The 1,153,433-nt window shown below is 37.0% G+C and overlaps 2 protein-coding genes, 1 non-coding gene and 2 pseudogenes across 4 annotated transcripts; 2 read left to right on the top strand and 3 right to left on the bottom strand.

The window, feature by feature from the left end:
* Positions 1-215,298: 215,298 nt before the first annotated feature.
* Positions 215,299-1,120,901, bottom strand: IMMP2L (inner mitochondrial membrane peptidase subunit 2). Of its 2 annotated transcripts, none has more exons than XM_056118041.1 (7): positions 1,120,839-1,120,901; positions 1,120,196-1,120,268; positions 1,075,122-1,075,258; positions 1,050,043-1,050,146; positions 534,002-534,067; positions 441,111-441,213; positions 215,299-215,933 (listed from the first exon to the last, which is right to left on the bottom strand). In XM_056118041.1, the coding sequence occupies exons 3-7, from the start codon at positions 1,075,254-1,075,256 to the stop codon at positions 215,811-215,813; spliced, it is 531 nt and encodes a 176-aa protein (XP_055974016.1). In that variant the 5' UTR covers positions 1,075,257-1,075,258; positions 1,120,196-1,120,268; positions 1,120,839-1,120,901; the 3' UTR covers positions 215,299-215,810. The 2 variants fall into 2 exon arrangements, with proteins under 2 accessions (XP_055974016.1, XP_055974017.1); XM_056118042.1 differs by lacking the exon at positions 1,120,839-1,120,901 and adding an exon at positions 1,120,621-1,120,640.
* Positions 560,279-605,943, bottom strand: LOC130027580 (60S ribosomal protein L17-like; annotated as a pseudogene).
* Positions 682,717-716,511, top strand: LRRN3 (leucine rich repeat neuronal 3). The gene is made up of 3 exons (XM_056118039.1): positions 682,717-683,301; positions 711,253-711,334; positions 713,514-716,511. Exon 3 carries the CDS (start codon positions 713,876-713,878, stop codon positions 715,997-715,999), a length of 2,124 nt encoding a protein of 707 aa, XP_055974014.1. The 5' UTR covers positions 682,717-683,301; positions 711,253-711,334; positions 713,514-713,875; the 3' UTR covers positions 716,000-716,511.
* LOC130027828 (U6 spliceosomal RNA) lies at positions 854,357-854,463 on the top strand. The gene has a single exon (XR_008793055.1). It is a non-coding gene; the product is annotated as a U6 spliceosomal RNA (small nuclear RNA).
* Positions 951,814-951,914, bottom strand: LOC130027849 (uncharacterized; annotated as a pseudogene).
* Positions 1,120,902-1,153,433: the final 32,532 nt, after the last annotated feature.

The raw sequence follows: 1,153,433 nt of genomic DNA, 5'->3' as shown, positions 1-1,153,433 counted from the left end.
ACATCTTACAGAAGTGCAATGGAGAAGATTATCCATGACTTCTACTCAGATCTCTTCGATAGCCATGTCTACCTGACAAAATACCAAATTCCTCAGGATGGATATGTCGTTCCCAATTTCTTCCTTCCAAAACCTGACACGTCATTTTGTCGGTTAAGAAACAAACAGCACCTGGCCCAGACAAGGTCAGACCTGAACACCTGAAGAACTTGCTGTCAGCACTCATCAATATGCTGGCTTGGCTTTTCACATGCTACCTGTCTGAATGCAAGGTTCCATCCCAATGGAAAACCAGCAGGACTGCACTACTGTACAAGATGGGAGACATCCACGACATTGGCAACAATCGCCCAATCTGCCTATTGTCTGTCATCTACAAACTGTTCACTCGAGTCATCCTAAATAGGATTGGCAGAACAGTAGATGAAGGACAACAATGCGAGCAAGCCAGGTTTTGCAACGGATTCAGCACCATCGACCATATCCGCATGATAACAAAGCTCATTGAGGTTTCTCAGGGTTCAAGATGCTGCTCTGTCTAACGTTCATTGATTTAAACAAGGCCATTGATTCTGTTGAGACGGAAACGGTCATTGAAGCCCTAGCCAATCGGGGCATTCAAACTCAATACATCAGGATTCTCTGTGAGCTGTATTACGGATTCACTACCAGGATCTCACCATTCTACAAAGAAGTGATCATCAATGTCAAGAGAGGGGTTCTGCAGGGTGATACCATTTCAGCAAAACTCTTCAGTGCCACCCTCAAGAACATCATGCAACGACTAGAATGGGAAGGAATGGGAGTGAAGATAGATGGTTGGCAACTACACTACCTCTGCTTTGCTGATGACATCTTTCTAATAACACCAAACATTAGCCAAGCAGCACAAATGCTGTCCAGCTTCGACCGTGAGTGTGGAAAGGTTGGACTACAGCTGAATCTCACGAAGACAATGATTATGAGAAACAGCTTTGTTCCTGACGCTCCATTCGCTCTCAATGGAATGACCATCTCAGAATGCAACAGTTATGTGTACCTAGGTCGAGAAGTCAACATGACAAATGACCTGGCACCTGAGTTGCGCAGGAGGAAGAGAGCAGCTTGGAACGCCTTCAAGAGCGTCGAAGAAATAGCTAAGAGGATGAAGAACCTCTGGCTCTGGGCACATCTCTTTAATTCTACTGTTCTCCCTGCATTAACACACACTCCAGAGACCTGGGCCCTAAGCAAACAGAATGAAAATGCTATTCAGGACTGCCAAAGAGGAATTGAAAGAGCTATGCTTGGAGTATCACGTTTCACTCAAATGAGAGAAAGAATCCAGAGTTCTGACCTCTATCCACAATCAAGAATCAGGGACGCTGTCTCATTTATCAAAGCATCAAAAATCAGATGGGCTTGACACGTAATGAGATTTGGAGATGACTTCTGGACTAGAGCCATTACTGACTGGATTCCACAGGATGTCAAAAGACCACGTGCCCGCCCACCTACCAGATGGTCAGACTTCTTCATCAATATCCTGAACGATGAGTTTGAGGCTCTTTGTGTTCCTAAAACGAACAGATGCCATTGGGCTACACTAGCACGCAACAGGGACAAATGGAGACATTACTGCTACCCGCTCAAGCAAATCAATGATTAACGAGAAGTCAAGTGATCAAGTGATCAAGTAATGAGTACCATTAGCCAAATAAATAAATACAAAGGTGTAAAAATGGTCCTACATCAAAATAAGAAGCTTCTGCACTGCAAAGAATCTTTACATGCTTTTAATCTCTTATGTAAGGGCTTAAAATGCTCCAGGATGAAATATAACAATCTTCACACACTTTCCTCTTATGGTGGTGGGAAGTTGTATGGTGGTGGGATTGGTGTTTGAATATTAACTGTAATGAACCTTTGTGAACAACTGCAATATCACAGTGTGTAGGGCATTTCCCTTTCACAAGGTCTCTTGGAGAGCCCGGCAAGCTACCCAGAATATCTCACCCGCACAGCAAAGCCTGGCAAGCTCCCCGTGATGTATTTGATATGCCAAAAACAGTAACAACAAGTCTCACAATGGAGACATTACTGGTGCCCACTCGAGCAAATCAATGAACAATGGAAGGACAGTGCTACAGTGCTACATTAAACCCTCTTTATAAAAATAAAATAAAACAATTTTTTAAAAAACCTCATTGTGGTTAACTAAGGTATAAATATCCTTCCAATAAAAATTACATTTTTGTGTAAAAAAAATAAAACCTGCCCACAGACTGAGAGAGAATATTCTCCCACCATTCATCTGACAGGGAATTAACATCTAAGACATACACTGGTAGAAATTTATAAGAAAAAAAAAACAATTTCTTCCAACAATGACAGGAAGAGATAAATATAAACTTCTTCAAAGAGAACAAATAAATGGCCTATATATATACATATATATTATATATACATATATTATATATAAATATAATGCTCTGTATCACTTAGAGAGGAAATGCAAATCACAATAACAATGAGTATCATCTCTGGCAAGTGAGAATAGTACACCCTTACAAAAACAACCAATATTTGTGGGATGTGGAGAAAAGGGGCTCCTCACTCACTTTTGGTTCAGAAGTTGACTGGTTCAAACTTTTTGGACACTTAACAAAAAAAAATAGAAATTGATCATCCTTATGGTTCAGCAATTCTGCTTCTTGGCACATAATCCAATGGTTCCAAAACAATATTTGGAAAAGACATCCTCATTCCTATATCCATTATAACATTATTCACAATAGTCAAAATTTGGAAACAACCCAAGTGTGCAAGAACAGATGACTGGGTAAGGAAACTGCGATCCATAAACACAATGTAATACTACTCAGATATAAGAAAAGATGAAACCATGGCATTCACTGCCATGTGAATGATTCTGGAGAGTATTATGGTGGGTGAAGTCAGAAAGAAAGGAAGAGACACCGGATATTTTTTATATCTGGGATATAAAGAAGTATAGTATGGAAGCAACAACTGTCTAGAGGCAACAGAAACTGAGCACCAGTCTTCAGGAGGAAGTATATCACCATAAGAGGGATGGTAGGAGAGGGGATAAGGATTAGGGAAGACAGTGGGATATTGGTAGATGGAAACAGACACTGGTGGAGAGTGCAGTGCTGGAATATTTTATGCATGAGATACTACAATAAATAATATTGCAAATCAGTGCCAAAATAGTTTTTTAATTTGAATAGTAAATATGTATTATTTTAGCTGGTAACAATAAAGCTGTATTTCATTTAAAATATATCAGGCACTGTGTATTTCTAAGAGAAGCATCTGCACAGGAACTTTTCATCTAACTCCCCCTGTGTTGTAAAAAGTTTCGACATATTTAGTCCTTACAGAGTTTTCTATTTTTGCCTACTTGTCATTTGCCTTCTGAATCTGTTTAATCACATCTACCTACTTTCCCTAAATAGTTTTCCCCCTTGGTTTATATTGACACAGTTGTGGAATGAAACTATTTTTCTTGGATTCATTTATCATATTCTGTACACTTTTTAGTATGTTAATATCATTCAACTCCTGTTTTTCATTTAGATAATATTTGATGATGACAGCTGTTGCAGTATAAATTTTAAACAAGGTAGTTTGGAATGCATTTTGATCACTGCTCCTTAAATACAAGGCAGGGCAGTAAGCCTTGTCCATCTTTTCTCAAATCTTCCTCCCCCTGGGCTGAAGGGGTTACTGTTTCAACTTCTTGTCATTTATAAAATGAAATAAAGACTAAACAAAGCAATAAGTAACCAATGGCCATTTCTTGAAATGTCATCTCTTTAAAACTATGGGATGATGCTATTAACAATAATTATCATGCTTCTTTATCTGAGTCTGGAAGGTGAGAGAGGAATTTAGAACTTTGACATGATTCCTCCATCAGCATCTTACAACTCCTTCAGGCTTATTAGAGATGAGTCACAAGTTGAAATCTAGGATGAAAATAATTAGATAAATGAATGAATGAATGAATGAATAAAACACAGATGTATGGAATTTTGAATCCAAATTTCTTTGAGGGACTTCTGGCCCTATTGAGTTGATAACTAGTAGTTTTGAAGTTTGATTTCTCTCTCATCTACATTGTTTCCTAAGGCATTTTAAAAATGCATTTTTGTTTCAGAATGAAAAATTCTGGTGAAGAAGCCTCTGAATCTGCATTTTAGCCATTGATCTGAGAAACAGTGAAGTAGATCCATGGGGGAAAACAGAAACCACACACGTACACACACACACACACACACACACACACACACACACACACACACACACACACACAATTTAGAAAGAGCTCGTAGACATACTTTTAACTTCTTTTCACAACTCTGTTACTAAACACAGTGGACCAATCAAAAATGTCCTTAAAGGTGGGACTTCTGGATATATAAAATGATTGCGCCGCTATTTTGTGACATGTGCAAAAAGATCAAATAACTTTTAGAAAATTGCAATTTATTTAGGTTTTTAGACTACTGGTTTCATTCCTCTCAAAGAAAATAGCAATATCAAAAGCTTGGAATCAGTGCTGTCAAGAATATAGTGAAAGGGGACTGGAGCAATAGCACAGTGGGTAGGGCATTTGTCTTGCACAGGGCTGACCCAGGTTTAATTCCAGTATCCCATATGGTCCCCTGAGCACTGCCAGGAGTAATTCCTGAGTATATGAGCCAGGAGTAACTCCTGTGTATCTCTGGATGTGACCCAAAAGAAAAAAATAAAATAATATAGTGAAACAGGAATTGTAATTTACTCTTGGTGGGAATATAATCTAATTTAACCTCCATGGAAAAGTGTGTGGCTATTTCTCAATAATCTAGGCATAGAGTTTACATATGATTCAGCAATTTCATGTATTAAAATCCCAAACACAATAAATATTTATTTGAAAAGGTATATGTCAACTGTGTTCATTGTAACACTTAGCCATATAGTCAGGATATGGAAACAAGTGTTCAATAACAGATTACTGGATAAAAGGTTTATGGTATACTATATTAATACAATCAAATAATAATGCTAGGTGTGCTTTTTTTAATTTTTTAATTTTATATGGTAGTTCACAATATTTAGTTACATTTAATATTCAAACACCAAGCCCACCACCATTACACCTTCCAACAATCATATTTAGGATGTTTCCATTCCAAGCCCCAATCCCTGTTGTGAAGCACAGCCAAAATAATATATTTTGTATTGTTTCTTATGAAAAACTGCTGAAAATGCTATAAAAAAGTATCTATAGAGGAAACAGTGTGAAGATTGCTTAATTTTGGCAGGTGCCACTAAGACCTTCTTTAGGACATGACTAACATGTTGTTAAAGCTTGAATGATGTGGACTTTTGTATGTATATATATATATATATGAAAATATATATGTATATATATTTATTTCCCTCTATAATTGGTTGCCTACTATTTGAACCCCATCAAATGCGGTGTGGGTAGGGAGTGTCTTATGATGCATTTGCAGCCGTGTGGTCCAGGAATACATTCACTGGTACATGAGGCTTGGCCCGAACATGTGGAGAGTGACCTTGAGCATGACGACAGTTGAGTAGTGAAGGTGTTTGGCTGCCAGGGCTGGGTCTCTTGGAGCAGGGAGGACTCTCACCCACCCCCCTCTGGGGAGCCCCGAGTGAAACAGTCTGGCGTGGGGTCCAGTGGCATGGCTATGCTGGGCGTCATGTTGCTCCCTTCTGCTTAGAAAGAACTTAAATTCCTTGAATGATTCATATTATCAAAATTAAAATAATAATAGATGGAAAATATAAATAGTCACATATATGCAAAGCTGAAAGTAAAGCTAAAATCTTTCCACAGGAAAACTTCAGGCCAGTCAATAACTTACTACTCTAAAATATTTTTTTTGCTTGTTTTTTTTGGGGGGCCCATAGGTATCTAGGCTCAGGCTTTATTCCTGTCACTCTACACAGGGACACTCCTGGTGGGCTTGAGGTTTCAGGGATGGAACCCATGTTGGAAACATGCAAGGTAAGTACTCAAGTTGCTGTCCTATTGCTCTGGCCTCCAATATCCTCATTTTGCTGGCCCTTGTCTAGTTTTGTTTTCTGATTCTAGATTAGACGGCACACGAAGAGTAGTTGCTGAGGAAGTTTATTTGCCTCTTAGTAAACAGTGGAGGGGCTATCTAGCAGCAATTTTGTTCTTTTCATTGAATAACAATTTAACTAATCCTATATGTGGCTATTTATATTTTCCATCTATTCCTATTTTAATTTTAATAATATGAATCATTCGAGGAATTTAAGTTCTTTCTAAGCAGAGAAGTCATTTAAATTAACCTTTTCTGTGGGCTCTATGACTTATTTTCTTCCTTCTATAGGTCATTGGTACTTTCCTACTTTGTTTTTGGTTTAATATTTTTTAGAATTTAGTCTATTTAAATTATCTTTCCTTAAAATATTATCTTGGGGGATGCAACCATGTGGGATTAAAATGCATGGAGCTCTGCTAATGACCTGCACCCAGGTTAGAAAGGTGAAAGTTATACTCCCCATAAGATCCATTTCCAAAGAGACTCTGCATAGCCACAAAGGAATGTCAAAAAGAAAGGGAATATCATAAATGAGAAAAAGAAGAGATCACCACCTCAGACTTCTACAGGCACTATAGGAAAACAGCACCATACTGGAATCCGAGGAGAAGGGGAAGATTGGAGACTTGAAGCATCAATAGGGAGTCCTACACAAAAAATCACTCTGATAAAGGGTTCAGAGACAAAATGGTGAGGATGTTCAATGGGCTCAAAGAAACTGGGAACAGATATCCAATAAAACAGCGAAACATAAGAGCAATAGCGGAATGAACAGCCAATAATCTACAGGAGGAAATGAGAACATAAATAAAAAAACTGCAAACAGAAGTGTCATTAACAAAAAGTTTGGTAGAAGAAATGAAAAACTCAATGGGTTTCCTCAGCAGTAGAATTACAGCAACTATATTCAGAATCAGAATCAATGAACTTGAAGATGAACTGCAGAAAACATCCACGTAACAACAGGAGATGGAAAAAGACCTCAAAATAGCTCAAGGGCCATCAAGAGAACTATGGAATGGATTCAAGATGAATTCAACATAGGAATTATTAAGTCCCAAAGGGACTGTGAGGCAACTTCAATGAGGTAGTAACAGTTAAAGACATTGTCATTGAAAAGTTCCCAGAGCTGTGTGTGTAGGTATGCAGATCCAAGAAACCTGAAGGGTACCATCTAAAAGTACCCCCAATAAAAAGACCCCAATACATATCCTAATTAAAATATTGAGTATCATAGATAGAGATACAATACTAAAGTAACAAGATTAAAGAAGGAAATTACATACAAAGGGGCATCCATTAGATTTACAGCAGACTTATCCTTTAAAACTCTCTAGGCTTGAGGCCAATTGTGGGAAATAGTTCTAAAAAAAAAAAAACTTAATGAAAGTCTCACAAAGAATACTTTATCCAGTTAGACTGTCACTCAGATATGAAGAAATGATACACAATTTTATGGGTAAACAGCAACTCAGGAACTTCATAGATTCAAAACCAACTTTAAAAGGATGAAACATGATACTGTAAGGCAATACAAACCCCACAAATAACAAATTTCTACGGAAAATGGCATAAAACCCCATAACAATAATCTACCTCAATGTCAATGGACTAAATGAACCAATTAAGAGACAGAGTGGCAAATGGATTAAAAAACTGAATCCAAAATTCTGCTGCCTACAGGAAATATGTTTAAATAGTTAGAGCAAATATAGACTCAAAGTCAAAGGCTAAAAAACAATTCTTCAAGCAAATAACTCCTTCAAAAAGAGCGGGGTGACCAACCTAGTATCTGATGACAGGTTTCAAGCTGAAAAAGGTTAAAGGAACAGTGAGACCAGTTATTAATAATCAAGGGATATGTGCATCAGGAAGACATTCCATTCCTAAATATATACACCCTCAATGATGGGAGCAAAATATTAAAACAACTGCTAATAGACTTAAGTGAAGACACTGGAAGCAACACAATTGTAGTTGAAGACTTCAACACCACCTTATTACCTCTTGATAGATCATGAGACTAAAACTTAGCAAAGAAATATTGACTTTAAGGGAAGAAATAGAAGAGAAAGAGCTAGTAGATAAATACAGGGCTTTTAATCACCAAAAAGCCAAATATACATTCTTCAAGTACACATGGGACATTCTCTGAAGTAGACCACATGCTTGATCACAGACAAGATTGGGTGCATTCAGGGTGGGAGCAGGAGCGATAACACAGTGGGTAGGGCATTTGCCTTGTATGTGGCCAACACAGTTTCGGTTTCTCTGTCCCCTCAGAGATCCCGGCAAGCTACTAAGAGTATCTCGCCTTCACGTCAGAGCCTGGCAAGCTGTGGCATATTCTATATGCCAACAAGTCTCACAATGGAGATGTTACTCAAGTAAATCAATGAACAATGGGATGACGGTGCTACAGTGCTGCAGTGCTTGACCACAATACACACATCCATAAAGTCAAGAAGATAGATGATATCACCTATCTTTTCAGACCACGGTGCAGTTAAAATAGAAGCTAATCACACACAGAAGCAGACAATTAAATCAAACAGCTAGAAATTAAACAGATCACTACTGAACAACCAGTGGGTTAGAGAGAAAGAAGAAATCAAAGATTCCTGGAAAGAAACGAGAATGAGGACACGAGCTACCAGAACTTGTGGGACACAGCAAAAGCAGTGTTAAGAAGAAAGTTTATAGCTTTGAAAGTGTTCATTAGGAAGGAAGAAAGGGCGCACATAAATAACTTGACTTCACAGCTTAAGACTTAGAAAACGACCAACAAAAGGAACTGAGATCAAGCAGGAGGAAAGAAATAATAAAACTTAGAGCAGAAATTAATGAGCTGGAATCTAAAAGAATAACCAAAAGATCAGTGAAACCAAGAGTGGTTCTTTGAAAAAATAAATAAGATTGATGTCACTAGCATGACAGGGAGAGAGAGAGAGAGAGAGAGAAGTACCCACCATAGAGGCAGACAGATGGGGGGAAGGTGGGCAAAGGAAAGGGGGAAACTGGGAACATTGGTGGTGGGAAATGCACCTTGGTTAAGGGACGGGTTTTGGAACATTGCATGACAGAAACCCAATTATGAATAACTTGTTAACTGTATGTCTCACTGTGATTCAATTAAAAAATAAATTTAAAAAATTTTACTGTATCACTGTCATCCTGTTGTTAATCGATTTCCTCGAGCAGGCACCAGTAACATCTCCTTCATCCTAGCCCTGAGATTTTAGAAAGTGCCACATTCGAGGCTCTTTCAGGGTCAGGGGAATGAGACCCATCACTGTTACTGGATTTTGGCATATTGAATACGTCATGGGAAGTTTGCCAGACTCTGCTGTGAGGGCAGGATACTTTCGGTAGCCTGCCGGGTTCTCCAAAGTAAGAACTAGATAATAAGATGTCGCGCAGCCACATTTGCAGCCGCACACTTCCAGGAGCTGGGTTTTATAGTCTGTGGGTCTTGGCTGTTGATGGGATTACACGGTGCCAGGGGCAGTTGGTGGGTGTAACGCCTACCAAGATGCGGGATCTGGGTGGAGGAGGCCCAGTCCCGATGAGAGCAGGCTTGGAGATCTCAGCCCCGGGTCCTGCTTGCCTGGGTTTCTCTGCTGGTTCCTTCATGTGTGAGGCTCATTCGAACATGTGGAGAGTGGTCTCAGCATGGCTGTGGCTGGTTCCAGAGGTCTTTGGCTGCTGGGGCTCTGCTTGGGGCGGGGAGGGAAACTCAACTCGCCACCCTCCAAGGGGCCCTGGTGAGGACAGCCAGGTGCCAGGGCAGGAGACTCTGCGCTGTTCTCTTCCGAGAGCTGGGTTTTATAGTTTCTGGATCTTGGCCATTGATGGGGTTACCCGGCGCCCGGGGCAATTGGTGGGTATAATGCTTACTTAGTGGAAGATGGGGGATCTGGTGGAGGAGGCCCAGTCCTGATCCAAGCAGGCTTGGAGATCTCAGCCCCAGGTCTCGTGCCTGGATTCTGACAGAGGAACCCAGGAAAAAAATTTAAATTCAATAAAACATTTAAAAAAATATCTTTAGGGTCCAGAGAAATAGTACAGCAAGTAAGACATTTGCTTTGCATATGATCAACATGTATTTGATCCCCAGCACCCCACATGGTTTCCCTGAAATTCACCAGGAATGACCCTTTGAGCATGGAGCCAGGAGTAAGTCCTGAACATTTCTGGGTGTAGTCCTAACTCCAAAATTAATTATTTTGATATGTAGCATGTTTCTAATTTTCATTTGTTTCTAATGTTATTAATATCTTTGTTCTACACGAACTTATTTTTTCTTTTGTAAGGTTTTTAAGACTAAAGCTTAAATGGTTTTAGACTTGTCCTATTTCTTGCTTTTTTGGGTGTGGGGGCATACTTGGTGGTGCTCAGGGCTTACTCCTGACTCTTCACTCAGGGATCCCACCTGGTGGGAATATGGGAACCATAGGTAGTGCTGGGAATCAAACCTGGGTCTGCCACCTGCAATGAAAGCACCCTACCAACTGTGCCATTACTGCGGCCCCTAAACTAATTTTATTGCTAATGTAACAAACACTGGAGATTTTCCTCTGTATGCCACTCAATTTCTATCCTACCATTTTCCATGTTTTCTTTCATTATCATTTGTTCAAATTATTTTCTAATATTCTTTGACTCCTTATTTGTTCTGTAGGTTATTAAGGAGACTTTTGTTAATTTTCAAAGTGTTTTGAAATATTCCACAAACCTCTAAAATTATTTCTAATTTAATTATGTTGTAATTAGAGAATCTAATCTCTTCAAGCTCAGCATTTTAATACTTTGAACTTGCTTTTATGGCCTTGCAGATGAGCAATATATTTTGGTGAATGTTTAATGAGCACTTAAACTATAGTTGGAGAAGGCTATCCTATGAACATCAGCTAGTTGATTGTGTGATTAACTTCTTTCAGAAGTAATTATATTAATTATTTTTAAATAATTTAATTAATTTTAAGTTAGAATTTTCCAATTTTTTAGTGAAGAATATTGAAGCCATGATTTAAAAAATGGCATAAACATATTGCTATTGTTATCTCTTAATAAATTTAAGTTAATTTCTAAAAGAATTCTATCTATACTTGGTAAATGTTTTGTATTGAAATAATCTACTTTGACTGATATATTTAACTTATTTATAATTAGTTTATTTTCAGGGGTGGTACAACTGGCAATGCTTAGTACACTCTGAAGTGCAATTGTATTGAATATAGGATTCTTACATGCAAAGCCTGCCTCTAACCCACTAAACTATTTCCCTAGACCCTGACTAGTTCCTATTATACTCCCTAGACCCTGACTAGTTCCTACTATATTTATTCATTATTTTACATTTAATTGTTATCTTTGTATTTAAGGAGTATTCCTTACAAACAGATTGCTTTTTATGTGGTATAAAATATGACATGATCACGATCACGACCATCCTGTTGTTTGTCGATTGCCTCAAGCAGGCCCCAGTAACGTCTCCTTCATCCTACATCTGAGAATTTTTTAAAAAGTGCCATATTCAAGGCTCTTTCAGGGTTAGGAGAATGAGACCCATCATTGTTACTGGTATATGGCATATTGGGTATGCCACGGGGAGTTTTCCAGACTCTGCTGTGTGGGCAGGTTACATTTGGTACCCTGCTGGTTTGTCCAAAGTAAGAGTGAGATAATAAGATGTCACACAGCTGCAAATGCGGCCGCGCACTTCCAGGAGCTGGGTTTTATAGTCTTTGGGTCTTGGCCGTCGATGGGATTACACAGAGCCAGGGGGCAGAGTCTCCTGTCCCTGTGCCTGGCTGTCCTCTCCGGGGCCCCTTGGAGGGGAGCGGGTTGAGTTTTCCTCCCCACCCCGACCAGGGCTCCGGCAACCGAAGACCTCCAGAACCAGCCACCACCATACTGAGACCACTCTCCATACGCATGAAGGTACCGGCAGAGGAACAAAGGCATGTGGGTCCCAGGGCTGAGATCTCCAAGCCTGCTCGGATCGGGACTGAGCATCCTTCACCCAGATCCTCCATATTCCATATTCCAAAATATGATATGGCTGAGTTTAAATATAAAATAATATTTTTTCTATTTATAAAATGTTTCTTTTTATTGTCTATTATTCTTATGTTATAAAACAAAATTTACCAATTACTTTTAGTATTCCTTTCTTTTTCCCACTTTATTTAAATACCATGGTTTACAAAGTTGTTCATGATGGTTTGTTATAGGCATTCCAATACCAATCCTACCACCACTGTAACCTTCCCTTGGCACTGTCACCATTTTCCCAAGCACCCTTTAAGCTTACCCCTGTAGCAGCCCTCAATAGTTTATTTCGTATTGTTTGTTGAGCCCGGCAAGCTACCGAGAGTATTCGATATGCCAGACACAGTAACAACAAAGTCTCCAATGGAGACGTTACTGGGCCCGCTCGAGCAAATCGACGATCTAAGGGAGGGCCTTTATTGTTACCACTAACTGGTTAATGGCATGAGTAAAAATATTTCAGTAAGAGAGAATTTGTGAAAATTGTTGTATCTCACCATGGGAACATTAAATACTTGTCTGGGGGGTTACTAAACTGTTGTTGCTAGCTAAGCCTTCTTTGTTAGTATTTTTGTTAGTCTAGGTTAATCAACTACTATGTTACATCCATCCAATCTGCTGTACTCCTACTGAGACATTAAGATTGTAGAGTTTGGAGACGTTGCACTCCAGTAAATTCAAAATATTTAACTGGAAAGTTTGACCCGAGGCACGGAAGTGACCATTGGAGTGTGGCTGTCAGGGCTTTGATACAGCAGGAAGTTGACCCATCCCACTCCTTGGAATGCCCGAGAGGTTTTAGTGGAGATTAAGGTAAAGGTAAAGGTAAAGGCCCTCCCGTTGATTGTCGATTTGCTCGAGCGGGCCCAGTAACGTCTCCATTGGAGACTTTGTTGTTACTGTGTCTGGCATATCGAATACTCTTGGTAGCTTGCCGGGAGGGGCGGAGGAATCGAACTCCGGTCGGCCATGTTGGCCGCTTGTAAGGCAAACGCCCTACCCGCTGTGCTATCGCTCCAGCGTGGAGATTGAGTATTCAAAAAATTTTTTCAACTTGTTAATCTCTTTTGAAATTTATTTATGAGTCTCTGGAACAAGGCCAGTAGATGTTGGGGCTATGGGACTTTGGTCTACTCTTCAATTCTTCTTCATCACTTTTTTCCCCTTCCTTCTCTTGCATTGTGCTTCTTTTACATGTTTTACATTGATAAATATGCTACAGCTCTTGTTTTTCTTGTATTGATTTTTTTAGAGTTTACAATAAGCTTCTTTATCCTATTAAAGCATTTCTCAAAATATGACACACTTCACATATACTCAAAGAATCATAGAGTTTAATTATCCCATCCCCTTTTCTATTGTTACAATAGATTTTATTTCTACACAAGTTGTAGTAAACTAATGTTATCTTATTCTTCCATCTCTTATCTTTAAAAGAGATTTCTAAATGTGAATAAATGTCATTACACACAATTGCCACTTCAGAAGTTATTCTTGCTTTCTGCAATCAGTTTCCATTACCATCTTTCTTCCTGAAAAAAATTTTCTTTGTCATTCCTTATAATTCATATATTCTGGAAAACATTTTAAAATTTTTGTCTGATAGTGATTTCTTTCTTTCTTTCTTTCTTTCTTTCTTTCTTTCTTTCTTTCTTTCTTTCTTTTCCCTAAGTGTAAATTTTCATGATTACAATTTTTAGCACTTAAACTATTTTCTAGTAACTACCATAGACTTAAAGTTTTTTGCCATTGTTATCTTTTTCATGTGTATTCCATGTACTTTTATGGTTGCAGTTAAGATTTTCTTTTTTTGATTATGTCTAGTTTTGGTTTAATTCATTTTCTTCTTGTATTTAAGACACTGAGTTCCTTCTATCTAGAGTGCAGAATTTCATTAAATTTGGAAAAGACTTTTCTTTAGATTTTTCTTCCTGCTTTATTCCCTCTTTGTTTACACATATTTAATTTACACTTTAGGCCATTTCAAATTACTTCTTAAATCACTAGAACTTTCTTCATTTTTCTTAGGCGTTTTCTCTGCACTTCAGTCTGAAAGCTGTCTATTGCAATGCAATTGTTATTTGTATATTTTCAGCAGTATCTGACCTCTCTCTTAATTTTTATGTACGTCCAGTGCACTCTGCACCTATGTTTGCCTTACTTTAAGATGAAAACCTAACACTTTAATGTCTGTCTGCTTATTTAGCAAGATCAGTCCTCCCTAACTGAAATGTGAATATCTCCAGTCCAGTTAGATCTTTGAATTTGTCATCTAGTGGGTCCCCATTAGCTCTTTGCATGGTCTTTAAAATTTAATCTTAGACTTAATAGCTTAGTATTCAAAATCAGACTTTAGAAAACCCATCATGAAGGTTTCTGATGTTCTTGCTCATCATAAGCTGTCTCTGTGTATATTTCATGAAAAATTTCAGCAGAAACAAGAGGCTTCTTTTAATGTCTGAATGAGCCATCACTGCTATGTGAAAAGGGCTTTCAAAAATGTGTTTGTGAATGGGCACTGGTGGAGAGATGAGTGCTTGATCATTGTATAACTGAAATGCAAGCACAAAAGTTTTTTAGTCTACAACTCTACCTCATGGTGTTTCACTAATGAAAAAAAAAGGTATTTGTGAATAAAGGAGGAAAAAATAAAGAATTTAATGTATATAATCTCTCCATACTCAAGAGTGTTTCTTATACTCTGAATTCAGGTGAGAATTCTTTCTAGAAATACATGTTTGAGTTGTACTCTGAAACAATTTCAGCAGTAACCGTTAGATTGGTCACTCTGATGTTTTTTTAAAATTCAGGGAAGATCAACATCCAGATTCTTGGTTTATAAGAGAGGAATTTGCTTCCTCATATTCTATTTATTTTCATGATGAGTTGTATGTGGTATATTTCATTATTTATGTCACTTCTGCCAAGTTTCACAAAGTCGGCTTGGCTATCTGGTCACACGTTGATGTTCTTTTAACCTCTCTTACACTTTGAATCCCACAAAGTTATTATTTCAGGGGATTGGTAGTGGGATCAATAAAACCACTGAGAAATTTAGAATATTGCTTTTCTGTGAACTATTTCTCCCGGGACCACAGAATCAATCAAAATAAAAAATTCCTCACCACATTTATCTAAACACAATGTGCTGAGTTGGAATAAATCTTGGGATAACATAACTTTGACAATCTGTGATTTTTGGACTCTAAATTTCGTGTCTATGATATCTGTATTTCTCCCTTTTTGTTCATTTTAATTATTGCTTAGGACCCAGATAATGTCTGTTTATCTACTAGGTATGTCCTGAACCACTTCAGTGCACATTGGTATCTTTACTCTCTGAAATTTATGGTGAGGATAAATTCTAAGCAATACCTGGCAATGCATAGATGCTATCCCTGATCAGTATATAGGGATCACCACAGGAGATGTTCAATGGGCTATGAGGTGCAAGGCATTGATACCATGTCTTCCTCAAGCCAAACGTGAATTTCAGTCCTTTCATCTATATCCTTTGCCCCTGCCTTCTACATTCTAAATGAATTTTATGGCATAATGACACTTGTTCAGCTTGCTTCATATTTTACATATTACTTAATGAGTGCAGTGTTCTCCATTCTAGCTTCCTGGATATAGGGTAATCTCTAATCACTTGCTTAAGCACTGTTCTCAGAGATTATATAGATTGAATAAATAGATACGGTCTTCTATCTCATGAAGTTAGCATGTAGACGTATGCACCAAGAAAATTATAAGCATATATAAAAACAATTATTATAAATGTATTGAGAGAAAGAAGCTAACTCTATAAAAGAATACTTTAAGTAAGAGCTAAGGGAGTAGTTAGGGGAAATCTCTCTATGAAAAAGATACTTGAGATATGAAGACTAAAAAATAGGTAAATGTTCACGCGATCACATGACATCCCCTTACTCATTATTTGCTCTAGTGTGTGCCAACAACATCTCCATTTGTCCCTGTCATGTGCTAGTATACCCAAATGGTGTCTGCTCATTCTAGAAACATGAACAGCCTCAAACCAATCACTCAGGGTCTTTACAAAGAAGTCTGACAATCTCATATGTGGTTGGCCACACGATCTTTTGACATCCCGTGGAATCCAGTCAGTAATGGCTCTAGTCCAGCGGTCATCTCCAAATCTTATTATGTGTCCAGCCCATCTGATTTTCGACACCTTGGCAAATGAGACAGCATCCCTGATTCTTGATCGTGGACAGAGGTCGGAACTCTGGGTTCTTTATCTCATTAGTGTGAAGCATGATACTCCAAGCATAGCTCTTTCAATTCCTCTTTGGGAGACCCGAATAGCATTCTCATCCTGTTTTCATAGGGCCCAGGTCTCTGAGGCATATGTTAATGCAGGAAGAACAATGGAATCGAAGAGATGTTCCCAGAGCCAGAGGTTCTTCATCCTCTTAGCTATTTCTTCCACGCTCTTGAAGGCGTTCCAAGCTGCTCTCTTCCTCCTGCGCAACTCAGGTGCCAGGTCATTCGTCATGCAGACTTCTCGACCTAGGTATACATAACTGTTGCATTCAGAGATGTTCACCCCATTGAGAGCAAATGGAAAGTCAGGAACGAGACCGTTTCTCATAAACATTGTCTTCGTGAGATTCAGCTGTAGTCCGACCTTTCCACACTCACAGTCGAAGTCGGTCAGCATTTGTGCTGCTTGGCTGATGTATGGTGTTATTAGAATGATGTCATCAGGGAAGCAGAGGTGGTTAGTTGCCTACTCTCTATAGTCACTCCCATTCTTTCCCAATCCAGTCATCACATGATGTTCTTGAGGGTGGCACTGAAGAGTTTTGGTGAAATGCTATCACCCTGCTGAACCCCTCTCTTGACATCAATGATTACTTCTTTGTAGAATGGTGAGATCCTAGTAGTGAATCCTTAATACAGCTTACAGAGGATCCTGATGTATTGAGTTTGAATACCCTGATTGTCTAGGGCTTCAATGACGACTTCCATCTCAACAGAATCAAAGGCCTTCTTTAAATCAATGAATGTTAAACAGAGCAGCATCTTGGACTCCCGAGAAACCTCAAAGAGCTTGGTTATCATGTCAACCATTCATGGTAACTCACAGTTCCAGAAGGCAGAATCTAAACGATGGACATGGGAGTCTCCCGGTGGACGATTCCACAACGAAATAGACCACATCATATTCAATCGACAGTTTTGCCTGACCGATGTCACTATTGTCCCAAATTTTCGAACGGGATCGGACCTCTGTCTCCTTCGTGCAAAATTCTACTTCACAGAGCGGGGAGAACGGGCTAAAAAGTTTAAAAAGAGAACTGCCAGAATGACCACCAACTGGGAACTCTTTGGTATTATTGTAGCAACATGGGAAGATGCCATTGTTGACAACATTGACAAGGAATACGATCGACTGGTTCAGCACCTCCATGAATGTGCGAGGAATGCCAAGAGAGAGATAGCCACAAAAAATCGCCCATCTTCGAAAACTCTTGAGCTAATTCGCCAGCGTGGTTTGGCGCATTCCTCAGGCAACCGCAAGCTAACGTCTGAGCTCGCAAAGTAGTGCAGAGATGCGATCAAGGAAGATCTCAAAGAGAGAAGAGCAGAAGTACTGGTAGATGCGGCAGAAGCCGGGAAAAGTATTCGTAACGCCTGCCTGTCCTTCGCCAACTACAAGACCAAGATGACTGCCCTCCGACGTCCTGATGGATCCATCAAATCCTTCAGAACGGCAATGGAGAAGATTATCCATGACTTCTACTCAAATCTCTTCGATAGCCATGTCCACTTGCCGACATACCAAATTCCACAGGATGGGTATGTAGTCCCCAATGTTCTCCCTTCCGAAATCCGACACGCCATTTCGTCGGTAAAGAAACAAACAGCACCCGGCCCAGACAAGGTCAGACCTGAACACCTGAAGAACCTGCCGTCAGTACTCATCAATACACTGGCTCGGCTCTTCACTCACTACCTGTCTGAATGCAAGGTTCCGTCCCAATGGAAAACCAGCAGGACCGTACTACTGTTCAAGAAGGGAGACATCCATGACATTGGCAACTATCGCCCGATCTGCCTATTGTCTGTCATCTACAAGTTGTTCACTCGAGTCATCCTAAATAGGATTGGCAGAACACTAGATAAAGGACAACCATGCGAGCAAGCCGGGTTCCACAAAGGATTCAGCACCATTGACCATATCCACAGGATAACCAAGCTCATTGAGGTTTCTCAGGAGTTCAAGATGCCGCTCTGTTTAACGTTCATTGATTTAAAGAAGGCCTTTGATTCTGTTGAGATGGAAGCGGTCATTGAAGCCCTAGCCAATCAGGGCATTCAAGCCCAATACATCAGGATCCTCCGTGAGCTGTATTGCGGATTCACTACCAGGATCTCACCATTCTACAAAGAAGTGATCGTTTATGTCAAGAGAGGGGTGCGACAGGGTGATACCATTTTACCGAAACTCTTCAGTGTCACCCTCGAGAACATCATGCGATGACTAGAATGGGAAAACATGGGAGTGAAGATAGATGGTCGGCAACTACACCACCTCCGCTTTGCTGATGACATTGTTTTAATAACACCAAACATCAGCCAAGCGGCACAAATGCTGGCCGACTTTGACCGTGAGTGTGGAAAGGTAGGACTACAGCTGAATCTTACGAAGACAATGTTTATGAGAAACAGCCTCGTTCCTGACGCCCCATTTGCTCTCAATGGAACGACCATCTCCGAATGCAACAGCCATGTATACCTAGGTCGAGAGGTCAACATGACAAATGACCTGGCACCTGAGCTGCGCAGGAGGAAGAGAGCGGCTTGGAAAGCCTTCAAGAACGTCGAAGAAATAGCTAAGAGGACGAAGAACCTCCGGCTCTGGGCACATCTCTTTGATTCCACTGTTCTTCCTGCATTGACATATGCCTCAGAGACCTGGGCCCTACGCAAACAAGATGAGAACGCTATTCAGGTCTCCCAAAGAAGAATAGAAAGAGCTATGCTTGGAATATCACGTTTCACTCAAATGAGAGAAAGAATCTGGAGTTCTGACATCCGTCGATGATCAAGAATCAGGGACGCTGTCTCATTTGCCAAGGTGTCGAAAATCAGATGGGCTGGTCACGTAATGAGATTTAAAGACGACCACTGGACTAGAGGTGTTACCGACTGGATTCCATGGGACGTCAAAAGACTGCAAGGCCTTCCACCTACCAGATAGTCAGACTTCTTCGTCAAGATCATGAACGATCGGTTTGAAGCCCTTCATGTTCCCGTAGTGAACAGATGCCATTGGGCTACACTAGCACGTGACAGGGACAAATGGAGATGTTACTGGCACCCGCTCGAGCAAATCGATGACTAACGGGAAGTTAAGTGATTTAAGTGTGATTTTATCATGTGGATTTGGTCAATCTTGCTGAATCCTTTTTGAAATCCAGCTTGCTTACATAGGTGTCCTTCATTTAGTGTTCTGCCAATCCTATTCAGGATGACTCGAGTGAACAGCTTGTAGACAACAAACAACAAGCAGATTGGCCAATAGTTGCCAATATTGTGAATATCTACCTTCTTGTACTGTAGTACAGTCCAGTTGGTTTTCCATTGGGATGAAATCTTGCATTCAGACAGGTAGCGTGTGAAGAGCTGAGCAATTGTATTGATGATGGCAGGTTCTTCAGGTGTTCGAGTTTGACTTTGTCTGGGCCAGGTGCTGTCTGCTTCTTTACCGACAAAATGGCATGTCAGATTTCAGAAGGGAGAACTTCAGGAACGACATATCCATCCTGTTGAATTTGGCATGTGGACATGCTATCGAATAGATACTAGTAGAAGTCATGGATAATTATCTCCATTGCCCTTCTAGAAGATATAATAGATCCATCAGGATGAGAGAGGGCAGTTATCTTCGTCTTGTAGTTGGTGAATGACAGGCAGGCATTGAGAATGTTTTTCTCAGCTTCTGCCACATCTGCCAGCACTGCTACTCTTCTCTCTTTGAGGTCTTCCTTTATCGCTTCTCTGCCCTGCTTTGCGAGCATGGATGTTCACTTGCAGATGCCTGAGGCTTGCACCAAGTCACGCTGGTGAATGAGCTCGAGAGTTTTCGAAGACAAACATCTTTTTGTGGCCATCTCTCTCTCAGTATTCTTTGTACAATCGTGGCAGTGCTGAAACATTTGATCATATTCTTCATCAATGTTGTCAATAACGGCATCTTCCCATATTGAGGCAATAGTGCCAAAAGCTTCCAATTGGTGGTCGTTCCGGGAGTTCTCTTCTTAAACTTTGCAGCCCTTTCTCCCCGCTTTATGAAGTAGAATTTTGCATGAAGGAGATGGTGGTCTAATCCCATTTGGAATTTGGGGACAACAGTAACATCGGTCAGGAAAACCGTGATTGAATATGATGTGGTCAATTTTGTTGTGGAACCGTCCATCAGGAGATTCCCATGTCCAACATTTAGATTTGTCCTGGAATTGTGAATTACCATGGATGGTCTTGGTCAACATGATGAACTCAGGCAGTCTCTCACCTTGTTCATTCCATTCTACACCATGGGTTCCTATGTGGAGTTCTTTGGCTGATCTTAGTCCTATCTTGGCATTAAAATCACCGACAATGATCTTGTAGAAGGTGTGGTCTTTTTTATAGAACTTCTCTAGCTTCATGTAGAACTTCTCAATTTCTCTTTAACCATAATTGGATGTTGGTGCATAGAAAACAACGACAGAAAACTGCCAGCAGTGAGCCACATCTATTCAAGTGTAATCATCTGATTCAGGTTGTTAGGCATTAGAATGAATCAATGTTTATGGCCAAGTTTGTGTTGACAAGGACACTGACCCCTCCAATGCCTCTTTTGGCGCTTGTTTCGAAGAACAGTTCTTCTCCAGTGTCGAAAACAGTGTGATGTGATTGATGCCTTCTCATATCGGTCAGACCGATGATGCGTACTTGGTCTTTCATGCTTGCACCATCAAGTCCTCAATAGATGCATTCAATGCTAGCATATGTGCATTGAAAGTACAAACAGTCATTTTTGTCTTTCTTTGTTTTGGCAGCCTAGTTCAGCCCTGAGATTTTCTCAGCCTCTCCTTCCTCATCCTTCTTAACGCTGCCATATTGATGGCTCTTTCAGGGTCAGGAGAATGAGACCCGTTGTATTTACTGGTTTTGGCATATTATATATGCCATGGATAACTTGCCAGGCTCTGCCATGAGGGCAGAACATTCTCAGTAGCTTGCCAATCTCTCCGAAAGTGATAGAGCCTTTTAGGGCAACCTCTAATCGTCCTTGCAGGTGTTCCCATGGTTCAAACTTATCTGAACCCCATCAAACATGGTGCAGTAATCTTGTATTAAGTGTTTTATGATGTGTCTGGAAAGTGTCCTGGAGCCTGGCAGCAACTGGGTAGTGGAGGTTGCAGGGGTAGTGGAGGCCCCAGTGTTGCTGGAAGCAGGCAGAGGATCCCTGCTCCTGAATCTGCCAAGCCCGGAGTCCAAGGTCAGAATGTTCTGCCTTCCTGGTTCTGCAGGGCTTCACCCATGGGTGAGCCTCACCCGAGGGTCTGTAAAGCCCCCCTAAGTGTGACGTTGGCTGGGCAGCGGAGGCAGTGGAGGCAGTGGAGGTCCGCGGGGAAGCTGGAAGCAGACAGAAGATCTCGGCCCCCAGGTCCACTGTACCCGGAGTCCAAGGCCAGAGTGCTCTGCCCTCCTGGCTCTGCAGGGCTTCCCTCAGGTTGATGTAGGCACGTAGACAGAGAAGGCCCCCTCCAGAAGCAATGACAAAAGCCAGCCCTGCAGAAAATAGGAAAACAGAAACTAAGACTTAATAAGACCCTCACCTGGCTCCAGCAACAGACCCAAAGAAGCTTGGCAGGAACAAAAGGCCAGGAAAGGAATTTCAAAGAAGACCATGACCACACCCATCCTCCCAGGTAACCTCCTTAGCAACGGATTTTTACCTGGGAAGAAGCCCCACGTGGGGGCAGGTTGGAGAAACCCTATAAAGGCCACCTTGAACAAAGGAAGGGCGCACATATGCTGCCCGAGCCCATGTGCTGCTTGCGCCCACATGGCCGAGCACATGTGGTGCCCGAGCACATGTGTCACCCGCATCTCCTCTCTTGAGATGTGTACTTTCATGCTTTTGTGTCTAATGCTAGGATGTGTCTAGGGGCTCTCTCTGATGTCGGTGGGCCCCACGGGTGACTTATGTGAAGTGGGGAGGAGAAAGACGGTCACTTTCTCCCCACCCGCCCCTGCCACCCAGGACCCTGGGTAGGCTAGGACCGGTAAAGTCTTCAGTGAGCACCTGCTCGGCACAGGCCTAAGCCCCGCCAGCCCCACAAGGTGGCCGTCAAGCCACACCTGAAGTCTGCTTGATCTTCTCGGCACGGGAGTTAATCCCCGCCACCTGATTGCTCGGGGAGCCACGTACTCAAGCTGGGGCGAGAATTTGCTCTTTGCAGGAAAGGAGAGACCAGTCCCAAGCCTTACCCGAGGTTTCTGGGGTTCTTGTCTCGCTCGCAGAAAAGAATTTCAGGAGTAGATGAGCAGTGAAGTAACAGTTTATTTGGAGGCTTTTGGAGAGTGAGAGAAAGGGATAAGCAGATAAACGGGGGAATGGAGAGTAAGAGAGAGAGAGAGTAACGCGTCCAGAGGAAACGCGGGCTTCTCCGAGGGTGGAAAGAGCGCCAAGTGGACTCTCGAGCTGATTCTTATAGATCCTTCTGACTCGGAATGTTCTGGAATCTCCTTGGGGCTTGGTCACTGGAGTTAACCGGATTGAAAGGGGGTTCGAGAATCATCTGACTTGGAATGTCCTGGAATCTCCTTGGGGCTGGGTCGCTGGAGTCAACCGGATTGAAAGGGGGTTCGAGAATCATCTGACTTGGAATGTCCTGGAATCACCTTGGGGCTGGGTCGCTGGAGTCAACCGGATTGAAAGGGGGGTTCTCAGAAAGGAGGAATTTCATGGGGAGGAGGCCCATATCTTCAGGGTCTGGGGATGGTCTTATCAAGTCCTTATTCTCTGTCTCCACAGGGTGGGTCGGTCCTAGAATTCTTCTTCTATGAGACTTTGTTTCATTGCAGAGAGCCTTTCCCTATCTACCTGCCTACATCACCTCCACCCGTGTTCTCTCTTGAGTACGTTACTCTCTCACTCTCTCTCCCTCCATACCTAAAAATCCTCCAAATAAAATCTATTTATTTCACTGCTTGTCCACTCCTGAAATTCCTTTCTGCAAAATGAGACAAGAACCCAGTAACCCTGGGTCCCAGGTGGCAGAGGCGGTTGGGGAGAAAGTGACTGTCTTTCTCCTCCTTGCTTCACATAAGTCACCTGTGGGGCCCACAGACATCAAGGTAAATAATGCAGTAAAGAATTTTCTAAAATTATGAATAGAGTGAAATAAAACCATGGATTAAAAAAATAACAAGTATTGAGATAAACCTTGAAACTATCATGAAAATGGAAGACATATCATAGGCAGAGCTGGCAATAGTAAGAAAATGGCTCATAAGGTACAGCAGACATTGAATCTGTAGGTGCTCTAGCCTCATTGTGATAGAATTTTGTTCTTCTATTCAAGGAAGTTCAATAATAGTAATATTCTAAAGGAAAATAAACCCAGTAGGAAAAAAAAATATTTATAAAGGTGAAGTGACCTAAATCCACAAGAATATAAGGCAAGGATAATGGTGTGCAACAAACAATATCTCTCAAATTTATTTAATCAGAATGAAGACTTAGAGGTCTCATCTTCAAAAATTTCGAGTAATATTTTCTGCATCTTAGAAACATTAAGTTATTCTGATATAGGTGACTTGATTCTATTCTGCCCAATAGAATCAAAATAGAGGTCTATTTTGTATTTTATTATATGCTCTAAATATTTTATGCTTAACATTGGTTTGCCATTTCCCCTCTGGCCTTTCTCCTCCACAGTAAAGAGCTTAGATTACTGAGTAATACACATCACAATGCTCCAGAAGCACTCCCATTTCCTCAGTATTCATCTTTAACTTCTCCTTTATTCTGCTTCCCTGTCTGCTAATCACTCATTTCCCTTAGCAGTTACTTGTAAAGTGACTTGTAAAGCCAAATTCCTCAGAAATCTGTGATTTTGTATTTGTAAGTGAAATATTGCTTTTCTCCTTCCCTTATGTTCTTTGCGTAGTTTATTTCAGAACTATGTCCTTTTTGGTTTTTTTTTCTTTTTAATTTTTATTAGTGAAACACCATGAGACACAGTTGTAGACGTACAAATTTTTATGCTTGGGTTTCAGTTATATTGAGTTCCCATCCCTCTACCAGTGCCCATTCTCCACTAGTAAATTCTTAATTAAAGTTCACTTCAAAAGAGACCATGCCTGTACTTTACTGAAACACTAGGTAAATCTGAATGGAGAGTAAGAAAAAAATCTAATCACAGAAAAAAAATAAAATTAAAAAATTTTAAAGCTGAAAACTGGACAGAGCCTCTTCTGACCTGCTAGGTGGGCCATCTGTAAGAACTTCCTCTAGAAATAGGAAGGTGAAATGTCTTGGAAGCTGTCTGTCTCCTATTATTGTTGTTATTAATGCTAAATAGCTTTGGACTATTCATCATATTAGTGGAAAGAGGTAGTTTTGGAATTAAAGATAAGAAAATACTTTTTGCATAGATACAGGAAGACAGTTAATGCTATGCTTTTGTAACTTGTGAGTTAATTGAGTCCTAATAATATCCACTCCTGTGCATCTGTTTACCAGACTTAAGCCTCAGTTTACTTAGTTTCTAGCATCCCAAAAGTAGGGTCCTGATGAGGGACTGGATAGACCCAGGGCAAGCTGTGAGCTACCCTGGCATCAAAATGGGATAGGCCAAGCACCATGATACTTAACTATAAGTTAAGGGCACAGTCATGGACAAATTCTTTCATGATCCAAAAAGTAACAACTGGATTATAACCCTGCTAGTGTTATCATAAACTAAACTGACCTGAACACTGTAGTCTGAGACCTATAGTGAGATGTCTCCAGGAGAGTCACCCTACAAGCTTAATGTATCTCTTGCTGTATCTAACAAAATTACTAATATCATAGCATGATGATATGCATTGTAGCACTGTTCTCCAGTTGTTCATCAATTTGCTCAAGCGGGCCCAGTAACATAGCCATTGTGATACTTGTTGATACTGTGTTTGGCATATCGAATACGTCACGGATAGCCTGCGAGGCTTTGCAGTGCAGGTGAGATACTCTCGGTAGCTTGCCGGGCTCTCTGAGAGTGGTGGAGGAATTGAACCCGGTTTGGCCGGGCCGGCACGCATAAGGCAAACACTCTATCGCTGTGCTATCACTCCAGCCCTACTAATATTAAGAAGTAGAATTAAGATGAATGTTTAAATGGTTGTTGGAAAGGAGAAACACACTCTTAGACAGTATGAGGCCCTTGAACAGATCTCCTGCCTGCAGGAAATCTTTGTCTTATCTTAAAAAGAGCTTCCCCAGAAATAAGGACCTTTACACATGTTGTTTGTGCCAATTCACATGTGTAATTGCTATCCCCAACCCTTGGAGAAGGAAAATAATTAGGCTTGGGGAGTGGGATGAGGTAGAGAATATGGGCAGTGAGTGAGACTGGAAGGAGGTGGTGGAAGAATAAAGGGCAATTGATCACCAACCAGTCTGGCTCCTGTTTTATCTTTCTTTCATCCATGACTGTTGGCCATCTGGGGTGTGAAAACGGCCTAACCAATGAACACACGTGAAGAGAGAGAGCACATACCCCCTTTTTATTTTGCAACTACACAGTTATATTCTTATATTCTGTAAAATATAAGTAGTCACATCTTTTTTCTTCTGGTGATAATTAAGCTCACTGACTGTATGAGAAAGAGGTAAACAACTAAATAAAATAAAGTTTAAAAATTAAGTCTGCACTTATAATAATTTGTGGCACAAATGATTGTGGACAGGGTTGTGAAACATTTAAAGATTGTTATTAATCTCTAAGTTAACAAAGTTCCCAACTTAATTTATCAACAATAAGGAACAGGTAGTGGTATGAGTTCCTTTGAAAAGAGTAGCAATGCCTTATAGAACTTTTCATCCTGCACAGTGTTTGTCATAGAGATGATTCATAAATGTTAAATGTGTGAATGAATGCATTTATGAATATTTTCCTGATACCACTTATATAGCTCTAATTTTTGCCCACACACTTATCTTCTCTTACACAGTATGAGAGAGAAACAGGGTTCTGATAGTTCGAATAGTCTATATATTGCTCTTGATATAACTTAAATAACAATCTGTGAAAGGGAACAATGATTAACCCAAAGAAAATGATTATCAATCTCTAGCCTAATAATGCTTCATAAGTTTTTCTATTATGTACATATAGAAGAAATTACCTTAATATAACATATATTAGGGTTTTGTTCTATTTGGACTATTATGACCTCAAGAGAATAGACAATAAATTCTTTGTCTTTATTAGGCAGAGTTACTTACTGTGTCTTCTGTGGGTGGGATTCAGAGAATTTACATTGTACCAAATTATAATGACGATAGTACAAAAATTTTGGCAACTGTACTATGAGAATTATTGAAATAAAGAAATGTAATTATTTTTGTGGACTGTAGGGATAGTACAGAGGTTAATTTGCTTGCACTGCATGTTACCTATCTCAGCTCCAACCCCAGCATTAAATATGGTACTCCAGATACTGCTAGGATAGATCTTTGAGTGAAAGCCAAGAGTTATATCTGAGTACTTCTAGGTGTGCCCATCCCAGCCAAAGAAGACAAAAAAAGAAAATCTTAATACTTATCAATTTTTTTATTTTCACAATGTTTTAAGGTCACAGAAATTGATTACAGAAGCATAATTAATAGGGAAAAGCAATTCTCCTGAACTCTTAGATTAAGATTTGGGTAAGAAACAGAGTTGACCATAGGTGAAGGCATTGTTTGAGTGGCCTGAAGTCTAACGGAGCATCCATATGCTCTCGTGCTAAAGATATTTTTTTTTTGTATTTTTCTTAACAAATTGGTGCAACAGCAATCCAGTACTAGATAACGATAGTCATTTAAGTGAAGGAAAGGAAACAGGAAAACAGATTAGGTACAGGGCAATAGAAGTAGTTCAGGGGGTAGCGTGCTTGGCTTGCATGTGACTGACCCAAATTCAAATCCTGCATCTCATATAATCCCCCGAGCAACTACAAGACTGATACCTGAGTGCAGAGCCAGGAGTATCCCTTGAGCATTGCCAGATGTGGCCCCAAAACTTAAAAAACAAACAGAAAATGGGGAGAAAGGAGAGGAGAAGAGGGGAGGGGAGGGGCATACAAAGAGAAGGGGAGTGAAGAAGGAGAGGAAAGAAAAAGAAAAGAAAAAAGAAAGGGAAAGAAAAGAAAAGAAAAAAATGAAAAGAAGACATACTTGGTAAATAACGATCTCAAAACTGAGCTGGGGATGGGGATGTAGGTCAGTGATAGAGCACCATGGAAATATAGCAATACGTATATATATTATGGCAATGTCTGTTAATATCATTTGACCAGGGTTTGAGACTGAACAACACCAGAAGTTATATATAACAGAATATAGTTCAGATTAGCAGATGAAGGATCCTTTTTAGTAGGGAGACCGAGATTTGTATTTGAATATCAGGACAATGAGTAGAACATTTAAAAAATTAAATAGGCAAATTAAGAAATTCATTTTTATTTAAAAATAAAGATAGACAAATTAAGGCAGAAATTATGTCAGAAGAATGTTCAGCAAAACTTCTCATTAATCTGGATTCCTCTAGGCATTTGGATGGCTAAAGAATGTGCCTCAAGAGTTCACTTAAACTATACTTAATTTGATCATGCTATAAGGCTGACCTCACTTGTTTTGTTAAGGAGAGACACATCAGGGCCACCCACGATTCCTCTGTTCTCTGCAGAGCTCTCTCAGTTTAAAGAAACCAGTAAGTAGAAGCAGTATTAAGTTGCGTGGTTAAAAAAATAGTTACACTGAACAGTATTATTTACAGAAAAGTTTCCCTCTCTTTTCTAATAGCACTGAACCTTATTGACGAAGAGCATTTCCTGGTCTCTTTAAGAGTATCTTCAATGGATGTATTTGTGTGAGCTGGCGCTTGGCTCTTCATCAGCTTCTTTCTAAATTTAATTTTCCTGTTTCCTTTCCTTGCTCTACTGAGCCTTTCCTTAATTATCAGATTACAGTGTTCAGCATGGTTCCTGGAATTGTTCATTTTGTAGACCAGAGAGAAAACAGTTCATTGATATATGTAAGACTGTACCTTCTCGTTTAACGATCCTCCAATTAGTGTTCCAGTCAATCTCATGAACTGCATCTAAAATAACCAGTGAGGTAAATTTCCTTCTTTGCTGCTCCTTAATCTCTACTAGTACTGGCTTTATCTCCAAATTGTAAAGAAGTATTTTGGTGAGCTTGTCAGTCATATACTGTCAAAGTGCTTAGCTCTCTTAATTGATGAATCTATCCCAATTTCTTTCTGTGTAGAACCTGGTGTGTATGTTCCTCTTGTTCTGACAAATCTTAGTTTCATTAATTAGATAGTCATTATAGACTGCTGAGTGCACTAGAAATACTTTGACCAAAGAAATCCAAGCAGTATGTCAGGAATAGATCCATGAATGCACAATCTGGATACCACAGAGATTCTATGATCAGAAATAACTCTGATTTTTAACTTACAAACACTACTTTTGTTTTTTGTTTTGCGGGGGGGCACACCATGCAATACACAGGGACTACTCCTGGATTTGCATTCAGGAATTATTACTAGTAGTGTCTGGGGAATCATACGGGATGCCAGGGAATGAACCAGGGTAGTCTGTATGCAAGGCAAATGCTTTACCTGTTGTACTATTTTCCTGATCACACAAACACTCTTATTTGTTTACAATTTTGAGGTTCTTAAAAACAGTCTCTCTGGATTTGTGATTCCTGAGTGAAGTTTAATGGGAGGTAGAACACATATGAGCAGAGGAGATTAGCCCATCTTTCTGTCACTGTCACTGTCCTCTCGTTGTTTATGGATTTGCTCAAGTGGGCCCAGTAACATTGTGAGACTTGTTACTGTGTTTGGCATGTCAAATGTGTTACAGGTAGTTTGCCAGGCTTTGCCGTGCAGGCAAGATACTTTTGGAAGCTTGCCGGGCTCTCTGAGAGGGGCGGAGGAATCGAACTCAGGTCAGCCATGTAGGCCGCATGCAAGGCAAATTCCCTACCTGTTGTGCTATTGCTCCAGCCTGCCCATCTTTCTATTTATCTAAAATATTGTTTGTGATACCCCCATAAACCCAGAATTCTGGTAGGCATACATTAATTGGATGTATTCTGCAGGAATAGGAAGCACAGGGTACATAGTTTACATACACAACTGAGTAAATAAATAAATTGGTAGCCTTAAAGTGCCAAGCTCTCTATTCAAATTAGAATTTGCTTCAAATGAAGAAAGCAGGCATCAGTGTTCCAAAACAGTCTATCTAAGCCTTTTTTATGATTCTACTTCCTTTTTCACCTTGTTTCCTTTCTGTGCCATCTTCTTATCCTCTTCTACTCATTAGTGTATGAGTCTCATACATGGCTTGGCATTCTGAGGAGACCACACACACACACACACACACACACACACACACACACACACATATATATATATATATATATATATATATATATATATATATACTGGGGGTCCACAAGGGGATAATATGGTCCCTGCATAAGAAATGCTGTTCTAATAGATGTGAATGACTATTACATAAACAAAACTAAACAAGAATCCCACAATAAACAGGTCTCAATTTCCAGCACGTATCTCCTAAAATCCCTTTGATTTTATAGCACACTAGAAATATCTTTTGTTAGGATTTTTGATCTTTGATCCTTGTCCCTGATATATGATTATTTGAAATATCCTAAATTATTTGTAATTTCCTGAATGATTAGAATGATTTGTTCTGAGAGTCTCTTCATGGGATCCTGGCATCAATTATCGTATGTCCAACTGGTGTTAAAGAATTCTACACACATATATTTCATTCATTTGGTGACCAGAAACTTCAGGATAAGGATAGTCACCGAAAGCTGAATCTCTCCTTATACTCCAGGAACAGAAAATTGGTGGAAAATTGCATTAAGGATCTGCTATGATCAGAAATAACTCTGATTTTAATTAACAAACACTACTTGTTTTGTTTTGTTTTGTTTTGTTTTGTTTTGTTTTGTTTTGTTTGGGGAAGCACACCCAGCAATACTCAGGAACTGCTCCTAGCTTTGCATTTAGGAATTATTACTAGTAGTGCCTAGGGGATCATATGGGATGCCAGGGATTGAACCAGGGTGGTCTGTGTGCAAGGCAGACATGCATATATTGTGAAAGTTCCATTAAAATTCTAAGTAGGTACTTAGAGAACTTTCAAGTTAATGGACATATCCAAGTACCAAGAAGGTAGTTATTTCCTATACCTCAGTGGCAGAAATTCCTTCCTTAGGTTCTTTCCAGGTTTTGCTTACTCATCTATTTGGATAGTCATTAGTATCCTTTATCATACTTTTATAATAGACTAATAAACTGACTTCAATAAGTTCTATGAACCATTCTAATTACCAAATGAAAAGGAGCTCCAATTTAAGTAGATCAGAAACACTTATTAACAACCTGGGACTTTTGATTAGTATCCTATTGGAGGGGTGGGTAGTGATGGAACTAAGGCTTTAACCTATGAGATACTCAGGTATATACTATCAGAGTTCACATAAATTATAGTATGTCCAACTGGTGTTAGAGAATTCTACACACATATATTTCATTCATTTGGTGACCAGAAACTTCAGAAGCATTCTTAGTAAAAAGACAATCATGATCACGACCATCCTGTTGTTCGTTGATTGCCTCGAGCAGGTCCCAGTAATGTCTCCTTCATCATAGCCCTGAGATTTTTTTAAAAAGTGCCATATTAAAAGCTCTTCCAGGGTTAGGAGAATGAGACCCATCATTAGTTACTGGTATTTGGCATATTGGGTACACCACAGGGAGTTTGCCAGACTCACAAACAAAAAGAATCAAGTTACTTTCCTTTACAATATCCAAGGGATAATCTCTCCTTTCTTATTCATGTTATTTCACTGTACTAACCAACTACATATTCTAAAATATAATGACAGAATAAAAGGGAAATAGAGAAACCATAGTTACTTTTCCTTTTATCCTTTCTATATACTTATCCTGAAGCTTATAATAAGAGTTGGCAAAATGTATTCATATTAGGAATTTTATTTAGCTTTTTAATATTTTTTTTCACTTCTGATAAGAACAATATGCATATGTATGTAAAGGCTACAAAAGAATTGTGTGATTGTGGTGACTCTCCACTTAAGGAAACACTTTCACATTTGCATTTGAAACAAACATTGCACAAATAAGCAGGAAGGATATACTTCATAGCAATAATCAAAAATTTAAATTTTTCCTTAGAATTATATTCAATAGCAATTTAAAAAGTAGAAAGACTAGTAAGAAAGGGAAAAAAACAGTATGCAGTAGAACTTTTAATGGATTGTATTTTGTTACTGCTTCTTGGAGAAGAAGCCCCACTTTACAACAGGCCCTGCAAACCTTGTAACCAACTCTGCACAATACTCTCAAGGTCACTTCTATTTTCTATTTCTTCATCACGAGGAAGCATGGGAAACGCCTCATTCGCTATGTCTCATTAGAATCCCTCATTAATCTTTTCCTTAATTCACAATCTACCTAATCCACAACACAGTGACTGCCAGAAGTTTTAGAGTGAAAAATAGAAAGGATTTTTTGTTTGCTTCAAATGATGCATCAATTCTAGATTACTAGCATCTAAGAACACATAGTTGGAGTTTGATGGTGATTGTCTGGCACAGCTTGAGTTTAAGATGTGTAGAATGACTTGCTCTCTCAATACACTGCTCTCCCTGAATAGGTGAGGCTCACTTGCTCTTTTCATTCTTGAGAAATTCATTTGTGTTTTGTCTTAAATATATATTCTTCTTGTTCTATCCCCTCACGTCTTTCTAAGTAAATTTCATTCAATCAAAAACAATTTTGCTTCACTTAAAAAAAATAGGACTAGCAAATGGGCTTATGGCAGTTGGGATGGGGTGGGGGATGGAGACAGGGAGATTCAGTGCATAGTTAAGTAGTACAGAAATATCATGGGTGATACTATCTTTATTTCCTCCAGTTCCCTCTATAACTATCCTACTCAGACTCAGAGAAATTTCTGGAAATGATTTTCTGCATTTGGAATTTGTAGAATATATATTCTAACTTTTAAAAAGTTGACATATTCTGATTTTAGAGTATCAAGATTACTTTGGAAAGCAGAAAAATATATGATTTTTTAAGTTTATAATTTTATTATTCAATTAACTAGAAATAACATTTTACTGTTTTTCACTTCATCTCAATGTCTTTTCTTCCTATCTGGTCCTCTATTTTGTTGTCCCTTTTCCCATAAGTATGCATATATATCCCACTTAGCAAAGTGTGATTATACTTTTTATATAGGTTGTCACTTGCCCTTTTCCTTCACCTTACATGAGCACTTGTGCTATCATTAACTTGTCTCTGAAAATATTCCTTTAAAAATTGCGTCTGAACAGCACTTATATAGATGTGCTATAACAAGCAAAACAGTCTCAATAGTTCTAAATGTAGGTAATTTACAAAGTAATCTTTTAAGGTTGCATATGTAAAATGCCTACCTCTATTGTTTAAAAAAATTTAGAAAATATCACAGAGATTAGGTATATCTGTAATATTCATTGAATTGAATAATGACAACGTGGTACTGTTTGCAGTTGTAAGATTTAAATTACAGTATAGTCAACTCCATCAATTTCGTGGTGACTGAGAATTTAAAATGACCAAAAATAGAATCAATTCCGTCAATTTGATATCCCTGAAACTGCTTCAGTCATCACAAGATTAATCAGTAAGGTGTTAACATAAACCAATAAAATAGAAAGACTTCAGATTAAAAACTTTATATCATTTAAAGTCTCACCCCATTATCCTTTCTATGCAAGTACCCTCAGGCTTTCGAATTAATTGCATGTGGTTTAAGAAGATTTAAGATGAGGGCAATACACTCAGCAGAGAGCAAACTTGACCATTGCTATCTTACTTTAATTAATCTCTTTATTCTCTATCTCTCCATATAACACCTGAATTCAAAAAATAAAAAAAAGTAAATCTATGTTCTTTTGAGTTGAGGAAACAATTTGAGTTACAAAGTAATCTGATATAGAGAGGATCAAGGGCTGTAAAACTTAGAATTCCTAACAAGTGGACCTGAATTGAAAGTCCTTTTACACCAGTTTTTCATGCTTCAGTGGCAGACTTTTCTTCCAGGTTCCCTGGATTGTGCCCTTACTCTCATGGGGTTTATGAACATAAAGCTTTCTCCCTTTGACTTACAGCCTAGGCTAGCATTCTAAAAATGATCAGATTCAAAAAGCTACTCCTTTTTTAAACTCTGTTAGAACTTAAGTTTCCTTTAGAAACCAAAATCCTCTGGCGACAACTAAAAAAGTGCTCTCTTTTTCCATAGCAACCCTTTCATTGCCTGTTGGAAACTCAGATTATGAATACTTTATGCATGGACTCATTCAGATCCATTTATCCCTAAGAACATTTATTAGTTGCGTACTATATGCCCAGCATCATATTAGAGGACTAAAAACTACAGCTTCTTTCATCTGGGGAGAGGCAGACACTGGTCAGATGCTCAGAGTGGAATTAGAGATATGAAATGTGTTGGAAGGTATTTGGATGGTGCCGTAAATGTCTGTAATTTGAGGCTATTAGTAACAAAGAGCAGGGGAGTCCTATGGAATATCGAAAGGTAAATATAGTTGTGCTTTGGGAATGAAACAGGGAAGGAAAGAACATTTCAGAAAAAGACACTTCACCAGCAAAGGCTCTGAGGAGAAGCTATATGACTGTGTAAGGATTTGTGAATTTATCAAGTTCACATTTACAAAAGTTCTTGCTGGCTATAGTGAGCAAAAGGAAGCTATGAATTTCTCCGGGTTGGTGTGAAGTTCTTGCTATAAAAGAGTCCCAGAGGGGACATGGAAAATCATATTAAAATGTTCTTAAATCTCTCCCATAGTATACTGTATTATTTATAATTCATTTTGCTCAAAGCATGTGAAAAGAATATCAAGAGAAGAATGATTATTAAAGACCCTACGGGACAAGCCACCTCTAACAGAGAAATACCTTATGAAATTTAGTGAGAAAAGACAAAACATAGAGGCTTCAAAAATGTTCCACTCAGCCACAGAATATGTTGGATTAGATGGCAGTAGTGAACGAGTTATGAGGGACACTGCTCTCAACACTAAAGACACAGTGAGCTAAGAGTGTCCCTCCAAGGAATTCACAGACCAGTTGGAATGTAACCATGTGATCAAAGTCCCTATAGCACATTGTGATTGTTTTAAGATAAGTGGGAGTGCAGAATATAGGAAAAGGAACCCACAAAACAATTAACCCATGGCATGGGCCATTAGCAAGATGCTAACTCTAAAAGCTATAGAGGGACTGAGACTCTGAGAGGCGAATGATAGGAAGAAAAAGCAACACAAGAAACTGCAAAAGGTCAGGGCAAGTTAAGACATGTTATTCTTTGGGTAATTTAACCTGAAAGAACATTGTTATTGTTGTTGTTTTTGTTTTCTTGTTTGTTTGTAAGTACTTAATATTTTTCTTCTTAGAATCAATTTGACCTACCCAGTCTTTGTTTTATGGGTAATGTGTGGCAATTCACTGCTCTGGCAATTACTAAAAATTGAATTAGTCAAGTTGCTCTTGGCTTTGGGCATTTGTTTTCTTATTAAACTTCAAGGATCAAAACATTCTTATATCGGTTTATTTTTGTTGTTACTGTTTCTGTAAGTTACTTTTGATGTTTGGCTTCTCTCTTTTTTTTTTTATTTTTATTAGTGAGACACCATGATGTACAGTTGTAGACTTACAAATTTTGTGCTTGGGTTTCAATTATACAATGATCAAATACCCATCCCTCCACCAGTGCCCATTTCCCACCACCACGGATTCCAGTATCCCTCCCACCCCCCATACCCCTCATCCCACCCTGCCTCTGTGGCAGGGCATTCCCCTTTGTTCGCTCTCTCCTTTTGGGTGTTGTGGTTTGCAAAAGAGGCATTGAGTGCTGGAGTGATAGCACAGCGGGTAGGGCGTTCGCCTTATAAGCGGCCAACATGGTCGACCCGAGTTCGATTCCTCCGCCCCTCTCGGAGAGCCCGGCAAGCTACCGAGAGTATTCGATATGCCAAACACAGTAACAACAAAGTCTCCAATGGAGACGTTACTGGGCCCGCTCGAGCAAATGGACCATCAACGGGAAGGCCTTTACCTTACCTTTACCATGTTTTCTCTTTTATACTTGTAAAGTGTATTTATATAGACAAGTGAATGAAATATTTTTAACTTAATTAAGCTTCATGATAAACAAAGAAAAAGAAAGTTCTTTCATATTTTTGGTTCTTGGGAAGAAACCTAAATGATAAAGAATACTAAATTTCATAATTCTATGTACTCTGATTAAGTACATAGAAAAAAAATTGAACATCAATGTCTAATGGAAGAAATAAATGTACCCAAATAACAAAACAAAATTTTTAATCATTAAAAAAATGAATGTAAGAGATAATAAAAGTAGAGTAATTAGTTATTCAATAAATTTTAATTTTTATGAGTTACAGTAGAAAACATTAAGATAGAGTCTAAGAAAGACTTTTTATTTACATTTCCTTTCAGAACATTTTGATCCAAGGATGTTTACAGGATTTTAATTATTCTCTTGAGCCTGATATCTGCCAAAAAGCTCACTACTTTAAATGTGGTCAAACTCCCTGTGGAGTCTGTGCCACTCTTGACCTCCATTTTATTGGATGGAAGGATTTTTTTCTACTTCTTAACTACTGCTCTAATTAATATGTGCAAGTCAAAACAATTGATTTGCCTTACCTGGAGTTCATAAAAAAAAAAATAGGAACCAAGAAATTATGAACTAAATGCTTTATACAACTTAACAGTAAGAAGTTCAACAATGTATACTGAAAGTGAATTTATCATTCAGCCAGACTTCTGGCTCAAGCAATTCCACTGGCAGAATGCAAAGTTGTGTTTTCTCTCATCAGAAGGCTCTGCTGAAAAGAAAGCTCAACAAAATGGAAAGGTCTGAATGAAGACTAGGTGAAAAGAAATGCAACTTCTATTTTTGTAGAAAATGACTTCAAAAATCCAACATTCTTTATAGACAGGCAATAACTCTGGCATTATTTTGTATTTTTCTCTCTCATAAATAAATAGTGGGAGAATGACTGATTACTCATTTCTTAAAATTATCTTTAGAGTAACAGTATCCAAAACTAGATATTCCCACATACCCAAACCACAGTTTGTGTACCACAAATAAAATAGGTTTAAAATATTCTACAGTTTTTAAAATGTGACCTTAATTTTATATTTTTAGATCAGGGCAACATTTGCAAATAAAATTTAAAAAATACAAAGACAATAAATAAAACATGTGGTCACTTAATGAAGTTGAGGCATGTGTATTTTAAGAAACATCATTTCTTGGGGCTGGAGCTGTAATACAGCAGGTAGGGCATTTGCCTTGCACGCAGCCTTCCACACTCCACACATTCGGACAAGCCTCACTCATGAAGGACCCAGCAGAGGAACCCAGGTGTGTGGGACCCAGGGTGTAGATCTTCAAGCCTGTTCGGATTGGGACTGGGCCTCCTCCACCCAGATCCTCCATCTTCCTGTATGTAGGCATTACACCCACCAACTGCCCCCTGTGTCGTTGTGGGAAGCTGGCCCTTTAACTGACCAAGGCCTAAGTGCCTGTATGGTCATCCTGACCTATGACCCCACGACACGCAAAACCAGTGCTATGTATGGTTATCTTGATGTATGGTTATCCTGAGAGAACATCTGTCATGGCTGTCAGTAAACAGGAAGTAACTATCTCGTGTCTGGTATGTGATGCATGTAAATTTTATAAATCATATGGACATGGCCCTTTGTGTAATCACCTCCTGTCTGTTACCAGATACACATAAACCTTGTAATGCATGATAGGTGAAAACAAACCTTCCTAACCATATATGGGCACGACCTTTTGTGTAGCTGCCTCACTAATGGATATATACCCTGATTGCCCCCAATAAAGTCCTGTCCCTTTTTCTCTCTGTTTCTGAGCTGCATTCTGTCTCTTGTGTCTCGTGTTCATTCGGTCGGTCCTTCCCAGCACCTACGGATCCTAGGGCCACCTCCGCAGGCCGGAGAGTGGTCTGGCGGGGCCCCCCGCATGTCGTGTAATCCCATCAACTGCCAAGACCCAGAGACTATAAAACTCAGGTCCTGGAAGAGAACAGCACAGAGTCTCCTGCCTCCGCACCTGGCTGTCCTCACCAGGGCCCCTTGGAGAAGGTGGGTTGAGTTTCCCTCTCCGACTCAAGCAGAGCCCCGGCAGCTAAAGATCTATGGTTCCAGTCACAGCCATGCTTAAGACCACTCTCCACTCATCTGGACGAGCTTCACGCATGAAGGAATCGGCAGAGGAACCCAGGTGTGTGGGACCCGTGGCTTAGATCTCCGACCCTGCTTGAATTGGGACTGGGCCTCCTCCACCCAGATCCCTCATCTTCCAGTAGGTAGGCATTACACCCACCAACTGTCCTGGCGCCATGTAATCCCATTAACGGTCAAGACCCAGAGACTCTAAAACCCAGCTCCCAGTAGCACAGCTGCATTTGCGGCCCCGCAACATCTTGTCATCTAGTTCTTACTCTGGAGAACCTGGCAAGCTACCAAGAGTATCCGGCCCACACAGCAGAGTCTGGCAAACTCCCCATGGCCTATTCATTATGCCAAACACCAGTAACAATGATGGTTCTCATTCTGCTGACTCTGAAAGAGCCTCGAATGTGTCACTTTCTAAAATCTCAGGGCTAGGATGAAGGAGATGTTACTGATGCCTGCTAGAGAAAATCTATGAACAACAGGATGACAGTGATACAGTGGTTCCACATGGTTCCCTGAGCACTACCAGGAGTGATTCCTGAATGCAGAGCCAGGAGTAACCCTTGTGCAATTCTGGGTGTGACCCCAAAAAAGCAAAAATATAAAAAGAAACTTCATTTCTTATATGACATGAATATAATTTTTCGGTGTATATCTGAGAATTGCTATATTTAAAATAATTTTAAATTATTTTTAAAGTCTTCCATCCTCATTTGGTAATCTGTAAAAAAATCAGATCAGTATCTACTTCGATTAACTTTATATTAACTTTATATTTAACTTTATTTCTTTAGTCTACATGGAAATTTTTGAAAAATTTGTATGAAAAACATATTTTAAAAAATTTAGCACCTGTAAGTGCTCTGGGCTTATTCTTGGCTCTGTCCTTAGATACCACTCCTGATGGGGCTCGAGGGACCAAATGTGATGTCAGGAACCTAATCCACATGCAGGACAAGCACTTTATCGTCTGTACTATCTCTCAGGCTCTGAAAAACACATTTGACTTTTGACTTTGTCTATAAAGAAATAATTCAAATTTCTGAGGTTTATTTATATGTACAGAAAACTTGAATTTTTCCTCAATGAGTGAAAAAATAAAACAACATAAATCAGAATCTTCCAAATGCTGCATAATACTAGTAATTAAGAGGAAACTGGGAAGATAAAGGGTAAATCATGAAGAAAAGTCAACTGAAGTAGAATTATCTGAGTATAGGCAGAGAGATAGTGAGCTTCAAACAATGGAGAAGAACCTTTAGTGCCTGGAATATAAGACTTTGAGGGGCAGAGATAGAAGATAAAACTGAAGAAATTGACTGGAGTCAAATCTCAGATAAATTGGAATAACATTGTGATAATTTGCTTGCAAAATTTCCTGAGAAAAGTGGCCTGAGCAAAGCCATGTTTATGGAAAATTAATCTGAAACATGGAGTAGGGTGGATAAAGTATGTTGGAGGAAGAGGGAAAAACTAGGAAATCAGTGTTTCCAAAGACAATAAGGAGGACCTTAGGTTGGGAATAATGGCTTGGTGAATAGTAGAATAATAGATTATGTTTTTGCAGAAGTTAGTATAGCTTTATGGGCCTGACAATCAGTTTAAAATGTTATTTGGAAACTAGAAATTATGATTTTCATGCTACAGAAAAAAATTTTAAAAGGTTTAAATTTTAAAAGGTTTAAATTTTTCAAAAATTTTTTACTCTTTTTTTAGATAATTTTTTAAATTCTCATTTTCTAATAGTCTATTTATACCAGAAATAAAGCCCAATGTGTTTTTCTGACTTTTTTCTTTTTTTCGCTTTTTTGTGTCACACCCGGCGATGCACAGGGGTTACTCCTGGTTCATCCAATGTGTTTTTAAGTATTCAAAAGTATAATAGCTCATGATAAAAGTATATGCCTTTTACTATTTATATAGATTTATCTATTTCTACTCAGAGCATGAAGCACTCTTATGATCACATCTTGTCTTTGCAAAAGAAGTCTTTTTTTTGTTCTCTCCTAGGGCTGATTATAGTATTTGAGATTTATTTTACACAGTACTACTCAGTGAAAATCATATGCTACTGGGAGTCCAAGTACAGCAATTCAAGTGACATTGATTGATTTGCTACAGGTTACTATAAGAAAAATACTTTTCTAAACTCAGTTGTTCTGCTAATATTGATCTAAATGCAGAAATTTACTATCTTCATAATTCATATGCAAATGAAACATCCCAAGATTTTATTGTATGATATAATTAACATTATATCATACATTATAAATATTACAAAAGATGACTTATCTTAAATATTTTCATATTTGTATGTAGATATCATTGAACTAACTACATTTCTACTATTAAGTGTGACAGTCTTATCATTACTTAGAAGTCTCTGCTAGAAAACTGTAAGTAGACTGTTAGGTTTTGACTCAAGGGCATAATAACCCTAACATCGACATAATTTAATCATCAACATAAGTTAATGGAAAATTAAGTTTTATATTCAATATATTGTAATTTGTACCTCATACATTTTATGCCTATAGATTTTCTAAAATGGTTAATTTAATGTAGTAAAATGTCAAACTAGACATAAAAAGTCTTTTGTATTCTTTTAAAACTTTATTATTTGGGATTATCTAATTTTTCTCTAATTGGTAAATGATTTTTTACTATTTGAAGGTAATACTTTCTTGAAGCATAATTTGTTTTTATGAATGAACATAAAAATATTCTTTAACAACAAAAAATTTGGGAAACGGAATGTCTCTCCTTTATAGAGCACAGTATTTTACTTAATTGTAAATGGGATTGAATGATATCCTTCAAAATCATGTCTACCTAGATCTCTGACTGATATATTATTTGGAAATAGAGTTTTGCATATTTAATCAAGTTCAGATTAGCTTGGTTTATATAAGCGTGATCCCTTAGTACAACACAATATCTGATTAGAAGGAAACCCAGAAACTCAGGAATAAAATGCCGTTTGGTGATGGAGGCAGTGGTCGGGAAAGCCTATACATTAAAAAATGCCAAGGTTTGTCAGAAGTTCCTACAGGTCAGCAAAAGGAGGGAAAATGCCATGTGATGTCAGAGGCAGTGACTGGGGTAACGTCTGTATATTAAGGAATGACAAGAATTGTCAGAAACTGCTAAAGGCTGGGAAGAGGAGGGGGAAGATTATCTCCCAGAGCTTTCAGAGAAGATATTATGCTGCCAAAATTTTGATTTACTATTTCCAGTCTTCAGAACTGTGAAAGAATGAATTTCTGTGTTTTAAAGCCAGCAAGTTTGTGGTCATTTGTTATGACGGCCTTAGGAAACTATGAAGACATGACTTTTACCTGCATCTGTTGAAAAAGCATCTTTGAACAAAATGGGTATTTATGATTGCCAGTGTATGAGTTTCTTGTAATTCTCATTGTCACCTGCAAAGCTTATATGCATAGTTATATTTTTTTTAAATAAGGAAACAAGGCATAACAATTTCAAGAGCATCCACCAGAGTCAAGTACCTTTTTAGTTCAAAGTCTTGAATTCTTTACCTTTCTTCAAGCCGCCTTGTAAAAGTCAAAACTCTAGACAGAAGAAGTTCCAGCCACATCTGGGTACATCTCTGTAGGGAGTTGCTGTGTGAAAGATTCATGTGTGAGATGAGACGTCCAGTAAAATGACGTCCAAGATTTACTTCTAAGTCTGTTCTAAATCTGAGGCGTAATAAAGATCTATAGGTCACACAGAATTCTAGCAAACAGCTAGATTTTGGAGTCTTCTAGAATAAACAGGCAGGTAGTGGTGAGGACAGTTATATAATACATTAAATGGAGGCTATTTACATATACCAATCATGACATGGAAAGGAATCACTTACTGGAAGCACTTAATCATTTACAATTCGCTGAAGCACAAATACACTGCTATACAGACACAACAAAGGGTCTTGGTCACATTTCCGATATCTAGGTAATGATTTCAAAAGGTCTAAGTCTCTAGTGGGTTTTCTAATGTAAATCCTTCTTTATTATGTGTAACCAATGTCAAAACTTTTATCTGTATAATATTAAAAACGCAACATAGGACTATGAGTCAGAGACATATATTCTAATTTTGGATTTACTCTAAATTAACAAATGATGTAATCTCTTTACTCTGGGAGTCATATTTATAACATAGGAGAGGAAAAGATCATTACTCACTTATTTAGAAAATAATCATTGAGCTTTAATATGAACCAGGTGCTGGGAAGTTTTTGTTTTCTTAATGGCATGGAACAGGACTAACAAATTATCTTTTTTTTCCCCTTTACTGAGATGACCAAAGGTCTCACACACACAAACACACACACACACACACACAAACACTTGGTTTGGGCATGTGCACACTTGGTGCTCAATTGGAATCTCATACTTTAATTGAGGTACTCACACACATTTTTATAGTACTCATGGGACAACATTGCCCCACTCACTCTTATTATGCATTCCCCAGAGGGTCACATTTTTAGTTGTGAAGCTTGCTGGAAGTCACACACTCTGCTGCAGTGCTTGTGCATGTCTGTTATGATGTCACAGATGCCACATTTTACTAAGGTGCCCAGGACATCAGACAAAAAACTGCCAGGTTCGCCCAAGGCTCAGGACTCACTTGGGAGGTAAATGGGCAAACCCATGCCTCTGCTCCCAATGCTTCCAAGTCAGGAGCTTTTGCCACTGAGTCATCCCCTGATAAGAATTCTTAATCACACAGGATTAGGCATGTTTCCAGAGTAAAAGAAGAAATCATAAAATTTTGAGTTGGTAATTCAGGTTCCATTGACCAAACTGAAGAAGTGTAACTACTGTCTAAAATAATGATCCTTCCTGCTAGTTGTTAGGTTGTTAGCATGTGAAGAGTTTGAATGTCCTGTGCCTTGGAGGCAATGCAGGCTAGGTCTAGAATGAGAAGGAACATTCAAAAACTTTTATTGAGTTTAAATGATCATAGAAAATTGTCTAAAGCTCCTAGTGGATTTGAAACTTTCTTAATATTTGCCACATTAAAAAGCTGCAAGTAGTCACAAAGTATACTGTGTCTATTTGTCTCTTTTCAGATTAAAAGAAGTAATCTATTTTCTGTCCATTGGTCTTGTGAGATGTGAGAAACCTTTGTTTAATAACTTTTCACCTACCTATATTTATCTGTTGAGAGTTATATTTTTGGCAGGAAATTCAAAGAACTCTTTGATAATTATTTCCCATTATAACTAATTTGTTATTTCATTCATCATTCCATTTTTAATTCATTTTATTAAACTAATGATTTATAACTTTATCTGTAATAATGCATCCAGAACATGACATTTGTATTTAGATACTTTTAATATTAATGTGACATGGATGGGGCCAGAGCAATAGCATAGCGGGTAGGGCGTTCGCCTTGCACGGGGCCAACTGGGTTCAATTCCTCCGCCCCTCTCAGAGAGCCCAGCAAGCTACTGAGAGTATTCCGCCTGCATGACAAAGCCTGGCAAGCTACCCGTGATGTATTCAATATGCCAAAAACAGTAACAAGCTCACAATGGAGACGTTACCAGTGCCCACTTGAGAAAATCACTGAACAACTGGAGGACAGTGACAGTGACATGGACTGTGAGGTATTATTATTTAAACATAAAATGCTTAATATTATATATTTATTCTTTTTGTCTTTTTTATTAACAGCTGTATCTGCATTGAACTCCTCAAATTTCTAAATAGATACGTAGCAAATGAGATCATTAACATTTTGTAGAGCTTCTTAAAAGTTTATTTTTCCAAAAATAATGAGTTTATTGATAGTCAAGTACTATATACCAGGCCAGTTATAAAAATACTGATCCACTAAAAAAGTACTTTGGAAGGTAATAATTTATGAAAATGCCATCTTTCACAGTGGTAGGGCATTTGCCTTGTGCGCACCTGCGCGGCCTACTTGGCCAGGCCAGGTTCAGTTCCTCCACCCCTCTCAGAGAGCCCGGCAAGCTACCGAGAGTATCTCGCCAGCCGGGCAAAGCCTGGCAAGCTACCCATGACATATTTGATATGCCAAACACAGTAACAAGTCTCACAATGGAGATGTACTGGGCCTACTCGAGCAAATCGATGAACAATGGGAGGACAGTGCTGCAGTGCCATCTTTATGTGTTAGACACTTGTTAGACTGCAAATACTATTAAAATCAAACCATAATATGAAAACTTGTCACAATTCATATCTGGAAAGACTAAGATGTTCTCTGAAAAGTCATAATCAGGGGCTGGAGTGATAGCACAGTGGGTAGGGCATTTGCCTTGCACGTGGCTGACCCGGGTTCAATTCCCAGAATCCCATATGGTCCCCTGAGCAGCAACAGGAGTAATTCCTGAGTGCAAAAGCAAAAAACAAACAAACAAACAAACAAACATACAAAAAAAAAAGCATAATCAGCACTGAGAATGGAACTTAAGTGATATAGCACATATCCCTTGCATATATAACATAATGCATAAGGTTCTAAGTTTAGACGCCCCCCTTTTTTCTAGAGTGGTCTTGTGATACACTCTGCAGTGCTTAGAGACTATTCTTGGCTCCCTACTCAAGGGTTAGGAATGATACCTAGTTATACTTGGGGAATCATATGTTGCATATATGTTGCCCCAGAGATTTAAACCAGGGTCAGCTACATGCAAGACAAAGTTCTTACTTCATTTCAGGGTCTTATTCTCAAACACTTCTACTATTTTAAGGCCCAGGGTTTAATCCCTGACACTGTGTGGTGTTCTGAGCAGGCTCAGAGCACCACCAGGAGCCGTAAGAAAACACAAAAGGAAAATGTATACTCATTAACATTAAATCACATTTGCTCTGAAAAAAAGCTATTTATCTATTGGTTTTCTAGAGGAAGTCATTGAAAATAAATTTCTTAATTTAGTGGGGATCCATAGAAAAATTTGATTTTGATGTAAAGGAAATATACCCCCAAAATGTGAAAATCTCTTAGTTTATGAAAATGTAATGCTGATTACAAATAATTATAGATTTAAAAATTATTGTAATGTCTTTCTTTTAGTTAATAGTTACAGAACTAACATTTTAAAAAAAATCTTGATGTACACTGTGCCATAATCTTAAAAGGACAACTTTATAATTGTAATATAAGTACTCTGTTTTGTATACTAAGTCTTGACACCTCCAAAGTAGTTAGTCTGATTCGAGTCTTCTTTTTTTCTCTTGTTCTCTCTAAAAAGAGTTAGATTGATTCAAGTTTTTTCCTCTCATCCTCTCTTCCCTACACTCCCTCTTTTTCATGTTTCTCATTGCATTGATTCAACTGTTGTATATATTTCAATGCCTCTTGCTTCTTATTCCATATTCATTTATGGCAATTTATATCTACTACTTTAGAAAGAAAAAAGGTATAAGAAAACTATGATATTGTCTTCTTGCCTGTTAAATGAAATTAAAATATTAGAAAGTAATATTCTATTTTAAGACATTTTTCTCCATGAGATAGAGCAAAAAGATTCAAATGACTCAGTAGCTAAAAGCGTATTTTCTTTTTTTTTTCCCTTTATTTTATTTTATTTTTTTTAATGTTGTAGATTTACAATTTTTTTTGTGCTTTGGTTTCAATTATACAATGATCAGATACCCATCCCTCCACCAGTGCCCATTTTCTACCACCATGGATAATATCCCTCCCACCCCCATCCCCCCATCCCCCCTGTCTCTGTGGCAGGGCAATCCCCTGTGTTCTCTCTCTCCTTTTGGGTGTTGTGGTCTGCAAAAGAGGCATTGAGTGGCAAACATGTTCAGTCCATAGTCTACTTTCGACATGCATCTCCCCTCCTGGGAGGATCCTCCAAACACCCTTTATTTGGTGCTCCCTTCTCTATCTGAACTGCCCTTTCCTCTAGGATACCCGGCTGGCCTCTAAGTTATGGAGTAATCCTCCTGGTGCTGATCTCAGCTATTCTTGGGTATTAATCTCATACTTTGTTACTTTATATCCCCCAGATGAATGCAATCTTTCTATGTCTATCCCTCTCTTTCTGACTCATTTCGCTTAGCATGATACTTTCCATATTGTACCACTTGTATGTAAATTTCATGACTTCATCTTTTCTAACAGCTACATAGTACTCCATTGTGTAGATGTACCAAAGTTTCTTTAACCAGTCATCTGTTCTTGGGCATTCAGGTTTCTTCCAGTTTCTGGCTATTGTAAAGAGTGCTGCAATGAACAAACAAGTGCAGATGTCACTTCGACTATACATTTTTGCCTCTCTGGGATATATTCCCAGGAGTGGTATTGCTGGGTCAAATGGGAGCTCAATTTCTAATTTTTTGAGACTCGTCCATACTGTTTTCCAGAAGGGCTGAACCAGTGGACATTCCCACCAACAGTGAAGGAGTGTCCCTTTCTCGCCACATCCATGCCAGCATCGGTTGCTTTTGTTCTTTTGAATGTGGGCCAGTCTCTGAGGTGTGAGATGGTATCTCATTGTGGTTTTGATCTGCATCTCCCTGATGATTAATGATGTAGAGCATTTTCTCATGTGTAAAAGCATATTTTCAAATTCATTTGAATATACTTTATAAACCAATATCAAGATATCATGTACAGATAAAAATCTAATTATGATGAGCAGTGTGAGATATATCCAAAGGCTCATATTGACTAAAGGCTTACACATATATGCAGGTAAGCTATTATGTTACCAATAAAATGATTTTTACTTGTTTCTCTCTAAAATAGCCTGAATTAAATTGACTAAAAGATTATTTTTACTTAAAGTCACACTTCAAAGAAACTTGATCTGGTCAAATCATTTTAGATACAGTATTGTATAGGGAAGTATTCCGAATTTTAATATTACAATAAAGAATACTACTAGTATTTTTTTTATAATTTATTTATTTATTGAATCACTGTGGGAAAAGTTACAGAGCTTTCGGGTTTAGGTCTCAGTCATGTAGATACCAAACACATTTCCCTTTACCAATACTCATTTTTAACCCCGAACCCCCATAGACCCCCACCTCCCACCCCTCCCAATTCTTGTGAGGCAGATGAGTTCTAGTTAATACTCTATCTACTTTGACTAGATAGATTATTTCGATAGAAGATGCACAATTATTGTTTAGAGTTTACGACCCACCCCCCACAATCAGACATGCTGAAACAGCGTTGTGAAATGATTTGCTTTCTGCAACTTGGTTCGCGCGGTTTTGAATTTCTGCTATTTTACTTATTGACCCTGGAAGAATTTCTATTAAAAGTTAGCTAGTTAAGAGATTGGTTTCTGTGCCCTGGAGTCGTGGCCGTGCCGGAGAGCCGCTCGTGGGGGGCAGCTGGCGACCTCGGTGGGGCGTGGGGGACGGCCCACAAAGCCCCCCTTCCCATGAGGTCCCTGCCGCTCCCACCAGCCCCGGCTCAAACCTGCTTTCCACAAGGCTCCCGTGCGGCCGCCACCTTTCTTTCCAGAGAGGAGTGGGCGGGCCGGTCAACGCCCTTTCCCCTCCGGGCAGGCTTGGTGGCACGGTTTAACACAAGTCCATTTGCTTTTCTGCTCCAAGCGGCTGGTTCTCTGTGCTAAGTCCTTGTGCCTCCGGGGCCGTGGCCGTGCCGGAGAGCCGCTCGTGGGGGGCAGCTGGCGACCTCGGTGGGGCGTGGGGGACGGCCCACAAAGCCCCCCTTCCCATGAGGTCCCTGCCGCTCCCGCCAGCCCCGGCTCAAACCTGCTTTCCACAAGGCTCCCGTGCGGCCGCCATCTTTCTTTCCAGAGACAAGAATACTACTAGTATTTTAAAACAATTTTCAAGATGATTTTTTTAATGTAAACGTACCTAGATAGTCACAACTATGTGGGAAATCATTCTTAACTAACCTTTAAATATATTTTAATTAAATAAGTATGTTTTTAAAATATAATAATATATATTTCATATCAGTATAAAATATCAATAATAAAACATCTTTTTCTTTTATGTTTTAGAATAGCAGGAGTACTGCTATTTATTCTAAAACATCTTTTTCATGATGAATTTTTCTAATTTAGATTATTATAAAGTTAACCTTAATAAACTAGTAATATATGAGTTAGAATATAAAATTTATAGCCAACTAAAACTTATTGAAATTAATATTTTAGCCCTCCCATTCTCTGTTAGACAAATCCTTCTGCTTGTACTGCTTTATTTCCTAGTTCTGCAAAAATATTTTTTAAATCATATTCTCATATTGTGGGGGTATTTGGGATTATTGTGATCTCTAACATCAAGTAGATTCTTAAAAGTAAATATTAAGAGTTATTTATGACAAGGTATAGTTTTTAAAAGTATCACTGTATCACTGTCATCCCATTGTTCATCGATTTACTCAAGAGAGGGGCCAAAAACGCCTCTATTCGTCCCAGCCCTGAGGTTTTAGCAGCCTCTCCTTACTCATCTTTCGCAACGATTGAAGGCTCTTTCAGGGTCAGGGGAATGAGACCTGTTATACAGTTTTTGGCATATCAGATACGCCACGGAAAGCTTTCCAGGCTCTGCCTGTGCGGGTGGGATGCTCTTAATACCTTGCCGGGCTCTCCAAGAGGCACATATACATTTCTGAGTTTTTAAAAGTATGTAAAAAAATCCACTCAAGTATTTATATGATTGTTTTTTGTTTTTAAAGTATTGAGTTGGATATATGGTTCCTTAAGATAGGCTCTTTTGAGTACATTTTCTCTTGAGTTCATATTAATTCTGTGATGGTGATCCCTAAAAGAGGCACTTTATGCTCATGTTCCCACACAGTTCCAGAGAACACCTGCTTTCATTCCATTTTCATTTGGAGTCAAATGTTTAGGTATAGATTTCAGTGATTTATAGTCGAGGTTAATATATGTGCTTAAAAGAGGCAATTAAAAATACCTTTAGCTTCAATGTCGTGAAAGGTTTTGCCGATCATGTCTTCAATGTACCTGATGGACTCTGATCTGATGTTGAGGTCTTTAATCCATTTTGATCTGACTTTTGTGCATGGTGTTAGGTAGAGGTCTGAGCCCATTTTTTTTTTTTTTGTATGTAGCTATCCAGTTTTGCCAGCACCATTTGCTAAAGAGGATTTCCTTACTCCACTTCACATTTCTTGCTCCCTTATCAAAGATTAGATGATCATATATTTGAGGTTGTGTCTGAGGATATTCCACCCTGTTCCATTGCTCTGCAGCTCAGCCTTAATTTCAATACCATACTATATTAATTATAACCGCTTTGTAGTAGAGTTTAAGGTTGGGAAAGGTGATGCCTCCCATCTTCATTTTCTCAAGAATTGCCTTAGTGGTTTGTAGAGGTTTGTTATTCCATATAAATTGCAGGAGTGTTTGATCCATTTCTTTGAAGAATCATGGGTATCCTTATAGGAATCGCATTGAATCTGTATAATGCTTTGGGGAGTATTGCCATTTTGACAATGTCAGTTCTCCCAATCAATGAGTAAGGGATATCTTTCCATTTCCTCATATCCTCTTTTATTTTTTGTAGTAGCATTTTGTATTTTTCTTTGCACAGGTCCTTTACCTCCTTAGTTAAGCTGATTCTGAGGTACTTGATTTTCTGAGGCATGATTGTGAACGGGATTGCTTTTTCATGTCACTTTTTCCTCTCTCATTACTTGCGTATAGGAAAGCCATGGACTTCTGGCATTGATTTTACTTGCTACTTTACTATACAAGTCTGTTGTTTCTAGGAGTTTTTGGTAGAGGCACTAGAATATGCTTTATTCTAAGCATAGTATCATATCTTCTGCGACTAATAAGAACTTGATTATTTCCTTTCCTATTTGGATGCCCTTAATATTTTTTTCTTGCCTAATTGCCATTGAAAGGACTTCCAGTACTATACTGAACAGAAATGGTGAGAGTGGGCATCCTTGTCTTGTTCGTTATCTTAGAGGTAAGTCTCTTAGTTTTTCCCCATTGAAGATAATGCATACCATGGATTTATGGTAGATGGCTTTGTCTATATTGAGGAAAGTTCCTTCAAAACCCATTTTGGTGAGAGTTTCCGTTTATGAAAGGGCACTGGATCTTGTCAAATGCTTTCTCTGCATCTACTGATATTATCATATAATTTTTTCTTTTCTTTTGTTGATATGACGGATTATATTGATTTATTTATGAATGTTAAAACATACTCGCATCCCCGGGATGAATCCCACTTGGTCATGGTGTATGATCCTTTTGATGAGTTCTTGGATTCTATTCACTAATATTTTGTTGAGGATATTTGCGTCCATGTTCATCAGGGATATGAACCTGTAGGTCTCTTTTTTTGTGGTGTCTTTGTTTGATTTTGGTATTAGGGAGATATGTGCTTCATAGAAACTGGGAGAGTTTCTGTGTCTTCAGTCTTTAAAGAGGACACTCCACTGGCTAAGCATATGGAAGCAGAGATAAACTAATGAGACTACTTTAAACTGAGAAGCCACTGCACCTCAAAAGACACAGTGAACACAATTCAAAGATAACCTACAGAATGATGAAGGATATTCACCCAATACCCATCTGATAACGTGTTGATATCAAGGATTTACAAGGCACTGGTTGAACTCTACAAAAGGAAAACATCAAACTCCATCACAAAATGGGGCAATGAAATGAACAGAAACTTTCTAAAAAAAAGAAATCCAAATGGCCAAAAACACACATAAAAAATGCTCTTCATCACTAATCATTAGGAAGATGCAGATAAAGACAACAATGAGATATCACCACACACCACAGAGATTGGCCCACATCTAAAAGAACAAAAGCAACCTGTGTTGGCATGGATGTGGCGAGAAAGGGACCCTCCTTCACTGCTGGTGGGAATGCCAACTGGTTCAGCCCTTTTGGAAAATAATATGGACAATTCTCATAAAATTAGAAATTGAACTCCCATTTGACCCAGCAATATCACTTCTGGGAATATATCATGGAGATGCAAAAAAGTATAGTAGAAATGACATCTGCACTTCTATGTTCATTGCAGCACTGTTTACAATAGCCAGATCTTAAAAAAAAAACAGATGACTGGCTAGAGAAACTTTGGTACATGTATACAATGGAATATTATGCAGCTGTTAGAAAAGATGAAGTCAGGAAATTTACGTATAGATGGATCAACATGGAAAGTATCATGTTAAGAGAAATGAGTCAGAAAGAGAGGGGCAAACATAGAAATATTGCACTCATTTGTGGAATATAGAGCAACAGAATGGGAAACTAACACCCAAGAATAGTATAGGTAAGTACGAGGAGGATTACTCCACAGCTTAGAAGTCAGCCTCACTTGCTGGGGGAAAAGACAGCTCAGATTGAGAAGGGATCACCAAGTAAAGGGTGCTAGGAGGATCTGCTCAGGATGGGAGACGCATGCAGAAAGTAGACTATAGACCGAACATGATGGCCACTTAATATCTCTATTGTAAACCACAACACCCAAAACGAGTGAGAGATCAAAAGGGAATGCCCTGCCACAGATGTGGGGTGGGGTGGGAGAGGACAAGGTGGAGGTGGTGGGAGGGATACTGGGACCATTGGTGGTGGAAAATGAGCACTTGTGTGATAGCTACTCGATCATTGTATGACTGAAATGCAAGCAAGGAAGTTTGTAAATCTGTAACTGTACCTCAGGATTATTCACTAATAAAAAAATAAGAGGCAATTAAGTGGGACTGGAGGATAGTATGGCTGGAATGGCGTTTGCCTTGTATGCAACAACCTGGGTTCAATCTTTGGCATACCATATAATCCCACAAGCCAGTCAGGAATGATTTCTGAGCAAAGAACTAGGAGTAAGCTCTGAGGAACACTAGTGTCCCAGCCCTACCCCACCTCTAAAAAGAGGCAATTAAGCCTTTGACTTTTGCGATCTTTTTGCACAGTTATATTCCCTCATGCTCATTTATTCCAGACTCATAAATCAACAATTGAAGAATCTAAGATTTGCCTTATTTGAAAACACAACAGCCTTCTCAGTTTTCATGGCTAATGGCATAAGATGACTCCTGATTCATAAGCCAAATACTATTAGTAACAACACAGCAGTCTCTATGAGTTTTATGGTTGGTTCCCTTGTCCCTAAGTTCTCTGAGTATTATGTAAAGGTCCAGATTTATTATGTACACAGTGGAGTTATGTTACAATTGAGAAATCTCTAACTTATATAAGGGATTGCAGACAAATCAGCTTAACTATTTCCCCTAGAGAGACATTATCTTTCAAGGATATTTACTATGCAAGCATCATTGAAAAGATAGCGTGAAAAACAGTAGCAACAGCTGTAGGAGTGTGCAGACTCAAAAGATGTGTAGAAATATAAATCACATAGAGAATTGTATCATGAGAGGAATTTAAAGGCATTCCCCAGATTTTGTTTCCAAATACTTCAACACTGAAGACATTTTTCATATGACTATATTGCCACAATGAGTTCTAAGAAAATTAGCAATGGTAGTGAACATGTTATTTATTATTGGTTCCTCTCTCTCATGCTAGAATCTTAGTTTCTTCAATACCAATACATGTAGATACACATGTTTACATGTATATGTAACGACTTACTACTGAATACTGTCTGGAATTTTTTAGTATGGTGATCATTATATATACATTTAAGATCTCTGTTTTATCCTATGAATTCAGAAGAAAGACTTTGACCATGAGTGTGGAAAGGTCAGACTGCAGCTGAATCTCACCAAGACAATGTTCATGAAAAATGAACTAGTCCCTGATGTTTCATTTGCTCTCAATGGAACGAACATCTTCGAGTGCAGCTACTAAGTGTACCTGGGTCAAGAACACAACATGAGGAACTACTTGGTGCCAGAACTGCGCATGAGAAAGATAGTGAAGAGGAATGCCTTCAAGAGTGTAGAAGAAGTTGTTAAGAGGATGAAGAACCTCTGAGTCTGGGCATATCTTTTCTACTCTACCATTCTTCCTGCACTAACATACTCCTCAGAGACCTGGGCCCTACAAAAACAGGATGATAATGCTATTCGGATCACCCAAAGAGGAATCGAAAGAGCTATGCTTGGAGTATCATGCTTCACTCAAGTGAGAGAAGGAATCCGGAGTTCCAACGTTCACTAATGATTGAAGATCAGGGACGCTGCCGTATTTGTCAAGGTGTCAAAAATCAGATGGGTCAAACAATACGATTTGGAGATGACAGCTGGACTAGAGCCATTACCAACTGGATTCCATGGGACGTCAAAAGAACACCTGGAAGCCCACCTATGAGATGGTCGGACTTACTCATCAAGACACTGAACAAATATTTTGATGCTCTTTGTGTTCCTGGAGTGAGCATATGCCATTGGGCTACATTAGCACGCAACAGGTTCGAATGGAGATGTTACTGGTGCCCGCTCTAGCAAGTTGACAAACAACGGGATGAGAAGTGACACAAGTGATATACAAGGCACTATGCCAGGATTTTACAATATTACTTTAGCTTATTCTAAGTAGCAATACCTTGAACTTTCCATAGATACAGAAATTGAGAAGTATTTTAAGGCAGAAGCAAGATTTGAGCCATCGCCTGCATAATTCTACAACTATTCTCTCAACTACTCTTTGATATTACAACATTCACCCTATGCAGGCAATGTTTATGTGTGTGATTTTGCTCTGTGAGTACAAATAATTTCTGCCTAGCTATTTTCTCTTTGGAGATGAGCCTATATATCTCTTTGCTTAGTAATTTTGCATCACAATGTGCAGTATTTTAATGAGAGATGCCAAACTATTTCAGAAGAAACTGTCAAAATCATTATAATCCCAAGCCTAGAGTCAGACCTAACAAAATTCAAAGTGGAGCTTATCACTTAACTCTGTGGAAAGATAAATTGGCTTCTACATGAATATTATTCATAAAATATGTGTCAGCAGTACTTTTGGCCTAATACAAAGTGCACAATCAATATATATATTGTTGATAATTCTTCACTTAACACATCCATCTAATGAATCCATACACCACCTTCTGTGGTTGAGTGAAAAGTAAAACAGTCAGAACAATCTAAGTCAAAAGCAATAACACATTAACAGATATCTTAATTCTAGTTTTAGATCTCAGGAAAAATGCATATATACAAGTTTCCAGAAGAGTGAAGGTCATGGTTAGCCAGTCCTGTTCCCCCTGGGCAGTGCTAAAAACAAGAGAAAAACATGGAAATGAACCAAAATTATTTTTTGACTAAACCTCCTAAATGAACTGAGTAGGCAAATCAACTAGAACCACTTCTGAGATCACTGACTTGAGTATTTCTCCTTCATTACAAGATACATTTTCCATGTTGGACAGCTTTGATATGCTCTCTCCATCCCACCTCCAGAGTCAAATTTGGTGTAGTGAATCCAGTCACAAATGGCATTGTCTTTAATTACTCTTCACTTTATTTGTTTGACAATTGCCTCCTAATACCTCAGTCATAACATTTGTGGGAAGATGGAGGGTCACTTCCTTCTGTTTAGCATAACTGAGATTGGGTCATGTGCAGTATAACTCCAATCTGAGAGTGCAATCAAACTCTGTCCACGTTCTGGGTTTTTGTAATTGATGAATTCCGTCTAATTCCAAATTGGTGGCATTAAAGGAAGGTGGAGGATTTCAGTATGATATAGCTAATATATAAAATAGCTTTTCTGAAGACTTTCATGGATGTGATTCAAATCTTGAAGCAACAGAAGATTTTAGGAAGTGCTTCCTTGGAGAATAATGAAATAATCTCTAAATGTTTGACTTCTACTCAAACATTTTTGACTTTTGCTTTTACTACTTGACTTTTAGGGAATGTTACAAAGAGTAGCTTCAAATTTGGGATCACTCATGCCTCCTCTTAATTCAAACACCTTTTAATATTTCTAAAAATCAGGTCAAGAAGTCTCTCCCAGAAGAGCAGATTCTGGTATTCTGTGACCTAAGTATGTTGTATTACAAAAAATGTGTTCCACAAGATTCTAGCACACATTATATAAATAAAATATAGCATACTCACATGTCTAATGCCAGTTAGGTTGGCAATTTTGGCCCCTATTCAGCAGGTATAAATAGCAGAAAATGAGAAAAACACACACATAAGGAAATAGGCAAATGTACATGAACTGTCCAAGCCTTAATATCACTTGGGCTTCTATCACTGGTCTCACAGGCAGATCGTTTGCTCAGCATATGTAACTCCCCTACCCTTGGGCTCTTAAGAGGTGAGTCATTCTTGACAAAAAAAAACAGAAACAAAAACAAAAAAAAACATTAAGGGCGATTAGTAAGCACATCAACATTCAAGCTGTACAGGAGGATCAAAGACTGCTGTATTTTACATAGCTTTCAGAAAGCACCACTTGAAAGTATAGAATAACGTCTTGACAGTTTACTGTTCTGTTTTTGCCCATGTTGTCACTACACCTAAAAGACCCCAAACAGTTTTATTCTATACTTCCCCAGCACATTTTTGCAGCTGGCAGTAATTTGTTGTCTAGTCTCTATTCTCTTCTTTCCAACTATGTTATTCTTTCCTGGGTGCACTTTTGCAAACCTTTAGCATTTCAATACCTATACTATCTAGCCTAAGGTCATGTCCCATCCTTTTAGTAAGGGGACAAATTTCCACCCCCATGAAATCAGTTTCCCACAGAAACTTCAGTTATGTATTTATCATTTTTTTTCTAGTTCACATTTCTTTTTTTTTCCCTTTATTTTATTTTATTTTTTTTTAAGTTGTAGATTTACAATTCTTTGTGCTTTGGTTTCAATTATACAATGATCAGATACCCATCCCTCCACCAGTGCCCATTTTCCACCACCATGGATAATATCCCTCCCACCCCCCTCCCGCCATCCCCCGTGTCTCTGTGGCAGGGCAATCCCCAGTGTTCTCTCTCTCCTTTTGGGTGTTGTGGTCTGCAAAAGAGGCGTTCAGTGACAAACATGTTCAGTCCATAGTCCACTTTCGACATGCATCTCCCCTCCTGGGAGGATCCTCCAAACACCCTTTATTTGGTGTTCCCTTCTCTATCTGAGCTGCCCTTTCCTCTAGAATGCCCGACTGGCCACTAAGCTATGGAGTAATCCTCCTGGTGCTGATCTCAGCTATTCTTGGGTATTAATCTCATATTTTGTTACTTTATATCCCCCAGATGAATGCAATCTTTCTATGTCTATCCCTCTCTTTCTGACTCATTTTGCTTTTTAGCATGATACTTTCCATATTGTACCACTTGTACATAAATTTCATGACTTCATCTTTTCTAACAGCTACATAGTACTCCATTGTGTAGATGTACCAAAGTTTCTTTAACCAGTCATCTGTTCTTGGGCATTCAGGTTTCTTCCAGTTTCTGGCTATTGTAAAGAGTGCTGCAATGAACAAACAAGTGCAGATGTCACTTCGACTATACATTTTTGCCTCTCTGGGATATATTCCCAGGAGTGGTATTGCTGGGTCAAATGGGAGCTCAATTTCTAATTTTTTGAGAATCGTCCATACTGTTTTCCAGAAGGGCTGAACCAGTGGACATTCCCACCAACAGTGAAGGAGTGTCCCTTTCTCGCCACATCCACGCCAGCATCGGTTGCTTTTGTTCTTTTGAATGTGGGCCAGTCTCTGAGGTGTGAGATGGTATCTCATTGTGGTTTTGATCTGCATCTCCCTGATGATTAATGATGTAGAGCATTTTCTCATGTGCGTTTTTGCCATTCGGATTTCTTCTTTGAGAAAGTTTCTGTTCATTTCATTGCCCCATTTTTGGATGGGGTTGGATGTTTTCTTCCTGTGGAGTTTAACCAGTATTTTGTATATCCTGGATATCAACCCCTTGTCAGATGTGTATTCGGTGAATATCCTTTCCCATTCTGTAGACTGTCTTTGTATTTTGGTCACTGTTTCTTTGGAGGTGCAGAAGCTTCTTAGTTTAAGATAGTCCCATTTATCTATCTCTGTTTTCACTTGCTCGGCCAGTGGCGTGGCATCTTTGAAGATACCATTAGCTTCAATGTCATGGAGGGTTTTGCCAACTTTATCTTCAATGTACCTTATGGTTTCTGGTCTGATGTTGAGGTCTTTAATCCATTTTGATCTTACTTTTGTACATGGTGTTAGGCAGAGTTCTGAGCCTATTTTTTTGCATGTAGCCATCCAGTGATGCCAACACAATTTATTAAAGAGGCTTTCCTTACTCCACTTCACATTACTTGCACCTTTATCAAAGATTAGATGAGCATATGATTGAGGGGAGATGTCAGTGTATTCAACCCTGTTCCATTGGTCTGCAGTTCTGCCTTTGTTCCAGTACCATGCTGTTTTAATTATTACTGCTTTGTAGTACAGTTTGAAGTTCGGGAGGTTGATTCCTCCCATTTTCTTTTTCCCAAGAATTGCTTTAGCTATTCGTGGGGGCTTATTGTTCCATATTAATTTCAGGAGTGTTTGCTCCATTTCTTTGAAGAATGTCATGGCTATCCTTATAGGGATTGCATTGAATTTATACAATGCTTTCGGTAGTATTGCCATTTTGACAATGTTAAGTCTCCCGACCCATGAGCAGGGGATATCTTTCCATTTCCTCATGTCCTCTTTTATTTCCTGAAGTAGCGTTTTGTAGTTTTCTTTGTACAGGTCCTTTACTTCTTAGTTAAGCTGATTCCTAGGTACTTGATTTTCTGGGGCACAATTGTGAACGGGATTGTTTTTTTCATGTTGCTTTCTTCTCTCTCACTGTTTGTGTATAGGAAAGCCATGGACTTTTGGGTATTGATTTTATAACCTGCAACTTTACTATACGAGTCTATTGTTTCTAGGAGTTTTTTGGTGGATGTTATTGGGTTCTCTAAGTAGAGTATCATATCATCTGCGAATAGTGAGAGCTTGATTTCTTCCTTTCCTACCTGAATGCCCTTAATATCTTTTTCCTGCCTAATCGCTATTGCAAGTACTTCCAGTACTATATTGAACAGCAGTGGAGAGAGTGGGCATCCCTGTCTCGTCCCTGATCTTAGAGGGAAGGCTCTCAGTTTTTCCCCATTGAGGATGATGCTTGCTGTAGGCTTGTGGTAGATGGCTTTAATTATGTTGAGGAAGGTCCCCTCTATACCCATTTTGGCTAGGGTTTTCATCATAAAGGGGTGCTGGATCTTATCAAATGCTTTCTCTGCATCTATTGATATGATCATATGCTTTTTATCTTTTCTTTTGTTGATATGGTGGATTATGTTGATTGATTTCCGAATGTTAAACCATCCTTGCATCCCTGGGATGAATCCTACTTGGTCATGGTGTATGATCTTTTTGATGATTCTATTTGCTAGTAGTTTGTTGAGGATCTTTGCATCTGTGTTCATCAGGGATATCGGCCTGTAATTCTCTTTCTTTGTGGTATCTCTGTCTGCTTTTGGTATCAGTGTGATATTTGCTTCGTAGAAACTGTTCGGAAGTGTTTTTGATATTTCAATTTCGTGGAAAAGCTTAGAGAGCATCGGGAGTAAGTCCTCTTTAAAGATTTGGAAGAATTCACTAGTGAATCCATCCGGGCCAGGACTTTTGTGCTTGGGGAGACTTTTTATTACCATTTCAATTTCCTTGATGGTGATAGGTCTGTTCAGGTATTCCAGGTCTTCTTGGTTCAGCCTTGGGAGTCTGTAGGAGTCTAGGAATTTATTCATTTCCTCGAGGTTTTGATGTTCCGTGGCATAAAGCTTCTCAAAGTACTCCCTGAGGATCCTCTGAATTTCTGTGGTTTCTGTTGTAATGACCCCCTTTTCATTTCTTATTCGGTTTATTAGGGTTTTCTCTCTCCCTTTCTTTGTGAGTTTTGCTAGAGGCTTATCGACCTTGTTAATTTTCTCGAAGAACCAGCTTTTGGTTTCATTGATCTTTCGGATTGTTTTTTGGGTTTGCATCTCATTAATCTCTGCTCTGAGTTTTATTATTTCCTTTCTCCTGTTTGGGTTGTGCTCCTTTTTTTGGTCCTTCTCCAAGCTCTTAAGCTGTGAGGTTAGGTTACTTATGTGTGCTCGCTCCTCCTTCCTGAGAAATGCTTGTAGAGCTATAAACTTTCCTCTTAACACAGCCTTTGCTGTGTCCCATAAGTTTTGGTAACTCGTGTTCTCATTTTCATTCGTTTCTAGGAATCTTTTGATTTCCTCTTTGATTTCCTGTCTAATCCACTCATTGTTCAATAGTGCACTGTTTAATTTCCAGGTGTTTGATTTAGTTTTCTGTTTTTGTGTGTGATTTACTTTTAATTTCAGCGCATTATGGTCTGAGAAGTTTGTTGATACAATCTCTACCTTCTTAATTTTATGGAGGCATGTTTTGTGGCTCAGCATGTGGTCTATCTTGGAGAATGTTCCATGTACGCTTGAGAAGAATGTGTATTACCTTTTTGTGGATGAAGTGTCCTGTACATATCTTCTAAGTCCCTTTCTTCCATTGTTTCCCTCAAATGAAGTATGTCCTTGCTAAGCTTGAGTCTGGTTGATCTATCAAGAGGTGACAAAGCAGTGTTGAAGTCTCCCACTAGTATTGTGTTGCTATTGATGTCTTTTTCCAAATCTATGAGTAGTTGTTTTAAGTACTTTGCTGGTCTCTCATTAGGTGCATATACATTTATTATTGTAAGTTCTTCCTGTTGTACAGATCCTCTGATCAATAAGAAATGGCCTTCACTGTCTCTTATGACCTTCCTCACTCTGAAATCGATGTGGTCTGATATAAGGATGGCTACCCCAGCTTTTTTATGGGAGCTGTTTGCCTGTAGGATTGTTTTCCAGCCTTTGACTCTGAGTCTGTGTTTGCTTTGACTATTGAGATGTGTTTCTTGCAGGCAGCAGAATGTTGGGTTCAGTTTTCTAATCCATCCAGCCACTCTATGTCTTTTAATTGGTGCGTTTAGCCCATTGACATTGAGAGAGATTATTGTTATGGGATTTTGTCCCATTGTTATGTTAAAATTTGGTGTATTTGAGGGGCCTTTCTTGCCTTAAAGTAGCCCATTTAGTTGTTCTTGTAACCATGGTTTTGAGTCTATGAAGTTCCTGAGCTGTTGTTTGTCTGTGAAACTGTGTGTTGTTCCTTCTATTATGAATGAGAGTCTTGCTGGGAAAAGTATTTTTGGGGAGGCATTTATTTCATTGAGTTTTTTTACTATGTCCCACCACTGTTTTCGGGCCATGAGGGTTTCATCAGAAAAATCAGCTGTGAATTTTAAGGATGCTCCTTTGTAAGAGATTTCTTTCTTCGATCTTGCTGCTTTCAGAATTTTGTCTCTGTCTAAGGTTTTGGTCATTTTGATCAGAATGTGTCTTGGGGTATTTTTATTCGGGTTTCTTCTAGCTGGTACCCTTCGGGCCTCCTGAATGTGGTCACAAGTTTTCTTCAACTCCTGAAATGTTGTAGCAATGATTTCTTTGACAGTTTCTTCTTCATCGAGGTTTTCTTCCTGTACCTCTGGGACTCCAATAATTCTTATGTTACCCCTCTTGGCTTCATCACGATCTTCTCTTGCCATCTGTTCCCGAATTGTGAGTCTCTTTTCCATTTTCTGCTGTTTTCTGGAGAGTCTCTGAACTTCATCTTCGAGCTCACTGATTCTGTTCTCAGCCGCTCTTACTCTGCTGCTGAGGCCTTCCACTGAGCTTTTCAATTCGCCTACGAGATTTTTCAGGTCTGACATTTCTGATTGCATTTTCCTCATTTCTGCCTTCAGATCCTCTTGTCTTCTATTGGCATTGCTTTCCATTGTTTCTTTTAATTCCCTAAGCATCCTAAGTAGCTCCCTTCTGAAGTCCTTGTCAGAGAGGTTGTCTAACACTACAGTACTGTTGGTGTCATCTGGGCTAGACTCTTCAATATGAAAGTTTGGTGGGCTTTTGCGTTGCTTTACCATTGTGAGAGGTGTGGTTTAGTCCTTCACGTTCACTGTTACTATTCTGCTTGATATGCAGTGTGAGTTAAGATAGGCTTATGAGTTATTGGCTACTGTGTTTCTAGTGGGTGAGCTAAAATAGAGAAGTTTCCATCGAAGAAGGTAGCTTATGGTTCCTATGGCATACGTAGTGGGAAAATATTTTGCAGCCGCATTAGCGGCCGCGGCTCCGGAAAAGTCCCTGGCACTGGGCGAGGAGTTGGGAACGTCTCTTGTTTGGAATTGGAGCCGTTCAGCTTTGTTGCCCAGAGCTGGGCCTCTGTGCCCATCCCACGCAGATCAGGGGTTGAAAACCGGCTTTCTAGGGGCTGTTTCTAGCTGCGCGTGCCCAGAGAGGGACCCAGGCCCTTGGGGGCGGGCTGTACCTGTTGGAATTGGAGCCGTTCAGCTTTGTTGCCCAGAGCTGGGCCTCTGTGCCCGTCCCACGCAGATCAGGGGTTGAAAACCGGCTTTCTAGGGGCTGTTTCTAGCTGCGCGTGCCCAGAGAGGGACCCAGGCCCTTGGGGGCGGGCTGTACCTGTTGGAATTGGAGCCGTTCAGCTTTGTTACCCAGAGCTGGGCCTCTGTGCCCGTCCCACACAGATCAGGGGTTGAAAACCGGCTTTCTAGGGGCTGTTTCTAGCTGCGCGTGCCCAGAGAGGGACCCAGGCCCTTGGGGGCGGGCTGTACCTGTTGGAATTGGAGCCGTTCAGCTTTGTTGCCCAGAGCTGGGCCTCTGTGCCCGTCCCACGCAGATCAGGGGTTGAAAACCGGCTTTCTAGGGGCTGTTTCTAGCTGCGCGTGCCCAGAGAGGGACCCAGGCCCTTGGGGGCGGGCTGTACCTGTTGGAATTGGAGCCGTTCAGCTTTGTTGCCCAGAGCTGGGCCTCTGTGCCCGTCCCACGCAGATCAGGGGTTGAAAACCGGCTTTCTAGGGGCTGTTTCTAGCTGCGCATGCCCAGAGAGTATTTATCATTTTTTATGCTTTTTTGGGTCACACCTGGCTTACTCCTGTCTCTGCATTCAGGAATTACCCCTGGTGGTGCTCGGGGGACCATATGGGAAGCTGGGAATCAAACCCGGGTCAGCACTGAGAAGGCAAACACCCTATCTGCTGTGCTATCACTCCAACCCCAAATATTGGGCATATTTTTGATGACTAAAACTGCTTTGAGCTTTTTAGAGGAAAGAAAAAAATAGTAATATAAATTCAAAAGTAATATTATGACCACCATCAATTTTAGATATTTTTTAGCCCTACATTCCTCTTTTCACCACAATATATTATGAGATTGTTCAACAGGAAAAAAATTAAAACGTGATTAATATAGGCCTAAGAAGATCATGCTAAGTGAGATAACTAACAAATAAATGGAAGTAAAAGGTTTCACTCATTTGAATAATAAAAAAATTAAAGCAACTTATATAGCAAAAAAAATTTCCTCCGAACAAAATTCAACTGACAGACTTGGGAAAAAATCACTAGAGAAACAAAATTGACATAGAATCTAATTGACTGATAGTGAAACTGGATTTGGGTCTATGCTGGTCTTATACTCAACCCACTATTTACTAAAAAGGTTTGAGATAGAATTAATCTCAGAACTTACCTACAAAATGGTGAACATATTTGATTCAGGGTGTTCCAGATATTCTGTGATAACATACACACTATGCTAAATATGATACCCAGCGCATGGTAGCTATTTGAAGACTTTGATTTTACTTCTTTCCTGCTCATGTAAACCATATTGGTGAAAGAACACATTTTAGGCATATTGTCACTAAAGGAGAGACTTCTTTCTAAAATTAGTATATTTAAGGTGCTTTTGCTTCAAAATTCACCACTCGTGCAATTTGGGTCAAAGTTTAAATTCTTTAAAAGGCATAACCTTCTGTAATTGATACTAACACTGCAGAAAAGCTGTTTTACAGTTAAAGTCTTTCACCTACCCTCTAAACTTGGTTGTTAAATAAAAGTCTTCTACGTAATTTTTACAGTGGTTTCCCTTATAATTTTAGAGTTATTTAAATTCAGGAGCAGAGGTGATCCACAATAAAAGGAAATGGTAATTGATAAACAAATTTAACACTGTTGTCCAGAGTTATTTAACTATAAAAGTTTACATTTTTCCATTTTAGGAAAATTGCAATGTATTTTAATCATGTCTGAAATAGATTAAATAGTTGAATCGACACAACTGAAACAACAGTTTGATGTAAAAGTGTATGTTTCAGAAAGGAACATCAGCCTTTTCAGTCATTCTAAATTTATTTCCATGAATGAAGATAAAATTCCAAGAATCTTCCCTTTTTCTCTTGAGAGAAAAGATGAGTGATATGTAGCTATCACTACTTTTTGTGTTTTTAATGATTGACTGATAAATATTTCTCTTTTTTGCTGTTATGCTTTTCTTCAGTTCCCATAAACTGGAAATAGATATTGAAACATTCCCATGGGTATATAATAATTGTTTTCTGCCAACCTTTGTCTTCAGGTTTCTCTGCATGTACTTATTAAGTAAATATCTGTAGGAGGCACTTTATCATTCTGATTTTTTACTGTGACTTTACTGGATAGATTCTTCATCATTCATTATCATCTACTAAACATGCCTCAAGACCTTTGTTTGAGGAGCTGGAGCAATTGTACAGCAGGTAGGGTGTTTGCCTTACACACGGCTGACCCAGGTTTGATGCCCAGTATCCCATATGGTACCTGTAGCACCACCAGGAATAATTCCTGAGTGCAAAGCCAGGAATAACCCCTGTGCATTGCCTGGTGTGACCCAAAAAGCCAAAATAATAATAATAATAATAATAATAATAATAATTTTGTTTGAATTTCATGGTGGTGCTTGGTCAGGGGGGGAAATAAAAGAACCTAAGGGAAGCTTTAAAGGGATTTAGTTTTATTTGGTGAATGATTATTCTTTGTGTTTTTCAAGAGGAAGTAACAACCTGTTCAAGAGGGAATTGCCAGCTAGATTCTAATTTTCACTTCTTTCCCAGAGTGCCTGAAAATTCACACATCCTCACCCAAGTTTTTTTTAGTGATAGACTGTCTTTAAAATTTCTTTGCTCGCATTTTCTTTTTGCTTCTATTGTTTCACCCAAATGACACAGAACAATATCTTAAGTGCCTATACTACCAAGTTCATTTCACAATGAAATACTTTTAGTATCCAATCCAATGCCATTTCAGAATTTCTATTATATTGATCTGCAATTTTGTATTATGGACAAAAGCACTGAGTTCACTCCATCTTATTCTGGGAAAATTAATTCTTTAATATAAGGGGTAACAAAATGTCTGTTCATGGTAAATACATGTTTTATAAATAGTTCATTAACAGTCAAAGTAGAGTGACAAAAATTTTCTGATGAAAACATTTTCTATTTATCACAGAAAATTCCCTCACTCCTTTATATTTCCACTGGGGATTGTTCTGACCTGGATTAATTTATTTCTTATCAGATACTTCTCATAGCTAAATCGTGAGCTAGATTAAATTTCAGATTTCAAGACTCTTTGAGAACTCTGTCCAAGAAGCAATTGGTTAGTTCTTCATGCAGTTTTCTTTTCTAAGTTTTATGGTGCATCTCAAAATGTAGATAAAAGCCAACCATGATATTCATTTAATAAATAAACCTAAGAAAAATGAAAATAAAACCATTTAGATTTCTATTTGTTTAATATATCATTCTACAGTTTATTAATTTTGAAGATGAGATAATTTTCTATGATATGGTGAACATTTTTAATTATCTGTGGACTAGGAATTTATTTTAATGTTTCTCTTTGTTCCTGTAATGGAAACAAATGTTGATATAATATCTATGATTACCTTTGGGACTTTATACTAATATGATGTGGACTGAAAGAACACTAGGAGGATGAAATATACATTAACATAATTATATTTCTATATCATGCACTAATTATGTGACGTGCATAATAGACTAGGCATTATATTAAGTGCTAGAAGAATAGAGGTGGACAAGACAATTTCTGACTTTAGGGATTTCTCAACACAAAGTAGATCACAAGTAAGTTAACAATGGTCTAATAGAGGACATAGTGTTCTGTAAGGAATAGAAATTGTTTATCTGAATTTATCTGAGGAACCATTGTAGTCTACCCTTATCCACTTTCAATATTATAATGCTATTAGTTAACGTGCATTGTTTCTCAAGTATTCATAAGTTACAAGAGCAAGGAAGTGGGTTAAAAGTTTAAATATGTAGAGGAATTGAACATTAAAGGAATTGTGGTTATAGCATGTTATTTACATTTCTCTGATGAATAATGAGATTGAACACCTTTTCAGGTACTTCTAACTATATCATTTTTGTGAAATGTCTAAACTATTTTGCACTTTTTTATGGAATTAAATGAATGTAGTTGCTTGCCAGACAATCATTTATTAAATTACAGGAGTTCAAAATGAAATAACACACATTTAAAGAGTGAGACAATATTTTGCTTTGTGTTTTCTCACTGAAACTATGGTGGACCTTGCACATAATGAATAGTGAAAGTACTTGTTAAGAGTAACTAGAGCGAGGTCGAAGTGATACCACAGAGGGTAGGGCGTTTGCCTTGCATGCTACCGGCCCAGGTTTGATTCCCAGCATTCTGTATGGTCCCCCGAGCACCGCCAGGAGTAATTCCTGAGTGCAAAGCCAGGAGTAATCCCTGTGCATCGCTGGGTGTGACCCAAAAAGCAAAAAAAAAAAAAAAGAGTAACTAGAGCTAGAGATAATTTTAATTTTAAGTAGGTTCTCTAAATAAATAAACATAATTTGTAACTTCAAACTTTGAAAAATGCTTCAATAAATACTATGTCCATAATATAGCATCACCTGCTCTCTAAAAGTAAAATACTTAATTGACTAACTCTCTTCTAGCTTGATAGAATTTTTTCTTTGCTATTGTTTATCACTTTTGTGTAAGAGAACACATGGGAAATAGAAGCAGCTTTTTATGTCTTGGAATGGACTATGCCAGAGGTTGTAATTCCAGTGTCACTATTAAAACCTAGGAAGGGAGAAATGTTTTACACTCAAGTCCCCACAGCCTTCAGAGTACTGCTAGAGTTGTTCTAAATCAGACAAAACTCTGGTAGTTCTTTGTGACAAAGACATAGTAAGACAAAAAGGTTTTGTTTTAAATAGCGTTTGCTAATCTTGACATACTGTTTAATTATAACAGGAATAAGCAATGTTATATGCAGGACACAGTGTAGGGGCAGAGTTTGGCTTAGTTGCATGAATCATGGATATTAATTCAATAGTGGCAACTTTTGAATAGAGTGAATAGAGTGTCTATTTGTTGTCTGACATTTTCTCTTGGCTTTTGGAAGCCTGAAGGACCAACTATGACATGATGTTTGGTAGTAGTGATGACACTGAGCCTGAGGCAGCACAGCATGAAGGATTGCTACCAATTTACAGTGATGGATCCTGGTTCTGCCACTTACTGGTTCATTCGTCTTTGAGAAGTCACTGAATCTTTCAGACCCTCAGCTTCTAAAGATAGAGATGATTATATTGCTCGTATTAAAGTGCGAGAATTACTGAAATGACACACATAAAGAAACTGCTATACAAATCAACACTATAAAGTAGTAGCTATGATTATTAATTTTACTATTTATTATAGTAAAAACCGTGGGAGCAATAATGGTAACAATGTGAATATTACAATATTAGAGGGTATATAAACCCCTAGGCTTTTGAGAAATAACGTTGGCATGCGACAAAAAAAAAGGTTATATTTCTCCTTCATTTTTCTTTAGTTAAAGACATACTAGCTCATTTGTATCTTTTCTTCTTTCTCCACTCTCCAAATTAGTTGCCATGGCCACATTTTCTTTCTTATCACAATTATAATTCCTAGACCTCCTCTATCTTCCTACCTTCTGAAAAATCAGCCCTCTGGTCAACAACTTGCAATGTCAGCACTTTTTCACCCCTGAGGATTATAAAACCTAAGGGAATAGAAAAATTGAACCTTATCAGAAAAAAAAATGCAGAAGTTTCTGTCAGAATACTCCCTTTTAGGTTTGCAATTAAATCTGGCTTGAGGGAAAAGGGATATTTCATAAGAATCAGGGACATGTTTCCCTAGACAGGTCTATGGTTCTCTTATGCTTCTTTAAAGCAGAACAAAAGAGCATAGTGGAATTGTTTTGAGTGGACCAAACAGCTGTTTCAGTCCTCACTTTTGGCCTTCTGGTGCTACAGCCTTAAGATAAAATGTTATTGGGACTGGAGTGATAGCATAGTGGGTAGGGAGTTTGCCTTGCACGCGGCTGACCTGGGTTCGATTCCCAGCATCACATAGGTCTTGCCAGCACTGCCAGGAGTAATTACTGAGTGCAGAGCCAGGAGTAACTCCTTTGTGTCTCCGGGTGTGACCCAAAAATAAAAAAAAAGAGAGATAAAATGTTATTGAACTCACTTCTGATGAACTGACTATATAGCTATCTTACTTAAATTAATTAAACTTAAATTCTAAGGAGTAAACTCTGATACCCTCATGTTTGTCCTGAGTTTGGTTCAGTAAGAGATTCAGTAGCCAGGATAGACATGATAGACTTTTACTGCTTCTCTTCCCCTGGGGTCAATAATCAACTGTACTATTTTTTTCCTCTCTGATTTTTCTTGATTCTGAAAAAGATTTTCTATTACCTAGCAAACTTCTAATAAATCAACTGAAAAATATTGTGGCCAAAGAAAAAGTAAATTTGAATAAAACTCTTCCTATAAATAAAATTTCTGGTGCTAATAAGATTGTGGGTTTTTTGATTTTATCTTCTAAATATATTAGAATTTTCTTCTTAACATCTAATTATGTTCCATAGGATTAAGAGCAAGGAATCTGCCCTTTCATTTATGAACCCAGACTTTATTATGTTATATCCCATTACAGGATAAGAGTGGTTAAAAGAAAAGACATTACTATCAAATGAAGAAGACAAGAGTAAATTACATGTTAATTTGACCCTATGCTCTCAAAAGCTTTGCCTGAAGGATTTTGGAGCTTAAGATAAAACAATAATTCAGTCTTTAATCTAGTTTCCCTCTTTCCCATGATAATATAAGATGTAAAAGTGATAAAGCTAAATTCAAAATTAAAGTATTTGATAAATAATGATGCAGTTAGAATGTCAGTAGCCTAGAAAATAATTATATTTTCAAAATAATAATTAAGGAAGTAATGCCTTTGAAATTAAAGTGATAAAATTTTTACTTGAACTTAGTGAACATTTTCTGTGCTACAGTAGTATATTATCAAGGAGAGGACCTTGGGTTATGAAACCATAATACACTATGGTCTGAGGGCATGATCAAGTTCTATAAAAATAATATATTAATGACTTTCTTTGTGAAGAGGGTACTAGAGGCTCTGGGTGGCCTGAGTCATTTATTTGTAGGCACTTTGAAGGAGTTGGAATTGAGACTGAATCATAGGTAGACTCAGAGAAGTATTGTGTTCTTAGATTTTTGTAACCTCGGGTATCCCTTTAGGAGAATCATCTTAGAGTTTAGAGATATTCAACAGATCTCAAGGATATAAAGGGAATGAATTGCAATAACAGTTATTTCTTTTCAACAAATGGGGATTCTAAACAGTTCTATCTATCATGTTTATATTTTGCTGTTCAGAAAATATTAACCTTTAAATGTACAGTGATCATTGTGATCACCACTGCTTTTTATGCTAAGGATTAAGCAGAAAACTGACCAATATTCAGTATACTTTAGAATAGTTACTGATATATCCATAACATTATTGCTTGCTTGTTTATTTTGGAGGATGCTCGATCCCAATCCAAGTAGGCTTGGAGATCTTGGCCCCGGAACCCGCGTGGCTTTGTCCCTCTGCCAGTACCTTCATGTGTGCGGAGAGTGGTCTCAGCATGGTGGTGGCTGGTCCTGGAGGTCTTCAGCTGCCGGAGCCCTGGTCGGGGCGGGGAGGAAAGCTCAACCCGCTCCCCTCCAAGGGGCTCCGGCGAGGACAGCCAAGCGCAGGGGCAGGAGACTGCACTGTTCTCTTCCGGGAGCTGGTTTTTATAGTCTCTGAGTCTTGGTCGTTGATGGGATTACACGGCACCAGGGGGCCAGTTGGTGGGTGTGACCCCCGCCTACAGGACATCTTATTATGACATCTTGTTATCTCATTCCTACTTTGGACAAACTGGCAGGCTACTGTATGTAGCCTGCCCACACGGCAGAGTCTGGCAAACTCCCCGTGGCGTACCCAATATGCCAAATACCAGTAACAATAATGGGTCTCATTCTCCTAAAGAGCCTTGAATATAATCTCAGGGCTAGGATGAAGGAGACATTACTGGGGCCTGCTCGAGGCAATCGATGAATAACAGGATTTTTTTTTGAATAATAGAACTTTATTCTGACATTTAAAGTTTATTGTAGTCCTTTGGTTCTCTGAGTGGGATCACAAAGGTCAGCAAAAGCAAACACCTTGCAGAAGGTTCAGAAAAGGAGTCATTGTACAAAATAGTTGATTCATTTTCTAAAACAGATGGATATGATGTAAAATAACAAACAATGTTTTAATATAATAAATACTAATTCTAATCACAAGAACTTAAGGAACTGAAATTGCTTTGAATGGCCTTAAGGACTTGTATATTTAAATAATCTTCAAAATGATTACATTGCACTTAGGAAATTTAAGCAATTTGTTAAATTAAGAATTTCACCAGCTGGGGCTGGAAAGATAGCACAGCGGGTAGGGCGTTTGTCTTGCATGTGGCCCACCTGGGTTCAATTCCCAGCATCCCATAGGGTCCCCTGAGCACTGCCAGGAGTAACTCCTGAGTGCAGAGCCAGGAGTAACCCCTGTGCATCAAAAAAAAAAAAAAAAAGAATTTCACCAGCAAGAAAATGTGCTCCATGGTCAAAAATGGCAGAGTGTGACTGAAGCTCATCTTGATGGCAAGACTACAGATGGTTATTTACTTTGTCTGGTCTATGTTGGGCTAATTTCGCTTGGAAATGCAACCATCAGATTCAGAAGACCTCAGAACCAGAATATTCACCAGATTTGGAAAAGATTATAGAAATCATGATCGAAGTAGTTCAAACAAATGACTTGAAAGAGGCAGTCAGTAATTTGTTCCAGAGAGCTTTGGGAAAGACATAGAAAATGACTGTCAGTCTATTTACCCATTCATGTGATTGTTGTTACTACTGATTACCACTGTCCTTCCATTGTTCATCAATTTGCTCAAGTGGGCCCAGTAACATCTCCATTGTGAGACTTGTTGTTACTGTGTTTGGCATATCGAATATGTCATGAGTAGCTGGCCAGGCTTTGCAGTGCGGGCAAAATACTCTTGGTAGCTTGCTGGACTCTCCCAAAGGGGCAGAGGAATCTAATCCAAGTCGGCCGTGTGCAAGGCCCTCCCGCTGTGTTACAAATGTAAATTTGCTGAAGAAGCCCCAGTTAGAATTGGGAAAACCCATAGTGTCCTGGTGAAATTAGTTGTGGAAATGCCACTGGGAATAAGACAAGTACTAAAGCTGAATGAACTGAGTGCAAGGATATTGGGGCTGGACTGAGCCATCAGAATGAAACAATGTAGACTGCACTGCACACAGGCAGGAATATAGGGACTCATGAAAATGGGTGAGATTTCTCATGTGTCCTGACTGGTTTGGATGAAGCTGAACATCTTTTCCTTTAAGCTATACTGCAGTAAATAATTTCATAAATTTTAGTTTATCAAAAGGGTCAGTTTTGCATCTCCCCTCAAACATATGATCATTTAATCTTTGATAAAGGAGCAAGAAATGTGAAGTGGAGTAAGGAAAGCCATTTTAAACAAATGGTGCTGGCAAAACTGGATGACTACATGCAAAAAACTGGGCTCAGGTCTCTGCATAACACCATGTACAAAAGTAAGATCAAAATGGATTAAGACCTCAACATCAGAATCCATAAGGTACATTGAAGACAAAGTTGGCAAAACCTTCCATGACATTGAAGCTAATGGTATCTTCAAAGATGTCACACCACTGGCCAAGCAAGTGAAAACAGATATAGACAAATGGGACTATCTTAAACTAAGAAGCTTCTGCACCTCAAAAGAAACAGTGGCCAAAATACAAAGACAGTCTACAGAATGGGAAAGGATATTCGCCAAATACATATCCGACAAGGGGTTGATATCAAGGATATACAAAGCACTGGTTGAACTCCACAAGAAGAAAACATCCAACCCCATCACAAAATGGGGCAAAGAAATGAACAGAAACTTTCTCAAAGAAGAAATCCGAATGGCTAAAAGGCACATGAGAAAATGCTCTATATCATTAATCATCAGGGAGATGCAGATCAAAACAACAATGAGGTATCATTTCACACCACAGAGACTGGCCCACATCCAAAAGAACAAAAGTAACCTGTGTTGGCGCGGATGTGGTGAGAAAGGGACCCTCCTTCACTGCTGGTGGGAATGCCGACTGGTTCAGCCCTTTTGGAAAACAGTATGAATGATTCTCAAAAAACTAGAAATTGAGCTCCCATTTGACCCAGCAATAACACTCCTGGGAATATTCCCAGAAGAGGCAAAAAAGTATAGTCGAAGTGACATCTGCACTTGTTTGTTCATTGAAGCACTGTTTACAAAGCTAGAATATGGAAAAAACCTGAGTGCCTGAGAACAGATGACTGGTTAAAGAAACTTTGGTAAATCTACACAATAGAGTACTATGTAGCTGTTAGAAAAAATGAAGTCATGAAATTTACATACAAATGGTACTACATCGAAAATATCATGCTAAGTGAAATGAGTCAGAAAGAGAGGGATAGACATAAAAATATTGCATTCATCTGGGGAACATAAAGTAACAAAATAGGAGACTAACACCCAAGAATAGCTGTAATAAATACCAGGAGGTTCACTCCATGGCTTGGTGACCAGCTGCACACTCTAGGGGTAAAGGCAACTCAGATAGAGAAGGGAGCTTCAAATAAAGGGTATTGGGAAGATCCGCCCAGGATGGGAGATGCATGCTTAAAGTTGACTATAGACCCAACATGATTGCCACCCAATGTCTATTTTGCAAACCACAGCACCCAAAAGGAGAGAGAGAGCAGAAGGGAAATCCCTGCCACCGAGGCAGGGTGGGATGGGGAATGGGGGAGAGAGGGATACTGGGACTGGTGGGGGTGGAGAATGGGCACTGGTGGAGAGATGGGTACTTGATCATTGTATGACTGAAACCCAAGCACAAAAATTTGTAAGTCTACAAATGTACCTCATAGTGTTTCACTAAGAAAAAAAAGGAAACCCCCCCAAAAAACTATGTTACCTCAATAATAACGAATTAAAATATTTTCCTACTTGAAAAAAAATAAAGGGTCAGTTTTCCTTTTCTCACAGAAGCCTGGCTGATCTTTGACATGCAAATTTCAGCCTGATCTTTGACATAGAGATTCCAGGTAGGAGCCCAGCCTAGTCTTTAGGATGTAGATTCCAGATGCTTACCCAGCTTGTATTTGAGATGCAAACCCAGATGCTTGTAGCCCAGGAAAGGTTTCCGTTTTGGTTTTGTATCTTTTCCGAAGGCATAAATCCACTGACCTGCAGACACAAGGAAACAATATATGCCCAGCTGCCCAAAATTCTTTCTGTAACTTCTTTTGAGAATGTCACTGTATTGAGCACTTTAGAGGTAGGATGATTAATAAAAGGAGATTTCAGAATCCTCTGCCTTTTGTCACAGGATCTGAGTGAATCTGAGTCCTCCATAAAATATAATTTCTCTTGCGTTTTTTTCTCAGTGCCTCCGACTGAACGAACATTCACGCAACACAAGGATCTGCTTAAAATGCTGACTTTCAGTAGTGACAAATAAAATGTTTTATTTGAAAAAAAAAGTCGATTATAGAACTTAGAAAAGATACAGAACCATAAAGAATTCTAACAATAAATTCTCAGATTACATGAAAAGTCCTACTTAATATTCTTTACATATGTGTGTAAATAATGTGTAAAGTTTATATATGTACAAATGACTTGAAGATAATATTTGAAAGCATGGTAATGTAATTTTAATTTTGCCATCTTAATCCTTGCTCTTTTTAAGTGAGCTCAAGGCATCCTTCTGCCCATCTTGGTATTTTATGTCAGGTGGTGGTAGAACAAAATGTTCTACCAAGAATTCAATGAGAACATTTCAGTTTCTGACTGCCCAAACAGAATTTACCACCAAACACCATGCTTGAGAGACAGGTGTTAAACTTGGTAGGATATTTATGGACCAGTGCCAGCCTCAGGTATATAAAAGTTGAAAAACACTTTTCTAAATTCATCATATTAACAGTAAAGTTATAAGGAATCAGATTATAAGTGATTTTCATAGTGTAGCAGTCTATGGTGGCCAGCACGTGAAAGAATATGACATAGAGGAATAATCAAATTAAGAGAACTTCCAATTATATGAGAATGCAGACACTATTGCTTATAAAATTGGGAGAAAAGCAGAGAAAAGGGATAAAGTGTATGAATACCAATCCTTTCTCTGAATTTTCATGTGGAATGTCATTTAAATTTTAAATAAGTGGGTATATCACATGTTCTGAGGATCAATTCTGAGACGGAAGCAGTCATTGAAGCCCTAGCCAATCAGGGCGTTCAAGCTCAATACATCAAGATCCTCCGTGAGCTGTATTACGGATTCACTACCAGGATCTCACCATTCTACAAAGAAGTAATCATCGATGTCAAGAGAGGGATTCGGTAGGGTGATACCATTTCACCGAAACTCTTCAGTGCCACCCTCGAGAACATTATGCGACAACTGGAATGGGAAGGAATGGGAGTGAAGATAGACGGTTGGCAACTACACCACCTCTGCTTTGCTGATGACATTGTTTTAATAACACCAAACATCAGCCAAGCGGCACAAATGCTGGCCAACTTCGACCGTGAGTGTGGAAAGGTCGGGCTACAGCTGCATCGGACGAAGACAATGTTTATGAGAAACAGCCTTGTTCCTGATGCCCCATTCTCTCTCAACGAAACGACCATCTCCGAATGCAACAGCTATGTGTACCTAGGTCGAGAGGTCAACATGACAAATGACCTGGCACCCGATCTGCGCAGGAGGAAGAGAGTGGCTTGCAACGCCTTCAAGAACATCGAAGAAATAGCTAAGAGGACGAAGAACCTCTGGCTTCTGGCACATCTCTTTGATTCCATTGTTCTTCCTGCATTAACATATGCCTCAGAGACCTGGGCCCTATGCAAACAGGATGAGAACGCTATTCAGGTCTCCCAAAGAGGAATTGAAAGAACTACGCTTGGAATATCACGTTTCACTCAAATGAGAGGAAGAATCCGGAATTCCGACATCCATGGAGGATCAAGAATCAGGGAAGCTGTCTTGTTTGCGAAGGTGTCAAAAATCAGATGCGCTGGTCACGTAATGAGATTTAAAGATGACCGCTGGACTAGCGCTGTTACCGACTGGATTCCAAGGGATGTCAAAAGACCGCTTGGCCGCCCACCTACCAGATGGTCAGACTTTTTCATCAAGATCATGAATGATCGGTTTGAGGCTCTTCATGTTCCTAAAGCTAACAGACGCCATTGGGCTACACTAGCACGCGACAGGGACAAATGGAGACGTTACTGGGTCCCGCTGGAGCAAATCGACGATTAACGGGAAGTCAAGTGATCAAGTGGGTATATATAGTTTTTATCCCAAATGATGTTCAAATAGTTCCTCAAACAGTAACTCAGGGGAAGGGGGTGACTACATGAAAGTAAATTTAATAGTACAATGTCAATAAGTAGTGCAATGAGATTAGAACAATGAGATAAGATCGGTAGTTTTGAAATTTGAGACGTTCAAATTTGAGTTTCAATGTCTCAAATTCTCAGGAGACTTTGATAATAACAGAGCAATTGAGTTGCAGAAGATTCTATGGCATACATAGAAATAGGGAGATGAGAGAGAGGAAAAGAACATAGACATTTTCTACTCCCTTTTTAGGACCAAAAAGCACTGATGTAACATCACTGTACTAGGGAGAAAATCAATCTTAATCAAATTAAGGGAGAAAAGACCTTGAATTCACACAAGACATGTAGTAGAATGCTGACTATCAGGAATAATACCAACTAAGGCCACTGTAAATATCTAAAATTCCCTCCCCACAATCCCCTTAGCTTCTTGGAGAACATAATTTGTTTTATGTGTGCCAGATATCATTATGAGCAAGAGGAGATTGAGAGAATAATTGAAACCACTAGACACATATCTAGAAGGCTGAGTTTAATCATCTCTTTATAAAGAGATGATTAAAATTAGGGCACTAGACTTAAGATCTAGGACTTTTCCTTTCTAGTTTTTTTTTTTCCTTCCATACTGAGCATTGTTCAGAGACTATGCCTGGTTTGGTGCTTGGCAGACTGTGTGGCACCGGGGTTCAAATCTGGACTATTTCTAGAATTTTATAGTTATAACTGATTTGAGTGTATTTTAGAAGGTGGACTTGTAAATTTCAATATTTTTGATATTTTAATTAAAATGTGATTAAATAAGGCCAGAAAGTTGATAGCTCAGTGGGCCTTGCATAAAGGAGGACTAGATATAACCATCCCAAGCACAGAACCTAGCTTAGCCCCTGATCACTGGTAGGTATAGCCCAATAGCCAAAAATAAAATAAAACGTGAAAAAAGTAAATTAAAATATATTTGTCTTTCATTATAATTAAAATCTATATTTGAAAATGTTCTACAAATAAATAATATATACATATATTTTTCAGACAGTATGTTTTAAAGGTATATTTTAGAAATAGAATTCCCCAGACAAATATTATGTATACTTTTAAGTTATATATAGTTTACCAAATTACTTACCACACTACAACTAACTTTTCCTATTTATAACATATATGAAAAGGTCTACTTTCCCACAGACTTCTCGGCAACATCAAATAAAACTGGAGATTCTTTTAATCCAGACTTAATCAAAAACCCAACTTTTTGATAACTGAGAAATTGTTTGTCATAATACTAGAACACATCAATAATAAGAACTGGTTTTTATATTGGAAGTCATTTTACTGTTTAATAATTGGATATAAACAAAATATCATCCAAAAGTACTGAGTAGAAAGGTAAAACATTCGAATAATAAACCAAAATTACTGGGTATAAAGGTAAAATGTTCAAATAATTGGATATTTATAAAAAGCAGATGGAAGGCAATATTAATAGATTTCTTAAACAGAATAGATTATTCAAAAATGCATTAAATAAAATCATTTTACTTTTATATATATTAATATATACATTTACTTAAAAGATAGAAAGCTATAATAACTAGTCACTAATTAATAACAGCAAACTGAGAGCAACTCCCGAGCATAGAATTAGAAGTAGTCCCAGAACCCCTAGGTTTAGACCCAACCCCCATCACAAAATGCTAACAGAGGTTGTATTTAGTTGGGAAGGGGATTACCTTCAAACAAGAATTTTACTTTATGACAGGGGTGAAGAACCGGCATGTCCTTCTTGCTCTGCCGAGACCATGAGTTGCCCCCCCACGAGCGGCTCTCGGGCACGGCCATGGCCCCAGAGGCACACAGACCTAATTCAGAACCCAGCAGCTTCTGGCAGAAATGTGAATGGAGTATGCATTAAGCTAAGGTGCCGTGCCCCGCCCCCCCCCCCCCCCCCCCGAGGGAAAGGGTGTCTGTTTCTTCTGCCTCCCTCCTCCCCCCGGTGGTATGGTGGCCGCCGCCTCAGAGATTATTGGACAGCCATATATGAACCAGCAGTGACGGGGCAACTGCAGCCTCATGGGATGGGAGGCAGAACCGACATGTCCTTCTTGCCCTGCCGAGACCATGAGTTGACCCCACACGAGCAGCTCTCCGGCATGGCCATGGACACAGAGGCACATAAACCAATCTCATAACTATGAGGCTTTTGGCAGAAATTTCTCCAGACTTAATTAGTAAAGTATCAGAAATCCAAAATCATATGGTCTTCATAACTAGCAATAGAAAAAAAATTATTTCATGATGCCTTTTCAGCAGGGTTGATTGTTGGGGGAAAATTCCAAAAATGGTGCACCTTTTGTCAAAATAATGAATTTAATCAAAGTAGAGAGAGAGTTCATTGGAAATTATCTGTCTCACAGGCATCGGGAGGGGTGGGATGTGGATATATTAGGGTTCTTGGTGGTGAAAAATTTGCACTGGTGAAGAGATGGGTGTTTGATCATTGTATGACCAAGACTTAAACCTGAAGCCTTTATAACTGTTCTCACTGTGATTCAATAAATAAATTTAAAAAATAAAAAATAAAAAAATAAAATAGATTAAAAAACATTTTACTTTATGACAATTTGAATCCTTTATTACCATTTATCTTTAATAAGACAACAAGATTGGCCTGAATCAATTATGTAGCACTGTAACACTGTAGCACATCCCATAATCGATTTGCTCAAGTGGGCACCAGTAACATCTCCATTGTGAGACTTGTTACTGTTTTTGGCATATGGAATATGCTGCAGGTGCTTGCCAGGCTCTGCAGTGCAGGTACTTTCAGTAGCTTGCTGGGCTCTTGGAGAGGAACGGAGGAATCAAATCCTGGTCGGCGGTGTGCAAAGCAAGTGCCCTACCTGCTGTGCTATCGCTCCAGCTCAATTATGTAGAAAAGATATAAAAATATTGATTGCTTCTGCATTTTATTTTCTTTAAAAGAGAAATCTATGTCATTAGCTCATTATGTCTTGACCCAATGGAACCTAGGTTTCAAACCTGTTTATTTTATAAATGTTGCACACATAGTAGCACTGTACTGTAGTACTGTCCTTTCCTTGTTCATGGATTTGCTCAAGCTGGCACCAGTAACATCTCACAACAAATTTTGAGACTTGTTACTGGTTTTGGCATATTGAATACATCATGGGTAGCTGCACACATAGTAACATGTTGCTATTTTTCTACATTATAATCATTAAATCTTATGAAGTTATAACTCTAACAGCAATCTGTTCTTCTTGATTGCTCCATTTTCTTGGACTCTTTCTTTGCCCAAGTGAAATTCAGAAAATAACAAGTTGAAAATAACTCATCATTTTTAAGCATTAAATAAATCTTCAGTTTCTGTCTCCTTTGCATTCTTAAAGTAACAATGATGATGCATGTTTGCATAATAGAAAGTCAAGTTCTCACTATTGATCAATGGACTAAGTGGAATACTCTTTTTTTAAGTCTCTAGCCAACCAAATCAGTTCTAGACTGAAAAGCAAAATATTAAAACTTGTATAATGGTAATGGTGTTGGAGAGATAGTAGAGGAAGTATGGTGTTTCCTTCCTCATTGTTTACTCAAGTTCAATCTCTGGCACTACATAGGATTCCCTGCCAGGAGTGAGGCCTAAGCACCAAGCGAGCCCAGCAAGTTGTTTCTCATCTCCAAAAATAATAATAATAATAATAATAATTAATAATAATAAAATGGCTATGGACTTTGACATTTATGTTGCATGTGCAAAATTTCTGTTTGGGGGTATAAAATTTAACAAATTGTCAAATGTTCATTCTGTCCGTTACATATGACAAAAACTGTGTTCTAAGTACATTGTTGGAGTTGGTGTGTTGTACCTGGGTTTTCAGATCTAGGCATGAATGGACGGAGTCAGAGAGACAGTAATGCAAGAGCAAAGGAATCTTATCCTAGGTATCTGGGGTCAACTATCTCACCCACAAAGTGGTCTCTTGATAGCGAAGCCAACCTCCAAGTGCAAGCAGTTTATATAGGTTCCAAGATTGAGCACGCACTATAATGGTGACGAAGCAACAATTGTCAGTGATTAGTCAATATTTGATAACAGTAAGTCAGTTTCTGGTTGTTCCAAAAAATGGACATAGTGACCTCTCATGACCAGTCAGATGATCTAGCAGTTTCTTACTAGAAATTGCAAGTTAAATTTCTGGGAAACAGAAACTTCAGCCTAGTCAAAACCTACCGTTAGCTGTGGCCTATCATGGCTGCAGTCTGGCTCTAAGTCTAGCTTTTGGGTACCTAACAGGTGACAGTTCTATCCAGAAATAAAACAGATAATGAGTACATGTATAATCTAAAATATGGAAGAGAGAGCTAATAATACCAAAATGATAGCTCAGCTGATAGGTTCCTCAACTTCACTGGCAATATTTAGTGAGTTCCTTATTTAAATGGAAGGAAGTTAGATTGGTAAGATACACAGAAAATAATGCATTATTATATTCATTCTTTAAAGGAAAGAGTATGGATTGCAGAAATACAGCAAATCTGCCATTTAATTTATCTAAGTATTATTCATTTTTGAATGAAGAGTTTTACAATTATTCATTTTAAATTTCTGACTTTTTTTTATATCATTGTATTTGTCTGAGGGAAGGGAACAATAATTCTAAGTAAGTTAATTCTTCTAAATTAATCATACATGCCCAAATTAATAGGAGCATTTTTGTCTTTCATTAAAATATGTCATATAACTCTCATGTAATCATTAATTATATTAACATAAATTTAAAACAATACTAATATAATCTAAAAAATTTATTTTAACTATTGACATAGCAGTATATAATTCCTATATTAATTATTCCTCTGTTGATAGGAATTTATGTTATTTTGTTTTATTGCTGCCATATAAACTATAATAAAAGTGTATTTTTATTCTTATTATAATTTTTGTTTTGTTTTTGAGCTATGCCTGTTGTTGCTCAGGTCTTATTTCTAACTCAGGATCACATCCAGTAGTACTCAAGAGACCATATGTGATACTGGAAATCAAGCTCTGGTCTGTCACAAGGCGAGCACCAGAACTGCTGTACTATCTCTTTGGCCTCTATAATTTCCAATTTTTTTAGATCTATGCAGTGTATAGCCAAAACATAATTTTAAATTTATATATTTTTAAATATTCTATGTGTACAGTTCTTTATGATATTTTAGTGTTTACTTTGTGTTTACAAAATCTCACACAATTTACATTTCTATCACCAACAGTTGATATTGTCAGTTTGCATATTTAGTGCAGACTTTTGATAGCATTTAACTGTGTCATTTTTAATGTGTTTGCTGTTTACTTTTATTTGATGCGCTATGGTTTATAATATTGCTCGCCATAGAGTTTCATGCATCAAGGTTCCAATGCCACAACCTCCACCTGAATATATGCGTCACAGCACCATTGACTCAGAGTCCTGTCCCTCCGCAAACCTTTGGAATGTTCAACTCTCTGGACCAGTTTTCAGATTCCGTTGCTGTTGATCATTTGTTTTCCACTTACTTTACTTCTTTATTTCCCATATATAAGAGCTTGTTCTGTGTCTGTTGTTCTTCTGCTGACACCCTGCAGTTCTAACCATGGAGCAGAAAGCTGCATGGTTTCATCATTTCTTATAGCCAAGTTGTATTCCACTGTGTACATATACCTCGGTTTCTTTATTTATCTGTTCTTTATCTACTTCTTTATCTGTTCCTAGATGCTCTGATTTTTTCCCAGATTTGGGCTATTGTGAATACTGTTGCAATGAGTATAGAATGGCAAATATCTTTTCACGATAGTGTCTTTGTGTCCTTGAGGTAGATGCTGAGGAGAATTACTGTTTTAAGTTCAATTCTTAGATTTTGTTGTTTGTTTTTGAGTGTGTTTATATTTTCCAAAGAGTATGAACCAGTCTCTTGGCAAACCCACCCACTACAAATGAGGATTTACTTTTTCTTTTTTCTTTTTTTTTCTTTTTTTCTTTTTGGGTCACACTCAGCGATGCTCAGGGCTTATTCCTTGGCTCTGCACTCAGGAATCACTCCTGGTAGTGCTCAGGGGAACATATAGAATGCTGAGAATCAAACCCAGGTTGGTTGTGTGCAAGGCAAATGTCCTACCTGCTATGTTATCGCTCCAGCCCCTGAGGATTTCTATTTTTTTTTTTAGGTAGGAGTACTGCTATTTATTCAGCCACTGATTAGCTGATTGAATTGGGCATGAACTCCACCTTACTTTTTTTTCATTTTTTTATAATTTTATTATTGAATCACCATGAGAGCAGTTACAAAGCTTTCGAGTTTAAATCTCAGTCAAACAATGAAACACCCGTACCTTCACAAGTGCCCATTCTCCACCACCAAAAACTCCAGTATATCCCCATCCCACACCCTCCCCCTACCTGTTGGGCAGATGATTTCCATGTTACTCTCACTCTACTTTGATCATATTCAATATTTTGATACCAGACCCACCATTATTATTTGGGATTTTACCCCAACACTCAGATCTGCTGAAAAGGCAACAGTAAACATCTTTTTTTCTATTGCTGGTTAAGAATAACATACGATGTTGCGTGGCTGCAATGGTTGCCACATGATTTTGAAATTCTGAAATTTTAACAATTAAATCTGGAGAGATTTCTGGCAAAAGCTGCTGGGTTCCGAGATTTGTTCCTGAATCTCTGGGATCATGGCCATTAAGAAGCTTGATCAGGAGCCAGAAAGGCCGTTCGTGGCCGGCAACTCAAGGTCCCGTTGGGACAGGGAGGAAAGGGCCAGCTCCACCCCCACCCCGTGAGGCCCTGAGTGTCTCATCACTGCGAGCCCAAACCTGACTGTCCAAGCTTCTGGTGGATGGCGGTCACTGAGCCACCAAGGGGGAGCAGGTAGAGAGACAGAACCTTTTCCCCCTTGGTGGACCGGCAACAGTAACCTACAATCAGGATTGGGCCCACAGTGATGAGACACGTGGGACCTCACGAATGGGGGTGGATCTGGCCCTTCCTTCCCCATCCCAATGAGACCCCAAGTCGCCGCCCACAAACGGACTCTCTGGTTCCTGCTCAAGCTACTTAACGGCTATGATCCCAGACTCAGAAACAAATCTCAAAACCCAGTGGCTTTTGGCAGAAATGCGTCCGGACCTGCAGTAGGTTACTGTCGCTGGGCCACACCAGGGGTGAAAGTGTGCTGTTCCTCTGCCTGCTACCCCTAGGTGTCTCCGTGGCTGCCATCCTCCATAGGCCATTGGACAGTCAGGTTTGGGCCCTCAGTGACGAGACACATGGGGCCTCACGGGTGGGGGTGGAGCCGGCCCTTTCCTCCCCACCCCAACGAGACCACTAACGGCCTCTCTGACTCCTGATCATGCTGCTTAACGGCCATGATGCCAGAGACTCAGAAATAAATCTCAGAATCCAGTGGCTTTTGACAGAAATGCATCCGCAGGAGGATTTCTTTTACCAACACACATGCTAGCACTGACTGTTTTTCTTCTTTGTGATATGTGCCAATCTTCCTGGTATGTGGTGCTATTTTATTGTATAGGTTTCTCTGATAGTAAGTTACGTAGAGAAATTTTTTTGTAAGTGTGTTGGCCATCTGAATGTCTTCTTCAGGGAAGTTTCTATTCATCTCTTGTCTCTACTTTTAATGGGGTTGTTTTAACTGAAATATGATCTTATTTGTCATTTGTCTGACTACCTCTGGTGTTTGTTTAGTATTATTTCACAGAGAAATTTGGAGTTCTTTTTCTGTAATTTGTCTTTATTTCTTGTTCCTTGATCATTTTTAAATAAATCAGTAGTTCTTTGCATATTGAGGATGTATATGTGTTGAAATACAAATATTTTCTTTCATCAAGCCTAAATTTCCAGTAGTGTTTATTCAGACAATTATTTTATCATTTAATTATTTTTATTCACTCTGAGTCCTGTTATATTTAAATATATCTAATATTTATATTTATTTATCAAATATCATGCTAACATAAATTATTTTCTAAGAAGAAAAATTTACTTACACTAATACTGACTGTTACAAAAGTAGGTTAACATTTCACCTGAAGAGAGTTAATATTTCGTCTTTTACTCCCCTCCCTGTCCATCTCTTTTCTCTTCATAAATGTCTAAAATTATATGACCCTGGTATTTAATTTTATTTAAATTCTATTCAAATCCTCAGGTAATATCATTCTCACAAGTTAAATTCTCCACTTCACTAAAAGCAGTGATTCCCAAACTAAAAATTATCAGAATTACCCAGAAAAGTTCATTTAAAGACAATCTGCTGGCTGAACAACAGGAGTTTCTGACCAGGGTCAGATAACTTGCTTTCTAAATGATCAGATGTTGGCAATGTTGCTGTTTGAGGAATCACACTTTGAGAAACCTTAGCTTAGAAAAGTGGTCCTTAACTCAAGTCACCTAGAAAGCTATTAAATGATTTGGACATCTTAGTCTTACCCTAGATCAATTAATTTAGCATCTAATTTAGATTAATGCTTTCTTGGCTTTATTGCAACAATGAAATTCACAGTCAGCACTTAGTATAATAATGATGGGAGTGGCTTGAGTCTCTTCATTTCTGGTTAGTTATTTCAAAAACAAATACCTTTTTACTATTTTTTATAGATTATATTTCTAAGTTCACAGTTTTTAGCAACGCATTTGTAGTAAGAGTTCACACACATAATGTTGATACTCTTCTGAACTCCTAGAATGTAGTTCTTTGCTCTGATTTCAGCATCAATCTGAGTTCAGCTGTTTTTTTGTTTTAATGACTGCTTATTATTAATATTTGAGGCTTGTAAAATTATAATTAAATATGCAAAATAATAAAGTTTAAGGAATCAGTACCATGATTATTATCACCTTACAAATAAATTGGTTGATTCTCCAAAGAAGATACTGTGTTTGCTCAGGACCTCCCAAACAGTTGATTATGAATCCAGACAGTATGACCCCAGAAGGACTCATTGAACTGTCCCATCAAACCTGGAGTCAACAGTTTGGTTAAACTGGGAAATTGATTTCTTACTCATGTGTGAATTTACTTACTATGTAATGGATCTCTAAACTGGAAAATGACCACTTTGATTCTAAGAGGGGGTTCCCTTTGGACATTTTTGCACAATGAGGTTCAAAAGAGGTAAATAACCTCAGAATGAACACAGGTGGATTTATGAGACAGAGAAGCCCACTTTGTCTATCATCAAAATTCTGTTTTGATGATACCTTTCTTAGATTCATAGCATAATTACAAAATTATACTGCAGTGTTTTCTGTCACTTTGTGATATGCTTGGATGGAGCAGGTAAGTTTGTGCTCCTAAAAGGACAAAGCTCTGAGTTTCTAGCTGTAATTTTTAAATAATTATTTTCGTCACATTAGGCCTTATTTATTTATTTTGAAAAATTAATAGTAGATTTAAGCAGATCATTTTAAAAATTCACTTATTATTCATGAACAGCTTATTTGGTTTATTTCACAGTGATTCAATAAAAAGGTTTTTAAAAAATGAGAAAAACACATTATTTTGATATTATAGAATGGAATTATAGACCTCCAGTTAAGACAAGTGAACTCTTGGGGGACTGGAGCAATAGCACAGCAGGTAGGGAGTTTGATTGCTTGCGGTCAACCTGGGTTCCATTCCCAGCATCCCATATGGTCCCCTGAGCGCCGCCAGGAGTGATTCCTGAGTGCAGAGCCAGGAGTAACCTCTGTGCATCTCTGGGTGTGACCCAAAAAGGAAAAAAAAAAAAGTCAAGTGAACTCTTTAGCAACAGTGAACTGTTTACACATCATTATTTTCTGATTATTTATGTGTCTCATTACAGTAATTTATTTGGGTTACGCAATATTTTTCCGGCTCTAAAAGAATAATCTGTTTACCTTACTTTTTAATAAAAACATTAGAAAAAAGAATTTTTTCCTAACACAAAAGCAAAATAAGAGACAGAGGAAAAGAAAATGACAGAGAGAGATCTTCTGATCTTAATATACTGTTAGTCAAATAAATGAGAAAAAGAATTTCAGCTCACTATATATCAATTTTACTTGAATTCATAAATGCATATATAAAATATTTTGTGGTACATATTTAAATTGTTGTAACTACATCATATTTTATCAGGGTTACAGCTATTACCAGAATACATTATGTTATCTTCTTCTTGTCTGTTTCATGGGAGATGAACTGACAGTGACATACAGATGTCTCTAATGACAGGCAATGTTTCATAGTGTTTAGTAAACCTTGTGGAAAATCCCTAGTAAAGTGATCGCTTCTAAGCATTAGTGACTACTAATATATACAACCTATGGTACATGACTTGACTAATATATATAATATCATAGGTATACACATAATTTTCATTGCATTAACGGATGAGTCGTTGAAGAACTGAGAGAACAATTTAGAATAAAACTGTCTTAAACTTCCTCCAAGTTATATACATGGTTAAAAATGATACAAATCTGAATTCTAGGTAAATCCACCTATCTTTTCAATTTTGCATATATGTTTTCTGAAAAAAAAAAAATGGAACTCTGTGACCTTGGACTCTAGGCCCAACGGACCCAGGAACAGAGATTCTCTGCCTACTCCCAGCAGCCCGGCAGACCTCCACCACCTCCACTACCTCCACTACCTGCCACGCTCCAGGACACTTTCTGGACTGCTAGGCCGCACATCATAAAACACTTAATACAAGATTACCACACCATATTTGATGGGGTTCAAATATGGTTTGAACCATGGGAACACCTGCAAGGATGATTAGAGGCCAACCTAAAAGCCTCTATCCTTCTCGGAGAGCCTGACAAGGCTACCAAGAGTGTCTTGGCCACACAGTAGAGCCTGGCAAGCTATCCTTGGTGTATTCCATATGCCAAATCCAGTAAATGCAATGGGTCCCATTCTCCTGACCCTGAAAGAGCCAACAAAATGGCAGCATTAAGAAGGATGAGGAAGGAGAGGCTGATAAAACCTCAGGGCTGAACTAGGCTGCCAAAATGAAGAAGGACAAAAACGACTGTCTGTATTTTCAATGCATGTACGCTGGCATTGTATGCATCCATCAAGGACCTGATGGTGCAAGCACAAAACATCAAGCACAACATCATTGGTCTGACCGAGACAAGAAGGCATCTATCACATCACGCCATTTTCAATATTGGAGAAAAACTGTTCCTCAGAACATGCGACAAAAGAGGTGTTGGTGCTGTCAGTGTCCTTGTCAACACAAACTTGCCATAAATATTGATTGATTTGATTTCCTAACAACCCAAATTGAACAATTACACTTGAATAAATGTGGCTCACTGCAGGCGGTTTTTATCTTTGTTGTCTAAGCACCAACATCCAACTATGATGAAGAAGAAATTGAGAATTTCTACATGGAACTGGAAAAGTTCTATAAAGAAGACCACACCTTCTACAAAATCATTGTCGGTGATTTTAATGCCAAGATAGGAATGGAAAGATCAGCTGGAGAACTCCACATCCGGACCTGTGGCCTAGAATGGAACGAATAGGATGAGAGAGTGTCTGAGTTCATCATGTTAACCAAGACCATCCATGGTAACTCACAATTTCAGAAGGCCGAATCTAAATGTTGGACATGGGAGTCTCCCAGTGAACGTTTCCACAATGAAATTGACCACATCATATTCAATTGATGGTCTTGCCTGACTGATGTTGTTGTCCCAAAATTCCAAACAGGATCAGACCACCATCTCCTTCATGCAAAATTCTACTTCACAGAGCGGGGAGAAAGGGCTGCAAAATTTAAGAAGCAAACTCCCAGAACGACCACCAACTGGGAGCTCTTTGGCAGCATTGTGGCAACGTGGGTTGATGCCATCATTGACAACATTGATGAGGAATACGATTGACTGGTTCAGTACCTCTATGATTGTGTGAAGAACGCAGAGAGAGAGAGAGAGAGAGAGAGAGAGAGAGAGAGAGAGAGAGAGAATCACAAAAAGATGCCTGTCTTCGAAAACTCTCAAGTTCATTCTCCAATGTGGCTTGGCGCAAGCCTCAGGCAACCGCAGCAAACGTCTGAGCTCTCAAAGCAGTGCAGAGAAGTGATCAAGGAAGACCTCAAAGAGAGAAGAGTAGCAGTGCTGGCAGATGCGGCAGAAGCTGGGAAAAGCATTCGAAACGTCCTCCTGTCCTTAGCCAACTACAAGAACAAGATGACTGCCCTCTGACGTCCTGATGGATCTATCACATCTTCCAAAAGGGCAGTGGAGAAGATTATCCATGACTTCCACTTGGATCTCTTCGATAGCCATGTCCACCTGCCCACATACCAAATTCCCCAGGATGGATACATCATTCCCAACGTTCTCTCTTTTGAAATCCAACATGCCATTTCATCAGTAAAGAAGCGAAGAGCACCCGGCCCAGACAAAATCAGATCCGAACACCTGAAAAAACTACCATCAATACTCATCAATACACTGGCTCGGCTCTTCACATGCTACCTGTCTGAATGCAAGTTTTTGTCCCAATGGAAAACCAGCAGGACTGTACTACTGTACAAGAAGGGAGACATCCGCTGCTCAGTCTAACGTTCATTGATTTAAAGAAGGCCTTTGATTCTGTTGGGACTGAAGTGGTCATCAAAGCCCTAGACAAACAGGGCATTCAAACTCAATACATCAGGATCCTCTGTGAGCTGTATTGCAGATTCACTACCAGGATCTAACCATTCTAGAGGGAAGTGATCATTGACCTCAAGAGAGGGGTTCAACATTTCACTGAAACTCTTCAGTGCCGATGACTGGAATGGGAAGGAATGGGAGTGAAGATAGACGGTTGGCAACTGCACCACCTCGCTTCGCTGATGACATCATTCTAATAACACCAAACATCAGCCAAGTGGCACAAATACTGGCCGACTTCAACCGTGAGTGAGGAAAAATCAGACTACAGATAAATCTCACCAAGACAATGTTTATGAGAAATGGTCTCATTCCTGATGTTTCATTCGGTCTCAAAGGAACAAACATCTCTGAATGCAACAGTTATGTGTACCTAGGTCGAGAAGTCAACATGACGAATGACCTAGCACCTGAGTTGTGCAGGAGGAAGAGAGTGGCTTGGAACGCCTTCAAGAGTGCTGAAGAAATAGCTAAGAGGACGAAGAACCACTGGCTCCAGGCACATCTCTTCGATTCCTCTGTTCCTCCTGCATTAGCATATGCCTCAGAGACCTGGGCCCTATAAAAACAGGATGAGAACACTACTCAGGTCTTCCAAAGAGGAATCAAAAGAGCTATGCTTGGAGTATCTTGCTTCACTCAAATGAGAGAAAGAATTTGGAGTTCCGACCTGCATCAATGATCAAAATTCAATGACACTATCTCATTAGCCAAGATGTCGAAAATCAGATGGGCTGGACAAGTAATGAGATTTGGAGACGACTACTAAACTAGAGCCATTACCGAATGTATTCCACGGGACATCAAAAGATCACGTGGCTGTGCAGTTATGAGATGCTCAAACTTCTTCATCAAGACCCTGAACTACTATTTTAAGGCTGTTTGTGTTCCTAGAATGAGCAGATGCTATTGGGCTACACTAGCACGCTACAGGGATGAATGGAGACATTACTGGTGCCCACTCGAGCAAATCGAGTGGGCATGTCAAGGTATCAAGTGATATGTGCTTTCTGTAGAGTAGAGAATATTCATTTTCTCTTGAAGTTAGTTGTATATTTTAAGCCTTTCTTCTTTTTTAATTTTAATTTTTTCTTTGCATGGGACAAAGTAAAAATAGTAGTAGTTCTCTAGTAGTTCTCTGAGGCTACTTACAGCTTGAGCCGACTTCTGTGGAGTCTCTCCTTGGGGTGCTCATGGGACCAAAAAGTGCCATATATTTAACCTACACCTCCCATGTTCAAAGTATGCACATCAATTCAAGCAATTTGAGCCTCTTTACCAGTCCTAAAAGTTTTTGTTTGTTTGTTTGTTTGTTTCCTTAAGGTATTCAGTGGATTGATGTCATAAACAATTTGGAGAGTAGACTGTGATTAAAATTAAAAATGGTGTTAGATAACATTCTACTCTTCAGTGTGTATTCTTTCCATTTTTTCTTCCCTTCTTCCTTCCCTTCACACCCCTTCCCTTCCTTTCCATTCTTTTCCTTCCTCTTCTTTCCTTTTTGCTTTTGGATAGCTGAAGCTTGGAGTCTATAACTTCAATATTTTATTTCATTGAACAGTTAAATAAGGTCATGCCATTTTAGTTTGAGAACCTGGAAGATAAACACATGAAGAAATTTGCATAAAGTTTATTGTATGAGTGTTCCTGAGGACACTACCTGTAAGGAAGTAGGAAAGGTAGGAGAATGTGTAGAGAAAGAAGTTAAGCTGAGACATATTTACATCATATCTTTTGCTAAGTCTCTAAGGAGTGCTGGGTTTAGAATACCCCTTTAAGTACTGTGAAACAAGACAAGAGATGGGCAAGCTTTGGATCTGAGGTGTACCCTGGAATAAAATAAAAGGTATATAAGTAGCTTACTTCTAAAAAGGTGACTTCAAAATGAAGAGCTGAGAATATTTCAATTAGGACAAAATAATAATATTCTATGACAGGCGTGGCATAGGAAAAATAGTGTTATAATAATTTCACAAAAAAAGTGAATGTCACTAGAGAACTGTAACAGAGAATATGAGTATTTGATGTCAATGGTGGATTTCCTTTTTGTATTTTAATTAGGTATAAATAATTATTCTGGACTGCTGAGATGACTGAAAGGGATAAAGCATGCAATGTGCCTCGTTGGCTACCCAGCACCACATGGACTCTGAGAACTGTAGGTGTTACCTTGGTGACACCAAGGTACCTGTAGGTGTTACCCAGCACCATCATGCTCTAGCAGTAGTGCTTTACCAAAACTGTGCATAGAATCATCAGGTACACATCACCAGGCCAGATAAATCATAAAGTAGAATATCTATCTATCTATCTATCTATCTATCTATCTACCTATCATCTATCTATCCAAGGGAGACCTAGAGATAGTTTAATCCATAGGGCATTTTCCTTACATGCAACCAATCAAGATATTATCACATATTGTCCTCTGAGATGCATCAAGAGTGAGTTCTGAACAAAGAGCCAGGAGTAAGCTCTAAGAACTGTCAGGTATGACTCCCAAATCAATACATATATATATATATATATATATATATATATATATATACATATATATGTGTGTAAATAGATTATGTTTTTCTAAGGAAGCTAAAGCATAAAACATCTAATTTGTTTGGTTCAATGTATACAAATAAGTATAGGGAATGAATATGAATTTCTGTAGATATTTTCACTACATGTGTTTGCAGAGGGCCTCAAATAATCTCTGTACTCTGTATTTTCTTATAGTTGTTAGCTTGGTTGAGTATTAAGTTTCACTAACACTGGTACAGTATATCCAGAATTCAACCCTGCCCCCAAATTTCTACTTTCTTAGACAAAACTCATTATTTTTTCACTGGAGAGATTCCTTAAGTAGCCTCTGTCTTCAAATATAGTTTCATTTCTGCATAGCAGAGTATGCGATATTTTTCATTTTTTGTTGATTTATTACTAGTGGGGGCATACCCAGTGGTGCTCAGAGGCCACTGCTGGCTCTGTGACCAGGGTATGCTCTTGGCTCTATGGTCAGAGACTGTATCTGGCAGTGGTCAGGGAAATATATCTGGTGGTAAGATTTAACCAATATTGTGGCCACAGTCTTCTTTTTTTTTAAATTTTATTGAATCACTGTGAGATATAGTTACAAGCTTTCATGCTTGAGTTACAATCACACAGTGATCAAACACCCATCCCTCCACCAATGCACATTCCACCAGCAATATCCCCGGTATACCCCCTTCCCCGCCTTCCCACTGCCTCCATGGCAGACAATATTCCCCATACTCTCTCCTACTTTTAGGCATTATGGTTTTCAGTGCAGGTATTGAGAAGTTATCATGCTTGCTCCTTTATCTACTTTCAGCAAACATATCTCATCCCAACCAATTTCTCCAAATATCATTTTCATGACTTCATCTCTCCTAACAGCTGCATAGTATTCCACTGTGTAGATGTACCAAAGTTTCTTTAACCAGTCGTCTGTTCTTATATAAATCTACGAGTGTCTTGTATATTCTGTGGTCACAGTCTTACGTAAGGCGCATGCCCAAATCTTTGTGTTCTCTCTGTTCTATGCAACATATCCTAAACGCAAGTTCCTATCACTATGTTATTTAAAAATCTTTCCTGATATCCCATCTCACTTGGGATAAAGGCAGAAGTTTTTACCGTGTCATCCAGGACACTTCCTCATCTGGCTACTTACTCTCTTCCTGCCCTGCCATTTATGCTCTGTGTTCCATCCCACAGGTGATGCTGCCGTTTACTGAACATGCCCTGCCTCCAAGACTTCTCACTTATCATTTTCTCTGGTGTCTTCTTTCTCCAAGCTTGCTTGCTTCCTTGAATCTTTTTCCCCTTTATTTTTTTCTTTTTTTTTTCTTTTTGGGTTACACCCGGCGATGCCCAGGGGTTACTCCTGGCTCATGCACTCAGGAATTACACCTGGCACTGCTCGGGGGACCATATGGGATGCCGGGAATCGAACCCGGTCGGCCATGTGCAAGGCAAACGCCCTACCCACTGTGCTATTGCTCCAGCCCCAGGATCTTTTTCCCCTTTAGTTATTTATTTAAAAAATGTTTTTTCAGTGATTCTTTCAGGATATTCTACCTGAAATTTCACACCTCTATCCTCTCCCAACATGCATGATTTGTTCTTCTCCTAAGCACATCATTATTTAGGAAATTATATAATTTAGGGTGTTTTTTTTTGCTTATTATCTCTAGAATTAAAATAAGCAAAAATAATTAATTAATTAGTTAATTAAATAAATTCCACCAGGGGCTAAGTTTTATCATCTCTTCCCTTGACTCCTTTAGCCATGGTGCCAGTAACTAATGCTTGGCACATACTGGTTTCTCAATACATTTTTACTGAATAAAATCAGATTTATATGAGAAACATGGATATAGAGTTAGTGCTTTTACACAGTTGGTTCCTCGGTGTTAGGTTGCTGTACAACAAAGCTAACACTAGAAGGAAAAATAAAATGATGTCTCTGGAGACTATCTCCTTTGCTCTTCTTAGAGAGTATGAGTTTCCAGAAGTAGAAGAGACCTTCCCTAATTAGTGTTAATTACAATCTGGGCCTCCCTACATTGTTGACAAGGATGCTTGAATGAGAGGGGTCTCCCTGGAATCACACAAGCTCATTTGTGTCCAACAATGGATCTATGAGACAACACTGCTGTCCTATGGGTTTCATGAAAAAACAGGGCTAGTGAAAACAATAAAAATGTCATAGTGGTTATTAAGAAACTATGTCTTATTTTTTATTTCTTTCCAAACTAACCATTCCCTAGTCTCTGTTTAAAATAGGATAAGAGACTTCAAATCAATTTAATGCTTCTCCCTCCTCTGGAGAAGTCTGTACTCTCTCTTGAACACTTATCTCTCTCTCTCTCCTCTCATATTTCTCTGCTAAGTAGATTTCTTTAAATAAAACAATTGCACTTCAAAAATCAATTTAAGAGATTTTTTCTCAATCAAATCCAAAGTCTGATTTTTATGAGTTACTCTGAATATCAACATATGATTCAGTATCATTTACAGCATAAATGTAGCAAATGAGATTTGAATGAAGATGCTTGCCGTCTTTTTTTTTTTTAAAGAATGCTGAAATTTGGCTATTAGTTTTTGTTAGAAGTTACTTTTTTAGAACTCTTGGGTTTGAAATGCAAAGAAGCTTGCTTTTTAGATGTGATATCTGTCAGTTTTCTAAATATCATAGTATCTGTGCTGCCAGGTGTCATGTTCCCTTTTCAGGCTTCTAGGACCAATACAACATTAGAAAAATGCTATCTGGCTGTTGGTAGGTCATCTTAAAGTGCAGTACAAGAATTGATTTGGAACACAGATACTGTGTTCGCTGACTATATAAGGCATATGCAAGGCACCTTCTCCATGTGTTCTCTGTTACACATCATAGTTACAATCACCACAAGGCTCCTAACAATGAGAAACTCTGCGACAACTGTCAAGAACACCGCAGGCAGGAAACAGTCTGTGGCCTCTTACTTCAAGATCACTTTGGATGTGATTTTAAAGCTATCCCATAGAGTGAGGTTCCCCTGCAGTCTGTGTGGACAGTGAAGCATAAGAGATCACTTACAGTGTACTTCTTGGTCCTGAATACTAAAGACAGAGCATGCTGCTTCTCCCCTTTGCTCTCAGCAAAGCCGCAGAAAAACTAGAATAGCTATGGCCTATTAAGATGCAGGTGGTGCAGGATGCTAAGCACCTCTTCATTGTGGCTAAGTACCCAGGAGCAACATCATGATTTATACATTTTTCAGTTTTCTTTTAACAGCAGAATTGTGAAGTTGGGGGTGGGTTGGGGGCAGTGTGCTCAGCCTGGATTGGATTTGGATAAGAACAAATGCGAACACAGTATTCAGATGCCTCCTAATGTTCACAATTTCATGGCTGGTCCTTTGTATTCTGTCAGGAAAGGTTCATGAGAGGCGCGAGCCCCTGCCCAACTAGCCACTGCTCCTCTCAACAGGTCTGTGCCTACTTCTGCGCGCCCCCTCCCCACCCAGACCCGCGCCCCTCAACACCAGCCGCCAGGACCCAGGCCTGGGGCCACCTGCCTTTACTACAGCGCCCCAGCCCAGGCCAACTAGCCTTAGCCCCACTCAACAGGCCCGTGGACCAACATTCAGACAGGCTGGGGGTGTGGCCTTCACTGTGGGGGGGCATGGCCTCCTCAAAGTGGGCGTGGTGGCAGGCACTCAGGCTGTTATATTTCCCACTCCTAGCACTGTTGACTCGCATCCCAGCCTTCATCACCTAACTCTTTGGAAAACGCCCTGGCCACGTCAAACACAATATGACAATAATCCACTGGCCTACTCCAATTCCAACAAAAGACCAGTGTATGCAAGAAGCTGTAGAAGTCCAATTTAAAAGGAAGGGTTCATGAGAAAGTCATTATGTTACTTTGTTTTTATTTTTTTTTTATTTTTTTATTAGTGAAAAACCATGAGGTACAGTTATAGGCTTACAAATTTTGTGCTTGGGTTTCAGTTATACAATGATCAAGTCCCCATCCCTCCACTGTTGGGATCGGGAGTTCCCTGGCCCTGGGAGGCGCGGAGAGACCAGATAGACACAATTCCTGCAGGAGTAAAAACGGGGTTTATTTAGACCAGCATGCTGGGGCTCCGCAGCATACCCCAAAAATGGGCAGTGGCTGAGAGCCCCGAACTTCTTCAAAGGGGATCTTATATAGGCCTTCACTGGCCGTTACAGCAAAGCCCGCGCATTTCATAGCCAATAGATTTGTAACAACATATACTTTCTTAACCAATCCATTTAAAAGTACCTCACTCCTTAGCCTATAGATTCAAAGATCAGCATTTACGTACATCGATTGTCAGCACAAGCAAGGTTATAGCTGGAATCATTAAGCCTTAGGTAATCTCCCTTGACCATCCTCGTTTTGTGTTACCCAAGTCTGCAGGGTGCTTTAGTGAGACAATACATTCCAGGAAAGGGCAATTTCCCCCAACCACCAGCATCCTGAGTTAGCCTTTACCCAAATCTGCAGGGTGCTTTACTGAGACAATACATTTCAGGGACAGTAAATACACCTGAATCTTGTAGAAAGAAGTTATGCCCTGTTCACTTTGCAAGTCCCCTCTCCCCCAGGTGCAAAGCAGCCAAGCAGTTTTACAGAAAGCAATGTTGCAAGTTAGCTAAAGTACACAAAAATTTGATGCCCTAATATGGATTCTTTCATTCCCCACTTCTTTTCATGAGCATCTCTAATCCTAGAGATTGTGGGGGGGGGGGGGGTCGGGGCCTAATTCGAGGACCCATGGTTAAGAGTAGCTTTCCTCAGTGGGTAGAGTCCGGTATTGTTGCCCAGAATTAGGAGGATCTTCAAGACTCAAACCAATTCTCCCAGGCTTCTCAGACGTCGTTCAAGGCCTTCCCGTAGCTTGGCTATAGAGTCTCTGACAACCTCAGTGTGGTCTGCGTAGAAACAGCATCCCTCCACCAGATCAGAGCAAAGCGCTCTGTTCTTGAGGAACAACAGGTCGAAGGTCGAGTCCTCTCAGGTTTTGGGAGACTATCTCGAACAGGGATGTGAGAGATTTCTCGATGAGGTCTTAAAAAGAGTTAAAGCAACAGAAACCAAAGCAACATAATGCCATACCCATCTCTATCATTAAAACAATGAAAAGGATTAACTCTACAAACAGGTTTGGTTGATAATATAACTTCCTGTGTTCAGATTTTTCTAATGGTCACAGAAACACCAAGCTATTCTCTGGCTTTCTCAGTACAGATTGGAAAAGCTTCTGCCCATATACTGAAGCTATCAATGAGAACCAACATATATTTATACCTTGAACATATGAACATTTGATCATTTGTATAAGGTCAAGCTGCCGATTCACCTCTAAGTTCCTTGATGCTGAACAGGTGTTAGGAGAGGAGGCTCAGGATTTCCACTAGGTTCATTAATGGCACAGAAAGCACAGTTCTGAATTACTTCTATCTTACTTGCTGTTCAGTTCCTCCCCATGGAAGATGGTTCTCACTAGTGTTAAAACATAACCCTTTAATAATATTCCATTGCATTGGTTCAGGAGTTGTTAATCCCATGATGCAACAGAAATTAAGAGCTGATAATATTCTTGTTCTCTCCAAATGACTGTTCACAGAAAATGAGATGCAATAAAGTATAGAAAGAAAATTCACAGTATTTTAGAACTAGATATTAATCTACTCTAATTTAACCAGTTTAGATGCCTTTCTCGACACTTTGGCCAATTCAGACCGGGGGAAAGCAATTCTGCACTTTGAGATGAGCTTCACCCTAGTAAAGCTCTGGCTTTCAATGCTCGTATCAGACTAGTGACAGCATGTATAATATTGAGTTCCCTTTACAGATTAGGCTGTTTTACCTACAGACAGTAAACTAAGTTTTATCTAAATTTCCCCAAAGGGGGTACCTTTTAGATCAAGATTAGAATACATTTATTCAATCACCTCTGTAGAATTAGAATCTGATTCTTACAAAAAGCAAGTTACAGAAACATGGTTTTCTCTCCACCTTCATTTTAAAACGTTGCAAGATAGTTTAACAAACCTGGCTTGTTCTTTTGCATAAACACAGTAAGATTAGAGAACTCTCCATTTGGGATACCCAATTATTTACTGAGAAGTTCTGGGGATCAGCTAAAGACAGGAGACACAACAATAGTGGCATTAATCTTCATTAATCTTATCTGGCACGTCAGAGCTACCCAGGCCTGGCCAGAAGATGTCCCGCGATGTCTCGAGCCCTTGGGTTGTGGCTTTGGTCCTCGTTTTCCACAGAGATGTCCTGGCAGAAAGGAATCCATCCCATCCCTTCTTCAGGGCTGGGAGAAATCCTGGTTTCCAGGTTTTTCCTTGACGCTGAGAGTAGGCCCAGACTGAGTTAGTCATTGCAGAGTCCTAGATTCCTCATTCTCCATAGCAGTGATGGTTTCCAGTCTTTTCTCGAGCCAGCCTGCCTCTAGGGTCGCTCTGAGGTTTGTAGGGTTCTTGAAACAGTACCTGTTAAATCCCTGCTCCTGTCATTTAGACAGATCCCCTGACTGTTTCCCTGGAAGAGGGCTTTGGGGTCCCATGGCTGGTTTTTCCTGTCTGCATGAGGGGTAGACCCTATTACAGAGAGGAAAGACTTATCTGGATTTATGCAAACCAACATAGTGCCATGAAACATCAAAAAACATACTGAAGGTACAAAAGAAGAGAAAAGCAAGTATTTCACTTTACTCACAGAGATGTAATACACCTGTTTGCTGTGGGTCCTAGTCAGAGAAGCTAAAATCTGTAGAGATAAAGCATACCGTTTAACACGTTTTCAATCCCATGTCAAAACCCTTGATTTCCTGCAACTTTTGAAAAATTCAATGATCTTAAGAGCACTGTAACAGGAGTCCAGATAATCCATCAATCATCTTTTCCATAGATCTTACCACAAAGGTGCTAGAAGAATTCTGCATGTGATTTAAAGCATTTCTTATAACAGTTTGACCAATTCCTTTTCTTTAGAACAACCTCAAACCTTCTACACTTTCCTTTACATACATTCTGTAACTTTCATTCATTTAAAAATCAACTTCATTTTAACAGAATTCCTTTCCTTTCTTCCCACTGACGATATCTCCATCCATTATCTTTCTGACTTACGACATACATCCATATTAGTGCAACATGATCTCCCAAGTTTAGACACAGCTTCCAATAATCTCACTTAACATGACAAAACTGTACTCTGCAGTACTATTTCAAAAGCATTAGATCAGTTCCATAGATATTCAAAATGCTTAAAAATGCTCACAATTAAAGCTTTTACAAGGTATATCCACTGGGCAAAAGATCACTTTACATTAGAAATTAACCAGGAGACATCTTAAAATTCTGATTTACAGGAAAACACAAAATACAAAAAGATTAAAACACTCATATATTACCATGAAACAGAAAGCATCTCAGGTCAGGGCTAGGTTGATACCTGGAGACAAAGCTTGGCATAAAATAAAATTATCAAAATAATAGCATGCACTTTCAAGCACTAGACAAGCAATGCTATGGCTTCAAATTGTCAGGCTGACATCTGAGACTAATTCAATACAACTTATTACTAAGTAGCCCTAGAAATTTTAGTTACCAAGAGTCTCAGAGATCAGATAGAGCACTGGTAGGACAAACTTTGTAACCAATTTTATAACTCTAGAAACTCATGATTAAACTAAACCATTACTTTTAAACCAGTTTTAATGTGTCATAGTTATTTTAACTCTTTCTAGGTCAAATATTTTAAAACATGATAAAACCTTCTTTGGCTTAATTTCAATAGTTCTTGTACCTTAATTATTTAAAATCATGAGCTTTCTACACCAGATACTTTTTAACAATTCCACAAAAATACAAACATGCTTTCAGACACAGAAAAAGCCCTTTGGATTTTTTTTTTTAACCAAACTTTGATATCAGCATAAGAAAATATTTGAATTGTTGTGTGAGCACAAAAAGGATGGCAACAATCTATCTTTCCCACCGCCAGCATTCTGTAGTTTCCCCCACTCCAGGGAGGTAAATGGAGATGGGCAGGAAAAGGAAGGAAACCTTATGGCCAGGCTGCTTGATCTTAGTTGCAGTTTATTCCAATCCTCTCTCCACTCTCGTACCAAAGACTAGCCTGCCTAGAGCTGGGAATCTGCAACCCAAAGATCAGGCCTGGCTAGCACCTGAGATCTCCGTATCTAAGACCTGCTAGGTTCTGTGAGAAAAGGGAAACTGCCTCTTACAAATTTTTCATAAAAGTTAGCTGAGGCTTGTAAGACAAGTTCTTGCTTTCTCTGAACTCTTATTTCACTTTAGTTTCAGGCTCTAGTTCCATAGCTCTTCTAGACAGTACAAGATTCTTAAGTTCAAAAAGGATTTCAACTGTTAATAATATAATCATCAATGTTCTTCTAACAAGAAATTTAGATTGAGAATTCTGCTTTCTCTGTAGGCTCAACCTTCTGATAAGGATTAACCCTTGTCTAACAGGTTCCTAAAACAACTGCATTTCTTAAATCACTGGGTTGCATGTCACTAACTTCTCTAAAATTTCTAGTTCTGATTTCAGCCTGGTTCCAACACTCAAGTGTTCCACACAGACACACAGACAGACAGACAGTCAGACACAGACAGACGGACACAGACAGACAGACAGTGAACTGACGAAAACACCACACGTACATGTGCACATATCTGTAGTTGATCGATCAATCTGACCCTTCAAAAAAATGGCAGGGAGAAACTGATGGACTGAGAAAGGAAGGGACAGCTCCCAGGGCGGCTGATTGGGAACTCTGCTCCTCATTTCCCAGCCTAACTAGTCAGTCTCCCACTTGTTAAAAATGGGTCAAGAAAGCGCTTTTGTTGATATAAGCCGGCAAAATAAACTATGACAAAGATGTTACCATATTTTCGCCAAGGCTAATTCTGAGGCAGGGAACTAGTACCTTCCTATCAGACATGGGGATAGGCTTCTTTGTTTCCGATGTCAAACAGTTAATCATAAGATCTCGCATTTTCCTGCCTCCTCTGCTTTGATACTCTCCTATTTCTTTTGTTACCTGAAAAGATCTGACTGCAAAATGATCTGGTAATGCAAACTGCCATTCACTGGCTATCTTTCCCCAATATACTCAGGCCACATGGTGTTACAGAGGTCAATAAGATCTCCTTATCTAAAACTACCTAGTTAGAAGCTCCTCAGATGATTTCCTAATTGCAAGCAAGAATCTATGAAAAGGGATGGTTCCTTGGCAAAACTTTTCTCCAGGTCTATCACTTTTGCCTCTCCTAAGGGGACTCTAACCTCCCTTAAATTGGCCTTTATTCAGAGGCTCATCTCCACCTGGGTGGGCCTGGCTTTGGGCAGACCCACAGCTGTGTGCCTGAGCCAAACTTAGTGCTGTGGTCTTAAAAACTCTGCTCCTTAAAAAAAAAAAAAGTTCTGCCTTCTCTCAGCTTGCTACATCTTCCCTGCTTTTGCTGGCTTGCTGCTTTTCTTAGGCTTCTTACCTGCCTTTTACCCCTTTTTTTTTTCTTTCTGCCTTACATCTGGACTGCCTTCATTAGCATTTGAATTGACCTCTAGCTGAGACTGGGTGGGGAAAAGGATTTTCTGCCTGTAAATTGATCTGCCTTAGTTTCCCAGAATCTTCTCACTAGTGGGCTTTCCTCCCATCCCCCCAATAGTGGATGGTGAAGCAAGACAGACAAAGGAGGGGTGCCTCTTTGCAGAGACTATTCAGATGCTTGCCTGGAGGAGAACTTCACAGCAGATCTTCCACAGATTACCTCCTTTATCTGAGCCACAAGGTTTGGAGAGAAGGAACCTCGTGGGGGCCAATCCACACCGAAGGAAGGTCATTCTGATGAACAATAAGTGTCAAATTTACCTTTCTTGATCATCAAGCCCAGATCCTGAGCTTTCCTGTGGATCTCAGAGAAGTGATCAATTCTGACCCGTATTAAACAATCTTAATAAACAGAATTAGGAGAAAGATAATAAATACACACACTATGGATACACGCACAGCTCACACCTAGGCACTCGCTCGGACCGGTCCACTCTTTCACACGGGTGTGCACCACACTCACCAGTCACCCTGGGACTCCCAAATATGCCCAAAGGGCATGCACATGATTTTTCACCTCCAGAGGGTTTAGTTCTTCCAAGTGAAGAGATCGGAAGTAGGGAAAGGCCAGTGCTGGCCCGGGAGTGGCAATAGAGAGTTCGGGGTTCAGGGGCAGAGGAGGAGCAGAGTAAGTGGGGGCCCCTTCTCCCCCCGGCCTGGCACTCCTGCCTAAGGCTCCTGGTCCGGGTACCCCCGGGGAGCAGGCTGGTAGATGACTCCCTTGACCTGGAAGATAAGCGGCGAGTGGAACGATCCCTCCGGAGGCCAACCAATCTGGACCGTCGGCCATCCTGCAGAGCAAAAGGTCTGCCATTTAGGCTTTTTAACAATCAGAAAAGGATTCTGAGCACGAGAGCAGACCTCTGACCAGTGGGAGAGAGTGAGTGAGAGGAGTGGACGGAGATTGTCCCATGGTTCCAAAGACGGTGTCTCGGTAGAGAAAAAGGACGAGCGTGATCCAACCTACAAAAAAAGAATGACGCAAGCGCAAGGCCTTTTGGAGAGGAAAGAAGAATAGAGAAGTAATAGAGCGGCCGATGATTCCTGACACACCAGATGTAGCCTCTCCGAGGCTACCACCAAAGAGGCCTCCAGGCGTCCCTGGCCCTCATCCACCTCCGGGGCGTCCCCCAGGGCTGCGGCCCGTGTCTATTCCCGACACGTCTGTCAGACACAAGGCTCGCACACACAACAGTGTGCTGCACACCACTGTCACTGTGCTGCACACCACTGTGCTTGTGTCACCGATCGGTAACTAGAGTAAAACGGTACCGGAGAAACAAAGAGAGAGAAAGAGGCGCCTTAACTTACCCCGCGGCTCAATCCTGCGTCCCTGGGGCAGGGTCCTCGGTGATCTCGGTGGGACCTCCAAATGTTGGGATCGGGAGTTCCCTGGCCCTGGGAGGCGCGGAGAGACCAGATAGACACAATTCCTGCAGGAGTAAAAACGGGGTTTATTTAGACCAGCATGCTGGGGCTCCGCAGCATACCCCAAAAATGGGCAGTGGCTGAGAGCCCCGAACTTCTTCAAAGGGGATCTTATATAGGCCTTCACTGGCCGTTACAGCAAAGCCCGCGCATTTCATAGCCAATAGATTTGTAACAACATATACTTTCTTAACCAATCCATTTAAAAGTACCTCACTCCTTAGCCTATAGATTCAAAGATCAGCATTTACGTACATCGATTGTCAGCACAAGCAAGGTTATAGCTGGAATCATTAAGCCTTAGGTAATCTCCCTTGACCATCCTCGTTTTGTGTTACCCAAGTCTGCAGGGTGCTTTAGTGAGACAATACATTCCAGGAAAGGGCAATTTCCCCCAACCACCAGCATCCTGAGTTAGCCTTTACCCAAATCTGCAGGGTGCTTTACTGAGACAATACATTTCAGGGACAGTAAATACACCTGAATCTTGTAGAAAGAAGTTATGCCCTGTTCACTTTGCAAGTCCCCTCTCCCCCAGGTGCAAAGCAGCCAAGCAGTTTTACAGAAAGCAATGTTGCAAGTTAGCTAAAGTACACAAAAATTTGATGCCCTAATATGGATTCTTTCACCACCAGTGCCCGTCATCCATCCCCATGGGTCCTAGCATCCCCCCCACCCTCATCCCCCCCCCCGTCCCATCCTGCCTCTGTGGCAGGGTGTTCCCCCCTGTTCTCTCTCTCTTCTTTTGGGTACTGTGTTTTGCAAGAGAGGCTTTGAGTGGCAATCATGTTTGGTCTATCGACTACCTTCAGCATGCTTCTCCCACCCTGGGAGGGCCCTCACAACACCCTTCATTTGGTACTCTCTTCTCTATCTGAGCTTCCTTTTCACCTAGAGTCTGTGGCTGGCCTTCCATTCATGGAGCAAAATTCCTGGTACTAATCTCAGCCATTCCTGTGTGTCACTCTCCCTTTTTGTTGCTTTATGTTCCCCAGATGAATGCAATCTTTCTGTGTCTATCCCACTCTTTCTGACTCATTTCGCTTAACATGATACTTTCCATGTAGTACCACTTGTATGTAAATTTCATAACTTCATCTTTTCTAACAGCTACATAGTACTCCATTATGTAAATGTACCAAAGTTTCTTTAACCAGTCATCTGTTCTTGGGCACTCAGTTTTTTTCCAGATTCTGGCTATTGTAAAGAGTGCTGCAATGAACAAACAATTGCAGATGTCACTTCGACTATACCTTTTTGCCTCTCTGGGATATATTCCCAGGAGTGCTATAGCTGGGTCAAATGGCAGATCAAATTCTAATTTTTTGAGAGTCGTCCATACTGTTTTCCAAAAGGGTTGGACCAGCCGGCATTCCCACCAGCAGTGAAGGAGGGTCCCTTTCTCGCCACATCCGCGCCAGCACCGGTTGCTTTTGTTCTTGTGGATGTGGGCCAGTCTCTGTGGTGTGAAATGATATCTCATTGTGGTTTTGATCTGCATCTCTCTGATGATTAGTGATGTAGAGCATTTTCTCATGTGCCTTTTTGCCATTCGAATTTCTTCTTTGCGAAAGTTTCTGTTCATTTCCTCACCCCATTTTTTGATGGGGTTGGGTGATTTCTTCTTGTGGAGTTTAACCAGTACCTTGTATATCCTTGATATCAACCCCTTGTCGGATGTGTACTTGGTGAATATCCTTTCCCATTCTGTAGGCTGTCTTTGTATTTTGGTCACTGTTTCTTTTGAGGTGCAGAAGCTTCTTAGTTTAAGATAGTCCCATTTGTCTATCTCTGTTTTCACTTGCTCGGCCAGTGGCGTGACATCTTTGAAGATACCATTAGCTTCAATATCATGGAGAGTTTTGCCGACTTTGTCTTCAATAAACATTATGGATTCTGGTCTGATGTTGAGGTCATAAATCCATTTTGATCTTACTTTTGTGCATGGTGTTAGGCAGAGATCTGAGCCCACTTTTTTGCATGTAGCCGTCCAATTTTGCCAGCACAGTTTGTTGAAGAGGCTTTCCCTGCTCCATTTCACTTTTCTTGCCCCCTTATCAAAAATTAGATGATTATATGTTTGGGAGGAAATGTCAGTATATTCAACTCTGTTCCATTGGTCTGCAGCTCTGCTTTTGTTCCAGTACCATGCTGTTTTAATTATTACTGCCTTGTAGTAGAGTTTGAAGTTAGGGAGGTTGATTCCTCCCATTTTCTTTTTCCCAAGAATTGCTTTAGCTATTCGTGGGGGCTTATTGTTCCATATAAATTTCAGGAGTGTTTGCTCCATTTCTTTGAAGAATGTCATGGGTATCCTTATAGGGATTGCATTGAATTTGTACAGTGCTTTGGGAAGTATTGCCATTTTGATGATGTTGATTCTCCCCATCCATGAACAGGGGATATTTTTCCATTTCCTCGTGTCCTCTTTTATTTCCTGAAGTAGCGTTTTGTAGTTTTCCTTGTACAGGTCCTTTACTTCCTTAGTTAAGCTGATTCCTAGATACTTGATTTTCTGGGGCACAATTGTGAATGGGATTGTTTTCTTGATGTCACTTGCTTCTCTTTCACTATTTGCGTATAGGAATGCCATGGATTTTTGGGTATTGATTTTATAGCTTGCCACTTTACTATACAAGCCTATTGTTTCTAGGAGTTTCTTGGTAGAGGTTTTAGGGTTCTCTAAGTATAGTATCATGTCATCTGCGAATAGTGAGAGCTTAATTTCTTCTTTCCCTATCTGGATGCCCTTAATATCTTTTTCTTGAACCACACACACACACACACACACACACACACACACACACACAAATCTCTAGAAAACTCTCTGACTTGATTTTCCAAATGGGGTTTCAGGGCTCACAGGTGGCATTTAGAGTATGATGTCATTGGTTTATCTCTGAACACAGCCTGGTCTAAAAACACTGCTGTAGCACCCACCCTAGCAGCTGGTGAAGCTGGGGGTGTTAGTGCTTGAAAGGAGAAATGGTGCCCACTATGCCTACTTGGCTTCATGTGGCCTTCTAAGCTTAAAAGAATCACAGGTACACGTTTACCTCAGAAGCTAAAGAAGGTAAATGCTTTCATTTTTGCACAGTCAACAGGAGGATTACAACTTCCCTGTGGGAGTCCAGCATATCCCAGAGGAAATTAAAGGTTTTACTCCATTTCAGATCATTTTATCAAAATAACTCCCAAATCCTAGCGTTTAAGTTGGTTTGTTGGCATTTGTCTTATTTTACTGAATGTTACTCCACCCCTCAGACAGTTGAAATGCAAAAACAGAAACAAAAATAAAAAAATAAAACCCAGGTGCCAATTTTAAGCATTTCAATAATAAGAAGGAGTTGACAGGGAATCTGTTTTCCCCATACCATATCATCTCTCTGTTCTCCAAGGAGCCCTAAATTCTATGAAAGGAGACACTCTTCTTTGTTTCCTCCTTTATCTTGAAACATCATAGTTTATTGCATACCTTCACTATCCCTAGTCACAGTACGTTAGGTATTTGATAATTAGCTGCTGCCTTAGTAGCACAGGGAAATAAATGAGGCATGGGATACCTGACAACATAGATCTACCAAGGGTTCTACACATTTTGCATGCTTTTTATTTTATAGGTGCCTAGGATTAACACCATTCTGTGTGGTTAGGCCCTAATGGGAAGAATACTGTTGAAAAAAACAGGGACACACAAGGTATTAGAAAGAATTAAAACAAAACCTGGCTAGAAGATTCTGCTAGCCATGTGACTCTGAAATATGAGGATCTTCTTTGATAAAAGATATGAGCTTCTAAGATGAAAAGGTGTCAAACAGTATCTTTCTAAAAGACAAACACTGAGGCTGAAGAGATAGCACAGTGGATAGGGTATTTGCCTTGCACACGGCCGACCTGGGTTCAATTCCCAGCATCCCATATGGTTCCCTGAGCACCGCCAGGAGTAACTCCTGAGTGCAGAGCCAAGAGTAACCCCTGTGCATTGCTGGGTGTGACCCAAAAACCAAAATAAATAAATAAATAAATAATAAAAGACAAACTTCTTTTTCTTTTTCATAGGCCATTTGATTGCACTTTCACCTACAGATTCAATTGAAGTGGTGCAAGAATCTTTCATCTGCATAAAAAAATAAAGAGTAATTTCTCCAGGTTTTGTTTTTCAATTATACCCCCACCTTCCTCTTCTGTTACGCCACAGGTCTCTTATTTGCCATCCATACCATAATGAAAGGGCTCAGCTATGATCTAACTTCTATATTTAATATATTATTATAGTAGCTGGTCAAGTCTTCTGTAAAGGACATGAAGATAAGCTCATGAGAATAGAAAGAAGTTACTCCGAGTTTTCCTATCTCAATCAAAGGCAGAGACATATTACACTTGGTCCTGACTTTAGATTGTAGCCTCTTAAAGGTCCCAAACTAAAAGTTGTATCTGTATATGTGTAACATGGGAATGTTCCTTGCATTGAAGCATCATTTGACAAGGAGATAACAAGCTGCATCATGAAAGTGAGAGCATCTCTGAGAAGACTGGCAGGAATGGTAATGGAGCAATGTGCTGTGCAGATGAAAATCAACACTTCAAAGTGAAAATGGTGTTGAATTCTCTTTGGAGACAGGGAGAAATTCTGGGTAAATTGTAACTGCATTAGATTTGCATTTTTTGGTACAAATTCAAATTGTGGAACAGAGTAACTGACAGAAGGTACTAGACTATTGTTGAGTCATAGAGCAAAGTGGAAACTTTCTCTCCTAGACATATGCCATGCACATTCCCAGATCCCGAACTTTGTTGATCTGGTTTCCTTTTCCAAAATTCTTTTCTAGCCCAGCCTCTCATGTAAATATCATACATCTTTCTCAGTATAAGAAAATGGTGGGTAGAAAAACAGTGTATTCTCTGTTCCTACTGCTAAACTCATTTTGTATGTATATATATTTTCACATATGTGTTTATAATTTATCTTAATCATGATCACAGTTCTGTAAGAAAAATGTTATTATTATCAATATTAAAATAACTAAATTAGGGGACCAAGAAGTCCAGTAACTTGTCCAAGATCATTCAGTTAGTGATTAGAGAAATTAAAATTTGTATTTAGTAATATATGCTATATTATTTCTATAATAAGTCAAATACCCATGCTTTATAGAGCCTTCACTATCAATTCCTGCTCAGAACTGTATAATTTCTTTTTATGCTAGTTGCAGACTTTACTTGCAACATTCATGCCAGTATCCAACATTTTAGTATTCTAGATAATTATCTAGAATGTTTATTTTTTCATCTGATTACATATTTTTAAAATAAAATATATTTTAAACATGTCAGTGAACTATATACACTATGATGATACATATGACTGATTGTTCATACTTTACTAACCTGACAGTAAATATAAAGCTATACCTAATATTGATCTAAATAAGTTAGTTAGTTATATTAAAATTATAAAGATAAAAATACTTGTTATTTATTCTAACAGCTATTTTTTTTATTACTGACTCTTGACCATGAACATTTTTGCCACATCTATATGATTACCCCTTTGACGTGTCCCATTGATCAGAATACTGCAGAAATCCAGTTCTATTGTGCAGGCAGAGCAAGTGAGTACATTCCTGAACAACAATTCAATAGTGAATAGGTCAGAGAGCTGTCAAGTAAGACACTAAAGTGATGTGCAGAAAACAAGCCAGAAGCAATGCAAAAATCAATAAAGACATCTGAGAAATAGCTGGGGTTGACCAGACCTTCTGGGCAGGTCTTTCCAGGAAGATGTGATCTTACTTATCCATAAACCAACCAGTATTACATAGACCAAACAAAAGAGATGAGGTGAAATAAGACACCCTTTATTAAAACTCTGGAGATAGGTCACAAGTTAAACACGTATGTATAGTTGACATTTCTGAGTATGGGGGTCACCACTAAACCTAAAAGCTAATTGTGAGGCAATTTATGAGCAAGTTGTCTCACAATTAGCGACACTGGCTAATTACTACACTAGCTAATAACTATAATAGCAAGTGACAGGGATGAATGGAGACATTACTGGCACCTGCTCGAGCAAAACGATGAGCAACAGGATGACAAGTGATACAAGTGATACTATTATGAAGTTGCTCTATACTCTTGTGATTTCAAAGGGTTCTAATATGAGACTGCTTGGTTGTACAATTTTTTCTCCTTTGTAAGTGATCAAGTTCATTTCATTTCATTTCATCATCCTGTTATTCGTCGATTGCCTCGAGCAGGCCCCAGTAACGTCTCTTTCATCCTAGCCCTGAGATTATATTCAAGGTTATTTAGGAGAATGAGACCCATCCTTGTTACAGGTATTTGGCATATTTGGTACGCCACGGGGAGTTTGCCAGACTCTGCCCTGTGGGCAGGCTACATTCGATAGCCTGCAAGTTTGTCCAAAGTAGGAATAAGACAATAAGATGTTATAAAAAAAAGTTCTGTTAAGATGCCCTGGTTGGGGCGGGGAGGAAAGCTCAACCCGCTCCCCTCCAAGGGACTCCGGGAAGGAACACCCAGGCGCGGGGGCAGAGACTGCACTGTTCTCGTCCGGGATCTGGATTTTATAGTCTCTGAGTCTTGGCCGCTGATGGGATTACACGGCGCCAGGGGGCCAGGTGGTGGGTGTGACCCCCGCCTACTGGAATTTGGAGGATCTGGGTGGAAGATGCTCGACTCCAATTCGAGTAGGCTTGGAGGTCTCGGCCCCGGAACCCGCGTGGCTTTGTCCCTCTGCCAGTACCTTCATGTGTGCGGAGAGTGGTCTCAGCATGGTGGTGGCTGGTCCTGGAGGTCTTCGGCTGCCGTAGCCCTGGTCGGGGCGGGGAGGAAAGCTCAACCCGCTCCCCTCCAAGGGACTCCGGGAAGGAACACCCAGGCGCGGGGGCAGAGACTGCAGTCTCTGATCAAGTTATCCAATTTTATTTTGTCTGCAAATTAGCACATAAGAAAAATAAGTAATATTATCATTTTTAAAAAGCTGATGAAAAAATATTATCTGATGCATCTATATGCTTGTGCATTTCTTAGTATAGTAGCTGGCTCTGACAAGTGTGCTCAGTAATGAAAAAAATGTTAAGAGAGAAGTATTATGTAGCAGTTGTGGACAATAATAAGATATAGAATCATTAATTTATTCAATGAATATGTATTTAGAATTCACTCTGATGGATGCTGGGTACAGATTTTCTAAATAAAATCAACCAGAGTTACATTTATAGAAAGCATACAATCTAGTGAAAGAAATATATTATAAACAAATAAACATGTAAATAAACTTATTTCACCTGAGAAAAATGTTATAAAGTAAATTTAGGAGTTATTTTATGAAATAGAACCTATCTTAAGTTGAGTGTCAGGGACAACTTCTTTTTGGGAATTTATATTGAAACTGAAATATAAAAGACTTAATCACTTAATCACTTAACTTCCCGTTAGTTGTCTATTTCCTCGAGCGGGCGCCAGTAACATCTCCATTTGTCCCTGTCGCGTGCTAGTGTAGCCCAATGGCATGTGTTCGCTCCGGAAACATGAAGGGCCTCAAACCGATCATTCATGATCTTGACGAAGAAGTCTGACCATCTGGAAGGTGGGCGGCCACGCGGTCTTTTGACATCCCGTGCAATCCAGTCGGTAACAGCTTTAGTCCAGCGATCATCTTTAAATCTCATTACGTGACCAGCGCATCTGATTTTCGACACCTTGGCAAATGAGACAGTGTCCCTGATTCTTGATCATCGACGGATGTCAGAACTCTGGATTCTTTCTCTCATTTGAGTGAAATGTGATATTCCAAGCATAGCTCTTTCTATTCTTCTTTGGGAGACCTGAATAGCGTTCTCATCTTGTTTGCATAGGGCCCAGGTCTCTGAGGCATATGTTAATGCAGGAAGAACAGTGGAATCAAAGAGATGTGCCCGGAGCCGGAGGTTCTTCGTCCTCTTAGCTATTTCTTCGACGTTCTTGAAGGCGTTGCAAGCCACTCTCTTCCTCCTGCGCAGCTCGGGTGCCAGGTCATTTGTCATGTTGACCTCTCGACCTCGGTACACATAGCTGTTGCATTCGGAGATGGTCGTTCCATTGAGAGCGAATGGGGCATCAGGAACGAGGCTGTTTCTCATAAACATTGTCTTCGTAAGATTCAGCTGTAGCCCGACCTTTCCACACTCATGGTCGAAGTTGGCCAGCATTTGTGCCGCTTGGCTGATGTTTGGTGTTATTAAAACAATGTCATCAGCAAAGCGGAGGTGGTGTAGTTGCCGACCATCTATCTTCACTCCCATTCCTTCCCATTCTAGTCGTCGCATGATGTTCTCGAGGGTGACACTGAAGAGTTCGGTGAAATGGTATCACCCTGCCGCACCCCTCTCTTGACATCAACGATCACTTCTCTGTAGAATGGTGAGATCCTGGTAGTGAATCCACAATACAGCTCACGGAGGATCCTGATGTATTGGGCTTGAATGCCCTGATTGGCTAGGGCTTCAATGACCGCTTCCATCTCAACAGAATCAAAGGCCTTCTTTAAATCAATGAACATCAAACAGAGCGGCATCTTGAACTCCCAAGAAACCTCAATGAGCTTGGTTATCATGTGGATATGGTCGATGGTGCTGAATCCTTTGCGGAACCCGGCTTGCTCGCATGGTTGTCCTTCATCTAGTGTTCTGCCAATCCTATTTAGGATGACTTGAGTGAACAACTTGTAGATGACAGACAATAGGCAGATCGGGCGATAGTTGCCAATGTCATGGATGTCTCCCTTCTTGAACAGTAGTACGATCCTGCTGGTTTTCCACTGGGACGGAACCTTGCATTCAGACAGGTAGCGAGTGAAGAGCCGAGCCAGTGTATTGATGAGTACTGACGGCAAGTTCTTCAGGTGTTCATGTCTGACCTTGTCTGGACTGGGTGCTGTTTGTTTGACATCGAGAATATAATGACGATAATGAGGTTGAGTGGAAAAGCTTTCCAGGAAGAAGGAATACTATGGTTAAACATCCCAAGGAAGGAACAATTTTGACTTGATATATCAACTGAAATAAGACAAAAATGATGGAGTAGATGGAGAAAATAAATCAAGATAGAGAGCAGTTGTAGGTTTATTCAGTGCTTTGTAGTATATTTGAAGAGCTTAGATTTAATTGCAGGAATAATTGGAGCCACAGCCATGCTTAAGACCACTCTCCACACGTTCGGATAAGCCTCATGCATGAAGGGACCAGCAGAGGAACCCGGGTGTGTGGGACCCGGGGCGTACATCTCCACGTTTGCTCGGATTGGGACTGGGGCCTCCCCCACCCAGATCCCCCACCTTCCAGGCATTACACCCACCAACTGCCCCCAGTGTCGTGTAATCTCATCAACGACCAAGACCCAGAGACTATAAAACCCTGTTCCCGGAAGAAACATCTTATCATCTAGTTCTTACTCTGGAGAACCTGGTAGGCTACCAAAAGTATCCTGCCCACACGGCAGTCTGGCAAACTCCCCGTGGCATATTCAATATGCCAAAAACCAGTAACAATGATGGGTCTCATTCTCCTGACCCTGAAAGAGCCTCGAATGTGGCACTTTTTAAAAATCTCAGGGCTAGGACGGAGACGTTACTGGGGCCTGCTCGAAGCAATTGATGACCAACAGGATGACAGTGATACAGTGAATTGGAGATAACTGAAAATAGGCTGGAGCTATAGCACAGTGGGTAGGGCATTTGCCTTGCATGCAGCCAACATGGCCAACCCAAGTTTGATTCCTCCGCCTCTCTCAGAGAGCCCAGCAAGCTACCGAGAATATCTCGACTGAATGGCAAAGCCTTGCAAGCTACTCGTGACATATTTGATATGCCAAACACAGTAACAACAAATCTCACAATGTTACTCGGCCCACTCAAGCAAAATCAATGAACAACAGGAGGTCAGTGACAGTGACTGAAAATATCCAGTTTAGGTTGTCTGCTTTATAGCAAATAGGATTTTAGAGCAAGAATGGTAACAGGTTGACCAGTTAGGAAACAATTTTAATAGCCTAAGCTAGAAATGATTGTGGATTATGGTTTGGGCATGAGTAGAAGCACTGACAATAGGAAGAGAGGAAGAAAAATTAACATTAATTTTAGAGAGAGCATCAATAGAGCATATATATATAGGACCACCTTTATATTTGATATGAAAAAGATATATACTGATGATCCCAAATAATAAATGTTACATTTTTAAATAGATTAATATGAAGAACATGTAACTCATTTTAGCTATACCACTCTTATTGAAAGGTTCTATGTATTCTTATTTGTGTTTTTATAACATCATTCCCTGAAATTAGGATTATTTTCTCATTGAAAACTGATTAAAGAAAATGGTATATCTGTTCTTGTTTTCTTTTTTAACATCATGAGAAGTTCCCAGGTTTTAAATCTAAGCCATTTTTGCCCATATGTTATTTTAAATTTAACCAGTGAAAGCTTTTTCAAAGACATCTTCAGTCTCAAGCTGAATAGAACCCTAAAGCTGTGAAATTCAGAGAGTCTGACATCAAAGCACACTATAGGGCACAACAAAAAATGTTGTACACCAAGTGTTTCTGCTGTAAATTAATTCCCATCAGCTGAGAAAGCAAGATAGAACTGACAAAAATTGTAGTGCAGTTCATAAACTCATGGTGTTATTTATTTCTTGCTTGAAAATTATTCAGCATGGAGTACATTTTCAAAGCATTTATGGGAATTGGACAACAGATTCCCTTGTGAAGTTTTGAAATTTTATCCACAAGAGTATCACTACATTTATAATAACTTTGTAATTATTTTCTGTCTGACTTCAACCCATATTTTTAACTATCAGAAATACTGTATTTGATACCAAGATTAACAATGTCCCATAACATTATCTAGTTAATATAACTAGTCCCATAACTCATTAATTCTGGAGATATAAATCTCATCCTTTGCTATACCATAGATAGCACAGGTTTTCTGAGTTCTTGTGGAGTTTTCTAGATCTATGTCTGGGAACATCCATCCACACAACGTATCTAATAACTTAGTATCCTGTGCCAGCAGAGCAGTGGCATGCAGCTGAGTTGCTCCAGCTGACAGATCCATCCGGCATGTAGCCATCATAGATAGAGAGCTCTTTTTAAGCAAATGGACCATGGAATCCAAGTGGCAATGAGTTGGAGTGGCAATCCAGAGCCCACCACATATATAGTTTGAATAAGCAGCTGTCCCTTCACTGGAACTTGAAATAAAAAGCCTACCTCCTTGTCTGGGCTCTCTAGAATCTTTCTTTACATATTTATATTGCTTTTCTGTGTTATGTTACTAAAGATTCCATTAAAATTCGTGTTTCTCATGTAACAAGGGAGACTTGTTACTGAGTTTGTAAGACCTTCTTTCAAAAAATCAACCTAACAGTAAAATGTCTGACATCCTCGAATAGTCCATATGTACTTTTCTGAATTCTTCTCTAAAATGAATTGTTCTCTTTTTCTGTAAGTTTGTTTTTGTTTCTTGTTTGCATTTGTGGATTGTTTGTTTGTATTTGTGTATTTTGGGGGGAGGTGTGGGACTGGGGGACAGGGTTGGGTCACACTGAAACTGTAAAAAGACCTTTCGCATCTAGATGTACTTATAACCCCTGAGTGCAGAACCAAGAGTAGGTATGCTGGGGGTGTCTACCAAACCAATATATATTGTGTGTATATATATACATATAGTTGTATATATACTTATATATGTATATATGCATATTTATATATATTTAGTTTACCAAAGTATTTTAGCAGCACTCTAAAATAAACCATGTGATTATTTCTTCTTACTATTAAAATTCTTTGTATAAGCTTTGTTTTAAAATTTCTGATGCAAAATATCAAATGAAGGCAAGTTACCAAGAGTATCCCACCCACACAGCAAAGCCTGGAAAGCTTCCCATGACGTATTCGATATGCCAAAAACAGTAACAACAAATCTCACAATGGAGATATTACTGGTGCCAGCTCGAGAAAATTGATGAACAACGGGAGGACAGTGCTACAGTGCTACCTCTGAAGACTAAAATATATAAAAATAAATATTAACAAAAAATACAGGAAGAGATAACACACATGCATGGGTTAGCTGCATCATTAACACTGGTGGACAAGGATTCATATTTTAAGTAATATTCATGATTATTTTGATATTTTAGGCTTATTGTCAGATCTGGTAATGCAGAAATGATTTTGGGAAATTAAATATGCAATAGATTCCCAGTCTCTAGTTTCAAATGCTAACAATTCTGTAGTTAAATCGATCACATTAAAATTTATAGTATCATTGCTTCAGTTTTAATATTCTAATATCTCTGGAGCGATAGCACAGTGGTAGGGCATTTGCCTTGCACGCCACCAACATGGCCGACCCGAGTTCGATTCCTCCGCCCCTCTCGGAGAGCCCGGCAAGCTACCGAGAGTATCTCGCCCGCACGGCAGAGCCTGGCAAGCTCCCCGTGACGTATTCAATATGGCAAACACAGTAACAACAAAGTCTCCAATGGAGACGTTACTGGGCCCGCTCGAGCAAATCGATGATCAATGGGAGGGCCTTTCTTTTCTTTTCAATATCTCTGGAATATAAGCATTTTTACATTTAATGTGTTTTTCTATACCCTATGTAGTGTTACAAGGGTGGCTGAAGCATAAGTGTTTTAGGTTTCTTTCAGTTTATTGAATTCTCAAGAGACCTCCCTGTTCACTTAGAAATTATCACTGCCTCTAACACTTAACCCTTCTCACCTCAGACATCATGATTAGTAATATAAGGTGAATAGTTATGATTTTCTTTTCCATAGACCAAAAGCATTATGGTCCATAAGATCTGGATTTTCCTCTAAACCTCACATTATCTGTGAACATGACAATCATGACCTATGTGAATCACAGTGATTCAAATATTTATGTAATCCTTTTTCCTTGTACTTTTTAGGACAAGAAACTAGTGACATGCTTCTAATTTGGTTTAAAAACACAAAGATAATGGGATGCAATATCTGAAAATTAATATATTTTGTGAAAGTAGAATATCCCCTCCTCTGCACCTTCCCTTTACTGAACAATAATTTTTATTGGGGCGAGGGGTTTGAGACTTGGGAATCTTCAAGCTTTTTTCCACATAGGTTAACTGTTAAGTCATTACCAAATGCTCCAAAATAACCTAACAAATTAAACCAAGTTAAGAACACTCTGCTTTCAGATCATAAGGAAAGAGTGTATGACTTTAATAGAAGACTGATGAAGTGAAGTAGTAACTCAGGAGAGAGCTATATGACAAGAAACTCTGTGGTTTTAGGAGTTCAGAACACTGGACAGGAGCCGCAAAGAGAGAGTTTTTACAAACCATATGAAGAACCTTTGAAACATTTTTTCCTCAGAAAATCCTCTGTAAGAAAATCCTATTTTCCTATAGAGATCAAGCCCTGTCTCATTTTGATGGCATCATTTCCCAGCTTCTATTTATAGAAACTGTGAGATAGTAAATATAAAAGAAATATCTGAAGATGCTACATTTTAATTTATTTGTTTATTTTAGTTTTTAGGCTACAACAGGAGCTTATTCTTGGCTCTGTGATCAGGGTTAACTCCTGGCTGGCTGAGAGGACCATATGGGGTGCCAGGGACCCAATCCAATTTGGCCACATGCAAGGCAAATTCCCCACCCATTGTCCTATCTCTCCAGTCCCAAGGTGCTACATTTTTTTGTAATTCATTAGATAACAAAGAGGAAAAAACAAAGAGAAAATAAAGAATAACAGTAAGTAAGTTCTAGAATAACATTGTAATTCATGATGATTTAAATTTTTTAAAAAAGTAGCTGAGTTCATTCTTTATTAACATCTATAAACCTGTTTTCCATAAGTAATATTTTGTTGTTGTTGTTAAAGGACATCACTGGCAATGCTCAGGACTTACTCCTGGTTCTGCACTCAAGGATTACTCCTAGCAGGCTTGGAGGGGACCAGACCATATGAGGTGCCTGGCCTCCAACCTGCATAAGTCATGTGGTAGGCAAGAACTCTGCCTGATGAACTATGACTCTGACCCTCAATAAGTAGTCTTAATTGTGAAATAAGATGGCAATTGTTAAACGTTTTCTAAGTGCTTGCCAACATTTAATAAAACTGTGCGGTGTTCAGTGAATGATGCTATTCCCCTCATTTTTATTAAAGAGAGGAACCCCTTTTATTTTATGCAATCATTCTAGAAAGCATACACTTAGAAAATTCCTCAGAGTTTTCAAATCTTTAAAGTAAAGAATATTATATTGGTAAATTTGGAGGTAGTTTAATTCATGTCATTTTTATTTTATTGTTAGTTTAGCCAATTGCCCCTATAATAGCCTAAAGCAGGAAATTTCCTATTTCAAAACTTTTGTTTAGTCATGGCTACAATAGTAACAAAAGGTGCACCTTTTATTTTCTTAGTTGCTGGTGAGAAGAGATTTTGAGTAGATAACTGTGGAATAAGAGAAAATCTAAAAGTGACACCTGTGTTTCTTGTGGGATAGAGGCTGGTTTGTTGGGATGGAGTGGTGGGGGTGGAAGGAATGACATATTCTGCATAATCAGGGGGGAAAACAAAGAGTGTATAAGTGATGTACTTCATCACACAGATCGGAAGAGGAGGTGAGTCAAAGGAAGTTATATGTGGGAGCCAATTCCTCTCTTTCCTCAATAACACTATTATGAAAGTTTAATTATAACTTGATTATTCTTCAGTATGTGTGCCTATTTTTCTGGAAATCAAGTAAGTGCTAATCTCTGTCTTAAGGATTATGAGAAAACAGGTAGGTTGGAAGACAATACATTTGATTTCTAGTATCAATATCTTAAGAATATTTGTGAGTTAATTTATTGAGTTTAACTGCTTAACATAGTTGTTGATAAATATGCCTGCAATAAATTATCATGTCTGCTATATTATCAGTTCGTATTGTAGGAAAATGCCAACCCCTGTGCAATGATAATTGAAATTTCCCTTTAAATATACAATGATGAAAAAGTGCCAATGATATCTAATAGTAATAATGTAAAAATAGGAGCAAAGTAATATATACTGTAACATGTTTAAGTGCAGCAAGCTTTTTGGTAATGAAACGTAAAATGAAAGAATAGGAATTTGTAATAAAAGAAAGATCAAACAATCTTCAAGATTATGTACAAAGGAACAAAGATATATTAACAATTGAGTAGAACAATATGCATTGTCAGTGAACATAATTTTAATAATCTGCATCATAATAAAGTTGAGTTATTGATAGCTAAGTTTTTTTTCTAGCTGTTGAATGATTTACTATTTATCACATCAGTATTTTAAAAGAAGCTTCTCAATGATAAAGTATGTCACAGCTGGTTGAAAAATGCCTCCATCTGGCATCATAGTTGGATCTCTTTTTGGTGCTATGAACATGACGAAGAAGAGTTTGCTGAGTTGCCTGAACATGATATAGGTATACTAAGAAGAGTCACCAGGAAGACAGCAAATTTTACATGACAGCTCTAAGTTTGATTAATTTTGAAAAACATTATGGTAATTTGGTGGATATGATAGATTCAAGTTGAATACATGTGGAAACTATGACCCAGCAGTTCTACAGTTGGCTTAATGACAAACAGATGTGCATATACATGACTCCAAGAGACTGCATAAGTTTATTATTAAAATAAAATCTGAAAACAGTAAGATTTATTGAAAGTAGAATAGATAATTAAATTGTGTTATATTTGTATAATAAAATACTAAATAGAAATAAAAATACCTGAAATTAGTTCTACAATTATTTGAATTATGTTACTCTAACAGTAGGGAGAAAAAAAGGATAGATAATTTAATTTCAATTACATAAATTTCCAGAAACCACAAAGGTGATCTATATTCTAAAATTAAAATAGTCATTGGTTAGTTTTAGGGAGAAAGAAGATCTGTATGATTAGGGAAACATATTCATTACTCATGGCATAAGTAAGAAGGATTTCTATGGGAGAATTTAGTTTTTATTTACTGAGCAATATATTTATGATTTGACTTTTTCCAAATGTATATTACACTTCATTAAATACCTTCCATAAAGAATGAAGGTTGAAAAATAAAATGAATAGTAATAGTCTTAAAACAGGCATAACAAATGCCAGTTATTGTTTTCAGTAATATAATTACATAAATGTATAAAATTCAATCCCTAGAGTAATACAGTGAGATGATAGTATCCCTATTTTACAGAGGAAAATATCAGAGACACAGAATTAGCCCAATTTAACATTTAGCCCAATTCTCTAAAACTAGTAAATCAAGAGTTTAGCTAATAATTTTGGCACATGAATCTGTATTTCTAGCTTAATAGGTATATAATGTTTCACAGGAAATACTGTGCACTAAGAACTCTGTTAGGTCCTTTCACATATATTATAAATACCCAAATATAGATATTATGTAGTTCTATATGCAGGAGAGAGTCACATCTTATATCAGGGAAGAGTCTAAGTCAAAGTATAAAAACAATACTGCCTACACTTAATTGTTAAAAACTGTTTAACTTCCTATATTAACTATCACACTTAAACTTGAGGTAAGAAATTTGTTCTATCTTCTTTGTAAATGGGTCATTGTTTCTTCAGTTGAGCACAAAAGTACTGGGATTGTACTACGTGCCATTATTGTACAAAGACTGTATGCCATGAAAAATTAGATTTAATTCTGCATGAAGAAAGATCTAACTATGAAAAGCATGTAAGAACTGTGGGTAACTAAGGGAACAAGCAATTCAGTCCTCAGGTGCATGCAGAACACATCTATATGATTTGCATTTTTATATCCTCTTTTCTTCCTTCCTCTGAGGTCAGATGTTTGCATTAGCATACATTAAATGTGCTAGGAATCCCTTTTATGATTCCAGAAAAAAAGGAACTTTAAGACATGGTACTTGGAATTTCAACACCATTGGAATATCTTTGAAACTAAGATTAGGAAGATGATGCCAGAGGAGACAGAATGACTAAATGTACCTGAAAGCTGTTAGGAAACTCAGGGATTTGTATACGGGCAGACAAAGGTGAGTGAGGATAATAATCTTACTCAGTTAATAAGTCAGGAGGAATAATTCTTATTCTTTGGTCCTTCGGAAAATTGCTATAAATATCAAGAATCTTATTGGGCTATAACTCTGAATTCTGCTTTACAGGAATTTTTTGGATGTGCTGAAAACTACCTCACCACTGTTCATCAAATTCATATGTTGCATTCCTAAACCCCTACTACCTCATAAAGTGAGTGGATTTAAAGATTGGGCCTTTAAATAGGTAATTATTTTAAAACAGGGTCTTCATATGGGTGATTCAGTATAACTGGTATTGAATAAGAGGTTATTACCCCCAGACACATGAACACACAGAGAGATAAGCGTGTGAATAGGTGAGAAAGTGCCTATCTGCAATATCAGAATGGAGGTATCAGAATAAACCAATTGGCTGACACTTTGATTTTACCCTCTGGCATATCACACCTGAGAAAATAATTTCTGTTGTTTAAGAACTGCACTTGTAGTAATTTGCTATGGCAGCCTAATAGACTGATACCATCAACAAAGGTGATTCTGTAACAGCTGCTAGAAATGTGAGGTTTTCCTTTTCTTTTTCCACAGCGAGTTCCTCACTGCTGTACAGTCACCCATAATTATATGAGAAAGTGGAATCTGAGCATGCAAATATAGAATACATAATAGTGGTTTGTCATCAACAACATAAGTTATACAGTTGATTCCCTTAAAATTTAGAACTCTAAAATATTTAAAAATTAAATGCCTACAAGTATTAAGGTCTTAAACTCTTGATACTAGAAAAAAAACCCTAATGATCTATGAAGACTTTTGGGGGGTCTAGGATAAAAAAGTATATACAATAATCCTGTTATTTCTAAATATAAATTTGTAAACATTGTAAGACAGAGGAGAGGGAGTAATTGTGGAGTAGTTACGAGTCACAATTGTAAAAGAAGAAGCATCTCTATGCATTCACTGAGGTTTATAAAGAGCCTGCAAATGTTGGGAGAAAGCCTTTCCCTGTCCATCCAGAGGCAAAACACTATAAAATAGTTAAAATTCCTGTTATGACCAAAATAAGAAATAAAGGATGCCCCAGTATCTAGAAACTACATCAGGTATTTTCATAGCATTCAAGCACTTCCTTAATCTCTAGCATGTCATTATGGACTGAATCATAACCATAGAATCAGGGCTTACCCATGAATATGAGAAAATAATTGGTGATGAAGGCTGTTATGTGTAAATCTCATTGTTGTGGATATATTCTATGCAACTGATATATGAGCATGCCGGGAAGTGAATTATCAATGATCACAAATATATAATGATGAATCTACACAAGGACAAAAAAAGGAAGGAACAAAGCAAACATATATTTGTAAATAGTTCTGTCCAAACATAGAATCAGTTATTTTGTGAAGAATAATTAAAAATTAATGCCAAAATGTTTGTAGCAAAATATAGGAGGCTAAGATCAATCATCAACATGGCAATCCTACCCAAGGCAAGATGCAGATTAAATACAGTTCTTTTAAGAATACCAATGATATATAAAAGATGTAGTTTAAAAGCTGTTGAAATTAACTTGGAATAATAATGCCCATGCCAAACAGCCATAGAAATTCATAGGAAAAATAAAAGAAGAACATGGAATGCTTCTTCCCCAACTTAATATTATACTATGAAGCTATAGTAGTCAATGCAGCGCGGTAAGAATGACAGTATTTCATATCAAAGGTACACAACTGAAAGTCCAGAGACAAATCCTCAAGTTTATGGACAGCTAACCTTTACAAAGGAGCAAAGAATATGAAGTGGAACAAGGATTATTTAATAATGGTATTGTAAACCTGAGTGATGACCTGTAAAAAACAAATAAATAAATTCAGTCCCTTTTCTCACACCATGCACAAATTATGAATCCAAAATGGATTACAGATCTCAATAGCACACCTGAATCAATAAATTATACTGAGAAAACATGGTCATAATACTTTATTGCAATGAATACAAAGTGACCTTCAATGATTTGATCCAACTGGTCAAATAAACAGAATTAAAAGATGAACATATTGGACAATATCAAACTTACACAAACTTAGTGCAGATTTGGACTATATCTGCACTTCAAAATAATTGACGACCGGAATAAAGAGATTCAACATACTGAAAAAAATTGATCCACAACTTATCTGAAAGAGGGTCAATTTCCAAGATATATAAATCACTTATAAAACTTTACAAGAAAAAAAACAATATTATCAAAAATGGGGAGAAGAGATGAACAAAAATTTTACTGAAGAATACATACAGATGGCCAACAGATGTATGAAAAAATGTTCTACATCATTTTTCATTGGGAAAATTCACATCATAACAATGAGTTGTCACCTTACACAAGTGGGATTGACATACATCACAAAGACCAAAATTATGTAGGGTTGCCTGGAAATGGACAAAAAAGGAACCCTCACCTTTTGGTGATAAGTTTCCCCAACATCTCATCCATTGCTGATGGGAATTTGACCGATTCAGCCTTTCTGGATAACAATATGGACAAGTCTCAGAAACGTAGAATTAATTGATCTTTCATTTGAACCAGCAATTCAGCTTCTTGGCGTCTATCCAAGGGCCCTAAATTTCTGTTCCAAAAAGACATCTGGTCTCCTATGTTCATTGCAGCACTATTCACAATAGCCCGAATCTGGAAACAACCCAAATGTTTCAAGAACATATGACTGGGTAAAGAAACTGAGGCATGGTCAATACAATTAAGATTTTTTTTAAAAAAAGAAACTGGTGTTTATTCACCATGGACTATTTGGCTATAATAAAAGATAAAAGCATGCAATCTGCTTCCATCAGAGTGGATTGGAGAATATCATGCTGGTGAAGTAAATAAGGAGAGGGGCAGATCCGGAATGGTCTTTCGCATATGTGGAATATAAAGAATCATAGTAAGTAAAAAAAGGACTGTGGGCTGGGGGAGGGGGAAACTGGGGCAATGGTGAAGAGAAGTAGACACTATGGTGGAGGATTTTTAGAACATTATATGCGTTAAATCTCACCATAAACAGTATTATAAATCCTTGTGCCTAAAATGTGTGTGTGTGTGTGTGTGTGTGTGTGTGTGTGTGTGTGTGTGTTTAGAAGACTACTTAGACTTTCTTTGCTCTGAAATTCTGCTGCCTATGAATGGAGAGATGTTCAGAATGTTCTAACAGTCTGAACTGTTTGGGCATTCAGGAACTAGTGAGAGATGCAATATCTAAAGGGCAATAATTTAACAGTGTTATAGTATAATGAAACAGGCAATAAATATGGGTTATGCAGAGTTACTGGGAAATGGAATCTATGGTCAGGATGGCTAGAGAGAAGTGAGGATCAAGTAAAGCTTACTGAAATAAGAGATATAAGTTGATTCCTAGTTTCTCTCTTGCAGCCCTTTTTGTAAATACTTCTGAAGCATTTACAAGAGTGATATTGACACAAAAGTAAACTGAATAAATAAAAATGCCCTCTATACCACATTACTACACATCTCTGCCCTCAAATCTGTATTATGATATTTTTATTGAGATGGGAATATGTCATTTTTAAGTTGAGCATACAAAGGTTGAAATAATGGCAATTTAATTGTCAGTAGCAATATCTGGAAGCAGTACATTTACTTTCTAAAACTCTAAATCATAATTTAAAATTGAATAAAAATTTGTGACTTTACAAATATATTACTATTTTATAGTATCAGAAAAACTAATCTATTTTTCATTTTTATAAAGTAGTCTCTAACCACTTATTGAATCTAAAAATGAGATATTCCCAACTCAATAAAAATACCATAAGCTGTTTGATATCCCTTATCTCATTTTTATTTATACATATTTGTGGAAGGATGAGGATTTTCCAATATTTACACAGGCAATTGGAGTTATTATTACAGTAAATTTCAAAACAAGTGAAATATGTGATCTTTTTAAATTTATGGCACTAGTTATGGGACTACTTGTAGTATTTTTAATTGACCAAGTGCAAAACACGGCCCTCATCTCTAAACCATAGTAACATGCTATTATGTCCTTTAAGCACATTTGATCAGACTTGTAATTTGATTTATCTCTTAATACCAACAATACTACATTTACTGGAAACTATAATAAAGTAAATAATTTTGTTCAAATAATTGTGTCAGTTTTTATAAAATCTGGTAACATCTTATTTACATTTATTTTTCTCCAATAATACTAATTGTTTTTATTCTCACCTCACTAAATTAGAGCCAAGAAAAAATAGATTTATTCAGACATATGGGTGATAATTTATGACATATGATATGCAATTGAGTTTTGTTCTTTTGTGGTTTAGCAAAAGCAGTATACTGCTAGCCACTGTTGCTATTTAAACAACTTCTTAACTTGAATAAAAATACATACCAGATCCTTTTTAAATACCTTCTTATTTCATTGCACATATCCAGAATTTAATCCACATACTTATGGGGATAAAAACATTTCTAAAGGTAAACTATAGTTGGGCATAGTAACTTCTTCATATTCAGGTTAGAAATCTGGTTCTCCAGAACCTCGGGAACCTCTGGAACTGTCCTCACAAAAGAGATGGCATCATTTCAATAAGATAACAATGTAATCATTGCCTTATTTCTTATGCAATAAATCAGAAATCCAAGATTTTAGTGGACTGTAAGAGTAAAAGTCATAAATTTCTATCTGCATGGAGCAGATCCTATTTTAAATAGCATCTTCATATTAAGGACTGAAGGATGAAATCATCTTGACTTAATTTGAGATTTAGAATTCAGTAACTGACAAACTTGTAAGAAGAGGAAAGAGACACAATGAAGAAATTTTACTTAATGTTGAACGGATCATGCATCTTTATATGCATGAACACCTCAAGATAGCAGAGAATGATAAGGTAAAGGAAATTCATTCCTAGAAATTTTGAGGCACTGTGACAATATCAAGACCTTGAGTTAGGAATTCTGGCACCCAGAAGTATGAGAGGTGCTACTTCTGTTGTTTCAAGCCATCAAGTTTGTGACAATTTGAATAGTTTGAACGGTCGTATATAAATAGCTAATAGAGGTTCTGATTCCGTGAAGTAGGGAGGGGGCTACAAGAATAAATGTCTAAAAAAAGTACTTCTTGTTTTTGAGTTAAATGAATAGAGGCTGAAGTTTTTTCAGTGTGAGAGGTAGAAAATGCCCAGAATACTCAAAGGAACTATTTAGCAAAATTATAGTACAAGCACGCGACAGGGACAAATGGAGACGTTACTGGCGCCCGCTCGAGCAAATCGACGACTAACGGGAAGTTAAGTGATTTAAGTGATAGTACAAGCAGTCTTTTGGTCAAACAGTTTAGAAAGTAAAGAATGTGATAGAAAAACTATTGTTTTAACTATCTCATTTTTTGTTAAGAACAGATGATAGAAATAAGAATATTAAAAGTACTTCTAATGATAAATGTTGTTAGAAACTGGAGGAAAATAATTCTTATTATAAACAAAAACTTGCTAAATGGGAGAGATAGTATTGTGAGTAGGGCATTTGCTTTGCACACAGAAGAACTTGGTTTGATTTCTGGCATCCCATATGGTCCCCTGAACAGAGGCAGGAGTGATGCTTGAGTGAACAATCAGGAGTACTCCCTGAGCACCAGTTGGTGTGGGCCCAAATAAAAGAAGAAAACGGGTGGGGGAAGAAAATCTTGCTACTGAATTGTAACCTCTTCCTGAAAAGACAAAAAAAATTATAAATGATAATTTTGAATACTTTGCTTAGGAGATTTTTAAGCATAGTTGCTATTCATGGTCCTATTTCTTTTTGTTCTTCATAATACAATTCAAAAGGAAAAGAGAAATTGATGAATTCAAAACAAAATGGAAGCAACATTTGATGAATTGAGGGAAGTTTTTACATACCTAAGTGCAAAGGATGTTAAAATTAGTGAATTCATTTTTGGGAATACATACTCTAATCATTTGAATTTAACATATAAGAAAAAGCATAGTGCAAATGTTTTGCCTAAAGGCCTATTTCTCTCAGCAGAGCCTTTGATAAGTTTTGACTTGATGATAAATAATGCAGCTGATGTATACATAAATTTTTTTTCATTGTGAAAATTGACAGCACAGCGGTAGGGCGTTTGCCTTGCACTCAGCCAACATGGCCAACCCCCTCCCCACCCCCGAGTTCGATTCCTCCACCCTTTCGGAGAGCCCGGCAAGCTACCGAGAGTATCTCGCCCGCACGGCAGAGCCTGGCAAGCTCCCCGTGATGTATTCGATATGCCAGACACAGTAACAACAAGTCTCACAATGGAGACGTTACTGGGCCCGCTTGAACAAATCGATGATCAACGGGAGGGACTTTACTTTTACTTTTTATTACTAATGTATGTAACTTAAGGAGAAAATGCTCAAGTTGTGTTTAACATAAGCTGGTGGTTATTTTATGATATAAGACAATTAAATAGATTATAAGAACTTTATCTAAAATCCATGGGTGGAATGAGGCTGACCCAAGAGGGCAATTCATTATCTCTGGAAGGCCAAGAAAACTTCTAGGTAATGCTTTAAAAATATTTGTACATTGAGTTCCCTTAAATTTGTAAGAAAGGAAAAGTGTTTTATAACTCAAAGCAATGAAAGACCAATGTGTTTAATGCTATTAATTTGTTAGTTTAGAAAGGTAACCTGAGACTCTTATCTTTTAAAACAATGAATATGGACACATTAGAAGGAAACCTCCCCCCCCCAAAGTTCTTTAAAATTATTGTTTGTTTATAAGATCATAAAAGTACTGAAAATTTAGCTGACTTGATACTTGAAAAATCATTTCTATTAATAGAAACTTGCTTCAAGAACAGTTCTGATTAATGCATTTTAATGATTTTCCTTACTTAATGACCTAAATGAAATACTTTTCTACTCCCTCTCTATCTAACAATGGAAATATTGGCTGTCTATTATTAAAGAAAATGATAAAATAATTAGATGTAACCAATATTACTTATGCAAATGATTTTATTTTTATATAAATAATATATCATAATTACATTAAAATTAATGTCCTTATTCTCACCCCTAAGAGTGAAAAAATTTAATGATTTATCACCAAAAGGTGACCACCGACTTTGTTTTAAAAGAAAAAAACATTAATGTCGAGAATAAAGGGCTCCTTCACCACCAATTCTTTAGTATTCTATATCATCCCCACATTTGGTGCCACTGCCATCTGAACCTCTATGCCCTACAGTCTATCGTTTTGCTTTTCATTTATAAAATATATATGCTTAATGCTTTCACAACTTCTCTCTTCCCTGGGCAAAATCAAGAAGTGGAGAAAACAAAGGCATACTTCCAAATAAATTCTTCCACAAATGGACAAAAAGTTTGGACAAAGAGTCTGAACAAAGAGTTCTCTGTCCATTCTTTAAAATCCAGATCTAGAACTGCACTGTAGCACTGTCTTCTCGTTGTTCATTGATTTGTTCGAGCAGGCACCAGTAACGTCTCCATTGTGAGATTTGTTGTTACTGTGTTTGGCATATCAATTACGTCATGGGTAGCTTGCCAGGCTTTGCTGTGTGGACGAGATACTTTCAGTAGCTTGCCAGTGCTCTCTGAGAGGGGTGGAGGAATCGAACCCGGGTTGGCCGCATGCAAGGCAAACGCCCTACTACTGTGCTATCACTTCAGCCCAGATCTAGAACTATGTCTATATTATCTCATAATCTTCTATGGTATACAGAAATATCATGCTAGTATATTTGGGAAACAAGCTATGCCTGTCTCTTCTTATGTGCATATGCATAAATAAGTTATGTCTACATAGTGAATATAATTTATTTTTAAATAATGTATATACGTGTAGACATGCTTCAGAAGTAGGTATCACTTTTTGATACTATATTTAAGCATTTCCCCCTGCAAACTGCACAGTGAAATATGCATATGCACACTCTTTCACTTAAATACACATATAAACACACTTTCTTGCACAAGTATACCCAATCCCCTCAACACATAAACCCATACATAACTATGTTTCCTCCATTCACCTATCATATTCCAAAGATGTAGGAATAAAGGAATGAACAATAAGATGTTTGACTATGATACCTGCAAAGCTTCAAATTCAATAGGTGTTCATTATCTAAGTTATGTGCTATAGTGCTAATTCTTCATTCCTTTATTACACATGTCACTAGTAAAAAGTAATAAAGTGCTCTTAGCTACTTGAAGTGTTCTCATAACCTATAGGAGCATCATTTGTCTTGGTGGCAGCTGGGAAAGGAGCAAAGAACAATTTGTCCTTTTTTGACTCATATTTCCACTTAAGTGTACAGAGATAAAAAGCAAGAGACAGCTTGTACTAATTAGGAGGAGAAAATTTAAGAGAATATTGCTCTTGGCAGTGTTCAAAACACCAAGGTCAAACATGTACATCTTGAAACTCTGGTTCTCAATAGAACAGTGTACCGGGTAAAAGGATTTCATAAAGCTTCTTTATGGATTCTATAACAAGAGCCTAGTGACCTATAGTCAATAGATTGTGCGCCAATTTCTTAGTCACTGGGAAATCATTTGATCCTGTTTACTCACTATACATGGTCTTAAAAACATTTAGCCAATAAGATTAATACATTTTGGTCTACAGGTCTCTTGAGGTGCTGGTTTCTCTATCTCTTAATAATGGTTTAAACAATTAGGTTCAAGGTATGTTTCTACTTCAGCTTCCTTACACATGGAAAGTTTAACAACATAATTATTTTTGACTGACTTGTGGCTCAATTGCTTTGAATAACCAGTTGCCAATTGTTTAATTTCTTGTCTCTACAGAAACCAGGTTGCTTAATGTCTTTTGGTCACATATTGATAGGTTGAGAAAGAGTAGAGTCTGGAAAAAGAAATGATTCTTACTTCGATAATCTGAAAACCCAGGTATTTCCATAAAATTGCTCACCAGGGCTATTTATTAAGAGATTAATTTTCAAAAATGTTCTATAAAATAACTAAGATGATACTATGAAAAATTATTGTAATTAATTGAATTTAATTGAAGTTGACAAAATAAATGACTAAAATATATCGTTAAAAGCTGTTTCTATGATTTTTACTGTACATGTTCATTGAATTTCTAATTTTATACATTTTGGTAACCCATAGTGGATCTCTTTGGGTCTCATTTCTAATTGTCAAAGTTCCTGAGGACATTGTTAAATCCTAAGTAGAAGTAAACATAAGTGTGCTTTTCATTTTAAATTAATTTAATCTGTTCATTCTTTTGTACAGCAGGGAATTTCATTCAGTTCCCTAGTAAATTTTTTTAGTTTGCATTGCAAAATAATTTCAATTACTTTGATTCAATTACACCAAATCAAAACTGTTTCTTTTTTATCACTAATTTAGTTAGATAGGCATCTCTACAGAATTATGGAAGCAGGTAGAGTCCCACAAAGAGGGAGAAATCCAACAAGTATATGGTATTTTTCTAAAAAATTATTCTTTATTCTACCAGAGTACATGCTCCTGGAGGAATTTACTTGGAAAATACGTAGACTACACAATATTGCTTATTTCCATGCTTTATATAACTGTTCAGTAAAGATTATTGGATAATTTATTAGTGATAACTATTAGTGAAATAATATCTTATTTCATTAAAAGTACCAAAATTCTTAAAGAAATAAAAACATTTGGCCTTTTGTGGTTTATACAAATACCTGATTCCTGTTATTTTTATATTTAAAACCACAGCATTAAGCTTATATATAAAGCAAACTTGAAACTATGTTTTGCATTCTGTCACAATTCACTTAATCCCACATATGAGAGGTTGTATTTTTAAAAATATAAATCAAGAGTAAAAGAACACTTCACTTCGTGAATGATATTCCTTTCTCTCTTCAATTGGAAAACTAAGATAAATCCTATTTCAGTGAACCAACAAGAAAAAGAGATTACTTCATAACTGAGAGCAATTTCTTTCCTTTACCTCTATATTACACTTGGATTTGTCCATTTGAGGTACATTGGAATTTTCCCATTTTTATGGCTTTTATTCAGGTCCTTAACTCTATATCTGGTGTGTTGTCTAACAGGCTGTCATTTGGCTTTTCTTTAGGAAAGCAACTTTTGAGAATACCATAGACTCTAGCTTTTCATGCTATATTTAGAAGATAATTTGCTGCACTTCTTGGATCGATCTTGCCATCTCAGTTACTTTGTGAGAAATAATTGACATTCTTTGTGCTATGACAACTATATGTGATGGATTAGTTCTAGTGGTTGACAATGGTTACCTTCATATCAATCTCAGAATTCCATGAGTAACTAGATTAAAGTTCTATGCAAGGATTTCCAGGAATTCAGCCAGCCTGAAATTTGGTAAAAGACCATACACATTCTCTGTTTAAAGAGGTTTCCAAATTTCTATTCAGGAAAACTGTTAAAGTTCCATAGACTATTAGTGAAATAATATCTAATAGTCAGCACTATTATAAGTTAAAATAATGTATATATGCATATATATATATATAAATTATAGGGCCAAAGTGATAGTACAGCAGGTAGGATGCTTGCTTTGCACACAGCCAATCTGGGTTCAGTCTCTGGCATCCCATCCCATATGGTCTCCCAGGCCTGCCAAAAGTAACTTCTGAGTGCAGAGCCAAGAGTAATCTCTGAGCACCAACAAGTGTGGCCAAAACCCAAAACCATAGCCAAGCAAAAACATTGTGATAGCGTTTGTGAGCCACACCTTACTGTGTTCAGGGTTTACTACCAGAGCACTTCTGGTGATTTGCAAGGGACTATATGCAGTGTCAGGGATTGAACATGGGTTGGCTCTATGCAAGGCAAGTGTTCTCCCTACATTCTGTACTATCTCACTGGCCTAATTGTAACACTTCAATTTCAGAACATTAAAGTCATAAATATTGTGTATATACATTGTATATTACAGATAAATTTTGTGGATTAACTGAACTATAATTCAATATGTTAAAATTACTTCCAAAATGATGAATTAAGAACAAAATTACATTGTTTATGATGAAGGCTGTGCATGATGGGTATATATTCTGGAAATAGCTTATTATAAATTCTGATTGAGATTCTGGTGGAAATTGTAATATTTGTTAAAATATTCAATGACATAGCCAAAAAAGTTAGTCTAAGTATTTTTGTGATCATTTATCTATTTGTTTATGTCTTTACATTTTATACTTCAAATACTTGCTTTTCTTTAGCACTCCAAGTTTAAATACAATTTAAAGACAATCTCTATCATCTTAAAAATATTATTCATTGACGCTTCACGCCCTACCAAGGCCACAAGTTGCCTCCCACGAGTGACTCTCCGGCAAGGCCATGGCACCAGAGGCACGTGGACCTAATCCAGAGCCCGGCAGCTTGCAGCAGAAATGTGAATGGACTATGAGTTAAACTATGTTTCCATGCCCCCCCCCCCGGGAGGAGAAGGCTACCTATCTCTTCCACCTTTTTTGCCCCCTGGTAGCATGGTGTCCGCTGCCTCAGAGCTTATTGGAAAGCCAGGTATGAGCCAGTGGTGATGGGGCAACTGCAGCCTCATGGGATGGGGGTGCGGAACCGGCTCGTCCTTCACACCCTACCGAGGCCACGAGTTGCCCCCCAACAAGTGGCTCTCTGGCACGGCCATGGCACCAGACGCACAGAAACCAATCTCATAATTATCCGGCTCTTGGCAGAAATCCTTCCAGACTTAATTAGTAAAATACCAGAAATCCAAAATGTGCGGCTGTGAAAGTGGTCACATGATATCATATGGTTTTCATAACCAGCAATAGAAAACAAATTATTTCACAATGCCTTTTCGGCAGTTCTGATTGATGGGGGGAAATTCCAAACAATAATGGTGCATATTTTATCAAAATAATGAATGTAATCAAAGTAGAGAGAGAGTTAAGTAGAAATCATCTGCCTCCCAGGCATTGAGAGGGGTGGGAGGGGGGTATTTTGGGGTTCTTGATGGTGAAAAATAATTACTGGTGAAGGGAAGGATGTTTGACCATTGCATGACCAAGACTTAAACTTGAAAGCTTTGTAACTTTTCTCATGGTGATTCAATAAATAAATTTAACAAAACAAAAAAATATTATTCATTGCCTTGCACTTCAGTGGTTTAATAATATTTCCTAATTCTTCTATGATTATCTGATATTGCTCTATTTAAGCTCACATTGTCTTTCTGACGAAAAACTGATTGTACTGAATAACATTATCTGCATTTTAGTGACAGAAGAGGAATGTCTTAAGCTTTAACTAAAGTCAACTCCAAGTCAAAATATCCCATTTTAAAGCACAATTTTAAAAAGTCATCCCAGATAGTCCAAACAATAGAGACTCACTTGCTAATACACAGATTAATTCTTGAAATGGATCAATGCTACTTATCGATTTTTTATTCTGTTTCACTTCCAAGTTGGACAGATGATTCATCCTCGCAAACCTTCATAACCATCTTTCTGTACTTTTCCTCTGTAAAATTTCTCAAATTTTATGGGTCTGGCTGTTTCCTGAGTGTTTCTTTGGCCACCAATCATATTGTTTTTTACTTATCCACTTGTCTGACTAAGGAAACCTAATCACTTTAAAAGATTTTCCATATTTTCAGTATGTTCATATGGTTTCTGGTGGTCCTCAGCATTGACTCCTATTTCTGTACTCAGGGGTCACTTTTGGCAGTGCACAGGGCACCATATGTGGTGTTCGGGGTTCTAACCAGGACAAGAAACTTCACCTTTGTATAATCTCTCTGACCTCATTTAATATTTTAAAGCATAAACTCTCCTCTTCCTTTTAAAGGTTAAGTATCTCATTTCTTCCTTTCTTTTATATTACCTTTTTCATTCTTTCCATTATTCCAAGAGTTCAGTGAGAAATATATATATATTCCATTCATGATGTTGGTATGAGGAAATTTACCAATAGCTTTGGTAGACAAAGAGGGTAGTTTTATATTAGATATTATTGTTATGTTTCTTTAGCAAGATTAGCCAGATAGTGAAAAGAAAAATTTATGAGGCATCTTCGCTGAATAATACCAGCAATTCATAATTTTAGGTCCAGAATATTTCTCTTACTAACAATTCTTTGAGGAAAACTAGTGCATGATAAAAATAAATTGTAATTACATAGAGTAAACACAATTTGAAATTTTTACTACTTATTTGAACTTTTACATTACTATAAATTTTTTTTATATTCTTGAAATCTGAAAGTGCATTTACACTATACAAAAGTGTGATGGGGCAAATAGAGTCAAAAAAGAACATTTCTGAGAGTACCCCAAGCACTGACATAAAGAATGCATATAAACTGAAGCAAACATGAATCTCACCAGGGACTTCAGTGAGAAAATCCACTGGAGAGCACAGCCATCATCTCAGGGAGATTCGACACTCTGGTACACAGAACTGTGAATAACTTCAGAGCTAATGAGCATTTTCCCCTGGCTCAGAGCAGGGGAGAAGCACAGACTAAAAGAGAAAAAGGGACCAACAGCTGATATTGCACTTTAAAATGCCAACCCAAGTGTGAGGAATCTGAGCATAAAGTTTTTACAGAAATTCAGCTTTGTACCTGCATTCACTGAGTTGAAAACTTCTTAGGTCTTGTTGAACCCAATGATGTTAGCTGCTGCCCTGAGTAAGGACTAGAAGTAGCAATTTTGAGGTAAACCCCACCCAGCAGAGTCGCAGCCTCCTTTCCACCCAGCAGGGTTATAATATCAGTTCCATCCAAACAGACTATTGCTGGAGGCAGACACATAGATGAGATCCTTGACAGGTTCAATTCACACTAGATGCTGAGCATGAAAGTTCTTACAAAGGTTCAGTTTTTCACTCTCACTCACTAGGTTGTAAAGAATCTGGGATTTGTTAAAGCCAACAGATGGGGTAGCCGCATCTGACCCAGGTTGGGAGAAACCATTCCTGAGGAGAACCCCACCCAACAAGGTATCAAACTTGGCTCTACCCCCAAGAGGGTCAAACCTGACAGTCTCATGGCTGCTGCACAAAATGACAGGTTTGTAGCCTGCATCTGGCTCAAAATTAAATGAAATTTCCCCCACCATAGAAGAATCAGATAAAATCTCCTACCAATGGCAGAGAACACCAAGCTCAGAGACTCCACAAGTGACTGCACCTGCTGTGTCAGAAAAAAGACCAGGAACTGGCAGTGCCATCACAAAGAGTATATAAATGTCTTCAAGCCACAGCTGGGAGCAGCCATCCCTGAGGCCACACATGTGAGCAGTCATCCCTGAAGCTGTAACAGGGAGCAGACATTCCAGAAGTGATTCCTAGACATCAGGTTATGGTTCAAAAAGGTGATCTTCAAACTGTTACTGGGAAATGCAGGTATAAAGATTGTCTTGCTCAGCAGCAGTTATGAGTTTATTATGACTGCAAATGTCGGTCACTGCCCAAACTAGTCAGACTATGATGCTACCATCTGTGAAACCTGGGCCCAAACACAGACCATCTAGAGTTGGTGTTATAACCTCTACGATATGGGTGATAGCTGGTGATAACTGGTGATTATTTGCCACATACCAGGTTTGCAAAACTGAAGAGTTGCAGTGACCTGTCTGAATTTGCAATCATTTATGAAATGATTTCATGGGATCTGTGCATGTGAGAAATACGTAGAGTCAAAGGTACCAGTCTAATATTGTGAATAGGAGCACAAGATAATTCCTAGAGCCAGAAAGAATATGGAGCTCCACCATTTGATCCCATGTAGCACCAGGAATAATGGTATGTGTAGAGGGGGAGAATTCAGACACATCACACATGAGGACAGAGCCCAGGAGCATACTAAACTATATCAGAACTTTGTAAACTGCTCTAGGATAATTTCAGCACAACAATCCTCACAGTGTTACTAAAATAATCAATTGACAAAGTAAAACAACATATCCAAGTATAAATGAAGGGGTTAAGTAAAGAGTAGTAGACTTTGGCAGTAGAATGGAAGAAGTAAAACATTAATTTGAAATTATATTAGAACGCTATAGTAATCAAGTGATGTGCCAACATAATAAAGACTAACTTTCAGAGTAATAGATTAGAATAACCCATAATTAAACTCTCAAATATATATACAGTATATATAACATATGTCATATATAACATATGACAATGGAGCTGAGTTCATGAAGTGGAACAATGAAATTCTTCTCAACAAAAACTGAAAAAATTGGATTTCCATACTGGGAGAAAAGAAATTGGGCCCATAATTTACCTCATATGAATACATTATTTTTAATTGAATTAATACCTCAAGATTAGACAAAAATCTATAAATTAATTGAGGAAAATATGTTTAACTCCCCCAGGATATTGAGCTCAGTGGTGTCTTTATTGATTTGACGCCATTCTCAAAGATAACAAAGCCAGAAATAAAGAAGTGGAAGTACCCCAAACTAAAATTCTTCCATGCAGAGACATTTTTGACAAAAGAAAATCTCAAAATAAATTAAACAGCCTATTTGAAAGGAAGAAAATATTTGCACATCATAAATCAGATAAAGGACTAATATCTCAGATATAAAAGCAACACCAAGCCTCAGATCACAAAACTGGGGAGAGGAAATAAATAGATGCTTACTGAAATAATTCATACAGATGTCCAGGGTAAGAGATATATTACAAAAGTAAGTCTTAAGCCTTGCATTAAGCATACCTGGCATCCCATATGGTTTCCCAAGCAACTACCAAGAGTGATCCATAAGCAAGGTCAGAAGTAATCCCTGCTAGATTGCTAGATGGACCCCCCCAAAAAACAACAAAAAGACATAAAGATGGACATCTGGCATGTTAAAAAGTTATCATCACCACACATTAATCAGAAAAATGCAAACCCAAACAACTATGAGATATCATCTCACACCAATGGGAATGGCATATATCAAAAAGTGTAGAAACAACCTATAATGGCAGGAAATGTGATGAAAAGGCATCCTCACTTTTGGTTAGATTACCTTATTCAGTCTCTGTAGAAAACATACAGAGACCTCAAGAAAGTAAGAAAAGAGCTTCCATATGATCCAGTTTCTTGATTTTTAACAACAAAACCAAACTATGACTTAAAAAATAAATGCACATCTGCGTAGTGCAGTGCTGAGTACAATAGGCAAGGGATTGGGGGAAGGATGCATAGATCAAATTCAGATTTCCAACAACAGATCTGAATGGATAAAGAAGTTGTGGGATACTTCTATTCAATGGAATACTACATAGCTATAGTTAAAAAAAGACCTTGCCATTTGTTGAGACTTGATTGAAACTAGAAGACATAATTTTTAGTGTAGTTAAGTCACAAAGGAAAAATTCTGGATGATATCATCATAATAGAGATAAAACACAGCTATAAATGGTATTCATTGATAACAAATTTTGAACTTTGACTACAAAACTAAGGTTACCAAGCCAGGGAGAAAGATTTATTCGGGGAGTAGAGAGAAAGAATGAAGAGGACTAGAAGTGACACAAGAACAGTGGTGGAAGGTCTTGAACACCTTAATAGTGCTGAAAGTATAGTTAATTTGTACACCAAAACCATAAACTTTAACACTATTGTAACCCTGTAGACTACACTACCATAGTTTTAAAAAAAAACACTGAACTTATGTATGGATAATATAGAGAGTAAGAGGCCTGTGTTGTATGTGGCCAGCCCTGGTTTAATCTCTGGTGCTGCATATGGCCCCTCAAGCACCGCCAGGAGTGAGCCCTGAGTACAGAGCTGAAAGTGCCTGAGCACTGCTGGTTATGCCGCCTCAAAACAAAACAAAAAATAAACTATATTTTAAAAGAATAAATTGTGCTTCATGATCCCATATGGGGTCACCTAAATCTATGTGGGAGTCACACAAATTTTTGTTTTAACATAAGTGTATAATTTCTCAGGAGAGGGAGGGATGGTATTCCGCTTACTGTGGAATAAAAAATAAAAACTGAAAAATTTAGAAGCCTAGAACATACATTCCATTATAGAGATTCAGGATATGCTCTTTCTTTTTCTATCTTCTATTCATCTTTGAGAGCTTGTTTGGAGGTTCTTGGCAGAATCTCCTGCCCCCACGCCTGGCTGTCCTCGCCAGGGCCCCTTGGAGAGGGGCGGGTTGAATTTCCCTCCCTGCCCCAAGCAGAGCTCTGGCAGCTGAAGACCTCCAGAACCAGCCACAATCATGCTGAGACCACTCTCCACAAGCATGAAGGAACCGGCAGAGGAACACAGGCATGCGGGTCCCGGGGCTGAGATCTCCAAGCCTGCTCAGATTGGGGCTGAGCATCCTCCACCCAGATCCTCCATCTTCCAGTAGGCAGTGGTCACACCCACCAAGTGCCCCCCATGCCAGGTAATCCCATCAACAGCCAAGACCCAGAGACTATAAAACCCAGCTCCCGGAAGTGCACGGCTGCGACATCTTATTATCTCTTTCTTACTTTGGACAACCTGGCAGGCTACCGAATGTAACCTGCCCACACAGCAGAGTCTGGCAAACTCCCCGTGGCGTACCCAATATGCCACATGCCAGTAACAAAGATGGGTCTCATTCTCCTAACCCTGAAAGAGCCTTGAATATGGCACTTTTTAAAATCTCAGGGCTAGGACGAAGGAGACGTTACTGGTGCCTGCTCAAGACAATCGATGAACAACAGGATGATCGTGATCATCAATCATAGTGATCATTCATCCTTGAAACAAACAACTTTTTTTTTGTAGCGGAAAATGAGTTTTTCTGAGGCACTCTTGCTTTTTAACTGCTTCTGTTGAAATTGCACCTTCCCGGCCCAAAAACTCCACCTGTGCCCTAAAGTATCTCGATGATTTTTGTTGCTATTTACTCTTTTTCATGAAGACATCATGATTTGAGCTGTACATCATCACTGTAATGTAAATCAGAATCTTTTTTTAAAGTCAAAGCTCTGGTAATCTCATTTGATCTGAAATGTCTCAGCAGCAACCTCTACCTGGATTGTAAAAGCTTACTCAGCATGAAAGCCTGTTTCTCCCACTTAGCCCAAGTGACCATTCTCTGTTCTAAATGGAACATTCAATTACTCATAACCTCTATTTTTTAACCTTTGCCCATTGTGATTTCTTCAATTGAATAAAAAGTCCAATGTTCCAAAGAGGGAATAATGAGTCAGAAACATATCCATCAGAGTATAAAGTAGTTGCCTGACCAGCTGTAGGCAGAGAAAATGAACAACTTTATGCTGCGCACTTTGGTCTGATGAAAGAGTTACTGACAACTTTTGCACTTTCCTTCATTGAGGTTTATTTCCTTCTCTCCCTCCACAGTATTTCTAAGAGTCACTGCTTCAAAGACAGAAAAGGGGGAGAAAAAAGATGTGTAAAATATGATCACAAATTGCATTTTGACATCTATCTATATTAATAATTAAGACAGTTTTCATGACCTCGAGCAAGGTGCAGTTTTAGAGGTAGCACAGTGGTAGGGCGTTTGCCTTGCACGCAGCCAACATGGCCGACCCGAGTTCGATTCCTCCGCCCCTCTTGGAGAGCCCTGGCAGGCTACCGAGAGTATCTCGCCCGCACGGCAGAGCCTGGCAAGCCACCCGTGACATGTTTGATATGCCAAACACAGTAACAACAAAGTCTCCAATGGAGACATTACTGGGCCCGCTCGAGCAAATCGATGAATAACGGGAGGGCCTTTACCTTTACCATATATATATATATATATATATATATATATATATATATATAAAAGCCTGAGACTTTTACTATAACCAGGGGGATCTTACCCAATTACTTTCAAGCATCAAGACTGCAGCCTTTGCAGATCAGAGAAATAGTATGGCAGGTAAGACACTTGTTTTGCTCACAGCTGATACTGATTTAGTTGCTGGCACAGAAAATGGTGTCATAAGCCTCACCAGGAGTGATCCCTAAAAGCAGTAAGCCCCAACTACACTCAGGTTGTAGTCCCCAACATACACAAATGACCAAATTGCAGGCTTTTCTATCCAATCTCAATCATCTATTACTTGGAGGCAATTTTCACACGTCATCCTCTCTTCTAGAATATATTCTAGACTTTTATGCTTTCTTTCTACTCATGTTTTGGGTCTTCGTCTTCCTTGGCCCTCAGACTTTAAAAGGTGCCTACCTTTTCTATTCTTCCATATTTTCTTTCTGATATATTTTTACATGATTGTAAATAGAACTAGACAGGTCTTCCTTGTGAGACTGGAAATTCTGACATAGCTTGGGAGACTGGAAAAGTGCCTCAATTATGTCTCATATCATAGGTCTGTGAGTGCATAATGTTTATTGTAGAAAAGGATGAGGTTTTCTACATATTCTGAGATCCATGGCTAAGGTGAACAAAGAGGCCTTAGTCTACCATAAATGAGAGAAAAGTTGACAAGGTGAGGTGCACTGAGAGAATAACTTTGTGGACTCCTCAAAGAAATGGAATACAGGGGATTTCTTGCCCATAAAAAATAGCGAGCAGTCCTCAGCCATACTACCAGAATGCGCACAAACTCCTCTGATCTGGACAAACACTGAGTTACTTTGCGAAACATTTTCCCCTTCCTGGCTTTGACTTGGATGCTATTAGTAATGGAAAATGGTAAACGCGGGATAGGAAACTGAACTGTAGCCTGATGCAAACAAAGAGAATTAGGATAAGTTTAATTTAGGACAAGAGTAAATACTGACAGAAAATACTTCAGTTTAAATACTGCAGAATTAGGGTAGGTTTAAATACTAAGAGAAGAACCTCAAGCTTTCAAGAAGCCTGAAGGAGTATAAGGTTAACAGGACTGAAATCTTGAATCTTATTTTACATTTTCATTCCCAGGCCCAATTTCTAAAAATGTCTTTGATCCTGACTTTCCTCCCTCCTTCCTTCCTTTTTCTACACCGCTCCCCTTTCTTTTCACCTTCCTTCCATACACACAGAATATAGAATATGTCAAATACACATGTTTAGGATACAGTAGTGATGAAGTAAAGGTAAAGGTAAAGGTAAAGGTAAAGACCCTCCCGTTGATCGTCGATTTGCTTGAGCGGGCCCAGTAACGTCTCCATTGGAGACTTTGTCTGGCATATCGAATACTCTCCGTAGCTTGCCGGGCTCTCCGAGAGGGGCGGAGGAATCGAACTCGGGTCGGCCATGTTGGCCACTTGTAAGGCAAACGCCCTACCGCTGTGCTATAAGCATTGGTGGTTCAGTGGTAGAATTCTCGCCTGCCACGCGGGAGTGATGAAGTAAGAACAAAAAAAGCAACAGATTCATGGACCTCATAGTTTAGAACTAAGACTAGTAAATATACATGTTAAGCGTTACTGTGGCAGTAGAAGGTGGGGTTCCAGGTAAATCAGTTAATTAAATTGATCACTTTAATTCTCACCTAAGAAAGATGTATCCAGTCAAAATAATGGGATGACTGGGAGTAGGAGATTATAGGCAGAAACTTATAAAAGGAAGCCCCCAGCCTCTCTTTGCGCTCTCTCTTTCTCCCCTCACCTTTTTCCAGATTGACAGCAGGACAGTAGACTCATCTGCACCCATTTGCACATGACAAGAGACAAAGGAATGTCAGGGGACAGAGAGCCACTGGATTTCAGTTCTAGAGAAGCAAAGCAACAAATTAGAGAGCATCAAATCCCAGCATGGAGACACACACAGATTACAGGGTGCCCACTGCAGAATTCAGATTAGTAAAACATGCACTGGACAGAGAATGACAGAGAGACAAAAGAAGACCATTGTACACTGGATAGGAGCAAGGAACAGGACCAGAACATCATAATCTGTACTGGTCATTAAGAGAAAGGATGAGTGATATTGAATACTGGGAGGAATCTATTTCCATCTACTTAAACTGCACAGTAAACATTAGCATCTTAAGCATAGAAGTTTTGTGCACAAATATTTCACAGAATTCTCAAGAAGTTAAGAGCTCAAGAATAAATCCACTTTTTCAGTAACATTTAACATAACATAATCATCATAAAATATAACACACTGTCTTTCAGTCTCTGTGGGAGGATAGGAGCCTAACTTTGTAAAGGAAAATTAGCAACCACCTATAAAAATTTCCTATATGGGCTTTATGTTTGTGTGTATGAGTGTGTATGTGTGAGAGAGAGAGAGAGAGAGAGAAAGAGAGAGAGAGAGAGAACTGAGAGAAAAGTATAAAAAGTGACTTGTTCAGAGTGTTTGAGAGTAGTATAAATAGCTCTGTAGATCTTGGGATAGCATCTGAAAGGATGTCAGAAAAAGATTTGCCATAATCTAGCAGACACAGGAATCTTCATTCAAGTCTAGTGAAACATTTTTAGAAGACCGATCAAAGTGGCAGAGAGATAGCATGCAAGGTAAGGCACTTGCTTTGCGTGCAGCTGTTATGACACTGACTCTGACTCAGTTCTTTGGCATTTGGTATCGAGCACTACCATAGCCAATTCTGAGTACAATGTTCAAAGAAACCCCTAAACCCTGCCGTGTACGACCCTGTACTCTACTTTTCTCCCAAATAAAGTAACTGAAGACAATGGAAATCTTCTATAGAGAAGAATTTTAAGTACCGACATAAGCTGTCGCCAAAGTATTAGGGAATACTTGGTGTAGGAGGTCAAGTAATTTGGCCATCTGTATTTGCTAATTTTCCCTTAAAAAGTTAGGATCCTATATTCCCAATGAGATTCAGAGATAGTGGTGTTCTCTTACTTGATGATTCCATATCAAACAGATGGTTTCTATGTTCTTGAGAAGCACATTTCTGGACTGTAAAACTGGCAAGAGGTTAGAAGAAGATTTAGATCTCAAATGGGTCAGAGAAAGAATTCACAACTACAAGTTTTCTGAAGTAAATAGGAAAAGAGGACATAAAGCTTATTTATGGCTGAAAGGAAGCTATCTCAAGTTCAGACAAGCTTAGGAGAGCAGTGAGACTGTTGGAGTCAACAGTAAAATTGGGCAGACTCAGGAAGAGTAAGAGAGGGAGTCCCACAGATATTACAAACACAAGTATTGTATTCTGAAGCAAGTGCAAATGCAGAGGCCAACTATAAAGCTAATCCTGGAGAGGGTAAAAGGATAATTTTATAATCTACATTTGGGGGTGGGGGCTGGAGCGATAGCACAGAGGGTAGGGCATTTGCCTTGCATGTGGCCGACCCGAGTTTTATTCCTCCACCCCTCTCGGAAAGTCTGACAAGGTACCGAGAGTATGGCAAAGCCTGGCAAGCTACCGTGACGTATTCAATATGCCAAACACAGTAACAACAGGTCTCACAATGTTACTGGGCCCGCTAGAGCAAATCAATGAACAACAGGAAGACAGTGTCAGTGACATTTAGGCGAACCTCTTGGACTGTGGTGTGGTAAGTGAGTTATAGGATCACTGTCACCGTCCTCCCATTGTTCATTGATTTTTGCTTCAGCAGGCCCAGTAACATCTCCATTGTGAAAACAAGAAGACTCATAAAAGGTTGCTTTAATAATTCATGCATGAATCTTGGAGTAAGGTTTTAATAACAGATCCTGAAGTATTAACATAAATGAAGGCAAATATTTTTAGCTGAACAAATGCACTGTAGCACTGCACTGTCCTCCCATTGTTCATCAATTTTCTCGAGCAGACCCAGTAACGTCTCCTTTGTGAAACTTGTTGTTACCGTGTTTGGCATATGAATATGTCACGAGGGAGCTTGCCAGGCTTTAACGTGCAAGCGAGATACTCTCGGTAGCTTGCCGGGCTCTCAGAGAGGGGCGGAGGAATAGAACTCGAATGGGCTGCGTGGGCTGCGTGCAAGGTAAATGCCCTACCCATTGTGCTATTGCTGTAGCCCTGAACAAATGCATAGAAGACAAATGAAAGTCATGAGATACTATTTTAAAATTGACGCAATACTTATTTCCATGACTAAATTTTTTAGGGGCATAATATAATGCTGTTTCAAAGTTTATATATATATATATATATATATATATATATATATATATATGTGTGTGTATATATTACTATACAACTATCACCAGTGTACCAATATTCCTATAAGACAATTCATTGAACATTTTCCTGCTTCCATTCTTCCTACCACAGTTTTTCACTTAATCTCAGCTCCATAGCCTGAATTCACAGGATCCTTTCTGTTGATTTTATTTGTTCTTATGTTTTTCTTCTCTAGATTGTAAGTAGAAGCAAGTAAATCAATTTTTTTGTCCTGCATTACTTCATTCAGCATGATAGCATGCTGAATGTTGCAAAAGAAAGTTAAAATTTCATTTTTGTGACAACCCAGAGATAGTACAAACTTTAAGATGCTTGCTTTGCATGTAGCCGACTCTAGTTTGATCCCAGAACCACATATGGTCACCCGGACACATTAAGAAGTGACACTGCTCCCCTCTCCAGTAGAGAGCCAGGAATAAACCTAGTAAACCACTAGGCGTGCACTCCCATGAAAACATTGCCCCCCAAATAATTTTCTTCTTTCTTACTATATTCACATATATATCATATATATCACATTTTCTTTATACAATCATCTTTTACCAATTACCAGATATGTGGACTTTTTTACCCCAGATGTCAACTATAGTAAACAGTAATATGAACAGCAAAGAATATATAATATATGTGTGTGTATGTGTGTGTGTGTTCTTGCTTTTGGAGATGAGATATCAAAGAGTATAATTGCGGAACCATATGATAGATCCATTTTTAGTATTTTGAGATTTCCTATAGTCTTTTCTTTGAGGTTGAGCTAATTCATATTCCCTCCAATGGTGCATGAGTGTTCCTATTTTTTTCACATTCCTGTCAATACTCATTGTTTCTGACTTTTTTGATAGAGGCCAGTCTAAATTGTGTGAAGTGTTATATCATTTTAAGTTTTATTTGTTTTTCTAAATAATAATTGATTAAGTGATAGTAATCACTTTGTTCAGATTTGGTTTGGGGGCCACACCTGTTTGAACTTGTTTGGTTTTTCTTTTCTGATGAGCCAATTTCTAGTCTTTGGAAAAATATTTTTTCTATTTATTTACCCATTTTTATGGAATTATATTCTTGTTCTTGAGTTTTTTTAATTTCTTATTTTCTTGGATATTAACATCTTTCAGATGTATACAAATATTTTCTCCAATTTAGTTAGATCTATCTGTTTAGTGATAATTTTTTTCGTGTAAGAGAAGCTTTTTATTTAATGTATTTCCATTTGCCGTTTTTGTTTTTGTTCAAAATATTTGGCCTAAGTAGTGAGGTGAATATTGGTGCTGCAATGGAATGAAAAGGACAATGTAGAGGAGCAGGTTTGGAGACTTCTGTGTAATATAAAGTTTTGGGTGAGCTAAACTTAAACTGTAGCACTGTAGCACTATCCTCCCCTTGTTCATAGATTTCCTCGAGTGGGCATTTAGTAAGGTCTCCATTGTGATATTCATTGTTACCGTTTTTAGCATATGAGTATACCACGGGGAGCTTGCCAGGCTCTGCCCTGCCGGCAGGATACTCTCGGTAGCTTGCCAGGCTCTCTGAGAGGGACAGAGAAATCAAACCCAGGTCAGCCATTTGCAAGGCAAACACCCTACCCGCTATTCTATCGCTTCAGCACACATAAAACTATCACTATCACTATCACTATCACTATCACTATCACTATCGTCCCGTTGTTCATCAATTTGCTTGAGCAGGCCCAGTAACATCTCCATTTGTCCCTGTCACGTGCTAGTGTAACCTGATGACATATTGGGGGCTCTTTCAGGGTCAGGAGAATGAGGACCATCATTGTTACTATTTTTGGCATATCGAGTACGCCACAGGGAGCTTGCCAGGCTCTGCCGTGTGGGCAGGATACTTCTGTAGCTTGCCAGGCTCTCCAAGAGGAATGGAGGCTTTGGGGGCAGCCTCTAATCACCTTTACAGGTGTTCTCAGACAGGCCGGGTTTTCTGGAAGCAAGAATTAGAGAATAAGAAGTCTTCTGGGAGCTTGGTTTTATAGTCTCTGGATCCTGGCCGTTGATGGGGTTACACGGCAGTTGGTGGGTGTAACTGTCTATCTACTGGAAGGTGGGGGATCTGGGTGGATGAGGCCCAGTCCTGATCTGAGCAGGCTCGGAGATTTCAGCCCTGGGACCCACACACCTGGGTTCCTCTGACGGTTCCTTCATGTGTGAGGCTCGTCCAAGTGTGTGGAGAGTGGTCTCAGCATGGTTTCGTCTGGGTCCCAGAGGTCTTCAGCTGCCGGGGCTCTGCTCAGGGCGGAGAGGGAAACTCAACCCTCCCTCCTCCAAGGGGCCTCGGTCAGGATAGCCAGGCGCGAGGGCAGGAGACTCGGCCTTGTTCTCTTCCGGGAGCTTGGTTTTATAGTCTCTGGATCCTGGCCAGTGATGTGGTTACATAATAATAATAATAATTAATAATAATAATAAATATAATATAAAACAGAAACACTGTCCTCCCATTGTTCATCGATTTGCTTGAGCAAGCCCAATAACTTCTCCATTGTGAGACTTCTTGTCACTGCGTTTGGCATATTGAATATGTCACGGGGAGCTTGCCAGGCTTTGCCATGTGGGCGAGATACCCTCAGTAGCTTGCAGGGCTCTCCAAGAGGGGCAGAGGAATCGAACCCGGCTCCGCTGGGCTGGCTGCACACAAGGTAAACACCATATCACTGTGCTATCGCTCCAGCCCTATATAATATAATATAATAACAATAATAATCAGTCTCATTAAAATTAAACAAACAAACAAATAAATAAATAAATAAAAGAAGTACATTTCCCTGGTTACATTGGGAAAGGGTGCAGAAAAGCCCTGTGGGGACAGGTGTCAGCACTCTGGGGGTGCAAGATTAGGGAAGGGGCTAGGACTTTGCAAACAGAGGACCCTTCTTCCTTAGGGCTCATGCAGCCTCTCCCATTCTGAAACGGTTCAGCCACTGCTACACCAGCACGTTCTTCATGCACCTCCTGCTCCATGTCCCACGGAGCTCTCCCACTTCTCTGTCCATTCTCACTGGGTCATAAAACTAAATATGTATAAATGTATATGTACATATAGACATACCCACTTCATTCACTCTTGCTACTAGTCCTTAATTATGAACTTTAAGATGTGAAATTCTATGAAAGTCTAAGAAAATCTGTCCCAACCCCACAAGAATATTTGACCAGCTCTCACTCCAGCAGCCCATCTACATCCTTCCAGCCTTCACTTTGGCAGAATGTAAAAAATATACTCACAAGGAGGGGTGATATGATGGTGTGTTTGTGGGCTCTCCAGGCAGCTCTCTCTCGCCACCCGGGTTCGGTGCTATTGAGCCGCTGTGTATGGACTGAATCTGGATGGCTGTTGATGATGGGCAGGCGAAGGAAGGAATGAGGACCAGGCCGGTTGGTTCAATTGCAGTTTGTTCCAACCTCCTCTCAATTCTTCTCTGATTCCTCTTCTGCTTCTCCTGGAAACTCCTTGCCTGCTTCTTGCTCCAATGATTCCCTGACTCTCTTTTTCTGCCTCCGACTCTGACCACTGATTCTCACTCTTTCTGCAGAAACTTAAACATTCAACTAAATTTGTCACGTAGGCAGTTGAATATATTTTTTGTTAACTCAAGGAACAAAGAGAGTTTTTTAGGAATTATAGATGTATAATAGTACGTAGAGTTAGACTAGATCTCCTACAGAGAGTAAAAATGAAGGAGGGGGGAAACGACAGCATTTGTTTTTCAAATATACTCTCTTCTCTTTTTTTAAAAAAAAACCTTCATACTCCTTTTTCTTTATTTTATTTTATTATTTTTAGTTTGTATTAGTGAAACACCAGTTGTAGACTTACAAGCTTTTGTGTTTGGGTTTCAGTTATACAGTGATCGAATACCCATCACTCCATCAGTGCCCATTCTCCACCAGGACTGATACCAGTACCCCTCCCACTCCCTACCCCACCTCTGTGGCAGGGCATTCCCTTTTGTTCTCTCTCTCCTTTTGGGTGTTTTGGTTTGCAAAAGAGGCATTGAGTGGCAGCCATGTTTGGTCTATAGTCTACTTTGAGCATGCTTCTCCCATCCTAGGAGGATCCTCCCAACACTCTTTACTTGGTATTCCCTTCTCTATCTGAGCTGCCTTTTCCCCTAGCATATGTGTCTGGCCTTCAAGCCATGGAGTGAACTTCCTGATACTTATCTCGACTATTCTTGGATGTTAGTCTCCTATTTTGTTACTTTATATTCCCAGATGAATGCAGTCTTTCTATGTCTGTCCCTCTCTTTCTGACTCATTTCACTTAGCATGATACTTTCCATGTAGTACCAAATATACTCTCTTCTTTTTTCTTTTTTGGGTCACACCTGGCAATGCAAAGGGTTACTCCTGGCTCATGGACTCAGGAATTACTCCTGGCGATGCTCAGGGGACCATATGTGATGCTGGGAATCGAACCCGGGTCGGCTGCATGCAAGGCAAACACCTTACCCACTGTGCTATTGCTCCAGCCCCCACCAAATATACTCTCTTCTGACACAACGACACAACTCTATTTACTGAGTCTTCCACTGTTTAAAAAAACTTTTTGATTACTAGCCACTTCCTTTTATTTTAGCAAACAGATCTGATGTATCTAAGGTTAAATTACAAAATAAGCAGTGCTTTATCTAATGAGCAGTGATTAAATCAAAATCAAATTCAGAATTCTCAGGCTTAGGTAATAACAAAGTAGCATGAACTAGATAACTGAAAACAACAGAACTTTACTTCTTATCCTTCTGGAGGCTAGAAGTTCAACCATGCAGGCTGAGTTCTATTAAGAGCTTTCTTTCCAAATAAGACCATTGACTCCTTAGTGGAAGGCAGAAACAGGAAGCCAGCTCCTTTGACTCTGATAAGGGCACTAACTCCATTCATTGTGACTCTGTTTTTATGACATTTTCTAGCCCTAATTTGATTCCAAAGACCCTACCTCCTGCGGTATCATATTACAGGATAGGATTTCAATATGTGATTTGCAGGGGAAAGGAACCACAGAATTAAATCTATGCAAACAAGAGTACATAATATTTTTTGTTAAATATATTTGAAGGCCAGAGAGATAATACAACAGGTAGGGCTCTTGCTTGACCAACCTGGGTTTAATCCCTGGCACAAAAAAATAATTTCTCAGCAATACCAGGAGTAATCCCTGAATTTAGAGCCAGGAGTAAGCCCTGAAACTCACCAGGTATGGCCCCAAAACAAAAACAAAAGAAGCAAAAAAAAAAAAAGAAAAGAAAAAGAAAAAACCTAATATATTTAATGTGAGTCATTATTGCTGGAGCGATAGCACAGTGGTAGGGCGTTTGCCTTGCACGCAGCCAACTCGGCCGACCCAGAATCGATTCCTCTGCCCCTCTCAGAGAGCCTGGCAAGTTACCAAGAGTATCTCGCCTGCACAGCAAAGCCTGGCATGCTACCTGTGATGTATTCGATATGCCAAACACTGTAACAACAAGTTTCACAATGAAGACATTACTGGGCCCACTCGAGCAAATCAATGAACAACGGGAGGACAGTACTACAATATATTTAATAGTCAAAGATTTATATAAAATATGAAAGTTTCTTATCTTTTTAACCTCATTGTACAACTTAGAATTTTTTTTAAATATGTGTATGCATGGAGTAGAAGGCACTATGTTAGTTCAGCCAGTTAATTTTTTAATATATTTTTCATCACTCTTTAGCATTATATAAAGCAAAATAGACTATGCATAAATGAATAATGATAGTCTGTATTAACTGGTGGAGCTTTAAGTACTTTATTAACTTTAGTCAGTGGGGGATGAAACACAAGGGATTTTAAAATTCAAGTAAACCAGATGAGCTTCACAAAGAGAACATTTCCATGTAACACTCTATTATTTTGTCCTTAGATATTTTCTTTTTTGCTTCAATTATTGGGGTTATGAAATACATGATTAGACAGGGATGTGTCTAATCCATTATGTGTCTGACCTGATTCTAAGTGCTGGTATTACAACCATTTATACAATATATAAAATTATTTGATCTTATTTACTTCTTAAAATAGAATTTTATTGAATCAACTGTATATCAATACACATTTCAAATATATAGATTTTTATTTGGCACTCCCATATACCACATCATAATCAAATTAAAATTCTAGATTTAATGCATTACCATAAAATTGATTCCCCCCCTTTTTTTTCCACTCCTCCCTCAACCCTATTTCCTTCTCTATCTATTATGTTCTCTCTAATAATTTTCATCTTTTGGTTCTTTGCTATCCAGTTTTATAGTTTAATAATATTATAGTTTAACATAACTGAAGTCACCTATAGTAGTTGACTTTCTTCACTTAACCTATTTCACTTAATATTCTAGGTTTATCTATATTGTGAAATATTGCAGGATTTAACTCTTTTTTTTCTTTTTGTTTGGGGCTATACCCAAAGTACTCAGGTGCTACTTCCAGTTTGGTGCTTGGAGTCACTTCTGAAAGTGACCAGAGGACCATCCTGAACATGGGATCTAACATGGAGCTTCTGTGTGAAAAGTATGTGTTATAATCTTTTGAGTTATATCTCCAGCCTTAAACATTTTATTTTTTTATTGAATCACCACAAGATAGAGCATTACATAATTATTCATGATTGTGCTTCAGTCACACAAATGTTCCAACACCCATCCCTCCACCAGTGTAATTTCCCAGCACCAATGTCCCCAGTTTCCCTCCCACCCCTTCAAACCACTCCCCAACCCTGCCTGCCTCTATGTCAGGCAACTCTCTTTTCCCTCTCTCTCATCCTTTTTCTCACTCTTATTTTTGGCATGACGGTTTGCTATACAGATTCTGAAAAGTTATCCTCTATATCCCATTACCTTGGTTCAAAACTTAGTTCTTGTCCAGAGTGATTAATTCCAACTAGTGTTGTCATAATGGATCCTCCTCTATCTTAACTACCCTTGCACACCATTGACCAACCATTTACCAGTCCTCCTGGACCATTTTTCCTGTGTGTGCTCATAATCATATATTATTGGGGAAATGCAAACTAAAATAATAACAGTACATAACCACATCTATTATAATGACTCATAAAAAAGGCAAGGGATAAGTGAATGCAAACTTTATAATGTTAGTAGAAACTGAAAGGAATATGGCCTTTATCAAGTGCAATAAGAAGTTTGTTCCCTGACAAGTTAAGAATAGGAATGCCATGTGATCAAGCTATTTCATTTCTAGTTTGTATCTGAAGTACATGAAAATAGGTATTCAGAAAGAGGGTGCTGTGTTTAGAGTAGAATTATTTCAGTAACCTAGGTGTAGAAACAACCTGTACCTATCACTGGATAAAATATTAACGGTGTGGTATTTCCCCTTACTGAAGAAAATAGTTGATATATAAAATAATAAGTAAAATGTGTGTGCCAAATAGTAATAAATACTATTGACATAGAAATGTGTGAAATATGATGATGAGGAAAGGGATCACTGAAAACATCTGAAAAAAAATTTGAAGGAAATGGGAGAGAAAGATATGTAAACATGCCTAAAAAGAGATTGCAGGTATAGGAAATAGGTAGATCAGAAATAGTAAGGCTCCCGTTGCTACTAATTCTAGCACAATATGGTTATTTTTTATTTTAAGAATGTTTAAATGGAGAGGCTGTAGCGATAGCACAGCAGTTAGTATGTTTTGCCTTGCACGCAGCCGGCCCTGGTTTGATTCCCAGCATCCCATATGGTCCCTCAAGCACTGCCAGGGGTAATTCCTGAGTGCATGAGCCAGGAGTAACCCCTGTGCATCGTCGGGTGTAACCCAAAAAGAAAAAAAAAGCTTAAAAGGAATAGCTTTACACAGGACTTAAAATATTTTATAGATGTAATAATTTTTTTCTAAATAAAATGAACTATTTAAAATAACAAGAAAGGTCACTTTTCCAAAAGAACATGATACCACCGAATCTTCCGAGCTAGATTGGTTTGAACTGAGAACTCTGGGGCCTTCTTGGAATGGAGAGGCAGATTCCCCTTTCAGCCTTAAGGCCCAGCAGCCCACAGCCACACTGAACACCCTCTTATTGAGAAATCATCCAGCTCCACAACTGAACCTCATCAAACTACCAAGCCACCAATTTTTTTCCAGATCTATCGCTCCTGGATTAAGCAGCCATAACACCTCAAAATTTCAGAGTACTGAAAGCCCTGCAGGATCACAGCAAACATGATTTAAAAAGTTATATAGAAGACCACCAAGCTTAACAAACCTAAATAATAACACAAAAGACTCAACTAGCACTCACCAGCACAGTAGATCCTCAATGACTGAAGTAACATCATTGTGAGATATAACAAGTATCACAATTTGACTCCATTTATAGATGTAGAGAATTATCACTACAAAATTATAATTCAATTTGCCTTTGTGTTGCAACAAACAATATAAAGTAAACTTATTTGTGCCTGCAAAGGCATAGGCTGAGGTAGTGGGTGGGAAACTGGCGACATCCTTAGAGGCAAGGGCACACTGGTGGTAGAGTTGATGGTGGGATTGGTGTTGGGAAATGTAATGCCTGAAACAACTGTTTGATTCACTGCTTGATATGCCATGATATTATAATTAAAAATTTAAATAATGATAGATACAAAACTGAACTATACACAGGCATTAAAAACCACATATGGAACTTTAAAACAATATCCTTAATGTTTTAATGCCATTATCATTTTAAGTCGTCCAGAAAATGAAGTTAAAGTGCAAAATATTATAATCCAGGTTCCTTTTTCTAACCTGAGTGAATATATGATTTGTTCATTATATGATTAAAATCTAAAATAGATGAGTCTTAATCATTCTTTTATCATCCTTATCATCCTTTAAATGTTTTAAATGGTCCCTCTGGAAATCTCTCAATCTCTTTACTCTTCCTTTTGTTCCCTCCCCTGTCCTCCACAAGTTCCTCATTTCTTTTTAGTCCATAAGCTGGCACTGAAGCACTGTCCTCCCATTGTTCATCAATTTGCCCAGGCGGGTCCAGTAACGTCTCCATTGTGAGACTTATTGTTACTGTGTTTGGCATATCGAATACGTCATGGTTAGCTTGCCAGGCTTTGCCATGCGGGCGAGATACTCTCGGTAGCTTGCTGAGCTCTCCGAGAGGGGAGAAGAAATTGAACCCGGCTCAGCCAGGCCGGCTGTGTGCAAGGCAAACACCCTACCGCTGTGCTATCACTCCAGCCTTCTATAAGCTGGAAATTCTATTATGTTTATTTTAAACTAATACAACTTTGATATCGCTCCAGCCCATAGCACAGTGGGTAGGGCATTTGCCTCGCACACAGCCGTCCTCGGTTTGATTCCTCTGCCCCTCTCGGAGAGCCCGGCAAGCTACCGAGAGTGTCCCAGCTGCATGACAGAGCCTGGCAAGCTCCCCATGGCATATTCAATGTGCTAAAAACAGTAACAACAAGTATCTCAATGGAGACATTACTGGTGCCTGCTAGAGCAAATCGATGAACAATGGGAGAACAGTACTACAATGCTACAATTTTTATAGCTTATAAAACAGACTTAAGTTTTCCTTAATTTACCACACTCACCACCAAATCAAATCCAATTTCATATTTGTAGCAATTTAGTGTTATCCTCAAAGATTTACATACACACCTGGGTGTATGTGAGATTGCGACATGAATGGGTTTGCAGAAAGATTGGTCTTGAACCCATTTGTATTTTGTGGACCAGGACCTAATAACCACCATCTGTTAAGCAGGTGTTGAGTATGGAGACCAGCAAGACATTTGTGTAAACCAACACTGGTTTGCAACCTGTGTTTAAAAACTACAGCTCTGAAGAATGGCTGAACTATCAGTAAGTCTTTTTACTTTACTAAGCAATCAAATCACCCACTACTTTGAGATTTATTGACGCTTTTAAACCTAAAGACTGAAATAAATGACTTAATTTTCATTAGTAAGCACATACATAACAAATAACTTGATTGATCTTAGTAGACTGGACTACATATTGGGGCTGATTCATAAAAGTGTTCTGTAAGCATTCAGTTATGCTCAGGGATCTCCCATTAAAACAAATCAAATGGATTCGAACAAACTAAACTATGATTCAGACTGGCTGTTACTCTTTTTTTCCCCCTCCAGAGCCATCATGTCTTCCCATGTCTGTAGGAACAGCTGTCCTCAACAAAGATCTCCCTGACTTCTCAGATTTCATGAGAACACTTCTATTGTGTCTCTCTTATTTTGTCCAAAAACATATAACTAAACTCTTTTCCTTTAATTTCCAGGCATTTTTCTCTTTGTTTTGTTCTTCTGCTTACCTCTTTTCTATTCTTAGGCTATCCCCTAATTTTCTCTTTAGATATATGCTCAGAATTCCTCTTGACTCATCAGAATGACTTTGGAAGATCTGACAACAGGTCAGGCAAAGACATGAGCATTTTAAAACTTTTAATGAAAGTAAATTTTAACATATTTAAAGGGCAAATGATTGATAAGTGAAGAAGGCATAGATCAGAGGAAGCTAAGCATGTGGTGGAGGCATAAACCGGGATGATAGGTTATAACAATGTGAAATTAATCATATACTTGGCAGTCAGTGGCTTACACTATGGGACCCTACCCCTTAAATTTTATGACCCATAATACAATAGCTTTTAAATATTATTGTTCCAGAAATTGTCCTTAACAGAAATTATATTTGTTGATAATAGTTTAATAATAATTGTTTGATATTGTTTTCTTAATAGATATCAATCAGTCATGAACATATATAGAACTAAGAATAGAAATGTTTAAGAAAAACAAAAAACAGTATATTTCCTTATGTTTATAAGTTATATATTATTCCATTTTATATACTTGCACCATTGAAGAAAATTTGTCATATGAATTATAGACTAATCTTAAAATGAGTTTTCTAAATATATTATTTTTTAATTTTGTTAAAATGCACAGCATAAGTTGCATTTGGATAATTGACTGTTCATTCTAAATGTGTTCTATAGTATGAAAGGTCACTGTCACTGTCCTCCCATTGTTCATCAATTTTTGCTCCAGGGAGCCCAGTAACATTGTGAGACTTGTTACAGTGTTTTGCATATCAAATATGTCACAAGTAGCTTGCCAGGCTTTTGCCCTGAGGGCGAGATACTCTCGGTAGCTTGCTGGGCTCTCTGAGAGGGGAGGAAGAATCAAACTCGGGTTGGCCATGTAGACCGCATGCAAGGCAGACACCCTACCCACTGTGCTATCGCTCCAGCCTAGTATGAAAGGTAGCAAACTAAAAATTACATTTTCCAGATTCCCTTGCAGCTATAGTTTGCATGTGTAAATTAGATGCACTTGAGCAAGACTTGGATTAATAACTGAATAAACTTGGTTAAGGGGCATCTATTGTTTGAATTTCAGAATGTGGCAGATTACAACATGATTCTGGAACTGATAGCTAAAGAAATCATTTCTTGATTCAGCAGGTGGTAGCTTTCTAATTAAGCATCTTCCTTGTGATGTTGTTCCTTTCCTTCAGGAGAAAAAATTTCTTCCTTTCCTACCTGAATGCCCTTAATATCTTTTTCCTGCCTAATTGCTATTGCAAGTACTTCCAGTACTATATTGAACAGCAGTGGAGAGAGTGGGCATCCCTGTCTCGTCCCTGATCTTAGAGGGAAGGCTCTCAGTTTTTCCCCATTGAGGATGATGCTTGCTGTAGGCTTGTGGTAGATGGCTTTAATTATGTTGAGGAAGGTCCCCTCTATACCCATTTTGGCTAGGGTTTTCATCATAAAGGGGTGCTGGATCTTATCAAATGCTTTCTCTGCATCTATTGATATGATCATATGCTTTTTAAAATGTATAGTCGAAGTGACATCTGCACTTGTTTGTTCATTGCAGCACTCTTTACAATAGCCAGAAACTGGAAGAAACCTGAATGCCCAAGAACAGATGACTGGTTAAAGAAACTTTGGTACATCTACACAATGGAGTACTATGTAGCTCTTAGAAAAGATGAAGTCATGAAATTTACATACAAGTGGTACAATATGGAAAGTATCATGCTAAGCGAAATGAGTCAGAAATAGAGGGATAGACATAGAAAGATTGCATTCATCTGGGGGATATAAAGTAACAAAGTATGAGATTAATACCCAAAAATAGCTGAGATCAGCACCAGGAGGATTACTCCATAACTTAGAGGCCAGCCGGGTATCCTAGAGGAAAGGGCTGTTCAGATAGAGAAGGGAGCACCAAATAAAGGATGTTTGGAGGATCCTCCCAGGAGGGGAGATGCATGTCGAAAGTAGACTATGGACTGAACATGTTTGCCACTCAATGCCTCTTTTGCAGACCGCAACACCCAAAAGGAGAGAGAGAACACAGGGGATTTCCCTGCCACAGAGACAGGGGGGATGGGGGGATGGGGGTGGGAGGGATATTATCCATGGTGGTGGAAAATGGGCACTGGTGGAGGGATGGGTATCTGATCATTGTATAATTGAAACCAAAGCACAAAAAATTGTAAATCTACAACTTTAAAAAAAATAAAATAAAATAAAGGGAAAAAAAAAATTCTCAAAAAAAAAAAAACCAAAAAAAAAAAAAAAAAGAAAAAATTTCTTTCTTAATTCTTCACTAAAAATCTACAACAGAAACAAGAGTAGTCCATATTTTTTCCCCAACCTTTGAGGACCTTTTCCTTTACTTTTCTGCCCAAACCACATAAACATTACTTTCCAGACTCAATTGATGCATTAGGTCACGAATGCTTTCCTCACAACCCCCACTGGCAAACCTGTTGTCCTGTTAGGTCACACTCTCAAGTTTTCTTTCATAGAACTCATTTACTGCAATAAGTGATGGATATTCTCCATTATACTTATTGGTTTATTTGTCTAGGTATTTACTGTACACTAAGAGTTCTGTGGACAGAAACTCTTTTATTTTTCTCTCTTGTTTTGGCTATTCCAAACATGATATTTGGCACATAGTAGGTACTCTAAACACAAATGAATAAATGAGAAAATGGATATTGGAAATACAGTTAAAGAATTCAAATGACAATTTGACCTTTCCATTAAAATAACTAATTCTAAATACACATGTGAAAATATTCCCCAAAGAGAAACATAATTATTCTGTAATTCAAATGAAGTAGCAATCTAATTCACTTTTATGTATAACTTTCACGAATATCAGGTCCATAAAGCATCATAAATTCCATAATTCTTTCTTTTTTTTGATAAGAGCCCATTAACTTAACTGAAATGAGGGCTTGCTGCCAAACTCTATTTGGGGTGAGACAAATACTTTTCTACTGATTTTTTAAGAGTATAGCAAAATTAAAAGGTAAGGCATATTGGTTTCTTTAATTGTCTTTGCTGCTGTAATTTTCCTGTCTTGTTTGTTCAGTTATGGCCAAAGCAAGACACAATATAGACTCTGGTGTTTAGAAAGAAAGTCTTAAAATGTTAAATTCAGAATATAGACTTTCAAAATTGTAGTACACCAATGAAAGAAAAATTTTTGTAGTGTATCTACATTATTTTGACAGTGATTATAGTTTTTGACATATCTACACATATACATATATATATATATATATCAACACGATTGTCACAGGGGAAGCATAAAATTTTAATACAAATGAATATTTGGTAGCTTTCTATTCTGATGCTAATATCTGGTAAACTAAGTCTAAACTGACTGATTAATTAAATCTGAAATAAGGGCCAGAGTGACAGTATGATAGGTAGGGTGCATGTATTGCATGCAAGCAACCTGGGTTTGACCCCAGGCACCACCTCTGCTCCCCAAGCACCACATGGAGTCACCTCTGAGCGCTGAGTATACAGCTAAAAGTAAGCTCGGGCACTACTGTGTGTAGGTCAAAACAAAAATTAAATAAATAAAATAAAATTTTGTTTATGTATTTCAAAGATCAAACATATGTAAGCATAACTTGAACCCTTTTCTAATGAAATAGGAAGAATGCATATGCAAAATTTTTCATTTTTTTTCATTTCATCATCCTGTTATTCGTCGATTGCCTCGAGCAGGCCCCAGTAACGTCTCTTTCATCCTAACCCTGAGATTATATTCAAGGCTCTTTAGGAGAATGAGACCCATATGCAAAATTATAGATCATTATGGGAAAATAAGCTTGAGAGCAAGAAATTACTATCCCATATAAGCACTGTAGCACTGTAGCACTGTCATCCTGTTCATCGATTTTCTCAAGTGGGCACCAGTAACATCTCCATTGTGAAACTTGTTGTTACTGTTTTTGGCATATGGAATACATCATGGGTAGCTTACCAGACTTTGCCATGTGGGCAAGATACTCTCAATAGCTTGCCGAGCTCTTCAAGAGGGGCGGAGGAATCGAACCCAGGTCAGCCGAGTACAAGGCAAACGCCCTATCCATTATGTTATCACTTATTTCACCTAATAGAGTATGAAAATAAGCAAATATATGTAGAAATCATCTTTTTTGTTTCTCAACTGGTTTATATTGACTCTGCTCTCTGTTTGCAAAATGCAGAACTCTTGTTTCCCCTAGTGTCTCGGCGTAGTCACAAATCCTCTGGATGTACTTTCATCTAATGGGTACAGGTTGCTCTAAAATTGCTCTGCGTACCCTTTCATTCACTTGTTCCTTCATTTGTTCAATACATATGAACATTTGTGACTCATGTGTACCGATAACTTTTGAAAATACAGAAGGGTCAGTGGTAAACACAAATATCCACACACACACACACAGAGTACATATACTAATCTTTTTTCAAATTTACTCTGCTGGCTAAAAACTTGATGTATACAGTTATTTTATAACAAAACTAGTTACTGGTGAATGCCATGGGAAGAGATTAGAAAGGGATCTAGGTGAGCTTAGTAGATGGCGGAATTCTGACTGAGCTCTCAGATCAAAGCATCCTGAGCAGTGCTAGGACTCTCCCGAGACTGCTCCCCAAATTCACCCTGTGAAGTTGACAGAGTTCCTACACAGATTTCAATGGTGCTAAAGACTCCTCACCTCCTGTTAGATTTATAGTAGAAATGATCATCTGCTTCCCATATGCAAATATCCTCCAAATGTCCTTCCCTCTTAGAGGACTTTCCATATATTAAAATAATTCTTTTTTTGTTTGTTTGTTTTGCTTTTTGGGTCACACCTGGCGATGCTTAGGGGTTACTCCTGACTTTGCACTCAGGAATTGTTCCTGTCAGTTTTCAGGGGATCATGTGGGATGCTGGGAATCGAACCCCGGTCGGCCGCATGCAAGGTAAATGCCCTATCCACTGTGCTATCACTCCAGCCCCTAAAATAATACTCTAATTAGAAGTGTTTGCATTGGGGACACATTAATTGTCTATACTTTTATGCAAATAGATGTGGATATTTACCCAGCTATTATGAGACTAAAGAGTCTCTATGGTAGTATCACTTCGAGAAAGTAAGTTGTTCTGCATCAAAATACGCTGTTTATTTATATGGACAAAAATAAGAAACAAGATAAAATTGATATTTGGAAAAATTTTTAGAACATCATTAGCAGTTTTATGTGGTCATTTAATTATAAGAAAATGGATAGTATTCTGGGTTTTTCTCAAGTAAATGAGTTCAAATACAGGCACTGCTATTCGCCATATTTCCTGTATGATATTGGTGCAAATTATGTTTTTGACATTTTGGTTTATCTCTCACAAACCTAAATAGAAATAACTGTTCACCCTCACTCACAGTTGGTTGTGGAGTTCAAATGGATGCATGTCATGGAATTATATGTTAATACATCCACTAAATTTAAACAAAATATTAATTAAAATGGTATTTCTAATAACAATATATTTACAACCATGTGCCAAGTATTACCCATATGTGCACTGTAGGCAGGATTGTGTTGTTATGCTACAGACACAGAAAGCAACAGATATGGTAACAATTTTTATCCAGAATCACATTGGTAACCTTACTGGAATAATAAATTAAGTCATTTTATATGATGCCCTACTCCTTTCTCTCTTCAACCAAATAGAAATTTTAGTAATGTGATTTATTCCATATATTCTGAGACTGGAAAGACATTCAGAAAAAATTTTTTTCTTTTCCACCCAAACAGTCATCATTTCACCTGATTTATGTACTTTGTTCTTACAATTATTTTAAATTAAAAATTTTTAGATTATCATAGTTGAGTAAATAAATACATGAATGCCTTTATTTAAACTATTATATATTTGGCAAAATGATTTGAGATAATCTATTAAAAGGATAAAATCCTACATCCTTTTGTAGCATAATGGGTGTTTCTAGAGGGTAGTATGTTTCATGAAATCAGTCACACAGAGAATTACAACACTGTATGCTGTCACTTGACTGTAGAAAATAATCCAAAGGAATTTGGAGCTGAAAAGATAGTACAGCAGGTAAGGTGCTTGCCTTGCACATGGGTGACCCAGGCTCAATTCCCAATATTCTTTCTGTTCCCCTGATCACCACCAGGAGTAATTCCTGAGTGCACAATAAGGAATAATCCCTGATCATTGCTGAGTGTGTCCCCAAAACCAAACCAAATCCCCCAAAGCATAAACACACTCTGAGACAATAAGCAAATTGGTGGTTACCAAAAGGGAAGGGGAAAAAGGACAGAATGTATATTGGAGAAGGGGTCAATTGTATAGTGATATGGAAACAACACTTTGGGTAGTTACCATAATATAAAGATGCTGATTATATACGTGAAAGCTACATACGTGAAAGCCATATGTCATATAACAATATTACTTCATTTTAAAAAATACTTGAGAGCCAGCCAATGTTTTCTCTCATAAGGAAAGCTGCATAGATTCATCTGATAATTTTCTAAAACATTTGGAAAAATACCCAAACAAAGGCGTAAGAGTGTTGGTTTATACGGTATTGTCTCCAAGGAAACTCTCTCCTTTTTTTTCCCCTGTATCTGGAGAATTACTGTGTAGGAGGAAGCCTGTGAAAGGACCCGTTAAATTATGTTAAATATTCATTTGCTAATTTCAACATCTGGATAAAGACTTTTTTATACTTTGCAAGATACATATCCAAAAGCAACTTTAATTGACTTGGTGAACTATCTTTCTCCCAACAAAAAGGAAAAATAAACTGAAACTATATATTCTCTCATATTGTACAATCATAAAAATACCATAAAGGGAAATCAAAGTGGTAATGGATTGGTAGAATTACTGAGATGGTTGCAATATTTTTTCAACACTTTAGCATAGCTATATTGATTTTTCTATACATATGTATGCAGAAATACACAGGTGCTTACAATCTTGATATAGTTTTTAATGAATTTTAAAGGTGTTACAAACAACAGCAACAACCCATGAATGATTAACATTTCAAATCAAGGTGAATAGAAGGTATGAAGAAATAGAAAATTATACTTTTTAATAAGTGCATTGTTCTGCTGAAAGAGATTATTGTATTCACTGACAGCCAATTCTGTGGTGATGAATTATTGTTTAAGAGCCTTTTCCTATGATATTTTTGGTATGCAGTTAACAAATAACTATTCAGCTAATTTTTATGTATGTATTTATAAATCTTTGATTTTGTTCAATTTTACACTAGGATAAATGTTTTTGATAGTTTGTATACCTTTCCCACATAGCCTCTCTTTTATATTTTCCAAAATAGCGTATTCTTCTCAACCATGTTAATAATATATATAAAGAGATGGCAAGGTGGGGGCATAATATTGGCATTTTTTTACTTGCTACCCTTTTTGAAAAAAAAAGCATTTATAATTCCACCAATAACCATGTCCTCAAACATCTGTCTTGATTCCTCAAACTGTGATTAACCCAAGGCCAAATTTATACTTTACTTTTACTTCTTTCTAACTTCAGGGTTTTTTTAAAGGTGAATGCCTGTATTTCTCAATATTTTTATATTCCTATTGATAATTTAACATAAAAGAAAAGTTTTCTGATTTTTCTTAATATTGGAACAAATTAGTGTACTTGTTATTGAAGTTTTACATCATTTTCCTCTTGTTTTGCTTTAACCATCTTGGGCTTGTGTATGTTATTGATCAAAGGTTTAGGAATAATCAATCATATAAGCTATTTTTTGTTAAAATATTAACTAATTTCTGGATCATGCAATTATTATTAAGATTTAAAGTGTACTTGTCATTCTAGGACCTGAAAGATAAACATTAGGTATTTCATTTTGTTTTTCCTTTTAAAGTTTTTGAGTCAATAGTAAGCTCTGAGCAAAGTGTGTAGATTGAATCAGTTTGCACCAAACTAATTCTTCCTTTGGGGAACTTTAAACAGCAAACATATAGGTAGAAGTTCATTTATTTTTTCCCAAAGATTCTAAGACAAGATGTTTCAAATGTTCTACAAAGTGTCTACTCATCATAGTTAAAAGGCACAGACCACGAATAGATAAGACGTGAGAAAAGAGAAAGAGTTTGCTTTGATGTGACTGATCAGTTAGTAGCTTATGATTGATAGAAGGAGCACTTGATAGAAAGAGTAAGGAGACCGAGGAAAAGAGCTATCAGGATAACTAGTGCTAGGGACCTATAAGAAGAGAAAATTGGGAAAGACAAATGCAGTCTCGTATTATGCAAACTTTAGAAGAGTAAAGATTTTGAAATTAAAGAATAAAAGAAATAGGGGTTGGAGCAATAGCACAGCAGGTAGGGTGTTTGCCTTGCACGCGACCGATCTAAATTCAATTCCCAGCATCCCATATGGTCCCCTGACCAAAATGAGAGAATATTGAAGTGATGAAAGAAGGTACACAAAACTAAACTGTCCATCAGATTTAATATTTCTTTAACTTTGATGGCGAGAGACACTTTTATTCAGACTGAATTTTGTAAACAGTCTTTTCCCCCTCTCATATAGTGATCATGAGAAATATCTTGGTTCTTGGAGTAAAGACTTCACAGAATTTGAATGCAATACTTTAAAATAGAAGAAAAAATTCTAGATTAGCCCAAAGCATTAATACAGTGAATAGGGTATTTGCACTACCTATAGCTGATACAGCTTCAGTCCCCTGCATTATATTTGGTTACTAAATCCCTGCTAATAGTGAACTCTGAACACAGAGCTATAAGTAAGCACTGAGCACCACAGGGTGTGGCACCAAAATAAAAAATAAATATTTTAAAATTATAACAAAGATTAAAATTAAATACATCCCACAATTGCTAAATCTCTGCCAGGAGCAAACCCTAAACACAGAGCTATAAGTAAACACTGAACACCACTGGGTGTGGCCCCCAAATTAAAAATAAATATTTTAAAATTACAACAAAAATTTAAATTAAATACATCCCACAAAACTATCAACTCAAGAGATCCAATAACATAGTAATTTTTCTTTCACGTGCATTTTCAAGTAGAAACTATTGCTTGAGGGGTTACTACAGAAGTTTTTCATTAAACATCAGATAGAATTAGATTAATTGACCTCTTCGATTTTTTCTACTCTTTAAATCTCTCTTTAAAACAAGTGAATTTTAAAAGCAAATTGGTTGATTTTATAACCCCATATTATAACTCTATTTCTGAAATAGTTAAAAAAAATTTAAATGAGCATAATAAAACCCAAATGAGTTTTGATACTTTATAGTCATACATTATGTTTCACATTCTTAAAATTAGTGAATTTTACCTTTTGGAAATTTTCCAAGTTCATTAAGTAAATTTGTTACAGAGGAAGCCACCTATGGGTTCACAGGATATGCCAAGGGTCACTGGTGAATGTTGTTTAAATTGCAGGGCCGAGGGCCAGAGAGATAGTGTAGTAGGTAAGGTGTTTGCCTTGAACAAATCAGGGTTCAAACCCTGGCATCCAACATGGTCCCCCTAGCACTTCCAGGAGTGATTCCAGAGTGCAGAGCCAGGAGTAATCCCTGAGCGTTATAGGGTATGGCCCCAAAACTAATAACCAAAATATAGGGCCGGAGAGATAGTACAGTGAGTAGGGCATTTGCCTTAAACGAGGCCTACCCAGATGCAGTCCCTGGCTTCTCATATAGTTCTCCAAGCACCACCAGGAGTAATTCCTGAGTACAGAGTAAGGAGTAACCCGTGAGCATTGTTGGGGCTGGATATTACTCAAAAAGCAAACAAACAAACAAACAAAAACCCAACCAAAATATAAAATATATTGGGGGTCCACACCAAAAAACTAAATTGTGAACTGGTAGGACCAGGGCCAAAAGAAGAAAACAAAGTTGGGGAAAAAGGGAATACAGTAGAAAAAAAATTAAGAAACACTGGTCTAGAGATTTACAAGAAAATGACAGTCTGAAGAAAATTATGTTTTACTTTTGGAAGTAAATCTTAAGTATTGTTGTTAGGTAAAATATACTATTAAAAGACCTACATTTCCAACCTAGCATTCTCTCTTGAAAACTATCTCTATTTCTCTTCTCTGCTTTTTCTACTCTGGAAAATCCCAAGGTCTTCCATTAACACATAGTTCTCTCTTCCAATCTCTCTACCTTTAAATTGTTTTGAATAAAAACAATTTTGCTTCACCAGTTCGCCTCCTCCTTAAATTATTTTCTATGAGGAATGGCATTGGGCCTGGAGGCCTGTGCCAGTGTGAGAACTGATTTTTCCTTTATTGCAACAAGCAATTCCTCATTCCCCTAAGTCTATGGCTCCCTCCAAAAGAAGGATAGTAGGGACTACTTCCTACACCATGCAGAACAAGTGGGACAGCAGGCCCAGCTTGATGGCTGTCTTGTGGGGCTGGGAGAACATGAACATCTGTGCTATCAATGCTGACCCATGCTGGGCATTTCTCCAGGTGATGGAGGAGAGTCAAGCAAAAAAGTACAAGCACTCTTTTCTCAAGTTTCCCTCCTTAGTGTCCCACTTTACCAAGGCACCTGCAACATTAATTGGTGAGCAAGATAGAAGAGGAATGAAAAAACTCCAGGAAAAAACTGAAGGATATGAGGAAGTCACTTGCAACATTAAGTGGCATCTACAGCAGGATTTAGCGAAGAACTTCAAGATTACCAGAGAGATAGTGCAGTGGGTAGAACAGTTGCATGTGAGGCCAACCCAGATTTGACCTCCCACACTCCATACAGTATCTGGAGTCAAGTGGGAGTGATCTTTCAGCTCAGAGTTAAGAGCAAGCCTTGAGTGTCGCGCCCTAAACCAATAGTAATACTATTAATTATTTCAAAACAAATGAGTCTCTGGTACAAGTGATTAGTAAATGCAAACACTAATTTCTGTTTATCAGCATACAAAGGAAAGGAACAAAAGCTTATGCTTTTGCGTGTTGAAGAAAAGAAAGAAAGCACCCTTGTAGAGCACAAGTGTCCCCCAGCACCACAAAATAAAAGCATTTGAGTGTTATATTTCTTTATGAGTGCTGAGTATGAGATGATGTCTAATGATATATCTCAAATGTAAGAATTCAGAAGATTAAAATTCAGCTGGTAAATATAAAGTACTTATTAAATTATCAATTAAAGGTCTCTACTAATGAGATTAGCTACACGGTTCAGAAAAGTTGAATATAGTAATATAAGAAAATATATGGTCCCCCAAAATATATATAAAAAAGGCATGGCTGAATAAGTGGAAAAACTGAAACTCTTATACACTGCTGGTGCAAATGTGAAATACAAATACCCTTAAAACAACGCTGCTGTAAAGTCTAACTTCTTAAATTGTGGTTCATGACCCCATAGGGAATAGCAGAGTTGAATATGGTAACAGTAGATTAAGGTTTCTAAATGTGCTATCACCAACAATCAATTCAAAATTAACTACGTCATGAATGTTAGCTGTTTCTGGCATAACTTGCCTGTGCAACCTTTCTCAGGAAAAAAAAGGGGCTCCAAGTGGAGAAGTTAAAAAAGTCCTCTCTAAAGACCCTAGCATCCTAAGAGCATGTATGCAGAATAATGAGAAACTCTCAAAGACTCTACTTATGTGTAGTTAGAATACATACCATTGTAGAATAATTAGAATAATCTCTCTCTACAGATGCAGCTCTTGTGTAAAGTGATCTTTGCAAAATGGCCTTAGAAATTGACAGATCATTTCAGGAAAGCAGACCAAGAATTTGAGTTTTCCCATTCTTGAAAATTACAATTCCAGTTGCTTGATGTATTTGAATTATTTTTCTGGTTATATTAGAAAATATAAGCAAATCTTTTTAATTTTTAAATTGTATCATTTTTTATGTAATGAATCATCGTGCACTCAGGAATTACTCCTGGAGTTGCTCAGGGGACCATATGGGATGCTGGGAATCAAACCCAGGTAGGCAGGATGCAAGGCAAACGCCCTGCCTACTGTACTATCACTCCAGCCCAGGTCAGCCACTCAACAAATCATAAGACACTCCCTATTCATTTGCCATAATTACCACACCATATTTGATGGGATTCAGACAGTAGGCAACAAATCATAGAGGGAAATATACATATATACCTCTTGGAGAGCCCAGCAAGCTACCAAGCGTATCCCGCCCGTCCACCAGAGCCTGGCAAGCTACCCATGGCATATTCAATATGCCAAAAACAGCAACAATAATGGATCTCATTCCCCTGACCCTGAAAGGGTCTCCAATACAGCAGTGTTGGGGAAGACGAGTAAGGAGAAGCTGCCAAAATCTCAGGGCTGTGACTAATGGAGACATTACTGGCACCCGATCTAGTAAATGGATGAACAACAGGATGACAATGATACAGTGATTAATTGTTTTAAAAAATCTAAAATGACACACAGTAAAATTTTTTGCTTGCTTTATACAACTGAATTTATTAAATAGTTCAAAGAGGTGAAGTAAAATAGCTGTAAGAACTTCACACTACTCGAGAGAGAGAGAGAGAGGAATAACATTGGAAATCCAAAGAGATTCTGAATTTCTCCAACTAGAGATCTTTTAAGAACTATGTTTACTGCCAATTCCTGTAGGGGAAATGAAACCATTAGGCAGGATAAGAGAAATTCAAATCAGGGGTTAATATTTATCCTTATAAAGCCCCAACCAGCACGAATTCCTTTCTTTCTCTGCACCAAAACCGCTGGTTTTATTGAGTATAACTGACACAAATAAATATATTTTAAGATATAAAATTGGTATGTTGGTATAAAATTACATTGTAAATGGATAAGAATCAAACCATAGCATACTTATCTCATTTTTTAAATAGAATGAAAAAAGTATCATCACTCGGAAAATTTCAAATATGCAAATGATATTGATAATGATATTGTCACATAGCTGCATTAATTACTCATTCTGAAAAAGTGATACATTATCTAAGACGAATTTTTAGAAAACCTAAAGGGAACAGGAATTCAAACTAACTGATTTTAGTGAGACATGAATTAAAAGTCTCACTTGGATAGCTTACTCCCAATATAGTAGGCATTTATGGGAGACAGTTTTCATTTGTATGGATTAGATCAGAGAATGCATTTTAAGCTCTGAATGTGGCAAATATTATGCTCAAAGTAAAGGCCTTGATAAATGTTTACTACGGGCTTGAGGTGACAGTGATGATTAAGATAATGGTGAAGGGTCAGATCGATAATACAAGAGTAAGGTACTTGCCTTGTATGCTATTAATCCAGTTCAGTCCCCAGAAAAAAATATAGTCCCCTATGATGTCCCCCAAGCACTGTCATTAGTGACCCCTTAACACTGCCTGCTTTGGCCCAAAAATCAAAACGAAGAAGATAATGACTATGGTATCATAGTCTGAAGTAAGTTTTGCTAGCCAAGAAGCTAAATACTTGCATCACTGTTCAGATTTCACTCAGAGCAAAATTTCTGTTTGGTTCAAGTCAATGTGTAATTTGTATTTAACTTACCTTCACTGAGTTAATAACTAATACCTGAAAAGAAAAAAAGAAAGTATATGGGGAGAAATGAAATGAGATTTTTATGTTTGGTTGATAATTCTCCTAAATTTTCCAATTTTGATCTTTCCACATGGAAGAAGCATGTTATATTAATATTTAATCATTGTATTATAACAATAATAATTCTCATTATTTTTTCAATTTAGAATAATTCTTAAAATACTCAATAAAATCTCATTTTCTCAGTTTTAAGTCGCTTTTTTTAATTCTTTTTGGAATCTACAATATTCATATTGTGGGAAAAACAACTTAATCAAATGTCATTTCTAGTATACACTCATGAGGAGGGGCCTTGACAGACAATTCAGGTTAAGTAACTTATTTCCTACTAATATTTTTGAATAGACTTAATTTTGTTAAAAAAATATTTGATCAAGTTTTGTGACTCATCTCTTGTTTCTTAAAGATGCCTTTTCCATTATAAAATACCTTTTATCTACTGCATTCAGCATGGTGCCATGCAAATAGTAGGTGCTTCATAACTGATAGTAGCAAGAAGGTAGATGGAAAAATATAAGGAACAAAGGAAGAAAAGCTTTAACAGAGTATGTGTTTATATTTTGGAAGCTATAGTAAAGTTATAACTTCTCTATAATCTTTAAAATTGTCACTATACCTATTTTTACTTAAATTGATTTTGGGGGCCACACCCAGTGATTCCCAGGGATTATTCCTAGCTCTTCACTCAGAGATCAGAGATGCTCAGGGGACCACATGGGAAACTGGGTATCAAACCCACTTTCACTATGTGTAATGCAAGCTGTACAATGTCTCCAACTCTAGTATATTTATTTTAAATTTTATATAGTATTCTTTGAAAAGCAACTATAATGAGTATTTATTTCTTAGTAAGTTGATGCTTCATGAGAATGTATTTTTCTCTTTTAGAAAAATATTATTCTAGTGTCAATACACCTATTTCTATAAAATTATTTTGATGTCATTTATAAATTTGGGAATGATGACAATATAATGATACAGTCTAATGATTTACATGCGCACAATTCTTGGCAGACAATTAGTATGTCAGCAATTAGAAGATTTTGCAGGAAAAGAAACACTGATTAGCTTCGACGCTACACAGATAAAAGTCCTTTTGGCTATATTTTCAGGCAACAGAAAATAAGTTCTTGCATCTGGATGACTTTACCCAATGATGATCCTCTACTCTGCTTTCCACTTCTGGCAATTTGTAAATCCAAAGCACTGCTTCTGTCCACATTGCACTACACCTATGTATCAGAATTCCTACATCACTGGTGTGTCTATGTGTGTGCATGCAAATGTGTGTGCAGCGTCCCTCACGGCTTAGTTGAACAGGGTCCCTGAAGCGAAGGGAGAAGGGCAACGGGGTAGGGAGGGCTAGTCAAGCAATGCTTATGCATCTTCTTTATTGAAAAGCAACAGACTTTTATATGTCTCTAGAAGGAAGCACACATTGAAAAAATATTCAAGAATGTTCAGGATACGTAAGTTTAGAATGTACTGGGCTTCTAGACTTCAATGATGTTTTTCTATAATTACATAGTTTCCATGATATTTTCCTTGGTTACATATTGATGAATGGGAGCGATAGCATAGCGGGTACCTGAGTTGCTCAGGAGGAAGAGAGCGGCTTGGAACACCTTCAAGAGCGTCGAAGAAATAGCTAAGAGGACGAAGAACCTCTGGCTCCGGGCACATCTCTTGGATTCCACTGTTCTTCCTGCATTAACATACGCCTCAGAGACCTGGGCCCTACACAAACAGGATGAGAACGCTATTTGGGTTTCCCAAAGAGGAATTGAAAGAGCTATGCTTGGAATATCACGTTTCACTCAAATGAGAGAAAGAATCCGGAGTTCTGACCTCCATCAATGATCAAGAATCAGGGACGCTGTCTCGTTTGCCAAGGCGTCAAAAATCAGATGGGCTGGTCATGTAATGAGATTTAGAGACGACTGCTGGACTAGAGCCATTACCAACTGGATTCCATGGGATGTCAAAAGACCACATGGCCACCCACCTACCAGATGGTCAGACTTCTTCATCAAGATCATGAACGATCAGTTCGAGGCTCTTCATGTTCCTAGAACGAACAGACGCCATTGGGCTACACTAGCACACAACAGGGACAAATGGAGATGTTACTGGCGCCCACTCGAGCAAATCGACGATTAGCGGGAAGTCAAGTGATCAAGTGATGCCCCAGCAAACCAAGTAAATAAGTAAATGCACAGTACTGAAATTTTAGTAGGGGATTTTGAGATGATATTTGGAGGGGCAGAGGTGGGAGAGACAAGTACTAAAGTTAGAGATATACAGAAAATGGGATTTTTTTCAAATTTAAAGAAACTTTGGTACATTTACACAATGGAGTACTATGTAGCTGTTAGAAAAGATGAAGTTATGAAATTTACATACAAGTGGTACTACATGGAAAGTATCATGTTAAGCGAAATGAGTCAGAAAGAGCGGGATAGACACAGAAAGATTGCATTCATCTGGGGAACATAAAGCAACAAAACGGGAGACTAACACCCAGGAATGGCTGAGATTAGTACCAGGAATTTTGCTCCATGACTTGAAGGCCAGCCACATGTGCTTGGTGAAAAGGAAGCTCAGATAGAGAAGAGAGCACCAAATAAAGGGTGTTGTGAAGACCCTCCCAGGGTCGGAGAGACATGCTAAAAGTAGTCTATAGACCAAACATGATTGCCACTCAATGCCTCTCTTGCAAAACACAGTACCCAAAAGAAGAGAGAGAGAACAAGGGGGAATGCCCTGCCACAGCGGCAGGATGGGACGGGGTGGGGGGGGATGGGGGTGGGAAGGATGCTAGGACCCGTGGTGGGGGAGGATGGGCACTGGTGGAGGGATAGGTACTTGATCATTGTATAACTGAAACCCAAGCACAAAAATTTATAAGTCTATAAATGTACTTCATGGTGTTTCACTAATAAAAAAATGATTAAATAAAAAAAAAAATAAAAAATAAAAAATAAAAAAAATAAAGTGTCTCGACAGGTCTAAGTGCAAAAGGTTCCTGACTTGCCAGAGGGGAATTATAGGTTTGATACCCAGTGCCACCCACGTACACCCAGTGCAGACTAGACCTCTGATGCTACGACCTCTGTGCCTTAGAACACCACAACCAGGGATATGTGAGCACCACAACTTAAAGAGCATGACCCAAAACAATAACAACTAAAGTGTGTGAGCCCTGGGAAGTACCATGGCCAAACGTATGAGCACTGAGACTAGTCTAAAAATGATCTTTTTTTAAACTTTTTAAAGAAATTTTATTAGTGAAACACCATGAAGTACAGTTGTAGACTTACAAGTCTTTGTGCTTGGGTTTCAGTTCTACAATGATCGAGTGCCCATCCCTCCACCAATGCCCATTCTCCACCACCAATGATCCCAGTATCCCTCCCACCCCCATCTCCCCATCCCCCCCTGCCTCTGTGGCAGGGCATTCCCTTTTGTTCTCTCCCTCCTTTTGGGTGCTGTGGTTTGCAAAAGAGGCATTGAGTAGCAATCATGTTCAGTCTATAGTCTACTTTCAGCATGCATCTCCCATCCTGGGAGGATCCTCCCAACCCCCTTTACTTGATGCTCCCTTCTCTATCTGAGCTGCCTTTTCCCCTAGCATGTGCGTCTGGCCTCCAAGCCATGGTGTAAACCTCCTGGTACTTATCTCGGATATTCTTTACTTTATATTCCCCAGATGAATGCAATCTTTCTATGCCTGTCCCTCTCTTTCTGACTCATCTCACTTAGCATGATACTTTCCATGTAGTACCACTTGTATGTAAATTTCATGAGTGGAGGGTTTTGCCAACCTTGTCTTCAATATACCTTGTGGATTTTGACCTTATGGATGTTGAGATCTTAAATCCATTTTGAGAGACCAGATAGATATTTGACCCCTGGGAAGTACTACAACCAAAATGTGCAAGTTATAGTTAAGCATGAGAGTGACATTTAGTCACTGCAACAGAGGCAGCAAAAGGAAATGTGGAAAATTTTAAAAGAATCAAAGGAGAGAATATTAGGAGGAAGGGAGTGAGAAAAGTAGGGAAGAAAATTTCAAGGAAGGAAAAAGAAGAAGGAGCGGGAAGGAAGAAAGAAAGGAAATGCATTAGAATCTGTTCAAGATCTTGTTACAATGTGGTTCTATTTTCTGAAAGGACCCCATATTTTACTATTTTTCAAACCTCAGATGATGCTTGCTACTAGTCCAGGGATGGTAGTTTTAGTAGCAAGAACATGGAGACCGTGGAGTAGTTTTAAAGAGCATATACTATGGCTGAGTCATTAAGAAGTACATTATTTTCTCAGATTGGCATGTGTTTTGTTCTGACTCAAAAATAAAGTACAATAATTACAAAAAGCTGTGCAGCAATAGCACAGCAGTAGGGCATTCGCCTTACAAGTGGCCAACATGGCCGACCCGAGTTCGATTCCTCCGCCCCTCTCGGAGAGCCCGGCAAGCTACCGAGAGTATTCGAAATGCCAAACACAGTAACAACAAAGTCTCCAATGGAGACATTACTGGGCCCGCTCAAGCAAATCGACAATCAACAGGAGGGCCTTTACCTTTTTACCTTTACCTTAATTACAAAAAAAGCTTTCTGAAAATAATCAAAAGTGAAAAATAGGCATTAGCTCACTCTCCACATTCCTTTTATTTTTTTTTTTCACACAAGCACTGGGAGGCTAAGCTTATCAATTGGTTGTTAAAATATTAATACTCAGAAAGAGGTTCTTTTATCTTCTGTTAAAAACAGTTTAAGTTATAACCTCCAAATGTCTCCTGAGCTAATGAAAGAGGCAGGAAAGATAACCAGGTCCAATCACTTTTATTGACTAAACAAAGTGAGTTCCCTGCTTTTCTGTTAGCACTTGACATTTCACTTTACTTGTCTGGTTTCACAATAACTATGATGTGATTTTGATGACCTTCAGCAAGTCTAAAGGATTCCAGAGTGTATTGTCAGCTTGTGCAAGCATTATAGAAACAAAGGCAGACATACAAAAGTTTTAAAAGCAAATTTCTTCTGTAAATTAAATATTTAAACCACCTAAAGATATTTCATGGATATACGGTTGTATTAAATAAGATCCACTCTGGATGAATAGTAATAGGAATTTTCTAAGGGATTTTAGTCATCTACATTTGTTTTTATAAATATTTTCTTTATCCAGATCACATGAAAACTTTGGAAGGCTATAATAGCCTCATTTCAACAGAGGAAGGAACCGAAGTTTAGAGAAGGGAATTAAGTCAGTGTCACACAGCTAGTGAGTGTTATGCCAAGATTCAAACCTGGACTTGCTTAAATCCAAAATCTATGTTCTTAATCACTAAATTCCCAATCCATATGGAGACTCTAAAATTCAGATAGAAATTCTTTTAATTTATACATTATAACAAACAAAAAGAAAATGAAAATCTCTGGCACTCAGCCCTTCCTTTCTGGCAGTTACCTAATTCATTTTTGAAAGTAAATTGCATGTAAATTCCAAATAAACAAAAACTTTAAATGCCTTTTGCTTGTTTCAAAGACTTCTTTTGTATCCTTTATTATTAATTTTTTTAAAGGAAAAGCACCATTGACCTGTGACCCTTAAATTCAGGACCTATGTACTAAATATTCTTGACACTCTCTGGCCTGTGATTCTTAAAGTGTTTCTGAGAAAATGACACTAGTTTGAAATAGCTGGTTTGAAAAGGGGTGTTTTTTATAATCTATGTCTTTGGTTCGATAGCACAGCGGGTAGGGCGTTTGCCTTACAAGCGGCCAACATGGCCGACACGAGTTCGATTCCTCCGCCCCTCTCGGAGAGCCCGGCAAGCTACCGAGAGTATTCGATATGCCAGACACAGTAACAACAAAGTCTCCAATGGAGACGTTACTGGGCCCGCTCGAGCAAATCGACGATCAACGGGAGGGCCTTTAATTTATAATTAATTAATTAATGTCTTTGGTTTATATTACTTAATATACTTTTGGAAAATTAAATGATTGTTTAAGTATAATCTGCCAGTTATGTTGGTTTAAGCACAATTATACCCAGCTTATTAATGTTTCAAGGTGATAAAAGAAAGTTTCACAAGGATTAAAAAAAGGTCAACTTTGCAGTACATAAAGAGATCAAAATTTAAGTTCAGAATACTTTAGAAATGCCTTCCTACAGTGATAGAACTTACTGTTTACATCAAGAACTGCTGGTGAAGTACAGAAGAAGCAGATATGGAGACATTTCATCTTGAATTAAATCAATCTAGTAAAGATGAATTCTGGGAGGGAAAAAAAATCAAAAGTCAATGCACGCAGGAATCAAGATCTGGAAGCAGCAGGCACAGGTACAAAGTTGTAAAGGATTTTCTGTCAGTGACACTCCTAGAGAATTAGCTTTACTAGAGTCTTACTAGGGTTATTATTATTTTTGTTAGTTCTCTGATCACAGAGTTGTAAGACTGTCTGATTTCTGTTTTGCCACAAATCCCGATACTTTCGGGGCTCAATTCTGCAAAATTTGAGATTATTGAAGACAAGTCTGGAGTATGTGAAACTAGCTGAGGCAAACAATGAACATCTTTTAGAATTATATAATTTTTTCTTTACTTGGGCTGGAGCGATAGCACAGCGGGTAGGGCGTTCGCCTTACAAGCAGCCAACATGGCCGACCCAAGTTCGATTCCTCCGCCCCTCTCGGAGAGCCCGGCAAGCTACCGAGAGTATTCGATATGCCAAACACAGTAACAACAAAGTCTCCAATGAAGACGTTACTGGGCCCGCTCGAGCAAATCGACGATCAACGGGAGGACCTTTACCTTTACTAAATACTTGGAATCTATTGTTGCCTTTCTATGAAGCAATCAATGATTTAAGCATTTGTTTGAACATCTTGTTAATAATAAACTTCTAATGTTTTAGGGGAAAGTCCTCATACTATTCATTTTGATATCAAATTAAAATATTTACATTTAACGGACTTAAGATATAGTTCCGCAGTAGAGCCTTTCCCTTTTAATGTGTGACATCTTGGGATGGCATACTTGGCATCTCAGTCACGGTCACAGTCACGGTCCTCCCGTTGTTCATCGATTTGCTCGAGCGGGCCCAGTAACGTCTCCATCATGAGACTTCTTGTTACTGTGTTTGGCATATCGAATAGGTCATGGGTAGCTTGACAGGCTCTGCCGTGTGGGCGAGATACTCTCGGTAGCTTGCCGGGCTCTCCGAGAGGGGCGGCGGAATCGAACTCGGGTCGGCCATGTTGGCCGCTTGTAAGGCAAACGCCCTACCGCTGTGCTATTGCTCCAGCCCATTTGGCATCTCAGGAAAAAAAAAAAAAGCCCTCTCGTTGATCATCAATTTGCTTGAGCGGGCCCAGTGACATCTCCATTGGAAACTTTGTTGTTACTGTGTTTGGCATATCGAATACGTCACGGGGAGCTTACCAGGCTCTGCCGTGCGGGCGAGATACTCTCGGTAGCTTGCCGGGCTCTCCGAGAGGGGCGGAGGAATCGAACTCGGGTCGACCATGTTGGCTGCGTGCAAGGCAAACGCCCTACCACTGTGCTATCGCTCCAGCCCCGAAAGATGGTGAACTATGCCTGGGCAGGGCGAAGCCAGAGGAAACTCTGGTGGAGGTTCGTAGCGGTCCTGATGTGCAAATCGGTCGTCCGACCTGGGTATAGGGGCAAAAGACTAATCGAACCATCTAGTAGCTGGTTCCCTCCGAAGTTTCCCTCAGGATAGCTGGCGCTCTTGCACGACCACCCACGCAGTTTTATCCGGTAAAGCGAATGATTAGAGGTCTTGGGGCCGAAACGATCTCAACCTCAGGAAAAAAAATTAATTTAAAATTTAAAAATTGTAGGGACCAGGAATGGGATGTGGATCATTAGTATAATATTTACCTTGAATATGTGAGGCCCTATGTTCAATTTCCAGCACTGCCAAAAATAAATAAGAATTTTTAAAAAATCTTTATCTATATTCTATTTTCCCAGAGAGATTCATTGGATTACATATGTATGTAACAAAATGAAAAAAACTATATAAGAAAGGACCTGCACTAAAAGTTTTATTTTTTTAATTCCTAAATTAGAATTAACAATGAATGCATTGACCAATTTTGTAAACTAGCAAGCTCCCTGGAACTGAAAATATTCTAACAGAAACTGAATAAATTTCAATCAGAAACATCAAAGCAGGCACCAACAAGATAGTGGGTGAGATAAATAACAGTTTTCTAAGATATCACTAGCATTTATTGAATGTTAATAAGATATCAAGTCCACCACTGAAGTTTTAAAGCCATTTTTTAGATAGATGGAAAATGTTTTTGTTATTTTTAATCAGGAAAAGGAAGCATCGAGAATTTAGATAACTACTCTTGAGTAGTAACTATCACAGCCAGGATATGAATTTATACCAGTAGTACTTCAAATATACTATGGTGCCTTCCTACTTAATCATTCTTTATGGTCTAGATAATTGATTTGATCTCTTGTATACTGAACTTCCTATAAATAATCATTTCAGATTCTGAAGTGAGCTATGAATATTCTATGAATATTCTATTCATATCACCCACTACAAGAAATTTAAATATTAGACACAGTATGGTTGATATTAACTTTATTTAAAATCAGTAAAGGAGAGAAAAGGAACATAATACAAATAATAAATATATTTAAAAAAATAAAAGGAGAAAGGAGTAGCTTGTGCAGGTGTTTTTATCCCAATTCAATCCTGATATGGAGCACCACCAGTCTATATCCCCTCTGTCCCTGCAGGTCCTTGGCACTACAGGGGCTGAGCAACACTTAGCCTTGACTCCTGACATTCAATCTTCTTTCCTGGTTGACTTAAATTGCTGGGACTGATCTCTGGGCTGCCACAGAACTTGGCATCTCCCACAAAGATATAAGGATAAAAAAACAAATATATGACTATAAATACTATTGAGTGAATAAATAAATTTGTAGAATTTTTTGCTTACTGTTTAAAAGCTTCCTAATTCTCAATATTTATTATTCCAAAGAAAGTTGTACTTACCCATAAATTTTATTCAGTATTCTATTTCTTGCCAAATAACTAATTCATCTTGTAGTTTGGTTTCTGACTGTGACATATATTACAAAGGTCTTAGAGTCTTATCATTTCTAGAGAAATCACTTTGACCTTTTATTCTTAGTTTTTTTGTGTTTCCCCCATATTGTATTAACTTTTGCCTGCTTATATTTGGTTCAATTTTCTGGTAAATCCTTAACACATAAGTGCTCTGTTAAACTCAAGAAAAAATGTTGAGCTATAACATTAGCTTAGAATAAAAATGATCATTGATGTCAAGTTTATTGCCTTAGGACTATAATTGATTTTATTACAGTTTGTTCAAAGAATGAGAAGTATATAAACAATCCAGGAACTTCTTGGGGTATGTAAATATTGTGTCACATATACATCAATTTCCATCCTGAACATCAATATTTATGATGAAAAAAGGAGCTAAGTAGAATTGGAAATTTTCCTAGAACATCTGAATCAAGCACACAGATTAATCAAATTTACTGCATCATTTGGTTTGAAGCTGTTAAGTTACTTATTCATATTAATATAACTTGCAGGCTATCGAATGTAGCCTGCCCACAGGGCAGAGTCTGGCAAACTCCCCGTGGCGTACCAAATATGCCAAATACCAGTAACAATGATGGGTCTCATTCTCCTAAAGAGCATTGAATATAATCTCAGGGCTAGGATGAAAGAGACGTTACTGGGGCCTGCTCGAGGCAATCGACGAATAACAGGATGATGAAATGAAAATGAAATGAAATATAAGTAAAAAACTTAAACTTGTAATTGATATGTAAGAGTGCATAGCCTTCACATTCAGAATTCTGAAACCTTTTTTTTTTTAATTCGGATTTTTGTTAGTGAAACACCATGAGGTACAGTTGTGGATTTACATTTTGTGCTTGGGTTTCAGTTATACAATGATCGAATATCCATCCCTCCACCAGTGCCCATTCTCCACCACCACTGATCCCAGTATCCCTCCCACCCCCCATGCCCATCATCCCACCCTGCCGCTGTGGCAGGGCATTCCCCCTTGTTCTCTCTCTCTCCTTTTAGGTGCTGTGGTTTGCAAAAGAGGCATTGAATGGCAATCATGTTTGGTCTATAGTCTACTTTCAGCATGCTTCTCCCATCCTGGGAGGATCTTCCCACCACCCTTTATTTGGTCCTCCCTTCTCTATCTGAGCTGCCGTCCCCCCCAGCGTGTGCAACTGGCCTCCAAGCCATGGAGTAAACCTCCTGGTACTTAAAACCTGGTACTCTGCTATTCTTGGGTGTTAATCTCCTATTTTGTTGTTTTATGTTCCCCAGATGAATGCAATCTTTCTATGTCTGTCCCTCTCTTTCTGACTCATTTCACTTAGCATGACACTTTCCATGTAGTACCACTTGTAACTCACAGTCACTCAAAAAAGAAATATCTTACCAATCTAGGAAACTGAAAGTGAATATAGAGAGAGAAATGTTTGTCAAATGTATTATATCTTCTGCTTTTTTTCCCCCCAGCTCCTGGCAGTATACCTGGTTCTAGTCAAGGGGTTTGTCTCCTGCTTCTCAAACTTTTATCTGGATATCTTAAAATGCAGACATTAACTTGGTTCTGTTGGTTCTGTTGGGTGATGGGAAGCGGGGCTGAGGTTCTATTTTCCCTAAAAGGTTCATTATAATGTGGATAATGCTAATATAAAGACTATACTTTGAGCAGGAGGATTAAATAAAACACTCTTGGGATCATAGAACCTTTTCCATTGAAAGACCCTCAATATATCTAGAATAGAGCCTTACCTTGGGCTTATAGTGTGAACATATTGCAAAAAAGGACTATCAAAACTATAGAAACAAGAAACAAACTCATTATAGCAATTTAAGCATTAAAAATGTGAACAATTTCTGTCAAGTGTACCCTTCCATAAAAAGGAATGTTTCTAGCTTATGTATTTATAAATTATAAAAAAATAAATGCTCAAATGTTTTAATAATAAGAAACTACAGGCAGAGATGCTAATGATATGCGGGTGAGGTGGAAAGTGCATTCACTGTCCACATGCAGCTGGATGAGATCTTATTCAGGAATTCTTTACTTTCAATTCTATTTTTATGGAAACATACACTAGAAGCTGCTGTAAAACAAATTTTAATGGGGTTCTCCTTGAGTGGTCAGTGGCCAAGGGCAACTCCCAGAAATGCTCACCAATGGTATCACTTCTTCACTTAATCACTTAATCCCCGTTATTCATCGATTTATTCGAGCGGGTGCCAGTAACGTCTCCATTCGTCCCGGTTGCGTGCTAGCGTAGCCCAATGGTATCTGTTCGTTTTAGGAACATGTAGAGCCTCAAACCGATCATTTAGGGTCTTGACGAAGAAGTCTGACCATCTTATAGGTGGGCGTCCACGTGATCTTTTGATGTCTCGTGGAATCCAATCAGTAATGGCTCTAGTCCAGCGGTTGTCTGTAAACCTCATTACATGTCCAGCCCATCTGATTTTTGATGTCTTGGCAAATGAGACAGCGTCTCTGATTCTTGAGCGTTGACGAAGATCAGAACTCCGGATTCTATCTCTCATTTGAGTGAATCGTGATATTCCAAGCATAGTTCTTTCGATTCCTCTTTGAGAGACCCGAATAGTGTTCTCATCCTGTTTTCGTAGGGTCCAGGTCTCTGAGGCATATGTTAATGCAGGAAGAATAGTGGAATCAAAGAGATGTGCTCGTAGTTGGAGGTTCTTTGTCCTTTTAGTTATTTCTTCAATGCTCTTGAAGGCATTCCAAGCCGCTCTCTTCCTCCTGCGTAACTCAGGTGCCAGGTCATTCATCATGTTGATTTCTCGACCTAAGTATATATAACTGTTGCATTCGGAGATGGTGGTTCCGTTGAGAGCGAATGGAGCGTCAGGAACAAGGCTGTTTCTCATAAACATTGTCTTCGTAAGATTCAGCTGTAGTCCGACCTTTCCACACTCACGGTCAAAGTCCGCAAGCATTTGTGCCGCTTGGCTGATGTTTGGTGTTATTAGAACGATATCATCAGCAAAGCGGAGGTGGTGTAGTTGCCGACCATCTATCTTCACTCCCATGTTTTCCCATTCCAGTCGTCGCATGATGTTCTCGAGGGTGGCACTGAAGAGTTTTGGTGAAATGGTATCACCCTGCCGAACCCCTCTCTTGATATGGATGATTACTTCTTTGTAGAATGGTGAGATCTTGGTAGTGAATCCGCAATAGAGCTCACGAAGGATCCTGATGTATTGAGTTTGTACACCCTGATTGGCTAGGGCTTCCATGACCGCTTCCGTCTCAACAGAATCAAAGGCCTTCTTTAAATCAATGAACGTTAGACAGAGCGGCATCTTGAACTCCCGAGATACCTCAATGAGCTTGGTTATTGTGTGGATATGGTCGATGGTACTGAATCCTTTTCGGAATCCAGCTTGTTCACATGGTTGTCCTTCATCTAGTGTTCTGCTAATCCTATTCAGGATGACTCGAGTGAATAGTTTGTAGATGACAGACAATAGGCAGATTGGGCGATAGTTGCCAATGTCGTGGATGTCTCCTTTCTTGTATAGTAGTACAGTCTTGCTGGTTTTCCATTGGGATGGAACCTTGCATTCAGACAGGTAGCGTGTGAAGAGTCGAGCTAATGTATTGATGAGTACTGATGGTAAGTTCTTCAGGTGTTCAGGTCTGATCTTGTCTGGGCCAGGTGCTTTTTGTTTCTTTACCGACGAGATGGCATGTTGGATTTCAGAAGGGAGAACATTGGGAACGACATATCCATCATGTGGTATGTGGTATGTGGGCAAGTGGATGTGGCTATTAAAGAGATCTGAGTAGAATTCATGAATAATCTTCTCCATTGCCCTTCTGGAAGATGTGATAGATCCATCATGATGTCGGAGGGCAGTCATCTTGGTTTTGTAGTTGGTGAAGGACAGGCGGGCATTACGAATGTTTTTCCCAGCTTCTGCTGCATCTACCAGTACTGCTGCTCTCCTGTTTTTGAGGTCATCCTTGATGGCTTCTCTGCACTGTTTTGCCAGTTCGGACGTTTGCTTGTGGTTGCCTGAGACACGTGCCACGCCACGTTGGCGAATAAGTTCAAGAGTGTTCGAAGAAAGACGGTTTTTTGTGGTTATCTCTCTCTTGGCATTCCTTGCACAATCATGGAGGTGCTGAATCATTCGATCGTATTCCTCATCAATGTTGTCAATGACGGCATCTTCCCATGTTGCTGCAACAGAGCCAAAGAGTTCCCAGTTGGTGGTTGTTCTGGGAGTCTTCTTCTTAAACCTTGCATTCTTTTCTCCTCGTTCTGTGAGGTAGAATTTTGCACGAAGAAGACGGTGGTCTGATCCCGTTTGGAATTTTGGGACAACAGCAACATCGGTTAGGCAAAATGGTATAAGCCAATGGTATAAGCCTGGCAATTCTATGCTTGGCCCTATAGCTCAATGCTTGGTAGATGTGATGGTAGGAGTGCCCACATAGTGTCAGGGATCAAACTCAGGGAAGTCTCCTTATTCAAACATTAATATGCTTATATTAATGAGCGAAAGGGGGACAGGAGCGCCTCGAGTACAGGGTCCGCGCCCCGGAAACGAAACTTTGGAGAACCCGGCCGGCTACTGAAAGTATCCTGCCTGCACGGCAGGGTCTGGCAAACTTCCCGTGTTGTACTCAATATGCCAAATACCAGTGACAATGATAGATCTCATTCTCCTAGCCCTGAAAAAGCATTACAGATGGCTCTTTTAAAATCTCAGGGCTAGGAAGAAGGAGACATTACTGGTGCCTGCTCAAGGCAATCGATGAACAATGGGATAATCATGATTGTGAATATACTTATAAATAAATATGTATATATTATAAAATTTGGAGTAGGTGGGAGGAAAACTGGGGACACTGGTGCTGGAAAACGTACACTGATGGAGGTATGGGTGTTGGAATATTGTATGACTGAAACCCAATCATGAACAGCTTTATAGTGTTCTATCACATAGTGATTTAATTTATTAAAAATGTTTAAATAAATAAAAATTTAAACAAAATATTATATATATTAAAATTTTGTCCTAGGGACTGATTCAAAGAACATATTTTTTACTTTTTTGCTTTTTGGGTCATACCCAGCAATGCACAGGAGTTACTCCTGACTCAGGAATTACTCCTGGCAGTGCTCGGGGGACCATATGGAATGCTGGGAATGAAACGTGCATTGACTCTGCTCAAGGCAAATGCCCTTCCTGCTGTGTTATCACTCCAACCTCAAATAACAGGATTTAATGTTCTACTCCACGTGGTCCTCTGAGCAGCATAGTGAAGTGACCCCCATCCCCCAGTACCAATGCCAATGGGATAGCTATCCAAGCACTCTGCTGGGTGTGTGACTCTGCCCATCCTTGCCCCAAAAGTAAAACCTCCTGATTTATCTTTTCTCTACTCCAAAGAATAGTAAAAATCACACTAATTTAAGAATGGAATCAAAGAGAGGCAAGTTCTATGAGTATGGTTGCTAAATAAGGCAATAAACTGAGATAATTTTTTAATGAGATACAAATTTTGTTGTATGCTAAATATATTATATTTCTTAGGCCTATGATGTGCTGGAGTGATAGTCCAGCAGGTAGGGCATTTGCCTTGCTTGTGGCAGACATGACCGACCTGGCCGACCTGAGTTCAACACCTCCGCCCCTCTCGGAGAGCCCGGCAAGCTACTGAAAGTATCTCACCAGCACTGTAAAGGCAGGCAAGCTACCTGTGATGTATTTGAGATGCCAAACACAGTAATAAGTCTTGCAATGGATATGTTACTGGGCCTGCTCCAGCAAATCGATGAACAACTGGAGGACAGTGCTACAGTGCTACAGGGCTATGATACTTCATGTCTCTTCATACATGATAAGATTTATGTAACTCTCCTTTCATGATGGTGTTTCCCCAAATCGCTGTTGTATCCCACGCTCTGGGGTTAGGATTGAATAACACACAGAAAAGAGGGCATTAATAGCCTCAGGTACTGGGGGGTGGATGAGGCAGGGACCTTCTGCTTGTTCACTTAAAGGTAGTTTTTCTTGATTGGGGATTTGATGAGGGCACTGAGCAATATTTTTCTGAAAAAGATAAGTGAGGCTAGTCAAATAATATCTGTAATATTTGAGAATATCTGTAAATATTTCATTGTATGTTACTCTTGGTTGTCACTCTCCTCCCCTTGTTCATCAATTTTCTCCAGCGGGCCCAGTAATGTCTCCATTGGAGACTTTATTGTTACTGTGTTTGGCATATCGAATACATCACGGGGAGCTTGCCAGGCTCTGACGTGCGGGCACTCTCGGTAGCTTGCCGGGCTCTCCGAGAGGGGTGGAGGAGTCGAACTCGGGTCAGCCATGTTGGCTGCGTGCAAGGCAAACGCCTTACCTGCTGTGCTATCACTCCAGCCCTCATTTCTTTGTATAAGAATAATTAACTTCCTGCAAAACAACGCAAAAGTTAAGTACAGAAAATATTTTATGAATGTGAAAGATTCATTTGAATTAATTTGTTGTGTACATGCAGATTCTTTCAATCCATGAATAGGGCATATGTTTTCATTTTCTGTGTCTTCTTTTTTTATTTAAAGGTGGCATAGCTTTTTTTATAATAATTTTTATTCCCCTTTAAGTTGTTTATTCCTGGGCACTTGCTTTTATGAGAAATAGCATAATTATGAATTTTATTTTTCTGTATCTTCTATTTTATGGTTTGCATAAAGAAATTACATGTATTTCTGCATGTTTAATTTATAATCTGTCACTGTACTGTACAAGTTATTATTTCTAGTTCTTTTCATAGTCTTTGGTGTTTTCTGACTTCAGTATCTTGTCATCTATCAATAGTGATAGTTTGAATTCTTCTTTTCCAATATGAATCCACTTAATCTATTCTCAATTGTCTGATTGCTACAAGAACTTCCAACACAATATTTAATAGTGGTGGCAAAAGTCGCTATTTTTGACTTGTGCCTGGCCTTTGAGGAAGGGCCTTCCTAACATTGATAAAATGGCCATTCTACCCAAAGAACTATACAGATTCAATGCAATCCCATAAAAATCCCAATGTTATTTTTAGGAATATGTACAAAATGCTGTTAAAATTTATGTAGAGTAAAAAGTATACCTCAAATAGTCAAAATAAAGTTCTGGGTGAGGGGGGAGGAAGGTTTTATACTCATCATCTTTAAATTATATTATAAAGTAATAGTAATCAATATGATATGATGATACTATAATAAAGGCAATGGAGTAGAAACACGAGCCCAAAGACAGACTCTTGGTTATGTGGATAGCTGAAGCTAAACAGTGGTCCTAGGTATATGAAGTAGAACAAGAAAAGCCTCTTAATGTGTGCTGAAAGATAAAGGACCAAATGTGATAACCTCTCAGTATCTGTATTATAAACCATAATGCCCAAAAGTAGAGAGATAGTATGGGGAAATTGTCTGCCATGGAGGCAGGATGAGGGTTGGAATGGGGGGGGGGGGTGTAGTATGCTGGGACATTGGTGGTGGAGAATGTGCACTGGTGGAGGGATGGGTGTTTGATCATTGTATGATTGAAACTCAAACATGAAAGCTTTGTAACTGTATTCTCACGGTGATTCAATAAAAAATAAATTAAAAAATAAAATTAGTAAAAAAGGAAATCCTCTTAAATAAGTGGTACTGAAAAAAGTCCTTATCCACATGGAAAGAAATGAACTCAATCCCTATATTACATCAAATTAAAAAGTTAATTGAAAATGAATTAAAGATCTTGATGTTCAACTGAATACCTACATTACTTTGAGAAAATCATAGGCAGAATACTTCATGATATTGATTCTAGAGGCATCTCTGGTGACAGTGATTCAGTGTCATTTGGTAAGGAAGCAGAAGGAAAAAAATCACACAAATGAGATTACAGAAAATAAGTTCTGCACTTCTAAATAAATGTCTATTAAAACTTCTCTTCATCAGTTATCATCAAATAAATGCAATAATGAGATATCACCTAACATCAGGAGATTGACACATATTAACCAAAGTAGTAATAACCAATGCTGGTGGAGATATGAATGAAAGTAACCCTCAACGACTGTTACCTAATTCAGTTGCTAAAAAAAAAAAAAACCAGTATGGAGGCTTCTCAAAATCTAAAAATTGAGTCACCATACGATTCAGCAACTCCACATATGACATCTTCCCAACAGCCCAAAAACACTATTGTAAAGCAAAACATTTGCATGCATGGGTATATTGCAGCATGTTTATTGCAGCAGTCTTTATAGTACCAAGATTTGGAAATAATCAAAGTCTCCAAGAACAAATGAAACTGTGATATATGTACACAGTGGAAAAATTCTCAGCTATAAGATGAAATTGTACAATTTGCTGCTACCTGCATGGAACTGGAAGGTATCATACTGAGCTAAGTCAGTCCGAAGTAGAAAGACAAATACAGAATCATTCCTCATATGTGGAATACAAAGAATCAGAGTAAGTGGATAACAAGTGGCCATTGGCAACAGACCCTGAACATCAGTAAATGGATTTACTAAGAGGGGTGAAATGGGGTGAGTGTGCACTGCACTGAGCACTTGGATTAACTTGTGTTTTTTTTTTTTTTTTGAAGCTGGTACTGTTGTGTTAGTATCACAATTCTACTTTGTTCCTATGGCAATGATTAGGAAGGAGTAGGAGGAAATTGAAAACCAAGGTCTTGAGAGTGAGAATTGGTGGCAAGAATACCAGAAGTAAACCTTGCTGCTCTTGCTGTGTGGTCACTCATGATCTCTATTCATATGCAAAAATCTGCATAAAAGTTCTCACTTTTGGACTATGACTCATTCATGAGATATTCCCTGCAGAAGGGACAAAGGGAGGGTGTCGAGGTCATGATGTGATCAAAACAGTCATGGACTGGTTAGCAGAGCCTAACAGTGTTCCCAGGGAACTTAAACTATGTGCAAGCATGAGTCTCAGTGTCTGCAATCTTGGAAAATCACCCACAGCACACATACTCCCTGTGTTTCCTTTGAAAAGCAACACTAATATTTTCTTACACATTAATCCTAGGAATTGTTTTTATTTTCACTCTTTTTCTGTCCCTGCACATAGCCCCTTCCCTTTAGTATGTAGCCATCTTTGTCCTTGCTCAATAAATGTTCGTTTGGCCAAGGAGCAGTAGCTCACACAAAAGAGTGCTGTTCTTCAGCTACCCAATTTGCTGAAATTAATGTGTGCTGTGCTGATTGAGCTGCAGAAAGAGGGAATTCAGCCCAGCTAGGGCCATTAACCTAAAACACCAGGAATTTGGGTTTGTTCATTTAGTTGCTCCTAGAACTTACTTTCTGTCTAGAAAGTCACGAATATTATAGACTATTATGTCCACAGTCTTGATCCTTCCTCAACAGGGTAAGGTCTGTCAACCACTGTAACAACCTTATACATTGTGAAGTAAATCCCTTCACTGATCAATCTCCCTCCTGCAAACTGTATCCTAGTCATCTATCTTCAGGCATAGAGATGCATCTGTCTCTAAAGCAAACCTAGCTGTGACCTGGTAGGGTTTTTCCTGTGGTTTGTAATTGAGTTTTAGATGTGTTTCAGCTATAAGATTTGCTTGCTAACATCATTTACACCGTATCTTTGAAAACTTCCTCTATAGAATATATTTATTGCACTGATCTAACTACAAAATAAGGGGGTTTGTTTTTTGTTTCTACTTAACTGCCAAGAATCTTATTATTAATATTTACCACAGTGTGAAGGGGCAGCAGTGGTTGATGCTGGCACATACCACTGGTGGCTCACATTTGGGTGTGACTTAACACAAATTGTAGCACCAACATCAACATGTTAAATTTTACAAAAGAAAGAAATTAAAACAACTGCCAAGTTTTGAAAACATGTAATATTGAAACTTCAGATATTTTCCCTTGGAAAAAAAATTCCTTGAGGGATCAAAGAGAGAGTAAGGTAGATAAGGCACTTGGCCTTACGCGTGGTCGAGCAGGGTTGGATACTCAGCACCTCATATTGATCTCTTAAGCCCTACCATAAGTAATCCCTGAGTGCAGAGCCAGGAGAGTCTGGCTGAAGACTGCCAGGTATGGCACCAAAACAAAGATATCCCTTGATGCTTCTTTCCATTTTACTGAAATTTTAATGTATATTTTAACTTCAATATGGAATATTGAGTAAAATGACAGCAATATATATGACATAGAATTTTGGGAATAATGCGATAGGCATTGTCATAAACAAATTGGAAATTATGTCCAGTTCCTTTAAGATGCTTCACCAAATTAGTGTTAATACTGAAAAAGAGCCAGGCAAGCTACCGAGAGTATCCCTCCCCCATGGCAAAGCCTGGCAAGGTACCCGTGACGTACTCGAAATGCCAAAAACAGTAACAAGAAGTCTTATAATGGAGACATTACTGGTGCCCACTTGAGCAAATCGATAAACAATGGGAGGACAGTGCCACAGTGCTAATAAAAAACATATGTGAATTGGGCTAATGAGATAGCACAAGAAGTAAATGACTTTGCATGCAGTCACTACAGTTTGAATACCAGCACCATATATGGATCCTTGAGCACCATTAGAAATCAATCCTGAACTTGGGACCAGATCGATAGCATAGTGGGAAGGGCATTTGCCTTGCACGCGGCTGACCCGGGTTTGATTCCCAGCATCCCATATGGTCCACCAAGTACCGCCGGGAGCAATGCCTTAGTGCAGAGCCAGAAAGAACCCCTGAGCATCACTTGGTGTGACGCAAAAAAAAAAAAGCAAAAAAAAAAAAATCAATCCTGAACAGACTCAGTAATAGTCCATAAGCATTCACTGCCATGTGTGGCATGCCCCAAATAACACATTAATCCTGTATTCTACCCTACAACATAACTTTTATGGCTTAATGTAAATGCACATTTAAAATCTTTTGCAAAAGAGTTGGTATTCTCAAAGTATATATCATTGTATGTCTTTTCTTTCCAGGAGACCAAAAGTACACTTCAGTTTGAGAAATGTCCAACTAGATCAAGATAATTATTTCATATGCAATAAATGTTCATTATTGACTTACAAATTGTTTTTAGATATAGTCTGTTTCTTTGTTCCAGCCTTAAGAATACACATCCTGGGACTATAGTGATAGCACAGTGGGTAGGGCATTTGCCTTGCACACGGCCAACCCAGGTTCGATTTCCAGCATCCCATATGGTCCCCTGAGCACCGCCAGGAGTGATTCCTGAGTGCAGAGCCAGGAGTAACCCCTGTGCATTGCCAGTGTGACCCAAAAAGCCAAAAAAAAAAAAAAGAATACACATCCTGCCTTTCTTTTTCCCTTTTGTATTCCCATTTTTTCTGAAGGATGCTTTGACAATAGATTACTCCTTTTCCATATAATTTTACAATGTTGTTTTTATAAAATAATTGTCTGCCATGGCACATTAAAAAATCTGTAACTGTAATATATTTGAATGAGGCCATTTTTTTGTTTTACACCTGTCCATTCTTGACTCTATGCTGTAGTTAGTTTTTCTGTTCTTCTGGAGAATTCATTGATAACTAAGTTTAACTTCGCTGCTTCATTACTAATCAGCCCCTAGAATGCTAGGCTTGCCTTCTACCTTTTAGTGGCATTGTGATGCCCTTGGTGGACACTCTCTAAGACATTTTCCTCTTTACTGTAGTACCATACAGTTGAAACTGAGTGGTCTTGAGTATAATAGATGATAATAAAAGGTAAAAAATCCTGGGGAGAATTTTCAGGGTAATAAAAAGAACACCCTCCAAAAACTCTTCTAATGTTGACTACATAAAACCTCCTATGTGGTCTAAAGGGAATAAATTAAACTCATCAAAAGTTTTTCTCATAGAGCCATGAGTGTTTTATTTCTCTCAAATTCTACATAGTTTCCTACTTACATAATTCCCTATGTTCAAACAAGGAGAAAATTGCAAGAATAGTATTATTATTTTGCATTTTAAAAAATCTGTGCTTTTGTCTGACTCAATAGAAGACAGCTGGATATTCATATCTACAGTTTTCAACATATTGCAATATCACATGTCATGTTGCTCTGGTAAACACTGAATACTCAGAGAATAAAAAATGAAAAGATAAAATAATATATTAGTATTGTGAAAAGAGATAAGGACATACAAATCTGTTAAGGGTAAATTAAAGATTTTCATCAAGATATACTTTGTCACACTTTGAGAACTGATGACAGAGTATTGAAAGTAATGCCTGTCACAGAATTAATCTAATTGTAAATTAGTTATTATAGTTCATTTTAAAGATCATTGGAATAGCAGCATAAATCAGTTCATATTTTCAGTAGTTATGCCTTGTATTTCTTTTGCTTCCCTAAATTCTCTACCTTAATTTATCCACCTTCATTTATTTCTTTGTTTGCATTTCTGGTCTAGTTTTTCAAAACTGGAGACTTCCACTTCCCTTTAAGCATTATTGCTTGAACTTTTGTTTCCCTTTGAACATAGCATTTGTTATCTCTTCACTCATAAATATATGTAGGAGACACCTGGCTTTTCACTCGATCATCCTATGCCTGGGTACTTAGATAGGCTTATTTCTCACTTGGTTTTCCAGACAGGGTAGGAAACTCTAGCCAAGAAGTGGGTATGAATAGGCAACTGACATGAAAGAACAAAAGCACAGATTAGAAACAATAGAGACTCTAAATTGAGACCTTTATGAATTAGACCCACAAGACAAGCACTTAGTCCAGGATTGATATACTACATCAAGGATGTATTAGAAAGACTGAAATGAGACCAGGTGGTTATAAAATGCAGGAAGTTATACAAAAAGGAAAAGTAGTTAAGAGAAATGAAAATATATATAAAATGGATAGAGCAATCAGAAATCAATTAAAAATCCATTTTGATGATATAGGGTTAGGTAAAAATGTATCAAATATGATACCAAATGTATGGTCCATAAACATCAAAAAATAGGTAGAGTTTACTAAAAAAAATTGTATATATATGGGGGGAGCAGGGGGTGTTAGACCACACACAACCCTGCTCGCATCTTACTCCTGGCTTTGTCCTCATGAATCATTCTGAGGAGATTTGGGGGGTCGTATATGGTATTTGGAGATTGAACCTATGTTAGCTTCATGTAATGCAAGCACCTTATACACTTTACAACGTCTCGAGACCTCATAAACAATTTTTAAAACAACGGCCCTCCACACGATTCAATTACGAAGATGAAAAGGCAAAGATGATGTTTCTCAGAAACTGGTAGAAAATTTTTGCAAATCATATATCCTGTAAATTGCTTGCTTACAGAATATATTAGGAGCGCTCTAAACTCAATAGTATAAAATTTTTTTAAAAAATCCATTTAGAAAATGGACAAAATACTTGAACAGACACTTCTGCAAATAAGATATATGGATGACAAATAAACACTTAAAAAACATGTTCAGCATTGCTTGCCTTTAGAAAATGAAAATCAAAATCAGTATAAGCTATGATAATACACCCATCAGAATGGCAAACTGAAAAAAAGCTACTGACAAAGTGCAGAAAAATTGAATTTTTCTTACATGACTGGTAAAATGCAAAATAATACACCTATGCTAGAAAAGTGTAAGATAGTCCATTAAAGTTAGATGTATACTTACTGTTAAACTTAGAATTACCATTTTTTCCTTCTCACTTTTTCCATCTCCTTTTTTCCCTTTTTTTCTTTTCTTCTTCCTCACTACCTCTTTTGTCTTCTTTCCTTTCTTCTCCAGATTTCGCTCCCTTCCTTTCTAATAAAAAAATTCATTTATTGGGGTTATATCTTATCTTGTGTAAATAATTATCAAATACTCTAATATGGTCACGGTCCTCCCGTTGTTCATTGATTTGCTCTAGCGGGCCCAGTAACATTGTGAGACTTGTTACTGTGTTTGGCATATTGAATATGTCACGGGTAACTTGCCAGGCTTTACCATGCGGGCTAGATACTCTTGGTAGCTTGCAGGGCTCTCAGAGAGGGGCGGAGGAATTGAACTCAGGTCTGCCATGTTGGCTATGTGTAAGGCAAACGCCCTACCTGTTGTGCTATCGCTCCAGCCCCAAATACTCTAATACATACTAAAATTTTAAATTACATTGTGTTACAATTTTTAGTCATCTTACGTTGGCACCTGTTCTATATTTTTCAGAGTCATGTTTACTTCAGTTTATAGGATTGTTTACTCTTGCAAATATAGAAATAAATGGCAACAAGTTTCTGGGGCAGCAAAAGTTCTGTAGGTTTAGTGTCATTTCTTGGTAATCCTTTTGTTGTGATTTAGCTATTTCTCACTGGCTTTACAAACATATATCATGATCTGAAAGGAGGAGAATGACTGCTTAAGTGAAGTCTCATAAGAGTGACAACCATCCTCTTAAAAAAAAGTGTAAACCTTTATTTTGTTCTCTCAATGTTCTGGAATGATTTATATGACCATTTCAAAATCAATCCCTGTATACAGAAAAATTCTAAACTCCAAGCTTGTGCATTCTTAGACCAAATGCTGTATCAAAGCCCATGAGGTTATTCGGTCTGCCTTCATTTATCACAGCTTATCTTTGGAGCTAGGGTCAATCCTCAGAACTGCATATTTATGACAGTGGACACAGATGAATAGATGTAAAGAAAACCACAAATGTTTTCTGTATAAATGTAAATCTTGTACATATTTTCAATGGAAGCAAAATCATTAAAATCAATCATACAAGCTATACATTAGAAGAAGACAAAACTATTTAAACTTGTCCTATAAGTTGATATTAGCTTCAATAAAAATATTAGAATTCTTGTATCAAGCCAAGAAAATTTGAATAATAAATGGAGCATGGAGCACTCATTTGTTTGAAAATTTAGTAGTATCTATGCTATCCACCTTGGTAGCATTTAATGTTTTTGACAATTGAGATGTCATCTTTATGATAATACATTAAAATGATTTTCTGCAAGAAGTATAATTTTCTGGCTGAGATATTCATCTAGAGTCATTATTGAATAATGATAAAAATAAGATTTCTTTGTAATAATAGGCTCATTGCCAATTCATTGGTTTCTCTTTTTCTGGAGTCATAATAAATGTGCTCAGAGACATTTATACGTAGGGCCAAATTTTGCCTAGATTTTAGCTCTGGCATAAAGTTTGCCTAAAGACATTTTCTTTTTCATTGATTAACCTTACTTAGTGACCCAAGCCTACCTTGCTTTGTGATTCAATGTCAAGACATAGATTTCCCATTGGGTGAGATAACAAATCAAACAAAAGTAGACTTTGGACAGCGAGCTGGGTGAACAAACCTGTCTTCACTGCAGTACCTTCTGAAGATTAACTACCTGCCTTATCTTTTCAGTCTGCCTACTCTCCCCTGGATTGAGGCCAGTTTGAGTCGTTTAATATTCTCTTTGTTACAGTGCCTGGAACTAGTGACAAAAGCCCTGCTCTCTAAAGATCCTTGCCATATTTGTGCATTTACACACAGAGAATACATATTGAGTGAAATTTATATAAGAATACATTTAAAGAAGTCTTAGTGGTCTTGGAGCTGCTCCAGGGGAATCATGGAAAAGAAAAAAGATTCTTCTTCAACTGATTGTCAACACTTCCAGCATGGTCATCTCACCTCCCTGTTACCATCTGTTCCTTACCTGCCAGTGACCAGATTTCCCACTTTGTCATTACTTCACCAGTTTCCCAATTCTGTAAAAGAGGAGATCATAAATTCAAGAGAAGCACATTATTTACAAGTTCCAGTACTATCTGCTACCGTATGATTCATTCTATAAAATATTTATTGAGTGCATCTATGTGCAAAGCTCGAGTAAGATATTTAGAAGATACACAATGACACAAAACTTGAGAAATTAAACTTGGGAAAACTGATTTCAAGAGTTTAAAGCACACTCGCATATGTTAATTATAGATAAAGCAATGTGGCAGCTAAGAAGACAGAATGAACATTTAAGTAAGTAGACAACGGTGTCAAAATTTATCCAGTGTGTGGCCGAGCAAGTGAAAACAGAGATAGACAAATGGGACTATCTTAAACTAAGAAGCTTCTGCACCTCAAAAGAAACAGTGACCAAAATACAAAGACAGCCTACAGAATGGGAAAGGATATTCACCAAATACACATCCGACAAGGGGTTCATATCAAGGATATACAAGTTACTGGTTAAACTCCACAAGAAGAAATCACCCAACCCTATCAAAAAATGGGGTAAGGAAATGAACAGAAACTTTCGCAAAGAAGAAATCTGAATGGCAAAAAGGCACATGAGAAAATGCTCTACATCACTAATCATCAGAGAGATGCAGATCAAAACCACAATGAGATATCATTTCACACCCCAGAGACTAGCCCACATCCACAAGAACAAAAGCAACCAATGCTGGTGCAGATGTGGCGAGAAAGGGACCCTCCTTCACTGCTGGTGGGAATGCCGGCTGGTCCAACCCTTTTGGAAAACAGTATGGACGATTCTCAAAAAATTAGAATTTGATCTGCCATTTGACCCAGCTATAGCACTCCTGGGAATATCTCCCAGAGAGGCAAAAAGGTATAGTCGAAGTGACATCTGCAATTGTTTGTTCATTGCAGCACTCTTTACAATAGCCAGAATTTGGAAAAAACCTGAGTGCCCAAGAGCAGATGACTGGTTAAAGAAACTTTGGTACATTTACACAATGGAGTACTATGTAGCTGTTAGAAAAGATGAAGTTATGAAATTTACATACAAGTGGTACTACATGGAAAGTATCATGTTAAGCGAAATGAGTCAGAAAGAGCGGGATAGACACAGAAAGATTGCATTCATCTGGGGAACATAAAGCAACAAAAAGGGAGACTAACACCCAGGAATGGCTGAGATTAGTACCAGGAATTTTGCTCCATGACTTGAAGGCCAGCCACATGTGCTAGGTGAAAAGGAAGCTCAGATAGAGAAGAGAGCACCAAATAAAGGGTGTTGTGAGGACCCTCCCAGGGTGGGAGAAGTATGCTAAAAGTAGTCTATAGACCAAACATGATTGCCACTCAATGCCTCTCTTGCAAAACACAGTACCCAAAAGAAGAGAGAGAGAACAAGGGGGAATACCCTGCCACAGAGGCAGGGTGGGACGGGGGGGATGGGGGATGGGGGGGATGCTGGGACCTGTGGTGGTAGATGATGGCCACTGGTGGAGGGATGGGTACTTGATCATTGTATAACTGAAACCCAAGCACAAAATTTGTAAGTCTATAACTGTACCTCATGGTGTTTCACTAATAAAAAAAGAATAGAAAAAACTCCAACTAAAAAAAAAAAATTATCCAGTGTGGTCTAATGTATGTAAAAAGAAGCTCTTGTTCCAGGTTATTTTTTCCATCTTGTGTTTGATCCTTAATGTATGTTATATCATACAATTTTTACTCCTTAATTACAAGTTTGATCTTTTTTAAACTACTTAACACAATTTTTTCTAACTTAGAGCAAACCGTGGGTAAGCATATTTAAGCACACTTCTAAAATTCTTATCTCTAGCTGTGGACAAGCAAAAGCCTTGAAACTTGTCCCTCAATTCCTGCTTTAGGATTCGCTTCAACTAAGTTGCTGTTTCTTCCTTTTCTATTTCGTGTCATTCTACATGATTATTTTGTATAGAGTAATAATTTACTGTCATAAATTTTTATGCATTAATCTTTCTCATTAAGTGATGGATTCTTAAAGCGAGGGATTGGATCCTAAGCATATTTAATTTATCCACAGTCACAAGTTGTCTGAAAAATAGGATGCACAAAATGTATGTTAAATGAATGAGTGAATAAACAGATTAGTAAGTGAACTTGACTCCTTATTGGATACTGTGACCTGGACTTCAAAGTACAGAGATTTTTATAGTACCTTGACAATTGTATAAAAACAGCTGGGGGGTGGCTTTCTAGTGCTTAGATAATTCCAATAGACTGATAAGGAAAAGTATCTCATCACCTCAGGCCTTTCTGGTAGGCATAAATGTCTCTAAAATCTCACACCTAAGAATGATGAGTGGTGGAAGAAAGACTTTACACTGTTCCAACTTCCCAATTAGCACAGTTTTCTTGTGTTTCTGGTGATATTTACAGGACCTTAATCTGTTAAGAATTTTTTTTTTTCACAAATTGGAAATCAAAAAACAGAAACTAACGTAGATGCATTTGAAAGCCTTAGAGATGCTTTCTAAGTTTTATGAAGTGAGGGGAAACAATGCATGATAACCAAAAGTTTAACTGCTAAGATCTGTTGAGGACAAATTTGTATAATTTGAATTCATGTTAAGACGGACTTAACAGGGTCAAAATGATAGTACAATGGATAAGTGCTTGCCTTGCACAGAGCTAACCAAGGTTTAATCCCTGACACCTCATATGGTCTCCAGAGCCCTGCTAGGAATGATCCCTAAATTTAGAGCCAGTAATAATCCCTGAGCACTGTCAGGTGTGGGACAAAAATGGGAGTGCTAGAGGCAGGGAGAGATAAAGATTTACTCAGAATCCCTAGGACTTCCTTTTGAGGTTGCATATTTTCTTGGAGGATGTGTCACAGAAAACTTCTTCATAATTAGTTTAGAATTATGAATTATGTACTCGTCTAAGGTGACTGTACTGGTCTGTATAATCCATCCTAGACCTCTGTATAATGAGCTACCATTGTTGCTGACTAATGTTGCTCCATAAGAACACGAGAAAAGGGTTCAAATATGACAATGATTGCTGTGAATGATCATGCTGGACAAGAACTGTGTTAAAAGTGGGGGAAAGGAAATTCTGTATTGTAAGCCACAATGAGAGAGAGAGAGAGAGAGAGAGAGACAGAGACAGAGACAGAGACAGAGACAGAGACAGAGACAGAGAGAAGAAAAAGGTTTATTATAGAAGCAGTCGGGGGGGAGGGGTAAGGGGTGAAGGGAGGGAAACTGGTGCTGGCAAATGTACAATGTGGAAGGAGGGTGTTGGAACACTGTATGACTGAGACCTTACCATGAACAACTTTGTAAGGGTCTATTTCACAATGATTCAGTAAGAAAAAAAGATAAAGAAAGAAAATAAAAGTAAGGAAAAGAAAAAAGAAAAGAAAAGAAAAGAAAAGAAAAGAAAAGAAAAGAAAAGAAAAGGAAAGAAAAGGGGTAATTATGGCCACAGCATTAAGAGTATTTCACTGTGTTAAATTCAGAGATTGTTATTCTTTATCTACGATGATCCGGGCTTAGTGTCTTATTTTTGTTTCACATGATATTGAGAGTGAGACATCTTTTTACCATGTTCTGCATGGACTCACTATCATAATAACTAATAGCATGAAAGGATAAAAGAGTTATAAAAAGGCGGCTCTCCGGCATGGCATGGCTCCAGAAGCACAAGGACTTAATGCAGAGCCCAGCAACTTGCAGCAGAAAAGTGAATGGACTATGCATTAATCCACGGCATCATGCCTGCCTAGGAGGGAAAGGGTGTTGCTCCCTTCCATATTTTTCCCCCTAGACAGCAAGATGGCGGCCGCCTCAGAACTTTTTGGAAAACCAGGTATGAGCCGGTGTTGACGGGGCAATTAAAACCTCATGGGAAGGGGGCTGTTCCTGGCTCATCCTTCACGCCCTACCGAGGTCACAAGTTGCCCCCCACGAGTGGCTTTCCGGCACGGCCATGGCTCCAGAGCCACAGAAACAATCTCATAATTATCTGGCTCTTGGCAGAAATACTTCCAGGCTTAATAAGTAAAATATCAGAAATCCAAAATCGTGTGGCCGTGATAGTGGCCACGAGACATCATTTGGTTCTTCTAACCAGCTGTAGAAAACAAATTATTTCACAATGCCTTTTCAGCAGTTCTGGTGTAAACTCTAAACAATAATGGTGCATCTTTTGTCAAAACAATGAATCTAATCAAAGTAGATAGAGTGTTAATTAGAATTCATCTGCCTCACAGGCATTGGGAGGGGCAGGAGGGGGGTATATTGGGGTTCTTGGTGGTGAAAAATAAGTGCTGGTGAAGGAAAAGGTGTTTGATCATTGCATGACCGAGACTTAAATCTGAAAGCTTTGTAACTTTTCCCACAGTGATTCAATAAATAAATAAATAAATAAATAAAAAGAGTTATAAATAATAAAAACAATCTATGCTAAAAATACAAATAAGAGTAGTAAGAAGAAAATAGAAGAGCAAACCAAAGAGCAAACACAACATATTTAACTAATGTGAGATATCTGCTTTTTGAGAAGAAAATGAGTGAGAAAACATTCATACTTTGTGGTCTGGAAAGTGAATAAGGCAGTTACCTGCATGCATCAGACCCAGGTTTGATCTCTGGCATCAAAGAAGATCCTCTGAGCTCCACCAGAAGTGATTTCTGAGCATAGAGCCAGGAGTAATTAATCTCTGAATATAGGAGAAATCTCCAGCCATACCAAAAAAAATCAGCCATACAAGTACAACATGTTATACATAGTGTACTAAAACTTTTAATTTGCAGTTAGGAAAAATGGGTTTTAGACTTTGTTTTTAAATAATTATAAGAAAACTTGACACAACAGCGAGTCCTGGAAGGCACCACAGCACTGGAGATTTTTCTGGGCCCCATATCAAGCCCTCACCAGGGTGACCCAGATGGAGCAGGTGCAGTCTCAGTCTCCCCACCTACTCCAGGTGGAATCCCTGCGACCAAGACCTAACACATGCAAGGCCCAGATGTGCAGGATCCAGAACTAAGTCTCCAAGCCATATGGCAGCAGTGGAGACAGACATTCTCTCTTCGGCTCCCTGTTTCTTCTTGATTCCATCTGTCATGCCCACAACCCACCTCCAGGCACCATCTTGGCACACCAACAGCCCAGGACCAGAAACTCCCAATTGAATCCCAAAATGGATTAGCTCCCTACAGAGATGTCTCTGAAACCCAATCATTTACAAACTTAGAATTCCAAAAGTGTGCAGCCACTTTTGTGGTTGCACAACCTCTCATGATATGCAAAATGAACAATGGAAAATAAATGATCTAGCATCTGGCCCTGGCAGGCAGGCTTGAATGGTGGTGGGAAAATTCAAGCAAAATATAATACCCAAAAGTAGAGAGAGTATCGTGAAAATTGTCTCGCATAGAGGCAGGATGAAGACTGGGATGGGTGTGGGGCACGGGGAGATAATGGGGACATTGGTGGTGGAAAATTTGCACTGGTGGAGGGATGGATGTTTGATCATTGTATGGCTGAATCTCAAACATGAAAGCTTTGTAACTGTATTTCATGGTGCTTCAATTAAAAAACTTAAAAAAATACATAAGAAACAAGTGGCAGAGGGTGGTATGTCTATATATCAAAACTACAGCATCAGTAACTCTAACTCTGAAAGAATGAGATCCATACTACAACAACCAAACTTAAAAATGTGCCTGTTGACCCCCGTAGTTCTCCAGGAGTGATCCTAGAGCTGAGCCAGAAGTAAGCCCTAGGCACAGCTAGGGATAACACCACAGCAAAGCAAAATAAAGTGAACCTGTCAATCAGGCAGACTGAGCGATGGGCTAGAAGCTGGGGACATTGTGAGAGGGACGATGATACTGGTGGTGAGATTGATGCTGGAACACTGAGTCTGAAAGAAACTCAACTCTAAGTAATTTTGTAAATCACAGTGCCTTAATAAAAAGATTTAAAAAAAAATAAAAGTGAAAGTTTTCCACCACCTATTTTAGAAACTTATTCCTTTGTAATTCTTAAGGAGTCTTTGTTGTTTGTTTTTTGGCCACACCAACCGATGCTCAGAGGTTACTCTGGCACTCAGGAATGATTCCTGAAGGTGCTCCTTACCAGGTCATCAGGGTGCAGGGCAAATACCCCACCCACTGTACTATCTTTTTGGCCCCTCCTCATAGTTTTTATGGTCATTTATAAAAGTGTGATATGTTTCTGGGGTCAGAGTGATATTATAGCAGATAAGGCACTTGCCTCGCACACAGCAAAACTGTGTTCTATCATCTGCATCCCCAAGCTCTACCAGGAGTGATTCCTAAGTGCAGAGCCAGGAGTAATCTTGTAACCCCTGAGCTTCACTGGATGTGTCCTGAAGACAAAACAAACAAACAAAAAATCTGTTACATTTCTTCAGTACTTTTTTTCTCTTCAGTACTTTTTTTCTCTTTTTATGCATGCATTTTTGTATACAGAGATACAAATTCCAGTCTGGAGTGATAGTACAGCAGGTAGGGTGCTTGCCTAGCCCATAATTGACACAGTTTCTACCCCCAGTAGCACATATGGTCCCCCAAGTCTTCCCAGTAATGAACCATGAACACAGAGCCAGAAATACTCTGAGTACCAGGAGTGTAGCATAGCACTGTAGCTCTGTCCTCCCATTGTTCATCAATTTGCTCGAGGGGGCACCAGTAACGTCTCCATTGTGAGACTTGTTACTTTTTTGGCATATTGAATACACCACAGGGGTGGGGGAGGCTTGCTAGGCTCTGCTGTGTGGGCGGGATACTCTTGGTACCTTCTTGGGTTCTCTGAGAGGGATGGAGGAATCAAACCCGGGTCGACCATGTGCAAGGCAAATGCCCTACCCCCATGTGCTATTGCTAAAAAACCCCAAATTTTCTGGCTTAAAAAAATCTATCTTGATATATATTTAATATACTACACCAAGGAGTGTAACATAAAAATCAAATTCACACACACACAGAATCCAGTCTTCACCAAAAATATATCTAAATATTGAGGTTTATTCTTATTAAAATGAGTTAGTTAATGATACAAAAGTAGGTGTGATGAGAATCTTTAAAATGAGAAAAAGTAATCACAGGAAAAGTTTTAAAACTAGGAATTGCCACAAAAATATCAAAAAATTTAAGAAAAATAATAAAATATTAGTATTACCTTCTGACAAACCCCTTTGATACATGTTACTATTCTCTTTGATGGTTTTTTAATATAATAAAAATTCATAGAATTTCTTTCTATGATGATAATGGGAAGAAGATCAAATGCTTAACATGATGATTTTTCTTTTTAACTTGATTTCTGTTAAAATTGTTTCCCTATTATACAACTATCCTAATACGTTTTCTTTCTAACTCCCCAATATTTTCTACTGCTATTGTAACATGACATTACACTATTTCTGTGTTTTTGGTGTAAACTTTTTAAATGACCACAAGAAAAAATCTGATTAAACAAAGTGTCTATAGATATACATCAGTAAGGAAGAATATCACTGTGCCAGCATTTGAGCCATAATATATTAAGCTGGAAAAATTAGAAAAGTGTATTCAAATGGATTTAGACCCTGGAATGTCTCTTTTTCAGATGAGTATAAAGCATGAAATTCTTGAAACTAACGTTCATGAAATAATAGCTTTGGATTAGTTCACAAAGCAAAGTGCATACCCACGTTCATCTTTGCTATCCAGTTGGTTTGTTTAGTTATTACTTCCATAACAGTTATTGCAAGAACTTATTTTTCCTCTTAGTCTCAGCTTCCTTAAACACAGAAATGGGTACACAAATCTGCTCTCACTATTCTTTAAACCAGGGACAGGAAATCCGGCAGGTCATTACTTCTCACTATTCACAATTTTTTAAAATCATACTATGAACTTTTTTCCACTGCCATCATCTTCTTTTTCCTCTAACAACCTCTAATCAAATTGCATTCTCAAGAACTATTCAACTCTTTCTGTTCACACCTTTATTGTACCCTTTCCTCAGGAGCACAAAAACAATTTGGGACAGAAAGAGCTCTTATGACAGATGCAACTATATCTTGTCTCAGAAAAGGAAGACTTAACAGTCCTTCCTATAAATTGCCAGCTACAACAAATCATCAAATTTATTCATTTTCCCTCTGTCTGAACTTATTAATCTTTTAGTATTCTCTGATGTATTCTATTTTCTCCTTTCCTACTTTAATTCACTGCTATATTCTTTAAGTATGGATTCTATTGCACCCATCTGTTTCAATCCACCCATAAACAAAATATAAATAAGATTAGAAAGTAAATATTGATTCTAAATAATTATAAATAGCAAGCATTCCTGGGGAAAAATCATTTTTCTCTTCATGGAGAGCTGTTTTCTTATTCCTATCTTGAAATGTCTTGGAATATAGTCAGGAAGGTCTTCTTGTTAAAGTAAGTAAAGTAAAGGCCCTCCCATTGATCATCGATTTGCTCGAGCGGGCCCAGTAACGTCTCCATTGGAGTCTTTGTTGTTACTGTGTCTGGCATATCAAATACTCTCGGTAGCTTGCCAGGCAAAAAATAAATGTCAAAAATATTTAATCACTTAAAAGAACACTGGAATAGATTGTAATATCATTGTTATAATAGTAGTTATTTTCCACCTCTTTCATAATGTCTTAAGGGAAAGCATCAAACATCAAATGGGGAACTACAACTTTATCATTTGGGTATGAAGTCCTATTTCCCACTCCTAACTTTCAATTTGTGAAAATTTTTAAACCCCTAGGAAAATAGAAGGACTGATTCAATAGTCAACTATATGCCCCTACTTATATTGAATAACAGTTTTGTAGAGCAATTTAACCATAAAAAATTCAGCACATATTTCTTAAAGATAATGAAATCCTCCCACAAAACCACATGTGTTTATAGCCATTAATGTTCAATTGATGACTGCTGGGGGTGGTTATAAAATTTGACTCATTTTCTATCTAATGTAAGGTACCCTGTGAATAAAGTAATTGATGTTCTGTAGATAATTAAATTCAATTCTAAAAGTGACAAAAAAATTTTGAGTTTCTTAATTCAAATAGCACTGTAGCACTGTCCTCCTGTTCATCGATTTGCTTGAGTGGGTCCACTAACATCTCCATTGTGAGACTTGTTGTTACTCTGTTTGGCATATGGAATATGTCACAGGTAGCTTACCAGGCTTTGCCATGCGGGAGAGATACTCTCAGTAGCTTGCCGGCTCTCCTGGAGGAGCGGAGAAATCGAACTCTGCTTGGCCAGGTACGAGCAGAGTTGGCTGCGTGTAAGGCAAATGCCCTACCCGCTGTGCTATCACTCCAGCCCCAATTGAAATAATATTTTGGAAATATTTTAGAAGTAAACTTAGAGAATATTTTTTGATATTTGGTTACTTTTATTTTGAAGTTCAAAATCTATATTTTGAATTTTGGGTGGAGGCAAAAATCCCAAAGGCACTCAGGAAACTCTCCTGATGAGCTTGGGTCATCATATGTAATGCTGGGGCTGAAGCCCTGGTCAGCCCTGTGCCTCAGCACGCCAGCCACTGTACTATCACTCAGGATCCCTCTCCATTCTTTTCGAAGTATGATTAACAAATAAAAATTGTATATATGAAAGTTATAAAATGAGATGACTTTGAACTAAATGATTTTACACAGGAAAGAGAATAATCAACTAACAAACAACAATGCATTTAATGGAATACGAGACAGTATTTGAAATGCATTTTTCCCCTCAGTTATAATTTTAGGTTGGTATTCATGAGTATCCTCTGAAGAAACTTTCTCTCCTTTCAAAATAAGGTATCAACACTGGAGTGAGTGCAGCTAGAAAAGTGAGGTTGAAAGATCTTTACAAGTTGAAAACATGAGAAGGAAATTACCAAGGCTACTGTACAGGAGAGTTAGTGTGGAATGGGGACATCAAGAACTGGTCACTTTCCAGAAAGTGCAAGTGAATAAAATATCTAAGGAATCAAGAAAATCGATAAAGGAAGACCTTAAAGAGAGAAGAGAAGCAGTGCTGGCATAAGCTGGAAAAGGCATTCACAAGGCTCGCCTGCCCTTCACTAACTACAAGACCAAGATGACTGCCCTCCAACGTCCTGGTGGATCTATCACACCTTCCAGAAGTGCAATGGAGAAGATTATCCATGACTTCTACTCTGATCTCTTCGATAGCCACGATTACCTGTCCACATACCAAATTGCACAGAATGAATATGTTGCTCCCAACGTTCTCCCTTCCGAAATCTGACATGCCATTTCGTCGGTAAAGAGGCAAACAGCACCTGGCCCAGACAAGGTCAGACCCGAACACCTGAAGAACCTGCCGTCAATACTCATCAATACCCTGGCTCAGCTCTTCACATGCTACCTGACTGAATGCAAGTTTCCGTTCCAATGGAAAACCAGCAGGACCGTTCTACTCTACAAGAAGGGAAACATCCAAGACATTGGAAACTATCGCCTGATCTGCTTGTTATCTATCGTCTACAAACTGTTCATGTGAGTCATCCTGAATAGGATTGACAGAAGATGAAGAACAACCATGAGAGCAATCCAGTTTCTGAAAAGTATTCAGCACTATCGATCGTATCCACACAATAATCAAGCTCATTGAGGTTTCTCAGGAGTTCAAGTTGCCACTCTGTCTAACGTTCATTGATTTAAAGAAGGCCTTTGATTCTGTTGAGATGGAAGCTGTCATCAAGGCCCTACCCAAACATGGTGTTCAAACTCAATACATCAGGATCCTCTGTGAGCTGTATTACAGATTCACCACCAGGATCTCACCATTCTACAAGGAAGTGATCATCGACGTCAAGAGAGGAGTTCATCAGGGTGAAACCATTTCACTGAAACTCTTCAGTGCCACCCTCAAGAACGTCATGCGATGGCTGGAATGGGAAGGAATGGGAGTGAAGATAGACGGTCGGCAACTATACCGCCTCCACTTTGCTGATGACATTGTTTGAACAATACCAAACATTAGCCAAGCGGCACAAATGCTGGCCAAATTTGGCCATGAGTGTGGGAAGGTTGGACTGCAGCTGAATCTCACCAAGACAATGTTCATGAGAAACGGACTTGTTCCTGATGTTCCATTCACTCTCAATGGAATGAACATCTCTGAAAGCAGCAGTTATATGTACCTAGTTCGAGAAGTCAACATGATGAATGACTTGGCACCTGGCACCTGGCACCTGGCAGGAGGAAGAGAGTGGCTTGGAACGCCTTCAAGAACGTCAAAAAAATAGCTAAAAGGATGAAGAACCTCCAGCTCTGGGCACATCTCTTAGATTCCACTGTTCTTCCTGCATTAACATTTACTTCAGAGACCTGGGCCCTACGAAAACAGGATGAGAACGCTATTCGGGTCTCCCAAAGAGTAATTGAAAGAGCTATGCTTGGAGTATCACGCTTCACCCAAGTGAGAGAAGGAATCCAGAATTCCTATCTCTATTGACAATTGAGAACCAGGGAAGCTGTCTCATTTGCCAAGTCATTGAAAATCAGATGGGCTGGACACGTAATGCGATTTGGATATGACCACTGGACTAGAGCAGTTACCGACTGGATTCCACAGGACGTCAAAAGATCATGTGGCTGCCCACCTAAGAGATGGTCAGATTTCTTTGTCAAGACCCTGAAAGAACCGTTTGAGTCTCTTCGTGTTCCTAGAGCGAGCAGATGCCTTTGGGGTACACTAGCACATGACAGGGACGAATGGAGATGTTACTGGTGCCCGCTCTAGCAAATTGATAAGTAATGGGATGTCAAGTGAACAAGTGATCAAGGAACCAAGTAAAACTCACTATCAAAATATAGTTGAAAGGTCAAGTAAAATGAGGGCAGATAATTTTGACATTTTGGTGATCTTTTGTGATAAAGACTTGAATGGATTTGATTCCAAAAGAAATGAACTTATTCACTGTATTATATCCAGACTCCACCAAGGCCTATTTTTAAAAAGTTAAACACATTCCCAAACACTGATACACCACTTTTTCTTCTCCTTATGTACATTACAGAAGACATGAATAAAATAAAAGAAATCTAAACATGAAATCACAAAAAACGTAATGTGTACAAAGAACAATTTCAATGAACTTGACTAAGACAAATTACACTGGTTGTGTTCAGGGACTACAAAGTGTGAATCTGGGATTTAAATTTTGAATTCTATAGAGAGTGTAGGACTGTCACAAACTTAATTTTAATTATCTTAATGAAATGTTAATCTATATCTTTATTGTGAATTCTTATATTTATGTATTTCTCTTTGCAATGTACTATGTTGGATAATATATCTATATCTATAGAGGGAGAATTATTTGAGCATTTCTTTTGTATTTTGCTTTTTTACACAGAGATAAGTAAAGCTAAGCATACAAGCTCTGACATTGTTTTGTGTTCAAAGAAAATCACTAATTCTGTAGTACTTTCCCATCTATTAAATAAAAACATTTGAATATTTATTGTCTGAACCAGATGTCAAATTATATTTCTGTATACCTGTCAAAATGCATGCTAGGCATTTCAGAGAAAAAATTTTACATTTTTTTGTTTTAACTTCCTAATTTAATTGTTTAAACCCTGAAGTCTGAAATATGTTTAAGAAACAGTCTGTCTCCAAATTAAACTATAAAAGCCAAAAAAAATAAAGGGAGAGAGAGAGAGAAATGACAGAAGGGAAATAAGGCAGACGAGGTAGCTCTATTGATGAGATGTTACAGGGATAGAATAGAATAGATCCAGGGCTGGGGAGACAGAGGTATATGTGCATGCCTTGAATAAAGCCAATACCCTCAGTCTCCAGCACTTTATATGGTACCTTGGGAATGAAGTAGGACTAATTCCTTAGAAAGCCAGGAGTATGCTTTAAAGACCAGTGGGTGTGTTCCCCCCAAACCAAACCAAATCAAACCAAAATAATTAATTAAAAGACAAAACACTAAATATAATAAGCAAAAAACCAATTAAAGAATATGGGTCAGGAGAAAAAGATGTTAATTGGGAGAATGTACAGCATTTTTATATACTGATGTGAATGAGTGAGATAAAATTGATGAGAAAATAAGAGTCAGTGACTGAATGATTACTTGTACTGACTGAAACTTTTGTTCTGGTGCATGGGTAAATATAAAAATTTGGGGGTATATACTTTTCAAGTACTTTTTCATTTTCAAGTTATTTTCTCAGCCATGAATTCAGTTTTCGAAAATGAAAAGGTACATTTTAATTAGTTTAACAAAAGATCGCATTAAGGTACCTGCAGAGGAACAAAGGCATGCGGGTCCCAGGGCTGAGATCTCCAAGCCTGCTCCAATCGGGGCTGAGCATCCTCCACCCAGATCCTCCATCTTCCAGTAGGCAGGGGTCACACCCTCCAACTGACCCCCTGGCGCTGTGTAATCCCATCAACGGCTAAGACACAGAGACTACAAAACCCAGCTCCCGGAAGCGTGTGGCCACATTCACGGCCACAAGACATCTTATTATCTCATTCTTACTTTGGACAACCTGACAGGCTACTGAATGTAACCTGCCCACATGGCAGAGTCTGACAAACTCCCCGTGGTGTACCCAATATGCCAAATACCAGTAACAATGATGGGTCTCATTCTCCTAACTCTGAAAGAGTCTTGAATATGGTACTTTAAAATCTCAGGGCTAGGACGAAGGAGATGTTACTGGTGCCTGCTCGAGGCAATCGACGAACAACAGGATGATCATGACTGTGATTGTGAACAAAAGATCTGGCAGTAAGCTGAATAGTTGGAAATAAGTACAGATTGGCTATTAGACATGGTTGAGGCTGATGGTCTAAACCCTCTTTTTATGATAGATTCTCATTTAATTGTTAACAAAGTAATTTATTGAGGGTGCACATAAGGACAAGATGTATACAGACTGTTAAGGAAGAAGATAAGAATTCATCTTCTGATTAATCAGAGATGGATAAAAATGTGCTATGGTCTAATCTTGGCAGCACTTTTATTTGTGACATCTCTCCATAGAGAGTAAATCCCCTTATACATAATGCAGAAATTGTAGCAATGATAACATTGGTGAGAATTTTGCTTTTGCAGAAAGGCGGAGGGAAGTCAAGGGGGAGATATCTGATGGGAAAGTGCACAAGCTAATGGCTTCCATTCTTTCCTATGATCTTAGAAAAGTATTTATGAATAATAGAGGATGTAAGTATTACGAGAAGATTGAATTGGAGAATCATAGGGGAATCTGAGTTATTGCCAGCCTTGGATGTTATGTTTAAAAAAAAAAACTTTTGGAATGGCCTTTCGGTTCATTGTATATACTTTCAGCTTATAATCAGTGAGTTTGGAATCTTTGCAACTTGACATTAGATAGCATCTTTTAGGCTCTTAATACTGGTGGTAAAATCTTGTGGTAAAGGCTATGGAAAGTTATGATAAAAAAATGATTGTAGTTCCAAAATAAGTGTCAGTGAAATGAAATTAATATAAAAGTTCAAATTGGATGTCTAGTATTACTAATATAGGCTATAGACTAAAATAATAGGGGCTGGAGCAATAGTACAATGGGTAGGGCATTTGTCTTACACACAGTGGACCCGAGTTCAATCTGAAGCATCCCATATAGTCCCCTGAGCCCTGCTAGGAGTGAATTCTGAGCACAGGATCAGAAGGAAGACTTGAGCACAGCTGGTGTGGCCCAAAAATAAAAATAAAAGAAGAATAGAATTGTATTTCTCATAAATTTGTTCTATCATCAATGGTGACTCTGATGCACTTCCAAGTTTGCTCTGCAGCAAGAATGTTTCCATTTTTACAAATTTTCTGATTGTCTCTAATTCAAAATGGTTTATCATGATCTCTTAGGTATTTGAAAATTAAAGATGAATAACCCAACAGATTTTTGTCGGTTTAAACTGAAAAATTTTTATACAATCCAGGCTGAAAAAAGGCATGTGACTCTATTTTGGGACATGGCACATAATTTAAGAGGTTAGCCTGGGAATATAGCTCAAAAGGATGGAGAGCATGCTTTGTACATACAAGAGGCCTGATTTGACTTTTGGCATCCCATCTTTTCCTAAGTATCAGGGTATGGCCCCAACAAAACAACAGAAAAACAGGAAAAAAAAACCCCAAACCTGTTTTTACTGTTTCAACTCGTTTTCTCATAATGTTTTTTGCCTTTGGGGGGAACGGGGGCATAGCTAGGATCACACTCCATGGTGCTTAGGGCTTACTTTTGGTTCTGAGCTCAAGGATCACACCTGGTAGGCTTGGGGAGGATAATAAGTGGTGTCGGGATCACACCTAGATTAACTATGAGCAAGGCAAATGCCCTACCTGCTGGACTGTATCTACAGCCCCTAGTTCTCTTTTTCTTTCTGTTGCTCTGATTGGGAGATCCACTGATCTGTTTTTAGTTCAGTTTATTTATTTATTTATTTATTTTACTTTTGGTTTGCTGGGCTTTTTGTTATTGTTGTTTTGTTTCTTTTTTCTTTCTTTCTTTTTTTTTTTTTTTGGCTTTGGTTTACATTTGTTTTATTTGTTTTTGTTTGGGGATCCACTGGCTATGCTCAGGGCATACACCTGTGTCTTCACTCTGGGATCACTTCTGGTGGTGTCAGGGGACAATATGTTGTACTGGAAATCAAACCTAGGTCCACTATATACAAATCAAGCACTCTACTTACTGGATAGACAGATGTCTTCATTCCCCCACTGATTCTTTAATCTGTTGTAAATAGCTTGCCACTGAATCTGTCTGGGCTATTTTCAATTCAGCTATTATCATCTTCACTTGGATTGCTGTTTGGTCTTTTTATAATTTCATCAAGACCCTTTTCTACCAGGTTGTATCTTCTTACTTTGCTTGAAAAAAATTTTTTTAAATTTCCCTTCAGTTTTTGTGTTGATATTTATGCCATTGATAAAGCAGCCATCTCTCCCAATCTTCAAGGAATTACATAATGTAGAAGATAATATCTTCCTGTGTTTACACCTCCTCTAGCTTTTGATATTTTCTTATATGTTTGCAATTGTCCAGGTGTTTATTTGGAATGGCTCAGAGTCATTGAGGATGATATTTCCTGAAACTATCACTGTAGTTTCCTAGATATGCCCCAAACTAGAAGCCTTCTGTTAAAACCAAAGTGCCAAATCAAACAAATAGTCCTTTTCTCTTTCTCCCTTCCTCTCTGCTCCCTTGCTTCCTCTCTCGCTCCCTCCTCTCTTCCTGCCTTCCTGCCTTCCTGCCTTCCTTCCATCACATCCAGCAATGCTCTTGGCTTTGCAATCAGTAATAACTCCTAGCAGTGCTTAGAGGACCATATGGGATTCCAGGTTGATTCCAACTGAATCTAGGTTGATTGCACGAAAGACAAGCACCTTACCCTCTGTACTATTACTCTTGGTCCTCTTTCTCCTTCTCCTCCTCCTTCCTTTTTCCCTTCTTTCTTAATATTCACCCATTATTGTTTATTTTGGGAATTCTTGTTTGTTTTGTTTGGGGGCCACACCCAGTGGTGCTCAGGGCTTACTCCTGGTTCTGCACTCCTGAGTACAATCTTTCCAGTCCCCAAATAAAAGGAAGACTTGAATAGTGTTTCAGTCAGCTGTCTGTATTGTAACCTGTGAGTGCTAGACTGCTCTAACTTCAACAATCTCTGTCTCACAGAAGATAGAGAGCCCCTGGTAATGAATGCTGGAGAAAAAAACGGTCAGTGAAATTTGGACCAGCCCGAAAGGATCAAGGCCTTGGAGGCTAAGGACCTACCTCAGGAGTCCCAAAATCAGTGAGATGCAGAATTCCAGGCCAAGTGCCAGGGGAATGCCTGAGATGAGAGGCGGGTGTGATAGATGAGAGTGGGACGTTTGCTTTGCATGCACCTGTCTCAGGTTCAATCCCTGGCATATGGTCCCCCAGTCCCACCAGAAGTGATCTCTGAGCACTGAGTCAGGACTAAGCCCAAATCACTGCCAGGTTTGCCTCACAACTCCCCCTCCCCCTCCCCCCCCACCCTCAGCCCCGTATACATGAAATGCATGTGTGAGGTACTGCAAGGGGCGGCCTCCAGACTCCCAAATGCTCTGAGGGAGCCTCCTGCCCCACATCCAAAGAAGGGGGACATTTGTTTGTTTCTGAAGCTTTCTGGTGTCTTGAGTGTAAGTTCTGTTGGTTTTAAAACACCTTAGATCTTTGGGGGTTCATTTCTAAGGTAAGGTCTTAGAAGTTGGAATGCCTGGTGTGGGCTTGAAACCCTTCAATATTCAAAGAAAATTTGGGGCTTTTAGTTCCTTTTGTGGGTCACTGTAACATGGACTTCCCGATATATTGTCTCTCAGCATCTCCTACTCTTTGTTGTGTCTCTTTCCCTCCACTCCCCACCCCCACCTTGTTTGTCCAATTTGCAGGAACTGCTTAGTTAGTTTTGGAAATTTTTTTTTGGGGGGGGGGTTACACCTAGCGATGCACAGGAGTTACTCCTGGCTCATGCACTCGGGAATTATTCCTGGTGGTGCTTGCGGGACGATATGGGATGCTGGGAATCGAACCTGGGTCATTCGTGTGCAAGGCAAATGCCCTGCCCGCTGTAATCCTGCCCCAGTTTTTGGAATTTTTAAGAGGTAATTTTTCCATGGGGAACAATAGACTAGGTGTGTATACAATAGAAAGATAGGTTTAGGATTTTCCTATTGTCATACTGAATGAGAATCTGGAATTTATCACTTAAATTGCTTCTCTCTCTCCCTCTCTTTCTCCCTCTCTCTTTCTCTCTCTGTCTCTCTCTCTCTCTGTATCTCTCTCTGCATAGAAACAGAATCAATGATACTATTACTCCACTTTTCAATTGGTAATTTCATTATCGTAGGCAAGAAGAATACTGAAAAATCACCAGGATGGAGGGGAATGGAGCGATAGCACAGCGGTTAGGGCGTTCGCCTTACGAAGCGGCCAACATGGCCGACCCGAGTTCGATTCCTCCACCCCTCTCGGAGAGCCCGGCAAGCTACCGAGAGTATTCGATATGCCAGACACAGTAACAACAAAGTCTCCAATGGAGACGTTACTAGGCCCGCTCGAGCAAATCGACGATCAACGGGAGGGCCTTTACCTTTACCTTTACCTTAATTTCATTATCGTAGGCAAGAAGAATACTGAAAAATCATCAGGATGGAGGGGAATCAAACAAGTTTGATTTAGCCTGAAGCATTTTTTTCTCCATCATTCTACTTCACTGACAGTGACCATATACTGATAAATTGAATAACTCATTACTGTGAATAGGCGTAATATTACTTACATTTTGAATTAAAAGGAACTGTCATGAAAGGTATGATTATGTGGAAGTTTTGATGACATTTGTTTGGGGAGGACTGGAGAGATAGAAAGTAAAGGGGAAAAAAAGCAGCGACCTGATCCTTTACAAAATGCAATCACAAAAGGGAAATCACCTGGTGTGGAAGGTCTCAAGGGACTCCTAAGTGTTGCCTGATAACCCGGATGACTGAGGCACTGCTGGATCCCCATAGCAGATGACAATCATCCCAGCATCCTCTCCCCTGTTTAATGCCCCACATTTTTAGAGCATAATGAAGAAAATGCTCACCTCCCCACCATTGTTAAAATGATAATAAAGAGGAAGGTATATAATATGCCTGCCAAGTGGGCAGGCAGGCTGGGGATGGCCGGTACCCCAGAGTCACTGGTGGTGGGATGCCTGAATAATACTGCTATGAACAGCATTGTAAATCGTGGTGTCTCAAAAATAAAATTGAGGGGCAAGGGCATTTGCCTTGCACGCAGCCAACCCGGGTTTGACTCCCAGCATCCCATATGGTCCCCCAAGCACTTCCAGGAGTGATTCCTGAGTGCAGAGCCAGGAGGAACCCCTGAGCATCACCGGGTGTGACCCAAAAAAGCAAAAGTAAATAAACGAAATTGGAAAAAAAAATAAGATTAAAAAAAGAAGAGGGAGGACTTCAGCCTTTCTTTTGGAATCCTCCCATAATCTGAGAGTTTTCCTACTTTACTACTTCTACTTTACTTCTATTTTAAAACTTTCTGTTTTCCTAAGCAAGGTCTTGACTTTGGCCATTTGCTTCTCGGGTATTATTTGCTTTCTAATTTGACTGCTTTAATACTAGAACCTAAACATCTGCAGCTGCTACAACATTTGGTGAGAAGCAGCCAGGAGTTTGCCATCTTTGTCATCAGTATCCACCAGTGTAACTCGCTGAATTCAGTCTCTCTTCTCTCTCAGCCCTTTCTCTTTCTCTCTGGCCTTCCCACCCACACAGCAGGCAGCAGCAGCTCATCCTATGCACTATGCACACTGATCATCTGCTTTCTCAGTCTGCTGACCATCTGTCAGATGGTTGCGATAAAGGGGTAGCCAGAGTATTGACTGTCTTACCCAAGGTTACTCTTTGGGAAATCAGAAGCTGCCTCTCCCTAAGCCCTGTCTGGGGCACTTAGTCTCAGGCAAAAAAAAAAAAAAAATGTTGTTTCACTCTCCTCCCTCTGAGAAAGTTTCCTCTACATCTTCCTTTCAGACTCCCCAGGAGTGAAATGCAGGTTTCCAGAAGGACAATGGAAGGGTGCTGAGGAATCCCTCAGGCATTCCTGAAGGCCCCTGGGGACTTCATGAGAAATCTCAACCCCAGAATGAGTGGAGATTCTTCTTGGCCCCCTCTGTCTTTTCTTCAGCCTGAGTTATTTTCTGACGCCTATAGGTGTGGCCACTCAGGGGCCACTGGGAATTCTGGCCACCTCTGACAATCTTTTTCTCTTTCCCACTATCTTTTCAGGCTTCACTTTATAGCAGGCACTCCTCTGTGACAAAATTGGGACTATCTCTACAAAATCAGCCATTTGTCAGCCAGCTAAGAACCATAAGGGTGGCTTCAGGTCTTTAGGTGCGTTAGACTTGGCGGAGTCCAGAGAATGCCTGAAAAACTTGACCTTTGGGGTGTTACAGGAATGTTGTCTAGAGGGGCCTTCCTGAGTTCTTGTCCTCTCTCTTCTCTCCTTGCTCCACCCTCTGGGGTTAGGCCACACTACCACACTCCAGGTGACTGGCACTCAGATCTGCCCTCCACCACATCAAAGTCAGGAAAAGGAGACTGGAAACATTGATAGAGAAGGTTGTTGGGAGAGTAAAACAGATCAGCTCTGGAAAGGCAGTGAGGCAGGGCTAGCCCAAAGGGACTGACTGCCCCGTGCCAATTTAGGCCAACCCCATTAGACTCTATTGGGAGGTGCTCCCGGGAAGGTATATGCACCAGGGGACAGCTTTCTAGACTGGGTCTAAAGAGACCACACCTCAGGATCCCTGAGGGGAGTGTGGTCACAGCAGGAAGCTCACCCTTAAATAAGACTTTGGAACTCACCTCCCTGCCTCTCCCCTGGCTAAAGATTAGGCTTACTCAAAGGCTTTTGAAACTAAATTTCTGTCTCTCACCCTGTCCTTTATATCTGGCAGGAGGAAGAACCACAATCCTCAGGGTCCCTTGATAAAGGCAGGTAGACAGGGAAGTTCCCCTCCCAAGGCAATGACAAAAGCCAACCTTGCAGAAAACAGGAAAAACAGGATAAGAAGCTCTTGCAGAAATAAAAGGCCAGGAAAGGAACTTCAAAGGAGACCATCACATTCCCACCCCCCCACCTTTGACTTAGGTAGAAGCCCACTTAATGAGAGCAGATTGGAGAAACCCTATAAAGGCCACCTTGAACAAAGCCCCTGCCCGAGCCCATGTGCTGCTTGTACCCACGTGGCCAAGCACATGTTGTGCCCGAGCACATGTTGTGCCCGAGCACATTTTACCTATAATATAATAATGCCATTCCTACAATAAAGGTCACATCATCTGTGTGCCCTTGGTTAAATAGCTAAAAAAAAAAGGGATCTCTGCTCCCCACCCCCCTCACCCCCAGCCCCAGAATTTGACTAGCCTTCGTCCTCTAGAAAATTCTCAAGGGCAGAATTTTTGCCGTATATTTTGTAGCCTTCAAGTCCTGCCCACTTTACAGGAGCAGGTCTCCCTCAGATGTTGTTCCCCTGGTGGAGAGGAGTACTTCCCTTCAGGCGGAGGGCCTCTAAGGAATGTATCAGTAGGAGGAGGGACAGGCTGTCCGAGCTAGCGTGGCTAGTCAGTCACTTGATCTCCTTGGAGAAGCACCTAACCCAAGGGAACGAGGAGTTATACTGGTCAGTGAAGGGTGCTTTGAGCCGGTGACTAAGCATGAGGAGACCCTAAAAATGAGAAATGTCACTCTCTGTCCTCAGAATATAAGGTCAGGGACACCTACTGTCCTTTCTTGATTAGATAGATTTCTGTTTCCTTTCTTCTGCTAGATGGAAAATGGTACAGCGATCTCTAAGGACTCACCCCTTGACTGCATCTTGAAGAACTGGGATAAGTTTAACTAACAAAATCTCCAAAGGAAATTGTTTGCTTTCATCTGTGCTGAGGCCTGGCCAGAACATAAGTTAGAGAATGGAGAGACTTGGCCAAAGGGGAGTTGGGAGTGGGGTTGGGGGAAGCTTTTGTGATCTGTCAATCAGTTTTATCTCTTTTGTAAATAATCTAGGAAGGAGGTGGAGATACCTTAAGTATGTCACTGTCACTGTCCTCCCATTGTTCATCGATTTGCTCAGCGGGCCCAGTAACATTATGACAATTGTTACTGTGTTTGGCATATCGAATATGTCACGGGGGAGTTTGCCAGGCTTTGCCATGCGGACAAGATACTCCCGGTAGCTTGCTGGGCTCTCTGAGAGGGGTGGAGGAATTGAACATTGAACTCCGGTGGGCCATGTTCGCAGCTTGCAAGGCAAACGCCCTACCCGCTGTGCTATCGCTCCAGCCCACTTTAAGTATAACTGGTTTTTTTTTTTTTGAAAAAATTTTTTGCTTCTTTTGTTTTATTGTTTTTGGTTTTGGGGCCACACCTGACAGTACTCAGAGGTTCTCTTGGCTCTGCTCTCAGGAACCACTCCTAGCATGCTTAGGGCTATGGGGGAATGAAACCTGGGTCAAGTGCCCTATCTGCTATACTATCACTATGTAACACTATAATTTACCAAGTTTGTGCAACTAATTTTCACTCTACATTACAATGATAGCTTATGACATAGCTCTTGCCTTTCCCAACTTCTAGCTACAGAGATTAAGCAAAGAGAGGCACCATAAAAATCAGGAAGAGAACTTAACTGTCAAAATTAGTGCAATTTCTTCCATTTATCACTATCAGGAGTAGGAGAGACATCAAAGGATAGCTAGAGAAAAAAATAAAAAAGGCAAAGGAAGAAAAAGGCACCATCAGCTTATGGCAATTCTTAAGTCTTACCAGCCAAGCTTCAAGATGGGAGTATGTTGGTACAAATGTTATGTCTTTTTTTTTTTTCTTTTTCAGTTTTGAGTCACACCCAGCAATGCTCAGGGGTTTTTTGTTGTTGTTGATGTTCGTTTTTTTTTTTTTTTTAAGTTTTGGGTCACATCTAGCAATGCTCAGGGTTTTTATTGTTGTTGATGTTTGTTTGGGTGTTTTTTTAGTTTTGGGTCTCACCCAGCAACGCTCTTTTTTCTTTTTTTTTTTTGGCTTTTTGGGTCACACCCGGCGATGCACAGTGGTTACTCCTGGCTCATGCACTCAGGAATTACCCCTGGTGGTGCCTGGGGGACCATACGAGATGCTGGGAATCAAACCAGGGTCGGCCACGTGGAAGGCAAACACCCTACGACAGTGATATCACTCCAGCCCTCTCAGGGATTACTTCTGGCTATAAAATGCTGGAGATCAAACCTCAGGAGCCACATACAAGACAAACACCCTACCACTGTACTATCACTCCAACACCAACCAGTCTTAAAAAGACAGTTGCCAGCCAGAAAATTAATAATAATAATAATAATAATAATAATGGTGCATCTTTCTCTCAAAGACCTATAAGGACTCTTAATGTTTAGATGAAGTAACATTTAAAAAGTAAGATAAATGTTCCCAGGGAGAACCCACCTTGCTCTAATTTAGTAAATCTAAAGCGGCAAGACATTTTAAAGTTACCTAGAGTTAACCAGCTCTTACTGTGCCTATACAAATCAATTGCCACTTTAATTAAGGACAAATAATATGTTATGTAAATTAGAAAGGTGGAAAGAAAACCATACTTCATTTCAGAGACATGCCTCTTTGTGTAAAAACTGTATTCTTGTCCCATAGAAGGATAATAAAATTTCTCGTTAAAATCCAATGTAAAATCAGCCATGGCCTTTTAAAGTATGCAGTAGGTTTGGCTCTGGCTACTTAGGTTCTGTCAGTTTCCAAAATTACAGTCTTTCTGATCTCTAATTGCCTTATTGGAAAGGATCCCCTCTAAAAGTCAAAGAATAATGTCTAATAGCATCCAATCTCTTGTGTGTCTCCCCTTTTATCCTTACCCTGCTCTCTCTTGAACCCCTAAGCTTAAACCACACTATAGCAGGGCTGGATAATTTGAAATACTGGGTCTGAACTTTCCAATTGGAATTAAACAAAGAACTACGTCAAGAATGGAGGACTAGGGCTGGAGTGATAGCACAGCAGGTCAGGTGTTTACCTTGCACGCACCAAGCTGGGTTCGATTCCCAGCATCCCATATGGCCCCCCAAGCACCACCAGGAGTAATTCCTGAGTGCAGAGCCAGGAGTAACCCTTGTGAATTGCTGGGTGTAGCCCAAAAAGAATAAAAAAAAAGAAAAAGAAGACTAGTAATAAGTAATATTTTGGGTCTTTCTTATGGCAGAGTCTCCTGCCCCTGCGCCTGGCTGTCCTCACCGGGGCCCCTTGGAGGGGAGCGGGTTGAGCTTTCCTCCCCGCCCCAACCAGGGCTCCGGCAGCTGAAGGCCTCCAGAACCAGCCACCACCATGCTGAGACCACTCTCTGCACACATGAAGGTACTGGCAGAGGAACAAAGGCTTGCAGGTCCCGGGACTGAGATCTCCAAGCCTACTCGGATCACGGCTGAGTATCCTCCACCCAGATTCTCCAAATTCCAGTAGGGGTGGGGGTGTCACACCCACCAACTGGACCCCTGGTGCCGTGTAATCCCATCAAATGGCCAAGACTCAGAGACGATAACACCCAGCTCCCGGAAGCACGTGCCCCAGGCGACATCTTATTGTGACATCTTATTATCTCATTCCTACTTTGGACAAACTGGTAGGCTACCAAATGTAACTTGCCCACACGGCAGAGTCTGGCAAACTCCCCATGGCGTACCCAATGTGCCAAATACCAGTAACAATGATGGGTGTCATTCTCCTAACACTGAAAGAACCTTGAATATCCTCAGGGCTAGGACTAAAGAGACATTACTGGGGCCTGCTCGAGGCAATCGATGAATAACAGGATGGTTGTGATCGTGATCGTCTTTCTTACATTTGGCCCATAAATACCTTAATAAAAAATTGTTTCTGTTCAAGATCCCTTAAGTTATAGATGCTGCTGTAGCACAGATTGGACATTCCCTCTGACTTCCACAGAAGGCCCAGGGACAAATTCCTTTTTTTGTTTTTTGGAGGCTCCACTTGCACCCTGAAACTTCACTTTGAGTAGAAAACAGCCAGATAATTTTTTGGTCCCTATTCCCATGTTGCAAGACTAGAGTCCTGGCCCATACAAAATGGAATCACCAGTTGTGAAAGTTCAAGAGGAGGCATCAGTGATACCTGATAAAATGGAAGACTGAGTTCCTGGTAGATCGATCCCAACTGTAGCACTGTAGCACTGTCCTCCGTTGTTCATTTATTTGCTTGAGCGGGCACCAGCAACATTTCCATTGTGAGACTTGTTACTATTTTTGTCATATCGAATATATCACAGGTAGCTTGCCAGATAGCTTGCCAGGCTCTCTGAGAGGGGCAGAGGAATCGAACCTGGGTTGGCTGCGTGCAAGGCAAACGCCCTACCTGCTATGCTATCGCTCTGGCCTATAGATCCCAACAACAAAAAATAATCATGTAAGCATCTTCTTCCCTGTTTTAATGCCCCACACTCTTGAAGCATAATAAAGAATGCTCACCCATCTGACCTTGTTAAAAAGGTATAAAAGAGAAGATCTTCAGTCTTTCTTCTGAATTCTACTCTAGGAGGCCCCTTACATAATTTGGGAGTTTCCCTGCCTTCCTCTCTCTCATTAAATTTGACCATTTGTTTTTTTGGTAACTTGCTTTTAATTTGTACTACTTAAGGACAAGAACCTAAAAGTCTATGCCCATACAACAATAGTACAGTGGGTAGGGCACTCATAGAGATAGTGCAATGGGTTGGCTGACTGGGCCTCAATCCTTGGCATCCTGTATGGTCTCCATGTGATCCTGTCAGGAGTGATCCCCAAGTGCAGAGCCAGAAGTAAACCTGGAATACCACTAAGTGTGGCTCAAAATACTAAGCCAAACTAAATGAAACAAACACACACAAAAAGACCCCTCAAAACATTGTTTTTTTAATTACTTTTAAAAAAGAATGGTATTGTCCTCATTTATAACTAGTTTTCATGATACTTTGGAGACTGTCAATTACCATGTAATTTTGAACACTGTGTATAACATGTTTCATTTGAACAAGAAGTGACAAATTAATTACCTTAATCAGATATTAATTTTGAAATTATTTCAGCAGCAAGCATCCAAGTCAAAACAATCAAACTGTATAACAAATCATCTCAAATTTGCTGATTTCAAGATATAGGGGAATAAAATTTTTATGTTTCCAAAGGCTTTCAATTGTTTTTTCATTACACAGTAGGATATTAAATTTTAACACAAAATTATGGGCCTTGAACCCTTTATTTTTAAACTTTTTTTTTCAATAATACAGTTTATTCTAATGTGATAGAAATGTTTCTTGCATCATCTCCTTGGAAGTCTTGGCGTTTAGAAGGTTTTTCTCCATTCTTCATCCTCAAATTGGTGGTGGCATTTCAATGCTAGCTGTTCAGGGAGATTCATGCAGTCTTTTCACTCTGAACTGGCAAGCGCTCTGGAGGAAGCACAGATTCTAGTTTCCTCCAGCGCTCCGGAGGCCACAGGATATGCGTAGCGTGGGCATGCAGAAGTCCTAAGGAGACCTGATCCAGGAAAAACATGAAGCAAGAAAAGAGTCATTTGACAAGGACCACCATTAGTAACAGGAATTTAATCCTTGCCTGACATTCCATGATAGATGAGAATTATTAAAATTAGTAAAAACCTACAATGGTACTTTATATGAAAAAGTCTTTATACTCCACAATGATTTAAAGTACGGAATGATATTATCTCTACTTTGTGTATAACAAAATTAAGTCTCAACAGGTACTTGATTGCTATAAATCACACATAGTTACCAAGCAATAGTCTGGCTGTCTAACTCCAGATTCAGTATCCTTAATTGCCTAAAAATCCTACAAATCCAGAAAGCTTCAATCTGGTTTATGGCCTCAGAATTTCCAGGTTTCCCAATAACTCAAAATTTCATTGTGAAAAGGCCTATGGATATGAAAAAAAAGTTAAAAGATAAACAAACTCATTTTGTTCCCTGGGCCTGAAGAGCAAGAAGAATCTGGTGGAAGAGTAGAGGAATTGCCTCCCTGACAAACGCATTGAGTAACTAAGAACTAGCACTTTTGGAAAGAACTAGAATACCAGGTATCCCCCTTGAAACTAAGACCTTTTCCTACATGAACACAATGCCATTGCTATAAACAGAAAATTATTGGGACAAGAAAAAAAAACCCTTAATGTACAGTTCCCATTCACAATTTCCATTTATCTTTTATAGCTCTTTTACTTCTAACAAGGAAAATAAATTGCATCATGTTTGTCATTATTTTGCTTTAGCTTACATAACAAGTCTCACAATGGAGACATTACCAGTGCCCGCTTGAGCAAACTGATGAACAATGGGAGGATAGTGCTACAGTGCAGCTTACATTTAATTCATCTGAAATACAAGCAACTTATGTGGTAAAATGTCCTATACCTCTATTTTTTCCAATTTCCCCCTCCTGATTTGAATTTCTGTTGATGAGATATTTTTCTGCTATTTGCTTGTTTGTTTTTTTGCTGCGTGTGAAGGGTCAGGGAATATCAGCTATGCTCAGGGATCAGTCCTAATGCTGTTTGGGGGATCAAGCCACAGATCAAACCAGGATCTCCCCAGTGCACAGCAAGAGTGTTGCCTTGCACTATTTCTCAAGCAAGCCCTGATTCAAGTTATTTGCCTGTGTCATTTGACTATCAGCGTATTTTCACTGGAGAAGTGTTAACCTAACCAAAATGGGCAGAAGATTGATTTAATTTGCGAGTTGTCAATTTGAGGTGTATGTGGTACAGTGTACAAAACAATTATCATCCAGTGAAATCAAAATCTAAGAAAGTATTCAAAGCCCTATCAAAGAAGGTGTGCAATGATTACAAAGAATTCCTACTGGCAAAACTGAGAACACTCAAACAGCAATAAAATATAAACAAAAAAAAAACAAACCACATTTTGACTTAAAGATTTTTGATACCACTAGATATTTATTCTTTGTACCTAATCAACCTAAAATTGGACATGTCTTTTAAAACTCTTGATTCCAATTATCAAGGAAATGCTATTTCACAGGATAAACAAACAAAAAGCAAAAACACAGCAATCCTATCTTTCCATATTTTAGTCTCCCTTCTTTCATAGAAAACACTGGTTCTCAACCACAGTAAAACATTTATACCATCATAAAAATGCAAATTAGTTTCAAGCTCATTACATCATAAGTATAAACAACATCAAATTTAGAGTAAAGGTCATGATTTCTTTGCACTTATTTTGTCATTAAAATCATTCTAACAGTAAAATGGCAGGGTCTTGTGTTAAAATTCATTATCTGAATATATGATTTTCCCTTCCCACTTTAGTACTGTTATTGTTTAATATAGTTAGGCTCATTTATTTCTATTTTCATTGCGTTACAGAGTTTGCATTTGTTGTCATTTTAATTGAGATTTGAATATTTGCATGGGTCAGAAGACAAAATTATAGTTTAAAGGTGTGGGAGGCAGAATAATACCCTCCCCCCATCCCCACAGTCATGCTGTAAAAATGTTAAAACTTGATTTGCAGAAAGTGTGAATATGTAATATTATAGTGCAATTAACGGGGATTATGGTTACAGTTCAGTTAACCTAAAATGCAATCTTGTATTATGCCACAGGCCCACGTGTAATCATAAAGGTTCATAAGGATATAGCGATAAGCAGAAGGGTCAGATAGAGCAAGAGATCTGAAGAGAAAGGGCCCCAAGAGAAGGAATATAGGTGGCTTCTGAACTGACAAGAAAACAATTGTCCCGTAGAGATTTTGAAATAAATGTAGCCCTGCTGATACCTTAATTCTAGTCTGGCAAGACCCATAGTAGACTTCTGACCTTCACAAATGAATAATAACTCATGTTGTTTCAAGTCAATAAATTTGTAGTAATTTAATACAGGAGCATTAGGAAACAAATACTGAAAAATGCAGAGACATTCTATTCCATTCACAACCTGATCTCCAACAGAGCAGTTATTTCTGGTTTACTCTTTCTTTTCTTTTCTTTTCTTTTTTTTTTTTCTGAAAGAAAGGGCAAATATACATTCCTAATATCCTTTCTATCTTATACCAAAGGTAAGATACTTTTGGTATAAGATAGAAAGGATAGTCTTGAAAACCATTCCTTGAAGTTCCAAAGCAATGGAACTCAAGTTTTTCATTGTTTTGTTTGTTTTTATTTTGCAAAGTCCCTATCCAATCAGAAAGGGCTTCTGCTGATTAGAACTACTCAAAAGTCAAGATGTGTATTTTTCCTTTTGCTTCAAGCCCAGAAAAGGTGCATCTAACCAATGTAAAAAAACTTTTTAAACGCATTTTAGACATCCTAAGGGATAGAGCTAAATGGTGGTAACCATTCCAAATCCTAATCAGTCTTACTGCAGCTTTTTACTATTTTTGTTCTTTTCTGGATTCCATTCAACTAGGAAACAGTTTCTCTCTGTTCTCTTAATTACCCTTAAAAAAATTTAATCACCACTATTCAGTTGTTCCTCAAGCCTTTATTAGCTTTTCCAAGTTGCTTAACTTTTTTTCATAAGGTTTATTTGTCAATATTTTAACTTAGCTAAATTTTTGGCAATACATTGGCTTGTTTTCCTAGTTTAGGGCATAAGTGATTTAGGTTTTGCTGTTGCTGTTGTTTTTAAAGCAACACTTATTTTGCCAAAAAGCTATGAGTCTTTAATTCTAAATCTTTGCTGCAGTCAGATAGTTAGAGGGGCCCCAGTAATAAAGACCTTTTTGAGAATAATGAACTACCTAGCAGAAGAAACTACCTAACCCCAAAGTAGCCCAAAGGCAAGAGAAACACTTCCTATTGAGATGCAAATGTTAAGGTCTTTGGAAGTGGAAAATTTCTGGAAAATCTGAGGTCCCACAGATGCAAAAACTGAGGCACCAGCCACAAAAGGGTGATCTCTTCAGAAAAGAAGCCACAAGAGAATCCGAAAATTGTGATAAAAATTTAAAAAGACCATCAAAAGTGTAAAGTTTTCCTTGTGACTAAGCAAAGCCTAGATTAGCTTTCATGTATGCAGAGAACTCCAGGCCAAGACTATTTAGAAAAACTCTATATAACTTTCTTCCAAAAGCCATTCACTGTTTTTTTTTTTTTTTTGGCCCGGGTTTTTTCCTGAACCATATATTCTTCTCATCCATTCCCTTCACATTTGTCTAAGTAAGTTTCTTTCAATAAAAACTATGTGGCTTCAGGACTTCACTTCCTCTTGAAATTCTTTTCTTGGAGGGAAGGCAATGGACTTGGAACGCCACAGCAGAGGTTAGGACTGACTTGCCTGCAAAGAACAATTCCTCGATCCAGATCCAGCCGGAGTCTAAAGCTCCCTGAGAACTCAGGTATGGGCAGCTGTTCCCACACTGTCAGACATGGCCTAATGGCTGCCTTGAGATGCTGGCAGGCTCTGCGGGTCCCTGCTGTGTCGGTGCTGAGAGCAGACTTTACAAGTTCTGACCCATGCCAGGCTTTCCCCAGGTGGCTGAGGATGGCAACTAGAGTGGTGGAAGCTCTCTTCTCCCGAGACTACCTCCCCACTTTACCAAGCTACCTGCAACACCTTTATGGGAAGAACAAAATCTCTAATCTGTATCATTATGAATATTATGGAAAATTTTCTGTCAGATGACTAGGAACATTAAAAAATTTGTTATAGACACTTGTTTCTTTTACTTTTTACTGATATTTTCTTCCCTGCACTGTCATATATATATATATATATATATATATACATATACATATACATATATTTTATATGTTTTAAATTCAAAAGTATCAAAAGTTATGCTTCAGGGGCTTGAGCAATAGCACAGTGGTTAGGGCATTTGCCTTGCAAGCGGTTGACCCAGTTTTGATTGCCAGCATCCCAGATGGTCCCCTGAGCACCACCGGGGTAATCCCTGCGTGCAGAGCCAGGAGTAACCCCTGTGCATCACTGGGTGGACCCAAAAAGCCAAAAGACCAAAAAGAAAAAAAAAGTTATGCTTCAGGTACAGTTTTGGTTTCCACACATTTTTTTTTGGGGGGGTCACACCTGGCGATGCACAGGGGGTTACTCCTGGCTCTGCACGCAGGGATTACCCCGGTGGTGCTCAGGGGACCATCTGGGATGCTGGCAATCAAACCAGGTTGGCCGTGTGCAAGGCAAATGCCCTGCCCACTATGCTATTGTTCCAGCCCCTCCACACATTAATTTTAAGAGATTTGCTGACGCAATTGTGTAGGCCTTTTAAGTTTGAAATCTTGATAGTAAGATTTCAGTAAGCTTGGAACTTAGAAAGGAGCTGAATTTTATGTGAAACTGGTTTGCTGTATTCTTGTTTGAGTGAGATGAATCTTTTGTTCAGCTCAAATGATTGGAAGAAGCCAACCTATATTATGAGGAACAATCTTTTTCACTTAGTGTTCACTGATCTAAATATGATTTTTACACAAAATTTTTTTAAACAAAATGAATAAATACACCCCCCCTATTTCTTCACAAAAACATTACAAATAACTGAACAAATAATTTGACACTGTGGTTCAATTTAACTGATATGTAAAATTAGCACTGTCTTCCCGTTTTTCATCAATTTGCTCGAGTGGGCCCAGTAACGTCTCCATTTTGAGACTTGCTGTTACTGTGTTTGGCATATCGAACAAGTCAGGGGTAGCTTGCCAGGCTTTGCTGTGCAGGTGAGATTGTCTCAGATAGCTTGCCGGGCTCCAAGAGGGGCGGATGAATTGAACCTGGCTCTGCCTAGCAGGCGGCTTCCAAGGCAAATGCCCTACCACTGTGCTATCTCTCTTAAGCATCACATTGACAAGGGCTTTCTAAAATACTGGGGCTGGAGATGTGGATCAGGGGAGTGTGTTTTGCATGGGATAGGATAGTTTGGCCCCTATACCATGCGGCCCCTAAGCATGGCTAATGAGGCTGACTTCCCTTCCAAACACTATGGGCAGGGCAATGTTTTGAGTGAATTATGTATGCATACTACCTCTAATTCTCTGTGAGATAAGTCACTATTACCTGTTCTTCAAGGTTGAAGAGTACTGGAGGCAACACCATGATTCTGGAGCTGAGATCTGAATTACTGGCACTCTGGTTCAAGAACCTCTATCTCAGTCTCACCACACACTTATTCAAATAAGACATTTATTCTAATGAGACATTTGGCAAAGAGGAAAGATTTTAAATTAAGTCAGGACATTAAGAAAAAAATAGGTCTATTCTGGATGTAATCAAGGTATCATCACTCTAATCACACTATTTATTGGCGTGCAGGATATATTTTTCTGGTTACAACTAAAGTAATCAAAAGAAAAAGCACATTGCTCTGGGCTGACCATAACAATGGGACTGTATTTGCAAATATAAATATGAGAGCATAAGTATAAATAAGACTTTAGATATCATTAGGATACTGTTCTCACAAAGAAAGATAAGCATGCACAGACACCAGGGCAGAGGCAGAGGGGGCTGCATATAAAACTCTGACCAATCACACTAATAACATCTTCTTTTGATTTGTTCTTGTGTTTGGGCCACACACAGTGATGCTCAGGGGTTACTCCTGGCTGTGCATTCAGAGATCAATCCTGGTGGTTCTCAGGGAAACCCTATGGGATCCTGGGGATTGAGCCCAAATTTGCCACTTGCAAGACAAGCCCCTTACTCCATTGTACTATCACTCTGGGCCCCAAACTAACAACATCTTCAGTCTCAATTCACTCCTCTTATCTGTGCCCCATGAGTAACTATCTTCTTCAGTAGAGTCACATTATTCCTCAGGGACAATGGATCCAGCAAATTTTAAGACACAGCAACAAAAATTTATTAAATATTTGCATTATCTACTAAATGAGAAGATAGGACTATCCCTCTGGATGAGTAGATTTAATGGAGCTTTTTAAATAGACCTTTCATAATAAGTGTATTGTTCCCAGAGGGGAGTAGGAAGACTCTGGGCACAATTATGGGGAATCAATGATCTAGAAGAACACTCATATTAGGACTCAAATAATAAGATATTTGACAGGGAAGGGAACTGTTAATAATTATGCTGGGATGACAGGCACAAAGTGTTTTTTGATTATATATGCCATCAGAAAAAATACTTAAGAATTCTTATCTCTCCATCTTTCTATTTAGCAAAATATACCACAAAGCCAAGACCCTTTTTTTTTTTTGTAAATACTGGAGAGTACTGTACATACCCTCTGGACATTTTTGCCCTTCCATTAGGAACCTTTATTCTAGAAAACATCAAAATTACTGACTGGAAAGTGATCAGTGTTATCAGTCATCTCATTTATTTGGTCCATACAATGCCAAGGAACCACATGGACAGAATTTACACTGAATTGCCTGTCTTTGATTGAATTGGCTGCATTGAAAAGTTATTTTGGCATCTGGGAGGCATAGTTTTCATGAGTCCAAGCTTTCCTTCAGGTGCCAGGGACACAGGTGTCTATTACCCTGTTTTCTTCTTCTCCCTTTTCTTAGTTCTGCACTGTTGGCTTTAAAGTACCCTTTCTTCTAAAATGAAATTTGCAAAGATGAGGACAAGTAATAGGATCCAGTCATAGAATAGAGGGAATAATGTAGAAAAGAATTTAAGAAGGAAAAAAAAAGTCAGTGGAATAAAACACCTTTAAAATCATTTCAACATTCTACCTATTTTATACCCCACCTGCTTTAAACTCAATGAAAAATGCTCTTTTGTTAAAAAGATATAAAAGGGGAAAGGCTCTTGCCTCTCTCTGTATTCCTTCTTCAGGAGGCCCCTCCCATAATCTGAATGCTTCCTTGCCTTCCTTTCCTTTAATATTTTTTCCCTACTTTTTTTTTTTGCGGGGTGGGGGGTAGGATTTAGGGGCCAGGAAAATAACACAACTGATTGGAGAATACGGCATGTTTGCATGAGTTGGCCCTGAGTTCAATCACTGGCACCACAGAGTCCCCTGAGTGCACTATTTGGAAAGTCATAAGATGACCCATGTGAGAAGTAAAATGAAACACAGGTCTCCAAGTTCATTTGATTAAAAAGTTTTTTATAGGGGTAGAATGATAGTACAATGAGTTGGAGCTATGTATGCAGGAGGCTGAGATTTGATCCCTGACACCAACTCTGAGAATTACACACTGCTGGGTGTGGTACCCAAACAAACAAAACAAAACAAAATATAGGTTTTCTACTAAGGAAAAACAAATACATTTCATATGCATTATTAGCAAATAAAGTTTGCCTTTGGTGAATTTACTTAGCACATAAGACTGTGAAGCTTCCACATAAATAAAAGATTAATAGATAATATTTGTTCTACAATATAAAATTACATATGATTATTTTTTAATTTAAAACCAAAATGAAACTATACCCCAACTTTGAAGAAATCAACTTTAGACTCTGATATCCAAGTCTTTTTAAAAAATCACATCTTTCCAAAATTCTATTCTCAGTTTCTCCATTGTGTACCCATTAAGGCATACAATCCTCCTTGTTTGGAATTTTCTTCCTAGTACTCCTGGGACTTCTGTAGAACTCACTGTAGTCAAACTTTTCTTTTGAGTCTTACCCAACTGTCCCAACTCAGCCATTAGAACCCATTAGAATGAGTAAAAGCCAGATAGTGGACCTGTCCAACAACTAGTTTCCTAAGGAAAATGAAAACAAAACAAAACAAAAAAAACTGAAAGAAAAGAAATTTAAAAAAAAAGAGAAAAGAAATGAAATGAAAAGAAAAAAGGACCAATATGATATAGCAATGCATACAGTCACCCTTCTTATCAACTTTTGGACCCAGGATATTATAGAGCCATAAAACAGTTGCTTTATCTTAGAATATACAGGGTTGTGAGGGAATACTAGGTACTGATCCTATTTGTAGCATGACATTTCTGCCTAGCTTTGCCACATTCAGATACTTGTTCAATAGTGGGACTGATCCCAGCCCCTGGTATCTTATGCAGATATACACAGTGGTCACATTCTTTACTGTGTTCAATTCTCTCCTAGTTTATCTCCAGCAACATACTCATGATTCATCAAAATGCTTTCTGAACTGGGATACTACCAAGAGAGATGATGACTTGTTAGCCACTGTGAAGGTCAAGAACAGAAGTGGTACATTGAAAAGCAGGTCACCGAGGAGAAAAATAAGGCTTCACTCACACTTTCAGTTCCACACATTCAACAGGCGGCTACAAGTACATAGTTTCAGGCAGAATTTGTTTGAAAGCATTTATTTCCAAGCTTGAGGGAGTACCAAACTGTGCAAAAGTTACCAATTTTGAGGAGAAAGTCATCTCCACTGAAGACAGCAAAGATCATAAAAATGCCAGTCTCCAGAAATAGGTATTCAAACACGTCTGCTTGCTTTATTGTGTTGTCAGAGTGAATAAGAAAAACAATGAAGTCAAATACTGGAACTCAAATAGAAAACAGACAGCAAGCTCATCTTCAACATTGGGGTTTGGTGGTTCTCTACTCCACAAAGGGGGATGCCCTTGCAATACTAGGTATGGGTCTTTCAGGACTTGAATTAACTTTTTGTTTATGTCAACAGTAGATATAACAGTATGTTTATGTCAACAGTAGACATCAACACAGAAGGCATGTCTTTAAGAACAACCCGAGAGACTAAGAAGCACAGAGACTGTGAGGTGAGGAAAACAAAATAACTCCTTTAGCAGCATAAAAGTGAGCTTCCAGGTAAATACTGACAAAAATAGATGCATGGTCTAAGTAAATCAAACAGATTTTAGAAATACACACAGGCATAAACAAGTATCACATAGAAAAATAAGCAATGACACTGTTCAAAAAATATTAAAAGATCTCAAAGATAGAAGACTAGACTGAGACTAGAAATGATGGTACCTTCTTTATTTTTATAGAGCACATGCCAGCAATGTTTCACTCAGTGTTTGAGTCTTGATGGTTCTGGAGTCATAAGATCACACGTGGCAGTTCCAGGTAAGGGGATAGGCATGTGGTGGTTAGGATCAAACGCAAGGCCTTGCACATGCTAGGCATTCACTGTGCCACTGAGTCATATCACTAGCCCTACCTTTATTATTTAAAAAAATTATTTAATATGCAGAATTGAATTTTTCATACAAGTTTTGATACACTTAGTAGCATTTCATTTGAACATGCATTCCAAGGTACTTTGTCTACATCCATTGAGCAGATACACACTAGTCTTTAGTATAAACAGATGCATACTAATAAGAGCAGAGCTTTCGTTGCTGAGGACCATGAGGGTCTGCCAAATTATTTTGTATAAATCCAAAAAAGGTATCAGAACTAAAGACCAAAACTGGTAAGAAATATACATGGGAATAGGGAAGGGAAGTGAGATACTCTAGGACATGAATGGCTAGGTTAGAAAGCAGGTCAAACTATAAAACATATTAGTAATGGGTACACAAAGGGAAAGTTTTCTTTTTGGGGAATGAGCCACCTCCAGTGCTCATTATATCCCTACAAGAGTGTTAGTTACATGTATGTGAACCATCCGAAAAAGACAACTGTTTTCTTCTTTCCTCAAGAAATTGAAAAGATTACAGATCTTTGTCATGATGGTTATTTCCCTTAGATAATAACTCCTTTCCTCCAGAAAGAGGCAGGGAGACTCGAGTTCCATATCTTCAGTGGCAAAATCCAAAAAGTTCCAAAAATATTAAAAGTTTTTGACATTCTGCTTGCAAAACTGACCTGATTTAAGCTGTTATGATAGCTCTTTTAAAAAATTCCATGCAGTTTACCAATTCAATTTTTTTGCTGCAGAAATATTAATATGCTTCATTACAGAAGTTGACCCAGACTCTGCTGGAAGTATTATATTACCTATGGTTTAGATGCTGTTTGCAGACACCATTTATAGCTGATAGGGCCTTCTTAATATCTGCAACTGTGAACATTTAGCATAGAGGGTAAGTGTAATAAGCTACAAAATTAGTTCTAGATGTGAAGAGCACTCTCCTCAATAAGTATATAGATATATGAGGATGGTAATAAACATGATCCTTGTTATTGCAGACTTTGGGACATGACAGGAAAGACATGCTTAAAAAACATAAAAACATAACCCCATCTGGTAGACGTACAAAGGAAACTAGTGAACTCAGAGCAGAGTCTGTGGCCAAATTTGGAGGAAAGTTCCATTAAGTGAATATAAGACATGGCTTTTTCTCCCAGAAGGGAGCAATATGCCACCTACCATAGTCATGCCACCAGACTCCACGCCAGGCTGTTTCACTGGGGGTGCCCCAGAGGGTGGTGGGTGAGGGCATCCCCACCCCAAGAGACCCAATCCTGGCAGCCGAAAACCTCCATAACCCAAACAGCACCACAGTTAAGGCCACTCCCCACACGCCCACTCCAGCCAAGCCTCATGCATGAGTGAAGTCCTACAAAACCCAGATAGTGTGGAACTTTGTGATGTTGGACTCTGGACTCAACGGGACCAGCATTCTCGGCCACGAGACACATCATAAAACACTCCCTACCCATTCTCCATAAGTACTACACCAAAATCGATGGGGTAACAAATCATAGATGGATATATATATATACATATACATATATATATATGCATGCATATAAACATATTCTCAGATATAGATACAAAAAACTCACATCAGTCAACCTTCAACACATGTCAATGATATCCTAAAGAATGTCTTTATTGTCCCTGCCAAAATAGAACAATCTTCACACTGTTTCCTCTATAGATTTTTTTTGTAGCATTTTCAGCAATTTTTTATAACAGATAATACAAAATATATTATTTTCCTTGTGCTTTGGGACAGGGATTGGGGTTTGGGATGAAAACATCCCAAATATGGTGGTGGGAAGGTTTAATGGTGGTGGGTTTGGTGTTTGAATATGAAATATAATCAAATATTGTGAACTACACTATAAAATAATAATAATAAGTGAATATAAGAGATGAGCTCCTTAGCCTTTCTTATTTTCCTGCTTTCCCTCTACTGAATTTCAAACTTGACACAATCTGATAGGTTGATATCATCCAATATTTTGCAATCCAGAGAAGGATGCCATATGCTTTACAGAAGATTCATAAAAAGGCTGTCTCTTTGAAAGACCTCATTCTAAGACAAGTGTTTTCCTTCATTACCAACAATTTTAACTTTAATCATTTCAAAGCAATTTTCCTGTTCAAGACTTAGCTTTAATCAGAATGCATTTTCAGGTCACTTCATGGCCTCTTCATGTTTCTCTCTACATAACTACAGACTCATGCATAATCATTCTCGTCCCCACAAGATACCTTCAGTATGTAGTTAGTTCAACATTTTATGCAAAAATAGATACAAAACAGGCCTCTAGGGGTATCTTCAGCTAATTTTCATGAATTAATTTCCCAGAATTAATGTTTATGCACCAGTCTCTTTACCACATAATCAAATCACTGGAGTTGAAGTGGTCTAAGTCCTTATTTTGCAGCTTGATTAAGCAGGTGATGAAATACTTGAATATAATTTGGATAGTTAGTAACTTGCAGTATCCACAATAATCCACAATGTACGGGTGACATTATTGACTGATATCTCATTGTTAACTTATCTAGTAGCTGGTTTCCCAAATATTATTTTTATATAAAAACCAAGACATGATAGTTCTTACCAATACATGAAGGGAAAGGTATAAGCATCTTTACTGTTGTTTTTACAGTTTTATACCATAATTGGACCACTAGGCAGGTAGTACTGAGGAGGATTATATTGCCACTGGTGAGAGGGTTTGAGATAACAGGTATCTACTGGACATCCACATAGATATCCACGGTAGCCCAGCTACGACACACCCTCTCCTCTAATATGTCACCTCTGTTCAATTGAGGAACCATCTGGCATTAAATCTATAAATATCTATCCACAGTTACATGCCTTCTCCCTTTTATTTTTGTCAACAAAAGAAAGTGAGGAAGTTTACCAAATAAATCACCGGAAGCAAAAGAAGATGAATAAAAGTGACAGTTACAAAGACCATGACAGTTGATGTGGAGTACCACACTTGGGACTTAGTGAGAATGAGAATATGCTAAGTTACACCACTCTTGATGGAGAAGAGAAAAATGTCTCATTTTAAAATAGAAGATAGACTTTATTTCCTTTTATTTTTATTTATTTGATGCAAGATATTTTTCATATAGGACCTAAGAAAGTATTCTGAAGTATAAGTACATGAACACTGTCTACCACAATTGGTTTCTCCCAAAAAGTGGGTTTAGACTTCAGCTTGTCAGCAATCTGGGGAACGTCGTTCTGCAAAATGAAAGCAATGTAGGATCATCTGTAATCGAGAGATCTAATTCTAATAATACATTCGATTACCCAGAGGTAATTATCCAGAGGCCTGGATAGATAAAGGATTCCTTAAATAGTCTTTTATAAATATCATTTTTCTGAACTGTGCTATTGACATACAATATCTGTTCTGTGCTGTTGTGACTGGAGAGAATTGTTGACCCCAATCTATTTGGTCTATATATTCAAACTAATGGTAAATTGGAATTAATGATCCACTGCACTCTGGATCCTCCCCTTATGATAACTCTGTGATCAGAACTGTCACTGCAGTTCTTAGGAATCTATTAGATGCTCATCAAAATTCAGGATAATTGACTTACAGCAGACATATAAAATATAATAAAAAATATTGAAAGTTTGGGTAAAATGTGAGTAAAATTGACTTCTCTTGAAAAAAAAAATGTCTACCAAGTGCTCGAGATGAACATGGTAGGGCAGAATTTGGTGACAAGAGATAATTGAGCATGCATATGAAGGCACCGCCAGTTTTAATAACCCTTGCCTGTCCATATGAGTCTTGGTGAAAGGCTATGATGTGTACTGCTACTTATTCAGTTAAGTATACAGGACAGTTCAAATAGTCATTCTTTTCACTACCAAGTAGGAAAAAGGCATATGATCTGGACTTAGCTGGATATACAGATCAAGGACTATGAATTGGTAGGGACTGATGTAAAGACAGAAAAAAAAAAACCAGATTATTAGCAGAGATAGGAATTTCAACAAGTGCCCAAAACACCAGTTGCCAACCTCATCATTCAGTCCTAGCCTGTGTGTGAGGTACAGTTATCCTCTTGGACTGCCAAATTCACAAGACTGATTTGCATCTCATCCTATCAGTGAACTATCTAGCATCTTCCAATGAAGTATTTTATGCCTACCCAGGCAGAAAGTGACCAAATCAGCATGTATTGGTGCCTTTTGCAGCTAAGGGACTGCTATTTTCCAATTTCAATACTGGTGGAAGAATAATGCTTGAGAAATTATTGATTAGTAAGAATCAGATTAATTCCTGATCCAACATATAAGAAAATCAGGCACAGCAATGCAGCCCTCACTCCCTCCTGGTTAGAGATGGGACACATAACATATTCTAGTACTTGCTCCTAGTTCAAAGCCATTTTCACTAAATCTTTCACTGAAATGCAGTGTAGAATCCTGGAAATTGTAGTGCTTGGCAAGAGGCCCTGCATCAGTGCTTTCTAAACTTGCTCTTACCCCAGGGACACATGGGACCTTTCATTTTCTGCAGGAAAAAAAAAACTAATAACATTACACATTAAGGTTTGTACACATCCTTGCCACTGTGTTTGGGAACTGTTGATGATTGGTAGCAGCAGGGCATGTTACAAGCCACTGGGCTGTAAGCAACGCTTGCTGGCAGTGACAAGAAAGCTAGTGCATATTACAATAATGTGGTGGTGTTGTTGTGCATAAAAGAAGATACTCTGGAAAATGAAGAAACGTGGAAAAATTCTGCAGTGTAATCTTTCACTTGATAAAACAGATATACAAAAGCCTGTATGTACAAAATACAGGGCATTCTAAATCCACTTAGGTGTATGAGCCTTTGATTTTGGCCTTAAGGAACTCATGGCTGAAGAGAGAGGGACAAGGACTGGAGCAACCATATAGCAGTTAGGGTACCAGTACTTGCTTTGTACATAGCCAATCAGGTTCAATCTCTGGTACCCCATATGGTTCCCTGAGTGCCACCAGGAGTGATCCCTGAGCACAATCAGAAGTTAGCTGGAGCTGGAGGTGTCATACTCTTACCTCATCCAAATTAAAAGATAGAAAGGCATGGGCTGTAGCAATAGCACAGCGGGTAGGGCGTTTGCCTAGCACACGGCCAACCCAGGTTCAATTCCCAGCATCCCATATGGTCCCCTGAGCACTGCCAGGGGTGATTTCTCAGTGCAGAGCCAGGAATAACCTCTGTGCATTGCTGGGTGTGACCCAAAAAGCAAAAAAAAAAAAAAAAAAAGGCAGCTGTCACAAGCTTGATTCATGAGTTGTAGCAGACAGAAGCAGAAGTTGTAAGAAATGAGAATAACCTTCTGAGTAATACATCCATTGAAAGAGGGGGGGTGGTTTCTAAACTAAATAGGAAAAGCCACCTAGACTAAAATCTGAAGAAACAATGAAACAACAGGAGTAAGGAGTAGAAGAGTCAGAAGATTTTTTTTTTTTAATGGCGCTGACAAGAGATCTGATTGTGTATAAGGAAAGAGGAAGGAAAATGTTTCTGCAAAGGAAATGAGTTCAGAGAGATAGCTCAAAGTCTGAGCACATACTTTGTTGTGCAGAGGACATGAGTAAAGTCCCTGGCCCCACAGGGTTCCCTGGGCAATGCCAAGAGTAGCAACCAAGTACTGCTAGATATGGACTCCTCAGAACCCACCAACTCCCTCAGAAAATATAAAATAAAATCCAACTTTTCTAGAAGTCTATATGAATCTTCATAAATGTATCTCTGCTTTATTTCTCAGCCCTCAAAGTACCCTAAATCATCACTCTTGCACAATTTTGAAAGGCCTTACTCTGTAACACCTCTACACATTCACCACAAAACTTCTTTTTCTGACTCCTGAAAGGATTTCTTCTGTTCTAGGTCTTATAAACTCCTCTTCATCCTTCCAGATATGTTATATGTCACCTTTCCCTAGACAGCTACTGCACTCTCATTCCACTCTAACCACTCTGTGCTTAATTATGGTGATGAATAATTATTATAAAACACAGGGATGGTCTACATAACATGTTCTCTCTTAGGGAACATGAGCTTCTTGAAGTGGGCACTGTCCGCTCTTCTAAATTCTTGGTACAAAAATAGAAGATCACAAACATTGATCTAGAGTTGGTGAAAGTAGAGATGCCAATGGTTTAAATGGGATAAGATCAGGCCATTTAAGGACACGGAGCTAAGATAAGGTCTGGAGATGACTACTGTTTCCCACTTGCCTGGTTAGATCATTATTTATGACAGGAGGAGCTTATGGGAAGTGATGAGTTCAGTCTTGGATTATTCCATCTGGAATTCCCATTCAATGTCACGATAGACAGTCTGCATGCAACACATTTAGGCAAGTGTATGAAGTTGAATTTAGAGATTTAGATGCTTCAATTGTGTCCCTTGAATAAAAGTGCTCACTTAGATAAGAAGAAAATAGAGTTCCAAGGGCAGAAGCCTGGGGGGACAGAGAATTTCAAAGGAAGTTCTAGAAAGCTATTAGCTAAATGCAACAATCAATAATCTTTCTTGAGCAGTAACACAATCCACCCTTAGCCCATAGTTTATGATGTATCCATGCAAGTAGAGACACAGAGCTGAGATTCTAAATAGGTAAACACTGACATTAGGCACAGCAACATAGAACAAGGACTAGGGGAAGAAATGACTGTACTTTGTTTTGAAAACTGCAACTGTCAGCCTTTTTGACTGAACCTACAGAGCATATTTAAGAGTCAGATAATTCTTATTAAAGTCCCCCATTTATATTCACAATCACGATCACGTTCACGATCATCCTGTTGTTCGTAAATTGCCTTGAGCAGGCACCAGTAACATCTCCTTCTTCCTAGCCCTGAGATTTTAAAAGAGCCATATTCAATGCTCTTTCAGGGTTAGGAAAATGAGACCCATCATTGTTACTGGTATTTGGCATATTGAGTACAACATGGGAAGTTTGCCATACTCTGCCATGCACGCAGGATACTTTCGGTAGCTTGCCGGGTTCTCCAAAGGAAAAATGAGATAATAAGATGTCGCGCGGCCACATGTGCTTCCAGGAGCTGGGTTTTATAGTCTCTGTGTCTTGGCCATTGATGGTACCAACCTGGCGCTGGCGGCAGCTGGTGGGTGTAATGCCTACCTATTGGAAGATGGGGGATCTGGATGGAGAAGGCAAAGCCCCAATCCAAGCAGGCTTGGACATCTCAGCCCCAGGACCCGCATGCCTGGGTTCCTCTGCCAGTTCCTTCATACATGAGGCTTGTACGGACGTGTGGAAAGTGGTATCAGCATGGCTGTGGCTGGTTCTGGAGGTCTTTGGCTGCTGGGGCTCTGCTGGGGGGAGGGGAGGGAAACTCAACCTGCCTCCCCCAAGGGGCCCCAGTGAGGACAGCCAGGCGCAGGGGCAGGAGACTCTATATATTCCATGGGAATATACATGTGACTCATCCGGACTAATTATACAACATAAAAACAAAAAAGTGCTCAAAACATCTCCTTCAATAAAAAGAAATATTTACTTTTAAACAGTTTGCTTTCAGAAGGGTAAAGGAAATGCTTTCTAAAACTTGTATTGAATTTTAAGTGAATTTTACAGCTTTTAATATACTTTGGTCAAAAATAAGCTGTGTGAAACAAAAATGACACTTAAATGGCTAAATTATTTATAAAGCTATGGTTTATATGATATATAAAATATACATAATATATGAGCTTTATATTATTTATAATAGAACTTGTATCATTTATGAGGGATAGTTAAAAATTATTTCATTAAAATTATGATTCATTGACTTTATATCATGTTATATTCATTTACTTTATACTTAAGTGAATAAAAAAAGAAATATAAACTACTGAATAGATATTTGTTACTTTTATTATTTGCAAGGGACCTTGCTGACTTCTTGAGAGTTCATCTTGTTAGTAAAGCATAGTTTAATGGCTGGATTTTGAACCAAGTTCAGTCATATGCAAGGCACGAGCCTTAAACCTCATATTTCTCTCCAACCCCAAGTGTTAATTATTTTGATAATCACTGCACACTATGTATGCATGTTAAATCATCATATTGGATATCTTAAGTATAGCAGTTATGTTTGTCAATGCTTTTTTAATAAAGTTGCAGGTGAATCATACTTGTCCAATGCTATTCTAAACATTGAAATCAATTTGCTGATTATCCAGGCCTCCTTGTATATTAGAGAGAATTAAATTAACTGTCATTTAAGTCTTTAGAGCTTTCGATTGACATCTTCTTTGTTGTTGTTTTTGAAAGTTTGAGTTCCTAAAATTAGCAGTAGTCCTTTTGTACTCTGATTACAGTACTTAATTCAGAGAAATCAGTAAAAGGTTATTCATTATTCAATCAATATACATGCTAGCACAATGTCTGTGACTGGAATGCTGTGTATTCATTCATAATTTCAATATATGGAATTTTCTAAGAGTAAATAACATTTAGTATTTTGAGTATGAATATGAACAGTGATTATCTGAAAGTTAATGATAATATGTGACATTTGAAATAACTGAAAAGCCTTGTGTGGTTTATGTACAGAGCATTTCTATAGTCCAAACTGCCATTTGCTAAATTAGATAGAATAATCCATAATCACCTCTTTTCACTCTATGTTTTTTTAATGTAGGAGTATTGCTATTTAACCAGCCATTGATTAGGCTTATTGAATTGGGCATGAACTCCACCTTTTTTTTAATGTAAGCGCTTCCTTTGGGGGGTGGGGGGCGGAGGGTTGTACCCGGCAATGTACAGAGCTTACTTCTGGCTCTGCACTCAGGAATTACCCCTGGCGTTGCTCAGGGGACCATATGGGATGCTGGGAATCGAACCTGGGTTGGTTGCGTGCAAGGCAAATTCCCTACCTACTGTACTATCGCTCCAGCCCCTATTTCTCTATATTTAATATAAACACACGTATATAATTCATTTGGGGCCAGTTACAAACATATACATTATACACACACATATAATGTATATGTTTGGTTTGGGGCCACACCCAGCAGTGTTCGTGGCTTTTTCCTGGCTCTGTGCTCAGGAATCACTCCTGAAAGGACTTGAGGGACCATGTGTGGTGTAGGGAACCAAAACCAGGTCAGTTTGTGTACAAGGGCCAGTGCCTTTGTGTTATTTCTTCAGTTCTAATACCAATATAAATTATTATATATATGTAAATATGTTCACGCCTAGTAAAATGTTGAAAACTTTATAAAAACTGAGGAAAATAAGAGAAAATGTTGAGATAATGTCTGTTCAGTTGGAAAATATAATCTTTAGATTATCCAGTTATTATCATGACTTTATACTTCTGACTCTGATCATTAAATGCTGGTGGTGCTAATTTATAAATTATCCTAATTTTTTACTAAACAAATTTGTTGTATGATATATAAGTTAATTTTGACAATGTAATAGGTTGTGATTTACTATTAAAATTCTTGATGTTCATGGTGTTTCACTAATAAAAAAAATTTTTAAAAAAATTCTTGATGTTTTATAAATCCAAAAATAAGGCTGGAGAGACAGAACAGCAGATAAGAAATTACAACTCATGGTGGGTGTGTATATCTCATTCCAAACTAATCATAGATAGTATCCTTGTTAATCATAAAAAAACCCTTCTGAATTCAGCACCAGTAACACATTCCCATGGGTCTTAATATTATGATATACAGATGCTTCAAAAAAAGAGAAATAGAATATAAGTTGTAGAGGATGGCAATCATAAGCTTTTGAATTATATACTGTTTAGGATCTGGTATGAAAAAATGAATAGCTATGCTACTTATTAAAATTTAGTTACTTTTATCATTGTTGAAATGGAAGCAACAATATAAACTCACCAAGGATGAAGAGTTGCAAAATTGACAAAGCACAGTACTCTGTTACATACTAACTGCTATGGTAGCCCTTAAGTACAATTGGTACAGATGACATCTAAGCTACCATAATGAAAAAAATATTTTTTAAAGTGTTGAAAATAACATTTAATTGTATCCTATTATCAACTATGAATTATGTACAATGGAAGTTATATATCTGAGAAATATAACTGGCAAGCTTGCAATAGTGGTTTACAAGCATATCAAAGATCACAAGAAATCTTGTACCAATGAGTTTCCTGCCTAGAATGTTTCTTAAAATGGAAATAAAACATGGCTGCAGTTGTTTCTTTTTTTTTTTTTCCTTTAAAGCTGAACTTTGAAGGAGCTTTTCTACCCACCAAGAAGAGCTCAATAAAAACAAAATTCTTTGAATTAAGGTAACATGCCTAAGAGACCTCTGCCTCTGGTAAAGGCATTTGCAGTAATGAACAGAAGAGAAATGGACGACTCTATTGTCACTTTACATTACTTCAATGACAGATCACAAAGAAATAGCTTTTAGGTAAATGAGCAGTATTTTCTTGATTTTCTACTAGCTTTCAATGCCAGTTAAAAGGTTCATTGGATGTATGAATTTTCTAGCAAAATAATCTTACATTATAAATGGTGCCAGTTACTGACCATTGACTCATTCCTTAACCCGTGCTGGCTTGCTTATGTTTTCACTATTCTATGGAAATATGAGTTTACTTATTTATTTTTATGTTTCATGAAACAACATCTGACAGTATTTGGGTCAGTCCTAGAAGTGCTTAGGGGATCATATGTAGCTCACATGCTCCAGTCAACTGAGTTATCTTTCCAGCCCGGAAATGTGTTCTTAAAGACCCAGACCAATGTTTTCTTGGCCCGTCTTTTGTCTGTTTTCTCTTCAAATAATCAATTCTACTGATACTCCTTCTAAAAAGTTACCCTGTAAAGAATAATTATTTCTTTGTGGTATCATGAAAAGTAAAGTTTTATAGATTTTCACCATCTGGTTTCTGAATATAGGTATTCCCTGGAATATAAATTAACCAATTTTCCCCCTTTCTTGATTTTTCCCTTGTTGAACTATTTCATTAAGTCTTGTTCAACTTTCATCATTCTGCCAATAATCCTTAAATCTATATTTTCAGTTTTTCTATGCTCCTAACCTACAGACCCAATTCTCTATGGGCTTTAATGTATCCCAAAGGGTGTCTTCCTCATCAGAAAACCATGATGCATGTAAAACACTAGTTCATTATCAATTCTAAGCAAATAAATTATCCTGATTTTTTTTATTTAAGGGTCTTTCCCATTTTCCAGATACATCTGTAATTACAGAGTGATAATTAATTTCAGTCTTTTATTCACTACATTCATATAATATTAGTTGCTGGATTCTTCTTTACTTGAATACTTATGCTCCTTCATTTTTTCACTGCCAACATCCAGGGACTACAAATTCTGATCTTCTCTTCCCTAGATAAACACAACAATCCTTTTTTTAAAAAATTCTTTCTATCAACTCCTATTTATACTGATACCATATTAATTTTCTAATGTTTAACTTCATTAAGGCTATTACTATGATTAACACATTTTAGTAGTTTTTCGGTATCCACTAACAAATAAAATACACAGATTGATATTTAAGACCTATCACATTAGTAATGGATGTGACTTAGCAAGTAGAGTGTGTGTCTTGCATGTATCAGAACTGAGTCAATCCCTAGCACCAAACATACGCGCAAAATCACAATATTATGCTCACTTACCTATATCTCCAACCTTTACTCTCACTATTTTGGAAGCATGTACCCTATATATCCTCCATACATATTTTTCAGAGTGAACTCAGCATTCACCAAAGATAAGAGCTAATGCTCTAAACTATAACTGACAAGCAATAACCAGAATTATTGCTTTGTTACTTATTAATTATACCTTCATTTCTGCTATTCTTCTAAGTCATCCTCAATACCACCCCATGTCCTCATTTTTTCTGTCCTTTAGTATCCAGAAAAATTTCCCATGAATCTTTGCTAAAGTTCCTCTCTTCTAATCCAATTCTATCGGTGTGACTCTTAATTTCCTTGTTTACAATTATGAAGCCTGCTCCATCTTCTTTGGATTAATATAAAAACCTCTAAGACAGATCCTTATTACTTAGCAATAATATATGATAGGCACTCAACAACACATTTTTTTCAGGTGCGGATGGGATGTGGTGGGGGGAGAGTGCACAGTTGTGATGATCAAAGGTTTCTCCTGACTCTACACTCAGAAATTACTACTGGCAGTGCTCAGGAGAACATACTGAATGCTGAAATCTAACCCAGCTAAGCAGAGTGCGAGCCATACCTGCTTTCCTATACTTTCTTGCATAACAGAATGTCAAAAATATAACATTGTCTTAGATAAGATTAGTTAAAGGGAACTTATTATTATTATTTTTTGGCTTTTTGTGTCAAACTTGGTGATGCTTAGGTGTTACTCCTGGCAGTGCTCATGGACCATATGGGATGCGGGAGATAAAACCTGGGTCAACCGCATGCAAGGTAAACATACTATCCAGTGTCCTTTTGCTCCAGTCCCTAAGAGGGAACTTCCAAATAAGCATGATTGATAAGATGCACCTGTTAACTTTAAACTTATATTTTTTACTGATCATATAGTATCTTTTCAAAAGAATTATATTTAAAAAATCTGTACCATTGATGGATAGTAAAAAAATATAAATAGTTCCACTTATTTCTTTGTGTCAAAGATGACTTTAAAAAATGCCTTCCACCTCAAATGCTTTTAAGTTATGAAATCTTTCCACACCCACACCATTTTCAAGAGGTACAATTTATTTCTTCATCTGCTTGAATCTTGTTAGTGGTGACTGCTATTACATTTTTTTTGCCTTTTTTTGTCTTTTTGAAACTAACCATTATGTCAGAGGTGTAACTCTGTAAGATTGCCATACTGTGAAATGCCCAAGCTACACTGATAAGAGGCTATTGAGAATAAAATGTCACATGGAAAGAGAGAAAAATGCAAGAGTTCCAAAAATCCAAGTAAATAAGATATATGCTCCAACCCTGGCCAATCCAATTAATGAATGTGAGTCAAACATAAACCACCCAGCTAGGCCCTTCTCAAATTTCTGGCATACCACATTCTGAGCAAAATAAAACGCTTGTTTATGCCATTAGATTTTGAGGTAGGTTTTTATATAGTGATTACCTTTCCGAGTTCTCCAAGAGGGATGGAGGAATTGAACCCAGGTCAGCTGCGTGCAAGGTAAATGCCCTATCACCTGTGCTATCGCTCCAGCCCGAATTTAGTAATGTTCCTTTAATTCTTTCCCTAGTTCATACTATAGAAAGTGACACTATGTTCTCTACTTGGATTAAGTGTCCTAAATATAGGAGATTGCAATTGTCACAGTTTCTGCTCTCTAGAGCTATGATAAAATCATAAAATATAGAACCATTTTCATAGGGACTGGGTGATAGTTTAGTGGTTATGTCATGACTTATGCCTAGTATTCTTCTGACCAAGGTTTAATCTCATGGTCCCATGATGCTTCTGGATATAGTCCTGGAGAAATCAGGGCACTGGAGGAGCATTGGAGGTGTCCTGGTTCCAAAGGTTCTGAATCACACGGAACCAAGGGTCCATTAGCCAAGAATTGTCAATGGGGCTCCAAGGCTTTGGTATACATAAGGATGATAATGTTCTTTATTTCCCTGTATAAACTTTGGCATTTGAGAAAAAGGACAGATTATGTATAAGTGAATAGCTAACTATCCATTTTTTTTCTTAAAGTACATGAACCAGAACTTGTTTTAACTGAATGGTGATGAGGAAGAAAATATTTGGCAGCCTTTCCCACTGGATTAAGAGCTTGCAAATTCAAGTAAAATTACATACTAAAGAAAACAACAAAAATATTGGAAAAAAACCAGTGGGGGTAGAGTCTATGAAGTCTCAGAAAGATTAAGGGGGATGAAAATGAAATCTTCTATATAGATCCTTAACTACTTTTAAATCAGAGCTTTAAGTTCTAACAGAAATAAATGTGATCTCTTGGATATAATTAAGTCTTTGTGAGAAAGGCAACTAGGACATAATACACACTTAAATAAAAAAAGGGACTGATTGGTGGTTTCTCAAAAAGTTAAACATAGAATTACCACCTGACCCATAATTATACTCTCTTATATTTAAAAGAACTAAAAACAGGTACTCAAATAAGTATTCATCTTGAACATTCAAAGCAGCCGTATCCACAGTAGCTAAAAGTAGAAATATCCTTGAGCTGGTCAGTGGATCTGTGGGTGACCAAAATGTGGTGAGTACAACTGTGGGATATTATTCAGCTCTAGAAAGCAAATGAATATGTGAACATGGATGAGTTTAGGAAGCACTGGGTCAAGTGAGGGAAGCCAGACACAAAATATCATATACTGCGTGGGCATAATTGTATGAGATGTAACTATTTGATCTAGAGAAGGAGAAAGCAAATTGGTCACTTTTGGTGACTGGATGAAGATGAAATTGGGGGCAGGGAATGATTACTTCATGTGTTGAGTCCAGCACTGCAATTTGTGTTTAAGATAGTTTTTACTTCTTTTGGTTGGGGTGGGGGGGACAGACTCAGCAATGCTCAGGGTTTACTCTTGGCTCTGTACTCAGGAATTACTCCTGGAGGTCCACAGAGGACCATATGGGATGATGGCGGTTGAAACCAGGGATGGTTGTATGCAAGGCAACTGACGTACCTGCTGTTCTAGCACTCTAGTCACCATAAAAATAGGTCATTTAAAAAAACAAAAAACATAAGTGGAGCTGCAGTACCTAATAGAAAAAGATCTTCTCATATAACATTGCCCAAACTGAAGAGGAGCAGCATAACACAGGTGCTGAACAAGACTAATTGTGAGGAAAGTCACAGAAGCAACAGAGTTATGAGAGGAAGACAGACAACCTAATGAGACGCATCATTCAGAACAATACCTTCCAATGAGAGATAAATGTGTCTACTACAGATGACATGTACTCTGGAAACTGCCAAGGTTTCTTTCTCCCAAAGCTAACGTTCTAATATAACTTTGGTTTTAAGTGACATGATCATCAAGATTATTCAGAGGAAGAAACGCATTACTTTCAAAGAAAGAGGAGAGGGAGAGAGTGCAAATGGTAAAACACATATCTAGAATGTTTAATTTCTAATATGTTCATGGCCTCTAAAGACTACGGAGTGTGGTCCTAGTGACATCCAGGAATGAGTGTAGGAGAAAACCCCTCAGGTCCAGAGCCAGAGTCAATGAGAGAAGCTCTACCCTCATCCTATATTATATTAAAAAAACTGAGCAGCAAAAGTTGCATACACATCTGCCTTGTCCCTACTGAATGACCAGAGATAGGGATAGACATGGAGAAGAGTGAACAAGCACATGGGGCAGGTCGTGTACCCAGAAGGCATCATAAGCAATGAAGCTGGCAGAGAGCTGTATTCAGGCGAGGGTCTGAGTGCCAGGCTAAAAACTCTGGATCTTATTCATTAGTTAATGGGGAGCCATGGAGATTCCTAAGTAGTGAATGACATAAACTCTGCTTCAGGAAAATTAATCTGGCAAGTATGTGTAGGGTTGATTAGAGAGAGAGGAAAAAAAGACTACTGGCACAGAGCAGTAAGAAGTAGACTCTAATAGTCCAGAGAAGAGGAAATTGCACCTGCATTGATATAATGACCGTGGGACCAGACAAAAGAGACATATAAAACAAATATTAGAAAGCTGATTGTCAGTAGGAGACAAAGGGAACACTTCAGAGCTGGGGAGATTGGGAGGGTAATTGTGTCATTAGGTAGAAGAGGCAGTACTGTGAGTAATTAGACAGAAGGTAGATATGACAAATATGAGTTCCATTTTGCTTGTATTGCATTTAAAATGCTCGAGGAATGAATACTCAGGTGCAAATGCAGTCCATAGCAACAAAGCCTAAAGGAGGAGATTAGCAGCTAGGAGACATGCTTGTAATGGCGTAGAATTTAAATTTGGAAGTTTGTTATGCAGATAGTTGGTGAGCACTTGGGGTGGGGAAACAAAAAGCAAAGACATATATATATGTTATATATATATTACATATATTATATGAAGACGATAGTAAAATAATAGATCATAAATACAGCATTCCTTAGCCTCCCTGGCTAGCAAGGTTGGCCAGTGCAGTAAAAATAGAAATTAATGGCACAAAGCCATTTTAAAAAATGGACTGAAAGTAACTGTTAACCCTCAATGTCTGCCTCTTTCATCCTTCTAGAATTCAGAAGTGATGATGTGCATCAGAAGCCAAGTGATCATATAAACTGACATAAAAACTTTAGTTGCTCTTAGAATGAAAAGTCAAGGTCTAAGGATGTCAGGAAGAGAAGACAGGAGAAGCCCTGGACTTTGTAAGAGAGGGAATTAAAGTGGATGGGTTTTCTAGAATACAATATTGTTACACACTTTTCTATATAATACACATTATGTATAGTTTTCTGCCCCACCAAACACCTTTTGCCATAAAATGACACCTAATTTAAAGCTGTGTCTATGATACATTCAACTTTTTTAACAAATAATTGAAATACAAAGATACCAGCATATTCCTGGTGAGTCTATGTTCATTGAGCTTCTCTGAGAAAATACTTAAAATTAGCATTTTAAGTAAATGCTAATGACATGGTAATTGTTTTTTATAGATTTCCAATGAAGGATGAAATGCTTTGACAGCTGTCAACACAATGTCAGATAGAATGGCAGGAAAAGAGAGGGGATTTAAAAGCCCTTATTTTTGGTGGCCTTAATTTAGTCTGATATCAAGATGCAGAAAATTGTTATCCATTGAAGAAAGAGTGGCTAACCTATTCCCATAGTTCTTTCACCTCCATTATTTCTCTCAACCTCAGATTTTCCAAGTGTCTGTTATTGATGAACCCAGTTTCAGAGACAATTTTTCTACTCATTCTGCCATTTGAATCCAGAAGCACCTTTCCTTGCCAATATGCCATTTAACTCAGTCTAGAATAACATATATTAATGTGTATGTGTAACACATATAAAATATATATGATACGCATAGTGTGCATACCATGCATATTACATATATTTAAACAATGATGACTGTCATTTGCATGATGATATTATTCATATCAGCCTCCATCTTAGCACAATTTAGAGCTAAGTTTTAATGACAGATCTATGCTATTATAAAGAGTTATAGTTAAAAAATATGTTTTCACACTTCAAGTTTTAGATGTCCATAGTAGAAAACTCAATCTGTGCATTTACTACACTATCACTAAAAGTTCAGCTTTTTTCTTCACTATACAATGATGCTTTTGTAAATGTTAAAAATTTTAATTTTCAATTTTTCATTCCTAGTATACAGAAATAACAGGTTTTACTATATTGACTTGTATTCTTCAATCTTAATTCTTCAGCCTTACTTAAAACTAACAATGGTCCAAAGACAACCTTTGTACACTCCTACCATTTTCGTCAATCACATGATTTTTAATAATTTTAACATTTTAGTGTTTGCTTTTATTTTTCTTTCTTTTTATGTTATGCTCAGTGGGCTGCAGCAATAGCACAGTGGTAGGGCATTTGCCTTGTGCACAGCCGGCCCGGCCGAGCTGGGTTCGATTCCTCCACCCATTTCGGGGGGCCCGGGAAGAGCTACTGAGGGATCTCGCCTGCACAGCAAAGTTTGCAAGTTACCTGTGATGTATTTGATATGCCAAACACAGTAACAACAGGTCTCACAATGGAGACATTACTGGGCCCCCTCCAGCAAATAGATGAACAGCGGGAGGACAGTGACATTGACAGAGATTATGCTCAGTACTCCACTATAATAGCAAATGGAAGTGGAGACATGAGCTATCCATGCTTTGTTTACTGTTTTGGAGTCCATTCTGATGCTTTATGATGAAAACTCCTTGATATATGAAAGCACTGTAAGTAATGTAATATAGTTTTTTATAGACAATTACTACCAAAAAAAGATGTGATCTTCTATTTCTAATTTTCTCATTATTTTTATGAATAGATATTGATTTAATCAAATTTCTTTTCTATCTCAACATATTTAGTTTTGTTCATTAAATTAACATGAAATTTACATTGTTTGACTTTTGGAAGTTCAACAACACTGCATTCCTGATATAATATCTACTTGGTCCTTTTCCTTCATATATTTTGAATTAAATCTGATATTTTAATAAGTGCTTTTGTGTCTCTGTTTATAGGAATATTGAGCCATAATTTTCAAAGTCTAGTTCTAATATTAATTCCTATCTTTTCAAATTAGATAGGAAGAATTCTCCTTTTGGGATATAGTTATGGTTAAAAACAAAATAATGTTCCAGATAATTCATTACTTCTATTAACATAATTTCAGCTTTATTTCTTATACATTGTCTCTCAGAGATAATTCTTTTGTGGATGAGAAGGACTCTGAGTAGTGCTCAGGAGGCACACAGACCCATACCAGTTATGTTTAGACAACCTAATGTGATATTCAATGTGAGAATCTGTGGATGAGGTGCTGCCAGTGCTTTGTGGTGCTCAGGGGCCTCTGGGTTTGCAATGAGCAGTTCTCCAGGGGCCTTGTGGTATTAGGAATTGAACCCTAGATAGTTACATGCAAGGCCTATAATTTAGCTTCTATATTTTAGAGAGATTTCAAAATCTCCTTAGGTAGCCTATGTAAATAGGTCAATAAACAAAAAAAAATCAGTACACGTTTTAGAAATAATATTGTAGGAGTATGAGTTATGAGAAGCAATGCAGTGCAAAGAAATTCAAATTATCAGAAATGGAATGCTGTGTTTAGAAAATAAATACTTTGGTGTCTTCAACTAATTTTGATGATAACTAACTTCGCATATGATGATTAGATTTCAAAATAAAATAGGTGAATCAGTAAATATCTTGTTGAATGTATATAATAAAGAATATTTTTCTAATCGTGCTTAAGATTTTTTTCCTAAGGTATTAGAAATTACTTTCTTATCATTACTCATAATGTTAACTAATTTTATAATTTAAGAAAGCAGTCATAAGAAACCGTATTTGTTAACTATGCATAGCAGGGGAAAAGTTACCAATGTAATGTGTTAATAGCAATCTTCAGAATGCTGAAGAAAATCAAGCTTAAATAATTTCAGATTGAGTAATTTCCTTTAGGATTGTCACTCCTTCCCAACATTTCCAATTAACAGTGCAATATTAAACAGTGCAATATTTCAATGCAATGTGTAACTGTAAACCATTCTCAGCAATGTTTATGGTTCTCTTACCTTTAGTGCTAAGAGATTCTATTCTAAGCTTTTTGATATATAGTGATTTCAAGATCATGGAAAACCACTCCTGTTACAGTACTCCCTCTGTAACTGTCTCTAGAAGAACTCAGAAAACAACATGGAGCAGTAGAACACATGGTAGACTATTAATTAGACTATTTTGTCTGACCCAGTCTATCTAGTTTTTGTGTTCTAAATGTCAGTTTATATTCACTTGATTTCTTTTCACTGGTTTTGCTGGAATAAATTCTCCTTTTCAAGTAACAAAATGGGAAGTAAGGTTATTAGAAAAAATAAACTCAGAAGTCTCTTGTGAAAAAAGTTAAGCACTGGCGAGAATCATCTTTCAGTTAATTAACCAGTTTGGGAGGTTATTGAATTTTTTTTTTAAATCCTGTTTGCCTAATACTGCCCCCTTTGGCCTGGATTTTATACTTGGTTACTAACTACTTTTTCCCTGATTCCATGGGATATGCCCAAAATGGAAACTTTCCAGTAAAGCATTTGTTTAGGCCAGATCAAATCACTTCCTTACAAAACAAACTTTTTTTTAACCCTAATGATTAAAAAAAAATTCTGCTGTAACATTTACATATTATCGGCTTATTATTTCTACCAGGAATAAAAAGAACTAAAAGGAGATAGAGCTAGATACAAATTAGCTGTTCTCTATTGGCAGATATCATTATGAATTTAGTAACATAAAATTATAGCTACTGGTTAAAAATATACCTCGCAGTTATCTTTAAGTGTCTTTCACCCATGTTGATCATGATCAAGGAGAGTCAAGAGTTGGCTCAAACACCTTATCAAACATTATTTTCAACAGTTGGTTGGGTTATAGAAAAGAGACTTATATGGTTTCTAGTAATGTTTCAAGTGAACATAAAGTAAGTGTCTGATTATATTGGACTGAGAAAAAAAGAATAATTTTAAACTTGATGGTATTTTTATTATTTACTATAAAATGACGTACTTGCTTGTTGTTAACCAATTTGTCCAAGTTCTAAAAGATATTTCCCCAGGTAATAAATGTTGCTAACTTGCATTAAAACAATGCAAAGGGTGAAGGAAAGTCAAAACATTTTATTTCCACATTTTCAGTTTTATGTTAAGTCACTTTTGAAATTCTAATATATCCGCTATAAACATTATTCAAAGAAAAGTAACTTTAAAAAAAGACAATATTTTTAGAAATTTTAAGTATGAAGGATATGAAGAATTTACTGTTTTAATGTGATCAAAATGAAGTTAGCAGTGGGGGAAGAGTAAAATTTAAGCTCCATATTTCTAGTATGATTGTGAATAGAAAATCCAGGAGAAGAATAAAAACATCTATCTAATATTAATTAAATGCATAGCTATCTACATAGGTAGCTATGCATTTAATTATCATGATATACTGCTGGAGTGAAGAAATATTTGAGAGTCCTAAGATGTGAAAAATAAAGTAAAAAACTGATTAAGATTGTCTGATGACACTTGAGATTAAAAAGCAGGTGATGGAACATACAAACCATCAACTTCAGGGTTAATTTATAAGTTGAAGAGGCATGCATGTAGACTAGAAAAGCACGGTCTAAAATATAAATGACGCACAGTATAAATGCTCAAAAGTCAGCTTTTGTCTCTATGCTTGCATATATATATATATATATATATATATTCTTGGTAGCTTGAAAACATAAATAAACTTTACAGGTGTTCCTATTCAGGCATATGTGCTGGTATGATACTCTTGGTAGCCTGCCAGTTTCTCTGAGAGCGAGAATTAGAGAATAAGAAGTCGCTTGGCTGCAAATGTGGCCGCGCACTTCTGGGAGCTTGGTGTTATAATCCTCGGTTCTACTGTTCTTCCTGCATTAACATATGCCTCAGAGACCTGGGCCCTATGAAAACAGGATGAGGATACTATTCGGATCTCTCAAAAGGAATAGAAAGAGCTATGCTTGGAGTATCACGCTTCACTAAAATGAGAGATAGAATCCGGAGTTCAATGTTCAAGAATCAGGGACACTATCTCGTTTGCCAAGGCATCGAAAATCAGATGGGCTGGCCATGTAATGAGATTTAGAGATGACCACTGGACTAGAGCCATTACCAACTGGATTCCATGGGACGTCAAAAGATTGCGTAAACGTCCACCTACTAGATGGTCAGACTTCTTTGTCAAGATCCTGAACGATTGGTTTGAGGCTCTTCATGTTCCTAGAACAAATAGATGCCACTGGGCTACTCTAGCATGCAACAGGGATGAATGGAGATGTTACTGGCGCCTTCTTGAGCAAATGATGAGTAACGGGATATCAAGTGATCAAGTGCTATATATAAATAAAATCAAGGTATTTACTACACTACTTTGGAGTGCTACATAAACATTTGTAAAGAAAATGAGCAACAAACCAAAACAGTGATATTAAAAAAACCAAATACACAGGACTTTTCAAGGAAGAAATAATTTACTGTTGTAATAAGATATGATGGATTAAACAATTTAAAAATCTCATCAAACAATCTTTGTGCAGGTTTGATAGTAGAGCTCAAATAAGAACGTATGGAGGAGCAAATCATGAAGTGTGGAGATGCTGAAGACAGAGTTTTCTTTCAAGCAGTAGAAAAGAACAGAATAATAAATAAAATATGGGAAAGATCTGAGCAGGCTTGTGTGCTGGGAAGGAAGCCAAAGGGAGAGAGAAGTTGAAAAGGCAATGACGAGCATAATTAGTAAAATATGGTCCCTGGGACATGGAGGGAGTGATATCTAAAGCAGAGATAGAGGAATCAGTCAAAGTATACATAAAGGAAAGATATCTCTATATAGATCTTATTAAACATGAAGAGTAGTAGCGAGGAAGGCACCAAGGAGTTTACGCCTCTCCTAAAGGTAGAATTTTAAATCAATCAACCTGGAGCTTCCTGATCTAAAAGGGAAGGTGGCTTTGCCTGAAATAATTTTGCCTTTTGATTATAACCTTTTAACTATAAAAACTTTCTATGTTGTGAAATCCATGTAGAGCCTTTTTACTTGCTGTGTGCAATACTATCCCATCATGAGTTGTATAATAAAGTCAAATAGTGTTTAGGGCTTTCTTCTGGTTCTGCATTCAGGGATCACTCCTGGCAGTGCTCAGAAGACCATATCATAATCCCTATAACCAGACCATAATACTCAGGACTGGGGATTGAACCCAGGACCACTGGGTAATGGTCTCTGATCAGAAAATTTAATAAAGACATAGAGAAAGGGCAGTCACTGCCCCCTTGGAGGAAATGATAAATTTTAGTTGGTTGTACCAATATACTTTGATGGTTTGGATTTTCTTAATGGCATTTAGCATTCCTAGAGTAGGAATCATAAGATAAACAGTCGTTTTAATCAAAGGAGCAAAAGTTGGCAGAGTTGATATGCTTCTTTAGGGAAGTCATGATGTACATTAATGATGTTAAAATTCCTTGAATACATTGGCATAAAGGATTGAGACTGCCTGAAGCTGTAGATGACTGGATTAAGAATATCAGACATCCTAATTCATTGGCTGTCACTATACCAGAGCACACTGATTAGGACAATTTAGCCAGAAGAAATATTTAAGGACAAAATAAGCAAAATCAAATGACTAATGTCCTAGCTCAAAAAGTCAATAATTAGTGGTTCAAATCACAGAACTGGACACCGGAAAAGATCAATGACAGGAGTAAAGGAAGGGTCTAGTGGTCTTTGTGTCATCTGGCAGGGGCCTTATGGTACATGGATGAGTCAGCAAGGAAATGAAGCAAACACGAAGGTGACATTTAGAATCCATAATTTCAGAAATGGGTGATAAGAAGTAACATTTCTTTCCACTAATTTTAATTACCCATACAATACAAGATTGACTCCCATGGGCAATTAGTTATTTTTTGAAACAGGTAATTTAAAAGCTTCAGAGACTTTACAGATAAAGGAATAGTGCTTTAGTGGGAAAAGCCATTAAGTTATACAGCATTTTCTTCTCAAGATATATCAGAATAGTTTTCTGTTTGACAATATTGCACAACTAGGAAGTTCCTTTAAGTTTGGGGGTGCTTATAAGAATAACCTCTGTATGTGTCAGTAGAATGCAAGATGCTTTATTCTGCATGAGCATCTTTGAAGGAATGATCAAAAAAGCAGAATGTCATTTGTATTCAAATGACCTTGCTCTGTGATCTTCATGGAAAACAAACAGCTTTCTATGAGAAGAAGCTGTTAATTCGGTCATATTACAATAACAAGAGTTCATCATATGCTCCATCCTGTGGTTCTGAATTACAGCACTCTTATGTAGTTACACTGTAAATCACTACCCACTATTTATGGCATTTCTGCAGTTCTAGCCAAAATATCAAGTAAATCAAATTGGAGATGAAATATTTTTGGCTTAAACCAATTCAATATGTTCTTGCTCCTGACAGCTGTAAAACTCGAGAGTTATTTTACATCTCAGTGTTTGAAGTCTAAATATCACAATTTTGGATGACCCGATGCACTGCAACTAAAATCCTGGAAATTGCATGATGTCTGGGAAATTAGCTTAGAGGGGCATGAGCAAATCAGAGTTACTGTAGATCATGGAGACACAGTAAGAGGCCATTAATATAGAAGCCAAAAGTAGAAGATTATGAACAACAAAATTTTAAGAGATACTCTAATGGAACTAAGGTATACTGTTAATAGGATGATAAAAAAGAAATATACTCTTTAATTCTAGAAAGACAGATAATGATAGAGTTAAAGCACCCAGTTGAGTCTGATAATTATTTTAACAAAACATTTATGTAGAAAGTAATCACTAGTCTTCAAGGTTGTTGTAACAATTAGTAAAAGAAATAAAAGAGGTATAAAAGTATTGAGTTAAAGCAAGAATATAAACAGCAATGGAGTAATTCACTAAGGAGGAATATTGTCATAATTGTTTGAGAGTCCTAAGTAAAAATGACTGTTAGTACTTTAATCTGAAAAATAATTCAGTCACAGGATGATTCATGCATATGTCCTAAAATGATTAAACTATTTGTCAAATAAGATGTAATCTAGTCTTCACCAATAATGACTTAAGGATATAGAATTGGTCAGCAGAGAAACAGGTACTGTCTCTAGTTATGGATATGATTTTTTGAAACTTATTTGTTTGTTTGTGGGCCATGAATAATGGTGCACAGGGCTTACTCCTATTTCTGTGATCAGGGATCACTCCTTTTGAAGGACCATAAGCAGTATCAGGGATCAAACCTAGATCAGTTATATACTTGTAATACAAGTACCTTACCATTTTGCTATCTCCTTGGACCCTTTGGGGAACTTAAAGTATCTCTGAATCTCAGAATGTCTAGGATTGGTGCAAAGACTAAACTACATGGCCTATTGTGAAGTTCTTGAACAGTACCTTGTAAGTAGCACTGTAGCACTGTCCTCCCATTGTTCATCAATTTGCTTGAGCGGGCCCAGTAATGTCTCCATTGTGAGACTTGTTATTGTGTTTGGCATATCGAATACTTCACGCGTAGCTTGCCAGACTTTGCCATGCAGGAGGAATGCTCTCGGTAATTTGCCGGACTCTCCGAGAGGGGCGGAGGAATCAAACCCGGCGTGGCTGGGCTGGCAGTGTGCAAGGCAAACGCACTACCCGCTGTGCTATCGCTCCAGCCCCTTGTAAGTAAAAAGTGCTAAATTAAAGTCAGCCATTTTAAATATCATGATAGGTGTTATTATTGTTTACTGCAATCTTCCTTTATAAATAGTTTTTTCAATTTTTCAACTGTTAGTGCAATGAAGAGTAAAAGGAAATAAACATATCAAAAAATTTCTTTCTTTTGTTACTAAGAAGTAATATAGCATAAAGGTACTAACTTGTTTTGAAGATTTAATTTTGTGAGAAATCATAGAACCATCAGTTATTCAGAGGGGAACTAATAATCAATAAATGAAGTTTTCTAATGAAGTTCTATTTAGTAAGAATTTTGTCCATGTTTTGTCCATATTTTATTATCTCTTTTGATTTATGTCAAGGGAAAAGATATTTATATGTGCTAACCTTCATGGGTAAATTAGCAGCATGACTTATTTCACCATTGATTTTAGCCTTTAGGCAAGTTTTTTAAAAAAGAATTTTTATGTGTTCTATGTTCCCCTAAAGTTCTTATGTTGACGCTCTAACATGATAACTTATAATGTGATTGTATTTGGATAAAGGATCTTTACAGACCTGATTAATTTAAAATGAGATCCTTGGTGAGCTCTAATTCAATCTGACTGGTGTTCTTTTATGAAGGAAAAATTAATACAGAGAGGGGCTGGAACTATAGCACAGTGGATAGAGCATTTGCCTTGCCCACGGCCAACCCAGGTTCGAATCCCAGCATCCCATATGGTTCCCTGAGCACCGCCAGGAGTAATTCCTGAGTGCAGAGCCAGGAGTAGCCCCTGTGCATTGCCGGGTGTGACTCAAAGAGAAAAAAAAAAGATTAATACAGAGAGGCACCAGGTTGCTTATGTATGAAGGGACAATTGTGTGAAGAAGCAGCAAGAGAGTGGCAGCCACAATCATTGAAAAGTTTCAGAGGACACGAACCCTTCCAGAACCTTATTCTTGAGCTGCTTCTAAATGTCCAGATGTATAAAAAATATATAACCTGTTAAAATCCTAGGTTCTCAAATGGTGTATTGTGATCCCATGGTGAAAATGAACCACAGGGTACTACTGAAATAAAATTGGTAACAAGTAAAAGGTTTCTGAACATTCAAGCCCCCCAAATTAACTCTAAATCAACCATGTAGTTAAACCAAGGTGCTTGGGGTACAGCTCACCTGTAAATCATTTCTCAGGTGAAAAGGGATCATGAACAGTAAAAATTTATGAAGTCCTATTTAAACCACGAAGTCTGTAGTAGTTCTTCTTTAAGGGTATCCATAGTAATCTAATATGCCATATGTGGTTAAACAGATAGTGAAAGAGAATGAAATGACAAAGAAAAAATACAATCCTAAAACAAGTTGAATTTGATTAGAGAACATTTCAGTCTTATACTGCCTCAGAGATGTCTGAATGACTATCAATTTTCATTTTACTAGCAAAGAATGGAAATCCTTTTATTAGAGAATTCTGTATAACAACCTAATTCTACAAGTATTGATTGAATTGTGATGATGTAGAAATGCCTTGTGCTCATTAGTGAGAATTGTATGTAGAAGGGGAAGATAAAAATCAAGAAGTATTTCACAGAATGACCTTTCTCATATTTGAAATACAAAAAAATGTAATAAGGAAATTAGAATTAAACAATGTTAACAGACTCTGAGAATCAAGATTACAGAACTGTATCTTCCAAGAGATGGGATGAGGTGGGATGGATGGGAGAGGACCCTGAGATATTGATGGAAAGATGCTGACACTCTGATGGTGGGTGTGGTATTGGAACATCATATACCTGTTGGGAACTATTATTAATAGCAATATAAATCACAGGGTCTAAATAAAAATTATGAAAAAAAAGTATTTCTAATACCTAACACAATGGCAGAGAGTTGCAAACATCTGTAAGAATGAATTAAAGTGAAATGAATATTGAATCTGAAAACGTAGTAATATGAAGGAAGCTGTTGGAGGATTGATTTTAACTGGGAACACAGATGAAGATTTACTAAAAAGATGCATTTGAGCTGGCACTCAAAAGATGAATAAGATTTCAATAGGTGAGAAAGAAAATAACATTTCAAGATGAATAACAAAATAAATATACTGAGAAATATCTATACTAGATAGGTAAGGGCAATAATCAAGTACACAGAATAGAGTAGGGAATGAACCAATGAAAAGCGTGAAGGGCTCTGAGATAACAAATGTTAATAGAAATAGTAGTGGGAGCCCCAGTAGGAATTATGTTAGTAATATGGGGATGGTTAAATAGCAAATGCTTATTCAGTACTCATTATGTGATAGGCACTTAATACTGCATTATGTTTTTGATCTCACTAAGTATTTTCAAAAATCACAGCAAGGATGGCATTTGCCTTGCACATGGCCAACCAGTGTTCAATCCCCAGAACTCTGCCAGAAGCGATCGTTGAGCAAAACAAACCCAAGTGTGCTCCCAAAACTAACAAAACCACTCTTTAAGGTGAGCATAGATTCTGTATTAAAAAAAAAAAAACGCCTAGAAACCAGGTTCAAGAGCGCTAAGAAATTTGATTTGCCCCCAAATCATATAGGTAATTAGGTCTCAATGAGATTGAAAGAAATCTAATTGACCCAAGAACCCATTTATTCCATTCACATGAATATTTTAACTTTAAATTTGGAACCTTAAGGAATCATCTCATCCATCTTCTGCATATTGTTGAATTCTGGCAAGAAAGTAAAGTCTTCTAGACTCTTTCCACCTCACTCAGCTGACTTGTTCCATATGTACCAGTTAGGACAGCTGAAGTGTAAAAGGACTAGAGGAATACAGCAGGGCTGAAAAGCAGAGAAATATTTGGTCAAAACATGATTTTGAAAATAACATCACTCTCAGGCCACAAAGAGCTATAAATTTGTACGTGGCTAGGAATTCAAGTTGGTGAACGCACAACTACAGCAATCTTCTCCAAGTACCCTTCAACTCAGCGACCTAATCACCAAGTCTTCCGTAAAAAAGTAGATCTCTTTGTACTGAGGAAATGGCAGAGCACTTTCTAAACTAAGCACGCCAAGTATATGGCTAACAAAATGCTTTCTTGGAGTAGAGAAAGAAGAGCAAAACGGCTCCTACTCTACAGCTGACACTTTGTCATTGAACTATAAATGCAGATGCCACACTGTATTATCGTGAGGGTTTTTTGACTTGTTCACCAATAGGGACAGAAGTTATGCATGTGTGTAAACATTTCCCTCCAAGCAAGGGAGACAGCTGGAGTCACTGTGGCATCAACTAATGAAATTAACTGCCACCAGTCTGATGCAAAACCCTGTCAAAGTTTTTGATTCTAAAGTTGGGTGGCATCTGCAACAGGGTAATCCTGCTTATACACAAACTTAAATCCACATATGTGGGGGTATTTGATTTCAATTTTTTTACATTCACATTTTCACTCACCAGAGGAAATCAAAGGCAACCAACTCATAGTGAGTCATTTTATGGGGCTGATTTTTCTATTCTTATATAGTTAATAAATCACTGACCTGCAATTGTAGCAGTTCTAAAAAGGATAAATGACACATTTCATATGTCTGGCAATGTGTTTATATAAAATGCTTTTGGTAGAAAATAAATTAGAACAACCACAGTATTGAGAGCTAATTACTGGAAACTTTACTTTTATAGCTACTAGTTATAGTTGCAGAGATAGAAAAGAAAGTAATTATAGATTTCTGTCATATAGCTACATTCTCAAATGATTTTCATAGCTAAGAATAGATTTTTGTGAATAAGTAATGGTAACAAATATAGAATGGTAGTATTAGGGAAATATTATAGAAACATATCTGTAAATGCTTAGAATGTTTTATAAATATTGAATATAAAATATAATATTATTTGTTATGTTTATGCTTAATTTAGATATCTTATTGACCAGTATAATTTCTACCTATTTTTTATCCTTATGTAATTCTTAATAAGTATCTCCTCCAAAATGTTGTTGAAAAAATATTTCAGGTATTTGAACCGATCATGACTGTGTGTTAAAATATTTTCTATTAAAGGGTCCCCCAGCACTGCCAGGAGTGATTCCTGAGTGCAAAGCCAGGTATAACCCCTGAGCATCACCAGGTGTGACCCAAAAAGCAAAAAAAAAAAAAATTCTATCAAAGAACATGGGGGTCAAGAGGGTGAGGGTGGGGCTGAGCTCACTGCCCACTCCCTGGTATGAGGAGGTCAAATTCAAGTCCAGCAGGTCTTCAACCTCTCACCTCTGATCCTTACTATGCTGGGCAGACACTCCAAAGTACCAGAGTCTGAGGCATGTGCAGGGACCCCCAAGGAACGGAGAAAGGAATGGTAAAGTCTTCCCACCTTTCAATAAAGTTGTTGATAAGTGGGGCTGGGGAATATAAAAGCAAATAAAATAGGTGTTTAGTATTGCTTTCCATCTAAAACAGAATTTAGCATTAAATGACTTGGAGATATCTATTAGCAAGATCCCACACCACCTCATTTCTCTCGAAGTAAGTCTGCAGGGGAAAAATACAAACAAAATGTCTGAGTTAAAGCCCTAACTTCTAAACTGGAGTCTATCATGTAAAGTATTCTTATTAAAAGAAATGTGACTGTGCACATTTAGAACATTATGGAAACAAAGTGTTGGTGTGTAAACAGAATAGGAAAACAATAGTGAGATATAGTGTTATAGCTTCTTTCATGGTGGGATGGGGAAAGGTGGGAGCAGGTGGGTGGGGGAGGATGAGAGGTGGGGAAAGAGAGAGGAAGAGGAGAGAGAGGATGGAGAGGAGGCCAGATTAGAGGTTTGTAACCATCCTGCAACTTTTGGCTTATTAGACCAGAGGTTCAAGTCTATGTAGCCTGAGTTCTGCAGGCTGGAGGTTACCAGGGCCACCCTGGGGGTGGCGCTGCATCTGGTGATGATACACTGGGAACCTAGTGAACTAGGGGTAAACCATGCAAAGCATATGCACTGCAATCTCTCTCTCTCCCTCTTTCTCTCTCTCTCTCTCTCTCTCTCTGACTTTTGCAATGTCTTTCAAAGAAATGTTGCAAGTTTCTAACACAGGAGGTGAACTGAAGGATGCTAGGATGAGGAAATATCTTCAGCTTTGTGTGCATGTATTAGGAAAAGAAATTCTTCTTTTTTAATATATATATGTACATATATATACATATATATATATATATATAGAAATTGAATCACCGGGAGAGAGTTATAAAGCTATTCATGAACAGGTGTCAGTCAGGCAATGTTCCAACATCCATCCCTCACATTTCCCACTGCCATTGTCTCCAGTTTCCCTCCCAATCCCACCCCCAGTCTACCTCTATGGCAGGTACTTCTCTCTATGTATCTCTGTCTGTCTGTCTGTCTGTCTGTCTGTTTCTCTCTTTCTCTCTCCCCCTCTCTCTCCCATCCCTACCTTTGGGCATTATAGTTTGCAATACAGATACTGAGAGGTTATCATGTTTGTTCCTTTACCTACTTTCAGCATGAAGTTCTTATCCAGAGTGATCAATTCGAACTATCACTGAGGAAAAGACATTTTTAAAAGGATATTAAGTGAGGCCCATGAGATAGTCAAAATGTTGGAGCACATGCCCACCCCCCCAAACCTGCAGTTGTGACCCAAACACCCCCAGCACTGCTAGTCCCAGTATCTCAGCCAAATATCTCAGGAATGATTCCAAAGCCTCTGAACAAACTAGGGCAGTGCTCCCCGACTTGAACCACTTCCCCCACCCCAAATGCAAACTAGACTAAGAAGAAAAACCTCTCAATAACTCCAATCATTTTAGAACTGTGTTGTCCTATGTGTGGTTTTCAGCCCTCAGGTGTATTTTAATGACTCAAATTTTAAAAGAAATCATCCAGTCTCCTTCCCATCCACAATCACCTGATCCCTCCACTTCACAGGGAGTGAATAACATTAACGACATCATATACCTGCCTGTGGCTTATCAAGACTCCATGTGAGATGTTAAAACCCTTCACGACCTTGACTAAAGTAAAAGTGTTTCCAAGCACAATTCATTTAACTACACCATTATACTGGATGACAGGTCTGAGACCGAGGGAGTATAAGAATAGTAAAGCACCAAGTCCCTTGGGGTAGACAGATAAAATGAGGCAGAACCTGTCTAAGCAACACATTTGTTATAACCATTTGTGGCGATTTCAGAGTCTTTGCTCTGGAAACTAGACTGATTTTGCCTGAACTCACCTTATTGATGCTGCCACAGAGCTACTTGAGACATGGGTCAGACTTGCCCATCTGTATTTGACATAAAGGAAACCAAAAATGACAATATATCCATATTGTCATGTGTAGGACAAATCCAGGCTCACAATTTTCATTAAAACATACTCAGTTACTATAGAAATTCTTGTTCTAAATGTTTTACTTTTTGACTCTTAAAGAAATCATGTTGGTAAAGTTGACTTTTGCTACTATCTTCATGAAACAGACTTTCTTTGTTATCACTTGTGAGATACTGCAGACTTTATTAATAATCACAAATGTGCTTTTAGTTGTCTTTGGAGGAGCACGGCTGGCAATATTCAGAGGCAAATTCTAATACCATGCTCAGGAGATTGCTCTTGACAGCAGCAACTTCTCCATAGTTACTGGAGAACTCTGCAGTGCTGGGGATAGAACCCCTGGACCCATCATGCAAAGCATGTGTTCTGGCCCTTTGAGCTATAGCTCTCGTCTATTTTCTTCTGATAAAATAAATATGCTCTCAGTTTAACTAGCATTTGTCTTCTACACAAATTTTGAGTATTTTAAAATTTTTATTTTATATTTTTATTTTACATTTTCTAAGTGTCATAATGTTTCATCCTTGAAGAAAGACACTATCACTTGCTGAGCATATCACCATTTTAAAACACTGTACCCAGCAAGAAACACAACGACTCTGAAATGACCACTTACTAGTGGAAAACGTATTACAGTAATACAAAACCATGACAAGGGTGATGGCAGCAAGGCAAAGAACGTGCTGTGCAACCACAAAATGAGTTTGTTTGTATTAGCTGGTATGAGCCCCCAATTTTTTTGAGCAGGTAATACTTTACCTGAGCCTTCAAGGGTAATAATAGTGGCTGTGGTGGCGATCGTCATAGTTACAATAGCTATTACTACAACTGTTAATTCTCAGATAGCAAGGATTATTTCTCCACCTTCTACAGAAAAGGAAATGGAAGCTTGTGGAGATTAAATCATTTGCCTAAAAAACATACAACTAAGTTATATAAAGGGGCTGTATTTCATCCAGTTGTATAGTCCCAGAGTCTGTATTCATAACTTCTATATTCAACTTAAGCTCAAGAATAAAAAATCATCAGAGAGAAGAAGCCTCAAGGCTAAATCAAACGCATAGCAAGAATCATGAGATAGATGATCATGTGTTCTTCAATCATTTGGCTCCTTGGACACCTGTTTTGCCATCTGAAATATACTGTACTCCATTATTCCTCCTACTGTATCCCTCCGATGAAGGTGATGAAAGGAAATGAAGAAAAGTAGATTAAGGAAATATATATATATACACACAAAGAAATCAAGTTTATGTGGTAGTAATGATATACATAATGAAATATTGAAGCTGAGGTTTTGGCTGAAGTATCAAGACAATAATTAACACATTCCAAAGGAGGTGTTAGACCATATGCTATATTCCCAAAGGAGGATTCTGAGAACCAGTTACACAATTCTTAAATGCCACACAGAGTTCTAGAGTTGGAATCTACAAGAATTTATCCTGATAAAATTATTGATATGCTGGAAATCTGACTTGGAAGACTGGGAGATGTTTGTCTTTCACCTCGCCTGAGGAAAAGGATGTTTGAAGAGAATCTCTTAGAGAACTTCATATGTGTCACCTGCAATGTAAGGAACAGGTGGACCGATGTCTGCTTGATAATCAAGTCTTAGAAACTGGCTAAGGTGTAACAAAATGGAAACTGACAATTTGGAAATCAACAAATTTCCAGAGTATACTGTGGTTCATAATGCTGTGCTTTCTTCTGATGAAGGTGTTTTGTAAGAAAGAATCAAATGTCACCACCATGTATTCACTGAGTCACCTGAAGGGGGACTTCCTTAGCTAGAACAGAGATGTTTTTCCCTATGAAGACAACTGCAGAAGGAATAATCTACCTAGAACCAACATAAGCACTCATGAGAAGATTAGCTGTAGCATCCTAAGAGAGAAGCAAATCTAGGCTCCCATTATGGTATGGGTCAGAAAATAACTTTCCCATCTCTCCCTTTCCCTCATTTTCCCCACATTTCAAATTCTGTGGATTCAGAAAATGATTTCTGAGGCTAGAGAAACAGAGAGAAAGATACTTAGTATTCCTTTCCCCACAGGTTTCCTGCTGCCAGGAGTTCTGAGCTTAGAGATATGTGAGAAGCTATAACCTACTACAAAGTTTAGAATATTAAGTATTACTTAATACTTAATAATGTGTATTTATTGTATATTTAAAGTACTAGATAGAATCTGGATTCAGGGCCTGGTATTATAGGACACATTATCCAAGATTGTCAAGAAAAGTCATGAGGCCTGCTTATAAACTTACATGAAGGAATGTGAAAGAATTTGCTTCATGGAGAGTGTTTAAAAAGAATTAAAGTAAATTAGCTTTATAATTACATCAACAAAAGGCAGTATATCAACATACAACTACATGAATGACTATCTTTGAATGGATACCTGGTGCATGTAATTCTGCTGAGTATTCTATTCCTAACATTTATTTATTTATTTTTTTGATTTTATTTTTTTTCAAAATTTTTATTAGTGAAACACCATGAGGTACAGTTGTACACTTACAAATTTTTGTGTTTGGGTTTCAATTATACAATGATCAAGTAACCATCCCTCCACCAGTGCCCATTTTCCACCACCACGGGTCCCAGTATCCCTCCCAACCCCATCCCCCCATCCCACCCTGCCTCTATGGCAGGGCATTCCCTTTTGTTCTCTCTCTCCTTTGGTTTGCAAAAGAGTCATTGAGTGGCAATCATGTTTGGTCTATAGTCTACTTTCAGCATGCTTTTCCCATCCTGGGAGGATCCTCCCAACACCCTCTACTTGGTTCTCCCTTCTCTATCTGAGCTCCCTTTTCCCCTAGCATGTATGGTTGGCCTCCAAGCCATGAAGCAAACCTGCTAGTACTAATCTCTGGCACTCTTGGGTGTTAGTCTCCTATTTTGTTACTTTATGTTCCCCAGATGAATGAAATCTTTCTATGTCTATCCCTCTCTTTCTGACTCATTTCGCTTAGCATAACACTTAAGGTAATAAAGGAGGTTCAGAGTTTATGCTAGATCACTCTACCTAAGTGTGGTTTTGGTTTTTTAAAATCTGTGAAAAAGGAAAAATAACAGCACAAACCATAGTGTTAATGAGAATATTAAATGAAGCAATATGTGGAACCAATATATTAATAAAGTTCTTTTCATATAGTAAACACCTTATAAGTATCACCAAGTTGCTGTTGACATAATTATTTAGTATATTAAAAGTTCTTTTTTAACTAATTTATCTGAATAGAGCCACAGAATGAAGCATATAACTATAATTCCTTTTTGATCTAATTATTTTGCTCCTATCTGGAACAACAGACTCAAATATTGCTACTAATTCTCCTCCTATGCAATAGATACTAATAAATTTAGTCTTAAAATAAAAACAAATAAAAAAATATGGTCCTTGGATAAGAGTAGGATTTTGAAACGTTAAGGACTTTATCATAGTAACATGACTACTATGTAGAAGAGCCGTAAAAACTGTATCAATATTTTAGCAATTTATAACAAAAATTGCTTTATTAAAATAAACTTTTTTATTTGGGGTAAATTATTTAAATTTCACATCATAGAAATATTACTGAAGGCCATTTTCAACTTATAATAAATAAATATGTTTTGTTTTCTTTTTCTTTTTGGGTCATATCCAGCGATGCACGGGGGTTACTCCTGGCTCATGCACTCAGGAATTCCTCCTGGAGGACCATATGGGACGCTGGGAATTGAACTCAGGCCGCTCGCAAGGCAAACGCCCTACCCATTGTGCTGTCGCTCCAGCCCCAATAAATATGTCTTTAATGAAGAATCAAATTTTCGTTAGGTTGGTTTGTGTGTTTTCAGACTACAATGAGCATCATAAGGTAAAAATCAAAGAAATTACCTTTTAATTTCAAGTGAAATATTTTCATGTTAGAGCATATACAAAACCAAATGCTAATTAAACACATATTGTAACTGATAATCTCACTTTTATATGAGTGTGAATAGAAACAGTAGCAATTTAGAGCATGGAATTCAATCAAGTGAACTCTTCCAAAAGAGCATTTTTGTGCTATATGCTTTCTTTTAACTTTTCTCAGTCTAATATCTCTTATACCTAAAGTGAAGATTTGTCATTAAAATGAAAAAAAATCATGTACACATGAAAAAACTTCTTTTTGACAGTAAAAGATCATAAAGTGTTATGTTTCTTTTGACCTATTACTATATAATAACATGATATCAGAAATATAAATATTTATTACTCAGGTGTACCTAGTATTTGACATACAGAAAGAGCTCAATAAATGTTAAAGTAAATGTGAATGTCTCAGTCTTCTTATTAATAGCAAGACTATTTCTATAATTCAGAAATGAGGTATTTTGTCACTGCTTTAATGAACTCTTTTTAGAGTAGTATAGGGGAGGCAAAAGAGAGGGAATTTTCCAAAAACAGTCTATGTAATGGTCTTGAGCCATTCAAACTCTTGTCATTGTTTTTATAGCTCTCCCTTAATTACTTAGGCCAATATGCAAATAAAGCATGAAAAGTTACATTAAAATAATATCACCTGGGGACTGGAGCCATACTTCCATGGGTAGGGTGATGCCTTGCTGCAGGTGAACCCCCTCAAGTTCAATCACCAGCATCCCATATGGGGTCCTGAGTCCACCAGCAATGATACTTGAGCAGAGCCAGGAGTAAGCCTTGAGCATGGCAGGGTGTTGCTAAAACCCCCAAAATAAAAAATAATAAAGAACAATAATAACCATTAAATTGCTGTTTTGTTTGTGCACGTGATGTGATTTCCCTCCATTCTCTATCTACAGTGTCATTTTATCCTAGTCACTGCTTCTTCTGCAGTGCAGAAGCTTCCTAATTTGACATAGTCCTATTTATTTATTTATTTATTTATACATACATACTTTGCTTTTCTTGGCCAATGGCATTGAGTTGTTCAAGATGTCTCTAGATTCAATATCAGGAACGGTTCTGCCTTTATTTTCCTCAATATAATTTATGGATTGAGGTCAAATATCAAGATCTTTAATTAAGTTTGAATTGACTTTTGTTAAAGCTGAGATAGGGGTCTGAGTTCATTTCTTTTCACATGTGGCTGACCAGTTTTCCCTGCACCTTTTGTCAAAGAGGCTTTTCTTGCTTCACTTCACACTCTTAACTCCTCTGCTGAAGATTAGCTGACTCTATAACTGAGTGTCTGTCTCTGGACTCTTGTCTCTGTTTCATTGGTCTGAGCATATTCCAGTACTGCACAGCCTTGATTACTATGGCTTTATAATATAATTTAAATTTTATTCTTTTAAGGAAAGGAAAGGCTTCCATTTTCTATTTTCATAGGATTCTTTTGATCATTCATGGGGTTCTATTAATCTACATAAACTTTAGCAGCATTTGGTCAACGTCCATCCAAAATTGTCACATGGGGTTTCCTAGGATCTGCATTGAGTATGTATAGCATTTTGGGAAGAAACTTCATGCCACATTCAACTGACAAATGGATAACGTCAATGATAAATAAAGCACTTGTAAAACTAAACAACAATAACCAAAAAAATCAAACAACTTCATCAAAAAAACTGAGCATAAGAGATAAACAGGCATTTCCTTAAAGAAAAAATACAGACTGCTAGTTGGTTTATGAAGAAATGTTCTTCGTCACTTATCATAGGGGAGCTGAAAATCAAAACAATGAGATATTACCTCATACTAATGAGATTGACAGCCAGGCGTGGGGGCAGGAGACTCTGCACGGGTTGAGTTTCCCTCCCCGCCCCAACCAGGGCTCCAGCCACCGAAGACCTCCAGAACCAGCCACCACCATGCTGAGCCCACTCTCCACATGCATGAAGGTACCGGCAGAGGAACATAGGCATGCGGGTCCCAAGGCTGAGATCTCCAAGCCTGCTCGGATCAGGGCTGAGCATCCTCCACCCAGATCCTCCATATTCCAGTAGGCAGGGGTCACACCACCAACCGGCCCCCTGGCGCTATGTAATCCCATCAATGACCAAGACCCAAAGACTATAAAACCCAGCTCCCGGAAGCATCTTATCATCTCATTCTTACTTTGAACATCCTGGCAGTCTACCGAATGTAACCTGCCCACACGGCATGTCTGGCAAACCTCCCGTGGTGTACCCAATATGCCAAATACCAGTAACAACGATGGGTCTCTTTCTTCTAACCCTGAAAGAGCCTTGAATATGGCACTTTTTAAAAAATCTCGTGATCGTGAATGAGACTGACACAAAAGAACAAAAATAATCAGTGAAGGTGTGGATGTGGTGCAAAAGGAAGCCTCACCTACTATTGGTGGGAATGTCATCTGGCAGGAAAATAAAATGGATACTTCAAAAAAAACTGAGAATTAAGTTTCTTTTCAGCCCAACACTCTCATTTCTTGGCAGCCATCTACCCTAACCAAGAACCCAAAAGCACTATTTCAGAAAGACTTTTGTGTCCTTATGTTCATTTCAAGCACTATTACAGTAGCCAAGAACTAAAAACAATTTATGCATCCAAGAACAGATGAATAAAATAACTGTGGCATGGTCCACAATGGAATACTACCCTGCCATAAGAAAAGGTGAAATCACGTATTTTGCCTCTAGATGGATCAATCGAGAGAGTATCATGCTGAGTGAAATCAGTCAGAAGGGGAGAGACATATACAGGATGGGATCTCTCATATAAGGAAAATAAATATACATAGTAAGGGAGAAACAAGTGGTCAAAGCAACACAACTGGTGAGTTGGTCTACAGAACTGAGATCACCTTGCATGGGGTTGGTGGTGAGTGTGATTTTTGGAACTATGGTAACAGTATTATAAATCATGGAGACCCAATAAAAATGAGGAAAAAAAAGTCTTGGGAACAACACAGCTGGTGCATAGATCAGTGGTACAATACTCTCTTTTCATGTGTGAGGTAAGTAAAGTAAGTAAAGGCCCTCCCGTTGTTCATCGATTTGCTCGAGCGGGCCCAGTAACGTCTCCATTGGAGACTTTGTTGTTACTGTGTTTGGCATATCGAATATGTCACGGGGAGCTTGCCAGGCCCTGCCGTGCGGGCGAGATACTCTCGGTAGCTTGCTGGGCTCTCTGAGAGGGGTGGAGGAATCGAACTCGGGTCAGCCATGTTGGCTGCATGCAAAGCAAACGCCCTACCACTGTGCTATGCTCCCCAGCATTACAAAAAAATACATTTTAAATAAAATTTACATAAACTTTCATTTTTTTCTTCTTTCTATCCCCACACACACATTCCAGCATATGTTACAAAGATAAAAGTTTCAAAGTTATCACTTCCAAAATTTAAATGTATTTAAGGGCAGTGGCTTTTTCAGTTACTGGTCAGTGGACAGTACTTGTCCACAGGAATAAGAAAAAGAAAAAGATAGGAAAGTCACTGTTATAGGGAATTACATCAGCAATGATTTTGACTCTTCTGTATTTTTGACTCTTCTGTATTTTTACCAAGAGTATTCGATATGCCAAACACAGTAACAACAAAATCTCCAATGGAGATGTTACTGGGCCCGCTCGAGCAAATCGACGATCAACGGGAGGGCCTTTACCTTTACCTGTATTTTTAAAATTCACTAGCACAAAGTCATTTTGTTTAAATCTAAATATTACTGGCAATCTTATAGAAAATTATCTTGACTTAAGTTATAAGCATGCAAATGCAAAGAACTATTCTGTTTATAGTGTTAGGCAACAGAGGGATACAGAATCTCATAGTCTCAGAATGTGTTGTTTTGAAAGACTTTATCTGATCAGTTCTACTTCATGCAACAAGAAATTCCTAAAAGCACTTAAATAATAGTAATCAGGCATTATAAATAATGCGTTTTACTTTGTGCATATTTCATCTGTATTTAGGGATAACTTTGTGTTAAATATATTAAGGGACAACTTAGTGCTATCAATCAAAATTAAGTATGTTATTTATTTAAATTGTTACAGAAAAAATTGACATGTTAAATTTCAGAACAAATCATTGGGAGCTCACAATCAATTTTTGAAAGTAATGGTTTGCTGCAGAAAAACTCTCAGGACACCTTAAATATGCCATTAATATAAAAACATCCCAATAGACAAGTACTACAAGGATTACTTGGTTTAAGTTTCCAAGTGCAAATGCAATCCGAAACAATATTGCCAGAAACCTCTGTCCTAAAGGATTAAAAAAAAAAACACCTCTAAAGAGAATGCACAGTTATAACTTCTACTTACTGATCTGGGACTTCAGAAATACATCAATACATTTTGTACATAAGAACCAACTGTAAGAGATTTTTTGGTCAATACAAAGCAAGGTCACTACATTAAAGGAAGCCTCAGAAATGTTTGTTTCAGTTCCAGAAAAGGATTGTTCAAGGACAAATTCTAACGGAATTATTCTGAGGCCACTGAAACCCCTATGTATCTTGGGATATTCTGAATTACACTGGAATTATATCGGAAACAGAAGCAAAGAAAGTATATACATCTTAAATGTATACAAACATATCATATATTTTAAATTAAATTAAATCCTTATTTCATAGCTTTGAAAACAAGAATAAATACAAAAATCTAATAATTCATTCTGGATAATTTAAAATAAGAAATGAAAAAGAAATAATACAACCAAATGTGGATGAAAATTTTAATCCAAATTAAGAAGGATTCATTTCATGCTAGATACTATGCTGGTTGGTGAGATTAACTGATAATTTACCACAAATACTGCACATTCTCACACAGACATTGATAATGTGGAAAAGTGGTTGGCGATACAGTACAGGAATAAGGCACTTGTTTTGCAAAAAGCCAACCCAGCTCATTCTCTGGCACCCCATATCCTTCCCATAAGCGATCTCTGATCATAGAGCCTTGATTAAACCCTGAGCACACCTGGACATGCCCCCACTCCAAAAAAAAAAAAACACAGAAAGAAAAGGACAAAGCCCTAAACACCCCTAGGTATGGCCTCATCTCCACCTCTGTCTTCCTTGCAAAATAAAATAATATGAATAAAGGCCCAGTGAGAGCGGGGTTATTGATTTCTAGCATCACATGTAAGGGGGCATTTTAAAATCTTCCTTAATAAAGACAGACAATACCTTTATAAATCATTTTCCAAATAAAATTCAAAAACCTGTAATAAAAATGTAAAAGTTTATTGATAGGATATTTTTCAGAAAGCAAGTATAAAATAATACTTGGTTTGAGCAGCAGTAACAAAAATTTTTTTCAAGTTAAAAAGGAAATGTTTTTAGAATAAGAAATAAGCTAATTTTATAGGACATATTATTTTTAATATCTTAGGAATTTCTGTATGCTCTCTAGAGAGTAACCTGACAAAATATCATAAAGAATATTTCCATTCTTGGTCCTAAGAGACTTAAAGCAAAACATGCTTAATGCATAGGTCAGAAGGAAGTTATCATGAAAAAATAATGCGCTATATTTAAAAAAACTACTCTCTTTATGTGATGGATGGCTAGGATAGGAAAAAAAATAAAGGAATCATTGTATTTCTTGTTTAGAAACATTTAATATTTGGCTAACCTCTTTTCTTTCACAGTCTAGGCATTTCCATTTATTTCCTCAAGTCTTTAACAAATATTCTTTAGAAAGCCAACACTCAAGCAACTCTAAGAGACCTTGAGGAAATAAGATGAAACATTCAAAAGAAACAAAGCAAGAGCATTGAAGAGATAAAAGAATAACCCTGGTAACCAGTGAGTGATCCAAGAAATTTTCTTTGAAACATTAAAGCAAAATCTAGCTGGCACATAATAAATTCTAATAAGATAAGGAACTTAACCTTATGATGTGATACAGCAAATTAAAAACCAGAAAACTCTGATAATTAATGAACCAATAACAAGTATGTTTAAAACCTTATTATATTTTATGGATGAAAATAGCAGCCACCAAATTATTAATTCATTGAGTAAATGTCATATTGAATTCATGTACAATAAAATTTCAAAAAGTTTTAAAATTAATACTATACTTGCTAAGTGAATATGTGCATATGACTTTAGGAGAGTAGTTGACAAAAAAATGGATTAACTTCTGAAGGACTCTATTCCATTTTAGATTATTTTCTGATAAAGTGTCATCCTTTTGGTGAAGGCAGATTATTAAAAATGTTGATTCTTAAGCCACACAACAAATTTTCTAAATCAATACTAGAAGGCAGGAGGTCAAGGAGGTAAGGAAATCCTATTTAAAACCAATCATAAGGAAAATCCTATGTGGAAAGTATGTGAGAAAGAAAAGATAACACAGCTTGTTTAAAGAAGAGGATGAGACTGCATCTTGTTCCATTGGTGGTAAATAGAAAGAGTGAAATAGCAGTAAATCAAACATAAATTACAGAATGTTGTAGCTAGAGTAGATTTGAGGGAATCTATAAATATAGGTATTGTTTTTTCAATGAGTAAGTAAAAGTAGAGAGAGGTTAAGAAAATTGCTAGGGAGAACCCCAGCAGCTGCAAACCTGCAGAACCCAATCACCACCATGTTCACAGTAGACCTTCACAGGCTCGGGATGAGCCTCCCAAATATGAGAATGAATTCCCTGAAAAATCCAGGTACATGGGTTTTGTGACTGAAAACTCAGGCTCACACGGAGTAGGGAATGGGCACCTTCCCCCCATCTCCCTGTGTTTCTTGGCCCCTGGCAGTCATACCCATGAACTGTCTCTGGATGCCACTTAAGCTCATTAACAGCCAAGATGCAGTTACTGACAAATAAATCTTGGAAGAGATCAACAGGCTGCAGAGATGCTTTTGAACCCAAAAATCACCATCTAGTTAAAAATATAACTCCAACTGTAGCACCTTATTTAAAATTTTAGAATTCCAGGAGTGACATTTCATACTTTATGCCCCTGATATACCAAGAGTAGACACCACATATGATGGGTGTAAGGTAGAAGACACCTAACTGATATTGATAATAATAATAATATATATATATATTTTTTTTAGCACACAAGCAAGGCTCAACCTATAACAACATGTTAGTTAGTGATCTCTTATACATTGGTTTAAGGGCTCCTGATGAGATACAACAATTTTCACAACTTTCCTCTAAGGAAATCTTTTTGGATCATTTTTAGTCAATTATTCATAACAGGCAATAAAAAATAAATTATTTAGCATCTGCCTTTGGGGCAGGCTTGGGTGGTGGTGGAAAAATTTGAAATAATGGTGGTGGGAAGGTGCAATGATGGTGGGATTGGTGTTGAAATATTGAATGTAATAAATTATTGTGAACAACTTTATAAAAATAAAATTAAAAAAAAGAAAATTGCTAGGCCCTTTAAAAAGCAAGATAATATGACTAATCATTTTTATTAATGTCCATGAAGTTTCTTTAGCCCATACTGAGATGAATAATCCTTTCTTTCATAGTAGTGATACCATATAGGAAATGCCTGATTTGTCTTGAGAAAGACAAAAGTAATTGGAGTAGAAGAAATGATTTTAAATATTCATAAACGTATATGTTCTCATAAAACATCAGTTACTTTTTAAATGTCTAATCTTGATACCACAAATAGTCTAGTTAGGGATTTGACCTTTCAAACTGTCTATTTAAATAGAATATTGTAATCACAAAGTTCTAAAATATTAGAAAAAAGGAATATTGGGAAATATCATTCACTTCAGTGGTTCATTTCTCTTTTCTTTTTATTTTTTTATAGGGGCCAATTTTTGCCTGGCAAGCTCCTCGTGGAGCATTCGATAGACAAAAGCAGTAACGAGTCTCACAATGGAGATGTTACTGGTGCCCGGTCGAGCAAATCCGTGAACAACGGGAGGACAGTGCTACAGTGCAGTGTTTGGGGATCATCAGAACCAAATTCAATGGTGCTGGGGTGAGGGTGGGGAAAAGGTGGGTTGAAACACAGGACACTGTACATGCTAACTTGAGTTATCTTACTGGTGCTGAACATTTTTTCATTTTCTAATTGAAAATCAAAACACTGATATTTGATTTTTTTTCATTACTGACTCCTTTGCAAAGGGGCATATGCCTCCTAACACTTTGTTCATGACAAAATTCCACAAAATGCTCTAAGGAAGGTATCTATAAAAATAGCCTGGGTTTCATGGAAAGGTTGAATCTTAAACTATCAGAAGAGCATCAAGATACTTACATTTTCTAAACACCAGCATAAGAGGAAATCACAATCCACACAATGACTTTAATATTAGTGCAGATTAGGGATATGTGATGAGACATCCTGATTTACTTTCAATGTAAAACAATGGAAGTGGAACAGCTAGAGAGTTAAAAGGGGACGGGGAGAGTGGATGTGTGAGAAGGAGAGAGAGAGAGAGAGAATATGTATGCACTTGGTGGGAAAAGGAGAGAGACAGATAGAAAAAATGTTTGTGAAGTGGAGGGAAAAATATGTCTAGATGTACCTACAAAGCAGTTTCCTTTAACCATTTGACACCTGTGCACCACTGTCTGTGCTGCACATTGGTCCATGGTATAACCAAGGCAAGAGGCTAATAGTTCTTCAACCTTTCTACACTTGCCAACCAGTGGAACAAGGGTTGAAGACTATTGCTATAGAGTTGATTTCTAATTTCAGATCATTTTAGTCACTATTATGGATATGGAGTTTTTAAAAAATTGAGGCCCATTATCTTTACTTTCATGAAGGTTTTGTGGTGCCATACAAGCTACCAAGTAGAAGTTTTAAAATTTTATTGTGACAAAACCTAGAAAGAAGCTAAAAAATCAAATTTATTTCAGCATAGAAAAATTATTCTGGCTAGCATTCATCCAACCTTTTCTTGAAACTTATACATCCTCCATCAAATTTCTTTTTTTTCAAACTCCATTCTTAAAATGAAGTCAAAGGGTAAAACATATCAACATTCAGTTCATAACACAGGAGCAGGACAAAGCACCATTATCATTTTTTAGCTCTCTTAAAATATGATACTGTTATTTTGAAAGTAATTATCATTCCCATTAATTGTAATAAGAAAACACTGTTATTTTAATACTGATGCTATTCTAAGATGAATAATAGCTTATCTCAAAGATAAGGGTTAGCTAGGTTGTCTTTGTTCATGTATTGGTTTAATGCCAGGTAGATGCAGACTACACCTTTTCTATCTATGCAACTGTACTTTTTGTAGAAATCTGTCAGCTCTATTCAGAAGTTATCTCTACTCAAAGGCATATCTGCTCTGGATTAAATGTCAGTCCTCTCTTCTCTTCCTGCTTTTTTCTATGAGTACAAAAATAGTTTATGTAATAGTCAAAGTTATTTTAGAATCTAGAGATATTAGCTTGGATTCAGAATTTTTGAAATCTAACATACGATTTTCTAAGTGTATTTATCTGCTTACAGATTATCATAAAGCTAACAGTAATCAAGTTCATAAAATTATATTAAAACTAATATGCCAAAGGAAATTTTGTGGTACCATAACATATTTACAATAAGAGTCCTTTGCTTGGTAATTGGAAGATTCGGCTTCACTTCACTGTTTAATCACCCACAAAACTGTTTATTACCCTATATATTCTTCCAACAAGAACATTATCCTTTTAATATGCCCCTCAGAAAATGAAGGAAAATGGCATAGCTAAGAGCATGATACTTGCTTCACATGTTATAGACAAATTTTAATCTGATCATTAGGCTTTGACAATGCACTCTGAAATTAGTTGTGTACTTAAACAGAAAGGAGATGTTATTATTTGATGTAGAATGATGTAGGTATGTGATAAAGTCATAAATGAAAATTGCAACATAAACTATGTGTATAAAATATAACTTGTAATTGAGCCTTTGTTTAGACTATATAGTTGGTCTTCTGTAATCATGGTTTTCTTTTTTTTTTTAATTTTTACTAGTGAAACACCATGTGGTACAGTTGTAGACTTACAAATTTGTGTGCTTGGGTTTCAGTTTTACAATGATTGAGTACCCCTCCCTCCACCAGTGCCCATTCCCCACTTTCAATGCTTCCAGCATCCCTCCCACTCTCCCCCCACCCTCCCATCCCACTCAATTCCTGTGGCAGGGCATTTCCTTTTGTTCTCTCTCTCCTTTTGGGTGCTGTGGTTTGCAAAAGAGGCATTGAGTGGCAATCCAGTTCGGTCTATAGTCTACTTTCAGCATGCTTCTCCCATCCTGGGAGGATACTCCCAACATCCTTTACTTGGTGCTCCCCTCTCTATCTGAGCTGCCTTCTCCCCCAGCATGGCGGCTGACCTCCAAGCCATGGAGCAAACCTCCTGGTACTTATCTCGGCTATTCTTGGGTGTTAGTCTCCCAATTTCTTACTTTACATTCCCCAGATAAATGCAATCTTTTTATGTCTGTCCCTCTATTTCTGACTCATTTCACTTAGCATGATACTTTCCATGTAGTACCACTTGTATGCAAATTTCATGACTTCATCTTTTCTAACAGCTTCATAGTACTCCATTGTGTAGATGAAAAAGTTTCTTTAACCAGTCATCTGTTCTCGGGCACTTGGGTTTATTCCAGATTTTGGTTATTGTGAATAGTGCATCAATGAACATAGAAGGGCAGATGTCATTTCGACTGTACTTTTTTACCTCTCTGGGATATATTCCCAGGAGTGGTACTGCTGGGTCAAATGGGAGCTCAATTTCTAGTTTTTTGAGAATCATCCATACTGTTTTCCAACAGGGCTGAACCAGTTGGCATTCCCACCAGCAGTGAAGAAGAGTCCCTTTCTCGCCACATCCGCGCCAACACCAGTTGCTTTTGTTCTTTTGGATGTGGCCAGTCTCTGTGGTGTGAGATGACATCTCATTATTGTTTTGATCTGCATCTCCCTCATGATTAGTGATGTAGAGCATTTTTTCATGTGCCTTTTAGCCATTCCTATTTCTTTTTTGGGAAAGTTTCTGTTCATTTCATCACCCCATTTTTTTATGGGGTTAGATGTTTTCTTGTAGAGTTCAACTAGTGCTTTGTATATCCTTGATATCAACCCTTTATCAGATGGGTATTGGGTAAATATCCTTTCCCATTCTGTAAATTGTCTTTGTATTCTGATTACAGCAGAAGCTTCTTAATTTAAGATAGTCCCATATGTTTATCTCTGTTTCCACTTGGTTGGTCAGTGGAGTGTCGTCTTTGAAGATATCGTTAGCCTCAATATCGTGGAGGGTTTTTCCGACATTGTCTTCAATGTATCTTATGGATTTTGGCCTGATGTTGAGATTTTTAATCCATTTTTATCTGACTTTTGTGCATAGTGTTAGGTTGAGGTCTAAAGACAAGGATGCTCACTATCACCACTTATGTTTAACATAGTACTGGAAGTACTTCCAAAGGCAATTAGGCAAGAAAAATACATTAAAGGCATCCAGATAGGAAAGGAAGAAATCAAGCTCTCACTATTAGCAGATGATATGATACAATATCTCGAGAATCCTAAATCCTCTACCAAGAAACCCCTAAAAACAATAGTCTTGTACAGTAAAGTCTTAAGCTATAAAATCAATGCCCAAAAATCCATGACCTTCCTATGCGCAAATAATGAGAGAGAGGAAAGTGACATGGAAAAAATAATCCCGTTCACAATTGTGCCCCAGAAAATAAAATACCTTGGAATCAGCCTAACTAAAGAGGTAAAGGAACTCTACAATGAAAACTACAAAACGCTATTCCTTGAAATAAAAGAGGACACAAGGAAATGGAAACATATCCCCTGCTCATGGATAGGAAGAATCAACATTGTCAAAATGGCAATACTCCCCAAAGCATTATACAGATTCAGTGTGATCCCTATAAGGATACCCATGAAATTCTTCAAAGAAATAGATCACGCACTTCTGAAATTCATATGGAACAATAAATGCTCACGAATAGCTAAAGCAAATCTTAGGAAAGAGACATGGGGAGGCATTACCCTCCCCAACCTCAAACTACAAAGCGGTATTAATTAAAAGAGCATGGTACTGGAACAAAGCCAGGGCCACAGACCAATGAAACAGGGTGGAATATCTGTACACACAACCCCAAATGTATGAATATCTAATCTTTGATAAGGGAGCAAGAAATGAGAAGTGGAACAAGGAAAGCCTCTTCAACAAATAGTGCTAGCATAACTGGACAACCACTTGTAATCATGGTTTTCATATTCACAGATTCAACCCACCACAGATCAGATCAAAAATACATAACATATAGTTAGGACTATAATATTATACCTATAATTAACATGTATAGAATTTTTCCTGATATTCTTCCTTAAATAATAAAGCCTAATAACTATTGATATAGCATTTATGTTGCATCTGTTATTATAATTAATCTAGAAATTATTTTTAGTGTATGGTAGGACACATACAAATACTACAAATACCATTTCATATACAGGTCTTGAAAGTCTGAGGATTTTATATCTGTGGGATCTGAAACGTAATTCTATACAGACACATTGTTTATTATACAAGATAATTTGTAAGTTTTAAATTCAAACCTAAAATATTTTGTTCATAAGTGCTGCATACTTCTATATAGTAATTTAAAGAGATATATTTAGCTTATTCTATTCTTCACAAGTACATTTGAAAATTATAAACTGCTGTGCTAAACATTAACTCTTTGACATTAAAATATAACTTTGTTTAGTAACTTTCAGACAAAAATAGAGAGAAATTAGGTGAGAAAACTTATTCTCTAAAAGATTACAAAAAAACTAAGTATTTGAAATTGAGATTCTGTCCCACTAAACCTGTAGTTTGAACTTATACAAAGCTATGGATATCATGTAACATCAAAAAATCTACTTGCAAAATTTTGTTACTTTTATGGAGCATCTACTATGTTCTGGTCACTGTGCTAGGCATGGGAATACAAAGATATAAAAGGCATCTCTTCTTTTTAGGGTCTATGTGTTTAGTGGCGAGAACAAGGTGTCCAGGAGAGTGACATAGTGTGCTCCAAAGGGTGTGATCATGCAAGATATAGTTGAAAATGGTGAGGGGTAGAAAAAATTGTTTAGAAAGAAAGCAGAAGTTTGCTGGCTTGGTAAATTGAAGAAAACAGTCTGTGAAGAAGATCATTAAGTGTGCAGGCAGAAAGAGGCACTAAAGACAATGAAAAGGTTGAATGAGTATAAGTAGTTGGTAAGTAGCATAAATTGAAAAGACACAGAGAACAATAATACCTTGGAGGATTTTATTTGCCATGTAAGGGAATTAGGGTTTGATATGATAGGTGAAGGAGCGCCACAGAGCAAAAATTACATGAAAGAAACAAGTAAGAAGATCCCATTAACAGCTTTGTGGATGAGGGATTTAACAGCATAGGAAAAGACAAGAGGACTACTTAGGAGACTATTGTCAAAACAAATCACGACAACCAAGAAGGAAGAAGCATATAGGAAAGATGATAAACAATAGGTTGTGGACTATGTAGACAGCAAATGAAGAAAAGGGAGCAGTGACTTCTAAATTTCTGGTGTGGTTGTGGATGACGAAAATGCTTTCCTCAGGGACAACAAAACAAGAGTAGGCGGGTGGCTATAGAAGCAGAGGATTTACTCCATTCTGAGTGGAATTTTAATCCCGAGGGGAATTAAGCATCATGGTATACAGCAGGCAAATGGATTATAGCGTATTTTAAGTCCATGTGAAAGATGGTGTTGGAGCTACAACAGCTTCAAGTATTGTTTTGATCCTATGGCGACAGATGAGTTTCTTCCAGAACATGCATAGCAAAAAAGAAGTAGACCAAGCACTGAACTTGAGACGTGAGTAGACCACAAAGAATTTTAACAAATTTCATGTCAGGGAAGTAATCCTTTGATAACTTAAAAATTATATTCATGCACACATTTTTATTCTAAACACCAGCCATTAATTTACGTTAAAGGTCTTGTTTTGATCACTGCCTTTAAATATGAAATTATTAAGACTTATTTTGAACTAGGAATTTTTTTAAAATTACACCCTTGAATAGGAAAGTCTGGACGTCACTTATCTTTGAGTCATGGCTAATAATGAGAAGGGGAAAAAGCACAGAAAGGAAAACAAGATCAATCAATCTATGGAGACTTTCTTCTCTCCTTTTTTAGAATAGATTATTCATTTAAATTATCTTTACACATGTTTATCAATTTATCATGTGCCATGGAATGTTTGATATACACTCTATATTTGAGGTAGCATTACCAAAAAGATTCAGAAGTTCCTATGCTAGCCACTGATACTCAAGTGAAGTTGAGAGAAAATATATAATACTTAATTGCACTACGGATTCTGAGGGAAACAGGCGCAATGGAAAAAATGTAAGCAGGGGAGAGGAGTAGGAATTAAGTGTTGGCATACGGGTTGACATCAGGGTTGACTTCATGGGTCCAGCCCATGCAGTCACACAACGACTCATGATAATAAGAACTTTTTATCTAATATAATGGTCCACTGCCACCATCTTAAATTTCCAAACAATTTTTTAAACAAGGAACTGCTCAAATGAGGTGATTTGATCTACCTCTCAAATGAAGTATACCATTCTGCTTGTAAAGGTAGGTAAAGGCCCTCCTGTTGATCGTCTATTTGCTCGAGCGGGCCCAGTAAAGTCTCCATTGGAGACTTTGTTGTTACTGTGTCTGGCATATCGAATACTCTCGGTAGCTTGCCGGGCTCTCCGAGAGGGGCGGAGGAATCGAACTCGGGTCGGCCATGTTGGCCGCTTGTAAGGCGAATGCCCTACACGCTGTGCTATCGATTCTGCTTGTAATTATGTTTTTTTTTGGGGGGGGGGGCCACACCAGGCACTTACTAGAGGACAATATGGATGCCAGGGATCAAACCTGGGTCATCCCGTTGCAAGGAAGTGCATACATAACCCCTCAGTTGACCCCTAAGTTTATAATTTTTGACTACAGCTAAAAAGGAAGCCTACTGTGTGTGTGTAATCTTTCATTTGCTTTACCAGATACAACTTCCACCTTCCTCTAAACTCTTCTGTCCTGGGAACCTGACTCCATGCAGAGTACTGCTGATCTCCTTTGCCCTCTGGCTTCAGAACTGCCTCAAAAAATCAAAAGCACAAACAGGAAACAGAATAGCCATTGCTTCTCCCAGGACCCCTATCTACCTCCTTATCCTATTACATATTGCGTATCTGTACGCACTCCTCATCTAAGGCCCATCGAAGGCGTTGTTTCCTTTACCAGCATGACCTTTTCATCCTGGTCTCCTCACTCCCTGTTCATCAGTAAGTTATGCCTTTACTTTTTTTCTAATTCAAGTTTCTCATCTATGTTCTGGGGCTGGGGGAGGGTAAAGGGAATATGTCAATGTGTGTGATATGTTTTTAATCAATAAGGGAAAATAATCAATAAGGGAAAAGTTTATGCAGACTTAAAGAAGAAAAGTCCAGGCATTTGGAAACAGGGGTTTTGAAGCAGGGGTTTTCCTCATGAATTGTAAAAAAAAAATCTGCAAACCCCAGTAGGGCAAATTCAGTCTGCAGCCTGTTATTGGCAATAATATTTGCTTGGGAAACAGCCATATCCAGTCATTCATGTATACATTTTCTATGGTTATTTTTATGTGACAACACCAGATTTCAGTAGTTGTAACAGAAACTACATACCCTCAAGCTTAAATTATGTACTATCTTCCCCTTTATAGAAAATGTTTGCTAAGCCCTGAATTAGGGAGATAGAAAGGAAGAAGGAGAGTCTAGTTTCATGGGTGAAGGGGAAAGTAATAAAAGACAATGTTGCAGAGATAATAGGAGGACAGATGATTTAGGGCCTTATGAGCCATTGCAATGGGAAATTGTAGAGTTTTGAGGAGAGGACTTAGAATTTACCAGGATAAATGTAGTAGTTGCCCTAAAAATTGTTTTTAAGAAAGGACAGAAGCAGAGAGATCATATATCTACTATTGATATAGTTATAAATGAAATGATAACTTAGAACAATGTGCTACTTAGATGATGATTCAAAGTAGTTAGAGTATGAATGAATTGGGCCAGTAGAATTAAATGATTTTCAGATGGGCTGAATATGAAGAGTGAGAGAAAGATAATTAATTTTCTATGTGAGTGAGCTGGTCACGTAATGAGATTTAAAGACGACCGTTGGACTAGAGCTGTTACTGATTGGATTCCACGGGATGTCAAGAGACCGCGTGGCCGCCCACCTACCAGATGGTCAGACTTCTTCCTGAAGATCATGAACGATCGGTTTGAGGCCCTTCATGTTCCCGGAGTGAACAGATGCCATTGGGCTACACTAGCACGCGACAGGGACAAATGGAGACGTTACTGGCGCCCGCTCGAGCAAATCGACGACTAACGGGAAGTTAAGTGTTAAGTGATTAAGTGATGTGAGTGAGCCAAAGATGGAGTTGCTACTACTGACTTTGGGAAGTTGATAGAAGAAACAACGATATTGGTACAGGAGTAGGGGTTCCTTGTGTGGTTCAGTTTTATGCAGTAGGAGTCTTAATTTTTAAATTAAATATCCAGGTGTCAATTAAATATCCAATTTATTACAGGAAAACAAATTGTGAAAGAGTTAAGGAATAAAATATTTCACAAAAGAAGAAAAAGTTAATCTCCTGTGTCAATACAACTGAAAGATGAAATAAATTTGATTGGAGAATGAAACATTGAAGTGAACAACTTGAAGTTTACTGATGACCATAAGAACAGTTTTCTGTAGAGTGGTATGAATACCAACTGAGGCCAGCCTGAGGGAGAACATAAGAGAAGGAAATACAGACCATGAGCATCTACAAATCTGAGTTTGTCATTGAATAAAAGCAAAGAAAAGTAGGTTCTCAGAGGTATAAGATGAATAGAGATATTTTCTTCAACTATGGAACTGCTTAAATTTTTAAACGTTAGTATTCTGTTAAAAATATCTCAAACAGGAAATTAGTGATAATGTCAGGGAGACAATAAGTATTGCAGACTGATGACCTTTTAGGTGAAAGGGGATAGAATCATTTAAGTGCCAGCCTCAGCTACAAACAGGAAGAGTCTCAGGGCATGTGACACTGAGCTATTTAGGTAAATAATAAATCAAACAATATTGACTTTCAATCCTCCCACAATAAAGTCTCCTAAAACACTGTGAACAGTTAGGGCGTTAGTATATAATCATCATGATCTAGATGTTTGATTCACTATTTTGCCACTGATCAGCTCTAAGAACTCACAAAACATCTAGTCTTTTAATGACTTAGTTTGCCTTTGGAAATGAAAGATAGTATGTACTGGTCTACATATGATAGTATGTAGTACTTAGAAAAATAATAATTTGCATAAAACAACCTTTCCAGGCAACAAAGCACTGGTACTAGCTGCCAGAGAATGATACTGAGAATAAAGTGCCAGGCAGATCCAGATTTCCATCTTGCAATAGTTATTATGTCATCTAGGACTTTCACATAGCATTAGTCCTATTTGTGGACCTCTCTAAATTTCCTCCAAATGAAATTTATTCATTCTATCTATAACTTTTACAACTAAATTTTACTTCGGTGAATATCTTCTTTTCCCCCATGAAACAGAAAAAATTTAATGTTCTAGTTTCCATCTTTCATTAAAATCTTGCATGTGAAGCTTGACTACAGATTCCAAATCCAATATATTCCTACTTAGAGAGATAACTCATTAGACAGTGAGAGGCAATTGAAGGACCCCACGGAGAGAAGATCTCTTTCTATGTTCCCACTGCATCCTGTTCAGACACGAGCCATGTGCTGATGGACTTCTTTGGAGAGATCTGTTTACATTTCTGTCTCTTTCACCTGACTATGTATGAACACCTTATCTTTTATTTATTTATATTTTTTTGCTTTTTGGTTCACACCCAGCGATGCTCAGTCAGGGTTTATTCCTGGCTCTGCACTCAGGAATTATTCCTAGTGGTGCTTGGGGGACCTTATGGGATGCCGGGGATCGAAGCCAGGTTGGCCGGGTGCAAGGCAAACACCCTACCCACTGTGCTATTGCTCCGGCTCCCTGAAAACCTTATCTTACTCCCCCATGAGTCCTCAGTGACTTATATAATGTATATACTAATAAATACTTGCCAAAGTTCATATATTTAAATGTGAAATTTTCAGAATGGAGGCTGATCAAAAATAAATTATCTTGCATTATATACATGAAAATAAATTGATTAATATGTACTATGCAGGTTCATGTAAATGTCCATGAGAAAGGGAAGCTCATAGTCTATTATATTAACAACTCTGATATATATGATTATATATCATCTTATATATTCATATATATAAGGTTCATAATGCCATATAATTGGATAGAAATCATTAATTATTTCTCAAATTACTGTAAATTTTTGCTATAATAGATTTATCAGTTGCTCTTTTGTACTAGGAACTTACTATGTGTAAATGTAAAGCTAAATTTCATTTATCAGTTAATTTAGTCATTATAACTACCTTATAAGGTAAATACAATTTTGAATCAATTTCTGAATGTTTTATTAAAAAGACTAGTTTTTAAGGACAGACTTGGAAATGAGAGTCAAGGAATTTCTCTTGAGTAACATTAAAAATAGATTTTTAAGCTATACTGCTTTGATCACGATCACGACCATCTTGTTGTTCGTTGATTGCCTCGAGTAGGCCCCAGTAATGTCTCCTTCGTCCTAGCCCTGAGATTTTTTAAAAAGTGCCATATTCAAGGCTCTTTCAGGGTTAGGAGAATGAGACCCATCATTGTTACTGGTATTTGGCATATTGGGTACGCCATGGGGAGTTTGCCAGACTCTGCCGTGTGGGCAGGTTACATTCGGTAGCCTGCCAGTTTGTCCAAATTAAGAATGAGATAATAAGATGTCACTTGGCTGCAAATGCGGCTGTGCACTTCTGGGAGCTGGGTTTTATAGCCTCTGGGTCTTGGCCGTTGATGGGATTACATTGCGCTAGGGGGCCAGTTGGTGCGTGTGACCCCTGCCTACTGGAATATGGAGGATCTGGGTGGAGGATGCTCAGCCCCGATCTGAGCAGGCTTGGAGATCTCAGCCCCGGGACCCGCAAGCCTTTGTTCCTCTGCTGGTACTTTCATGTGTGTGGAGAGTGGTCTCAGCATGGTGATGGCTGGTTCTGGAGGTCTTCGGCTGCTGAAGCCCTTGTCAGGGCAGGGAGGGAAACTCAACCTGCTCCCCTCCAAGGGGCCCCAGAGAGGACAGCCAGGCGCAGGGGCAGGAGACTCTGCGCTGATCCCTTCCAGGAGCTGGGTTTTATAGTCTCTGGGTCTTGGCCGTTGATGGGATTACACAGTGCCAGGGAGCCAGTTGGTGGGTGTGACTCCTGCCTACTGGAATATGGAGGATCTGGGTGGAGGATGCTCAGCCCTGATCCGAGCAGGCTTGGAAATCTCAGTCCCGGGACCTGCATGCCTTTGTTCCTCTGCCGGTACCTTCATGCGTGTGGAGAGTGATAACATATATATTATATCAAATTAAGGGCTAAGTAGTTTCCTTGCGGGCATAAATACTTTTGTTCAACTTTCATTTTAGGAGAATACCAACAGTAATAAACTATTAAAGTTATGTCTCTAACATTGGAATGGATATAAATGAATTGGATTCGTTTAGCCATTATCGTTCCTAGCACAAGTAAAGTTGTTTATTGCTATTAGATTCACTCTTCCCCACCCAGTTACTCTCCCCTGCTGTGAGGTCTCTGTCTGTGAGTCTGTGAATCACTATTAAGCTTTTTAATAGACAATCTGCTTCAGCACTTTCTGAGAAAAATAAATAAATAACTTTCTTTCCCCCCATAAGGGCAGTGAAACCTCCATTTAATACAAAATCAAGAGGAGTCATCTATGCTTTGTCATCAAAAAGAAAACAGGTTTATTTCCCCCCTAATTATTATCAACTTATCATCTATAGCATAAGAATTGACTTCCTTTTGTGCCACTTTGAGAATTCAATGCAAATTCTTCAAGGCTGGACATAAGATAGAATCATTTCCTTTCTGTAATTTTTATGTGCATCTGCCTTGGAAAAATTTTATATATCCAATATAGACCACCCTTCACATTAAGTTAAAATTGGAAACTTTTTTTCATAAAATGAAGATAATCTGAATCCAATTTATTTTGAGGAAACAATAATTCGGCAATGGATGAAAATATTTCAGAACTGTGATGGGTTTTGAAGCTGATGTTTTCCATTATCACTTGCTTATGTCGGTAAATATACTAAAGGTCAGAAATAAAATGCCCCCACTAATCACTTAGAAGCTGGAAATGTTCATCTGCTTTAAATTACTTTTTAAAAATGGTTTTGTACACTGATGGAGGGATGGGTTTTGGAAGACTATATATGAATGCTCATCATGAACAGATTTGTAAGGGATTATCTCACAGTGATTCCATTTAAAAAATTAAAATATTAAAAAACCCACAAAAACTGTTTTGGAGTTGCTAGTTTCCAGGACAGCAACTAATGTGGAAAAATGCTGTGCTTTAAGACCCCAGGCTACACTGAGAGAGGAAACCAAGAATAGGTAGTTTTTCTTCAAACACCACAGACTTGGGTTTTGTGTGTTTGTACTTGATTTCTGTTCTACAGTACATTTATTTAAAAATTCCTCTTAGCACTTCAGTATCTGGGAAATATTAAAATCTTTATTATTCAATTTATTTAAAATTTTTACAGTTTGTTGGCTATTATAACTACTTTGACTAGCACCCAGTCCTTACTACAACTTAGTCTGCCACGCAGGACAGTCACAGTCAGTGGAACTCACAGGGAAAATTAAGAGGCAACCTGACAAACCAAAGAAGACCTTAAGTCAAATCAGACTTCTAAATTATGTGAATGGGTTCCCTGGAGTGGAGAAAGAGAAAATACTGTGCTGCAACAATGGCAAGGGAAATGGTGAATTAAGAACATTTGCTCACAAATATAGGACTGCTGGTGAGTCAGGGATGATGGTGAGAGTTGATTACATCAGCTCAGCTCTTGCCCTATACTGTTGAGAAGAGTCTTTACAAATACATCTAACATAACAATATCCTATATGTCATTGTTAAGCAGTCTGTTGAATATTAGCCCACCACCAGAGGTAGAACAATGAACAGCTACAGATGACATCTTCAAAATGCAGGTGGTTAAAACAAAACAAAACATATCTAGTCTCTTTATCTACTTCACATCTAATCCCGATATTATGCAGAGAGTATAAGACTTTCAGATTATCAATGATATTATTCCCATGACACAAAATTTTTGAGCCATTTGCCTAGATAGAGACATGCATTAGGATAAATAGATCCATATATATGCTCATTTTAAGAAATAAAATAAAAACAGTACAAACTAAGAATCCTTCCAAATCTCAAAATTTCAACATGGTTCACAGGAAGATTCACAATGCCATACAAATAAAGTAGATAACAACCATTAATTACTTCTCAAGTTACTGTAAATTTTTGCCATAATAGACTCATCAGTTGCTCCTTTGTGCTAGGAACTTACTATGTGTAAATGGCAGAGCTAAATTTCATTCATTGGCTAATTTAGTCATTACAGCTACCTTATTGGCTAATTTAGTCATTACAACTACCTTATGAGGTAAATACAATTTTGAATCCAATTTCACAGATGAGAAATCTGAGGCTTTAAGAGTTTAAACAAACACCTAGTTTTTAATAGGCATCGTGAGCCTCTTAACCTCCATGCCATTCTGACTGTAAGTTACAGCCTGCTTATTTCTCCAACTCTGACCCCTGGCAATTGTTAGCTCTATCTAACACATCTCAAGTGTACCATTTACACCAGAGCTTGATACTACAAACATAGCTTTCTGGCCCAACCCTAGCATAATCCTGAATTTCTAACTAGACTGAAGACTATAAGACTTATAAGCAGAAATAGCTTTAAATTCTTTCTTCAACAAGTCATTATTCTTTGCCTTCCAAAGAATCAGAAATTTGACAATCATAAATTTTCTTAAAAGTTATTTTAAGCAATTTAAACGAGATTTAATTATTACTCATCTCATTTGACTCCTAACATAGTTCTAATGTTTATTTCTCCTAGGATTAACATTAACTTTTAATCATTTTTATTAGGAAGTGACCTTTGGTAAATAGGTGGAATCTTCTCATCAGTACTATGCTTTAGAGTTGATGGTGGGAATGTTACTGGCTGGTTTTGTATATCACAGACTTTTATTTTGAAGAGGGTACCACATGCCTCTACATCAACTCTTTTCCAGTCCTGCCTAAGTGCCATTAGCTTCACTTTCTCACCTATGTCTCAATATTACATATTTATTCTTTTGTGTCCTTTTTGATTTCCCATGAGCATCAAATAGTATACTTTCTTTAAGTAGATTTGTCTGGGAAGGCATAAATGAGAGCTAGTTTGGAATAGACCAGTGAACTTCCCCAGAAGTCACTAAAGAAATCTGATCTGCAGAACTGAGTTTGTGTCCTTTTGTATTTTGGGGACATACCCAGAGGTAAATGGGCACAAGCCACGCAATCACCCAAAACAAAAAGCAAAATATAAAGGGTAATGTTCAGAAAGCATGTACAGCCATAAGAATGCATAGTATTCTAACATATATATGACTTAGGAAACATTTCCTCACTTCTGTTATTAATCATATTAAATTAAAATTGTGTTTAATTTTAATCATCCTCTCACCCTGTAACTCTAATGCAATAAAACCATCTTTTGACTGGGGAATAGCTCCATGGTAACAGATTCTCAAACATCAGTTCAGGATGGAGCTTTCAGTGTGTGATCACAGTTCAGAAAAGAAAGAGGAAATGATGAAATTCTACTTTGGGTTTCTTTCCTTCCTCGGGATAACATCCTGAGAAGGAAATATACAATCTTGTGAGATAAATGGGGGTGGGGAAGGAATGGAGTCAAGTGACAGACCAAGCTTAAAATGTTAATAAGTTTGTCATGGAATTTCAAGGTCTGAAATAAATTCTTTTAGCTCTCTAGAGATGAAAAATGCATTTTCTATTCAATAGAGCAGAAAAGAACTCTCTACCCTAATGTCACACTTTCTAGCACATTCTGAAATAGGTTCATTCATTCACTCAAAATTCATTAGGTGTCAACTATTTGCAAGCAAAACACTGTGGAAGGTAGTGTAGTCATATCAAGTGTTGTAGGGCTTTATATGATAAATTTCTATGAAAAATTATGGTACAATATATCCAAACAATTTGAATATCATTAAACTCTTTAAAATGGGCTATGAAACCATGAAAGGACATGGAAAAATTCTGAATGTACATTACTAAGTTAAAAGAGTCCACCTGAAAAGGCTACAAATTGTATGATAACAGCTAGATGGTATTCTGGAAAAGGCAAAGCTACAGAGGCAATAAACAAAATTAGCAGTTGCTAGGGCAAGGGAGCGAGTTAAATATGTAAAGCACAAAAGATTGTCTAAGTTTTAATGTTAACTTAATTTTATTTGACAGGGAAAGCCCAAGCAGTGCTTAGGAGATCCTGGGGTTATTTATTCTTGGCCATACTTGGTCAACCAGAAGAACACTTTAGCAACAGGGCCTGAGGATGTGAAGCTGGAACACCAAACCCACGAGGTGATGCACAGGGACCCTCCTGGAATACCCCGATCAATGCTGGTGAGGTCATGTGGTCCAGGGATCAAACCCAGAAGCACAACTGCTATACTATCTCCCTGTCCCAGTACAAAGAATTTTTAGGCCAGTCAGAGTACTCTGTCTGAAATTATGATGTATATATATCATCAAAAATTTGTGAAAACTCATAGAATGAATTGCTATCAAGAGTAAACACTAAGCTAAGTGGTAGTTTTAGAGGCAATATGTTTCAATATCAGCTCATCTTTGGTTGAACAAAAAGAAAAAAAAGGGACCATTCTGGTGAGTGATGATAATGGGGGAGGCTGAAGGCTATTCGTATGTGGTATCAGGGAGTAGATGTAAATCTCTCTATCCTCCTAATTTTATTGTAAACTTAAAACTGACCCTGAAAATGAATGACCCTGAAAATGAAAATAAAATCATTTGAAGTATTGGACATATTTAAAATAGCTGATTATTCAAGATGCTGAACAGCAACGTTCCACCTGAACACTAACAATTAAGACAGATTTTTCCACTTTCAGATTACTATGTAATGCTGACAAGCAATCTAGTCTTTACAGAAACTTTGTCTTTTTTTTTTCCCCCCAAGTTCAGCCAAGACTTGTTAACTTGCAGAACTGGACTTGTGGTAATAGTGAATTAGGGAAATATTTCAAGGAGAGATACTTTAAAACTGCCATCATTGCTGCTGGACAGAATTCTTGCTTTTTAAGACTCTGGGTACAATTTGATTTTTGAGTCGAGATAGTTTTTTAGGTATATGAATGCTCCTAAAAGTGCTTTTGGGTATTTAATACCATTTGCTCTCCCAATCTTGTTTGCACTATTAATTTGGTTAATGGTTAGTATTCTTTGCTTTGTATGTATCAGGAAAATAAACATCAAACCAGCATTTTCTAAATTGTTACAGCCTCTGAACAAATCTAGTTCAGATAAATGAGTTTTTTCCTCTCAAAGCTTTAAATTCACAGAAGCTTTAAATGAAGTCACTCATCCTTGTTTCTATTTAATGAAACTTACAACCAAGAGATATATTTGAGGCCTAGAGATAGCCTGAGTTCCTGAGCTTATACCTTACATGCGTGAGGCCCTGTGTTAAAACCCTAGCATTGAATGTTTCCCACAGCATCACTGGCTATACTCCTGTGGCCTCTGAGTACCGCTGGCATGGTCCTGGAGGCTGTCAGAAGCACCAACTAAGGGACTGAGCATGTACTATCTGACCGTGTTGCTGAGTATTGCTGGGTAGCCCTTGGTACCCTCAGCATTTTTGTTTGTTTTGGATGACACCCCGAGTGCTTTGGGCTTACTCCTGGATCTGTGCTCAGAGATCACTCCAAGCGGGGCTTGGGAGACCACATGTGATCCAGGGGATCAAACCAGGGTCAGTTATGTGTATCCTATACTATTCTCTAACATACCCCTCAGCATTACTTGGCATCCCAACACACAAACGTACAAAGAGAAATGAAACGTGAATTTGTAGTGAATTACAGGTAACAAAACTGGATGACTACTTGTCAACATTGATGTTACCTTCAAAGCATTTCTCATAATCAAATGAGAGCTCTGACTCATAAACAATGGCAACTACACAGCCATTTTATGTATGAACAGAAAGTCACATCTGCTCTTCTAAGTTGAAGTGTCAAAATATCACAGAAATATATACAATCTTACCACATATTAATGAAACAGAGGTTTTGAATTTTTACATTTTAATTCATTATAAGAGTATCCCACCTCCAAAGTGCCAAATATTTCTTTTTATTTCACCCAAAAGAATATGAATAAATGAAAATAATTATCAAAAATATTTTTACCAAATCAGCACATCATGCTCAAGCTTTAAATAACTCCTTGGTACTGAATCGGTATAAGGTGCAATTAATTTCATTTCACAAAATTTGTGTTAAAAATTGTAAACTTGCCAAACCAACAAACAACTATTTTCAAAATGACTGCTTATAAAGTTACACTTAATTACAATAATAAAGAATTTCAATGTAGGAGAAATGAGTATGCCAATGAAAAAGAGTTATGACCCAGAAAGGGAAAATAAGTACCTAGTTTCTTTTCTATGATACTAAATTACTTGGGGAGAAAATGTTAGTATTTAAATATAGCATCACTGCCCCTGAATAACAATATTCTTAAATCCATCTAGCTCAAAATAAATGCCACTTAAAAAATTCTAAGCTTTTGGCCAAGATATTATTTTTATTATAAAATACTTAACAGTAGTTTCTTTGCAGGATCTTATGTTGGTCCAAGGCAACGAAGGGTCAAACAACTAAATACTCTAGTAACAGAGGTTAATGGAGATACAGATTCAAACTTAAGTTTCAAGACTGAATTTTTTCATCTGTAAAATGAATTAATTCTGCATACTTAGTCTAGGCACATTCTTGGATATCTGAAAGGGAAAAACCTAATTTTAGCACTAAAGTGAAATATCAAGGTACAAGGCAGTATGTATATCTGAAAGATACATAACTGCTTTGAAAAACTGGGTAGAATTGATTTTAAAATATAAAAATTATGAAAATATAAAACTTCATTTTCATAAAATATTATATGCTTAGAACAAATCAAATTCCTAAGGCTAATGAGGAATAGAAGTTGCAAATTACAAACATTATCAGCGGAAATTAGATTTTTCTAAAGGAGAGTGATAGACATTTATATCTCAGGAAAGAAAACATTCCTATTACTGAGATACTGAGTTTGCAAAACTTGTGGGTGAATACATGCCCACGAACAATGATAGAGTGGGGGAGTATGGACAGAGGAAAATACTCAATATTTTTTCAAATGAATTTTTCAGTATAACATTATTGAAGTGATTTTATATTTAAATATTTAAGTACATAGTATTTTGCCTGTAAGTAAAATGTACTACCACTTACGCAGTAAATGTGAGGTCATAGAAACTGGGGATAAAATTCATTCATTCAAAAGAAACATGAAAGTAACTACTAACACCTATATTTACATTAACAGAGTTCAATTTTACTTTATGGCCATTCTCAGTGGTGCTTGGAGTTTATTTCTGGCTCTGTGCTCAGGAATTACTCCTGGGATACTTTAGGAACCATATTCTAACTCTCCAGTATGCAACATTCAGGTTTTTTTTGCGGTGTAGTTGGGTGGAGCAACAGCACAGCAGGTAGGGCATTTGCCTTGCATGTGGCCAATGTGGTAGACCTGAGTTTGATTCCTCCGCCTTCAATTCCTCTGCACCCCTTGAAGAGATGACAAGCTACCGAGAGTATCTTGCCCTCATGGCAAAGCCTGGTAAGCTACCCGTGATGTATTCGATATGCTAAACACAGTAACAAGTGTCACAATGTTACTGGGCCCGCTCGAGCAAATCAATGGACAATGACAGTGACAGCGACAGTGGGGTGGGATACTCAGGAGGTCTGGGGTTCCCACTAGAGATTCTCAAGCAACCAGTCAATAGTTCAACGCAATATGATGCAATGCTGTTTGGGTCCTGCTGTGCGGGGGATACCTGGGAGGGCATGGGTAGCAACTGAATGACGAGTATGCGCCCTAACAAGTTTACTATATGTCCCAGTTCCTAAATTTCACTTTAAAATTAATATTTACTCGATAACTAACCTGTAAAACCACAAGTTGTATAATTCTTGAGGCTAAGTAAAAATCCAAATATTGAGTTCACTTTCCTTTAAAGTGAAGTATGTGAAAAGAAGGACAAATGGCAGAGGATCACACTTATCTGAAGTACATAGAAGAGGACAAGAAAATGCAAGGGATCAAGGAGGAATACCAAGAGTACCCTTAGCCACAGACTATAGATATAAGAAGGAAAGAAATCAAGAAAGCCAGAAGAGGTGGAAGTAAGGAAACAGGAGCAGCAGAGGACTTGGGGGACTTCTTGGTGGGAAGCACTGCGGGATAGGTATGTATTGAAACCATAAAGCAGACAAGACTTAAAGCAGAAGACAGGAACTACAACAACCAAACTTAAAGTGATAATCAAGGAGGCAGGGGGGATGAAGGGAATCTGGGCATTGGGAGAGGGAAGCTGACACAGGAGTGGGACCTTAACATTGTATGTCTGAACACTATTATGAGGAACTTTGTAAAAGATGGTGCCTTGGTTAAACAAACGAACAAACAAAAATAACAAACACTCTGAAGAAAAAATTGAATCCAACCATTGTTATGCATTAGTCAGAATTTAACAGCCACCTTGCTATGTTTGGGGAGGGAGAGAAGGAGAGGGGGCTGAGACTGCACTTCCAAGAGAGAACCCTGACTAGAGAGCCTGGAGTAGGCCCTGGGCACAGCAGGGTGACAGGGTGTGGCCACCAAACAAAACAAAACAAACAAAAAACCTCTGAAAAAAAGATCAGTAGACATTTCTATTTTCATATTAAATAAGGTACTTGCATGTGCATTAATACACACACACACACACATATTTTGGGGCCATGTACAGTGATGCTCAGTGGTTACTACTAGCTCTGCACTTAGGAATTACTTCTCCAGGAAACCATATAGGGTACTGGGGATCAAACCTGGATTGATTATGTGCAAGGCAAGCACTCTATCCACTGAACTATACTCCAGCACCACATTCAATTTTTTATTGTCATATTTTCACACATCTAGTTGTACTGTCATAGATGTTTTTTGGAACTTCATTTCCAATATTTTCAGAAACAGAACTCATAAGGGAGTTTTTACATTTTTATTTCTGAATTTTTTCTCTTGCTACAAAGTTCATCGAAGAGCAATTATAAAAGTGTACAGTAAAACTTTATGATATTAATTGGCAGAGAGGAATATCCAGTCAGTATACTGAACTTTCATCACTGTCACTGTCACTGTCCTCCCATTGTTCTTCGATTTGCTTGAGCGGACCCAGTAACGTCTCCATTGGAGACTTTGTTGTTACTGTGTCTGGCATATCGAATACATTATGGGGAGCTTGCTAGGCTCTGCTGTGCGGGCGAGATACTCTTGGTGCTTGCCGGGCTCTCCGAGAGGGGCGGAGGAAACCGAACTTTCATAAATGAGGAAAAAAAATACCCAGGATTACTTATTAAGTTCTTTTGGGGTAGACTTGGGAAAATGGCAATGTTATAAATCTGAAGAGAGTTAAATTTATAACAAAAAGGAAAGGGTAGCCATTAAACTCACAAATATTTTCTTAATTGTTCTAACTAACTACAAAGAACATTCCACAAGGACCCCTCTTTTTATTTTCACATATTTTTTTTTAAGAAAAGTTGACACAAGACTCACCAGAATACTTTTTTGGCTGGGAAAGGACTTTGTAAAGAAAAACTGATTTTAAGCTGAGAAAATAAACAAGGCAATATGGAGGTCTGAGTGCTCGAGGGGGGTTGATTTACTCCATTAGAGAGCACTTTCTGGACATCAGCTACAGTGGGAAGCATTTCTCCCATACTGACTTTTCTTTAACTTATGAAACAACATAGGACACAGCTCATGCCATTAGTTTTATTTTACAGAAGCCATGTATTTTTCTCATTTTTCAGGAAAAAAAATGCCAGATTACAAAACACCAGATACAAGATACTAAAACAAACTAACAAATAAATGCAAAAAACAACAAAAACCCAAACCTAAACTAGAGTAAAAAAAGATTTGCAATCAGGCATTTTGTCTCTGAGATGATATTGTTCATCTCTTAGAAGAAATCAAAATTATAATCTCTGGGGTAAGAACTTCTGTAAAATGTAGTTGTATTTTACATACCAATGTGGACAGGAGGAATTGTAACTATGAAGTGGACAACGAGGTGGTGGTGGAGGAAGTGTTCATGTGGTGAACTGCCTTGGCATGTGTGATGTTCTGTGCTTGACCCCCGAGCACTTCTGGGCCTGAACACTGCACTGCTAGGCCTAGTACCACAAAGAGCAGACTCTATTCCCCTTGCCCTCTTCTTTACACAGCTGGATGTTACCCTTCAAAAAAAAAAAAGCGTGGGGGGGGGGAACAGGTAGACAGAGACTTACTGAGGATGGAATAAAATACATCTGATGCAGATAGAGCAAAGAAATAAGTAAACTGAAAACCAAAATTCCCAGTCCAAGAAAGAACCAGGAGAAAGACCCAGGGTCAGCTCATCAAAACTCAGAAACATCGAAAACAACTTGTTAAATGAGAAATACTCCTCCTGCTTTTATAGAGAAAAGCAGAAAATCACGGGTGTGGCATTGTTTCATACAGAATTTTCTAACACCTTCCCTAGGACAATTATGGAACTGTGTCTGATCCCCAACCTTCTCTTCCTATCTGTGGACTCGGGTTTTCCACGTGCATGGTCTGTCACCGAAAACACAAGAATGTATGCTTGCTCATTTTGTTTATTCCCACACACAGGTTCATATTATCTGTATTGTTTCATAACTCAATGGCCATGTTTCCTTCTTTCTATCTCTTCCCACATGGTATGTTCAATTTTTCTTCAACAGTAAGTCTCATATTTACTATAGTTCTCACCTATTAACTAAGTAGGAATTTAATCTTTAAACTGAATTTGTATATTTATTTTCTTAATATGCTTTTATTAAGAAGGACATTTATCCAAAATGTCACGCTCTGCCAAAGTGTGACATTTTGGAGTGGTGTATCTCAAGCCCTTTATTCCACTTATACTCAGCTATGTTTAGTCTGTAGTTTTGTAGATTGTGGACTTTTTCAGGATTACATGGCCCATGTTACAGCAGAAATTCTGTATCATATGGGCTATAATTTGCTTGCTCTGTCATTCTTACTCTAATAATTTTCTTAAATACTAAAATTTGCTGTGACTACTGATTTAATACAGTTTAATACAGATAAATAGTTATTTTATGAAAATGAAATAAAGCAATTCTTTCTAAATATCACAAGAGAAAGAAAAAGCACTCACATAGGTCAATTGATGAAACAATCTATAGATAACCTCTTTATCATTCTTTTCTGGCTTTTTTTTTTTTTTTGCTTTTTGGGTCATACCTGGTGATGCTCAGGGGTTACTACTGGCTCCGTACTCAGGAATTACTCCTGGGGGTGCTCGGGGAACCGTATGGGATGCTGGGAATTAAATCCGAGTTGGTCGTGTGCAAGGAAAATGCCCTACCCGCTGTGCTATTGCTCCAGCCCACTTTTAAACTCTATGAAGAGTTTTAGCTTTCTAATTATCAGTGGAACAAAATAAGTGTATAGGACATGGACAATTATTCTTTCACTTCTTATTTGAGAATAAGAAGTTTTCACGGTGGGGTTGGGGTTTTAGAGTGGAAACACATTAATGTATCATTTTAAATCCCTTTTGCACTATATTTACTTCATGAAAAATGATAATTCAAGTCTGTTCTAACTTTTTATTTCTTCCAGTGAAAATATTTAACAGTGTGCCTTCTAGTCTCCTGTAAAGAAAAAAGAATCATAACTAATTTGAAATTCTGATGAACTCAGAGAAGTTATAATCAGAAACTTCAGGCAATTAATTATTCAGAGGATAGGGTGTTTGAATTCTGGTACTTCTGATGAAATTTCTGGCAGTTTTCATGATTAATTGGGCCATTGGATCTTGCCTCGAGAAAATGAGGCCCTGCTTATTTGGTATTTGTTTGTTTGCTTTGTTTTATTGATGCTAAGGATCAAACCCAGGGCCTCATAGATGCAAGACATGCAATTTACCACTGAGTTATATCCAAACCTTATTTGGTATTTTAAAAGTCTTGATTAATGATTACCTGGGAGCATTAAACCACAACAACGTTATTAGTATTATAATATTTTCATGTGCTAATATTTATTTTGAAAGATGCAAAACTGACATTTTAGTGTGTCATCTAACATGTTTATCCTATTGAGTCATACTGCTTTTGCTTATGAGCCAGGAGGGCTTGCTAAGATTTGTAGAAAAAGAAAGCATCGATGCACTGTTCGGAAGAATGTAAATTCATACAGACATCACAGAAAACAGTATGAAGTTTACTAGAAAAAAAAAACTAATACACTATTTGTAGGTATTTTAGACTGACTATGCATTCAAACAAGATGAAATAATTATATGAAAGAGATATCACAACCTTATGATTACTTCTGCATTGACAGGAGCCAAGACATGAAGATAATCTATGTATCTATTAGTAGATAAACATACCAAATGTGTAATTATATAATAAGAAATATAGTTGTATATATAAATTATATATATAAATTATAGATACATATATAATGGAATATTAGTCAATCACAAGATAGAAAATCTTGATATTTGTGACAACACAGATTTGTATTGAGGACAAATGCTAAGTTAAAAACATATGCTCTCACTTATACAAGGCACCTAAAGCATCTCAGTTAGAAACGGATAATGACAATGATCCATGGACCGTGAGTAGGGAAACTGGGGAGATTGGTAAAAGTGTACTTTCAGTTTTAAGATAAATTCCAAGCACAGAAGAGCAGAATGGTGAGTAGACTGAACAATATGGTACTACATGCTTGAAAGTTGCTATGTGAATAGATCTTTATTGTTTCTAACTGAGATTCTATGGATTACAATGCTATTATTGATGGTTCCTCATGGACTTAATTCCAACACCATGCCCATCATCAGTGTATGCCCCTTCCTTTCCGAAGAATCCTAGGACCCCTCCCTCCCAAACACCTCTATCCAATTCAAATGTATGCAACAGTCTTCCCATTATTGCCTTTGGACCTTTGTTGCTACTTTGCTGTGTATTCTCAAGATCTACATATGAGAAAGATCATAATGAATCTATCCCTTTCCTTCTGATTAACTCCATATGATCTAGAGATACCACTTCTTGGCATCTATCCACCAATTACAAAAACATTAATTTGAAATGATATATATTAGTAGATCTTCAATGTTCTAACCATGACAAAAAAAATGCAAAATCAGTGGTGATTGTGTAAGGTTAGGTATGTACTAGCTATAGCATTATGAGCATTTCATAACATTTATCTGCATCAAGTTATCCACCATATATACCTGAATTTATACATTATAGGTTAATATAATCTAAATAAAACTGGAAAAGTAGCTTTTAATTTTAAGTTCCCTTCCACTTTCTCCATTTCATTCTCTCTCATGCTTTTCTATAGCCATATCATCTGCTTTTGTTTCACAAAGCTCTGTGCAGTCTCCAGATTGTCAATGTTTTCCCTGACAGAAGATGTTTAAGAACATATCCTCCTTCCATCTTCCACTTATCCTGCCACATCACAATACAGACATTCTTATCTGGAGGAAGCCATTCTTTCTCCCTGACTAAGATACGCATCCTTTCTTTCTGCTTTACAGCTTCACTATCACACGCTTGTTGTAACCTGTTGTGATTGCTTCACTCTCCTTCTGGATCATCAACTTCTTTTTTTTTTTAAATTTTTATTAGTGAAACACCAGGAGGTACAGTTGTAGACTTACAAATTTTTGTGCTTGGGTTTCAGTTATACAATGATTGAGTACTCATCCCTCCACCGGTGCCCATTCCCCACCTCCAATGCTCCCAGTATCCATCCCACCCCCTCTCACCTCCCCATTCACCTACCCCTGTGGCAGGGCATTCTCTTTTGTTCTCTCTCTTCTTTTGGGGGATCATCAACTTCTTGAACAGACATAATGCCCGCTAAATTTCTGTCTATCTTGATTTAGTGCACAGCCCTAATGTATAGTTGACATTCAAAAGATGTTTTCTTAATGAATAAAAGAGAGGTCATTTTTATTATTATAGTGACTATTGAGTGTTTTTAGGGTAGAAAGAGTACTGTGGAGACAAAAATAGAAATAAAAATCTTTAAAATTGTTCAAAGAGAAACAGTATGCTTCTAACATCCTTGTAAATGTCCTGGTAATTCTCTGATAGCACAATTTCATAAGTATCGCAATGCCATCAATATTTTGACTGCATTTTCATAGCACACATCTCTAAAGTAAACTGTATTTTTCTATGTTGTTTTTCTAAATTGTTCTTTCTTGGTTGTCAATACTTTTTTTTCTTATTTACTTATTTATTTAATATTCCTGGAGCATACTTTGCTCCTTTCTGGTTGCAATTATATCCTGTTTAGCCTCTCAAGTTTATGAATTTCTACATTCAATTCTGCCCCATCTCTCCCATGGATTGGGGAATGGGAGACCTCCCCCTGTCTCCCTTTCTTTTTGGCATTCACTCCCATGAATGCCTCTGGTGTCATATAAACTCATTAATAATCATAATCCAGAGACCCACAAATCTTGAAAGAGATCAACAAGCTGCAGCGATGCCTCCGGACCCCAATGATACCACACAGTTAAAAATTTAACTGCAGTCATATTACCCTATTTAAAATTTTAGAATTTCTGGAGGGACATCTCATATGATACACTACTGATGTACCAAAAAAAAGCACATCACATTGGATGCAGCATAAAGTAGAAGGCAACAAAACTCTCTCTCTCTCTTTCTCTCTCTCTCTCTCTCTCTCTCTCTCTCTCTCTCTCTCTCTCTTTCTCTATCTATCTATTTATCTTAGCATATAAGGCTCAACCTGTAACAATTTTAGTAATCTCTTAAACAAGGGCTTAATGACTCCAGGGTGAGATACAACAATCTTCACACACTTTTGTCTAAGAAAACTTTCTTTGATCATTTTTTGTGGATCAATCTTAACAAGCAATACAAAATAAGTTATTTAGGGCCTGCTTTTGGGGCAGGCTTGGGTGGTGGCTGGAAAATTCTACATAACGGTGGTGGGAAGGTATGATGGTGGTGGGGTTGGTGTTAGAATACTGAATGCCATAAACTACTGGGAACAACATTATAAAAATAATTTTAAAAGTTTTTAATTAAAAAAATTACAAATGCTTTATATTTCTGAATCAACTCTATTCTGAACAACTTTGTAGGTCATGCTATCTTAATGAATTAAAAAATAAAATAAAATTATTCTTTTTTTAATTTTTATTAGTGAGACACCATGAGGTACAGTTGTACGCTTACAAATAAATAAAATTATTCTTATTTTAAAAAATATGCCCCATCTGGTATCTGCCAAATTCAATGGCAGTGACTGCTTGTACAGAGAACACACACGTTGCTCTGTGCCACCAGTCATTTGCATACAGGCTGGTAATTTTTTACTCAGCTAATTCCTAGTCATTCTGGGATTGATTGTCCATTGAACGATTACTTAGGCCATTTCTTTCAAATTCCCACTGTGCATCTTTTAGCCACAGTGGGATTTTTTTTTGTTTGCTTGTTTGTTTTTGTATTTTCAACTAGATAGCCTACAGAGGTATTAGAGGAAGTGAGATGAAAATTAATCCACTTTGATTATTTTAAGCAACTCTTAAAAACATCAGATGGAAGGTAGAAATTGTAGGCTCAATTGAGACATAAAAATGTCCATGGATGGCATTAAATCATGCTATTTCTGATCACCATTTAATTCAGATAATCGGAATGAAAATGGACAGAAGGAGGAAAGTAAGTGCTGTGATATGGGTTTGTTTTTTGTTTTTATTTTTTTGCTTTTTGGGTCACACCCGGCGATGCACAGGGGTTATTCCTGGCTCATGCACTCAGGAATTACTCCTGGCGATGCTCGGGGGACCATATGGGATGCTGGGAATCAAACCCGGGTCGGCTGCGTGCAAGGCAAACGCCCTACCCGCTGTGCTATCACTCCAGTCCCAAGTGCTGTGATAAATGAAAAGGAAAGCATAAGCGAGAGGTGAGATGGAAGTTCTATGTTTCAACCAAACATTGAAGAGAGGCAGGACTAGACTGGAAACAGTTTCCTGTTCCCTGGTGGTAAAGCGGTACATACATATGTGGACAGATAAACATGTTGATTATAAACTTACTACAGATAGAAAACCCACAGGCTGTCTCTCTGAGCTGCTCAACTTTATAACGGTCTTCTTTGTGCAAGTAGATACAAGTCAGTGAAACATTCTCAGTTCCCATATGCTTACACACATAGACCTACATATAAAACTGCACTGTTAAATGCCATATAGTTAGCGCTTTCCCGCTCCCCAAGAACCTAGAGGGCTGCATTCCTTCATAAAAGGCTATAAGAAAAGAAAATGCTGCTGTAAAATTGCTGGCACTCAAGAAAAGGAATTCTGACTACTTTCTGTGAAGAACTCAGGGGATGGACATTCTCATTCTAATTCCCTGATAGCTGATGTGAAGCCATCTCCATTTATGCAGGGTCATTTCAGCAGAAATGTAATCCTCAGTGTACAATGTGTTCCTCAATATAATAGCAGTCATTAGCGAATATACAAACACTTCTGTGAATATATTAAAAGGTTTAAGAGAAATTAGCCTTTGTTTATAATTAGAAAACATCAGTGAAAAATACATTTTATTCCATGGGCTTTTCTTACTACAATAAAATCAACAACAAGGTAACTTTCATCTCTCTCCCAGTAGAACTGAAGTACAAATCCTTATGTTGTCATGCATTGTCTTGACCCTCGCAAGATGTTTTTAATGTATTTGATGGAGTTAGTCTCTCCAGAACCACACACACACACAAACACACAGACACACACATACAGACACACACACAGATGTCCCTTTTGAGCCACTGTGATTCTTCAGGGAAAGGCACTGAAAGTTGTACTTGTGGGTAATAAGGTAAGAAATATACAGAAAAGGGTAATTATTCTGTAAAAAGGTTAACAGAAGGCACTGTATTACAAGGTAGGGTTAGCATATGAATTACTGACTTTCTAAAACATATTCCAGGAAGATTTAGAAATACTGGGTAGCATTTGAAAGTTTATGGTGAGAGAAACATCATTTACGCCAAAACATCAAATAACCTTTGCTCACAATAAACTAATTTGTCCTGGTGGGATTTACATAGCATTAGCTTCATGGTTCTGTGTTGTATTCCTGGGTCCAACTGGAATGCTTAGTGACTGAAGTCTTATGCAAGAGATAGAAACTCTGCCCATATTCATAATGGTGCCTGATATATCTCTATCTCTAACTTTATCTATCTTATCTATCTTTAATGATATTTAAGTACAAGTGGCTAAAGTTAGCTGAAGAATTTATTGAAGATTTTAATTTGCACTTCCCAGGAACTAAAACTACAGTTTAGAACACACACACACACATACACACAAACACACACTCACTCATATGTATGCATACATATATGTGTGTTGTGTAGTATACTACATACTCCTTATAATTCTAATGATTATATTAGAATTATATTGCTCAGTGTAAAGCAGTCTTATCATTTGTGTATATATGAAGAACTTGAGACCGAGGAAATTGAGAAACCTGGAGAACCATGGTATGGACTCAGGCACTGGATTAAATAATCTGAAATAAGGGGCTGGAGCAATAGTACAGCAGGGAGAGTGTTTGCCTTGCACATGGCCAACCCGGGTTCAATTCCCAGCATCTCATATGGTCCCCCTGAGGACTGCCATGAGTAATTCCTGAGTGCAAAGCTATAAGTAACCCCTATGCATCGCCGGGTGTGACCAAAAAAGCAAAAACAAAACAAAAACCAAAAAACAAAAAACTGATATAAGAGCCAATATGAGTCATTCTCTCTACTACTAAGCATTCTTAGCTACAATATTTTGATTTCTATGTGTTATAACTCTTGAATAATTAAGACATTTTAGTAATATATAAGCCTTTAATAAAGCTGTCTGGTCACTCTGAATAATTATGCTTTTATCATCATAGTGAAAGGGAGGGGGGCAGGTGTCTTTGGCTTTTGAATCACTGAGATGCCAGAAAATGAAACAAACAGTCCCATACCCTGAGGTGATGTTCTGCTTTGAGATTTGTTTAAATCTACATCTAAACAAAGGTGATTTCTGTGCATGTCATGAACCTGTGGGCTCTATGGCAGTTGTGTTCAACCTTTTTATACCTCTAGACTGGCACTCATGCATGGGTAAGTGGCACTTGTGCATGGCTAAGTTTCAACCACTGATCCATAGCATACATGGTTCCCACATCTTCTCATACTCAAGGTTCTACTTTGGTGTCTAATCAGATGATTCAATTACTAAATGGCTAGACTGCTAAAAAGACTAACACAGAAAACACAGAATACCCTAAAATCTTAACCCACATTGGTCTACAGCTCAATTTCCAAGACTCATCCCTACAATGGCTATGATAATCTAGGATGAGAGCCTCTTGAATGAATTCAATGCTGAGGTGTTAGCAGATTCTCTCAAAGAAATGCAGCAGCTCTAATAGTTGTGAGTAACACTAGCAGGGGCATCTTCAGTATTGATGGCTTTGAATAACATTTACCATGTTCAGTTCTATTCAATAGCACAGCCTCTTTTATGTATTTATTTGTTATAGATAACTTGAAGAAAGAACTGATAAATCTATACTCTTAACAGGTTAAAGAAATAGTACAGTAGGTAAGACCCTTATCTTGCACACAGCCAACATTTGTTACATTCATGGAACCCCATATGGTCTCCCCAAACTAGTCAGGAGTGATCACTGAGAAGAGTCAGGATAAGCCATGAGTATTTCCAAATGTGGCCCCAAACCATAAACAAATTAAAAAACAACAAACAAATCTTGATTCTTAGAGTCAAATCATTCATGAAACATGGCTTATAGAACACTAGATAAAAGGGTAACAAACTTCTGATCTTCATGTTATTATTGGCAAGAGGCCTCAGGCTCTGAATTTTAGGGACTAATTGCTATAAATTAACCCGTGAGTTGAACTGTATAGAGGGAGATCCCAATTAGAACTATCTGCAATTCTCAGCTTTCTCTTTTGTCCTTTCAAATGTGTACTACTCTTAATGTGTACTACCAACATGGATTTTTGGAAAGGAAATAATTCTAAACATACACACACAAACACACACACACATACACATACACACACATTTCCCCAAAACAACATATACGTTCCAGATAACAAGACCTCAAAAAATGTTTATTTCATATTTAGAAGAAGCTTTCCTAAAATACTTTAGAAAATAAGCTATTGTTAATTTAGAGAAGCAAGAATTTTCATTAGAATAGACAATAAAATGTGGAAACTTTCAGTATTTCAAGATCTCTATACTGACAAGTTATTCACAAACTGCCTGTGGCTATATTTTTCAATTCCTTTAAGCAAAGAATACAAAATCTACTTTCTAATTGACTGAGATATAAAAGTTCAGCTATCTCATAGATCAGTAAAAAATGACTCAGTAGGTCACTCTTCACATCCAAAAGCAGCATCTCAACCTCATGTTATAGAACATGTTATGCCAGGAGTCCTGTGTATAAGCTTTAAAAAAAATCAGTCATTAAGTGTCATGTAGAGAGCCATCAGATTTGAAACTCTGGAGAAATACTGTCTTCCAATGGATAGTTGTAAAAACAAGTTTTCTCAGATTATACCATGCTAAAAGTAAAACTACTATTTTAAAGTCTCAGCTATGCTACCCAGTCACCACCTAGTTTGGTTTTACAGAAATGGATCCAGGCTTGGCAGATAGTACAGAAGTTAAGGTACTTGCCTTGCAAGTGGCTGGCCTTGGGTTCAATCCATACTACCACAAATGTTTCTCTAAGCACTGCTATGGGCCACTCTAGAACACAGAGTCAGGAATAAACCCAGAACAATGATAGGTGTGGTCAAAATCTCTTGCCCCCCAAAATAAATAGATCCAGAAACTTGGCCATTTTAACTAAGTGTTGGAGGTGCGATGCAAAAGCAAAATTAAATCTTCTCTTTTGCCTAAGTACTCACTGTTCTGGAGAATAAGTAGAAGCATGCTTTCTGACTCTGAAAATTCTGCTCTTAAGGTGCTTTTTAAAACACTTTCAAGTCTTGTGCTCTATACACTATTTTCTGCCAGACTTCCAAATTATATCATAGAATCAAATATTCAAAATTGTATCATAGTTATATATGATATGACATTATAAATAGACAACTTTATATTTGAATATTTAGAAATGAGATCACTTTTTTATCTTTGATACAGGATACTATTTGAAATAATATGCATTTGCAATACTTTGAGGAAAAGGCAGGTTGAAAATAGTGTGCGTGACATAAATAATATTGTCTAGTGATTTGTAATTTCACTGAGTTTAAAAAGAATCTAAGGGCTGAAGAAATAGTATAGTGCATAAGACCTCGGCCTTGCATGGACTAACTCTGACTCGATCCCTAAGTACCAGCCCAAAGTGACCCCTGAGCAGAGTCAGGAGTCAACCATGAATGCCAAATCTTGCCCTTCAAACACACACACACACCAAACACTAGTCTATAGAACAAATGGAAAATATTCTACTAGAAATAAATGGAATTAATGATTGGTAATCTCCCAGTTACCCAAAATTTCATTATAGTTTTTACTTATTCGATGATAATTGAAACTACTCTTCAGGGCTGGAGCGATAGCACAGTGGTAGGGCGCTTGCCTTACATGCAGACGACCAGGTAGGCCCAGGTTCGATTTTCCACCCCTCTCCGAGACCCACTCAAGCAAATAGATGAACAATGGGAGGATAGTGCTACAGTGCTACTCTTCAGGGATGCAAATTTCACCAGTTAAGTATAGAAATGTCAAGTTTCTTGTGCATAAATGTAATCAAGTTAATATCTCCAGCTGCTTTTACAGACGTCCGAGCAAGATATCATATATAAAAATATCATTTATGTGTAAGAATAATATTCCTTCTAGATAGATGTAAACAAAAAATCTGCTGCATTATGAAATAATGTATGTTTAAAAATAATGCATTAAAATCATATATATATATATATATATATATATATATATATATATGCTGGAGCAATAGGACAGCAGGTCGGGCATTTGCCTTGCATGCAGCTGACCCAGGTTTGATTCCTCCGCCCCTCTTGGAGAGCCCGGCAAGCTACCAAGAGGAGAGTATCCTGCCCGCACAGCAAAGCCTGGCAAGCTACCCATGATGTATTTGATATTGCCAAAAACAGTAACAACAAGTCTCACAATGGAGACATTACTGGTACCCGCTTGAGTAAATTGATGAACAACGGGATGACAGTGCTATAGTGCTATAGAATATATTATATATATGTGTGTATATGTGTGTAAATGTATATATAGGTATATATACATAGACATTAACAAATTAAAAATTACATAATTTGTGAAAGTGTTCAAAATAATACAATGAAGCAAATCATGATAAATCTGTCTGATGGAATACTATACAGCCAATAAAAATCATTATTTCAATGCTAGTGATATGGGAAGGTAAATTAAATATGTAAGACTTTATTTGCTATACTTCAATTTTAAATAATGCATGCATAGGAAAATAGTGGCAGGAAACAAAATATTATTAAGCATCTCTCATTAGTTATTATATTCTCATACTTTCTTCATTTATGAAATTCTTTATAAATCAATCATAACATGTGTGGTTCTGATCTAACATTAGCCTGTATTTGTAGACAAAAGTGTCAACAGCTTCAAAAACAGACAATTGACAGTGTTGGATTGGTTGCTATGGGCAATGTTACCTGAAATAGAAGTATTCTATTTAAGTTCCAAGAAATATCTAATAATCTTGAACTAAAAAGAGGAAGTCTGTTGTTGTATAAAATATTTTTTAGACCTATTCAGAGAGATAACACCATGGTTGAACAGAGGGCCAGGCCAGGCTTATCTGGAATTCCACATATAAAAAAGTATATTCAATGGTTTCCACTTTCAAACAAATACATTTATCTTTAGTTCAAAACCTTTCTTAAAGGAATTTTCAAATTCTTTTTATCTTGTTAAAGAGCTATTATTTAATAATTTAAAGCACTGAATAAGCAAAAGTTTTGCTGCATCTAGTGCTACTCTTCTTTTGAAAAACAAAGTATTAAATGTAAACTTACTGTAGAGCAAAAGGTAAGGCAGCAACAGGAGACAAATAAATGTCCATCTTCATAACAGAAACAACAACTACAACAACAACAGCATGAGAGCTGCCCCAAGAAAATGTTTCTCTCTTAGTAAACCATGTTCACACACCACTACTGGCTCTGGAAGCATAGAGGTCAATTAGTTACTAGGGGAAAAAAAGCAAAAACAAAATTCATAATTTCAAAAATACCATAGAAAAATAATTTCTTTAAAATAGCATGCAAACTCTTAAAGAATTAAAAGTCATACCTTAGCCAACAACGATTATGTCATTTGAAAAATGTATTTTATAACATGCAATAGCTGTGTGTATATAAATACACCTAGCATAAGTTTAATGAACATCTAAAAACTCATATTGGAAATAGACTATTCAGAGATCCAGGTTTTTGATAATAATTATACCATGAGTCCACAGTCCTGACTGGCTGTGTTCTATCTATCTATCTATCTGTCTGTCTGTCTGTCTGTCTATCTAGGTAAGAAGTGAGAGGAAGAGAGATCTAGCTATGTATCAGGTTTAACATAGTAATTTAATTGGATTAAGAAATACTAAAATTTTATTCTTTTGTAAAATAGTGGTATTTAATTCCATGAAGATTACATATTTGTCCACCTTTCCCACATACAAAATATAAGAATTAGAAATTCTAGGGCCGGGGCGATACTACAGCAGGTAGGGCTTTTGCCTCACACACAGCCAACTAGGGTTCAATCTTCAGCATCCCGTATGGTCCCCCCAGTACTGCCAGGAGTAATTCTTGAGTGCAGAAGCAGGAGTAACCCTGAACATTGATAGGTGTGACCCGAAAAGAAATAACAAACAAAACAAAAGATTAAAAAAAAAGAATCAGAAATTTCAGTTGACAAATAGCTTTGAAGGATAGAATTTATTTTGCTTGTGAACAATCATCAGTGAAAGACAATATGACCTGAGAAACCAAAAGGCTTTTTTACCATGTCATCATAGTATCATTGACTCTCACTGACTGGAGGAAGCTTCCATTAAGTGACAGTAGAAGCAGTAGAGCATTTTCCTTGCATGTGGCCAACCCGGGTTAAGTTCCCAGCATCCCATTTGGTCCCCAGAGCACTGCACAATAATTCCTGAGTGCAGAGCCAGGAGTTACCCTTGAGTATCACTGGGTGTGATCCCAAAACTAAAACCAAAACCAAAAGCTAATTATTATGAATTCCTGAACGGGGTAGAGTTGACTATTTGTTTAAAACAGTATGACAAGATTTACTAAGACATGATTTTATTTTAATAAGGTTAAAAAAATACCACTCATTTTGTCTCTAGTAACAAAACTATTGGTATTTAATATGGACATATAACAACCGTTAAAGTCAGTTTCATCTCTTGGCAAACCATTCCCTTTTTCCTACAAATAGAAAATACCATATCTTTCTGCTGCACTTTCCACTGTATATGGTAATATGATGATTCTATCATACAGCATAATTTTGAGTTTTAGAGAGGAATGTTGATTTTTTCCCATTGATTGCTATTTTTTAAAAAATTACTTCAGAGTTTAGAGGACAGACCAAGTTAACTCTAATCCATAACTTTTCAGAATTGTTCTTGTTATTGTCTGTAGCTAGATATTTGATAGCAACTTTTTATTATTTGGGTTGAATATAAAAGGACTGAAAACTTCTCATCACTGAAAATCCATGGACCTTCTTTTCACTGCACACCACACACTGCTGAGAATATCTTAGATAAGACTTTGCATGTGTGTTGCAACTGTCACTGGATCCCATCTCTATATGGGGCTGACAAATACCACATTAGGACACATTTGAAAGATATGACTATAAGAAACCAATGAATGCAACTCTCTTGAGGTAAGATGTTCCCACATGCAGTTTTGTCCCATTGAGTTTGTAACAATATTCAAAAGCAAGACACAATAATTTGAGACAATTTGAGAGTAATCAATCCTGCCATTCAGACACATTTCCCACACTACATTTTCCCAATAAGAAAAGTAATTTTAATCTTGCTGCTTCAATAGTCTTCATAAATTGAATAGTTCTTTAGCCCATTAATTTAATATGAACGCTCAATTCCAAAAATAATATTAAGGAATACTGCTGAGAAAGCTGCAGAACTAGAGAATGAACACAGCTTCTATAATAGGATGTCTCATGTTATATAAGCTTTAGTCTATAAATACGTTTGGCAGAAGTGTCATTCTGCCTTATTTTTGCTACAGTAGGTGTTATTCCGAGGATCTGTTAGAGTGGTGACTTGCAGATCCATATACTAAAACTTCCATATTGACAGTTATAAGACATTAAATAATCTTAATTCCAAACAAACTGTCAAAAAGGTAAAGTTTGATGATTATAGATGATATCTTTTATTTCAAAGCAAATTAATGAATGGCTTTAATTTTTATCTGCCCAAAACGATTTTTTTCCTGTTCTAAGACTGATCTGTTTTCATTTATTGTTCCACAACTCTAAGAAAGGAAACCAAACAACTTCTAATTGTTGGGCAGCAGTAGCATTCCTTTTTACTGAAACACCTACACGTAAAACTTCTTGACAGTTTTAGAGGTATGCTAGATTAGAAAAGGGTATGATATGTCAACCCTACCAAGATGAACATTTGGCATCTGGAGCCACCAAACAAATAAGACATTAAAATTTGAAAAATATTTTGTTATATAAAAGTTCTTCAGTGGAGAACTATGAATGGACAGAGTATTTGAAGTTTTTGAGGATAAAAAAGAAAACAGTGAGATGTGGTGGGTGTTTTCACATGTGTGAGTAAATATGGATCTTAAAGAAAAGTATGTTTTAAACAAAATACAGCAAATAGAAGACATCAAACCATTCAAAATGTTGTCTTCAATTCAAGAAACATTTATTTAGCGTCTCTACCATATATTGGAAAAAGCACTGGGAAAAATAAAGATGAATATTATCTCTAGCACACATATAAATGTATATATGTATATACATAATTTGTGTGTATGCTAGTAAATGATTTTCATTTAATTTTTAACATCATTATTAGAAATGACAATTTTCAATAAAAGTTCATTAAAAGAAACAAGCAAAACCTTATATCCTCCATAATTTAGAAAGTTCCATTGTAGGATAACATTGTTTTATCCTTCCTGCATAGCTTCAGGTAGTTTGAGTTTATTGGGTTGCTCCCATCACAGTGCTTTCTTTCCTCTGTGTTTTCTTGTAACTTCTTTCTTTGTGCTCCACTGACTTGTAAATACTGTTTTTCTCTTCTCCTTAAGTCCTTTGTATAGTTTATTCAGAGCAATGTCCTTTTTGTGTGGGCACAGGAAGACAGTAGTAAATGCTATGTTTTTGTTATGTGGGAGCCATTTGATTCTAGATGATATTTTCTCCTGGGCATCTGTTCTCTCGACCTAAGTCTCAGTTGCCCTTACTTCCCAGCACCTACAAAAGCAGCATCCTGCAGAGGGACTGGAATGGACCCAGGGCAAGTGGTGACCCAGTAATGTCTCCATTGTGAGATTTGTTATTGTTTTTGGCATGTCAAATATGTCACGGGTAGCTTGATAGGCTTTACCATGAGGGTGAGATACTCTTGGTAGCTTGCCAGGCTCTCCGAGAGGGGCGGAGGAATCGAACCTGGGTCTGCCACGTGCAAGGCACGCTACCTCTACCCACTGTGCTATTGCTCCACACCTTAAGAGGCATTTTGCCTGTGGGTCATTAGGAAGGGCTTCCTTATGTTGTTTTTGATCCCATACTGGGTGGAGCATGGGCCCGGAGGGCAAGGTGGAGAGAGATAAATAGGGGTGGAAAGAGAAGGGGGGATCAGAATCAAGAGAGGAGAGGGAGAGCCCAGGCTGTGAGATGCAGCATGCAGAGAGATGAAAGGGGATCAAGGAATGAGGGGCAAGGAAGGAAGAATGCGTGAAGTTGGAGAGACAAGAGGAGAGATTGATTAAATGGTAACTAATCAGAAACCAGCCTGATTTTTGTTCTTCCTTTGCCTGCCCATCATAGTAAATTATTTTTCTTTTAATTTGTAACATCATTATTAGAACTGACAATTTTCAATAAAAAGTTAATTAAAAGAAACAAGCAAAACCTTATATCCTCCATAATTTAGAAAGTTCCATGAAAATGGTTTTTAAATTTTAGTGACAAAATAACTTATTTGGTACCTAGGAATCACCTTAACTAAGGACGTAAAGGACCTGTACAAAGAAAACTACAAAACTCTACTTCAGGAAATAAAAGAGGATACGAGGAAATGGAAAAATATCCCCTGTTCATGGATCGGGAGAATTAACATTGTCAAAATGGCAATACTTCCCAAAGCATTGTACAAATTGAATGTGAATCCTATAATGACACCCATGACATTCTTCAAAGAAAAGGAGCAAACACTCCAGAAATTCATATGGAACAATAAGCCCCCACGAATAGCTAAAGCAATTCTTAGGAAAAAGAAAATGGGAGGAATCAACCTCCCTAACTTCAAACTCTACTACAAGGCAGTAATAATTAAAACAGCATGGTACTGGAACAAAGGCAGAGCTGTAGACCAATGGAACAGGGTTGAATATACTGACGTCCTCCCCCAAGCATACGAGCATCTAATCTTCGATAAGGGGGCAAGAAAAGTGAAGTGGAGCAGGGAAAGCCTCTTTATCAAATTATGCTGGCAAAACCGGATGGCTATATGCAAAAAAATGGGTTCAGATCTCTGCCTAACTCCATGTACAAAAGTAAGATCTAAGTGGATTAAAGACCTCAACATCAGACCGGAATCTATAAGATACATTGAGGAAAATGGTGGCAAAACCCTTCATGACATAGAAGCTAATAGTGTCTTCAAAGATGTCACACCGCTGGCCAAGCAAGTGAAAACAGAGATAGATAAATGGGACTATCTTAAACTAAGAAGCTTCTGCACCTCAAAAGAAACAGTGACCAAAATACAAAGACAGTCAACAGAATGGGAAAGGATATTCACCAACTACACATCTGATAAGGGGTTAATTTCAAGGATATACAAAATACTGGTTCAACTCCACAAAAAGAAAACATTCAACCCCATCAAAAAATGGGGAGATGAAATGAATAGAAACTTTGACAAAGAAGAAATCCGAATGGCTAAAAGACACATGAGAAAATGTTCCACATCATTAATCATCAGGGAGATGCAGATCAAAACCACAATGAGATATCACCTCACACCGCAGAGACTGGCCCATATCCACAAGAACAAAAGCAACCGGTGCTGGCGCGGATGTGGTGAGAAAGGGACACTCCTTCACTGTTGGTGGGAATGCTGACTGGTTCAGCCCTTCTGGAAAACAGTATGGATGATTCTCAAAAAAACTAGAAATTGAGCTCCCATTTGACCCAGCAATACCACTCCTGGGAATATATCCCAGAGAGGCAAAAAAGTATAGCCGAAGTGACATCTGCAATTGTCTGTTTATTGCAGCACTCTTTACAATAGCCAGAATCTGGAAAAAGCCTGAGTGCCCGAGAACAGATGACTGGTTGAAGAAACTCTGGCACATTTACACAATGGAGTACTATGTAGCTGTTAGAAAAGACGAAGTCATGAAGTTTACATACAAGTGGTACTACATGGAAAGTATCATGTTAAGCGAAATGACTCAGAAAGAAAGGGATAGACATAGAAAGATTGCATTCATCTGGGGAACATAAAGTAACAAAATAGGAAACTAACACCCAAGTATGGCAGGGATTAGTACCAGGAATTTGACTCAATGACCCCACACATGTTAGGGGAAAAGGGAGCTCAGAAAGAGAAGGGATCACCAAATAAAGGGTGTTGGGAGGATCCGTCCACGATGGGAGAGCATGCTGAGGGTAGACTGTCGACCAAGCATGATTGCCACTCAATGCCTCTTTTGCAGACCACAGTACTCAAAAGGAGAGAGAGGGAAATACCCTGCCACAGAGGCAGGGTGGGATGGGGGCTGGGGGGGGAGGGGATGCTGGGATCCGTGGTGGTGGGAAATGCGCACTGGTGGAGGGATGGGTGTTTGATCACTGTATAATTGAAACCCAAGCATAAAAATGTGTAAGTCTACAACTGTACCTCATGGTGCCTCACTATTAAAAAATAAATAAATAAAAAAAGTTTTATAAGTGCTTTATTAAAAAAAACTTATTTGGGCAAAAGACTTCATTTAAAGATGTGGGTGAAGTGGCGGTGGTAGGGAAGGATCAATGAAAGTCTTAAAAGTATGTCTTCAATTAAGCCCAGAAGAAGATTTAAATAATGATTCTTTAGGAACAACCTCTTAATAGGTGCTTGCCCCAAGACTGTTGCTACACTTAATTATAAACTTATGTTTTTTTGTTTTGGGGTCCCACCCATCAATACTCAGGAGTTACTACTGGCTTTACACTCAGGAATTAATTCTGGAGTCAGACACTAGCTCTACCTTTGCATAACGCAAGAATTAATTCTGGCGGTCCTTGGGGTACCAGATGGGATATGGAGGCTTGAACCTGGATCTGCCAAGTACAAGGCAAGTGCCTTACCCGGTGTACTATTGCTCTGGCCCCTGCAGTTAATTATTTTCTTCAATAAATTCAGTTATAAGTAATGTGCTGGTAAGTGAACGTTCAGAAACTGGTTTGAACGGGGTGCGATGTGGCTAATTGCAGTGAAATCTATTACTACAGTGTAAAAGCTCTCACCATGACAATTTTAAGCTATCAACATGAATCCACTGAACCTGGAGTTAGGAAGAAATATTTAGTAGCATGCTTTATATGAACCACATAGAATTTTTAAAAAGACAAACAATTAGAAAGTTAAATCTTGGGGCTGGAGAGATAGCACAGCGGGTAGGGTGTTTGCCTTGCATGCAGCCAACCCGGGTTCGATTCCCAGCATCCCATATGGTCCCCTGAGCACCGCCAGGAGTAACTCCTGAGTGCAGAGCCAGGAGTAACCCATATGCATCGCCAGGTGTGACCCAAAAAGAAAAAAAAAAGTTAAATCTTAGATTTGGGGATATTGGGCTGGGTACTTGGACTATACTCACAGTGCTCAAGGACTACTCCTAATTACATGCTCAGGGATTGCTCCTGGTGGTACATGAAGAATTGTCATGTGATGATGACTGAATCCAGGGTTCCTGCATGTAAAGAATGTGCTCCAGCCTCCTTTACCATCTTCCCAGTTTCAGGGATTCCTTAAGTTTTTTTTTTTTTTTACCTATACCTAATGTTAAGTTTATAAAATGTCAATCATTCACTTAAAACCAGTTTAATTCAAAGTGGTTTATAAGAATAATTTTATTTTGCCTTCTTTTCATACTTTGTATACAATAATGTATACAGGTAAGATTCTACAATTTAATCTTGTTGATGTTGCCATGTGTTATTAAAACTGACTTACTGCTTCTATATGTGATGACTTTAAATTTCTCCATATTCAAAAGACAGTAAGTTACCCCAAGTACATAATGGTGGAAACAAAACAAGTTGAGGTCACTAGGTCCTTACTAAACCTGAATATTGGAGAGTTATTCTCTGAGAAGAACAAGACTTGGAATAGGATATGGCATGCATAGTATCAATTTCTGATGTGTGCATATTTTTGTGCATGTACTAATTAATGTATGCTCTTTGTTCTTAACAAATCAGCACATGCAGTACATGCATCCAGTCAGTACATGCAGCAAGAAAGCTACACACAATGGCATTTCTATAAAAAATCTTGTCAAAACATCTAGGACTTTCAAATTTTTACTTTTAAGAAGGTAAAAATTCTTAAAATGGGGGCTGGAGCGATAGCACAGCAGGTAGGGCTTTTGCCTTGCACAAGGCCGACCTGGGTTCAATCCCCAACATCCCATATGGTCCCCTGAGCATGACCAGGAGTAATTCCTGAGTGCAGAGCCAGGAATAACCCCAGTGCATTGCCAGTTGTGACCCAAAAAGAAAAAAAAATCCTTAAAAAAGAGTCTTATCACTGTTCAGCAGTTTATGATAACATATATTATTCTACTTGAGACTAAATGTTACTTAAGTTAATGTTTCTAAGGAAAAAAGTTCTGTTTCTTCTTTTCCTCACAAAATTATTTTAATTAGTTATCCCTGAATGATAGTAATGGCTAGAGAAAGTGGGACATGCAAGTTGATTGTTGTTTCAAACTATAAGTTGACAATAGAGGGAAAAAAGTAAGCATATATTTCCTTTGATTTGCTTGGATTTTGTTTTCTAGTATGACTACCAAAAATAACATTCTCTAATGCTTAAGTTAAATCAGTAGGATCATATATTTTAGTTTTTGTACTATCGTTAAAGTCACCTTTGACACATAAGTTACTCATTTGGAAAGCTTAAGTAAGAATCCCTTGAGAAAGTGCTGAAATCTTTTTAGGTTTTTTCTACTTCATTTCAATGTGAGTGCCTTGCATCACGCTTCACAGAAAAAGTTGGTTCATATAGGTATATAAGTAATTAATTGTGCTATTGAATTCCTTTAATTAAACTAAAAGTGGACCTCTGGGTTATTTATAGACTATATAGAAAAGGATGCTATGTTAAAAAAATGAAACATTGCTTACAATGGTGATGAAAAGTGAACTGAAATTCATCATTCGTAGAAGAAAAATATTACCTTAGAAAAATATTTTTCCACTGCCTAGCTTTACAAAGATAGACTTAATTTTGTTGTAGACTTAATTCCATGTTACACCAGAGGTCAACTTTTTCATATTCAGAGGTCACTTTTCATCGTTTATGATGCTATTGTTCCAGACTTCCTTTTCCCTTCCCCCTCATGTCACCACTCACCAAAGAGATATCTCTGCCCTCCATTTCTCATTGTCTCCTCTGTTGTCCTTCTCTTTCTCCGAATTGCCAACTCTACTCTTATTATTTCCACTGTGGTTTGTCCTTATTAGAAGGGGTCAGATATTTCTGGAAAAGTGTCATCTGACTTAAAACAAAGCCTTGAAGACCTATATTAAAATATACTCACATTTAAATAAGAGATTCTTACTCCCCAACTTTAAAACTTAACGCCATGTTTAGAGAAAAGGAGAACCTTCAGTAAATCCCTCTACTTCTTTATATGTCATCTGCTAATGGGAACATTTGAAATGGGACATTTTCTGTATGCAATTCTAGTTGACTTTATAAAATAATATGTACCATATTTGATATAACAAGGAAAAAATCAAAAAGTATGTACATTTTCCTCAGGAATTGTATTTGATCTGGTAGTACAAAACCATCTATTTATTAAATTTGTTGTGGAAGAAATGTATCCCTTTTGTTCTATTGGTAAAGGAAAATATTTATAAGTCACTACATTGAGTAAAGTTTCTCAGTATACTATATGGTTTGACTTATATATTGCAATTTCAAGTTCTGTACATTATTTGATTTTTCAGGACCAGCGAAATTGCACAGTGGGTGGTTAGAGGATTTGCCTTGCATATGGCTAATGTGGGTTCAATTCCCAGCACCACTATAAAATCCCTCAGCACTACCAGAAGAGATTTCCGAACACAGAACCAGGAGTAGATCTTGAGCGCTGAAGATCTGGCCCAAAAACAAGATCAAAAACAAACAAACAAACAAACAAACAAAAAAACCTTTTTTTGACTTGTTAGCTAACTTTAAGTGTACTGAATTAATTGATTTTCCCTTAATATCTAGCTTCAAAATGCAAAAAAAAAACTTCTAATTTGCCTTTATTGTATTAGTTATCAATAATATAAGTTTAAAATATAATTTCTCAGATGAAGATATTTCATAATTTATTCCAAGAAAATCATGCATATGTTCCTAAAATAAGCTAAAATATTCATTTCCACATTCAAATATAATTTAGGCAAGATATAAATGGAACCTATCTGACAACATCTTACAGTTTGTCAAAAAATATTCATCCAAAATAAAACAAGCCCACATAAAACATTAACAATAGCCTGTACCTGAACTAAAACTTTAAAGAGATAATTATAATTAGAAAGGAAGTCAGTCTACCTAATACACTTATTTTAATAACAAAAAGTACATAATATTATATGTCTAAGGTGATGTGCTATATAGTCCTTAAGCCTTTATCTTTGAAAAATAATAAACAATAGAAATCAAATTTTCATTACAAATAAAGGGACATATAATCACATTATTCAAGAATGCAAAATCTCCTTTGAATCTAAAGTAGCATTGCACTGTAGCACCGTCCTCCCCTTGTTCATTGATTGGCTCGAGTGGGCCAAGTAACGTCTCCATTGTGAGACTTGTTACTGTATTTGGCATATTGAACAAGTCATGGGTAGCTTGCCAGGCTTTGCCATGTGGGCGAGATACTCTTGGTAGCTAGTACTGGGCTCTCTGAGAGGGAGAAGGAATCTAACCGTGGTTGGCTGGGCCAGCCAGGTGCAAGGCAAATGCCTTACCGCTGCACTATTGGAAGAGGCAGGTCATAAAATTCTTTGTCATTGGTAGTCCCATCTGAATCCTTAAAAACTAATCTCCTTCCTCCCCACCCCAATCCTGACCCCACAGGATACTGGACCATATTGAAGGTGTGTTTGTGGGGCTGGGATGATGTGGGAGCTGAGAGCAGGGCAGAAACTGGGGAATCGAGTTGATTCAAGCAGTAGCTCCAACATGGGGAAAAAATAAATTGTTTTTCAGTTTCTTTCTGATTTAGTGGTGGGTGGAAAAGATGAGACCTGAAGATGAAGCTAGCCATTGGCACAGATAGCCCTGTGTGTGCCCAGATGGTGGACTGCTCATTACAGAATAGGAAGGGGCCAGCTTCCTGCAATATTATTTCAATAGGATTCCTTGGTCTTTTCTAATCTTTAAATCAGGACATTTATGAATAAATAGACTGAGACATTTGCTGAATTTATAATTTATGAGTATACATATATTTTAAGTCTAAAGTATAGGGTACAATTCCAATCCTTAGGAAAAGTGCATTATTCAAGAAAGTTAATAGAAATAACTACTTAAAATAGAATTGACAGTAAAAAACTGGGGGGGGGGGTGGAGAAAAACCCAGGCTACACCTCTAACCTTCCATGTGATTCTGACAGTTTTAGGAGACTTTATGCTAGCATTTCCAATTTGACAGCTTTCTTTTCTGACAATATGCTGTTTGTTACAATGTGTTAATGCAGCTTAGTTGGAAGAGGAGGACACAGATGGAAAGGCACCTGTATGAAACCATTTAAACTATTTTAAAACAGATAATAAAACATATAGATATAAACTATATATAGACATATCTATGCATACACACACACACACATATATATGAATTTTTGTTTATATATAAACCCAAGCTGGAGCTACTAACAGGTCATTTCTGTGTGCTATACACTCGGTTGGATATTTGTGTGTCTGCATATGAATTTGTTTCAGAGCACTATATTCCCCCAGAAAATGTTGCCTTAAAGTTATGTATAAAACTGCAAAACTTTTTCTCTGTCCAAGACAGAGAAAAAGGTCTGGTGGTATTTTCATGAGTATACGAAGTTAATTGTTTCTTTAGGTTAAAAAGAATAAAGTTCAAATGGCAGTGTTAGAGAAAGAACAGAACAGACTGAAAATATAGTCTCAGAAAGAATCATGACACGTCAAGTCTACTGCAGATAATAAAATAAATTTCAAAGTGTAAGTGCAAGTAATAGATGAGGGATAAATAAAGGATAATCATTATTATCCTTTACATAGGAGAAGAGCTTGAGATGGGGCAGTTGAGTGCACTGGAGACACAACAGCAAGAGTAAAGATAACTCTTTGATGGCAGTTTCCTTGTCCTCCACTTTGGGCATAATTAGCTTAAATTCTGCCTTTTGAAGGGTACTGAACAATGAAAAGCATACATGATGTAATTCCGGAACAAATGAAGTATTTTCTTCAAAGGGCTCTTAATTTAACCCAACAATAAAAATAATCACTCTTTAATTGAACTTTTCCTTGGATATCTTAATTTTAAGGAGATAAACAAGTAAGGAATGTTACAATTACAATTACAAAGGAATGTTACAATGTTTAGGGTTACAATTCTTTAATCCTTTCTGTTTTAGAGTCAGCAAGTTAAAAACTTGATAGGAAAAACTTTGGGCTTCTTCTGTAATGGGAAAATGTTATTTTACATTTTTAAAAAATGTATAGACATGCAGGTTCAAAACCCATGACACAAACACTTTGATGTTTAAACTTAAAAAAAAAAAACATATCATGTAACTGTTGCAGTTTCTTGTAGCAGCCTCCATCACACTCAACAAGAATGTATCTTTCTTGCTCTACACCCTCTAAGTAACTCTTGATTCCATTTCCTGTTACTATGTAGTAAATCATTACACCAGAACTGGGCTGCCTAGCCACCAGAAGTATCCAGCAGAATATCCTTTATTTTGCTTTAATCTATTAATGTGATTTCATAAATGATCTTTAAGAAATGTTACAAATCCCTGAGACCCAGCCTGCAGAACTGAGTTTGCCAAGGAAGTAGGATGCTATGGGTGGGTGGGGGTTGGGAGGGGGGCTGGGAGAGGAGAGAACCTAGGGACATTGACCAAGGGAAGTCTGAAGTCTAGTTGGGGTGTGGTGTTGAAACTTTGTATGTCTAAAATACCGTTATTAGTACTATTAATCACTCTTCATAAATAAAAATTGGAAGAACTCTCAAAAAATATTCAGGTTTAAAATTCTTTGAAGGTTTGTTATTGTTTGAAGATAAAAGCAACCCACTCCCACCCAACATAGCCTCTAATTCATACAATGGTCCTCTTATTGGTTAGATATTGAAATCCTTGGAATGATCTCAAAAACAAAAACAAACAACAAAAAACAAACAACTCTCTAATGCCACCCACCTCAAACCCTGCACACTGCATCCTCACTGACATACTGGTTCTTAGAAATTGGACTATAAGCTAAAGGATATATTAAAAAACAAACAAACAAACAAACAAAAGTATCCTCAAGTAATGGAATGAATCAAATAACAAAATGGCATTATTTGAGGACATGTTATAAACAGGACCAGAGAGATAGCTATTCAAAAGACTGAGGCACATGTTCAGCATTCACAAGACCCAGGTTTGATTCCCACCACTGAATTTTCCTGAACACTGAACTGGGAGTAGCCCTAGAACACCAGTGAATATGGCTGTGAAAGGAAGGAACAAAGGAGTATGGATATCATTTGATATTGAATGCACATTCGAGTGATAATATTTCTATAATATTTAATCAAATAAAACAATATGAAAACTTTGCTTCTTTTGATTTTTAAATGTGACCAACAGAAATATTTTAGCTCTTTGGCTTGCATTATATTCCCCTCAAACAGTACTACCACAGAACCTCACCCATACCACAATCCCTTTTCTACTAATTTGTCTCTTGCCTTTTCCACACACCTGAACATCACCCCACACTGCCAGGTCTTTGCTTTCTGTGTGGGCTATGTTGTGTTTTTTCAGTCTGTTTTTGCTAACTCCTAGTCATCCTTTAGACTTCATCCAAAGTAGTAAAAAACTGGAAAGCCTTTAAGCAGGTAAAACACACACACACACACACACACACACACACACACACACACACACACCACACACTACACACGCACATTTCAGAATCTATATTCACTTCTATTAGCATGCTCATGAAACCAAATTTTGTATCTATTTTGGTATAAATAATCTATTTCTATCATCAAAAGTACAGAATCTATAGTAGATGAAATACTGAATATAACCACTTTCAACAACTTTGTAACTGTGTCTCATGGTGATTCTATTTTATTTTTTAATTTTTATTTATTTTAATTAATTAATTTATTTTTTTGCTTTTTGGGTCACACCCAGCGATGCTCACGGGTTATTTCTGGCTCTGACTCTGCACTCAGAAATTATTCCTGGCGGTGCTTGGGGGACCATATGGGATGCCGGGGATTGAACCCAGGTCGGCCGCATGCAAGGCAAAGGCCCTACCCGCTGTGCTATCACTCCGGCCCCATGGTGATTCTATTTTTTTAAAAAAAGAAAAAATGGTATTATGTATCTTTTTTTTTTTTTAGAAAACTGAGGCTAGAAATGAGAAGGAATTCTTTTAATGTAATATAGGTATAAAAAGCAGAGACTAGGGGCTGGAGCAATAGCACAGAGGGTAGGGCATTTGCTTTGCATGTGGCCAACCAGGGTTTGATTCCCAGCATCCTATATGCCCCCCAAGCACCGCCAGGAGTAATTCCTGGGTGCAGAACGAGGAGTAACAGAACGAGGAGTAATCCCTGAGCATTGCTGGATGTGACCCAAAAAGAAAAAAAAAAAGCAGAGACTAGAAGTTAAACACAGTTATAATTTCAATCTAAATATTTATGGTATGCATTTTTTTCTACAAGATCACTGTTATGACTTAAATTTGTAATTTTAATTCCTGTTTAACAAAATCAACTTATTTTAAATAAGACATAAGAAACAGGGGCTGGACCAATAGTACAGCGGGTAGGGTGTTTGCCTTGCATGCTGCCAACCCGGGTTTGATCCCTCGCATCCCATCTGGTCCCCCAGCACTGTCAGGAGTGAGTCCTGAGAGCAGAGCCAGGAATAACCCCTGAGCATCCCTAGGTGACCCAAAAAGCAAAAATAAATAAATAAATAAATAAATAAATAAAAAAGAAACATATTTGTAACATATTTTCAAAAACATACATATTTTAATCAAAATAAATTATAATTTTTTATTAGGTAATTTTTTGAGGAAATGTTCTTTTTAGAAGACAGAATTGTCAAAGTTTTAACAAGTAGTTAGAAATTAGACTCTTCAATTTTGCTCGAATGTTTTTTTATCACAAGCTATTGGTTCAGAGTAGGCAATAGGTGCCCAGAGTGGTAGTACATCTGGTAGGCACTTGCCTTGCACAAGTGTTTCACCCAGTTTTGTTTCAATTTTCAGCATCCCATATGGTCCCCTGGGAACCACCAGGAGTCATTCCTGGGTGCAAAGCCATGAGTAACCCCTGAGCATTGCTGGAGTTGGCCCCAAGACAAAAGAAAAGAATAGGTAAGAGACTGGAGAGCTAGTACAGGGGGTAAGGCATTATATGCAACTACAGCAGTCACAATCCTGGTTCAAATACCAGATACCAGATTTAGTTCCCTGAGTACTGCCAGGAGTCATTTCTGATTAGAGTCAGAAATAGCCCCACACAGACCACCACAGGATATAGTCCCAAAGCCAAAAAGATGTATAAATAAAACACACAACAAACAAAAGTGTGTTTTAATAAAAAAAAATCCATGATGTTTACATTATTTCAAATATTTGCATCAATTTTCACTTAACACTTTTTGATATTTTTCTATAGAACATCCTACCAATTATTTCTAATTCTGTTAGTGATAACTCTCACAGTGCAGCTGTGCTTAGGAATGGTTCCAATAAATTTGAAAAACTGATGTTATCATACTCCCCTACAGTGGTATAAGAGTCTGAGGGATATTGTTCAGTATTAAGGCTTTTCAGGGAGGCACGAGTGATAGTACAGTGGATAGGATGCGGCCTTGCATGCAGCTAACTCTGCAGCATTCTATATGGTCCACAGAGTCTTCCCTAAGCACCAAGACAGGAGTAAGTCCCAAGCACCACCAAATATGACCCCAAAACAAAACAAAACAAAATTTCCAATGACTGGAAGAATAAAACTGGACCCCTAGAGATCTTTTTAAGCTAGCATCTTTAGTGAGCAATCGGAATGCATACTTAAAATCAAATAGTACTTATTTTACTGTGAGATTTTTAGTTTGTTTTTTCCTTTGAGGTTACATCTGGCAGTGTTCAGGGCTTACTCCTGGCTTTATGATCAGGGATAACTCCTGACAGGGCTGAGGGACCATATGTGGCACCAGAGATTAAACCCAGGCTGATTGTATACTCTCAACTGCCTTACTTGCTGTACAATCTCTCCAGTCAAACTATGAGATGTTTTATATTCTTTGTATGGTAATTCTCCATCAATTTTGAAAAATATTTAGTGTCAGGATTGCACAGGGGGTAGAGGTACAGATTTTTCGTATACCAAATTTGGGTTCAGCACACTATACAAGACTAGTAGGGGATCATTGGCTGAAGTTCTAAAAGCCCTGAACATTGCCAGGTATGTCTTAGTTGGACTCAAAGAATCACATATCCTAGTGGTCCCTTGTACCACAGGGTCCAGGCAGTAACCCCATTCTTCAGCCCCCTGCATTGAAAAAAATGAATGATGTTCAGGGCCCCTGTGTACTGCTTGGGAGACCACCAAACTCCCCAGTAGAAAGGCCAACAGATTTTAGTCACTAAAACTAACAAAACAAAAACTTTTTCTGATTTTTAATAACAGATTTTTATACATAATTCCAACAGTGAGTATTTCCCTCTATTTCCATTTGTATCTAGTTTTTAAGAGATCCTTCAGTTCTCTTGAAATAGAGAAAATACAATGTTTTCCACAATTTGGCATAGAGTAGATGCACTATAATTATTTTATAAATGAAAATAAAGTCAGAAAAATTTGGCATAGAGTAGATGTACTATAATTATTTTATAAATGAAAATAAAGTCAGAAAAAGTATAATTAGTGATTGCCATATTTTTGTACACTAATTACAAATTGTTTTTAATTAGGTTTTTATCTTTACTCAAATATCCTAGGATAGAGATAGCCACACAAAGGAGGAAGAGCTATTTCTAATTTTCCCAGACTTTTTGCATAAATGGTCTACATGCATTTTTTCCCTCACATATATTTGTGTTTATTATATATACTTGTTCTTTCCATAAAACAGATTAGGTGAATTTTTCAGAAACCCTTTGACATTTAATGAAATTTAAATGCTAGCAAAACATTGTAATTTGCAGGAGTATTATGCTTCTGGAAACATGAGCGTTCCAATAGAATCTGTTTCATCTTTTTACAGAGTGAAGATACTAAAAATAGTGTGGGCCTAACCGAGGCTACACTTTTGTGAAATTGTTATCACTTCACTGGAAAATGGAGGAAATGAAACTGGTCTATTTTTTTAATATTTTTTTTTCTGGGCTGCAGTCGGCCAGGAGACGATGGAGTGACACTCATACACAACTCTTTAGTGTTGTTATTGCAAAGGTTTTTTACAGTTTAAAACTAAATTTAACACTCAGTATAATCTAACTATATGACACCTCGTTGTACTTGTATTACAGTATGCAAATACAAATAAAGTTACCACAAATTGGTGAACAATTAATGAGATGCATTGCAAGGATTTTTCATAACCGAATGCTGTTTTCCTGCCAACTGAGACATGATGTATTTAATTCTAAATGACACCACCTGCTCCCACCTCTAAGTGAAATGAAAAAGCTGCCAAAGGGCATGTTGGGAATTAACTTGTAGGCTTCCTTTTAATCAGGCATTTCGCCATAATATTGAAAGCCAAAAACATAAAATAATGAAAACAAACATAGCTTTGTAAGTTAATAGTTGAATTTGAAGTTCTTGTCAAATAAAAGAAATTTAGTCTATATAGCATGATATTCTGCCACAATAGTATTCTTTCTTGCTGTGAAATTACTTTCTTACTCTAAGACAGAAATAAGAAAAAATATGTGTGAGAAAATACAATATTTTCTGACATAACAAATCAATAGGAAGTGACATATAAGAGAGGAAAGTGAAGCGAATGTTTTCATTTGCCATAGTTACCGTGATTAATGACACTCTGAACTTAAAATGTCTTTTATCTGAGGATCTGAACGTACCCTCCTAAAATTAATTCACAATGTTCCAGTAGAGTCCTACTGAAGTATTCATATATTATCATGCACACTTTCCTAGTAGGTAAGATGAACCAGAGTATGGAAAAAGTTCTTTTCAAGAAACTTGTCATTCTTTCCTTACAGCTATCCTATAATTTTAGTTCTCACTCTCGGCAATGGACCTGCTGTTCAGGATGAATTTGGAAGGGAGAGGAGATGTTATACATTTACATTATATAAGTTTATTGTCAGGTATAATTTGTCAAATGAAGATCTCTTCTGAGATGTTATCAAGCTGCTCAGGCTGACCTCATTATTATGCAATATAAAACCCAAATTTTCTCCACTAAATGCTATCTTCATTTCTAGAAGTTTTAAAATAGTGGCCAAATTATAAAAGTGTTATCAAAATCTTAAGAAGTTTTGTTTGTGCCCGCCAAAAAGAAAGGCACTAAGCCAAAACATAAAGGTTATATTCGTTGAGAAATATGCACTCATTCACTTACTTAGCATTCACTTCCTAAGTCCATCTTGAGACACCAGGATCTACACGGTGAGAGTAGGTCAATAAACAAGACAGGCAAAATCTCTGACCTCTGAACAATCTCATATTCTGATGTGAAGTCAGATGACAAACATCTAATAATGGAAGGATCTCACAAAGAGTAATGAAGGAAGTTAAGGGTGTTGGGTAGCAACTTTCATGTAGTAGTTAGAAAAGGATTTTCCAAGTAAGGGAATTAGAATGAGCTAAGGAAGGGAAACAAACAAATACCTACTATACGACATGACTTCTCTTGCCAGCGTAAGGCCTTTGTTCCTGCAAATATTTCCATTATGTTTTTGTTTCATTTTCTACTTTTTTCCCCACTAGCAAAAACTATATCCTCTGACATATTCCATTCTAAAAATGTGAAAACAAAATTACACAATATTTCATACTTGAATTCACGTTTCCCTCTAAAAATAATACATTCACTCATATATTTCTCTCAAGGTCCACCTCTTTGAAATAGATGCCCATACGCTGACTTCTTTTTGTCCCATTTGTTCTTGTATATAAATGAACTGGGTTTGACTTTACAACTGAAGAACATTGTCCTTTTAGTCAGTTTCCACGAATACATGGACCCCAGACTTTCAGTTTTTCCAATAAAGACTTCACATATGGTAGATCAGAAACAAGTGCTTTATCTATGTCTTATTTGAAATCCTGTCCTACTGAACTTGTAAAATAGTGTGGCCATTTTAGAACACTAAGCTTATTATAACAATAATAACTGGATAGAATTTATCAGTTACTTAGACAAAGCTCTTGAAGTCATCTTCAGTGTCTCTTATCTCATATCACCATTAACCTTGTGAAATCTAGTTCTTCAGAATCAACAGGTGCCAACAGAAGTGTAGAGAAAAAAGCGTGTCTATTCTCTATCAGAGGGAATCTAAGTTGGCTCACATGCTATGAAAAAAATATAGATATTTAACAAAAAATTAGGGCTGGAGCTATAGCACAGTGGGTAGGGCATTTGCCTTGCACATGACCGACCCGGGGACCTGAGTTCGATTCTTCCATACCTCTCAGAGAGCCTGGCAAGCTACCGAGAGTATCACACCCACACAGCAAAGCCTGGCAAGCTACTCATGATGTATTCAATATGCCAAAAACAGTAGCAACAAGTCTTACAATGGAGATGTTACTGGTGTCCACTCAAGCAAAATCAATGAACAATGGGAGGACAGTGCTACAGTGCTACAGTGTTACAAAAAATTAAAATTTATTATATACGACTTGGCAAAAACTTCTAGATATTATATTTGAAGAACATTAAGAACTCTTAATTTGAAACATATATGTACTTTTTTTGGTTGCAAAACTATTAAAATAACCAAGATCTGGAAACAGCCCAAGCGTCCTACAGCAGATAAGTGCATTAAGAAGGTGCTATTTTTTATATATATATACACATATATATATATACACACACACACAACAAAATACTACTTGGTTACAAGAAAAGAAAATGCTTTACCTTTTCTTACAACATAAATGGAAATAAAGACATTACGCTAAGCAAAATTTTAAAAAATGGCAGAATTCTGACCATAGGATACAATACTTCAGAGGATTTATATTACTCTGGGGGCAGGCAGGATAGCACACTAAAATCCCCAAACAAAGGCTAAACAACTACTACCACTCATATAAAGAATTGAGTTCTTAAATGTCTTTCTCCCAACTTGCACATTAAAGGAAACAAGTTTGTTAGACACATGATGACCATAGCTAAAAATGAATATAAAATATTGAAACACCATAAGAAACAAAATATCTGTAGGGAGCAGCCATTAAAATGGTATTCACTGACATGGTGCTATCCATACATAAAAAATAAAGCAAGTTTACCTGCACATTTCTTCCTTAAGTTAATAACTCCTTTAACATATGTGTCAGTTTTATTAAAATATTTTGGCAGCAATTCTACTTACTTTCTCTTCCAGAAGTAGAAATGAAAACTATTTTTGTACTACCATCAATGAAAATTATTCTAAAATTTTAAGGTATTGATCATTTGAACTTTCTTTTTTGACTATTTTTGCAATTTGTGGTGGCCTTCTTAACTGAAATTCTCCTTGTTTGGAACTGATAGATGAATGATAATATCAAATGTCAGCTTTATTAGTGATAATGCTAATAAAAAACGTGTCTTAAAGATGCAATCAACAGTGAGCCTTTTACTGATTTCTAATCCCCATAGTTAAACATTGCCAGTTATTCTTATGGAGGAGGCTCTGTTATAAAAGCTTATTAACTAAGGTGGAGACAATGTCTGTCTTGCAGATAGAAGCCAAAAAAAGTGATGGGGTGCTTGATCACCTGATCATTTCCTTTTTTTATCAAACTACAAAGAGAAGGAGCAAATAATGAGGTGGAATGTTGGATAAATTGGGTTTGCCCTTGCTCCTCCCGCAGGGAGCTTAAGGTTTATTAAATTACTCCATAACAGTGCCCCTGAGGCACATCCAGTTCCATCAAGCACTAATAATCCTATATTGCTTTTTTCTTTCCTTTATGTCATTTGCATGGTTTATTTAGCAATGTCCTTTATGTATAGACATAGGAAGATAGTTGATGCTATGCTTTTGAAACATGGGAGTTAATTGACTCCAAAATAATATTTACTACAGGGCATCCACACTAACTTGACTTTAAGCCTTATTTAGTTTGATTTGTTTATAAACAAATACTTAGCTTGTAGCTCTCCAAGAGCAAGGTCCTTACGAAGGAACTGGATGGACCCAGGGCAAGCAGTAAACTACCCTGGCATCAAAAGGAGACAAACTAAGCACCATAAGTATAATAAATTAAGAGAGCACAGTCATGGGACAAACTCTGTCATGATCTAAAAAGAAGTAATTGAATAAGGACCCTGCTGGGGTTAGGAAAGACTAAACTGGCCTGAGATTAGGGTCTGGAATATATAGCAAGATGTCCCCAGGGAGACAAAACCTTTAAGCTTAATATATCTCTTACTGTGCTCATAGAAAATGACTAGAAATATTATGAGAAATTAATTTACTATGATTGTTTAAATGGATTACTAACTGAGGAAAGGAGAAGGCAATGCACCCTGGATAGAATCCCACCTTTGAGCAGATCTCCTAGTAACCTGGAGTGTTGAACCCTCAGATGAGATTTTGTCCTTGAGTTAATTTCCTGAAGGAGTGACTTTACATCTGTTGTTGTTATTATAATGTTCAACCCCATATTTGTATATCCCTACCCTTCATGATTTCTATATAACTATGCTGTAAGGGGTAAGAGGGACTAGAAAGTCAACAACTAGGCGAATGAGAACTGAGACTTTGGAGAATTGGGCCTTTGAGACTTTGGGTCTGTGATAACTAAAAGGATGGCCACTCAATACCTCTATTGCAAACTGCAACACCCTAAAGGAAAGAGGGGGCAAATGGAATGCCCTGCCACAGAGGCGAGGCAGGGTGGGGGGATGGGTGGTGGGAGGGCTACTGAGATCATTGGTGGTGGAGAATGGGCACGAGTGGAGGGATGGGTATTCAATCACTGTATAACTGAAACCCAAGCACGAAAGTCTATAAGTCTATAACTGAAACACCTGAAACACCTCATGGTGTTTCAGTAATAAAAAAATAAATAAAAATAAGTAAAAGGAGGACTAGATGACAATGATGACTGGAAGTAGAGTAGTATGAGACTATGATGAGACAAAAACTATGACCACCACATTTTTCTTTTGGAAACTCAGAGTGGAGAGAAACATCCAACAGAGAAACATACAACTTTCTCAAATGATTTCTTTTGGGAGAAAGAGAGTATAAATTACATTTATATGAATTGTCTAAATATATCTCCCCTTTTCATTATTCTTAACATGAATTAGACTAACTGGTGAATATAAAGGCAGGCAGATTCAAAACCTGTATTCATCCCACCTCTAAATTATAGAATTTAGTAAATAGCTTAGCTGAATCCAGTTAAGCTGGGTTTTAAAATTGGTTACACTACTTCTTACAGCTTTGTGGGAATTAACTGGAACTGAATTTAAAAGGTTTAGTATACAATTGCTAAATTAATGTCCTTTACTTCCCTTCCCTTAGTATGACTGAGAATTAGTTTAGGATTTGAAATCTACATTGAATCACAGTCCAAGTAAACTTTATTCTAGACTCTGGTACTTAGTTGATTCTTTGATAGTTAATGGGACTAACCCTTAAGCAAGATGACCTTTATCCTAGTGCCAGGATTATTTCTGTTAAGATATTAAAGACATTTTTAAAAAACAAAGCAAAGCAATAAAACACTGACCAAACTTAGCTATGCTCAGAATCCCAATAACTCTACTATAGTTCATGACTATTATCATTGTCAACTTGGGACTAAATGGCTAGTTTAGTTTAGCTAATTGGACACGTATAAAGCATAAACATGTTTTAATTCTAAAATGAAGAAGCTATGACATATGTCCAGAGATATGGCAGAAATTATAGATGCCAGAAAGGAACACCGCCCCCCTCTAATAAACAACCAGAAATCAATTCTGAATAAAGTGAAACCTAACCACCTCACAATGTGGCATGCCTGAGAAAGTCATAAATCCATATATTGGAAGGTGTGTGATTATGGCACATTAAAGTTAGAGGAATAGGGATCAAAAAAGGGATATACGCTGTGAAATGCACCTGATGCCATTGCAATTGGTAGACTTCACGCTGCTAAGAAAACAGAATTGGACATTACAATTCAGAGGGCCAGAGAAATAGTATAGGGGGTAAGATGTTTCCCTTGCAAGTGCCAGTCCGGGTTTACTTTCTGGCAACCAACATGGCTGGAAGAGCTGCCACCCATTCTCCAAACCTGTAACACTAGTGAAATTTCACATAGGATTTGTTAAACGTAATAGTGCAAGAAAAAAAATGACCTTTGAGAAAAAAAGATATATTTTTTTCCAGTCTATTGGCAGTTAGGCAGAATGAGTCTCTCATGTAGCCCAATTTTCGCCATTCTGAAAGAAACTGAATAAGTCAGAGATCTCTCTACGATACAGAGGCCAAGAACTATTCTGGATGTAGGCACACACAGCCATCAGGGGTAAGGCATTTGTCTTGTACACAGAAGACCCAGATTCGATCCCCAGCATTCCACATGGCCCCTCAATCCCACCAGTAGTGATTCCTGAGCTCAGAGCCAGGAGTAAGCCCTGAGCACAGCCAATTGTACCTGCCACCCAGCATCCCCAGCCCCCAAAATGAATACTCTGAAAACTACTGCTCAAATAAGCCAGAAAGCAAAAAATGTCTTTTCAAACAAAGACTAATAGAATTTACCACCACCATAAGTGTCCAATAATATATATTAGAATTTCTTTTACATTAAAACAAAATAAAAATAAATGAAAATTCTTCACCAGGTTATTAATAGTAATAGGAAGCAGAAAACAAAAACAAAATCTGAAGAGACAGTAACAAAACAAGAAAGGGGAAAAATAACAAAGACTAGTTGAATTATGAATCAATATTACCACAATAATAATATATTTTTAAATGTAGTACAGTTGATGTACCTCTGGTAACAAGACAGCAAAAACCTGTATTAGACTGAAATAAGAACCAAAAACTAAGCAAACAACAATAAAAAGAACAAACAGAATCAATAGGTAATACTAGTAGCATGAAAAGGAAGATAGAAATAAATGGGAAAAGAGAATGTGTGTGTGTGTGTGTGTGTGTGTGTGTGTGTGTGTGTGTGTGTATTTGGATATATGATGGTAAAGAAAAATAACAGTTAAAAAGTCTTTAAATGACTTTCATGAAGTCACACGATTTGTTTACAGGGGGCTTGAGGGTCCTTACTCCTGATTTTGTGCTCTTTACTCTAGAGGAAGCATCGGGGCAGGATATGCAGTTGAGACAGGGCAGGCATGCATCATCTCAAACAGTTTTTGAGACATAAGAACAGGATGCACAGAGAATGTAACTGAGATACCATCAAGACAAAAGTTGTTCACTCTGCACTGGATTTCCATCCTAAATGTGTTTTATGATTCTGGTTGTATTCCTAAATTTGCTGTTTGTCACCTAGACCCTCTTCCAGGCCTAGTCGAAGAGACAAGCAAATTTCCTGGCTATTGATTCAGCATTTGTCCTGTGGATCCAAATCTCCTATTCAGTGATCAGGAATATAAAGCAAACATACCATTTTTAAACATCAGGATTCCATTATGTTTAAATGTGAGATACTCAGCAACTAGACTAGAAATAAGCATAGATTTTATTTCCCATTTCAGAACTGGTGGCAAATATTACCATCAAATTTACTCCTGAGGACAAGATAGAATGTCTGAATTTTTATTTTTTCTCCTTCTTTTTTTTTTACCTTAACATCCCTGACAATCAACTGAATCATCAGCTACACAGTCATAGACAAATATCTGCTGAACCTGAAATATGGTGACATATGAAACTTGTAGCCAAAAGAGAAGCAATAGATGGAAATATAATCATTTTGGTGAGTTTTGTTTTGTTTTCTAGTGACATCTAGCAATGCTCAGGGATTACTCCTGAATTCATAGTCAGGAATCATTCCTGGTGGGCTCAAGGGACCATAAGGGGAGCAAAGAATCAAATACAGGTCAGCCCTGTGCGAGGCAAGCACCCTAACCCACCGTGATGTCTTTCTATCTATTGATAGTGTTTAATTTTCTCTCCCTCTTAGTAGTAAATAACTCCTCTGTAAATGTTAAGATTCAACAACCTAGAGTTTTACTTCTCAATTTACAAAACAAAGAACAAGTTAATCTTTTATGATCCCATTATTCTGGGAATAAGTTCTGTCTTTGCTTTTTTCTTAATACATACACAAGTTTTTGCAATGAAACTTAAAATATCATTACCTTATTTCAACAAACTGAAAAATCTTAGAAAAAATTAAAAATGGAATATCACACTATTTTAAACCAAAATTTCATTACATGTTTTATATCACATACCAAATGCAGTTTTGGGGGATAATACTATAAGTTTTAAGAGGTTCTTTTTATTTTATCTTCCCTTGTCTTCGCTATACTAAGTTCAACAGGTAAAAGTCATCATATTTCAAACATCCAAATGAGTTAAGCCTAAAAAATAGTTAAGTAACACTCAGACCCATTTTTATTGTAAAAGAACAAGCTCATGCTTAAAAGTTTAAGTACATTAGGTATTAATATAAGAATATCAACTGTTCCACACACCTACATTATACATCAGGAACGATTAATCTATTCAACTGGTTGTAATTAATTATCCTACTATGGGGAGCATAGTTTTGTATATCCAATGAGAGACTCAAGAAATTACAAAAGAATCTCTGACATCCTAAAGATGAAGAAAAAGAGAAGAAAAACATATACAGAAATGATTATAGGAGATGCTGCATAAAATCAGGTTCATGTCAGAATGATGAAGTGCCAAAAATCACCTAACAGAGGTTATTTTTTTAAAACTGAATCCCTGCATTTGTTTATGAAAAATTAAATAATGAATCATTGCATATATGGGCAGTTAATTTACAAAAAAAAGCCCAGAGCATGAAATGAAGAAAAAAAATTCTCTTTTGATAAATGGTATAGAGAAAACTGGATAGCCATGTGTGAAGAATGAAACTGTATTACTATCTCTCACTAAAATGTTTTAAAAACTTGGCTATTAGACCCAAATCCATAAAATACATGAATTAACACATAGGAAAGTATAATATTGGCTTGATCATGTCTTCAGTAATTCTGATTCAATAGTATGGAAAACAAAATAAAAATTAAATGGATTATATCAATATAAAGAAATTCCACAGGGCAAAAGAAATTTCATTATAATGAACAGTCATTATTTTGAATGGAACAAAATATTCACATATACCACTTCTCATAAATGGCTGAATGAAACTGAGAACAGAAAGAACTCACAAAACTCAACATCATCAACAAAAACAATTTTGTCAAAATTTAGGGAAACGGGGGCAGAAAGATAGTACAGGCTTAAAGGCACTTATCTTGTATAGGGCTTACCCATAGTCAATCCCCTACACCACTTGTATTCCTCAAGCTCTGCCAGGAGTGATCTCTGAGTACTGCTGGGTATGGCCCAAGAACAATTATACACTTTACTAAAAGAAGATATACATGTGGCAACAGGCACAGAACAAAAATGCTCTTCATTACATTATAAAAGAAATGCACATTATAAGAAAAAAAAACACCCAACTCCATCAAAAAAATGGGGAAAGAAAGGAACAGAATCTTGCTCAAATAAGAAATTCAAATGGTCAAAAGACATATGAAAAAGTGCTATACACTACTAATCATCAGGGAGATGCAAATTAAAAAAAATGAGATATCATCTCATATCACAGAGACAGGCAAACATCCAAAATAACAAGAACAACCAGTGCTGATGCAGATGCATGAAGAAAGGGACTTTCATTGTTGGTGGGAATGCTGACTGGTCCAGCTTTTTTAGTAAACAATAAAGACATTCTTCAAAAAACTAGAAATACAGCTCCCATTTGACCTAGCAATACTACTTCTGGGAATACAGCCTGGGGGCCCAATAACACACACTACTGTATTATTTGCAGCACTATTCAAAATAGGCAGAATCTGAAAACAACCTGAGTACCCCAAAACAGATGACAGCATAAAGAAACTATGGTGCATCTACACAGTGGAATACTATATATCTATTAGAAAAAATGAAGTGATGAAATTAGCTTATAAATGGAGGGACATGGAGAGTATTATGCTGAGTAAAATGAGTCAGAAGGAGAGGGACATAGAATGACTGCATTCATTTGTGGGATGTTAAAAAATATATATAGTATGAGACTAATATCTATAGCCGGGTAAAAAAGGGGCCAGAAGAATTGGTCAAGGGTGAATCTTGCCGCCAGTGTGTGTGGGATAAAGGGCAGTTAGGATAGAGAAGGGACCAGAATGACAAATTGGAAATGATCACTCTGAACAAGAACTGAGCGTTAAAAGTATGTAAAGGGATATACATGATAACCTTTCCGAATCTATACTGCAAACTACAATGCCAAAAGGGGGGAGGGGAGAGAAAGAGAGAGAGAAAGAGAGAGAGAGAGGAGAGAGCGAGAAAGGGAGAGAGAGAGAGAGAGAGAGAGAGAGAGAGAGAGAGAGAGAAGAAAACTGCCTGCCATAAATGCAGGCAGCGGAAGGGGTGGAAGGGAAACGGGGACATTGGTGGTGGGAAATGTACACTGATGAAAGAGTGGGTGCTGGAACATTATATAATTGAAACTCAATCATGAACAACCTTGTAACTGTATCTTACTGTGATTCAATAAAAAAATTAATTAAATAAAAGAAATGAAAATAAATGTGATAAATATGAGTTATCACCTCACACCTCTGAGACTGGCTTAATCAGAACATCTAGAAACAGAAAGTGCTGACAGGATGTAAAGGAAAAGTAATCTTCATTCACTGTTAGTAGGAATATAAATTAGTGAAGCTTCTATAGGAAAAGACCGGGAGACTTCTGAAAATATTAAAAACGAATTTATCACACGTGATTCAGCAACTGTCCTGGTATCTATCTAAAGAAAACAAAACAGTAATTGAAAAAGGTATATGCACGCCTATGTCAGCATAATGCTATTATAAGCACCAGGATCTGGAAACAACCCAAGTGCCCAAGGACAAATAAGAATAAACAATCTGTAGTATATAGGCACACTAAAGTATATTACTCAATAATAAAAAACACATAATTTTTTTTGAGATGGGGGACACACCTAGTGCTACTTGTGGGGTATATTCTGGCTTTGCACTTCAGGGCAGTCATTCTCAGTTGTAATCAGGTCAACCATGAGGTGCTGCAAATCAAACACGTGCTGTAAAACACATCCTTCTCTCTCCTTCCTCCCTCCCACCCCCCGCCCCCCAAGAAAAGATTGCTACAACATGTGTGGAACTACAAGAAATCTTATTAAGAGAAACAAGTTAAAGGGGAAAAAAAAGTAAATAATCTTACATGTTCAGATATAAAGAAACAAGGTCAAAGAACAGACAGAACAGAAACAACAACAAATCCATTAACGCCTAGACTCTGAAGTGACAAAATGAAATGGGTGTGGGGAGGTGGGGTTGAAAGGATAAATAGGTCAAATGGATTGTGCTGGACAGACTCTAGCGGTAGACATGATGTGGTAGCACACAACGATGTGAAATTAGACTCACACAACTTATACAATCTTGAAAGTCATTTAGCTCATCAAAAATCTTAAAAATAAAAAATAGGACAATTTAAATAATAAGGAAACTAGATTTAAAAATTCACCTAAGAATGATAGAAGACCAAATATAGGCTATTCAAGACAGAAAAAAATACCAAAGTATAAGATCAAGTATGCCTTGTAATTAATCTCAAAATCATAAGACCTATTTAGAAGTTGTAAGAATTGATACCTACTTTTATAACCAAAACATAAATCACAATGCCCTTTGTGATTCTAGCTATCCTAGGTATTACAGAAAAAATATATATATATGCATTTCATTTATTTATTTAAAAAATTGAGTTACCCTGAAATTACAAATTTATCCATGACCATTTCATTGTACAAGTATTTTAAGTACATACATGTATAAACATATATAAAAGCTGGCTATAATTATTTCAGGTATGTAAAATTCATTTTATTTTGAAAGAATGAATGTAGTCTGAAAAATAATGTCCAAGATCATTAGTTGAACACATACCTGCTGAAAATTCAGAATACTGGTATTTGTGAGGTATGAAAAAAGAATTGGAAGGGAAGCTCCTTGAGGGTAGGAGAGGCATATCAAACTTCTATTCACAGTAGTCTATGAACTGCACATCCCACAGGACTTGATACTATGAAATGCATTTAGAGGAAAGAATGACAAAATAAATGACAATCCCTAATCCTAGCCACATATACTGGTAAGTTGCTTTCACTTATTTCCAGAAAGCAAAAGTTAATAATCTTTAAAAGGAAACATAAGGTTTATGCTAAAGAAATGTGACTGGAAATCAAATGTCTCTGGATAAGGGAAAATACTAGGAACTGAGGAAGGATGGTTAAATCAATTCAACATTGCGGCTATTTCTGAGTTGCCTAGCAGTCAGAAAAAAAGGAAGCAATTAATGTTGAAGTTCTTATTGTGTGATTAAAGGAGAACACATTTACAGAAAAAGACATTTTCTTGGAACTATATGAGAAATTATTCACACAGAGACTTACATATAAGTAATTTATATATAAGAAACTCTGGGTAAGTTGCTCATTAGCCATGATGTCAATAGCCCCTTTCAGAAGATATAAAAGGCTTTTCCAGTGATCCTTTAACAGACTTTATATAAAAACTAAAGGATGATAATACATTCAAATAAGGCACTTTTATTGGCAGCTAAGCTTGCTGCTTACTAGTGATCTTTGAAATATATATATATATATATATATATGTAAAGGTTGGGGAAAATAGAGGAATAAGTTTTGAATACAACCAATCTGAAATGCCAGTTGTCTCCCTTTGTTAATACTATTGGCAGGCTGGCTAGTAATCAATTCAAGGTTAAGGTCTTTGCAAAGAATACTCCAAGTATAGATTGTCTGTGTTAATTAGATGCTTACCACATGTATGTCTAGAAGTTTAGAATTAGGAAGTAAAAGCCTGAATTTGAGGATTCTAAAACCAGTTTTTAAAACAGGGACTTCCATATAAACCAATGAAAAGTAATTTTGAAGATAACTTTTAAACAAACAAAAAAAATAAAGCACTCATTTACTTCTCCTCCTGAAAATTAGACCAAAACAATTTTAAGAAAAAATTACTGAGAAATTTATAAAATCCATCCAGATTATAAAATAAAATTATTTTCTTTTTTATGTGATCAAACTTATTTTGGAAGCATTTCATGTAAAGTAGAACTTAAGGCCTCCAGTGAATTACCTGCACAGTTGCTGAAAATTTTAGTAAAAGGAATATACTAGATTCATATTTATTCAAGGAACTTGAATAGATGATTTTTAGGAGAAAAGGTCACAGGCATAATTAACCATTTTTCTTTACTCATTTTTCAATATAGAGAAATAATTTCATTTCTCTATACTGAAAACAGAAAATACTTGATAGTAACATCTACAAACAAACATAAGACATAGAAATACAGACCAAACCAAACTTCTAATAATCACGTTAGCATAGATATTGACTAGTTCAATTCTGTTGTTAATCAACCTATGACAAGAGGGTGGGCTCTGAAACTCATTTTTGTAAAAGCTCTCTGAAGTTGAGAAGTAAATTATTTTAGTACAAAATTGACCTTAGAAGTTTGCATAAAGAATATATTCATAATGTTTAAAATATTAATTTATTTATTCAAAAATCATATCTGGTTAAAAAATAGAGCACTGTAGCACTGTCCTTCCATTGTTCATCGATTTGCTCGAGTGGGCCCAGTAATGTCTCCATTGTGAGATTCGTTGTTACTGTGTTTGGTATATCGAATACTTCATGGGTAGCTTGCCAGGCTTTGCCTTGCTGGTGAGATACTCTTGGTAGCTTGCCGGGCTCTCTGAGAGGGGCGGAGGAATCATGGGAGAATCGAACCCGGCTTGGCCAGGCTGGCTGTGCGCAAGGCAAACGCCCAACCGCTGTACTATCGCTCCAGCCCATATGTAACAAAGTCTAAGCAAAATGTCCCAATAAAACTTACTGAAAACATCTGAGCACCTAAGGAAGTCTTTAAGGTAAACAAATCCGCAATGTCACACCCTTCCTGCTACACTATCTTTGTGACCCCTAAAGAGAAGTTTAAAGTCAAGAAAAATAAATTTCTTAACGCTGACTTATTTAAATAAAAGCAAATGATCTGTTCATATTTTTTGTGTGTGTTTGGGTCATATGCAATGCTGGAGATTGGACATGGGTCAGCTATTAGGTTGGCATGTGCTATCTTTTTTGTCCCACTGCCCATTTTAATTTCTGGACCACACCCAGCTGTTCTCAAGGCTTACTGTCTGACTCTGTACTCAGGGATCACTCCTGGCAGTGCTCAGGGGACTCTATGTGGTGCTGGGGGTACCTGGGTTAGCCATGTGAAAGGCAAGCACCTTACCCACTGTACTATCTTTCATGCCCCATTGGTTAATCTTATTAAGGTCAATGGACAAATTTCTAGAAATAACTGTTAAATGAGAATAAAAACTAATGGCTCCATCAATGGGATTTTAAATATAGAACTGATCAGGGCCGTAGAGATAGTATAGCAGGCAGTGCACTTGTTTTAAGCTGAGCCCTACCAGGTGTGGCTGAAAACTAAAATCAAAACTATAACTAAAACCAAGAACAGAACAAGACAAAACACCCAGTGAAATAGGACTGGAAGACTAGGGCAGGGAATAAGGAGAGCGCCTTGAGCACTGCTGCGTGTCCCTGAATATAGCTGGCAACCCCCAGCATCAGCAGGGTGGCCTGGGTAATTCCCAGTACCACAGTGCCCCAGCTGATCTTTACCCTTAGATATTGCATTCTGGCCAGTTAGCCAAGAATCACAGGGAGGGGCCGAGGCCTCACTTCAAAAGCAATCCCTTCACAAAAAAATAACACTAATTATAAAATTAAAACTATTTTATCAGAATTTAGGAATTTCTTGTAAATCATATGTGTTGAAGGAAATAAAAAATAAAGCAATATAAACCTACTTGAACACTGCACAATAAATTAGGAGCATACCTATGCTTTTGAACATCTGAATTCAACCCTTAACTCTAAGACCCAGACTGAGGCAGATTAAATGAGATCCAGCCACCATGAAACCAGGCACAGCACTGATGATGCAAAATAGAGCATACTTAAAAAATATCTGATTGCTTTTCTCCTTGTTTCTATTTTCTCATCATTTACATGTTTCTAATTTGTTGTGTCATGTCACAAACAAAGTATCTAATTAATAAAGAACATCGGGAAATTTGAAGAGTCATCAAACAAAAAAGTCTAAAAAAATAGATTACTGGGATATTTGATGCAATGAAAATAAATTAGCACAGTCTGTAGCACCGTCCTCCCATTGTTCATTGATTTGCTTGAGCAAGCACCAGTAACATCTCCATTGTGAGACGTTACCATTTTTGGCATATCGAATACGCCACGGGGAACTTGCCAGGTTCTGCCATATGGGGCAGGATACTCTTGGTAGCTTGCTGGGCTCTCCGAGAGGGATGGAGGAATTGAACCAGGGTTGGCCACGTGCAAGGCAAACAAACGCCCTACCCGCTGTGTTATCACTCCAGTCCTATAGGGAACATAGGTTAAAATATTTATAAAATAACACACACATGTCATATCAAAACCCACAATTTATAGCAGATGGTTTTGTAGATCTTCACATAGAGATGGTAGCATGCTATTAACTGTGATTTGCTCTAGACCCATTTACTTTTTATATACAGTTGAAAATAACACTAGTTCTAGCACTTTCTATCAGTTTTCAAAATCTAGCTGGAAAATAAAAACTACACATATTCTCTAACACATAGCTCACATGTGTCATCTGCTATTTACACAGCTGGCGTAGTTGCCCTGTTAGGGGTATGCTGTTTGAATCTAATATTGTGCTCAGATTGAGTCTTCCAATATACCATTTGCCTGACCTTTATTGGGATCTACCCAAACTAGAAATGAATATATGTTCTGTACACCTGGGTCTCAATACTGGAATCAAATGTGTACTTGACATACACTTTGTTGTTCTCACGAGGACTAACTCAGTTGAATGAAACTCTGAATAATTCAGATGAAGAAAGTATACATAAACAATGATGTCCTTTATCATATCCTAGACTGTGGTTTAGAAAATGGTGGACATTCTTCTCTCTATGCTAGTGAAAATTTTAGCTACAACTATGATTTAAATATCAGTTAAAGAAAAAAATTAAAAAACAACAACAACAATAACAACAACAACAACAACTTTACTGTCCAAAACTTTCAGTTGTGAACCCTCTGATACAAGAAAGAGGAATTAGGTCATTTATATCCAAAGAATGTAAACTTGCATGGAAACTACCTAAAACCTGGATACACTCACTGACAAGGGAAAAATTTCTCAGTACTGACATAGCACATGGCACAACTGGATCATCAAAACCTGGAACACTGGCAAACAGGCACTGGGCGAGGGAACATAGATTGCTGAGCAGTAAAATTATTGCCCAGTAAGCCTTTCTCTCAACATTTACAGGCTCAGTAGGATGAAAGGCTGCAATCCCATAGTTTTAGAATCTTCTTAGTTGGCAGAGATGTTTCATTCTAAGTTGCAGCCAAGATCACTGAGCCTCAGGGGGCTTCACTAAAGGCAAAGAACACAGAGAAGTACCCACAGACATCAGTTTCTTTGCTATGTTGGAGTGAACCAGAGTAAAATCGAACCAGAACAAATGTCAAGTCACTGAGCTGGCCCATCTTTTACAAGACTAGTCCTCTAACCCCTGCACTATATGGCCTCACTGGCCCATCTTTTAATCTAGAAAGGACTCTTTGCCCTAGTGCATCATCATTAAAAAGTATGATTTATAAATAAGATGGAAAGACATTTGTATTGTTGAAAATTCTATTCTGCATTTTCATGAAAGTAGAAACTTGCTGTAAGATTATTGATGTGGAGCTTTTGTCAGGTAGGCGTAATATCATACTATTATAATTTTTCCACACAGACATCATTCTGTAGCTTACTTCAAATATCATAAAGATTTATAATTGTATTTATAAATTCTTCATAAAGCTTCAGATCATAAAGAGTTCATCATTATACGATACAAAAAAAAAAACCCAGCCAGACACAGAGAAATATATAACAAAATTGCAAGATGTGATCTTCTATTCAGAATGTATATTTTTAGCATTCTCTTTGTTATGGACCATAAAAGTCACTAACTATACAAGGTCACTTCATTCAGCAAGTATTTATGGAACATCTGCATCTTTCAAAGCATAGCACTAAGAGCTCTGAGAACATAAAGTACAAAAAAATCCCAAACAAACAAAGTCCTATCCTACCGGAATCTATATAAAGACTGACTTGCCAGTATACGTAGGGAAAGACAATGGGAAAATTATAAGGCATCACAGGCACATTACCAAGCACAGAGAAATTGTTCAACACCTATTTCTAAGTCAGTTTTCTGCTCAAGGCCAAAGGGTGATTCTTGCCATTAGATAATTTCTAGCCTTGAAGGATAAGCAAAGATGAATATTTTAAACACATCATTTGATAACGTGCATAAGTGTAATTACTAGAAGAATGCTGAAATAATGCCATAGTGGTTTTATATATAAGACTTCTTAAAATAGTTGAACTTTGATTTCAGATTTGGTGATACGTAGGATTGGGACAGGTGGAAAGAATTTTTGGATAGTGCCAACAAAAAAACAAAATCCCAGGAAGAGACAAAGAATTGTGCAGGGATAGCGAGAGGCAGGGGGTTTCGTAAGCAGCTGTGCTACTGAATTTAGGAAGAACCAATGGTCAACCTTGAATATCAGATTTCTGATCCTGAAATCAATTTTACCTGTAAGAAAGAGATATCTGGTACCAGAAGCAAAGGCTATCCACATTCTTTGATGTCTAGAAGAGTAATGCTTCAACTGTCCCTCATGAGATAATTTTTTTCATCTAATGGCAAATTTCTTTAAAAAAAAGTTTCCTGGAGTTTTATTAGAAAAAATCCTTGGCATCTACACCTAGGTAGGGAGGAGGGAGCATAATGAGCCTCAAGAAGTCTGCTAACTCTCTATCAAGAGTTGGAATGTAATGACCAGGTGTTGGGAAATATTTTGCAGTAGCATTAGAGGGCATTTGGGAACAGATGTGGCTTAGATAAGGTAGCTCTTTACTATCAAGGCAATCCTGAATGGGGCTGTCAAACTGTCCCTAAAAACACTTTCAAAAGATGAAAGAAGACATAAAGAAAATCTCGTAAATTATAGACACTAATATTTTGGATTAGGCAAATTTACATATTAGCTTACATAAAATACAAACTGAAGTTTTAGAACAATTTGTAATATGATGTTCGGAAAGATGAGGATAGTGGAGTTCTCAATAGTTTCTCAAAGCTCCACACCTTACTTCTTTCTTTTTTTTCTTTTTGGGTCATACCCGGCGATGCACAGGAGTTGCTCCTGGATCTGCACTCAGGAATTACCCCTGGAAGTGCTCAGGGGATCATATGGGATGCTGGTAATTGAACCTGGGCCGGTTGCGTGCAAGGCAAACGCCCTACTCACTGTGCTATTGATCCAGCCCCTATACCTAACTTCTTAAATCTATATGTAGACTTTGAAATTAGTGAGAGAGGAGAAAAACATTCAGTGTTATTATTCACATGTTAGTAGATTTAAATATCTGGATATGGATGAAAACATTCACTTTATGATTATTTTTTGAAATTTTAATATTAAAATTATAGATGTAGCACCCCTTTATGATGAAAACCATAGCCAAAATGGGTATAGAGGGGACCTTCCTCAACATAATTAAAGCCATCTACCACAAGCCTACAGCAAGCATCATCCTCAATGGGGAAAAACTGAGAGACTTCCCTCTAAGATCAGGGACGAGACAGGGATGCCCACTCTCTCCACTTCTGTTCAATATAGTACTGGAAGTACTTGCAATAGTGATTAGGCAAGAAAAAGATATTAAGGGCATTCAGGTAGGAAAGGAAGAAATCAAGCTCTCACTATTCGCAGATGATATGATACTCTACTTAGAGAACCCAATAACCTCCACCAAAAAACTCCTAGAAACAATAGACTCGTATAGTAAAGTTGCAGGTTATAAAATCAATACCCAAAAGTCCATGGCTTTCCTATACGCAAACAGTGAGAGAGAAGAAAGCAACATGAAAAAAACAATCCCGTTCACAATTGTGCCCCAGAAAATCAAGTACCTAGGAATCAGCTTAACTAAGGAAGTAAAGGACCTGTACAAAGAAAACTACAAAACGCTACTTCAGGAAATAAAAGAGGACATGAGGAAATGGAAAGATATCCCCTGCTCATGGGTCGGGAGACTTAACATTGTCAAAATGGCAATACTACCGAAAGCATTGTATAAATTCAATGCAATCCCTATAAGGATACCCATGACATTCTTCAAAGAAATGGAGCAAACACTCATGAAATTTACATGGAACAATAAGCCCCCACGAATAGCTAAAGCAATTCTTGGGAAAAAGAAAATGGGAGGAATCAACCTCCCGAACTTCAAACTGTACTATAAAGCAGTAATAATTAAAACAGCATGGTACTGGAACAAAGGCAGAACTGCAGACCAATGGAACAGGGTTGAATACACTGACATCTCCCCTCAATCATATGATCATCTAATCTTTGATAAAGGTGCAAGTAATGTGAAGTGGAGTAAGGAAAGCCTCTTTAATAAATTGTGTTGGCATCACTGGACGGCTACATGCAAAAACATAGGCTCAGAACTCTGCCTAACACCATGTACAAAAGTAAGATCAAAATGGATTAAAGACCTCAACATCAGACCAGAAACCATAAGGTACATTGAAGATAAAGTTGGCAAAACCCTCCATGACATTGAAGCTAATGGTATCTTCAAAGATGCCACGCCACTGGCCGAGCAAGTGAAAACAGAGATAGATAAATGGGACTATCTTAAACTAAGAAGCTTCTGCACCTCCAAAGAAACAGTGACCAAAATACAAAGACAGTCTACAGAATGGGAAAGGATATTCACCGAATACACATCTGACAAGGGGTTGATATCCAGGATATACAAAATACTGGTTAAACTCCACAAGAAGAAAACATCCAACCCCATCCAAAAATGGGGCCATGAAATGAACAGAAACTTTCTCAAAGAAGAAATCCGAATGGCAAAAAAGCACATGAGAAAATGCTCTACATCATTAATCATCAGGGAGATGCAGATCAAAACCACAATGAGATACCATCTCACACCTCAGAGACTGGCCCACATTCAAAAGAACAAAAGCAACCGATGCTGGCGTGGATGTGGTGAGAAAGGGACACTCCTTCACTGTTGGTGGGAATGTCGACTGGTTCAGCCCTTCTGGAAAACAGTATGGACAATTCTCAAAAAATTAGAAATTGAGCTCCCATTTGACCCAGCAATACCACTCCTGGGAATATATCCCAGAGAGGCAAAAATGTATAGTCGAAGTGACATCTGCACTTGTTTGTTCATTGCAGCACTCTTTACAATAGCCAGAAACTGGAAGAAACCTGAATGCCCAAGAACAGATGACTGGTTAAAGAAACTTTCGTACATCTACACAATGGAGTACTATGTAGCTGTTAGAAAAGATGAAGTCATGAAATTTACATACAAGTGGTACAATATGGAAAGTATCATGCTAAGCAAAATGAGTCAGAAAGAGAGGGATAGACATAGAAAGATTGCATTCACCTGGGGGATATAAAGTAACAAAGTATGAGATTAATACCCAAGAATAGCTGAGATCAACACCAGGAGGATTACTCCATAACTTAGAGGCCAGCCGGGTATCCTAGAGGAAAGAGCAGTTCAGATAGAGAAGGGAGCACCAAATAAAGGGTGTTTGGAGGATCCTACCAGGAGGGGAGATGCATGTCGAAAGTAGACTATGGACTGAACATGTTTGCCACTCAATGCCTCTTTTGCAGACCACAACACCCAGAAGGAGAGAGAGAACACAGGGGATTGCCCTGCCACAGAGACAGGGGGGATGGGGGGATGGGGGTGGGAGGGATATTATCCATGGTGGTGGAAAATGGGCACTGGTGGAGGGATGGGTATCTGATCATTGTATAATCGAAACCCAAGCACAAAAAATTGTAAATCTACAACTGTAAAAAAAAAGAACCAAAAAAAATAAATAAAAAAATAAAATTATAGATGCCCCTTTATGCCCCATTTATTATATTCAGATGAAAAGCAAAACTAAATCAATCCATGCAGCATGCTTAAAAAGCCTTCTAAGTACTGGGTTTTTGCATGGCAAAGTTCATAGCACATCAGTTCTTTCATAGTAGCCTCTCATTCTGGTCCTTGGAGCAAAAACCAAAACTACAGGAAATCTGTTCAGGAGAGTAATGTTCACGGATCATTTTGTGTGGAATTGTCTAAAGCCAAGGTACAGGTCTCTGGAACTTCAATTTCTAATGTGTACTGAGTTCTGTGGAATACTACTAGTTATCCTCCAGCACTTTTTTTTCTGTTCTCCTGTTCTTCCTGTTCTGGTTCTTGGGTACATCATAATTCAGCTAGAGTCTAAATTACTCAGCCTTTCTTGTAGTGTGGTATGCTTATATAAATTTGGGTCAAGAGGATATGAGAACTGAATGATGCACTCCTTTGTTATTTTCAACTTAAAGACAATAAGCTTTCCTCAGGCTTCCTCTTCAATCTACTCATACCAGTGACTGCAGTGCATGTCTGCAATAATCTATCATGAATAACGCAGACTTAGATGATTTAAAGGATGCAAGAACAGCATGTACGGAGCTTAGGTTTCGAGAAGTAGTAACTCTGCAGAAAAATACTAGCCATCTCAGACATAATGTTTTGTAAATGAAACAACTCTTTGTTAGTTTTGTTCAGTGATATAACTTCTAACCAAACTTGTATATTTTAAGCCAGTTGTGTTGAAAGAAAACATATGAAAGTTAATATGAACACAAGATCACTGTTGTCCTCTGTGCTCCTGAACTGCCTTGCAAAGAAATTTACTTTAATTGTAAATATTATCACACATGTTATGTTGAAGTATTTCCTAATCTTGAGCAAAATACAATCAATTGCATTTATTTCAAAAAACAAGCAAGTTATGCAGGTGAGTATTCTGATATCCTGTTGATAAATAACAAAGATATTTCAGAAAGATATTATCTATTACAAATATAACATATTAAAGTTTAATAGAAACTCAAATTCATAAGGGGAAGTTTTACCAGTATATCTGGTAACTTTTTAATCAATCATACAAATCACTATTAGAACTATTAATTCTAAGAGGGTAGTAATGACTTATTTACTAAATCAACACGACCTACAAGAACCTGGAACAAAATATGCAATGTATAAGAATGCATGGCAAAGGGGGTATGGTGTCACCAGCAGGTCAATCTGTACCTGTGAGGCAAGTGCTCAGCAGCCTGATGGTGCCTTCATACTTCCAGATACCCCAAAATTGCTGCTGTGCCTTTGGCCAGACCCCAAAAACTTGTTTACTAAGTTTACCAAGTTTATTAATAAAGTAAATGGCCAAAAGTTAGGTATGTGGGAGACACACCCACAAACCACCTCTGGCTCAGCTATATAACTGGAGGCATGGCCTCTCTGGTTCCTGATCAAACTGCCTAATGGCCGTGATCCCAGAAATGCAGTCTTGAAACCCAAGGGCTTTTGACAGAAATGTGTCCAGTCCCTGCAGTAGGCTACTGGTGCCGGGTGGGAATAGATTTTGTGCCTTGACCTGTTCCCCCTGGCAGCCCGGTGAACATCATCCCCCAGAGGCCACCGGACAGTCAGGTTTGGGCCCGCAATGATGAGACATGTGGGGCTTCACGGGATGGGGGTAGAGCGGGTCCTTTCCTTCCGGGCTCAACGAGACCCCGAGTCGCCGCCCATGATTGGCCTCTCTGGCTCCTCATCAAGCTGCTTAACAGCCATGATCCCAGAGACTCAGAAACGAATCTCGAAACCCAGTGGCCTTTGGCAGAAATGCATCCGGATGGCACAGTAGGTTACTCTCGTCGGGCCACCCCAGGGGAGAAAGGGTGCTGTCCCTCCGCCTGCTACCCCTAGGGCAGCTTGGTGGCCGCCATCTGCCAGAGGCCATTGGACAGTCCAGTTTCGGCCTGCAGTGTCAAGACATGTGGGGCCTCATGGGATGGGGGTGGGGCCGGCCCTTTCCTCCCCATCCCAAGGAGAACTTGAGTCGCCACCCACAAATGGCCTCTCTGGCTCCTGATCAAACTGCTTAATGGCCATGATCCCAGAGACTCAGGAACAAATCTCAGAACCCAGCAAGTTTTGGCAAGAAATCCCTCTAGATATAATTGTTAAAATTTCAGAATTTCAAAATTGCACGGCCACTATTGTAGCCACACGGCATCATGTTATTCATAACCAGCAATAGAAAACAAATCGTCTACTGTTGCCTTTTCAGCAGATCTGAGTGTTGGGGTAAAATCCCAAATAATAACAGTGTGTCTGGTGTCAAAATATTGAACTTAATCGAAGTAGAGAGAGAGTAATGTGGAAATTATCTGCTCCACAGGTAGGGGGAGGTGTGGGATAGGGGTACACTGGGGTTTTTGGTGGTGGAGAATGGGCACTGGTGAAGGTATGGGTGTTTCATTGTATGACTGAGACTTAAACCCAAAAGCTTTGTAACTGCTCTCATGGGGATTCAATAAATAAAATTATAAAAAATGGGAAAAATAAGTAAGGTGGAGTTCATGCAAAATTCAATCAACCTAATCAGTGGCTGAAAAAATAGCAGTACTCCTACATAAAAAAAAAGAATGCAGAAAATATGAATTAGATTCCTTTCATGGATCAATGTCTATGAATAATAAAGACAAATACAGAGATAGTAGTATTAATATATTCCTACCTATACTAAAATATATAAAACTTTTCTTTCTCAAAGTAAACTACTAGTTACTTTTTAAATTTGCCCCAAGGCCCCCAGTCCCATTATTAGCAACCTTTCTGCTACTGAACTTACGAATTAAACACAACACATAGAAGCAAGTTTTCAATAGGAAAAGATACGTCCTAGAACTAATAGGAGAAATATTATAACTATTAAATAAGAGACACAATATAAAACAGTGTTTGGTTTGATCAAATAAACATCGTTAATTAATAACAATAGAAAAACACCGGTCTTATAATCCTGGCTTTTACAAAACATGACTTTTACAGTATATAGTTGTTTCAGAGACAAAATGTAGAAACTTAATGAAATGATATAATGCTAAACCTAGAATATGTATCAATTAAAATACTAAAAAAAAATAAGGCTTTTTATGTTTGGCATTATCTAGTTTTTTTCATGGTTTCAGGTCAACTCCTTTGAGTGAGATCAAACCCTAGTAAGGAAAACACTATTCAATAAATCAGTAAGGGTATCAATTATCTTTATTGCCAATTAAAAACAAAGACTGTATCCTTAACTAAGGATGTTTGCCATTATTGACCACTCAATAGTCTTTATGAGTAATTATATAGTACCTATATATTTTTAAAAAACTAGAAAACCCATGCAAAGTCTGCTGCATATATTTAAGGTAATGACTTCAAATGTCAGTGGAAGTTTTAAAATGTTGGTATAAGTTCTAATTCTCAATACCTTTTATGTATGTCAGTAACTCATTTTTTTACCTCCCTGCCATTTTGACATAATCAATGCAAATATTTTCCATTTATGTATGGATAGAAACATTAGTAAGAAAGTGTATTAGGATAGAAACTCAAAAGAAATATATAGTCTGGGTCTATATAAGACAGCATTAAACCTATTTTATTACTAGAAAAGATGTACTGTAGTTTTCAAAAGTATATTCTATGTCACATTGCTTACCTTGGGTGCTTAAGTAAATAATCCTTTTCTGTTTAAAATCAAGAATTACTAACAAATCCAAAAAATTAAAAATAAATGACTGTCCTCAACAATGATTCAGTTAAGGCTAGACTATAAACTAAACTAGCAATTATGAAAATGAAATATTTCTTTGCTAATATCTATGCCAAATATTTGGTTAGCTTTCAAATAAATTATATGATACAAATAATCAAATTCCAGTACTTATTTTTACCTCTTCACATCATATTTTCAGAAATAAGCAGAGATTTGTAATGTCAAAATTAAAAACAAAAACAAACAAAAAAACAGAGAACTCTGTTGCCAAAATTACCAAGGAATATTAGAAAATAAAGGCATTTGAAAAATATTTTCTTAGATGAATTGATTCCACAAACAGTCCCTAACTTTGTATAGTCTTTTGTTTACTATCTTTTGGTTATTATTACAGAAGTCATATTATAATTTTCACTCTTAAGATGTTGCTACGAAATACATTAAAACCAATAATACACTGGAGTATATACTTTGCAGAAACTTAACTTGTTTTTCTCTTTAAAGCTTTATACTTTTGGAGCTGATTTCTCTCATCCTCCTGGAGATATGTTGCATTTTAAACCTAATAGCACCACAATGTCAAATACAGCAAATCTTCACTTGGCTTTATTGATAGGTTCTTTGGAAGTGCAGTTTTACATAATACAACTTAGAAGGAAACCAGTTATCCTAATAATATCTTTTCCTTCAACATAAACTGAGAGCCTTATTTATCATTATCATTTTAACAAAATAATGTTGAATGAGTCAAAATCATTCAAGGACTTTTTATACAGAATCCTCTTTCTTCTTCTCTGTCCAAGAAGACATTTCTGTTTTTGTACATATAATAAAATTTTGCTTAAAGATGGGTCATATTTTTAAATGTACATTTGAAAAAATCTCATTGTGTTTATTTTATCCACTTACAATTAAACCAAAATGAACAAGGATTTCCACTTCTTCCTAAAAGCGTTTTTTAATTAGTGGCACCTTCCTTCTTGTGGTCATTTGGTTATCACTCTCCTCATATTCTCTAAATAAAACGGTTTCACTTCATTATTTGTCTACTTCTGAGATACTTTTCTGTGAGGGAAAGCAATGTACCTGCAAAGAACATTATTTTCCTTTCCCTGAAAAGAGAAGTCCTTCACCCCAGCTTGAGTTCTCTAGGTCCCTGAGAATTTAGGTGACAGATTCCTGTCATGTGGATCTGCTAGGATGCAAACACACTCTGACAATTGTCGTGGAACTAGTATAATGGAAGTATCCACACTGAGTAGGTTTCATGACAGAATTTTCGAGTCTAGACTGACCAATGCGCTTTCCAGGGTGAATGAGGAGGTAGAAAGGAAAGCAGTAAACTCTGCTTTTGAGGTTACTCCCTCTGTTCTCCCCACTTCACATAAGTTACCTGCTACAAAACTACTGTGTGCAGAAATTTTTGAAATTATTTAATAGGGCCTCAATTTTATAGCTTTTGAAGATTTCATCTTACGTAAGAAGAAGGAAAAATGAACTCTGTAAACAGGTCCTATCAACTTCACAAAAATTGACTTGCACGTCCCCAGCTAAACCACTGACATATGCCAGAGCTTTCAAACTGACATCTGGAGAAATCGGTATAACTTTTGCTCTGGTTGACATGAGCGATAGCCCAGCAGGTAGGCATTTGCCTTGCACGGGGCTCATGCGGCCGACCCGGGTTTGATTCCTCCGCCCCTCTCGGAGAGCCCGGCCCGGCAAGCTACCAAGAGTATCTCGCCCGCATGGCAAAGCCTGGCAAGCTTCCCGTGGTGTATTCGATATGCCAAACACAGTAACAACAAGTCTCATAATGGAGATGTTACTGGGCCCGCTTGAGCAAATCGATGAACAATGGGAGGACAGTGCTACAGTGCTACAGTGTTATGATTACAATAGTTTCTAGAGCTTCCATTGGCCTAGAGGTCTTACTTAAGAAAAAGTTCTAAGTGAGCTTGTCAAACTTTTGAAATGTTTAATTTACCTTAAAAATTGGCGAAGAGGGGCTGGAGCGACAGCACAGCATGTAGGGCATTTGCCTTGCATGCGGACAACCTGAGTTCGAATCCCAGCATCCCATAGAGTCCCCTGAGTACCGCCAGGAGTAATTTCTGACTGTAGAGCCAGGAGTGACTCCTGTGCATATCCAGGTGTGACCCAAAAAGAAAAAAAATGCTAACGATACTGCATTGTAAAATAATGAATTTTCACTACAATAATTACATTTCACTATGTGATCCCCAAAGTCTGTCCAATATACAAATTTTGATAAAGGGGAAGAGCCCATCTTCTAGCATGGTAAAGACTAAAATTTCAACTAAGTGTCTAAAATAATTTTTCTTTTTGTACCTGTATCCCACTATACACCTAAGACGGTTCACATAGTGATAGTAGGCTTACAGAATAGAGTATCTGCCATGGGCTCATACCCTCGGTATATGTGCTGTCATCCTATATTTCAAATCTAAATTCTGCAGTTAATAGGGTCAGAAAACAAAGAGTTTATTATTTTAGGCAGTCCTCTGTGAATGAAGTCAGTGACTGAACAACTAATTGTATCTTCTGAGCTATTAATTGACTTAGCTCCAGGAGGGCTGTATAAAACATATGGTGCAAGATTCAAGCAACTGTCCAGGACTGTGCACAAGGGGCATTTGGCTTCTTTCTGAAAAGAACTACTGAAGGTAATCCCTTTGCAGCTGCAGTGCAGATGGTTTTCTTTACACCATTTCACTGAATACTAAACAGAAACTGGAAAAAGTTTGAAAACATAATAAACAAACAGCTGAGTGTTAGCTTAAATGCTCTCTGCATCTATGACAGAAAAGCATTCAGAATCTCTGGATGTTTATCAGATAGTTGAAAAGGAAAACAGAGACATGAAAATGGAATGAAATGATTTTGAAATTGTACCTAAATATGGTTCTGTGTGGTTTTCTACAAAGTAACAATATAATTAAATTGCTCTGAGACTTCAATTATGGATGTCATGATTTATAATGCTCAACATCATCAGAAGTTTAGATTTCCCTGAAAATATGCTAAGATAGGTAAAGATGAAATCACCTTTTTTTCTAAGAAGTTGTTTGGAAATCACTTAGATATCTGATACCTTTGTTTTTCCTTCTTGGTATGGCAAATTCATATACTACCATCCTTACAAATAAAAATTCATAAATAGTAAAATGAATTACCATTTCAACTTCATATCACTTTTCTTCCCTGGTAGAGAAAAAATAATAACTAAAGTACAAGGGGAAAAATAGAATTATATAAATTAACAGCTTTGGGATGTTAATATTTTAGCTGTTCATAATAAGTTAAATCCAATGAAGAGCAGTAGTGTATTAATAATAAATCAGTTTATATAAGTATCTGTTGGACACTCTTCTAGGAATTAAGTTACACCAGTAACAAATAAAATAACTAGCACTCATATTAATAGCAAGCACACTATTTCATATACAAAGGTATTGGGAGTACCAAAATACACACTCATTTGTTTCTGATTAAGGATAACACTAATAGGATTGTAGCTAATATTTATAGATTCTTTTCTTAAGTCAATTTTGGTACAATGCTTGCAGAGTTACCTAAAATAAACATATTATTTTATAATAAAATACTGCTTATTTATTTATATGTTACTACAAGAACAGGTCCCAACCAAAAGGTGATATTACTTTACATAAAGAAATGCAATAGATAAATATGATTTTTCAACATTCTCAAACCAACAAAATATTAAAGATGATCCAAACTAGAAAGAAACAATTATTGCATTTCCCTAACCATGGAAAATTTGAGCTTGTCAGTAGGACAGTTTGTGAGTGGTAAATAGGAAAACAATTGAGTCAAAATATGATCTGAAGGCCTGCTATTCAAAGCATCCAACCCAAAATAAACTAAGTGGAAATAAAAATGCCTCTATTTCTCACAGCTCTCCTCATCCCCATATTTGAGTTCCATAAGTTTTTCACACTTTGGAAAATAGCAGTAGCCTTGAACTATGAAAATAGAAAAAAAAAAAGCAAGTCAAACCCAGCCAATGCCAGTTCTAAGTGGCTGGTAGCTGATGTGACGTGTCTGCCATCTGCAGCGAGCGTCCTGGCTGCTCAGCCTTGCCAGAATTCAGCTCTTTTCCAATTCTCAGCTGAAAATGTTTTGCTTATCCCTTGTTTAGTGTTCTTAATTTTTTTCTTCTCGCTTGCCTTCCACTTAATTTGGTAAAACACTGCAATGCCAGCATTTAATTCACTTATTCAGCTGTAAAAGACCACCTGATATTTACATATGGCAGTGGTTATCATTTGACTGCATCAAAAGATGATTTCAAACCCTTCAGAGAGAAAAGTTCAACAAGGAGGAGATAATTGGTTAACATGTGACTGTTTTTCATTGTTAAGATTTTTAATAAGTTAAATTTATTTTTTTTCCCTTTTTTGACGGGGTCACACCCAGCGATGCTCAGGGCCCACTCCTGGCTCTGCACTCAAGAATCACCCCTGGCAGTGCTAAGGGGAACATATGGGATGCTGGGAATCGAACTTGGGTTGGCCGGGTGCAAGGCAAATGCCCTACCTGCTGTGCTATCGCTCTAGCCCTTAAGTTAAATTTATTTTAAGGGTACAATTTATATTTCTTCAAAAGGCATGTTAACATCCCACACTTACAATGTACCAGTCTCCCTTCACCACAGTCCATTGGATTCCCTGCTTTCTTAGACCTCACTCATTTTAATGACTTCAGTTCGGTGGTTCGAGTCCAATCATTTTCCTTTCCTTTGTCTATTCCCTAGGCTCCTTCTCTGTTTTCTATTACATGGTGAGACCATGAGCTGTCTTTCTCTCTGACTTACTTCAATTATCATGACCCACAGAGGTTTTGTTCATATTACCGCAATAGGCAAGATACCATTTTTTCTTTTCTTTCATTCTTTTTGGAGTGAATGAGTTTGGGACACACCCAGCAGTGCTCAAGGCTTATTCCTGGTTCTGCATTAAGGGTTCATTCCAAACTACTATCTCTCTGTCCACTAATCTTTCATAAGTCTCAGAAGCAGTTCTTTGTGGATGTACACAACAACTTCTTACCCATTCACAGGTTTCCAGATCTTGTATGTCATAAACAGCAGTGCAATGAACATCAGTGTGCATCCTCCTTTGAATTAATAATGTGTGCCCTTCATATAGATAGATATGTAGGAGTGTGATAGTTTTAATATGTTGAGAAGTCTCTACCCTGTTTTTCGTGGAGGCTGATCTAATTAACATTCCCACCAGCAGCACGTGTATATTCCATTTTCCTGATATCCCCACCCACACTAGTTCCTGGTCATTTGGATTCAGGTCACTCCCATAGGTGTGAGAGAGCAGATATCTCAATGTCATTTTGATTTGTATTTCCCTCAGTGATAATGAGCAATTTTTCATGTGCCTATTAGCCACAGTGTGTCTAAAGTAGCTAACTCTTTCCTCCCACCTACAGCTTCAAGTACTGTTAGACTTACGACTTTCTTTCAAATAGGTGAGTTATTAAGCATCATAGGAAGAAATGCTTGATTGTTGACATGAAGAGCATGTCATGTCAATACATCAAGCAGCAATACACAGCTGCTGCTTGCAGTGCTGGGAACACGATAATAAGAGTTTTTGTAGGCCTAAAATTCCACAGGATATTAGTGCTGAAAGGCAAGAGCCTGAAGCTACTGAAGAAATAACTGATGTTCTAAATTGATCTGACTACAGGTTAGTCATAATGAAAGATACCTGCACTCATATAGTACTGGAAATTGAGTCTCACATATGTAATTTTCTTCAAAATAATTTAATTAATCTCTCTGAAACTTCAAACATGACTCATCAGTAACGTTTTAGGTTTCTCAGAATATGTGCTTATATGTTAAAGCTGACATAACATCTGTCTATTAGGTCTGTACCCCAGAGGAGAGGGACCATTTCTAGGAGAGGCTGGGTGATGACAGAGAAGATGGGGGAAGATGAATCCCCAGATTGATGTTTGATGAGACCAAACCCATAAAGTGAGATGTTTTTGACTCCTTTGAAAGGTAATTGATTTGGAGGGAAATAAAACCAGAAAAATGTGTGTTTTATTCTTTGATTGTGAGTTAATTTTCTTTCGGAAAAAAAATTTTTTTCTTTTTAAAAGTTTTCTCTTTTTAAAAGTTATTTTCTTTATTTTAAAACATTGCTAAATTCATTAATTTTACATTGGGGATCCAAAAACACCATAAGGTTTAATAAAAAAAACCTTTTATTTTACCAATTCTAGAATGAACTTACTAATAAAAAAGACACCACAGACAATTCTAAAATTGCCATCTACATGGCCTTAATGCCAGACATTAGTCTACTGAAAAATAGGATAAAGGGTAATATATTCACAAATAAATATATGGTGGAAATTTATTATAAATAGCCTTCTTATTTATCAAAGTGTCTTATAGGTGAAGCGAAAACATACAAATAATTTCTCTCTATTGTTTATTTTTATCCTCGTGATTTAGAGCATGAGTATTATTTCAAATTCTGTAACAATTTAATTAATGAAACTCCTCTGTGTATTCTTTCATTTTTAAGGCCTACAACATGTAATATTTTAATCATGAAAACAGGACACAAATGTAAACAAATCAAGAAATCCACGGGGGCTATAGTTATTATTATAATATTATTATGCTATTTTTCTGTCCATCATGCATTCCCTCTGGCACCCACACCCTAGTTTCCTTTGGAAAAATCCACACTTCATGTGGTTTGGTTGAGACCAAATACACTTCCTTGTTTTAATGGAATGTCAACCTAATAATATAATTTTAAACCTCTGGCCACAGGGAATGTCTCAGCGTCAGTAAATGGCTTAAGTCATCTGCCTAAGCTTTAAATTTAGAACTTTGCTACTACCTCTGCCTATATTTCCAGTTCCTAGAGATAATCAATGATATTAGTAGTCTGATATGCTTCTTGCAGATTTTTCACATTTGCTAATATATAACCCATATGTACAAAAACACTTCAGTATCTATCTATCTATCTATCTATCTATCATCTATCTATCTATCTTTCTATCTATCTATCTATCTATCAAAACATTATGAATAGTTGCATAACCCCTAACACTTATAGGTTATATGTATTAATTCTGATTCCGTGGAGCACACATAATTTTATTTGCTTAATCTCCGCATAATACTCTAGTATGTATAGATTACAATTTATGGTATGTTCTGCAGAATATTCTATTCTAGAGTAGGCCACACAGGAGAAAAACACTTGGCAAAAGCAGCACCCTTATCTCTCAATTAGCCTCTTCTAATTGGCACCTCAGTAGTACTATAAAAGTGTAAAGGACCCATTGCTAAAGGGAGATAGTCTTGTGGAAGAAGTTGGACTTGAGGAAAATTGAAATGAACTTCAGTCAACACAGAAGAGAAATGACGTTATCGGAACCAAGTCTCACTGGTGTTTTCCTCAGATTCTCATCTGGAAGAATAGTCTCTAGCAAAAGCAGCTTTCTCTGTTGAGTAGGATGGCATACTCAGATGGTGGGAGAAGCAAAAGCAGGGTAAAGGTGGACTTTGAAGTTTAGTCACAATGTCTGGAACTGGATTGCCAGGGTTTTATTTTTTTTTCTTTACCACACAGAAGTGGAAGAATGAAGAAATGCACTGTAGCACTGTAGCACCGTCCTTCCGTTATTCATTGATTTGCTTGAACGAGCTCTAGTAATGTCTCCATTTTGAGAGTTATTGTTACTATTTTTGGCGTATTGAATACATAACGGGGAGCTTGCCAGGCTTTGCTGTGCAGGCAGGATACTCTCGGTAGCTTGCTGGACTCTCTGAGAGGGGTGGAGGAATTGAACCCCGTCAGCTGAGTCAGCCACATTCAAGGCAAATGCCCTACCCACTGTGCTATTGTTCCAGCCTGAAGAAATGCAGGTAGCAAAAAAAAAAAATAGCAATAAATTGAAGACTGAGACAGAACCAGGAAGGCTATTCTGTGTCCACAGGTTTGTAGTGTAAAATACATGCATGAGTAGGCATTACCCAAGCTTGACAGTGTGTCCTCCCGTTGTTCATTGATTTGCTCGAGCGGGCCCAGTAACGTCTCCATTTGAGACTTCCTGTTACTGTATTTGGCATACTGAATACATCACGGGTAGCTTGCCAGGCTTTATGTGTGGGCGAGATACTCCTGGTAGCTTGCCCAGCAATGTGTATATCCATCTAATTGTTCATTTTTACAGAAGATCTTCTTATGGGAGATGAAACATCCAGTGTGTCTAAAGTTTCAATTACTTAAGTCAGAAAATGTATTAACTCAACATTATGCACACAAATTTTATGTCCACATTATATTATATAAAATGTAGCACTGTAGTACTGTCCTCTAATTGTTCATTGATTTGCTCGAGCGGGCCCAGTAATGTCTCCATTGTGAGACTTGTTGTTACTGTGTTTGGCATATGGAATACCTCACGGCTTTGTTGTGCTGTGAGGGCAAGATACTCTTGGTAGCTTGCCGGGCTCTCTCAGAGGGGCAGAGGAATCGAACCTGGGCTGAGCTGGTCAACCACGTGCATGGCAAATGCCCTACCTGATGTGCTATTGCTCCAGCCCTATATAAAATGTAAGAAATGAAAATTTGTATCTGTTATCCTTTAATTCTTTATACATATTGAGAATTTAGTTATATGCACAATGATTTGATTATAATCTTGTTTGATTTTTCCTTAAGGAAAGGGACAATATCTGTTTTATTGAACAATGTATAGCAGGTGCATATGTCATTGACCAATACATAGCCAGTATATTTTGCTTAATGTACATATGAGCAGAGACAAATGGAAGAAAGGAGAAGCAATGTGGAAAAACAGAAGAAGCTAAAGAAAGAAGATATGTAGATAAAATTTAAGAAAAAACTAATTTGAAAATACTGTGAACATTAATTCATCATAGTATTCCATAAAGATGGATATTATATTTTTAGAAAGGGCAGATTTTTAAAATGAGGCAATTTTTTCTTTTATTTACTCCAAATATCCCATATAAAAATTGTACTATTTTGTATATTTCTCCTGCCTTTAAAAGAAGACCAGACAAGCAAAAAAAACCCCTATTTTTATTATATCAGAATACATGTATACTTATACAAATGGCATTTTAAAATATTCTACTTTTTATACTCCAGCTAGTTTGCTCAATGAATTCCTCAAAAAAACCAAAAAGCAATATGAATCTGAATAAAATGATAAATCAGTTGAAAGTAAGCACTATCCTTTTTTTCTAGAATTTTTAAGTATATTTTGCAAAATGTCATGAAAATCAAAGTATTTGGGGTGAACAAAGTACATGAAGAATTTTTCTTTCAAATCATCTTATTTTTATGCCACAATCCAAACACCCCATTCTAAACTGAAATCTTACACAAGCAAAATGTGGTAAAACTACCTTGATTTCTTTTTGATTATATCATCTTAGTGGAAAAATAAATTACCATTTGGTAACATTTCTTTAGGTGTGCTCTAAATATCACAAATTTCTATTGACTATGAATTATTTAAAAAACTGAAAAAGTTTGCAAAAGGATTTTTAGGGTTGGGATGTAGCTCATGCTAGCAAACATAAATAAGGCCCTAGGTTCAATCCTAAATACCTCGTGGCCCACAAATTCCTTTTGGAGCCCTGGTAACCCCCACACAATGCCAGGTACATCTCTCCCCTAAAAAAAAACCCCAAAACCCCCACTTTTTTAAATTAAAGAAAGAAAACAGTTTCAAATCAAAGTGATGTTACCAAGAGAAATGGGAGAAAAATCTATTAGTTGGTTAAGTATAGACCTGACAAAAGTTGCTAGAAATGTGAATTTTGTATAGGAAGATCAGGAATTATATATATATATATATATATATATATAATTTTTGTATACACTGCATCATCTAAATTTAATGTTTATTATTAAATAAATATTACATCTCTATAATAAATTATTATTTGGGCACTTTTAAATTTTATTTTTTTAAAAAGAGGAACAAGTTAAAAATCATACCCAATGGAAAGATATTTTATTTTGTTATTTCTTCAGATAAAATAATTTTATCTAAACTAACTTTCTAGTCCATTAATGTATTATGCTTTGGAACGTAGATTAACTAAAGTCATCAATCTCTGGTGAAAGAATCAACATTCTTGATTTGATTGGTGAGATTTAGAGGGATTGGGTTCTCCGTACTTATAAAATTAACCAGGATATTGCTACATTTCAATTTCACTTTATTCCCTTCAAGAGCTTCTCTAAAATGAATAGTCTAACAATATTATAAATCCCATTCCTGTATTTTTCTTTAGGGAAATTTTTCTGTACTACAAAAATGATGTATAAGATTTTAAATATGCAGCTGCCTCTTTTTTTGATAGAAAAATCAAGTTATCAAATCAGATCTGCTTGAATTTTATATATGTCAAGAGTTTTGTATATTTTGACATTTAGATTTATATTAGTACTAAATAAAAACTGAAAAATATGATTTTAATCCTCTGTAAAGACAAAACACCTATGACCTTGAAAAAATATTAAACAATACTAAAAAATGAAAATTATCAGTGTGTATTAATCATAGACTAAGAATTAGAAGAATGCTACGTCTAAAAGTACCAGCAAAACCCAGTAAATTATTTGTAATATAGTCCCTATGTTAATTAAGACAATCTGATTTACTTTTCAACAACAACAAAAGCTGTCTTGCATTGAGGTAAATATAATTAAAGCTCATTTTTTTAAAAGCATTAGTACTAATTGATTGCTCTGGAGAAAAATGTGCTATCTATAAATGGGTATTATATACATAAAATGAACTTTTTAAAGACAAAATGCAGTCACAGTACTTGTTAACAGGTATTTATTATGTTTAATCTATGCCCTCCTCATTGTACTAGGTACGATGCAGGTTACAAAATTAAACATATAATCTTTTTTCTTTTGGTGCTATAAAGGTAAAGGTAAAGGTAAAGGCCCTCCCGTTGATCGTCGATTTTGCTCGAGCGGGCCCAGTAACGTCTCCATTGGAGACTTTGTTGTTACTGTGTCTGGCATATCGAATACTCTCGGTAGCTTGCCGGGCTCTCCGAGAGGGGCGGAGGAATCGAACTCGGGTCGGCCATGTTGGCCGCTTGTAAGGCGAACGCCCTACCCGCTGTGCTATCGCTCCAGCCCTATATTGTGCTATAATTCAGATTATAATTCAGACTATAGCAAGTCTTGTAGCTTGCTATTCTCTGAATAGCTGCTTGACTATGAGAAGCCAAGGCTTTGGTTTTGGTGTACAGTATAATAAATTAGTGTGGACCAGAGGAGTCCTCAAATAATTGGTGAAAAATAAATTGATTTGCACAGGACCTTGATGGAAGCAGGATATGGAAGGGTTAAGGGAAAAGAGCTTAGTGTTTGTTTGGGGAAGAGTACAATTTTGTGTGAAATGAGTCTGAGTTGGGGCCCAGAAAGGTCTTAATTGAAGCAGAATGTGAGAGAAAGATTACATGGCAAATGTGATAACATGATTTGGCAGAAAGGTGCCCAGTTTAAGAGAGGTAAACAGTTCTCAGGGGTCAGTAAAAATAAGGTAAAGGTCTTTATAGAAAAGGGATTCCATAAATGTGTTATAAATGTGTTAATGATTTGTGCTTTCATTCACTTTTTTGATCCGTGTGAACACACCTAGATTACAAAATAATGAAAGTAGTAACCATAGTAGTGTGCTATCAATAGATATTCACTATAGACTTCTTAAACCACACACACTCTCTCTATATATATTAGTATACATATAATATATATACATATATATATATATTAGTAGAATGGATCCTAATGATTCTACTAAAAATGTCTCAAGCCAAAAAATAAAATCAAGTGCATTTTAGGACAAATAGAGCCCAAATGGGAACAATTAATAACCCAAATTGAAAGGTGAAACTACTACTTAAGTAATTGATCACAAACCACATTGAAGGCTACTCACTTTCATATACCTATAAACATCCACTCACAAATGTTTTATTTTGCAACACGTATAGTAGGGTAAATAATAAAAACAAATTCTCATTTTTCATCACCCCTACCTATGTTTTAAAGTCTACAACCTATGAATCCAGTAAGAATTCAAATCTACTTATCTTCGGGGTACAATATAAAATCCACCTATTTATTCATGTCTTTGATTAACAACATCTATATGCCTTGGGCTACTTAGCTAAAAATATTTTATATGAAACTTGAGTATTGTTAAATAATATTCTGTGATACTATCAGAGTTTATTTTGTTCATATTTTCAAATGCTCAAACAAACCTCAGACAGAAGTCTAATATTTTAAGTTTGTAAAACCTACAAAGTAATGAAATATCTTTTTAAAGTATGTTTAAATTATGTAGCACATCAAAAAATATAAGATTGGAGGTATCAAGAAAATATCTTTGGTTTCTTATGTTTTGTTTCCTAGAGAATACTCTGAATAATGAAAAGTCTGCAAGCTACTACTCAGCCAATATTAAATTTTGTTTGAACATACGTATTTTATTTATAATAACAATAATATCAAACTCACATATTCACCCATTATAGTTCATACTCAACTTCAATATTCATTAAGAAATCTCTGACCATTGTGAAACTAATTTATTAAGTAACACATTTCTAATTCTTTTGTATTGTTTATGCAACATACTAATCATCAACTAAAATTATACATTTGCTAAACCTAGTCATAAGAACACAGGGTGTTACTTCAACAAAAGGTGTCAAGAATATATTAAGCTAAGCATTATTTAATTTCCATCCAACTCTTTGCTGGATATTCATGTTTGAATATATATTGTTTCTGGATTTCTTGTCCTAAACATATTAGTTCAAAAATATAGAAGGTAAGGCTCTTGTCTTGTATGCACTAACTCTGCTTTAAATATTCAGCAACACATGATCACCCTATTTAGCCCTGTAAGGGAATGGCTCCTGAGAACAGAGCCAGAAATAACACCTGAGACCACTAACTGTGGCCTCAAATAACAGTAAAATTAAAAAAAAAAACTGGTATGATAGTCTCCCAACATCACCCCCACCCTCCCTGGCTACATTAAAATCCTTCAATGTAATGATAATAAATTATTATGCTGTTGCTATGGACACTTATGAGAGTGAAAACATACACCAAGGCCTTAATTATAAATCAGCCTTTATCCTATTTACTCTATAAACACTCTTTTGTCACAACATATGAGTTAGATGCTCTGATAATTTTCAGTGTAGAAAAGAGATTGAATAACTTTCCCAACAAAAACAACAACAGCAGTATCTGATATTCCAATTTAGGTAATTTGTAACTAGCTAGTAGTAATAACACTCTATTGTAGGACTTTCAGTAACAGACTCTGCTTTACAACATAAGAAATCATGAACAGAGTCCTTATAAAATTAGTTTACTAATAGCTCCATTTCTTCTGACATTGGCATATTGGGGAAGGCATGTAGCAACATTGTCTCACACTTAAATGTGATTTAACTAGTCCAGACTGACATGCTGGAATCACCAGGTTAATCTAATTTAAACCTGTATTTCTAATATTTGTAACTCTCAGGTTGGATATGTAATATTTTAAGGGAATTTCAGTTATAACCTGAAAGACACTGAGTGATATTTTTTTAAAGAAATTCCATTTTGTTTATGAGAGCTAAGATCAGGCATTTATGAGACTTCCTAATTATATTTAACCTGTTTTAAATGTAGAACAAGGAATGGAGAAACTCACTAGTCATAAAGCAAATGAATTACAAATATTAGGTACTTGGAATTTCCAAGTTCTCATCTAAATGAGAACTAGTACTCTCAAATATTTTCTCTAACCCAGATATCTCTCTTGCATAAGGAACTGACAAATCTGATTTAATAAAATGAAAAAAAGCTATTTTTTCTCCCCAAATTTTTCTTAGTTTTTCAACTTTTTCATAGTTTTCTCTTAAGTACTTTCTCCTAATTAGTGATATTAAACTACTATCTATGGAACTGTCTTTCTCTCCATGAATCTCATATTATTACTCAATTTCATAAGTCCAAGCTCAAAATACTACTTACATATATTTATCTTATTCTTGTTTGTAAAAATTTTAAATCTCCTGCTGATATCAAGGTCCATTAGGTATTAATTTACCATCTTTGTTTAATTATTCTGTAACCTAGAATGTGGTATTACAGTTTCAAGATTTCTCTCCATGGACTTCTCTTTATAAACACCTCCTTTAAGCTTCTCTATAACTTCTCTTTACCTATCTTCTCATAATGAATCTATTATTATTATTATTATTATTATTATTATTATTATTATTATTTGGGCTGGAGCAATAGCACAGTGAGTAGGACGTCTGCCTTTTACACGGTCGACCCAAGTTCAATTCCTCCACCCCTCTCAGAGAGCCCAGTAAGCTACTGAGAGAATCTTGCCCGCACTGCAGAGCCTGGCAAGCTCCCTGTGACATATTCAATATGCCAAAAACAAGAAACAAGTCTCACAATAGAGATGTTACTGGTGCTCGCTTGAGCATATTGATGAATAATGGGAGGACAGTGCTACAATGCTATTATTATTATTTTTGAGTCACCAAGAGATACAGTTACAAAGCTTTTATGATTGAGTTTCTGTCATAAGATGATCGAACACCCATCCCTCCACCAGCGTACATTTTTCACCACCAATGTCCCCAATATCCTTCCAGCCACCAATATCCAAACCCAACCCCTGCCTCTATGCCAGATAGTTTCCTTCTTACTCTCTCTCAACTTTTGGACATTATGGTTTGCAGTACAGATACTGAGAGGCCATTATGTTTGGTCCTTTATCTACTTTCAGCACACATCTTCCATCCAGAGCCATCCCTGTAACCATCATTGACTTAGTGTCAAAATGAATCACTTTATAACTCATGCTCATGTTGCATTTTAATGGGAACAAGTATATTTAAGTAAGATTTAAGTTACAGGTTTTGTGCTTCAAATAATTTTTATTTTATCCACAAAAGTCATGCAATGGAAATATTCTTCTTTTACAGATGAAATACCTGAATTAGAGAGATTAGATGGTAATCTAATTCAGAAGTGAGAAAGCCAAGACTTAAAAATTGCTGATATCTAGGGCCAGATACACTAGGGCTAGGCTGAATGCAGTAGGAATGGTGCGTGTCTTGGATGTGGTTGACCTGAGTTTAATCTCTGGCATCCCATATGGTCTCCTGAGCCCTCCAAGAGTGATCCTTGAGTGAAGAGGCAGGAGTAAGACCTGAAACTACTGCTGGGTGTGGCCCCCAAACAAAATGAATATATAAAATAAAATGACATTTACTGATTACAAAACTGCAATCCATTTATATTTTATAATGGCACCTTACATTAGTGCTTTCTGAATTGTTTACATGACAGTTCCGTTGGCCAAACTTAAATTGGAATAAGTACATCTTATTCAATGTTAAGTCTTCAGTATCTGGTACAGAGTTTGGTGTCCACCAGATATCTTACAGGTAAATGAATGAACCCCTAAATTCATTGGCTCACAAAATAATATTTTATATTATTAACTAGCATTTAAATTGAAATGATATTTTTATGCATGTGACTGATGGGAAATGAAAATTTGAACAATGCTTATGAGTTTCTAATGTAATATTTATTGAATTATTTGTAACATAACTCATCAATAAAAAACATGAAGAATAGTACTGGTGTGCTTTATCTCCCAACATTATTCAAATACACTTTTTTTCCTTTCAATAAGATGCTTGCAATAAATTAATTTTTGTTCTTCCAGAAAGGTCGATCCATTTTTCATACAATGACCTAATTCTCATCTGTGTTGTAAAAACTTATTTGCATACGCAGTCTGTGTATATTTGTACAATCATGTTATGACTCTTCAAAAAGTAGTGGAAATAAATAATTTTTAAGAAATTCAATGAGAAGTATTATTTTCTTTATTTTTAGCAAGGAAAATGATGTGATTTTTTCCTTACCTACATTGTTCTTCCTTTAGATAAACTTATCATATGAATAGAGGCATTCTAGTAAATAATAAATTCCAAGTTATGGAATGAGCAATTGTGAGACAAACAGACTAAACTCATCAAAGATTATAAAAAGATAAAGTGCTTCCTGCCATGGCATAATAAAAATCAATGTGGTTATTGGCCTTAGCCCCTCTATATACTTCGAAAACAAAATTGAAGAGGGAAGTGAAGGCTATAAATATTAAAAGGATGGGGAAATTTTCTGAAGATTTTTTAAAACAAAAAGTTCAAATGGTTCTTTGTGAATAGATATTTACACAAGGGAAAGTCAGTGGAGGATTCTGTTTGCTGTACCACCCTTTAAAAATGATGTATCCAGAACTCATAAATACATCTTGAAAGACATCACAAAATTTTTTCAGATACTCCTTTCAGGCTGAGACCTCCTGGGCAACCTTGGAGGGGCATGGGCCACCTCCTAACCAAAAAAAGCACCAGAAGCCACTCCCACACCCCAAAACTACCACCTCAGGACTTAGTGCCATAGAAATTAGAATCTGCTGAAAACTCCAGGTACACAGGTCTTTGTGACTGAAAACTCCAGGCCTTCTTGGATTGAGGTTGGAGATTTCCCCCCACCTCCCTGTACTACCAGAAGACCCAGAAGTCATGCCCTGTTAAATATTTAACTGCCCAGTTAACTACCCTTTAAATATTTTGGATTTTCTGACAAACAATGGAAAATGACATGTCCAAACTCTATACTTACTGACATCCCAGTAGTAGCACACCAGATTGGATAGGATATAATGCACCAATGTCAACTAACAAAAGCATCAACACAGAAAGGCTTAACTTGCAACAACAACTTAAAGCAACCTTAGGCAATAATTTAATATTCCCATGGTGAGATATAAAAATTTCCAAATTTTCTTCCACGTAAATGTATTTTGATCAATCCATTAGCCACTTAATGGTAACAAGCAATATAAAATTAATTATTGTAGGCCTGCTATGAAGACAGGCTTGAGGGGTATTTGGGAAAATGGAGACAATGGTGGAAAAAAAGGTAACAGTGATGGTGGGATTGGTGTTGGAATATTGAATGCCCGTAACAAGCCATCATGAACAATTTTGTAAACCATGGTATTTAAAGTGGGAAAACAAAACAAAACCCCCAAATGATGCATACGCTAGAATGTGGGAACAGTGTTACAAATGGACACACTACTTTCTCTCTCCTTCTAAACGCTTAAAATTAAATTATTCACCCGCAGAACTGAAATTGTTGTGTGGTATGGGAGAATGCAGATAGGAGGCATAAGTATTAACAGGAACTTCTAGGAACCACACAGAAAAATGGCATTTGTGGCAAAATGTAATACATTCTCTAATCCAGAGCTTCTCAATATTTTCCCACTGTGCCCCACTCCTGACACGATTTCTTTCTGTGCCCCTTAATCTACTGGTTGCCCCCCTAGCTCATATTGTGTTTCTACTTTTATGCAATTTTCAACTGTGGCTTCTTTGGAATAACCTGGACACCCAAAGGGAATTATCTGGATCCTGCTTGAGAAATGCTCTCTAATCTATAATACAGTTCTCTGCTGCTTGATGAACATGATTCTGTGGTTATTCTGTTTAACCTTGTTTTTCTATCTTCTGAAAAAAAATTGCAGCTCTTTTAAATTGCTCAGAGAGAAATTTTTAATGGAAGATATGGTGGTATCAAATTTTCAATATATCATGGCTATTTTTCCATAAGTAGTATGATCAAAAGAGTATCATAATTCAATTTTAAGTGATGTGTTAAATTTCTCAGAGGCAGAACTCTTATCTCTGACATTTCTGTCAGCTATCCTTCAGTCATTGCTTGGAGGAGGGCCTGATGATGGCACTATAAAATTACATAAAGAAAATCATTTACTTGTTCAACCAATCTTGCTGAATATTTATGAAAGAATAAGAAATTTAATAAGACCCTAATTATTTTTCATTAACAACTTTAAGTATGATTGCCTCGATTTTTAAATTAAAAAATTGAATGTAGTAAGGATAGAGTAATGAATGAAATAAAAACCTTCCATTCTTCTTGAAGCCCTAACAGTTTTACACCAATATAACATTGATCCTATTTCTTTTTCTATAAACACAGACATGTTGATTTATACAATAGAATCATATTTAAAATGAACTTGCATATTAAATAATTCTATAAGTTTCATAAAACAATACTTTGAAATTATTTTCATTGTTATATAGTAATGTCTACTTCACTGTGGATTATTTTCATCACAATTTTATGTACTTTAAGACGCATTTTATTATTTTTGTAGTGTAACCAACATTATATTTCTGAATCAGTCTACTGGTAGATTTTTTAAATACAGATTACCAAATTATTTCAAAGAGTTAGTATTAATTTATACCTCAAAAGTAAATGAGCATATCTGTTTCCCCAAACCTTGTCAGTATCTTTTCTTACTTTTTGAAAAAGAAAAATTCAAATATTTTATATTATGTATACTTTATCAATATTTATCATATTAGAAATTGAAGATGAGAAATTTTAACACATTTTTCTATTAAAAATACATGCTAACTAATACACAGTATCACTTAATGATAATTCTAATCTGCACCCTGAATTAATTTCTACCTTAATTTCTACCTTAGAGTGAGAAATGTTTTGTTTTGCACATATGTAAAACAACATGTTTTGCAAATACGTTATATTTACATTAAAAATTATACATTTTTAATATAAAATAATTTAGATTGTTTATATATAGATCTGTATTCAATCTGTTGCTTTGCATAAAGTATATAAAGAAAACTGGCTTCACCTAAATATACAAACATCTGGAAAAGAATCATTTTTTGATAGTTGTCACATTATTGCACATATTCTTTGATACCACATCAGAATTCAGTAATGGTAATTTCTTAAAAAATAATTAAAGAACTGCAATATAAGATCTAAAAATTAGCAGAACTAATTATAACTCTACTACATTAAACTACTTTGGTTGTTAGGCATATCAATGTGGATTTTTTATATGCAAGATTTTGTAACATCATGCGTTAGTCATTTGCTGATTACTAGTTTATTAAATTATGAAGGTCATCGAAGTAACTAGTCTTATTATACAATGTTTAAACTTTCATTTAAATTTGACTGGTCACTTAAATTTCTCTTCAATCCAAGTTCACTATGGATGATAAGTTTTTTATAATTATAAATATTTAAGAGTTTAATTCTGTAACTGTAAACACTCTCTATAATTTGTTTCCCTTGAAGTGACATAATATTTCATTCGCTTTGAAGATGGTTAATAAATGCCAATGTTTGAATAACTATAGTTTGTCAGTGATTATTTCAATTAATGTCAGTGCTGGTGTTTTCTAATAAGTGGCTAGTTCAGCTAGCAATTCAAAAGTAGAAGTACTTTTTCTCATGATTAGACTTCAAAAAGTAGCAGACACTGATTTATCCTTCTCATTTTATCACACAAAATATCAAAAGGATATTGTACCCAGAGTTAGAAAATTAGAATTTTTATTCTTTCAGCAAGACCATTCTTAAGGTCATATATAAAAGCGGCATGCATTTTTTTCTTGTCCTGTACTAGGGAAGAGACAGTTACAACTAGTTCAACTTAATTTTTTCTATAGGTTCAACAGTTTGCACACTTTGCTTTTGCACCATCAGTGAAACTGAGTGAAAATAGGAAATAATGACTTAAATCTTCTTTTATAAATAGTTTTGAATTCACATCTTTTATTATTGTCTACATAAATGTCTACAAATCATACATAGGAAAATTCTGCCTATCTTATCTCCATTTCAAAAGGTGAGATAGCAAAATTTCAGAGAATAAGTAATCTTACCCAATTAGAAATAGCATAGCTAAAATGTAGCACTGTAGCACTGTCCTCCCATTGTTCATAGATTTGCTCGAGTGGGTACAGTAATGTCTCACAACAAATTGTGTGACTTGTTGTTACTGTTTTTGGCATATCGAATACCTCACAGGTAGCTTGCTAGGCTTTACAGTGCGGGCAAGAGACTCTTGGTAGCTTGCCAGGCTCTCCAAGAGGGGCGGAGGAATGGAACCCGGATTGGCCGCATGCAAGGCAAATGCCTTACCCGCTGTACTATAGCTAAAATGTAAACCCAGGAATTGTAACCTCAACTATTCTCTACGAAACACTGCTTTGGTCATCTTTCTTTTGGATGACAGTACCCTGTCATAAAACTCTCCTGAGATTTTACAGAGATCCTTGCAATGTCCTTTGAGATTATAATATAAATCCATTTATCAAGTATTCAGATTGCTTATACTATAAGCCAAAGACTGAGACTCACATGGAGATGCCAAAATAAATAAGATATTGTCCTCACTTTCAAGGATTTCACAATCGACTGGGAGACAAATGTGCAAACAACCACCTATAGTTCAATGTGATAAATGATCTAACAGTACTCTGTACAAAAATTTTTGGAAGCACGGAAAAAATGGTGATTAATTTTGTTCAAAGAGGAAAGAGGATCAAAGGCTTAACAGTAAAAGTAGATTCAAGTTGAACCTGAAGGACAAATATATCTAATTCTTCTATTCACATAATATACCTTCAAATGCTTGAATACACTTACTGTGTGTGTTGCATAAGTTTATACTACTTTGAATTAAATATCCCCTATTGCCTTTAAAAATATATTATGAGTATAAATACAGGGAAAAAAACCCCTACATAATGAGAAACACTAAATCTTCTGAAAATATGTGCTGATTCTTTTTTTGCAAGCATATATTCATATTTGCTAATACCAACCTATAATTAATCTTAGAATCATATAATTTTTGAACAGCAAGATAGCATATGCTAAAGGATAATAGGAACAAAATGTAAACTCTAGAGATTACAGAAAATATTTATGTTTATTAAATCACCTTTCTTCTCCAGCAAAGTCAGGAAAACTTATTCTATAATGGACCAGACGATAAATATTATAACTTTGTAGGGTTTGTGCTTTGCCGGCCTTTTTATCTCTGACACAACTATTTAGTTCTGGAAACAGCTAACTAAACAAATAAATTATAAATGCAGGAGCATGTGATCTCTCTAATAAACTGTAGACAAATAGGGTCATAGTGCCTGGTCTAAAGTCTGTTCACACCCATTCCAAGTAGCATTTCTCATTATATACTCTTCCTCTTCACTGCATGGTAGAAGAAACATTTGATTTGAAAAATCAAGAGAAGTTGCTGTAATTCCAGTTTAATAATAAACATCTATATAATCTTAGGAAAACTGATTTGTTGTTCTGGTACCTGTTTTTATTACAAAATCAAGATCTTTACATTATATGATCAATAATAATCCCTTACTAAATTCTAAAGAATCTCTCCAAGTAAATACTCCCCCTACTACACTATGCAGAAGAAAGCAACCAAGGAACTTTAATATTCTTTAAAAAATTAGTAAATATCATATGCTTGAAAGAACTAGGAAAAGAATGGAAAGCAGAAATATTATGGGAATAATATTACTTTCAGATGCTTTAGATTTAAACTAAGATTAGAACCTCAATAAATATTCTAGGTCTGAATGATAATCTGAGTTCCAAGTTCTAACCTTTGTGTCCTTTGAAAATTTAGAGTACTTCATTATGTAAAATTACTGCTAGAAACAATAAGCTTTGTGTGTTCTGCCTCTTTAGAGTGTTTTATTCCATAAAATTACTACTAATAACAGTGCTGAAGAAACAAAACTCATATCTTATACCTATTTAGGATTTATTTTCTGTATATTATATTACTCAAGCTTTCTGGCCCTATGAAACTGGCAAAATTGAATACTATTGGCTTTAACAAATAATGAAGCAAAAATTCAGGAAGATTATTCACCGTAAAGATTATTGACTTAATGTCATATAAAAAGGGGTGGGCACTAAAATTAAGCTCTCAAATAAGCTTTAAAAATGGACTGTACATTGAAAATAGACTTTACCAAATATTTCGTGGCACATCATCTTCTTTATATTCTAGGAAGAAGGCGAGCTTGGGGAGTGGAACGTAACAGCTTAACAGTTTCAAAGTACTTTAAATTTGGAAACAGTTGCTTAGCATTTTACTTTAGCTGCTAGTGTTCAATTTACCTAGTTTTTCTGTCTAAATGATTCAACCCAATGCAAATGCTTTATGATTGCTGCTCATAAGATGTACAGGGTGAGAGAATGTTCTATATTAAAAGAGCCTCAGTTGGAAAGGATTCAGAATGCAAAGGCTATTTCTTTCAATTTGATTGGTTTCATAGATAAAAGCTGCATGTGTTTTTATAAAAATAAAATATAAGCTACTGTGAATAATTCACATCACTAAATGACATGAATGAATTAATACTTTAAGCTTACAGTTGCCTTTTATCCATATGTAACTTTGAACATAATAAACTTGGTTTTAGAACTGAAATTCTGAAAATTCTTAGTTTTTTTTTTTAAACACACAGCTATAATTAAACTTCTCTTTGAAGGCTCCTGAAGGTTGCAGAGGGCAGAATAAATGTATTTTTATGAAGATGTATTATACTGTGGAGGCTTCCATAGTTTCCTAGACCGACAACTACAAAGGGATTAGAGAAAACAGTAATGCTAAGGCTATCCAAAGAGGAAGGCTAATATGAATGAAGAAATTCCTGGGTATAGAAGACATCAAAGGGGGAACAACTACGGGGTAAATGGCATGTACGAATGATGGGCATATAACCTGCCATGTCTATTTGTCTCTTTTCCTCCTCCTTCATTCATAATATATTAAATCACATCATACATCATTCAAATCCCAGACTAACTTGTATCAGGAAAAGGTTTGTATTTTTTAAAAGGAAAATCTATGGTGTCTTTGGTAACATTGGAAAAGAGAAACGTACATTATATTCTTATTTTTTTCCAAACATTTTTTTTATTAAAAAAATTTTTAATAGTGAGACATCATGAGGTACAGTTGCAGACTGACACATTTTTGTGCTTGGGTTTCAATTATACAATGATCAAGTACCCATCCCTCCACCAGTACCCATTTCCCACCACCACAGATCCCAGTATCCCTCCCACCCCCCATCTCCCCCATCCGAGTGCTACTAAATTTTTTAATTTTTTTTTTTTACAGTTGTAGATTTCCAATTTTTTGTGCTTGGGTTTCGATTATACAATGATCAGATACCCATCCCTCCACCAGTGCCCATTTTCCACCACCATGGATAATATCCCCCCCCCCAGCACCCCCCACCCCCGCCTCTGTGGCAGGGCAATCCCCTGTGTTCTCTCTCTCCTTTTGGGTGTTGTGGTCTGCAAAAGAGGCATTGAGTGGCAAACATGTTCAGTCCATAGTCTACTTTCGACATGCATCTCCCCTCCTGGGAGGATCCTCCAAACACCCTTTATTTGGTGCTCCCTCCTCTATCTGAACTGCCCTTTCCTCTAGGATACCCGGCTGGCCTCTAAGTTATGGAGTAATCCTCCTGGTGCTGATCTCAGCTATTCTTGGGTATTAATCTCATACTTTGTTACTTTATATCCCCCAGATGAATGCAATCTTTCTATGTCTATCCCTCTCTTTCTGACTCATTTCGCTTAGCATGATACTTTCCATATTGTACCACTTGTATGTAAATTTCATGACTTCATCTTTTCTAACAGCTACATAGTACTCCATTGTGTAGATGTACCAAAGTTTCTTTAACCAGTCATCTGTTCTTGGGCATTCAGGTAAGAAACGTACATTATATTCTTGAATGAAAAGAACTAAGCGAAAGTCATTGTGGATATAAGTTGCATGACTTTTCAGCATCAAAGCGTGAGGCTGTTTTATGTTTCTGTAAGCTGCTTTTTTCTAAAATAGCACACAGGAAGTTTGTCCAGGAAGTTTGTCCAGAACATAGAAAGTTTGTCCTATAGCTGAGAGAGGCAGCATGCAGGATCAAGGTGTTACTGAATGGAATTTTGTTTCTAAATGAATCTCTAAGGCAAAACAAAACAACCATGATTCAAAATACCACTGAATTCCCAATATTTCTCTTTTATCACTGTAAGTATGTTTTTGCATATATGATCCTATAATCATACATAAATATTATGTGGTCTATATGATAGTATACAGTCTGGGGGATGGCAATATAGGGTTTAGTGTACTTGCTTTGCATGTGGAAGAATGCTGGTTCAGTCCCTGATATATTACCTATATAGTCCCAAGAGTACCATTAGGAGTGACCCCCCTGAATGCAGAGCCAGGAGTAACCCCTGAGAATAACTGGGTGTGATCACACACACACACATACACACACAAATGCATACACACATACGGATACAATTCATAGTAATTTCATCATGCACAAAATTATACTCAATTATTTAAACCTTACAATTCACATAGTCCTATGAGAAACTAATTATATTACAACGCAACAGAATGTCAGTCAGAATCATAGCATCAAGAGGACACAGGCTAAATTTCCCCCACACTTTTTAATGCTAGATCCCTCTTCTTGCTTTCCCTGATTCCAACTCTCTGTTCTTGGATTTATCCATATTTCTTTCTGACTTGCACCAAACTTAGGTAGCCCTGGATACTAAAGTACTCACAGGCAAACATTCTGAGTATTACCTATTAGTTTTCTAATACTACCATAACAAGGAGTCACAAAATTAAGGCAACATAAATTAGACATAGGCTTAAGATAATGCATATCAATTATCTCATGGTCCCATAGGTCTGAAGCCACTCTATGTTCTCTGATCTTGGTATCCTGATATACAAAATTGGCATATTGATTTCTAGGGAGGGATTCCACCTGCAAGTGGAATTGCTGGTTTCAGTGCCACATGGCTGGAACTCGATAGTCCTATATCATTGCTGGTTTCAGGTAGGGTAGAGAATCCTCTTCAGTCTCTAGGGTTCACCTGCATTTGGGGTATCCTGAAACCCTTTCTCTATCTTTAAAATAGCAATAGTGTGTTGAGATGGGCTCATGTTTCAAATGCACTTCTGTATCCATCTTCAATCTCCTCTCTATAACTAAACCCAATTCTTTTTTTTCCCTTTACTTCTTTTCAAAAATTATTTTATTGGAATAATCTGAGAAACCCAGGCCCTCTATGCCTATTCTAGGCTCTCAAGAAAAAAAAAAGTATATAAGTAAAATGTTTACTAATTAATCATAAATTTATTTAAGTCAAATTGTCTATGACACCCCATATTAAGCTACACAACCTTGTCCAGGTCCACTGTATAAAGTCATTTGGTATCTTTTTCATCTGGGATCGTACTGCCATAAGAATTTTCCAGACAACAATAAGTGCATAGGGCTCAGAGACAGTGGGTAAGGTGCCTACCTTGAACTCAGATAATCTGAGTTCAAGCTCCTGTTACAGTATATGGTCCTTCTGAGCACAGAATCAGTAGTAAACCCTGAGTACTTCCAATGTGGTAAAAAATAAACAAAAACAAAAAGAATAAGTATGTTAAACAGGTAACTAAATCACTTCTAGTTCTTAGAGTAAGGGAAAAAAAACTTTGCTTCATTAAAGGGAGAACACAAATGAAAACTCAAATCTTTAATGAAAAAAATTTAAAAGATATTATTACCTTACAAGCTCATTTTAAGAGGTTATGTGAAAAGGCATACCTACAAAGGGGAATGTTTTCATTATAAACGGAAAAAAATTTAAATATGAGCAGTTATTACCTGAAAACAAATGTCTTCTCTCCCTACAAATAAGATCACAGAACTCTTTATAGATCAAATTACCAGATTCTTAGAAAGCTGTCAAAAAATATCACTAATTAATCAACATGCTTTCAACAAACAGCCAGAAACCCTGGGGAATAAGAACAGTCAGAAGCACAATACAAATAAGGATAGTAAAGTTAGGAAAATTAAGCTATTTGGCTGTAAATTTCAAATCATTTCTCTAAAACACATACTTGCCTTTGTTCCTAAAAGCAATCTGGTACTAAATTTAGTTTTTGTTTCTCTCTACATAATTTTTGCTTTAACTTATGAATTTGAATGGGAAGAAATGAAAGCTATCAATTTTATATAAAAAACTGTATCAATAAATGCTAAAATAGCAAATTAAAAATCTGTAAATCCTGTTTATTATTTGCAATGGCTGGGGTCTCATTCTTCTTTATTTCACTAATATTTCTTAATGTGTACTGAGGGCCAGGAATTACTATATACCCTAATGGGTCACTGGCTTTGTAGAGTATGGCATATGCTCAACTGCACATTGTAATTACATTTAGACTATGGTAACACCCAATTGTTTGCTCTCATTTGTAGTGAAATCACCTTAAAATGACATATATTAATGAATTACAGATTCTGTGCTGAGTTAATAGGATAACAAATCTCAATGAGAATTGCATAAAATAGGGTGGGAAGAACCTGAGTTATTTGTAAACATGATCTGGTGAAATGAAATTCCTTTAGAAGCAGTAAAAAAAAATAGTAAGGTTGAGTTAATATCATTTCCTGCATTCTCATTGCTCTGTTAACTTAGTCGAGTCATACATTCCAGTTGGCTGTTTTCCAGAATTTCACTGAGGCTAAGACCTGAATTTATAAATATTGTGGTAATTTGGGGAAAGGGAGTACTCTCATGATTCATAAATTATTAAAGATTCCCTCAAAAATCCCCATAGCCCTAGCCTGTCTGTTTATTGTCCTTTTGGCTCGGGTGGTGGATATAGGATAATGAAACATAAAGCATTAATGCAATTCAATTTTATTTTTACCTATCAAACTGTAGAAGATGCAAAAGATTGATAATACACTGTATCAGTAAGGATGTCTAGGGAGGCTGAAAAACTCTTATTCACTGATAATGCCATGTTCGTTGACACCACCTTTCTGAAAGGTTATATGGTAATATATGTTACAATTTAAAGGTATCTTTTGAATCAGCAATCTCTCTCAGATTGACGGATTTTATCATACATATTTAAAAGTATATACATAAGAATTTATATAAAATTTGTTTATTGCATTATTGTAAGTGCTGGAATAAAACTAAGCAACCCAATCATCAACAGGGGAAAAGATTAAGCTATAATATAGCCATATTATAAAATATTTTAACTGCACTGTAGCAATGTCCTCCCGTTGCTCATCGATTTCCTCAAGCGGGCCCAGTAACGTCTCCATTGTGACACTTATTGTTACTGTGTTTGGCGTATTGAATATGTCATGGGTAGTTTGCCAGGCTTTGCTGAGCGGGCGAGATACTCTCGGTAGCTTGCTGGGCTCTCTGAGAGGGGCGGAGGAATTGAACCTGGCTCAGCCAGGCCGGCCGTGTGCAAGGCAAATGCCCTACCACTGTGCTATCACTCAAAATATTTTAACATACTTTTAAAAATCAATTAGACCTATGGAAATGCATGGGAAAATGTCTGTGATACATCGAATAAAATGTTACAAATACATGTACAATATGAATCCAGTTTAGCGAAAGAAGGGAGAAGGGGTAGAGAGTGAAGAAGATGGATTAGAAGTGGAAGAGAAAAAAAAGGGGTAAATAGAGAGAAAGTGGAGGAAATGCTGAGAAAAACAGAAGGAAGGGGAGAAGCAAAAGGACAAGAAAAGGAAGAGGAGAGAAGGGAATGACAGGGAAGAGAAGGGTACAGAAAAGAAAAATGAAAACACGTGATTTGTGTGTTTCTATCTTTCTATAAGCTGAGAGAAATAATGGAAACTGAAAATAAATATAGGTAATTCAGAGAGCTGAGAGTGTAGAAGGCAAGGTGAAGTTTTGTTATACAGCTCCATATAATTTTTTTTTTGTCCAAAGGGCATGACTACATGCTGGTGTCAAGTACTCTAATAGGCGTATATGTGTGTGTGTGTATATATTCTTTAGATCTATGCTTTTTCAGGTCCAAATGATTTATGTATTTAATCCATTTATATATTCCATTAGAAACACTGAACAGTTAGATTATTTTAGAAAAATATGTCACTAAGAAAAATCTTTCCCACTCAGTTGTGGATCTTAAAGTATTAAATATTTAGAGTGATTTTATTTCCCATGAAGAATGATTCTCAATGATTTAGATCTTTCAAACATCCTTAATAATGTGACCAAAAAAAACCCCAACAAAACCAATTTAGCTGCATTCTTTAGAGATCACATTTACTTTAGTTCAACAATTCATTTGAATGCTGTTATTTGATCCTTAACTTCTTTGATTTAACTTATTTTAATATGTGAAAATCCATACTCAAAAAAGATAAATTAGAAGATAAGGATACACCTACTTAAAAGATTTTTTTAGTTAATAAAGGACAGATATTGGAATGTCTTTAATTTCATTTATTTTCTTCTCTAATGTCTATTAACTATAGACAGGTATCATCAAATGAATAAAACTATATATATTCAAACTTGTAAACTGACTAATAAAAAAAAAGTCTATCTGACTAAAACAGACTCAAAGACTAAGTCATGTTCAAATCCAAGTAGTATAAATGCCACAATCTCTTGTAATAGTTAGAAAACTACCAGAAATAACAGTTATGACAAAAATAGATTAGTCCTTACATGAAAATATATATTATGTCTCCCCCAAATCCTGCCTTTTATTTATTCTGAATATCTATCTCTTTATCTCTCTATCTACCTACCTACCAATCTACATACAACCATATTAATGTTTTGAGAGACTGAATGAAGCTTATTAATCCTTTATGTCTATAGGATGACACTGCTTTGTCCTTTCTCCCTTTCTCCACAAGGAGCTTAGGTTTATCAGGTTACACCCATCACAGTGCTCCCAAGTCACTCCCATTCCTTCATTTATCTGTAACCACTTCTCTATGCTCTCTTCCCAACCAGTTAATCAGCTTCTCCCCCTAATCAGAATCTGTTAATTTGTAAGGTCAGATCCTTCTAGGACACTGAAATTGTATTGTAAGTTAATATTGACTTTCTCCTCTCCTTATGTCTTATGAATAGTTTACTTTAAAGCAATGTCCTTTTTGTATAGATACAGGAAGACCTTAGGATTTAATTGGCTTTGAATATTATTCACTCCCGGACATCTGCTTTCTAGACTTAAGCCTCAGTTGCCCTTGGTTCCTAACACCCCAAAAGCAGGGTCCCGACGAGGGAATGAATGGACCCAGGGCAAGCGGTGAGGTACCCTGCCATCAAAATGGGCCAGGCCAATGTGCCACAATTCTTTTTTTTTCTTTTTTTTTATTAGTGAGACATTATGAGGTATAGTTGTAGACTTACAAATTTTTGTGCTTGGGTTTCAATTATACAATGATCAATTACCCATCCCTCCACCAGTACCCATTTCCCACCACCACGGATCCCAGTATCCCTCCCACCCCCATTCCCCCCCCCATCCCACCCTGCCTCTGCGGAAGGGCATTCCCTTTTGCTCGCTCTCTCTCTCATTGGGTGTTTTGGTTTGCAAAAGAGGCAATGGGTGACAATCATGTTTGGTCTATAGTCTACTTTCAGCATGCTTCTCCCATCCTGGGAGGATCCTCCCAACACCTTTATTTGGTGTTCCCTTCTCTATCTGAGCTCCCTTTTCCCCTAGCATGTGTGGTTGGCCTCCAAGCCATGGAGTAAAATTCCTGGCACTAATCTCGGCCATTCTTGGGTGTTAGTCTCCTATTTTGTTACTTTATGTTCCCCAGATGAATGCAATCTTTCTATGTCTATCCCTTTCTTTCTGAGTCATTTCACTTAACATGATACTTTCCATGTAGTACCACTTGTATGTAAATTTCATGACTTCATCTTTTCTAACAGCTACATAGTACTCCATTGTGTAAATGTACCAAAGTTTCTTTAACCAGTCATCTGTTCTCGAGTGCCACGATTCTTAACTATAAGAGCTTGATCACAGACAAATGCTGTCATGATCCAAAAGTAACGATGAGACTAGGATCCTGCTAGGGATAGGAAAGCCTATTTCGCCTGAGCACTGTAGTCTGAGATTGAGATGTCCCTAGGAGAGCAATTCTATAAGTTTAAGGTATTTCTTACTGTATCCATACAAAATGATTTATATTATGAATGCTTATATGTTTATTGAACAAGGAGAGAAGAAACACACCCATGGGTTTCAGCTCTAGGGTGGGTTGTCCTGCTGAGAGAATATCTGTCCTAGAAACGGCTTTCCCAGAGGGGAAAGCATGCTGAAAGTAGACTATAGACCAAACATTATTGCCACTCAATGCCTCTTTTGTAGGCCACAGCACCCAAAAGGGGAGAGAGAACAAAAGGGAATGCCCTGCCACAGAGACAGGGTGGGGTGAGGGGGATGGGGGGTGGGAGGGATACTGGGACCTGTGGTAGTGGGAAATGGGCACTGGTGGAGGGATGGGTATTTGATTATTGTATAATTGAAATCCAAGCACAAAAATTTGTAAGTCTACAACTGTACCTCATGGTGTTTCACTAATAAAAATTAAAAAAAAAGAAAAGAGAAAAAAAAAGAATTCTATCGCTATTGATTGTGACCACACCTATGTGTAATTGTTAACCTAAACCCTCATGCTTTGGGATTTAACTAGACTGTAAGAGTAGGCTGGGGGATCAGAATTAGGATTCCAGATTGAGGAGGAGAATGAAGTAGCATGGGGGATGATGAAGCAGGAGGGCAGGCAGAGAGAGACAGGAATAAATGGAGAGAGGATTGGAATAAACTGCAACTAAGACCAACCAGCCTGGTCCTCGTTCCCTCCTTCGCCTGCCCATCACCATCGACCTCCCTGGGGTAGGGGAAGTGGAGTAAGACCACAAAATGCGGATGGCGGGAGAGTCAGAGCCATTGCCGCTGCTGTCCTTTTTCGAGCTTACACAATGTCCTTATATTGTTAATCAGAATTAAGCGAATGTTTCAAATTTATTAAGTGCAAGCACTTAAAGATTTGATCATTGTCTACTTATTAACTGGACATCAACTACCCTAGTACATATATCAACAACTACCTGCTTACATATATCCCTCCTTTCCTGCATCCAACTACTTTTACCTTTCTCCATCTTTCTGTGTGCCCACAGATGCAGTCTTTGTATTTGGTATGACATACAGCAATGCTCAGGGCTTACTCCTGGCTCTGCACTTGGGGACCAAACCTGGTAGGGTTGAGGAAACATGTGTATTGTGGGGGACAGAACACGAGTGAGCTGTATGTAAGGAATTTAGCTTGTCTTTTGTACTATCTCTCTGGTTCTTAAGATATATACCGATGAACTTCTCCTGTCAGTGATTTTTGTTTGTATATAGCTAAAGATAGACCATCCCCCCACTTCAAAAGAACAGGTGAGGCATTAGAAAATAAAATTTCTAAGGGGCTTTAGTTTTTCATTAGTCTAAAGGTCATTTTTGTTATCAGTGCCAGCAGTCCTTTCTTAGAGCTAGAATCTCATAGGTAACTCTTTACAGGTCTGCATTATCTTTCTATGCCTATGGCCCTACTAATTGCGAGGGCCAATAACAGCTCCCTGCTACTGCAAACTCAAAAACACTTTATAATTCTCACCATTCATCCTTAACCCTATTCATACCTTTATAAACACTCCCTTATTAGACACTACACAAATATACCCATTAAGTGTGTCATCTATTTCCTTAAGGAGCCTGATGCATACATTTGTATGCAAATAACCCATTAAGAAGTATACAATGCATAAATCCAAATTAGAAGTTGAATCTGCTCTTAGGTAGCTTATAATTTGGTATAGGAGATAACTGTTGTTCATGTGATATCATTGGTTAAGATCCGTTTAGAGAAAGTTATGCAATTGTCACATTGATTCACAGGGGAAACAAGTAGAAATCCCATGAGATGACTTATCATGACTTATATGGCATGAACTAATTTAAACTAACAAAAGATAAGCTAAAATCATATTTAGTTATTTTAATAATAAAATATCTATCTTTGAAGTTGTAGAAATGAAACGTGGTATTTAATATTACAACTAAAAAATTTTATGCCTTGCCTTGGCCTGGAGCGATAGCACAGCGGTAGGGCGTTTGCCTTGCATGCAGCCAATTAGGCAGATCCGAGTTTGATTCCTCCGCCCCTCTCAGAGAGCCCGGTAAGCTATCGAGAGTATCTGGCCCGCACAGCAAAGCCTGGCAAGCTACCCGTGACGTATTTGATATGCCAAACACAGTAACATCAAGTCTCACGATGGAGACGTTACTGGGCCCGCTTGAGCAAATTGATGAACAATGGGAGGACTGTGACTGTGACTGTGATGCCGTGCCTTGATGAGATTACATAATATGTTATGTAACTTATGTAACATGTTATGAAAGTCTTGTTTCTTCTACAAGCATTTTAAAGCTTCTTGCTCCAGGAAAATATTTAAAACTGTCATGTGTTGGGACAGAGAGATTGTGTGGGGATTAAGGAACTTGCCTTGCACACGGCTGAACCAGTTTGATCCCCATAAGGCATATGGTTCCCGCGAGTATTGCCAGGAGTGATCTCTCAGAAAAGAATGAGTGAGCTTTGGAGCACTGTCGGGTATACCCCCGACCTACATCAAGCTATTATGCTACATATACCATTTAGAATTTTGGCAAAAAAATAATCATTTTGACAATAATTTAATTGTAACGGGAAAAATGACGGTGTCATAGGTAATACTAAGGTTGGAGGTAAAAGGGGCATGGCTTAATGTTATTTATTTATTTCATGGTTCATTCAATAAACTGAAAACTTTACATAGACAATCAACTTTTTAATTATTTTTTTTTAAATTTTGGGCCACACCTAGATGTGTTTGGGTCTTACTCCTGGCTCTGAAGTCTGAGGTCACTTCTGGTTGAGGCTTTGGGGATCATATGTGGTACTAGCTGGGGATCAAACCCTGATCATCTGCATACAAGGCATGCCTTCTACCCACTGTCCTATTTCACTGACCCCCAGTGAAATAAACTTCAAAATAGCTTATTTTAAAGTCCAGTTGTAATGGAGATGAATTAATAGAATTCTCAATAGAAAATATACTTGTAAATTTTATTTTATTTTTTATGTTTTGCTTCTAAAATTTAAAGTGACATTGATATTCTGTCATTAAATACACCAAGAATAAGATTCTAAAAATAGATCACACTAATTCTTTAAATTTATAATGAAAAGTATATAAGTGTATAATATAAAAATTCATGATAGATTAGGAAGTGGGATTTATTTTCAGATCATCAATTAGACTAATGTAGAATATCTTTTAAACTTAGAGTTTAGACAAATATTCCCACATGAATATGTTCATACTTGCTTTATAAATTAACTTTCTTTTATGACAATACACATATCTGTACTTCAATTAGATAAATGCATAACATCAAACTATGTCCTTTTCTACCTGCTAGTGTCTCCTATGAAAGAGTCAATTGTTTGTTTTAATTATTGTCAAATTATTGTCAAAATTGAAATTTCCACTAGGTATTTTATATAATTAACATATATTGAAATGTTTTTACTCGAACTTCTATAAGAATTGAGTCATTCTAGGGAAATTAATTTTTAGGAAAAAGCTACTGAGCACAAATTGGATCTAAAATGGATTTGGAAAACAAAAGGTGCTTAAGCATTTGCAGCAATAAATGTAAAGAACAATGGGTGCGTCATTAAACTAAGAACAAATGTATGATTTCAAAATTTGCCTCTTTCCTAGTGGCCTGTTTTTTTTTAAAAGGGTGCAAACATGAACACGCCTTAGTTAAAATAAGCATTCGGTCAATAAATCTCAAATTCGTAAGATACGCTCATAGCTTTGAACTGTACAGCATCAAGTAACATTTCAGCAGAGCAGACATACATTTAGGCACTTATCATGAAAAATCATCCACTATAAAAATGAGACAGAAGTGCATTAAATATTCTTATCAATCACAAGTCCTAAAGGATTACAATTTAGAACATATGCAGGATCAGTTATGCAAAATGGGCTCAACAGCATCTTCACTAATTTTCTCACTGTTTGGGAATTTTTTTTCCCTGTTACTTTCTGAATCTGCTGAACAGGGGGAACAGAGAGAAAATATTTCAATAATTTATTTTTGTTTATTTGGCTAGAATAGCAAATCATGAAACACTCACTGAACATAATTAGCTCCTCTACACTGTAATTCCAAATCTCTTTGGATGTAGGGCCAGCTGACCAGATGGTGCACGGTAGCATAATGCCTTTGAAATAGAGGCTTGAGTTCAGGTCCACAGACCACAGGACAACAGAGGCAGATTGCAACGTGGAAGCGATATATTCAAGTAGGAAGGCCTGGGGCTGGCAAGTGCTGCTATATTCTGCAGCCAAAGGGCACACCAAATGCCATCTTCCTCATACCCCTACCTCTCTCTTGGCATGTGTTCTCTTACTATGTTTTAACCTTTGTGGGGAGGGGATGGGCAGGAGATTTTGAGAGGTCAGAGTGACAACAGAAGTCAGGAAGAAAAGAAGAGAAAATTCCGAACTACCTGCTATGCAATGAAAACTTATCTGAGCATTTGCAACAAGATAGGTCATTCCTCTAATTTACCTTGTATACAAAAGGATATTCATTGAAGTCACCCTTAGCTCTTATTAGTGACACTAATTGGTTAGCAGTTTGCCATATGACTAAGTCTGACAGCATAATGGACGGGAAGATGAATTGCAGAAAAGCAAAGGAAGAAATTTATTAGAGAAGTCTTGAAATCTGAAAATTATGGGTAATGCAGGCTACCCAAATGGAAATTGAGCAATTTAAGATATCTTAATTAGGTTTAAAACCAGAGCTTAGAAAAACTAAATTAGTTCTATCAAATCAGATTAAAAAAATATGAGATAAAATGCATGGTCATTACTGGATTACCCAAGATAGTCTGTATGGTATTGTGTTAGTGATTCAAAAAGTCAGTTTTTATGAGGAGTAATAACAATGAAAAGACAAAAAGAGAATGAACAGGAACTTTAAATAAATTTTACACCTATTTTTATCATATAGTTGTAGCACTGTAGCACTGTCCTCCTGTTGTTCATCGATTTGCAAGAGTGGGAACCAGTAATGTCTCCATTGTGAGACATTGTTACTGTTTTTGGCATATTGGATACACCAGGGAGAGCTTGCCAAGCCCTGCCGTGTGGGCGGAATACTCTCAGTAGCTTGTCAGGCTCTCTGAGAGGGATGAAGGAATTGAACCTGTGTCTTCCACATGCAAGGCAAATGCTCTATCCACTGTGCTATGCTTTAAAATGTTTCTTTCAATTTTTTTCCTGCTTCTTTGCTGCCGCAGAAGTATTGGGGACAGCAGAATTATGCCTGGTGGTGATGGAGAGACCATGAGGGGCTGGAGGCCACACTTGGGGCTTTGCACATGCCAAATGTGATCCAGCCTCTGAGCTATCTCTCTGGCCCTTCTGATATTTTAATAACTAACCCCTACTAAGGTATCTTAAAGAAAATTGAAAATGTAATAAAGAAAAGCTTATTCAATTTAATAGATACAAACTAAAAATAAAATCGGAGCAAACAGATACTCTATTCATTTGATAGCTAGAAGTTTACACAAAACCATCATGATAGAAAGGTAGTATAGGTATAGAATGCCCAAACAATCAACACAACATCTAAATATGCTACATTAAGTTTAAAGAGAAAGGGAGATTACAGGATGAGAAAAAGATCGACAGAACCTACAATCTTAAAGCTTATTACTCATTCACTTGTATTTATTGAACTAACAAGTTGGAGTCATCATGCTGGGAATATATTTTAGAATAAAATCTAAAATAGAGAATAAACTCCAGTGAACAGGAGAGAATTCAACAAATGTAACAAGGATAAATGTAAATTGCCCATTAAAATAAATACTGTAAAATTTATAAAGCTACCAAAGGTAAGAGAATAGGGAGATGTACTTGGATGAGGACCTTGAAGAGGAAGTGAGACAGGGCTGATGTTGGGGAAATAACTAACTAGTAGCTGAGGGAGCAGCAACCTTGGGGAGACTCCTTGCATCTGAAGTAGAACAAGTGTCCTGGGTGGTAGAAATATTCTGCTGGAGGCTAAGCTAAGGAAATATGAGCTTAATGAAATAGAAGCAGGCTTCCGGCCAGTAATGATTGCTGATTTCAACCCTAGACTAGGACCTAAATAAAGCATAAAATCTTTGGAAGAGCTTAAACAGAAAAGTGACATGAGTAGTTCTGCAGTTGTGAAAAATCATTGTCACTGTTGCTTCAACCATGTGGCAAAAGAGAGATCTCTGAATTCTCAGAGAATGCTAGCTAGTATGCTCCTTAAAATAATTACCAGAGAAACATTTTTCGACATCTATACTTTTTTTATTTCACTAAATAAAAGAGAAATGCAAAGATCAATAAGACTTAGATTTTGCTTTGAAGAACATTATTAAATATGTATGATTTATTATAGGTAAATGTATATATAGCTAGGCACAACATTCTAAGAGAGACTAGGGAAAAACATCAATTATTTTTCCTATTGAATTGAGTTTAGCAAGGTGTTAAGAAGGGAGGTGGGGGAGTAGTTCAAATTGTTCAAGTAGCAAGCACAAAAGGGTGTGGAATGCAGACAAAGGGAGTTCAGCCATGCTGACCCCAAAGAGAAGTGGAGATGAGGAGGGCCTAAAACATTACATGTGAAAAATAGGGTATTGAAGGTGCTACGGAACTTAAGCTTTAATTGATGTCAATGAGACAACTATTGGATGAATTTTATAAATTTTAAACTTCAATGCTTATTGTTGATCAGAAGTTTTACCAATAACATAAATGTTTAATAAAGAGTTTGTTTTTACTATTTATTAGTGGATCGTCATTAAGGTCTTCATCCTCATTATCTTCAGTTTAAATAGGCATGGAGAAGGAGGGAGGTTGGCCTTGCTATTTCAAGGGTAAGAGAGGAAGAAGATGGGGAAGAGGTGGAAAAAGTGGAAGAGGAGGCAGAACAGGCAGTCACTGTAACAAATAATAACTTCTGTAGAAATAATAACTTCATTGCAAGTTATATTTACAGAACAGTAAACATTTCACAAGCTATTTCTCAAGGTCAATGTGCATATACTGACAACCTTATTATCCAGATGACCAATTGAACTCTGAATATGTCTAAGAGAAATCTTTGAATTTGTGGGTGTTGAAATTTCGCACAAAATTAAATATGGAAACAAAAGAAGAAGAAAACTTTAAAATAGGGAAGAAAATTTAAGTTTTCCTGCCTGTGTCATTGCTAGTTAACCCCATAATAAAACATGCTTCTTATCTTAGAAGTTGGCACCAGTTATTGGCATCTATGTGAATCTGTAAGGGCTTGCCCAGTAATAGAAATATAGCAAAATTTTTGACTATTGCTGTTTCATTTTTCTAAAAATATTCATATACATTACTAAAACTTCCATCATTTGCTTTACTTCAGTGCCTATTCCATACAAGGGTTTTTGTCATGAAAGGAACTGAGCATGGCGTCTATTAGCTTTGGTATTTCTCCAAGATTCTTGTATCTTGAAACCCTTCCATCCTGTGTCCCATACTTCCAATATCTTTAATGATATCCTTCACTTATGGCGTATTCAATATGCCAAAAATCAGTAACAATGATGGGTCTCATTCTCCTGACCCTGAAAGAGCCTTGAATGTGGCACTTTTTAAAATCTCAGGGCTAGGACAAAGGAGATATTACTGGGGCCTGATCAAGGCAATCGATGACCAACAGGATGATAGTGATACAGTGATATACACATGGCTAGACCATAAATCCTATGAAGTCAAGCACAACACCTTCATACATTTTCTCCAGCAGAATTCTGGGCTTGATGGTGTTTCAAGTCAATTAATTGTCTTTTCTACAATAATGGCATCTTTAGTTGTGTAATACTTCCAAACTACCATTAAACTCTCCCTATTGAGTTCTTTTCAATGGCACTGACAATTCTTTTCACATGATGCCATTTATAAGGAGCTTTAACAATATTTGTGTCTCATGATCACAGACTGAATTATAGGAACTGTGCTTGAGGGAATGGAGATCACTACCATGGCTGATGCTGAACTCATGGGTGGCTATGGACATTGGCCAGTAGGAAGAGTTTTCAGAGACAGTTCTCTTACTGGTTAGGTTCTTTCTTACTCCAGAAACAAAGTGCAAGAGAAACAACCAGAAAAAGGGTTTTCTGTCAAGAACGTTATGTTGTGCTATCAAAAGACAGGAAAAAGTAGTAAGATTTTTCCCTTCAAGGGTTAGCAGCTTTTGCATTTTGCACAACACTATAGTGTTCAATAGCCCTTCTTGACATAAATCCTATGCCCACTCATTTCTCTTCCTTTTTTTTAATTCATAATAGGATATTTAGTAGGGCAGCATTACAAACCTGTTCAGGCAACTACCCCGTCTCCTCACGACATTTTATTAATATAATAATATTACTATTATATTATAATTATTATAATTATACAATATATCATATTATTATAATATTAGTATAACATTATTAATATTACGGAATGATAGCACAGTGGGTAGAGCGTTTGTCTTGCATGCGGCCAACCAGGCCGACATGAGTTCGATTCCTCACCCCTCTTGGAGAGCCCAGCAAGCTGCAGAGAGTATCTCACCCACACAGCAAAGCCTGGCAAGCTACCTATGACATATTATGCCAAACACAATAACAACAAGTCTCACAATGGAGACATTACTGATACCCGCTTCAGCAAATCGATGAACAACGGGAGGGCATTGCTATAGTGCTACATTATTAATTATTGATATTAATGACATTTATAACTCATCTAAGGTTTCTTGGTCATATCTTTTGTTACACTGTTATTCTTGGTAGAGGGCTGATAATCCCAGAGACACTTAACCAACTGGACTGTCAGTTCAAATCTGAGACCTGAAAATGAGATGCTAATCAGTTCACATGGTGTTGCTGCTACCTGGTCTACTACAGCAGTTCCCTCAGGACCACATCTGGAAACCCTTAGGGAAACACACCATGCCAGGGATCAAACCAGGGCCAGCATCATGCAAAGCATTTGCCTTATCCTTATCTTATCTTTCTGGCCCCTCTCTTGATATTTTAAAAGTCAAACCTCTTTGTAAAATTATCAAACCATCCTTTGCTGGTTTGGCAATTAAGTTATCCAGCTTTAAATTCTTTCATATAATGACTTTGCCTTCTCTTAAATTATATTACTTTATAGGTCTGCTTTATAAGAGTTTTGTACTCACATAAAAGCCAGATTTTCAATATAAGATAAAAAGATATTTTGTAAAAAATACAAGGTATTTGTACCTGCTGATGTACTACAGCAAAGGTTTCATAGGTTTCCTTTTCATGTAGTGGTCTTTATATTGAATTTTCATAAAATCTTGAGGTCGGTTACAGACCTCAATCTGTGGTGCATATCAGTTACTCTAATTTTTCTTGTGATACTACAACTTTTCTCTGCTTCTTGGGAATACTTTGAGCATAATTAGTGGCATTTGGTAAGGGTTCTATATTGTTATTCAAGGTTTATAGTTTGACACTGAATATAAATTAAAAATAATAAGAATGGCAAGAGATGAGTTTTACTTGCTTCATGCAATTTACTGGAGAAACAAACTTCATGCTGAGATGATTAGCATCACACAGTGTTTTAAGCAGATACTCACAATACTTTATGATGTGTCACGCGGCCGCAAGCCTGGGTAGGCTTGGTCTGGGTAGGGTGGGTCTCCTGTGCGCAATTCGATCCCTGGGTGGTTGATGGAAGGAGACAGGGCAGGGTAGGGTGGGGCTCCTGATTAGAATCCCTTTGTCACCTGTGGTGGTGGGAGCAAGCAGAGAAGCTCTGTCCCTGGGTCTGTTGAGCCTGGAGTCCAAGGTCTCAGAGAGTTCCGCTTATCTTGTTCTGTGGGTCTTCAGTCGTGCGTGGGTCTCGGCCGGAGCTGCCTCGTGGGTCCGGAAAGCGTCCTGGAGTGTGGCGACGGCTGGGTTGAGCGGCAGAGCATTTTCTTTGCATTTTCTTCGACCTTCTCTTGCTGGCCGACTTTGACCGTGAGTGTGGAAAGGTAGGACTACAGCTGAATCTTACGAAGACAATGTTTATGAGAAACAGCCTTGTTCCTGACGCCCCATTCGCTCTCAATGGAACGACCATCTCCGAATGCAACAGCTATGTGTACCTAGGTCGAGAGGTCAACATGACAAATGACCTGGCACCCGAGCTGCGCAGGAGGAAGAGAGCGGCTTGGAACGCCTTCAAGAACGTCGAAGAAATAGCTAAGAGGACGAAGAACCTCCGGCTCCGGGCACATCTCTTTGATTCCACTGTTCTTCCTGCATTAACATATGCCTCAGAGACCTGGGCCCTACGCAAACAAGATGAGAACGCCATTCAGGTCTCCCAAAGAAGAATAGAAAGAGCTATGCTTGGAATATCACGTTTCACTCAAATGAGAGAACAAATCCGGAGTTCTGACATCCGTCGACGATCAAGGATCAGGGACGCTGTCTCATTTGCCAAGGTGTCGAAAATCAGATGGGCTGGTCACGTAATGAGATTTAAAGACGACCGTTGGACTAGAGCTGTTACTGATTGGATTCCACGGGATGTCAAGAGACCGCGTGGCCGCCCACCTACCAGATGGTCAGACTTCTTTGTCAAGATCATGAACGATCGGTTTGAGGCCCTCCATGTTCCCGGAGCGAAGAGATGCCATTGGGCTACACTAGCACGTGACAGGGACAAATGGAGACGTTACTGGCGCCCGCTCGAGCAAATCGACGACTAACGGGAAGTTAAGTGATTAAGTGATTAAGTGACTCACAATACTTGAACTCATCAAAATAAGAACATGTGATGGCTACAAAATTCTTACAGTAAAAGTGTTTACAACAGTTAATTTTACATGTTCATTATTAAATATTCATTTTTACATTTGTTGATATTTTACTTGAATATGAATAGCACTAAATATAATATGTTTGTAGGTTTGTTTTGATAAATTTTAACTGACTTTCCAAAAAATATTTGTGTATATTCTATACTAGTAAATGACAAAACAATTATGATCTACATTTCATACACTCACGACATAGCTGTTCCTTAATTTTTAAGTGTTTCTAGATTTATAGTTTATTCAAATTGTTGTAAATATAAAAAATAATTCCCGTTTTTATGGTTTTATTCCAAATATAAGTAGGATTACACAGTTCAAATCCCTTTTATTCAAGGATCAGCTGGGATTAGGATTCTGATAAACACATTGATACAGATACTGCAATTTGTGTTATTAAACCACATTCAAGTATGAGCCACTGGTAGTATGTGCCAGTGTCAATGTAATAAATTCAGATTCTAGCCCAGGGATGTAGCTCAGTGGCAAAACAACCATCCTGCATGCATAAAGACTCCAAATTTAATCCCAGGTACTATCCTCTATCACCTCTGAGACTATAAAAACCAGCTTCTGGAACTGCGCGAATGACACTATTATATTATGACATCTCATTCCTACTTTGACAAACTGGCAGGCTACCGAATGTAGCCTGCCCACAAGGCAGAGTCTGGCAAACTCCCCATGGCGTACCCAATATGCCAAGTACCAGTAACAATGATGGGTCTCTTTCTCCTAAAGAGCCTTGTATATAACCTCAGGGCCAGGATGAAGGAGACATTACTGGGGCCTGCTCGAGGCAATCGACGAATAACAGGATGATTTGTGATTTTGTGATCCTCTATTACCACAGCATTTCCAGATGTGATCACTTGTGAAACAAAAAGTGAAATTTAGATAAAAATCAAAGATCCTATTTGTTTATCATCAATGAAAAAAAACAAAATTCTCTAATATTTCTCATATAATCTATTTGTTTCAAATATATGTATTCTAATAATCTATAAGAACATAAACCTATCATAAATTTAGAGAAAAAAACACAACCTAATTTTTCACATAGCACATTTATATTTTCCTTTTTTATTTGTTCTGTTTTTTTTTTGTTTTGGTAATACCAGGCAGTGTTTAGCACTTTCTCCTGGCCCTGTTCTCAGGAATCACTCCTGGCAGGTTTGGCGGGCCATTTGGGGTATTTGGGATTGAGCTTGGTCAGTTCATGGGCAAGGCAAATGCCCTACCTGCTATATTATTTCTGCAGCCCCTCATATTTTCCTTTTAAAAACAATTGTGACAATTATCATACATTTCCAAGAAGAACAAACAATGAATTTATTATTACAACCAGTATGATATATTCTGAAACAAATCTTGGGAAATATCAAAAGTAAAGACATAATTATTCTAAATAATTTTGGAAAATGTACAGCTATAGTTGTTGTTACTAACATAAAATATTAGTCTTTAAAGATGTTCTTTTTAAAAGATTCATTCTGTCCAAAAATAATTACTTTTGTTCTACATCTACACCTCTCTGAGAGCCTGGCAAGCTAACGAGAGTATCTCACCCACCCGGCAAAGCCTGGCAAGCCACCTATGATGTATTTGATATGCCAAAAACAGTAACAACAAGCCTCACAATTTGTTGTGAGACGTTACTGGTGCCTGCTCCAGCAAATCAACAAGGGGAGGACAGTGACAGTGACAGTGACAGTTCTACATCTTAATATTAGTTTGAAACAAACACTTATAAATAAATTGCCTTATTAAAAGACCTTGAATACAGTAAAAAAAACATGGCTCATCTTGCCTAATACTAATAGTAACAAAAGAATTTATGTGAACATTCTGAGTTTTCAAGATTATCAATTTTAAAAAATGTATTGCTGGAGAGATAATACAGCAGGTAAGAAGTTGCCTTACACACTGATGACCAGGTTAATACCTAGCACAACAGATGGAAATGCAAGCCCTGCCATGAGTGATTCCTGAGCTCAGAGCCATGAGCAAACTCTGAGCTCCCCAAGTATGGCTAAGTGTAGTATGTTTAGGTGTTTTCCAAAAAGTAAAACAAAACTTAAATGAAAGAACTTACCTAGGTTATGTAAAGTCTGAAGACAAGTACAGTTAATAATCATATTTTCATAATACAGTTTCATGTTTTTCTTTTTTGTTGTATGCTTTTTGAGTCACACCCACTGATTTTCAGGGTTACTCATGGCACTGCACTCAGGGAGTTACTCCTGGCTCTGCAGTCAGGAATTACTTCAGCAACACTAATGGGATCATATGGGATGCCAGAGATCCAAGATCCAACCTAGGTTGGCTGCATGCAAGACAGATGCCCTACTATTATTGACCCTATTATTGCTTCAGCACTTATACAAATTTTATCATAAATAATAATATAATCTAGTTCACTGTCACTGTCCTCCCGTTTTTCATCAATTTGCTCGAGCGGGCCCAGTAACATCTCTATCGTGAGACTCGTTGTTACTGTGTTTGGCATACTGAATATGCCACGGGGAGCTTGCCAGGCTTTGCCGTGTGGGCAAGATACTCTCAGCAGCTTGCCAGGCTCTCCGAGAGGGGCAGAAGAATCGAACTTAGGTCCCATGTTGACTGCGTGCAAGGCAAACACCCTACCCGCTGTGCTATTGCTCCAGCCCTTTAATCTAGTTAAATATTTTTATTAATCAGTGTTTTGAATTCAAATTTCCCATCATATTTTTAGGGGAAAAAAGATTCAGTTTATTAAATTCTTACTATAGTATGTCCACTACCAGAATTTAACATTATATTCCTCTTTTTTATTCTTTTTTGGTTTTTGATACATTCGGAGATCAAATGAAGGGCCTTAAAAAAAAAAGAAAAAATAATAAATAAAGAACTGAAAAGGTACTTAAAAAAAATGAAGAGCCTTAACCATGCGAGTCATGTGGTCTATTATAGACCCACAACACTGGCCCACCACAATGTAATGTTCCATAACTGAATTGCTGTTCATTTTTAGTTTTGTATTATCATTACTCAGACTATGGCTGAATGCAGCAAATGTAAAACAAACATTTATTCCTGAAGAGAAATAAAATGAGCTTTCTAAAATTACAATCTTTTTTTCCTAAATATTTGTGATCTATTGTCAAATCTATATAAACAATAAAACCATGACTGATAGTTATACATATTGTTAAGGTCAGTTCTATCATAATTTAGAAAAATAAGCCAAAATGAGAATGGTCTAAAAATATTTTAATTAATATCTAATTAGAACATTCAATTTAAGAATATTCCCTAAGAAAATAATAGTCAAATCATACTAGTATGGTGAAGAATTGAGGTCAATTATAATTTAGAAAGAAATTTATCTTAAGTAACTATTAAAATTTTTACCCAAGAGAAAAATATCTATCTAGTAAAAGAAAATAAATAAGTAAAGAGTAAGTGAAGTTACCTAACCTAAAGTTATATATATGCTAGACAACCCTGCCTTCTCTGTATAGCATTCAAATACCTAAGGGCAGAATACTGGTGTTACTTTCAATAGTAAACTCAGCACTGAAAATTGGCACACTGGGTTAATATCTACCACTGATAGTTGTTTGACACTGAGAAAATCAACTTACTCTTAAGGATTTTATTTCAATATGGTGTAGTTTTGGTGGTGAATCAGACAATTTTCAAATATGTTTGATAATATGCCAAGAACCATTTGAGGCAGAAGCAGAGATAGTAAGAAGGAGGTAACTGTTTATGATTCTAAATAGAGAATTTAGGGTTCCCTACAGCCTTGACTATTAGGCAATTTATTGGCATTGCTCTTTTTTTCAATCCAAAGTTGCCCCCCTTTCTTTTAGACTTCTGTCAAAACTCATCTTCCCTTAAGTTCCTTGTCAAATATCTCATGATTTTTGATTACCTCAATAAGTAGTTATACATGAGGCCCCTTAAAGTTAAAATTAAATATCTACTAGTTTGATGTCTATCTTTATTTATTTATAAGTACTATCTGGCACCTTGAAATCGTATATTTATAATTTATTTATAAATCAGCCTTAACACAAGAAAGTAATTCATCAACTCAATCATCATAAAATGTCATAGACCAAACAATGGGAAAACTATACTTATAGAAAGATGTGTTTATTAAGTTTTGAAAATATGCAAAATCTCAATTGATTTTCTCCTACAGAGCTTAAAAGGTTTATACTGATCAAGTACTGTATAGCTATGATTTATTGAACGACCCAAACCACCCTATTTTAAAACTTCTAGTAAAATTAAATAAGAAAAAAATTGAGACCTCCAGTTAAAAAAAAAACAGATCACCAAGTATGGTAAAGTGAGATTATATGAAACAGGAAGTTTAGATTTAATTTTTTTCACTCAAGATGTCTTCTATTGTCAAACTTTTTCATTAAAAGTCTTTATCTAAAGGTATGCATCCACTTTTTTAAAGACTCTTGATTAACTATAATTGGTTAAACACAGAGAGATGTCATTGCCAAAATATGTAAAACCAACAAAACAATGCTTTAAAAAAATTAACTAGCTGGAATATACCACTTAGAAATGGAAACAAGATTGAAGCAGCTGTCAGTAAGGTGATGATACATGGTAGAAATAAAATTATTTTATCTGATAAAAATCATGATAAGGGAAAACTTAGCTTATGTTCTCTACAAAAGACAAAAAAATTAGATGTCTTGTTAAAGATCATACATGCCAAGCTTCTTTTTTCCAAAGAGACTGATTTGAAAGAGAGAATATTCATTCAGTCTCACATTCTGGTACAAAGAACAATAGTATTTTTTGATGAACATTTACAATAAAATATGCTTGGAATGTTACCAATTAATCAGTGGTGTCTGGGACCAGTGGCCTTTAATTAATAGGAAATAAAAGCCTGGAAATTCAGGCCTCCTAAATTCTGATGAAATGGCTTGGTATTCATTAAACTAGAGGGGACTCAAGAGACAAGACGTTCTGGGACCTAGCAGCTGTTTGGAAGAATGCCTCATTATTAACCTTGAAACAAAAATCACTGCCTCTAGTAGACATTTCTTGACATGCATCTGATCGATATTTAGTAGCACTATATACCAGGTCAATGTGTCTAGGTGACTGGGGATAATTTAGTAGTTCACACCCTAGTAATCTTCAGTGGAAATCTGAACAGGGTCATTATTAGATTCTCTGGAGTGACACTTTTCCCAAAAATCTCAAAACTAAAACTATCTCTGACTTGTTCTAAGTTGACATTTGAGTACATCAATGATTCAAGTACAAGAACAAATTCAAAATCTTTGCGAAAAATCAAACTTTGACCAAAGAGAATCAATGGGTAATTTGATCTTTTGAGTGGCCTTGGTTGGGACCTCCCCTGCTGGTATAATTTTTGTAATAGAATGAAGATACCTCATTTGTGTGATATCATTAGATCTGCACTTAATTAGCACTACAGAACACACAGGTTAACTTTGGACAGCATAACATTGAGCAATTTGTTTCAAAGTCATATAAAAATACAAACAAAATATTATAGCAGAGTGATGTCAAATGCTACATACACGAGTTGCAGTCAAATCAACAGGTACCTAACTAAGAATAGAGATTCCTGAATCCCATTTCAAATGAACTGATCAAATATTCCTAGAATAGAAGCCAAGAGTCTGTATTTTTAATAAGGAACATTTTCCTATGAGTTAATCAAATTAAAAACCACCAGTTAGAGGGACCAGGATTGTTACTCGGTGGTAGAGCACATGCTTTGCATGTGTGTAGTCCTTGGCTCAATTAATGACACTGGAAGAACAGATAAACAAAAGCACTCGTCACAGAAATTCAAAAAGCAGTGAATCCATAGAGCATTAGAGGTGCCTTTTTTTCTTTGGATTGTATAAATATGTCTACAGAGACCATTTAAAAATTACCTATGGAATATTATAATTTTAAAATATTTCAAATTCAAAATATCTATAATTTTTTAAATCATTATCATAAATGGCTATGTGATTTCTGCTTGAGTCTTTGCCCTAAAAATTTTAAGAAGGGTACTGCTAGTACATTATTCAGTATGAACTCTCTCTGGTAAATGCTAGAAATTGTCTTTCTGATTATAAGAACCATTTTATTCATAGTATTTCTCTTTACCTCTGAACTACTAGGAAGCTTAAAACAAACTATCATCCAATTATAGAACTCAATCATATTCATTTTACACCCAGCATATTTGTTTCCTCTATTTTCTATGATTTCTATTTAAGGGACACTGTTACTAATCATTTTCCATAAATTTAAAAATAATTCAAAAGGTTTCTTTGAAAAGGGAAGAGTATAGTGATTTCTATACTTTTATCCATTTTGATTTAGAATATTCATTAAAATCTACCTGGGAAAGGGTGTGGTCTTTTTCTCTCCCATTCTTTTACTTCCCTTTGGACAGAAACGTAATAGTTTAATTTAGTCATTAATCATCTTAAGAGATTGAACATTTAAGACTAAAGTTTTCCGCAATATTCTAAACATAAAATTTTTCTGAATTCCATAGGATTCTTTGAAATTGCTAGTGATTATTGATTCTCTCTAGAGAATAAAAACTAACTCTGGAACCTATAATTCACTAATAACCTGAATTCATGACTGAATAGTATATTAGAAATAAGTGGAACTCACAGAATTGGTTGAAATTGGTCTACTGAAGGATTATTCTGATTAAAAAATAATAAATCCATTCTGCTTTCTGACCAAATATTTCTAAGATCATTTAATCAACCAATTTGCTGCATAGATAGCCAAAATAATTGGTTGTCGTTCTTTTCCTCCATTGCTTCTTTTCCCTTTAGATGAAAATGACTAGTTGATTAGCTGTTTTGATTTTATAAAAGATGGATTCTGAATTCTATAGGCTAAACTGACAATTTGGTGATGAAAGTGAGAGTTCTCATCAAAATTTTCTTTCAATATCACTTTAAAACCTTTTGACGATGAGAACTATATTATTAGAGAATTAGAGCTTTTGAATTTTTTTCAATCTTTAACTATGACAGTCTGATATCTTTGCCATGCAGAAAATCCTAAATACAAAAATGTTAGAAACTCAGATGAAAAAATGTATTTGAAAGTATTTTAGGCAATGAGATTAAAGGATTTAGTCAACAGGGTAATTTTTTCTAAAATATTTTTTGATATGTGGTACTGGTAAAACTGGATGTCTATAAGCAAAACAAAATAAAACATAAAAAACTAGACATATAACTTATTACCTTCACAAAATTAATTTAAAATGTATCAACGGTGGACAAAAATACAATACAGGAGTTACAGAGCTTGCCTAGTATGCAAATGAGCCCAGTTTGATCCCAGACACCACCAGGGGTGATCTCCGACCACAGAGCCAGGAGTAAGCCTTGAGCACTGCTGTGTGTATTTCAAAAACAAACAAAAATGCATCATAGAGTTTCATGGTCATGCCAACCAAACACAGACAGTTTCAGAGAAAGATCCCCTTAAAACACAGCTGAACGAGAGGAGGGTTCATTCATGACAAGAGTAATTAGAAACAATCACTCTGGACAAGGACTGAGTGTGGAAAGTCGGTAAAGGGATATACATGATAACCTTTCAGCATCTGTATTGCAAACCACAATGCGTAAAATGAGAGAGAGAGAAAGAGAAAGATAGAGAGAGAAGAGCAGTGCTTGCCAGGCTTGTGGGGTGGGGGGATTGGGGGGGGCGAAATTTGTAAGGGGTGGGAGGGAAACTAGAGATATTGATGCTGGCAAATTACACTGGTGGAGGGATGGCTGTTAGATCATTGTATGACTGAAACCTAATCATTAACAGCTTTGTAATGCTCTATCTCATGGTGATTCAACAAAAATAATAATTAATATTACAATGAACAAATATAAGTGTAAACCACTATATATCTCACATTACTCATGTCTGTTAAACACCAATGATTATCTGATCAATCCACATACTTCAATTAAATTTCTAGATTTAAGAAGATGTACATCAGGAATTATCAAAAGTCAATGAGAAATGAAGAATACCAAAGGTTCTAGGGAAAAGAATACATAACACACAAATGTATCCTCACCAGGCTATCACCAGAATTACAGAGGTTAGAAGAGTGAAATGACATATTCACTAATCTACAAGGTCAAAATTTGCAGTCAAGTATACTGTACTTTGAAAAATTATTAGCCAACTATTATGGAGAAACAAGACTTTTTTACAAAAACAAAAGCAAATGGTTTAGCCATCATTAAAACCTGCATGGTAAGAAATGTTGAAAGGAATTCTTTTACAGGAAGAGAACAAAGAAAAACCTGAATTAGGTGGTAAATAGCAATTAAAAATCAAAATCATAAGCAAAATAAAGGGAGTCAATAAGAATTCAAACTAAAGAGCAAGTAGGACAAAATGTGTTCAGACTAAAGAGAGTGAGTTACTAAAAATTTTATATATATATATATATATACTATTTTCAACACAGAAAAACTGATCTAACCTCATAGTAATCAAATAAAATTTGAGTTAAAATAAATAGGAATCATAGAAATATATGTAAATCATAAAATTAAAAGATTTCTAGTTTCTCCAGGAGAAAACCTAAATGGTTGGGTATAAATATTATTTTTAAATACAATCATAATGGTATAATTCATGAAAGAGATGATAAATATGTACAGAACTTCATTAAAAGTAAAATTTCTGTCCTGTGAAAAATGTCACAAGAACACAAATCACAAAATGGAATTAATATATGCAGATACATGTTATAAAATGTATCTTATTTAAACTACTCAGAAACCAACAAAAAGGGAAAATTATGAAAAAAATAAGGGAAAAAGACTCTAACTAACACTTTCCATGAAGATACCTAAATAGCAAATAAGCATATGAAAAGATATTCCAGATCGTATCTCATCAAATCAAAAAGAGATACCACTTTCGGAGGCAGAGAGATAGTATAGCCTATAGGAAACTTGTCTTGCGTTGAAGCAGACTGAGTTCAATCCCTGGCATCCCAAATGGTCTTCAGAGTACTGCCAAGATTAATTTCTGGGTGCAGAGCAAGAAGTAACCCTGTGACTTCTTATTGTCTTGTTCTTGCTCTAGGAGATCCCAGCAGGCTACTGAGAGTATCCTGCCCACACAGCAGAGCCTGACAAGCTCCCCGTGGTGTATTTGATATGCCAAAAACAGTAATAAGTCTCACAATGGAGATGTTACTGGTGCTCGCTCGAGAAAATCGATGAATTAATGGGAGGACAGTGCAGTGCATTGCTAACCAAGGTGAGTAGCTGTCATTATATATTTGTGTAAACCCTTATAATATGCAACACCAAGAGTGAACCTTAATGTAAACTAAGGAGTCAAGGTGTTAATGAGTCAGTTCAAGTTGAATAATAATAAATGTTTTACTCTGGTGGGAAATTTTGATAGAGTGGGATGTGGCTTGTTTGGGGGCCAAACCCAGCAGTGCTCAGGGCTTATGCCTGATTCTGTGCTCAGGGCTCAGTCCTGGAAGGCTCGGGTGACCATATTGGATGTTGGAATGGACCCTGGATCACCTGCATGCAAAGCAAGCTCCCAACCTGCTGTACTATCGCTCTGGCCCTCATTTACTGCACTTTCTTGATAAAACTTTTACTTCTCTAAAAATAAAACCAATTATAGTATGTATTTTGAGAGTTATCTTATCATCTCATTCCTAATTTGGTCAAACTGGCAGGCTACCAAATGTAACATGCCCACACGGCAGAGTCTGGCAAACTCCCCGTGGTATACCCAATATGCCAAATACCAGTAACAATGATGGGTCTCATTCTCCTAACCCTGAAAAAAAAAAAGCCTTGAATATGGCACTTTAAAAAAAAAAAATCTCAGGGCTAGGACGAAGAAGACGTTACTGGCACCTGCTCGAGGCAATCGACGAACAACAGGGTGGTCGTGATCGTGGTCGTGATCGTAATTTTGAGAGTTAAATGCCACAATAATAAAATATTAAATAATTATGTCAAGGCAATAATCTTTCAGTTCTAAACTTAAATTAAGCAGAGTTAGAGACTATCTTTTACAATCATAGTTTAAATTATATTACTTTATCTTATAAATTCTTGACTAAAATGACCGCTCTATTTTCAGCCTAAAATTGTAATAATATTAGGAATTCATGAACAAATCTGCAAAATGTATCACTATTTCTGCCATTGTTTTAAAAAAGTAACTAATAGATTATACCTGCTGAAGTCTTATTCTGAATGGATTAAGTAGAGATCAATATTAGTATTCATGTTGGTCAAAATAAATAATTAATTTCTGGGTAGCATTTTGTAGAAAAGGCAAAAAAATAATTAGGAAAAATGGCAAATAGTATAAAGTTCAAACAGCTAAACTACAAATGATATATTTTCTTTTATACTTCTAATACATTCTAGCTGGGCTGCAGCGATAGCAGAGCGGTAGGGCGTTTGCCTTGCGCACAGCCAGCCTGGTTGAGCCAGGTTCGATTCCTCCGCCCCTCTCGGAGAGCTTGGCAAGCTACCGAGAGTATCTTGCCCTCACGGCAAAGCCTGGCAAGCTACCCATGACGTATTCAATATGCCAAACACAGTAACAACAAGTCTCAAAATGGAGATGTTACTGGGCCCACTCGAGCAAAAAATCGATGAACAACAGGAGGACAGTGACAGTGGCATTTTAGCTATTTGAATATGCTATGACTAGGATAATAAATGAATAGCAAACACTACTTTAAATAGAGAGGAATTGTATTATAGAATATAATTGGGGGCTGCTTTTTAAAAGAAAAGAGCAACGTAAGTGTGAAAGTAATAGTTATTGGCCAATACGCTGATGATAGGCACACTAATAGACAAAAAATACACTTTTCTGAAAGTCAAAAAACAGTTTCTGACTCCTTTCCACATGTTTTTAAGTACTATATAGATGTATCATAAAACAATTACCAAAACATAGATATGTGCATGTAATTATATAAAGATATAAGAATTTGAAATTCATAACTGGGTTACTCCCACTATTATTTTCAACACAAATGGAGGGGAGATATACTTTCATTGACACTACAACTATTCTGACAGCTCACTAGTATAAAATTTAAATTTACAACAGCTTCATTTACATATGTCATCAACATATCCAAATCATAATGTGCTCTCTTCCAATCTTACTTTACAAGTGAACACACCTACTTCCTTTGCATTTCTCAAAGCCATTAAAATTAAATGAAAACTAAAGAAAACTAAAATAGTGATTAAATTTCTTTGTCCATTAAACCATAGAATCACAACAAAAATTTCAGTCTTGAAAGCTCAGTCATACATCACTGTCACTGTCACTGTCCTCCCGTTGTTCATCAATTTGCTCAAGGGATACTAGTAACATTGTGAGACTTGTTACTGTGTTTGGCATATACAATACGTCATGGGGAGCTTGCCAGGCTTTGCTGGGCAGGTGAGATACTCTCAGTAGCTTGCCAGGCTCTCCGAGAGGGGCGAAGGAATCGAACCTTGCTCGGCAGGGCTGGCTGCACACAAGGCAAATGCCCTACCTCTGTGCTATTGCTCCAGCTACAGTCATACATAGATGTTATTATTTTAAATTATTATGGTATAAAAGTTTAAGCTATGAGCCAAAGAGACAATGAAAAATGACTAATTTTTGTATCAGAAACATTTTAGAAGTCGTATCAAAAGATCTGCTTTATTTCAGAGCCAAGAGGTACAAGAACTCTCATCAGAATTTGATCTAGGCTGACATTTAAAATTTAAATTTAACTTTAGGGTTATTATTTAGAGTTTGTTTTATAATCTGAAAATAAAACTCAGAAATCCCCAAATACCTGTGAATTAACCATAGGTCATAAAGAAAAATTAATAAATGTGCACTTACTTCTCAACTGTAGTACATGCATGCACTATTCAACTGTGGTAAAAGAGGGGCAGAGCGATAATTGTAAAATGCTTGAACATTTGCATGCAATTAAAACAGTGGCACAAGGTTAAAATATAAAAAATTATTATAGTATACAAATTTCTACAGGACATTCAGAAGATATTGAAAATGGTTATTAATTTGAGTTATTAAATAATAATTAACATTATTATATTGCAATAATATAAACAATGTCTACATAATCACCATGATTTATTTCTATAATATATATTTGTGATAAGTAAGCTATAACCTTATACTCTAGAAATTTTTATGTCTCTAGTATATGTGTCTTCTTAAATTGTGTATATGTGTGTCATATATTCATTATATACTAATTTTGACTTTTTATGTACCCACACTCCCCAGTGAGGATGAGAAATTTCTTTAGAGAAGTAAACTATAAATGTGAAATTCAGGAGGTAAAGAAACTCTTTTGGAATAACTACACCTTGCTCATTATCCAGTGCCTTTAAAGACCTCTATTTTCTGGACACATTAATTTATTTTAGATAAATAGCCTTTCTTTGAACAAAAAGCAACAATTCAATTTTATAAATGTGTTGAATAATAATGTAAAATAATGGCAAACACCTATTCTTTGCCATGAGACCATCACAATTTTGAACATATTTCTAAATTGACTAATGTTATAGTTTGTTCTGCATGACTGCTCTTTTGCATTAAGCAAAAAAATATCTATGGAAGTGAGACAACTTTCAGGCTGCAAAAAAAAAAAAACCCACCAGAGTACGGAAAAAAGAGATTTGATTTGTATCTTTTGAAACAGTGAAAGGGAGGAAAATAGTCCTGGTAGCTCTTTAAAAAGGACAGTGCGAACTATTGATCATCCATTCACTTTGATCTGTCTTGTAGGTTCATTTCTATTACCTATTTATAGAGCTTCTCCTATTTGCACTTTAGAATGGAAGTACCTTGAAAATGGAAATACTTCTCAATGCTCAACACATATTTGTTGACACAATACTATTCAAAAAATATAACTCTGCCTTATGGTTTAAAGTTAAAATTACGGGGCTGGAGCACAGTGGGTAGGATGTTTGCCTTGCATGTGACCTACCCGGGTTCAATTCCCAACTTCCCATATGTTCCCACGAGCAATGCTGGGAGTAATTCCTGAGTGCAAAGCCAGGAATAACCCCTGTGCTTCTCTGGGTATAACCCAAAAAAGCAAAAATAAATAAAATAAAGTTAAAATTACTTGGAAAACCTAAATTTCCCTGAACTGCAGACAAATTATGAAATTCTCTTAAATTGATAATTTGATGGGTTACATATTTTGGTGGGGAAAAAAAATCCAGTTAGGCAGGCTTAGTCCTAGGGCACACATCTGTGGATGAGACATTAGGTTTGGACACACACATACATATAGAAGTCCGTGTATTACCTAACGCATATTTGCTGCATCTGATACTTTTAACTAGAGTTAACTTTTAACTCTAGTCAGTTGGGTATTACATAAAGCAAATGCTACCTTTTGTCTATCACCCAGTATATATATAAATATATATGAATTATATATATATTTATATATATATTCATATATATATGAATAAATAAATGAACTAAATAAATCTACATATAGAAGTAAAATAAAATTGCCCCAAAGATACCAAGGTCCAATTTACTTTTATTATAATGTCCTTCTGTGTTCCAATATACAAGTTCTCAAAAGAAGGTCAGAGAGCTAGCTTAACAGGTTGAGCACATGCTCTGCATTTGGATGCCTGGAAGACATAGATAACATTTATCTCCCCTGAAAAAGAGTAGATCTTATATACTTTGAAGCCTAGGTTGCTCTACTTTACTTCCCCTTACAAAATATTCGAACTTCCTAAACTCAGGATTTCTCTTTCTTAATGCATTCCATAATGCATTGGTTGTCTCTTGGCCCACTTTGACATCACATTGTGCTAACTGAAGCTCAGGAATATAAAACAATCTCTGATACTCTTACTAGTGACACCATGGTGAGTACTAAACAATCCTTTGTCTCTAGCCGATCGTCTCAGATCCTCTGCCAGCATCCACAAACCTATGGAGAGCAAATTTATTACTTTGTAAATGCACTGTAGCACTGCCCTCCCATTGTTTATCGATTTGCTAGAGTTTGACCAGTAACATCTCCATTGTGAGACTTGTTGTTACTGTTTTTGGCATATTGAATACGACACAGGGAGCGGGCCAGGCTCTGCCATGTGGGCAGGATACTCTCGGTAGCTTGCCGGGCTCTCCAAGAGGGACGGAGGAATCGAACCTGGGTCAGCCACATGCAAGGCAAACGCCCTACCTGCTCTGCTATCGCTCCAGCTAAAAAATAAAAATAAGAAAAAAAAAAAAAACACTGACTTAGGTGTCAGGGTGATAGAATGAAATCGTCTTCTGTCCACAAACTAGTAGCTTAAATAATGCCTCTAATATTCAGTTCTACTCTGCAAATAGGGTAAAAATATTAGGGAGGGATCATAACATCCTTTTATTTTCTTTTTTAAGCTATACCTGGTGGTGCTAAGAGCTTACCCTGGATTTGCACCCCAGGATCATTCCTGGAAGCTCAGGGGATCATATGGGATGCTGAGTATTGGGTTGGATGTGTGCAACTATTCAAAAAAGTGCTGGGTGCACTGTACTATCTCTCCAGTCTCTTTTGTTCCCCATGCTCTCACCTTTCTAATATTTTTCTCACTTTGTAAGTTGATAATATGTCACTATAGCTCAAGCTGAACACTCTTCCTCTTTTCTACTCCCCCATAAAATCAAGTGTTTTCATAATGCAGAGAAAAGAAATGCAGAGACCAAATACTGGATTTGAAAATGTTTGAAATGAAGAGATAATGCAGGGAACATATGCTAGCCTTGAAAAAGACTAACCTTGGTTAGGTCCCCAGCACAACATATGCCCTCCCATTCCCACCCCTCACACATACACATCACACACACACACACACACACACACACACACACACACACAATGTGAAATTGTGCACCTTTGGGAGTGATCCCTAAGCACAGAGTCAGGTGTAAGCTCTGAGCATGCTTGGGTGCATGCCAATGAACACCCCTCACCATGAAAAAATAAAATGTTTCCTTTTGGCTATAGCATGTATCACTACCACTTATTCTCTATTGCCCAGAACAAGCTGTGTTGATAAGTTGAAATGGTTAAGTTGGACAGTAAACTGATCTCACAAAAGGAATTAAGAATTATCATCCCATGAGGAGAAAGGAAGTGAATCATTACCCTCTACAAGCACTGTAGCACTGTCCTCCCAATGTTCATTGATTTGCTCAACCAGTACTGTTTTTGGCATATCGAATATGCCACAGGAGCTTGCCAGGCAGGATACTCTCATTAGCTTGCAGGTCTCTCAGAGAGGGGCGGAGGAATCTAACCCAGGCAGCCCACGTGCAAGGCAAATGCCCTAACTACTGTGCTATCACCCCAGCCCTCTCATAAGAAGAAAACAATAATTCTCTTAGATAGTACTTTTTTTTCATGCACAGCACAAACTCAAAACAAAAGAGAGTTTTTGTGAACGTTTTTTGAGGGGTGTTCTTTATTTTGTTTTGAGGGCCACACCCTGAAGAAACACTCAAGACTTATTCTTGAGTCTCTGCTCAAGGATCACTCCTGGAAGTGATCACAGAACCAGGTGTGGTGCCAGGGATTGAACCAGGGTCAGTTACATGCAAACATGCAAAGCAACTTGCTCTACCTGTTGGACTATTGCTCTAGCCCCAAACAGGAGATTTTTAAGCTTAGGTATGACAAAATATTAGCACACATACATGGTTTAAAAAACTTTTTATGCTTCAATATTGTTCAAATTATTTTATATTACAATTAGGCTAGTAAATAATATAGTAAAAAGTAAAAGTAAAGGCCCTCCCGTTGATCATCGATTTGCTCGAGCGGGCCCAGTAACGTCTCCATTGGAGACTTTGTTGTTACTGTGTCTGGCATATTGAATACTCTCGGTAGCTTGCCGGGCTCTCCAAGAGGGGTGGAGGAATCGAACTCGGGTCGGCCATGTTGGCTGCGTGCAAGGCAGATGCCTACCCGCTGTGCTATCGCTCCAGCCCAGTAAATAATATAATAAACTACAATGATTATTATATTAAAACTTGATCTCTCTAAGATAATATATAAATTAGAATAAATGTGGAATACTTAGCATGCATGTATTCAAATGTGCACAGGGACACAGAAGCATGAATAATGCATTTTTAAGAGTAATAAATAGATACAAATCTTGCTTCTATTAATGTACCAAATACACAGGTCATTTGGTTTGAACCAAATCATCATGTAATAATCACAACCAAATATACTATAGGAATGTTTTCACAAGTGTGCTTAGCATCTCATGTTCATTTTTAAAATTTCCTATTATTTTACTCGAAGTCACTTCCAAGAAACATAAAATTGATAAACATTTATGATGATGCCTCTCTATTGTTTTAAATTTAATTACATAAGACACATATCATCTTTTCATCAAATACCTGTGCAATGTCAGATATTATAATCTAGCTTGGAATGAATCAGACGTATTTTATTTTGAGGCCAGTAATCAAGTAAAAATTATTTACCTATGCTATATCCCTCATTTCAAAAGAGAAGTCCTAAATTTTGGATTCTAGGGAATACATGAATCAATACTATAAAAACAAATATTCTGACCTTGAATTTCTTTCCCCATAAGTCTGGATTCCTGTGTCTCGATTCCTTTACCACATCCATTTTTCTTTAATGTAATTTATGTTCCATTTAAAAAATATTTACTAAGATATCTAAAGGCTCATTTAATTTATTTAAAATTTAAATAATTATCTACTGCCATGTTATTTTCTAACATTATTTGGAGCACTTTATTATTTACTTATTCTTAACCACTTTTAGTATAAGTGCTTTTACCTAATGTTTGAAATTTTTATATTTAAAGATCTATTTTAGGTGAATATCCTTTCAAATTCTGTAGATTGTCTTTGTATTTTGGTCACTGTATCTTTTGCGGTGCAGAGGCTTCTTAGTTTAATACAGTCCCATTTGTTTAACCATGTTTCCACTTGGTTGGTCAGTGGCATGTCATTTTTTGAAGGAATCATTAGCCTCAATATCGTGGAGGGTTTTGCCGACCTTGTCTTCAATGTACCTTATGGATTCTGGTCTGATGTTGAGGTCTTTAATCCATTTTGATCTGACTTATATGCATGGTGTTATGTCGAGGTCTTCACCCAATACCCATCCAATAAGGGGTTGATATCAAGGATATACAAAGCACTGGTTGAACTCCACAAGAAGAAAACATCCAACCCCATTAAAAAATGGGGTGACAAAATGAACAGAAACTTTCTGATTGCATTCATCTGGGCAACATTGTTTAAAATGTTTTAAATGTAATTACATAAGACATTTAACAAAATAGGAGACCAACACCCAAGAATGGCTGAGATTAGTACCAGGAATTTTACTCCATGGCTTGGAGGCCAACCACACATGCTAGGGGGAAAGGGAGCTCAGATAGAGAAGGGAACACCAAATAAAGGATGTTGGGAGGATCCTCCCAGGATGGGAGAAGCATGCTGAAAGTAGACTATAGACCAAACATGATTGTCACCCATTGCCTCTTTTGCAAACCACAACACCCAATAAGAGAGAGAGAACAAAAGGGAATGCCCTGCCACAGAGGCAGGGTGGGATGGGGGCACTGGGGTGTGAGAGGGATACTGGGATCCGTAGTGGTGAGAAATGGGCTCTGGTGGAGGGATGGGTAATTGATCATTGTATAATTGAAACCCAAGCACAAAAATTTGTAAGTCTACAACTGTACCTCATGATGTCTCACTAATAAAAACTAAAAAAATTAATTAATTAATTAAATGTCAATGTGAAATAAAAAATAAATGAACAGAAACTTTCTCAAAGAAGAAATCCGAATGGCTAAAAGGCACATGAGAAAATGCTCTACATCACTAATCATGACGGAGATGTAGATCAAAACAACAATGAGGTATCATCTCACACCAAAGAGACTGGCCCACATCCAAAAGAACAAAACAACTGATATTGGCATAGATGTGGCGAGAAAGGGACCCTCCTTCACTGCTGGTGGGAATGCTGACTGGTTCAGCCCTTCTGGAAAACAGTATGGTCAATTCTCAAAAAATTAGAAATTGAGCTCCCATTTGACCCAGCAATACCATTCCTGGGAATATATCCCAGAGAGGCAAAAAAGTATAGTCAAAATAACATCTGCACTTGTTTGTTCACTGCAGCACTCTTTACAATAGCCAGAATCTGGAAAAAAACCTGAGTGCCCGAGAACAGATGACTGATAAAAGAAACTTTGGTAAATCTACACAATGGAATACTACGCAGCAGTTAGAAAGGAAAGAGTCATGAAATTTGCAAACAAGTGGTTCTACATAGAAAGTATCATGCTAAGTTAAATGAGTCAGAAAGAGAGGGACAGACATAGAAAGACTGCACTCATCTGGGGAATATAAAGTAACAGAATGGGAGATGAACACCCAAGAATAGATAAGTACCAGGAGATCTGCTCCAGGGTTTGGAAGCCGAAAGCACATGCTGGAGGAAAACGCAGCTCAGATAGAGAAGGGAACAACAAGTAAAGGGTGTTTGGAGGACTCGCTCGGGATGCAAGATGCGTGCTGAAAGTAGACTACAGACTGGACACGATGATCACTCAATACTTCTATAGCAAACCACAACACCCTAAAGAAAAGTGAGAGCAAAAAAGAATGCCCTGCCATAGAGGTGGGGTGGGGATGGGGGGGGCTAGTGGGGGAGGGCTTCTGGGCTCATTGGTGGTGGAGAATGGGCACTGGTGGAGGGATGGGTACTTGATCATTGTATAACCGAAACCCAAACACAAAAATATGTAATTCTACAACTGTACCTCATGGTTTTTCAATAATAAAAAAAATGAAAATGATGTCATTCTAAGACGCAAAAAATAAAATATTCATTTTAATAAACAATACATTTTAGTTGGGCTGGAGTGATAACATAGTGGGTAGGGCATTTGCCTTGCATGCAGCCAGCCTAGCCAAGCCAGGTTGGATTCCTCCGCCCCTCTGAGAGAGCCTGGCAAGCTACTGAGAGTATCTCGCCCGCATGGCAAAGCCTGACCAGCTACCTGTGCTGTATTCAATATGCCAAACACAGTAACAACAAATCTCACGATGGAGATGTTATTGGGTCCGCTAGAGCAAATCAATGAACAATGGAAGGACAGGACAGTGACATTTTAGTTATTTCTCTATTAGTTATACAAGAATTAGGTGTGAAGAAGTGCAATATATATGGAGACATATTCTTCTTCATTCACTATTGAGTCTAATGGGTATTAACTGAATAAGAAGGCAAGTTGGGACAAACATTACATTTTTACCACACTCTTAAAGTAAAACTTCACAATCAGACTTTTCAAAAAGAAATGCAAATATGCTTCCTGTTTGTCCCTAGACATTTTCATATCTTGTCTCAACTCTCCAGTGTCATCCTTTATTTCGTCCTTAACAACTCCATTCAATCAGCACTTACTCTGACTTCTATTTCTTAATTATAAACAATTGTTTGAAATTCTGACTATGGCTGATGTATTTTTACCTTACAAACGCTATTCTCTTGAACTTCCTGCTGGAATAATGTTAGTAACAGATGGTGGAGCTTCTTGAGATATAAAATGAGACTTTGCATATCAATGAAAATCTGACAAGTGACTTAATCACAAAAGACACTCTCCTTCAAGAAACAATCCGCTAGGCAGTATTGATGAACCCAAAGAAAAAAGTCATCTTAGATATAGACTTTTCTGTATTTCACTTTGTTAATTAAGCAGGTTAGCAGTTAAGGCCGCATTCGATTTATAGCAGTTAACCTGTTTTAATCTCCATTTCTAATGCAAAATAAAATAAGAGCCCTGAATTTATTCCCCTTATTAATTTGTTTTAAGTGGAACATGAGCAGGAGCACACTTAAGTATAGATTAAATATTACAAACAGAATCACGGGCTGGTGCAATAGCACAGCGGGTAGGGCGTTTGCCTTGCACGCTGCGGACCCAGGTTCGATTCCCAGCATCCCATAAGGTCCCCCGAGCACCGCTAGGAGTGATTCCTGAGTGCATGAACCAGGAGTAACTCCTGTGCATCACCGGCTGTGACCCAAAAAGCAAATAAATAAATAAATAAATAAAAACAGAATCACACCAAAATCATGTAGGCATGTCAGTGCATCTGCATATTGGGAGCTACAGGGATAGGGAGTAGATGGAAGGAAAAGTATTTCTGAAAAAAAAGAAAATGGAAGGATCTGGTCTGGCAGAGAGATTTCTTTGACCTCTGGATAAAAGTTTAAGAGCATCACTGACATGCTTTAAAAATGGTTTTATCGACAGCAAAGCACTGTCACAAATCTGTAATTCATCAATATCAAAGGTATATGTAGTTTCATTCCCTTTGCAGCCTCTTTTGTTGCTCTCACTGTACTTTTCACTGGGCAATTTCTCACTGGGAAAAAGGAAAGCAATCAGCAAGAAGCCTAAGTGACAGAAAGAGAAGTGGAGAGATACACAATTTAAGAGTCAAATAAACTTCTAGTAATAGTTACAGAATGGGAGCAAGGATTAAAATAGCAGTCACTTGAGACTGTTCAGATTATAGGGGAAAGACAAAGAAAAGAAAAGATTTTTGAAGCACAGAGCAGGACTGAAAATCCCCTGTTGGCAAAGTCCTGGTAATCAGCTCCACTTAGCTCTCCCTGCACCACCAGTGTTTTTCCTTGGGGGCACTCTTGTTCTCCAGGGCAGGCCGTGATTCATCCTTCTCAGTGAGGAACCTCCCTATTCTTATTTCAAGTTTTAACTCTCCTTCTAAACTAATAGTTTGGGATGTGTGTGTGTGTGTGTGTGTGTGTGTGTGTGTGTGTGTGTGTGTGTCGGGGGTGGGGTGTATCTTTGGGGGCTATACCCAGTAGTACTCGGGGTTACTCCTGGCTCTTTCCTCAGGAAATAGTCCTGATGGTTCCTAGGGACCATATGGATTGCCAAGGATCTAATCTGCGTTGGCCAGGTGCAAGGCAATCACCCTACCTACTGTAATATCACTCTGGCCCCAATAGTTTGATATTCTTTTTTTTTTTTTAAATTCTGTCCCCATCACCATTGTAGTTATTTATTTATTTTTTTATTTATTCATTTGGCTTTTTGGGTCACACCCAGTGATGTTCAGGGGTTAGTCTTGGCTCTGCACTCAGGAAACACTCCTGGTGGTTCTCAGGGGACCATATGAGATAGTACAGCCCTACCCTCTGTACTATCACTCTGGCCCCTAGTTCGATATTCTTAAAGATTACTCCATGTTAAGAAAACTGGTAGTGCTAAGTTTCACACTGTTGTTATTTAAGAATTTTACCAGGAATTTCTCAAAGACACAAAGCCCAAATCCTACACGAATGAAACTGAATTGAGAGAATTTCATATTGTTGGGTAACATTGCTTTGTCCTTCAAGAAGCTTAGGTTTTATCTGGTTACACCCATTAATCTGGTTACACCCATCAATCTGGTTACACCCATCACAGTGCTCCAGAGGCACTTCCACTTCCATTGTGTTTACATGTAAACATGTAAACAGTCTTCCCTATGCTCTCCTTCCCACCCAGTTAATCAGCTTTCCCCTTAATCAGACTTTGTTAATTTGTAAGATCAGTTTCCCAGAAATCTATGATTTTATATATATGAGTGAAATATTGCCTTTCTCCTCTCCTTATGCCTAATGAACAGTTTACCTTAAAGTAATATCCTTTTTGTATAGATACAGAAAGACTGTTAACATTATGCTTTGTAATTTAGGATTTGATTGGCCTTGAATATTATTCACTCCTGGGCATCTGCTTTCTCGACTTAAGCCTCAGTTGCCCTTAGTTCCTAACACCCCAAAAGCAGGGTCCCGACGAGGGACTGAATGGACCCAGGGCAAGCGGTGAGCTACCCTGGCAGCGAAATGGGCCAGGCCAAAGTGCCACGATTCTTAACTATAAGTTAAGAGTTTGATCATAGACAAATGCTGTCATGATCCAAAGGTAACGACATGACTAGGATCCTGCTAGGGGTGGGAAAGACTATCTGGCCTGAGCACCGTAGTCTGAGATCAAGATGGCCCTAGGAGAGCAATTCTATAAGTTTAAGATATTTCTTACTGTATCCATACAAAATGATTCATATTATATTTTATATGCTTGTCGGACAAGGAGAGGAGAGGCACGCCCATGGGATTCTGCTCTAGGGTGGGTCCTCCTGCTGAGGAAGGATCTGTCCTAGGAGCGGTCTTCCCTGAGGCTAAGATTTCTACCCCTGTTGATCTCCACCCCTATTGATTGTGACCGCACCTATGTGTATTTGTTCCCCCAATTCCTCATGGAGAGAGGATTTAACTGTACTGTAGGAGTGGGGCAGGGGGCAGAAGGAAGAAGAGAGTTCAGAGAGGATCAGATGAAGAGGAGGATGAAGGGGGATGGAGAAGGAGAATGAAGTAGCTGGGGGAGGAAGAATGGGGGCAGAGACAGAAGGAGAGATGAGGAGAGAATCAGAATAAACTACGACTAATACCTACCAGCCTGGCCCTCGTTCCTTCCTCTGCCTGACCATCACCATCGACCTCTCCGGGGTGGGAGAAGGGTGAGACTACCGAACGCGGGCGGCGGGAGAGATAGAGCCACCCCCGCTGAGTTGGGTGCCGTGCCCTCTATCTTGTGTGAGTTTACACACATATCTGTTGTAGTACTTGGGTGATTCTAATATTTCCTGAATCAAACCATATACATTATATATGTACACTATTCTGGCACCCACAAGCCTTGGCTGTATTTTATAGGATGTTCAAAGAACCCCAAATGAATGAAGAGTCATAATACGCATTTACCAACTGTAAGTACAATGGGAAGTATTCATATACATATCACATATTAGTCTGCTTAGTCTCTTCTGGAGGCCTAAACAAAATAGCATAATAAGGGTGACTTCAACAGAAATTCATTTTCACAAAGTTTTGGAAGCTGGAACTCAAAGATCAGGGTGCTAGCCTTGTCAGGACTGTAGGGGGTGATTGTTGGCCCTGGATGAGAAGGGTTGTTTCCATGTTCTTTCTCATCCTTACATGACAGAGCAAAAGAGCTCTGGTATCTCTTCCTTTTTTTGTAAGAGCACATATTTCACACCATAAAGTCCACATTCTCAGAAGCTTCTCGAAACCCTGATTGCCTCAGAAGGACTCCTGAAACTAGTTAAAAGTCTTCTTTCACACACACTAGGCAAAGTGTGTGTGACCTCTTGCTAGCAATGAACCATGGGTCTTCCAACCTCACTAAGGCAGCCATTAAGTGACACCTGACTTGATCTTGATCTATTGGCCTAGGGAATTAATCTCAGGTATGCTCTATTCAGGAAAAGGGAAATAAGAATAGTCAGCCCCAACTTCTACTTGGGACTCTTGCTTTCATTTCAGGAGAGAGTTTAAGGAGAAGATACACAGTAATGCAGAATAAAGTTTTATTGAAGATGTATTATACACTATGAGGCACACTCAAAGACCCATTCAAGAGAAATGAGATCTAGGTACTTTAATGGGCTTTTCTAAGTGTGGGAATGAATATTCATGAAAAGGTAGAACTTTCCCCTGTGGATGGAGATTTCCTGGCACTAGGACCTCCCCTCTTTTGTTTTTTAAATAATATGCCTGGTATTTTTGGAACTATCAAGACATCCATGCCTGATGGGGGTGGGGAGTAGTATTTTTATTTCATTAAGATCATAGTACAGCATAGTTTAAAAAAAACAGTTCACATTGCTGAAGAGTTCAGTTCCTTGTGATCTTTGATCTTCAATTCCAATCACTTCATCCACAGAAGTGATGTGGTTCTTGTTGTTAATTTTATTCTATCAGAAAAAATGGACAACAGATGATGTCACAGTGGAACACTATGCAGCTTCAAGGAAGAAGGAAGTTATGCAATCTGCTGCAACTTGGATGGAACTGATGATAAGTGAAGTCAGAAGAAGAAAGGCGAAAATATGATCTCACTTATCTGTGTAATATAGGATAACAAGACAAAGGAATATAAGGTATCAAAGGGTACCTAGATTCCATGGTCCAAAGATTATTTAAACGAGTATACCGAAGAAATGAAATTGGGGTGTATGAAAAATGGATGCAGAGGCAAGAGGCAGGGGACTTGGACACTTGGCAAAGTAGAGCTGAGGTATATTTATATATCGGAATCAAAAGACCAACAAAACAGAAGGTATGAAATTCAAACTACAATGAGCAAGTTTTTTAAAATGTGCCTTTCAAAGAGACAGGCTTAGGGGATTGGAAGTCACCTTGAGACATTGGTGGAGGAAACCTGACAGTGGTGATGGGATAGGTCTTGAAACTTTGAATGCCTGAAACTCAACTGTGAATAGCTTAGTAAATCACAGTGCCTTAATAAAAAAAAATAAAGTATTCTCATCTGACCCAGATAGAAGTTTGCAGTGCTTATTAATCAGCCTTCACCCTATCTCCATATATTATCACACTGTGAACTAGGGCTTCAACACAACACAGGAATTTTGAGATGATAAAGTTCACTGTCACAGTTACAGCAATAACAAAAACTCCTAAAATATTTCTATAATAGGATGTACAGAATAAAATAATGTATTGGCATGTGGGGAGATAACACAATTATTAATAAAATGTTTTCTCATATATTATTTTTAAAATGAGGTTTCTGTTAATATATTTGTTTGGTCTTTGGGGGGAGTCACACCCAGAGGTGCTCAGGGCCTATTTCTGTACTCAGGGATCACTTGTGGGGGGTTCAAGAGATCATATGGGGTGCCGGGGATCAAACCTGACACTCCCAAAAGCAAGGCAAGAGCCTTGCCTACTGTATTGCCTCTCTCATTCCTGTTTCTGAGAATTTAAATGTATCTTGCTGTATTTTCTTTGTCTTTAGCTCTAGACTTCACTTTTCTTTTTCTTTTTGACTTTTGGGCCACATTCCAGCAGCATTCAGGACCTATGTTTCTGGTTCTATGATCAGACCATATGTGGTATTGGGGGTTTGAATCAGGGTTGGCAGTATGCTAGGCAAGTTCTTAACTCCTGTGCTATTTTCCTGGTCCCTAAATTTCATTTTAGATCAAACTACATGTTAATGCTATTCCCTTGCTTGTGAAAATAAAATCTGAGTATAGTTTCCCAGGCTTTTATCTGAAAGTGCCTTATTTCAGTAGTTGAGACTCAAGCTGTTATATTTCAGAAATAAGCAGAACTACATTTAAGTGTCATTTTCTGAAGTTGGTTGTTTCTGAAATGCCTGCACTCATACTCTTCAAGGTAAGGTTCTTGAGGTTGACATTTCTCAGCTCTTCAGGCGCATTGCTCAGTCAAGAGGCTGTCACCTTAGCAGCTTCCCATCAGTCTTTAGGGCTCCAGATAAAAGTAATCAACACACAGAACAGGAAAACAGAGCAATTAACTAAAGGTAGCTGATCATCAAAGAGATGCAAACTCATGTCTTTGAAGATTGAAAAGTTTCTATGCGAAATACTTTGTATTTTGAAAATAAGGTTCTTGGAGATCCCCCACCCCCAAGTGTAACCAACTTTAAAATTTAATGAGAAACAAGCATGAGTTATTGAATGAGCAAGACTTAACTCAATCAATCTGAAAAAGAAAAGAAAAGAAAGAAAAGAACGTCTGGTGTGCATTATTTTGACTAAGTATTTCTATTTTTCTTAATCTCCCCCACCCTGTCCACTATTCTGTTTAAAGTGAAAGATGTATGAAATTTAATGATTACTTAATTTCAGCAATAGTAGCTATGTTAGATCAAGAAAACTCTCAAGCTAGTTTAGCCACAAGAAACAAAGTCAATCTCCCAATGTGAAAAAGTAGAACACTGTTCATATTATTATTCTGATCTAGGATCGGGGTAATGGGGTACAACTCCTAGTATATTTACTGCATATTGTATTTCACGACCCAGTTGACTGGAGATAGATTCCTCTGCCCCTCTCGGAGAGCCCGGCAAGCTACCTAGAGTATCTTGCCCACACGGCAAAGCCTGGCAAGTTCCCTGTGAGGTATTCAATATGCCAATCACAGTAACAACAAGTCTCACAATGGAGACGTTACTGGGCCTGCTCTAGCAAATTGAAGAACAATGGGAAGACAGTGACAGGGACAGTGACAGTGACAGTGATTGTATTCCAAACTGCTCTAACCTAATATAGCCATTCATTAAAACTTTGAGTGCTAGGCATTAACCTTGGCAAAGAGAATAGATACAAAGATATCATGACATTTTCTATATCGAGAAAATCTCTAACAGAAGAATATGAGAGATGGGCATTGAATAGGTACAGCTCTGTTTACACAGCCTTTAAATGATTAATTGTAAGGCACAGAATCCCCCACTAGGCATTTAATATCTTTTACACATACAATTTTCCTTAAATCAACTAGCCCTATCTCCATTATTCTTTGTACAACCCAATCAATTTCTTGTTCTGGGAAATAGCCAAGTTTTAACAATCCCTGAACTGAATATAGGAGACAGTTCTAACAAAGAAACAAATTTTGCCCCAGAAAATTTGAGAGAAAAAAACAAAGTAAGGAAGACTCCAATTATTTTCATATTTTCTTGAAATAGGAAACTCTTTTAAGTTTTTCCAGGACAAGACCTTCTCTCTAAGGCATGTAGCCATTTGTTATACAGCAGCCTTTTCCAATTAGAATTTCTTCAGGTTTTTTTTTTTTTGCTTGTTGTTGTTGCTTTATTTGGCCATACATATAACACTTAAGTAATTAATATAGTAGTGAAATTATAGATTCCAGTGTTCAGGAAAATAATTTGTGTAGAAACAGTTGTATGTCAGAATCACTAAAGACTCTAAAAAGGAAAAAAATATATTTAATAACATACTCTTTCATTTGTCTATTTTCTTAATTAAAATCAAATTCACTGTCACTGTCACTGTCCTCCCATTGTTCATCGATTTGCTCTAGCGGGCCCAGTAATGTCTCCATCTTGAGACTTGTTGTTACTGTGTTTGACATATCAAATACATCACGGGTAGCATGCCAGGCTTTGTCATGAAGGCGAGATAGTCTCGGTAGCTTGCCAGGCTCTCCGAGAGGAGCAGAGAAATCGAATCCGGCTTGGCCAGGCTGGCTGCACACAAGGCAAACGCCTTACCATTGTGCTATCGCTCCAGCCCCAAAATCAAATTATTAAAATTAATTGTAAATTATCTAGGACTATTACAGTTTTCAAAATTTAAATAAAAATAGTAAAGGCAGAGCATGCATGGATATCTTAAAAGTATAGTGTCTAATCTTTAGAATAAAATGTTTCTGGGATTCCTCTATGTCCATATAACCAATACCAGTAAAGAAAATTTTAGCATTCAAAACAGTACTGACTCTGTTAAATGTGATGTGCAAATGATAAAGCTATGGGATCCAATAAACTGGGGTTTATTAAGGTTTCACTTGAACTTGTATTAGACCTACCTTAGTTTGAAATGGGGAAAATTTGCTAAACATTAGCTTCTCAATTTCTATACAGTTCCTATACTAAATCAGGATTTTAAGAAGGACATAAATCTTAATTTTAAATAATCAAGCACCCTGGGTGATTTGGGGGTGCACACTAAACTTTGAAAAAACATAGATATTAGATTTTAACCAAGGATAACAAGAGTTTTGATGAAGAGCTCCAAAATAGCGCCGCAAGTATTATTTCTATCCTTTCTTTCTTCCTAATAATTTTTTAACCTCAGATTTTAAGTCATCCTGTACTTTATCTTTTAATAACCTTTACCTTTTTAATGGGCTGGAGCGATAGCACAGCAGGTAGGGCGTTTGCCTTGCATGCAGCTGACCTGGGTTTGATTCCTCCGTCCCTCTCTGAGAGCCCTCCAAGCTACTGAAAGTATCCCATCTGCACGGCAGAGCCTGGCAAGCTCCCTGTGATGTATTCGATATGCCAAAACAGTAACAAGTCTCACAATGGAGATGTTACTGGTGCCCGCTGGAGCAAATCAATGAACAACGGGAGGACAGTACTTTAGTGCTATCTTTTTAATGCTATCTTGATTGTAATAATGACTTACAGCCCCTACAGTGGGTCTCTAAATTGAGAAGGCATTTTCTTTGGTATCTCAAAGATTCATATGTTCCCATTTCCACTCTGTCTTCCCCACGTGGTATGCTTACCTATCATAGAAGCTCTGTGTTCTTCCTCAAAGGAGTTTTTCCTGACCTTGTTTTTCCTTGTGCTGCTTTAATTGACTGAACCACCATATTTAAAAATATATATATATATATCTGAGATAAGCCTTAGTTTATTATTAGTATCAGAGCATAAATGCTTCAGAGAAGTGATTTAGACCACTACCAGTAGGAAGAAATTTCCTGCTGGTCTGCAAAAAAGTTATTGCCAGTTAAGTGTTAAGCCCTGTGAATGATAAAATACAAACAGAGAAACCAAATGCATATCAACCAGTGCCTTTTCTCTCTGAAATAATGCTGCAGCCATGATTATTAAATATTTTGGCAAAGAATCAGCAGCAGATTTTATACTAACATTAGTTGAATTAGCTACTGCCTTCTCAAAACTTCCTATGGTTCTATTATTAGGATTATTTTGTTTACTGCTTTCTTCCTCCATATTTAAAAATTATCTGTAGAATCATAATTTTATCATAATGTATATAAAAACAAATATACTAAATATGATTATGAAATTTTAATTTTTGTCTTATTGGCAAGTTTATGAAATATTTCTTCTATCACTGTTTAGAACAATGACAAACTTAATTGAGCTTTATTTTATTTTGCCCGTTATATTTTGATTTTAAAAGTCATTTTCATTCTTAGTAGAGTAAAACTGCCAGATAAAATTGTAATACATATAAAGCACACAATATTTGATATATATATGCTTTGATAAAGGATTTACATTTAGTTAATTAACATATAAATGTTCATATATGTGACAGAAAAATATGTTCTATATATATAAGATTCAATCTTTCAATTCTATTGCCTTTCCAAATTTCAATCATACAACACAATGTTATACATCAGAATCTCAGAATTTCTTAATGCTGTTAAAAGTTTGTATCCTTTAATAATTTCTTCATATTCGCTGCACACACCAAGCTCTGGAAACTTTTTCTGCTCTCAGTTTCTATGAATATAGTTTTCTTTAAGATTCCACATATGAGTAAAATTATGCAGTATTTATTGTAGTTTCACTGGGTAGTTTTTCTTAGCATATACCTTCAAGGTCCAACACTTTGTGGCAAACAGTACCATTTCCTTCCCCCCGCCCCCCCCCCCGGACTTAACAATCTTTCTTTTGTATTTATGTTTTGTGTTTTTATTCATCAACTGAGAGACAATGAAGTTGCTTCCATATCTTTACTATTGTAACTAATAATGCAAAAAAGATGAGAGTATGATACCTCTCTGAGAGCCTGTTTTAATTTCCTTTGGCTCTATACACAGAATGGGACGGATTGCTGAATCAGTACTAAAGTTCTTTCTTTATTGAATTTCAGAGGCAACACCTGCTGGTGCTCAGGACTTACTCCTGGCTTTGCATTTGGGAATCACTAGTGTTAAGCTTGGGGACCATATGGAATAAAACCAAGTCAGATGACTACATGCAAGGCATTTGTGTACCACCCGTATTCTATTATTCTGACCCCATTTCTAACAGTTTAATGTGGATTCCATCTTATTCTGTTGAGTCATCAAAGCACTGTAGCACTGTCCTGTTCATCGATTTGCTCGAGCGGGCACCAGTAACGTCTCCATTGTGAGACTTGTTACTGCTTTTGGCATATTGAATACACCACGGGGAGCTTGCCAGGCTCTGCTGTGAGGGCGGGATGCTCTCGGTAGCTTGCCTGGCTCTCCGAGAGGGACAGAAGAATTGAATCTGGGTCGGTCACATGCAAGGCAAACGCCCTAACCACTGTGCTATTGCTCCAGCCCAAACTTCTTATATATACATACTAAATTATATCAGTGTGTAATGTTACTGTTATTTAGAATTTTTTAATTTATTTATTATTTTGCTTTTTGGGTCACACCTGGCAATGCACAGAGGTTACTCCTGGCTCATGCACTCACAAATTACTCCTGGCGGTGCTCCGGGGACCATATGGGATGCTGGGAATCGAACCTGCATCGGTCGTGTGCAAGGCAAATGCCCTACCTAATGTGCTATTGCTCCAGCCCAAACTTTTTATACATAGATAATGAATTATATCAGTGTGAAATGTTATTGCTATTTAGAATTTTTAGCATAAGAACACAAAAAAATTGAAGCAAAATGCAAAAACTCTATGGAAATTTATTACTTAAGTATTGTTAAAATTTTCCATAAATTAAAAATAAATTAAAAATAAATAAATAAAATGTATGTCCAGATATGACCCTATAAATATATTTAAGAATGCTTTGTGTAGATGTACCAAAGTTTCTTTAACCAGTCATCTGTTCTTGGGCATTCAGGTTTCTTCCAGTTTCTGGCTATTGTAAAGAGTGCTGCAATGAACAAACAAGTGCAGATGTCACTTCGACTATACATTTTTGCCTCTCTGGGATATATTCCCAGGAGTGGTATTGCTGGGTCAAATGGGAGCTCAATTTCTAATTTTTTGAGAATCGTCCATACTGTTTTCCAGAAGGGCTGAACCAGTGGACATTCCCACCAACAGTGAAGGAGTGTCCCTTTCTCGCCACATCCACGCCAGCATTGGTTGCTTTTGTTCTTTTGAATGTGGGCCAATCTCTGAGGTGTGAGATGGTATCTCATTGTGGTTTTGATCTGCATCTCCCTGATGATTAATGATGTAGAGCATTTTCTCATGTGCTTTTTTGCCATTCGGATTTCTTCTTTGAGAAAGTTTCTGTTCATTTCATTGCCCCATTTTTGGATGGGGTTGGATGTTTTCTTCTTGTGGAGTTTAACCAGTATTTTGTATATCCTGGATATCAACCCCTTGTCAGATGTGTATTCGGCGAATATCCTTTCCCATTCTGTAGACTGTCTTTGTATTTTGGTCACTGTTTCTTTGGAGGTGCAGAAGCTTCTTAGTTTAAGATAGTCCCATTTATCTATCTCTGTTTTCACTTGCTCGACCAGTGGCGTGGCATCTTTGAAGATACCATTAGCTTCAATGTCATGGAGGGTTTTGCCAACTTTATCTTCAATGTACCTTATGGTTTCTGGTCTGATGTTGAGGTCTTTAATCCATTTTGATCTTACTTTTGTACATGGTGTTAGGCAGAGTTCTGAGCCTATTTTTTTGCATGTAGCCGTCCAGTGATGCCAACACAATTTATTAAAGAGGCTTTCCTTACTCCACTTCACATTACTTGCACCTTTATCAAAGATTAGATGAGCATATGATTGAGGAGAGATGTCAGTGTATTCAACCCTGTTCCATTGGTCTGCAGTTCTGCCTTTGTTCCAGTACCAAGCTGTTTTAATTATTACTGCTTTGTAGTACAGTTTGAAGTTTGGGAGGTTGATTCCTCCCATTTTCTTTTTCCCAAGAATTGCTTTAGCTATTCGTGGGGGCTTATTGTTCCATATAAATACAAGTGGTACAATATGGAAAGTATCATGCTAAGCGAAATGAGTCAGAAAGAGAGGGATAGACATAGAAAGATTGCATTCATCTGGGGGATATAAAGTAACAAAGTATGAGATTAATACCCAAGAATAGCTGAGATCAGCACCAGGAGGATTACTCCATAACTTAGAGGCCAGCCGGGTATCCTAGAGGAAAGGGCTGTTCAGATAGAGAAGGGAGCACCAAATAAAAGATGTTTGGAGGATCCTCCCAGGAGGGGAGATGCATGTCGAAAGTAGACTATGGACTGAACATGTTTGCCACTCAATGCCTCTTTTGCAGACCACAACACCCAAAAGGAGAGAGAAAACACAGGGGATTGCCCTGCCACAGAGACAGGGGGGATGGGGGGATGGGGGTGGGAGGGATATTATCCATGGTGGTGGAAAATGGGCACTGGTGGAGGGATGGGTATCTGATCATTGTATAATTGAAACCAAAGCACAAAAAATTGTAAATCTACAACTTTAAAAAAAAATAAAATAAAATAAAGGGGAAAAAAAAAAGAAAAAGAAAAAAGGAACCCTCTTCCACAAAAAAAAAAAAGAATGCTTTGCTCTCGATTCTTATAAGCATAATTTTAGCATAACTTGCAATAGTCTTTACATACTACTAATAAATAATTTAGACAATGTAAAAAAAAACTGCACGTATATCATCCAGAGATAACATAGGGGCAGACCAGATAACTATAACAAAGACAATTACATATCAGAGAGTATCATATAGTGTCTACCTGTGTCTCTTTCACACAGAGAGCAAAGCCAGACACAGGAAAAGTTTGGAGACATGTCTTTCACTTAAAAATCAAAACAACAATAACTAAAAATAAAAAAACTCCCTTTTCCATAGAAGTTAACCTAAAATTAAAACTAGTAAAATGTACACAATGTGCTGAAAGTCACAAAGAGCAACCTACTGGACATAGATGGTGGCTGAAATCCAATCATTCTTTTGGGCAAATCATTGAACCATGCTAAACTTGAGTTTTTTTTCACTCTGAGGGGATAACAGATGTCTACCCACAGTTGATGTCTACCCACAGCTGAGTCATTGTAGCAATGAAAGCAGCTCCAACATAAGAATGATGTTGAAAGCTTTAAAAAAAAAAGTCAAAACAGGAAGCTTTCCTTGCATACAGTCCCAGGTTAAAGACCAGTAACCCGTATGGTTTCCTGAGCACTGACAGGAGTGATCCCTGAGTTCAGAGAATGGAGTTAGCCCTGAGAATCATGGGATGTGACCCTCCCTACCAAAATTATAAAAAAAAAAAAGAAAATTTAACTTTTTAAAAGTCAAAACAGCTGAAGTATTTGTTCTCTCTGCCCTAAAAATACTTCTGCACTGCACTGTAAGACTGCACTGTCCTCCTGTTGTTCATTGATTTGCTCAAGCGGGCCCAGTAACGTCTCCATTGTGAGACTTGTTATTACTGTGTTTGGCATATCAAATACGTCACGGGTAGCTTGCCAGGCTTTGCTGTGTGGGTGAGATACTCTTGGTAGCTTCCTGGGCTCTCGGAGAGCAGTGGAGGAATCAAACCTGGCTTGGCCGGCTGCGTGCAAGGCAAATGCCCTACCACTGTGCTATCGCTCCAGCCAGTAAAATAAACATGACTTCTGCATAGCACATGACTTTCGAGGTAAATACTATAAACACACCAACTTTTACTTAAGATCTAAAGTCACACTCACAACTCCTGTGTAACAGTGTAGTCCAACCACATGAGTCATCAAAGGCTTTCCGAAAAATATATTGCCCTAAAGCATTCTACCCTAAAGTTGGCCAATGGCCTCTAGATACAAGCATTACCTCCCTCCCCCCACTGCCAAAAATGTCCTTTTTATGTATTTTCCACTAATTTCTAGTTTATGAAACAAAAGCATCACTAGAACTACGCCAATTCACAGAAAATAAATTCACTTAACCATTAAAAACAAACAAAAAACATTAAATGCTTATTATGATGTAGATACTGTGATACATCAGTGAATCAAAAAAATAAGATCCTTGACCTCATGAAGCATAATAGTCATTGGGGCATATTAAAAACAAACAAGTTAAATAATTTCATATATTATTATGAAAAGTCATAAAGTAAATAAATCAGTAATAACAGTTATGCCAGAGGTGTTTGTCTATAAGTACGTGTGAGCATGTGCTCACAAAAAAATAATCTTCAGCGCATAGTAAAATAAAATTATTTTGCTATAAATGAAAAAACTACGCAAAGCAAAGATTATCTCCTAAAGGGAGATAATTCAAAGAGGATTAGATACCAGAGTTCTTTACCTATTTCTCCTAGTCTGGCCCTAAACAGGGAGAAAGCCAAAGACCTAGGCCATCAAAGACCTTGAGGTTCAATAGTGGGAAGCCTCAAGAACTCAAATGCAGTTTTCCCCAAGCTCTCCTTGAATTGGAAAAGAAATTGAACCTCTCAAAATTCAGTCGAAAAAACAGAACATCATAGTATCAAGGGAAACTGAAGTAGTGGGTGATAGGAAGACAATGATCATCTTTGTCCCTATTGTTTACTTCATCTTTCCAGAAAATGTACTCCCCAATAGTATGTTGATTGGAGAAAAGGTGCAGTGGGGAAGCATGCTGTGCTTTTTACTCAGAGGAGAATTTTGCCTAAACCAATTTTGGGGGGGAAAAAAAAGCAAAAAAAAAGCATACAAAAAAAATAAACAAAAGCATCCTAGAAGCCACCCTCTGACAGCTATGAGCAATACAGTTACCAGGGACCTGGTCTTCCCTAGTGAAATTGTGCACAAGAGAATCCACGTGAAAGAGGGCAGCCTCTCTTTAAAGGTTCACTGGGATAAAGTACAGCAAGACAATGTGAAACATCAATTTGAAATCTTTTCTGACCTCTCAAAGAAGCTGGCAGGCAAGAATGTTAATCTTGAATTCACAAAAGATTCAGTGTAAACAAAAATGACTAAATATTATGCACAGTAGAAAACAAAAAGATCTTTGCCTCCTGTTGAAGGAACCAAAATAAAATGGGAGTGGTATTAACGGAGACAGGAGAGAAATGCGGAGGCACGTGGTGTGCATCCAGTCAAGTCAGTTAGAGAAAACTTCATGAGGAGCATCTAGTTCTGATAGCAAAAGGAAGCTACTGAAATGAAAGAGAAGGGCCTGGTTTAATTAGAAGAAAATGCTCTGCTATTACCTAAATGAGAGAAGAGTAAGAGGGAAAGTGAGAAGTCTATTAGGGTGGGACATGCTGGTGATCTGAATTGAAGTGATAGCAACAGAGACAGAAGAAAGTGGATGAATTTAGGAATCTGTGGTGGTGATAGAATTAGTAGTTGTCCGTGACAGGTTGTTGAGAGTGATGAAAAGTGAGATAGCAAGAATGTCTCAGACCTTCTGGATGGGTTAAATAGGTAGGTCATGGTAATGCCCATCCCCAGAAATGGATGGAAAGTGAGGAAAGAAGGGAGTGGAAAGAAGGGACTAAGGGACTAGTTTCATTTCAGACATCTTATGTTTTAGTGGCTAAATACCCAAGTATAGGATGGGTCAATGGTTGGAACTAACCACAAGTGTGTGTGGTACTGAGGGTAGGTAAGATAGAGAAGAGACCTGTATGACTGTAATAGCTGGGAATGATCACACTGGACAAGATCTGAGGGTTAAAAGTATGTAAGGGCTATTCTTGATAACCTTTCAGTATCAAAATGTGAACCACAATGTCCAAAATAGAGAGAGATAGAGAGAGAGAAAGGAGAGAGAAAAGGAGAGAGAGAGAAAGAGAGCGAGAGAGAAGAAAAGCACCTTCCATAAAGGCAGGCAGGGGTGGTGGGTGGGGGATGATGGGAAGGAACCTGGGGACACTGGTGCTGGGAAATGTACACTGGTGGAGGGATGGGTGTTGAAGTACCATATGACTGAAATATAATCATGAACATCATTGTAATGGTCTATCTCACAGTGATTCCATTAAAAAGTTAATAAATATGTAAATAAATATCCAAGTAAGTATGAGAGGATCTGAAAAAGCATGTCAGAGCACTAATACATTAAAAAACAAACAAACAAATGAACAACAACAACAAAAACTCCTTAAAGACAAGGGGCCAATTTTCTCTGGGAGAGCTTCAAATTTATCTTGTTGGGTTTTTGTTTGTTTGCTTTGTTTTGTTTTGAGGCCACTTCTGGCCACTGCTCAGGAATTATTCCTAGCTGAACTGAACTGAGGAATCACTCCTGGAATTGTTCAGGGCACCATAAGTAATGCTGGAGATAGAACTTGGGTCAGCCCTAAGGCAAGTGTCCTACCCATTCAACTATCTCTCTGGCCCCAGGAAGAGCTTTAAACAGAGATGAAAGTTTGGCATAGAATTCAGAATTCAGGGCATGCCAAATTTAGAGGTTTGACAGAGAAAGATAAAAATATAAACAAGACCTAGAGGGGAAAAAAAGAAAAGTCTATACAGGTTCAAGAAGCTAAAAGAAGATTTTCAAGTGTTTTCAAAAAGGAAGTGGTCAACCATATCGAATGCTACTGAAAGGCAGAGTAAGATGAATACACCGAAAAGATCACTAGTTTTGGCAACATCAAAGTAGCCCTCACAAACCGGAGCCAAATGAATGAATCATCTCTTCAAAGCCTAGACATCTAGCTGAGTTGCAAGAGTAAAATTATAGTAGAAAGATAAAGTGGTCAAAAGGAAAAGGAAGAGGATTCAAAGAAATTGCACCACAGTTTCACAACTTTAGTGACTTTTAAGCTTAGATAAACTACACTGAGACACATATGTCACAGCAGAACAACTAACAAGCATATTTTAAAAGAATTTTAATATAGGAACTAGTGCATCTATGAAATAAGTCTAAATATGACTATAGAATTAATAAGCACAAATAACCATTTTATTGCTCTTGATTCAGAAGTAAGGGGATTGTAAAATAGACTTATAATTAATTATTTAAGGAAGAATAGCCAAGGAAAGTCTGACAATACACTGCTCCTACATACTTCTTACTATTCATTCTTTCCTCTCTCCAGAGCAAAACTGCCAAAAACCTAATAATTAATACCAATCTCCCATTTGCTAAACAGCCCCAATATCCTTTGTCATTTAAATTACACTGAATTTGAATCTGCATAGATTGCAAGCAGAGAGGAAATCTTGAAACCACACAAGATAATCACACTTAGTGTTAAAACAGAATACATTAATCTCTTTTGGCATGGCTCTCCCACTGAAACCACAGGGCGCAATGCTATTCTTTCAGTGAGTCATGCTATAAAATTTCCAGTTGACTTAGCCACAGAGAGATGGCACCACATGGAACAGAGCCCACGTAAATTTTGGGAGAAAAAAAGTGAGCCTTCATGTCTGATCTTCTGCTATGGCACAAACACAGGACCTGGGGATGTCGCTCCATGGCTGGGTGCCTGCCTTGTAGGCAAGAGGCCACAGTGGCTGCTGGATGGATCCTGGCACACTGAAACTAGTTGGGCAGCAAGCACTGCAACCAAGTGCATGCAACCTGAGTCACTGCAACAATTTAGGGAAGGAAATAGAAGAATGGATAAATTATTGTGTTTTTTTTCAAAGATAGACCATACACCAAGATCAGGGCTATGTTCCAAAGTTCCCAAAGCTAGGCAAGTTACAAGGGTGAACAAAGTGTGTTTCCAAACTTGATCATTCCGTTTCTCCTAATTCTAAAGAGCAATATTTCTAAAAGTTAGTCCTTGGGCCATACTCACTTGCTTCTTTAAAAAAAAATCCCACTTACACCGATATACCAGCATATTTTTATTTATTTATTTTTGCTTTTTGGATCACACCCAGCGATGCTCAGGGCTCTGCACTCAGGAATTAGTAGTGCTTGAGGGACCATATGAAATGCCGGGGATAGAACTCAGGCTGACAGCATGAAAGGCAAATGTCCTACCTGCTGTACTATTGCTCTGGTCTCTACACCAACATCTTTGAGGGCTAGGCATGGGCATCTACATTTTCTCTTGGTATTTTATTTTTTGGGTTACACTTTTTGATGCTCAGGGATTATTCTTGGCTCTGCATTCTGGAATCACTCCTGGGGCTGATTCTTTGGGGACCATATGCAGTACAAGAAATTGAATCAGGCTCAGCTGATTACAAAGCAAGAACCATATCCACTGTACTATCTCTCTGCATCTGCATTTTCAGCAATCTCAAGTGTTTTCTTGGCATATGGAACTTTGAGAATTTCTGTCCGAATCGGTTGGCTGTAGATTATACTGAAGTGCTTTTATAAATTTGTGATTTATCCATTCACCTATTTTTTTATTCTCTAGCTCATTTTACATAACACTGGGAAAGTATTGTTTCTAATTTATTGTATTAATCATTTCTTTAAATGCCCAGACATAATCTGGGTGCTTCATGGCATAAGGAATAAAATCACCCTTCTTTGTATGATAGTCAGTGTTCTAGGCATGGCTCCAGAGTTTGCCATCTAAGGAGCTGATAAAATTGCTCAAAACTAAGTAGATAACCTCATCTACCACCAGCCTCCTACTGATTTATTCTCCATTTCTAGAAAGTTGCTTTCCCCACTAGGCAAATCTGTTTCCCTCCCTGCAACAAAGTTAATCTGCTGGAAACATTTTAAGTTCTTTTAGGCCTATTACCCCATAGAAATTGGGAACAGCAACCTTTTTCTCTATGTTGATATCAGTAAAACAAGGTTTCTGTGGGAGTGCCATAATTTTCAAATAATCCTGCCCGCTAGCTACAGTAAATTTAGAGATTGATACCTGACCCTAACTGACTGCCCACCTCTTATCAGAGATTAATTGTTCTGACTCAAACTAGGCCAGCCACTATACCTGTCATTTAGATTCCACTGCAGAAAAGTAATAGACTTGTGACTGCCACCTGAACCTTTGGATTGAGAGTCAAGGGTCACGTTATTCTGTTTTCTCTGGGTCAAACTGATGTGTAACACTAGGAAGTTGTTCATGGTCATACCAAAGGTTTTGTTTTATCCATAGCTTCAGAGACCGTAACTGTGTGGGCATGAAGGGTGGGGACTAGGGGACTGGCATTTTATAGGGTATTTTCAAGGTTGGAGGCAATTCCTGTTGCTGTCTGGTTCAAAATACTCTCAAAGCAATAGTTCTAGCTGTCGTTTGGAACAAGTGAGGAGATACTTGTTCCAAAGGAGATACTCATTATGGCTATACTATGAGAAAATGACTGTGAAAGAATTTCTTTACCTGCTAGCTTATTTCTACCATTTAGTACCTGCTTTTTGTAAAGGGACACAGAATGGAAAAAAATGTTCTTGTTACATATGTTACACATTTAAATTATTTGCAGGAGATGTGATAATACCTTGCCCCCCTCTCTTACTTTCCCACTTTGAGAGAGGGTTAGAGGAAGAGAATTGTGAGAGCAAGGGCATCAAATTTCTACGGTAGAAAGAGGATTTACCATTGTGATCAACCTGGGTTGAAAGCAAAGAATATAATCAGTTTACTTTCAATTGAGCAGCAATGATATGTAGAATTATAGATTCTATGCATCTGTAAGTGATTCTGCTTTACATGACTCATGATGATTTCAGGTTGGTTTACTTTTAAAATGGACTGAGGTTATAGAAATACACACTTTAACAGATATTCTAATAAAGGATCATGGTTATTGCTCACATGGCCGTGTTGGTGCCGTAAGAGCCTTGGGCGAGAGCAATAATTCAGCAGGTAGGTTGCTTGCCTGGGACAAGGGCAACCCAGGTTTGATTCTTAGCATCCCACATGGTCCACCAAGCTAGGAGTAACCCCTAAGCAATGCTGACTGTGCTCTCCCTCCTCCAAAAATGAATTTAAAAGGCAAACTTTTATTAAGGCTAAAAATAATAATGTCTTCATATACACAGTAATTTCATTTTCAACTTTTTCCACAAATGGCTATCAGATTCTTAATTTTACTTAAACTAATATTTAATTTCCTTTGGTAAGACCCCAAAAATGTGCTGTGGATAATAAACTCCAAAAGCATAAGGATTCATAAGTAATTGGGAAAGTATAGAAAAAAATTTCACATTAATGTAATATTGCAACTGAAACATATCGAGGCTTTAGAGAGATTTTCCAATAATCAAATATTTTAGTTTAATCCAAAGAAAAATTAATCATGTAAGCTGTGATATTTTTGGTTTCCAATGAAAATATAGAGGAATATTATATAACTAATGAAACAAAAGTTTATTCCTGAAATTTAAACAACTTAAAATTCGTTACAAAGAATACTTCTGTTGCTCAATAGTATAATGTCATTTGCAAAGACATAGCAGTTTAACCAGCAATGTCCATCTGAGAAAAAAAGGTTATTTAAATACCACGCACATTGATGAATGACTTTTTAAACAGCCTTGCCTATTCTGTACAATCATTTTTAGTTAGTTCAGGGTAATGTATTAAACCTGAAAACAACAGTTTAGTGAAACCATGCCTTCAGATTTAAATCACTCTTTAAATGGAATTATTACGTCCCATTCTGTACATACATTGTCTTTGTTTTATTCTGAAAATATTTATACTTTCTTTGGAGGGGTTTGGTCTGCGCTACAACTGTCACAAAAACCAGATAATATATTGGTGGTAGAAGCCACTGGACTAAATACCCTTTTTTAAAAAATCAGAGTATACAAACTTCATAATGACTTATAAAAGTGACATAATTTATAATCTTTATTTTTGAAGTTCAACTTCATTTATCTGAACAACTGGAATACAACCATGGCTCATATAAGAGGTATGTTTTATTTGCCTGAAGCTTCACAGAAAATACTTAGCTGAGAGTGTTTAAAGCCTCTGTGGGGAATAGGAAAAAACATTTCACAGCAAGGGAGATTTAAGAAGCTTTGAAAATAGTTTGGTTAAAGCTCTTCACCTATAAATAAAATCACTGGAAGCCTAGTGAAATTTTAGTCTAATTGTTAGTGCAAAGTTGATTCTCGATAATAATTACTAACTTCATGAAAATCAGATTTAGTGATAAAAAAACTAAGCCCCAAATTCCACAACTTTATGAAGGCTTATAATTTTCCCTTTCCTTCCATAGATCATTATATTATATATTCATATATATATTCATTTCTACACTAATTTAATTTAAGAAGATTTGTTATGTAAATATAATTTAATGTGAACAATGCTGTCATACCTCTTCCAAAATTCAATCATCTTTAAAAATAATTTAATTTAAACAATAAATCATAAGTAGTATAATACTTTCATTTAATAACAATACATTTTAAATATGATTTTAAAAATTAAGATGATATTTATCTGCATAATTAAGTAGTTCCTTGGTATGATTTATCAAACCTTTTCAAAAGTGGGTTGCCACACTAATGTGTCACTAACGCAATAAAATCACCCGTTTCCTGGGTGGTGATTATATAACTCAGAAAATAAAAGAATATCTCATTAAATTTTTATAAAATTTAAAAAATTAAGATAATATTGATTTGCATTACTGACACTTCTCACACTGTATGTTCTCTATCCCCGCTTCCTTAACCAACTTTAGTTCTTCACCCTAACTCCAAGGATTGGGGTTGGATTGGCTTTGTCTTTCCCTTGCTTTGTTCTTTCATCTAGTTTTGTTAAAAAAATTTACATAATATATTTTCTTCTAATTAGCCTCTAGGTTCTAAGAAACATTTTTTCCCTTTCAAAATGTGAGAGGGCTTTAGAATGCACAAAGAACTTTAAAAAGGAGAGGAGATGCAAGGTATTAGAGGACATACTTTTGATATAACTTGCCAATTAATTTTAGTAAATCATGAGCAAGACTTGATTCTCTGTCCCCATATCAGAATATCAAGTTCAGTCATTATAGGGAAACAAAATTTCCATCAGGTATCTAATATTGCTCTAAGTACTTTGTAAATTAAAAAAGCTTTCTAGACATAATAACTGAAGTCATTCCAAACTTTTGGAATTTGTGCGTGTATATGTGTGTGTGTTTCTATGCTAAAATATATATATAATTATGATTTAGGATTATTTTATTTAATTTTAAATATTTGGTCCTTCGTAGGTGAACATACAGACAGTTCAGTATATCAGTTATTAATATAGCTGCTGTAACAGTTTTGATGAATTAATTTGGATAGCAGAAACTAATGCAAATCTATCTAGTAAATACTTTGTTCCTAAGGCTGTTCAAAAAAACTCACTTCAAATTTTTATTTTTACCCCCTTATCCCTCTCAAGCCAATACTAGTAGCAAGTAGATAGCATTCTCTATGTCTCTATATATATTTCATTCAGAGTTTTCTCATCAGTTTTGGTGACATGCCTTTTTCTTGTCTATTATCTTCCTATCCAAGAAGTTTAAAGAATGTTTTAGAGTCTCTTAATTTGTATGTAGTTTAGGATATAATAAAAAGGGAGCAGAACACTAATTCTTTACATGGACAACTCTATGGAATCCAAATACTCTGTATAAAAATCAGTGCATTTTAATGTAAAAATATGTAATAAGATTTAGTTAATAACCCACACTTAACATCATTTAAGTTTATTTTTATATAATTTCATGTTAGTATTCTATGACACCTGTTGATTTTAGAAGCTATTTTTGATATTTTACTCTCCAGTTTAGAAAAATTTGAAAAAAGATTATAACAAATGGTGCTTTTGCTGAAATTGGATCCAAAATCTTTGACAAAGAATAATTCATGAATTATATCTTTTCACTAAACCATTATTCCAAACATCACAAGTCTTGGGGCAAGAGAGATAATACACGAGGTAAATTAGCTTGCACATTGCTGACCTGACTCCATCCCTGATACCACAGATGGTCCCAGAGCACAGCCAGGAGTGGTCCCTGAGCATAAGCCAGGAACAGACCCTAAGCACCACTGAATGTTATCAAATCTCCTTCCTCACTCACCCCTCCAAAATGCAAAAGCACTAAAACAAATATCATAAATCTTTCAGAAGAATATTCAGATCTGTAATGATAATTAAATTCATGTATCTTTTATATATCCGCTGGTTTTAGACATATGATGGCTTACTTAACAAGTTAAGAGAAAGAAACTGATTTCATTTTGTGTTAACCTAATTTGTTTGGATTAAATATTTTAACATGTGTTATATGGGTCTCCATATCCAGATACCACAAATATTAGAGGGAAAACTGCTAATAAATAATGTGTAGCCACTGGTGTCAACATTTATTTTATGGATTTACTAAAACTATTCTATTAAATTTGGATCTGAAAGGCATAAACTATTGTAATAAATATATTCAGACTCATCACACTTTTTTAGAATATTAAACAGAATTAGCCAGTTAGTGCCTTTTTTCACTCTCCCTACTATCACTCACTCCCTTTACCTTAGGAGGAGGTAACCGTTATAGTGAATTTTGTATTGCTATTTAAAATGGAAATTCTTTATAGTTTTTCTATTTGTCGGTGATGCTTAGATACTCTTGATTGCTGTATGGAAGAGCTATAACAATATATTTGTTAACTTTAAGAACTGTCTCAATGATTCTGCAGATTTCTCTGGGTTTTTGTGATACAAAACCACAACATGAAAAAGTCAGTTTGGATTTCCTTACCAATTTTTACATCTTTTTTTTTAACTTTAACCTGTACTGGCAAAGTCCTTTAACACATGTTGAAAAGGAATGGTAGGAGAAAACTTCTTGACTTATGTCTGATTTAAGAGGGAAGTCTTCTTTATTAAGTATAATAGAGGCTGTGACTGATGATATTGTTTTAAAAAGTGACATGATGTGATCTGAGTTCTTTTCAGCAAAATTCTTTATGACAGCAGGATGGGATAGAACAGAATTACCTAGGCATCATATTATAAAAATCACTGTTATTTAGTACAAAAGCCAAAAGGGTCGTGATGCTCCATCAGTAGAACACTCCTCATAGATCTAACTCACCAGAGCAGAATGTAATTGCATTTACACTTGCTTGAGTCACCAAGCTAGACAAATTTTAATATACCACAAACCCATACTAACCTTGCTTGTACAATTCCTAAAGCTGTGGTTATGTGTGATTCGTTATACTTATAATATATTGCACCACTATGCAAGAAAAACAACCCCCTAAAACAGACACCCAAAGCAATCAGTTAAATAAATGTAACCAGTAAGATGATAACACATAACACATAATTTTCGGGATTTTATAATGAGATTTAGAAAAACAAAAAATTTCCAAAGAAGGCTGACTCTGAGTCACAGAGCTATAGCACAGCGGGTAGGGCGTTTGCCTTGCATAGGGTCGACCCGGGTTAAATTCCTGCATCCCATATGGTCCCCTGAGCACCGCCAGAGGTAATTCCTGACTGCATGAAGCCAGGAGTAACCCCTGTGCAATGCCAGGTCTGACCCAAAAAGCAAAAAAAAAAAAAAAAAAAAAAAAAAAAAAAAAAAAGAAGCTGAGTCAAAAGGCTTTATAGAATTTGGTATGTTTCATAGTAATGAAAGTAGAGAACAATTATTCAGCATGTATTTTTTTTATAAATAAATATTCATTTAAAATGCATTTTGATCTCAGAGACTATATTCAAAAACAATAGTTTTCAATACTGATTTTTTCTACTCTTTTGGGCTCCTCATTTTTCATTCTATATTTCTATGTAGCACACTATAGAGGCCCCAGTAATGCATTACAAATGATAATGTTTTCAATCCTACTTAAAACTAATATGAGCTTACAAAGTTTCTAAATATTACTGCATATATTTTACAAAATTTTCAGTTCTGATCTACTGTCAGTATATATTCTTAATAAAAATAAACATGCAGAATTAATTCTGTAACAAAATGGTCAAAGAAACAGTATGTGCCATAGCAATGATGTCTAATGACAAGTCTGGTGACATTTCGGTTATCTCAAAATGAAATCATGTGGAAAATGATTTCTACACTAAGAGAATAATTAAAACAGAAAAACAAAATTTGATTGGTAGAATAGAAAACTTACATCACCTGTGTTTTCAGAGGGCACGGTTTTATATTGTTTACTTCACCATTCTCTAGTTGGTATTATCGTCCAATACTCTCATTTTAAATACTCTCATTTTAAAAGCATGTATTTTTGATGTCCAAACAGTACATTGATAGGGTTGACCAAAAAGAGTGCTATTGTGTTGGTTTGTCTTGTTTGCTGTATGAACATTCTTTTGTTTTGAATATTATTTGAATTCGCAGACTCTTTAGTGGGATTTAGTCATCTTTGGTTAACTATAATAAGTTCCTTTGAAAAGTTTCTTTGTACACTTAGTGGGCATTGTACCACAGTCAACTGCATGCAGGAAAGTGCGTAGCCCTCTGCACTTTCCCTTCCAGCCTTGTAACACCTTTCTTAATTGGCTCTTGAGTCTAAGAGATGGCTCTAAAACCTAGAGCACATGCTCTGCATGCTGGAAATCTGGATTCAGTCCCTGAGATTGCACACTCCTCTTGACACCACAGGCAATGCTCCTGAGCTCCAAAACTTCCTTGGCTTCACTACGAAAAGCATGCCTTTTTTCTAATGCTAGTCAATTAGAAAGTATACTTGTGTGAAAGTTATGTAGTTGTAGATTCCAGTACTGTCTAAAAAACTGTAAGAAATTAGCACTAATGCAAGGTTGTATAATTTCAAGAACTTTTACATATTTTATTCCAAGTAACTTTCTCTAAAATATGGATTATTTTGGTTCCCAAAAAAATCTTTCAATGAACAAAGTCTTGTACTACAAGAAACTGTAATCATTTAAGTACTAAGCAATATGTTTTAAAGGAAGCATGATTGAACATTTAATTTTTATCTGGATCTAGGAATATAGTTTAATGATTTTTCTGTTATTTGAAAACAGCTAATTTTAAATAAAGTTACCTCAGGTGCTCTCAGAGAACTTATTTAAGAAAAATGTGACATTTCAATAATAAATAAAATGAAGTGTCTATTCATTCTCATATGCCTACGTTATTCTGGATTGGATAGAGTATCTTAATTGCAACTTAGATCTAGAAACCATTCTAGACATAACTATTTTATTCATAAAATATACAGAATTTAGACTATAGCGATAGCACAGCGGGTAGGGCGTTTGCCTTGCACGCAGCCAACATGGCCGACCCAAGTTCGATTCCTCCGCCCCTCTCGGAGAGCCCGGCAAGCTACCGAGAGTATCTCGCCCGCACAGCAGAGCCTGGCAAGCTCCCCGTGACGTATTCGATTCGCCAAACACAGTAACAACAAAGTCTCCAATGGAGACGTTACTGGGCCCGCTCGAGCAAATCGATGATCAACGGGAGGGCCTTTACTTACTTACTTACTTATGGTAATATAATGTTTTACTAAAAGTGATTGATATTGCCAGTTTCATAGTTCACTGTTCTATCAAATAATTCTATGTCTAATAGTTCACCTGAACTGTTCTACTAAAAAAGATTTCAGGTAAAAATGAATCAGGACAAATCAATATGCTCAAAAAGTGATCTTAAAGATAAAATTTAAAGATTTCCGTGATATGAAAATATTAACTTTAGCCTTCTTTTGTTTTAACTAGTCATAAAACAGGAAAGGAAAGGAAAGGAAAGGAAAGGAAATCAGGAAAAACAAAAGAAAGAAAGAAAGAAAGAAAGAAAGGAAGGAAGAAAGAAAGTTTCATTAGCTTAAAAAGATAATTGCATGTGATTCTAATCTTTATTTCGATTTTTTTATAAATAATTACTTTCAGGCCATCAGCTCATTTAATTAATAAATAATGTTTCCAATATTAATTCATTCTAAAACTATCTTCTCCTATTAGGAAATGTTTCCTTCAAGAACACATTCCAGGACCTAGTATTTTATTTAATTAGATATCCATGAAATAAGTGATTAGATTAGCTCTCTTCCAAATGACTTGGAACTAAAAAGAATTCACATTTAGTATAACGTGCAGTTTCCATTCTCAGACAGAAGCAGTATATCATGCATAGTTTCTGCATCCAAATTGTTCAGTTCTGCTTCACGGTTCCTGCACACAAATTGCTCACAAGGTGACACTCTGATCACAAACCTAAAAATCAAAATAGTTTTATATATCTTGGAAAGGTTATCTTTGCTTTGAGATGCTTAAATCAAAGTTTTTTCCTAATACCGTTTGGTTAATGAAGTGAAAATATATTATTTATTCTGATTATTAACTAACTAAAATTTCTTTTATAAGATAATTCCCTAACAAAAACTCACTATATAGTGAATAATGAAGGGAACCCAGTGACTCATGAATTATAGCTAGATGACAATGTTAGGAAAACTTTGAAGACAAAATGTACAAGAAAAATAAATGGAAGAAGGATTCACATTTGTGTTTTCACAGAAAAGGATAAATATCTATGAGGACATTTAAATATACATATTGAAAAGAATTTATAAAAAAGGAAAGAAATAACTATTGCATGAATTTTAGTTGATGAAGTCTGTTTATCTGATATAGATAAAATTCATACATATAAACATACACATACAAACACAAAATTTGAATCTTATGTGATTTTACTTTCTTTAAAGAAGAAAGTTCATTAATATCTATTATAGTAATTTTTGCACTGTTAGAGAAAACAGTCTACAATATCATCACATGGAAATAGGGAGAGATAACAATTTATTTTTATTATTATTATTTTTTTATTAGTGAAACACCATGAGGTACAGTTGTAGACTTACATATTTTTGTGCTTGGGTTTTAGTTATACAATGATTGAGTACCCATCCCTCCACCAGTGCCTATTCCCCACCTCCAATGCGCCCGGAATCCCTCCCACCACCCCACCACCCCATCCCACCCCACCACTGTGGCAAGGCATTTCCTTTTGTTTTCACTCTCCTTTTGGGTGCTGTGGTTTGCAAAAGAGGCACTGAGTGGCAATCATGTTTGGTCTATAGTCTACTTTCAGCATGCATCTCTCATCCTGGGAGAATCCTCCCAACACCTTTTATTTGGTACTTCTCTGTCTGAACTGCCTTCTTCCCCAGCATGTGCAGCTGGCCTTCAAGCTATGGAGTGAACCTCCTGGTACTTATCTTGGCTATTCTTGGGTGTTAGTTTCCCAATTTGTTACTTTATATTCCACACATGAATGCAATCTTTCTATGTCTGTCCCTCTCTTTCTGACTCATTTCACTTAGCATGATACTTTCCATGTAGTACCACTTGCATGTTTCTTTCAGGACAAAAGTTACTAAGAGAAGTACTTACCAAGTAATCATAAATCAATGTATCATAACCATTAAACACCTCCTACAGTCCGGTGAAATCAAAATGCCTGAAAAAAATATTTCTAGACACTATAACCTTAAAGGAAACTTACATAGGGTATTTCATTAGATTGGAAATCATAAATTAGTAAATATAAGTTATAAGAAAATTGAATGTTTTCTCTTATTGTGTAATGATGTATATAATTCAAAGTTTAAGCAGGAAGATATTGCACTGGTATTTTATTTATAACTGAAACATTTACTATTAAGTCAAATCTGTGATTTTTCCTTTTGGCCAGAGCACTAAAAATCATTTTTTACAGGTCATATAGTTGCAATGAACTCAGAAGTAATTTACTTAAATCACCTATATCCTATTGTAAAAATAATTTGATTTCTTCTGATTATAAAAAATAGTTTAAAAAATTTTTTAAAAATAAGCTCCAAAATGCAAACATATAAAAATTAATCAATCATACCAGATAAATTGGGTGAATTCAGCTGGAGTGATAGTATAACAGCTTGTCTTGCGCACAGCTGTCTAAGGCTTGATCCCTGGCACATTATATGGTCGCTGAGCCACCAGCAGTGATCTTCTAGGTACAGAGCAGGAGTAAGCCCTGAGCACAGCTTGGAGTGGCCCCCCCAACCAAAAACAAAAACAAAATTGAGGGAAATGCACACACTGCTGTATATCCTATTGTTTACTTTTATGTATTCATTTACAACAAGATTATGAACAATACTGTGCCAATAAAATTTTTACAATTAATGGTTAATGATGGAATACTGTTTCATCTGATAGATATACTAAATTAATTTCAACATAATCCTATTTTAGGAGCTATATACATAATAAATATAATAAAGTATGGATATGATAAAGTTTCTTTATTTGCTCATTATGTCATTTTATTGGACACATATAAACAAATGAAATTAATTTCATATTAAAGCTGGAAAAATTAACATAATACTCTATATTTTATTATTTATTCTGTTATGTATTTAAAACATAATAAATGTCATTAAAATTCTTCACAAATGTAGCTTTGATGACTTATAAAACTAATCTAGCAAAGCCATATTTTATCAAGTTGTACTATAATTTTTGAATATATGTATATAATAGTACATATGAGAAAGTATATATGTATTCGATCATTTGAGCAGTTACTAATATACATTTTGAGAGAGGAAACCCTTCTTTTAAAAAAAATTTAGTTTGGCTGGAAAAATAGTACAACAGGGTAGGGCGCTTGCCTTGCATGCGACCAACCCAGAGTTCAATCCCAGGCATCCCATAGGCACCCTCAGCATCTCCAGGAGTAATTTCTGAGTGCAGAGCCAGGAGTAATCCCTGAGCATCGCTGGGTGTGACCCAAAAAGCAAAAAAAAAAAATTTAGTCACTGTGAAACTATAAGTTATTCATGATTGGGTTCCAGGTATATAATATTTCAACAATAATCCTTTCACCAGTGTATACTTCCCTCCATCAATGCCTCTACCACCCATATTTGCTTCTGACTGACCAGTTTGCTTCTATGAGAAGTAATAGTTTTAATTTCATTTTTGCAATGTTATTTACAGTCCTGTTGCTGATAGGATTTCATGCATCACAATTTAACACCTTTCAGCACTTCCTCCTGATTGTAGCTTCCCTTCATCATAGTCATTGTCCCTTCCCTATCCTACCCCTAGCCCCCTCCAGAGGCAAGTTTCCTGCTGAATACCCATTCTCATATTCTTTGTTTCCATTGTCTGGGGATTCAATATTCCACCGTTGTGTTTATTTATACCCTGCAAACGGGAGAGATCAGTCTATGTCAGTTACTTTGTCTGTGACCAACTTCAGTCAACATGATACTGTCTACAACCCTACATGTTGCAGCAAATTGCATGCCTTTTTCTTTTCTTATGACTAAGAAATATTCCATTGTGTATATGTAACCCAGTTTCTTTATCCAATCATCTAATTGTTGACCACTGGGTTGTTTCCAGATTTTTGCTATTGTGGATAGTGCCAATATCTCTTTCCTATTTTGTTTTTGGATCACTGGGGTATATTCCTAGAAGTGGTATTGCTAGGTCAAATGAAAACCTAATTCCTAGATTTTTTTTTGAATGTCCATATTGTTTTCAAGAAAGGCTGGACCAGTTGCCATTCTACCAGCAGTAAATTAGGGCTCCTTTCACCCCTAATGTACACCAACACTGGTTGTTCTTGTTCTTTTATAAGCATGCCAGTCTCTGGCATGATATGATATCTCATTGTTGTTTTGATGTGTTTCTCCTTGATGATTAGTGGTACAGCATTTTTTTTTCATGTGCCTTCTGACCATTTATATTTCTTCTTTGAGGAAGTTTCTACTCCTCTTTTCTCCCCATTTTTGGATGGAGTTGCCTGTTTTTTCTTGTAAATTTCTACCCCATGCCTTATGTAGCTTGGATTTTAACCCCTGATCAGATGAATGTTGGGTAAATAAGTTTTTTTCTATTCCATGGGCTGTCTTTGTATCCTGGTCATTATTTCCTCTGAGGTACAGAAACGTCCTAATATGATGTAGTCCCATTTGTTTATCTTGTTTATCTTGGTCCTTGAAGATGTGTTTTTCTTTAATGTCATGGAGAGATCTCTCCATATTTTCCTTTATGTACCTATGGATTCAGATCTGATATCAAGGTCTTTAATTCATTTTAATTTTGATTTGACTTTTGTGAATGGCATTAGAAAGAGATCTAAGTTCTTTTTTTTTTTTTTCTGCCTATAGCTGACTAGTTTCCCCAGCACCACTTGGAGAGGCTTCCCTTTCTCCGCTTCATTTTTTTTGTTTGTTTGTTTTGCTCTTTTATCAAAGTTGTTCCTTTAACTTATATACTGAAGATCTGTCTAAGGATATTAAGCTCTATTTCATTGGTCTGAGGGTCTCCTTTTATTCCACTACCCTGCACTTTTAATTATTACCACTTTGTAATACAGTTTGAATTCAGAAAAGGAGATGCCTCCCCTCTTCTTTTACCCAAGGGTTGCTTAAGTAATTTGTATGTGTTTATTGTTCCATATGAATTTTAGGAGTACCTGATCTATTTATTTGAAAAATGTCCTAGGTATCTCTATAGGACTGCATCAAATCTTTACAATAATTTGGGGAATATTGCCATTTTAATAATATCAATCCTCCCAATTCATGAGTATGATATGTGTTTCCATTTTATTATGTCTCCGATTTCTTGAAGCAGTGTTTCATAGTTTTCTTTCCATAGGTATTTCACTTCTCTAGTTATGCTGATTCTCAGACACTTGATTTTCTGAGACACTACTCTGAATGATATATATTTTTTAATATATCCCTTTTTCTTTAATTATTTACATATAGGAAAGCCATTGATTTTTGCATATTAATTTTATAGGTTGCCACTATACTATACAAATTTATTGAAAACTCTTCCTTTTGTACATTAAGAAATACAAACCCATGTAAGTTAACTGATTTATGAGGTTCATAATATGATTATTTGTTATCTATTTTATTATATCATACATGTTTATGAGAGTTTGATAGACTATTTCTGTGCCATTTTCTATAAAGTTAGAAGTATACATGTTGCCTCTTAGTCTGATCAATGTATTATATTACTTTAACTTCATACTGTACCCATCTTTCATTCATAAAACTATTTAATTCTTTTCTGAGCCTTTATATACTGGGAAAAGACCAAATAAGTAAAGATATTTCAAATATATCTAAGCAGAAAATAATAAAGTTAGCTAAACAAAAATACTGGAATATTGGATATTTTTTTAAATGAAGCAAAGCAATGCTAATGATGAAACTCTGGTTGCCATATATACCAGTATATTCCAGTCCTTTAGATATTCCATCCCAGGGACATTCTTTTATTATTTTCTTTAGATTACAACTAAAAATGTACTTAAATATGCAAAATGTCAGTTCCATTTTGATTATAACTAGGGAGCAATTTTTTAAAAGGTGGGTAGAGTTTATGATAAAAATAAAACTGCTATTCAAAGAGTTAAATCATTTTAAATATATTTGTATATATTTCTAAATGTATTTGGGATATAAATTTAGGGCAAGGCTTCAATTAGTTTCCACAAAGGTAAGATAAGCAACCTAAAGACAATCCTGGTTGCCTATAGATAGGTTGTTTACATCCAAAAAAGTGAATTCCCTTCTTCTAAGAGGAGAAATAAGTCAATCATCCAGAAAGCTGAGAGCTTACTGACCTTACATATATAACCAAGTAATCTGACTGATACGGCATAAACATTAACTGAAAATTCTTGGGAAAATGAAATTTAAAAATTCAAGGTTATTTAAGTGTTTTATAATTAAAAAACTCTAGTTTTATATTTTGAATTACAAATACTTCCTCCAAATTTAACAAATTATTCAGATATTCATTGATTAATCATAAATGTGATTCAAAATCTCTATTCTACAGCATTTTAGCTTCAAGGAAGGATTATAGGGCTTTGCTTCACATTTTTCCTCATTTAAAATTTATTTGGGGGCATGAGTATTAATAATTTTTCTACTCATAAATGTTAATGGAGCACAAAATATGAGAGCTCATACTGTAAGTAAAATAGATGTACTATAACTCATCAAATACAAATAGGTTAATACATGATACGACAAGCCTTTTCCTAGTTCTTCATATAATTTGACAGATAAAGTAATGCTAGGGCTAGGGCTGAAGAGTTTGCTCAATGGGCTGAGTTCATGCTCTATATGAGAGAATCTCTAATGCTACATCGTCTCTTGAGTTCCACTGAAAGTGACCTCTGAGCACAGGCTGAAAACTCCCGAACACTGCTTGATATGTCAAAAAAAATATTGTTATTTGGGAGGGGAGGTTGGGCTCACACCCAAAAGTGCTCAGGGCTTATTTCTGGCTCTACACTCAAGAATTACTTCTGGCGATACTCTGGGGACCATATGGAGTGCCGTATGGGTTGGATGCGTCAAGTCAAACACCCTACCCACTGTACTATCACTCTTGCCCTCATGTCTTTTCTAATAAAAGCATTGCTACCTAAGATAATGAAAATCATGAGGCTATTCCAACCCATGAACCAAAAGCTACCTTGCATGGATATATTTGTATACGTTTAAAAATCAAAAAATTCACTAAATTTATGAGTAGCTTTTTATTTATGAGTTGTAACTACTGATTAAACCTATCATTTTCAGGCAGATTTTATTTTAAAATATCATTTAAGACAAATGGCAAAATAGTGTCTATACATAATTATTTATCGATATATTGTATAATAAAAAGAATGAGATTAGCCTCTGTTACATAGTTCTCACTTGTAGTGTGTCTAAGGGGTATTTGGTAAAGGGAATAGAAAAGCAATCAGAAATCAAAATGTAGTCCCTCACTGGGACCAGAGAGAGTACAGCAGGTAGGAGGCTTGCTTTGCTTATAGCCGCCTATGTTTAATCACATATTATCCCCCAAGCACCACCAGGAGGAATTCCTGAACACAAACTCAGGAAAATCCCCTAAGTATCACCAGGTATGGTCTCAGGTACACAAAAGACACAAAAGAGAAAGAGTCCAGTAAAAGCTTCCCAGTAGATATAGTATGTTGAAGTTTATGTGTAATGCCCACTACTTTATCATCTCTACCCTTCTTTACTAAATAGGAAAGGATATGGAATGTGGCAGGCCTAAAATAACATTAACTATATAAATAGCATTGCATAGTTTGATTAATAAAAATAAATCAAATCAAACTGAAAATTCAGTACTTTACTTTTAGTAGCTAATTATTAAGCACACACCCCATGATTGGTAACACGGAAAGAGACAATCTAACATTTCATCTTGGACTCACCCCTAACCAATTAAAACTCAAAGGAAAGTTACTAAAATTTTAATGTGGACTTAGCAAAGAAGAAACAGTGAATATATTTAATTTACTTGATGAGAAAGAAATAAAACTGCTTATAGAAGATTTATTTTCACTTTCAAGCTGCTACTAAGTTTCTTCAAAACAGTCACTTCTGCTGCACTGTACAGGACCTCCAAATTTTCAATCTATTCTTTCACCTTTGGTGTGCCACACAAGATTAAATTCTATTTTTAAATAATTAATATTCAAAAGTATGAAAAGACCTTATAAGTTTTTATTACCATATCTGCAGCTAGAAAAAAAGTAGTAGTATCATAAATTTTTCTTGCACTTACCCATACTCACAACACTTATCCAAAACCACTTTTCTTATTGTACTCTTAACCAAAGATGAATCTAGTAACTATGTTTGTCAAGATATTATATTATATGCATTTGAAAATGGCACATATCAAAACATTTGGAAATAGCCTGTGTTACGAGGGTTGTGTTGAAAAGGAACCTTCTTCCACTGTTGGTGGGAATATCATCTAATTCAACTTCATCGAAAGCAATATGAAGATCTCTCAAAAAAATAAGAATAGAACTCTGATATGACCCTGAGATGCCAATTCTTGGCATCTTGCACCAAAACACAAAAAATTAATTCAAAAAGATTAATTTCATTCTGAAATTCACTCATTGTTCATTGTCTCATTAGCAAAATAGCCAAGAGATGGAAATAAATCAAATGCTCAACTACAGATGAATGGAATGAAGTTGTGGTATAGGAACACAATAGAATACTATACAGCTCTAAGATATAACAATCATGCAGTTGGCCACTATTGATAGAACTAGAGGATCTTATTCTGAGTGAAGTCAGTCAGAAAGAAAAAGGATAGATACAGAATGATCTTTCTCATATGTGGCACTTAAACATATACAGTAATGTAGCAACAAAGAACAAAGGCAAAGTCACAAGAGAACTGATCCACAAAACTGGCTTTTTAGGGGATGGAGAGTTGAGATGCGGGAATATTGGAATCATTGGGGAAGGCAGGGTGAGAGATGTGATGTTGGAATTATGCAAATTTGGGCTAGAGCAAAAGTACAGAAATTAGTGTGACTTCCATGTGGCCAACTCAGGTTAGATTCCCAGCCCCCTCAATGATTACTGAACATTAGCAGAAATGATCACTGAGCACAGAAACAGGAGTAAACCCTGAGCTCTGCCAGATGTGGCCCAACAGTTCTCTCAAAAAATAAACAATATAGTAAGTCACACAACTTCAATCAATTTTTTAATTGTCAATGTTTAGTTGTATATAAGACTATGTAGATAATTTTTATAAACATCCTTGAACATGCTCAATATTAAGTGATAGTTATGTTAAAAATACTGTTACGTTTAGCTTTAGCAACAATATGGGTAAAGATCACACTTTTTTTTAAAGAAATCAGTTCTACTAACTAAAAGATCTTTTTATTTCAGCTGTCACCTATAATGGTTCATAAGTAGAAAATCCTCCATATATTCAAAATGGAAAAATATAAGAAAATAGTCTAGTCCTCCTAAAATGCGACAAAAAGTAAGAATTTTTGCTCTATACTGACAAAATGTTATACTATTATGGTCGCCATAACACTTTTATTTTTAACAAATAATTTAGAAAAACGATGTCTAGAAGTCCCTTGGACATTTTATTTATTAAATTCTAACTCTAGATATAAGAAACAAACAACTTGTGAACAAGAACCAAAACTTTCCTATTTGGATCAGTCAGCTGAAAGCATCTTTTAGCATTTACTGAAATGTCCAATATTTTTCAAATAAAACATATATGCATATGATTAACCACTTATGTCAATCATGATATTCAAAAAGGAAATTTTCAGACATAAAATACCCCACGATAAAATGCATCATAAGTTTTACCTAGATTACCTGAGCAACGTACCTGCCATACGTTTATTCTACTTCTGAATTTCAGTTCTATCAGTCACAAAAGACTTACCGGACCAAAAGTATTGCTGTCAAAACTATGTCCATGATGATCACCTTCTACCCAGATGTGACCGCGAGGGACTTTGACATACCGGTTTTTATGCCCCATGGTTCTAGAAACAAAGAGCATAACCATTAAGAACACAAAATGGATCAAATAGCTAAACATGAAAAACAGGGAAGGTGAAAAAATACTGTAATAAACGTACAACCAATTGGTATAGGCCAACCATGAGACTATTCCATAATTGCATTTGAAAGTAATAGGTGGCTAAGTCCTGGTCAACCTATATACAATATATTTTTTCATATTCTGTACCAGGAATTTTGTGCTTTAATGAGATGCACTGGTACAGAATAAAGTTTGCTGCTAATTAAATTCACAATATCTTTGTTTTTATAGCAATTTATAAGTCTTAACAAAGTATAAATCTTTTGTTTTCTTATATTTCCTTTACATTGGTGCTCAATGATTAATCAACTTTAAGACTCATATTTGTCAAATAAATTTCCAACTGCACTTTTTATAAAAAAAACCTAGAGACATCTGGCCAAATATTATCTATCAATATTACATTAATATTTTGATAAACACTATCTTAGTTCATAAATTATTCTAAGTGCTTTGGCAGTGGCTCAGAAGTTGGAACATATGCTCAAAAAAGTTGGAACACACATGAGGCCTCTGAGTTTGATCACAGGCACTAGATGGTAACCCCACCACTGCATAAGAGCCCCACCCCTAGCATTGCTGAAAGTGGCCCAAAAGGGAAAAAATGTGAAAATTTATAAGATATATAGAGAGAAACATTTAAACAATTCTGAAATCTATCAAATCATAAACAATAATATGCATTTGGGGGACATACCTAGTAGTACTCAGGGTTTACCCCTTGCTCTGAGCTCATGGATCTCTCCTGGCAGGTTTGAGGACTATACTAGATGCTGGGGATTGAATCCAAGCCAGGAGTGCGCAAGGCAAATGTTCTACCTGCAGTACTGTCACTCTAGCCCTCACAATAGCACGCATTTAAGAGAACTTTTTATATTATAAGTTATTAAGAAAAGCTAAAAACGAGAATTAAGCAAAAGTTCTGTATTAGGGTTGGTTACAATGTAAAATGTTAAAATAGTTTTTCTAATTTTGTCATCGGGGCCTCTTTTGTCAATTTATTAATAAATTAAAATGTTTCTGTCTTTGGACCTCCTTATTCTAATGGTAAATCCTATTCTAATGGTAAATCCATTTCAAAAAAATTGCCAAAAGCATGGACAGGTATTTATTATCAGATATGTTCAAGAAAGTCCTTATATTAAAAGCAAAAGAAAACAAAAATGTATCTATCTAAATGTCCAGCAACATAGGGCTGCTTAAACAAATCATGGTATACCTAATTAAGTAAAGAGGATGGTATTAGAATAAAATATTATCACAATCCAATAATCCATAAATTACTTATGGGGCAGAGATTGTATTTTTTTTAAATTTCTTCTATTCCTCAAAGTAATCAGGAAAATCAGTAGGACAATGAATGTTGATTAAGTGAAATAGCAAGTAAAATATCATTCCTCAAGTCTGTAGAGGTAAGCTCAGAAACTGACCATGGTACATTATTCTGTGAGCTGGAGTCTCTATCAGACCCCATTTGTTAGCTATCAAGTTGTTTATGTGCAGAAGAATACATAAAAAAGGGAAACTGCACATAAATTGGTGCTATAGAAATTAAGACAATTCATTATCTAGAACAGTTCTTAATTTTCAAGATAATTTTAGTGTTGAATTACATTCTTTTAGATAGTAAATCATTCATGCAAGGAAGCAGTGTTGTGGCTATTAGAAGCCCACAGTAAGTTAATGACTGCTGTTCATTTTTAATTACTATTAGGAAGAAGTGTTTCAGCAGAAAAAGAAAAAAGGAAAGGAAAACAAGTTGAACACATCTTACAATTATATACTCTATAATATGTGTTCTTCAATTAAAATAACCCATTAGTTCTTAACATCACTGCTACTTTTATCATGAAATTGCTTCTAAATACCAACACCCCATATCAATTATTAATAATGGGTAGAAGACCCTTATACTTAATAGCAGGAGGACACATTCTCCAAATAACTGTAAAAATTTGTTAACCTTACTCTCTGCTTTTGTCAATAGAAAGAAAACAATACTTGTTTTGTTTTTCAAATGAACATTAACATCAAATTACAAAATAAAACCAACATAAAAATTTCTTTGTTAAATGGTAGGTTTTAAGTCAAGCATATTGTTTTGGATACCAGAAAAACTGGCAGAGAATATGGAAACCAATAACAATTCTATATAAAACTCATTATGTTTTAATGTCATAAAAGTCCAAGAAATCACACATGTGAAAAAAACACTAACATATCACAAAGTACCAGTCAACCACTGAATAGTTGTTTATACTTTCTTCTCTAAAACTTTTAAACCCCATTACAATGCTTTATTTTTTGCACATAACACCATAACATTTACTTCTTCATTTATTTGTTAATTTCCAATCTACCCTCACTACAGTTCAATCTCTAATTTTTCCTTTCTTTTTCACTAGAGCATATTCAGAGTTCTAAGAAAGCATTCCACAAAGTATGCAATGAACATTTTAAAAATAACCATATGAATGAAAGGGGAAAAACATATGCCATAAGGCAGAATATTATGGAAAGGGCATTGAATCTAGAAACAAGCTAACCTAGTTGCACAGTTTCATAGTATCTTCCTATATTGTTCATTTTTAAAATGGGATGAACAAGACATACCCTAACTGGGTTGAGATGAAGTTTAGTGGTTAATAAGGATATTACTGAGTGGTTGCTATGGAGCAGAGCTCTTTCTGCTTCTATATTTTACTTCACACTTTGAAATTCTTGTCCAAAAATCACAGGGACAACTGAATAGAAAAGAGTGGCTTTGTTGGCAAGTAGACCACTTAAGATGGAAACATGTCTAAATCAACGCAGACCATAAAGTAAGTTTCATAAAGAGGATGGGCTTTGGTGTTAGGCCTAGCACAGTAAACATGACATGCATTCAGTCATATTTAGTACTTTATCAGAAAAAATCATACGTATTTTCATGGAGGGAAAGTTGGGCCTGCTTAATGGAGAAACACACAATGAACATATATAAACATATAGATCTTGTATAGGAAATGACAGAGGAATATTATCAGGCTGTAGTAGTTAGAGTGGTAAGGAAGACAAAAAAGAAATATGTCCAACAGGGCACCACTGTCCTCTACGGTGACCATTATTATCCAGCCAGGCATGTAGGACCCATTTCATAAAAAGGAAATTTTAAACCTCTATCTTGGGTCAATCAAAACCAAATGAATAAAAACATGTCTGCTTACAGTGACACATTGTCCTCCAAACTATGCCTCAGACCAGACTGCTTTTGTCCTCTTAACCCCAGAGTCTAAGTTCTAGAGGGACTCAAAAGGGGCACAAAGCTGCAAATTTTTTTTTTATTACAAAGTTAATATTCTCTCAGACAAGATGATAAAACTGTGGTTGTTTCCTTAATTTCAAAACCAGAAAGCCAGAGAGATAGCACAATGGGTAGGGCAAGTACCTTGCATGAGGGTCTTGCCTTGCACATGGAAACCAGGATTTGATCCCTAGTACCCCATATGGTCTCCAGAGCACAGGGCCATGAGGAAGCTCTAAGCAAAGCTAGGTGTGGCCCCAAACCAAAACAAGGCAATCAACACACACATATACAGAGTACTGAATGCAAATAAATTTTGTGTATAAAAGTGGTACACATTAACCTCTTGATCAATAGATTCTTTTATAGCTAAGAGTGTTAATAAGTGAAGCTCTCAATAGAGTTCTAATGTATACTAGAAACCCAATAAGTAGTAGCTATTCATGCTTTTGTTTCCCTTTGTCCACTATTTTCTTTCCTTTCATAATTCAGAATGTGTTCAGCCGCTCTTAACTATTAGCATTAGTCTTCTAAAATTACCTGAGCTATGCTTCAATAATTTCTTTTTCACACAGCCAAGCATGATTATAGACTATTTTTAATGGTATATCTTTTTCAGCTTTTAATCTTATGTCCTTCTGGGATGCTCTAAAACTTACCTGTGAAACACAATATGACTGTTTATGCATACTCAAATTATACATAGTGAAGTAGTTGAAAACACAATCTACTTGTTTTTCTAATCACTTGCATATTTGATGTTGCTATTCTAATAGAATAGTTTACATAGATCTCAGAAAGGTGTGAAAGAACTCTTTGAGCTATAGAATCCTCATAAAACATTCTGTGCATAGTATACATACCACTTCTTGATTTCATCTAATTTATTTTTAAAAAAATAACTCAAAGTAGTTTAAGAATATGACATTAAAATATTGAGCTGGTTTCTTTTAGAATTACCAAAGAAATACAATACTTCTAATAGAATTTCTCTTGAGAAGGAATCTTAAATAGCTTTGTACTCTTGAATTCACATAAAAGAAAGACAAGATAATCTTTCAGGTGATTTAACAGTTAAGTGAGGTGTCAACCTACAAGGTTGCATGTATCTATGGCTTGCAAATAATTTCAGTTTTGACAGCCAAAAATGAGTTCTGTATGGTATTCTAACTACCTGTCTACAAAAACGCATTTTCACTACTAGCTTTACCAAGACAAGTTATCCAGGTCTTATAAATGGAATGAAGAATGATTGCCTCCAATTTGATTTGACCTTGAAAACAATGCTTTTTTTTTGAAGACTATGAATCTTTTGTGTGTCACCAGCTGAATACAAAATTGTCCATTGTAATCCCTGATACCAAAAGGAGGAAATAGGTTAATATTTAAGGTATTTTCATATATATGCAAACAATACATTTATAACTTAGGTAATGTAATGCATATTAATGATTCATAACTGAGAAATTTTTGCTTTTCAAACTATTCTATTGATTTTCCTCACTGTCCAAAGTGGTGGTTGCCCTGTGGATGATTTTGTTCCCTGGACTGGAGATTCCTAAATCTTTGCTGTCATGGAAAGGCCTGGAGTCAAGGATCCCAACCTACAAGATCATTGGCTGGAACCTGATCTTTTTCCAACACTGAACCAGAATAAAGCAATAGACTATTGGAAAGAAAAATGTGGACAGAAGTCTGTTTAAAGTTGACCCCTTTAGGAGAAAAAAATAAAAATTCTTCCTTAAGAATCTACACCCTGTTGATCTAGAAGAGAGAGTGAAGTCCCACGAAACCCAGGTAATGAGAGCCTCACATATGAGTGAACACATTCCTGAACACATCATAAGACACTCCCTACCCATTTTCCATAATTACCACACCATATTTGATGGGGCTCAGACAGTAGGCAACAAATAATAGAGGAAAATCAATCAATCAATCTATCTATCTATCTATCTATCTATCATCTATCATCTATCCATATCATCTATCTACCTCTCAGGGAGCTCAGCAAGCTACTTAGAGTATCCTGCCTGCACAGCAGAGCCTGGCAAGCTACTTGTGGCATTTTTGATATGCCAAAAATAGTAACAATAATGGGTCTCATTCCCTTGACACTGAAAGAGCCTCCAATATGGCAGTTCATTGGGAAAGACAAGTAAGGAGAGGCTGCTAAAATCTCAGGGTTGGGATAAATGGAGATGTTACTGGTGCCCACTTGAGTAAACTGATGAACAATGGGACGGCAGTGATATAGTAATACAGTGATATACCATATCAAAAGGGACTTAGAGTGCCAGAGAGGTAGTACAGAAGGAAGGGCTCTTTCCTTGCACACAGATGACCCAGGCACAATCCCAGACAACCCTTATGGTTTACCAAACACCGAGAAGAGTAATTCCTGTGTGCAGAGCCAGAAAAAGGCCCTCAATATCACTGGGTGTGGGTAAAAACCAAAACCAAAACAAAGCAACCAAAAAAAAATTCCCAACAAACCAAAATGTATTTAGAATTTAGTATTTTGTACAGTGAAGTCAATATAGAAAATTATGACTTGGGTGTTAAAGAGATCTACAAAACACGTAATGTAAAAGTAATGATACCATCTAAAGAAGAGACTAGGAAACAAAAACATGCAGTCTCTGAATGGTAGAGCAGTTTTCACAATTAATGAAAACATGATTTAAGGGGTCCTATATTCAAAGTGTAGGAAACAAATAGGAGAAATAGAAATACCACCTTAATACACTAATAAAGTGCAGAATAGAAAAGATTCCCCTCCCCCAAAAATATAAGGTAAAGGTAAAGGCCCTCCCGTTGTTCATCGATTCGCTCGAGCGGGCCCAGTAACGTCTCCATTGGAGATTTAGTTGTTACTGTGTTTGGCATATAGAATACGTCGCGGGGAGCTTGCCAGGCTCTGCCATGTGGGCGAGATACTCTCGCCCAAAAATATATGTTGGAAAAGTTGCCAAACAAAAGGTTAAATATCTTCAAAGGAACTGAAAGCAGAGTTTCTTTGTTAGGGCATTTAACTTATGTAAAATATAATAAAGCACACAGATCATTCCAGGCACACTATATGGGGTAACAGAGATTGAACCTGTGTAGGTTGATGCATGGTAAGTGCCTTAGCTGCTGTACTACCTCTCTATCCCTCCCAATATATTTTTTTACTTATAACTTTGTTAACCTGAAACTTTTAAGATAAAGTCATGATGTTGTGGGATGGGCTACCTTCCCCCACTTCCCAATACTCCTCGAGACACTGACAGTCACTGATACAAACCAACTGGTGCACCACCAAGTAAGCTCTTCTATTGGCCTTGCTTCAGAGACCATAAATAAATTTTGAAAGAGATCGAAAGCCGCAGTCAATTTCGGACTTGTGCAACGCTGGGGACTGGGGAAAATTTGAGAAGGGGACAGGTCAGCCTGGTGCCCCCACCCAAGCAGAGTCACCAGCAGTGGATTGCTTCCACAATCCAAGATCGTCGCCATACCCACGGTCTCAGGACAGACCTCACCAAGGCATAGCACTGTAGCACTGTAGCACTGTCCTCCCATTGTTCATCGGTTTGCTCGGGCACCAGTAACATCTCTATTGTGAGACTTGTTGTTACCATTTTTGGCATATGGAATACTTCACGGGTGGCTTGCCAAGCTTTGCTGTGCAGGCGGGATACTCTCGATAGCTTGCCAGGCTCTCCGAGAGGGGCAGAGGAATTAAACTGCGGTCAGCCAGGTGGGCCACATGCAAGGCAAACACCCTACCTGCTGTGCTATTGCTCCAGCCCAAGGCATAATCTGCTGAAAATTCTGGAATGCGGATTTTGTGACTGAAATCTCCAGGCGTTCCAGGGGTCGGGATGGGTTACCTTATCCCACCTCCCTGTACTTCAGGAAGCAACAGCAGTTATATCCATATTCAAAAGTGGCACCCAGTTAAAAAGCTACTCCAGCCTTACCATCCCAATAAAAACACCGAATGCCTTGAACACGATGACCTCTTTTTATCTGTATTACAAACCATAATGCAAAATAGGAAAAGAAGAGAGAGAATAAGAAGGAAAGTGCCTCCGATAGAGGGAAACTGGGGGTGGGGAGTGGGGAGTTGGGGGATGGTGGGAGCGAAAAAGTGGACATTGGTCATGGGAAATGTACATGGATGCTGGATTATTGTATGACTGAAACCTAATTATGAACAGTTTTGTAATGGACTATCTCACAGATATTCAATTTTTAAAAATTATTTAAAAAAGTAATATGGAATTCATGCACGCTTCAATCAGTTTAATCAGTGGCTGAAAAAATAGCAGTGCTCGTACATTAAAACAAAATATAATTCATGCAGTAATAAACATTAGGAATCTTGTACTTTTCTGTCCTCAATAGTATAGTATTATATGATATACCACAATAAATACATCAGTAAGCAGTTCATGAACACTTGAGCTCTTGACGCTTTTGTCTATTATCAAAAAAGAAGCTAAGAACATCTGAATATAAGTATTCAGTGGACACATTTATTTCCCTTTGGATAAATATTTTAAAGTGAAATGGCAGGGTCGTAGAAACTCCATGATTAACATTATCATAAACTGCAAAATGTTTTCCAAAGTAATCGTACAAGCAATGTATGAGTTTTAGTTCCACATCTAAACAATTCCTAAGAAGTTTTAAAGCGTCTTTAGCCATTTTAGAAAAATACAGTAATTTTAATATATTAAAACTAATGCTTTTGAATACTTATTCGTCAGTTTCTCTCACTTGATGAATTATCTATTAAATTTTGCAAATGAAACAATTGTTTTTATTATTGAATTATTAATACATCATAACTATTAATAGCACAGCGAGTAGGCTGTTTGCTTGCATGCGGCTGACCCTGGTTTAATTCCTCTGCCCCTCTCTGAGAGCCTGGCAAGCTACTGAGAGTATCTTGCCCACAAGGCAGAGCCTGGCTAGTTCCCCGTGGCATATTCGATATGCCAAAAACAGTAACAACAAGTCTCACAGTAGAGATGTTACGGGTGCCCGCTTGAGCAAATGGATGAACAAGAGGATGGTGCTACAGTATTATAGCTATTAACTCTATTTCTTTTTGGGTGGGGCACACCTAGCAGTGTTCAGGATTTATCCCTAGCTCTGTGCTCAGGAACCATTTCCCGTGGAGGTCTAAGGACCATATTCATTGCTAGGGATTAGAACCAGAATCTACTACTTGCAAGGCAAATTCTTATCTCCTCTACTGTCTCTCCAGTAACGAACTCATTTTTGTTTGCTTTTTGTGTGGGGACCATACCTGGAGATTCACAGAAATTATGCCTAGTAAGTGTTATGTTAAAAATATAGAAATTCTTAATGGTTTTTCTTCAAATATTTTTAATTTTGGTGAAATACATGTGGGGGGGGAGAGTGTAAATTTTGCTAATGTGTAAACTTTTTATACCTGTAAAAATTTTGACTAATAAGATTTATTATTTTTTCTTTCACTTTTATAGATTTGGAAATTTTATTTTTAATATGGTAAGAAAGAATCCCCAATTTTGTTGTTTGCTTTTTGTAGCTGAATATGTAAATTTCACAGAACATTTTTGAAAACATTATTTCTTCATTGAATTATCTTGGGTTACAGAGTATGTTATGTTTCTTCAAAATTCATGGTCAAGCCCTGGTAGACAAAAGTGAGAGTATTTGATAAATAGGATCTTTGGGGAATAATTAGGATTAGGTGATGCAAGGAGAGGGCCTCAAGCCCAGATTAATTATTCTATAAGAAGACACCAAAAGGTTTCCCCTTCCATCTTTCTTTTGAAACTTAATTTTGTTCTCTGCAGTGTAAGAATCTCAACCAACAAAATAAAGGGAAAGGTGGAAACAACTGAGTAAAATTTTTTCTAAAGTCTTGTAATTTTCCTAGTGAAAAGTAGAGATATTATCTATCTTTCTCAAATTTTTACCCCCAGTTTTTGGGACAGGCCCAGCAGTGCTCAAGGCTTGATTCTAACTCTGTGCTCAAGTGCCACTTCGCACAGTGCTCTGGGGACTATATGTGGTACTGGAGAGTGAACTTAGATTGACAACATGCAAGAGAAGCATCTTAACCACTGTACTATCTATTTTATTTATTTATTTATTTATTTATTCATTTATCTACCTATTTATTTATTTGCTTTTTGGGTCATACCCAGAGATTCTCAGGGGTTACTCCTGTCTCTGCACTCAGGAATTACTCCTGGCAGTGCTTGGGGGACCATATGGGATGCTGGGGATCAAACCCGGGCCTGCTACATGCAAGGCAAATGACCTACCTGCTGTACTCTAGCCCCTGTACTATCTTTCTAGTCTGATATTGATTATCTTTATGCTTTGTTTAGTATGATAATAACAAAGATGTACTTTTTGCCAGTAGAAAAAAAATAAAAATGAAAAAAGGTCTCAGCTAAAACAATTCAGCAGAATGTTAAAAAATGAAATCAATAAAAAGTACAGAATAAGATGACATTCAAACACATTTGTGAATATAATAAAAGAATTTATATTACTGATTTAAAAAAAACTGTCAATTCCTCTTAGTACCTGTACTGCAAACCACAGTGCACAAAAGGAGAGAGAGAAAGAGAGAGAGATACAGAGAGACAGATAGAGAAAGGCAAAGAGTGAGAGATATGGAGAGAGAGAGACAGAGAGAGAGAGAGAGAGAGAAGAAAAGTGCTTGCTATAAAGACAGTTTGGGGTGGGGTTATGTTAGGGGATAGTGATGGTGGGAGGGAAAAGGGGGACATTGGTGGCGGAAAATGTACACTGGTGAAGGGATGGGTGCTGGATGATTGTATGACTGAAACCCAATCATGAACAGCTTTGTAATGGTGTGTCTCACAGATAGTGAATTAAAATAAATAAATAAATAAAAAGAGAATATGGAGTTAATGCCTGCTTCAGTCAACTTAATCAGTGGTTGAGTAAATAGCATTATTCCTACATTAAAAAAAAAATAATGTAGGAAAAACTCTAAGGAAAAGTTCTAGCCAAAAGATATTTATTAAAGAAAGAAGAAAAACTGCTGGGAGGCTCCACAGCACCCAGAGAATGCTCCAGGTCCCAAACAGAGCCATGATCACCAGGAAGTCCCGGATGGGGTAGGTGCCACATCCCGCCTTCTCCAGACAGAACCCCGGTGACCATGAGCCTCTACAAGCATAGCTCAGGCATGCGGGAACCAGGACTTTTACTCCAAACTGCATGGACTGTCCTGGCTCCCAGGTAACCTTTGATTCCAGAAGTCACGCCCACAACCCGTTCCCCAGCGCCATCTTTACAGCACACAGCAACAAAGAAGAAAAACCGCTGGGAGGCTCCACGGCTCCCGGAGAATGCTCCAGGTCCCAAACAGAGCCAAGAACGCCGTGAAATCCCAGATAGGGTAGGTGCCACATCCTGCCTCCTCCAGATGGAACCCCGGTGACCATGAGCCTCTACAAGCATAGCTCGAGTATGCAGGAACCAGGACTTTTATTCCAAACCACGCGGCTGCTTATGTGGCTTCGTGACATCTCCTTATATACAAAGTAATCAATGGAAAGTAAATCATCCAACATTTCTCAATGAAAATCAGGCTTAACTCTTACAAACCACAACACCCGACAGGAGAGAGAAAACAACAGGGAAATCCCTGCTACAGAGGCAGGATGGGATGGGGGGGATTGGGGGTGGGAGGGATACTGGGATCCATGGTGATGGGAAATGGTTACTGGTGGAGGGATGGGTATTCAAAATAAATAAATAAATAAAAATTTAATTAAAAAGATATTTATTAAAGTAATGAAGCAAAAGACACAGAATACATGGTACAAAATAAGAAAAATAAATCAGAAAAAAGCAATGGCTAAATGACATCAGATAAAGTGAGATCAAGTTCCTCAGATAAAGTAGAATTTCTAACAGGAGCTGATCATGAAATGTCACCAATGCTTGGTTTAGAAAGATTTTCAAGAACTATGTCTATAACATTTTACTAAATTGTTAAAATTTGTTCTTCAAATTCATGATGAAAGTGAGTATATGAAGAACCCCAAAGATCACTTTGGGATCACAATATGGGAAACTTTTTTTTTGTGACTCAATTTTGCCATTCTCTGTTCTAAGCCTAAATGATGCCAATTGTTGTATTTCCTTAGTAATTAAATGCTGAAGTATAGAGACTAAATATTCTATTCCTTGAAGCTTGTATTGAATTAGAAATGAAATTTACATAATTAATAGAGGGTGAAGTTAAGCAAATTAAGTGATAATATTTCTAGAAAAATGAATCCCCTATTGCTAACAAGAGATTATATATCTCAAGATCACGGTTGGAAAAACCCTAACAATAATAACTACTTTATTTTTCAGAAAAAAAAGTAAAAAAGCATTTATGTGTAGTTACCTGGTAAGCTACTGGTAGGGTAAAGAGATAGAAACTAGATTATGTAATATTGTTTTCCTAGCACCACAGATCAGAACTACTTGAGATTCAAAAATATAGGTCCGAACATCTTTTCACTATAAAAAAAAATAAAATGTCATTTCTAAACAGACTGTGGACTGTTGCTAGGTGATCAGAGCAAATCTATTTAGTTCATTTAAAAGTTAGATTTACACATCCTCAAAATAAAGTACAGAATTAATTTTAAATTTAATATGAGTGCTTATAGTAAAGTGGGGAATGTATCTAATGAAGAATATTTTTGGTGTATTTTCTTTCTAAATTTGGATTGTCGGAGAATAATTATGGTAATTATTAGACAATTATGGATTATCTCCTCTTGTTAAACATATACTTTAAAAACACCTATGAAAATTCATAAAAATCACTTCATTATTAGTAAGATTGAGAGAAAGATATGGACCCTGGTGGGGTCTGGTGTAAATATCTTAGAGTTTCTGGACAACTCCAAATGCTACAATACTAACATCCTAGTAGGAGCACATCAGATTGGATGGGAATGTAACATAGAAGCCAACTAAATTCATCCTACAATTCTAGGATGTTGATTATTCTCTGATATTAAATATCAGACCCCACTCACATAAGATTAGTCATGTACATGATATAATTTTGGATATGCAATGGAATAGAAGTTTATGCTTGTTTCATGAGCTAAGGTTAAATATCTGAGAATAAGGTTATTAACAATGTGACAGTAGGAACTCTATTTTTTTCATTGTATATATATTTTTAAAATGAGTAGAAATTGAAACTGTTGGTGGGATACATAAAAGAAAAAGATAATGTCCTTCTAACAAGATTTATAATTTATACCATGATTTAAAACATGAGAAACAGAAATTCTCTGTGAAATATGTACATCAGTCTAAACTATAGTAGATTATTTGTGTATCTGTGAGTCTGTGTGTGTGTGTGTGTGTGTGTGTGTGTGAGCCTGTGTGTCTGTGATCATGTCTGTGGGAGCATGTGTGTATGCATGGGAGCGTGTGTGTGACCATGCATGTGTGTAAGCATGTTTGAGTGAGTGCATGTGTGTGTGTGTGTGTGTGTGTGTGTGTGTGTGTGGTGGGGGAGAGTTCATTACTCAGGCTCCATATCAGGGTCTCACACATGCCAGACATGCACACTACTCCTGAGTGACATTCCAAGCTCCAAATGTAATTTTTAAAATTAGAAAGCAAACAAATAGTAAATGCAGAGAAAATAATGATTTTGGATATTGTTAGTTCTATGGGGGTTCAAAGGCTAGTTTCAAACTACTCATAAAAGACATGTGAATATTTGTATTAAGATATGAAAAACAGATAAAAGGTAATAGGTAAAGAAATTGGTGTGAAATTAAAATCCCATTTACAGGAAAAAAAATTTTCATCCTTAGCTTATTATTTCCTTCAACTATACCACACAAATAAAGGATAATCTTTTATTAGTCTTCTAGTAAAATATCTGTTATTATGTTCATATGGAAAACTAAATATATTTAAATTAAGGCACTAGATATTGATTTTTAAAAAATATTAAATTTTATTCTGTTATATAGGCATACTAATTAATTTTTTCTACTTATTTTAATGTCATCGATTTACTCAATGAACAATGGGAGGACAATGCTACATTGCTATTTTAATGTCAACACTTACATAGCTGTTCACGATGCATTTGTTACAGGCATTCAATATCCCAAAAACAATTCCATCACCACTGTATCCTTCCCTACACCATTGGTCGCCATTTCCCCAACCATCCTTCAAGCCTGCCCCTTAGCAGGTCCAAAATTATTTATTTTATATTGTTTTCTTACCACTAAATGGGTAGTGGAATTACAAAAAAAATATACTAAAGTAAGAGAAAATTTGTGAAAAGAATTATATCTCACCATAGGGACATTGAACCCCTATATGAGGGTTTACAAAGTTGTTTCTAGTTTAGCCGTCAGTGTTAATGTTTTTGTTAATGGGGCTTAGTTAGCTTCTATGTGACATTCCCATCCAATGCAGTGTGCTCCTAGTAGGAGTGTTTGGAGATGTCAGAAATACAGGAATAGTTTGCTGGGCAGTGAGCTTACATGGAAAGGATGCTAGAACATAGGTGTGGCTTCCAGGGCTTCAGATGAGGGGAGAGAAGGATGGAGGTGTGGGAGGAGGTCACCCACCACCACTCCGAGAAGGCCCAGAGTTTTCTGTCAAAGCACCCTGGTGTACCTGAAAATTTCAGCAGTTTGACATCTCTGTGGAGTTTAGTCGTGAGGCGGTGGAGTCCAGCTGGAGGCATTGGAACAGCTGTTGGGGGGTGAGTGAGGTTTGCCAAGGCTTTGGCAGGGCAGGAACTTTGCCACCCACCTCCTGAGATCACCCCATAGACATGCTCAATTTAACTTAAATCGTACTTGTGAGGTTTGCTCAGAACAAAAGGCAAAGGGGACCAAATGGCAACCGGCTGACCAGAGAACACACTCTCGAATCAAAGATCACTCTGCCCCCTGCACAAATTCATGGTACACCTGACGACAGGACGCCACCACGCCATATCCCGTACTTTTCCACATTGACCCTCCACAGGTAACAAAGCCAGACCAAATGGTGGGACCAAACACGGGTCCCACCAGTGTTTTTTCTCTTTTCCCACACAAGACAACTTAAAAAGCCCCCTTTAGTCTACCCCAACCTCTCCAGGCATCCATCTAGGAGTATACTTTTCTATTTCTTCGCTTTATAATAAATTTCTGTTCCTCCCGGTTCATGGGCTCTGTCCCTCTCTCTGCACTGGGGACAGGGTTCTCAAATCTATCAATATTGAGTCAAAACTTTTAAGTAGTTAAAATATTGACTTATGGGATGATTTTAAATATATAGCTATATGAATATAAAAAAGACAACCCCAATATTAAAGAGAATATATATAACTTGCATGTATTTAAAATAGGTTCCTACAAAATTGTTAATCAATAACTGAAAAATTCAAATCTCCTAATTGATTCATATGTTGTTAAGATGAATCCTATCTTGAATTGAAATAGTGATGTATGATTCTATGCTTGGTTTGCTAACAGACCAATTTACATAAAATACTGAACTTGTAATACTTATTTCTATTTTTTAAAATCAATATTTGTTAAAAATGGTATTGCTACATTTGTTTTACAAAATGTAGACAAATAATTTCTCAGGTGCCTGTGTCATTTATCATTTACTTTCATAGGTTTCTCCTGCGTGCTAGTTATATAAGATAGAAAAACATTCCAGTTTTTTTTAATGTAAGAGCAAATTATGCCTACATATCAGAGGGATTATTAACAATACCCCATCTGTTTGCTCTCACCCTGGTATTAGAAGCTTAACTTGTTTTTTTAGTATTAAGAGGAATGTTTATTATTTTATTTTCTATAAACAAAATTAATGAGCCTTTGGTTGAACCATCAGTAGAACAAATTAACAAAAAGAATGTCCCACAAACACAGATCACTAAACAATAGCTCTTAAAAAAATATTCCCTGAGTATAAGGTACAAAAGACAACCTTGAAGTGAGAAAGAAATGTGCCAAAGGGAAAATTAACATGTATTTTTATTCTCTTAAATTCTTGTTCTGCCACTTCCTAGTGTCATCATCATAGACTCTGGGGCCTCAGAATAATACAGGATAATAAAAATAAATACTTCAGAGGAAAGTGATAAAATATAAAACATAATAGTTTTAGACTATTATGTAGAGGAGGAGACTCCAGTAAATGATAGTTATTATTATCAGAACTAGGGAGTAAGCTTTGCCATTCTTATGATATACCAATAAATGAAGGGAACTAGAAAAATACTTCTTAGTTTAATTAGTTAAATTGTGCCACACATATTGAATTTCACTAGTATCAAGAACATTTAGGCACTAGAGATGAAATCACAAAAAAAGATATAGACCTGCTCCAAAAGAATTCCATTTGATTAGGTAAACTGATAATGTTAAACAGACAATTTCAATTCAAATGGGTAAATTCAACGTTAGAGATGCAAATAGGACAAAATAGGAAATGAACAAGAGATACCCATGTTAGGTAAGACTGCACAAACACTTTGATAGATTACACATAGAATATAGACAATATATTGAACATTGAGACATGGAACTATACATAATAGTCCTTCAGTTCAACATATGTAAATTATGTAATGGGAAAAAAAGCATTGCATGCCACAAAATTTTAAATTTGAATTTTTGATTTTGGGCCACACATAGTTTTGGTTGGTGTTTATTCCTATCTCTGTGTTAGGCATCACTCCTACCTGGGCACAGGGGACCATATGCAGTGCAAGGAGCAGAACCCTGATCTGATGCATGCAAGACAAACACTCTACCAGTGAGCCAAAACATTTAAGGAACAAATATGTACTTTTATGATAAAGTAAAATCTGCATTTTAGATAACAGGAGAATCTATAAGTCACATATTAAAAATGGAGTTGAAAAAAGTTTTTTTAAACAAGACTAAAAATCACTGTCACTGTCACTGTCCTCCTGTTGTTCACCGATTTTCTTGAGCAGGCAAAAGTAACGCCTCCATTGTGAGACTTGTTTTTACTGTTTTTGGCATATTGACTATGTCACAGGAAGCTTGCTAGGGTTTGCCATGCGGGCGAGATACTCTCGGTAGCTTGTCAGGCTCTCCCAAATTTATTCCCCAAATAAGCTATGGATAGAGAAGATAATTAGGGGGAGGTGCTGTTGGGGGTCATAACAGGTTGTGCGAAGGGCTTCCTCTAGGTTGTACTCAGGGAACACTTCTGACGGTGCTAAGGGGACTAGGTACAAGGTAAGAGGCTAAACTCTTTTAACTATCTCTATGGCCCCTGAGGAGGCAATTTCTTAATGCACCACTTTAAGAAGTTCTCAGTGGGCTTGAGAATTAAACTGAAATAAACTGATTAACTGGAGTAAAGTATACTGAGGCATATAAATATTAAATTATATGAGAGCCCTCATAAGAAATTAAGACCCTAAGAAGCCAAAGAACTAACCTGTGTCTGTAATTGGTTGAATACAGAGAGATAATAATAGAAAAAAGCGATCTTGGATCTATGTGGGGAAGCTTAAAAAGATAAGAATTATTTGAGAAAGTCTGTTTATATAGAATTCTTCTGGTCTCAATTTCTTGTCCTTCATGATAAGAGCATTGCTTTACTTTCAGCACAGAGACAACATCTTTCACATAAGAATTTCATCTCCTGCTTTTAAGAAAAAGAGGAAACGGCGTTTTTTTGTTGTTATTTTTTTCCTTCCAAGTCCCTCTAACTTGAAATAATCTTTATGCCAAAGTAACATATTTTGTAGAAGCATGGCATATTCTGCCACTCTTATAGATGAAAAAAAAAACACCCCATGCCCAATAAAACATAAACAACAAAATCTCAAAACCAAAAAGTAAGAAAAACAAAACACACAATCATATTCAGGATTTCCTAGGGGTGGTGAGATGTAGGATAACATTGTTTTGTCCACCCTGCATAGCCTCAGTAGCTTAGGTTTATTGGGTTGCTCTGTGTTCACTTGTAACTTCTTTCTTTTTGCTCTGTTGACTTGTAGATATTGTTTTTCTCTTCTCCCTAAGTCTTTTGCATAGTTTATTCAGAGCAATGTCTCTTTTGTATGGACACAAGAAGACAGTATATGCTATGCTTTTGTAACGTGACTCTCAGTGATATTTTCCTCCTGGGCATCTGTTCTCTTGACCTTGTCCTTACTTCCTAGCACCCCAAAAAGCAGGGTCCCAACGAGGGACTGGATGGAACCAGGGCAAGCGGTAAGCTATGTGCTATCCTGGCATCGAGATGGACCTGGCCAAAGTGCCATTATAGTTAACTATAATTTAAGAGCTTAACTTTAAGTTAAATGCTGTCATGATCCAGAAAGTAATAACTAGATTTGGACCCTACTAGGGCTAGGAAAGATTAATCTGGCCTGAGTGCTGTAGTCTGAGTCTGTGGCAGGATGTTCTCAGGAGAGCTGCCCTACAAGCCTCAATGTATCTCTTACTGTGTCCATACAAAAATAACTAATATTAAAATGTTGATTGAGTTATTGGACTAAGTAAGGGAGAAAAACACCTTAAGAGGTATTTTGCCCTTGGGCAATCAGGAAGGGCTTTGGCATGCCTCTTAGGTGGTGTTTCCTTTGAATTTGGTGGGCCCTCAGGAAGGGCTTTCTTGTGTTGATTTTGCTACCAGACTGGTTGTGTAACATGGTCCCAGAGGGCAAGGGACAAGTAGGGGTGGAGAGACTAGTGGACTGGAGGCCGACTCCAGAGCTGGGATCCAGGAATGAGAGGCTAAGAAGGAGAAGTCGAGGAAAGAAGAGAGAGTTGGAGAGATGAGAGAGAGTTCAGGGTAGCAAGATGGACCAAGAAGAGACTAGCAAAGGGAACAGGATGCGAGATGGAGCGTGGAGAGATGAGCAGAAGAGACAGGAAGAGACAGGAATGAGGGGTAGTGTGAGACTAGAATGGGAGGCTCAGAGAGGCTGAAGCAGGCTCGTGGGGAGAATGGAATAAAAGGCATCTGATCAATCAACCGGCTTGGCCCTCTTTCTTTCATGGCCCGGGCTATCCCAGCTGGGAGAGCAGCTTGGGACCAGCCCGAACCTGGGCAGCCAGGGGAAAGCCAAGCAGCCCCTCAGAATTTTATACAGTGAGGGTTGGTCCTTATTTGTGATTAAAATGAAGAGAGATAACCAAAGGGTAAGGATTCCTTCTGATAGACTGAGGTTTCTCTGGTTCTTCCTGATATGTCATCACAAAAATTCAGATGACGCCATCGATACTTGATCTCCTTTTATGGGTGATAGTCTCTGGAAATGATTATACTGCTATATTAAAATGATTGATTTAATGTTTTTAAACTACATTCTAGTACAGAGAGAAAACTATTTCATCATGAAATAGGCAATAGCTGATTTGCTTTCTTTTTCTCTATTCTTTTTAGGGCTCTACTTTGTTTTTTGAGAAATCTTGTTATAGATAACTACTCACCTTCCATGGTTATAAAACTATTTGAGTTTCAAATTATTATAACATGTGCCTTTTTTTGAACTTCATTTAATTTTTTAATTGCTTTTAAAGTTTTAATGAGCTCTCAAAATTTGTATATATAATATATACATGTATATATATATATATATATATCACAAGAACCAATTGAAGTTTGATTAAATTCAATTTGAGGTCAGTCTTTTTACATCATAAATAATGCAAAGTATTAGATCTACCTAATCAAAGTCAGTAGGCATTCATTTAATCATCAATCATATTTCCAACTGAATATTCCTTAATATGTCATAATTTAAGATTTTTATTCAAATAATATTACTGAGGGGAAATATAATGACTTCTTAAAAGAGTTACCATACTAGATTAAACATTTGACAGCTATAGCTTATTCTTCATAAACTATAAATATGAGTAAAAGCAGTTTTATAAAGTACCAAATAAGGCATCTTGCTAATTCAAGTCTAAATTGCTTCTGCCTACATGAACATATATTAAAAACCCATATTATAATGTCTAAAATATCAGCATTCATATGTAAATAAGTGTGTGAGTTGCTTGAGAGAGAGAACAGATTATTTTTTTAACCTATACATAGGATTACTACAGGGTGACAGGGTATTACTTTGAAAATTTGGGGCTACAAAGCATAGATGATGCTATGAGTCAGAATACCTGTGTGTCAAGTAGTTCTTATTAAAAATAACATTTATTTAAATCTTTTTAAGATACATATTTCTTACTTATCTTTAAATGTTTTTTATCAGTGGTCTAAACCTCTATTAAGGAAAAAGCCATTTTCTCATCTCCCAAGAAACGTGCACTTGAATATATGTCAGACATTTCCATTATGGATCAAAAATTTGAGGAATTTTCAGTTTAGATAGAAATAGAAAATCAGTTTAAATAAGATTTGTTTTATTGAAGTTCTAATGTTTAGAATCTCATAGTATATCATCATTGATTATATGCTAAATTATTTTGAAAAAAGGTAGGGTGCACCCACAATGTGAAGCATTTTAATGGAAGTGGCAACAATTATTTGACAAAATATATGATAAATCAGAATAATATTCAACAACATAAAATTATTATTTACCAAATTTGTCTGATGATTGTCTAACCTGTAGGAAATTTGATTCCAAGGCCAGGAGATAGTATGGAGGTTAAAGCACTTTCCTTGCATTCAGGTGATCCCAGTTTAATCTCTGACAGTGCATATGGTCCCCGAACAACACCCAGAAATGAGAACGGTACCAGGAATAAGTCTTGATCACCATTGGTGTGACCCAAGAAACAAACAAACCAAAAAAAAAAAAAATAAAAAGCAAGGAGAAAAAAAGGGCGAAAGAGGAGGAGGAAGAAATTGTATTCCAGTGGATAAGGTAAATCTTAAATATATATGTATTTAAATATATATAGATAATTTTGTTAAGATCTATATTGAAGAATCCATTCTCTCTCTCTCTATATATATATACCTTCTTCATATTCTGCCTTGTATTGCTGTCTTCCTAATATTATGAAAATTTTTAAATGATTTAAATTGCCTTTCAGAAGCTGGTTCTGAGTAGGAATGTATGTGTGTTTTTGCTATTGTTTTGTTTTGCTTTGGGGACACATAACAGCTTAGTGCTGGGGAATCAGTATGGCAGTGCTCCAAGGAGCTTGTGATTCAGAGGACAGAACCTGGACTGGATACTCTATGTGCAAGGAAAATCCTCTACCACAAACTACACTCTTGTGAAATTTTGAACTAGATAAAAATCCATAGCTCAAATAAAGTCTTTCCTAAAACCATAAGCAAATGCATTGTTTATAATTTCCAGTCCCTGAGTTTGTTTTAGATTAGTCTTACCATGAAATTGAAAAAAGAAAAAAAAAAGATTCAGTTTTATTGATACCTGGGATCCAGCAAACACCTGCATCTTCCTTAGTTGCCAAATTTTTCCTGTCCATCAGTATCTCCTTCATGGACTCCTGCACTTAACCCCCCCTCCCTCACCAGTTTTTGAGCCTGTGTTTTTATTTACCTTGATTCCTTCTCCATATAAGTTTAAATCATGCCATACTTCTCCTCTGCTAAAAAATTTTTTTTCACCAGTATCTGTATCTTTCTATCACACACAATAAAACCTGGCTTTATTGCTGCCACTTATAAGCTTTAACCACCAGCCTTAACACTATAAAACCTGACTTTATTGCTGCCACTTTTAAGCTTTAATCCCAGTCTTAACACTATAAATATTTTAAGTCAGAAAATTCAGGGTCATGGGTCTCAAGTCAAGGTAGAGGATAACAGAAATGTGAAAGTCAGTGAAGGGCTGACGGCAAGAGTTGGGGAAGCAGGTACTCATGACCTGAGCAAGCATGTGAGGCTTAGGAAAAGGCTGCAGTCATCGGAGAGGATCTCAAAATCACACATTCATTCTTGATCATGCCATTTTTAAAACATACAATGCAAGATTTATTTCGTAATCTTTTCATGTAAGTTATTCTCTTTGGGCAGTAGCCCACAACTTGAACTGAAAAGTCTTTCCTAAACCATAATGAAATCCATTGTTTATAATTCCCAGTTTCTGGGTTTGTTTTAGATCGGTCTTATCATGAAAATGATACATTTGCCTAAAATCTACTTTGTCATCTACTATCTCTGAAAAAAACATAGTAACTTAAAAGACATTAATGGCAAAATCTGAATACAGAATCATTCAGATATTCTAATATTTACCCCAGGTTTTTACATTTATCTCAAAATATTTAATAGCATTTAAAAAATAAACTCTTAAATAGCATTTAATTGCATTTAAATAGCATTTAAAAAATAACTCTTAAAACTATTTAGAGAGTTTTAAATAAACTCTTTAAAATGTATATTTCCAAATATCTACTTTTTCTTACTTATGTTTCATCAGTTTGTATAATAAGAAAATTAGGTAGCAATAATAAAAAGTACAACCAGCATAAACATTTTGGGGGAATTACCACACTTACTTTTTTCAACACACATTTTCACTGGTGGGAAAAATAATATAGCATTACTAGAATGGAATGTTTAGCTGGGAGAAGTAGCGATCACAGGCCTCAGACAAATGTTTTTATTTGGAAAACAGGATCCAGTTGATTTCAGGAGTAATAAAGAACATGAATTAATCAAGCTGATCTATTCAACAGTGAACATTGAATTCATTTAGGAGCGCATCTCTTAAGTTCAGGGTTACAGAATAGCAGACAGGAGAAAACATCAGTGAAAACTGAAAATGTAGAGATGGACAGAGAAGAAAAAGAGCAACCTCAGCCTCACTCCTCAGTATCTTCCAGGGGGTCTAACTATAAAGACTTACCCCCTCCCCCGCAGCCCAGCAAGAACATTAGAAAGCCAGTGGGAAAAACATGTAGAAAAACACCAAGCTCAATAAGTGAAAACAATCTCACCAAAGACATAAGTAACACCAGCAAACTCTGAGACAATGTCTTTAGTGACACCATGATGAGGATGTTCAATGAGCTCAAAGAAATGAGGACAAAGGAAGCCAGCAACACTTTAGGAAAGTATGAGTCAAAATGAAAGGAAAAAACCCTACTAGATCAGAAATGAAGAACATGGTAAGTGATACCAAAAAGTCAATAGGAGCTCTAAATAGCAGAATAACAGAAACTGAGTAAAAGATCAAGTTGCTCCACGATGAAATAGAGGTAATCTCTGAAAAACAGAAGGTGGAAAATAATGGGAAAGAAAAAAAATGAACGGCATACCAGAGAACTACGGGATGAGTTCAAGAGGAACATTATCAGAATCATCATAGTCCCTGAAGAACTGGAAGGCAAATGTAATGAAGAAAAAAATAGATAAAAGTAATCATCCATAAAGATTTCCAATGAGGATTAGATACTGAGATCCAAGATGCTTGAAGGATCCCAGAGAAAACAGACTCAATTAAGAAAACTCTGAGATACACTGTACTCAAAATGACAAAAACAGAGGCTGAAAATCAAAAAATAGCAAGATCAAAAAAAGAATTTACATAAGTAGAAAACCTATTAGATATACAACAGATATATCAAATGAAACTCTGTGAGCCAGAAGAATATGAAGGGATATAGTACAAAAACTCAATAACATGAACACCCTACTAAGAATACTATATCCAGTGAAATTATCATGCAGATATGAAGGATTGTTACAAAGTTTCGTGGACAATTTGAACAGTTCAGAGAATTCACAGCTTTGAATCCAGTTTTGCAAAAAGGGTTAAAAGAGCTTCTCTAATGGGCACGGCAAACTTCCCAACATGTGACATTGAGTATGTCACTAACAGCGCATATTATTGCCCTCTTCAAGCTACCTAGAGTATCTCGCCCGCACGGCAAAGCCTGGCAAGCAACCCGTGTTGTCGTCAATATGCCAAACACAGTAACAACAAGTCTCATGGCAGAGACGTTACTGGGCCCGCTCGAGAAAAATCAATGAACAACGGGAGGACAGTGCTACAGTGCTACAATAGATTAAGAAAGGTATGTTTGGGGTTGGAGAGATAGTACTGTGGTAGAGAGCTTGCCTTGCATGTAGTTGACCTGGACTCGATTCCCATTTCCCTTGAATATCGCCAGGAATAACCCCTAAGAGTCGCTGAGTGTGACCCCAAAACAAACCAAAAAGAGGTGTGTTTACTCCTAGCTCGTTAAGAAAATTTGATACATTTTCAATAACGAATTGACATCTTATTTACATTGGTTAAAATCATTTAGCAATCAGTCATCACAAATACATATTCATTGATTTTTTTCCTGATAATTCCATTTGCATTTTCCTTAGGTTTTTGGGGAGCAAGTAATATGAAATAAATGTGTTACATGCCTGCCAAGGGGGCATGACTGAGGGACTAGAAGGAACCTGGAGACACTGATGTAGGAAGGGCATAGGATTCAAGGTAGGATTGGTGTTGAGACATTGTATGCCTGAAACAACTCTATTGTGAAGAACTATGTAAGTCATGGTGTCTTAATAAAAATTTAAAGAAAAAATAGCACTCTAGCACTGTCCTCCCATTGTTCATTGATTTGCTCAAGCAGGTCCAGTAACGTCTCCACTGTGACATGTGTTTGGCATATCGAATATGCCACGGCGAGCTTGCCAGGCTTTGCAGTGTGGGTGAGATACTCTCGGTAGCTTGCCGGGCTCTCCGAGAGGGGCAGAGGAATTGAACTCCGGTTGGCCATGTTGGCTGCATGTGAGGTAAACGCCCTAGTCACTGTGCTATCGCTCCAGCCCAAGAAAAAGTAAATTATTGAAAAATGAAATTGGGGGTTTCCCTCAGGGTCTTTCCCTTCTGCTTTCACCACAAGCAGAAAGTCAGAGAATAGAACACTAGAGCTAGTCTGCCCAGGGTTAAATTTTGTCCTTTCCTTTCTTCTATAATCCTGAACAAGGTACTTAACTCTCACTTAGTAATTCAATTCCTACAAGGAATAAAGAAAAAAAAGCTTTATTCATGAGGAATTTTTAGGACTAGCTCGTTAATATTGTTACAATGATGCTTAAAACAGTGTCTGGTCAAAATAAGCAATCAATTTACAACCACCTTATTATTATACCAAAGTGATAACAGTTTTTAAGTTTACTGATTCAGGGCACAACAATAATTTAATATATGCAAAGTACTTTGAATAGTGCCTGACAAGGAATAAACTTTTTATACTGATTTCTTGCTATTGAGTCATTTTTAAAAGTTAAATGCAAAAGTGACCAGATTTGCATTTCAGAATGAACAAGAGCAAAATTAAAAGGGAGGACAGAAGGTTCGAATGGAAAAATAAATTTGGTCATTGGTTTCCAGAGCTAAGACACTGATACACAGAAGAGAGGATAAGTAGGAGTCAAGACTTATGTGATAGAAATGACATGACAGGGCTTTCCCTTTGATGGTTGATGGCTCGTGTGTGAGAAGGAGGAGGAACTGAAAATACTTACCATGCATGTCTTTTATTTCCTATGCAACTTCACTCAAATATTACATATCTGTTTGTTCATGGGCAAACAGGAAAGTAAAAAGAAACTCAAAGCATATATTTCTAAAAAAAAAATCAATGAATCAGCTACAAAGGCAGGGGGTGAGGGTGGGGGCTTGTCTTTATAAACTCTAACGCTGTATTCAACATCCTCAATGTCCAGAATAAACTGACCCTTTCTTATTAAGCCATCAAATTTCTCTCTCCTCTTCAAAATTATTTATAGCCCAGCATCACTAAACCATGCAGGTGTTCTTTGAAGATGGAGGCATGAGAAGTCTTGTGGAATAAATTCTTTGAACATCTTTCCTTTAATATGAACTTGCTAGATAACTGATTTAGTGTTCACTCTACTGAGAAAACCGTACAACAAAGTCGACTAGTAAAATCATTATGTTCCCTCTATTGAAACGTGAAAGGCTTTGCAGGTATTTCAGATTTTTCTGTGTATAGTGTTTCCTGGAATTGGGAAAATATTGATACTTAAAATCTTTATAAAAGTTTCAAATACCAGACAGAGTAAAAAAGTAACCATGTCCTTAAAGAACTGTCTAAATGTTCTCTTTTACTGTATAAAAGCCAAAAGGAAGCATTTTACTAAATAGCATTTTACTAACATAGGTTGACTATGTTAGACAAAACTATAAAGAAAGAAACATTCATCTCTAGAGTCTAATACAAAGTAATAGAAATCCTTTTTCAAGATTTATACTTAGAATTCTTTTCATGTGAATTTAAGTTCTTTTGTGTTTTGACGGCTCAGATAGAGAAAAATAACTACTCTATACAATATAATTGGGTCTGGAGAGTGGCAAACTGACAATACTCAAGTGAAATTCAAGTTCTTAGTTAAATTAATTTAATTAACTTCTATTTTGTACCTAGTAGGTGCCATAAACTGGCATACAAAAAAAAAAAAAACGATTCACCCCATATTTTCAGGAAATTTTGGATCTGGTTGGTGGAAAAGGTAGGCATTAACAAAGTAATTACTCAAACAATAAACTATCTTGTAAGTATGTGAAAGACTGAATATAGTTTTTCATAATAAAAGGGACTATGCAAAAAAAGGATAAAATTTCAGGAAGATTGAGAGCATAAGTAAAACTTCTATGTGCAGAGGGAATCTAAGATATTATATAAACTGAAGGATAGTCAGAGGTCAAAGGCAGAAAAGAAGGTGGGATTGCAAAGAGCATGGGAGATTAGAGTGAAAATAAGAATGAACAGCAGGGAATAAATTGTGCTTACTTTTCAGAAAAATTAAATATATTAGTCTAGTGATTTTTTTTGTTTATTCAGACGGCTAGGTTTCTGAATAAATAGTTTTATTGAAATGAGGAAATAATTGGATACAAAGTTGCAAGAGAAATGAGTTCATTTCACATGGGAATTCATTGATTGAGAAGTACCTATTGAGACAGGACAATGACACATGTTAAGATGTAATGGAATTACATGACTTTCACTTTAAGGTACTTGAGAAAACTTCTAACACATTGAAAACAGAGAACAGCATTATCAAATTACTCAACTTCATCTTCCCAGGAAACACCAGGGTTTACTGTGTTAGACGAAACTATAAAGAAAGGAACATTCATCTCTAGAGTCTTACGAATTTTCTTTTCTTTCACTGGTTACTTTCAAGGCATAATATCAACTGTATACCCTCTTTGTCGACTTGAGTGCCTCTCTTAATACATCCTCCTATGAGTACCCACCCAGTTCATTCATCTAACTCCTTCATTTTTATCCCTCTCTCCCACTTCATTCATCTAACCATTTCACTTTTCTCCATTTTCTACCTACAGATGCCCAGGGGTTATAAATTTCACCTACTTCATTATTGTTGTTCAAGAAACTTTATCTGTGTACTCTAGAAAATAAGAGTGTAGATTCTTACATTCATAAACTAAGAAACAAGCTTTACGTTGAAGACAAGTAGTGTTTTAAACAAGAATGGTGCCTTTAAATCAAGGGAGATTATGTAGTCAAGCCAAAGATACCTAAGAAAACTTTCTAGTATAGGAACTTCAGTTTTGCCTCAGATTAGAGATGGGCACTGGGAAGATTCTTGAGTGACTTGGGCATGAAACTACAAATAAAGTAATAATGTACACTAGGGCTGGAATGAAATACAAAATATTAGGAGAAATTTAAAAACTAGCCTGATTGCAAAAAAGCATTCAGAGGAAGAGTAATGCTAAAAATAAAATGACAGCTGAGGTCTACAGAACCCAATACCAATGTGAAGATAGCTTGCTTCCTGGTATTACCTAAAATGCACTGGAAATCTGCATGTAGAAAGACAGGAGCTATATTTTAATACATTGATGGGAGCTGTATTTTAACATATTGATAAAGTAAACTTTGCAGTATAAACTTATTTATTAGTTCTTATATTAACCCCAAACAATAGGTGGGGAGACAATAAAATAATTAAGTATTTACTAATATAAGCTTGGGTTTTTTGGTTTGTTTGTGTTATGGTTTGTTTTCGGGTCAGTGTCAGAGGTTACTCCTGGCTATGCACTCAGAAATCACTGCTGAAGGCGCATATGAGATGCTGGGGATTGAATCTAGGTTGTCCATGTGCAAGGCCACATGCTGTACAATCTCTCCAGCTGCAAGTTTCATAAATTTTGCTGAGAATGACAACACTGTGAAAGGAAAATGAGTGTCCTTAAGATCATAAGAGTCTTATTGTGGATTAATCATTGGGTTGAAAGAGAGGTATCAAAGCTGACTCCATAGCTTGAAGTTTGTGCAATTAGAACATTTTTATCAAATAAAAAAATCCCATTATAGAGACTGAAGAGATATACACCATAGATAAGGCACTTGCATTGCGTGAGCACCACCAGCTTTGATCCTTGAGTGCAGTCAGGAGTAACCCCTGAGCAACAATGGGTTTGGCCCCCAAGCAGAACAAAACAGTCAAAAAACAGCAACAACAAACAAAAAATGATTATATTGCAGAAAAGAAAACCTATAAATTCCAGATGATAAGTGGTTATTTCAATTGGAGAGGTTCCATTGACAAATGGAGTTCATATGTAGGAGCTGATAATCATCTCTCCTATTTTTGATTGAAAATAAAGAATTTTTGTAGTTGGGACATAGAATATCTCATCATTGGAGAAGATGTTTTTGAGTCCGGAGATGCCTATACAAATATTATGCCTGTAAGTTTATTTTAATGGGTTCATTACAGAAATAAACAAAAGGGAAAATTCCAGGTCACATAAAAATTAAAAATACATAATAATTTATTTAAGTGTTTATGAATTATATATTTATGAATATACAAAATGACATGTGCATACATAAAACGTGTTTTTGTATAAGCATATACATTTAAAGTATATATAAATGCATACATACTTATGTATGCACACATTTATTCCTATAGAGATTTTGACAGTAAAACATTGTGGATCAAGCAATAGAAAAGATATTAACACTTATTCATGATAACATTTAAGTAAGCTATCAACAACTGTCCGAAAAAAATGGATGAAAGACATTTGTATTCATTTTGTATTTGCCCATACAATGGAAACAAAGAACATAAGAACTGTTATTCTGTAGAAAATATGCCACTCAAGTGGACTGGGGGATAGGGCAGGGGCTCCTTTCCCTCCACAACAACTGTGGTGGAGAAAGCATTCAATAGGGAGTGGGAGGTGGTATTGAGATGTGGTATAGGGCTATGTATTAAATCCTATCAGCAAGAGGACTGCATACTACAGTCCAAAGACATATATATAAGTGCCCCTCTTAGAGGAAGCGTGGTGGGCTAGAGGCAAATGGGAGGTGGGGGGAGAGTGGGGAGATTGGTGGAGGGAAGTGGGGACTGCAGATGGGAATAGTGTTGAAACAATGTATGCCTGAAAATCAATCACAAAAATCTTTGTAATCTCATGATGACTGAATAAACATTTTACTACTTAAGTTGTAAATACAAGCTTCTGTGAAATACAAGATTCTGTGAATAAGTGGAAATTAAAAGTATACTGTTTGTATCTGTATGTGTGTGCATTTGTATAGGAGTGAAAGAAATTAACTCTACTCTATTAAGAATTTAATTGAGTTGAACACCCAAGAATAGTTGAGATAAGTACCAGGAGGAAGCAGCACATGCTGGGGGAAAATACAGCTCAGATAGAGAAGGGGACACCAAGTAAAGGTTGTTTGGAATACTCGCTCGGGATGCAAGGTGTGTGCTGAAAGTAGACTATAGACCGAACATGATGGCTACTCAATACCTCTATTGCAAACTACAACACCCTAAAGGAAAGAGTAAGCAAAAGGGAATGCCCTGCCACTGATGCGGGGCGGGGGGCGGGGGCTATGGGAGGGGAGGGCTAGTGGGATCATTGGTGGTAGAGAATGGGCACTGGTGAAGAGATGGGTACTCGATCATTGTATAACTGAAATCCAAGAACAAAAGTTTGTAGGTGTACAATTGTATCTCATGGTGTTTCACTAAAAATGAAAAAAAAAAAAAAGAATTTACATGCATTCTCACCACCACTTACCTAAGAGATCTGTGTGCTAAGAGGTTTAGATCCAAAAAATACAAGTATAAAAATTCATTAATTCAAATGCAGCTTTAAAAGCAAAATTAAAAATACATTATAAAATGTAAATCAAAAGGCATTAATTTATGCTAAAATTGTCATTTCTCCAAGGGTTTCTAAGCACTAGGCAAACTTATTTTAGCAGTCATGTTCTAATTTCAATTTTGCAGAAATTATTCTATCTTCCTAGACACAAAAACAGAAGAATAAATTATTTGTGCATGTTAAAACACTACATCAGCAGCTCTACAAACAAAGGGATTTACATGATAAATACTACGTATCCTAATAAACCCAGTTTGCTAAAGAGACTGAAAGGGGAGCTGTGAAAAATCCTGCGGGACTCAGGTATGAAATACATGATGCCTTTGGACAGAACTGCATTTGTTTTGCCTTCCCATCTTGACAACAATATCCCTATTCACTGTTCAAGCAGCAAAAACAAAATATTTTCTCTCACTATTCTCGCAGTTATCAAGAAAGAAATAGACAACTATTACTGGTATCTACTGTAACCTAAAAATCCTTCCATTTCTAATCAGGATTTCCCAGAAAACCCATGTACCTATTTCAGGCACTTGATGGGACAATATGTATATATCAAAAAATTTCCTCCACTGAGATCACAGTAAATGTATTGGAAATGTCTCCTCCTAGAAGGTAAAAGGAGTTCCTGGAAGAGGTCTTTTAAAAGTACATTCAATTTTAAAAACACTGGTTCTGCATCAACATTCCAAAACACAGGTCTAGCCTCTATCAGCACATTCTTTTCCAGTACATAATTTAAATGCAAACACAAATAAACCAACAATAAAAATTGGAAGCATACAGTAAATAATAAATTATTTAACCATTGTATATTTTTTAAAAAACAGATAATTTCCCCAAACCTATTGTATTAAACACACACACACACACACACACACACACACACACACACACACACTGTCACTGTCCTTCCGTTGTTCATCGATTTGCTTGAGTGGGCCCAGTAACATCTCCATTATGACACTCGTTACTGTGTTTGGCATATCTAATACGTCATGCGTAGCTTGCCAGGCATTGCTGTGCAGGAGAGATACTCTTGGTATCTTGCCGGACTCTCCAAGAGGAGTGGAGGAATCGAACCTGGGTTGGCCAGGTCGGCCACGCGCAGGGCAAATGCCCTACCCACTGTGCTATCACTCCAACCCATACTCACACAATACACACACAACTTTTTCATTCAGCAAATTTAATAATTCTGTTCTGCAGAAACAATTATAAAACTGCATAAGGACAAAAATGTGATCATGAACAACTGCAACATTATTGGTATAGCAAAAAAAAGGTTAAATAATAATGTGTTAATAAATAGCTTACAATTATATTGCATTTAAACAATGAGATAATGGACAGAGTACAAATGAGTTGTTTGTACTCGTACAAATGAGTGAATACAGACAGTGAAATTCAGATTGAAAATATTAATTAAAAAAATTAAGTTTGGATCTAAAAGCACATACAGGTACACGTGCACATATGGATGCACATGCATGTATATGCTCTATGAACATTAAAAATTAAAGGAGATATATTAAGATTTTTCACCTTATGGGATTAAGATATAACATAACAGGCCACTTTGTGGGGTGGGGGAAAGGAATGCCTACTTTTGTTTTATATAATTTCATGTTTGGATTTTTTTTTTTTTACTGTAACACAAAAACAAAAAAAAGTAAGCACAATGTCGACTAAATGTCAGATTTTCAGGAATGAATTACTATTTTCTACTAGATTGATAATCAAGGTCTATAACCAGTGTAAAATGAAGGCAGCTACTTCTATCCACCTCATGTTCTAAGACATTAAGGCTTGGCTGCTTCCAATCCACATTATAAGAACCAGTTTCTATGCATTCACCTAGTGTAACAACTCCTGGTGTGTCCCAGTGTCAGGGTGGACAACCCCCATAGTTACAGAGAGAACTGACAGAGGCAAATGACATTCTGGAATACTGAGATCATCTCATTATAAAAACAACTAAGGAGAGGAAAATAAGAGCCAGGGGCGATAAACTCTAGATGTTGTAAAAATATGTTTTTTTCTATTTTAAAAAATATTCCCAAACCTGATTTAGGACTGTCAGTTGTACTCATGATCAGATAAGAAGGCAATAGAAGCAGATGCAACTTCTCCCAGGAAAGTTCATGTTGATTAAAAACTACTAGGTATTAGATTATAGGTGAGTGGGTGTGTATCATATCTTGTCTTTCCAGTATAAGATATGATATTCAATGCATTCTGAAAGGTTAAGACACACTAAATACCCTGTTGGTTAGAAAACAAAAATAGACATTTCTTGTTCCTCAAATAACAAAGAACAAATCTGCATCATAAAAACATTCTGCTATGTAAAAGAGGAAATGAGAGCCTTGCATATGACTTTGAGAAAGCTTTAAGGATAAATTTAACAGTGAATGGAAGCTATTTACTAGTGAAAATTATTCCCTATCGTTTTTTTAAAAATTCCTACAACCTAATGCTAGGCAAGAGCACAGTGGGTAAGGCAAGGCACTTGATCCCTGGTATCCCATATGGTACCCTAAGAACTGCCAGGAGTGACTCCTAAGTAAAGAACCAAGAGTAACCCCTGAGCATCACCAGGTGTGTCCTAAAAATTAATTAATAAATAAGCAAACAAACAAATAAAACCAACAACAAAAGATTACAAAGGCATTTCATAGCCACTGTTTAACATAACCAATAGTTTTTAAATTCTGCCCACTAAAATACCTGTTTATAAAAAGTCAAACATCATTAAAACTGGCTTTATTATATTACCATTTTTATGCATGTGTGGAACGGTTAGAAGCTGATCGACTATGAAAAATTAAAATCAGTATTAGAAATTACTATTTTTGTGTATTTAAACACAGACAAATTACAAAGCAATGCAGTGACTAAGATGATACTGATGAAAGAAATGAGGTTTACATATTAGGCACCTCTGAAGCCTTGTAATACAATCAGGAATTTCTCTCTTAGAAATAACTCTTTGAAACAGAGTCATAGATTTCAAACAAAAATTTAACAATTTTTTTTTACTCTCTTCACTTCAAAAGTTACAGAAAATGCATTTGATGTCTCTATATCTTCTAACTCTTTTGTGTTATTACAGAATGAATGTCTTTCTATTATTATACAGAAGAGGTGGGACTCTATTGTGTAATATAGATGAAAATTTATAACTTAGATTAAATGTAAATTCTAAGGCCAAAGATTTAGCACAGTGGAAACCACTTACACTGCATGTCTGAGGCCCTGGGTTCAAACACCAGCACCACAAAATATCTGTTTAAGTGAATTCTTGAAAATGTGATAGTCAACTCAAAATTCTATGTGATATTAAAATACATTAATGTGTTTTTAAAAATCTGACTATTTATTACACTCTTTTCACACAAATACCCATGTATTACCATTGGGTGGCAGAAAAACCAAATAACTGTAAAATAAAAATAATGTATATTTACAGACCAGGGAGATAGAACAGTGAGTAAGGCCTTCAACACAGCCAATTCAGATTAGGTCCTTGGCACCACATGTGGTTCCCTAAGCACCACCAAGAGTGATCCCCTAGCAGAGAGCCAAGAGTAAGCCCTGAGTACAGCCAGGTTTGCGCCCCATGTCAAATATCTTTTCTTAGTTGGTACCTGAAAGCTCTCTCCTGGCTCTCTGCTCAGGGGTCACTCTTGGTGGTGCTTGGGGCTGGAGCAATAGCACAGTGAGTAGGGCGTTTGCCTTGCACGTAGCCAATCAGGGTTTGATTTCTCCATTCCTCTATCCCTCTCGGAGAGCCTGGCAAGCTACCAAGAGTATCCTGCCCTCACAGCAGAGTCTGGTAAGCGCCCTGTGGTGTATTCGATATGCCAAAAACAGTAACAGCAAGTCTCACAATGGAGACATTACTGGTGCCCACTCAAGCAAATCAATGAACACTGGGAGGACAGTGCTACAGTTGGCACCTATTTTATTTTATTTCTTATCATCCTCCTGAATATTTCACATTACAAAGGTTGTGAGTAAAATTTAAATATGCTGCCTATTGTTTCACAATTTTTTTAATTTTTAAAATTTGTTTTTTGAAAATTATGTTACTTAAGAGCGCCTTTTGTACTAATACAATAATAATCATAAAATTAATTACAAATAAATATTTATAAGGGTTGTTTGGTATGCCCCCCTGAAAACTATGTAGATCAACTTCTATTATATGGGTGGCCCCTCAATTCAATGACAAGGCTTTGTGCCACACAGAGTATGAATATGGAGCATACAGAAGGCCACATGAAGGGGAACTGAGATGAGAGAAAGGTGGTAACAAGCTGGGGATGCCAACAGTCGCCAGAAGCCAGAAGAGGCAAAGAGAAGAATGCCTGGTGAGAACACAATCATTCCTCTTGTGACTATGGAGAACATAGCTCCTCTGGTGAGAACACAGTCTGGAAGCATCTTGATATCAGACTTCTGGTTCACAGAGGGCAAGTGAAAATATTTCTGCGGCTGGAGCTAGCACAGTGGTGGGGTGTTTGCCTTGCATGTAGCCAGCCTGGCCAAGCCGGGTTCAATTCCTCTGCCCCTCTCTGAGAGCCCAGCAAGCTAGGGAGAGTATCTCACCAGCAAGCAAAGCCTGGCAAGCTACCCATGATGTATTCGATATGCCAAACACAGTAACAAGTCTCACAACGGAGACATTACTGGGCCCGCTTGAGCAAAATCAATGAACAACAGGAGGCAGACAGACAGACAGACACATGATTCACCAAATTTGTGGTAAATCATTGTCTTTAAGACTGTTATCAGCAGTCTTAAAGACAATGCTCTTTAAAAAAAATAGTCTCCTTTTATTCAAAGATTATGAATAATGATAAATACTGACTGAACAAAATATCCATGTCAGAAATTGTTTAGTACTTTTAAAAAAATGTAAAAATACATATCTTAGTATTTTCTTATTTGAACTTCTAACACCCCTGTGAAATTAGATTATTATTAGTTCTTATTATAGTTGAAGAAACAGAATTTTCATTCAGACTCAAGTCTCACTTTGTTCAAAATATTAGAGGAAAAGGGTGAGCATACGATAAATAACTGAATGCTTCTTTCTTTATTTTTTTGAGGGATCGGGTGTTTCTGAGTCACAGCCAGCAATGTTCGGGGCATACTTCTGACTCCGCACTCAGGGATCACTCCTGTCAGGAACTGAGGGTACCATGGGATACTGGGGATCATACCTGGGTCAGATGTGTGCAAGCAAGGTAAAAGCCATACCTGCTATACTATCTCTCCAGTCCCAAAAGAATACTTCTTTGCTTACACATGCATTTATGAAGGCAGAAGAGAGAGGCAGAAAGGGGAGAGATCTTCCATTCCAACCGATTTTTTAAAAATTCTAAACCATATTCATGGTTTATTTAATAAATATAGTAAATAATAAGTAAAAGAACAGTTGTAAACAGCATTTACCTAGTTTTTAAAAAATTAAACACCTGGAGGTGAGGGCAATCTGGCTGCGACATCTGTCACCCCATTGATTGCCAGGGTTGACTCCACTGATCTGGCTGGCTAGGAGGGTGTCTGTCCCCTTCCTCCCTCACTGCTCCATGTGTGTCCCTCCCGAAGAAGCGCACTCGGTCAAAGAGGACGGCCTTCCCCAAATATAGACGGACCAGTCTTTGGTTGAGGGTATACAAGTAGCTGAGCCCCCCTGCTAGAACCTCCAATCAAGCTCTCAAAAATTAAACGCCAGATTTTCTGACAAGAAATTCATTAAACGTTCAACGAGGCCTATGCCTGAGCAAGGGGTAGCCAGGAGAGACAACTCCTCTTCCTGCTAATGGGACAACCTCTGTCTGAAGCCACCTTTGCTGCAGAAAGTGTGGGCAGTCTTGTACAAAAAACAGCAAGCATTTGCACCTTCTCTATTTGGCTTCATTTTTCACAGTGACTCAAATCAAACCAAATTTAATGAACAAGGGAAAGTGTCAAGAAATTATTAGGAATTGTTACTGGAGTAGGGACTACTAGAGTCAAAACTTTCCTACAGTATCTATAACTTGTCTCCATTCTACTCTCCTCTTAAACATACCCTCACCACCACCCAGCACTGATAACAGACAATGGGAACAACACATCCCAACAGACAGAGCCTCTCAAATATTGTAGTTAATTGAATTTGCTAAAGAAAATATTGGAAAAGTTTTAAGTCGCTTCTCTTTCCCCAGAAAATTTGGGACTCTTTGGGGTTGGCAGAAGCAAGTCTGAGGCATGCAGTTTGGAGGGTGTGACAATCTTTTTGATTGAAAACTTCCCCATTGTATTCTGTTGCTGCTGACTGGTTTTGATAGGACCAAGCCAAAACAAACCAAAAACACACTTTGAAAGCCCCAGGTCAGCAAGTTCTGGCCAGTGGAGTCCATGCAGTAGAAGCCAATTTAATTTATAAGTTTCTTTGGTCTTCTCTATCATAGCAAATTATACACCCTTGATAATTTTCCTCTGCCATTTTCTGTATATGTCATGCATGCTCCTTACATGGTCCTCTTAGTGCATGGCCACTGATTTCTCTCTAATGAATATGTATGATTTTCCTGAAAATCTATTAGAATATGAACAAGCTGTTAAGTCCTTCTACCTCTGCTGGCCTTAAAACCAGACCCCCTAACTCCTTCTCTAGGAAGCAAGTGAGAGTGAACACTCTTCCCAACTTGTTTCACTATCAATAAAGTCCCTCTTTTCTATTCAGTTGTTCCTGTACTTTTTCTATAATGACAGCGTATGCTATAGGTATCTCAGAACATAAAAACTTACAGAATTATTGCTGAGAGCTATAAATCGTACATTTTTTAATAGAATACTTTCCACCCATTCCATCCACAGTGATTTGCACTATAGAACCAATTCTGAGTCAAAGAATCTTGTCTCTAAGATGCCAAATTGTAATTTTAGATGAGAAGTAAGCAGCCTGACTCAGCAACCAGATTCAGCCTCTACAACTATCTAATGGCATAGTAATTCTGCTTTCTTCTTATGTATGACTACAAATAACAAGCAACACTCCTCTCTCTCTCTCTCTCTCTCACACACACATACACACACACACACACACACACACACACACACACACACACTGTCTTTCCGATTAGGAAGGAAACACAAAGGCCATCTGCCAAATGAGGGTGTTTGTTACAAAAAATACTACACCAGCTTTCTGCCATTAACCAATCCAAAATTTGCTATCTCCTGTTAACTAAGCCAAAACTTTCAAGCACATGATATGACATGTTTACTGAGACAATTTCCCTGCTGGTCTTTTTGTATTTTCAATGTCTTGGACCCTGGTAGAATACTGTTAGGGCATTCCCTCATTTGTGGACAGGATCATGATCACTGTTGTTTAATAAACTCTTTCATGAAGGTCAGAGAGATAACTTTAAGGACAGGAGCATAATCTTTTCATGTGGCAGCCCTGGTTTGGATCCCTGGCACCAGATAGGCCCTAACCATTGCCAATGCGGCTACCTTCCCCTCTACCCCCCAAATAATACATGTTCTTGATTATATTAAAGTTGGGTTTTTTTATTGTTGTTGTTGTTCAACAGAGTTAGATTTAAAACACAGTGAAGTACTTATGGACTTCACAATCCTTTTATCTAAGACACAGGAATTTGAAAAACATCAAATAAGATTATTATTATATTCTTCTTCCTGAAGAAGTTACAGGCATTAAGTTACAGGCATTTTACATTATTAAGTTACAGGCATTTTCATTAGAAAATAATTTCTCTAATAATTTTCAAAAGAACAAGAAAATTATATTTTACTAAATAGTGACTTAGGATTTTATTATTTTCAGTTAGCATTTGGTCAAATCTTTATAACTATTCAATATGCCAATCGAAGTTGTTGCTTCATCTTACCCAGAGACACATGCAAACCCCAAAAGATAATTGAGTAGATTAAAGTGAACACCAATAAAATCTAGGTCAAACTTAATAACCTTCAAACGGCAGCAGCCACAGTGCATACTAAATGCAGCAACCATGAACAAGAGGTTTTGATGAAGTCAAAACCAATTCAAGGTCTTAGCAGGAGAATCCATTTCCATATGCTGACTTTTGCATGACTTTCTCTTTCAGTATATTTACTTTAAACTGAAAGTTTTATTTCACCACTTCCAGTAGAGTGCTTCAAATTGACAAACTGCTGATAATTAATTTTTGATTGACTTGCCCTATTATAACTCACCAAAATGAGCCATAGGAGACAGTGACTGTCGGGGGTAGAAAACTGGCTAAGATAGATCCTGCTAACCTAATCAGGGTTTCAATATTAGAAATCAAAAAATGGAACTTGAAAAAAATATCAGCAAATATATTGAGCTGGCTCAAGCGGAGGCTCGCGGGGACTCTTATGAGACCTGCCGGTGGCTTTTCTCTGAATGTGCTTGTCTCTAGGATCATCTACATTACACTCTGTGGAGCAGAGATGATTGTCAAACAGCCTCGAGATAACAAGGGCTTCAGGAAAGTCTGTATCTCACTCTTGCTCCACCTGAACGTCAAAGAAGACAAGAAACCAAAAATTCATTAAGAAAAAAAAAAGCATCTAATTTCTTTTCCTAGCAAAGTCAAGGATTTTTTTTCCTTTTCTCTTTCTTCTTCTTTTTTGAATCTGTTAACTCGCCATTGAGAACTAAGGTTTTTGGGAAGACAAATAACCAAATGGACTCCTGCCTTGTAGGTGTGAGCATCCTAGTTCAGAACACTGGGAAGCACCCAGTGCCACAGCAGGCAAAGTGACAGCGAGGATGTGTGAAGAAACAGGGGCTGTGGAGCAGAGGATTTTATGCCTTGAAGTTTGAAGCACTTTTCCTGTGTTTTTAAAAGACCGAAAAGATATTGAAAAGATATTGAATATATTTCAAGGTTTTGGAAGTGGAGACTGGGATTTGGTTGCTCAGGCCTTCCTAGCTGTAGGCCTTGAATTTGATTCCCTGCACTTTGGGGTTTCCGGACACTAATGATTCAACCCTCATAGCCCTCAGCACCACTGTGCCTGAGCAGCTGGACATGAGTATGAAAACATGTGTGTGACCTGGTGGCTTGACTTTCCCTATACTCTACCCTGCCCCCAACCCCGGAGCATTGCTTGAGAGTGACTCTCTGTCTCAACAAATAAAAATGAAAGATTTTAGAAGTAATTTGGAGTTCGCATCTATGTGCTTTGTTATTTGCTTTTTTCCCCCAATGGAACTGCCCAAGATTTACTCTGACTTATTGAAGTTATTACCAGATATTAGCTAAATTTAAAAGATAGTGCTGGAAAACATCACGTGTTCCTACGTATTTTGATTTTAAATATTCTTTCCTAAGCTTCTTGCTATCATTATGTGTTTATAGGTTTTATAAAAGAAATTATTCTAGGGGATATGACCAATTAATTATCAGAGTATTTTTTTAACGTTATACCTTAGCCTTACTACCTGGTATCAATTTTTGTGTTTAAAATATATTTCAAGGAAATATTATAGACTACAGAGAGAGGTAAATATTGGAAAGAAAGTTTCCATATACAGTTCACTAAGGATTTTGTAAATAGAACATTTTAGAACCAGAGAAATAGTACAGAAGCTAAGGGGCTTGCCTTGCATGCAGATGACCCAGGATCTATCCCCGATATCACACATGTCCTCAAGCACTACCAAGAGTCACTCTAGAGTACAGAGACAGGAAGAGTCCCCAAACAGCACCAAGAAATGACCAGTGCTGTTAAACATTCATTAATAAATAAAATATTCATCAAACTACACTCTGACTCAGGCTTCAACAATTTTTGTCACTGATGATTTTATCCCCATGTGCCATCTTGACTTTCTTTCCTGGGGGCAGGGATGTGTTTGGCCCACTGATTGTGTTTAGGGGCTATTCGTCTCTGTACTCAGGCAATATTCATGGGAGTGCTTATGGCAGAAGTAGTGTCAGGGATCAAACCAGGGTTGGCCACATGAAACCCTAGAGGTGATCAAGAAGCTGGCAGAGCTCTTAGTGCTCTGAAGAACTGATGGGGGTCACAAAATTTCTGTGTGAGTGAATGTGGGTGCCCCTTTGATATTCTGTCTTGGGGAGAGCATCATAAAATAAAAGTTGCAGTTAATCTCAGACACACAAGGCCAAACAGATAGAAGCAGGTCAGATGGCAGCGGGGGGTTGGGGGGGTAGGAAAAGAGGAGGAAGAGGAGGAAGAGGAGGTGGAGGAGGGAGGAAGTGGAGGAGGAGGAGGAGGAGAAGGAGGAAGAAGGAGATGGAGGAAAAGAAGAAGAAGAAGAAGAAGAAGAAGAAGAAGAAGAAGAAGAAGAAGAAGAAGAAGAAGAAGAAGAGGAGGAGGAGGAGGAGGAGGAGGAGGAGGAGGAGGAGGAGGAGGAGGAGGAGGAGGAGGAGGAGGAGGAGGACAAGAAGGATGAGGAGGACTAGGACGAGGAGGAAGAAGGAGGAGAAGAAGGAAGGAGGAATAGGAGGAAGGAGGAGGAGGAGGAAGAAGGAGATGGAGGAGAAGAAGAAGAAGAAGAAGAAGAAGAAGAAGAAGAAGAAGAAGAAGAAGAAGAAGAAGAAGAAGAAGAAGAAGAAGAGGAAGAGGAGGAGGAGGAGGAGGAGGAGGAGGAAGAGGAGGAGGAAGAGGAAGAGGAGGAGGAGGAGGAAGAGGAGGAGGAGGAGGATGAGGAGGACTAGGATGAGGGGGAAGAAGGAGGAGAAGAAGGAAGGAGGAATAGGAGGAAGGTGGAGGAGGAGGAAGAAGGAGATGGAGGATGAGGAGGAGGAGGCAGGCACGAATAGGGGGAATAGGGGTGGTAAAGGAGTGGTAGGAAGGAAATTAGCGACATTGGTGGAGGGAAATGCATACTGGTTAAGGAACGGGTGTTGGAACATTGTATGACTTAAACCAATCATAAATATCTTTGTGATGGTCTACTGCATGGTGATTCAAGAATAAAAAAATATTTTTAAAAGCCTTAAAAGAACAAACAAACCAAGGCCCTACCTAACTCCTTGTGCTATCTCTACAGCCCCTTGATTTTATTTTATAAATTAGTGAGTGTTCATTTATTCCCAAAAAAGGGGGGGTAGTTATTATAATAGTTAGCCTCCTAAAACTGTTGAGCTTTGTTCAGTGTTATTTATGTTACTCATTGTATAACCTGGGTTAAAGTCTTAGGTATAAAAATACATTTTCACAATTTTGTTTGCTAATTTATCCTGTTATTTAAAAGTGGAGGTGGTTTCTTACACTGGGAATTATACACTTATTCTCACCAATGAAATTTCACAGGAGAACAATATAAAGAAGTACCCTTTCTAGTGTGTGAGTGTGTATGTGGCGGGGGGGTAGTTGAAGACTCCCACATTAAAATTTTCATTTGCTAAAAGCACATCCACAGTCTGCTATTAAAGCAAGAGATACTCTTGACACACCCCTACTTCCTTTCTATGTTATTTCTCTTTCTCTAAGTCAGTGGAGGCCAATATACTTTACTTAACCTACTCTTCCCTTGATGGGTTTCCTTACAAACTGCATATCAGAGCATGAGAAAGTCCAGGGAGAGAAGTTTCTCGAGATGATGGCCCCTGCTTGTTTCTTCTTCCATTCCTCTTTCCGCTGTACAACATGGACTGGGACTACATTATTTTTAGCACTCTGAAAGCTTGAGTCTTAACAAGTGTGCTTAACTACCCATGGCACAGCACAAGGAACATTATTTTGATATATATAAGAAAACTGCACGTATAAAGTGCTCTGGCACAAGGAGGAGATGCCAAGTCTTCTAGAAATTAATAGTAGACTACTTTCATAGAACTGGTCAGAGAATTGCTTTTTATTAATCCCCCAAAGTCCTTGGCATTAGTCAGAAATTATCTTCTCTTCCAGTGTCATTTCTAGCTACACTGCAAAGCATTGTACAAGTTCCACCACTAAAACTTATAGCTTATTACCACTTTCGGTTTATTGGTTAGAAGAAGATTGACAGACAGGCAGACAGACAAACATACACACACACACACATACACACACACGTGTGCGCATGTGCACATGCACGCACATGCATGCAGACACCCCAACCATGGCTTGGATAAAATAATAATAAGCTTTAATAATAATGTCCCTTACAACATTCACAGTATCTAGATGCTATGAAAATAATTTTACACTGTTCTGAAAACAAAAACATTTATGAAATTGTGAAAATAACTTAGCTTATTTGAAGGTTGTTGGAAAGTCTAGAACCTTGCTGGAAGGAGAAAGTACACACCACTGTTAGCAAACCTTTAAAAGCATATACAACCATAAGACTTAAGTGCAATTCCTCACTTTGTATTTTCCACTGATATCTGCATATAAAAATATTAAAATGCTCTTCAAATGTCTAATATATTTGGTTCAAGAAATCCTGGTGATGAAAAAAAAGCCCAGTCGGTAATTACATTTAAATCACCATAATAAACAAATTTATTTGTAAGATCTAAAACCCAATCACTTTACAGCTTGCTATAATTTGATATCATAGTAGTAGGGTCACCACTTTTAAGTATATAATTTATGTGACCCACCTAAATTCATTGACATATTATTATCTACAGAACACGGGACAAGAGAAGTTATTCAACAGCCCTTTTGAAATATTAAAGCTTCAAAGTGTTTTCTTCTCTCCTTCATTTAGTCTGTTAGTTGGATTAGGCTGACAGAACAAAGAAATTAGGAAGACTGTGGTCTATGATTGCTTCATAGATTTCAAGCCACAGTTGGAATTATAACAAAAGCTTCCACCACCCATTGTGAAACACGAGATTGCTCTGTTGCTTCAGATCTCTAACAAGAGCCCACCATTTGTGGGTTTCTTGTTCAATTTTGGATGCAATGTTTTCTCTTCCGATTGATTTTCAAGACCTTCATCTTATGTGAAATCAGATAGAACTTGGAAACTGGTAGAATCTGATTGATTTTCTGATTTGTCCCACTGCATGACACAGTCAACAATTAGATGATTGTTTCAAGAAAACTCACTCTTTCAAATCTGAACCTGGCAAGATGCTAGGTACGGGCAGTTGCTATAGTGACCAGGGCTATGCTGGAACCCAGAGACAAGAGCATCTATGGGCACTGTCCTACCATTTCTTTTGAAGTTTAATTCTTTGACTACAATAAAAAAAAGTGAAAGGCCCCAGTAAGTCACTTATTGACTACAAATCAACTTTCAGTGATGAAGAAATAATGAATGTAACTACTCTCCATAATTTCCCTTTAAGAATAATACATGTATAATTGGAGGAAAGTACTAATTTCTGGTACTGAATACACAAAGAATAATAATATCCTATTAAAAAGCACTGTCTGAGAATTAATTTGTATAGAGAATTTATCAGGATGGGATTTGAAGAAGTGTCCGAATCAACAGCCTTGAAGTAGCCAAAAGGCATGAAGTTATCACCCAGATGTATAAATTGATGTACCACGTAGCGAAGGGTGGATTGCCCCCCAGAAAAGCAGTTCCAAGAAGAACAAAATGTGATGTCAGGATTATGGAGAAAAATCCCCAGGGTCCATGGCTCTTCTTTTTGGCCACACCTTGGAAACAAAGGCTCAGAAGGGGCAGTTTGAGAAAAAGTCCTGCTCTACACCCCTCTGTAGAAGGAAGGAACCCACATTTCCTGCTCTCTGAGACAACCTATATCATGTTCTTTCTGAGTGGTTACATTTTTCTACCCAAATCTATTTCAATTCAAAATCAGTAAACAAGTATCTGTATTAAGTGATCTCTCTATTTAAAGACTATATATATATATATATATGTATATATATATATATTTATTGCTGTTAATATAATGAGAAAAGAAGCAAGAAACAGAAGGTGAACTCTTAAAATGAACTCATAAAAAAGTGTACTCTTCAAAGGTGGTATAGAGAAATGATAGAGTCAAATATCCAAAATAAAGGGTCAACAACACTGAAATCAAGAGACCCAAACTAACAAGCTTAGAAAGGTGCCTGTCAAGAGGGCAGACTTGGGGTGTGAGGGCAGTGGGAGGGTATATGGAGAGGAACTTGGTGGAGAGAAGTTTACATTGGTGGTGGGATTGGGACTGCAATATCGTATGTCTAAAACTCAACTATTAATAACTATAAATCACTAAAATTCACTATAACTCAATATAAAATAACTATAATTCAATGTTTTAATTAAAAGTATGGAAAGAAAAAAAGAATTAAGGAATGTACTCTTGAATATACTGGATTTTATCTGGAAGAGAATTTTCTTGAAACCCAGTTATGAATAACTTTGTAATTTCAGGGTGAATTTTTTAAAAATTTTTAGAAGAAGTTTTCCTTAGCATTTTTCATTGTTTGTCTGGGGACCGTCCAAGTGGTGGTGGGGCAGAGAGATAGTAAAGTGGGTAAGGCGCTGGGAGTGATTCCTGAGAGCAGAATCAAGAGCGAGTCCTGAGCATTGCTGAGTGTAGTTCCTCAAAAACCTAAATAACAGAGTCAAGTGGTTCTCAGGAGACTTGCAGGAGATTCTCTATCAATTGAGCTATCAGTTCAATGCAAGTGATGAAATGTTCCTGGGACCCTGAGGTCCAGGGATACTTGGGCTACAGGCAGGGCTGTAAGCCTCTAGGACTATACCTGGAGATGTTTAGCAAAGCATAGGCAGTGGTCAACTTAACTCTGCCCTTCAATGCTATATAATGTTCTGGTTCCACATGATACTTTTCATGGAAATCTTTGGATTTTTAAAACTAGGACATTTTAAAAATGTGCTATCCTTACTAAGTTTGGATTTTTAATACTACGACATTTAAAACATTACTCACCTTACTATGTTTAATGATTGATTTCTTATAAAGTCAGATCTCTAAAACTTTTCAGATAAAATATTTTGGTCACAGCAAATAATTGATGAATAATTGAAATCAACACATCGAAAATTTCATCTAATGGTAACTCAAAGATATTTTTATTCATTTATTTTCAAAGCAAAATAAAATAATAGTTTTACCTAGTGAAATAAGAGAGAGAGAAGAGAGAGAGAGAAAGAGAAACAGTAATATCTAGAAGTTGGGCTTCTCCGGAGGGGTAAGAGCAGAGGTACCCTATAAAGTAAAATAAAGGAATTATAAATCTTAGATTGATATGCAAGCAGTCCCCAGAATAGGAATTGTGCCAAAAGATTTCATTTTTTTAAAAGGGTGTATTATTTTTCAGCACTGCCTAATTAATTATTTAGGATTCCTTTTCGATAAACCAAAGCTGATTTCCCAGAAGTTAGACTAGTAAACATGCTATTTCCCAACACACTATAGATTATTTCACAGCATGTCCTCATTTCTAGTGATTGACAGAGTCCTAGATTCATTATTGCCCAGGAATAGTCACCGATTAAGACATGAAAAGAATAAAAACCCACCCTACACACTGATTTAAGATAGCACTTGACCCACTTGTCACATGATGGCAAGTCTACCTGAGTCTAATTTGTGACAAATTCACAAGATTATTTAAAATTATGGCTTCTCTCTAAAATCCTCCCTATCTTTGATTCCACAAGAAACAGTGCATTAACCAACTTTTATGCAACTAACATTCATCACACTGAATCTTCATTTTGCACAAGAGAATATTAAAAACAACTGTTTCTCTTTCCACATTTCTGCAATATATAAATACAGACTTGAGATCTCTTTTTGTTTAGTTAGATTTTGAGGCGGGAGAGCGACAGCACAGTGGGTAGGGCTTTTGCCTTGCATGTGGCCGACCCAGGTTCGATTCTTCTGTCCCTCTCAGAGAGCCCAGCAAGCTACCGAGAGTATCCCACCCACACAGCAAAGCATGGCAAGCTACTCATGACATATTCAATATGCCAAAAACAGTAACAACAAGTCTCACAATGGAGACATTACTGGTGCCTGCTCGAGCAAATCGATGAACAGTGGTAGGACAGTGCTACAGTGCTAGGTTTGGGTGCCACCCCTGACTCTAATTTCAGGGCATACTCATGGTGGTGCTTGGGGAACAAACATGCTAAGGATCTAACCTGGGTCAGCCACTTGCAAAGCATGGGCCCTTTCTGCCCATACTACTTCTCTGCCCCAAGAAGATGGCTTTGAAAATATTTGTAATACTGAAGGAAAGTGAAATGGTGTGGATGGTGGTCAACATATATTTTTATTTATCCCTTATATATTTGAATAAGTATATACTTAGGGAAATTATATCAAGGATATTCTAAGACCTCTGAAAGTTCCAACCTAACCTCTTCACCTTTGCCAAAAGAGTCCTGCAAAATAAGTACAGGAGACTTACTCTTATCAAACATAGGACTCTCAACAGTATAAGAATTAGGTTAACTTCTATCATGCTGGGACACTGGAAAGCTAATTTTGCTCTATATATTATATATTCTAATTATGCAAACACATTGAGGGAAATGAGGTCTAATTCAGAGTGGGATTCTCAAATAAGAGAAAAAATTATTGTTGGACAGTTTTTTTTGTCAAATATAGTTATAATTATCATTTTAAAGGAGAATTAGTGCATAGTTGGTTAACTAATTTAAAAGAAGGTTGTTGTTTATGTCTTTGCCCTTAAACTATCCTGGAGAAGCACTGTACACATTGTTCCACAAAAGGTTGAAGATATATTTTTTCTAACATAATTATAACAAAAAATGCATCTTGAAGAAGTTAGCTGAGACCTTCTTGGCTCTAATATGATAATGAAGGAAAGGAAGATAGGAATCAACAGGAAGAAATCACTTAATCACTTAATCACTTAACTTCCCGTTAGTCGTCGATTTGCTCGAGCGGGCGCCAGTAACGTCTCCATTTGTCCCTGTCGCGTGCTAGTGTAGCCCAATGGCATCTCTTCGCTCCGGGAACATGGAGGGCCTCAAACCGATCGTTCATGACCTTGACAAAGAAGTCTGACCATCTGGTAGGTGGGCGGCCACGTGGTCTCTTGACATCCCGTGGAATCCAATCAGTAACAGCTCTAGTCCAACGGTCGTCTTTAAATCTCATTACGTGACCAGCCCATCTGATTTTCGACACCTTGGCAAATGAGACAGCGTCCCTGATCCTTGATCGTCGACGGATGTCAGAACTCCGGATTCGTTCTCTCATTTGAGTGAAACGTGATATTCCAAGCATAGCTCTTTCTATTCTTCTTTGGGAGACCTGAATGGCGTTCTCATCTTGTTTGCGTAGGGCCCAGGTCTCTGAGGCATATGTTAATGCAGGAAGAACAGTGGAATCAAAGAGATGTGCCCGGAGCCGGAGGTTCTTCGTCCTCTTAGCTATTTCTTCGACGTTCTTGAAGGCGTTCCAAGCCGCTCTCTTCCTCCTGCGCAGCTCGGGTGCCAGGTCATTTGTCATGTTGACCTCTCGACCTAGGTACACATAGCTGTTGCATTCGGAGATGGTCGTTCCATTGAGAGCGAATGGGGCGTCAGGAACAAGGCTGTTTCTCATAAACATTGTCTTCATAAGATTCAGCTGTAGTCCTACCTTTCCACACTCACGGTCAAAGTCGGCCAGCATTTGTGCCGCTTGGCTGATGTTTGGTGTTATTAAAACAATGTCATCAGCAAAGCGGAGGTGGTGTAGTTGCCGACCATCTATCTTCACTCCCATTCCTTCCCATTCCAGTCGTCGCATGATGTTCTCGAGGGTGGCACTGAAGAGTTTTGGTGAAATGGTATCACCCTGCCGCACCCCTCTCTTGACATCAACGATCACTTCTTTGTAGAATGGTGAGATCCTGGTAGTGAATCCGCAATACAGCTCACGGAGGATCCTGATGTATTGGGCTTGAATGCCCTGATTGGCTAGGGCTTCAATGACCGCTTCCGTCTCAACAGAATCAAAGGCCTTCTTTAAATCAATGAACGTTAAGCAGAGCGGCATCTTGAACTCCCGAGAAACCTCAATGAGTTTGGTTATCGTGTGGATATGGTCGATGGTGCTGAATCCTTTGCGGAACCCTGCTTGCTCACATGGTTGTCCTTCATCTAGTGTTCTGCCAATCCTATTCAGGATGACTCGAGTGAACAACTTGTAGATGACAGACAATAGGCAGATCGGGCGATAGTTGCCAATGTCATGGATGTCTCCCTTCTTGAACAGTAGTATGGTCCTGCTGGTTTTCCATTGAGATGGAACCTTGCATTCAGACAGGTAGCGAGTGAAGAGACTGGTTCAGCACCTCCATGAATGTGCGAGGAACGCCAAGAGAGAGATAGCCACAAAAAGTCGCCTATCTTCGAAAACTCTTGAGCTAATTCGCCAGCGTGGTTTGGCGCATGCCTCAGGCAACCGCAAGCTAACGTCCGAGCTTGCAAAGCAGTGCAGAGATGCGATCAAGGAAGACCTCAAAGAGAGAAGAGCAGAAGTACTGGTAGATGCGGCAGAAGCCGGGAAAAGTATTCGTAACGCCCGCCTGTCCTTCGCCAACTATAAGACCAAGATGACTGCCCTCCGACGTCCTGATGGATCCATCACATCCTCCAGAACGGCAATGGAGAAGATTATCCATGACTTCTACTCAAATCTCTTCGATAGCCATGTCCACTTGCCGACATACCAAATTCCACAGGATGGGTATGTCGTTCCCAATGTTCTCCCTTCCGAAATCCGACACGCCATTTCGTCAGTAAAGAAGCAAACAGCACCCGGCCCAGACAAGGTCAGACCTGAACACCTGAAGAACCTGCCGTCAGTACTCATCAATACACTGGCTCGGCTCTTCACTCAGGAAGAAATAATCTTATGAAATTTCTCTTGTTGGAGAAGGTCAAATCTTGGCACCGTGATCTTAGAGACAAAAGATGGTAAGAAACAATTTTATAACTAAAGAGGAAAGGCAAAGGTAAACCAACTGTTATCTTTGCATGGTGATATTACAAGATCTAAACCACGTAGTTTGTGTGTGTGTGTGTGTGTGTGTGTGTGTGTGTGTGTGTGTGTGTGTTTGTGAAAGGAAATAGATGTACCTAATTTTGGATATGATATCACAGTCATTCTAACCTCACAATTATGGCCTTACAGAAGGACATTCAAGTCTTCCTAGATACAAAGAGTAAGGGAGCAGCGAACTCACAAATGAAAACAAATCCTCAAAATGGGTTCTCCACAATATTTTCTTCGAATTCGACATTGCCGTACACATATACTTGTAAAATAACTGTTTTGTTAAATTTTCATGTATATATCTGCTTATGTCTGAGGTAAGAAGCACTTTAAAATAGGCACTCTGAGATAATTAGTAATTTCTTATTTTATTGGATAGTAGTGGGTAAAATACAACAGTAATAAAGTATGGATATTTTAAAAAAGGAATATTGGGAAGCTGGAGAATTCAGAATTCCATGAACTATGTTATATAATTATCATTTATTCATTCATTTCACAGTTTGTGACTGATAATTTCTAACTGCAAAGAAATGAGTAGGTTTCTCAGGTATACAGAGATTATTAAATATATAACTAATTGAATGATCCTGTTTTCAATCCACAAGAGAACAATATTAAGACAATACAAAAAAAGCAAAAGTAGGAGAAAATATCAATAATATATATATATAAATGTCCACTTAGTATATTATGATCAAAAAGATAATGGTATAAGAATTAATTTGGTTAACTCCCACACTTGATATTCCCCATTTTATTCAGACTCTAATTTTTAATTAGCATATTTGATTTACACAAAAGAAAATAATATTAGTGATAAAATGTCAATTATTATAACCATTTTAAATGCAAGGAAGTGAGCACAGCAGTAGCAAATATACATTTGCTAAGAGGCTGTTACAATAAAATATGAAAACTACTATCTTTAAGTTAATAGATTTTTCATCATCCACACGTTTTAAAAAGAGATTTGTATTCAGCATAAAAACAGTGACTAAATGGAGAGGAACACAAGTTATCTATTTTTTTTTTGTCCTCTGAAAACTAAACAGGATGTTTTCAATATAAAGCTCTAACCTTAAGTAGGCATATGGATTATTTTTATTCCAGGCTCTTGTCAAAAAAAAATTTGGGGGGGGAAGTCTTTAAATCAGTTTATTATATGGTTTAAGATTCATGAAGGATCTCTCAAAGGATATATACTCCATTAACTCTGCTTTAGTGTTTACATTATTTACCACTAGATTCTCTGCAACATTAGGAAACTGTGTATGGAACAAAGGCTCTAATAACATATTGCATTATATGTAGATGTTTTTATTCTGAGATATGCATTTTAAGAAAGGTGATATGAAACTGTTATGATTTTCATCATTGAATTTTTATACAGATATGCTAAAAATGGAGACCATTTTAAAGTAGAATTTTCAGCTTTCTTATCATATATAGGGTCTTTTTATGAGATCCATGAAAAAAAAAACATCTATTTTCTTGTTATCGCCAAGAAAAGTCATTCAAGGAACACAATGAATCTTTTAAGTAACTATGGTGATTATAAAATATTTTTGCATACTCTCAAGCATTTCTTTAATCTATTTCCCCTGCCTTGAATTTAGTGATTCTGTTCTAGGAAGTGACAGGAATGGCTGTTGTATGTTTGAGAAGTTATTTAAAATATTTTTTCCACCCACTTTTCTCCTTCCCTCCCCACTCTCCTCTTCTCGATCATGTCTTGGAGATTCTGTGATAGGAAAACTACAAAGAGTGACTGTAGAGAGAGAGATTTAGATGCTCAGGAAATACAAATTGTCTCAGAACCAGATCTTCCTAGTATCTGCCCCAGCTCCAGAGTCTTCCTGTTTCAACAGTCAGATATTTGAATAAAAAAAAAATATCAGATAATTCTAGTCCCAGTCTTCTAGTCAAGCTGGCTGTTGCCAGGTGGTACAGAAATGAGCTGTTCCCATTAAGCTCTGACAAAATTAGAGATTCATAAGTAGAACAAATGTTATTCTGCCAATGTGATAGGCATAACAATCCCTCCTCTAAGATGTCTGTATCCTGTTCTCTGGTATCTACGGAAATATTAGGGTACATGGCAAAGGAGAATTAAAGTTGCGGATGGAATTAAGTCTGTTAATTAGTTTACTTTAAAGAAGGGAGATTATCCTGGATAATTCATGTAAACAAATTTAATCTCCTAATTCCTTAAAAGGGGAGGAGGGCAATACAAGAGAGTCAAATGGAACAGTCTGAAGAATGGTCTGGAGATGAATGCCTTTGGAGAGTAAAGAAGAGAATAGAAGAGTCAAAGACTGTGGGTCACCTCTAAAACCCAGAAGAGACAAACTAGCAGATTATTTTTCAGAATGGCTCTACTAATATTGTATTTTTAGCCTGGTAAGACCTATGCCAGAGTTTTGACCCAAAGAAGAAAAAGATAATAATCTTATATTGCTGTTTCTATTTGTGAGAATATATTACAGCAGTAAAAGGAAATAATATACTGTCCTTGTAATCTCAAAATATGGTGGGGGGTCTTATATACACTTATATAATTGGAACATTAATCTTGCTTGATTCTCAATTTTGGTCTCAACTTTGGAAATTCAAACCAAGTGAATATACCACATTTTACAGCTCACAATATTTCAGAGATGAACCTAATGTTCTATATTTCTTGGTAATGCTTCTCTCTTATGTGATGCTTAATTTTTAATCCTGCCTCAAATCCTCTTAGAACAAGGAAATAAAATAATAAGTTTGGCTAAAACAAATAAGATTTACCAATATCTACCCAAAATAAGAAAATAAAAGGAATAGAATATCTTATCTCTAATTAAGACAAAACAAAACCTCTAAGGCAGATACATATCTATGGAGAATCTCAACCAAAGATCAAAAGTAACAATTCATTTACTATAATCAGGGAAATAACATATTTAGCACTTCTAGTTGCATATATATTTCATATATTTATCATATATGTGCAGCTGAATGTATATTTAAATTTTGTACTGTCTTCATAAGGAAGAAAATAGAGACCAAACAGATATATTAAAACCAGAAATTAATAATTAAAAACAAAAAAATTGAAAACAATGAAAACAAATTTGATGGATAGTCTCGGATCCTCACTAAGACTCCACATAGGAATGAGTGAGGATTCCTCAGATAGATATATAGGAATCAGTGAGGAATCCTCACTAAGACTCTTAAGAGATAGACTCACATAAGAATGCAAGTAAAATGCATTCCTATATCTTATAGGAATAGGCGGGCAAAAGGAAGCACACTCCAAAGTGAAAGGTACTTTCATGGCACAGCTGTCGTTTCCAAAGCAAGACTTTTATGGTATATTCTTACTGAGGACTCCTGATAGTAAAGATTTTAACAACTGAACTTAATTAAAAGTATTGCCTTCTATCTTTTGGTAATTGTTCTACAACTTGAGAAACCTGTCTTTGAAAGCCGAATTCCCTGAACGCAGCTCAGCCTCTTACAGTTTCTGAATCAAGGCAGAGTAGGTCCCAGTTGAAGCAAATATCTGAGAACTGAGATTTTTTTTTTCTTTTTTTTGCGGGGGAGGTCACACCTGGTGGTGCACAGGGATTACTCCTGGCTCTGCACTCAGGAATTACTCCTGGTGGTGCTCAGGTGACCATATGAGATGCTGGGAATACCATATGAGATACCTGGGTCGGCCATATGCAAGGCAAACGCCCTACTGTGGTATCACTCCAGCCCCCGAGAACGGAGATTCTGGTGACTCTTCTGTTTATTTTTTTATTTGGTTTCCGTGCCATACATGGCAGTGCTCAGGGCTTACTCCTGGTTCTGTGCTCAGGAATCACTCCTAGTGAACTCTAGGGACAATATTTAGTTTCAGGGTTTGAACCTGGATCAGCAGCATGCAAGGCAAGCACTCTCCCCAGTGCACTGTTGTTCAGTCCCTTTTCTGATGACTCTTATATACTTGTCTGCTCTCCTTACCACACACCACATACAAACCTGCCTAGTTGATTGTTAGCATCTCCCTGTTGATCATTTACTGTTACTTGATTTTACTCCAGTGCACTTGTGGAGTGGGGAAATTACTAAATGTGTATACATCAACACTCTCCTGTGTATGTGATTCAACTGGTTGGGGTCCTGCACCAAAACATATGAATCAAGCAAGCCATAACACATAGTGAGCAAAGATAGTCAGAAACTCCAGTTACTAATAGATACCTGGTCAGAATTTTCTACTCCCCTTCAACATTCCCATTTGCAATTTTGGTTACCTCACTCACCCAATTCTGCCTTTCTGTAATTTTTCTGACAAAATAAAATGGCAGAATATTCCTTCCACATAGGGGCAGGCAGAAAAAAATTACTTGTAAAATATAAGCTAGAACACAAAACACAAGGATTTATGCTTATGTTCATATAACTGTATTTCCTAAGTACCTTAAAAAAGCTTTGTTTATTGGGGTAGGTATGGAATGAGAGCAATATTTTAGAAATCCTGAAGGACTGTAACTTATTTTTCTGTTAATTTTTATAATAATTGGTTTCAATGCTGACAAGATGTAATGACTACTGAAATTGTTCTCATCACCATAATCAACAGAACAAAATTAATTAACACTTAACTATGTATCCCCATTTGAGAAAATATGATTCCCTTTAGTATCGGATGTAAATAGAAACTCCTCATAATTCTTGGTACAGGTCTATTAATGGTTTCATAAATGGTTCCTATGAATTCCATTTTATATCAGGTGGAGTACGTCCACAGTTTATAAAGCATTTGTGCATTAATCATATACAATGAAGTCTCTTTCTGTTCAGACTGTTTCTATACAAGTACAGAGTATTATTTGCAGATAATGTGCTTCACGGAGCCTGCATTGAATTGTTCACGGAACAGCTGTAAATCATGATTGGCTTTTTGAACCTAACTTTACATAATTCAACAGGCTACTCAACATCCTCTGTCTAAGCAGGCTTATAACTTATAAGGCTCTGCAAAGCTAAATAACTACATAGAACTGCCTCACAATGATTAAATAAGAAAAAGGTTTTAAATGAACAAATCGCGAATGAGTCACTTACTATCTAATTTTTTACTGATGAAGAAGTGACAGAAAAAAAGTGCCATTTACAATGAGAAGTGTCTTAAGATGATTGGATTGTGAATTTCTTCTAGTCCCCGATAATTTAGGGTAAAAAAAAAATGACCATAAAGAGAGCTGTTAGATGGGGGAAGATAACTGCTGGCAAACACTAGTCTGTTAAGAGAAAAAAAAAAGAAAAAAAGATTAGTGTCTTGGTGATTTTAGTCTTAATTCAGAAGAGGTAATCAGTGATGCAGCTAATGAGTATACTGCTCTTAATCATTTCATTTAGGATGGAGCAGTGTAAATCAGAAACCTTGTGAAGTCGATACAGGGCTAATAGGTGCTCCAACACAGCACAGTAAAATATTGTTTCAGGGTGAAACTTTACTTCCTTTACTTTCTGGTAGAATTATTTGAAATTCTAGTGGTCAGCTCCTTCAATAACCAAGAAGCCTTCTTTAGCGATCGAATCATCTGTGCTATGGTTATGGGCAGCAGTTGATGCTTTCTCTTACCAACTTTTTTACCCAAGCAGGAACTGATCCAGAGTTGAACCTTACTCATTTTTGGTAAATGTCCTTTACCAGGAAACTCTTCTTATTTCCCCCATGATTGTCAGTGGAAGCAGGCAGAAGTATTGGAACCCAATACTTTTGAGTTCTTATAATATACCAGACAACTTTTTCACATATTCATCAAAATAACCATATATCATTCCTATTTTACTACAAGAAAGGCAAATTTTTAAACAGTTAGGCAACTTGTCCAAGGTCATAGAAAGTGGTACGATAAGGGCTTTAACTGCTATAAAACCCAACAGCCTTAATTATCACACTAATAATTTGCATTACTAGTAAATCTTGAAGTCATAATGGGAGATATAATTACTATTAAAATCTTATAACTATACTGCATTAAATAATCATAAAATCATTCTATGCTAGACGATAAACTCAGTCTCATAGCTTCTAAAATGTTTAACTATCTATTATTACTATTTAATTATTTCATACAATCTGCTTTGTCATTCTTTGTTCAGGAGAAGCAACTCCTATGTATACAAATTAAAATCTCAGTGTCAAACACAGTCCTTTAATAAAAATACTAGTATCTAATGGCTTGAATCAATCACAAACTACGTGATTTCAAAATATATTCTTATGGTCTTAAAGAGGACTTGAAATGTAATGCATACAAACTGCAATGTTTTGGGGATCTATAAGTCACCAGTGGGAAATACAATGGTCCAGGGAATTACTGGGGTGAGGAGATAAGAGGTGGGATGCTATGCTTAGGGAGAACTTGGGAGGGAGGAATATGGAAAGCAGAATATGAGGATTAAGATGAGTTAGAAATGCACATGACATACACATTGCTTTATTCCCTGTTTCATAGAAACACTCTAGGTGTTTCTGCAAGGGACAAAGAAGACAATCAAGTGTTTTCTTGACTTGAAATATATATAGTTTTCATGGAAATCAAAATGTATCTGTAGTACAGGACATCCTTTGCAGCAACAAAATGTTGAGTGCAATATTCATGTAAAACTTAGATGATGTTTTCAAATGATTTTATGATGACTTACTGTTTCCAGTGTAATGCGCATAAGTTGCTCAGATCCCAACCCAGAACCACCTATAATTCCTGTCTTTCCCTGAGCCCTATATTTAACCCTCAAAAATTCTTGCACCTCGATCTTTAAAATACACATCTAACCTCTTTCCACAGCAACAGTTTCTTTCTATTTCCATTCCATCATTTGATTCAAAACTGCCATCATCACTCATCTAGATTGTTATAGCCTTCTATCCCTTTACGTACCCGCCTGCCTGTATTTCTATTATCTCCTGCTAGCGTCTGATACACTATAGCAATCACATGACCAATTAAACAGATTAATCAGATCATGTCACTCCGTCAGGCACTCTGGGAGCTTTCTATCTCGCTTAATCTGTTTTACAACAGCCAATGGACCTTTAGGGGTCCAACCCTACCACAATCTCAGACGTCATCTTCACTTCTCTCCATTTTGTGATCCACCAGAGAATCTTTCTCCTTTCCCATCCATATATGCCAAACTGATTAGCAAAGTCTTAATCCTTTTTGAATACAAAAACTTTGTATCTCCACAGGACTGCTCCTTAGGGTTAGATCTAAGTCTCCTTTCTTAACTAACAAACTCCCAGATTCTCCTATTCCACAGAATCCAGGCATATGGATATTACAAGGTCCACCTGTATGACCAATTCTACATAGGTAGTTGGTCTCTACCTCCTTTCCCTCTACAGGAATTCTTTTATTAATACTTTTGACTATGAAATAAATTAATTCCTTTTTTCTTTTTTTTTGCTACCCTCTACTATCATTCATTTTTTGCCTTGTGGTCTGTCCTTATGTTCTATTCTAGGACTTACTTCCTTATTCCAAACTTACAGACACACTTAGGAAGGCAGGTTTCTCACCAATCTATTCACTTTGCTTCAATAAATGACAGTTACCTACCTACGAAGATTCAATAATTACCTGAGGAATGGGTGGGAAATGAATCATATTAAAAATTTCTTAGGTTGTACAGGGACATTGCTCAGTGGTCAAGAACCTGTTCTCATGTGTCAGGCCACCAGTTGATTCTAGCACTACCCCTTATTGCTGAGTATGAGTTTAGGCATCATTGCTGGGCTGATCCCTGGAACCACAGGTTTGTATGTCATCCTCAGTGCATTTACAACCAAGTATCTAACTCTGACATTTCAACAATCATAACAATAACAAAGAAAAAGAAAAGGGCGTAAATTATAATAAGCATATAGCTTTAAATCCTTTCCAAACTTTCTGCTTAAGAATTTAGTTTTTGAGTCCTCTGAATATGTTTTTATATTCTCAGATGATATTTAAGAAACTATTTTGAAATTTTTGCCTTCACATAAAAGGGAGGCTATGTCACCTACATTTTCTTTACACACATACTTTTAATACCATGATCCTCCCTATGGGAATCCAACCTCAGAATTTTAATGTGAGGATGAAAGAGATAATTGAAAGAATAGCGAAAAAAAAATCTTATGTTTCCTTTCTGGAGAATGCAATAGAATCTCTAGCATGATATATTACTATACATGCCCTCAGTAATAAGGGGAACCTGCAGAAATGTTATTTCAGAATATTACATCAGGGAAGAGCTCTAACTCTCTTCAGTTTTGCCACAGGGTTTTTAAGATTGCTGTTACTGTGCTTACTTGAAACATAATCACAAATAAGAACTGTGTAGAAACGACAGCTACATTAACTTTATTATGTACAGTTAAGTATTCAACACACTTTAAAGTACTGCTCCTTTGTTTTCATCATGAACTGCACAGAGAAATAAATAGACTTGGAGGGAAATAGGTTCTGTTGGAGGCACCACTGCATTGAACAGTATAGCCAAATGCTCACATATTGGAAGGGGATAATGAGGCATTGATCAAACACCAGATTTTCTGGCTCACAGCACAGTGCATCAGAGATGAATTATCTAGAAATGGCCTGGGCAGATAACCCAAAGGAAGATACGATAAGTCCATGAGGTTTGTCTTTGCATAATTTCCATGTCCTCCAATGAATCTCCATTTTTTTTTGTACTCCCAGGCACTTTTCTTTTAACACCGTGGTGATACTAGAAGAAAACACATCACAATGAGGCTACTTGGAATAAAAGAGAAAAAAAAATATGATTCTTTGATTAAAAGTGTATGTCATTTTAAAACTGGACTCCAAAAATTTTTTTGAAGTCTTTGGTCTCCTGTGATCACCTAGTAACTTCAGGTGGTGGGAAATATACACTGGTGGAGGGATGGGTGTTGGAATACAGTGTGACTGAAACCCAATTATGAACAACTTTGTAAGGGACTATCTCATGATGACTAAAATAAACATATATTAGTGGTAACAACCAGGATGCATATAAAGCCCCCTCTTGGTTTCTGCAAGAAATCCACTTAGAGCATTTGAATTCTAAAAGGCTTACTGAAAAACTTAGACATAACCTCTAGTTATATGAGAAAGTATTTATTTTATTGACCATTTGACCCTTTTTCTCAACATTCTGGCTCCTCACATCCTCCCTCACAGATTTTTTTTTAAATTTCACTTTTACTTCCTTCACTTATGCAGATCAGTTGCTCAATTCCTAGTTTCTGATCTCACAATTTTGATGTGATCTATTCGTTATATGGCAAAAATAAGTTGACACTGTTAGCTTGCTTACATACAGTTCAGGTTATTAATGCATGATTCAGCATACAGTTATGGCACATAATACTAATATATGTAAATACGTATCTGGGATCAGCATTAAAATTGGTGCTAGCAAAGAAAGGAAAGTATAAAACAATGCAGCCAAATGCCTTCTGCTGAAGAATTCAGTCTAAAGGAGTAGACAGGTGTTAGAGAATAAAAGCAAAACAGTTAAGAGCTAGCAGATATGTGTTCACTTAGGGACCATTTTATGAAACAGGCTAATTTGAAAATAAGACATTTCTCACTGAAATTATGTTTTCTAATAAACAACTTTCTTTTAGTGAAATGCAAGAAATCCAAACAGGCCTTCTAAAATTAATTCATATGTATGTCAATTATGGTTTACACATTTGAATAAGTAAAGCATCAATGTGGTTTTGATTAAAAGTAAATTGATTTTTTTTCTCTAATGGTCACTTAAGAGGAAGATATTCTTAAAATGGTCTTATCAGAAGATGAGAGCAGCGAATGAGATACAGTGGAGATTTGAATAGTAGATCATTTTATATGCAAATCACTTTCTTTAAATCTATCAGAAAGCTAAAAATATCATGAAATTCAAGCTACCAAGTATACAAATTCTGCAACTGACACAGAGGTTACCATAGCACTTCACTCATAAAAATACAAATGACAGGCAGGGTTTCTTTCATTTTCTCCTGAAGAGCTCAGTTTACATTTCCAGATGATCTAAGGAATTAAAGCTTCAATCCTAGATGTGGGGAAAAGTTTAAAGAATTGGTCCCTAACCTTGGTTACATAAAAAAAAAATAATAATAAAACTAAGAAGATATAGCCCTGAAGTTCTGAAGTAGTCCAGAGGCATTAGGAGCACATTATTTTGAGATGTAAATACTGAACTCTTTGGAGAAGGGGAAAATGAGCCCCATCCAAATAGGGGTAGAATCCTTAGAAAAGGAAAAACTTCAAGAAAACTAAAAGTCATGGTAAGAAGATAAAAAGGACCAGGAGTATGGTGTCGCCAGCAGGTCAATCTGTACCTGTGAGGCTAGTGCATCAGCAGCCTCATGTCGCCTTCTGACTTCCAGATACCTCAAAATTGCTGCTGTGCCTTTGGCCAGACCCCAAAAACTTGGGGCAAAGTTTACCAAGAAAGTAAACAGCCAAAAGTTAGGTATGTGGGAGACACACCCACAAACCAACTCCAGCTCAGCTATATAATTGGAGGCATGGCCTCTCTGGCTCCTAATCAAACTGCTTAACGGCCTTGATCCCAGAGACTCAGAAACAAATCTCAAAACCGAGCAGTTTTTGGCAGAAATGCATCTGGGCCACATACACGGCCATGGCTCCTGAGGCAAAAGGACTAAATCCAGAGTCCAGCAGCTTGCGGCAGAAAAGTGAATGGACCATGCATGAGACTACAGCGCCATGCTTCCCTGGGAGGGAAAGGGTGTTGCTCCCTTCTGCCTTTCTCCCCCCTGCAGCAAGGTGGTTACCGCCTCAGAGCTTATTGGAAAGCAGGTATGAGCCAGCGGTGACAGGGGAACTGCAGTCTCATGGTACCGGCTCATCCTTCACACCCTACCGAGGTCATGAGTTGCCCCCAGGAGTGGCTCTCCGGCACGGCCATGGCTCCAGAAGCAAAAGAACTTAATCCAGAGTCCAGCAGCTTGCAGCAGAAAGGTGAATAGACCATGTGTTAAACTATGGTGCCATGCCTCCCCAGGAGGGAAAGGGTGTTGCTCCCTCCCACCTTTCTCCGTCCCCAACCGCCCCCCCCTTCCCCCCTCCTCCCCCCCCCCGCTGGCAGCAAGGTGGCTGCCACCTGAGAGCTTATAGGAAAACCAGGTATGAGCCGGAGGTGACAGAGCAACTGCAGTCTCATGGGAAAAGGGGCGGTACCGGCTCGTCCTTCACACTCTACTGAGGTCCTGAGTTGCCCCCCACGAGCAGCTCTCCAGCACAGCCATAACACCAGATGCACAGAAACCAAGCTCATAATTATCTGGCTCTTTGCAGAAATCCAAAATTGTGTGGCCACAATAGCGGCCATGCAACATTATATGATTCTCATAACCAGCTATAGAAAACCAAGTATTTCACAATGCCTTTTCAGCAATTCTGATTGTTGGGGGGTGGGGGGGGGAATTCTAAACAATAATGGTGCGTCTTTTGTCGAAATAATGAATGTAATCAATGTAGAGAAGAGTTAAGTGGAAATTGTCTGCCTCACAGGCATTGGGAGGGGTGGGAGGGGGAGTATATTGGGGTTCTTCGTGGGGAAAAATGAGTACTGGTGAATGGGGAGGTTTTTGATCATTGTATGACCGAGACTTAAACCAGAAAGCTTAGCAACTTCTCCCATAGCGATTCAATAAATAAATATAAGATAAAAAATAAATAAATAAAACTATGAAAGAAAAAAAAAGTAAGGTGGAGTTCATGCCCAATTGAATCAGCTAATAAGTGGATGAATAAATAGCAGTACTCCTACAAAAAAAAAAAAGAAGATAAAAAAGACCATCAACGCCTTCTCCAGATGGAACCCCGGTGACCATGAGCCTCTACAAGCATAGCTCAGGCATGAGGGAACCAGGACTTTTACTCCAAACTTCCAGGACTGCCCTGGCTCCCTGGTAACCTCTGATTCCGGAAGTCACGCCCACAACCTGCCTCCCAGCACCATCTTTACAGCACACAGCCACAGAGAAGAAAGGCCGATGGGAGGCTCCACAGCTCCCAGAGAATGCTCCAGGTCTCAAACAGAGCCAAGATCACTGGGAAGTCCCTGATGGGGTAGGTGCCGCATCCCGCCTTCTCCAGATGGAACCCTGGTGACCATGAGCCTCTACAATTATAGCTCGGGCATGCGGGAACCAGGAACCAGGACTTTTATTCCAAATCTCTTTATATACAAAGTGATCAATGGAAAGTAAATCATCCAATGTTTGTCCCTGAAAATCAGGCCTAACTCTTTTACAAACCACAACACCCAATAGGAGAGAGAGAAAAAAAGGGAATGTCCTGCCTCAGAGGCAGGGTGGGATGGGGGGGATGAGAGGGTGGGACGGATACTGGGATCCGTGGTGGTGGGAAAGGGTCACTGGTGGAGGGATGGAAATTCAAAATAAATAAATTTTTTTTTTTTTTTTAAAAAGACCATCAAAAGTCTAAGGCTTTTCTCCTTGACAAAGCCTTAGCAGCAGACTCCCAGGTGGGGGCAGTCTGGGAGAAATCTTACTCTAAAACCTTGTTTGTAAAGGCATGAAGGTGCTCACTCTCCACCCTAAAGGTGGCCTGCATTTCATCCTAGATGTGTATTCACCGGTTTTTTACCTGCCTCTGGAGAAGTTCCTGTTCCCTCTTGAACAAACATATATTGCTCTCTCTCTTGTTCTCCCCTCCCATTTCTCTAAGTAAATATCTTTAAGTAAATAAAACTATTCGACACCTGCCTCGTGGGGCTGTCAGGATACTCGTGTCCATGTCACATAAGTGATAGTAGAAGACTATACCAGGGACTAAACCACATCAGGCCTTGCCCCGGTGGCAGTAGGTCAAGGCAGGGTGTGAAGCATTCATTTCTCAGAGAAATCTCTCTCACATCCTAGATCTTATAAATCACCCAAGTCACCTGTAACACTTGGCAAAATAGCCAGAAGTCAGGTGACCTACAACATAATCACTGAGGATATGTGAACTGGAAAAAGTTGAGTAGTTGGTTCCAAAGAACTACAACTTGCAAACTGTACACAGGGAATTAAAAAATATATATCACATGATATATTATATATGCATTATGAAATATGCATTTTATATTTGGGCTGCCACTGGAGCGATAGCACAGCGGGTAGGGCGTTCGCCTTACACGCAGCCAACATGGCCGACCTGAGTTCGATTCCTCCGCCCCTCTCGGAGAGCCCGGCAAGCTACCGAGAGTATTCGATATGCCAGACACAGTAACAACAAAGTCTCCAATGGAGACGTTACTGGGCCCGCTCGAGCAAATCGACGATCAATGGGAGGGCCTTTACCTTACCTTTACCTATATTTGTGCTGGAGCAATAGCACAGTGGGTAGGGCATTTGCCTTGCAAGTGGCCAACATGGCCGACCCAAGTTCGATTCCTCTGCCCCTCTCGGTTAGCCCAGCAAGCTACCGAGAGAATCCTGCCCACACAGCAGAGCCTGGCAAGCTCCCCGTGGCATATTCGATATGCCAAAAACAGTGACAACAAGTCTCACAGTGGAGACATTACTGGTGCCCGCTAGAGCAAATCGATGAACAATGGGAGGACCGTGCTACAGTGCTACTTCATTAGGAAGTAAGAGTAAACATGAAGAAATCACAAAACTTGTAGGGTCTCAAGTTTTACATGTATGACATAGGTGAGTCAAAATAGGTCTTTGAAATTATACAATAAAGTTATGAAAACATATCACGTAGTATATTCTTATAAAAATCTAGCCTCCTAGGATAATTTACCTATCAGAAAACACCTCAGGTGTTAAGAAGAAAAAAAGAAAAACCCACAAGATTATATTTAGGACTAGATGGCTGTGGATGGAGGGATGAAAGAACTTAGAAAGTCTTTCTGACTAATATGCTTATAAGTGGTATTTTAATAGATAGCACATCACATGCTGACAGTGTGCTGCATGAAGAAGCGGCCTGATAAAATACTTAGGGGACCAATCATCACTGTTGACATTCATCCTGTATGACAGAGGAAATCGCTACTACGGAGAGTTATGTTCAGCATAATCAGTGATAATACTGTCTTTAAAATGGAAATCAGAACCTAGAATAAAGACACCCTTTTAGGTTGAATACATCTCTCAAAAGAGTGGTTTGTGCATTTTTTATCTTTAGCATAAGTAAAGGATTTCACTTTACCCAGAAACCAACTGGGAGAATCATCCCATTTTCAGGGTTATTTTGTTGATGACAGTATTATGGCTACACAATATATCAATTGAAGCACCACAAGACAACATGCCATACAATTCACACTGCTCAGCATAAATTGTTTCTAAAGCTTTACTTATTTGCAACAACTGTGATTGTTAGGAAGAACTATCAAATGGTTTTTCATATCCTCTCAGTGTGGTCTTTGTATGAACAGTACCTGTGATCCTTTTGCTTAATAGAAGAAAAAAGAGATCTTTCCAGTCATGGTTAAGGGATGCTTTAAAATTCTTTGGTTTTGGGTCCACACCCGGCAATGCTTGGGGGGTTAGTTACTCCTGGGCTCTGCCCTCAGGAATCATTCTTGGCAGTGCTCTGAGGATCCAAACCAGGTTGGTTGTATGCAAAGCAAAAGTCTCTGTCTACTTCAGTAACTATCAAGAATGCTTTCAAATTCTTATAATTACATGAAGCCATTTAAACATACAATCAACACCTGATTTGTAGCTTTTAGATTTGGGAGATTGCTCACAGAGCTGGAGTGAACTCTGCATGATGGATTGGAAGTCAATCCCCAGCACCATAAGGTTCCCGCCCCCACCCCTCCAGCACTGCGGGGGTGATCCCTGAGCACCACCAGGTGTGGCCTAAAAAATAAACTCAGCAAAATAATTAAGGTTTATAATTTTGTTTGGGAAATAAAGCAGGATACCTAATACTGAATAAGAGACAAAGGGTTTAATCTTGAATAATTACAATCAATTTTAATTTGGTTTTATTTATTGCATTTATTCACAGCAGGACTTAAATACCTTTATGGTTTTAAAGTTTTTCTGTACAACATCCCTACTGAGAAGATGAAATGGAAATCTTAAAAATGTTCCTCCACAGAATTCTTGTACAATAGAACATAAAGGAAAATCATGAATTCCATTCAATAATGAGGTGCATTTGAAAGTTTCTTAGGATTTGACAGTATGGCAACAAATTCTAATTCACTAGACTTTTGTTACTGCTTCTCAGAATTACTAAGTTAACAAATTGAACTCATTTTTTTGTCAAAATGGAATCTTTTAGATCTGTGTTAGCAATTAAGAATTAAAACACTAAGTTGTTTAAAAATTTAGTAAAATCTCAAAGATACCAAATTGAATATTAAAAGAGAACATACTTTTATTAGTCTTATTTTGGTGTGTAAAATTTGGCTTTTATCAAGTATATATTTTTAAAACTAATGAGTTTTTCTTAATTATTTTTATGACTTTGATAACAAATTCTATTTCCACAGCATAAATTCATTGTTTGCCTTCATCAATGATGAATTGCATTTCACTCAAGAGTTAAGTTTCATGTTATAAATATTAACATAATGGGGAAAGATTTTATAATTTCCAACTGACTAGGAAACCTTGACATCCAAATGCAGAACCTAAATTGTAGAACAAATCATTAGGAAATATACAACACTAGTGTCAAGATTTACAACAAATACAGTGGAAGTGCTTTAAAAATTAATATTAAGCTGATATGCTTGGCTTAATTAGCTTTCTTCTTCATTTACAAAGCATATCTGTCTGGTTTTATGAACTTGGTCTCTAAGTTCCCTTTCCTACAAACTTGTTTAATTAAAGTTTAACAGCTGTGTGTGTTTTAGAAACAGCAGAATGATTTTTCTCCCTTGAAATACTTAATCCTTTCTTAAAATATGATCCTTCTGAATATATATTTAAAAGGCAATGGACAAGAAATAATCTATCAACAGAAAAAAACACTGGCAGCTTAGGGTATCAATGTACTCAGTAGGTAGACAGAAAAGTTGTTCCCAAGTCAGGAAATACACACCCAGAGGGGACATGAGCAAATTTTCTTTCCCTGAAAGTAAAATAAGGGCCAGAGAGATAGGTCAACAGGCTAGAGATATGCTTTGCACAGGGGAGGCCAGATTCAATTCCCAGCACTACAAGGTAACTCAGAATGCTGGCATTGATCTCTGAGGTCAGCTAAACAGAGAATTAAATGAGTAAGTAGAAGGCTAAAAATTACTACTAAAAACAAAATATTTCGTGGTAAAAATACTTTAAGGACCTTTGGATACTAACATACCCATTCAGTACCCAAGGAGTAAGACTAATAAGGGAACATGAGATATTTTGATTGCTGCTTAATTATCAAACATGTACAAATTTATTCATTAAATAACTAAATTACGCAAAATAAAATTGCACATGTATATAATAAAAACCTTGTGTGTAATGTGTAATGTCTATATATAATATACTTTCTGAAATTATAAGAGTTATAGAAATAAAAATGTTATATAAGGGATATTTATTCATATTAATTCATATAAGGGTATGTGACTGATAAAGATAATAATGCAAAATTTAACTATCAATAGTTAAGGTACATAATTTTGTGTTATCCTAATAGTAGCTTCTCTACTCTGAGTGTTCTTTCCAGCAGTACCAGTCTGACAACTGTATAGATAAAGATATTATTTCAGGCCCTTTTGATAGATTCTTCATATAAGAATCATTGGACCCTCATTCTTAGCCCCTTCCTTGAGCGCTGATTGTGGTACATACTCAAATAATGTGTGTTGAATAAAAACATTGTTGGCAGAGTAAAAACAATTCATTTTCAAGAGAAAAACTCTAAAAGAAATTTTGGTAAATTTCATTACTGTTCAAAATATTTGCATCCCATCCTTGAGGGAGGATTACACATACTCATCCTATGGATCTCCGGCTTGGCCATATGGCTTGTGTTGGTCAGTGACAAGTGAGTGTAAATAATGTGCGTGAATACAAAATAGAAACTTTAAGATCCACCCCCTGGCTCCAACATGCTTTCTTCTTCCTCTGTGACTATTAATACCCTGCCTGCCTCAGTCCCTGAATGAAGAAAAAACATAAAACAGAGTGTCACGCTACCCGTGGCAATAAATAGTAGAAAGAGAAAAAACCTCTATTCCATCCCCCGCCAAAAAAATAAACACTGATCTGCCTAGGCTTACTGACACAGGGCCATTCTAAGCCTTTCCACTCACAAACAAGCATCTTGTATCCCCATTGATTTGGAGGAATAATCCAATCCCTGCAGCATTCATGATGTTGGTAAGAGGAAAGGAAAACACATGCCTGAGATTCCAGCTCTTTACCACTTACTTTCCTTAATCTTCACCAACAAGAAAAAAAAATATAGCACTGTCCTCCCATTGTTCATCGATTTTCTCAAGCTGGCCCAGTAACTTCTCCATTGTGAGACTTGTTGTTACTGTGTTTGGCATATCGAATACGTCACGGGTAGCTTGCCAGGCTTTGCCGTGCCGGCGAGATACTCTCGGTAGCTTGCTGGGTTCTCCGAGAGGGGCGGAGGAATTGAACCCAGCTCGGCTGGGCTGGCTGCGCACAAGGCAAACGCCCTACTGCTGTATGAAAAAAAAAAGGAAAAGAAAAAGAGAGAGAGAAAAAAAGAAAATAGAAAGGAAGGAAGGAAGGAAGAAAGAAAGAAAGAAAGAAAGAAAGAAAGAAAGAAAGAAAGAAAGAAAGAAAGAGAAAGAGAGAAGGAAAAGAAAGAAGGAATGAAGGAAGGAAGGAAGGATGCAGGGAGGGAGGGAGGGAGGGAGGGAGGGAGGAAGGAAGGAAGGAAGGAAGGAAGGAAGGAAGGAAGGAAGGAAGGAAGGAGAAAGAGCAAATTAGAGTTCACATTCTTTAAATAAGGATTTGTGATGCTACTAATTCCACTCTGTTGAAATATTTCCAAATAAACGGAATCATTTTAGAGTGAGATATCCTGGATTGAAATTTTATAACTGTTGTGCAGAGTGTTTTGCAGTCATTACATTTGACAAATAATTATGGCACACTCTCTCGGTATGCTAGATGTCATAAGACAGAATTGGGCTAGATGCAGGGCTCCAGAAACAAGTCATTGCCCTTGACTTCTGGGAGCTCAGAGATAGAAAGACTCGTTTACAGCTAACTCGAATACAATTAGAGGCATTTTACACCTGGGACACAGAGAAAAGGACAATCACTCTGTCTGGGTAAGGGCACAGCTTTTCTTTTTTTAAATTTGTGGTTGTTGAACAGGAATCTGCTACACAAAGGATAAAACATGAGCACATAAGGAGCAACATGGAAGCATTTTTACTTTGGAACAATATAGCTCCGAGAGAAAGTGCGTGAGTGTGTGAGTGTGCATAGATGCAAAGGGAGAGAGAGAGGAAAGAAGATGAGAGGGAAAAACTGGCTAGTGTGAATGGTAAATACTGTGACAAGGTAAACAGCATATTTCAGGCACCATCAATCTAATCCCAAACACATGGGGTTTAAAAAGAGAAACGAGAACTAAGTCTTAGTGTTTTTTTTTCTTTCTTTTTGAGGGGGGAGATGGCAGTATCCAGAGGAGCTCAGAGGGGGTATTGCCAGCCTGATACTCGGGGACTCTGGAACTATGTGGTATAAGGGAGTAAAGCAGTGCCTCATGCCTTCAAAGCATGCACTCAACTTTTTTCAGCAACCCCCTCTGGTCCAGAACTGACTCTTTAATTTTTTTTAATATACAAACACGGGCTGGAACGATAGCACAGCGGGTAGGGCGTCAGGCCAATATGGCTGACCCGAGTTCGATTCCTCCGCCCGTCTTGGAGAGCCCGGCAAGCTACTGAGAGTATCTTGCCCGCACGCAGAGCCTGGCAAGCTCCCCGTGACGTATTCGATATGCCAAACACAGCAACAACAAGTCTCATGATGCAGAAGTTACTGGGCCCACTCGAGCAAATCGATGAAGAACGGAGGACCGTGACCGTGATACAAACTCATTTATAGGGGCTGAAGAGATAGCACAGTGGGTAGGGCATTTGTCTTGCACGGGGCAACCCGGGTTCGATTTCCAGCATCCCATATGGTCCCCCAAGCACAGTCAGGAGCAATTCCTGAGTGCATGAGCCAGGAGTAACCCCTGTGCATTGCCAGGTGTGACCCAAAAAGCAAAAACAAAAACAAAACCAACATGTTCAAACATATCTAAACACATACAATACAGTATAATACAGTGGGGTGTGTGTGCATGCGTGTGTTAAGAGATAGGCATGTTTCCGAATATGACACTAGTATCCTAGGACAGAAAAGAGGACTGACCCATGGTTGGAAACCTGCCACAAGTATGGTGGATGGAGGGCAGTTAGGTTAGAGAAGGGATCACTATGACAATAATACAATAATATTTTTAAGTGATCACTCTGGACAAGAACTGAGTACTGAAAGTAGGTAAAGGAATATGTATGATAACCTTTCAGTGTCAGTATTGCAAGCCATAGTACCCCAAAGGAAGAAGTGCTAGTGTAATAGAGAGAGAGAGAGAGAGAGAGAGAGAGAATAGTTAGTGTCTGCGCAGCGGCAGACTGGGGTTATAGGGTGGGAGGGGGGAAACTGGAGAAGAGATAGATGTTGGAACATTGTATGACTGAATCCAAATAATGAACAACTTTGTAATGGTCTATCTCATGGTGATTCAATTAAAAACAAATAAATTTTAAAAATCAAATCCAAATAAATAAACTGGGGTCAGCTGTAAACAAGGCAAGTTCCTAAGCCCTGTATAATCTCTCTGGAAAAATAGATAAAGGCATATTTCCTATCTTGAGTTAAAAACCAACAGTATTAAAATATATTCAGTGAAAAATATTTCCACACACTTCCAAATCTTCAAACCCTCTAGGTCCCTTTTCTCAAAGCAAAAGTTACATATCTACCTACTGACATCGATACTGATATCTACATAACAGTTTGGACCAGAAAACAAGTAAAGATGAAGTCCTTGGAAAATGGTGAGAGTAGTACACAGCATTTGCTATTTGATAGTTTACTTACAGATAAGTGTTTAAATGCATGAGTGTTTATGTGGACCTATAGAGCTATTCTTTTCTTCCCAAAAGTTGCAGAGTCTATTTTATAAATATACTTAAACATATTGTTGTACATTTACAAACCTCCGGTCTTTGCTATTAGAAACAATGCTGTGATTAGCACCTTTATGCACATTCCTCTGCAGACCTGTGCAATCTGTCTGATAAATTCCCAGAAATGGAGTTTCTAAGTAGTTGTTAATGAGACAAAAAAGAAACAAAAGGAGTGAGACAAAAGGTAGGTGCACCCTGTAAAGCCAACAGTATCTGAAAGTGTATACCATTGTCAATAAAACGCAAACTCTGATAGTGTAGGCAGAACATGGTAGGGGAGAATACACATAGAGGGATGTGGGGAGCAGTGGACAGTTCCTCTGAGATTAGCTGTACGTGCCCTGCTCCTGAGAGTGAGAAGCATAATGACCTTACCATAGAAAATATCACACTCATGGAAGTGTGGAGGATTGTTAGGAAGTGTGAGAAAGGAAAAACAGAATGAGGGTCTAGAAATCAAGCAAGGAACAATGAAGTCCTGGTACCCTGCCTTTCTAGGCACTGTGAAGCTTGACTTTTTTTTTTCTTTGCCTCTTAAAAGCTTTTATCTTTTGGTAGAAAGAGTAATATCGAATATCAATATCAAATGTGACTATGATCAATGTCCAGGTCAAAGTTGCCCATGGTAAAACCCCACCCAAAGGGAACTCACAAGCAAACTGAGTGTGTTCAGCAACCCTGGAATGGGAAAATAGCACTCTTTTTCCCAGTACTTATCTTCACATGTTATGAACTGACATTTTCTCTCCTAATGAATAAGTAACTTAGCAGAGAATTTATTTTTTTAAATTTTATTGAATCACCATGAGATAATTACAAGCTTTCATGTTTGGGTTACAATCACAAAATGATCAAACACCCATCCCTCCACGAGTGCACATTCCCCACCACCAATATCTCCGGTAACGGCACCCCTTTCCCACCCTCCCCCTGCCTCCATAGAAGACATGATTCCCCATAGTCTCTCTCTACTTTTGGGCATTCTAGTTTGCAATACAGACCCTGAGAGGTTATCATGTTTGGTCCTTTATCTACGTTCTGCACACATCTCCCATCCCAACCGATTCCTCCAGCCATCATTTTCTTAGTGATCCCTTGAGTGCAGTCCTTCTATGTCTGTCCCTCTCTTTCTGACTCATTTCACTTAGCATGATATTCTCCATGTCTATCCACTTAAAAGTAAAGTTCATGACTTCATCTCTCCTGACAGCTGCATAGTAAGTATTCCATTGTGTAGATGTACCAAAGTTTCTTTAACCAGTCATCTGTTCTAGGGCATTTGAGTTGTGTCCAGATTTTGGCTATTGTGAACAGTGCTGCAATGAACAAATAGGTACAGATGTCATTTCTACTGAACTAGCAGAGAATTTAATTCCTTGAACTTTAGGAAGTTCATACATACATTTCTTCTATTCCCCCCCCCCCCCCCCCCCGCACACACACATACACAAAAAAACAGCCTAAATCCCAAATCTGGGGCTGTTTTATCTTAAACTGCAAGGAAGTGGCAGCCAGCTTGAAAACTCTGAGATCTGTGATGTGAAATGTTACAATCTGTCTTGAGGGTTGCCGGCAATCATTTTATACCTGATCAAAGCTGATACAGGTTAACCCACACAGCACAAGTACAGTTAATGGGTGAGAGACCAAACACTAGAACATTTCTCAGATGTCAGCATGCATCAGAATCACCTGGAAGATTTAGTGAAATGTAGAATGCCAGACACCAGCTTCAGAATTTCTGACTCAGCTTGGGAAAAGTAAGAATCAGAATTTGCATTACTAACAAGTTCATGTCTAATGCTGATGATATGGTCTGGTTATCACAACTTGAGAAATCCCATATTTGAACAAAGTCCCTCTCCATATGATAGCTATATTGTCTGTAGATGAATAGAGAAACACACACACATATGGTCTTTAATAAATTACCTCTATATTTTTTATACTTCAAACTATTGAGAAAAAATGGCATACTTTGAAATGCTGAATTTCCACTTATCTGTATTTGTAAATCTCACAGAAATTTCACTGTCAAAGATAAAATGATTTATAAGAATGAATAAAACAACTAAAAGGTAAATCACAAGCCCAGAAATACACCTGATATAAACATACAGTATGAGAACACATAAGATATTCAAACCTTAAGAAAATATCTGATATAATTTAAAGATGGTGGGCAATTTTGGAATAGATAGCTCATATGAAAAAAAAGTATAGTAAGCATATATAAACTTTTCATTTGTAATAGTAATTAAAATAATATAAATAAAAAGCATTTCATATTAGGAGAGATTTAAATGATTATTATGCTTATTGGTGACATAATACACTGTGGAATTTTCATATATTCCTCAGGTATGTGTTTTTTTTATCATATCCTCCTTGAGTTCTCCCAAGTTTATTTCTAAGGATGTTACAAGTCTTATTATTTATTTTAAATCATGTGAGAAAACTGGGGCTCAAAAACATTATAAAGTTAGGAGTCATTTCCATTTACACCACACAGTAAACATTCTCTTGATTTTTAATGATAGTTGCATTAGATTTAGAATTCAGGCTTGATTTACATAATCTCCTGAGACAGCCCCAGAAATCCATTAAAGGTCACCTTACTTTTCCATATATATACCGAATTCTAATCCATTCATTCGTTTCCTCTTCTATTATCATATTCTATGCTTTTGTAAGGCTTACTGCTTATTATACTTTCATCTCAAATAGAATATTTTTCAGTTTGGCTTCCCATCCTAGTAAACTCCATTCCAGTATGTATTACTTGCTCCTCTTCATGTTAGAGTAAAAGATTAAATAGTCATTTACTTTTGTGATGTATGTCAAATTGAAATCCAGGCTCCAGAAATGTTCCTGGGAAGTATCAATACACCTAGAGCAATCGGGGATGCAGTATTTGTCACCGTTTCTAGCATGCATATTAAAATCGGGTATTGTAGAATGGCCAGGATCTAGAATTTATTTGTGTAATAAGCAAAGTAGAAAATCTCCTTTGTTCCAGGGTGTCCAGTTGCAGAATCCTGTAATTAATCACTTGCTACTCATCAGAACTCATATATACAACTTGCATCCTTCAATTTACTCTTTAGAAAGAAAATATGAACACTGTTGGCCTGTCATAATGAATCACAAAAATGAGAATGATCAATTTCAAAATCTTATTAGTTCTGCTAGCATGAACAATTTAGAATCTCATGCAGGATCTTTGAGAAAAAAAATAAGGAGATAGTTTTTAATAAAGAGTTTACAAACAATATTTCTGACAACAAATGCTTTCCTGTTTTACAAAATTGCAAATGTAAATGATAGCTTCAAAATCAACTTTTGAAATATGGAAACAAATCACTGCTTGTCCCTAAGATGTTATATCTATACATATACATATACATATACATATACATATACATATATATGTATAATGATTCTTCATAATAATTTAGGTTACATTTGAATGTTTTTCATGACCCAAAAAATAACCGGAAGAAGTAACTTACTTTCTTATGTTTTTGTATTAAAGCCTTGTGACTTACAAAATTCATAGCTGAGGTTTAGAAGTAAAATATTGTATCAATCACACCACCAGTGTCAACTTCCCTCCACCAATGTTCCCAGTTTCCTTTTTCCCTTCCATACCTCCCCACCTTCTTTCCCCTCCTTCCCTCCCCCTACCCAGCCAAACCTCTTGACAGGCAGCTTTCTAAGTTCAGTTGTTAAAGTTTGGGTCTCTTGATTTCAGTATTGTAGACTCAGTGGATTGGATATTTGGCTTTGATATTCCTTCACACCACCCTTGTATCTGAATCTCCTAATATGGCGCTTGTTACTTCCTATCTATCTCTTCTTCCCTTCCACTCTACTCTTTCTTTCCTTCTCCTCCCATTCTTTAGGACCAAGGCATACTCACTTTAAAACACCGCATTCTTTCATCCTCATCCAGTTATTCTAAGTACCACATATAAGTTATATCGTCTTGTGTTTGTCCTTTTTCTGCTGCTTATTTCATTTAACATGTCTTAATTCCTTCCATGTTGCCAAGAATTTCAGGATTTCATCATTCCTTAGAACTATGTAGTATCCCATTGTGTATATATACTACATCTTCATGATCCACATATCTGATATCGGACATCTAGGTTAATTTCAAATATTAGCTATTACTGAGCGCTGTAATGAATAATTGTATGCATATGATCTTTGAATGAATAATTTTAGGTCTTGGGAATAGATCCCCAAATGTGAAATTTCTGGGTTATAAAGGAGCTCAAGTCTGAGTTACTGAGTACCCTCCACAATGCTTTTTATAAGCAATGGACCAGACAGCATTCCTCTCAGTTGTAGATGGTCATTGCTGATCTTCCTCAAGGAATTGTCTGTTCATTTCCTCTCCTCATTTTTTGGATGGGCTTTCTAGATTTTTTGCTTTTGCTGTTGATCTTTGTCAGTTCTTTATAGATCCTGCATATCAACCCTTTATCTGATGTGTAAACTGTGAATATTTTCTCCCACTCAGCTGTCATTTAGTTTTAGCTCGGGTTTCTTTTGCCATAGAGAAACTTTTAAGTTTGATATAATCCCATTTGTTTAGTTTTGATTCTATAGCCTTTGCCAATATATTATATTGTTGCGGACTCTTTTGAGGTCCAGGTCTTGGGATGTTTTGCCTATATTTTCCTTTAAGAACTTGAGATCTTCAAATTCACTTTGATTCGAATTTTATATAAGGTATGAAATATGGATCCACCTTTAATTTTTTAAGTTTTATTTCTAAAAGCTGTATTTCTTCCACAATGAAATAGACCACATCATATTCAATCGACGGTTTTGCCTGACCTATGTTGCTGTTCTCCCAAAATTCCAAATGGGAAAGGACCACCATTTCCTTCATGCAAAATTCTACTACACAGAGTGGGGAGAAAGTGCTGCAAAGTTTAAGAAGAGAACTCCGAGAACAACCACCAACTAGGAGCTCTTTGGCACTACTGCAGCAACATGGGAAGATGCCATTGTTGACAACATTGACGAGGAATACGATTGACTGGTTCAGCACCTCCATGATTGTGCGAGGAACGCCAAGAGAGAGATAGCCACAAAAAAAGGCTGTCTTTGAAAACTCTTGAGCTTATTTGCCAGCGTGGTTTGGCGCATGCCTCAGGCAACTGCAAGCTAATGTCCGAGCTCGCAAAGCAGTGAGAGATGCGATCAAGGAAGACCTCAAAGAGAGAAGAGCAGAAGTGCTGGTAGATGCGGCAAAAGCCGGGAAAAGTATTCGTAAAGGCCGGCTGTCCTTCGCCGACTACAAGACCAAGATGACTGCCCTCCGACGTCCTGATGGATCCATGACATCCTCCAGAACGCAATGGAGAAGATTATCCATGACTTCTACTCAAATTTCTTCGATAGCCATGTCCACCTGCCGAAATACCAAATTCCACAGGATGGATTTGTCATTCCCAATATTCTCCCTTCCGAAATCCAATATGCCATTTTGTAAGTAAAGAAATGAACAGCAAGGTCAGACCTGAACACCTGAAGAACTTGCCGTCAGTAATCATGATTACGCTGGCTTGGCTCTTCACACGCTACCTGTCTGAATGCAAGGTTCTGTCCCAATGGAAAACCAGCAGGACTCTACTACTATACAAGAAGGGAGACATCCACGACATTGGCAATTATCACCTGATCTGCCTATTGTCTGTCATCTACAATTTGTTCACTTGAGTCATCCTGAATCAGATTGGCAGAACACTACATGAAGGACAACCATGAGAGCAAGCCGGGTTCCACAAAGGATTCAGCACCATTGACCATATCCACACGATAACCAAGCTCATTGAGGTTTCTCGGGAGTTCAAGATGCCGCTTTGTCTAATGTTCATTGATTTAAAGAAGGCCTTTGATTCTGTTGAGACGGAATCGATCATTGAAGCCCTAGCCAACCAGGGCATTCAAACTTAATACATCAGGATCCTCTGTGAGCTGTATTATGGATTCACTACCAGGACCTCACCATTATACAAAGAAGTAATCATCCATGACAAGAGAGGGGTTCGGCAGGGTGATACCATTTCACCGAAACTCTTCAGTGTCACCCTCAAGAACATCATGTGACGACTGGAATGGGAAGGAATGGGAGTGAAGACAGATGGTCGGCAACTACACCACCTCCGCTTTGCTGATGACATTGTTCTAATAACACCAAACATTAGCCAAGGGGCACAAATGCTGGCCAGCTTTGATCGTGAGTGTGGAAAGGTAGGACTACAGCTGAATCTTACAAAGACAATGTTTATGAGAAACAGCCTCATTCCTGATGCTCCATTCGCTCTCAACGGAACAACCATCTCCAAATGCAACAGCTATGTGTACCTAGGTCGAGAAGTCAACATGACAAATGACCTGGCACCCAAGCTGCGCAGGAGGAAAAGAGCGGCTTGGAACGCCTTCAAGAGCGTCGAAGAAATAGCTAAGAGGACTAAGAACCTCCGGCTCCGGGCACATCTCTTTGATTCCACTGTTTTTCCTGCATTAACATACGCTTCAGAGACTTGTGCCCTATGCAAACAGGATGAGAATGCTATTCAGGTCTCCCAAAGAGGAATTGAAAGAGCTATGCTTGGAGTATCACAGCGCACTCAAATGAGAGAAAGAATCCGGAGTTCCGACCTCCCTCGACGATCAAGAATCAGGGATGCTGTCTCGTTTGCCAAGGCATCAAAAATCAGATGAGCTGGTCACATAATGACATTTAGAGACAACTGCTGGACTAGAGTCATTACCGACTGGATACCATGGGATGTCAAAAGACCTTGTGGCCGCCCACCTACCAGATGGTCAGACTTATTCATCAATATCATGAATGATCGATTTGAGGCTCTTTGTGTTCCTAGAGTGAACAGACACCATTGGGCTACACTAGCATGCGACAGGGACAAATGGAGATGTTACTGGCGCCCGCTCAAGCAAATCGCTGATTAAAGGGAAGTCAAGTGATCAAGTGATCTTCCATTTAATTCCTTCAGATCCTTTGTCAAAAATGAGCTGACCATAAATATAGGGGTTTATTCTTGGATATTCTATTTGACCCATTGGTCAGAGAGTTTTTACTCCAGTACCAAGCTGTTTTGATTACTATGGCTTTGTAGTATATATTCAAGGCAGCTTGTGAGAAGCCTCCTATTTTCTCGGTTTTTGGTATGGTTTTGGCTATGTGCGCTCTTTTAAGGTTCCACACAAACTTTATAATTGACAGCTCTAACTCCTTTAAGAATGTTGTCTGAATTCGAATAGGGACTGCATTGAATCTGTACAGTAGTTTAGTCACTGTCACTGTCACTGTCCTCCCGTTGTTCATCGATTGGCTCAAGTGAGCCCAGTAACATCTCCATTGTGACAATTGTTACTGTGTTTGGCATATAGAATACATCATGGGGAGCTTGCCAGGTTTTGCCATGGGGTGACATACTCACGGTAGCTTGCTGGGCTCTCCGAGAGGGGTGGAGGGATCAAACTCAGGTCGGCCACATTGGCTGCATGCAAGCCAAATGCCCTACCCGCTGTGCTATAGCTCCAGCCCAGCAGTTTAGTAAGATAGCTATTTTGACAACGTTGAATCTTCCAAACCCTGACATGGATTTTTTTTTCCATTTCCTAAGCTCCTATTTTTTACATGAGCATTTTGAAGTTTTCATGGTAGAAGTTTCTCGACTATTTTGTTAATTTGATTCCTAGGCACTTGATGTTTTTGGAAATTATTTTAAATGGGAAAGACACTTTGATATCTTTTTCCTCTGATTCATTATTTGATACAGGAATGCAAATAATGTTTGTATGTTGACTTTGTAGCTGTCCACTCTGCTGTATCAGTTGTTTCTAGGAGCTTTTGAGTGGATTCTACACATTAAGGTCTTCAATGTATATCATTATGTCATCTGCAAACAGAGATGATTTAACTTCCTCTTTTCCAATTTGTATCCCTTCGATTTCCATTTCTTCCAAGATTATTGTTGTCAAGACTTCTAATACAATGTTGAAAAGAGTGGGGGCAGTGAAAATTCTTGTCTTGTGCCTGATATTAGAAGAATGTCTCCAGTCTTTCACCATTAATAATAATATTCATATGAACTAAGAGATAGCTATTACTAACTTGAAGTTTTTGTTCATCACAATTTAACTGAGGGTGTATCAATTTCAAAATATTATTAGATTTTCTAGCATGAAACATTTAGAGTCTCAAATAGGATCACTTTATGAAAAAAAAACAGAAAATTTTTAATGAAGACTTTACAATTAATATTTCTGACAACAAATACATTCATGTTTTACAAAACTGCAAATGTAGATCATAGTTTCAAAATCTGCTTTTGAAATATGGAATTAATGCTTGTCCCTAAGATGCTATTACTATACATTAACACATATACAAACACACACACATATAACTATTCTTCATAATACTTTAGATTACATTTAAATATTTTCCGTAACCCAAAGAATAACTGGAAGAAGTAAATTGCTTAAATAAATTAAAAAAAAAACAGCCCTGAGGTATTTGCTTCTTCATCTCTGCACTATCAGTTTTGTCCAGCTCAGGTAGATTACACAAAATAATAGTCAAAGAATAATTGGAATTCTAAAGTGGGGCTAATAAAAAGTTATAAATAGCATGGAGGAGAATTCATATAGAGAACTTCTTCAACTGCATGGCTATTCATTTTGCATTAAGAAAAAAATTAGGATAATAAAATTCTTTCAATGTATTCAACTTTTAAAAACATGTAACTGTTTCCTACTGAAGGTTCTCTGCAGAATTGTTAGAGTGTAATAGTTGGCCCCATCCAGCATAAGACAAACATCTTTACTGCCTAGGTACAGACAGGATCTTACTGTTAGGTACAGCAAAGACCTCACTTAGAGTAGCAGAATCAATATTTCCTATTCTGAAGCCTTCTGCCTCAGCTAAAATACAACCAAGGAAAGCATGGATTTTAGGTTAATTTTACTCTTTTATGTAACTAATAAACACAATTAGAAATGAAAATCATATTTTCTCATTAAGGGAATGATAGTAGTAATGTAGACTAAGGGTTAGTAAGTAATGGGTCAAGTTTAATTTAAAATATGTTTCTGTAAATAAAGTTTTATTAGAACATTCATCTTGTATATATATATATATATATATATATATATATATATATATTTCTCTCAGGCTGCAGTATCAGAGTTAAGTAGTGTAGTTACCACATGCAATATGTGTGCTCAGTCCTCTGAGCTCTTTCATGTTCTGAAACATTTTATATGAAAATTCTTGCAAATGTAATAGCATCCATAACTAACTAAAGCAGTAACTTAAATCTGCTCCCTTAATATAATTTGTCCTCTAAACATTTTATTATTTATTTATTTATTTCATCATTGTAAGCTAAACAGTTACTAAGTTGTTCACGATTGGGTTTCAGTCATACAATGTTCCAGTACCTGTTCTTTCACCAGTGTATATTTTCCCACACTAGTGTCCCCAGTTTCCCCCATTTAACTCCCCACCTACAAAATGCCTCTACAGCAGGCACTATTCTCTATCTCTCTCTTTCTGTGTGTGTTTCTCTCTCTCTCTCTCTCTCTCTCTCTCTTGCGTGCATGCTCTTTCATACATACATATACACAATACACACATGCACACACACACACACACACACACTTTCCTTTTGGGCATTATGGTTTGCTTTACAGGTACTGAAAGGTTATCATGTATGTCTCTTCACCTACTTTCAGCATTCAAATTTTGTCCAGAGTAATCATTCCCAATTAACATTGTCATAGTGGTCCCTTCACTATCCAAATTGCCCTCTCCCCCCACTTGTGGCAAGCTTTCAAACATGAATCAGTCCTCCTGGCCCTCATTTCTACTGTCCTTGGGTAATAGTCTCATAGTCCTCTAAATATTTTAAAAGAGAAACAGTGGTCAATGTTAAATTTAAGCAAGGTTAACTGAAATTGCACAAAAATAGAACTATCTGTTCCTTAATTATTAAGTAATTATTCAGGCTGAAATATTCCTTAATCTTTCTAGCATGCTTCTTATGCTTAGTTAAAGAGATATTTTAAGACAATCTTTTTAGCTTCCTACTGAGATAATTATACTTATATGTCTTTTTTCAAAATATTTGACAGACTTACATTACCATGAACAGAGAAAAAATAAAAATCAATATTTAGTTCAAAGGGCTGTACAAAAGTTACAATTTCTCGATATTTTATTTGAATTCCACAATTTCAGAAAGTTATAAAAAGGAATGTAATTAAGCCAGCAGCAAAAATAGCTAACACACTAATACATTAACCAGATTCAGGTATAATGTTCTTCCTGCCAGGAAATATCATGATTCCAAAAGAGTACTTCAGAGATTTTATGTGATTTGGGGGAGAAAAGAAAGAGATGATTGGGGCAGAACTGCAAAGTCAAGTCCCAAAACTCACCCAAAGAGAGAGGCAAAGAGTTTAGAGGAAAAAACAAACAAACAAACAAAAAACAACATCAAAGGCAGAATCTGATTACTATCTTTTAGAAAGTTAAAAAAAAGTATGAGAATACAGCCAAATTTGTGCATTCTGGTGAGACTCCCAATTACAGAGTTTTCTCCTAATTAGGCTAAGTCAATGAGTTTCCTACCTGAAGCATAATAGTTACTTCAGTTAATAGACTACATAGAGGACATGAGGATTCAAACATTTCCTTTAAGATGTGGAGAGTTTAATATGAAGAATATTAAATAATGATTTCATTATTTGTGAGCCAAAATGATAATGTAGATGGTAACATATTTGCTATGCCTGTGGTCATCCCTGGTGCAATCCCCAATATCACATCTATCCAGTTCCACAGGTATCATCAGGAGATAAGCCTGGATACAGAGCCAAGGTCAAGTCCTAAGCTTAGACAGGATGTGGCACCCAAACAAAATTATACTAATTTTTATACTGTCCTTAATTTTACACTATAGTTCCTTCTAGACCACAAATTTTTGCTATTCAGTAACATTACCCTGGTTTCTTTACTCCTTTGACTATTTCAAAACTTACTAAATAAACATTTCTGAATGATCATGGCTGAAAATTCCATTTATTTATTTATTTGCTTTTTTAGTCACAACCAGCAATCCTCAAGGGATACTCCTGCCTCTGCACTCAAATATTACTTCTGGCAATGGTCAGAGGACAACATGGGATGCTGGGGATCAAACCTGGGTGAGGTGCATGCAAGGCAAATGACCTCCCTGCTATACTATTGCTCAGGCTTCTCCAAATTCTTAACAGTTTATCCATAAAATAGCGCTACATAGTCAAAAGACATGCATGTAGTAAACATGAATTCTTACTGATTTATATCAGATATAGTCTGTTTTTTGTGAAATATTCAAAGAAAATATTCTTATAAGAGTTATTTTTTTTTCTGATAATATCCCTATCCTAATGTGAGGCATAGATTAGAAGCGTACACACAGTAAGTATCTCTGGAAGGTGGTTTGAGTTAGAGAGAGAGAGAGAGAGAGAGAGAGAGAGAGAGAGAGAGAGACGGACCTTGCCTCTTTTGCTTCAGATATGTCACTGAGATTAAATTTCCCATCAGTGCCTCTGTTTCCTGACAAAAAAGAAGTTACAGATCTCTTTCTATAGATCTTATCTCAAGTATAAACCCCAAACTAGTCTTTGACATAACACAACTTTAGTCATGCAGATGCATGTCCTCCTACTTTCAAATTATTTGGCACATCCCAGGGTAGCAATTCTATTGTGACCTTTTATTTGTTGCCCTTCTGTCTTTCTACCATATAATAAGCTTCAGATCTATCCATGAGTTTCAATGTTTGCAACCCTAACATAAAGTGCAATGTGTAGCACATCATAAATCATCTGGTCACTCAATTAATAATTTATTAAACAATAACTATACTACCACTAATATCTGCTATTAACTAAACACATGTTATGTGCCAGGGACTGTGAAAATCAAGTTAAATTCATTATTTTAAGACAACTCTGTGAAGTCTGTACAGTTATCATTACCATTTTATAAGTAAGGAAACTCAAGGTTAGAGAAATAAACCAGCTGGGAAAATAACACAAAAGGAACAAAGCTGGAATCCCAAGCAAGTTAGTCTACAGTCACAGTTTGTGTTGTTGGTCTCCACACAGTAGAGAATGTACAAATGAACAACTGTGTAGGAAAGAATAAATGCAAAAGGTTTTCCTATCTAAAAAAAAGATTCGATTTAAGAGAATGTAGATAGAATATAAATTCAGAGAAATCCCTGACAGGACTTGGGATAGTACCACAATAACAGATTCCACCATTATTTAAAAAAGCAATTCAGTCTAATAGGTCTCTTGACTTCTAGCAACTGTTGCATCTTCCCAGATAAAAGAGTTCATGCTATATTTAGTATGAAACCTCTGGAAACCTCGCCGCATTGTTAAATGGATTGCAAAGAAAAAAATGGACTTTAAAAAAAAGTACAATGTTAACATGTTTGCACATAAAATTAAGGCAAATATAGTTAAAATATTTATTGCCAATGTATGCAGTTTTGTATAACAATTCTACTTTTATTCAGCAATATAGCATCAGTGCGATAATCACCTAAAACTACATAAAGATTTCAGAAAAAGTATGGCTTACCCAGCAATGTGTAATTTTTTAGCAAATCAAAGTACAAATGTTCAGAATATCTTTATGTCTCAGATTGACAGCAGAAGAAAAATGATTATTTTCCACAAATCCTCTTGTTTAGTAGTAGCTAAACTCTTGGCAGAAAGTGGAACATTTACTTTTACTGATCAAGCTGTAAAAGCAAATATCTGTTAAATATAGCACTAGTTAGGCCCTAAATACTAAAAAAAAAAAAATTAAAATTAAAAAGTATACCATGCCATTTTGATTTTGTTTTCTAAATCAAGTTTCAGGGCTCAAATTAAACCAGGCTAAAGAACCTCAGAGATTTCTGAAACCTTCTGTTGAAATTACAAACAGCTAGGACCCAGTGTATAAATATGTTCTTGTCCTCAAAAGCAATCACCTGCCCGAGAAAATATATGAAACAAACAACAATCACAGAAACTGACCAACTACGGTGTTTGTTTCCATGTTCTTAACTGTTTTATTCATTAATTTTATCAGGGTGCTAGAACTGTTTTGTTTTTCTGCCCCTTCTGTTAAAATACAATGCATTCTAAATTCCTAATCTACCAACAACACCATAAATCAATGCCTGGTCTTCAAAGAGAGACACATAGATACATTACACTTCTATTATTCAAAGCTACTGCACCTAAAATTTTTAAAAAAAAGTTATTAAACAAGCATTATTTTTAGTTTTACAGAGGAAAATTCAATTAAGTTCTGTTTTTCTTCCTAAAAAGCTTCACTATTTGCTGGAACATAATATAATTCAACCATCTGTGATAGGCCAATATTGATTTCCCTATCTTTAATAGCACATTTAAAAAATCAACAAGCTTTAAAATGTTTATTTTCTGGTGATTCAATGGATTTTTTTTTGCTAATGCTAGAAAGTTATTTTTAATAAATTAGGTTGTTTAGATATTTTACAATATAGTCTCTGGACTGGAAGAGAAATTATAATTTAAATATTTTTGTGGTGAGTCTCTTGATTCTCTATGTCAGAATGCTCTATATTATCATACTTATCCATAAGACTATTGATCTTACCTGACTGCTCCAAAAACCAGTAAGAGTTTCTATTTTATATGAGCATCTCTTGGAACTCTCTTGAACAAGGAGGTCCACTACTTACATAAAATAACAGTATGAGAAATAAATTAAAAAGTAGAGTACATTTTATTGGTAGGGTGACCACTCTAACAATTTGTCTTTGGAATTCAAGTTATGTTGATAGTTATAATATAATAAATGCTATCATCCTTTACTCTCCTCACTGGGGTCTAATAAAACACTATTAATTTTTGTATGAGGTTACTAACTACCTGCAGTCTCTGATTTAAAAAAAAAATCTATAAAGTTATTTTCACCGAGTAAGAGAAAAAAGGATGCTAAATTTTATTTCTGATCATCCTCCCAAAAAATCTGTAAAACAGAAATGAGTCACATAAAAATATGTTGATACCTTAATTTTCAATGTGATTGATTTACAGCGACTTGCTATAGTTTAGTGCTTTGTATTAATTTTTAGCCTTTACCAAAATGATACTCAGTCACTATGGATTAATCAGAAAAAAACAAATGACTACAAAAAAATAGTTTGAGAGAACTAATGGATTTGTCCTGATACTACTTTCATTAGCTTTTTACTGTTTGTGTTATTGATAAGAATACCCATTTTGGTTAACATTATGGAAATTACTACATACCTTAAAAAGCTAACTAGAGAACCAAGCAATTCCGTTGTGATTTTAATCAACACTGGCATCACGATAGAATTTTCAGATCCACAAATTATTTTTTTATTTTTTAACAGTCTTCCAAGTATTTGTCTGAGTCTCAGGGGGTGGAGGCTACTTAGATTCCAATTTTTACCCTGTCAATAAAATCATAATCACTACGATTATAAATTATATGGCTATTTTTATGAGTCACTCTGAAAGCAGCAAATCATACTAGTCCCCACTCGTGTCACAAACAATGACACTTAACAACTTTTAGAAGAAGTTAGATATAATTTTTTTTCAAGCAAAAAATACTTTGACCAGTTATACAGGTCAAACCGTATCTCTTTAGTGTTTTAGCTGACAAGAGTGATCCTATTAAAATGCGAATTTGACCATATTGCTTCAAGTCTCAAAACCCTTCACTGTTTCTTGCCCTCCCACTTGTTAAAATAAAATCAAAGGTCCTTACTATGACCTATAAGACTTTGCAAACCTTAGGCAGAGTCTTTTGTAATTCTTAAACTCACGGAATAAAAGCCTATCTTAGATTTGCCTTTGTTATTCCCTTGGCCTCAACCACTCTTCCTGTGTGACTCTACTCTGTCATCAATTTAGATGTGCTCAAATGGTGTCTCCTTTATGGGGGTCAATGCAACACACAGCAGTATCTGAGGACCACTCCCTATTGTGTGAGGGGTAATTGTGTGGTGTTGGAAGTCAAACGTGAGATTCCTGTATATAAAGCCTGGACTTCAGCATTTTGAGCCATCTCCTTGGTCCCATAATATCTTCTGTTGAGACATTTACACTGAAGGGAAGTCTGGTTCTGATTAGAGGCCTGATTCTCAGTTCTGCCTTTACCAAATGTGTGTATTGTCTCACCCTGCAAAGAGAAGTCTTGTCCCAATTAGGGGAAGCTAGCACATTACATATTGTCTCATCACAATTTGTTTGCATAATATCACTCACCCTGTCATATGCAAACCTCACTCTGCATATTTCCCTCTTTAGCTTTAAGCAAGACCCCTGTATAAGTGTAGCTAAAATCTTGAGGGTGTGCTAAAGCCATACTGGTACCAAATAGTTACTTTTTTAACTTGTTCCTCAGACTGTGTGTCTTTGTCTTCCCTTTGCCAGGCAAATCTGCAGCAATATAGTATATATTCCTCCTAAAAATAGAATTCCTACACCCAAGTCTTATTCTTTATATATCAATTTCTCTTATTTCTTCCTATTACATAATGACACTGTATTAAGTATGATACATCTGTTTATTGCCTTATTCCAAACATCAGAGTACAACAAACTTGGTATCATTTGTTCATTTACCTATCTCCACTATTAACACATTAAATAAATTCTTTTGAGGCATAGACTGTCAGTGAATTGACTAAATGAAAGATAGTCTGATTATCTAAAACAAATTTTAAATTTGAATTGAAATATTTTGACTTCTTAACCTGAAGTTCATGACTTCCACAACTGTACATAATCTTTAAATCAATTTTCTCTAAAGGAAAACATCATGGATTATTACTAAATCTGTAAATATGTGAAAACACCTATTATGAGATAAATTTTCTATATATATAGATATATGTGTATATCTATATATATATATATATTAGAATTAGGGCTGGAGCCATAGCACAGCAGTAGGGCGTTTGCCTTGCACGCAGCCAACATGGCCGACCTGAGCTCGATTCCTCCGCCCCTCTCGGAGAGCCCAGCAAGCTACCGAGAGTATTTTGCCTGCACGGCAGAGCCTGGCAAGCTAGCCGTGATGTATTCGATATGCCAAACACAGTAACAACAAAGTCTCCAATGGAGACATTACTGGGACCACTCGAGCAAATTGATGAACAACAGGAGGACCGTGATATGACTGTGATATATTAGAATTAAAACCACCACCCTAACAGTATGCATCGGCCTAATACTTCTATCTGTTCTATAAGAGAAACACAAATTACAATATATGTATGCAAGGATATTCACTTCATCTTAATTTTTCAACACATATTACTGAATGTAATTCTTTTAAAAAATTAAAGTTTATCTTGAGACCAGAGAAATGGCTTAAGAGCAAAGGCATATGGTTTGCATGTAAGGGCCCGGATTCACACCCCAGAACCATAGTCCCACACAGACCACTAGGAATGTTCCCTGAAAAACAGAAAACAAAAAATCAAAACAAACAAAAATCCCCTAAAAAGGTCATCTTTCACAGAAAGAAATGTCATAGCAACTACCAAGAGGAACAATTCTAATATTGACAGTGACATTTCAAATGGTTATCTTGCAAAGGGGCCGCTAATTGTGTTGTTTAGAGACAGGGAACCTCATCTAGATGGGTATTGTCCATGCCTATGAGATAATGACAAGTGATTCCTTATAGCTTCAGGATTCATATGAGATATTGGACTAGACACAGATATGCAAGCCAGAGAATCATACTTATCTTAAAGGTAGCTCATTAACTGGTTGATAAAGCCCTGTAGGTGCTACATCTATAACCCAAAGGGGCACACTCTCTCAAGATCTCTGAAGCATGTGTCATATTATCCAAGGAATCCAGTAGTAGGCAAAGGGGCAAAAGTCTACTGAAATACAAGCCAAGCAAAAGCCGTGTTCCAGGAGACTGAAAGTGCAAGTAAACAGAATCTCCAAGTCCTGCTGCATGGATGTTCTGTTTTTGTAAGAAGCTGAGGTTAAAAACTGACTTCTGCCATACCTTTTTGCCCAGGTATCTTTTTTTTTTTTGCTAGACAAAGTGTTTTGTATTGCTTATTATAGATATAATATAATGTCGCGTGGCTGCAATCACAACCGCGCGCTCAAAGAATTCTAAGATTTTAATAAATAGGGTCTGAAGAAATTGCTGCAGCAAGTAGCTGGGGTCCAAGATTTGTTCATGTGTCTCTGGATCATGGCCATCTGGTAGCTTAAGTTGATGGTGGGCGATGTGACATCATCTCAAGTTCCATCGAGGCAGGGGGAAGGAGGGCCTACTCCTCCCCTGTCCTGAGAGACTTGGGATTTGCTATCATCACAAACTTGTACCTGGTACTTCTTGCTGGCTTCTAGAAAACGGCGACCACTGGAGCTCTTAGAGGGCAGGTGGAGGGACGACACCCGCCCTTGTCTGGATAGCCCAGCAGAGAAGGCCTTTTGCAAAGTCCAAGGTCATCTCTGCTGCAAGTTACTCAGGTCCAAGATACACCTGTGTGTCTCTGAATTGTGGTCATGTGGGAGATTTAAGTAGACGGTGGGCAGATGTGACATCATCTCTGCGATCTATCGGGGTGGGGGGAGGGGGGTCCACTCCTCCCCTGTCCCTTGAGACTTGGGATTTGCCATCACCTCAAATTTGTACCTGCCCGGGTATCTTTAAAACAGGTGTTCTTTAAATCCCATATATGGACTCCGAGGTAGTACAAAAGTAAAGGTGCATGCCTTGCATTAGACCAAGCTCCACACAATCTCCAAAGTACTGCTGAATGCTCCTCGGGAGGTCCAAACCTAAACCCAGATGGGACCCTAAAGATCTTGGAACAAGCAAGCAGCACCCATCCTTCCTGCCCCAGCAGGCCTTGGGCTTTGCTCTGAGAGGTGATTTCTCTGTGCAAAATAAAATAAAGTATATTGCACTAAAACTATGGGTATGGGGATTTGTTTGACTTTAGTATTGTTTTGGTAACCTGAAGAAGTTTAAGGTGCTTCATCTCCAAAATTATGGTTTCCCCTTCTGACTTCTAATTAGTAGCATTTAAAATAAAATCACTACAAAACCTCCAGTAAGTGCAGTCAGTTTCACAACGTCAGCCACCTATCCAACAAACCCCCAACTGATTAATTTATATACTATCAATTTTTCCACCCTTTCTAAAATTCTAGGGCCTTATATTTGTGTTATCTAATGTACTAGGCAATTCAGTATTTTTTGTAGTAAAGGGGAGCTAGAAAATTCACAATAAATAAAACACTTTGCCTTCTATAAACTCTGGCATCAACAGACTGCTGACTTCTCAGAGTAGACAGCTTATTTAAAATGTTTCTATATGTTCTAGCATTTCAGACTTTGGGTCACGGGCAAAGAAGTACATTGGTAAAAGAGGCTTTCTTTCCTAAATACCCCTTAATGTTTTCAACATTATTGGAAAATCACAATAGGGGTTCTCAGCAAGAAGATAGATGAGTAAAATTTGCCAAACTCTCCACACAATCTCAACTAACTAATAGAGTGAAATACAGTTTTGGGAAAAGACCAGACAGAGAACAGAGGAAAGTTTTCATTCGAAGAAGCAGTAGGAGACCCTGTTGAGGGTAGGAATAATAACCGGATGGCCACGTGGTCCTCCACAATGCGGAGCCTTGCAAAGGAATATAGACAGTGACTGGAGCTTCAAGGGCTCACAGACATTATTAGGGCTTTGATATTTGCTTGAGGGGAAGCCACGAAAAAAAAAAACACAACAGTAAGTGCTTCCACTAAATGCTGGCAATATGAACACCACATATCTAGCTAGCAAAGAACCACAGAACCAAGGCAAAGGCAAGAGATATCCCCATACATCAAGCACACCAAATAATTCCCATGACCCTGTATAGGGTGGTGGTGTTTGAGAGGCAGGAGAGACCCAACAGCTTAGTCTGTGACTCCCTGGTGTAGGCAACTAAAGTCTGAGCCTCAGTGTGAGGACAGGGGGCAGAGTGATGTGACAGAGTGATGTGAAACTTGCTGGTAACTGAATGAACTCTAGCTACGGTCTCCTTGTAAGAGAGGCTTTTCTCTATGTGTGACTTATTTCATGCTGGGTATCTGTTCCTGAGGTCATCATTGGGACTGTATTCACCTATGGTACTTCCAGCCTCTAGTCAGAGCCCAGAAGACCCCAACTGAAGATAGTGGTCAAATTAATTTTTTCCCCCTTTTCTTCTTTTGCCATTTTAAACTCCTGCACATAGAACTGTAAGCTCTGAATGCAGCTGAGTGTGGCGCCAAAACAAAACAAAATGACTGACCACCCCCCAAAAATGTAATGTGCTTTATTTGTAAAAATATTAATTAAAAGTGAAACAATTCAAACATCTAGGAATATATATTCAATTATTAATCTAGACCACAGAAATTCTAGAGTCTTTAGATTCACTGTTTTTAAAGAAAAATAAATTATTTTTAATTGAAAAATTAAAAAGTAATATTTCTATACCATTAATATGCATACAATTTTGTTTTGTTTTGAACCACACCTGGTAATGCTAAAGACTTCTTCCTGGCTCTGTGACCAGGGGTAAATTTTGGTGCTTGATGCCTGGGATTAAACTAGAGTGAACCACGCTCAAGGCAAATATCTTAATCCCTCTACTTCAAGTTAAATAAATTTGACAAGGCTTCAAGTTAAATAAATTTTAGAGTCTATGTAGCAAGTAGGAAGATCCTGAGCCTCACTTCTTACGATTTTTTACTTACTGCTCCACAAAAAAAAAAGATATAGAGAACGACCTATGTCCATTTGTAGACTTAGAACAAAGAAGTAGACTTCATACATTTGGGTTGCAGTAGTGGGGAAAGAAAGAGTAACCCATCCCATTATGCTTTATCCTCTACACCATTAAATCTTATTCTAGTCTCTGCCTGTTAGTCCAACCTACACATTTACTAAAGTTTGATACAAGCTGAGCTTTTTGATTACATAGAATTTTTACATATTGTCAAGCTTTGCAATCTCACATTGCTGAGTATAATAATAATAAAATATAATTATATATCAATAAAATAAATGATAACAATAATTAATATATCATATTAATACTATAATAATAATATGAATTAACCCTAAGAAGTAAAATCTTTTGGGATTATATGTACAATAAATGCCTGCATTCCTAATTCTATTACATCATTTAGATGAAATTTGTACCTATTTTATTGACTGATTATTTTGTTTTTTATAAATTGTTCTTTGCTGTAAGACTGAAAAAACATAATTTAGTCAATGAAATCATAGAATTAATTGTTTTTAATATATTCACAATAATGTGATATTATAATGAGGTTCTATTTTGGAACATTTTTATACCCCCACAAAAACTGTAGACATTTTTAGCACTTCCCATTCTCCTTCTTCTATATCCCTGGGAAACACAATCTACTTTTTGGGCCAATGAATTTGCATATTCTAGACATTTCATATAATTAGAATCATATATGTGGTCTTTGTGATGTGATTCCTTTATTTAGTATAATGTTTCCAGGGCTTGCTGAATCATTCTTTGAAAATAATTTATATCATATTCACATAAACTTTTTTCCAAATATAGGAAACTTATTTTGAGGGTGAGTTGAGGACTGGTCCATACCCAGTTGTGCTCAGGGCTTATTCCTGGCACTCTGGTCAGAGGTCACTCCAGACAGTGCTCAGGGGATCGAAAAGACTGGCCATGTTCAAGGCCATGTTTAACTCTTTTACTACCTCTCTGGCCCCTAAAACTGTATTTTTGATATTCATATGGTTTTCAAAATATATTGTTCTTGCAAGTTTCCTTCTTTCTGAAACTAGAAAGCTAATTCCGCTCTTGAAATTAATAAAACAGTCACCGATTTTTATAAATTTATAATGCATGTCTTATAGGAAATGAAAACTAAGCTGTTTCATGTTAACATACTCATATATCACTAAAATCACATTATTATAAGCACACATTCATTTCCCTCATAATGGACATTCTATTTAAAGAATCAAAATCAAATAAGTTGATTACTCTCTACCTCTTGTAAATCAAAATATAAACAAACCAATACCCAATGAGTAAATGCACTGAACAGATTCTTTGTCAAGAATATATGTGATGACGAGTAAGCACATAAAAAGATGATAAACATTATAGCCGTCAGGAAAATGCAAATCAAAATCACAAGATTTTACTTCACACCCATTAGGATGGCTATAAGTAAACTGCTCATAATGCCAAGTGCCAAGTGTTGGCTCGGAAGCAGATAAAACACACACACACACACACACACACACACACACACACACATACAACCAAAAACTGGAACACTTTTATATTGCTAGCAGGAAGAACACAGTTCTTTTACAGATACGTTTTATGGCTGTTTTTAGTACCTATTTTAAAAAAACTTTATTATCATTGAGATAACTTGGTGTGCAACAGTGTTAATATTTATGCTTTTGCTGTACAAACTTATTGCACCTCCATACCAGCAAACTGCCCAAACCCTGCCAACATTGTCCTTATTTCAATTCTAGACCCCTCATCTATCCCTGGATATGGTGGTTTTGCTTTCAGAGTTCACGAGGGAAAAACAGCCATTTTAAAAGAAATGGAAAGTTACTTAAAATCTAAATACAAGATCAGAAAGATAATACAGGAGTCAAGGTTGTTGCCTTGCACGAGGATGACCCCAGTCCAAATTCTGGCACCACACGTGGTCCTCCGAGAACTGCCAAGACTCACTCCTGGGCACAAAGCCAGGAATAGTCCCTGAACATTGACCGCTATGATGCTAAAACATATAAATAAGCAAACAAACATATAAATACATAAACTTATCTTAGCACCTTGCATTCCTATAAGGGATGCATATTAAAAGGAAGGAAAGCATATTTCTACCCTGAACCAAACGTCCAGTAACATTGTGAGATTTGTTACTGTGTTTGGCATATCAAATATGTCATGAGTAGCTTGACAGGCTTTGCCATGCAGGTGAGATACTCTTCAGTAGCTTGCTGGGCTCTCTGAGAGGGACAGAGGAATCAAACTCGGGTCAGCCCGGTTGGCTGCATACAAGGCAAATGCCCTACCCACTGTGCTATCGCTCCAGCCCAACTTGTGAGTAGATAAACAAAATGTAGTAGGTCCATATGTCATAAATAATAATAATAATAATAATAATAATAATAAAAGACTAAATATATAAACATAACACAGAGGAATAAATAATGATTATGCTATGAATGAAGCTAAATACAACAATCTAAATATGATTTAATAGCCATTTAAATAAAATATCTAGAAAAGGTATAAGATCTGTGGCTCCCTGATACTCGGACTGAAGGAAGTCAGAGTTAAGTCCAAATCAGAGCAGGGGTCCTCTGAAGGTTGCAAAAATGTTCAAAACCTATCATGGTGAGAATTGCACAATTATATAAAGTTTTACTAAAACTCATTGAACTATATGTTTCTGGAACCAGGGAGATAGCTCAATCGGCTCAAGACATCCTCTGCTCTTGAAGTCCTGATATGATCTTAAGCACTGCACAGTCCCCTAAGTATGGCCAGGACTACTAATCCCTGAACAAAAGCTGAGAGTAGCCCCTGAGCACCACAGGGTTTGGCCAAAAGTGACCAAAAAGAAAAAAAATTCTTTCTGAATATAGGTTACAGAGAGTTTTGATCTTCACATTTTATATACTGACAACTTCTTTAAAGAAAATAAACAAAATGGGACATGAGCTATACCAATACTTCATGACTAAATTTTAAACACTGATCTAGATTTATCAACAAGCAGTATAATTACTATACATTGTTACAATTCTTATTACTACAACACGATTTTTTGAAGCAACTACTTTTAATTTCTGATTCAAAAGCTTTTGTTTCACGTCTTTTCCCATTTCCCCTCCTTTTACAAGTGTATCTGCTTATTGCACTTCACTTTATTGTGCTTCACAGATAATGCATTGATTGTTTTTTTTTTTTTTAATAAACCAAAGGTTGTGTCAAATCTTCACTGAGCAAGTCTATCAGTGTGTTTCTCCAGTAGTAAATGATCACTTTATATCTCATTTTGGTAATGTTCACAATATTCAGTTTATTACTTTTATTATGTCTGTTATGGTGATCAGCAATAAGTAAATTTTTCATGTCACTAAACTGTTTGGGGGACAACACAAGCCATGCTCATATAAAACTGAATTTAGTCAATGAATGTGTATATTCTGACTATTCCCTCAACCTGCCATCACCCAATCTTTCTCTTTCCTTCCAGACTCTCTACTCCCTGAAACAGAGCAATACTGATTATGCTATTTAATAAAAAATACATGTTTTCCTCACTGGTAATAAAAAGCTAGGAATGATTAAACTTAATGAAAAAAGCATGTCAAAAGCTATATACCATCTCACATAAGGCACACTTAATGGTATTGCATGAACACAATGTCTATATACAACGGAAAAAATTCAATTTTGTGTAACTGTCTTTACTGCAATACTAGTTTTGTTGCAATGGGTCTGGATTCCCACCAACAATATCTCCCAAGTGTATATGTTTTCCTATAAATGATTACACATAGTTTCTGTATTTGCTTCTAATATAATAAAAATATTCTTGAATTCATCTAAAATAAACTGGATGTCATAATCTAAAATAATTGTACTAATTTAATTTCTGAAAAACAATGAATTAATGGTCATTTAAGAAAACATGATTAATTTTTACTTCTTATTTTATGGATGCCTTAAATAAAAGGATAATATAAACAAAAATGTATATACACCTCTCATCCTGAAACAGTTATCTTGCTTGCTAAAGATTTACCAGTTCTTCTAGATGATCCCTGAAGTTTAGTCCACTTTGAACTAAGATGTCCTTTCTAAGTACTTTTATTTAAAACCAACCAAAAAGTTATTAATAATGTAACTCAAAACCAATAGTTAAATTACTTACTTTACAATGTCTCCCTCAAGAGCAATCACCCTCTTAATAATCTTCTGTTCTGGGTTTTTAGGTGACCTGAAATAAGAGGTTACACAGTTAGTTATATATGTATTGTTTTAAGAAAATGTAAAAAAAAATCACCACCAAAATGAGTTATATGAAAGTTATTATAGAATTATTCACATTCATAAAGGACATCATCCTACCTAAATCACAAATTGGTATGAAACTACTATTCAAGTATTTGTTATTTTAAATGTATTTGTTATTTTTAAAAAAGTTTTTGTTATTTTAAAACAAATATTTTAAATATTTGTTTTCTTGCAGAGAAGAGGATGTGCTAAAACTATAGATTCCTTCAAAATGAAGTCAATAATTTTATTATTAAATTGAATACTTGTGAAAGAGGACTCATGTAAAATAAGCTGATTAAATATCACTCTAAAATTATAATATTATTGTTTCTTTGTTTCACTTAAAATAAACAGAAAAATTTTACTTAAATCCTCAAAAACAGATGAGATGGATGCTTCGAAATGAAAAATTAGGAAATTAAGTTACATTTAACTTGAAGTTTAAACAGACTGTTGGCACTGGTGTAAGGACAGACTCTAAGTAATGAAATAAAATCAAGTACCCAAAGACAAATTCACACATCTATGGCTAACTAAATTTTGATAAAGGAGATTGGTACAGAAACCAAAGTAAAGAAAGCCTCTTCAACAAATGGTGTTGGAAAAACTGTATAATCACATGCTGAAAAAAGAAGCTGGATCCATATCTCACATCTTACACAAAAGTCAATTCAAAGTGGATCAAAGATCTTGAGATCAGACCAGAATCCATAAAATACATTGAGCAAGACAGGCAGAATGCTACAAGATTTGAACCTCTAAGGTGTTTTCAATAATATGATTTTATTGGCAAAGGCAAGAGAAACCAGAATAAACAAATATGATGACATCGAATTAATTTTTTTGTTATGGCAAATGAATTTGTGTTAAAACAAAAAGACATTCCAAGAATGGGAGAAAATATTCCTACTCAGCACATAGGGTTAACGGCCAAGAGATATAAGACCTTCAGCAAGACCTTGTGTGATCTGAGTGGTTTGACTATAAGACTTCTTAGTTGGTGAGGACTAAGGCCTGTGAATAGTCCCAGGTGTGAGTCTAGCAGGAGCATACTTAGAATGAGGGGTGTAGGCACATCCAAGCTGATCGACCCAATATCCTCTGCAGTGCTAGACTTACAGAAAATTTCACTCCCATGTATCTCTGTTCAGATATCCATAGGTCATAGATACATGAAATAATGTTCAGCCTTGTAAATCACTAACAAACTTCATTTTAAAAGAATGGGATACAGTTCTCATATTACACTGACAAATAATGATAATAAAATTTGTTGCTAAGATAGCACCAGCAATAGCACAGCGGTAGGGTTTTTGCCTTGCATGCAGCCTGATCGGCTGAGCCTGGTTCGATTCCTCTGCCCCTCTCAGAGAGCCCGGCAAGCTACCGAGAGTATCTCGCCTGCAGGACAAAGCCTAGCAAGCTACCCATGGCTTATTCGATATGCCAAACACAGTAACAATAAGCCTCACATGGAGATATTACTGAGCCTGCTCAGGCAAATTAATGAACAGTGGGAGGACAGTGCTACAGTGCTACAGTTGTTAAGATTTAGGACCATGAGTACTTTATACAAAAAGAATATTTTTGTAACATGCCCTTTTGTACATTTTGTATTCTCTTTCACATAAAGGTCACACTTGCAGGAATCTATCCTAATTAAATGATTCTGTATGTGCTCAAAATTTTAGCTATATGTTAAATGTCTATTAAAATATAGCATTGTTGTGGATAATGTCTATTCAAAAAACACATAAGCATAATAAATGGTTAAATACATTATATTCCATTTACATAAGATGCATTTCAGTCATTTAAAATGATTTATTAAAGAATATTTATTTTTGTGGAAAAATTAACAGAAACATAAGTAGAAATGTTATGTATAATGTGATCACATATTTAAAATTTTAGAGAGAAAATATGCATGTGATTATATTTGGAAAAGATCAGGATGTGCAGAATAACATGGGTTGTCTTTTCTGCCTTGCCATAGGGAGCATAGGTTTATTGGGTTGTACCTATTCACATTCACAGTGCTCCTGAGGCACTCCCATTTCTCTGAGTTTATTTGCAGCTTCTTTCTTTGTGCTCTGCTTGCCCAACTGCTCAATCATCTTTATCTCCTAATCAGATTCTGTTAACTTGTAAATACTGCTTTTCTCTTCTCCTATGTCCTTTGCATGATCAATTCAAAGCAATGTACTTTTTGTATGGACACAGGAAGGCAGTTAATGCTATGCTTTTGTAAATTGGGAGTTTAATTGACTCCAAATGATTTCACTCCTGGGTATCTGTTTACCTGGCATAAGCCTCAGTTGCCCTTAGTTTCTAGCACCCCAAAAGCAGGGTCTGGACAAGGGACTGGATGGACCAAGCTGTGAGCTACCCTGGCATCGAAATGGGCCAGGCCTAAGTGCCATAATACTTAACTATAAGTTAAAAGCATGGTCATGGACAAATTCTGTCATGATCCAAAAAGTTACAACTGTATTAAGACCCTGCTAGGGTTAGGAAAGACTAATCTGGCCTGAGCACTGTAGTCTGAGATCTATAGCGAGATATTCCCAGGAAAGCCACCTTACAAGCTTAATGTATCTCTTACTATGTCCATACAAAATAACTAATATTAAGAAGTAGAAATAAAAAAAAAGAAATAAAAAAAAAAAAGAAATAAAAAGAAAAAAAAAAAAAGGGCCTTTTAAGAAGTAGAAATAGGATACTAATTAAGTCATTGAACTAAGGAAAGGAGAAAAACTGGCTGTAGAAGATCAGGAAGGGCTTTCACATGTTGATTGTGCTACTAGAGCTGGGTATGTGGTTGCTACTGCCAAGGTTGGGAGGGAGTTGGAAGAGACCAAGATGGCAAGTCAGAGAGACAAGCTAGGGGAACAGGAGGAAATGGAATGAGGGCTTTGTGCGATTGGAACAGGCGTGTGGGGAGAATGGAATAAACAGCAACTGGTCACCAATCAGTCTGGCCCTTGTTTCCTCCTTTGTCCACCCAAGGCATTGGCCATTCTGGGTGGGGAAGCAGCTTGAGACCCCCAAAGTGAGAGAGAGCTGCGGGATTGCTAGTTGTTTGGTGAATACACAAGAATGGACATCGAACAAAGGTGGGTGGAAGTTGAGTTTCATAAGACACATGTTTGTATTTTTGTTTCTGATTGGTGGATAAGTCATTAAAAGATAACAACTGTTTGTGTAGAGTGTCATTGCTTGGGAAAAACAGCTCCAATATTGGAGTGTGACCTTAATTTGCTACCAAGTTTCTAAACCTAGTATTTATGTGGTACTAAAATTAACAAAATAAAGTGAAAAATAATACTTCCATTTAGAAAACCATATGTGAAGCAGTAATTAAGATGTTGAAAAACTTGAGAAGCATTTATATTTTAAAATGATCGATATTTTCAGATCATGAGACAAAATAGAACATGAAATGTGAGCTATGTATCCAATAAGATCTTATGAATTACTATTACAAATATATCTATAAATTTTAGTATGCCACACATGAATCTAATCAAATTATTCAAAATAAAAATTATTTCTAACATTAATTCCATTGCTGCTTAAAAATCTATATCTGTATTTTAATCATTAGACTACCGAATGCATTATTTTGATGTAAGTAGAGATGATATGAGAGTTATTATAGATTTACATTGTGAAAGTCATTGAACTTCTCTTAATCTAAATTTTCCTGGCCACTTGCCTATCTTCTAGGAAGTATAAAGAATAACGAGGGAAGGATTATGCCTTACTTTAGGGATACAATGTATGCTGGCCAATAAATGCAGACATTTGCATTTAAATTTGTACTTTAGTGTTTTCATTATAAGAAGCACTTTACAATATTTATTTCTGGAGCTTGGATTTTAAGCATTTTGTATTTGATGCCAATGATTTAATTATGCAATATTTCTCCAGAGGCTTGAACAAGATGCCTTAGCATTATATCTAAACCGTGAAGGTCTCAGCAGGTTAATTTGATGTTGAAGAATTTGTCTCTATCCAAACTGGTTGTAGGAAGGGAAACAGGATATAGTAAAGGCTGGGGAAGTTGTCTATAGTGCTTGGTTCTCTAAGATTTCATTTCCCATATTGAAGGAAATTGCTGTTGACTTTATCCTGTGACAAGCTATAGAGCCATGCTTCAGGTTTTGACACCTTTATCACTCGATTTATGCTTTTATGTTTCAAAGAAGCCATGATTTTTATTCTATCTGGAGCACTGAGGAAGTTCTTTGGAAGCAAAAGACACTCAATTATGTTTTGTGGAGTTGAGGTGAGGTGATTAGCAAGTAAGTCCCCCTTTCTATCCCTGACCCTCATACCCAATCTGGTATCACAAAACACTTTAATTCTTTATCTAATCACCCACTCTTCTTCCACTCATGATAAATTCTAGCATCTTCTGTGTATATTTTTTTTGAGACTTCACATAAAGGTACTCAGGGCTTACTTTTTGCTCTGTGCTCAAGTGCCACGCATGGTGAGGCTTGGATGGCCACACAGGAGGCCAGAGATCAACTTCAGGTAGCCCACATGCAATATAAGTGTCCGACCTGCTGTTCTAATTCTCTGGCTCTCTACTTCTGTATATTACATTCAAAAATTCTCGATCAGGACAGGCTATCATAAAATTAATTGCAGAATTCCGAGTCACTTGAGACAACTTCTAAATTTAGACTTTTAAACCAATCCCTCAAAAATATCATGGACTAAAGGAGAGAGAGAACAAAAGGGATTGCCCTGCCACAGAGGCAGGGTGGCATGGGGGGGATGGGGGTGGGAGGGATATTATCCATGGTGGTGGAAAATGGGCACTGGTGGAGGGATGGGTATTTGATCATTGTATAATCAAAACCCAAGCACAAAAAAATTGTAAATCTACAACTGTACCTCATGGTGTTTCACTAATAAAAAAATTCTAAAAAATAAGTAGCAGCTAAAATATATATATAAATATATATATGTATATATATATATAATGGACTGAGCCAGAAAGATAGTATAGCAACTGGCCTTGAATGCAGTTGCTCCAAGTTCCGTCCTCAGCATCACATATGGTCCTTCAAGTGCAAAAGTGATACCTGAACACAGTGCCAGGATTAAAACATGAGCACAGCTGTGTGTGGCCCAGCCTTCCTGCCCTCAAGTATCAGGAACTTTATGGGCATTAATTAAATCACACACATCATATAGGAATATACATCATCTGTTATTGAGGTTAGAAAGAATCAATGTTTGTTAGGTGCCTTACATTGAAGAGGCCTTTTTTACTATTCTAAATGTTGATAATGGACATCAATTTACTTTATAATAAAAATTATTGGTTTTTTTTTCACAATACAGCAAGATAGCAAAAAATACTACCCAACAGAATAATTTAAATTCCTATCAGGGCCCAGTGGATTGCTAAGTGCAAAAAGGGACTGCTTTGCAAGCAGAGACAGCAAATTCAATTCTTGATGCATCCCACATGGTCAGGTTCAGTCCTGGTAGCTCTGCTGTCAGAAATTCTTGGTCTGATGGCAGAGTGTATAATCTTGTATCACCAGAGCCATGCACGTATGAGTAACACAACTAAAGTGAGCAACTGCATATAAGCAACAGAAACTACAAAAACGAACAAATGGGACTACATCAAATTAAAACAGTTCTGGTTTTCAAAAGGAACATGACTGAAAATGCATCCAACTGAATGGGAGTGAATAATCACACTCAACACATCAGATAAAAAGTTAATATTCAAGATGCCCAAGATATAAAGCACTTACAGAGATCAAGAACAACAACAAAAAAAAATTTAAAAGGGAAGATGGACATTTTTCAAGGCTATGTTCTCTCTTAGACACTTAGTTCACTCTTTCTACTGCTACTCCCTTACCCCCTGGAGAAACCTGTATTCTCTCTTGAACATATATTCCACTCTTTCTCTTACCTCATACTCTCTAAGTAAATTTCTTCCAATAATAACTATTTTGCTTCCTCAAATATGGGGAGAAAAAATAGACTCATCTCTAAAAGGATAGCCAATAAAAGCTCATGAAAAAGTACTCATTTCTTATCATGTAAATACCAATTAATATGACAATGAGGTATCATGTCACACCACTACAAGTGGCACATATCAAATAAACTGGGAACAATTTTTTTCTGAGAAGGAATGAATTAAAAAAAAGTGGGCACTTATCCACTTCAAATGAGACTGTTGTCTGGTTCAATCCCTACAGAAAATAGTATGGAGATTTATCAGAAAATTAAGATGAGAGCTACTGTATGATCTAGCACTTCCACTTCTTGGTATCTAACCTCAAGACTTTCAAAATGGCATGCACACATGATTCACTGGAGCACTCAGTGTAATGCTAGGCTATAAAATCAACCCTGGGATCCAAAGACATATGAGTATATTACATAAAATTAAATTACAATAGATATGCACAATGCAACTGTAAAAATGATGAAAGCATGCAATTTACTGCAACTTGGGTAGAGCTGTTAAGTCAAGTCAGAAGAACTTATACCAAATAAACTCACCTACCTGTGGTATATAGAATAACAGGACAAGGGAATGCAAGGTATCAATGGGGATATTTATATTACCATTGACCTCAGATTATATAGACAGGGAAGGAAAGAATAGAGGAGGGAAGTAAGAAAAGATAGATAGATGGGAGGTAACAGGGGCAGAAGCCATAGGTGTGGGATACATACATATATATACATATATAAATATATATATAAAATATATATACATACACAAATATATATACATATGTATATAAACCACTGAGCCAACAACACTGAGACCCAAACTACAATAACTAAACTTAATGTCCTGTTTCAAGGTATCTGTGAAAGTGTTCACAATCACTTATAATTAGAGAAATGCAAATCAGAATAGTATCACACCTGTGAGAATGGTACATATCAAAAACTCTGAAACTATCTAGTGTCTGCCAGGTTGTAGTAAGAAAGAAACTCATCTACTGTTGGTGGAAATTCATCTAGTTCAACATTTATGGAAAGCAATAAAGAATTTCTCAAAAAAAATAGGAATAGAACTCCCATATGATCCAGCAGTACCATTACATGTTATCTATCTCCCAAAAACACACACAAAAAAACATGAATGGGAAATGATATATACGCACACCTATGCTCATCGCAGCCCTTAGTATAATAGCCAAGATATGGAAACAACTAAAATGCTTAACTACAGATGAATGGATCAAGAAATTGTGGTATATATACACAATGGAATACTATGCAGTCTAAGAAAGAACAAAAAACATTTTGTTTTTGCAGCAACGTGGATAGAAGTAGAGGATATGCTGAGGAAAGTCAGTCATAATGAAAGGAACAGATACAGAATGTTCTTTTTCATATTTTTAACTAAAAGAAACACAACAAGGCAGCGACAAAGATCCAATAGCAACTTAATGGGGGAAGTGACACAAACAATTAAATTGGGGGACATATGAAAGTTAGGGAGAGTGCGCTTGAGGAGAGGGAGATGAGTACACTGATGATGCATGTGGTGTTATAATCATGTCCATGAGAAACCATTAGTAATACTGTAAACCAAAAATAAACTGATAAGTTTTTTTTTAAATGTTCCTGTTGGGGACAGAGAGATACTACTGCAGATATGGTGTTTGCCTTGCATGTGGTCAATCCAAGTTTGATTCCTGGAACACAATATGATTCTCCAAGCTCTGACAGAGTGACTCCTGAGCATAAAGGTAGGACTAAGCCCTGAGCTCTGCCAGGTGGGATGCTCCAAGCACCCAAAAGGTAACAAGCACATTTTTAAGTGCTTATTAAGGAGACAGCTGGTGGGTGGGAGGGAATCTGGTGACACTGGTAGAGAGAAGTTGACAGACACTAGAGGTAAGATTGGTGTTAGAAACATTGTAATCTTTCTTCTAGATCTTTCCACATCTACCGTTATTTAATTACTTAGATAATACATATAAAAGCTCTAGCAGAAGGTCTAAAACATTAAAATAGTGAAAAGACTCAGCACATTTTAGACTAATCCTTCTGAAAATAATTCATAAAGGAGATCAATTCAATGGACCCACACCAATTATTATAACCCTTTCCTTATACTTACAGAGAATATTTATTTTAAAAGCATTTAATGAAAAGAATGTTTAGTTTGTTGTACTGGAAGATAAGAAAAGAATTTCAAAGGTTTAGTCAAGTTTTATTAAACAATTAAAGCAACATTAGAACTAAAGAGAAATCATATTGAAAAGTTATGGATTACTTTTATATTAAATGGGTATTATCCACAAAATCAACACAACATTGAACATTTTTCACTGTTTGATTCCATACACTTAGTTAACTATCAGTGTAAATGATTCATTATTTAAATTTGAGGGAGTTTTCATACACTCAAAAATTTTTACTTAGGATAGCATTTGTTTCATTTTTTCCCTCTTGTGGCCCTCTTTGTATTGTGTGGGTTTTTAAAAATGTGATTTGGGTTTATTATTAAAATCTTCACAATGTTATTGTTTCAACAAACTGGCACACTACCGAATGTAGCCTGCCCACATGGCAGAGTCTGGCAAACTCCCCGTGGCATACCCAATATGCCAAATACCAGTAACAATGATGGGTCTCATTCTCCTAAAGAGCCTTGAATATAATCTCAGGGCTAGGATGAAAGAGACGTTACTGGGGCCTGCTCGAGGCAATCGACGAATAACAGGATGATTTGTGTGACTTTGTGATTGTTATTGTTTCAAATACACTTTCAGTGAGTAGATGTGGCTCAGCATTTGTCACTAAGCTTCATTCTCAGTACTACCCCTCTCCATGCATGCATATGTATCACAGTAGATGAAAAATCTTTAACAACGTCTTTTGCTCTGGTAGAGAAACAATAAAATCCTTCAAAGAACCCACAGGATTCTAGTAAGGGGGGTCTAATGATTTCTACATGGCAGTAGAAAGAGGTACATGTTTCAATTTGTCTTCTACATTCCTAATATATGTAAATATATTTCAATAACATTGATGAGTAAAACATAAATTTCAAAGAATGAAACTGGTTTAAAAATAATGTTTTTCCTTGGTTGAAATAGTAGCTTCTTTTGCAAACCACAACACCCCAAAGGAGAGAGAGAACAAAAGGGAATGCCCTGCCACAGAGGCAGGGTGGGATGGGGGAGATAGGGGGTGGGAGGGATACTGGGATCCCTGGTGGTGGGAAATGGGCACTGGTGGAGGGATGGGTATTTGATTATTGTATAATTGAAACCCAAGCACAAAAATCTGTAAGTCTACAACTGTACCTCATGGTGTCTCACTAATAAAAATTAAAAAAAAATAGTAGCTTTATTGTTAGTAAGTAAGATTAGTAAATATGTCAACATAATAGCATATTTTTAGCAAAGCGAATCTTTTTTTTTTGGGGGGGTGGACAGTGGAGGTCACATGTACAATGTCCTGATTATAGAATGCTCACAGTAGTGCTTGGGAGACCAAGAGGCACTGGGATTGAACCTGGAGCTTTACATACAATACAGGCATTTGAGACCTCTGAGCTATCTCCCTGACCTTGAAAGATGTTTTCTTAGATACAGAATGTGTCTTAAGGGACCAGAAGATTGTGGGAATGGTACCATCAGTACATAATGACATATTAAAAACCTTGATAAGAAGTACTGGGATCAGTGTTCTTAGATAGGGTATTTTGTGGGAATGATTTCTCTACATTGGCTGTTTTTTTTTCAATGTATATCCATTCTGAATCAGGATGCTAAGAAGAAACAATAAAATCCTTCAAAGAACCCAAAGGATTCTGGTCAGGGGGGTCTGATGATTTAAGATCATGGCAGCAGAAACAGGTACATGTTTCATTTTGTCTTCTACATTCCTTATATAGGTAAACATATTTCAATAACATTGATGAGTAAAACATAAACTTCAAAGAATGAAACCGGTTTAAAAATAATGTTTTTTTCTTGGTTGAAATAGTAGCTTTATTGTTAGTAACTAAAATTAGTAAAAATATAATAAGGAAAAATGTGACAATGGTCTCAGTTATCAAGTGTTGATTATGAAAAATTAGTTAAGAATATATTGTTATTCTAATATATGTAACTGAAAAGAACTGAAATGGTTTTGTAATTGAGTTTTTAATTCTGAAAAATAAATATTTACACATAACAATAAAAAATCTAAGAAATTTAGCCAATGGTTTAATTTATATCAGTATCTATTAAATCCAGCATTTTCAAAATGTAATCTACTGAAATTAAACAAAATGACAATAATTCCTCATTTTAGGTTGTATGTAAATTAATACACATAGCTCATATAGGAAAAAAACACAGCAAATGTGTAACGCGTGCAATTTGTGTGTATTCTCCCATGCCATATAGAATCATTATATACAAAAAAAACTTCTAAAGACACTTCAAGAATAAAAATTAAATACTCCTGAGGTATTTATTTTCTAAACTTATACTTCACATATTTTATAGGCATAAGTTGTAGTAGAGTGGAATGAATACATAATTAACAAATACAAATATCTCTCTTGAAGTATGCATCTATATTAGAGAACAATTGTATGCATTTACAATAGAACACAATTATATGCATTTACATTTAAGTAGGTAAAATAAAAAAAGTATTAACTGCATTCTAACTTCAGAACCCTAATATTGCAATTACTCTAAGCAGCCTAAAACTTTTTGATTTGACCAGCATGGGAAATACTAGCAACATTTTTGGTAGGTTTTATGAATATACCTACCATTAAGTGTCTGAAATACATATACCATAGTCTGAAATATACATCCATAGTATAGAAATCTGGACTGGAGCTATAGCACAGTTGTAGGATGTTTGCCTTTCGCACAGCTGGCCTGGCCGAGCTGGGTTCGATTCCTCTGCCCCTCTCGGAGAGCCCGGCAAGCTAACGAGAGTATCTCGCCCACATGGCAAAGCTTGGCAAGCTACCCATGATGTATTCAATATGCCAAACACAGTGACAAGAAGTCTCATGATGGAGGCGTTACTGGGCCTACTCGAGCAAATCGATGAACAATGGGAGGACAGTGCAGTGCAGTGCAATACAGAAATCCATTATTATTTTCTATATCAAATAATATCACCAAAAATGAAACATAAAAGATAGACCACGTGCTAATGCAAAGTGATTATTAGTATGTAAGAGCCGAAATGAGGACACTTAACATCTTTCCCCCAGTAGAATGTTATATTATTAGTATCCGAAGTCATGTGGCAAATGTAAATAGTAGAAAAGCCCAAGAGTCAGCCTGCTCTCACAGAGTTAACTCACAGTTTGTCATATTGTTGGTTGTATTGTACGGTAGGAGATGCCAAACGTAGGACAGGAATTTGTCTTGGTAAAAGCAAGAAAACAAAGACAATCTTGACCATTTCACATGTAGACAACATGGAAATGCACCCACTTTTTCTACCATAAGTTCTAACAAACACATACCTGAAATAAGAGATTCAATTTTCACCCTGAATACATACCCAAAGATGAAAATTTTATCAATGCAGATTGTTCCCCAACTGGTGCCATAATGAATGGATTAGAGTCACACAAGTCCCTCAGCATTGTATAACCCATACAATATGGATGGCATGTTTGGGTGTCTTTACTGTAACTTTTTGTGGGGAGATTAAAATCATAAGGGGTAAACTGACATATCAACTCCCAGTCCTTTGATCTCAAAACTACATAGCCATTTGATACTTTTCAAGTTCAGGATTAGAAATAAAGACTCAAATGGGAATTTGGTCTTTTCAAAGGTTGCTCTCATGAAGCAGAAGTGGGGGCTTTTCAACTGAAAAACAGATAGCCCATATTCTATCTCAATGGATATAAGCATGGGAGCATGTCCCCTGAGGTTTGCAAGGTCCTTTCCCTGATATGATCACACTAAGAATTTCAGGGAGCTTACAGGATACTCTTTAACAAGACAAAGAACCATAAACACACTTAATTTTCCTTGAATTGTTTCAAAAAGCTTTTAAATTTCCTCTGATTCAAAAAGAATAGACTTTCCTACAATAAGAAAATCAAAGTTAGCAATGGCAAAATGAAGTTATATTTTTTGCATACTTGATTTTCATGGCCTGAGATTTTATACCCAATTCCATTTTCTTTTTTCCATCACATATATCTGCAGATTAACATGCTCCCTAGTGACTGTAGTGACATGCATTATTAATGTTTCAACTGTGCTACTGGATCCAAAATTTCCTAGTGAAATGAGTTATGTATATGTATAGAAAGAGGTAAGATTCCATATATGCACTGAAAGTACCCTAATTTCTCTAAAATGCTCAATATTCTAGAAAATATTGACAGTGTAGAGGTTAGCGAATGAGTAAATTATGCAGCAGTCTGATTAGTTTCTGTTCTAACCCTTTTGAACTTATTAATTTTTAAAATACAGCACTATTGTCTAGTGGAAGAACTCTCAGGTAGGCACCAATAACTACATACAATTTGTTCCCTTGAAAATGTCAACTTTATGACCCAAAATGTAGAGTAGGTAGTTTTAGCAAATTGTCCTCAGAAAAAAATACATGAGTTTGGGGATTTTACAAAATCAACAGCAACTAGTCATCTTTGAAAACTATCATCATGCATTTTCTCTGCTAGAGAGCTGGGTTGCTAAGCTATCAGATTTTTCTGTACATTTTATTTTCTATTTATATAGCAACAACTTGTTACTATGATAGCTTATTTATCAATACTGGAAACTAAAACATACTGATTAAACTAATCAGTACTGATCATTTAATCATACTGATCTAATTGCTATTCTTAATGGCATACTTTTGTTTTGAGATCTAATATCTTTTTCTCTAGAAGATACCATTACTCGAAGCTACAGAAAGTAGAGTATATGATGAGGTATACATATGATGATGATAGACTGATTTTAGAAAAGGTTTTGAGTGTATATAGGTAAAAGGAGAAAAACTAAGAATGGAAAAACCTTGGATAAGGGATTTAAAAAAATGTGAGTGGTTGGGGATATGACTTAAGTAGGAGAATTTCCGTTAACCATCTCCAAAACCCAGAACTGAATTCCCTGGTAGTAGATGGCCACAGAGCACCTTAACACCTGAGCAATTCCATACCTGAGCACCACTGACAGAGCAAAGAAGTGTATGGCCCACATAGAGGAGCAGAGCATTGCAGAATGGTCTTAGTTCCCTGGTGGGCATAGCCACTGTTTAAAAAATAGTAATTGTGAAAGATTGCATAGAAACACTGGGGACAACAAAAATAAGATGCAGAAGGATATTTTTAGGTGTTAATATGAGATTTTATAAGAGCAAAGCAGTCCACAGAGAGAAATATAACTGACCTAGGTAATTCAGAAGAGAGATAATAATGGGTTCACCAAAGACAGTACAGAAAGTCTTGGGGACAGAAGGCCCTGGAAATGCTAAATTTGGTTTGTAGAAATTTGAGAGGACCTCGGAATCAGGAAAAATGGGCTCTACTGCTGTTACTCAGAATTCTGGCAGTATTCTTTTATGGGAAAGAATAACTGTTAGGTGATCTAGGGAAAGTTTTATATTTTGTAAGAAATTCCAGAAGTCAAAAAGTTCCTACATTGGCAAATGTTCTAAATACTGAAAGGGTCCTTTTCTAAGACATATAATAAATAACTTGAAATCTGATGCATCTTTTCACCAAGCTAACAATTACCTTGTTGCTTATAGTTGATGACACACATATAGCAATAACTATGCAATGTCTTCAGGTTTGTCTTTTGTATATAGACTGAGTATGTGGGGAGGGTGGAAAAGGAATAGTGAACTAGAAGTGACTCAAGGACAGTTGTGAGGGCCATGGTGGTGGTAGTGAAGGGGCAGTAACTTTGTACATTAATACCATAAATATTAGCACTATTGTAACCATATTATCGAAACTACAATTTTAAAAAATGAATACAAAAGGGTTGAAACAGTCGGCATTCCCAATAGCAATGAAGGAGAGTCCCTTTCTCCCCACATCCACACCAATACCAGATGCTTTTGTTCTTTTGGATATGGGACACTCTTTGTGGTGTGAGATGATATCTCATTGTCATTTTGATCTTCATCTCCCTGATGATTAGCGATGAAGAGCATTTTTTCATGTGCCTTTTAGCCATTCGGATGGATATCTTCTTTGAGAAAGTTTCTGTTCATTTCATCGCCCCATTTTCTGATGGGCTTGAGTGACTTCTTTTTGTAGAGTTCAACCAGTATCTTGTATATCCTTGATATCAACCCCTTAACAAATATGGATGATTCTCAAAAAATTAGAAATTGAGCTCCCATTTGACTTCTGGGAATATACTCCATAGAGGTAAAAGAGTATAGTAGAAATGACATCTGTACTTGTATGTTCATTGCTGCACTGTTTAAAATAGCCAAAATCTGGAAAAAACATGAGTGCCCAAGAACAGATGGCTAGTTAAAGAAACTCTGGTACAACTACACAATGGAATACTATGCAACTTTTAGAAAAGATGAAATCATGAAATTTGAGTATAAGTGGATCAACATGGAAAGTATCATGTTAAGTGAAATGAGTCAGAAACAGACATAGAAAGATTGCACTCATCTGTGAAATATAAAGTAACAAATTGGGAGACTAACACCCAATAGTAGAGACCAGGAGGTTTACTCCATGGCTTGGAAGCTGGCCTCACATGTTGGGGTGATAGGCAGCTCAGATAGAGAAGGGAACACCAAGTAAAGGGTGTTTGGAGGACCCGCCGGGTTGGGAGATGGATGTCGAATATAGGCTATAGATCCAACACAATGGCCACTCGATTCCTCTATTGCAAACTACAACACCCAAAAGGAAAGAGAGAACAAAAGGGATTGCCTTGCCACAGAGGCAGGGTGGGGAGGGGTGGACAGGGTGGACAGGGTGGTGAGAGGGTTACTGGGATCATTGGTGGTGGAGAATGGGCACTGGTGGAGAGATGGATACTCTATCATTGAAACTCAAGTCTGAAAGTTTGTAAGTATGTAACTGTGCCTTAGAGTGATTCACTAATAAAAAAAGGAAATAAATACAGAAATAAAATACTGACTATTTGAAATGGCAATTTTTCAGATTTACCCCTCTTCTATCATTATTCTAGTATACACTTTTTTTAGATACTTATTATTCTAGCCCATAAAATGTTATTCCAAACAACGGGAACTCGCTTAAAACGGAACATACGTTGTCAGCCCACATGTGTTGTTTCTTATAGGAAGCCACTTTGATTTTAGGTGGAGAGACATTGATTAATGTGAGAAAGCTCGCCAGCTTTTCTGAGCATCAGTCCTCTAATTCCGTCCGAGCACAAAATGGACTCTAATCTCTACAGCTGTCATGTTCATGCTCCTCGAGCCACTGTGCGTTGCACAGGCTCTGAAGCCATTCCACAGCTCAGACATGATCAACAGCTTCCCTCAAAACCAGAACAGAAGTGAGAGATTAAGTCAGAATGGGAGCAAACCCTTATCTTCTCTTTAGAAGAAATTCATAGGGGGGCTAATTTCCATATGGTTCCCACAGCTGAAGCTTAATGAGTCTCTTCCTAGACACAGGTATAACCATTAGTAATCCCCAAATACTTCTACAATGGAGTACAAGGCCAAATAGAATTAAGGGAAATAATCTCCAACTGGTTTTACATGCCTGTGGGTTAAATGCATGAAGGCAGCCTTGATTTAAATAAGCACAGATTCTGCGAAACATATGCTCACCGCCCACCATTCTTCATCTGAATGGTAAAATCTTAGGAGTTTCCTTCACGGTAGCATGGGAGATTTGCCAAGAGACATGAGTGCAAATATCAGTGATTAAGAAAGCACGCCACTATATAAAGTTTTCAGGGATCCAATCCACTTTAGTGTGGTATATAGAAAATGGTTTCAAGCTGTAGATTGACCGGTGGAGAGGTGTTTTAATTTTTATATTAAAAATATGAAATAGCATTGTTAACTGCTATTTCAAACATATGCAATTTAAGCCTACTTTCTCCCTAAAATAAAATGCTTTTCTTGAAATGATATTTTAAAAAATCACCAAAATATTTTTTACAAAAATCCTCTATTCAAGTTTCATTTAAAGATGTGTGGCGCCAAAGCCTTGCTACCTTTTTTTACACTTTTTATCAATCCTTTTCCTTCCCTGCCATCTGCTTGCTTTTCTTTTTTCAGAACAATGCCCAGCCCTCCTTGCTGTTGACTGGCACAAGTTACCTTCCTTTAATTCATCATAGTATAATCCATGAAATGGCAGTTTCTTTTCCTATCCTTTACAAAGATATTGTTTGACATCAACATCTCCCGATCTTACTGCTATCTCATCTTTCAATTAGGTAAAGTGGACATTTGGTTTCTGACCCTCTGCTCATCCCTGCAATACTATTTTATGTTGACATTTAAATAAAATTTTCTGAACACCTCTTTTTACAATTGTCATGTTCTACATTCTTACTATTCCAGACTTCAAAAATGTAGTCACAACAATGAGCAGTCTCATTCAAATATTCCAGGGAATCATATTTATTTTATTAACCCTTATATATAAATACCTATCTACACATAGTTGGTGATTTAAACACAAAATCAATATCCCACTGTAAAATTAGTTACAGATTTGAAAAGGTAGTATCATTTAATTAAAGAAAAAGCAAGGAAAGAGAACTCGAGGGTTTTAATTCTACAGAATTAAGAAGACAAAAATGTAAGGGATATGTCCATATCTGAGTCTCTAATAGTAGCTTTCAAACTATATCACAACCTTTCTAAATTAAAACCTCATTTTTAATTAGTTCCCAACAATCCAATCTCACCACTTTCAAGTCAATGACTCTACTGTTTAGAATGCAAACTATATCATTGCTGTGGCTTTTTACTTGACCTCCTGCCTATTAACAAAGAGACTTAATTAATTATTTGCTGTTTTGAATGACTATTGCATTTCACCTCCACCTTTCTTTAAGTGTTAAAAGCCTCAATTGCTTTATCACCTTAACCTTAACTTAGGACAATGTTGCATGCAGCATTTCTAAAATGCTGCTAAAATGTTGCTTAATAAGGCATCTTGATCTAGAAAACTAATTTTCAGGACCATATCTTGTCTACTGCTAGAGTCAGCTGAAGCAACACATTGACCTGGTGACACATTGTCCTTCAAGAGTCACTTCGTTATGAATGGTAGGTTTGGGACTGGGTGATTTGCTTGATGCAGGTGACCAGACACACTGGCACTGCATTGTGTTATACAGTCACAGTTAGTGAAACAACACTTTCATTACCATTTCACTAAATGCAAAACTGGAATGCTTTCTGTATAAATTGAAAGCATGGTAACTTACTTATGCATTGATAAACCTTAAGATTTTCCCACATGCTTCTAGTTTCAAAAAACTCATTAATACCAGAGCATATATAAATACTGAGACAGAAACCATTGCACAAAAATAACTTCAAAGCTAAGGTATAATGGCTTTTGTAAAATGCATGTGCAGTAAAACTGACACCAGTAAAGGTCCAAATGTGAAAAATTAGCCATAAAGCCAAAAGATAATTAGGAATTTTCAAAAATCCTCTTACTAGGGCTGAAGATATAATAAAGTGGGAAGGGTACTTGCTTTGCATGAAGTCAACCTAAATTCAATCCCTGGCATCCCATATGGTTCCCTGTGCACCTGTAGGAGTAATTCTTAGGTGCAGAGTCAGGAGTAATCCCTGAACAATGTCAGGTGTGGCCGAAAAACAAAAAAGAAGCAAAAAACTTCTTCATTTGAATTCCTTTAGCACTTATATTATCTAACATTTTTAGAGGTTCCATTGCTACATATTTAACTTGTTATAGGTTAGATCTTTTTCCACAAATAGACGAGGGTATCTCAATGTTACAATTATTTTAATATTTTTATTATATTCAACTAAGCTAATGGTGCTTTAAAAACAAGTAACATATTTAATAATAATTAGGGCACAAGAGCTATAATAAGATATTATTAGGTTTCTCATATAAATAGGGTAATACTGTATTAGTCCTACTATCAGGACTATCAAACCCACCATTATGTTTTCAAAGTTTACCCTTGATATCACGTGAATCTGAATTACATTTATTTATTTCTTTTCACAGACACATAGAGAAATCTCCACATGAAAATTCTGTGAAATTTATCGTATCGAATTTAAAGATGATTTACTGAACTAAGGTTTGGCTCCAATAAGATATTCTTGAGCACCATGTGATTTATATTCAAGTTTTCTAGAATGTATGTGCAAGAAAATATTTACATGAATTCACATATGCCAACTTTCTATAAGGCAGAATATATCAAGGAATCTAGTATTATGGTATCACCTGATATCTGGTAACACAATAAAGTGGCCCAAAGATGTTCCTGGTACTTTGCATATTTTATTATTTATTTTAAAATTTAATCTATTTTTCCAAAGTCATTCTGTTCCCATTATACATTTTTTAAAAAGGCTGCTAGTAACGTTGGTACTTAATTTTTGTCATTTTTTATAACTTTTCATACACATATTGTTTATTTGGGCCACACCCACAGATTTCATTTTATTCCTGCTCCTCTGAGGAATCACTCCTGGTAGGGCTCAGAGGACCATATGGAACACTAGGGATCAAATCAGCCATATGCAAGGCAAAAACACTATTTGCTGTACTACCTCTCTGGCCTTCTCCCTTCACCATACATGTTTTTCAAAAAGATGAAATCATATGTGATGTTTACAATTTGCTTCTTTTTTTTCAAAATTTAATATTTTCTTATGGTAAATTTTCCCAATCCTTAATTTCCATCATAATAAGCCCTTCAGACAGGGCTTTCAAAAATCAAAAGTGAAAGAATTTAGATCCTCTGATTGCTGATGTTCAATGAGATATGAATCCAAATTAAGGTTTTGACACTATTGAATTATTTGGTATGTCAAAAGTCACACAGTTATAATTGTGTGGCAGTGAGCAATTCTTCTGTAAAGGTAGTCCAAATTTGTCAAATGAAACTCATTTGTCATGCTTAATACCGCACTTAGGAAAGGTCTTATAAAATGTATTTTTAAGACTGGCAAAATAACAATTGTGATCACACTCTTGGGGGATAATTAATGTTTAAAAAAAAAACTTGAGGGTTGCCTGATTAATTTGTGGCTAACATTTCCTCCCTCCTCCCCACCCCAAATCTGCCTGGGGGAGAAGATTCCACTTCTATCTTCCTCATCTTCTTCTTCTGGTGCCACCTTCCTTATTTTGCCTCCATGAAGCGAAGCACCACACAAAAGCAACAACACCTGGCACTTTCTCAGTTAGGAGAAATGAGACAAGTGTATTTGATTTCAGGAAACGTAAGTATCATATATAACCTTGGTTTTCCCGTTTCTTGGGAAAAAATAGAAACATGGAACTAAATATAAAGAGATTAATTAAAATTGATGAATATTGAAGTGAAACCTACATTGAAAGATATTTTTCTTTTAAATTTTTAAAAAGTATAACATGTTTAGTGATAATTAAATGCCATTAAAGTACTGATTTAAAGCATATAATTCAATATTATTCTGTTCAGAACTCTGTGACCTTCACTATAACCGTTATTTTATTTTGTATTTTGTGTCATACCTGATGATGCTCAGAGCTTTACTTCTGGCTCTGTGCTCAGGGTTTGCTCCTGGGAGGGCTTGGGAGACCATAAGGGATGCCATGAACTGAACCTGGGTTAACAGCATGCAAGATAAACACCCTGCCCTCTCTACTCCCTGCAGTGCAAGAACTGTGTGAACTTCATCAATATCAATTTTAATACATTTTTTACTAAGAGAATATATATGTATATATGTGTAATTTGCAATTATATGTATTGTTTACAAAATCATGTTCTAGTATTCCAATAAATACTAGCCATGTATTTACTCTCAGTCTATTAATAATCTGATTCTAAGTTCTATTAGAAAGTCTGAGACAAAACAGATTTTCCCTGTGAAATTCTCATATTTAAAAAAAAATTACACAGCAACATTTGAGCTACTATCCTCCAAAGCTAGACCCTGCTGCGTCATTGAGGCAAAGGCATAAAACTGAATCAGGTCACATATCCAGGTACTCACCTCCATGAAGAAGAAGCCATTGATTCAAAACTCTGTATTTAGGGCAACATTTTGACCCTAACTGGATCACTAGTTACTCAAAGTTAAGTAGTTTTAGTTGAGTTCTTACTGCATAACTTCTCATATTAGGGGGGAAAAGGTATACAGAACATCAAAATTTGCACCTCTGTTGGCAGTCTCAGTAGAGAATCCTGGGGCTGAATAGACATGAAGACCTAAAAACTCTCTGATCCCTGTAGGTGGTACTACTAGGTCAAAAATGAAGCAAATTGATGGGCACCATGAAGAAGTTAACACCACGGGGTCTGTGAACTATCTAAAAAGATTCCACTGTGACTATATAAGTGTGCTTTGTGGAGACTAATGTATATTTGAAAATACATGAAAAGTACGTATCAATCATATTTATCTTTTCTCCTAACTTCATTTTTCTTTATTATCATAAATAAACTAATCCACTCCCAACTTCATTATCTGGATAAAAGTAATTTTTCAGATAGATTCTTTTCTTGCAATTCCGTAAGTCTCTTATGAGAAAATAGAATTTTGTAAATTTCCTGTGGTCATATAGTCTTTTTTATTTAATGTTAAAAGTCATAAGATAGAACAACCATTATTTATGATCACTTCGTTCCCCAAAAATAGAAAGCTGTAGATTAAAAAAGCATTCATTAAATCTCTAATACTGTCCCTCTTGATTTAGGACTACATCTTTAAAATTATGTTTATTGATATTTCATATTGTAAACAAAATAAAAAATTTTATTTATTTATACACATGATATCATCAAAAAATAAGTTTTTCATAAATTGAAAACTTCACATGGATTCTTTATAAGTAGCAAGAAATAAAATAATCAGTTATTCCATTAAATAGAACTTACTGGCTGTTAATCTATATGAAGCAAAAAATCACTTTAAGGATGTATAATTGACTAAATGTTTATCCTTAAGTGTCACGTAAGAAAAGCTGTTTTAATATAACATTGTAAAGCTTCTCAGACTTTTGGCTCAGATCAGTTAGACTGAATTGACTATTGCATTTTCCCTTATCTCCCGCATTTATATTTAAATATTTATTGCATTATAATCATTCTCTTAAATTGTACAAAGGACTTGAGATGAAATTCAAATTATTTAAGCCTGTTATGATTTAAAAAAAATTGATTAGAAGAGAATTAAGAGTGTAAATGGGCACCTAGGTACTTGCTTACTGGCTGAAATCAGCCCTCTTAATGTCTCTGTCTTTTATATTTAGGTAGTATTAGGACATAAAGTATGAGAAAATTAACATACATTTTTACTTACTAAGATTCTGGGTTGGAACCATAGCACAGCAGGTAGGGTGTTTGCCTTGCACACAGCCGACCTGGGTTTGATTTCTCTGCCCCTCTTGGTTAGCCCGGCAAGCTACTGAGAGTACCTCGCCTGCACTGCAAAGCCTGGCAAGCTACCTGTGACATATTCGATATGCCAAAAACAGTAACAACAAGTCTCACAATTTGTTGTGAGATGTTACTGGTACCTGCTAGAGCATATCAATGAAAAATGGGAGGACAGTGCTACAGTGCTACTAAGATTCTAATATTTAAACTGTGTAGCTTTTTATCTTCTTGGTTTATGATCACTGACCCATGCTCCAAATAAAACATGTATAGGCATTAGAAAACAGATTTACTTATATTCTAGGACCATATCTCTGTTCTGTCATTACACTCCTGAATATGCAAATCACGATCACGACCACCCTGTTGTTCGTCGATTGCCTCGAGCAGGTGCCAGTAACGTCTTCTTCGTCCTAGCCCTGAGATTTTTTTTTTAAAGTGCCATATTCAAGGCTTTTTCAGGGTTAGGAGAATGAGACCCATCATTGTTACTGGTATTTGGCATATTGGGTATACCACGGGGAGTTTGCCAGACTCTGCCGTGTGGGCATGTTACATTTGGTAGCCTGCCAGTTTGACCGAATTAGGAATGAGATGATAAGATGTCGCGCGGGCGCGAATGCGGCCGCGCGCTTCCGGGAGCTGAGTGTGATGATCTCTGGATCCTGGCCGTTGTTGGAGTTACACGGCAGTTGGTGGGTGTAACTGTCTAGTTACTGGCAGGTCCAGTCCCAAACTGTACAGGCTTGGAGATCTCAGCCCCGGGTCCCACACACCTGGGTTCCTCTGTCAGTTCTTTTATGCGTGAGGCTCATCCAAGTGTGTGGAGAGTGCTCTCAGCATGGCCTTGGCTGGGCCTCGGTGGTCTTCAGCTGTTGGGCCCTGGTGGAGACAGTCAGGCATAGGGTAGGAGACTCTGTCTTGTTCTCTCCCAGGAGCTGAGTGAATATGCAAATACTTAACTCAAACTAGAACAGTTTCATAGGAATTCAGATTATGGATAAATCTCTTATACTTTAAAAGGATGATTAAGATATGCATCAGTCTCTTAAACTCAAATGTCTTAGAATTCAAAAATGATTTTATCTCATAGCGTTTAATAGAACTGACATATAAAGGCAATTCTCTGGGGCATTCAGGTATGGTTAACACAATCAAGTCTATTTTGTCTGAAAACAGAAATGATTATTTAATGTTTCTGGATTTAACATAGTGACAAGGAATAACTCAAACAATGATATAAAATACAAGTTAACCAAATTTAAAACCACTTTTAAAAAGTGTGCTAATGCTTTATTTTTTTTTGAAATGTAAATTGCATTCTTGTCAGAAATAAAATAACGACAACAAAAACATTGACATTTTAAATAAATATGCTGGTTCTTGACTAGTTAGTTGTCGTGTGTGTTAAACATCAGATTTAAAGTAAAATCTTTGTTTCCCTCCACATCAACACATTCCATTTTATTTGATAATCAGAGGTAAAGTAAGTAAAGTAAAGGCCCTCCCGTTGATCATCGATTTGCTCGCGCGGGCCCAGTAACGTCTCCATTGGAGACTTTGTTGTTACTCTCGGAGAGCTCGGCAAGCTACCGAGAGTATCTCGCCCGCACGGCAGAGCCTGGCAAGCTCCCCGTCGATATGCCAAACACAGTAACAACAAAGTCTCCAATCAGAGGTAGCAACTATTATTCATAGAACAGAAAACTATACCACTCCTATGGAATAAGTTTTACAAATGAAAAACTACAGTCACATTTAGTAACCCAATGATGCTTAAACAGACTATAAAATTGAAAAGGGGCACGTAGTTCACTGGAAACATTTCCTTTGGAAATAAGACCAAAGTATTACAAATATAACCAATTTTAATTCTAGGTGGAGGCAGGATTTTTAGAATTTAAACACATGCAAGAAAAATTATTTGCTAATTCTTTTAGAGAAATTTAGACATTGATCACATATTGCATTGGCAAACCAGGTTGCCCTCTGTCACAAATTTTTGCCTTGCAATGGTTCATCTGTCCATTTCAAATTCACACTAAGTACCTATTTTATTAAAAATACACTGAGCTAATAGCAGAACTGTGTAAACATAGCTTTTCTTAGATGTACTTGTAAGGTAAGCAAACTGAAAGGAAGGTAAAACACAGCTGCCCTAAACCCCCATCCTCTGTTTCCACTCAAGGTTGGGGAGATGCCTCTTCAACCTAGCACATTGCTCTCAGCCCTCTTGATCAGAAAGAAGTTCAATGAACAAACCTCTGATTCAAAAAAATTGATTCCATTAGGAATTTAAGAGAGAGCTCTTCAGGAAAATATCACAAAAGATCTTTAAAGTCAGATAATTCTTTAAGATGTGGAAGACTCTTTCTACACTGTCAAACAGAACAGGTTGTGGGGGAAATGCTGTTTTAGGAGTTTCCAAGTCTCTGGCAGATTTTGCCAGAGACTGTCATCTGTAATTCCCACTTCAACTAGGAGAATTTTTTAAAAAGAAATGAGAAAGAGCATAATGTAGAGAGAAAAGAAATTATGGTCAGGAAACAGCATTAATTCCTCAAAGCTCAGAGCTCCTCTGGTTCTCAACTGGCCTATTTGTAAAAACAACCTCCAACATCTCTTCCAGTGCTCTACAACTTTGTCTAGGGGACACTGAGATCCATCCTCAAAGCCCATTTTAAAAAATCACACAATATCACAATTGACTTCAAGAAAATGTCCTACAGATTGCTCTAATATTTCACATGTATCTTGAAAGATTTTTCCTCCTGAGTGAATTATTATCTTACAGTATCCCAATTTGCCATCATAAGTTTGACTTGTGATTTTTTACTTCATTTTATGCAATCAGTAGAAATCATATTTTAAAATTTGAATTTTATTATTATTCCTTTAGCTGAAAATACATAATAAGATAATCTCTGTGATGCTTGGCTTGTGGAAGTTGGCCACAGAATCATGAAGGGAAAATAAAGAACAAAACACCAACCTTTATTTTACATATATATTCAATAAATTACATATCATATTCAGTGCATTAATATAAAGTAGATCTTTATTCTATGATTTTTTTTTCCCAACTGTATACTAATGTAAATATTCTGAGCCCATATGTTCAAGGTAGGCGAGCCTGAGGAACGTTTTTAGGAAAAAAACTAAGATTCAACAAATTTCTGACCTTATGATAAGGCTAACAGAAATAACCCCCTGTTAAGGAAGAAATGTATAATATGACTATAATTTCTGGTTAACTTGGAGCGATAGCACAGCGGTAGGGCATTTGCTTTGCAAGCAGCCAACATGGCTGACCCGAGTTCGATTCCTCTGCCCCTCTTGGAGAGCCCGGCAAGCTACCGAGAGAATCTCGCCCGCACGGCAGAGCCTGGCAAGCTACCCGTGAGGTATTCAATATGCCAAACACAGTAACATCAAGTCTCACGATGGAGATGTTACTGGGCCTGCTCGAGCAAATCCATGAACAATGGGAGGTCTGTGACCGTGACCGTGAACTTCCTCTAAAGTACCAGAAAATTCTGACAGTAGTGCCCCAGAGATCTAGTGGCAGAACACAGGAGAACAGGTCTGAAAACAAACAAACAAAAAAACACTGTCCTCCTGTTGTTTATCGATTTTGCTCGAGCGGGCCCAGTAACGTCTCCATTTTTTTGAGACTTTTGTTACTGTGTTTGGCATATTGAATACCTCGCGGGTAGCTTGCCAGGCTTTGCCACGTGGGCGATATACCCTTGGTAGCTTGCAGGCCTCTCTGAAAGAGACATAGGAATTGAACCCGGCTGGGCCGGGCTGGCTCTGCTCAAGGCAAAGCAAACACCCTACCGCTGTGCTATCGCTCCAGCCCCTCTGAAAAGTCTATAAAAATAGTGGAGAAATATTGGAAATTAGTAGACTGATAAATAAACAGACCGAAATGGCGGTGTATGGGACCCAGCAATCCAGAAAGCTGTTATCTGGAGGTGGAATGCTGCCTGCACTGTGGATTCTTCCTTGGGGACTACCTGTTGTGAAAACCCTTCACAAAGAAATGATTACTATCATCTCTTTAGATGTGTAAATGTCTAAGGTAGTTAAGCACTTGGACAAGGAATGTTGTTCTCCCCTCTGTGATTAAAAAAGTAAAGTAAAGTAAAGTAAAGTAAAGTAAAGGCCCTCCCGTTGATCATCGATTTGCTCGAGCGGGCCCAGTAACGTCTCCATTGGAGACTTTGTTGTTACTGTGTCTGGCATATTGAATACGTCACGGGGAGCTTGCCAGGCTCTGCCGTGCGGGCGAGATACTCTCGGTAGCTTGCCGGGCTCTCCAAGAGGGGTGGAGGAATCAAACTCGGGTGGGCTATGTTGGCTGCATGCAAGGCAAACGCCCTACCGCTGTGCTATCGCTCCAGCCACGGACAGAATTGACAGATTGATAGCTCTTTCTCGATTCCGTGGGTTGTGGTGCATGGCCGTTCTTAGTTGGTGGAGCATTTGTCTGGTTAATTCCGATAACGAATGAGACTCTGGCATGCTAACTAGTTACGCGACCCCCGAGCGGTCGGCGTCCCCCTCTGTGATTACTGGTTTCTAAACTATGAATACTGAATGCTAAGGGCAGTCTTAGTCCAGGAGGCTGTGAGCCACTTGATCCCATGCCTTTTTTCCTTGATTTCTGTCTCCTTCCTTTCACCTGTAAGACCCTGCTTCAAACCTGTTAACCTGGGGCTGGCACCCGGGAGAGAAGAAAGCTGGAAAGTTTAAAAGAAAAGTATCACGAATGCCCCATTTCAAAATATCTCCATCACTTTCATACACTTGGAGTGTATGGGGAGGTATTCAAGAAAGAGGATAAACAGCATACTTCACTGAATTTAATGATCTTAAATATTTATAAACAGATAAACAATAAACAATAAGAGTTGATTCTCACTAAAATTTATTCTTGTTATCTTTAAACTCTTTTTTTTCAATTTACTTAGATTTATATTTATTTTTTGCTGAGCTTATTCCCAGGCCTGAAGTTTTTGCTTCTTTCTTCAGTTTCTTCTATGAGATATTTTTCTTTTGTGCAATTTCCATTTTTGGTTTAGAAACAATCTGCTCTTTTTCAGTAAGAATCATCTCAATATGGCAGAGACAGCTCTTAGAGGGGTTAATTTGCCCATGAGCCCTGTAAATTCTGCAGTGCCTCATGGGTGCTTTGGTCACCTGGATATGTTCAATGACCAGAGACTCTACATCTAAACCCTTTAAGTTCAGCATTACATTCTGCATTTTTAAGTATGTGCAGTAAAAATTTAGAACTCTTTTTGGGCCAACAACTCTGTGTCAGGCCCCACTGTTTTACCTGGGTGTTCCTACCAACAACCATTGTAACACTGAAGGGCACACACTGCTTCTGAAGAGTGACATCCTTCAGATATCTAGTGGCATTTCAGATATGCATGCCCTTGATGGCCTGAGCCAGTTCCAAGTGTTCTTGAAGTGAACACGAAGGTTCTAGGCTCTGGAGTTACATGATTTTTTTTGGGTTCTCGGGGTCTAACAAGTAGTTCACTATTACCTGTTCCACCAAAGGCCACTCAAGGAAGAACTATCTTTAAACTCTCGACAAAGGAAATGAAATCAGAGTTAACAGGTATTCACAAGGCACTGGACTCCATTCAGTAAACCTGTTTTTAAAAACGCAATGTCAACTCTCTTTGAGGCAGAAATCAGTTAACTTTCTAAATTTACATACAAAAATCTAAATGGTTCTTTCCATTTTTTTGTCAGTCATTTCAAATGTTCCTTTGAATTCAATATTCAGGATTATACTTCCCAAACTGTGTTCAACATAGTTACATAAAAACTAATTCTTCCAAGATGATAGTAGAAGAGTGTTAAGAAATTATTAAGGATCTATGAGAAGTTATGCTACTTTGGAAGCACTAGTTTAAGATGTCTTTCAGAAATGTGAAGTTATCTAGAGCCATCAATTTGCTATTAGGAACTGTACATTACTAACCAATGGATACAGCAAGTTAGTGTCCAAAATGTCTTTCAGAATAAATCTATTTGCCTACAACGTATTAACATCTCACATAGTATAGATGATAGTACTCTATATTTTAGTTAACAAGCATTACATTCACTTAAAAATATTAATTAAAATTATACTTGTTCCAGTCAGCTAAAGCGCAAATCTTCAAAAAATAGTCTACTACTAATAAAAATATACTCTTAAGAGGAATAGCATATTATTTCATTATCTATCAAATAATTTTTTCACAGACCAGTCTAACAGAGAATGCTAGAAAAATAAATGGGAGAAAAAAAAGATACCTAAGAAGTAAGAGAAGCTAAGAGTGGAGGGAAAAGCAAAGAGTCTATTAGTTTGAAGAGGCTCCAGGAGATAGTTCAAATATAAGGAAGCAGTTAAATAAACCTATATCTTAAAGCTCATACTAAGTGTTAACTTAGAAGGATATAAAAATAAAGATTTCCTTAACCTACTAAGATCTATATTCAAGCACCTAAGTCTTCAAAATATATAATTGTGTATACAGTTATAAGCATATGAAAAATATCTAGAAAAAGATTAAAATATTTTGGGGTAATTATATTTTCATGTTGGGATTATAAATATTTAAACAAAGTTTATCTACAATTACATCAAAAAATAGGAATGTAGTTTGTGAAAAGTAGTATTTTCCTAATTAAATATTAATAAATAAATAAGTATAAATCAAAAATTCTACAATTTTATATTAAAAGTTTCAAATAAAATGTCTAAAAATATTTTATATTTCCCAAATACATGTGATGGGAAAATTGTTTTAAATTATGAGAAAAAGTAGTAAAAAATATGTTAGTAGCACTGTAGCACTATCCTCCCATTGTTCATTGATTTGCTTGAGTGGACACCAGTAATGTCTCCATTGTGAGACTTGTTGTTACTTTTTTTGGCATATCAAATTATGTCACGGGTAGCTTGCCAGGCTTTGCCATGCAGGTGGAATACTCTTGGCAGCTTTCTGGGCTCTCCGAGAGGGGCAGAGGAATCGAACCTCGGTTGGCCGTGTGCAAGGCAACACCCTACTCGCTATGTTATAGCTCCAGCCCTATGTTAGTAATAAAGCTTTAATTATCAGAACTTTTGTTTTATTTTAAAAATTCAACACACCATAGAAAATATTCCTGAATTCGCTGTATGTAGACAAAAACCAATTATTTGTGTTTTCTGATCTACCAGCAATTTCATTCTGTTCAAGAGCCTTGCTTAGTAAAAATCCATACACCAGTTTCTCTTTATTGACACTACTAAGAAGCATATAGAAGTAAACATCAAGTAAGAGTTCATAAAGCAATGATTCAAACTTAAACACACACACACACACACAACTAGCTACATAAAGAATTTCAGTAATATATATTGACAATTTCATTAATGCTCAGTGACTGTAAATTAATTTAAAATAATCTCCCATAACCATAAACACACTAAGTAATACTTAAATAACTATTAAAAACAATTTAAAAGCTATAACTATAATAACTAAGCCCCCCAAATCAAATTCAATTCTGATGCATTAAATATTAGATTAATTAAAAATCTAAATAGGTCATATATAAAAACATGCAAGGAAATATTGTTAGGTTTAAATTCATTACTGTTGTCATATTCATTGCTAGAATGATCCTTCAAAATTTTTAATCTCAAACATTTCAGTTACATCCTAACTAGATGGTGGTTACAGAGAAGGCTCTCTCTGTCCCTCCCTGTTTTCGATTTTGCTCTTTGTCTTTTGGGTCATATCTAACAGTGCTCAGAGCTTACACCTAGATGCTTATTACTTCATAAACGCTTAGGGAACTCTATATGGTAACAGACAATACCAAAGTCCAGCTGCATGCAAAACAACTTCGTTCCTGTAATATCTCTCTGGCAGTATATTTATGCTTCATGAGCAACCCTGAATATCACCCAGCCCTCAAGATTCGTTTCAAAAACCATAAGAGAGAAGACAGAATTTCCCACTTGAAAACCCAGCTTTACATGGCAGTTAAAAATTTAGACCTATTAGATATCGCTGTACTATTCTGGAGATCTTAACTCTTATTATGGAAAATCATGAATAGTTGTTGGACAAGGATAAAGTCAGTCATGTACAATGCCTTTTCATTAGCAGCACATGTTAATGCTATTTTTTCCTCTGTTACGAAGGAAATTTTTCTTTACTTACATGCAATAAGATGAAAATGTGTGTTTCATAATTAAAAGTAAATTTCATGAGTTACACTGGATTAGCACAAATCCTATGAATTGTTTACATAGTAGTGGTATTTCAAAGCACATCATTTAGGATAATCAATGCAAAGTGTACAGAAGATTAATAAATGATAATGCTTTGTATATAGAAGAAAATATTATGTCCTGACAAAGCCTCTCACAGGTCAGAAAGCATCAAGTCAACTTTCAGTTTTTGAGTTTTCTCTGTGTTAAAAACTGAAGGCTAAAACAAAACTATATGTATGCGACTTATTCTAAATGTTCAGATTATAAAAATCATGCATTCAACATTTGAAACTATGATGAGTATTAGATAACAACACCCTCTATTTTTAAGATAAGAGTTACACTTATAAGATGCCACTCTTCAATAATTCCCTTGCTCCCAGGCACAATGCAGAATATAGAAAACAGAGTGATATAAGCCATAAATATCTCAAACATCTACAGTGGGAAAATAAGCCCCTCAAGGATATCTCAGTTGGTTTCCATTCCCTCGAGAGGAGGCCCATATAGGGGCAGAATGCTTGAATGCTTACCAACAAGGATATAGACTGAGGACGAGGAGAGAAATGCATGTCAGCAATATTTCTAACAATGTCTATGCGCCATACACATCAGACTGATCCCTGAACTCTCATGTAGACAACAAATCTCATGTTGAAGAAAGACTGTGTAAGTCTGGATGAAATGCAATACTTGGTCTTCATTTGGTGCCACTTCCAGGAATAAAGACCAGCTTGCCCTTCTTTGTAAGCAACCAATTTCCCTTTCTTCTATCGATCATTTTCTCAGTGACTTCTTTCACAGGACTGTCTGCCTACTTGTCACCCTCATAGCAGTGGCCTGTGGAAAGACTCTTTTTCTTTCTTCTTCAGAATGGACAGATTCCTTTAAACCAGCAGTATACAGGGACATCTTCATCAGGTAACTCTCTGGCAGTTCAAAAACTTGAGGGCTTTATGAGTCTCTATGTTAACTATCAGATACCGGAGACACTTGCCTCCACTTAATCATTTCTAGGTTGAAGAGATTCATTTACTAATCAGAAACTGAGAAGTTCTATTTATTTATCTATCCCTTGATTAACTTTTCACAGTGAGGTACACAGCTACAAAGTTGTTCATGATTGAATTTCAGTCATACAGTGTTCCAATATCCTCCCCTTCATCAGTGTGAAATTTTGATTTTTATTAAAATTTTTATTCAATTTTATTTAAAATTTATTAAAATTTTAATTTGGAGTTACTCTCCAATGAACCCCCAAATCTCTCCATCTGCAGGTTTCCAAACTGGTCACTAGCTAGTAACGGTGATCTTATTTTACTTCCTGATACCTCCCCTTCTCTAACTCCTGCATTTTAATACCTATGCACCTGTGAGTGGTCTTGAAACTGAATACTCTTTTCTGGACATTCCCAGAAAGTACCAGTATCCAATATAGTGAGGAGGCTGTGTCCTGGGGATACTCTGTTCTGGAAAGATACTGCCAAGTACTAAATTTTCATTAAATATTAATGTTGTAGACCTGGTCTAGATGGCAGAATTCACTCATTTCACTGGGGAACCAGGGATGCCTGATTTCTGGCTTAGACAGAAATTCAACAGATCAGCATCATCAAAGCAACAGAGGCAGCAATTCAAGAAAACAGAGGAGCAGAGATCCAGGTATCTGGTATCAGCTGACACAAAGCAGCAGCAAAGAGCAGAGCAGTAGCAAACAGATTTCACAGAGACTCAGTAAGAAATTTAGGTATCCAGAAGCTTGAGAGGCATAACCTTGATCACCAGCCACCAACTCTATTGTAGGTCCTACTCCCCTTCTGAATTTCCCTCTTCTTTATATGCTCCCGTACCCTAATTCTATCCCAAGTCTGGCAAGAGTTGCAAAGGTGTCTCTTGGTAACCTCAAGTCACACACACACACACACACACACACACACACACACACACACACACACACATCTTGCCCTATTTCAAATCCAATTGACTGATGCTATGTGCAAATTAACTAATTTAAATTCCTCTAGTGTGAAACACATGTCAGTACTACTTCTAACAATTTATTTCAGGCCTGACTCCTAGGACTATGATGCAGACACCCTTCTCACCCCAACTTCAGGAAAGGTTATGCAAGCCTGGATAAGATGCAAACTGTGAGGCTTTTATTTGGGATTTCTCTATGCAGGAATAAAGGCCTGCTTGCTCTTCTTCATGTTTTCTTTTCTTCAATAAACTTTCTCACAGCTATAATTCTCACAGTGAATTCTTTAACAAACTCATACACCTGCTCATCACCCTCAACAAATTACAAGGTACTGTACTTCTGACATAAGAATTATGACTTATCGTTATAAGAAGAACATAATATTTCATAATGTATTAAAGATACTATAGTTCATGAATAAAAGAGAAAATACTTTGGACAAATGCATTTTTATCTTTTTATTTTTGAAAATTAACTCATTTTTATACTGATATAAAATATAGAAGAAATAAGTATAAAAATCACAAAGATAATAATGGGAAAAACATCTATTGATTTTGAACTTATACTTCAAACCTATTTATATATAAATTAAGACAATGTGAGTATTATCATAGCAATATAAAGTACCTCCCCACACAGTTCATTTGATACAGAACTTTTTCTAATAATATCCCTGAGTCTTGTCACTAGGTAAAAAAATTCCTTAAATTCCTTGAAAATTCCAAAAATTCCTTCTTTTGTGTCTTTTTTTAATCAGAATCCAGGTCTGAGGAACCATTTTAACCTGCTCATATATATATATCTATCTTCCCTATCTGTTATCCTGTCTTCAAACAAGTCCAGCTAAAAAATTTTCAGACTAAGCTTAATAATCTTCATACTTCCACTACTTACATAGGAAATATTGGGTCCAAACAAAAACAGAACAATCAATATCACAATGAATTCCTGTTATCTATGATTAGAAACATTTATGAGCATCTTCTTTTAACTGAAATGTTTTCCATAATAACTCCCTCCCCACTACTCTTCAGCTTTACCTTCTGCAACTGACCTACACATTTAATTTCAAATTTAGATCATGATATTATTCTCTTAATCCATTTATTTTGATTGAAAAAAATCCTATCCATTTTTGGACCCAAATCCTATCCATTAGTCAAGTCTCTCATTACACATTTTATTTTATAAAATTATCACTCCCCAAACCTTCTGCTTGCTGTTCCACTATTTCAAGTGAGGCTTGTCTAGTACTGATATCAACAGGCCTATTCTGAAGGAGAAGCAGAGCTCAAACAGTAGCTATAGCCCCTTCCTCCTGGGTGGGTTCCAGCAGTGCCCACACCAGACCTGCGCCATGTTAAGGGCTCACATCACAGCTTCTGAACAAATCTACTCAACAACCCAGATGCTGCTCACAGTTATTTTTCCTGTTGCTCTATGAGGATGGGAAGAGAAGAAAGACAGCAACATCTAGCTTAATCCCTCAACATCTTCCAGGGATGTGAACTACAAAATTCCACTCCTAGCACAGCAAGAATACTAGAAAACCTTTGGCGAAAACACATAAAAACCCACCAAATTCAACGAGTGAAAACAGTATCACCAAAGACATAAACACCAGTAAATCATCAAAGTGTCTTAGTGACATTAATGATGAGGAAGTTCAACAAGTTTAAATAAATGACAGCACAGACACATAAGAAAGTATGAGTCAAAATGAAAAAAAAATACTACAGTCAGAAATGACAGAAATGAAGAACATGGTAGTGATATATCACTCTACATATAAAAAATGTCATTAGAAGTTCTGAATGCAGAGTAAGAGAGGTTAAGCAAACAATTAAGAAACTCCAAAATGAGAAAGAGGAAACTGCTAGGAAATAACAGAAGGTGAAAAATAATCTGAAAAGAAATAAACAGCATTTCAGAGGACTATGGGATGAAGATGAGAGGATCAATATAAGAATCACTGGAGTCCTGAACAACAGGAGGGCAAATGTAATAAAGAAACTGTAGTTAAAGACATCATCAATAAGAAATTTCCAGAATTGAGGAGAATAGGCACTGAGACCCAAGAGGCCTGAAGGGTCAAAGTGAAAATAGACCCAATTAGGAAAACTCCAAGACATATAATTTTAAAAATGTTAAAGTCCAAAGATAGAGACAGAATATCAGATAAAAGCCCATAAGATGGATAGCAGATCTATCAAATGAGACTTTACAAGCCAGAAGAATATGGAAGGATAAGGTACAAAACTTAACAAAATGAACACCTCACCAAGAATATTCTATCCAGTTAGATCATCATTCAGATTTGATGAAACTATACAAGGCTTCATGAACATGCAAGAGTTTAGGAATTCATAACCTCAAAACCAGTGTTGCAGGAAGCATTAAAAGAGCTCCTTTAGACTAACACACAAGAATGGCCAAGATTAGTACCAGAAATTTTGCTCCATGACTTGGAGGCCAGCCACACATGCTAGGGGGAAAGGCAGCTCAGACAGAGAAGAGAGCACCAAATAAAGGGTGTTGGGAGGCTCCTCCCAGGATGGGAGAAGCATGCTGAAAGTAGACTATAGACCAAACATAATTACCACTCAATGCCTCTTTTGTAAACCACAGCACCCAAAAGGAGAGAGAACAGAGGGGAATGCCCTGCCACAGAGCAGGATGGGATGGGGGGGATGAGGGTGGGAGGGATACTGGTATCCGTGGTGGTGGGAAATGGGCACTGGTGGAGGGATGGGTATTTGATCATTGTATAATTGAAACCCAAGCACAAAATATGTAAGTCTACAACTGTACCTCATGGTGTCTCACTAATAAAAATTAAAAAAAAAAGATTAAAAAAAAAGAGCTCCTTTAAAGAACAGGAGAAATTTCCCATCATGTGACACTGAGTATGAAACTCGCTAATGGGACATATGATGTCCTCTACTAAACTGAGAAAGTCAAAAACATATATCCACTTAATCACCACAAATTTATTTTTATTGTTTTATTTTCTGATAATTCTGTTTGCCATTCTTTTAAGTTTCTGTAGACCAAGTAATATGAAATAAATTTTTTATATGCCTGTCAACGGGCAAAAAAGAAAAGGTTTATTTATGACAGAGATGATATGATGATAAATGCAAAAAAGATCCAAATGAAAAATTAAAGGCAATATATTTTAGATGCCAGAATTGAAAGCCTAGTTATGTAAATGAGAATAGGAGGTATACTATATTGTATTAGATGATTTAAATTTATTTATTTACATAGGGTAAAATCATATAGCAATCAATCACTATGAATTGTTAATTTATTCTCTGATAATTTCACTTGCCATTCTTTAAATTTTGTTGTAGCAAGCAAAATGAAATAAATTTGGCATATACCTGCGAAGGGAACAGGAGACTTGGGAACACTGGCAGAGGGAAGGGAATATTGCTGGTGATTGGTGTTGGAATACTGTATGCTTCAACAACCCTATTATGAACAACTTAGTAAATCCTGATGTACTAATAAAGATTTAAAATATAAATTTATTTTAAAATACACAATTATTACTGCTTCTGACTTCTTATCTATTTATTCTTCATTGGAGTTTTATATAATTTTATTAGATGAATATTTGATAAAATTATATGTGAATTTTATTTATCCAAGAGATTATAAGTGTATTGGAGGCAATCAAAATTTTTATTGCATTTCTATATTCCCGATGCCATCAATCATAATGGATTTCACATAAGCATTTGAGAACTATATATTAGACATTATAATAGCCACTGATCTTTTTAAGATGTTTACTAAAGTCAATATTAATGGTGGCTTCAGTAACAGAACTACCCAACCACACATTTAAAAGCCAGATTACTAAAATAAATAAACAGACAAAAATTTTGAAATACAAGCTGAATTACTAAATAACGTGAAGAATAATTACAGATTTGTTACTCTGTGCAAGCATACTAGGCATAAAGCATGCAGTTCATAAATATTAAAGAAAGCAGTATGATAATTCATCAATAATGATATCAACCCTCAAAAGTAAGATAAATCATAATCACAATCTAGTTTAATTTTCCAAACAGAATCTAAGTCATGTTTGAATTGCAAATAAAGATGTATTACTTGTGTAAAAAAAAAAATTAACTGAGTTCCTAAATGTCTTGGCAAGAGCTTTATAATATACAACAGATTCATTAGGAAGCTTAATCAGATCACTCAAGTATTTGTTCATATGGAAAGTTCATCCAAATGTATCAAAATTCTTAGCCAACATCAATATAACTATAATTAAGAATATATTCAGAAATAATGCCATAATTAATGCTTATTCAAATTGCCAACTTCTTGGCAAATAAATTCATGTTGTCCTTGTAGGCCACTTATATTCAGTCTCTAGATTTAAAACAAATTGGCGGGGCTCCAGCCTCGAATAATGTAACAGGCAAAAAGATCATTTCTGTAGTGAGAATTCACTGCATCAAAGACGATATATAATGTAGAAAATAATAAGCTGCTTACACTATTGAGTTTTAGACTTAATCTTGTTATACAGAAGCAAAAGTGTAATTTTTAAGATCACAAGAAAGGTTAGAAAGATGACTATATAGCAAGAAGGGCACTTGAGTGGCATATGGCCAACCTAGGTTTGATCCCCGGTACCTCATAAAGTCCCCTAAGCCCCACCTAGAAACAATCCTTGAGCATGGAGCCGAGAGAAATTTCTGAGTACAGTTAAGTGTGACCCAAAACACAAACAAGTTATCAAAACCCCAAAATCACAAGAAGGGCCAAAGAAATAGCTCAATCGACTACACATATGCTTTGATTGCGGGGTCTGGGTTCAATCCTGGCAACACATGATCCCTGGGATAGCACAGAGCGAGGTATAGACCCCGAGTACCAACTGTTTATAGTCCCCAAACCAAAACCAGAATAAATAACAGAGAATTACAAGAAGAGTAATACAACTCACAGAGAAAGTCATTGTAATTTTATAATATATTATTTTCTAGGTCTTCTAGCAATTCCCAACAAAGATCTCCTCACCCACCATAACTCCTCTCTCTTTTCATTCACATGTTTTAAACTATTAGGGTGTTTGCCTTGCATGCAGCCAACATGGCCGACCTGAGTTCGATTCCTCTGCCCCTCTCGGAGAGCCCAGCAAGCTACCGGGAGGATCTCGCCTGCATGGCAGAGCCTGGCAAGCTCCCCGTGATGTATTCCATATGCCAGACACAGTAACAACAAAGTCTCCAATGGAGACATTACTGGGCCCGCTCGAGCAAATTGATGAACAATGGGAGGACAGTGACAGTGACAGATCTGCTATTATATTAAGGCATAAAGATCAGAAATTCTTACCATCAAGCCTAAATTTCTCCTTACTTCCCACCCAACAGTATGCCTTTGTTGCACTCATGCATGCAGATATACTCTGAAACCTCAAACTCAAAACAGTTGAAGACCATCTCTTTTTCTCTTTTCTCTCTAACTTTTTTTGTGCCATAAATACATAAATAAACAAAAAAGCAGTCCTCACCCTTTTCTAACTGCTGATAGGAATGTTGACTGTCTCAATCTTTTGAAAAACTCTAGAGATGCTTCTTATAAAACTACAAAATGAGCTTCCACATAACCCAGCAGTTCAAATTTTGGGCCCCTCTCTAAGGGCATAAAAACTGTTCAGAAAAGATATTTGTACCCCAATGTTCATTGCAGCATTTTTCATTTCAGCCCAAATCTGGAAACAATCTTAGTGTCCAAGAACAGATGACTTGGTAAACTATGGCACACATGAACATTACTCAGCTATAAGAAAATATAAAATAATGCTGTGTTGGTCAAAGAAACTAGAGGAAATCGTGCTGAGTGAAGACAGCAGAAAAAGAGGGACAAATATAGAATGATCCTCTCATATGTGAAATATAAAGGAAGTACAACAAGTGAACAACAAAGGGCCAGAGGAAACAGAACATGAGATCTAGATTACAGAAACTGGGTTTACTAAGGTGAGGAGAGTGTTTGGGCAATGTGGAGGTGGAGGGGTTTAAGAGTTCCAGAGGAAATTAGACATTCTTGTGGAGGGTGTAGTGTTGGAACATTGTATGCATCCCTATCTTTAACTATATTATACATCAAAGTGATTATTTTTTTTCTTTACAAAAATTACTTTGTGACTTTCCCATTTCTTACTAACAAGTACTCTCTTAGAGAAAGGATCTTAACACTTCAGTGTTAGATTTTCCTTCTTCTGCTCTCTCCTCTCCATTTCCTCGTGGTCTCTCTCTCCCATGTCTCTTCTGTCTGCTCTGTCTTTTCATTTCTTAACTACATCTATAGCACTTGCTCTCACTGGCTCTTACTGGGAATCAAAAAGGGAATAGAATGCCCTGTTCTCATCTAGTCCATCCCAAATACCAGTTTCATCTTATAACTCTGTGGAAAAAAAAACCCTTATTCTCTCATTCCATAAATATGTACCATTATTCTTTTATCAAATAACAAACAGAAACCACATATACAGCTTTCTACTAATCAACTCCAGGTAATCTTTGCTCAGGTTCAAATCAGTTTTCTATGTTCGCTTTTCATCCACCACTGACCATAAGAGCTGTCTTTTCAACTCTGTTGTTGAGATTCTTCTCATCACTTTGTACCAAATTATGAAAATCAAGCAAGCTATCCCAAAATGCCATATTTATTGTTTTTCAGCAGTTAAAAAAATTAGACCTCAAAGACCACATTTTCTACTACCTTCTAGAATTACGTATGAATATATGACTTTATTTTGACCAAGGGGATAAAAACCAAAACCTCACACAGAGATGCTATACTATGCCTCAAAGGAAAGAAGTATGTCTGCTAATTGGTTCTCCCTTTCCATCTCTGATCATGCAGATGCCAGAAAGACCCCAGGAGTTGGAGAACAACACAAAGACTGGTTCCTGATCCATCTCTTTGAGCAGAGTCAGGCTCTCCCATCCTACAATTTCTGGACTAACTACAAATTTGATGATTGATGTGAGAAAAATAAATGTCCACCTTTTGTTAAGTCTTTGTTAATTTGACTTCTGTTAAAATAGCTAATATGACAGACTATCTAATGAATAGAAGTAATCTTTTAACACTCTTCTTAAAACTTGTAAACAATGATGATATGGGTAGTTCACAAGATAATGACTGTATAGCAAGTCCAAGTTTCTAATGCCAAACGAAATTGTTTAATTGCTATCATACAGAAAGGAAAATGAGGCAAGAAACATAAGAACATATTTTCACTTTGGAACTTAATAAGAAAATTATTTTTTTAGATAAAGGCCCACAGCAAGAGTATATTCAAGAGAGACCAAAAATTATAAAACAGCCACAACAAGAATACTGTTTCTATTAGAAAGGAAAGAAGACATTTTGAAGAGCATCAGTTACTTGCAAATAGTAAGACTTAAAACTTGTAAATAAGAAAGAAAAGCAATAGGAGTTTCAGTGCCAACACAGATCAAAATAATGTATGATCAATATGGAGCCAAAAAAGGAGAAGAAATAGAATATATGAGTATAGAAGAGGAATTTAGGCAGGCTAAGAACCTAAGTTAGATGTCATGACAATTTCAGTAATAAAGAAAAACATAAGTTAAGACCAGAGCACCACAAAAATATATTTAGCTACTTAGTGATAATTTTTGATGTTTAAACAGTAAATGTGAGAAATCTGTTTTTCCCAAAAGCTTAACAGAGGCCAAAAAGGTGATCAGAAAGTATAATTTTAGACGTTAAATACTTTTCAACAAATCCTTTTCTAATATTTAGAAAGTCTTGAGATAAGAAATTACTTCAGATACTCAAAGGATATCTCTGAGCATAGAGATGAATGCATGGGCTTTAGTATCAGACAAACCTGCAGCAAAAGCCAAGGGTTTAGGACTGGAGAGATAGCACGCAGAGCATACAAAGGAGGGAGGAGGCCTGGGTTCTATCCCCGGCCTTCACCTGGTTCTCTCAGAACCTCTGAGAGTGAATCCCCAGCCACTGAATAGAGAGTAGCCATGTACTGCCAAATGTGTTTCGGAAGGAAGGAAGGAAGGAAGGAAGGAAGGAAGGAAGGAAGGAAGGGAGGGAGGGAGGGAGGGAGGGAGGGAGGGAGGGAGGGAGGGAGGGAGGGAATGAGATTTACCACTTGAGGAGGTATGTAACTTTGAGCAACTTATAAAGCATTTCTAAGACTTGCTTTGTTCTAGTGAAAAATTAAGATCAAGTAACAATACCAACAAGTACATAAGTGCATCTATAAGTGCTATCACAAGTTAAAGGACAAGAGGAGTGCATTTCATGTTACATGGCTTGGTTTGGGATATTGACAAAGATTTCCTTTAAGAAGTGATACCACATCTTAAGCCTGAAGGATGAAAAGGGTTAAGCAGGCTCAGTAAATAATGTTCCATGCAAAGAAAATGCCATGGGAAATGTTAATGATGGTAGAACAAATGTGTCATTTTTAAATAAAAGTTTAGAGTAGTAAAGTGGCATGTACATGGCATGTACTCGGTACTTTATCATCTTGGTGTCACAGAACTAAGTCTCTAGTTCTTCTAAGTCTCTAGTCTACCACATTTATAGATCCACATGACTCTCACCAGAGTCAGTACAGAAGAGTTCTATGACAGAGAACCGTCAGGCTATTCTTTGGGCTGCACCCTCCCACCCACACTCACACACAAACACACACGCACCATTTACCACAAGCATAGGGAATCACCTATATTTTTCCTACTGTTTTGTAACTTAAGCAGATAACATAAATGAAATCAAATGCAACTTTTGGCACTTTTTTTAGTATTTACTATTATAAATAAAGTGTCTCTAAACCCCCATGGTCAGGTTTTTGGGTTTGTCTTATATTTTTGTAGTTGCTTCTATTTTTCATATTCAGATTTTGTGTGACCATAGTATATATAATTCTGGAGAAATGCCCAAATTCACATTTGCTGGGTCTTGTGACAGTAGTAGTAGATTAAATTGTATTAAAAAAATGTCAAAACTTGTATGTGAGTCACACTTGGTGGTGCTCAGTGGCTGTTGTTAATCACTTTATTTTTGCTTGGTACCAAGTGGTTATGGGGATTAAACCCAGATCCCTGGCATGCACAGGAGCCCTCTGAACTATCTCACCAACACTGAAACTTCTTAACATTTAACCAGCACAGTTTTCATTCACGTTCCCATCAACATTAAACAAAGGTCCAGACTCTTTACGTTCTTGTTTGCATTTGTTGGTCTCACTATTATTATTTCTTAGCCATTCCAAGGGTTCTTTTGTAGCCTCTTATTAATGTTTTTATTTCCATGCCCTAGAGATTAATGTCATTCAATATCTGCTGATGTGCTTACCAAGCATTTCCATATTATCCTGAATGATTGTTTTAGGTTCGTGTTTCTTGCCCATTTTCTAACTGGACTTTTTTTTTTCTTAATTTATAATGTTAATTTGAGAATTTTATAGTGTATGTTAAGTATAAATCCCTGGTTAAATACGTGGTTTGTAATATTTTCTTCCTTTGTTTTACTTTGTATTGCCAGTGATTTAAAAAAAAATAAGCATAAACACTTTATATATATATATATATATATATATATATATATATACAGATTTAGAAATCGCAAATTTCTTTAACTGAACTTCATTTTTAAAAAATGAATTCATTCTAGAAATAAAAACTAGAAGCTTTATTACACTACAATCTCTGTTCCTTTGCTACTATAATACAGCATTTGCTTATTTATGTTAACTTTTTTTATAATACATCATAAATCTGAATGATAAAACATTTCAGTTGACTGGATAACTCCTTGCAGAAATTTCTCAGGAAATATAGTTAGATGTGTCCCTGATTGTATGCTTTTGCCTCCTTTTACCAATATGACCTGATAAGGGACTTTTATTCTATGCATTAGCAAAGAAATCTGACTTATTTCAATTGCCTACAAAACAGTAAGCTTGCCAACCATCGCCGAATCTTATGGGTCTCTCTATTCTTCTTCTCTTTCAGAATTTCTACCATAGTCACTGTACTCTTAATAAATTCCTCCAAAAAGTGATTTTCCTGAAACTGATAATTTTTTCTTATAAATAAGGATTCAATGACTTTTTATGCATTTACTAACATGACATAGTGACATACACCAAAATTTATGATTTTGCAGAGGGGCAAACCTGGCAGTGCTGAGAACTTACATCTTACTCTGTGCTCAGAGGTCATTTCTGGCAGTGCTTGAGGGACCATATATGGTACTGGGAACAGAACCTGGGTCAGCTATATGCAAAGCATGTGCTCTACACACAGTACTATTTCTCTGATCATAAGAATTATTTCTGTTCCCTTTGTTGATAGGGTAGCACTGTAGCACTGGAGTGATAGCACAGCCTGTAGGGTATTTGCCTTGCATGCGGTTGACCTGGGTTCAATTCCTCCGCCCCTCTCAGAGAGCCTGACAAGCTACCGAGAGTATCCCACCCAGACAGCAGAGCCTGGCAAGCTCCCTGTGGCATATTCAATATGCCAAAAACAGTAACAATAAGTCTCACAATGGAGATATTACTCGTGCCTGTTTGAGCAAATTGATGAACAATGGGATGACAGTGCTACAGTGATACAAATAAGAATTATTACTAGAATGAAGAGCATGTAGCATTCTGTAACAAAACTCAGTGATTTTCAACCTTTTTACAACAGAAGACTGGAAGTTTATAGACTGATGATTAAAAACCACTAGAACAAAGCACAAAATATTTCTACTATGAAACTACATGTCTCCTTCATGTCTACTTTTCCAGCAAATATCAACTAGTCTTTGGAAAATACTTTATCAAAATAAATCAAAATTCACTAACTGAGCTACATATGTTCAATTCTTTGAAATTTCATATTTAAATTGTTTCTCATCAAAATTTTATTATTCATATATAGTATCAATTCACAACTCCCTTGGTAGTGATGTTAAGAAAAAGGCTGAGTTCAGCTGGGATTTTTAAACTAGAAAGTCTAAATGGGACCATTTTAAAAAGCAGCTGAAAGGTCATTAAACTCCTTATATGATGGCTCAGAGATCTCATAAAATCTTTTCCAGATGATAAGAAGTAAAAATGAATATGTTTGTAATACCTGAGTAGGAAACTAGCATCGTGTCACTTCTACTATATTCAGTAGGTCAAAACAGTTATAAAGCACACCCAGATGCAAGAAGGAGAGAAAACAGAATCACTAATTGGAAAGAACATTCGAGCTTTGATGGCAATCTCTAATCCCACAGGATTTAGTGGTAGATTGCAAAATTGTTCTGAGTTCTCAAATAAAAAAAAAAGCCTTCAGTATGTTATAACACAATGGAACACAGATGCTATATTAAGTAGAAAAAGAGATTTCTTTGATAACTCTGAAGAAAATTATCTGTCTTCTGGTTTCCTGTGATGCACTTGAGAAGTTAGATAAAAATCTAATTTCCAACTTCATGTTTTTCAGATGTTTTGTTGCTTTATTAAAACTTTATGATCCCATGCTTATCCTTGGTGTTAAAAATCAATCAATATATTTGTATATATTGTTATATGGGAACAGCTAAATGATAAACTTCCTTCCAAACTTTTCACTAGTTCCTTATTTTTAACTAGCATACTTCTAATACTCTTACTATACTTTTTTTATTAGTATTTAAACCTCATGTCTTGTTTTTCAGCTTTACTTTATTTGTCCTTTTTCTTTATCTTCTGTAGTTTGCTCAACACTGATACCTAAATTTATTCATTCATTTAATTTGAAAATCACATTTTCTTTTCCTTTTTTTATTGAATCACTATGAGATACAGTTACAGAGTTGCTGATATGACTTCAGGCATAAAATGTTTCAAAAGCTGTACCTTTACCAGTGTATGCCTCTTACCTTCAATGACCCCAATTTCCCTTTCACCCACCCAGATCCATCCTGTCAGAAACTTTTCTTCTCTCTCTCTCATTCTTTCTTTCTTTCTCTCTGTCTCCTTCTCTCTGTCTCTGTCTCTCTGTCTGTCTCTCTGTCTCTGTCTCTCTCTCCCTCTTTCTTTCTCTATGTGCCTATTTTATTCTTTAAGGGTGCTAGGGGAATGCCCTGCCACAGAGACAGGGTGGGATGGGGGGTGGGAGGGATACAGGGATCCGTGGTGGTGGGAAGTGGGCACTGGTAGAGGGATGGTATTTGATCATTGTATAATTGAAATCCAAGCACAAAAATGTGTAAGTCTGCAACGGTACCTCATGATGTCTCACTATTAAAAATTTTTTATAAAAAAATAATAATAATAATTTAAAAAGAGTGCTATTCAGATCTCTAATAATTCCTTTGTTAATTTTAATTTCTACTTAGTGATATAATATACTTCAAATCTTTCTGAATATATCAAATAATTTTGAAATATACTTATATTTCTCAAACCAATATAGTTTATTTCTAATCTACTTTCTTCTTTGATTTTACTTTAAATGTTTTGGGGTAGCAGTATAATGTTGCTTATGGCTGGAACTAGATGCTACATGAAGTCAGTCAGGCAAGGGATAGATACAGAACAATCTTGATCATGTGTGGGACTTAAAGATACTCAGTATGTCCAAGTGCAACATAATAGGAGAACATATTATGAGATCTGACCTGCATGATCCCTCCATTGTGTGTGTGTTGGGCGGGAAACTTGGCAGAAAGGGATCTTTCTTGGGGTCCCTGGGTGTGGGAGGGGTTACATTGGTGATGGGTGTAATGTTGGAATTATGTGAATGTTGGAATTATGAAATTATGTGAATTATGAGAAATCATTATTAGTAGCAGTGTAAACCATAGAATATTAGTAAATTTTTTAAAAAGTATGTTTCTGATGTGGTTTTCATTATTATTATGAACGAAATAATTTTTTTCTTCACTATGTCTTTTTCTCAGCAGAGTCTGGCAAGCTCCAGCTCCCGTGGCATATTCGAAATGACAAATATGGTAACAATGATGTGTCTTATTCCCCTGACCCTAAAAGAGCCTCCGATATGTGGCAACGTTGGGAAGGACAAGTAAGGAGAGGCTGCTAAAATCTAAGGGCTAGGATGAGTGCACACATTACTGGTGTCTGCTTGAGCAAATCGATGAATAATGGGATGACAGTAATATAGTGATATGTCTTTTTTTAGAGTGGAAACTTGAACTGAACTATTTGTGTGAAAGAGGGTAGCATGTATATGTGTGTGGGGGGGGTTGAAACTGAAGGGTTAAACTTGTGAAATTGCAGATAAAGGTAAAAAAGTAAGAACTTCAGAAGCCATACTTTGTAGTAAGAATACTGAACAAGAATAATCTATACTTGTAGATTTTATATTGGGTGGCTAATTCATCAATGCATTCCGAGTGGTAGTGAACTACAGAAGTATTTTCAGTGGAACATAAGTATATCTTTGTATCCAGAATCTACAGTACATGTCCAGTGTCGCAGAGGATTTACAAAAACATCTTTTAAAAACCAGTAACACAGGGGCTAAAACGCGTGTCAGTTGTTCTTCTAAAAAATGTAATTTTTTCTATAGATATAAACGAATGCCGTGATTAATTATTTCAAGTTTCTTTCAAAGCAACCTTCTATGAGGGTCTCAATAATTAAAATTCACTGATGCATAACTCCAACTTACACACTTTTCATACCTTATATTATTGTACTCAATCATGTATGAAAGTATGACAAATATGAAACTATTAAATAAAAACGGTATGCCCTTAATGCTGACAGATTAGTTTTAAACATGTTAAAGAAAAATTGAGAAAACAAGTTAAAATCAGTTATTTTCTTATCAAAAAGATTTTATTTCATGATGAGTACCTGAACAACTGCTACTGCAAAATTAGGATGGGAGTTCATTTTACCTTATAGAAATTAAGTAAAGAAATATTTATCAGAACCTCACGTTAAATATGTCAAATATTCTTCATTGCTAAAATGTGATAAAAATACTATTCAATTGTCAAGCACCAATTTTTAAATAACATCTAATAGTATTAGTACACAACAGTCAACTAAAACTTTCGATTTACAATGGGCTTATATTCTTTTATCCCCAAATATTTTTGTGTGACACCACCCCTCAAACTAGACACCAAGAAAAATAGACATCCAGTTAATTCCAGTGTTTCTGAGAAAGAAGTAAACCATTCAAGGTAAAGAAATTACCACTGCTAAAGGAAACAAAGTTGACCAAATCCAAATTTATCAATCTTGCCAATACTATCTATCTAGGTAATGAATGAGTTGCAGGGGAAGAAAGCCAACTAAAATTGAATACTTGAGCCTATTAGTATATGAAATGCATAATACTCCAGCTATGACTCTCCTTTATTTGACAAAATGAATGGAAATTTTGGGTAAGAGTCTGAGAGATCCATGGGGTATTAACAGAATTCTGGAAATATGTTCAACAAAATCCAAAATAAGTAGAAGAGATTATGTGCAAACAAAAGTTAAACTGATAATTCCCCCTCATGCAACAAGAAGGGCTAGCTATCAATTCTGGAGAACTGAGTCAACTGTTTTGAACATCAATTTTGAAAATCCAAGCTAAAATATAGTTGGGTTATTATAATTGGATTATTATTGAAATCCAAGATAAACCATCAAAATAAACACTAATTTGTTAAAACAAGAAAGATAATGTTTGAGTGATTTAGTGCCATTGGTTCAAAATTGAGTATTCTGTCCCAGTTTTATTAGACGAATGTCTAAATTTCTAATGGGCACTGGTGGAAGGATGGGTACTTGATCATTGTATAACTGAAACCCAAGCACAAAAATTTGTTAAGTCTACAACTGTACCTCATGGTGTTTCACTAATAAAAATTAAAAAAGAAAAAAATAAGTATTTTGCTTAGCAAATTTAATTAAATGCACAAAGACTGCTTTGTGCATTCTCAATGAGTACATTTTGATAAATTTTAGAAAGAAGCAATACATTGTTGTCAGACATCATGTATTCTCTGAGCAAAAGGCAAGAAGCAGTGAGACTAGTGAATCCCACTACAGCTCAGTGGAAATAAACTGCCAAGATTTGAGTATTACTTTAGTGACTTTATGAAACTTGTCTAAGCCTCTATAAAAAGTAATATTCCAACATCTCAGAGTTGCTAAGATGCTTGAAATTTTCTCATAAAGCTCACAGTTCAATGTTTGTCACTATAGCTAATAAAACCTACTTAGTATCTGATAAAACTTAATATGATTATTATAGTTTCAAGTCCAATCTTCTTGAATAAAATCTGGCCAAAACTATACACAATACAGAGTAGCTTGACCAGCCATCCCTTTCAAAGACATGCGTAGCTCTATTGGTGGTGCATGAAACGTGTACTTCTGGTTATGTACTCTGTGACTCTAGCATGGTTATTCCTTCAGAATAGGCTGTAAAGGGTGTTTCTCCCCCCCTTACTGTGTTGAAACAAATGGGCATCTGGGAATACTAATAAATGTTAGATTTTGGAATCTCAGCATAGGTACAAAGCAAATCAAAAATATTTTTACTTACTACATCAAAGCTATTAAATAAATGTAGCAAATATTTAATTAAAATTGTCTCTGGTTACAAGATTCAATATATGTTACAGCTACTGAGTCATGAACAACTCAGGAGCCAATCTTAAGGGCATCTATTTTTATCATCAAAAGGTTTGGAATATGTGGGGCTGGAGCAATACGATAGCAGGTAGGGCATTTGCCTTAAACGCAGTGGACCTGGGTTTGATTCCCAGCATCAAATATGGTCCCCTGAGCACCGCTGGGGTAATTCCTGAGTGCAGAGCCAGGAGTAACCCCTGTGCATTACCAGGTGTGACCCCCAAAAAAGAAAAAATGTATTTAAATATGTGAATTTAATATTTTCTGAGTCAAGGAATGTGGACCTATACTTTTACTTATGCAGCTGTCACCTCAATGATTCACTCTGTGGTATTCAGACTTGGTATAACTTTAAAATCCCACCTGTTTTATAATAGAGTCAGCAAATTGTTCCCTCTAGAATGATTAGCCTACATTTATCCAGTCTAAATGGTTTATCTTTTGCTCGCTCTCCTAAAGATTATAAAAGAAGAAAGCATATAGATGTTTTTATTAGCAATAATTCTTCTACTATCTCATAAAGTCGCCCTTGAAAATTAATAAGTAGCTTCTTTTGACCTATATGTGAAGCTAAGTAAGGTCCAAATCACAGAGAGCAAACATGCAAACATATGCAGAGTTTGCAATAAAATAGTTTGGGAAACTGCTTAAATCTAGCATATAAATTGTCCTTCTACATAACAACTACTCCAAAAGTTAATCACAGCATTCAAATTACAGTTGCTTCAGATAAGCAGATTATTGATCTACATATTTCATAACTTATTGATCCCAGTAAAGAAAGTCACAATTGTGAATAAGTTGATTAGGTCTATTCTGAAAAAGTCTAGCTAGTCTCCAGTAATTATAGTTACCAAAGAAGTTTAATTTGTTTTACCAATATTTGTAAGCTTATTGTTATTATTTAAGAAAATGTTAAATGTTTTAATGTTAAATATAAAATACTGAATGACTATTATCATTCTTTTCTTTTACATATGGTATTATATTATTAAAGTACAAAAAAATTGCAGAGAACATTTAAAATGTATCTTAATAACTGAATTTGAATTATAACATATTAGAAAACAAATCTAATTTTAAATCTTAGAAACAAATGCACACTATGCAATTTGCATGAAGATACATAGTAAATATCATCTTAGTATAGTATAAACAAGTAATATACTAATGATATAACAGTACATAAATATAAAATACATAACATAATATGTCCTCCTCAGGTAGAAGGTACACTTTTCTATGCTTAAATAATGTAATTATTTGGCCTTCTGAATATGTATCAAAACATTTATTTACTTATTCTTAAAGTTTATAATTTTATTTAAAGAATCATGATTTATAAAGCTACGATAATTGAGTTTTAGGCATATAATATTTAAACACCAATCTCACCACCAGTGTCAACTTCCCTCCACCAGTGTTCCCATACTCCACCTGCCCCCATTCTGCTTCTATCCCATCCCATCCCCCATCCAGTCCCCTCTCTTCCACTCCTGCCAAAACGCTTGATTTTGAAGAAATTGTTTAGGACAGAATGAAGAATGCAAGTATATTCTGTGAAAAGGGGTTCCATTCATTCCAGGATCCATGGAAACTGAATTAGTAGCTAGAACACTGGTGAACAGAACATTACAAGTCAAAAAATGCAAACTAATTTCAGCAAGGCCAAAGCTTTTGCCAAATTTTTAGAACTATAGCTCCCTTAGTCACAAGCAGAAGAAATGAGCTGAGATGCTCATCCATCTACCCTGCCTGCCCCTTCTACAGACTCCACGGGAAGCCTCTGTGTATGAGCCCTGGCGGAGTGCTTATCTTACATGTGGTTTAAGAAAGATGTAGTTCTTGCTGTCATCTTAGAAATGTACATAGTGGAGATATACAGATTTGATCTTGAATCCCAGGACCAATGAAAAGGTGACCTGAATGGGAATATTCTTAGAGCAAGTCTTGATTCAATGAGAAAATAAGTGCAGAGATTGATTTGCAATGGCTGAGAAGAATATAGGACAGAAAAAATGATGACATTTGTATCATATTATTTGACATCTGTACTGTATAATGGAATTTTTCCACATAGCACCTAATATGAAAAGTGTTAAAAAATTAGTTTATTCCCTCAAAAAGTACACGTCTCCTTGAATAACAATTTAATGAATGGTGTTGGGAAAACTGGTCAGCTTCATAAAAAAAAAAAGAAAAAAAAAGAAGTTGGATCTCTTTCTAACTCTATGCATAAAAGTCAAATCAAAACAGATTAAAAACTTTGGTATCAGACTTGAATTCATATGGTACTTACAAGAAAACTTTGGCAAAACTATCCATGACACTGAGTCTAAGGGTATCTTCAAGGATGAAACACCACTGACCAAGCAGATAGGCAAATGACACTATATTAAAGAAACTTCTGCACCGCAGAGGAAATCATGACCAGGATACAAAGACAGCCCATGGAATGCAAAATATTATTTATCCAGCACTCACTTGGCAAGCAGTTAATATTCAAGATATATAAAGTACTAGAAGAACTTTACAAGAAAAAAAAGCCATTCAACACATATTGAATTTATTTTTGGGTTTATAGAGGGTTGCTCCATGCCTAGCACTGGTAAGGGGTTACTTGCATGATACGTTCAGGCTATTTCCACAGGTGCTTGCAGCACCACACGAAGACTGGGATAGTACTGGGGATTCTGAATGCAAAGTATACACTCAGTTCTTAAAGTCATTTTCCTGCTATTTATTCTGGTATCCATTCATTGGGGAAACACCACCAATCTCTAACACTGACACACACTAGACAGGGGGAAATATATATTTCCCATATATATACACATATATTTCAAAGACAACATTTTATCCATTGTACTGGATTCCAACTTGATTTTTGGCGTCTGGTGATTTTGGTGAATCAAATCACTCTCTTGAATCTCAACCACTGATTGTTTTAGCTGTCTTCTTATTTGAATTACTACCAAGCTCTCATCTTACAAGTCTATTTTCCTCCTTCTTTCAAAGCGCCCCTTGTAATTATATAAGCTTCTTGAGTTCTGTTCTTATAAAGTCAAGGAAATCCCTCTAGGAATTCTCACTTATGTGAGCATTTCTCTACCTTTGGATTTTTCCTGTGAACTCACAACTAAGCTCTCTTGAACCCATGTTTTTTTTTCTTTTCTCTTAAAATTAAAAATTTAATTTTACTCACCATGATTTACAAATACTAATAGAATTTCATACGTGGCATATTCCAGCATCACATCCTTCACGCAAGTGTCTGTTTCCCTCTGGCATTGTCTAGTATCCCTGCCCCATTCAACTCCCTGTGGTAAGTCTCATACTGAAGACAAGTTCCATTTCTGTACCTTTTTTTATTACCCTACAATGATTCTTTATATCCTATATAAGAGAGATCATTTATCTTGATTCCCTTTTTCTCATTTCCCATTCTCTTCCCATTTCTTCCTGAACCTACTTGGACTTTGGTTCCACCATTATTTTCAGGCATTCCCTACCATGAGTAGGAGTTGACACAGCTGATTATTCTTTCTCTGATGTTTCCTTGATGTACTCTCAGTGATAATGTTTACACTGTTTTCATATCTAAATTTCTTTGACAAGTGCGCTACATAACACATAGTCCAGAAATTGCTTCATTATCATTTCAACTATTTTTATTTTAATATAATCAATATTAATTTTGTTTACCAACTATTAGCACACTATAATAATTTGCCAATAGATCTTCTCCCTAATAATAACAAAACGTTTATTTCTCTTTGTGTTATTAGGTTATTTTAAATAATATTTTTCCTACAAGTAATTTTGCTATTATAAGACATTTTTTAAGCCAAAATAACTGTCCTACTTATTTGGTAAGAAGTTATAATTGCAATTATCTTATTAACACTGAATGAACAAGTCAATAGCAAATTTAACAGAACACACACAAATTGTTCTTTCCACATTAAAAAAAATAGTTTTGATATTAGCTACTTCTCTTAATATGCTTAAATCTGTATATCCCATATAGGGAGATCACATATGAAGTCACTGCAAAATGCCAATAATGATTAACATGATATGGACGGTACATAAGAGCATCTCCCAGATGTATTCCCCATGTTATTATTAATAGAAATTACTTAATTTTTATATTCTAAAAATATATGTTATACATATATGGCTTTATAAACTAATTAATTTTTTTTAAATTTTTGGTTTGGTTTCCTGTCTGTCTCCAAAGTAAATAAAAAGAAAATACATGTTTGACACATTGTAAGCACAGTCTGGAGACTCATAAGGCTATTTCCATTTATATTCATATTCCTCACTGAAAAAAGAATTTAGGGTTCTTGGAACATCCCGAGAAGAAGCAGAAAAATAAATACAGTGGTTTTGAGAATAAGGCAAATGTGCTGAAGAGAAATTAAACAAAGGCTCTGAATCTTATTTGTGTTCTGTAACTCTGCTTCAAGGCAACATTTTTATTTTTAAATGTATGCCCTCATTTACTCAGGAAATTAAGAAATGAACTCCCTGTGTCAGTGTCCCTGCTACTAAAACAACCTAGCCATCGGCTGATTTACAATTGAGTCCTAATAGAACAGTTAAAATTTTAACTATATCAGCATATCTGCAGGTTTCGAAGAGAAATATTCCAAGCATTTCCCATAGCTTTCAAAGGCTTAACAAAGAGTAAAGAAAGTCTTAGAGCAGACAAATTTCTGTACAATACTTAGCTTATCATTCTAACTTTTCTTAGTAGTATCTCATTTCTGACAGATATTCAAAGACTTACTATTTCAAATATAAATGTTTTCATTAATACCAAATAATTTTTAGAGAAATCAAGTCTTGCAACCTTAGTAAGAGAGAAAACATAATAGTTTACAATTCATTATATGGAGACAGATCTTAACTTCTTCCTATTATCCTGTTCTTTCTTCCCTCCTCATGCCAATAATCATATTTAATTATTGTAATAAGCTCTTCTATTCACATGATAGTATATTCATTTAGATGTCTCAGATCAGGAGGGATAAAAAAAAAGCAAGGGAGCACATTCTGAGAGGTATAAGGGGGAAAAAAGCAGATATTCTGTATTAACTCTAATGAGAAGTTATAAGTCAAATCAGCATGCTAATTTCAAACAAACTCTTAATGATCATAGTTTATAAATTAATCTTATAGTGTTGATCTTATGATAAACATATCATAGTTTATAGGAGCTTAGATCTAGAAAGGAGTGCATAGGTCCAGCTTAGACAATTACTTTTCAGAGAGGAAATTGTGATTTGTGGACTCTAATGGATTTCTTAAGGTCACTAAGTCAACCTTGTCTTCAATCCAAACACAAGGAGAGAAATCAGATAACTGGAGTGTTCAGGGAAGGTTCAGGGAGCACAAAGAAAGGAAAAAGTTCCAAGTTTAGATTTTTTTTTTAAATTATTAGTGAAACACCATGAGGTACAGTTGTAGACTTACAAATTTTTGTGCTTGGATTTCAATTATACAATGATCAAATACCCATCCCTCCACCAGTGCCCATTTTCCACCACCACGGGTCCCAGTATCTTCCCACCCTCCCTCCCCTCATCCCACCCTGCCTCTGTGGCAGGGCCTTCCCCTTTGTTCTCTCTCTCCTTTTGGGTGTTGTGGTTTGCAAAAGAGGCATTGAGTGGCAATCATGTTTGGTCTATAGTCTACTTTCAGCATGCTTCTCCCATCCTGGGAGGATCCTCCCAACACCCTTTATTTGGTGCTCCCTTCTCTATCTGAGCTCGCTTTTCCCCTAGCATGTGTGGCTAGCCTCCAAGCCATGAAGCAAACCTCCTGGTACTAATCTGGACCACCCTTAGGTGTTAGTCTCCTATTTTGTTACTTTATGGTCCTCAGATGAATGCAATCTTTCTATGTCTATCCCTCTCTTTCTGACTCATTTCGCTTAACATGATACTTTCCATGTAGTACCAAGTTTAGGTTTTATTGCAGCAAGATAAAATGTGTTCAGGGTTCAAGTCTATAAATGCAGCAGAATTTTAACTGAATGAAAGTTTGAAGTATGGCTTCAAAACTTATTACATAGACTATCAGAGCTAAATTTAAAAAAAATAATTAAAAAGTGAGTTCCAACATCTGAAAGTCTTGACAAGGGAAGTATGCTGAATACATCAACATGGAAAGCAAGCAGAAGTTCCATAGAACAGCATTAGAATGCAAATATTTTCATAAAAAAGTTCCAGAGACCAAAGGAAGATGACAACAAGGATACATTTAAAGAAATGATGACATCCATAAGTGGCTAGAGATATATAAATACACTGTTAACTTGGAGATAAAGAAAAGTATCTACCAAAGATTTTCTACTATGTGGATTCAGTTGCCAGTGGAAAAAAAAGACTTTTTTGTTTTAATCATGTTGCATTATTAAAACTAAATTTTGAACGGACTGCCATACACTGAGAAAATTTCTAATCATACCCAATTTATTGATAATTTAGAACTAAGTGTGGTCCAAACTGTTTTACTGGAGAAATCCTTTTATCTTCCTTTTGTAAGACCAACTCTATATGTCTAAAACCCCATATGGAACCCCAAATATCTATGAATGTTTAAGCTACTATTAAAAAATAAAATCCCATCATACCTATAAAACGAAATCTATAGCTAAATATCATACTTCTAGTCATAAGGTTTCTCTGGCATTACCTGGTAGTTTACAGTTTTACCATTGAAGAAGGATTGGATTCTGGCACAGCATTGTATTGTAACTGAAACAACTGAAGAAATGTGTCTCCTAGTTAATTTTGCCATAAAGAATAAATGTGTGAATCAACAAATGAACTAAAGAGGACCATTCATTGTCTGCCTGGCTTAGATCAATTTAAAATGGGGTGATTTAACTAGGAAGAAATCAAGTCTTGGTATGGAAGGGTCTGGCATAATCCTGTAATTTCTGTCTATGACAAGAAAGTTAGAGAAAAAATTTATGATGAGCCACTCTATATGATGCCACAATTCCCTCTGAGAATTGAAGACTGGAGGACTTCAATATAACCAGTGCTCAATTTTCCAGAGCTATTTTCTCTCATGTGTATAATGGCATCACAAACAAATAATTTCAAATCTTAGTGCCATGCCTATGTTTGACCACACAGGTTGAGATTTATGGGAGAAAACATTACAAGGTAAGAGAATTCTATTATCTGGAAAGGTAAAATGTGATATAGATCAAAGATACTGAATAAAAGAAATTTCTATAGCTATTTCAGTTAATATATGATCTAGCTAATTTTCATATACGCCATTTATAAGGTGTCCTAAAATGAGTTTCCAGAATAAACCATGCAATATTCTTCCAAACTAAGCCTTCCAAAATGTAAATATGCAACCCCTGCTAAGACATAGAAAATGGAATTCAATTATAAATAACATCGAGTCTAAATCCCATAACTTGAGCAGTACTACATAGTTAGATCTTAATTATACTTTATTCAGGTTTACTATATTTGTGGAATATAAAAACAGTTTATACATAAATTATTCTGCTTCTATTTTTTCTATTAACAACACATTAACTTCCCCATAAGCAATTTCCTACTACAAAAATTCTTTGAAGAACTGACATGGAATATATTCTTTCAGGGAAGGTTGACTAGCATGTCAATTCAGTTAAAAAACCGACATATTTCCAACTTTATCTGAATTATATATTCATAGAAAGTCTTCATTGTTTTGGGGATAATTACTTGTAACTGCCTTCAAACCAGATTAAAAATATAAACAAAGTATTAAATGTTAGTACAAATAATCATGCATTAATCTATGAATTATTGACCTCTTAATTATTATAACCAAAGCTGTCTATGTAGATGAATTTATAAAAGACTTTTAGATTGACTTGTTGAATGTGATACAAAAAAGCAGAAAACAAACACATGGGATTATGTCTGATTTAGAAAAACCAGCAAAAGTCCAAGAAGAAATATTGCTTCAAAGATTAAACACAAATAACTAAGCACATGAAAGATGCTCAACATCACCTTGTTCCCATTAGGATAGCAAAAATAAAAATGTATGGAAAATAAGTGTTGGCAAGGATGTGGATAAGCTAAAACTCTGGAGATTATTGGTTGGATTGTCAAATGGTGAAATTGTTGTTGAAAAAAGAATAAAGGTTCTTAAAAGTACTAATAACAACCACTATGTGATCCAGAATCCCACTTACTGGTATACATACAAAAAAATTCTAAAAATGAACTCTTAAAGAGGTATTTACACACTTCTACTGACAAAAGTGCTATGCATAGAATAGTTAAGAAGTAGAAATGATGCAAATATCCACTTTAGTTGACTATATAAACAAAATGTGGTATACATACATAATAGAATAATATCTGGATTCAAAAGGATGGAAATTATGTCACATGCTACAGTATAATTGAAATTTGAGGACCTTGTTCTAAGTGAAATTTGAGGACCTTTTTCTAAGTGAAGCAAGCCAAATATAAAGACACAGATTGTATGATTCCATATGTATAAGGTAGTCATATGCAAAGAAATAGAAAGTAGACTGAGGAGCAGTTACCAGAGTCTAGATGGATTGAAAGAAGGGTTGTTCTACTACAGAAAGCAGAATGGAGAGTTCTCAGTAAACTTAGAATTGAACTGCCACACGGCTCAGCAATTTCATGTTGGGGAATCTACCTACACCCAGGACATAAAAATACTCGCTAAAAAGAACACTCGCATACCATTATTCATTGCTGCACTTAGCACAATAGCTAAAATACAAATCAACGTAGGTGTTCAAGGATAGATGAATGGATTATGAAGAAGTGGCATATATACCCAATGAAATGCTATGCAGCTGCAAGGAATGATGAAATCATGTAATTTGCTGCAATGTGATTTTATGTTGAGTGAAGTAAGCCAGAAGAAAGACAAACATAGGATGATCTCACTTCACTGAATGCGGAAACGTACTGACATAAAAGGGGAATCCTTGACTCTTGTGTTCAGAGAGGAGAAAGAGAAGAAAAGAAATCTAGGGAAGAAGAAGAGAATGGGAAGTAATGGGTGGACAAGCATCAGGGTTTCAGCTATACTTGTGATACAAGTTAGTGATATAGCCACATATCCAAAACACAGATTCAACAAAACTGAAAACATGAGATCTAAGCTGCAACCACTGAAACGTTGAGCTGTGTCTATCAAGCTGCTGGTAGTTGGGATGTGGAAGGAACATTGAACACTGGTGAAGGAAATTTGATATTGATGTTGGGATTGGTGTTGAAATATTATATGCTTAAAACTCAACTACAAAATCTTTGTAAATCACATTTCTTTAATAAATAAAGAAAAAAACAGGGAATTGTTGATTAATGTGTATAGTCTCTATATTTGCAAGGTGAAAGCATTCTGGATATCTGTTACACATTACAACAATGTCAATATTCTAGTTAACTGTACACTTAAGAATGGTTGGGGTTTCATGACATTCTTCAAAGAAATGGAGCAAACACTCCTGAAATTTATATGGAACAATAAGCCCCCACGAATAGCTAAAGCAATTCTTGGGAAAAAGAAAATGGGAGGAATCAACCTCCCGAACTTCAAACTGTACTACAAAGCAGTAACAATTAAAACAGCATGGTACTGGAACAAAGGCAGAACTGCAGACCAATGGAACAGGGTTTAATAAACTGACATCTCCCCTCAATCATATGATCATCTAATCTTTGATAAAGGTGCAAGTAGTGTGAAGTGGAGTAAGGAAAGCCTCTTTAACAAATTGTGCTGCCATCACTGGATGGCTACATGCAAAAAAATGGGCTCAGAACTCTTCCTAACACCATGTACAAAAGTAAGATCAAAATGGATTAAAGACCTCAACATCAGACCAGAAACCATAAGGTACATTGAAGACAAAGTTGGCAAAACCCTCCATGACATTGAAGCTAATGGTTTCTTCAAAGATGCCACGCCACTGACTGAGCAAGTGAAAACAGAGATAGATAAATGGGACTATCTTAAACTAAGAAGCTTCTGCACCTCCAAAGAAACAGTGACCAAAATACAAAGACAGTCTACGGAATGGGAAAGGATATTCGCCGAATACACATCTGACAAGGGGTTGATATCCAGGATATACAAAATACTGGTTAAACTCCACAAGAAGAAAACATCCAACCCCATCCAAAAATGGGGCAATGAAATGAACAGAAACTTTCTCAAAGAAGAAATCCGAATGGCAAAAAAGCACATGAGAAAATGCTCTACATCATTAATCATCAGGGAGATGCAGATCAAAACCACAATGAGATACCATCTCACACCTCAGAGACTGACCCACATTCAAAAGAACAAAAGCAACCGATGCTGGCACGGATGTGGCGAGAAAGGGACACTCCTTCACTGTTGGTGGGAATGTCGACTGGTTCAGCCCTTCTGGAAAACAGTATGGACGAGTCTCAAAAAATTAGAAATTGAGCTCCCATTTGACCCAGCAATACCACTCCTGGGAATATATCCCAGAGAGGCAAAAATCTATAGTCGAAGTGACATCTGCACTTGTTTGTTCATTGCAGCACTCTTTACAATAGCCAGAAACTGGAAGAAACCTGAATGCCCAAGAACAGATGACTGGTTAAAGAAACTTTGGTACATCTACACAATGGAGTACTATGTAGCTGTTAGAAAAGATGAAGTCATGAAATTTACATACAAGTGGTACAACATGGAAAGTATCATACTAAGCGAAATGAGTCAGAAAGAGAGGGATAGACATAGAAAGATTGCATTCATCTGGGGGATATAAAGTAACAAAATATGAGATTAATACCCAAGAATAGCTGAGATCAGCACCAGGAGGATTACTCCATAGCTTAGTGGCCAGTCGGGCATTCTAGAGGAAAGGGCAGCTCAGATAGAGAAGGGAACACCAAATAAAGGGTGTTTGGAGGATCCTCCCAGGAGGGGAGATGCATGTCGAAAGTAGACTATGGACTGAACATGTTTGCCATTCAATGCCTCTTTTGCAGACCACAACACCCAAAAGGAGAGAGAGAATACAGGGGATTGCCCTGCCACAGAGGCAGGGTGGGATGGGGAGATGGGGGTGGGGGGGATATTATCCATGGTGGTGGAAAATGGGCACTGGTGGAGGGATGGGTATCTGATCATTATATAATCAAACCCAAGCACAAAAAATTGTAAATCTACTACTGTACCTCATGGTGTTTCACTAATAAAAAAAGAAAAATTTTAAAAAAGAAAAGAATGGTTGGGGTTTTTAGTGGTAAATTTGTATTTTGTCACTTTGCCACAATCACGATCACAATCACGACCATCCTATTGTTTGTCGATTGCCTCGAGCAGGCCCCAGTAACGTCTCCTTCGTCGTAGCCCTGAGATTTTTTAAAAAGTGCCATATTAAAAGCTCTTCTTGGGGTAGGAGAATGAGACCCATCATTGTTACTGGTATATAGCATATTGGGTACACTACGGGAAGTTTGCCAGACTCTGCCGTGTGGGCAGGTTACATTCGGTAGCCTGCCATTTTGTCCAAAGTAAGAATGAGATAATAAGGTGTCGTGTGGCCTCATTTGTTTCCGGGAGCTGGGTATTTTAGTCTCTGGGTCTTGGCTGTTGATGGGATTACACGGCACTGGGGGGCCAGTTGGTGGGTGTGACTCCTGCCTACTGGAATTTGGAGGATCTGGGTGGATGATGCTCAGCCCAGACTTAGAGATCTCAGTCCCAGAACCCGCATGCCTTTGTTCCTCTGCCGGTACCTTCATGCATGTGGAGAGTGGTCTCAGCATGGTGGTGGCTGGTTCTGGAGGTCTTTGGCTGCTGGAACCCTGGTCGGGGCAGGGAGGGAAACTCAACCCGCTCCCCTCCAAGGGGCCCCGGCGAGGACAGCCAGGCGCAGGGGCAGGAGACTCTGCCACAATATTTTAAGAATTCACATATTGTGCAATTCTTAATTTGACACTGGCATTGGGATTGGTGTTGAATTATTTTAATAGAGTATCCAGAATAGGCAAATTTACAAAGTAAAAAGTAGATTAATAGATTTACAGGCTTGGAGAAATTGAAGGTAATTAGTGAATTACTCTTAATGGGTACTGGGTCTCCTGGAATGGCGAGTGAGCAGTAGTAAACATGTTCTAGAATTAAGTATTGGTGATGGCTGCACAACTCTATGAATATATTAAAAACACTGAAATGCTTATTTTTCTTACACAAAAAAAAATCTTTTACAGTCTAGTTTGATTGTCAGAATTCAGTTCTCCCTCACACTTGCTCTCTAACTTTCTAGATAAAGACTATTAAGCAATTGAAAACCATTCAGCTCCCCCTTCAAATACTAAGGAGTATTATAAAGTAGTCCTTTCATATATCTTAATAATTGTTTTCTTTGAGCTACTTCAATCAACACCCTAGGAAACCTAAGGCAACAAACTAGAATGTAGTATTAATAATTTGCTAAAAACAATGGCAGAAGGCCAGAGAATTTCAAGGATAAAAATATGAAATTCCCTTGCCTGAAATTTAGTGTGCATTGCAAAAACAACTATAAGGATCAGTCAGCTTGAATAAGATGTTTTGACATCTTATCTCAACATCTAAAATTAAAACTACATCTTCAATTTGCACTAAAAGTCTGGCGTTTCATCTAGGTTAAACTCAGATAAAAATTTGGTTTGAAAAAGATTAGCTACAAGAATGCTTATTTATCTGGCTTTCCCATTGAATTTGAAAAGAAGTTCAGTACTTTCTAAATATCTTGCAATAATATAATTTCTTATACTTTAATAACATTTTAGTGGAAAAATAAAGTAGAAATTTCACTAAGATGGCAGAAGACACTTAATCTCAGACATTTCATAATTATTATAATTGATTAAACTTTTTCTATTGGCAGATTAAATTTTTCTTAATATGTTTATTTTTCAACTTTTTTCTTATTATTTTCTAGGAGTCAAGATATCAATTAATACAATAGTCTGATTTCGAAAAGAAGTCATTACATGGGTTAGCATATTCCAATTCCAGGCCTATAAAACTGAAGAATATAATCCCACAATCAAAAATAGGAGGCTAAAAATGCCATTTTCTGATTATATTTAGATCCCCATTTTTCAATCTTTCTTTTCACTCCCCATTTAATTTACAACTTTCTTCATATATAACATGCAATTCTTTTCTTGTGAGTCCTACCTGATAGACATTTCTCTGGTGTGACCTTTGGCCCCTGTTTCTATTTCTAATATGACTTCTGTTGCTGTGTTCTCCTTCTCGTTCCCACCCAGCTCAGGCTTGTAGTGAGCCCTCCACTAAGGACCCCAGCAGTCTTGGACAAGCCCTGAAGGTACACAGGGGATACAGAGATTATATAGCCAGTAAGGTCTTGGTTTGCATGCAGCTGATTGAGTTTATCCTGGGTACCACATATGGTTCCCTCAGTCCTACCAGGACTGATCCCTGAGAGCAAAGCCAGAAGTAAGCCCTGAGCAGTGCTGCACCAGCCCTGCCCCTCCTCCTCCCACTAAAAAGACAAAGGGCAGACAGACACAGTAGAGTCTTCAAAGATCAGAACCTTTAGGAGACAGAACCTGCAGAACATCAACACGGTCCATTGAATAGTAAGAAAGGCTCTTGGCTTTCCAAAAGGATGTCATTGTGAATTATACAAAGGCTTATTGTGCCATAGTAACAGGCCAACCTAACAATATCTTTCGGATAAACTTCTAGTGATCTTGGAAATACTCTAATAATATGTATCGATCATTTTCAAGTCCATGTCGATCTTAAATTGTTTTGTTTGCCTTTTCTTCCATTCTAAGGTGTCATCTTATACTGCTATTTGAACTCCTTATATCTTCAAAGTAGGAAAGTTCCACAAATGTCATACAAAAACATCATTCTGAAAGGGAGCAAGACAATTGTCATTGCTGATGGTCACCTGGGTACTCATTTATACACCAGGCAGCCCAAGAGGACCCAGTACTAAACAACTAGCGTTAAAAGTGTAACAGTGTTAGAGGTATGAGAGACAAGTGTTACCACTGACTGAAAATCAGGCATGCTGATATAAAGATTTCTAGATCTTTCACTGAAGTAGTGTGAAATATTGTATGAAAGGGCAAAGAAGTATTAAACAGCTTCAAAAGAAAAAAAAATCCCACATCACCCTTGCTCTGCACCTTCTCTATTAAAAGGACATATCAAACTTCAAACTTACATAGTTAATCACCAAACTTTTTGTTTGTCTCTGAGCCACATCTGGCAGTGGTCAGGGATCATTCCTAGTAGTGCTCATTGGGACAATATAAAACCAAATATGTATTTCTGAGGACAGCAATGTATAGCAAGCACCTTAACTGCAGTGCTAATTCTCATAAGTTAAGACTTAAAAAAGAAGAGAGGCCAGAGCAATAGTGCAGGTGGTAAGGCATTTGCCTTGCATGTGGCCATCCCAGATTCAATCCCTAGTACCCCATGTGGTTATATGGTCCTGTGAGCAATGCGAGGAGTGATCCCTGAGTTCAGAGCTAGAAGTTAGTCCCAAGCATAGTCACAGATCTCCCAAAATAAAAACAAAACTTAAAAAGAAAAAGTATTTCCAAAAGAGACTAACACTTATAAAGCAATTTGTATTAATCACCTTTTAAATACTTTGCATATAGTTACTGAATTACAAACATGCACTGAGATGAGGTTAAAAGATTTATTGGATACCACAAGACACTAGTAAACAAAGAAACCAACATTTGAAACACATAGCTTACATTCTTCTCAGTTTACATTCATTAAGCATTAAGTAAGCATTAAGAAGTATGTGTAGGGGCTGGAGTGATAGCACAGTCGGTAGGGCGTTTGCCTTGCACCCGGCTGATCCGGGTTGGATTCCGAGCATCCCATATGGTCCCTCGAGCACTGCCAGGAGTAATTCGTGTGTGCATGAGGCAGGAATAACCCCTGTACATCACCGGTGTGACCCAAAAAGAAAATGGAAAATATCAATATATTTTCCGGATACCTAGCAGAGACACTGAAAAAGTAAATCCTGAAAAACTGTGACTGTATATGAATGGTTCAATGTTTTTAATAAACCAGCTAGATTAATAGTAGGTTAATTTGGATAAATTATCCACTGTGTTAGAAAAGACTTTCTGTCTGGCTAGGATATAAACAATATCTGAATGTCCAAGTCCGTCATGATGGCTAGATGTTTTCTGTCTGCACACTGCAGGGATAAATCTGCTCTTTGAAAACAGAGATTACTGTCTTTGGATTCTGAGCACCTAGACTAGTGTAAACACTCAATAAATGTTTTGAATGAAGATATAGGTAAATAAATCAACACTCCATAAAGGAAATTTCTAGTGGCAGAGTGAGAAAGGCATCTTTAAGAAAAGAAAGAAGGGGAAATAATAGTGACTGAGATCCTCTATGCTGCCTGGTTCTAAGGCACTCAGCACCACTCCAGCCTGTGAATCCCTGCTGTGTTTGAAGTGAGTTCAAGCAGCAGGGCAAGGGGCTCAGAGAACAAAAGAGGAAAGTCAAAATTCAGAGCAGGCTTGATTCACAAGCAGGGGAAACCCCTAAGCTGAAAAGTTACACCCACACCAGGAGTATCAGTAGGAAGGAGGCTTCCCCAGGGAAGGCTGGCAAGTAAGGGGTCCCCACCTCCTTTTCAGAGAACCAAGAAGTCAAACTAAAAGAAAAAGAGATTTAGCCTCCTCCTACTTAGAGTTTTCAGTTTTCCTTTGAAGAAAACATAAGAAAAGCACAGGTTGAAAGGAAAAGCAGAAGCAAGTTCTGTGCTCCTAGAGCTAAAACATGGCTGAAGAGCGTGTATAAAACATGAGTGAACGCCATTGAAAGTGGTACACTACCTTAGAGTGTGGGAGCCTGGCCTGCGGACACTGTCAATTACTGCCAGGGAAAAAGGAAACAAAAAAACAACAACATTTTGGATGTAAGAGCTTAAATTAGAAAGAAACTTATATCCTTCCTTCCTACGGCTTGCCTGGCTCATATACCTTTAACTTCTTGCTGGAATGCTGCCTTATATTTTTCACATGGCTTCTCAAAGGCCATCTTTTCCATGAAGTCTATTTGGATCCTCAGAATGCTGCTTCTCCTAATCTTAGCTGTCAGTTGTGTGTCTTATTTAACTTCACTATATCACTGTCATTCCGTTGTTCGTTGATTTACTCGAGTGGGTGCCAATAATATCTCTGTTTCTCCCAGCCCTGAGATTTTAGCATTCTCTCCTTACTTGTCTTTCCCAATGATTGGAGGCTTTTTCAGGGCCAGGGGAATGAGACCTGTTATCATTACTGGCTTTGGGATATAGAATACGCCACGGGGAGCTTGCCAGGTTCTGCCCATTATTTAACTTACTCGGAATATTTATTATATGACTGATATGTGTCAGGTAGCTTTTGAGACACTAGCAAATAGATACAACTCTTTGTATCAGGGTACTTAGATTCGACTATGCTGCATATTAAATGACTTTTGTTATACTATGCAGTACATATTTGGATGTCTTTTATCTAACAAAAAGTTGTAATAAGCAGCTTTCCCATTGTTAAAGCTTATGAATTCCCAAATGTCCTCTAAGGCAGTATTTTATGCAGAAGAGTTACTACTTTCAAAGAGTTCAGTTTAAGCTTTTGGAATCAATAGGAAACCTATATTTTCTAAGGTTTTTTTTAACATGCTGGAGCGATAGCACAGCGGTAGAGCGTTTGCCTTACAAGCGGCCAACATGGCCGACCTGAGTTCGATTCCTCCGCCCCTCTCGGAGAGCCCGGCAAGCTACCGAGAGTATTCGATATGCCAAACACAGTAACAACAAAGTCTCCAATGGAGACGTTACTGGGCCCGCTCGAGCAAATCGACGGCCTTTACCTTTGAGAAAGGTGCAGGGGAAATTTTCACCTTTGCATATAGGATAAATCGCCATATGTTACCAACAAACTGTATATTTGAAAAAGTAGAAACATACATTTGGTCAGAGGAAAGGAAAAACAATCCATTTTTTTATTTCCCCTGTAATAGAAATGGTATAATTAAAAATCAAGACAATATTATGAAGCTGCTGTTTCCCAAATAGGTTGTTTATTAAAAATAAGAACAAGGGAAGAAAAAAATCAATGATTGAAATAATATAAATTATTTTCAAAGAAATCTTTAAAAGTGTGTTGCAACAAACATTTATGTTTCCTTTTGTCAGGGAGGATTTTTGGTCATAGGCTATGGTGCTCAGAATTTAACCCTGGCATAACATACTACAAGGCAAATACTCTACCACCTGTACTATCTCTCCAGCCCCATCAGGTATATTTTAAATCTTAGTCATCTTGAGAAAACATGACAATCCATAATGATTATGACATATCAACCACTTTTTCAATTAAACTTCATCTTCTAACTAATAAAATTAATTGATGGGTATTATAGCATAATTGATAAATTACATAGCAGAGACAACATTTTTGGCACAGGTCAACACGAGTCTACAATACACTATTGTTTATAACAAGAAACCACACACAATCCTAAAATTGTAGACTAGACTGTTTCTCCAGGAAGATGAAGCACTTCCCATGATTTTAATTTTTCATCCTTGTCTTCTCCCTTTTCTCATTTCTTTTCCTATTTATAAAAGCTAATATTTATTTAATCGTAAATTTTCAGAAAAATCTACCAGAAAATAGAGTAATATAAATAATAAATATTCTTCACAATTTAGTTTCTCAGTCCTTCTAAAAAATCAACAGCATTTCTTTAGTAGAATGACCTCCGTTGAGCATGATGCTACCTTCCTTCCTGAGTTAAAACTCATCTCTCCTGCCAATAAAAACTAGCTTCTAAAAACCTCATGTTTACTGCATACTTGTAGGCAAGATATCAACTAAGCTTTCAAATTTTTCTAAAGAGTTAGGGATGTTCAATGGTAGAGAACTTGCTTTGTATGTGTGAGGCACCAGGTTTCATTTCCAAACAAGTTATGCCCAAATTTTTCATTTCTAGAATGAAATTAGGGTATGATGGTTGTGAATGTGTTGAGAATGGAAGAATATCAGCTCTCTTGATATCAAAATTACAGGATATCAGTGGCACCTTTTACAATGAAGTCTGCTACCAACCTAACAAAGAAAACAATATCCACACTGAGGAGTTTGGTGTTAGCTACCTAGATTTTTCAACAGATGTGATATTATAAGTGAGTCTATGCAAGCATTTTTACCTGGGTTCACAGAGTAAATATGTTCCATAGAGGTGTTGGGCTGGGTATGTAGGCTATTGAAACTCCATTCTTCATCAAGCATGCTGATATGTTTGCTCCCTTAAGAATCTTACGGGATTGGCCGGCCGAGCGAGCCCCGCGGCAGGAGGACAGCACGGACCCCAGCCCCCAGCCCCAGCGCGCACAGCAGCCCACCCGCCCCCCAATCCAGGTGGGTTGGATGAGCCCAGCGGAGCCCCGCCCCTGAGCGCACATGCGCCGCCCGCGGAGCGAGCTCAGGATCCTGGGAGGGAGTGGCCTGGGACTGGCTAGGGGCGCGGCCTCAAAGAAAGGGGCGTGGCCTCCTAAAAGTGGGCGTGGCCTGCTTCCGGGCCGGAGGTATATCACTCACTCCAAGCAATTTGGACCTTCATCCTTTCATCCTTTTCATCAACTTGTTACCTAATACCAACCAAAATTTCTCACCTCTTCTACTACAATTCAACAAAATCCCACTCGCCTACTCCATTTCCAACAAAAGTTCTGTTGGAAAATAGCTATACAAGCTCAGTAGTAAATAGCAACTCCTCCAAAAGTTTCACTCAATGTCAGTTATAAAACAAAGAATAACGCCTGATTCAGAAGAAGGTTAGACCCAGAAAGGTAGAAGAGGCGCATCTAGCAGCAACAAAGCTGAACGGCTCCTGGCAGTCTCTCCTCACTCAACCAGAACAGTAGCAGCGAGTGTGAAGGACCAAACCACACTGGTCACAATGGTAAAGCAACGCAAAAGCCCACCAAACTTTCTTATTCACGAGGCTAGCCCAGAAGACACCAACAGTACTATAGCGTTAGACAACCTCTCTGGCAAGGAATTCAGAATGGAGCTATTCAGGATGCTTAGGGAACTAAAAGAAACAATGGAAACCAATGCCAATAAAAGACAAGAGGAGTTGAAGGCAGAAATGAGGAAAATGCAATTGGAAATGTCGGACCTGAAAAACCTGGTAGCCGAATTGAAAACCACAGTGGAAGGCCTCAGCAGCAGAGTAACAGCGGCTGAGAACAGAATCAGTGAGCTCGAAGATCAAGTTCAAAGTCTTGTAAGAAAAGAGCAGAAAATGGAAAAGAGACTCACAGTTCGAGAACAGATGGCAAGAGAAGATCGTGATGAAGCCAAGAGGGGTAACATAAGAATTATTGGAGTCCCAGAGGGACAGGAAGAAAACCTTGATGAAGAAGAAACTGTCAAAGAAATCATTGCTACAACGTTTCCAGAGTTGAAGAAAACTTGTGACCACATCCAGGAGGCCCGAAGGGTACCGGCTAGAAGAAATCTGAATAAAAATACCCCAAGACACATCCTGATCAAAATGACCAAAACCTTAGACAGAGACAAAATTCTGAAAGCAGCAAGATCGAAGAAAGAAATCTCTTACAAAGGAGCATCCTTAAAATTCACAGCTGATTTTTCTGATGAAACCCTCAGGGCCCGAAAACAGTGGTGGGACATAGTGAAAAAACTCAATGAAATAAATGCTTCTCCAAAAATACTTTACCCAGCGAGACTCTCATTCATAATAGAAGGAACAACACACAGTTTCACAGACAAACAACAGCTCAGGAACTTCATAGACTCAAAACCATGGTTACAAGTACAACTAAATGGGCTACTTTAAGGCAAGACAGGCCCCTCAAATACACCAAATTTCAACAGAACAATGGGACAAAATCCCATAACAATAATCTCTCTCAATGTCAATGGGCTAAACGCACCAATTAAAAGACATAGAGTGGCAGGATGGATTAGAAAATTGAACCCAACATTCTGCTGCCTGCAAGAAACACATCTCAATAGTCAAAGCAAACACAGACTCAGAGTCAAAGGCTGGAAAACAATCCTACAGGCAAACAGCTCCCAGAAAAAAGCTGGGGTAGCTATCCTAATATCAGACCACATTGACTTCAGAGTGAAGAAGATCATAAGAGACAGTGAAGGCCATTTCCTATTGACCAAAGGATCTGTACAACAGGAAGAACTTACAATAATAAACGTATATGCACCTAATGAGAGACCAGCAAAGTACTTAAAACAATTACTCATAGATTTGGAAAAAGACATCGATAGCAACACAATACTAGTGGGAGACTTAAACACCGCTTTGTCACCTCTTGATAGATCAACCAGACTCAAGCTTAGCAAGGACATACTTCATCTGAGGGAAACAATGGAAGAAAGGGACTTAGTAGATATATACAGGACACTTCATCCACAAAAAGCTGAATACACATTCTTCTCAAGCGTACATGGAACATTCTCCAAGATAGACCACATGCTGAGCCACAAAACATGCCTCCATAAAATTAAGAAGATAGAGATTATATCAACAATCTTCTCAGACCACAATGCGCTGAAATTAGAAGTAAATCACACACAAAAACAGAAAACTAAATCAAACACCTGGAAATTAAACAGTGCGCTATTAAACAATGAGTGGCTTAGACAGGAAATTAAAGAGGAAATCAAAAGATTCCTAGAAACGAATGAAAATGAGGATACAAGTTACCAAAACTTATGGGACACAGCAAAAGCGGTCTTAAGAGGAAAGTTTATAGCTCTACAAGCATTCCTCAGAAAGGAGGAGCGAGCCCACATAAATAAACTAACCTCACAGCTTAAGAACTTGGAGAAGGAACAACAAAAGGAGCACAACCCTTACAGGTGGAAGGAAATAATAAAACTCAGAGCAGAGATTAACAAGATGGAAACCCAGAAAACAATCCGAAAGATCAATGAAACCAAGAGCTGTTTCTTTGAGAAAATTAACAAAATCGATAAGCCCCTAGCAAAACTCACAAAGAAAGGGAGAGAGAAAACCCTAATAAGCCGAATCAGAAATGAAAAGGGGGTCATTACAACAGAAACTACAGAAATTCAAAGGATCCTCAGGGAGTACTTTGAAAAGCTTTATGCCACGGAACATCAAAACCTCAAGGAAATGGATAAATTCCTAGACTCCTACAGACTCCCAAGGCTGAACCAAGAAGACCTGGAATACCTGAACAGACCTATCACCATCAAGGAAATTGAAATGGTAATAAAAAGTCTCCCCAAGCACAAAAGCCCTGGCCCGGATGGATTCACCAGTGAATTCTTCCAAATCTTTAAAGAAGACTTACTCCCAATCCTCTTTAAGTTTTTCCATGAAATTGAAATATCAAATACACTTCCGAACAGTTTCTATGAAGCAAATATCACACTGATACCAAAAGCAGACAGAGATAACATAAAGAAAGAGAACTACAGGCCGATATCCCTGATGAACACAGATGCAAAGATCCTCAACAAACTACTAGCAAATAGAATCCAACTACTCATCAAAAAGATCATACACCATGACCAAGTAGGATTCATCCCAGGGATGCAAGGAGGGTTTAACATTCGGAAATCAATCAACATAATCCATCATATCAACAAAAGAAAAGATAAAAAGCATATGATTATATCAATAGATGCAGAGAAAGCATTTGACAAGATCCAGCACCCCTTTATGATGAAAACCCTAGCCAAAATGGGTATAAAGGGGACCTTCCTCAACATAATTAAAGCCATCTACCACAAGCCTACAGCAAGCATCATCCTCAATGGGGAAAAACTGAGAGCCTTCCCTCTAAGATCAGGGACGAGACAAGGACGCCCACTCTCTCCACTGCTGTTCAATATAGTACTGGAAGTACTTGCAAGAGCAATTAGGCAAGAAAAAGATATTAAGGGCATACAGGTAGGAAAGGAAGAAATCAAGCTCTCACTATTCGCAGATGATATGATACTCTACTTAGAGAACCCAATAACCTCCACCAAAAAACTCCTAGAAACAATAGACTTGTATAGTAAAGTTGCAGGCTATAAAATCAATACCCAAAAGTCCATGGCTTTCCTATACGCAAACAGTGAGATAGAGGAAAGTTATATGAAAAAATCAATCCCGTTCACAATTGTGCCCCAGAAAATCAAGTACCTAGGAATCAGCTTAACTAAGGAAGTAAAGGACCTGTACAAAGAAAACTACAAAACACTACTTCAGGAAATAAAAGAGGACATGAGGAAATGGAAAGACATCCCCTGCTCATGGGTCGGGAGACTTAACATTGTCAAAATGGCAATACTACCGAAAGCACTGTACAAATTCAATGCAATTCCTATAAGGATACCCATGACATTCTTCAAAGAAATGGAGCAAACACTCCTAAAATGTATATGGAACAATAAACCCCCACGAATAGCTAAAGCAATTCTTGGGAAAAAGAAAATGGGAGGAATCAACCTCCCTAACTTCAAACTTTACTACAAAGTGGTAGTAATCAAAACAGCATGGTACTGGAACAAAGGCAGAACTGCAGACCAATGGAACAGAGTTGAATATACTGACATCTCCCCTCAATCATATAATCATCTAATCTTTGATAAAGGTGCAAGAAATGTGAAGTGGAGTAAGGAAAGCCTCTTTAACAAATTGTGCTGGCATCACTGGACGGCTACATGCAAAAAAATGGGCTCAGAACTCTGCCTAACACCATGTACAAAGGTAAGATCAAAATGGATTAAAGACCTCAACATCAAACCAGAAACCATAAGATACATTGAAGACAAAGTTGGCAAAACCCTCCATGACATTGAGGCTAATGGTATGTTCAAAGATGACACGCCACTGGCTGAGCAAGTGAAAACAGAGATAGATAAATGGGACTATCTTAAACTAAGAAGCTTCTGTACCTCCAAAGAAACAGTGACCAAAATACAAAGACAGTCTACAGAATGGGAAAGAATATTCGCCGAATACACATCTGACAAGGGGTTGATATCAAGGATATACAAAATACTGGTTGAACTCCACAAGAAGAAAACATCCAACCCCATCCAAAAATGGGGCAATGAAATGAACAGAAACTTTCTCAAAGAAGAAATCCGAATGGCAAAAAAGCACATGAGAAAATGCTCTACATCATTAATCATCAGGGAGATGCAGATCAAAACCACAATGAGATACCATCTCACACCTCAGAGACTGGCCCACATTCAAAAGAGCAAAAGCAACCGATGCTGGCGTGGATGTGGCGAGAAAGGGACACTCCTTCACTGTTGGTGGGAATGTCCACTGGTTCAGCCCTTATGGAAAACACTATGGACGTTCCTCAAAAAATTAGAAATTGAGCTCCCATTTGACCCAGCGATACCACTCCTGGGAATTTATTCCAGAGAGGCAAAAATGTGTAGCCAAAGTGACATCTGCACTTGTTTGTTCATTGCAGCACTCTTTACAGTAGCCAGAAACTGGAAGAGACCTGAGTGCCCAAGAACAGATGACTGGTTAAAGAAACTTTGGTACATCTACACAATGGAGTACTATGTAGCTCTTAGAAAAGATGAAGTCATGAACTTTACATACAAGTGGTACAATATGGAAAGTATCATGCTAAGTGAAATGAGTCAGAAAGAGAGGGATAGACATAGAAAGATTGCATTCATCTGGGGGATATAAAGTAACAAAATATGAGATTAATACCCAAGAATAGCTGAGATCAGCACCAGGAGAATTACTCCATAACTTAGAGGCCAGCCGGGTATTCTAGGGGAAAGGACAATTCAGATAGAAAGGGCAACACCAAGTGGAGGGTGTTTGGAGGATCCTCCCAGGAGGGGAGATGCAGGTTGAAAGTAGACTGGACTGAACATGTTCACCACTCAATGCCTCTTTTGCTGATCACAACACCCAAAAGGAGAGAGAAAACAAGGGGGAATGCCCTGCCACAGTGGCAGGGGGGGATGGGGGGATGGGGGGGAGGGATATTATCCTGGTGGTGGAAAATGAACACTGGTGGAGGGATGGGTATTTGATCGTGGTATGACCGAGATCCAAGCACAAATATTTGTAAATCTACAACTGTACCTCATGGTGTTTCACTAATAAAAAAAAAAAAAAAGAATCTTACGGGATTGGCTACTGTGGTTGTGAACATGTAATGATCCATGTGAATGTTGAGGAAAAACTTGAAACACGGTTTTGCATCACTAAGAACCATGGTTTACCTCAGGAATGATCCTATGGCTCAAAAATTAAAGTAGCAACAGAAGGGTCACTGATTCAGATCATGATATCCAATTGTTTGGTCACCAAATCAGCTGATCCTTTCCCTAACCCACTATGTCAGACATTGGGTCTTAAAAAAAAAGTTTAAAACTAGAACTATCATCAGGACCAAATTTCATCCATTTTTAATGCTGACCTCTCCTTCATTTTTTTAAATGTGAAATTGTCACAAAACTGAATGAGAAAGACAGTAAATACACAAAGTAGGATCTAACTCATTTCTGCACTATGAACCAGACACAATACAAAATCACCTTTATAGATCTGCACCAATTGCTCATGCCCTCAATAGAAAAGTCATACATAATGTAGCAGTGAAATTGTTGACAAGGCTATATTATGGTCACAGAAGACTGTGTGAATTTCTGCTGTGGACATGCGAAAGTGATGAGTGATGTAGGCGCCTGATGAGATTTTGCATCTCTTTTTAACAGTGTCCTGAAGGCAAGTTCTGTTGTTTGCTAAGCATCTGCAGTAGTACAGAGGCTTATAATAGAAAGTACACTTCTAACTTCATACATTTTCTGTATTAGCCAAACACTTATATGGGCATTGAATGACATTAATGACTTTTTTTTGTTTTTGTTATACTGATGATTAATTATTTAGGTGCTCATTGTGTTGTTAAAGATATTTTAAAATCTTTAAATTATTATAGCTCAAAATGTCCCTTATTAAATAAATACAAATTTGCAACTTTACTGAAATCACGAGATCTTAAATTTTCTGAATATGAAGTGAAGTCATTAATGTACGCTCTTCAGAGGATTATAAAAATCTCGAAAATCAAAAGTATATTTCAACGGCTAAGAGTTATCAAATTTTCAAGAGGAAATATAGCTCCTAAAAGACTAAAATATTTTAAAGGGTAAAAGTATATTTCATTGCAATCTCAACAAACAGTAAGAAAAGGCAGAAAAATATCATTAATTTATAAGTGGTCACATAAAGCATAAATCTAAATAGACAGAAAATATTGAGTCAGGATGAGTTTGACCCTTCGATTATTAGTCAGAAATTTTTGTCTGTTTGTTTTTTGGACCACAGCAGGCGATGCTCAGGGATTACTCCTGGCTTTCCAATCATAGGTCACTCCTGGTGGCCTCTGAGGATCAAATGGGATGTCGAGGCTCAAAACTGGGCCAGCTGTGTACAAGGCAAGGACCTACTGGCTGTACTATCTATTGTTCCAGCTTCCCCAATGAAGCAGAAGTTTATTGAAAGAAATTAAAATACATGAAAGCTTTGCTACTGTACCTCACGGTGAATCAATAAAAAGGGAAAATAAAATAAAATAAAAATAAAAATAAAATACAGGTAGATGATATTGAAGACAAGTGAAATGTCAAAATAAATTTCAGTAAAATATTCCATATTATTTTAAAATATATCTTATTAATATATAATTAATGAATAACACATAATATTCAATTGGATGTTTGATATAAATATATGCATGCAAAAATCAGTACCACATCCAAGGTAACAAATATGTATATCATTCTCAAAAGTTTCCTCCTTATCCTTTAGTAATGATTCCTTGAGCCCTGTTCCTTTCACTGTATATTAGTTTGCCTTTACCAGAAATATATTTAAATGAAATTATTCAATGTAGTAACCCTCCCATAACATCTGCAAAAGATAAGCCTAAATAAATTTTAAGCCCTAAAATCTTTGAATATTACTTGTATAAAAGAGTCTTGGAGATCAAATTGAGTTAAAGATCTAAAGTTAAGATCATCCTTGATAATAATGATGGGTCCTAAATTCCCTGATGAGTATAATGTAACACAGAGGAACCTGGGAGAACAGAATCTAGAGGCAGGAGAGAATACAATAGACCCAAGCCAAAAGTCAAGAAATGCTCCAAGCAATGGAAACTTAGAAGAAAAGAGGAAAAAAGCAGAATTTCTCCGAGGGCCTTTAACAATGTAGTCCTTCAACACCTTGATTTTCAACTTAAAGCCTCCAGAATTATGAGAGATGTCTTTTTCTGTCTGGTGTCTTCCACTCAGCACAGCTATTTTGAGATGCATTCATGTTGTAGAATGTATGTATCAATAGTTCATTACATTTTATTGCTTAGAAGTTCATTATATAGGTGTATCAGAGCTTGTTTAACGATGTAACTACTGATGAATGGCTGAGTTCTTTTCAGCTTAGACTATGATATATCAAATTGCTAAGAACAATTATGTATGGTTTTGACTAGAAACATGCTTTCTTTTCTCTTGGGTAAAAATACGGTATGTACCTGCTTTTCCTCTAAGAAATTTGCAAACTATTTCACAAGGAGCTGCACCATTTTATTTATTTATTTATTTATTTATTTTTGCTTTTTTGGGTCACACACGGCAATGCTCAGGGGTTACTCCTGGCTCATGCACTCAGAAATTACTCCTAACGGTGCTCAGGGGACCATATGGGATGCTGGGAATCGAATCTGAGTTGGCCATTTTGGCTGCATGCAAGGCAAACACCCTAGCCGCTGTGCTGTATCGCTCCAGCCCCTAGCTGCACCATTTTAAATCCATACCAAGAGTTCTCAAACAATACAGAGTTATAAAAAACACTTTGTTTCATACTGCTGAAAAATTTTAGGTTAGTTTATCTGCCCTTTATGGTTTAGATTTCTTTGCATTTTGTTTACCAGTAATTTTTCACTTGATGACACAAACTTTAAATTTACTTGTTCCTTTCCTATTCAGCTTCTTGATTCCTCACCAATCAGGGAGTTCAGTTTTTTTTACCTCTTTTGTTCTTTTTTGCCAGATGGGAAGATAAGACCAGAGTATTTTATTCTGCCTTTGTCAATAGCAGAAGTTATCTTTCACATGCAATTAGCCACTAAATGACTAACACCACCTTCCCCCCCTCCCCCCCCACACACACACTCACTCAAATGGAACAAACTCTAGTATTATGGAGAAAGAATAATGAGTAACAAAAAGAAGATATCCTATTTCAATCTGAATTTTTTTTCAAAAAATGTTGAACCATTTTATAATTACTATATTTTTTAAAAAAATAAAGCGGCATAATTTACAGGGGAGAATATCTAAAATTTTGGTTATTCATAAAAATTCTTACCAAATCCTCTCATCATTCTTTTCCCTACTCTAACCCCCCAATATCACCTGTAATTTACCAAACTGTACTACCTTCAAATTATGTAATTTTGAAGAAACCATTTGCTAGAAACTCAAATGCCAAAGATACTGAGCAGGTGAAAAAAACTAACGAATAACCACTTATTCTGCCTGAGAGTCAGGTTCATTGTTTGTGAGATATGGTTGGCCATGTTGTCAACTCTCAGGTTTGCTAAAATGATTGAGAAATTGTTTCCTTTACTAAATCCTAACGTTTCATGCCTAGGTATTATTATATTTAATAACAAGAATTATTCAAATCCAATTAGCTATTTTTCATGGTATTGCATTGGAAATTAGTATTGCACACATGTTAATTTCAAAATTCAGGACATGTTCCAACAAATACTAAAATATATGTTCTTTGACTTACATACGGAATCACTGATATTTCTATCTTTTTATTTGATTTCCTGAACTCTTGAAAAAGAATGTATAGTTGAAATTGAACTTTTATAATTAGGAGTAGCACTAAAATATAATCAAAATATTTATGTATAACAATCAAAATAGCAGAAATAAATTTAGTAAGAATGTTTTATTGAAAGAAAAGTTATCTTACATTATAAAGGCTTCTAATACTAGATTGTAAAATTTTAATAATTAAACTCTAGTGATGTTGTGTTCATAGCTTTGGTTGTGATTAAGAGAATAGTTGGAGAGGCATAAGAAGAGGAAAGATCTACTACCAAAGCAGAAATAATAGCTATCAAAAGACAATGACTAAAAGTCAAAAAAATACAATTAAAATAAAGTATACATCATCAATGGTATACATTAAGAATATGAGCCAAACTGATAAAAATATACAAAACTGGGCCTGGAATAATAGTACAGAGGGAGGAGCACTTGACTTGAATGAAACTGTATCGGGTTCAAGCCCCAGCACCCAATGTGGTTCTCCAAATCCCACCTGAAGTGATCCCTGAGCACTGAGCCAGTCACCCCTGATAACCCCCAGGTGTGGCCCCCATATAGAAAAAAAAACATAAAAACAGAAACAAAAATTAATATTGAAAATCATAAATATACTGAAGGCATAAAGTTACATACTTTTTTATATTTGGAATTACACCAGAAACAATTTGTAGTCAAATTATTAACTCTACACTATCTCAAAAAAACAAATATTCAGAACTATACAGAGTCTGAAAATGGAAAATAGCTACATTTTAAATATAGACTTCAATCAACTATGTACTCTGGATTATAGGTAGTAACATAAAACAGTACTCTCCCTGAAGATAATGTTAGTTGACCTCTTATTATTATACTCTCAGGATCTATGCAGGTCTGAAGCACAATGGGGAATGATATTTGTGTAAGGAATGCATGATAGACAGGGCAAGAAATGGCTAGTCTGATTCATGAATAACAAATCTAATTTTAACTATTTTAGTATTAACTCATTTTTAAGCAGTGCTGGCTCCAAAAAGGAATATCAGATTTAGTTTTCTATTCCTCAGATCTCTTTAAGTCTATACATTCAGTAATTTCTAATAGACTTACTATAATTTCCTTTGGTATTTAACATACTTAAATATTCTTACTCACCTAATTGGCCTTTTTAATGTTTTCCCCAAATTCATAAATAATAAAAAAATAAGAACAGAAATCTTGTTTTGATACCCTTATTACCAAAGTCTCAAGTAGAACATATTTTTTAAAATAAAAGAAAATTCAATAAAATGAAGTCTATCACAGCTAGAAACAGAGCAATTGTTCAATTTTACTTTCATTCTACTACCTGAAGCAAATAATTTAAATTCCTATTCCAAATAGTTAGAAGTTAATGATATCTTTTTGCTCCCTATAAAACCTGGCAGCTTTGTCTAAGATGGTGTGTCACAAAAAAAAATTCACCATTTAATCCTTAAAATAAAGTTTCCCCATTCTCTCCCTTATTGCAAAGGAGAGTGATGTTGACATGGGATCAAACAGTTTGCCCTGGAATGCCATTATGAATGTATAACAGAGAGGGAAAAATGTGCAATTTAGATTAGATTACTGGGCTTCTAGCAGGCTCTCCCTGTGCCAATTACAGAAGACTTTACATTTACATATAAATAGCTTGGAAATTCCAGCACAAATGTACTTGAAACATTGAATCATGTAGTTCAGAAAAACATGGATTAGGTGTATTTCAATTTAATTTTAAGGTGTTTACAACAAGCATGTATTCAAGTAAATAAGAGAAATGGAACCAATTTTTATTACAGAAAGTAACATCTTTTTAGATTATTGAAATTATTCCCATACTGCTCTTAAAGCCTTCCGCCAGGCTTCTTTTAGCATTCTATTAGGTTTTTGTTTAAAAAATAAAGTAGTTATATAGAAATGCAGAGTAATATTTGGGATACAAAATACAATCTTTTATTTTCCTAGGTTTTGTCTGTTAACATCAAAGATGGCTCTTAAGCTTAATGAAAGTCTTATAAAAGATACAAATAACATAGGGTGATTTTTTTCCAACATAGCTTCCTTCCTTTTTATCTCTTTAAATATTCAGTCCTAGCCAAGTTCTCTCTCTCCTCCTGGAAGACATTTTGCAATGAGTACTATCTTATTAGCAGTCTCTTGCCACTAACTCACCACAGATTAACCACTCTATTTATTGATCTCTGGTTTTTAAGGAGCCACTTCAATATTCACTGCCTTTTCACAACTGGATTTGATGGACAGTATAAACAAACTCTGTTGTCAGAAAACAAATAGTGCTGTAGTGCTGTATATGATCATATATGCCAAGTTTTGGTATTCTGAATTTATTTCTGGGTCTAGCAAGAGAGAGAAAAGGTTTCTGGAAACCATTCACTCTTATACACTGATTGAAATACTATTGGTGATATTTTTATATTTAACAAAATATGATACAATTAATCAACTGATTTTATTTTCTTGGGAAAAAACCATACCTAGCAAAGCTCAGGAGCTATTTCTGGTTCTCTTCTGAGGAGTAACCCCTGGTCCTGTTCAATGCCATCGATTGAACTAGGGTTGAGTATTTGTCAGGCAAGTGCCTTGCCTCCTCTATACAATCTCTCCCTCTCCAAATTCATTAATAGTTTATGGAAAACAGGTACAGTATCACAAGCTAAATAGCTAAAATATCTCTTCCTAATAATGTGAGGGGTGTGTATGTGGGGGGCCTTGGCAGGGAAGGTGGGAAGTGATGAGGAAGAGAAGGGGAGAGAAAGAGAGAGTCAGAGACAGAAAGAACATTCAGTATAGGAATCGCTGGGGCATTTGGTGGGAAGTACTTGGTTTGGGGAATTATCCTGGAATGTGCATATATTTGTAATATCACTGACCTAAAGCCAGCTTCAATATTAAATAAAAATGACTGCCATAGGAAATTTCACTGTGTACTATAAGTTACACATTACTGAGATTTTACCTTGTGTGGAGTATATTATCTTTTTATGACACAAAGTGTATTCATTCACAAACTTGATATATTATACAGGAGTGAAAAGACATATTTTTGGAGCAGAATGATCCCAGAATAGGAAAAATATAAACCTACAGACTAAAGCATCATTATTAATTGTTAGACACAAACGCTTAACAGTTTAGACAGACCAGAAAAAATTATTTTTTAAAATGCAAAAGTAAAATGAAACAAATTTGGCTAGTCAATTTGAGAACATGGACTGAAAATAAGCCTTGAGTAGTATAGAAAATGAGAATTGATTTCTTAGAGCTCATAGCTTAAAAATTTAAGAAGTTCAAAAACAAATGGCAAACACAATTAAAAAAATACTAGAAGAGTGTCAATCAACCACCCTCTGTTATTTCTCTTCACTAACATTTAAATACCCTGAATTATGAAGAGTCTTTTCTTCTTTTTGTTCTTTGTCTGTTTTGATTTGGGGCCACACTGGGTGGTGCTCAAGGGACCATAAGATGTGCTGGGGAATAAACTAGTATTTACCACATGCAAAACCATGTCTTGCCTCCTATACTATCTCTCTGACCTTAAAAAAAGTCTTCATTTTTACTAAACAATTAAGCTCATTTAGCACTAAAAATAGAATTTTTATGGTAACTCAAGTTGAAGCTTAGTTAAAATATTTTTTTTTGCTTTGTCAAGTCTAGTAACCATAAATTTGACAACTCTTCCATTTGCTTCTACTCAAACACACTCACACTGAACACTTGGTTTGTGATAAACTGCAAATACATTATTTAGCATTCATACGTCTTTTCTCTTGCAGTCTGCTGTATCTCCTCCCTTCCTATCTTGTCCTGCAAACCATTAGATTTTTAAATCAGCCTACAGAAGCTCTATAACTGTCTGTCGGTTTTGCTGAGTACACTAAATCATCTTTTTAAACAAGAGTAATAGCAAAAGGTTATGATAAAAAATAAAAAAATCCATGTAACTTGTTTGCAATGAATACATAAAACTGGCTGTGAAAATGCTTATTGATATTATCACCAAAAAGAGATTCTTTGGAAAAAAGAAATCATTGCATTTCAGTATGGCTTCATTATTTAAAAGCTTATATCTGGAATGGATGTTAGTTGTTAAGCTTCTGGATAATATTATATAGTTTTTATTGCTCTCTCTCTATTAATTGTTCTTAAAAGGGCCATAGAGATAGTTACAGTGGGCAGGGCACTTGCCTTGCATGAGACCAACCGATGTTTGATCACCAGCATCCCATGTAGTCCCCTGAGTTGGCCAGGAGTAATTCCTGAGTGCAGAGACAGGAGTAACCCCTGATCATCACTGGAGATGGCACCAAAAAAAAAAAATTGCTCTTAATATCACAAAATGGTGCTAAAGAAAATGCTATATATATAAAATGAAGGAATACATGTCATATTTTCAATCTAAAATAAAAGGATTTGGAATAGAAAACATTTATGAATAAGTAAAAACTAAGGTATAAAACAAACACTCCTTAAAAATCACTGGCTTTTGAATGTCCCTCTTACATAATCCTGAAATTTACCTCACTGAATATATATAGTATATATGTATATACATAGTGCATTAATTAAATGATATAATATTATATAAGGCCCTCCCGTTGTTCGTCGATTTGCTCAAGCGGGCCCAGTAACGTCTCCATTGTAGACTTTGTTGCTACTGTGTTTGGCATATCGAATACGTCGCAGGGAGCTTGCCAGGCTCTGCCGTGCGGGCGAGATACTCTCGGTAGCTTGCCGGGCTCTCCGAGAGGGGCGGAGGAATCGAACTCGGGTCGGCCATGTTGGCCGCTTATAAGGCGAACGCCCTACCGCTGTGCTATTGCTCCAGCCCTGAATATTATATAAAATAACTACAAATATTTATGTATTTATAGGTTTTAAACATTTCAACTCATAAATTCTAATAAACAGTTGTTATTATTAGTCTTTTGGAAAAAAGACACTATTTAAAAGACAATGATAATAAATTGTTAGAGCATCCTAAGTTCCTAAAATTTCTGTTACCCTGTTCCTCACCTTGTTGGATAGAATAATTAATATGCAAGTTTTCCTGCATAGATCACACTGAACTCTAATCCTGTTCAAATAAAAACCTAATATAATTGAAACCCAAATATTCTCCGCCTCTTGAGTCTAAGAAAATGGTCGGTTTTATGGCTATAACCTAACCTCTGGGCAAGAGAACAGGAAAATGTAGGATTGACATCTCTCTTCCAAGCCTCCACAAAGTCTGGTTAAGCTGAATCCTGTAGCTTGACTAATGATGTGCAGACCCCACTCACTTGTCCGTGAGCTCACCAGAAAATATCTGCATTCGAATGTGTTCATTTTAAAACGCCCTACCTAAAGAGACCAGTATAGCAATAATAAATAATAGCTGTGAATAATCAAGCTGGGCAAGAACAGAGTGTTAAAAGTAGATAGGTAAAGGGATATTCCTGGTATCTATTCAGTGTCATATCACAAACCATACTACAGAAAGAGTACAGAGAGAGAGAGAGAGAGAGAGAGAGAGAGAGAGAGAGAGAGAGAGAGAGAGAGAGAGAGAAGGAAAGCACCTGCCATAGAGGAAGGCTGGGGGGTGGGGTGGGGTGTGATGGGAGAAAAACTGGGGATACTAGTGCTGGGAAGCTGGGAAATGTACACTGGTGGAGAAATGGGTGATGGAAAAGTGTATGACTGAAATCTAATCATGAACAGCTTTGTGAGGGTCTTTCTCACAGTAATTCTAAATAAATAAATAAGTAAAAGGCCCCACACAGGGGATAAAGCAAAAGTACAGTGGGTAGCGCACTTCCCTTGCATAAGGCCGACCTGAGTTCAATCCCTCCGACCTCATATGGTCTCCCAAGTCTGCCAGGAGTGATTTCTGAGCACAGAACCAAGAGAAAGCCCTGCTCAGGGTAGCAAAACAATAACTAACACCACAAAACACAAAAAGGTCTTCAAGGTCCTGCTGTTTTCCTGGTCTCTCTTTTCTGTTGCAAATAAATATTTTCCCATCTTCCAAACATTTATGTTCCGTGATCAGCTTCTAGTAGGAGGTTCAGTATCAAAACCAAGCATTCACAGTTATTGTAAAGAGTAAATGTGATTGTCTTAAGTAGATAAAGTTGACCAACTATCATTGTAAAATAGCCACTTGGCACATGATTTTGTAAGTTTCAAAACTCAGCAACATTGATCCAATTTCAATAAAATAGTAGCATAACCCAAGAACAGTAACAGATAGCTTAACAACTTCCATGGGACACAGTTCAAGGAGCATCAAGCAGAGAATACCTAAGGGAAAGATCTAGTTTCAGCTCACTGATTGCTGTGGACCCTCGGAGATGAGAAGGGGCAAAGTCCTCACACTTTTCAAAGTGCTCCTCTGAGCAGTAGGCACCTCTAGGGAAGCACTCTCCATTTTAGAGGTGACAAAATGAAATACAGAGAGGCCAAATGACATATTTAGATCAAACTACCAATAGTTGGTAGCTCTGGCTAAGCAGAAAAAAAATCTTTTACTGACTGTTTTGTCTCAAGAATCAAAGAATGGAATTAAAGTAAACTAGCCTGAAAATAAAAGTAAATACTTCAATGACACCCACTGGTACTTAGAGCCCATTAGCAATGATCAAATGCCTTTGAATATTGCCCTAAACTAAATATATATGTAAATATAAAACTAGCATATTAGAAGAAAATAAAATGTTATTAAGACCACTTAGGTAACAAAGTATTTGAGTACTTTTACTTTATATCTCATCAATTTTTGTATAATCCATAACTGAAGCCACTTCAATTCAGTTACACATTTCTGAAACTAAGAGAATAAACTTGTATTACTGATTTTCTAAAATAAAATAGTATTAGTCAAAAAGAAGGATAATTTAAAAATATTGAAAGCATATAAATTGTTTGTAGAAATATATCAGGTCATGTTTCACAAGCAATATGAAAAGAGAACAAAAAACAATCAGTCTAAAGGGACAGTGACAAAATTAGTCTAATTTTCAAATCTCCTCTTTGGAATCGCTCCTTTTTCCAAGTTCACCATTTCTACTCTAGATATCTCCATCTGGTTACTATGAAAGAAAGCCTGGATCCTGACAAATGATGCTCTGCCTCAAGAGACAAAGAGCTCTGAGAAACAGCTAGAGTTCAATACAGAACCTATCATATCCAAATGGCTGAACGTAATCTTTAGATTTAAAAAAAAATACTTTTTTAAAAACACTACTCTTCACCCATCATCTAAAACGTCTACACTTTATCCATCATCTAAAACTAAGGAACAAAAGCAATACTAGAGTGCTGAAAGTTGATGTCATTTAATAAGGGGGGGGGAGGAGGAGCCAGAAAGATAATATATTGGGTACGGCACTTGTCTTGCATACTGTTATCTAGGGTTTGATCTTCAGCATCCTGTATGGTCCCCCAAATCCATCAGGACTGATTCCTGAGTACAGAGCCAGAAGTACCCTCTGAGCACTGCAGGATGTGGCCCCCAAACAAAAAAACCTTTTAACTTGAAACTTCTCATTTACTTTCCTAGTCATTAAAATTTCCTTTGAAGCAAAGAAAAGCCAGAACCTTCTAATTTGAGAAGTAATCACCACATTTTCTATATCACTGTCTTTTACATAAGCCAAGAAAAAACAATATTACTACTCCCTAAACCCTTTTTATCAACACTCCCTAAACCTCTTCCATAATATGGAGTCGCCTCACCTCTCCTCATCATCCAGTGCTCTTTACCCTATTCATTAATGCAGGATATAAATTTCTTTACCTGGGATGGTGATGGGGCCTGCATAAAATTTGTGCTAATAATACTGCATGTTATTAAATTGATTTATTATTTTGCTAACCATCTGATGTTTTGATTATTCATTCAATCTGGTATTCCTCCTACATATTAACAGCACACAGAAGAGGGATTACTTCAGAGAAAATTTGACAAAATGAGGAGCACAGCTATGTTGGACTTTAAGAGGTGATTAGAAGCTAATAGAGGTTAAATCTTAATCAATCAAAAGATGAATTACATTTACATTTTTTCTATTATTTATCTATCCATTTACCTATCTTATTACCCACCTATGTATTTTTAACTAAAATTTTTTAAATTTCATTAAAGAACCATGATCTATAATGCCACTGAAAATTGAGATTTAGGGGTTGGAGCAATAGCACAGCAGGTAGGGTGTTTGCCTTGCACGCAACCGACCTGGGTTCAATTCCCAGCATCCTATATTGTCCCCTGGGCACTGCCCGGGGTAATTCCTGAGTGCAGAGCCAGGAGTAACCCCTGAGCATTGCCAGGTGTGAACCAAAAAGCAAAAAAAAAAAAAAAAAGAAATTTAAATACATAATGTTCTAGCACCAATCCCACCACCAGTATCAACTTTCCTCCACCAGTGTTCACCAGTTCTCTCCAATCCCTCCAGCTTGCACCCAGCCTGATAAGCACATTTGTTGCAGATTATACTGTTTGTTTAGTGTTTATGTACTGTGTAGTATTTGATTGTTTTAGCTTGGACTTTCTCCTATTGTTATTGGCTCTGATTATTCACCTACTTAATTTTTTAATTTTACAAGTATCTTTGTGTTTATGTAAATACTGGTATGTCAATAAACATAGTTTTGCTAAATACATTTGTCTAGAAACTTTGCTCTTTTAGTAATTCATCCATTGAATTAAGAAAATTGAAGTTTCATACTTTGTTATAATTAACGTAGACAATTTTTCTGGATGCACAGGACAAAAAGTTTTCCCAAAATAGGGATCATTTGGCACTGAAAGATCATCCTAGACATATCATAAAGTAGTTATAATGGTTTAACACACATTATGAATCGATGTCAAGTTCTTTCTTGATAACTGGTTACTGAACTCATTTATTTAAATATTAACTTATAAAGCATTAAATCTAAACTTAAAATATAATTTGATAATGGTAGGGGTTTTGTTTTTTTTCTCTTTTTTTGAAGGGGAGGCACGCACACCTGCCAGTACACAGACTTATTCTTGGCTTTGTGCTCAGGTGTCATTCCTGGTGGTGCTCAGGAGACCATGTGTAGTGTCAGGGTTGAACTGAAGTTGGCTCATGCAAACTAAGCACTATAACCCCTATACCATCTCTTCAATCCCTGATTGTGGTAGGTTTTTAAGAGCTTAATCAGTATGTTGTCTAGATATTACTAAGTGCCCAAGTATCTGTTTTTTAAGAGCTAAAACTAATTGAAAATGTATTTTATCGTTCTCATTAAAATTTCTTCTGATGATCCAATGACAGAAAGAAAGAAAGAAAGAAAGAAAGAAAGAAAGAAAGAAAGAAAGAAAGAGAAAGAGAGAGAGAGAGAGAAAGAAAGAAAGAAAGAAAGAAAGAAAGAAAGAAAGAAAGAAAGAAAAGGTATAGAAAGCAGAGCTGAAAGGAAGGGATGGTAGGAAGTCAGTATAAGCAAAAAAAATATATATATATACATATAATAAAATAGCATTACACAGGATCTAGTTTATGTCATAAGAATTTATTATCTTGTGTTTTCTCTAATTCTGCAAAAGAGCTTGTATGCATTTAGGCTGTATAATGCAGCTTTATCTTAACTGTAAAAACATAAATTTAATTCTGTAAGAAATTTATCTGATTCAATGTATAACCTACATTTACTACATAGTTTCAACAGATCATACTGGCAGGTACATGGTTCAACACCTACCTATTGGTGCCAAATGCTTAGTAGAAACCGAATATATATTGTAGAATAAAAATGAAACACTTGTTAAAGTTTATTGAACACAAAAAATGTTCACTATAAAACTAAATATCAATATAAATATCTTCAACTGGAGATCTTGTACGATTCTAGTTTTTTTCTTTTTTCTTTTGGTCGTTTTATTAGTTAAGTCAATAGTGAGATGTAAAAGGATGAATAAAAAATCCAATACTCCTTTGAGAGGATCAAATTAAAATCTTCACCAAAAAGATATTAGCTTCTCTAAGCCTACAAAAGTTTAGTAGTTTTACTAGAACTATTCCTACTTCTTTATTATGCTGCTTCCACACAGAGAGTTCAGCAATACTTGTAGATGTTTAAAGTATAAAAGAAAGGACAGGGGAAGACAATGAAAGCTATTATCAGCAAACCCGGAGTTATTTTGTAGTTATTTTATATAATATTCAGGGCTGGAGCAATAGCACAGTGGTAGGGCGTTCGCCTTACAAGCGGCCAACATGGCCGACCCGAGTTCGATTCCTCTGCCCCTCTCGGAGAGCCCGGCAAGCTACCGAGAGTATTCGATATGCCAGACACGGTAACAACAAAGTCTCCAATGGAGACGTTACTGGGCCTGCTCGAGCAAATCGACGATCAATGGGAGGGCCTTTACCTTTACCTTTATAAACAGCTAGCACTTAGCAAACTAAAGAGTGGAATCTAAATAAAATTTTCTAAACTTCTAAATAAACAGATGATAAACACATGACTCAAGAAAAAGAAGAAATGATATAAATTAGTAATTACCTATCAGTGCTTTCAGAGATGAAGTGGCATAGTTAGAAGGAGACCTTGGACCAAAAAAATGGGAAAACACGCTGATTGTTCCTATATACAGTCACGGTGCTCCCATTGTTCATCGATTTGCTTGAGCGGGCCCAGTAACATTGTGAGACTTGTTACTGTGTTTGGCATATCGAATACATCACAGGGAGCTTGCCAGGCTTTGCCCTGCTGGCGAGATACTCTTGGTAGCTTGCCGGGCTCTCCGAGAGGGGCAAAGGAATCGAACTTGGGTTGGCCAGGTCAGCTGCATGCAAGGCAAACTTCCTACCCACTGTGCTATCGCTCCAGCCCATTCCTATATACATGGTGGATTAAAAATCGAAGAGGTCAAATAATCTCGTGATCATGCAGCTATATTTTTTGTCTCATATGCATGCTGATAAATAATAGCAAGTACAATTTTGGAGAACTGAGGACAAAAGCTAGAATTAGACATTCTTTCAAAGTACCATTATTCTCCCTATAATGGGGTTGCTATAAATACTAAAGACTAAATACTATAACAATAAGAAATCACTAAGATGTTCTTGTTTCCCCAAAAAAAGTTCTCATGTGATAATCCCTTTTCAAACATGTCTATTTTCCATAAAATATTTTTTCTGAAATGGAATCACCTGAAAGTAACTGGGCAATCATATACAAAAGAAAGTATATGATTGCACACATACATTTTAATAATATCCTATATTTGATATTGAGCAATTTACTTCTCTGAATATTTCCCTTATTTGTAGAATGGATATGATAACAATACTTACCTTATACAGTTAAATTGAGAATTAAATGAGTTAATGTACTTAAAACAATCTAACACTTAGGAAATCTATAACATTAAGTCACTCATATGACTATGTCCGATTATTTCTTCATATTATTCCCTTTCCAACCAACTTACATTAAAAAACATGTGCTTTAAGAACTAGAAAAACCTTAGATTGTGACACAAAAAATCCAAGTCTCTACATTTTGATCACTGTTGTTTATAATGATATTTCAGTTTAGCTCGATATTTACATTTTTTATAAATCTTCTCTTACCTAAATCAGGCCCTTAATAACAGTTGTGTTTTTAATTTTTCAAAAGTACATACACAGAGCAAATTAAATTCTGGTCCTAGATCTAACAATAGTCAGAGAACTCTAGGTACGCTATTTTCCCATTTGTGGTCTCACCTTACATGTTTCTAAAATAAAATATTTATGTTTGAGGACTGCATAGGTATATTTTAATTCTAGTATTCTGATTCAGTATATCACTTTGTGTTCTTTATTGTACCTATATGGAATATAAATGTGACTTTTCAATACTTTAGAATTTGGCATAGCCACTTAACTATTATCAGGATTCTCTAGGGAAAGATCTTTCTTCTCCTTTTCCTCTTTCCTTCTGAAGCACTTAGTCATTAGGAAATACGTGATTAGCCAAAATGCCTACTATGTGAAAAATGAAGAATTAATGAAGTCATCAGCACTTCCAAAAGCAATCTGTAATATTAATGATGTTACACTAAACTTCTATGATACTAATATTTGATTAAAACACAGGCCAGTTCTGTAATACACACAAAACGTATATTGAAGGGTATTTTACAAACCAAATAACCAGTTTCTGTAGTTTTAGATAAGTGACTAAGTGGTGATCCATGTTCAAACTTGGTATTACTTATTTTCCTAATGCATAAATTTAGATGATAACATTTCACCTTAAAGTGGAAGTCCTCTTCTAAGAGTCTTGTAATTAATAGGAAACATTTTGGTTTATTAATGCTTTCAAGTGATTTAATGTTTTGCAACAGGATAATATGCATCGGTACTAAATGTCAAGGACCAATAATCAACAGTCAAAACTGCCAATTGAATCTCTCACTCTCAGCTAGAAACTCTGTTGTATAGAGTGTAAGTCTCATTTTTACAAGGAAAATCTTATTATGATTTGGTTTCAGGGTGTTGTTCTATAGTAAGCAAATTTCCTTCATTAAACTATTGAGTATCTAGATGTTTAAAATTATCACCTGAAAATGCTATACATAGATATAGATAACTATATATGGAAACAATAATCTTAAGATTTGTGTGTTCAAGTTTGGGGAGGTTTAAATGTTCTCAGGGCAGCTAAAACATATAAACACATACTCTATCCAAAATGGAGATTTCTGAAATATCTGGATTGCAACCAATAGGATGTTTTATAAAGTCAGAGGAGAAATAGAGGAACAGTAAGTATAGCACAGGAGAATTATAAGATATAATTGAGGCCAAAAGCAGAAGTCATTAATTTCACAGGAGTACCTTAGATGGTTTTAAAGCTCACTTCAAATGCATTAGTAGGATATCATTTTCTATTTCAGGAGGAATAATATCAAACCAAGGCAGCTTCATAGTAAATGAATCCTACAACTCCATTTTGTGAAAAGGGGTCATTTTAATTTCAGGATTTTTATTTCTCAGCTAGGTACTGAATAAATAACATCCAGCTATGTAGCTAAATAAATAACAGTGAAACAACATTTACAATATAAATAAATTCATTTATCTTCAATGCAGCTAATTATTATTCTAGTATTTAATTTTTAGGTTTCTTATTCCTTGAGATTTACATATAGAATCTTGGCCTTTTCAACACCAGCTAGAAAGCAAAACAATTTAAGATAATTGTGTATAATTTAAAATAATCTAATTTGAAGGGGCAATGAAAAGAAACTAATCATCTGCAGAAAATGCAGTACATGAGATAGAGGTATTAATGTTTACATGTCTATTTCCAGATTTCAGTTTCAAATGCACTGTATTCCATTTAGAATTAAAAATGGCGTGTTAATGTTTGTGCCTAAATTATCTTCTCATTACAGAAAAACTCTCTCACATAAGTCATCATGCAATTTTAAGATGCTAGTTTAATGCTAATTACATGATAACATGACTGCCAGCAAATGTTACAAAGAACAAAACAGAAAAAGGAAAATATTTTCCCATATCCAGGGTCAAGCATAGCACCATATTCTAAAACCAGAGATGAGTCTATGGATACCTAAAAGAAATTTAACAACAACAAAAAAACAACACCAACAACAACAAAAAAACATTTCCTTTTTCTTTTCGGGTGTCTCTAAAATACACTTAAGCATCTCTTTAGGACTCACACATACTTTGTGATGGCACTGAGAATAACAACAGCAGTGTCACTAGGATCTCAGTATATGGACAGGGAGGTGAGAATCAAGTTTGAGGGGTCCTGATTACCAGATGGGGTATTTGCTGCTGAAATATCCAGAGTGTCCTCCCAAGATAATTTAAAAAAAAATTAAAGGAAAAGATAGGGTGAGTATGTAAGTAGTCTAATTTTTATAAAAATCTATATCAATATTTAGAATTCTTGAGTGGCAAATTAAAAGATGGCCATTAGATTAATGAGTAGCAAACTAAGAAGAACAATAGAAAATCAATTTATAAATAGCCCAGGTTGTCCTACATACTGTTGAGGATTATACTTTCATCAAAACAACAATAAAAGAGATGCGAAGGAGAAGAGAAAGTAAGTCAAAGCCATCCTCTATTGCTGCTTATCAGAATTATCATCTGCTAGTTGGAGATGACCAGGAGGCATTCAGACCCCAAACTGAAAAAGTGAGTACTTGAACTCAACTAGATCATCATCCTGAATGGAATGTGAGCAGTCCCAGTGATCAACCTTGATACCAATGTCCAAGTATAATGGAAAGGATGAAAGGATTTCTGGGACATTCACTAAATTAAGGCTTTGGGCAAAAAAAAATACATTGCTCCAGCAGTGAGTATAAATAAAATGAACAGAAAACCGGTCAACTTGTTGCTAAGCTGAATGTATAGGAAGAAGTATTCCATTTTCAATAATTTCTTGGAGCCACTGTTTCATCTGCAGTAAGTTGAAATGAAGCACAGTTAAAAATAAAAGGAGATCATCTTCATAGATCATGCTATTAATAGAGAACAAATTAAGAAATCTGAGACACAGGATATCAGGAAACATCTCAAAGCATAAGCAACAGTTAAGATGAAACTTGGGCATGATAATTCATTAACCAAAAATAAGACTTATACCTGACTTTAATATAAATATGAAGGTGATAAAAATACATTTCTAAACTTTTTATTCACCTTTATTTTTTTAAAGCCTAAGACTTAAAACACTGGGAGACAGTAATGTTTTCTTTCTTTATTTGGGGTGTGTCCCAAGCAGTGCTCTGGGGGCCCACAGGACCCTCCCAGCTATATTTATACTCTGCTTTTCAGTGCAGACCAGAAGGTCCAAATGCTTGGATATGGCAATGTGGTGCAGCTTGGGAACAATGGTGGCAAGGCTACTGGAGCCACACCAGTGGTGTTCAGCAGTTTCTACCCCAGTTCAAAATAATTCACATAAATTCAAGACTATGAACATTCAATTTTGTATCAGCAACTGATTTGCTGACTCATATAATAAAATATAAAAGTGACAATGATTAAATGACAAAAGCAATCAAATTCTAGTGCTTCTAAAGTTCCCCCCAAATACAGAGGTTAAAAGTAAATCTAAGATCTCTTTGAGCCGGGCTCGGGGGGGGGAGCAGCGGGGACCTCATGGGAAGGGGGGCTTTGTGGGCCGTCCCCCACGCCCCACCGGGGTCGCCAGCTGCCCCCCACGAGCGGCTCTCCGGCACGGCCACGGCCCCGGAGGCACAAGGACTTAGCACAGAGAACCAGCCGCTTGGAGCAGAAAAGCAAATGGACTTGTGTTGATCCGCGCCACCAAGCCTGCCCGGAGGGGGAAGGGCGTTGACCAGCCCGCCCGTTCCTCTCTGGAAAGAAAGATGGCGGCCGCACGGGAGCCTTGTGGAAAGCGGGTTTGAGCCGGGCTCGGGGGGGGAGCAGCGGGGACCTCATGGGAAGGGGGGCTTTGTGGGCCGTCCCCCACGCCCCACCGGGGTCGCCAGCTGCCCCCCACGAGCGGCTCTCCGGCACGGCCACGGCCCCGGAGGCACAAGGACTTAGCACAGAGAACCAGCCGCTTGGAGCAGAAAAGCAAATGGACTTGTGTTGATCCGCGCCACCAAGCCTGCCCGGAGGGGGAAGGGCGTTGACCAGCCCGCCCGTTCCTCTCTGGAAAGAAAGATGGCGGCCGCACGGGAGCCTTGTGGAAAGCGGGTTTGAGCCGGGCTCGGGGGGGGAGCAGCGGGGACCTCATGGGAAGGGGGGCTTTGTGGGCCGTCCCCCACGCCCCACCGGGGTCGCCAGCTGCCCCCCACGAGCGGCTCTCCGGCACGGCCACGGCCCCGGAGGCACAAGGACTTAGCACAGAGAACCAGCCGCTTGGAGCAGAAAAGCAAATGGACTTGTGTTGATCCGCGCCACCAAGCCTGCCCGGAGGGGGAAGGGCGTTGACCAGCCCGCCCGTTCCTCTCTGGAAAGAAAGATGGCGGCCGCACGGGAGCCTTGTGGAAAGCGGGTTTGAGCCGGGCTCGGGGGGGGGGGGAGCAGCGGGGACCTCATGGGAAGGGGGGCTTTGTGGGCCGTCCCCCACGCCCCACCGGGGTCGCCAGCTGCCCCCCACGAGCGGCTCTCCGGCACGGCCACGACTCCAGGACACAGAAACCAATCTCTTAACTAGCTAACTTTTAATAGAAATTCTTCCAGGGTCAATAAGTAAAATAGCAGAAATTCAAAACATCATTTTATTCTTAAACCAAGTTGTAGAAAGCAAATCATTTCACAACGCTGTTTCAGCATGTCTGATTGGGGGGGGGGGTGGGTCGTAAACTCTTAACAATAATTGTGCATCTTCTATCGAAATAATCTATCTAGTCAAAGTAGATAGAGTATTAACTAGAACTCATCTACCTCACAAGAATTGGGAGGGGTGGGAGGTGGGGGTCTATTGGGGTTCGGGGTTAAAAATGAGTATTGGTAAAGGGAAATGTGTTCGGTATCTACATGACTGAGACCTAAACCCGAAAGCTCTGTAACTTTTCCCACAGTGATTCAATAAATAAATAAATTATAAAAAAAAAAAAAAAAAAAAAAAGTAAATCTAAGATCTCTATTCTTTCCTTATGTTCAAATTTTACCCAAGATGCAAGTTTTTACTTCTCTATGTAGGGAATTGGTTACCATTCTATACATACAAGGATGAAGATTACATTGGATGTTTATTTCCACTAGTGAGAATTTAACTCAAATTTCCCAAAATAATTTCTTTGAAAAGTACTTGTTATTTCTATTAAATTTCACATGTAGTTGTAAAATACCAAAATAAGCACACTGGGAAAAGTCTGGGTATATAGAATTGTAACAATGGAAAAACTGAAAACTTTACTCAAACAACGTGAATTCCTTTATCAAAGCAAAAAAAAATGTGTGCATGTTTCTCCCTTAGGTTTAATTTAATTTTTCAGTTCCAGGATCTCACATATGCCAAGTTAAGTGTTCTACCATTGAGACACATGCCAAGCTTCTCCCTTGGTTAAATGAAATGGATTATACCAAGCTATTATAGTACAGAAAGTATTAACATAATTTATCCAACATTCGACTATGTATTCTGAGAAATATTCTACTATAAAACTCATTTCAAGAATCTCTGCCTGCACCCACATTTTAGGACATATTCTTCAAGAATGACACATAACAAAGATCTATAAGATTTTAACTTTAGCAATAAAGCATAGTGTGATAAATCAAGTTTTAGTTACATCAGAAAATACCATAAATTAATATTGATGCCATTACTTGGCTCAAATACTGCACTGAAGGGAAATATTCAAATCAGTCACTTTAGCATGCATTCAATTACGAATATATAATGTCATCATATAATTCTGGTTGTTCTGAATTATGATTCGCAGTTGGTATTTGGTATGATAAATCTTTCAGAGGATAATCCTGCTTAGGGATTAGTGGCTAATTCCAATGGCCAAGTACCACCTAAGGAAATTTAAATTATTGTTTTCCTGGGGCTCATAAATTTTTGATATTCCATTATTGAAGAAATATGTAAGTGCCTACAAGGTAAATGGGTCGTGGTTAAAAGAATAAGTTTATAGTAAGTTGAAAAAAAAACTCTTAAATTCCAATGAATTTGTTAGCAAATTAGTAATAAGTATGTTTAAGTAAAGAGTCTAAGGATATATTTATGATGGCCAAACATGTGTCTTTATAGCAGTTCATTCCTCTCTATTAACATCCAATTCTGGTAAAAGGCAACAATGATTTTTTTTCCTACAAAATACAGTGTTTTTTTTTAAAGTTGTTATTCTGTTAACCTCTCAGGTGCATGTGATTAAATTAAATTCATGTTAAAACTCTGAGGCTAGAAATATGGCTCAGTGGTAGTGCCGGCTCTAAGTTTGATCTCCATCTCTATAAAGAAACAAATAAGAGCTGTCTTCATCACCCTCCAAAATACTGTTTTCTTAAACCTATTCACTTTCTGTCTCTATTTCTGATTATTTATTTCATTAATCACTTGAATACTGCTAGATTCCAGGAACAGTCCTGAGCACTTCTTTTCTTATTTTATTTTTAGGGTTTCAAAGGGATGTTTTAAAAACCAATCTCGAGGTTTCAGCCACCGTGCATAGTCACACGAATTTATATCTATTCTTCACCCAGACCTTTCCTCTAATGTTTGGATCCACACATCCTACTGGGCTGTAGACATATGATTTGGGGGAGATGTGGTAATCTGATCTAATTATTATTTACAACATACATTCTGGAGCCAGAATGCCCGAAATTAAATCTCAGATCCAGTGGTTGTAGGAACTTGAGTAGGCTGTTTAAGCTTTAAGCTTCCTGTGCCTCAATTTCTTCATCGATAACACAGAACTCATAGTATTTTTAAAACTTGGAATGGAATTGAGCATATAAGTGCTGAACTACTTACTAAATAAATGAATAATGCTGAAAGATTCATAAAATATTCCTTAAAACTCCCTTATATACTTTAGCACTAATATAGGCACATGTTTGGGGTTTTGTCTCATGTTAATGTTACATTTTGGGAATATTTAAGTTTAAGGAAATTGAAGGAAACAATAAACAAACAGGAAAATAGAAGCTGGTTGGGTCACACGATATCTGATTAAGCAAGAAGACAGAAATAGAGCACAGCATCAAAGACCTGGGTGTACTATTACTTTAGAGGGATCTTACTGTTGACCAACAATATCCTGATCAGCATCCTCTGCTTTGCTGCAGCAGTGCTGGGGGAGAGGAATAACACCCAAAGGTGTGAGGTAGAGGGAGAATTACCATGCCTCAGATCACACCCAAGTTTCACACCTGCAAGGCATGTACTGTACCAGCTGAGTCACTTTCCAGGCCCTTTGGATTTCAAAAAAAATTTTTTTTTTGCTTTTTGGGTCACACCCAGCGATGCACAGGGGTTACTCCTGGCTCTGCACTCAGGAATCACCCCTGGTGGTGCTCAGGGGACTATATGGGATGCTGGGACTCAAACCGGGGTTGGCCATGTGCAAGGCAAACGCCCTACTCGCTGTGCTATTGCTCCAAGCCCCGGATTTCAGAATTTTAATGAAGCTTACAAAGTTCAAATTTTCTCTATTCCCAACACTCCATAATAATCCCTCTTCCCATTCTCTCATCTTGGGAAAACAATAAGGAAGTAAAAGGTCACACTGTGATTGGAAACAGCAGAAACCATGTCTTATTCCTAGCAACAGTCAGGTTTCTGGCATCTAAGGGGAGTTCAGTAACTATCTTCTGAATAAAGGAATGCATGTCAAAAGTGAAGCAGAAGTCAGATCTTCGATTCTATGAAAGTTGACGCTGTTGACACTGTGTGCCTCAGACACACCTGTATCAACCTCACCCCATCCACACACATTTATGTCACTCTCAAAAGTCGTTCTATATTTTCAAATCTGCATAAAGTGCCAAGAGCATCCTATTATATCTTCCTCAACTTAAAAATGCAGAAACATTCTTATCTGGATCCTTTATATGATTTATTTATTTTTGCAGTGCTAAGGATTGAAGCCAGGGCCTCACACATGCAAGGCAAGTGTTCTAATGCTAATCTAAATCCACAGATCAGATAAAATCCTTTATTAAAGATTCTCTTTGAATCAAACCCACCAAGCATGTTGGTTTTTTTATAGTGGTGAGAAATTGATGAAAAACATAATAAAATATTGAGGAGTTATAATGAACTTAGCCAAGAAGCCTGAAAATTCATTGTTACTTAATATCCCACTGTTTTGCCTCTCCTCCCTACGTTAAATTCCTAACAGTCTATTTAAACAGTACAACCAAATGCCTGCAGGAAAATATATAATATCAAAGGAGATGCAAATGTGACATCTGCCAATTCAGTCTTAGAGAATCTCATCCTCTCCATCTTAGCTGAATTTGAAATTTTTATTTAGGTATGAACTCATTCTTTCTAAATACTAAAGAAACTTAGACAGTAAAACTTAGATAGATACTTAAAGGAGAATAAAATAGAATAAAAACAAGCTACAAAACTGAAAAAGAAAAAACAGTATTGTTTCAGGTCCCTAGGTAAAATAGTTCTGTTTAATTTTTGTTCAAAATACAGTTTCCCTAGGGAGTTTTTTCTAGCACCTCCTCAGAGGTGTACTAAAGTATAGTTAATAGATATCAGACAAGACAGTAGAATTTAAGATAATTTCTTATTTACTGAGTGTGGAAAAAAAAGAAGTGCTGAAAGGAATATCCTAGAAAATAACAAGTTTCAAATATAAAATATGACAAAATTTAATAACACTTTTTGTTAATAAAGGTATTTAACTAGATAGGTGTGCAAAAGTTCATAGTCAAAACATACCCATCCTTTAACAAAACTAATAAAGCCAAACTAATTCTTGCCATTTCAGTATCAATTAAAATATATGTCAAGTGACTATATTCTCTTGCCCACTTTAAGTGTAGAAAATTTACTGTTCCCCAAATGACTACTGAATTATGTGTAAGTTTCCTTCTAGTTATTAAAAAAATTAGCATTTCATCTTCAGATAGCATGAGCATGGAAAGAAAAGAATAGAGAAAATTAAAACAACATTGCCTTTGACTTTTAGAGTTTTAGAATTTAGTATGTATATACTCTGTAATTTTGTATGTCTTTATAAACAAAGGACATGAGCCATTCTTCAATCTATTGATGTCTTATTAACTATTCAAAATTCATTGACAAGTGAGAGCATAATGAATAAATTCAAATAGACAACAGTGAAGTGGCAGAGCACAGCGGTAGGGCATTTGCCTTGCAAGCAGCCAACATGGCCGACCCGAGTTCGATTCCTCCGCCCCTCTCAGAGAGTCCAGCAAGCTACCGAGAGTATCTCGCCCGCACGGCAGAGCCTGGCAAGCTCCCCGTGACATATTCGATATGCCAAACACAGTAACAACAAAGTCTCCAATGGAGACGTTACTGGGCCCGCTCGAGCAAATCGATGAACAACGGGAGGGCCTTTACTTTTACTCGAGCAAACAAATCTCATATTTCTTTACAACATTAACTATTTAAGGTGTATAGTGAGATAGCACAGCAGTTAGGGCATTTGCCTTGCACAAGGCCAACCCAGGTTCGATTCCTCCATCCCCCTCGGAGAGTCTGGCAAGCTACTGAGAGATTCCCACCCACACAGCAGAGCCTGGCAAGCTCCCCATGCTGTATTCGATATGCCAAACACAGTAGCAACAAGTCTCACAACGGAGATGTTACTGGGCCCGCTCGAGCAAATCGATGAACAATCGGAAGACAGTGCTAGACAGTGCAGTGCTATATAGAGATCTGAATAACAGAATGGGAAATATAATTTATAAGTGAAAAATATATAGTACAGAAGGTCCTCCCGTTGATCATCGATTTGCTCGAGCGGGCCCAGTAATGTCTCCATTGGAGACTTTGTTGTTACTGTGTCTGGCATATCGAATATGTCACGGGGGAACTTGCCAGGCTCTGCCGTGCGGGCGAGATACTCTCAGTAGCTTGCCGGGCTCTCCGAGACGGGCGGAGGAATCGAATTCGGGTCGGCCATGTTGGCTGCGTGCAAGGCAAATGCCCTAAATTTCAGAAATAAAATTTCAGAAATAAAACCCTGCTATAAATATCTCTAAAAGCTACTTCATTATTAGCTTCTAGCCACAAAGATGACAATGATTACAAGGTACAGAAAAATCTCCTTGACTTGCTCTTCAAACCTGTACTCTCCCTTGAACACGTGCCTTGCCTACTTGTCTGTTTCCTTGCTTGCCTTTCTTCACTTTGGAGAAGCCTATGTTCACTCTTGTGTACTTCTATCTTTCTCTCCCCTCATATCTTTGTAAATATGTAAAATTTTTATTTTTTAATAGAAACTCTCTTACTTCTCCACCATCAGCAGCAACAAAAATTCTGCTTCTTTAAGAAGTGCTACTTGATTTACTTGTTAGCTTACTTAGTCCAGGCATGAAAGTCATCCTTGATTTTTTCCCCTATTTCTTTGACTTCCAATTTTTCCTATAATAATTCTGTAGGTTTTTATATTGCTAGAATACAAGCTCAAAAACATGCAATTTTTCTCTATTTTCAGTGTTGATCTTAGTCCAATAAACAATCCATTCTCACCTAGAGTATCCAAAGGGTCTGCTGCCTGGCTTCCTACAACTTATTCTGCACTTGACAGTCAGTAGGTTATAAATAAAAACAAATTTTATTATTGTTCAGCATATAAATCATGACTTCCTATTTAACTTTCAATGAATACCAAGCTCTTTCCCATGATCTCTGTGATTGTTACATGACTATCTTTGATTATTCTAGACTCTCCTCTGGCCTGTGTTTTTTATTCTTCAACACATGCCAAGTTCAGTCCTACTTTTTACTCTACTGTTGCTCTTCACAGAATGCTCAGTCTTTAAATATTACCATTAACAAAAACTTGTTGGAATTCAATATCACCTCCTTGAAAACACTTTTAATAAAAACCTGGTATCAATGTATGTGAACACATATAATGTACTCACATACACATATGCACAGTTATTGAATCCAGTTTTATTTTTACACAACATTGCTAAAGGACATCTTATTCATTCCTTAACTACCGATTAGTTGTCTCTCTGTCACCAATGAAAATATAGGTTTTATGTGAGGAAAGGCTCTTGGAGTTAAAGCTCAATAAAAAAATCAAAGTTCCAGAACTAGGATCAAGAAAGACTTCTTCACAATAAACAATGACAGGTTTTTTTCACCATAATATAGGCCAACAATGACATGACACTACATCATTCAGTAAAAGCAGCTGTTCTGGGTGAAGTGAATGCCAGAGCAGGTTATTTCCAACATTCAGCACTCGACAATCTGACACAATCAATGAGTAGATCTTAAGATTACTCTAGAAGGATCACTGAACTGCAAATACTCCACTAACTTCTTTTCCCTCAGTCAAGATTTGAGCAATGAATTTGAGACTCTCTTAGTTTATCTAGCATAAAAATAGCTACTGGCAGCCAGGTAATAATAGACATAGTGTACGAACAATTATTCTACCTTCATGAAAATTCAAAATTTAAAAAAATGAAATTGACATTTACCATTCCCAGTAAAGCCAGGGATAGACAAATGTATTTCTTAAAGAATAATTTTGGAAAGATTTCCAGTCAGAATGACACTCAGAGAAGGTGGTACAGCGCAGAAGGTGCTTGCCTTGCAAGTGGCTCTCCTGGGTTCAATCCTTAGCACTTCATATGGTTCCTTGAGCCCCACTGGCATAATACCTGAGCACTGTTGGGTGTGTCCACAAAAAAAAAAACAAACCAAAAAGTGACACTGTGATTTTAAGCTCACATGATGTGCCTTTAAGCTGCTGCCATGCTAAAATATATATAGCACATCAGCACAAATAAATCCTCCTTTCACATCTACAGAAATAATTCAAATACCACAAATTATAAACTGCATGGGTTTAAGGTAAATGAGGTTCTTCTTTTGTTGTCCCCATACTAGAATATTCAGTATTCCCCTTTGAGTTTCCTAACTTAGTTCCCAGGAACAAAAACACAATTCATCAAAGAATCTAAAAGGTTTGGGGCTGATGGCTTCCAGATGAAGAAGCATTTAGTGTCACCTGGGAATAACAGATTATAGGTAACAGAAAACTGCTTGGAGGCAAAAGCAAATTACTAGAAAGTAAAAGTGCTGGGTGTTATTTAGTACTTAAAAAATATCCATGTCCTAATCAACGCAACCAGTCTATATACTATATATGTTTCATATGCATATGGCATTATTGGGAATATAAATTGGGAATAATCATACACATAAAGTTGCTAACTAATTAGATAGCCTTAAATCTTGTATTACCCACTGAACCCAATGCAATAAGTATACTCCTTAAAATAAGAAGCAGAATGCAGAACAAGAATTAGTATCAGAGCGATGTAACATTAAAAAAGGGGTATTATGGTCGCTGTGAGCTTTGAAGACTAAAGGGTACCACAGTCAAGGATGCTCTCAGTCTTTAAAAGATGGCTTTCAGATGGTCTCACCCTAACATTAAGGGTAACCCTACAGGTACCTTGATTTAGTTCAGTGAATCACATCTTATGATTTTCACCTGAAAAAAAACCAAGATAATAAGTTTGTGTTGTTTAAGCCACTAATATTGTGCTACTTTCCTACAAAAGCAAAATAAAATTGACACAGATTAAAATTTAGGCCTAGGATTATGCCCTGAGTGGCATTTGGTATGCCGATCGCCCCCCCCCCAAAAAAAAAGTTAAAAAGAAAAAAAAGAAAAAGAAAACTATGTAATGAAAAGATGGATCAAAACTTCAAGCTCATATTGACATGGATAAGAATTAATGAAATGACTTTGTTAGAAGGAAAGTGATATAAACGCGCAAAATTACTAGCCTCAAAAATTTAGACCTACAGTTTGTATAGAAAAAAGTCTGGTATTTAGATGGCAGAGCTGTCAACTGGTTATTTTTATAATCTGGAGGAAGTAAAGAATTTTTTCTTTACATATAAAATTCTTAATCCTGTATCTAGTCACACTAAGTCCCAAGTGGTTAGGGTAGACAGGGCAAAGCTAGAGAGCAAGCTCAACAATCCCCATTGGTAGGAGATGTTTGTCCCTTAAACCTCCGGAGGTTAAGACATGTCCCCTTCTGCTTATGATGATATCAGCGATACGACATGAGGGAATACTCACTCAGGAATGGTCTAGAGGAACTTTCTCAATCTTTTTCCATCCAAGCCCCCTTTCAATTTTATTTCTTTCCTTTAGTCCCTTGTCCTACTGTTCCATTATCTACACATTTTCTTTTAAACCTGTGTCCCCCTTTGGAGTATTCTTAAGGCCCAGGGAGGATCACAGGGTTCCCAATTGAGAAACTCTAGTCGTGAGACCGGAACAGAAAAAATTAACCATAAAACAATTATGTTAAAATCTTTTCAAAGTTTGTTATTTAATAGAAAAGACATTGGACCATAATAAAGTTTTGCCCCCACATTCTTTCAGACCTGGTACCTAACTCACACGAAATATTATAAAGTAAATTAAATGAGAATCATAAAATAAAGTGAGACTGGTTCTCCAGAAAATATTCATTTACTGCTTAAGAGGTATACAGAAGATGTGTGTGACCAGACATATTAATAGGTGAAAATCTATTACTAGTGTTGAAATTATATTTTTGAAATTTTGAAATTATATTTTCTCAGTGGCCTGCTGATCAGTTTAAGGAGAAAAACAGATACAGGAGGATTATAAGCATCTCTGATAGTGAAGAAAGTTATGGAATCTACTGTTTTAAAAAGGGAAGCAAAATAGCAAGTGTTCACTGTCTGGGGAGTGACTTCTTATAGGTCATATCAATACAAACAAAAAAGATATTCAGGATCTTTTAATTTACCACCAGTACAGCATTAATTATAATAAATCAGAAAGGGCGATGAACTCCTTGAAGCCAGGGACTACATCTTTCAAAATTAGAATACCTTGGGATTATATTCACAGTACCTATAACAAATGGTGCAAAGAAAACACTAGCAATACCAGTAAAATCAATTCTCAATGAGAACTGAACCTCTGTAGAACTAAGAAATTCTTGATGAGGAAAGGTTGTTGCTAACCACACTAAATCTAGCTGAGCTAATTTAATGGGAGAAATCTATAAACCTTTAGTAACACATACAGCGTGTCAGCTTCAGAGATGACGGCGAGAGAGTGGTCGAAGTGACTGGAGCAAGACAGCTAACAGCAAGGAAATCCAGGTCTAATTACTTGCTGTCAATTTCTTTATGAGAATTAGTGAGCCTATCCATATTCATTTTCTATAGCTTCCTTAAAAATGAGGTGGATTCATTCATAATTCATTGCATGTTTAGTTAGAATGATTAGTAAGTTAAGTCAGAGACCTAACTATTTAGAAACTGCTCAATAATTGACAGAAGGACTAATAAATAATTAACTTAATAGTTTTATTGAAAACCTTGAGTTTTAAGAAAGATCTCAGCTTTAGGGTTTCTCTGAAGAAGACATCGGTAAGCCTGGCTGTACAATGATTTGAGACTCAGTTCCCGATGTTCCAATTTGATTGATATGAGCTAGTTTTTAGGCATAAACATTCTTCAAGATCCCAAGATGGTTCTACTGTAGTGATTCCCAAAATTGTTGACACATTGGAGTCACCCAAGAGTTTTCTGTTATTCCCAAATGCAGGTTACACTCTCAGGTAATTAAATCACACTATGGCAGTGAGTGCCAAACTGCAGCACTCATTTTGATGGTGTTTTTTGTTTTGTTTTGAGGCCACATCAGGCAGCACTCAGGAGCTACTCCCATTTCAGTGCTCAAGAGCTGCTCTGGGGAATCAAGCATTGCTGAGGAATGAACCAGGGTCTGCAATGCACAGCATGTGCTCTAGCCCTTTGAGCTAACTCTCAGCCCCTCATCAGCTGTGCTTAAAGATCCTAAGAGAATTCAAGTATGCAGAAAGCTTTGGGAACCACATTTTAAAGAAATTGAAATGTTGGTAAAATCTTCTAACCATCTAATCACTAACTAGTAACTCATTAGAGACACACTTCTCTAAATAGTAATACTAAAGACCAGTGGTTCAGAACAACAAGAGATAGGAAATATATGACATATTCAGAATTATAGGATGGCATCTGCATGATTCATTTGAAGAGATGGAAAATAGCCTGTATATAAAAGTTGTAATAAATGTTTCTGAGAGTTGATAAGGTAATATAGATAAGTTTAACACTTTGCTGTAAGTATGTCTAAGAAACTATTCTTTATTCAAGCACAAAAGCCCAGGATATACTTATGAAAAATAGTTTTCCAGTTCTTAAATGGTTTTTCTTTACCTATTTGCAAGTGGAATTCAAGTGTCAGCACCAAGATAAGGAAAAGAAGAGGAACCAAAAGGAAAATAGCCGGGGGTATGGTGCCGCCAGCAGGTCAGTCTGTACCTGTGAGGCGAGTGATCAGCAGCCTAATGGCACCATCAGACTTTCAGATACCCCAAAATTGCTGCTGTGCCTTTGGCCAGACCCCAAACACTTGGGGCAAAGTTTGCCAAGAAAGCAAACAGCCAAAAGTTAGGTATGTGGGAGACACACCCACAAACCAACTCCAGCTCAGCTATATAATTGGAGGCATGGCCTCTATAGTTCCTGATCAAGCTGATTAACGGCCATGATCCCAGAGACTCAGAAACAAATCTCGAAACCCAGCATCCTTTGGTAGAAACGCATCTGGACCACATACAAGGTGGCCACCCCCACAGAACTGTATAACAGATTTTTATTTCAAATATACTTTTCTAGACTCACTAATAGGATAAAATCTGAGTTGTACCTATCTTAAAATGCTACTGCAACTGTAAACTGATATACAGTGAATTGACCTTAAGACCCATTCTTCTATAATGAGTCTATATAACCCTCATAGAGAAGCCATAAATGCCACTGATAGTGGATCAGAAAATGCCACCTCAAAATATATCACTTTGAGATAGTGAATGTTTTGAACAGAAGGTATTATTGAAATAGAAGATGCACAGTGAGATTTCTGATCACTTCTTTCTTACCTAAAAGCAGATCATAAACTTCCTATTTGCCAGCAAGAAAGAACACTTTTATCTTTGGTGATTAAGATTCAATACCAAATTAATCCGTACAGTCTACTAAATAAACCTTATTCTCCATTATTTTCTCTATATAGTCCCTAATTACTTTTTGTTTTACCTTGTTTGGGGCCACACCCCGGAGATCAGAGCTTACTGCACTGGATTTCTGCTCAGGGATCACTCCTTGCTGTTCTCTGGGAACCAGATGTGGTGTAGAGGATCATACCCAGGGCAGCTACATGCAAAGCAAATATTCTACCAGCTCTACTATCTCTGCAGGTCCACCTACTCACTTTTCTACAATGTAAACTATTATCCCTAAAATTTACTCTAGAAACTGAAATTCATCTACCCTTGTCATGCCACACTCACTATAAATGTACTGTATTAAAATTGCATAATACCCTCAGGACTAAATTCTAGGAACTCTTATCAGTTTAATTCACAGGCTGAAGTCCCATATCCTGTGAGAGGAAAGTTCTTTGTTCTCCCCTACACACGATTTGGTTGATATTCACTGACAATACATTTCTTGGAAGGATTTTTATTTCTGAAATGCAAAAGACTTTCTCTCTCATAAATATCACTTCTTTTTGTTCTGTTATTTCAAGCTAAAGTTTCCAAACTAATTTGAAAGCTGAAAACATAATGCAATTTTTTTTCAGAGGAAATTGAGCCACAATTAAGTTTTTTCAAGAGTCATTGAACAAATCTCTCAACATTCTATTGCAACTAATTTCTTGTCAAATATCCCAAATATGCATTAGGGATTAGAATAATCTTACTGACTTCTACTTTATTTTAGTAATGAAGTTAAGTATATATAGAATAGAGAGAAAAATAGGGGAAAAAAAGAACAACAAAGATAATACTTTATATTAGGAGGAAGTTTACTACTTACCAATCCTGGTATTGATAAATTTACATTTATTGAGAACTGACTGAGTACTCGACATTGAATGGAGGATTTTACACGTCATAAATATGTACTTATGAGGTATGTATTGCGTTAAACACAAGAAAATGTGTCTCAAAAAAGCTAGCAGTTGCTCAAATTCAAGTAACTTGCCAGCTACTAAGTGACAGAGTTGCAATAGTTTATACATTTTCTATTTCAAATCTCTGTGCTGGAACTGTAACATTATTTCTACTGACTCCTTCTCTGTAGAAACTTTTTTCACAATCAGTGCATCAATCTAATCACTTTCTTATTTTTTTACCACTGAGGAAAATTTTGTCTTAATTATAGCACACAATATACAAACTCTTGTTACTCAAGAATGCTGTCAGTGGGAAGTAATACCACCACTGTCAGTAAATAGTTGTAGAATAAATCAGTGAGCCAAATAATCTTTTAAAACAATGCTTTTCACACAATCAAGATGTTACACCTGTTTAGATAAAAATTCAGAAGAGTAATATATCTGTGTTTTATAAGGTTGATGCAAAGATGTGTATTCAAAAGGGAGATATTAGGAAGATGTCAGAAATACATTTATTTAATGTCTACTTGCTGAATATTTCTCTTCTGCAGAACACTATCCAAAGTAGTACAAAAAATTCAAAGTTTGACCCTGCCTTCAAAAGATATTCTGAGATATCAAATGCCATAAAGATGAGTTTGAAATCTATGAAAAAAATGTCTATTATGTCAACCCAGAATTAGTACACTGGCATGTTCAAAGAACTAGCACAAATCAACTTTAAATATATACCATTATATATGACAGTCAAATACCTCCCAGGCACCTTTTAAAATAACAGTATCAAAGAAAAGGTGTGTTTAAAACTTAAGAGAGAGGTCACATATATCACAGAAGTTAGGGCACTTTTCTTACATGCTGACCACCCCAGTTTGAATCCCTGGCACCACATATGGTTTCCTGAACACCATCTGAGCATAGACCCAGAAGGAAGCCTTGAGCACTGCTATATGTGGCCTCAAAATCTGCAACAACACCACCACCAATAACAATAAGATAAAACTGAGAGTGTTGACAATATGATAACTCTAAAGAATGTTATGGAATATTATTATTAGTTAGCTGACTTAATTTCCCTCAAAATTACTGATAACTGATGATAGTAAGAAGCGGATCATTGCCTTGGAAACAGTTCTTTCCTTTTTTCCATCTAGATTTTTATTCTATGTCACTTGTGAATTTTCCTTTTTGGTAAAATAACTTATTACAAAAGAATATTAAAGTGGGTCTTTTTGTCCTTGTTATTCTATCTGAAGCCTCAAATGTTTGAATACAAAAATTCCCTAAGTTTGTTTGAGAACAAAAATTTTCTAATCTAATATTGATTATTAAGAATTAAATCAGCTTAGGAAATCGCTAATGCAAATAAAACAAAGAAAAGAAAAAGAAGAAACCCTAATCTTTCTTCAAAGCTCCTGTAAAAGATACCCTTCTTGTACCAAGATTCAGAGAGGTTGTCAAAAACAAGTTCAAGGCTTAGAATGCTATGTAAGCCAATTCAGTTTTGTTCCCTGTTAATCAGTACTGAAGACTAAACTTCCTTGTTTTTTCACTGCATGATGGAACATAAAAAACCTGTTTTGATTATTTTGGAAGTCCCATCATAAAGCCTCCATACATATGAGTTAAACTTTTTTTAGAACTCCTGTTAATCTGAATGGTGACTGTTGGGCCAAAATAGAAAGTTAGGAAAGGAAAGAACTTTTTCCCTCTGCACCCATTATATAAATTTTTTATAATTCTCCCCCCAGATCTGTCACAAAAAGAAGGTAGTGTTATTGGGGCTGATATATAACCTTAACTATTTTGAAACCAAATTCACTACATTTTGAATGGTTACTCATCACTTTCTCCTTCTAAAACTTCAAAGGAATTTAAATTAACCTCTGTGAACACAGTTCTTTCATTGGCAAAATAGAGATAATGAAATCTAATAGAAAGGTTGTGATACATAAAGTAAACTAATATAAAGTTCTAAAGTGTCTTCAGCATACCCAGGTACTGATATGTTTGCCTGTCCTCCTCTTCCTCCTCACTTCAGATATTCTGTTTTAGATGTGCTAATGTTATTAGTTTACTTTAGAGTGACTGGCCTCGCTCTCTCTTCTCTCCCTTTCTTTTTCTGTATGTCTCTCTCTTCCCCACCTCATCAACTGCCCCCCCATCATTTCTCCTCTCCCTTTGACCCTCCCCTTTAGATTATAGTCTTTCTGTGATTTCTACCAGCAACCTCTCCCCTCTCATTTCTCCTCTCCCTTTGACCCTCCCCTTCAGATTATAGTCTTTCTGTGATTTCTACCAGGTATGTGAATTACCTAGTGTGTGGATTTTAGTAACTCAATATATCATTTTCATAGATGACTGATATTGGACTGAATATTGTGTAAGATATTCCTGCAAGACTAAAAAATAAACCCTTCTGAGTTCTACAACGTTTGCACCTAACATGCTCTATGTCCATTAAAAGCATTTTGTTTTTGTTGAGCGTAACACCTGGCAGTGCTCGGGGGTTACTTCTGGCTCTGCCATCAGGAATTTACTCCCTGGATACTGGGGATTGAGCCTGGGTTGGTCACATGCAAGGAAAGTGCGTTCCATCTGGATTATCACTCTGGACCCCATTAACAATTATTTTTTACCTCTTCTCAAAAACTGGGGCTAGAGAAATGGTGCAGTGGGTAAGCAGCTTCCCATGCATATGGCCAAATTGCATCCCTGGCACCGCATATAATGCCTTGAACTCCAGGAGTGACCCCTGAGCACAAAATCAGGAGAAAACCCCAAACACAGAGAATTCTCACCCTCTAAAAAAATACATAAAAAACTGTGTTAGATGGCAAGTACAGGATTATGTGCAAACTATTTTAGTCATTAGGCTCTTGTCTAGAAGACCTCAGTAAAACCTGAGCTGATCACAGAGGAAATTGGCAAGTGAGCAAATTGACCTAAAGAGTTAATGAGAACAGGTATAAGGAAAATACTCTGTATTTACTGAAAAGGGAAGATTTTTCATACTGGAGTTTGTTTTTTTACCAGACTCCTCTTAATTCCAAAATACAAAGGCAAAATAAAGCTAGTTTTGTAACTTCCACATAAATAACATACTTTTTACTACAACATTTCTTTGTTTTCTTCTTATGCCACCAAACTGTTTTGTTTCTGAGGCCAGTGACTATTTCCCATCAGGAGCCTGAGAAATCCTTCAGGGAATAGAACTCTGGACAAAGAAACTTGAGATTATCTTGGTTCGGTGCATGCTAGAGTCACTTCTGTTCTTATTAACATCAGAAAATATTTCTCCAATGTTTTGAAGCCCTTAGATAAAACTTTCTCTGTAAATATAAAAGACACATATGTCAGTATAAAAATTCACAGAGAGATTCACCAAAGCTCAAGCTTTCATACTTGTAAATTTCTTGGGAAAAAATATTTGACAAATGTCTACCTTTGAGATTTAGTTAGATAAAACAAGAAAAACAGATTCACTCTAATTGTGACAAACCACAAAAGGCACTATTTTAAAAATCTTCAGAGGACTATAAGTAAACTCTAAAGCTTGGAGTCTTAGTTATCTCAGTAAATTTTAATGTGATAATATAAAAAGTATTGTAATAATGTACCATATGAAAATGTATTAAAATACACTAAAATACAATAATAAAACTTTAACATGTTATACTGAAACATTTTTTAATATTAATTTTTATCAAAGAATCATGATTGCATCGTGAATTCCTTCATTTCATTTGAAATTTGCTTTAGTTTTTAGGTAACAATGGTTTACAAGAATGCAAATATTGATCTATTTAGAGGTATAGTGTTTTGCACACAACACCTTCCACAGAGTTCCAATGCTCCCTTGCCACAATTTATGGTTGCTTCTCTATTCTTCTACCATTATGTAACCTCAATTCTGCAACTAGAGTCTAAGTGTTTGTTTGTTCATAGCATACTTTGTCTATTTCCTTGCTTTTTGTCTTTATATATATATATATGTATATATGTATGTCTCACAGATGAAACAATCATTTAGTAATTCTTTCTCCTTCTGACATTTAACTTAGCATGATACCTCTCTATTTCTATCCGTGCTGCAGCAAAAAGAAAAATTACAATTTTCTAACATCTGAGTAGAATTCCATTATATATATGTCCTATGTCTATTATATATATATAACAGTATATTATGTATATAACAGCATCTGAACAGTACATCTCCAGTTCTAGGATTCCATAAATAATCAACACCTATGTTTAGTAATCCCCCTGCTCTATCCTTCTTCTAAAGGGCTATTGTTTTCTTCCACTAAAATTTAGTAGCACCTAAGATTATCTCTGTAAGAGAGGTTACACAATAAAATATAATCAAGAAATCATTTTAAGATTCACATCACAGAAAATTATTCAGTGTCAAATATAGTAAATGACCTAATAAATAAGTGTATCTCTATTTAACAAATCAATTCCTTAAGTTTTAGCATGAGGAAAACTAAAATAGACTATGGAATATTAAAACCTTTTAATCACTAAACAAATTAATCATTTTTGCATTGAGCTTTTTAATTCCAATTAATCAAGGATGTTATTGTAGTGAGGCAAAGTAAACCAGGAGCAGAAAAAATACTTGTTTTCAAACAGAAATTAGATTTATATGAATCATTACTCAAAGGAAAATCAGTGAAGTAGTAATTTACAACAAAAGAAAGAGGAAAAAATGGGTAACTAGGGAAAGAACCAAATCAATGCACAAAAACCTCTAAAACCTGTGTTTCCTTCATGGAAACAGAATTTAAGACTGCACTTAATATGATTTTCATATAGTTTAATACAGTCATTTAAAAATTTATCTATAGATAGATGTCTCAGAGTTTCAAAAAATTCAATGCATTAGGAGGATTTGAGAATGACTGTTTGAATTTTTAAAGTGATTTTTTTCTCTTTAGCTTGCTGGGCTCTCCGAGAGGGGCGGAGGAATCAAACTCGGGTCGGCCATGTTGGCTGCGTGCAAGGCAGACGCCCTACCCGCTGTGCTATCGCTCCAGCCCCGAGAGTATTCGATATGCCAGACACAGTAACAACAAAGTCTCCAATGGAGACGTTACTGGGCCCGCTCAAGCAAATCGATGATCAACGGGAGGGCCTTTACTTTACTTTTACTTACTTTTTCTCTTTAGCTATTGTTTTATTCTTGATAAGAACCACCCTATTTTGAAGGTATATAAAACTACTTCATTTTAAACAAAATATCAAAAGGACATCATCTGACCTGTAGGCTTAGCACCAGGGCACATCAAATAGTCCAATTATACCCTTTGCAGTCTTTCCAATATACAATTTAAATGTACTTAAGAAATGTCAAATGTTCCTCATGCAGAATTATCTTTACCAATGAGCATGCTTCTGGAACTGAGCACATAAATCCCTACAGAGGTTTAAGGACAACACACACTAGAGTTGTCAGTTAAATCTGGAAAAAAAAAAGGAAATAATAACAAAGGGTAGATGATTGTTTGATAAGTTAAAATTAGGGGCACAATGTATAGCCTCTAAAATTCGTGATTCAATGTATTATCATCTTCCACTTGGATAACAACAGCAGTCACGTAACAAGAATTAAAAGTTGAGCTGACTCAAAAACAACTACTAAAGGTTACACTACAGACCCTCACTCTTTTTCCTATTCAGAGTCAGTCTGTGTCCTGATGTGGCTCTCGATAATGCACCAGTGTTGCCAACTTAAGAAAACTATAGGCTCAAAAGCCTTTGTAGCCCATCCTGCTTCTTAGGTCTTTCCCTGTTAAGACACCTATCAGGTTTCCAACCTACCTAGTTCTTAAGCTCTTGAATGAGACTTTATTCTCTATTGTATATCTGCCTTTGTGCTTGGTGCTGATTTTAATTCTGGTTTGACCCCTGCCTGCCTGAAAGAATTATTCAGCTGCTTCCTCACTCTGGATGCTAAGAATGCAGTTCTCTGCCCTGCTGCAACAAGCTCAACAGTTGTACATAGTTAATAACATATAATAATGTCTAAGCTAAAGATGATGCATTAAACTTCAAATGACAGAGGAATGAGGGAATTCAGTGGAAAGAAAAAAACCGACAGGTCACATGCTTTAATGGATGTGTGGCAATAACCTGGAGGTTTGTGAGCTTTTGAAATTGGCAGTTAATGAAAACTCATGGCACTACACAGTTTTTCAGTATCTTGCAAGATTTATAGCTTATCAAATGAAGTCTAACGTCAATACACTGCAGCATTTTTAATTCATTTCTAATTTTATATTTAAAGATATATTTAATAATAAGATACTTATTTGCAAATATGATGCTTTGAGTCCATTCAGCATGGCATAGTCTTTAACAAATTGGTTGTTTCTCGAAAAAATAAGGTGAATAATATTCATTCAGTCTTGTATCACCTACATAATATTAAACTACATAAAGCATAACACTAATGACATTCTGTCAGCCGTAAGACTAGGCACTGGCATCAATAATTTTTTAGTGAGATCTTCCTGTCTTAAGCTTACAATAAAAATGAAGTCTGAGATGAAATGGAGAAAAGGAAGCTCTTATATTTGTGTGCTGTAGGGTTAATTTGTAAAGAAATACATTTGTTGTGTTAATTATCTCTAAATATGTTTCTATGAAACTTTAGATATTTAGAATATTTTATGTAGAGTTATTTCATAAGAATTACCCCAGAACCCAAAGTTTACTGAAAACTTTGCCTATCTGGGTAACTTTCTAGATGTAATTACTTTGGATTCTTTTTCATGCGCACATATAATTTTTTTCCAAATGGTAAAGGTAAAGGTAAAGGCCCTCCCGTTGATCGTGGATTTGCTCGAGCGGGCCCAGTAACGTCCCCATTGGAGACTTTGTTGTTACTGTGTCTGGCATTTGCTCGAGCGGGCCCAGTAACGTCTCCATTGGAGACTTTGTTGTTACTGTGTATGGCATATCGAATACTCTCGGTAGCTTGCTGGGCTCTCCGAGAGGGGCGGAGGAATCGAACTCGGGTAGGCCATGGTGGCTGCGTGCAAGGCAGACGCCCTACTGCTGTGCTATCGCTCCAGCCCAAATGTAAATAACATTTTTTTCATGAGTTCTTAAGGACATAACATTTTGTCCTACTGAAATTATAACCAATTTTAGGAATATTCTTCTGCGACTCACACTGCTAGTTCTCTTAGCTTTGTGCACAGTCTGTTTCATTTCTTTGGTTCATTGGCATAGTGCTTCCACTCAGCATAGACTGAGGTCTTCTGAGAGGCAGGTTCTAATCAACCGTCTCTTTCCTCTCTTCAGAAAATGGGAAATGCATAATTACTTACAGTCAATCATCTTTAGGGAAGAAAAGTCGATTGTAAAATGCATTTTTAAATTCACTTTATTAGAACAAATCCAGGGTGACCAAAATTAAGGGTGCTTAAAATTCTGTGATCCCTTGTTTTAACCAATGAACATTCATTTGGGGAGGGTTCTGAGTCTCACCTGGCAATTCTAGGGAGCTACTTCCAGCTCTGTTCTTGGTGATTCAAGGGAGACTATGCAGTGCCAGAGACTGAGCCTAGGCCTCCTACACAATAAGCATGCTTGTTGAGCCTTCTCTTCAGTTCTGAAGATTTATTTTAAAGACAGCTTAGTATTACCATTCATAGGAATCCGCATACAAATTGAATGCACTGTAGCACTGAAGCATTGTCCTCCCTTTGTTCATCGATTTGCTCTAGCGGGCACCAGTAACATCTTCATTGCAAGACTTGTTGTTACTGATTTTGGCATATTGCATATGCCATGGGGAGCTTGCCAGGCTGTGCCATGCAGGCAGGATACTCTCGGTAGCTTGCCAGGCTCTCCGAGAGGGATAGAGGAATCGAACCCAGGTTGGCCACGTGCAAGGCAAGCACTCTACCCCCGTGCTATTGCTCCCATGATATATGGAATGAAATTCTATAAACAGGAACCTATAGGACAAGATTAGGCTGTGAAATTCCACCTGATAATGACTCTATTATTCTTAAATCTAACAAAGATTTATTTTGAGACCATCTTTATTGGGCTTACAGTTTAGGTCAAAATTCCAATCAGCTGAGTGCTCCCCGTTAAGCACCACAAGATACTTTAAAGTTAAGTAAAATGTCATTGTAAATTATTCCCTCTAGAGATAGTACAGTGGGTAGGGTGCTTGTCTTACACAAGGCTGATAGAATTTTGATCCCCACCACCACACAGAGTGATACCTGTGTGCAGAACAAAGAGTAAGTAAGCCCTGAGCAAACCTGAAGGTGGTCCAAAAACAAAAACTCTCACAATATATAAAAAAACAAATAATTATTGTAAAATTTCTAAATTAAAATTGTCGCCACACAATATTCTTGGCAATGATAAACATATGCATGATATAATATATGTATTCTTAATTAAATATTATTTATATTTATTTCATAGATTCTTTAATATATATTTTTTCACCTTCAGAATATCCAGGCCTATTGTAACTAACATTTCCATTTCTACAAAAGGAAAATCATAATACTTTGAGTACTTATTAAAATATGAACTTTATTTTATTTATAGATATATAAAACTAAATGAAGGTAGCTCAAATGGAGAGTAAATCCATTTCTTTTTTAACTCAGGTTATTTACCCTTTAAAGATGATTTCCAGTTATTTGAGCACAAATAAATAAAAATATTAAAAATACATACAAAAAGAGGCCTGAATGATAGTACAGTGGATAGGCATTTTCCTTTTACATGGAGGGTGAGATTCAATCCCCAGCACCCTGTATGATTCCCCAAATCTGCCAGAAGTGATCCCTGAGTGCAGAGTTAGTATTAAGCCCCGAGTATTGCTGAGTGTGTCCCCGATATTTTTTTAAAATACTGTATAAAAATTTATACCATGACTATAGAAAGTCAAAATGTTTATTTTAGATTTATATTAAAAATTTACTGACCATTTTTTTTTAAAAAATTATGCACACTTTGAATGCAAGGTACTACAGTTCTTAAAAATAACCAGGTAAAACCAAGTATAATTCTTAGTGTTTGTAGAGCAGTCTCAATACGAACCCAGGATGGAATAGAAAAAAATAATAATATATAAAAAACATGTTTTTATGTTATATATGTAAAAAAATAAAGTTGTAAGTATCGATGAAAAGGAGACAATTAAGACATTAGGATAGACTATATAGTTTACTTAGCCATACAACCTTCAAGCATGCCTCTTTGGTCTGGGGGCCAGACCCCATTGTGCTGAGGGTTTCCTCCTGGCAGTGGTCTGGGGCCATATGTGGTGTTGTGAATTGAACTGGGGGTATTCTCATACAAGACAAAGAAGCACCTACACTCCTGCACTAAGTATTTGGGGCATAGGGGGTGTCAGGGATTGAACCCGGGTTAGCCACATGCAAAGCAAATGACCTATCTGCTGTGCTATTACTTGGGTGTGGAGTTTGAAATTTTTTTAAATACTTACTATATGACCCACCCCCACTGAACTTATGAAGTGAATATAATCTTACCATCAGATCTATTCTTCCAGGGTAAAAATAATAGCCAGAACACATCGGCAGTAGATGCATGTTCCATGACCTAATTTATATTAATTTTACTAGAGATATTTTCCATTTACATATTCTGTTTGCCAAACAGGACAGAAACTGAGCTATCTACTATTCAAAATTTTAGTAGGTGACTACAAAGCAAATTTTTCTCAAGGATAAACTTGAAACATTTGACTGTTCCTGTGGGTGATTTCAAGTATCTAAAATTATAGTTATCTATATGCAATAAGAATGTTCAGACTTTTTATTCAGGGCTATGTACATAAAAATATATTTTTGACTCTGAAGCATATGGTAATAACTTTAAGACTAAATACCTAATTGTGAAAAAAAGAGCTGCTCTTGCCAGATTCCCAGGCCTGTAAAAGTAGCCAATACTGTCTCATTAGTTAGTAAGCTAATGGAAACACTGCCAGCATTTCTTTCAGTGTCTAGAAAATAGTCCTCAATGTGCCAAGTCCTCACTGATTTATTTTTGTAAACAGAGGTGTAATAAACCCAAGGAAGCCAAAAAAGCTAATTTTTAAAAAATAAATATTCATTTGCTATCAAGATGGATATGACCTTTTTCACCCAAACCTATTACTGACAATTCAGGAAGACTATAGGAACTGCTCATTCATTTATCTGCCCTGCATTGCTGGTACTACCACAACTCAAGTTTTAAAATGCCCTCAATTTCGCCTTCCTGTGGCTTTCATATAACGAACCACATTATTTTACCCAGAGTACCTTATTATTTTCTGACCTTTCAGGAAAATCTGATAATATAAATCTACAAAAATAAAATAATACCCAAGAATTCCACTTTTCTCCCTCAGCATGCCTGCCTATTACCTTCAGCTTTACATCACTGTGTGACATGAGGATTCTATGAAGAAGCATTGCTGAGAGGTTTAGAGAAGGGCGAGCCCAGAAGTCAAGTAGTTTAAGTCCTAGTTGCACAACATTTACTGACTGTGAGACTGTGGGTCTTGTGATTTACTTCACACCCTAATCCTTGGTCTTAAATCTTAAAAAAAAAAAAAACATTCAGTATCCATCGTATTGTTTTCCTCAAATAACTCAAGAGTTAATTCATATAAAATAATGGGCAATGCTTATGACACATTAAAAACAGCATCAAAGCTTATATCAAGGGACTGGATAGACAGTACAATGGGTAAAGCACTTGCCTTGCATAAGGCCAACTTGGGTTCAGTCCCCAGCATGGCACCCCATCTGGTCACTCAAACCCTTCCAGGAGTGATCCCTGAGTGGAAAGCCAGTAATAAGCCAGGAGCATTGTTGGCTGTGGCCAAAAACTTTCTAAAAAGTTTATATAAATATGGATCACTGTTCAATATTAAGCTCCTTGGGAAAATGAATGCACATATTTTTAGAACTTGTTTTCTATGTTGATTCAGATACATTTTTAAAAATTAGCGGCTTTCATTTAGATGAGTTTATTCTTACAAATGAAGAAATCTGTTAAAGTTGATTTCTGGGAATTAGACTAAAATGGTAAAAGACTAAAAAATATATACATATATAGTATGAGTATATATGCATATATATGTGTTTATATGCATATACATTTGTGTGTGTGTATATATACACATATATTATAATATCACTGTCACTGTCCTCCCACTGTTCATCGATTTGCTCAAGCGGGCCCAGTAACGTCTTCATTGTGATACTTGTTACTGTGTTTGGCATATCAAATACATCATGGGTAGCTTGCCAGGCTTGCCGTGCAGGCAAGATAGTACCAGTAGCTTGCCGGGCTCTCCAAGAGGGGCGGAGGAATCGAACTCGGGTCGGCTATGTTGGCTGTGTGCAAGGCAAACTGCCCTATCCATTGTGCTATTGCTCCAGCCCATACTAAAATGTGTGTGTGTGTGTGTGTGTGTGTGTGTGTTTTGAAACCATATCCAGCTGTGTTCAGGGTTTACTCCTGGCCCTTTTCTCAGGGGTCACTTCTGACTTTGTTCAAGGAACCATATCTGGTGCCCATGATCAATCCCCAGATCAGCTGCATGCATTCTCTCTCATTATTCTATTCCCCAAGCCCCTACTATGTGTTTTTAAGTAGTTTCAAAATTTTTAAATCTCATGCATAAAATAAAATTGATTTGGAATTTAATGGTGTATGTTTTCAGGCTTTCATGAATCTTGTTGAATCTTGTTGTATTCCAAAAATGCAATCTTTGATTATATAAATATTTAGCTAGATTTTTTTTTTTAATTACTCAGGTCAGGGGGCTGGAGCGATAGCACAGATGGTAGGGCGTTTGCCTTGCACACGGCCAACTGGGGTTCGATTTCTCCACCCTCTCAGAGTGCCCTGCAAGCTACCCAGAATATCTTGTCTCCATGGCAAAGCCTGGCAAGCTACCTGTGACATATTCAATATGCCAACAACAGTAACAACAAGTCTCACAATTTGTTGTGAGACATAACTGGTGCCCGCTCAAGTAAATAGATGAACAACAGGAGGACAGTGACAGTGACAGTGACTCACGGCAGGAATAGAAATGGAGAAGGAGTTTGATGCAGAAGGTGGCATATTAGCTAGTTGTAGAAACCAAATTTCAATGAACATCGCAGATAGTCTAATGAGTGAAGTCAAGTTCAAACTAGAGAGAAGTTGACCAGCAATAACCAGTAATAACCAGATTGTTCTATATATGTGAACTATATATGGTTCTATATAAGTGAACTATATATGGTGATGAAAGATGGTCAATATAATAAAATAGAAAAGGTCAAGATCAAATCACAAAGAGTCATAACGGACTCACTGAATCCAGTTTTTATAGTCCAGACAAGGAGAACGGTTGGTTTTGGATAGGTGAAAGGATTATCTACATGTTTTAGAAATGATGAATTTGTACAGAGAATCTTCTCTGACCCAGAGACCGGCAGTATAGCTCAAAGGAAAGGAAACTAAGAAAGCAGTTGGGATTCCATTTCTCTGTCTACCTTACGTTCCTCAAATACTACTCCTATTAAATCTTCTTCCTAATATGCTTCAACTTCATGGTATCTTCCCCACATTGCCTGTCATCATCTAAGCCATTTTTATTTCTGGAAATGTTCTAATAGATTTCTAAGAGGTCTTTGGGGTTCTATTTTTGCCTTGTTCCTACTCAATTTTCAAGATATAGTGATTCTTACCACTGAAGCCAAAATAAAATTTTAAGTGTTAACTGACTAACTTCATATATTTGCATAAGTCTTTTAAATGATTTTTCTGTGGCATTTCCATTAAAATCTGTTTTTTTTCCATAGCCCTTCACTCCCAACATATTCTAAACAATATTATTTTTACTCACTCTTCACATTAAGTTCATCCTTGACTCAGGAAAAACTCTTTTTTTATAGAATATTCTCCTACCACCAGCCAATTATTTCAAAGTTGGCTCCTTTCCAATCTTAGCTTTAAGATCCGCTCCCTTCTTATTTAATGGGATTCCATTGCTATTCTATGATTTAATAACCTTTTTTCCTTGTAGTATTTTTAGTTATTTAGTTAATTATTTAGTTAGTTGGAGCTATTTTATATTTTACTTTACCTATATAGAGGTATGTGTGTCTGTATATGTGGGGGAAAAAAAGAGAGAGAGAGGGAGAGAGAGAGTAATTGGTTTGTGTTTTTTTGTGTCCCTTCTAAACTATAAATTCTATTAGAATATGAGTCATATCAATATTGAAATAAACATGCAATCAATAAACACTTTAGTAAATAAATTAATAAACAGAAAAGCAAATAAGCACCATTACTAAAATCTTTAAAACATGAGCAACATTAGCTAAAAACAAAGAAAAAAATCCTTGAAACATGCTTTTTGAAATAAAAGGAGAGAAAGATTAAAGAAAATGCTTAGGAAGACAAAATTTTAAATAAATGAGGTGCATGGCCTTTGCCCTTATTTCTGGGATAACTCTACCTTTAAAAGATTTGATGTTTCTCTAAATGCCTTGGAGTCTTGAGTCATAGTTAACAATATCAATTAGAGCAAAGGTTCATCATGCCAGTAATAAAATAACATGACTTAAGATGGAGACTTTGGGTCACAAAATATCAGACAACATAGAGATGAGATCAGTCACATAGGGAATCAATCAATCAACCAGTTCTGCTTATGCTATAACATCAACACGCTCCATTTAACGCATGCCGTGGTTCAGGAGAGCTTTCTTGATTAACAGTATAACACACCTACTGTATACATTTGATAATCAGTGTTCCCAGTGAAAAATCAAAACTTCAAAACTGCAATGCCAATCTCAGATCAATGAGGGTGAAGGTAGGAAGGGAAGGAGGGAGAATGTATATCTTATCACAAGTTGTTTTTCAGACTCTGCAAATTCCTCTACAAATCTATCCACTAACCAGCTCAAGGCAAAGATTGCCACTCCAGAAGCAATTCAAGCCTATCCACCATGCTTATGCAGTTATAACTTAAGCTGACCTAAAATCTCTCTGAAGTTATTATAATATTAAATCCTCCACATCTAGGAGAAATTTTAAGACCATTTTCTGGATAAGTGCTGCCTAGGTGCAGTTGGCGGGTGGGGTGGAAGCACCAGTGGGAACAATTTTACTTTCATCTCTTTCTACAACACTGCCAGCCTTCTCACATGACACTTAGACTTGCTAAGTGTCACATAAAAATCCCTGACACTCATTCTCATGAAGAAGGTTTCTTTTCAGCAAGAGTCACCCTTCTCCTATTATGTCACCCACCATGAAGCTCTTATTCATTTGGAAGTATCTTCATGCTTTTTGTGCTATGCAGGCCCCTCTCCCCCACCCTCAGAGTCTAAGATTCACAGGAACACTTTGATGACAGGAAAATAATAAAAATAATATACCCTGATTATACCAGAAGAGGGTAATGGCAGCATCACATAAGATACTTTCCCAGACCCAGCCCTTTGTGCTGCTTCTGTTGACTGGTACCAATCTTTTCCTTTCCCTTTAATAAGCCATCACGGCAAGTCTAGCTGTGTTTACTGAGTTATGTGAGTGCTTCTGGAAATTTAAGTTGAAGTAGTTTTTGGATTTAGTTTTTGAGAAGCTATTCTCAAAGTCAAATTAGTGTAATAAGATTAAAAAGACTTGGGTACTGTTTCCTCTAATTGTGCAATTGATTTAAATTCCGAGATCCAGCATAATCTCTGACTTGGAAGCTGACCTGTATGGATTATATAATTGGGGTCTACCTTGGGTTTAAATTTGAGTGTGGTCAAGGGGAGTCTTGATGGAGGAGGAGGAAGAGGTGGAAGAGGGGGAGAGAGAGAGAGAGAGAGAGAGCGAGAGAGAGAGAGAGAGAGAGAAAGAGAGAGAGACAGAGACAGAGACAGGGACAGAGAAAGAGGAGTGACTCACATTTTTAAAGGTTATTCTTTTTCAATAGGAATTTCTTGACTTTCATTGTTCCCCTTAAGATAAAATGTTCTACATAAGTCAGGGCAGGTTTATTGGTTTTGCATTTTTTAATATAATCTAGGTATCTCTCCCTTCCTCTTTTTCTTTGAATACAAAAGAAAAATGTAACAAAGAATGCGTGTGTTATCAGATACTATCAGCCCTGGATTCCTGAACTACTGTCCTTTATCATTCTCCTATGTACACTCAAGCATTTGTAATTGCTTCTTCTAGAAATACATCCTTCTCATTTTTATCTAAATCCTATTGGGCACCTCACTGACCCAGGGAAGGACAATAATATTTTTTAAATAAGCAAACATAGGCCCAAAGAGACTTAAACAAACATTTAAAAATATATAAAAAATTAGAAAAATAAGATTTAACCCAGTTCGTCTAAGCAGAGCATATGTTCTTCTAAGTACAAAAAGCAGGACAAAAAGTTGGTAAAGAACAAGAAGAAAAAGCAAGAGAAGTCAGTTAAGAATCAGGAATTTTTTTGCTCTAACACTGGAATTTCAGCAAGATATAGGAGATGTAGTGCATAAAATAGAAAATCCTTTAAATATCACTTAGTTCTTTCATTTTTTCCTCTCATTATTTCATTTTCAAAATTTTGTCCTTACCCTGGTACACAGAAGTTTTTAACACATATACATTTCATGAAAGAAATCAGTTAAAAGTTTCTAACATTTACAAGGTTAAGCGTGGATATGTTTATTAGAGCAAAACTAATAAGATAATAAATTATCTTAAATTTGGAAGGTAGTAGATTTAATGAAAATACATAGTAAGAAAGAGAAAAAGAAAGAGAAAAGCAGAACCAAGCACTGGGACTTCTATCTTCCCATAAAATTAGAGTTTTATTAAGAGTAGAAGTGACAGCAAAATAAACCAGAAATTGGTTTCCAAGGTACAGGTAGAAAATCAGGCTATTATGACACCCTGTACGCAATAAGAGACTAGAAACTCAGGGCAGAAAAATGTTGACTGGGTATCACATAGAAATTGTTGATGACCCTTAAAACAGCAAATTCTATAAAATGAAGAGTAATATTTAAAATCTTTTATTAGTGTGAAAGATCAAATTTTTAATATAGTGGCATATTTTTAGAAGCTAGATTTAGAGGAGTTTGAAAGGTGATTGAAATATCACAAGTATTTTTTTTAACAAGGTAACTAATATTTTTACACTCGTGCTTCAAAAATTATTGCACACTAGACATGGAAAGACACTACAGGGTTAAGTCACTTGTATATCATTCACCCCGGTTCAATCCCTGACAACTTATATAGTTTCCTGAATTATGCCAGGATCACTTATTTCTTAGTAACTACTGAAATAATCTGATACGACTTCAGGGCATTTAAACTCTGAATATCTAAGTATATAAACTGAAAATAAATAAGTAAAATAATAGCAAGCATGCATGAATGCAGATAAAGTCTCTGTGGTAAATACTGTGAATCAGTTTACATATACATATATGCCAACATACATATACATAAACTTATTTAAAGAGAGATAAGAAAGTACAGAATAAGAAAAAGAGTAACTAGGAGGACAGATGGTTAAATTTATTTCATGTATCACTAATAATTCTTCAAAAATGCTTGTGACTGATGGGCAACATTTTTCACGATGGAAAAAAATATTTCTCAATAAATCTTGGCAAAGAAAGATGCATTCTGTGTGAAATAATTTCTCACATTTCCAATGTGATATAAATTAATATGCAAATACTTCCAAGAATAAAAGTGATTGATCTTCATATTTTTATGAAATCAATATATACCATATATTTGTCATTTTGAACACAGTTTTTGAAACAGTATTTTTTTTTGGCAATTCCAGGAAGTAAAATGACCAAGTATACAAGGTATACTAACGCTTAATAAAAAGTATTCAATCAAACAAAAAATGGTTTTGAAATTAAAAAAAACCACTGATAAATATGAAAAAAACTACTTGCATATCTTCAATTGAACAAGACATGTAAAGAAGGCATACATCTCAAAAAACAATGAATCTCAAAAACAACAACAGCAATAACAAAATACCAAGCAAGTAACCCAATTAAATAATGGACAAAAGATCTGAACAGACACTTGACACTTGTTTAAAGAAACCATCCAAATAGCACACAAACAGTGCAAAAAAGCCCATCATGATTCATTATTCAAAAATCACAAATCAAAGCTGCTATGAGATGTACCTCATACCACAAGAATGGCATATCCCTCAAAATGGAAACAATAGCTGCCAAGGATGTGAATAAATGGAACTCTGATACACTGTTTTGGGAAAGCAAACTGGTAAAATCTCTACATAAAATGGTATGGAGATTTCTTTAAAAAACTAAACATAACTTTCTACTGGCAATGTGGTTCCATGGAAAAGCATATACCTTCAATGCATGAGGGGCTAAAGAGAACAGGGTCTTGAAGCACATGCCTTGCATGTGGCCAATCGTGGTTCAATAACAAGCATCACATATGATGTCCTGAGCCCCACCTAGAATGATACCTGAACACTGAGCACAGCTTGTATGGCCCCCAATTATTTTTAAAAGAAATTTAACTTTAAAAAAATGGCAATACATATATTGACATGAGGCAGTAGAAGTGAAAATCACTTTCTGGAGCTGAAAAATCAGCTCAACAGTCTAATGGCCAACGGCCTTTGCTTCTGGAAACCCCTGCTATGATGATCCCTATTATCACATGGTTATCTAAGCACCAAGATCAACTCTTAAAATGTGCAACTAAGAGAAAGCTCAAACACAGGGTTATGGTTTCAAACACTAGGTAAAGCAAAACAAAACTTTCTACTGGCAATGTGGTTCCATGGAAAAGCATATACCTTCAATGCATGAGAATTGGGTTCTATTATTGGCACCAGAAAAAAACAAATTAAAAGCTGACAAATAACTTAGTATTACTACAAGTGATTTAAAAATCCCTTTTTGAGTAGTGAGCATGAGAGATATATAGTATAGCCACATATAGTTTATGTAGTTTATACTTCTAAAATGTAAATCATGTTGTAAACTGACACTACTTTACTAAAAAAATGTTGAAATAATTAAAACTTGGATCCAAAGGAATAGTAAAGGGGTTAATAAATTTGCCTTGTGTGAAGCTGAGATAGATTAGATCCCTGGTACCTCAAATGATCCACTAGGCATGGTCTGGAGTGATTCTGATATAGACAGACAGACAGATAAGGAAGGTCCCCTCCCAAGGCAATGGCAATAAATTTCCTGGGAAGTAACAGCCCTGAAGTCCAGAAAGACAACCTTGCAGAAAAGAGGAACAAAAGTCTGATGAGACCCTCACCCACCACCAACAACAGGCTGAAAAAAAGCTCCAGCAGAAACAAAAGGCCAGAAGAGGAATTTCAAAGATCATCACCACTCCCAACCTAGCCCCCTCAGCAACCTCCTTAGAAACCTAGGTAGAACCCCCACATGGGGGAAGGTTGGAAAAATCCCACAAAAGTCACCTTGAACAAAGGAAGGGTGTGCATATGCTGCCTAAGCTCATATGCTACTTGCGCCCACATGGCTGAGCACATGTGGTACCTGAGTATCTCCACTCTTTTTTTTTAATTTTTTTTTTTTTTGCTTTTGGGGTCACACCCAGTGATGCTCAGGACTTACTGTTGGCTCTGCACTCAGGAATTACTCCGAGCAGTGCTTGGGGGACCATATGGAATGCCGGGGATCAAACCCAGGTCAGTCATATGCAAGGCAAATGCCCTACCTGCTGTATTATCACTCCAGTTCCATATCTCCACTCTTGATATGTGTACTTCATGCTTTCGTGTCTAATTCTGGGATGTGGCAGGGGGCGGGGGGCTCTCTTCACCCTTGGAGAAGCCCGGGTTCTCTCTTGAGCACATTATTCTCCACTCTCCCACTTTCCTTCCCTCCTTCACTTCAAAAACATCCAAATATAATCTGATTTACTTCACTGCTCATTTACTCCTGAAATTCTTTTCTGCAAGGCAAGACAAGAACCCAGTAACTCTGGGTCTCTAATGGCAGAGGCGGAGGGGAGAAAGTGATCATCTTTCTCCTCCCCTCCTCACATAAGTCACCTGTGTGGCCCACCAGCATCAATTCTTGAGCACAGAGACAGGAGTAAGTCCTGAACCCAGTTGGGTTTGTTCCTCAAATAAACAAAACAAAATAAATAAATAAAATATAAAATAAAGAAGTAGGGGGCAGAGCAAAAATACAGTGTATAGGTTGCTTGTCTTGCACACCAACCTGGGTTTGATCCCCTAGCACCCCAAAATGGTTCCCGGTCCCACCCGAAGGACTCCCTGGGCACAGAACCAAGAGTAAGCCATTTGCACTTACAAGTGTGGGTCCAAAATAAAACAATAGCACTGTAGCATTCTCCTCCCATTGTTCATCAATTTTCTTGAGCGGGCACCAGTAACATCTCCATTGTGAGACTTGTTGTTACTGCTTTTTTTTTGGGGGGGGGCATATTGAATACGTCACAGGTAACTTGCCAGGCTTGGCTGCGCAGGCAGAATATTCTTGGTAGCTTTCCGGGCTCTCCAAGAGGGGCAGAGGAATCAAACTCAGGTCAGCCATGTGCAAGGCAAACACCTTACCCACTATGCTATCGCTCTGGCCCCAAAAATAAAAACAATAAAAAAACTAATAAGATGAAAAATCTTTCGGACTGGCAAGAGTGTAAACTATGTCAAGCACTTGCTTTGCTGTGGCTAACCTGAATTCTAATCCCAGCACCCCATCTGGTCCCCTGGGCCTGACCAGGAGTGAGAGCAGAGCCAAGAGTAAGCTCTGAGCACAGTCAGGTATGGCCCAAACACAAAAAGTGGAAAAAAGTATGTGTGTGTATGTGTGTGTGTATATATATATAAATATGTATATGTATATATGTACACATAACATATATACATACATGCACACATTTGTATATAATATATAATAAATATTATATAGTATATAATTATATACCTGTAACAATCTAGCACTGTCCTCCAGTTGTTCATTGATTTGCTCCAGCGGCACCATTAATGTCTCACAACAAATTGTGAGACTTGTTGTTACTGTTTTTGGCATATCAAATATGTCACGGGTAGCTTGCCAGGCTTTGCCGTGTGGGTGAGACACTCTGGGTAACTTGCTGAGCTCTCTGAGAGGGGTGGGGGAATCGAACCCTGGGTCAGCCTCTGCCCCTCTCAGAGAGCCTGGCAAGTTATTGAGAGTATCTCGCCTGCACAGCAAAGCCTGGAAAGCTACCTTTAATATGCCAAACACAGTTAACAAGTGTCACAATAGAGAAGTTACTGGGCCCGCTGGAGCAAATTGATGAACAACAGAAGGATGATGACAGTGACAGGGATGTAATAATATATAATATATATTACAGAAAATGTATATATATATATATATATTCCTTTTAATTTCCAGTGTTTAACACAGACAACAGCAATGTTAAGATACATCTCGATTCTTCAAACTTTGAACTTCCCAGAACTAAAATCAAAAGGTTGTTTGAATTTTAGAAAAGACATCCCAAAGTCTAACACAAATTTCTTTTGTTCTTCTGTTCACTGAGTTGATGGGCTAATCAGGAGGTGAAGCCAACTATCTTTTTGCCAGTAACAAAAGAATTCCTTGAGAGAGTTGCTTTTTGACTCAGCACTCAATCTGCAATTCAGCTTTGAGGAAAGGCTAAAGGCAAAGATATACTCTAGCAAAGTAAAAAGATAAATATACTATGAATCAAGAGATCTACTCAGTAAAAGAGTCTTTTACTTAGTTATTTGCATGCTAGGTAAATAACTTCACTATTTTTTCTTCTTTAATTTCTTCATTTTTAAATAGAGGGAACTGGACTAGATCTGGTAAGGTCAACAGAATTCTTGTACCAATTCCTTTTTACTAGTATACTGCTGGGCATAAAAAAAGGGCAGCCTGTGCTCAGTAGAAAGGAGCAAAGATCAATTAGGAATATTTGTCAAAGGAAAGCTGCAGTGCGAATGCCATTTATTTGATATATCTGGGCTAGCTGACTATTAAATGTCCTTTGAATATTTTATATGATGAGGAGCAATAATAATCTATAAAAATATACTACAAACAGCCCTAGAACTCAATTTTTTTACCTGAAATTTATAATGTTGCTGTGGATAATATTTACAGCTAAAATTTTATGCTTTTAGGGAGAGTTGTATTTTATTTTTCTTTTAATGTGCAAATTTCTATTTAGATAAGAGTAATTATAATGACCACTGATGACAAGGAAGGATTTGGATTCCCAGTACAGAGCTATACAAAGTAAAGATTCTTCTGGGACCTTTTGTTATACTTCCAGTTAATTTCTCACTTATTATCACTTATTGTCCAGAAACAAAGGGAGAGGGGTCCATCTGGATTGGTCTCCTTCCTGGGAAAGATTAGACAGAAAGAAAAGTTGCACAGAGTTTCAAAGAAATTATTACCAATACTTTGCCAGAATGTACTGTTGAGCCAATTTTGTGCCAACAACAAGGCAATCAATGACTCTGCTAAAGCTAACATGGTATTTGTAAATAGGTAATAAAAAAAATTTTTCAGTCTCCAATACAGACAGATACTTTTAAGTTTTCTATCTAGTACATATCATCCCTTATTTCTCCACAAGTAGTCCATATTCAAGATAGCACAGGGCCCAGATAATATCCAGAACTTCACAACACAGATTTACAGGCTAAAAGAATTTGACAGGAATATTTTGATGGGAACATAGGATTCGGAGTGTAATCCTAGTAAGTAAAATACCTGCCAATGTCTAAACCCAAAGAAGCTCTGAATAATGAAAAGCATAAATTCCATAGGAAAAAAATAAGTAAGTGCTACCCTAAAAGGTAGTCATTGAAGGATCTTGGGAACTTTGGTGTTGGTGACATGTGATTACTAAATATCAAAACTATCAATGCTAACTCTTGTAAGCACATAAAATATAATCATTAGAAAAGAAATAAAAAAAGGGGCTAGAGTGATAGCACAGCAGGTAGGGCATTTGCCTTGCACACGGCAGACCAGGTTTGGATTCCCAGCATCCCATATGGTGCACCGCCAGGAGTAATTCCTGTGTGCAGAGCCAGGAGTAACCCCTGTGCATTGTTGAGTATGACCCAAAAAGAAAAAAAAAGAAAAGAAAGAAAAATATCAACAATTCTATGTTTTGGATAACACTCCACCTGTGGTCACACTGGCTGTTCCTGTCATGACAGTGATCAGCATTTGACAGATGAAGAATAGTTTGCAGAAGTAATTACATATAGAGACTATGGCTAGCATGAAGGGTTTTGTGGCTATTAGGTTAAAGAAATATGTTATCTGGAAAGGAAGTGTGATTGAAAGCATTTTAAGAAATCAAGGTGGGAACATAGGCAGGGTAAGTTGTACTTTGCAAATAAAGTCCCAGAAATCTGCCAAACTAAATCACACCAGGGAAATGCTAATTGGGTGTACAATGATTTTCAACTTTGCAGGGTAGATTCACTGGTTCAAAAATAAAATAATTGGGGATATCCATCAGGTGTACATTTTTTTTTTTGTGAACAAGAGTTCTCTATCTGAGAAATTTAATTTTTATGTTTTAAAGATGAAGTTATCTCTTCCTTGAAGTGATCTATGCCCTAATTTACACACAAAGCTTGTCTCTGACCCTGTAAAAGATTCCTGATTTACATAAAGATAAAGTTGTTACAGATTCTGGGCCCTTTCAGCTCAGTGTTTTGAGAAGATCTGAAAGTTAGCCATTCAATTAGCTGACAGTGGCAAAATCCTAGGGGCTACCAGTCCAGATACACAGATACAAGTTCCCCATTTAGCTAATGGTAAATGGCAAAATCCCTAACATGACATTTCTAAAATACGAAACCTCAAACTCATGATATTCTTAAAATAAAATGTTCTCAGAAGAGATAGTAAAAGATATGTCTACTAGCCAGAGGGTCCCTCTTTGGAGTTTCTCTGTTCTTCGTGTTTCTCTCTGACTGGTAAATCCTTTAATAAACATTTTTTTTTTTGCTCTTGCCTAAATGTCTTGCTAAAGGGTAAATTCTTTTACCAACCCCCTGCTGTGCCTGCAGTTCAAGGTCCAGCTCGAGGGGTTTTCACCTCATTCATCATTTGCAACCCCTTCTATTTTCATTATCTCCTAAATCCCTTTGCACAGGTTTTAAAAGCCTGGTTGACCTGTTACTTTAGAATTTATAGCCATGTGAATTCCTCAAACACATGTTTATTAAACCTGGTCTCTTCCTCTACTGCCCTACCTGATATTAATTTGTTTGCTTGTCCAGACTTAGAAGAACCTAATGGAAAAAGTGGGTGTGAGAACTATCCTCATTGATCTGATATGGGGTATTCTATGATTTATTGTGTTCAGAATAAATTCTGTGTACATTTCCATGTACATAGAGTTTACTGTGTACATTATGTGTACATAGAGTTTACTGGCTTGTTCAGTGTTGTCTTCCTGTTACTTGACCTGGGCTGGAGCAATAGCATAGCGGGTAGGGCATTTGACTTGCACGTGGCCGACGCGGATTTGATTCCTCCATTCCTCTCTGAGAGCCCGGCAAGCTACCGAAGAGTATCCAGTCCGCACGGCAGAGCCTGGCAAAGCTCCCCATGGTGTATTCGATATGCTAAAAACAGTAACAAGTCTTACAATGGAGACATTACTGGTGCCCACTTGAGCAAACCCATGAACAAGCGGAGGACAGTTCTACAGTGCTACAGAACAATTGCCAAGGTATGATAATCAACCATCCAAATCACTTGGTAGAGGAAACACTTCTTGCAATCTATTTTGCAGGAAGTGAATTTCTAACAAAGCAGGAACAACTTTATTTCTAACAGTTAGGAGTAAACCCAGTTAATCTTGATCCCAAATAAAATAAGAATATATGAAGCATTGATTTAAAGAAGGCCTTTGATTCTGTTGAGACGGAAGCGGTCATTGAAGCCCTAGTCAATCAGGGCGTACAAACTCAATACATCAGGATCCTCCATGAGCTGTATTACAGATTCACTACCAGGATCTCATCATTCTACAAAGAAGTGATCGTTGATGTCAAGAGAGGGGTGCGGCAGGGTGATACCATTTCACCGAAACTCTTCAGTGCCACCCTCGAGAACATCATGCGACGACTGGAATGGGAAGGAATGGGAGTGAAGATAGATGGTCGGCAACTACACCACCTCCGCTTTGCTGATGACATCGTTTTAATAACACCAAACATCAGCCAAGCGGCACAAATACTGGCCTACTTTGACCGTGAGTGTGGAAAGGTAGGACTACAGCTGAATCTTACGAAGACAATGTTTATGAGAAACAGCCTCGTTCCTGACACCCCATTCACTCTCAACGGAATGACCATCTCCGAATGCAACAGCTATGTGTACCTAGGTCGAGAAGTCAACATGACAAATGACCTGGCACCCGAGCTGCGCAGGAGTAAGAGGACGAAGAACCTCCGGCTCTGGACACATCTCTTTGATTCCACTGTTCTTCCTGCATTAACATATGCCTCAGAGACCTGGGCCCTATGCAAACAGGATGAGAATGCTATTCAGGTCTCCCAAAGAAGAATAGAGAGAGCTATGCTTGGAATATCACGTTTCACTCAAATGAGAGAAAAAATCCGGAGTTCCGACATCCGTTGACGATCAAGAATCAGGGACGCCTAGGTGAAAAGGAAGCTCAGATAGAGAAGAGAGCACCAAATAAAGGGTGTTGTGAAGACCCTCCCAGGGTGGGAGAGACATGCTAAAAGCAGTCTATAGACCAAACATGATTGCTACTCAATGCCTCTCTGGCAAAACACAGTACCCAAAAGAAGAGAGAGAATAAGGGGGAATGCCCTGCCACAGTGGCAGGGTGGGACGGGGGGGGGGGGGGGATGGGGGGGAGGGATGCTAGGACCCGTGGTGGGGGAGGATGAGCACTGGTGGAGGGATGGGTACTTGATCATTGTATAACTGAAACCCAAGCACAAAAATTTATAAGTCTATAACTGTACCTCATGGTGTTTCACTAATAAAAAAAATGATAAAAAAAAAAAAAGAATCAGGGACGGTGTCTCATTTGCCAAGGTGTCAAAAATCAGATGGGCTGGTCACGTAATGAGATTTAAAGACGACCGCTGGACTAGAGCTGTTACTGACTGGATTCCACGGGATGTCAAAAGACCACGTGGCCGCCCACCTACCAGATGGTCAGACTTCTTCGTGAAGATCATGAACGATCGGTTTGAGGCTCTTTATGATCCCAGAGCGAACAGATGCCATTGGGCTACACTAGCACGCAACAGGGACAAATGGAGACGTTACTGGCGCCCGCTTGAGCAAATCGACGACTAACAGGAAGTTACGTGATTAAGTGATATGAAGCATGTCATTATTTCTCTCATTTTTTGCCATTTTCCTATCAAATATTTGTTCTTCTAACAAATAGAATTCTCTAAATAGGAGTTGGAGCAGTAGTGCAGTTGGCTGGGTAACTTCCCTTGCAAGCACTGACCTGGATTCAATCTCCAGTACCCCACCTGGTCCTCCAAGACTTCTAGGAGTGATGCCTAAGTGGAGATCCAGGAATATGCCTTGAATACCATTGGGTCTTCAAAGACCAAGCCTCAAGTTTTCTCTGGTCAGCTGTCATGAGCAGTCCCATTTTTTACTATTCCCATCCTCCATTTTGGATTTCCTGTGAATTATTGAGCTTTCAGATAAATAGGAATTAACAATTGTCCAACATATCCCATCTTTGTATGACTGAAACTCAATCATGAAAGCTTTGTAACTGTATCTCACAGTGATTCATTAAAGGGAAAAAAAGGAGAGGAAGAAAGATAGAAAACAAAACAAACAAACAAAAAAAAACAATTGTCCAACATAAAATTCTGTCCCAAAGCTTAGGCTCATCTAGAGAAAGATAATAGGAAATATCTAAGACATCCTGTCAAAATGCTGTATTTGATCCTTGCACCCTCTGTAAAACTTTTTTCAACTGGTAAAAAATGCAAAGATGTGGGTAGGGCATTTACCTTGCATGTGGCCAACCCGGTTTCAATTCCCAGCATCCCATATGGTCCCCTGAGCACCGCCAGGAGTAATTCCTATGTGCAGAGCCAGTAGTAACCCCTGTGCATCGCCAGGTGTGACCCAAAAAGCAAAAAAAAAAAAAAATGCAAAGAGCTCAGAAGTGGGTGAGATGGCAGATAATGCTAACACTGCTTTGAACACACCTGACCTGATTCCTGCCATCCCATAGGAGTGGCCCTTGAGCATTGGTGGGTATGGCCTAAAATCCCAAACAAACAAACAAAAACTGCAAAGAGCCCAAAGTTCATGAATAAGGGTCCATAGGAAAACCTCTTACATGTAATTCTTTGCAGTCACTGTAACACAAAGACCCCGTTTTCCTATAATAACTCACACCATCACCCTCACCCCCCCACACACAAAATGAGTCAAAGACAACTTAATCCTATACCAAGTTCCTCTCCACATACAGAGATTTTTTTTTCTCTCCACTTTCCAACAGACTTTTCTACTTTCTAACTTTGAATCTGAGCAACTTTATTACTCGATATTTTCATTCTTGAAAATAATGAAGAATCTGGGAATTGTGAATGGACAAAAATCTGCAGTCAGTATTCCTGCATCAGCATGGCTCCAGGTTTTTTTCTTTAAAGATTTTTAAAAATTAAAATCTCAGATCATTTTTGAGAAAGTAGGTTGGCTCACAAAGATTGTACCTGCTAAGAATCAACACTGTCATGTTCCTGCTAATGAAATTTGGTTGCAAAGGAAGAGGGTGACAGACCCAAAATTTCTTAAAATACAATTTCTTTAACCTCTAAAAACATCTGAATGCCTGTATCTCTTTCACTGCCAGATCTGGCCAAAATTACAATAAAATGATAGCAATAAGGATATATATATATATATATATATATTTAATTCCTATGTAGTGAAAGAAAAAATAAAATACTTGAGATTTATAGGAAAACATATTTGTACAGATGAATAGAAATAAATATATTTCTTTAAGATGAAAAGAAATATTGGAAAATGATCTTCTCCACATCTGACCTCAAAGCACCAACATTCCTACACATAAGTGGTTAATCCACAGTGTAGAAATCTTGTTTGAATGATATTTTTCCTATATCCCTTGTATATAATCTATCAGTAGTCCTTTCAAGTCAAACATAAAGCATCTCCACTGCAACCACTTCTTACCATCTACTGAACTATAATTGGAGTCCAGACATTGGCATCTATTTCTCCCTTACCGATTCTTGGTATAGCAGTGCAGTGTGTTTATGAAACACTGAATAAAAGTAAATAAATAAACCAATCTCTCTATCTATATTTATTACAATTAAAATCCAGTTCTCGTGCATGTTTTGTAAAAACACAGGTGATCTCAGCTCTGGTAACCATTTGATCTCATATTCTAACAATTTCTCTCAGTTCACTAAGTATAGGCACATTGGCTTTTAACAGCACTGTGAGTCTCTGGAACACTGACCCCTGATATAATATGATTCTCCTGATTCTCCTGAATTTCAGTATTAATGGCGAGGATTAAATCTCCCCTCTGGGGTGGGGTTTTTGTTAACACTTTATAGTACTCAAACCTCTTTGTTATTCACTATTGTTATGGCTAAGTGTGCTACTAACATTACTAAACTTAGATGTGTGCTAGTAAATCAGGTGATAACTGTAAATTTCCCATTCTTGTTGAAATTATTCCCTAGATTTACTAACAAATTTATTCTTCTAAATAGGACGTACCCCTACAACTTAGATGAGTCTCACTTTATGAAAATGTGTGGTTTTTACAACAGACTGCAGATATTACTGCTTGTAGGTCGAAACAGGATTATCATGAATATCTAATGATTCGTAGTCCCTGGAGACATTTTGAGAGTTCTCCCATTAAAGGAATGTAGTACAAATACAACCATATAGGTAAAACAAATCAGAGGCAGTCACATTTGACTTAATTCTTATTAAAAAAAATCTTGTCACCTCTATACACATACAAAGTGTATCTTTTTAAAAAGAGCTACGTATGATTGAGGTGCTATGTGAGAAATAGGTTTTATTGACTAAATGTTAAATCAAGTTAAACATTTCATGTTTTCATCACTTAACAGTGAATTAGTTAGGCTAGGGGTCATTTAAAATGCTGAGTTTGCCATTTCCCTCCCCTGCACACATCTAATAATTTGGTCCAATCTCCTCTACTGAATGCTCACTCTAAAACAGGCCTCATGCTGAGTACCAAGAATATGAAGATACATACATCTTGATCTCTGCCAAACTTTGACAGGCTAACCTATGAGGGACTTTTAAATGTATATTCATTTCAAACACAGAAACTTTGTTAGCAGTCTCAGTATTAGAATTCTCTTGTCAGCAGCCACGAGATAGCTAAACTGCTAAACATACACTCTAAGTAAATACTCTGCAGGCACATCAGAGCAGAAACAGCTGGCAGCTTCAGGCTGTTCATTTCAGAATGAATTGAAAGCTCGTAATCAGAACCAGTAAGGATATTATCCATAGGATAAGTACTTATGTACTTTCACGAGAACAAACTTTATTTCAAATCTGAGGCCTTTTAAGTAGTGTTGGGATGCAATTACATTACAGGAAACAACTAGTCTGTTGTTCGTATTTCTCAAACCTGGTCAGGAAGGAAACCAGAAAAAGGTATGTGCTTGAAATATGTTTATTAAAAATGTACAACTGCTCATACAACTGCTTAAGGGGAATTCAAAAAGGTGTTAAAAAATTAAGACTATGACAATGCTGCTGGTTTAGTTTGTTTGTAAATTTTATAGCATACATTTTTAAGAATCCATGACAGAAACAAGTTTGTATAAATGTATCAAATTTGTTTTTATGCTGTAGAAATTTTAGAACTCTGTACACTGCTGTTCTAAGGAGACACTTTAGCAACTTCTGTAGAGAGGGCTTGACTACAGCTCCTTAAACATTAGGCTGCAAGTCTAAAAATCTCATTTAGTCACTGGCATCTGCTGTGAGTGCCAGCAAAATAGTAGTCACCAAGGTACTGATAGAATGTATTAATATCTGCATATGTGTTTTATTTTCTGAAAGGATTAAAGTATCTCAAAAAAAAAAGATACAGAGGCTTCAGGGTCATTGCAGCTGATAGGATGATGCCCTTGCATGCCACCAACCCAGGTTTGATCCCTGAAACCTCCTATAGTCCCGCAACCCCTGAGTGATGAGACTGGAATAAGCCCCAAGTTATCACCATGTATTGCACCAAAATAAGAAATAAATAAATAAAATAAAATAAAACATATGCTGCCTATCCTTATAGTGACAGTTCTTTGCTTTTTAACTTCTATAGTGGTGAAAATGTGTATGATTGGGTTATCTGCACAGAACTTTATGTACATATTTTCTACCATTTTGTTTGTTTGTTCTTTTGCCACATGTGACTTTGTGTAGGGATTACTCCCAGTTCTGTGTTCAGAGATTACTCCTTACAGACTCAAGGAACCATATCAGGCACCAGAGAGTGGACCCTGGTCAGTCACACGCAAGACAAGTGCTCTACCTGCTGGACTACCTCTCCAGCTCCAAACCTGCACGTACCTTAAAAAAAAAAAAACAAATTGTTCACATCAAAGAGTGGGAACAGAGATGATAAGGACCATAGTGTAATAAATTAATAAATTTCATGAATCCTACCTTCTTAGGGTGGGAAGGCAAGAAAAATCTATTTTCAGTAGGAGCTTTTCTCCCTACCCCCCAGTAGGTTGCCAGGTAAATCAGAAGAGAGCAAGAGGGTTCTAGAAGTACTTTTTTTAAATTTGAAATCTGAAACGGATGCTCATTAAAGAACACCAAAGCAACAGTTCGTATCTAACAGTGATGGTTCGGAGGTTGTGAATTCTGAGGTCTGATTCTGAACATGTGTTCTTTTATTGGCCCAAAGCTAGCACTAGACCATTTAGTAACCAAGCACAATGAAGCAAATCTAGCTTAATAAGAGAATCCATATTTTCTCTTTCCTGGGTAGTGTGTTACACTTCTGAGTAAGACCTTAACAAGAGTCAGAATTAAGAATAGGTCAGACAAACATCTGCTTTACTTATTTTGATTACGTGGGCCCGCAGAGGAATTTGCTTTGATAACACCAAAATAACTTGGAATGCGGCAAAAATAAATGCACCTTCTGTCTCATGGAATGTTATTACAGTACGATGCTTTGTGAATGCTTGGTGGCATTTTCAAGCTTTTTTTTTTTTTTTGGGTTGTTGTTGTTCCCTTCATTTCTTTCTCGGCTCCATAATGCAATCCTCATGGTTTGAGCACTAGACTTCAAATGAGACATCTATTCAGAGCATGTTCAGACAAAACGAGTGGTTTCCTTAGTAATGGGAACTATGCGTAAGCCTTCCGCACAGCCCCTCCAGTCGGCCAGGCTTCTCCCTGCCTCGCGTGCACACACAGGCTCTCAGTACGCATTCTACAGCTGGTGAGCACCCCCGAAGTCTGAAATGGCTAAAACACTGAATATTCATTGCATTTCTAATAAAACGTAGCCTTTATAAAAGGTTAAGGACATAAGAAGCACTCTTAATGGTGAGGGTTAATTTACTCATTTTTGCAGCCTGTCTGTGGGAAGGAAGAATGATAAGCAATTTCACAAAAGAGACACATGTTATTCTTTTGTTTGACTATAATTTAAAACGTTCCCTTACCTTAAAAGCCTAAGCTTGCCTGACTTTTTTTTTTACTGCCTCTGCCTAGACACTACATCTTCTGATTTTCTATGAGGCAATCATCTTTGATAAAGCTTTGAAATTCTTTTAGAAAAGAGTATCATTCTTTCCAGAAAAGAATATAAATTTTACCTTCTTGCATCTCGGCTATATTTGTAAAAAGTAATCTATGTATATCAATGTTGAAGTTTTATGTATATGTATCTATTTATCCACTTATTTTCAGGTCCATACAATATTTAGAAAAAGATCTAGCTGATCTAGTAGAGTTACAATTTTATTTTTCTTAAATATTGACTTCAAAAGGCAGTCAAGTACAGACAACTATAATATCCTGAAAACCAACATGAATTAGTTGTTGTTGTTTTATTGCGGGGACATGCCAGTGGTGATCAAGGCTTAATTCTGTCTCAGAAATCACTTCTCACAGGCTCAGGAGACCTGTGAGATTATTATTATTATTATTAGACCTGTGGCATACAGGATGCCAAGGATAGAAGCTGGGTCAGCGCATAAAAGTACCCTACCAGCTCTATTATCACTCCAGCCTCATGAATTAGTTTTGTTTTTTGTTTTCTGTTTTACCTTAGTTGATAGTGTAAGAAGCAAAAGTTGTAGTACTGAATTTCTAAATAAAAGAATAAGGATCTGAGATGAATTCTGATGCTAAGAAAATATAGTTTACTGGGATAAAGATGCTTATTTTGCCTACAGAGGACCTGGGTTCAATCCCCATTCTGTCATTGAGTTCCCAAGCACCACAAAGAATGATCCCTGAGTAAAGAACCAAAAATAAGATCTCAGAATAGTTGGATGTGGCCCCAAGATGTCCCACCCATTTCCCCTCAATACTTCCCATCTTCAAGAAATAAAAGAAAATACACTTTTAAGAATTCTGGCCTTGCAATGAGTAATGCTCAAGAGTATGAGGTCCTGAGCTGGATCCTTGGCAATGCTGGTCCTCAATCTCCCCGAGAGTGAACAAGCATCACTGCATCTCCTGGTCCACGCGCTGAATTGGCAGATACAGGATTGCCAACAGTGCTCTGGCTACACACAAACACTAGCACTGCTCTGGTTGGACCCCATTTTTCAAAAAAGAAGTTACTGAGTTTACTTTGTATTCCAGCACTACTTCTTCACTACTTTTATAACCAATCTCTGGAAGCTATTTTCTCTCTGTGGAAAGGGGATGTACTTATCTCTTCATACAATAAGAAAAAAAAAACTATGCATATAGTGCAATGCACACTGAATGGCTTGTGTGTAGTAACACTCAAACAGCACCACTGGTTGTTAGTCCAGGACTTTAATTTCAAAATACAAAATTTCCACATTTGCAGTGCAATATATACTTCAAATTCTGATGTATCCCACTGTGTTTTGTAGACAGCACAAGGAAAATCATTTGTATTCCTCTAAATAGCAGCAGTAATAAATAGAATAACAAAATAACAACAATATTAAATTTTCTATCAAACCAAATATTGAATCTCCATCATTGATACTTATGAGCTCTTTTTTCCCATAAATTGTGATGAAGTCTGCCTCTTGGTTCATATTTATACAGTGGTTCTCTATAAAATCAAGAGCAGAAATCTCTGGCCCAGTTAGCAATGGACCGTGACTAACTGTCCCACACAGTGTGCAAATAATAAGCAAAACCTTATTGTCATTTATATTAAACAACAACAATTATAGATTTAAAAGACTTAATGCTTCTGTGTTTAAAAACTTAGCAATTTTATTTTCTTATTTATCAAATCTATACTCACACCTCTATCCATCAATAATCCCAATCAATTATTCTATATTATGGGCCCAGAGGCAGAAGTCAAACACAGAACAAAATCCATCAATTTTTTGCAGAGAACAGACTTTCTACAAAATAGCATATTTTGAAGAATTAAGGAAAAATCAAGGAAAACTAGTGGAGGAGAACTGTGTTTGAGAAAAGAATGTGCGTGACTATGTATTAAGGGAGTCAGTACCTCAGGAACCCCAGATAAAATAAGCAAAGACACAGATGAAAGAAGTATCAGGATGGTAATTGAGGAAAAAAAGGAAAAAACACACATTTCCAAGGCCAGAGCAAACTGTGACATCTAAAAAGTACAAGGACATAAAAGTCAGGTTATATTGGTAATCAAATTGCTAAGGTACTTGGATTATCATTTTGCTCTCAATTAAGACACAAATGGAGTAGCTGTTGTTTTTTTCATTTTTTTGGATATTATACAGAAGAAAGATAAAGTGAGTATGATTAAAAGGAGGAAAGTTAGAACAACTGCAGCAACTAAGGCTGAAGATGATTTCTAAAAAAAAGAAAAAAAGAGAAAAGAATCTTCAAAATTTAATGATATGCTGAATAAAGGAAAAAAGACAGAAGAAATATCATAATTGTTGCTTCTCTCTGTGAACGGGTAGCCATACCATAAATAAAATTAATAAAAAGAGAAATAGGGATCCCACATAGGGATCATCTTAGATTAGTTTCACATATGAGTAAGGAATTAAGCATGTCTATAGATTTCAGAGAAAGTGTGAAATGCAGGCTGGAATTCCTGAGACCACAGAGATTAATGAATTTGAAGAATGAAAGGGAGAGACATACAGACTGTCAATAATAACAAATCTTGTTAAAACTATAAAATAATTAATGCTGATTTTGCATGAGCATGGATTAGAAAGTTGAGAGATTGCGAAAATAAGGAAGTTTACACCTTACGGTCTGAATTCAATTTAGTTAAAATAATGCCATTTTCCCTTTGAGATATTCAGATTGAGAAGTAGCAGCTAAGAAAGTGCAAAAGCTTAGAACCATCTCTAACATAGCTGATTGAAGAGCTGACATAGGACAAATTCAAGGACAGAAGAAAACTGTTAAAGATCCAGATATAATGATGGTTAACATTTTTTTTGTAGATGACAGAGTATACTGCTGTGTAAATTCTCCTAGGAACAAATTAACACATGATGATAAAAGCTGAAAACAAAGAATTTTGCATTTTCCAAGCATTTTGAATGGACACATACAGTAGATGACTAGAGGAATACAATCAAGGTGACTGATTTTAGTTTCAGTAATCAGCCAAGAGAAGTAAGAAAGAAAAGAGAGAGACAACTGGGAGGGAAGAGGACTGGGAGATTTGAAGGTTTTTTGGTGTCCAAAAAAAAGAGATGAAATGAGAGTATAGTGATAATGAGTGAAGAATAGGGTAAGAGAGATAGTACAGGAAATGTCCCTTGCCTTGCATGTAACAAACCGTGGTTTGATCCCTGGCATTTGCAGGAATGATCCCTGAGTATAGAGCTGAGAATAATTAGAGTATCATCTGGTACAACATCCAAACCAAAATAGTATATTATTAATAATAATAACAACAACAATAATAATAAAATCTCAAAGTGTCTGAAGAGGAAGTACAGTAAGTAAGACATTTGCCTAGTATACAGCTGATTGGATTTTATCTCTGGAACCACATTTGATCCCCCAAATCCCTCCTGAAATGATCCCTGAGCTCAGAGCCAATAATAAGCCCTGAGCAATGCACAATGGGGCCCCTCCAAACAAACAAACAATAACAAAGACTGAAGATCAAAGTATAGAGAGACTTGTATTAGAAAAGATGCTGATGTTAAATTCTATTTTGAAATGAAGTAAAAGTAAATGTTATTTTCACTCAAAGAAACAGAAATTTTTGACTAGATACACTTAAAAGTTAAACTCTCTCAAACTGTTATTAGCAGAGCAGTTTTGGGTAAAAAAAAAAAATACTGTTCAATAGATATTGTCTCCTGGGCTGGAGCAATAGTACAGCGAGTAGGGCATTTGCCTTGCCACATGGCTGACCCGGGGTTCGATCCCCACCAACCCGAGCACCACCCAGAGTAATTCCTGAGTGCAGAGCCAGGAGTAACCCCTTGCATTGCCAGGTATGACACAAAAAGAAAAAATAAGATATTGTCTCATATACACCAAGGAAAATTAACAATAACAAAATGAAATAGCAACGGATAATATGGGCCTACATATGGTTATAATAATGACAAACACCCGACAGTGAGAAGTTACAAGGTGTAAAATATTGTCCCCCATCAACATGCATACATATATGGAAGTGCATACACTACATAGCCCTAAGGGTAGGGGGGAAGAACAGCTTCTGAGCAGAAAGAGTTGTGACAGTACCCAGGTCCTGTAAGGAATTAGATTTAAGCAAAGGAAATGGAATAAGAGAATTTGGAAACAGCTGCAAAAATGGCTTTATCAATGAATGTGAGGGGAAAGTAGAAAAAGATGGGGAAACTTGGAGAGCTGAAGAAAACATGAGGGGCCTTATTAACTGTGACAGAGAAAAACATGCAAAATTAGGTGAAAGAGGGCCCCATCTCAGATAGTGAGTTGACTGAGAGTCAAACAGATAATGAGAGCAAGTGGCTTGAATCTCAGCTAGAGGCTTCATGTAGTGCAGAGGATAGCAGAGAGGACACAGTTCAGATCATCTGGGAACACATTCCCAGCAGAAAATATACGGAGAAAGGGCACCCAAGAATCAGCACCTTCCACCCTACTAGCACTGTGGTTACTGATGCTTTGCTAAAGAAAACCATTAAGTGTGTGCTTAAAACATGCCTCTCTAAGTCTCATTTGATAACATCTATATTTAGCAGAGTGAGATGTTCAAACCTCTAGCTTAGCCGTAAGATATGACTTCCAACACTGAAGTTGGTTGTCATTGTTGGTTGTGATGTTGAATTTAACATCACACACTTCAAATATTATCTAAAGTAACCTAACCACTAAATATATCTGTAAAAGAAGAAAGAGCATCTGTCTACATATTAAGTGTTTGAAATAAAGAGATGTGGTAAATGCAGCTGCCTAGTGAAACTTAAACATAATAAATATCTAATATAAATATATATTATATATTCATGGCAACGGTCATGGTCCTCCGTTGTTCATGGATTTGCTCGAGCGGGCCCAGTAACGTCTCCATCATGAGACTTGTTACTGTGTTTGGCATATTGAATACGTCATGGGTAGCTTGCCAGGCTCTGCCATGCAGGTGAGATCCTCTCGGTAGCTTGCCGGGCTCTCCAAGAGGGGCGGAGGAATCGAACTCGGGTTGGCCATGTTGGCTGCATGTAAGGCAAACACCCTACCTCTGTGCTATCGCTACTATATAAAATATAACATATACTATTTATAATACAGATATATCTGACATAAAATGTTTTAAATGGGATAACAGGATGGAAACAACAGAGATAAGCATATGGTCCATTTAAGTTAGTCAGAGATCTCCCTCCACCTGGGTGCAGTCGACTTTTCCAAATTGGTGCTAAGAGAAAGGAACAGTCTCTTTGGTGGTAAAACTTCAAGTCCTTTGACATGGGAATTGTTGGAAGCCATGCTTATGGACATGAGAACAAAGAAGTCTACAGTATGTGAAAATAAATCCAATATATCAAGAGAAAAGCAAACAGGAGCAAACAAAAAAAATCTTCTGACAACAGATCAAGGGTAATCAATTCTATAACAAATTTCTCTATGGTTTAAATTGCCCCTTTCTACAAAGTATCGCACATAAGATTATACATTACCCTTGCCATAATGTCACTTTTCAATTTGAACTAGTTGTAAGTTTGAGCTAATTTAAAAAGCAGGTGTCTCTCTGGCAGCTAAGGGTATCCTAATTAATACACACATTCTTAGTATAGGTAGCTACTTACAAACTTAAAGGGGACTGGCAGGAATCTTGGCTGTTATTCTCTTTTCATAATTCCTTGAATGCATTTTTAGAATGCTCTAGATATACCTAGAGGTCAATGAAAGGTATAGAGAGACAAAACCCAAATTTTATGAGGAAAAGTTTGCATATTCATCCATATGCATTTGACTTAATTTAAGCATGCCTTATATTAGTCAGAACTCCCCTTTTCAATTCCCTGAATCAGAAACTAGCACATGAATAGGCTAAATCCAGGAAAAATCTAGCTTGTATGATGTAAACACAGTGAGAATAAATGTAGGGGTAACTTTCAAAAGTAAATATGTATTCAGTGCCCAGTTTATGTCCAACATTACCTCTGTTTGATCATCTACTCAACCCATTTGTAAATATAGATATAAGAACAAAAGATTTTAAAGTTCTAGGGGCTAGAGAAGGGAGTTCTACAAGAATATATGTAGGATTATAAAATAGAGCTAACGACAGTTTTAAGACGTGAAGTTCCAAGTTCAGAGGTGAAATCAAAGCAGGTATTAGTGACAAGATTTTCCCATCTTTTCTGTCTTCTTTACTAGCAGTAGCAAGTATCTTTCTCTCTTCAAAACATATTCCCCGCTAGAAGGAATAACTCTGTGAATAGTCATAAAAGATTATAAGAAGAAATTTAGCTCTGGGCCTCTTGCACTCTCCATCAATGAAGGAAGAGAACTGAAGAATGGTAACAGTCCTCTTTGTTCAAACATCTAGTAGAAGGTAAGGAAACATGACATGAAATATTCATGAAAATTTTAATGATCCTTTAATGTTGAGATGGTGGAATATAACTCAATACCTAATATTTTACTGACAAAAAGTTTGATTTTTTTCTTGCTCAGAAATCACTGCATTGATCTCTTCTTTGGATATAAACTGATCAGTTTCATTTATTTGCCTCTGCAAAAGAAAGCATATAAAAGCCTGAAAATAGTAACAGATTTTGCCTAAGAATACTGCATCAAGAGCAATATGTTATATCTATCTCATTGCTTATTTATTTTTGACTACATCTTGGTTGTGTTATGGGACCTGATTTTGCCTAGAATTCTATATGAATCATGTAATTACATGAATGCAATGATAGTAAATAAATCCAATTCAAAGAAGATGACAGGAGAAAGTGATCGTAAAGAAAAAGGCCAGATCAAGAGCCACATTACATTTTATGATAATTAACAGTTCTCTTATGAATAGCCTCTTATACAATGGAAGCAATAATCTAACAAAATGTATTCTATGATGGGCAGGGCCTTACAATTTTGTAAATAATTTCCGATTTTACTCAAAATTGGAAAATCAACATGTAGAAATTGCAAGTTACTCTTTCACTCATTCAATGATATTAAATAATTTCTTAATGTGTAAAAATTCTATTGAAAATATAAAGGAAATAAACATAATTTTTGCCTTCAAAGTTGCTTACTATCAAATAAATAAATCAAAATTCAAAATACAAGCTGGAATAAGACAATGTAAAATAATAAAAGGTAATATATAATAATATATAATATAAAAATAGAAGGTAAATGCTATAAAATAAGGGAAATATCTTCATTGAGATGCACTCTTTCTTTTGCTCTTCTTTCTTCCTTTTTTTTCTGTTGTGGGCCACATCTAGCTATGCTTAAAGTTTACCGAGCAGTGCTGGGAGATTATATGTGGTGCAAGTAATAGAACTAGGATCAACCTCTTACAAGACAAGCACCTAAAGACCTATAGTAGTTCTCCAGCCCTATACAGTTTTTGAACGGGGATGGTTAAATGAGACTGCTCATTAAATAGTCTTCTTAGATTATTGGATACAAGTTGATAGTTAACAGATGTTGATCTACTTTAATTAATGCATTCTAGATAGAACTGAATAATAATTTAAGGTTATACATTTCAATAAACAAGACAAGTCCAGTCATTGAATGAAAATTCTACTTATAAGTACAGTTTAAAATTTTAAATAATTATTTAATATTATAAAACAATTTATATTAACTACAGAAAGATTGAGAAATATAAAAAATTAAAACAACATTATTTTATCAGAGGTAATTACTGCTAAATATCCTCTTTTGATAAACTTCATTTTAGTTATCTCTGTGCAAAATACAAACTAACTATTGGGCTATTGTCTATCTACTGCTATATTTTCACAAATACTTAATTGTTTTATTTATTCAGTTGACTGGAGAAGAAGTAAAAAATAAACGTGAATTTTCTTTGGGGGAGACAAATAATGCACTGAAAGAAAGAAAAATGAGGAAAAATGGATTTACAGAGATAGTTAAAGAGAAAGAATGGAAAGAGAAAGGATCTGGGATGAGACAAACAAGAGATAAAGGGACTTTCTCCTTTATTTTCAATATCTTTCTCTTTTCAATTTCCTTGAATAGTATAAATTATTTTGGCTCTTCAACTGAAGTCATATCTATCATTAAAAATTAAAACATTGGCTGGGGGTGGGCTCAGATGTGAGACACGTGACACTTATTTGAGGCCTCCAGATTTAATCATTAACACCATCAAAACATAAAATTAAACCTACACCTAAATGGAGACTTCATTTCCCCCTCTATCTCTATTCTCCCAAATCCTTTGCAAAACTAATGTAAGAAATGCTTCGATGGAACTTGCTTTATTTAAACTTTATTAAATCATCCACTTGGCATGTAGCCCCCAAGTGCTGCCTGCAGTGATCCCTGAGTCAGGAATAATCCCTGAGTACCACCAGAAGTGCCCGTCCCCATGAAAATGTAGCAATACGTAAAAATGACATGAGCTCAAACTAACAAACTATTGCACAGCTAAAGAAACCATCACCAAGGGCTGTCCACAGTGCAGTGTCAGAACACCTGTCTTTCTGACAGGAGACCATGAGGTCTATCCCCAGCACTTCCCCCACATGACCCTGGCAATGTTACTATTTAAGATTTCTGGAATTGCAAGTGCGTAGTCTCGGTATACCATAAGGAAGAGTCCGTGAATACTGCAACCAAGTGTGTAATGGTCTTTGAGTACTACAACCAAAATCTATACGAACATCATAATTAAAAGACACAATCCCTGGAAAGCACTTACAACTGAAATGTGCAAGCACCATAAAATTGTGGGATCACCACAAACAAACATGTATGACCACTGCTCAACAATCACAGCAACAAAGGGAAAGAAGAAAATGGTGTTAATTATAGAAGCATATAAAAATAGAAATTATTATTGGAACAGAAAAACCTATTAAGTTGAAGAAAATAATACAAATCATACATTTTACAAAGTGCTATTATCCAAGATAAATAATGTTCTCATAAAAGTCAACAACAGAGAGAAACACACCCATCAATAGATAGACCAAAGGAATAGACAACTCACCAAAGAAGATATACAGATGCCAGCAGGAGGATGAAAAATTTTAATATCACTTATTATCAGGTAAGTGCAAAACAAAACACCAATGAAATACCTCAATCTTATAAAAATGGCCTCTATTCAAAAATGCAAAAAACAAGAGCTGGCAGGAATGTGGAAGAAAACATACCCTCATTTATAGGAATATAAAATAGTCCAGATTCTAGGAAAAAGAGTATGGAGATATCTCAACATCCTAAAACTTTATCTATGAAAACACAGAGTGATTCAACTCACAAGTATCTGAAGAACAAAAACACAGATCCAAAACAATTACATACACATGCACGCTCATTATAGCACCACTTAAAACTGAAAAGATATGTAAACAACCTAAGTGTCCAGTAAGTAATTCAGGTTAAGATGTGGACGATTTACACAATGCTATTCCACTTAGTTATATACAAGATTATCTTTTTGCAACATAGAGACGGAACTAGCAGGGTTCATGCCAAGGGAAATAAATCAGAGGAAAAAAGAACAAAGATAGAACGACATAACGTAACTCATAGGTAGGATATAGTGAAGCAACACAAAGAAAGATACAGCCAAAGGAGAGCAAATTCTTCAAGGGAACCTAGAACTGCAATTACTAGAAGGAGCAGGAAGAAGTGTATCTTATGGGGGAAAGGAGGGCCAGTGGACTGTGGTGGCAAGAAACTGGTGGTGAATAAGGTAATGAATATGGTCACTATCACTGTCACTGTCCTCCCGTTGTTTATCGATTTTGCTCAAGCGGGCCCAGTAACATTGTGAAACTTGTTACTTTGCTTGGTATATCGAATACCTCACGGATAGCTTGCCAGGCTTTGCTGTGTGGATGAGATACTCTCGGTAGCTTAAAAGTGTTCCTAAATTGAATGGTCTTATAGAATGTCTGCACTCATTTGTGGAATAGAAAGATACATAATGGGAGACTAACACCCAAGAATAGATAGGGAAGGGACCACCAAGTAAAGGATGCTTAGAGGGCTGGCTCAGGACCGAGGATGCCTGCTGAAAGTAGACTATGGACCAAACAATATGGCTACTTAATACCTGTATTGCAAACCATACGCCCAAAAGAAGAGAGAGAAAAGGGAATGTGCCTGACACAGAGGTGGGGGGGGTGTGTGTGGGAGGGACATTGGGAACATTGGTGGTAGAGAATGGGCACTGGAAGAGGAATGGGTACCCAGATCAGTGCAATGTAATAACAATGTAAAATCAGTGCAATGTAGTAACAATGTAATAACAAAAGTTTCAATGTAATAACAAAAGTTTCTAAGTTTCTAAGTGATTCATTATTATCTTTTTAATGAATGGACTTGTAAGATAGGTTGACTCAATTTAAAAAAAAATATGGAGGTGGGAAAAATATAGAGGTAGTAGATGGAGGTGAGGAGGGGAGAGGCCAGAATTCTTGCTCTTTCTGACCTATGAGCTAGTAGACAAGTCTTTTGATCATCTACCACTCAGGGCATTAGAAGTCTGATCTTTGTTTTTTTTATTTGATGAGCATTTGCAATTGTACTAATCAAAAAGTCCTGAAATTGTTTCCCATACATTCCTTCCCTTTCACTGTTGTTGGGGTGAGGTGACTAAGGAACACAAGTTTAGCCACTGTGCCTACATACATGGTTTGGTCCATGGAGCAAACACACCTACTGTGAATGGAGAATTCCAATGGCAGTGTTGTTGGATCCTACTTTGTATGTGGGGTACTACAGGGGGTCAAACTTGGGGTTCAACCAAATCACTGAGCAAAATCTCTGGCCCCTAGCCTTATATATTATACATATATTGTGTATATATATATATATATATATATATATATATTTGCTTTTGGGGGTGGGGTCGCACATGGCAATACAGAGGGCTTACTCCTGGCTCTGCACTCAAGAACTATTCCTGGTGGTGCTCGAGGGACCATATGGGATTCTGGGAATCAAACCCGGGTTGGCCACATGCAAGGCAAACGCCCTACCCACTGTACCATTGTTCCAGCCCCTAGCCTTAAAATTTTTATTCCATTACAATTAATATCTTTGTTTGCTACTTCAATATATTGATGAAATAATAGGAAATTTATTTGGAGAAGTAACTTTCATTTTTCCAGTAAATGACTAACCTCAAATGGCCAAAACACAGCGATTCTACTGAGAAGGAAACAATAGTTAAGTAAAATCCTCTTCCGTCTTTTCCTTTAAAGCTAAAATTGTTTTCTCTCTCACACTGAAATCTTACTTCCAATGTTCTTCAATATCAAATCTATAAAAATTATAATAAAATCTTTTGAAGTTTTAATGTGTCTACAACAAAGGACTATTGTAAGGAAAGTAATCTAATCTCCAAAATACCTTAGAAGGTAACTATTTAGCTTTAAAAAAAACTGTATAATGCAATGTAAAGTAGCATTAGAAATATTCCTCGATTCTCATTAAATTAAAATTTAAGAATTTTCTTTGATTTCTAAAGAGGCCAAAACATAGGTATGTTAGCTTTATTTATAAACCAAGGAAGAATTTTAATCATATATCTGATTATCACCACTTACCTTCATTATAAGAACATTATAATTTGTTTTGATTACTGGGTTTGTCAATTATACAGTCAATATCAATCAACCAAAATTAAATGCTTAAGAACTCATTGGTATAAAACTAAAATTGCTTTTTCAAATAATTATAAAATTTTAATATATTTCTTCCACATGTAGAAATAAATCTTACTAAGACTGAAATGAATCAGAATAAGCAAGAAATTGAAGTAAGTAAAATTGAGGGGAGAATTTTAAGTGTGATCATTGACAGTATATTGAGTATATTAAATTATATGCAAACACACTTCATCACAACACCCTCAGACCATGACGAAAAATCCCTAACATTTACAGTTAAACTGAGAATAATTTGAAAAGAATAAAACAGGGGCTACAGCGATAGCACAGCGGGTAGGTTGTTTGCCTTGCATGCGGCTGACCCGGGTTCGATTACCAGCATCCCATATGGTCCCTTGAGCACTGCCAGAAGTGATTCCTGAGTGCAAAGCCAAGAGTAACCCCTTCCTGAGCATCGCCAGGTGTGACCCAAAAAGAAAAAAAAAAGAATAAAACATCATAATAACATCCTCAAATAAGTGTTATTAAACTAATAAAGAGGTCACTTTTGTCTGGAACTTATCAAATTTTCATAAGCCATTTGAATTAATTTTTGTAGAAGGAAAATACAGTACACTTAGGAACTTTTAAAATAGAACTACATAGTTAACATATTTTGTTGTTAGAAATAAGTTGCTTGTCTAATAAATTCTTTGCATTACTATAAGAAGTGCAGAATACTGATCTATGTTATTTTAATTAAAATAAACAAACAGGAACAGTTATAGCTACACTCCCCCTGACTTTCAAGTGGTAAATCTATTAACATGAAAATGTCATTTCTTTTTAGTCCACTAGAGGGCATCGCTTTAAAAGTAGGGCTGGAGTTATGAATCCAGCTTGATTTCTTTTGACCTATTGATAAATTAATCTTCATCTTCTGTTCTTTTCAAAAAGATCTGTCTCTAGAATATTAATTTTAAAAACTTAATATTTTAAAAACTTTTTATAAAACATCATAATAACATCCTTAACATATTTTAAAAACTTCTATTTACTTACAAGTGTTCTTTCAAATATATACATTGCTCTACTTTTTTACATTTCATTTCCAAATGCTTTACATATGCTGTACTGCAGTATATTTTCCTGGTAAATATAAATTAAAAGTATACAATCTTACAGCCTAATAGCTTTGATGGTTTACTAAAATTGAAGTATTGTCCCAGAGGAGTGATATATACATCACACTCACACACACACACACACACACACACACACACACACACACACACACACACCCATTCATATATGGTTGGCAGATTAATTGCATCACATAAGGAGAAGTGAACATAATTGGGAAAACATATTTTTAAAAATATCCCTTCATATGCCAATGTTGTAAATTACAGAGAAGCAAATATATAATTTTCTTTAAAAATCTGGTCATCCAAGATTTTTTTTTAAATGTCACTGGTTTTGTTTCAAGTGTTATTGAATAGCAAGTACATGTATTAAGTAGACCTATATAAAATGAAACGTAATTCAAAATAGTTACAGGCTGCTTTTAAATCGTACTATTGGTGAACTTTATAAGGAGGGAGTAGAAGTCTGTGCATCCCTCTGAGGTGTTTCAAATATCGGGGAAACTTTATCTGTAGCGTGTCTTGCTATTTCCAAAAGCAGGGGTTGGGGGACAAACTGTGAAACTTGTTTTAAAAATCCTCTCTATATCCTCTCCCTTAAAAAGAAAAAAGAGGGAAGGGAGGGAAAGAGAGAGGGAAAAGAAAGGGAGGAGGGAGGAACGGAGGAAGGAAGGAAGGAAGGAAGGAAGGAAGGAAGGAAGGAAGGAAGGAAGGAAGGAAGGAAGGAAGGAAGGAAGGAAGGAAGGAAGACAGACCTATGAAAATATGCAAGCCTGTTTCATTTATTTGTATCCTAAGCAGCAGTGTCATAGAACAGACAGGTTGTTTCAGCCAACCAGACGGGAGCAGCTGCGAGTGTTACATCTTGGCAGTCCGAAGCGATTGGCTCCTCTCTGGGGAGTGGAGGGTGTTCAGTTATTAATGACCGCTGAGCAGGCAGCACCATGTCAGTGTGACAACTGATCGGGTGAACGATGCACCACTAACCACCATGGAAACAAGGAGAAATAAAGCTAGCTCGCCGGATCTCTCTTCATTGGATTGAGAGCCTCAGCCTGCGACTGAGAGAGTTCCGGGAGAAAAAGAAGGAATCCCACGGCCGTCTCGTGCCTGCCTTTACATTTTAAAATGCAAAGCTAAGCTTGCTTGCGTGTGTGCATATCTATAGTACACATTCGTGTATACTTGATTACACACACACACACACATATGCACCTATTTCCACCCAGGCAAGAGCACAACCATGTGATTATCGCAACTAAGGGACTGAGGGATCCAGCAGGCAGAGACACAGAAGGAGGTGTTCCACAGAAACTGCTTTTGCAAGGTAAGTTTCAAATATGCATTTCAGCATTTCAATTAAAATAGATTCTAGTTCTTTTTCGGTTGGCATTCATTTTTTTTTTTCTTTAATCTCTAAATGCTCCTTTGATGTTTTTTTTTTTTTCGGTATGAATTGTAAGAGCATTTGTTTGTTTCCCTTTTACTTTGGAGAAGAAATTCAAAGGCAAAAGCCCTCTGGCTCTGTGTATGCTGAGCTGTGTTTGTGGGATTCTCCAACATGCATTTTACTAGCTTGAATGCCCATCAGAGGATGTGAGTGGGAGAGAAAAAGGCAGTGTTAGTGGGGGAGGAGAGAGAGGAGGGATAGAGAGGAGAGAAGGGGACAGTGGGAGAGAAGAGGAAAGGAGAAGGGGGTGGGGGGGGCAGGAATTTTCCTCTTTCTTCACGTTGTTTGTGATGAAAAACCAGACCCCTACATGATTCTGTGTTTTGCGACCAAGCCCCCAAATGAGGCGTTCTCTTCGTTTCTCATCTGGTGGATGGAGATTAAGGCAAATGCTGCTCTATGACAAGCGATTAAGCCACTAAACAGAGCGGTGGAATGAGCATATCACAAACAGTTATTGAATTTCTGCCAGAGTACATCTCACAGATTGGGGTAAATGACTTCTCTTTAATAATAACCCCTCTCTGGTCTGAAGGGACAGTGCAAACGTCTGATTGCTAATGCAGGTGGACCCCACACACGCTAGGTAACAGGATCCCATGAACCAGAAGAGTTCTATGCTTCTTTGGTAATTAACAGGATCACAGCAGGATGGTTTTAAAGTACACTTCCTTTTTAAGAAGACTGTTCAAATCAACTACTGCATTCCTTTTGCTGCTATTGGGCTAGATGGCTTAATTTGCCTGTAATTTATTCATTTTTAACAATATGTCCTTGTTTCCATGCTTCTAATGTTAGGGAGAGTAGCTACGAAAATTAGTAGAATCTTCCTTATTCAGTGAAAAGGAAGTAAGATGAAAAAGAAAAAAAGGGAAGAAGGACTCAAAATCTCCACCTAGAAAATAGTGTGGTGGTTGTAAAAATATTACTCACATCTTACATTTCTCCTGTTTAGTTTCAGAAGCAGTGCCTTTGAGAAAGAATAACTCAGTAAACTATGTTCATGCATGTAGCAATGATTCATGGACTACAGTATGGGTTAATTTACACTTTCAGTATCGTAAAAGGAAATACTTAGCTAATAGACGACATAAACTGAGAATATTTTTGAAAAGATTCACCATACCTTTTAATAGGTCCTTTAAAGACACTGAAATGAACCTAGTATTTACATTTCATTCTCTGGAGCTCTCTTTTCTTTCTTTAGTTCAGCTAGCCACATAGTTAATGGAGTCTGTTTCTTCTTTCAAACTGTATGTTATTTTCCTCACCCCTGTGATTTTGGAGTTATTATTTGTTTCCTAGTTTATAATAGCCTAAAGCAAAAGACAATGACTAGTCACTTAGATCCTGCTACTTTCCCATAAATATATTTTTAAATGAGTCATTTTACAATAGGTAATGTAAGTAGTCAATTAATTTCAGCAACCTTTGTAAAAGATGACAATAAGGCAGCCCTGACAATATGCCACTCGCTTCGATTTTCCCTCTGTAAAATGAACAAGTTTAAGAAGAGGTTTCCTGCTCAGAGTGAAAAATGAACCATGCTGAAGCATTAGCTTGCAATATTGGCAAGCTTGCTCTCTCTGCCTCAAACGCCACATGCAATCTATAGAAAAAACAAAATGATTTATTACAAAGAAGAAAAGGTGTTTTATTTCCTTTCCTTCTTTTCATTAAAGGTGCTGCTTTTGTCACAGCACAGAAATCTGGTATTTTTCAGACACCTCCTAAGTTCTAACCAAGCGGAAAAGCTTGCAGTAGATATTCAACCTCCCGATTCCTAACTCCTGTATAATGTAGCATTGCAGTATTGATTTCAGTTTCTCGTAGACCTTTTCCAGGGAAACTTTTTATACCAAACATATACGATCTTAAACCCTACCCAGACTATCTTAAAATTGCAATCAATGCTATCTAAGAAGAGAGGATTCACTCTCTAACCTAAGTAAAGCTCAAATACATATTTTGTGGATTACAGAGATCAATAATGTGCCCACATGAGTCTGAGAAATACAGTCACCCCAGGCCCCTGCTATAGTCATTCAGCGTATGCTGGTGAGTTTAGTGATCTGATCTGCATCTATCAATGCCAGATAATGGACATACAGTATGCCTGAAAGACTTAGCCACAGTCTCCTCCAATCATGTAGCTATAACAGAAATAATAGCTTTCTGGCAAGACAAGCTTCACAGGACCATCTTTTCAGGGTGTTGCTTGTTACAGGGGACACACTGAGTTTGAATGCTGATGAGTAGGTGGAATTTTTCTTTGACTCTTGTTGTTGCTGTGAATGGCTTTAACAAACAGTGTCACCAGCTTTCTAGACCAGCAAATTAGGGATTTATATAACAAAAAAAGGTGATAAGCTTATGATTCATTAGCAGTACTTCATTATTTCTTTGCTCTGTTTCATACCTACTGCTTTTTTTTGGCTATAAATGTATTTGATGTTTTATATCTCCTCTTGAAATTTTTCTGATGTAGAATTCCTATGTAATGTTGCTGCACTGTAAAATTTCTTGGAAAGGAACTAAGTTGGTAAGAAAGATTTTTATAATGAGTTTTGAAAACACTCCTGCAAGTATACTGTTACTACTTAATTAGCAGCCTCTAAAGATGGTCATAGATAAGGTATGTGTTTGGGGAATATGAAAGAGATCAACAAAAAAAAATAGAGAAGCAAAAAAAAAAAATAAGTCTCTGTGTCTAGTCTCAGTATCCCAAAAGAATAATTTATAATAATGTAGCTCTAGTCCATCTGGAGGCAGTCAGCTAAAATGTTTCAGGTAGAGCTGACTCTGACACTTTGGTCACTCATGGATCACTCCTTGGTACATAAAACTAAGGAAAGCAGGTAAACACGAGACAGTAAATCAGCACATCTTGTCAACAGCACTGTCAAAGATACAGCTTTCTGATACTGGCTTAGCAAGGGATGCTTGGAAAGGCTTCACCATTTAGCATCTCAATATAGGTCCTGTGCAGAGCTTAGTGGCTTGCTTCCTGCCTCTCTTCTGATAAAGTGGTATCTTGCTAGATACCCAGAAGTAGGATCTGATTATCAATATTCCCCAAGCCACAAATGAAAAAGAAATCAAAACCTAATATCAAGAAAGTAGGTGATGCCAGAGGAGAGAAAAGTAGCAGGATGAACTCAAAGTGCTTTTTTAACTTGACCTGGAAGTTGATCTCCAGGATGCTCTTTAGAGGTCATTAACACAAGATGCAAAGATAAAATACTGACCCTCATTATTTGTAGGGAAGAACCGTGAACCATGCTGGGTGACCTGTATTTCATAATTTTCAAGATTGTTTGCTATAATGTTCAGTTATCTCTAGGTCATAATAAGTTATTTTTTTAAAAAAATTATTAATAATATTATTACACAGCTTCAGGATAGGGAATAAAGAAAGATGTTATTATATAATAATAGAATTTTATATTTGAAGAGGATCTTTAATAGCTAATATAATATGCTCATTTTGCTGTAAAGAAACTGAGACTCAGAGGGTTTAATGTCTTTGCCCCAAATCACATAACTCTTTACTGAAGGCTTAGGAAAGAAACCCTTAGAGCATTACCTTCATAATTTCATTAAAATTGCCTTTTTTGGAGCAAGCGAGATAGTATACCAGGTAAGTCACTAACCTTGATGCAGTCAACCCAGGTTTAGCCCCAGCATCTCATATGGTCCCTGAGAGCTCCAGGAGTGATTCCTGAGTATAGATCCAGGAATAACCCCTGAGCATTGCAAAAACTAAAAGAAAAATAATCCTTCTTACTCTTAGTTTTTCAAAAACAGTATTTTTTAAATGAAAGCTCATAGATATATAAGGGGAAAAAACTTAAGAAAATGTTCATCCAAATAATCAAGTACTTTATAATCAAAGCAGACATTCAACAACATAGGTGATAACTATTTATGCATGCAACACTCAAATATTTCAAGTCCACATTTCATCTTTTGAATAAAGAATACTATTCCTGTAGTCAGAAAATTGGAGTTTTACAGTTTTTCAAACATCTGAATAATACTAATAACCTTCAACTATAGAATTTAGCTACTGATCACTACAACTTTTAGAAATCCTAAAAAGTCCTCCATCTCGCCTTTTTGTTAAACTGAGTTTCACTAAAACACTTTAAAGCTCTTAGATGCACCCCTTTTTATTTTTTTTTTACTTTTGAGCCACACACAGCAGTATTCAGGGGTTACTCCTAGCTCTGTACTCAGGAATCACTCTTGGTCGGCTCAGGGGACCACATATGGGATGCTGGGGATCAAACCCAGGACCATCACAGGCAAAGTAAGCATACTACCAATTGTACTATTGCCCCAGCCTATTTTGTTTCCTTTCGGGGTCCAAACCCACCTGTGCTCAAAGCTTATTCCTGGCTCTGCATTCAGTGATTACTCCTGGTGGGAACTAGGATGCTGGGGATCAAACTTGGGTAGACCATGTGCAAGGCAAGTGCTTACCTGGTGTACTACCTCTCCTACATGCATTCTTTTTTCAGAATCAAGCTTTGCTCAAGAAATTTGCTTGCATATAAGTATACAGCAAGAAGATATATAAAATTCCATGTATCTTCCTGGAAAATAGTGAAGCTCTCTCAAAATAGCAATCCCTATTCCCTTTTCAATCTCCCTCATTTTATTTTCCAAAATTAAAGTAAAAGAGCCACTGGATACAATGACAAATCTCCTTAATTTCACAGCCCTATTTTTTTCTCTCAAATTTGACCATATTTAATGCAGTCTCCAAATTTTGCTTAAAAAGAATAGTGCTTAACGAACTCAGATCTTTTGGGAAGTAAAGGACCTAAACAATAATAAGCCATAGACATTTATTAGAACTCCATTTGCTACTATGATGAACATCATCTATCCTCCATCTTCCTTCAGTCTTCCTTCCCCATCCTTCTACTGTGCCAGGGGTCAAAGCTAGTGCCTCACACAGGCATAGCGAGGCCTTTACCACTGAATGACAGCAGGTACATATGCCTTTTCTTTTAACTAAGATATAACTAAAAATTAATGGTATCATGATTACTAATAAAACTGAAATCATACCATTATAGTAATTGTAGCTGTACCACATAGTAATTCTATATCTGTAGATACACATCTCATCTTTCATAATATGAGAGGGGCTTCTGTGTGATGTGAGATGTGTCACCATCAGGAAATTAATATGGAAGACATAGCGTCTTTTGGTTCCAAAGATGGGGACAACACTGTTTGTAAAAACTGACACTTTGTGAACTCTCAGTAAATATCTCTCCCCCTTTGCTTGAATCCCACTGTAAATCTGCCCCTTCAAGTTCTGTGTTCTTTATATGATGCCACACTCTATCTGGATAAATTTTTGAAACTAAAAACCTATACTATTTATTTTTAATTACAATTAACAGTATGTTTGAGTTAAATGAGATAAGCACAAAGACATCCATTCTTGGAGAAAAAGACTGCATGCTGCTCTACCTACTCATCCATATGTGTGTCTACCAGCAATAACAATTTGATAAATAATTTATTGAAATAAAGAAAAAACCCTAGAACACATGTTCTAAATGTTGCCATATCAAGCTTTATTTCCAGAAATGGAAGCATTTTGTAGATAATCAGCTTCTCTGTCCAGGATAGAGTGCAAACATCACCATTTTGCTATGTTTACAACAAAAAGGCCCACAAACTCCCCAGAGGCCACTGCCAAACCCACGGAATCAATTAAAGGCTTAGTAGCAACAGGCAGCACTTTCTATTTCCAAAGAGCCTTAAAGCTCTGGGACTTGATTCCCTCAGGAAGGTGAGATGAGGCAGCATTTCTTCACTCCTATATAGAAGGAACCTTAGGAATGAACTGAAGGGTGTTCTTTCCCTTGGACTGAGATTGCCTGGTACCACAGCTGCAGGCTAAGAAATAGAGTCCAGGAAGTGCAGGACTAGTAGCACTTTCCAAAAGAATGACTCAAGATTGGTGATTCTGATTAAAGAAAATACTTAAGAAATCTCATTTCCGGTGTGATAAAGAGAATTGGTTGGGGCTTTTAATAGATTTTTCTCAAAAATTAAAAAGTCAAATTTACAAAATGATTATAAAGAAACAAACACAAATATTTTAGCAGAATCATTCCACTAAAAAAAAAGTTTGCTCTTTATCTTCTTGTCTCATGACACTTGGAAAGGCCAAGGCACTTAAATTATGTTGTCAACGAATTTCTGCTTTTGTTTTGTTAAGTAAAGAAAAAAACGAATAAAAACTTCTAAAAACAGTATAAAACAACTCATGCTTTCAGCAATATAACTCAATAGGCCTTACACCACAATATTTTCCTTATCCCTATCTTCTTTGCTCAAGATATACTGGGTTTCACACTGTTTGCTAATAGTTTCTCTCGACTCTACATTTCAGTTTCTTAAAATAATAGTTACTCAGAAACACCACATACTGAATACCACCTTTCGAGGGTATTGGGCTTCTATAGAATATATAGGAACACAAAGGTTTTTATTGAATTTTCAATAGCTGCAAGAGGTAATTTCAATATACAGGTAGACAGATCACATTATAATCTCTATACAGGCCAGTGGGTTAATGGTCTAATATCTCATATGCCTGAGGCATTGAGGGAAAAAAAGAAAAAAAAGCACAATAGACCACTGAAGAAAAAGTACAATCAGATAAAAAGATAAAATGCTACTGCCATATATGGAAAAGATATATTTTAAGTACATATAAATCTTGGGCTTTTAATTTCTTATAATTCTTAATGGAAAAATATGTATAATGAAATTATAACTTATGGAATTAGTTGTAATCATCAAACAAGTCAATTCTTGTGTGAATAAATGAAATTACTATACAAAAATTCATAGTTATTTCTCTTGCTCATCCATTTTTTTTAAAAAAAAACAAAAACGCTATGGTGATCAAAGAGTATTACAAGGTTATATTTAGCTAACGTTTTAAAAGTCAGTGAGGCATTTGCCAAACTACCATTTCCTTAATCAGTTACTTTACTTTTAACAAGCAAGCAAATTTCATGTAATTATCAAAGCCTCATTTTTCATTCACCTATAAATTGTGTCACAACACATTGCTGTTGGACAAAATGGCCAAGGAAGTGAGGAATTAAATTTTTATGACATAAAATAACATAAAAAGAGGCCTTACAACTTCAAATTACATGTTCTCTCTTAGATCTAATCATTCATTGGCTAAGGAAATCAGATTTATTGTACACAAGCATTTTTTGTGGTACCAAACAATGTGCTAAACACTTTACATATATTTTCACACTGAATCTTCAAAATAATCATCTGACCAAAACTAAAATTAACTACATTTTGTAAGTGAGGAAAATTAGGTTTGGAGGATTGCTCAGCTTCTCTTATTTCCTTTTGTTATGCCCAGTCAATCAATCCACCCTAGAACAGATTTCCCTGGATGTGTTTCTCCTCTCCTTGTCCGACCAACATATAAGCATACATAATATAAATCATTTTGTATGGACACAGTAAGAAATACTTTGAGCTTATAGAATTGTTCTCCTAGGGCCATCTCGATCTCAGACTGCAGTGCTCAGGCCAGATATCTTTCTTATTCTTAGCAGCAGGGTCCTAGTCTCGTCGTTACTTTTGGATCATGACAGCATTTGCCTATGATCAAACTCTTAACCTATAGTTGAGAATCATGGCACCTTGGCCTGAGCCATCACGATGCCAGGGTAGCACATAACTTATCGGCTTGCCCTGGTTCCATCCAGTCCGACGTCCGGACCCTACTTTTGGGGTGCTACGAAGTGAGGGCAACTGTGGCTTAAATTGAGAAAGCAGATGCCCCGGAGTGAATAATATTCAAAGCCAATTAAATCCGAAGTTATAAAGCATAATATTGTCTTCCTGTATCTATACAAAAAGGACATTGCATTAAACTATTCAAAAGACATAAGGAGAGAAGAAAGGCAATATTAATTTACAGTACAGCTTCAGTGTCTAAGAAGAATGAGACCTTACACATTGGTTGGGTAAAAGAGCACAAAGAAGTAGTTACAGACAAACAAAGTAATGGAAGTGACTTGGGAACACTGTGATGGGTGCAACCTGATAAACCTAAGCTCCTTGTACTCCAACAGAGGATAAAGGAAACTTGTGTCAACTAATTATCATGGAATAGGAAAAGGAATCTTGATTGGTTTGTGAAGAATATGCCTTTGCATAGGAATCAACGCTACCTCTTGTGAGTACCTCCTAAATGCAGCTAGTCAACACTGCTTTGCAGGATTTAGATCTCTATCAAAATTTAATTACTCTATATATCATTTCGTACTATGAATTCTGCAAATAATAGGATTTAATCTCTTTGCAGTATTCATACTTTGTTTCCAAGAGGAGTGATGATTTACTTATTTATATTTGAGTATAACTATGCAGTTGATTGAGTTAGTGATTTTTTGCAGTTCAGTTCATAACCAAACCTGTGAACTAGCAGCTTATAATCTTCTTCCAAGTAGAATTCAACATGATTCTTTACCTGAGGTCATGCAGTGCAATAACTGACACAAATGAAAAATGCAAAGCTCAGCTTATAGGCTTCAATTCTCATTGTTTGTGATAGTCTTTTCATAGATTCCATTCTAATTTGTGAATTTTTTCTTTTCTCATGCATTCTCTTTTAAGCAGGGAGGCAAAAAAAAATCTGAATAGCATTTTACAACTAATGTGATCATACATTTTCAAAGAAATTTATCAACTCCACCCCCATCCCCAACACTAATAAGCACATAGCTCTCCGAAGTTAACTGATGGAGGTTATAATTCAATTTTCAAACTACACCCACTGAATCCCACCTAAAACTTCAGCCGAGGTGTTCTATACCAGCTATTGGCAAAATCCGAGCATATCTTCATGAGTGACCTAAAATGCTATCAGAGGAGTCCTTCAACTTGACCCTCATATATAGGAAAAAGCTGACTGTGAGTTTAAGGACAAAATGTTTCTGAGAATTGCTTCAATTATTAGGGCATAGCTTAGAGAGCCCAGGTCCATATACATTTTCTTTTCAGTAAAAAGTTTTCTTTGAATTGTAAGTAGTTGACTGAAGAGTAAAATTAAAGTTTGAGTTGATAAAAGATTAAAATATTTGTGCAACATCAAAACCCTCACTCAGTACAAGAAACATATAAAGAAATATAAAACACAAAGGTAAGCTTTTGCATTATTTTCTCCCTCCACTTCTTAGTTCCTATATAGGATTCAAGAGGAGAGGGCTGGGCAGTAGGTCAAAAGGTTCAAATCCCAGTGCCACAAAGTACCCAGAGCTTGCCCAAAGTAGTACCCAGAGCCTGTCCAGAGTACACAAAGCCTATCTCAGAAAAAAAAAAATCAAAAGAATAGAGGAGAAAGGGACATTGGCCAACATTATTCAACACGTAACACTTCCTGGACCTGGTTAGCTTCTTTATACTCTGTCTCACCTAACATCAAAGCTCACAAGAAAATAGACTTAATGTTGAAAATTTGCCCAATTTCCCATTATGGCAAGTTCCTTATTTACACTATAAATGCCTGACTCCACATCCTATTTCTACTGTATTTCTAAGAATAAGTATACTTTCTCTACAGAAAGCATTTTATTATTTATGGAGAAACAACAATAGGCTCTTAGAGTTTTAAGTTTTAAGCAACTCAGCAAATATAATAAGTTCTTTTTCTATTAATTGATGGTGCAGTTTTATTTTTTTCTTCTATCCATTCTCACATACCACTGAAAGTACTGGTATATTGTGTTTAATTATGTCAGTTTCTTCTACTTCATTTGATAGAGACTTCTGTTAATTTTGAAAGGTGAAATATTTTAAGGTAATCTACCATGTCATAATTTATTTATATAAATCATATCATGGTAATTAATGACAAAGGATATATCCATCTAAATGAATACAACACGATACTAACAATTAATGATGTGTGTATAAAGAGCAAGAGAACTAAATCTACCCACCTACTTAACTGTATATCTAGGTAAAACTTTTCATCTCAAAAGGTATCATTCTACCAAGATTTTCAAAGGAGCCATATTCCAAAGCATTGCTAAACACATTTTACTAAAACATATACATGTATATCTTTGTATATTTTACTTCTTTTAAACATAACATAAGGCTTACTAAGGTATTTATTTGGTTATATACACTATAATCACTTGGCCGAATATTTTCATCCTAGAATCTCAGAATTTTTTAGGGACATCTATAAATTTCTATGGATTAGATTTTAGAATTAGTGATTAATAGTAAGTTTAGTAAGTATTAGTAAGTAATTTAGTAAGTATTATGTATTTTAATGAGAAAAATTGCTTGAAGCTATGAAAAATACACAGGCACATGCATTCAAACAGTAGAAAAACTTAGTATTTATCCAAAGAGAAGAGTAATAGTAGGATATGGCCTAATAGTGTGAGTGACTAATAGTGGGATCTTACTGAGATTTAAGTGGATGTTTCTAATGAATATGCTTGTGAGATTTTGATAATAACCATTCTATTTCTACTGTCCACTCTCTATAGGCTTAACTCTTAATTTATCTAGGTAAAGTGGTATAGTTTCTAACAAAAATGGATGAAATGTTGTATCTCACATGCTCACAAACTATCATATTCAAATGCTATACTGCATTCTTTGCAGACTCGACTGATATTCCCCCAGAAACTGCAATGGACATAATTAATGAATGAATTTAACACTGCCTTCTGACTTTCCTTCAAGAGTCATTGACTGATATAAGGACTTATTGGTGTAACAAAATAGTGGAACTGAGAAATTTTACAGATATTAAGTCATTTACTGAAAGTGACCTTAAAACATTAATGCACAACTGAAAGCAGAAACTAAGCGATTCAACCCCTTCCCTGTAGTCATTTCATACCAGGTTGACTAAAAAGGAAGGACTGTAAAAGTTTGGACACTATGCTCTGATCAAGTCATTCCTTTCATTTCATAACAGCACTATGACTGAATGATCCCAAACTCAGTCCTGAAATCCACCTGTGAAGGGCCTGCATTTGTAGAATCTCTTAGTTGTTGGAGTCTGGCAGATGTCCAATTTACTATCATGCAGTTACTTTTCAAGATGCCTCCTCAGAGTGGCATTTTATTGACAGTATTGTGTTGCTGCTGGTCTGCATTAAGCATGTTAATTACTTGGGACTGGGGTTTTGAATTTGTGCCCTAAACTGATTTTAGCTAATGGACTGTTTTGCTTCATTTTTAAATCAAGGTAAACATGAAAAAGAGAGAATGAGACATCATTTTTTTAAAACTTGTGGAAACCCACAAATAAAAAGAAAAAAAAAGTCAATACAATTTATGGAAAAACAAAGACTTAATCGTACAATTTGCTGTGCTACCTCATTAAAAATTTCTACTCCTCTTGGGCATTTGATCCCAAATTTAAAAGGCTGTGAAATCACTGTATGCCAATTCTTTGGAGGGATCTAAGCTGCAAAATAAACACAAAGTAATTATAATCTTTGAAATTATAACGTCTAACAAACTTAATTTTTACTTTCATAAAAATCTCATTGTAAGCTTCCTCCCAGAATGCATAGTACAAAATAATGAGCATTCAAATCTTGAATTGCTAAAGTAAAATTTTTAAATTGCTAACAATAACAATCTTCTTTAAGACCATGGTGTATATTTATCATAATAACTCCATATAGCTTTCATTTTCTCTAATTTGAAATATTCTCCTTATAAGTAATAATAAGTCAAATTAAATTTTAGCAAACGTAGATGTTTTCAAAAAAAGGATGTAACCATATTTCAAGAAATTATAACCCCCGATTCCATCATTGCCCCCCCAAAAGTATTATTTTTTAGGATGTGTGTGTATGTGTGCATGTGTGTGTTTTGGGGAAACACCTGGCAATACTCAGGTGTTACACATGGCTCTGCAATCAGGAGTCACCTCACACCTGGTGACAGTCCAGGGACCATCCAGTTTGTGGGAGACTAAACCCGGGTTAGTCACGCGAAAAGGAAGCATCTTACCTGTTGTGCTATCACTCTAGCCCCTAATGTTGTACAGTTTTAGTTACTAGTTGTACTTCTCTTTCTCTATTTCTATGCCAACCTAATACAAGCATGTAAAACACATTCATTCACTTTTGCATATATAAGTACATGGCTTTGTTTAATACTTGTCAGCTGCAAATAATTCTTATAGATTTATAAATATTTCCATTAAGTCTAGCCAGACTTACTTTTACCTGGTTTCCTCTAACTTTTCTTTTTACAAGATACATCACATAACTGAAATGATAAATATTAAGGCACATTTCATTTTATTTTTGGTTTTTGGGTCACACCTGGCAATAATCAGAGGTTACCCCTCGCTCTGCAATCAGGAATTATTTACAGTATTGCTCAGAATACCATATGGGATTCTGGGGATCAAGCCTGGTGGACATGAGCAAGGCAAGCATTAAAGCACATTTTAAATTATTCTCATAAATATAACTGAAAAAAAAATCAAATAGGCAAGCAAGATTCTATAACTTTTTTTTTAGGGGGGGTGGAGTCAGCAAGTGGTTTAAGCTACACTCAGAGGTGCTCAAGACTTACTCCTGGCTCTGCATTCAGGTATCATTCCTGGGAGGACTCAGAGACTATATATGGTGCCAAGGATTGAAAATGGGTCAGCTGATGCAAGTGATAGCACAGCCTCACCCACTGTGCTATCACTCTGGCCCCTCAATTTCTATAGTGTTTCAATAAATTGGGAATCAAATGCCATTCAAGTAAATCTATTCTCCTCCACTATTTCTCCTGATTTCAGTTCTCTATCTCTAAATTAAGTTTAAGATATAAAATATTCTCAAAGCTGTAACTGTTCATTACAATTTTATTGACATGATTACAATGATTTTGGAGCAATAGTAAGACCTTTTTCATACTAAGAACTTTCAAAAACATATTATTGGTATACAACACTACAAAAATTTAGAAGTATATCACTCAATGTATCTATCACCAAAGTTCTACGACCATCCCAGTATTAAAAGACCCCTTTAGTTATTCTTCCTACTCCTCCCCCTCCCATTTCTATATGGAAATCGCTATAGTTTTCTAAAGAACTTCCTTATTTATTTTACTCAATATAATCATATTGCATTTCATATTTAAGAACCATAATGCATCTTTTAAAACACATTTATTTTGTTCTTGAGCCACATTTTAGGGGGCTACACCTAGCATCAGTCAGGGATTATTCCCAGCCCTGAACTCAAAGGATCACTCCAAGCAGTGCTCAAGGAACCATATAGGGTGTTTGGGATGGAACTGAGATCAGATGCAAATATTGCAAACACCTTACCAGCTATTACTCCATTAGGGCCACATCTGGTGATTCTCAGGAACCATTTCTTTCTCTGATTAGGAGTGACCCCTGGCATTGATGACTCATGGCAGGGCTCAGGGTGTTGGGGCATGTATGGATCTAGGAATTTGAACCAGAGTTGGCGTCATTACCCTTTGTACTATCTCTCTTGACACCTTACGCACTGTTTTTTTTTTTAAATCAAAACATCTTTTGGAGATAAACAACCACCTTTTAACTGATGATAAACTAAGCTGACATTAGAAAAGAAAACCAGAGTCCATATTTGATCCTTTAATCACTGAACGGTCCTAACTGAACATCAGTCTGAGTGTGTAGGGAGTAAGACAATAAAATCAAGTATTATGAACTGATCATTGATGAAATCTTGAGGTTAACAGTGAGACAAAGTGGGAACACAGATAAAGTGATATTTAATTCTCATTTCCCAAGATTTACGCTGTTCATATGTCAGTATGGACAATCTTTTTGAAAGCCAATTTTTCTAGAGAAATTATTACTCCTTCTATGAAAAGACTCTTTCTTTATCTCCTTCTCTATATTCCTCCCTTATCTAATTTTTATTTGTATTTCCATTCTTTTCTACATACACATACTTATAAGCTTTGTTCAAAGCCTGAGGTAGTTTTAGCATTGTAGCACTGTCTTCCCATTGTTCATTGATTTGATTGAGCAGGCACCAGTAACGTCTTCATTGTGAGACTTGTTGTTACTGTTTTTGGCATATCAAATACGCCACGGGGAGCTTGCCAGGCTCTGCTGTGCAGGCAGGATACTCTCAGTAGCTTGCCGGACTCTCCATGATGGACGGAGGAATCAAACCCAGGTCAGCCATGTGCAAAGCAAATGCCCTACCCACTGTGCTATTGCTCCAGCCCAAGGTAGTTTTACAGAGCTGAAAATGATGAAACTCCCCACGGAAGTAAGACAAAAGTCATACAATTTTCCTTTTACTCTGTGTCCTATTTCACAAACATCTAGTTCTCCTTACCACAATTCAACATTGTTAAAGAATTTTTTTAAATTTTTTTGGTTTTCTATTTATATTAACCTAATACTACCTTTCTACTGAATAGTAGTCTCTCACTGCTGCTAGTGCCCCAAGTTTACATATTTTGAGTATCCTTATGTAGTCTGTTGAATAATACAATCACATCCAATGCTGCTGATAGCAGTTTATAAAGTTAGGGCAGAAGATAATGCCTGTGAACTACTCAGCAGAATTGCACCAATAGTTTAATTCATCTTTCTCATCTTTTTGCTTTTTGGAACAAAAGCTAAAAAAGATATTTGAATGTATGGAAAAGAGAGATTGTTAGCAGGGATGAAAAATGTGGAGAAGTAGCAGGGGAAAGAGCATAACTATTCTAGTAAACTGTAAGTTATATTTCTTTTAAATTAAAAATATACATGAAAGTACCCAGGCTCTCATTTCATTGGAACTAAGACAAAACTCTTCAAAACAAGAATCACATATTGTGGAAGACTGGAAAACAAAGAAAAAAAATAAATAGAAGATAGTCACATACACAAAAGATGACAAAAAATAAAGGAAAAGGAAGAGAAAAAGAGCTGTGTGAATTGTATCCAAAATGTGAATACCCTTGCAGAAAATAGAGAGCAAAAAACATGAATATAGATTTCCAAAAGCTCCCAGTGTGGAGCTATATAGAAATAGAAATTCTAAGCAAAGGAATAATGGAAGCAATGATGTACTCATCTCTGTAGATGTAAAGCATATGTTTCCAAATAAAATAATCAAAACCTTTGAAAATAAAAAAACAAATTCAACTAACTTATGTATCAATGTGCTAAAAAAATAGCAATACAGTTGCCAAACAACCAGTTACTCTAAGTAAGATCATGTTTATTCGTCGATTGCCTCGAGCAGGCCCCAGTAACGTCTCCTTCATCCTAGCCCTGAGATTATATTCAAGGCTCCTTAGGAGAATGAGACCCATCATTGTTACTGGTATTTGGCATATTGGGTACGACACAGGGAGTTTGCCAGACTCTGCCGTGTGGGCAGGTCACATTCGGGAGCCTGCCAGTTTGTCAAAGTAGGAATGAGATGCCATAATAAAAAATGCGGCCGCGCGGTTCCAGGATCTGGTTTTTATAGTCTCTGAGTCTTGGCCGCTGATGGGATTACACGGCACCAGGGGGCCAGTTGGTGGGTGTGACCCCCGCCTACTGGAATTTGGAGGAGCTGGGTGGAGGATGCTCGACTCCAATCCGAGTAGGCTTGGAGATCTCGGCCCCGGAACCCACGTGGCTTTGTTCCTCTGCCGATCTTTTTTATAATTTGGAATATTTGAAGTCAACATCAATTACAAAGCAAAGACCAGCAGTTTCGACTTTGGAAGAAATAAGGGGTTTTCTACGGCAATGGTTGTAGAGCCTTGGATCAAAGATGTTCAAGTAGAACAAAAAGTCAGAATAAATTAAAGTCTGGACCTCTCTTTTCCCTTAAATTTTGCAGCTAAAGAATACCAATCCATGACAACATGTTGAAAGAGAACAAAACTACCACAATGTTCAAATTGATCAAATAAGAGCACATATGTTACCACCTTCCATGACAACAGCAAAAACTGACAATTACATTTGTTTTGCTCCTTTATTCTGCAAATCACAGAAATGGGGTGCTATGTCAACTTCCATGTTATTTGTCTTACAGAAGAAAAACAATCAGGAAAGAAAAACCCTTAAAGTGCATTTTGGGGCGCAGATACAATTAAGGCTTAATAAGTCGGCATAGCTCCTGTCATTGATAATATGCTTTTAAATATTTTATGCTCTCAATGTATGTAAACAGCAAAAATACATGGAAACATTAAAATAGGTATAAACTGCGTTTATATACAGAAACATAAAAGAGAACAGACACATGTCACACTGGTATGTGGTAGGGTCATTGGCTTTTATAGCACCCACACATTTATATTTAACAACTCTTTAACTCCACTAATCTAGTGTCAAATACACGTTGGAAGTCAGAGTTTGACTTAAAGCATCAGCAAGGAAAAGTTTATCTTTTCTGAACCCCAAACAGGAGCAAGGTGCAAACAGAAGATTAGTAATTTTCTTGGAAGCACATTTTCAATATCAGAGTAACATAATCCAGTCTGTTCACAAAGATACCATGAAGAATATTAAACATTACTAACATCTAACTGCACTAGAAGAAAAAATTGAATAAAATTTTATTCATGAGGAATTTTTTTATTTAGTAACATTAACTGTATTCTTTATGAATTGCTTTAGAAAAATGCTCATTCCTTACTGCTCATTTGGAACTTAAAGGGATGAAGACAAATATGTCAAACACACAAGACCCTGAACACAGAGCAATAAAAAGCTCAAGCAATCCTTACTCAATGGCAGGTATGATAACTTACTAACTCTAAAAATACTAATCTAATCTTGGAAGGGCAACTCTGTTTGAAAGTGTTCAGTTATCCATCTTTGCAAGAGTAGAAGTCTTCTCTCTCTGAAGCTCATTGATTGTGAGAAAGTTTTCTAAGGAAGTCGGTCTACTTAAAAAACAAACCAACAAAATAAAACAGATGTGTCACCCACAACCATCAAAGCTACAATTAAAACCCTTTCTGTTGCTGTTCACTAGCATATATTTCAGTGAACGAGTCACTATTTTGAGGGTGAGGCTTCGTGAGGTATGGCTAGTAAAAGATTGTTTGGATTTACAATAGCACTGTAGCACTGTCGTCACATTGTTCATCGATTTGCTTGAGCTGGCACCAGTAATGTCTCCACTGTGAGACTTAACTGTAACTGGTTTTGGCATATCAAATATGTCACGGATAGCTTGCCAAGCTCTGCTGTGCAGGTGGGATACTCTCAGTAACTTGCCAGGCTCTTTAAGAGGGACAAAGGAATCAAATTTGGGTCGACCACATGTAAGGCAAACGCCCTGCCCGCTGTGCTATCACTAGGGTATGATTCTTGCTTGGGATTTATAATATGAGTAAAAATAAGGTAACAAAATCTAAAGTCTCCAAGTGTGAAGACATCACATACCCAGGATACAGACAAAAATGATTCTCATTGATCTTGGGCAAGTACCTGACTATACACGGCATCACCTTCTGCTGCTCTGTTTAATTATACTAGAGAAATAATGGGGCAAAAGAGATAGTACAGCTGGTAGGGCACTTGCTTTGCACACTTGAGTTCAATCTCCAGCACTATGCATGGTCCCCAGCCCTTCCAGGAATGATCTCTAAGAGGCAGGCTAGGAGCAGGCCTTGAGCACTGCTGGGTGTGACTCCAAAACAATGACAAGAAAGAAATAAAATTCTAAAACACAAATAGATTCCTTGTTCACTTTTCCTTGGGCCACAGTTGTGAGCAATCAATTTAAAAATAATTGAAGAAAATTTGTGTTTTGCTCAGAAGAGAAAAGGAAAACATCCATTCAACTGTACCACACAGAATTATTTTTAATAGCATTTCTAATATGTTATGTATTTATTCAATCTACTTCTTACTATATTAAAATGCATAAAAACAATTACGCTGGATGTAAAACCTAGTAAACAATCAAAGTTTCCATTAAATCTAAGAAGAGACAGTTAAGATGCAATGTGAGTTGCAGATGTTCATGAATAGACAATATTTAGTTTCTTTCACTAGAAAGTGAAAAAAGGGTGGCAGTCATTTACATCATTCTTTCTCCTTCCTCCTTTCCTTAAACCCTTCCTCTTTTTTCCCTTCCTTTTGGACTAATTTTTTTTCTAAAAAAGAAGCTTTTAATTTAAGATCTGATGAGTATGTAAAATTGAATTGTTATAATGGCAGCACTATATCAGGTGGAAACTTCAACTAAATTTGCTCACATTCAACTAATAAATCACAAGGGAATATGGACATATTTAGCCTTTTATATCTTTTGACACAAATGCATTTCTTAGTTCGTTCATCATGTAGCTACACTAAAAACATTTCTGCTCAAGGTAAACTCAAAAAGAACATGGTCAAAAAGGCAAGTAAACAGTAAGAAATGAATAAAAAATACTCTGTGTGTGTATGACAAACATTTTGCATTCCACTTTAATGGGCTTTTAAAAATCTATATGCTTTAATTGGGATGTCATAGAAATAATAATTTAAAATATGAGATTCAATAAATGTGTTTCATGATCTGATTAAAATACCAAGGTCATATTTGTTATTTACTTATTTCAAATATGGTAAGCAATAATTTTGTTAGATAAAAATGAACCCCCAAATACTCATTTGCAACACTGAACTCTCCATTTCAAAGCCGAGCAATGTTACACATTTCCTATTCTGATTATACTATTACAAAACCTAGTACATATATATGCAAACCTTAAATGTCTACATAAATTTTACTAGGTTCATATGTGCTGCATAAATTCTGGGATTTTTTTGCTAGAACTTGTTACCAACAATATTTGCCCAGTTTTTCACTAACAGCAGATATTGTTTTGGTTTACATCATCTTTCTCCCTCGAAAGAGTTTATATGATAGATAAAAAAAAAAGGTGTTTTATGCCCTAAAATATGTAGAGAAACAGATTGTCTTCTGCAAATATCATTTTCTGGCATCATTATTTAATAGGGGCTCCAATACAGATCTGAGGACTCAAATTTCTCAGATTATTCATGCAATGATTACTTTCACTTGACCATTATCAGCTGACAACAAACAGAATCTGACCTTCCTCCAGTAACCCATCAAATCAATTTGCTAGAGGACTTTACTGAATGATTGCATTTCTCTATTAGTGTTTATTCTTACTCTCCTTTATGGTTGTTATGACATTTTTTATTTTTAAAGTTCGTATTTACTCCAGATATTAACATATAACCAAATTTAAATGCTTTTCTAGGTTATCCAGGTAGAAATTGCACAAATATCAAGAAAATCGTTTGCATATCTGAAACACTCACTACACTTATCACAATCGCCTAACCTTATAAAAACCAAAAAAAAAAAACTATCTTAAGTGTGAAAGATATCCAGACAAAACACAACACAATATTATTAGTTCTCCCAAATCAAATTTATTTAAAATAATACCATAATGGTAGAAACCAGATCAAAGGTATTTTTATGATTTGTTTTAAGCTATCTATATTTAGCATGCTCTATTTCAAATTAATTTCTTAGATTATAATCTCCCAAATTAACAAATACATAAACACTCACACCTTTATTTTTGTCAATTTTGTATTGTAATCAATATTCTATTTATGGAAACTGCTGCCATGAATTCAACATTTATCAGTAAAATAAGGTTCACCAATTAAATTATTGTATAGCAAAACATTTTTATAATGATATTATGAGAATTCATAGTTAAAAGCAACTGATATTTATTCAATATATATTAAATTACAACACTAGGTATTATTGTAGTATTAATGGAGACATGGCTCTGAACTGCATTACTATTTATTTAATTTTTAAGAAATGCTGGACATCCTAAATATTTCTCAAGGGGTTCCAGGTGCCACTACTGATGATTCTGAGCCAACCAGGCAGATGGCTCAATGTGAGGGCCTAAAGCAGTGCTGCTAGTTCCTTGCAGTGTCAGGAATTACTCAGCTGTCCCACTTTGCATTTTTGGTCACTCCAGATAGGCTAAAGGGCCTCCAGAGCTACACCTGATGATGTTCATGGAAACACTCATTGCTGGAATCGAACTGGGCAGTGGTATGCCAAGCATGCAACTTTACCCACGTTCTGTCTCTGGTGCAGAAACTGATTTAATAAAGCTAGCATGTCAGTGGAGAGGAATGGAGACAGGCAATTATCAAAAATCAAATCATTTCTAATAGTTTCTGCACAAGGAAAACAAAATGGGGTTACTGACTATAGGGGTAAGTTTTGGTAAGCTGCTCAATGAGTAACATTTCACCAAGAAGAAAAAATTAAAGCCAAGTTAGAACAATGTGTACTAAAAATCAAAAGAATTTTATTAGAATACAATGCTTCATTGCCAACTATGTGAAACTTATTATCTTTTCTTTTTTGAATATTAAAAATGTTTTATTTAGATTTGGGGGAAGGCAAAGAACACTTAACACTACCTGCTTAAGAAGTAAGACAGTGGCACTGGACCAATAGCACAGCTTGTAGGGCATTTGCCTTGCATGCAGCTGACCCGGGTTCTATTCCTAGAATCCCATATGATCCCCCAAGCACTGCCAAGAGTAATTCCTGAGTGCATGAGCCAGGAATAACCCCTGAGCATCACTGGGTGTGACCCAAAAAGCAAAAGAAAAAAAAAGACATTAGGGTAGACCTAAAACTTCTTTGCTAATAACAACATTGAAGGGGGCAAGCACAAACATGCATATCTTTAACAAGTAGCTCTGTGAAGCACATCCTAACAGAATGATGATTGCTAGTGTAATCAGGGGTCTGGGATCAAGTACAAGAGAAATCACTTACAGGTCTTCCACTGACCAAATCATTAAACTTTTTCAGAATTTCTCCTCATGACCTACACTGGTATGCACGCACATGAAGTCGGAGTTATGGGGACCAATTAAGGTCACATGTAATTTAAATTGAAATTTTGTAATGTAGCATCTCGTCATTATTGTTTCTGTTGTTATATGATAGGAAGCAATAAATTAATGAAAATCACAAGGACCTTTAAGAATTTATAGGATCAGATTTTATATATTAAAATATACAAGGATGTATAAAACATCTAAGGTTCTACCAAGATACCAGATTTAAGTCTAAATATGAAACTGATAATTCTTTTTCTAGTGTGTGTTTCTCCATATAATTGATGAATGGAATTAGTAAAGAAAACCTTAAATTAGGCTTCTTTTTTTTTCTTTTTGGGTCACACCTCGCAATGCACAGGGGTTACTCCTGACTCTGCACTCAGGAATTATTCCTGGCAGTGCTCAGGGAACCTTATGGGATGATGGAAATCAAACCCGCTTTGGTCATATACAAAACAAATGCCCTACCCACTGTACTATGGCTCCAGCTCCTAAATTAGGCTTATTCAACTCTATATTTTTTATTCTTCTGATACATTTTAAAATATAATTATCATACATTAAGGATAGCTTTTATTCATTGAAGCAACAATATACCTTCTAAGAAAACCTCCAGAGTATCAGAAATATCTCAAAGATATATTCTAGTTTACTAACCAACATCATGCATTATAATTAATGCAAATCAGGAAAAACATTTATTTTTTCAAATAACTGAAATTTGGAATGCCAATCTCAAGGAACTTTACTCTGAGCTTTATCACTTGGATATACTTGAATAAAATATGCAAAATGAAATTATGAAGCACAGCCTTTTACGTTTCCAAGATAGTTTCTCTATATGAAATTAATGCTGAAATTTCGTCATTGGCAATGTGAAGTATTCATGCTATAATAGTTAATGATAAATTTAATGCTGTTACTGCATAAATTTATTTCTGGGAGGCTACCTGAAAATGTGAAATTAAGGTAATTCCCCAGATCAAACTGAAAAGATTCCATATTTTGAATAATAAAGCTATGTTAAGAAAATACTTCTTTTCCTAACTCAAACCCAATAATCAAGTAGAAAAAAATGTGTTAAATCCTACCTCTTAAAGCTGTTACAATCTAAAACCATATACTTTTCTTAGTCTAAACTGATAGTTTAAAGCACATTCCTAAATTATTTATAGAGAATTTATCTCCTAAGAAATTTCCTTGGAACAGGTGCTCGCCACCAGGCTTAACCTAATCCATATATGAGATAAATACCACACTTCTAAATATAAAGCAAGTAAAAATTTGCAACCTTGTTTTGAAAGAATCCTTTATTCCCCATCACAGTTAGGACTCTTTCCCCATGATTGGTTCTATAGCTTGTGCAATCTCCAAACAAAGGCAAATAAGAAACGGAAAGTAAGCAGACTGCCCAAGTTCTACCATGACAGGTAGCTGTTATAAAAGATGTAATGTTAGTAAGAGATGACATTGCCCTTTAGAGAAAAATTAAAAATTCTAAGGAATCATAAATTGCACTACTTTCCACTTCAAGGAAATGGCTACTAAGTGCCTTTCTTCTTTCTTTCCTTATTTCTTTCCCTTTCTATCTTTCCTTCATTCTTTCTTTTTTCCCTCTCTTCCTTCCTTCCTTCCTTCCTCCCTTCCCTTCTTCCCTCCATCACTCAATCCCTCCCTCCCTCGCTCCCTCCTTCCTTTCTTCCTTTCTCTTTCTTTCCTTTTTCACTTTCTTATTCATGTGTTTTATTTAACACTTTGAAGGCAATATTTTTCATTCTTCTGTGGATATCCTTTTCCAATTGTCCATTATTCAATTGTAGCTTAATTCTTATGCGATACAGTAGTCAAATAGACTGGAAACTTCTTATAGTAGTATTTACCATAAACTTCATCATGCTTAGGAGTAATGGTGAATCAAATGAATCCTATGTGCCAATAATTATTTGAAATGAATTCCTGGGTGTTTAGGCAATCAAATCTCACAGGATTGTGTACACAAGGCAATCCTCTATAATTAAGTTTATGTAAAGAGTATCATTGATACTATTGGAAAATTAAGTGGGTTTAGGCTTGGTGACAAGGAGAAAAACTAACAGTTCACATTTACATAAAGTACTTTTTATTTTTACACATGGAAAAAAATAAAAAGCTACACCAATCTATGATGCAAGTAATTCTGTCTTTCCCTTTAGGTTTAGGTTTCCTCAAAGTAACACCATGTCATCTCACATAATCATTTATTCACACAAGTGCTAGAATAAGAGTCCAGTGCCTTTCTTGCCAAGTTATTTTCTTACTGAAAGATGCACAAACATGCTCATGAAAACTTCCTTCAGGCTCGTGAAACTAAACACTATAATTCAGGAAGGTTTTTCTCAAGCTTTCAACAGAGTTTTTGTTGTTCTATTTAAAAATCTTTCTTGTAGCCCCTGGACACAATTATCGTACCATTGTTTAAGCAGATTGTCAGGGTGGAAGGGGAAAATCATAGAGCATGAGGGAAATCAGACACACTTTTCAAATGAAAATAGCCAAACAATTCAATTGCTGATTATAAGGAAGTAACAGTATAGACTATGTCTGTATTATCACCTCCCTCGGTTACAGTACCAGAAAAATATCATCCATCACTGAATTCCTGGCAGGTATGCACTGACCCATGGCATAGCTGAAATTGGTGCTATGATTTATTCTCTTGCTCATTGCATTGGAAGCCATTCGTTGACCATAGGAATTCACTCAATTCTTTTAAAAAATGTTTTATTTTCACAATTCTTCATAAAAATCACTGACATTTGTATTGTTCTACTAAATAATGGTGAATACCAATATTTTATGATACGTAGAATAGAAAATAAACTACCCCAAGACTGTTTAGTCTGAATCTTGTCAGAAACTTTCTTCTCTGAAACATAATTTTGAGTTCGGTATAATAATATTGCAACCAAAATATTCATAATTCTCTGGGTAGAGTATATCAGTGGACTACTGTCCAAAGGCTTCCTTATTTTCTTTATAAACCAACAATAATTTGTTTTTACTATCATCCTTTTGTAGCCTACCACTGCTCCAAAAAATGTCCTTCCTGGGATTGGTATGAGAGCACATGATAACTGAAAAAGAACAATTTTTTTCCTTTACTTTTGATGGAGACAAATATACCTGTCCTGTCTTTCATGATAAAATCCTAAAGAGAACATTACTGAGAAATAATAAAAAAAAAAGACAGCATATATGTACCTGGTCCATAGAACTCCAACTTAAATCACTACTTCTTTCTTTAAAGTAAAAACAAAAACAAACAAACAACAACTACAAAAAGTACCAGGGAAAAGGGAAAGAAGAATCTTCAGATGACAGAGAGTGGAAACTTCAAAAAGTTAGAGAGTTTACTGGGCTGTGTTAAAATAAAAAAGAAAATGATTTAAAAATTGTTTGAAATATCTGGATACTTACACCAAACGTTTTCATATGAAATATAGGATAACTGAAAATAACTCTACATAAGAAAAGCATTTTCAAACCATTATACTGAATGGCACCATATAAGTCTTTCTCCTGACACTCACACAGGGGAATTTGCTCTCTTTAAACGTATCCAGAAATACCACTGAACATAAAAAGCATAGCATCACTTAGAAATCACCTATATTCAGTGGATTCCCAAATAAACTAGAGCTAAACAATAATAATGAAATTGAAAAATCAAAAGTGTTAAGGAAAAAAGGAAATCAATATTTCAAGAACTTGAAGAAACTCACAGTTTTGAAATGAAGTTACTAAAGGTCATAAAAACATTTCTTTGTGAATTTGGGAGTAGATAATTTCACAAACACTCTGTGGCAAAAATGTTAGTAATGACAATAATAGAGATCTATAGCTCAATTATAACATGAAGTAAATTTTCTATTAATGTTTCCCAGTCAGGAACATAAGATTTCAATCTATTCAATCTAAAATGATGTATGTTAAGGATAATTCATAAATGAGTGCTTTTCCCCACAGACACACTTGGGACTATACAGAAGCTATATAATAAGGGAATAATTAAAAAGGGATTTTAAAAAAGTGAATCAAGTGATCAAAATCCTGATTATAATGCTATATTATAAATTATAAAAGAGTCCCTGATTCATGGAGATATTTTCAGAAGAAATGCAAGCTAAAGAGACAAGCCCTGACTTAGAAATATCATTTATATTGCTAATCATGTACAGAAATTAACCAACATATAACATTAATGAAATGCTCAGTTGAGCAAAAACTATAATTAAAAATAAATACAAATCAGGATTCTTTCTGCAATGAGTATTGAGAGTATCACACAAGCTGATAACTTATAAAGAATTTGCTATACCAATACTCCTATGACTGATCTTATTTCTCATAACTCTAAAAGAAAATTATAAAAGAACTATGCGTCAAAATATTCTTTCTGATTGTAGCTATGCTACAACTAGATTTCACAAATCTGATATTTGGGAGCGTTATATAGAGCATTTTAAAAAAATCCTGATGCTATTTCCCGTTACTTATTTTTTAATTGCTCTATATATTTCAAGTCTCAAATTCAGAAGATAGAGAAAAAAATGAAAAAGAAATCTAGGATCCTTAAAGTTCACACAGAGCATATTTTAAGATTCATGAGGGAAAAAATACTATTTAAGTTACATCTGGTTTCTCTAAAAGAAAATCAATTTAAGACCAACATCTTAATCTAAAAGAGTCAAGTTGAGCCTACGTCCAAGGGGCTTGAAAGAGTACACAGCATGTTTAAGATATGTGCTGTATACTTTTAAAATTATTTTATGTTCAGCAATAAAGTATTTAAAAGATAGAAGGACACAAACTGGGAGCAAAATCTCCTCTTTTTACCCCAACCTACTCCTTTCATAATAACTGCCTTATCCAGTTTGAGAATCAGAAAGTATCGAATGCTATAAAACCATTCCCTGAGATAATAGTCATGAGAATAGCACTGTAGCACTGTCCTCCCATTGTTCATCAATTTGCTCAAGTGGCCACCAGTAATGTCTCCATTGTGAAACTTGCTCTTACTGGTTTTGGCATATCAAATACACCACGGGGAGCTTGCCAGGATCTGCTTTGCATGCAGGATACTCTCAGTACTTTGCCGGGCTCTGGAGAGGGATAGAGGAATCGAACCCAGGTCGGCCACTTGCAAGGCAGACACGCCCTACCCGCTATGCTATCGCTTCAGCAATGAGAATATATAACATATATTATGGTTTATAAATTCTATACAATAAAATAATTTTGTTCTATGAATACATTCTTTATAATGACATCTCTAAAAGAAATTCATAAAAGATTTCTAGAACATTAATAATCAAGTTTACTTTCCCAATCCTAGTATTCCTTCTGTAATACTCCACTGTGTTCTGAAACTCTTGAGTAAAGTTCCAATTAGAGAAGAAAACCCAGAACCAACAAAAGAGAGTGTAGAAAATGCCTCTCTAAGAAGATACTGAAATAGGATGTTATTTTAATAGATATTTGAATGGAGTGGAATTTTGTGTTATTAAAGGTAAAAAAAAAGGTAAAGGCCCTCCCGTTGATCGTCGATTTGCTCGAGCGGGCCCAGTAACGTATCCATTGGAGATTTTGTTGTTACTGTGTCTGGCATATCGAATACTCTCGGTAGCTTGCCGGGCTCTCCGAGAGGGGCGGAGGAATCGAACTCGGGTCGGCCATGTTGGCCGCTTGTAAGGCTAACGCCCTACCCGCTGTGCTATTATAAATCAAAACTAAACATTTCAGAGTTCATTCATGGAAAAAGCACATCCTAATTCAGTAACAACAAACTAGAAGTTTTTAGGAGGATTCTATCCCACCAAACGGAGGTGATTACAGAAAGTGAAACAACAAAAGGGTAGGGCACTTGTTGCCTTACATATGGCCAACCCAGCTCCAATCCCTGGCACCCCTATGGTCCCCCAAGCCCGACCAGGAGTGACTCCTAAGCACAGAGTCAGGAATAAGCCCTGAGCACCTCCAGATGTGGCTACAAAACAAAACAAACAACCATCCCTTTAATATTCAGAGTAGTGTGTCATGTTCAGAATGTTAAAGAACCTTAAAGCTCACATAACCCAATATCTATACTGTAATCAATGAGCACACACCAGGCAAAATGAAGTAATCTATCTGCAACTTCAAAATAAGCGGGCAAACCTGACTCATATATAATATTGCAAAACAGATTTTTTTCTCAATGATCAATTTGTGTTAACAGATTAATGTTTTCAGACACCATTCATTAAAGTACTCTATATAGTTACCTTTCTCCACCTCCAGCAAGTTGACATACAAATGCAATTATTTGGTTCTAAAAAACTGGAAGATAAGTATTTCCCAAGGGAGAAAATATCAGCTTTAATATAGGGATATATTTAGTGTAACTCAACTGTACCTTTGGTAGGAGGAATCTTCAATTAGAACTAAAGAAAGATCAAACCTTACGACAAAGGGATATGAAGTCAAATAATAGGAGAATAGACTTTAAATTCTCTATACAAATATATTTAGTCAGTAATTTACTACAGTGAAAAGGAAAAAACTGGGCTTTAAGGTAGTCATAGCAACTTCCTTTCTGCATCAAATTTTGAACTTTTAGTTGATACAAAAAAGTATCAAAATGTTTCTCTTTCCATTCTGTAGTCCTTATAATAAACATAATGAGGTACAGGGAAGAAGTCACCCTTGGTTCCTAAGCTTTATTGTTGTAAAACTTTGTCTACTACATAGAGAATTCAAATCTTCTTATCCACACTCTTATTATATTTCCGTTGATTTCTTATAAGCATCACAAAAGAACAAAATACTCAGGTCATTCCTGTAGACAGACAAAAATAAATCTTTCCTCCTTTTATCCTCCACAGCACAGCTCCCTCTTTCACTGTAAGTCAACTGGACCGTGCAGCAAGTCTTCTGCTATTTCTTCCTTGAGAAACTGAGAGTCTGGTGAGCAAACAGTGTATTTAGTTTATTGATTGCTTTCTAGTGTCTACAACTGTGCCTGCTAAAAATCAGGTTCAATCAGTGTTATAAATACAGCATAAATGAATGAATGTCACCTTGGAAAAAAGTAAAATTTACTGAGTTTAATTTTCTCATTAAACTTTTTAATGAGAAAATGTCATTGATTAGCAGATTCATATATTTGTGTTTTCATGATAGTCATATTTATCATTACATGTTGACATTTTGGTTCTGTATCCTAGTCTCTTTTGAATTTGGCTAGCATAACTCATACCTGGTTGCAGTAGTGTGAAAAATTAATTACCTAAACTTGAGAATTAAAAGAAATCTTATATGAGAAATAAAATTATTACAGTATACTTGTATTAAAATTATTTCATCTGTATATATGTATGATATTTTGCTTAATAAAGAGCATGCAGATCTAAATGCAAAATCAGAATCCTAATCTCATCTGAGCATTTATTTATATGACTCAGGAAGAGGGAGCTCCAACCTTTTCATGGAGATAGAAATACCTCCCCAAACTGTCTCGCAAGGTCATTAGTAACATAAAATAAACAAGGGATAAGAAAGGGCTTAGAAAGCCATAGGAATTAAGATGTAAGATATTATTACTGTCTAACTATCCTTCAAATAAGCTATGCCAAATAGTCCATTAGCGAAAGCATCATAATCATTTCACAGACAAGAGAAAAAATCAATACTACAATAAAGAAAAGCAAAACATCCTTATTCACTATTGTGCACCCCATACTGACAAGTTCCTGATACAAACTGAATTAATATAATTTGAATTTGTTGACCACTTTCAGAACTCTCCTTATTTCTAAAGCTTCAGAAATAATATAGTTCTAGGTACAACCCTGCATAGTAAACATCTTATAATTTTGAGCAACATAATTTTTTTTTTTACTTAAAATCTATTTCCTTAGAGAAGACACTTTAAAATATTCAAGATGGTTACTGAAGCTCCTCCCCTTCCCTTATCTTAGAGCCAGTCAAGAATACAGTCATGAGGGTTAATAATGGAGCAAGGATGAAAGAAGATCCTTGTACACAATTGATTGTTCAGCAACCACTGCTGCTGGTGAGCAAATTGTCCTGTATACCTGCAGGGAGAGCTCACCAATGTTCAAATGCACGAAGTATACATCTAAAAGAAATGCAGTATTTTAAAATATGGAATTACATAAAAATTAGCTTGATTAGAAATTTTTGTTTTTAGTTTTAGTTTTGGTTTATAAAGCCACCCCTGGAAGTGGTAACGTGTTTATACCTGGGTCTGTGTTCCAGGATGACTTCTAGCAATACTGGGGTAGGGGATGGGGGCATTGTGCAGGGCCACTGAATAAACTCAGGTTAGCTGAATGTGATGTATTATCTGTCCTGACTGAATCGTTTGTTTTTATATTATAAAGACATCAGTATCTATATGAAATAAGAAATATGCTTTATACTGATAAAAATAAAATTTTCATTGTTAACAGCGAGAGAAAGTAAAAAATTTGGAACTGGAAAATTGTCAAAAATTAAACTAAATTTCAATTAAGAATGACAGTGCATAGACATATCTACCACAAGTTGAACTTAATCTCTTCCACATACCACACAATTTAAACCACTATAACAATGAGATTATGGAGAAAAAGTCTGAATGAAAATATTTCTTCAAAAGGAAATCAAACTATTTCTTGGTATTTTATAATTTTCCTTTGAAATATTTCCTGGCAACCTCAGGAATCACACGTAAATCATATGACTGTAATTGAACAGTATTATTTATTTATAACTTTTAATTTTGCCTAAGAAGGGGGAAAATACCATCACTGAGAGGCTTTCTTTTTTTCCTTGTAACTGTCAAAGAAAATAAAAAATGTATTAAACAAAATTACAAGTAAAGTTTGAAACAACAGAGAAATTCAGGCAGTATATGCATTATGCTTAATGAAATTTCAGCCCTCTCAGAATTAAATTTCTCAGCCTGTCCAATGTCTGGAGCAGGAAATATCAAGGACAGTCAAAATAAAGATAAATCCTCAAAGCACACTGAATTCACTATAAAATCTACATTACACATGACATGATTATAATTTGTTAAATATTATTATATTTCCCTTTTGACTAATTTCTTTTTCTCTGTTATGCTATTTTATTACAGTTAGCATCATGCTGCTATTCCTGCAAGAGATGAACAAGCATGGGATTTGAATGCTATAGTCCTAAATAAATGAATCACTCAATTTCCTGTGAACATCAATACATACTTCATCTTCAAAAAGTATCTCAATACCCTATCATTAAGGAGATAGTGACTTTCTTTTTTCCAATATGCATGACATTTTTGGACACTGTAATTGTGGTACTGGCACTTCTTTTCATGAAGAAAAACTCTGCAGTTCTATGGCATTCATCATTTGACAAATGCAACTATTTTCCTTATCAATCAGCTCTCACTGAACTTGCTGGCAGTGACTGTGGAATCCTTAAGGACCCATTTAGTATCTGAAGAAAAAAGCTAAGATGAAGGACATGCCACTCCGAATTCATGTGCTACTTGGCCTAGCTATCACTACACTAGTACAAGCTGTAGATAAAAAAGCAGATTGCCCACAATTATGTACTTGTGAAATCAGGCCTTGGTTTACACCCAGATCCACTTATATGGAAGCATCCACTGTGGACTGTAATGATTTGGGTCTTTTAAATTTCCCAGCCAGATTGCCCGCTGACACACAGATTCTGCTCCTACAGACCAATAATATTGCAAGAATTGAATACGCCACAGACTTTCCAGTAAACCTCACTGGCCTGGACTTATCTCAAAATAATTTATCTTCTGTCACCAATATTAATGTAAAAAAGATGCCTCAGCTGCTTTCTGTGTACCTAGAGGAAAACAAACTTACTGAGCTGCCTGAAAAATGTCTGTCTGGACTGAGCAACTTACAAGAACTCTATATCAATCACAACTTGCTTTCTACAATTTCACCTGGAGCCTTTATTGGCCTTCAAAATCTTCTTCGACTTCATCTCAATTCAAATAGATTGCAGATGATTAACAGTAAGTGGTTTGATGCTCTTCCCAATCTGGAGATTCTGATGATTGGGGAAAATCCAATCATTAGAATCAAAGACATGAACTTTAAGCCTCTTATCAATCTTCGCAGTCTAGTTATTGCTGGTATAAATCTCACAGAAATACCAGATAATGCCTTGGTTGGACTTGAAAACTTAGAAAGCATCTCTTTTTATGACAATAGGCTCATTAAAGTACCCCATGCTGCTCTTCAAAAAGTTGTAAACCTCAAATTTTTGGATTTAAATAAAAATCCTATTAATAGAATACGAAGAGGAGATTTTAGCAATATGCTGCACCTGAAAGAGTTAGGGATAAATAATATGCCTGAGCTGGTCTCCATAGATGGTCTTGCTGTGGATAACTTGCCAGATTTAAGAAAAATCGAAGCTACTAACAACCCTAGATTATCTTACATTCACCCTAATGCGTTTTTCAGATTACCTAAACTGGAATCACTCATGCTTAACAGTAATGCTCTGAGTGCCCTTTACCATGGTACAATTGAGTCTCTGCCAAATCTCAAGGAAATAAGCATCCACAGCAATCCGATCAGGTGTGATTGTGTCATTCGCTGGATTAACATGAACAAAACCAATATTCGATTTATGGAGCCAGATTCGCTGTTTTGCGTGGACCCACCTGAATTCCAAGGCCAGAATGTCCGGCAAGTGCATTTCAGGGAAATGATGGAAATTTGCATCCCCCTCATAGCGCCTGAGAGTTTTCCTTCCAATCTGGATCTCGAAGCTGGCAGCTATGTCTCTTTACACTGCAGAGCTACTGCGGAGCCACAGCCTGAAATCTACTGGATAACACCTTCGGGGCAAAAACTCTTGCCTAATACTCTCAAAGACAAATTCTATGTCCATTCTGAAGGCACACTCGATATAAGTGGCATAGCCCCAACAGAAGGGGGGTTATACACCTGCATAGCCACTAACCTGGTAGGTGCTGACTTGAAGTCTGTTATGATCAAAGTGGACGGCTCATTTCCCCAGGATAACAATGGATCGCTGAATATTAAGATAAAGGATGTTCAGGCCAACTCAGTTCTGGTGTCATGGAAATCAAGTTCGAAAATTCTCAAGTCCAGTGTTAGGTGGACGGCATTTGTCAAAACTGAAAATTCCCATGCTGCCCAAAGTGCTCGAATACCATCTGATGTCAAGGTATATAATCTTACGCATCTGAACCCATCAACCGAGTATAAAATTTGCATTGACATCCCCACAATCTATCAAAAACACAGAAGACAATGTGTAAACGTCACCACAAAAAGTTTGGATACTGCTCAAAGAGGATACGAAAAGGGTAATACCACGTTCATGGCCTGCCTTGGAGGCTTTTTGGGAATTATTGGTGTGATGTGTCTTTTCACCTGCCTCTCTCAAGAAATGAACTGTGAAGGAGGACATAGGAATGAGAGGAACTACTTACAAAAACCAACGTTTGCATTCAGTGAGCTTTATCCTCCACTGATAAACCTGTGGGAAGCCAGCAAGGAAAAGAGTACAGCATTGGAAGTGAAAGCGACTGTTATAGGTGTGCCGGCAAATGTATCCTAAAACCAACCAATAAACCTACTTCAAAGGAAAGCTGAAGACTCAGTGTGCTTAAAAGGAAGAAAAATATTACTTTCTGGAAAGAAGTTTAAGCTTCACCAATGCTGCTCCTGACCAATGGAAATATGTACAAGTTCAGCATTTCAATTAACTGGCTTCAAAGGGTACTGTGGCAACCAAATAAAATAATTTCATTTTCTAAAACTTTCATGTAACTTTTATGTCTGGAATACAGTTAAAGTGGACAATGACATTTCTGTATTTTTTTTAACGTATATAAGAGTAGTTGAACTGAGCAATACCTCCTGTGTTGTATTACACATATTAGCCACGAGTTTTTTGCAGTGAAAAGATAAATTTGAATTGACACGTGGTGTAATAAAATGGGCAAATTCTGTAGAGTAGACACAGTGAGTATGTGGACTTCTTTTATAAGGAAAAATACATTTTGGATTAAAATAAATTGCTTTTGTCTTGTTTTTGTTTCTAAATAAAGAATAATTTCTGGGAAATGTCACCTGATCAGATATCATTTAAATGACAGCTTTATAAAAAAAACTTGTTTCTTCTATAATGAAATTTGGAATGCTAAGAATAGGCCATTTTTACTATTATATAGCTACATTTTAATGCACAAAAATGGATTTTAGCAGACATTTTATCAATATTAAAACATATAGTGTATTTGATCCTTTATTAACAGTCTCTAGGAAATTCTGTATTTACTTAAAGATTTTCTTTTCTCAGTAAGCTTTTCCAGTGTTTTAGTTACTATAAAGCTAATATTTGAGAAACTTAAAACTCTATTTTAATAATTAGTACTAGTTTTGAATCAGAAAAATCATGCAACAGATACGGCACTTGCTTTGCATGCATTCTATGTGAGTTCAATCCCAGGCACTCCATGTGGTCGCCTGAACCTTAGAGATGTGACACTGGGCAAAGAGTTAGGAATAAGCCCTGAGTACCAGTGGATATGGCCCACTGATGAAATTAGTACTACCTCAATCTAAATCCGTTTATAAAAATATTGCCAAATTTTGAGATGTTAACATGAGATGAATTTGACTGTTATAATAGGCACATAATCAAAACTTTGCTATATTGCAAACAAAGCAATGAAACATTTTTTATATAACTCACAAAGCAGAGCTCTAAGATTTGTACAGTGACTAACCCAGCTGGTACTCACTGAAGTCTTTTATGATCAATGTAGATATTGCAGTGAATTTTACAAGACAGGCATTTTTCAAGAATAAAATTTTAGAATTTACTTTTTATATATTTTATTAATTGAATTTCATCAAAATTTTATGAGAATTCTCCTTTTTACATTGTCCATACAATGGAATTAGGACAGTTTTATAGTTAGGGAAAATCTAGCATTCAAAATAAATTTATTAAGAAATATTTTCTCATAAGGAAAAGCTTTTAAAGCTAATTAAGAGTTAAAAAAAAAGACTGGTTTCCAGTAATATACTTTAAGCACTTAAAGACATGGCTAAAATTTAAGAGTCATTAAAGTGCCCCAAAATTACAAGTAATTTAAAGAATACTATGGAGGAAATATAATAATTCACCTGGAAAATCTCCAATGTTTTTTGGCATTTCAATTATATTTATAAACAGAAGCCCATAGTTAGGCAACGGTGGTAAAGATTTACATATAAATAAAACATCCTTAAATAATAAAATAAAATAAGCCACACTTTTATAGAAATGCTGTTTGTATCTAAAAAGCGACAAGGTTTCCATGTTAATTGCCACTATGCCTATTCATAATCATGTATTTAATTTTTCTTACAATAGCTTGTTGCATATTATCAATATGTCACTGGCCTGTAAACATTCCTAAAACTGCAGTCATATCAAATTATTTATTAATACTAGATATTTGATTTTATGATAGCATTGGCAGTTTCTAATTAAATACCAGCTGTTTCTTGACAATGTGGAAGGTAATTGTTATGAACTCTTTAAAACAAAAGGGCAAACTCTGTTGATTCTAATTCCACCAAAATATGAAACTTGTTAATTCAATGTGTTTCTCAAACACAAATTTTGTAACCTGATGAATCACTATCACACAGAGGCTGACATTAGAATTTATCAGCAAGACAAGCTCATAGATCATGAGAGGTTTCAGCACTACGGACAGAGCATTTTAGAGCTAGGCTATTTGTCAAAAAAATAGGAGTTGAAATATGACCTATTAGGATGCAGTTATTGTATAGGTCAGCAAGAACTTGCTCGGGTATCATGTGTTTCTTTTATATCTATTTGAATGAAAGACAAACTCTACAAACACATTGTAGAGTTGAAAATGTACTTCATGCAATTCTTTTAAAGAAAAATAATATCAAATAAGCACTTTAGATACATCAACGTAGGTGTTGAAATGAAGAACTTTTGTTACAGCTAAAGAAAAACACTGAAAATTTTGAAAAAAAATCATACAAATTTAAGCATTGATCAAAGCACTCTAAGCAGATAATATACAATTTTATAATACCATATGGATCTAATAGTAAAATTTCCAAAGAAAAATGAAACACTATAGTCATGGTCTAAAATGGCAACTGATCTCCTTATTGGTATGCAAGAAAACATTTTCCACACACACTATCTATATATGTGCTCATACATACATACATACATGTTATATGTATATACTTAAATTTAATACACACATTTGTTATGGTTTGGGCTTCAGGACTGACTCCTGGTTCTGTGCTCAGGAATCACTCCTAGTGGGATTGGGAAAGCATAAGAGATGCTTGGGGATTGAACTCAGGTTGGCTATGTGCAAGGCAAGTGCCTACCTGCTATATTAAGACTCCAATTCCCTTTACAAAAGTATTTCAAATAATTTTGTTTTCTAACTTCCACTATAAAACAATACTCAAATTTTCCAAAACTAACAATAATCTATTATACAATAATGCATTAAACTATGGAAAAATTATCAGTAAAGCCAAGTGCATTGATGCTAGTCAAGAGCTATAGCACAGCGGTAGGGCGTTCGCCTTACAAGCGGCCAACATGGCCAACCCGAGTTCAATTCCAATTTTGCATAAAAAGAAATTAATAAAATCAAGGTATTTCTATACCCTTCTTTTGGTGTTTCAATTCTAAGACTTTTATTTTAAGTTCAATTTTTAAAGAAAAACTACGTATCAGTGAGTGTAAGTTTAAAATTGTAATTTGTAACTATTCATTTCATTATAGTTTATTTATGTTCCATAAACATTTATTATATGGTTATTAATCAGTAGAAGAACAGAAGTGAAATGGAAAAGTACACCAATCACCAAGAGGTTTATAGTCTAGTAGATTACATTAGGTTTATATGTCATTGTTTACATAAATATATCTTCATTGTGTTACTGGGAAGAGGTCCAGTTTCAACTATACATATTTCCATAGAATGAGAAATTTTCTGAGAAAATTATGTTTACTTCACTGACCAAATCTAATATATCTTGTCAAAAAATGTTGATTGAGAAAAATAATTTAAAATTTTATATTTATTTTCTCATAATTGCATCTTTTGTATGTAATACACATGTGTGTATTACAAATAAAAATGTAGAATCCTGTATTAAAATTAAATCTAGAGTAACATATGCATACCATAAAGTATGTTTCAGTCTAGAAACATAGATAACTATCATGTTCCCTGTTTATAAACAAATAATAAATAACTTTTAAAAAGTAGTTAATTTCAAGGAATATAAGTCAACAATGACAAAATGTTAATATTTTTATGAGCAGTACTGTTTTTTTACTACTTTGAACATGTTCTATAACTATTGGAAAAAAACTTTAAAAATTCTAAATTAATATTTTAGATAAATATATGAAGTGACATATAACTAATAAAGTAAATAATAGAAACAACTACAAGTTTTAAAATAGACATTTCCTTAAAAAATTAAAATTTGAATAATGTACTCTCAGCTTTCAGAAATATCAGGGAGAAAAAAATCTCATTTGCATGTGTCAAAATTAAGCAAAATTTTGTTTTTCATCTGTATGACATTTTAGGAAATAATGCAAAGTGATTAAATAATGGTGACTGTTTATCAAACAACATCAACAAAATATGTATATAATACAGAATGAATAAGAAAAAGGCTTGCAAATAATATGGATACTATAGATAAGTTTACTATATTAAACATCTTAAATGACCACTGGGATAAATTTAAAGACTACAGTAATTTTCTATTTTAAGTGTAATATTTTCATCAGTACCCTGTATCTCTAAATAGCTTTTTGGAAGCATAACAATATTGTACTGGACTGATCTAGCAATGCTTTAAATCAACATACTACTATCAATACCACAAAATTCTAAAAAAAAATCCCTTCAGTTTCAACATAATATTGACTGGTCTTTGTATTCATCAGTAAGGTGAGGATTTTATTACTTCGGGTATCGAACACCTTGATTTATCATATTCCTCTGCAGTAAAGGATAAAATCAACAACAAAACTCACCAAAATTTGCACATAGCAATTACAGAACCATAAAAAAGAAATGATTAAAAAAGTGATGATTGAAATGTATGTAATCCTAAGAAAAACTAAAAAAGAAAAATACTAACAAATAACATTCCAAGGTAAGGGAAGTTATTGAGGCTGGAACACGTACCCTATGTACCCTGCCTGCAAGGACCCTGGGTTCCGTCCTCAGCCACACACTTCTGAGAGCTGCTTTGGACTGGTAGATCTACAGAACAAAATTCTTGTGAAATAGTGATTAGTTCAAACTCTAGCTTAAACATTTTCTTAGGCTATAATCAAAGTCTTTGAATTAAGTAGTAAATATTTAGTTCTGTCTGGTGAGAAAATGTCATTAAAATCACACACACACACAGAGAAAAGGAACCAGTTCCAAAGGCTCCAGACGTACTTTGCATGTAAAACCTGGGGTTCAGTACCCACCACTACATAGTCCTCTAATCAATTACTGCCAGGAGCAGTCTCTAAGTACTGAGTTGTGAACAGCCTCTGAGAATTACTAAGTATAGTTCCCAAACAGGGCTGGAGCGATAGTACAGTGGTAGGGCACTTGCTTTGTGCGCAGCCAGCCCAGACGAGCCGGGTTCGATTCCTCTGCCCCTTTCAGAGAGGCCGGCAAGCTACCGAGAGTATCTCGCCCACATGGCAAAGCCTGGCAAGCTACCCGTGATGTATTCAATATGCCAAACACAGTAACAACAAGTCTCAAAATGGAGACGTTACTGGGCCCGTTCGAGCAATCAATGAACAACTGGACAGTGACAGTTCCCAAACAAAAGGGGGGGGGGATAGAACAAATTTGTCCTTATTCTAGTTGAAAATAGAAAAGTCCACAGAAATTTGAATTTTCCTATTCTTGTTCTCTTTACATATACATTATAGAGTTTGTACTTCATCTTCTAAATAAGTCATATAGTATAAAGCAAATAATTGATTAGATACATCATAAATACTTCAGTGCAATTTTCCTTAAAAGAAATTCAATCATAAAAGAAATAACTTTGCAATAAAAATATATGTTTGAAATATACAACCATAAATATATTAATAGAGTATCTCAGAATAATATAACATAATTATAAAGAACCATACATAATTTGGGCAAGACTTTCAGCATGAACTATAAGGGCATTTGAAGACCTCACACTACTTTCTGTTTATATTTATCTTTTCTAATTCTCATATATCTTCAAGAAACTAATAGTATTATGTGACCACTGGAAGGAAAATCCAACTTCTCTTTAAAACTTATGGCTTGTTGTCTGATGTTATTGATTCAAAAATTCAATCGTAATGCCCGTCCATAATGTTTTAACAGTCACTGGAAGAAATAATGAAGTGTGCTTGGGACATAAATTGGCTTTCCTAATCTTAGCATTGAAAGAAGCAGTGTAATAAAATAACCTCCCTATCAATTGTGGTACCAAACTCAAGGCTGATAAAGACAAAAAAAAGTAGTATTAAATCATTGAAGGTGGTTTTGTGTATGTGTATATGTGGTGGTGAGTGGTTGGGTTGGGGGATTGTGTGGTATATTGATAAACCCAGGCCTCATACATACAAAGTGTGTGCTCTGCCATCAAATCATACTCATAACTCCCATGGAGGGCATTTTTAAAGCAGTTTGGTTAAAATCATTAAAAGAACTATTTTTAAAATACTGCATAAAATTGACATCCAAACTGAGGCTAGACTCAAATGTCTCTGGAAGACATTTTAATAAAGATTATGAGAAGAATCTCATATTCAACAATGAACAAGAAATCATGTCTCCAATACAGATATAAGCTAATGTATGTATATTTCCAAGTTAGTTAATATACAAATAAGCATTTAACTTAATTTTTCACATGAAATGATTTCAAAATCAAAAGAGTTCAAAATCAAGAATTATATAATTATATGATTCTAACAACCAAATTCAAACCCTTGAATGTAAAATCAAAATCCTTCAAAATCAAGGACTAAAAAGGTTGTATTACAAAAATAGGAGGAAACAGGTGCTGAGAAATAGTATAGTGGGTACTGAGCCTATCTTGCATGTGGTCAATCTGAATTCAACACACTACACTACAATGGTCTTCAGAACAGTGCTGGAATAATCCCTAAGCACAGAGGCAGAAGCCATGACACAACCATATATGACCCAAACAAACCAAAACATAAGGAGAAAGAGTGATAAATAGTATAGCGGGTAGGGTGCTTCTCTTGTACTCAGCAAGCCCAGGTTTGATCCCCAGTATCCTACATGCTCCCATGAGACCACCAGCAGTGAATCCCTCGGTGCAGTGCCAGAAGTAAGTCCTAAGCACTGCTGGGCGTGACCTCCCCACCAAAACAAAACTAGGAGAAAAGAAACCTTTGTCATTCAGAATTTATATGTAGCGGTAGAACACAAAATTATATAACAATCATGTAAAGCTCAGGAAAATTTTTTTCATCCAGTGACTATGATCCCTCAGTTTAGATTCAGACTTGTAATACTTGAAATGCATATAAAATTCAGACCAGTGAATTATACACCAATAGTATTAGAATAAATATGGTCTCATATTAACTTGAGCATCTTAGTAATAAACAAAAGAAAAAAGGAAACATTTACTAAATATTGAATCTGTGTCGGACTAATGATTTAACTATGATCCTTTACTGCAGTCTTAGGAAGTCCAGTCCATATATAAAAGAAAAGCAGGGCTAAGACACGAAAAATAAACATTTTCCAACATGTCCCAGGAACACTGATAGACAACATCATTCCAGTCCTTACTGTTGTCACTCTTAATCTAGACTAGAGCTCTTTATCTGCACCTCAAATCTTCTGGAATGACTGACAGATAGTACCTTTTCTAAACCAGTCCCATATATATTAGCCTCTTCTATATTTGAAAAAATCAACTAGTAAACAGAATGTGTTCTTCACATTAAATGAAAACATTTATTTATTTCTAAACGTCACTAGTTTTATTAAAATATCAAAAAAATATAAATGATTTAATGTATCATTAGAACTTAGTAAAATTTAAGCACTAACATACATATAAACTCATCTAGCTCCTATGAAGAAGATTCTATCAGTAATTACATTTTATAGCACAAATGATATGAAATCAGTTTAGAAAGTACAACCTACCAAATAACTTGAGAAGTTTTTCTAGGTAGCAATAAAAGGATTCTGAAGCAGGAAAAGCCAATTAGCAGGTTGTTCACATGCTAGTGCTGACTCTAAACCTTGGAATTTTCTCAAAGAAACAAATATGAGTTCTTGAATCAATTTCATTTAGCAGGAATTGGGGCGGTTTTATGATAACTTAATTATCATAAGCAATTGTTTGAGGAGCAAAGACCTTTATAAATTAAGGCCCTCTATACGTTGAAATAACAGTTTATTGCTCACGTGTTACAGAAGCAAAATCTGACACAAACTAGATCTTGAAAAGCAGAAAAATTCTACCTTGTCGAAGTCAAGGTCATTAGAGAAATCAATAGAACTACAAGGCTTTCGATCACACCAGAAAGAAAATCCCAACCATTCCAAAAGATAACTGATGGTAGATATTTGTTCAAATATCTATTCAAAATATTTAACTTAAATCAAAACCCATCATGAAGTAATATGATCCTGGGGAGAATGGGGAGAATGGTATAGATTAGAATAACTAAAGCATGTTTCTGCTTGGGATCTTTACTTTCAAACTTATTTTTAACTGTTTCAAAGTTAAATATCATAAATTGCCAAACAAAAAAATTTTTAAAGCTATCTTACTCTTTAGAATACAAATTTTAATCTAGTCTTTTATAAATTGCTGAATGATCTACACATTGGTTTCATCAACTACTCATGAGCCATTACTTGCAATATTAAAACACTGAAACCAAACAGAAAAACAAGTTAAGAAATTATGTGGAGCTGCCACTTATTTTCAATTTTTTCACTTTTATCAGCTAAAAGCCTGCTACTATCACAAGTAATATTAGGATACAAGAGAAGAAATAGAAAATATGACAATAATATTTATGAAGAAGTACAGAAGATTAAAATCCAACTCTAAATGACTCCAAAATTCATATTTTAATAGGTTAGAGCAGTATTTCTTAAACATTCTATTCATGACTTGTCTTTATGGAGAAACTTTCATATAATTCTCGTTACAGATGTATATAAAATGAGTATTCAAATAAAAATTGCTTATAATTAATCTTAAAAATTTTATATAAAGCAAAAGTTTTTTAAAGTCATATGATCCCATATGGGGTGAGGATACAAAGTTCTGGAAGCTAGGGACTACAGAATGACCTATAAGAAAATATTATCTCCAAAATTATCTGTCTAAAGATATACTAAAAACTTCTGCAAAGTAGAAAAAAACAAAGTATTAAATTTTGAAATGTTCAGATAACACATAACTTTCAGGTAAGAATACTTCCTTGAACTTCACATTGAAATAAAAGAACAGGATGTTGTTATCTTATGGAAGCTCTCTCCTCAACCCCTCAAAAATGGTAATCACGTGGCTTTGCTCCCTATCTCGTACTCAAATATCATTCTTTAAAAAATGAAAGCATAGTAATTGGATTAATTTTAGTATAAATTCTATAAAGCCTAAACGTCACTAAATATATATAAACACACATATAAACATCTACAAAGACACAGTTTAACAATGAGGTCACGTTCACTAAGGTTAAGATTTCAATCTGTCTAGGGATGGGGTGAAGAGGGCACAGATCAAACTAATACAAGACAAAAATGAATAAATGAAGAATGTGAGCTGTGTTTTTTTCTTGTGAAGTCAGAACTCTGAATAGCTTATTTCCACTTCCAGCTGAAATGGAGAATGGGTAGATGTAATTTTAAACTTCCTCCATCTCAGTTCTTTCTCATCATTTATAGTGATTAAAAATTGCAAATAAAAATCAAGTAAGGGGCTGGAGATATAAGAGCAGGTAGGGCGTTTCCCTTGGATGCAGCCGACCCGGGTTCAATTCCCAGCAGCCCATATGGTCCCCTGAGCACCGCCAGGAGTAATTCCTGAGTGCAGAGCCAGGAGTAACCCCTGTGTGTTACCAGGTGTGACCCAAAAAAGCAAAAAACATAAATGAATTTTAAAAAATCAAGTAAAATAATTTCCAAGATAAACTTATTATGTGTTCATTTTATACTAATTACCATGCAGTAAGAGTCCATTTGGATCCCCTACAAAATATTTCCATTTAAAGTAAATATTTTTCCCTTTGAAGTAAAGGATTTCTAAATCAGTATTTAGTTGTTGATCATTCATTTCACCATTTTCCCAAAATGGCAAAATTTAAAAACAAAAGATGCTAACCCAGAATTATAATGATCTATCATGCAAAAACAAATGTACTTAAAACAGTTGCATATTTTCACATACTTAAGCTCATTTTTTTTCTATTTCATGCTTTCAAACCACATTGCTTAAAGTAAGAAAGATGAATGTAATCAAGCTTGATAAGCAAAGAAGCAGAACAAATGATAGGGAAAATAATTTGATTTGAGGGGTAAGGATATTAAATTATCTCCTTTATACTCTTAATGCTAAAAGCACAGAGTCATAGCAGTTCAGTTGCTTAAAACCAAGTGATATTTCAACTGATTTACCAAAGACCAGAAATCAGCACTAACTTTTTAGGGGGGAAGAAAACCGTAAGATGAGCAAGGAAACTACACTTAAATCATCTCACTTCAAACTATGAGGTAATGCAAACGAACTCCTACACCTGTTTAAAACTATGTTAAGATGTGAAAGAGTCTCCTGTCCAATTTTTCAGTATACTTGGTAAATGCAGAAAATGTCACATTGCCTAGAGTAATCTTGATGCCTTTGTTCTATTAGAAGAAACAAGCTCCCTTCAGCTAAAGGTTTCCTCTGCTTTTGTCTGTTCAGCACTAGCACAACTAGGGTGACAGTCTCATAAAGAAAATAACCAAAGGCACTCACTCTGTCCAATGACTTGGCATGCCTCCAGCAGTGACACTTGTGCCTGACATTAACACCTGGGGCCACAGGAAGAAAGTAAGAAATGGTGTGCTTTTCTGCTTAGTTCTAGTAGCTACATTTTATTACATGGGCTATATAATCCATTGTTTCTTAGATAATAGATTAAACATCTTCAGCAAGCACCGGAAAATAAGTGACATTACTTGTTCTAAGTTAGGTGCATCATGTAGATTAAAACCCTGCAGAAATGACTTGCAATATATTATCATAGTGTTGTTAAAAAAAAAATCAGGGTTGGAGAGATAGTACCACAGGTTAAGTGCTTTTTTTGCACTTGGGTAACCCGTATTTGATGCTTGGCAACGCTTATGGTACCTCAAGAAACACCAGAAGTGATCCCTGAGCAGAGAGCCAGAAGTTATCCTGAACGCTACTGGTTGTGTCCAAAAAAATAAAAACAAACAGAAAATTCAGAAGAGAAAAAAAATCACTGGAAAGCCTATCTATCAATATGTACTATTGTTTCCTAATTCATCTGAAACAGTGTTTGGCTCTTACATAATTAAAAATGGTATAGTTTGCCAATGAAAAATGTCAGAAATTATTTGGGGTTTTGCTTGACATGTTTATTATTTGTACATCCCCAACTAATATGAATTACTTGTAAAACTTTTTAAGACAGAGAACTTCCTACGTATATTATTTAAAAAGGAAAAGTACTGAAAATTCTGATGAACACAAATATAGTAGAAAATACAACATTACTGAAAATATTTTGATTGACATGATTTAAAAAAAAAAACTCTCCCTTGAGACTAGTGAGATGGTGCTGGGATTAAGGCATTTGCCTAGCATGTGGGTGGCCCCTGTTCTATCCCTGAAACTATATACAATCCCTTGAGCACTGTCAGGAGTAACCTCTGAGTACAGAGCCAGAAATATCCCTAAGAACTGCCAGGTATGGTTCAAAAAGCCAATCCTCCTCCACTAATAATCTCTTTCAATCCCTTTGTTTAATATTGTTTGGGCCTTGTGGGAATAAGTAAGCAAACAAATCCATTGCCAACTATTTCACTAACAGGTGGAATAAAGTTAATTTTTCTACCTTTGCCCTATTTTTATGATACACTGAAGAAAAAAATTTAAAATAACTACATTAAGATATAATTTTACTGTCATGAGATCTCAATGGCACTAATACAAGAGGCAAAATGTTAAATGATTTTATGAATAGATATAATAAAATATATCAATAACTAGAGACTTCACAAAATTGATGCTTCTTTGTTCAATAGTATTAATATTAAAATGTGAGAAACTTTCAAGGCCTACAAAGATGTAGTAGATATTTACCTTACCTGAAAGAGTTTACAAATTTTTTTATGGTGGGAAGAACTTTGAAGGAAAAAAGAATTAAGGAATACTAATGCAATTAGAGTAGCTTTCACATATATTCTGAAAAAATCCCACATACTAACAGTTAGTCTGATCCTGATATTCAAATAAGTCATCCCCTACATAAAATGCTATTCACAAATCAGAATTAAAATAGCATTTATTTTCTTTATAAAAAATAGTAGAAAATATTCAATTTCTAAAAGAGAAAAAATTATCCTCCAGATTTCTAATTTAAGCTAGGAAAAAATAACATTTATTAAGATGTATTTTACTTGCTGAAATTTTGATTGATGTCATAATTCCCCAACAAAAAGAAAAACAAAGGTAATTCTTTCTGACAAGATTGACTTAAGTTGTTGGCATCACTACTTTTTCAAAATGGTAATTAATTTTATTTCTGTAGTTATCTCCTAAACTTTGAGCGTCTCATCTACTAAATTTTGGGTATGATTTCAGCCCAACTTTCTTGGTTTTTTAATATTTTCTTGAAGCATAATAAATAACTTTAAAAAAGAGAAAGGCTAAAGAAGAAAGCAAAAGTTGAGATCCAACAGACCAAGTCAATAAATAAGGTGAGAAACAAGAATAAGGAAAAAGGATACAGAATGCAGATGAAGCTGGAGCAACAGAGAAAGGGGGGCAGGGGCAGAGGGGAGGAGGGGTGGGGGGAGAGAGAGACAGGGGTAGAGAGAGAGACAGGGAGAGAGAGAGGGAGAGAAAGGGAGAGAAAGAGAGAGACCGGGAGAGAAAGAGAGGGAGAGGGGAGGGAGGGGGAGAGAGAAAGGGAGAGAGGGGAGAGAGAAAGGGAGAGAAAGACAGAGAGAAACAGGGAGAGAGAGAGGTAGAGAATCAGACCACAGAGTATCTAAGAGGACAAAACCCTTTCAACACTTGAAGTCCTAGCTTATTGGCCCTCATTAAATGTTAGCACCTGCTCTCTACTGACCTTTAAGGAATTGGTTGGCAAAGGCAGTTATGACATGAAGTACCAAATGATTTCGCTCTTATGAACCTATTCCCGAGACCAGATAACTAAATTAAGAATATTTTCTGCTTCCACATTCAATTTACAATATTCTGAAATCTAAATGAAATTTAAAGTAATAGCAGTGTGCCTCTCAAAAGGCTTTGCTTAATATTACATATTTCCTGTTAAACTTCAAAAAAAAACTGAACCACAAATGAGAAAGGTAAGAAATATAATTGTGCAGGGGTTAAATAAATTATCTGGGCCAAGACATTTTGGCCAGATGGCTTTTTGCAATATTGGAATTATCTGAACTTCTCAAAAATGTCACAGGGTGTGAGAATAGAAAACATTTCCATCTGCCTAAACTAAAGGAACTCTTCAGTCATACTAATGATAATTCCATGCTGCTCTCCAAGTTATTAAGGCTGTTTAGACTGTTTGAAAAGAAAAATTGCCTATTTTTCCCCTGAACGGGTAATTCTAAAGTTAGTCGGGTAAATGGCCGAGTGAAAAGGCATAGCAAAAATTAATATAATTGAGTGAGTTTCTAGAAATAGTTTCTCCATATCTATTCTTCTAACAATAGAGAATATTTTATACATAATAAACGATTTGAATGAGTAAATGGTATGAGTCATGAGATGTACTTTTTTTTTGGTGGGAAAATAAATGGCTAGAATGGCTAGTTGGTGACAGAGGAGGAGTAGCATATATTTTGACTAATTCTAGGTTGTCTATAGTGTGCATAAGTTTCCAAAATACTGGCATACCTGGGGCTGATCGAAAGCAAAAGAGAGATAAAAAAAATTAAAATATCTATTTTTATGATGTTGTCATCACATTTTATAACTCACAAGATTACTATATAATTTTAACATTTTATATATCATTTATTTTGTTAAAAATACACAATAAAGGGGAAATCTGTAAGGTCTCTTATATCCTTCCCAAATTATATTCCAGTAATTTATTAAAATACAAAGTATTTTCTATAGTATTTTTGCAAAATGAACATTCATATATTGCATAAATTGTGAGTGATAAACAGCATACTATGAACACAATTATATCATTTTTTCTCATACATGTCTCGATTTCCTTCAGATAATCACTGTCTTATTTTCTTTTTGTTTGCTGACTTTCTTATGTACCTAAAATAATTCATTCCCAAAGTCTCTGTATAAATCCTCTGTATAAATCTTCAACCACTTGGAACTGGAGTGATTGTACAGTGGGGAGGGCATTTGCCTTGTACACAACCAATGGGGGTTCGATCCCTGGCATCCCATATGATCCCCTGAGCACTGCCAGGAGGAATTCCTGAGTGCAGAGTCAGGAGTAATGCCTGAGCATTGCCAAGTGTGACTCAAAATGCAAAACGGAACAGAAAAAAAAAGATTTTAAAAAAATCGTCAACCACCTCTTTTATAGCGGGAGCCATGGGGAATGGGGGGGGGGGGGGGTAGTAGAGGACTCCTAATAAGTACTCATCAGGCCTGGGGACAATCCCAGAGATACACAACCTGACAGATGGCTTCCTGTGATGCCATGGACGCAGTGCTGCTAAAGCCCCCAGTGCCCTGGAACCATCAGGGCTCCCACGGGTGATATTCCAGAACCCATTTGGGTTTGGGTACACAGGAGAAGCATGTACCCCTGTAGACTTATGTTTTCTTTTTTATTCTGTATTGGTATTTTAGTGACATTTCAAAGAGAGAAGATAAATGCATGCGCTCAATTAACTACATTAAACAAAGAGCTAAAGATTGATTTTTAATACTAGAGTAAAATATTGAAACAGTAACACATGTTAACAAATACCAAAAGTCATGAAACCGAATTATCAACACAATGACTAGATACAATTATGAATGGGTTTTTATTATTTTTGGGGAAAATAGCAGATTTCAAAATCCCAGAACTTCCATCCTTAATTTTATCAAGTAAAGGGTTTGAATTTGGTTTAATATAAATCACATTTTATTTACAAGTTGTAGTTTAAGCTCTCTTTAACTTTAATATACATGTGACTTGTCTGAAGAATTTGTTAAACTACAGATTATGATTAGAACTTAATTTCTAACAAGCCCAGGGGCAAGAAAACTGGTTTTGATCTAAAAACTACAAGAAAATAGTATTTAACCTTGTTTTAAAGAAGCATACGAAGTAGAGACCTAACCAGTCGTGAAATATACTTTTAGCATACAGTGCAGTGTAAGTTTTCCAGCCCATGTTTTTGAGTATAACTTCCTTACCAAAAATAGAAAAAGACCACCACAAAAGAGGCATTCCAATTTTAACAATCCCTGCTCAACCTGACTCAGATTTGAACAATTTCTATTTCAAATCAGCTGCTGTTATAACAAAACCATTTATGTTCAAAAATGTACATTTGTACTCACATGCATGTTTCAATATCTGTTATTTGATATCGACTCCATCTAGCATGCAATACATTGTTTCCATTCTGTTTTTATTCACTTAGCACAGAACCTACAAGCTAAGGATATAATTCTCTATAATACTGCCCTCCTGTCAGAAGCTAACCACACAAGTGAACTGCCCAGGTCATCTGCATATCTGATCACACAGATAAAAATCAAGAAGCTTCCAATGATGACCTTAAGATCTGATAACACCCTCAGATGACTCACAGAGCTCAGAAAACCAGTAGGAATTCAAATAAAGACAAAACAACAAAAATGAGAGACAGCTAGGGGACAGTCTTTGAAAATTCCAAGGAGAAAACTGTGTGAAATTAAGCCATGTCATTCTACCATACTAGGAAAACTTGCATAAACTACAAAGTTTTAACATATTTAAGTTTTCAAATTTTTTTTTGTTTTTTTTTTTTTTGTTTTTGGCTTTGGTTTTTTGGTTTCCGTTTTGCTTTGGAGGCCAGTTATACTATCTATTCCCAAGGCATAGTTCATGTAGTTCACACTTCTGGTTCTGTGCTCAGGAATCACTTTCATAGTTGTTTTGGAGGCCAATTAGGAAGCCAGGGATTGAAAAGGAGTCAGTTGAGCGCAAAGTAAATTCCTTACCCTTGTACTATTGCCACCAAAGTTTCCATTAAAGTTTTGGTTATGTGTTTGAACACAATCTTAACACTTTCTGGAGGCTGGGTTGATATCACATATCTCAAAGCCTAATCCTAGACTGGCCTTTTTTTTTACATATTAAAATTTTATTTTATATATTTTTAATTTTTTTATTAGTGAAACACCATGAGGTACAGTTATAGACTTACAAATTTTTGTGCTTGGGTTTCAGTTATACAGTGATCAAGTACCCATCCCTCCACCAGCGCCCATCCTCCACCACCATGGGTCCCAGCATCCCTCCCACCCCCCATCCCAACCTGCCTCTGTGGCAGGGCTTTCCCCTTTGTTCTCTCTCTCTCCTTTTGGGTGTTGTGGTTTGCAAGAGAGGCATTGAGAGGCAATCATGTTTGGTCTATAGTCTACTTTCAGCATGCTTCACATACAAAGGAGCACCCCTTAGATTCACAGCAGATCTATCAGAGGAAACCCTCCAAGCCCGAAGGCAGTGGCGAGATATAGTGAAAAAACTCACTGAAATGAATGCTTCACCAAGAATACTCTATCCATCTAAACTCTCACTCAAAATCGAAGGAACGGTACACTATTTTCTAGACAAACAGCAGCTCAGGAACTTCATAGACTCAAAACCAAATCTAAAACCAAATAGACTGGCCTTTTAAACATGACATGTTCCATCCTGATCTCTCGAGGGACCCATCGTAGGTCACTTATATGAATATAAACTCAGATGTGATCCAAGGGTCTCATAAAAAAAAAGTGAAACAAACAAACAAAAAACTCCTATAAACTGCAGAAAACCAGAATACAATTATTTATTATACAATAACTTCTAATTATTTTTAAAAATTTCACTTTCCCCTATAGCTTGTATAAGAAATAAATACATTCTTATGATAAATAAGTTAAGGGAAAATAAATTGATTCATCAAAAAAATAATGTCTAGTCTGATCTGTGACAAAATAAAGGAGAGGTTACTATATTTATTGGGTCTTAGTTTACTTGTATTTATTAGAAGGAACTGAATTAGATGATATCGTTGGCATTTTTGGACTTTACAAAAATCGATGACTTTACAAAGCATTTTAGGTGACAGAGATGTGATTTAGTGATAGAGCATTTCTTGGCAATTTTTGGCACCACATGATCCCCCAAGCATCACTAGAAGCTAAAAGAATCCTCTCCATACCCCTGGGTATAGCCCCCAAAATAAAACAAGCATCTATTTCATTCATTTATTCAATTATTAAGTGATTTTTTTTGCTCTTTTGGGGTCACACCCGGAGATGCACAGGAGTGACCGCTGGCTCATGCAGTCAGGAATTACTCCTGGAGGTGCTCAGGGGACCATATGGAATCAAACTAGGAATCGAACACAGGTCGGCCACGTGCAAGGTAAATGCCCTACCTGCCATGCTATCATTCCAGCCCCCTCAATTATTAAGTGATTTTTAAGAATTTTGTCTAAATTATTACTTCATGGACTGGCTAGCATAAATATATTGTAGCAATCATAGCAAAAATCAGGTAAATGCTATGCCGAAATATGTGTGAAGGAAAAAAAAACACACAAAACCAAGACAATAGTTTTGGGTTGTTCTGAGCTATATACTTCAATAAATTACATTCTCTAAAGTCTCTTCTTCACTAACTGTAAAAAGGAAAAATTAACTCAATCTACTAATTAAGTATGCCAATTTAGAAATGCATTTATTATTTTGTAGAATTTGAATGTGCACATTATAGATTTGAAGTCAAATCCAAATGCCATACTCATATGTATCAAAAGCAAAACAACATGAACTAATTTAATCCATCATAAATTGAGAACATAAAATTGGACAGAGCCCTTTAAACTTAATTATCTGTTATCCTTCATCTGTCTTTCTCATTCCAGTTCACTAATTGTTATTTGAACAGCAAATAGCTTATAATTTGAAATAAGAAACTCATGTTTTATCTCTAGCATGACAAAGCTGCTTGCATAATGCTTCTAAGAGGAATTCTTTAAAACATATAATAAAAAAAATAAGAATGAGGGCAACATACAGGATTTATTTTGATATTTTTACTTGCTGCAAAGAACAAACAGATCACTACAATGTATATCTATTGTGAATTTAAAGAAATATGTTTATAAAATAATTCATGTTAAAGAGAGGTTCTCAACATCATTAATGACAACTTAGAAATTGGGTCAGTATGTATTAGAGTATATATCATAGAGGTCATGTGTGTTAATGAGGAAAAGAGCATTTATTAGCTTGAAATTTAAAATATAAAACCTATCTCCCTCAATGGAACAATACTCTGTACCTGAGGACAAGAGAAGGCAGTGCTCTCAATTAAATGAAACACTCTCTGGGTTCCAAATTTCAATTGTTGTCACTGAAATTTATCATTTTTGATAACATATTTTTGATCATGACATATTTGCTGTTATTTACAGAAAAATATTTTCGTTTTAAACTGAATAGTTATGTACTTTTTGCAGAATGAGAGACACATATGCTTTCTATATATTCCTTAACATTGTGGGTACCTCATCATTTTTCTCAGTGCTTATTAAATTGGAGGTAAAAGACAGAAAAGCAGGTGCAAAAACAATGAAAGAATTCAGCTTGCCATGAAAATGTATTTGAAGAAACTGTGATTTCATTATATAAAAAGAAATAAACAAACACAATGATTTTATAAAAGATGTTTCTTTTCATATTACAGTAGATATGTAAATTATTTAACTATAAAGCAGTAGTTTACTTCTCTGATACATGTTTGAGGAATTTCATTTCACGCAAATCCATCCAAAATAAATAGTTAAATACTTGTAACACTAGACCAGAACTGAATCTTTGATCCAAAATTTCAGAAATAAATCCATAAAACTTTTAAGTTCCTTTAAAAGTATTTATAAAATATTCAATATTCTGAATATTCAAGCTTGAGAAGTCCATGAAATCCCAACACTATTGAATATTTAGGCCTGGAGAAGCCAGGAAATTCCAATACTATTTAAGCATAAAATAACTTTAATAGAAATATTATATTAAATTTAAAGACTTTACCTTAGGTTATTTTACAAATAGTTATTTCTTAGAAATTTACTTATTTTGTTTTCAAATGTCCTATTTTGAAATTGTCCTATTTATTTCAAATGAGAGATGGAGTCTTCCCTTACTGAATGAAGCAAGAGAAGAAAGAATACCCTTAATAAAAATGGCTCTCTTTTTAATCTCCTTCCAATATCACATTTAGTACTCTAGATCCTGGCTTCCTAAACTGTGGGTTGTGACTCTGTTTGGTGTCATGTAATTGTGGAGACTGAAAAATATTAAATTTTAAAAATATATAATTTTTATTGTTTATTGTTAGTGAATGTTTGAATTGTAGACTTATTTTATACACCAGTATATCAGGTTTGCGTAAAAATTTCTAATGTGAAAAGGGACCTCATCTGGAAAGATATAAAAAGCCTTGCTATTCACAACAGTACTTTTAAGTGTTTCCTAATCTCTAATATTTGTCCTGTAAAATTTGTCTTCAGACTAAGGGAAAAAAAAGGCTCTTGGGGCTGGAGCGATAGTACAGCAGGTAGGGCATTTGCCTTGCAAGCAGCCGACCCGGGTTCGATTCCCAGCATCCCATATGGTTCCCTGAGCACCGCCAGGAGTAATTCCTGAGTGCAGAGCCAGGAATGACCCCTGAGAATCGTCGGGTATAACCCAAAAAGAAAAAAACAAAAGGCTCTCACAATTGAAAGACACAGAAGTAAACTAAACCATGCCTAGAGATGACTCTTTCATTAAAACCATTCATTACAAGACTTGGTATACTCATAAAGTTAGCTATTGTCGAAAATACATTCTCATTTGGAATGACAACAAAAATAATTATTTTGTACCTAAGTAGTAAACCGACTCAAATACTTCAAATACTATATAATCAAAACTATTTTGGGGGGGTACAAATTAGTAATCTAAGTATAAATTTAAAATAATTTTATTCTTACTTTACCCTGTACTGTTTTGAACAGAATTTTTAAAAATACTACTTCTGTTTTAGGCCCATACCTAATATGTTGCAACCTCATCAAATAACAATATTTAGTCTTTAACCAAGTATCAAGACAATTTTATTTGCAAGACAAATTCACCATGTTATAAAATTCATTCCATTAATGAGAAGCAGAACCACAAATGATCAACGCAAATAACAGTTTTTTTAATGCATTCCTAACACTGCCTTAGTGACAATATGTCAGAATCTCACTAAAATCCTTTGCCTAACACTTCTAAGTCAATTAACAATGCAGTCACATTCTATTTAAATTTTAAATTAGCAAACACTTATTGCCCATTTGCCAGGCACAATAGTAAGTACTAGGGAAACAGCAGTGAGCAGATTGGTTACAATTTCTATCATCATGGTTCTTAAAATATAAAAGTTATTTGTAGTTTTCCCTGATTTCTGACTATAGAATATACCTATTTGGTATGAATTAGTAGGTTCTTTTTAGAGTCTGAGAACATGAACAATCTTCATTATAAATTAATACTGTTCCCAGACCAACAAAATAGTGATTAAATCATACAAAATACGAATATTCTACTTTGGAATAGCACAGTAAACCTATAATAGAGCTGAATATATTTGGATAGTTTGAGAAAGAAGGCTTTCTTTATATCTTCCATAGAGAATCTGATTATACAACTGTCTTGTAAATAACAGAAATATAGCTTATTCACCCCTAGAATCACACTCTGCCTGTGCTCCTACAGCATCTTCCCCTTCTTACTATGCAAAGTGTTGCTACTTATTTAAAGGTTACCGAGGTAAAATATATTAAACCCACAGAGGTTGGAAGCTGCAGAGGACTAGCTTAATAAAAGCAAACAAACAGAAGAAAAGAAGCCACTGAATGGGTTACTTTGAGAAAATTACTCCCCAGCAGCAAACTTAAAAAAAAGAAAAAAAGACCCTCTTAAGCATTTATTCAATAAATATTTATAAACTATTCTTGTGCTAATGTTGATAAAAACACTTCCTGTCAGTATGTGATAAATTTTCAAAGAAGAAAGAAATGAGCCAAATAATCTGTAAAAATATAATTTTGAAAACTATCATAAATGCTATAAAATGATGCTCTTTCAGAGACACCTGATCTGGTCTACTGGCTCACTAAAGATTCCTATGGGAAAATAGGTTTATCCTGAATATTAAAAGCTGAATACATAGACGATTGCTAAGTGAGAGAGGGAATACAGAACTGCCTAGATATAAATGTGCATAATATGTCTCAAGAGTTTAGAAAAAGCAAGGTAGGTCAAGAAATAAAGAAAGAATGAAGGCGCAGTATGTTTGTAGAAGAATCTAGAGAAAGCAGTAAGAAATAAGAGCTAACTATCCTCAGGGAAATATCCTCCAGGAAGCCCATCTAGTAAGGCCTGAAAAAACAGAGATTTGGGACTTCATCCAGCAAAAAGTTGTTTTGCTAATGTGTACATATAATATGTCCAAAGGGAAAACAAACCAAAAAAAATACTTCTAAAGGGAGAAACTGAAAGGTTTGAAACTGAAGTAAAAAATGAGACTTGATTTTTCTCTGTTGTGAAGATAGCCTGTTGAATTCTATCATTTTGTATTTCATCATAGTACTTCTACTATTATCCATATAAAAGATAGCTATGTTGAATATATTTCAGATCACTGACTCTGCAAGCATAAATTGATTGGGGGGAGTGGAAATGCTAAGGGAACAAAAGGCGGCTGCTGTGGCCTAGATGCATTCAGGTTAACACTGGAAACAGAAAGAAGCAGAGGATGAGGACAGTTTTAAGAATTACAGTTGTATTTTTTTTGTACAGATATGAAAGCCAGAAAGAGAATGCCAAAATAAAAGTCTAGATTTGATTTGCACCTTTATGCAAGGTGCTATCATTCACCATAAAGAAATGCTAAAAGACACTTAGTGTAGGCTCAGAGTGTTCCACGTGTTTGAATTTGAGGTACCTTTAATACACCCAAATGGCTATCAAGAATAGATAGGAGGGTTGGCACAATAATACAATGGGCAGGGAATTTGCCTTGCACATGGCTGACCAGGGTTCAATCCCCAGAACTCCATATGGTTCCCCAAACCGGCCACAGATAATCCCTGTGTGCACAGCCAGGAGTATGTAAGCACTGAGCACTGCTGACTATGGTCCAACCTGCCTCTCCAAAAGAAATAGATAATGCAAGCTCAAAGGAGACAACATAACTAAAGACATATTTTTAAAGACATCAATATATAGTCATTAAGCTACAAGTACACATTGCAGGACCTAGAGCTAACTCTATTGTAACTTGTTAGCACTGAGAATATTTATTTCTTCTTAAAACTATTTTTTAAATACTGATGGATATTGATAAGACTCTAATCAAAGGGAAAGATCATGCATGACCCTTGAGCAATACAAAATGTCACAACAAATTGAGTTTGCATGAGACATCTTTTGAGTGACTGAATCTTGTTACAGACAAATCACAGGTAACAAATATACATCATGGAATTGTTAATCTAAATAAGTCTCCCAAATTGGGCATGAAAACTAGGTATCCCACTAAAAACAGGAATCACCAAGAGGTTAAAGAAATGGTGTGTCTCTGAGATGAGTCACTTTCAGGCTGTCAATTGAGCACAGGGTAAATGCTGAGTCTGGAAACCAGAGATATTGAAACAATATTAAAGAACTGTTATGATCATGAGTCACTTGTTGTTAAGGAAATAATCTGTGAAATAAAACCTGATGAGTGGGATAAAATGCGCAAAATTCACAGGGATGTAAACTATAACAAATAAAAACAATATTTCAAAGGAGAGCTTTGAAAAAAAATGTGCTGTTAAGGAAAATGCTAATGAGCAGCTGCTCTCTGAACATGCTGGCTCTGTTGGTCATTTGTTGTCCATTCAGAGTCATTATTGGGATGTATGGAAGGAGGACACAGATATTCTGACATTTCAGGAGAGTTTAAAGAAACACCAACCAAGAGAAATTTTTTCCTAAAGAATAAAAAGTCAGAGATTTAAAAAAAAAAAAGCCAGTTGAGATTAAGATGTGATGGTACCTTCAGATAAATCTAACAGCTGGAAGTACCCTTTAGGCAACTCAAAATATTAACTTGAAACATAAAAATTTTACTTCAAAGTAAGTGGCTTCATACCATTCTTATTAGTACCATTGTAGCTGAAATGTTTTCATGAAAACTAGAAAGGTTTAAGAACTCGAAAGCATCACAAGAACACATATAAGAAAAATGTCAGAAATCTACTGGCAATGAGTCTGAAATGTTTGCATTAAAAAGGTACCTATCCTGTGGGCCTTCATGAACACTTCGGCACAATTTTTTTACCATTTTCTCTTTCAATAAGAAAGCTCAGAGACAACTCAATCTCAGTCCTCTCTCATGCTCTGGGACCTGGAGTCCCCAGCCCTCCTTAGGCCTATAGTTTTATCTCCAGTAGACACAAATACAAAACACCTCTACAATGGCAAAGCAACAACCTCTGAAAATCTATTTCTACATGAAAGCAAGCACAATGTAAAGGACTGCCAAAATCAGGTTATAAAGAAATCTTGAAATTAACTGCAGCCTTCTAATAGTCTGAGAATCATTTATTCTACAAAAAGAATTTTTTTAAAAAAAAAAAGGTTGACTCTTGTTAAAAGCAGTGAACATCACAGCATCTGAAATTGACAATCTGGAAAACAATCAGTCATTACTGAAAGGTTAAATGTACAGTTACCACCCGAGCCAGCAATTTCATATCTATCACCACAAGAACTGAAAATACTTGTTCACAGAAAAAAAATTATACTGATATTCAAAGCAGCATTAATAATAATAGGCAATGAGTAGAAAAAAATTCAAGTCTCAAAGCTATAAGTAATAGATAAAATAAATGTAGTGAATAAATACTTTGGAACATTTTGGTACTAAAAGAAATTAGTTCTTATATATGTTAAGATATTCAGTCATCTTAAAAACATGATGCTAAATGACTGAAGGAAGTTTCATTGCAACAATAATACTTGAATTCTTTTACATAAAGTCGCCGAAATAAGCAATTCATAGAGAAAGTAAATATAGATAGTGCTTTTAGAGCTAGGGCTAGAAATAAATAAAGAATGCTAATTAGTTTGTGGGTTATGGCCTAGGATGTAATCCTCGCAGAATTCATGCTTCACACATATGAGGCCCTGAGCTGAGCCCCAAACCAGAATGAAAAGAGCAAAGATTTCTTCATTGGCATGAAACTAGATCTTGGCGACAAACTGTACAATCTGTCAATATACTATGGCCTAGTGAATTATTTTCAAAGTATGAATTTATGATATGTATATCTCAATAAGGTATTTAGGAAATATATTTTATTTTAGTTTTTGCCCAAGGAAAAAATGTAATTTGAAAGGATAGTCACATTTTAAAAACTAAAATAATGCCTGAAATTTGTGCTCAATAAAGGCACCTGGGCGTATATTTGTATGGTTGTTCATTCATACTGAATTACTCTGAGGACTATGAGTGCCTAACTGTAATGCATGGATGTTACATGTACATGTATTTGATGTGCATGTATTTCAGCAGTGATATTAAATGAAAATTCACTGTCACTGTCACTGCCCTCCCGCTGTTCATTGATTTGCTCAAGCGGGGGCAGTAACGTCTCCATTGTGAGACTTGTTGCCAAACACAGTAACAACATTCTCACAAATGAAAATTATTAAACTTAAATGCTAACTTAAGTAAATATTAAGTATGCAAAATATTAAATGCAAAGTTGATATTAAGCACAAATCTAGGCTTTTTGGTACTTCTACTATCATTATTTTTAAGTTTTTTGGTTTTTGTAATACAGAACGCTATACTCCGGGCTTACTCCCAGGTGATTCTCAGAAGACCATATGTGATGCCAGGTATCCACTCCAGATCAACTGTATTGCAAGGCAAGAACCTTATCCATTGTACTATCTCTCTGGCCCCATGGTACTATTATTAAACACAGAGGATGCCTAAACTGAGAGGTTAATGAGTCTATGGGCCCAGATTTTGTGAGACATATAGCTGAAATTTGAATCCAGGCGGCTGACAGGCTGTTTAAGTCACAAGCCAAGCTGCTGTTAAAATAAAATTTTTGAAATAGTACATTAAAAGCAATGCAATAAGTAGTTATGTTGAATACATTATAAATATATGCACAGGGAGAATGAAAAAAAAAAAAGAAGCACCAAAATCCAATTTTCTAATGTTCTGTAAATAGCTTCTTACAGCTTGGGATATAATTTTCAGTTAGAACAGTGTTTGCATTATGCTTAGGAAAAAATGGTGTGCTCTAAAACACTATTAAATAACTCTAAAGTATAGGTCTAGTAATGAAAACATTAATGTGGAATATACATGTAAAAATCCAAAACTTTATTGATTAAATATAAGAGCAGTGAAAGAGATTTAACTTAATATAGAAAGATAATTTAAATAAGTACTGTGAAAAAATGCAACAAAATTTTGCATTAGATATATTTAACTGATCATGTATTATATCTATAGAAACTAGAGGATTTCTTTATGTTCAAGACCACTTCTACTTTAAGAGGAAGACCAACAGATGGTCAAAAGGCAAATGAAAAATGCTCACCATCATATATTCTTAAGAAAAACCAAATAAAGACAAGAATGAGATACTATCTCACACCAATAAGAATGGCACAAATCAAAAATACTGGAAACAGTCTGTGTTGGCAGGTAAATAGTGAAAAAGAAATTCTTATCCACTGCTGGTGAAGGATATCTGGTTAATCCCTTATGGTAAATAGTGGATGGTCCTCAGTAAACTTAAAAGTGAGCTACAATGCGACCCAGGAAATCCTGTTTTGGGAATTTACCCTCGGGTAATTCATTCATTCAAAAGAACATGTGCATACTATTCTTTGCAGCACTCAGTAAAATATCTAAAATTTTAACTAGCCTAGATGTCCAATAACAGATTGGTTGGATCATGAAGAGGTGGCATATATACACATTGGAATACAACACTGTTGTAAGGACTGAAACGCCAATTGTTGCAACATGCTTGAAACGGGAAGATATCATGTTAAGTAAGTAAGCCAGAAGAAGAAGGACAAACATAGAATGTTCTCACTTACATGTGGGATTTAGAAAACCTGGATGAGAAAATACAATAGTCTAGACCACCCTTGGCCCTATAGAATAGGGAGGAGAAGGAAAGAAGTTGAGTGAAGGGGAGAAGAGATAGATATGATGCAACATGGGCAGAAGTCAAGAGGATTCAGGTACATTGGTGGTGTTAAGGAATGATAGAGCTAAATATTCGAACCACAAAGTCAGCAATACTGAAATCAAAGACCCACGAGAACCAAACGTTAAAAAGGCCTTTCAAGTTGCAGATTGGGAGTGGGGCGGGGAACCTGGGAACACTGGTGGAGGGAAGTTGACACTGGTGGGATCGGTGATGGAACACTACATGTAAAAAAAGCAACTGCGAATAACTTTGAAACTCACGGTGCTTTAAGAAAATAAAAATTGTGAGGAAAACAACAACAATTTTTTTAAGGGACAAATAAAGAGCATATATAACTAGTTCTAGTCAAATCATAGAAAAATCAGTTCCTAGTTCTCCATTCAACTACAAACTTGAATTGTTAGAAACACAAACTTTAGCAGAATTTTTCACTTTTTACTCTTATTTTATTTTCAGGATACTTTGATATGGGCTGGAGTGATAGCACAGTGGGTAGGGCATTTGCTTTGCACACAGCCAACCTGGCCAACCTGAGTTCTATTCCTCCGCCCCTCTCTTAGAGCCTGGCAAGCTACGGAGAGTATCTCACCCACACAGCAAAGCCTGGCAAGCTACCCGTGACATATTCGATATGCCAAACACAGGAACAATAAGTCGCACAATGGAGATGTTACTGGGCCTGCTCAAGCAAACTGATGAACAATGGGAGGACAGTGCTACATTGCTACTTTGATATATTTAATGCTATCACAGCTATTCTTATTATATAGTGACTTTCAAGAAAGTTTTGAGAGGAGAAGGAGGAGGAGGAGGAGGAGGAGGAGGAGGAGGAAGAGGAGGAGGAGGAGGAGAAGGAGGAGGAGGAGGCGATGGCGGCTGCTATAATCTCTTTTCCGGGTAAATATTGGATTAAAGTTTGAGGAAGTCACTTATACCATCTATTACCAAAAATGTTTTCTATTTTTACTTTTCATAGAAGCCTGCTTATCTTCTCTTCAAATAATTCCTTAATTTCATAATTATCTCCAAAATACAGCCTACTCCCTACCCAGTCAATCCAGCGGGCTCTCATGTTGACACATGGACAAATGAAGTCACTACCCCCCTTACAATCATGTAACAAACCATTTATCTCAACAGTGCAAACTCGAGACCATCAAATCAAAAGAGGCCTTGGGACACTCTGGCAGACCTTTGCTTTCACTGGCTCAGTTACAGAGCTGACTTTGCATTTCTGAAATGAAGCAAAATCAACTAAAGATAAAAAGGTTTGTATATTTTCAGGGTTGTTTTTCAACAAGCACTTGAAATATGCATTTGCCCTCTTAAAGAAAAAATAAAATAATGACTATAAAAATACCAATGTGTAGCTAACACATGCATGAATATATATTCACTTACTTTATGGCAAAAAATGGTCTTATTATTTCTTTTTCCCAGAGAAATACTCATAAGTGTTTAAAGCACTTTACTAGTCTTTCATATGCTCAATTTTCTCTTTAGTTTCCTAGCAAATTATTTCAGGTTACCCACTCTTCGATATGGCTTCAATATGACCAACTGTGTCATTTCATTAGCCACAGTCCATTCCTGATGCCTGGGGAGATTATAAGTACTGATGGCTTTTACTACTTAGGAAAAGCTGTTTCCTATCAGAGAGCTATTCTGTCTGCCTGTGTTAGGGTCAAGATGTTAGAAAGAAAATTTTCCCAAGGGATCTTAAGCAAGCTGGTCAGTGTCCCTTTGTATCAGGGAACTATTATAAGCACTTGAAAATAGAGCTTGAATTATATTGATCTATATACCAGCTAAGCCAATAGTCAGAAAGAGTACCTCAGTATAGAAAAGATTCCATCATTTGTTAAACTTACAAAAAAAAATTGGAGAGAAAGGCTCAATTCTACTGATACCATCTAGAAAAATCAAGTGGATTTTTCATTCATTTTTTCCCCCAAATCTTTAAAATGTCTAGAAAGTCTGATAAGCTTATATGAAATGTCAGGCACAGGGAAAATAGACTCGATGGATATGCTGGGATTTAACCATCAAGTTCCAATATGTAAGAAAATTTACATAGATATATATATTTAGCACCTTAAAAAATAAATTCTATGAAGAGAGATACTGAACAAACTAAATATTTACATACTTAAAAATATTTAAGTTTGTTAAATGCATTAAGTATTATCACATTATAACATGTATTTTCCATAATCAAAATATAAGATATGGACCTTGATTAGGATCCTCATTTGAACTACCCAACTATAAGAACAACAATACAAAACAAACGTTTATGGAGCAATCATGGAAATTCGAACACCAAGTATTTGAGGAGGAATTTACCAAGTTTTATGTGCAACAATAGTACAGTGACTACATGTAAGAGAACTTATTGGGGCTGAAGCAATAGCACCGCAGGTAGGGCATTTGCCTTGTACGAGACTGAACTGGATTCGATTCCCAGCATCCCATATGGTCCGCCAAGCACCGCTAGGAGTAATTCCTGAGTGCATGAGCCAGGAGTAACCCTGTGCATTGCCAGGTATGGCTCAAAAAGGAAAAAAAAGGGGGGGAGAACTTATTGGGGCCCACGTGATAGTACAGTGGATAGGGCATTTGCCTTGCACATTGCCAATCCAGGTTCAATCCCTGGCATCTCATATAGTCCTCTGAGCACTGCTAGCAGTAAATACTGAGAGCAGAACCAGGAAGTGCTGAGTACCACTGGCTGTGGAGCAAAAAACCAGGAAGATGTGGGTAGGGAGCTTATCTTTTATAGACATGCATGGGTAGACACAAGGAGAAACCTATACAGATAAAATAATTTATGTCTGCATTTTATTGAAAAGGAGGAGGTAAGTAATTATTGAAACTGAGGAGTGTAGTACTCTTTAGTTTTCTCTCTGTGTGTAGATTTTTTCCAAGTCCCTGACCTCTATAATTCGGAGAAAGTAAAATTAGTACTTCTTCCACCCACTGCAGTCGGCACACATTTCTGTCAGTGCATGAATCACATGTTAGTGATTTCTTCCCACCCCTACCCCTCACACTGGCAAACAACAAGAGTAGAAACTATATGGGTAAAATAAACCTTCATTTACCTGGTTCGTATAGTAAAAAACCATATCTGCAAATATCAGAAGATATTTCTTCTTCCGTCACCTAATAAATCGAAGCACTTACTTAGATTCAGCTCTGCCTATAAAACTTTCTACCAAAACACAGGATTCTAAGGACGTTCTCCATCCTTCATCCACACACAGCTCCTCCTCACTAATAGGAAGACTACTGTTTCATCTTCTCTAACGTTTTATTACAAAACACATCCATCCCTCCTCTTTTCTTCTAATTCCACCTCTTTCATTCTATCTTTTAAAATTACTGGGACAGAGCAGTAATGCTTTCCTTACACATATCGGGCCTGGGTTTGACCCCAGCACCCATATTGTCCCCTAAGTCCCATCGGAGTGATCTCTGAGTGCAGAACTAAGATAAAGCCCAGAGCACACTGAATGCGGCCTAATAACCAAACCAATCAATGAACAAATAAATATAATTATTAGCTATCTCTACTTGATTGTGTGTTAACAAGTCAGGAAGTTATTCTTAGCATCTCAAGCCCCAAGTACTTCTGGGGGTAGCCCTAAAACCAAGATAAAACAAACAGAAAAGAATTTTATATTTTGGAGTGTATCATCTCATGTCAAATTACCAGTTATACATTTTTTAAAAAATCAAATTAATGACTAAGAGTTATCAAGACTTTGGAGATTTTTTTTTCTTTGTATGCTCCAAGCTAATAAGTTTAGATTGATCAATAAATTTAAAGACGTTTCCTAATGGGAAAAAATTATTTGGTTTTATTTTAGAATTAAGTTCAAGTAAGTAACCTTGATTATTTTAATACTTTATTCCTTAGCAACCATAGACAGAGTAAAGAAACAACTACCCAAATTTCAATAAAAATAAATTCAGCTTTTTAAATGTAAAAGGTCTTTATTTGTAGCACTGTAGCACTGACCCTCACGTTTAAAAAAAATAATGGAACTGGGGAGATAGTTCAGGGGTCAGGGGTGCCTGCTTTTACATTTGTAAACTATGAGTATGATCCTGCCATAAAGATTTTAAAGCAGATTAATTTAAAGGTGTTCAAACTTCACTGTCATTAAACTATTCTTGTATTTTATTTATAATTGGTGAATTCTTTGTTTTACGGGAAATGATGAACTCAATGAACACTGTGATAACATGTAAAAAGTCATCTGATATTCAGCACACCCAGTAAGTACTCTAACTTTATGAGTAATCTTGATTTTGTAACCTTTTACAAGAGGATGACTTGCTTTGCAATGTAGAATAAACCATGTCTAGCCTCTGCTGCTAAAGATAGAAATTAGTCAGCTTATACATAAACTCACGCTTGACTAGGAGAAATCATTGAAGTCTGGAGCCATATTATTTCACTTTACACTCTTAGAAAAATTGTAAGAACATCTAAAATTGCAAATGAAAGATGTTTAAACTTTTAACAAATATATATCAAGTACATAAAATACACACTCACCTCTTAATGAGAACTATATATTTTCTCTATGGTACTTGCACAATAAGCATACAAATCTCCAAAAGTTATCAAGTCTGGGGCACTATAAAAATCAATTTTTCATTGAATGACTACTCACATCCATTCAGCATGAATTATTGCCTTATTAAGTACCAGGGCTTTTTCTCCTTAACTGCACACCCCATTGTACCAAATCTAGTTAGATGGAGCAGAAACAAATTCATATTTTCTAACACTTATTCAAATTCTTTAGGCTAGAAACTGCATTGCAGATATTCTCCACATTTCATCAAATTATTCTCCTAGTCAGATTCATCCTAACAAGCCTCTCATGTATCATTGCTCTTTGCTTTTTATGAAAAAGAAAAGGATCCCCACTAATTTCACAGTACAATGACTCATTCATTACTTAATCTTGTTTCTTAGTCTATTAAAATTAAAGCTGCATATGCCCTGTTGTGCCATGTTATTCTATTCAATAGTTGGTTTTAAAATGCTAAAAATGAAATTAAAACTGCTCTAAAATATTACAGTGGATATTTCAAAAGCTCCACTGACTTTTTATTTCTAATTTATCCTATACTGACCAGCTGGTCACTTATTTTTTACTCATATTTTTAATGTTCTGTTAGAAACATAAACCAAAGTTCATACAGAAGCATCAGCATTACTATTCATCAGGCATATGTTGTTAAATATTTTCCCACTGAGATTAAAAGCATCATAGCACCAAAAGGAATTTTATTTTAAATTAAGAACAACTACGGTAAGACAACTCATGTTTACATTCCCAGAATTAAAAGTCACCCTTTGTTACTAAAGTTGTTAGGTGTAACTTTCTAATTATCTCATAAAGGAGAAAAATAGTGATGATGAACCAATACAGTAAGCAATATCTGCAAAAAGAAATGTAAATTGAAATATAATACCTGAGTGCTCTGAATTTTAATTGCTATGGATAATCAATAAGTTCCTCAGTAGCAATTTCAGCTTGCATTTTATATAGGAGACTATCATGATATAAAAGCTATGGTAAATTAGCTATTAAAATTCTGTTAGGAAAAAAGTAATAGACGATAGATTCAGACACATGTTGGTGACAAATCTGCCTTCCCTCTGAGTGACCAGGAGGAATATAGGCTGCTCTGTTTCGCAGTTTGTTTTTAAAAAGAAGAGAGTACAAAGTTCATAGCATTTCCTTAAGCAGGAGCACAGATATCAGAACATGCCTTTTCTTTGCAGTGGTGACACAAGCCCTGAGGATAACAGGGCTATTGAAGAACTGGATCATCATATATAACTCGTGCTAGCTAGACCTGTGGGGAGAATGTCATAGACAGCTGTTTCTCCACTAGAAATTAATGAGATTAGGGAAAGAAATATAGTATCTCTTAGCCACAGGTAATTCTTTTATTTTAAATATAAGCAATCTGTCTCTATATATAATTTATCACAAACTTAATAATATATTAAATCAACCATTAAATAATTTGCTTCTGTTTATTGCTCCTTCCTTTTTCTTATTTTGCTTACATTTGTATTATTCATTCTTTGAGGGTTAAGAGGGGTCATAACCATTGATGCTCAGCAGCTTTTTCTAGCTCTGTGCTTAGGAGTAAGCCCTAGTGGTGCTCAGGGGCCCATATGCGGTACCAAACATTAAACCAAGATAGGCTGCATGCAAGGCAGTAAATTACTTTCTGTACTACACTTTAGTACCTCTCCTACTCTGAATTATGCATTCTCAATTATACTATCCTCCATGTCCATTTTGCTTGTTATCAGATGAAATGTTATTATTTTAGTAGTTACTTTGGAGGTACAGTGTACATGGTACCATATTAGAACTTACTTCAGTTATTTCACCATTTCCCAGAATAGTAAATAAAATACAATATTTTGGCATTACCTTTCTTTTGCCTTTGGCTATTATACACTTTGAATCCCAAAACATGTAAGTAGTATTATATATATGTGTATGTGTGTGTGTGTGTTTATTTATCTACATGTTTTTTCTCATATCCATTCTTTCAATTTACTGAATCTGAATCTCTCAAAGCTGCTGTTAATATATTACTTTTACTCTTCAATTTATTTTGTGTGTGGTTTTAAGGTCATAGCCAGCAGTGCTTATGGATAAATCTTGTGGTATTTAGGGGACCACATTTTTAGAGAATCAAACCTGAGCCTGCTACATTATTTCTTCAGCTAAGATTCTTTTTCTCTTTTCTCTTGAGATATCAGCACCAGCAACTTTATCATAGATGATAATAGAAGCTTCATTTCCAAGTTTTTTAAATCAGAAGATAATATAAATATGAATTGCACTGTAAGCACTGTCTTCCTGTTCATCAATTTGCTCAAGCGGGCACCAGTAACATCTCCATTGAGAGACTTGTTGTTACTATTTTCAGCATATTGAATACGGCACTGTGAGCTTACCAGGCTCATCCTCGCGGGTGGAATACTCTGGTAGCTTGCTGGGCTCTTCAAGAGTGACAGAGGAATCAAACCCGGTTGACTCCATGCAAGGCAAACGCCCTACCCACTGTGGTATTGCTTTGTCCAAATATGAATTAGCTCAACTATTAGGAGTAACTCCTGAGTACCACCGATGTAGCACCAAAAACGAGAAAAGTAGGAAGTATACAGTGACTTCATATCAAGACTTCTAACTATATAGATTATTTTATTCAGTATTTTCTACAAAAAGAAAAGAAGTGGAATCATAATTTTCAATGGGATGGCTATAATTAATACCTGGAAGAAAAACATACAGAGGCTGGCTATTTTGTGTTCAATTTCTTTTCATCGATTTTGTGAGGAAAAAGAAATTCTGTGTAGCCTAAGATTTCTACCTCACTATCATTATATTCTCCTAGAACAAGATACAGAGTAAAAAGAGCTAATAACTTGTAAAAAGTAAAAGGCATAAATTTGTTTAATGAAAAAGAGAAGGAAGCACACTTACAATTCAAGATTCTAACCTTTAAAAATTTCACAGTAATAAGAATAGAAATCTTGCTTTAATCATCAAGGGGTAAAGCCACCCAATCGGTTGGTGAATAAAAATGAAATACAGAAGCAGCATACCCTACAAGGGATTTTATTATTTAAAATAATATAATTTATTCTGAATATAGATCAAATATCCTTAGCAAAAGTTATGAAATGTCTGTAAGTGCAACTCAGAAAATATACTAAATATGTCCTGTTGCCTAAAGTTAGCATTTAATGTTATATGACTGAAAAATAAAAATATGTTGGTAGAGTCAAAGAGATAGCTCAATAGAAAGGAGTGTACGTGATGCATAGAGTTGGTCCTCATTTGATCCATAGGATTACATGGTCCTCTAAGGACCAGTATGTGCCACTGAGCATTGATCCAGGACCAGCCAGGCTCCGGTATATCCTCCTTTTATGTAGAATTGATACTTCATAATTATATCTATGATAACCATTTCAAGTAGAAATATATCACAGCATTAAAAATATGACAATTTGAAAATGATAATAAGTAGCAAAAAATCATACCAAACATCCTAATGTCTAAATATCAATCACCAAATTACTCTTGGAAATTTGCTTCCAATTCTATGCCATTTATAAATAGATGCAAACACATATTTGTGTGCAGTAATCTTTATATGGTATATATTTATATAACTTTGATTATTTCCATAAAATGATAGAAGTTAATATTATTCTTAATAATATGGCTAAACTACAGAAAAAATTGAAACAAGTCAAGTGTTCAGCTGGAGAGCATCTCATGTCAACAAAAAACAATCATATTTACAATGAAACATTACAGTTTTAAGTTTGAAAGACAAAATCACAATATCAAATTCTTTGCACACACAAGATATTCAAAACACAAGTTTCTTTGGGGAAATAGGCTTTGGTTACACCTTTCTATACTCAGGGCTTACTCTAGGCTCTGTGTTCAAGGATCACAGCTGGTGAAGCTTGGGGCACTTTTTGGGGTTCTGGGGGCTGAACCTGAGTCTGCTATATGTAAGGCAAATACCTTGCCTACTGCGCTACCTCTCCAGCCCCTCATATGAGTTGTTTTATTGCCCACATTAAGGTTAGATCTCATAGGTATAAGATATAATATAGAAAAATATCAAACTCATTTCATTGTATTAATTTGGACTCATTGTACAAAATACGACCTACGTGTAAAAATCATTTAAAATTCCACAATTATTTATGTACTTTAAATAGAAGAATGAAAAACTAGTTTTCAGCACAAAAAAAATTAAAAAGATGGGTTGAATAGATAGCTTGATGGTTTGGAGTAAATTCTTTCATGCAGGAAGCCTGGATTCCTTCCACACTACTCCTTGGTCCCCAGAGAACTTCCAGGAACAATACCAGAGCACAGAAGTGGGAGCAGAATACCTGAGCCCACTGGGTGTACCCCCAAATATAAAAATAAAAAAATTGAAACATATTTTCTTCCTATCTCCAGATCACAAATAACATTCATTTAAATGAGATTTTTATCCTCTGAGAGATCAACTCTTGTGTAATCAGAAGATATTCCAATATACTATAATGTCTACAGAATTGGAATGCTAAAACTTGTTATTGATAAGAATGAATTGATATGTTTAGAAATAATTAGGAGGGGTCAGAGCACAGTCTGCCTTGTATGCAAATGCTGTGGCTGGAAGAGTGGTCTTTGATTGCAGATTGCTGTGATTCTGCACAATTACTCAGAAGCATCTGTGTTACTGAATTCTTCCCAACAAATCTATAATTTTCTAAAACTATATTCTGGAGGGGAAATGTTTTAAGTTGCCTCTATATTACAAATAATCGTAAGCATCAGCTAACAAAAATTCAGCTTTCCTGTATGGCAGAACACATTTTTCAAGAGGGAAAATGGTAAAATTTACAAAGTGTCAGAACACTATCCCATTTAAAAACATTACATGATATAATGATAAAGTTCAATAAAAAGAGGAAGCCAATTTAACATTAAGCATATTTTAGGAACACTATTGCTTATTAAAGTATTAACATTCAGCTGCACAGAAATAAAGAAGAGAAAGACATAACTTCAATGATGATAAAATTCAAAAGCATTAAAGGCATTACAGTCATCACTGTGTCAGAATTGCAGTGTGCTAGCATATGAGTATTTTCTAGAACTGCATTTTATTCATCAAATAAAAAATTTTTTTAGATTTTTTTTACTATACAAGAAGCCAACATGTTCTAACAGACATAGACAAATAATAAAGAGGGATTACTGCATTGTTATGTGAAAGAAATTTATTTCAAAGTTTCTGGTATTCAAAGTAGTTTAGTGATTAGATAGTTATATAGATAGCTAAATACATGTAGACAGACAAAAAAAATACATACATCATCCCCAAACAATGTTTTATACAAAATAAATCTAACATTAATGACAGACCATCAACAATTCATGAGGATAAGAATTTTTAATTGTATAATATAATCCACTATAGCACTTATGACAAAATGCTGCTCACTTCAAATACAAAACAGTGGCAATTATTTTTGGAGGTAATTATGTGCTTTCACAATTGCTAAGTGTAATTTTGGAATGAAAACACTTTTGAAATGCAAATTTATCTTCTATCCAAAATGTTAAATTTTCAAAGCAGGCAGCTTTCAATTATATTAGGACATGGTCAGAGCTTATATGTTCAGTGACTCTTGTGATATTATTTCTAAACATGTACAATCTATACTATGCACAAATTTTCTCAGTGATTCACAAATATATGTCCTATCTTATTGGACAGATAAAGATATAGTATTGTTCATTTCCTTTTCTTTAATTATCAAATTAAAGAACAAAGAAGCAGCTCTATAGAGTAATATTTAACTCATTGGTGACACAAAAAGTAATGTTTTTTTTATTTTTTAACTTTTATTAGTGACACACCATGAGGTATAGTTGTAGACTTACAAACACAAAAAATAATTTGAAGTGAGATACTCATTTAGCCTGCTACAAGAGGTGCTTGTGGATTTATTTAAATTTAAAATAAGCATAATCAAAATTAAAACGCATCTACATAGAAGTATATGCTTACTGTTTACTTAATTCACAGAATATCATTAATGTGTTTTTTAAAATAATTTTTTTTTTCATTTAAAATTATAAGTCTTGAAATCGAAAATATTCCTGGCAGCACTCTCCTAAGAAACAGCACCGTCTGTTTAGATTGTTGTTCACGATGTTTACAATCTAAAACTTTATCTGGTTTATGTTTCCCTTGAGGAAACTAAAGCCTTCCTTGTGATATTTTATAATTTCTTCCAAGTAAGAGAACAAACTCTCCAACTGCAAAATACACTCACTAAATAAAAGAGATGCAAGAAAATAAATTAGCTTTCGAAAAAGGCAGAGCACCTTCGAAAGGTAGGCCTGGTTTCATTCCTAAGATTCTATGAAATTAGTGATAAAGATTTACATGAGGAAATATATCTCTTAGATCACCACAGTCCAATAAGTATAGGGTGAGCCATGTAAGTCATTTTTAGTCTTCTAATAGCCAGATTTAAAAAGTAATAGGAGGCTGGAGAGGCAAAACGACAGGAAAGTTTCTTGTCTTTCAGCTAACGAGTCAGGTTTCACTCATGGCACCGAATAGGCAGAGCACAAAGCCAGGAGTTAACGTTTAGAAGTGCTAGATGTGGCCCCCAAGAAACAGAAAATAGAAAGTAATAGAAAATAGTTGAACATTACCTTGTAAACATATTTAACTTTGTCTACTAGAATCTCCCCATTACCATTTCAACATGAAATGTACATATAGGCATATATATACATATATATATTATGTATATGTGTGTGTGCTTTGTTTTTATCACTTTTGTAAAATCCAAAAGGTATTTTATACTTAAAGTTTATCTCAGTTCAAATATCTCTCTCAGAGTATAAAATAAGAGAGAATGAGGATTAGGATTATCATCTAACATTCTAAGCATTTATTATCATGTGCCTACCAGGGAACTGGTTCTGAGAATAAAGCAAGGGTTTATAGGTTTTATTTAATTTATGTGTTTATTTTGGCCCTCCCGTTGATCGTCGATTTGCTCGAGCGGGCCCAGTTTATTTTGGAGCCAGGGATCAAACTCAGGGCTTCACACATGTGTTCTATGCTGAAATATAATATTATATGTAATGATATGTGTAACATATAATTAAAAATATATATACACATACACATATATACACACATATATGTTGAGAGGCAGATTAAGACAGAGCTTGTTTAGTTTGAGATTATGGGAACACACCTGGCAGTATTTAGGGCTTACACTGATTCCTGGCTCTGTGTTTAACTTCACTGCTGGTAGTGCTCAGGGAACAATATTATCGTCCTTACTGGGGATCAAACATGGGACAGCTGTGCTTAAGGCAAGCACCTTAGCACTGTTTTATCTCTCAAGCCCCACAGTGTAATAGGACAAATGTATGCTAGCCCTATTTATATAAGTGAATGTCCAAGTTTTTCTTTTTTTTTTTTAATTTTAAGTATCTCTGCCTATGACCTATAATATTGATTTTTTGTTTTTGGTCATTGATTTCACACCAGAAAAAAAAATAAAAAGACGACTACATGCAACGTTTTACATCAATAAAATTGAAACTTTCACCTGAAAATTAAAGTTCTTATTTTCTATTTGTAAATTCACTTATATATTTGTAAAGAATGCTGAATGTTTAAACTTTTCTGCTGAAATTTAAAACTTGATTTTTCTGTTGAATATAGATTCTGCTAAATTGATTTAATTTTAGTGTCAAAATTATTTATGAATGTTGACTTATAAAAAATTTAAATTATTTTCAAATTATTAAGTTACTGTAACTGGTTTTTAATTGTAGTCTTTATTAACATTTTTTAATGAAGTCTTTGCTTTTATTTGAGCATTCAAAATTCATTTAGCTGAAGAACCCAAGTCCCTGTGGTCCCATTAAGTATGTTGCTAAGCAAATCACCTAGCAGCATCCATAAACAGGAGGTTTGGATGTGAGCCAGTCTTATAAGTTGAGAGCAGGTCAGTGTGTTTCTAACCAGCACAACATTAAAGAAAAAAGAAGCCTTGCTGCTTAGCCAGATTATATTTCTTTCTAGACAAATATACACACTTATTGACCTATGCAAAATTTATTTTGCTTCTATACTTCTGCCTTTGAAGCACCTTCCATATTTCTATATGGGTTTGACTTAACAAGGACTTCCTTAATTTGAAAAACTGACCTAAAGATAATCTTAAAGACCAATGTGTGGACCTTTACAAGCAAGGTTATTAAATGATAGGCTAGCATTTCCCTGCTTCTTTCTATAGGAAATAATTTGTATTAAAACCTTACAAGCAAGGTTATTAAACGATAGGCTAGCAATTCTGCACATTCTTCCGATAGGTCATGATTTGTCATGAGTAAATATCTAGGTGCTACAACCAAAACAAAAAGTAAAGTTGCTATGGTTTTTTAAATGGACAGTATATCATGTGTTATTGAATTAAACCTGTATTCAGAGTTGGTCCCATGAGCAACTCTCCCGCACAGCCATGGCCCCAGAAGCACACGAATGCAATTTGGAACCTAGAGGCTTTTGGCAGAAATGTGACTTTACTATGCATTAAGCCCACTGGGCAGGGGGAAGGTGTTGTCCCTTCCGCCTTTCTACCCCCTGGCGGCAGGGTGGCCACCACCTCAGAGCCTATTGGACAGCCAAGTATGAGCCAGAGGTGATGGGATAACTGTGGACTCATGGGATGGGGTGGTGGAACTGGTCTGTCTTTCCTGCCCCGCCAAGACCACAAATTGCCCCCAACAAGTGGCTCTTCCACACAGCCATGGCCCCAGAAGCACACGGACCCAATTCTGAGCCCAGCAGCTTTTGGCAGCAATGTGACTTTACTATGCATTAAGCTATGGCACTGTGCCCAAAGGGGGGGGGGGGTTGTCTGTCCCTTCCGCCTTTCTACCCCCCAGCAGCATGGTGGCCACCAACTCAGAGTCTACTGGACAGCCAGGTATGAGCTGGCATTGATGGGGCAACTATGGCCTCATGCGATGGGGGTGGAACCGGCCTGTCCATGCTGTCCCACCGAGACCATGAGTTGTTCCCCACCAGCAGCTCTCCAGCATGACCATGGCCCTAGAAGCACACAGACCAAATTCAGAACCCAGCGGCTTTTGGCAGAAATCCCTCCAGACTTAATTAGTAAAATATCAGAAATCCAAATCCTCGTGGCTGCAATAGCAGCCACACAACGTCATATGGTCTTCATAACCAGCAATAGAAAATGAATTATTTAACAATGCCTTTTCAGCAGTTCTGATTGTTGGGAGAAAATTCCAAATAATAATAGTGCATCTTTTTGTCAAAATAATGAATGTAATCAAAGTAGAGAGAGGGTTAAGTGGAAATCATCTGCCTCACAGGCACAGGGAAGGGTGGAATGGGGATATTTTGGGGTTCTTGGTGGTGGAAAATGTGCATTTGTGAAGAATGGGTGTTTGATCATTGTATGACCGAGACTTAAATCTGAAAGCTTTGTAACTGTTCTCACGGTGATTCAATAAATAAATTTTAAAAAAATACCTGTATTCATTTGTTAGAGCTAAGTAATAAAAGTAATAAAAGTACAGGGTAACAGGGTAGCTTAAAACAACATAGTCTAGACAAGAAAAGTCATCTATCTAGTTTTAATAAGTAGAATTTTAGTCTAGCTAAATTAAAATTAATCTAGTTGTCTATCTAGACATTTAGATAAAGTTCCTTAGGGTTTCTTTCATCTGAGAGCTGCTCAGGAAAATCTATTGCACGCCTCTGTCCTAGCTCCAGGGAAGTCAGCAGCAATGAAAATCTTTGTCCCTCCTTACCTTGGGGCAGAATTACCCTCATTTTCACAAAGAGATTTTTTACTCCCTCTGTGTTTCTTTTTCTAAACTATCCTTTCCAAAAAAGAAAGTAATCCACTAAAATTCACCACAATGACTTTACTGTAACTAAAATTCACCAGAATGACTTTACTGTTAATTCTATGATGCACACAGACTTTTTCTCCCAACAAATAAGGTCATATTCACAGGTAATCAGGTGTAGGATTTCAAATCTTTTGATACAGGTAGTGACCCAGTTCAACTCAAAACAGAATCAATTCATGGGGAAGTTTTACACACTAGTACTTCCATATTTCAAACAGATCCACTGGTTCCACTTTTTCATCCTTTCTTTCTCTTTATTGTTGATACTATTCTATCTTTCTATATTCTGTAGCACTGTAGCACTGTCCTCCCACTGTTCATCGATTTGCTCGAGCAGGCACAAGTAACGTCTCCATTGTGAGACTCGTAACTGTTTTTGGCATATAGAATATGCCACGGGTAGCTTGCCAGGCTCTGCTGTGAGGGCAGGATACTTTCAGTAGCTTGCCAGGCTCTCCGAGAGGGACGGAGGAATTGAAACCAGGTTGGACGCATGCAAGGCAAATGGCCTACCTGCTGTGCTATCGCTTCAGCCCGAAGTTTCATAAACATGTCTATCCACATAAAATAATCATAATGCATATATGTGTACACACTACAGATCAAATATAGTCAAAAGCTAGTCCCACATATTTACATCTTAAAATATTTATACCATAATAAATATGTATAACATATACATAAAATGCTATATATTTATTTAATATTTTAATGTAAACCCACATTCAGGAAAATATTCAAAAGTAACCTAGTTTCTATAGTTAAAACTGCTACCTACGTGTCATTACATTTTAGCAGATATCATGGGTTAGAATTTGAGAAGAAAAAACAATTCCAAGAATCCTCTACTTTTGTCGTTAACTTGGGTTAGTCTGCCTGTTCCACCACACAAGACTCAGCAACTATACTGAAAGTCAAGAGAAGTTCAAAAGGTGTAACATGGATGTGCAGTAAATAGTTTGCAATAGAGAAAAAGACCAATTTAAGAAGAGTTGTTAGCTACTGCAGTTCTATTCTAGATGATCATAGCAGGAGCAAAAGTCCAGACATGTGGCAGGCATTAAAAGGTCAGAAACACTATTTATAAGAAGGCTGAGGCCAGAGAAGGAATCTATAGTACAAGAGGTTAGGTGAAGACACAAGAACTAAGCCTGTGGCTTTCATTTTCGGTAGAAATGCATAACCCAGAAGTAAACATGGGGAGGTAGAAAATATGATCAAACAAAGGAGTGCTCTAGCACTGACAATTCTACAAAACTATCCATTTACTACCATGCCTTGATAATATAGTCTGAAGTTTTCTATAATTATCTTCTACAGCTCCTGGATCATCAATGATATCATATTGTCTACATTTGTTTTCTTGCACTTGCAAAGATTCTTAAAACAGAAACATAAAGCTCGAGACATGATTATAGTATATAAAAAGACAGTGATTTTATCTTGTAATCAGACTGCTCTGAATAGTTGCAGTTGCTCTGAAAGTAAAAAAGAAAAATGTTCTGAGTATGTATTTGTACGTCATTGGTTCATTCGTGCCTCAAGGAATCAGTATAATGATCCATATTTTTCTAAGTGTAAATAAACTGAGTTCATTTTTTTCATGGACGTCCTGCTAACACTTTTCTCAAAAGATGTACACACACACACACACACACACACACACACACACTCCACACCCTACAACCACCACCACCATATGGTGTTTTTCAGTGAGGCTTTTTCTATATTGTGTACAACTTTGCAATTATTAGAAACTCACTAGGTAGCAGGGAATCATGTTGGGAATCACTGATTATGAGGAAAATATTTGAACTTCACACATATATACATATGGATAAATAAAAAAATAACCAATTAAATATTTGCCTTTGGTAAAGCTTATGCACATATAAAGGTATATTCCCCAATAAACTAAAATTTTGATTAAAATATAAATTATTTGCCTTTAAAGTTTACAGAGATTCACAGAATTTAGAGCCACTAGGATACAACCTGTTGTAGAGGTCCCGGAACTTATTTGGCCCAAGCCCTTTTCCAGAAAATCCTAGAAATTTCTTTACAAAGTAAATCTTTAAGTTATTTACAGAACATATCTCCTTTACAGGAACAAACAGAAAGTTTTCTTCAATTGCAGTTGCTGTTACTATAGCATCTTTCCATACCCACAGGAGTGACTGCTGAATGCAGGGCCAAGAGTTACCACTGAGCACTGCCCTGTGTGTCAAAAAAAGGAAGGAAGGAAGGAAGGAAGGAAGGAAGGAAGGAAGGAAGGAAGGAAGGAAGGAAGGAAGGAAGGAAGGAAGGAAGGAAGGAAGGGAGGGAGGGAGAGAAAGAGAGAAAGAGAAAGAAGAAAGAAAGAAAGAAAGAAAGAAAGAAAGAAAGAAAGAAAGAAAGAAAGAAAGAAAGAAAGAAAAAAAAGAAAGAAAGAAAGAAAGAAAGAAAGAAAGAAAGATCCAACAGAGTCACAGTGAGTTTAGATCACAAATGCCCTAGGAGAGGGGCCAGAGAGAGAGTGCAGGGGTTGCAGTCAGTCACAGAACTCAATTTGATTCCCAGCACCACACAGAATATATATGCCCAAGAGCACTCTCAGGTATGATCCCTGAGCGCAGAGGTAGGACTAAGGCCTGAGCACAACCAGGTATGGCCCGGAAACCCCAAACCCTAAAAGAAACCTTGGGAAATTCTAATCACATAGAAACAGTAATCTAATTAAACAGTAATTCTAATCACATCAAAACCGTAACTTTATGAACAAACTGCTGTACAAAGATATATTTAATCATCCAGTTTTCTTTTTCAGAATTTAATTAACACAAGTGTCTAAAGTTTAGTCTCTTTCATATAAAGTACAAGGCTACTTGTAGAATACTACACTTTCCTGATATTTTGAATATATTAGTTAAGACATCCTAAACAATTTTCTATATGTATAAAAATTTATAATATTAACATCTCACAAAATTAACAAATGATGCAACAGCACAACAAAAGAATTAACTCAGCATCTAATTGAGAAACAATAGAGTTACATCAGGTAGGATTATGCTCCTTTGGTTTTTTACTGTAGTATATTTAATCTTGTTATATTTAACTCATAATTAAGAAGTATTATATATTAAAAATGTATTATGAACAAAATAATTCCTTCATTTAAAGACCAAGAGTTTTACACCCACATGAGAAATTAACTTGCCAAAGACCTGATTGCTCATCACAAGACTGCTTCATTACATCAACATTCTGCTGATCTCCATTACACGCCCCATGTTCAAAGACTAAGAATAGTACTTGTTATCTAGTAGGCTCAATGCCCAATTTACTCAAGATTCCTCACTCTTTAAATTAAACGTACAAAAACAATAGTTACAACGGTTAGAACCATGAGAAAGGATCTAGTTTTTAAAGATTATAATTTAGACCCACTTATAAGCAATATTTCAAAAATATTTAGAGGTATGATTATTTCCCACTTTCACAAAACCAGCCACTCTGCTGACTCTGAACACTCGTACATACATACTAAGAATTATTCCCATTGTATAATTTCCCCACTAGTAGCTTAAAGCTTAAACTTGGGCCTTTAACCTGTAGCTTTGCTACTAATTTCTTTCTAACTTAGTTTCCTCATTTGAAAAATAAGCACCTCACCTGGTTATTACATTATGTGAGCTAGTATTTTTAAAGCACATGTAAAATGCTTCCACGTGAGTACTACAGAGAATTTGTCAGTCAAGTCCTAAAACCAGCATGCCATCAGAGTCACGCCAGCATATCATTAACTCTTCCTATGAAAAAGTGTGAATAATGTAACAATTATGGAGGTCTGAGTACAAATATTCACAAGAGAGAAAAAAAATATGTCACTGTGGCAAAAAGTAAATTCGACCAAGTAAATTTGACGCAACCTAAATTGCTGAACTACTTGCCCACACTTGGATCTCTGGCACCCAATTTGTTACATATGATTTATAATATACTTAGTACATTTTTAAAAGATGCTCAGAATATAAATCAATGTCTGAACAACAGAGAAAAACAAAGTCAGAAGGTCTGTGGTTTGTATACAGGAATACCCTGAACATGCCTACTCTCACCAGAAAGTCTGTGGTTTTATGTATTGCCTGAGTTACTTGTAACCACTACAATGATTTTGGATATATGCACTCATTCTTGTTCTCTTGGTTGATGAAAACTAAACTATAATAGGTATGTTTCCCTGTAAAAGAGGAAAAATGACACATATAGTTAACTTACAACCCTTAAAAAAATTTAATGGATGCTTAGCACACCATTAGAAGAAGAAGTCAGGAATAAGTGTGATACATATATTAAATCTGAATAGTAAGAGTCAAAAGTTTATAAATTAAATATCAATATTATATGACATATACCAAGGGAATGATCATAAAATTATTTTTTAGCTTTTTAACTTTTAACAGAATCACATGTGATATTCTATCTTTCTCCGTTTAATTATTTCATGATATATTATTTCCAAAAATAGAAATAAACCTATAGAAATAAAGTTTAAAACTATTCAAAAATACCTATCTTTCAGTAAGATTGAGTACATAATGTGGTCATACTTATTACTTTAAGAATATGTAAAAAGAAATTCTAACTATCAAAATTCACTATATATGGAATACCATCTTTTAATGTCATTTCTTGCCTAAAATAATAAAAGAAAATCATATGCACATATTCACACATGCATACATTACAGTAAGATTGAAAAAAAAAACTTGGGGTGCTGGACTCAGTCTTATTAAAATGATACCAAAAGGACCAAAGATAGTACAGGAACTAAGGGGCTTGCCTTGCATGCAGCTAACCCTGGTTCCCATCCTTAGCACCACATATGATCTCTCAAGCACTTCCAGGAGTGATTTCTGAGCATAGAGGCAGGAGTAAGTATTAAGCACTGCTGGGCATGGCTCAAAGCTCAAATCAACCAAAGAGTAAAAAAAACAAATAATACAAAATAATCATGTATTGGGCACAAATACATATACTTAAAAATGATACTGTTTATCCTAATGCCCAAAAGTAGAGAGAGAATATGGGGGAAATTGTCTGCCAAGGAGGCAGGAGGGGAGGGTATGAAAGGGGGGTAAACTGGGGAGACTGGTGGTGGAAAATGTGCACTGGTGAAGGGATGAGTGTTTGAACATTGTATGATTGTAACTCAAACATGAAAGCTTGTAACTGTATCTTATGGTGATTCAATAAAAAATAAATAATAAATAAATAAATAAATAAGTATAATACTGTATATAGTTTACAACTCCAGTTCTCACATGATCAATATTACCCCATACTTACAATGAAATAGGCAAACAGTGTATTACAAATAAGGCAGACAGAAACTAATGTCTTCCTAATATCAGTTACTGGCAAAAGCTAGCCTTTTGATACTTTATTCAATACATATTATCATGCATGCACACACAAATGTACTGATTGACATGCATACTGCCTAGATCCATTATTTATACTTTATAGTATGTTTTTATTTCTGAGGCTATTACCTTCCCCCAAACAAAAACAATTGCTAGTTTCAAGTTTCAGAGTACTTACAGGAAATAGAGTTTAAATTCTTTTGCCCCTGTTTGCTTATTTTTAAATTTCACAATTAAATTCTCCCTGCTTCAGAAAATTCTATTACAGTATGAAAAACTATTAACCAGCCTCCTATTGACTCTAGTAAAACAATTATTGAGAAAAAGAACATAGCCTCATAAAGCTATGCATGGAAACAAATACAATCCCTTCTTAGCCCAGATGCATGAATCAAATTGCCATGAAAGATATTTTGAAATCGATACATGTGCAGTGAATAGTAACATAAAAATATGAAAGGCAAGAGAGTTATACATATATAAAACTTAGCATTAAAAGATTTCTTCTAACGAACTGGTTCAATCCCCAGCACCCTATGTGGTCACCTGAGCATGGCCAGAAGTGATCTCTGAACATACAAACAGGAGTAATCCCTGATCATCACCAGGGGAGGACAATGAATAAATTAAGAATAAATAAATAAATAAATAAATAGCAATAGGAAGCGAAGATAATACAGCAAGGGTTAGGGTCCGTGTCTTGCTCATGTCCAAACTGGGTTTGATCTAGGCACTACATGGTTCCCTGAGTATCACTGGATGAAACATATCCCAATTAGAAAATATAAATATATAAAATATATCCGGATTAGAATTAGAAAGGAATTTGTAAAATTGATTTTATTCACAGACGACATGATCTTGTATATAAAAATTACAAAAACTTTCCTAAATAAATCCACTGGTGGAATATTATATATAGTAAGTTCAGTATAGTTGCAGGATACAAGATCAACATACAAAAATCAACTTCATTTTTATATAATGAGGTGAGCTATCCAAAAGTGAGTTATAAAAATTAGTTCATTATAAAATTATCTAAAGAACAAAACAATCAGTAATCAATTTAACAAAAGGAGTACAAAGTGTTTTCTCTAAAAAACACAAAAACATTGTTGAGCAAAATTAAAGATAAAAAGTAGAAACACATCTGGAAGACAAGACATTTGGAAGATTTAACATTGTCAAGATGGGAAGCCTAACCATAGCTTGAATGTAATTTCCATGAGAAAGAGAAATTGTTTCTACCTTTAAAACTGTGTGCATGACAGAAATCTTCACGATTTTTTCACTACAAAAAAATAGCACCCATTGCCATGAATGCTTAAATATTATGATATACTTGAATATGCTAATTTCTTCTGCAATATTATTATTTCCAACTAGGTGTGGAACATGTGCACTCTTAAAAACCAGCAAATGTAGTTCCCATGAATCACAGCACCAAATAATAAAACTGTGTATAATTATCATGCAGTCTAATTAATCGTAAGTCAATTATGCACACATTGGCAATGTATTCTTTTATTTGGCAGTTTTATATGGGATTATATATCAAATTTATCAAATGTTAAATTTTGACATATGATAAAGTTGGTTCCTATTATACTTCCAGGATAGGAAGTATTATTTTTTAATGTTAAGGTCAGCATATTACAATAATAATATATAGTGCTTAAGTGCTGTTGAAAAACAGAAGGGTATTTAGCTTTTACAACCACCAACTACTATACCATTATTTCTATGCAATCTTACAATTATTCCACTTTGACTTTATTATCTTATTATTGTCACTATATGTAGCCCATTTAAATATAATTAGGACTATGTATAACCTGATGTCCTTATTGCCAAACTATTTTTGTTGCCAGTAGACAATTTGCACACACATTTAAGGTCCATATAATAAGAATATCTAAAGATCACAGAGCTCAATTTGCCATGCTGTGGTTAGCTGGAGAATGAAAGCAGTATCTTCACGTGATTTTCCAAACCAAGAAGGACAATATTTCCTCTAACCACATACTATGAAACATCCTTTACATACCGTAGTTCACTTTCCTAATACTTTTAAAATTTATTGATGTTTGGCGAATAGAACATAAACTCCATGAACGGGGATCTGATTTTGGCTGCCTGGCTTAGCTCTACATTTATAATGCTTTAAATGCTCCTCACACATCATAAGTCCTCAATAAATAGATTTGATAAACAACTGAATCCTGTATGTGAGCACACCAAAATGCTGAAACAGATGATGGCGGAGAAAGAAGATAGGAAGAAGCTAATTCAAATAACTTCCCCCAGCAGATTCACAGGCTCTGGCCTTACATACAGTTACTACTTGATATCACAGTAGTAAGTTCAAAAGTAGATAACAAGACACTTAAAGAAAAGCACTTCCACTGCTCTAACAGTATGGACAATTCTCAAAAAATTAGAAATTGAGCTCCCATTTGACCCAGCAATACCACTCCTGGGAATATACCCCGGAGAGGCTAAAAAGTATAGTCGAAGTGACATCTGCACTTGTTTGTTCATTGCAGCACTGTTTACAATAACCAGAATATGGAAAAAAACCTGAGTGCCCGAGAACAGATGACTGGTTAAAGAAACTTTGGTACATCTACACAATGGAGTACTATGTAGCTGTTAGAAAAAATGAAGTCATGAAATTTATATACAAGTGGTACTACATGGACAATATCATGCTAAGCGAAATGAGTCAGAAAGAGAGGGACAGACATAGAAAGATTGCATTCATCTGGGTAACATAAAGTAACAAAATAAGAGACTAACACCCAAAAGCAGCTGTGATAAATACCAGGTTGTTCGCTCCATGGCTTAAAGGCCAGCCGCACACTCCAGGGGTAAAGGCAGCTCAGATAGAGAAGGGAGCACCAAATAAAGGGTATTGGGAAGATCCGCCCAGGATGGGAGATGCATGCTGAAAGTAGACTATAGACCGAACATGATTGCCACCCAATGTCTCTTCTGCAGACTACAGCACCCAAAAGGAGAAAGAGAACAAAAGGGAGTACCCTGCCAAGAGGCAGGGTGGGATGGGGGATGGGGGGGTGGGAGGGATACTGGGATTGGTGGGGGTGGAGAATGGGCATTGGTGGTGGGATGGGTACTCAATCATTGTATAACTGAAACCCAAGCACAACAACTTGTACTTCTACAACTGTACCTCATGGTGTTTCACTAATAAAAAAAAAAAAAAGAAAGAAAAGAAACTGTTGGACTTTTCTATCTCAAAAGTAATCCTGGGATGAATGCAGAGGTTTTATATATTCCCAAACAAATGATTGGCATTATTTATTCTACTTTTTAATCTGTCATGTTAGATATGTTCAAGCCTTTCTTATTCCTTATAGGACAACTATTGAATGAAATTCCTCAACTAAAAAAAAAAGTAAGAAGAAACATCTCATAATACAGAAGGTAGGGCTCATGCCTTGCATGTATAGGACACCAATACCATCCCCAAGTCCATCTGATGCGCCATATGATAGTCTAAGCATCACCAGGTGTAGCTCTGGAAATGTCTAAACACCCCTGTGATGGCGATGATGGTCCCAACACTGCAGTACAATTGCTTTCGGGTACCAGCAGCCCAATCAACTGAGAAGCACCAGCAGCATCCCCAGGGTGCCTTGAGCATCACAAGATCTTGGGAATCCCACCATTATCCTACAATCACAACCAAAAAATAATAAAATTCAATGTGCCAAACAATATCTTAATTGAGGAAAAACACAATAATTATAATAGGAAATGAAAACCATTCAAAAATTGTAAAAACTATCTTCCCTAAACAACAGAAGAACTGATATCAAAAACTTCAAATTTTCTTTTCCTTTCCAAATACCAGCATCAATATATCATTTTTTTGAAAGTGCCCATCACATTCATGTTTCTAGGACTAATTTATACAGTGTGTTCAGTGAAATTTTGGAATGGAATTTCATCTACCAAGCTAATAGCACCAGTGAAAAGCAATCCACTGCTTGTATTTAAGCTCTTATCTCCACCAGGTTTTAACTGCTTTTTTGGTACTATTAGAGCTATCAAACTCACAGGTTGTCCCAAGATTTCCCCAAGATTCAATTTCAGAGTGGCAGGCTACTTCTGAACTGAATCCCTGACAACTTTTATAATGCATTTGATTCAAAAGAATCCTTAGATTCATCAAAAACTCAAGAAAACAACCAGCTCAGGTTCAAGATAAATTTGTCAGATTATTTATCAATTAAAAAAGTAAGGAAGATTTTAAAAAGTATGAACAAATGGAAATTAGAAAGCTAGGCATAACGTAATTTGAGTAGGGAAAATAGTGGGGTTAAGGGTAGGGGGAGAAAACGAATCCTATTCCTCAGAGAAAATATCTCTGGAATGGAAAATGGAAGTAAGAGTGTAGTATATGTCAAGGTCAGTAATGATTTCAGAAGAGGAGTTAGTTGCGAAAAAAAGAAGTGGGGTCAGGAATGAAGTCCAGTAATAGAGCACTTTCCATGCAGGTGTGACATCATGGGTTTGAGCCCAAACAGAAAGGGATGAAAGGACAGGGGATGAAGGAATAGGGGGTGAAGAGAGGGGGGGGGAGGGAGGGAGGGAGGGAGGCAGCGAGGGAGGAAGGAAGGAAGGAAGGAAGGAAGGAAGGAAGGAAGGAAGGAAGGAAGGAAGGAAGAGAGGGAGGGAGGGAGGGAAGGAGGCAGCGAGGGAGGCAGCGAGGGAGGCAGCGAGGGAGGCAGCGAGGGAGAAAGGAAGGAAGGAAGGAAGGAAGGAAGGAAGGAAGGAAGGAAGGAAGGAAGGAAGGAAGAGAGGGAGGGAGGGAGGGAGGGAGGGAGGGAGGGAGGGAGGGAGGGAGGGGCTGTTATACATGGCAAATAGACTTGTAATAGACTTACAAGAGATACACAAGAGAAAGAGAGTTCAGGCTAATCAAAACAAACTTTGGATTCTCCCAAGTACTTATGTAGATTAAAATATGTAAGTTAGCAATTCACTAATCAAATCTACCTTAATTTGTACTATGATATGAGTGCTCAGTCTTACATAGATTGACAGCTATCTCATAAATTTAGTGCCTTGCTAGTTTACATAAAATTTTATATTCACAATTACCTTATTCTAGAATTTTTTTGTTCTGTTTTGGGGCCACATCCAGTGATGTTCAGTGGATACTCCTGCCTCTGCCTTCAGGAAATATTTCTGGCTGTTCTTAGAGGAACCATTTGGGATACCAGGGATCCAACCCAGGTCAGCTGCATACAAGGCAAGTACCTACCCCACTATTCTACCCCTCTGGCTCTTATGCTAGATTTTTTTTTAGTATCACTCATACTGAATGCTAGGACATATTAAATATTTAAAAGTGCATCTTAAACATTTGTTTTGTAGTTGCATGCAAATCAAATATTCAAGAAATTCCATTCTGTTTCCCTTAACCCCAAGTTGCCTGAGGAAACATGATGTGTTATTTCAACTAAGTAATAATACATAAACACCATACTTTTATGAAATGCATGTTAAAATTGTGTCAATAGAATATATTCTGGGCCAGAACAATAGTATAGCAGGTAGGGTGCTTGCCTTGAGAACAGCCAACTCTGGTCCAATTCCTGGCACCCTATATGGTCTTCCAAGCTTCATCAGGCGTGATCCCTGAATGCAGAGTTAACAGTCAGCCTGAGTACTGCTGTGTCTGGCCCCCAAACAAGCATCTCCATACTAGAAAGGAGGTAAAGCATTTTCATGCATGCTAATAAAGGCCATTATAAGGGATATTAGTGATACACTCAATTCAGGTCTGATTACTAAACAATAACATGTTCAAAATTCCATAAAGATCAAACTAATTAAAGTATTTAATTGCCTCTGACTAATTATAGAAATTGGCAAGCATAATAAGGAAACATTTTTAAGAGATTATATTTTAGGCTTAATTTTACTGCTCTCAGAGAATTATAATCAAAAAAGACTGTATAATCATTCAAAGCTAAACTGGGACCAGCAGAGGTATGTTCTGGGATTTACAGCCTTATATCTTGTTGGTCTTCTCCTAAACAGTTCCATTGTGCATTGTTTCTCATTAGTAGAACCTCTCATCTACAAGACTTTCACTGTTAAAAGAACGATTGTTTTCATAGGGCAAATCTGTAGATATTCTTTATCCTTTTAAATAAAAAGGGCAAATGCCTGAATCAAGAGACTATACATCTCTGTGAATTACTTGCCTTGAAACAAAAGACCAAGTTTCTGGCAGAAAGAAAGAATGTGCAGTTTCACTCAAGATCCATTGATCATGATCTTTTAAACTCAATTTGGTTACTTAATAGGTAAATAACTGTGTGAGTACTTGAGGAAGTTACTTACCTTCTCTTAGTCCTGTTTTCTGAACTCAGAAAAAAAGAAAAATAAATCGCACCTAGTTTGCAATGTTGTCACAAAAACAGAAAAGTTTTAGGAATGTAGCTCACTTACAAAAATAAAAGTGCCCATAGATGGTTATTATACATTATAGTCAGTGAAAGACATTTTCCCTTTGTTTCATGATTCACTACTTAAAGGCATATAAGCAGCCATGAAGATTCTAAAACTATTAGATTCTTCCTAAAATTATAATTGTGCCTTAGAAATTAAAGAGAAATAAAAGAGGGAAAGAAAGAAAGAAAACTGAGTCAACAAGTAAATGTTCCTTTATATTCTTCCTTAAAATTGCAAGCAGTAGTATGGTATTGGAACGGCATGGCATTGGAATATAGACACCTGCAGATCAATGGAATAAAGTTGAATATCCTAACACAGAAACTCAAATATATGATCACTTAATCATTGATAGAGAAGCAAGAAATAAGTGAAGCAAGGAAAGTCTCTATAACAAGTGGTGCTGGGAAAACTTTGCAGTCAAACATGAAAAATAAACTCAGACTTCTTTCTAATGCCATGCACAAAAAAAGAACCAAAATGAATTAAAAATCTCAATACCAAACCTAAATCCGTAAGGTACATGAAAGAAAATGTAGGCAAAATTCTCCATACATTGAAGCTAAAGACATCTTCAAAGATGAAGCACCAACAGCCAAGCAAGTGGAAGCAAAGATAAACAAGTAAAGACTACATTAAACTAAGAACCTTCTGCATCTCAAAAGAAATGCTAGGGGGCTGGAGTGATAGCACAGCAGATAGGGTGTTTGCCTTGCACACAGCCAACCTGGGTTCGATTCCCAGCATCCCATATGGTCCCCTGTGTAATTCCTGAGTGCATGAGCCAGGAGTAACCCCTGTGCATCGCTAGGTATGACCCTTCCCCCCAAAAAAAAGAAAAAAAAAAGAAATGCTGACTACAATACAAAGATTGCCCACAGATGGAAAAAATTATTTACCCAATACCCATTGGATAAGGGGTTAATATCAAAGATAAATAAGGCACTGGTAGAACTTTACACACACACACAGACACACACAAATCTAACCCCATCAAAAAATGGGGAGAAGGAATAAACAGAAACTTCCTCAAAGAAGAAATGCAAATGGTCAAAAGGCATGTGGAAAAAAATGTTCTTTATCACTAATCATCAGGGAGATGCAAATCAAAACAATAATGAGATATCATCTCACACCACAAAAACTGGCACACATCCAAAAGAACAAGAACAACCAGTGCTGGGACAGATGAAGAGAGAAAGGGACATTCATTCATTGTTGGTGGGAATGCCGACTGGTTCAGCCTTCTTTGGAAAACAATATGGAAATTCCTCAAAAAACTAGAAATTGAGCTTCCATATGACCCAGAAATACCACTTCTGGGAATATACCCAAGGGGCCCCAAAACACACAGTGGAAACATCATCTGTATTTCTATGTTCATTGCAACATTATTCACAATAGCCTGAATCTGGAAACAACCTGAGTGTCCCAGAACAGATGACAGGATAAGGAGATTGTGGAATATCTACACAATGAAATACTATGCAGGATTAGGAAAAATGAAGTTATGATATTTGCTTAAATGTATAGACAGGTAGAATGCCATGCTGAGTGAAATGAGTCAGAAGGAGATGGACAGATATAGAATAACTGCATTCATTTTGAGATAGTAAAAAATAGTATAAGACTATTATTCAAGGCCAGGGAAAACAGGGGCCAGGAGGCGGGTTCATGGTTGGAAGCTTGCCACTAGAGTGTTCAGGAGGTGAAGGACACTTAGCATAGAGAAGGGACCAGTATGACAAACATAGTTGGAAATGATCACTTTGAACAGACACTGAGTGTTGAAAGTAGGTAAAGAGATATACCTGATAACCATTCAGTATCTGTTCTACAAATCATAAGGTCCAAAAGGAAAGGGAGAGTGTGTGTGTGAGAGCAAGAGAGCAAGAGCAAGAGAGAAGGCAGTGAGGGAGAGAGAGATAAAGAGAGAAAGTTGAAGAGCTGAGGGATGGTGCCATAGATACAGGAATGGAGGGAGGGAAACTGGGGACATTGGTGGCAAGATATGTACAATGTCAAGGGATGAGTGTTGGAACATTACACGATTCAAATCCAATCATGAACAACTTCATAACACTGATTCAATTAAAAAATTATTTTAAAAAATGCAACCTCTATTTCCATATAAAATCACAAATTCAAAACTATTATAATTCATAAAAATTATATTTATTGGATCATTCATAATATCCCAAAGTACATATATACTTTGCATATTTATAAATGTACAATTTATAATTGCATTTTCTGCACTTTTGATTAAGCAAGGTCATACTCCATTTGCTCTCTCTCTCTCTCTCTCTCTCTCTCTCTCTCTCAAGAACTTAAAGAAAAGTCCCTTGCTTTCCCCTTTCTAGAACTCTGGTTTCACTACTTATCTACAGGTCATTAGGATCTTGTGAAAAAAAAAAAAAACAGTTCCACAAATACAGTTTTTTTTCTACTATATCTCAAGGATAGTATAAAAACAGCATGATAAGAAAAATCACTGTGCTAATGGTGGAGCTCAAACAGCAACATGGCATCTGGTGTTAACTCCTGCAGGCCCTAGTCTCTACCACTTAACGACTATGCCCCATGCAGAATTATCTCTGTCTGTGAAAATGTGTGTGTGCGTGTGTGTGTGTTTGTGTGTGTGTGAGTGTGATGCACTAAGGACAATGCACAATCTGAATTTAGGAGTTGTCAGTGCACAGAAAGTAACCCTATCTACATACCTCCCCACCATCTCAAAAGAAGCTGAGTGGTGTGTGCATGGAATTTATATAATAAGCCAATAAATGTACAAAAATTGAATCCAGTAAAGATATCTAATAAAGATGTTCTTCAATCCCATCAATAAGCAAATATCAAGACAAATGACAATTTCTAAAAACTTGTAGTTTTATTCCATTTTGCTTTTAAATAATTTTATTGCAGATATGTACATGAATTTCATCACTGAGTGGATATAGGCCAAAAATTCCTATTACTCCAACTAGAAAGAGAAGCTTCAATAAATTGCTAAAACCATGGCGGTGGTCCAGTCCCTGCACCATATGGCATTCCACCTGCCCCAAGAAGTTTTGTTAACAACCTTGAAAGCTACAAATAAAAATACTGAGACATAAACAACCAAGTCTGTTTTGTAGTTGGGTTTTTGAGCTCTGTGTGATAACTGAAAAACTTCCCCATGCTGTGTGTGTTAATGAGACCCTCCATTGGCACTGTTAATACATAAAAACAATCACCATAACTCACAGGCTTTTTCCTTTTGACTAAGTCTGGCTGTGTTCACTGCACTTGGAAATAAATTATACCAAGAGAAATGTCAGGAGGGAAAAAGACTAAAGATCCAAAAGTGAAATAAAGAAAATCTAGAGGATACTGGTATGTTACCTCGAAGGACTTATTACCAAAAACCAAATGCTAAAACACAAAAATATATAAATATTAATACAGTTGTATCAGTTATAACAATTGCTAAAATTGGAAGCCCACTTTATTTGTATATAAAGCCCACTTTATTTGCTAAAATTGGAAGCCCACTTTATTTGTATATAAACCAAAATAGGAAATTATAAACTCTGTTACTCAATTAGAATAGCAAGAACTACAAAGTGGATGCCACATAACTTTCCATTAATAACAAATCACTGCTTTAAATTGAAATTCAGAGGCACGTTGGAGAGATAGTAAAAGGATTACAGTCCTTCCCTGCATATAGTCAGTCCTATTTTGATCCCTGGCACCACATACTGTCCCTTGAGCACTGTTTCTGTCTGCCCAACCCATATTTTTTATTCAAAAGCCATAAACAGTTTAAACAAAATGAAAGAAGTATATCCAGCAATGACTGCTGAGTTTGCCCAGCTTTTTGAAATCTAGGGAAAATTCTAAATCCTATAATGAGGACTGTGTATATACAGTACACATATATATGTACCAATGAATAGAAAATACTAGTTTTTTATTACAATGTCAAACTTTCAATGTTTACATCATAAAGATCATATGTGCCTGCTTTGTCAGCAGATATATATCATAAAGATCATATGATCACATAATCTGAATATACATTTTATGGAAAGTAAAATAAAACCTTGAAAAAAAGTTTAGTGAACTCGAATGCCTTTGACTAAAAAAATTTTAAAAGAAAGGAAAGTTTCCTTTATTATTACAGAGTTTCTACTGTCTTAATATACTCCCACTACAACATTATTGTCTTCTGTGCTACTTTTAAATAGGAATTCTCAACCTAAAATTCACATATAAGACTCAGGTATCTATGCAAACCTGATTTCAAAATATAAAACAGTTCATCTTTGACATATCCATGGAACCTGGAGGAAAAGATCACCACTTGGAAAAATAACATTTTTCAAGCCACAGAGATCAATTATGTATCTCATCCAACTCCTTTTGTCATCAGAGCGCTTCTGAGCAATCTAACCTCTGGCATTATTGAGGACAGTGGCTTCTGCCTGTGATGTTGGCAAATCGCAAGAATGAGGCAGGAGCTCCCATTGCTGTCTTGACAGAGCATGTTGGTGCTGTCACGGCAACAGGAATTTCAAACCAAGCAGTGGCTTGAAAAAAGACTGTGATCTGTGAAACAGTGGGGCCCTGAAGAGGCAGGGGCTCATTGCACCTTTTGAAACAGGATGGAGTGCTATCAACAGTGGTCTCAAAAATTTGGCAGTTTCAGAGATGGTGCTGCAGACGGAACCTTCTGTCTGCAGGATCAGTGCTAACCTTACAAATCAGAACCTCGCAGCACTCTTTTTTTCTGGCCAGGGTGAGGAAGATCATGGCTATGGGAGTTGCTAAGTAAGCAGGGAAAGTAGCTGAAGATGTGCAGATCCTGTAAGCACTGGCAAGACTGTACCCAAAGTAGAGAATGAACTTTGGGGTTTGCTAAATCAGGAATCTGTGGCTAGACGAAAGTCAGCTATTTCAGCAAACATAATGTGGCAGGGAAAGTTTCCTTCCCCTCTCAGATTAGCTCTAATGCACTGCACTGTGCAGTGCATAATGAGATTATGTTTACAGGCCAATCAAGTATGTGTATATTGGGTTTGTGGGGTACTGATGCATATTCTCATTAAAGAATCACAGCATTATCAGTCCAAACTAAAGTGACCAACTTACTGTTGAATGATCCCCAATACTACATAGTCACCCCAGAACTGTTGTGTGCAACCCTGGAGCACCCCCTTCCCTGTCCCACTCTCCTCCGCATCCAGCTTGCACCTGGATTAGTGCTCAGGGATCATGCTTGTTGCTACGTGGGGAACAATATGTATTGCCAGAAACTGACCTGGAGTGAGTTCAAAATTAAGTACAGGCATTACCATATAACCAAGTTCACACTATAGAACATCTTCATTTATCATTGAATATACCCCAAACTCACTAAAACTATTTTTTTATAAAAAGATATACTGTATGTGATGTTGCCAATTTTCAGATAAAATTCTTTTTTATATCCAAGGATAACAAATATGAAAGCAGGGACCACTAATTGAAGGTGGTTTGAAAGAAGTGGGTAGAGTCAGTCTCACTTGAATCCAAATCCTTTGAATAAATTTGACTCATACCATATGACAGTGGGCAGCTAATTCTTCAAGCCTTGCTGTCTCAAGTAGACTGGCTTCAAAAGTCACACCCATTATCACCACTAGCATTCTGATTCTTTATATAAAACACTATTATTAATCTATGTTGCCAGGTCGGTTCTTAGGTATTTGTTAGCTTAGGTATTTTTTTGCAGTTAGTAGGTATTAGATACAAATAAATTTCGTGTAAAGTTTCTTGACTAGGCAGTTTAACTCAGTGCAGTTTGAAACTGGGAATGGAGACTGGTGTCACAATTTCAAGTTGGGTTAGTGAATGAAATAAGGATCCAAGTGAAACACCCATTAGAAACTGAGATAGCAAAGGCCAACCCTGCCACTTCCCTTAACTTAGAGTTACCTTTGAGGATTAGAAAGAGATTGGCCACTGCAGAACTTAAATGAGCAAGAAGAGGATGTCACAGAGAAGCAAAGACATACTAACCCTGCTCACAACTTTATCCATGGTTAAGCCTGGCTTACAAGTTTTCCTTTGCTATTTAAGGCTGTTAAATGACAATGCAACTTACAGAGAGAACTTTGTCATTTGAATAATATTCTTTAAAAAATATATTCCTCGAAACATTCCTCCCTCAAACTGCAGTAAGAAAACCATAGCCAAAAGAAATGAACTATTTTACTTTGCCTCCCGGGGTAATTTAAATTCCATTATTGCATGTAAAATGGATTTGTTACATCACAGTCACATTTGCTAACAGAATGCTTCCAGAAATACAGTTAAAATCCGCAGCTAGGCAAAATGCTACAGTTGCAATGCATTCACACATGTGTGTCATATGCATGCAGGGTTTGACTTCTGAATACATCGCTTTTTTTTTTCTAGAGTGCATGTTGGGTGGGGTGGAGGAGCTTGTACTTGAGCCACACCCAGCTGTGCTCAGGGCCCATCACTGGTTCTGCTCTCAGGGATCCCTCCTGAAGAGGCTCAGAGGACCACATGTAGTGCCAGGTATTGAATGCAGAGAGACTGCGTGCAAGGCCTGCTGTACTATCATTATAGCCACACTGAACACACTGTATTGACCAGAACTGACTTTTGGTGCAGTTATAAAAGCAAAACACTCTAAAAGTAAATAACTACATTTCTCCCAACTTGAAAGTTTTGTAGAGTAGTAAAACAATACACATTCGAGTCATGACTACTGTTAAGCATGTTTTGGGGCCAGTAATGGCTTTAGAAAAATTAACAGAACATTGGATCAATAGCTGATTTTTTATAAAGTAATCAAAAAACCAAAATGAAAAAATTTTGAAGGATTGCTCACATTCCACATTCTGTTTATACATATCCCTCCTCCCTGACACTGAATTCAAATTTTTCATTTCTGTTTAAAATAAGTGCATTCATTCTGAAAAAGAAAAAAAAAGAGGCTATTTTATTGTCAGGAACCATTTGGCAAAATCAAGCAGGGGAGAATGTTCATAGAAGTGAGGAAGCGAAGTAACCAAGCACAAGCTTGTGTTATCAACATCTTACCAAAAAAAGTAATTAGAGCAAAAAGAAGTTGCACTTATACAGAGGACTCAGGGATATCTACGTAGAGTTTGGCTGATGAATTATACATCCAAGTGGAATAAGTCATTTTTTTTCTTAGACAAAATAAGGTAACAAAATTAGAATATAAATAAGGTAACAAATTAGAATATAAATAAGGTAACAAAATTAGAAGTTGTGCACTTTCACAACTCTGGGTCAACCACAGATTATCTTATGTTTTAAATGTATCATGAGGTCTTATGTACCCATGGAACACGGTGCACTGTAAGTACAAAGAATCAATAATAGTTCTTTGTTTACTATAACTTTTAAAAAGATGATTCATAAATATATTTCAAAATTAGACACGTTCCCTACTAGAAAAGTGGCCAAAAATTTAACTTTTAGTCTGCAAAATGAATTTTAAAGTGGCCACCAGCAATAATTATTTCTCTTCTTCTTGAGATAAAACTTAATAGACGGCATTTTATCAACAAACTTATAAGAATCATTGGTTTTGAGACAGGTCTCAGTTTAAGCTGACAGTGAAAGAGGAAGCCTCATTTCTGCTTGACAACTGCTGTGGGCAGCTCCATTTTAGCTGTCTCTGTTCCACACCTTAAATATTCCAGCAAGATCTTCAGCTCTTTCTGAGAAAGCGAACTTAGCAACTTCCCAAGACCAGGAATAATGCCTCAGAGCTTAAGCTCAACAAGTATAAGAGATAATGGGCAACAGGTCAAATACCAAAAGACCTAAGCCAGCTAGACCACTCTGTATGATCCTTCAATTTTCGGAAATATTGACACTTGACAAGTAAAATAAAGACCCAGTTTTCCTATAAAAATCCCAGAAAAACAAGCCATTTTTATTTGGCCCTATACTAAGTCACCCCTTCCCTCCCGGCCCCCACATGAAGGCTATCATTCTCTTCTATTTCCCAATAAACTGTTCTATTTTTCTAACTCTGAGTCTGGTGATCTTTATTGCTAACGTGGACAAATACAGAGATCCACCATAACTGTTCCTGCATTAGTAACAGACACAAATCAATGTGAAGTGCATAGATACCTTGTACCAGAGAGACTGAGTTTGTTACTCTGAAGTTCATTGCATACTTAGTGGACTCGCTTTAGTGGATTAGAGAGTCTGGGCGGGAGAACGGAGGTGCAAGAGGGAAAGGGAAAACTAAAACTCAGTGGAAGGAATAGTAATAAGAAATGCAGAGAGATCCTGAAGAGAAAAAAACTAACTAGATATGGAAAAGGAGAGAAAAAGAGAAATATTGGAAAGAAAACTGATGTGATGAATGGTCTCATCACCCTCCCACACACACTATTTTGTTTTGTTTTATTTTATTTTGTTTTGAGAATTTGACCTATAGGAGAGTAGAGGGGAAGAAATTAAAATATAAAAGAAAGTTGACAGAAAACAGACCAGAGAGAACAAGGGAAGGACACAGATGGACGATTTGCCCTTCCAAGTAATTCCAAATGCTTTTTTCTCAGGCCAAAATGAGCTAAGAATGAAGAAAAACATATTTAAGGAAAGAACGCGAATTTAGGGAATTCTTGTCGGATAGAAAAAAAAATTTGTGGCTAATGTTTTTAATAAAACATTCAAAACAATCCTCACAAAACAGAAGCATATAATGAGCAACCATCCCCAACCTGTTAGCTATTTTTTTTTCTCATGGTGGCAAGACCTGGAGGAGCTAGAGGCTGGGCAGATCCACTTCCCATGATGCCTGCCCATGCCTCACAGTGCTGGAACTGGCCTTCATGCCCCAACCAGCTGATGGTGCTTAGGGAGCTGAGAATGTGAGGCTGAAGATTGAATTCAGGACCTCCTGAGCTACGTCTCCTGCCAGGTTCCAGCCTTTTGAAAATTAAAGATGTTTTAAATTTTATGCAACTTTTATAATTCACAAAGGGATTATTGGCAGCTAAGGAGAGGAATGCTAAATATAGTCCTATGCATGGCCTCAATACCCTAAAGACTTGATTAGAAAGTACTGGAAGCAGATTAAAAGAGTCTTCTCATTTGACTGGGCAATAACTTAAGAGATCAATAGGAAATCTCCAAGTAAATCTGTGCTGACTCGTGAACCTTGTTAAGAGATTCTATCTGTGTTAGCCAATGGCATTTGTAGACAGCATTATTTAGATCCTAGTTCATAAAATTTGATTCTACCTACTATTTCACGTTACTTTACAGTACATATGAGTTTGTTTCTTAGTATTTAAATTGCTTCTATCTATTAATTGACTTCAGGTCTTCAGGATTATGTACATATTTTTTTACATAATTTTAAGTTCTTAAATTTTGTCCCACTCTTGTCAGTCTATATTTAACCTAGAATACAACAGATCAATTTATTTTACAAAGTCAGAGTTCTCTCTGGGACTCAGCAGCTATACCCTGGCCAGGTCAGGTGGCACAAACAAAAGGTTTCCAAATTCCCTTCCTTTAAGCAGTCTGGTTGGAGCGATAGCACAGCGGTAGGGCGTTCGCCTTACAAGCGGCCAACATGGCCAACCCGAGTTCGATTCCTCCGCCCCTCTCGGAGAGCCCGGCAAGCTACCGAGAGTATTCGATATGCCAGACACAGTAACAACAAAGTCTCCAATGGAGACGTTACAGGGCCCGCTCGAGCAAATCGACGATCAACGGGAGGGCCTTTACCTTTTACCTTTAAGCAGTCTGGCTTGGGTGGCTGATACAGCGTTCAATAACCATTTAATAAGCCAGTGTCATTTTCTTTCCACATTTAAAATTTTCTCCTAATATCAAACTACCTAATGTCAGTCCACCTCTAACAACTATTACCAGTTTGCAATACTAACACTGTTACTTTAAGCATAGTCTCTTAGAAAGATTCAAAAAAAAGAACAAAATCATGCAAATTGCAGCAACAGGGTTGGGCAACTATTCCCCAAAGCCTGTAAATAAAATAAAGTAATAAGGACCGTAGAAACTAAATCCAATTTAGTTTGATTGCAGAATGGAATGAGAAAATGTGAAACAATTTGGGGGCCTGGGGGTTGGGCCACATCCAGCTATGCTTAAGGTATACTCCTGACTCTGTGCTCTAGAATCATTCCTGGTGGACTTGGTAGACCACATACAGTTCCAGGGATCCAAACTGGATTGGACCTGTGCAAGGCAAGTTCCCCACATTCTTTACTATCTCTCTGACTCTTCAAAAACAATTTTTAAACTATGTCAGTTCTCTTTCGAATGACATTAGTTTTTATGGTTTCATTACAAACTTGATTGACAAAAATCATAAAGGCATAAAGATAAATCCCATAAAATCATAAAGTCACAAGAAATAAAAATGAGACAGATTGGAATGATATGAGTCAACACGAGTGTAAGAAGTCAATATATCAGAGTCAAAATTCACAGCAAAATTAATTCTATCTTTATCAATTTTTGATATTATTTATTATATAAGAACCTTATTATGAAGTTATTATATTTTAAAAGACACAAAGTACTTACTTCAAGTCTATTATATAACCAAATCCTGCTTTACAAGTTTTATAGTTTATAAGTGTTGTCTCATTTATTCTAACTACCCTGAGTATTTACTCTTATGTGTGATGTCATAACCCATACTCCTTTCAATACACTCTAAATTCAATTTTCTAAATTATAAAAAAAAATAAACTAAGAATTTTAAAACCAAAACACAAGAAATATTTACCTGAATTCTCCCCAAACACTTAAAATTAACTTGTCAGTATGAATGATGTGATGTATAATCAAATTAGGTTTGCTTTTTTTTTTCTTGTTTTGCCTTTGATTTTGTTCAGGGGCTAAACACAGAGGTGCTCAAAGAGGTTCACAGGACCATATGGGGTGTCAGGGATCAAATCTGCATTGACCATGTACAAGGCAAATGCCCTATCCAGCTTTCAAATTTAGCTTTCAAACCAACTTTAATTCTAGCTTTACAAGAAACAAATAATTAAGATGATCTTTTTGAGTGAAATAAAAGATTACATTATTCTTTCACTATTGTTCTGATTCCTATAGAAGCTTAGAGAAATACGTAATTTACTACTATCATTAACCTATTCTGGCTGCATTTTTATCAGAAGTGCAAATTCTGCTGAAGCAAAAATTCTATTACAACATGAATAGATGTCCATTAGGGACCATGTGAAAACCACCAAACTCATTTCATCAGATACCTTATCTCACATAAAGTATGTTGCTAGACATAATGTGTCACTGGTTTACCTCTAAATGATCCAACCCCTTCAGGAAACTGGGTGTAGTTTTAATAAAATGGGACTCATAAGTTTTTATTACATTTATAATGAATGCTTTTCAGTTTTATAGGTGCTCTGAAGGAGCAATTTACTTTCTCTATTAAAACATGTCTTTATATCCTTTGCAACTCTCAGGTTTCAATTTTATGTTGCTAACATTCTAAATATAAATGAAGATACTGAAGTTTTAATATAGATACAGTTATTTTTACTGATATGTAGGGAAATCAAGTTTACAAAATGACATGGAAAAATACAGAAGATTCAAATATCTTTGTATTCTAATTTCTTCTATTTCATTTCCACCATATAAAATTCCAAAACTAATCAATGGTTATATCAAGGTATATAACATATTTAAGTGCTAATAAAACAAGATTTACAATATTGCTTTTCAGTATGGAAGATGTTAAAATTCATTCAAATTGTCTTATTAGAAATAAGACTTAACATCCTAGTTGAAAAATAACACTTTAATTTAACTTAGTAGATATTTAACCAGCCTCTTTATTATGCTCCACAAAACAACATACATTTTCTGAGCTTACTGGCTTTATCTGCACCCACAAAGTGTAATTCAATCCAACATTAGGAAATACTATAAATAAACTAAAGGAAGATACAGGAAAATCTATTTACTTTCCCCCTAAAGAAACATCATATACTAGGTCCTGTGTAAGCAGTTGGTATTTTTTAAACTGGAGTGTGTGAAGGTTAGGGGATACACACTGAGTCACAGATATTGGTGCTAAAGGATTGCTTCTGGTTCTGCTCAGGGATCACTCGTGGTGCTGAAGATTGAACCAGGGATCACCAAACAGGGCAAGTATTTTAGCCCCTATAATATCATACTGGCCCCAGGAGTTCATATTTTTAGTGGGACAAAAATTTAACTCTATCCTGAAAAACTCACTATTGGATACAAGAAGGGGAGAGAGCCAGAGAGAGGAGAGAGCGAGTGAGAGTGAGTGAGTGAGAGTGAGAGAAAGTTATATTGTGACAAGGGGACAGAAAATAATAAATAAAACAAATAAATTTTACTATGGTGACATTTCATTTCAAACTATAAAGATAGCTAGGAGTTTACCCAACAGATAAAAGATAGAAAGTGATTGCAAACCAATAGGAAGAATTCACATATATCAAATCAAGTTTAACACTGCATGAATTACTACTTACATTCTCTGTTTGTTTTTGGACCACACTAATGTTTGTGGGATCCCAGAATGCTGGAGATTGAAAGTGGGTTGGCCACATGAAGGGTAAGAGTCCTATGCACTGTACTATGTCTAAAATCAATTACTATTTAAATTCTTACTGACTTTATTCAACAAACATATAATAATATTGCAAAAAGACAAGAGAATTTACCCCTATTTCTTTTAAGATTAAATATTTTACAAAGGCAAACATCAGATATTATTGATGATTTATCCATTTAATCTAGTTTATATACTAGGGGAGAATTATTATCTATACTAAAAAAAAATGTGAACAACATAGTGTCACACATCTATTCTTGAAGCCCCACACCCCCCAAAAAAACCATCTTTTTATTTAAAACACAATTTTGAAGGGTCATGCCCAGCAGTGCTCAAGGTTTCCTCCTAGCTCTGTGCTTAGAGATCACTCCTGGCAGGCTTAGAGGGTGATATGTGGTGCTAGTGATCAAATTCAAGTTAACTATGTGCAAGGCAAGTGCCTGACCTGCTATACTACTGCTCCAGACCTGAAAATACTTTTTTAAACTCAAGCCAGCCATTGAGTTGATATGCACAGTATGCTTCTGTCTAATACAGCTATATTATATCCTACATATGAACACTTATCGTATCAAATTCACAGGCATTTGCCTTAATTTCAGGAGTACAATTTTTTTAAAATTTACACTTACACAATCATCATGAAAGACAAGATATTAATAATATGTAAGTACTTCCTTAAATAAGCATCTTCTTTACTTGACTAAACATGTCTCAAATGTTTTGGTAAAAACATCACTTCTAAGATAAAATAAAATTCTTACTGAGACACAATGAGAAGCCATAGGTAGGTTTTTCATTTTCTTTAATGCCAGATTTTTAACAAACATGGTCTTCCTATTTGGCAGACAATGTCAGGACAATTAAATTCCATTCATAGAACATAAATTTTCCTGGAAAAGGGGAATTATTCACTAAAGTGCTGGTCACTAAGTCCATCTCATGAACAATTCTATGATGACAAGTTTTAAGAACCAAAAATAACTATGCTTGTCAGATACTCATAGCTTCTAGTCACGTAGAATTCATTGTTAGAGAAGTATCTTCCTTTCTCCCATGGAGGACTATCATTTAAACTGGTCTACTCCAGATATACCCAACGGGGCAAAGATGAGTGTCCTCACAGTTAGTTTCACTCATAAGCCCCATCGGTGATTCAAGTGCCTCTACTTTGTTCTAGGTTGCTGTACTCTAATGATCGACAGTAAAGAGGATATGTAGAATTGACTCTTCACAGAGACTGGTTGAAACAGTGCTAAAAAATAGCATCAAAGAAAAACATTATCAGAACAAGAAAGGAGTTTGGGGAAATGGACTACTTCCCTTCCGAAATGGGATAAAGAGATAAGTGATTTTATTCTATGAACTCCAGTTGACCCAATACTCATTGATTAATAGTAGAGATGGCGGTAAGCATGGCTGGCCTGTTGTGCATTCACAGATAGCTAGTTTTCTGAAATTCATTTGGATAATGGTAGGAAAAAAATTAAAACAGAGGTTAAGTATATAAAGAAATGTATAGGTGGCCACCACACTGGGAATTCAAACTTAGTACAGATATACCTGACAGGAAGTTTCCTCTCTCAAACTACAAACAATCACAGCTATTGAGAATTACTCTAGTTATTTGTAAAACAGTCAGTCCCCTTACTATCTAGAAATTCAGGAGAAAATGAACCAGGACCTAATATTAAGATACAATACGAAAGAACAAATTCACTAATGTTTTAAAGTATTTTAAAAAGTGGACTCTTGATTTGGGGTTTGTTGTTTATTTTGATTTTTGTTTCGGTTTGGGGGCCACACCAGGCTCTGTACTCAGGAATTATTCCTAGTAGGGCTCAGCAGGCCAACCAGGGTGCCAGGGATTGAACCCAGATTGGCTATGTGGAAGACAAATGCCCTACTCACTGTAATTTAAGGACTCCAGCCCCTTAACAGAGTATTTTATTTAAGATTAGTTGCCTGTTTTTTTAGCTACAAACCTGGTGCTGTGCAGGGGGTACTACTCCCAGATCAACCCTCCTGAAAGGCATCAAATTCAGGTCTTCAGCATGGAAAGCGTTTGCTACAGCCTGTTGTGCTATATCTCCAGCAGAGGTGGACTGATTCTTAAACAAACATTTCCATAAAAAAGAACTCAATCACTTTAATAAGCTAGATATAGGGTTGATTTTGTTTTGTCGACACTCATTCAGCCAGCATTTATTCAAGGAACACTGTATGTCTGACATTGGTCTTGGAACTGGGATTATAGCTGTAAGTAAAATAACACATTCCAGCTTGTGCAGTTTCTAGTCTATTTAAGGAGAAAGATAATATTCAAAGAAGAAAAATAAATGTTATATCATAGTACCGTACAGAAAAATAAGGACCAGGGAGATGGAAAATATTGGGAGGATATTTGCTATTTTAAATAAGCTGGTCATGTATAGCATTGACTATATTCTTTTTCTTTTGGGGGGGGGTCTTTTCTTGGTTGGGGATCAGACCCAATAGTGCTTAAAGAAAAAGAAAATAGGTAATTTTACTCTTGATTATAGTGGTAAAGAACAGGTTAGAATTATGTTACATATTTTTAAATGAGTGACTTTTCTTTTTAATAAATGCTGTAGGAACAAAGACACCAAGAAATTAGATTCCTAATGCTACTTGCTCTGCCTCTGCTACTGTCAAATATAAAGTAACATAATTTATCTCTGACTTCTTTTTCCATTTTCTAGAAGTAGGAACAGGAATTTGATACAAAGAACCATAAAAACTAAATGGATCCTCAGGCTATCATGCAGTACAATCAGTAGCAGAGCAACATAATCCCCCAAAGCTAACTCCCAATTATTCGAGATATCACTGAAATCTAAACCTTCTCTAGAAAACAAATTCTGTCTTAAAATCCCATTGTCTGGGTTACCCTTAGAAAGAACTTTGTTAGGGAAAGTTTTGCATGCTGCTTTAATGATAGAAAGTAAATGTACACTAAGAGGTGCTTAATAGACCAAACTCACAGACCAGTCATGCTCTTAACATCTAACCATCCCAATTTACACTCGGAAAGGAAGTAAGTCTCACTTTAGAACAGCCATATATAAGGTCTGCATTTTGAAATATTATTCTAAAATAATATCATTTCTCTAGTGGAAGAAATTACTATGTCCCAACTAAGAACTTTTCAATGACTGATACAAATCCTGTAAAGTATAGTTTTCATAATACTGTAAAAGTCCTCAGTGTTCACTAATGCAATGTCTCGTGAGAGGCATCTACCTTTAAAATGCAAATTACAAGCCCTTTCTGTTTGAATAAATTCTGATATGAACTGCAAGATATAAAACAAAAATCTTTTAGTCTTTAATAAATTCCCAGTACGGAATCACCTCTGTTATATGGCACATATTAAAGAAAAAAAAAGCCTCAGTAAGATATATCTTTGGGCTGGAGAGATAGTACAGCAGGCAGAATTTTCACTTGCCGCAGCTAACCCAGTTTTAATACCTGGCATCCCACATGGTCCCCCAAGCACCATCAGGAATAATTCTTGAGAGCAGACAGGAGTTAACCCTGAGTAACACTGAGTGTGGACCAAGAATAAAACAAAACAAAAATTATAATAAAAAGAAAAGGAGGGGCCGGAACGATAGTAGGGTTTTTGCCTTGCATGCAACCAACCTGGTTCGATCTCTAGCATCCCATATGGTTCCGCAAGCACCGCCAGGAGTAATTCCTGTAGTACAAAGCCAAGGGTAACCTCTGAGCATTGCTGGGTGTGACCCACAAAGCAAAAAAAAAAAAACCTGAAAAAAAATTTAAGTAAAGAAATGAAGGTTAGAGAAATCCCATACTCCACAAAAATTAACTTTTGGAATATCTTGAGGAAAAAAAATCAGTTGATAAGAATTATAGAAACAGGTACATTTTTTATATCTAGAAATACAATTATAGCGTTTATCATCACTACAAAAGTCCTGATATTAACAAAATCTGGAGAATTAAAATGGCACATGTAAATATCAATTAATATTATTAAGCAATTAATACTGTTACTTTAAAACAGATTAAAAGTCATAGTTCTGAGATGTCTGTAAATATATCCAAAGAATATAATGAGCCCCATTAACATATGCTTTTTTATTATAATATTAAATGCTTAAATATATTCAAAAGAAAAAATAAAACTATCTGGATAAAATTTTATTTAGACTTCTATTCCAAGATCCTGTCTATCAATTACTATCATATAAAACTACAACTGACATACATATAGAAACAAATAGAGGGAAAAACAGGTAAAATAAGTAATAAAAATATCTCAAGGATAAAATTCAGAATGTTTCTTGAGGGAAGATTTTGAGAGTCAGACACTCATTAAACATAAGTATTCTGAGCACTTCTTTATACAGGAACTAGTGCAAAGGAGGAAGGGCAAAAATGCTGAGAGCAAGGCACTTTGAAGAAGTGTTATTTGTTAGTTAGAAACTCAATAAAAACACATAGCAATGTAATAAAATATTAAATATGACCTATGAGCATTTAAAGGCAAAGGCTTTAGAGAAAATTTTGGGTGAAATAGTAACCACTGATGATATTTTGATAAAATGGCCTTAAAAACAATGTGTAATCAACTTCCATTTTCTCAAAATTAATTTCCCCCAAAAAATGTATTAGCTGGAGTAGCTGAGCTGACATTCCAGCACTACTGGTACTTGCATTTTGATGACATGAAAAAAATTCATGTGTGAATCAACTCAAATGGCAACAACTTTTACTGGAGAAGCTGTTTGTTTATTTCAAAGGTACTGTCACTGTCATTTTGAGAACTTCACTGTGGGGTCAAACAGCCAATTTGCCAATTCTCAAGGCAAATCTTCCCACTGAATGTCACAGGGTCCTACAGGTCAGAGGGGAGTCTCTTGCTAGCCAACTACATTTAACTACATTTTCCCCCTCTCTCAACTGCTTAGCTCTTGATATACTTCCACAAATTCAATTTAAAAAGTAACTTTTCAGTACCAGTATTGTAAACCATTATTCCCAAAAGAAAAAAGAGACAGACAGACAGATAGAGACAGACAGAGAGAGAGAGAGAGAGAGAGAGAGAGAGAGAGAGAGAGAGAGACAGAGAGACAGAGAGAGAAAGAAACAGAGACAGAGAGAGACAGTGAGAGAGAGAGAGAGAGAGAGAGAGAGAGAGAGAGAGAGAAAGTGTCCAATGTCCCGTGTCATAAGGCAAGGCTGTGGTAGGGAGAGGTGGTGGAAGGAAAACTGGGGACATTGGAAATATACACTGATGAAGTGACAGGTGTTGTAACAATGTATGACTGAAACCCAATGATGAACAACTTCGAAACTAGAAAAATAAGATAAAATAACCAGTTTAATGCAAAAATAATAAAAGACATTAAATTACAATACCAACAACAACCAAGGAACTTTACATGAATAAAAAGGGTCAGAGAGAGAACACAGGGGATTGCCCTGCCACAGAGACAGGGGGGATGGGGGGATGGGGGTGGGAGGGATATTATCCATGGTGGTGGAAAATGGGCACTGGTGGAGGGATGGGTATCTGATCATTGCATAATTGAAACCAAAGCACAAAAAATTGTAAATCTACAACTTTAAATAAAATAAAATAAAATAAAGGGGAAAAAAAATTTAAAAAAAAAAAGGGTCAAATCAGGAACCAATAGCCAGGCCATTTTGCTCTGCTTCCTCTAGGTTGGCACCACACTACAGCTGGATGTACTGTAATGCAGAGTTCCACAGAGGAGCCCATGAATACTCTGAAGTATAAGAATAAGATGAAGCTGTGGTGAGGAAGACTTTGCATCTATATCAGGAATCTTACTAGCTGGGATAAATTAATCTGTGCCATGCTTGCAATAATTACCTTTATATAATATTGGGTAACCCTAGATGGAAATCTTTCTATACCATCTAGAAACCTAACTGCTCTAAGGATGGAATTCCCTGAACACTCCAAGTGCTTTTTTTTAATTTCAAAAATTAAAACACACAACAAAAAAGTAGTAGTATATCTTCCAAGACAGACCAATGGCACTAAATATTTTTTTCACAATGATACTCAGACTAATTGAAAAGCATCACAGACAATGCATTATTCTTAAATTTGCAATTTAAAAATAAAATCTATAAATATCTTCAGAAGTCACTACTGGTGAGGTCTGGAGTTTTGTTTTGTTTTGTTCCTGTTTTATTACATGTATCTTAGAACAGTAGATCCGTCTTTCTTTTTCTTAAGCCTAGTCTTTCTCTACCTAACCAATGGAAACAAATAAAAACATGTTTCTTTTAATATTCTTTGATCCAAATAAGTCTTCCTTAGCTTTCTAACTCTAAGCTACATAAGTCCAGACTTGATAGGCAATTTTCCAGCCCTTCTAATATTAGAAGGATTCCTTCAAATAGGCATGTCTAAATGCAGTAAAAGTAGGGTCTATGTTTATATTCCTTTTGGAGTATATAGTAACAAGTGACTTTGATCTTCAGATTTTAAAAATATTTAGCATGCTACAGAAGCTTTTTCTCATCCATTAAAAATGAAACAGTAAAACAGAACAAAAAAATAAGCAAAAAGCCTTGTTGGAGAGACTTTTAAGAATTCTAATAATTTATTCTATTAATTTATAGAATCAATTTGTTTAATCCACTCAATTGATTATTTAATAGTTTTATTATTCAATTATATTATTTAATCATGGAGGCAATTCTCTTCCTACTTTGGAGTATACAATATAAAACTTCCTGTAGTGTTTCCATTCCTCTTTTCAGTTATAGTCATTTGAAAATTATCATTACAAGATAGTTCCATACTGAAAGATACTTAAAGCATCACCATCAGTAAAATTTACCTGAGCAAGGAAATGAAGAATGATAAAAATTGACTTCAAAGTGACATCTGCAATTGTCTGTTTATTGCAGCACTCTTTACAATAGCCAGAATCTGGAAAAAACCTGAGTGCCCAAGAACAGATGACTGGTTAAAGAAACTTTGGTACATTTACACAATGGAGTACTATGTAGCTGTTAGAAAAGACAAAGTCACGAAATTTACATACAAGTGGTACTACATGGAAAGTATCATGTTAAACGAAATGACTCAGAAACAAAGGGATAGACATAGAAAGATTGCATTCATCTGGGGAACATAAAGTGACAAAATAGGAGACTAACACCCAAGAATGGCCGAGATTAGTACCAGGAATTTTACTCCACGGCTTGGAGGCCAACCACACAAACTAGGGGAAAAGGGAACTCAGATAAAGAGGGGAACACCAAATAAAGGTGTTGGGAGGATCCTACCAGGATGGCAGAAGCATGCTGAAAGTAGACTATAGATCAAACATGGTTGCCACTCATTGCCTCTTTTGCAAACCACAACACCCAATAAGAGAGAGAGAACAAAAGGGAATGCTCTGCCACAGAGGCAGGGTGGGATGGGGGGGATGGGAGGTGGGAGGGATACTGGGATCCGTGATGGTGGGAAATGGGCACCGGTGGAGGGATGGGTATTTGATCATTGTAAAATTGAAACCCAAGCACAAAAATGTGTAAGTCTGCAACTGTACCTCATGATGTCTCATTATTAAAAAAATTTTTAATAAAAAAAAAATTGACTTGTGCACTGGAATTGAGCAGCCTGGGTAAAACATCTCAGGTCAGCTACCAACATAGGTATCTGAGCCTCAATCTCTTTGTAGGAGACTGACTTATTAGGCTGAGTTGTAAGGAAAATTACAACAAATGTAAAAACATTAATTGTAGTTTATAGAACAAAGAGCTCAACAGTGTTACCACTATTCTGATAAATTCCAAGTCCATGCTTACTTTTATCATTTTCAGACTGAAAATATAGTTTAAAAATTATAGAGTCGCCCAATTACTTCCAGAAAAAGACAGGGTCTTTCTATTTTAAATGTATTTTAAAGATTAATTTTTCTCTGCCACAGTTTGTCATGTCCTTAAATTTTCATTCTTTGGTATTACAATAACTATGTAAGTAAGTAAAGGCCCTCCCGTTGATCATCGATTTGCTCGAGCGGGCCCAGTAACGTCTCCATTGGAGACTTTGTTGTTACTGTGTCTGGCATATCGAATACGTCACGGGGAGCTTGCCAGGCTCTGCCGTGCGGGCGAGATACTCTCGGTAGCCTGCCGGGCTCTCCGAGAGGGGCGGAGGAATTGAACTCGAGTCGGCCATGTTGGTTGCGTGCAAGGCAAACGCCCTACCACTGTTTTTGTTAATCTATCCTTCAGATAACCCATCATTACAATGTCCATCGCATTACACATTAGTCTTCCCTACTCCTCTCAGTCCAAAGGCTAGTATGCCAAAAACAAAAAAAAAAAACTAATGTAAAACTCTAAGACCACACTCTTGCTTTTTTTTTTTTTTAGCCTTCAGTCAGGAAACAATACCAACAAACAGAACCATACAAAATTTTACGTTGTTACCATCATTCAGCTTTATGTTACTTTGCTTGTTTTCTGGTGGCACCAGGGGTTCAAATCCACTGGTAACATATGCAAAGAAGTTGCTCTACCACAGAGCTACATTCATGAACATTTCAAGGATTCACAAGAAAAATAGTGATTTTTGTTGGTAATTGAACAAGATTATCAAGCTATTAATCATTAACATATAAAAATTAATTTTTCTGACATTTCTTTTTAAAATATTTATAGAGTCCAAGTAATGGGCATGATAAAAATTAGAAACGTTTTTCCCACAACATAGCTTATTATTGATTAGAGCGCAAGAATCAAAGGAAGTCCTTAATTAATAAACCCTCTAAAGTACTTTATTCTGTGGATGAATTACTTATTCATTTCATTATGCAATGGCCCAGAGAACTGACATTTTTACTGGCAGGTTATGAAATGTTTGTTTAAGCTATGTAGTCTAATTACAAAAATCTTTCATAGGCTTACAAAGAGTGGGAAACAAAGTATCTCTTTGCTAGAGGAAGAGTTATAAAGCAAATGAAAACAAATAGAGCAAAATCAAAAGAATGATACATGTGAAGAGGTTTAGATTACACATGTATGGGAGAACAGGCATAGTATACAGATTCAAAAATGGCAAGGTTGGTCTGGTGCCATCTTTTCAGCTTTTGTGGGGAAAAATGTTTATTTATTTATTTATTTATTTATTTTTGTTTCTTCTATGTGGTGGCTATAACTGGAAGTTTCATGATTACTAATTTGTTATCATTACTCAAATAATAAGATTGGGAGCATTAGAATTTTTAAAATCAGCTATCTCTAAATAAGTACCATTAAAGGGGGTTGGGAGGTTCCTCTCAGGATGGGAAATGCATGATGAGAGTAGACTATAGTCTGAACAAGATTGCCACTCAATGTCTCTTTTACAAACCACAGCACTCAAAAGGAGAGAGATAACAAAAGGGAATGTCCTGCCACAGAGGTAGGGTGGGATGGGGGGAAGAGGGGTGGGAGGGATACTGGGACGAGTGGTGGTGGAGAATGGGTACTGGTGGAGGGATGGGTATTCGATCATTGCATAACTGAAACCCAAGCACAAAAATTTGTAAGTCTACAACTGTACCTCATGATGTTTCACTAATAAAAATTTAAGGAGAAAAAAGAATCAGAATAAATAAATAAATTATCCTCTTTGACTTTCAAAAAATAAATAAATAAAATAAGTACCATTAACATCTAATTAGTCTTTGAGACAGCTTTGCTACCTTGCTACCAGGGGTGCTCGCTCCATATTTATAGTACAAAACCAATAGTATTTATAAAAACACAGTAATATTAAAGACCAAAATTTATTTAATCAGGAATTTTGAAGCAATTTTCAGTTAATTAAAAAAATCACTAATTAAATTTAAACTCAAAAACTTATATAAGGTTCAGATAATAGCATAGTAAAACAAATACTCATTTTCACTTTATTCCTATACCAATGAAGTTTAAAGATATTAGCGTAAATGCTAAACACTTACCTATAGATTTCTTGGCTAGATAAATAAGTGCTATTTTTATCATTATTAGATGCCCTCCTAAAATAACACCAAGTTTGGTTTAAGAGAAAATGACATTTTAGAAGCTGTAATTTTATTGAATGAATCTTTACATAGCAACATGATTGCCTGAATAGCAGTACAAAGTAGTATTTTTAACTATTAACTAACAATACTTCATTATTTTTATTGTATATAGAAATATAAACAATATCATGCCCAGAAATAGCTGGAAAGGTCACTTAAAGGTAAAAAAGTTGAGTCGGGTAAAGAGAACGTGACCCTAGTGTCTGGAGTTCTGGACCCATCTGACTAGCCTCTAGATCACTTGTATAATGGCCCCAATAAAATACACAGAGGGAGGTCTTTGCTCTCCCTGTTCTTTCATTTTCCAAGGATGGTGTGTCTTGCCAAGTGTAAACAATCAGATCTCATCCTTGTTTACTCTCAGAAGTAAATTCTTTTGGTTCAGACTGTATTTTCTTCTCTGGAGTCCCAGTCTCACTTAAGTTAAAATTTACCAGACTTGGCATTTCCATAGAAAGAGACTCCTGCCTGAAGATGAGTAGAAATGCATTTGGCTCTTTATCTTTTAAAAAAAAAAAAAAGAAAGTTCTTCTGTTTTAAAGATGGATCACATCTCAAACATAACTATAGGGCTAGCTCTACTTTATTCATCAGTTTGAAGTTTTCAAGCTAGATTTTCTTCATGTGGGAACTGAAAGATGGAGAAAGTTGCAAAATTCACCTAATTTACCCTGCTCTTTCTAGGGAGAGTTATTCAACCCAGCATACAGGTGCCTCATTATTCTTATAAAACTCTGGAAACTATCTGCAAACTTATTTTATAGCCCTATTAAGTTGTCTTCTCACTGACAGAGGCAGGAAATATTTCCATTTTACTATGCCTGATATATTTCTAAGCATCACATAGTTTTATGGGTGTTTTCTAGTTTCACCAACTGGTTAAAAAACAAAAAAGATGCATCTACCTAAACTTTTATTTTTAACCATTGTATCAACCTTTAAGAAAAAAGTCTTTAAGAAAAGAAAATCACTTTCATACTACACAATAGCGGGGTGGGTATTGAAATAAGATTGCTCTAATTGAGCAATCATCAAAGCTACAAAGAACAATCTAATTCTAAACATGAAAACTGGAGCATTAGGACAAACTGTAAAATAATACGAGAACTTGAGAACTTCTTACATTTGCCACAATAGTGTAGATATGGGTGGGGCCACAAGCTTTTCCTCAATATACCTTGCATATAAAGGCAAAAATGTTGGGCTGGAGAGAAAGCACGGTAGGTAGGCCCACCAGGTTCAATCCTCAGAAACCCATATGGTCACCTGAGACTGCACCCTCCAGATATGGCCCCCAAACAAACAGAAAAACAAATAAAAGGGGAAAGGATATAGAATTTGAAAGTGATTAAATATTCCCTACAAAAGTATCAAATATAGCTGTTTAAGCTATTTAACAATAATTTATTAAGCGCATGCCTCATGGAGAACTTTCTGTAATCCACAAAGGATATGAAGATAATTATAAAAATAAAATGTCTTAAAAAACTGAATTATTTGAAGCCTATACACCAGAAAATTTTATAGAAAGTGGGAGAAAATAAATGTATGTTGACTGGTCTATAGGGACATAAAAGCTGTTTAGATAAGCCCTAAAATGCAGGCTGACTTTTAACCAAAGAAGTTAACATAGACTACACACCAAAAAACAGTGTGGAAATATGGAAACAAAGGTATAGAAAGAAGAAAACAAAGGTTTTTTGAGGGAAAATGAGAGAAATGAAGTAAAGGAAAGAAATAAGAAAGGCACTTTTGAGTTTTAATCACAGAAGGATTTAATGGAAATTGTTAGGAAATAAAACTGGAATCCCATGTAGGACCCTAACAAAAAGACTTTGAATATTAACCTCAATCTATTTCACTTTAAAATTAACAGGGAGGCTGAGAAGGCTTTAATTCAAGGGCAGATGATCAGAAATGTGGCAGGAAAAGACAGTCTAGTTTCAAAACAATATGAAAAACAAATAGAAAATTGTGTTGTTGAAACACAACTCTTAAATTTGAAATTAGAATAGAAATAAAGATAAAAACTTAAGAGAATCTCCTATACTATACTCAAACAAAGTGGGCTTAGAAGTTTCAATAATTCAGTGAGTGGGGCTTTGATATATCTCAATGGCTAAATCCTATGCTTCATTAGCATTATAAGACTATGATGCCACCCTATGTACTAGGTATGATGCTGGAAAAATTCATTCTTTTAGCCTCGCAGCTCTTTTTTTTTATTAATTTTTTTACTGAATCACAGTGATAAACACATTTACAAAGTTGTTAATGACTGGGTCTCAGTCATATAATGTTTCAACACCCGTGCCATCGCTAGTGTACTTTTACCACCACTAATGATCCCAATTTCCCTCCCCGCCCTGCTAGTATGGCAGGCACTTCACTCTCTCTTTCTCTCTCTCTCTCTCTCTCCTCCCCTCTCTCTCCTATTTCTGTCTGTCTCTGTCTCTGTCTCTCTGTCTCTCTGTCTCTGTCTGTCTCTGTCTCTGTCTCTCTCTGTCTCTGTCTCTCTGTCTCTGTCTGTCTCTCTCTCTGTCTCTGTCTCTCTCTCTCTCTCTCTCTCTCTTACCTTATAGTTCGCAATATAGATACTGAAAGGTTATCATGTATATCCCTTTACCTACTTTCAACACTCAGTTCCTGTCCCAAATGATCATTTTCAAGTATTATTATCATGTTAAATCCCTTCTCTATCCTAAGGAGCCTGGCAGCTCTTGCTGAGTTCCATAGTCACATAGATGCCCCAGTTAGTATGTATGCAAGTACTCGCAACTGAGAGTACAACACTTAGAAATCACCACAATCAAATATGTGCAGAACATTGCAACATCAACAAAGGGAAAGAAATGGTGTAAACCTACCAAAATTTCTTTCAGAAGACTCAAGTCCAAATTAAAGCTGCTTTTGTTTTTATATCTCAAGAATAAACTTGGCTTTGGAACTGGTAACAGGTATATAAATTTTCATTTTGTTACTAAGTCAAATATTTGCACAAACCATACACAATCTATATTGTGTTGCATGTGACAATTTGCAGGTTTACAATGTTATATGGAAAAGTATTTTAATCTTAATTAATTTAGGGCTGGAGCGATAGCACAGTGGGTAGGGTGTTTGCCTTGCACGCAGCCAACCCAGGTTCTTCTGCACTCTTGAAGAGCCAGGCAAGCTAAGAGAGTTATCTCGCCCGCACTACAAAGCCTGGCAAGCTGCCCGTGACGTATTCGACATGCCAAACACAGTAACTAGTGTCACAATGGAGACGTTATTAGACCCGCTTGAAAAAATCGATGAACAGGAGGACAGTGAGAGTGACAATTAATTTAGACCTAAATTAATATTTAATATATTTAACTAATATTTTAAACCTAAAATAAATATAAATAGAAAAAGTAAACTATTATGCAAATAAAGGTTCACATACAAAAGGAAAGTAATGGTAATTATGACAATAAAACAAACACAAAGTCAGTTCTGTTTATGACTGCCTTCAATTTTTCTCACTGTTAGTTTCCTTGTAGAAATACACTTCTTACTTTGTATGCCTTGGTAGGATTCTCAGACCCTATACTTGAATTCTGACAAGGATATAGCCAAAAACATATTTCTGAATTACGGTCTACTGTGTCTAATCCAATGGTTGTGAGAAGATTAAAGCAAAATCAACTGGAGTTGTTCCCTGAGATAGGATAAAGGTTCTCTGAGTGAAAGAAGCTGTTTCCTGTCTAAAGAAACTGAGCTATGGCAAGACACATTTTGAAATATCTGCCACCCTTGCTTCATGTAGGAAAAATAAATAAATAAGTGAAAAATATAGAGAACATAAGTGAGAAAGACGGGTCAAGGAGGAAGAAGAGGGAAGTGTGACAACACCTCATGTTTCTGTCCATTTCACCCCAGATTTTTCAGTATCGTGAATCAATAAAGCATGCTTCAGATCCCGTCATCCATCTTTGTAGTGTTTACTAGTTTAATTTAGATTTCTGTCCTCTGTCATCCTTTCAGCCCTGATGCACAAGTATAATATGACACACAGCCCTGTATAATATGACACACCATAACGAGGTGTTTGCTGTCTAAATGCCATCTCAGCTGCAATTCAAGAGATTGGTGGTTGGGGCAGGGAGGGAGTCATAGAAAGATAAGGGAGAACGCTGACACTAGCTTGACCAAAGAGAGAAAAAGAAAAGTCAGACATCTGCTATTATATCAAAGGTCTCACCATGTCTTAAATTCATGGGAAAATCAAAATATCATTTGTGAGTGCTTCAAATGCTAATGACACTATATGAAAATAAAATAATTATTGATTGTAAAATAATTAATGATCTACGAATTACATTACTACATTAGATCAACATACGCATGCCACAGGCACAATTTTTTTTCTTTGTGGGTCACACACAGCAATGCACAGGGGTTACTCCTGGCTCATGCATTCAGGAATTACTCCTGGCGGTGCTTGGGACCATATTGGATGCTGACAATCAGACCTGAGTCAGCCGTGTGCAAGACAAATGCCCAACCCACTGTGCTATTGCTTCAAACCCGTACAGGCACACTTTTAATGCTTAACTACACAAACTACATAGGCTGACTGGCAAGTGCTTCTATCTAGGCAAACAACTTTCATACAGAACACTTCTCAGGGTGAACAAGAAGTCACAGTCTTGAAACCGAAGTGAATTCTTCAACTTGTTCTCTACAGTTCTAATCTAGTCATTCTGGCAACTAATATAAAAGGAGCCTGTTATTTTTGAGAAACACAATTAAATAGACAGGCTAAACTATGATTTAGAAGACATTCTCATTAATGGAAGTGATGTAAGAGGAAAAAAAGATATCAAAGCTTGGAGACAATAAGTACTTACTTTAAGGAGTTTAAAAGTTCAGCATTAAAGGAAAAAAAAAAGCAGCCCAAAGACAACAGAAATAGAGAACTTTCAGCAGGAGGCTTGCTGCTGGGGCTAGTGAGGGATTGGACAGGCACAGAAATACTGTAACAATTGAGGAGGGAAGGGCTCAAATGGTGGGAAGAGAGAGACTTGAAAGTTGGTAGTCAGGCATGAAACCCTATTGGCAATAGTACTGTAAACCACAGTGTCAATTTTTTTTTTTAAAGTCCTTCTCATGGAGGCAGGTGGGTAGATGGAAAATGGAAAATGGTGTTCAAACTGTATTTCTGAAATAAAATCATGACTAACTCTGTAATTCATGGTGAATTAATTTAAATAATTTTAAAAAGTAGGTACACTTATATTGATGTTTCTTTAATAAATTTCTCAAAAACGCTAAAGAAAATTACTTATCTCCTAAATTATATTTAGGAGTTTCTGTTTAATTTCTTAATATGTAAACCTAAAAAAAAACACAACAAATGTCTTGACTTAATTCTCTAAATCTCAGTCATATAATTTATACTGTTATTAATGAGTTATTACTTTTCATATGTTTATAACAGCAATATTTTACTTAATGCTTACTATATTCCTTCAATATAGTAATTTGTTCAAATTTGTCATCAACCTCATATTGAGTTCTAATTATTTTATTATTATACATGAGAAGATTGAGGGAAAGGGAAGTTATATAGCATCATTGAGGTCATACTAAAATAAAAAATGTAAAGACAGAACTGAAGCAATTTGATACCAGGACCTGCACTTTTAATCCACATGTTTTACAGTAGGTAAGATAAAGTTTCCTTTTATTTCTCTTTAAATGAGAGGATATACACATAATGGGATAAGGGAAAAAAAACACATCAAAACATACATATACACAAAGCATGGCCTGACTTGGCTTCTTTCATGGGAAAAACAGAAGTGGTACTATAAATGACACCTTAAAAAAATTCTTAGAGTGTATATATAAGGATGGAGAGAATTATGATGCTTGCAAAGAAAAAGAACAGAATTAGCAAATAATTTGGTTTGGTGTCTTTGTAAGTCCTCACAGAAGACTGGAACCTCTTTAGGAAGGTCTGTGATAGTTTTAATTAAATTTGTTAATTAAATATCACTTAGAGATTTGGTGAGTGGGTAAGAATGGAATGATATTTTTCTTTTTAGTGAAAGAGTATCTGAAAATTTTATACAGAAATTCTATTCAAATGTCATTTAAGAGCTACTGCCATGATACAAATGAGCCCAAAACTGAACATAGTACAGTTATCTGTTGGATAACGAAAAGGGAATACCTAGAGGTGTGAACTCATTTGACACAATGGAGGGAAGGAGAAATAGAAAGCAGGGCAGGGTCAAAAAATAAGGATGTATACTGGAGTGACAGCAACGGGTACAGTGTTTGCCTTGCACGCCACTGACCCAGGTTCAATTCCTCTGCCCCTCTCGGAGAGTCTGGAAAGCTACTGAGGGTATCCCGCCTGCATGGGAAAGCCTGAAAAGCTACCCCTGAAGTATTATATATGCCAAAAACAGTAACAATAAGTCTCACAATTTGTTGTGAGACATTACTGGTGCCCACTCAAGGAAATCTATGAACAACAGGAGGACAGTGCTACAGTCTTACTATTTCAGGAAGGGTTACATAGTCTTTTTTTTTTTTTAATGAGATAGCAGTTAGTAAGAGCTTCTAAAATGAACAGAAATTTTGAGTTGAGACTAGATGAAAGTAAGAGCTATGTTACAGTGAAAGTAGAAAGGAAAGATAAAAGAGTAAGACAACAAAACTGAATTATTTGGGAACTAGTGTGTTCATCTAGAGATCCCAGTGATAAGAAAACCAAGAAAGACAGAAGCTGGTATATGGATTAGAAAATGAATGGACATAAGGAGGTTTAGAGGTTTAGGTGTTTCTGGATCTTGATTCTAGTGTTCATCCATTAGTATCATTCAGCTAGTTTTCACAGACCTATGCCTTGGAGTAGAAATTTTATTTTAGCACGAATAATTCCAGAACAAACTCACCTGCCCTTTAACAAATTGACTACTCTTATAGCAAAAAGTATAATTTTATTCAACCCATGTTGCTTCCCCAATTTCTAGAACTGTGCATAAAGCCCAAGCTAGTAAAATGACAGTGATTAAAATGCTATTTTAAATTCACAATTCTGTGATCAAAGAATAGCAGGAAATGGAGAAAGAGCTAGAATCACACTGATCTAAGTAGTTGTAAGTATCCATGTTTTAACTAATGACTTGTTGGAGTGGGTACCTATTCCAAAGATAGTCAAGCTATAGATCACTGTTCTATAAAATTGTCTGATTCCAAAATAAGGGTGGATAGCAAGCCCCAAATCATTATGAAATAAAAACTAGGGATAAGATATGGAAAAGAATATTATGAGACGAAGATGGAAAATGAGGCGTGAAGGGGTGGGTGAGGTTTTTCTCAAATATATACTCCCTTCTCTGAATTCTCATCATATTTCCCACAATGATAAAAGATAAGTTAGACACTGAAAGCATCAAATCACTCACAAATAGGCACCTAGGATAGAGGGTGTGGGGAGAGAGAATGTCAATCTCCAGAGAAACTTCAAAAGAAAGCTTTGGCAAAACATTACTTGTCTCCATCTTTCAGAAACTTCTCTGCTCAAAGTCTCTCATTCTCTCTAATATGAACCTACATGGGCTCTTACACAAAATTGTTGAAGTCATCCTTTTGTTCCTTCTTCATGTATCATCTGTAAATGTGCTCATCAACTTGTCAACCAGACTGTTAGAATTTGCACTTAATCTTCACATTACCTCTCTGCTGAAATTTTCTCCCATCCCTTAATAATTTTCTATCTTGATTACTATAATTTCTTTTTATTGTCCTCTTGAAATTTATACTCTCAAAGTCATGTACAGCCAGAATATGTGGCTAGATTAATACTTCACCCCTCTATTTCTCTCTTGTACAAATATATCTTCACTCGCTCTTAGAAAAATTCCATTTTAACCTTAAATCACTCCAGATGGCTCCTATAATTACCTTATCTATCTCTAAAATATGTAGTCACATATCACCAATTTTTTTTTCATTTTAGACACATCCCATTAAGTCCCAAGCAAATATTCTTTTTTAGTATTTTTTAAGAGCATTGTTTAAAAGTTATCTTTCAAAATGAAAGAATAGGACAACATGTGAAGTATTACCAGTATCTCTATGTTCTTTCTTTCTTAGGAAAGAAAAGAGAAATTCAAAGTCTCCTCCACATTTTAAATTTACTTTGAAATTTAATTTTGGAGATATAATCTCAAATAAATTGGAATTTTCAAGTGAATGGTATCTCAGACTTTTACATTATTTGGGCAAGATGAGAAGTCCAATCCTACCATATGAGGCACTAAAAATAAAAATACAGAAACTATCATCTAAAGTAGATCATTTTAGGCAATTAGCCCTTAACTTCAGATAACTTGCATTTATGGCTTTAAATACAGTGAACCTAAATACTATTTTGAAATATATGAATGAAACAAACAAATATCTGTAAGAGAAAAAGAGAAAGAAAAGATACATTTGGGGCCAGAGAGATTGAACAGTAGGTAAAATACTTCCCTTGTTTGTGTCCAAGCCTGGTTCAACTCACTGGCACCACATATGGCCCCTGGAAAACCTCGTGAAGTCACTTCTGAACACAGAGCCAGGAATAATCACTAAGTACCTCTAGACATACTACCCACCACACCCCCCCCCCAAAAAAAAACAATTTGACAATGCACACCCATGAGCTGATTCATGGAGACACCTAAAAGTCAAAATGGTGTCTTTTAATTTTTCCTTTGTGAACTTGTAAAAATAATCAGTACAGAGGTCCTTCTCTCTCTCTCTCTCTCTCTCTCTCTCTCTCTCTCTCTCTCTCTCTCTCTCTCCTTCCTCCCCCTTTCTCTCATTTCTCTCTCTCATGTCTATTTTACAGACACACACACACACACATTCATACACACATATATCACACACCACCATAGAAGCAGAGAGTTACAAGATTTCTGGTTGTGGATGTTTTCCTCTGTTCAGTGAGCCACAAAGAACCTTTCTATCTTAAGTGTAGTTGTGCCTTTTGGTGTTAGGAAGTAGCCTGCAGTCCGGCAGGAGAGAAAGAGAATCAGTTCCAGAAGCTCCTCCAGTGAGAAAAAAGACCTTGCCCAAAATAGGAACCAGCAGCATCACTCTGAACATCTGATCCTTTTCATAGGAAGTAGTCAGAGGTAAGAAGGACCACGTTCATCTCAGACAAATCAGACCTACTCTTGAGCAGTGAATGGGCTCAGTATCCCTTGAAGCATCTGGCTAGTGGGAAAACACAGTAGCCACAGGAATAGAAGGAGCATACTGTAAAGATCAAAGGAAAAACTATACTGAGGAAACAACTAGTCCACTGATCAAAATAAACTAGTAACTAAAGGACTATACATTATCTGCTTTGTCCATTTATGAACATCAAAAAATTAGTTATATGCTCATCTGAGCAAATAACAGCTATTTCTGGAAAACCTTCACCTAAGAAATGAAATTCTAATACACAGTACAAAAACTACTATAGGTGACATATCTGTCAATTTCTCTATATAGTCTGAAAAATCAAATTCTTAATACAAAAATTCAGTATTTGGGAGGGATGTTTGGCACTCTACTGTCAACTAAAAGTTCAATATTTTTCTTAGGGCAGGGAAGAGTTTCAGAATCATCAGAAGCAACTGTAGTTTTCATTTTCTTCACCCTGTTTTCAAAATAATGAGCTACAGAAATACTATTGTATTTTTGGTACTTTATAAGCAGAAAGCTTCAAAGAACGCTATAGTAGAAAATTTAAATCAAGCAAATTAATGATTTTTTTCTCTCTTCAGCCCTCCTTTCTTCCATGAAACTAGTTTAGCTTAGCAACAGAGATCTTTTAGATAAATACCAAAATATAAACAATGTTCTAAGCTAGGAACTAAGTCTCTGCTCTTGTTCTAAAATTTTCTCACATAAGGCAATACCCAGGCCTTGGTAAACCAATGTTTTATAAGCTCTACCAATTTCCGTATACATCCTTTTAAGCTGCCCAATTCTTATAAATGTCATATTGCTTATGAAAATAAATGTCATGCTCCTGAAAGAGTTATAAATCAAGAATGCATGTATCCTTGCTATGATAAGTTATATTTGCTATATTTGAAATGAATGAAGCAATGGGGTAAGCCTTCAGCATTTTTTGGAAGTTTTATCAGTTGTTTCTATTACAAAGTTAAAAAGAACTGTGCTAATAAGTTCCAAGCAATATAAATAAATTGTTCCCTATACAGTCTTAAAAGAAATCACACAACTGTCTATGGCATATACATACAGCTAGATCATATATACTTTATTTAACCCAAAAGAAATTGTAAAAACCATTGCTGTTTAAAGCTATTCAATTAACCTAGTTTATAAGCTTTGGGTTTCAACACTATCAGTTACTAAAAATTGCTGTTACTGTTTAATTATTTCAGGCTGACCAGGGTAAGCCTGAGCTATATATGTCAAAGTCACTCACTCAGTTAGCAATGACACCAATAGAAATTACTTTCTTATGAACAGTTTTGAAATCTGGGCCCCTGGCAAAAGCCAGTTATTGTGAAAGAGTAATAAATCTTATACATCAGCAGCCTGTCTCTTCTAATATAAAATAATGAATATTAAACAAACCCGGAATTCTTCTTAAAAGTTGAGATAACAAATCCTTTTATAACTTAGAGTATACAAGTTAAAGTCATCTAGGTTGAGACACTAAAACCAATGAAGGAGTTATAGAGGTTATATAAATATTTGTGAATGCGGATGTCAAGTGAACTAAAAAAGATCTCAACCTTGACTTACTAAATCAAGCGTGGTAGTTTGTTATTATTACGATTATTAGTACCATTCTGGTGTTTTGGGACCACACTCAGCAGTGCTCAGGGTGTACTCTTGGCTTTGTGTTCAGGGATCGGCCCTTGCAGGACTTGGGACCACATAAGGTACTAGGGGCCTGCATAACTGCTCCATTCCAGAATTTTATATTATTAACCTTGGCACATAATTATACAGATTAATGTTTACTTTGTGATATGCTTAATTATGGGGAAAATCTTCATTCTCTATATTGTTTTGCCTATTGTCCTGCAAAGTTTATTTGTTTCTTATGTCCTCCTTGAAACCCAAAATCATACAGGGTTAGCTGATATATATTAAGATTTAAGGTGTTAAGCTTTATGGTTACAAGATAATTCTGAGCCTTGCGTGAAACCATGGTTCCTATATGTAGTTGCCATCTTTTCGGTTGCCCAATATTTTTATCTAAGTCAACAGCCTGTGCAGACATCATACAATATGAAATGATAACAGGAATGCAGAAATGCATTGCCTAGACTAGGGATAAAAGTATAAAACGCCTTTAGAAACATTTATCGCTATACTGAAGAGAGAGAAAAAAATTTCTCCATTTCATTCTGCCAGTCACTCCTTGTGGCCGTAGGCAAGCCACATCCCCTCTCTCAACCTGGGATTACTCATGTGGAGATAATAACAATGTCCTGCCAACCTCACAGGATTGGTGTGAGGCCAGAATGAAATGATGCATGTGAAATGCTGTGTGCACAATAAAGCATTCCAAAATCACAGACTGTGATTGTGATTAATCAATACCCTTCAGATATTACACACACACACACACACACACACACACACACGCGTAAAAAGAATATAATAGAATCTGTAGATAGGGAAATTAATTTGGTGGTCTCAACAAGCTACAATTTGCATCTGAGTGAATCTGTCACATGAAGACCCCATAAGACAATAAAGGAAAGCTAATGATATCTTAGGAAGGAAGCCTGTCCAAAGAAGGAATACTAAGAGAAAGTTGCTAAAAGGTATCTGGAGTACTTTCTTCTAAAACTACTAAAGGAGTACAGCAACAATCCCTGGCATCCCATATGGTCCCCGGAGCACCGCCAGTAGAGAATCCTAAATACAGAGCTATAACCCATGATCATTGTCAAGTATGACACCCCTCATGTCTCCCCAAAAACAGTACAGCAGATGAAAACAACACTGAAAGATATTCTCTTCAAAGCAGTGTTCCTTCAAATATGCTCAATGGGCTGGTTTATGCTTCTAGAAGCTTTCTGGAATGCCTAAGGGCAATTAATTTCCATATTAACACTTAAGATGTTTCTTGCTTTCTATTGTGTGCCTGTTTGAAGAAATAGTACAAAGGACTGATGGGGCAATTGCTAGTGACTTGCACAAATAAAGGTCAGGGCACCAAATTCTATTAGTCATCATTATACTCTTTAAGCACTTGCATTAACAAACAAAGCCTGTTTTGTTAAAGAATGCTTTTATGACGCAGTAATAAAAAAATCTTACTTCTGCTGTAATCCATTTATTAATTGTGTGATAAAGTAGTATATATAAGGAAATTACTTCCTACATATTAACTACAAGGGCTGTTTAAAGAAATAACTCCTATGTGCTTGTTTTTTATTGTGAACTGAACTAGACAGTTCCTTGTGGAACATCAGTTTTACCTGATGAAACAAATAAACACAAACAGCACTTAACCCAGGATTTGACAGATATTTTCACATAAGTGAATACAGCAAATCTGTCCTTTCAGAAAGGAAAATAAATGGCAGTATCCATTGTTGGTGATAACCTTGGAGCATTTAAGAAAAAACTGTAACTTTGAAAAAACTTGTAATGGTTTCTGTGAACATAATGCTTTTCAGTACAATTTTTTTTCTGATAATGATGGTATTAGTAAATGGGATTTGTTTTTGCTTTATAATGAAACACATTAAATTTCTGAGATCTACAAAAGTCAGTAAATCAATATTATACAAATGACCAGTGAACAATGTTATAATATTGTGTCTGGGTAAAATATTCACTCAAAGCAGAAAATATATCACCAGTTTTTAAAGAAATAAAATACCGAACATTCACTAATGTGTTTTCAGATTTAACACTGCAACTAATATTCAAGAAAACATCATTTTTAGAAACATGAAATAGTCTAAAGGAAGGAATGTCCACAATTTTTTCAATAACACTATTAAAATAACTTCTGTCCCTATCTGGAGCGATAGCACAGCGGGTAGGGCGTCTGCCTTGCAAGCAGCCAACATGGCCGACCCGAGTTCGAGTCCTCCGCCCCTCTCGGATAGCCCGGCAAGCTACCGAGAGTATTGGATATGCCAGACACAGTAACAACAAAGTCTCCAATGGAGACGTTACTGGGCCCGCTCGAGCAAATCGATGATCAACGGGAGGGCCTTTACTTTACTCGAGCAATCAATATATGAGGAAGAGAAAAAGAGAGTGAGAGCAAGAAAGGCAGGGGAAGGAAGGAAAGAAGAAAGGAAAAGGGAAAGGAAGGAAGGAAGGAAGGAAGGAAGGAAGGAAGGAAGGAAGGAAGGAAGGAAGGACTCTCCGAGAGGGGTGGAGGAATCAAACTCAGGTCGGCCATATTGGCCGCTTGCAAGGCAAACGCCCTACCGCTGAGCTATTACTCCAGCATATAACAATTTTATCATGGAACAAGAGGAACAGGAAGAGGTGAAAATGGGAGAAAAAAATAAAAGAAATGCCACTGAAAAGGAAAGATGATTGGCAGTTTGATATCCCCAACAAAATTGAAGAAAATAGGATTAAGAAAGAAGGTAGAAGGTAATGGATGAGAAGAAAATGATACACACACACACACACACACACACACCATATATATATATATATATATATATATATATATATTTCCAAAACTTTGGTGGTAGTGTACTATTAAAAACAAAAACAAGTTTTGAGTGTCATTGTAGTCAGAACACCTTCAGCCTCTAGCCACTAATTCATTTAAACTAATACACTATTCTGTATTTCATTAACATTTTAGCATTGCCTTTCCTGATTTTCATGTATTTCAATTTCTCCCAAAATCACTACCTTAAGAGACTATAGACTTACAGACTTCTGCCTCTGGTCAACATGTGTTCAAAAAAACAAAAATCAATAAGCAAAGAAGAGGGTGAATATTACAGAATTTCTACCAGTTTTCTTTTCAGTTCAGACTGTAAGAGTCAGTTATTTCATAGTACCCAAGAGGAAACTGTAGATGTAGAAAACTGTTCTGTACAAAACCATATCTAAAATTTCCTGTGCTAATCCCAAAGGAAAAAAGAGCCGAAAGGAACCCCAGTCATGTATGAATCTATAAAAAGTCAGTACCTAAAAAGATAAAAAGCAAGAAACAAGAAACATTCAATAAACCTACTCTCATATTTGTGTACATCAGAAATAAGTCTTTTCTAATACTTAAAGTGAAAAACAGACATCAGATGTTTAGTGTGTGTTTTCTGTAGGCATAGTTTTACATATAAGATGTTATAAATCAAGCATTGTGGGGCCAAAAGACAGATCAAGGAGTAAAGTCCAGGTCAGATAAGTGTGTAGCCTTTAGTACAATCCCTGGGCACTAGAAGACCTCCCTAGGCAGCACCAGATGTAGCTCTGACAGATCCCAAAAAATCGCCAAGAGTGGTATTGTTACAGGGATAACATGACAAATCTGGGTTTCAACAGCACATAGAAATTCCTGAACTCCTTCAATTAATGTTCTGTGCAAGTTAAGACAGAAATGAACATTGGCATCAGATGGGCCAACCAAGAAACATATGATTAAGACATTATCTGCTGTTAAAATATTTTCGTGTGTATATTTTAAAAAGTATTCAGAATATGAAATAATTATTTTTCGAAAGTGTAGGAGAGAGTAACAGCAGCACAAACGCAGCAGCACAATGAAAGGTACTGGGGTGGAAACATGAACATTTCAAGCATTGTGAGAGTTTTAATGATAGAGTAAATTCTATTTAGCTCAATCTGTATTTGAAACATAAGCTATCATTTCCCAAAATCAGACTCTAAAAGAAGAATTTTCCAATAAATAAAAATAAAAATTATAAAGTTATCAAATCTGAAAATAAGTTATCTATGTCAGAAGTATTGAGTTCTAAACACAAAATCCCAGAAAGCATAGAAAGCATCCTTAACATCCATAAATACATATGTATTTCTTGCCGACTGGTCCAGCCTTTCTGGAAAACAATATGGAGACTCCTTCAAAAACTAGAAATTGAGCTTCCATACGACCCCACAATACCACTTCTGGGAATATATCCCGATGGTGCAAAAAAGCACAGTAGAAATGATATCTGTACCTATATGTTCATTGAAGCACTGTTGACAATAGCCAAAATATGGAAACAATCCCAGGGCCCGAGAACAGACGACTGGTTAAAGAAACTTTGGTACATCTACACAGTGGAATACTATAGAGCTATTAGGAGAGAAATTTGCTTATAAGTGGATGGACGTGGAGAGTATCATGCTAGGTGGAATGAGTCAGAAAGAGAGGGACAGACATAGAAGGACAGCACTCAATTGTGGAATATAAAACAACTGAATATGAGATGAACACCCAAGGTCAGCAGACACAAGGGCAGGAAGATTGCCCCATAGTTGAAAGTCTATCTCATGAGCTGGGGAAAAAGACAATTGGAGGAAAGAAGAGATCACGAAGTCAATTATGGTTGGAGGAATCGCTCAGGATGGGAGATGTGTGATGAAGATACATAAAAGACCAAACATGATAACCTCTTAGTATCTTTATTGCAGACCATAATGACCCCAAAGTAGAGATTTTATAGGGGAAATTGACATGGAGGCAGGGGGAGGGTTGGAAAAGGAGAGTAAACTGGGGACATAGGTGGTGGAGAATGTGTACTGGTGGAGGGATGTGTGTTTTATCATTGCATGATTGAAACTCAAACATGAAAGTTTGTAACTGTATCTTCAGTGATTCAATAATAAAAGATTTAAAACATAAATAAATATATACATATATATGACAATGGAAACACTACTTAATACTCATTGTGAAGAAATAAGGGATAACTAAGTCAATCATGGTTTGGAGGAACCATTCAGGATGGGAGATGTGTACTGAAGATAGATAAAAGACCAAATGTGATAACCTCTCAGTATCTTTATTACTTTCTACTTAATACTCATTATGAAATTACTTGTTAAAACTTAAATTGAAATAACTATTTCCATTAGAAAGGAAATACTGAATCATAAAAAGCATCTAAACTTTGCATTAGTATAATAGTAAGTATGCAGCCAAGTTATGGTTTTATGAGTTCTTAGTAAGAAAGCTACAATCACATGACCAACCTAACTTTTTTTTATAGGATTGATAATTATGCCTGATTTATGAAAAGGAAGGGTAATGTTGTATGTTTTAGAGTTGTTCTGAGTGTTCCCGCACCATCAATCTTATTTCCCTCCTCCATTTTCTCCATATTTCTACCATATAAATGACCAGGTATATGAAACAAAATTTACTAAATAAATTCTAGGGCCTGGAAAAATAATTCTTATATATATATTAAAGTACCCAATATCATCATTATACAATAGGTTTTTCCATTTCAAAAGTCATTGTTTGATAAGGGGTTTTTTTGTCCTATTCACTATTCCCACTATGTGGTAAATGTTTCAGTGGAGTATTACTCACAAAATTGTGTTCAGACGCTAAAGATTATGCAACTGTTTGTAAAATACTCTGTTATATATCTCAGCGCTTAAATGTATTTCCGAAAAAGGACCTTGGACAATGAGAATAATTTTGAGGTTTGGGAGCGACAGAAGTTTACAAATATAACAAATTCCTAACCATAACCACAGATTTTAACAAAAAGAAAAATAAATGCTAATGAGCTGATAGAATGAGCAGGTCTTTATTTGTGATTTCAAAAAAAAAAGTGTGCCTTAGACACTTATTTTTACATTAAAAAATGGGGTAGCAAGTCTTAAATGTTCCTAATATTTCAGTCATTTTTTTCAATCAATCTGACAAATGTAAAAGAATATTCTTGTCCTGATGCAACATATTTCTTCACATCAAGATTACTACAAAGTTTCTCACATCAAATCAAACTTTGCAAGGGCTTTTCTACTCTAGCTCACAAAGGAGTTTGCAAATAGAGTGGAAGAAATACAGAAAAAATATGAGCAAGATGTGAAACTTATATTTATCCTTATTTTAAACATCCATTTGATAATGGAGTCAATATATCATAAGGAATTATGTAATTTCAAAAATAATTAAACTTCATAGTTTAAAGAAAAGAAAAATGCACAATGTTAGCTCTGTAAGAAAGATAAAAAACAGTATTATATTTATTCACTTATTCATGTATATTTACCAAAATTTATTGTCCACTATTCAAGTACCAGGATCTGTGCCAAAACATGCATTTAAAATGCTGTGATAAGAGGATTACTCCATGGCTTTGAGGCCAGCCGCACACGCTAGGGGAAAAGGCAGTTCAGACAGAGAAGGGAACACCAAATAAAGTTGTTGGGAGGTTCCTCACAGGATGGGAGAAGCATGATGAGTGTAGACTATAGACCAAACATGATTGCCACTCAATGTCTCTTTTGCAAACCATTCCACTCAAAACAAGAAGGAGAACAAAAGGGAATGTCCTGCCACAGAGGTAGGGTGGGATGGGGGGGACAGCAGGGTGGGAAGGATACTGGGATCAGTGGTGGCGGAGAATGGGCATTGGTGGAGGGATGGGTATTCGATCATTGTATAACTGAAACCCAAGCACAAAAATTTGTAAGTCTACACCTGTACCTCATGGTGTTTCACTAATAAAAGTTTAAAAAAATAAATAAGTAAAATGCTGTGATAAAGAAGCTTCTGCACCTCAAGAGAAATGGTGACCAAGATACAACGACAGCCCATGAAGGGAGAAAAATTATTTAACAAAAATCCATATAACAAGGGGTTAATATCAAAATATATAAGGCACTGGTAGAAATTTATAAGAAAACATCCAATACCATCAAAAAATGGGGAGAAGAAAAGAACAGAAGCTTCCTCAAAGAAAAAATGCGTATGGCCAAATGGCACACATAGACACACACATACACACGCGCACGCGCGGTCTACATCACTAATCATCGGGGAGATGCAAATCAAAACAAAAATGATATGCCATCTCATACCACAGAGACAGATACACTTCCAAAAGAACAAGGACAACCAGTGATGGAACAAATGTAGGGGCGGGGTGGGCAGGAAAGAAAGGGATGCTCAAATAAAGGATGTTGGGAGGATCCTCCCAGGATGGGAGAAGCATGCTGAAAGTAGACTATAGACCAAACATGATTGCCACTCAATGCCGCTTTTGCAAAGCACAACACCCAAGAGGAGAGAGAGAACAAAAGGGAATGCCCTGCCACAGAGGCAGGGTGGGATGGGGGGGATGGAGAGTGAGAGAGATACTGGGATCCATAGTGGTGGGAAATGGGCACTGGTGGAGGGATAGGTATTTGATCATTGTATAATTGAAACCCAAAGCACAAAAATTTGTAAGTCTACAACTGTACCTCATGGTGTCTCACTAATAAAAATTTTTAAAAAAGTGGGGGGATGCTCATTCATTGTTGGTGGGAATGCCAATTGGTCCAGCCTTTTTGGACAATATGAACATTCTTCAAAAAACTACAAATTGTGGGGCTGGAGCAATAGCACAGCGGGTTGGGTGTTTGCCTTGCACGCGGCAGACCCAGGTTCGATTCCCAGCATCCCATATGGTCCCCCAAGCGTTGGGTGTGACCCAAAACAACAACAACAAAAAAAACCCCTACAAATTGAGTTCCCATTTCACCCAGAAATACCACTTTGGGGAATATACTTCAGGGGCCCCAAAACACAGCAGAAACACCATTTGAACTTCTATGTTCATTGCAGTACTATTCAGAACAGCCAGAATCTGGAAACAAACTTAGTGCCCAAGAACAGAAGACTGGGTAAAGAAACTATACAATGGAAGACTATGCAGTCACCAGGAAAATGAAGTCATGAAATTTGCTTGGAAATTTGCTTATAAATGAGTGGACATAGAGAGTATCATGATGAGTGAAATGAGTCAGAAGGAGAAGGACAGACATAGAATGATTGCACTCATTTGTGGCATTAAAAAAAGAAAAACATGGTATGAAACTAATAACCAAGGACAAAAGAAACAAGGACTAGAAAGACTAGTCCACTGTGGGAAGTTTGCCATATTGGGGGCTGGGGTGTGTGAGTGCAGTTACGATAGAAAGAAACACTTTTACAATGATAGTTGGAAATGATCACTATGGGCAAGAACCAAATGCTAAAAATAGGTAAAGAGATCTACATGATAACCTTTCAGTGCTGTAGAAGAAGGTTGGGTAGGGAGGTTGGTGGAGGGAAACTGAGAATACTGGTGGTAGAAAATGTATACTGGTGAAGGAATAGGTGTTGAAATATCATATGACTGAAACCAGTTGTGAAGAAGTTTGTAACTGCACATTTTATGGTCATTTAATTAAGAAAACATTAATTAAAAAATAAAATCTATGATAGTGCTCACTCCCTTTGTGAACAGATGTGACAGAAAAAGTAATAAAATACACAATCAAGGTATTACAAAATATAATTACAAAATGACATCATATCAAGAGGACAAACACAGAACTACGAGTATTTGTTCGAGTATCTGTTTTAGTACTAAGGAAATGTATCTTAGACTTGGGATTACTGAAAATGGGAAATAAAGTTCTAAGGAAAGAAATGCTTGAGTTGAGAGGTAAAGAATAAGCAGAAGTTCCACCAGGATAAACATGTAAGAAATGCCAAAAGGCCAAGAAACTTCAAAGGGGCAAGGCTGTTGAGGACAAGTTATACTTGGGAATGATCAGTGGGAAAGTATGTGGCAGCAATTATGGGAAACAGAATGAAGGGTCCTCAAAAAAAAACTGAAATAAAATAAAGTAAAATAAAATATAATAGTGTTTGATGATCAGTTGACAGTTTGTGGATAAGTTTTGAAGATGCTGTTCAAAAGATAAAGTAGTAGATCCAGCCCCTAGACAGCCGGTTTTCAACCCCTGAGCTGCGTGGGACGGGCACGGAGGCCCAGCACTGGGCAACAAAGCTGAACGGCTCCAATTTCAAACAGGTACTGCCCGCCTCCAAGGGCCTGGGACCCTTTCTGGGCATGCGCACGTAGATCCAGCCCCTAGACAGCCGGTTTTCAACCCCTGAGCTGCGTGGGCCGGGCACGGAGGCCCAGCTCTGGGCAACAAAGCTGAACGGCTCCAATTTCAAACAGGAGAGGTTCCCAACTCCTCCCTAGTGCCAGGGACTCTTTCCGGAGCCGCGGCTGCATTAGCCACGGCTAAATATTTTCCCACTACTTATGCCTTAGGAACCATAAGCTACCTTCTTACATGGAAACTTCTCTATTTTAGCTCAGCCACTAGAAACACAGTAGCCAATAACTCATAAGCCTATCTTAACTCACACTGCACATCAAGCAGAATAGTAACAGTGAACGTGAAGGACTAAGCCACACCTCTCACAATGGTAAAGCAACGCAAAAGCCCACCAAACTTTCATATTGAAGAATCTAGCCCAGATGACACCAACAGTACTGTAGTGTTAGACAACCTCTCTGACAAGGAATTCAGGAGGGAGCTACTTAGGATGCTTAGGGAATTAAAAGAAACAATGGAAAGCAATGCCAATAGAAGACAAGAGGATCTGAAGGCAGAAATGAGGAAAATGCAATCAGAAATATCAGACCTGAAAAATCTCGTAGGCGAATTGAAAAGCTCAGTGGAAGGCCTCAGCAGCAGAGTAACAGCTGCTGAGAACAGAATCAGTGAACTCGAAGATGAAGTTCAGAGACTCTCCAGAAAAGAGCAGAAAATGGAAAAGAGACTCACAATTCGGGAACAGATGGCAAGAGAAGATCGTGATGAAGCCAAGAGGGGTAACATAAGAATTATTGGAGTCCCAGAGGTACAGGAAGAAAACCTCGATGAAGAAGAAACTGTCAAAGAAATCATTGCTACAACATTTCCAGAGCTGAAGAAAACTTGTGACCACATTCAGGAGGCCCGAAGGATACCAGCTAGAAGAAATCCGAATAAAAATACCACAAGACACATTCTGATCAAAATGACCAAAACCTTAGACAGAGACAAAATTCTGAAAGCAGCAAGATCGAAGAAAGAAATCTCTTACAAAGGAGCATCCTTAAAATTCACAGCTGATTTTTCTGATGAAACCCTCATGGCCTGAAAACAGTGGTGGGACATAGTGAAAAAACTCAATGAAATAAATGCCTCTCCAAAAATACTTTACCCAGCGAGACTCTCATTCATAATAGAAGGAACAACACACAGTTTCACAGACAAACAACAGCTCAGGAACTTCATAGACTCAAAACCATGGTTACAAGAACAACTAAGTGGGCTACTTTAAGGCAAGAAAGGCCCCTCAAATACACCAAATTTTAACAGAACAATGGGACAAAATCCCATAACAATAATCTCTCTCAATGTCAATGGGCTAAATGCACCAATTAAAAGACATAGAGTGGCAGGATGGATTAGAAAATTGAACCCAACATTCTGCTGCCTGCAAGAAACGCATCTCAATAGTCAAAGCAAACACAGACTCAGAGTCAAAGGCTGGAAAACAATCCTACAGGCAAACAGCTCCCATAAAAAAGCTGGGGTAGCCATCCTTATATCAGACCACATCGATTTCAGAGTGAGGAAGGTTATAAGAGACAGTGAAGGCCATTTCTTATTGATCAAAGGAACAGGAAGAACTTACAATAATAAATGTATATGCACCTAATGAGAGACCAGCAAAGTACTTAAAACAACTACACATAGATTTGGAAAAAGACATCAATAGCAACACAATACTAGTGGGAGACTTCAACACTGCTTTGTCACCTCTTGATAGGTCAACCAGACTCTAGCTTAGCAAGGACATACTTCATTTGAGGGAAACAATGGAAGAAAGGGACTTAGTAGATATATATAGGACACTTCATCCACAAAAAGCTGAATACACATTCTTCTCAAGCGTCCATGGAACATTCTCCAAGATAGACCACATGCTGAGCCACAAAACATGCCTCCATAAAATTAAGAAGATAGAGATTGTATCGACAATCTTCTCAGACCATAATGCGCTGAAATTAGAAGTAAATCACACACAAAAACAGAAAACTAAATCAAACACCTGGAAATTAAACAGTGTACTATTGAAAAACGAGTGGATTAGACAGGAAATCAAAGAGGAAATCAAAAGATTCCTAGAAACGAATGAAAATGAGAACACGAGTTACCAAAACTTATGGGACACAGCAAAGGCTGTGTTAAGAGGAAAGTTTATAGCTCTACAAGCATTCCTCAGGAAGGAGCAGCGAACACACATAAGTAACCTAACCTCACAGCTTAAGAGCTTGGAGAAGGACCAAAAAAAGGAGCACAACCTGAACAGGAGAAAGGAAATAATAAAACTCAGAGCAGAGATTAATGAGATGGAAACCCAAAAAACAATCCGAAAGATCAATAAAACCAAAAGCTGGTTCTTTGAGAAAATTAACAAGATCGATAAGCCGCTAGCAAAACTCACAAAGAAAGGGAGAGAGAAAACCCTAATAAACCGAATCAGAAATGAAAAGGGGGTCATTACAACAGAAACCACAGAAATTCAGAGGATCCTCAGGGAGTACTTTGAGAAGCTTTATGCCACGGAACATCAAAACCTCGAGGAAATGGATAAATTCCTAGACTCCTACAGACTCCCAAGGCTGAACCAAGAAGACCTGGAATACCTGAACAGACCTATCACCATCAAGGAAATTGAACTGGTAATAAAAAGTCTCCCCAAGCACAAAAGTCCTGGCCCGGATGGATTCACTAGTGAATTCCTCCAAATCTTTAAAGAGGACTTACTCCCAATGCTCTTTAAGCTTTTCCATGAAATTGAAATATCAAAAACACTTCCGAACAGTTTCTACGAAGCGAATTATCACACTGATACCAAAAGCAGACAGAGATACCAAAAAGAAAGAGAATTACAGGCCGATATCCCTGATGAACACAGATGCAAAGATCCTCAACAAACTACTAGCAAATAGAATCCAACTACTCATCAAAAAGATCATACACCATGACCAAGTAGGATTCATCCCAGGGATGCAAGGATGGTTTAACAATCGAAAATCAATCAACATAATCCATCATATCAACAAAAGAAAAGATAAAAAGCATATGGTTATATCAATAGATGCAGAGAAAGCATTTGACAAGATCCAGCACCCATTTATGATGAAAACCCTAGCCAAAATGGGTATAGAGGGGACCTTCCTCAACATAATTAAAGCCATCTGCCACAAGCCTACAGCAAGCATCATCCTCAATGGGGAAAAACTGAGAGCCTTCCCTCTAAGATCAGGGACGAGACAGGGATGCCCACTCTCTCCATTTCTGTTCAATATAGTACTGGAAGTACTTGCAATAGCGATTAGGCAAGAAAAAGATATTAAGGGCATTCAGGTAGGAAAGGAAGAAATCAAGCTCTCACTATTCGCAGATGATATGATACTCTACTTAGAGAACCCAATAACCTCCACCAAAAAACTCCTAGAAACAATAGACTCGTATAGTAAAGTTGCAGGCTATAAAATCAATACCCAAAAGTCCATGGCTTTCCTATACGCAAACAGTGAGAGAGAAGAAAGCAACATGAAAAAAACAATCCCGTTCACAATTGTGCCCCAGAAAATCAAGTACCTAGGAATCAGCTTAACTAAGGAAGTAAAGGACCTGTACAAAGAAAACTACAAAACGCTACTTCAGGAAATAAAAGAGGACATGAGGAAATGGAAAGATATCCCCTGCTCATGGGTCGGGAGACTTAACATTGTCAAAATGGCAATACTACCAAAAGCATTGTATAAATTCAATGCAATCCCTATAAGGATACCCATGACATTCTTCAAAGAAATGGAGCAAACACTCCTGAAATTTATATGGAACAATAAGCCCCCACGAATAGCTAAAGCAATTCTTGGGAAAAAGAAAATGGGGGGAATCAACCTCCCTAACTTCAAACTGTACTACAAAGCAGTAATAATTAAAACAGCATGGTACTGGAACAAAGGCAGAACTGCAGACCAATGGAACAGGGTTGAATACACTGACATCTCCCCTCAATCATATGATCATCTAATCTTTGATAAAGGTGCAAGTAATGTGAAGTGGAGTAAGGAAAGCCTCTTTAATAAATTATGTTGGCATCATTGGACGGCTACATGCAAAAAAATAGGCTCAGAACTCTGCCTAACACCATGTACAAAAGTAAGATCAAAATGGATTAAAGACCTCAACATCAGACCAGAAACCATAAGGTACATTGAAGATAAAGTTGGCAAAACCCTCCATGATATTGAAGCTAATGGTATCTTCAAAGATGCCATGCCACTGGCCGAGCAAGTGAAAACAGAGATAGATAAATGGGACTATCTTAAACTAAGAAGCTTCTGCACCTCCAAAGGAACAGTGACCAAAATACAAAGACAGTCTACAGAATGGGAAAGGATATTCGCCGAATACACATCTGACAAGGGGTTGATATCCAGGATATACAAAATACTGGTTAAACTCCACAAGAAGAAAACATCCAATCCCATCCAAAAATGGGGCAATGAAATGAACAGAAACTTTCTCAAAGAAGAAATCCGAATGGCAAAAAAGCACATGAGAAAATGCTCTACATCATTAATCATCAGAGAGATGCAGATCAAAACCACAATGAGATACCATCTCACACCTCAGAGACTGGCCCACATTCAAAAGAACAAAAGCAACCAATGCTGGCGTGGATGTGGCGAGAAAGGGACACTCCTTCATTGTTGGTGGGAATGTCCACTGGTTCAGCCCTTCTGGAAAACAGTATGGACGATTCTCAAAAAATTAGAAATTGAGCTCCCATTTGACCCAGCAATACCACTCCTGGGAATATATCCCAGAGAAGCAAAAATGTATAGTCGAAGTGACATCTGCACTTGTTTGTTCATTGCAGCACTCTTTACAATAGCCAGAAACTGGAAGAAACCTGAATGCCCAAGAACAGATGACTGGTTAAAGAAACTTTGGTACATCTACACAATGGAGTACTATGTAGCTGTTAGAAAAGATGAAGTCATGAAATTTACATACAAGTGGTACAATATGGAAAGTATCATGCTAAGCGAAATGAGTCAGAAAGAGAGGGATAGACATAGAAAAATTGCATTCATCTGGGGGATATAAAGTAACAAAGTATGAGATTAATACCCAAGAATAGCTGAGATCAGCACCAGGAGGATTACTCCATAACTTAGAGGCCAGCCGGGTATCCTAGAGGAAAGGGCAGTTCAGATAGAGAAGGGAGCACCAAATAAAGGATGTTTGGAGGATCCTCCCAGGACGGGAGATGCATGTCGAAAGTAGACTATGGACTGAACATGTTTGCCACTCAATGCCTCTTTTGCAGACCACAACACCCAAACGGAGAGGGAGAACACAGGGGATTGTCCTGCCACAGAGGCAGGGGGGGATGGGGGGATGGGGGTGGGAGGGATATTATCCATGGTGGTGAAAAACGGGCACTGGTGGAGGGATGGGTATCTGATCATTGTATAATTGAAACCCAAGCACAAAAAAAATTGTAAATCTACAACTGTAAAAAAATAAATAAATAAATAAATAAAGATAAAGTAGTGCTGGAAAAGGAAGCAGAAAGTAAAAAATAAAAACTAGTGAGCCACTACGAAGAACTACTTATCCCTTAATAAGCAAAAAATGGGAATGCCACTTGATTCAGCACTACTATTCCTAGGTGTTCACCGAAAGGCTAACTCAAAGGATATCCGCACTCACAGCAACATTACTCAAAATATCCAAAACATGAAATCAACCTACTGTCGATCAAAAGGCACATGGTTAAAGAAGCTATGGTATATATACCCAATAGAATATTACCACATCATTAAAAATATGTAACTATGCCCTTTGGGAAAAAAATGGATGGATCTTGAAGTGATTATGTTAAATGAAATAAGTGAGATAAAATACTATTGCCAGATGGTCTCACTCATATGTGGAAAATAAATTACTAAAGTAAATGAACTGGTGAGAAACAACAAAACTAATTGCTAGACCCCAGGCTTACTCCTGTGCTCAGGGATAACTTGGCCATCTTTGGGGGATCACATGCAGTACAAAGTGAGGTACATGTAAGTCAAGTGTCTTTACCCTATATTTTCTCTCTGACACAGAATATAGAATCTTTCCTAATACATTAATGTGTCGCTGAAGCATTTTAATACTGTTTTTATATAAACACAGGAGTCATCACGTGGAGAAAGTCCATCTCCTTGAGAAAGCAGCACTGCACCAGGAAAGCACATGAAAATATTGGTGAGAGTCAGTGAAGTCACTATAAAAATGTTCAGTTTTCCAAATCAATAGATTTATTTTTTCTCTTATTTTATTTGTGATTTGTTGGAAATATTATATTTCAGAGAGCTTTAAACGGAAATACCCTCAATAACTGTTAATATTATAAAACTAAGAAGAAAGGTGGAAAAACATCAAACACAAACTTAAGAGACATATAATACAGGGAAAGGGTAACTTACAGGGTTCTAGAAAAAAAATTCCAATTGCTGTCTCTAAGCCCAGAACACCAAATAAGAGTTTTTATAACATAAGCTGAACTGAAAGATGATTCAACATAGACTTTATATAGAAAAGTCTTTCAAACATCTAATTCTTTGTAAAAGTGTGCAGCATGTACAAAAGTCAAGATTTTACTATCAAACATATCCAGCTGGAATCCAAATTTTACTGTTTATTAACTTTAATACCTTAAGTTCCTAAATTTATCCAAACCTTAAGATTTTAGTAAACATACGTCATAAAATGATGCCCTTTCAGAATCAATACACAAAATAAATGGAATTCCTGTACTGTTCTCTCTATAACTGTAACAACCATAGTTTTTTGTTTGTTTTGTTTTGCTTTAATTCAAGTAAAGAAAATAGAGAAGTAGATGTGGAGAAGGTGAGGATATCCACCACCTGTCTGAAGATGGATTTGCTCTGTTCAAACTAGCAAACTTTCCAGAGGCTTCACCTTAGATCTTTCCCATTCACACATCTGGACTCATTCCAAATCTCTGCTATTGGAAACTTGAATGGTTCTAAATCACATTAAATCCAACATAAGTCTTTTGTCAGTTTGCCACCAACGGTACAGCCGTGATCATCTGCTTTCCCTGAGATCACCTCCTTCATCAATTTTCCTTATACAAATGGACTTTAATATGCATGGCATTCACTTTCGTATGACCTCAAAAACTAGCATTCAATCTTCTAGCCACTAATTTCAACAGGCCTAATTTATGCTAATTAAACACTGCTCCACTTTCTACTGTTAATTTTCAGAGAGTTTTAATACAATTTGAATCTAATGCTCTCACACCTGATGACAAGACAAATTATTCAAGAATTATAAATGCCTCCTAGGTTGAGTCCTTGTCATATTTGCCAAAATCTAGAAAATAAAAATACGTCTTGAGGGAAGAACTCTTAAATGAGTTCTAGTTGACTATGACTATGACTGTGAAAAAAACTCAAGATAAAAGTATATCAATTTGGTCCAAACAACTCTTTCTATAATTTTTCTCTCTCATGATAATACCCTGTGAAATCCAGAAAAATTAATCCATCCACAAATACGAGCTACTTTTTCTTTTTTTACTGTGAAATCCTATCAGTTTGCAAGTAGATGAGGGCAGTAACAACTAAAATTTTTAAAAATGTAGATGGAAAAAATGAATCAAGGAAACTGATTTTGTTTCGACAGTCTATTTAATTTAATAGTAATTTGCCAGTAAGTCTAATTATCCCTATAGGTAATTAAGTGGCATATTGTAATTTCCGATTTCCTTTAAATTAGGTTCTGTACATAATAAAACACCTTGTGACCTTAAGAAAGAGTGGTAGGTAGAGTTGCCAAGGTAATAGTTTTGAGATTACCATTTTATTTTCACAGTAATGAATGTTTTGACTTTCACAATGAATAGATTACCTCATTAGTGCAATCAAAATTCAATTTGAATAAAGTTTGGTAGTAGCTTTTAAGGAAACAAAGTGCATCAATAATATAGAATGTTTCCTTAACCATACAGAGCTACTGCTGTTTCCATTTCTTCCAGTTAAAAATCAATGTCACACTAGGCCATAATGAATGGCTGCCTGCCAGTCGCACTTAAACTAACTGAGACTCATCATTCCTAAAAATCTATTCCTCTACAAGAGTAATTTAATAACTTGACTTATCTAAGTTTGTGATTTGATTCAGACATATAATCTAACCAAGGTTTAAAAGGCATTTACATGTAAAGGCTGTCTTTATTAGTTAAAGATGTTTACAACATAGCCGATTTTTAAAGGACAGAAACTTCAGTCAATTATTAGACAGAGATTCACACCTGTTGTCTGTCATGTTTCAAACCTCTAGGTGTGAGATTAAGTCGAGGCAAATGAAAATGAAGATGGACCAGCTGCAAAAAAATGATTTTGCTCTCACATGCTAATTAAAGGAAAGACTATACAATGTGTTGCATCTATGACACTCCTATTATTTCAAGTCGAAGACAGCTCCATTTCTTTTAGCAGATCTGTGTTGCTGTCAAGTCTGCTATAAAGGCCTGTTCACATAGGTCTAGAATATGGAACTAATTTATAGTTGGTAGCTGGCCCATTTACCTTTGTGAAATCTCTCTGAAGCATACAAATTTGATATCACAGAAATTAAGCATTACCACTGTCATTTCAACCTCCACACTTAAGTTTGTCACAATGAACTGTTTATCAACATGAAATCATAAATAAGACATACTCAGATAACCATGTCTTCAAAAAACAGAGGTACTATAAAAATAATTTTCAAATGTAAACCACAGAGTATCTACATGTGGAACACCAAGTACTTAAATCATTCTGATATGAGAACACTTTTCTTTGAAACACCTTAAGGTAACAAAATCTTATATTTTTAATTAGCTTTATCAAAGTTTATTCATATTTTCTAGAAACTACTAATAGATTATATTAGCAACAAGATCGTATCCATGAAAACATCTTTAATACATACTAAGCACCATTATAGGTGGACAGCAATGATTCAAAGCTCCAAATAGATCACACACACACACACACACACACACACATCACTTAAAAACCTTTTCATTGCTGTTTTATATCATAGACCAGCTGAAAATATGATTTGCTTTGAAATATTTTCCTACACAAAAGAATAAATACTTGGCAAAGAGGAAAATATATTAGCTTTTGAACTATATAGACAATATCAAAATCTAATTCCACAATTACTAAATGTGTTATTTGATGGAAAGTTATTTAACAGTTTCAAGAGTAAGACTTTTTATCTGAAAAAAATATGGAAATAACATATACATCATGGTAAAGAAAATACAAAATGTCTAGGAAAAAATGTCAAAAAAAAAGTCAATCTAGTCTATGTGCCAAGAACAAACATTGATTAAAACATCTTCTTTTGTCATAAAATTATTCTTAAAACTACTGCATGACTGAGTACACAAGTATTTCTGAGAAAAAGTGGAGTGGAGGGCACTTATAATGGGATAAAGGGACAAAGAGTCTAGCCAAATATATGTTATATTTTTACTTCACCTTTATACAGAAGTATAAAATACATAAAAACATACAAATATATGGATATATATGCATGCATATATTTTTCTCCAAGAATAGAAATACCAGATTTTCATGTTCTCAAATGATTAAAGAAATTCAGTAATTTGAAACAAAATGAAGTACATACAGATCAGTGGGTGGACAGGGAGATTTTTACAGTCAATGAAAAGAGGCATTTGCAGGTATTGCTAAGATGTTTGAAGCCCCTAGCAAACACATGTTGTTAAATTTTAAAACGTTCTAACATTATATTTGAAGAATATGATTCACCTGACCCAACCACATAAAATGCCCTTAACCAATCTATGAAATAGGTTTTCTTTCCAGATCATGAAGAATTATTTACTGTAAGGGTGTTGAATCATAGAACTGATTTTTTTAATGGAAGCTAAAATGAAAAGAATATTTCAGAAAAGAGTATTTGTTTTCCTTACCCATAAACTTTTGCTGAATATGCTTTAGGGAAGCAGGGAGAGAACAGGTGTATGTTTCTCAGTGATCACTCAGTTTGGGGATAAATCCTTCACTTTGAGATACCAATTTTAATGTACAGCCGAAGCATATCAGCTGGGAGAGAAACCTATCTCTTGCAAGATTATTTATGACAAAGTACTCCTAACTGAAGTCCAATTTGTTTGTGGAATTGCAGCCATTCAGATTCAACTAAACAATAAATGAATCTGCCTTTCACAGTTCCAGTTCCCAAGCATAAAAGAATACAAAAGGCAACTGCCTCACAACAATACTTCACAATCTGGGGCCCATTAAAAGAACAGTGGGGAAAGCAGTTTCTGGAGTGGTGAAAAATCGAACAGGCTACAAAATACAATTCATTAACCTGAAAAGTCTGTGTACTAGGAATTTCACCTAGTGAGTCTTTCATATCATACAAATGAGTTAGCTGGGAACTTTTAAAAATGATCCCTTTTCAATCTACAGGTCTCATGAGTCATTGAAACACTGAATTTTTAATTTTTGTTTCTTAATTGTAATTTTTTTTACAGTAGAGTTAAAATTGTTCTCATCATGTCACCTGACCCCTCCGCGCTCCCCGATCTCTTGGTCACTTCTTTTCTGTTGTCATAGTTCAAGGATTTATTTTTATTCACCACTATTTCCTTTGTTTCTTCCAAGATACACGAATGAGATCAACGTTCCTGTCTCTTTCCTCTGACTTATTTCTATTGAAACAATAACCTCTATCTCTATTCAAGTTGTAGCAAAATATAGGATTTCATCTATTCTTAAGATGAGTAGTACCTCACAATGTGTGTATATGTGTGTATAAATATAAGTGTATATATATATATCACAATATATCACATTTTTATTCACTGCTCTGTTATTGGCACCAGGGTTGTTTCCCAATGTTTTGGAAACAGTACTGCAATGAACATAGGTGTGCAACTTTTTAAATTAACAATCTTATATTTCGGGGGGGGGGGTGAATTGATGTGAAGGAGTGTTGAGGTCATGGTGATAGCACAGTGGGTAGGGTGTTTTACTTCATTCTGCCAACCAGGGTTTGATCCTCGGCATAGCCATATGGTCCTCCCAGCACCGCCCAGAGTAATTCCTGAGTGCAGAGCCAAGCCTTGAGCATCGCCGGGTATGACTCAAAAAGCCAAAAAAAAACAACAAAAAGTTATGGTTCTGTTGTAAAAGGGTGTGATTTCTAGGTCATATAGTAGTACTGTTTTTTTAATTTTCAGAGATGTTTTCATTCTGTTCCCATAGAAGCTCATCCAACAACAATCCCACTAACAAACAAATTTGAGTTTTGGCTACTGTATCTTTGACAAAAAAGGTAGCATTTAGACTTTAGGACAAATGCTAATCTCACTGGTGTGAGAAGATATCTCATTTTAAATTCTGATCCACATTTCCCTGATAGACAAATAATCCCTTCATCACATGCCTATTTGCCAACTATCTTCTTTCTATTAATATGTAGTCACTTGGTCATCTCGTTGTTCATTTATTTGCTTGAGCAGGCTCCAGTAACATCTCCATTTGTCCCTGTTATGTGCTAGTGTAGCCCAATCGCGTCTTCTAACTCCAGGAACACAAAGAGCATCAAACCATTCATTCAGGGTCTTAATGAAGAAGTCCGACCATCTTGTGGGTGAGAGACCAGGTGTTCTTTTGATGTCCCGTAGAATCCAGTAGGTAACAGCTCTAGTTCAGTGGTCATCTCCAAATCACATTATGTTTCTGGCCCATCTGATTTTCAATACCTTGGCAAATGAGGCAGCGTCCCTGATAATCGATCATTGACAAAGGTAGGAACTCCAGATTCCTTCTCTCACTTGAGTGAAGCATGATACTTCAAGCATAGCTCTTTGGATTCCTCTTTGGGTGACCCAAATAGCATTCTCATCCTGTTTTCATAGGACCCAGGTCCCTGAGGCATATGTTAGTGCAGGGAGAACTGTGCAGTCAAACAGATGTGCCTGGAGCCAAAAGTTCTTTGTCCTCTTAACAACTTCTTCGATGCTCTTAAAGCCGCTCCACAACACTCTCTTCCTCCTTTGCTGCTCAGGTGCCATGTCATTTATCATGTTACATTCTCGACCTAGGTACGCATAACTGCTGCATTTGGAGATGTTCATTCCATTTAGAGCAAACGGAACGTCAGGGACTAGTACATTTCTCGTGAACATTGTCTTCATGAGATTCAGCTGCAGTTGGACCTTTCCACACTCATGGTCGAAAGTCAGCCAGCATTAGTGCTGCTTGGCTGATATATTATTAAAACATATTATTAAAACGATGTCATCAGCGAAGAGGAGGTGGTATAGTTGCCGACCCTCTATCTTCACTCACATTCCTTCCTATTCCAGTCATCGCATAATGTTCTCGAAGGTGACACTGATGAATTTTGGTGAAATGGTATCACCCTGCTGAACCCCTCTCTTGACGTTTATGATCACTTCCTTGTAAAATGGTGAGATCCTGGTGGTGAATCTATAATATAGCTTGTGGAAGATCCTGATGTACTGAGTTTGAACGCCCTTTTCAACTAGGGCTTCGATGACAGCTTCAGTCTCAAAAGAATCAAAGGCATTCATTAAATCAATGAAAGTTAGACAGAGCAGCATCTTGAACTCTCTTGTAACCTTAATGAGCTTGGTCACTGTGTGGATATGATCAATCATACTGAATCCTTTTCGGGACCTGGCTGGCTCGCATGTTTGTCCTTCATCTAGTGTTCTGCCGATCCTATTCAGGATGACTCTTATGAATAACCTGTAGACAACGGATGACAGGCAGATCGGGTGATAGTTGCCAATGTCATGGATATCTCCCATTTTGTACAATAGAAGGGTTCTGCTGGTTTTCTTTGGAACCTTGCATTCAGACAGGTAGCGTGTGAAGAGCCGAGTCAGTGTATTGATGAGTACTGGTGGCAGATTCTTCAGGTGTTCGGGTCTGACCCTGTCTGAACCGAGTGCTATACGCTTCTTTACTGATGAAATGGCATGTAGGACTTTGGAAGGGAGAATGTTGGGAACAACATATCCATACTGCTGAATTTGGTATGCGGGTAGGTGGACAAGGCTATTGAAGAGATCCAAGCAGAAGTCGTGGATAATCTTCTCCATTACCCTTCTGGAAGATGTGATAGATCTATCAGAACATCGGAGGGCAGTCATCTCAGTCTTATGGTTCGCGAAGGACAGGCCAACTATCCTGTAAGGCTTTTTTATTCCAATACTATAGTCTTCTATTACATTTTTTTTTATTATAAAGCCAGGACATACAATGTCTCCTATTTTCTGTTTTTCTCAGAATTGCTTTGGCACTTTGTGTACACGTTGTGTAGCATTTTTTGGTATCTTACAAATTTTAATAGTATTTGCTCTAGTACTTGAAAGTGGGGTGGAGCAATAGCACAGCGGGTAGGGTGTTTGCCTTGCACACAGCTGACCCCAGTTCGATTCCTCTGCCCCTCTCGGAGAGCCTAGCAAGCTACCGAGAGTATCCCGCCCGCAAGGCAAAGCCTGGCAAGCTATCCATGACATATTCAATATGTCAAAAAAAAAGAAAACAAGAATCTCACAATGAAGACATTGTGCCCGCTCGAGCAAATCGATGAACAACAGGAGGACAGTGCTACTTGAAAGTGTGTCATTGGAATGTAGATAGGCACTGCAATAAATTTTTATAAAATTTGAACAGGACTGTCATTCTGACAATGTTGGTTCTTCCAAGTCATTAACATAGAATATTTTTCACTGTGTCCTTTTCTATTTCTTTAATATTTGTTTATATTTAATTTTCACTGTGTCCTTTTCTATTTCTTTAATATTTGTTTATATTTAATTTTCACTGTGTCCTTTTCTATTTCTTTAATATTTGTTTATATTTAATTTTCACTGTGTCCTTTTCTATTTCTTTAATATTTGTTTATATTTACCAGTCTAAGAGTCTTTCAAATTATTTGTTCATTCCAAGGTACATGATACTTTTGGATACAAGTGTAAATAATTGTTTTATAAATTTCAAAAAGGTTTTTTGTTTGAATATGGGAATTTAACAGATTGTGTACAATTTTGTAGTTTACTACTTTCCTGTATAGGTTTTTTTTAAACCATTTTGTGCAGTCTTTAGCATTTTCTGTATATATCATCAGCAAGCAGTGATACTGCTACTTCATTTGGTTTACGCGTGTTGATAATTATTAAGTTCTCATGTTATATTGACCACTTAGCCAGTGTTCACTGTAACTCTATTTGTCTGAAATAAGAATGACATCTATGCCTGAGGAGTGGAGGTTGGGGCAAGAATTTGCTTGTGTATTTGTATAGGTTTTGTTTCCTGAATCAGACACTTTTTTGCATTTTGATGGGGGAATTCAGCCATTTGAAATTTGAACTCATTACTGACAAAAAAATTGCTGCCATTTTCTATGTTGATTTTAGCAGTTTTAGATTTTTGTCTTGTTTCTTTGGATTTCCTTTATTTTCTCTGCCTACAACAAGATATTAATGTTTATGTAGTGATTCCCTTCATTTACCTATTCTTGTTAATTTCTTTCTAAGAATATTTGCCATGTGTGCACCATGCAATGTACCATGAAGTTCAAGACCTATTTTCCTTGTCAAACTTAAAGCAAGCTATGTTAAGTCATCCACAGATATCATAAGTGATCACTTTAAATGTTTCCTCCATTTAGTAAAAGCCTAAAGCATCACCAGATCATGTCTGATGATTAAAATAGCACAAATTTAGAAAGCAATAAACAGTAATGTTAGATTTTTTCCAAAAAGAGAAATAAACTTGTAAATCCTCAACTATGTACATTTGAATTTTGAGAATCCCTAAAATGAGTGCTATAGTGTGCTCTTAAAAATTACTTTCTTATTGGAAACAATATTTTAAAAGTTACTTGGTCTCAAGACTGATCATTTATAAAAATAGATCTTGTTTGATGCTGTATAAAAAACTAAATAAGATAGTAAAGATAGATATAATGAGTGACAGATTTACTTATATTGCTTAGGCTTCATTTCATTTCCACAAATATTTTCACTCTTATTGTCAGTACAAAAAATGTAGAAAATACATAGCACAAGTAAAAAAAAAAAGTCCAAAAGATAAACTAACTCGTAAATTTACTCACAATAAAATTTTAAGTAATAGAGATCTCATTTAGGGTTTCTATGGTGGAGAATGGGAGGACTTCTCATTCTGCTACTAAAAATAAAACATTTTACAAAATTTAAACAAAATTCAATGGTCTGAATAAATTTTAGCACACAAATTATACTTTCAACCCCAAGTCCCTCAAGAACAATTTCCTGACTGAATCTTCAAAATGCAGCAAGTAGGTTTAGAGGAGAAAACCTATTTGCTAGTCCACAAAACTGGGGCAATAGTACTGTGGATAGAATGGACCCTGGTTTTATCCCCAGCATCCCAGATGGTCTCCTAAACACTGTCAAGAGAGACTCCTGAGTGCAGAGCCAGAGCATCAATGGGTGTGGTTGAAAACATCCACTCAAAAAATAAGCTATTGCCAGTCCAGTCTCAAGAATGTGAGATGATGCACATGTCTCACAAAGAAGCCCAAAAATGCAGGGCTGCCCCAACACAGAAAACAATACATCAATATGATCTATATAAGCCAGCTAAATAAGAGTGAGAGAAGATTCCCCCCAATATTAGAATGTACCAAACTCAATGTTGATACTAATAAGTTTGATTATGTGGACTGCCAATAAATATAATACTTAATAGAAGAGCAAGAATCAAGATGATGAAAAGCAATATTAAATCCTTCCAAAGGTTTCCAAAGGGGAAGCGTCTATATTGTGTTATATACTAATCAAACTCTGTGGTTAAAAAAAATCACAAAATACGTATCAATGATTCTTAAAACTTGATACACACAATACCAAATGAAATAGGAAAAGTATTTAGTCAAGGTTTACAAAATCAAATGATGATAAAAGTCTGGTAAGTATGTAAGTGAACTGGACCTGTAAAGCCCTGATTAAACTAAGGAGAACAATGATAATTCAGCTCTAGAAAACCACTGCCAGGGAGACATAGGTGAAGCATGGCCTAATTCAACATTTTTAGAAATTTAGAAATAAAAAGTCTTGGATGAAATGTAACAAATTTTAATAACTCCTAATCAATGTTTCTCACAATAATGTGACAAAGTAAAATAAAATGAATAAAATAAAGTACCAAACAAAAGGGTTGGAGTGATAGCACAGCGCTACGGCATTTGCCTTGTGCTCAGCTAGCCCGGCCGAGCCAGGTTCGATTCCTCTGTCCCTCTCGGAGAGCCCGGAAAGCTACCGAGAGTATCTCACCCGCATGCCAAAGCCTGGCAAGCTACCTGTGACATATTCAATATGCCAAACACAGTAACAACAAATCTCAAAATGGAGACGTTACTGGGCCCCCTCGAGCAAATCAATGAACAATGGGAGGAAAGTGACCAAACAAAATATTTGTGAAATCTATCTCATTCCACAGAATACAAAGTCACTTAGAACCAATTCACTAAGACACAGAATGTCTCTAGTTTAAGTTGGACAGCGCCCTCCCACCACACACACACACACACACACACACACACACACACACAAACACACAGTCAATTTATGAGTTTTCTGAATGAAGAAGATCTTAAAATACAGTTTAGGTGAGTGTGAAAAGGAGAGAAAACTAAATCATTTAACTCTGACTTGAGTAGGCATCTGTTCACCTTTGATATGATTTCACAAAACTCGAGTAGAGTGCATATTCTCAGACATTCTGTAATAATCATTAAGGTCTTTGAGTATGTACAAATTAAGGGGAAAGTTTAAAAAATGGAACATAGCAATTTTGAATTATTTTTGTTTATACCAATCATCTCTTTTCTGGTAAAGAGAAATAAGCATAAGACTGCTATTTCATGTCTGAAATAAGATATTTTATTACCTAATATTGCACTAAAAGAGCTGTCTTAATTGTCAGGGTAGATTGTCAGCATATCTAATACTAGTTTAGTATATAATTTATGAGCGCATTGTATCAGCATTTTATAGGCAAAAGAACAGATGAAGCTACATATAATTGCTTGTAGTTGGTACATTTTATTTCTGGTAAAACCTATAGCCCTTTATCAATGCTAATTTTATATATCAAACATGCAACTTTCAAATGAAAATGAATTAATATATAGCAGAAAGATCTAATTAGCTTGATATAAATTCTTTGTCTCTTTAACTGTTATACCAAGCTAGTACAGGTAGTTGCAGACTAATTAAACTGCTGGTTCTATAAGTTTTACCTCCAACAATACCTACTCTTTAAACATTACTATTAATGCATTTTTCAATTTCCATAGATTTCTATTGACAAAGCCTAAGATATAAAAAGAACTGGCTAGATTATTTTGTAATATGTCTATTACTGAGTATAATGGAATTTTTGTAGGGGAATTCATTTTGCTTAATCGGATTTCAAAAGTTTGTTCCACCTATCACCATAACTATTGCAAATATGCTCAAGATTCCCAATATTGACCCAAAATAGTAAAAAATTATGTTCACCCAAAACTTCACACAGATCTTACAGTACTTAGTTATTAACTGCCAAATCTTGGAAGCAAAAAGACATCCATCAGTAGGCTAGTGAAGCAATGAACTGTGGTACATTCTGGCAATGGAATAGTGTTGACCACTAAAATGAAATAAGCTAGTAAATAATGAAAAGAGATAGAGGAAACTCCTTAACCTCACAATGCCAAAACATTTTTAAAATATTTTCTCCCTGACTGATCAATTTGTCTTTGAAAAGCACTATAAAAATTATAACCAAACAAACTTCAACCAGAAGTTGAATACTATCATTTACATTACATAACAAAACATTTTCAAATATATCTCAAGAACAACACTAAGAAACACAATTTTAAATACAGTATCGAAAATTTCAAAGTCCATAATTAGTCATAGAAACCAATTGCAAAAGAGGTAAAGGAAAAAAAGCAGAGATTATTTTACAAAGAAATTGTTATTAAAAATAGTCATTCTCTATAGAAAATGAATACATCATATTTCTTTATAGAGATGTTTTAATACTACCACCAATACCAGTAATATTTATAATAATATTCTAGTATATAATTAACAAAGCATTCACATATGCCATTTTACTGTAACATTATAAATGGTGAGTTATAGACCATGAACACAAGTTTTAAAGTAAAGAAAGCTTTTATTAGGGAAAAGTAAGAGATATGTTCAGAATCTAAAGAAGAAAAAGACAACCATTCAGAGAACAGTGAAATTACTAGATTGGATTGAAACTACTAATTTGAAATCTCATATTCTGAATAACACAAGTATTTCCAGAACACTCAGATGCCAACAATATTCTGTAAAAACTGTTTCCTCAGCAAAACACTATGACTAAACACTAAAACTTTTTTTTTAGAGAAGATGATCTATTATTATATTGTTCCTAAACAGAAAATAACTACAACATCCTAGTGTTTTCTGTATTCTAGTATACAGAGTTAGTTTAAATGAATGTTTCTGGGAAAAAAACAAAAGCTTCAATTTTTTTTCTATCTTTCAGAAATATGTAACATTTGCCACTTAAATGAATAAACCACAATAAATCCTCTTTCAAAATGACATGGAAGCATAGATTGCAGAAGAATTATTTGCTGGATTTACGTAATATTTTAGCAAATTCAGAAAAGTCTTCTGTCTTTTTTCTATATTTTAAAAAAACAATGCTGAACAACATTTTTAGTACAGAAATATTTATTTTCCCAAGTTAACCACAAATTGACAAAAGCAAATGTTAAATCTTTGTCTTCCTTTACCGGGATTTAAATTCCACATGTGCCACTGATACAGCTGATACAAATTGGTCAATTCACGGTAGCAAGAGTTCAATATTCAGTATTTTCCAAAAAAGACACTTTTATACCTATTTCATAACTTTTTAACAGAATTAAATAAAATTAATTAACGAAAAAGAAATACAATATCATTCTCAACACTGAATTAATTTCAAGTGTGACTCTAGAAATACAGTTTGGCTTACTGCATAGTTATATTTTTACATATACTACATTTAATACTAATATTTACTGTAAAATAATTACAGTTTCTTCTAAGTTTGGCAACCAACACCAAATTAATGAGACAGATCAAGAAAACAACTCAGAGGAAAGCTAAAGTAAAGTGGCCTCCAGGTTTACAAGTGATTTCACTTTTTTAAAGTCAGTGACATTAGACCTTGAAAGCTGGCCTACAAAACTGAGTTTGCTAAGAAAAGATTGAAGATGAGGGCATGGGAAGGGCTTTGAAACAAAGTTGGAAGGACACTAATATTCTAATGATGGGTGTGGTGTTGAAAATTGTGTATCTGAAACTTTGACATGAACAGTACTATAAATCACGGTAACAACATTTTTAAAATTAAAAGAAAAGCTAATTGAAACTGTTAATTCTTACAAAAGTTGTTTCCTAAATATCTATTCTTCGTGAAGGATGTATAGTGAAATAATTAAACTGAGTAGAGTTGCAAGTATTTTTTTCATATCTAAAATAAGAATAAGATTGAGTACTTATCTTCAATAATTCTATTCTCTGTCCTAATCTGACAAAATTTCCATTTACTGTGAATTCATACTCTCTGAGAAAGAGTTTTCAAAATGCCTAAGCTGTGATGATAGTGTGCTGACTATAAAAGACAAAAAATACATTAGCAAGATGTAATTTCACATGCTTAACTTAAAAAGTATTGGATCTTCTATTCCAGAGGCTTTCTCTATATAAGGAGCCCATCATTTTTAATTTCATCATGTTTAATTGTCTGCAATTTATAAAAGAAGACTAGACTTGCACATCTATATTCCAGACAAATAATAAACTATTTTATTAATCAAAGATTTTATTAGATTATTATTTTAATATAATCCAACAAGAAGGAAACACAAAGCAGTCTCAGAAATACTAAGAAAAAAAAACAATAAAGGCTTTAATATGGTTGGCAGCATTCCACATATAACTCATAGCAATTCCCACTGAAATCTGTCATTTCACTTATTTAAAATAAAGAAAAATATAAAATATTCTCTGATAGAACTATATTAATAGGAGTGGTTAGTCAAATTATTTTCTTATAACTGAAAATTAGCGCAAAACCTATCATTCTGTAGGACAGATTGATTCAGGTCACCCGTTACTAAATTAAACATTTTCTGCTTTCACTGCATCTCATTAAACATGCTACTGCAAGTTTAAATAACTCAGTGCTTTCATTTGCACAGTCACCCATTTTGTTATTGTTTACAGCAACCTAATTTGGCACACAATAATTCAGGCAGCACTGGTTTCATATTACACTGAAGTATTAATTTTTAATATAATTGCATTCTTTCCTCCAACAAAAGCTAGTTCAGTGGGGATTTTAGTCAAGTGATTCTTCAATTATTATACAGGGCAAATTCTTCTAAGATATTGTGCTTCTCTTTGCCCTACTGATTCTTTCTATATAAATTAAAAACTCATTATGAGCGTATTTCAACTAGCTTATTTGCTTAAACAACACAATGAATAATTACACTAATTTAAAATATATGGCCTATACATCTTTAAAACACATATTTCCAAAGAATATTTGATTCAGTAACTAAGCAGCCATGTTTTTTCCTAGACCACTAATGTATGAGTGTAAGTATGAGTGTAAATGTATAAGTGTAAACCCAGTGATTTGCATGAAGGCTAATAAAGAAATTCTTGAAAATCAATAAAATATTGATAGTTGAAAGATGTTCCTATATGCTTCTTTCTTCTACAAATGTAAATGGACTAGATATCTGGAAAACAAATCAAATACCAGTTTACATGTCACCCCAATGCAGGGTAATTCCAAGAAGTACAACATATATATTCAAGAAGAGAAAAAAAATGGTGAATTGGATAAAAAAGACAGTCAATGATAAAATACAAAATATGTTCAGAAAAAAGAAGTGACACTTTAGTTAATCAGAAAGCACTTTCTGTTGCACTTATATACCTCTGTATCTCTCCTATATATAATGGTTTTTATGTTAAAAAAAATCACACTTCAAATAATGGTTATATGAAAAAATATTTTTCAAGATAACACAATATATAATACTATAATGTTGATATGCTTTAAATATACACTATTAAGAAGTATTATATTTAAATAAACATGCCAAACTCATTACAGTATTATTCTCAATATTGGAGACCATTTAAGTACCCATTGTACTGTAGATGAATGTTAATAATGTGCTTAATGGTGGAGACACATTTTTTTCCTGAGAAACATGTGGCTAAGTAATTGTCACATGAACATCATAGAATGTATTAAAATGTATTAAAATGAACCTGGATGGTAGTCTATTTAGCTAACTTTTTACAGGAACAATGATGTTACAGTGAAGTTACATATGGTCTATTATTAACAAAAACATCAATTTGCAACACATAACTGTGTGAACAGAGTGTAAAACTACCCAGCTTTTAAAAGTATTTGATAAAATACTGACATTTGAAACAGCACGAGGGACCCACAGAATACTACAACTAAGAGAATTTAGTCAGTAGTAGAATGACAAAACAAGACGGGATTTCACTCATACATAAAATATTTTAAAAAATATATCAAACCTCTCGGACTGTAAAACAAGATGATGATGGACAGAGTGATAAAGGTTTGGGGATGGTTAATCAGGAAGAGGATGTCAATTTACATTGGTGGATGAAAATTAGGTTTTTGATCAAAACTACCAATGTACTGAAATGAAGAAAACAGAAGATAAAAGCTTGATTTAAAAAAATCAAATGATTTCTTTTAGATGTTTATTTTTAAGCACAATAGAATTCAAATTTCATTAGATATCTAAATGGAAATAAGGAATAGACCCAGACTATTTTAATTTGAAGTTCAGGAAAGAAATCTAGAATAGAGATAAATATTTTGGAGTCAAAATATTTGATTTTGGTATTTAAAACCGCAGACCTAGATTTAAACAAGAGAGCTACAGTTATTAGATCCGAAGTACAATAACTAAGTAGTGGGGGACTTCAAGAATCAGAGTTCATAATGAGGAAGAATAACAAGCAAAAGAAAACTGTATGTCCCAGATAAGTGAGATCATCCTGTGTTTGTCTTCTGTATTATTTCAAAGCACAGACTCAACAACACTGAAGACATAAGATCTAAATTGCAACCACAGAACTTTGTGGGGCAGGGATAGAGTCTGAAAACACTGGTGGAAGAAGGTTGAAATTGGTGCTGGGATTGGAATTGACATACTATACACCTAAAATTCAACCATCAATAACTTTGTAAATCGCAGTCCTTCAAATTTTTTAAAAATAAGTATTTTCAATGAAAAAAAGAAAACCCTTATATATTGATATTTCAAATGGCTACAAAAAAAAAAAGAACACTGAGGGACAGTTAAGAAAATGGGAGAAACACACACACATATAAAGCACTGAGGGGCTAGAGCAATAGCACAGCGGGTAGGGCGTTTGCCTTGCACGCAGCTAACATGGCCAACACATGTTCGATTCCCAGCATCCCATATGGTCCCCCGAGCACCGCCAGGAGCAATTCCTGAATGCATGAGCCAGGAGTAACCCCTGAGCATCGCTGGGTGTGACCCAAAAAGAAAAAAAAAAACACTGCTTCATTGGAAAACAAGAATCTTATTTTAAGGACAAGAAGTGATCATCTGTGTCATCTTAACAGACAATCAAGAAAAATGAGGATTTTTTTCATTGGAGTTAGCAACTCAGAGGTCACTGGTAATCTTAAGAAAAAGAGGCATATAAAAATATAATACATGGGCCATAAGGATAATAACAGAATTAAGATATTTTCCTTGTATGCTGAAGACCCTGGTTCAATCCCTGGCACTACATGGTCCCTAAACAGAGAGATGGATGTGACCCACAAGCCACAAAAGAAAAAACAAAATGAGTCAAGATAGAATACTCAAGTTTTATATCTCTAAAATGAATCCTAAGGTTCTGGGTAGGATAGCTAGGTAAAAGATAGTCTCTTCACAAACAGACACAGTAAGTATAGTAGTATTGCCCCAGGCTCAGTGTGTATAGCATATTTCTGAGTATGTCTATGCATGACTTATCTAAACAATAAAATGAAGTAGCAAACAATGTAGCAACACAGAATATCTAGGAAAAAGTCTCCATGCATAAAAATCTATTTTTTCCATTTCTATTATTAAAACAATTACATGTCTATTATCCAAAAAAAGGTCTTGGGTTTTCCCACATGTCCAAGTTATGTAGGATCCAAAGGCTTCATTCCTCTAAAAGAAGAGGTCCAGATATTGGTCTATGAGCTATCTAAAGAGAGTCTAATACTACAGGCAGAAAATATGCTTAAACTGATTTATCCCTGAAATAGCAGACGAGGATTTTTTTTTCTGTTTTAAATGATACCCTCTTGACAAATGCCTCTCTAGAAAACTTGCCCCAAATAAAGTGATCCTTTATATGATTTTTAGGCTTCTAAACAGGAATTCAACCTGTGAATGTGAAATATAGGGCCAGATACCAGCACAGAACCCGAATTCTTGCACAACAGAAATCAAAACAGACAGGAAGATGACCAAGTAGTTTCAGAGCAAATTCAATGGCAAAGTTGGCACACAGGAAAAACTCACGCAGCTATCTGGGAGTTTGACCCACCACCATGATTGTAGGAACACCAGATATGAGAGAGGCTATCCAATACCAGATTTTGCTCACTTTAAGAAATAGATTATGGTGAATGTAGATAGTCTGAGAAAAGTCTAAATGCCAAAAGCAAGTCTTTGGCAAAAGCAAATGTAGTGTGGTACACTTTTAGGGCAGAACACTGATATCACAAATTGGTTATTTTAACTTCTGATCTTTTGTTTCCTGAGTCTTTTATAGAAATAAGCAAAAGAGTTAATTATTTAAAGCTAGTTTGTTTATATATCATTGGAAACAACTATTAACTTGACAAGATTCAGAGAGCTGTGGGATAATTTAGCATTAAAGAGATAGACAACATTTCTAAAATGCTGCTTATTTTAGCAGAAAACAGTATAAAGCAGATTCATTTCCACATGGCTCAGCTGACAGTCAACTTCCCACATAAAATCATGTGAGTATATTCTCTCTCCAACTGTTCCTGAATGTAGAATAGAATATATTACTGAAAATTTCAACCTGTTTAAAATCTATTCTATTAAATACTTTTCCCCCTAATCGTGTCTTCAATTTCACAAGTAGTACATTGAATATAAATTTAAATATCAATTGTTTGTTGGGAATTTCATTACTTTTCTGGGGTCAAAGAAATGCCATTAAATTTTATTTTAAAAACACTTTATTAAGCAGCTGCAATGTGCCAGGAACTTTGGTAATAAAAAGATGAATTAGAGAAAAATAAAATTTTTACTGCACTGGGGATTAAACTCAGGTCTCAAAGTAAGGGCATGACACATTCAAGGCAAGTACTCTATAACTGAGCTATATCCTTAGTCCACAGATCAATTTGCACACACACACACACACACACATCACATATAAGTTTATGATATTGTGGCTGGAGAAACATGCAGCCAACCACGTTTTATCTCCAGCATCCCATATGGTGCCCCTGACCATTTTCCAGGAGTGATTCCTGAGTGCAAAGCCATACGGAAACCCTGAGCATATTCAGGTGTGGACCCAAAAAAACAAAACAAAAAAAATGAGAAAAAAGAAATAAAACAAATGCTTTATGGTATTGATGTACAAAATTATTTCAACCTATCACCACCACTGCCAAAAGACCAATTTTTAATCTAAAACTGCTAACTGGATTTGGATAGGAGTGTGAGTGGGTGGAGAGAAAAGAGATCAGAGGGAGAATAGAGAGAGTGCAGTGGATAGTCAACTTGGGCTCAATTCCCAGCACACTATACATTCTCCCCAACCATGATCCGCCAGAAGTGATCCGTGAGTGCAGAACTAGGAATGAGCCCTAAGCACACCAGGTGTACCCCCACCTCAGACCCCCTAAAAAAAGTCAGAAAAAAATTATTACCCAGGTTTTGTTGTTGTTGTTGTTGTTTGCTTTTTGGGTCACACCCAGCGATGCACAGGGGTCACTCCTGGCTCTGCACTCAGTAATTATTCCTGGTGGTGCTCAGGGGACCATATGGGATGCTGGGAATCGAACCCGGGTCAGCTGAGTGCAAGGCAAACGTCCTACCCACTGTGCTATCACTCCAGCCCCAGGGTTTGCATTTTAAGGTCATCATCTCTTGAGTATATTTCTCAAATGCCTGTCTGTATATTTCTTGACTTGCCTATTTTCACTCAGGAGAAGCCTGTGTTCTCTCTTTAACAGACACTTCTCCCTTTGTCTGTCCTCCCATTTTTCTCAATAAGTTTCAATCAACACACTTGGAAAAAAATTATCACTCATTAAACAGCATAGTATGAGAATATTATCCAAAGGACAGTAGAAAGGAGGGCCAGGAGGATTGTTGGAAGCTTGCTGCAAGCTGGAGGGAGAAGACAGGATAGAGAAGGGACCACTATGACAATGAAGGTTGAAAATGATGACTCTGAACAAGAACTGAGTGCTAAAAGTAGGTAAAGGGATACACACGATAACCTTTCAGTATCTGTATTATAAACCATAATGCTCAATACGAGAGAGAGAGAGAGAGAGAGAGAGAGAGAGAGAGAGAGAGAGAAACAGAAAGAGGAAGAGGAGAAAAAACAAAAGTACCTGCATGAGAGGCAGATGGGAGGGGGGTAGGCGGGCAGAAAGGGCATGGAAGGAGAGAAACAAACTGGGGACACTGGTGATGGGAAATGTATACAGGTGAAGAGACAGTTACTGAAGCACGGTATGACTGAAACTTAATCATGAACGAATTTTTAATTGTTCATCTCACAGTGATTCCAATAAAAAAAATTACCACTTGAGATACAATTTGAGAAATGCACATTTTTAAATTGGACTGTGAAATATGCCCAATGCTTTAACTGGCAGAAGATTAGTCTCAAAAGAGAAATGAGAAGAATCAGAAAAGGGTACTAACAAGTGTCCCACCCACGAAGGAGGAAATGTGGGAGGGAGGAGAAGATATGGTCATACACCAAGACTTGACTGTCTTACTGAAGAGGCTCGCTGAATGTGGATTCACAGAATACTTCGGGGAGGAGGGTGTTATATGATTGGGGTTTCCTATCCTGAAAACCAGGTCAGATAACTGGTTAATGGAAGTCATAAAATATAAAACAGAGATAGCAAGACAATGGCAGAAGGTAAAGCAAGACAGAATCAGTGGTAGAAATAATACAGGAGGACTTAGCTGGAGTTGTCTGTTTCTATTCAAAAAGTGAAAAGGGGGGAAAGATTTTGCAGCCATTACAGGAGCAAACTCGATAAAGCTGAGAAAATGTACTGCCAATAAGAGACCTTTCCTAAACACCCTTCTTAAAAATCCTATAAACCTACTAACACACACACACACACACAGCCTCATATCTTCTTACTACTTTACCTTTTTTTCATACCATCTTCATCCTACATATATATATGGTTTAGGGCTATAGCCAGCAATGCTCAGACATTACTCCTGGCTCTGCACTCAGGCAACACTCCCGGCGGTGCTCAGGGGACGATACGGGATGCTGGGGAGTGGAACCATGTGTAAAGCAGCTGCCTTACCACTGTAGTATCTCTCTACCCCCATACTTAGTCTTAAGCACGCTTTAAACCACTTATTAGCTATTGTCTGTTTTTCACAACAATAAAGAAGGTATCATAAGGGCAAGGAATTGATTTGTTTTTTTCACAGCTATATCCATCACTGTAGGTGCTTAACTAAATATTTATAGTAATGGCAAAAAAAGGCTGAAATTTGATGACTTCATTTAGCAGAAACAAGGGAGTCGAGATTTAGAGTTATTTGCATTTTCTTTTTTTTTTTTTTCAAACGATGAGGCCACAGACTCTCATAAGGAGCTGTAGAATAAAACCACGAGAACTGGTTATTATCTCTGATTCTGGCACTAATGATGTCTGTCAGATTAGACAAGTCATTTTTCTTTCTTAAACTCTCTTTTCCCTCATTGGTAAAATCTGGACTTGATTGAACTTACACATGCTCACTGCAGGATTAGAATAAGACGCAATGTAATTTGCCAAAGATATGAATACTCCTACCAGATCTGAGGAATGGCCAAATTCTTACCATGTTCTGCCCCTTTTGTGTGTAGCTAAAATCATTTACCTAGGAGAAAACTTACAGTGCTACAGGCATGCTTCCATAGAGAAATGTTTCCTGACAGCAGCTCTCCCTGTGCTTGAATCAAGCTCAGCATGAGCGAAGTCACAGCCTCCTCCATATAGAGAAACAGAAGGACCCTTTCTCCTTGCTCAATAAATAGCTCTATTCGCGCTGCCCAACATTCTAGCGAGTGTGGCTCCACCGAAGTCCATCACTACAAGAATAAGTACTTTAATTTTTGCAGTGATTTCAGCAATGATTCTGGCCTGAAGATTCAGATTACACATAGTTTCAAAAGTCAGTCAATCAAAACTATGTTTTCATATACCTTTATTGGCTCTTTCTCAGGATCTAATGATAGACTTTCTCCCCTCCTCATAGAAATTTACTATCAGACTATGTCTGGCCCTATCAAATAATTGTTCCTCTAATCACTGTGAAATTCTTTTGTTTTTCTTAGAAGATGAAAAATTTTATAAGTATTTTTATTAGCTATGTTCATTTAAAATAGTACTGATGTTACTATTTTAGACACACATTGCTATTGCACCAACCACCCCCCCCCTCCCAGAGTAACATTATCCCTCTTTCTGCCACCATCCCTAAGTCCCTTCTCAACCCCCTGGCCTTCTTCCTCATCCCAGCATCACTTGGCAGGCTTATTATGATAGGCAGAACTTCAGTTTGTTTTCATTAAATATTCCTTTACTTTCTTTATATTTATATGTATAGTTATTTTTAAATAATAGTACCAATATTACTGATTTATACTTGCAATATTGGTCCAATGGCCCAACATCAGAACGCCAAGACCTCATTTCATTAATTCAAGGTCTCTCTCCCGATTCCTTAGCATCCTCAGATGACAGATCTAGTGACCATATTTCAAGGTTGTTTATAGTGTGAATTGTCTAATTCATTATTTTGTTTGATTACAATATGCACACAAATGAAGTCATCTAGAGATTCTCCCTTTCTCTTTTTTTCTCTTTTATAACGTTAGGTCTTTTTTCTTCTTCTTCTTTCTGACTCACTTCACTCACCATGACTTCCGCCAATTTTACACAACTTGCAGCAAATGAATGATTTTATCTTAACTTAGATAAGAGTTGTATTCTATTGTATATATATCTGCAATTTCTTTATCCATTCACTGATATTAGGCACTTGGGTCATTTCCATACCTTTAATATGGCAAATAATGCTACAATGAATATAAGCATGCATTTGCCCTTTCAAATTCATATTTTTGTGTTCCTGGGTAGATGCCCAAAAAGTGGAACTGAGGATTCTATGCAAGCTCTATATTATTTCACTGATGAGTCTACAAACCATTTCTCAAAGAGAATGATGTAAGAAATAGTCCCATCAGCAGAATAAGAATTTTTCTTTATCACATCCCCAAAAGCACATATGGTTTCTAGACTTCTTGATACAGATAATTCTCAATGGTGTGAGCTGATTACTCACCATTTTCTTTGATCTACATTTCCATGATAATCAGCGATAACTATCTTTTCACATGACTTTTGGCTATAATACATGACATTGTTTTTCCCCAAATTTTAACCTAGGCACTATTATGTATAATGCTGTTAATAATAAAGTTTCAGGCACACAACGTTTCAATTCTACACAAAAGATAAAAAAATCTATACACAGTGAAAATCTGTACTGAGGAAAGTTCATGGCACCACAGTTGTTCATCAGAAAAGAAGAAGAGGCACAGATAAAAAACTTAATCTCATACCTCATAAAAATAAAAAAAAAAGAATTAACAAAAGGGAGATGTGCTCTATTGTGTTCTAGGGAGAGAATACAATGGGTAAGATGCTTTCATCACACACAGTCAACTCAGATTCCATCCCTAGACCCACATATAATCCCATAACCCCTACCAGAAGTGATCCCTGAGCACAAGCCAAGAATAACCCTGTGCCAACTCCCCCCCCCCCAAAAAGAATAACAACAGGAGTCCAAAAGAAGGAATAAAAATCTGAAGAGATACAAACAATATAGTAAGCAAAAAACACAACACACAAAAAAATAATCACGTAACCAAGAGCTGATTATTTTAAAGAACTGACAACAAATTTCTAGCTAGACTCAAAGGGGAGGGGCGAGATGTGGGGAAGAGGAGAGAGAATATTTGATAAACTATATCAACTATGAGAGGAGAGAAATTACAATGGACATATCAAAAATTTAAAAGATAATGCAAGATCACTGTGAATCAGCTTAACAAAAGATGTAAAAGCCCATTCAGTGAAAATTGTAAGTAGCTTCTGAAAGAAGACACAAAGAAATGAAAACATATTACTTTTTAATAGATAGCAGGGGTTAACATCAGTAAAATGACTATCTTTCCCAAAGTAGTTTCAGATAAAACACAATCTCCCATGGCATTTTTCAAGCACATAAACACTTCTAAAACTTGCATAAATCATAAAATTCCAAGAATAGACAAAGTAATACTAACCAAAGCAAAGATGGGAGGTATTGAAGGGAGGCATTGAATTCCTAGAATTTAATATTTCCTACAAAGCAATAGTAATCAAAACTGCACATCACTAGACAATGTCTCACAGATCAACAGAATTGAATCAGGAAGCCTGAGCTAAAACCCCAGAGGTCTGGGTATAAAGCTACATGGGCACTGCTCCTTTGGGTAGTGGCTGCCTGTTCAGGCAGGAGGTGGGCATACCAAGATTACACATGAGATCTTAAAGGGCTCATCTAGAGACCTGCAGTGGGGGTTGAGCTTACTCACAGTTGTTTTAAATCAAAGACTTTTCAGATCATCTGAGTTGTTAATAAATATAACTATTAAAAAAAGTCCTTTGAGAAAAAAATGTTATTGAGATATATTCAACACTGTGATTTTAACAAAGTCTAATTTGTATTATTTAACATTTGTATCCCACTTAGCAGTATGGTTCATGGGCTGTTGGGTGAGAGGGGAATGAGCCATCTGCTTCAGTGCTAGGAGCAATGGTCTCCTGAGGTCACTAACTATGATTCTAAATATGGCCTAAAGGAAACTGTGACTCGATGTCAAAATAGTTGAGAAGCTCAACTGCTCTTCAATTCTCACACTGATATACAGGGCAACTCCTTAGCAGGAATCTCGTAACCTTGTGTTATCTCTTTAACCTCATCATTAAAGACTTAATAAGTGCATTTTTTTCTTCTCAAGTTTTCAGGTTAGATTGTAATTTTCCTCTCCTATATATGACCATTCTCCTAGAATAATATTATTTTGCACTTACGAAGGTGCTGGGTGGGTTAATTGAAATATGATTCCAAGAGAGACCATGAATTGAAAGGTTGAACAATGGAATTTGCTCATGATTATGAGTTCATTAGTCACTGTGTAAAAATAGTCTCAGTTCATTCTTTATATCATTATGGAGTATCTTCTTCAAAATGAATAGGAAATGCTGGTCCTTTCATGTCTCTATATTAACAAATTAACTATGATAATTCAAAGAAGTTTTAATTGGCACTAATTATTAGTAATAACTCGTTTTACAGTGAAAGAGCAGGGGAAGCAATCATTTATACAATCATTTGTTTTAGAACTTGAAGGTCTATGATTACTATATTCTCACTCATCAACGCCTTTACCCAAAAATGATACTTTAAGTTCTGCTATTAGAGATTTATTTTTATGTACTGTATATTACCCCCATCAGACTGTCTTAAAAAGCTGATATCCTTTTAAGATGTAGAATATTAGGAAGCAATCTATCACTAACACTGTGTGAAATCCCCCAGGCAGGAAAAACTCAAGAGTATTAGGTGGTTGGGAGCCAGCAAAGTTGGAAATCAGAGGTGGCAGATATCTAAGACAAACTTCACCTGTTTCACGGTTTTGCCTAGGGCAAGATCCAGTAATAGGTTTTAGCTTTGTGGTGGTAGCAATGGGAAAATACACTGGCAAAAAAAAAAAAAAAAAAGGTAAACTTGCTGGTTTCAAAAGGTCAACCTCAGAAGAATCACAGAAAATCAAAAGTATGGCGGGGTGGGGGGCGAGGGAATGAATAAAACTTTACATCTTTACACAAATTCTTTGCTGTTCTTCATACCTTGGAGACATCTGCAAATTTTACCTATTATTTATTGCTTCTAAAGTAGGTAGAGCAAGGTCCAGTGAGCATAGAAGGAACAAAAGCTGGAGGAACACAGTGAGAGAAGACCTCCAGGCTCAGAAAACCAGCATTAGGATTGTGTTTTATCCATCTGCAAAGATGATAGTGCCTGAGGTAACAGAACCGGGCATGACTTGATTACATGGCAAGGTCAAGATTGGAGAAACGAGGGAGCTCTTCAACTTTAGAGCAAATATGATATCTGTTCATTTAAAAAATAACTTGATCTGATTAATATCTTTATCACAACAAACTTTTTCAAGGTTTTGTATTTTTATATTATCTCATCAGGCAAATATACATGTATATATATGTTTATATGTGTAAACATATGTAGTTAAATAGAAATGCTGTCAAACAAACAAACACTGCCCTCCTATTGTTCATCTATTTGTTCAAGTGGGCCCAGTAACGTCTCCATTTTGAGACTTGTTATTACTGTGTTTGGCATATTGAATATGTCATGGGTAGCTTGGCAGGCTTTGCCGTGCAGGCGGGATACTCTCGGTAGCTTGCCAGGCTCTCCGAGAGGGGAGGAGGAATCGAACCCAGATCGACCATGCTGGCTGCGCTCAAGGCAAATGCCCTACCACTGTGCTATCACTAAAGCCCAAATAGAATGTAATCTATTATAGGAGAATGAAGTCATTCATAGAAAAAAAACTGAACAAGTGACAAGATTTTAAGTCAATTCAGTATAATCTTAGAAGCATGAAACATACAAATAATTATATAATTAAAGAACAAATAATATAGAAATTCCATGTGTTTAGTATGCACTCTGCACATACTGAAGAGAGATTGTCATACTTAATCTTTTAGTTTAAGAGTAAATAGGCATATTCACTTAAAATGATTAATGAAAATAATTACTTATGACAATTCATTATTATACAATGAACACTATTTTCTTCTCTATGTGTTTGATAAAACAAATTTTAATTTCTGGTAGCGTATGCAATAATTTAAGAAAATCAAAAGTAACTGAAAGAAGAAATAGTCATAAAAAAGAAAGAAGAAACAGTCATCAAGCCATAGAAATGTGTGCTTAAATTCAACTGAGTCCTATTTGAAAGAAGACTTATTAAACACAAATATGCCATCCCCACAGCACCCCCCAGCAAATGCTTTTTCTAAAGGGCAAGACCAAAGTCCACTTAGAAATCTTCTGGAAGAACACTATCTTTGGTTACCTTCTCCCAGGGGCAGTAGAGCTATTCTTTTCTATCACTAACCCCAAAGCATGGTTTGGATTCCCTACCTTCCCATTCCCTCAGGACTGTAATTCATTACTGCTTCCTTCTCTCTGCAGCATCTTTAATCTCTGTCTACTACAGTTTACCTAGCACATAAATATCGCTCAAGCTTCCTACAATTCAAAAACAATACTCTCACCTATGACTACTTCTTACCAATCTATATCCCTTTTCCCTTTTACTTTCCGACTTCTGAAAGAACCAATTAAATATCCCTGCCTTAATCTTTCAGTGGTTATAGACCTTGATGCTCAAGTTTTCACCTGTCTTCCCCCAATAATCTCAAAAAAAAAAAAACTGCTCTTCAAAGTAACCTCTGATACTCCCTCTGGAAAATCCAATCATTTTTAGCTCTTAGCAAGTTTCTAACTATCAGCACAGGTGGTCATTACTTCCTATTTGAAACTTTATTCGCAATTCACTTTTTGAAACACACACACACACACACACACACACACACACACACACACACCCCTTATCTAGAATCTATCTTCTTCTAATAACCCTACCTGTCTTCTTCTGGTAATTCTACAATGCTTCTCTGCAACTTCCTGGATCTTTTCCAAATTCTAAAATCTTTACATGTATCAGGACTTATTTGAAAAATAAAGAAATAGGCAAAGAGGGTTCTCACTTGAAGATAAATTCTGGATACCATCCATGTCTATTTCAGGCATGTCCCTTCCAATATTACTAACAAAATAATGCGCAGCAATCTTTCTAAAATGAAAAATCTGAATTCCTTATTAAAATCCTAATATAATAATATTCTTAAAGATAAAGGTCAGACTTCATAGCATTACATAGGAATGTATTTGCAATCAAGTATCTACCAATTTTTCTAGCATCACTGCTGTGGTTCCTCTTAAGCATCTAATATTATGATTATACTATCTTGGACAACTTTGCACTTCCTTGAATATGCCATGATGTTTAACACTTCCATCCATCTGCCATTCCCACTATGTTCTCATTCTAGAATACTTCTATGCATACTGAATAATTTTTTCTTATCCTGCAAACTTCATTCACTGGTATTTGCATGTCATTAGTCTGTACAACTCCTATTTCTATTGCACCATCTGTGTATCTGTGTATGAGTATATGTGTGTGCAGGTGTATCTCCCCCACTGATCCGAAAACTCTGATTTGCTTTTTCTCACGCCTACCAAGAAGCTGCCCATTAAATATGGTGGGAGGAAGCAGGTTTACATCAAAAGGAAAAAAAAAAAAACTTCATTCAAAGAAAAAGAAATGTGTCAAGTGAATGCAATATAGCATAGATTTCATTACTTGGAAGTTATCATTACCTGCCTCCCATAATGATAAATAAACTTCAATGTCACTTTAAAGAAACCTCTTCTACAGTAGATCTGATTTTCTTTTTTTCATAGCGTTCAGTATTATTCTTGAGCACAGTGACAGAATGTAATCCCAGGACTGAGAAGTCTAAATGCGTTCCATTTGTCATGAGTATTGTATTTAGTGACTCGAATTTTTATGCAGATAAAGTCTATCAATTATCTCATATATTTATCAGAGTTCATTATAAAGGAAATTTTTTTCTCTTTTAAAAATATGAAGCTGAAGACAAAAAAACCTTATGCTATTATGTGAGCAAATTAGCTGTCAAAAGCAACTTTAAAAGGCTTACCAAATAGCATCCTACCCTTTGGAAAGCAGTTTCAAGCTAGAGTTTAATCGAAGTAACTTCTGCACAATACTGATATTTCAGTAATATGTGTGTGGTAAGTTTGACCTTAAAAGACCTCCATCTAATGAAAACACAAGTATTTATCTGCTTATTTTCTTACTCATTGCACATTTCCTCAGTCCTCTGGAAAGATATGACCATAAGATTGTACTTATTGCTATGCATGCAAAACAGGCATCCCTAAGAACACTTACCTGACAGAACAAGAACACATTTAAAAATCTTAATGTAAAGAAGACTTTCAGAGCCAAATAACCTCTGTTAAGACTGTCACATTCTCCAATGACATGCCTAGCTGATGGAAAGACCAAAATATATCATTACAAATGTAATCACAATGATAGCTTTTAGAGCTAAGTAACACAATTGTGCTTACTTTATGCTCTTTGTCTTCTCAATCTTCCTTTTGCTACCAGTGGTTTATGAGTTCTTGAGTTTCAATCACATGGAAAGCTTATTTAGAGAGATGGTTGAGGAGCACACGAAGTTTTTGCTACATGAGATCTGTGGCAGGAACCAATCATGTGCATGTCTAAGTTTCCCTTTCTATATTTCAAGACATTGCTGATGTGGGAACCATATACTACTGGGCCAGGTCATTGCAGAGAGGCCCGCCATGACTTCCTACTTTCATCTCTGCACAGACCCATCTACCCAGTAGAATATCGTGGGGAATCTCAGTGCAAAATACCGCCATACAATGAATTTCTACCTTAGGAAAAAAGGTCACCACTGACAAATTTCTCAAAGCTGATCACATTTAGTTAACAATCCCAAAAGTCTGTCTTCTTCCCTTGCACATCTTTCCAATATCTCACTTTACTTTGTTCACATTCTGATCTCAATGGGCATTGTGTTATGCTTAGATCACAGAAATTACCTACAAACAAGACACTCCATTTGTTCCTTAGTGTACTTTAATCCATTCTCCATTGGTGCCTATGAGTGATCATGTGAAAACATAACCTGATGAAGTGGCTTCTTGTATATTATTGAAAGATTTAAAATCCTTATTATGATTTCCAAAGGCATCCAAGTAAAGCCCCTACTAATCCCCTTCTGGATCAGTTAGTAGACACCTCCATGTGCCCCCCACCCCTGCCATAACTTCCTATCATATCTCATTTAAGTTATAAACAGATATTTGTCCTTAAACTAATGCATTCATTTGGTTCAAAGATTTGTACTCATGGTCTTCATATGACCTTGCTCTCCGTGTCTCTACTCATTCATGCAATTATTGGGGATCTCCCACATGCTAGACATTAGAATACAATAAAAAATAAGAAATGACCCTTGACCTCTAAATAAATGACTTCAGATTTATAACATAGAAATATGTCTTGAGATACTCGAAATCCATAAATCAACTAATAGTTCTATATCTTTAGAGGAGAAGGTTAAAAAGTAAAGTAAAGTAAAGGCCCTCTGGTTGATCGTCGATTTGCTCACGCGGGCCCAGTAACGTCTCCATTGGAGACTTTGTTGTTACTGTGTTTGGCACATCGAATACGTCCCAGGGAGCTTGCCAGGCTCTGCCGTGCGGGCGAGATACTCTCGGTAGCTTGCCGGGCTCTCCGAGAGGGGCGGAGGAATCGAACTCGGGTCGGCCATGTTGGCTGCGTGCAAGGCAGACGCCCTACCCGCTGTGCTATCGCTCTAGCCCCAGAGGAGAAGGTTATGATGAAGTTTTGATAGAGTTAACTATGCTCTGAATAAAATTGTAACCATGAGGAATACTTTGAACAAGGTCTAGAATCATGAAATACAGAAGCTTCGTAGTAAAATAAAAATAGTTCAGCATTACTGGGACATATAATGTGAAGCTCAAAATAGAAGAAATATGTGTTGCAAACAAAGGCCAGGAGTCAGATCACTCCATAGCCCTGACTTGACATTTGACTTGACATAATTAAAAAGTATGAACTGGTCAACAGCAATATTGTGAATGCTTAGGGAAAAGAATGACAGAGGCAGATTTGCAGTCTGATGGATACTTCTAGAGTACAGATTGAATGGCCATAAGAAAGTGAACAAACATAAAAGAGGGCAGTGGAATCATCTAAAAGAAACAGTAATGACAACAATCAACACAGTGGTGGTAGTTATGCAAAGAAAAACATGGGAAGAACTAAAAATCAGTTTAGTGGGGGTGATCTGGAAAAAATAAAAACTAATAAAATGAACTCTAAATACAAAAATGCTCTACAAAAGACCAATTTTACATGGGAGTTCACACACAGGATACAAGGAGGTGTATGTGCTTTGCCTTAGGACTTCAGGAACAGGATATTCATTCCACATTGGTTGACAAGCATTTCCTAAGGGAACTGAACCTCGAGGAGTCCTAAAGCTTTGGACTCGCAATGACTGAAGTTGAGAGCATTTAAAGTTAAAGGGAAATCCTAGCCAAAATCTCAAAGATACGCAGAATATTCTGAGAACTAACAATTATGCTTGGCTGGAGCACAGGTAGCATAAAGGAAGAAGTAAAAAGGGCAAAACTTAAAAATAGACTTGAATCTTTAGTTCTGGAAGGGTGCAAGTACCTGAGCAGTCAGTTCAATTTATTACATATTCCATTTTGCTTTAAGTACCATATGCATTTCCTCATTTAAAAAAAATTAATAACCTGCTAGAGTTTCCTGAGCCAATGCATAAGTTTGAAAGTCTTTCCATAGGAAGAAAATGTGTCTCTAACTTTTCCTTTATTTACTCTGCCAATATCACTCAAAATTATCACTTCCACCTGGCTTTTACCTACACCTGTTTTCTCCAGAAAAGTAAAAATTAGTGTAATCAAAATATAATATAGTAGGTAGTTTTGAGGTGTAAAAACAATGAGAAGACATGCAATTCCTACTAAAAAAATTACAATACTTTGATCTGGTAGGAGAGCCTTTCAAAAATCAAAGTTATTACATAATAGGAACATTAAAAACTTCCATTAAAAGGAGGTTAAAATAAGAGGAGTCAAAAGTCTTAAATAAGATGTACTCATACTAAGAATTTTTTTTAACTGAAAGGAACCTTAATAATTTTACCTACTTTTCCTTGAACCTTTCTAAAAACCTTACTGCTAGTAATTTGGGCTGATAAATGTAGTCAATAAAGAAGAACCTAGATTTTTAACATCCCTTCTTCAAAGCCTGTCCCTCTTGTGGTTCTCTAGTAGGCTATCTTTGGATTCATTTACAGTAAAATAATTACCAGCTCCCTAAGCAAGACACATAGCAGGTTATCTATTGTTCCTTAGAGGACTGTTGGACTGTTCTTAACAAGCATTCTAAATTACAATAGCAGCTTTATTGCAATTAACAAACAGACACGAATCAAAAATCCAGTTATATCTCAGAAGAGAAAAGGGCTTTCTAAAGTAGGCAGCTCTGGTTGTTTTCCAAACAACAGTTGTGCAAAAATAAACTCAGAGATAAACCTTTAAGTATATAGGCACATTTCCCAGAAATAGGGAAGAGAGAGAGGGGGGCTTTGCTTCTGCCTATTCCCAAGAGAAAGAGTAAACTTGGGACAGTTTGAAGAACTAAGAGAGTGAAGATGTGAAAAATCGGAGCACTTCCCATCTAAGTAAACTTCTCAGGCCTCGGCATTTACAGCTTGTCTGTTAGACAAGCTAACTCATCCCAGGGATTGAGTTCCAAAGCACAAACACCAAGGCGTTAGTTACTCTGCCTCCATTTACACAACCTATCTAATATTGAGAGGTATCAAAATTAAGTTGGCAAACATTCAGCCTATTTGAATTTCTTGTGTTTGAATAAAGGCAACTGCCTAGTGTATAGTCATAGGAATCCTCTGGATTCGCTCAGAAGTCTGAAGGGATTAGAGATCTTGCTTGTAACTCAATGAGTCTTTATTTTTCACGATCAGAAAAGTTGTCTCTTAATGAGACATGAGCATGGCCTAAATGTCTTTCTAGGCACATAATAATAAAATGCTCTCCATAAATAATTTTTTCTTCTATTTTGTTTGGGGGCCACACACAGCTGTGCTCAGAACTTATTCCTGGCTCTGTGCTCAAGATTACTCCTGGAGGGCTTGGGGCCACCATCTGGCATGCTAGGGTTGAACCCTGGTTGACTATGTGCAAGGCAAGTGCCCTACCCACTGCACTATCACTCTGGCTGCTCCATAAAAGAGTTGTACTACCAAATTCAAGTATTCCAAAAGGAAATCGGAAAGCCTGGAAACTTACAGAGAGTATTTCTGCTCGCACGGCAAAACCTTGCCAGCTACCCATAACATATTCAATATGTCAAACGCAGTAACAACAAGTCTCACAATGGAGACATTACTGGGCCCGCTCAAACTATTCGATGAACAATGGGAGGACAGTGCTACAGTGATACCACAACTTAAAGAGACCCCTGATTAACACACATGTACCTACATTACAATGAAAAATACACAGTTGTCCGTGAGCATCACATACAAGTATGTGAACATCATTCCGGATGTGGGAAACGTGGCATCCATCACAACCAAGAATGTCCATGCTAATCTTGTGTAACTCCTATTCATCAACTAAAAATAAAAAGGAGGTAGGGGGAAATAATTGAATAGTTAAGAGCAGTTTTTCAAAAGTATTATTTGGAGACCTATAGTAAAGACAATAAAATCTGCATGAGTCTGGAGAGAGTTCATTAGTCAGCAGCATATTTCCAAGATGCACCGGGCTAAAGTTTAGCCCTAGCACCACATATCCACCACCCAGTGCCACCAGATGTTGACTTGGACACTCTGGGTCTGCCACCAGATACAGCGCACCACCAAGGTGGTCCTGGGGGTCCTCAGAACAACTGTGCCTGAGCAGTTCCACTGAATCATCAGGAAGTTCTAGCTCTGACCCACAAGGCTTGGTTGGCCAAGTATAAATAGGAGTGAGTGGCCCTTAACCACTACTAATTTCTTGGAAGGCCTAAATGAACAATAATAATAATAAAACAAATTGCCAACCTATTAAACAGAATACAAAAGGGAGTTGGAGTTCAAGAAAGCTTTCCAAGCCTTACAGCCTAGATTATGTGGAAGACTCCTGAAACATCTCGTCTACTCTTAATAGTTTAATTTTGGATTCATCCAATGGAAAACAACTAAAATTCTACAGAGAAACTCAGCAGAGCTACTAAGTTTTACAGAGGTTTTATCCATCTGACTAACATGGGGATGGGTATTGTCACCAAAACTAAATGGACATGTCACTATATTCACCAGCAAGAATGACTGATTGAATTAGTATTAAATATTAAATATAAATATATCAATATTATGAATATAGAGGAACTATGCTGCAATTTAAGGGTAGCAGCTAATGCCAAGGGTCACCAAAACATAAAAAATTAGAGTCTACATTAAAGGAGACCACAGAGATTGTGTGGCAGTTGTTTGTTTCCATAGAATCTATAATACAGTTAAATAATAACAAAAACTGTTTCACAACTACTGCTGTCATTTAGCAGTAGAAAGTTCGATGCATGAAATCCTATCATTAACATTACTGCAAATCATTGAACCTAAAAATTATTTAAATAAGCTAAATAATAAATCCTGGGTAACTGATTTAATAAATTCTGAAAAAATATTATTATTGGAGACTTTAATACTCCACATAATGGATAGAACTATTAGACAGAAAATTTGAACACAATGAAACAACTGATCTAACATATCTACAAAATACAACACACAATAAATGAATATATATTATTTTCAAGTCCACATGGAACATTCTCCAGGATAGACCATATGGTAGCCCATAAAATAAACCTCAATCAATTTGAAAGGATAGAAATAATACAACATGTGTTCTTCAAGCTATTCAATGAAATAAAATTAAAGATCCAAAATAGTAAAACTTTGGAAACTCACAATTATGTATGTACAAATTAGATATCTGCTAGTTATGACTAAATGTTCATAACTTGTCTGCACCCCTCATGTTGCAATGGTGAAACCCTAACTGGAAGATTATGATATTAGGATATTAGGTGATTCTTGGAAGCTAGTTAGTTCATGAAGTTGGAACACCATGAATAGGACTGAACACCCTTTAAAGAAGTTATAAAGAGCTTGCCTCCCCTTATTCTGCACTCTGTAATGTGAGGGTACCAAGACAAGGGGGTCATATGAAAGTCAGGAATAGTCCACCAGAACCCATCCATGCTGGTACTCTCTTCTTGAACTTTCAGTCTACAGTAACATGAGAAGTAAATTTAGATTTTGAACAAACCACAGAATTTGAAAGCCATTTATAAATACTCAATGGGTTTTAAATAATAAACCATAAGGGGTCAGGGAGATGAGCTCAAGTTCAATCACCGGATCCCCATGGCCCCATAGTACTTCCAGACATAGCCCTGGTGTGACCTCCAAGAATCACTAGATCTGAACACCATCCGTACAAAGCTAAGAACTGTTGACAGTTTATGCCAAGGTTCTCCAGAGCACTGCTAGAAGCAATTCCTATAAAAACAGAAAATGTCAAAGGGGAAATATAATTGCAGCAAGTGATAGAATAAGAGCTAAAAAGGCTCTGAAAGAAAGTAGACATTAATTCTATGTAAAAAAAAATGCAAGAAAATTATCCAGAGCAGAAGAAGCAAGGCTGGAAAGAGGAGTTAGAAGATTGCAAAGGTAAGAGAGATAGTTAAGTAGGGAAGGTACTTGCCATGCACACAGCCAACTTAGGTTTGATTTCTGGTGTGCTATATAGTCCCCCGAGCTTTGCCATGGATGATCCCTAAGTGTAGAAGCAGCAGTAAGCTCTGAGTACTGCATGTTCTGGTCAGAAAACAAAAACAAAATCATAACTGTGAATCTATGTGGCAAAAAAAAAAAACAGAGAGAAAGAGAAGTAACAATCTTTTATAGCTTAACATAGAAGAGAAGTATCAAGATTAGTGATACATTCTGTAATAATAAACAGACCAGAGCTAATATTGAATAGGTGCCTAGTAGAACACACTGGAAAAAGACAATGATGGAAAGGAAAATTAGGGAAATGTGGTTGATATTCAAATACTTAGTATTCAAATACTTCAAATATTTTTGAGTAAAACATCATCAAATTTTGCAAAAATCAAAGTATAATCACATTTTTATTTTTTTAATCATTCTACCTCATTGCTATCATGGGTAGTGATTATGGGTAGAAAAGATCTTCTCTTTATTATATCACACAAGTTTTTCAAGTGAGGCCAAAAAAAAAAAAATCAGCCCTACCTCTGTCTGATTCTACCACACTTACTAGCACAAAGCTGAAGACATTGTAGTAATTTAATAAAACATTTACTGCACAAACAGTGCCAGATTCCTAGAGAAATTTTGGACATAAGCTAAAGAAGATTTCTTTTATTTTGTAATTCAGTTATCCTTTAATTCAGTTGGCTATCCAATGTAATTGAACAAATTATAACTGAATTGTGCTTCCTTACCCTTTAATGCTACTAGAAAAGAACTCTTAATATCTTCTTCTACTTATCTGTAGCAATTTTTAAAGAAACAATGCTTAACAAGGAATAAAACCAATTAAGGGACCCGATCTTTGTTACTGTTGTTTATATCCACAAGAAGGTAAAAGCCATCTGCATCTAAAAAGCATAATAACATCTGCAACACAGCAATGTGCCAAATATATTATGTTTATTATAACTGTTATAAAAAATTTAATGAAATAAAAGCACAGTGATTCAGATATTTACAAGCAAATTTAGACTGAGAGCATAAACCCTTAGCAATATCTTTTACTGCAAAACTACTGCACACTATATACACATACACATATGGGACTCAGTACTATAGAAAATACGTTAAAGGACAGCACAGGTGAAAGGATCATCCGGCTGAGGGAACACATGAGGAAATACTGACTTGATCATGATTTCAAAATCTTCTCATACTTGTCAGACTCCAAACCAAAACAGATAAAAGCAGGTGGTCATGGTAGTAACCATGTTAAAGTATGAGTAGAGTTAAAGTGTAAAAAAAAAAAAAATAGAAGGAAACTTCAAAGATGTTAAAAATGGGCTTGTTTCGATTGTTCACAATGGCACTGAGGCAAAGAAACCTATAACTGAATGTAGAAAATGGGCATAAGAAATTAGCAAATTTGGCCAGAGTGATAAAACAGCAGGTAAGGTGTACACACATGTGAAGGGGAAGGAAGAGAAAGGAAGGGAAGAGAAGAGGAGGAGAAGGAAAGAAAGGGAAAAGAAGGAGAGGGGTGGAGAGGGGCGAGAAGGGAAGGAAGAGAAAGCCATACAGAGAAACAGACACTGACTCCTTTTAGAAAAATAAGAAAAATAATCAGGAGAGCACTGGGTATGTAAAAATCTGTGAGACTTGTGCTCGCTTCAGCAGCACATATACTAAAATTGGGATGATACAGAGAAGATTAGCATGGCCCCTGCGCAAGGATGACACTCAAATTCATCAAGTGTTCCATATTTTTTCACTGGACACCACTTAGAAAGGAATCACAATTCCGTTTTTCTGATTCTTGGTACATACATTCAAAATTGTATACAAATTTGAAATGTCTGTGTACTGATCCTCAAACCAATGAATAAAAACTTAGGAAAGAAAAAAAATCTGTGAGACTTATAGCCAAGCAATCATTCCTGGAAAACAAGCACAGAAACTATTTTTTAAAAATTGCAAACAGTCCTTGCCTTATCACTTGCTATAAATTTCAAGAGGTATATTTTTGATGCAAAATAGTTAAAAGAAAAAAACAGCTATTGGATACATTTATACCTAGTTTTATACATGAAAAATTAAGAAAATTATTAGAAATATTTTTATTTTAGTAAAAGTGATATGTAACTTAGTTGTTTTAGTACAGAGATCTGTGGAAGGAAAAGATGACTTACATAAGAAAATGACACCTGCAAATAAGTGGTACTACATGGAAAGTATCATGCTAAATGAAATGAGTCAGAAAGAGAGGGACAGACATAGAAAGACTGCACTCATCTGGGGAATATAAAGTAACAGAATGGGAGATGAACACCAAAGAATAAGTGAGATAAGTACCAGGAGGTCTGCTCCACGGCTTGGAAGCTGGCAGCACATGCCGGGAGAAAAGGCAGCACAGATTGAGAAGGGAACACCAAGTAAAGGGTGTTTGGAGGACTCACTCAGGATGTGAGACACATGCTGAAAGTAGACTATAGACCGAACACAATGGCCACTCAATACCTCTATTGCAAACCACAACACCTTAAAGGAAAGATAGAGCAAAAGGGAATGCCCTGCCATAGAGGTGGGGCAGGGGAGGATGGGGAGGGTGGGAAGGCTACTGGGATCATTGGTGATGGAGAATGGGCACTGGTGGAGGGGTGGGTACCTGTTCATTGTATAACTGAAACCCAAACATGAAAGTTTGTAAGTCTACAACTGTAGACTCTCATGGTGTCTCACTAATTAAAAAAAAAAAAATTAAAAGCCAAAGAAAAAATGACAGCCAAGTAATTTCTTTGAGTTTTCTAAGGATGTCATCATAAACAGAAACAGCAAATCAAGTTTTATACTAATTTTTTTAAAAATCAAATAAATGTGGAATTTGAAGTACTTGAGAGAAAACAATTTGTCAAGAGCCTTATCTACTATTACTGAGAATGGGCAGAGACAGTCCCTACTGCCCCGAATCAATAAAAGACATAATAGATTTTTAACAATTTTTTTCATAATAAGTTAAATTTTCTGCAAAATGAGGTAACAACAATTCATTTAAAATTTGCCTAATTTTACAGTGATCACAAGTAATTTAGGAAGGATAAAATAAACCATAAATAAACAGGAACTTCTCCAATAAAGAGTTGAAGCAAGTTGTTCCTCAGAGACACTTTTTAGTACAGTGTTTATTTCCCACGTTTATAAAGATGTGCAGAATTAAATCTCTCGCAAAACAATGACAATAAGTTCTTTGGGGCAATGAAACTTCAAGGGCTTTTTAAATTATTATTATTGACTGCAAGACTGCATCTTTACAATTGAACAGAAAATCGCAAGTGCAGAGAAGCACACTCAGGCTAACCAGGCACTGGAGAAAGTCCAATAAAATACAGCACTGACCTCCGGGAGCCACAGTCTAATGGAGAGGGAGAAATGTAAATTATTACTTCCAATCAATGAAGGAAGGACTGAGGGAGCCCCGTGCCACAGTCATGGAATGCAGAGATGAAGTAACTCAATTAAAGGGTCAGGAAAGGCTTCACCTGTCAAGAAGGGAAATAAACTTGCCTAGAGAAAATCACACAACAATGCCCTTCCAGGGACAAGCAGCAGCTCAGCCTGAGACCTCATGAGAGGGAAGTGGAGGGACTCAAAGCTGAACTGAACCTGGACATGAAATCAGGTAAGTTGCCCAGGTTATGTGCATTTAGTTCAAAGGTAAAGAAATGAGGGAAACAATTCTAGAAATCCTAGAGAAAGGATTCAAAGGGTCACAGGGAGGAGAGGATTTAGGGAAGGACCATGTACTGGTCTCAGTTCTTTGTCAAAGAAAAATAAAATTCTAGAACAAGGAGCATGTAGATAATAGTAGTGAGATTTATAAAGAACTAACAGGTACCATAGGGGCAGTGTGGCACCCTCAAGAGAATGAGTTAGAAGGTAAGGACTTCCTAAGTGAGCTAAGGAGAGATGTGTGTAAAAGGTTTATCTGGCATGATTAGCGCGGATGTAAATTTGTGCTTGCATATAATGGCCACATACTTGTTGCACTGCATGTATCACTAGCATATAATTATGCAATTAGGGATATGTAAATTAGTATTTACTCAGGGCTAAGTGAAAAGTAAGACCATGCTAGTCTTCTATCCACTGTTCAAGCTCTACTGCTGGTTGTTGGTAACCATAATGTTGATCATTATAGGTAGGGGGCTCAAAGCCCCTTAGTTTTTCTTTAGATATATGACTTAGGACGTTTCTTTCTAATAGCATTTCTTTCCTCAGTGCCTCACCTATAACAAAACTATTTCAGAGTTCCAGAATGAAATATTTAGGCATCCCCCAGTGATTATATTATAAATCAAAAATGAGGCCAAGGCTGCCACAGAGGCTGGGTGGGGTGAAGGGGACGGGTTGTGGGTGGTGGGGGGAATGCTGGGACTATTGGTGGTGGAATGAGCACTGGTGGAGGGATGACTACTCGATCTTTGTATGACTGAAACGCAAGCACGAAAGTTTGTAAGCCTGTAACTGTACCTCATGGTGATTCACTAGTAAAAATTTAAAAATTAATTAATTAATTGGGCTGGAGCAATAGCACAGCGGTAGGGCGTTTGCCTTGCACGCAGCCAATATGGCCAACCCGAGTTCGATTCCTCCGCCCCTCTCGGAGAGCCCGGCAAGCTACCGAGAGTATCTCGCCCTCATGGCAAAGCCTGGCAAGCTTCCCGTGGCGTATTCGATATGCGAAACACAGTAACAGGTGTCACAATGGAGATGTTACTGGGCCCGCTCAAGCAAATCGATGAACAACGGGAGGGCAGTGACTGTGACCGTGAATTAATTAATTAATAAAAAAAAATAGTCAGACTTGGATCATATCTGATTTGAACATCTTGGATCATATCTGATTTGAACATCTTCACAATAATTTGCGATGCTGGGAAAAAGACCACTACCAATCACTAACGTGTATCCTAATTCTAAATGTTTTCTCCTCCCCATCCTGTCACTACCAAAAAAAAAAAGTCTTCAGTTCGATAACTCCTCACACTTATGGCTTAATAATTCCATATTATTCTTAGTTTTGTTTCGAACAGGCTTTTCTTTCAATATAAAGGCTATGCTTTTGACCCATCATCAGTGAATCATATACAGTAAGTGGGTTTTCTGGGAGTAACGCAGTTCATAGAAGCAGGAGATCCAAATCAAATCAACGAACCTTAAAACCTGCCTATCCAAGAGGCAGGTGTGTATGTGTGTGTTTGGGGGCTGGGTGTGGGGGGGGGTACAGAAAGGGAACTGAGGACACTAGTGGAAGGAAGTGGTCACTGATAGTGGGACTGGTACTGAACTACAGTATGCCTAAAACTCAACTATGAATAACTTTGTAAGTCCCTGCTGTGTCTTAAAAAAATTTCAAAGTTAAAAAATAATAATTTACCGGGGGCTGGAGCAATAGCATAGCAGGTAGAGCGTTTGCCTTGCACGCGCCCAACCCGGGTTCGATTCCCAGCATCCCATATGATCCCCTGAGCACTGCCAGGGGTAATTCCTGAGTGCAAAGTCAGGAGTAACTCCTGTGTATCGCCAAGTGTGACCCAAAAAAAGCCAAAATAAATAAATAAATAAATAAAAATATAATAATTTACTGAAGGAATCTCCAGCAACTACCAAGGATTGTTGAAAAGCTGTGACTAAATCACACCAACGGTGATTTAAGTTCTTTCTTCTTTGCCCTCCTACAGCAAAGAAAGAACAGCTGGCCATCATCACTCATAACACTATCCTTTCACACAGTGAAAACCAAGAAAACAACCATGTTTGAGAATGCCTGTCAAAAGATAATTCTCCTGGGAACTACTTATGGCCTCTGTGTCTATGACTCCACTGACTTGAAGACTGTAATTAAGTCCCTATTCAGATCTTGCTTCTCTAGCCTAAACGCAGTTCTCTAGACTTCCATCACAGAGCACATTCTCAAACTTTTTCATTTCTGTTGGACTGCTTTGGATTCTCTCCAAATTCTATGGAATAAAGTCATGACCAGGGCCACAGGGGGGAAAAAAAATTGCTCACAGTATCTTAGTATCTTATTTTTATACACTGTTTTTCCTTTCTCTGTAAGTTGTTACTCTAAAGATCCTTAACATTTGTCATGATTATTTTTAAATCAAAATCTGTTTTCCTTTTGAGAAAACTGGAATCCTAGCTGATTTGGTCATACTAGCATATTACTTGTTACTAATAAAAATGAAAAGCACCAGACAATCATTGGAGAGTATTATCCAGTATTATCCACTAATTTGTGGCTAGCCCCCATTTTCTGATATATGCATAATTTTTAAAATAAAGCTATTAAAAAATGGAAGGAGGAAATATATATATTACATATATAAGATTTACAGAAACATAGTAAAGAAACCATGAGCACCTTCTCAAAAGAGTAAAGACTCTATACTTTTGATATACATAGTAAAACCAAAATTAAAGTAAATTTTCTGACGCCTTGAAGTAATATTCAGCAGATTCAACATTTAATGCAACTAAGTTTCTATAAATATCACCCATGGCTAATAATAATAAAAGACTAAGAAAGAAAACTTAAAAAAAAAACCAGAATTTTATTTTCATAGTTTTTTCAGTCAGTATTACATAGAGAAGATTAGTATGATTACTTTTTACCCCTAGCGAAGTATTATGTAGCAATGAATGGACTCTTCAATCAGGGAGAAGATAACTAATACTTTAGCCTACAAAATTATCATGTAAATTTAACTGGTTCATACTGCAACCCTTATGACTCCAAACATCTGTTCAGTACAACTTTTTCTTATAATACATGAATTTTCAAACTGCATATTACAGCTTTCCCAGCATATTTATGACATGATGGTCTTGTCCTTCTAGATAGAGATTTTTCAGGTGTGACCTGCATTGAGATACTGGAGTCATTTAGTCACATCACCATCTGCTCAGATATATTTTCATCTAAAATTATATAGTATTAACAGCTATATTAGAAAATGATCTTCACATAATTTGGCACTTAATTACAAGCAGTAATATCTCACTAACCAGAGGTCACCAATTCAACATTATGTGTGAAAAATAAGAACCAAAGATGAGAACCACAAAAAGAACAGAGACCGGTCCAGTTGTCAAAACACATTTTATTACACCAATGCACTACAACTAGCAGTGCAATATACGACAGACTTCAATCTCAAGCTAAATTCTCATAATGCAGACACATTTCCATCAGTTTTCACTTCATAAAAAGATTATAATAAACAAATTGGAAAACATTCACCATCTTATCACAGAGAAGCTTGTTAAGATCAACATAATATAAAATAATTCAGATACAAGTGAAGAGAAGGAATTATTCCTGAGAACTCCAAAACAAAGGAAATCTCTAACCATAAAAGTAGAGGTATAAAAGTTTGCAATTATTGTGCTTAACAATTCACATATACTAAGTGAAATTATTATGCCTATGGCTGTCACTAAGAGATTCTTTTCTACCTAGTCGATGGTGCCATATGGGACGTGTTGCTTCACCAGTGCTACTTAGGTTAGAAAAAAGTAAGTAACAATCACTAGAGACTTGAACAATAAAACACTGGCACATGGAAAAAAATAATTCCAAATGGATCTCAGAACTAAATGTAAAACATGTGATATAAAATTTCTAGGAGGAAATGTTTATAATTTCTGATAAACTTTTCTAGGAAGGATGTTAAATTCATCAAATTAAAACTTCAAAAGAAATCATTTTCACATAGTGAAAAAGGCGAGCCATTCCACAATGGATCAAACATCCACAATGGAAGAAAATATTTGTGATAAATATATCTGATAAAGAATTAATATCCAGAAATAAAGTCTTCTAGATTTAAAAGATAAATGAACCTAGAGAAAAGCACCAGAAAATAAAAATATTTCACAACAGAATATGTAAGAACAGTCAATGCACATTTGAAGATATAAATGACAGATAGCCAAAAATCTAAAACACATTAGAATATCTATACACTACATTAAATGGCTAAGATTAAAAACTGACAATACCACATCTGAACAGGCATATCCCTAAAGAGAATTAATATAGACGGCAAATAAGAGCTGTTCAACACCATGAGCCATTGAGGAAATAAAAATAAAAATAAAAAAGAGGTATTCTTACAAAAACTATTAGGGCGACTAAAATGGAAATAGTGGCAATGTCAATGCTGACAGGGTGTGGAAATCAGATAAATCAAGCATTTCTTATGGGAATGTAAAATAGTGCAACCACTTTTTAAAAATTGGCAGCTTCTTAAAGCAAACAAAACAAAAAAATGACATACTACTGAATATTTATATTAAAGAAATGAAAATTTCTATCTGGATAGAAGTATGTTAGTATTATAACATCCAAGATATGAAAATATATAAATAGCTTTTAATAAACAAGCAATTTATTGGTCACCAATAAAAAGGGAAAAATAACTATTGACACACATAAATGAACATATTGGACAGATACTAAGAACAAGCTGAGTAAAAAGTGAGGATATATACTTATGTATTCTCTGTTTACTTTAAGAGGCTATATAGGGCATGATTTCTATTTATATAATATCTGTGAAAAGACAAAAGTATAGACATAAAAGACAGATTTGTTGTTTCCAAAGATTCACGGAGAAAAGAGGAAAAAGTAAGAGAAGAGAGTAAAGGAGGATAAGTATGATTATAACAGGTCAGCATAGGGAACTTTTAATGAGGAGGCAGTTCTGTATCTTGGCAGCAGAACTGCTTATATGAATTTGTTTTTAAGATAAAAGTCCATAAAGCCATATATACATGTAGACACATATTATTGTATAAGCTAGAGAAATGTGAATAAATTTGTGAAATAACTTCATGATTTTCTTCTTCTACTAAAGTTATACTGAAATTACCATTGGCAGGCAAAACTGGATGAAAAGTACACCGCACTCTTACAAATTAGTTTCCACTACGACACTATAATTATTTCAAAACAAAAAACAAAAAAATGCTAAAAATACGAAGGTATAAAGAATATAAAGAAAAATAAACACGCTTATTATTAGTGAGAGTGTAAAATAACAAACCATTGTAATAAAGCATTTAGTAGATCTCTTTAATAATTAAGCATATTACCAGAAGAGAAATTCCATTCCAAGGTCTTTATCCAAGAGAAATGAAAACATATGTGAACACAAATACTTGTATACAAATAATATTTAAATATTCAAGCCAACTTTACTCATTCCAGCCAAAACTAGAAATAACCCAAATGCCCAATAACAGATGAATAAACAAATTGTTAAATATTAATTCTGTGGAAATTGCATGACAGTAAAAAGAGATAAACTACTCACTTAAGCACTGATATGAATTAACCTCAAAATCATGCTGCACAAAAATCCAAAATCAAAGAAAACATATAGTAAGCATCTATTTTTATTCCAAATCTAGTGTAGGAAAAAATAAGTTCATTGGACAGAAAGACAAGTGATTTGGGTAGTTAACTGAAGGGATAGAGCATCAAGATATATCTTGGGTTGAAGGAAATGTTAAACTTTAATCATGATTGCTACTTACAGAGATGCAGCAAACTAAAACATTTAAATTTTATTATATATACATATGTTATACCTCAAAAAACTGGATGCTCATAAAAATAAGGTGTCTGAACACAACAGAATATCAAGCAGCAATTGTAGCACTTGCAGCACTGTCCTCCATTGTTCATTGATTTGCACGAGTGGACACCAGTAATGTCGCCATTGTGAAACTTGTTGTTACTGTTTTTGGTATATCAAATACGCCATGGGGAGCTTGTCAGGCTCTGCCTTGTGAACGGGATACTCTTGGTAGCTTGCCGGGCTCTCTGAGAGGGACAGAGGAATCAAACCCGGGTGGGCCACATGCAAGGCAAACATCCTACCGGCTGTGCTATCGCTCCAGCCCAAGTAGCAATTAGACGCCATTAATTTCTTGCACATATAGTACATGGGAAAAGGGGGAAGTAAGATTTCAAGTACAGTGTCTAGATATTAACGAGAAGCAGCCTGTTGCAGTGATTAAAGATAAATACTCAAGAGACAAAATCCAACTTGAAATCTTGACTCTATAGCTAAGAATTATATACTTTGAGGCAAGTTATTCAATCTTTTTTTGACAATAGAATAAAAGTTTTGCTTCACAGGGCTGCCCTGAGGATTAATAGAATTAAAGTTAGTAAAAGTTTTAAAAGAGTATCTGGTTTGTAAATATATATATATATATATATATATGTTAAATATTTATTAAGCAAAACACAAGATAGTATATTTTCTTCAAATATAAAAATATACTTAAATAATAGAAAGAAAATTTATAAGAACATTTATAAAATATATTGATACACAGTGCAGGTACAAAAATAGAAGATACAAAATAATGCCAAAATAAAATTAGAGCGACTATATAGTGATAGATGATGAGAATGTACCACAAGTAAACCAATTCTGTGCACTTGGCATCATAATGGAGAGAAAGAACATTCAAAAGACAAAAACTATCAGAACCACACTTGATTTAAGGGCCAACCTACAAACTTCACTACTTGTCCTGAATTACCAGACCATATTTTGAAGATATATAGGATACTAATACATAAGAAAGAAGCAAAACAAAGGCAGAGATAGAGGTACCAGGCTAGTTTCAAACACTAAAACACACGCCATATAAATTTTAATGTCCAGTCATGTTCAAGAAATGAAATCCTATAACAGAATTTGAATAATTATCCTTTTTTATTTGTCTCCCCTGGAAAGTGAAAACTTATGACAATGGATCTAAGGGGTTGTGCTGGTACAAGGCAGCAGACAACATACTCAAAAGAGTACATCTTAGTCACCATCACTGAGTACTAACTGTGCTAGACGTTCTTCAAAACCCTATAATCAAACAATCTCACATGCAACATAAAATTAGGAGGTCACCAAAAGATCAAACAAGATCTTGTCACTTTTTTTGCAGCAAATACAGCCCTATCAGTTGTGTTTTATCAGAATACCTTAAAAACTGGGCTAGATAACACAGTAGTAGGGCGTCTGCCTTGCATGTGGCCGACTCAGGTTCGATTCCTCCGCCCCTCTCAGAGAGCCCAGCAAGCTACCGAGAGTATCTCGCCCACATAGCAAAGCCTGGCAAGCTACCCGTGACATATTCAATATGCAAAAAAACAACAACAACAAGTCTGACAATTTATTGTGAGACATTACTGGTGCCCACTCGAACAAACTGATGAACAACAGAAGGACAGTGACAGTGACCTTAAAAACTAGATATGAAACAGAAAAATAACTGCTTTTCTATTTTAAAAAGTAAAAAGAACAGGTCTCGTGAAAAAATATATTGTTTTCTTAAGGTAACAATTTGTTGGGCTTCCTGATTGTAAGCAGTATATACTCAAAAAAGGAATCTCATGTGAAATAATGTTTTTAAAGACCCCTGCAGCTACCATGCAAACAGATTTACATACAGTCTGTTCATATAAAGGATTTTATTGGTCATACAGGACCCATATTAAAAAGAGGGGAACAAAAGAGCAAACAATCTTCAAAAGCAGAATGCCCTCTTATCAACAAAACTACAGTATACAAACAATCAAAGTATCTTAACAGGCATGTGAAATAAAAAGGACCTTGATTTGTTCTTTAAGGGAAAATCTCTCTCTCTCTCTCTCTCTCTCTCTCTCTCTCTCTCTCTCACACACACACACACACACACACACACACACCCTAGGCTTAGGTACCTAGAACATGTTCAGTTGAATGGTTGAGAATGGGTTGAGAATGTTGCACTGCTCTTCTGGGATCAGGTTACAGGAGAGCAAAGTCAAAAATCTGTAACAATTATCACACCCTATAGCATACCTGAGTAACATCCTGTTCTATCCATGAGGGATTTATTTGCAGCTTGTTTACAGTTTCTCAATCCTCTCTGCATAGTCAAATCACCTGGAGATCTTCATAAAAGTATAAAATACAGACCCCACTCCTGAGAAATTAAATCAGAAAGGCTTGGCTGTTGGCCATGGAATCAATTGAACAATTAAACTTTTTCTGTAATTAATCTTGTAAATATTCAGATGCTATTCTAAGAAATGATATAGAATGATGCATGTTCCGGATACCCAGATTCTCCTTATGGTGACATCTTACAAAACATGGTACAGTATCATAAGCACGATGCCAACACTAACACAGACATGGCACAGAACAATTTCATCATCACGTGTATCTACCAGTTGCCTTTCCATAGACACAACCATCTTCTTTCAATTTTCCCACTCCCAAATCCTTTAATTTGAACCTTACTAAGAAATAAAGTCCCTAATAGAATTGTTCAATATATAATCATTGGCAAGTATGTTCTTTCACTAATAATAATTCCCTGGAGAATACTTCATGCATTACTCCTTTTACTACTAAGTAGGAGTTCACATTACATATGAGTCATAGTTCATTTAACAATTCACCTCAAAGAACATCTGAAAGGACTGCTGTTTGGGGTAATTACTCCAAAGACAATCTCAAAGATGCTGTGAACATTCATGTACAAGATTTTGCGTAAACATTGTCATTTCCCTATTTCCCTTGGATAAAAGCATAGGAGGACCCTTTCTGGGTCAAATGGTATCTTCACAATAAGTTATAAGGAACCAACACAGTGGGCCAGAGCAATAGTGCAGTAGGTAGAGTATATGTCTTGCATGCGCTGACCCAGGTTTGATCCACCGCACCCCATATGATGCCCACCCCATCCTGCCAGGAGTAATCCGATTGCAGAGTCACAAGAAACCCCAGAATACTATGGGGTATGGCCCCTCCCCCCCAACAAAAAAAATCACATCACTTTCCAAAGTGGCTGTACTATTTTACATCACCACCAGAATTTTATGTGAGTGATAAAATGTCTTCTCTCAGAGAATGAAGTGTTGTCATTTTCTTATATCAGTCATTCTGAGAAGTGTACAATAGTCACTCCTTGTGTTTATTTACTTTTCTCTAATGATCAATGTTGAACATATTTCTGTATGCTTATTTTCCATGTGAATATCCTCTTAGTGAACTTAGTGTCTTTTGCCCATTTTCACATTGGACATTTGTCTTTTGCAATTAAACTGAGAGTTGTTTATATATATATATATATATATATATATATATATATCCATATATATATATCAGACATTAGACTTTGTAAAAATTTAATTGTGTGGTTAACAACTACTTTATCCTTGTCTAACTTATTTTTTCATTTTCATGATAAGGGTTTTTCATAGAACAAATAAGTTAATATTTATCAATTTTTGCTTCTGTGAATTGTACTTTGGGTGCCAACTCTAAGAACCCTTTGTCCAGTCTTAGATTATGCGAAATTTACCCTACTGGCTGTTTTCCTAAAAGTTTTCGTCTTCTCTGTTGTATTTAAGTCAGTGATTTATCTTACATAATCTTCATATAAGGACTGAGTTTTAGACTAAGCATGGTTATTTTACTATGAACACTCAATCCAAGAATATTTGCTGAAATAATTATCATTCTTATTGAATTGTTTGCACCTCTGTCAAAAATAAGCTATGCTTAACAACATAGCCTAATTAAATGTTCTATATTCAGTGCTATTGATCTATGTATCGATTCCTTAGCGATATTACATTGTCTTGATTAATGTAGACCTTAATCAGAATAGCATTTGGAATGTGGATTAGGTCATGTAAGTCTTCTGCTTAAATACTTTCTAAGGGTTTCTGTCACACTAAAAATGATCCCCTATCTCTTCTCCAGGCTAGGAAAAGCAGATAACATTCAGGTTTTCAGGCCATGTCTCATGTTGCCGATGCCATGATTCCTCCTATCAGCTAACACCAGTCGTCCTTTTCTTGATCTCAATAAATCTTCATTAGAAACTTGTGTATTTTTTGTAAGATCATCCCCACAAAATATTTTTGTCACTTCCTTGAAAAACATGTGTGCATACTCATTTAGTTTTTACAATAAGTGTAGGAGATGTGATAACTGTCTTCATATCACAAATGAGAAAACTGAAGCCGAGGCAGGTTAAAGGTTTAACAGAATTATGCATCATTCAAAGTGGCAGACAAGAATGTAGAAAGATTGTATAGCAGAGAGAGTACCCACCTTGCATGTATATACCAGGTTCTATCTCCAGCACCCAATACAGTCTTGGAGCACTGCCAGGAGTGACCCATGTGTACAGAGCATAGAGTAAGCCCTGAGCATCACCACTGTGGTCAAAATTCAAAAGAAAATTTAAAAAGAAAGAAAGAAAGAAACCAACCCAAGTAAAGGTTCAGTCTAGAATCTTTGTGTGTTAGTCATCTCGATACATTAAAGAAAAAGGAGGAATAAAAATTATAAAAATTAAGACTGCTTCCTTTTTATCTTTGACTTCTTTGATGAACAGTTTTTATATGAGTCCCTTCCAGATCTGGTACCCTCCCACACATAAGACTACTGCTATTCTTCGGAAATAATCAAAAGGATATATCCTTATATCTAAAATATTTCAAATAAAATGGTATGACATAGAATACATTTTAAGAAGAACTTTCTCAGGAACTCATTTGTGAGATAATTACTGAGGCTACACCATTTCTTGCTTTATACTTGCCTCCAGTGACATAAACCCAAATAGAGTAGTATTCACTAAATTTTCTTCTCAAACTTAATTGTACCTTACCAACCTTAAGAAAGTTCATTAGAGAACATTCTCTGCCCCATCATAACGCTCTAGAAAGGAGAAGATATCCTAATATAATTAAAATTAATAATTTTTAAATCACAAAATAACTGAAACTAAATATTTTAAATGTATTTCTAAGTACACCGTTTCCACTTTTTAGTCTATTCTAATAAAGTATCCTCAAAGTGTTTCTTTCACTAAAGGGACTCTAGAAACTTAAAATATTACTATTTCTAGTAATCTCATCATTATATGAATAACCCTTGAAGTTTGAATATACTCACCCTTCAAGAGAAAAAATATACCAAAGTAGTAGCAACAAATCATTGCTAAAATAAATTTTATAACTTTGCCTCAAATATAAAATTGTTATATTCTTGTATATGCTCACAGTTTGGAAGCTGCCAATCTCAATTGTTTGTTCCTGCAATACATCTCCTCATCCCTAGAGAGTGTTGGGATTTCATGACTATACAAAGTTAGAATATCCTTGTATTTTATTCTAAAAGACTTCCTTCTGATTTGGGAAAGAAATAACTTATGGTCGATTCTCTTGTTCTTTGGAACTATACCTGATCCATTTGTCAGAAATAATAATGGCATAACAAGGCAATTTTTCAAAACTGAGTAGACAGTCTTTGAATATTAAGTTTTCCAAAGATAAAGGCTTCTCGAGGTTTTTTGTATGTGTTTTAAAAGGAAACACAAAAATCAATCTCAGCACCTACAGTTCTTCAGGGATTTTAATAAATGCCTTTTGGAGAAAACTCATCACTTCATGTGCAATAAAAGAAAATGGTGTAATGGAAGACGCAGAGAGGAATGAACAGCTATTAAAATTACCCCTCCCCCACCAAAAGTGTTTTACTCTGAACAGAGCAAAATACCCCATTGGATACTCTAACAGCCTGTTCTGTAAAAAAAAGAAAGATACATAATAGCTAATCTCATACATTAATGGAAAGTTTATTGCATCAGATGAAAATGAATTCCCATATACTATTAACTTTATACACTAAAATGAATTGAAAAAACTAATTATTCAAAAACAAAGAATAGCCTTTGGGAAACTCTGCTGCCTAAAAGGATTAATGGTCAAAGCTTGTCTGGATTATTATCATGAATTAAACTAATGAGAGGATGAAGATATTGTTAATAGAAGAAAAGCTCTTCTGAAATGCTAGCCTTGCCATTTTTATCATCTGATGAGAAATCAATGTCCAAGTAAAACGAGAAGCTAAAGCTTGTATAGAAAATAAATGCTACCATATTTATGGAGCTAGCTTTCTCCAAAGCAAAACTGTACTGTTGGTGGAAGTGAAGAAAGAAAACAACAGGAAATCATGCGCCACAAGTGAAAATGAAATCAATAGCCTGAGAATGAACAGGGAAGAGTCAAAATATAATGTAGAAATGTCTTGAGCCAAAATATATGTGTAAATGTGTGTACATATTTTCATGAGAAACGGCTTTAAAATAATTAAATTATCTATACTTCAGAAGAAAAACTCAAGGTGGCATACATATTATTTTTAAAAAGCAGGATAGACAGGAAATATAAATAAGAAGACCTAAATATGACCCTTGCTATTCTCCTTTAAAAAACAATATGTTCAAGGAAGGAATGATCTACATATCATCTATAAAAGGAAAACCCCAGAAATAAGAACATGAAATTATGACTACTAAGAAAGGGAGACTTATGTTGGGGAACATGACTCCAGATTTCAGATTTTAGCTAAGAACAGAAAGTAAAATAAGAAAACTCAGAAGACAGTATGAGAATACAGCGGGAAAAAATACTTTTGTCCCCTGTGATTGAGTTATCTTTCTACTGAATTTACGTAATAAAGTTTATTTAAATGTGCTATACAAATTTTACATGAACATCACTGAAAATCAACATGGGCACATTCTACACTAAGTTCGCCATTAAAAGCCCCATCCTATCCTTCACCATACAGTTGCCCTTTGTCCCCATTTACCCAAATCCTTCCTTCCTTCTTCCCTCTGGTAACCCACTAATTGGTATTATCATCAAAATGTCAGCTTTTGTTCTATTCCATCCATCTATGTGATTTAGTTTTGTTTGATAGATTTTTCTTTTATTTAATCAATAAAGTGTGGGTGTGTGTCTGTGTGTGTGTGTGTGTCTGTGTGTGTGAAGATTATTAGGGCTGGGAAGAATGGAGAATTGGGTAAGGGATAGAATTAAAATGAATATGAATTGAGCAAGGGAGAGTGTCCAATTATTCGAAAAATAAAATTAAGCGGGTAGGGCGTTCGCCTTACACACGGCCAACATGGCCGACCCGAGTTCGATTCCTCCGCCCCTCTCGGAGAGCCCGGCAAGCTACCGAGAGTATTGGATATGCCAGACACAGTAACAACAAAGTCTCCAATGGAGACGTTACTGGGCCCGCTCGAGCAAATCGACGATCAACGGGAGGGCCTTCAGACATTTAAAAAAAATAGTGTATCTTATGAGCTTGGAAGAGCAAGCAAGTAAAGAGACACAGAGAGATACCTGTTCAAGGGAGAGCACAGGCTTGAAAGAGCAAATCATTTTTGTTTTGTTTTGTTTTTTGATGTTGGTTTGGGGAAAACAGCTGGATATATTAGGGCTTATTACTGATAAGGGATAGGGTGCTATATGGAGTGTCAGGGATCAAATCCTGGTCCACTGCTTGCAAGGCAGATGTCCTACCTGCTGTACTATCATTCCATACTCCCCCCCTCCCCTGCCCTTTACTTTGTTTTAATAGGATAAAAGAGCCTTGTTTTTTGCTTCCTCTTTGTCAAAACTATAGGATATTCTTCGGACAAAAACATATTCTTAATTTAATGCCCCTATACCTTCAAAGCAAAATATGTATTTCTGAGATATAAGCCCATATTGAATATTTTAATAAATATAGGAAGACTAGTTTGCAGTTAATCAAATTCAAATCTTACTTTTTAATAGAAATAAAATGAATACAACATCTTTTTTTTTCAGTACAAGGAAAATGATCCTACATATTTTCTACATATGTATTTTACCTTTTTTTGTACAAGGATACTTCTTCAAAAACAAACAAAAAAAGTAGCTCTTAAAGCGACCATGATAAGTCACCAAAGGAAAAGAAACAGGTAGATGTAGGATGACAAAAGCACTTTCATAATGGGTACAGTGAGTCCTATATACAGATAAAGATTTAAGATGCATCTCTAAAAGTCTATAGTATTGCAAGAAATGATAAATTGAGGGGATATAAAGAGTACTTTGTATTTCATACCATTTTTCTTAAAATAAGTAGGTATCATGGAACAAAAGATATTAAAAGTATTCATTGAGAGAAGTAAATTTATAAAAAGAAACATTTAATCACCCAGAATTTTCCCTCAGGACATTGTTACAGCACTTATTACACTGAAAAGTAGTTAGTTTTGCACCATCAATAGAGATTTGGGAAAAGGCAAGAAATGCACCTCATTTATCTGTAACCACATTAGCACAGCAACACAGAGAAATGATGACAATTTCTCTAGAATTTTCAGAGGCAATTTTACTTTATACATTTTATTTGTTCACAAATTGGTATTACTCGTCTACTTAGAATTCTTTCTCTTTGTTTCCACTATGCATGGTAGCATGAAGGAGCCCCTTTCTGCTTCTTCCACATGCTGAACTCATATCCCCATATCTTTCAAAACCCAGGAATGAAACTGTACACTGTGAATACATTCACATTGTGTATATACGTGAATACTTGCAAAATACCCCCCCACACACACACACCTATCAATGTCTTGAGGGCAAAATCCTAGATTTATTCATATTGACTTTCCTATCAAACTATTCAGCATATTAAAGACTGCCAACAAATATAACAAATACAACTAAATGATACAAAAGCTCAAACCTAGCACTTTGGGGTTTTTTTTAAGCATGATTTTAAAATACAGTCTACTATTCTCAGTTGTATAAAGGGATTTTGATGTGAATCTGAGGAACTAGACTATGCTGAACATACTATCAAAGTTTATTACTAGTTTCAAGAGGTCCCAGTGACATCAGAATCTGTAATCTTATGACAGCACCTAGAAAGTAAAAACCAAACTAAATATACATTGTCAATCTGTTGCTCTTTGTCTTTCACTGGAAAGTAGAACTTTGAATATTCATTCTTAAAAGAATTTTTCCTATGTTTAAATTACTGGTCAGCTAAAATTTCAAGTGAACTTTATTGATTTTAAATCACTGTTTTAATACATATCTCACTTATGAATAGATGGAAAACTCAAGAAAGAAAAAGAATAAGTATATGTCCATGATTTTAAATTGTTATAAGATGTAGTAACCCCATTTTAGTTACCTTAAAAACTTTTCTTTCCTAAGAAATATTCACTTATTACTTTTTATTTTATTTTTATCATTATATTTTATTATATTTATTTTATTTAATTGCTTATTAAACATTTGTTTATTTGATCAAGAACTATATTCTAAGTGTCACCATTTAAAAAAAAATATTCTTAATATCCCTAGAGTATCCCGCCTGCATGGGCAGAGCCTGGCAAGCTACCCGTGTCGTATTTGATATGCCAAAACCAGTAACTATAACAGGTCTCATTCCCCTGACCCTGAAAGAGCCTCCAATCACTGGGAAAGACGAGCAAGGAGAAGCAGCTAAAAATCTCAGGGCTGGGACGAATAGAGATGTTACTGGTGCCAATTCAAGTAAAATTACAAACAACGGGATCACAGTGATACAGTGATTCTTAATAGCATTGAGATATTAGTGTTAAATGGCTGGATTTTGATTTCAGGATCCATAGTTTTCTATTCCAGTCCTGAATCTGTAAAACTTATTTTCATATATGCCATATTCAGCGGGTAGTGCATTTGCCTTGTATGCAGCTGACCCGGGTCCGATTCTTCGACCCCTCTCGGAGAGCCCAGCAAGCTACCGAGAGTATCTCACCCTCATGGCAAAGCCTGGGAAGCTACCCGTGACATATCCGATATGCCAAAAACAGTAACAAGTCTCACAATGACGACATTACTGGTGCCCGCACAAGCAACTAGATGAACAACGGGAGGACGGTGCTACAGTGCAGTGATTATAAAATAAAATTAAGCAAAGTTCAGCATAATCAAAGCACAGGTTATTGATTATAATATTATAAGAATAATATTAACTTCCTAAAATTAAACATGCCTATACAACATATAAAATTTAACTGTACAAATGCATAATACTATTTATTAATTCAAACAAACTATATTTCAAGTTGCTACAATGACAACGGTTTTACCCAATTTATAATCGATAGAGCTTATCCTCCATGTTTTCTTATTTGTCCCTGCTTCCCAGTGTTCTCATTATATTTTAACTTTCTTGGAAAACCTGTATCTATATCACAATAATTGGTATATTAGTACCTGAGCCAGTGTTTCTTAACGCTATTTAAGCCTTTCATCACTAAATTTAAGTCTAGTAATAAATAATATATGAATATCAAAAAAATAAAAATCAACAAAAATCATTCCTGATATTCAGAAAATCCAACATAATTTCATAGAATATAAGAGAACACTCCAGGCAAAACTACACATTTTGATAAACAGTTATAAACTTAGCCGGTTTTTCAAAGTAGAACAATAACATTGATGTTCTTCAATTCAGTCTCTTATGTCATACCTTTGTTCCTGGCTCTTTATTCCTTTTTTTCTCATTCCCCTTGTGTTTAATGACTACAAAATCTTATGCTTAACTTATCAATACAGAGGAAAGCGTTCAATAATAAAAAGGAGATAGAAGATTTGGGTATGGCATGTTATCCTACTTTATAATCATACTGTGACAAAATGATACCTGCAGAGTTTGCAGCCTATTGCATCAAAATATGAAAGTTAAATATATACATACATATGGGTAATATATAATGTTTCCTTCAAACTAATGTAAAATAAAAAACTATACTATTGGTGGTGTAGGAACTGGGGGCTTAGCAGAAAGGCAGTTGGGACAAAAAAAATGGATAAAAAAAGTTATGAAAAGCAATTTTAAATCCTATTTCCATGTTAGTTGCCCAGTGTAGCACTGATATTTGATAAAATAAAGTTAAAATCTTATATCAGAAAATATAAAACTGATAAAACAAGATTGAACTTGTATAATTTGAAAACATCTGACGTGTTCTGGCCATAAGATGGCATCATTCATATAAATGAAAGGAAAATTACATGAAATAAATGATAAAAAAAATAAGGTGGCATGAACTTTGAAGCATAACATTAAATTTTTTAAAAACTTCTGAGAAGAAATTTGGGGGAGAAAATGATATATTATCCAATAATACTTTAACTTGGCCTGAATTCATAAGAATATCCTTTAGCTTTGCAAATTGCCTCCAATTTGCTGAGAACCATTCTTTTATGCCAGCTTAAAAATAAGCAAAGATTACACAAGTAACATGTGCCATCCTAAATAAGGAAAGAGGGAAAAAACAAGTACAATATGGTATTTAACAGCTGTGTGAAGACACTGGTTAAAACAAGGATCATTTTTTTTTCAGCTGAGCTTGTTATGCTTCATTTTGCTAAATATAAACGAGTGCATCTTTAAATTAACCACTGATTTGTAGACTAAAGTACAGAGTCTCACCTGCAAATAATCCAATAAGCATAATAATTTTTAAATGCTGATAAAATTGACATAATTTACCACTGGGGTGAAATTGTAAAGAGGGAAGAAAATTGCAGAAATTATTTCATAGTTGCAGTGGGTAAGACTCAACTGTTTTGATTATTTGCAGTTTTATTTGAGATAACTTACAAATTTACAATAAGTAATACACTTTTAAACAATCTAGTAGGAATTTTACAGTAAGCAATTAGTGAAAATTATTGCATAAGTTTACTCTTTCAAAAATAAAAATGTTTAACGTTATGCGGCCAGTCAACTGAAAATTACAAGTAAATGTACTTGAACCAACTGAAAAAAAAAATGGAAGAAATTCTATTGTGCAATCAAAATAATACTACTCCAAATAATCTACAAAGCATCACTTAATATATTATGAGTTAATTTTCTGTGTTTTCTCATTGACCAAAAAAAATTACTATTTTGCACAGACAAATTTAGCCCCCTCTTTCCATTATTAAAGGATTTCTTCCATCAAAAAAGAAAAAAATTGTGGTAAATATGTGGTTAAGCAAATATGTTTAAATGCTAAACATCAATTTTCAGGGCTTCTTTTTAATATTTAAACAAAAGTACTTTAGGTAGCATTCATGTCCACCTTATTCTCTAAAGAGTTTAGTTGCTAGAATAAAGGGTGAGGGAGGAGGGGCGCAAGAATAGAAAAAAGATCATTTTCTGTTCCCAATTATATAGCTAAATAGATAAATTTCTCTACATTAAGAATATAGACAGTACACGGGGCAATAATGCACAATTTCATGACTGGTTTAAAAATGCTATAATGCATATTTCGATGTGGCTAAAGAGTAAATTTTAAACGTTCCTCTCATTGAAAAAAAATCGGTGACTATGATGAGAGATACTAAAAAAAAAACAGTGATAATTCATAGATTTTACAATTATTAAATTAAATCATGTGGTTACACCTCCAAAACTAACGTTAAATATGCTAAGTGAAGTTAGAGGGAGAGACCAATTCAGAACTTATCTCTCTCATATAAAGGACATAAAGAAACATAATGGTGAAATAATGAACACCCAAAGGCAATGGAAACTGGTATTCAATAGGAGGCAAGCCACTTTAGAGGGCTAGGGAAGGGGGCAATGTTTATGGTGGAGGGAAGCCTTGAACTAAGAGGAGGAGGTGATGCCGAAAAGCAGTAAAGTGTGATGTGTGAAACCCTCTCAGTAACAGTATTGTAAACCACAGTGCAAACATACACACGAATGCGTGCGCGCGCACACACACACACAGACTCTAGTAAAAACAAACCAGTGGGAGGGATGCAAATTTGGGGTGGAGGGGTGACACTGGTGGAGAAAAGTGGACACTGGTGAAGGGATTGGTGTTGTAAAAATGTAAAAGTGTATGCCTAAAACCTAATCATGAATGATTTTGTAATTTCATAGTGACTCAAAAACAATTATTCTAAAAAAATTTTTAAAAATAAAAAGAAATTTTATAAAGAATGTTGCAGTAAGTGAAAGTAGAAACAACAATATTTGTAATCAATCACAGTCACAGATGCTCCAAAATATAACTATCATTCAATTTTAAATTATAGTTTGTATTAGAAGCTATACTGTATCTGACTGCTGTACATTCTTGGAACCGTAAAAGGTTTTGATGGCTGTGTTTCAATTTAATTGATTTCCATTATAATCCCATTCAATCCGTTCTGTAATTTAAAAACATTTTGTGTCTGGGTTCGCCAAACTTCACCAGAATGTAAAGGAGTCCACAGTACAAAAATTACTTATGCTAATCTCAATTTGAATCTAACTTACTTGTTACTTATTGAGGGGAAAGGCAAGGAGACAAGAATTCTGGAACTTAACAGTCTTTCTTTATATATACACACATATATATTCTCAAAATTCTGTAAGAATACCCATCTTAGTTGAAGGCTATGAAATATTTCCCTAAGTGGTGACACATCTTCTTCCACCCTTTATATTGGTGATTAGAAATGTGTTTTTGACTTTTTTTCTATTATTTGGTTTCCACAAATAATTGAAAAGTTACAGGAGTTTTATCTTTAGCTCATTTTAAAAAACAGCTTCAAGATACACACACACACACACATATATATATATATATATACATATATATTATGGTAGAGATCATATTTTACATAGTCTTGACAGTAAAGTGTACTTCTTTTTCCCTCAGGTGAATATAAACAGTTTCTTGTAACCCTGCCTAATTGATATAGGGAGGAAAGAATTTGCAAGATCAATACCTGTATACAAAGTGCCAGAAACCAGAATGACTGGCACTAGTAAAAAGATCACATCTGGAAGAGTAGATGCAATGAAAATAGAAATCTCATTAAATAAAAACATCATAGGTTCTGAGGCCCAACTCCTCTTGTATAAGTCAAGAAAGTAAGTATGAGGATGTGATTTAAAAATTTCCTAATAGTAAATTTCTAAAATATTTTATCATAGGAGTAATCTCTACAACTCTTAAAATGCAGATTTATAATTTTTCTTTTTGCTCTCTGGGACAGTAGAAGAGTTTCAGGACTCTACTTGACCTGCTACTATTATGTCCTTTATTCATGGCTCAGAAAGTCAGTGTAGAAACTCTGCAAGTTCAGTACCCACTGAAACAAAGATCCCAGGAGAGAGGAAGGGAAGGAGGAAAGGAGGGAGGAAGGAAGGGAGGGAGGGAGGGAGGAAGAGAGGGACGGAGGGATGGAGGAGGGAGGGAAGAAGAAGGAGGAAGGAAGGAAGGAAGGAAGGAAGGAAGGAAGGAAGGAAGGAAGGAAGGAAGGAAGGAAGGAAATAAATTACACAAAGATTGGAACAGAAGAGTAGAAGGGAGAGGGGGCATAATTAGAGGCACAAAACAAAAATAGGGCAGCAAATCAAAGTCAAATTCTACCATGCTGGGCTATGGCCCAGAGTCTGCAATAATTGCCAAGCTTCTAGAAACCTTGGTCACAGTGGCTACTGAGATTGCTCCTTATTGCTCAGCAGTGCCTATACTGCTCATCAGCAAGAATGCATCTTTGAATGCTTATGAAAATACCCTATTGATTCTGGAACTCACAGACAAGAATTCTAGAACTTAACAGTTTGCGTGAAATTTTCTTGTTTATTATTTTCTCAAATTTCTATAAGAATACCCATCCTAGTTGAAGGCTATGCAATACTTCCCTAAACGCTGAGACATCTTCACCCTCATTCATCTTGTATACCTGCCACATGCTGAAATACAACATAGATTAACAGAGAAAATAAATAGCTTTTTCGTTCCTTTCACTTTCCAGTCTTTCACCATAGCTTTCTGTGAAATGTCCCTAACAGAAAACTTGCAATGTGCATGACATATTGTTTTGCTCTCTACAATATAGAATAAATAGTAAACATGAAGCTGATAGAGGACATTACTGATTGACACAAAACAAAATACAAAGAGAAAAACAAAGTAACGTTTACAATAACTAAGATCTGGAAACAACCCAATATATGAGTGGAAAACGAAACTGTGTTCCATATCCACAATGGAATACGGCTCAATGATGAGAAACCATGGATATTTTGCAGTTGGCAACTCAAATGGACCTGAAAGATGTGAGTGAGCCAGGCAAGGAAAGGAAGAAGCTGGTGAGATATAGTAGCACTGTAGCACTGTCCTCCTGTTGTTCATCAATTTGCTTGAGCAGGCACCAGTAACGTCTCCGTTGTGAGACTTGTTACTGTTTTTGGCATATGGAATACACCATGGGGAGCTTGACAGGCTCTGCCATGCGGGCAGAATACTCTCGGTAGCTTGCCAGGCTCTCCGAGAGGGAAGGAGGAATCGAATCCTGGTTGGCTACCTGCAACGCAAACACCCTACCTGCTGTGCTATCGCTCCAGTAAGATATAGTACAGGGATTAAGGTGGTTCCTTTGCTTACTGCCAACCCCGGCTGCATCCCCAGCACCACATAAGGTGCCCTGAGTAAGGCCAGTCTGTGTCTCTAAACTCACCACACAGAAAAGAATGCAAGACAAATACTGGATGATCACACTGATAAGCAGAATCTAAAGACACAAAGAAAGGAAAGAGACAATCCTGAATGAAAATAAATTCTGAGCTAAGATCAACAGAACTGGAGAGTGAAGAGGGAATTGGGGGGGACAAGGGCTTGTGGAGAGAGGGAAGGGAAGGGGCGAGGGGGTGATAGTGGAGGAGTCTTGGCACGCTGAGGGTGAGCAGGCTTAGCAGCACTATACATTTAGGATGATTATTGTAATGCTACTGTGAATGATAATACCTAAAAACACTAAATTTAAAATATAAAGAATGACAATTCCCTTGTTAAATGTGTATCAGGTTCAACAGCGTAAGAACTCCAAAGGAAATCAAATATCACAGAAACATGCGATTGCCATTTTCAAGGCAAATTTCTGCTTTCTTTATATTTTAACAAGTCTTCATGTCTATTGTGAAAATGCTAAGTAAAATGTTGCAGTTAAATGTGTAAAATCAAACTATAGAAGTTCATATGATGGTTGGAAAATAGACTCAGAGAAAAGACACAAAACACAACATAGTAATTATGAACTATTGAGGTTGAAGAGATGTCAAAACAGGTGAGGCATTTGCCTTTAACAAGACTAATCTAGATTCAATCCCTGGTACCATATATGGTCCCCTAGGCACCACCAGAATTGATTACAGAGCACTGAACCAGGAGCAAATCCTGAACACAATCAACCCTACCAACCAAAATTAAATAAATGAATCAACAAACAAACAAATAAATGAAGTTGCTATATAAGTCAGGAAAGGAGGAGGAAGAGCAACAGACGGAAAGTCATGGAAGGCTTCAGGAAAGAGGCAACGTTTGAGAAAAAAAAAAGTTTGCTCAGAACCCAGCAAGAAACAAAGATTAAATGTCAGGCCATAACAAAGTTTGGGCTGTCCTGAAAAGTGGCAGAATTGTAGGTATGTAGACTATATTAAGCAAATACGAGGTGTTAAATTCGGGAAAAGACTGGACAAATAAAGGTGCGTAAGATATGCCTCAATATTCACTGTACAACAACCAAATGGTGTTTTAAAGCTTTAAATAAAAATCAAATCTGCACTTGAGGTAAATACCAAGAAGCAGAATTGATGGATCATATGGAAACTGAATTCTTAGTTTTTTAAGAATTGTCCATATTCACTAGGAAATAGAGACATATCCCCTGCTCATGGATAGGGAGGAATAACACTATCAAAATGGCAATACTGCCCAAAGCACTAAACAAATTTAATGCAGTATCAGTATACCCATGACACTTTTCAAAGAAATAGACAAAACACTCATGAAATTCGTATGGAACAATAAACCCCCACAAATAGCTAAAGCAATCCTTGGGAAAAAGAAGATGGGTGGCATCACCTTTGCCAACTTCAAACTGTACAAAGCAGTAATAATTAATTAATTAACTGCACAAAGCAGTAATAATTAAAACAACATAGTACTGGGCTAGAAACAGACGTGCAGACCAATGAAACAAAGTTGAATATTCTATCACAGACCCCAAATATATGACCACTTAATCTTTGACAAAGGAGCAAGAAATATGAAGTGGAACAAGGAAAGACTCTTCAACAAGTGGTGCTGGGAAAACCGGATAGCTACCTGCAAAAAAAATGAACTCTGACCTCTGTCTGACGCCAGGCACAAAAGTCAGATCAAAGTGGATTAAAGACCTCAATATCAGACATGAATCCATACGGTACATAGAGGATAATGTATGCAGAACTCTCCACGACATTGAAGCTAAAAGCTTCTTTAAGGATGAAACAGCACTGACCATACATGTGGAAGCAAACATAAACAAATGGGACTTCATCAAACTAAGAAGCTTCTACACTTCAAAAGAAACAGTGACCAAAATACAGAAAGAGCCCACAGAATGGAAAGAATATTTACCCAATACGCATATGATAAGGGATTAATATCTAGGATATACAAGACACTAATAGAGTTGTACAAGGAAAAAAGAAAACCTCCAATCCCATCAAAAAATGGGGAGAAGAAATGAACAGAAGTTTCCTCAAAAAAGAAATACAAATGGCAAAAAAGGCACATGAAAAATTGTTCCATATCGCTAGTCATCAGGGAGTTGCAAATCAAAATAACAATGAGATATCATCTCACACCACAGAGACTGGCACACATTCAGAAGAACAAAAGCAACCAGTGCTGGCATTTATGTGGGGGAAAAGGGACGCTTTTTCACTGTTGGTGGAAATGTCCACTAGTCCAGCCTTTCTGGAAAACAATATGGACAGTCCTTCAAAAACTAGAAATTGAGCTTCCATAGGACCCCACAATACCACTTCTGGGAATATATCTCGAGGACGCAAAAAAGCAGAGTAGAAATGACCTCTGTACCTATATGTTCATTGCAGCATTATTCACAATAGCCAAAATCTGGAAACAACTCAAGTGCGCTAGATCAGATGACTGGTCAAAGAAACTTTCGTACATCTACACAATGGAATACTATACAGCTGTCAGGAAAGAGGAAGTTATGAACTTTGCTTATAAATGGATAGACATGTATACTATCATGCTAAGTGAAATGAGTTAGAAAGAGAGGGACAGACACAGAAGGACTGAACTCATTTGTGGGGTATAAAACAACATAACATGAAGCTGACACCTAAGGATAATATATACACGGGACAGGAAGATTGTTCCATAGCTGGAAGCCAGCCTCATGAGCAAAGGGGAGAAGGAAGCTGGAATAAAGAAGGGATCACTAAGAAAATAATGGACTGAGGAACCCCAGTCGGGATGGGAGATGTGTGCTGAAAGTAGATAATGGACCAAACATGATAACCTCTCAGTGTCTGCGTTGCAAACCATAATGTCAAAAAGTAGAGAGAGAATATGGGGAAAACTGTCTGCATGGCGGCAGGGGAAGGGCGGGAAGGGGGGAGGGAGTATGCCAGGGATATGGGTGGTGGGGAATGTGAACTGGTGAGGGATGGTTGTTTGATCACTGTGTGATTGTAACCCAAACATGAAAGCTTGTAACTATCTCATGAAGATTCAATAAAATTTAAAAAAAAAATTTTCAAATATACTTAAAAAAAAGAATTGTCCATATTCTTTTCTTCTTATGAAAAATGTATTAAATTCTTGTGATAAAATGTTATTAAATTATTGTTATGAAAAGTGAATAGGTGAAAATGCAGACCTAGTCTTGACAGATAAGAGGACAGGAGAAGGGTTCTATTATTTCCATGATATCTTGCTTAGCCTTGTATTACAGTATTTATGACATTTTGCTGAAAATTATTTATGTGACTCCTTAAGTATTCTATGAGCTCTTTTATGACAGGCACAATTATTCATTGTCTCCATTGTACATAATACAGGATTGGCAAACAATAAGCTTGTAAAATACTTGGGGCCAGAGAGATAATATAGCAGGAAGGACAAATGTGGGTGACCCAAATTTGATGCAGAGTCCCAATAGAAATGATACCACCAGGTGTGGTCCCCAAACAAAAATATAATAATATTCAAAGAATAAAAAGAAAAGAAAAGGATGAAAAGAAGACATCTACAATGAAAAATGAACAAGGGAAAGGTGAAAGACAAAATATGCCTCTTTATTTTGCCTACTACAATATAATCTCTAGCCATTCCTTTTTACATACATAATTGCTCTTTCAAAGTAAACATCAATTACACACACAGATATACATATGGTTCTCATTTAAAATATAAAAGAGTAAATTTGAACTTTTTCAATGGCATTTTGAAAATACTACATTTCTTTTAAAAATCTTAAGAGTTAAAGAATGATTTTTGAAGCTTTTGTTTATCATAAATAACATTTTACATAAATACATTTCTGCGGGGGAAAAAATGAAAACAGAACCATGTTGTCAAATTATTTGTATACAAGAAAGTTTACTCCCACCAATTTCATTTTGTCACAATCTAAGTTATAGTGACACTTTCTTTCCCACACATTAGAATTAAAATTATTAATGATAGTAAGTAAATTTTATCAAATGACACAAATTTTTTTCTCAAAGTTCTTTTGGGAAAAACATCCTTATTTTTCAATTTAAAACAAATTCCCAAATTCTTCAGCTAATCATTACACAAAATGTAACACTGCACTGTAGCACTGTCCTCCGTTGTTCATCGATTTGCTCGAGCGGGCACCAGTAATGTCTCACAACAAATTGTGAGACATGTTGTTAACTGTTTTTCGCATATTGAATAAATCACGGGGAGCTTGCCAGGCTTTGCCCTGCGGGTGAGATACTCTCGGTAGCTTGGTGGGGGATGAAGGCAATCGAACCATGGTGGGCCATGTTGGCAGAATGTAAGGCAAACGCCTTACCTGCTGTGCTATCACTCCAGCCCACACAGAATGTAAGAAGCAGAATAATCTTATCTGGATATCACTTTGTCTACAATTACCTGAAAAAACTTCATGGAGGGAATAAGGCTTATGCCATGCCTTGTGGACAGGAAAGTGAAAAAAATAAGCTTCAAGAAGCAAGAGTCTGAAAATGAGTATTATTTCTTTGTATAAAGAGGCAACAGATTAAAATTATTTGTCATGATATATGGGCATCATTTAGTAATGAACAAGGCAGAAAGAGAAACTCTCCAGACTCTACAGTGATGGAAAAAATTATACCTTAATGGTTCTTATTCTTCTTCAGGACTCCATTTGAAGGGCTATATCTAAGATGGCTTAAGCAAGCTAACAGTAACTTTAATTTAACATATGCATTCTTTTTACAAATGAATAGAGATAACAAGCAAAAAATGAAACTGACAGAAAATGATATGAAGAACTTAATACAGATACCTGATATTATACTATCTCATTAATTTATATGTCCACCTAAAAATATTTAAGTGCAATTATAAATTGTAAAGGACCTTACATAAATTATTTCCAATTCACAACTCAATGAGAAAGGGCTATTTGCTTGCAAAGGAACATAAAGACATGAAAAGTGGCTCAGTGAGTCTAAGCAGACAGAGAGTCTAATTCTCATCTAGGACTCCATACTAAACCCTCACCTAGTTCCAAGCTATCCCATTCACTTAAGAAAAATATATAACGCAGAGCCAGAGGGATTCTACAAAGTTTAAGGCTCCACAAGGTGCCTTAAGTACTGTCAAAGAGATTCCTGAGCATAGAGGCAGGAGAAAACTCAGAGCACTGGGGAAAGAGAAGAAAATGGATGCGAGAGAGGGGGAGGGGGAGAGAGAGGGAGGGAGGGAGGGAGGGAGGGAGTTCAACATATCTAAAGGCATTCTAATTTAAAAACAAAGACTGTAATTGTCTACATAACACCTGGCCTAACAAAAGTGAAGTGTTAACCAAACTGAATGACTTTGCTGAATGCAAGATTTATATATAAACATTTAATATAAAAAGGCAAAAAATCTTATATGGCTCTCTGGGGACTGATGTTTATGATTCAAAGACTCCCAAGATTCTCACAATTTCTGACTTAATAGTAATGAACCAGCGATGACAGATAAACTAAATAATAAAATACGCAAAGATCTAAACCTTAAAGAAAAGCACTGTTTTTTTTTAAAAAAAAAAAAAAGCACTGTTAGCAAGATATGGGATTTCAGTAAATTTTAAGTTTAGATATATAAAAACATTACAAAATTAACAATTCATCTTGCATCTCTGAAGTCCAATTAAACCACAGTCCAAAAGTGACTACTGATAAGGCTGCTAAGGTCAGCCTGTTAGTCATTCATTTCATTGGGTTAATTAAGGGTGTTTATTTAGTCAAATATTTAAGGAAATTGGAAGACTTAATTCAAACACTTTAAGCCTATTAATAGTATGATTTTTTTTCAGTTTTAGAATTTAATATTTCATTACTTTCTTGAATATGTCACATTTAAATCAAACTTTCAAAATGTCTAAAGAGGTGGAATAAAATTCATTATAAGCTCTGCATGCTCCCATAAGTACACACTTATATTTCAAATATCTACATTTCCCAAAATGTCCTTTGATGAATACCAAGTATGTTAAATAGTAATAGCATACAAATGGACGATAATAATATAACCCTAATGATGCTATAGTTAAACAAACCACTAAAAACTAGAGAAGCATAAATTATGTTGATTCATAATTTGTAGTTTTTTTCCAATATTAGGTCAAATTATTAAACTAAGTGTGAAGAAGGGGCACAGATCCCAGAAATATACCTTTCAGGGATCATAGTATCAGTGTAATTGAAAGACATATTGATTTCTTTTCAAAATATAGATAGCATCTTTCTCTAAGATACCTGGATAACTTCAGTAAAAGCTAATGGAGTACTTGAATTTCTTGGAAGACTTCCATCCAACTGAGTATACAAACTATTCAAGATTGAATGCATAGGCAGGAAGGAATTCAGAGATCATATGCGCACACAGATGTCTAAATGAATCAGAGAAAGCCAGAAATTTTCTGGTTCTGACATAAGGCAGATTTGGAAATTGGTACCTTCTGAATCCAACAAATGAGAGGCTACTTCAAAAATAAATAACCAAAGTGCTCACTATAAAGGCTGGAGAGATAGCATAGTGGGTAGGGCGTGTGTCTTGCTTGCAGCCTACCCAGATTCGATTCCTCCGCTCCTCTTGGAGAGCCCAGCAAGCTACTGAGAGTATCTCACCCTCACTGCAAAGAAAGCCTGGCAAGCTACCCATGACATATTCAATATGCCAAAAACAGTTAACAACAAGTCTCACAATGGAGACATTACTGGGCCTGCTGGAGAAAATCTATAAACAATGGGAGGACAGTGACAGTGACAGTGACTCACAATAACATAACTAAGAAAGGCTTCTTGGGATAGAGAGAGAGTATTTGCCTTTCTGCATCCCAAAGACAAGGCTGGGCAGACACCTGAAATCTACATCCCAAAGACAAACTGCACAAGCATTTGAAATTCGCATCCCAAAGACTAGGCTGCGCCAAAGCCCCGAATCTACATGTCAAAGATCAGGCTGGGCTTCTGTGAAAAAAGGAAAGACTGACTGTTTCAATATCTGAAATTTATGAAATTATTTACTGGTGTCTGTTTAAAGAAAAAAGATGTTCAGCTTCATCCAAACCAGTCAGGACACATGAGAAATCTTGCCCATTTTCATGGGTCCCTATGTTTCTGCCCCGTTGTGCAGTATAGTCTACATGGGTTCATCCTGAAAGCTCAGTCCAGCCCCAACATCTTTTCATACGTCGGACTTTAACTCAATTCCTCATACCACATCTGGTTTACTGAGCACTGCTAGGAATGATCCCTGAGCACAAAGGCAGGAATGAGCCCTGAACACTGATGGGTGTCCCTTCCATTCCAAAGTGAAAAAAAAGGGCTTATCTTAGAGAACAGATTTTATTTCCTTGTTCTTGAGCCACCCTGTGGTGCTCAGGAGCTTTTCCCATATAGGGACAAGGTATTTGGGCATCACTCCCAGGGGTGCTAAAGAAACCATGAAGTGCCAAAGATTATAGTCAGGCCCACCCAGGTAAAGCATGCTTTCCAAACCTTATAACTCTTCGCTTGGCTTCAATAAATTTATTTTTGTTGAGATAAAAGTGGATCACCAGAGTGCAGATATTTATGTTTTAGGGATACAATATTACCACACCATATTCACCACCAAAATAATATTTTTGTTTCTAAATTAGGATAACTAAATAACTGACATTATTTACAATTCAATCACGGAACTAACAGTCCTTTCGGACCAAGTAATGAGCAAATCCATTTGTCCATACTTCACAAAATTCCACATTAGCCAAACTTCGCTGAATAACTGTATGATTAACTTTAATTAATTAGTCAGAAGTTTGTCAATAACATCAACTGCATCTTTGTTATCATTAGCTTAATACTTGCCCACATGTTGTAATAATAAAAGAAAATATCTCACATGCCATCAGATCATCACCATGTGGCTTAACATAGGTCACTGTAGACTTTGATAGTCTCAATAGCACTGTACCACTGTCCTTTGTTGTTCACTTTGTTCGAGAGGGCCCAATAACATCTCCATTGTGAGACTTGTTGTTATTGTGTTTGGCATATCGAATGCATCACAGGGAGCTTGCCAGGCTTTGCCGTGTGGGCGAGATACTCTCGTAGCTTGCTGGGCTCTACGAAAAGGGTGGAGAAATCTAACTGCTGGGTTTGCCACGTGCAAGGCAAATGCCCTACCCACTCTGATTTCACTCCAGCCCATAGTCTCAGTATAAGCTAACAAATACAGCTAAGTGTGTTGTGCATGTGGGAAGGGGGAACAGTGAGGCTGAGCACATACTAACACTTTCAGGACTTCAAGAGGAAACACTTGCAATCAAATTACACTCAAGGAAGTGCTGAGAGCATCCTTTTTTTCACCCTCACAGTAGCCAGAGAACTGTTCAGCAATAACAGGTCATGACCCTGATGTTTTATGGCTTAAAGACCATAGTTAAAATCCTCATAAGCACTAAAAGCCATCTCTGCACAAGAAGTAGAATATCCTTCTACACTAATGTGCTCCATATTAAAGACTTCTCCAATATGTTCCAAATGAGATACAATTTTATTTCCTTAATGATAGAAAAAAAAATCACAGTATTACAGACCCAAGGACTCATTTACCAGGTGATAAAATGGAAATGGATTGGCAAAGTAAGAGGCAGCAGGGTCAGAAAGTAATGTTATCAATGAACTATCAAAATTCTCATAATACACTTTATATATATGCATATATACATACACACAAATATATATATACTCCACTGGCCAGCCGTAAAGAACAGTAAATAATCTATCTATGTATTTCAGCAAGAAAGACTATATCCCAAGGGATAGGTACTACTTTAAGAAAGAAGTATTTTCAATTACAATGCTGAATGCTGTAATGTTTCCCCTACACTGTTGAATGTTCAATTTAATACCTAAGGGTTCTAAACTGAAAAAATAGTATATTGTATGAAAAAACAGAAAAAGATTAAAGGAGAGCCAGAATATTGGCTAAAATATTGGTCATGTGGTAATACATTCAAGCAATGCCCAAATGAATAAGGATCAATATTTCTGATAAAATATTATTTAGAGTGTAATAATAATTATTTTACAGAAAGATGTTTCATTTTTTAATCTTATTTCTTATCTAGCTTTAGCACTCTTAGATGAAACCTCTGTTGTATGTATATTACTGCATATTTCATTTAAAAGACCTTTAAAAAAATAAATAACTATAGTGCCAGAGCAATAGTACAGTGGGTAGGATGTTTACCTTGCATGTGGGTGACCCAGGATGCCATATCATCCCCCAAGCACTGCCAGGAGTAATTCCTGAGTGCCGAACCAGGAGTAATCACTGAGCTTCACCATCACTGTGTGTGACCCAAAAACCCAAATAAATAAATAAGAATAACTGCATCTTCTACTATAGAAAGACAAATACTTCAGAAAGAGGACAAGTCATAAGTCAGATGAGACCAGCACCTCCTTGGATACACACTGTTAGTAAGGCAAACAGCTAGTGAACTTGTCATTTAGGACATTTGCTAAACCCACGTACAAATCTAAACAACTCCACACCCCAAACTATTCCTTTGAATGCTGCTTGAGTCACCTCAATAATACTTTCAGCCACAGCCCTTCCACCTTTTCATGCAAATTTTAAACTTGACAGTCAGGGCCAGAGTGACAGTACAGTGAGTAGGTTATTTGCATTGCATACAACAGACCCAGGTTCAATCTCTGGCATTACACCCTGGCAGGGTGCCTCAAGCCTGCCAGCAGTGATCACTGAACCTAGCACCAGGAGTAAGCTCTGAGCACTTCCGGGTGAGCCCCCAAAAGCAATAAATTAATTAATTTAATTAAACAAAAATCCAAGCTTGGGACTCAAACTACCTCTTCTCTTTTATTCCAATCAAGCAGTCCAAATTCTTGATAGTTCTTAAATCTAGTTATTTCTCTCCAGCTGGCTTGGCATTCATTTAGGCATTTCTGACTCCAGTTATTTCATAACTGTCCTGATTGGTTTCTCTGCCTCTGAATCCATGACCCAAAACTGCATGCTATAAATTACAGCCAGAGTAATCTTGAAATCTTTAAGTGGCCCCCATCACCTGTATGTGAAAAGTCCTTCATTACCCTCCTATTTTTCATATCCAACAATGTCAACTACTCTTGGGATCAGCATCCACTAGTCCCATTACTCAGAGCAAAATTCACTCATAATATTACTAAAACATTTTTTAGACGTCTTCCTTTTCACCAGTTAACCCATTCATGTGCTCCAAAGTGACTGTACAGTTTTATGATACTATATGGTACTGCTTACATGGTTCCTCTCTCTCTCCATCTCACTATAAGATGATCCTTAAATTGTTTTCAAGAGCACCACTAGCTACAAATAAACAAGACTGTCAAGCAGTTGTTGAATAAAATGATACATCAAAATAGTGTTTAGATGTCCTAACAACTGTGCTCCCTTCAAGGAAAACTGGCCATCAAAATGTTTATAAAATAAGTTAAGCTAATTCCCAGGTCTGTCCAGAGAAAAACTGAAAAATAAGACACTGTGTCAGAAATTCCAGGACCATGTGATTGAATCCAGGGAAGTATAATAACCAGGAGGCTCTAGAGTCCTGTAGAATTAAGATCCAACAAACCCTTGTTTTTCTCAATACCAAAAAGCACCTGTCCAAGTTATCAAAATTTAAATCAGCACCCAGTTGACTCGGTGTCAGCAGATTTACAAGTTCTATGGAAAGGAAAGGATTTTAATCAAAATCCTGTTTCTTTGCATGATTTAATGACTGCACAGTGACTAAACAAATGACAGCAATTATAAATAATATTTTCCTTCCGTTCTGAGTCTTTCCTATAAGAGCACAACTGCCCAGCTCTCTGACTTGAGATTATGTACTCAATGGTTTTAAATAAATATGAAAAATTCTCAACTAGGGAAAAGTATAAAAATTTTATTTTCCTAAATTATGTGTCTTACATGATTAAACTTCTCATGTGTTTACAATATTTCCTAGGAGTGATAAAAATAGAAGTTCTTTACGAACAACAACAAATGCACATAAGAATCATAGAGCTAAATCTGAAATTCACAATCACTTGGTCCCAACTGCCCAACTCCTGAGTTGAAAATCTTTGAATATGAACACTCAACAAATTCAATCCACAAAGTTCAATGAGATCACAACACTATGGTGGTCCTGGCCACTCAGACCCCAGCAAACTGGAGTATGAATCCCAAAGTCACCAGACTTACTCCCTAAAGGGGAGGGAATGAGTAGGGGAGAAGCCTCTGCCCTGGCCCTCTGCTGCACCATGGGATCTCTGGGTTCCTAACCCCTCTGCCATCAAGAAAGAAAGCCACAGGGGTGAGGGGGGGGGGGGGGGGAGGGAGTCTGGTTATCAAGCAGTTCTCCATTTATTGACCCCTACTCAGGAGTTCTTATACTTAAACTGGAAGGGTGGGGGGGGGGGGGAATCCCACACTCAGGGAGGGGGCCAATCCCAGGTACAGTGCATTTCTCAGGTAGGGCTCATACAGATGTCAGTTAATGATTTACATATCCTGCTCTTAGGGCCAGGTTAACAATTCGGGTGGATGCGCACAGTCATGCCCCTCATTCTTTTTTTTTTTTCCCTTTATTTTATTTTATTTTTTTTTAAGTTGTAGATTTACAATTTTTTTTCTTTGGTTTCAATCATACAATGATCAGATACCCATCCTTCCACCAGTGCCCGTTTTTCACCACCATGGATAATATCCCTCCCACCCCCATCCCCCCATCCCCCCTGTCTCTGTGGCAGGGCAATCCCCTGTGTTCTCGCTCTCCTTTTGGGTGTTGTGGTCTGCAAAAGAGGCATTGAGTGGCAAACATGTTCAGTCCATAGTCTACTTTCAACACGCATCTCCCCTCCTGGGAGGATCCTCCAAACATCCTTTATTTGGTGCTCCCTTCTCTATCTGAACTGCCCTTTCCTCTAGGATACCCGGCTGGCCTCTAAGTTATGGAGTAATCCTCCTGGTGCTGATCTCAGCTATTCTTGGGTATTAATCTCATACTTTGTTAACTTTATATCCCCCAGATGAATGCAATCTTTCTATGTCTATCCCTCTCTGACTCATTTCGCTTAGCATGATACTTTCCATATTGTACCACTTGTCTGTAAATTTCATGACTTCATCTTTTCTAAGAGCTACATAGTACTCCATTGTGTAGATGTACCAAAGTTTCTTTAACCAGTCATCTGTTCTTGGGCATTCAGGTTTCTTCCAGTTTCTGGCTATTGTAAAGAGTGCTGCAATGAACAAACAAGTGCAGATGTCACTTCGACTATACATTTTTGCCTCTCTGGGATATATTCCCAGGAGTGGTATTGCTGAGTCAAATGATGCCCCTCATTCTTAACCAGAGTGCCCGCCTGTGGGGAGTACTGGAGCAGGCCCCCTGGGTCTTTGTAAACAGGGCCTGCTCTTGCTTCCAGGGGCAGGGGATTTGGTCAAAGTCTCAGGCTAGCTGCTGAGACCCCAACAAACACAATGCAAATAGTAGTTCACTTATTTAAAAGGTATAGAACTTTATGATAATTAGAACCTTCAGTATGCTTTTCCAAAAATTCTGTAGTGTACTTTACTTTCATTTGTGTTTTTGTGACTGAGTAAACTTAAAATACCCTGAGTAATGATAAGACAAGAGTCACTTTTTATTTTTTATTTTTATTTTTTAATTTTATTTTATACTTTATATTACAAAATTATACAATTATTTATATATTCACTTGTTATATAATGTTATATATTATACAATGCATAATATATAATGTAAATACAAAAGTTATATATAATTAGGTATAATTATATACATATATTTTGTGTGTTATATATTTATGTAATAAGTATTTGCATGATATATGTAGTAAATATCTAACATTTGCATTATATAATTATAAAATATTCTATACCTTTACGTTACAACCAAAGGGTTCTAAAGCCCATGCATTTTAGGGCCAACTTATAATACAGCTCAAAGGGACAAAGTTTGTGTTTGCTCAATCCCTGGCACAGCACAGCAAGCCTCCTACCTAGCACCTGCTGGGTATAACCCTGGTTTATCTCCCAACACTACTGTGTGTGGCTCTGGTCCCTGAAATCCCTGCAGGGCAGAACTAGAGGCTACTCTAAGCAGCATCTAATTGGTGGATCCAGAACCAAACTGAACTGTTCAGCCATGCAATACCCTGGGATAGTTACAGAACCTTTAGCACCTCAGGCAAGGCATCATAAAGGCTAATATCCAAAATATATAAATCCCTTTCAAAACTTAACCCAAAAAGTCATCAAAACATGAGAAGTGCAGGACAATTCACCAAAGACATACAGATGGCCAATGGATAAATAAAATCTCTTATCGCTTATCACTTTATCGCTTTCGTCAAGAAATACAAATCAAACAATGAGATATCACCTCAGTCCAGTGAGAATGACACACATCAAAAAAAGTAGTAATAACTAGTGGTGGTATTGCAGGGGAAAAGGAACCTTCATCCATTGTTGGTAAGAATGTCTCTTGGTTCAGGCTCTAAGGAAAATGGCGAAGAGATTTCTCAAAAAATTAAGAATTGAACTTATATATCACACAGCAATTCCTCTTCTTGGAATCTATCCCAATGGTCCAAAGACACTCTTTCAAAAAAAATGTGTTTCTATGTTTATTGCTGCACAAATCATAGTAGTCAAGATATGAAAACAATCTGAGTCCCTAAGTAGAGGTGAGTGCATAAATTAATTGTATGTATAAACACAGTGGCATGCTACTCAGCTATAAGATGAAATGATGTGGTTTACTTATACATGGCTGGATCAGGAGGGTACCATTCTGAGTGAAGTCAATTAGAGGGAAAGGCAAATACAGATCAATCTTTCATATGTGGAATATAAACATAGCAGGGAGGGCAATAACAAATAGCTAATGGTAATGGTACCTAAGAGCTGGTCTGGCACAGAACTGAGTGGGTTAATGGGGTGAGATGGGGGTTGGGAGGTGGAGAGGCCCTGATGCTCTGGAGGTGGGTGTGGGAGAAAAAACTGTATGCCTAAAATTCTATTATTAATAGTTTATAAATCATGATGGTGAAATAAAGAAGGGAGAGGAAAAAAATTAAGCACATCCCCCCACTGCTCCTGCCCAAAAAAAAAAAAAAAGTATTTTAAATTCCAAAGCATGAGAAGCAGTATACCTCATTCATAGTGCCTGAAGTACTTCCTATCACTTTCCAACCATTATAATTTCTGAAAAAGAAAACAGTGCCAAGAGATCTTGAGTAACATAAAGATTCCAATTTGTATGCATCTTGCAGAATACTGTGCATTTAGGACATGATAGCTACATAACAATTTCTAACAAATAAATAAGAAGATGACCTAGAAATTCCTTTATACTTGATAAAGTGTAATAGAACACAACAGATAATAGATTTTTAGTAAATACTAATTGAGGTCAAATTGACCCAAGACTAACTAGGTGTAAATATTTAATTTCACAGCATAAAGATATTCAGAAATTAAAGAAAATGCAAACAAAACTTCAGGATAATTGTATAATGGGTTATACAAATATACTCATCAATTATTTTGTCTCAATGCAATAAAATGCTCAGATAGAAGAAAATAACAAGATAACATGGAATTATACAACGATATATGAAAATAAGAAGTCCCTACGTGCAAAGACCAAAGAGAAGACAAGATCACTTATCCCATAGAGCACATGATGGGAGCATAAGCTAGACTCTGAATCCAATCCCTGGTACCTCCTGGTCCAGATATGATTAATAATTTCCTGAGGACCACTGGGAATGACCTATAAAAATCTAAAGTATACCAAACCTATAAAAAAATTAAAGTAAACCAAAAATATTAAGAAGTAATGGGTAACAGAGGAACTTGAACATAAGAAACTGTAAATATGCTAATAGTATCCCTATATTATTGCTATATTAAGGAATAGAAATATTTAACCACAATGTAACAACAAAGAAACAACCTTAATAATAACATAAAAGGTAGAGAGATCTTACCTGGAAATTAAGCCATGCTGTTACAAAATAGATCCCCAACCCAGAAGATAATGAGACGGTGATGGACATTATATAATGTTTAATGAGATAACATATGTAAAGAATTGAGAATTCATGAACATATATGCATCACGAAAGGATGCATCAAAATATATAAAGAATTGAACACTAGGTCTGAGAAAGACACCCATAGTGATACAATAGTCATAGAGGACTTCAGACAAATCACCTCAATGGAAAGCAACAATGAAACAATAACCTTAAATGAAAAGTTGGAAAAGCCAGACGAACACACATCTACAGGACTTTCCACTCTAAAATTAGTCAAAATCACATTATTCTCCAGAGCCAAACTGGCATTGATAGAGTATTATTGAGAAATGTCTAGAAAAGAGATAAAACCAACTTGCCACATAATTGAGGGGTTTCCTTAAACTATGTTAACAAATGTATCTTTTAAAGAACCACTGAATGAGGTCTGAGAGACAGTATAGTGGGTAGGACATATGCCATGTGCACTGCTGATCTGGGTTTCCTGATACCTTAATATGGTTCCTTGAGCCTACCAGGAGTGGTTCCTGAGTGCAGAGACAGGAGTTAGCCTAAGCATTGCCAGATGTTATCCAAACCCCAAATAATAGTAATAATAATAATAGTAATAGTAATAATAATAATAATAGTAATAATAATAATAGCAGTAAAAACTAAATAACAAAACTCATGAAATAAAAGGTAAATTTAAATGTAATTTTATTAAATGATAAATTCCAGTTCAAGTAAAAGTAAATATTTTCAATAGTTTTAAAATACCATTACACATAATACCTATATATTTATAATATGCTTTTATTTTTTAATGCAAATAAACCAAAACTGAATGTGACAAATAACATATCAAATTATTTACTGAAGTACTGTTAATCTACTAGAACTACTGTTCAACATTTGGTTGCTTTATAATCTGCTTTTTTAATTAAATGAATTAAACGTGAATAGGATATGTCTGTCACATCCATAAATGTATTAATTGAAATTAATGAAAAAATTATGGAGCCAGTGTGAAATGCCATTTCATTAATTTCAATTCACTAACATAATCATGTTCTCTAAATTTATATCTCAAAAGCCATCCTATAAAGAATGCAATATGTAATTATAATTATTTACTACCATAAAATGCAACAGTGGTTTCAGTATGCAAAAACCTGAAAATCTAAACTTTCAGTCTCAAGAATTTTATAAACACTCTCATTCATACATTTATATATAAAATATATAAAAGATATATAGTGAGGACATATAGCTATAATATTCTATATATCTATAATAATATATATCTATATACACACTGCTGCCAGCACCAGGTTGGTCCCATCAACGGCCAAGACACAGAGACTATAAAACCCAGCTCCCGGAGGAGAACAGCGCAGTCTCTCCTGTCCCCGTGCCTGGCTGTCCTCACTGGGGCCCCTTGGAGGGGGCAGGGTTGAGTCTCTCTCCCCCCTCCCACCCCGAGCAGAGCCCCAGCAGCTGAGGACCTCCGGAACCAGCTACGGCCATGCTGGAACCACTCTCCACACGTCCGGACGGGCCTCATGCATGAAAAAACTGGCAGAGGAACCCAGGCATGTGGGTCCCAGGGCTGAGGTCTCCAAGCCTACTCGGATTGGGACTGGGCCTTCTCCAACCAGACCCCCCTCCCCCACATCTTCCAGTAGGAAGGCGTCATACCCATCAGCTGCTGCCAGCACCAGGTTGGTTCCATCAACGGCCAAGACGCAGAGACTATAAAACCCAGCTCCCGGAAGTGTGCGGCTGCATTCACAGCCGTACGACATCTTATTATCTTATTTTTTCCTTTGGAGAACCTGGCTGGCTACCAAAAGTATCCTGCCCGTACGGCAGAGTCTGGCAAACTTCCCGTGTTGTACTCAATATGCCAAATACCAGTAACAATGATGGGTCTCATTCTCCTAATCCTGAAGGAGCATTGAAATGGCTCTTTTAAAATCTCAGGGCTAGAACGAAGGAGACATTACTGGTGCCTGCTCGAGGAAATCGACGAACAATAGGATGCTTGTGATCTTGTGTGATATACACACTATATATACATATATGCTTTGAGTTAACTATAACTGCTTTTTTAAAAAAAAGTTCATACTTTCAAAACAACACATGTTATTAGTAGAGATTTTGAAGCATTCAAAAATGTAGAAAAAGGAAACATTTTAAAAATAATGCTACCTTGGGGTCAGAGTGAAAACACAGCCAGTAGGGCTTTGCCTTGCACATGGCTGACCAGATTCTCCAGCACCCCATATGATCATCCAAACCTGCCAAGAGTGATCCTAAGTGTAAGACAGGAGTAAGCTCTGAGCACCACTGAGTGTGGCCCCAAAACAAAACAAAATACTATTAACTATGACTAATACATCTTAAGATTTTGGAATAGTTTAGCATTTTTGTATAAAGATGTCTATTTCTTTAAAAACTGCATGCAAAGAAATGATAAATGCAATTAATTCTTTATTGCAATAACACTGCCTTATAAATTATATAAGTTTCAGGTATAAACCTTAAAGTCAACTTTTGCAAATGTAGCGCTATAGCACTGTCCTCCCCCGTTCATCAATTTGCTGGAACAGGCACCAGTAACGTCTCCATTGTGAGACTTGTTACTGTGTTTGGCATATCGAATATGACATGGGGAGCTTGCCAGGCTCTGCTGTGCGGGCGGGATACTCTCGGTAGCTTGCTGGGACCTCCAAGAAGGACGGAGGAATCGTACCCTGGTCAGCCCCATGAAAGGCAAACACCCTAGGGGCTATGCTATTCATTACTAAAAATATAATTAGATTCCTTATCATACAAGTGGTCTCTAAGTCTAACTTTCCCTCTCCCCATCATTTGGAAAGTCTATGAAACTTTTCAAAAGATGTCCTTAACAAGTTTCCTAGAAGAGCAACTACTGAATCAAAGAATGTGAATATTAATGCATATTTCTGTACCTCTCAAAGAGATTAAAAAATTTATATTCTTATTGTAATGATATAACTTCTCCCATATCCTTAACTCCTACCTACACTGGATGCTATTGTTTAGCACTGTTAATATGGTATGTTCAAAACAGGAAGTTGATTCATTTCTATTTCCTTATTGTTGAGGTTAAACCCTTCCTAAAATTTACTGTAGAAATAGTCTACTAGAATTTTAATTTAAAATATAGTACAGTTTTACAATAACAAAATTGTGAGCAACAATGTTATTTATAATTTATTATTGCTTGAAGTCACATACGGTAAAACAGGCTGTGTTTAAATTATGCACAATGGTTTTTTAAAAAGTCACATTTTACAAAATTCCAGCACCAACTAAAACAAATTTATTCTCTTCTTACTTCCTATTACTTTCAGGTCTGTTAGGACAAAAATTAAAAAAGTTTTTTAATAGGTATTTTGCAAATAATTGGTCTGTTTTGTACTTCAATCAAAACTATAAAGCATTCATATATAACAAGTAGCCTGCCAGGTAACCTGCCCACATGGCAGAGTCTGGCAAACTCCCCGTGGCATACCCAATATGCCAAATACCAGTAACAATGATGGGTCTCATTCTCCTAACCCTGAAAGAGCCTTGAATGTGGCACTTTTTAGAATCTCAGGGCTAGAACGAAGGAGAGGTTACTGGTGCCTGTTTGAGGCAATCGATAAACAACAGGATAATCGTGATCATGATCATGATATAAAAAGTAAGAATGTTTAGCAAATAAGTTATGGGGTTAATTAATTTTCTTCTCAGAATGACAAAAAATATTTTTAAGAACCAACATTAGAATTAAAATATCACTTTACAGATGAAGAGGTAACTAAAAAAAAGGCTAAAGTTCAAGTTTTATGCTCTGAATTCAGTCTGTGGCATCACATGTTCCTTTCAGTCATAGCCAGGAATAATCCCTGGGTCTCCAAGCACTGCTGGGAAACTAAAAATTAAATGTTTATTTATACATATAAATATTTTTGATCTTAGACAACAATGTTATAATGATTTAAAATGAGGACTATCAACTCTTCCTCTAGCAGTAAAACTTCCAAAATGGTTCAATATTCAGTTGTCATGTGGCCTGATTCAGCACTCTCTTTATTATAATAATATTGGGCTGGAGCGATAGCACAGCGGTAGGGCGTTCGCCTTACAAGCGGCCAACATGGCCGACCCGAGTTCGATTCCTCCGCCCCTCTCGGAGAGTCCGGCAAGCTACCGAGAGTATTCGATATGCCAGACACAGTAACAACAAAGTCTCCAATGGAGACGTTACTGGGCCCGCTCGAGCAAATCGACGATCAACGGGAGGGCCTTTACCTTTTACCTTTACCTTATTGTTTTCAGCAGCTGATAATATACCCTTCATTTAGACTTCTACTTTGTAATATGTTATAGCTAAAAGACAAAAGGAAGAGAGAGAGAGAGAGAGAGAGAGAGAAGAAGAGAGAGAGAGAGAGGCAGGCTGGGTGGGGGTAGGTGATGGGAGGGAAACTAGGGACACTGGTGCTGGGAAATGTACACTGGTCGAGGGATGGGTGTTGGAACACTATATGACTAAAACCAAATTATAAACAGCTTCGTACAATCTATCTCACAATTATTCAATAATAAAATCTTTTTTAAAATAAATAAAAATAAAGTCGTCCACAATGAAAAAAATTTAAAAAAAGAAAAGCAAGCGAAAGAGTCAAAAGGAAAAGTTTAAAGAAAGAGTAGGAGTATGGAAAAAAGATGGAAAAAAGCTGGACAACAGCCCTTCATAAAAGGTCAGTTCAATTTTGATCAACAAACAAGACAAATCAAGAACTTTAGCAAACAAGAACTTTAACAAAACACACACACACACACACACACACACACACACACACACACACACACACACACACACACACCCCTGGGGTGGAAAGAGGGCATAAAGATTAAAGCACTAGCTTCCATGTGGCCAACCAAGTTTGATCACCACTTATGGTCCCCTAAACACCACCAAAGTGTCCCCTGAGCACAGAGCCAGGAGAAAGTCGTGACAGAGCCAGATGTGCCCCCAAATAAAAAAATAAACAAAAAGGATTTTAGTAATATTTGCCACAATAATGAATTCTGTGAGAAATACTCCAAAATTATTTTTTCTCAAAAGAAAGGTAATTAATTAGGACTGAATCTTCTCTTTATCACAGTTACATCTATAAAAAAAACATAAAATTTTACTGAAGAAAGGTTGCAGATGACATATAACTTTATGAACTTTGGTCCTGGACTGTTAACAGAAACACATTTTAATACTTAGACCATTTGGAGGAACAATTGTGTACCAGATATTCAATGACCTTGCAGAATTACTGCTAATTTCTTAGTTATGTAGGGAAAAGTTTTTGATTATTTTCTATAAATTTGCACTTTTGTCCTCAAATGTCTATTTTCTAGATATTGTCTAAAACCAAAAATAATTGCATATAGCAGTAATATTTACAGCATTGAAAATGAAGATTACTATTTTCTTGTATATAAGAAGAGAGGACGATGATAAATATTTAATTTAGGTAATAGCAACATTATAGTGGTCTAAATATTAAATTATAAATAGGCCAACCACAGATTGTTGCCTAATTAAAGGAGCTGACTTAGAAAAGCATAGAAACATGATTTCTCATACCTAAATGGCTGAATGTGTCATTCTTCAACCATTTTAAATTAGCTAATAGGGCTGGGGAGGTAGCTCTCTGTGCACGCTTTGCAGGCGCCAAGCCACGTGTTTGATGCAGCAGCACCTACATCGCACAGCCACCCTTGCCCCACCAGGTGTAGACCTGCTGGCTGCTGTAAACCAATAGGTGTGGCTCTGTAAGCTCTCGGCACTGCAGGCTCCAGCTGCCCCAGGCCTGAGCACTGAACCATCAGGATGGTGCTTCTGTGCTGTGGACGTCCCCTGTCCCTGAGCAATGCTGTGGTGACCCACAAAAAAATAAAGAAATAAATCACTTGTCACTTGTCCCATTGTTCATCTATTTGCTCAAGCGAGTGCCAGTAACGTCTCCATTCACCCCTGTCATGTGATAGCGTAGCTCAACTGCATATTGGGGGCTCTTTCAGAGTCAGGGGAATGAGACCCGTTATTGCTACTGTTTTTGGCATATTGAATAAATAAATAAATAAATAAATAAATAAATAAATAAATAAATCTGTCACTGTCCTCCCATTGTTCATCGACTTGGTCGAGTGAGTCCAGTAATGTCTCCACTGTGACACTTGTTACTATGTTTGGCATATCAAATACGCCATGGGTAGCTAGCCAAGTAGCCAAGAATATCTTGCCGTGTGGGCAAGATATTCTTGGTAGCTAGCTGGGCTCTCCGAGAGGGGCGAAGAAATCGAACTCGGGTTGGCCACGTTGGCTGCATGCAAGGCAAATACCCTACCCACTGTGCTATCGCTCCAGCCCAAATAAATAAATAAAAAAAAATTTTTTTGGACTTTTTGGGTCACACCCGGCGGATGCACAGGGGTTACTCCTGGCTCTACACTCAGGAATCACCCCTGGCAGTGCTCAGGGGACCATATGGGATGCTGGGAATCGAACCCAGGTCGGCCACATGCAAGGCAAACGCCCTACCCACTGTGCTATCACTCCAGCCCAAATAAATAAATAAAAATTTAAAGAAGAAATGAAAGTGAGCCAAGTAAAGATAAACATAGGTTCCCAGTTAGCCTTGTGACTACTGGTAAAGCCACAACAGTCGTTTGGCTTCTTTCTTCCTATTATGGCCTGTGGATGGAGGATCTTGCTTTGTGACTGAAGCCACCTGAAAGGCTCTTCCCTCCCCAATGGCCAGACCTGCATTTCCCTTTCTGAAGGACCTGAGCACTGTGGGGCTCAGCTCTCCCCAAGGCCGGGCTGGGGACTTTGAGTGATACCTACTGTAGTGGCATGCCAGTGGCTCTCACTGGCTAATGCCACTCAATTGGCTTCCATCGGGGTTGGTGGCAGGATGCGGGCTGCTGGGGCCACCTTCAAAACCAGCACACTGGTGGCTCCTCCCTCCTCCGTGGTGAATTATTCCATTCCTCCTGGACTTGCAAGGAAGTAAGTGGTGTACAGCCAACTCAGAGAGTCGCAGGCATCTCGCCTCTCTCCCACTTCCACTCATTGTGTGATTAAAAATTATATAGTGATGCTGGGCTGGGAGACAGTACAGCAGGTATGGTGTTTCCTTTGCACAGTGCCGACCTGGATTTGATTGGCAGCAGTCGCTTAGCACAGAGCCAGGACTAAGTCCTGAGGACTGCCAGCCATGTGCAAAAGCAAAACCAAAATATAGTAATGTGAACAATTTTATGAAACAAAAATCATAAAATTATATATTGATACACATGCACATATTTTATTGCATAGTTATGTATGTAAATATTGAACAAAAAGCATGGAGTGATACACAAGAATTTGATAATGGTGACCTATGAGGTAGAAACTATAATTTGACAGGTAAAAAAGTGCTTGTTGTACTTTTTATTTTATTTTAAAAAATAAATACTTGGGCTTCAGTGATTCACAATACTGTTAATTATAGTTTCCCCTGCACCTAATTTCAACAACGCACCCATCACCAGAGTAACCAACTGCATACCGCAAGAACCTCAACGCCCCATCCTTTCAAACCATCACCTCGACTCAATTTTGTGGACCAGTTCTCCTGTTGTGTTGCCTTTGTCCCTTTACTCGTACCTTTAATTTGATACTTAATTTATAACTACTGTTTTAATTTTTATGCAAAAATATCTCATGTATATTTTACAAAATTTTATCTATTTTTTTTTCATAAACGGGACATAAAGAAATAATACAGGAGCCAGAGATACAGTATAGTGGGTAAGGCACTTGCCTTAGACTCAATCTATCTGGGTTCAGTTCCTGGCACCCCATATATTTCTCTAAATACCGCTAGTAGTGATCCCTGAGCACAGAGCCAGAATTAAGATCAAAAACACTACCAAGTGTGGCACCTCCCTCCCCCCCAAAAAAACATCAAAAGAACTTTTTAAAGAAAGAATTATGTATTTTAAATACTTTAACTACTTTTAATTATAATAAAAATATTCAATCTTTTATTCCAAATATATTTTCATACTTTTGTATTTATCTTTAACTTGAGGACACTTTTGCTATAACATCTTCTAGAAAAAAAAATTCTAACAAAGAATTTTCTAGAGTTTATCTTGTCTATGATGATGTTCCAATGACATGTAGTGATTTGCATTCAATGACAAAGCCACGGTATCTAATTCATATTCACACATTTCTAATGAATTAGTATGACATATGTCATAAATTATATAAAAGTCATGTCATATAACAGGAAAGGTAAGATAATCCAAAAGTAACTGTCCCTACCGATATCATCCACATAATTGAGGCTGGGTGTAAAAAACATAGTTACATTACATAAATTCACATCACATACACCTGAAAAGCTCTTTTACATCACATTTACATCACTTAGTACAATATTAATTATTCCAATCTTGTTTCAACTTCATCTTTAAATTTTAATCATTTAAAGTAAACATGGGCTGGAGCGATAGCACAGCAGTAGGGCATTTGCCTTGCATGCAGCCAACATGGCCAACCCGAGTTCGGTTCCTCCGCCCTTCTCGGAGAGCCTGGCAAGCTACCGAGAGTATCTCAGCCGCATGGCAGAGCCTGGCAAGCTACCCATGACGTATTCAATATGCGAAACACAGTAACAACAAAGTCTCCAATGGAGACGTTACTGGAACCACTGGAGCAAAAATAAACATACATTGTTGTTACTTAAATTCGAAGAATTAGCCTTTTGAAATTTCACAGCTCTCTCTTAGTTCAGATGATATTTAAATTAAACTTAAATTTGAACATAAGTACAAGCATACTGTTGCATTTAAATGAAAAGGCCATTTTTTAAAAGCAGAAAATATTTTTTTAAACTACATTATATATTAGTTTAGTTTAAAAATAACCTGATTTGTGAGTCTCTGAAACTTTTTTAAAAGATCTAAAACAATTATTTGGGACTGACCAATAACTGCATTACATACATAGTCTACATTACATAGTCATCTTTTATTTTACTTATTTCCAATGACCTCTAGCATACTGCTCACCCTCCAAATAAAGTCATTAAACAAATTATTTGAAAGGTGGATGGGCAAATGGAGAAATAGAAAGACCAGTATAATCAACTAATCATCAGAAAGACTCAAGACTCAAGTCTGACCAAAATCAGTCAAACCTAGAGTTTCTTACCCAAAGTGACCAGAGAAATAACAAAACTGTATACCATATATGTAGATGCAGACTTTCATTCTTTTCTAAAAAACAACAGCATGAGTAGAAGTAGCAATAGCAACAACCAAAAACATGCCATGTGAAGAACTCTACAGGGTCACCAGAGACACAAAGAAATAAAAAAAAAAAAAAGGTCTGCCATAGCAGACACTCAGAAGAGAATACATTCCAGTTCAAGGAAGCCTGTGCTAAGTGGCCAGTATGTGAGACAGAGAATGAGGTAAGATAAAGAAAAAAAAGAAAGAACAAAAGTAGGATAAAATATCTTTCTGGAGGAGACAGAATCTGAGCTGCAGTAAAGAGGAGAAAGATCTGCAGCAAATATAGTGACAGAAATAATGGCCTGTGGGCGAAATGAGGTAAGTTTTGCAATTTATGAAAAAGGATGTATATGGCCATTATACAAGATTAGAGATAGAATAAAAAAACTGTAGGAAACTATAGTACTTATTTCTTCTTTGCATATTCCTACTACATACAGAAAAAACATAAGAAAAAAATTTAGGGGCCGGAGCAATAGTACAGTGGGTAGAGTGTGTGCCTTGCATGCAGCCAACCCTGGTTCAATCCCCAGCATCCCATATGGTCTCCCAAGCACCAAGCACCGCCAGGAGTAATTCCTGACTGCAAAGCCAGGAGAAACCCCTGAGCATCGCTGGGTGTGATGCAAAAAGCAAAAAAAATAAAATAAAATAAAATAAGAAAATAATTTAGCTATCTCTCTGGGCTCAACACTGTAACATATATAGGGATGAATATGAGTTAAATAACTCGTTTGGTAAAAGGATTCATAGAAATAACATGAACCAAATAATTGGAAGATAATGACAAACACAATAGTACATACTGGCCAAATATAAGCTAAATTGTTTTTGATAATTCAAGTTAAGATATTCTAACACAAAGAAAGAACAAACGAAAGATGGACAAAAGGAAGGAAGGAAGGAAGGAAGGAAGGAAGGAAGGAAGGAAGGAAGGAAGAGAGGCAGGACGGAAGAAAGAAGGGAAGAAAAGGAATATTGCTGATACTTATCGTGCATCAATTTATGCCATGGTAAGGTTAAGGTACATGCTTAGTTATCATTTTACTACATATTCTTCTGAAATATTATTAATCGTTTCATAAACAAAGAAACCAGGATTTATTATGTCACTTAACCAGTAATGAGGAAACTAGAGTAGGTCCAAATCCACATTTTTGTCCCTTAGCTAAAATACTGTCTGTGTTTAAGAAAGATTTGTGGTTGGCAAAGAGCTTTACCCCAAATAAATTCAATGTGACTATTTACCCTGAGTCTCAAGAATATTGTCCCAGAAGTCACTGATTACCCTTTTACCTGATCACAGTACACTAAAGGTGAGTTCCTCTGGATTTTATTTGTACAAACGATTCTTCTTTCAAACTAAATTACTGTAAAAACACTTACCACAAAGGAAATTGCTAACAAAATCATTATCTACCTCAGTACAAACTAATGCTATTACCTCCAGGAAACAGAACCAACTGAATTATATAATAGAAATATTAGTTTAAAAGGTCACTGGATGTCAGAAAGTATCATTTTACAGAAGTCTCCTGAGACACCATTCATCAGAAATTATAATGCTTAGAACACCAAGTTCAATGCCATGATTCAGCAAATCTCTTTCCTCCCTGGTACATTTAGCACTAGTCATGAAGCTCTGGAAAGGTAAGAATAGTTCTCCCACTGAAATATTTACTTCTATACAAAGTAAAAGAGAGAGAGAGAGAGAGAGAGAGAGAGAGGCTCATCTAAGCAATATTTTATAAAATATGTACCACAGGGCTGGAGCGATAGCACAGTGGGTAGAGTGTTTGCCTTACAGGCGGCCGACCCAGTCAACTGGAGTTTGATTCCTTTACCCCTCTCAGAGAGCCCCGGCAAGCAACAAGAGTATCTCGCCTGCACAGCAAAGCCTGGCAAACTACCCATGATGTATTCGATCTGCCAAACACAGTAACAACAAGTCGCACAATGTTACTGGTCCCACTTGAGCAAACCAATGAACAACAGGAGGACAGTGACAGTTACAGTAACTCTATAAAAGGAACATATACATCACCCTCAAAAGTAGCTCGAAGGAACCCCCTAGCCCTTACCCTCATTTAAGAATAAGAAAACTAAGACCTAATGATATAAAGGATAAACCCAGTAAAGGATATAGAAATATCTTGAAGAACCTAAAGGAAATTATGGCAAGCTATACCACTACTATCAACTCAAGGAAAGCTCTTTAGGTTAATATAGGAGCAGAAAAATATAAAGTGGAGTGAAGAAAGCTTCTTCAACAAGTGGTACTGGGAAAACTGGTTGGCCACATGCCAACAAATAATGAACTCAGACTTCTTTCTAATGCTATACAAAAAAGCCAAATCAAAATGGGTTAAAGACCTAGACATCAGACCTGAAATTATAAGTTACGTAGAGGAAAATATAGGCAGAACTCTACATGATACTGCAGCTAGCGGCATCTTGAAGGATGAAACGCCACTGATCAAACAAATAGAGGCAAAGAAAAACAAATGTGACTACATTAAACTAAGGAGCGTCTGCACCCCAAAGGAAACAATGACCAGAATAAAAAGAAAGCTTACAGACTGAGAGAAATGATATGTACACCACTCATCTGACAAAGCATTAATAACATATATATATATATATATCTCAGTGACGGAAATCTACCACATATATATTTTATATATATGAAAAAATACAAACATATCAAAAATGGGGGGAAAAGATGAACAGGAATTTCTTCAAAGAAGAAACACAAATGACCAAAAAGCATATGAATAGAAAAGTGCTTATATCACTAATCATCAGGGAAATGCAAATCAAAATAATGAGTTAATCACCTTACACCACAGAGACTGACACTCATCAAAAAGAACAACAAGTGATGGCAAGGATGTGTGGGGAAAGGAACCCTCATTCACTGCTACTGGGAATCTCGACTGGTCCAGCCTTTTTGGAAGACAATATGGAGATTTCTCACAACACTAGGAACTGAGCTTCCGTATGACCCAGCAATTCCACACCTGAGAATGCACCCAAAGGGCCCAAAAGCACAATGCAGGAAAGACACTGCACCACTATATACAAGCCAAAATACAATATATACAATATACAATAGCCAAAATATGGAAACAACCCAAGTGCCTGAGAACAAATTACTAGATAAAGAAACTAGGGTACATGTACAAAATGGAATACTAGTTGCCCACAAGAAAAGACAGTCATGCAATTTGCTGCAGCATGAGATCTGGAGAGTATTATGTTGAGTGAAATTGGTGAGAGGTAGAGGAACAGACTCAGAATAATCTCTCTAATATGTGGCATATAACGAAACGTTGAAGGGGAATGCCAAATGCCCAATGGCAGTAGAAATGAAAAGCAGATAAGGTCTTCAGTGGGAAGCTTGCCACTGGGACGGGGTGGAGGTGGGGATACATTAGGGAAGAGAACTCTAGGACAACAGGGGAGGGGAAAAGTTCCTGCCTAAGAGGTAGGCTGGGAAGTGGGAAGGAAACTGAGGACATTGGTGGAGGGTAGTGGACAGTGGTAAAGGGATTGGTGTTGGAATAATATACACCTGAAACTCAAACATAAGTATTTTTGTAACTTTATAATTCACAGTCTTAATATTTTTTTAATTTACAAAGCTATTCAGCCAAATTGAACCTGAAACAAAAATATGAGAACTAATGATATTTTGATTTTCTTATTGCATTTATAAATTTCAACTGAACATTTTCTTCTGAACCCAAACATGCCTAATCAGGAAATCTGGTTGAAAAAAAAAAAGTAAATAGCCATCTGCAACACACTAAAATTCTTTCCAAATACCATTATGCAAATAAGGTGAAAAGGCATTTAAGGAACACATTATATAAGTTTGTCTGATTTAAAATACATGATTATACCTGTATATAATCCCAAAGTGATAATTTGAGATTATAAAATCACTATAGAGATCAGTATAATTATCACAGAGATCATCAATCTTATATTGATCACTGATAGTACCATTCTGTGTATATCATACTGTACAGTTCACTGTAACATCAAACCAGTAGTTTTCAAATCTTTTTATATTTATGAACCAGTACAAGTCCAGGACTGGCAGTTAAAAATCAATGTCAGTTAAGCGGCAATAACTTTTTCCCTGACCAGCAGGAATTTTTCTGCAGACAGGCACCAGTTTTCAAACTCATAGTTGAAAAATCACTGTGTTACATATAGCCAAGACACTCAAGTAATTTATTTAATTTATTGGCTATCAAATAAACTAGAATCTAAAGTATTTTCATTTCCTGATTTCAAACTTAAAAAGTTGCTTTTTATACCAATACAGATAGGAAAAAAGGCATTACCTTTGTATATTGAATATATCTTACAGAAATGTAATCTGGTCTCAGAGAATTCATTATTAAAGTCCTGTTGCTGGTCTCTTTCAACTTCAATATGACAGCTACCAAGATAATATACTCATCTATTTAATGTTTTTCTATATCAAATGTAAAATAACATTTTTGAGGCAGAAAAATGTATAAATTGGGACCATAAAAAATAGTGCAAGGCTTGTTAAAGCCTTTCTTTCTCATAGTTAATTCCACTTCAATATCAGCATTCAGATCATCCCCTGAACATCTCCATGAATGATTCCTGAGCATGTTGTATGTAGTCCCAACCCAAATTATATTTACATAAATTACATTATTCCAGCTTTTAGTAGGTTTATTTTATCCTTTATAGATTTCTTAAAATTGGAATGCTTATGTTTTCAGTAAAAAAATTATTTTATCAAAATCACTCATGTTCTAAAGCACAAAATATGCCTGAATCACTTTAGAAAAGTCCTTGGCTACACCTCCAAGAGCTGAGTCTGCATATAACCTAATGTCCCAGCAATTCGAACAAAGGTCAATATCTAAAAATTCATGTATGTACAGAAGAGTTTGGAATACTTGTAACTGGAAAAATAAAACTGGATGGAAATATAAATTATTGTATAATCATATAAAGTAATAGCAGGTAGGAATAAACAAAAAATCTTCTGCAGCAGGGATGGAGTTTCAGCTATACAGTAATTAAAAGGAGAAAAACACACAAAAAAGTTCATAAGCCACTTCATTTACATATGATTTTTAATGCACAAAACTGATGTATAAATCTGATGTATAAATTTAAGTAATCTGGGTGGAGTCATGACAAAGAAAGAGTATGAAAGAGGTAAAATTCTTTCATGATCCGTATAGTGGTTTTCTGGGTAACCACCTTGGAAAAGTTCACCAACCCATACTCTTTTGATATGTACATGTTTCTATGTTATACTACAATTTAAATGTTTCATTTAAAATATTATTAGTTCTTTTTAAGATTATATCTGGAATGTGTATTCATGCTAGTAGTAATGCCCAGAATAACTGGGTCCTTGGGAAAACTTTTCTACTAACTATCCAAGCGACCTTTTAACATAATTTTACCTCACAGAGGCAAGTCTAATGGCCAAAAAAAAAAAAAGAAAAGAAAAAAAGCTGAGACCTTCTGAAGTGTTTTTAAAATACTTTTTAGATAGATGCTAATACCTACACCATTTTTGGTGGTGAATGGTACCCATTATTTAAAAATAAGCTTAAAAACAAGATATGCTTCTTTTTATAGGCAGTATGACAACATGGGTTTTTCACTTTTTTGGCTTAAGTAAACAGAACACTAGAGTTGAGGAAAATCTTTGGATTTAAAGATTTAAATCATGGCTAGAATAGAGAATTTGTATTCTACTAGAAAATAATATTTAATAATCATAAAATATAGAAGTAATGTCTTTCAAGAAATTCAAATTTTGCTGGTTTTCTTTCAAAATGAATTTGTATTAGCAATGAATTGCCGAAAGCACTTTAAATAGTTTTATTTGTTTAATAAATAGGTATTACAGTCAATAAATACCATTTTGCACCTATCCTGTATAAGACACTGTTCTAGGCCCCTGCTACTATATTCTATTGTAAACAGAAAAAATGTAGAAAAAATGAATGGATGGATTAGTTAATGCATGAATCAGAATACAAGCCACAATCGGTATCTAGAAAAAATACACACACCAAATGAGACTTTCAATCCAGTCATAAAACATAAAACATAGAAGAGAAATAACCTTTAAAAACTATTTTATTATGTACTGAAATAAATTCCTTCCCAGGGTTAATATTTCTACATTAATCTTCATGAGTAAGTTTTGGCTGCATATGAATTATTGAAATATACTTTTCAAATGACTAAGAGCAGAATTAGAACCAAAAAGGTGGAATTTGAAAGAAAAATACTTGTTTAGTATTTCAGAGTAAAAAACCATTTAAACCAATACCAGAATATTTAAAATAACAGCATCGGATGATAAACCTAACATTGAATTATAAAAGAGATATAGCTTGTTTGAGAAAGAGATTATATTGGGGTTGGGGGACACTATGAACCACACTTGATGGTCCTCAGAGATCACTCCTTGACCTGTACTCAAGAACTACTCCTGGCAGTACTTGGAGAATGATATGTGGTGCTGGGGATCAAATCTACTTTGGCATATTCTCTGTACTATCTCTTCTACTCCCCAAAGAGCTGAGATTTGACCTACAAGACACTCCTCTTAGAATGTAAATTTTATGTGCAAAATTTATTAGACTTTTAAAAACATATTAAAATGTATTTTAATATTTATTGCATAAATATACCAGTAAGAACACTCATACACATATAATAAATTTATATTAATTTCTTTATTATATACAGATATTTCAAAATAATTGTACATGAAAACAGTAATAAAAATTCTTATTTGTTTAAAATTATAATCATATCTATTATTAAAATGTTAATTCTTACTATAATTAGATTGATAAGAATGTATCAGGAAATATATAACCTTTATATTATAAAAGGATATGAAAATCTCTAAAAGACAATTTATTTCAACACACGTCTAACATAAAATAGTAAAAAGGAAATAAGCAAACTAATGAAAACATTTATATCTAACAAAAAATTCAAATAGTAGGCGAGAGCAATAGCACAGTGGGGAGGAAGTTAGCACATGGCCAACCCAGATTTTATCCCTGGCATCCTATATGGTCCCCCGAGGACCACCAAGAGCAATTCCTAAATGCAGAGCAAGGAGTAACCCCCAAACTTGCTGGTGTGGCCAAAAAAGACAACAAACAAACAAAGAAACAAACAAAAACCAGAATAAGCAATATAATACTCTAGTGGTCTTTTATTCATTGGTGAAACCCAACCATGCTGAGAATCCTTCTAACTTACCTATTACACATACTATACATTTATAGATTATTATCAAATATTTCAGAATCTCATTCTTAATGGCCTGCTTTGCAAGAGAGAATATCTGTGTGATTATCCAATGAGCACTAGAAATTATCAGCACTGTAGCACTGTCTTCACGTTGTTCATTGATTTGCTCGAGCGGGCACCAGTACTGTCTCCATTGTGAGATTTGTTGTTACTGTTTTCGGCATATTGGATAAACCACAGGGAGCTTGCCAGGCTCTGCCATGCGGGCGGGATACTCTGAGTAGCTTTCCGAGTTCTCAGAGAGGGGTGGAGAAATCAAACCCAGGTCGGCAGGTGCAAGGCAAACGCCCTACCACTGTGCTATTGCTCCAGTTCAGAAATTATGAGTATCTATCTTATTAGATAAACAAGATGCAATGGCCAACCTCTGATACAAGGGCTAGGTCGAAATATATTTCCCACAAAATAATTTCATAGTCTAAGTGTCTGATTAAATTTATTAAAAGGTAGATTAAAGGAAGAAGTGATCTGAGCCCAATTTTTTGCATGTAGCCGTCCAATTTTGCCAGCACAGTTTATTGAAGAGGCTTTCCCTGCTCCATTTCACTTTTCTTGCCCCCTTATCAAAAATTAGATGATTATATGTTTGGGAGGAAATGTCAGTATATTCAACTCTGTTCCATTGGTCTGCAGCTCTGCTTTTGTTCCAGTACCATGCTGTTTTAATTATTACTGCCTTGTAGTAGAGTTTGAAGTTAGGGAGGTTTATTCCTCCCATTTTCTTTTTCCCAAGAATTGCTTTAGCTATTCGTGGGGGCTTATTGTTCCATATAAATTTCAGGAGTGTTTGCTCCATTTCTTTGAAGAATGTCATGGGTATCCTTATAGGGATTGCATTGAATTTGTGCAGTGCTTTGGGAAGTATTGCCATTTTGATGATGTTGATTCTCCCCATCCATGAACAGGGGATATTTTTCCATTTCCTCGTGTCCTCTTTTATTTCCTGAAGTAGCGTTTTGTAGTTTTCTTTGTACAGGTCCTTTACTTCCTTAGTTAAGCTGATTCCTAGATACTTGATTTTCTGGGGCACAATTGTGAATGGGATTGTTTTCTTGATGTCACTTTCTTCTCTTTCACTATTTGCGTATAGGAATGCCATGGATTTTTAGGTATTGATTTTATAGCCTGCCACTTTATTATACAAGCCTATTGTTTCTAGGAGTTTCTTGGTAGAGGTTTTAGGGTTCTCTAAGTATAGTATCATGTCATCTGCGAACAGTGAGAGCTTAATTTCTTCTTTCCCTATCTGGATGCTCTTAATATCTTTTTCTTGCCTAATCGCTATTGCAAGTACTTCCAATACTATATTGAACAGTAGTGGAGAGAGTGGGCATCCTTGTCTCGTCCCTGACCTTAGGGGGAAGGGTCTCAGTTTTTCCCCATTGAGGATGATGTTTGCTGTAGATTTGTGGTAGATGGCTTTAACTATATTGAGGAAAGTCCCCTCTATCCCCATTTTGGCAAGGGTTTTCATCATGAATGGGTGCTGGATCTTGTCAAAAGCTTTCTCTGCATCTATTGATATGATCATATGATTTTGATCTTTTCTTTTGTTGATATGATGGATTATGTTGATTGATTTCCGAATGTTGAACCATCCTTGCATCCCTGGGATGAATCCCACTTGGTCATGATGTATGATCTTTTTGATGAGTTGTTGTATTCTATTGGCTAGTATTTTGTTGAGAATCTTCGCATCCGTGTTCATCAGGGATATTGGCCTGTAGTTTTCTTTTCTTGTGGTGTCTTTGTTTCCTTTTGGTATTAGAGAGATATGGGCTTCATAGAAGCTGTTTGGGAGAGTTTGCACAAAAGTAAGATCAAAATGGATTTATGACCTCAACATAAGACCAGAATCCATAATGTTTATTGAAGACAAAGTCGGCAAAACTCTCCATGATATTGAAGCTAATGGTATCTTCAAAGATGTCACGCCACTGGCCGAGCAAGTGAAAACAGAGATAGACAAATGGGACTATCTTAAACTAAGAAGCTTCTGCACCTCAAAAGAAACAGTGACCAAAATACAAAGACAGCCTACAGAATGGGAAAGGATATTCACCAAGTACACATCCGACAAGGGGTTGATATCAAGGATATACAAGGTACTGGTTAAACTCCACAAGAAGAAATCACCCAACCCCATCGAAAAATGGGGTGAGGAAATGAACAGAAACTTTCGCAAAGAAGAAATTCGAATGGCAAAAAGGCACATGAGAAAATGCTCTACATCACTAATCATCAGAGAGATGCAGATCAAAACCACAATGAGATATCATTTCACACCACAGAGACTGGCCCACATCCACAAGAACAAAAGCAACCAGTGCTGGCACGGATGTGGCGAGAAAGGGACCCTCCTTCACTGCTGGTGGGAATGCCGGCTGGTCCAACCCTTTTGGAAAACAGTATGGATGACTCTCAAAAAATTAGAATTTGATCTGCCATTTGACCCAGCTATAGCACTCCTGGGAATATATCCCAGAGAGGCAAAAAGGTATAGTCGAAGTGACATCTGCAATTGTTTGTTCATTGCAGCACTCTTTACAATAGCCAGAATCTGGAAAAAACCTGAGTGCCCAAGAACAGATGACTGGTTAAAGAAACTTTGGTACATTTACACAATGGAGTACTATGTAGCTGTTAGAAAAGATGAAGTTATGAAATTTACATACAAGTGGTACTACATGGAAAGTATCATGTTAAGCGAAATGAGTCAGAAAGAGCGGAATACACACAGAAAGATTGCATTCATCTGGGGAACATAAAGCAACAAAAAGGGAGATTAACACCCAGGAATGGCTGAGATTAGTACCAGGAATTTTGCTCCATGAATGGAAGGCCAGCCACAGGCTCTAGGTGAAAAGGAAGCTCAGATAGAGAAGAGAGTACCAAATGAAGGGTGTTGTGAGGGCCCTCCCAGGGTGGGAGAAGCATGCTAAAAGTAGTCGATAGACCAAACATGATTGCCACTTAAAGCCTCTCTTGCAAAACACAGTACCCAAAAGGAGAGAGAGCGAACAAGGGGGAATACCCTGCCACAGAGGCAGGATGAGACGGGGGGGGGGGGGTATGGGGGGGGGATGCTGGGACCCGTGGGGATGGATGACGGGCACTGGTGGAGGGATGGGCACTTGATCATTGTATAACTGAAACCCAAGCACAAAATTTGTAAGCCTATAACTGTACCTCATGGTTTTTCACTAATAAAAAAAGAAAAAAAAAATAAAGGAAGAAGTGAGCTAATACAGTCTATTCTGATGTGAACTCAAGTTTAGAATTTTCTCTAAATGTATTCTAAACCTTCAACAGTATGACCCATCAGTATGACTGGATAAATACTTTTGTATTGAAGACTACTATTAATGTGTAGTTACCTGAGATAAGTCATGTGGACCAATAGCACAGCGGTAGGGCATTCGCCTTACAAGCGGCCAACATGGCCGACCCAGGTTCGATTCCTCCGCCCCTCTCGGAGAGCCCGGCAAGCTACCGAGAGTATTCGATATGCTAGACACAGTAACAACAAAGTCTCCAATGGAGACGTTACTGGGCCCGCTCGAGCAAATCGACGATCAACGGGAGGGCCTTTACCTTTACCTTTACCTTTAAAGATAGAATAGCTGTTACCTTATAAATAAATACAATTAGTGAGATAAAATTAGTGAGAAGCAGAAAATAACACTCTTGGGAATTTTGATTAGATAACAAATTCAGAAATTGTTGGCTATGAAATACCACCTAAAGTGACAGTACCAGGGAGAAGTCCCATGATGAGGCTTTGGGAACAAATGAGGTAAAACAATATTTGTGTCCCCAAAAGTAAACAGAGGAGCCCAAGAATAAAACTAACGGGGACAGAAGCAAGAGCAAAGATAAACCCTGATTATTTTAAACACAAAAAGAGGTTTTTCCTAGTAGTTTCCCTGTACAAATATACTAAACGCCCAATTAAAAATTTCATAAACAATCATGCACTATTATTTAGACTTTTAAGAGCCAAGCAATTTCTTTCTAACGCCTAGGAAAGACCAATATTACTAACTGCACAATATTACTAATTTGAGATTAGGTAAGACAGCCGAGTAGATGTACTTCTTCAGCAGACTCCAGGTTTAGTTGTGCTTTTGAGAGCTCGAAGCACACAGGTTTGTTTTATGCCGGTCACCTGAGGCACCATTCACTACCACACACTCTGCAATAAGCATCTGTTTAAAATGAACCCCCAGGTCGAAAAACAACATTGGACTGTCTTTTGGGGGTTATGCGACATTGATTCCTAAAGGCCAAATTTAACACAGTGGGGAAATATAAAAGACAGCAAGCAACTGCACAAGGAGAGAAGATACATGGTATTTGATTATTTGAGAACTGCAACTTAATACAAGAATTGGTTACCACAGAAACTATGATCTGTAATGACCCAGGTGGACCTGCTGGAAAATAACATGTACCAAAAAATCAAAGTGACTTATAGAACACTGGAGAGATGTGGTACCATGGAGATTAACTGGAGCAGTTCTAATTAATGTTAAATGGCCCCAATTCTTTACTTAAAGCACTAATGTCCCATTTGCCAACCCTGATCCTTACTGGAACCCAAGCTTTGTACTGACAGGTTATTTAAGGCAGCTCTGTTACACAATTCTTTGTACTAAGGGAAAAGAAAAATCTGCCTCAACACCATCTCACTGCTTCTTTTTTTTCCTATGAAATTAATAAGGATTTTCTTTTTCCCCACTACCCACTAGCATTGGTTGTTTGTACTCCTTTTTTTTCTTATAATTAAATCTTTGTGAAGCTACAGTTATTTATGATTGGGCTTCAATGTACAATGTTTCAACACTGACAAATACTTGGAAACAGCTGTTATAAACCCTTGTGTCTCAGTTTACTCATCTTCAAACTAAATTAAGTTGCAATCTTCATTGTGGGTTATAATGGTTACTTCAACTACCTTCTTCAAAATATGCTTCAATGGCTCTATTTCAATAAATGAATCTAAATATACTAAGATAACAGTAATAAAGAGTATACGTACTAAGTGTTCTGCCTGTCTTATTTCACAAAATCTGAATAATGAAGGAAGTATAACTCCCATTTTATAATGAAGGTATTCCAGATTATAAATAGTTTTCAAAAGGCTAATTACCTAGTGATAGGGACAAATTTTTAACATTTATCCTGATCAAATTCTAGGGAGATCTAACCAAAGCAGAATGGAGAATAGGGATAGAGAGGTTTCTGAACTACTTACAACTGATACTGTTATTTAATATATAAACTGCTCCTATGTTTAAGTCATCTATATTCTCAATATATCAACTATGTTTTTCTGCAACAAACTAATAAAAAGTTAAAGGAGGCAAGATTGAGGATGGAGCTTTTCAAATGCTGGACGAATACGCCTGAACAAATCTTAGTCATGAGGTCATTTGAGTGATGAATTTTTTTTTCCCCCTTTATTTTATTTTATTTTTTTTAAAGTTGTAGATTTACAATTTTTTGTGCTTTGGTTTCAATTATACAATGATCAGATACCCATCCCTCCACCAGTGCCCATTTTCCACCACCATGGATAATATCCCTCCCACCCCCATCCCCCCATCCCCCCGTCTCTGTGGCAGGGCAATCCCCTGTGTTCTCTCTCTCCTTTTGGGTGTTGTGGTCTGCAAAAGAGGCATTGAGTGGCAAACATGTTCAGTCCATAGTCTACTTTCGACATGCATCTCCCCTCCTGGGAGGATCCTCCAAACATCCTTTATTTGGTGCTCCCTTCTCTATCTGAATAGCCCTTTCCTCTAGGATACCCGGCTGGCCTCTAAGTTATGGAGTAATCGTCCTGGTGCTGATCTCAGCTATTCTTGGGTATTAATCTCATACTTTGTTACTTTATATCCCCCAGATGAATGCAATCTTTCTATGTCTATCCCTCTCTTTCTGACTCATTTCGCTTAGCATGATACTTTCCATATTGTACCACTTGTATGTAAATTTCATGACTTCATCTTTTCTAAGAGCTACATAGTACTCCATTGTGTAGATGTACCAAAGTTTCTTTAACCAGTCATCTGTTCTTGGGCATTCAGGTTTCTTCCAGTTTCTGGCTATTGTAAAGAGGGCTGCAATGAACAAACAAGTGCAGATGTCACTTCGACTATACATTTTTGCCTCTCTGGGATATATTCCCAGGAGTGGTATTGCTGGGTCAAATGGGAGCTCAATTTCTAATTTTTTGAGAATCGTCCATACTGTTTTCCAGAAGGGCTGAACCAGTGGACATTCCCACCAACAGTGAAGGAGTGTCCCTTTCTCGCCACATCCACGCCAGCATCGGTTGCTTTTGTTCTTTTGAATTTGGGCCAGTCTCTGAGGTGTGAGATGGTATCTCATTGTGGTTTTGATCTGCATCTCCCTGATGATTAATGATGTAGAGCATTTTCTCATGTGCTTTTTTGCCATTCGGATTTCTTCTTTGAGAAAGTTTCTGTTCATTTCATTGCCCCATTTTTGGATGGGGTTGGATGTTTTCTTCTTGTGGAGTTTAACCAGTATTTTGTATATCCTGGATATCAACCCCTTGTCAGATGTGTATTCGGTGAATATCCTTTCCCATTCTGTAGACTGTCTTTGTATTTTGGTCACTGTTTCTTTGGAGGTGCAGAAGCTTCTTAGTTTAAGATAGTCCCATTTATCTATCTCTGTTTTCACTTGCTCGGCCAGTGGCGTGGCATCTTTGAAGATACCATTAGCTTCAATGTCATGGAGGGTTTTGCCAACTTTATCTTCAATGTACCTTATGGTTTCTGGTCTGATGTTGAGGTCTTTAATCCATTTTGATCTTACTTTTGTACATGGTGTTAGGCAGAGTTCTGAGCCTATTTTTTTGCATGTAGCCGTCCAGTGATGCCAACACAATTTATTAAAGAGGCTTTCCTTACTCCACTTCACATTACTTGCACCTTTATCAAAGATTAGATGAGCATATGATTGAGGAGAGATGTCAGTGTATTCAACCCTGTTCCATTGGTCTGCAGTTCTGCCTTTGTTCCAGTACCATGCTGTTTTAATTATTACTGCTTTGTAGTACAGTTTGAAGTTCGGGAGGTTGATTCCTCCCATTTTCTTTTTCCCAAGAATTGCTTTAGCTATTCGTGGGGGCTTATTGTTCCATATAAATTTCAGGAGTGTTTGCTCCATTTCTTTGAAGAATGTCATGGGTATCCTTATAGGGATTGCATTGAATTTATACAATGCTTTCGGTAGTATTGCCATTTTGACAATGTTAAGTCTCCCGACCCATGAGCAGGGGATATCTTTCCATTTCCTCATGTCCTCTTTTATTTCCTGAAGTAGCGTTTTGTAGTTTTCTTTGTACAGGTCCTTTACTTCCTTAGTTAAGCTGATTCCTAGGTAGAGTGATGAATTTTAAGTGATGAATTTTAAGTGATGAATTTATACATACATTAGTGTAATTTTTTAAAACTTCTCTGAAAGTAGGTACATATAAATGATTCAAAAGATAGTGAACCTTGCATAAGTGTGAACTAGTTTATTTTATGAGGATTAGAGAGATGGATATTTTAAAAGAAGAAATGGCAATACTTGTGATAATTTTGATAATAAGCTGAAATATGTGGATGATTTAAAATGCAGACTTTGTTCTGTCTCTGGAATTTGAATTGCAGATCAATAAATTTTAATTTGTGTAATCGACTGAACTACAACTGTAGATAGGTATTAATAGATTAAAAAGGAAGCTACATTAGAGGTTGATAACAATAAGATAGTATAAACTGTAAAACAGGCATAAAAGTTTCCACCTCAGGGAAATACTAGTAACACAAACTGTGAAAATAGGTATAAAGAGTTTGAGAATAAAGTCATTGTCACCTAAGATGTACTCACTGTTAGTGATATTGGTTAAAAAAGAAGCAGAAAGGGAGGGAAGGTAGTTTAAAAAGACTTCAGGTGACTTGGCAACCAGATGAACTCTGAGAAGTTAAGACAGGCAATAAATCAGATGCAAGAAAGTCAACCAGGCATGCCAGTGGTCCCCAGTCTTCATAACAATTATGATGAAAAAGGGAAGAGAAGGAAATAAGTAAAAAACCAAATAAATAAAATACTTAAAAATTAAATTTTACTAAAGATTTTATGATAAACCATTTGTTTAGCACATCCAGTGCATGTATTTTAATGCTAAATTCTAATAATTCTGTAAGAGTTTATAATAATTCTCCGTAATTTTCCTTATAAATCAATTTTAGTCATTCTAAATGTACTTTAATGCTATACACTCCCCAACTTCCATGTTAGAAATAAAGAATATAGGTATTATTTTGTAAAAAATATAGAAAATATGTTCATGTTTTCTGATGACAAACAACTAATATAAATCCATCCTAGTAACAATGTTATCTAGTCTAAAGGTTTTTTTTTCCAGTATGCCTCCAATGGCTTTTTGGTTTTGGTTTTGGACAACATCAGTTAGTGCTCAGGGGTTACTTCTAACTCTGCTCTCAGAGATCACCCCTGTCAGGCTCAAAGGAATCATATGGGGTGCCAGAGATAGAACCTGGATCAGCTGTAAGCAAGACAAGCACCTATCTGCTGTTCTCTCTCTCTCTCTCTCTCTCTCTCTCTCTCTCTCTCTCTCTCTCTCTCTCTCTCTCTCTCTCTCTCTCCTGTAGGAAACAGTATTATTGCCATCACTAATAAATCTTAACTGTAAGACAGTCTTCAGAAGTTATTAAGATAACATTAAACTCTTTCTCATATACTTTAAATTGCTCTAGTAGAACTGAACTTAAATATATTCTTACTATCTGACGCTTTCATGTAAGGGTATCTGATATCTGAAAGAAGGAATATTTTTATTCTGTTTTTCTTATATGTATATATCATAAACTCCTAAGGAACTTTCTAGCATAAATTTAAGCTAGCAAATAAGTATTATCTTCATCAAAAATCCTTTCAAGCATTTGTTTTCTTCCCAAGTAAACCTAGTTCTGTGTGTACTAGTGAATACTTTATAAGCTGGTTATATGACAAATATTTCAGAGGCATTCTATGTCTAGAGATATAGTTTTCCTGAAATTTTGGTACTGAGCCCTAAGGGAAATAAAGTATTCTAATCTACAATCATGTTATCAAAATAAAAGAGTTCCCAGATCCTAGTTGCTAGAACCAGAACACAGAATTATTTCAATTCTAGGAGGTGGAGATTTAAAAATAAAACAAAACAAACAAAAAACAGCAGGTAAGGCACTTGTCTTGTACACAGGTGCCCAACATTTTATCCCTAGTACTCCGCAAGATTCCCACCCCACCCCCCCACCCCCGCCTCAGCTCTCCAAGAATGATCCCTGGAGCCCAGAATTGGCCCTGAGCACTGCTAGATGTGCGCCACCTTCCCCCACCACCAAGAAAAAAATCATCACAATCCTATTTTTCTCTAAAACTGTTTTGGGAGATAAAACAAAAATAGTAAAGACTAATTGTTAATATTAATACCATAAATTTTCTGACAAATATGAACATATGAACAAGCATCTATGAAACACAGATTCTATGTCAGGTACTGTGAAAAAAATTCCTATCCTCCAAATTATGTACAGGGAAATACAATGAAACATATAAAAGTGCAAGAAAAAAATAGCTTTAAAATTCTGGGCAATAATTTAACCAATGCATAACAGGTACCTTTCTCCTTAATTTTAAATGTCAAAAATCCCTCTATATTTTTTGGGCTGGAGCAATAGTACAGTGGGTAAGGCTTGCACGCAGCCGACCTGGGTTCAATTCCCAGCATCCCATATGTTTCCCCTGAGCATCACCAGGAGTGATTCCTGAGTGCAGGGCCAGGAGTAAGCCCTGAGTATTGCTGAGTGTGAACCAAAAAGAAAAAAAAAATCCCTCTAAATTTTAGGAAAGTAACAAATCTGTCTTGGATTCAAAGGATTCAAAGAATCTAAATATGTGGGCTTAAAACATCAACAGATTTTTTTAAAAAAATCATCAATAGGTATCTACATTTACCTTTCCTCAACACTACCCAAGTGAGTAATGATCCTGAGCTAGCAATAGTCTGCCTCTTCATTCCACCCCACATGTTTCTTCCCCTCCTTTGATATTCTCAGGGCCAATGATTTCCCCATATCAACACCTCCTATTTTTTTGTGATATTTCTCTACCACAGTAAGTAAGAAGACATAGAAGTGAGGTAACTGTGAACATAGAAATAGTAAGAAGCAAACAATATTGTAAACACATGTCCCAAGTTTTAATAATTTTATTTTTTAAAAAGAGCTTGCAGGAGTAGCGAGATATTAGAGGGTAAGGCACTTGCATTGCACACAACTAAGCTGGGTTTGATTCCAGTACCCCAAAGAGTGAGTGCAGTGTCAAGAGTAAGTGCTGATCTCTGCCAGATTTTTTTCCAACCCAATCCTCACTCCCCACCACCCCCCGCTCTGCTCCCAAATGAGTTTGATAAGGTAGAGTGGGTCCCCGGTAAGAGACATCCAGTGGTGGCTTCAAAGTTGAAACACTGTATGCCTAAAATTCTACTATTAAAGATGGAAAAATTAAGATTGCTATATTGGCCCTAAATAAGCTTATTCATTTTCATTCCAAGTTATCTTATTATAGATAACTCCCTTTTCTTTAGAATGCTCCTTGAATTCAGGAGCGGGTCCTGGCCTACTGGTGATTAGTAATCTATCAAAACAGCTAGTTTTTGGTTTTCTGATTTTTTTAATCATGGTATATAGCTGGCTCAAGTTGCAGTAATATGAGTATCTCTCTTAGGAATGGGAAACAGAAAGCAATGAGGTTGGACAATTGAAGAAAACTGCTCTTATTAACATCAATTTTAGACAGACTCATGAAACACCTGTAATCACTTTGAATATCCCAAATACTGATTTTTATCTCTCCTTTTAATTGTATAAAACAATGCTTTCAATAACCCTCTTTTAAACATCAATAGATTCAGGGCTGGGAAAGAATACAGCAAGTAAAGCAGGTAAGGCCTTGCATGTGGCCAACCTGGGTTTGAAACTCAGCATCCCACAAGGTCCCCTGAGCATCACCAGAAGTGATTACTCAGTGCAGAGCAGGGAGTAGTCTGAGCATAGCCCGGCGTGCCCCTCGAAACATGAACAAACAAAAAAGAAATCAATAATTACCATCTCTGGAACAGATTTTATCTAAGAATATCTGTAGAAAAAAAGGTGATCATATGGTATGAAGGAGATTAGAGTAGAATCCCTAACTTAAGGGAAGATAAAAGTACCATTTGCCTCTGAGGACAAAAGGAAGGTTATGCCATAGGAATATATGTGTGAACCTGTCTATTCTGCCAAAGTCCTCTCTCATTCCCTCCTCTCTCTCTTCATGTCCCTCACCATACTGAGCCCTACCTAAATAAAAATAAATGCCTACTAGGGTGACACAGAAAAATCTATTACTCTAGCTCTATCATTATGGGTCTCAAGTTCTTTGTGTAAACTCATCATATTTATTAAAATGATTTTTAAGATGAATTTGAATGCCAATTACAAAAATATTTCAAGTCATTAATTCTTCATATGTAGCTGTGCTTTGTATATTTCATTGCCTTGTGAACTCTTTGGGGACAGGATCAATTTTAGTTCCCAAGAGTCTAGAATAGTAGATACAAGTATTCAGTAATTATAGAGAGAGGCTACTCCTTCCATAAACAGAAAGGTCAAGATTTTTACTCTCTCAACCATATATATATATATATGTGTGTGTGTGTGTGTGTGTGTGTGTTTATACACATATACATGTAATGTATATGTATGCAATAATTCAGAATCAACATGAGAATTTTTGTTCTTAAATCTTTACCTACTTTTAACTGCACTGGAATTATTTTGGTTATTTCTTACTCAATTTCCATCTCTTAGAATAAAATGAGTATTGTAACTGTCGGGAATGAAGAGTTTGTTGGAAAGTTAAGCACTTTTAATCACTACATTTAATATTATTAGATGACACGGTCAAATACTACATTGTAACGGATGAAAGAACAACACAAATTGGTGAGAAAATCATAATCTAAGAATTTTCAACAACAGTCTAGTATTGATTTTGATATAAAACTAAAAAGCTTAATACATTTTTGTTCAACTCAGTATTGCATGAACACTGGGGAAAAATTGTATTTCATGGTGTACACAAACCTATTAAATCAAAATGAATGAGGGTAGCATCTATTTTCTCCCACTGCACTATAGATAACTCCAAAAAGATAACCAACAATGTCAACAATTCATCATTAAATATCATTTTGTCACTAAATTCTACTTTCATTCGAGTTTAAATATATATACAATATATAATATTTATTATATATAAAAGTTATATATTATGTATATTGTATATATAAATTCTGACATATGAATCTTGGTTGGTACTACAAATAAAGTGTTTAATGAGTGTCTATTAATATGAGACTGCAAATGGAAAGACACACATCCACTTACCTATCATTTACAATTATTTCATTCTATCAATTTTTTTGTGTGTCTGTGGAGGGGAATCACACCCAGTGATACTTAGGGTCATCATTTGATTTATCCATACAAGACTGGGGTTGTATAGCACAGCGGTAGGGCGTTTGCCTTGCAGGCAGCCAACATGGCCGACCCGAGTTCGATTCCTCCACCCCTCTCAGAGAGCCAGGCAAGCTACCGAGAGGATCTCGTCCACACGGCAGAGCCTGGCAAGTCACCCATGATGTATTTGATATGCCAAACACAGTAACAACAAAATCTCCAATGGAGACGTTACTGGGCCCACTCGAGCAAATCGAGCAAATTATTATATTAAATATGGAACTGCTTAAATATGGAACTTAACGGGAAATTCTTTTTCCTGAAGCATTTTGTTTTGGAGTCACATCGGGCAGTTTTCAGGTTATCCACCAGCTCAGTGCTTGGATGTGGCTCCCAGCATTGCTCAGGCGATTGTATGGTACCAATGATCCAACCCAGGCCTTAATCATGCAAGCAGGAGCTCCAGTCCTTTGAGCTAACTCCCTAGGCCTTCTGTATCAAATTTTTTTAAGTATTACTTTTTTACCAGCCTGTTTTTCAGTAAGACTGCATACATCATTAGCAGGAACACTAAGTAAAAGATAGAAAATTGTCAGATCTTTGAATCAGGCACAAATAACTGAAACAAAACAAAAGCTAGAGGAATGGTAATTCTTGGTAGGTTAAAACAAAGGTGTCTAAAAACCAACCAGCAAAAAATATATACATACAGAGGTATTATGTATAGGTTTGCAATTTATAGAGAAATGCAAAATCATTCGAGAGATAAGACAGAGATGTGCTCAATCGCAAACATGTGTGAGACCCTTGAATCAAAAATTCAAAAGAAAAAAGGAAAGGAAAGGGATTCAAATAAATAAACATCATACAGAAACAAATATTTGATGAATGATTGACTCAAAAATGTTATAGAGGGGGCCAGAGTGATAGTATAGTGGATAGGGTGGTTGTCTTGCATGGGGTCAACCTGGGTTCGATCCTCGGCATCCCATATGGTCCCCTGAGCACCACGAGGAGTAATCCCTGAGTGCAGAGTCAGGAATAGCCCCTGGGTATCGCGCAGTGTGTGACCCAGAAGCAAAAACAAACAAATAATGTTACAGAGGGCCAGGAAGACAGTTAAAAGGTCTGAAGCATCTCTTATATGATCGGGGTACCAAATTTAATTTCTGACACTGAACTCAAACAACACTAGGTATGGCCCTGGAAGTCCCAGAAGTTTCTATTGTTTTCCCTTGGATCTACAAGGAACATAGGGATTATTAACATATCTATTTTTCAGATTCCTCTCAGAATCATCTCTATCATACTCATCCCATGTTACTTTGGCATCAATCATATATTTGAAATTGTTCCTTCATTCACAGAAATCTGGAAGAGGCTGGAGGGGTTACCCATTTTAATACTACTACCACATTCTAGTCATCTCAGGTTTTATGCCAGTCACACCATCTAACTGACCTTTGACTAAATAGTGAAGCACAAATCTCTCCTGTTCAAATACTCATCCAAAGGGAATTTCTATCATTATCCATACCTATCATTAAGGAAAGGTAAAGGACTGTCACACATCTTATCTTTGGGACTGTGGTAACCCTGTATACCTAAAACATAAATATTAACATAGTGTTTCCTTAATGCTAAAAAAAAATTTAAGAATTTCAGAGAAAAATAAAAGAATAAACTAGGCATTTAATATAGATGATACAAGTACGTGACAGAAGTCACATGAAATAAATTTAATGAAATATTTTCTTTTCATAAATTAGCTATGAAAATAGTCTGTAAATTTAGTCTTTAATCAGAGTATTATGTAAATACATAATTTTACTTACTCACCTAAAACTTTGTAATATAAACTGAATTACTGAGCAGCATCACTAAGTTTGTATAAGCCTTGTATATCCTCTTAATTAGCAATTTAATATTTATCCAAAATTCCTTGCTTCTCCTGATTCCTTAATAAATTTCTCTCAGATATATATTAATTATATTTAATTTGTAACATATAGAAATCATAAGATTATTATCAATTAGCAAACAGTATTTCCAAAACTACAAACTAATCTTGGCCATGGAATTAATCTCTAACCATGGCAAGAAGGAAATGTAGATATCAACACTGGTCCAATGTGGTATTTAAAGTCTTTCTGCTAACTACACAAATCCGCGTCTTTCTATTCAAAATTTGACAAGACATAAAACACATCTAAAATCTTTTTTTTAAATACCATGCAGCAACGATGCCTTGGAGGCAGCAACTTCAGATGAGGCCTTCACAATGAATTTTTTCCCCAACAATAACAATTTTCTTTAAATTCATTTACAAAACCTTATCACACAGCATGAAGTATAATTTCCTGGTAAGCAACTATAAAGTAGAATTAACTATCCTCAAATGACTATGAAATTAAGTCAGCCATATAAGATTAAGATGACCATAAATGCAGTTAAAAACATGCTAATTTACATAGCCCCCTAACCATGTTTAATTGCCACATTATAAATCCTAAATGCAGTCCCTTCAGATGCTAGCTTGTACTTTTACAAATCTTATAGTGTCAACTAAATTAACTTGTTTTGTCTGACGGCTGCACTTGCTTTTTAAATTTATATTATTGGTAACAATGTCTAGCTCTGCCTAGTATGAATAAATATTTTTATTGAACAAATTAAGTACATCAAAATGACTTTCAAGGGGTGAGAAATGTGTTTTTAAGAAACTCATATTTCAACATGAGTCACAGATAAATTATTTATAGAAAAAAATACAAATAAATGCTTTTGAACAATTCTATCTGACACCTTTAACCATGAACTTGTCCTCTTTCCATGAACAGGAAAACTGCAGGTAAAGAAAGGAAATAGCCATCACTGCAATTTCTGCTATATTAGTCTTACTCTATTGCCAGCCTCACTCCACTCTCTATATTCCCAGATTCCTGCTGCAATTCATGTAGACTGTAGCTTTTTAATCATAGGACTGCCTAGATCCTTTGCAAACCCTAAGTCAGAAATTCAGTCCTAATGAACTGTCAGTTAGATTCACATTACAAAACAATTTGGTTTGTTTTCGTGACAACTTCTATGGGGCTGGGGATGTTCTCCCTCTCTACAATGACCTTTTTAATTTATAGGCTTGACATGAGTTGAAATATTTAGGTGGCTTCCTTTCCATGTTCTTTCCAGTTTCCTCACCCAAACCGATTTGGAGGACATTACTTACTGATTTTTATTCCCTGCTGTACTAAGATCAGGATGTCACCTACAGTTCCATATGAATTGTTTACCAGTTATTTAAGCTATCCCCGAAACATCAATAAAAGTATCTTTTTCCCCACATAACTTAGAATCTGCAACAGACATTAGTGTATGAAAGAAAAATGGAACTGATTCTCTCCTGCCTTGGGGAAAAAAGTCACAAAACATGAAATTCTCTTGTTTTTCTCTATAAGATAGCACCCTCTGGCTACTGTATTACCCAATCTCAGGAAGCAGAAAACCAAAAGCATCCACTCAGGCAGCAAAGTGAGAATGTTTGAGGTTGACATATTTTGTCATACATATAATTTCACTTTAAATTTTACTTAACCAATTTGCTAGATTTCCCAACACACCCCTACCCCCACCCATGACAACTAGGAAAAGGTGAAAAGTTTGCTAATGTTAAAGCATCCCTATGACTGGTGAATATGACCAATAATAAATGTTGTTCTTTCATCCCAGTGTTCTTCCAGGAACCTGGCAGTTATACCTACAAACTGCCTCTGGTGCCATATAAGCTCATTAACCAGCCATGATCCAGAAACTCAAAAGTAAATCTTGAAAGAGATCAACAAGTGGCAGAGATGCTTCCAAATCTCAAAAATCACCATCCAGTTAAAAATTTAAATCCAGCTCTAACACCCTATTTAAAACTTTAGAATTCCCGGAGCACATGGCCGTGACATCTCATACGCTATAACACTGATGTACCAGCAGTAGCACATCACACTGCGTGAGATGTAAAGTAGAAGGCAATCAATCTTGATGAAAAAAATTAGCACACAAGGCTCAACCTATAACAACATGTTAGTAATCTCTCATACAAAAGCTTAATGGCTCCAGGGTGAGATACAGCAATATTCACACACTGTCTTTAAAGAAATTTTTTATTATTTTCAGTAAACTATTTATAACTAACAATAAAAAATACATTAATTAGGGCCGAGTACTGAGTCAGGCTTGAGTGGTATTTGGAAAAATTCAAAATAATGGTAATGGGAAGGTGTAATAGTGGTAGGGTTGGTGTTCAAATATTGAATGTAATAAATTATTGTGAGTAACTTTATAAAAGTAAAATGAAATAAGTTTTAAATGTCTTATTCTCATTGTTCATAGAGCAAATAGGGAAGACACTTAGAGCTTTGAGAAATGTAAAAAGATTTTGTTCAATGAATAAGAATAACAGTAAACACATAAGTCAAGACAATAAAGAAGGGAGAAAGTACTGTGAAATACCAGAGATGGCCACTCTTTATATGGTAATATATTTCATTTTGGTCTTTTATACTATGCATATAGATTGGTTCCTTCAACTCCATTTAAGGTACAGTTCATACCATAGTACATAAGGTACAGTTCATACATACCAAATTAAGTATCTAGAAAGCTTAGTGAAAAAGCTAAAGATTTTCTAACCTCCCTGACACCTAGATTTTGACACATATTCTTGCTCTTGTCAAGCATATGCACCAACAAAACTCAGTCATAGCACAGTAAGGTGCAACTTTTCTTGTTTCTTTTTCCTCCCCCCCAAAAAAATCAATATGGAGAAGGATTACCCCGTGCCCCACAAAAGCACAGACCTTAATGTGTAGCCTCTGCTTTCGTGAGTATCAAAAGCCACAACCAGTCCTATAAAATGGCCTATAATACTTGAGGCTCCCAAATACTGCAGAAACCGCTGCTTCCTAGACTGATCACTTCTACAATGAATAGCTGTTACACCAAACATACTACTTGAATGTGAAAGGCATAATGTTTTATTATAACTGAGCCACTACACATTCATTTCTTTTTTACATAAGTTGTATGTACCCTGGCTCATAATCCAATATATATTTACTGAATTTGAATGCTGTAGAAGTGTGAAAAAAATGAAAGAGACTGGAGGGAGGGAGTCTGGAAAGATATGGAAAAGATTTATACATAAACGGGAAACTTTAGTATTTCAAACCATTAATCAGGTAAGAATGATTCTAGGGGCCAGTGACAGTACAGCAAGTTAGGCATTTGCATGATCAATTGGGTTCTATCACCCTCACTGCATATGGTTCCCCAAACCCCACCAGGTGTGATCCCTGAGAATCAAGACAGGAGTAAGCCCTGTACTTCACTGTGGGAGATTCCAAAATAGAACAAAATAAAAAATGTAGAAATTCTTATATCAATGTTCAAAAGTATCAATGTATCAACTTTCAGTCAATGTTTGAATGTATTTGTAGATTTGTTATATAATCAATATAAATAGCCATCTACATTATTATATAATGTATTTTCTTTTCTGTTTTGTTGCATGCAAGAAATATATTCACAACGCCTATGCTACTGAAACTTGTGTTGTAATATACTCCAGAATTTTATTTAAATGTTTTTACACTTAGAGTACATTTTTTCATAAACCTAATTACAAATTCAAAAGCTAAGGGAAAAGCATCCCATAATACATAAAGTTAAAAGCAAATACTGACATCAAAATAACCCACAGGCAAAAACTACCTTCCCATTTTATTGTATGTATATAGATTATAATGGTATACACTTAAGACAGTATGTTATAGCAGCAGTTTTCATAACATATTGCAAAGACCTTTTCCAGTACACTAAAACCTTTCAGGGGTTTCATAGGGTCTTGTGTTTTAAAGCAGATATGGTGCATGGGCAGATTCACTTCATACACTTTCAATCAAAACAATGTATGAAGACAGAGTGAATGCAAAAGCAGATAAGGGAATCCAGTTGTTAATATAAATCCTGATATAACAGTTTATAAAAATGTAAAATAATGCTACTCTTCTCTGTAAAAATTTTTATTTGGAAAATACAGCTATTTTTACAATTCTTTATATTACCTAAGGGCTCATTATTCTTTTTTCCTCTTTATTTTATTTTAAATTTTTAGTTACTGTGAGATTACAAAGTCATTCATGATCAGGCATACACTGTTTCAATGCCAATCCCTTCCACACTTTCAACATTCCCATCAATGTAACCCCTCTCCCCCATTTACCACCCACCCACCAATCCGCCTTGTGAGAGGCACTTTTATTTTTTAATTTTTATTAGTGACACCCCATGAGGTACAGTTGTAGACTTACAAATTTTTGTGCTTGGGTTTCAATTATACAATGATCAAATACCCATCCCTCCACCAGTGCCCATTTCCCACCACCATGGATCCCAGTATCCCTCCCACCTCCCCATCCCCCCCCATCCCCCCCTACCTCGTGCAGGGCACTCCCTTTTGTTCTGAGAGGCACTTTTTTAAATATATAAGTTTTCACACTATGGTTTATGGTACTACTGTTGACAGAGTTTCATACATTACCCCCTCCTCTTGGTTAATCTCCCTTCCACTAATTGTCGACTTCTCCATGTTCTATATCCCAGGTCCCTCGGGTGATTTATTTCCTATCAGTTCTCATGTTCTTTATTTCCATTGTCTATAGCTACTCATCATTCCCCCATTATGTTTCCTTATACCCCACATATGAGAGATGATTCTGTGTCAGTCTCTCCCTCTGACTTCACTCAGCATACTTTCCAGGTCCCTCCATGTACCAGGAAACATCATGACTTTATCTTTTCTTATGGCTGAATAATATTTTATTGTGTACCATAGTTTCTTTATCCAGACATCTATACTTGGATATTTGGGATGTTTCCAGATTTTGGCTATTGTGACTAATGCTACAAGGAGCATATGGGTGTAAATGACTTTTCTCCATTTTGTTTTTGGGCCCTTGGGGTATATCCAAGAAGTGGGGTTGCTAAGTTAAATGGAAGCTCAATCTCTAGAAGTTTTTAGGAATGTCTATATTGCTATCCAAAAACTGAACCATAAGCCTAATTATTCTTATTCTTAAATGAATAGACTGGTTACATGTTCTCAACCTTAATTTCTAATTTGCTAACTAATGTTTTTTAAAAGCCATATGAACAAAAGCTCTCTTGGTCTTCATTCAATTCTTATGTTTTTAAAAACTGAGTATATTAGAAAAATTCTATAAAACTGACAAAATTCCTTATAGTAAACAATACACTATATTCAAACTTAACCAGATTTCTAGATGTAATAAACAATATGCAACCATGCCAATCACTATAATAGAAGTAACAGTACTGAACAGATGGGTCTAAATGCCAGTTTCACAACTTACTAGATATATAGATACCTGGTTCCTAATATTCTCACTTATACCAATATGACAAATTCAACATTAAGCATATCAAAAATAAAATCATTGCATTTTGCAAGCACTCTTGGATATTTAATTATCCAGGATTATTTTGAGTGATTTTTATATAATTATATACATTAACTAATTCAATTATATGGAGGTATATTTCACAGCTTATTCACTATTCAGTTATAATTTAATAATGGCAAAACTAAGTATGGTTGAGGCCATAAAAAAATTTCTCTTCAGAGAAAGCATATCTGTCTTAGCAAAATATTTATTCAAATGCTCAACACTGATCCAAAGATTCCTTTCTCAAGAAAATCCTGATGTTGTCTCGAGTTATTTCTACATTTCAGAACGAAGTTTAGTTTGATAGATGAACTAAGCGAATTGTCCAAAATGCTCGTCTTTGGTAACACCAAATCAATTTAATAATGACCCACTTGGCATACAAAACCCAGAAATCTTCCATTACCACCAAAAGCAATATAATAAACTTTTAATGTGCACAATAAAAATGCTTTTATCATCTATAGTTCATACACACAAAAAAAAAAATTCTTGCTGGAAATAGATACCAAGAATGGTGTTCAAAGGCAAGAAAAAAAATAGTTTTCCCTTTTCTCCTTTCTTCCATAGGTCCAAAATAATTTTCTAAAGCTCTACACTATAATTTTAGTTGGCATTCAAAACTCTTCAGCACAAGTTTAAATGGCTGTAATGGAGGTGATTTTTGTAAATATTGTCATTTTTAAACAAAGCTGTTTTGTCATTTTTCTAAGAGTGTCAACAGAATCTAAATCTCACAGTAGATTGAAAACATTCAATTTCAATTTCTGGTCACCATTCACTAAAAAAAAAAAATACATTCTTTAAAAGAAAGAAATTTTAAAATAATACTAATAATGAAAGTAAGAAAATTTACATCATCACCTTTGATAGCACAGCGGGTAGGGTGTTTGCCTTGCACATGGCAGACCCGGATTCAATTCCTCCATCCCTCTCGGACAGCCCAGCAAGCTACTGAGAGTATCCACCTGCACGGCAGAGCCTGGCACGCTATCCATGGCATATTTGATATGTCAAAAACAGTAACAAGTCTCACAATGGAGACATTACTAGTGCCCACTCAAGCAAAATCTGTGAACAACGGGAGGACAGTGCTACAGCACTACCGTGCTACCTTTTATTAAAATCTTTTTGCTTAACTCACTTCCTCACAAAATTGTTGCCTAAATATTTTTTTAAATGGTATCATTTTTGGGGTCCCTAACCCTTTCTTTTAGGAAATACCTGGTGATGCTTACGAACTCAGTTCTGGCTCTGCCAACTGGGATCACTTGGAAGTAGGAGCCTTACCACTGAAATATTGCTCTGGCCTATTTTTTTTTTAATTTTCCATAATCATTGTATCACACTTTTCTACAATTAAAACATCCATCTTAAAAATATTACTACAAAACTTTTAAATTTTCTTTTGTTTTGTAATACTATAAAGTGAGACGGCAGAAAGATAGTACAATGGGTAAGGCCTTTGCCATTACACACTGGGGTTCAAACCTTGGCATCCCATATGGTCCCCTGAACACCACCAGGAGTGATTTCTGAGTGCAGAGCTAGGAGCAACCCTTGAGTTTTGTCGGGTATGTCCAAAAAACCAAAACAAAATTGCTATAAAATGAAAAATACACTGAAAATAATTTTCTTAATGAAATGAGTGGGGCTACTTTCTTTCTTAGTAAAATATTTTATAGTCCTCTACACTAATACTGCTCATTGCAGGTATTAGACAAGTTCTCATATCAACTGTTTTTCTGTTTTTAGTTTTATCATTTTAAGGACTAAAAAAAATGTTCTCTTAAATAAGTAAATAAGAAAAAGAAAATAATATTATACTTTTTTAAAAAAATCACATCAGATATCAAATATTTTACATATTTCCTCACACTTTTGAAAGTCTCTGTTTCAAATTTAATTTTTTTTAAATTTTTAACTTTGTTTTTGGGAGTACTGGGTCACACTCAGCTGTGCTCAGAGTTTCTGTACACTGAATTCATCTTGGTCGACTTGGGGGACCACATGGGTGCCAGGGATAAAAGCCTCATCACTTCTATGGAAGGTAAGCTCCTACCTACTGTAGTATCTCTCTGCCCACGTCATTTCTTTATAGGAATTATATAACCTTCATACTTCTATTTCTCTCCATCTTACCTGCACTGGCAGGTGTATTTTCTAAGATCTTATGACTCTAAAGAAGAATATCAGAAACAACTGATTCCTTGAATCAAGATTCAAGGAATCTCCAACTTCAAAATAAAATAAAAGTGAGAACATGGTTATCCAGTATCTACTTACTTCCCTAGCTTTCTTGTTCAAACACGTCTCAATTCCTACTACAATTATTATTTCAGTTCCAAAACAGGTAATAAGTGAGCCAATTCAAGTAAAATGAAATTTTCTTTTAATACGACTATAGTAGTTCTTGAGATGAGCATATTTTCCTCTTTCTTGTTCTTATGGCTTTATATTTTATCTGACAGTTTTTATGTCTTGCTTTTGTTTTGGTGTGTATGGTGTATGTGGTAGGAGGGTGTGGAGGGTATATGGGAATTGTCAGAGAACAAATCATGTGTCTTTCACATGAGGCATGTATACTCTACCACCCTATATCCCAGAGCCCTGTTTAATCTTTATTTGGGCGAATAATTCAACTTATTTTTATAACTGTGCATAAATTGATATCTAGAACATAATTTTTAGAACATATTGAACAGCATAAATGAATATCTAGGACATAAATGATTATCTAGAACATGGATCTGTCACAGTCTCCTTATGTTGAGTAAAAAATATAGAATAATCATGGCCAGTAGACATATAAAATTAAAGATACATATGAAATATTTTTATAATTGATAGATATATAGAAATTATTTTTATTAAAATCATATTCAACATAGCAAAATTCTAGTTGCTAAAAGTTTAAGGCAACAGAAAAGGCCATAAGAAGCAAAATAAACTTTAAATGAAAGGTCCTAACCTTTGTGCCAATAAACTTTTAAAACTCAATTCAGTACAAAATTAATATCCTGGAGTGGCCTTTGCACAATTCTGTATTTCCTTAGCCTCCTGTATTTCAAGGAAGATGTAGAGAAATCGTGATTATTTGAAACCGCTCTGCTTCTGAAATACAATCTACTCTCATGAACATTTCATTTATTAAAAATATCTTCCTGCCTTTCCTTTCAACAATCCCACATCATAATGCCTTTTTTCACCTGTCTGTGATACAGATCATGACTAACATTGAACAGCTGCTCCTAAAATACAATCCCAGAATGGTTATTGAATACCTTATAACATGGCAGGTAATGCTCAAACTCATATGAAGAATAATATTGTAAATATAAAAATGACTATCAAGAAAGCAGACAGAATGAAAACATTGGTGATTATGAAGGCTGTAATTTAATGCAGAGAAACTCATTAAATAAGCAAAAACTTGCTTGGGAGGTGAAAAGAAAAAACAATCTTCAACTAGTTTTAGAACACAGTTTAATCAATTTATAGAATAGCCCATTTAGCACCAGATCTTGGGTTTTTAATACCATTTTTCACTAAGAGAACCAAGGGCCCTTGAAGAAATGGCTGATCTTAGGGCTGATGAAAGGTATACTGTGTATTTAGATTGACTTGTGCTAGAAAAAAAAAAGGAAACGTTCAAAGAATGAGAACATATGTCAAAAGGACCCATACATAAACTGCTGCATGTGGGAGGAGGAGGAATCAGGAAAAATAATAAAGATGAAATAAAATGGGGAGAAAGGAAGGTACATAAAGTGTAGTAATGAGAGCTGAACAGTAAAAGGTTAGCTGCTGTTGGCAGTGGAATATTTTCACATTGTAATCACCATGAAAGCTGTTTGGGAGCTGTGTTGATAACTCAGAGGATTAAGAGACATGTTTTGCATTAAGAAGGTCTGAATTTTATCTGTTTGCAACATGACACTCTGAGTACTGACAGGGGCAACCCCTGAGTACCACCAGAAGTAACCCCTAAACTCTGAGTTATGAGCTACAAATAGCATTCAAGTACTGTAGGATTTGGCCCAACAACAAGAACAAAAAAAACAAACAAACAAAAACCTAGCTTACACAGGAATTATCAACTGATACTAAGTCAAAAGGAGAAATTTTAGATTCACACAAATACATGCAATGCCTCCAAATTTCTCCCTACTCCTCATCAGTTATGAGAGAAACGGGCAAATTACAAAGAGGAGAAGTTGTACAGTACCTTGTGTGGATACTGAGTGTTTTCAGACATGAGGTCTTAGAAGGAAGAGCATCAGATAGTTTTTTATGTGAATATATAAAAGGAATCTAAGGTTATTAAAAATACAAAAGAAACATACATCAAATATCTCAAAGTTATAAGAGCAAAAACAGGCTAAATAGCTGTTAGGACTAAAAAAGACTAAGAAGACATGTTATCTGGCTATAGAACATGGTTCTATACGAGATCCTGTACTGGAAAATTAAACACTTTTAAGTTACGTTATCAGTGCACTGACAAAATTGATAATCACATTATACCAATGTCAAATGTACTGAAATTGAAAACTATACTATATTTATGTAAGAAAAATATCTTATTCTTGAGAAAATACAAAAAAAAAATTCATGAAGAAGAATAATAACTTTTAGAAACTCTAAGTGTGAACATTCTCCTTTGTGTATGTGCAGTGTGTGTATATGTAGGTCTTCTCTACACCATCCTTAAAACTTACAGGTAATATAAAATAACTTGCAAAAAAAAAGATTCAGAAAAAAAGCAGAGGAATGGATAATTACCATAAAATTCAGCCCACATAAGAGGGGCTAGCAAGACCATATGGGAAGAGAGCACCACTGGACAAATGTAAGATAATTATTTCTCACTAGAAATAACTAACTGTTCTTGGTACTGTTCATTATAGTGCCAAATAAGTAGCATACATTCGTACTTATGTATCACATTAAAAAAGAAGAAAAAAACTGCTGTAAACATTCTTTAAGGGGGAGGAGGACAGTATTGAGACATACCCGGCAATGCTCAGGATATTCCTGGCTCTGTGTTCAGGAATGACACCTGATCAGACTCAGGTAGACCATGGGCACTACTGGAGACCAAACCAAGCTGGCAGCATTAAAGGCAAGAGCCTTAACTCCTATACTTTCTCTCTCTGGCCCCATACCTTCTTTTGTTTTATGTTCAATCAATGTTTGGTTTTGTTGGGGGCAACTCAGCAATGTTCAGGGAGTACTCCTGGCATTGTTCAGGGATCATAGCTGGCAGTGCTGCAGGACTATATGTGGTGCCAAGAATCAAACCCTGGTCAGGCACCTGCAAGACATGCACCCTATCGGCTCTAGCTCTCCAGTCCCCTCTACACGGAAAGCCTTCAAAACTGCCATGAGAATATGAAAAGTCTTCACAGTACAAGCACAACAGGACATGAACTAATTACTATTTCTGAAGTAAAAATAATCGGTCTTTTCTCATTCTCATAGGTTAAAAGTATATTGTGTTGAGGCTCAGTTCTTTCACTATTTTTTAAAATTATGATACCAACTTTAGTAAGACTGACTATGCAACTGACTAGTTCAGTAGAAGTTTTACTTTGCACTATTACTGAAACCATCATTAAGTTGATACATGATCTATTTACTCATAGAATCAACAGAAAAACTCTGATGTTAATTAAATTTTAATTGAGGTATTTAATTTAAATTTAGTTGAAGTATTTTATTTTGAGGTATTATTTTAATTGGTTTATATAAATGAAAATGTTGATGTATTTTGGGGGTTTAATGTTACCAAATTATCGAAGTGCCCATATCCCTCCACCTCAGTCAACTGAAGCCTTTCAGCCCCTCCTAAATACTTCTTGGTAACTTCAAATCTGCTCTGTCAGAGTGTACAGTTAGTTTTCACTGAACATTGTTTCCTTGCTGTTTTTTTTTCATAACACTTATAAGTGAGATCATCTCACATACTCAGCTTAACATGACACTCTACAGTTCTATTCATATCATAGCAAAAAGAAAGACTTCATTTCTTCTTACAGTTAAGTAGTATTTCATTGTGTAGATATATTACTTTTCTTTAATCCATCCTTCTGCTATGAAGCATTTTAATTATTCCAGTATCTTGGCTATTGTAATCAGTACTACAATGAATACAGGAGTGTATACAGTAGGTATGCCTTCTTTAAATTGTGTTTCTTGTGTTTGGATAGACAGCTAGGAGTAGAATTGCTAAGTTATTTATAGTTTAGTTTTGATTTTTTAAAAAATTTCCATGGAGCCTTACATGGAGAAAAACCAAGTGTTATATTCTGAATAGCAGTGAATGAGAATAAAATTTTTTCCACAGCCCCACCATCATTTACTATATTTGGTGGCCCAGTTTCTATATTTTCTTCTTCTTCCTCAATTTGGTAGTATTTCTTTCCTTCACCAAAATGTTTTTGTTTGCTTTGTTTTTAATGTAACATGTAGAATAGTCAAAGAGGTTTAATATTAACTATAGCACAGCGGGTAGGGTGTTTGCCTTGCACGTGGCTAACCCGGGTTCAATTCCCAGCATCCCATACGGTGGTCCCCTGAGCACTACCAGGGGTAATTCCTGAGTGCAGAGCCAGAAGTAACCCCTGTGCATTACTGGGTGTGACACAAAAAGCAAAAAAAAAAAAAAAAAATTAGAACAGTTATTGTTTACTGAATGTCAGGCAACATACTTTAAAGTACTTAATTAAAGTAAATCTTTTCATTTTCAGAATTACTCTTATGACAGATAGTATTATTTTTCCCTCATTCAGATAGAGAAAAATCAGAAACATAAAGGTTAAGTAACTTGCCTTAATGACACAGCTAGCAAGTGTCATCGTCAGAATTTGAATTCAGCAACTCATCCCACCATTGTAAATACCATATTCTACAATGTTTTATAATCTTTGTGAACCAATATTCTTATCTCAAATTGTTTCTGTGCATGTGCACGCGTGCACACACAAACTCACAAACACACACACACACACACACACACGTAAAATGGCCAAATAGTACTTTAAATAAAGTACTTTAAACCAGCAGGTAAAAAGATAAAATATATCTATTATTTCTATTCACTAGAGTTAGCAAACACTACATATAAAACCTTAAAACCAACAATAATCTTAGGTTTAAATTACCTTCTTTCTTTCTTGTTTGCTCCACTAACGATGGTGAACACAAGAAGGAATTATTAATTAAAATGCTACCAGAGACAAAGTAATAGAAAGAAAATGCATTTAAAATATTCTCAGTCTCACATATCAGACATGCCACAAGCCCTGGATTTGATCTTTGGCACTGCAGGGCCTCCCAAATGTGAGTTCAAAATGTAGGAGAGTGACACTTGCATTTAGTGGCCAAGAATCACCTTTTCAGCCTCCCCAGCAGAGAAACAAAGAGTCGGAGGACCACAGATTGATGGTAAAAATGATCCACTTAACGCAGAACTGTTAGCATACATAAGTAACATCTAAATGGGTTTGAGGTATAGGACTGCAAACAGGTGTGACTGATCATTTACAGAATTCGAGGGAGGCAATTCTCCTGGAGGGGATTAACTCAAGGAGACTATCTCCCAGGGACATCTATATTGCTTATCTTTCCCTAGCTACTAGTAAATATTAAATAATTACATTTACTTATTAATACTTTCAGTTATTTGGATAAACACAGTAAGAGATAGATTCCAAAATACAGTTCTCTGTGCTCCAAGGGCAAGACTGCTGGTTCTACCATAAATCCCAGACTAGGTCATCACGCCGATTAGCTTGTCCTTCCCCATGGGGGTCCTGTCTCTTAAGTCATAATGATTTAAATGAAGAATCTGCTTTTATGCATTCTAGATGGTCCCATTTCAATGACAGGGTAACTTTGCTGCTCACCCCAGGTTCATACAAGGCCCATGGTGGGACCACCCTTTTGTGAAATGTGTGGAGCTATGGCAACAAAAGCCTGAGTCAAGAAAGTATGATGGATACCCTGGAGTATTTCAGAGTCAATCAGTCAATACATCAAGAGATATATTTCAGAATCAGTCAACTCCCAAATATTGAGACAATAGACCACAGCAGTCTTTGAGTATTTAAGCAAAGAAACATTGCTCTACAGTAAAATATGAAGGTTATAGGGAAATAGAAAAGTAATTCACTACAAATACAAAGTTCAGGATTAACAGAAAGTTTTACTTATGAGTAAACAACACTGACTTTGGGAATTGTGAAAATGACAAGTAAAGCACAAAGAGAATTTTAAAGATAATTCCGGGGATTAAGGGTGATTGTAAGAGCACTGTAAGCTTCTCTTGGGGGAAGGAAAGGGGCGATTCACTTATGAAGCCTAAAACACTTAGAGTTAGTATCCAACATTCAAGCACTGGTGGCCCCAAGCACCACTAGAGAGACCGAAAAATAAAATTATACATGTATATAATTATATACATATGCATTCCATATATATTCACTATATATGTAATCAATTTTTTACAATAGTTAGTATGCTATTTGTAAAAGGCTGACTTTGTTGGATGCAGAAAATGAGTTTTAGAGCATCATAAGATAATGGAGAAATGAACTAACTGAAGAGAAGATACTCTGAGAATTTTTCTATCATCTTCCTAAATCCACCTTAACTCCTTGCCTGGGAAACTTTTTCCTCTTCTCTGTGATTTTGTGGAAATACAAATCAAAATACAGAATTGAAGCAACCTTTGGAAGCAACCTGCAGAAAACTGCTCACTCCCTGCTACAGAATGGTGAGCACATAACCCAAGCTTAGTCAATCAGAAACAATCTCCTGAGACTTAGTTTACTGAGCAGAGTCAATGCACATAGAATAAAGATATTTTTAGAAATGACATTTCAGCAACAGAGCCTGGGCACTGTCACTGAGTATTCTTATTACCAGGATCTTCACATCTGCCCAGGTCCTCTCTGTACTAAGTAAAACTTTTCAGCATCCCTTGAATCCTAAGAGTCTCTCAGCCTAAATACTTCTAATAAATTCGGTGCTTGCTTTTGAGTCACAGTCTATGAAGTCAAACAATGAAGGTGATAAAAGCAAATAACTAAAATATAAAGACAATAGGGGATAAAGCACTGTAGCACTATATAGAACTGTCTTCCCATTGTTCATCGATTTGCTCGAGTGGACACCAGTAACATCTCCATTGTGAGACTTGTTGTTACTGTGTTTGGCATATCGAATACGCCACGGGGAGTTTGCCAGGCTCTGCCCTGCAGGTGAGATACTCTTGGTAGCTTGCCAGGCTCTCCGAGAGGGATGGAGAAATAGATCCCGGGTCGGCCGTGTGCAAGGCAAACACCCTACCCGCTGAACTATTGCTCCAGTCCAATGGGGATAAAAAGAAACTTTATTTAGCATTTTCTATCTTACTATTTTCCATTGCTTGATCACACTGTAAAACATGCTAGCCAAAACCCAGGCTTTCCCAGAATGAAAAATCCAAATCCAGGCTTTCCACAGTCTGATTCTTACCTCTGAAGTCTACACTGAATCTCATTCTTGATTTTATTTATTATCTGTAAAGGAGGTAATATGAAGTGCAAGTTTTCTTTAATTCACAAGATATTTCATAGGAAGATCTGATTCTTGTGGGGTTTTTTTTTTTTCATTTGTTTTCTGGGGTTGCCACACTGGCCAGTGCCCCGGACTTATTTCTGACTTTGAACTCAGGAACTACTCCTGGCCATGCTCAAGAGACCATATGGGACACTGGGGATTGAACCCTGGTCAGCCGTATGCAAGGCAAACCCCTACGTACTGTATCATGCTCCAGCTCCCTAGAAAAATCATATTCTTAATGACAACACCAATAATATAGTCCTTCTCTCAAAAAATAAGTATATATATGACATATTTTATGTTCCATTGTTTGATTTTATTTTTTATACAAATAAGATATTGCTGTACTATCTAATATCAGAAATAAGCAAAAAACAAATACTTTCAGGATATTACCCAAAATGAATGACATTACTTGTCTCAGGAGATCTAACAGTAAAAAATAAGTAGGTTTAAAATATCATTATCCAGTAAATAGCATTATATTTGTAAGAACCACAGGCAAAGCAATGCATCCTCTATAGAATTTTACATTTTTCTTACATCAAACATATTTGTAAAATGCACTTTTATTCATGTTTTCAACTGTTACATAAATACTAGTCTAACTTAAAAGTTCTGTGTTCAAGGTACAAAAATTTAAAATTTATTGATGAGATCTGAAAGACATGTAGACACATTTTTCTAAACATACATAAACCTGACTAGTACATTAAGGAATATATTCACAACAGTATCAAGGGTTCATTTTTCTTTAAAAGTCTAAGATAACATGAAAGCTTGTAACTATACCTCACAGTGATTCAATAAAATAAAAAATAAATAATAAATAAATAAAAAAATAAAAATAAATAAAAGTCTAAGATAACTAGTGTCAAAGAATTTCAAAGTTGCACTAACCATGAATTGGCATCTATTAAAGAAAAAAGCAAGGTCAGAAAAAGTTTTAATATCAAAATCAATATATCCATAGATTATATAAATTAAAATGATAAAAATTTAAACTTTAAAAATTAAATTTGAAGACAACTTCAAAAGTTCAAAAGAGTTATCTCAACCTAGAGGACTGTCAATCATTAAACTGTTCCCTATATAATGGTTATATAATATTAACATCTATTAAGCATTCACTATATTTGAAAGGCTATGAGATTTTGTTCCTCTGATAAAGTTTTTATTTCCTTCAGTTCTAATTTTGGAAAAACAATTTGTTATTAACTCTCAACACAATTCAAAATGGGAAAAATTCCATGATGTCAGTCATTATGCCAAATCCTGAGAAATCAAAGAAGACATAGGTCCCTGGCCTCAAAGCACAACCACAAAAGTGTAACATAAACATATGTTCAAAAAGAGATTATATCCAGTGCTTATACAAAACATTTAACTTAATTTGAAGCATCTAATTTAATTTGGTCCAAGAAAAATATTACAGAAAGTAAGGTGACACTAACCTTTAAAAAAATACCAAAAATGAGCAGAGAAATAGTGTAGGAGGAAGGTATTTGCCTTGCACATTCCAATCTGGGCTTGATCCACCGAGGACTGCCAGGAGTGATCAGGTACAGAGATATGAATAAACCCTGAAGACCACCAAGTGTGGCCCAAAAACAAAATAAAACAAACAAAAACCTCTAAAAAGATAATAGACCTTATAGTCAATCACATCCAGATTTAAATTTCAGCTTCATTCCCTGAAAGGACATACATAAAACTAAGCTGAATGTTTAGGCATATAGAATATAAAAAACTAGCCCTTGTTCTGCCATTTGAGAGATATACTCTTAAGCAATATATATACTTGACCTTTCTGGGCCTCAATTTCCTAATCTGTAGAGATTCCTGGTTTTGTGCTTTAAGACTTTAAATGTTCCCTCTGGTTCTAACAATAATCTGTGTCTTATAACAAATTACAAAATATATTCCCTCTGTTGGGAGTTCAAAATGAGAAAAGATTTACAGCGTGTCTACTGTATTTTAGGCGTTGTTCTAGATGGAACTCTCATAGAACAAAATAGGCAAAAGTGTCACAGAAATTATACAGAAAATATCCACTGAAAAACTATTACAATGCTTTGTGGTTTCCCTTTTTTTTCCCCATCATTTCCCTTGGTGTTCTCCACTTGTACTAAAAATTGCTAACCTAGGGAAATTTGGAAAAACACGCAAAGAGAAATCTAGATGAAGATAAAATACAGTTAGTAACACTGCCGGCACAAGGTTTCTCTAAATGAACACCAAAGCTGTCAGCCTTAGCAACTTGAAATAAAGGGGGCAGAGAGAATGGAAGATAAGAAGAAATATGCACGTACACAGTCCTAAAACAATTTAGCGTCTCTGATTTTCTTCCTCATTTACACTATTATATAGTTTCTTATGAACAGGAAAGTTTTGTTTAAAGGGAACTAATAAATGTAAACAAAAGAAGAAAAAAAAAACACTGTCTCTTTTCATTTTCAGACATCCCAATTCCCTGTTTGGAATTTTTTGGTCTTGTCTTAGATTATTATACAGTTGTAGGGTCTTTATTGAGAGCAGGGTACTATCATTCTTTAAAAACTGATTTATTATTCAACAGACAATTATGAGACATCAGCAATTTTAAGGAAATTCCAGAACATAAATTCACTTAGAGTATGTCAGAAGACGGCAGTTCTTGGGTCCCAAGTTCTTGGGAACATAGGGTAAGGCACTTGTTCTGCACACAGCTGACCTGGGTTCAATCCCTAGCACCCAATGTGGCCCCCACCAAGCTCCAAACCCTATCAGGAATGACCCCTGAGTGCAGAGAGAGGAATTAACCCTGAGCAATAGGAGGTGTCACCCCTACTCACACCCAAAATTAGCAATTTTATTAGCAAATTAACATATTAATATTATTTATAATTAAGATGCTAGCTATTAACATATTAGCACAGTGTTCAACATTTCTTCTCAACCAGTCAACTAATTCGTCTATATTCCATGATGATGCCTTCATAGCTGCTACACAAAGTCACCAGAGTTTTGCTCCCTGCCTCCTCTGAAAGTCTCCACACTTCCACATCATTGTATTAACTGCTTCCCTTCCCTTAGGTGAGAGAGTCTCATTGGAGTGTGGTGACTTCCTGGTACAGAGTAACCCTAAGGAACAGAATTCCTTTATATAGCTCCTTCTAGAGTGTGTGCTTTCCTATAATATGGTATTCAAGAGGGTTGGGGTGACATGATTTTTCAAAATCTGATATTACAGGTAAAAGTCACTCTTCAAATAGGATTTTATGAGGATTCTAGAAAAGATGCACCATAAAAGGCACCATGCATGAACTGTTTAGTGGCAAAGGACAGTGCTATTATAGAAATTATATGTAGAAACTGCACGTAAGTCATACTTGTAAAGTTAGCAATTTTTTTTTTCAAAATAAGGGCACATACTAGAAACTTAAGATTCAGCAATGTGTAAAGAGGTGCATAGGTGCATTTTTAGAATATACAAACTCAGCTTAAAACTATTCTTTACAACAAAATAAAACAAATGCCCACGCAAACAAAACACCATTGTGAAATAGCCACTGTAGAAGAAGCTGAGCCTGTTGGCATCAAACACACATCACAAAGCAGTAGGTCTTAAATTTCAGTGAGCCAATGTATAGCCTCCACACTGTGAAATTCGGAATATATTAACAATTGGTCACAATTCTGGGTATAAGCACAATTCTGGAAATAGTAAGCACTGTGATATTTTATAGGCTTCCCATCACAATTTTACCAGATAGAGGAAAGCCAGAAAGAGGGACTGACATTGTAGGACATCTGTCCTGGCCTCACATGCTAAAATTGCAAAGGACTGCAAAACAAAAGACAACAGAGAAAATTGGGGAATAGAATTTTCTATTTCATGAAATAAATTCTTCTTTCAATAACATACTGGAACTCCTTAAAAGTCACCCACCTCTTGTATTCTGTCTGACGATGGGCAGGAGAGAAGAGATCAGTGAGGTGAAACAAGTCACCTTAAAAGGAAGTAGCTAACAAGAAAGGCCTAAAGGGGAAATGATAGTGGACTTCTATGACCTGGAGAAAACACAAATCCTGCTCTTGCTCTGGTCTTTTTGTTTATGCCTGGTTTAAAAGACAAGGGGAGGAGAGGAAAGAAAGAACAGGAGAGGAGATGGGAGAGAGAGGAGGAGAAGAGAAGGCATGGGATGAGAGGAGGTAAAGGGGAGAGGGCAGGGCTTGGAACTTCATGGGGACCATATTGGGTGCTGGGGATTGAACCAAGGTCAGCTCCTTGCAGGGCAAGTGCCTTATACTCTGTGTTCCCAAGAACTCGGGACCCAAGAACTACCATCTTCTGACATACTCTAAGTGAATTTCCAGTCTGAGGAAAAGAGGAGATGAGGTGAGGAGGAAGGGGAGGGAAGGGGAGAAGAAAAGAGAGGTGAGGGGAGGAGAGAAGAGGGAAGAGAAGAGAAGGGAGAGAAGGGTAAGGGAGGGAAGGGAAGTGGAGGGGAGGGAAGAGGTGAAGAGAGGGAAGGGAAGGGGAGGAGAAATCTTCAGGACTTTCAGATTTTGAATAAAAGAAGTGTCCCCTGACTTTGCCCTTACAGGCACAAGTTAAAAGGAGAGTCTAAGAGCTCCAAATTAAACTGTTGCTCCCTAGTGTAAACACAGCCACTGGTAGGAATGAAACTGAGAGCCTTCACACCACATCCACACCCATGATCTCTGCACAATTATCATTCTAGGGATCACCAAAACCAATGTCAAGCCATTTAGACCCCCTTTCAGTCAGTTCTCAAAGGAGCCCCAGTCCTCAGTTCCCTCTCTAATTCCCTCTCAATTCTGTGTTCCGTGAAGCATTACCAAAATTACCAGGGATGCTTACATCCCTCAAATGTACTATATTTTTTCCCCATGACTGCTTGCAATAATTTGATGTCCTTGAGCTCAGGCTGAGCCTCACCACAAGTTGAATCTTCAGAAAACCCAGGTATGTGGGACTGGTGACTGAAAACTCCAGGTTCAATGGAACCAGGAATTGGTGACCTATACCCATGTCCCTCCATGTTTCCGGCAACTAGGCAGTCATACCCACAAGCCACCTCTGGTTGGCGTCAGATAATCTCATCAACAGCCACAATCCAGAGACTCATTTTCCTCTCTCGGAAGAGAGTATAAAAACAACACTGCCATAGCCATGCCACCTGAACCCCTTCCAGGCTGTTTCATTCAGGGGAACCTGGAAGAGGGCAGGTGAGGTATCTCCCCACCCCAAGCCCTGGCACCCAAAACCTCCAGAATTCAACTGCCTTCATGCTCATGGCTGCTTTCCACATTCTCCTGCCAAGCCTCACCCACGAGTAAATCTATTCCTGAACATCTCATCATACTTGACACCACTCATACTCCAAGAGTAGCGCACCACATTTGATGGAGTTTAAAGTAGAAGGAAACCAATCTAAATAATCTTTTTACAGATATATATATATAAATATATAAAGACACAAGGCTCAACCCTTAACAACATATTACCAATCTCTTATAGAAGGGCTTAATGATCCCTGGGTGAAATAACAACAATCTTCACATACTCTCCTCCAAGGAAAGACTTTTGGAGCATTTCAGCAGTTTATTCATAACAAACAATGGAAAATAAATTATTTTGGCTGTGCTTTGGGGCAGGAGTTAAGGTTTGGGATGGAAATATACAAATATGGTGGTGGGAAGGTGTAATGGTCGTGAGATTGTAGTTTGAATATTAAATGTAATCAAATATTGTGAACTGCCTTATGAAATTACAATAAAATTAAAATTTTAAAAATATGATGAACTTGAATTCTCCTTTTGCATTTGTTTCTTCTAATAAATGTAAGTGCCATGACACAGGACTTTTGTCTATCTCCAAAACTACTGCATTCCTCAACATGAAGAAGATACCATTTGTTGGCTTATCATTGAAAAGAGCTGGTTTTAAAAGAAGGTGGCAGAGCAGAGAGGAGAGAGAGGTTGTTTTATGTTGAGAGGTTTTACTCTTTTAACAATAAAGAAGGGCTTACACCCATATGAAATAAATGCATCTCAAACATAAAAGCATTAGCAAAAACAACACTCTTCAACTGTGGAACACAGATCAAAAAAGTTATTTAATATATTTTTTACTTCTATAGTAACATTTTAATATGCACTGTAGCACTGTGGCACTGTCCTCCGGTTGTTCATCAATTTGCTCGAGCGGACCCAGTAGAACATCTCCATTTTGAGACTTGTTTCTGTGTTTGGCATATCGAATACATCAAGGGTAGCTTGCCAGGCTTTGCCATGCGGGCGAGATAGTCTTGGTTGCTTGCTGGGCTCTCCAAGAGGGGCAGAGGTATCGAACCCGGCTTGGCCGGGCCAGCCATGCACAAGGCAAACACCCTACTGCTGTGCTATTGCTCCAGCCCACCACATATTAATATATTAAAAGTATTTTACATAGCATATTTATATGAAAACACATTATATATTGCATATTTATCTATTAAAATACTATATTTTATAATGGAATCTGTTTTATATAAAACTGTCAGATATAGCATAATATATTTTCAAATCAATAATTTTCAGACTGTTCTGAGTTTGACTGTCGGCATCACTTGGCTAACTTAGCACTGCCAACCAGATACAGCCATGGTATTCCCAGCACCACTAAGCCCCGAGTTACTTAGAATTGCTAAGCCCATACACTGAACCATCTGACCCACAAGCCAGGTCAGGAATCACTGGGAGTGGCCCCATGTTCCCTGAGCTGGTTGTTCCTGGGTCCCAAGTGTAACACTCACAAAAGCAAAATTTGTTTATTCAAAAATAAATAAAAGTAAAAACAGAATACCTATGTTCTTTCAATTACACTGATATTGTCATCTCTTCAGAAGAATTATTTTTTAATATAAAGCAAACTCTAGTAAAAGGGAAAATGGTAACAGTAGAGGGAGAGCAACAAACAAATTTAAACGTTGATAGCTATCACCTTCCCTCCAAGTCTATTCTTTGTTGCTTTTTGAGTTTGGGGAAGGGGGAATTGGGGGACACACACCCCTGGGGGTATCTAGTCTTGATTCTGTGCACACTTCTGCAAAGGCTCAGGAGATCATATGTGGAACCAGCTGAAATCACAGTAACGCCGCATGCAAGGCAAGTGCCTTGACCACTGGGCTATCTCTCCAGCCCTAATCTGAGAGTTTTTGCCACATAATAAGTAAGCAAACAAGATAAAGAAACATATTTTGTATGACTAAAACAAAATCGAGATAAAATTATATAAGTAGTCAAAATTCTCAGAAATTTCATTTTCCTATTTCAAATACTGTTAGGTCATAGCTCATATTCTCGGAAGTTCCCATAAATCCACACACTTAAGGTTGAAAAAAACTAATCAGAATAAAAGTGAAAATCAAATTGATTTCATGTATTTGTTATTTATGGGTGAAGAGGCCTATAGAATTATCCAGCTTTTTTTCATTACAGAGAAAATAAATAATACAAACTAGAAGGGGCAAAAGATTAATATTTCTCCCACAGGGTAGTCGTTAAATTACTTTTTTTTAGTTTAGCTGAAAATACATATCCAAGAAAGTAAAACAACACTCTGAGGGCTAGATGATGTGAAAAGGGGACAGCAGGGTGACCAGAGAGTGTGGCCTTACAGAATCCAAGCCTGCCCAAGCAATGCTGTTTTGATGACTGGATTCGGGAGTATCTGCAAATATATTTTGAAAATATCAGGTAGTAAAACTGAGAAAAACACAAAGAAGAGAAAACTGCATTTCCACATATCAAAGTAAAGTGAAGCAAAAGTGAGACAAGGCTTTGAGATCTCTGGTCCTGGACTTACAAAGCTGCTCTGAGGTAGAGATTTGAATTTGTCTGTTTCTCTTGACAACTATGTCCATGAGCATAGTAGGACTTGGGAAAATACACCAGGAATTTAAATAAAACTATTTTAAAGATAGGGAACTCAAACACAGTAAGAGTGGCCTGGCACATGAAGAAATGCAAAGGAAGATGCAAATCAAAACAACAATGAGATGAGATATCATCTCACACCACAAAGACTGGCACACACCAAAAAGAAGAATAACAGGGCTGGATCGATAGCACAGTGGGTAGGGTAGTTTGCCTTACATGCGGCCAACCCGGGTTCAATTCCCAGCATCCCACAAGGTCCCTTGAGCACCCCCAGGAGTAATTCCTGAGTGCAGAGCCAGGAGTAACCCCTGTGCATCACCAGGTGTGACCCAAAAAGAAAAAAAAAGAAGAAAAACAAAAACAACCAGTGCTGGAACGGATGTAGGAAGAAAGGGACTCGCTTTCTTTGTTGGTGGAAATGCCGACTGGTCCAGACTTTTTGGAAAACAATATGGGAATTCCATAAAAAACTAGAAATTGAGCTTGCATATGAACCCGCAATATCACTTCTGGGAATATATCCCAAGGGTGCAAAAAAGCACAGTAGAAATGACATTGCAGCACTGTTCACAATAGCCAGTACCAGGAAAGAACCCGAGTGCCTGGAACAGATGACTGGTTAAAAAAAACGTTGGTACATCTACACAACAGAATACTATGCAGCTATTACAAAAGATGAAGTCATGAAATTTGCTTATAAGTGGATGGTCATGGAGAGTATCATGCTAAATGAAACCATAAAGAGGGTCAGAAAGAGAGAAACAGACATAGAATGACTGCATTCATTTATGGAATATAAAATAAATATAATATGAGACTGATATCCAAGAACAGTAGAGACAAGGGCCAGGAATACTGCTTCATGGTTGAAAGCCTCCTCATGAGCTGGGGGAGAAGGCAGCTGGAATAGAGAAGGGATCACTAAGTCAATGATGGTTGAAGGGATCACTCAGGAATGGGAGATGTGTGCTGAAAGCAGATAAAAGACCAAATGTGATAGCCTCTTAGTATCTGTATTGCAAACCATAATGCCCCAAAGTAGAGAGACTAAAGGGCAAATTGTCTGTCATAGAGGCAGGAAGAGGGGTGGGATGGGGCTGGGGAGAGGAGAATACTGAGGACACTAATGGTGGAAAATGTGCACCGGTGGAGAGAAGGATATTTGATCATTGTATCACTGAAACTTAAACATGGAAGTTTTGTTAAGTGTTGGTCACAGTGACACAATTTAAAAAATCAATAAAGATGGAATACTACAAAAAAAAAAGAATGGTCTGCTTTAGAAAACACTTCAGAATCAATCAAACAGAATGTAGGGGTGAGGGGAGCTGCAGATAGATGAGGTTTCCAAGCTCAGGAGACCCGAGGTCACCTGAGATTCTTGGCCAACTGGGCCAATGGTTCAAGGCAGAACATCAAGGATATGATGCTGCTCGGGCCCTGTGGTGTCAGCAGAACAGAGGGAGGTATCTCCAGAGCCACCCCGGCGATGCTCGGGTACTATGTGGCTCCAGGAATCAAACTCTGGTAGGGTGCACATGCCTTAAATGCTGCATTATCTTCAGTCCCTTACAAAACACTTTTTTCAACCAAGGAGGAGAAAATATGCCACACAGCTTTTATACCAGCATTGTTCCAACCTTTCAGTACTCATTAAAGGCCCCATTCGGTTGGGGGGATTGTGGAGTGGGAGTGAGAAGAGTAGGGAGAAATACAGTAATCACAGTCAATTCAAATTTCTTTTTGGGGGGCTGGAGTAATAGCACAGCGGGTAGGGCATTTGCCTTGCAACCCAGAGTGCATGAGCCAGGAGTAACCCCTGTGCATCGCTAGGTGTGATCCAAAAAGAAAAAAAAAAATTACTTAATGAGAGCAACTTTAAACAACCCAAGAACAAAGCAAGTCTTTTAAAAAAAGCTCAACTACTAGAGTTTGACAGTTTCCAGTGTCAACAAATAAATATTGAACAATGCAAATTGGTAACCTGTTGACAGTGGATTTGCATAAGTCAAGTGAACACTTCAGTAATAAATTCCCATCTGACCTTTATAACCTTTCCTAGTATTGATCATTCTGTAGCTGGTAAGGTGGCGCAGCAGACTGATGAGTACCACAAAAAAGAAAGAAAAAAAAGAAGAAAAGAAAGTAGGAAAATCACAGCATCTCAAGAGAATAAGAAAAAGCTATAGAACTGATGATAAGCTGGTTATCAAGGGGAAAGAAATCCAACAACCCAAAAAATATATATCAAGACTTAACAATTCTACAAAATGACCTTTTCCAAGTCCATGTTATCTCTTATATCTAACAATATATATCTAACAATCACAACTCATTTGGTGCACAACTTATCATCAAGCCTCTTGCATTTTTCACGGTGTTAAGACAAGAAAACTGTCCATATAGCTCTTATCAAGTTAAAAGCAAAAGACAGTCAAATCTTGGGAGTCAAACAAGTAAAGACATAGGTAAAATGGCTTTGGTCATAAATCAAAAGCTAATAGGGCCTGAACAAATGCTCCTGACCCTTTAATAGTATTCTTTCCTAGCTTGGCAACCCAAGTGAGAAAACAAAGTGCCGGGGTTATCACCTGAACAGAGACACTGGCTTCTGCACCTGATATTAGCTGTAGCTATCATATTGCTCTGAAAACTTCTTATATAAAATCAGGTAAAACTGCTATCACTAGGATCAGACTTTCATTTCTAGAGAAAAGAGATCTGAAATACAGCAGAGATATAACAAAACAACACTGTAAGCTATCAAGCACACTTGAATATGCCGGGCTAATGCTGAAATCCCTGAGAGAGCTTGGCTGCTCTCATAGCAGAGGTCATGCAGAGCAGAGGCGTTGCTATCTCCCAATTCAGGAGGTGCTGAGCAAGTGATTCTTAACGGAATGATTCATTCACAGAATGTTCAAGATGGAAAAAGTCCTCACAGGAGCCACATTTGCCAAACTTTAAGAGAAAGGGCTTTGTTGAATGTGGTTACAGAGAATGGAGAGAGAGATCTGTGATAAAAGCTGCCAGAACACAGATGAAAGAGCAGGAAACAAAACATCAGTCTTACAAGACAGTGGCATCCCTGCCACAGAAGAAGAATTACAATGACTTGCTTAAAATTTTGTTTTTCAGACCTGATGCTCAGTTGGTTTATTCATTAAACTGGAGGTGAAGCTTGGAAATACAAAATTTTAACAACAACTCATTTACATCAAAGGGAACTCTGATATAACTGAAAAACAGCATAAAATTCTGGCTCAACAACCAGATCTCATAATACCTGTGGAGAGACTTACAATATTTGGCAAAACTGACACTAGATGAACCAGGAAATCTCTTAAAATCTAACAGTTTTTGTTGCTAAGATTATGAAGACAGATAAAACAAAATGAACAACAAAGAGTATTAGAAATAAACATATAGTGAATATGCAATATGCAATACATGAAATACAATATAGCACTGAACTGTCCTCCCGTTGTTCACTGATTTGCTAGAGCGGGCCCAGTAACGTCTCCATTGTGAGACTTGTTGTTACTGTGTTTGGCATGTTGAATACTTTATGGGTAGCTTGCCAGGCTTTGCCATGCAGGCGAGATATTCTCGGTAGCTTGCTGGGCTCTCAGAGAGGGGCGAAGGAATCGAACCTGGCTCAGCCGAGCCAGCTGCACACAAGGCAAACTCCCTACAACTGTGCTATCGCTCCAGCCCAATATAGTATCATGTCTAAGAAATCAGACTCTTTGGCGCATGAAATGATGCAAGAAAAGCTTTTATCCAAAAAGTGATGCTGATCAAATTTGGTAGCCACATGCAGGAAAGAAAGAGGAAAAAAGACACTGAATCCATATCTCATGTCATACAAAAAAATTAATTCCAAGACCTCAAGCTTAGACAAGATTCCATAAAACAGACTAAAGAAAACATAGGCTGAACTCTTCAGGGTATGGACTTCAAAGGTGTTTCCAATGATTTGATCCCCTTGCCAAAGGGTAACAAAAACAAAAATAAACAAATGGAACAACATAAAATTTAAAAGATTTTAGCTAAGACATTTAGGCTAAAACAAGAAAAGCACCAAATGGGTGAAAATATTGAAACACAATAATTCTAATAAAATGCTAATATTCAAAGTATTTAAAGCATGGACTGGAGTGATAGTACAGTGAATATTGTACTTGTCTTGTATGTGGTGCAGGGGCCATGCTAATCTTCTCTGTATCGTTCCAATTTTAGTATATATGCTACCGAAGTGAGTGATAGCACAGCGGTAGTGCATTTGCCTTGCAAGCCGCTGGCCCAGCCGAGCCAGGTTCGATTCCTCCGCCCCTCTTGGAGAACACAGCAAGCTACCAAGAGTATCTTGCCTGCAAGGCAAAGCCTGTCAAGCTACCTGTGACGTATTCAATATGCCAAACACAGTAACAAGTCTCAAAAACGGAGATGTTACAGGGCCCACTCGAGCAAATCGATGAACAATGGGAGGACAGTGTTTGTTTGTTTTTGTATGTGGCAACCCAAGTTTGATATTCACCACTCTTTATGTTCCCAGTTCGTTGAGTATAGTAAAACCTAAACATTGCTGAATGTGGTTCAATACCAATTACACATAGAGAAATATAGATGATATAGAGATATAGATACAGATACAGTTATAGCTAGAAATTATTCACAAAGCTCAATGGAAAAAAACTAATAATCCATCAAAAAATTGAGGAGTGGAGATCAACAGGCTCTTTCATGAAGAGAAGCCAATAGGATATGAAAAAACATTCATAGTCACTTATTATTAAGAAAATTCAAATCAAAACAATAAGATATCATCCCATTATGGTAATAGCATATCTCAAAAACATTTGAAACAGTGTGGGCAGGAATGTGAAAAAAAAAAAAACAGAAACCCTCATTTATGTTGGTACAAATATTGTCTGGTTCGCTCCCTATGGAATAACATGGAGATTTTTTGTTTTTTAAGAGAAAGACTAGAGCTTCCAGCTGACAAAGTGACTCTACTTTTTTGGCATCTACATCCCTAGAACTCCAAAACATCTCTATTCTTTGCAGCACTTCGTACAATAGACAGGATATGAAAATAATCCAAATGCCCAATGACAGATAAAGTTGTGATTAATATTTACGTGTACATATATATTTACATGTATACAATGAAATATGTGCCCATAAGAAAAGATGAAATCATGCAATTTGCTGCCAATTTGGATGGAACTGAAGGACACGTTTTAACCAAAGTCAGAGGGAAAACAAACACCAGATGGTATCACTCATGTGTGGTATACAGAGAATGAACATAAGGAAAAAGAAGGTATCAAATATGACAAATCCTTAGTCCTGGATTGCAGAAGTGAGAGTACTAATAAGTGTGGTTAGATGGGACAAAGAGGTGGACTGAATATAAAACAAAATTCATTGGTGGAGAGTCTCAGGAGATGTGGTGGTGATGAGGTAAGGTAACGGAGTACATTAAAACGTTAAACATGTGGGCTGGAGCGATAGCACAGCGGGTAAGGAATTTGCCTTGCACGCAGCCAACAGGACCAACACAGGTTCGATTCCCAGCACCCCATATGGTCCCCTGAGCACCGCCAGGAGCAATTCCTGAGTGCATGAGCCAGGAGTAACCCCTGAGCATCGCCGGGTGTGACCCAAAACGCAAAAAAAAAAAAAGTTAAACATGTGACCCAAAGTATAATAATTAAAGGAAAAAGAAATCAAGCTCTAACCTGCTATTTAAAGATTCAAATTATGAAAGCATTACAATTCACTATTTACTTTAAAATACATAGTCAATTTCACACAGAGGTATTAATGTTATTAGTTGTCACTCAGAATCATAACATCACTTCACACTCTCAAAGATGGCCTTAATTAAAAAGACATTTGCTCGAAAAGACATTAAATATATCAATGAGGAAATAGGGAAACTGAAGCCATATACTGACTGAGATTATAAAATTATCTAGCCACTTCGGGATTTGTTTTATTTGGGGGGGGGCACATTTGTCATCTGAAGTGCCAGGCACTGAATCTAGGTCAGCTGTGTTTGAGGCCACGCACTTTATCCACTGTACTATCTCTTCAGTCCAATTTTGAAATTGAAAATCAAAAAATTTTTAATTTTTTCTAATTTTGAAAAAATTAGAAATTTTTTTGAAAAAATGGTTTATGCTTAAACATATAGCTAAATCAAATAATACCCTTTAGCTAACTTTACAATGATATACTGAAGATAACTTAAATCTAGTCCTAAAACAAAAACTTGTACATGAATTTTCATAGCCTTATATCTAAAATTGATGAGCAGAGGAATAAATTATGGCATAGTAAATATTTATTTAACCATAACGAGGGATAGAGCATTGACAGATGTTACAATGGTGAATCTTGAAAACAAAGTACTAAGGAAAAAAGGATAATAACAAAGAACTAGACATTGTATAGTTCAATTTATTTACTTTTATTTTTATTAAAGAGCAATGATTTATAAGACACTAACTGTTGCATTTTAGAAATACAGTAATTCAACACCAATCCCTCCACCAGTGTCAATTTCTCTCTACCAGTGTTCCCAGATTTACTTTCTGTCCCAACTCCCCTCCATTCCCACATGTCAATGTGACTGGCACATTATAAACTTTCAGTGGTTTCTGCTTAGATCTCATGCTGAATCTGAGTTTTGGATATATACTTCACTCATAACACTAGTATAACTGAAGCCCTGATGCCTATTAACCCAATACTTCTTATTCTCTTCTTCCCCTTGTTTTCTTTCCTTCTTTGTCCTGCTCCTTTCTAAACACTGGGGTCAATGATTGATCTAAGAATCCCCCTTTTTATACAATACATTTACTCGACCATTAGCCTATATTCCACAATTAAGTGAGATCATCCTGTGCTGGTCTTTCTTCTTCGGACTCCGTATGTATCTTCCAAATCCAAACACGCTGCAGGAAATTTCATGACTTCATGATTCCTTGCAGCTGCATAGTATTCCATATGTATATATACCACATCTTCATAATCCATTCATCTGTTGCTGGACATCTAGACTAATTCCATATCTTAGCTACTGTACTGAGTGAAGCAATGAATATGATATGCATATGTTCTTTTGAGAGTGTTTTTATGTCCGGGGTATTGATGTCCAGAAGTGGAATTGTTGGGTCATATGGCACTTCAATTCTAAATTTACTACCATACGAGAACTTTCCATACCGTTTTCCATAGGAGTTGTACCAGACAACATTCCCATCAGCAGTCGATAAGAGTACATTTTCACCACATCCTTGCTAACATAGATTGTTTCTTCTATTTTTGATATGATCATTCTGACTGATGTGAGGTGGTATCTCATTGTTGTCTTGTTTGGATTCTCTGATGCTGATAAGTGATGCTGAGCATTTTTTCATGCTCCTACTGGCTATCCTCCTGTCCTCCTCTAAGAAGTGTCTATTTATTTCCCCATCTGTCAGAGGGTTTTTTAAAATGTCTTTCTGTTGATCTTGTACCTATATCAAACCTTTATCTGATGTGTTGACTACAAATATTTTTTCCATTAAGTAAGCTATATTTTAGTTTTAGCCTGTGTTTGGTTTTGTTTTGTTTTCCCACAGAAGCTCTTTAACTTTGTGTAGTCCCATTTGTTTATGCATTCTTTGTGCCCTTTTCAGGATATCAGATATTGAAGCCACCTTTAAGATCCCCATCTTGAAGTGCCCTATATAGTACCATTTAAATGAAATGCTCATATCATCAAAAAACTACTAAAGATACATAGCAATCTATGTACTATGGGCTGAGAAAATATTTGAGGGTGATGTCTACTTATTGTAAGTTTCTTTGTGGGTCTAATGAAAATATTTTAAATTTGGTTACACTGATGAATATATAGCTCTGTGAATATAGTAAGTTGTTAAATTATAGTCTTCAACATATCCAAAAGAACAAGAGTAACCCAGTGCTGGTACAGATGTGGGCAGAAAGGGACTCTCTTTTATTGTTGGTGGGAATGCTGAATTGTCCAGCCTTTTTAGAAAACAATATGGACATTACTCAAAAATCTAAAAATTGAGCTCCCATTTGACCCAGTAATACCAGTTCTGGGAATGTACCCTGGGGCCCAAAAACACACAGCAGAAACATCATCTGCATTTCGATGTTCATTGCAGCACTATTCACAGTAGCCAGAATCTGAAAACAACATGAGTGCCCCAGAAAAGATTCCTGGATAAAAAAAGTTATGGTACATCTATACAATGGAATATTATTCAGATGTTAGAATGAATGGAGTCATGAAATTTGCTTATAAATGGATTGACATGAAGAGTATCATGGTTGAGTGAAATGAGTGAGAAGTAGAGGGACAGGACAGGTATATATCCCACAAATGAACAACTGCATTCATTTGTGGGACACACACACACACACACACACACACACACACAGACCTACACACACACACATATATATAAGCTACCGTGACGTATTCGATATGTCAAACACAGTAACAACAAGCCTCGTAAAGGAGACGTTACTGGGCCCATTCGAACAAATTGATGAACAGCGGGAGGACAGTGCTACAGTGCTATAGATAGATAGATAGATAGATAGATAGATAGATAGATAGATAGATAGATGTATATATATATCTACATATCTACATATATATTATATATATATATATATATAGTGACTAATAGGGCTGGAGCGATAGCACAGCGGTAGGGCATTTGCCTTACAAGCGGCCACATGGCCGACCCAAGTTTGATTCCTCCACCCCTCTTGGAGAGCCCGGCAAGCTACCGAAAGTATCTCACCCACACGGCAGAGCCTGGCAAGCTACCCGTGAAGTATTCTATATGCCAAACACAGTAACAAGTCTCATGATGGAGATGTTACTGGGCCCGCTTGAGCAAATCGATGAACAACGGGAGGACCATGACTAATATCCAAAGTGAGAGTAAACAGGACCAGGAGGAAAAGTCAATGATTGGAAGCTTGCCACAGGAGTGTGTTTGGGGTGAAGGGCACAGGTAAAAGAATATACCTGATAACCTTTCATTATCTGTACTGCAAACCATAAGGCCCAAAAGGAGAGAAAGAGAGAGAGAGAGAGAGAGAGAGAGAGAGGTGCCTGCATAGTGACAGGCAGTGGGATGGAGGGAGGACAGGAGGGAAACCGGGACTATTGGTGGTGGGAAAAGTACACTGGTAAAGGGACAGCTATTGGAACATTATATGACTGAAATCCAATCATGAACAACTTCGTAAATGTGCATATCGCTGTGATTCAATTTTAAAAAATAACAATCAAATTAAATTAAAAATAAAGACTTTATAGCCTTCAAACGGGGGGATCATAGGTTGTATGGAATAAATTTTAACAAAGTGACTATGTGTCTATATGGATATATATGGCGAGCATCTTTGTAGGTAGGACTCTACAATACTCACCATGTCCAGTACCCTTTCTTTAGGCAAATGGCCAGGCCGCTTCTGTGCCATTCCAGTGGGACTGAAAATTACAGGAAGTTTCCAAAGCCCACCTGTGTTCACAGAAGTTACTCACAAACTACTCTCACTTCTCTAGATTGTTCATCTCTCTAAATTGTTTCTATTTCTATCATTCCTGAAGCCTATTCATTATATCTCACCTGCAGTTCTGTGATATACCCACACTTTATCCATTATATCCTTCCTCTTTTCATGCTTAATCTCTACTTCAGTTATTTATCCTATTTAAGACCACACTTAACCTATACTCTAAAATGCTCCAATCCCCTTTCAGAATTATATAAACACTTGCTATAAAATTGTCTATAATTTTTCTAACTCAATTTTTCTATACATATACAGTTAGACCTTCACATATATGTCTTAATATAAAAGCTAAATACTATGTATATTACAATGAAATCATAATTTACTTCTATTATTTTTTCTATCACTTATCCTATTTTTTCAAATCAAGAAGGATCAGTTGCAGTCTAATACTTATTTACTGAATATGTTTGTGATTGACATAAGTTAATTTTACATATTTTTAGACAATCAGAGGAAGCTGAAAAATTATTTCCAATCAATTTTTCTTTGAAATTTTATATGGCATTTAATAAAGAATAATTACAATATAATTATATGTCAGGAACTAAACAAAATTGTATGGCAATCATCTTAAGCCAGCCGAAGTAATGCAAATTCAATTCAGTTTTATTAAATGTCACCTGTGCAATGTTTCTCAATATGCTGATTATACTGGCCTTCATAGCAGACCCCCACACCAAAAAAGATGTTTACCATTTGGTATACTTATCTTCTTTGTCAACATTTTACAAATACAAAACTAATAAATAGAATTTCTAATAAAGTTAAATATTTAGGGCAAAATAAGCATAGTACTTCTACTTTATGAAAATAATAGTCTACCATTTTTCAGTCTTAAATCTCATTATTTTTACTATTTCCCAGAATAATACTAAGAGGTTGGTGCTATAATACTGATCGTCCAAGAGCGCCCAGGTAGGTCTTGTTGGCTTGGTTTCTTTTGCTTCTTTTAAAACAATGGCCTTCACAACAGAGCTTATGCTGGGTTTTCCTGAGCCAGTAAGGACAGGCCTTAGGCTGCTGGGAGTGCCTTGGGCAGGTCATGAGCTGCTAAGAAATGAAATGAGGGACTTGCAGGTGAAATATTTAGGGCAAAATAAGCACAAGAACTCTTGTTCTGAACAAGAACTCTACCACTTGAGCCATCTCTCCAGCCCCACTGTCATGATTTTAAATGGTAAGTCTGGGTATAAAGTCAAGCCTTTCCATCTCTGAAGTTCCTTTCCTAACCAATATTCCAAATATCATAATAATGGTTTTATGACTAGCTGAATAATTGAACTGAGTTGTTAAAACATTCCATTACATTCAAACAACTGTTAAAAAAGTCTTATGAGCAATAAATCAGCATAGAGCATTACTATACCTAAATTCTCTGCTTTTGAGTACATGAGAAGTCACAATTCCAGTTTCTTTAGATCTCTGATAAAGGTAAAATCATATTAATCCATTATCTTCCTTAATAGGCTTCTGATCTTAAAAAAACACAATAAACAGGTTACTAGTGTGTAATAGTTTACTCTACATGAGAAACTGGTATAATTCCATAAGAATACAAAATAATATTAAACACAACATAATTACTGAAGATACTGTTACACAGTAGATCTTTTCATATACATATTTAACTAAAATGATATTTATCAAAAGGCTAATGAGAACATTTGAATCGCATTTGCTGAAAGGATAATGAGACAGTACAATATGAGTTGTTTATTAACTGAAAAATGAGGTATGTGACATCTATGCAAAATCATAGATGACCAGAATTAAAAATATCATTTAAGACTTCTTAAAAGCCTATACTAAAAATGTCACATTAGAGAAAAGAGAGACCATGTGAAATGATAATTTTGCACTTGAACTGAGAGGTAAATGAAAGTTATATTCTAACCAAAAGAATTTACCTAATGAGAACTCATAAATTGTATTTCTACTTACATGTATTTAGATGCAAATCACTTTTTAAATTGCCAGGCAGACCATGATGTTTACATAGTGAAATAAAATGTTATCGCAATTTTAACAATTTCACTCTAAATCCTTTTTTGTATGTTTGTTTTGTTTTCTAAGCCACATCCAATGGTGCTCAGAATTAACTCCTGGCTCTGTGCTCAGTGAACACTCTACTCTCAGTGAGGTGAGAAATATGGTTAAGGGTACAGGAAGGAAATTCAGTCAGCTTCATCCTAGGCAAAATGCCACATCGAATGCACTTTCTCTCTCGCCCTCATCATAGATTTTTATACCTCAAAAAAACATTGTTGGTATTTCACTAACACAAAAAAAATCAAAAACCAATATTTTCCTTACAAATTATAGTGAAAAGGAATAATGATAAAAGGCAAATAAAAATGTCAGTCATTTTTTAAATAATGATAATATTTATTACAGTAAGATATCTAAAGGTCTTCAGTTTCAAAAAGAGAAAATTCCAGATATATCAAATATATCAAATTTGACATACTGTCACATTTTAACAAAATTGTTTAACAAGTAATTGAAAATTATTTGCTCCTCACATAAATGAGAACTCACTGTGAAACTGGAATTCTTTTTAATATTAAGAAGGTAGCAATATTGGGGCCTGAGTGCTAGTACAGAGGGTAGAGAACTTGCCTTGCACATTGCTGACCTGGGTTAGATTCCAGGCATGCCCTAAAGCACCACCAGGGGTAATTCCTGAGTACAGAGCCAGGAGCAATGCTGAGAATCACATGGCGTGGCCCCAAAACAAAGCATCACAAAACAAAAGGTCACTGTCACTGTCCTCCTGTTGTTCATCGATTTGCTCAAGCGGGCCCAGTAACGTCTCCATTGGAGATTTTGTTGTTACTGTGTTTGGCATATCGAATACATCACGGGGAGCTTGCCAGGCTCTGCCCTGCGGGCAAGAAACTCTCAGTAGCTTTCCAGGCTCTTCGAGAGGGGTGGAGGAATTGAACTCGGGTCGGCCAACATGGCCGCTTGTAAAGCAACCGCCCTACCGCTGTGCTATCGCTACAGCCCAACAAAATCAGAGGCCAGAGTAATAGTACAGTAGGTAGAGTGTTTGCCGTGCACAGGGCCTACTTGGGTTCAATCCTAGCACCCCATATGATCCCCTGACCCTGCCAGGAACGATCCCTAAGCACAGAGCCTGGAGTATGTCCTGACTATCACTAGGGGGGAAGGGAGAAGAGAAGAAGAAGAAGGAAGGTCAGGAGGAGAAAGCAAAATTTGTTGCTCAGAAATTTTTAGATAAAATAGCAACTTCCATGAACAAAATTCCTCAAATAAGATCACAGTTAAATTTTCCTGGTCAATTATAACTTATTCATATATGCTAAGTTACAAAAAATGACATCTGTCTCTTTATATCTATATCTACATATACAAATAAGTGGCAACTATTCCCCACAGGTAATTATATAGCATAAAATATCCAAATTAATAGAAGACAGTAAAACAGTGCATCACAATTTTTTCTGTGAACATCCATCAGCATAAACTAAAATAAAAGAATTAAATCATTCCTAATTTATTTGAAGCAAAAAAATAATAGCATATTATCGCACCTAAAATATTTGATGGCATCTGACAGGAACATGCATTTTTGTTAACACTTATTGGATGGTATATTTATTAGTTGTTATATTAAGGTGCTGTCAAGGGAGTTTTTAAACATTTATTAAGACATTCTTTATTTGAAATGATGTTCTACTTAATGCTGCTAAAGGATCTGAAATAGTATATTATATATTTATTGACTCCCAGAAAATGTCCCAGCCAGATAATGATCTTTTGTCAAAATGGTAGCAATCTAGTCATATTGTTCTCCTCACAAAGACTGACAGCAACACTTATAATGAAAGCAAGACTTTTTGCGGATGTGAAAATAAGAGAATTCATTCTAACTGTTAAGATTTCTACTTTTCTTTAAAATGTTGTTCCTCGGATACTTAATTTCTTGAGTCAATATGTAAGTATTAAAAGAAACTACAGATTGATAACAATACCTTTACCAACAGCTACTTTACAGGCCGCCTTAAATATAATCATAGACTTCTGCAAGATAGGAGATACCAAAGTAGGTTTTCCTGGGCTAATTTAGACTGTCCTGCTATGAATATTTTGTTAATAAACATATTCAGTTTCCAAAGTTTGTGAGAGAACAATTAACCCATAATTAACAGTAAAACTTGTTAGAAATGAGCCATCTGGTTTATCTCTCACTTATTCTGAGACCATATAATGTCATTAAAATTTTTTTTCACTATCAGGCATAAAATGCTATCTCAGAATATAAATTTCACTTCATCTCTCCCCACAAAAAATAACAGAATCTTTCTCTGTAGTATCTAGGTTGACTCTAAGTGAAAACTATCAAGCTTTCTGTAAGTTATCCGTATTCTATCTTGACAAAATAAGAAAACAAATGAGTGTCTTTATCCAAATAAAGGTGGATCTCAGAATAAAGTAAATCAGGTCATCATCCGAGTTTATATCCTAACCAACTAGTGTTGAAATAACACAGTAAAAATTTTTGTAGCTTATTTACATGGATGATTAAATGATACTCTTGAACCCAAGTGAACAACTGTTCTCGACTCTCGTTTTTTCACAAATAAACACTGAGAATATACACTGCACCAAGCATTGAACTTGTGAATTTATAGTGAAATACAAAGGCTTAAAAATAGAAGTTTAAGCCTTCTGAGAACACTTATAGATAATGTAGCACAACCTTATAAATGTCATAGACTAATAATTATTAATTTTATTAAGCTTACTGCTAGTATAAATACATGTTTTCAAACTATAAATCCTGTCATACTTTGTGAATCAATGAATCAATGATGTAAAACGCATTTTTAATATAATAAACAGAAAGTTACAAAGTGTCCCTTAAAAGTGAAATACTAAAATTTTGTTTCAGTTTTACATAAGTATAGATGGAGGTATAGACAAGGGTCTCAGTGTACCAACAGAACATAAGCTCAGGGATTTTATTTAGAGAGAGAAAGATCTAGATAAATATAGATGTATATCTATATACACACACCTTATATATTATTTAAAACAGCTTATATAGAGATATATAGAGAAAAATATCATTACAGGTGTATATATTCACATACAATTCTGAGTCATAATGGAAAAACTCTTTACAAGGTGTGATTTAAAAAAACTTTAAATAGGAGATGACCCAAAGGCGGGAGGAACATGTTTTGCAAACAGGAGCCTTGTATTCAATCCCCAATAGTTCAGAGTCCACTGGGCACATTTGGAGGCACCCCAGAAGCATTGGCTGATGTGACTCTGAAACCAGAAAGTGAACATTAAAAAGAAAAAGAAAACTTTAAAAACTACAAGCAGAGGAAATTTGCATGAACAAATCAAGGCTGATGTTTACTGTATGGTAAAGTTCATTCAGTGGAAGGAGAGGTGCCTACAAATCAAAAGAATATAAGGAATGCAGGTTGAACACTCAGCATATTTCCAATAACTAAATTAGTTCAGCACTATTGGGGGGAAAAGTACAAAGAGAGAGCCAGATCTTGCAGTATCTATAAGAATTAGCAGAGTTTGAGATTTTTTTTTGCTCTATAAAATATGCAAAATCATTTTTAAGGTATGATCAAATGCAAAATCATTTAAATTATTTTAAATAAATATGCAAAATCATTTCTAAAGTATAATCAGAGGAACAATAAAATCAGAAGATGAATCATATTTTTATTCTGATAGAAGTGTAGAGTTGTTTTGACCAGCATAATAGCCACTAGGTACATGCTTCTATTCAGAACTTGAAATGTGACCAGAATCAAATATTAAAATATCTCAGATATACTGGTTCAAACAAAATTCTTTGACAGACTTGATGACTTAGTGGAAATAAGGGTTAGGATAAAAGAAGTGATCATTCATTTATTCATTTAAGCATATTACGCCTCAAGTAATCTGTTTGCCATACTGGTTACGTTATAGTAAGCTAAGTAAATCTGAAAAGCTTATTCACATTCTGAGATGGAAAACTAAATGTAAGCTGTTACCATTTCTTGAAATATCAAATAAAGAATGAGAAACCACAATGTTACCTAATATATGGAGAATGAGATAAGTTATTGAAATGAAAAGCGAAGATTGTTAGGGTCTGAAGAGCAAAATAAGGGTCTCAGCTAAAACTACAGAGCTTAAAATTCTTTGTGTATAAATTCTTAAGATGGTCCTGGACTGCTCAAGGGGGAGCAAGGGCCAGGGATCCTTGGAAGAATAAGGGGAAAGAGCTATTCTACTAGTAGGGGACTACTAGTAGTAGTAGCAATTCTACTACTACTACTACTACTACTACTACTACTACTACTACCACCAACAATTCTACTATCGGACATTAAGATGAAGGTCTCATGAAGAGTAGAGTCAAAAGATAATATTTTGACTTTTATTGATGTGGTGTATTATGTGATTGGCTTGTGAATGTTTCACCGTCTCCAAACAGCTCAGTATTTGTATTGCATGACTCCCTTTTCTCCACTCTTCCTCTTTCTGGTATTGAAGCTATAAGCATACCTTGGCAGAATCTGGTACTACAGACAGTAAAGTCATGATCTTTTTAGTGATTTAAAATTATCAAAAGAACCTGGCCATCCACATGACTCTGCTACAATTTTTCCAACTACTGCTGGGGATTGGGAAGAGGGAGTGGCAAGGGAGATGGCAAATGGGAGTGACCCTGATTCGAGCAGAAATCAGGCTATCAAATTCAAACTTCCTGATTTAATACCCTCATAGAATACTGGTGGTTACCAAGCATTCATCCAGCTGTAAAACCAGATGTTATTTCTCTGATAGCTTCCATATCTTTGTATAAATCATTCTTCAGTTCAGAATTCCAAAAGGCAGGAGAGGGAATTAAAACATCAAAATCTTGAAATTTCCTTATCCAAAGGTCCATTATAACAAACTAAACCTTACATCAAGTTTTTCCTCCCCTCACCCCCGACATTTTCCTTTCTTCCAGTATGACTCTCTTAACATCTCCCTCTCCTTCTATGTGTATGAATATCAACTGTATGTGTCATCTAATCAGGGAAGACCTGACTGGTCAGATTTAAGTACCACTGCCTCATCTCTACATATGTAAGCCTTATTTATATTTCTACTGAGCCCTTTGTTATAATTAGCTACTTAGGTCTATTTCCCCTAGGAAATCAACTAGAGGGCTGTCAGACTCGGCTTTCCTCCTCTGGTCTTGAGCAAACTGTAAGATCATTCCTATTACAAATTATAATTCATTTCTCCTTCCTTATACTCATCCCAAGAGTACTCTATCAGCATCATCCCTTCTGTTTTGGAAGAAGAGGCCCCAAATGCTTTTATATCAGAAATAAACAAAGTGAACTATATCTGACTACTGAGACCAAAAGAACCCAAGAAGAAGTCCTTTGACTCATCAGCCATTCGCTGCCCCATTGGGTCTGGAGCTGTGGGAACTCTTAAATCATCAGGCTAAAAGGAAGACATAGAGAATGAATTTGAAGCAGTGCTGAGAACAAAAAGGCCACCAGAAACTGGTACTGCAGCACGTCTTTCAGGTAAAGTACTTTAGTACATTTTTAAAATGACTAAGGTTAGGATGTACATTTACTGTACATAATAAATACTGAATCTCTACCTTGATTATTAGTAAAGGTAAAGTAGCTTATAAAAAAATTAAAGCTCATAAAATATTTCTGAATTCTCCTATTGTATACCCAAATAAATGAAGTCTAGATAAATTGGGAGAGTTCCACATGGACTCATTTATCAAAAATTTTAAATAATGTTTTATACATGCAGTGCACTGGAGTTCAAGCTGTCCGGTCCTTTAAGAGGAGACAGAGAGTAAAGAAAATGACAAGACAGACAGACAGACAGGTAGATATATATATATAAGATAGATAGATAGATAGATGATAGATAGATAGATAGATAGATAGATAGATAGATAGATAGATAATCAAGTAATACAAAATGGCAAAATAAAGCAGGAAAGGCAACCGATGGATTTTGAACAAAATGGCCAAAGACAGTCTCAATCCCAAGATGACATTGGAGCAGAGGCATGTGTGGACAGGCAAAGAGGCAAATGACTGGAATTCTGATCTGAATTACAACTGAATCTTGACTCTCCAAAGCCTATGTCTTTTAAAAATGGCAATTTATCTCTAAAGAGAAAGAAGGTTGACTTTTTGTTTTCAACAGTAGCAGGCAAAGTAGTGTCCTGTTCTCAGAATTTCAGGCAAATTAGAAATTTCCATGTAAGGCCGAGAGCATTGTCTCGGATGCCCAAGTAATACCAAAGCACACATTTAATATCCCCCAAAGATGCCAAGTGGCAAAATTCATTGTCAGGACTAACATTACCATCACTTATCACTTAATCACTTAATCCCCATTATTCATCGATTTATTCGAGCGGGTGCCAGTAACGTCTCCATTCATCCCGGTTGCGTGCTAGCATAGCCCAATGGTATCTGTTCGTTTTAGGAACATGTAGAGCCTCAAACCGATCATTTAGGGTCTTGACGAAGAAGTCTGACCATCTTATAGGTGGGCGTCCACGTGATCTTTTGATGTCTCGTGGAATCCAATCAGTAATGGCTCTAGTCCAGCGGTTGTTGTAAACCTCATTACATGTCCAGCCCATCTGATTTTTGATGTCTTGGCAAATGAGACAGCGTCCCTGATTCTTGAGCATTGACGAAGATCAGAACTCCGGATTCTATCTCTCATTTGAGTGAATCGTGATATTCCAAGCATAGTTCTTTCGATTCCTCTTTGAGAGACCCGAATAGTGTTCTCATCCTGTTTTCGTAGGGTCCAGGTCTCTGAGGCATATGTTAATGCAGGAAGAATAGTGGAATCAAAGAGATGTGCTCGTAGCTGGAGGTTCTTTGTCCTTTTAGTTATTTCTTCAATGCTCTTGAAGGCATTCCAAGCCGCTCTCTTCCTCCTGCGCAACTTAGGTGCCAGGTCATTCATCATGTTGATTTCTCGACCTAGGTATATATAACTGTTGCATTCGGAGATGGTGGTTCCGTTGAGAGCGAATGGAGCGTCAGGAACAAGGCTGTTTCTCATAAACATTGTCTTCGTAAGATTCAGCTGTAGTCCGACCTTTCCACACTCACGGTCAACATTACCATCCCATAGTAAAATCGCAACGTTTTATCTAGAGAATGGTTATTGCTTTGCATAAGCCTGATGCTGGTTGAATTCCTAATGCTGCACATGGTTTCTTGAGCATCACCAGGTACTCAATCAAAAAAGACAAGAAAAAAAAAAGGAAAAGAAAAGAAAACCTAAAAATAAAGTAAATATCCCAGGTGATTTTTTATGATTCCTATCATTTATTATCACTCCATTTTGACTTATAGGGCTGTCATAAGACAGCACATGAGGTATAATAAGAAGAGCTGAGGAAGGGCTGGGGAGATATTAGAGAACTTAAAGCACATGCATTGCATGTAGTTAACCCAGGTTCAAACTCAACACCACACAGTTCTCCAAGTATTGCAGGGTGCCTCCAGACCCCCGTTCTCTTCCCCAGTCTATATCACCAACGTAGACCAGGTAATCTTTGGCATCACAAGGCCAGAGTAGTCCTTCATCTTTGGGCTCAAGCAATGAACTGTTGGTCTAGGTGGCTTAGAATCATTAGGAGCGGCTCTGAGTTTCTTGAGCACTGCTTGGGAAACCACCCCTGCCCCCTCTACACAAAATGAAGTGCTCATCAAGGGGATGTGGAAATTAAAAATAATTGGTCCCAAACCCAGATCACCATCTTCATAAGGCATGATTTATCTTTTGCAGGGAAGCACTTGGTATAGTTCTATTAACTATCCATACTATCAGAAGTAAAATTTGGTTTTTGAAAGAAGGGATAAAGACGTCACAGAAGCTAATAATTATTCCACACGATTTAAAAAAATCACGTTACCATCACTTCTTTTCATGGACTCAAATAATCATTTACATAAATATGAATTATGTAACTATTAATATACAAACCATTTGGAATGGTTAAAAGGTAAAGGTAAAGGCCCTCCCGTTGTTCATCGATTTGCTCGAGCAGGCCCAGTAACGTCTCCATTGGAGACTTTGTTGTTACTGTGTTGGCATATCGAATATGTCACGGGGAGCTTGCCAGGCTCTGCCGTGCGGGCGAGATACTCTCGGTAGCTTGCCGGGCTCTCCGAGAGGGGCGGAGGAATCGAACTCGGGTCGGCCATGTTGGCTGCATGCAAGGCAAACGCCCTACCGCTGTGCTATCGCTCCAGCCCACTTGGAATGGTTAAATATTTGAAAATAGTGTATGTATGGTCCTGCCCATACATATATACCCACCAAAAATTAAAAAAACAGTTATATATCAGTTATATAGCCCTGTGTCATCTCCAGTTAAGACTTCAAATCGCATCAGCTATTTGGATTCAAGTGTGAATGGCTAATTTTGTATGCTAGAGAGAGAAAGAAAGTGGGAGAAATGAATTTTCTTTTAAAAAGTAAACATTAAATAAGAACAGATGAAATCAAAGAAGACTCATGAGAAAATATCAAGATATGTCAAAAAAAGTATCAAGTGAGCTTTCACCCACTTCTCTTTCCTTGTAATCACAGTGATTATCATTGCTTTGTTCATATCCTATATGCTTCTTATAGGTTTTATACAGTCAACTTTTAACTAAAAAGCTTTACACAAAATGTCTTTTGTGGAGGAGGGTACGAGGTGCTTACACCCAGCTAAGATCAGGGCTTATTCCTGATTCTGTGTTCAAGGATTACTCCTGATGAGGCTCAGAGGACCAAATGTGGTATGAGATCAAACCCAGGTTGGTCAAGTGCAAGGCAAGCCCCCTACCCGCTTACTATCTCTCCCACCCTATACCACATCCTTGTAACTGACAAGCAATTCTATCTTACTTTTTAAAGGAAAATTAGACATAAATACCACTACCACACAAACATATAGACCAACTGACTGACCCTAATTCACAAAAGAGACAAAAGAGGGAGACTTAACTAAGATATACCTTGAATTTCTCTCTTGCAATCATCAGTTCTTAATTTGACTTGGATTTTCATATCACAAAGCTCTTATTCAAAAATAGCAGGAAAAAAAAACCCTTTATTCACATGTTGTCCTGCAAAATGAGAACAAAATACTATTATTTGTATTCCCTGTTCAAACAGTACAAGAATAAAAGAACTGTTTTCAGAAATGATGAGGTTCCTGCAGATAACATTTACCCACAGGATTTGAGGCTTTTTGTGTGTGACATAAAGTGCAGAGTACTTTGAGGATGGTTACAGATGCAATGGCACAGAAAAGGCTTTTAACTTTGGCTCATTTCCTCTGACCACCAGGCCTCCATTCTAAATTATAACCTCTCAAAGCAAGGGTCCTTTAAAACTAGCCTGTAAACTACCTCTCCTTGGTATCGTCACAAAATAAGAACACTTTGTTACTTGAAAATAAAAGAACAAAATTATTGGACTCAATAACTGTTCTCATTATTGTAAACCAATAAACAAGTCCCAACAAAAATTGTTTTTGCTAATAGCTATCGCTTACTGAACTGCCAAGAAATAAATCCAAAAAAAATCAAAGCAATATCTATTTTAACAATACAGATGATTTCCTATTCAGAAACAAACTTTAGTATAAAAAAAATGGATAGCATATATCTCAGTGCTCTTTTCATTATAAACAATAGGTCTTTAACTTAATCACTAATATCCTGTCATTTGTAGCTTAGAGTGGTAATACTATCTTATTTAATTTATCTCATTTTTAACTTGGGAAAATCCTTTATAATTTCAAAGCTGCAAGCTCATTAGAGTCACTTCTGGATTCTTAGCAGCAATCCTTATCCAAAAGAAAATAATAGTAGGACTAGGAAACATAACTGGCATGTGGATACCTTGCGCTTATTTGAAATTAGAAATTAGGTGGCATGGTGAAATCTTCAGTCAGCTGGTTGGGGAAAGGCAGGTCAAGCCAAAGATTCACATACCTGAAAGATCGGGTACAAAGAGGGAAAATCAAGCAAAAAAGCAAACATATTGAAAATGATGGAAAACAAGCATTTCATTATTGGAGAAGATGACCACAAACATAAAAGGGGGAAGAATGAATAAATCTTGCTGCTCTAGACTTGACTGGAAATAATATCTCTATGTATGTGCATGTGCATGTATGTGTGTGTGTGTGTCTGTGTGATTTAAGATAAGTAAATCTATATAGAGGTGGTAGGTAGCTAACTAGCCAGAGATGTATGTATGTTTGTGTGTGTGTGTGTGTGTGTGTGCATGTACAGACAAATCTGTATCTCCTAGGTTTATTCATGAGAACACCAGAAATAAGGCAAAAATAAGCACCTCTAAATTCCAGACCTTGAGTGTCTAAACCTTGAGTGTCCAATAAAAGAAATAAGAAATCCTTGGCAGTTCTAGGTCTATAGCAGTAAACAAAATAACTCTGAACTACCTTTTCACAGCATCACTGCTATGGCAATGGTGCCCAGTATAGAATCTGAATTTATTCATGAGAATGCATCAGATAAAACCAACTACAGAAACATAATTTGGCTGTATTCCAAAGAATGTCAAGATTATGAAAGTTAGACTAAAGAAAAGTTTCAGAATGAAGAAAAGGAAAGAGGCAAGACAACTAAATGACAAAAATAATCCTGGATTATAGAACTATAATTAATTTATCAGTAGGATAATGGTGAATTACAAATGTAACCTGTAAAATAGCTAGTAATATTAATTCCTATATTGATGGTTATACAAACATTATATGGGAGAAATTCTTATGTATATGGAAAAATATTTTTAGACATAAAAATGTTAATTATGTACTGGAGTGTGCTGAACCATCAAATCTGCAACTTTTAACCTCAAGTCAAAGATAACTTCAAAATAGCAATAATGTTTAAGAATAAAGGAAATGAGTAAAAAAGTTAAAGAGAATGGGATAAAGCAACTATAATAAAATATTTTTTAAGGAACTATTACTGAAGAACATTCAAATACTATTAAGAAAAATCTTAACTTTCCATGAAGAGCCACAGTCTGTTTTAAATCTGCCCATAAACGATGCCACTCCTAGATATAAAAATATAACCTACATAATTCTAAAAGCAAGCAAGCAAATAATGTATGAATGATATAAAAGGCTTTTACCACTATATCTACTATGATATAACAATTCCACTCCAAGCTATACAAATAGAAAAAAAAGTAATAATAATACTCAGGAAACATACAGGCACACCTGTGTTTACTGCAGAATCACAGAACAAGATCAGGAAACAACCCAAGTATCCAATGACTTATGAGTGGATAAGAAGATGTGCTATATATATACACAATAAAGTACAACTCAATAGAAAATGAAATCATATCTTTTACAACAACATGGATAGAATTAGAGGGATTCACAACTAAGTGAAATAAGCCATAAGGTAATAGAAAACAAGGAAAATACGGGAACTGTCAAAACCAAAAAAAACAAAGCCTTAGACTCAGATCAAGAAACAGGCGGTCAGAATGGGAAGGGGGATAAAGCCAAACACAGGGACAACCAACATGTACAATGGAGGAGCAGTGCACTTTTGACAGTACCAGGATACTGTTAAAAGGTGTGAAATTGTAGTTTTAAAACATATATAGTCTCATAAACCAAGCTAGCCTCAATTCTAAAATGTCTTAATTAAGGACTGGAGTGATAGCACAGTGGGTAGGTCATCTGCCTTGCACCCTGCCGACCCGAGTTCAATTCCTCCGCCCCTTTTGGAGAGTCTGCAAGGTACCGAGAGTATCTCACTGCAGGACAAAGCCTGGCAAGCTACCCGTGACGTATTTGATATGCCAAACACAGGAACAAGTCTCACAATGTTACTGGGCCCGCTCAAGCAAATCAATGAACAATGGTAGGACAGTGACAGTGACAAGTAAAAACTTAGGAGACCAGGATGATACCTCAATGACCAGAGATGCCCAGGGACCCATGTTTGATCCTTGACACTAGACCTCCCCCCAACTTCCCACCCTGACTGGCACTGCTGGATGTAGTCCTAATGCTCCCAAACTGCCAGGCCTCAGCAGCACCATATCACCAGCCTGGCACTGAGCCACCCGGCCCAGAGGGCTAAATGTAGCCAGGGAGAGGTGGGCCCTCAGCTTTGGTGTCCCCTGCAACAAGTGTAGTTTTCTTATGAAACAATTAAAACTAAAAGGGACTCGATCATCTCATCCTTAGATATATCTTATAGGCTTAAAGATTATGAACATTTGATTGATTAAAAGCAATATAGGAATGATAAATATTCTAAGTATAACATTGCAGGAAATCCCTGATAGTCATAAAAGAAAACCTGTGCAGGCAACTCTGGTCATAAGCAACCCCCTACCCCCACCCCAAGGTCAACAAATGTTACCATGTTCTAGAATACAAACCAAAGCCCCACCTTGGGGAATTCCATATCCGGTTGCAGAGTAGGAAGAGCAGGAGATGACTCCGAGGGCAACCTTGCCTCCAACATTGGCTATCCAGCACTACATTTGAATTTGGCCTCTCTCATCAACTCAGATTCTTCCCCATTCCTCCTGCCTTCCTTTCAAAGAAAGATCCCTGGAAGAAATCTTGCACACTGAACTTTATCTGTGTTTACTTCTGGGGAACCCAACACACAACAAGAACCTCCTTTGCGATTTGATCACGCTTAGTGACATGGACCAATCAGATAGCATTGTGTTGTGAGTAAATGACATTACATCTAACTCACAAGACAGTTGTAAATTGTCTTAGGGTAAATTCTAAGTCTCTCATCCATTTACCTTCTCATGCTGTGTAACAGAGGAACTGTACTTTACCCTTTTCATGTTAGCCAAATATAAAAGATAATCATTGTTTAAACAACAAATTTCCCTCTTATGGTCCATTAGCTCCTGCTGCTCCTTCCTGTAGTGAAATTGAAATATAACAAAACGATTTCCAAGGCAATAGATAATAATCTAGTAAATGGGAATTTCTGATTTAGCAACAAAACAAAAGAAGATTATGGGACTACAGTGAGACTAAATTTCAATTTCAGTATGTAACACATTTTAAAATAAATAGACATAGAAGTAAACATGAAGAATAAAATTATTAGAAATCTTTCTAAAAACAGCAATCATCATTTGTAATAGCACCTACTATCATTACTTTCAAAATACACTCAATGTAAAACATTTTTATTATAAATTTGGGAATGATTACAATTGTGTCCTTAAAAATCTATTATCTACTATGCTTTCCTTACTAACATATTCCATTGTATTCATTTTTCATATCACTACAAATAGGATTGTGATTAATAATTAAATGAGAAATTCTCAAAGGACTACAAAATCAATTGAAAGCATGGGAATAGACACTGGGGAGTTTGTGAACAACACAATTACGAAGCTGACTTTATCTGACCCCCAGGCAAATGATTCTCTCTCTGCACCAATGTAGGCTGATGCCCTTAGACAGCACACAATGGCTGTAGGCCTCTATTCACACACATACTCTTCTCCGTACCCTTACCTAAACACTCATCAAGAAACAAAATTTCATTATTTTCTTTCTACATTTATTGCCAATGGTTCTTGCTCCTGTGACTGTACAATTTAATCAGATTGTTCACAATCTAGTTGAATAGAAGAAGAAGGAGGAAAAAGGAAGAAGGAATAAAGAAAAAGGAAGGAGAAGGAGAAAGAGAAGGAGAAAGAGGAGAAAGAGGAGGAGGAGGAGGAAGAGGAGGAGGAGGAGGAGGAGGAGGAGGAGGAGGGACGAAGAGGAGGAGGATTGGGTCAAAGCAAAAGTATAGTGGGTAGTGCACTTGCCTTGGATGCAGCCAACCCGGGTTTTATCCCTAGCACCACTATCATTCCCCAATCCAGCCAGGCATGATCCCAGAGTGCAAAGCCAGGAATAAGCTCTGAGCATCGCAAACTTTGGTCCAAAATAAAAAATTAAAAATAAACAGTTTAAAAAGGAAGAATGAGTAAATATAAAGAAAATAAGCAGGACTTTGGAGAGATTTAACATAATAAATCACTAAAATCATTAAACTACATATAGACAAAGTTAAGGACTGTTGCTAGACAGTCAAGGAAAAAAATATTCCAACTGTAGATTTTTATACTCAGATTGCTCTACTTCTTCATTTTTTTCTCTCTATAATAAATTAAATTATACCCATCATGTATACACACAAATTGTAGTTTACCTTTGACCTTTTGAACCCAACGTGGTACTTCAACAAAAGTTTATTCCTGGTCCTAGTCATTGGGGCAATTATTTTACTGAATACATCTCCAATCTCTTAAGCAACCTTATCAACTGGTAGTTTAAATCCCAACACCACATAAGATCCACCAACCACTACCAGGCATGATCCCTGACCATAGATCCAGGAGGAACTCCTTGGGGATACAGTCGTATTCCCCCAAAAATAATAGCTTTCTACTATTAGCTGCCGTGATTCCCCTCCTAGTGCCTTTTGTGAGAAATCTCTCCCATTCCTCTATGTGTTCATCTTCTTTCCTCAAGCTTACATCACACGGGCATAATATATCATAACATATTTCCAATTAAATTTAGTCTGTTGTCTGCTCTGCTAGGGAAATGCCCGCAGTCTGTAAACTCTGGTACTTAGAGAAGCTGTTTCATTTTGCCATATCTAGAAATCTACGAAAGAAACTAACATAGGCTTACAGAAAGACACAAAAGAGTATCTGTAGCAGTGTTATTCATATTACCTAAATCCTGAAAGCAACTCAAAAGCACATCGAGTGGTGAACAATTTTAAAAAATTGAGTTCATCCACATAAATATTATTTTCCAGCAACTAGAAGGAATGAAATGCTGATTGGTGCCTGCTTCAACACGGATAAGTCTCAGAAACATTATGTCCAGTGAAGGAAGTAGGCAAAAAGAACATTAGTTTTGTGGATCCATTTAAGTGAAATGTCCAGAAAGAATAAATCTATAGTGACAAAAAAATAGAGTATTAGTCGCCTGGGGCTCAGAGTAGAAAAGAACTGATTACAAGTAGGAATAAGAGTATCTGGGGGATGATGGAAATATGCCAAAACTAGATTGTGGTGATGCCTATGCAACTCTGTAAATTCACCATATTTAATTGGTTTTTATATTACCATGAGTAAATTTCATAGTATATAATTCTACATTAATAAATATAGAAAAGAATGAAAAAAATCACTGGCTTTTTTTTCAGAGACAAACTAAATTTTTAATAGAAAAATTTACCAATCAATTTCAATAAAGAACTTATATAATTATTAGGATTAAGAAATAAATTTTATGATTTAGTAAGATTTGGCTAATAGATCCATAGAACTAAGGAAATAATAAAAATGATCACAACTAATACTGACTTTGCTAGGAATCAAGAGTTGTTTTAAGCTGTTTTAAGAGCTTACAAGTATTGATTCATTTAATCATAATAATCCCATGAAAATGGTACTATTTCATACCCATTTCAGAGATGAAATGATGGAGCAAGAGCAACAATACACTGGGCAGGATGCTTGTCTGGCAGACAGCAGACTCAGGTTCAATCCCCAGCATCTCACATGATCCCCCAAGCACCGTCAGGAGTGATCTCTGAGCACACAGTCAGGAGTAAGCCCTAAGCACATCCAGGTCTGGCACCCCACCCCCCCAAAAAAAAACCAAAACATAGATGAGATAATGAAAGACAGCAAAATTAAGTAACATGCTCAAAATCAAAAAGTAAATACACTAAGAATATATCAACTTACTCAAAATATGATTGTTTTTGAGATAAAAACTTTATCTTTAAATGATAAATGTCAGTCTATATTAAGAAAAAAGATAACATTTATATATGAAAAACATAGTGAGTTGACCATAAATAGCATATTTAAGACTGTCCTTTAAACTAGGGCCAAAGAGACAGTACAGTAAGTAAGGTGCTCGCCTTGCATGCAGCTGACGCAGGTTCAATCCCCGGTGCCCCATATGGTCCCCAGAGCCTACCAGGATGATCCCTGAGTGCACAGCCAGGAGCAAGCCCTGAGCACAGCTGGGTGTCACTCAAAAACCAAAACAAAACAAATCAAAATAAAATAGAGAGACAAAAAAAAAATAGTGGCAAGAAAAGACAGAATTACAAGGTCGGTAGCCAATGCATATTCACCAGGACTTCATCACTGCAAAAAATAAAATAAAAACCCATCATCTAACTAATATGCTGAATCGATCTGCTGATAGAAATATGAAAATGTCATAGAACTTTGAGTAAAAACAGCTCTATTCTATCATGAAATAGTCACGCATGAACATCCAATCTTACACTCCAAGTTACACATTATAACAAAAAACTTTCTAGCACAATGTGTTGCAAAACTAAAAGCATATCATTGTTCCTATAAATGAAAAGTACAACGGGACAAGATGAGACAGCAATGTGTTTTATCTTTTTCATATGAAAACTTAATTATAAATTTCACATGCCAGTAAACCATGAATAGAAAACTTGGTGACAAAAATTTCTAGTCATCTTTCAGTTAAATAAACTCAAAGATAGTTTTAGTCAGAAGAGCTGATAAAAGAACCACCTTTGATGACGTTACATATTTCTAAACTAAAGTAGCACTTCATAAAAATGATCAGCAAGCCTATAATATTTGACAACAATGTATATTGAAATGTCTAATAAAAGAAAATATCCAGACTATAGATCAAACAAGATGTGTAACTAAAACCAAATTGACTCTCAATACCTTTGCATGCTAAAACTAAAAAATAACCACATCAGCGCTTTCTGTCTAAATGATATATTGATGAAAACATGCTGTAAAAATGGTACTACAAAATACACCATTTATAACTGGCAGTACATGTGTCTAAGTGCTGACAGGCTTTAGTCAGTTAAATTGCTTTTTATGTAGAAATGTTTTTCTACACAAAATGCATCTTCTAATCTTTATTAGGATAGTTTGCAATTCATGTTTTAATGAACAACTAAACAATTTTTGTGTACTGGTTGTATATTAGTAATATGTATACTTAAGGCAAACATTTAAATCTTAAAAATACATTCCACAGCTAAAAATTAATTTCTATCCTTAATTTACTTAGAGTATGTGAATGTAAGAAAGAAATGCATCAATAATAAACATGATATAATATGAATATCAGCCCATCAACCATATTAAATAGTCTTCCTGGGTAACAAAACCATGAATCACTCTCATAATTCAACATGTACTGTGTAATGACCATTATAAGAACACATGTACTTTTAAATTGCCAACCATTTTTAAAAGAACTCAAAGATATTTGAAATGTTATAAAAACAAATCACTAACTTGCACCAATTTTTTTTTTATCTAATGGGCTAAAGGGTAGTGGACCAAAGTGATAGTACAGAGGGTAGGGCTCTTGCCTTATATGCAGCTAATTTGGATTCCATTCCCAACATTCCATATGACCCCTGAGCACCATCAGGACAAATTCCTGAGTACAGAGTCAGGAGTAACCACTGAGTGTTGCCTACCAGGTGTGGCTAAAAATATATAAGTAATCTATAGGTAGTCTAAGTAACACTGTGGAAATGTCAGGATTATGACTGAAAATAAAAATACACAGTGCTCTTTTAAGAGTAATCTGGTAGAATTCAGGTTTGAACAATTACATTCACTACAAGAAACTTAAGCTCAGAGAGTAACTATTATGTAATACTAATGGCCTCCACATCTTTATAAAACTAAAAAAAAAATAAGGGAATAAATAATATAGAGTGCCAATTACTTAAAAAAGAGAGGGTGAACAAGCTGGTGCTCAATAAAATCACCCATATTTCATCCTAAATGTAGAGTCCAGATTTGGTTAGAGGAACAGGGAACAAACAAGAGCCTCGGAGACTTACTAAACTGAAATAGAGACTTAATTTTTGCCAAGTTTTTAATTAGGGGAGCATAGTTTAAGAATCGTTTTAACAATAATGCTGTACGCTTATAATGCTACTATTATCACAATCATCCCCAGAAAGCTAATGTATCTCCAACATTTTCCCTGGGTTCCTTCGTGCTGCCTCCTCCCAGTTGACATTCACAGATGTGTTGGCAATATTGCAGGATTTCTTTTCATTAACTATTGTCTAGTCTCTTGCTTTTGTTTGCCACATATGAATGAGAGCATCCAATTTTATTTCTTTCCTTCTGATTCATTTTGTTTCACATGACACCCTCGAATCCAAGATACGACAAAAAGCAAGACATCATCTTTTCATATATCTGAGTAGTATCCCACTGGGAATATACAACACAATTTCTTTTTCTACTCATCTGTTGATGGGTATCTCAATCATTTTCAGATCTTGGCTATTGTAAATAGTGCTGCAATGAACACAGGTATGCATGTTTATGAAGCTCAACAACATACACTCTATTAAAAAATTAGAGAGCTAAAAAAATAGTGTTTTTGTTTTTGATTTTGTTTAAAGAAAACATACAGATGCCCAACAAGCATTTTTAAAAAGTTATCATTTATTATCAGGGAGATGAAAATCAAAAATGACAATACAATATCATTTTACACCACTCTGAATGGGCTATATCAAAAAGACCATACGTAGGAGCCAGAGTGATAATACTGCACGTAGAGCACTTGCCTGACACATGAGCAACTAGAGTTTTATCTCAGGCACATGGTCCCTCGCACAAAGCCAGAAGTGATCCTTGAGCACAGAGGCAGGAGTAAGCACTGTTCACTGCTGAGTGTAGCCGCCCAAACATAAAACAAACAAACAGAAAAATCTCAAATAATCAATTCTGGCAGGGAAGAAGCAGAGAAAAGGAACTTTATGCACTATTAATAAAACTGCTGTCTGGTTCAACCTCTAGAGAAACACTATGGGTACTTCTCAAAAATTAAAAATAGAACTTCTATTGATCCCGCGGTTCCACTCCTTAGCAACTATGCCAAAAAGGCAGTGATTAAGGTTAAACAACACTGCGAAGGTTGGAATCTGCAGAACAGAGTAGCAATGATAAAGGAACTACACAGAGAAAAAAATGTAGTAACCGAATATAGAAGCAGCTCATAAGAGAAATGTAAAACACATGAAGCAAAAACTACTAGAACTGAAGGAAAAAAATAAACAGACCTACAGACATAGCTAAAAATTTCAGCACTCACTGCATTAATTAATAAAAAGGAACAAAAAGAGTAATATTAAATAAATAAAATGCAAATAAAACCAGTGACAAACTTTTCCTAATTGACATTTGTATTGCACTTCACTGAATCAAAAAACAGACTTAATTTTTGAATACACATAAAAAAAACTGCTAATGAAGGATCACATCTAAGCCTCAAAGATGGGGAGGGAGTTTGATACATTTTACAAGAGACTGAGATCACTCAAAATATTTTCTTTAGGGAGCCAGAGCTATAGTTCAGTGTGTAGGGCATTTGCCTTGCTTGTGACTGAATGAGGTTCGATCCCCAGCATCCCCCATGGTTCCCTGATCATCACCAGGAGTGATTCCTGAGAGCAGGACCAGGAGTGAAGACTGAACTTCACTGTCTGTGGCCCCAAAACAAAAAACCATTTAGTTTTTTCTTCAATCATAAGAGAATTAAACTAGAAATCAATAAAATGACTTGAAATATTTGGGAACCTAGGAGCATAGTTCTATAAGACCATTGGAAGAAAAATAAAACATAAAGGAAAAAAATACAAATATATTGAAGCTAAAGGTAAAGGTAAAGGCCCTCCCGTTGATCGTCGATTTGCTCGAGCGGGCCCAGTAACGTCTCCATTGGAGACTTTGTTGTTACTGTGTTTGGCATATCGAATACTCTCGGTAGCTTGCCGGGCTCTCTGAGTATTGAAGCTAATAAAAGTGAAAATGTAACATATCAAAATTTGTGGGAAAAGCTTACGCAACCTGATTGTTCCTTCACAAAATGTGTTACACAGCAGACTTACCAAGGGTTAAATATCCCACATGACATTAAGCAGTTAAAGCAAAATGTTTGAGGTTGGGACTCAGGCATTAGTAATTTTTAAAGATTCGTAATTTCAATTTGCAGCAAAATCTGGTTTGGAAGGAAAACACATAGCTTATAAAAACATAAATTTTTAGCTCAATAAAGTAAAAAAAATGAAGTCAATTAAACCAAAACACATAAAGTAGAGGAAATAATTTAAGTAAATCATCAAAGGTATTAAAAACAGATGATACAACAGCTGTTTCATTGAAGATATTATTTTAAATGATAAATTTCTATTAGAGCAATCAAGAAAATAAAATAAAGAGGACAAATTATAAACACCAGAAATCATAGCAGACATTCTACAGATGCTTCTGGCATGTTAAAACAATAATAAAAAATAGTAAAGGTAAAGGCCCTCCCATTGATCGTCGATTTGCTCGAGCGGGCCCAGTAACGTCTCCATTGGAGACTTTGTTGTTACTGTGTCTGGCATATTGATTACTCTCGGTAGCTTGCCGGGCTCTCCCCATATCCTTAATAAATTAGAATAAATAAATAAGTCGATTTGCTTAAAAGACACAAGTTAAAAACAGATTGAAAAAGAAGATAATCACCAATATCAAAAACTGAATTCATAATTGTGCCTTCTGATAAGAAGATTCCAGGATCAGATGGTTTCACTGGTAAATTCTATCAAATATTTAAGAAGTGAAATAAACCCTACATGAGTTTCTTCAGGAAAGAGGAAAAAAAAAGGAATACTTTCCAACATATTACATGAAGTCACCAAACCACCAGAAGCAGATGTATACTACAGGAAAAGAAAATGACAGGCCAAACAACTCACAAATATAGACATAAAGACATTGAATATAGCATCATTAAGTCAAAGTTAACAATATATAAGAATTTAGTGATATGTACATCATAATTAAATATGGATTGTCCAGGAATACAATATTGGTAGAATCTTCAAATATCCAATCAATATCATCCACCATATAAAACAATAAAAACAAAATCATATGAAACAATGAGTCTATAATAGTCATAAGAGAAAACCCATAACAATATTCAGATAAACAGCAAATTAAAGGAAAATATTCAATACTCATTCCTAATTGAAAAAAAAATTCATGAAAACAAAATGCCTTTTTTTGTTTGATTTTATGAAGCTAGCAAGTTTTTACTGATTAAAGTGTGCTTAGAGGAGGATAACAATTCAGACATGAAAGCTATGTAAAAGCCCACTAAGCTCAATGAGCCCAAACAGTAACATAGGCTCAACTAGTACTAACAGCTCAATAAATCCGCAGACAATGACCTTAGTAACATGGTGGTGAGATATATATGTGTTGAAACGAGCTATATAAAGTATGATATTTTATTCATATGAAGGGGAAGAGCTTGGGTGGGAGACTGAGGACCCTGACTGTTAGAGGGAAGAATGTCATACTGGTGGTGGGATTGTTGTTGGAACACTGAAAACCTGAAACCACTGCACTATCAACAACTGTGTAAATCACAATGTCTCAATAAAGTTTCAAACGTTCAATAAAAACTTGCCTAGAAAGATGTGAGAGGAGAAAAAGAGGGAAATGTGTTCAAGAGAAAACAGAGTTCTCCAGAGTGAAAATAAGTGAGCAAAGCAGGTGAGATATGTGCTGAAGAGAGAACACAGGCTGAAGATTATGTCATGCGCCAGGGGATTTTTGTTTATTTGCTTTTGTTTTGACTTTTTTGCCATTTTAAATTTTTATTTATTTATTTTTAAATTGAACTACAGTGAGATACACAATTACAAAGTTGTTAATGACTGTATTTCTGTCATATAATGTTCCAATACCTGTCCCTTCACCAATTTACATTTACCATCACCAATATCTCCAGTTTCCCTCTTCCCAGCCTGTCTCTGTCTTTCTGTCTGTCTCTGTCTGCTCTATCTGTATTTCTGTCTCTGTCTTTCTGTGTCTGTCTGCCTCTGTCTCTCTGTTTCTTTCTCTCTGTCTCTATGCTGTCTCTATGTCTCTCTCTCTCTTTCTCTCTCTCTCTCCCCCCTCCTTTTGAGCATTATGGTTTGCAGTACAGATACTAAAAGATTATCATATACAACCCTTTACCTACTTCCAACACATAGTTCTTGTCCAGAGTGATCATTTCCAACTATCATTGTCATAATGATCCCTTCTCTATCCTAACTGCGCTCCGTCCCCCAACACACACACTAGTGGCATGCTTCCAAACATTAACCAGTTCTCCAGCTGGTACGGTTTTTTAACTTCTTGCCTGTCAGTTCCAAATACACTCTTCACTACCCTGCTTTGTCACACTTACACTGGAACCTGAATCATTTCTTCTTTGCAAGTTAGCATGACATTACGATGCATCAGTAAAGGGTGCTAGAGAAAAACTGCAAGGACTTCTCAGTGATTCCAACATGCCTTGCGCTTCCTTCTTGCTCTCTTGTAATTGCCAACACAGCGATTACCAAAGACAGTCCAGGACCTTGAAGCAGTATCGCCAGAGACAACTTCCAGTAAGGTCCATCAGAAATCCAGTAAGTTTTATCAGCATGTCTCATAGATGTCCCAGCAGAAGTTTCCTAGAAAATTTCAGTAGTATCCCCATGATAAAATTCATACAATAAAAATTCATCTTCCTATGAATTTTTCCAGCCCCTCGAGGTTTGACTCACTACTACCACATGCCATAAGAGCAAAAAGAACTAAAGGACACTGAATACAGAGAAGTACTTCTTTTACCCCACAAGAGGCTTCCTAATAAGTTTTAGTGATACCTCTATGGCCAGTTTCCCAGCAAATCTCAAAAGGACCCATGAGCCGCTTACAGAAATAGCAAACTTTTCTTGCTTATATAACCATAAAATGCTTAGAATAACCATAACAATGGAACATCATTCACCATAAAAGAGTATCAGCCAATCTCTCTCTCTCTCTCTCTCTCTCTCTCACACACACACACACACACACACACACACACACACACCAGAAGAAATTTGATTATGATGACACTAAAACTCCAGGGGTCCACCAAGTCACCGCCAACAAATGGCGTCTCTGGCTCCTGATCAAGCTACTTAACAGCCATGATCCCAGAGACTTAGAAACAAATCTCGAAATCCAACAGCTTTTGGCATAAATGTGTCCGATCCCTGCAGTAGGTTCCTGGCACTGGGCCACCCCAGGTGGGAATAGTTTCGTCCTTGGCCTCTGACTCCTGATCCCCCTGGCGGCCCGGCGGCCACCATCCTCCACAGGCCACTGGACAGTCAGGTTTGAGCCCTCAGTGGAGAGACACACAGGGCCTCATGGGATGGTGGTGGAGTCGGCCCTTTCCTTCCCACCCCAGCGAGACCCCAAATCGCTGCCCACAAACGTCCTCTCTGGCTCCTGATCAAGCTGCTTAATGGCCATGATCCCAGAGACTCAGGAACAAATCTCAGAACCCAGCAGGTTCTGGCAAGAAATCCCTCCAGATTTAATTGTTGAAATTTCAGAATTTCAAAATCGCATGGCCACTACTGCGGCCATGCAGAATCATATGTTATTCATAACCAGTAATAGAAAACAAATTGTCTACTGTTGCCTTTTTGGCAGATCTGAGTGTTGGGGTAAAATCCCAAATAATAATGGTGGGTGTGGTGTCAAAATGTTGAGTGTAATCAAAGTATGGAGAGAGTAATTTGGAAATCATCTGCCCTACAGGTAGGGGGAGGGTTGGGGCTGGGGGTATACTAGGGATTTTGGTGGTGGATAGTGGGCACTGGTGAAGGTACGGGTGTTTCATTGTATGACCGAGACTTAACCCGAAAGCTTTGTAACTACTCTCACGGTGATTCAATAAATAAAATTATAAAAAATGAGGGGAAAAAAGTAAGGCAGAATTCATGCACAATTCAATCAGCCTAATCAGTGGCTGAATAAATAGCAGTACTCCTACATTAAAAAAAAAAAAAGAAAATTCAGGGGCCCAGAAGATTAATGAATAAATAGAACATGGAGGATTGTTATGGAGGTGAAACTCTGTTAGCTATAATGATTCTGGGTATATGATATTATGCACTTACCAAAATCATTCTCAAAAACATTAAGAACTGAAATTGGAGAGAAAGTGCAGAGCCTAAGGTGCTTGCCTTATGCAGTTGAACCAGGCCTAATTCACTGCACCCCATATGTCCCCATCCATGAAACCCACCAAGAATAATCCATGAGCACAGAGCCAGAAAAATGTAAGCCCTGAGCACCACCGGATGTAACCCCCAAATGTGAACTGTGAACTGTCCTCCCATTGTTCATCAATTTGTCAAGAGGGTCCAGTAACGGCTCCATTTTGAGACTTGTTGTTACTGTATGGGTAGCTTGCCAGGCTTTGTCCTGCAGGCAAGATACTCTCAGTAGCTTGACAGCCTCTCCAAGAGGGGCGGAGGAATCGAACCCTGCTCGGCTGAGCTGGCTGTGCACAAGGCAAACACCCTACCACTGTGCTATCGCTCCAGCCCCCCAAAACCAAAAAATAAATAAATTGAAAGAAAGGAAGGCAGAAAGAGTAGGCAGATAGGAAGGCAGGAAAAAAAGGAGGGAGGGAGGGAGAGAGGGAGATAGGGAGGGATGAGAGGGAGGGAGGACCTCCAAATAAAATATTGGTCCTGAGTTTCTGGATATCTAAAGAGATATTTTATATAATTTTCAAATGCAGAATCATTATCCATGCTTTTCTGTATGTCAACAACTAGAACAGAAAAAGTGAGTTCCAACAAGAGAATAGAAACAAAGTAGTCCCTACAGAAAATAATGCAATACAATTCATATCCTACAATCATAAATTTTGGTGAGGTTTACTAGTAGTTTTTAAAATGTGTATTCACTGATATGGAAGAGAATATTAAAAGTTTTCAAGTAAAAAGAATTTTCTGACTTTTGACTAGTGGATAAAAGGTTTCAATTTCATTTTGTTTTAATTCATTATCAAATTATATTTATTTTAAATGACACTGGAATCACAGATATAACGTTTTTTTTCTTTTTCCTTTATCCATTAACTCACCAGACTACATTTAGAGTTATTGTATTTGACTATCACTAAGACTAAACAATATGAAGGGAGGATCAGCTATTAACATACAAGGACATAAAACTTAATGAATAGGAATAACAGTGAGGAGGAAATGACATTTTAATACTATGTAAGTAAGATAACCCTGAGAAGAATTAAAAGCTATATAACAAAATGCCTACGGTCAATAAAAGAATAGAACCAGTTAAGAAAAAACAAACAAACCATTTCATGTATAGTTAAAATATAATCTGAAGGATAAACTGCTAAATAAAAAATGGTATTCCATAATAAAAAATACAATTCAGTTTTAAAAAGAACTAATTGCCAATTGATGCAACAATGTAGTTTGTTCATTCAAAAGCAGAAACAAAAGGTCACACATTTATTATATCATTTAAATGAAATATTCAGAATAGGGAAACTTAATCATCTAAGACTGTGTACTCTTTACGTATTAAAAAATTTTTGGATTTAAACAAAGGTAACAACATTGTGAATGCTATTTAATTATACCATTTAAATGGTTAATACTATGTAAATTCCATCTTAATTTTCAAGAAATGGATCTCATCAGTCTAGTAGTTAATAATAAATATTACATGTAAGTACATTGGAATTTTTTTTCATTTCTGTGAAAATTAAACCTTGCAATGAAGAATTACAAGTAGTCACAAGAAATTAATTTGAAAAAACATACACCTATGTTTATTGGAGTGTTAAACACAATAGCCATATGAGAACAATTTAAATGCACGTGGATAGATGAATGTTAAAAATAAACACACACACAATAAAATATTATACAACTGTGAGCAAAGAGAAACTTTTGTCCCTGGATTACGGTTTGTGAATGCCAAGTGGGGAGTGACAAGGGAATGATGAGGTGCACTTCAGAGGTGTAATAAAGTGAGGGTCTTTGAATTGGAAAATTGTAAACCTAAAATTTAATTATTAAGAGGGTTATAAATCACGATGCCTAATTTTTAATGAAAAATACAATCATCAGCACATGAAGAAAAAAGCATTAACACATTAAAATACACATTGAACTTTATATGAGGTACTTTGAAACTGTTCACACATTAACATTGACAATAAAATATTTCTATTCAATGCTAACATCCAATGAATACAATATTTTTCACAAAATGATATGTAAAGATCTACTACAATGGTAGTTCACTACTATACTAAACAATATGCATGCTTTCTCTTTTTTCTAGCAAAGTACTCACAAATTACTGTCAATGTCTTGCCATCATAGACCAGTAGGATTAACAAACTAAGCAGTCAAATAAATTATTAAACCAAATATGTCAGCCAAATTATCTTCTGTCTTTGAAACACATAAATTCTTAAGAAAAAAACAGAAAATAGTATTTCATATAAAAATTTTTATTTCTCACTTTGAAAATATACATTTAACCCACATGACGTGCAAAAGATACATTGAAAATAGTGCAAAACCATTTTCTAGAAAGTCTGTCAAAATAGTCTAACCAGAAGAAAAATTTAAAGGTGTTTTTTTTACTGTAATGTTGGTAAACCTGACCACAACTGTGAGAATTGATTAGCTTTCTCATTAGGCAATAAATATTATATACGTATAGAATCTAGGCAATAAATATTATATACGTATAGAATCTAAGTAATAATAGTATAATATTAAATTATGGAATGTTCAGTAAAATATGTTACAATCCTAAGTATTTTCAATATAATAAAATGAGGACTAATTTTACATTAAAATTGTAACAAAGTATGTGGCAAAATTGCACAATCCTGTACAGCACCAATCAATCTTATATCTAACTGAATTTAAATTAATGAAAATTACATAAAATTAAAGATTTATTTCCTCAGTTTCACTGATCACATTTTAAGATACAACCAGCTAGATGTATTGAGCAGTTACTATACTGGACAGTACAGGTTTCCATCATCGTAGAACCTGACTTTTAGAAGTGAATTTTCCAAAATTCTGTGCCTCATGAAAATTAAGAATTAGAACTCTTCACTTCAAAGACCCCTTGACAACTTGGGTGGATGCCTAGTAAAAGTACTCATAATCGAGTAGCTTCATGAAATCTTCAAAAGATGTTTCCATCATAAAAAAAAAAAGTCTTTCTATTTCCACTTCAACTTCTCCTGTGTCAAATAGTGAAGTTCATAATGGCCTTGAAATGTCAGCAAAGAAGTGAACTGGTGGTACATTCAGCTTAAATTTAATGGTGGAAAAATTGTTTGTGGTTCTCAGTCATTTCCATGTATAATTATTTGCTGCTGTTACACTACAAAACTCACTTTTAAGATGGCATCTTTTTGTCCCCAATGCATGAAATAAAAAGCAGTATTAGAGATTTTAGAGACAAGAATGCATCCTGTGGCAACTGACGCTAAAAGATATGTGATAAGTGGAGAATAGTCTAAAATGTATACAGCTAGAAGCTAAGACTGGAAAATTCAGCCATGTGATATATTCAGTACAAGTAGCTAATTCAGTTTATCATCAATGACTAGCCAAACACTCTTATTAAGAATACAGTGGTATATGCATTACAATTTCCTTTTTTCCTAAGGGATTTTCATGAAATAGAAGTTGTCAGAAATACCTGGTCTTGGAGACAACTGCCTGTAGCAGTTCTACTAACACTGAATGTGTCTGTGTGTGAAGTTGCATTCTTTATAAAGTGCAACTATCATTAAAGATGAATTTTGATTTGCCAGGCTGCAGGCAATACTAGCTTATCTCACTAGTCACTTTGTAGGAAATCATATTATAAAAGTATTATCATGTGAAAGGCTAGCAAAAACCATATATCCTATAGAAATGGGGAAATGTAGTTTAAAAGAACATCAGTAGTTTAAAAATCGTATTTTGCTAAATAATGTGACTAATGTGTTATCATTGACTATCTACTTTAAAATCTGTAATGCACTATTTCCTTTTAGATTCTAAAAACTACTGGCTTTTCTACGTAAGTTCATAATTTTTTTTTAAGTTTTTGGGTCACACTTCAAGGTGCTTAGGGCTCACTTCCAGTTCTGACCTCAGGGCTCAATCCTTATGGGATTCCAAGGACCAACTGGGGTGCCAGAGATTGAACTTGGGTTTGGCCAAATTCAAGGCAAGCACCCTATCTTTCCAGACACAGTATTTGCAATTTTTTTGAAGATAATATTCCCCTAAAAGTTCATAGCTTGGGTCCTCAATAAAACCCTGATCTATCCCTGATGTTAGAAAATTATGTTTTGACTAAAATATTTAACAATTAGCAATATATATTTTTTCTACACTCTACATGTGTTGCAACATTCAAAAACCCAGACATTGGTCTCATAATATGTTTTTCCTTTATATCCCACAAATGAGTCTAATCATTCTGTGACTATCCCTCTCCACCTGACTCATTTCATTCACCATGGTATTCTCCATGTTCATTCAGTTATAAGCATATGTTATAACTTCATTTTTCCTAACAGTTGCACAGTATTCTATTGTGTAAATGACCAGTACCCAAGGACAGTAGAAACAAGGGCCAGGAGGATTGGTCCAAGGTTGGAAGCCTACCTCACATGCTGCGGGAAAAGCAGATGAAATAGAGAAGGGACCACCATGACAAAGATAGCTGGAAATGATCACTCTGGATAAGAACTCTGCTCTGAAAATAGGTTGAAGAAAAAAAACTTGATAACTTCTCACTACCTGTATTGCAACCACAATACCCCAAAGGGGACAGAGAGTGAAGGGGGGGGGGGAGAGGAAGAGAGAGAGAGAGAGAGAGAGAGAGAGAGACAGAGAGAGAGAGAGAGAGAGAGAGAGAGAGAGAAAAGAAAGTGTCTGCCATAGAGACAGGCTGGGGGGAGAGAGTTGGGGGAGGGAAATGGGACACTGGTGGTGGGAAATATACACTGGTGGAGGTATGATGATTGTTGGAACAATATATGACTGAACCTAACCATGATCAGTTTTGTAACTCTGTATCTCATGGTGACTCAAACAAATTAAAATTAAAAAAAGCATACGCATACACATATATACATTTTTAAAAAAGTCATGTCACATGATTACTGAATTCCAGAATTTAAAAGGATTAATTTAAAATATGTCTCATCTACAAATTTTAAACATTATCTGATTATGTCTTCAATATTCACTTTAAAAAGTAGCTCATGGGTCAGATAGAGGGGTTAAGGTGTGATCCCTAATCTCAGAGCCAGAGTAAAGCCTGAACACAGGTTGGTGTGGCATAAAAGAAAAAACAAAGAGAACATATTCTCATATGGTCATTAAGTTACATTGTAAGACTTTAAGCTTTGTACTGCAAGTATCAGTGAAGTTTTCATTACAATTAGAGTTACAGTTAGTCAAAAAACTAAGACTTTCCATTTACACTATATATTGACCCAAATGCTGACCTGACTAATATTAATTCATTTAAGAAAGTGGGAAAAAATTCTAGTCATCTACTTATAATTAGAAAATGTTCTGAATTTTATAAACATTTGTAAAACCTTTATGTATTATGAAAAGCACTTATAAATATTAAAATGCCCAACAGCTAAATGCCACTTATACAAATATCACATTGCATTTTATTTATATTCTATTTCATATCCTTTACACTTCATTAAGCCATACTTCAAACAGCCTAATTTCTCATTATTATATTGCAAAGATATTCTAAGACTAAAATTACATCAAATAAAAGGTAAATCAAATTTCAAAAAGCCATAGCCATCGGTTGAAATCAAATGAAATAACTAATTTCATAAAAATGGCTCAAACTTTAAATGGATTGCATTTATATAATTGCCTAGTCACATTTGTTCAGAAGTTACTGTCTACTATAGATGTATAATAATGTTACTGTGATTTATAAACAACATATTGGCAGAGAACACAAGACAATCTCACTGGAATAAATAAATTATAAGTCATGTCAAAAAAAATTAAAGAACTACACTAAGGTTGAAATACACAAATTCTAGTCTTTCTATATCCCCACCACTATCACTAAACACTTAAAACAGAAAGAAAAAAAAAACTTCTCCACTAAGAGAATTGAATGTAAAAAGAAAATTTAGCACCCTGTAAGGGAAAAAATTCTATTCATAGAAAAGCTGAAGTGACAGTTGCCAGAGGCTTGTGGTAGGGAGGATGAGGACTGATTTATGTTTAATATGAATATGTTTCAACTTTTGAAGATAGAGGCCTGGAGTTAGATGGTGGTGATGGTTATAAAACAATAAGAATATACTTAATGTCACTGAATTGTACACTTAAAAGTGGATCAAATGATATGTTCTACATTGAGTATACTAGACCACAAAAAAATTAATTAGTCTGAAGAAATTCTCTGTAAATTTTTATATGTGTATTTTCTGGAATTCAGCCTGAAATGAAAAGTACCTTATTAAAAAATACTTGAAATTAAGTATTCAACTTGGCCATTCAGAGTAACAGGTAATTAAACGAGAGGAAAAAAATTTGTTTCTGGCTCTATCACAATGTTTTTCTCTGTAACTACTACTATACAAATTGGGAGTTCACATAAAAGATTCCAAGCTAAGAAGAGCTCTTTTAAAACCAATAAAAAGCTATCTGTTGAAGTACAAGTACAAATGAAAAGCTTACAAAGGAAATTGCTAAATTACATTATGCTGAGCACAAAGAGTTGATGAGGTAAGCTAGGTGGTCAATAGTAAAGCAATTGCAATTGTTCAGAGATAGAGAGAAAGGAATTAAGTCAGTGGCATAGCTATATACCCAATTTCAAAAACCTATCTTACATAACAAGATATCCCATCTCCTTCAACATCCATTAAAAAATTCAAGAACACATCACTATTTGGAAATGAGTTCTGATTCACTAAAAGTTAGTATTTACAGATCCGAGTGGCTTCTACAGTACCTGGTTTAAATAAAGTACTTCCTACTCATTACCAAAGTCCTGACATCTAACAGTGTCACATGGTAGGTACACAATAAGTAGGCACTAATTGCCAGAGGAGTCCTGGAGGAGGAAAAAGAAAAAGGATGAGAAGAAAGGTAGGGAGGGGGCTCTATAGATTTAACCACCCACTAGCTATCAATCAGATTTTGCACTATGCACAGAGAGACAAACATACCACAGACTAGAAGCAGTTAATACATTTTAAGGGCCAGTACACAGAGTAAGCTGTGCTCTCTTGTAAATATGACTATTCCCTGATCTATAGCCTACAGTTCAGGTAAAGGTAAAGGTAAAGGCCCTCCCGTTGTTCATCGATTTGCTCGAGCGGGCGCAGTAACGTCTCCATTTGGAGACTTTGTTGTTACTGTGTTTGGCATATCGAATACATCACGGGGAGCTTGCCAGGCTCTGCCATGCGGGCGAGAGACTCTCGGTAGCTTTCCGGGCTCTCCAAGAGGGGCGGAGGAATCGAACTCGGGTCAGCCATGTTGGCTGCATGCAAGGCAAATGCCCTACCGCTGTGCTATACATAAGTATTATATACAAACTACCTGAAAAGCACCTGGGATTCATATACAACATCACATGACATATAACTACACTAATAAAAATTAGATTTTCAACATAAAAGCTCGGCATAAAGTGATTTCATATATTTCTAAACTATTTTTCTTCATTGTACAATAAATAAACTTGGTACATTTTACCCACATTTTATATCAAATCACTTTAAAAAGCAAATATGAAATAATTTTATTATAACAGCAAAACATTTAAAGCAATCACTACATTTTAACTTTATAACCTTTGTAAAATATGTGATTATTTCAGTGACAAAATGTGTCTCTTTTGGTGAACACCCAGCAAAAAAATCTATCAAGAGACTTTCAGGTTTATATTGTCCAATGCCATTAAAAGCAATTACAAGGCTTAATGGAATGCTGGCTGTGTACCTCTGGCATTTCCCTAAATCCATGTCATTTGTCATTTCAGGAAGTCACTTTAGCTTTCCTTCATCAGCTCTTAGGTTTTATCGTCATTAGTTTAAAGACCACTGAATAGGGCACGTTCCTCACCTTTCTATGTTTTCAATTTAACATTCACATACACTTTGCAAAACTAATATTGGGGGAGTGGAAATTAGAAAAGCAGCTTCCCAGAGGATGTAGTAGCAAAGGTGAAGTAATAAAAGACAAAAAAGGGGAATTTTCTAAGAGGTGGCAATTTTTGATATCTTGATTTAAAAAAAATTAAGTCACATGGGCAATATGTCAAAATTCAGCAAAAGTTCACTTCAGATACACATTTCTGTTGTATTTACACTTTAGCTCAAGAAAAAAGTAAGCTATAAACAATTACTGAATTCCAGTTACTAAATTGTTATGCTTTATTATTTAAGGGGAAGTTCCTACAGGTTTTTAAATCCATAATAAATAAATAAGAGGGATTGGCAATTGAATAGTGCAATAAATAGATGTCTAGACTTTTTTTTAATTCACCAAAATATGAGAAGAAAATACACTGGTGTTCACTGTAAAATTCTTCCTCTATGAAAATTTCTATAACAAAATATTGAAAATTGTTTGAAGTCATTTCTTCAGAATTCTTTTCCTTACAATTTACCGGTAAAGTAAGAGGAATCAGCAAATGATACCAATGATCTTATTTGGTTTAGTTTTATTTTGTTTATCTTGTTTGGGAACTCAGACTTTATACATGAAAGACAAGTATTCTATTACTGAACAACATTCCCACTCCTCTAATAATTTTAAAGCACGGTCTTTTTAGAAAGCTGATTCAAATAGCTAAAACTAAAAAATAATATTATTAAACTAACTAAATGCAAAACTTATTCAGCCACTCCTTCATTAATTCCACAAATGCTTATCAAACACTTATGCACCAAATCTCTCTAAATGTTAAGGAACAAAGGAAATAAAAAAAACAAAACAAAAATTCTTTGTTTTGTTTTCTTGGGCACATCTGGCAGTACACCTGCCTTAAGGATCATTCCTGGCAAGGGACCATATAGGATTCCAAGAGATCGAGCCCAGGTCACCTGCATGCAAGGCAAGTGTCTACTCGCTGTACTATCTTTCCAGACCTGAAATGTATATTCTGAACCATGAATAATGAGTGGGCTGGAGCGATAGCATAGCGGATAGGGCGTTTGCCTTTCACGCAACCGACCTGGGTTCGATTCCTCTGCCCCTCTTGCAGAGCCCGGCAAGCTACCGAGAGCATTCTGCCCGCACAGCAAAGACTGGCAAGCTCCCTGTGATGTAGTTAATATGCCAAAAGCAGTAAAAACAAGTCTCACAATGGAGATATTACTGACTGGTGCCTTCTCGAGCAAATCGATGAACAACAGGAGGACAGTGCTGGACCATGCTGGAATAAAGAGTAAAACCTTGCTACCTGGAGTACAAGGAAGAGAAAGTTCATCTCAGAATATGGAAAAATTATCCAAGTATACATTTTACATATAATAATATTATATATACATGTTTTATTAATTAGTTAACCTCAACTGTTACTTGGGCTGGAGCGATAGCACAGCGGGTAGGGCATTCGCCTTACAAGCGGCCAACATGGCCGACCCGAGTTCGATTCCTCTGCCCCTCTCGGAGAGCCCGGCAAGCTACCAAGAGTATTCGATATGCCAGACACAGTAACAACAAAGTCTCCAATGGAGACGTTACTGGGCCCGCTCGAGCAAATCGACGATCAACGGGAGGGCCTTTACTTTACTTTTACAACTGTTACTTGCTGACATGACATGCCATCTCAACACTACTGACAATTTCGATACTGGAATCTAGTTCTGTAACTCAGCAAGCAGACATTAATAATAAAAAGTTGGACTTTTCCAGTTACCCTTCTACAAAAATACCCTGGGAAGAAACCCATTAGTGTTAAGTACACTTGTTCCAAAAATTATTTTATCAGGCAGGAGGAAAAGAGACCCTAGACTTACATATCTTGCTAATTTTTCCAAAATGTTCTTAAGATCATGTTGCATCAATTCCATGAGGTTTTTTTCACATGTGTGATTTGTATTCCTTGCTTCATATTTCAAGTTTATGAATGTTTTTCTGCACATTGTTGCATCTAATTCTACACAGACTGGATGCTACCCTAGTACTTTTATCTAAGGTAATGGTTTTAATATGTAATGCTTTAAGGCTATTTGTAACTACTGCCAAGGATATTCCAAAGTCCACTGATTTGCTTCTGTGTAAGGTCTTTATTTCTGATTTGTAATCTGAATTGTAATGTTTAATTCACTGAGTTTTCATTGTTCTCCACGCATACCTTTATTAATGCAAAGCCTTGGTATGGCAACCTACTTCCTCACTTTACTCTGCACCAGTGGTAACTGCTTCCTGAATATATAAAATATCACAAATAAATGTATACAAGTTACGTCCTTTTACTATCTTATAAGCTGTTTGGAAAATTGTGCAATCTTATCAATTACCAATACAACATAGGTGCTTATTGCTTACCACTAAACCTTAACTCCATTTATTTCACTTAAGGTAATGCCATATAAACATGTACACATTTAATTTTATTACTTCTAAGGGATTTGTTCCATGCAAATTTTTGCCTGGAACTTACTATAGGAAACAGTATATTAAAGTCTTAAAATCCCAAGAGCAAATACTCAGGAATTAGAAAAGTTTGCTCAACCAGGAAGCAAATAAAAATGCAAATCTCTTTTTGCAACTCAGTTCAATATGAAAGGCACAAAAGAAAAATATCAAAGTATTATCTAAATCGTCTAGGAACTGCTTAGGTTTATCAAAGTATAGTATATCTTCCTTTTTAAGGCACTTTAATAGTCCCACTTACTTTAATTAGTGCTTTGTCCTAAAAAAATATCAAAATTCTAGCACATGTGGATTTTCTTGTATATACTGTAATCTGAAAATGTGAAACTACTATATCTATCACTTGTATAATGCAGTAATTTCAAAATTTTAATGAGAAGTAGTCAGTATTAATAAGGAAAAAAATCATCCATATAGACAGATGTGTGATTACACCAACATGCATTTAATCTGAGCAAAGAAAGATTTCATCTGATCTTTTAAGTTTAGTTACAAAGGAAAAACTCATTGCATTACTGACCATTTCAATGTCATGACAGTTTTTCATTTCCTCCCTTTCAAATCCAAACTCCTTACTTAACTGCTCACCCAAAACAGGCACTCTTTAGAGAGTTCACTAGCAAAGACCTCAGAATTCTTTTATCATTTATCCGTTAGTGGCTGAGAATAGAAATATCACTGGACCTTCACCTCCAATAATCCTCTGAAAAAATTCCAAGTGACTGACTTAGGCCAGAAGTTCAGTCTCAAGATGCTTTGTAATTTATTTGAAATCATTTTCTCTAGGTTCTTTCAAATAATCCTTAGGGCAAATGGAATATTTCTTTCTAAGGGACTTGAAAAAAGTAGTTAAGAAATATAATATTTGGGGAATTATAAAGACTGAACACTGTATTATAACAAAATAAAGAATAGAGATTCTACAAGAGATTTCTAGTGTAAGATAGAAAATATGATTTCATTTTTAAGTATATATAGTTCTTAGTATTTAATAGAAACTACATTATCACTTTGGAAAGAAGTGAGAACTTAACATTATAACTTTGAGTTACAATTAAATGATTCAAGCTAATAACTCTGAAAAATAAAATGACATTTCTGTACAGACTGTTAAGTTTGAGAACAATCTTATACAACCATCTTTTAAACATCTGTATTAAACAGATTTACTAATATCTATGTTCATTTTCCATTAATCAAAAAGAAAATGATTTTTACATTTACCATTAAGTTAAAAATCCAGTCCTACAAAAATATTTTTAAAAAGTTCTTTAGTGTAATCATAAGAGCAAATACAGAATTAAGTTCTATTTAATGAAATAGATTTGTATTTAAGATATCAGAGTGAATCTTATTTTGTTAGTGTTAATTATGTTCACATGAAAACCTGTAGAATAACACTGTTTTGTCCTTCCTGCATAGCCTCAGGTAGTTTAGGTGTATTTGGTTGCTCCCATCACAGTGCTCCCATTCCGCTGTGTTTATTTGTAACTTCTTTCTTTGTGCCCTGTTGACTTGTAAATATTGTTTTTCTCTTCTCCTTAAGTCCTTTGCACAGTTTATTCAGAGCAATGTCCTTTTTGTATGGACACAAGAAGACATGCTTTTGTAATGTGATTCCCAGTGATATTTCCCTCCTAGGCATCTGTTCTCTCACCTAAGCCTCAGCTGCCTTTACTTCCTAGCGCCCCCAAAAGCAGGGTCCCAATGAGGGGCTGGATGGAACCAGGGCAAACAGTAAGCTATGTGCTACCCTGGCATCGAGATGGGCCTGGCCAAAGCGCCGTAATGCTTAACTATAAAGTTAAGAGCTTGGTCATCCCACAACACCCAAAAGGAGAGAGAGAACAAAAGGGAGTGCCCTGCCACTGAGTCAGGGTGGGATGGGGGGGATGGGTGTGGGAGGGATACTGGGATCCATGATGATGGAAAATGGGCACTGGTAGAGGGATGGCTATTTGATCATTGTATAATCGAAACCCAAGCACAAAAATTTGTAAAGCTACAACTGTACCTCATGGTGTTTCACTAATAAAAATTAATTTTTTAAAAAAAGAGCTTGGTCATGGACAAATGCTGTCATGATCCAAAAAGTAATAACTGAATTTGGACCCTGCTGGCGTTAGGAATGATTAATCTGGCCTGAGCTCTGTAGTCTGAGTCTGTGGCAAGATGTTCCCAGGAAAGCTGCCCTAAAGTCTCAATGGTATCTCTTACTGTGTCCATACAAAAATAACTAGTATTGATATGTTGATAGTTATTGGACTGAGGAAAGGAGAAAAACACCTTTGCCCTTGGACAGTCAGGAAGGGTTTTGGAATATACTTGGTGGTGTTCCCTTTGAACTTGGTGGGACCTCAGGAAGACTTTCTTATGTTGATTTGGCTACTGGACTGGGTAGCCAGGAGAAATAAAGGAGTTGGAGAGAAGAGGGAAGGGGGGAGGAGAGAGCTGGGTGGCAGGATGGACCTAGAGAGGCTAGCAAGGGGGACAGAGAGAGAGAAGGTTGTAGAGGAATATAGGAGCAGGCACATGGAGAGAGCGAGCCCAGGCTGCAAGATGGAGCATGGAGAGATGAGCAGGAGAGACAGGAGGAGATGGTAATGAGGAGCAGTAGTGAAAAGAATGGGAGGCTCAGAGAGACTGGGGCAGGCACTTCGGAAGAATGGAATAAATGGCATCTGATCAATCAACCTGGTTGGCTCTTCCTTTCGTCCACCATCTGCCCCATGGCCCGGGCCGCCCCAGCTGGGCGAGCATCTCGGGCCCCCCTGGCCACCCTCAAAGATTTTATACAAAAACCTAAGTGCTACTAGTACCGATTTGCACTTTTTAATTTCTTATAATCGTCACTGTATCATCACTGTCCTCCCGTTGTTCATCGACTTGCTCGAGCGGGCCCAGTAACGTCTCCATTGGAGACTTTGCTGTTACTGTGTTTGGCATATTGAATACATCACGGGTAGCTTGCCAGGCTCTGCCGTGCGGGCAAGATATTCTCGGTAGCTTGCCGGGCTCTCCGAGAGGGGCGGAAGAATCGAACCACTGGTTGGCCAAGTTGGCTGCGTGAAAGGCAAGCGCCCTACCACTGTGCTATCACTCCAGCCGATTTCTTATAATAATCTCCTGATATAAATATAAGCTGTGATCAACTGCACTCATATTGCAATTCTCTTTGGTTATATCCTGCAGCACAGTGTATACATTTGAATCTTCCTGTAGTTTTTTTCCCCACACCCACTCAACAATTTTCTAGGACAGTGATTTTCTTTATTGCCTCTTGATCTTGTATTTCAATCTTAAAGACACTGATAGGAAAATTAGGACCTTAATTTGTCAAATAAGTTAATCTGATTTATCTTTACAAAACTGATGTCTAATTACTTATCTAAACATGAAAGACATAGGCAGTAGAAAAATGAGGAACAAAAAAATGTCCAAAAAGGGTATATGTGGGAAGGACAATTTGACTTTTAAAATGCCAATGTCTAAAAATACTTAGGTAAATTAGTATAATCTACCAATAAAAATCCTATTCTGCTTTACAGTGTGTTTAAGTACCCGATTTGATTTTATTTTTTAAATACCTGATTTTATAAGAAGAGAAAAATGAAAAAATACCTTCTGCTAATATATTGAAAGCATCTAATAAAACATGGATATACAAATGGAGTGAATTGATAAGTAAATGAGTTGTTTGAATTTCGATGGAGTTGGTATATATGTATATATATAATATAGAGACACACACATGAATGGATAAATATGCTGTTTTCTTTTTTTTAAGTATTTTTTTCCTTTCACTAAGCAATACCTGAGTTTTTTATATATATATATATAAAAAGGGCTTAAGTGAGTTCAGAAGGAGCTATATAAACCTAAATGGAAGAATACCTAATGAATGACAGGGAGTACAAACTAAGATGTGTGTGAGAGGGTTTGAGTGTGTATTTAAACAATCATTCATGCATTTAAACTAGAGTCAGAAATTAACATTGAAGCAATCATGTACATACTAACTATAGACTTTGAGCTTTGATCTATCCTAAAGAGGTTGGAAATACTTTGTTTTATTTAAAACTCAGGCTGGAGCGATAGCACAGTGGTAGGGCATGTGTCTTGCACGCAGCCAACATGGTCAACCCTAGTTCGATTCCCCTGCCCCTCTCAGAAAGCCCGGCAAGCTACCAAGAGTATCTCGCCCGCTCGGCAGAGCCTGGCAAGCTCCCCGTGACGTATTCGATATGCCAAACACAGTAACAACAAAGTCTCCAATGGAGATGTTACTGGGCCCACTAGAGCAAATTGATGAACAACAGGAGGACAGAAACAGTTTTTAAAACTCACTTTTTGAAATAAAATTTAAAGCCTAAATGGCACTGACAAATCTCAGAACTTATTATAGTAAGTTAGGACAAAGTTAGGACACAAATGCCAACATCTGATAAATACTAGACACTGATGAAGTGTTGTTATAAGCATCTACTCTTTATTAAATCTTCTGATTTATAGAAACAACCAACTTATTCAAATCTCAGAACTTATTATAGTAAGTCCAAAGTTAGGACACAAATGCCAATATCTGATAAATACTAGACACTGATGAAGTGTTGTTATAATCATCTACTCTTTATTAAATCCTCTGATTTATAGAAACACCAACTTATTCATTTCTTAAAATTCTTCCAGCCTTGGGGCCGGAGTGATAGCAGAACGGATAGGGCATTTGCCTTGCACGCAGCTGACCCGGGTGTGATCCCCGGCATCCCATATGTTCCCCCAAGCACCGCCAGGAGTAATTCCTGACTGCAGAGCCAGGAATAACCCCTGAGCATCGTTGGGTGTGACTCAAAAAGAAAAAAAAAATTCCAGCCTTTTTCTTTCAAATTAAAAAAAAAAAAACAAAGCAGGGACCTTTTAGAATTCCAGAATGACTCACTCTCTCCCCTCTCCCACCACCAAGTCCACTGATATAGCCCTAAAAGATCTAGAGGACACCAATTGTTGTTTAGAATAAACCTGGAAGTCACAACACCCAAGGGCCTAAGCAACATCATATTCTTAACCTTTACCATTGAACCACAGTCCAGTTGAATAAATATCACTGGGAATAGCCCCCACTTAAAGGGGTGGGAAGGGGGAGAAAGAATAAAGGAGGGAAGAGGAGGAGAAGAAGGAAGGAAAGGAGGAGGAAGAGGAGGAAGATGAAAGAGAGAAAAAGGAGGAGAATAATGAGCTTGAGTATACAGTAAGAAAACAGGATCTAGTGAGGCAACTTAAAATGCAAATTTTCTCTACATAGACTAGTAAAGCATTGGCATTTGCAGATGGCGCCAGTTCCTAAGCTGAGAGTAGGACCATATCTATCCAAGAATGTCAGCTTTTAAAAAGGGGGGAAATACTAAAGAAAACTAAATACACCAACCTTTTACAATAAGACAGAAGAATTAAGTAAAGGATTTAAAGAGTCACATCTAGTTGAACTCCAACCAAGATAAGACAGTCCGTATTTTTTTTTTTTTTTTGCTTTTTGGGTCACACTCTGCGATGCTCAGGGGTCACTCCTGGCTCATGCACTCAGGAATCACTCCTGGCAGTGCTCAGGGGACCATATGGGATGCTGGGAATCCAACCTGTGTCAGCCATGTTGGCTGCATGCAAGGCAAACGCCCTACCCATTGTGCTATTGCTCCAGCCCCACGTTTGTATTTCTTAAATTGAAGTTCCAACAACTAAAATTTACCTTTCAAAGACAAAAGAAATAAAGCCTTCCTGTGGATTCCTCTGAGCTTTCCACAAACACTTATCATGGTGGCAAATAATTTCAAAAGTTTCTTTATTGCATATATCAGCTTACACTTAGTGGGATTCATAGCAAGACAAGGGAAACACAATATTAATATTATAGAACTAGAATCAAATCTCAAGGCTTTCGGGTTTGGACTCTAAAACTAGTTGGATAAATTTAGTGCCCTGGGCAAGAATAATCATAATGCAATTGTCTTTCTGTGGCTACTGACATAAGCTAAAGGCAAATATAAGAGAACACTTTCTGTTCTTGAATAATTCTTCTTTGTGTCTGTCTTAATCACATAAATAACAAAACCTTAATTTAGTTTCTGATAATAACATTACAATGGAAAAAGATTAGTCAAAATTGAGAATACATGAAAGGAATATTGCAAATTAATATGTTGAGAAAAATGTATTTTATATTTTCACAAATTGTACAACATGCTTCTCTATAAGCTAAATACCACATACCTGAAAACTAACTGCTATTTTATCTGAAGAACAAGACTCTCTAAGATAATTTCTTTCCTTATTTCCTGGAAGGAAAAAGATATACTAAAAAGCTCATGAATACACAATTTTAGAAATAATTAAAGATATCATAAAGCGTTTCTTTGAATTGCCATTCCAATATTTTTTAAATTTGTCTTTAAATGCCCCCTGAGAAATGACTAGATTTACAGATTGTAGTGTATATTATTCAGTGTACTGTACTATTAGCCATTTAAAATGATAAAAGCTTGCTTTTGTGGCGGTGTAGATAGATACTGAGGTGATTATGCTAAGTGAAATGTCAGGAAATGAAAAACAATCACCAGACAATTTCATTTATGTGGAACAGAAATAACCAAAGCAAACAAGCAAATAATCAAAACACAACAAATTGTCTGAAAAAAATGCTACTTACCAGAAAGAAAGGGGATGGGGATGGGCGGAGTGGGTATAGGGAAATATCTGAAAAGAGTGACGTCACTAGAACTTTGATAGTTTATGATCAGACAAATGTAGACATGTCAAACTGAACCCCAAATATTGCAGAATACTGTAAACCAAAGGGAAATCGATAGAATTTATAGTCAAAATAGAAACAGGAAAAAGACAGGATCAAACAAAATTAATGAAAGAAATTAAAATGTAACCTTCCTTATGTTACCACATTTGAACTGACAATAAATTTCTTCATAATACTGAATAATTCCAGAAGATACAAAGAAAAAAAGAATAAAAATAGTAGCAGCAAGAAATAAGAGTGTTTACTGAATTATAATTGGAATTATGCTATAATCTTCAAGTCATTTAATTACTTCAATAGCACTATGAAGTTGGCACTATTATAAGTGTGAGCAGAAGTTAAGAAATATGAGGCAATTAAAAAAAAATACATTGAATAAATAGTTAAACTGGAACTTGATTCCAGAGTCCACAATTTTAACCTTGTCCCCAAAGAAATCATAAGTGTTAATCTGGGGCCAAACACAAAACAGTATAATTAAATCTAGTAAAATATGAAGAGGGTAAAATATATAGGATATGTAAGATCATTTACAATATATAAAATAATTAATCCTTAATTTATAAAGAGAACAAATAAACACTGTCCTCCCATTGTTCATCGATTTGCTTGAGCGGGTCCAGTAACGTCTCCATTGTGAGACTTGTTGTTACTGTGTTTGGCATATCAAATAGGTCACAGGTAGTTTGCCAGGCTTTGCTGTGTGGGCCAGATACTTTTGGTAGCTTGCAGGGCTCTCCGAGAGGGGCGAAAGTATCAAACCCGGCTCAGCTGGGTTGGCTGCACACAAGGCAAAGCCCTACTGCTGTGCTACTGCTCCAGCCCATATATAAAGAGAAAATACAAAATAATAAGATATTGAAAGACCAAACTGACAAGTAACTTAAACCAGCAATATTCAAAACAGAAAAAATTAAGTCAACATTTTTTATATGATTTGAGATTTACCTATAGTTCTGAAAGTTTCTGTTGCTGATAGCCTATGGAAGAGATATTTAACTGCACATTAAATTCTTTTGTTGTTTTTTTGTTTTGTTTTGAGACCACCCCCTTCAGTACACATGACTTTACTCCTGGCGATGAACTCAGGGATTACTCCTGAGAGACTGGGGGATCATATGGGCTACAGGAGATCAAAACCAGGCTGACTGTTTGCAAGGCAAGCTATACTATTGCTCAGGTCTATAATTCTTATACTTTATATCAAAACCTCCTCAACTTACCAGCTAAGGATGCCTCAGGATTCTTATTTCAGCTAATCAAGTAAAATTAATCACTTGGAAAAGTACCCAGATAACTACTGTTTTTAAAAGTATTCCTTTTATAAACTTTAAGAAATCTAAGTAGGCTAACCAAATGGTAGGTACGTAAACTAAGACTTTGTCAGTTCATAAATCTTTTATTAACTCCAGAAAGTAATCAAATAATAAACACTATTAAGTTTTTTTTTTAAATTTTTGTTAGTGAAACACCATGAGTTACAGTTGTAGACATACAAATTTTTGTGCTTGGGTTTCAATTATACAATGATCAAGTAGCCATCCCTCCACCAGTGCCCATTCTCCACCACCACTGATCCCAGTATCCCTCCCACCCTCCATGTCCCCACCCCCCATCCCACCCTGCCTCTGTGGCAGGGCATTCCCTTTTGTTCTCTCTCTCCTTTTGGGTGCTGTAGTTTACAAAAGAGGCAATGGGTGACAATCATGTTTGGTCTATAGTCTACTTTCAGCATGCTTCTCCCATCCTGGGAGGATCCTCCCAACACCCTTTATTTGGTGCTCCCTTCTCTATCTGAGCTCCCTTTTCCCCTAGCATGTGTGAAAGGCCTGCAAGCCATGGAGTAAAACTCCTGGTACTTATCTTGGCTATTCTTGGGTAAACACTATTAAGTTTAAACTTATAAAATCATTTTTAACCTGAGAACAAAAGTCCTCATTTCAATAACAATTAATTCACTTACTACGTTGTCACAGTACATGGCCAAGATTTCTATTGCTTTTATTTGATAACAAAATCATATCAAGAGAAGAAATATCAACTCACGGTATAATATCAATTAACAATATACTTTAGAGTTTTTCCAAATTTTATTCATCAATGAAAAATTGTTATATACACATAAACAAGGCAATCATCTCGTTGGGCCTCAAAAATCTCACATACAATAAAGTAATTTAGCTTTATTAATATAGAGAACTCTTTGTAGGAATAGAATTTACCCATAATTAGAGGCCAATAAATGATGTGCAGAATGCAAGATTACAAAGGTCCTTTCTATTAATTTAGCCTATCTGGCTATATTTTCAAATTTGAATTTTAGTTGGATTAGTTCATCAAGGGCTGGGGCGAGTAGAGTGTTTTGGGTTCAACTCCTCCGCCCCTCTCGGAGAGCCTGGCAAGCTATCGAGAGTATCTCGCCCACACAGCAAAGCCTGGCAAGCTCCCTGTGACGTATCTGATATGCCAAACACAGTAACAACAAGTCTCACACTGGAGACGTTACTGGGCCCACTTGAGCAAATCGGTGAACAACAGGAAGACAGTGCTACAGTGCAGTGCTAGTTCATCAAATGTGATAGAACTAATAAAAGAGGTGGAGGTTCATAAAAATGAAAAGTTCTTAAAATGATAAACAATTGAAACCATTTTCCACGTAGAATATTAGCTGAAAAACTATCTATTTTTATTTTATGTGCTCTAAGACATAAATTTTCAGAAGTTACCAAAGACAACTACTAAGACATAAGAAGATAAATCATATCAGTTAAACCTTAAATTGTTTTCTGAAAAAAATAAATAGTTCCAAACTACTTATCTACTTCATAAAAGTATTGTCTCCAACAGACAACTAAAATTCTACCTACAAGTCTACTTATGAACTTCATGGAAAAGCTATAATACACTATCTCTCTCAAAGGTATTCTTCTCTAAAAACCTTCCAAGAAAGTGGGATAAAATTTGAATACAAAAAAAAAAAATCAGAATTTCCTTGTTTCCATTGCATATATATTTTTCAGTCAACAGAGGGATTTATTTCACAGAAATTCACATCTAGATAACCTATCCTAAGAAAATATTCCAAGGGCTGAGGGTTGCACAGAGGGTAGGGCCTTGCACGTGGTCAACCCCAGTTTGATTCCCAGCATCCCATATGGTCCCCCAGCACCTCCAGGAGTGATTCCTAAGTGCAGAGCCAGGAGTAACCCCTGAGCATCGCCGGGTGTGATCCAAAAAAAAGCAAAAAAAAAAAGAAAAAAACTATTCCAAAATATTTTAAAATAAAGATGTAGCACTGTAGCACTGTCCTCCTGTTGTTCACTGATTTGCTCCAGCAGGCACCAGTAACGTCTCACAACAAATTGTGAGACTTGTTGTTACTATTTTTGGCATATCAAATAAGTCATGGGTAGCTTGCCAGGCTTTGCCGTGTGGGCGAGATACTCTTGGTAGCTTGCGGGGCGCAGCCACAAAATATCTAACACATAGCGCCAGAGAGATAGCACAGTGGGTAGGAAGCTCTCCCTGCATGCTGTCAAACAACATTCAATCCCCAGTATTACTAACTTAAGGTCCACCAGCAGTGCTTCCAGGAGAGATGCTGAGCAGAGATCCAGGAATAAGCCCTGAATATATCCAGGTTTGACTCAAAACCAAAACCAAAAAAAAAAAAAGGGTAGTACAGATTTACTGTAGCTAGATAACTCCAGAGGGGGGATAGAAATCATTAAAATAAGAGAATAAAATATATAAATTGTAATTGTATACCTACTTGTTCCATTTTAAAAATAACAAATCACAGACATAAAAATCAGATGGTAACACAGAAATGCTTTCTTTAGGAAAAAATAACAATGAACAATCAGGAAATGAACTAGTCTCCCAAAAATGACATAAAAATCAATCCAATCAATGTGAATACACAAAAACAAAAATCATTCTTCACAATATTTTATAAAGAAATTAGAAAAGTTTTATTTTTATTTTTAACTAAGGAAAGTGTGTGAGAACATCCACTGGTAAAAGGATGGGTGTTTGAACATTGTATGACTGAAACCAAATCATGAAGAACTTTTGTAACTGTGTATTTCACTGTGATTCAATTAAAAAATAAGAAAAAAATTTTCAAAAGTATATGAATTGTCTTCTAAGTTTTTTTTCTTTTTTCTTCTTAATCATATCACTCAATATATGCAGCAGAATTTTTCTCATGCAAAAATTCCAACTAATTCAATTATCTTAAACCATAACCTTTTTTATTAATTTTGGAATTTTGTCACTGAATCAAATTCAAATAATGTAGTTTTAAATCATTAAACAAAACTATACTTTTTAAAATTAAAATCAGCCAAAATAAATCTTTCAAAAGTGACATCCCACTGATACAAGTTTGAAAGAATAAAGAATGAAACAAAGAACTGTATCAAGCTATTGTATCTTTAGAGATAAATTACGGAGGACTGGAGCGATAAAACAGCTGGTAGGACATTTGCCTTACATGTAGCCGATCTGGGTTCAATATCTACATCTCATATGATCCCCAAAGCCCCCACAAGAGCTTCCTGAGCATCTCAGGATGTAGTCCCCCCGCAAAAAAAAGACATTACAGATATGACAATCTTGAAAATGTATGTGAAATAATGCCATTTATCAAAGTCTATCTTAATTAGTTTCTTTTCATATCATTACTTCATCACTACCTAATCTGAAATAGCCATTAGGATACTATCTTATCACACCATTCTAACTATTTATAGAGCACTCATTTTTATCAGATATATTTATATTCTGCTGATTTGTTATTATCTACCCTGACTACTGTAAGTAAATTCTGGAGTGAGAATGAGTATTTTTGATCGCATTCACCTCTAGAGTTGCCACATATAAACACATAGAGCTTACATATTTAACTGGCACAACACTTCATAGTTATTCAATGCACAAACTCTGAAAGTGAATGTCACTGAACAACCAATGAATAATTATCAGATATGTCATGCAGGATATCTTGCCACAACTTGAGTGATGTCACAACCTCCTTCTCCACATGCATGCTAGAAAGTATTTTTCTTCAAAGTTTTCAATTCTTAAATATTGTTTCACTCTACTTTCATGACATACATGAGTTTGTTCCTTGTTTTTCCATGAAATTCACAAAAGCAAAATATTCCTAAGGCACAAAGCAATCCAGCTGAGTTACACATTAAAAACCAATCATAATGAGCTTTGATAGCAGTAAATATTTGTAGGTATTTTCCAAGTGAATTATATTAAATTGTTTACTACTAAACTTATTTCACTTATTTTTAAAATAACTTTTAAATTAATGCTTTCAAAGAGTACTGATATATAGATAACTATATATAACTTATTAAAATTTTAAACAAAGAAAGATCTTAAACATTATTAAAGTTAAATATCTTAAAACTACTTATTTTCATAGATTACCATTACTTTCAGAAGATTAGAGCACCATGTGTTTAAATAATAAACAACGAATAATATTTAACAATTAATGATTAAATATATTGTTTATTAATAATAATTTAATGTTATTAATAAATAATATTTTAGTCAGGAGTACTTCAATAGCCTTTAAACATATTTCTTTTTTATGTTTTTTACAATCCTCTAGAAAATTAATTTTTCTATTTTAGTTCAAATTGAAATATGGAATCATTTCCTGGGAAATCTAATTCAAAGCAAACAATCTCTCCTTTACCTGAGATCATCGTACATATGTAAACTTGCTAGAAGAAATGATAATGAAAACAAGACCATTCTATTCTACATTACTGTGTGAAATCTAGATGAAACTTCTAGCTAAAAGAAATCACACAAAGGTCAATATGAAATAAATGGGTAGGACTGGTAGTTCTCATACCTAGAAGAAAAAGGCTAATAAATTCAGTTATTAAACAATTATTTTTCTCATTCCTGCATCTATGCACATACACAATTATTAATTCTATCCCTAACATCACAAATAAATTTAGTAAAATTTGAATTATCTTATTCGATGCTATGTGCCAGTAGTATAAAATATGACAAAGAAACATCATTGATCCACAAAAGACTCATAATCATGAGTATTTTACTCACAGCAAAGAAGCATGTTGGTTCATATTAGTTCAAACTGGCCGTCCTATGCATAGATGTGGGAAAAATAATTTCAGAGTATGCTGTCCTAGGGTCTATTACCCACTTCTGCTGGAACTGCTTACCCCAAGAGCCTATTTTCTTTGTGAAGTGGGGCATAGAAGTGGAGAAGAGATCTCAAGAACAGCCAAGAGATAGTTCCACTAGCATACACTAACATGTACAGCTAATCTCCACATCTAGTTTTCAAAAATGACTCTTCCAAATTGTCTCCTCTAACCCACATTTTATAATCTGAGTACCTATGTCAGGTGTTTTAATGCGTCAAAACCATATTCACTGATGACCTGGGGAGAAGAAAACTCCAGGGTTCTACTTGCCATACAAGTGAGGCTCAAGATACGTAACTTGGTGCATTTTCCTACTGCAAGTTCTAGCCAAAAAGTATCTCAGGGTTTTGTCTTTTCCAAAGTAGTTTCCAATCATTATTGGAAGTAGCTTTAAAGACTTGTTTTTGAAAACTTCATCATTTGCAGTTGACTGATTTTCTCGACCTTCCAAATACTGGTTCTTATACCTTTAATTACTCTCTGCTCCCAATAGAAACTTTCATCAATGCCAGGATACTGAAACCAGCCTTCAGATTAAAATGGCTGGAAGATACATCTCCAACCTTCTATGAAAGTTTATGCTAATGAAAAGACCCTGATGTGTACTGTAATATATACATGCAACTAACTCAAAAAAGAAATGCCATCTGTAAACAACAAAAAAATGGCACAAATAAAACTAAACCTATAGGACTGAATATAGCTAATAATGCTAGAAGCCAAATAAGCATACTAGCAGAATTTTGTAAGGTTATATGCTAGGAAGTTCTTTGTCAATCATAAGAGGATTTGTGTTTTTAACTTTAAATTTCCCTATATCATTAAGTTCTGCTGCCCAAGCAGGTCCTTTGAATTAAAAAGGAAAAACTGAGCTGACTTGGACCAGGTGATAATTACCATTAAAACACAAAAGAACAAAAGCCTCAAAATTGAAAGGAACAACGTCCAAGTAGACAAAAGCCTCACACAACCCTCTACTGTGCCTCAATTTCATATGTTTTAGAAATACTAAGGATCTTTCCCTTATTTTTTCTTCTCAGACATTGCCAGTTAAACTTCTAAATCAGTTAGTAAAAGCAGTGCACATAATGGCACAGACTACCTTTGATTTTTTGATCGAGGTTAAAAGAGTATCTCACCTCGTGGTCTAGAAGGTAGCTCAAAGGATTAATGAACAAGTAACGCAAGCCTGGAGTAGTCCCTCAGCACAGCCAAGAACCAAAACCAATGATGTCATTTGATTGACTTTATTTTAAATAGAAAATTAAATCCCAAAGGGTGATTCATACAGAATCACACAATATACTAGATATGAACTGCTCCAATAATTATTTGTTCCTATGGTGCTCGCAAGATAGGACAGGGGTTATGGTGCTCGCCATGCTGGTAGCAAACCAGTTCATTCCAGCATAGTGTGGACCTCTGAGCACCACCCAGCCTCCCCAAACAGGTAGCGAAGACAGGCCCCAGCCACTTCCATGTGTGGCAAAAACCCTTCTGCTTCCCCCAGCAACCCCACCCCCATCCAGCCCACCTTTTTTTTTTTTTTGGTTATTTAAACCTTTTTCAAACAAAATAGCCCAATTTTCAAATGCAACTTAATAAATTATTCTGAATCTATCAAAATACAATACTATATTCAAGGCAGAGCATTACAAACAATGACAGCACAGGAAGAAACAAGAGGGGGCTGTTAAAGTTCCCAAAAGAGGACACATTGTGATTTTTCTCTTTTTTATTTTACAAAATTAACTCATAAACTTCAAGCAGCTTGGTGCAGCAAAATGTATAGAGCTCAAACATTTACCTCTTTCAACAGTTCTGAATACATGAACCAATTTCTGTGCTAATTTCATTACTTTCAGTGCACAAAACAAAACCCTCCTCAAAATATCAGAAGACTCCAGAATCTATGTCTTCAACATGTTCTGACTAAACACTAAACAGGAAAAAGTTATTCAAATCTCAAAATTGGTCAGCAAATATTACATTTAGGGACCTGAGAGATAGTACAACGGATATGGTACTTTTGCTTTGCACACAACCAACACAGTTGGTTCCATGACTAGCATCACCTATGGTCCCTGAGCCAAGCCAGAAGTGATCCCTAAGCAGGGAGTCAGAAATAAGCCCAAGCACTACCACAGGTAGCCCAAACCACCACAACCCCGCCCCCCAATTTGTATATATAAAACATTTAATTAGTTTTCCCAACTGCTACCAATTTTCCCTACCAGTTTTTAAATATGAAATCACTATAAGTATTCTTAAAATATATTTTAGGTTCTTTCTAAAGAGTCACAATAAAGAGTGGGGAGTTAGAAAGGATTTAATTTCATTTGTCTATCCATTCATTATAAAGGGAGGAAAAAAAATTATGGTGTGCTATAAATGTGAAAACAAACTGTAAAGATATAGCATATTCATTTTCAATTTGAAAAGATAAAATGTCTTTTCAATTTGAAAAGACAAAAGTCTTGAAGTGTGCTTTAAAGGACTTGTTGGTAAATATCATACAATAACATATAGACTTCATTCTTTTTTTTTTACTTTGACTAGATACATTGTTTCGATAGAAGATGCACAATTATTGTTTAGAGTTTACGACCCCCCCCCCAATCAGATATGCTGGAACAGCGTTGTGAAATGATTTGCTTTCTACTGCTTGGTTTAAGAATAAAATGATGCTATCGTGGCCGCGCGGTTTTGGATTTCTGCTGTTTTACTTATTAACCCTGGAAATATTTCTATTAAAAGTTAGATAGTTAAGAGATTGGTTTCTGTGCTCTGGAGTCATGGCCGTGCCGGAGAGCCGCTCATGTGGGGCAGCTGGTGACCAGGTTGGGCGTGAAGGATGGCCCAGAACGCCCCCCTTCCCATGAGGCCCCTGCCGCCCCCCGCCCCCCGGCTCAAACCTGCTGTCCACAAGGCTCCCGTGCGGCCGCCATCTTTCTTTCCAGAGAGGACTAGACTTAATTCTTATTAAATTCGTTTTTAAGGGGCAGAGAGATAGTACAGGGGTCAAGGCACTTGCTTTGCATGTAGCCAACCCTGGTTTAATCCCTAACACCATGCATTTCCCTGAGAACCTACAGGAGCGATCCCCAAGCACAGAACAGAGAGTGATTCCCCCGGTCCCATTGGCTGTGGTCCCCTATTTTCAAAGTAATTTTTATAGGACCCACACATTGGAAGTGTATAGGAGCTATTGGGGTCACATTCAGTGGTATCAGAGGTCCCATCACCAGTGTCAGCCTCTCTTCAGTACTTTCTCTAAGGTGCCTTCCACTCCACTCTTTGCCAGAAACATACTTAGTAAATTCAGCGCATTATAGGGTGCATTATTATTGGCTACTATTCATTAACTTACTTTGTTTTGTGGGGTGAGGGGGCTGTAAAAAATCCAGTTTTCATTCTCATGAGCCACTCCACAGATCAAATCCTGGCAGTGTACATGCAAATCATGTACACTGGCATTTGTCCAGAGTGCCTGTTTCTCTCTGATCTACTAGTAGTTGTTTACACTCCAAACATAAGTCACATCATCCAGTATTTTTCCTTCTCCCTTGGACTCACTTCACTCAATTGAGATCTTCCAGTTGTATCAGTTGCAGAGAATTGATAGATCTCATATTTCTAATAGTTAAACAGTATTCCATTAAGAAATAGCTAAGTCTTATAACACTAATTTCTAACTTCCTCTTTCCTCCTTTTCTCCACCTCCTCTTCTCCATTCTTCTCTTTTTTCCTATACCTGTATCAAGTGCTCATGTATAAAATCCTTAGTTATAACATTTATATTATGCATGTCTTACTCTCTGAAAGCACTGATAATAATGCATATCTCTACCAAAAACAAGCAATAACAAGAGGCAAATAATAATCAGGCATGTAAACTACAAGGATTAAACACAAGATCTTGAAAGTATATATATACTCTTATGTGAGTGTGTGCGTGGGTGTGTATACCTATAATTACATAAAGATTTTCAACGTGGTAGTTAAGCATACAGCATTTTTATGGAACTCAATTTCTAGATCCTTAACTTACACATACATTCTAACACTGATATATGGAAGAAAGTACTTCCCAAATAGAATCTCTTTCCTTATTTACCTTCTCATAAATACCGGTCACCTACTGTATTTGGGGGGAAAAAAGTTCTGCTCTCACAAAAGCTGAGTATGGCATTTCTCTAAGACAGAATAGGCTTGGGGCAAAAAAACCAAAAGTACTCCATATATTTTGCCTCTATGCTCTATAGGCACCGGCAAATTAAGTGAAGATTATATCTCCAGATGACAAAATGTCCAACCCTTTTTTCCTCTTCTTATCAATATATTCCCCCTTTTCTGAACGAAAGTTGGGGAAAAAAGGTAAGTACATATAAAGAGATAGACAGACAGACACACACACGTATGCAAGCATAGGTTAAGCCAGTTTCTCAATCAAGTACTGCATGCCTCCTCTGTGGTCCCCCCCCCCAAATATTTCACCAGCCCCCAAAGGGGGCCATCGGTGAAAATCACATAAAAAGGGGCAATAACATCAGATTAGGGGTCAATTTGTACCTGATCCCTAGTATTCCATATGATTGCCTGAGCACAACCAGAAATAATTCCTGAGTAAAGAAGAGCCAGGAATTGGGACTGGAGCGAAAGATAGCACAGCGTCTAGGGCGTTTGTCTTGCATGCAGCAGACCCAGGTTCGATTCCCAGCATCCCATATGGTCCCCCGAGTACCGCCAGAAGTAATTCCTGAGTGCAAAGCCAGGAGTAACCTCTGTGCATCGCCAGGTATGACGGAAGGGAAGGGAAGGGAAGGGAAGGGAAGGGAAGGGAAGGGAAGGGAAGGGAAGGGAAGGGAAGGAAAGGGAAGGGAAGGGAAGGGAAGGAAAGGGAAAAGGGGAAAGAAGAAGAGCCATGAATAAACACGGAGCATCGCCAGGTGTGACATGAAGAGCAAAAAAAAAAAAAAGGAAATTCAAACAGGTTCTTTTCTAAGACACTTTATGTATCCTTAAATACATGTTACAACTCAAATAAGACAAATATCCTTTTAGTAGCATGGTAGAGGGGCAAGATTTGGAAATAGGATAGACTGGAGAAGAGAGAGAAAAAAGAACAAAGAAAAGAGAGAAGCAAACTAGTGCTACTCTTAAAAGAGGGGATTCTATCAATGTCTAAGAAACATTGTTAAGAATGTCTAAGAAACATTCTTTATACTGGCCTTTTGAAATGTAGATAAAACTTAGAAATCCCTAAACAAACTAAACTGATAAATTTCTAACACGCATATGACTCAAACGCTACCAAAAATCCCTCATTAAAAAGGTTTATTTCCAACAAATTATCACTGTTTATAAATTAAGCTCTGATAATTGGATGCCTATTTTCCTATATTTTATTATTTTCTATTCATACATAGAAAATAGCATTATTCATAATAGCCAAAATAGAAGGAAATAACCTAAGTATCCTCTGATAGAAGAATAAAGAAGATGTAGTATGTATTTATCACAAAATCACAAATCACAAATCATCCTGTTATTCGTCGATTGCCTCAAGCAGGCCCCAGTAACGTCTCCTTCATCCTAGCCCTGAGATTATATTCAAGGCTCTTTAGGAAAATGAGACCCATCATTTTTACTGGTATTTGGCATATTGGGTATGCCACGGGGAGTTTTCCAGACTCTGCCGTGTGGGCAGGCTACATTCAGTAGCCTGCCAGTTTGTCCAAAGTAGGAATGAGATAATGAGATGTCATAATAAGATGTCGTGGCCGCGCGGTTCCAGGAGCTGGTTTTTATAGTCTCTGAGTCTTGGCCGCTGATGGGATTACACGGCGCCAGGGGGCCAGTTGGTGGGTGTGACCCCCGCCTACTGGAATTTGGAGGATCTGGGTGAAGGATGCTCGGCCCTGATCCGAGTAGGCTTGGAGATCTCAGCCCCAGAACCCGCGTGGCTTTGTCCCTCTGCCAGTACCTTCATGTGTGCGGAGAGTGGTCTCAGCATGGTGGTGGCTGGTCCTGGAGGTCTTCATGTATTTATATATGTGTGTAAGTATGTACATATACATATATACATGTAGTATATATGTAGTGTGTATATATATGTGTGTATAACATGTATGTAGTATGCATTGTAGCACTGTCACTGTCCTCCCATTGTTCATCAATTTGCTTGAGTAGGCACCAGTAATGTCTCACAATAAATTGTGAGACTTGTTACTCATTTTGGAATATCAAATACGTCACGGGTAGCTTGCCAGGCTTTGCCATGCGGGAAAGATACTCTCAGTAGCTTCCTGGGCTCTCTGAGAGGGGCGGAGGAATTGAACCTGGGTTCGCCGCATTAAAGGCAAACGCCCTACCCACTGTGCTATCGCTCCAGCCCATGTAGTATGCATACTACATATATACTACTGTAGCATATATAGCACACATATATATTAAATAAATATTACTGTCACTGTCACTGTTCACTTTGGCAGCACATATACTAAAAAAATATATATATTACTAGGCTATAAAAAATAAACTTTGCCATTTCCATTTAAGAGAACATGAACAGATCTGAGGAAAACTATGCTAAATTAATATAAATGGATAAATACAAGTACCCTAATTATTCTTTTATATGTGAAATATAGAGAAAAAAGCAAAAAAATAAATAAAAGCAAACCTTTAGATTTTGAGAAAAGAAAGGGGAGATTAAAAATGGTAACCCTTTAATTTTTTAAATTGTATGGTGGTAGATGGACATACACACAAGAGGTATACAAACCGATATTGAAATATAAATCCAGACACCGGAATTTTTAATTCACTAAAATTAAATAGAACATCAGAAATGTTTTATTTTATTACATTTCATTACAATCTTGGAAAACATACAACTTGACTTCTTATTTCACTGTCACACTGAACTCTCAGGACATATTAAATGTCAAGTCTCTAGAATTGTAAGGGAAGAGAAAAAATCTCAACAGGTTACTACAAGGCTCCTACTGAAATTCAACTTTACTGTATGCAAACATCAAGATACCACCATTTCTTCCTCCAATACTCTTGCTCCTATCTGTAGTAATCCTTTTTGCAGTACTAAGCTCCCAAATTATATATGTAATTTACATATTACCATATTTTAATCTGTCTTTTCTTGTTAGAAAGTCAGACTCCTAAGAACAGGCATTTACATGGTTTTGTTCACTAACATTCATCCCAATTATTTAAAACAGTTCCGACACATAATAGAAGCTCAGAAATAAACTAAATGAATTGGCTCTTACAAGTTCAGGGAGTCTCTGTGTAGCAAACTCTGCATCTAACCAAGCTACATATTACTCCAAGTCTAACTACTTAATTTGCATGTGATTTTTCTCACCCCAATGTCATTATCACAGATAAGAGTCTGTTGCTACAACAGTTGGAAGTGATATGTGCACAGCTCAGCCTTTATAAAAATTTAACAGTACTCTGTTCTTGAATAAATTCATTTTATGACTATAAGTAATTGAAGTGTTCTGTCAGTTGGCTTGTTTTTTCCTCCCTCTTTAGGCAGTGTCTTCATAGAATCTCCTGTCCTAAATATCTTTCCTACAAATTTACTACCTTCATTTATTTTGTGTGTGTAATTATTTTTGATAACTTAAATAGATTGATCTCTCTAGATTTTCTGTTAAACACTGTCCCTCAACAACCTCCATAAAAGCTCATAAAATTATAAAAAATATCAAATAGAGGTAATTAATGTTATCTGAGATCATTAGGGAGGGTCCTAATCCAAAATGACTGATGTCCATTAAGAAGAGGATATTTGGGGGTCACAGAGAAAATACAGCAAATAAGATGCTTGTCTTCAACACAAGTTTGATCCCCTGCACCTCATACAGTAACCCATGCCAGCCAGTAGTGGCCACTGAGCACAGAGCCATAAATAAGCCTGCTGACTGTGATTAAAAACTAATCAGCAGCAAAAAGAAGACATTTTTACATTATAATGGGCACACAAAAAAGAGACCATTTGAAGAATTAAGGAGAAAGCAGAAATATATAAGCCAAGGAGAGAATCTTCAGAGGTAACTATACCCATTGATTTCAGAATTCTCAGAATTATAACAGTGAAAAGTTAGTTGGCTATTAAACCAAAGGAAAAAATAGTAATAGCGTCTCACAGACATCTATATTATTATAAAAGTATTTTAAATTTTAGCTTTATTTTATTCCAGCCTCTAACTAAAAACTTAGTACCTAGGGGTCAAAAAAAAGTAAGAGGTGAAAATGCTTGCTTTGCATGTCACAGAATCCCTTTTGATACCCGTAATTGATTATTCTTTCCAGGTTTTCACCAGGAGGATCCTTAAGTACAGAACCAAGAGTAAATCCTGAGCACTGACAGGTATGGTCCCATAAACAAAAATTAAATTAAATTAAATTAAATTAAATTAATGCATATAAATGTTACCTATCGGACAGGAAGAAATAAAGAGATCACCTTTACTGTTAATGTAGAGGAATCCCATGAATTAATTGTCTTTGAATCAGTGAGAAGAAAATATAAAGTTTTGAAGGATGATTTTCAAGCTGTGTAAGTATTAACTAATTAGCAACCTCCTACCATGTCTTAAACTAACTGAAAAGTCACTCTCTCGCCCCTTCACACACAAAAAAATAAATAATAATCGTTTCTGTTTCTTGAGCTGTGAAAAGAGAAAGCTCCCTAAAGCAACATAAGTGTGAAAGTTATAAGCATATAGTGGGGACTCAATAACCATTTGCTAAATAAATTAATGAATTAATGAATACTTCCCTATCATTTGGTAGTTTCAACATAAGTAAAATGGAAAACGTTTAACTGTATAGCTCAAAAATGTTCATTACAAAATGATAAATATAGCAAATACATAATCAGTAGGAACAATATGAACTTAATACATTCAAAACTTCAGCATATCACCAAACCACTGTGAGATAATTTCGCAACAGTAAATTGAAACACTTCTGATTTGAATCAAATAATTCTCAAGTGACAATTTATGTTCAGCTACCAGAAAATGAGAGTAAATGGTTTTTCTGAAATTGATTTTAAAAACTACAAAAAGGGGCCAGAGCAATAGTACAGTCAGTAGGGCACTTGCCTTGCATGCAGTCAACCTAGATTATATTCCTAGCATCCTATATGGTCCCTAAAGACTGCCAGGAGTGATCCCTAAGCACGCACCAGGAGTAAGTCCTGAGCACCACTGGGTGTGACTCCCCTCAAAAAAGTTAAGAAAATACATTTAATATGCCCTCCATTTTGAAGCAATACATATTTTATAATATCTTGGGCTTTTATCAACCAAAACATTTTTAATTTTCTATTTTTCCATAACTTATCACATAAAATAATGGTAAACATTTAATTTTCAAGTCACTAAAGGAACCATAAAAGGCATTAAATCCAAAGACTCTTTTCTCAAATGTAGCTGATTAAGAATATCTGTTGAGGGATGAAGAGGTCTTATAATGAGTGGAGCACTCGCCTTCACAGAGCACCACATATGGTCTCCCAAGCCCTGCCGGAAAGATTCCTAAACACAGAATCAATACTACTGAGTACCACTGGGTATGGCCCCAAAACCAGCAAAAAAAAAAAAAAAGACTTAAAAAAAAAAGAGTGTTGAAACCAACAGTAAAAAAAGGAAACAATGAAGCGTTCAGCATAAGAGAAGGAACACATGGAGGGTGCGGGATCCCGGAGGAAAAAAAAAAAAAAGAAAAAACAGGTTCCAAAAAGAGCCGAGATCACCGGCAAGTTCCAGATGGAGTAGGTGCCGCATCCCGCCTCCCCCAGATGGAACCCCGGTGACCAGAAGCCTCTACAAACACAGCTCGAGTATGCGGGAACGAGGACTTTTTCTCAAAACCGCGCGGCCGCGTACAAAGTGATCAATGAGAAGTAAACCACCCAATCTTTCTCCCTGAAAATCAGAGTTAAGTTTGGAGCACGGCCACAGCCCCAGAAACACAAGGACTTAATGCAGAACCCAGCAGCTTAGAGCAGAAAAGTGAACGGACGATGAGTTAACCCAGGCCATCATTTCTGCCCAGAGGGGAAAGGGTGTTGCCCCATTCGCCCTCTCTTCTCTGGAAAGAAGGATGGCGGCCGCATGGGAGCCTTGGGGACAGCAGGTAGGAGCCAGGAGTGTGGGGGTGACTAAAACCTCACGAGAAGGGGGGCATTCCGGTCCGTCCTTCACGCCCTACCGAGGTCAACAGTTGCCCCCCACGAGCAGCTCCCCAGCACGGCCACAGTCCCAGAAGCACAAGGACTTAATGCAGAACCTGGCAGCTTGGAGCAGAAAAGTGAAAGGACTATGCGTTAATCCAGGCCATCAAGTCTGCCGGAGGGGAAAGGGTGTTGCCCCATTCGCCCTCTCATCTCTGGAAAGAAGGATGGCGGCCGCATGGGAGCCTTGTGGACAGCAGGTATGAGCCGGGGGTGTGGGAGCGACTAAAACCTCATGGGAAGGGGGGCGTTCCGGTCCGTCCTTCACGCCCTACCGAGGTCACCAGTTGCCCCCCACGAGCGGCTCTCCAGCATGGCCACAGCCCCAGAAGCACAAGGGCTTAATGCAGAACCCAGCAGCTTGGAGCAGAAAAGTGAAAGGACTATGCGTTAATCCAGGCAATCATTTCTGCCCAGAGGGGAAAGGGTGTTGCTCCCTTCCGCCCTCCTTCCTCTGGAAAGAAAGATGGCGGCCACATGGGAGACTTGTGGACAGCAGGTATAAGCCGGGGGTGTGGGGGCGACTAAAACCTCATGGGAAGGGGGGCGTTCCGGTCCGTCCTTCACACCCTACTGAGGTCACCAGTTGCCCCCCACGAGCGGCTCTCCAGCACAGCCACGGCCCCAGAAGCACAAGGACTTAATGCAGAACCCAGCAGCTTGGAGCAGAAAAGTGAACGGACTATGCATTGATCCAGGCCATCAAGTCTGCCGGAGGGGAAAGGGTGTTGCCCCATTCGCCCTCTCCTCTCTGGAAAGAAAGATGGCGGCCACATGGGAGCCTTGTGGACAGCAGGTAGGAGCCAGGAGTGTGGGGGCGACTAAAACCTCATGGGAAGGGGGGCGTTTCGGTCCGCCCTTCACGCCCTACCGAGGCCACCAGTTGCCCCCACGAGCGGCTCTCCAGCACGGCCACAGCCCCAGAAGCACAATGACCTAATGCAAAACCCAGCAGCTTGGAGCAGAAAAGTGAAAGGACTATGCATTAATCCAGGCAATCATTTCTGCCCAGAGGGGAAAGGGTGTTGCTCCCTTCCGCCCTCCTCCCTCTGGAAAGAAAGATGGCGGCCACATGGGAGCCTTGTGGACAGCAGGTATGAGCCGGGGAAGTGGGGGCGACTAAAACCTCATGGGTCGGGGGGCGTTCCGGTCCGTCCTTCACGCCCTACCGAGGTCACCAGTCGCCCCCCGCGAGCGGCTCTCCAGCATGGCCATGGCCCCAGAAGCACAAGGACTTAATGCAGAACCCAGCAGCTTGGAGCAGAAAAGTGAACGGACTATGCGTTGATCCAGCCCATCAAGTCTGCCGGAGGGGAAAGGGTGTTGCCCCATTCGCCCTCTCCTCTCTGGAAAGAAAGATGGCGGCCACATGGGAGCCTTGTGGACAGCAGGTATGAGCCGGGAGTGTGGGGGCGACTAAAACCTCATGGGAAGGGGGGCCTTTCGCTCCGCCCTTCACGCCCTACCGAGGCCACCGGTTGCCCCCCGCGAGCGGCTCTCCAGCACGGCCACGACTCCAGAACACAGAAACCAATTTCTTAACTATCTGACTTTCAGTAGAAATACTTCCAGGGTCAATATGTAAAATAGCAGAAATCCAAAACCAACATTTAATTCTTGAACCCAGCTGTAGAAAGCAAATCACTTCACAATGCTTTTTCAGCATGTCTGATTTGGGGGGGGGGGGGGGGTAAACTCTAAATAATAGTGGTGAATCTTTTATTGAAACAATGAATCTAATCAAAGCAGATAGAGTGTTAACTAGAATTCATCTGCCTCACAGGGACGGGGAGGGGTGGGGGTGGGGTTTTATTGGGGTTCTTCATGGTAAAAAATAAGTATTGGTAAAGGGAAATGTGTTTGATATTTGCATGACTGAGACATAAACCTGAAAGCTTTGTAACCTTTCCCACAGTGATTCAATAAATAAATTTAAAAAAAAAAAAGGAAACAATGAGAAATTTGTAGAAATTGAGACCATGGAAGAGTAGTGAAGGGTGACAGACACCCTGATGTGAACAAAACTAATCATGGGCAAAGTGTTTTGTGGCTAGGAACCAGTTTTGCAACTCTTGTACATCCATTTCAATGTCTCTGCTTAACTACGTATGCGTAATCTTTCAATTCTTCATTAAACAAGTTATAACATCTTACTATTTTACTCATTAGTGAATGAGCAAAATAAAATATTTGTGACTTGTTCATTTTATACCTGAGTGTCATGAGTTTTTAATAAAATTTAGCAGTTATAAATAATATTTAATAGCAAAATACATGAAATAACACTAACTTTCCCTGAAGACAGTTAAAATACCAACTAAATTATATGTCATCGTTTTTATTCCATTTAAAATAATACACTACATTTTAGTGAATCCAAAACACATCATTATGAGATTTGGGTTAGGGGATGCTAGAGATTGAAACCTGATTATCAAACTTAAAAGAATAAAAATAAAGATTAAAGATTAAGAGTTATTAGCTAAATTATAACAGCCCAGGGCCCCGGTGAATATTTTCTGGTTTATAAATTACTGAGGAATAAAAAATCCTACCAAATAAACTACGACAATACATTTTAAAAAAAAATTTAATTTCTTCTAATTTTTTTCTCACCTTTGACATATAATTCTTCTATCTTGGGCCTTATTTTTCCTTATTTTTCCAAGGCCAAGGCCAAATTATGGTTTTTGGCAATCTTGACAATATCTAAGATAAGCGTAAGTCAATAAAGCATTGACATGACACTAAGACTCCATTCACATACACAATGGTAACTATATAAAAACCAGCACAATGACAGCAAGGACTTCGAGAAGTTTTAAATTTAAAGATGCATCCTAATTTTAGATGCATTGAAAAATATTAAAATATCTTAGAAATCTTATTGTACCACAGTTATAAATGCAGAAAGATACAGTAAGATTTTAACAGGCAACTAGTTTAATCAGACACCCAATAAATAGAGATCACCATTTGTTTAAATAATAAAAACTTAATCTACAGAAGTAGGAAGAAGTGCATGAATCTGAAAATTGTGACAAAATCTCAATGAAACAAAATACTTTTAAAGGTAAAAATAAAAAAGAATCCTTGATTGATCCAAGGTTACTCTATGTGTTCTTGACTGAAGAGAAGTAACAGAAGTTTATTCTCCTGAAGAAAGGCAAGAAAGATTTGATAGCATAACAGCTGACATAAAGTAAGCCAATAGGTGGGAAATTTACTCCATCCAATTTTAAGAAAAAGTTCTTCTTATTTCCCTTTACATAGCACAGTGGGTAGGGCATTTGCCTTGCATGCAACCAACCTGGGTTCAATTCCTCCATCCCTCTTGAAGAGCCCAGCAAGCTACCGAGAGTATCCCACCCCCATGGCAGAGCCTGGCAAGCTCCCCGTGGCATATTCGATATAAAAAAAAAAAACAGTAACAACAAGTCAACAAGTCTCACAATGAAGACGTTACTGGTGCCCATTCGAGCAAATCAATGAACAATGGGAGGACAATGCTACAGTATTAATTAAAAGCTTAAAAATCTGCAATTAATATAACAACAATCTCAATTAATGTATCATAAAGGGTATTGTTTAAAGAATTATTTCCTAATTACTTGTAATCTACCTGAGTACTGAGGAGACCGAACTATTTCCTGAAAACTAAAATACCTGAATTTTTTAATCTTAAAAATAAAATATTACAATTAGATTTACTAATAAATTTTACCCTTTAATTTTGATCTTTCATAAAATTATAGTTGCAATGGTCTCCTTATTTAATGGTTTACTATGTTGACTAATAATCTAGTAATAGTCACAAATGATGGCAAACTTGACTCTCACAATTAAACCTATACCGTAAATATTTTAATAGCTATGACTCTCAACATACAGGAAGAAACAGGTTGAAAGAGTTTAGGGCATTACCTAAAGTAACCCACCTAATAAGCACCATTGTCAAAACTGACCTGCAGACTCTCTGACTCTAGGTAAGGAATATTTCTTACAATCACAGACTTTAGTAACCTATGCTTAAAAGTTATCCATCTTTCTCTCTTTAATGGAAGCAATAGTTCTTATTTCAGGAAGATCAGGCTTTCCCAGTTACTAAAATCACATCAACGATGATTTCATCTTTAGTCAAGAAACATTACTATGCACACTCAGACTTGCATTTCAACACTATTACTGTAAAATTAGGTATAGCATAAATACAGAGCACTAGATATACACTAGTGTTGGCAATGTAGACAATTTTAAGTAGAACCATGTTTTCAGACACAAAATTTTCTTGTTCTTCAAATTATTCATTTGCAAAAGCAAAATGAACCTCGAATAATCTCTAGAGTATTTTTCTAATTAAAAATAAAAACCTCAACCTCTAAATCTGTGTCAGTGATACTGCTAAATTTTACTTCTATTTAACCTTTAGTTAAGAGCTAAAGTACTTAATGGAAAAGAAGAAATAGTAAAGCTTGTTCTGAGATTCTACAGTGGGACCGGTACATAAAATACATAAATGAAAATAAAGTACATTTCAATCATATTACCTGACAATGGACACTATCTACAGGAATGTAAAACTAGGTTTTGAGAATAAAAACAAAATATATAGACACAATTGCAACAGCAGCCCTTCTAGGAATACAGATGTAGGTACATTTTATTCGTTTCTAACATAATTATATATTTTTCGCACCTGGCAAAACAACACTTTTCTCATTACAAATTCTCTAGTACTTCCCACCAAGTTATCATAGTCTTCAAAGTCACTAATTTGCCCCTTAAAGCTAGCATATGAAACATGTTGTTATATATGAAAAACATTTGCCAGGCCCTTTAGTTACTTCAAGATGTCATATATAAATCATCAAATTTCTCATTATTTATTACCATATTACCAAAACAATTTCAACTACTATTTAAATCTTTTACTTTCAACCATTTTTTTCCTCTTGTATGTTTCAGGCCATTTAAACTGCTTCAATCTCCAAAGTATTTTTTCCAACAAATGATCCAGTACAATGGTTAGCAGGAAGTTTTATATGAGCAATTTTCCTGTATGAATGTATTGTTTTCTTTTAAGTAAATGTAAATTGTTTCCACTTAACCTAAGAATAAAGCATTTTAATAAAAGTAATTTTTAATTGGTTTCAAAAAAATGATCAATATGTACAGAATGTTACAATCACAACTTAAAATCTCCAAGATATCCTTTTTATTTTAACAACTGTGTAATCTAGTATTATGCTACTTTAAGTTCCAAACGAAGTAAAAGAAAACAACCCTAAATGAGCAACGAAACGGTTCCAACAATAGCTTTCTCTTTTGTTTCTGTGCTATCTCCCTTCAAGTAGTTATTTTCTCAAAATTTTTCCAAAACACATTTTCCTGATTCTTTTTTTCATCTTTCTTATATTTCCACCATTTTCTTCAGAATCCTTTGTGTCCTATCATTCACTACTAAGCCCCATATGATTTTCTACTTATTACTCCTTCTCGATTCTCTTTTCATGAGTTCATCTGCCTTTTTTTAAGCTCAACAAACATGTTTCTATAGTAATGAATCATTTGAATATATTTATCCCTAATCTCCAACTGATCTCTAATCTTAACTGCCACCATTTTCATATGCATAAGAAACTAGTAGAATTTATAACTTCTCTCCCAATCCTTCTAGTAGATAAGCTCATCCTTCAGGATACCTGAATCACCTACATAATCATAACAATTTAAAATTCTTATCATTTTTCCAGTCCCTGAACATAAAATGAATTTTTACATATTTTTTCACATAAAAATTAAAATGTGCCCAAAATCAGGCACTAAGAAAAGTGACAAGCTTCAATACAAACTGATTAGTTTATAATAGTCTATTATCAAGTATATGGCAAAATCAATCCCATGGCAATTATCCTGACATTAAATTATTGGGCCAAAGTTCATAGGCATTATTAAGATTCTTAATATAAAATGATGGTTTCCAAAAAAAGCTAAATGAGTCAGAAAGAGAGGGACAGACAGAAAGATTGCATTCATCTGGAGAATATAAAGTAACAAATTGGGAGACTAACACCCAAGAATAACCGAGATAAGTACCAGGATGTTCACTCAATGGCTTGGAGGCCAGCCGCACATGCTGAGGGAGAAGGCAGCTCAGATAGAGAGGGGAGCACCAAGTAAAGGGTGTTGGGAGGACCCTCCCAGAATGAGAGATGCATGCTGAAAATAGACTATAGACCAAACATGATAGCCACTCAATGCCTCTTTTGCAAACCACAGCACCCAAAAGGAGAGAGAGAACAAAAGGGAATACCCTGCCACGGGGTGCGATGGGGGAGTGAGGGGGTAGTAGGGCTGCTGGGAGCATTGGAGGTAGGGAATAGGAACCAGTGGAGGGACAGGTAGTCAATCACTGTATAACTGAAACCCAAGCAAAAAAATCTGTAAGGTCAACAATTGTACCACATGGAGTTTCACTAATAAAAAAATTTTAAAAAAAAAGTGCTATCCCAAGAATGCTAGAGGAGTGGGACTGTATGAATTTTGGACACGTAGGAACTGGTAATACAACAATGAAAATTTTAAAAACTCAATAAATTATAGTGAAATAGATGAATCAATTAACCAAATCTATCTAAGTGTTCATAAATACTAAATTTTCTTTTATACACACACACACACAAACACAAAAAACACCTACAACAACAACAACAACAACAACTACTACTACTACTACCTCCACCACCACCACCCTGAGTGGTCATATCTGTCACTTTCTATAGCAGTGAAATGTGATCAAAAATGATGTTCTATAGGCAGGGGCCAAAGCAATAAGTATAGTGAGTAAGGTGCTTGCCTTGCACGCAGCCAAACAGATTTGATCACGGGCCACATATGGTCCCCTGAGCAACTGAAGGAGTGATCCCTGAGTGCATAGCCAGGTTTAAGCCCTCAGCACAGCCTGTTGTGGCCCCAAAACAAAACAAAAAAAAAAGGTTTTAAGAAGCAATTGTCATATTACTTTTTACTTCTCTCATAACAAATCAAAATAACAGACAAATGTCTGTTACTATTGCTGCTATTATTATTTTTCATTTTATGTAGTAAAATATCAAGTTTCTCCTCAAACATATTCTTTTTATTGAACAGAAAATCACAGGACCTCCCTAGGATCCTTTATTATTGCTTAATAAGTGGAGGGAGGTCCTTTGATTAAAAAAAAAAAGAATACAGGTATACAGTCCTATACCTGAAAAAGAATGTGAAAAGTCCAGAGATGTGGCTGAGTGGCAGAGGAACTATCTAGCCTGCAATCCCTACAACTACTAAAACCATCAGGTGCAATCTCCATTCTTTTTTTTTTTTTTTTTTTTTTTTTTTTGCTTTTTTGGGTCACACTCGGTGATGCACAGTGGTTAGTCCTAGCTTTGCACTCAGGAATTACTCCGGGTGGTGCTCAGGGGACGATATGCAATGCTGGGAATCAAACCCAGGTCGGCTGCGTGCAAGGCAAATGCCCCACCCACTGTGCTATCGCTCCAGCCCCAGAAATCTCCAGTATTTATGTTCTGACTTCTTGTGTCACAATAAGTATGTGGACTCCAGCCCAGCACAACCAAATGTGAGGCCCCCCAGATACAACAAGATGACAACAACTAAGGGAAAAGGCAGGAGATTAAAGTCTATGGAACAAAAAAAAGTGAAATGCTAAGTTCAGAAAGCATTCTAGGTTTTCCTCTTTGAGATCAAACAGACTTGGAAATTTAGAAGATACTTTATAGCAGGGAATTCTATAGCAGGGAACTTTTTTAGAATTCAGTTAAATGTGAGTGGCACAATTCTAACAGAATTTCAAGAAAAAAACAGCTAGATCATGCAACATGTTTCACTTTAAAATTTGTCTCCAGGATGGGAGAGATAGTAGAGCAGGTAAGGAGCTTGCCTTGCACATGTCCAGCCTGGATTCGATCCCGAAGACCCCATGTAGTTCTCTCTGAGCACCACCAGAAGTGATCCCAGGGTTCAAAACCCAGAGCACAGTTGGACGCTGCCCAAAATCAAAACCAAAACCAAAAAAATAAAATTAATAAGCAAAATCATTTGGCTCCAAGGACTGAAATACCAGCCAAATAGGGTAGAAAGGGGGAGGAGTAGAGGATTTTGAGAACTGGAGGGAAGAGAGGGGTTGGAGGGTTGTAATAGCTACATACAACAACAACACAAACTTCTACACTAGTCTAACAATGATACCTGAACTACAATTAAATAATAAAAATCAGAAAAATTTAATTGTGACTATCTTACATTTCATGAGACTAGAAATTTTATTCTACAAATACAACAAAGAAACTGGCTTTAAGAATGGTTAGGGGGCTGGAGCGATAGCACAGCGGGCAGGGCGTTTGCCTTGCACGTGGCCAACCCGGGTTCGATTCCCAGCATCCCATATGGTCCCCTGAGCACCACCAGGAGTAATTCCTCAGTGCAGAGCCAGGAGTAACCTCTGTGCATTGCTGGGTGTGACCCAAAAAGCAAAAAAAAAAAAAAAGAATGGTTAGTACAAATTCAAACACCTTAAAGGTATTAGAGAAATTTCAACTAGAAATAAGAACTTTAATGCCAATTAATATATTTAGTAAGTAAAAAAGAAAGAAGAGCAATAATTTTATTGCTTTGTTTATATTTTATAATAAGTTCTGTGTCCAATTTCTTTTTTTTTTTATTAGTGAAACACCATGAGGTACAGTTGTAGATTTACAAATTTTTGTGCTTGGGTTTCGGTTATACAATGATCAAATACCCATCCCTCCACCAGTGCCCATTTTCCACCACCATGGATAATATCCCTTTCCCCCTCATCCCCCCCATCCCACCCTGCCTCTGTGGCAGGGCATTCCCATTTGTTTTCTCTCTCCTTTTGGGTGCAATTTCTTAATAAATGTCCAGTGTGGAAGCAGAAAAGAAGAGCTAATTAGGAAAAAGAATGAGAGCAGCCAATTACAAATTTTGTAATCTAATAAAACTTCTACCAATATCCTCCTTTGATGTTATTTCTTTTTATAATTAGTTTCCACAATTACCATAAATGACCACTAAGGTAGCATGATTTTTAAAGATAAATATGATACTCTTTGCTTTTAATCAAAATTTAAGTCTATTTTTATAACATAATACTAATAGTGAACACAAAATAAAGAATATACTGGATAGCAGACAAGAACAAAATAAAATCAATCAGTAGTGATCCAACTAAATCACTATTTCATGTTTTGGTATATTATCTCATTTTTCCATGCAAATATTTCCTTACTCGTTTAATTTTAAAGTGTTTTATAATTCTTTATAATTATTAATAATAATATTGGGCTGGAGCAATAGCACAGCAGGTAGGGCATTTGCCTTGCACCCAGCTGACTGGACCAATCTGAGTTTGATTCCTCTGCCCCTCTCAGAGAGCCTGGCAAGCTACCAAGAGTATCTCGCCCCCACGGCAAAGCCTGGCAGTTACCTGTGAAGTATTCGATTTGTCAAACACAGTAACAACAAGTCTCACAATGTTACTGGGCCCGCTCAAGCAAATTGATGAACAACGGGAGGACAGAACAGTGACAGTGACAGTCATAATATTATTATTTAATATGACAGTTTAATAAGCTTTCCTCCTCCTACCTCAAACTCTTCACAAGTTTACTTTAATGTTGTATTGCATCAAACAGACATTTCACAATTTTTATTTTGCTGAAGTACTAGAGTTACTTTCCTTTTTTTAAAAAATAAAAACTTTTGTAACAAGGCCAGAGAGAAAGTGCAGCCAGCAGGGCACCTGCCTTGCATGCAGCTGAGCTGGGTTCAATTCTGCACACCCATATGGCCCCCGAGCATGACAAGGAGGGAGCTCTGAGTGCAGAGCCAAGTCCTAAGCACCACCAGGTGTGGCCCAAAAACGTAACAACAACAACAACAGCAACATTTATAAATGAACATAAAAATTTTCTAGTATTTTATAATGCTTTCTGAGAATAAAGTCCTCGAAATTCAACTCCTATATAACAAAAATAATGAAATTAAAAGGCTATCCGATGTCTCCGATTTGTAAATAATAATAATAACAATAATAATACAGGTCAGGGAAGTAGATAGATGAAACATTATTTCCAATGTCTAAATGTTTCCAGAATATGTTCAAATAAAAATAAAAAGCAGAAGGCATCTTGGAAATATATATATTCTTCTAGGAAAGATGAAAGGTTCTTAAGGCTCTCTGCACATTGCCAAATCGCTTCCCTAAAGGACTATAATCATTTTTACTGTGAACTTACAGCTTAAGGTTTATTGTGAAGGCTTCTTTAAATCTTCTTTTCTTTGAAGTCTGTTTATATGTTGACTTTGGCACATCTCTCCAGCCTACTGCAAATTTTTCTACTAAGATACATTTCTAAGTTTCTACTTTATTCTGGACATTACCAAATGTGTTTAAATAGTTCTAGCTATTGTTCAACATGCTAACATGCTTCCACACTGAACAAGTATTGAGCAACAATGATTTGCCTCAGGGTATATTTATCTTACTGTTATTTATAACGCAAAACTATGTTTGTCATAAGGTTGTTGAGCAAAGAAAAAATAAAGGCAATCATTGCTTTTAAGGTCTACACAATATTCCTTCAAATTTTTATTTACTGACATGGAAAAACTGCATAGCCATTATACTGATCAAGTGTAAGAAGTAGGCTACAAAATGTTTTTAGAAGATAACTACATTTTGTATCTATTATACTTTAACATGTGATACACACTTAATCACTTAATCACTTAACTTCCCGTTAGTCGTCGATTTGCTCGAGCGGGCGCCAGTAACGTCTCCATTTGTCCCTGTCGCGTGCTAGTGTAGCCCAATGGCATCTCTTCGTTCCGGGAACATGGAGGGCCTCAAACTGATCGTTCATGACCTTGACAAAGAAGTCTGACCATCTGGTAGGTGGGCGGCCACGCGGTCTCTTGACATCCCGTGGAATCCAATCAGTAACAGCTCTAGTCCAACGGTCGTCTTTAAATCTCATTACGTGACCAGCCCATCTGATTTTCGACACCTTGGCAAATGAGACAGCGTCCCTGATCCTTGATCGTCGACGGATGTCAGAACTCCGGATTCGTTCTCTCATTTGAGTGAAACGTGATATTCCAAGCATAGCTCTTTCTATTCTTCTTTGGGAGACCTGAATGGCGTTCTCATCTTGTTTGCGTAGGGCCCAGGTCTCTGAGGCATATGTTAATGCAGGAAGAACAGTGGAATCAAAGAGATGTGCCCGGAGCCGGAGGTTCTTCGTCCTCTTAGCTATTTCTTCGACGTTCTTGAAGGCGTTCCAAGCCGCTCTCTTCCTCCTGCGCAGCTCGGGTGCCAGGTCATTTGTCATGTTGACCTCTCGACCTAGGTACACATAGCTGTTGCATTCGGAGATGGTCGTTCCATTGAGAGCGAATGGGGCGTCAGGAACAAGGCTATTTCTCATAAACATTGTCTTCGTAAGATTCAGCTGTAGTCCTACCTTTCCACACTCACGGTCAAAGTCGGCCAGCATTTGTGCCGCTTGGCTGATGTTTGGTGTTATTAAAACAATGTCATCAGCAAAGCGGAGGTGGTGTAGTTGCCGACCATCTATCTTCACTCCCATTCCTTCCCATTCCAGTCGTCGCATGATGTTCTCGAGGGTGGCACTGAAGAGTTTCGCTGAAATGGTATCACCCTGCCGCACCCCTCTCTTGACATCAACAATCACTTCTTTGTAGAATGGTGAGATCCTGGTAGTGAATCCGCAATACAGCTCACGGAGGATCCTGATGTATTGGGCTTGTATGCCCTGATTGGCTAGGGCTTCAATGACCGCTTCCGTCTCAACAGAATCAAAGGCCTTCTTTAAATCAATGAACGTTAAGCAGAGCGGCATCTTGAACTCCCGAGAAACCTCAATGAGTTTGGTTATCGTGTGGATATGGTCGATGGTGCTGAATCCTTTGCGGAACCCTGCTTGCTCACATGGTTGTCCTTCATCTAGTGTTCTGCCAATCCTATTCAGGATGACTCGAGTGAACAACTTGTAGATGACAGACAATAGGCAGATCGGGCGATAGTTGCCAATGTCATGGATGTCTCCCTTCTTGAACAGTAGTACGGTCCTGCTGGTTTTCCATTGAGATGGAACCTTGCATTCAGACAGGTAGCGAGTGAAGAGCCGAGCCAGTGTATTGATGAGTACTGACGGCAGGTTCTTCAGGTGTTCAGGTCTGACCTTGTCTGGGCCGGGTGCTGTTTGCTTCTTTACTGACGAAATGGCGTGTCGGATTTCGGAAGGGAGAACGTTGGGAACGACATACCCATCCTGTGGAATTTGGTATGTCGGCAAGTGGACATGGCTATCGAAGAGATTTGAGTAGAAGTCATGGATAATCTTCTCCATTGCCGTTCTGGAGGATGTGATGGATCCATCAGGACGTCGGAGGGCAGTCATCTTGGTCTTATCGTTGGCGAAGGACAGGCGGGCGTTACGAATACTTTTCCCGGCTTCTGCCGCATCTACCAGTACTTCTGCTCTTCTCTCTTTGAGGTCTTCCTTGATCGCATCTCTGCACTGCTTTGCAAGCTCGGACGTTAGCTTGCGGTTGCCTGAGGCATGCGCCAAACCACGCTGGCGAATTAGCTCAAGAGTTTTCGAAGATAGGCGACTTTTTGTGGCTATCTCTCTCTTGGCTTTCCTCGCACATTCATGGAGGTGCTGAACCAGTCGATCGTATTCCTCGTCAATGTTGTCATGTGATACACAGAGAGAAAAAATCCTAAAATCATATACATAAATAAAAATAGTATCTTGTTGTGCCATAGAAACAGCTCCATGAAATGGAGTATATGTTTTTCATGGCTACAGAGAACCAAATATGTGTGTGTGCGTATATATATATTTATATATATATCATATATATATCTCACTGTATCACTGTTACCCCATTGTGATATATATCTCAAATATATATATACATATGTATGTATATATTATAAATCCTGATTTGCCTAGAACTACTGTGATAAGGTTAATAATTCTGATGATTGGTGCTGGGACATAAAACATATCTCCATAAAATCAAGAGGAAAAAAATTATATTAACCATCTTCTTAGACCATGATGCATTGAAAATAGAAGTTAATCACACACAGAAAAAGAGAATCAAATCAAACACCTGGAAATTAAACATCTCACTACTGAACAATCAATGAGTTAGAGAGGAAATCAAATTGGAAATCAAAAAGATTCCTTGAAACAAACTCAAATGAAGACATTAACTACCAGAACTTGTGGTACACAGTAAAAGCAATGTTAAGAGGAAATTTTTATAGCTCTGCAAACATTCATCAAGAAGGAAGAAAGGGACCACATAAATAACTTGACTTCACAGCATAAGATCTTGGAAAATGACCAACAAAAGAAGTCAATATCAGGCAGGAGAAAGGAAATAATAAAACTTAGAGCAGAAATTAATGAGTTGAAATTAAAAAAAAAAAACTAACCAGAATCTCAGTGAAACCAAAAACTGGCTTTCAAAAAATAAACAAGATCAATAAACCACTAGCAATACTCATAAAGAGAAGAGAACCCTAATAAACTGAATCAGAAATGAAAGAGGGGTCATCTTAACAGAAACTACAGAAATTCAAAGAGTCATCAAAGATTACTTTGAGAATCTTTATGCCACAAAATGAGAGAATATAAAAGAAACGGATAAATTCTTGGACTCCCAGAATTTCAGAAGGCTAAACCTAGGTGACTTGGAATACCTTATACATGGACTGAAATGAAGAGTATCTTGCTGTTTGAAATGAGTCAGAGGCAGAAGGACAGACAGAATGATTGCATTCATTTGCAGAATATTATTTGTTTTTTAAAAAGTATGAGACTAATACCCAAGGACAGCAGAATTGAAGGCCAGGACTGATTCACAGTTGGAAGCTTGCCACAAGTGGGAGGGAAGAGAGAAGGGGCAGAAAAAGGACCACTATGACAATGATAGTTGGAAGGGACAGAAAAAGGACCACTATGGGATAAAAAGGACCACTATGGATAGTTGGAAGGGACAGAAAAAGGACCACTATGACAATGATAGTTGGAAATGATCACTCTGGAAAAGAACTGAGTGCTAAAAGTGAGTAAAGGGATATACATAACTTGTCTGTACCTTTATTGCAAACCATAACTACCAGAAGGAAAGAATGAGAGAAGAAAGAAGAGAAGTTCTGGTGGGGATGGTGGTGGAGGTGGAGGATGGGGGTAGTGGAGGGAGGGAAACAGGGGACACTGGTTGTGGCAAAATGTACACTGGTGAAGGGATGGGTATTGGAACATTCTATGGCTGAAGCCCAATCATGAATAACTTTGTAACTGTGTACTTCATGATGATTCCATTTTTTTTAAGTAACTAAAATTTCCTTTTTGAAAAATAAATAAGCACAAAGATTATTTTCCTATAAAGTCAGCCAAGTTGCCTAGCTTAACTAAGATATTTTTCTATATTAGTTTCCAACTATAGAAATATAGCTTTATAACATCATTCACTGTTACTGCTATGTTTTTAACTTACTGTTCCAGCAAGTTTATTACCTAACCTATACATATCACATAATCATACCTTATATATTTGATTATATTAATACAGTCAAGTACTGCCACACACAATTGGTAGAGCTAATGATCCCAAGAATATATTTTAACCCAATTCCACACTAATTTGAAATAGAATATTAACTACTCAAGAATATATCTATTTAAAAAAAAAAACTCAGAGGGGGCTGGAGCAATAGCATAGTGGGTAGGGAGTTTGCCTTGAACACAGTCAACCCAGGTTCGATTCCCAGCATCCCATAGGATCCCCTGAGCAACGCCAGGGATAATTCCTGAGTGTGGAGCCAGGAGTAACCCCTGTGCATCACCAGGTGTGGCCCAAAAAGCAAAAAAAAAAAAAAAAAAAAAAAAAAACCACTCAGAAAACATCCTTTTAAAAGTTCAAAGCATTTATTTCTCAATGCTTGTGCTGTTTATTACCTGAGTAACAACTCACTACCAGAGACACCTTTAATGTCATTCTTAGAGAAAGTTAAAAATTTAAAACTTCCTATATGTTGCAACATATGATCATGCATCATCTTTCAAAGTCTTACTGAAGCTCGTCCTATTTTGTCTATTGAAACCTTGAAGCTCATCCAACCACAGTGGCAAGACAGTCATGGATTCAGGACCACAAGTAATTATACCCAAACAAAATCCTTACCGGTAATTACTTCAATACTCTAAGCTACTAGTAATCTATAGTTCCCATATAAGAAAGGCCAGGGCTTTTGTCCCCTAGACATTTTATTTTCCTGCTAATTTTTCATGTAAATTGAAAAAATAAACATCACTTTAAGCACACATAGTACACTGAGTTTCATGAAAAGGTTTAATAAGCTGAAAAGGTTTAAAAATCAAGACAGTTATTTCTCTATACAGTTATTGCTCTAAAATACAGTGTTTTGCATTTTTCAATAAATAAAGATCATTTCATTAAGCAGTATATTTATTTCACTTTGTATAAATGCCCTATACTTATTTTAACAAATAAGACTACTGGTATAACAAAATGACATTATTGAGAATAACAGAAATAAATAGCAGCTTCCACTTCTTGAATAGAAATGCTTATCTCTATAGATATGTGTATCTCAATATATAACACAGATATAAATGGCTGATACTAATCGAGCTATTTGGAATTAGGCATGCATAGCGTGTTTGCACTTTCCAAAGAAGAGTGTTCTGTTTTTACATACATATTTTCATTTCTTTAACTTCCTGTGTGATACCGTTTACACATAACTAGCATTAGTTTTCTCACCTAATTCAAAGTTACTGCATTCAGGATTCTGAATATAACAGACTGTCCATGGTTGCTGTTATTTTCCAAAAGTATGGAACCAGCTATTGCCTAAAACGGAGCTTTTGGGGCCTGTAAAATAGTACAGAAGTTAAAGCATTTGCCTTGCACATGGTTCACCAGGGCATGATCCCCAGCATCACACATATGATGCACATATATGTTCAATCCCGGCAAGCATTGTCAGAAGAGATCCCTAAGCACAGAGTCAGGAGTAAGTCCTGAGCATAGAAGGGTCTGGTCCACAAATTTTATGAGTGAGTGTGTGTGTGTGTGTGTGTGTGTGTGTGTATGTGTGTGTGTGTGTGTGTGTGTGTGTGTGTGTACAGCAGAGCTTCATACAGCAAATCTATAGACAAGTTTTCCAGTTTCTCAGCTCATATCTGTCCCTTCACCACAGAGTAGGTGCTAATTGTTCCACTGGCATCTATTCTTAGGAATGTCCAAACCATCTGGGTGCTAGAGAAGAATCACCATTCCTTCAAGCTACACAGGCTAAATTAGCGTTGCTGTTTATGTCAACTGACTCCATATTAAGAGTTACAGCAAATAGTAAGGAAAATGCATAAGTATCTGTGGCAGAGTCGATATCAATATTCTATAAAATACTAAACACAAGAACACTTTATAGGCTTTCAATTTGATATAAAGCCTATAATTTGCTAGAAAGAATTTTTTATTTCCTCAATTCAGGATGCACTACCAAGAGATAAGGTTATAAATACAATGAGCATTCCATTTTTCATAGCTCATGAAAACATGGACATTCGTAGGACTTGATATATATTGTTGTAGGTTTTAGGTTTAGGTTTAGCATTTCAGCATTTCTATGCTTATATGAGGCTAAGCTTACATACCTTGTTCAAAAACAACAAACTTATTTACCACTTCTTCTGAAGAACTATGTACACTTGCCTCAAAAATGTTTACACATTCCCTCCATAAAACACTTACATCTTCTCTGGTCAAGTACTATCCCCTATATAAGATATAGTTCACACATATTCTTCTTTTGTCTTTCTTCATTAATTCAGGGAGATTATATGATACACATGGAAAGAAAGTATATCTGCCATATTTTTATGATGCCACCTAATAAATTCACCACCACTACAGTAAGCTGGTAAAACATGAATTTAAAAAACTAGTAAATCCTGATATATAGGTATTTGCCAATATCTCTGATATAAATATTTTTGCTATAGCTGATTTCAAGATATAAATATAAAGTTACTGAATGCAAGACCAGAGAAAATACATAAAATGGTTCTTGGACTTAGTATACGGAGGCCAATGGACCATACTTGGCACAACTGCTGGCTTACAGAATATCAAGCTTCCCTTCTACTATATTCACCTGCCATATTTTTGGCAAGATTCAAAATATCTACTTTCAAATCTGTATTTCTCAAGGCATTTATCCACTTAGAATAGTAAGTTCCAATGAGGAGAACTTTGCCTATTTCCTTCATTATCATAACACAGTAACCACACCTGTGCTCAGAGAAACGACTTAGTAAATAGTTACCAAGTGAATAAATAACCAATCATTTTAAATATATCAAAATATTGTGCATCGTAAGAATCTTTGATGTACCTAATACTGTAAAAATAATTAACCATACATGTAGAAAATAAAATAATCACAGAGAAAATGATTTTCAAGTTCAAGTTAAAGGATACCATAGAGATTACAGAGCATATCTCATCATGTATTAAAAATGAAAACTGATCCACAGAACTTAATTGACAAGTTAATTGACATGATTCCCTTAGTGCCAGAGTGAGCCTAGAAACCAAGTCTCTTGGTATCTGGTCCAAATCTTTTTTGACTAGTATTATGACTGCCCCGTGGGTTATTGCCTATTTGAGTTAATAACCTGTCGAGAAGCCGTTAACATTTTGAAAAGCAAAATTTTTTTCTGGTTCTCAACATTAATATACAATGCAGAACTACATTTGACACAATATTGAATAAAAGAAAAGCCAAGCTAATTATAAGACTATCAGTGAAAAAAAGAAAGACTGTAATTATGAAAGATACATCTGTATATGTCAGATGACCTTTTCTCATAAGCATCATAGAAACTGAGATTAACTCAAATTCTATATTCAGCTGACTTTAGATCTGAAATCATCTACAAACTTAATTATCTTGGTTAGTATTCCCTCTAATGATTAGTACTGAGGCCACACAAAATCAGACTTTACAGTTATTCTAGAAAAAAATACAGATTGTTCCCACAATTTGAAGGCAAAAATATAAACTGTAAAAAAATCCCAAGAATCTTTCAATATCAGAAGGACTGGAGCGACAGCACAGCAGGTAGGGTGTTTGCCTTGCACACAACCAACTTGGCCGACCCGAGTTCGATTCCTCTGCCCCTCTCGGAGAGCCCGGCAAGCTACCGGAAGTATCTCGCCTGCACAGCAAAGCCTGGCAAACTACCCGTGACATATTCAAGATGCCAAAAACAGTAACAACAAAGTCTCACAATGGAGACGTTACTGGGCCCACTTGAGAAAATCGATGAACAATGGGAGGACAGTGACAGTGACTTCATAAGAAATCAATAACTGGGGCTGGAGCAATAGCACAGATGGTAGGGCATTTGCCTTGCACGTGGCCGACCCAGGTTCAACTCCCAGCATCCCATATGGTCCCCCAAGCACCACCAGGAGTAATTCCTGAGTGCAAAGCCAGAAGTAACCCCTGTGCATCGCTGGGTGTAACCCAAAAAGCAAAGAAAAAAATCAGTAACTGTGCATATATACAATACATAAATTTTCATATTAACAGAAGTTTTTATGATATACAGACATGAACCTATAATCACACAAACATACATATGCACATACATAAACACACAGAAACACACGCAAATGAAAGATATACATATATCTTTCAATTAATCGAAAGAAAAATATTTCTTTATGATATATCGCATAGCACAGCGTTAGGGCGTTCGCCTTACAAGCGGCCAACATGGCCAACCCGAGTTCGATTCCTCCGCCCCTCTCGGAGAGCCCGGCAAGCTACCGAGAGTATTCGATATGCCAAACACAGTAACAACAAAGTCTCCAATGGAGACGTTACTGGGCCCGCTCGAGCAAATCGACCATCAACGGGAGGGCCTTTACCTTTACCTTTATGATACTTATGATAGAACTTTGTGCTTTTGCAGGTCATAAATTACATTGCAAAGATTTTCTGGAACTTTTAACTACTTATGTTTTTAAATATATTTTTAATTGAGATGTTTATAGGAATCATTATCTTCTGTACTGAATTTCTGTGAATAATTCAATTGAGTTATAATCTATGCTGCTTCTTTTCTGAAACAAGAGTAAAACAAAATCCAAATTCAGAGAAATGATCAATACCAAAATATATAGCTAAATTTTAACAAAAAATTAACTAGTTACATATAATAGAGAGCCTATTCCTATTTTCTATTTAATGACTATTTTTAAATGTACAATATTATGAATGTGCTAAAAAATACTCAAATCTCCTTGAAAATAATGAAAAATACTAGTTCTTCCATTTTAAGAATAATCGTGAATATTCAAAGATAACTGCAGGAGGTTAAGTTCATTAGACAATATTCCCCTAACACCCAAGGCAGTTTTCTGATATTTTTTAATATGATCTTATTACTACCTAATTATCCATATTTTCTTCCTTTTTTGTTATACTGAAATTCATTGAAATAGTTTAACCTTTCATTTCAGAATCATTAAATACAATCTCCTCCCTTACTGATAATTGGCCTCTTTCTTTATTAACTGATTTTCTCCTTGATTTATTACAAATCTTTTTTTTTGCCAATTTTGAATCCATTCTGTTAATACATTCTTTACCTTCTTTCAATTCAATTAACACACTGTCAGTGTTAGCAAAGCTTTCCTATTATTTCTTCAAGTTCTTATTGCTCTTTAAAGATCCTCTAGTAGAATAATTAACTTTATATAAACTTGGAATATTTTACTGATTCTTATTAAATTCTATGGTAAGAGTTTTGAGACATACTACTCATACTACTCACACTGAAATGTTTTATACTATAATGTCATAATACACTACAGTAACTTTCTAGCAATCCAAGTATACAAATCTTTGCAATGTAATTTATGACCTCCAAAAGCACAAAGTTCTATCATAAGTATCATATCCATAGCCAAATCAAACTGTGCCAGTTTCTCCATCAGCAATTTCAACATCCATACATTTTTTAATATAGTAAAACCTATGCTTGTTACACCATCAGTAAATATTAATGTGACCTCTGAATGTGAATAAGCTTGTCACTGGATTATGCCAAGAAACCTTTCATAATATGGGTCACTGAGGCTTCTCATTAAAGGAAATAAACTATTTTTTTAATTGTATCTCTTCACAGTGAGATGCACAGTTAAAAAGTTGTTCATGATTGAGTTTCAGTCATACAATATTCCAACACCAGTCCCTTGTTGGGAATAATAAATAATTATCCACAAAACAAAAAGAGTATTCCTATTCCCTTCTTGGAAATAAATGTTTTTATGAGTTCCAAAGCACTGATAAAGTTTGTTATCAGTCACTTTGAGCCCTTCCTGTTCTTCTTTCCCATTCAAAGACCCATTATCCAGCAACAGTCACCTCCAATCCCACAAAACTACACTCCTTTTAAAAAGTAAAATGAGAAGGGGTGGAAAAGGGAAGGTAAGTACTGACCTTGCATCAAAATAAGGTTATGCTTAAGTTTAGTTTTGAAATTTCTTCCACATTTCCAGGACCTAAATTATGAAACATAAAAGCACAGCAGGTAGGGCGTTTGCCTTGCACGCAGCCAACATGGCCGACCCAGGTTCGATTCCTCCGCCCCTCTCGGAGAGCCTGGCAAGCTACCGAGAGGATCTCGCCCACACAGCAGAGCCTGGCAAGCTCCCTGTGTCATATTCGATATGCCAAACACAGTAACAACAAAGTCTCCAATGGAGACGTTACTGGGCCCACTCGAGCAATATGCCAGCAAGCATTCCTTTTTATGAGAATAAGTATATAGAATACAACTTACATTGACAAAAGAAAGACAAGAACACGAGGAACTAATAAAAACTGATTGAGTCTTAAAGACTTACTGAGTTTTAAAACGCAACTCCAAGAATAAATTACAATAAAGAAATTAAGATTCTACAGCTTCCTCATTTTGAATAATTTTTAACACCAGGAAAAGATTTTGCTCTCTCTTGTCCTCTCAGGAAATATCTAGCTGCCAAATTTCAATTTTTCAATTCTCAATCATTTAAACTGGAGACATCATCTTAATAAGCATCTATTTGTTTGGTATCTTTGACCCCAAAAGTCCTGGGATTCAAAGTCTCCTTATCCATTCTAATATTTCTTCTGACAAGGTGGTGTCTGTATTTCTTAAAACTACAAACAATCCAGAGTCCTCCCCCAGCACTGTAGTGTGACCCTCCCCCCAAAAAAGAAATGAACAAAGCAGAAAACTTCAGATCACTTTGATTCAAACTTCAAAAGCATGCCACATATTTTTTTCTAATATTCTGAGCAATTGTTCAGCTTCCTAACAATTCCATCTCGATCCTAAAACTAGTTTCATGCAATTTTTTTAAATGAAAAAGTCCTTAAAGATCAAGTAGTTGTAGCTCTGATTTTGCAGGAGCTAAAAGTGCATTTAAGATAATTTTTCCAAGGTGACCCCGACAGTTAATAATTGATGCACTTGAAAGTGAAAGTAAAATCTCCATGCATGCAGTCCTGTATTCTCACACCAAGAAACAGACAGCTGGAGATTTACAGATTGCTCTTAAGTAAAAGAAAATAACAACTTTAATAAGTAAATCTGTATTTAAATAAATTCAGTATTCTTCAAATGCACAGGAACAACCTTTTGGGAAAGCATATTTACTTATATATTTTAAAGGTAGCATTAGATCTGTTTATAGTTTTTAATTACTTAACACAATTGTCTATTGCCACTGTAACAAATTAAAACAAACTTAGAGGTTTAAAATAACACCCATTTATTATCTCACAGTTCTCTAGACAAAAGTCTGGCAGATTCAGCTGATTATTCTACTTAGGATCTCAGAAGGCCAAAATCAAGTTGTCGTCTGCTCAAAGCTTTATCTGTGGAGATCCATTCAATAGCTGTGGGTTTTGGACAACATTCAATTCTTTTGTGGCAGTTGGACTGAAGTCTTGATTTCTTTGCTGGCCTTTGGCCAAAAGTCATTCATATCTTCTAAAGGCATTTGCCTCTGTAACTCCTTTCCACAAACAGTACATCAAATCCTTCTCATAGCTCAGTTCTCTCTGACATCTGCTACATCTCCTTCATTTCTGCCACCACAACTTTTAAGGACATAAAAGATTACAATGGGGCAATCTAAATCATCCAGGGTAACAGGCCATTGTAAGGTCAACTAAAGGTCAACAGTGATTACATCTGCAATGCTCCTGTGGCAATGTCAGGAAACATATATGCACAGGCATAGTATCTCATCATTCACTGTCTTAGAATCTTTGGGGGCAACAAAAATACTGTCTTCTATACTTAATAGGTAACTTCAAAGAAATGTGACTTTGTGAACCTATCATGTTGTTCAAATTTAACAAGTATTAGAAAATATATACAACTTCTGGGAACCAGAGAAGTGACTCAAGAGGATGAGGGCATGTTTTGCATGTCAGCATTCAGGAAGCCCAGATGTGATCAATGGCATCACAAGAGCCCCTGAAAACAACAGGAGTGACCCTGGACCACTAAACTAAGAGTAACTTCTGAGCAGCACTGGGTAAGATCCTAAAACCATATAAATATACATACATACAAACATAAGACCAGTAAGGAGAGGCTGCTAAAATCTCAGGACTGGGACGAATGGAGACATTACTGGAGCCCACTCAAGTAAGTCGATGAACAACGGGATGACAGTGACAATGATACAGTGATACATACAAATACACACACACGCACGCGTGCACACACATACACACACGTAACTTTCCACCCTAACAGTTATATATCTATTACTAGGGATTTGCTCAAGTGGGCTTGCTTTGGTCTAGTTACTAACCTTAGACCAATTACTTCGCTAGTTTTATAGATGTGACCAGCACAGTTATGCAGGGTTCTGAGCTCAGAAGAGTATCAGACTTGAGGCTTAATACTACACTATTTCTATCTTGAAATCCTTGATTCTTCATTTGTTTTACAAATCTAACAGGATAACAGAGCATGTGTTTGGAAAGGGGTATATTTTTCTTTCATTTTTGAAGAATGGTTCTAAAAAGCACAAAATTCTACTTAGGAGCCTGTTTTCCGTGTAGCGTAGTCAAGCTTGTCATTCAGCTGTCTCCTGTCTTTCATTGGAAGAATCAGCTATACCTTGTCTCCTTAAAAAGAAATTTTATTTTAAGATTATTCCCAGTTTCTTTGATTTTTAATTATTTAACTACCATGTACTTTATGCTTTTTCATTGCATTTACCATGATAGGGTTTACAGTGCTTTATGAATTTGTAGGCTGATGTTTCATAAATTCTAGAAACCTATGGGCTTTGAGTAACTCAGATATTGTCCCCTGGCCCCCAGTCTCTCTTCTTGGACTTGAATTAGCCAGCATTTTTCACCATTCCCTAAATATCTCTATGACATTGTTCATTGTATGATATTTTCTAACTGACCTATTACATGGCCTATTAATCCTCTCTGCAGCTCCACATGACTCGCCAATGAACCTGTCTACTGAGCTTTCACTTCAATTATACTACTTTCACATTTCTACCATTCAATTCTTTTTATTGATTCTGAATCTTTGATGAAATCACCACATGCACTTTAAATATATTGATTATAATAATTTTACAGCTCATGTCTGACAATTCCAGTACCTGGAGCATCATAAGAATATTTCTTTTGTTTATTATTCTATTTTGTTTTTACCTTGGTCCTGGCTTTGATATGCAGAGTAATTTTTTTTCTTTCTCAAAAAAAAAAAACTTAGAGTATGAATAATATCTCTTGCTCTGACATTGACAGCTAGAAATTAAGTAGATCACCTGAAAATCAGGTTGGATTTAACCAAGAGCTACATTTCAAGATGTGCAAGTTATCGTCTATTCTTTGTTCTTCTACTTCCTAGAATATGACAGATGAGTTTCCATTAAATCTTGGATAATTTTGCCAGGCTACTATCTCTTCCTTCCTAAATTCTGGATTACGTTATCCTGGCACTGAGAAATTGCCAAAATTCATGCTCAGTATCTCTCTCTAATTTACCCATCACTACTTATCTGCTCATAGCCTATATAACAATGGAACAAACAATCCAAGATGAATGGCAGTGAGGGCGATCACTCTGGGACCTCTGCCCCCGAATGCTACAGTGCTTTCAGATATTTTTTAATGAAGCAATTTCATTTTTCTTAGTATAAGTCTAAGTATAAAATAATATCTCACAGCAGGTAGTAGAGATCAGGTATTGATTGATCTCAATGGCCTATCTTAATGCATATATCTATCTCTCATTGATTCCAGAAATATTTAGGGCAATTTAGGCTTCCAGAAAATATAACTCAAAAAAATTAGCATTTATATAGGTATGTGAACCAGTTTATCTAAAAAATATATATTTCTCAGTCATATATATTCTTGAAACATTTGCAAAATGTTTCTCATCAAGTAACTCAATCTAATTCCTTACATATGATAGGTAAAGACCAATTGAGATTTACCTCTTTGGAAATGCTGTCTTATAATTTAAAATAAAAATAGCACTGTTATAAGAAACTTGATATTTTTCACAATAAAAATTAAAATGTTATAAATATCAATATTCAACATTTCATAGAATGCTGTCTGTGAAACTTTGTTCTATGACAATTTTTATTCATCTCTCAAAGGATATAAGATTTATAAAATGGCCAAATTCAAGCTATGGATGGATATCTCCTATTGTTATTGTTTAAATCTCAATAATTTAAAATTGAAATTTATTACCACTAAAACATTCTAACCTATATCATTGCTTTAAATTAAGAAGATACTTATTGCTTAACTAAAGGCATAAAAATTATTAACGTATTTTATCGCATACAAAACATCAAATTACTAATAAGGACTACTTACTTAAAGGACACCAAACCTATGAATATCATGTACAAAATCAGTTTAATCTGCATAAAATAATAGCAATAATACCTATACCACCTCATTCTTTAAAATGTCATTTATAAACAAATAAAGTGAATAATGATGCAAATTACTATGGGTAATTGAAAGCATCAAAATCAAATTATCAAAATAACAATCTGGAGTTCACTCTAACATTTTCAAAGTTAATAATAATAACTAGGTTGCAATTCTGCCTATAGAAAATTTTTGAAGTCTTTCTAAATTTTTTGTTCTTGAATATATACAATAACTACAAACTCACAAGAATAATTGATTATAAACAACAAAATTAAGAATGAGTGCAGATAGAATTGATAAATAAACCAAATTACAGTCTCCCAGCTCAGTCCTTAACAGGTTTTTAATACAATTAAAGGTCAGAATCCAGTATTATCATTGCCCCGAATATTTGTTTCAAAACATGAGCTCCAATTTTTAATGGATTCCAATTAATTTCCCTTGGTAGGTCAAGGGAACTTTAAAGATTTACAGACACTCAACACACAAAGGAACTGACACCTTTCATCTTTTTTTCCAAACAAATTTCATCTGTTTTCCTGGCTGAAATCTTCATAATTCTTTGCTCACATTTACTGCTAGAAATGCAACCATTACAGTGGCCATCTGTTGGAAAGTGACAATTAGTGTAGAATATCACAAACCAGCTGTCGAAATTGTATGCGCACTATATGTTAATAATAAAGTATTATTGTTATTAATGAAGAAACTATATTTCAGGAGCCACTATATCAGAAATGTCATTACAGAAATGGGAATAATATAATTGGTGTAGAAATATTGGGGTCTATATGGCTTACTTTGCTGAGAATGAGTTAGAGCTCTCAACCACACCACCACTACAATAAAGAGGCATTAGAAGATGAAAATCAAAAGGAAAGGATTTGATGTGAGACATTTAAAACATTTGTTCTACCATTTACTAGCTGTAAGTCCTTAGGCAAGTGTCTTAACTCCTTTATACCTCAGCTGTCTCATCTACAAAACAGGAATAACAACAGCACTTTATTGGTTTTGAAAATAAGATTAAATAAAAATGAATAAAGAACACAGCCCACTGACTGGAAAATAGTGAGTCAATAGACATTAAAAAACTGTCTTGAATAATCCCCCCCCCCCTTTATTACTTACATGCTTTCTTCCTTTGACTTTAAACCTGATTAGCCTACATTCTTATCAACAAAGTATAAGTACCTTGTTGAATATGTTGCTTGTAGTAACTACCTTCATGTTTGTTCTCCATCTCAGGCTCTAGGATTTCATCTTAGACACATTCAAGGGAAGCAACTTTGTATAATGGAAAAATTTTCCCATGCAGCATTGTGCAAGAAAAATAAAGTGTGTGTCATAAGTTTAACTGTAAAGTTTCTACTAGTCACATTGGGAAATAAAAGGTTGAGGGAGAGGGGGAAGGACTTAGGGAGAAAGCACAGGACTCAAGGTAGCTCCTGGTCTGATCTTTAGCGCCAATGGGAATGAATGGTCCCTGGGCTCCCCTATTCTTTTTGGGAGGCCAAAAAGAATAAAGAAAACAATAAACATTTAAGACTAATTCTAACAGTATACTTTTTTTGACTTAATAAATCCAAAATACCACCATTCTAAAGTAGCACATTTTAGTACTCAATAGTCAGATGTGTCAATATATCAGTATATTTTTAGGAGCAAATAAACTTGGGCTCATATTCTGGCTCTGAGATTTATTTGTTTTTCACTGGTAAGTCTGTTTCCTGGTGTTTTTTTAATACAGTACTGTTAGAAGAACAACAACAAAAATAAATAAATTAAAAAAACCACAAAAAATGGCATTCACAAAGGACTTACGTAATGCTTCATACAATTAGGTGCTGATTAAGAATTACCTCATATTAACTTTACATTCTAGAACTGAACATGAGTTCAGTACCATATAATCTATGAGCAGTCTTAGTTCCGTTGCACCTACCCTTACTTCCAACTCTAGACTTTTTACCCACCTGCATAATTTCTTGATGCTTAGAAACTATAAACTTGTCAGGGTGGAGTAAACACTGCCCCATTTAGTGATGACCCAAGTATGTGATTCCAAGAACAAAAACCTAAAAGTCTCTGCCTTCTTTTCCACTGGCTTACCCAACTCCCCAGCTGGCGTCTCTGCTGAAGCTTCCTAACCAACTGCTCTGAATAGCATAGCTTCTCTACTGAATATGGACCAACCTCCAAAATTCAAAAGGTCAAGATTGCAAAATAACTGGCCAGAACCCTTCAGAAATATCAAAGGTCATGTTACAAATCAGACTGGATGAAAGGACTTTTAAAATGAAAATGAAGCATGGGATCCTGGATAGAATCTTGATCTGGCAGGAACAGAGCAGGGAAACATTAGTAAGAAAACTGGAGAGACTCCAATAAGATCTGCATATTAGTGAATAGTATTATTTCCATGTCAATTTTCTGATCTCAGTCACTGTACTATGGTGTGTAAAATGTTAATAATAGTGTGACATATGATGAGTAAGCCTTGAATAACGTATTATATGATAATAAGAGCTGATAAGGGCTGGAGCAATAGCACAGCAGGTAAAGCATGTGTCTTACAGGCGGCCGACCCGGGTTCGATTCCCAGCATCCCATTTGGTCCCCTGAGCACCACCAGGGGTAATTCCTGAGTGCAGAGCTAGGAGTAACCCCTGTGCATCACTGGGTATAACACAAAAAACAAAAAACAAAAAGAGCTGATAACACTTTATAATTGAAATTTCTAAGAGTAGAACTTAATGTTCACATACACATACACACACACACACACACACACACACACACACACAAAACTGTGAAGCATAGTTCAAAGAGCTGGAGTATATGCTTGGCCACTGCTAGGCCCTGAATTCAGTCCCCTGGACCAAATCCCCAACCCTCCAAACACAGGGTATTGGGTTGCTCCCAGGCACCACCTAACTACATATCACCAAATCGCAGGCCTAACCACTAAAGTAGCAGCTCCATACCACAGGAAGTACCTAAGATAGGGAGCTCCCTAAAACTTAAATTAATTCATTTCCACATGTTAATTTACTAGTGGAATTATTTCATACCAGATATGGCAGATATGGTTAGGACCTCTTTGTGTGAGAGTTGCACATCTGACTCCAAAATGTAGAGGATTATCAAATTGTCATAGTTAACTTTAAAATGGTTTATAATTTTGTTGGTCAGTTATAAGTCCAAAAACATTTAAAAACACTCTATGCTGCTCATTGTAGTATTATTTCAAAGTAAAAAGTCAAAGCAATTTTAAAAGTGAATACTGGAAATTTTATCATGAAGGAATGTCTGCCCCAATGGCTTTGTTAATTGATATGTCATTGTAAAATAATGCTACTTATGTTAAGCCTATTGCTGTAAGGCCATCACATCAGCTAATGAAAAGTCGATTCCAAGGTATACAAAATCCACCTTAATCACCACTATTAGTTTGCAAATCCACTAATGTGATGCCACCCACATACACTTTGTAACACTGAAACTTGATGACACAAACACACCTATGACTTAACATTACTGAATTCTAAAATAGCTACATAGTGACCAATTCTTGATAGAAAGACAGTGACAAGAAAAAAATGAGAGCTGCAAAGAAATATATTCCAGTACCACATCACCCCCTCCTCCTCAGGTCTTCCACGCTTTAGAAAAATAAGCTCTGAATAGAATGCTTTGAATAGAAAGAACAATCTGATCTGCATTTGTTTCTGTACATGAAACAATTGTGCAGCAATTACCCATGATTAGCTCATGGGCTACTAGTAAATGAAGAAAGTATTTCAGTATGAAGTAGAAGCTGCATTGGTCCATATGTGATTTTTCCCCCAGATCATTAAAGTTTTGCCTCATTAATAGCAGCAGCTGAAGGCTAAGTACACTATAGGCAATAAGCCAAGAACAAATCTGCATCAAACATTTCAATACTTCCCTTAGAAGTTCTTAATGGTAGGTTAACCCTAATCTTTAAAATGAGAAATAGTAAATAAATAGCGAAGTAAGTAAAGTAAAGGCCCTCCCGTTGTTCATCGATTTGCTCGAGCGGGCCCAGTAATGTCTCCATTGGAGACTTTGTTGTTACTGTGTTTGGCATATCGAATACATCACGGGGAGCTTGCCAGGCTCTGCCGAGCGGGCGAGATACTCTCGGTAGCTTGCCGGGCTCTCCGAGAGGGGCGGAGGAATCGAACTCGGGTCGGCCATGTTGGCTGTGTGCAAGGCAAACGCCCTACCCGCTGTGCTATCGCTCCAACCCTAACAACCCTAAATAAATAGAATAAAACAAATAGGCAGAGCACACATCTCAGGTGCTAGTGCATTTTTCACAAAGCCTGCAACCTTTACTTACAACATCTGATGGTAACATATTTCTATTCTTGTAAGAAGATAGCCTTGGGGCTGGAGCCATAACATAGCAGGTAGTGGGTTTGCCTAGCATGAGGCCAACCCAGATTCAATTCCCAACATCCCATATGGTTCCCTGAGCACAGTCAGGAGTAATTCCTGAGTGCAAAGTCAGCAGTAACCCCTATGCATTGCCAGGGTGTGATCCAAAAAGCCAAAAAGCCAAAAAAAAAAAAAAAGATAGCCTACCTTCAGTACCTTCCATCAAGTTTTCATGGTATTTTTTTAAATAAATGTCAACATTGCAGTGTTTATTGGAAACATCACCTTTTTAAGAAAAATGTTGAAAAACCTTTATGCTGTTACTGTTTAAATCGGTGCTCTGGTTACAAAGTTATGGAAGCTCTACTACTCAATGTATAAATTGGCATATTGCAAAGATTTCAAGAAATAATATAGAATATTCTTAAATGTTCCATTTTTACACATTCAATATGTAAAATAGCTGTTCTGAGGTTTCTTATAAGCATTATTGTATTACTACATTGTTTCCAAAGATTACTAATATATTAATGAAGTATGTGACTATCAATTTGTTTACAAATGATAAACTGCATTTCGTCCTTATCCTAAATTTAAATTTCAGTCATTCTTTTGTGTTAGCCAGAATATTCTCTAAGAATATTCTGATATAGTGACAATTAACTTCAAAGGAATAATCAGATGAATGCATTTTGTTAAAAAAAGAAATACTCAGCTTGTTTGACACAAATTAAGTATCAATCCCAATCATTAGTCAAACCAAAATCAATCTTTTCAAATGAATCACTTTACAAAATACATAAGAGACCTTCAAGATAGGGGGGAAGGCACATGACTTGCATGCACCCAGTCCAATCACTGGCACAACATGGTCCTTTAGAGCAGTGGCAGGTGCGGCCCTGAAGGCTCTCTGCACTGTTCTAATGACCTCCGTGATCCCCAGCACCACAGGGTCTGAGTAACACGGTATCCCAGGGCCCTTGCATTAAACTGCCAGACCAATTAATTAAGCTGAGAATTGCTAGCAGGAGCCTCCAAGATTCCTGATTATTACTCAAGAAGTACTGCACAAAAATCAGTTATTTTTGATATTTCCATATTAAACTGTGGAAATGGTTTGAGAAGTGGGTTCAAACCCTGATATTGCATGGACCCCCATGCATCACCAGAAGTGGCTTCCACAACTAACAAGTATTAATCATAAAGACATGTATGTAGGGGAACTAGAGAAATAGTACAGTGGCACACTCCTTGCCCACTGAGGGCCTGGATTCCATTTCAAGGATCCCATATGGCCCTCTGGGCTCTCCAGGAATAAACCATGAAATCAGAGCCAGATTAAGCCCTGAACATAGCCAGGTGTAACCCACACACCCACTCCCCAAAAAAGGGATATATCTAGAAAGCATTTAAAGCTCATAAAACTGAAAAAAAAACTCTTCAAAGTCTTTTATAGCATTATATCAGAATAAAAAAGAATCTGGTATGCTTTTCATTTTTTTTCTCAAAAATAAAAATTACTGCTAATGATTATTATTAAGAATACATATACTAATCACTAAGCATTATTTTATGTAAATGACTTCTGTTAACAACAAGTATTATAAAAGAAAATTTGCATTTGTATGTGAAAGTTAAAAAAATCATTACCCGTTTAAAAATAGAATACAGAATAGCTATAATTTATTTCACCAACCCCATTTTGACTATGCTGCCTTTACAATTAATTTAAATAATAAATATTAATCATTGTAATAGTTACATAGTGTTTTCTTTTTTATAAGTTGTCCATGATGTTGCTAAATACTTTCTATAGACCCACACACGCCTGAATTTCAAGGAGCCCTTTTCCCCAATCACCTATTCAAATTGACTTGCTTAGAGATAGTCAGCATGTTTCTCATAAATGAAAAAAAACAAACAAACAAACTGCACAATTGTCTGCATATAGTGCGACCTCTTTCACTTGGGTGGGTATCCTCTCCATCACCAACTAAGTGAGGATATAACCTTGTCAAACCAAAGACAAAAGAATAATGAGCACACATCAGGCCAAGTCAGCATGTAAAAGGTTGTCAAGGAGGTTGCAAAACAGTAGTCTGAATGACAAAATAAAAGTATACTTTAAAGGATAGGCTAATATTAAAGAAAGCACTGGAGAACATGAGAAGCATTTAATCCCCATCCTTGGAATTCATTTCATACAAACTCCACTCAAATTTAATTATTATTTATTAGTTACAAGACTTGGTTAATATACTTTCAAATGAATTCTAGTAGAACAGTCTTGACAGGGACACATTTATAAAATGTCTACTGCCTCAAAGCAATATCCAAAGTATGAAGACCTGGATGTTTTTGCTTTTACCAATTAGAAATTATCACCCAACAAAAACTTTCCTATTCAAAAATCAGAAATATGAACCAAAAGCCTTCACAAAACAGTAGGATTTTTACTATCATTAAAATAAGTAACAATAACTTTCATATGGTATTAAAACATTTAAGTCGCTGGACCCATAAGAAATTAGGCAAGTCCAGTTAATGATCTTCTTGATTTAAGTTTACTGTTAAAACAAAATTTTAAGTCTAAACCTAAATCTGGCATGTACCAGGGCAATGTAGTAAATCAAGGTATCAATTATACACACTTTGACATTCCTTTTCTACATTTAAACTGGAATGAAATTTTTGCTCCTTGCCAAAAGTGATACTTTAACAGAGAAACAGTGCCACCTTTTGGTCCCAAATAAAAGCCTCCATTAAACTAGTCCTCCAAATTTCCTTTTACCAGTGAAATTCATGATAAATATGAATGTCAATATGAATACACAATGATCACATTATGGAAATATTTTATATATGGACAAATTGAAACTACATGAAAACAATATAAAGGCTACTTTCAAGATGCCAACTAATGCAAAATATTCCAAAATAATATGAAATGTACGTACTTTTTGATCATCAAAATAATAACTTATAAAGATGCAAGTAAAACTTACCAAAACCAAACACATCAATCAACTGAAATATTTTAAATACTGGAAAGAAATTGTTAAAGCAGTTATACTGCTAATTTCACTTTTCAAATTGCATTATACTTAAAAAGTGCCTATTAAATAACTGATGTCTGAAAAGCGGGTTACATCTAAATAAGCATAATTTTAAATAATTTTATAGAGAAATATAGCGTGTTTCTTATTTACTTACACCAATGATACAATGTCCCCACGTTGTACTTCAAAATTCCTCACTTTCCAGTGGTTTAAAAGTACCACATCAGATGACTGGCTTCCTCCAGGATTCAGCGAAGGCTTAAAAATAAAAAGAAATAGACACATCTATCATTTGTATTTTTCAATCTTCATGGTTCCTTGCACTTCATAGCCCTAGTGTAACGCAATAAAACATTTCTAATATAGAACCTTTCAATAAATTACTGCTCTAAAGTAACTGCAAATGATGAGTTTTCAAAAAGGCTCATTAAGATTCTTCATAGGTGAACCAGAGAAAATACAAATCACTATAAATATTTGAAAAGAAAATGTGCTACACGCTCCTATCTTTACTAAATTCTAGTAGGAGTCATAAAAGTTTTAAGAAAGATTTAACAGATGCACAGAAGAAGTGAATCAAACTCCCAAAAGAAAATCCAGACAGGGTCTAGTTCTGGGAAAAATCGCAGTGTTGTCCAATCAGCCAAAACAAAATAAACAAAAACACCCATATACAGAAGTAAAGAGAAAGGAACAGACAATCAAGGAACACGTGGGATTTCCCTCCTTGACCATTTTTTCTGGCAAGCTCCTAGTGACGTATTCGATATGCCAAACACAGTAACAACAAAGTCTCCAATGGAGACGTTACTGGGCCCGCTCGAGCAAATCGATGATCAATGGGAGGGCCTTTACCTTACCTTTTTACCTTTACCATTTTTTAAGAGAGATAGGGAGGGAGGGAGGGAGGGAGGGAAGGAAGGAAGGAAGGAAGGAAGGAAGGAAGGAAGGAAGGAAGGAAGGAAGGAAGGAAGGAGAGAACTCACTTTAGGGTTATTGGTCCCAGTTTAAACCTAAAGTAGTCATAGAAAAATTACATTCATCTGGGGAACATAAAGTAACATAATGGGAGACTAACACCCAAGAGTGGCCAAGATTAGTACCAGGAATTTTGCTCCATGGCTTGGAGGCCAGCCACACATGCTAGGGGAAAAGGCAGCTCAGATAGAGAAGGGAGCACCAAATAAAGGATGTTGGGAGGATCCTCCCAGGATGGGAGAAGCATGCTGAAAGTAGACTATAGACCAAACATGGTTGCCACTCAATGCCTCTTTTGCAAACCAAAACACCCAAAAGGAGAGAGAGAACAAAAGGGAATGCCCTGCTACAGAGGCAGGGTGGGATGGGGGGATGGTGGTGGAAGGAATACTGGGACCCATGGTGATGGAAAATGGGCACTGGTGGAGGGATGGGTACTTGATCATTGTATACCTGAAACCCAAGCACAAAAATTTGTAAGTCTACAACTGTACCTCATGGTGTTTCACTAATAAAAATTAAAAAATAAAAATAAAAATAAACCTAAAGTAGCATTCACCTTAGGACTTAGAAAAGTCTAAATGTGCAAGGTTTAATATAACAAGAATTCTCTTCTCTCACATCTTTCTAAATAAGTTTCAATAAAAACTACTTTGCTCCAAGAAGTAAAGAAAGAAGCAAGGAAATAAACAAGCTAGAAAAAAAAAGAAGAAAGGAAGAAAGGAAGAGAGAGAGGAAGAAAGGGAGAGAGGAAGGGAGAAAGGAAGGGGAGGAAGGGAGAAAGGGAGAGAGGAAAGGAGAAAGGGAGGGAGGGACGGAGGAAGGAAGGAAGGAAGGAAGGAAGGAAGGAAGGAAGGAAGGAAGGAAGGAAGGAAGGAAGGAAGGAGAGGGAGGGAGGAAGAAATTACATTCAACTGCTCTAAAGACAAAAAAAAGGACAAATGAATCCCCAAAGATTCAAACAGTTAGATTCATTTTTTTCCCTCACAGAATCACTCATCTACTAACTTCCTAATCTCATGCAAATTGTTAGCAGCAAAAGCTAATGCATTATCAACTAAAAATTTATGCAGAAAGGTGGTATGGGGGAATCCCAGAAGGAAGTATGTCAAAAATCACACAGTAAAGTATTAGAATCATCAGCCAAACTTTACAAGACCCAGTTTGATTTTATAAAGGAGACAATAGAGTTTTCTTTTACCTTTCCTCACCTCTAGAAGGTTAAAGTAATTATTCCTTCACCTTTACTCCCAAAAACTATTTAGGGAAACTTCAAAGTTTATTTTTAAAACCACGTTTAAAGGTATCTGCCTATATGCAGTCTCTCTCACTCAACTATAACTTCTCAACTGAAGGGAAGGAGGAGGAGCTGTCCTCGCTTTGCTCATCGATTTGCTCGAGCGGGCCCAGTAACGTCTACATTGTGAGACTTCTTGTTACTGTATTTGGCATATTGAATACTCTCTAGGTAGCTTGCCAGGCTCTCTGAGGGGGCGGAGGAATCGAACCTGGCTCGGCCAGGTTGGCTGCGCGCAAGGCAGACACCCTACCGCTGTGCTATCGCTCCAGCCCTTCCAACTGAAGGGAAAAAAAAAAAAAGCCCGTTGTCTTCATTTTTCTGTGCTTAAAACAGTGGCAAGATACTTAAATAAGAATAAAGTTTTCTGAAACGAAAGTCTTAAAGGCTTAACTATGGTTGTTAACAACGTACATTAAATAATTTATAAAAATTACTACAATGAAAATATTCTATTTATAAACATTAAAATTTTTAGCTGAGATCAGCACCAGGAGGATTACTCCATAACTTAGAGGCCAGCCGGGTATCCTAGAGGAAAGGGCTATTCAGATAGAGAAGGGAGCACCAAATAAAGGATGTTTGGAGGATCCTCCCAGGAGGGGAGATGCATGTCGAAAGTAGACTATGGACTGAACATGTTTGCCACTCAATGCCTCTTTTGCAGACCACAACACCCAAAAGGAGAGAGAGAACACAGGGGATTGCCCTGCCACAGAGACGGGGGGATGGGGGGATGGGGGTGGGAGGGATATTATCCATGGTGGTGGAAAATGGGCACTGGTGGAGGGATGGGTATCTGATCATTGTATAATTGAAACCAAAGCACAAAAAATTGTAAATCTACAACTTTAAAAAAAATAAAATAAAATAAAGGGAAAAAAAAAAATAAAAAAAATAAACATTAAAATTTTTGTACAACATCAAGTAAAGACAATTAATTTAGGCACTGAAAATAAAATAAAAGAGTGCTTATTATTATTCATAATGAAACAGTGCTAATTACAAGAGAATCAATTTTCATCTGTGGCTGGGAGATAGCTCTCGTGTTGGACACGGGCCATGCCCCCAAATACTGCCTGGTATGGCCCAATAACAAACTCCAGAAATATTTTTATTTTTTGATATAATAAAAGAAACTCTTAAATTGAGAAATTTGGATAGGACTAAAAATCTAAAGTTCTCCATACTTCAACTGAAACATCGATTAAAAGGAAAAACGGGCTGGAGTGATAACACAGCAGGTAGGGCATTTGCCTTGCACACAGCCAACATGGGTTCGATTCCCAGCATCCCATATGGTCCCCTGAGTACCACCGGGAGTAATTTCTGAGGGCATGAGCCAGGAGTAACCCCTGTGCATTGCCGGGCGTGACCCAAAAAAGAGAAAAAAAAGGAAAAACAATTTACTGCCTGGGTTTTCTAAAACAACTTTTGAAACAAAAAATAATTGACTAACTTCAAACTGGGAAAATGTCTAAGAAAAATGAAGAAACCCTCATTTGAATAATTCTAGTTTAGAAAAATTAGTAAAGCATGCGGTAACTTAGAAATTTTGCATCTTGCTTTCCCTAGTGAGAATGGCAGTTTATGCTTCATCAGATGGAGCAAGCAATCTTTTCAAATCAAACAAGTCACACACATAAAATCTAAATTAAGTCATAACTTTGGAAATTTCATAGAAATATATGTTTTCTTGTTATGTGGCAAATGCTTTAAATCCTTTAGATTCAAAGTTATAACTCAACTAAATTAATAAAGATTTTTGCATTAAAAATCAGAGGCCATGCTAAAAGGACCCGCTCGGGATAGGAAATGCATGCTGAAAGTAGACTATAAACCTAACATGATGGCCACATAATACCTCTATTGCAAACCATAGCACCCAAAAGGGGGGAGAGAGCAAAAGAGAATGCCCTACCACAGAAGCAGGGTGGGGTGGGGGGACGAGATGGGGGTGGTGAGAGGGATGCTGGGACCATTGGTGGTGGAAAATGGGCATAGGTGGAGAGATGGGTACTCAATCATTGTGTGCCTGAAATGCAAGCACGGAAGTTTATAAGTCTGTAACTGTACCTCACGGTGATTCACTAATAAAAAAAATTAAATAATTAAATTAAGGCATTTTACCGAAAAAAAAAAAATGGAGGCCATTTAGTCTAGGAGTTTCCTGCTCTGTCTCAAAATATGTGACAAGTATAATGCTCCTGTGATTGGTCAAGAAGACTTACAATGATACAGGAAAAACCCTGCTATCATTGACATAACTAACACAGAACAAAGCTGGACAGCTGTGCGCCTGTCCCTTCAATGACTGGCATCTTCAGATTCTCCCAAGGAGCACTCTGGCTCCCAGCACAGCTCAGCGTAAAGAACCCACCTTGCAGGCACAAGGCCACATTTTCCATCTCCCGCACACCCCACCTGCTGAGTGCAATCATTTGGAACCCCTAGTGCCATAGCCAAGTGTGAATGTTGTCCAGCACTCTGAAACTAACTGTGCAAGCGCACCCATTAAATTCTGCACCCACCAGTAAACACAGCAACTTAAGCGCACAACCCTTGGTGCGCCAAACTGTGCTTAAGCCCCACTACTAAAGTATGCAAATGCTGGCAAGCACCACAACCAACTGCTAGTGTCTAGTGTTTGCTACCTCCAGTCATCAGGATTGTGACAGACAGGAAGGAAAGGGGAAAAGCTTTTTAAAATCATTCTGAACAGCTATTGCTCTAAAACCTGTGTTCAAATCTTGGCTCCATTTCCTTACTGAGCAGATTAGCACTGTAGCACTATCCTCCCGTTGTTCGTGGATTTGTTTGAGCAGGCACCAGTAACATCTCCACTGTGAGACTTGTTACTGTTTTTAACATATCGAATATCTCACAGTTAGCTTGCCAGGCTTTGCCATGCAGGCACAATACTCTCGGTAGCTTGCCGGCTCTCCGAGTGGGGTGGAGGAATCGAACTGGGGTTGGCCCAGGTCGGCTTTCTGCACAGCAAGCGCCATACCCGCTGTGCTATCATTCCAGCTCACTGAGCAGATTACGTTAAACAAATTATTGAGCCTTCCCAAGCTTCATTTGCACCTCTATTCAATGAGGAATACAGTACCACCTTCCTTATGGGGATATTGTGAGATTAAATAAGAAGATGCATTAAGGGTTATTCATATGAAGTATGACACAAGAGTAAATGGTCTACAAATAAGATGATAATGATCACAATAGTAAAAACAGCAAAGTGAAACAAAATCATAAAGTGTGACTTTAAGCAAAGAGTCATAATAAAATCAGGTCCTCATATAACCTCAGTTTGCTTAACATGGGCCGAGGATAGTATTTTTTTTTCTCCTCATCAACATTATAATTTTTTTAATGTAGGAGTACTGCTATTTATTTAGCCATTGATTAAGCTGTTCTAATTGAGCATGAACTTCACATTAATTTTTTTTAATCGAATCACCATGAGATATAGTTACAAAGCTTTCATGTTCGAGATTCAGCAGTACAATGATCGAACACCCAACCCTCCACCAGTGTACACTTCCACCACCATGTCCCCAGAATATCCAGGTCTGAGATTAAGTGTGGCTTTTGGTCTCTTTCGAGATTTACCTATGGGTCTCTGAAATAAGGCCAATAAATGAGCTTAAATAGCTGAGCCGGAGGTGGTTTGTGGACATGGCTCCCACATACCTAACTTTTGGCCATTTAATTTCTTGGTAAACTTGGTCCCAAGTTGTTGCAGTCTGGCCAAAGGCAAAGCAGCAATTTTGGGGTGTCAGGAAGCCTGAAAGCACCATCAGACTGCTGATGCACTCATCCCACAGGTACAGGCTGACTTGTTGGCGACATCATACCCCCACAACAACATTATAATTTTGCAATTTTGCAGCTTTGAATGAAACCACTTTGGTAGTCTGGGACTTACAGAAATATGTCTTTTCATGGCATTCAAAATAGGACTTTATATGTTACTCTAAATGATTTCTATTTTAAATATTAAATTAGAGTACTTTAGACCAAAAATTCTATCATTCAACTATTTCTAAAAAAAACTTTTTTTTAAGTCAGCATGATTTTCTTTTGGCTCGCAATTGTTATACCTCTAAGAATCAATTTTTTGTTCCTCTATTTAGGACACACCCAGTAATTCTCAAAAGTTAATTGACTCTGCACTTGGGAGTTATTTCTGGCAATGCTCGAGGATCATATGGGATGCCAGGGATAGAACCCGGGCCACAGACAAGGCAAGCACCCTACACACTGTACTATCTCTCCATCCCTGGAATCAATATTTTTAATTAATGTTCATAGCCATTTAGTTATAAATATCTTCTATAAAAACAATACACCTAGCTGTATATGTGAGGTCCTGTGTTTTATTTCCAGCAACACAAAAACACAGTTTAATTCACACACACACACACACACACACACACACAGAGATACCCATTATGTTTTAAACTCTTGTGTTTTTTTAACAGATTCTCGTATACAAATACAATATGCACACTAAGAATCTAGCTGCTCAACTCTGTTTAAAGACATTATGATTTTTCCATGTTTCCTTTTGAAAAAAGTTTATTAAATTAAAAATTATATATGACATGCTTTGTTCTAGCCTCAGTACTGTAGTTATTTACTCTAAAAAGGACAATATAAGTCAGCAGATTTCAATCAATGTTTGCATACTTAAGCCAGAATTAACAGAAACCAAACTTATCTTTTAAAAAAGTACAACACAAAAGTTGCCTCTGATCAAACTATGCTTAAGGATTCCTCTTTCAACATAAATTATTTTTTTCTCAACATAGAAACATAGACACCAAAGAGATATTTATAGCAAGTCCAGATCTTCCTTTGTGTGCAGCTGACCCAGGTTTAATCCCCAACACTCCAGAGCATCCCCCAGGCCCACCAGGAGTGATCCCTGAGCCCATAGTCAGGACTAAGCCCTGCATATTGCAGGGTGTGAGCCAAAAACAAACAATGAAAGATCAGAGCCTGGAACAAACAAAGCCCAGTGTCAGCCCTATTTCTTTGGGAACAGGTCACAGTGCCTTGAATCTGTACAGGTCTATGAAGAACACCCTCTACTCAGTGCATTGCATAAACTGAATATTAAATTTTGTGTTTTTATATAGCAGAGTTTCCAGTAATCTAAAATGCCATATCCTCTTGATGTACAGAAATCTTACCATTTTTTAAAACTTTTTGATTTCTCAGTGCTCTCACTAGACATGCACAATAAGATGAACTATTATCACATCCAAGTGTGCACAAACTGGAAGTTAAAAATGGAGTGTCTCTTTCAGGTAAAGGGCACAATTTACTGTCACCCTAAAACCTAACCCCTAAAAAGTAAAACTAATTTAAAAATATTTTAAATAATGACCCAAAGCATGGAACACCAACTACTATTTTACATATCAACCAAAAGGGCTCACTGCATGTACTAGGCCCCCAAAAAAGACCTGTGGCACTGTTTGGGTCCCCTGGCACCACTGGGTATAAGATTGGATTGCCCCTGGCTCAGAAATGGTCCTGACAATCCTAGTACGATGGGGTTTGAGTAACACCACATTGCACAGAGCACAAAAGCTTCATGTCAGCAAAACCAAACAGACTATTATCAATACTGGGGTCAGGGTTGGGGGAAAGCTGGTTGTGTCCTCTGAGCACTGCTCTGGAGCCTCCCCATAAAATGAAAATGAAAAACAAATGAGTGAGGGGTGAACCACATTCTGGGGTGTTTAGAGGTGATTCCTGGCTCTTGTTTAGGAGTGAGCCCAGGCAATGCTCAGGGACTGCTGTGCAGGACTGAACAGGGATTGGCCAGTTTTGTGTGAGGCAAGTACTTTACCACCTAAGCCTTCTCTCCAACCCCAACATCTTGAAATAAAATGAATAAAAAAATTTTAAATCAGGGGCCTTTAACCTGGCACAGTGGCTGAAAATATGTCCTGAATTCATCATACCTGAATGAGAAAAGGAAAAAAATTCAAATAACAGAGCATCTCAGGAAATGTATATATCTTAAATCCTGATGTATATATCTTAAATGTATATACTTTAAATCCCAAATCCCAGTAATAAGTATAGAATGGCAAGCTCATCATCACAGTTGCAGTTTCCAGCAGTTCCCTACAGACATTGTGAAGTTCTCGCCAGAAGCTACTATTCACCAAGTCACTTGAAAAACTCTGGCCCATAAGTGATAACTTAAAAGCGATTTTATAAAGAATGTCTTGGGGCCAGGGAGATGGCTCAAAAGCATGTGTGAGGCCCCAAGTTTAAGCCCTGGCACACACAGCGCCTCCCCAACCCCCAACTCCCAGGCGCTGCTGGTTGAAGTCCTGTAGACCCCCAAGCATTTCCAGGTCCCAGCTGGTTCCAAGAAATGAACCACCAGGCAGCATCACCAGGAATGGTCCTGCCTCACCGCAGCCCAGCACACCTTGGTGTGGCCTCTTTAAAATACAATTAAGTTAGCAACTGGAGAGACAGTCCAGTGGACATAGCACCAGTTTTGCATTGTGGCTGACTCAGGTTCGATTCCCAGCATCCCATGTGGTCCCTTAAGCACTACCAAGAGTGATCCCTAAATATAGAGCTCAGAGTAAATTCTGGCTCTTAAAAATAAATTTTAATTGAAAATAAAATAATAAAGGCACAGGAAGCTATGTAAATGCTAAGTCCATGTGATATGAGTAATAAAGGACCAAGAACCAAACCAACTGCAAAAGGGCCTTCTCTGACAGTGAGTCTACCTACCCTTCGTACTGTACTTACTGCCTGAAGTCCTGACAAGCCCACATTTAAACTTTAAGAATCAAAAGCTAACATCCTCCATTCCCTTAGTTATAGCTCAATTTGTGCAGCTTCACCCTTCCCAGCCTCCCTCCAGCAATAAAGCAGCAGTTTTCAAATTACAGGTCATGACCAATGAGTGAGTCATGGAATCAATTTAATGGGTTGCGACCAGAATAGAAATTATCTGAGGGTACTGCACATAATGATGGTAATTACGGTTAAGTATTGTTACATGAAACTTCTGTTTCAGTTGTGTGTAGTTGTACAATACAAAACTACATTACTTAATATGAATCATGGGCAAGAAGGTTTGAAAATCTCTGCCATAAAGAATGTGATGGATTCATCAAGGAGCTAAAAAGTTTTCAGGTGAATAGTGCAGAAACACCTCAAAGTCAAAGAAAAAAAATAATGATGATAATTTCAGCATATTTTGTAGGATTTAATTATTCAGACACTTCAATGCTTCAAAGATCAAATTTAATATGCATTTATTCAGCATCCATCTGAAGAGGTAGGTGAGAGGAATATGGTCCCTTTTATTTCAGAAGCTTACAAAGTAGAGTTAGTATTACCTCCATGAAATAACACTCAAAACTAGAGGACAATACAAAAGAAAGTAAGCTCATGAATGAAACTTACTATGCTATAGGATTTTAAATAAGTGAACTGTGGAACCAGGGAGATTTGCATTAAAACAGAGGACTTAAGTTTAGCCCTAAAAGAAGCATAAGGAAGGGCCAGAGTGATGGTACAGTGGGTAGGGCGCTTGCCTTGCACACAACAAGGATTCAATCCCTGACATCCCGTATGGCCCACACAAGTCTGCCAAGAGTAGTTCCTGAGTACAGAGCCAAGAGTGGCTCTGAGCACCAATGTGTGTGGTACAAAAAACAAAGAAGGGGATGGGGAAAGAAGTATAAGAAAAAAACTGAGAGGAAGCGCTTCAGCAATAAGTCTTATGGCATCAAAGTAGGCATACTATCTGTAACAGAAAAATCAGAAGTCCATAACAGTGGTGACTGTATTAACTGCACATAGCCATGCAGAAATCCAGCTTTTTCCTTTCTGTCTTATAGATCTACCACTCCTTTCCTATTGCCTCAAAGTCCTCTGTATGCAAACTCTGAGAGAAGAGAGCCTGGGCACAAGGATGGTTTATATGGGCCAAACCTGAATTTTCCATTTTCTAAAACACTGTATGGGGTGTGGGTGTGTGGTTGTGTGTGGGGGTCTCTCTCTCTCTCTCTCTCTCTCTCTCTCTCTCTCTCTCTCTGAACCCACCAGGAGTGATCCCTGAGCACAGAGATGGAGTGGAACAAAACAAAATCAAAGAAAAAAATTTATTTTTAGGTGATGTGTGTCCAACTTCATACATGCAAAAACTCACTACAATGTGGGCCTGTGTGATAATACAGCAGACGGGTTGTTTGCCTTGCACATGGCCAAACTGGGTCTGATCCCCAGCACCACAAATGGTCGGTTCCTTGGACCCTGCTAAGTGTGATGCCTTAGTGCAGAGCCAGGAGAAAGCACTAAATCAAAGTTCTTAATAATAATCTACTCATCTGTCATTAAGAACTTTGGTTGTCAGTAGACCTTCACTCACTCTTGGAAATAGCTCTGAATAAACATAGATGTGCACGTATCATCACGAGCTTTTCTTTTTTGTATTCTTACAATAGATAACTGGAAGACTATTTGCTAGACCATATGGTAGTTCTGTTTTTTAATTTTTTTTGAAAAATCCCCATACTGCTATTACCCAGAGGCTGAACCAATTTACATTCCCACTAATAGTGATGAGGATTTATTTTTCTCCACATCTGTGACAGAATTTATTTCCAGCCCTTTTGATAAATGTCATTCTCCCTAGGATAAGGTAGTATCATTTCATTTGCATTTCCCTAATAATCAATGATGATGAGGAAGTTTTCTTATACCTGTTAGCCATCTGTATATCTTCTCAAGAGAAATTCCCAGAAGTTTGTTCAGTTTCCCTCCCCATTTTTCTGATGTGTTGATTTTTTTCATTGTCGACTACTTCTTGTCTACTTCTGTTGCTGGATACTATCCCTTTGTTAAATGTGATGGTGTGTAAATACTTCCTCTCTTTCAGTAGGATATCTTTTTGTTTTAATGATAGTTTATTTAGCTGTGAAGAAGCTAAGCTTTTAAGCTTGGTATAATCTCATTTGTTTTATTTTCCTTACCAAGGAAACTGAAATCACAAAAAAAAAATTCTTAAACCAGTCTCATGGAATTTTTTTTTTGGCCTAGCTTTCTTTTTTCTCAATGAATTTTATATATTTTTAGGTCTAATATGCAAGTCTTTAACCAATTTTGAGTTAATTTTTGTGTATGGTATGAAGTAGCAAACCAATTTCATTCTTTCTTATGTGGATTATCAATTTTCCTAATAGCATTGGTTATAGAGGTATTTCTTTATCCATTTCCTGTTCTTAGATCATTATATATACTATCAAGAAATAACACATTCTACAATTGGAAAGTATTATGCTTTCCTTTTTTTTTCTTTCTGTTTAGGCCTTCTCTTTTCCCTGATTCAAGGGTTAGTCAATGTTGCTTATTCCTTCACAGAACATAATTTCTCTTATGTCCTGTGTTTTATGTATACCCCTTCTATCTCCACTACAATTTCTATTATTTATTTGCCTCTAGTGACTCTGGGTTTTAATTTTTGTTTCTTTTCTTAAAACATGAGATTAGACTGGGGCCACAGCAATAGTACAGTGAGTAGAGCAATTGCCTTACAAGCAGTCGATCCAGGTTCGATCCCTAGCTCCCCATGAGGTTCTCTGAGACAGCTAGGAATTATCCCTAAGCGCAGAACTAGAAGTAAGACATGAGAATTATAGGGTATGGACCAAAAACAAAAATGAAACTGAAGATTGAGTCTTTTCTTATTTCTAGATATAAGCCTACACAGACGAGTAGAGAGTTCTGCTCAGCCATACTCAGAAGGCTTTCCTGACAGTGCTCTGAGAACCATGTGATACAAGGGATCTATCTAACCTAGGCCATCTGAATGCATTGCATATGCTCAAGGTCTTTGACCCTCTCCCTAGATTTGTACGTTCCGTACATTCTGAAAGCTCCTATTGTCATTCACATTTTTCCAGGAATTCATTTCTTCACTGACCCAACAATAATTCAATAGAATATTATTTATTCTCCAAATGTCTAAGATTTTACAAGTGTTACAAGCTAAGTTTCTCTCCTAGAGACAAACCTCTACTCTTTCTGACTTCAGTACTTTTAAGAGCTCCCCAATATCCTGTTCTGAATTGACATAGATTTTGCCAAGATTGTAGGAGAATGATGACAAAAGTTCTGCCTGTGTACCATCATCCTTCCCACCCAACACCCCCCATTTAGGAATTTTAAATAATCTTGTTCCTTTTATTCATTTTTTCTCTTCATTCTGTTTTTTGTATGTTTGTGTGAGGGGGAGAGAGGTGTTTGTTCAGTGCCATGAATTAAACCACAGCCTCTCATATGCAAGGCCTGCATTCTACCCCTTTAGCTTTTAAGAGAAAATAAAGAAATGAAACAAAATGGATGTCTAGTCCCACCTTTCATTTCTTTAAAATACTATAATTAATAATTAATAATTCCAATATCTAAAGTCTTTAAGAGGTTATTATGCTAAAGGTTGTTACTGATGCACACATAAAGTGCTTACTTCTTTGAGTGTATATGTGTAGTTTGGGATTATGTTCATCAAACTTTGTGAGAGAAAACTGTCTGAGATGCCAAAGGTTGTTCTAAGCCCAGATCCACAATAAACTAATTTCTCAGTTAAAAGAGTTTTTTTTAGATTTATTTATTTCAGATTTGCTGTGAATGTGAAGTGTCAATCCTATCCTAGGGTTTTACCCCTCTACTTAGAGGCAAGAAAGGAAAGACAAATTTCCTTAAAGGGCAGATTTTGATTTTTCTATCCCATAAAGATGGGCTGGAGCAGTAGCACAGCGGGTAGGGTGTTTGCCTTGCAAGCGGCCAACATGACCGACCCGAGTTCAATTCCTCTGCCCCTCTCGGAAAGCCCGGCAAGCTACCAAGATATCTAACCCACACAGCAAAGCCTGGCAAGCTACCCGTACTGTATTCGATATGCAAACACAGTAACAAGTCTTACAATGTTACTGGGCCCGCTCGAGCAAATTGATGAACAACGGGAGGACAGTGATATATTAAAAATAGATATATTTTGTCCATGTCCTGACAATATTCAAGACTTCTATTATAATTTCTACCTTAAAATTGCCATTAAAACCAGCAATACTATTGAGCTGAAGGGATTCTTGAATGTAGCCAACCTGGGTCCAGTCCCTGGCAGCCCATCTGGTCCCCCTGAGCACAGAAAGGAGTGATCTCTCAAGGCGCAGAGCAAGAAGAAAGCCCTGAGCGCTGCTGAATGTGCCCCCAAAACAAAAACAAACAAGCCAAAAATAAAGGCATGTTTCTAAAACCAACAACTCTAAATATCCAGAAATGTGCTAATAGATATAGAGGAGCTGCTAACTTTAACAGACACTTACTACCCTGAAAATATATTCCCCTTTATTTGTGGTCTCTAAGGATTTTTCTTACCTTCAAGGAAAGTCACTGTGCACTTTTTTTAATTACTTGATATCTTATGCATAACTTTGTATGAATTTCACAGTCACAATATTTTCAAGGTGTCTGGCCATATACCCAAAACTGACATCAAAGTCCTTATTACAAAGTCTTTAATCCTCAGTTTAGAAGGTGGTATCTTTTCATGAATCTGAGCTTCAAAGTTTAAAATCTTTTATCTCCTACTGTTAACATAAGCTTAAGTTTTCTTTGTTTAACTTCCAAATGAAACAGAAAACCATCCCAAAATTAAATTACTAACTAAGTAATTCCACAAACCACAGATAAGTGGTACAAAATATCTCTACTCCATTAGCGGTAATATCACAGGGGTGCTTCATAGTATAAGAGATAATGCACAATTTTTATAAGTAACTAGTAAAATGGGAATGCACTATCAGAATTTGTTCAAACCAGTTATGAAATGTAATGGCTGTATAAACTGAGGTTAATTATTTCAAATGTCTAAGCCTCTGTTTTTTCTAATGTAAAGTTTATAACTTGAGTCACTGTCACCGTCACTGTCCTCCTGTTGTTCATCAATTTGCTTGAGTGGGCCCAGTAACGTCTCCATTGTGAGACTTTGTTGTTACTGTGTTTGGCATATCGGATACACCACGGGGAGCTTGCCAGGCTTTGCCGTGCGGGCGAGATACTCTCGGTAGCTTGCCGGGCTCTTCCTTAATTTATCTAAATAAGATACATTATTTCTTATTTCTAGATACAAATCTAAATTACATTTTAAATTTTAAAACCTATAAAAGTGGGGCTGGAGGTATAGCACAGTGGGTAGGGTGTTTGCCTTGAACGCAGCCGACCCGGGTTCAATTCCCAGCATCCCATATGGTCCCCTGAGCATCGCCAGGAGTAATTCCTGAGTGCAAGAGCCAGTAGTAATCTCTGTGCATTGCCAGGCATGACCCAGAAAATTTTAAAAAAGAAGGAAAAAAATCTATAAAAGTATTCGTGACTAACCAGCAAGCATAATTACTTAATCATATTCAAAAGTGGTTACTGTTAAAGAAACACAATGTGGGGTCAGAGAGAAAGTCCCCTGGGGTAGGGGGCTTGCCTTATATGCAGCCTACCCCCATTTGAGCCCTACCACTGCATTCTGGCTCCTAATCCCTGCCAGAGGGAAGCCTGAGCACAACGGGGGTGTGGTCCAAAATCCCCCAGAAAGAACCATGATGTACGCAAACTACTCTGAAATTGGTAACTGACATTTGTGTTTGGGTACATACATATAGAGGGAGCATATACATGGACTAGATATCTACAAAAATAAAACACATATACTATGTAGTCATATAATTATATACTCATATGTATATAGATACATTTATGTGTTCATAACACATGTAAAAAAGGAAAAGAGAGAAGGTGCATAAGGATGCATAAGGATAGGGAGAGAAGGAAGGCAAAAAAGGGAAAACAATGGTGGGAGAAAAGGATATTCAGAGGGCAAAAACTGGAAAAAGTGAATGAACCTGAATAGAGGATAAATGAAGATTCTCTGTGCTACTCTTACAACTTTTCCGTAAGTCTAAAATAGCTCCAACATTATTTTTAAAAGTGTTACGAAGCAAGTGCTTAAATAGCAGCTATAACCTTGGCTACATAAAACAGAAACATACTGTTATTCTATCATGGGAAGTGAAGGAAATCCAGGAAGGAATATTATAAAGTTATCACTCACCAACTGTTTCAGTATCACATATGTTTGTTGCTATAAATCCAAACTGGTCTATTTGAATTCTCTATTAATGACGTGTTTCAAAAGTAGTCTAGAATGTGTAACATCCTAAGAGGTAAGAAACTGCAAGTAAAATTTTGAAGCCAAAGGTAATGTGGGGAGAAAGCTCACCTGAGCCCATAAAGCATTCCAACATCAGCCCCTGGCCTCCTTCACTCTGCCCCCGCAGACCATCGGGAGCCTGAACACAGAGGAGCCAGCAGTGGAGGAAATGTGTCTCTGGTGGTTCCCAGCTCTAGGATGTGCAAATTCAGCAGTGATGGAAAGCCCAGAACTCTCTGTCTTGAATGTTGGGGCATAAATCTCATGCATCTCTCTTCCTTGACAGACTATCTGTATTCAGCTTCTTAGAATGTCAAAATAATAATTAAAATAATACTAACTACTGAGTATTAAGCCCACTATTGTATAAAAGGTTGAAAATTTCTTTAACAAAATAATAAATGTGACAGAAAAAGAGCGTGCACCTCTTTGCTTGCTTTCTTGAAAGACCTTTTAATTTTAAACACAGCAGGAAATAAGATAATGATTGCAAAGAGCCTAGCAGGAGTCTAAGAGGTTTATTCTACATCAGTTTCTTCAGGATCATAGGCAGAGAGTTGAAAGTCAAGACAATTTTGAAACAATAAATACATGATATTGAACAAAGACCTCAATACTAATTAAATTCTATTTTCCCTCAAGTTCTCTAATTTTCTTATATATTCTGCACAAATATTTCTCTGAACCCTGAACAAAAGAGCACTGTAGAGCAATGTTTTTAGTATTATCACCTTAAGCTACATAAATTAGGAAGGAAAACAGTATATATTATATAAAATCAAGTAGCAACTGCAACAAAAACAGATCAGTGACATTTAAAACTTATTACTTTTTAAAACCTTAAAATCTCAACTTCAAGTGTAGAAAGCAGATACCTTTTATAAGAGTTAAGTGACCCTGCTGTAGGCCTGCTCACTCAAATAAAATCTGAAACTTTGGTATGAGGTGATTAAACTATTCCTAGGGCACCCTTTTACTCTAAAAGCCTCTGTAAGCGATTGAACTTCTAATCTGAATAATTGCATTCCACCGACATAAATTCCCTCTGTAGTTTCAACTCTATGCAATATCAGTCTTCATTTCCTCAGTTAAATTAATGTAGAGTAACGTGGGTGCTTCTTTAAAAATTAAAAAAAAGAAAAGAAAAAAAAACAGCATTACTTTCATAGTAACCTTTCAGCAACTAGTAGAAGTGATTCATGTGCACTAGAGGGGAATAGGTGAATATGAATAATCATTAAGCAACAATTTGTGCCAGCATTCATTGTGTACAGAGTACTGAAAAAGGTTCATTTCTTCCAGTTATATGGATTTACCTACACAACTTATAAAAAGAATCAAGTTTCACAAACTGACCCTATTTTCTACCAAAGCATTAAAAATTATTTTTACTTATAATTTACCTTAAACTAGCTGTGACTTTCAAACTCAAGACTCTTACTAGAAGCATTATTCTAGCATGATACCTAAGAGGTCTCCAGCTGAGCATGTGGAAAGTGGTTTTGAGCATGGCTGTGGCTGGGTATCAGAGGTCTTCAGACATTCGGACAAGCTTCGTGCTTGAAGGAACCGGCAGAGGAACCCAGGTGTGCGGAACCTGGGGCTGAGATCTCCAAGCCCACTTAGATCTGGACTGGGCATCCTCCACCCAGATCCCCCATCTTCCAGTAGGTAGATTACACCCACCAACTGCCCACCAGTATCATGTAATCCCATCAACGACCAACATCCAGAGACTATAAAGCCAAGCTCCCGATGCACGTGATCTCTTACTGTCTAATTCTGAGTCAAAGAATTCAGCAGGCTATCAAGAATATCCTGCCTGCATGGCAGAGTCTGGCAAGCCCCCTGTGGTGCATTCGCTATGCCAAAACCCAGTAACAATGATGGGTCTCATTCTCCTAACCCTGAAAGAGCCTCCAGTGTGGCACTTCCTAAATTCTCAGGGCTAGGACAAATGGAGATGTTAATAATGCCTGCTCAAGGAAATCGATGAACAGCAGGATAATAGTGATACAGTGACAGTGATACATAAGAACTATACATCAATATTAGAAATCCAAACCTACAAAAAAAAGCTACTAACTAGTGTTTTCAAAATAAAGAAGTATTTCTTTAAAGTAGAATTCTAAAAATGAGCTTTACTTACTTAAACCCAAACCAGAAGAATTCTGAAAAATCTCAAACGAGCTTTTACATAAAAATTGTTTCTCTAAAAAAAAAAATTGTTTCTCAAAGTGAATATCCAGTGTTGTTATAATAGGAAGTATTCAATAACTTCTAGAGACTGACAGCATATATACCTTTAACAAGATTTCAATCTTTCAATATTTGGATAGAAGTGGGTAGGTGGTAGAGTGGGCCATATTCCATAGTATTCAGATGTTACTTGTAGCTCTACTCAGCTGTCACCCCGACTGTGCTGGGGAACCATATGTGTGTCGTTTTCATGGATCAAATCAGAATCAGTCAAATATGTCAAGCACCTTAACCCCTACACTATTTTTTCTGGATCCTCAATCTCTGGATTTGGTTAAATAATACGATTCCAAGTTGCCCTTAAGAAACCCAAGCACAAAATTCGTAAGTCTACAACTGTACCTCATGGTGTTTCACTAGTAAAAAAAATAATTATTTTTTTTAAAAAAGCACTCTAGGGCTTGGAGCAATGGCACAGCAGGTAGGGAATCTGCCTTGCATGCGGCTGACCAAGGTTCGATCCCCAGCATCCAATATGGTCCCCCAGCACTGCCAGGAGTAATTCCTGAGTGAAGAGCCAGGAGTATCCCCTGAGCATCGCTGGGTGCTCAAAAAAAAAAAAAGAAAAGAAAAAGCTCTCTAGAGTGATGACCTGATTGGTCGTGGGCTGTTTTCAAGCCTAAAGACAGCTAACATAGAACAAATCCTTCCAGAACTCAGGGAGCGTGAGAATTTGAAAATATTTTAACTCTTTTAGGTGAGACTCAAAGTTTATGTAGACTTGAAGGCAAAAAAATTTTTTGAAGACAGAATTTTAAAAATTTAGATTATGTCTAGAATTACTAATATGCCTTTAAACTCACAGTAGTGGTGGTAGATGTCCTTACCTATTCACGATTCCTTCTTCCCTGCATCCCTTTGCCAGGACCTCCTTATAAGTAATATACTTTCTGATCTACTAACACTGGTTTTTGCCCATGATTTGCTTGGACTAGTGGGATGGGCAGAGGAGTAGAAATTCAGAACAGAGCCCTTCTAAGCTTGAGTGTTCCTACTCACTTATCCTCTCATGTCCCACTATTCCAAACCAAGAGTACACTTTAGAGAGTCTGGACGTGTCTGTCTGTGGTCCACAATGAGAGTCACATCAAATACGCTGAACCAAATTGTTGCCCCGAGTCACAAAATCTGATACACAGAGCCAAGAGCAAGAAATACAAATCTATACATAAGCCACACAACTCTTGGCATTGTTGCTAGAGGAAAAGTTAACATAGTGGCCAACAATAAAAGGGTGGAAGGTATTATTTTCCAGTTACCCTATTCCATATTGTAATTCCCAGAGTCCGTTCTACAAAATAGTAAAGGTAAAAGGTAAAGGCCCTCCCGTTGATCGTCGATTTGCTCGAGCGGGCCCAGTAACGTCTCCATTGGAGACTTTGCTGTTACTGTGTCTGGCATATCGAATACTCTCGGTAGCTTGCCGGGCTCTCCGAGAGGGGCGGAGGAATCGAACTCGGGTCGGCCATGTTGGCCGCTTGTAAGGCGAACGCCCTACCCGCTGTGCTATCGCTCCAGCCCATTGTATGTCAAACAAAATCAGTTTTCATTCCTGAATAAATCAAACTTTGACCCAATATCTATCTAACACCTTGACATCTTCTTTATACTCTGAGGATGTGCCTATCCCCCAGGATTAATAATTCTTGAATTCCCGCTACTAAAGTAAATGTACATTGAGGAAGACATCTGTATCTGATTTACCATCTCCCCATACTCCTAAAATAATATTTTAACAGTTTTTAGTTATTGAATAAATAAATCCCCATTTCAACTCACAGTTACCAGTTGTTTTTCACTGAGTACATAATCCAAAATAATATCATGAGTCACAAAATTATTCATATATTTTAAATGCCAGAAACTGTGCATTTTTTCTCATACCTGAATACACAGGAGGATAAAAGTAATGTTCAATGACTTGACGCTCAAGACAACTTACACCAAAACGAATTCCTTCAACATGACACACAGATGCCTTCTTTAAATCCTGAGATGCAGAATGGGTAAGTGGATGACATGCAGGTAAGCATGAATCAGAGCCGTGCCAGTGCCCACGCACACAATTTCAAGGGGCTGAGCAGCCCCTTCACTGCTGTATTCTGCTGACGTGGGTCATTTTATCCTCACTCCTCTGTGTCACTGTGGGCAGCTCCCTGGCCCATCACCCTCCTTTACCCAATTACTTCCATTCTTTTCCATGCTTTTTCACTTTCTTACCACTTATTTTTCCCTACTTTTACTTCCCATTTCTGACCCTTGGTTCAAAAAGACGGCACCCCACATCCAAGAGTTCCTGTTTCTCACAACGAATCAAGTGGCTGCCATTCATGACAGATTCCCCAAGCCTCAGAGGCAAGAACAGCAGGTGTGTTCCTGCAGTTTGCTCGGGGATTTCCAGAGATTTCCACACACCCTGAAAGCTATTTCAGTACTTGCATTATTAGAGAAATTTATAACAATATTTTTTTAATTCTTTGTCAAGAAATTTTGCTGAGCTCTATAGGCTAGATGTGTTCAGTTCATCTAAACTGATGCCCTCAACTGTGCTAAATTAATCAGCATGTCTCATTGCAATTTCTGTTCCTCCAATCAGTTTTAAGTGTGATTTAGTCAAAGCTAATTAAATCGTAAATAGTTATATTTAGGATAAATGAAAATTCTCAAAATACAGACTCAGCTGTAAAATGTTTTCCTTTCTGGGACTAGAGATAGGACAGCATTTAAGGCACTTGCCTTGCACATAGCCAACCTGGCACTACATATGATGACACTGTTCCCACCAGGAGTGCAGAACCAGGAACAAGCCCAGAGCACAACCAGGTGTAGCCCAAAAACAAAACCAAAGAGTTTTCCTTTCTTCGAAGAGTATCTCTTCCCCTTTATTCCAAAAATGGTCCCCATGTCATCCAGGAAATGCACCCCCTACTTCACACTAAAAGTCCATAAAATAATGTAGTTCATACAGGTACTGCCATTTTCCAACAACATCAGATTAGAACTATGCTCCTGGTGAGACTGGACTGATTCACATAATTTGTATTGCAAACCATGAAATAGAGAGAGAGTAAGAGGGAAATTGTCTGCCACAGAGGCAGAGGGACAGATGGGATGGGGTAGAAGGGAGAATACTGGGGACATTGGTGGCAGAAAATGTACTCTGGTGGAAGGATGGGTGTTTGATCACTGTATGACTGAAACTCAAACAGGAAACCTTTGCAACTGTAGCTCATGGTGACTCAAAAAAAAAAAAAAAAAAAAAGACTGGGCTAATTGTGACTCCTTAACCTGCAGGCCAAAGTTTATCTATACTTGCATAAATAAGGGCACACAACCCCAACTGAATCAATCACAATCCGTCCTCTCATATTTTTCAAACCCAGAGTAAGGAGAGAGGAAAGATTTCTCCCTGGCAGTGATGAAACTGGGCATCTTAAGGAGAAAGAGCTGCCAGAGCCACGTGTGCTCTGCATTGTGGAGAAAGCCGGTCCGAGAAAATGAAGCCAAGATTCAGACAGAAGCAGACATGAGACTGAGCTTCCTGGCAGCGTTCATGTCCTTGCTTCCAGTTATCCCTGATGACTGCCACACTCCTGCCTTCCGACTGGGTACATAATAAGTCTTCCAGTGAATTCCCCTGTATCACTAAGCCATGTCAAGCTGTTTTTCAGTAACCAATTGAAAGGAAATTTTACATAATATAATAAACACACTCCAAGGTAATAAATATAATTGGGGTGGGAGGAGGGGCAGGGGAGTAATAAGGTCCAAGAATAATCTGAGACAAAGTAATGTATCTAGAGCTAATAGCATTAGTAAACACACTAGTGTGTAAAGTGATAACTTTTTTTTGTTGTTAAATGATAACTATTTTTAACACTTCCTACATTGAGGACAAACCTACATTGAGGACAAATCATAAAAAAATTGATTTCCTTTATCTTGCAAAGAACTTCCTTGGCTTAGCACAGTCATACAAACATTCAGTAGAACTGTAGCAGGCTAAAATCACAAAGATAGAGATATTAAACTGCTGCCTCATCAAGCGTTGCCAGTGTGAGCAAGGGCACCCCCTAAGAAACATTCAAATGATGGGAGGGTAGGACATAGTAGCCTCAACTGCAATTAGGGGGGGACTTTGGTGGCTTTCAGTCTGTTCCATTTAAGAAGGCAGATTTTTCAGGGGAAGAGTTGAAAGGGGACTGGGTGATTTTTATTTAATGAAGATAATAAGGTAAATAGGTTTGGGAACCTCTGCTCTGCAATATCAACAGATAAATTTTATGAGATATTATGTAAGTAGTAATGATAGTTATATAAAAGAGAGCACTAAGGAAATTGGAAGAAATCATTATTTTTCCACCAAACAGTGCTCCGAAGTCTAAGGGCCCCCACCACTGATTCTTTGCCAACCACAGACAAGAAGACCCATGGATGTGATGTTTCTCAGGCCTGTAATGGCTGGGACCTTGAAAACCACACCCAGGGATGCTCTGAGACCTCCAGGGATATACACAGTGATGCTTGGGGGATCAGGAAAAGCCAGGAATCTAACTGCTCTGCTATCTCCAGGATTTTCTTCTGGAGAAAGTCACTATTAACTTCATAAATTGATTGCATATAAGATGCATAGCAGTGCTGGAAAGAGAATACAATGCATCAGTCACTTGCCTTGCACACATTTGATGGGTTCAATCCCAAGCACAGATGAGAGTGATCCCTGAGTACAGCTAGGTATGGACCAAAAGCAAAACAAAATAAAATAGACATGCCCATGGACAGATACAAAGTGATCCAAAGAACCCAAATTTAGGCAACTACAAAACTTAGGTAACTATAAGGGGCTGGAGCAATAGCACAACAGGTAGGGAGTTTGCCTTGCACGCAGCTGACCCAGATTCAATTCCCAGCATCCCATGTGGTCCCCTGAGCACCTCCAGAAGTGATTCCTGAGTGCATGAGCCAGGAGTAACCCCTGTGCATAGCCGGGTGTGACCCAAAACACACACAAACACACACAAAAAAAAAGGAAAGAAAGGAAGTTGTACTCTTCAATAAAGTATTTGACTGAAAAATTCAGCAAGGAAACTAATTTTCCCTAAGGATTGGAGTCTAGAAGATGCTGCCAGAAAAACAAAATTAAAGAGGAAAGAATTAGAACTTAACAAGGTGGTCTCTGATAACCGAACTAAGCTTCGCTTAGGAATAAAGCTATATACTTGTAATTCCTTCTCCCTGTGTTTACTGGACCCCTGTGATACAGTATTTTTGGCACTCAATGTGACAGGACTGACAGGATGGTTCAGTGGCTGAAAGCATTCTCTTAGGAGTTCAATCCCCAAGGTCACACAGGCACCCAGCAGCATCCTGGCAGTGCTGCTACATCAAAATATGTGATCCCTGATGCACAGCCAAGTGTGTGAACATCACAATGAAAACATGTGACATTCCCCCACAATACTGAGCATCGCAATTGAAAAAGATAAGTGAGGAGCATGCCCGTGTATGTGATAGAGGCCCTGGCAAGTACATGTGTGAACACCACAAAAGCCCCAATGGAATTCATCCACCAGAATGTGTACCACCACTAAATGAGTGTGATCCCCTGTGAGCACAGATGCAAGCACCCCAACTAAAAATGTAAAAGCCCTGGTAGCACTATCACAGAGTGTGTGTCAAAATGACATATACAATCCCCAGTGAGTACCACAACAAAGACAAACATGTGACACCACACCCTCCCCATTATAACAACAACAGAAACTAAGTAAAGGGGTTATTAAATAATAAAGTAGGTGAATTAAATAATAAAATGTAACCTCCTTCTAATCTACAAGTGTGTGTAGGGCAGAGGGAAGATGAGCTAGAGAAGGGACCAGAATGACAATAATAGATGGAAATGATCACGTTGAACAAGAACTGAGTGTTGAAAGTTGATAAAGGGATACACACAATAACCTTTCAATGTCTGTATTGCAAACCATAATGACCAAAAGGGGAGAGAGAGAGAGAGAGAGAGAGAGAGAGAGAGAGAGAGAGAGAGAGAGAAATGCCTGCCATAGAGGCAGGCTGGAGTGGGGTGCAGGGAGGGGGGTGATGGAAGGGAAATTGGGGACACTAGTGATGGGAAATGTACATTGGTGGAGAGATGGGTGTTGGAACACTATATGACTGAACCATAATTATGAACAGCTTTGTAAGGGTCTATCTCACAGTGATGTAATTACAAAAATAATAAAAGAGTTAAAAAAATGAATCTCTTGTTTAAAAAAAGAAAAGAAAAAAAACATGTAAAAGAAGAAAAACTTGTGGAAAGAAAGGAAGGAAGGAAGGAAGGAAGGAAGGAAGGAAGGAAGGAAGGAAGGAAGGAAGGAAGGAAGGAAGGAAGAGAAGTGACCAGTTTGGTCTACTGATAAAGGAATCCTAGAGGCAAGGGTTGGACTCAGAATTTCCTGCCCAGGAAAAGGTCAGACTACTCTGAAACCTGGAAGGAGAAGCAAATATTCAGAGAAACTTATTTTGGGTCTTTGCTCCAGGGGAAAAATCTCACTTATTAACACAACTTGGGACAGGATCTGTTTTCCAATATAAAAATTATAATAATAAAACAAATTCATTTGAATTGCTTATAACTATTGTCTCTGCCCTTAACTAGATCTAATGCAAAAAGAGAAAAAAATCCAAGCTGATTATTCTTTGTATAATTTTAAGTTCTACTATTTACTTATCTTTAATTTTGACATTCTTTACATTTTATTATTCATTTCATTTATTTGTTTTACTCAGTACAGTGAATTCCATGCATGCTAACAAGAGAAACCAAATCATATAAAGTCTTCATAATTTCATAAACTGAGTAAAAAAAAACTAGCTTCTAGATGTCAACTTTAGAGACTTATTCTAACTTATAGAAAGCTCCACTTGAAAGTTCTTTCAAAAATTTATACGTTTTCTTTTCAATCAGCAACATGCTTAAAACAGTACACTAGAATATCTAGAATCAGGGCTCCAGAACATTCTACTTCTAAAAGCACATATTGAATTTAATTCAAAACTATCTTATAACTGTACTAATAATCTGATCCTCAAAGAATATTTAAATGTGAACATTTCATTAAAATACTTAATCAACACATCTTAAAATCATAAACCACCACACAAAATTGAACCATACAGTAAAATTACTTTAGAAGCTTCCATTTATCATTCTCAAGGAAAACCAAACCACAGAGTTGACTGGTAACAGTGTTTCCTTATCTCTAATATGATTACAACAGGACATTTAGAAGACCTAGAAATGGAATAAAGTTCAATTTCAGTTCCAGGTCATTTTGAAGATCAGTGAGTACCCAGCAGAGAAATATTTGAGAAAAACATCCTTTCCAGTTCTGAGAAACAATGGAATGCTGACGTAAAAGAACAGAGATTCATTTCTTATCACCTGCATGGAGGCTCCTTCCACTCTCGCCACGCAGGCAACCCGATCCAGGAAAGTCACTGCCACGGGCACGGCCACAAAGAAGCCTTTACAGAAGGCCTTGAAGTACTTTCTCCCCCAGCCTTGCGCCTGAGCCATACCTAAAAACACAAAGGAAATCAGTCTGCAATCCGCCTCAGAGAAAGAGTGAACAAGTAGAAAGATAGGAAAAGTTAACAAAGAATTTCATCTCCGCATATTTCACACCCCTCCCTCTCATCATCAGAATAAATTTAACTCCAAGATCCCAAAGGCAAATACATAAATGATGATTACTTTCTTCAGTTGCTTAAGTCAAGGCAATAACTTCAGTGGAAAATTTCTCCTCACCCCAACAAGAAGCTAGAAAAAGTAAGCATTCCAAAAGCATTCCTTTGCCATAGCGGTGATGGCACCAATGTGCATTATACCCTAATATCTGTTATCTTTCACAGGAATAGAAGCTTTAGTGGAGCCCATTGACTGCCCAGCTTTCCAGGAAGCTAAGTGAGAGCATGTGATTGATTAGGTCTGAGAAAGTACATACAATGAAAATGACTCTTAAAAGAAGTATAATCTCCTTTTCCAGCTTCCCATTTCATTATGTCTGTGATAAGAGGCAGTAGTAGGAACAGGAATAGCCACCTCATAATAAAGGCAAAGCTTTAACTTAAAGATAACAAAGCAACAAAAAACAAGATCCTGGAGCTCCAGCATCTTGGAGTCACCAGTACGGTCTTGCATTGCTTACACTCAAATCAATAATAAGACAGAAATCACTTTCTATTGCATTTAAACCACTGCTCTATTGACTTTTGTTACAGAAGCTAAACAGATCTGAACTAATTCAAAAATCTATATAAAAGCAAGAAAAGAATCACTGCGTGCCAACACATATATAGCTAATTATCAACAGTCTCTTTGCTCTATAACCAGTTGATAAATTTCCAAGTTTTCTAGGGATATTCTCTCATGCAATGAAAAACAACATAAAGGAAGATCAAGACATTACCTTAAGGTTAAGGCACTTGCCTTGCATTCAGCCAATCTGGGTCAATCCCCTGCACCACAAAGGGTCACTTGAGCACCATAAGGTATGATCCCTGAGCATAAAGCCAGGAGTAAATCCTGAGCACTGCAGGGTGTGGCCCAAGCCACACCCCTCCCACCCAAAATGAAATGACATTTGAACTGAGACCTGGGCATTTCAAGCAAAAGGAATATCATGTGTGAAGGCCTAAGAGCAGAATCAAATGTGATTTTAAGAAATTCAACTTGGATGGACTATCACTTCATCACTTGACAGCCTGTTACTTATCAATTTGTTCGAGCGGGTGCCAGCAACATCTCCACTCATCCCTGTCACGTGCTAGTGTAGCCCAATGGCATCTGCTCGTTCTAGGAATACGAACAGCCTCAAACCAATCATTCAGAGTCTTGACGAAGAAGTCTGACCACCTCATAGGTGGGCGGCCACACAATCTTTTGACGTCCTGTGGAATCCAGTCAGTAATGGCTCTAGTCCAGCGGTCATCTCCAAATCTCATTACATGTTCAGCCCATCAGATTTTCAATGCCTTGGCAAACGAGACGGCATCCCTAATTCTTGATTGTTGACGAAGGTTGGAACTCCAGATTCTTTCTCTCATTTGAGTGAAGCATGATACTCCAAGCATAGCTCTTTCAATTTCGGATGGACTATATACAAAATTTATTATGCTAATTACTCATTTCTAATTCTGTAAACTTGTAATGACTTTCAACATCAAGTTAAGTGCAGAGTATTTAAAGATGGCTATATGTCAACTTTCCATTTAAAAACTCTCAATAAGCAGTACTATACATTTGCTATATAAAATTACATAAGCATACAAAGTATTTAAAATAGAACATTATTTGCATTCGTGAGTTAATTGTTCAAGAAACACTTCTACATTGCCTGAATAATAAAGAGCATACAGAGACAGAGGAAAAGCAGGTTTATCAAAATGGCTACATAACTATTTCTAGATGCTGAAAATGAAGACACAGACAACTCTTCTTTGAACTTGGTTCCTAATATTTTAAAAGATGGTCCTGGGCTGCAGAGATGGCGCACAAAGCTAGCATGCATGGTTTATTTGAGGAGGCACCACTTTGATCCCTCGCACTGCATGATCCCTAAGTATCACCAGGAGAAACCGCAAAGAACTAGCCACAAGTGGCTTCTGAATACCAGGTGTGTCTGCCACCAATAGAAAGGCACTAAGAAATCACTTTAATCATAAAACAGTAGGGAAGAATGCTATTTTAATTGTTTGTATTTTTATTTCTTTTTGTTTTGTGGACACAACTGACAGCACTCAGACACTAGTTACCTAAACTGGTCCTCAGCAATGGGGGGAGGGGGGAAGGGAACAGGAGTGCTGGTCGGAGATGCTGAGGGGCTAGCCACATCTGGCCCTTTGTGCTATCTCCCCAGTCAGTAATGCTCTTCTTGATCTATTTCCCAATACAGCAAATAAATCTCACTTTCTCAGTCAAAAATCCACTGCTCTAAGTAGAACAAAAACATTTGGGTAAGAGTGTTCTCTACTGAGGCAGTAATCAATAAATTTAACTGATTCAATTCTTTTATGAGCCAATGAAGGCTATAACAGAATATTACTTGTTTTTTTCTAACTTGAGAGCCGAAGGCTAGAAAAGAATATATATATTAACCTGAGAGTTCTGAAGAGCTTCAGATTCTTACCTTTCTAATCACCCAGAGTAATAAGCACTTTAGTTCAAACAGGGAAAAAATGCTGACAATTCATATGACAACCAACTCAACTATTTTAAGTAATTTTAAAGTTAGTTTGAAACACACAAATCAATGCTTCCACAAGTATTAAGCAAAAAGACATTCTGGTGGTCATGTCAAATAGTCTTAAACAACCAAAGGATTCAAGTAGGGAAAAAAATGTTATTGCTGGAGAGATAATGAAGGGATTGAAGTGCTTGCTTTGCATGCCGCTGACCCTGCTGCACTCACGGCATGCATATGATCCCCTGAGCACTGCCAGCAGTGGCCCGTTAGCAGAGAGTCAGGAGTAAGCTCTGTGCACTACCAGGTGTGGCTAAACCAAAAAGTAAAATAAAATAAAATAAAATAAAAATGTTTAGGACAAATGCAAATACAAAATCTTGTTTGTATACATCTGTGGCTCTTAGAATAAAAGTAGAAAATGCAACCTGGGTAAACAGGGTAAAGGGCTACATTGCAGGACTTTTATGCACTAGGCCTTGCCTTACTTTTTGGCACTACACAGTCCCAGAGCACTGTCAGAAGCAGACCTGCTAGCCCCTAAGCCTGTTGATGAGGCCCTGGTAGCCCATGCACCACAGGCTCTAGCTCACTGTCTTGCTAGACCTAAACACTGAGCCATCAGCCTATACAGGGAAGTCAGGTATTCCAGGAGTGGTACCCTGAATACCCTCAACACAGCTTGAGAGACCAAAAGGATAAAGTAGCTAAGTATGACAGAATGAAGACAGGGTAAATGCTCTCTTCACTTTCCACTGTGCCTTGTATGCATGGACATTCACCAAGTTTCTTACAGGATGCAAAATAGGGAAGTTTTCAAATACAATGATGAATAGCTATCTGAGTTTGGTAACATTCATAAGTCAAGAAAACAAGCAAAAGCCATGAACATATAACTCATCATTAATAAGTACACTAAATTCAGAACCAGAATCCTGAGGCCGAGGAGCCTTTTCTTTCCAGTATGTGCTCTCGGTATATCCTCTCCCATAAGGGAAGTTGGCTCCCTAATAGAAATCCCAAGGTCAGGATAATCTTTTGCATAAAACAAGTTTAGCATGAGCCCAAGCAGGAACCATCCAGCTAAAACAGGAGAGTAAGACAACCTCAATGCATTACAATAAAGGTACTTGTTGACTGTCCCCTCTGACCACAGCTATGTAAATACTCCAGTCTCTATACTTAAGGTCTATGTTAACTCATAAAGTATGAGATCCTCCTGGTGGGAGCCAGAAGAAGGTGATTCCCAAACTAAATAAACTAAAACTGCCCCTTCTTGGGTGCTGCTGAAGCTACCTTATTGGGGAGTTACCTTGTCTCTCTCATTATCTGTGATCAACTTCAGCTGCTAGCGGTTAAATATTTGAGGATGATCAAGTTTGGGGTGACCAGTCACCACAACTCCACTCCACCCCAGTGAACCCAGCAAAACACAGGGCGGATGAGAAGTCAGTGTCCTGTGGGGTGCCCTCTCTGACTGTAATTCACCACATGCCTGATCACTTCTGGCCCCCAGTTTCCTCATCAGTGAAAAGAAAGGGTTAAATTCCATGTTATTCCAGAGAGATATTACATTCCATTTTATTCCAGAGAGATATTACAGGGATCATGGTGCCTGTCCTGCAAGCAACCAACCTCCATTCAATCCCCGCTACCATGTGGTTCCCCGCCAACCCCCCCCCCCCCCGCCCAAGCTTTGAAGCATGTAGCTCTGGAGGACCTCAAGTACCTCTTGATGTGGTAAGATGGTCCCTGAGCACTGCTGGGTTGAACCAGGTCATATCTAGCATCATAGGGCCCAAACAGCCAGCATCCTTGAACCCTTGCACTGAACCATCAGCTCTGGTGACTGAATCACAAAGAACAGTCCCTTGGTCTCCCAAACAGAGCTCAGAAAGATCTCAAGTTCCATTTTCAAGACACTTTCTAGGCCCATCATTCTTTATTTGTTCTCCACATATTTCTCCAGGATTTCTGTAGAGAGGAAAATAAATACACTCCAGTAACTATTGAACTAAAAAGAAGGAAGAAGTTGCTTTGTTAAGTTTAACACGTCTGAAAAATGTTGAGAAGAAAGACTTTGATTAGATGACTGGTTCAAAATGAAAACAAAGAAGTAAGAACCAGAATAAATCCCATGAAAGAACAAATTTGTAACAGATAAAGACCTGAAAGCTGGGTGCTCTTTTATCGCTGTCACAACCCTACTACTGACCATAGCACTATAGTTATACCCTGCCAAACCAAATCAAAACAAGCACTTTATCTATCCAGAGATTCACAAAAAGCATGTGGATGTCATGTCAATCTGATGGGGCGTGGATTCTGCTCCAAATCACTGAGGGTAAATGAGACACTTTGTAAGTATAAGATATTTTCAGAAGTTCCCAGAAGTCTCGGTACAGACCTTTCTCTTTGAACTGTGAAAATAACAAAAAAACAAAAAACAAAAAAACCTGCACCTTGCCAAATTGAATACATAAAAACCTCTATCTCTAATAGACTAAAGATTCCATAAATAAATTAAGAAATGAATATTATGTTTTTATTCTAAGCCAGATCAAATACCTGACTTAAGATTTTAAGGCAGGAGCCTGGGACAGCTCAGCAGTAGAATCCCATCCCCAGCACCAGCCCACAATGGCAACACTGCTCTTTGTGATGCCCTGGATGGTTCCATCTCTGGGCACACTGCAACTGACTCAACTCTGAATGTATCGCAACTGAAGTGTGCAACGTCCTGTGCACATAGCAACCAAAGCCGGCAAGAGCACTCCACCAGCACAACCCCCACCATCAAGTACGCAGTCCCCAATCATCACAACAGAAAAAAAACAGAAGGGAGGGTGGAATGCTATGGCATTGACTCTCTGTAAACATTAATGCACTTTATTTTCAACATAAATTGCCAGAGAATCACTGAAATGATCTGGTCTTTTGTTCAAACCTTAAATGCTCAAAATTAACACACTGACAAGCACCTAGCATCTTCTTCCTCTGAGAAAATTTCCTTTAAGCAATTATAGTGTATACTAAACCCATTCCTTGCCAAAAGGGAATCATTCTTATCATTTTCTCTCCTAGTCACCATGCGAGTCATTTGAATTTTTTAAAATTAATTTTTATTAAAAATGCCGTAATTTACAAAGTTGTTTATTAAACACTTGTACAGCTATTTCAAGCATTTAATGTTCCAACACCACGAACGTGGTTTTTCTCCACCAATATCCCCAGTTTTCCTCCCAATCCCAACCTGCCCCCTTAGGAATTTTCCTAACAAATATACCTTGAATGCTTTAAATTTATATACATACGTCCTCTCCTCTCTGGAAAGAAAGATGGCGGCCACATGGGAGCCTTGTGGACAGCAGGTATGAGCCAGGAGAGTGGGGGCGACTAAAACCTCATGGGAAGGGGGGCGTTCCGGTCCGTCCTTCACGCCCTACCGAGGTCACCAGTTGCCCCCCACAAGCGGCTCTCCAGCACGGCCACAGCCCCAGAAGCACAAGGGCTTAATGCAGAACCCAGCAGCTTGGAGCAGAAAAGTGAAAGGACTATGCGTTAATCCAGGCAATCATTTCTGCCCAGAGGGGAAAGGGTGTTGCTCCCTTCCGCCCTCCTCCCTCTGGAAAGAAAGATGGCGGCCACATGGGAGCCTTGTGGACAGCAGGTATGAGCCGGGGGTGTGGGGGCGACTAAAACCTCATGGGAAGGGGGGCGTTCCAGTCCGTCCTTCACGCCCTACCGAGGTCACCAGTTGCCCCCCACGAGCGGCTCTCCAGCACAGCCACGGCCCCAGAAGCACAAGGACTTAATGCAGAACCCAGCAGCTTGGAGCAGAAAAGTGAACGGACTATGCATTGATCCAGGCCATCAAGTCTGCCGGAGGGGAAAGGGTGTTGCCCCATTCGCCCTCTCCTCTCTGGAAAGAAAGATGGCGGCCACATGGGAGCCTTGTGGACAGCAGGTATGAGCCAGGAGTGTGGGGGCGACTAAAACCTCATGGGAAGGGGGGGCGTTTCGGTCCGCCCTTCACGCCCTACCGAGGCCACCAGTTGCCCCCACGAGCGGCTCTCCAGCACGGCCACAGCCCCAGAAGCACAATGACCTAATGCAGAACCCAGCAGCTTGGAGCAGAAAAGTGAAAGGACTATGCGTTAATCCAGGCAATCATTTCTGCCCAGAGGGGAAAGGGTGTTGCTCCCTTCCCTCTGGAAAGAAAGATGGCGGCCACATGGGAGCCTTGTGGACAGCAGGTATGAGCCGGGGGAGTGGGGGCGACTAAAACCTCATGGGTCGGGGGGCGTTCCGGTCCGTCCTTCACGCCCTACCGAGGTCACCAGTCGCCCCCCACGAGCGGCTCTCCAGCACGGCCATGGCCCCAGAAGCACAAGGACTTAATGCAGAACCCAGCAGCTTGGAGCAGAAAAGTGAACGGACTATGCGTTGATCCAGCCCATCAAGTCTGCCGGAGGGGAAAGGGTGTTGCCCCATTCGCCCTCTCCTCTCTGGAAAGAAAGATGGCGGCCACATGGGAGCCTTGTGGACAGCAGGTATGAGCCGGGAGTGTGGGGGCGACTAAAACCTCATGGGAAGGGGGGCGTTTCGCTCCGCCCTTCACGCCCTACCGAGGCCACCGGTTGCCCCCCGCGAGCGGCTCTCCAGCATGGCCACGACTCCAGAACACAGAAACCAATTTCTTAACTATCTGACTTTCAGTAGAAATACTTCCGGGGTCAATAGGTAAAATAGCAGAAATCCAAAACCAACATTTAATTCTTGAACCCAGCTGTAGAAAGCAAATCACTTCACAATGCTTTTTCAGCATGTCTGATTTGGGGGGGGGGATAAACTCTAAATAATAGTGGTGAATCTTTTATTGGAACAATGAATCTAATCAAAGCAGATAGAGTGTTAACTAGAATTCATCTGCCTCACAGGGACGGGGAGGGGTGGGGGGTGGGGTTTTATTGGGGTTCTTCATGGTAAAAAATAAGTATTGGTAAAGGGAAATGTGTTTGATATTTGCATGACTGAGACATAAACCTGAAAGCTTTGTAACCTTTCCCACAGTGATTCAATAAATAAATAAAATAAAAAAAATAAATTTATATACATAACAAATTTATACTTTAAATGTAAATGCATAACAAATCTACTTTATATTTCTTAATCCAATAAAATTTTAAGAAATGACAAAAAAGCACATATGCTGACCAGCCCACGTGCTACTTGTACCAAAGTGGCCAAGCCATGTGGTGCCCGAGCACATGTGGTGCCCAAAATATGTGTCACCCACATCCCCCCTCTTTAGATGTATAGTAGGGCTCTCTCCAGTTTTGGAGAAGCCCGTGTTCTCTCTCTTGAGTGTGTTTCTCTCTCTTTCTCTTCCTCCTCCCCTTCTTCTAATTGGTTGCGGGGGAAAATAAAAAGAAGAACTGACAAACAGAAAGATCAGAAAATAAATCAGTAAGAGCCAATTGGTGGTTATGACATGATTTTGACCTATGTAAATAAGAAAATTAAAACCTTTTAATACAATATAATCAAATTCCTATTCCCATTTACTTATGTAAGTTTTCAACTCTGGAATCTAAAGTTTATTACATTACATTTTATTTTATACTTGGATCTCATTATGGCAATAATCATGTCTCACCTGTCATTAATAAAACTTTTAAAACAATTCTATACTAATATATTTTGTAATTTATATGGAACAGGTAAAGTCTATAAGTTTTCCCCCTACACATTATATAAATACTAAGGTTTACAAAATTGTTCATGACAATTTGGTATGGGCATTCAATACATTCCCATAACATCTGTGCATATGTTACCAATTTCACCACCACTACATCTTTCCTCCATCATAGTTTCCATTTTCCCCACTCACCCTTTAAGCCTGCTCCCACAGCAGGCCCTTAATAATTTATTTTATATTGCTGGTTGTCAATGATATTGCTAACAGAATAATCCAAAAAAATGTTTCCTCAGAAGAAAAATTAGTATAAACTGTTGTATCTCATCATATGCAAGTCATTTTGGTTCAAAATATCACTTCCCCCAAAAAAGTCTGCTTATGTTGAAGGTGAACAATTTCCTGCAAAATACTTAAGCTGAGAAATTTTTTAAATAAGCTTTCACACTGCATTGAAATCATATTCACCACCCCAAATTTCTTGGTGCCACTGACCTCAGTCACAGTGTCCTGTTCTGTATACATCTGTCTCTCTCTCTCTCATGACTTGTTATAGCTTCACTGTGCATGAGTTCATAGATTGTATTCCTATATTTTATTATATTTTAGCCTGTACAAAGTCACTTATCCAGAACAACCAAATAGAAATTATTTGGCCCAAATTATAAAATTAATTTGACCTTAATTATAAAACTATTCTTTTTTTATTGAATCACTGTGAGCTACAGTTACAAAACTTTCATGTTTGAGCTTCAGTCATACACTGATTGAACACCCATCCCTCTACCAGTGTACATTTTCTACCACCAATGTCGCCAGTTTCCTTCCCCTCCCAGCCCTTGTGCCATCCTTCCCTCTCCATCTATGGCAGACAGTTTCCCTTCTACTCTCTCTCTTTCTACTTATGTTATAAAACTATTTTTGGCCCAAAATGTGAAAGTATTTTTAAGTTACCTACAAAATTAAATGAAAAAGGGAAAGTGATAAATTACAAAGCAGTATAATACATAAAAGTAGCTTTTAATCATAAGATTGAACCTGTGCATTTGGATAACCAGACTTGTATTTATAGAATAAAACTATCAAGCTGTGACTCAAAGAGTATAAGAATAGAAATTATATAAATTTGATACCGAATTCTTGACTCACTCACTATATATTTACTGATCACCTACTATGCATCCAGACAATGTATTAAGGGATAAGTATAAAATGCAGATCAAAAAAAACATATCTTCTGGAATGGAAAGATAGTTTAGAGGTGATGGTGTTTGCCTTGTCTGTGGCCAACTGTGGTGAGAATATGCAGCACAGTGTATGCCCTCACCCCCTCTACCACTAGGAGTGATCCATGAGCATAGAGCCCCTGAGCACTGCTGGGGATCCCCAATGATCTCCAGTGGGCATCAAGTCTTGGTCAGCAGTATTCTAGGCAAGTGCTGTACTTCCTACACTGAATCTCAAATCTCTATTCTTTTTGTGTTTTGGAGGAGTTTGGGACCATACCCAGAACTGGAGACTTTCTCTACTGAACAGACGTTGGGGGTGGGAGGGATTCATGGGACACTGGTAGAGAGAAGAAAGTACTCTCGTGGTGGGTGTGGTGCTGGAATGACATGTGCATGGAACTATCATGGATAATACTGTAAACAATGGTTCTTCCATAAAAATGGAGGGAGGTAAATGGATAAAAATTAAATATGTCTTAAACTAAGAAGCTTCTGCATCTCAAAAGAAACAGTGACCAAAATACAAAGACAGTCTACAGAGTGGGAAAGGATATTCGCCCAATACACATCTGACAAGGGGTTAAAATCAAAGATATACAAAGTACTGGTTGAACTCCACAAGAAGAAAACATCCAGCCCCATCAAAAAATGGGGTGATGAAATGAACAGGAACTTTCTCAAAGAAGAAATCCGAATGGCTAAAAGGCACATGAGAAAATGCTCTACATCACTAATCATCAGGAAGATTCAGATCAAAACAACGATGAGATATCATTTCACAGCACAGAGACTGGCCCACATCCAAAAGAATAAAAACAATTGCTGGTGCGGATGTAGTGAGAAAGGGACCCTCCTTCACTGTTGGTGGGAATGTCCACTGGTTCAGCCCTTCTGGAAAACAGTATGGACGATTCTCAAAAAATTAGAAATTGAGCTCCCATTTGACCAGCAATACCACTCCTGGGACTGTAACACAGAGAGGCAAAAAAAGTATAATCGAAGTGACATCTGCACTTGTTTGTTCACTGCAGCATTGTTTACAATAGCTAGAATCTGGAAAAAACCTGAGTGCCTGAGAACAGATGACTGGTTAAAAAAACTTTGGTACATCTACACAATAGAGTACTATGTAGCTGTTAGAAAAGATGAAGCCATGAAATTTACATACAAGTGGTACAACATGGAAAGTATCATGCTAAGCGAAATGAGTCAGAAAGAGAGAGATAGACATAAAAATATTGCATTCATCTGGGAAACATAAAGTAACAAAATAGGAGACTAACACCCAAGAACAGTCGAGATAGGTAACAGGAGATTTACTCCATGGCTTGGAGGTCAGCCGCACATGCTAGGGGAAAAGGCAGCTCAGATAGATAAGGGAGCACCAAATAAAGCGTGTTGAGAAGATCCTTCCAGAATGGGAGATGCATGCTGAAAGTAGACTGATTGCCACTCAATGATTGCCACTCAATGCCTCTTTTGAAAACCACAGCACCCAAAAGAAGAGAGAGAACAAAAGGGAATGCCCTGCCACAAAGGCAGGGTGGGATGGGGGATGGGAGGGATACTGGGATCAGTGGTGCCCATCAGAAGAATGGGCACCGGTGGAGGGATGGGTATAACTGAAACCCAAGCACAAAAATTTGTAAGTCTACAACTGTACCTATTGGTGTTTCACTAATAAAAAAATTTTTTAAAAAAAGAATTAAATATGTCCATTATATACAACCAATAAAACTTCTTTTCTGGAGCTCAAGAGATAGTACAGTGGGTAAGATGCTTCACTTTGAAAGCAGCTGAACCAGGTTCAATCCCTGATACTGCGTATGGTCCCCTGAGGCCACCAGGAATGCAAAGCCAGGAGTAAGCCCTGAGCACAGCTGGATGACCCAAAACTAACAAAACTAAATAACAAAAGAAAGCTTCTCTTATAGATAAATCTGACACCAACAGTGATGGTTCTATTCTTCCTGGAACATAATCTTGTTCTAAAATTTGACTGGTCAGAGATGAACTTATTTACCAATTATAACACTGCAACATTACAGAAATGGAAAATGGGCTATGGGGAGGAACTTAAAAATGGTGAGAAATTAATTTAAATATGATGGCTTAATCTCCAAACACCCAACTACAGATAAGTAGATCGAGAAGTTGTAGTAATATACACCAAAGAATGGCATGCAGCTCCAAGAATGAACAAAATCATGAAATCTGCAGCAACATGGATGGAACTAGAGCATATCATGCTGAGTGAAGTCAATCAGAAGGAAAAGGAGAAATACAGAATGATCTCTCATAGGTAAGACTTAAAGATGCACAGCAAGGTAACAACAAAAGTCCAAAGTCAACATAATAGGTGAACTGGTCCACACAGTTAAGTTGGGGACAGGTGAGGGAAGTTGACAGGGAACTTGGAGTCCTTAAGAAAGAGTAGGGGCAGGTGATAGGTGTGGTGTTGGAATTATGTGCCTAAGAAATCATCATTAATAGCATTGGAACCTATAGAATCTCAATTAAAAAATCAATAAAAAATTTTTTAAAAGAATAGTTTTATTTTAAAAAATGTATGGGTTTTAGTGCTAGAATTGAACCACAAGAAAAAGTTACATGATGGTGACTTAGAAAACAGGAAAAGAGAGAAATACAGTGGCTGAAATCGCAAGAAAAACATGTTCAGCTTTCATCATGAAAAATAAAAAGAAAAAAGAATTAGTGTACACTCTTCAACAACCTTCTGAGCACCACTTACGTAGGAGGCTTCCAAGAAAGTTAATTTAAAAACTTTTAAAAGTTTTTCTTTTTAAAGGTACAAAATCAACAAGAAAAACACTAGAAAGTAAGCATCAGGCAAGAACATAAGTAACAAGAAAATGTCCCTGGAAATGGCTCGTGACACAGTTCCCGGAGCACAGTTCCAAGGCAACAACTTTCAGTTCTTTACAACCATGTTCTCCAGTGTTCTGGTTGACAAAGACTGCCTGATACTTGTTCCTCCGAGTTAATTTTTAATTTTTGTTCGTTTAATTGATTTGGAGGCACACGTGGTGACGATCAGGGTTTACTCCCGCCTCTGCGCTCAGAAATCACCCCTGGCGGTGTTCAGGGGACCATATGGGAAGCCGGGGATAGAACCCAGATCAGTTGCAATGCAAGGTAAGTGCCTTATCACTGTGCTATCACTCCAGCACCATTACTTTCCATTTTTAAATGAACATATTCTCTAATAAGCCTGAGAGTAAGTAGAAAAGGCCACTAGTTTTTTTAATTTAATAAGAGAACATGATTTTAGGTCTCATAAAGGTCGTATGTTAAACCTAACCCTTCAGATCTCAAATACATTGTCTACTTTTACCAAACCACAGATATCAAGTCAAAGTCCTATGAAAAGGAGAGATCAGGAGCAAAAAAAAAAAAAAAAGAATTTCTTTAATCATGGTTAGGAAGAATGAATAGGAAGGTTTCTCAAAAATAATCCAGAACCTGAAGGAAAATAGAAGGGAAGACAAGGTTACCAAAAAATAAATAAATAAATAAAATGGCTTTGAAATCTAGGTAAGCAGCAAACTTATGGGCAGCCCAGAGTCTGTTATTACTCTTTACAGAACAATAAGCATAAAATTGGAAACACAGACTCCCACCCCAGCAGGAAAGCCCATTAAGGCTCTGATTAGTCTGTCAAAAATAAAACCTGTCCAAGCTATGGTGAGAAGTGCTGGAAGGCTGCCCACAATCCATGGCCGGCAGCTGCACATCCACAGGAGTTCAAACAGCCATGATCCTGTTGCAGCGCTGGAGAAAGACGCAAGTTAGATGAGACTGACGCAACTTAAGGGAAAGCAATGATAACCAAAGCCTCTGGAATAAGTGTCAGCAGTCCTTTCAGTTTAGAAGTACAAGTATATGCCAGCATCTACATGTAGAAATAGCCACAAAGGCCAGGTTGGCAAAATAAGGTTTAAAAAAAAAAAAGAAAGAAAGAAAGAAAGCAGCCAAAAGGTCAGAGTACAAAGAGGCTCACCCTGGGCAGCCTGGAGGCAGATGGATCACAGCACTTCGAGACTCAAGTGTCTGCTGGACCAGACAGTCATTGGGCCTTAATGAGCCCCTCGTGACTGTTATGGCATATGGAGCTGAGCCGGTATGTATATTGCTCCCCACACAGAAACGCCTTTCTTGAATTCTGTGTATTTGTCTATAGACTCTTCACCATGCAATGCCCTAGAGCACAGGGTATCTGTCCATCAAAGCACTTAAAATTGCTTATAAAAGTATGAAGCAATATTAAACAATCTTTTTATGCTGTAAGCAGGTGTCTACAATGAAATACAATGACCCCTATGACAGAATTCCAAAGAAGCAGGAGACATAGGGGAAATACTAAGCTACGTGTCTGTTTTTAGATACGCAGCCAGTGAGATCCAAGAGCTGTCAAATACGATAGATTATTTCATCCCATCAATTTGATCTCTGAGTCTTTAAATAAATGAATCTATGCATGGAAAGATATAATACTGGTGAAGTCGTCATAAATGTGTGAGTGAAACAGAAGAGAGCTGTGATTGTCTAAAACATTTCTGCCAGCAATTGAAACTTCAGTGAAAGATTAACATCTACAAATGACATGTCAAAATGACTGGAAACAACAAATATTGGCAAGGAAAAGTAACCCAAGAATGTAATGGAACTTTTATGGTAAATGAAAAAACCAAATGATCCAATGTTACCATTCCTAGATGTTTATCCAAGAATACAAAAATATTAATTTGAAAGAATATCATACCCCTATATTCATAGCAGCTTTATTCACAATAGCCAATACACAGAAACAACCTAAGTTCCCATCAAAAGATAACTGGTCAAAGAGGCTGTAATATATAGATATATATATATAGATATGGGCTGGAGCGATAGCACAGCGGGTAGGGCGTTCGCCTTACAAGCGGCCAACATGGCCGACCCGAGTTCGATTCCTCCGCCCCTCTCGGAGAGCCTGGCAAGCTACCGAGAGTATTCGATATGCCAAACACAGTAACAACAAAGTCTGCAATGGAGACGTTACTGGGCCCGCTCGAGCAAATCGACGATCAACGGGAGGGCCTTTACCTTTATATATAGATATATAGATATAGATATATACACAATGGAATACTACTCTGCCATTTTTTTTAAAAAGATGTATTTGTACATTTGGGGACAAAATAGAAAGCAAGTGAGGTGATGATGCCAAGCAAAATAATGTAATAAAAACCAAATACTGGATGGCTTGGTTCCTGTGGAATAAAAATAACAAAAGCAGACAACTGAGAAGAAACAACAAAACCAACTCACAATGGAAACTAGAACAGTTACTGAGGAAAAGGAGGATGAGGGGGGAAGAATAGAGGGTGATGGGTTCAGAGAATCCTATACAGATATAAAGATAACTGATCTACCACCGGAAATTCTAGTTTTTTTTTTCTCTTGTAGGATGAGATTGGTTTATCCTTTCTCCCTTGCCACAAGGAGCTTAGGTTTATCAGGTTACACCCATCACAGTGCTCCCGAGTCACTCCCATTCCTTTGTTTATCTGTAACCACTTTTCTTTGCTCTCTTCCCCAACCAGTTAATCAGCTTTTCCCCCTAATCAAAATCTGTTAATTTGTAAGGTCAGGTCCTTCTAGGACACTGAACTTGTAAATTAATATTGCCTTACTCCTCTCCTTATGTCTTTTGAATAATTTACTTAAAAGCAGTGTCCTTTTTATATAGATACAGGAAGACAGTTTTAATATTATGCTTTGTAACTTAGGACTTAATTGGCTTTGAATATTATTCACTCCCGGGCATCTGCTTTCTTAAGCCTCAGCTGCCCTTAGTTCCTAACACCCCAAAAGCAGGATCCCAACGAGGAACTGAATGGACCCAGGGCAAGCTGTGAGCTACCTTGGCATCGAAATGGGCCATGCCAAAGTGCCACAATTCTTAAGTATAAGTTAAGAATTTGATCATAGACAAATGCTGTCATGATCCAAAAGTAACAACGAGACTAGGACCCTGCTAGGGATAGAAAAGACTATCTGGCCTGAGCACTGTAGTCTGAGATCGAGATGGCCCTAGGAGAGCAATTCTCTAAGCTTAATGTATTTCTTACCGTTTCCACACAAAATGATTAATATTATGAATGCTTATATGTTTGTTGGACAAGGAGAGGAGAAACACACCCATGGGACTCTGTTCTAGGGTGGGTTGACCTGCTAAATGAGAATCTGTCCTAGAAGCGGCTTTCCCCAAAGGAAAGAACTTTACCCCTATTGATTGTGACCACACCTATGTGTAAGCCCCAACCCCTCATGCAGAAGGGGGTGGGGGGTAATTTAACGAGACTGTAACAGTGGGCTGGGGAATCCGGATCCAGAAGGAGAAGGAGAAAGGGAATCCAGATTCCAGAGCCAGAAGGAGAATGAAGGGAGACTGAGGAGGAGAATGAAGTAGCATGGAGGAGGAAGAAGCAGGAGGAGAATCACAGGAGAATGAAGAGGAAAGTGGAATAAACTGCAACTGACACCAACCAGCCTGTCCCTCGTTTCCTTCCTTTGCCAGCCCATCGCCTTCCCCCAGCATGAGACTACCGAAGGTGGGCGCTGGGAGAAATAGACCACTGCAGTCTTTTGAGTTTACACAGTCCCTTATATAACCCCTTATTTAAAAATATATGTGAGGTCAAAGAGATAGTACAGTGGATAAGGCATTTGCCTTGCACGTGGCCAAATTGGGTTTGATCCCCGCCATCCCATACCATCCCCCAAGCACTGCCAGAAGTAACTCCTGAGTGCACAGCGAGGACCCTGAGCATTGCTGTGTGTGGCCCAAAAACAAAAAAATAAATAAGTGGTTGGAGCAATAATACACAGGTTTACCTTGCACACAACCAACCCAGGTTTGGTCCCTGCCATACCATACGGTCCTCCAAACCCTGCCAGGAGTGATCCCTGAGCAGAGAGCCAGGAGAAAGCCCTGAGAAATGCACGTTTGGGCCCAGAAACCCCCCCACCCAATCTCAATAAATAAATAAATAAATATATGCATGCACTTAGGGCCAATGAGTTAGCTGAAGTGGTAGAGGACATGCCTGTTATGTGCGAGGCCCTGGGTTCAATCCCAAGATCACCTGGCTCCCTGTGGCTCCCTGTGCATCACTGGCTATGGCCCATTACCCAGTCAGCTTTGCATTACCAGACCTGAGCACCAAATTATAGGCCTGCACTGCCAGGATGAACTGAACATTGAATGCCCTCAGCCCGTCCCCACCCTACCCACCACCCTCATCCAGGATCTAGTTCTCTGTTGAATGTGACTCTACTTAAAAAATAAAATAAGTACAGAGAGAGAGAGAGAGAGAGAGAGAGAGAGAGAGAGAGAGAGAGAGAGAGAGAGAGGCTAGAGATGGCTAAAAAGACTGGAGTTCTTCTTTTATTCCTATATATTCCTGGAAAGCTTTCCCTTCAAACCTTGATGCCTAGTACCCATCTTTTAAAAGGTAGGCTAGACTCAGAAACTTGCTTCTAGCAAACAGAATACAGCACAATGATGTCATATGAATTGTGAGGTTAGTCAAAAAAAATCTTCTCTAGGTAGGCCATACCATGTTATGAGGACAAGCAAGTAAGAGAACAAGACCTCCCTTCCTCCTCAGCCAGTACTGGTCTGCAGTCGGGTGAGTCAGCATCTGTATGGCAGATACTCTGAGCGCAGCTAACCCTTCAGATTATTGTCTGAGAAACCCTGAATCAAAACTGCAAAGCCAGCTGGTCCTAAACTAGTCACAGATGAAATTCTGACAGAGAATATTTAAGTCAATGAATTTTACTATAATTTGTTTTACAGAGAAACTGATATCATAGCAAACCCAGAAATAAATCCAAGAACACAAAGAATCTTGGTTTATTTAAAAAGAGAGAGAGAGAGAGAGAGAGAACTACAAAAATAAAAACACTCAGTTTGAAGGTGAGAGACTTTTATTTAATAAATGATTTGAAAAACTTGCAACATTTGAAGGGGGAAATAAATCAAAGGCAGATACTTATTTTAACGCATTACAAAATAATAAGTAACTCAAACTGCACTCATCAAGGATCAAAACTTTAAAGACAGAGTAACAAAAGACAATCTGGAATAAGGCATTTCTGAATACTTAACAAAACTCAAAACACATAAAAATTCTGACAGATTCGACCCCCCAAAAATCAAACATACCATAATATGGCTGAAAGATAAGAAGCATGATTTAAAATTTATATATATATATGTATATATATACAAAAACTTTAGTATCTCTAAAACTATACAATTCTTATAAATGCTAAGAGAAAATACAGTGCTCAGAGAAAAAGTGAGTAAAATATATAAAAGGCATTTCACTGAGAAAATTACAGATAATCCATAAAGATATAGACACTAATAATAAAATAAATTTTTATTAAAAATTCATCCTTTTTAGTCCTTGAAACTTTAGCAAATATTTGTTTTGTTTGGGGCCATACCTAGCAGTGCTCAGGATTTTCTCCTAGCTCTGTTCTAAAGGATCATTCCTGGCAGGATCAGGAGACCATATGGGATGCTGGGGATCGAACACAGGTCAGTCACATGCAAGGCAAATAGCCTGTACTTTTTCTCTGGCTTTTAGCAAATATTTAGAAAACTAAAAGTTTCCAGTGAAGGAATAAAGAATTCTTAGGCTCACCTGGAAGTATAAATCAGTTTTATGAATTTTATATTTCAAAATGTAATTTTATTTCAGCATTAAGGAATCTGCTTTGCACACAGCCAGCCCAGGCAAGACGAGTTCAATTCCTCTGCCCCTCTCCGAGAGCCCAGCAAGCTACAGAGAGTATATCTCGCCCGCAAAGCAAAGCCTGGCCAGCTACCCGTGATGTATTCAATATGCCAAACACAGTAACAAGAAGTCTCAAAATGGAGACATTACTGGGCCCGCTCGAGCAAAAATCAATGAACAATGGGAGGACGGTGTGACTGTGTGATAATATACTATCATGTATTAAAATGTTACTTGAACATATACTCTGATAGAGAGACACAGTTTTGATGGTACAAAGACAAAATGATGAATTTTCAATACATCATTATCTAAAACAGTGAAAGATAAACTGACCTACTATGACAAATAATTTGTAATCATTACAAGGTGACATGATAAACCTATATTGCTTGGGGACATCATAAAGCTATACTGCTTGAAACCACTTCCCAAAAAGTTGGTAAAATCTGAACTCATATTAAGCTTTATACACACATATACTTACACCCCCATCATCATCTTCCCTCTAAAAGGTGAAGAAGAAAATAAAGAAAAATGATGAAAGTAATAGTTTTGTTTTCTTCTTTGTACTTTTTCATGTTAAATTTGCCATCGTAGTTATAAATTTACCATTATACAAATAGTCAAGTTGAAACAGCTCAATTCACAGCTTTTCAATTTAACAATGGCACAAAAGCAACATGCATTCAGTGAAAAACTACACTTTGAATTTTGATTTTGCCTCATGCTAAGTTATACTGTGTCTTTGTGTCCTGGGATGCTATGCAGCCCCAGAGCCTCAGTTCCCAGTCAGTCATGTGGTCACAACTGATTCTTCACTGTCAGTATTTTATTCAATAAGTTATATGAAATATTCAACGCTGCAATGCCAGATGAGCTTTGTGCTAGATCTTTTTGCCATCTGTAGACCAATTTAAGTGATCTGTGTACATTCAAAGTAGACTCGGCCAATCTATAATGTCTTCTGCAACAAAATTCTATTATAAACCAAGTAAAATCTGTACACCAAAGAAAATTAATATAAAGTCCTTCCTGCTACAACAGATTAGTTCTTTCATGTAAATTAGCTCTTATGCAGTAGAATGGAAAGTCTCATTTAGTGGCTCAGAATTTTTCACTATGTCAAGCTATCTAAGCACATGATTTTACAGAATTAAAGTTTCAAGAAGGCAAAAATGGCTAATCTGAGTAAAACACAAAGAAGTGAGAAAGTAAGTTTTAAAAAAAATAAATAAATCTTAAACTTTATTTTTGCTTCCATGACGACTTCCAATGAAAAACTTAAAGAAATGAAGGGAAAAACTTCAATATACCTTGATTTACACTGTACACTCATTTATATATATATATATACACACACATATATACATGCATATATATGTATATATAGCTACATATATGTATATACATATACAAACATATATAGAGAATGGTTCTTGCCCCACCAGATACTTAAAATTTTAAGCCAAATAATCAAATAGGCAGCATATATGCTTGGTAAACAGTGGTTTACCCCGTTAACTTTCTTTTTTCAGTAGCACAGAGATTTTTCTTTTCAGAGTATACAATATTCTATCTTGTCTGGTCCTGCTACTCCCAAAGAATGAGTGCTATCCAAAAAGTTGCCCCCAAGTCAAAGTATCCTCTTTCCCCCAAAACACAAACCATGATTTCCTCTGCTAGAAATTCTTCAATAACTCTCCATTTCCTCCAATCCTATGGCATATCAAATCCCTTAGATTTAATACATGCAACTACTTATGATTATGCACCTAGTCTCATTGCTTCTGTTCTTTTATTAGTATATCACACTCCAACAAGACCAACATATGCAACTTCTGGAATGTGTGATGATTTTACTTATCTCTGGGGCCATGCACATGTTCTCCTTCTGTCTTCATCATCTTTCCACCTTTGTTTTGGTTAACTCTTACTTATCCTTCAGGTTTGCTTAAATATCACTCCACAAACATGGTCACCCTGACTCTTCTAGTCTGAAATGGGTGCCTCTTCCATGTGTTCCCATAAAATCCTATCTTTCCCCACCATAATTTTCTTAACCTTCCCCTCACCTGGCTATCAATTGTTCCATGAGAATAGACTTTCCTTTGCTGCCAGACTTCATTGCATGGCATTGAATCATTTAATACACTGAAGAATAACAGTGAAGCATTTTTATTGAATAAATAAATTTTTTTAAAGTTTCAATCATCATTACTACATATTAATTTTAGAATTGAACTATTTGAGTATACTAACTTCATAATTTATAATTATGTAGCCCTGCACTGTCCTCCCGTTGTTCATCAATTTGCTCAAGCAGGCCCAGTAACATCTCCATCGCGATGTTACTGTGTTTGGCATATCGAATACGTCATGGGTAGCTTGCCAGGCTCTCCAAGAGGGGTGGAGGAATTGAACCTGGGTCTGCCAGGTCTGCCGCGTGCAAGGCAAATGCATTACCCGCTGGGCTATCGATTACATATATCATATTATCTGTATTATATTCAAAATGCAATGAATATTATGGACGAACAGATTGAAAGGAATCGCCCAACCACATGCAACAAATTATGCACGTGCGTTTATGAGTTTTCTGAGAATGCGCTTGCTCAGGAACATGTACATGTGTCAATCTAACAATCACCATCTCTTGTCTGAGCTTTTCATTTGGACACTGAAGATATCAATTAAGAAAGTGGGTATTTAATGTGTGTGAATCTCACTTTAAGTGGTTGACTTGGGTGCCCTTTTTCTTCAATAAATTATAGTGGCATAGTACTCAGCTTTATGACAATGATAATCTGTCTGCTGTGTTAAGAAGGCAGTAACTTCATGTTTAGAGCCAATAAACATTAGTAACAAGGATCTAGTAACTTTTCCAATCCCAGTCAATGAGAAGGTACTAAAAAAATTTTTTAAGAGCTTGCTTTTAGGATTTTTTTTTTCATGAAATGTGGTGGGGTTTGGTCCATGCTTCAGGTGAATTCATGCTTCTTGAGGATTCCCTTGAGACCCAGACCAAAGGAGCAGTCCCTCAGTGAGCAGAGGTCTGAGCCATGCATTCATCTGAACCACTCTGCTGCTCTCTACTATCTAGCCAAGTTTGCTTTTTCCTCCTCCTTTCTTCTTCTCTTTTTTTTTTTGGCAGTGCCAAGAATCAAAGACACGTAAGGCCTGTATTTGCTTTACCAAAGAGCAACCTTGAGTACCAAGATTTTCTTTTTTAAAAATTATAAAATTCAAAAAGATCTTCCTTCAAAATGAGATCCATTATAGTTTTTAAAAAGAAAAGAAAATGGGGCAAAGGTTTTTAAACTGCCTTGAAGAATCAAGAGTGAATTAAGGCTTATGCTGTATAATTTAAATCCTAGTGTCTTTCATATTTCTTACTGATATTTATATCTTCCAGATTTATGCACCCTGTTTTGTACTACAGTGAGAAATATAGTTTTTATTTTTATTGTAGTTTATGCAATATGTTTTATCCAGGTAGAGAGGAAACAACACGTGTTTTTATAAATATATTTACTATCTAGTACAGCTGTTTCTAAATTTATTTATCTTATAGTGCTGATGGCATTATTTACATACCCATCCTCAAGTTAATGATTCACAACACAGAATAACAAAAATATATATAAATGAACAACAAAAAGGTCCACTATAGCACAGCAGGCAGGGCGTTTGCCTTGCACGCAGCTGACCTGGCCCACCCAGGTTCGATTCCTCCGCCCCTCTCGGAGAGCCTGGCAATCTACCGAGAGTACCTCGCCCGCACAGCAAAGCCTGGCAAGCTACCCGTGACGTATTCGACATGCCAGACACAGTAACAACAAAGTCTCCAATGGAGACATTACTGGGCCCGCTCGAGCAAATCGATGATCAACGGGCGGGCTTTTACCTTTATCTCGCCCGCACAGCAAAGCCTGGCAAGCTACCCGTGATGTATTCAATGTGCCAAACACAGTAACAAGTGTCACAATGGAGACATTACTGGACCCACTCGAGAAAATCGATGAACACTGGGAGGACAGTGACATGTCAGCTACTACTAGGTCTTATATCCCGGTCCTCCCGTTGTTCATCGATTTGCTCGAGTGGGCCCAGTAACGTCTCCATTGTGAGACTTTGTTGTTACTGTGTTTGGCATATCGAATACATCACGGGGAGCTTGCCAGGCTCTGCCGAGCGGGTGAGATACTCTCGGTAGCTTGCCGGGCTCTCCGAGAGGGGCGGAGGAATCGAACTCGGGTCGGCCATGTTGGCTGCGTGTAAGGCAAAAGCCCTACCGCTGTGCTATCGCTCCACCCAGGTCTTATATGCTATACATAAATATCCCATTCTCACAATAATAGTGCCTGAGTTAAAAAAAAGTTACCTTAAGAATAAAATCCTACCCAAATTCACTTTAAACTAACAAATTTAGCTACTTTTATAGTCAAGAAACCGAAAGGGAATCAGACAGCTAAAACCAGGAGGCGTTTCATCATGCAACAACCAGAAGACCAATGGGGACAATTTGGTTTGCTGGTAAACGAACACACTTGGGAGTGATAAGCAGAAATGGATTCTTTCCAACAGTGACAAAGAGAAAGAATTCTCTCAGCTGCCCTATGCTCACTGGTGCTGGAATGTGGAATGACACGCAACCAGAAGTCAGATATGCACCTGAAATCAAGTCCCTGCTCTGTAACTCATTAAGTGTGACTTAAATCATTAAATGCTAAACACAAAATTGTTTCTAAAATCTACTGAGCAAAACAGGAAATAAATTCTTAACTTTTATCAAAATTTGAGACCTCTAACTACAGTACCATTCAAAGTCCTCTAGTACAATGTAGTCATTTCCCATTTGTTAATTATACCCAGCGCTGTTACTTATCTTTATATAGATATATTCATGCTCCCCCAACTGAACTGTAATTTCCTAAAGAATAAGTACCAAGTTTCACACTGCTCTATACAGCAGAAAGGCCTTAGAATTTTGCTAAATTTTCACAGGTGCTAAATAAATATTTACCAGTGGCTTATTTAATTTTAGGTATGATTTATATTACCATAATATTATGTAATGTTGTTCTGTGTCAGGCTCTCTATTCCTTTAACTTCCTAGACAGGAGTATAAGGAAGAAAATTGGGGATCACACTAGGCTATTCTGAGGTACCGCTATTCATGTATCACTTCCAAAGAACCAAGTATCCATCCTGTTCTTGGGCTAAATATTTTCCCTTCTTTCCACTTCAATACCCAGTAAGAAATTAGAAAGCCTGGATGCAAGTCCTAGCTATGCCAATGGCTAAGCAGTTCAATTTGCCTAACAAATACAGTACCTCTACGGTTCTTTGCTCCAACTACAACCCTTGTGTCTAACTTTAGGCCTTTACCAAGTATATCAGTAATCTATAGAATGGCTCCTTCCTCCCAGTATTAAAATGAATGACCTGTTTTCCATGATGTAATCCATCACCATCTTTGTACCTGTGATCCAAGATCATTCCACACATCTGCAGCAACGCTAACAATGCTACAATGTTACAATACTGTAAACAAGCTTAAAGTAACACTTGGGTCATTTTATAAACACATGCTAAAGGTTAGATGGTGCCAGGTCCAAAACTGAAGACACTTCTAGTATCTTTTTGCTTTCAACAGCAAAGATGAACACAACCTCCTCTGCAACACAAGCACCATAATAATAAATTATATTATATTTATACTGGTCACAAAGAGTTGTCTTCAAATAAACCAACAGCATAATTTTCCTGAGAATAATTTCTTAATCTTTCCAACTCTGTAATAAACATAATTATCTCATCACCAAAAATGAAATTAGGGAACATAAAGTGGTTGTTACACAAAATGACTTGGAAAGAACATTCATTTGCAATCTTGACATATTTCAGAGAATATATGAGGTAAATAAAAAGAAATGAGTCATACAGAAATTCAAAGCAATTAAATTAGTATTTATCAGTTTTGAATAGTGAAAACCAATTTTGAAACCTAATGTGCCTTTGTTTAGCACAGAGGATAGGCATATAATCAAAGATCTTTCCCAGCCAAGTAATTTGTTATCCAATTAATTAAAGAGAAACATACTAGTCTCCAGTTTTCGTATGTATCAAGTGAAAAGAGTTGTAATAAAAATCACAGATTAAAGGTCAGCTTGAGGGGTTGGAGCGATAGCACAGCGGGTAGGGCGTTTGCCTACACGCGGCCGACCTGGGTTCAATTCCCAGCATCCCATATCCTCCCCTGAGCACCTCCAGGAGTAATTCCTGAGTGCGGAGCCAGGAGTAACCTCTGAGCATCGCCAGGTATGACCCAAAAAGCAAAATAAAATAAAATAAAATAAAAGTCAGCTTGAGGAGCTGGAGTACAGCAGATACAGCACTTGCTTTGTACCTAACTGACCCAGGTTGAGTCCCAGGTATTCCATTTAGTCCCCCATGAATCAACAGTAGGAATTACTAAGCACAAAGCCAAATGTAATCTCTGAGCATCACCAGGTATGGCCCAAAAACCAAGGTAAAGGTAAGGTAAAGGCCCTCCCGTTGATCGTCGATTTGCTCGAGCGGGCCCAGTAACATCTCCATTGGAGACTTTGTTGTTACTGTGTCTGGCATATCGAATACTCTCGGTAGCTTGCCGGGCTCTCCGAGAGGGGTGGAGGAATCGAACTCGGGTCGGCCATGTTGGCCGCGTGTAAGGCGAACGCTCTACCCGCTGTGCTATCGCTCCAGCCCTAAGAAAGACAAAGAAACAATATAATAATAATAGCTGGAAATGATCACGCTGGACAAGATCTGAATGTCAAAAGTGGTACAGGGATATTCCTGATAACCTTTCAGTGTCAATATTGCAAATCACAATGCCCAGAAGGAGAGGGAGCAAGAGACATATTTGTTGTTCCAATTATCTCATAGAATCCCTAGAGAAACGGTACCTTTGTCCCAATTTAAAATATACAAATTTATACCCAGCCTATTTGGTTAATCTTCCTACAGTCACACAGACAGTATATAGCAAGCAAAGTTGAATCCACAGTATTTGACCCCATGGCCTATAGACTTAAAAAACACTACTCTGCCTCTCCCTGTTCTTCAGTAATTATTCATCAGACCCAATAAACACAGAGCAGAACGAGGTACTAATTTCATAACTCTATTACAGCATTTAGATGTAATTCCTATGAAGCAGTCTAAATACAAACAATTCATTAGGCATACGATAATAATGGCAAATACTCAAGTCCTGTTAACTCCTAATAAATCTTTAAATTGGAAAGGGGTAACAAAAGAATGAAAAGAACAAATCTATATGGTTTCATCAATAAATACAAAAATATAATTACAATTGTCTTTAAACTGAACAAGTACTAAAAGTCTTATTATCTTGATGTCCTTTTGGTCCTCTGAATTACATCTTAGAACATGAAATTTCACTGCTGAAACAAAGCTTGAAAGTATGTGCATTCCAAAACACTTTGCCCTTTAGCAATTTCCCTTCTGCATTTATTAAACATGCATCCAGGAACCAAACCAACCTGACTATATGTATAAAATATAAAACTGGAAATAGCAGAAAATCATCATGACCTTTAAGGTGTAACATTTTTCACAATCATCTAGTTAATACTAGAAAAACATTTTACAGTGTTTAAAGCATAATATTCAGGTATAATACTTTCAGCAAATATATAAAAGCAAAGTACTTAAAAATCAACCACATTCTTAAACAAAAATGGCAATTCATTTGAAATTAGAAACATTATGTATTAAATAAGCAGAACCATATTAGCATGTCCTGCTTTGTACATACAAGGTAATGGAACCACTGTCACTCAGGTAGCCTAGTTACCTCCTAGGACAGCCTTATTAGTACAACAAATTCTTCTCAAAATAGTTTGCTTGAGAACAAAATGGGGGGAAAAAAGTGCCATGGAGCAGAGGTTAAGCTGCTTGCCATGTACATGATAAATCCAGGTTCCATCTCCAGCACCACCTTTGGTCTCCCCGTATGTGTTACCTGTCAGGAATAACTCCTGAACACAGAGTCAGGAATAAGCTGAAGCAAGAAAACAAAATAAAACAGTATTTGACCCCATGGCCTATAGTATGGCCCCCAAACAGAACAAAATTTGTGTGAAGCAAAGGATCACAATGAGAAGTCTTCAACCAACAAGACAAGGTTGATCAATCCCCAGGAAGAGCACACAACAGTTTTGATTGTTTGCTTGCTTGCTTGCTTGCTTGCTTGCTTGCTTGCTTGCTTGCTTGCTTGCTTGCTTGCTTTGGGACAACATCTGGCATGCTCAGGGATTACTCCTGACTCTGCACTCAGGATTTACTCCTGGAGGGCTCAGGGGACCATCAGGGACGTGGAGAATCAAGCCCAGGTCGCCTGTGTGCAAGGCAAACACACTAAGTGCTATATATACTAGGCTCTGACGCCCTCCAAAGACATTCTAAAAGATAAAACTGGATTACATTTTGCATGAGAATAATTGTTGTCTTCTATCTACAGATCAATTATATGTTAAAAATAGAAGATAGGCAAATCAGGCTGGAGGGACAGTTCTACAGCTGAGTGCACTGGGGGTTGGTGGAGGTGGGGGGGTTGGTTTTGATCCTCAGCACCAGATGATTGCCCACCACCATCAGAAGCACTCTATCCAATGAGCTGGGAGTAGCACCTCTAAGCATCATGGGGGTGTGTTCCAAAACCACACCCCCAACCTCATGCTGCCAACGCACTTCTCAAAGACATGGAAATTAATACTAACAAAGAAACTTTTCCCAAAGAGAAAATCAAGTCTCAGATAAACCACCACACCGGATTTTTCAATTCCCTAAACAAGTCGCACTGTAGCACTGTAGCACTATCTTCCCACTATTCATCGATTTGCTCAAGTGAAGCGATAGCACAGTGAATAGGGCATTTGCCTTGCACAAGGCCGACCCGGGTTCGATTCCTCTGTCCCTCTTGGAGAGCCCGGCAATCTACCGAGAGTACCCTGCCCGTACGACAGAGCCTGGCAAGCTACACCTGTGGCATATCCGATGTGCCAAAACAAGTAGCAATCCTCAAAAACATTTCCATTTTGGGCCAGAGGGCTAGTACAGCAGGTAGGGTTTAGCCTGGCATGCAAATCAACCCTGACTTAATTCCTGGCATCCCGTAAAGTTCCCGAAGCACAGCCAGGAGTAACCCCTGAACATCATCAGGTGTAAACCAAAAGGCAAAAAAAAAAAAGTTTTCCTTCTGACTACTTTGATTAAATATTTTCAATAGAAACTAATCAAAAACTTTTTCTCATATTTTTTTTCTGCTCAAGGGAGTTTTTTTTTTCCTGTTCACAGGAGAGAAAAAAAATTAGCAAAACAAATGAACTCAGAATCCATCCCAAGGCTCCTTACTTAGCAATCTAACCACTGCCTTCAACCTTTGAAGATACGGAGAAAGGAGATCAAGGAAATAAATATCAGAAGAGTCTAATACCTACCGTAAGTATAAATTCTATCTTTAAAAGTGAATATGGCTCCTATAAACTCTGAATTGAATTCATATTTCTTTAATGCAAAGAGTGAGAGAACAAAGTTATAGTGTAGAGAAAAAATAGTGAATCCTCAACAAAGTACTTTATATTGCAACTGGCACAGAGAAAGAAAACTAAAAAGGAACCCAAATTTTATATTGTATTCTGATTTATTGAGGAGAAAAGTTCACAATAACTTATCTTTAGATATTTGTGTACTAAATATATTATCACTAGGCAGGAGCAATAAATAGTACAGCCTTGCACAAAGTCAACCCGTGTTTGATGGCTGACTTTCCTTATGGTTCCCTGAGCCCACAGGGAGTGGTCCCTGAGCAAAGAGCCAAGAATAAGCCCAGAGAATCGCCAGCTGGGGCCACAAAACAAAAGAAAACTAAGCAAAATTCTCATTGACCAGAAAAAAAATCTTAAAAAAAAAACAAAAATAAAAGCAGGGCAGAGAGTACAGGGAAAGTTCAAATCCCACGCATCACAAATGGTCCCCCAAGCAGCCAATGGTCACTCCCGAGCACAGAACTAGGAATAGCCAATAAGTACTTACTAGCAGTGCCACATACAAAAAATTAATTAATTAATTAGAAGTAAAAGCGGGTCTCTGTAATAGAAGCAAATAGGAATCAGGTTTACTATAACAGAGAAGCAAAATGAGATAGAAGAAAAGCAGTTGGGAGGGGATATTTACATTCAACACACCAAAAGTTTTTTAAAAGCATATTGGTTCTTTGTAGGGAAAGGAATGTAACTGAGAACCCAATGAACAAAATAGGCAAAATCAACTTGGCAAGGAAAAAAAAAAAAGCAGCAGAATGAAAAGAAATATGAGAGTGGTTTAAATCTCAAATGAAACAAAAGTGAAACTCAAGTAGAAAAAAAGACAAAAACTGTATCTGCTTTCATTTTGAGTCACTATCAATGTCACTGTCCTCCTGTTATTCATCGATTTGCTCAAGTGGGCCCAGTAACGTCCCCATTGTGACACTTGTTACTGTGTTTGGCATATCAAATATGTCACGGGGAGCTTGCCAGGCTTTGCTGTGCGGGCGAGATACTCTCGGTAGCCTGCTGGGCTCTCCAAGAGGGGCAGAATTATAATAATTATTAATTATAATTATTAATTCTCTTGTTAAACAAGAGAGTCCATGGCCCCTGTATAAAGCCAAGACACAAATCTACTAACTGACTACTTTTAAGGAGCTCACCAAATCTTATCAAGCTCCTAAGCAATCTCCTAACCTCCCAGAGTAAACTGTCCTTCCAAAAAAGATAAAACTTTCTGGACCCAGAGCATGATATTCAGTTCTCAAACCTCTGATGATAAGAAACTGACAAGGTTCAAATGCTATGGTCTAGTATTCAGTGACAGTGAGAATCTGGCTAGATTCTCTTCCAGTATGACCCTACTCAGCTCTGTAACTGGACCCTTCACCTTCTTCTGAGACTTTACTTGTGTTGTTCCTTCAGCCTGGAATTTCTTTCTCTGCTTCTCTACTCATAAAAGCTGCAGCTCAACCCAGCTCAAAATACCAAGTACTATTTTGTGGCCCATTTACTTTATCTATAACCCAGTACCTCATCCTGTTAGCTCAAAGCTTTGTTTAGAGTCCATTTTGGACACAAATTATGATCTGAATCATAATCATTTAGCATTTACCATATTCATTAACCCTACTTCCATATCATAACATTTTTTAGAGGAGTCTGAATCATATCCTTTATATTTTGCACTGTTTCATTGTTTTATTTGGGGGCCACATCTGTCAGTGCTCAGGGTTTACTTCTGGCCCTGTGCTCAGGGATTATTCCTGAGAGGACTCAGAGAACCATATATAGTGCTAGGGATAAACCTGGGTTGGTAAACCCAAGCTACAGTATCTCTCCAGTTTGAAAATGTAATCTTTTTTTTAACTGTGATAAAATACATGGTTTAAAATTTACTGTATTAGCCACGTTTAAATATACAGTTCAGCACTGATAAGTATATCTACAATCTCCAGAACTCTTCACCTCATAAAAATGAAATTTTAGGGGCTGGAGTGATAGCACAGCAGGTAGGGTGTTTGCCTTGCATGCAGCCGACCCAGGTTCAATTCCCAGCATCCCCTGAGTCCCGCCAGGAGTGATTCCTGAGTGCAAAGCCAAGAGTAACCCCTGAGCATCATCAGGTATGACCCAAACAGCAAAAAAAAAAAAAAAAAACTTTATGGCTTCTCCTGCCATTCCTTCCTGATCCCAGCTCCTGTCCATTATTCTCCTCAGAGTCTCTATAAAAGTGTCTACTTCAGGCATCCCATTTAATAAATCATACCCTATTTGTCTTGTGGTGAGTGATTTGGCTCCATTAGCAAGTACTTAAAAGGTCTTCAAGGTTCACCTCTCTTATAGCATCTCAGAACTTCTTTCCAGCTCAAAGCTGAACAATATTCCACTATAAGTATATCCCACATTTTGTATAAATTTGCCCATCCATCCACCCACAATTGATTGCTCCCATCTCGTCTATTTTGGTCTATTTTGAATGAAGCTGCTATGACTCTCAGAGATTCTCAGTTATTTTAGGTAGGCATGCCCAGAAGTGAATTGTTGAACTGGGGCCTAGAGAGATAGTTGCCTTGCATGTGACCAACCTAGATTCAATCCCCAGCATCCTGTTCGGTCCCCGAAGTCTTGCTCAGGAGTGATTCTCGAGCACAGAGTCAGGAGTAAGCCCTATATATCTTTGGATATGACCCCGAAGCTAAAAATAGTAAAAGTAAAAAAGATATTCATTGTTTTGTCTTGGATCACATGATATGGTTTGATGATATTAGAAAAAAATTTAAACTAGTATATACAAAATTTAAGATTACATAAGCACAAGTATGTCAATTATATTGATAGATAAGCACAACTAGCTTTAATTTAAAGCAAATAAACACCATCAATTCTCAGAATCAGAAATGTAAATTTTATAATTTTCAGCTACCTATATGTCATTGACCATTCCTCTAGACATTTTAATGTCATATTTTAAGCATTTTGATTGAAACTATAATTATATTTATATATCACTATCTCAAGAGTTTTACTTCATAATAAGACTTTTTTTCTCTTTGTACAAAATTATTTTACCAAACTCTACATTATGCATTGGTTTCAGCCACTAAGAAACCATTATCATTAACCAATAATTTCACCATTATTAAACCACTAGGTCATAATAACGGTATGATCTATCTTTTCCTTACCATAAAAAGGAATTAAGTTTCTTTGATAAAATGTGACAGTATAATTCATGATTTTGCAAACAAAGCTAACATCTCAAGCTGACAAGTAGATAACATGACTAGGAACCAAGCTCATAACTATCAAAGAAAGGGATACTTTTCAAAAGCAGGCTAATTCAGTGAAGATATATTCACATGAAAAGTCCAGTTGTGGGATCAGAGAGATAGTACAATGTGCAGGGTACCTCCCTTGCTTGTGGTTTCAGCCCATCTAGATTTGATCCCTATCACCTCATATTGGTCCCTTGAGTACCTCCAGGTATTATTCCTGAGTACCTGGTAAGGACCCAAATATAAACAAACAAACAAAATTACAGCATGGACCAGTATATATAGAACTTGGCAGTAGAATTCCTGCCTCACACATATGAAGCCCTGGGTTCAATACTCAACCCTACCACAACAAAAAAATGCAGTCACTTTTCTCAGACTTAGCCATTTTTTCAGCAGTGTTGCCTTCTTTAACAGGAACTCATTTTTTTTTTATGATTTTTCTATAAAATTTTCCAAAAAAAAATTTAATTTGAAAACTAACTATGACACATTAATCATTTTTTATTGGTTCAAATTTCTTTATCAGTTAAAATTTACACACAGAATTCTGACAAAAAGCTTATAAAGTCCACAAAAATAATCTACTAAGTACAGAATAGAGCATCAACATCATACTACTACATACATCAGATATATATCTCAAATAAATAATCTTCAAATCTGTGGTCATACCCTACTTCTCCTATGTGAGTAAATATGATTCATAAAACCACAAACTAGTTTATAAAGTACTTTGAGCTATCCTTACATAATGACACTAAACATTATTTAACAAAAATAAATAATAATTGAGGGTTTTAATCTGACACTAATAAAACTCTTATTAAAGGAACAAACAACTTTTAAAAATACCAAAAGGCATTGAGAATAAACTGCCACAACCAGGCAAACTAAAAACTAAGATAAAAGCTCACATATGCTAAGATTCCAACTCTATGACATTTAGAAAGGGCAAAAGAATGGAGACAGTAAAGAAATCTGCAGTTGCCAGGAATTGGGTGAAGAGGTGGGGCACTTATTAAGCCAAGAACAGTGGATTTTTTAGGGCAGTGAAACTATCCTGATGATACTATAATGGTGGATACATGCCATTTGACATCTGCGTAAACCCATTGCATGTAACATCAAGAGTGAATCTTGAATAAACTATGATCTTCGGATGATCATAATATGACAATGTAAATTCATCAGCTGTAACAGGGGGAAAGGCTGATGAAGGGTGAGAAAACACATGAGAGAGGGTCTAGGGCATATCTACCTTCCATTCAGTTTTGCTAGAAACCTGAAACCACTAGAAACAGAAAGTTTGTTTTAAAATTCAAGGTAAAATATTTTACCTAGTTTTGTCCAACAAATTACTGCCCTGGAGATATATTCTAGGGTCTAGTAAGTAAAGAATTGGCCATCACACACACACTAGGGGAAAAGGCAGCTCAGACAGAGAAGAGAGCACCAAATAAAGGGTGTTGGGAGGTTCCTCCCAGGATGGGAGATGCGTGATGAGAGCAGACTATAGACTGAACACGATTGCCACTCAATGTCTCTTTTGCAAACCACAGCACCCAAAAGGAGAGAGAGAACAAAAGGGAATGCCCTGCCACAGAGGTAGGGTGGGATAGAGGGGATGGGGAGATGGGGGGTGGGAGGGATACTGGGATCCATGGTGGTGGAAAATGGGCACTGGTGGAGGGATGGGTGTTTGATCATTGTATAACTGAAACTCAAGCACAAAAATGTGTAAGTCTAGTACTGTACCTCATTGTGTTTCACTAATAAAAATTTAAAAAAAAAAAAAAGAATTGGCCATCAAACCTGACCTACTGGTCTTTATACCCTCACTGCTCCTGACGTTGCCCAATCTGAACCCCGTAGCCATCCCCTAACATGACACTAGTTTACTGAGTCCAAACATGGCAAACATTAAGTACTGCCAACAAAGAGTACAGTAGGAAGTAAGGCATTCTTGAAGAGAGAAGCTCAGCAGGAAAATTCATGAGAGAGCAAAGAGAAGAAAAGAACATTGAGATGCTCTGAATTTATTGAACTACATAATGCAAAAATCATATGAAATTAAATTATCCTGAGATAAAAAATATGATGTGATATTACAAACATTCCCCTTTGTAAAAAAAAAAGTCTAAGCTGAACACAGTCCCCAAACTAGAACTTAATAACGTGTTTAAAATGTGTCCTCCAGCTACAAACAAGATAATTTTTCAAAGGCTGACCATAAATGCTACAAACATTTTTCAACAGAAAGATATATAAAAGTGTCTGTGTCAAAGTACCATTACAAAGACTTAGTCCTCAAAATAAACTTTTAGATACAATTGCAAAGATTACATTTTTATGATTTATCACATGGAAGAAAGCAGACTTTCATCTTCTGGATATTTTTTTAATTGAATCACAATCAGAAATACAGTTATAAGGTTGTTCATGATTGGATTTCAGTCATACAGTGTTCCAACACCCATCCCTTCACCAGTGTACATTTCCTACCACCAATGTCCCCAGCCTTCCTCCCACTAACTCCCCCCACCACCACCCCCAGCAGTTGCCTCTATGGCAGTCTCTAAAACAATGATTCAATTTTTTTACACCTGTGGACCAGCACTAGTTCACGGGCCTTTGGTTGAAAACTAGCAATCTAGAGCATGCAGACTTGCCACACTGGGTGGGAATTCAACAAGATTTTGAGATAATCAAACACAAACAAACACTGTCCTCCCGTTGTTCATTGATTTACTCAAGCGGGCCCAGTAATGTCTCCATCGTGAGACTTATTGTTACTGTGTTTGGCATATTGAATATGTCACAGGTAGCTTGCCAGGCTTTGCTGTGTGGGCGAGATACTCTCAGTAGCTTGCAGGGCTCTCCGAGAGGGGCGGAGGAATCGAACCAGGCTTGGCTGGACTGGCTGTGTACAAGGCAAACATGCCCTACAGCTGTGCTGTGCTGCAGCCCTTTGAGATAATCACAAAGGAACAACTGGAGGGAGAGGGGGTGCGAGGGGTAGAGGGCTCATATTCATATTTGCTCATTTGCTCTGGTTCTAACCGAGAAAACAAAATCTGGGTCTCCTGACAGTACATTTCAGTTAGCAAATACCAAGTATTAGGCTAGAGTTCCGGGGACAATGAAAAGAATAAGATATTGTCTCTACCTCAAAAAGTTTCTGCTTTAGGGCTAGAAAGATAAAGAGTAGGAACTAAGGGTCTTGCGCTGCACATAGCCCACCCCTGTTTGGTCCCCTGGCAACAGCACTGCATATGGTCCCTGAGCACTGCCTGGAGTGATCCACGGGCAGAAAGACAGATGTGAACAAACAAAAAAAGTTTCCAGCTTAAGAAAAATCCACAAATGATTATAATCTAGGCAAGGTACAAGGGCCAAAAGAAAATACAAAGAACAGAGACTTCATCAAGGAGATAAGACGATCTAAAATAAAGTCTAATATTACTCTTCTAAGGAGACCAATGGATCCATGCTACAGTTGCTGTTTCTGTTTATAAATTCCCTCTGATTAAGTATACTACTTCTGGGGCCCAGAGCAATCGTACATCAGTAGGTTGCTTGCCTCACTCGCTGCCTACCCAGTTCCATTCCCAGCATCCCATATGGTCCCTCATGCTTGCCAGGAGTGATTCCTGAGTGCTGAGCCAGGAGTAAGCCTTAAGTACTGCCAGCTTTGTACCCACCTCCACCCTACCACCGCCCCCCCAAAAAAAAAACCAGTAAGGTACTACTTTTTTCACAGAAAGATCTGAAGACTTGAAAAAGATCTATGTTACTCCATACAAAAGCTTGGAAAAGGAGATGGAGTCAAGAATGGCTAGGGTCCTGCCTCAGGGGAATCAATGTTTACTTCCTTCCATATCCACAGCCAGTTGATATCAATACTTGGCTTACTTTACATGGGAAAACAATCTGAAACCCAAACAAACAGCAAGTTCATAGCAAGGGACAAAAACCAAAACATCAGGGGCTGGAGCGAGTAGGGCAGCCGACCCAGGTTATCCCCAGAACCCCTCATGATCCCTTGAGCCCACCAGGAATGATGCTGTGTGGACATTGTGTGCAGAACCAGCAATAATCCCTAAGCACCTCCAGGTTATGTTCCCCATCCCCCCCAAAAACCACCTCAGGCAGATACCAGAGGGAAACACCATCACCAAGAAACTCCACCCCAGAGCAACAGGCTGAAATCAGAAAAAGATTTCAAAGATGTGCAAATATACCTTCGGGGGAGGGGGTAAAAAGGGCAGCACCCAGTGTTGGGTCACTCAGGGGGTCCAGGGTAGAAGGGCACCTTGAAACCACTGGTGAGCACCTGCAGACGGGGATCATGAAATGGCCGGCAATTTTTCATCCCACTGGAATTCCTGGAGCTTGCACAGAAGCTTCTAGCTGGCAACAGCTTGCACAGAAGCTCTTACTTCCTCACTTCATTCTGTCCCTTCCCCCATGGCAAACTGCCCTATACAATACCCAGGCAACCAGGCTCAACTTCAATGGAACCTCATCTGGGAGTACCCTCCCCCCCCACCCCCCCACCCCACCCCATAAACCTGCTTTGGTTTCCTTTTCCTCTCAGCCTAAGTTTCTTTACTTCTCGAGCTTTCCACCCAGTACCCAAACCCTCTGATACGATACATACAGCTCTGGCGTCAGAACAGGGTACCATCTCGGTGACCTCTCCCAACCAACCGTGCTGCAGCAGCACTGGTGGATGCCATTTTGGGATGAAGGTAAATCCCGGAGGAGAGCTCTACCTATCCCTAACAAATAGCAGAACCATCAAGGGAGAGCGAGATAGCTATTTAGACATCTCACTCTGCAAAACAAAAGGAAATGCCCTGCCACAGGGGTGGGATGGGATGGGATGGGATGGAGGGGGAGGGGGAGGGACACTGGGAGCACTGGAGGTGGAGAATGGGTACTGGTGGAGGGATGGGTACTCAATCATTGTATAACTAAAACCCAAGCACAAAAAATTGTAAGTTCACAACTGTACCTTATGGTGTTTCACTAATAAAAATTAAAAAAAAAAAAAAAGACATCTCACTCTGCGAAGACAAAAACAACCAGCCTCTACTAGTCCCCTTTTGACTACTAGCAAAAAAGGCCAGATGCTATAGTCAGCACACAGTGCCCATTGCCCCCAAGGCACAGCCAGCTTTCAAAGGGGCCCCAATGCCACCTGCATGCCCTTCTGAGCCAAGAGCCAACGGGGCACTACCCCGTGCACATCCATGAGCATCCTCTCTGTCACCTGCTGGGAATGAGACTCCTTAGAGGGACTCATTCAGCCCTGTCCTAGCCTGGATTCCCCAGAGGTCACCCCAAGTTGTGTGACTGTGAAACAGAGCTCTGGGAATTAACAGAAAAGTCAACCAACCAATAGACCTAACGTTTCTCACTGAAATGATGGAATCAACTGAAAAGAAAGGCAACAGACAACATGTGAGGGAAACTGTGACAAAAGTCCAAATAAGAACCATCAAACGAACTAAGGAAAACTACACTGAACTGAAAAATGCAAGAAAGGACTCTACAGCTGAACAGAAGAAGCTGGTAATCAAATAGTGAGCTCAGACATAATACCGGATACCAATAGCACAGTGGGTAGGGCGTTTGCCTTGCATGTGGCCAACCTGGCAGACCAAGTTCAATTCTTCTGCCCCTCTCAGAGAGCCCAGCAAGCTACCAAGAGTATCTTGCCTGCACAGTAAAGCCTGGCAAGCTACCCATGATGTATTCAATATGCCAAACACAGTAACAACAAGTCTCATGATGGAGACGTTACTGGGCCCGCTCCAGCAAATCGATGAACAACAGGAGGACAGTGCTACAGTGCTACCATACAAAAGGACCAAGAAAGAAAAACATGTAATTAAGAGATTCATGAAATGGCATTAAGAGGAACAATATTCACACCTTAGAATTTCAAGAGGAGAGGGGTTGGGGATAATGAGGAGAACAATTATTTGAAGAAGTAATAGGAACTTCTACAATATAAGGGGACCATCACAGACCAAAGAAGCTCGATTCCAAATAAAGCATACCTAAATAGTCGCATAGCAAGTCACATTATAATTAAAATAACACAAATTAAGGTGTAGAGAGACTTCTAACCAAGGGATGGAACTAAGTAGTAGAATGCATTCCTTGCATGTTTGAGACCCTAGGTTGAATTCCTAGTACCAAATAGAGATGGTGGAAGGAAGGAAATAAGAGAGTAAAAGAGAGCGGGAGAATCCAAAAAGCAATGAGAAAACTGTCAAATAGGAGACTGTATGCAAACTTCTCAAAAGCAAGCAAATCTACAGGTCAGAAGGGAGAAGTATGATAATAGCGATGAGTGAATAAGACTGAGTTATCACAAATGATTTGAAGGACTGATAAAAAGAGTAATAAAAATTTTTTAAAAAGACAGATTAGCAAAGAAATTCTACATCACTAAATGAAACTCTCAAGAAGTACGAAAGGAATTTCAACAAAAGGGAAAAAAACCCTATTTGCAAGCAGTAAGATACCTGAAAATATAAAATGATAGAAAGGAGAGTAATAGTGGAGACCCTTAGGACAAAGGTTCACATGTTTTAATTGAAAATAAACTATAATCCAAGAACCACAGACATAAAGCTAATGCTAACTACAAAACAAAAATAATAAGGAGAAACAAACAACAATTAAATGGAGGGGTTGGAGAAATAGCACAGCAGGTAGGGCGTTTTCCTTGTACGCAGCCGACCTGGGTTTGATTTCCAGCATCCCATATGATCTCCCGAGCACCACCAGGAGTAATTCCTGAGTGCAGAGCCAGGAGGAACCCCTGTGCATGGCCGAGTTAAATAAAATTAAATAATTTTAAATAAAATAAAATTAAAAACAGATCACTGAAGTAAACAAAAGACTGACATCAAAGTACAAAAGAAGAAAATGAGGGAGACTTAAAAAGAATTCACATAGAAAAAAACGGTGATAAATTCTCATTTATTAATAATGAACAAACACTGCCAGGAATCCCACAAGGCTCATTCCAAGAGTGAGCACTGCACCATCAGGCCCCCACTCCTGGGCAGAACATCACTAAGTGGCCCCAGATCCCCAAAGCACCAATGGGTGTTACCCTATAAAAACAAAAGAAATGCTGATGTCCAAGATATATAAGGAACTTGAAGAAACTCATAACAGTATCAACAAAAAAGAACTCAATCTAAAAAAAAAAAAAAATGAGCAGAATAGACACTTCACCAAAGACACATAGATAGCAACAGGCAAATTGCAGGGTGCAGGGAGAGTTCGCCATCACTTAATATGGAGAAAATGCAAATCAAAGGACAATGAGCTAGCACCTCCCCTTGAGAATGAATAACCTACAGCAAATAAGTAAAACACTTGAGAATCAAGGTTGGGGTGTGGGGGGAGAGAAGAATCCTTTTTTACCATGGGGGCATTGTCTCCATGGGGCTCTGCCTCCATAAAAGTTGGACACTTCTCAAAACTGTATGGATACATCTCAAAAAACTGTATAGATGCTTCTCAAAAAATTCAGAACTGAGCTTCCTATGACTCAGGAATTCCACTTTTTGGCATCTACCCTAAGCGTCCAAACACATTAATTCAAAAAGATATTTGCATTCTTTTGAGATACATCCTCATAAATTGTATGTTCACTGCAGTGTTATTCACAACAGCCAAGATCTGGAAAGAACCCATGTGCACAAAAACGGATGAATAGATAAAGAAAATGTGACTATATACATATGCTATATATTTTTAATGTTATACATACAAATTATATTTTATATACGTATAAACACATTTCAATATATAAATATACACACAATAGAATACTACTTAACAATAAGAAAAGATGAATTTTTGGAGTTTGCTGCTAAGTAAATGAAACTCCAGGGTATCATGCTGGAAGTGACTCAGAAGGGATGGACAAACACAGAATTCGCTCAGTAAAGAAATAAAGCAACGGTATAAGACAAAGCGAAATGAAAGAAACCCTTAGACTCTGATGATAGAACTGAGGCTACCAAAGGGAGAGAGAGATGAGGGATAGAAGGGATACAATGAACAGAGTTGGGGTATACTTTGGTGGTAGGCATTGGGTAAGAACAAAGGTGTGAAATTATACCACTAAAATAAATAAAAATCTTATAAATCAATGTTGACATAATAAAAGATAAATAAAATACACATTCTGGGGCTGGATAGATTGTACAGTAGTTAGGGCACTTGCCTTGCATGCAGCCAACCTGGGTTCAATCCCCAGAACTCCATATGGTCCCCTGAACCCCGCTAGGAGTAAACCCTGAGCATCACCTGGTATGGCCAAAAATCCAAAAAAAAAATGGAAAAAGATAAAAGACATAAAATTCTTCACTAAAACTCAAAGCAACAACAAGAAGTTGTTACTCTAGTTGCCAAGAGGGTCCCCAGTGACTGCATGGTGTCTTTCTGTTGTGTTCTTCCCCATACTGAATCAGGACTGGCCTGTGAATTCAATAGAAGACAAAAAATGGTGATGGTTGACCTATAACATAAGGTCATAAATGCACCAGAGGCATCCTCCTTGCCTTCCTGAAGAAGACAGCTTTCAAGACATGAGGACAGCCCCAGATTAAACTCATCCTGGAGAAGAACCGTGAGAACTACAGTAGTAGTCCACAAGTGAATCCTTCAGCCCAGATCTGCCTTCCACGCTGCACCTCCAACCACCTCCCATGTGCCGGAGCCACCCTCATTGCTGACCCACAACAAAGCAACACTGAGGTAAGTGTGTCCTGCTACAAGGTTTTTCATGTTACAAAGCAATCTGGAGCACAATCCAGTTTCACATATGAAGCTCAGAGAAACCCAATTACCTACTATCACATACAAAGTATGTGATAGAAAAAGCCACATCTGGAAATCAGTCTCTTGATTTGAAGTTCAGTTGCCTTGTTGTAATATCACCTATTATATGACTAAACTAATATACCAGGATCCCAAAAGCACAGAGACACAAGTATCTCAAACTCTAGTTTTGATATGATGGGACCTGCAGTAAAATTGAAGCTGAGGTTCCTCCTTGTTTCCTGTTCTCTTCGTCCTCTCATTGTAGCCTCCTCAGCCTCACACTTATTTCACATTCAGTCATAAAGATGAGTCATTTCTCCTTCAAAACATTTTCCCTAAGTGTGCTCATTTCTCCTCTATCTCCGCTACTTCTACTCTTTCAACCTCCTTTTCTCCCTACTAATGAACTATCTGCTCTGGCTTCCAAACTTGCCATATTGCACACCCCACCCAATCCCACCCTCAATTTTCCAAGCACACCACTTTCAAAGTGACCTTTCAGGTCACTCACACTTCTTCGATGGCTCTCGGGGGATCAAGCGTGCGAGGAATTAGCTCTTCAGTTTCATTTCCTTTCACTCACGACTCTGCCCTTCACGCTCCAATAACTGATGCCCATATAATTCCTGGACATGCTGTACTTTCATAATGCCATACACAACTACTCATACTAAGAGCTCCCCCTAAAAAATGCTCTCTGCTGCTTGTCAAGATGCCCAATCACATTCGCCCTTCAAGACTTAACTTAAAGGCAATGACGGCTGCCATTCCCATCAAGGACCAAGGGCTTCTGCTATACTACCTTTGCACTGGCACTATTTATATTATGGTCAACAGAATATAATAACTGAGTCGTTGACCAAGATGTCTATTGTCTCACTTGACTATAAGTTCCTTAATCAAGGTCATTTCTCATCTTATCTTCAGCAGAGTTACTGCACATATATAGTTATAAAAATAAATATTTTTTAAAAGCTGCAAGCCACCAAAAGAGCAAAAAAGGTGGTGGGTGGAGTGTGTGTGTGTGTGTGTGGAGGGGGGAGGATAGGGGAAAGGTCTGAATTTTTAATACAGAAAGAAAAATTCAGAACTTAAGGGAATATAATGGTGAACACCCCCCCCCCCACCCCCGGCTGCCGCCAAAAAAAGTAACACTGGACTTAGGAGTTTATCTACAGATAAAAGGGTTCTTTCTGAAAAATCAAGTAATCAACTGAGCAAAAACCTATCACCTTCTCTCAGTTTAACATTTCTCCCCTTTGTCATTATTTTCCATATTCTTTTTCCAGTCCTTCCTACCAAATCCCAGATTCTATGGGAAATTTCTCTGGGCCAGAGCCAACAGTCTAGTAAGTGTATAGGATTGATATGTAAGAGAGAAAAGTTTTTATGGCTAGGGTCTAAAAGAAGGAAAATTAAACTATTTTCAACCACATATTGTGCTACTTTACAAATACCAAACCTCACAGTAATCAAAAGTTATCACCCCATTTTTCAGATGAGACATTTGTATACTTGATCACCCACTGACAGCACCTTTCCCTAAGCCCAGAAATGACAGAGTATCTTCATATCCTGGCTACTTCAAAATGGAAGGAAGTATGCAGTGCAGTCACTTTAGATTAAGTTCCAAATACATTATTCTCAAAAACACTTGTAAACATTTTTTAAAGCTTAGACTCCAGATCTGGAAACCTAAATGCAATTTGTTATTTTATTCTTATAACTACATTGTTCAACTGTAGCACTGCACCACTATCCTCCTGTTGTTCATCGATTTGCTCATGCGGGCACCAATAACGTCTCTCAACAAATTGTGAGACTTGTTACTCTTTTTGGCATATTGAATACATCATGGGGAGCTTGCCAGACTTTGCCGTGTGGGTGAGATACTCTCGGTAGCTTGCTGGACTCCCCAAAAGGGGTGGAGGAATCAACCCAGGTCGGCTGCGTGCAAGGCAAACGCCTTACCCAGTGTGCTATTGCTCCAGCCCCTAAAACATTCTCAACATTTTTTTTCTTTTTTTTTTCCCGCTTTTTGGGTCACCCCTGGTGTTGCACAGGAGTTACTCTTGACTCATGCACTCAGGAATTACTGCTGGCAGTGCTCAAGGACCATACAGGATGCTGGGAATCGAACCCGGTCGGCCGCGTGCAAGGCAAACACCCTACCTGCTGTGCTATTGCTCCAGCCATTGTTCAACATTCCAAATAAATGACAAAAAAATGTATAGACTACAGTGGGCACCTGAGCCTTTTTCAAAGAATACTTTCTTCCAGACGTACACAAAAATCACCAAGGAGAGAAACAATTTTGCCTTGTTAACTTGTAATAACAATGATAGTGGAGACACCTGTGGGAGATATGGTTATCTAACCAGGTGTTCATTTACAGTGCGCTGTCATTTGAATAAAACATCATACTAAACCCTACAGACTAGAGCATATGACAGAAATGCCACAAGGTACAGGAGTACAGCTGATATGCCTATAATCTACTGACAAAATGTACTACTCAGCAAAGTGAAACCAGATGTCTGGTGTGAAATCAGATGTCTGTGGATTTGTCTTTTTTTGGCTCCAGAGAAGTATTAGATATACTTAATACACAGCTTAGCTATATATTAAGCCCACAACTTGGCAAAATCATGACAGTTTGGACATGAAGCATCAACATTTTTATTGTAATCCTTAAAAAACCAAAGGCATTTCTGAAATAGAAATCTCACATTAAAAAAAGTATTCCCCTGAATGTGATAGTATGTCTTTTTCACTCTGGCAACAATATCAGAGTTCAGTTTATTTTTAACACATTATAGAAAGTCTTCCCCTTCATTTTTCAACCTGACAACCTTGAGGGCAAGGCTGTGGAATGCTCCACTAGGGGAAATTTGAGCCACATGAGGTGCTCCACCTGAATGAGATATCACAGATGATCACTGGTGTCAATGCAAATACCCAAGAGGCTTAGCACCACTAGGAAATTAAGCAGTTGATTGCTTTCCATAATCAACTGGAAAGATCAAAACAACTTGATGGGAGATAGAGAAACAGGGAAATTAAGTTAGGATTTGTATGGTAGGCATCAATTCTTATATTGTCTTACTCATTGTTCTGTTTTGACAGATGATAACTTAAGGAGCAGTGAAGTTTTAACTGCCCAAAGTGGTCGAGCTAATAAGTTACAGGATTCAGGTCAGGGTCTGAAGGATGTTAGAAGATATACATGCTGCTCTGGCATGAAGATTTGGAATGGAAAAGATAGTAAAAAGTATATATAGAGGTAAAACATATAAATTTAGTAAGCAGTAATGCGTGTACATAAACACACAAAAACTCATACATATACAAAAGAAACAGGCACTAGTTGTTATCTGAGAAAATGCATTTATAGCTATATACCTGCAAGCTTCCATTCTGAATAATTTTTTTAACTATGTTGAAAACAAGGCCAACTTTTTTCATTTCAAATACAAATGAAGCTAAGTGCACAGTAGCCAGTGTAAGTGAAGAGTCTCCTTTAATATTCTCCTAAATGCATCATCCTTAATACTCTGGTGGTTTCTTAGATCATTCTTAGGGAACAACACAAATAATCATCCTCATCTGAGTATACCAGCATATTTATATACTAACAAGTGACTATAACAGTAGCCATTAAAGGACATACAGTAGTTTGTCATCATTGAAAGTCTATTATCAAAAGTACGACAAAATTGAAAAAACAACCCCCCACCACCACACAAACACACACACACACACACACACACACACACAATACAGCAGGGACCCACAGTTTACTAGAGTGAATAAGACAGGGAAGGTCTTCTGGATTAACACTGAACAGTTAAGATCCACAAATAACCATCTCAAACAGTCTAGGGAAAGAAGAATCTACTGACTCCATTAAAATATCCATGAGTATTTTCTGAGTTTTTAAAAGTAAATCACATATGCCCCTTGTATACAAACAAGGCGAGGAAACAGGCAGCCAAAAATGGCCACAGAAAACAATTCCCCTTGTCTAAGTATCCTAGAACGTGGTTGGCTACTTTCTTGCTGGTGACTAACCAGAACGTTAACTTTAAATCACAGTAAATCTGCAACAACATTAATGTGCTGTCTGGCAACTTTTCAGTAAGTGGACACAATGTTGGTGAAAGGGTATTAAAAGCTAAAGTCAAGAGATGGAAAAATTAAGCCCAGCCCAGTTATTTCTCAGCACATCCTCTACCCCTTCCCAAGAGTCCACTCCTGAGATCCCCAAAGAACTTCAACACTTGTGGATACTGCTATGAAGTTAGCGTATGCTTCATAACTGGGTTCTGGGGGCGGGGGGGGGGGGGGGGGGGGCGTAGAGGTGTCCTTGTCAAGAGTGTAGATTCTTATAAGGGGGAGGCGCAGGATTCTTGATTATCAAGCAGGCGCATGATTCTTCAATACTATTTAAGGAGCTATAAGAGACAGAAGCCCAAGACCAACTCTCTGCTAAGAGAAACAGAGATGACCAGTTCACTGTCCACGTCAGTGAGGGATCCTGGCCAAACAGTCAAAGGCTGAGCCTGGGCGGGGGAGGTGGGGGTCACGACACCTGGGGCTTGGAGCCTTAGAGACCCTTGAAGTTGATACTCCAGTTCCTGACTCAATGTGGCATGTAAACCCAGACACTCCACCCCCCCCCCCGCCCACAGGAAGGGGGGGGATACATTTCTGCATCTAGACCCCCTCCCCTGGCTAGCCCCCTGGACAGCTCTATCTCCTTCCACCCGGATCATTCCTTACTTACCCTTTCTCCCGCTCTTCCTCGGTGAGAAGGGGTAAGTGCTTATAGTGTGCCCTCGCCCAATTTGGCCAAAACCCTAAAAGTGAAAATGACAAGACACGTGGTTTTAAGTTCTGACGCTCAAGCCTCAGGAATTCCCACCACCTAAGCTAGTCACTTCCAGACGGTCACCCCTGGTGCTTTCTCAAAAACCCAGTGCTTGGGGGTGGGGGAAGGGTAGGAAGAGGGAGGAGGGTGGGCTCCCCTAAGACGGACCAAGCGGGGGCATGTTCTGGGGGCGACCCTCGGGCTCCCAAGAGTCGAGCCAACTCCGCACTGGGTGTCTGGGTGGCCTGTCGCTGGACTCCCACCCGAGCCCGCCAGAGGCGGTGGACTAGGCAGGGTGGGGGTGTCCGGGGCGAGGGGCCCCGACCCACACGCGCACGTACACAAGCCCGGGACCCGCGCGGGGCCCACGAGCTTCCCCGCCAGCCCCGCTCGGGCGCCGCAGCCCGTTAAGGTCCCAAGCCCAGGGACCACCAAGGCACTGCTCTCGAGCGCTCACCCGGCCCTATAGAATCCCACCTCCAGCCAGCACCACACTAGCCGGCCCCTCCACCCCCCATCCCGGGCCCCCCACCCGCCGCTAGGGGTCCGCCCTCCGCACCCGCTGCGCAGCGCGGCCCTGGGGAAGTCCCTGGCCAGGCCCCGCCTTCCACCGGCGGCAAGCCCCGCCCCCACCTCCAGGCGCGCGGGGAGCCGCGAAGCTCCGCCCCCGACGGAAACCGCGCGCCCGTGGCTACACCCAAAACCCGGTGTGGATCCAGCGACTGAATCAGCGATCAAGCGCGTGCCGGCGGATTGGACCGTGGGCAGGGCGCGGGCTACGTACGCGGCCGCCCCAGGTTCCACCCTGGGCTCCCCGTAGCTTCCTCCGAGCCCGCCAGTGTGCCTGAGGGTAGAGTCTAGAGTAGGTCCTCAGTAGCGCTGGGTGGGGCACCAAAATGTTAGGGGTGGGGGGTTCGCGGGCTAAGGCAGAGATGTAGCTTACTCCAAGTTCAGCTCTGCTGCTGCTAATCACAGAGCAGCAGGTTTCTGGAGTCTTCAGCTCCTCCTTGCTTCACTGCTCAGGAAAGAGACCCCAGCGATCACTTGACCGTGCAACTAAAGAGGCAAAGCACACAGGGTTTTTCACGTGGCACTATATGTCGAACGCCTTTAAAGTAGCCAACACCGAGAGTGACCCCTTATATAAAATACAGGTTCTAGGACTAATGATCCATATATGTAGTTGTATGAAGGTTCAATAATTGTCCTAAAATTACCACTGGCCTCTGGGGTATTGATTGTAGGAGGGTCGGTGCAGATAAAACTCTAGAGTTTTGTCCTTTCTATTAAACTTGTCTAATCGTTTATTAAAAATGAAGAAGTGTTGGTAAATACACCCCCGTTTTCTTCAAATTCATTAGATGTTGGAGATTTTGAAGAAGTGTTGGTAAAAACACCCCCGTTTTCTTCAAATTCATTAGATTCTTGGCTGTTTGACTTATGTGTGGCATTAAAATACAAATTGTCCTCGGGTGCAGACCCGTATATAGCATTAATGCTGTCAAGGTGGGGGGGGGGGGGGCTGGAAATCATGTTCTGAAGTGATTTTATTCTTTCTAGATTATGGCTAGGTATCGTGCCTAATATTCAAAGAGATCATGTAAACAAAAACAATAGCAAATAGTCACTGTCACTGTCACCGTCCTCCCGGCTCAATTGGGCCCAGTAACATTGTGAGACTGTGTTTGGCACATTGAATACCTTTTGCGTAGCTTGCCAGGCTTTGCTGTGCAGGGGAGATTCTCTTGGTAGCTTGCCCAGCTTCCTGAGAGGGGTGGAGGAATTGAACTCCAGTTGGCCCGGTGGGCTGCGAGCAAGGCAACAGTACAAAACAGCAAATAATTCTCAGTGTTTTTAATCTCAAGCTCTCTTTACTATATTGAAAATAATCAAGGGTCTTATAGGATCTTAGTTATGTGAGTTAGATAGCCTATATTTATGGTATTAAATATTTTAGAAATTAGTTTACCACTTTTAAAATAGTAAACCATAATATGGTGCTATAAAGAACATTTTTGTGACCACTTTTTTAAAACTCAGTAAAAAAAAATAGGTGTGTGTGTGTATGTGTGTATCTGTGTATGAAAATCTCTTTCGTGTTTAACTACAGAAACAGCCAGATTCTCACATTCAGATTCTGCTGCATTTATTTACTCTGCTGTGGTATGTTGTGGTAGCTAATGTTATGAAAAAATTTTGGCCCTCATGCAAATTCATAGCAGAAAAAAAGGGGAACTTTTGCAACTGCCACTTAAAAAGAACAGACCTTATACGTCCCAGGATTGCACTTTGAAAATCCCTGCCAAGTGGTATTTTGCATTTCATTTATATCAATATGGTATGTTCCCACCCACTAACACCTGAAATTATGGCCCTTAACTTGTGATATAACCTAAAACTTAAATCTGACAACTCATATAGAGCTATCACGTCTGAAAGTTTTTTCAAAGATTTTACTCCAGCAGCACTGATTTAATTGCTATTTGAAGACATACAAAAACATTTAAAATTTTATTTATACCTCTCATTTTCAAATTATGTTTTAGGGAATTTTGAACATAAATTGTGCCATCTGGAAAAATAAAATATTGATATAAAGTTATTAACCCAGTTTTGGGCATACATATAATGAATATTGTATACTTTTTTTACATAAATAATTTAGAAGTGACTTAAAGTGAAAAATAAAACAAGCAATTACAATTTTATTTACTGCCTAAATAACTGAGTTGAAAAATTACTTCCAGGAAATAAAATTTTAGATATACAAGCTTCTATTTTAGTACAAAAAGATCATTTGAGTCATTATTTTGGATTTTGAAATACAGTTTACATCTTAATGAAAGTATGGCTACTCAGAGAAATGTCTTAAAGTCCAATAGAAATGACACAAAGTGAGCGTAGAATACTTGTCACAAAGCAGAAACAACAAAACAGTATGTCAAGAATCACAGACCAAAATCAAGGCTGACCTGTGATCAAAGATGGAATTTATGAGCATCAAGAAAAGCAATGAATACTACTGTTAGAAACAAATTAATAGGCTACAGATACAGTACAGTGGGTAAGAGGCATTTGCCTTGGTCTAATCTAGGTTTGATCCCCAGCACCCCATATGGTCCCCAAAGCCTGCCAATAGTGACCACGATTTTGAAAACTCTAATTAGTGATGTAAAGCATTTTTTATGTGCCTTTTGGCCATTTGTATTTCTTCTTTGAGGAAGTTTCTGTTCATTTACTCTCCCCTTTTTTTGATGGGGTGGGATTTTTTTTCCTTGTAAAGTTCTACCAGTGCCTTATATATCTTTGATAATCACCTCTCATCAGATGGGTATTAGATAAATAATTTTTCCCCTTGCATGGACTGTCTTATCCTGGTCACCATTTCCTTTGAAGTTTAGAAGCTTCTTGGTTTTAATGTAGTCCCATTTGTTTTTATTTGCTATAACCTATTTGGTCAGTGGAGTATCATCTTTGAAGATGCACTTAATATCAATGTCATGGAGGGCTCTGTCTATGTTTTTCTCTAAGCATCTTATGGATTCGGGACTGAGAACACCCAGTGCTAGAGCGGATACAGGAAAAGAACTCTCATTCATAACTGGTGGAAATGTTGACTGGTCCAGTCTTTTTGGAAAACAATATGGGCATTCCTCAAAAAAACTAGAAACTGAGTTTTCATATGATCAAGCAATACCATTCCCAAGAATATGCCCTACTGGTCAAAAATACAATGCAGAAAAGCCATCTGCACTTCTATGTTCACTGCAGTACTGTTCACAATAGCCAGAATCTGAAAACAACCCAAGTGCCTGAGAATAGATGACTGGATCAAGCAACTGTGATACATCTACACAATGGAATACCACACAGCTGCCAGGAAAAGTGCAGTAATGAAATTTTCTTGTAAATGGATGGACATGGAAAGTATCATGCTAATAAAATGAGTCAGAAGGAGAGGACAAACATAGAATGATTGCACTCACTTGTGGGATATAAAAAGGCACAGTATGAGACTAATACACAAGGACAGTAGAAATGAGGGCCACTGGGGCTGGATTGATAGCACAGTGGGTAAGGCGTTTGTCTTACATGCAGCCAACATGGGTTTGATTCCCAGGATCCCATATGGTTCCCCAAGCACAGCCAGGAGTAGTTCCTGAGTGCATGAGCCAGGAGTAACCCCCGTGCATCTCCAGGTATGGCCCAAAAAGAAAAAAAATAGAAAAAGAAATGAGGGCCAGGAGGACTGGCCCATGATTGGAAGCTTGCCAAAAGTGGAGTGAAGGTTAGGACAGAGAAGGGTCCATTATGACAATGGTAGTTGGAAATGATCATTCCAGACAAGAAGTGAGTGCTGGAAGAAGATAAAGTTACAAACATGATAACCTCTCAGTATCTATCTTGCAAGTCATAATGCCCAAAAGGAGAGAGAGAGAGAGAGAGAGAGAGAGAGAGAGAGAGAGAGAGAGAGAGAAGTGTCTACCATAAAGGCAGGCTGGCGATGGGGGCTGGGCAGTAGCAGAAGAGAAACTGGGGGCATTAGTGGTGGGAAATGTGCACTGATGAAGGGATGGATATTGGAACATTGTATGACTGAAACCCAATCATGAACAACTTTGTAACTGTGTATCTCAAGATGATTCAATTTAAAAAATAAAATGATCAGGCCCAGAGAGATAGCACCATGTGTATGCTTTGCATGCAGAATGGTAGGTTCGGTCCTGGCACTTCACAGTCCCTAGGACACTGCTAGAAGCAATACAGGGGGCTTGTAGTCACCACTGACCACTACTCAATGTGGCACAAAAACAAATGTCATAATAAATATTTAAATGTTGATATAAGTGGTTATTTTAGTCCAGATTTCTTAGGAAATAGTGCCTGGGAGAAGGTATTATTAAAAAGTTTATATTAAATGAGGAAAAGGGTATGTGATGTTGGGCGATAGGTACAGAGAGTTCTAGAAAAGTCCCAGAGAAGGGGAAGGATGAGTGTGGAGGGACAAAGGGAAGGAAAACACTGCTGCAATTGTGTAACTCGTAAGTGCCAGAGTGTGTGCACATGGTCACACAGAAATTCCAACAAGGCTGCGTGGAGACACTGCCCTTGAATGGGAAAAGACCAGCAATGTTCCCTACTGCATTCATCTACTGTTGGCTTTCTCGCATTTGTCAACATTTCCTTCATAAAGCATGATAAACATACATGTGTAGAAAAACATTAGGGAGTACTAGAAAAATGTCTCAGAGGGTTGAAACAGGCTTTGCAAGTAGCTGGCCCAGGTTCTATTCCCAACACCTCATGGTCCCCTGAGACCAAGCTGGGAACACTTGCGGGCCTGGTTCAAAAAGATCCATAAAGAAAAAAAAAAAGGATTAGGGATAGGGTTCAGTGTTCGAACACTTGTCTTGTATGTGTGAGGCCTTGGGTTCAATTCCCGGAAAGTCCGGCAAGCTACCAAGCATATCCCGCCTGCACAAAGAGCCTGGAAAGCTCCCCGTGGCGTATTCAATATGCCAAACACAGTAACAAGTCTCACAATGGAGACATCACTGGTGCCCACTCGCGCAAATCGATGGACAATGGGAAGACAGTGCTAATGCTAAGACAGTGCTATAGTGCTAGGCATAGTGAAGACCTATTATTATAGCCTCTTTTGTTTGTATACAGGAATAATCATTCTGCCTAATCTTTTCACCTCAAGAAGTAATTTCTTCACATCAGTCACTAAAATTACAATAGAGGAACTGAAGGGAGGGAACTATCTCTGCCTCCCAGTCCTGGCACTGCACCTGCAGCTCAGCGGCTCCATTGCCTTTTTTAGCAAGGATTAAGGACAGTTTTCCTCAGGCTAGATGAAATGACCTTTGATCTTCCCTAACACAAGTGGAGGTTTGAGAGGCGCTCCTCCCTGGCCCTGTCTCATTTCCTCCCTAGCTCTTAGGAAGACTGACTTCAGACGGTTTCTCATTGTCTCCTTGATTCTAATGAACTATGAAACTTTCTACCTTGCTCTCCATAAGACGTAGCTGCAGGCTATAAAGCTGCTGAACTGAAGCAGGACATAACTCTCGGCTAAAGAGTGTCCTGTCATCTCTGAATTCTTTTGTTTCTGTGTCACTCTGTGAGCTGGCCTTCTTGGCTACATCATCAGCTTTTGCTGTTTGAGTAAGTAACAAACTGTCTGAATCTTAAGAATGGTTCCCTGTTTCTTTGCTGTCCAAATCTGTCAGCTTTGCCTTAACACATTCTAAGCAGGATATCGTGACTTTGTTGAACGCTAAAGAGTCTTCATGTGTTGCTCTTTGCTCTTGGGGAACAGGCCAGCCTCTTGTGTGACTAGTCAATAACCAGAGCACCAGCTGAGACGAATGACGACATTTTCAGAAACAATATCACCTTAAAAGTGGTAATAGAATAATTTTGGGCAATAACCAAAGAAGACTTTCTTCTTTCTCCTGCCCTTTCTTCCTAGTCTATAGGTTATCTTATAAATAATGGAAAAATTGAAACTTCCCAGAACATAAAATCAAATTGATCATAAAAATCAATCAGAGATATTTTCAATGAAGTCTCTATACTTTGACTCATGGTCTGGTAATATACATGTTGGATTTCAAAGGTCTGGTCAACTAGAATATGAGAGAAGTATTAAAAGTCACTACCCAGGCCTGGGGAGACAACTCAAAGCACCAGAACTCATGCAGTTTGAGCTCTGGCAATGGGTGGTGTATTGGTGGTCCCTAGGGAGCACCTCCTGGCCTAAGAGGTAGCTCATCAAAAAGCCTAGCACTAAACTCCAAGTTATCACCAGGAGTGACTCCAAGATTCCCCGAGCACTGCTTGGAGGCACTCTCAACACCCCACCCCTCAAATCAAGCCCAGTGAACATCTCCTACTCCTTACTCCGCAAAACTATCTCACTTACTATCTCACTCTCAGTAATATCACAGGTTAAGACTGAACCTTTCTTCCTTAGTACCATCTAAGTACCCGAACTATTTTATAGGAACAGAAGAAAGCAGCAAATGGGGAAAAACAGAGGCTTGGCTGGAGATAAAATCCAAGGGTTAAGGTTTTCCCCATGCAGGTGACAGTCACTCATCAGTTTCCAGTACCACTAGTGGTCCCTTTATCCCTGCTAAAAGTGACCCCTAAGCACAGAACTAGGAGTTAAGTCCTGAGGACCTCTGGGTGTAGCCCAAACACCAAAACCCAAATCAAAAGAAACAAAAAAGATGAGCTCTTCTAGCAATAACCAATTGAAAAGAATGATTAAACAGCAAAGAATTCACATGATGAAGATGCATAATCAACAGGTGTGTAATCACAAAGTAAATTAGTGAGCAGTGCAGTGGTGACATGGTCTCTCTTGCCTGCCACGTGTGTTCGTTGGCCATGAGCTGCTTCCCCACCCTGGCCTGCCCGCCAACAAATGCAGGAAACAGGGCCACCAGGTGGCTGGGGAACAGTTGCCATTTATTTCACTCTCCCCACACGCCTATTTCAGTCTCACTAAACTCCCCATTCCAGTCTCACACTGCCCCTCATTCCCATCTCCTCCTGTCCGCCACGCTAGACTCTCTGCACTCCATCTCACAGTCTTGGTCTAGACATCTACCTCCAAGCCCTGGGGGTAGCAACTACAAAGAGGTGTGGTCATACAATCAACAGATGAAAAGCCCTTCCCACCAGGGAAAGTTTCTTCTAGGACAAATACTCATCCAGCAAGATGACCCGCCTAAGGGCAAAATACCATCTAGGAGTCTCTTTCCCCTTTCCTTTGTCCAACAACCATTTAAACTTTCATCTTAATTCTACTTCTTAATAATATTAGTCATTTTGTATGGACACAGTAAGAGATACATTAAGCTTGTAGGGTGGCTCTCCTGGGGACATCACTCTAGATCCCTGACTACAGTGCTCTGGCCAGATTAATCTTTCTTAATCCTAGCAGGGTCCTAATTCAGTTGATAACTCTTTGGATCATGACAGAATTTGTCCATGACCATGATCTTAACTTATAGTTAAGTATTATGGCGCTTAGCCTGACCTGTTTCGGTGCCAGGGTAGCTCACAGATTGCCCTGGGTCCATCCAGTCCCTTGTCGGGACCCTGCTTTGTGGTGCTAGGAACTAAGGGCAACTGAGGTTTAAGTCAAGTAAATGGATATCCAGGAGTAAATATTATTCAGAGTCAATTAACTCCCAAGTTACAAAAGCATAGCTTTAATTGTCTTCTTGTGTCCTTCTATATAAAAGGACATTGCTCTAAAGCAACTATGCAAAGGACATAAGGAGAAGAGAAAAAGCGATATTTCACTTACAAATACAAATTCATAGTCCTTAGATGGATATTACCTTATAAGTCAACAGAGTCTGATTTGGAGATAAAGGTGATTGACTGGTTGGGGAAGCAGAGCACAGAGAAGAGGTTAAAGATAAACACAGAGGAATGGGAGTGCCTCAGGAGCACTGTGATGGGTGTGACCCAATAAACCTAAGCTACCTGCAGCCAGGGAGAAAGGACAAACCAATGTTATCCTACAAACAGGGTCAGGATGAAGCTCTGTAATTAATAGGGTCAGTGACTTGCTTTACACATGTGTGACAATAGAACTGTAAGTCCCATCTTCAACACTGCAAAAGTATCACAATAAATCAATAAACAAAGATTAAAATGTATAATTAACATATTTTCTTTCTTTTGGTCTTTCCTTTGCTGTTTTTGGTTTGGGGGCAATACCCAGTGGTGCTCAGGATGTACCCATGGCTCTGTGCTCAGGGCTCCTGGCCATACTCCATAGGACCATATGGGATACCAAAGATTGAACCAATGTTTTTCACATGCAAGGCAAGCACCTTACCCACTGTACTCTCTGTCCAACTCCCCTCACTGTTTTTCTTCATCTGAGAATGTCTTTCCCTCTATTCCTAAAGAATATTTTCAGCAGATATGGAACTGACAATTCTGTTTTCTCAGTACTTGAAAAATTCTTTGCCAGTTTCTTTTGGCTTCCATTGTTGCCAGATGAGAAATCTGCTCTCCTTCAAACTGGCGTTCCTCTATAAGTAATGTGCTATTTCTCTCTGGCTGCTTTCAAGATATTTTTTACATTCAGTTTTACTTTTTCAGAAGCATTGGGATAGCTTGGCAAGGATTTCTTTTTGAGTTTTTTTTTTACATATTTAGGGTTTTCTCACTCTTAATTTGTAGGACTATTTAGGAAGTTACTGGCTTTCACTAATTTAATCTATCACTCAATTTGGGAAGTTATTGGTTATTAAATAATAGCTGTATACTTTCTAAGATTCACATTCTTTTTCCTCTCCTGGGAATATCAATGGTACAAATATAAATTACAAATTTATTTTTCATTTCCTTTTTTGGCCCTCCCGTTGATCATCGATTTGCTCGAGCGGGCCCAGTAACGTCTCCATTGGAGACTTTGTTGTTACTGTGTCTGGCATATCGAATACTCTCGGTAGCTTGCCGGGCTCTCCGAGAGGGGCGGAGGAATCGAACTCGGGTCGGCCATGTTGGCTGCGTGTAAGGCAGACGCCCTACCCGCTGTGCTGGAGTGATAGCACAGTGGTAGGGCGTTCGCCTTACAAGCGGCCAACGTGGCCGACCCGAGTTCGATTCCTCCGCCCCTCTCGGAGAGCCCGGCAAGCTACCGAGAGTATTCGATATGCCAAACACAGTAACAACAAAGTCTCCAATGGAGACGTTACTGGGCCCGCTCGAGCAAATCGATGATCAACGGGAGGGCCTTTACCTTTACCTTATTTTTCATATATATCATATATATTTAATCTGCATCCACGGTTACTGAGTCACAGTTCAGAAAAAAAAATGGAATTTTCCCAGAGTTGAGAGTGACCAAGGTAAATTGAAGACAGGGTGGTCTAGGAGATTGAGCACTTTATTTTTTTAACCTGTGGAATCTGTTATTATCTCCAGGTACATAGAGTCAGAATAATATACACAGATACACACACTCATAGAAGTTAGTCTTGAGTTCCTTAGTCTCAACACCTTCAGACATTTATTTACTTCTTGTTCTAATTTATTTTTTTTCCTATTGTACAAATTGGGTAAACTTTACCTATCTGTCCTTGTTTTCCAAATCAATGCATAGTTATCTCCAGTCTACAATTGAGCACTCTTCTACAAGCATTTTTTTCATTTTATTATATTTTAGTCTATAATTTCCACTTAGTTATTTTTAGCCAAGAATTTCTATTTTTTTCATTTCTCTCCAGAGAATTCATACTTGTTAGTTAAAGCATTTTTAGCATGGTTGGTTTAAAATCCATGTCTAATTACTCTCATGTCTCCGATTCATCTTAGTTGGGCAGTAATTAGTTTTATTTTTCTCATTCAATTTTTTTTCTGGTGTTTAGGATGTTAAATAATGTTAAGTCATATTGTGGACATTGTGAGAGACTGGGTACTGTATTCTATCTCCTGTATAAATAAGACAGCTCTTCTGATGAGGTATAACAGAAAGGCCCAGGGTTTTGTGAGTGTGTGTGTGTGTGTGTGTGTGTGTGTGTGTGTGTGTGTTTTAATGTTCTTCCTCCCACTAGAACACTTGGCCCCATCAATACAACTCATAAAATACTGAATATTCACTCATCTTGTCCTCATGTCATCTTCTCAGTGAAAGTGAAGCATCCACTCAAAGCATCAAAATATCTCTGAGTGAGAATTCCACCAGGAAGAGGGATACACCATATTGGTATGATTCATACCATGTTGTTACTACAGGACAGGAACAGAAGCTCAATGCTCAGTTCTCCACTGGGTGTCAGAAAAGAAGGAAGTAGAGACATGCTTAACCCTACCTTTTGCCACCATTTCTGTCAGGTTGATGTAAGTGAAGGCTTCCCTTCACTCCTGCTAACATGTCCTGCTAACATGAGTTATGAAGGTGGGGACTGGGAACAGAGAGAATATGGACCATTCACTGGACTTGAGTCATACTTCTTCATTCAGTGTTATTGACACAGTGACGGTGGATGTTTGGCTCCCAGCAAAATCCCTGTTGACTCTGAGGGTGGGATTTGGGATGAGGTGAAAAGTAAAATACAGCTGCGACAAGTTAGTTTGGATGCTGTCAAATGTGGGCATAAGCTCTGCTCATTGCTGGTACTCCCCTTGCTGGGTAATCAGGACTCAACTGCTTCTGTAAAACTGGGGATGGAAGATCATGGTAACCCTGGGGATGATAACCCTCATGGACCAATACCACCCTGTGGATGAGTGTGGTGAAAGGTCATCTTCTTGCTTGGTTCCACTAAATCCTTAACAAAGGGAGGGTTGCAACTTCTCCACTGTTATCTGAGCAGAGTAGAACAAGTATTACAAACAGCTTTGACTAAACAGGCTTTTCTGGGAGTTTTTGTATATGTCTATTGCTGCTTCCCAGTTGGAAGCTTTTGCAGGGCCATGTTCAAGATGTATTAGAAGTAGCAAAGGACGCCAGGGAAACCACTACATATATATTAACAAGTCCTTTAGGTCTAAGTTGTCTGCCTTCTTCTCATCAATCTTCCTGTGCTTCTTTGCTGAATTTTGCCCAGGGTTATAAAGAGAGGACCTGGGAGTAATGAAGGTCCTCAAACCTGGCCAGAACCAGGACTCTAGTCTGTAAGTATTTTAATAGAAGAAATACAAAGATACAAATTATTGTGGAATATTCCAACATTAAATCAGAAATTGATCTAAAATCTGAGTTATCAAAGGCAGAGTTTAAAACTAGATCAATAAGTCTATACAAAGCTATGTGTGCTATAATTCTCAAATTTAAGAGGCTTTTGGGTGTCCTCAAAGCAAACCAATTCAAAAGATGTCAGCATCAAATGAAATAATATTTGCTACATCTAGATTTTTTGTTACAAAACAGAGATTAATTCAGAGAGGACAATTTATATTTTATGTATTGTAAATGTACACTGTATGTTGTATATTTGTGTATAATGTTGCATGTTGTACTTTGTAAATTTTAAGAGTATTTATTATTTTTTTTTCTTTTTTGCTTTTTGGGTCACGCCCGGCGATGCTCAGGGGTTACTCCTGGCTCTGCACTCAGGATTTACTCCTGGTGGTGCTCAGGGGACCATATGGGATGCTGGGATTCGAACCTGGGTTGGCTGCGTGCACGGCAAACGCCCTACCCGCTGTGGTATCGCTCCAGCCCCAATTTTAAGAGTATTTAAAGAATGGTAACTTTTACATAATTTAGATATTATTAATTTTTAAGTTTTATATGATGATTATGCCAGTTTTCTAATTTATTTATTATCAATAGAACTTTTTACATGCTGATTAACTATAAACTTGTGTAATATACTCTCATTTGATTTATACATAAAGTTTAAAAAACTTTAGTATTCCCAGGCATTAAAAAAAATCATGCATTATTAGTATGTAGGTTAAGGAGTGTGTCATGCATATGCTGACCTAAATCGATCCTCAGTACCACATATATTCCCTGTGTACTACCAGAAATGATCCCTGAACACAGAACCAGGAGTGAGTCCCTGAGTACTGCTGGGTATGGCCCCCAAACAAAAAATATGTATACAGATATACATATATATGCACTATTATTCTGGTCCCTCATTATTATTCTAAACATGTAAGTGCAAAAGAAATACAGAAAAACTTAAGATTTCAGAATTCCTTGGAATTCCTTTTGTTCCTTTTCTGACCCATGAGAACAGTGGTTAGTAGTTTGGTACAATATAAATAAATATGTGAATATTCTGACTGATTGCCTTATCAACAAGGTCTTTTCTCAATGATAAAAGCTTTAACAAAGTTGTTTTTGTTTCTTCTTTCCAACTCACATCACATCACAATCACGACCACCCTGTTATTCGTCAATTGCCTCGAGCAGGCCCCAGTAATGTCTCCTTCGTCCTAGCCCTGAGATTTTTTAAAAAGTGCCATATTCAAGGCTCTTTCAGAGTTAGGAGAATGAGACCCATCATTGTTACTGGTATTTGGCATATTGGTCTATGCCACGGGGAGTTTGCCAGACTCTGTCGTGTGGGCAGGTTACATTCGGTAGACTGCCAGTTTGTCCAAAGTAGAAATGAGATAATAAGTTGTCGCTTCTGGGAGCTGGTTTTTATAGCCTTGGCCGTTGATGAGATTACACGGCGCCAGGGGGCCAGTTGGTCGGTTTGACCCCCGCCTACTGGAATTTGGAGGATCTGGGTGGAGCTCAGTCCTGATCCTAGTAGGCTTGGAGATCTCAGTCCTGGGACCCGCGTGCCTTTGTTCCTCTGCCGGTACCTTCATGTGTGCGGAGAGTGGTCTCAGCATGCTGGTGGCTGGTTCTGGAAGTCTTCGGCTGCCAGAGCCCTGGTCGGGGCAGGGAGGGAAACTCAACCCGCTCCCCTCCAAGGGGCCCCGGCGAGGACAGCCAGGCGCGGGGGCAGGAGACTCTGCGCTGTTCTCTTCCGGGAGCTGGTTTTTATAGTCTCTGAGTCTTGGCCATTGATGGGATTACACTCCAACTCACATGTCTGAACTTAATCATTCTAGTGATGCAGAAAATGTGCCTCAGGAACTTGAGAATGGCCAAAAGGAAAGGTTCAAGAGGATTTGACCTATATCTTCATGAACTTAAAAAGCTATCCTGAACTAGAGAGATTACATTTATTCTATGTGACTCGAGAGGATAAATGAGATAACATTACAGACAAGAAAAAATTTAATTTCAGATATAAGTATGTATGTATATGAGAGAACACATATATGAAAGGCCTCTAGTAATAAGAGAATTTTGAAAAGAGAAGATACTGCCTCAAGAAACAGTGATTTTTGTGTCAAGAAAAAATGTTGATTTATGAACAGCTTTGTAAAGATATATCTCAGTGATTTAATTAAAAAAATTTTTTAAATTTTTTAATAAATTTTAAAAAGTTAAAAAAGAAAAAATGTTGAGCCACCTATTAGAAATATTGTCAAAGGAACTCTAAGAGTTTAAGATTCTCTCTGTCTCTGTTATATCATTGTATTCTTCTAGTAAGATACATAAAACTAATATTCACGATCACAATCATCCTGTTGTTCGTCGACTTCCTCGAGTAGGCACCAGTAACGTCTCCTTCCTAGCCCTGAGATTTTAAAAGAGCCATTTTGATGCTCTTTCAGGATTAGGAGAATGAGACCCATAATTGTTACTGGTATTTGGCATATTGAGTACAACACGGGAAGTTTGCCAGACTCTGTCGTGCGGGCAGGATACTTTTGGTAGCCTGCCAGGTTCTCCAAAGGAAAAATAAGATAATAAGATGTCACGCGGCTGCAAATGTGGCCACACGCTTATAGGTGCTGGCAACAGCTGGTGGATGTAACACCTACCTACTGGAAGATGGGGGGTCTGGGTGGAGAAGGCCCAGCCCCAATCGGAGTAGGCTTGGAGACCTCAGCCCCAGGACCCGCATGCCTGGGTTCCTCTGCCAGTTCTTTCATGCATGAGGCCCATCCGGACCTGTGGAGAGTGGTCCCAGCATGACTGTGGCTGGCTCTGGAGGTCCTCAGCTGCTGGGGCTCTAATATTAATCTAAACTAATATTAAAAGGTGATATTTGTAAAGGAATATATGAAATTCAAAGAGCATGCTAATTATTATTCTTCAAAATTATAAAATAAATTTGAGGCAGACTCACAAAAATGGTAAAGGTAAGGTAAAGGCCCTCCCGTTGATCGTCGATTTGCTAGAGCGGGCCCAGTAACATCTCCATTGGAGACTTTGTTGTTACTGTGTCTGGCATATCGAATACTCTCAGTAGCTTGCCAGGCTCTCCGAGAGGGGCGGAGGAATCGAACTCGGGTCGGCCGCGTGTAAGGCGAACGCCCTACCCGCTGTGCTATAAGATATAAAATTGAGTGGTACTTCATAGACCTAAGACCAATGTAATGCAACTGGGTTCTCAAATGGGGTGGAAGTCATTATAACTCCATGTATTGATTCTTCTGTATAAATTACTTTGTTCTTTATCTCCATGAGTGCATTTTCTGTACTACCCAGCAACATACTACATAGAAATATTTACACAGTTCTCTAGTTTACATCTCCATCATTCAAGAAACCAGCCCAGAATGACAGCCTGTCTCAATTATTTTGGACTTTATTAGTGTCAATTCATCACTTCATTGTCTCTCCTGAATTCTAAGCCAATTGATAGATTGCCTCAGTAAATGAGAATTGGAGAATATGACTTGGACATGTTGCAAAAATAGAATCTTCTAAGACTTTCTTTTGAATTGAATTCACAAGCATATTATCAAGAAACTACATATGTATGTCAGGAGCAGACCTGATTGGTGAGTTTATTGTATGGGAAAGGCATCCAAGAAGTTAGCACACTCACCTTGCTCATATAGGAGAAAGGAATAAAAATCCTGAACAGAATCTGTGCAGTGACACTTCAGAAACTCACTAATTAACTGAATCATTTTAACAATGTCCACAAGAGTGAGAGACTGCAAGGTGGAGAGAAAGGCAGAAACTGTCAGAATAGTTATTATGAAAAAGATATGATAAATAAGTGCAGGCAAGGGTGGGAAGATGGGAATCTTAACACACTGTCAGTGAGGGTTATAAATTCATGAGGCCACTGTATAAAATAGTATGGAACTTCCTCAAATAAACAAATAAAGTTTGCCTTTGTTTAAGGTAGCTCTGTAGCACTGTTCTCCCATTGTCCACCGATTTGCTCAAGCAGGAACCAGTATCGTCTCCATTGTGAGACTTGTTGTTACTGTTTTGGGCATATTAAATATGCCATGAGGAGCTTGCCAGGCTCTGCTGTGCGAGCGGGATATTCTCGGTAGCTTGCCAGGCTCTCCGAGAGGGGCGGAGGAATCAAATCTGGATCAGCTGTGTGCGAGTCAAACGCCCTACCTGCTGTTTAAGGTGAAGTTTTGATTATATGGAAGATTTACCTGCTGATTATTTGGAACATCACAAAGAATAAGTTTGTCAGTGATTATTTTCAAAATAGTAGATTATAAATAAACTTGTTAAGATTTTGTTAAAACTAATTAACGAGCAAACTAGTTAGATGTTATCACTTAATCACTTAATCCCCGTTATTCATCGATTTATTCGAGCGGGTGCCAGTAACGTCTCCATTCATCCCGGTTGCGTGCTAGCGTAGCCCAATGGTATCTGTTCGTTTTAGGAACATGTAGAGCCTCAAACCGATCGTTTAGGGTCTTGACGAAGAAGTCTGACCATCTTATAGGTGGGCGTCCACGTGATCTTTTGATGTCTCGTGGAATCCAATCAGTAATGGCTCTAGTCCAGCGGTTGTCTGTAAACCTCATTACATGTCCAGCCCATCTGATTTTTGATGTCTTGGCAAATGAGACAGCGTCCCTGATTCTTGAGCGTTGACGAAGATCAGAACTCCGGATTCTATCTCTCATTTGAGTGAATCGTGATATTCCAAGCATAGTTCTTTCGATTCCTCTTTGAGAGACCCGAATAGTGTTCTCATCCTGTTTTCGTAGGGTCCAGGTCTCTGAGGCATATGTTAATGCAGGAAGAATAGTGGAATCAAAGAGATGTGCTCGTAGCTGGAGGTTCTTTGTCCTTTTAGTTATTTCTTCAATGCTCTTGAAGGCATTCCAAGCCGCTCTCTTCCTCCTGCGTAACTCAGGTGCCAGGTCATTCATCATGTTGATTCCTCGACCTAAGTATATATAACTGTTGCATTCGGAGATGGTGGTTCCGTTGAGAGCGAATGGAGCGTCAGGAACAAGGCTGTTTCTCATAAACATTGTCTTCGTAAGATTCAGCTGTAGTCCGACCTTTCCACACTCACGGTCAAAGTCCGCAAGCATTTGTGCCGCTTGGCTGATGTTTGGTGTTATTAGAACGATGTCATCAGCAAAGCGGAGGTGGTGTAGTTGCCGACCATCTATCTTCACTCCCATGTTTTCCCATTCTAGTCGTCGCATGATGTTCTCGAGGGTGGCACTGAAGAGTTTTGGTGAAATGGTATCACCCTGCCGAACCCCTCTCTTGATATGGATGATTACTTCTTTGTAGAATGGTGAGATCTTGGTAGTGAATCCGCAATAGAGCTCACGAAGGATCCTGATGTATTGAGTTTGTACGCCCTGATTGGCTAGGGCTTCCATGACCGCTTCCGTCTCAACAGAATCAAAGGCCTTCTTTAAATCAATGAACGTTAGACAGAGCGGCATCTTGAACTCTCGAGATACCTCAATGAGCTTGGTTATTGTGTGGATATGGTCAATGGTACTGAATCCTTTTCGGAATCCAGCTTGTTCACATGGTTGTCCTTCATCTAGTGTTCTGCTAATCCTATTCAGGATGACTCGAGTGAATAGTTTGTAGATGACAGACAATAGGCAGATTGGGCGATAGTTGCCAATGTCGTGGATATCTCCTTTCTTGTATAGTAGTACAGTCTTGCTGGTTTTCCATTGGGATGGAACCTTGCATTCAGACAGGTAGCGTGTGAAGAGTCGAGCTAATGTATTGAAGAGTACTGATGGTAAGTTCTTCAGGTGTTCAGGTCTGATCTAGTCTGGACCAGGTGCTTTTTGTTTCTTTACCGATGAGATGGCATGTTGGATTTCGGAAGGGAGAACATTGGGAACGACATATCCATCATGTGGTATGTGGTATGTGGGCAAGTGGATGTGGCTATTAAAGAGATCTGAGTAGAAGTCATGAATAATCTTCTCCATTGCCCTTCTGGAAGATGTGATAGATCCATCATGATGTCGGAGGGCAGTCATCTTGGTTTTGTAGTTGGTGAAGGACAGGCGGGCATTACGAATGTTTTTCCCAGCTTCTGCTGCATCTACCAGTACTGCTGCTCTCCTGTTTTTGAGGTCATCCTTGATGGCTTTTCTGCACTGTTTTGCCAGTTCGGAAGTTTGCTTGTGGTTGCCTGAGGCACGTGCCACACCACGTTGGCGAATAAGTTCAAGAGTGTTCGAAGAAAGACGGTTTTTTGTGGTTATCTCTCTCTTGGCATTCCTTGCACAATCATGGAGGTGCTGAATCATTCGATCGTATTCCTCATCAATATTGTCAATGACGGCATCTTCCCATGTTGCTGCAACAGAGCCAAAGAGTTCCCAGTTGGTGGTTGTTCTGGGAGTCTTCTTCTTAAACCTTGCATTCTTTTCTCCTCGTTCTGTGAGGTAGAATTTTGCACGAAGAAGACGGTGGTCTGATCCCGTTTGGAATTTTGGGACAACAGCAACATCGGTTAGGCAAAACCGCCGATTGAATATGATGTGGTCTATTTCATTGTGGAACCGTCCATCGGGAGACTCCCATGTCCAACGTTTAGATTCAGCCTTTTGGAATTGTGAGTTACCATGGAAGGTTTTGGTTGACATGATGAACTCAGACAGATGTTATAACTTGTTTAAAAAAGTAGGCTGGAATCTTAGAGCACTTGTCAGGCATGTGTGAAGTCCTGGATTCAAGTCCAATACGCAAAAATTATAACAATCATAATAATGATGACAAATTAAGAACCAGAGGAACAAACCTATACAGAGCAATCAAGAATCCTGAAGCAAATTTGTTAATAGCAGGTTTATATCATATAGGAACTAAATTATAATGCTTTGAATCATCTTTTCTATAAACAAAATCAACTCTATCTTTATGACAAAATTCATTTCCATGTTTATATACAAAATAATATATATTTAGATATCAGTTTTCTATAATTCTTTTAATGACAAAATATCTCAATCAAAGATACTAGGACCATTTAAAGCACAGGCTCCCAAAGAATCAAATAACCCTGAAGGATAAGCCAAGCAATCAAACATTCCATTCAAAGAACACCTAGTTTTCATGCCCATTTCAAACCCAGAATTCTTTTTGATGGGGCTTCCTGACCCAGGGTTCTCTTGGGTCTAGGAGATAATTCAAATGGAACACACTCATGCTGGGTTCAATCCTTGGCACTGCATGGTTTCCTGAACATTACTGGAATAACTAGCCCAAGCACTGCCCAGGGAAGTAGCCCTTGGAGCACTGTGTTGTTGTATATTTTTTTTAAAAAGCAAAACATAATAATAATAATCAATAATAATAATAATAAGTAACAGGGGAGAAGGGGGTGAAGGTTGTTAAATAAAACTACACATGAGGCCAGAGAGATGGTACAGCAGCAGGTAGGATTGCACAAATTCAATCCATGGCACCCCATATGGTACCCCAACCATCACTAGGAGTGATTCCTGAGTGCAGAGCCAAGAGTAAGCCTTGAACACAGCCAGGTGTGTGCCCCAAGCCAAAAATATAATTTAAAATTTTTAAGTATTATACAGGGCCAAAGATAGTGGGTAGGGCATTTGCCTTGTATGCAATTAGTCAAGATTCAATCTCCGGCACCACATACAGTCCACTGAGCATCACTAGGAGTTACTCCTGAGCACAGAGATAGGAGGAAGCCCTGATTGCAGCTGGATGTGGTTCAAAAACCAAACAAGCAAGCATTATTTAATCTATGACAACAATTATATCTATATAACTGAAAATGAGCTCAAGAAAAAATTTTCTTGATTTCATTATTTTTAAAAGATCATTGGTTAGAATCCAAAAACAGGCAAAGAAATTATTCAAATGAATATGAATGTATGAACATGAAAGATGTTGAACATCTTTCAGTTATTTAGTTATTATAAAATGCAAATCAGAATCATTGAGACACTGATTCACACCCATTAGGATAGGCATTTTAAAAAGCCCTAGAAAATAACATGTGTTGCTGGATATGTAGTAAAACTCTACATTTATTGCTTCATTGATTGGAATGGAAAATTATGATCCAATGTAGAAAGCAGTAGGTAATTCCTCATAAACATATGATGTAATAATTCCATTTCTAGACATATGCCCAAAAGAATTGAAAGAATTTAAAGAAATCTCAGAAACCCATCAGCGTGCTCCCAGTTTGTATCATTGAGAAATATGAAATGCCTTGGGTGATAAAATCTACATCAGTAAACTCAGGTGTGAGGAAATGGCCATTCTTTATAACAGGATAGCAGCCTATATCACACATCTAATGAAGTAGACGCAGAAGGGCCTGGTGAACGGTACCTCATTAAGCTACAAGCACAGTAGCACTATAGCACTATCGTCCTATTGTTCATCGATTTGCTCAAGTGGGCACTAGTAATATCTCCATTGTGAGACTTGTTACTGTTTTTGGCATATCGAATACACCATGGGTAGCTTGCCAGGCTCAGCCGTGTGGGTGGGATACTCTTGGTAGCTTGCCAGGCTCTCCGAGAGGGACGGAAAAATCAAACCCGGGTCAGCCGCTGTGCTATCACTCCAGCCCCCTGTGCATCACCGGGTATGACCCTCCTCCCCCCCCCCCCCCAAAAGTAGAACACAATTAGTCCTCCATCATTTCTTCTGGTCTTGTAGCTTAAATGCACCCAATTAAGCTACAAGACCAGAAGAAATGATGGACAACTAATTGTGGTTTTCTTTTTTTTGGGGGGGGTCACACCCGGCAATGCACAGGGGTTACTCCTGGCTCTGCACTCAGGAATTATATGGGATACTGAGAATTGAACCCAAATCGGCCTCATGCAAGATAAATACCCTACCTGCTGTGCTATTGCTTCAGCCCCACTAATTGTGTTCTTGAGATCTCTTATCTGTATCAATAGTTCACAGATGCTGATCCTGATTCTAAAGAAATGCTGAAACATTTCAGCATTGGATTCTGGTAATCTTTCCAACTGCAGGTCACTCAGCCTATTACACTTGGGATGAATTTCAAAAAACTATCTAAAGCTGACTGAATTTTTATGATATACTGAAATATTTTCAATAAATAAGGATAATGAGACTTGAAGGCAGGAAATCAAACATACTTAAAGTTAGAGAGATAGTACAGCATGTAAGGCACTTGCCTTGCATGTAGCTGACCTGGGTTTGGTCCCTAACACCATTTATAATCCCCTGAGCACTCCAGAAATAATCCCTGAGTATAAAGAGTTAATCACTTAATCACTTAATCACTTAACTTCCCGTTAGTCGTCGATTTGCTCGAGCGGGCGCCAGTAACATCTCCATTTGTCCCTGTCGTGTGCTAGTGTAGCCCAATGGCATCTCTTCGCTCCGGGAACATGGAGGGCCTCAAACCGATCGTTCATGATCTTGACAAAGAAGTCTGACCATCTGGTAGGTGGGCGGCCACGCGGTCTCTTGACATCCCGTGGAATCCAATCAGTAACAGCTCTAGTCCAACGGTCGTCTTTAAATCTCATTACGTGACCAGCCCATCTGATTTTCGACACCTTGGCATATGAGACAGCGTCCCTGACACTACTTCCACTACCCAGCCGTCGCCACACTCCAGGACGCTTTCCGGACCCACGCGGCAGCTCCGGCCGAGACCCACGCACAACTGAAGACCCACAGAACAAGGTAAGTGGAACTCTCTGAGACCTTGGACTCCAGGCTCGGCGGACCCAGGGACAGAGCTTCTCTGCTTGCTCCCACCACCACAGGTGACAAAGGGATTCTAATCAGGAGCCCCACCCTACCCTGCCCTGTCTGCTTCCATCAACCACCCAGGGATCGAATTGTGCACAGGAGACCCACCCTACCCAGATAAATACCCCACTGGCAGATTTCCACTCTCGACACTACTTCCACTACCCAGCCGTCGCCACACTCCAGGATGCTTTCTGGACCCGCGCGGCCGCTTGCGGCCGCGCGACACATCATAAGACACTAAATACCCATCTTCTGGAATTGTCGTACCATATTTGATAGGGTTCAAATATGGTAACACCTACAAGGGTGATTAGAGGCCACCCCAAAAGCCTCTATACCTCTCGGAAAGACTGGCAAGCTACCGAGAGTATTCCGCCCGCACGGAAGAGCCTGGCAAGCTATCCACTGTGTATTCGATATGCCAAAACCAGTAACTACAACTGGTCTCATTCACCTGACCCTGAAGGCTTCACCGACATGGCAGCACTGAGAAGGATGAGAAAGGAGAGGCCGACAAAATCTCAAGGCCGACCTAGGCTGCCACAACGAAGGAAGACAAAAATGATCGTCTGTACTTTCAATGCACGTACGCTAGCATCAGATGCATCCATCGAGGACCTGATGGTACAAGCGCGAATGATCAAGTACGACATCATTGGTCTGACCGAGACAAGAAGGCACGAATCTCACCATGCCGTTTTCGACACCGGAGAAGAATTGTTCCTCGGAACATGCGATAAAAGAGGTGTTGGAGGCGTCGGTGTCCTTGTCAACACAAACTTGGCCAAGAGCATTGATTCATTTGAATGCCTAACAACCCGAATTGGACGTTTACATTTGAATAGATGTGGCTCACTGCCTGCAGTTTCTATCTTCGTTGTCTACGCACCAACATCTCATTATGATGAAAGAGAAATCAAGAAGTTCTACATGGAGCTAGAGAAGTTCTATAAAGAAGACCACACTTCTACAAGATCATTGTGGGTGATTATAATGCCAAGATAGGACCGAGAAGATCAGCTGAAGAACGTCACATCGGGACCCATGGCCTAGAATGGAACGAACAGGGTGAGAGACTGTCTGAGTTCATCATGTCGACCAAGACCATTCATGGTAACTCACAGTTCCAGAAGGCAGAATCTAAACGATGGACATGGGAGTCTCCCGGTGGACGATTCCACAACGAAATAGACCACATCATATTCAATCGACGGTTTTGCCTGACTGATGTCGCTGTTGTCCCAAAATTTCGAACGGGATCGGACCACCGTCTCCTTCGTGCAAAATTCTACTTCACAGAGCGGGGAGAAAGGGCTGCAAAGTTCAAAAAGAGAACTCCCAGAATGACCACCAACTGGGAACTCTTTGGTACTATTGCGGCAACATGGGAAGATGCCATTGTTGACAACATTGACGAGGAATACGATCGACTGGTTCAGCACCTCCTTGAATGTGCGAGGAATGCCAAGAGAGAGATAGCCACAAAAAGTCGCCTATCTTCGAAAACTCTTGAGCTAATTCGCCAGCGTGGTTTGGCGCATGCCTCAGGCAACCGCAAGCTAACGTCCAAGCTCGCAAAGCAGTGCAGAGATGCGATCAAGGAAGACCTCAAAGAGAGAAGAGCAGAAGTACTGGTAGATGCGGCAGAAGCCGGGAAAAGTATTCGTAGCGCCCACCTGTCCTTCGCCAACTATAAGACCAAGATGACTGCCCTCCGACGTCCTGATGGATCCATCACATCCTCCAGAACGGCAATGGAGAAGATTATCCATGACTTCTACTCAAATCTCTTCGATAGCCATGTCCACTTGCCGACATACCAAATTCCACAGGATGGGTACGTCGTTCCTAACGTTCTCCCTTCCGAAATCCGACACGCCATTTCCTTGGTAAAGAAGCAAACAGCACCCGGCTCAGACAAGGTCAGACCTGAACACCTGAAGAACCTGCCGTCAGTACTCATCAATACACTGGCTCGGCTCTTCACTCGCTACCTGTCTGAATGCAAGGTTCCGTCCCAATGGAAAACCAGCAGGACCGTACTACTGTTCAAGAAGGGAGACATCCATGACATTGGCAACTATCGCCCGATCTGCCTATTGTCTGTCATCTACAAGCTGTTCACTCGAGTCATCCTGAATAGGATTGGCAGAACACTAGATGAAGGACAACCATGCGAGCAAGCAGGGTTCCGCAAAGGATTCAGCACCATCGACCATATCCACACGGTAACCAAGCTCATTGAGGTTTCTCGGGAGTTCAAGATGCCGCTCTGCTTAACGTTCATTGATTTAAAGAAGGCCTTTGATTCTGTTGAGACGGAAGCAGTCATTGAAGCCCTAGCCAATCAGGGCATTCAAGCCCAATACATCAGGATCCTCCGTGAGCTGTATTGCGGATTCACTACCAGGATCTCACCATTCTACAAAGAAGTGATCGTTGATGTCAAGAGAGGGGTGCGGCAGGGTGATACTATTTCACCAAAACTCTTCAGTGCCACCCTCGAGAACATCATGCGACGACTGGAATGGGAAGGAATGGGAGTGAAGATAGATGGTCGGCAACTACACCACCTCCGCTTTGCTGATGACATTGTTTTAATAACACCAAACATCAGCCAAGCGGCACAAATGCTGGCCAACTTTGACCGTGAGTGTGGAAAGGTAGGACTACAGCTGAATCTTACAAAGACAATGTTTATGAGAAACAGCCTTGTTCCTGACGCCCCATTCGCTCTCAATGGAACGACCATCTCCGAATGCAACAGCTATGTGTACCTAGGTCGAGAGGTCAACATGACAAATGACCTGGCACCCGAGCTGCGCAGGAGGAAGAGAGCGGCTTGGAACGCCTTCAAGAACGTCGAAGAAATAGCTAAGAGGACGAAGAACCTCCGGCTCCGGGCACATCTCTTTGATTCCACTGTTCTTCCTGCATTAACATATGCCTCAGAGACCTGGGCCCTACGCAAACAAGATGAGAACGCCATTCAGGTCTCCCAAAGAAGAATAGAAAGAGCTATGCTTGGAATATCACGTTTCACTCAAATGAGAGAACGAATCCGGAGTTCTGACATCCGTCGACGATCAAGGATCAGGGACGCTGTCTCATAAAGAGTTAAATATTTACTAAAAAGCCAATAGTAACCCCTGAGCACAGCCGTGTGTAGTCCCTAAACAATAACAACAATTTTTTGTACATCAATGTTCACAGCACATTATTGACATGAACCCAATAATTGCAACAGCAGATATGTTTTTGTACATTAATGTTCATAGCACATTACTGACAATTAACCCAAACATAGAAACAACCCAAGATTCATCAGCAGATGACTGAATAATCAAAATGTAAAATCATCAGGGAAGGAAATTTCCTTTTATCTTTTTAGGTATCTGTACTTAAGATCAAACTGACAAAAGATAAATCACTAGGAGAAAAACACACAACTTATATTTAATATTTTAATGTACATACAGAAAAATGAAGCCATACAGAAAACCAATAGACCCAAAGTTCATGTAACTTTTTAAGCACAGAATGATAAACTGTGGTATTGTGACAAGATAAAAGAACTTAGACTAGAACTCTGCCTAACACCATGTACAAAAGTAAGATCAAAATGGATTAAAGACCTCAACATCAGACCAGAAACCATAAGGTACATTGAAGATAACGTTGGCAAAACCCTCCATGACATTGAAGCTAATGGTATCTTCAAAGATGCCACGCCACTGTCTGAGCAAGTGAAAACAGAGATAGATAAATGAGACTATCTTAAACTAAGAAGCTTCTGCACCTCCAAAGAAACAGTGACCAAAATACAAAGACAGTCTACAGAATGGGAAAGGATATTCACCGAATACACATCTGACAAGGGGTTGATATCCAGGATATACAAAATACTGGTTAAACTCCACAAGAAGAAAACATCCAACCCCATCCAAAAATGGGGCAATGAAATGAACAGAAACTTTCTCAAAGAAGAAATCCGAATGGCAAAAAAGCACAAGAGAAAATGCTCTACATCATTAATCATCAGGGAGATGCAGATCAAAACCACAATGAGATACTATCTCACACCTCAGAGACTGGCCCACATTCAAAAGAACAAAAGCAACCGATGCTGGCGTGGATGTGGCGAGAAAGGGACACTCCTTCACTGTTGGTGGGAATGTCCACTGGTTCAGCCCTTCTGGAAAACAGTATGGACGATTCTCAAAAAATTAGAAATTGAGCTCCCATTTGACCCAGCAATACCACTCCTGGGAATATATCCCAGAGAGGCAAAAATGTGTAGTCGAAGTGACATCTGCACTTGTTTGTTCATTGCAGCACTCTTTACAATAGCCAGAAACTGGAAGAAACCTGAATGCCCAAGAACAGATGACTGGTTAAAGAAACTTTGATACATCTACACAATGGAGTACTATGTAGCTGTTAGAAAAGATGAAGTCATGAAATTTACATACAAGTGGTACAACATGGAAAGTATCATGCTAAGCGAAATGAGTCAGAAAGAGAGGGATAGACATAGAAAGATTGCATTCATCTGGGGGATATAAAGTAACAAAATATGAGATTAATATCCAAGAATAGCTGAGATCAGCACCAGGAGGATTACTCCATAGCTTAGTGGCCAGCCAGGCATTCTAGGGGAAAGGGCAGCTCAGATAGAGAAGGGAGCACCAAATAAAGGGTGTTTGGAGGATCCTCCCAGGAGGGGAGATGCATGTCGAAAGTAGACTATGGACTGAACATGTTTGCCACTCAATGCCTCTTTTGCAGACCACAACACCCAAAAGGAGAGAGAGAACACAGGGGATTGCCCTGCCACAGAGACAGGGGGGATGGGGGGATGGGGGTGGGAGGGATATTATCCATGGTGGTGGAAAATGGGCACTGGTGGAGGGATGGGTATCTGATCATTGTATAATTGAAACCAAAGCACAAAAATTGTAAATCTACAACTTTAAAAAAAATAAAATAAAATAAAGGGGAAAAAAAAAAGAACTTAGACTATAGTCAATAAATTACGGGACAGTAACTTAGCAATAGATGAGGAGACTTAGCAGAAAACTGAGATGATTTTAGTAGGTTTGTTTATACAACTTTGTTTCTCTTTTTCTCTCAGTCTCCAGAGATGGCAGGATTCTTTTCTCCTTGGTACAGAGAGGGCAATTCTCATGAGAAATTTTGTGATTTAAATAGAAAGAGGGAGGTCAAAGAGTCCCTTTTTTATTCACTATTTCACAAGTGCTTTGGGGATAGAATACAGACTACATTCCACACTCCATTCCTATCTTAACCCAGAATCCATTGCTCTATACTTATTGATGTCAGTGGGCCCCACACTAAGGTTAACTTATGTGAGGTTAATAAGTTAATCCTAAGGTTAACTTATATGAAGTGGGGAAGAGAAAAACAGTCATTTTCTCTTGATCTGTCGCTGCCACTGGGGACCCAGGGCTACTGGATTCTTGTCTTGCCTCGCAGAAAAGAATCTCAGGAGTAGACAAGCAGTGAAGTAAAACATTTTATTTGGAGGTTTTTGGAGGTGTGCGGGCAGGAGAAAAGGGGGAGAGAGAGAGAGAGAGAGAGAGAGAGAGAGAGAGAGAGAGAGATGCATTCAAAAGAGAACATAGGCTTCTCCAAGGTGGAGAGAGCCCCTACACATATCCCAGCATTAGACATCACTGTATCACTGTCATTCCATTAATTGTTGAATTACTCAAGCAGGCGCCAGTAATGTCTCTATTCCCCCAACCCTGAAATTTTAGCAGCCTCTTCTTACACATCTTTTCCCAATGATTGGAGGCTCTTTCAGATTCAGGGGAATGAGACCTATTGTCATTACTGTATTGGCATATCGAATACATCACAGGGAGCTCCCCATGGCCTGGCGCGGAGTCCCGCATTAGAAGACATAAAAGCATGAAAGTACACATCTCAGTAGGGGAGATGTGGGAGACACATGTGCTTGGGCATCACATGTGCTTGGCTATGTGGTTGCAAGCAGTGCATGGGCTCGGGCAGTATATGCACACACCTCCTTTGTTCAAGGTGGCTCTTCTAGAGTATCTTCTTGGGATATTTTGGTCTGGAATGTCCTGAAGTCTTCTCTGGGCTGCATCATTATAATTAATGGGATTAAGGGAGAGGTCCAAGGGTATTCGAGGAACTTTATTCATGGGAAGGGGTCCAATCTCCTCAGGGCCTGGTGCTGGTACCAGGTGAGGGTCTTATCAGGCCTTAGTTTCTGTTTCCTACAAGGTTGACCTTTGCAACTTCAGAGCTATTACTTACCTGGAAATTTACTCCCATCGCCTGGGAAAGGGGCTTTCCCTATCTGCCTGCCTGCCTACATCACTATTATCACACAGAAAAGTTTCCACAATACCATTTAGAGCAGTTAGGAATGAGGAAGTAGTCTGTGTCAGAACAGTGAACTCAGCAGAAGGTGGAATGAAACCAAATCCAGCCAAAGTGGGATCCTGCTCTCACGCTGCACACACCTTACTGACTTCCTTCCTTGGATAGAAAAGCCTCCTCCACCCCCAGGAATGGAGATTTAGCATGCTAATGAAACACTCTCTACACGAAGAAGCTTATTTTGTTCACTGTGGGTTCAACATCCTCTATCTCTCCTCTCCTACGTACTTAACATGTACTCCTTTCCAGGCTATGGCTCTTTAAAAATGTTTCTAGATCTATATTCAAGAGAACAAGTTCAGATAAAATGTCCTGTGTAGAAGCTTGTAATTAAATGCCACAGGAGTCTCTCCTTGGCCTTCTGTCTATTTCTGTTCACACAGACAGCCACTGCTCTCCAAGTCAACAATATGCCAAAGAGAAATATTTGGGGGTTGCACATTCTGAATTCCTTCAGAATGGAGCAATGTAGCACTGTCCTCCCATTGTTCATCAATTTGCTCGAGTGGGCCCAGTAATGTCTCCATTGTGAGACTTGTTGTTACTGGGTTTGGCATATTGAATATGTCATGGGTAGCTTGCCAGGCTTTGCCATGCGGGCGAGTTACTCTCTGTAGCTTGCCAGGCTCTCTGAGAGGGGCCCTACTGCTGTGCTATTGTTCAGAATGGAGATGCAATGAAATATTATTCAATGGAAAAAGGAATAAAATTCTGATAGATGATACACCATGGATGAACCATAAAAACATGCTAAATTAATTAAGTCTCACACAGAGGGACAGATATTGCAGGAGACACAGATGCTTAGAGATAAAGAAATAGAGTTGAAGTTAGCAATCACGTAGGGGATAGAGAATCAGGTTAGGCTTATTTTGAGGGAGTTTAGAGCACATAACTCCAAGAACATTCTCTTAGCATATTTCAAGCTCAAGGAAAATGACATGTGCAGGAAGTAATTTCTGACCTTTCTTTCCCTAAAGCAGGTCTTGCAGTGTGAGGGGTATTTCCCCTATATTCAGAGAAAAGACCTTATCTCCAAAGAGTGACTTCAAGAATTTGAATGAACAGGTCTTGCTAGGTTTTGATAGAGGAAGCCTCAGTTTACCCTTGCGAACTGCTGTGAGCAGTCGTTTGTTTTGTTAGCCATCTTAAAGTTTTGACTGCCTGCAAATTCCTGGGTTTTCCTGATAAACAGGGAGTTAGAAATTGTCCATCGTAAAATTCTGCCCCAGAACTTAGGCTCACAGAGAGTGGAAAATATTTGAGGCAGATGGCTAGAAAGACTCAAGCCACTCAGACCAAGGAGTAGATTCCCTGCATTCTCTGTAATACTTGTTGATTGAATAAGAGATGCAAAGGCCTTTTAAAAGGCCTATCGAGAGTATCCCGCCCACACAGCAGAGATTGGCAAGCTCCCCGTGGCATATTTAATATGCCATTAAACAGTAACAAGTCTCACAATGGAGACATTACTGGTGCTCACTCGAACAACCGAAGGACAGTGATACAGTGATACGTAAAACTTAACTTAGTTCTATCTAAGAAGTAATATATATATATATGTATATATTTATTATAGCTCGCTTGAGGAGCTTCCTTTTCTTTCTCTTCTACTTTCTGATAAACTTTTCTACTTTCCAACACTGAACATCTTTATTACTCAATATTTTCATTCTTGAAAATATTGAAGAACCGGAGAAAAGAGACCCGCTGTTGCCCCTAAAGCATTATTTGCATCAGTTTCACACAGTTAACTACACTCATTTCACCTTTGTCCTTCATATCTGTGCATAACTTATTATCTTCATCTGAACTTCACATAAAAATAGATTTAACTCTTTCAATTTTCATTTCCTTATGAAAGTTACCAGCGATGTAATTTTTTCCTATTAGTAAATGAGATGCCATTCTCTTCTTACTCTATCTTTGTTGGTTTAATTTTCAGACTCAGTTGGGCACCTAAGAAGGTGAAGGAAACTATTTTCTCTTCCTTCCTAATAAGGTAGAGAGTTTCTCTTTGGGATAATGAAAGAGCTTTGCAGAAAGACAGTGGTAGAGGCTCTTTATACGACAATGAAAACATACTTAATACCACGAAATCACATGCTTTATTCAATCAAACTGAGACTTAGAAGACTTCACCTGGACCAGAGAAGGCTGGGCCACCCTCCAATAGAAGCTCCAGCAGAAAAAAATGGATAAGGAAAAGAATTTCAAAGAAGACCACCAACTACTCCCAACTCTACCCCCGCTAGCAACACACTCTTACCTAGTTAGAAAGCCTCACACGGGGCAGTTTGGGAAAAACCCTTTAAAAGTGACTTTCAACAGAAGATGTTCAAACACATGCAGTGAAACAAAAAACAGTTTTTACTGAAAGAAATTTAGAAAGATGGGGGTGAGGAAGTGAGGACACATGTTCAAGAGCAAACATGGGCTTGAATAGCAAGCAAACAAACAGAATTTTTTAATTGAAACAAGCGGGTAGGGCGTTCGCCTTACAAGCGGCCAACATGGCCGACCCGAGTTCGATTCCTCCGCCCCTCTCGGAGAGCCCAGCAAGCTACCGAGAGTATTCGATATGCCAGACACAGTAACAACAAAGTCTCCAATGGAGACGTTACTGGGCCCGCTCGAGCAAATCGACGATCAACGGGAGGGCCTCAATTTCTTTATATAGATTTTACAATAGTATCAATATTATTATTTTGTAGCAATATAAAAATATCACTGGTTGGAAGTCAAGTGGGTCTTAAAATTCTTTTAGAGCTCCAAATTCTCTGAATTGTCTTCCACTTTTCTCTCATTAAGTTAATTTAGTAGGCATTTATTGAGAGATTTTGTACCAAACATTGTGCCAGGTCAACATAGGTATCTTTCTTTCCCTACAATCCATTGTTTTGCTCTTGAATGAGCTTTTATAAAGCATTGCTTTTTTTTTTTTTTTTTTTTTGCTGGGGAAATTTTGCTAATAAATATGCTGAGGAGGAAAAACCCTTCATCTTTATAAGTAAATCAAGAAACAAAATTAAATGCATTTTTAAATGGTTGGGCTTCTTTAATATGCTAATGCAGACTTTGAATTTCCAAGACAGGATTTAGTAAAAGGCATTCCTAAGCCTATTTGATCAGAAATTCTTTGTTTTCTCCGAGTCCAATTAATTAACATCTCCCTGTGTAATGTGTCTGCAGAAGTTAAGCTACAGATGTACCAGCCATGTGGAGCTTCCTTTTTGTATAAGGCTAAATGCATTATGCAATCTGTAATTATGGTATGAATGTGTAGTTTATTTTATCCTTAAGTGTTCTGGAATGTGTACATGATTATTTAAAACATTAAAAAAATTTAAAAAGTAGATTAAACATTAAACAGGAGAATAAAAGTAATTTTCTAAAGCAATTTCTTTTCTCAATTTAAAGTTTCCTATTTTCCCTAGATGACATTTAATATTCTCTAAAATGAATTATTTTCATTGTGGGAAGAACTTGTTAAGGAAGTTTTCTTTTCTTTTTTTATCTTTTTTTGTTGTGGTACTGGAATTTACAATACTGTTAATTCTGCTTTTCATGCATCATTCATACATATATTATTCCAAGACCACATCCATCATCAATAGTGTTTACTTTTATAATAAAAATTTCACAGGTTGTGATGCTGACTTTGTGGAAGGTAATTTTAAACATTTTTCAGTTAAAAAAAAATAAGATCTTTCTTTTCTTAATAAAAAAATTTCTTCTTCGTTATAACCCAGTCAGTAGATACTGCAATGCATTTTGCAGCTGATTATTAATTTTAAATTAATTTAAATTAGGTCTCAATTTTTCCTATTACTAGACCTGGACTTGAAGTCACAATCTTGAACAATATGCTCCTGCACTTTCGGCATTTTCTTTAATCTTGAAATATTTCTTCACAATTAAACACGGTGAACTAATTAAAGCAGAGTTTCTGATTAAAGCTAAAGATACAGTAGAATTCAGTTAAAGATACCTCTTCATGATTTTAATGTTGGTTGCAATTATATTTTCATTAGTAGTATCACTTTCATGTCCATAATCATTGAGTAAATGCGTTAAGATGTTTAAATAATTTCCCAAGCTTTTCAATGAAGGGATGAAAGAGATGGAGATGATGAAGCTGTCGGGATCAAACATTTAGTTACCAGGCAGAAGTTGTGATGGTGTGAAATGTTTATCAGTGAAGGGTAAACTTATGTTCAGCATAGGGAAAGTATATTTTTCCTCTTTTAAGATAGAAAATACTTTATGAAAACCCAGGCTGAGTTCATAACAAAATGTCTTGTTTTAAGTCATATATCAGTATTTGTCTAAAACAATAAGCTTCCATGTAAAAACACCTCTATGACATTTTAACTTCAATATTCTACTCCTCAAGGGCATTTTCATAGGCTTTCGAAAATTCTCCTTCCTCTATAACTTCATAACCCACATACCCTTGAACAAAACAAACTTGCCACGTATCAGGTGAGCACAGGACTAAGCAATGTCTGGGATGTTGCTCAACATGCACCCAATTTATTCAATTTGGGCCAGAACTCTAGCAGGTACCACAGTGAGAGATTGGCAATTGATGCCATCTTGGAAATTAGTTGGGCACCAATCCACAAATTGATGGTAGTGGGGATCTGCTTGGTTTTCATGATGTAGTAGCACCACTGACATTTTTGATAACACTCTGCCGTAGTATAAAGGCAGCAAGCCACGGTAAGGGTTATAACTTACTACCTGGTTGACTGCCTTAGATCTCTGATACAGAAAGCTGTTCATGGCATGCCTCCTGAGCAGAAAGGACAGGAACATATGTGATGAAATCTGGATGTGGGATAGATCACCAGGTTGATCTGGAATTCTGTCAAACAGACATTCAAGGCTGCATAAAGGAAGTAGTGATGGAGGACACAATTTGATCTATTAATTTGTAAGAAGAGTGCACTCAGTATCAAGGTTTCTATGACAGAGGTTATAGGTGGCCTCATTTGTCTAACAAGAAGACACAGTCAGAGTGTTCTGGAATGAGATGAATAGTAAAGGCAAAGTTGTAAGAATCAAAAGCAGCAGCAGAAATCTGGCAAGACAGAAGCTGGGGTGGATTTGGGTAAACAGAGAACTGAAGCTTCAAATTCCTGAAGTTCTCTACAGGAGATGTTG

The sequence above is a fragment of the Sorex fumeus genome, unplaced genomic scaffold (genome assembly GCF_029834395.1).
Source record: "Sorex fumeus unplaced genomic scaffold, SorFum_2.1 ptg000037l, whole genome shotgun sequence".
Lineage (NCBI taxonomy): Eukaryota > Metazoa > Chordata > Mammalia > Eulipotyphla > Soricidae > Sorex > Sorex fumeus.
Note: the sequence above shows the minus strand (reverse complement) of the source record. Positions and strands in the feature narration are given on the sequence as shown.

Excerpts from the sequence above, each read along its gene's own strand:
- IMMP2L (XM_056118041.1), bottom strand. The coding sequence starts at position 1,075,256 with ATGGCTCAGGCGCAAGGCTGGGGGAGAAAGTACTTCAAGGCCTTCTGT. Across the intron at positions 1,050,147-1,075,121 it reads TGGAAGGAGCCTCCATGCAG|CCTTCGCTGAATCCTGGAGG; the intron begins GTGATAAGAAAT and ends TTTATTTTTAAG. Across the intron at positions 441,214-534,001 it reads CTTGAGGGAGACATTGTAAA|AACCATGGGGCATAAAAACC; the intron begins GTAAGTAATTTA and ends CTTTGTTTCTAG.
- LRRN3 (XM_056118039.1), top strand. The coding sequence starts at position 713,876 with ATGAAGGACATGCCACTCCGAATTCATGTGCTACTTGGCCTAGCTATC.